Source organism: Thalassophryne amazonica, chromosome 1 (assembly GCF_902500255.1).
Source record: "Thalassophryne amazonica chromosome 1, fThaAma1.1, whole genome shotgun sequence".
Lineage (NCBI taxonomy): Eukaryota > Metazoa > Chordata > Actinopteri > Batrachoidiformes > Batrachoididae > Thalassophryne > Thalassophryne amazonica.
The window spans coordinates 114,549,774-115,703,206 of NC_047103.1; the positions used below are offsets into that span (position 1 = coordinate 114,549,774).

Consider the following 1,153,433-nt stretch of genomic DNA (forward strand, 5'->3'; position numbering starts at 1 on the left):
GAAGGTTCCCCATTTACATGAACAAATTGTAATCTATTAGATAAATATGATTCAAACCACCGCAGCGCAGTGCCTTTAATACCTATGGCAAGAATTAATGTTCTTAATTAAGAACGTTAAGTGGCCGCCGACTGAAGGGGGCGAAAATAAAACAAGATCACAGGGTGACACCAAGCGGTGACTCAGGGCAAGAACACCTGGACATGGGGAAACTAAATGGCAAATGAGTGACAGAACTAAATGGACAGGAACGGTGACCACACAATAATGGACAACCAAAGGTGCAAGGGAAACAAATAACAAACCCGCAAAAACATAGTCACCTGGAGTCCACCACCACAGCAGCCGAGCAACCTTCCGGCTCTCCGGAATCCAAATGAAGAACAGCAGGGTGGCCACCAAGACCCCAGGGGTGCACAGCTGTGGCCAGGAAATGGCTTCCTTGTCCACAGGCATGCTGAATGACATCATCAGGAGTACCCTGGGCTGGCTTCTCCGCAAGAACAGACGTCATCGGGATTCCCTCTGGCTGGCTCCTCCACACTGCTGATGTCATCGGGAATATGGGTGAAAGATCCCTCAGGAACACCATCGGGCATAAAGGGGGGTGGCTCCTGAAGAGCACAAACACCAAAGAGCATGGACTCTGCTGGTTCTACAGACCCACTGATGCCATTGGAGAGTGGTGCGGAGGACCCGGCGGAGCCTTGTCATTGACCAGCTAAGAGGTGGATGGCTCCTGAGGAGCACAGACACATCTGGACACGGAGCCGTGTGGACCAGGGAAGGATGGTTTCTGAATGACATAAAGGGGGATCCAAAGCTTCAAACTGACGGGACAGAGCATCTGGTTTGCCGTTCTTGTTTCCTGGTCTGTACGTGAGGTTGAGGTTGAATCTCCAGAAAAACAGGGACCACCTGGCTTGCCTGAGGTTCAGCCTCTTGGTGGATTTAAGGTACTCAAGGTTTTGGTGTTTGGTCCAAACAATGAATGGGACTGTGGCCCCCTCCAACCAGTGTCTCCATGTGATATGAGTGGAGACACGACCTGACTGTAATTATGGATGAACCTACGGTAGAAGTTAGCAAAGCCCAGGAATTGTTGGAGCTGCTTAAGGGATGTTGGGGTAGGCCACTCTGTGACAGCCTTCACTTTAGTACAGTCTGATTTGATGTAGTTGGGAGAAATAATGAAGCCAAGGAATGAAAGTGTGCTTTTACTGAATTCATATTTTTCAGCCTTTATGAACAGCTGATTCTCCAGCAGCTGCTTGAGAACCAAAAGGGATGCCTGAAAATTGGCGGATGTGTTGGTGAGGCAGAAGGGTATGGCCAGGTATTCTAAATGGCCCAATGCACTGTTGAAGGTGGTCTTCCACTCCTCGCCCTCTTTAACCCGTACCAGATGGTAGGCATTCCTCAAATCCAATTTTGTGAATTTCCTTGCCCCATGCAGGTGAACTGAATGTTGAATTGAGGAGTGGCAATGGGTAATGATTGCGGACCATGATTGCATTCAGTCCTCAAAAATCAATGCAGGGGAACAGGGCGCTGTCTTTCTTGCTGACAAAAAAAGACACCTGCCCCCGGGGGAAAGGGGGGGTGCAGTACCGAATCAACCCAGCAGTCACGGAGGCCCGGATATAGTTCTCGATTGATTCTCTCTCCAGGTGCGAGAGGTTGTAAAGGCAGCTGGATGGTAACGTCGCGCCTGGGAGTAAATCAATGACACAATCGTAGGGTGTATGCGGGGGAAGTGACAAAGCACAGTCTTTACTGAAAACCTCAGTGAAGTCATGTAACTCTGGGGGGACTAAGGTCAGGTTGGGGGAGCTCTGACCACCTCACTGACAGGAGTGCTATGTGGCACCGAGGATCGGAGACACTCACTGTGGCAGGCTTCGCTCCACTGTGAAATGGCCCCAGTCGGCCAATCAATCCAGTGGTTGTGCTTAACTACCCAAGGGTGGCCTAAAAGCAGAGATAACATGAATGGAAGAACATCAAAACTGAATTATCTCCTGATGATTTCCTGACACCGTTAAAATGACTGTTTCAGTTTGGTGTGTGACAGCAGGTAAGGGTGTGCCGTCTAAAGCATGCACTGAGATAGGTGAGGCAAGATGGCAAATAGGAAGATTGTCTTCAGACAGAAATTTCTGATCAATAAAATTTCCCTCTGCCTTGGTATCAGTGAGAGCAGGGACAGTGAGAATGGATTCATTACAGCTGATGTAAGCGATTCACAGCATTGCGGGACTCGAGCCAGCCTCCGCGGCAAGAATGCGAAAGTCGACTGAATACTCGGCAGCGGTACGATGCTCCTGTCAGAGAGAAAGGAAACCATGGGAGGTGGAATGCTTCCTCACTGGGTGGTTGAACACTAAATTAAAATCAGCAGAGAAAGCGGTGAAAGAATACAGCAGCGGCGAGTCCTTGCTTCAGAGAGCAGTACTTTGTGGGGGCTTCTTGACCATAGCTTGGCTTCATATAGGAATTTTCTAATTGTTACAGTACTCCCGGTAACTTTAGACCTTTTTTGATCACCCTGGAGCTGATCATTGGCTGAGTCTTTGCCACACTGGGTACTCCCAATGCAATGGGGAATACTGCACCCCAAATGAGAGTGGGTTTTTGAGTTGTCCCTTTTTCCTTCATGTGAGTCCCTGTCACCTGTCCTGCCTCCCCGTGTTCAGAGACTGTATGTGTGTGAATGCGTGTATTACGTTTCCCCCATGATGTGATTAAGTCCGGTGTGTGTATATGTGTGTGTGTGTGTGTCCCTCATTGTGTCCTTTGGTGTTGTCTTTCCATTCCCTGGCCATGTGCAGTTATGACAGTTAAGCCTGTCAGCTGCGCACGGCGTCTGTCAGCCCCACGTTTGATCATGTGCACTCCTAATGTTGTGGCCCCCTGCATGTCCATGTGCTTACATGTGTGTATGGTTGCCATCCTCCTGGTGTCGGTCTCCGTGTGCATTCTCCCATTATCTCATTTACCGGTCCCTCGGCCGCATGCAGTTGTCTTGATAACGCTTGATAGCTATGTGCGGCATTTTGATAACTCTGTCTTGTTTGAAGGTTGTGCCCCTCGTGACTTTGTTATGTTGTCCCATTTTTTTTCTGCTCATGTATTTTTGCCACATATTTTTTTGTTCTTTTGTTCACTATTGTGATGTTCAGTTTGATTTCAGATCTGCTTTGCAGCGTTCGGGTTTTTTAGTACTTGGATTATTTCCAAGTTTGCTTTGTTAGATTGCACTCTGATCATCTGTTTGTTTTCTTTTGTGGATTTTGTGATCATGGATTTATTTTCTATGTTGCCTTCAGTGGTGGCTGCTAGTCTGTCAAAGAGGGGAAGCTCATTGTCGGCTTACATGTTAAAATTTGGCAATTTATTTATATGTAAATTCAAATATGTAAAATGGTCATAACAGTCCCTAGTTGCACAAGCATTTCACCATTTATATCTCGATTACATACAGTATTTTATGATGGCACAATTACCAAGTGGTTAGTGCCCTTGGTTTCAGTGTTGAAGGTTCCTGGTTCAAACCCCACCTCTGCCACATTTCTCCATGTAATGTGGAGTTGTGTCAGGAAGGGCATCTGGCATAAAACTTGTGCCAGAATCAACATACAGGTCCACCTTGGATCTGCTGTGGCGACCCCGAGAGAAAACAAAGGAGCAACCAAAGGGACTTACAACCCCAATTTCAATGAAGTTGGGACATTGTGTAAAATGTAAATAAAAACAGAATACAATGATTTGCAAATACTCTTCAACCTATATTTAATTGAATACACCACAAAGATAAGATATTTAACTGATAAACTTTATTGTTTTTGAGCAAATATTTGCTCATTTTGAAATGGATGCCTGCAACACATTTCAAAAAAGCTTGGACAGTGGTATGTTTACCACTGTGTTACATCACCTTTCCTTCTAACAACACTCAATAAGTGTTTGGGAACTGAGGACACTAATTGCTGAAGTTTTGTAGATGGAATTCTTTCCCATTCCTACTTGATGTATGACTTCAGTTGTTCAACAGTCCGGGGTCTCCGTTGTCATATTTTGCGCTTCATAATGCGCCACACATTTTCAATGGGCGACAGGTCTGGACTGCACACAGGCTAGTTTAGTACCCGCACTCTTACTACGAAGCCACGCTGTTGTAACACGTGCAGAATGTGGCTTGGCATTGTCTTGCTGAAACAAGCAGGGATGTCCCTGAAAAAGATGTTGCTTGGATGGTAGCACGTGTTGCTGCAAAACCTGGATGTACCTTTCAGCATTGATGGTGCCATCACAGATGTGAAAGCTGCCCATGCAATGAGAACTAACACACCCCCATACCATCACAGATGCTGGCTTTTGAACTTTGCGCTGGTAACAATCTGGATGGTCTTTTTCCTCTTTTGTCCAGAGGACACGATGTCCATGATTTCCAAAAACAATTTGAAATGTGGGCTCCTCAGACCACCGCACACTTTTCCAATTTGCGTCTGTCCATTTCAAATAAGCTTGGGCCCAGAGAAGGCGGCAGTGTTTCTGTTGAAGAGGATTTGCATATCACTGTATTCTGTTTTTATTTACATTTCACACAACGTCCCAACTTCATTGGAATTGGGCTTGTACTTTTACAATTATATTATTAATGTTTTTAAACAAAAATATCATCCAAAATTTCAATAAGCAGATACAACCTTTATTGTTAAACATACATAACAGAGCCTGACTGTGCCCCAGGGGCACACTATGTGTAAAAGTAATCATTTAAGTTACACATTGTGGATAAAATGTAACTCACACTGACATTATTGACGAATAAAAAATAAAAGAGAATTCCTCCTTGTACTTGGTTTTACAAGGTGTGGGCATTGCCAAACATTCATACATCACACACCTTCAGCTCAAGTAGCTTTATTAGCACACATTTCCCAGAGCTCAGAATGACCTTGACGCTCCAGTGACAGGGAGAACTTGCTTGGTACTTTGTTTCAGAAATGTCCACAGGGGAGATTTAAAGAGTCAGAGAGCCATGGAGGGGGCTGTACGTGTGGAAAACAAAGGACACCATCTATCAGACAGGACAAAAACAAATGTCAACTTGTTGCCAGCATTAACCCTGTCACCACACTAAGAAACCATTAAGAATGCCACAACGCTGTTATATATATATATTTTTTTTTACAACAGCTGATTGGCAGTCAAACATATTTAAATAGTTAAAATATGGTCTTAATGAAAGTTTATGAGTGCAGTGTGTGGCATTAAGTAAGAAAGTAACGTGGGACGTTTTTTTAGTTTGTTTTTGGTTCAACTTTTCACTCGGGACCAGAAACATTTCGATCGATCAAGTATTTACAATAGAATAGAATTGAATATATTCAGCACACAAAATATTCAAAAACAATTCCACAAACTCATAAACAATACTTGTGAGTCCGAAAGGGTGTGGGCTGAAGCAAAGCTTATCAGCGCCCACCCCTGCTAGTACAAGTCCATCAGTTCTAATCAGTCATATTTACATAAATACAAATTCACTACTACATGTCAACACACAGACATACACATCAATAGACTATTCACTTATATTTATATAGTACCAAATCAATCAATCAATCAACTTTTTTCTTATATAGCGCCAAATCACAACAAACAGTTGCCCCAAGGCGCTCCACATTGTAAGGCAAGGCCATACAATAATTATGAAAAACCCCAACGGTCAAAATGACCCCCTATGAGCAAGCACTTGGCCACAGTGGGAAGGAAAAACTCCCTTTTAACAGGAAGAAACCTCCAGCAGAACCAGGCTCAGGGAGGGGCAGTCTTCTGCTGAGACTGGTTGGGGCTGAGGGAAAGAACCAGGAAAAAGACATGCCGAGAAGGGGGGCAGAGATCGATCACTAATGATTAAATGCAGAGTGATGCATACGGAGCAAAAAGAGAAAGAAACAGTGCATCATGGGAACCCCCCCACAGTCTACGTCTAAAGCAACATAACCAAGGGATGGTCCAGGGTCACCCGATCCAGCCCTAACTATAAGCCTTAGCGAAAAGGAAAGTTTTAAGCCTAATCTTAAAAGTAGAGAGGGTATCTGTCTCCCTGATCTGAATTGGGAGCTGGTTCCACAGGAGAGGAGCCTGAAAGCTGAAGGCTCTGCCTCCCATTTTACTCTTACAAACCCTAGGAACCACAAGTAAGCCCGCAGTCTGAGAGCGAAGCGCTCTAATGGGGTAATATGGTACTACGAGGTCCCTAAGATAAGATGGGACCTGATTATTCAAAACCTTATAAGTAAGAAGAAGAATTTTAAATTCTATTCTAGAATTAACAGGAAGCCAATGAAGAGAGGCCAACACGGGTGAGATATGCTCTCTCCTGCTAGTCCCCGTCAGTACTCTAGCTGCAGCATTCTGAACCAACTGAAGGCTTTTTAGGGAACTTTTAGGACAACCTGATAATAATGAATTACAATAGTCCAGCCTAGAGGAAATAAATGCATGAATTAGTTTTTCAGCATCACTCTGAGACAAGACCTTTCTGATTTTAGAGATATTGCGTAAATGCAAAAAGGCAGTCCTACATATTTGTTTAATATGCGCTTTGAATGACATGTCCTGATCAAAAATGACTCCAAGATTTCTCACAGTATTACTAGAGATCAGGGAAATGCCATCCAGAGTAACGATCTGGTTAGACACCATGCTTCTAAGATTTGTGGGGCCAAGTACAATAACTTCAGTTTTATCTGAGTTTAAAAGCAGGAAATTAGAGGTCATCCATGTCTTTATGTCTGTAAGACAATCCTGCAGTTTAGTTAATTGGTGTGTATCCTCTGGCTTCATGGATAGATAAAGCTGGGTATCATCTGCGTAACAATGAAAATTGTTAAAGATTTTATATATATATATATTTTTATCACTGTTAAACATTTGTTCCTTTGTCTTTTGTTCTGATTAAATGTTATTGAGCTGTTTTGCACCTGTCTTAACGTAACCCTGAGAATGTACTTGTTATTATTACACTGACAGCACAACCTTTGTTTCTGTAGCCACTAACGACTGGGAGTGAAGAAATGGAGGTTATTTTGACCTTATGCTGTACAAATGCTTACTGTTTTAAACAGGACACTCCAAGCTTTTGCAGAACAGATGATAAGTGCAAACAGAGGAGCCTGCAAGAACGAGATGTGCTGACCTTCAAAGATATGATTAAACAAAGGAACTGTTTTTCCACGCAGCTGCACTTATTGACGTATGTGTTTGTTTTACTTGAAGAAACTTGTCATGCGTTCTCCCCCCCCCCCCCCCCCCCCCCCTTAGGACAAGTTTCACGCTGTGGGTAGGTTTTCCTAATAAAAAGAGTGAGCAGGCGCAACAGTCCTTAGTGCTTTCAGTGGTACTACGTGTACGGACTGTTTGCACTCCTCGCGAGCTAAATTTGACTTTCTGTCTCACTGGTGTTTTTTGACTCTGTTTGTCTTGTTAAAGGTTTTAAGAATGTTTGGAGGAGAAAATACCCAACATTGACTGGGGGCTACGTCCGGGATCTCAACAATACCGGAGGTGTCCGGCGGGGGTCGCCAAGTCCAGACGTAAATCCTTGGCCAAGGTCCCATCGATTGATCGTGTCTGCAATTGTCGACCGCCGGTGGCATCGTCTGGTTGACGAGATTTTCCCGAAGAAGACAGACAGGAAGTCGAGTCAGTGAGTAGAATTTCTTTGTAACAGTACTGAGTGAATGGTGATCAGATCACATAAACAGTTAAATTCCGCAAGCGATGATACAGAATCGTCTGTTAATGAAACACAGTTAAACTCTGTAAGGAGGTCGGACTCCTCTACGATGGCGAGGAACGCACGTAGTTAAATTCCGAAGGAGGGTGCGGACTCCTCTGTTTATATACGCGTACCGGTAGGGAATAAAAGTGTGATCACATAAACAGTTAAACTCCGTAAGCGATGGCGTGGAATCGTCTGTTAATGTAAAGCAGTTAAACTCCGCGAGGAGGGCGGACTCCTCTACGGTTGCGAGGGACGCACGTAGTTAAATTCCGGAAGGAGGGTACGGACTCCTCTGCTTTAATACGAAGTAATACCGGTTTTGAGAATAAAAGTGTGAGAGTGTAATACTTTGGACAACGTAAGTGACAACCGTGTGTGTGGATGCAGAGGCAAGTGATTCCGCTTCCTACGGGGAGGTGAAAGGAATCAACCACACGACGGCAAATTAATTGTCACGTCCAAAGAAAGTGAAAACTTCAGATTTAGAACACCCTAGGTGTGCCCCCGTCTGAAGTCCAAATTATAACAAGGAATAATAAAAATGGGGGGAAAGACGTCTAAAAATAAGGAAAATTTATCAACTGACGACTGGAAATTTATGGAAGCAAAAAATCCAAAAGCAACAAAGAAATTGGAGACCTGGATAAATAAACATGACTTTGACGGACGACTGAACCTGACTAGTATTCAAAAACTGAAGGAAAGGTTGGAAAAGGAACATAAAGGTGATAAAAAAAAGAAGCAGAAAATAGGGGCAGATTTAGTGGCATTTTGGGAGGAGGAAGCAGAGAACAGACGGAAGGGAGCAGAGAAGCGACGATTAGAGAAAGCAAGGAAAAAGAAAGCTGTAGGTAAGGCAGAAGAAGATGTGATAATTCAGCACAGAGAACCTGAACAACCTCAGAAACCACCGATGGCTGGACCGCCGGCAACAACGCATTTGTACCCTCCTCTACCAGAGGATGATGATGTGCCGCCACCGCAGTATGATATGGCGGTGCGACCTAAAGTAAAAAGTGAAAAACAAGAAAAGCCACAAACACGCAGTCAAACAAAAGTGCCTACAGCTCGTCCCATGGAGGAACACAGTGACCAGGAAGGTACCTATCCTTTGATAGAAGTACCAAATCCTCGTGCAGGAACTCCAGGGCACCGATCAACCATGCTCGTATATCGAACATGGAATGCTGATGATATCAAAGCAGCAGTTGACATGATACCATCACCTCATGTTGACATTGAGGGATTCATGCAAGACATAGAAAACATTAGAAAGTCGTATCACCTAGATGGAACTGAGGTCCAACAGGTATGGATGAAAGCATGTGGCCCAAAGTGGAGTCAGGTACGTGGGGACTGGAATCCTGTAGACGCGGAAAGAAAGCCACTGGAGCATGATAATCCAGTGTTGCAGACAAGAGTGGAAGCTATGATTACACGAGCAAAAGGAGTATTGGGCCCAAAGATAAATTATACTGAAATTACTAGGATAACTCAGAAAGAAGGAGAGCCATGGGCAGAGTTTAGATGCAGATTTGAGAGTGTCTTTAGGGTCCATAGTGGCATATCGCCAGGAACACCGGTGTATGAACAACAATTAAAAAACGCTCTGATCCAGCATTCCAATAAGGATATAAAAGCTTGGATACAGAAACACTGGATTGGCTTGCCAACTGGCACATTAGAAGAAACACACACTCACTGTTGTCATGCCGAGGAGGTTGTTATGTGTCGGACGCAGCTCGGAGAACCGACCAGCGTTTGAAGGACCCAGTATGAAATAAGCAGAGCACGGTACAAAGGCTAACTGAATTTAATACATAACAGTGATCATAATAATAATAAAAGGTGCGGTCTGGCGTGGTGCGCTCCCAGCAGCGCTAACGGTCCGGAGCCAGAAGCTGTTTCGGACCCAAGGACCCCGCCGACACCCCCCAGGTGGCCGCAACAACTGAGTCTGTGAAAGAAGGAACCATTATGTGAGTCCACACTCTACACACAGAACACTTAAAGGTGTACAAACAGCAAACACTTCCTGGCTTGATTACTGATCAGCTTCCAACCTGCAGGCATGGAACATCCCGTTCACAAATCACCACCGCAGTGGAAGCTGATACATGACTAACATACAGCTCAATACAATAAGGTGTGAGGGACACCACATTTACTGACTGTATAACTGTTAGTCACAAAATCCAACGTACCTCAGGAAGTGTGCTGACGAGCGTGAGACCTCACCCTCTCCTCTTTCACAGACCGTGCATCAAACCTGGACATTCTCAGCGTCCGCTGCTGATGAGATGGCTCCCAAGACGACGATCTCACCCGTCTGGTCACAAGGTCGAGTCTCTGGCAAATGCACACTGTGCACTTCAGTCTTAAATGCCAACATACTCCAATCCCTCCAGATGCACCTCAGCTGTGAGTCCTGACGAGTCGCAGGTGATCAGGGTGAAGTCCTAACAGCCTCAGCAACACAGCCACTCAGTCCCAAATGCACGCCACCTGGGAGGAAACCAAATGACAAACAAACCGGCAGCCAGGCCCCCCCAGCCATACAACAGTACCCCACCCTCACGGGAAGCCTCCCGGCGACCACACACACCTGGCCCAGGAGAAACACCCCCCTCCAGGGACCATGGCTGGAAACCACGTCCGCGCTCGTCCTCCAACAGACTGCCCGAACTGGCTGCATATTTGCCCTTGGTTCCAACAGTCTTAGCACAGGTGTGGCCAGGAGTTCCTACACCTGTGCGGTCAGCCTTTAACCAAACGTGTGATTAGTCAAAAACAAAACAACCAAAACATCCCCCCCCCTCCCCAGGGGACCATCCCATCAAACCCCAGGGAAGGGGAGAAAAGAAAAACAACCCACATGTAAACACACAAACAAAAATGCCAAAAGACCCCCCCCTCCTCCCCCCCAAACGACACGCAGGGACCAACACCCCCCAGAGGGCCACCCGCCAGCTCCAGGAGTAATAACCACGGCCGAGGTCCCTCTGGGATCCACCGTCACCCACGGGGACTACCAGCGCCCCCCAGAGGACCACTCGTCAACCCCAGGAGACGCCTCCCCACACGACCAATGGACCCAGCCCCGGCCGCCCACGGCTAGATGGACCCAACGCCTTTTCCCCCCCAGAGGACACCACAGTCAAACCCTGAGGGTGGAAACTGGGGGAGGAAAAACAAAACAAAAACCCCAAAGCCCCCCCCCCTCCCCTCCCGGGTGCAGAGGCCACCTGGGAAACGCCCAGTACAACCTAACTGCACCCCTCCAGCAATGCCGACACTACGGCACCCCCGGCTGGAGTCAGAGGAGAAGAGAGGGCATAACAAAAAACAGAGAAAGACAACCCAAATACCACCCCATCACCCCCCAGGGGACCGTTCCATCTAACCCCGGGGAGGGGGGAAACAAAAAAAAACAAAGAAAAAAAAAAAACAGACCAACACACAGTTATTTGGGTCCCCGTCTTTCCTTTTCTTTTTCTTTTTTTGTGTAGCAAAGGCTGCAGGATCACACCCCCAGACAAACAGTGGACAACAAAAAACAAAAACCCACTCAAAAAACACCCACACAAAATGAACCAACACAAAACAAATCAGTGAGGTATACCGTCAAGCTCAACCACATGGAACACACCTGTTCCTACTCAAGAGCTTGACGGTACCGTGATTCAGGCACCACAAGGGGGAACCAGAGTGCTAAAAAATGAAAAACCCCCTTTGGTGACAAAAAACAAACGAGCTGCATCCTCGTGCGCAGCTGTGAGCAACAACCAAAATGTGCTCAACTAAATAACGCCGGAGCTGAAACAACAGACGCAGTAGTTACCTTTTATCCGGGGAAACGGGGCTACGACTGTAGCACAGGAAGCCCAGCGACCCGTGCTAACAGAGCTCCGCCGTGCGCGTGAACCCATTACAAACGCACTCTTGCAGCTCCCGTTTAAGCCTCTTATCCGGTCGGAGTGTGACGCGAAGCTGTCGCCAGTCACACTCCACCACGACCCACGGATAAGGCACAAACACAGGACACGGCTGCAAGAGAGCACAAATTAGTATCTAGTAATGGGTTCTCAAACACGCACCTTCCGGGCGGAGAGCCCCGCAACTGATCCGGATAACCACTGAACGTCTGCTGCCGCCTTCCCGGCGCGTTACCGTCTCTGCTACCGCTGGGTCCGTGATGTTTGGCCAGAGACTACTGTTATGTGTCGGACGCAGCTCGGAGAACCGACCAGCGTTTGAAGGACCCAGTATGAAATAAGCAGAGCACGGTACAAAGGCTAACTGAATTTAATACATAACAGTGATCATAATAATAATAAAAGGTGCGGTCTGGCGTGGTGCGCTCCCAGCAGCGCTAACGGTCCGGAGCCAGAAGCTGTTTCGGACCCAAGGACCCCGCCGACACCCCCCAGGTGGCCGCAACAACTGAGTCTGTGAAAGAAGGAACCATTATGTGAGTCCACACTCTACACACAGAACACTTAAAGGTGTACAAACAGCAAACACTTCCTGGCTTGATTACTGATCAGCTTCCAACCTGCAGGCATGGAACATCCCGTTCACAAATCACCACCGCAGTGGAAGCTGATACATGACTAACATACAGCTCAATACAATAAGGTGTGAGGGACACCACATTTACTGACTGTATAACTGTTAGTCACAAAATCCAACGTACCTCAGGAAGTGTGCTGACGAGCGTGAGACCTCACCCTCTCCTCTTTCACAGACCGTGCATCAAACCTGGACATTCTCAGCGTCCGCTGCTGATGAGATGGCTCCCAAGACGACGATCTCACCCGTCTGGTCACAAGGTCGAGTCTCTGGCAAATGCACACTGTGCACTTCAGTCTTAAATGCCAACATACTCCAATCCCTCCAGATGCACCTCAGCTGTGAGTCCTGACGAGTCGCAGGTGATCAGGGTGAAGTCCTAACAGCCTCAGCAACACAGCCACTCAGTCCCAAATGCACGCCACCTGGGAGGAAACCAAATGACAAACAAACCGGCAGCCAGGCCCCCCCAGCCATACAACAGAGGTCCTGAAACAGAAAAAGCAGAGAGGAAGTAATGACAAAGGAGTGTATGTGGCACAAGGGGATGATGAAATATATTACCAGCTGAGTAATATGAGACAGCAAAAACAATGGAAACGTCCCCAAAAACCATGGCAGAATAGACAAGGTGGACAACCACAACGTCAAGGACCATGGCCGCCACAGCAACCACTGAACAGACAGGGAGGATCACCCCGTGATCCCCTGATATGTTGGAACTGTGGAAGAGAGGGACATATGTCTAGGAATTGTCCAAATCCACCCCCGAATGCGGAAAGAGCTCCACAGCGAAATACTCCTCCGCAGCCACAATATCCACAATGACTAGAATCCATAATCCATGACTCCACATCAGATAGGCAGTCTGATTGTGATATGGATCTGTGTGCCTTGCTGGGAAATCCAGTACCCAAACCAGAAGTGTCCTTGTTAGTAAATGGGCGGCCCGTAGTGTTTCTTTGTGATACAGGGGCATGTAGAACTACATGCAATGATAATATACCAGTCCATAAATTGAGCAGCGAAACGTTCAAAGTTCGCTCAGCAAATGGGCAAACATCAAATGTCCCTCTCACTAAACCCATAACGTTGACAGATCCATTTGGCCTGACATGTACTATGTCAGTGTTGAGCATGCCACAATGTCCAGTTAACCTCTTAGGACGAGATGGATTGACTGCATTGGGCTTGTCCATAATTGTGGAACAAGGGAAATTAGTTGTTGAGCGCACAGGAGGTGTTAACATGGTGAGAGAAGAAAGCGATGACCCCACATTCCACTATTACTATACATTTGACATTTCTGAAGAAGATGCTGCAGGATGGGGTAAAGATGTCGTCTTGCAAGCAACAGCCCTACTGAAACATCCTGAACAAAAGATGTCACCACCTGACCTGCATGTCACAATGTGGCATAAAGATCCTCCAGGTCCGGATGGTGACTATGAAAACAAATTGAAAGACATTTCACCTGTGAAGCTGACAATGACAGATTTGATTCATGATGGCAACTCAACAGCTGTCATAACAGTGACAGGTGCCACTGAAGATGTTTTAAAATTGAAATTCACAGGTATGCCATTACATGTGTCACTTTGTAAACCATATTTGACAGAATGGCAAGATTTGGGACTGACAGTCATGACAGCTTTGTCAGCCACTGATTGGAGCAGAGTTGGACCACGAACGGAGTTCAGTCCATCAACTAAATTGTATAAAGTGCCAGTTAATGTCTCATTGGTGCTGACAGCTGGAACACATATTGATGTGTCCACTTCACAATCCTGAGTGTTTCAGTTGAGTCCTGAAGAAGATGATCTTCTTTCTTCAGTACCATCAGGATTGTGGACAACAGGTCCTTCAGACATAGGACTGATTAAAAATGCACAACCTGTAGTTATAAGACCAAAAACAGAATACAGACCATGTGTAAGACAATATCCATTGAAACCTGATGCAATTGAAGGAATCAGACCAGTAATAGAGGATTTGTTAACAGCAGGAGTTATAGTACCATGTCCAGATTCACCATGTAACACACCCATATTTCCTGTAAAAAAGGCTCCGCCCTCAGTAGGATGGAGAATGATACAGGATCTCCAAGCTGTAAATGCTGCTGTAGTAAAAAGAGCTCCATGTGTTCCAGATCCGCACACACTGTTAAACTCATTGAGATCAAATTCTAGTTGTTTTTCTGTAATAGATATCAGTAATGCATTTTTCTCTGTACCAGTGGACCCAGATAGTCAATTCTGGTTTGCTTTTACCTTTAAAGGACAACGATATACATTCACCAGATTACCGCAGGGTTACGCAGAGAGTCCAACTATTTATTCTCAAGTCATGTCAGCATGTTTAGCCAATTTCGTTCCACCGGCAGATAGCCAACTATTAGTGTATGTTGATGACATTTTGATTGCCTCTGACACACGAGAAAACTGCATAACTGACACAGTAGCATTATTATGTTTCTTATTTGATAATGGCCACAAAGTGAGTAAAAACAAAGTTCAGTTGTGTAGGGATAAAGTAAAATATTTAGGACATGAATTATCAGCCACAGGGCGCACGATCCTGTCTGACAGAAAGGAAGCGATTTTACATGCTCCGAAACCACAAACTAAAAAACAGATGATGTCATTTCTTGGACTGACAAATTACTGCAGGGCATGGATTCCCTGCTATGCAGAATTGACTAGTCCACTTTCTGATTTGATGTACAAAGATGATATTTCAATGTCAACCGTGTTGGAATGGAACAAAGATGCTGAGGAAGCTTTTGTAAAAGTCAAACAAACATTAGTGTCATCCACAGTTTTGGCACTACCAGATTATAGTAAACCATTCATTCAAACAGTTGATTGTAAGAATAAGTTCATGACTAGTGTTTTGGTACACGTGTATGGCTCAAAATTAAGGCCAGTTGCCTACTACTCATCTAAATTGGATGCAGTAGCAAGTGCTCTACCACCATGTGTACAGGCTGTTGTTGCAGCCTCTATGGCTGTTCAAAGTAGCAGTAATGTTGTTCTATTCCATCAGCTGACATTGAAAGTTCCACATGCAGTTTCTGCACTTCTGTTGCAGACAAACATGAGCTTTTTCTCCCCAGCAAGACATCTTTCGTGCATGTCCTTGCTATTATCACAACCACACCTTACGGTAGAGCGATGTACAACATTGAATCCATCCACACTGATACCTTTAGCTGAGGATGGTGAGCCGCACAATTGTCTTGATGTAGCAACTGTCTGTATGAAGGCCCGTGTTGATCTTTTGGATACGCCCATCCCACACAGTACAATTGTGTATGTGGATGGATCCTCCACTAAAAATGCTTATGGACAAACACAATCTGGATATGCTGTTGTCACAACTTCAGAAGTATTGGATTCTACTTCGTTGCCATCATCATTCTCAGCGCAAGCAGCTGAATTAGTAGCTCTAACTGCAGCTTGTCATTTATTTAAAGGAAAGGCTGTAACAATCTATACAGACAGCCAGTACGCTTTCAGCACAGTGCATGTGTTTGCAAAACTGTGGGAAGAGCGTGGAATGGTGACATCATCTGGAAAACCAGTGACTCATGCCACACTCCTAACTGCACTGCTGAAAGCTGTGAAATTGCCTAAACAAATTGCTATATGCAAATGTGCGGCTCACACCAAAGGCTCTGACAGTGTTTCAAAAGGAAATGATTTTGCTGACAAAACCGCAAAGGCAGCAGCAGCTTTTTCTATTTTTCTCCTACACGAAACCCCTCCGGATTTGCATTTAGGTCATACACTGCTTGCTGACATGCAACAGCAGGCAACTGAAAAAGAAAAACAAATGTGGTTAAATAAAGGAGCTACATATGCAAATGATTTGTACTTATGACCACAAAAGAAACCCATATTGCCAAAAAATATGTTTAAATGGGCAGCTATCATGAGCCATGGCGTGACGCATGTCTCATCAGGGGGTATGATATCGCAATTGCAATCTATTTTTTGTCTTTATGGGTTCGATGCATATGCAAAACAGCATTGTAGAGCATGCATGACATGTGCAAAACACAACTCACAAGGCAATTTGAGACCCCAAAGAGGCAAATTTCCAACACCACAATATCCCTTTCAAGTGATTCATATGGATTATATACAGCTGAGTAAACATGAAGGGAAGGAATTTTGTTTAGTCATAATTGATGCCTTCTCAAAATGGGTAGAATTGTTCCACACAAAACATGCAGATGCACTTACAGTGGCTAAAGCACTGTGCAAAGACATCATTCCACGATTTGGAATACCAGAAACAGTCTATTCAGATAATGGAGCGCATTTTGTTAATACAATAGTGCAATACGTAGGAGAAGCGCTACAGATTAATCTCAAAAATCACTGTGCTTATCATCCACAAAGTGCCGGATTAGTGGAAAGGATGAATGGAACAGTAAAAAACAGACTTAGAAAGACAATGGAGGAAACAGGCAGACCATGGACACATTGTGTAGATTTGGTAAAAATGTATATAAACATAACTAGTACCATGGGGTTGACACCATATGAAACATTGTTTGGCAGAAAATACCGATTGCCATATTATGGGCAAATTTGGGATGTACCTGAGGAAGCCAATTTGGCAGATTACATGAGGAAGATGTTAGAAAGACAACGAGGGAGAGTTTCAAACACTGATGATCCCATTTCTCCACAGGATGACCCTAAAGTGGTACCTGGAGACTGGGTGTTGATAAGAAGCATCAAGAGAAAACACTGGCATTCACCTAAATGGGAAGGGCCCCATCAAGTACTACTCACAACACCCACAGCCTTGAAAATTGGGGAAAGAAGTACATGGATTCATTTAACTCACTGTAAGAAAGTCATTTCTGCAGACACAGGCAAACAGTAAGAACAGTAGGATAAGACTAGTAATAGTGTGTGAGCTTGGTGTTAAGATCCAGGTTAGACACGAAAGCTAGCAGAAGACATTAAGAAGCCACTGTTCTGAACATAGGTGTGCTGTAGTGTGCAGAAATGGCAAAAGTAAAAAACAAAAAGAACGAGGGTCCCTGGACCCCATGGACAGTCCTTATTATGCTACTTTTCTTTTTTGGATTAGGCTTATTAGTGAAAGCCATAAGTGTCGGACACGACAATACAGGACACATCAACAAACTAAATAGGCCAAAAAGAGAGGACAGAGGCCCCAATCCACTTATACCTGTAGGGCATCGATGTAGTAAACAAAGAGCATATCAATTTGGTGTACAGGCCTGCTTTCCCCGAAATGCTTCAGTAGTAATCAAAGTCCCTTTTACATCCTTGACACGGACACAGGATGATCAACAGGGATCATGGTATAGTGGCTATGATTGGTATATGACAAATGATCAACAGGATAAGAGATGGGAGACCTTGGTGGCAGATAGGTATGACAGATGGACGCCTAGTTGGGCTCAAACCGGGTGGGTTAAGTACCAAAGCCAATTCCTCAAAATGTATCAAACAGAGGATAGCTTGCTGATTGCAGTGGATACAAAAAACAAATCCATAATCCCACCAGGAACACCGGATCCAGAATGTTGGTTGTTTTTGTTGTGGGTCCACAAAACAGGGTCTGACCCCTACTTCTCCCTGATATTGTGTGAAGATAATATCATGGCTACAGCTAACAAGACATTAAAGCAACCAGTTATGACTGATCTCAGCAGGACAAAGGGTGCATCCATAAGAAATACAAAAGACATGAAAACAGATGACTGGTTCCTAGTAACTACAGGAATTAGTGGACAAAATAATAATTGGCTTTTAATGGCAGAACAGGCAGGACTAGCTACAAAGAAGGACTGTGCTGTATGTATGGGACCCAGACCTATATTACAGGTAATACCGGCAGCATTACCCAAAGACTGTCTGCTAACTGTAATGACACAGACATACATTGCAGCAAACAACAATTGTTCTAAGTGGGACAAGATCTATCCATTGACCAAATTGACTATGATTAAACCTTTATTTTCAAGCAAAGTTGGGCATGCTAACCATACATGTGTAAACTTGACAGGGACAAGTAAGACTTTGGGTAGCTTAAACCACACTGCCTGGTGTAAGGATGTGGTCCATAGTAATTCCACATTCAAACCTGTCAGTAGGAGTGATGTATGGTGGTGGTGTGGTGATAACAGAATCTTTGACAGACTGCCAAGACATGTGTCAGGTTATTGTGCATTAATATCATTATTGTTACCGGTTAAAGCTATACCCATGACACCTGAAGAAGTCATGACATATACAGCCTCTCTCGTTCCTGAAGACTGGCAGAAAGGCATAACCAGACATAGAGTAAAAAGAGATTGGAAAGGAGTGGAAGATCCAACATATATTGATGCAATAGGAGTCCCCAGAGGAGTGCCTGACGAGTATAAACTGGCTGATCAAATAGCAGCTGGATTCGAATCCTCCATCTGTTGGTGGTGTTCAATTAATAAGAACGTAGACAGAATAAACTACATCCACTACAATGTGCAGAAATTAGGAAATTGGACTGAGGAAGGATTTAAGGCTGTCCATTCACAGTTAGAAGCCACGTCCCTTATGGCCTTCCAGAACCGTATTGCTCTGGATATGTTGTTGGCAGAAAAAGGAGGTGTTTGTGCCATGTTCGGAGAACAATGCTGCACATTCATTCCCAACAACACAGCTGCAGATGGCAGCCTCACTCAAGCCATCGACAGGCTGAGGACGTTGAACAGGAAGATGAAAGAGCACAGTGGAGTAAACACCGAAGGCTGGGATTGGTGGCTGGAAGGGATGGGAAAATGGAGGTCTTTGATTTCTTCACTATTAGTGTCTATAGCAGTATTTGCTGCAATTCTAACATTGTGTGGATGTTGTTGTATTCCATGTCTTCGAGGCCTTGCAAATAGAATGATAACCACAGCAATAGGTCCAGGACCAGGAGGGGGACCAGCTTCGTATCCACTCCTGGGGCAAAACGATGACGAGGAGGAAGAGGGCTCTCATGACCTGTACCCAGACCAATGGAAGTATGATGACCCAGACACCGATGATGATGACAATGATGACATAACCTCTGGGGTGTAAGCCTGTAGAACATACCATGATGAACCTCTTAGTGAAAATCTCAAAAGAAGTGCTAAGCTAGGTGATGCCTACTATATGTTTAACAAGCGATAACAGGAGGGAAATGTTAAAGATTTTATATATATATTTTTTTATCACTGTTAAACATTTGTTCCTTTGTCTTTTGTTCTGATGAAATGTTATTGAGCTGTTTTGCACCTGTCTTAACATAACCCTGAGAATGTACTTGTTATTATTACACTGACAGCACAACCTTTGTTTCTGTAGCCACTAACGACTGGGAGTGAAGAAATGGAGGTTATTTTGACCTTATGCTGTACAAATGCTTACTGTTTTAAACAGGACACTCCAAGCGTTTGCAGAACAGATGATAAGTGCAAACAGAGGAGCCTGCAAGAACGAGATGTGCTGACCTTCAAAGATATGATTAAACAAAGGAACTGTTTTTCCACGCAGCTGCACTTATTGACGTATGTGTTTGTTTTACTTGAAGAAACTTGTCATGCGTTCTCCCCCCCCCTTAGGACAAGTTTCACGCTGTGGGTAGGTTTTCCTAATAAAAAGAGTGAGCAGGCGCAACAGTCCTTAGTGCTTTCAGTGGTACTACGTGTACGGACTGTTTGCACTCCTCGCGAGCTAAATTTGACTTTCTGTCTCACTGGTGTTTTTTGACTCTGTTTGTCTTGTTAAAGGTTTTAAGAATGTTTGGAGGAGAAAATACCCAACAAAAATTTAAGCAATACCGTCTAATAATACTGCCCAAGGGAAGCATGTACAAAGTGAACAAAATTGGTCCTAGCACAGAACCTTGTGGAACTCCATAATTAACTTCAGTCTGTGAAGAAGATTCCCCATTTACATGAACAAACTGTAATCTATTAGACAAATATGATTCAAACTACCGCAGCGCAGTGCCCTTAATACCTATGACATGCTCTAATCTCTGTAATAAAATTTTATGGTCAACAGTATCAAAAGCAGCACTGAGGTCCAACAGAACAAGCACAGAGATAAGGCCACTGTCCGAAGCCATAAGAAGATCATTTGTAACCTTCACTAATGCTGTTTCTGTACTATGATGAATTCTAAAACCTGACTGAAACTCTTCAAATAGACCATTCCTCTGCAGGTGATCAGTTAGCTGTTTTACAACTACCCTCTCAAGAATCTTTGAGAGAAAAGGAAGGTTGGAGATTGGCCTATAATTAGCTAAGATAGCTGGGTCAAGTGATGGCTTTTTAAGTAATGGTTTAATTACTGCCACCTTAAAGGCCTGTGGTACATAACCAACTAACAAAGATAGATTGATCATATTTAAGATTGAAGCATTAAATAATGGTAGGACTTCCTTGAGCAGCCTGGCAGGAATGGGGTCTAATAAACATGTTGATGGTTTGGATGAAGTAACTAATGAAAATAACTCAGACAGAACAATCGGAGAGAAAGAGTCTAACCAAATACCGGCATCACTGAAAGCAGCCAAAGATAACGATACATCTTTGGGATCACAAATCACAAGAAAGTCAACTCAAGGCACATTACGCATGTAAGGACTAACCTTACCAACCCCCAGAGCAAGCACTAGGCAACTGTGGTGAGGAAAAACTCCCTATAAGGAAGAAACCTCAAGCAGACCAGGCTCTTGGTGGTGACCCTCTGCTTGGGCTATGCCATATAAGTCTATATACATATGTATATACTTTACATACATAAATATATGCATATATATACATAAATATACACGGTCACTTATATACATAAATACATATACACCTACCCATATCTCTATACTATATATGAGGTCTGTCAATAAAGTAACGGTCCTTTTTATTTTTTTCAAAAACTACATGGATTTCATTCATATGTTTTTACGTCAGACATGCTTGAACCCTCGTGCGCATGCGTGAGTTTTTCCACGCCTGTCGGTGACGTCATTCGCCTGTGAGCACGCCTTGGGAAGGAGTGGTCCCGCCCCCTCATCGGATTTTCATTGTCTGGAAATGGCAGAATGAATCTTTTCAGAAGCTGTTAGAGACGGGCACGTGGAAACCATTCGAAAAATTTAGCTGGCTTTCGGTGAAAATGTTACGGGCTTCACAGAGAATAAGGTCTGTTACTACTGCTTTAAGGACCCCTTTAAGGATGCTCGGCGTGCTGCACTCCGAGCTGCGACGATGCGGCAAAAGTATCCGACCTTATTATTTTTTTCAAAAACCATATGGATTTGAGTCACGTGTGATTACATCAGACATGCTTGAACCCTCGTGGGCATGCGAGAGTTTTTTCACGCCTGTCGGTTACGTCATTCGCCTGTGGGCAGTCTTTGAGTGAGGAGTCGCCCACCCTCTCGTCGATTTTTTCATTGTTTAGGAATGCCTCAGAAACTGCTGCTTTGTTTGATCAAAATTTTTTCAAAACTGTAAGGCACAACTGAGTGGACACCATTCGATAAATTCAGCTGGTTTTCGGTAAAAATTTTAACGGCTGATGAGAGATTTTGGTCTGGTAGTGTCGCCGTAAGGACGGCCCACGGTGCCTGACGGCGATCTGCGCTTCGAGGCGGCAGCGTCTCGCCATTTCAAGTTGAAAACTTCCACATTTCAGGCTCTGTTAACCCAGTAAGTCGTCAGAGAACAGAGAACTTTCAGAAGAAGTCGGCATGAGGAGTTTATTCAGACATTCCATTGTTAACGGACATTTTGTAATGAAAGAACATGCGGGCAGAGTTGCATGTCGGGCCAGACCCGACCACGGGGGGTCGTGACAGGAAAAACACCTCCGTTGGAAACCTTAACGGGCAAGTTGGAACATGCCCAAGCTGTTAAACAATTTCTCAGTTACTCACTTGTTGAAAGCCATCAAAAGCCGCCTGAATTTTACAAATGGTTTTCAACACGGAGGTGTTTTTCCTTGCACGCACGTCTTTCATTAAAAAATGTCCTTAAACAGTGGAATGTCCGCATAAAGTCCTCATGCCGGCCTCTTCTGAATCTTCTCTGTTCTCTCACGACGTCCTGGGTGAATTAAGCCTTAAATTAGGATGTTTTCAGGTCGAAACAGGCCGACGACGGCGCCTGGAAGCGCTGCAGGACGTCCCGGTCCGTGGGAAGTCCTTACACCGACAGAAACACCCCATAATCTCTCATCAGCCGTTAAACTTTTCACCGAAAACCATCTTAATTTCTCGAATAGTATCCACTCGGATATTCCTCACAGATCCAGAAAAATTTTTGATAAAGCAACGCGCGCCGTCTGAAGCAGCGTGTGAAACAAAGGAATTCAGCCGAGAGGGCGGGACCACATCTCACTCAAGGCCTGCCCACAGGGAAATGACGTCACCGACACTCGTGAAAAAAACTCACGCATGCGCACGAGGGTTCAAGCATGATTGGTGTAATCGCATGTCAATCAAATCCATATAGGTTTTTTTTTTTTTTTATAAAACTGCCGGTTAGTTTTATAAGATACCTCGTACATTAACACATACACATATTCATTCATATACATACATACACATACACATACCCACACATTCAAGTATACAATACGTCCCACTTCCTATAAATCTAATTATATTTGCTTCTTTATGATACCTAGACATGATGTTCTTTTTGATTAGTTTCTTAAATCTTACTAAGGTACCACTCATTCTAACCTCTGTTGAACATTCGTTCCATTTCTTCACCTCAACCACAGACACACAAAAACCCTTTACATTTGTTCTTACTGGTGGTTTAATAAAATGTGCACAACCTCTTAAACTATAACTGGATTCCCTCAATCTGAACAGACTCTGGACATGTCTCGGTAAGGCTTGGTTTTTCGCTCAAAACAAAGTTTGAATTGTAATGTAATCGACCAAATCTATGAATTTTAATAAATTTAAAGACACAAATAGAGAATGAGTTGGTTCACGATAATGTTTATTGCAGATGATTCGTATGGCTCGTTTTTGCAAAAGGAATATTGGATTGGTGTTTGATTTATAAGTGTTTCCCCACGACTCAACACAATATGTCATAAATGGTACCATCAGAGAATGATATAAAGTAAGTAACCCTTCTTGTGGCAGTACGTCTTTGGCTTTATACAAAATGGCTATAGTTTTTGACAATTTTGATTTGACATAATTTATATTTTTTATAATTTTTATTATTTATATATATTTCCAGCTAAGTTTGTTATCAATTATAACACCTTAAAATTTATTCTCTGTGACTAACTCAATTTCCTTATTATTTATAGTTAAAATTTTTACGTTTGGGTGCCTGCTTCTTTCCAAATACTGTATAATACATTTGGTTTTCCCCAGACTGAGTGACAACTTATTAGCATCAAACCAAACCTTAAATTTTTCCAGTTCTTTCTCCACTATGTCCAGAAGCTGTTCAAGATTTTCACCGCTACAAAACACAGTTGTATTATCCGCAAAAAGGACACATCTCAGTGAACTCGACACCCAACTTATATCATTTATATAGCTTATAAACAACAAAAGACCCAGCACTGAGCCCTGCGGCACCCCACATGTGACTTCCCTGAGTTCAGAATTTGTATTATTGAACTGAACATACTGAAATCTGCCTTGTAAACTAGTTATCCATTCAAATGCCAGACCTCTGATTCCGTATTTCTGCAGTTTAGTTAGTAGTATTCCATGGTTAATTGTGTCAAACGCTTTCTGTAAATAAAAAAAAAACACCTACTGTGTATTGTTTATTGTCAGTTGCAGTTGCTATATTTTCCACAAAGTCCATCAAAGCCTGTGATGTAGTTCGAGACCTTCTGAATCCATATTGTTCTTCACAAATGATGTTATGCTTCAGTAAATAATCATTTAATCTTTTAGCAAATATTTTTTTCCAAAATTTTGGAAAATTGTGGCAGGAGTGATATAGGTCTATAATTAGAAAATACGTGTTTGTCACCAGTTTTAAACAGAGGAATTACTTTGGCTATTTTCATTTGAGAAGGAAATTTACCAGTACTTAGTGACATATTGCAAATGTAATTGAACGGTTTTACTATACAATCAAAAACTTTTTTAATAAAGCCATATCCAAGTTATTAAAATCAGTCGATTTCTTACTTTTTGAACCATGAACCAGATCAAGTATTTCCCTTTCGAGAGTACCACCAATGAACATTGAAACAGATTTGTTAAATGTTGAATTATTTACCCAGACGTTATTAGTTGATGATTCAATTTTACTGGCAAGATTTTTACCCACATTAACAAAGTATTCATTAAAGTGTTCAGCAATAGACTTGTTATCAATTGTGATCGAGTTGTTACTCTGAAAAAATGAAGGACAATCTCTAGTTACTCTATTCTTTTTTACTATTTCATTTAATATGTTCCATGTGCTTTTGATGTTATTTCTATTTTTGACATATTTTTGATGTTATTTCTATTTTTCTTTTTTTTACTGAGTCTCATGATATTAACTTATTCTTATATGTTTTATACTTACTTTCAGCTTCCTTAGTTCGTAGTTTTATGAATTGTTTATATAGTAAGTTTTTCTTTTTACATGCCCTCTGAAGCCCCTTAGTTATCCATGGTTTATTGCTATATTGATTTTTGTATATTTTGTCAACAAATGGACAGTGTTTATTATACAAACTGGAAAACTGGAAAAAAATGGAAATGAACTAAGATTACTGGATATAGCATTGGTTAAAATATTGTCAATGAAAGTTGTTGAGTCCATAGTTATTCTGCTAGGATGAATGATGGTTGGAAACAGTCCTAAACAGTACAAGGTGTTTATAAATGAGGTGATTTGTAGATGATTGTGAGGATTTAAAAAATCTATATTGAAATCTCCACAGACAAATAAATGCTTATTTCTGTTGATTTTGTTGTACATTCCTAAGATAATGTCTTCAAAGGTGTCAATATTTGTCCCAGGAGTTCTGTAAATACAACTAACTACTATGTTTTTGGAGTTTATAGATGTAATTTCTATGGTAACACATTCCATGATGTTGTCCACTGTAAATGACATGTTGTTAATGAGTTTACAGTTATAATCTGACCTTACAAACAATGCAACACCTCCACCCTTCTCGTCTTCCTATTAACCAGGAACAATTCATAACCATCAAGATATACCAGATCTTTATTATCCTCATTTAACCATGTTTCTGAAATTGCAATAATTGAAAAACTTTTTTTTTGGATGTTTTCAAACAATCATTAATAGTGGACAGATTACGAGAAAGACTTCTGCTGTTGAAATGTATAATTTAAAATTCTTCATCATTAATTTTATAATTTTTGAATTGTTCTTCTGTAAAATATTTGCATTGTCTCACAATGTTCTCACTGAAAAAGGTATCAGGATCATTTTCAGATTCGAAGGGGCGGTTAGCAGAATTATTATAATTAAATGTATCTAGACAGAGCTCCTGGGCAGAAATAAAGGGATCATTATCTTTAATCATTATGTCTCTCTTGTCTCTGGGTGTAGATGATGTGGATGAGTGGGTTGCTCCAGTCTGCTTCATGGTGCTGTGATGTGTTTGAGTCCTCATACCTGTCCAGCTCCTCGATGTTCCTTATTGCCATAACTTTAGCTTGTTCTGGTGATCCATTCAGTTTAATGAATATTTTACAGTTTGAAGTCCATGTGTGCTGGATATTTCCCTGTTTCTTTAAGAAGCGTGCTTTCCTGGCAATGTCGGCATTCCGTTTGGTGAGATGTTCATTGATGAATACGTTTGTCCCTTTCAGTTTTCTTCCTTGTTTTAACAGTGCTGTTTTGTGTTTTCTGTTGATGAATCTCATGATGACGGTTCGTTTATCACTGTCATTTCTCCGGGGCAGAGGGTGGCACGCTTCAATGTTATTTAAATCCATTTCTATACTTTTAGATAGGAGGAAATCAGCAACCTGTTTTTCCACAGAGCTGACCTCCTGTTCACTGGGCTCCCCTCCGCTCTCATGTTACCGCCCGTGCGTAGGACCGTGGTTTGATGTAGAGACCAGTGATGATGATGTCATTAATTCTGGTGTACTGCTCCAATTCAGCCACTCTATTTTCCAGCTGCACCAGACACCAGTCTTTCTCGGCGTTCTGGAGCCGTAATGCCTTCACCTCCTCCACCAGATCCATGATTGATTTCTGTTGCTGCTTCACAACAGAAATCTCATCTGATAGAAAGTCCAGGGATTTTTTAATATCATCACCTTCCTCCGCAGTCAGAACCTTCTTAGGCCCCATGGTCAGCTTGTGGGCTGCTTGGCGATCGCCGTTGTTAACAGCCTGCGTTGTTGGTCACCGGGATGGATCTGCGCTGCACTGGTGCCGCGCGGCCTCGGTGTTTCCGCGCTGATGGATCCGCGGTGGCTTCATGAGGCCTCGGGGAAGCGGCACTCGTGACGCGCGGCTTCAATGACGCAGCGCGCGGCCTCGGTGAATTCACCACGTTGAGCGGGCCTCGGACGTTGTTGGTGTCCAGTCGCGGGGCTAAGTTGCCGGTCGAGGTGGTATTCCCACTGTCCGGGTTGGCAAACACCGGCGTGGCAGATGGCAACTACAAACACCACCTCTGAGGCACAAAAACTCAGGTACAAACTTTTTACAGCTCGCTCTCTGACACACAGCTCCTGACTCTCTGACGACACGAGAGTCAGTTTGATTAGTTTGATCACTGAAATCATCACAGGCTGAACAGCCATATTTAGAAAGTGTGTAGAGCCATCAGAAAAAAAAAAACTGCAGTGAAAATGCTTCTATCACAGCTGAATTCATTAAATTGCCATTTGACATATTGGGAAGTATGGAATATTTCACTACACAGGTGCACGTTCATATTTACCTCAGTAAATGTCAAGAAAAGTTTTAAAATTAGTTATTACTAAGGCATCTCAGCAGGGGTGGTGGCCAAGTGGTTAATGCTCTTGGTTTCAGTTCAGAAGGTTCCGGGTTCAAATCCCACCCCTGCCACATTTCTCCATGTAATGTGGAGTTGCATCAGGAAGGGCATCCGGCGTAAAACTTGTGCCAATTCAACATGCAGATCCACCTTGGATTTGCTGTGGCGACCCCAAGTGCAAACAAGGGAGCAGCCGAAGGGACTTACTTTTATTACTAAGGCATCTCACCTGGGCATTCATCTGTCTTGGCACTGCAGCTGACTGCAAGTCAAGCATGGATGAGGGGGATGTTGTTTGTATTCATTTATTTTAACCAATGAAGTAGTGAAGTCTACAGTCGCTTGCAAAAGTTTTCATCCCCATGGTATTTCATGCATTTTAATTTGTTCATGGCATTTCAAATACAAAAAAGCAGTGGTGGGCACAGCTAACCAAAAAGTTAGCTTCGATAACCGCTAATCAGCTAACTGAAAAGTTAACATTTATAATGCTAAAACAATAAACCGCTACAAATTTAATGGAAGCTACAGCTAATTGCTAACCGCTAACTTTCAGTATTGTCTCCGGTACACTCAGCTACGAACAAGCTGATTTTATGTTTAAGCACCGCCAATACTTCTGATTTATTTTATCATTGATGGAAAATGCATGACCTAAGTCAATCAAAAATCACCAAACCCACGTGGGTTGATCACTAATCCACGTGGGGGCATTGCTGAGACCATTCTGCTCAAAACACCACCAAAGGCAAATGCAAGTACCAACACTGCCTGCAGGTGGACTACAGGAGGACTGACACTCCTGTGGGTGAAGCCTGTGTCCAGTCATTCTTGTTTTGGACAGGAATTGTTTGTGTCACAGATAATCTGTATTGCCTGTTATTGTTTTGGAAATAATTGTATAAAAATGCCTCAGGCATTTCCTGCATTTTAATGGAAATAGTAAATGTAAATTTTTGTTATTTGCTACGTACATTTTTTTAATTACAATTTGTATTTACATTTTAAGTTATAAAAATGGTTTGCTAAACATGTTTGTGGTTTTCTTTCTGTCTTTAACCTCAGGCAGCTTTCTAAGGTGAAGCCTTTTCTCGCATATCAGCACTTTGAAACAGCATTCCATGCCTTCATTACCTCTCGGCTGCATTAGTGTAATGCACATTATTTTGGAGTTAGCCCATCCTCCCCTGCACGTCTCCAGTTACTTCAGAATACTTATTATTTAAGCATTAATGGGGCACCACTTATTCTTTTTTTATATGGCATAAATACCATAATTTAAACAATTCATCAGTCTCGAATTAAATAGTCTCGATTTGGTTTAATCAATCTCTGATCTGAAAATCATGAATTCTTCAATATGGTTGACCAAGAGTTTCCTTCTGTACCCAAAATAAACCACAGCAGAAAATATTTACAATTTATTTACAATTTATACAAGAAACGAACATGTGACTGGCATTTTATAGACAGTGATGAAAAATACGTTCATTCAGGGAAACAATTTTCTTACTCACTCATGAGACGTTAGAAGAAAGAGGTGAAGCTTAAAACTTTAAGTAAATAAATCTGATTGAAATTTAGTGATGAATTTTGAAGCCAATTATGAAGGAAAAATATATTACATGAATGTCTTTAAAGAAAAAGGAGATGAGGAGCCACCTGTACCCATTGACAACAAACCTCCTTCATGGAGCCTGGACTGGGTCGATTAGCTGCTGTTGGAGGGCTGGTTCTGTCCGTCTGTCATCGATATCGGGCAGCATGAGCTCACCTGGGTCAGAGGGGTTCACTCAAAGGTGTCCCCAGTGTGATCCCAGGGCTGGTGTCAGCTGGTTTTGTCGTAACTGCTGCAGTCAGGTTTGGCATCAGGTGAAGACTTGAGGATGGATGGAGGCGGTGAAGGTGTTTGCATAACCCTGAGGGTGGGTGGAGACAGTGGAAGTGAAGACCCGAGGGTGGATGGAGGCGTAGGTCAGACTCTGGTGGCAAAACTTGGAACTACTTGTATAAACAAACATACTGCATTCAAGATGTCTTAACTCCTTTAATATTTTTTGATTTTGATGATTTTTTTTTATTATTCAGCCGTATCCATAACTCTCATTTCAGTATTCGCACGGCAAGACTCTGGTGGCAAAAGGCTGACTCTATTCGAACGGCGGCCATGTCCATAACTCTCATTTAATGCAGTATGTTTGTTTATACAAGTAGTTGTTTATACAAGTAGTTCCAAGTTTTACCACCAGTTTTGCCGTGCGAATAGCCAAATGAGAGTTATGGACACAGCAGCCGTGCGAATTGCCACTTTCAAAATGAAAACAAATGGACAATGAACAGGCCCGTACTTCAATTAAACACGGTATTCACTGTTTATATCCATCAAAATGACCATAAAACGACATAAATCTGCCACCACATTTCTATGAAATGACCAATATGTCAAAATATTATTTGCATAAAATATAATGTTTAGTCACCAAGTCCCGTTCAGCAGTGTAGAAAACCTCACCAAACCCTGGACAATCCGAACAAACAAAAATGACTCCTCAAAGAATAAAACCGCTTTAAATAGACTCCTTTTCCTCTTGTTTTTCTCTTTAAAGCAGCAGCTCTGTTCACCCCAACTCTCTCAAACAGCGGCTCCAAAATGCAGTGCTTCTCTCTGGTACAGGAGGGGGAAAAAAATCTGGTTGGCTGTGGCTAGTCACATGGGTTACGCTGCAACGTGACCTTTCAAAAATAAGAGTCTAAACATGTTTTTTGTGCCATTTAAAAAAATATAAAATAAAAACAAGATGAATTTACAAATTTTTAACCATGTAATGATATTAAATCCAAATTAAGTACTAATATAATGAATTATAGCAATTAATCATGCTGGCCTATTTGTTGTCTTTGTAATGTATATCTTATGGCTATTTTTTATTAACATGGGCTTTGTATATTGCCTGTTTGACTGCCTTAATAGGTGCACACCCACTCAAAATAAGCTCAAATTGATATTGACTTGCTAAATTAGACTCTGGTTAAGATCATGTAGTTTAAAAAAAGCATCACCTGTTTATAGTCCATATATCTCTGTGGATATACCCAAAAACAAATTGCAACAGTTTGCAGCATACAGCATTTCCTGTATCTAGAAACAAGCAAAAACAACATGTAAAGTTTACGCTGATACACTGAGTGGAACACATTGAAATTTACATCTGCAGGCTGTTTTACCCTATCACTGAAATTTCTTATAAAACAGTCATTTTGCTGCAGATCAGAACATGCTGAAACTTTTTGTAAGGTAACCCCAAAATATTTCTTTATCTTTTTGTTGTTACTAACCTGCCTTTTTAAAAAGTATTTGTTGAAGTTGATTAAGTGTTGAAGTTTGTGTTAGTCAAGCTTTCCTCTTTTCAAACTTCCTTTCTGGTTTCAGTTGTTAATAAAGAACTGAAATATTGTTATCTTAGCTTAATAACCTTGCATCCATGCAAAAAGTGTACCTGACCTAGTGGCTATTAAAATATAACATCCAGCTGGAGCCCACATATTGCCCGCATGTGGGCAATATGTGGGCTCCAGATGTAGTTGAGCCCATCTACTGCCCAACAAAAAAGCCCACACTGAGCCCATGCCCAGCCAATGCCCAGCTCGCCCAAATGAGGCCCATGCGGGCCCCAACTGGATGTGTTTGCAGGCAATAAATTTGAATTATGTTTTCACAGTATATATATATATATATATATATATATATATATATATATATATATATATATATATATATATATATATATATATATATATATATATATATATATATATGTACAGGGTGGACCAATAAAATGTTACCACTTTTTGATCATACACAAGTTTTTGAAATGAGAACTTATTCGAAATTTTTTTTTACAGACTTGTAACAGAAGCATCAAATTAACATTTGATACCAAAGGTTTCCCACTTTGACTCTTGTTGTCCGCACAGTTCAATAATTGATGACATGTTCAATCCATGCTCCTCTTCTTTGGATTACAGCTGCAACACGCAACTTTGAAGTTTGTGATGGACTCAATGGTCTGTGGGTTGTTGTGGCACACTCTCTAATTGTACAAATTAAAAAAGTGAACATTTTATTGGTCCACCCTATGTATATATAGGGTGGGCCTATATATATATATATATATATATATATATATATATATATATATATATATATATATATATATATTTACGAGGTCTATTAGAAAACTGTCCGACCGTGTTATTTTTTTCAAAAACCATATGGATTTGAATCACGTGTGATTACATCAGACATGCTTGAACCCTCGTGGGCATGCGAGAGTTTTTTCACACCTGTCGGTTACGTCATTCGCCTGTGGGCAGTCTTTGAGTGAGGAGTGGCCCACCCTCTCGTCGATTTTTTCATTGTTTAGGAATGGCTCAGAGACTGCTGCTTTGTTTGATCAAAATTTTTTCAAAACTGTAAGGCACAGCTGAGTGGACACCATTCGATAAATTCAGCTGGTTTTCGGTAAAGATTTTAACGGCTGATGAGAGATTTTGGTCTGGTAGTGTCGCTTTAAGGACGGCCCACGGCGACTGACGGCGATCTGCGCTTCGAGGCGGTGGTTTTCAACACGGAGGTGTTTTTCCTGTCGCGGCGCACACAGATTCGCCGAGTCATCACGGAAACGACTCAGCGAATTTGCGCGCACGTCTTTCATTAAAAAATGTCCTTAACAGTGGAATGTCCGCATAAAGTCCTCATGCAGGCCTCTTCTGAATCTTCTCTGTTCTCTCACGACGTCCTGGGTGAATTAAGCCTTAAATTAGGATGTTTTCAGGTCGAAACAGGCCGACGACGTCGCCTGGAAGCGCTGCATGACGTCCCGCTCCGTGAGAAGTCCTTACACCGACAGAAACACCCCATAATCTCTCATCAGCCGTTAAACTTTTCACCAAAGACCAGCTAAATTTCTGGAATAGTGTCCACTCGGATATTCCTCACAGGTCCAGAAAAAATTTTGATAAAGCAACGCGCGCCGTCTCGAGCAGCGTGTGAAACAAAGGAATTCAGCCGAGAGGGCGGGACCACATCTCACTCAAGGCCTGCCCACAGGGAAATGACATCACCGACATCCGTGAAAAAACTCACGCATGCGCACGAGGGTTCAAGCATGATTGGTGTAATCGCACGTCATTCAAATCCGTATAGTTAAAAAAAAAATAAAAGTGTCGGTTTCTTATCTAATAGACCTCGTATATATATATATATATATATATAGTTTTTATGTGAAATTAGGTTCACTGTGTTAATACATATGTCGGAATGAAAGAAAAACTGTAAAGTCACACACTTGAGGTTGTGCTGTAAAAAAAAAAAAAAAATGACACCAAACAAGGCAAAGTAAAGAGTTTCTTAAGCCAAATTATGAAGGTAAAACCAAAAGTAGTCAAAAACGGCCAATTATACCTTGGACACCAGAGGGTTAACATATAACATCACATATTATGTTTGTTTCATCAGTGACAATTTAAGTATCTTGGGAAGATCAGCCACATTTATAGCTTATAGGAATAATGATTACATGTTCTACAAATGAATCAGAGAATGCATGATCGTGCTAAGGATTAAAACACAATCTGTTTGTATATTCACCATTCAATTCAATGAATTTAAATTTATTTAATTTATACAGTGCCAAATCACAACAAAGCCACCACAAGGTGCTTCACACGAGTAAGGTCAAACCTTATCAACACCTAGAGCAAGCACACAGGCTCAGTGGTAAGTAAAAAAAAAAATTCCTGTGTTGATATTGAGGAAGAAACCTCAAACAGACCAGACTCAGAGGGGTGACCCACTGCGTAGGCCATTCTCACAGCTAAAAGGTTTTTACAATGTTTTTACAATGCTGAAGAAACAGAAAACAGGAAACCAAAGCAACATCAAGCAGCATGCCTGAGAAATCCATAGAAGGTCATAAGTAGAACAGCTTCCAGAAAATGTATGGGGGAAAACAATTTTTGCATTTACCTTGATCCAAAGTGTATGCGTGAAATCATGAAAAGCATTCTTATCATTGTCTGGAGCATGTCCCTTTTAATGCCTTGAGAAGCAACTGAATGGGGGCATTCCAGTGAAAGCTCTGGGATGCTGGATCTTGGCACATCATATGGAACAGCATCCCTGTTAGCCTAGTTTTTATATTTTTACATTTTTATTGTTACATTATTTTTCTGTTTTTATATCATACAGTATTGTGGAATTCTAATGAAGGCATGATAAATGCTCAACTGCAACAACATAAATTTGCAAGAGCCTAAGAAGAGACTGACAAAATGGAAGACCAATTACGAGGCTGAATGATGTTCTTGAATGTGCTTTTGGCTAAACTAAGTCTGTAACTGGAAGCTGAAATCCAAAGGTTGTTTAGGATCTGGGCATGCTTAATCGAAAGCTGTGTGATTGAATGGAGAATATGCATGCTAGATGACTTGGCATGGGGACACAGCTTCAACACCTGAAAATTTGAAGTGAGAGAGCATCTGCTATGCAATTGTCCAGACTTACAATAAAAGTACTCACAAGACAAGCTATCCAGAATACATGTTGAGTTAAGCACCACATGAGACCATATAATTGGTTTTTTAGAGCAGCCCTTAATGATTATTAGTACACATCAACTCTACTGTAGCAGTGTTGTCCCAGAACATCAAAATTTGTTGTTTGTCCATCTGCTGCCCCATAATAAGCAACAACAGCTCTGGCGTAAAGCTGATACAGAGCAGGAGATTCTGAGCCGTTTACTCCTCAGGTACTAAATTTCAGTTGCTCAGGCATCTGCAAACCACTGATTATTGAAGAATCCCCCAAAATCACAGATGGGAAGCATAAGTTAAATTGGCCTGTCTCAATAAGAGCAAAATATTACAGAAAAGGTCCCAAACAAACAACAGTTCTGTTAAGAAAAAGTAAGCCTGCAAAGCCCTTGTTTTCAACACAATGCAATTCATGGAATGCACATGCAATGCATGTAAACATTTTGTGAGGTTTTGGCATCTGGTTTGATACAAAGAAGATAAGAGACTTCTTGAGCTAACTCAGCATAACGATGCAAGATTTTCACTCGATTTTGGAAATTCAGTCACATAAGGCCTTCAGTCTTTCAGTGGCTCAATAACTGCAAAAGCAGACTTGAAGGTTTTTTTGTGATGATATATGCAATAATGAATGGGTGTGCCTCTGTAGCTGCAAAGGCTTTAAGCCGCACGTGCTTTGACAAACACTGTGGTCTCGAGATGCAAGGCAACTCTGTGTTCTGAGGGTTAATAAGAAGTCAGCAGTTCATTGATTATTTTCTCGTTATGCTTCTATACTGTGCTTGTTGATGTCACTGGTTCCTAAAGCACACTTCTTTCCTAAGATTTATAATTAGTGTCCCTACACTGTAACAAATAACAGTGCCATAGAGGCAACTCTTGTGGCCAGTAGAGTACTGTTATTCTACATTATTATTTTAACACTGCAGGAAACTCCTGTGGAAATTCTACCAGTCTGTAGCAGTCATTGTCCTCATTAACAACATCCAAGTAGGGCACATCCAAGCTGGATAAACTGATCAGGCAGGCTGGCTCTGTGGTTGGCATGAAGCTGGACTCTCTGGTGACGGTGGCAGAGAAGAGAACACTGGACAAACTGCTGGACATTATGGATGACGCCAGTCATCCTCTGCACACCGTCATCAGCAATTAGAGGAGCCTCTTCAGCTACAGACTGCTCCTTCCCAAGTGTAGGACCAACAGACTGAAAAACTCCTTTGTCCCTCAGCCCATCAGACTGTACAACTCCTCACTCAGGGGGAGGAGGAGTAACAGGAAGACAGGTCGGCAATGAGAGGAACAGTAGTAGCCAGTAAACAAGTACTGATCAATATGTCTGGTATTTATATTGTGTCTTTATATTGCAAACTTTTTCTTTTTACTTTCACTTTTGATACTCTGTGTGCTTCTTATCCTGTGTGCTGCTATACAATGCTGTTGGGACCTCAATTTCCCTGAAGGCGTCTTCCCAAGGGATCAATAAAGTTCTATCTAATCTAATTTAAACTAATATGAAAATTTTCAAAAATATTGTGACTGTTTAAAACTGAGTAGGTTGCACCAGTAGCCTAAAAAAGATGAGTTTAAGCTTTAAGTCTGGAAGACACTGCACAATGGACACGCACATTACACATAACAGTCGCACACTGTGTGCATGTACATCAGGCAGCATTTCAGCATTTGTGGTGCATCACTGCTCAGTCTGTCCACATTGGTTGTCTTTTAAAAAAGATCCTTTTTGCACACTTTATGTTCTGTGACAGTTTTACAGTGTACATTCAGTTTGGACTTTTCTTCTGTACACATGCACACACACACACCTTCAGCAGACCAATATATTAATGGATTACACAGTGCATGATGGCACATACAGTTACACAGTTATTGCCCTTCGTTCCAAAAAAAAAGAATACCCCTGGTACAAGGCTGTTTACATCCCATTTGTCTTGTACAGCTGGAGTTGTGTTAAGAAAAGCCAACTCAACATGTGGACTCCAGACCTCCTTTGGTGATGACTACATGAAAAATGGAAGAAGTCCTTTGAAGTGTTTCACTTTTTTTAACAGAGTCTGGCAACCACGGCTGCCTACTGTAATTTAACAGTAGGACAGTGTGGTAATCTTTTTTACAGTGCAACCCCAATTCCAGTGAAGTTGGGATGTTGTGTAAAATGTAAATAAAAACAGAATACAATGATTTACAAATCCTCTTCAATCTATAGTCAATTGAATACACCACAAAGACAAAATATTTAATCTTCAAACTGACAAACTGTTGTTATTGTGCAAATATTTGCTCATTTTGAAATATGTAGATGCCTGCAACACATTTCAACAAAGTTGGGACAGGGCAACAAAAAACTGGGAAAGTTCACAAATGCTCAAAGAACATCTAATTGGAAACAGGTGAGTGTCATGACTGGGTATAAAAGGAGCATCCCTTTTATATCCATCAAATCATTGTATTCTGTTTTTATTTACATTTTTCACAACATCCCAACTTCATTGGAAATGGGGTTGTCATAAACTGTTATATGTTACAGTAGGCACAGTGTAGAACAACAGTAAAGTAACACTGTAGAATAAAGTTATAACTACTATTGACAATTCTAGCTACCAAGAGGGTACTGTGAAGTAAAATTATTATTATTATTATTTTTTTTTTTTTTTACAGTTTATATGTAATTTTTAATTAATATCATTATTTCTATGATAATGGCAGCCAGTCTGCTCTGTGTCAGCCTGATCCCATTAGATCTCAGAAGCAAAGCAGAGCAGGATTTGGTTAGTACTTGGATGGGAGACCTCTTTGGAACACCAGCAGCTGTGTGTGTGTGTTTCTCCAGTTAACACTGCAGTTGCATCAGGAAGGGCATCCGGCGTAAAACTTGTGCGAGTTACCAATGCGGATCTGGCTGTATCCACTGTGGCGACCCCGAACAAAACCGGGAGTATCTGAATGAACAACAACATTTCTATGATAATGTCGTGTCTCTTGATGTTACAACTTATGCTTCATCGAATATATTATATCTTCAAGTGTCTTGTTGTTCAGCACTTAAGTGCTGAGGGAATAGAGAGGCAGCTGCAGGGAACCAATACTAACAAATAATTGTTCTTAGTTTAAACACTTCTTTAGCAAACATTAAAGTTTTAAATCAAGATTTGAATGAATCAATGGAATCAGAATATTTTATCTCAGCAGACAATTTCACAAAGAAAAAGATATGAAAAAGCTCTGTGACAAGCTGGAACACAGTAATCTTGCATTCCAAGAATGCAGGGCACAGGCTGTTACAAAGAGTATAATTTCATCCACGATATAAGGAGGCACTACTCCCTGAAGGATTTTGTATGTTAATAATAAAACCTTTAAATCTGATTTTTAAAGAGAGAGGAAGCCAGTGTGTGTGTGTGTGTGTGTGTGTGTGTGTGTGTGTGTGTGTGTGTGTGTGTGTGTGTGTGTGTAAAATCAGAGGAATATGATCAACCTTTCTTCTCCAAGTCAGAACTCTCACAGCAGCATTTCAAATGACTTGGATACCTCTGATGCTGGGCTGTGGTAAACCAGAAAATAGCATATTACAGTAATACAATCTAGATGACACTAAGACATGAATCAGTGTCTCTGCATTGGCCATAAACATAATTGCTCAAATCCTCACAATATTACTTTGGTGAAAGAAAGCATTCTTTCAGTAAATGCATTCTTCCACCAAACTGCAGATAAAGCAGTGTTTCGGCATGATCCGCTGTTGCATGCCAACATGCTTTATCTGCACCACTGCATCGGCTTGACTGAAATGCACAGGAGGTCAAATAGGAGTGCTGGAGACTTTACAACAGCATGGGATACAGTTTTGGTGCCCACTACATTGCTGAAGAACATTACTGCCTCTGCTGGCATCTGTCCTTCTGCGGGGGATGATGGTGTAGAGTCCAGTTTGTTTGTTTGTTTGTTTTTTTACACTTTTCAATTCAATTTTATTTATTTATAGAGCACCAAATCAAAACAAAGCTGCCACAAGTAAGTAAGCAAAAACTCCCTCTGAAGATTTGAGGAAGAAACCTCAAGCAGACCAGACTCAAAGAGGTGACCCTCTGGTTGGGCCATGCTACCGACACAGTTGACAATACAAATATATAAGAAATTTTTGTCTTTTGTTTGTATCTGCACCTGTGTGAATGACTTATCAGTCCAATGTGCGAGTGAGAATCTCTGTTGCATTTGTTGAAAGTGTACTGTGATGGCTGCTGAGGCTGCTGCTGTCACTCCTTCCTCCTAGCTCATTGATCAGCAAGGTCTTGGTTCCTCTCCTGCTCAGCCTTCTGTGCACCTGTTCTAACAGTAATGCACCAGGCTGCATTGTCCTCTGCACACTGTGCCCATGTGTTGACATTGATGCTGCACATTTTCATGTCCTTCTTCTAAGGTACCTCAGATGGTAGCTGTTGAGCTTTTTCTCGTGTCTGATGTAGGTGGTCCATGCCTTGCCACTGCAGAGGCGTGTGCTGAGCACGCAGGTCTGGTAGACGTGCAGTTTTGTCTTCTCAGTGAGGCTGGAGTTGTTCCAGACTCTGTGGCTTAGTCTTGCCATAATCGCTGCTGCCTCCCCAATCCTGCTGTTCATCTCTGTATCAATGGAGAGTGAGTTAGAGATGGTTCACTCAAGGTATGTGAAGTGCTCCACGACTTACAGGCTGTGCCCATCAATGCCAATGTTAGGGGGAGCAACTGTGCCCTGTGCCATGATATTTGGATTCTTCAGACTGATGGTCAGGCCGAACTCCTTGCAGGCATGAGACAGGTGACTAACAAGCTGCCGCAGACCGTTTTCGGGGGTGTGATGTCAAGGTTGCATTATCGGCAAAGAGCATCTCATGGATGAGTACCTCCACAACCTTGGACTTGGTGTGAAGTCGGGCGATGTTGAAGAGCTTGCCGTTGGCCCTGGTGTGAATGTACATTCCCTTGCTGTAATCCTTCAAGGCGTACTGGAGGAGCATGGAGAAGAATATTCCGAAGAGTGTCACCGCTTGGACACAGCCCTGTTTCACTCCAGTGCTAACTGGGAAGCCCTCTGATGTTACGCCACTGAAGCAAAGTGTACTGTGCATGTTCTTATGGAACAAAGAGACCACTGCGACGAATTTTGGCGGACAGCCAATCTTCTGCAGGAGCCTGAAGAGTCTGCTTTGGCTGACCAAGCCGAAAGCCTTGGTCAGGTCAATGAAGGCGATGTAGAGTGGCATTTGCTGCTCTTGACACTTCTCCTGCAGCTGGCATATTGAAAAGATCATGTGCACAGTAGACCTCCCAGCTCAAAAGCTGCACTGGGACTCTGGGTAAACACGCGAGGCCAAGATCTATAGACATGCTAAGGCAACACATGCGAAGGCCTTTCTAACAGTGCTTAGAAAGGAGATGCCTTGATAATTATTGCAGTCGCTTCTGTCTCCTTTGTTCTTATACAAGATGATGACGCTGGCATCTCGTATGTCCAGGGGGAATGTGTCCCTGTTCTCAGGAGAGGCAGAAAAGATTGTGCAGGTGTTTTAGCAGTGCAGGTTTCCCACTTTTTAAGACTTCTGATGGGATTCCATCACTCCCTGGGGCCATCCCACTAACAAGACAGTCAATGGGTTTTTCAAGCTCTTCCGTGTTTGCTGACATGTGTAGCTCTTCCATGACCAGCAGATCTAGTATGTCATCTTCACTGTCACTGAGGAAGAAAAGTCTGTGAGGGGGGACAGCTGTCCTAGATCAGGAGGCAAAGAAGAGAGGCAGTTGTGACAGTGACTGTGATGATGTTCTGGGTTGTGTACAGCTCGAAATAATCCTCAACCCGGTGCTGCAATTGCTTCCCCTGGTCTGTGATGAATTTGCCTGTCTTTGACTTGAGTGGGGCAGACTTGGAGGTGGATGGGCCCGTTGCCTTATTGATGTCCTCATACATGCCTCTTGCATCCCAAAGTGTCAGCAGCTGTCTGTATACTGTTGGGGCAATGGTGGGCTGTTTGCTGGGCTTTTTTCTTGGCAGCTTTGAGGGCTTCTAATGTACTGGGACTGGGCGCTACCTTGTAGGCCAGGAGGGCTCTCCTCTTGGCCTCAGTAACAGGCTCCATTTCCTCCCAGTGGGCCTCATACCAGTCTGCATTTTTGTGCTCCTTTTTCCCATAGGTATTGATGGCCGAGTTGTACACAGCATTTCTGAGGTGGGACCACTTGGCATCAATGACACCCTCCTCACCTTCTGGTTTATCTTAAATGACAGCTTCTTACAACTTGCTGATGAACTGCTGCATTTTCTCTGAGCTGTCAACACAGCAGGTGTTGATGCGTGGGCGGCCCTTCTTCTTTGAGGTGTGCAGGTTCCTTGGAGCTGCATGCACCTTGCTGGCCATGAGGGAGTGATCCGTATCGTAGTCTGTGCTATGGTAGCTGCAGGTGAGGAGAACATTGGCAAGGTCTGCACGCTTGGTGATGACTAGATTCAACTGGTGCCAGTGGTGGGGCCACAGGTGTCTCCAAGACACTTGGTGGATATCCTGGCATTTGAAGAAGTTGTTGGTCACGCATAGGCCATGATAGCAGTACAGCTCCCTCAGCTGTTGGCCATTGTCATTGATCTTGCCCCTTCTGTAGACACCTAGGCAGGTGGGCCAGGCCTTATGATCAGCAACCACTTTGGTATTGAAGTCTCTGAGTAGATAGAGGCCTTCTGTGCTGGGAATCCCAGATATCACTTCATCTAGGGACTCACATAACTGGTCATTTCCTCTAGGTTGGAGTAGACCATTGGAGCATATGCACTGACAATTGTTGCTGGGCCTGATGACACCGAAAGCCGGCGGGCAAGGACTGTCTCGCTGCCAGTTGACGGTGGCTTAATGCACATGACAAGGGTGTTCTTCACAGCAAAACTAACATCGTCCAAGGACTTCCCTTGCCAAAAGAAGGTGTACGTTGCTTCCTTGATGGTACCACTCTCTGCCACTCGAGTTTCCTGGAGGCAGGCAATGTCAACATTTAGTCGTGAGAGTTCCCTGTCAATTATGGCAGTTTTGTGGGCACCATCAATTTGCTGCAGATCAGCAGAGAGGCTATGGCACATGGTCTTGATGTTCCAGCTTGCAAAACAATGAGATGGAGTCTTCTTTCTTCTTTTGTTCTTGTTGTCTTGTGCAGAATTTGTGACCTGCCTTTCGAGGTTTACGCTGCAACAACTTTGGAACCATAATATTACTGAGCTATATGTAATGATGTTTAACACAAAACTGTAAAACCTGTGAATAAACATACGTATAAAGATGAATGTGTATACAGTATAATCAGAACAGCAATGTGATTGGTTGGCGTGGACACCATATTGACTACATGTCAATCGATGTCAGTGATCTGTAACCTGCAGTGGATAAAGAACAAAAATGAAGTTCCTGCCAGTAATAGCGTATTGGAATTAAGTAATGTGTTCATTCTCAGTGTTGTACCTCGAACAGGTAAATATAACATAATGTAAAAGTAACTGATTAGGAATACATATATATCCAACAAAGCTCCATGGATAACCTATGTGTGAAATTATGGAGAATCATAATACAGTAAATACCACATAAATCAACCAAATACATCATGAGTACACATATATATCCTCTCTAAAATATTGCCAATACAACATAACCCCTGAAATGTGAGATGGACATCAATCATATAATTCAGCCAATGTCAGTACAGTTGCACTGGCCATAATATCACATTGGCAATATGTGTGTCATGAACACATCCTAAGTAATATTGCCTCCACATCCCCCTGTACCATGTGATATGGTAATCAGTTAGACAACAAGTCATAATGCGTTGATACTTGTTATTCAACACAGGAAGCACTGTGATCTAGAAAAGTGAATTAACCATGTGACACTATCCATCTACATGGTTGACATGGTCATCTAAGTGCTGGTCTGGATGGCAAAATCCAGACTAGCAGCATCTCCACTGATTAAAGTGCATGAGAATATCCAAATAAAAGAGTGTTGATCATTTCAATAGACATGCCAACATACATGGAGGAATGACAATCCAGTACCTCACCCACTGTGGTTCAGCAGCAGCTGTGTGTCAGTCATCATTACATATGGATTAGTAATGCCATACAGCGACGTAGGAGCCACCAAGGGCGTGTCCATGGGAATTTGGAGACCTTCTCCGCCTCCCAGCCCAGCTCCCCTCCATGTCATGTCATCAACCTCTCATGTACATGTAGATTATGACATCGAAACGTCCAGGCCAGGGCATGTGGTGAATAGATTGTGGTTGTGGGATTTATGACAACATTACTCACAAACATAATTGATAATCTGAAATGATTCAATGGCATATTTGTTCAGAGGATTTCCTCTCCATCATGACCAACAATATGCAATAATTTTAGGGTACTCCTTGGTGATCACTTGTAGGTGTGACAGTAGAGTTAATCCTGTCAAACCCACATATGGACAACCACAGACAGGAGGTTGTTCAAGCATTCACATGTTGTTGTAGATAGCCTTTGGGCCTGGGTATGAGGTGTATTCAGTATGGAGTTACATCTCATCAGTAGTGGGCACAGATAACCAAAAAATTAACTTTGATAACAGATAATCAGATAACTGAAAAGTTATCTTCAATAAAGCTAAAACAATAAACCACCCAACAATGTATCAGAAGTTACAGATAACCGATAACTTCCAGTATTGTCTCTGGTACACTTGCAACTAGTAACAAGCTGATTTTGAGTTTTAACACCACGATCGCTTTTAGAAGCATCAAAAGCGACAACAGACCCAAACACTGAGTCAGCACTTGTGTCTTTGAGCACCGTGCCCCCTGCTGGAAGCGTCAGTTTACTACATGGCTTCCAGCACAGACACAAGCTGAGAGAAACTATAAAGATCAACTCTCTACCCAATCACAGCACTGCCATCAGGCCGAGGTCTTGGAAAATAAAGCAGTGCTGAGTTATGGTTTGGTGTATAAATAAAATGAATACTGATAGAATAACTCCATTAATGTTGATTCTGTCATTTGTGCAAAGTTAAGATATAACATATATCTTTTAATGTTGAATAATGCGCTAATTCTGAAGTTGTGTAACAAACACAGACAGATGGCATTCTGGGTAAAATGTGCCTTGGCTAAACAAATCAAATCAAATCAATTTTATTTATATAGCGCCAAATCACAACAAACAGTTGCCCCAAGGCGCTTTATATTGTAAGGAAAAGCCATACAATAATTACGGAAAAACCCCAACGGTCAAAACGACCCCCTGTGAGCAAGCACTTGGCGACAGTTCTTGCTCACAAAACTCCCTTTTAACAGGAAGAAACCTCCAGCAGAACCAGGCTCAGGGAGGGGCAGTCTTCTGCTGGGACTGGTTGGGGCTGAGAGAGAGAACCAGGAAAAAGACATACTGTGGAGGGGAGCAGAGATCAATCACTAATTAAATGCAGAGTGGTGCATACAGAGCAAAAAGAGAAAGAAACACTCAGTGCATCATGGGAACCCCCCAGCAGTCTAAGTCTATAGCAGTATAACTAAGGGATGGTTCAGGGTCACCTGATCCAGCCCTAACTTTAAGCTTTAGCAAAAAGGAAAGTTTTAAGCCTAATCTTAAAAGTAGAGAGGCTGTCTGTCTCCCTGATCCGAATTGGGAGCTGGTTCCAGAGGAGAGGAGCCTGAAAGCTGAAGGCTCTGCCTCCCATTCTACTCTTACAAACCCTAGGAGCTACAAGTAAGCCTGCAGTCTGAGAGCGAAGCACTCTATTGGGGTGATATGGTACGATGAGGTCCCTAAGATAAGATGGGACCTGATTATTCAAAACCTTATAAGTAAGAAGAAGAATTTTAAATTCTATTCTAGAATTAACAGGAAGCCAATGAAGAGAGGCCAATATAAGTGAGATATGCTCTCTCCTTCTAGTCCCTGTCAGTACTCTAGCTGCAGCATTTTGAATTAACTGAAGGCTTTTCATGGAACTTTTAGGACAACCTGATAATAATGAATTACAATAGTCCAGCCTAGAGGAAATAAATGCATGAATTAGTTTTTCAGCATCACTCTGAGACAAGACCTTTCTAATTTTAGAGATATTGCGCAAATGCAAAAAAGCAGTCCTACATATTTGTTTAATATGCGCATTGAATGACATATCCTGATCAAAAATGACTCCAAGATTTCTCACAGTATTACTAGAGGTCAGGGTAATGCCATCCAGAGTAAGGATCTGGTTAGACACCATGTTTCTAAGATTTGTGGGGCCAAGTACAATAACTTCAGTTTTATCTGAGTTTAAAAGCAGGAAATTAGAGGTCATCCATGTCTTTATGTCTGTAAGACAATCCTGCAGTTTAGCTAATTGGTGTGTGTCCTCTGGCTTCATGGATAGATAAAGCTGGGTATCATCTGCATAACAATGAAAATTTAAGCAATGCTGTCTAATAATACTGCCTAAGGGAAGCATGTATAAAGTGAATAAAATTGGTCCTAGCACATAACCTTGTGGAACTCCATAATTAACCTTAGTCTGTGAAGAAGATTCCCCATTTACATGAACAAATTGTAATCTATTAGATAAATATGATTCAAACCACCGCAGCGCAGTGCCTTTAATACCTATGGCATGCTCTAATCTCTGTAATAAAATTTTATGGTCAACACTATCAAAAGCAGCACTGAGGTCTAACAGAACAAGCACAGAGATGAGTCCACTGTCTGAGGCCATAAGAAGATCATTTGTAACCTTCACTAATGCTGTTTCTGTACTATGATGAATTCTAAACCCTGACTGAAACTCTTCAAATAGACCATTCCTCTGCAGATGATCAGTTAGCTGTTTTACAACTACCCTTTCAAGAATTTTTGAGAGACAGAAACACCGAATGGTTGATTCATTCTATGTAAACCAACACGTTAATGTAAGGTGTGTCATGTGTTGGTGTTTACAGATAAATGTGCTTTTGTAAAATATGCCATTTTTTATTTGTAAAAAAAAAAAAAAAAAGGCATTTTAAAAAAAAAAGCCAAGTTGTAATTAGATAATCATCTGATATAACCGGTGTCAAAATAAATAGAACACTGCTATGATCTACTGCCAGTGCAAGTTTTGGGCCTTTTTCAGCTGATTTTTCATTTGTGCGAGAATTTTTTGGATTGCACAGAGTTTCAGGTTAATCGCGCGTACATGGAGTAACGAGCTGCGTTTAACATCTCACGTCCACCTCTCGCACCTCTCGTTTTTTTATTTTGAATTCAATTTTTATATCTTAACAAATAAATAGCAGCAGCAACAACAACAATAGTAATAATAATAACAAATAATGCTACAATACAATTTTAGAGAAAGAGACAAAAAGAACCTGATAAAACAAAACACAACAGAAAAGATAAAACCAACTAACAATGAACATTAATAAATAAATATAGAAATAAATAACTGTTTCCTGTGAACACTTAGTGACTCTTACACCTCCACTTCATCCCCATTTTATTTAAGTTTAATGACAATTTGTTTTGGTCAAACCATATTTTAAATTTGTTAATTTCTTCAGTGATTTCCCCCAGAACTATTTGCCAAGCTAGAAAACTGCTGCATCCTAATAAGAGCAGAATACTACTGGAATGAATTTGAATAAGGAACCTGGGTTATTTTCTCACCAAAATGGATGCTGCACTCACTGCAGTTTATTGTCTGGAAAAGTCCCAGATTGTATTTCAGAGCTTATATAATTAAAAAAAAAAAAATTCATACGAGTGGTGTTGGCGGGTAATTTTGGATCTCAGCTTTTTTGTTTTTCACCACTTTCATCCATGAATATGTCAATTGTGAGTCACTTTTGTGAGGATTAAAGTGATATGACACTTAAAGACAACATAGTCTTATTACATGTAACAAAGGTTATATAATTCGGTCAACCTAAGCGTTTTGGGAAAATGGATGCAGTTCTCCTGTTATATATAACATTTGAACGTCCCACCACTGAAAAATGTGCACGGCCCCTGAACAGTTTCCTGCTGAGCACCAAGCCGAAAATACGTAACTACATGTAGACCGTATCGGCTCGTGCGCCTGGCAGCCGTTGTTTACACTTTTTTTAGCGGCAGAAACTTTGATTAAACACACTTTGATTAAATTATCTGGTCTGAAGAGACAAATATTGAACTGTTTTTTTTTTTTTTGTGAAAGCCAGCTGTCATGTTTGGAGGAAACCAGGCACCATCACTACAGTGAAACATGGTGGTGGCAGCATTATGCTGTGAGGATGGTTTTCAGCGGCAGAAACTGGGAGGGTAGTCAGGATTGAGAGAAAGATGAATGGCAGCAATGTACAGAAACGTCCTGGATGAAAACCTGCTCTAGAGCACTCTTGACCTTGGACTGGGGCAACGGTTTGTCTTTCTGCAGGACAATGACCCTAAGCACACAGCAAAGATATCAAAGGAGTGGCTTCAGGACAACTCTGTGAATGTCCCTGAGTGGCCCAGTCAGAGCCCAGACCTGAATCTGATCGAACATCTCTGGAGAGATCTGAAAATGACCAACACTCCCCATCCAACCTGATGGAGGTTGAGAGGTGCAGCAAAGATGAATGGGTCAAACTGTCCAAAGATGGGTGTGCTTGTGGGATCATCTACAAGAAGACTTGAGGCTGTAATCACTGTAAAAGGTGGCATCAACAAAGTATTGAGCAAAGGGTGTGAATACTTATGCATATACAATTCCTTATTTTTATTTTTTTTTTTTATAAATTTGCAATTAAAAAAAATGTTTTTCATGTTGACATTGCATAAATCAAATCAACCCACCAATCACTCATTGATCTGGAACTCATTGGCAGAGCACACCGAGCTGTTTTGAGCTGGCTGGTGCATCATCTGGTGGTACCAAGCTTGTAAATGACATAGAGGTAAATTAGCCCCACTGAGACTTTCTCACAGTGGATGGTGCATGCAACCAGCAGGAAGAAAAAGCCTACAGCTGCACTCCTTATGCAGCCATCCCTGCGCACTGCCAGGAATAAAGCACAGTCAGACAATTACTGGGCCTGTCATCTGCCATATCGCCACAGTATTAATGTTGAGTAAGCGTACAGCTATTGTTAGAGTACTCTGTTCGAAAGGTTGGCACCCAATGCATAAATAAGTGTGATCAGGGTGGAGGTGTCATTTGTGCCCAGAGGTGCTGTCACTGTGTAGGTGTCTGCTTCTAGGATGATGTTTCTCACTTGTTAATGTAATTAACATTCTCAGGAGCATACTGTTTGAGCTGAGATTATATTGGGTTTGTGTTCACCAGGTGAACTGTAAAACTCTCAGACTCATAACTGATCTTTGAAATAATCCTATTAATTCTCACTGTTTTTCACTGAGATCAGGGCACGAGTATCCAACTGCATGTGTTCTTGCAATTTTACTGTGAGACACTCAAAATACCAGCCAGCAACAGGTAGCTAATACTGTGTCATCTGCTTGACAGCAAACACTAGTACACCTGTCATACTAGAGGCCGAATGAGCCCAAATGCTGTTAGAATGAAAATTCAATCAGGATATCAACCAGTCAAGGTGCATTCCAAAGCCTCCAACAGCATTATGAGTGCATTCCAAACAGCTGGGCCAAATCATGCAGCTGGCCCGAATGTTTAGCGCATGTTCGAAACATATGAAGTGCAGTCAAGGCTCAAAAATAACAAACGGTGGTCGAAGCATTCTATGCATTCGAAATGGCATCTCAACAGCATTCGGAGCATTCTGATCATGTTCAAGGGAACCCCGAAATGGTTCAGGCATGTCACGTCCTGCCAGCACATCCCAATTGTGCCCTGAAGGAGCCAGGACTGCACCCCAGTGCATCCCGTTCACGGTGCAAAAAGGAAATATTGTAATGTGCAAAGACTGTGGCATGCAATCATTATGTATACTAGACGTGAACATTGCGCAGTGATCTGGTGACCGTGATAAACTCATCTCTCATGCACCACAGTGATGCGGACATCAGAGGGACCTGCATTACATGATTACAATCCAAATGTTAGATAACATTTGGGGTGCAGTAGAGTGACATGGCATGTCTTGGAGGAAGGGCAGATGACAGCACTGCTTTTCCCCTCGTCCTCCCAGACTTTCAGATTTCAGGTGGCAATCGGAGCATACATGTATGGCATTTAAAGTGCATTCTTCATATTCTTACTGCATTCTCATAGCAGTCTAGGTATTCATACTGTGTTCAAACTACATTTGAACAGCATTCAAAAGCATAAACATGGAATGTGCTGGAATCAGACAAGGTGGGATCCACTCACATTTGAAGTGGTCATATGGGATTCATATACATGGCTGTCCGAATATCTGTCCCTCCCAACTGCGCTTTAAGGTTTGGCTTTTTTCCAATTCGGCCTGATTCGGCTTCATTCATGCTCATTCGTGCTATGTGTGATGGGGGCCCTGTGAAAGAAATCTGTGTCTCCTGAAGGGTGGGGGAAGTGAAACCAATTCATTTCTGTCTGTTTGCTTGTGCTCTGGGTTGTATGCAGTGACTCACTTTGTTTCACGGGTAACTTTGTGATGCTTGAAAGCAACATGGCAAATAAACATGACTCTTATTTGTTGTACACAGACCTTCAAAAACACAGATACAGGGCTTATCCTCTGATAAATTTAGTTCTGATAACTTTTAGACCACTATTTTTTTACATAGCTAGTAATGTTGAAAAACATTTATAATCCCTTTTGCTCTTGTCTGCTATGTATTGTGAAGCAGTGAGATAGCTAAAAGAAGCTGAACTCAACTCTGCCCCCAGCAGAAGGAGCCTAGCCACTAGACTACCACAAAAAAAAAGAAAAGTCATTATTTCGTAACACCATACAGAGTACATGAGTCATCATCAATCAATCAATCAATCAACTTTTTTCTTGTATAGCGCCAAATCACAACAAACAGTTGCCCCAAGGCGCTCCACATTGCAAGGCAAGGCCATACAATAATTATGAAACACAGTCTATGTCTAAAGCAACATAACCAAGGGATGGTCCAGGGTCACCCGATCCAGCCCTAACTATAAGCCTTAGCGAAAAGGAAAGTTTTAAGCCTAATCTTAAAAGTAGAGAGGGTATCTGTCTCCCTGATCTGAATTGGGAGCTGGTTCCACAGGAGAGGAGCCTGAAAGCTGAAGGCTCTGCCTCCCATTCTACTCTTACAAACCCTAGGAACTACAAGTAAGCCCGCAGTCTGAGAGCGAAGCGCTCTAATGGGGTAATATGGTACTATGAGGTCCCTAAGATAAGATGGGACCTGATTATTCAAAACCTTATAAGTAAGAAGAAGAATTTTAAATTCTATTCTAGCATTAACAGGAAGCCAATGAAGGGAGGCCAACACGGGTGAGATATGCTCTCTCCTGCTAGTCCCCGTCAGTACTCTAGCTGCAGCATTCTGAACCAACTGAAGGCTTTTTAGGGAACTTTTAGGACAACCTGATAATAATGAATTACAATAGTCCAGCCTAGAGGAAACAAATGCATGAATTAGTTTTTCAGCATCACTCTGAGACAAGACCTTTCTGATTTTAGAGATATTGCGTAAATGCAAAAAGGCAGTCCTACATATTTGTTTAATATGCGCTTTGAATGACATATCCTGATCAAAAATAACTCCAAGATTTCTCACAGTATTACTAGAGATCAGGGAAATGCCATCCAGAGTAACGATCTGGTTAGACACCATGCTTCTAAGATTTGTGGGGCCAAGTACAATAACTTCAGTTTTATCTGAGTTTAAAAGCAGGAGATTAAAGGAGATTTTTTTAATGAAAGACGTGCGGGCGGATTGCAGCGTCGGCTCGCAGCCGCCGCGACGCTCCGCCACAGGAAAAAAAACCTCTGTTGGAAGCCTTGAGGACAAGTTGGAACATCTCCAGCTGATAAACAATTTCTCATATACTCACTCCACTGAAAGCCATCAAAAGCCAACTGGATTTTACAAATGGTTATCAACACGGAGGTGTTTTTCCTGTGCCGCCGCACCGCGTCGGCTGCGTCCCGACGCGCGGACCCGTCCGCACGTCTTTCATTAAAAAAAAATCTCCTTTAACAGTGGAATATCCGGATAAAATGCTGAAACCGACTTCTTCTGAAACTTCTCTGTTCTCTCACGACGTCCTGGATCAATAGAGCCTGAAATGTGGAGGTTTTCAGCTTGAACAGGCTGATGACGCTGCCTGAGAGCGCTGTGCGACGTCTCACACCGTGAAAAGTCCTTAAAGCGACAGAATCACCTCAAAATCTCTCATCAGCTGTTAAAATTTTCACTGAAAACCAGCTTAATTTTTCGAACCATGTCCACTTCGATGTGTCTCACAGGTTTAGAAAAAATTTTGATCAAACAAAGCGCCAGTCTCTCAGCAACTTCTCAGACAAAGGAATTCCGACGAGGGGCTGGACGACTCCTCCCACAAGGAGTGCTCACAGGCGAATGACGTCACCGACAGGCGTGGAAAAACTCACGCATGCGCACGAGGGTGCAAGCATGTCTGACGTAAAAACATATGAATGAAATCCATATAGTTTTTGAAAAAAATAAAAAGGACCTATACTTTACGGACAGCCCTCGTATGTCATTTTTTCATTTGTGCAAAAAAAAAGGCATTTGCAAAGCTGAAAAGTCTTAAATTATGATTCAGGCCGTGTGATATAACCCGCGTCAAAAATGCATAGAACACTGGTGACCCATTATATCACAGTGTTGTCGACCGCAGGATTTTAAAATTACCTGTCGCTTTCCAAAACCCGACAGACCACACATAAAAAATCATAAAACTGACAGGTTTGTCAGCAGGCTGCATGCTCATTTATGGTTATGGAGACACCACACACTGCAATATCAGGCCAAGACAATCCAACATGTTGAATATCCCCGATTTGCGGTCGGAGTGCTCCTGACATCCTTCCGAGCAGATCAGAGCGCTCTTAACACACCACACATGGCAGGAATATTTGATAAGATTATCTTTAGCATCATCACGACTGTCGGGGCATCCTTAAGATTGCCGGAATGGGAAGATCGGGTCTGATATCAGTCTAATTATCTTGCCATGTGAACCAGGCTTAACAGATCCATTGTTATGATGCCTCATGGAGCGTCTGATTGATCCATTGTTATGACACCACACGGAGTGACTAACTGATCGGATGTTATGAACCCGCATGACATCACATGGAGTGACTAACCAATCGGATGTTATGACACTGCATGGAGTGCTTGATTGATACATTGTTATGACACTGCACAAAGTGACTAACCAATTGGATGTTATGACACCGCATGGAGCGACTGATTGATGCATTGTTATGACATGTGATGTCATCATGCATGCGCTTAGGCGCTGTCTTGTGGGAACTTGAAAATACTCCATTACAATTTAATAGATTTTACGACTTTACAAAATGCCTTTTTTATTTTTTTACAAGTGGAAAAAAGGACATATTTTACAAAAGTACATTTCTTTGTAAACACCAACACATGTTACATTGATTCACTTGTGTTGGTTTTTTACATAGAATGGATTAGTCAATCAATCAGTATGAGTGGAGGCTAAGTTTACCCATAATCCTTTTGGGCATCTGTTTATTAATGTTCAAATCTTCAGATTAGTGCATTATTTTAAAATTAACAGATATGGGTTTTAAGAGTTTGCATTAATGTAATTATTCTATCTGGATTAAGTTGATTTAGAACTCAAAACCATAAGTCAAACCTGCTTTCCATTTCAAGACCTCTGCCTCCTGACTGAACCACTGTATGCTGTCAAGGTAAATGATGTTTCTCTACAGCAGTGGGCAGGGTGCACAAAGACAGAAGCACTGACTGATTGGCTGTGTTTGGGTTTGTGATCGCCTTTGATTCCATCAAAAGCTTTGGCTCTGTTTAAACTCAAAATCAGCTTGGTAGTAGCTAAGAGTGTACGGGACATGCTCCAGCGCTTTATCAATGAGCTGTGTAATTTTGAAGGAATCTCTGGCTCTCCAATGTTCTGATCGAACTCTGAGATGACTCAGTCACAGTAATGCCTGTCAGCATGTCCTCCTTGTTGCCATGTAGGTCCAGGACCCCGGCCAGGGAAGGCAAAGGAAAATGTTGATATGTAATAACATGTATGCAGCATGCATTCATCATGTGCAGTGGGTGTGAACAGTGCGTAATCAAACCGAAAGAACCTTGTGCCACTGCAGGTCAATGCGTTACACAGTGCACTCCGCCGCAGATCTGAACATGCTATTATACTATCAGGCTGGAAAGGCAGGACAGGCCGGACGCAAATGCACAATGCAGGTAAACAGCTCTGTGGAGGACAAACGTTTACTAGATAAGCAGGTTTAGGTCAGTAAACGGATAGGCAGTCCAAACAAAGCAACAGGATCCAGAACATCAGGCAAAAAGCACGGTCAAAATGCAAGCAGGTTGTCGTCAAAAAACGAAGAGGCACAATAAGCAAGGCAAGAGTACAAGAACAGAGCTGGTAAGAAGGCACTAGGCACATCGAACTGGCAAAGGACAGATTTAAACCAAGCAGCTTATAAAGCACCCAAGTGATTAACCGAAACACAGAACAGGTGTGTAGGGAAACACCCAGAACCGGGGCATGGCCAGACGGACGGAGACACCCACCACCAAGAACCAAGAGAAAAAGGCAAGAGACAACAGGACAGAGTATACCCAAGCATAAAAGCAGAAAAAGAGACAAACCAAACACCAAAACCACCCCCATGACCCAGGAGCCTGACATATACACATAATAGATATTACATTACAGATACATTTCCATTCCTTCTCATGGGTGACATAAATGATGTGAAATATTGTGCCCATCATATCTGTGACATCATGGGCAGGTGTGCCCCATTGCTGCCACACACTGCACATGTCAGATGCTCGGAGCTAAACGTATCTCACCGCTGTAATATACATATTATTACATGATCACCATCAAACTCCATAGGAGGTAGGATGTTTCGCCATCCCTTCACACAATGAATATACATGTGAACACACCTCTGGTATAGCCTTACATGCTTTTCACAGCACAGGGCGGACAATGGCCAGGGAAGCTCCTTTCACCCCATCTGTGCTGTGTGCTGACAACACCAGCCCGCAAATGCACCATCTACCACTGCATGAAAAGAATATCCAGGTGCTGTCTTGAGCATGTGTGCTGGTGATCCAAATGGAGATCAGCCAACCCATGCTCTCCATGTGCTGACAACAGTGGCTCAGAATGCTCCATCCATCATGCTGTGCCTGTGGTCATGGTGCTGACAGTCCGTTATGTGAGGAAGACACATGCCTATCCTGCCACTGCTACGTCCTGCTCAGGTCAGTGTGCAACAGAGTTCGAGTGGATGAGCGAATCGGTGTATGAGTGGGTGAGTGAGTGACAGCACCAATGCGGGCCTTGACACATATAGCATGAGTTCGGTCCATACGTTGGTTGTACTCTGATGTCCAGTACGGCAGGGCCTGTGCAAAAGGATGACACAGTGCTGGCTCCCACTCCAGTCCAATGTCTGCCATCCAGACATTTGGACATCAGGCAGTCTTCAGCTCTTTTTATGACCATCTGACAGCAGTGTGTGTCATCCATTGTGTAAATACGCTTTGGATGCAATCGTGCAGGTGTGGGCAAGGCAGTTGGGATCCGCCCACAGTCTACATGCCTCTTTGCCTCCTGACTACATCCGAATTATGGCTATTTTCACCGTGTTGGCCTTGTTCCTTTGTTACTATATGTGACGGGGGTCTTCGTTGTGTCATGGTCTTGAATTAAGTTCTGTCACTTGGACTTGACTTAGTATTTGCTTCCACCTTGTGTTCCCTTTTTGTCAGTACATGGTTTTTGCAGTCTAATCATTACATCTGTGTCCAGTTAATCCAGCTGGTTATTTAAGGTCACAGTTTGTGTTAGTCACCGTGGGTCCATTGTTGTTCATGCTTTTCATGTGTTGGTGGTATGTATATTACAGGCTATTGAAATTCTTTGTGTTTTTTGGTTAGTTTATGCCTTCAGGTAATTTCCAGAGGCTTTTAGTATTTTTGTCTTTTTGTTTGCACTTTCTGTTTTCCTGGTGTTCCCCTCACCCTCCGTTCAGGTTTAGTCTGTATTTTTGTTGAATCCTTTTTGTTGAATCCACAGCCTCCTGCTGTGTTTTTGATACCACACCCGAAGTTGGATAAAGGCTGTATTTTTGTTGAGTCAGTTCACTCCTTTGCTATGTTTTTGATCCCACACCCCAAATTGGATAAAGACTGTATTTTTGTTGAATCCTTACCCACTACTGTTGTTGTGCTTTTGTCCCACTGACTGTATATTAAACATTGGCTTTTTTTTAACTCATCTCTGTCTTGGCTGTTCTACATTTGGGTTCTACCTTTGATTAGTTCCTAGCTCCAAATCCTGACAGCACCGAGTGGTTCCATCTGGTGGAGTTCCAAAGGAGATTATTTATTGTATTCATACTGTGATAGCTCTGTAATACAGTTGCAATGTCAGTTTTCCATATAGGTAAGATGTTGTAACCAGCCAGTCTCACGTTTTTTTTTTTTTTTTTTTTTGTGCTCCCGTGACGAAATGAGTCAAATTTTCGTGACAGCGTTTTTTTTAACTCACTATTACTCACCCTACTCCTACCCCCATCCCTAACCTTAACCATATCCTAACCCTACTCCTTCCCTCCACCCTAACCATGACCACCCCTGACCCCCCTGCTCCACGTTTAATTTCGTGCAGCCATCACGGAATGAATTAGAATGAATTTGTGCTGCCGTGCCGAAAATGAGGTGCTTTTCATCGCAATATCACAAGCCAATAGATTAATGTATATTTTGTGCTTCTGAATCACGACTTGCCATGACACTGGGTTGGTTGTAACTGTTTTTATGATGTGTAATACAGCTGTAACAGCCCCTTGAGCCATGCATGGTGTGATGTGGCTATGAGACATACTGATTCTGCACCTGTGATCGCAGTATAACATCCAGAAAGCGCATGTAAACACACATCTATTGTCAGTCCACCTCATGTGTCAGAAGATTCATCTGTATTATCACGTTATCATGACTGTTAGATCCCATCCAGACAGCCGTTGTTCACGTCAACGCATCATGGAGACTCGCTGTAACACACATTGTATTCTGTGTGAAACAGGTGAAAAAGTTCCTGCTGGAGACTCCTTAGTTCTACAGGGGGACTTCAATGCTTATGGGGCAACAATGGAGAAACCTGGAGCGAAGTGACTGGAAGGAATATTCCCCCTCATCTGAATCTGAGTAGTGCTTTGTTGTTGGACTTCTGTACTGGACAAAGATTGTCCATAACAAATACCTTGTTTGATCTCAAGGGTGTCCATAACGACATGTGGTACCAGAATACCCTCGGTCAAAGGTCAATGATTGACTCTGTAATTGTGTCAACAGACCTGCGACCATGTGTCTTGGACACTCGGGTGATGAGTAGGCTTAGATGGCGGGGTACGCCGACGGGCTGATGTGGAAAACCTAAACATGTTGTAAGGGTTTTCTGGAAATGTTTGATGGAAGAGCCTGGCCGGATGGCTTTTAAATTTTACCACAGTAACTTCTCTCAGATCCTGAGGGAGGTCAAAGACATGGAAACAGAGTGGTCCATGTTCAAGTCCTCTATTGCTGAGGCACCTGCTTTGAGCTGTGGCCAGAAAGTGGTCAATGCTTGTCATGGTGGCAGCCCAAGAACCCACTGGTGCACTCCAGTGGTAAGGGAAGCCTTCAGCCTGAAGAAGGAGGCCTTTTGTGCTTGTTTGACACAGAGATCTCTTGAATTGGCTGTCAGTCAGCCTCAAAGCAGTTCTGGCAAACTGTCAGGCACCTGGAAAAGGGAGGCAGTTCTTAGCCCAAGCTCTGTTTAGCAGGGGAGGAGAGCTGCTAAACTGGACTTAGGATATTGTCAAGTGGCGGAAAGATTATTTTGAGGATCAACTCAACCCTACTGACATAGCCTCCATCAGGGAGACAAAGATGGAAGATTTGGACAGATCTAGTGCCATCGTCCTAGCAGAAGTCACAAAAGTAGTCAGAAAACTCCACGATGGCAAGTCGCTGGGGACGGATGAGGTTTGTCTTGAGTTGCTAAAGTCTCTGGATGTTGATGGGCTGTCATGGCTGAAACACGTATGCAATGTTGCATGAAAGTCAGGGACAGTACCTCTAGATTGGCAAACTGGGGTGGTGGTCCCCATCTTTTAAAAATGGGACAGGAGAGTGTGTTCCAGTTATAGAGGAATCACACTTCTCAGCCTCCATGGGAAAGTCCATTAGTCAAACCTCAGATTCAGGAGGTGCAATGTGGGTTCCATCCTGGTCATGCAACAGTGGACCAGCTCTTTAACCTTGCAAGGATATTTGTGGATTTTTGCTAGTATGACCAACCAGTCTAGATGTGTTTGTGAACTTGGAAAAGACATATGACCGGGTCCCTCGTGTTATCCTGTTGGTGTCTTGCAGGAGTATGGGGTAAAAGATCTGCTGCAACATGTGATTCGGTCTCTATATGACCAAAGTAGGAGCTGTGTCCGCATTCTAGGGATTTCATCAGAACTATTTCCAGTGGGAGGTGGACTCCACCAGGGCTGCCCCTTGTCACAAATTCTGTTTGTGATGTTCATGGACAGGATTTCAAGGCACAGTCAGGGACCAGAGGGTGTCCAGTTAGGTGACCTCAGAGTTGCACCTCTGCTTTTTGCAGATGATGTGGTTCTGTTGGCATCATCAGGCGATGACTTCTGATGTGCCCTGAATAGGTTTGAGGCTGAGTGTGAAGTGAGTGGGATGAGAATCAGGACCTCAAAATCTGAGACCATGGTCCACTGTCGGAAAATGGTGGATTGTCCCCCTTGGACTTCGGGGATAGTTACTTCCCCAATTGGAGGAGTTTAAGTATCTCAGGATCTTGTTCATAAGTGGGGGTGGGGAGGGGGGGTGGGATTGGAGCAGGAGCTCGATAGATTGATTGGGGCGACATCTGAAATTTTACAGACATTGTACCGGACCATTGTGGTAAAGAAAGTAGCTGAGCTGGAAGGCGAGGCTCTCAATTTACCAGTCAATTTATGCTACTATCCTCATCTATGGTCATGAGCTTTGGGTAATGACTGAAAGAATAAGATCGGGGATATGCATTCCTTATCCCTTTCGTATGGCTAGCATACTGGCATAATATGGTGCTATGCTTCCTATCCCTTAATAGGGATTACTAATAATTCCTTATTATTAGTAACGTAGACGACCCCTGCCTGTGGTGCTGATGCCTGTCCAGCTACACCCATGAGTGCAACTGAAGGTTGACTATGGGCAGTTGCAAAATGGACTATGCTTGAAGACTGGACGCTACAGTCTGCATTTGAAAAGGACATTGCCGTGGGAATGGGCCCACTGATGGCATGAGGACTGCTGGGTAACCCCTGCCTGTGGCATAGCTGCCTGCATGGACTCCTCATCAAATAAATATTCTTTTGCTATTATGTCATGTTGTTTTGAATCCCTGTCTTCTGTTTCTTCACCTTTGTAAACTTTGTAAAAACCTTGTAACTGTTAGAATGGCCTAAGCAGTGGGTCACACCTCTGAGTCTGGTCTGCTTGAAGTTCCTTCCTCAATATCATCAGAGGGAGTTTTTCCCTCACCACTGTCGCTAGGGTGGCCAGAAAATGTATAGGATTTTTTTTTTCAAATTTGATATCGCACACCCCCTATTTTGTGAGAATCATTGGAAAAAACAATGCCTGTGAAATTTTAAGCTAATCCAATAAGTGGAAGTGGTCTCCCAGTGGCATTAAAGATCAGATAGGATTTGATGCATATGAAGTCTACCACAAAACTTCAGTTTAGGTCTGTAAAATGTCAATTACAAACTGATGCAAAATCATCTCTCAAAAGCTCAATGGCCTGTCAAATAAACTTCAAGAGATCCAGTTTCAAGCATGAGAGATTTGGAACAGTTCGGTAGGGGATGAGTAGGATCACACACACATGCACGGGGTGAGAGCTCATGCTGACTCTCCATGGAATCCAACCTCCCAGCTGAAGTGCACCTTGTATCCTACCCATCTGATGAGATCCATGCTTGATATCGCGACCACAGTCTTTTTCATGAAGAAAGCATAGACATTCAGAGGTCACACACAACAAAGCAGTATGCAGGTATGGACATGAAAATCATATTTTATTTGATATCATACTTAATCATTGAACACTACTATATTCTTAGTATATAATCACTTATATTTATTATAATAATCTAAAACATTTGCTAACTGTTCTTTCAGAGTTCTACAAAAGGCGCAGCTGATTTCAATGAAATCCTGACTAAAAGAGACGAGCAGCGACAACTGCTGTACCAGGTGGTTGACCACCACTGAAAACTAGTCCCAACAGATGCTACAAAGCAACAACTCATGTGAATTCAATCTGTTACTGTCAGAGTTTTACAGAGTTGGACCTGAAAAAGAACAACTCAGTTAACAGAAAATAATCACGCAGGAGATACTGAATTTCTTTTCCTGAATCAGGAGAGAGCAAAACGGGCGTGACCCCTCGTCACCGACCGTCTCGTCAGCTCTGAAGGGCCCCGCCCACTTGCTTCCTGTATTTATTAGAATAACTTGCATACAGACATATGAAAAAGACAAAATACCAAACAAGTAGCGACACAAAGTCTATTCTCACATCGATATGTGTTGCATCGTGGCCGAAGAGATGACAACCTCTCTAGTTTATAGTTGTAGTTTACTTGAACTCTTGGGGGCCAGTACAGATACATGTGCAGATACCATGAGGCAGGAAACTTATTCTTTTTTTTTTACATGAAAGTCTCTATGGCAAGTGCACCCTCTAATGGTTCACTATGTCACTTCTCTATAAATAATAATACACAAACAAAATATATTTAAATCCCAGTATACCACATGTCCCCCACCTTTAAGCGAACAATCTGTACTGCAAACAAATTAAAAGTATACACTATTAACAATTCTCAAATAACATTTGCAATAAACTGGAATACAGTAAATAAACTAACCTTTTCTAGCATTACTGCACAAAATCTCTTAGATGAACAGGTGTACGTCTCTCTCTAGTAGAACGTCTCATAACTTGCTCAATAGGTAACTCGTTCTGAAACTCAGTATCAGGTGTAGGTGGTAACCCTGACTCTTGACTAACTAAAGCCTGATCTGAAATAGGACTGTTTCCTGCCTTGACTCTACAGTAGGTTGAATACTGTCTGGGAACAATGGTAAGGTAACCTCTTTCTCAACAGTTAGCTCTGGCTCTGACATTCTTGACCTAACCTGATCTACATGCCTTTTCATCACTTGACCAGAACCAACACTAACAGAATAAGAAAGCGGTCCTGAACAGTCTTGAACAACACCTGGAATCCACTTCGATCCATACGAATAGTTCCTGATGAAAACATCATCTCCTGCTGCAAAGCTTCTCTGCTTACTTTGTATGTCGTGATTCTCCTTCTATTTCAGTTGTTTTTGTTGCACTTTGGATTTCACATCCGGAACAACCAAATCCAGGGCCGACCTCAATCTGTGTGACATCATTAACTCTGCAGGTGACAAACCTGTTGTAGCATGAGGTGTAATTCTGTAACTAAACAAGAATCTGGAAAGCCTTGTTTGAATCGACCCTTCTTTCATCTTTTTCATCCCCTCTTTAAATGTTTGAACTGCCCTCTCCGCAAGTCCATTGGAGGAAGGATGAAACAGGGCGGATCTTACATGTTGAATGCCATTTTGTTTCATGAAAGCCTCAAATTCAGCGCTGGTGAAACATGTCCCGTTGTCAGACATGAGCATTTTCGGTATTCCAAAAATACTGAAACTTTGTCTGAGCTTCTCAATAGTGACATGTGATGTGCTGGCTTTAGTAGGATAAACATCCAGCCATTTGGAATGAGCTTCCATAATCACCAGAAACATTTCTCCCATGAACGGTCCTGCGTAGTCCACATGAATTCTTGACCACGGAGTTTCAGGCCATTCCCATGGATGTAAAGGTGCTGAAGCGGGTGCCTTTTGGTGAGATTGACACTCAAAACATGCCTGAACGGTTTTCTCCACGTCTTGATCCATCCCTGGCCACCACATGTACAATCTAGCCAGACCTTTCATTTTTGTCATTCCACTGTGTGTTTGATGTAAAGGTTTGAGCATTTTCTCTCTCCCTTTGGTTGGAATAACAACTCTTGCTCCCCATAGAACACAACCATCTCTCACACTGACCTCTAACCTTCTCTGGTGGAATGGTTTCAGACATGGATCAGTTACTGCAGGCCATCCTTTGAAGATGTAACCATCGACTTGAGACAGAATTGTATCTTTTGCGGTCCAGCTCTTTATCTGATTTGCGTTAACCAGTGTCTCATCCAGTAAGTCCATCATCAGAACTTGTTCAGTCCTCTCCTCTTTCCTTAGTTTGACAGGCACCGGCAATCTGCTTAACGCGTCTGCATTTGCATGGTGTTTGCCTGGTTTGTAGACTATTTTGTATTTGTAAGCACTGAGTTTTACTGCCCACCTCTGAACTCTTGGGTTATTGGTTTTCTCTCATTGAACAGGAAAATCAATGGCTTATGATCAGTGCAAATTGTGAAGTTTTGTCCATATAAGTATTTGTGAAACTTCTCCACTCCAAAGATGACTGCCAGTCCTTCTTTGTGTAATTGTGAGTACCTTGTTTCAGCTAGTTGTAAAGTGTGTGACACAAATCCAATTGGTCTTTCACTTCCATCTTCCATAACATGCGATAACACTGCACCTACTCCATAAGGTGAAGCATCACATGACAAAATTAACTCTCGATCAGCTGAGTAGTGTACCAAAACATCCGATGTATTTAACATGTCGTTAGCATCTTGAAAAGCCTGCTCTTGTTCATTGTTCCATTTCCAGCGAACATCGTGTCTTAGCATTTCGTGTAACGGAGCCAACTTGGTTGCCAGATTGGGAAGGAACTTGTTGTAGTAATTAAGAAGTCCCAAAAATGATTTCAACTCTGTTACATTTGAAGGAGCTGGAGCATCTTGAATGGCTTTTATTTTTTTGTCCACAGGGTGGAGCCTTTGTGCATCAACCCTGTACCCCAGATACTATACTTCATCCTGTAGAAAGATGCACTTGTTTCTGCGTAGTCTTAGTCCAGCCTCTTTTAGTCTGGCCAGAACAGTGTCCAGGTTTTTTACATGATCAGCCTTGTCCACACCCCTGACCAAAATGTCATCTAAATAGACTGCAATGAGCAGAATTCCACTTAAAAGACTCTCCATTGTCCTTTGAAATATGGCCAGAGCTGAGGCCACACCGAATGGTAGTCTGTTGTATGTGAACAATCCTCTGTGTGTGTTCACAGTAAGATATTTTTTCGACTCTTCATCCATGAGTATTTGTTGATAAGCATGACTCATGTCCAGCTTGGAAAACTGCTTGCCTTTCGCGAGTGCATTGAAAAGATCATCCACTCGTGGAATTGGTCAGCTCTGAAGGGCCCCGCCCACTTGCTTCCTGTATTTATTAGAATAATTTGCATACAGACATATGAAAAAGACAAAATACCAAACAAGTAGCAAGACAAAGTCTATTCTCACATCGATATGTGTTGCATCGTGGCTGAAGAGATGACAACCTCTCTAGTTTATAGTTGTAGTTTACTTGAACTCTTGGGGGCCAGTACAGATACATGTGCAGATACCATGAGGCAGGAAACTTATTCTTTTTTTTTTTAAATAAACATTCACTAATGTCACTTCTCTATAAATAATAATACACAAACAAAATATATTTAAATCCCACTATACCACAATATGGAAATAGTTATGGCTTTAAACCCTCCAGTCTCACGGGTCTTTTCATAACAGCATGCAACCCTGAACTGACGTGCGAGTCACACCACTCTCTTCTCAAGGCTGGACTGTTAATTAAAATGTACTTCTGTGCTCAGCAGAAACATGGTCTTTAGCAAAACAGTCTACACGCTCACTGAGCCAAAGTTCATCTGTTCATCTTCCCGTGTGAGCAGTTTAGTGATGACTTAAACAGTTCAGTGTATATAATTACTTTAGCAATTCAGTAATTAACTAAGAGAGTAATATTAAATGAAACACATTATATAACTGAAACACATGTATATAAATGTGTATATGAAGAATGAGATCAAAGACAAAATCAAAGACAGCAAATAAAAGTAAAGACAATAATAATTGATAATATATTGAAAATTCCTGTCATTCCCCCCGTTTTATCAAAATTAATGTCTACATCCGCAGCACCAACATCGCAGAATCACGACCTCACACTCAGAGGAAACAAGACATTTAACCATTATTTTTCCCCACCTGGACGGGGTGACATGAATCAGCATCAGACAGCAACAATGCAATATAGTCACGGCCTAGCAATAAGCCATCAACTGTGGTGGAAATCATCTGTTGAACCACTGATCGAACAAGAGGAATTATATAACAAATCATAATAATTAGTGCACCCAACAGAATGATAACTGGGGTAAGCAGTTTTAACAGAATGTGATACCATGATCCAGAAAAGAGCCATGAGGTCCAGCCATTATCAGAAACAAAGTCCTTGCTCTTTTAATAATGTCAAATTCTGAATGGCCAGACTTATGGACCCTCCATCATCATCGTTGTCAAGGACAAATGTACAACAGCTCTCTCCCACCATGGCACACACCCCTCCTGAGGCTGCAGTTAACTGATCCAAATCCATTCGATCCTGCATTTCCATGATCCTCAGAGCTGACAACTCCTCCCTTATGCCTCTAAGAGCCTCAACAGTGGAGTTCACAAAATAGCTAAATCGGTAATTTAGCGTCTCCATGCGTAGCAAGACCTTGCCCACACCCACCCAGAGGAAGAGTGACAGCAGGATGTTCGGGTCTGTAGACCACAGCTTTGCGTCCTGGGGCACATCCGTTCCCCATATAGGGTCATGGGGAGCCAAGTCACGCTTAAAGTGATGACTGGTCGAGAGGTGAGCGGCTACGATGTAGGAGTGCTGAGTCATGGTTATTGGGGCACATCTGCTTGTTCATCCCGTGGGGAGGGCTATGAAGGCATTGTGGCCACACAGCCAGTACATGTTCACCTGAGCGTAAGTCCGCATCGGGTCCGGTGCTTGGAAGTAATCTATACACTTACCCCCATGGGGAGCTTGAGTATGATTAAAGCTTCCATCCAACAGGCGAGTGCACGGCCCCAAAACCACTACACACAACAGCTTAGCTACCTTACCCAAATTAATTAATTGATATGGATTACGTGGCGTATCAAACATCCACTCAAAACTTCATGGTTTCACTTTCTTCTGGTCTGAATTGCAATGTGGTTCATATATTTTTTCATACCACCACACAGTAAATGCCACAATTCCAGCAATAATTGTCAAAATCATTAGCAGAGTACGCACTTTGCAGCAAATCTTTCCATAGCTAACACAGTCTTTGAACAACCTGTTGATATTTCTCTCTCTCTCTTTCATGTTTTTTTTTTCTCTGGTTAGCAGCACTTGGAATGGACCCTCCCACCTCGGAGATGACCAGTTCTTTCTTTTAATTGTCTTTATCAGCACCCAATCGCCAATCCGGATCTGATTCTCAGGGTCCTGCACAGAAACAGGAGAGTCTGGTATTGTGTTAGAATGCATGACATTCTTATGGGACAACACGTGTCATATAATCAACTAATTCTTTATCCTCACTGTTAGGCCCAACTATTTTCTGTAAGTCTGGTATTCTATAAGGCCTGCCGTACAAAATTTCAAATGGAGTAAAGCCAGTCTCTGAGCTGGGTGTTATATGCATGTACAATTTCACCAAATCCAAACAATTAACCCAATTTCTCCCCGTTTCCTGAGCCTATTTTTAATTGTCCCATTTGTTCTCTCCACTAAACCTGCACTTTGAGGATGGTGAGCACAGTGAGTTTTTGCATTTATTGTCAGGTGGTCTGCTAAGTGCTGGATGATTTTTTTTTACAAAATGTGTGCCATTATCACTGTACAATGTTTCAGGTAGCCCATGTCTTGGAATTATATCTCTACAAAGACTTTTTGCAACTGTCAGAGCATCTGCATGTTTAACAGGAACTACCTCTAGCATATTTTTTCCCTTCACGTTGGTTCAATTCAATGAAATCCATATGGATTATTTGGAACGGGTATTGAGGTGTTGGAAATTTCCCTCGTATTGGCCTCTCATTCCCCTGGGGTTTTTGCATATGCCTGAAACTCGAAAATTGATTAAAAAAAATTTGATCATTAACCAGTCCAACCAAACACCCCCCCCACCCCCCATTGAGACATGGCACAGCCCATGACTCAAAACAGTAGCCCCCCCCCCAAAAAAGGCTGCGGGGCAGGACCCGTTTATTCAAGGATCAGGCGTATACACCATCAGCAGTTTGGTGGACATTGTGATGCCCCCAAAGAGCATCTCCAGACGCCAGGGCATGAGTCTGCATATCAATCAATCTATCAATCAATCAATTTTTTTATATCCTGAAGAATATGTAAATCTATGCTGTCAGTTGCAGAAAGCAGGACCATCAGTGAACCCTGGGCTACAGCTTTAGCAGTCCCATCAGCAACAGCTACAGGAAGCTGGACTGCCTCCAGCGATGACAGCAAAAGATCTTTGTGCAAAACTGGCTTCCCAGATGATGTAGTCATCCCTCTATTGAGCAACCTATCTCTATATTGGGCAACAACATAGACTGTCGAGAAAACATACGGACTATCAGTGTATATAGTTACTCACTTTCCTTTCATTAATTTGCGGGCCTCTGTCAAGGCTATGAGCTCTGCAGTCTGGACCGACACACAATTTGGTAAAGATTGAGCGATAAAGATGTTGTGTCGGCCGAGACAACAGCATAGCCTGAAACATTGGTACCTTCAGGATGTTTTTTTTTTTTACAAAAATCACAAAAAGTGATCGATTGAATGAGTGATAAGAATTGATTAATGCGATTCTTCAGTAATTTAGCTCTGAATAGATCTGTTGACTGAAACTGCAATAATAAAATAGACATAAATGAAAAATTGAACAAGGCATACATGTTTAATAAACGCTTCATCGGTTGTTTATGAAAGCCTGCAGCTGCCTGTGTGATTTTCAGCAGGGGGTAAGAGCACCTCATGAAAGTTCATATTGTCGCAATCAAAACACAGGAGGATCAGAATGTTAAGTTATTATTATTTGTTGCCTCTACATTGCTGTCAATTCACCCTCACCAACATTAATGCTTTCAACAGGAAAACTATAAACGCGTTACAATAGTCAACCTTGTGTTGTGTGGGCCGCTGAAGAGGAGGTACTGCTGGCCCACCACCACCAGAGGGCGCCCTGCCTGGAGTGCGTGCTCCAGGCACCAGAGGGCGCTGCCGCCTCACGATAGCAGCCAGGGTGACAGCTGTCACCCATCACTGGACACAGCTGTTCCACTCAGCACGGAGGTATATCAGCAGGACGGCGTCTCCACCTCAGTGCCGAGATATCGCCTTGAGATAGATGTAACCTTCTCTGCAGCATATTCTGTGTTATCTGATAATACTTGTTAAACCTTTCAGGACAGCTGACTACCGAAAGCCGATTGCTTGGATAAGTACTCACCTTCCTGCTTTATTGTGACGAGAGGTGGAGGCGGCTTCTCCCCTCTCCGTGTTACTGGGTGCAGCCGCATCCACACCTGTGTGTTTGTTGCTCTCTCTTGCCAGCAGTACCGGATCCGACGAGCGGAGGCAGTGGCCACCTGGGAATTCGGGACTTGGCGGTTCCAGTACTTCCAGGGTTCGGTGGCAGAGGAGATCTGGGTGGTTCCGGTTCGACTTGGACGGACGTCTCCTACCTTCGAGCCTGCCCACACGACACCAGCAGAATTCGGCTTAACCCCAAATTGTTGATTGTTGTACTGGTTGTGCTCGTTTCACAACAGTAAAACTTGTTATTTACCTTCTCCATTGTCCGTTCATTTGCGTCCCCTGTTGTGGGTCCGTGTTCCTACACTTTCACAACACCTTGTTTTACTATCCACACACAGCACAACCTTCTGCTCTGCTCTCTGGCTGAAGTGTTTTAATCACACTTTTGTTTCCAAAACAAACCACGCTTCAAAAAAAATAAAACATTGAATTTACTTGGTAAATTAATGTAACACAATGCAAAACAACATTGTTGCTGGAATTGATTACATCAAATAAACAATATCTCTCTAAATTTAACAGTAACAAACACTTTTAAAATAATAGTATCGATTGCACGTAAAACCCCTGTGTTTCATGTGTTAAAGCACAACAAAATATCACTGCAGTGTTTCTCAATTTCTCAAGCAGTTGTGGGGATGTGGAGCGGCAGGGAGAGGAGGAGGGTGTGGGGGAGGTGAACATTTAGAGCTTCCCTCAGCATCTATGTGTATACACGCTCCTCCTCCAGCACCCAAGACCAAGAACAGAAGCCCACAACTGCTACAACAAACAAGCAAAATAAACAACCTCTTCTCAAATAACAACCAAAAAACGTTCACAGGTCCAAAAATGACCTGTGTCCCATTACACGCAACATATTATACACACATGTATACACATAGAACTCAAAGGAACCATCAATTACAGTGCGCTGATAGGAGACTTTTCCCGCTAACCTTCTACCAGGTTATTTGGGGCCCGGAGGTATTGGATATGCATCAGTAGCAGTATTTGACATGTATACTGAGGAACTGATTCATAGAAATGTTTTATAACCCAAAGTCTTTATTGCCTAGATGAGCCTGTTTCCAGACAAGTTTATGAATACCTGCTGGAACTCATTGATCTAATTGGTCAGTTCCACAGTAGCTCATTCATTACTGAGGCAAGATTGTCCAAATACTGCAATGTTCAATTGAAGCAGTCAATCTGAATTTTTTTCCCAGACAGAAAAGAACCAACCCACACAAATTTCAAACCAACACCACACAAACATATTTGTTGTGAAAGTGTAGTAACACGGACCCACAACAGGGGGCGCAAATGAACGGACAATAAAAGGAGTCAAATCTGAACACTTTACTGTTGTGAATGCCACAACCATACACAGCAGATTATAGAATGATACAAAGTCAATGGATAAAGGTGTCGTGTGGGCAGGCTCGACGATAGGAGACGTCCGTCTAGAGAAGAACCGGAACCACACGATTTCCTCTGCCACCGAACCCGAAGGATACTGGAGTCGCCAGGTCCCGAGTCCCTCAGGTGGCCACCGTCTCCGCGTGTCGGATCTGGTACTGCTGGCGAAGAGCAAAGACAGTCAAGTGTGGGTGTGTGTACACCCAGTAACAACAACGGTGGGAATTCCACCTCCACCTCAAATCACACACCCGTGCAGCTCCTGTTTAAGCACTTATCTGGAAAGAGTGAGAGGCGAAGACGTCGGCACTCTCACAAACCACCAATCAGCTGACAAGGCACCACAGGACAATGGCTGCTAACAGAGCACACGTAAGTTATAATTCCTTTAGTACGGCAGAGAATACAACCCCTGGCAGAAATTATGGAATCACCGGCCTCGGCGGATGTTCATTCAGTTGTTTAATTTTGTAGAACAAAAGCAGATCACACACATGACACAAGACTAAAGTCATTTCAAATGGCAACTTTCTGGCTTTAAGAAACACTATAAGAAATCAAGAAAAAAGATTGTGGCAGTCAGTAACGGTTACTTTTTTAGACCAAGCAGAGGAAAAAAATATGGAATCACTCAATTCTGAGGAATAAATTATGGAATCACCCTGTAAATTTTCCTTCCCAAAACTAACACCTGCATCATATCAGATATGCTCATTAGTCTGCATCTAAAAAGGAGTGATCACACCTTGGAGAGCTGTTGCCCTAAGTGAACTGACATGAATCATGGCTCCAACACGAGAGATGTCAGTTGAAACAAAGGAGAGGATTATCAAACTCTTAAAAGAGAGTAAATCATCATGCAATGTTGCAAAAGATGTTGGTTGTTCACAGTCAGCTGTGTCTAAACTCAGGACCAAAGACAAAAAACATGGGAAGGTTGTTAAAGGCAAACATACTGGTAGACCAAGGAAGACATCAAAGCGTCAAGACAGAAAACTTAAAGCAATATGTCTCAAAAATCCAAAAATGCACAACAAAACAAATGAGGAAAAAATGGGAGGAAACTGGAGTCAACGTCTATGACTGAACTGTAAGAAACCGCCTAAAGGAAATGGGATTTACATACAGAAAAGCTAAATGAAAGGCATCATTAACACCTAAACAGAATAAACAATCAATCAACTTCAATCAATCAACTTTTTTCTTATATAGCGCCAAATCACAACAAACAGTTGCCCCAAGGCGCTCCATATTGTAAGGCAAGGCCATACAATAATTATGAAAAACCCCAACGGTCAAAACGACCCCCTATGAGCAAGCACTTGGCAAAAGTGGGAAGGAAAAACTCCCTTTTAACAGGAAGAAACCTCCAGCAGAACCAGGCTCAGGGAGGGGCAGTCTTCTGCTGAGACTGGTTGGGGCTGAGGGAAAAAAACAGGAAAAAGACATGCCGTGAAGGGGGGCAGAGATCGATCACTAATGATTAAATACAGAGTGATGCATACGGAGCAAAAAGAGAAAGAAACAGTGCATCATGGGAACCCCCCCACAATCTACGTCTAAAGCAGCATAACCAAGGGATGGTCCAGGGTCACCCGATCCAGCCCTAACTATAAGCCTTAGCGAAAAGGAAAGTTTTAAGCCTAATCTTAAAAGTAGAGAGGGTATCTGTCTCCCTGATCTGAATTGGGAGCTGGTTCCACAGGAGAGGAGCCTGAAAGCTGAAGGCTCTGCCTCCCATTCTACTCTTACAAACCCTAGGAACTACAAGTAAGCCCGCAGTCTGAGAGCGAAGCGCTCTAATGGGGTAATATGGTACTACAAGGTCCCTAAGATAAGATGGGACCTGATTATTCAAAACCTTATAAGTAAGAAGAAGAATTTTAAATTCTATTCTAGAATTAACAGGAAGCCAATGAAGAGAGGCCAACACGGGTGAGATATGCTCTCTCCTGCTAGTCCCCGTCAGTACTCTAGCTGCAGCATTCTGAACCAACTGAAGGCTTTTAGGGAACTTTTAGGACAACCTGATAATAATGAATTACAATAGTCCAGCCTAGAGGAAATAAATGCATGAATTAGTTTTTCAGCATCACTCTGAGACAAGACCTTTCTGATTTTAGAGATATTGCGTAAATGCAAAAAGGCAGTCCTACATATTTGTTTAATATGCGCTTTGAATGACATATCCTGATCAAAAATGACTCCAAGATTTCTCACAGTATTACTAGAGATCAGGGAAATGCCATCCAGAGTAACGATCTGGTTAGACACCATGCTTCTAAGATTTGTGGGGCCAAGTACAATAACTTCAGTTTTATCTGAGTTTGAAAGCAGGAAATTAGAGGTCATCCATGTCTTTATGTCTGTAAGACAATCCTGCAGTTTAGCTAATTGGTGTGTATCCTCTGGCTTCATGGATAGATAAAGCTGGGTATCATCTGCGTAACAATGAAAATTTAAGCAATACCATCTAATAATACTGCCTAAGGGAAGCATGTATAAAGTGAATAAAATTGGTCCTAGCACAGAACCTTGTGGAACTCCATAATTAACTTTAGTCTGTGAAGAAGATTCCCCATTTACATGAACAAACTGTAATCTATTAGACAAATATGATTCAAACCACCGCAGCGCAGTGCCTTTAATACCTATGACATGCTCTAATCTCTGTAATAAAATTTTATGGTCAACAGTATCAAAAGCAGCACTGAGGTCCAACAGAACAAGCACAGAGATAAGTCCACTGTCCGAAGCCATAAGAAGATCATTTGTAACCTTCACTAATGCTGTTTCTGTACTATGATGAATTCTAAAACCTGACTGAAACTCTTCAAATAGACCATTCCTCTGCAGGTGATCAGTTAACTGTTTTACAACTACCCTCTCAAGAATCTTTGAGAGAAAAGGAAGGTTGGAAATTGGCCTATAATTAGCTAAGATAGCTGTGTCAAGTGATGGCTTTTTAAGTAATGGTTTAATTACTGCCACCTTAAAGGCCTGTGGTACATAACCAACTAACAAAGATAGATTGATCATATTTAAGATTGAAGCATTAAATAATGGTAGGACTTCCTTGAGCAGCCTGGCAGGAATGGGGTCCAATAAACATGCCGATGGTTTGGACGAAGCAACCAATGAAAATAACTCAGACAGAACAACCGGAGAGAAAGAGTCTAACCAAATACCGGCATCACTGAAAGCAGCCAAAGATAACGATACATCTTTGGGATGGTTATGAGTAATTTTTTCTCTAATAGTCAAAATTTTGTTAGCAAAGAAAGTCATGAAGTCATTACTAGTTAAAGTTAATGGAATACTCAGCTCAATAGAGCTCTGACTCTTTGTCAGCCTAGCTACAGTGCTGAAAAGAAACCTGAGGTTATTCTTATTTTCTTGTTTTCTTATTTTCTTCAATTAGTGATGAGTAGAAAGATGTCCTAGCTTTACAGAGGGCTTTTTTATAGAGCAACAAACTCTTTTTCCAGGCTAAGTGAAGATCTTCTAAGTTAGTGAGACGCCATTTCCTCTCCAACTTACGGGTTATCTGCTTTAAGCTACGAGTTTGTGAGTTATACCACGGAGTCAGACACTTCTGATTTAAAGCTCTCTTTTTCAGAGGAGCTACAGCATCCAAAGTTGTCTTCAAAGAGGATGTAAAACTATTGACGAGATACTCTAACTCCCTTACAGAGTTTAGGTAGATACTCTGCTCTGTGTTGGTATATGACATTAGAGAACATAACGAAGGAATCATATCCTTAAACCTAGTTACAGCGCTTTCTGAAAGACTTCTAGTGTAATGAAACTTATTCCCCACTGCAGGGTAGTCCATCAGGGTAAATGTAAATGTTATTAAAAAATGATCAGACAGAAGGGAGTTTTCAGGGAATACTGTTAAATCTTCTATTTGCATACCATAAGTCAGAACAAGATCTAAGATATGATTAAAGTGGTGGGTGGACTCATTTACTTTTTGAGCAAAGCCGATAGAGTCTAATAATAGATTAAATGCAGTGTTGAGGCTGTCATTCTCAGCATCTGTGTGGATATTAAAATCGCCCACTATAATTATCTTATCTGAGCTAAGCACTAAGTCAGACAAAAGGTCTGAAAATTCACAGAGAAACTCACAGTAACGACCAGGTGGACGATAGATAATAACAAATAAAACTGGTTTTTGGGACTTCCAATTTGGATGGACAAGACTAAGAGACAAGCTTTCAAATGAATTAAAGCTCTGTCTAGGTTTTTGATTAATTAATAAGCTGGAATGGAAGATTGCTGCTAATCCTCCGCCCCGGCCCGTGCTACGAGCATTCTGACAGTTAGTGTGACTCGGGGGTGTTGACTCATTTAAACTAACATATTCATCCTGCTGTAACCAGGTTTCTGTTAGGCAGAATAAATCAATACGTTGATCAATTATTATATCATTTACCAACAGGGACTTAGAAGAGAGAGACCTAATGTTTAATAGACCACATTTAACTATTTTAGTCTGTGGTGCAATTGAAGGTGCTATATTATTTTTTCTTTTTGAATTTTTATGCTTAAATAGATTTTTGCTGGTTATTGGTGGTCTGGGAGCAGGCACCGTCTCTACGGGGATGGGGTAATGAGGGGATGGCAGGGGGAGAGAAGCTGCAGAGAGGTGTATAAGACCACAGCTCTGCCTCCTGGTCCCAACGCTGGACAGTCACAGTTTGGAGGATCCAAGAAAATTGGCCAGATTTCTAGAAATGAGAACTGCTCCATCTAAAGTGGGATGGATGCCGTCTCTCCTAACAAGACCAGGTTTTCCCCAGAAGCTTTGCCAATTATCAATGAAGCCCACCTCATTTTTTGGACACCACTCAGACAGCCAGCAATTCAAGGAGAACATGCGGCTAAACATGTCACTCCCGGTCCGATTGGGGAGGGGCCCAGAGAAAACAACAGAGTCCGACATTGTTTTTGCAAATTTACACACCGATTTAATGTTAATTTTAGTGACCTCCGATTGGTGTAACCGAGTGTCATTACTGCCGACGTGAATTACAATCTTACCAAATTTACGCTTAGCCTTAGCCAGCAATTTCAAATGTCCTTCGATGTCGCCTGCTCTGGCCCCCGGAAGACAATTGACAATGGTTGCTGGTGTTGCTAACTTCACATTTCTCAAAACAGAGTCGCCAATAACCAGAGTTTGATCCTCGGCGAGTGTATCGTCGAGTGGGGAAAAACGGTTAGAGATGTGAACGGGTTGACGGTGTACACGGGGCTTCTGTTTAGGGCTACGCTTCCTCCTCACAGTCACCCAGTCAGCCTGCTTTCCCGACTGCCCGGGATCTGCCAGAGGGGACCTAACGGCGGCTAAGCTACCTTGGTCCGCACCGACTACAGGGGCCTGGCTAGCTGTAGAATTTTCCACGGTGCGGAGCCGAGTCTCCAATTCGCCCAGCCTGGCCTCCAAAGCTACGAATAAGCTGCACTTATTACAAGTACCGTTACTGCTAAAGGAGGCCGAGGAATAACTAAACATTTCACACCCAGAGCAGAAAAGTGCGGGAGAGACAGGAGAAGCCGCCATGCTAAATCGGCTAAGAGCTAGTAGCTACGCAACCTAGCGGATTCCTAAAAACACACAAAGTGAATAATGTGTAAATAATTTAAAGGTGATTCAGCAGAAGGAGTGCCCCAATCAAGGCACCAAACAGGCCATGAAGCAGCACAGGCAACGCACGACAACAGTGCTAAAAGAGAAAAAAAATAAATAAAATAAATAAATAAAAAACGAAAGCGTTAGCAAGCTAGTTAGCTTGCCAACGCTGATGAAAGTTAGCAGATAAAAGTGCTCCGTCGCGATGTTTCGACCGTTAGAGGTCTTCCTTAGGCGTTGGAGCACAGTAAAAAAGTAAAAAAAAAAAAAAGTAAAAAAGTAAAAAAGTCTTGAAAAAGACTGTTAATTCAAGTCCAAAGCAGCAGGTAGCAGTCTCAGTGTAAACAGTCCCAACAGAGAGTAAACAAGGTTACAATGGGCTAAGGAAAAGCAATCGTGGACTGTGGATGACTGGATGAAAGTGATATTCAGTGATGAATCTCAAATCTGCATTGGGCAAGGTGATGATGCTGGAACTTTTGTTTGGTGCCGTTCCAATGAGATTTATAAAGATGATTGCCTGAAGAGAACATCTAAATTTCCACAGTCATTGATGATATGGGGCTGCATGTCAGGTAAAGGCACTGGGGAGATGGCTGTCATTACATCATCAATAAATGCACAAGTTTACGAAGATATTTTGGACAATTGAAAGGATGTTTGGGGATGATGAAATCATTTTTCAAGATGATAATGCATCTTGCCATAAAGCAAAAACTGTGAAAACGTTCCTTGCAAAAAGACACATAGGATCAATGTCATGGCATAGGGTCAATGTCAACGAGCAGATCTGATTTGATGCAGGTTTTAGTTTGGGGGATGGAAATTTACAGGGTGATTCCATAATTTATTCCTCAGAATTGAGTGATTCCATATTTTTTTCCTCTGCTTGGTCTAAAAAAGTAACCGTTACTGACTGTCACAATCTTTTTTTCTTGATTTCTTATAGTGTTTCTTAAAGCCAGAAAGTTGCCATTTGAAAGGACTTTAGTTTTGTGTCATTTCTGTGATCTGCTTTTTTTCCACAAAATTAAACAACTGAATGAACATCCTCCGAGCCCGGTGATTCCATAATTTTTGCCAGGGGTTGTATTACCGCCTTAGAAAAATGATATCTCGGCGACGTGGTAGAGGTGTCATCCTGCTTTTATCCGGGATGAAGTGCAGATGATCGGTGACAGCTGTCACAGTTGATGAGTGACAGCTGTCACCTCGGCTGTTCCTGTGAGGTGGCAGCGCCCTCTAGTGCCTGAAGCCCGCACTTCAGGCAGGGCGCCCTCTGGTGGTGGGCCAGCAGTACCTCCTCTTCTGGCGGCCCACACAACATTTACAACAATAAATCAAATCATTAACCAGTCTAACGGTGTATAATCTTGATTAGCTTTGCTTAAAATCTGTTAAGTAGGCGAAACTAACCAACTTTTACACTTTATCCAGTGTGAAAAAATCAACCATATTTTAACCACTTCATCCCAGTTATATGATTATTCAATACGGAAAGTAGAAAGACGATAGTATTTATTATCTTTGAGTTATCATCTTTAAGGTTCCCTGCCATGCCATGACGTTTTTACATATTTTTGAAGAATAAAAAAAGAAAGCTTGTTCCACATGTTGTCTTTGTTTTTTATCATAAAATTACACTGAACAATTTGAATTTACCACCTCCGAGTTGACCTACTTTTTCTGCTCTGTTTACCAATAAGGCAGACACGGACAGCGAAGGCATAGTGCATGATTATAGCGAAGATTTAAGTGACATATCGATTGTTTTTGAAGAAGATGAGGAAGTTTCTGATGAAGAGATTAATGGTGTAAATAATGATCAGCTCCAAACTGTGTATGTTACAGCCAAACGCGACAGAAAGAGGATGTGAAGCCCAGCTGTCAGCTGACAACAATGCTGTCAGATATAAGCTGTTTACAAAACACAGAATGGTTTGTTCACTCACCACTTTTCTTATAAATGATCATTTATTCCTGGCACGGTGTGTTTGTGTATGAAAAAATTATTTCAGCAGCACAGCATGCTTAAATTTAGGAGTTTGTTCTAAAATCACTGAAAATAAAGCTTCTGTACATTCTGTATATATTTAGTCATTTATAAGTCAGTTTCTTGTGATTGCTAATTCTTCACATTTTATTCAAAGCAAATGATTGCAAATCTTTATCTGAAAAGTTGTAGACCCACATGGGATGGGGAAAAAAAGATTACTAAATAAAAGAAAATTTGACTTCTATATCTGTTGTCAACTTTTTCCAGGCATAATATTGTAGAAAAACGTTTAACGCTAAATGGAGATTTTCCTGTCTAAAATACACACACAGAACATCTGTAATCATAAATTGTATCACATCTAATCTACTTTGAATGAACAGACGTCTGAAAAAAACAGGCTGTTCAGTTTACATGCATATGCAAGGTTGGGTAGGATTACTTTGAAAGAATACATGTGGATTACATGAATGTATGTACATACATTTGGATGACTTGTAATCTGATTACTTTTGGATTACATTTCAAAGTAATCCTACCCAACCCTGTGCATATGTATATTTGGAAAACACAAAAATGTCAATGTTCTGTTTTTTTCAGGCGCTCATGTGAGCCTTGGAAGGTTGTTTATGCAACCTTATGTGTGCATAAACAAAGTTCATGTTGAAAACATAGAACTCCTTATCTTTGCGAGTGTGTACATTCACCCTCAAAGTGTCCATTTTTCCCACACTTCCAACATGTCAATTTCCTCTTTATTTCATGCCCACGGGTTTTGCCTCTGGCCGCTCTGTGGTGCTGGCCTTTGCTCTTTCCTGCAAAATACACTTCTTCCTCACACATCATGACTGCTCCGGCAGGTTTAAAAACTGCTGTGTTTGGTGCAAAAGCATGATCTGGTGTATTTTTCACTCCACATCTCTCTTGCCTTTTTGTAAAATCACTGGTGATCTCTTTTATAGTATCAAATGACTTTGTTGTGGAGTTTAACTGTAATTTACCGGAGAAGTTAACTCTCTCGCCACACTTTTAAGTGTTCAGGTGATGCTGGATATTTTGTCCCCATATATCTATAATCATTAGACTGTGGTTGTGTTGTGAAAGTGTAGTGACACGGACCCACAACAGGGGGCGCAAATGAACGGTCAATAGATGAGCCAAAAATTAACAATTTAATGTTGTGAAGGAGCACAACGAACATACAGACAATCTCAGAATATGATTACAGTCAATCCACAAAGGTGACGTGTGGGCAGGCTCGAGGATAGAAGATGTCTGTCCTGAGAAGAGTCGGAACCACACGATTTCCGCTGCCACCGAACCTGGTGAATACTGGAGCCGCCAAGTCCCGAATTCCCAGGTGATCACCGTCCCCGACTGTCGGATCTGGTACTGCTGGCGAGAACAAAGACAGTCAAGTGTGGGTGTGTGTACACCCCGTAACAACAACGGTGGGAATGCCACCTCCACCTCTCACTCAATATGTAGCAGAGTACCGCAGTGATTCCTCAGGGGAAAAGAGTGCAGTCCAGCACTCAATCAGCTCCCGCAGACAGAGGATAACAGGTACTCCTGCAAAGACTCACAATATACAGATTGATGTGTAAAACACAAACGGCTGAGTATATTACCTCCAATGAAGTACGATATCTCGGCAACGAGGTGGAGATGACGTCTGGTCTTTATGGAGTGAGATGATGTTGAGTAGATGGGTGACAGCTGTCAAGAGATAATGAGTGACAGCTGTCACCCCCGGCTGTGTCCGTGGCGGCAGCGCCCTCTCGTGCCTGAAGCCCGCACTTCAGGCAGGGCGCCCACTGGTGGTGGGCCAGCAGTACCACCTCTTCTGGCGGCCCACACACAACAGGTTGTGTGTCATGTTTGCTGTAAGAACAACAACAACAATTGCCCATTTTAGCTGTTCGTGGGGTTATCTCCATAGGGAGATTTACCGAACAGGTGGTTGTTCTTTTTTCACTGCTTGGTCACCAATCAGCCTGAAAAGTGTCACCATTTCGACCTCTGAGAGGTGGGTGACCTTGCTTAGGGCTTCTTTCCAGACTCGTAGGCTTGCAAACAGGCGTGGTGCGTATAGAGTGTTTACAACTTACTTTGCAGACAGTATGGCTTTGTTTAGGTCTGTTGGTTAGACAGATTTCCGGCCAACCCGCGATTCAGTTGTGCACGCTCTCAGACATACATACACATTCACACAAACAACGCTTTACAGCCAGGCTTTTGCCTCACACCTTGTGTGTTTAATTGTTTGTTGTTTAATTCAAGAGACGAACCAAAAAGACATTATGGGTTTTTTTCTCACGGTGACTCTCAGCCACACGCCACATGTGCATGTAAAGAAATTCAGTTCTCATCCCATGATCAAACTCTGCTGCTGCCGCTGAAATTCGAATGCCTTCACCCCGGTAAGCGCCGACCCGTCAGGGAGGAGACCCGTACCCTGGAAAAGGGTCTGTGGGAACTGGTCCCGGCCGCGGCCACGGTCTCCACGGGGTCCTCCTTCATGGGCTGACGGCTCTCCTGGTCTATTGGCATCCGGCTCCAAAGGACCACAGAGTTGGACCTGTAAAAGAACAACTCAGTTAACACAGAAAATAATCATGCAGGAGACACTGAATTTCTTCTCCAGAATCAGGAGAGAGCAAAACGAGCGTGACCCCTCGTCATCGACCGTCTCGTCAGCTCTGAAGGGCCCCGCACACTTGCTTCCTGTATTTATTAGAATAACTTGCATACGGACATATGAAAAAGACAAAATACCAAACAAGTAGCGACACAAAGTCTATTCTCACATCGATATGGAAATAGTTATGGCTTTAAACCCTCCAGTCTCACGGGTCTTTTCATAACAGCCTGCAACCCTGAACTGATGTGCAAGTCACACCACTCTCTTCTCAAGGCTGGACTGTTAATTAAAATGTACATCTGTGCTCAGCAAAAACATGGTCTTTAGCAAAACAGTCTATAGTCTCACTGAGCTAAAGTTCATCTGTTCATCTTCCCGTGTGAGCAGTTTAATGATTACTTAAACAGTTCAGTGTATATAATTACTTTAGCAATTCAGTGATTAACTAAGAGAGTAATATTAAATGAAACACATTATATAATTGAAATACATGTATATAAATGTGTATATGAAGAATGAGATCAAAGACAAAATCAAAGACAGCAAATCAAAGTAAAGACATTAATAATTGATAATATGTTGAAAATTCCCATCAGTTACTGTTTGATTACTCATGCATGTCTGAACTAGAGACAATTTGAAACACCTCAGTTAACTGTTGTTCTCATATTATGACTGCACGCTAAGAGTAACTTTAAATTGATTGATTCTTTCAGCATTGAAACAGTTTTCCTACATTTTAGATATTAATGTACTACAAAAATGGTTCGTTCATGTTACTTTTTCAATAATAGTCTGATTTGTTACATTATTAATGTTGTCACCTTATACTGGCTCAATAACTAATAGGCCATTGGTTGTACAGTTTAATGTTAAATGAAAGTTTGTTTAAGTGGAAATATTAAGTTTGAATAAAAGTTAGTTTAAGTGGAACATATAATCACTGTAATACTTGTGTAATAGTATTAACGAAAATGTATCTATTTGTAGAAAGTGATATAATTAAATCAATAAATGTTCATCATATTTTGGTTATGATGCGTTTTGTTCTTGATTATATTGACCAAAGGAAAATTCAGTCAAATTGGAAAGGATAGAAATCTTTATGTAATGTAATGACACTGGCGTTATTCTGGATGAGACTTGCTGAAATTTCTAATTTTGCAAAAAACAGTGGGGCCTTGGGAGACCACTTAGACATGATGGATTTTCATTAATTTTTAACATGTTTTCTTCACCATTTCTCCTAAAATGAAGGGGTGTGTGACTTGAAATTCAAAAAAAAAAAAAAAAAAAAATTTCAGCCACCCTAACTGTCGCCTGTGTGCTTGCTCAAGTGGTTGGTAAGGTTAGACATTGGTTATGTGAAGTGCCTTAAGGCAGCTTTGTTGCACTCTAAAAAATGAACTGCTGTCTCAAAAAGAAAAAGTGATGTAACAATTTACATAGATTTTTTAAAAGTTATTTCAGCTTAACTAAGGTTGTTTCAACTTAAATAGAGGAGTCTTGTGGCATTAACTCAGTTGACAGTTGAAATAACGTTTACAAATGTATACAATTTGTTACATCAATTACATTTCTCATTGAGACAGCGTTCCTTTTTTAGAGTGTGTGATTTGGCACTGCATGAATTCAATAAATTAATTAAAAATGAGATTCCTCCATCTGGTATCTGGGCTTACACTCTTAGACAGGGTGAGAAGCTTGATTATCCAGGAGGCACTCGGAGATGAGCCACTACTTCTTCACATCGAAAGGAACCAGTTGAGGTGGTTTGGGAATCTGGTGAGGATGATCCCTGGTCATCTCCCTCAGGACATCTTCCAGGCAGGTGCAATGGGGAAGACATCTGGGGGTAGACGCTGGACATGCTGGAGAGGTAATATTTCCCAGTTGGCTTGGGAACACCTTGGGATCCCCTGGGAAAGGTTACAGGACTTTGCTGAGAATAGGGAAGTGTGGGGATGAGCTGCTTGTTCTGCTGCCACTGATGCACCAGGATCAATGGCTGAAAATGAATGAATACATGCATGATTGACTCTTGTTTGACAGCACATTTCTATATGCATCCTTTGTCACTCTAACCTGCAGCACATCCTTTCTAGCTCAGTTCCTTTGTCCGGCCAGTCAGTATAAATCCTTTTCCCCTTCCTTTGTGTTCAACTTCATGTACAGCTCTGCCCTTAACTTAGCTATGGCCACATCTTTATTCACCTTCCATCTCATGTCCTTTTACTTCTGTCTACTTTCATCATTTCTCCCACTATCCCATTTCTTTTTAGACAACCTCTTTCTCTTTTTTTCATTCCTGAACATCATCATCCACCACAAAGTATTGTCTTCCTTCTTCTGTCCAGATATCCCACCCGCTACATTCCTAGCTATTTCACCTTCTCTCTGAATTTCACATCAGTATTCCTCCTTCAGCTTCCACGATCTGATCCTTGGTTCAGCATTCATCATATCAGTTGATTTCACATCAAATTAATCTCACCATCTCTCTCCCTCTCTCCATCTTTTTTTTCTGCCTCCAGGTATTAACAGCTCAGCCTTTTCTGCACTTCTCACAAGCCTCTTTTCTGTCTGCTTACCTGGTTCAGCCTAAGGAGTTTGATATTTTATATATCCAAATGTTATCAGTCAGGATTTGGCAGTTTGTCCCAGTGGTTTCAGTATGATTATCTGTCAGTCCGAACCAATTTCTCACTTTTGCTTTCCCTGTTTTATGGTTGTTTTTCAATGTTTAGGTTGGTTTTTGAATAACCTCATATTTATCTGGAATAGCTCTTGGAATTTGACCTTTGCATAAGAAAATGCTTCTTAATTCCATCCTGCCGCCCTGCCTTATGTGTTCTGATGCCTTGTCTGTACTATTGTAAATGATATGTGGAACCCAGATCCTATCCACAGTGTACTCTGTCTGTCAGAGCAAGATGGCTGGGACAGGCTCCAACATTCCCCCATGACCCTAATCTGGACTGGATTGAATAAAAGAATGAATGAGTAAACATCAACCCAAGATCAGAATCAAAAAATTATCACTACAAATTGAAGAGGCTAATACTTAAGAAATTGAACTCTGTGGCTGATTCCTGAACTGATTTGGAATGATGCGAAGGTGCAGAACTTCAGCACCATTAACAGAAGCTGATCCAGACCAGCAGTGAATGTAAAAACACAACAGCATTTACAACTGGTCTCAAGAAACTCTTAAAATTACATATGTTGGTTTACTACCAAATTTTCCTAAATAATGAGATGGTGAAGTCACAACAACTGCCGACTCAGCAACAAACAGTCTGTGTTTCATCACTGTGTGAAATTTGTAGATGACATCACAAATTAAGCAGAGTATCAAATTTCACTGCTAAAATGGATGCTCTATTGCAGCAATTTCCTAACAATGATATACCACACACAAACACAAAAGGCTGAGGATGGGAGTGTCATTAGAAAACTTCAAATTTAGGTTCATTTGAAGAGCTCTTTTCCAAAACGCGATAAACGCCAATTTAAAAAAAAACGAGTTCACCACGCTATTCTGCTGTGTACTGAGCATATTCACTGCCCCATTAATGTTTCATGCCAAATCGCTATATTTCCTTGTTTATATGTGCTGCAAATTGTTGTTTCTTTCCAAACCGCGATTGTCGCTGCACACGGTTTTTGGCTGAGTGCGACATTTCCTCTCGACCAATCAGAGTTCCGTTAGCGATATCCAACATGGCAGCGATCTGAAGCGGGGAGTTTTGTTGCTGTGTAAGTTCTTGTGCCCAAACAACTTCCGGGAATGTTTGTTGTGAATACTTTTGATGGTTCCGACGAACCTGTGAGACCTACATCAGGTGGTAGAAGACGTCGTTTAAACAAAGACAACCATGAACGAGAGAAAATGAAGAAAATTCGCCATTCTGGTGGCGGGCTGATTCCCTCCGTTGGATGTAAACACACTGCTGCCAAAAACTTTTGCCATGCAGATACATTAACACCGGATGACATCGTAATGAATTTTCAGAAGTTTTATGATAAGCCTGGTAAGGTTGAACAGGACAGGGCTCTACTTCATCTGATGACAATAACAGAAGTTAAACGGCAGCGTCAAAAGGTTGACGATGAAGACCGAAGAAAGGACAGGAACATCTCTGTGAAATACAGTCTGCTGTGTAATGACCATCCGCATAAAGTACCAGTTTGCAAACCAACATTCCTCACAGTGTTGGGTAAGTACAATTTTGTACCTCTTTGAATCAAGCAATCTCAAAGAAAGCGACCATCAACTCCACTCTCAGCCGGCCATCCACCACAAACGCAAGTAACTAATAATTTGTCATCATATTATTTTCGCTTCTTACCTTGTGTTCGTCTTTTGGAACTTTAAAACACGTCAAATCCGGCCATAAGTGGGCTTATTTGTTCGTGACACTCCACAGAAAAAATAATATCCAGTTGTATTTCCCATAAAGTAATGCTGTATGTTGTTATAATCCATCAACGTCCATTTTTATTCCATGAAAAAGTAAAAATATGACGATAAAAACGCGTCTTTCCCGTGTTTCCGATACTTTCGGATTTTCCATGTGACTTGGCCTTATTCACTAACCTGTTTATAAATCCAGCGTAAGCTCCGTTCTTGGTACGCGCATTCTTCTGGTGGACGCTTTGGAGTAAAACGTGCGTTCCAAGGCAGTTACGCATTGAAGATTTTGGCCATTCAGAGCTAACAAACCCAGTGACGTAATATAATAATGTTGATATTTACTGTAGAAATAGGAATGTCCCTTGTTTCCAAGAAAAATTCAGGGAAATTATTATTTTTTTTTTTATTAATTGTGCTCGTAAGTTTCTTGTGTGGAAATGGTGTGTTTTGTATTGGTTTCAAAGTTGAAGTTAGTAAGTAAGTCTAAGCAAGGTAGATGACTGAAACCTAAATAATTTCCTTTTAATTTACTACAGGCATCAGGAAAGACCGTGCCTCCCGGGTTGCCCAGTATTATGCTGAGACTGCTGAGACACGTTCAGAGAGAAGAGGTGGTGCACGAAATATTCAGGAGAACAAACAGCGAAGGCAATTAATTGTTGAACACATACAGTCCTTCACATGCAGGGCCAGCCACTATGGACGGAGAGGAGCACCAGGCCGCAAGTATCTCCCTTGTGATCTGAATGTACGCAAGATGCATGAGCTCTTTGAGGCTCTCAACCACACGCACACGAGCTACTCCCTGTACTATTCTGTGTTTGCCAGTGACTTCAATCTTGGCTTTGGCCACCCAGCTACGGACACATGTTCTGATTGTGCCAAATACAAAATCAGAATTTCTGATCCAAACTTGACTGAAAGAGAAAAGCAAATAGAATCTGCATCATTCATTTTGCATCGTCGCAGAGCTCGCATGTTCTATGACCTTCTAAATAGGGTTGCTAATGATTATGTAACAGTTGCTTTGATATGATGCAAAACTTGATTCTTCCGAAAACTCCAATAGGACAGGCTTACTACTCATGTCAGCTGTATCTGTACTTATTTGGTGTTGTTAGACACCATGGAGAAAACAGTCACCAGAGAAAAGAGGATGTCCACCTCTACGTGTGGCAGGAAAATGAAAGCAGCAAGGACAGCAATATGATTGCATCTGCATTAAATGATTGCTTCAAGGTTCGCCTTGAGGGTGAAATCTGTAAATCCAAGGGGCTTCGGCTGTTTAGCGACTCTTGTTTTGGGCAAAACAAAAATCTGACTGTGGTGTCCATGCTCATGGAACTTAAACAGTTTTTTCCCAACCTTGGCATTGAGCACACCTTTCCAGTTAGAGGGCACAGTTATCTCCCAGCTGACCGTGTTTTTGGTAGGATTGAACAGAAGATCAGGAAAATGGACTCAATTCTGCTACCACAACAATATCATACTCTCCTGCAGCAGTTTGGCAATGTTTACATTTATGGCACAGACTGGAAGGCATTTGATTATAGGTCACCCACAAAAGAATGTGTGAAGGCTCAGAGAAGCTTTAAGATCAGTGATGCATGCATGCTTGACTTGAGCACCAACAAGGTTGGCTTCAAGACGGTGTACAACGGGGAGTACTGCTTTCACAGTGTGTTGAAACGGGGCAAGCAGTGGGCTGACCTGAAACCTGCCATACTTCCAAAGCAGTCCACAGTGAAAGTCTCAAAGAAGCATGATGTGCTGGCACTTCTGGAAGCAATAGGTGTGTCTGATGGAGTGAGGGCTTTTTATAATGAGGCATTATCTGAGGTGAATGAAAATGCATACCAGAGTGATGAGGATGCACAGTAAACGCAGAAACACACGCGCACACACACACACACACACACACACACACACACACACACACACACACACACACACACACACACACACACACACACACACACACACACACACACACACTGTGGTCTGTCAGACTTGTCAGACATCCTCCTTACCCCTCTGAGGATGGTGCACACACAAACAATCCCACTCAGTTTTTGGTCTGGCAAAGTTGTAAAATCATCCCTCTTACCTCTCTCAGAATAACACACAAACACAACTGTGGTCTAGCAGAGTTGTCAAACATACAGCTTACCCTAACCTCTCTCAGGATGGCGAGCACACACACAAATACGTACAGGTTCAACACTAAACTTACTACTGAATGTATTGATTATTGTTTTTAAATGGTGTTTTTGTCATGCAAATTTAGGTGGCACTTCAGTAGGTTCAAGATGTAAGAATTAATTTAATATTGAGCACTAAAGTAATTTCTGTGTGTGTTAATTTTTGTTTTATGTAGCAGGTAAATTGCTACTTTTCCTTTTCATAGGTTCAGCATTTTACTGAATAACTTGAATAACTTGACTACGTTCATAATAGTTTGCTGTTACAGGTTCAGCACTTTACTGAATAACTTGAATAACTCTACTGAATGTATTTTTTTTTATCAAAGTTCATAATAGTGTGGCGTTACAGGTTCAGCACTTTACTGAATAACTTGGAATAACTCTACTGAATGTATTTTTTTTTTATCAAAGTTCATAATAGTTTGGCATTACAGGTTCAACACACTATTGAATGTATTTTGTATCAATATTGATTATTGTTATTTAACACACACACACTTGAGAGTTGTCAGACATCCCCCCTACCTCTCTTAACTGACTACTGAATGTATTCTTATCAATGATTATTGTTTTTAAATTGTGGTTTTGTTATGCTATTTAGGGTTGCACATTGAATGGATTGCATTTAAAAAATGAACTGTTTAGTTAGTTGTTTTCCATGGTGGATAGTCTTATAACGTAAGATTAAGCATGTGGGAATGAATGTTATGAAGTGTTACTTTATTATTGCTTTTATTACAAATTGTTTGATGAAATTTCCTGATATCTACAACATGTTCTCTTGTTTTAAAATCAGAAAGACAGAAAAAAATGGATGGATTTATTGCATTTTGCATTGCATTTTGAAAAAAGAACGAGTGGATTTATAGCGTTTTGGAAAAAAATAAAATAAACTTTGGATTATAAACAATAACATTATTGTTAGATTTGTCAATTATTGTTGAAAATGTTCAGACTGAACCAACCATCTATTACAACAGGACAAACTAAATATTTGCAAAATTTGTTGATCTGGATAAATAAGTCATTTTTCTCAAAACAATCAAAATGGATTTAAAGCATTTTGGAAAAGAGCTCTTCATTTGTATATATAGTAAACAAGATAGGGCACAATAGGTGCTAATTAGAGCTATTGTTTAGTCACTAGCCTATAGCAGTCGGCCTCTCGGCAGGAGGGGTCTGGTTAGGTTAAAAAACTCCAGCTTTTGTTGGCTTCTGGTTTATTCTTCTCTACAAGTCAAGATAGAAGTCAGACTACCAGAGCAAGAATTTTAGCTGAGGAAGCTCCTGTGATTTGAAGCGAAACATCCTCACGTCAAGCAACCCAGTCCAGTTGAAGATTCAAGCTTCTCTGCTTCGAATTGTAGTGTAACTTTTTCTGCCTCTTGGCCAGGACTCCATTGCAAAAGAAATTTGTAATCTCAGTGAGACTTTCCTGGTTAAATAAATGTAAACAACAACAACAATAATAATAATAATAATAATAATTATTATTATTATTATTATTTACTTTGATGTCCACAAATGTATGAAGCTAACTGCTTTTTAATATGTACAAGTGCATCTCACAAAATTAGAATATTGTGAAAAAGTTCACTACTTTTTCTCAGATGTTTTAGAAAGTGACACATAAACATTACATATAAACTAAAATGTTTCTGTAAGGGTTGTGAGTGGGACCCCAAAGCAGGAACAAGCAGCATGAAGTTCACCGACAAGGATGCAGTATTCAGATCAGACAGGAGATAATATACTTCTGGAAATATAATTTTCTGGCTTGCTAAAAATGAAATTCAACTGTCTGGATAAATAATAAAATTCTGTTCTGCTTCTGACCAAACAGAGCTTGGCTGTAGGTTGCTTATTCACAACAGAATTTATGTAGTATGTTGTCAGAGTAATTTAAAAAAGTCAACTTAAACACCATGACTTCAAATTACCACTGCCCCTGTCGTGGTTCATGCTTATTTCTAGTCAATCAATCAATCAATCAATTTTTTTATATAGCGCCAAATCACAACAAACAGTTGCCCCAAGGTGCTTTATATTGTAAGGCAAGGCCATACAATAATTATGTAAAACCCCAACGGTCAAAACGACCCCCTGTGAGCAAGCACTTGGCTACAGTGGGAAGGAAAAACTCCCTTTTAACAGGAAGAAACCTCCAGCAGAACCAGGCTCAGGGAGGGGCAGTCTTCTGCTGGGACTGGTTGGGGCTGAGGGAGAGAACCAGGAAAAAGACATGCTGTGGAGGGGAGCAGAGATCGATCACTAATGATTAAATGCAGAGTGGTGCATACAGAGCAAAAAGAGAAAGAAACAGTGCATCATGGGAACCCCCCAGCAGTCTACGTCTATAGCAGCATAACTAAGGGATGGTTCAGGGTCACCTGATCCAGCCCTAACTATAAGCTTTAGCAAAAAGGAAAGTTTTAAGCCTAATCTTAAAAGTAGAGAGGGTGTCTGTCTCCCTGATCTGATTTGGGAGCTGGTTCCACAGGAGAGGAGCCTGAAAGCTGAAGGCTCTGCCTCCCATTCTACTCTTACAAACCCTAGTAAGCCTGCAGTCTGAGAGCGAAGCGCTCTATTGGGGTGATATGGTACTACGAGGTCCCTAAGATAAGATGGGATCTGATTATTCAAAACCTTATAAGTAAGAAGAAGAATTTTAAATTCTATTCTAGAATTAACAGGAAGCCAATGAAGAGAGGCCAATATGGGTGAGATATGCTCTCTCCTTCTAGTCCCCGTCAGTACTCTAGCTGCAGCATTTTGAATTAACTGAAGGCTTTTTAGGGAACTTTTAGGACAACCTGATAATAATGAATTACAATAGTCCAGCCTAGAGGAAATAAATGCATGAATTAGTTTTTCAGCATCACTCTGAGACAAGACCTTTCTGATTTTAGAGATATTGCGTAAATGCAAAAAAGCAGTCCTACATATTTGTTTAATATGCACTTTGAATGACATATCCTGATCAAAAATGACTCCAAGATTTCTCACAGTATTACTAGAGCTCAGGGTAATGCCATCCAGAGTAAGGATCTGGTTAGACACCATGTTTCTAAGATTTGTGGGGCCAAGTACAATAACTTCAGTTTTATCTGAGTTTAAAAGCAGGAAATTAGAGGTCATCCATGTCTTTATGTCTGTAAGACAATCCTGCAGTTTAGCTAATTGGTGTGTGTCCTCTGGCTTCATGGATAGATAAAGCTGGGTATCATCTGCGTAACAATGAAAATTTAAGCAATACCGTCTAATAATACTGCCTAAGGGAAGCATGTATAAAGTGAATAAAATTGGTCCTAGCACAGAACCTTGTGGAACTCCATAATTAACTTTAGTCTGTGAAGAAGATTCCCCATTTACATGAACAAATTGTAATCTATTAGACAAATATGATTCAAACCACCGCAGCGCAGTGCCTTTAATACCTATGGCATGCTCTAATCTCTGTAATAAAATTTTATGGTCAACAGTATCAAAAGCAGCACTGAGGTCTAACAGAACAAGTACAGAGATGAGTCCACTGTCCGAGGCCATAAGAAGATCATTTGTAACCTTCACTAATGCTGTTTCTGTACTATGATGAATTCTAAAACCTGACTGAAACTCTTCAAATAGACCATTCCTCTGCAGATGATCAGTTAGCTGTTTTACAACTACCCTTTCAAGAATTTTTGAGAGAAAAGGAAGGTTGGAGATTGGCCTATAATTAGCTAAGATAGCTGGGTCAAGTGATGGCTTTTTAAGTAATGGTTTAATTACTGCCACCTTAAAAGCCTGTGGTACATAGCCAACTAACAAAGATAGATTGATCATATTTAAGATCGAAGCATTAAATAATGGTAGGGCTTCCTTGAGCAGCCTGGTAGGAATGGGGTCTAATAAACATGTTGATGGTTTGGATGAAGTAACTAATGAAAATAACAGACAGAACAATCGGAGAGAAAGAGTCTAACCAAATACCGGCATCACTGAAAGCAGCCAAAGATAACGATACGTCTTTGGGATGGTTATGAGTAATTTTTTCTCTAATAGTTAAAATTTTGTTAGCAAAGAAAGTCATGAAGTCATTACTAGTTAAAGTTAATGGAATACTCAGCTCAATAGAGCTCTGACTCTTTGTCAGCCTGGCTACAGTGCTGAAAAGAAACCTGGGGTTGTTCTTATTTTCTTCAATTAGTGATGAGTAGAAAGATGTCCTAGCTTTATGGAGGGCTTTTTTTATAGAGCAACAGACTCTTTTTCCAGGCTAAGTGAAGATCTTCTAAATTAGTGAGACGCCATTTCCTCTCCAACTTACGGGTTATCTGCTTTAAGCTACGAGTTTGTGAGTTATACCACGGAGTCAGACACTTCTGATTTAAAGCTCTCTTTTTCAGAGGAGCTACAGCATCCAAAGTTGTCTTCAATGAGGATGTAAAACTATTGACGAGATACTCTATCTCCCTTACAGAGTTTAGGTAGCTACTCTGCACTGTGTTGGTATATGGCATTAGAGAACATAAAGAAGGAATCATATCCTTAAACCTAGTTACAGCGCTTTCTGAAAGACTTCTAGTGTAATGAAACTTATTCCCCACTGCTGGGTAGTCCATCAGAGTAAATGTAAATGTTATTAAGAAATGATCAGACAGAAGGGAGTTTTCAGGGAATACTGTTAAGTCTTCTATTTCCATACCATAAGTCAGAACAAGATCTAAGATATGATTAAAGTGGTGGGTGGACTCATTTACTTTTTGAGCAAAGCCAATAGAGTCTAATAATAGATTAAATGCAGTGTTGAGGCTGTCATTCTCAGCATCTGTGTGGATATTAAAATCGCCCACTATAATTATCTTATCTGAGCTAAGCACTAAGTCAGACAAAAGGTCTGAAAATTCACAGAGAAACTCACAGTAACGACCAGGTGGACGATAGATAATAACAAATAAAACTGGTTTTTGGGACTTCCAATTTGGATGGACAAGACTAAGAGTCAAGCTTTCAAATGAATTAAAGCTCTGTCTGGGTTTTTGATTAATTAATAAGCTGGGATGGAAGATTGCTGCTAATCCTCTGCCCCGGCCCGTGCTACGAGCATTCTGACAGTTAGTGTGACTCGGGGGTGTTGACTCATTTAAACTAACATATTCATCCTGCTGTAACCAGGTTTCTGTTAGGCGGAATAAATCAATATGTTGATCAATTATTACTAGTGTCATCTCCTGTGTACTGTATTCTTGTGTAGTGTTTATATTATCTGGCATTCCTCATCCATGTTAATTAGTCAAGTTTTTTTGTTTATTATTTCACTCATCACTCACTCATCTTCAACCGCTTACTCCAAATAAGGGTCGTAGGTCGTGTGAAAATACACTATACGTTCAGGAACACGGCGTTGGCCAGTCACTGTGTTTTACAACCTGATTGACATTGCTCAGACTATCTTGTCCTACTGAGGAGTGGGTCTTTTTCACTGTAAAGCACTTTGGCATTCCTTCCTGTCCTTCCTGAGTGTAACGGCCTCATTTACATAACACTGGTGACAAGATGGGCTGTTCACAGCTGCCATTTGGCACCACCTTGGGATTTAAAGGAATAAGTGCTATTTGGCACCACTCTGATAGTTCTAGTGTTAAAGGAAACCTGCATTGAAATAAATGTGGTCAGATTTCAGAAAGAAATAGCTGATATGTATTTGTAAGACCCTTATGAATGCAGTAAGGTAAATCTGCAAGCCCAAATTTGTAATTCAGCGGAGAAATCTTCGTTTAAAAATGACAAATTTGCAGCTAACATTTAGCCCTCCGCGGAAACAGTTTGTACTTCCGGGTCATTTCCATGATGTCGGGGACAAGACGACGCGCTTGCGCATTCAGTCCGATCCAGTGCGTTGAATGAATGCAATGCTAACTATTGAAAAAGACTGCCGATTTGTCGGACAATTACATCGATCTCGACTTGGAAGTCGACGTAGAGGATCCTGATGATATTAGCAGTAGCTCAGATAGCTCAAATAGTGACCAAGATGATGGTGATATCAGAGAATTTTATGAGGAAAATGACGGCGGAGTCGGAGATCAGAAGCAGCGAGGCTGGTGGACACACAGCTAAGACCCTACCAGCACGAACCCGAGCCGCAAGGTGGGGAAGCCGCTGATCCAGGCGCCGAAGTGTTGCGTGAACCGGCAGGCCAAAACATGGATCTTAGCAGACTTGACCCACAAAATTTAAGAAACTGGTAAGGTTTTGAATGATTGTACATTCTACTTTTTTAAAAAAAAAACATGTTTAACCCTCTGGGGTCGTATACGACGGCTAAGACCAAGCTTTACTAAATTATAAATAACTTTTTAATGATATGAGATAGAAAGTTACTTTTTTTTTTTTGCTGAAAAGTTAACTCCGCGGACTTTCGAGCCAGCCATCGGCCATCTTTGTACTCCTCACAGAAGCTGTGTAATGACGTGTGCAGTGTGAGTGTCCGTCACATGGTTTTCCAAAATCGAAACGTCGGGTAGACTTACCTCACGTGAAAAGCCAAAGATCATTTTCAGGAGTATATGTTACTAGTTGGCCCGTTTGAATAGCCCCCTGGGTGGTCAAATGAGTACATACAATTAGTAGATACTCAGTGCGCCCTGCGCCATTACGCACAGCGATCAGTGAATGCAGGAGCAGACGGAGAGCCTCTAATGACAATCTCACGTGCTCAAACAGTGTGTAACTATCAGGATTGCTCCACTAGTTTGCATGTGAATGTTACTGGATAACTCTGTTGCTTTCTTTGCATAAAGCACTGTTTACCATATCAATGGACAACAAAACGCATAGACCATTTTGTATATATTGTTCAAAATGTGCATTTGTGTTTATTGTTTGAACCTTTTTGTTGTAGACTTTCACACAAGGCCTCAACTTACCTTTATAAAGTGTCAAAACAGTTGTGTATTATAGTTTGCTGTGTGTTTTCAATAAATGTGAGGAAAATAATTTTTCAATTTATTTTTTCCTTGCTTATTTTTTATTGTAAACCTTTATTACACTTATAAAACACAACAAAAACATATATATTCTGAAAGCACGGGTTGTCCTGAAAAAAGAGACATAAAACTTGATTTTGGGATGCAGGGAGCGCTGTTAACGGCAATAATAAATCATTTATGCCAGGTGAGTGAACTGTCCAAAAAATGCCCTCGGACCCCAGAGGGTTAATACAGTAACATATTAGGGGTCTGGACTAGTTTTTCTCTCCAAAAAAAAAAAAAATTGAGAGCAAAGATGATCATTCAATTCAGCAAGCTTATCTGATACTAGGCCCTGTAATGAAATGAACTAGATCTAGACCTTTGTGTAAGTTGCTGTTATTTAAATTTTGATCTTGGATTTACGAATGTACACGTTGCGTGACTAGATTTTTAGTCAACTTTTAATGTTACAGTTATGTGTGGAAAAAACTGTATTGTAATAAAAAGAAAATGTAGATCTGGCATCTATTGGCTTTGTTCTTGTTTTATTTTTAGGTGTCAGTGTGGGTGCTGCCAGATTCACGATTCTTTTGGCGTGGGCGACTGCGTATGCTGCAGATCAATTCCTGAGGTGGATAATGGCAGAATGTAATGGCGTTAGATGCGTCACTCAGGCTGATGATTTTGATGCGGCGATACTCAACCCCACGGTCCTGTTTATAGCCTGGGTTCAGTTCACTGAGAGGTGGCATAGAATGGCAAGAGCATTTGAAGCTCGCAACAATGAGTAAGTGATTTTCGTATTTTTAAAATCATGCACTCACACACTCACACCCCACATGTGGGGTGCAGGCACTGTCAGATAATACAAGAATATAGTTTAATGCTTTCAAAGGAGGGGAAAATATGACTTGAAATAAGAATGTAAATAGTGAGTTTTTTTTTGTTTTTTTTTTATGCCCAGCCCAACAGAATTTCATCAACTTTCAGACAGTAGGTGTGATGAAATAGAATAAATCAGGAATATTCTGCAAAATTGCCCAAGATATTAATATACACAGTATAAACCATTCTACTAAAAAACATAATTCTCAATTCTTATTGCATCTTATCTTTTGTTTCTATTTTTATCCACTGCAGGAAATATCGCTATGTTTCATATCGGCAATTTGTCCGTTGGTGCTGGGGATACCTTGGTAAAGACATTCGTGTCCAGCTGCCAACCTGTGTCCTCTACAAAATCAAGGCCGCCTACCCAGATGGGGCAAATGTTTATAGAGGAACTTGCCTGCGACACCTGGATAACAATTAACATGAAAGACAACCATGCTAAACCATGCCCTTTTAGTTGCAGTGTTCAAGACTGAGCACGTAATTTGCTTTGCCCAAAAGACCCATAAAATGGACAGGTAATGAAGGAAATGGACATCTTTGTTTTACCTGTGCGGTACTTTGTTGTAATTACATTGATTTAACCACATTGACTTGAAATTGGCTGAAAGTTATGACGATATGGAAACACTGAGTATTTTATCAGATATGCTGCAGTTTGTCTCCAAGAACTGTGTGTAGACTCTACTATATGAGGTCTGTTAGAAAAGTATTGGACCTTTTTATTTTTTGCAAAAACCTGATGGATTTGAATCACTTGTGCTTGCATGAGCAAATCTTGAACCTTCTTCCGCATGTGTGAATTTTTTCACACCTGTCAATTGCGTCATTTGCTGGTAAGCAGCCTTTGTGTGAGGATGTGTGTGCGTGCTCGTTGTTTTTTCATTGCGAGGAAAATGGCGGAATGACTGGAGCAGCACTGCATCAAATTTTGCCAGAAACTGGGCGACAGCCAGGCGGAAACCATTCGGAAGATTCAGACATCTTTCAGTGACAATCCTGTGGGCATCACAACCACAATTTCTCAGATAGTCACATATGGTCCCACATCACCCCAGCGTTCACTTTGGACATTGGTCATTTCAGCATTTTGATGGCCCACTGGAGCGCGGCTCGCTCTCCTCTGTTGTGCGGCCATCTTTAAACCGGTTGTACCGCTCCTTAATTTGTGTGATGCCCATTAGATCGTCACCGAAAACCGTCTGAATCTTCTGAATGGTTTCCACCTGGCTGTTGCTCAGTTTCTGGCAAAATTTGATGCAGCGCTGCACCAGTCATTCTGCCATTTTCCTCGCAATGAAAAAATGACAAGGGCACACACGTCCTCACACAAAGGCTGCTTACCAGCAAATGACGCAATTGACAGTGTGAAAAAATTCACACATGCACACAAAGGTTAGCTCATGCAAGCACACGTGATTCAAATCCATCAGGTTTTTGAAAAAAAATAAAAACGTCGGATACTTTTCTAACAGACCTCGTATATTAGGCTATAAAAAGTGACACCTATGACTTTGTCTCAGTCTCGCTACGCAGGCGATACAGGCTTGCACTATTTTGTGGTAAATAATTTATTATATTACATGTACAACCCCTGGCAAAAATTATGGAATCACCGGCCTCGGGGGATGTTCATTCAGTTGTTTAATTTTGTAGAAAAAAAGCAGATCACACAAAACTAAAGTCATTTCAAATGGCAACTTTCTGGCTTTAAGAAACACTATAAGAAATCACGAAAAAAAATTGTGGCAGTCAGTAACAGTTACTTTTTTAGACCAAGCAGAGGGAAAAAAAATATGGACTCATATTTGCCTCTACTGGTGGTTGGCTCTCACTGCGGTATTGTATCACTTCCTGTTCCGGAGCACAGCTGTGTTTTGCTGTATCTGTTAGCTGTTTAATCTGCACAGTTAGACTGATCTAGTTAACTAGATAACGATTTGTTTCACAGTGTAATCTTCACGTGCCTTAACTAAAGCACTCCCTCTGCTGAATCGCCTCTAAATTATTTACACATTATTCACTTTGTGTGTTTTTAGGAATCCGCTAGCTTAGCGCAGCTACTAGCTCTTAGCCGGTTTAGCATGGCGGCTTCTCCTGTCTTTCCTGCACTTTTCTGCTCTGGGTGTGAAATGTTTAGTTATTCCTCAGCCTCCTTTAGCAGTAATGGTATTTGTAATAAGTGTAGCTTATTCGTAGCTTTGGAGGCCAGGCTGGGTGAATTGGAGACTCGGCTCCGCACCGTGGAAAATTCTACAGCTAGCCAGGCCCCTGTAGTCGGTGCGGACCAAGGTAGCTTAGCCGCCGTTAGTTTCCCTCTGGCAGATCCCGAGCAGCCGGGAAAGCAGGCCGACTGGGTGACTGTGAGGAAGAAGCGTAGTTCTAAACAGAAACCCCATGTACACCGCCAACCCGTTCACATTTCTAACCGTTTTTCCCCACTCGATGACACACCCGCCGAGGATCAAACGCTGGTTATTGGCGACTCTGTTTTGAGAAATGTGAAGTTAGCGACACCAGCAACCATAGTCAAATGTCTTCCGGGGGCCAGAGCAGGCGACATTGAAGGAAATTTGAAACTGCTGGCTAAGCCTAAGCGTAAATTTGGTAAGATTGTAATTCACGTCGGCAGTAATGACACCCGGTTTCGCCAATCGGAGGTCACTAAAATTAACATTGAATCGGTGTGTAACTTTGCAAAAACAATGTCAGACTCTGTAGTTTGCTCTGGGCCCCTCCCCAATCGGACCGGGAGTGACATGTTTAGCCGCATGTTATCCTTGAATTGCTGGCTGTCTGAGTGGTGTCCAAAAAATGAGGTGGGCTTCATAGATAATTGGCAAAGCTTCTGGGGAAAACCTGGTCTTGTTAGGAGAGACGGCATCCATCCCACTTTGGATGGAGCAGCTCTCACTTCTAGAAATCTGGCCAATTTTCGTAAATCCTCCAAACCGTGACTATCCAGGGTTGGGACCAGGAAGCAGAGTTGTAGTCTTACACACCTCTCTGCAGCTTCTCTCCCCCTGCCATCCCCTCATTACCCCATCCCCGTAGAGACGGTGCCTGCTCCCAGACCACCAATAACCAGCAAAAATCTATTTAAGCATAAAAATTCAAAAAGAAAAAATAATATAGCACCTTCAACTGCACCACAGACTAAAACAGTTAAATCTGGTCTATTAAACATTAGGTCTCTCTCTTCTAAGTCCCTGTTAGTAAATGATATAATAATTGATCAACATATTGATTTATTCTGCCTTACAGAAACCTGGTTACAGCAGGATGAATATGTTAGTTTAAATGAGTCAACACCCCCGAGTCACACTAACTGCCAGAATGCTCGTAGCACGGGCCGAGGCGGAGGATTAGCAGCAATCTTCCATTCCAGCTTATTAATTAATCAAAAACCCAGACAGAGCTTTAATTCATTTGAAAGCTTGACTCTTAGTCTTCTCCATCCAAATTGGAAGTCCCAAAAAACAGTTTTATTTGTTATTATCTATCATCCACCTGGTCGTTACTGTGAGTTTCTCTGTGAATTTTCAGACCTTTTGTCTGACTTAGTGCTTAGCTCAGATAAGGTCATTATAGTGGGCGATTTTAACATCCACACAGATGCTGAGAATGACAGCCTCAACACTGCATTTAATCTATTATTAGACTCAATTGGCTTTGCTCAAAATGTAAATGAGTCCACCCACCACTTTAATCATATCTTAGATCTTGTTCTGACTTATGGTATGGAAATAGAAGACTTAACAGTATTCCCTGAAAACTCCCTTCTGTCTGATCATTTCTTAATAACATTTACATTTACTCTGATGGACTACCCAGCAGTGGGGAATACGTTTCCTTACACTAGAAGTCTTTCAGAAAGCACTGTAACTAGGTTTAAGGATATGATTCCTTCTTTATGTTCTCTAATGCCATATACCAACACAGTGCAGAATAGCTAGCTAAACTCTGTAAGTGAGATAGAGTATCTCGTCAATAGTTTTACATCCTCATTGAAGACAACTTTGGATGCTGTAGCTCCTCTGAAAAAGAGAGCTTTAAATCAGAAGTGCCTGACTCCGTGGTATAATTCACAAACTCGCAGCTTAAAGCAGATAACCCGTAAGTTGGAGAGGAAATGGCGTCTCACTAATTTAGAAGATCTTCACTTAGCCTGGAAAAAGAGTCTGTTGCTCTATAAAAAAGCCCTCTGTAAAGCTAGGACATCTTACTACTCATCACTAATTGAAGAAAATAAGAACCCCAGGTTTCTTTTCAGCACTGTAGCCAGGCTGACAAAGAGTCAGAGCTCTATTGAGCCGAGTATTCCTTTAACTTTAACTAGTAATGACTTCATGACTTTCTTTGCTAATAAAATTTTAACTATTAGAGAAAAAATTACTCATAACCATCCCAAAGACATATCGTTATCTTTGGCTGCTTTCAGTGATGCCGGTATTTGGTTAGACTCTTTCTCTCCGATTGTTCTGAGTTATTTTCATTAGTTACTTCATCCAAACCATCAACATGTCTATTAGACCCCATTCCTACCAGGCTGCTCAAGGAAGCCCTACCATTATTTAATGCTTCAATCTTAAATATGATCAATCTATCTTTATTAGTTGGCTATGTACCACAGGCTTTTAAGGTGGCAGTAATTAAACCATTACTTAAAAAGCCATCACTTGACCCAGCTACCTTAGCTAATTATAGACCAATCTCCAACCTTCCTTTTCTCAAACATTCTTGAAAGGGTAGTTGTAAAACAGCTAACTGATCATCTGCAGAGGAATGGTCTATTTGAAGAGTTTCAGTCAGGTTTTAGAATTCATCATAGTACAGAAACAGCATTAGTGAAGGTTACAAATGATCTTCTTATGGCCTCAGACAGTGGACTCATCTCTGTGCTTGTTCTGTTAGACCTCAGTGCTGCTTTTGATCATAAAATTTTATTACAGAGATTAGAGCATGCCATAGGTATTAAAGGCACTGCGCTGCGGTGGTTTGAATCATATTTATCTAATAGATTTGTTCATGTAAATGGGGAATCTTCTTCACAGACTAAGGTTAATTATGGAGTTCCACAAGGTTCTGTGCTAGGACCAATTTTATTCACTTTATACATGCTTCCCTTAGGCAGTATTATTAGACGGCATTGCTTAAATTTTCATTGTTACGCAGATGATACCCAGCTTTATCTATCCATGAAGCCAGAGGATACACACCAATTAGCTAAACTGTAGGATTGTCTTACAGACATAAAGACATGGATGACCTCTAATTTCCTGCTTTTAAACTCAGATAAAACTGAAGTTATTGTACTTGGCCCCACAAATCTTAGAAACATGGTGTCTAACCAGATCCTTACTCTGGATGGCATTACCCTGACCTCTAGTAATACTGTAAGAAATCTTGGAGTCATTTTTGGTCAGGATATGTCATTCAATGCGCATATTAAACAAATATTCAGACTTTGTTTTGAGTAAATGCTTCAGGGGAGCATTAGCATGGCAAAAACCTTTCAGCTTCAGACTCCCTGCCGTTTTAAGCATTTTTCTTTATTTGCCTCTCACATACTTGGAAAAGCTCCTTGCCATCAGACTTTTTTCAGTAAAATGGATCTTGGAAGCATGAGGATGACTAAAACCTTTAGGCTTGGGGGGGGGGGCTCTGCCCCCATACTCTCCACCTTTTTAAGCATTTTTCTTTTTTTGCTTTTGAGCTGACCTCCATCATTACAGCCCTCTTAACCCTCTGCCACTTTAAGCATTTTTTTTTCATGTAGATGTAAATTAATATTCAAAGTTTTCAGCTAGTTGGCAGTAGGGCTGTACAATATGGCCAAATTATCATATCTCAATATTGTCATATAAATTGTCATCATGTAAATGTCACATATATTCATGCTGTCTGTATTCTTGAGCCGCTTAGGTGGGTAGGGAGAGTTCTCATGGGATAAAAAAAAGCTTTTCAACTGACCATCCCTGGTTCTCACGACCAGGCTGGCTCTCTCTCTCTCTCTCTCTCTCTCTCTCTCTCTCTCTCTCTCTCTCTCTCTCTCTCTCTCTCTCTCTCTCTCTCTCTCTCTCTCTCTCTTTGTAAAGATATTTTGGTGTACCTTTGTAAACACGAGTAGAGTTCCACCTTAGATTTGGAATGTATAATAAAAGATATGCCTTACTGAACTTTCATATCAATATGATATACGATATGACTATGATTTGACACAACGTGCAGCAACAGTGAAAATTAAACATTCTTAAACAAAACAGTAATAATACCACAATCATTTTGCACTCATCATAGGATGAGGATATTGTGCCATCCAAAGTATTGGAACACTTGGTATTTCACACATTTTCATTTGTTAATGCCATTTTAAATACAAGAAATACAAATAAATAAAGAATTAACATTTCTAAAATTATCTTCCTCAAACTCAAACTGAAAGCAAATCTCTAAAACTTGATAAAACCTGTAAATAATAATCAGTTTTATTACCAGTTTTCTTTAGACAAGTCAGGGGATGGAAACATGAACATTTCCAAGTCACTGAATATATCTTTATTTACATCAATTATGAAGAAATACAAAAGTTTCTTTCACCAAATCATCAAATCTACGGTTTCATCTCAAATGTACTTTCTGTCAAATTGTAGCTGAACTTTCAGGTCTTTTTAAGAAAATCCTACTCTGCACCGCTTCATCAGGAAGGTGGATTTTATATTTTTTAGTTCATTTATATCAAGTTGTAGAGATTTGCTTTCAGTTTGAGTTAAGGAAGATAATTTTAGAAAAAAATGTATTTGAAATGGAATAAACAAAGTAAAATGTGGGGGCTTCCAAGATGGCGTCAGTGTAAGCGGACGTATTTCTGTCTCCCTCCCTGTTCATCGTTACATTTTTGACTCCAGTGCCGAAAGTTTTTTTTTTTTTTTGGATTTGCAGTTCGTTTCACTTTGACGATGCCTAAGCCACCAAAATCAGGTCGGAATGAACAATTTCGTGAGCCCGCAGGCAATATTTCGGGACAGAGCGATGATAGCTTGGGCTCTGCTAACGCTAGCACAGTCATGGCTACACTGGAATTTTCCACAGAAGCGCTACTTAAACATATATCTGAAACCGTAGCAGCAGAACCTCGGCGGACTGAAATGGCTATGAGCGAGGCACTGGCTAGATTTGAGTCCTCACTGAATGTGAAAATGGATAACGCTATTAAGTGCATTGAAGAGGTAGCCGCACCCAGCGACACCCTAGCCTGCGCCCAAGCTGAGGCGGAGACACGTATCTCCGGTTTGGAGGACGATGTAGCTCCGCTGAAGAGAAAAGTGGCTGAACTGATTAGAACGAATGAGCAGCTGTTGGATAAGGTCCTGGACATCGAAAGCCATTCGAGACGGGATAATATTCGACTGCTTAATTTAAAAGAGTCCACTGAAGGTGACGACCCAGTTTCCTTTTTTGAAAAGTTTATCCCCACGCTTTTAAAGCTGACGGTCTCTAACTTCACTATAGACCGTGGACACCGCATACCCGGAAGACCTACTGACGACGGTCCTCGTCCTGTTATGATCAAGATTCACAGCTCCAAAGATGTTTCTCTAATATTCTCTGCTGTCAGGCGTTTGGGTAAGCTGGAGCACGACGGCCGCCCACTGCATATCGCAGCTGATGTCCCACCTGGTGTTTGACTTGCAAGGAGAGCATTCAACCCGGTCTGCACGGATCTTATTAAGAGGAGCATACGTTCTCGGATGGCTTTTCCCACTGTGCTTTCTTTCGAGATTAACGGAGTCCGAAAATCATTCAAGGACCCTAAGGAGGCCAGTGCTTTTCTTGACAGCTTGGAGGATAAAGAAGACTAACCTAAAGTGACTGATCTGAATATTTGAGTGAGTGAATTTATTTACTGCCCTCCTCTCCCCATTCACATTCTGTGCTCTCGTCTTAATTTGGATTTTTTTTTCTTCATTGTTTTGACTATTTACAGGGACATTTTTGCTGTTTTTGGGGAATACGGGTTTAATTATTGTCTTGTTCACTCACTCTCTTCTCATGAGGTCATTAATAATTACTTTATTTGTGCTGCTTTGATTTAATGTGAGAGCTGGTTATCACAATCTGCATCTTTCAGTTAGATGGGCAGGGAGGAGTGTGTTAGATGGTTTGAGAACCCCTTTTCCTTTTTTTTTTAATAAAGTTAGCTATTTAGCTACAGAACTAGCTTGGTGGGACAATATAGCCCTTTTTTCTCTCTATGGGAGTTTTAGATATAGTTTTCTGTCTTCTCCCATTTTTTGTTTGTATTATGTTCTTGTTCTTTTTTTGATCATTAATGTTCTCAGGACTTAACTCTCCTTATATTGTACCATCTGTGCTTTTGTTTGCTTTTTCGTTATTTGTATGCCTAGCATCAAATTTCTTAGTCTTAATGTAGGAGGCCTCAATAACCATGTGAAGCGTGTTGCTGTACTTAATTTTCTTCATTCTCAAGGGATTCAAATTGCAATGTTACAAGAGACCCATTTGACTGCAGGTGACATTCACCAATTAGCAAATAGATTTTTTAAAGTTATAGCTTTCTCTTCAGCCCAGAATAAAACTAAGAGTGTTGCAATTGTTTGTCGTCGTAACTTACAATTCAAGCTAAATGATAATTGGTCTGATAATAAGGGTAGAATTACTGTTGTTAAAGTGCATATTGAACATACAAATCTGGCTTTAATCTCTTTATATGCTCCAAATGTTTTTGAGAAACATTTTTATGATCAAATTACTAAAATAATGCTCAAACTTTCAGGGTTTAAGTTCATAATTGGTGCAGATTTTAATTCTGTGGTTGACTACACAATTGATAGATCAAGTTCAACTGAAACTTCAGATCAGAGGCATTCTTCAGGAGCACTCTGCTCATGGATTGAAGAAACTGGAGTGGTGGATTTGTGGCGTATGCTCAATCCCAACATCAGAGATTTTACACATCAATCAGCCAGACACAAGTCATTTTCCAGGATTGATTATTTACTTTCTTCCAGACACTGCTTTTATGAGCTTACCAAGGTTGTCCATTTGCCCTTTGCACTTTCTGATCACAAAGCAGTTGTTGCCAGCACAACACTAACTTCTGCCCTCACTCGTGCCACCAGATGGCAGTTTAATACAACATTCCTTAGCAGCAAAGAGTTTAGAGAACACTTTATTTCTGAATTTGGTATATTTATTGATATACGAGGGCTGTCAATAAAGTAACGGTCCTTTTTATTTTTTTCAAAAACTATATGGATTTCATTCATATGTTTTTACGTCAGACATGCTTGAAGCCTCGTGCGCATGCGTGAGTTTTTCCACGCCTGTCGGTGACGTCATTCGCCTGTGAGCACTCCTTGTGGGAGGAGTCGTCCAGCCCCTCGTCGGAATTCCTTTGTCTGAGAAGTTGCTGAGAGACTGGCGCGTTGTTTGATCAAAATTTTTTCTAAACCTGTGAGACACATCGAAGTGGACACGGTTCGAAAAATTAAGCTGGTTTTCAGTGAAAATTTTAACAGCTGATGAGAGATTTTGAGGTGATTCTGTCGCTTTAAGGACTTTTCACGGTGCGAGACGTCGCGCTGCGCTCTCAGGCGCCGTCATCAGCCTGTTCAAGCTGAAAACCTCCACATTTCAGGCTCTATTGATCCAGGACGTCGTGAGAGAACAGAGAAGTTTCAGAAGAAGTCGGTTTCAGCATTTTATCCGGATATTCCACTGTTAAAGGAGATTTTTTTAATGAAAGACGTGCGGACGGATCCGCGCGTCGGGACGCAGCCGACGCGGTGCGGCGGCACAGGAAAAACACCTCCGTGTTGATAACCATTTGTAAAATCCAGGCGGCTTTTGATGGCTTTCAGTGGAGTGAGTATATGAGAAATTGTTTAACAGGCAGGACATGTTCCAACTTGTCCTTAAGGCTTTCAACAGAGGTGTTTTTCCTGTGGCGGAGCGTCGCGGCGGCTGCGTCCCGACGCGCGGACCCGTCCGCACGTCTTTCATTAAAAAAATCTCCTTTAACAGTGGAATATCCGGATAAAATGCTGAAACCGACTTCTTCTGAAACTTCTCTGTTCTCTCACGACGTCCTGGATCAATAGAGCCTGAAATGTGGTGGTTTTCAGCTTGAACAGGCTGATGACGCCGCCTGAGAGCGCTGAGCGACGTCTCGCACCGTGAAAAGTCCTTAAAGCGACAGAATCACCTCAAAATCTCTCATCAGCCGTTAAAATTTTCACTGAAAACCAGCTTAATTTTTCGAACCGTGTCCACTTCGATGTGTCTCACAGGTTTAGAAAAAATTTTGATCAAACAACGCGCCAGTCTCTCAGTAAATTCTCAGACAAAGGAATTCCGACGAGGGGCTGGACGACTCCTCCCACAAGGAGTGCTCACAGGCGAATGACGTCACCGACAGGCGTGGAAAAACTCACGCATGCGCACGAGGGTTCAAGCATGTCTGACGTAAAAACATATGAATGAAATCCATATAGTTTTTGAAAAAAATAAAAAGGACCGTAACTTTATTGACAGCCCTCGTAAACAAAGGGTCTGTAGATGACTCGAGGATCCTATGGGATGCTAAGGGTTTTATTCGCAACAATGCTATACGCTTTGCCTCTTATACTAAACAGTCTTGTGAGACCAAACTTCATATCTTGCAAAGTAAACTCACTGTATTTGACAATCTTTTACAGCAGTCCTTTGATGAGGATATTGCTTCTCAACATGACCTAGTTAAGAAAGAAATTGGTGACATTCACAAACGTAGGGCTGAATTTTTAATACACAAAACAAGGCAACTCTATTATCTCAATGGGGCCAAGCCGAGTCATTTGCTGGCACTCCGTTTGAGAGCTGATGAATGTTTCTCTGATATCCCTTCAATTAAATCCGCAGATGGCCTGATTCAGACCGAACCTTCATGGGTTAACTCAGTTTTTCGCAACTTTTATAGTACTTTGTATAGTTCAGAAGTAACACATAATCAACAAACATGCAATGAATTTCTTAACAATGCACTTCTCCAAAGATTGTCAGCAGAAGGTTTGTCCAAACTGAACAGCCAAATTACCATATCTGAGCTCAAGGAGGCTGCCTTGGCTATGCGTCGTGGGAAGTTTCCCGGCCTTGATGGGGTTCCTCCTGAGTTTTACTCCACTTTCTGGGAATATCTAGGGCCCTTAATGTTTGACATGGTTCAGACTTCATTAAAGACTGGCTCTTTCTCAAGACACATGAATATGGCCATTATCTCTCTTCTACTTAAGAAAGATAAAGATCCCCAGGAGTGTTCAAGTTACAGACCCTTGTCCCTCTTGAATGCAGATATAAAAAATATTTGCTAAAGTATTAGCTCATAGGCTTGAAACCGTTATGTCTGAATTGGTTCATTGTGACCAAACAGGCTTTATTAAATCAAGAACCTCTTCTGATAATTGGTTCATTGTGACCAAACAGGCTTTATTAAATCAAGAACCTCTTCTGATAATATGAGGAGACTGCTACACATCATAAATAGTGTGCCTTCTTCATCTACACCAGTTACTGTGCTCTCTTTAGACGCCATGAAAGCCTTTTACCGTCTTGAGTGGCAGTATTTATGGTCCATACTCCATACACTTGGTCTAGGCTCTGATTTTATAAATATGGTTAAAGTGCTCTACAACAACCCAACAGCTTCAGTGCTCACAGGCAGGACGTATTCTTCTACTTTTAGTATAGCCAGGGGTTCAAGACAGGGGTGCCCTTTGAGTCCTCTTCTATTTGCGCTCTCTTTAGAGCCCCTAGCTCAAATGGTCCATTTAGCCAAGACAGTTACCCCAATAACAATAAATGGCACTAAGCATAATATATCATTGTATGCTGATGATGTTCTACTATATGTGGATAGTATCCAATCCATCCCTATTATTCTTTCTCTTTTTAGTGAGTTCAGCAACATATCAGGCTATAAGATTAATTGGGATAAGTCTGCCTTTTTGCCATTGAATGATTGTATGAGACACACTACCTTACCTCCTGGTATTCCGGTCATTAAACATTTTACAGATTTTAGATGATCTTGAAAGATGGGCCTCTTTGCCAAATTCCCTTAGATCACGTGTTTCTATTATTAAAATGAATGTTCTCCCACGTATTAACTTTTTGAGCTTTATGATCCCACTTCTACCTCCTTCCCGTTACTGGGATAGTGCGGTCACTAAGTTTATATGGAATGGAAAACGGCCACGTTTAAAACTGTCCACAGCACAGCGGCATAGGTCGGCAGGTGGTTTATCAATCCCGAACTTCAGACTTTATCATTGGGCTTTCACTCTACGCCCTTTGGTGGCATGGTTCAATGGTTCAATGGAGGTGGCGTGGCTCCCATTAGAGGAATCCCTGGCAGGCCCTTTAAAACTTAGGGAGCTGTTATTTGCTAATTCACCGCAGAATAGATGCATGGCTCGGTTTGATCCCATTTTATCTCATGCTATAGCTGTCTGGCGTAATGCTGAGAAAGCATATGGAATTGGATGTAGCTGGAATCCACATTCTCCGATTTTTTACAATGAGAGGATTCTCATTAACAAGTGCCCTATAAAAAGAAGTCAATGTAGACAATGGTTTGACAATGACATACGTTCCCTTGGCAGGGTGTTTGGCGAGAATGGACTCCGGTCATTTGAGGATCTCTGTGTTCAATTTAATTTGCAGCGTTCTTCTTTCTTTGTTTTACCTCCAATTGAGAACAGCCATGAAAACATACGGGGTACCTTGGCAAATCCCGCTTACAGATCACCCACTGCTTAGGTTTTTCAATAGCTCTTGTGGCACTAAAGGTCTTATTTCTAGGTTATATCTGCAATTTTTGGAAAATTCGTATGTCCCATTATATCTGGATAAATGTTGGTCAGCTGACATTCCTAATTTTCCTCCTGATTTTGAGTGGGAGGCAGTTTAGGAATCGGTACTTTGTTCATCTAAAAACCCTGACCATCAACAAATCCACCTGAATTTTATTCACAGGACATATATGACACCTCGCAAGATAAAAGTTGATCCATACTCTACGCTATGCCAGACTAACTCTGTTGGGACATTTTTTCATTTGGTTTGGGAGTGCCCAAGTGTATGTTATTTTTGGGAAACTATAAGTAACAGCTTATCATTGTTGTTAAGAGTAAATATCCCATTGTCACCTTTGGTTTTATTACTGAATGATATGTCACAACTTCAACTGTGCAAAGCCCGGAAAAGGATCTTTTTGGCAGGGTTAACTGCTGCCAAGAAGATGGTTGCAGTAAGGTGGAAACCTCCACACTCTCTTTCTTACCATCATTGGGTGCAATCCTTTATAGATGTGGCATATTTAGAGTTGTCCACTGCTCGTATACATGGTGCTAAGGAGAAGACTATTAATGCTTGGAATCAAGCAGTGGTTGATCTCAGAACTCTTTTCATTTGAGACCTCCTGTTGGCTAATCTATTTGCAAATTTTAATTTAATTTCAACAATGTGCAGATGTAATATGTTCACATGCTTGTTCCGGTCCTGTATGTTCATTTTATTTAATTTTTAATTTTGTTTTTGTTATGTTAAAATGAGGTGGGCTTCATAGATAATTGGCAAAGCTTCTGGGGAAAACCTGGTCTTGTTAGGAGAGACGGCATCCATCCCACTTTGGATGGAGCAGCTCTCATTTCTAGAAATCTGGCCAATTTTCTTAAATCCTCCAAACCGTGACTATCCAGGGTTGGGACCAGGAAGCAGAGTTGTAGTCTTACACACCTCTCTGCAGCTTCTCTCCCCCTGCCATCCCCTCATTACCCCATCCCCGTAGAGACGGTGCCTGCTCCCAGACCACCAACAACCAGCAAAAATCTATTTAAGCATAAAAATTCAAAAAGAAAAAATAATATAGCACCTTCAACTGCACCACAGACTAAAACAGTTAAATGTGGTCTATTAAACATTAGGACTCTCTCTTCTAAGTCCCTGTTGGTAAATGATATAATAATTGATCAACATATTGATTTATTCTGCCTAACAGAAACCTGGTTACAGCAGGATGAATATGTTAGTTTAAATGAGTCAACACCCCCGAGTCACATTAACTGTCAGAATGCTCGTAGCACGGGCCGAGGAGGAGGATTAGCAGCAATCTTCCATTCCAGCTTATTAATTAATCAAAAACCCAGACAGAGCTTTAATTCATTTGAAAGCTTGTCTCTTAGTCTTGTCCATCCAAATTGGAAGTCCCAAAAACCAGTTTTATTTGTTATTATCTATCGTCCACCTGGTCGTTACTGTGAGTTTCTCTGTGAATTTTCAGACCTTTTGTCTGACTTAGTGCTTAGCTCAGATAAGATAATTATAGTGGGCGATTTTAACATCCACACAGATGCTGAGAATGACAGCCTCAACACTGCATTTAATCTATTATTAGACTCTATTGGCTTTGCTCAAAAAGTAAATGAGTCCACCCACCACTTTAATCATATCTTAGATCTTGTTCTGACTTATGGTATGGAAATAGAAGACTTAACAGTATTCCCTGAAAACTCCCTTCTGTCTGATCATTTCTTAATAACATTTACATTTACTCTGATGGACTACCCAGCAGTGGGGAATAAGTTTCATTACACTAGAAGTCTTTCAGAAAGCGCTGTAACTAGGTTTAAGGATATGATTCCTTCTTTATGTTCTCTAATGCCATATACCAACACAGTGCAGAGTAGCTACCTAAACTCTGTAAGGGAGATAGAGTATCTCGTCAATAGTTTTACATCCTCATTGAAGACAACTTTGGATGCTGTAGCTCCTCTGAAAAAGAGAGCTTTAAATCAGAAGTGCCTGACTCCGTGGTATAACTCACAAACCTGCAGCTTAAAGCAGATAACCCGTAAGTTGGAGAGGAAATGGCGTCTTACTAATTTAGAAGATCTTCACTTAGCCTGGAAAAAGAGTCTGTTGCTCTATAAAAAAAAGCCCTCCGTAAAGCTAGGACATCTTTCTACTCATCACTAATTGAAGAAAATAAGAACAACCCCAGGTTTCTTTTCAGCACTGTAGCCAGGCTGACAAAGAGTCAGAGCTCTATTGAGCTGAGTATTCCATTAACTTTAACTAGAAATGACTTCATGACTTTCTTTGCTAACAAAATTTTAACTATTAGAGAAAAAATTACTCATAACCATCCCAAAGACGTATCGTTATCTTTGGCTGCTTTCAGTGATGCCGGTATTTGGTTAGACTCTTTCTCTCCGATTGTTCTGTCTGAGTTATTTTCATTAGTTACTTCATCCAAACCATCAACATGTTTATTAGACCCCATTCCTACCAGGCTGCTCAAGGAAGCCCTACCATTATTTAATGCTTCGATCTTAAATATGATCAATCTATCTTTGTTAGTTGGCTATGTACCACAGGCTTTTAAGGTGGCAGTAATTAAACCATTACTTAAAAAGCCATCACTTGACCCAGCTATCTTAGCTAATTATAGGCCAATCTCCAACCTTCCTTTTCTCTCAAAAATTCTTGAAAGGGTAGTTGTAAAACAGCTAACTGATCATCTGCAGAGGAATGGTCTATTTGAAGAGTTTCAGTCAGGTTTTAGAATTCATCATAGTACAGAAACAGCATTAGTGAAGGTTACAAATGATCTTCTTATGGCCTCGGACAGTGGACTCGTCTCTGTGCTTGTTCTCTTGGACCTCAGTGCTGCTTTTGATACTGTTGACCATAAAATTTTATTACAGAGATTAGAGCATGCCATAGGTATTAAAGGCACTGCGCTGCGGTGGTTTGAATCATATTTGTCTAATAGATTACAATTTGTTCATGTAAATGGGGAATCTTCTTCACAGACTAAAGTTAATTATTAATTGATTGATTGATTGATTGAATTCTCATGACACGGTTGATCAAGAGTTTCCTTCTGTACACAATCAATCAATCAATCAATCAATCAATCAATTTTTTTTTATATAGCGCCAAATCACAACAAACAGTTGCCCCAAGGCGCTTTATATTGTAAGGCAAGGCCATACAATAATTATGTAAAACCCCAACGGTCAAAACGACCCCCTGTGAGCAAGCACTTGGCTACAGTGGGAAGGAAAAACTCCCTTTTAGCAGGAAGAAACCTCCAGCCGAACCAGGCTCAGGGAGGGGCAGTCTTCTGCTGGGACTGGTTGGGGCTGAGGGAGAGAACCAGGAAAAAGACATGCTGTGGAGGGGAGCAGAGATCGATCACTAATGATTAAATGCAGAGTGGTGCATACAGAGCAAAAAGAGAAAGAAACAGTGCATCATGGGAACCCCCCAGCAGTCTACGTCTATAGCAGCATAACTAAGGGATGGTTCAGGGTCACCTGATCCAGCCCTAACTATAAGCTTTAGCAAAAAGGAAAGTTTTAAGCCTAATCTTAAAAGTAGAGAGGGTGTCTGTCTCCCTGATCTGAATTGGGAGCTGGTTCCACAGGAGAGGAGCCTGAAAGCTGAAGGCTCTGCCTCCCATTCTACTCTTACAAACCCTAGGAACTACAAGTAAGCCTGCAGTCTGAGAGCGAAGCGCTCTATTGGGGTGATATGGTACTACGAGGTCCCTAAGATAAGATGGGACCTGATTATTCAAAACCTTATAAGTAAGAAGAAGAATTTTAAATTCTATTCTAGAATTAACAGGAAGCCAATGAAGAGAGGCCAATATGGGTGAGATATGCTCTCTCCTTCTAGTCCCCGTCAGCACTCTAGCTGCAGCATTTTGAATTAACTGAAGGCTTTTTAGGGAACTTTTAGGACAACCTGATAATAATGAATTACAATAGTCCAGCCTAGAGGAAATAAATGCATGAATTAGTTTTTCAGCATCACTCTGAGACAAGACCTTTCTGATTTTAGAGATATTGCGTAAATGCAAAAAAGCAGTCCTACATATTTGTTTAATATGCGCTTTGAATGACATATCCTGATCAAAAATGACTCCAAGATTTCTCACAGTATTACTAGAGGTCAGGGTAATGCCATCCACAGTAAGGATCTGGTTAGACACCATGTTTCTAAGATTTGTGGGGCCAAGTACAATAACTTCAGTTTTATCTGAGTTTAAAAGCAGGAAATTAGAGGTCATCCATGTCTTTATGTCTGTAAGACAATCCTGCAGTTTAGCTAATTGGTGTGTGTCGTCTGGCTTCATGGATAGATAAAGCTGGGTATCATCTGCGTAACAATGAAAATTTAAGCAATACCGTCTAATAATACTGCCTAAGGGAAGCATATATAAAGTGAATAAAATTGGTCCTAGCACAGAACCTTGTGGAACTCCATAATTAACTTTAGTCTGTGAAGAAGATTCCCCATTTACATGAACAAATTGTAATCTATTAGACAAATATGATTCAAACCACCGCAGCGCAGTGCCTTTAATACCTATGGCATGCTCTAATCTCTGTAATAAAATTTTATGGTCAACAGTATCAAAAGCAGCACTGAGGTCTAACAGGACAAGCACAGAGATGAGTCCACTGTCCGAGGCCATAAGAAGATCATTTGTAACCTTCACTAATGCTGTTTCTGTACTATGATGAATTCTAAAACCTGACTGAAACTCTTCAAATAGACCATTCCTCTGCAGATGATCAGTTAGCTGTTTTACAACTACCCTTTCAAGAATTTTTGAGAGAAAAGGAAGGTTGGAGATTGGCCTATAATTAGCTAAGATAGCTGGGTCAAGTGATGGCTTTTTAAGTAATGGTTTAATTACTGCCACCTTAAAAGCCTGTGGTACATAGCCAACTAACAAAGATAGATTGATCATATTTAAGATCGAAGCATTAAATAATGGTAGGGCTTCCTTGAGCAGCCTGGTAGGAATGGGGTCTAATAAACATGTTGATGGTTTGGATGAAGTAACTAATGAAAATAACTCAGACAGAACAATCGGAGAGAACGAGTCTAACCAAATACCGGCATCACTGAAAGCAGCCTAAGATAACGATACGTCTTTGGGATGGTTATGAGTAATTTTTTCTCTAATAGTTAAAATTTTGTTAGCAAAGAAAGTCATGAAGTCATTACTAGTTAAAGTTAATGGAATACTCAGCTCAATAGAGCTCTGACTCTTTGTCAGCCTGGCTACAGTGCTGAAAAGAAACCTGGTGTTGTTCTCATTTTCTTCAATTAGTGATGAGTAGAAAGATGTCCTAGCTTTACGGAGGGCTTTTTTATAGAGCAACAGACTCTTTTTCCAGGCTAAGTGAAGATCTTCTAAATTAGTGAGACGCCATTTCCTCTCCAACTTACGGGTTATCTGCTTTAAGCTACGAGTTTGAGAGTTATACCATGGAGTCAGACACTTCTGATTTAAAGCTCTCTTTTTTAGAGGAGCTACAGCATCCAAAGTTGTCTTCAATGAGGATGTAAAACTATTGACGAGATACTCTATCTCCCTTACAGAGTTTAGGTAGCTACTCTGCACTGTGTTGTTATATGGCATTAGAGAACATAAAGAAGGAATCATATCCTTAAACCTAGTTACAGCGCTTTCTGAAAGACTTCTAGTGTAATGAAACTTATTCCCTACTGCTGGGTAGTCCATCAGAGTAAATGTAAATGTTATTAAAAAATGATCAGACAGAAGGGAGTTTTCAGGGAATACTGTTAAGTCTTCTATTTCCATACCATAAGTCAGAACAAGATCTAAGATATGATTAAAGTGGTGGGTGGACTCATTTACTTTTTGAGCAAAGCCAATAGAGTCTAATAATAGATTAAATGCAGTGTTGAGGCTGTCATTCTCAGCATCTGTGTGGATGTTAAAATCGCCCACTATAATTATCTTATCTGAGCTAAGCACTAAGTCAGACAAAAGGTCTGAAAATTCACAGAGAAACTCACAGTAACGACCAGGTGGACGATAGATAATAACAAATAAAACTGGTTTTTGGGACTTCCAATTTGGATGGACAAGACTAAGAGACAAGCTTTCAAATGAATTAAAGCTCTGTCTGGGTTTTTGATTAATTAATAAGCTGGAATGGAAGATTGCTGCTAATCCACCGCCCCGGCCCGTGCTACGAGCGTTCTGACAGTTAGTGTGACTCGGGGGTGTTGACTCATTTAAACTAACATATTCATCCTGCTGTAACCAGGTTTCTGTTAGGCAGAATAAATCAATACGTTGATCAATTATTATATCATTTACCAACAGGGACTTAGAAGAGAGAGACCTAATGTTTAATAGACCACATTTAACTGTTTTAGTCTGTGGTGCAGTTGAAGGTGCTATATTATTTTTTCTTTTTGAATTTTTATGCTTAAATAGATTTTTGCTGGTTATTGGTAGTCTGGGAGCAGGCACCGTCTCTACGGGGATGGGGTAATGAGGGGATGGCAGGGGGAGAGAAGCTGCAGAGAGGTGTGTAAGACTACAACTCTGCTTCCTGGTCCCAACCCTGGATAGTCACGGTTTGGAGGATTTAAGAAAATTAGCCAGATTTCTAGAAATGAGAGCTGCTCCATCCAAAGTGGGATGGATGCCGTCTCTCCTAACAAGACCAGGTTTTCCCCAGAAGCTTTGCCAATTATCTATGAAGCCCACCTCATTTTTTGGACACCACTCACCACTCACCACACAAAATAAACCATAGTAGAAAATACAATTTATTTACAATTTATACAAGAAATTAACATTTGACTGGTATTTTATAGACAGTGATGAAACTTTCATTCATTCATGGAAACAATTTTCTTACTCGCTCATGAGATATTGGAAGAAAGGTAAAGCTTAAAACTTTAAGTAAATAAATCTCATTGGAATTTAGTGATGAATTTTGAAGCCAATTATGAAGAAAAAAATTTACATGAATGTTTTAAAGAAAATGGATGAGCCACCTGTATTCATCGACAACAAACCTCTTACATGGAGCCTGGACTGGGTCAATTAGCTATGGTTGGAAGGCTGGTTCCATTTGTCCGTCATCGATATTTCTGCTCTCAGCAGCGTGAGCTCACCTGGGTTGAAGGTGTCCCCGAGTGACAGGGTTGGTGTCGGCTGGCTTCGCCGACGGCTGCTGCAGTCAGGTTTGGAATCAGCTACGTTGTCAGCTTGCAGGGACCCAGAGGTGGAAGGTATTTGTTGAAAATGGTTCTCAGTAGCTTTTAAAAAGTTTGTTTGGACCAGATTAAAAATATTTGTGAATTTAAAAAGTAAAACTTTTAAAAGTGTTAGAAATTGAATGAAAAGGAGAAATCACTTTTCTGTAAATTCGCTCTTAATTTGAAAAGCTCAGCTCGGAAGTTCTCTTAAAAATTCAAAAGACTTGACGCACCTTAGAGCGTCAGGATAAAACTTTGTCAAAAGGAAAGAATGAATCAACGAATGCCACTTGGTAGATTAGCTTAGCTTAGCAATGGGCCGGGGCCCAAAAAAATTATTTAAGCATTTACAAAGAAGAAAGCAGAGAGAGAAGGAGGCAGAAGAAAAGCTGCAGAAGCGAGGCAAGACTCTGTTCTAACTTTTAAAGGGGACTGACGTCACCGAACTCCACCCATTTAGGGTGTGTGTAATCTCACAGGATCTTCATGTCCTCAGAACAGACTCAAATGATTCAACTATTTAAACACATTAATTAATTTGAAATACTATTTGTTCTAAGACACTCAAATGGACACATCATTATTAATAGACACTTAAACACATGCTTTGGATAAACAGAGTACTTCAACATCAACATTTTAGATAATGCAGGAAGATTCACTTACACAGATCAGTTGCAAGGAGCACATATCAATAAACTGGAATGATTACATGCAAAGCATTTTGTTTGAATAATAAATGCAACCAACATTATAAGTCTTTAGATATCAATGAAAGAAATACTGATCTCAAATTTTATTTCAAACCAAATGTCTTTTCTTTGCTTTCAACTCAAGATAAAAGTTAGTCATGGAGACTCAAAGATTTATGACCACATGCTATCATGAGGGGAAGGTTTTGCAGGCTTAGTTCCTGCCTTAGTTTGATCGTAAAGTTTGGATTTTCTTGCCTGGAGAAGCTAAGATTCCAATGTGAAGCAATTATAATGTCATGTAATTCATAATGACCGGAGTTTAACCTATAAAATGAGGGCTTTTCTTTGAAAAACTTTGAATTATAATCTTTATTTTTCTGCTGAAGCAGTGGACCGTCGGGGGACGTCTCCAAAACTTATCTGAAGATCTCCAGATGACTTAGGAATTTCTCATCTGCGGGTGGAATCGCAGTCTCTGTCTCTAGTGGTTTTTTTGTGGTTGAAACAGGATTAATATATTTTATTTAATCAAGTCTAATTGAGGCCATGGCACTACAAGAAACACTGAGGAGCAACATCTTACATCTCATATATAGTGCAGCAGATAGAATATTTAGAGTGGAATCCTGCAAATGGTGATACAAGCATCAAATTTGGCACAAATTTAGACATGAACTCTTTTGAAAAAAACCAGTTGGCCGCTTGAATTTTCCATAGGAAGCCAGGTAGGGGTCAACTGAAGAATTACAACGGGGTCTAAATCAGGGGTGGGCAACTTGTAGATAGGGCCAAGAGGGTGCAGATTTTCTTTGCAGCCACTGACTCCACCAGGTGATTTCACTGATTAATATCACTTTGAGCATATGGAATCAGTTAATCAGTGAAATCATCTGGTGGAATCAGTGGCTGCAAAGAAAACCTGTACCCTCTTGGCCCTTTCTGGAACAAGTTTCCCACCCCTGGTATAAATTAAAAGATGCTCCAATCATATAGAAAACTACACCATATTAGTTGCCTGATCATAAAGATTCCAAAAAAGGTATAGTTTGGACAATCTGTGACTGAATGTTATGGAGTTATGACGTAAAAGCAGCAAGCATGGTGACAAAGGTCAGTTTCAGTTTGTACAGAGGTCAAAAGTTAAAGTTGCTCCATTAATTTTGCACCAGCTGTATTTGTGCTAAATTTGATGCTTGTATCACCATTTGAAGGATTGTTTCAGTTATCTGCTGCACTAATAAGCCAACAGTGCATGAACCAGCTACTGTCTGTTAGTTTAAATGTGTATATAAGCCAACCCGAATTAAAGGAGAAATGCTGCTTTTAACAACCTGGACCTCATTTCTGGTATAAAATCTGGTTGTTTTTACACCAATATAATTTTGGTGTGATTAGAAGTCCATAGTTCAAATGACATGTTCAGTTCAAATATGGAGCAAACATTTTTCTTTTTCTACACAGGTGGATTAGAACGTTTTGTGGTACACAGCACAAACTACTGGACAGAAGGAAACTAGCAGTCAGTGTGACTCACTGATTTGATAATGCAGCTCTTTCAACCAGACTTGTGGTGCTGTGACATGTCAATCATCTGTGTCCAATCAGATTTCAGGGGAGTCCAGTGAAACCCCGGCCTCTGCTCTCGCTCTACCCATGCCAGGAAGTGTTTGACATTTGAACATTTTAAAAGTTGTCACTTCCTGTTTGAGTTTGAGCTTGCCACTGAGTTCCTGTGAGATTCCATGGGAACTCATCTGTCAATCCAGGAAGTGGCGATCCAGGAAGTGTTTGACATTTGAACATTTCCTGTTTTACTCTGGATTTGAAAATTGGCACTTGGATAGATGGATGGATGGATGGATGGATGGATTTATTGTCATTGTCATTACAAGTGCAACAACAACGACATTATGTCCACATTCAAATTGCCACAGACAAGATACAGCAATTAATCCACAATTATTACTTGTTTACCGTAATAATGGCACACATCAGAATTACGACAACACATATACATTTGACATTATGTGCACTAAACTTGAAACAGTCCATTTTCCGAATTGAGGCGATGTGAGTGTGTGATAGCCGCAGCAACATGTAGTCACACTGCCGCCAGTTTGGGGGGAACGGGGACCTACCGCAGTTAAAACTGCACAGCCCCCGGAGGGGGAAAGAAGTGGTGTGAGTGGGGCCGGGATGAGGTGGTGGATGGGGACAGGGATGATGTGGAGCATGCTTTCAGTTCTGTCCATGTGTAAGTCAGTTTCTGTCCATGTGTACTTTAGTTTAGAAAGATAAGGAGGCAGCCAAATGTTCACCAAGGCCATAGAAATTCTTCTGGAGGAAAACAATGGGGTGATTTGTCCTTCAGAGGCTGATAAGACTGCCATGTTTATGGTTGAGCAGTGAAAGACACTTTACAGCTTCACATGAACAACCAGAACCAAATTATGAATATTCCCTGGTCTCCGAAATCTTCCTTTGTAAGGTGTGCATTTTGCTCCAAGATGTTATCAATCAATCAATCAATTTTTTTTTTATATAGCGCCAAATCACAACAAACAGTTGCCCCAAGGCGCTTTATATTGTAAGGCAAGGCCATACAATAATTATGTAAAACCCCAACGGTCAAAACGACCCCCTGTGAGCAAGCACTTGGCTACAGTGGGAAGGAAAAACTCCCTTTTAACAGGAAGAAACCTCCAGCAGAACCAGGCTCAGGGAGGGGCAGTCTTCTGCTGGGACTGGTTGGGGCTGAGGGAGAGAACCAGGAAAAAGACATGCTGTGGAGGGGAGCAGAGATTGATCACTAATGATTAAATGCAGAGTGGTGCATACAGAGCAAAAAGAGAAAGAAACAGTGCATCATGGGAACCCCCCAGCAGTCTACGTCTATAGCAGCATAACTAAGGGATGGTTCAGGGTCACCTGATCCAGCCCTAACTATAAGCTTTAGCAAAAAGGAAAGTTTTAAGCCTAATCTTAAAAGTAGAGAGGGTGTCTGTCTCCCTGATCTGAATTGGGAGCTGGTTCCACAGGAGAGGAGCCTGAAAGCTGAAGGCTCTGCCTCCCATTCTACTCTTACAAACCCTAGGAACTACAAGTAAGCCTGCAGTCTGAGAGCGAAGCGCTCTATTGGGGTGATATGGTACTACGAGGTCCCTAAGATAAGATGGGACCTGATTATTCAAAACCTTATAAGTAAGAAGAAGAATTTTAAATTCTATTCTAGAATTAACAGGAAGCCAATGAAGAGAGGCCAATATGGGTGAGATATGCTCTCTCCTTCTAGTCCCCGTCAGTACTCTAGCTGCAGCATTTTGAATTAACTGAAGGCTTTTTAGGGAACTTTTAGGACAACCTGATAATAATGAATTACAATAGTCCAGCCTAGAGGAAATAAATGCATGAATTAGTTTTTCAGCATCACTCTGAGACAAGACCTTTCTGATTTTAGAGATATTGCGTAAATGCAAAAAAGCAGTCCTACATATTTGTTTAATATGCGCTTTGAATGACATATCCTGATCAAAAATGACTCCAAGATTTCTCACAGTATTACTAGAGGTCAGGGTAATGCCATCCAGAGTAAGGATCTGGTTAGACACCATGTTTCTAAGATTTGTGGGGCCAAGTACAATAACTTCAGTTTTATCTGAGTTTAAAAGCAGGAAATCAGAGGTCATCCATGTCTTTATGTCTGTAAGACAATCCTGCAGTTTAGCTAATTGGTGTGTGTCCTCTGGCTTCATGGATAGATAAAGCTGGGTATCATCTGCGTAACAATGAAAATTTAAGCAATACCGTCTAATAATACTGCCTAAGGGAAGCATGTATAAAGTGAATAAAATTGGTCCTAGCACAGACCCTTGTGGAACTCCATAATTAACTTTAGTCTGTGAAGAAGATTCCCCATTTACATGAACAAATTGTAATCTATTAGACAAATATGATTCAAACCACCGCAGCGCAGTGCCTTTAATACCTATGGCATGCTCTAATCTCTGTAATAAAATTTTATGGTCAACAGTATCAAAAGCAGCACTGAGGTCTAACAGAACAAGCACAGAGATGAGTCCACTGTCCGAGGCCATAAGAAGATCATTTGTAACCTTCACTAATGCTGTTTCTGTACTATGATGAATTCTAAAACCTGACTGAAACTCTTCAAATAGACCATTCCTCTGCAGATGATCAGTTAGCTGTTTTACAACTACCCTTTCAAGAATTTTTGAGAGAAAAGGAAGGTTGGAGATTGGCCTATAATTAGCTAAGATAGCTGGGTCAAGTGATGGCTTTTTAAGTAATGGTTTAATTACTGCCACCTTAAAAGCCTGTGGTACATAGCCAACTAACAAAGATAGATTGATCATATTTAAGATCGAAGCATTAAATAATGGTAGGGCTTCCTTGAGCAGCCTGGTAGGAATGGGGTCTAATAAACATGTTGATGGTTTGGATGAAGTAACTAATGAAAATAACTCAGACAGAACAATCGGAGAGAAAGAGTCTAACCAAATACAGGCATCGCTGAAAGCAGCCAAAGATAACGATACGTCTTTGGGATGGTTATGAGTAATTTTTTCTCTAATAGTTAAAATTTTGTTAGCAAAGAAAGTCATGAAGTCATTACTAGTTAAAGTTAATGGAATACTCAGCTCAATAGAGCTCTGACTCTTTGTCAGCCTGGCTACAGTGCTGAAAAGAAACCTGGTGTTGTTCTCATTTTCTTCAATTAGTGATGAGTAGAAAGATGTCCTAGCTTTACGGAGGGCTTTTTTATAGAGCAACAGACTCTTTTTCCAGGCTAAGTGAAGATCTTCTAAATTAGTGAGACGCCATTTCCTCTCCAACTTACGGGTTATCTGCTTTAAGCTACGAGTTTGTGAGTTATACCACGGAGTCAGGCACTTCTGATTTAAAGCTCTCTTTTTTAGAGGAGCTACAGCATCCAAAGTTGTCTTCAATGAGGATGTAAAACTATTGACGAGATACTCTATCTCCCTTACAGAGTTTAGGTAGCTACTCTGCACTGTGTTGGTATATGGCATTAGAGAACATAAAGAAGGAATCATATCCTTAAACCTAGTTACAGCGCTTTCTGAAAGACTTCTAGTGTAATGAAACTTATTCCCCACTGCTGGGTAGTCCATCAGAGTAAATGTAAATGTTATTAAGAAATGATCAGACAGAAGGGAGTTTTCAGGGAATACTGTTAAGTCTTCTATTTCCATACCATAAGTCAGAACAAGATCTAAGATATGATTAAAGTGGTGGGTGGACTCATTTACTTTTTGAGCAAAGCCAATAGAGTCTAATAATAGCTTAAATGCAGTGTTGAGGCTGTCATTCTCAGCATCTGTGTGGATGTTAAAATCGCCCACTATAATTATCTTATCTGAGCTAAGCACTAAGTCAGACAAAAGGTCTGAAAATTCACAGAGAAACTCACAGTAACGACCAGGTGGACGATAGATAATAACAAATAAAACTGGTTTTTGGGACTTCCAATTTGGATGGACAAGACTAAGAGTCAAGCTTTCAAATGAATTAAAGCTCTGTCTGGGTTTTTGATTAATTAATAAGCTGGAATGGAAGATTGCTGCTAATCCTCCGCCCCGGCCCGTGCTACGAGCATTCTGACAGTTAGTGTGACTCGGGGGTGTTGACTCATTTAAACTAACATATTCATCCTGCTGTAACCAGGTTTCTGTAAGGCAGAATAAATCAATATGTTGATCAATTATTATATCATTTACCAACAGGGACTTAGAAGAGAGAGACCTAATGTTTAATAGACCACATTTAACTGTTTTAGTCTGTGGTGCAGTTGAAGGTGCTATATTATTTTTTCTTTTTGAATTTTTATGCTTAAATAGATTTTTGCTGGTTATTGGTAGTCTGGGAGCAGGCACCGTCTCTACGGGGATGGGGTAATGAGGGGATGGCAGAGGGAGAGAAGCTGCAGAGAGGTGTGTAAGACTACAACTCTGCTTCCTGGTCCCAACCCTGGATAGTCACAGTTTGGAGGATTTAAGAAAATTGGCCAGATTTCTAGAAATGAGAGCTGCTCCATCCAAAGTGGGATGGATGCTGTCTCTCCTAACAAGACCAGGTTTTCCCCAGAAGCTTTGCCAATTATCTATGAAGCCCACCTCATTTTTTGGACACCACTCAGACAGCCAGCAATTCAAGGAGAACATGCGGCTAAACATGTCACTCCCGGTCTGATTGGGGAGGGGCCCAGAGAAAACTACAGAGTCCGACATTGTTTTTGCAAAGTTACACACCGATTTAATGTTAATTTTATTGACCTCCGATTGGCGTAACCGGGTGTCATTACTGCCGACGTGAATTACAATCTTACCAAATTTACGCTTAACCTTAGCCAGCAGTTTCAAATTTCCTTCAATGTCGCCTGCTCTGGCCCCCGGAAGACAATTGACTATGGTTGCTGGTGTCGCTAACTTCACATTTCGCAAAACAGAGTCGCCAATAACCAGAGTTTGATCCTCGGCGGGTGTGTCGTCGAGTGGGGAAAAACGGTTAGAGATGTGAACGGGTTGGCGGTGTACACGGGGCTTCTGTTTAGGGCTACGCTTCCTCCTCACAGTCACCCAGTCGGCCTGCTTTCCCGGCTGCTCGGGATCTGCCAGGGGGTAACTAACGGCGGCTAAGCTACCTTGGTCCGCACCGACTACAGGGGCCTGGCTAGCTGTAGAATTTTCCACGGTGCGGAGCCGAGTCTCCAATTCGCCCAGCCTGGCCTCCAAAGCTACGAATAAGCTACACTTATTACAAGTACCGTTACTGCTAAAGGAGGCCGAGGAATAACTAAACATTTCACACCCAGAGCAGAAAAGTGCGGGAGAGACAGGAGAAGCCGCCATGCTAAATCGGCTAAGAGCTAGTAGCTACGCTAAGCTAGCGGATTCCTAAAAACACGCAAAGTGAATAATGTGTAAATAATTTAGAGGTGATTCAGCAGAAGGAGTGCTTTAGTTAAGGCACGTAAAGATTACACTGGGAAACAAATCGTAATCTCGATAACTAGATCAATCTAACTGCGCAGATTAAACAGCTAACAGATACAGAAAATCACCGCTGTGCTCCGGAACAGGAAGTGATACAATACCGCAGTGAGAGCCAACCACAATGAAACCAAATATAAATAAATCCTCGATGTCCTCCACAGAGAATGGTGCAAAGCATGCAACACGGTACGTCTCCCAGGCGTCAAGAACATAGCCCGCAGGGTAGGTTCCATCTGGGCACGCAGGGTCCCCCGGCCCTGATCTCCTTGTTGAAAAAATGGTGTCAATAGTGTCAGAGACCAGCTGATCAATTCCATGGTTAATTCAATATAGTTTGAAGAATTCACAGTCTGGTGAAGTAGGGACTTTGAAGGTTGGAGCAGAGATGGAGGAGAGAGGAGGAGATGCGACCGCCCTCACCGGAGTCCCAAGTCACTTCCTGTTTAGGACGCCCTAAACAGGGCGTCCTAAACAGCACCGCTGCATGACGCTTCGCTCATATTAGTTTTTGCCAAGGAAATTTCTAAAGGAAATAGGGCTGGATACAAAAAATGGGAGAATTTGAAAAAGAAATACAAGATTAACAGAACTAGATGTACCCATACATACAGGTGCTGGTCATATAATTAAAATATCATGAAAAAGTTTATTTATTTCAGTAATTCCATTAAAAAAGTGAAAATTGTATAATATATACATTCATTCCACACACAGTGATATATTTCAAATGTTTATTTCTTTTAATTTTGATGATTATAACTGACAATTAATGAAAACCTCAAATTCAGAAAATCTAAATATTGTGAAAACAAAACCCTTTCAAAAATGTGGGGGAGATTCATAAAGAGTGGGCTGAAGCTGGAGTCAGTGCTTCACGAACCACTACGCACAGAACTGTGCCTCTCCTCTCTTCCTCAAGACTATGGGACCTTGATTTCCAAGGAAATGCAAAATTTACTTTCATCAGAGAACATAACTCAGCCACATGGGGTGTGCAGCCAGTACATTCTGAGTGCCGGTCCCAAGCCCAGATAAATGAGGAGGGTTGCGTCAGGAAGGGCATCTGGCATAAAACAAGCAAACCCAACTATGCAGACTCAGAATCGTATTCCCATATCGGATCGGTCGCGGCCCGGGTTAACAACGTCCGCCACTGCTGCTATTGCCCAACAGGGTGCCGGTGGAAATTGGGCTACTGCTGGGCAAAAACGACGAAGAAGAGGAGGAAAATGTTGCCACGAACAGCGGGAGAAGAAGAAAACTAGAAGGGTGGAAATGAGAGTGGGGACTTTGAATGTTGGTAGTATGACTGGTAAAGGGAGAGAGCTGGCTGATATGATGGAGAGGAGAAAGGTAGACATATTGTGTGTGCAAGAGACCAAGTGGAAGGGAAGTAAGAGCAGGAGCATCGGCGGTGGGTACAAGTTGTTGTACCATGGTGAGGACAGGAAGAGAAATGGTGTTGGGGTCATTTTAAAGGAAGAGTATGTTAAAAGTGTGTTGGAGGTTAAGCGAGTGTCTGATAGGGTGATGAGTGTGAAGTTGGAAATTGAAGGGGTGATGATGAATATCATCAGTGCATATGCCCCACAGGTAGGTTGTGAGATGAAGGAGAAAGAAGATTTCTGGAGTGTGTTAGATGAGGTGGTGGAGAGTGTGCCCAAGCATGAAAGAGTGGTGATAGGAACAGACTTCAGTGGGCATGTTGGTGAAGGGAACAGAGGTGATGAGGAAGTAATGGGTAGATATGGTATCAAGGATAGGAATGGGGAAGGACAGATGGTAGTTGATTTTGCAAAAAGGATGGAAATGGCTGTGGTGAATACCTACTTTAAGAAAAGGGAGGAGCACAGGGTAACATATAAGAGTGGAGGAAGATGCACACAGGTGGACTACATTCTTTATAGGAGATGGAAGCTAACAGAAATCACAGAGTGTAAGGTGGTAGCAGGAGAGAGTGTCACTAGATAGCATGGGATGGTTGTTTGTAGGATGACTTTAGAGGTAAAGAAGAAGAAGAGAGTGAGAGGTCAACAAAGGATCAGATGGTGGAAGCTGAAGGAGGAAGACTGTTGTGTGAAATTTAGCGAGCAGGTGAGAGAAGCACTAGTTGGAGGGGAAGCAGTTTTGGAGAACTGGAAAAGTACTGCAGATGTGGTGAGGGAGACAGCTAGGGCAGTACTGGGTATGACATCTGGACTGTGGAAGGAAGACAAGGAGACTTGGTGGTGGAATGAAGAGGTCCAGGAAAGCATAAGGAGAAAGAGGTTGGCGAAAAAGTTTTGGGATAGTCGGAGAGATGAAGAAAGTAAACAGGAGTACAATGAGATGCGGAGTAAGGCGAGAAGAGAAGTGGCAAAAGCAAAGGAAAAGGCATATTGCGAGCTGTACAAGAAGTTGAATAGTAAGGAAGGAGAAAAGGACTTGTACCAATTGGCCAGTCAAAGGGACAGAGCTGGAAAGGATGTGCAGCAGGTTAGGGTGGTAAAAGATGCACATGGTAATGTGCTGACAAGTGAGGAGTGTGTGGAGGGAATATTTTGAAGAGTTGATGAATAAAGAAAATGAGCGAGAGAAAAGGCTGGATGATGTGGTGAGAGTAAATCAGGAAGTAAAAGAGATTAGCAAGGAAGAAGTGAGGGCTGCTATGAAGAGGATGAAGAGTAGAAAGGCAGTTGGTCCAGATGACATTCCAATGGAGGCATGGAAATGTCTAGGAGAGATGGCAGTAGAGTTTCTAACCAGATTGTTTAATAAAATCTTGGAAAGTGAGAGGATGCCTGAGGAGAGGAGACGAAGTGTGCTGGTTCCTATTTTCAAGAACAAGGGTGATGTGCAGAGCTGCAGTAACTACAGAGGCATAAAGCTGATCAGCCACAGCATGAAATTATGGGAAAGAGTAGTAGAAGGTAGGCTTAGAAAACAGGTGAAGATCTGTAAGCAGCAATATGGTTCCATGCCGAGAAAGAGCACTACAGATGCAATGTTTACTCTGAGAATACTGTTGGAAAAGTACAGAGAAGGACAGAAAGAGTTACATTGTGTGTTTGTGGACTTAGAAAAAGCTTATGATAGGGTGCCAAGAGAAGAGTTGTGGCATTGTATGAGGAAGTCTGGAGTGGCAGAGAAGTATGTTAGGGTAGTGCAGGACATGTACAAGAATAGTGTGACAGCGGTGAGATGCGCAGTCGGAATGACAGACTCATTCAAGGTGGAGGTGGGATTACACCAAGGATCAGCTCTGAGTCCTTTCTTGTTTGCAGTGGTGATGGACAGGTTAACAGATGAGATCAGACAGGAGTCCCCATGGACTATAATGTTTGCAGATGACATTGTGATCTGTAGTGAGAGTAGAGAGCAAGTTGAGTCTAGTCTGGAGAAGTGGAGATATGCTTTGGAGAGAAGGGGAATGAAAGTCAGTAGAAGCAAGACTGAGTACATGTGTGTGAATGAGAGGGAGCCCAGTGGAATAGTGCAGTTACAAGGAGTAGAAGTGGTGAAAGTAGATGAGTTTAAATATTTGGGGTCAACTGTTCAAAGTAATGGAGAGTGTGGTAAAGAGGTGAAGAAGAGAGTGCAGGCAGGGTTGAGTGGGTGGAGACAGGTGGCAGGAGTGATTTGTGACGGAGCCACCAGGCAGGAGGAGAAGAGGGAGACCAAAGAGGAGGTTCATGGATGTGCTGAGAGAGGACATGCAGGTGGTTGGTGTGACAGAGGAAGATACAGAGGACAGGGTGAGATGGAAACGATTGATCTGCTGTGGCGACCCCTAACGGGAACAGCCGAAAGACAAAGAAGAAGAAGACTTTCATCAGAGAACATAACTATGGGCCACTCAGCAGCAGTCCAGCCCGTTTTATCTTTAGCCCAGGCAAGATGCTTATGATGATGTTTCTTGTTCAACAGTGGCTTGACACAAGGAATGCGACAGCTGAAACCCATGTCTTACAAGCACCTGTAATTATACAAAAATTTTGAATGTGTTTCACATAGTTTTGTGTATGTCTTCTTGTTTTTCAGGAGGTGGAAATGGTGTCCAAAAAAAGTAGCCAGGGGACAGATGAGGGAGAGACAACTGTCTCAAATTGGCAGTATTTTGAGGGCAGGAGGTGCTGGGCTCCAGGCCTTCAATTGACTCTCCGGTACTTGTGGCTTCTTTTCAGGAGGAAGACCCAACAGTGACTGTTATGGTAATATATTATTGTAAGAAGATCTTATAATAGATGAGATAAAAGAAGTTATCATACAGTGACATGCTTTGAATATATGTTTTAGGACATTGTGGAGCCCAGCACCTTAGCATCCTCTACTGCTGTTATTGCCTCCTCCTCCTCCGCACCTGGGGCCTCCTCCTTCTTCTCTTCCTCCCAAGCTGGGGACTCCTCATCTGAATTTATATCTCCAAAAAAGAAGAGAAGGAAGTACAACCCCATGTTGGGGGTCTCCTGAAGGATGAGTCGGCCAAAGAGCAGCAGCGGCATGAAGAGACGGAGGAGAAAACAGAGAGGTTCCTGGGACTCATGAACAAACTTATTGAAAAAATATAGGGATGTATTTTAGTTCTACCTCATAAGCAAGTGTATTATATTTTTTATTTTTCCATATAGCTTTTGTTCAAGATGTGTACAGTTTTGTGGTTGTTAAAGTAAATAGATCTGTTAAATAAGTCAATAAAGAGTGAGCACAATTTGAACAGTTGTTTATATTCCAAACAAACAAGTGACAAAAAAAGAGTTAAGCAGGAAATCAACAGTCACTAAAGAACTGTAACAGAAATCTGTAAATATGGGAATCATTGCAAAATATATATATACAAATGTTTACATATAGGCAGTGGTGGTAAGAGTACAGAAAATGTTAATGCTATAAATAAGAACTTCAAATCCCAATGGTGATATTACAAATATACTTCTTGTTATTGGAAAGAGTAAGCACATTTTAACTCAACTAAAAGTAAAGTTACAGGGCTAAAATTCAACTTCATTTCAAGTCAAATACAGGTTGTAAATGCAAAAAACGACATCCATCCAGCCATCCATTTTCTTCCGATTTATCCGGAGTTGGGTCGCGGGGGCAGCAGCTCAAGCAAAGCCGCCCAGACCTCCCGATCCACACACACCTCCTCCAGCTCCTCCAGGGGAACCCCAAGGTGCTCCCAAGCTAGCCGAGAGATGTAGTCCCTCCAGCGTGTCCTGGGTCTTCCCCAGGGCCTCCTCCCAGTGGGACGTGCCTCCAGTGAGGCGTCCAGGGGGCATCCGGAAAAGATGTCCGAGCCACCACAGCTGACTCCTTTCAACGTGGAGGAGCAGCGGCTCGACTCCGAGCTACTCCCAAGTGACCGAGCTCCTCACCCTATCTCTAAGGGAGCGCCCAGCCACCCTGTGGAGGAAACTCATCTCGGCCGCTTGTACTCGCGATCTCATTCTTTCGGTCATGAGCCAAATCTCATGACCATAGGTGAGGATCGGAACGTAGATCGATCGGTAAATCGAGAGCTTCACCCCCCTACTCAGCTCTCTCTTCACCACGACGGTCCAATACAGCGATCGCATCACTGCAGACGCTGCACCGATCCGTCTATCGATCTCACGCTCCATCCGTCCCTCACTCGTGAACAAGACCCCGAGATACTTAAACTCCTCAACTTGAGGCAAGGACACTCCACCGACCTGAAGAGGGCAAAGCACCTTTTTCCTGTCGAGAACCATGGCCTCGAATTTGGAGGTGCTGATTTTCATCCCGGACGCTTCACACTCGGCTGCAAACCGCCCCAGTGCATGCTGAAGGTCCTGATTGGACGAAGCCAACAGAACCACATTGTCCGCAAAGAGCAGAGACGAGATTCTGTGGTTCCCAAACCCCTCTACACCCTGGCTGCGCCTAGAAATTCTGTCCATAAACATAATGAACAGAACCGGTGACAAAGGGCAGCCCTGGCGGAGGCCAACGTGCACTGGAAACAGGTTTGACTTACTACCGGCAATGCGAACCAAGCTCCTGCTGCGGTCGTACAGGGACCGGATAGCCCTTAGCAAAGGACCCCGGACCCCGTACTCCCAGAGCACTCCCCACAGGGTGCGCCGAGGGACACGGTCAAATGCCTTCTCCAGATCCACAAAACACATGTGGACTGGTTGGGCAAACTCCCATGAACCCTCAAGCACCCGATGGAGTGTGTAGAGCTGATCCAGTGTGCCGCGACCAGGACGAAAACCACACTGCTCCTCCTGAATCCGAGGTTCGACCATCGGTCGAATTCTCCTCTCCAGTACTCTGGAATAGACCTTACCGGGGAGGCTGAGGAGTGTGATCCCCCTATAGTTGGAACACACTCTCCGGTCCCCCTTCTTAAACAGAGGGACCACCACCCCGGTCTGCCAGTCCAGAGGCACTGTCCCCGATCGCCATGCGATGTTGCATAGGTGTGTCAGCCAATACAGCCCCACAACATCTAGAGACTTAAGATGCTCAGGACGGATTTCATCCACCCCAGGAGCCTTGCCACCGAGGAGCTTTCTAACCACCTCGGTGACTTCGGCCTGGGTAATGGATGAGTCCGCCTCCGAGTCCCCAGTCTCTGCTTCCTCTTCGGAAGACGTGACAATGGGACTGAGGAGATCCTCGAAGTACTCCTTCCATGGCCCGACAACATCCCCAGTCAGGGTCAACAGCTCCCCACCCACACTGTAAACAGTGCTGGTGGAGAGCTGCTTCCGCCTCCCGAGGCGTCGGACGGTTTGCCAGAATCTCTTCGAGGCTGACCGATAGTCCTCCTCCGTAGCCTCCCCGAACTCCTCCCAGACCCGGGTTTTTGCCTCTGTGACCGCACGGGCTGCGGCACGCTTGGCTTGCCGGTACCTGTCAGCTGCTTCTGGGGTCCCACCTACCAACAAAGATAAGTAGGACTCCTTCTTCAGCTTGATGGCATCCCTTACTTCTGGTGTCCACCACCGGGTTCGGGGATTGCCGCCGCGACAGGCACCAGAGACCTTGCGACCACAGCTATGGATGATTCATTGTGGACCAGTGGGTCACATGGAAGCTGGGGGTCAAATGCATCGCCTAAAACGTCATCATCTGGCTCAAGTTGGTCCCCATTTTCCAGGCAAACATTGTGCCGGAAGGCACATGTCAAAATGACCAATGGGACAAATGTATGTTTGACCTCTAGAGCTTTAAAAAGGGTTGTTCTCCACCTTGTTTTCATCACTCCAAAGGCTCTTTTTATGATGTTCCAGGCCTTGGAGTGATGGAAATGGAAACGTCTTTCAGCATATTCCTGTGTGGGCTCTCTGAATTGCGTAATTAATGCGAAGGGGGTCTCCAAACATCGATAGCCTCCGTCTCCAAGTAGTATGTATTCTGGAGGGGGATCTCTTTGTACTCTGTAGAAAGTGCTGTTCAGAGCCTGGGTACACAACAAAGATATCCAGAAAATGGCCTCTTGCGTCACATATTGCCAACATGTTGATTGAATGGAATCCTTTGTAATTTAGGTAGTCCATGTGGTGTCGTTGTGGGGGCTTGATTCTGATGTGTGTACCATCTATTACACCTGCAACACAACTGAACATGGGAGTTCCAGCGAGTGTGGCAAATCCTTGTCCTATTTCTTCTAGGTTGTCTGGCTTAGGAAAGGTGATAGGTGGCACATGATAGGTTCCTGCATATAAAATTTGCCACTGTATGTACTGTTGATTTGGGCACATTGAAGACACTGGCCACAACACGGTACAGCTGGCAGTATCTTACTGGCTGTCCTCTCTGCAAAGACACATATAACTACTACATTAGTTCAATGTTTTGTTTTACCTACAACTGTGTTCATAATGCACCCACCCACTCATGCAAGTATCCTCTCCCAGGTAAAGTATTCTATACACTCCCACCCACACTCAACTGTGAGAACATTAGGTGCATACAGCTAATGCACATTTTTATTCCTTGTAATGAGTCACACACCACACACATTTCAATAACACTGCATTGACAACATCTGTAATATTGCACATCGGAGTGATTCTTCCCCCAGTTAAGATTGAAAAGCGGCACTAACATGCTAATGTACAACACATTTTTTTGCTTACCTACAGTATATATCTGTAAATATAACACACACCATACACTTTTACAAAAGCAATGCTGCATTAAAGTCAGTATTAATGCAAAACAGAGTGATTCTCTAAACAGATGAAATGATGTTCATTGTGTAATCATGTTGAGCAGCTGCAGTAATATTGTTGTAGGTTGGTTCAAACTAGCGCAGAGAAAAGGCATATCAACACTGAATACATACCACAAAAATCTCCGACATGATTGCGATATGTCGAAGAAATCTGCGTTTCCTTCTGTTTCTTCGCATTGACGCAGAAAGGTGAGAAAATAAAAAGAGCAAACAGGCTACTGCAACAAGTTGCGCTTTGGTGGCCATGTTGACAGTGAAGACAGCAGTTTTAACCTCTGGGACCGACGCCGTCGTATATGTCGGCTAAGACCAAGCTTTACTAAATTCTAAATAACTTTTGAATGATATGAGATAGAAACTTAGTTTTTTGTTTTGCTGAAAAGTTAAGTCTGCAGACTTTCGAGCCAGCCATCGGCCATCTTTGTACTGCTCATAGAAGCTGTGTATGACATGCGCAATGTGAGTGTCCAGTGGGAATTGGCTCACCGTCACATGGTTTTCCAAAATCCAATCGCAGGGCAGATTTACCTCACGTGACAAGCCAAAGATTATTTTCAGGAGTGATGTGTTACTAGTTGGCCCGTTTGAATAGCCCCTGTGTGCTCCATTGAGTACATACTATTAGCACATACTCAGTGTGCCCTGCGCCATTACGCACAGCGATCAGTGAAAGCAGGAGCACACGGAGAGCCTCTGATGACAATCGCACGTGCTCAAACAAAGAATGTGTAACTATCAGGATTGCTCCACCAGTTTGCATGTGAGTGTTACTGGATAACTCGCTTTCTCTACGTAAAGCACTGTTTACCATATCAATGGACAACAAAATGCATAGACCATTTTGTATATTGTTCAAAATGTTTGTGTTTATTGTTTGAACCTTTTTGTTGTACAGATTTTCATACAAGACCTCAAATTACCTTTATAAAGTGTCAAAACAGTTGTTTATTATAGTTTGCGCTGTGTTTTGAATAAATGTGTGTGGAAAATTATTTTTCTCTTTATTTTTTCAGAAGAGAGCTGGTTCCAGAAGAAACCACTCTATCCTCTGCAGGCATAAGAGAACTGGTCTCACAAAAAAAAAAAAAAAAAAAAATCATTTCCTTTAACACCATACTGATATGCTGGCAATATCATCCAAGTCATCCAGAGGCATACATTTTTAACTTATGGTTCAAATTTTAACCAAACTAATTTTGGACAAGTGATTGCAGCACATAGTGATTCCAGTTGAAAAATAATGGAGAAGCAAGCTGAGCTTCTTCTGGCATTCTTACATAAAACAAACACAATGGCAAGGCCTATAAACCCAGAGAATATATTCACAAGAGTTTAGGCACAATATACAAAGGGTTTAATGCTATTGTCTGTGTGGAGCCTGATCAGAGCATCTCAAATGCATTTCTCTGATTGTGAACTTTTCCGGTACCCATAATGTACTGCACACACACCATGTCAAATCAAATCAAATCAATTTTATTTATATAGCGCCATATCACAACAACAGTTGCCCCAAGGCGCTCTATATTGCAAGGCAAAAGCCATACATTAATTACAGAAAAACCCCAACGGTCAAAACAACCCCCTATGAGCAAGCACTTGGTGACAGTGGGAAGGACTGTCCACACTAACACCTTTAAAATTAGTGCAATATTTTAAAACTAAAACATATAGCTGATATTTTCACTTTATAAAACTTCAGACGCCCGAAATTAGTTTGGTTAAAATTTTAAACATAAGTTAAAACTGTATGCCTCTGGATGACTTGGGTGATATTGCAGGCTAGTTACTTATGTGTCAAGAGAATTTTTTTTTTTTTTGGGGGGGGGGGGGGGCTCTCATTTTGGTTCTCTTCTGTGACCAGCTCTCCTCTGATTGCGGAGGCTAGAGAGTATTTTAATTAATTTATTTATTTTCTGAAGCCAGCTCTCCTCTGTCTGTAGAGGATAAAACATTTAACAGGTAGACTCTAAAATCTTTGACATCAGACTTTAAAATTTTTTGTTAACTGTTAAAGCTTTATTCACTAAGCTTGCAATAATATGTTAGAGGTCAAAAAATTATCGGTCCAAAATTGATCTGATGATGGTTTCCCAAAGTTATATGAAAAGCTAATCCAGTAATGAAAACATTAGCTTCGATGGTTAGTGGATTAGCGGAACTGTGCCCACCACTGGTTTTGAACATGTGCAACACACGCGGGACAGCCGAGCGAATGGTACCAATATGTATTCATTGGTCTTCAGACCGCACCTCAATACTTCCCAATTGTGGCTAGATGTGTCATTCTGATGCCATTCGGCCTCAATGGGCCGCGACGAGATGAAAAAGTTCAGATTTTTCAACTTGGGGAGGAGGGCAATGCGACGTGATGCGACACAATATCGCGCCACAAATGCGCCAATCGCTCAAAATCGATTTGCGCTGCGTGATTTGTCACTGCAGTCGCTCGCGTCACGCCCGATGTGAACCCCTTTATTTTTTAATGATCTGTGTGAACTTAATTCATGCAAACATCCAGTGATGGCAAACAGGGAAATAATATGTCAGCTTTGTTCACTGTATTCTTCTCAAAAGCACCGCGTTCAGTAGGAGCAAAGTTTTCCAAGTGACTTTATATCATCATCCAAACTAAGTGCAAACAAACGGTTAAAAAAAAACAGCCGGAGTGGAGGCAGTTACCAACAAAGACAAGTGTGACACAACACGAGCTGTTTTCAGCTCTACCTTGTCAAATGCACCATGTAGGTTACGAAACAACTTCACCAAGTAACTTTAAATACCATACAAACCCAAACAAAGGCTAACTGAAGAAAACTTAAGGAGTACTGAGAGGGCAACGTGAGCTAGAGTCAAGCCAAGCACAGAGAGAGAGATCAGTTCCAGTGTGTGCGTGTGTATGTGTGTGTGTGTGTTAAACAGGCTGCAGAGATGTGTCTGTGTAGGGAGGGGCGGGCGCTGTGTGTGACTGGCCAATCACAGAGTGTGAAGACAGTCAGTTAGCCAATCAGGATTTTCTTTCAGCACGTGCACAGATATTGACAAGTTTTACTCGTATCACGCTCGTGCTCATCAAACATGCTTTATCCGTACCAGATACTCATCTGAAACGAGTATCTGGCTCAACCCTAGGCGGATCAGCGTTCTTCAACATGCTTTTAACTTACACAAAACATACCCATAACTTGTATTGGATGTACGCCAGTGTATGCCAGTGTTTTTAATGCGCTCGGCATACGCTGGCTACATCATCAATTTGTGACCAGGGTGCCGAGATCTGCTCCACATGTTCCTTCAGCTCTTGGTACTTCTCAGTTTTCTCATGCTCCTTTCTGATGTTGCTGTCAGCTGGGATTGCCACAATAATCACATCTTCACTCTCCTTTTCCTTGTCAACCAACACTATATCTGGTTGGTTGGCCAGCACCTGCTTGTCTGTTTGGAATATGAAGTCCCACAGGACCATAGGCCAGCCGTTCTTAACCACCTTTCGTGGCATCTCACACCAGAACTTGGGGACTTCAAATCCGTATGCAGCTCAAATGTTCCTGTACATGAGTCTCGACTCGGTTGTGCCTCTCAATGTACACTGTCCCAGCTTACATCTTGAATTCTGCTACTACAGGTATGTGCAGGATTGTCTCTGGGGCACATTTGCACAGTCTGCAACGTGGGTCCTGTCGGCTGTTGTATACTCCTGCCTCAACTGGATGTATTTGATGCATCTTGGGACGTTTTTTTTTTTGGGTACCACTATATTAGCTTTTGTCAAATGAAACATTACTTGGTAGACACAAATGAGGAGCATCATTTGCACTGCAATGCAATGTCAGTTATGTAATTTTGAACATGTAGCAGGTTTCTCTGGGCATGCCAGTGCATCAGTGGTTTGTGCTGAGATCCTCAGGAACTGAAAAAGCTCCAGGGAATGCTCATATTTGAGCTCAATGTGACAGATAGAGGGCTAGTTTCATGAGATGGGAATAAGATAAAATAATCCGTTAATAGTCCCACTGCAGGGAACGTTACGATGTTACAGCAGCATAGGGACAGTCACAGAGGAAAAGCGCAAGTATCCAAACATAAGGTAAAAGAAAATTATTAGCAAATACGGAAGTCAATTTCTGTACAGAACAACAATATATACAGTGTAACAAATTTAAATAACTGATTTTTGATTGATTAGAAATGCTGAATTACTGAATGGCCTCACACCAGGGGGACCAATGAATAATGTAACAAATTTAAATATAAACAAGCCTCTCAGTGGGGAACCAAAATATGTTGTGAAATTAAATCACTTAATTTAATAATTGGATTGTATGTGTTATTGGCCTCACGGGGAGCACCAAAAGATGGTAGCAAGTATAATTATTATAATCCTAAAGTGAATTAAATTGGACTGGACCTCATTCAATGGGTCACCAAAATAATTAACAGTTTTAAGAATTAATAATTATTTGGATCAAACGAGTGGACAAGAAATGTAAAGAATTTGAATATTAAGATTTAATGTGCATATGTCATTGACATGAATGAGCGAAACTCATCAGCATCTCACCATGTCATTTTAGTTCTTCAGACTTTATTTTGAGTAAATGCTTCAGGGGAGCATTAGCATGGCAAAAACCTTTCAGCTTCTGGGGGAGCTCCGCCTCTCCAGACCCCCCGCCTTTTTAAGTATTTTTCTTTATTTGCCTCTCACATACTTGGAAAAGCTCCTCGCCATCTAACCATGTCCTTTAGGTCCTTCAGACTTTTCTCAGTAAAATGGATCTTGGGAGCATGAGCATGACTAAAACCTTTTAGCGTCTGGGGGGCTCTGGCCCCCATACTCTCCATCTTTTTAAGCATTTTTCATTTTTTGCTTTTCAGCTGACCCCCCCTTATTACAGCCCTCTTAACCCCCTGCCACTTTAAGCATTTTTGTTTATGTAAATTAACATTCAAAGTTTTCAGCTACTTGACAGTAGGGCTGTACAATATGGCCAAATTATCATATCTCAATATTGTCATATAAATTGTAATGTAAATGTCACTAATACATGCTGCCCATATTCTTGAGCCTCTTAGGTGGGTAGAGAGAGTTCCCATGGGATAAAAAAAGCTTTTCAACCTACCAACTTCTCAAGACCAGGCACCTAAGTGGCTCTACTCTCTCTCTCGCTCTCTTTTTTAAAGATATTTCAGTGTACCTTAGTAAACACTAGTAGAGTTCCACCTTAGATTTGGAATGTATAATAGAAGATATGCCTTACTGAATTTTCAATCCCGAGGCCTTCCCAAGCCAGCTGAGAGACATTGTCCCTCCAGTGTGTCCTGGGTCTTCCCCGGGGCCTCCTCCCGATGGGACATGCCCGGAACACCTCTCCAGCGAGGCGTCCAGGGGGCATCCGGAAAAGATGCCCGAGCCACCTCAGCTGGCTCCATTCAATGTGGAGGAGCAGTGGCTCCGAGCTCCCTCCGAGTGACCGAGCTCCTCACCCTATCTCTAAGGGAGCGCCCAGCCACCCTGCGGAGGAAACTCATCTCTGGGCCGCTTGTACTCGCAATCTTGTTCTTTCAGTCATGAGCCAAATCTCATGACCATAGATGAAGGTCGGAATGTAGATCGATCGGTAAATTGAGAGCTTTGCCCCCTGCTCAGCTCTCTCTTCACCACGACCATCCGATACAGCAACCGCATCACTGCAGATGCTGCACCGACCCATCTGTCAATCTCACGCTCCATTCATCCCTCACTCGTGAACAAGATGCCAAGATACTTAAACTCCTCCACTTGAGGCAAGGACACTCCACCGACCTGAAGAGGGCAAGGCACCTTTTTCCGTCGAGAAACATGGCCTCAGATTTGGAGGTGCTGATTTTCATCCCAGACGCTTCACACTCGGCTGCAAACCACCCCAATACACACTGAAGGTCCTGATTTGATGAAGCCAACAGAACCACAATGTCCGCAAACAGCAGAGATGAGATTTCTGTGGTTCCCAAACCGGACCCCCTCTACACCCCCTATTACTGGCAATGCGAACCAAGCTCCTGCTGCGGTCGTACAGGGACTGGATAGCCCTTAGCAAAGGACCCCGGACCCCATACTCCTGGAGCACCCCCCACAGGGTGCCTTAAGGGACACGGCCGAATGCCTTCTCCAGATCCACAAATCACATGTGGACTGGTTGGGTGAACGCCCATGAACCCTCGAGCACCCGATGGAGGGTGTAGAGCTGGTCCAGTGTGCCGTGACCAGGACAAAAACTACACTGCTCCTCCTGAATCCGAGGTTCGACTATTGGTCGAATTCTCCTCTCCAGTACTCTGGAATAGATATTACCGGGGAGGCTGAGGAGTGTGATCCCCTGTTGTTGGCACACACCCTCCGGCCCCCCTTCTTAAAAGAGGGACCACCACCCCGGTCTGCCAATCCAGAGGCACTGTCCCCGACTGCCACGCGATGTTGCAGAGGCATGTCAACCAAGACAGTCCCACAACATCCAGAGACTTAAGGTACTCAGGGCGGATTTCATCCACCCCAGGTGCCTTGCCACAAAGGAGCTTTCTGACCACCTCGGTGACTTCGGCCTGGGTGATGGATGAGTCCGCCTCTGAGTCACCAGTCTCTGCTTCCTCCTCGGAAGATGTGACAATGGGATTGAGGAGATCCTTGAAGTATTCCTTCCGCCGCCCAACAATATCCCCAGTCAGGGTCAACAGTTCCCCACCCACACTATAGACAGTGTTGGCGGAGAGCTGCTTCTGCCTCCTGAGATATCAGATGGTTTGCCAGAATTTCTTTGAGGCCGACAGATAGTCCTCCTCCATCGCCTCCCCGAACTCCTCGCAGACCCGAGTTTTTGCCTCTGCCATCACACAGGCTGCAGCACACTTGGCCTACCGGTACCTGTCAGCTGCCTCAGGGGTTCCACTTACCAACAACGACAAGTAGGTCTTCTTCTTCAGCTTGACGGCATCCCTTACTTCCGGTGTCCACCACCGGGTTCAGGGATTGCCGCCTCGACAGTCACCAGAGACCTTGTGACCACAGCTACGAGCGGCTACATCGACAGTGGAGGTGGAGAACATGGTCCACTTGGACTCTATGTCTCCACGCTCCCCCAGGATCTGGGAGAAGCTCTCCCGGAGGTGGGAGTTGAAGACCTCGCTGACACAGGGTTCCACCAGTTGTTCCCAGCAGACCCTCACGATATGTTTGGGCCTGCCAGGTCTGCTCGGCTTCCTCCTCTCCCAGCGGATCCAACTCACCACCAGGTGGTGATCGGTCGACAGCTCAGCCCCTCTCTTCACCTGATGGTCTGAGACACGTGGCCAAAGGTCAGATGGTACGACTACAAAGTCGATCATTGACCTCCGGCTCAGGGTGTCATGGTGCCATGTGCACTTATGGACACCCTTGTACTCGAACATGGTGTTCGTGATGGACAAACTGTGACTAGCACAGAAGTCCTACAACTGAACACCACTCGGGTTCAGATTGGGGAGACCGTAGTTCCCGATCACCCCCCTCCAGGTCTCACTGTCGCTGCCTAAGTGGGTGTTGAAATCCCCCAGGAGAACAATGGAGTCCCCAGTCGGAGCACTATCTAGTACCCCTCCCAGGGACTCCGAGAAGGTCCGATACTCTGCACTGCCACTCAGCCCGTAGACCAAGACAACAGTGAGAGACCTGTCCCCGACCCGGAGGCGTAGGGACGTGACCCTCTCGTTCACCGGAGTGAACGCCAACAAATGGCGACTGAGCTCTACGCCTCTCCCCGTGGGCAAGGCCAGAAAAGTGGAGCATCCAGCTCCTCTCCAGGAGTTGGGTACCAGAACCCAAGCTATACGTGGAGGTGAGCCCGACTATCTCTAGTTGGTATCTCTCAACCTCCCGCACAAGCTCAGGCTCCTTCCCCCCAGCGAGGTGACATTCCACGTCCCAACAGCCAGGGGCTGTGAGGAGAGTGTCCAGTGAAACCCCAGCCTCCGCTCTAGCGCCACCCATGCCAGGAATTGTTTGACATTTTGAACATTTCCTGTTTCACTGTGGATTTGAAAATTGGCACTTCCTGTTTAGGACGCCCTGTACCATGAGTGAGCTTTGCGTCGCTGCACGACGCTTTGCTCATCTTTCATATTGAATGGTCACCTTTGAAGTGACCCAGGTTAAATCACACCACATTAGTGAAGCAATATTTAATTACGATAATATTTAACCCTCGTGTTGTCCTGCAGGTCAAAAATGACCCACCACCATGCTTAGCTGCAAAAAAACAAACAAACCCTATAGCACTCTTATTTTTTTTCAACTTGAAATTTTATGACTTTTCCTCAAGGGACCAACATTAAAAAAGTGAAACTCTGGTTATAAAAGCATTTACATGACAAGAAAAAGTTCAAAGGCCACACACACAAATGCTCTCTAACACACACACACACACACACACACACACACACACACACACACACACACACACACACACACACACACACACACACACACAGAACAAAGAAACTGGATTCCTATTGATGTAGGAATTGAACTTGAATTTACACCTGCACCTGCACCTCTGACCTGCAGCTAAGCCCTCACATCACATAAGATCCCATACAAAGCAAAAAAACAAACAAACAAAAAAAAAAAACCAAAAAAAAACATAATGTAAAACAAATTCAGTAGAGCGGATATAAAGATACCCCAGATCAAAGAACCCCCAATTGGTTCCTTGCTGAAGCCATGAGTGGATGTTTCCCTGTCCAGCAGGTCTTGGACATATTTTCAGAGGTTTAGGATGAGGAAGAACACTATGATGTGGAAGAAGAGGTATCTGAAGAAGACAATGAGGAGGAATACAACACAGACCATGAAGCTTCTTCAGATGAAGAAATGACCCAAGCTGACAGAGAGACATTTTTATCCAAGAACAGTAAAATAGCATGGTCCTCATCAATCACGGATAGGCACCCCAGGAAGAGCTGCAGCACAACACATCATTAGGATGACCCCAGGACCAACAAGATATTCAGCAGCCCATGCCAAGGACACCTCTTCCACTTTCCTCCTGTTCATCACACCAGCCATTGAAAAGATCATACTGGAAATGAAAAAAATTTGGAGGGTTCCCATAAATATGGAGACAACTGGAAAAATATGGATCAGACTTACCTGCGTAGCTACACAGGGCTTTTGATCTTAGCCAGTCTCGTGGTGAGGCTACATCTAGTCTCTGGGATACAGAGTGTGAAAGGGCATTTTTTTTTTATACCACAATGCCACTGAAAGTCTTCCACACTTTTTCGAGAATGCTAAGATTTGACAGTTGTGAGCCAAGACCGGCAAGGCATGTGACGGACAAACTGGCAGCCATCAGAGAGGTCTAGGACAAGTGGGTTGAGTGTCTGCCATACCTTTACAACCCAGGACCTGAAATCACAGTAGATGAGAAGTTGATTCCATTTAAAGGTAAATTTTTATTTTCATATACGAGGTCTTTTAGAAAACTATCCTACCTTTTTATTAAAAAAAAAACTATATGGATTTGAATGACGTGCGATTACACCAATCATGCTTGAACCCTCGTGCGCATGCGTGAGTTTTTTCATGCGTGTCGGTGACGTCATTTCCCTGTGGGCAGGCCTTGAGTGAGATGTGGTCCCGCCCTCTCGGCTGAATTCCTTTGTTTCACACGCTGCTCGAGATGGCGCGCATTGCTTTATCAAAATTTTTTCTGGACCTGTGAGGAATATCCGAGTGGACACTATTCGAGAAATTAAGCTGGTTTTCGGTGAAAAGTTTAACGGCTGATGAGAGATTATGGGGTGTTTCTGTCGCTGTAAGGACTTCCCACGGAGCGGGACGTCGTGCAGCGCTTCCAGGCTCTGTCGTCAGCCTGTTTCGACCTGAAAACATCCTAATTTAAGGCTTAATTCACCCAGGACGTCGTGAGAGAACAGAGAAGATTCAGAAGAGGCCAGCATGAGGACTTTATGCGGACATTCCACTGTTTAAGGACATTTTTTAATGAAAGACGTGCGCGCAAATTCGCCAACTCGTTTCCGTGACGACTCGGCGAATCTGTGTGCGCCGCGATAGGAAAAACACCTCTGTGTTGAAAACCATTTGTAAAATTCAGGCGGCTTTTGATGGCTTTCAACAAGTGAGTGAGAAATTGTTTAACAGCTTGGGCATGTTCCAACTTGCCCGTTAAGGTTTCCAATGGAGGTGTTTTACCTGTCGCAACCCCCCGCGGTCGGGTCCGGCCCGACATGCGACTCTGCCCGCACGTTCTTTCATTACAAAATGTCCGTTAACAATGGAATGTCCGAATAAACTCCTCATGCCGACTTCTTCTGAAAGTTCTCTGTTCTCTGACGGCTTCCTGGGTCAACAGAGCCTGAAATGTGGAAGTTTTCAACTTGAAACGGCGAGACGCTGCCGCCTCGAAGCACAGATCGCCGTCAGGCGCCGTGGGCCATCCCTACGGCGACACTACCAGACCAAAATCTCTCATCAGCTGTTAAAATTTTTACCGAAAACCAGCTGAATTTATCGAATGGTGTCCACTCAGTTGTGCCTTACAGTTTTGAAAAAATTTTGATCAAACAAAGCAGCAGTCTCTGAGCCATTCCTAAACAATGAAAAAATCGACGAGAGGGTGGCAACTCTTCACTCAAAGACTGCCCACAGGCGAATGACGTAACCGACAGGCGTGAAAAAACTCTCGCATGCCCACGAGGGTTCAAGCATGTCTGATGTAATCACACGTGATTCAAATCCATATTGTTTTTGAAAAAAATAATAAGGTCGGATACTTTTCTAATAGACCTCATATGTAATGTTACTTACCTGAAATTTATATTTTTACTTTGTTGATTCATGTGATTTTTTTCTGTGACACACACACTCATTGCTGATTGTAATCTTTGTTTTTTTAAATCAGATTGCTGTCCTTTCTGGCAGTCTATGCCAAGAATGCCAGCAAAATGTGGCATCAAAATATGGGTGACCTGTGATGCAAAATCCAGCTATGCATGGAATATGCAAGTCTACACCAGGTGTTGTGGCAACCAGGAACCAGGCACGAATTTCACCACCACTCTTTTCATGGCCAAATCTTCTGTCACAGTGGAATGTGCCGAAAAAGTGCTGATGTCCGCCTCTTCTGCAATTTCTCGGATAGTCACACGATGGTCCCGCATCACTACAGCGTTCACTTTGGAAATGATCTGGTCATTTCAGCATGTTGTTGGCCGACTGGAGCATGGCTCACTCTCCACCGTTGTGCAGATGACTTTAAACTGGTTGTACTGCTCCTTAATCTGTGTGATGCCCATAGCATCATCACCGAAAGCCGTCTGAATCTTCCAAATGGTTTCCACCTGGTCTTTAGCAAGGCTAAGGCAAAGTCCTTACCTCCACACAGAGATTATGACTGTGCTATTGATTTGCTCCCCGGAACCTCTCCTCCCAGGGGGAAATTGTTTTCGCTATCAGCACCGGAACGCCAAGCCATGACCGAATATATCCAGGAGTCCCTAGCAGCCGGGTTAATCCGTCCCTCATCTTCTCCAGCGGGTGCTGTTTTTTTTCTTTGTGGAAAAGAAGGATAAGACCCTACGTCCATGTACTGACTTCTAGGGCCTTAATGATATTACTGTGAAAAATCGGTACCCACTCCCCCTCATTACATCGGCATTTGAATTGTTAGAGGGTGCTAAGATTTTCACCAAATTGGACCTACGAAATGCTTATCATTTGGTTAGGATCAAGGAAGGGGATGAGTGGAAAACTGTGTTTAACATTACCACCGAGCACTATGAATACTTGGTCATGCTCTTTGCTTTGGTTTAACTAATGCTCCGGCAGTATTCCAAAACCTTGTCAGCAATGTGTTACGCGACTACTTAAACAAGTTTGTCTTTGTTTACCAAGACGATATCTTCATTTTCTCCCCCGATGAGGAAACGCATTTGCAACATGTCTGTACCGTACTGCTGAAACTACTCCAGAATCAGTTGTACATCAAGGCGGAAAAATGCGAGTTTCACAGATCCACAGTGTTTTTTCTGGGATTTGTATTAGCTGAGGGGGGAGATTAGGATGGACCCGGCACTGCTGTAGCCGATTGGGCAGTGCCACAATCCCACAAAGAGGTGCAGAGATTTTTGGGATTTGCTAATTTTTATAGGAAGTTCATAAGGAACTTTAGCTCTGTGGCCGCCCCATTGCATGAATTGACCTCATCCCATCGGCCTTTTGTCTGGACCCCGGAGTGTGAGAGAGTATTCCGGGTGCTAAAGCAATGCTTTACTGCGGCCCCTGTGCTGTTCCTCCCTGACCCCACCTGACATTTCGTGGTTGAGGTGGATGCCTCCGATATTGGCATTGGAGCTGTCTTTTCCCAAATGAGTCCTACAGATGGGAAATTGCACCCCTGTGCATATTTATTCAAGAAATTATCAGTGGCGGAATGCAGTTATGACGTGGGTGATCGCGAACTGTTAGCTGTTGGTTGGAGGGGGCACAAGTTCCGTTTCTGGTTTGGAGAACTTAGAATAGAAGAACTTAGAATACCTATGCACTGCCAAGAGGTTAAATGCCAGGCAAGCTCGGTGGGCTTTCTTCTTTAGTCATTTTGACTTTGTATTATCTTACCGGCCGGGCACCAAGAACGGCAAACCTGATGCTCTGTCACGCCAATTTGATTCCACTTGTGTGCCCGCTGAGGTTTCCACCATTTTACCTGCATCGTGTTTTGTGTCTGCCCTTACATGGGACATTGAGACTAGGGTTAAGGCAGCAACCCAAAATCTACCCACACCCCCCGAGTGCCCTCCAGGAAAGCTCCTGGTACCTGACTCTCTCAAGGGGGATGTTATTAGGTGGAGTCATGCCACACGATTTGCCTGTCACCCGGAGGGCAAAAGAACAGCCTACATCATACAGCAAATGTTTTGGTGGCCACGTATGCAGGCCGATATATCGAGCTACATTAATGCCTGTCAGGTTTGTGCTATGAACAAGTCTTCCACCAAGCGTTCGTCAGGGAAGCTGATGCCGCATCCAGTCCCTAGGCGACCTTCGTCACATCTCTCTGTGGATTTTGTAACAGGGCTCCCTGCTTCTAATGGCAATACTGTGGTGCTTGCCGTAGTTGACAGGCTCTTCAAAATGGTTCATTTTATTCCTTGGTTCATTAAACTCCCCTCGGCCAAGGAGAGAGCTGAGGTCATTGTTGGGTATTTTCTCCTCCAAACATTCTTAAAACCTTTAACAAGACAAACAGAGTCAAGAAATACCAGTGAGACAGAAAGTCAATTTTAGCTCGCGAGGAGTGCAAGTCAGGCTGTACACCAAAGCTACACTAAAGTCTGGCCTGCGCTCCTGCTCTTTTATTTAGGACTTCCCTACATACATGGGTGGTACAGCTCCTAAGGGGAGGAGTGATAGCGCGTGAGCTGTTGCCGCAGAACCGCTGATTGCACAATACATTCAGGACTTTCAGAACCTTTTTAATCTTGGGCTCGATTAAGATGTGTTTAAGACATCTAACGATTAATCACACTTCTTCTGACACAAGGACTAATGTATCATAATCACACTGTGGTTGGAACATTCAATTCTTTATTCTTTATCTCACTGCTCCGCTTATGGCTGCATTCTGCCTGGGTCATCTTCACATGTCCTGAAAAAGAGCTTAGCGTGCACACAGAGATACCACAACTTGCAGAAGCACGTCATGTCACATATCTTAAGTAACCTTCACCCATCACATCAGTACAGTACACTTTATCAGAGCAGAGAGAACTACATTCTACCAGAGCAGAGAACACAAAACATGCATGATAAAATAAAACAGTGTATCTACAGAATAACTCCAACATTCCCCTCTGTTTATCATGCATTCCAACGGTATTACATCTTCACCTAAAAGTAAACAATTGTTACTAAGCAACCACTTCTTATTCAGATTTTCAGCTGCAATTTTCAGGCACCACAGACTTTAGGTGCGTCAACAAGTCCTTGGCTAAAATGGGAATGGCTTTTACTGGGAGGAGTAGGGACACTAAAGCACAGTAGCCTGACACATTCCTAGGCAATCTGTCAAAAATTCTATTATCTCCACACCACCACCACACGTCACTTCGGCTGACTGGTATAAATGAACCGTTTTTCTGTATTATTCGACTACACCACTTGTCTTATTACATTTTCAGCTAAAGCTTCATAGGCTAAGAGTGTGTTAACTCATCACGTCAACAGTTCAAGCTTGAACTGGAGTTGTGAGCTTTTCAATATCATCATAATTCTCAGTACAGTCATTATAGTTTTCTCCACTAAGGTCTGACTGTTTCAATGCTTGATATCTTGGCATAGTTTGTTGGAAGGCCAGATTACACTGTACAAATGTATTTGACACCATTTTGCCAACCATTGTTTTGATATAAGGGATCACACAACACATGCAAAGTCCAATCAGAATTAGGACTATAATAACTGGTGTCACCATTTTCAATAGTAACTGCCAACATGGTCCTGAAGTCAACCAGGACCAGGGATTCCACCGGTTCACGGCTAGGGTGTCTTTATGCATTGCATCACGAAGTTTATTCAGCTCTTCCAATGCGTCCTGCATATCCACTGAATGAATGGAGTCTGGGATGGAAGTACAGCATGTTGTGTTCAGCAGAACACAAACTCCTCCCTGTGAACCAGTAAGCAAGTCTAAAACCATGCGATTTTGCATCACCATGGTACGTAAAGCATCTATTTCAGTGTTTTGAGCTGCTACTATTTTTTCAGTTACATTCATGAACAGACCCAATCGATAATTCAGAGTTTCAATCATTAATGAATTTTTTCCCACTCCTATCCAGGGGAACAATGAATGTGCTATTTTATCTCCTACAGACCACAATTTTTGGTCCTTTGGTACATCCGAGCCCCACATGTGATCATGTGGTAACACATCTGGGTATATCAATCTCCTCCGTCTGGTGCTGCCATTCTTCTCTGTGGAGGTCCTTGGCACTACCACATATGTATGGTCAGTCACCTGGGTAGGTGCACACACACCACCCCAATTTGGTGGGAGACTCATGTACAGTCTGGAACCACAAAGCCAATAGATGTCATCATACACCGGAGTACCATTTACAGGTGGTAGCAAAAACTTACTAACATAAGCACATGATTCATCCGTTCCCCATGGACAGGAGCCTGTATAATTACATCCCCGTCCAATGTGATGAAGATAAGTACCATCCACATATTATGTTTTGGTTAGGCTTAAATTATTTGATAAAACATACGTTTGGGTACACAGACGTTTCTTAATTTTACCTACAGTTTTATTCCCTGTCCCGTAAAAGCAAATTGGGAATGGCCGTTGTGATGACAATTTAACGTGATGATATTTTTGCGTTTCCCTTCAGTCTAGTCAATGGAGCAGCACTTGGGCAAGCTTGTACGTCCTCTGTTGAAATCCCTATCATATAAGTGGTTGCACTGAGGCAAGTGGTGTTACATCTTATCAGATTTGCTGAGAACTGCTGCCCCCGAAATACAGTTTGATTATGCATCCGTATGATAAGACATTCTGTCACCCTAGCAGGGTACGGTTTAGCCGTCAGAGCTGGGTGTGTTGAGGATATAGGTATTTGCGAACAAACATAACAATTAGTAACGTAATTCCATAGCCAATAAATGAACATATCTGTACCACATATTAGTATGGTATATATGAGGGTGTCCATCTGTCTCATTCACATTATGAATAAACCTCTTCTGACGTTGCTTGCGTTGTTCTCTGGCTCGGTCCACAGTGAGCTGCAATTCTTGGGTCAACCACCAGGCCAGGAATCCGAGGAGCACGAAACACACTAAGATCACAACGCAACCGGCTGCCCTACCAACAGTCCGGCAGCGGCGGCACTGACCACGCCGCTCCGGGGTCTGCTGTAGTTCAGTCATGATTGCTAGGATACAGTGTTGTTAACCAACCTCACCTAATAGTGCAAGGATCTCCCTGCTTCACTGGCATTGAGACAATCTATTACTAATTAAATAGACTCCCTTTGTAGCCAGACTTCCCCTTACACTGTGGAGGCAGCCAACACACGCTGTATCTTACAGTGATGTATCCACGTTGATCTCTCCGCTATCTTTACTGCAGTTGGTGTTGTTAACAGCACTTGGTATGGACCTTCCCAACAAGGACTGGACCAGTTCTTCCTCTTAATCACTCTGATGAACACCCAGTCTCCTGGCTAGACTACTGGAAGGCTGTCCTGTGGAAGATCAAAATTATTCGGCAGTAAATGTGTTTAAGTTATCTCTTTCTGTGTTAATGTCTTTTTCATAAAATTTGCTAATGTTTGTTCCTCATCTGCTGTTTTAGTATCCATGTCAAAATTGGTAGACGATATGGTCGTCCATAAAGTATCTCAAATGATGTTAACCCTGATGGTGTTGGTGTTATTCTCATATACAATTTTACTAGGTCCAAACATTCAATCCAGGTTCGTTTTGTCTCTTCTATACATTTCCTTAATCTTATTTTTATTGTGCCCTTTGTCCTTTCCACTAATCCTGCACTGTGTGGGTGGTAAGCACAATGATGTTTTAACTTAATTTTCATGTGTTCTGCTACTCTTTGTACAACTTCATTTACAAAATGTGTTCCATTATCACTGTACAATGTCTCTGGTATTCCATAATACGGAATAATTGTCTTACACAGTGCTTTTGCTACTGTTAAAGCATCTGCTTTTTGTGATGGAACAATTTCTACCCATTTTGAAAAGGCATCAATTAATACTAGACAGTATTAATAAGGTCCACATCGATTTAGTTCAATAAAGTCCATATGAACAATTTGAAAAGGATACTGTGGTTTTGGGAATTGCCCTCTCCGGGGTCTTATACTTCCCTGTGGGTTGTGTTTCAATCAGGTAACACAGGCTTTACAAAAATTTTTTGAGTATAAATTAAATTCATAGGTAGTAAAGTATTGGTCTACCATATATACCATCCCCCCTGTCGACACACCCATGTGTCGCAATTGCAGCTGCTTTGAATAAGCTTTTGGGTAGGATGGGTTTGTTATGTATACAATAAAGTCCTTTGGGGTTTGGGGTTGCCCCATTTTTCAACCACAAATGTCGTTCCTGCGCTGGTGCCTGTTTTTGCATATCCAATAAAAGGTCAGAATCTATTAATGGTTCATTGTCTGTCTGGCAGGCGATAAGAATGTATCCAAACGTTTGGAATAATAGCCAACTGGTTTATTTTTATTACCATGTTGTTGTAGCAAGACTGCACACATGAATCCCCGTTTTGTGTCCACCATGAGAGTGAATGGCTTGGCATAATTGGGCAGAGATAATACTGTGGAACTCACAAGTTCTTGTTTAAGAGCTGTAAACTGTTCTTCAGCTTCTTTATTCCACTGTATTTTGTCAGTCATATCCATTGGTATAGAGTGTATTAAATCCTGCAATTTCTGCACCATCTCTGCATAACATGGAATCCAGGCTCTGCAATAATTACAGATACCTAGAAAAGTCATCATTTCCTTTTTCTGCTTCAGGTTTTAACGGATATTGTTTGATCCGTGGTCTCCAATCAGATCGTGGCTTAATTTTGACTGGCGGAATATTTTTCAACAGTCCTACATCTGTGGGTGCTTTCACCCAGAGATGAGGAGGCAGTTTGGCCAATAAAGTCTCATCTTCCTGTGTCAACAACACAGATGTTGTTAAATTTCAATCATCCAGATCTACTTCATGTATCACCGGTGTCGTTCAAGCACTTACAAACTTGTATTTCCGATACAAGCCTGTGGATGGACTGAAATCCCACACCGACATTGCATCTGCTTCATGCCAATCAGTTGCTTCCTCAGCTATCTTAACAATTCCTCCAAGGTCCTTCCAGGACTGAGTGTCTGCCCTTATCAGTGAAATATGCGGCACAGCCTCAGGTTTTCCTCTGTACCATTTGTCTGCACTTTGGGTCAGCACTACACTACACACAGAGGTGGTTTTTCTGTCTGTGTATAGGTGTGCTACTGTCTGTAATTCTGATGGAATTTTCAGAAATCCTGCTCCATACCTTTCATCCTTTCGTGGAGTGAATGGTATAGTTATGAGTAGATCTTTAGGTGACATCATTACTACATGTTCTCTGTTTTCACAGGTCATCAGACCTTCCTCCAATAATTGTTCAGTTTGTCTCAATTCCGACAGATCCAAAGAGCACTGCCAGGCCTGGGCCAAATTTGTATATACAGTAGCGGGCTGCCTTTTTTGTTTTCAGATTTCTTTCTGCGTGTATGGCGTGGTCTACATACTCTTGTAACCCAGCTGTTGGGAACGTTATCATGTGTTTGTCTACCCATGCTTGGATATCTGATCTGGAGTTGGCATGGAGTGCATTTTTCAATTGTTGTTCATACACGCTATCATTTTTCAGTGGTAGAAGACCACTGTGCACTTTAAAAACTTTTTCCATTTGATGTCGATAGTCTTCGAATGGTTCATCATCTTTCTGTTTTGTGCGATTTATTTCTGTGTAATTTGACTTCTGCTGGTATTTCTGCTTAATTCTCAGCAATAGTGCGGCCAATCGATCTTCCAATTCCTGACTATCATGGGCTAATGGAGTGTGGTCTGCCTCTGCAGGATCCCAATCTCCTTTTACATCAGCCCAATCCTTTGTCACAGTTGCCATTATGACTTGTTGAACTTCATCCCCTCTAAGATTGTAGGATTTAACCAAAGCGGTTACGTCAATAATGTACTGGGCTACATCTTCTCGTGGGGGAGTTACACCTTCCACAGCTGCCTTAACGTCTGCTTGTGTCCAAGTTCGGTACACAAGAATAGTTCTTGGTCCTGACGTATGTGGATTTGCCACATGAATCATTGGATAGACTCCTGATCCACCTGGTTCCTGATCAGCCGGTGGGGCTGATGGTCCAGGTTGTTTTTCTTCATCTTTTGGTGTTTTGGATCGTGTTCTCATGACGTGTTGTGTAGGGTCTACATATGATGGGGGTTGTCCCTGTGGTAAATCTGGACAGAGTTTATTCTCCTTTATTTCAGCTTCTGGCTGACTGTGTTTTGTAGTATCCAATTTTACTACCATTTCTACTTTTGGAGCCGCAGGCCCTGTCTCATTATCTTCTTGTCTGTGAAACATCACGTTCCCCTGCTCCTTCTTATCATTTACTGTTTCTTTCTGTCTTTCCTTTGCTTCTCTAAGGCCCTTCTTTCGTTTCTCAACTTCTCTTTCCCATGCTACAATTTCACCTTGACCTTCTTTTTTTTTTTTCAATTTTTTTTTTTACTTGTTCCACACTTTTTCTCAATACTGTTCTTTAGTTTAGTTAATGACTCTTTCTGCAGGCGTCCATCAAATCCATGATCTTTTATCCACTTATCTAAGTGTTTTGTTGAATTTGGATCAATTTTATTCATGTATATCCAATTTTTTGTTTTTAGATCGTCCCGGGACTTAGGTCTCTCATTTTTACTGTTAGATTTACCCATTTTGTGTTTTCAGAACGTTTTAGACCAGTGATGGTTTTGCCCCTACAGGGTCCTAATCCACTGGTGTTGTTACAATCACAGGGTAGTAATCAACTATTCTGAGAAGTGCGTTCCCTTTCGCCACCCCGGAGGGCACAGGAAGGCCTTGCCTTTACTTCTTCTCAAAACTTACTACTTACTTTCCTGTGAGATTTTCATAGAGGGGAGTCGAAGTGACTCCACACTCTCACTCAGTCACCTTTATTACACTCACACACAGTTATTTTATTTACACAAATACATAGAAACACTTTTAATAACCGTACGCGTATTCTTAGGCCAGGGGAGCTCGCCCTCCCGTGGAATTTAACTAATGTCCTGCATTAGGGGAGTCCAACATCCGTGCGACGTTTAACTGCCTTTTCACTGTGCACTTATTTCTAACCGGTATTTCCTTTACGTATTAAAACAGAGGAGTCCGTACCCTCCTTCCGGAATTTAACTACGTGCGTCCTTCGCTAACCGTAGAGGAGTCCGCCCTCCTCGCGGAGTTTAACTGCTTTACATTAACAGACGATTCCACGCCATCGCTTACGGAGTTTAACTGTTTAGGTGATCACACTTTTATTCCCTACCGGTACGCGTATATAAACAGAGGAGTTCGCACCCTCCTTCGGAATTTAACTACGTGCGTTCCTCGCCATCGTAGAGGAGTCCGACCTCCTTACAGAGTTTAACTGTGTTTCATTAACAGACGATTCTGTATCATCGCTTGCGGAATTTAACTGTTTATGTGATCTGATCACCACTCACTCAGTACTGTTACAAAGAAATTTTACTCACTGACTCGACTTCCTGTCTGTCTTCTTCGGGAAAATCTCGTTAACCAGACGATGCCAACGGCGGTCGACAATTGCAGACACGATCAATCGATCGGACCTTGGCCAAGGATTTACGTCTGGACTTGACGACCCCCGCCGGACACCTCCGGTATTGTTGAGATCCCGGACTGAGCCCCCAGTCAATGTTGGGTATTTTCTCCTCCAAACATTCTTAAAACCTTTAACAAGACAAACAGAGTCAAGAAATACCAGTGAGACAGAAAGTCAATTTTAGCTCGCGAGGAGTGCAAGTCAGGCTGTACACCAAAGCTACACTAAAGTCTGGCCTGCGCTCCTGCTCTTTTATTTAGGACTTCCCTACATACATGGGCGGTACAGCTCCTAAGGGGAGGAGTGATAGCGCGTGAGCTGTTGCCGCAGAACCGCTGATTGCACAATACATTCAGGACTTTCAGAACCTTTTTAATCTTGGGCTCGATTAAGATGTGTTTAAGACATCTAACGATTAATCACACTTCTTCTGACACAAGGACTAATGTATCATAATCACACTGTGGTTGGAACATTCAATTCTCTATTCTTTATCTCACTGCTCCGCTTATGGCTGCATTCTGTCTGGGTCATCTTCATATGTCCTGAAAAAGAGCTTAGCATGCACACAGAGATACCACAACTTGCAGAAGCACGTCATGTCACATATCTTAAGTAACCTTCACCCATCACATCAGTACAGTACACTTTATCAGAGCAGAGAGAACTACATTCTACCAGAGCAGAGAACACAAAACATGCATGATAAAATAAAACAGTGTATCTACAGAATAACTCCAACAGTCATGTTGACTAATGTGTTTAAGTTACATGGTTTCCCATGGTTGGATTGAACTGGCGCACAATTGTCTGCCCACGTCCACGGGCTTTTCCCCCTTTCATGTTGTGTATAGTTTTCAACCACCATTGTTCTCCTCCACTTGCTTATACTCTCCTGTTCCCTCTGCCTTGGCTCTAATTTGGCAGTGTCACCGTACCTGGGAGCGGGCACAAGGGGCTCTGCTCCGTTCCTCCATTGCTTATAAGACAGCTGCTGACCACAGGAGGTCGACTGCGCCGGATTACCACTCAGGTCAGAGAGTTTGGATTTCTACATGAGACCTGCCTCTAAAAGGTACTACTAGAAAACTTGCACCCAGATTTGTGGGACCTTTTCCTATCACAAAGGTTATCAATCCTGTTTCTGTCCGGCTGCGCCTTCCACGGGCCATGCATGTGCATCCTTCCTTCCATGTCAGTCAGATCAAACCTGTTCAAGCTAGTCCTCTGTGTCCTCCAGCCGGCCCCCCACCGCCCGCCTGGTTCATGGCGGGGGCCCTGTCTTCTCTGTGCAGTGCCTCCTGCGGTCTTGGCGTCCAGTATTTGGTGGATTGGGAGGGGTATGGCCCCGAGGAGCATTTGTGGGTCCCCTCTCGCTTCGTGCTGATCCGGCGTTGATTCGATCCTTCCACGCTGCTCGTCCCAGCTCTCCTGGGCCGTCTGGGGTTGACCGTTAGGTGAGGGGTACTGTCAGGGTTTAGGTTTTGTTTTATTGTGTTTGCTCTGCTTAGGTTATATTTTGTGATTTCTCTTGTGGGGTTTTTTTCTGCTTGGCCTTGGTCTGTTCCTTTCTCTCATCTGTCTCTCCTGGTGGTGGGCTGGGCACACTGTTGGGCCACACCCCTATTCTGGTGGTTTCCACACACCTGCTTCTAATTGGTAGCTCATCATCAGGGTGTATATTAGCTTCACGGGTTGCACAGTTTACTTGCCAGTTCGTTGTGCTTTATGCCTTTGCTTCATAGCCAGTTTTGTAAGTTTTTCTCGACCTGTTTTCTCGCTGTGTTTTGGACTGCCTGCTTGCTTATTGGACCATGCCCTTGCCTAATGTTTCTGACACTGTTGCTGATTTTTGACTGCCTTTCCGTGTACCAGGCCCTGCTTGTTGTTCCAGTAAAACCTTATCACCAAATCCCATCTGAGTCTGAGCTCTGCATTTGTGTCCAGCCATCCGGTACCACTGGTTCTGATAGAATCAAGATAAATGGCAACCTAACAAACAAAATAGAGCTTGAAAGAGGAAATAAACAGGGCTACAGCTTATCTCCCCTGCTTTTCGCTTTGTACGTTGAACCTCCTGCACAAGCAGTAAGGCGGAACCCAAACCTTCAGTGAGTAACATTAGCAGGAGAAGAACATCGCATTGGACTCTTTGCAGATAAATCAATCAATCAATCAATTTTATTTATATAGCGCCAAATCACAACAAACAGTTGCCCCAAGGCGCTTTATATTGTAAGGCAAGGCCATACAATAATTACGTAAAAACTCCAACGGTCAAAACGACCCCCTGTGAGCAAGCACTTGGCGACAGTGGGAAGGAAAAACTCCCTTTTAACAGGAAGAAACCTCCAGCAGAACCAGGCTCAGGGAGGGGCAGTCTTCTGCGGGGACTGGTTGGGGCTGAGGGAGAGAACCAGGAAAAAGACATGCTGTGGAGGGGAGCAGAGATCAATCACTAATGATTAAATGCAGAGTGGTGCATACAGAGCAAAAAGAGAAAGAAACACTCAGTGCATCATGGGAACCCCCCAGCAGTCTAAGTCTATAGCAGCATAACTAAGGGATGGTTCAGGGTCACCTGATCCAGCCCTAACTATAAGCTTTTTCAAAAAGGAAAGTTTTAAGCTTAATCTTAAAAGTAGAGAGGGTGGCTGTCTCCCTAATCTGAATTGGGAGCTGGTTCCACAGGAGAGGAGCCTGAAAGATGAAGGCTCTGCCTCCCATTCTACTCTTAAAAACCCTAGGAACTACAAGTAAGCCTGCAGTCTGAGAGCGAAGCGCTCTATTGGGGTGATATGGTACTAAGAGGTCCCTAAGATAAGATGGGACCTGATTATTCAAAACCTTATAAGTAAGAAGAAGAATTTTAAATTCTATTCTGGAATTAACAGGGAGCCAATGAAGAGAGGCCAATATGGGTGAAATATGCTCTCTCCTTCTAGTCCCTGTCAGTACTCTAGCTGCAGCATTTTGAATTAACTGAAGGCTTTTCAGGGAAATTTTAGGACAACCTAATAATAATGAATTACAGTAGTCCAGCCTAGAAGAAATAAATGCATGAATTAGCTTTTCAGCATCACTCAGACAACACCTTTCTAATTTTAGAGATATTGTGCAAAAGCAAAAAAGCAGTCCTACATATTTGTTTAATATGCAAATTGAAGGACATATCCTGATCAAAAATGACTCCAAGATTTCTCACAGTATTACTAGAGGTCAGGGTAATGCCATCCAGAGTAAGGATCTGGTTAGACACCATGGTTCTAAGATTTGTTTGGCCAAGTACAATAACTTCAGTTTTATCTGAGTTTAAAAGCAGGAAATTAGAGGTCATCCATGTCTTTATGTCTGAAACACATTCCTGCAGTTTAACTAATTGGTGTGTGTCCTCTGGCTTCATGGATAGACAAAGCTGGGTATCATCTGCGTAACAATGAAAATTTAAGCAATGCTTTCTAATAACACTGCCTAAGGGAAGCATGTATAATTCAAACCACTGCAGCGCAGTGCCTTTAATACCTATGGCATGCTCTAATCTCTAATAAAATTTTATGGTCAACAGTATCAAAAGCTGCACTGAGGTCTAACAAGACAAGCACAGATATGAGTCCACTGTCTGAGGCCATAAGAAGATCATTTGTAACCTTCACTAGTGCTGTTTCTGTACTATGATGAATTCTGAAACCTGACTGAAACTCTTCAAATAGACCATTCCTCTGCAGATGATCAGTTAGCTGTTTTACAACTACCCTTTCAAGAATTTTTGAGAGAAAAGGAAGGTTGGAGATTGGCCTATAATTAGCTAAGATAGCTGGGTCAAGTGATGGCTTTTTAAGTAATGGTTTAATTACTGCCAACTTAAAAGCCTGTGGTACATAGCCAACTAATACAGACAGATTGATCATATTGAAGATCGAAGCATTAACTAATGGTAGGGCTTCCTTGAGCAGCCTGGTAGGAATGGGGTCTAATAGACATGTTGATGGTTTGGAGGAAGTAACTAATGAAAATAACTCAGACAGAACAATCGGAGAGAGAGTCTAGCCAAATACCAGCATTACTGAAGTCAGCCGAACATAAAGATATGTCTTTGGGATGGTTATGAATAATGTTTTTCTTATGGTACTATGAGGTCCCTAAGATAAGATGGGACCTGATTATTCAAAACTTTATAAGTAAGAAGAAGAATTTTAAATTCTATTCTAGAATTAACAGGAAGCCAATGAAGAGAGGCCAATATGGGTGAGATATGCTCTCTCCTTCTAGTCCCTGTTAGTACTCTAGCTGCAGCATTTTGAATTAACTGAAGGCTTTTCAGGGAACTTTTAGGACATCCTGATAATAATGAATTACAATAGTCCAGCCTAGAGGAAATAAATGCATGAATTAGTTTTTCAGCATCACTCTGAGACAAGACCTTTCTAATTTTAGAGATATTGCGTAAATGCAAAAAAGCAGTCCTACATATTTGTTTAATATGTGCACTGAATGACATATCCTGATCAAAAATGACTCCAAGATTTCTCACAGTATTACTAGAGGTCAGGGTAATGCCATCCAGAGTAAGGATCCGGTTAGACACCATATTTCTAAGATTTGTGGGGCCAAGTACAATAACTTCAGTTTTATCTGAGTTTAAAAGCAGGAAATTAGAGGTCATCCATGTCTTTATGTCTGTAAGACAATCCTGCAGTTTAGCTAATTGGTGTGTGTCCTCTGGCTTCATGGATAGATAAAGCTGGGTATCATCTGCGTAACAATGAAAATTTAAGCAATGCTGTCTAATAATACTGCCTAAGGGAAGCATGTATAAAGTGAATAAAATTGGTCCTAGCACAGAACCTTGTGGAACTCCATAATTAACCTTAGTCTGTGAAGAAGACTCCCCATTTACATGAACAAATTGTAATCTATTAGATAAATATGATTCAAACCACCGCAGCGCAGTGCCTTTAATACCTATGGCATGCTCTAATCTCTGTAATAAAATTTTATGGTCAACCGTATCAAAAGCAGCACTGAGGTCTAACAGAACAAGCACAGAGATGAGTCCACTGTCCGAGGCCATAAGAAGATCATTTGTAACCTTCACTAATGCTGTTTCTGTACTATGATGAATTCTAAAACCTGACTGAAACTCTTCAAATAGACCATTCCTCTGCAGATGATCAGTTAGCTGTTTTACAACTACCCTTTCAAGAATTTTTGAGAGAAAAGGAAGGTTGGAGATTGGCCTATAATTAGCTAAGATAGCTGGGTCAAGTGATGGCTTTTTAAGTAATGGTTTAATTACTGCCACCTTAAAAGCCTGTGGTACATAGCCAACTAATAAAGATAGATTGATCATATTTAAGATCGAAGCATTAAATAATGGTAGGGCTTCCTTGAGCAGCCTGGTAGGAATGGGGTCTAATAGACATGTTGATGGTTTGGATGAAGTAACTAATGAAAATAACTCAGACAGTACAATCGGAGAGAAAGAGTCTAACCAAATACCAGCATCACTGAAAGCAGCCAAAGATAACTTTCCTTTTTGCTAAAGCTTATAGTTAGGGCTGGATCAGGTGACCCTGAACCATCCCTTAGTTATGCTGCTATAGACTTAGACTGCTGGGGGGTTCCCATGATGCACTGAGTGTTTCTTTCTCTTTTTGCTCTGGATGCACCACTCTGCATTTAATCATTAGAGATTGATCTCTGCTCCCCTCCACAGCATGTCTTTTTCCTGGTTCTCTCCCTCAGCCCCAACCAGTCCCAGCAGAAGACTGCCCCTCCCTGAGCCTGGTTCTGCTGAAGGTTTCTTCCTGTTAAAAGGGAGTTTTTCCTTCCCACTGTCGCCAAGTGCTTGCTCACAGGGGGTCATTTTGACCATTGGGGTTTTTACGTAATTATTGTATGGCCTTGCCTTACAATATAAAGCGCCTTGGGGCAACTGTTTGTTGTGATTTGGCGCTATATAAATAAAATTGATTGAAATTGATACGTCTTTGGGATGGTTATGAGTCATTTTTTCTCTAATAGTTAAACTTTTATTAGCAAAGAAAGTCATGAAGTCATTACTAGTTAAAGTTAAAGGAATACTTGGCTCAATAGAGCTCTGACTCTTTGTCAGCCTGGCTACAGTGCTGAAAAGAAACCTGGGGTTGTTCTTATTTTCTTCAATTATTGATGAGTAGTAAGATGTCCTAGCTTTACGGAGGGCTTTTTTATAGAGCAACAGACTCTTTTTCCAGGCTAAGTGAAGATCTTCTAAATTAGTGAGACGCCATTTCCTCTCCAACTTATGGGTTATCTGTTTTAAGCTGCGAGTTTGTGAGTTATACCACAGAGTCAGGCACTTCTGATTTAAAGCTCTCTTTTTCAGAGGAGCTACAGCATCCAAAGTTGTCTTCAATGAGGATGTAAAACTATTGACGAGATACTCTATCTCACTTACAGAGTTTAGGTAGCTACTCTGCACTGTGTTGGTATATGGCATTAGAGAACATAAAGAATGAATCATATCCTTAAACCTAGTTACAGTGCTTTCTGAAAGATTTCTAGTGTAATGAAACTTATTCTCCACTGCTGGGTAGTCCATCAGAGTAAATGTAAATGTTATTAAGAAATGATCAGACAGAAGGGAGTTTTCAGGGAATACTGTTAAGTCTTCAATTTCCATACCATAAGTCAGAACAAGATCTAAGATATGATTAAAGTGGTGGGTGGACTCATTTACATTTTGAGCAAAGCCAATTGAGTCTAATAATAGATTAAATGCAGTGTTGAGGCTGTCATTCTCAGCATCTGTGTGGATGTTAAAATCGCCCACTATAATTATCTTATCTGAGCTAAGCACTAAGTCAGACAAAAGGTCTGAAAATTCACAGAGAAACTCACAGTAACGACCAGGTGGACGATAGATAATAACAAATAAAACTGGTTTTTGGGACTTCCAATTTGGATGGACAAGACTAAGAGTCAAGCTTTCAAATGAATTAAAGCTCTGTCTGGGTTTTTGATTAATTAATAAGCTGGAATGGAAGATTGCTGCTAATCCTCCGCCTCGGCCCGTGTTACGAGCATTCTGGCAGTTAGTGTGACTCGGGGGTGTTGACTCATTTAAACTAACATATTCATCCTGCAGTAACCAGGTTTCTGTAAGGCAGAATAAATCAATATGTTGATCAATTATTATATCATTTACTAACAGGGACTTAGAAGAGAGAGACCTAATGTTTAATAGAACACATTTAACTGTTTTAGTCTGTGGTGCAGTTGAAGGTGCTATATTATTTTTTCTTTTTGAATTTTTATGCTTAAATAGATTTTTGCTGGTTATTGGTGGTGTGGGAGCAGGCACCGTCTCTACGGGGATGGGGTAATGAGGGGATGGCAGGGGGGAGAGAAGCTGCAGAGAGGTGTGTAAGACTACAACTCTGCTTCCTGGTCCCAACCCTGGATAGTCACGGTTTGGAGGATTTAAGAAAATTGGCCAGATTTCTAGAAATGAGAGCTGCTCCATCCAAAGTGGGATGGATGCCGTCTCTCCTAACAAGACCAAGTTTTCCCCAGAAGCTTTGCCAATTATCTATGAAGCCCACCTCATTTTTTGGACACCACTCAGACAGCCAGCAATTCAAGGAGAACATGCGGCTAAACATGTCACTCCCGGTCCAATTGGGGAGGGGCCCAGAGAAAACTACAGAGTCTGACATTGTTTTTGCAAAGTTACACACCGATTCAATGTTAATTTTAGTGACCTCCGATTGGCGTAACCGGTTGTCATTACTGCCGATGTGAATTACAATCTTAGCAAATTTACGCTTAGCCTTAGCCAGCAGTTTCAAATTTCCTTCAATGTCGCCTGCTCTGGCCCCCGGAAGACAATTGACTATGGTTGCTGGTGTCGCTAACTTCACATTTCTCAAAACAGAGTCGCCAATAACCAGAGTTTGATCCTCAGCGGGTGTGTCGTCGAGTGGGGAAAAACGGTTAGAAATGTGAACGGGTTGGCGGTGTACACGGGACTTCTGTTTAGGACTACGCTTCCTCCTCACAGTCACCCAGCCGGCCTGCTTTCCCGGCTGCTCGGGATCTGCTGGAAGGGAACTAACGGCGGCTAAGCTACCTTGGTCCGCACCGACTACAGGGGCCTGGCTAGCTGTAGAATTTTCCAGGGTGCGGAGCCAAGTCTCCAATTCACCCAGCCTGGCCTCCAAAGCTACGAATAAGCTATACTTATTACAAGTACCATTACTGCTAAAGGAGGCTGAGGAATAACTAAACATTTCACACGCAGAGCAGAAAAGTGCGGGAGAGACAGGAGAAGCCACCATGCTAAACCGGCTAAGAGCTAGTAGCTGCGCTAAGCTAGCGGATTCTTAAAAACACACAGAGTGAATAATGTGTAAATAATTTAGAGGTGATTCAGCAGAGGGAGTGCTTTAGTTAAGGCACGTGAAGATTACACTGTGAAACAAATCGTTATCTAGTTAACTAGATCAATCTAACTGCGCAGATTAAACAGCTAAAAAAAAATGTTTAAAATTATTTTCCTTAGACTCAAACTGAAAGCAAATCTCTACAACTTGATATAAATGAATTAAAAATAGAAAAGCCAAGATATTAGGTTGCATAGGTAATGGGCCCCTTTAGTATAATACTTTTAAATAATCAATTTTATTGCCAGTTCTCTTCAGACAAGTCAGGGGATGGATACATGAATATTTCCAAGTCACTGAATATGTCTTGAACTTTAGTTACATCAGTTATGAAGTAATACAAACAGTACAGTGAGGAAAATAAGTATTTGAACACCCTGCAATTTTGCAAGTTCTCCCACTTAGAAATCATGGAGGGGTCTGAAATTTTCATCTTAGGTGCATGTCCACTGTGAGAGACATAGTCTAAAAAAATAATCCAGAAATCACAATGTATGATTTTTTAATAATTTATTTGTATGTTACTGTTGCAAATAAGTATTTGACCTCCTACCAACCAGCAACAATTCTGGCTCACACAGACCTGTTAATTTTTCTTTAAGAAGCCCTCTTATTCTGCACTCTTTACCTGTATTAATTGCACCTGTTTGAACTTGTTACCTGTATAAAAGACACCTGTTCACACACTCAATCAATCTCACTCCAACCTGTCCACCATAGCCAAGACCAAAGAGCTGTCTAAGGATGCCAGGGACAAAACTGTAGACCTGCACAAGGCTGGGATGGACTACAGGACAACAAGCAAGCAGCTTGATAGAAGACAACAACTGTTATGATTATTTATTAGAAAATGAAAGAAACACAAGATGACTGTCAATCTCCCTCGGTCTGGGATCGCATGCAAGATCTCACTTTGTGGGGTAAGGATGATACTGAGAAAGCTCAGAACTACACAGGAGGACCTGGTCAATGACCCGAAGAGAGCTGGGACCACAGTCACAAAGATTACATTAGTAACACATGATGCTGTCATGATTTAAAGTCCTGCAGGGCAGCAAGGTCCCCCTGCTCAAGCCAGCACATGTCCAGGCCCGTTTGACGTTCAACAGTGACCATCTGGATGATCCAGAGGAGGCATGGGAGAAGGTCATGTGGTCAAATGAGACCAGAATAGAGCTTACCATGTTTCGAGGATGAGAACAACCCCAAGAAAACCATCCCAACTGTGAAGCATGGTGGTGGAAACATCATACTCTGGGGGTGCTCTTCTGCAAAGGGGACAAGGCGACTGCACCGTATTGAACGGAGGATGGATGGGGTCATGTATTGTGAGATTTTGGCCAACAACCTCCTTCCCTCAGTAAGAGCATTGAAGATGGGTCATGGCTGGGTCTTCCTGCATGACAATGACCCCAAACACACAGGGCAAATAAGGTGGGGCTCCATAAGAAGCATTTAAAGGTCCTGGAGTGGCCCAGCCAGTCTCCAGACCTGAACTCAATAGAAAATCTTTGGAGGGAGCTGAAACTCCAAACCTGAACGATTTGGAGAAGTTCTGTATGGAGGAGTGGACCAAAATCCCTGCTGCAGTGTGTGTAAACCTGGTGAAAAACTACAGGAAACGTTTGACCTCTGTAATTGCAAACAAAGGCTACTCTACCAAATATTAACATTGATTTTCACAGGTGTTCAAATACTTATTTGCAGCAGGAACATACATATAAATTATAAAAAAAAATCATACATTGTGATTTCTGGATTTTTTTTTTTTTTTTTTAGATTATGTCTCTCACAGTGGACATGCACCTAAGATGAAAATTTCAGACCCCTCCATGATTTCTAAGTGGGAGAACTTGCAAAATCACAGGGTGTTCAAATACTTATTTTCTTCACTGTATTTTGTAAATCTGTGTGGAGTAGACAGTTCTCAAAAACTGAGTGACTATGCAAGAAGGAGAAGAGTGAGGAAAGCCACCAAGACACCCAGACAACCCAGAAGAAGTTTTAGGCTTCTCTGGCTGTGATTGGAGAAATTGTGCATAGTGCATGTTTTGCATTTTGTATCCCCAGTTATACAGCTTCATGATGAAGTGGTACAGAGGAGGGTTTTCTTTCACCAAAACATTAAATCTAGGCTTGCATCTCAAATGTACCTTCTGGTAAATTGTAGCTGAACTTTCAGGTTTTCTTTTTAATAAAACCCTCCTCCTCTACGGGGGTCCATGCTAGTACACAGGAGGCCTGCAGAAGAAGACACCCACTCCCTCCTCTGGATGGAGCCACACCTCAAACAGAGAGAAACAAAAACAGAATCAGGTTGCAGAATGACAACAAAAATACAGTATAATTTGTCAGCATTATGCAACAAGAAAGAAGAAATACTAAGGTGATCGCCGGCCACGAGCCCAAAGCTTCACTAAAAGACCCAGACTTTAGATAAAGTTGACGCTACGGCCTGCTCTGTTTACTAATAAAATGAATTTAAAAGGGTAGAAAACATATAGTAACATACTATGCCAATATGCTAGCCCTATGAAAGGGAAAATAATTGCATCTTACGCCTGGACTTGAAAGTCTCTACAGAATCTGACTGTTTTATTGACGCAGGGAGATCATTCCACAGAACAGGGGCACAATAAGAGAAAGCTCTGTGACTTGCAGACTTTTTATTCAGCCTAGGTACACAAAGTAGTCCTGCATCCTAAGAATGTAGAGCCCAGCTGGTTCGTAGGGTTTAATTAGGTCAGCTAAGTAGGGAGGTGCTAGTCCGTGAATAATTCATTCATTCATCTTCAACCGCTTATCCGAGATCAGGACACGGGGACAATAGCTCTAACAGGGGACCCCAGACTTCCCTCTCCTGTGCCACATTGACCACCGCTGACCCGAGGCGTTCCTAGGGCAGTGTGGAGATGTATCTAGGTTGTTGTTAAAGTTAGAATGAACAAAGAAAACCCCGTGGTAGCTTAGCTAAACGAGGCTGTAAGCCACAAAAAGTTAAGCGTTTCAAAAACAGGAAGAAAGCATGAATAATTTTATAGGATAAATAGCAGAACCTTAAAATATAATCTCACAGGGACAGGAAGCCAGTGAAGAGTTGCCAAAATGGGCGTAATGTGGTCAAACTTTCTGCTTCCTGTCAAAAGTCTGGCAGCAGCATTTTAAACCAATTGGAGACCCCAAATGCTGGATTGTGGCAGAGGTGTCAAATCCGGCTACAGAAAATAAAAACCCTCCCATGTGTTGCTTCTACCTGTGCACCTAAAACAGGTGATTTCAATAATTAGCTCATCCACCTGCCTGAAGTGCTGAACTAATTACAATCAGCTGGTTTATTGGGAAGATGGAACAAATATGTGGCTGGACCTTTACTTTCTGAAGCTGGATTTGACACCTCTGGACTGTGGTAAACCAGAAAATAGAACATTCCAGTAGTACAATCTAGAAGAAAATGCATGAATCAGGGTCTCAGCATCAGCTATAGACAGGTTGGGACAAATCTTAGCTATATTTTGTAGGTGGAAGAAAGCAGTCCTCATAACATCTGTAATGTGGAGGTCAAAAGACAATGTAGGATCAAAAATTAACCCAAGGTTCCTCACTTTGTCAGTGTGATGTATGACACATGAGCGTAGGCTAATTGTTAGCTGGTCAAATTGATGCTAATGTCTCACTGGATCAAGAACCATCATTTCAGTCATCACAGTTTAAAAGCAGGAAATTGCTAGACATCCACCTTTTTACTGATGCACGGCAATTTTCTAAGGATTTTATGTGGATGAGATTACCAGCAGTTATCGGCATGGATAACTGAGTATCATCAGCATAGGAATGAAAGGTAATTCCAGAATGCCACAATGTGTGCCCAGGAGGTGCTATATAAAGGGAGAAAAGCACGGCTTCTCTGAGCAAGTGCTGCTGCAATAGGCTGCCTCTTGCACGGCACATTTTTTTGCACATTGCAAGGTGGTTCCATCGTGTTATGTGGAGTTACACAGCAGCATTGGTGCATGCTCCCAGACCTGACCAACTCCACTTTGCTGTTTACATGATATGTAATCTCAGCACAAAGCAGGGCACTGGATGACAAGGGGATGTATTTAGTCACTTCACTAATGAACTGTTAACAAACTCACAAAATGATGCCCCCTGCTCTGCCACACACATTACTCAGGAGGCGCCCGTTGAGGGGGAGGTCCTGTTGTGTGGGCTGCTGAAGAGGAGGTACTGCTGGCCCACCACCACCAGAGGGCGCCCTGCCTGGAGTGTTTACTACATTCTAGTTATAACTGTACTGTAACACACACATATTGAACAGATGTATATGTGTGTGTGTGTGTGTGTGTGTGTGTGTGTGTGTGTGTGTGTGTGTGTGTGTGTGTGTGTGTGTGTGTGTGTGTGTGTGTGTGTGTGTGTGTGTGTGTAACTTTGTAATCTGAGACATTTTACCCACCCTCAAACTCAGCCAGTCAAATTGTCAACTCCAGTCAGGTCCTTCACCTAGGTTTCATTAACATAAGGCCACTGTCCTCAAAAGCACTGCTGATTAATGCTCTAATTATAGAACATTAAAATCAAATCAAATCAACTTTATTTATAAAGCACTTAAAAAAAACAGCTGCAGCTGAAACAAAGTGCTGTACACAAGGGGACATATAAAAGGTAACAAACCACAAAGTACAAATAAAAAAACAAGTAAAATCAGTTAAAACAACCAAAACAGATCAAGATCTCATTCCGGGTTAAAAGCCAGTGCATAAAAGTGGGTTTTAAGATTAGTTTTAAAAACAAAAAGTGAAGAGGCCTGCCTGATGTGGAGCGGTAACACGTTCCACATCTGTGGAGCCACAACAGAAAAACTCGGTCCCCTCTGAGCATACGCTTGCACCTCGGCACCTCCAGGAGGAGCTGATCAGCTGACCGGAGGTGGCGAGCAGGGGCATAACAATGAAGCAGCTCAGAGAGGTAGGGCAGGGCAAGGCCATTTAAAGATTTAAAAACAAATAAAAGAATCTTAAAATTAATTCTAAAATGCACAGGCAGCCAGTGGAGGGAGGCCAGGATAGGTGTAATGTGCTCCCTCTTACGTGCACCAGTTAGCAGATGGGCAGAAGCATTCTGAACTAGCTGGAGACGTGCAAGGGAGGACTGGCTAATTCCATAATAAAGTGCATTACAGTAATCCAGCCGGGAGGTAATAAAAGCATGGACTGCTGTTTCAAAGTGCTGATGTGCAAGAAAAGGCTTAACCTTAGCAAGCTGCCTTAAGTGAAAGAAACTTGATCTGACTACTGCACTGATTTGGTGGTCCAGTTTAAAATCGTTGTCCATCTTAAAACCCAATTTGTGACAGTAGATTTCAAAAAGGCTGACAAAGGCCCCAGATCGACAGGTGAGGAAGAACAGGAGCTGCTAGGGCCAAAAACAATCACCTCCGTTTTCTTTTCAATAAAATTAAGAAAATTCAATGCCATCCAGGCTTTAACATCCTCAAGACAGGACAAAAGGGGCTGAAGAGAAGAGGCATCATTTTTTCTTTAGGGGGACATATAGCTGGCTGTCATCAGCATAGCAGTGGAAGCTGATGCCATGCTTTCTGAGAATGGACCCCAGTGGAAGCAAATACAGGGAGAAGAGTAGTGGTCCAAGACATTACTGAGACATGATTGGCTTACGTGAAACCTGGTTGAAACATGATGTCATCTTCCCTTTAAGTGAAGCCTGCCCAACTCCATACACATTTAGTCATGCTCCTTGTGATACAAAGCAAGGTAGAGATGTTGTGTTAATTCTTAAATATGGGTTTAGCTTAACGGCTCTTAGGGATCCCAAATATAACTCATTTAAACATTTGCCAGTCTGCACAGTTCAGTCTGCCACATGGAGTCATGATCTGAAGAGCCAAAACCAGACATGTTACTTTGTCACTGTTTTTAGACCCAAGGCTCATATTCCAAATTCTGAGATGAATTTGGTGAATTTATCTCTGATCTCAGCTTGTGTTGATAACAATACGTCTCTGAATCTGGTCTGTTTGAGACTTCTTCTACAAAAAATGCCGGTGGGCATTTTTCCTTACCACTGTCACACACATGCTTGCTCAGGGGTGTTGATAAGGTTAGACTTTACCCATGTGAAGCAACTTGGGGTGACTTTGTTGTGATTTGGCACTATACAAATACATTGAATTGTGCTTCTTCCATTTGCCTCGAGGTCACCACAGAAGGTTCTGTTTGGAATTCACATGTTGATTCAGCTTTTGTAACACAGCTCCAGCAGTGCACTAACTACTTGCATCAGTTTTATGTTCATGTGAAGAAGCTAGAAAAAATATCATGTCTGTTTTGAATTGAGTAGGCTACACACTACATTAGTGCACTTTCCAATGCACTTCTGACCTCTGACTTTCTGTGTGGAGTTTAAATGATTTCCTGGTGTTTCCCTGGGTTCCCTCCAAGAGCTGTGGCTTCCTCTTACTTACAAAGACATGCAACTTAGGTGAACTGTAAAATAAAGTGACCACAGGTGTGAGTGAGAGTGTAAACATGTCTGTCTGTCTATATGTTGCCCAGTGATGGACTGGCAGGAGGTTCCTGCCAGTCCATCACTGACCCATGACCCTTAAATGGAATAAGCAGATATTAAAATAATAATGAAAAATAATTTACTGTTGTTGATATAATTCAGAGACATCATGTTGTTGTTGTTGTCCTTTTTGTTGTTGATCCAACTCCAGTTTTACCTGGAGAAATGCACACAGCCGCTGGTGTTCCAAAGAGGTCTCCCATCCAAGTAGGGGAAGTCGGGGCACAGTGGATCAGAAATGCAGCATAAACACATTATGCATAGGGTTAGGTCATTCTATTGTAGATTTAATGTAGCAAATTATTGTTTATAAGTGCTATTAATGTCTCCCCAAGTGTAATTTACAGGTGTTTAAAATCGTTTTTAAAATTTTCGATTCACTTTAATTTTAATTTTAATTCATGGGGCACAGTGAATCAGTGTTCTGGGCACAGTGAATCAACTTAGAATATAATGAAAAAACAACTGATTAAAGATTTCTTCAACATTATTAAATATATGCTGATACATATACAAACTATAATCCAACAAACCAGCTATGTAATGTGTGAGTGTCTTATATAGTGATATAAGTCCTTTCCAAAACTATTATAAATACAGCTGTCATAATTTGTATAAACATATAAGCTTCAACAAGTAATCTTTGTCATCCACTTGATACTGGGGCTTAGTAAATCACTGTCTATACTGATTCACTGTGCCACAATTTACTGTGCCCCGGGTTCATGTGACACACAAGCAGTGGTGGGCACACTTCCGATAATCCGATAACAGATAATTATCGAAGATAATGTTTTCGTTATTGGATTATCTTTTTAGATAACTGTAAAAACCATTATCGGACTAATTATCTTCCGATGAATTGTCCTCCGATAACTTTAAGACCGATAATGCAGTAAACCCAGCTGAACAACAGAAAACATTTTTAAAATTTAAAATCAGTTGAGACCTACCTGTTAAAAGTTTCCTAACAGATGTATATAGTTGTACCCTCTGCAAACAGTAGAGAGATACTTCCAGGAAAAACTACTCAACCTCTGCGGGCAAAGGAGAATTTGTCACCAAAAAAAAAAAAAAAAGTCATTTCCTTTAACACCATACTGATACGCTAGCAATATCACCCAAGTCATCCAGAGGCATACATTTTTAACTTATGGTTCAAATTTTAACCAAACTAATTTTGGACCGCTCATGGCCTGGGGCCACAGAGAAACACTTCCGTGTTGATAACCATTCGTAAAATTCAGGTGGCTTTCGATGGTTTTCAGTTGAGTGAGTATCCGAGAAACTGTTTAACAGCTGGGCATGTTCAAACTTGTCCCGTAACGCTACCAACGGAGGTGTTTCTCTGTGGCGCCGGGCCATGAGCGGCTGCCTGCCGACGCGCGAATCCGTCCGCACGTCTTTCATTACAAAATCTCCTTTAACAGTGGAATGTCTGGATAAACTGCTGATCCGGACCTCTTCTGAAACTTTTCTGTTCTCTCACGACGTCCTGGGTCAACAGAAAACAAACAGGCTGATGACAGCGGCTCGAAGCACGGCGTGCCCTCCGGCTCCGTGGGTTGTCCTTAAAGTGACAGTAACACTCCATAATCTCTCATCAGCCCTTAAAATTTTCTCCGAAAACCAGCTGAATTTCTCGAATGGTGTCCACTCGGATGTGCCTTACAGTTTCTGAAAAAATTTTGATCAAGAAAAGCGGCAGTCTCTGAGCCATTCCTAAACAATGAAAAAATAGACGGGAGGGGTGGACCACTCCTCACTCAAAGCCTGCCCACAGGCGAATGATGCAACCGACAGGCGTGAAAAAACTCTCGCATGCCCACGAGGGTTCAAGCTTGTCTGATGTAATCGCACGTGATTCAAGTCCATACATGACATTAATGGAGTTATTCTATCAGTATTTACACAAAACCATAAGTCAGGATGCCTTTATTTTTCAAGACCTCCGCCTGACCGGAGCATTGTGATTGGTAAAGAGCTGGCTTTGTGACTGCTTTCAGGGTGCTTCAGTGCTGTAGCAGTGTAGCTTCCAGCAGGGGGCAGCATGTTCAAACATAGAAATGCTGACTCGTTGTTTGAGTCTTTTGTCGCTTCCAAAAGCAATCATGGTTCAAATTCAAATCAAATTCAGCTTGTTAGTACTTGCAAATGTACCAGAGACAACACTGGAATTTATCAGTTATCTGTAACTTCCGATACATTTTTGGGTGGTTTATCTTTATCAAAGATAACTTTTCAGTTATCTGATTATCTGTTATCAAAGCTAATTTTTTGGTTATCTGTGCCCACCACTGCACACAAGTCATGTTATCAAATGGCTAATAGTCTGGAGAAGCCATCAGTTGGACTGGGTAGTCTTCTAACTAATAGCAATTTTTTGGGCCACCTTTCCTCTGTTGTGAGAAATAAATACAAAGACACTGACACCCACAAAATTTACTTTTGACAGGAAAAAACTGACTTCACTTGACACTTAGTTTTACCCTTAATGTATCCAAAAACAAAATGCTAATTTATAACAGGGATGTCTTTATGCATAAAAATATGGCATAACTGCTGCAAATATATATGTAGTTTTGCAGATATAGCTACTGATTCACTGTGCCCTATGATTCACCATGCCCCGGTTTCCCCTATTAACCAGGACCCACACTACTTAGTTTCTGAGATCTGATAGGATCAGGCTTAAGCCCCTTTCACATTGGCTCAAATGTAGAGCTGCATATTGTGGCGTTGTGTTTCGTTTACGTATGCCCGAAATGTGCGCATACGCAGCCTTTTTACGTGTTTGTTGCATTCGTAGATTTGCTTGCAGCTGCGTGTGTTTGCTTTTTAACGTGTGCTCACAGTGATGTGTAGCCCTTGCCACAATTTAAAACCAATTCAACTCTTTTCAGTTCACTCCTGCTGGCTGTGCAGAACACATCACTGCACTTGGAAAACAGTGGACCATATCATGAGGTTTTTACAGTTTTACAGTTTTTACATATGTAGCCAAAGCTGCTATATTTTCTGCCTCTGTGGAAGTGTGCACTGTTCTCTACTGCACAGTGTGGTGCAGGTCAGAAACAGAGTAATTTATCATTATTATTATTATTATTTATTTATTTATTTATTTTTTTATTTATTTATTTATTTTTGTCTTGGTGGATCATTTTCATTGTGTACAGATGGTGCTGAGTGAATAAAGCTCTGTGACTCTTTAAACTTTTAAATCTCTGGTTTCTCCAATCAGGTCCGCTGATTTGATCAGACCTGATCGATCAGGGCATCTGATGATCGCACTGACATGCAGCGACAGCGCTTTTAAAGAGTCACAGCGCTTTTTCAGGTTTGATCAGACCTGAGAGATAGAGACAGATAGAGAGGGAAAGAGAGAGAGAGACAGAGAGAGCGCGAGCAACCTGCTGTTTCTGTTTTGTTTCTGGATTTATGAGTTGAGGTTCGATTACCTGTTCTGAGCACACACACACGTCAATCAGAATGTCATATTTGCATCATTCTTGGCATATTCCTGACATTCTTAAAATGACTTAACACATCTAAATGGGTTTTTTAATAGTGCACGTTGGTGTGTGATATTCGTGGTTTTCGTGGATCATGTTTTTGGCTGACAAAAAATCTTCCACGAATGTCATGCACCACCCTCATTTCGCCTCATATCGTGGAGGTCGCAACTGAGCGTGTTGTTCCGTCTTGATTAGTGTTGGTCCTTAATAGAGCGTGACAGCATTCTTCTCTGATGTGCGCACAATTACATCCTGCTGCACTGCATATTCAGTTTCATTGCTGCAGTATGCTGAAGAAGGACAGTAACGCCAAGTCAGCTAAAAGTTTTGTTCCAATGCTCATCAGCGCGCTCTTGCAGGTGTTCCACCTGCTGCTGCTGCTGCTGTGCCTGATGTTTTGGAAAACGCGCGAGTTGAAAGCCGCGTGGAGCCACACACATCTGGCTCTCTACGACAATGTGGAACATTGTTCTTGACCATGTGTAATGGTTCCTGATAACTCGCCAGCAACACGTGCCATTAATCATAACGCATGGTAATAGGTTGCAGCAGTTTCTGAGGACACCTGATGCCTCTGCCTCACATGTGTACTTCGTGGCATTCGTGGCTTGTCATCCTTATATGTAAACGCAGCATTAGATCAGCTGTTCTGAGCTCACAGAGGCGCTGTGGGCTGTGTGATCATGTTCTCCAGCTGATTTACTCTGGATGTACGCAATCAGTTTTTAGATGTGTACAGGAGCGCGGTGTTGCACAGACTGCATGCAGTAACACATGCTGCGCAGACCTGCTTAAAACTGCATATTTTCTGTGTCCAGTGATCTACTCTGAAAAAAATTAAACGTTTAATTTCTTCCGTCCTACGCGCGTAGCCATCAACATACTGCTGCACAGGGAGCATATCGCTGCTAAAAGTGGACATAGAGCTGCTCAACTTGGTGTAGATGGTACGCCACAATACGCATACTTTCACACTGGTGCAGCAACATTTGTGCCAGTGTGAAAGGGTTTACACAGAGCAGACTGGCTGATTAGAGACATCATGTTGTTTCACTATATTTTAAGCAGATACTTTACACTAGATAAAGGTGGAAATGGGCTTTTTTACTATTTCCATTTTTGCTTAAATTATCTCAGCTTGCACACCTTATCAATTCATTAAGTTTGTTAATTTACTGACAATTCTTGTGATTAAATTGGCTGTGTGTTAAAATCATTTTTTGTATCTGTTTGACTTGTAGAAAGTCTCCACCTTGTAGATAAAAATATGAAAAACTCCTTGAACATATGATAGTGACAGTCTAATTTAGTGCCTTCTGCACTGGCAGGCTGTAGATGATGAACTGAGAGGAGTTCATTTTTCTATTTCTGTTGTGAAGGTGTCGTAGCACAGACCCACAACAGGGGGCGCAAATGAACGGACAATGAGTAAGCCAAAAAGTAACAATTTAATGTTGTGATAATACACAACTAAATGTACAGAAATTTGCACAGTCAATAAACACCAGGTGACATGTGGGCAGGCTCGAAGATAGAAGACCCCTAACGAGAGAGAAGCCGCGTCCCACACGGCTTCCACCACCAACGGTCTGAAGAACACCGGAGCCGCCAAGTCCCGAGTCCCCAGGTGGCCTCTGTCTTCGGCTATCGACCCTGGTACTGCTGGCAGAAAGCAGAGATAAGATGTATGAGTGTGAGTCCGCACACTCAGTAATCCACAGTCCAAACACAGTTAGGAGGGAGCACCTCCACCTCCAATCACACACTCGTACAGCTCCTGGTTTAACCACTTATCTGAGTTGGGATGTGAGGCGAAGCCGTCGCTGTCACACCAAACGCCAATCCCTCAGACAAGGAAACACTCCAGGAAAACGGCTGTAACAGAAGTTCAGGTTAAACACTCAAAGTGTCTGTCAGCAGAGAAATTACCTTTATAATGGTAGTCGATTTCTCGGCGGGGAGGTGGAGTTGCAGTCCGGCTTAAGTAGTGGTGTAGATGAGTGACAGCTGGTGTGATGAGTGACAGCTGTCACTTCCTCTGGGTCTGGCGCCCTCTAGTGCTTGGAGCCCGCACTCCAAGCAGGGCGCCCTCTGGTGGTAGTGGGCCAGCAGTACCTCCTCTTCAGCGGCCCACATAACAATTTCAAGCAACTAATTTACTACAATTTTTAATTTTTTCTGGACGTTTTGTACAACAGCGGTGATAGTGCTGCTTAAAAAAAAAACCTCAACTTTTTATAATGCTGCAGTTTCTGTCTATAAATAATATATATACACTGAAAAAAAAAATACTTTGGATCAACTTAGCTAATCAGCTAATTTTTTAGTTTCTCACAATGTATATTTATGATTTTGTAAAGTGATTCCAGCAGATTTAAACTGGAAACCACAATTTTCCATTAGACCAATGTAAATAAGTACTTTGAATGAAGTGTACTGTATATATATATATATATATATATATATATATATATATATATATATATATATATATATATATATATATTCATAACAAACTACACAAGTGTCTCTGAACTACCAGCTCATTTTTTTGCTGCTGTGTCTACTGTAATGTGTCATACTCTGTCATGTAATCATGTATGATTTAAGGTGTGATAAATACAGCCAGCAGGTGAATGCAGAATAATTTGCCACTAAATAGATTTGCCCAACCTGCAAATAAACAATTTTATCCAAAGCAAAAGGTAGACCACTTATGATTTCCTGTTGGAACCAACCTCAAGTAGCCACTCAAGGACCTGCAGATTTTGCCACTTCACAGTTTTTCAGCACTGGTGGTTCATGCTTGCTTACATTTCACTATTAACATTTGCTTCCAATTCATGCTTCTGGTTGACCACAAAATGTGAGTTGCATAGTCATATTACGTATGAGCAAGTTCTGCACGGACTGCTTTGCGACCCTGCCTTCACTCAGCATCTGTGCTCGAAGGTATCAGACAGGAATTCTTGTCTTTCACACACTGTGTGTGTGCCACTTTGTGCCATGTGGAAGGTCTGGTCCAATGTTGTCTTCACTGTGTTTTAGTATGGAAAAAAGGTTTTCAGTATCAACAAGCCAATAGTTAGCTGAGGTCCCCCATCATTTATGCTGCTGACAAATTAAACAAATAAGCATGGACGAACACACACACGCACAGAGTTTATTTCAATGATCCCCTATGTAATTTAGGGAGACAATGAAAATGAGTGGAAAAAGCCCAAATAATACAGAAAAGAGTAGTTTTCCATTCGTTTTCATGCGTGACCTTGACCCTAAGGTCCCAGATCAAAAGCAGTTGGCTCAAGGGAGCTAGGATGAATGATTTGCTGTAGGTGGTCAATGCAAATTTAGGCTTGAGAAAATAAATTTGGGGCAGCACGGTGGCTTACTGGTTAGCACTGTTGCCTCACAGTGAGAAGGTCATGGGTTCATTTCCCGCCTGTGGCCTTTCTGTGTGAAGTTTGCATGTTCTCCCCGTGTTTGCGTGGGTTTCCTCCGGGTGCTCCGGTTTCCTCCCACATCCAAAGACATGCGGGTTAGGTGGATCGGAATCTTTAGATTGTCCGTAAGTGTGCGTGTGGGTGTAACTGTGTTTGTTTGTCTGTTTGTGGCCCTGCGACAGACTGCCGTCCTGTCCTGGTTGTACCCCGCCTCACGCTCTATGACTGCTGGGTTTGGCTCCAGCCCCCTGCGACCCATAATTGGACTAAGCGATTGAAGATGAGTGTGTATGTGTGTGTGTGTGTGTGTGTGTGTGTGTGTGTGTGTGTGTGTGTGTGTGTGTGTGTGTGTGTGTGTGTGTGTGTGTGTGTGTGTGTGTGTGTGTGTGTGTGAAAATAAATTTGGTACTAAGAAGGCAAACTGTACTAAACTAAACATAGTTCTATTTTTTACCCATTTGCATGTTTGATGTTGACCCTGAGGTTCAAGGTCAAATGTAGTGTGTTGAAGGGAGTCAGGATACATGATTTTCTGTAAGTGTTCAATAGAAACTTAAGCTCTAGAATTGATATTTGGAGAGAAAAAGTGGAATTTTAGGGTGTGATGGTGGGTGTCTTTGGAGTGAGATGGTGGGCTTTATCTAAGATGACGCTGGGAATCTGAGTCAAGATCATATGCATAGATGTCATACTTGTGTCTATTTACAATATAACACAGGTAAGTAATGTCTGAGAAAGGGACAAGGCTCTAAAAATGTGACATGGACGGACAGATGCATGCACGGAGTTCATTTTGATGGTCCCTCTTATTTCATGGCAAGGGGCAAAAACTAAAAGCTGTCTCCAATAAAATCACACATTGTGTGGTTACTATTTTTGTTTTAAGTTTTTTGCGAACTGCAGTTCAGAAAACTAGATGTGGCAGATTTTATAGCTTGGTGGTGGTCAGCTGATTAAAAAGTACAAATTGCAGTATTATTTATTTACTTATTTTTTTATTTATGTATTTATAACTCAAACACACACTGAAAGACCACACCTGATGCTTATGGATCATTTTTGTTGTGACAGCCTGTGGAGAAATTTGGAGGCATATTCTTTCTTCTGGCCAAACACATTGAGGGGATTTGTGGATGTGTTTTAACTGGTGCTTTGGAGAGACTGCTGTAGGGAATGATTCTCAACACTTAACTGCATATACATTGACTCAGAAGATTTCATATTCATCTGTTAAGGTACCAGCTATCCAGGGAGCGGAATGCAATCAACTCGGTTTGCTGCTGCTGTGTTTACCTGCATTTTAATTCATGTTTGGGGAGCATAGGTTCTCATCACAATGCTGGAACAAACAGCGGCTGATCACAGAGGGGCAATGACAGTTTATGCCCCCCCCCCAAAACACGCACACACACACAAAAACACACATACATATCTCGTCTCTGCCCAGTCCCATTTTGGTGCACAACCTTGTCACCATAGTGATCGATATGCCTCAGTAATGGCTGCCTGGAGAGCGGTGAGATTGAATGACAGTTCTGGGACCATGGCTGACTGATGGAGCGTTGTTGCCAGTATAATTAACTTGAAGTCAAGTCTCCAGTACTACTCACATTCAACACTTTTCTTACATCTCACACTACTCTTCACCACTCAACACCCCGACCCTGCACCCTGTCAGGTCAGCATATAAAACATGCCGATTAAGAGTGTGCATACATAGACATGCTGCTCCGAAAATGAATATGCATGTTGATATTTAGAAGTCTTGACTTCTGGATTCTGGTTCTAAGCTGTCTGGTGGTTGGCTCTCACTGCGGTATTGTATCACTTCCTGTTCCGGAGCACAGCGGTGTTTTGCTGTATCTGTTAGCTGTTTAATCTGCATAGTTAGATTGATCTAGATAACGATTTATTTCACAGTGTAATCTTCAAGTGCATTAATTAAAGCACTCTCTCTACTGAATCACCTCTAAATTATTCACACATTATTCACTTTGTGTGTTTTTAAGAATGCTAGCATAGCACAGCTATTATTATTATTATTATTATTATTACTACTATTTTAGCATGGCGGCTTCTCCTGTCTCTCCCGCACTTTTCTGCTCTGGGTGTGAAATGTTTAGTTATTCCTTGGCCTCCTTTAGCAGTAACGGTACTTGTAATAAGTGTAGCTTGTGCGTAGCTTTGGAGGCCAGGCTGGGCGAATTGGAGACTCAGCTCCGCACCTTGGAAAATCCTACAGCTAGCCAGGCCCCTGTAGTTGATGCAGACCAAGGTAGCTTAGCCGCCGTTAGCTGTCCCCCAGCAGATCCCGAGCAGCCGGGAAAGCAGGCCGGCTGGGTGACTGTGAGGAAGAAGCATAGTTCTGAACAGAAGCCCCCTGTACACCACGAACCTGTTCACATCTCACACCCGCCGAGGATCAAACTCTGGTTATTGGCGACTCTGTTTTGAGAAATGTGAAGTTAGCGACACCAGCAACCATAGCCAAATGTCTTTCGGGGGCCAGAGCAGGAGACATTGAACGAAATTTGAAACTGCTGGCTAAGGCTAAGCGTAAATTTGGTAAGATTGTAATTCACATCAGCAGTAAAGACACCCAGTTACGCCAATCGGAGGTCACTAAAATTAATATTGAATCAGTGTGTAACTTTGCAAAAACAATGTCGGACTCTGTAGTTTTCTCTGGGCCCCTCCCCAATCGGACCGGGAGTGGCATGTTTAGCCGCATGTTCTCCTTGAATTGCTGGCTGTCTGAGTGGTGTCCAAAAAATGAGGTGGGCTTCATAGATAATTAGCAAAGTTTCTGGGGAAAACCTGGTCTTGTTAGGAGAGACGGCATCCATCCCACTTTGGATGGAGCAGCTCTAATCTCTAGAAATGTGGCCAGTTTTATTAAACCCTCCAAATTGTGACTATCCAGGGTTGGGACCAGGAAGCAGAGTTATAGTCTTACACACCTCTCTGCAGCTTCTCTCCCCCTGCCATCCCCCCAATACCCCATCCCCGTAGAGACGGTGCCTGCTCCCACACCACCAATAACCAGTAAAAATCTATTTAAGCATAAAAATTCAAAAAGAAAAAAATAATATAGCATCTTCAACTGCACCACAGACTAAAACAGTTAAATGTGTTCTATTAAACATTAGGTCTCTCTCTTCTAAGTCCCTGTTAGTAAATGATATAATAATTGATCAACATATTGATTTATTCTGCCTTACAGAAACCTGGTTACAGCAGGATGATTATGTTAGTTTAAATGAGTCAACACCCCCGAGTCACACTAACTGTCAGAATGCTCAAAGCACGGGTCCAGGAGGAGGATTAGCAGCAATCTTCCACATAGCTTATTAATTAATCAAAGACCCAGACAGAGCTTTAATTCATTTGAAAGCTTGACTCTTAGTCTTGTCCATCCAAATTGGAAGTCTCAAAAACCAGTTTTATTTGTTATTATCTATCGTCCACCTGGTCGTTACTGTGAGTTTCTTTGTGAATTTTCAGACCATTTGTCTGACTTAGTGCTTAGCTCAGATAAGATAATTATAGTGGGTGATTTTAACATACACATAGATGCTGAGAATGACAGCCTCGACACTGCATTTAATCTATTATTAGATTCAGTTGGCTTCGCTCAAAATGTAAATGAGCCCACCCACCATTTTAACCGCACTTTAGATCTTGTTCTGACATATGGCATAGAAATTGAAGACTTAACAGTATTCCCTGAAAACCCCTTTTTGTCTGATCATTTCTTAAAAACATTTACATTTACTTTAATGGACTACCCAGCAGTGGGGAATAAGTTTCATTACAGTAGAAGTCTTTCTGAAAGTGCTGTAACTAGGTTTAAGGATATGATTCCTTCTTTATTATGTTCTTCAATGCCATATACCAACACAGTGCAGAGTAGCTACCTAAACTCTGTGAGTGAGAAAGATTATCTCATCAATAGCTTTACATCCTTATTGAGCACAACTTTGGATGCTGTAGCTCCTCTGAAAAAGAGAGCCTTAAATCAGAAATGCTTGACTCTGTGGTATAACCCACAAACTCGCAGCTTAAAGCAGATTACCCATAAGCTGGAGAGGAAATGGCGTCTCACTAATTTAGAAGATCTTCATTTAGCCTGGAAAAAGAGTCTGTTGCTCTATAAAAAAAGCCCTCCGTAAAGCTAGGACATCTTACTATTCATCACTAATTGAAGAAAATAAGAACAACCCCAGGTTTCTTTTCAGCACTGTAGCCAGGCTGACAAAGAGTCAGGGCTCTATTAAGCTGAGTATTCTTTTAACTTTAACTAGTAATGACTTCATGACTTTCTTTGCAAATAAAATTTTAACTATTAGAGAAAAAAATATTCATAACCATCTCAAAGACATATCTTTATGTTCGGCTGACTTCAGTAATGCTGGTATTTGGCTAGACTCTCTCTCCGATTGTTCTGTCTGAGTTATTTTCATTAGTTACTTCCTCCAAACCATCAACATGTCTATTAGACCCCATTCCTACCAGGCTGCTCAAGGAAGCCCTACCATTAGTTAATGCTTCGATCTTCAATATGATCAATCTGTCTGTATTAGTTGGCTATGTACCACAGGCTTTTAAGTTGGCAGTAATTAAACCATTACTTAAAAAGCCATCACTTGACCCAGCTATCTTAGCTAATTATAGGCCAATCTCCAACCTTCCTTTTCTCTCAAAAATTCTTGAAAGGGTAGTTGTAAAACAGCTAACTGATCATCTGCAGAGGAATGGTCTATTTGAAGAGTTTCAGTCAGGTTTCAGAATTCATCATAGTACAGAAACAGCACTAGTGAAGGTTACAAATGATCTTCTTATGGCCTCAGACAGTGGACTAATATCTGTGCTTGTCCTGTTAGACCTCCGTGCAGCTTTTGATACTGTTGACCATAAAATTTTATTAGAGATTAGAGCATGCCATAGGCAGTGTTATTATAAAGCATTGCTTAAATTTTCATTGTTACGCAGATGATACCCAGCTTTATCTATCCATGAAGCCAAAGGACACACACCAATTAGTTAAACTGCAGGAATGTGTTTCAGACATAAAGACATGGATGACCTCTAATTTCCTGCTTTTAAACTCAGATAAAACTGAAGTTATTGTACTTGGCCAAACAAATCTTAGAAACATGGTGTCTAACCAGATCCTTACTCTGGATGGCATTACCCTGACCTCTAGTAATACTGTGAGAAATCTTGGAGTCATTTTTGATCAGGATATGTCCTTCAATTTGCATATTAAACAAATATGTAGGACTGCTTTTTTGCATTTGCGCAATATCTCTAAAATCAGAAAGGTCTTGTCTCAGAGTGATGCTGAAAAGCTAATTCATGCATTTATTTCTTCTAGGCTGGACTACTGTAATTCATTATTATTAGGTTGTCCTAAAATTTCCCTGAAAAGCCTTCAGTTAATTCAAAATGCTGCAGCTAGAGTACTGACAGGGACTAGAAGGAGAGAGCATATTTCACCCATATTGGCCTCTCTTCATTGGCTCCCTGTTAATTCCAGAATAGAATTTAAAATTCCTCTTCTTACTTATAAGGTTTTGAATAATCAGGTCCCATCTTATCTTAGGGACCTCTTAGTACCATATCACCCCAATAGAGCGCTTCGCTCTCAGACTGCAGGCTTACTTGTAGTTCCTAGCGTTTTTAAGAGTAGAATGGGAGGCAGAGCCTTCAGCTTTCAGGCTCCTCTCCTGTGGAACCAGCTCCCAATTCAGATTAGGGAGACAGCCACCCTCTCTACTTTTAAGATTAAGCTTAAAACTTTCTTTTTTGAAAAAAGCTTATAGTTAGGGCTGGATCAGGTGACCCTGAACCATCCCTTAGTTATGCTGCTATAGACTTAGACTGCTGGGGGGTTCCCATGATGCACTGAGTGTTTCTTTCTCTTTTTGCTCTGTATGCACCACTCTGCATTTAATCATTAGTGATTGATCTCTGCTCTCTTCCACAGCATATCTTTTTCCTGATTCTCTCCCCTCAGCCCCAACCAGTCCCAGCAGAAGACTGCCCCTCGCTGAGCCTGGTTCTGCTGGAGGTTTCTTCCTGTTAAAAGGGTGTTTTTCCTTCCCATTGTCGCCAAGTGCTTGCTCATAGGGGTCATTTTGACCGTTGGGGTTTTTCTGTAATTATTGTATGGCTTTTGCCTTACAATATAAAGCGCCTTGGGGCAACTGTTGGTTGTGATTTGCCGCTATATAAATAAAATTGATTTGATTTGATTCACTTTGTTGATGCACCTTTGGCAGCAGTTACAGCCTTAAGTCTTGTCGAATATGATGCCACATGCTCGCCGCACCTACCTTTGGGCAGGTTTGCCCATTCCTCTTTGCATCACCTCTCAAGCTCCATCAGGTTGGATGGGAAATGTTGGTCTGTAGCCATTTTCAGATCTCTCCAGAGATTTTTAATTTATTTAAAATTTAATTTATTTCTTTTATATAGCACCAAATCACAACAAAGTTGCCTCAAGGCGCTTCACACAAGTAAGGTCGAATCTTAGCAACCCCCAGAGTAAGCACACAGGTGACAGTGGTAAGGGAAAAACTCCCTCTGATGATTTGAGGAAGAAACCTCAAGCAGACCAGAATCAAAGGGATGACCCTCTGCTTGGGCCACGCTACAGACACAATTTACAAAACAATTCACAAAACAAATATACAGGAAAGGTTGCCGGTGCACAGAACAGGAAGGTTGCAGAAACAGACACCACACACACTGGATGGAGCCATCCCTCAAACAGTAAGAAAAAAAAAAAAAAGAGAGAATCAGGCAATTTTTCTATATAGTGTTTATTGACTGCTCAGTAATGTTTTTAATTTTGATTGACTCCTGGCATGATTTGACAAAACAGTTCAGTTTTGAGCACAGACTGAACTGTTTTGAAGTGAATTGAAGTGGTCTATTTGAAGAGTTTCAGTCAGGTTTTAGAATTCATCATAGTACAGAAACAGCATTAGTGAAGGTTACAAATGATCTTCTTATGGCTTCAGACAGTGGACTCATCTCTGTGCTTGTTCTGTTTGACCTCAGTGCTGCTTTTGATACTGTTGACCATAAAATTTTATTACAGAGATTACAGCATGCCATAGGTATTAAAGGCACTGCGCTGCAGTGGTTTGATTCATATTTATCTAATAGATTATAATTTGTTCATGTAAATGGGGAATCTTCTTCACAGACTAAGGTTAATTATGGAGTTCCACAAGGTTCTGTGCTAGGACCAATTTTATTCACTTTATACATGCTTCCCTTAGGCAGTGTTATTAGACAGCATTGCTTAAATTTTCATTGTTACGCAGATGATACCCAGCTTTATCTATCCATGAAGCCAGAGGACACACACCAATTAGCTAAACTGCAGGATTGTCTTACAGACATAACGACATGGATGACCTCTAATTTCCTGCTTTTAAACTCAGATAAAACTGAAGTTATTGTACTTGGCCCCACAAATCTTAGAAACATGGTGTCTAACCAGATCCTTACTCTGGATGGCATTACCCTGACCTCTAGTAATACTGTGAGAAATCTTGGAGTCATTTTTGATCAGGATATGTCATTCAATGCGCATATTAAACAAATATGTAGGACTGCTTTTTTGCATTTGCGCAATATCTCTAAAATTAGAAAGGTCTTGTCTCAGAGTGATGCTGAAAAACTAATTCATGCATTTATTTCCTCTAGGCTGGTCTATTGTAATTCATTATTATCAGGTTGTCCTAAAAGTTCCCTGAAAAGCCTTCAGTTAATTCAAAATGCTGCAGCTAGAGTACTGACAGGGACTAGAAGGAGAGAGCATATCTCACCCATATTGGCCTCTCTTCATTGGCTTCCTGTTAATTCTAGAATAGAATTTAAAATTCTTCTTCTTACTTATAAGGTTTTGAATAATCAGGTCCCATCTTATCTTAGGGACCTCATAGTACCATATCACCCCAATAGAGCACTTCACTCTCAGACTGCAGGCTTACTTGTAGTTCCTAGGGTTTGTAAGAGTAGAATGGGAGGCAGAGTCTTCAGCTTTCAGGCTCCTCTCCTCTGGAACCAGCTCCCAATTCGGATCAGAGAGACAGACACCCTGTCTACTTTTAAGATTAGGCTTAAAACTTTCCTTTTTGCTAAAGCTTATAGTTAGGGCTGGATCAGGTGACCCTGAACCATCCCTTAGTTATGCTGCTATAGACTTAGACTGCTGGGGGGTTCCCATGATGCACTGAGTGTTTCTTTCTCTTTTTGCTCTGTATGCACCACTCTGCATTTAATCATTAGTGATTGATCTCTGCTCCCCTCCACAGCATGTCTTTTTCCTCGTTCTCTCCCTCAGCCCCAACCAGTCCCAGCAGAAGACTGCCCCTCCCTGAGCCTGGTTCTGCTGGAGGTTTCTTCCTGTTAAAAGGGAGTTTTTCCTTCCCACTGTCACCAAGTGCTTGCTCACAGGGGGTCGTTTTGACCGTTGGGGTTTTTCCGTAATTATTGTATGGCTTTGCCTTACAATATAAAGCGCCTTGGGGCAACTGTTTGTTGTGATTTGGCGCTATATAATATAACTGATTTGATTTGATTTGATTTGATGGCCATCCCAGGATGGTGTGTTTGTTTCTTTGTCCTTACTCTCCCTTCCTCAACCCCATTGCGGAGTTCTTTTCACCGTGGAGATGGAGGGTCTATGGCCATCCGCCACATGCCCAGGTGGCCCTTCTGGAGGCCACGAATGCCACTTGCTAGGAGATCACACCTGAGCACTGTCAGGGATGGATCAGACATGTGAAGAGATTCTTCACCAGGTGCCTTGGCAGGGAAGACATCTGGTGTAATGTTGATGAGGCCATCTGGCCCAATGCAGAAGACCGGGCAAATTAGGTTCTTTTTTCTTTATACAAGTATTTTTCTTTTTTATTCTATGAATCCATGCAATGGCGCTATATAAATAAAATTGATTTGATTTGATTTGAATGGTGAATGGCAATGATTTTTTTTCTTGCAGGCTTGCAGCATTTCCTACACAAATAAAGCCTTTGCAAAAATTCCATTACAGTTGTGACTGTCTTTTTCCATAAACTCATTTCCACTGAATGTTTGCTATACAGTAAAGAAGCAATGTATATGCATCTAGGCCTACAACATGCAAAAGGTGTTTAGTGGTGGTGTATTCTTGCATTTTCAAAACTAGTGTAGATGTTTGGTTTACAATGTGAGCTTTTGAGCATGAAGTTAGCTGGTTTGTCAGTTGTGTGTTGTACATGTGTTGGTGTGTTAGTAGTTTTGGAAATGTGTAAGAAGTATCGGTTAGAGGTGGGCAGATCGATCCTAATATTGATAATATCGATACCAATGCTGGTATTGATATTGAACGATCCTCATGTAAAAAGATCGATACTCAAGCTTTTTTTCTCTCCCGCATGCACTGACTGCTGTGCACGCAGATTCATCAAATTCTACTCTGTCTGTAAGAGCAGCGCTGCGCTGTGTCACACAACATGGAGCAGTGCACCCTTGTATTGTGGTTTGTCAGCCCTCTACCTCAGGAGATTTTGTTTTAAGTTGTGTTGAGTGAATTTTTTTTAAATAAAAATGTTGATTGTGATAATAAAGTAATTTGTTGTCACGTACAATGTTTGGCGAAATTCTATCCTAGGTCTTTTGGATCCTTTGGATATTTGAAGCTTAAATATGAAAAAGTATTGATATCAGTATCGATATTGGTGATACTGCGCCTGTATTTACTTGGTATCGGATCAATACCAAAATTCCCGGTATCGCCCACCTCTAGTATCGGTCATTGTGTTCCAACGATTGTAAAATACTAAATACAACAGCCAGGCTCTTGTGAAACAGAACAGTGATTTATAGCTACACAGTTGTGCCAAATATAAGGAAGAGTAAAAAAACAAACAAACAAACAAAAAAAAACAATACAAGCATCACCACCACCAACCACTGCAAAGCAACCAAACGCAGTGCTCTTTGGGCTCTCGAATCCAAACTGTGGTGCCGCTTTTGCACAGCGCTTCTCCGTGAACCTTTCAAATAAAATAAATGAACTGAAACAGCCACGCTGGCCAGTTTTGTCTGTACTTTTTCCCCTTAACTCCGATTGTGTGCTGGACTCCAGCGGGAGCCGATCCATGTGCATGTGTGTGTGCGTCAGCATATGTGCATTTGGAGTCCAAAGTGCAGAAGGTTTTCACCCTTCAAAGTCTTCCTCTTCCTCAGCGGTGGCACACATTCAACTTGTCATCTTTTATATATTTTTTTGTCTTTTAAACTTGTTTTATGTCAAACACGGCACTCGAGCTATAGTCTGGACTGCAGCACTGTATCTCTTCCCGGCGTACCTCTGCGCTCTGGCTTACTTTCACCTCTGCAAACAAGCATTCCTCAAATTTCTTCTGCTTTTATACTGTAGTAGCAAGTAACAAATATGTTTAAGGGAAATATATCAGAGCAAAAGTACACATTTTAGTGGGGAAATGTAGTGGAGTAAAAGTGAAAGTCACGAGAAATGTAAATAAATAAATAAAGTACAGATATATCAAAATAGCAGCCAGTCTGCTCTGTGTCAGCCTGATCCCATCAGATCTGAGAAGCTAAGCAGAGCAGGATCCGGTTAGTACTTGGATGGGAGACCTCTTTGGAATACCAGCGGTTGTGTGTGTTTCTCCGGGTAAAACTGGAGTTGCGTCAGGAAGGGCATCCAGTGTAAAACTGTGGATCTGGCTGTATCCACTGTGGCGACCGCGAACATAAAAACTGGGAGCAGCCGAATGAACAACAACAGATACATCAAAATATGTCAAAATGGAACAAAGTATTTCTACTGCATTATATTACAACACTGACTGAAATGCACTGTCAATTGTGGGACATTATATGTAGACAGGTGTGTCTTTCTAAATCATGTCCAATCAACTGAGTTTACCCCAGGTGGACTCCAGTTAAGCTGTAGTAACATCTCAAGGATGATCAGTGGAACCAGGATGCACCTGAGCTCAATTTTGAGCTCCATGGTGAAGGCTGTGAATATTTATGTGCATGTGGGGGAGGCGATGGTCTAGTGGTTAAGCATTTGGGCTTGAGACCAGAGGATCTTTGGTTCAAATCCCAGCCTGACGGGAAAATCACTAAGGGCCTTTGGGCAAGGTCCTTAATCCCCTAGTTCCTCCCGGTGTGTAGTGAGCACCTTGTATGGCAGCGCCCTGACATCTGGGTGAATGTGAGGCATTATTGTAAAGTGCTTTGAGCATCTGATGCAGATGAAAAAAAGCTATATAAATGCAGTCCATTTACCATTTAATATGATTTTTTGAAGAAATTTGCAAAATCTGAAAAAAAAATCATTTTTCACATTGTCATTATAGGGTATTGTGTGTCGAATTTTGAGGGGAAAAATAAGCAATTTTGGAAAAAGGCTGTAACATAAAATGTGGAAAAAGTGCACCATTGTGAATACTTTCTAGAAGCATTGAATTATGAATAAGAGTTTTCCAACCTCCTAAAAATTTAAGTCTCTTTGGCTGCTCCCTTGTTTGCACTCAGGGTCACCACAGCAAATCCAAGGTGGATCTGCATGTTGAATTGGCACAAGTTTTATGCCGGATGCCCTTCCTGACACAACTCCACATTACATGGAGAAACGTGGCGGGTGTGGGATTTGAACCGGGCACCAAAACCAAGTGCACTTACCACTTGGCCACCACCCCTGCTCCAACCTCATGAAAATAATTTTACATATTAACCTTTCCTCTTGGAGAGCTGTGCAAACATCACAAGAGACTCTATGGAGACATCCACTGCACTTCAGTAACTGCAGATTACTATTAAAGATTTCAATTTTCCTCCTGTCACTTTAGTTTTAAGTCAAGAGCTAATTTGCTTGGCTTGTTGGAAAGGGGATCAATAAATTGGAATAGTTAGAAGGGGGTAAGGGTGGTGAAGGGTGATTTCAGGACTGTTTTACTGAACATAAGCGTCAGGGGAGCAGCAGCACCACTCTTTGCTATTCAGCTTGGGAGCTGTCCTTGTTTTGCCTTACAGAGCATAACAGCAATTCACCAAAACTCAAACAGTCACCAAATTTAGCTTAGCTGACAGGCACAAACTGTTTGCAGATGCCATACAATGTTTAAAAGTTTCAGCTACTAGATTGCTGGTATTGATTACGCCCAACTTGATATGTCTGGTGGGTTACTGTGAAACAGTGTGCAGCTGCATCACTGAAATACAATGTCTCAATCTTTTAAATTAAAGCAGCTCTTTATATTTTACCTTAGAAAAAAGCAATGAAATCCCACAAAGCAGAAAAAAGTCACACCTTCAAATCACATTCAATGATACATCCTATCATCCTTTTTCTCACGTTCTTTTTTTCAGAAAATACTGTGATATTTTATTACAAATGTTGCAGAAAAACTTTTTACAGGTGTCCAGCCAGAAATATCTCTATTACTCAAAGCAAAACCAAAAATAAATATAAGACAAACTCAGGATTTTAAAAATCTACATTAAAATCCTTGACTGGTTTGAGGACCAATGGCAAGACTATGTATTTTATAGAATTTACAAATATAACATAAAATCGCATTGATTTATTTATATTTTTTTGTAATAGGATGCAAAATGGAAATAGGTAATGTTTACTTTTGCTGTAATTTTATATTAATGTCATTAATATTTACACTCATTCACTTGCTTTTGTAATCCAAAATATCACAAGCCTGGCACAATACTTTACATATTGCTAGCATATGACAATTTGAAATATCTAACATATATATTTCTTTACAAACATATCCAACTAATATTGACACAAAAACGCTCTTTAAAAAAATCTCAATAATACATTGCTGGTCACATTGAAAGCTCAGGGGACACTCAGACTGTGAGGAAAAAAAAAAATCCACGATGAAAACTAATGGTAGCCTAATGTGATGGCAGCAGGTGATGAGATCCAGTCAGTCCTCATTTCAGACAGAAGAAATGCCTGCAAAACAAGAGTAAAGCTCTTCCTGGACATGCAATGTCTGAAAAGTTATTTCAAAGCAACACAGCAGATAGTGCCGTACATAATGAACTGCAGACACAGAATGTGTGCTCCAAAAAAATGGGATTGTGTTCGCATTTTGGTCATTGTGACAAAAATAATGAAACAGGTTATAACCACAAAAAGAATGAAACTGATATACTCATATTTACAGACATTTCAACAAAAAGCACAAGCTGAGAAAAGAACAAAGAAACTTAGCGAAAATATAATCAATATTAAGAGCTCTTTTAATATATAATTTTCCCTTTTTTTGTTTCACACACAATTATATGTTGTTTATCTATTTTTATAAAGTTTTCATAAATACATTTCAGGTCAGGGTGTAAAATTTTGTGCCTAAATCAGGTGTGTACCATGTAGCAGTTGCTTTCCAACAACTGTTGCCACTGTTCTCCAACACTATGGCACAAAAGCCAATGTAAATGCCTGTTTGTCCACTCTGAAACCATTCATTTTGTATTGTGAGAGTATTAACAGTCTTTCTCCGGTTGGCTTTTCTTTTGGTAAAACTCCTCAAACCTCCTGGCAGAGTTATTTCCCAAGTAACATTCACTTTTTGTAGTTTCATGAGTTTTTGAACAATTTATAGTGGATATAGTTTTCAAGAAAGCATGGTAGCAAAATAACACTTTGGAGTCTGTGCTCCACACAGTCACTCAAATTTGCCTTTGTGTGTTAAACATCTAACTGATCAAGAGGGGATTCAAACTTGTGCCTCCCAATCCCAGTAGAGCTATACCCGAGTGGTGGAGTGGCCATGGGGCATGTTGGTACTGTTCTGGCTGCCTCCAAAAGTATTGAAGTTGTGCAGAGGCTGCATGCCAGCCAGCGAGTTGGGGATCATGGTGATGGTGCTGGGCGTCATCAATGGTATGTCATCAGGTGATCGGCGCAGGGTGAGAGTGTAATCAGGAGGGCAGGTCAGACGCAGAGTGTCGTGAGATTGCATTGACTCACATTCATGGTGATGCTCATGATCCAGTTGCTGCTGCTTCATCTGCAGTGACATCAGTTCCTCGCTTTGCAGGTGGGCCACATCATTGGCAGTAGAAGGTGTGTTGGTTGGCCCCGAGTTGCGCTGTGGAGTGGGAACTCGCCGATTGGACTCATGTCTTCGCTTGTCTTTCTTGTAGTAAAGTGCAGCAAAGGCCAAGATGTTCAGGAAAAGCAGGGAGGCCCCAACAGCGATGGTGACACTGAGCTCTGTGGAGTAGTCTCGCTTGGTTTCAATCACAACTGTCGACTCTTCTGTCAAGTCGCCGCTCGTACGCTGCTCAGTGGTCTGTTTGGTGTTGGTGGATGGGACCCCTGGGTGGCGAGTGGTGGATGGCCAATTGTTTTTCCCTGGGAAACGCTTGGTGTAGGGGTATGGGGTAGTGTCCTGTGGTGGTATCTTGGTAGTGGTCGATACATACTGGAAAAATTCATTTATATTATGCAGATGTGGAACAAGTTCTAACCAGAAAGCAACCTTGGTGGCACGGTAATGGTCTCTGACTCGAGGTTTGAGGCCAATGTGAAGATAGAGCTGGTCTTTGGGGTTGTATTTTGTCCAGGCTACCTCTTCAAAACGGTTGGGCTTTGTGTGGATGAACTTTGTGTCCTGTGGAACTGGTTGGTTTGGGTCTCTGAAAGAGAAAAAAAAATGACAGAAAATATGAAATTATAATTCTGAAATGGATTCAGAATGGGATCATTTCCCACTCCGGGCCTTTCTGTGTGGTGTTTGTGTGGGTTCACTCTGGGTGCTCCAGCTTCCTCCCACATCAAAAACATGCAGGTTAGGTGAATTGGAAACTTTAAATTGACCGTAGTTGTGCATTCAGATGTGAATGTGTTTGCCTGTCTACAGTGAGGCAAATAAGTAACTGATCCACTGTCGATTTTGCAAGTTTACCCACTTACAAAGAATGGAGAGGTCTGTAATTTTTTATTGTAGGTACACTTCAACTGTGAGAAACAGAATCTAAAAAACAAACAACAACAACAACAAAAAAAAAAAAACAGGAAACCACACTGTATGATTTTTAAATAATTTATTTGCATTTTATTGCATTGAATAAGTATTTGATCATCAACCAGCCAGAAAAAATTCTGGCTCTCACAGATCTGTTAGTTTTTCTTTAAGAAATCCTCCTATTCTGCACTCTTTACCTGTATTAATTGCACGTTTGAACTTGTTACCTGTATAAAAGACGCCAGTCCACACGCTTAATCAATCACACTCCAACCTATCCATCATGGCCAAGACCAAAGAGTTGTCTAAGGACACCATGGACAAAAATGTAGACCTGAACAAAGCTGGAATGGGCTACAGGACAATAAGCAAGCAGCTTGATGAGAATGCAACAACTGTTGGCACAATTATTAGAAAATGGAAGAAACACAAGATGAATGTCAATCTTCCTTGGTCTGAGGCTCCATGCAAGCTCTCGTCTCCTGGGGTAAGGATGATTCTGAAAAGCCCAGAAGTACATGGGAGTACCTGGTCAATGACCTGAAGAGAGCTGGGACACAGTCACAAAGATTACAATTTGTAACACACTGTACTGTCATGATTTAAAATCCTGCAGGGCAGCAAGGTCCCCCTGCTCACACCAGCAAATGGCCGGGCTTGTTTGAAGTTCACCAGTGACCATCTGGAGAATCCAGAGGTGGCATGGGAGAAGGTCATGTTGTCAGATGTGACCAAAACAGAGATTTTTGGTGTCAACTCCACTCGCCGTGTTTGGAAGATGAGAACAACTCCAAGAACACCGTCCCACCCATAAAACATGGGGGTGGAAACATTAGTTTCGGATGTGCTTTTCTGCAACATGGACAGGACAACTGCACCGTATTGAAGGGAAGATGGATGGGGTCATTCATCACAACATTTTGGCAAACAACATGCTTCCCTCAGTAAGAACATTGAAGATAGGTTCTGCCCGGGTCTTCTAGCATGACATTGAGCTAAATCACACAGCCAGGGCAACTAAGGAGTGGCTAAGAAGAATTTCAATGTCCTGGAGTGGCCTAGCCAGTCTCCAGACCTGAAATCAATAGGAAATCTTTGGAGGGAGCTGAAACTTGAAACCTGAAAGATCTGGAGAAGATCTGTAAGGAGGAGTGGACCAAAATCCCTGCTGCAGTGTGTGCAAACCTGGTGAAAAACTACAGGAAACATTTGACCTCTGTAATTGCAAACAAAGGCTACTGTACCAAATGTTAAGGTCTGTACTTGTAATAAGTGTAGCTTATTCGTAGCTTTGGAGGCCAGGCTGGGTGAATTGGAGACTCGGCTCCGCACCGTGGAAAATTCTACAGCTAGCCAGGCCCCTGTAGTCGGTGCGGACCAAGGTAGCTTAGCCGCCGTTAGTTCCCCCCTGGCAGATCCCGAGCAGCCGGGAAAGCAGGCCGACTGGGTGACTGTGAGGAGGAAGCGTAGCCCTAAACAGAAGCCCAGTGTACACCGCCAACCCGTTCACATCTCTAACCGTTTTTCCCCACTCGACGACACACCCGCCGAGGATCAAACTCTGGTTATTGGCGACTCTGTTTTGAGAAATGTGAAGTTAGTGACACCAGCAACCATAGTCAATTGTCTTCCAGGGGCCAGAGCAGGCGACATTGAAGGAAATTTGAAACTGCTGGCTAAGGCTAAGCGTAAATTTGGTAAGATTGTAATTCACGTCGGCAGTAATGACACCCGGTTACGCCAATCGGAGGTCACTAAAATTAACATTAAATCGGTGTGTAACTTTGCAAAAACAATGTCGGACTCTGTAGTTTTCTCTGGGCCCCTCCCCAATCGGACCGGGAGTGACATGTTTAGCCGCATGTTCTACTTGAATTGCTGGCTGTCTGAGTGGTGTCCAAAAAATGAGGTGGGCTTCATAGATAATTGGCAAAGCTTCTGGGGAAAACCTGGTCTTGTTAGGAGAGACGGCATCCATCCCACTTTGGATGGAGCAGCTCTCATTTCTAGAAATCTGGCCAATTTTCTTAAATCCTCCAAACCGTGACTATCCAGGGTTGGGACCAGGAAGCAGAGTTGTAGTCTTACACACCTCTCTGCAGCTTCTCTCCCCCTGCCATCCCCTCATTACCCCATCCCCGTAGAGACGGTGCCTGCTCCCAGACCACCAATAACCAGCAAAAATCTATTTAAGCATAAAAATTCAAAAAGAAAAAATAATATAGCACCTTCAACTGCACCACAGACTAAAACAGTTAAATGTGGTCTATTAAACATTAGGTCTCTCTCTTCTAAGTCCCTGTTGGTAAATGATATAATAATTGATCAACATATTGATTTATTCTGCCTAACAGAAACCTGGTTACAGCAGGATGAATATGTTAGTTTAAATGAGTCAACACCCCCGAGTCACACTAACTGTCACAATGCTCGTAGCACGGGCCAGGGCGGAGGATTAGCAGCAATCTTCCATTCCAGCTTATTAATTAATCAAAAACCCAGACAGAGCTTTAATTCATTTGAAAGCTTGTCTCTTAGTCTTGTCCATCCAAATTGGAAGTCCCAAAAAACAGTTTTATTTGTTATTATCTATCGTCCACCTGGTCGTTACTGTGAGTTTCTCTGTGAATTTTCAGACCTTTTGTCTGACTTAGTGCTTAGCTCAGATAAGATAATTATAGTGGGCGATTTTAACATCCACACAGATGCTGAGAATGACAGCCTCAACACTGCATTTAATCTATTATTAGACTCTATTGGCTTTGCTCAAAAAGTAAATGAGTCCACCCACCACTTTAATCATATCTTAGATCTTGTTCTGACTTATGGTATGGAAATAGAAGACTTAACAGTATTCCCTGAAAACTCCCTTCTGTCTGATCATTTCTTAATAACATTTACATTTACTCTGATGGACTACCCAGCAGTGGGGAATAAGTTTCATTACACTAGAAGTCTTTCAGAAAGCGCTGTAACTAGGTTTAAGGATATGATTCCTTCTTTATGTTCTCTAATGCCATATACCAACACAGTGCAGAGTAGCTACCTAAACTCTGTAAGGGAGATAGAGTATCTCGTCAATAGTTTTACATCCTCATTGAAGACAACTTTGGATGCTGTAGCTCCTCTGAAAAAGAGAGCTTTAAATCAGAAGTGTCTGACTCCGTGGTATAACTCACAAACTCGTAGCTTAAAGCAGATAACCCGTAAGTTGGAGAGGAAATGGCGTCTCACTAATTTAGAAGATCTTCACTTAGCCTGGAAAAAGAGTCTGTTGCTCTATAAAAAAGCCCTCCGTAAAGCTAGGACATCTTTCTACTCATCACTAATTGAAGAAAATAAGAACAACCCCAGGTTTCTTTTCAGCACTGTAGCCAGGCTGACAAAGAGTCAGAGCTCTATTGAGCTGAGTATTCCATTAACTTTAACTAGTAATGACTTCATGACTTTCTCTGCTAACAAAATTTTAACTATTAGAGAAAAAATTACTCATAACCATCCCAAAGACATATCGTTGTCTTTGGCTGCTTTCAGTGATGCCGGTATTTGGTTAGACTCTTTCTCTCCGATTGTTCTGTCTGAGTTATTTTCATTAGTTACTTCATCCAAACCATCAACATGTTTATTAGACCCCATTCCTACCAGGCTGCTCAAGGAAGCCCTACCATTATTTAATGCTTCGATCTTTAATATGATCAATCTATCTTTGTTAGTTGGCTATGTACCACAGGCTTTTAAGGTGGCAGTAATTAAACCATTACTTAAAAAGCCATCACTTGACCCAGCTATCTTAGCTAATTATAGGCCAATCTCCAACCTTCCTTTTCTCTCAAAAATTCTTGAAAGGGTAGTTGTAAAACAGCTAACTGATCATCTGCAGAGGAATGGTCTATTTGAAGTGTTTCAGTCAGGTTTTAGAATTCATCATAGTACAGAAACAGCATTAGTGAAGGTTACAAATGATCTTCTTATGGCCTCAGACAGTGGACTCATCTCTGTGTTTGTTCTGTTAGACCTCAGTGCTGCTTTTGCTACTGTTGACCATAAAATTTTATTACAGAGATTAGAGCATGCCATAGGTATTAAAGGCACTGCGCTGCGGTGGTTTGAATCATATTTGTCTAATAGATTACAATTTGTTCATGTAAATGGGGAATCTTCTTCACAGACTAAAGTTAATTATGGAGTTCCACAAGGTTCTGTGCTAGGACCAATTTTATTCACTTTATACATACTTCCCTTAGGCAGTATTATTAGACGGTATTGCTTAAATTTTCATTGTTACGCAGATGATACCCAGCTTTATCTATCCATGAAGCCAGAGGACACACACCAGTTAGCTAAACTGCAGGATTGTCTTACAGACATAAAGACATGGATGACCTCTAATTTCCTGCTTTTAAACTCAGATAAAACTGAAGTTATTGTACTTGGCCCCACAAATCTTAGAAACATGGTGTCTAACCAGATCCTTACTCTGGATGGCATTACCCTGACCTCTAGTAATACTGTGAGAAATCTTGGAGTCATTTTTGATCAGGATATGTCATTCAAAGCGCATATTAAACAAATATGTAGGACTGCTTTTTTTCATTTACGCAATATCTCTAAAATCAGAAAGGTCTTGTCTCAGAGTGATGCTGAAAAACTAATTCATGCATTTATTTCCTCTAGGCTGGACTATTGTAATTCATTATTATCAGGTTGTCCTAAAAGTTCCCTAAAAAGCCTTCAGTTAATTCAAAATGCTGCAGCTAGAGTACTGACAGGGGACTAGAAGGAGAGAGCATATCTCACCCATATTGGCCTCTCTTCATTGGCTTCCTGTTAATTCTAGAATAGAATTTAAAATTCTTCTTCTTACTTATAAGGTTTTGAATAATCAGGTCCCATCTTATCTTAGGGACCTCGTAGTACCATATCACCCCAATAGAGCGCTTCACTCTCAGACTGCAGGCTTACTTGTAGTTCCTAGGGTTTGTAAGAGTAGAATGGGAGGCAGATCCTTCAGCTTTCAGGCTCCTCTCCTGTGGAACCAGCTCCCAATTCAGATCAGGGAGACAGACACCCTCTCTACTTTTAAGATTAGGCTTAAAACTTTCCTTTTTGCTAAAGCTTATAGTTAGGGCTGGATCAGGTGACCCTGAACCATCCCTTAGTTATGCTGCTATAGACGTAGACTGCTTGGGGGTTCCCATGATGCACTGTTTCTTTCTCTTTTTGCTCTGTATGCACCACTCTGCATTTAATCATTAGTGATCGATCTCTGCTCCCCTCCACAGCATGTCTTTTTCCTGGTTCTCTCCCTCAGCCCCAACCAGTCCCAGCAGAAGACTGCCCCTCCCTGAGCCTGGTTCTGCTGGAGGTTTCTTCCTGTTAAAAGGGAGTTTTTCCTTCCCACTGTAGCCAAGTGCTTGCTCACAGGGGGTCGTTTTGACCGTTGGGGTTTTACATAATTATTTTATGGCCTTGCCTTACAATATAAAGCACCTTGGGGCAACTGTTTGTTGTGATTTGGCGCTATATAAAAAAATTGATTGATTGATTGATTGTTTTTCTATTGTATCAAATACTTATATCATGCAATAAAATGCAAATTAATTATCGAAAAATCATACAATGCGATTTCCTGAACTTTTTTTTTTTAGATTATGTCTCTCACCGTTGAAGCATACCTACGATAAATTATTTTACAGTGATATTCAATTTTCTTCTTATATTACACTACTTTTGTGTGCCAAAGATTTTGGTATAAAAAGAAACATTTCTACCACCACAACAGTTTGTCCACATGAGTAAATGTGCTTTTTCAATTAAAATTTTCTAAAAATGCAATTATTTTTTTCCAGACTTAGAGCCAAAATATATTGACATACAGTGGTTTAGACAATTATGTGACACACACTAGGAGCAGTGGGTAGCCACAGTCCAGTGCCCGGGGACCAACTCCATATGTAGAGACTCTGCCTTGGTTAGGAGCAGAGAAAGAAAGAGACCCTAAATAAGCATGTTTTTTGATTGTGGGAAAAAACCGAAGGACCTGGAGGAAACCCACGCAATAATAATAAAAAATTAAATAAACAATAAAGCAGGAAACCCTGTGAGACAGCATGTCATTTGCATAGAGTTCACTTGGGCGATTAGAGGAAATAGCTTTGCATGAGCAGACCAAAGGCCCAGCGATCGTTCAGTGTGTGAAACAACTGGTCAGGAAAAAGCATTGTCGACTGGCACACAGGCCAAGACTGAACCACATCAAAAGACAGTGTGGGGAAAAAAAAAAAAAATCTGTCCAAAAATAAATAAATAAATAAAAACGGGGTGGGGGGGTTGTCCTGACGGGGGGGTTCGTGGTTGCGTTACGGCAGAGCGGCACACCCATCTCCCTCACCCCCCCCATCTCATGGTGGGAGGTGTGCATCTGGCACTTGTACAATCCACTGTCCTCAGATCACATCATCATCTGTCATCACGCTCTGCTCTATTATTGTATATTTCAAATAAAGGTTTCAAAATTCTCTACATTCCCATTAGGTTTGATTCTGTGTTGTGTATGATGAACTGAAGGAATTCCCAAGATTATTGTGGTCGTGCTGGTCAATTGGTCAAGTTGAAATGGTTCAGTGACAGTCTCACCTCTCGCGTAAGGTGAGCAACGCAGCACAGTGCAGAGTTTGTGCAGGGGGAGGGGGGAATCATTCAATGTTTGGACGAGGAGGTGGTCGAAACGGAGTAAGACATAATCATGGATAGGAAACGATCAAAGCCATCAGGTGCCCAATTTCGAAAGAAAAAGAAAGAAGAAGAGAAGAAACGAGCAAAGGAAAAAGGTATGTATCGATTTATGTATCGATTTCAGTGAGTGACATGATGAATTAGTGGCCTAACTAGCCTGATGATGTTTGCTAAATCGGACAGCCTAGCCGAAATTAATTTTAGCATAAGATTAGGCTTAAACTTTTAAAGTTATTGCTATCATCACCTTGGGTTAACGCTGGGCTCTGTGTTAGCCAACAGAATGGTAGCCCCATAATACACGCCGACACCGTTCCACCAGTGGAACGCTGTAATAGTCATTGAAATGTTGACTACCAAGTACTACACTACTACAGAGGCGATTGCTCTAAGACTGCAAGGGAAGCTCAGCTTCCCCTAAAATGTCAAAAAATAAGTGATCAAATATATACTACTGTTGTGTGTACATGTCATTGACTAAATATGCGCTACAACGCGCTCAACTTTTGTTCAGAATCTGCTTCTTATCACTGGTAACGACATGGCTTTCCTCTCTCAAATCAAATCAAATCAATTTTATTTATATAGCACCAAATCACAACAAACAGTTGCCCCAAGGCGCTTTATATTGTAAGGCAAAGCCATACAATAATTACGTAAAAACCCCAACGGTCAAAACGACCCCCTGTGAGCAAGCACTTGGCGACAGTGGGAAGGAAAAACTCCCTTTTAACAGGAAGAAACCTCCAGCAGAACCAGGCTCAGGGAGGGGCAGTCTTCTGCTGGGACTGGTTGGGGCTGAGGGAGAGAACCAAGAAAAAGACATGCTGTGGAAGAGAGCAGAGATCAATCACTAATGATTAAAAGCAGAGTGGTGCATACAGAGCAAAAAGAGAAAGAAACACTCAGTGCATCATGGGAACCCTCCAGCAGTCTAAGTCTATAGCAGCATAACTAAGGGATGGTTCAGGGTCACCTGATCCAGCCCTAACTATAAGCTTTAGCAAAAAGGAAAGTTTTAAGCCTAATCTTAAAAGTAGAGAGGGTGTCTGTCTCCGTGATCCAAATTGGGAGCTGGTTCCAGAGGAGAGGAGCCTGAAAGCTGAAGGCTCTGCCTCCCATTCTACTCTTACAAACCCTAGGAACTACAAGTAAGCCTGCAGTCTGAGAGTGAAGTGCTCTATTGGGGTGATATGGTACTATGAGGTCCCTAAGATAAGATGGGACCTGATTATTCAAAACCTTATAAGTAAGAAGAAGAATTTTAAATTCTATTCTAGAATTAACAGGAAGCCAATGAAGAGAAGCCAATATGGGTGAAATATGCTCTCTCCTTCTAGTCCCTGTCAGTACTCTAGCTGCAGCATTTTGAATTAACGGAAGGCTTTTCAGGGAACTTTTAGGACAACCTGATAATAATGAATTACAATAGTCCAGCCTAGAGGAAATAATTGCATGAATTAGTTTTTCAGCATCACTCTGAGACAAGACCTTTCTAATTTTAGAGATATTGCGCAAATGCAAAAAAGCAGTCCTACATATTTGTTTAATATGCGCATTGAATGACATATCCTGATCAAAAATGACTCCAAGATTTCTCACAGTATTACTAGAGGTCAGGGTAATGCCATCCAGAGTAAGGATCTGGTTAGACACCATGTTTCTAAGATTTGTGGGGCCAAGTACAATAACTTCAGTTTTATCTGAGTTTAAAAGCAGGAAATTAGAGGTCATCCATGTCTTTATGTCTGTAAGACAATCCTGCAGTTTAGCTAATTGGTGTGTGTCCTCTGGCTTCATGGATAGATAAAGCTGGGTATCATCTGCGTAACAATGAAAATTTAAGCAATGCTGTCTAATAATACTGCCTAAGGGAAGCATGTATAAAGTGAATAAAATTGGTCCTAGCACAGAACCTTGTGGAACTCCATAATTAACCTTAGTCTGTGAAGAAGGTTCCCCATTTACATGAACAAATTGTAATCTATTAGATAAATATGATTCGAACCACTGCAGCCCAGTGCCTTTAATGCCTATGGCATGCTCTAATCTCTGTAATAAAATTTTATGGTCAACAGTATCAAAAGCAGCACTGAGGTCTAACAGAACAAGCACAGAGATGAGTCCACTGTCTGAGGCCATAAGAAGATCATTTGTAACCTTCACTAATGCTGTTTCTGTACTATGATGAATTCTAAACCTGACTGAAACTCTTCAAATAGACCATTCCTCTGCAGATGATCAGTTGTTTTACAACTACCCTTTCAAGAATTTTTTTTTTTTTTTTTTCACTCATTCCCGCAGCTTCACAGTGCTTTTAACAATGTGGACGCTGAGCATCCACAGAGTTCAATAGCGAAGAAAAGACTGCAGCGAAACGAGACGAGTCATTGGATAAATGCTGGGCTTTGTCCCACCCATCGGACGCTCAGCGTGTCTGGGGGTCTATGGGGCAGTGGGCTGGCCTCGGCTGGCCCGGATGCTCAGCTTCTGCATGATGATTGGATGATCTGTCTGAGGCTGAATCCCTTTTTGATTGACAGTGAAATGAGCGAATCAGCGATCTTTTGGTGTAAACATCCGTGGGAGCATTTTTTAATTTTCATTCTGTTCTGAGTTGAACCGGAGACTTTCCTAATCCTCTTAGCGGCATTTTCTTTGTTAAAAACGACTAGTGACAAATCGAGCTTCTATTTCTGGTGATTTTTTTTTTTTTTTTGTAGCTGTTTGTGTTTGGAGACTGACTTCTATCACTCTTTCTGACTTCTATCGCAGTTTCTGTCCCTACCGAGCAGCGGGTGCTGCTGAGCTCCTCCACCGTCACAAAGCACTCACAGGCGGACACACTTCACACTAGCCTCGCGCCAGTCCCAGCTAGCGAGCTAGCTAGGTAGCAAGCTGCACATAATGGCAGACAATTTGAATGTTGTGGACCGGATTTTGGCAAAGCCATTTGATAGTCTTCCTTACGAAGAAGCCATGGCTGCTGTCATGGCTTCAGCTCTCAATGGTTTGCAGGCCAAAGTTAAAGCAATAGCCCCCAGTGCAATGTTTGTGCATTGCTATGCACACAGACTGAATCTGGTTCTGTCTCAGGGGGCTAAATGCTTATCTGAGTGCAGAATATTTTTTGCATCACTCTCTGGGTTTGCCACATTTTTCTCAAAATCCACAAAGAGGATGTCTTTTCTTGAGTCTGCAGGCTGCTCAGGGTTGCCCAGAAATGCTCCTATTCGATGGAATTTCACATCACGGATAGTGAGCACTGTGGCAAACAATTATGATGCCCTCCTGCAAACTTTTGTATATAGACTGTTTTCCTCTTACTTCTTTTGCACTTCTTGTTATTTATGACAAATTATTGTGGTTTGCCATTTTTGCCTTTAAAGAGTGTTAACTTCTTCACTTGTTGCTTCCTGTTACTTATGATACACAATAGTGTTTGTTATTTCTTCTTATGTGTACAGTAATGGGTATAGAATTTACCTCTGTCGTTAGTTCATTTATTTATGATACATGATTGCGCTTTACCATTTTTGCCACTTTAATGTATAGGTTTTTTTTGCACATTTTTTGTCACTTCATGGTATTCTGTAATATACAGATTGTTTAACTTCTTTTGTTATTTATATGGTGCGACTTTAATGGAGGTTTAAGTCTTGTTCATTATTGTGAATGCTACTCTATGATAATGCAAAGTGCACTCTGTTGGTAAAACTGAATGACTTGTGCAATATTTTGCCCATCGGGTGGTGCTGTAGTGCAGTTGTGCTTTCTTAAATACCTGTACTGTACATAGTTGTAATGTGAAGTCACTGAGTCTTTTGTTTTTTTATGTTCAACAACTTTATTGAAGTAATTATTGTTTATCTTTGTGTTTGTTATCACAGTAGATATTAAAACTGGAAATTTGTTCTTGAAAATAGCTGTTGTGAGTTAATTTGTGGGATTGTGGGTGTTCTGGACGAAATTAGTGTTTTCATGGGTGGTGGGGCGGAGGTGGTGGCCACGTTTTTGTGTGCGGGGGGGGGGGGGAGGCGCACGCAGGGGGTTTCGCCCGGGGAGTAAATCACTCTAGGACTGCCACTGAATCCGACACAAAATAATTATTTTATATACACAACGTCCAGCGCAGAGCGTGTGGCAGGCGGTAGAACAAAGAATGGCATCCAGCTGAGATCACAGCACGTGGGGTCATCACGACGATGTGTGTGCTATTACATGAATCAAAGACATGCTCATGTCAGGGGGCCTTAATACAACAATTTCTCTACTCTAAGTGAAATGGGAACAAGAATTGCCAATGACTTTCAGCATAAACTTTTAAACTAATATCTGCAAAAATGCTTGCTTTAAAATAAACATGCAACTTAAATAAGATAATTCAACAATTCTATTTCACTGTTTAAAATGTTTAAATCAGGAATGGCACAGACTGACATTTGCTCACACTGCACACAAGCTGTCTCAGATAAGTATCTCCATGCTATCTGGAACTGCACATCTGACAATCCACCCCCGCCTCCCTTTGGTAAAAGGTCATTGACAAGCTTTCTGATTCCTTTGACTGTCCCATCCCACTCTCCCTGACACTCTGCCTATTCTGTAAAAAATCAGCATTCACCTCAAACCAAAATGATTGCAAACTACTCCTAGTTGCTTTGACAACCCCATGAAAACTATCCTTATGCAGTGGAAATCAACAAATAGCATAAACATTGCACACTGGAAAAAACCTTCTTCATGACGACAAATCTTTGTGACGCTTCAAAAATAAATAAAGATAAAATAAAATAAACAAGAGCAATCAGAGATTTCTGACATCTGCCAGTCTGGATCCAGATCACCTCCAAAATTCAGTGGAGTCTTCCATGCCCTAATATCTATCTGTGGTGCAAATTTGGTGAGAATCCTTGATGTACTTTGGAAGCCTATATGAAGTGAAATCTTGATCCAGAATCCGGATCCAGATACCCTCCAAAATTCAGTGGAGTCTTCAATGCCCTAATATGTATCTGTGGTGCAAATTTGGTGAGATTCCTTGAAGTAGTTTTGACATAATCCTTCAAAGCCTATATAAAGTGAAATCTTGATGCAAAATCCAGATTTGGATCCGGATCACCTCCAAAATTTAATGGAGTCTTCCATCACCTAATACCATATGTATCTATTGTGAAAATTTGGTGAGAATCCGTGAAGCAGTTTTGACGTAATCCTTCCTATTTAAAGTGAAACTTGATCCAGAATCTGGATCCAGATCTGTGCAAAATCTGTACAGTAGTTTTGACATAATCCTGCTAACAGACAGACAAATAAAAAAACGCCAATGATTTTATTATGTCCTTGATGGACGTAATAAACTGGACATAATGTTATCACCACTTTTTAAATTGCCTCAGTCCTAATCATGTTATGATGCTTATTGTAAATCTTATTGTCTGTCTTTTTGTAACCATGAACACTGTGTGGTCACTGAAATGTTGTTATTACTGTCAGTCTTCATTGTCAACACACTGGTTTAGTATCATGATATGCAAAGCTCATTCTGTTTGGTAACTTTATCATATCTGAAAAAAAATATATATATACCTTGCACTTACAGTTCTGATAGAATTTAGAATCCAAAATTGTATTGCAAAAAGCAATACAATTACAAAAATTGAGTGCATTGATGGTATGAGCCAAATTTGACGTATAAAGTACAGTCTCTCAACATCTGAAATTTCCTATATCCACTGTATAGAGATCATAACCACTGATCTCTACACTGTGGATATACAAGGCTGAAAGCAGAGGCTTTTAATAGCAAGTCAAATTAATGTCTCAGGACAATTTCTGTGTTCCAACAATAGTTTGAATTAAATATTTAATGATGCAACCTAGTATATAAACCCAAAATAGTTATAGGGAAACTGCAACAAAATTGCATGCATGTTACAAAAGTAATTTTAAAAAGTAATTAAAAAAAAAACAAACAAACTATGTTTTCTTATTCAGTTAAGTATTTTTTAATAACAAGACCAAAATCACCAAGGCTTTGGCTGGTGCTGGTGATGACTTTTGGATGTTTCATTATCTGATCTGCTCCAGGATCTGACTGAACATCCACCCCCAAGAGGCATCAGTGCACAATGGAAAGAATACTATCAAGACCTCTTGAACACCAATCCAAACACTGAACAGGAGGAAGTGCTCCACCATTTACTAAGACAAGACATCCAAATGCTTGTTGCCCTTGAAGGCATGAAAAACAACAAAGCACCTGGGGAAGACAACATTCCCACTGAATTCTTTAAAGGAGGAGGTCTATGTCTCCAATTCCAGTGATACCAACTTATCATCAAAATCTGTGATGAAGAATCACAATGAACAATGATTGTCACCATCTACAAGTGGAAAGGCAACAAATCTGACTGTGGAAACTGTCATGGAGCCGTTTTACCATCTGCTGCAGGAAAGATTCTTAGATGGACTGTCAACAACTGTCTGAGATCACTAGCAGAAAACATCCTCCCTGACACTCAGAGTGGCTTCTGACCCTCAAGAGGGACAAAAGACATGATCTTCACTGTCCACCAATTCAAAGAAAAGCTTCAAGAGCAACACCAATCCTTGTACCTCACCTTCATTGACTTGGCATAACAGTTTGACAGTGTGTCATGCCAACGTCTGTGGAAACTCCTGAACAAAACGGGCTGTACAGAGAACTTCATCAACATCCTGAAGCTCCTACATGATGACATACTGTATATGCTAATGTTCTGGTAAATGGCACAAAAAACTGAAGGCTTCAGTGTTCAATCAGGCATAAAGCAGGACTGCGTCATGACTCCTACACTCTTCATCATATTTGTGACAACATCCCTCCACCTATTCAAGGACAATGTGCCACCATTAATTGACATCATGTACAGTACTCATCTTCAACTGGATCCTACTGACAGTCAAGAAGAAAAATCATTGTCACATCACTCATGGACTTTCAGTATGCCAACAACAGCAGTGTGTCATCCTTTATATAAGAATGGGTTCAGACAATCCTTGAAACCTTTGATAAAGCCTACACCAAGTTTGGTCTTCACATCAACCTGAAGAAGACATAGGGCCTGTGTCAGCCTTCACTAAACATGGTCAATCCAAAGCTTCTTGCTCTAAAACTGCATGGACAGGTCCTAGAAAATGTGACCCATTTTCCATACCTGGGTAGCCATGTGTCATCAAACATTGATATCGAACTGACGTGTTGTCAACAGACACCTTCGGCACAAATTGAAAATCATTGTCTGCAAAGCTGTTACCATTCCAATCTTGCCGTACGGATTTGAGACCTGGACCACCAACCATCACCACCCGAAGACCCTCAAGTGATTCCACCAATGTTGCCAGAGGAGTATCCTTCACATCAGGAACAAAAGGCCACACATTTTCTAAGTGCCATGCGAGCTTTGTTAGATGTTCGTGCATTTCAGTTGGAATATGTCTGACACCTGCCGCAAGAGGGTTCGATGGGCTCGCGCAACGCACACTCTGTCTTTAAGCCGCTGGTGTGTGCAAACAGTTGTAGCAACAGGTGTATAAGGCGTTACAAGCATGATTCTACACATTTTGCATTAGAGTCGTGCTTCATGCGCACTTTATGTGCAAATCAACCAAATTCGCACTATGTGAGAAGGGGCCCTAAGTGATGCTGGGACACTTAATAGTGTGAAAACAGGACGCCATCAAAGTAAAGTGCACATCATCAACACACTGATGAACACTTAACACACCCATGTGTTTGCAATTATATGTGTTGTGAACATGCGCTAATGCAGTGATTGGGCCACCAGGAGGCACCCTAGGAAGGGATGCGGGTTTTATGGGAGGACTGTTCTTTTTCATTGTTCAGTTATTATTCATCCGCCGTCCGTTGATGTTTTGCCTTCGCAATGTATGTCTGCTCATCGACACAGAGATAAAGGAGGTTCTATTTCACATGGTTGAGTGACTCTGTTCCTTGTGCTTGCATAAGTTACCACATATTTTTGGCAATGAGGTGAACTGGTTTGCAGCCATGTTGGTGTGAGCGCCTCCGTTTTGTTATGTTGTTAGCGTGGCTAGACTAAGTATGCTAGCTAGCAAGCTAGGCGGCTGTCGAGGAGTGGCAAGGCCACAGACGGACAGCACCGGTCGGAGGACACAGGTCATAGTGAGTGGTGCGAGGAGCGACAACAAGTGCCGGTGGCAGCAGAGGAGCTGCCTGGGAGTGGAGTTTTCATGCAGATGGCGATGTACGGGACTGTTGGTGAATTCGTGGAGGGGACACTTTTTCTCTGCCAACGGGATTACAGATGAGGCTTAAAAGCGCTCTGTTCTCCTGAGTGCGTGTGGAGCAAAGACTTATAAGCTGATAAGGAATTGTCAACACCACAGAAACCAGGGGAAATCCCGTATGATGAACTGGTCACACTCATGGGGAACCACCACAATCCAAAACCTTCTGTGATAGTCCAGAGGTTGAAGTTCCATAGCCATTTCAGGAAGCAAGGCCTGTCTGTATCCACCTTTGTTGCTGAGTTACGGCAGCTATCAGAGCATTGTGACTTTGGGACTGTGTTGGATGATATGCTCCGGGACAGACTGGTATACAGTATCAATAATGATGCCATTCAGCACTACCTGCTGGGGGAAACTCCACTTCTGATGTTCAAGAAAGCTCTGGAGATTTCCCAAGGTATGGAGATGGCTGCTAATAATGATAAAGATATCCAAAATGGAAATGGAGGAGCACAGATAGCAGCAGTGCACCAAGTCAAGAAAGACACTGGCAAGCAGGCCAAGCATGTTGAATGTTTCTGGTGTGGAGGGGCACACTATGCTACTGTCTATAAATTTAAAGATGCGGTTTGCCATACCTGCAGCAAAAAGGGGCATTTAGCTAAAAAGTGTAGAGGGTCAAAAGGGAGGGGGAAGCTGGGGCTGCGAAAATCTAATCAGTCTCAGGCAGCCACACACCACCTAGAGGAAGAGGCTGAATACTCCTATAACATGTTCGGGTGGAAACAGACGATGAACCCCCTGAGCCCTATTATGCCACCGTCACTGTCAACGAGAAGGACATTAAGTTTGAAATTGATTCAGGGGCTACTGCATTGGTCATCAGTGAGTAGACCTACAGACGGACGTGGGGGTTTAACCGGCTTCCCCTCAGACCATCAAACCTCAAACTTAGAACTTATACAGGCCAGCCGATTCCACACCTGGGGGTGCTGTATGTTGTCGTATCAGCAGAGGGTCAGAAGGCAAATGTCAGGTTGGTGGTGGCCAAGGGCAGTGGCCCCAGTCTGCTGGACCGTGATTAGCTGCGCAAACTCCGCCTTACCTGGCATGAGATAAAATATGCAGGTACTACAGAGGACATTCTGCAGTGTTACAAGGAAGTGTTCAAGGAAGAACTGGGAGCATTCAAGGGGTTTACAGTTAACCTGCAGGTGAACCCTGAGGCTACGCCTAGATTTTTCAAGCCAAGATCAGTGCCTTACACCATGAAAGGCAAAGCTGAAGAAGAGTTGAAGCAGCTGCAGAAGCTGGGCATAATTGAGCCTGTCCAGTTTTCAAGATGGGCAGCCCCCATTGTTTCAAAACTGGAACAATGGGGGGTATGTGGGGACTACAAGCTTACATCATTCAAGTATCCAAGCTGGAGGAGTACCCATTGCCACGCATAGAGGGTTTGTTCGCAACCCTGGCAGGGGGAAAGCTTTTCACAAAGTTGGACATGAGTCAGGCTTATCAGCAGCTGCTGCTATACGAGGAGTCGAAAGAGTACGTCACCATCAATACGCATAAGGGGCTGTTCAAATACAATTGCCTGGTGTTTGGGGTGGCATCCAGCCCGGCCATTTTCCAATGAACTATGGACACTCTTCTGCAAGGGATTCCACATGTAGCAGTGTACCTGGATGATATTTTGATCACAGGGGCCACAGAGGCAGAGCATCTGTCCAATTTGGAGCAGGTGTTGAAGAGGTGTTTGGAAGCAGGGCTGCGGTTAAAGCACAGCAAATGTGTGTTTCTTACTTCAAGTGTGACATACCTGGGGTAGAGGATCACAGCTGAAGGACTCTGCAAGACAGGGTGAGAGCTATTAAAGAGGCTCCAACTCCTAAGTGTGTGGCTGAACTCAGATCATTTTTGGGCTTAGTAAATTATTATGGGAAATAGGGCTGAAACGATTAATCAAGTAATTCGAATAATTCGATTACAAAAAATGTTTGAGGCAAATTCTTTGCCTCAAAGCTTCGTTTAAAGCTGTAGCACATATGCCAGGCCTGTAGGTGGCACTATAATGCTCCCACAAAAAACCGAGAAGAAAACCGTAGAGCATGCCCATAACTAATGTAAGCGCTAATGTAGCAGGCGATGCTACAAGTTTACAAAGCCACATGCTGAGTAAAATAAAGCCTTTTAAGAGAAAGGGTCTGTGCTGATCGTCTGAAACGGACTTATTATACATTTAAAGTGAAGCAATGTGTTTCTATATATATTTTTTTAAAACATGGTTTGCTCCACTGGCTGCTCTCCACCTCCGCAGATGAAGCGAAAGGAAGCGCACTTTAAATTAATCATGTTTAACTTTTTAAAAAAATGCCTATATTCAGATTTGATAAGAGATTTTATCAACAGGCTGTAGAGTTAATTTAATAGTGCAGCTGTTTTGGAAATGTTGCACTCCACAGCCGTTTTTTCAAAGGCTTTGTTATTTGCCAAATATCCACAGAAAACAAGGAATATGACTTCAGTTTGAGCTGCTCTGTACGGCATGTAGAAATATACACTAAATACTGAATAAATCACAGCAATAAAAAGTGCAAATGAAATGTGCAATAAGAAAAAAAAAGAATGTCCTGTCCGCAGACTTAAGATTTCACAGAGCACCTGGGCTTATGGTTTGGCAAAGCTCCAAAACTCTTAATAATGTGAAACAGAGAAAGAGGGAACATCCTAAACTTAAAAATCTGCATGATGGCACAGAAACATTGTGCCATTGCTTAGGGAGAGCCCTGCCACTACTGATACTGTTTAAAAATACAAAAGTACTTTTTTATGTGATTACTCAATTAATCGATAAAATAATCAATAGAATACTCAATTCCAAAAATATTCGATAGCTGCAGCCCTAATGGGAAATTCCTGCCCGACCTCTCCAAGGTCTTAGCCCCGCTGCACAAGCTGCTTCACGATGACACTAAATGGCAGTGGTGTATCGAGCAGGAGGAAGTTTTTAAAAATGTGAAAGTGCTTCTCCACTCAGAGACAGTTCTGGTTCACTATGACCCAAATAAGGAGATAATCTTTTCATGCGACACCTCACCCTACGGCATCAGGGCGGTCCTTTCACATGTGATGGAGGATGGATCCGAGAAACTGGTCGGTTTTGCTTCACGTACCCTGACGGTAGCGGAAAAGGGATATTCACAGCTCAACAAAGAAGGTCTGGCCATAGTTTTTGCTGTCAAACATTTTCATCAGTACCTCTATGGCCGTGTTTTCAAAATCCACACAGACCATAAACTACTGATGGGTCTGTTTAATGAAAACAAATGCATCCCACCACTGGCTTCAGCCAGGATACAGCGCTGGGTGCGCATGCTGTCAGCCTACCGGTATTCTATAGTGCACAGAGCAGGTAGAGATAATGCCAACACTGGTGCCCTAAGCCGGCTGCCTTTGCCGGAAAAACCTGTCATTACCTATGTGCCTCCAGAGACTGTGTTTTCAATGGAAAGGCTGACAGAGACACCGATAAAAGCATCCCAGATCAGGCAGTGGACAGAGAGGGACCCTGTTTTGTCCCGAATCAAGCTTTTCCTCTTACAAGGCTGGCCTAACATGGTGGACAGAGAGGAGCTGAGGCCTTATGCTAAAAGACAAACTGAACTGAGTCTGCAGGACAGCTGCATCTTCTGGGGTGCAAGGGTTGTTGTGCCTCCACCGGCCGTTCACAGATTGTGGAGGAATTACATGAGACTCATCCAGGTGTATCTCGAATGAAAAGCCTGGGAAGATCCTATGTCTGATGGCCGGGACTGGATCAGGAGTTAGAAAACAAGGTGAAGACATGCACACAGTGTCAGACCAATCAGAATATGCCTCAATCTGCTCCTTTACACCCATAGGAGTGGCCAGACCGCCTTTGGTGCCGGTTACATTTGGACTTTGCTGGCCCTTTTAAAGGGTATGTTTCTCATAATAGTGGACGCACACTCAAAATGGATTGAGGCCCACATCATGACCAACATCACAGCCCCGACAACAATTGACAAGCTCAGGCAAGTGCTTGCTGTCCACGGGTTGCCTGACACACTGGTCAATGATAATGGCCTGACTTTCACCAGCAAGCTGTTGAGTGAATTTACACAACAGAATGATTCAGCACATTAGGACAGCTCCTTTTCACTCAGCCTTGAATGGCTTGGCAGAGAGGGCTGTGCAGACTGTGAAGGAGGGCCTGAAGAGAATGACAGGAGACTCGCTCAGCACACAGCTTTCACGGTTCCTGTTCAAATATTGCCTCACGCCACCGACCACAACGGGATGCACACCAGCAGAGCTGCTGATTGGGAGGAGGCCCAAGGCAAGACTGGACCTGCTGTGTCCGGAGATGAAAGAGAAAGTGGTGGGAAAGCAGGAAAAACAGAAAGAACAACATGATCAACATGCCAGTGAAAGGCACTTAAACCCAAATGAATGTGTTTTAAAAAAATGTGAGAATCTTCAGCAATAGCAGCCCTCAGCAGTGGCTGCCTGGAGTGATTCTCAAGCAGAGCGGGCCAGTGTTTTACGTCGTCAGACTATCTGATGGGCGTACGTTCCGTAGACACCAAGACCATGTGCATCTGCGGCATGACATGGGTGCTGAGTCAGACAGGTCCAACGAGCGTTCAGTGGGACCACCAACCGAAGAAGTGGATCTTGCAGAGAGGAACACTCAGGAAGATGTGGCTATGGCTTTAACAGAGGGCTCTAACACTGAGGCCCAGACAATATGCCGCTCCCTCACACCAGTTGCAGCAAAACCACCCACACCAGCTGCACCTGCAGGATCCCCAGAGGTGGTGCAGAGGTCGCAGCGTGTGAGAAAACCTCCTGAGAGACTGACGCTGTGATAGAGCATGTAAAGTGGGAATGTTTGTGTGTTAACCTGGATGTATATTTTTTGTTGTTGAGTATGGTGGAAGTTATATTTATGTCAGGTGCAATGTTGTCCGTGTTATTGCCTCCAAGGGGGGAAGCTGAAATTTAAGGAGGGAGAAGTGTTGTGAACATGCTGTAATGCAGTGATTGGGCCACCAGGAGGCACCCTAGGAAAGGATGCGGATTTTATGGGAGGACTGTTCTTTTTTGTTGTTCAGTTATTATTCACCCGCCCGCCCGGTGATGTTTTGCCCTCACAATGTATGTCTGCTCATCGACACAGAGATAAAGGAGGTTCTGTTTCATACGGTTGAGTGACTCTGTTCCTTGTGTGTGCATAAGTTACCACAATATGAGTGGACATAGAGTGAGGAAAATAAGTATTTGAACACCCTGCGATTTTGCAAGTTCTCCCACTTGGAAATCATGGAGGGGTCTGAAATTTTCATCTTAGGTACATGTCCACTGTGAGAGACATAATCTAAAAAAAAAATAAAAATCTGGAAATCACAATGTATGATTTTTTTAAGAATTTATTTGTATGTTACTGCTGCAAATAAGTATTTGATCCCCTACCAACCAGCAAGAATTCTGCCTCACACAGACCTGTTAATTTTTCTTTAAGAAGCCCTCTTATTCTGCACTCTTTACCTGTATTAATTGCACCTGTTTGAACTTGTTACCTGAATAAAAGACACCTGTTCACACACTCAATCAATCACACTCCAACCTGTCCACCATAGCCAAGACCAAAGAGCTGTCTAAGGACACCAGGGACAAAGCTGTAGACCTGCACAAGGCTGGGATGGACTACAGGACAACAGGCAAGCAGCTTGTTAGAAGAGAACAACTGTTCTGATTATTTATTAGAAAGTGGAAGAAACACAAGATGACTGTCAATCTCCCTCGGTCTGGGATTCCATGCAAGATCTCACTTTGTGGGGTAAGGATGATTCTGACAACGTTCAGAACTACACAGGAGGACCTGGTCAATGACCTGAAGAGAGCTGTGACCACAGTCACAAAGATTACATTAGTTACACATGATGCTGTCATGGTTTAAAAATCCTACATGGCAGCAAGGTCCCCCTGCTCAAGCCAGCACATGTCCAGGCCCATTTGAAGTTCACCAGTGACCATCTGGATGATCTAGAGGAGGCATGGGAGAAGGTCATGCGGTCAGATGAGAACAGAATAGAGCTTTTTGGAATCAACTCCACTTACCATGTTTAGAGCATGAGAACAACCCCAAGAAAACCATCCCAACCGTGAAGCATGGGGGTGGAAACATCATACTCTGGAGGTGCTCTTCTGCAAAGGGGACAGGACAACTGCACCGTATTGAAGGGAGGATGGATGGGGTCATGTATTGTGAGATTTTGGCAAACAACCTCCTTCCCTCAGTAAGAGGATTGAAGATGGGTCATGGCTGGGTCTTCCAGCATGACAATGACCCCAAACACACAGCCAGGGCAACTAAGGAGGGGCTCCATAAGAAGCATTTCAAGGTCCCGGAGTGGTCTGGCCAGTCTCCAGACCTGACGCAATAGAAAATCTTTGGAGGGAGCAGAAACTCCATACCTGAAAGATTTGGAGAAGATCTGTATGGAGGAGTGGACCAAAATCCCTGCTGCAGTGTGTGCAAACCTGGTGAAAACTACAGGAAACGTTTGACCTCTGTAATTGCAAACAAAGGCTACTGTACCAAATATTAACATTGATTTTCACAGTTATTGAAATACTTATTTGCAGCAGTAACATGCAAATAAATTATTTAAAAAACTCATACATTGTGATTTCTGGATTTTTTTTTTTTTTTTTTTTTTTTTTTTAGATTATGTCTCTCACAGTGGACATGCACGTAGATGAAAATTTCAGACCCCTCCATGATTTCTAAGTGGGAGAACTTACAAAATTGCAGGGTGTTCAAATACTTATTTTCCTCACTGTAAAAGCATGTGCAAAGTGATGTGTAAAATGGCACTAACAATGGCTCTGTTAGCGTTGCTAGAGGACCTTGCAAATGGTGCAATCCAACATGAGCGTGTATTCAGGAAATGCAAGGATTTACTTGTAAATGACGATAGCTGGCTGATTTTGTTTACCAAGGCCACTGTCACTGGAGTTGTGCGCAGAACTGAGGCCAGCCCAGAGCGCAGTATGCCGAGGAGCCAGGGGTTGTCTGTGCCTACCTGTGTGCATGACCCTGTGGGCATTCCAGCGTGACCTCGCCGATCGGTCAGGAGTATGCGAGTCAACGTTGAGCCAAGCCATGCCATCTGTGTGGAATGCAATCATCCAAATGTCATCCAGGTACATCACATTCCAACAGTGAATGGCAATTTGCAGTAAGAGATGGTTTCCCTAATGTGATCAGAGCTATTAACTGCACACATATTGCTATAAATGCGCCATCATTTGATGAGTTCATTTTTGTTAATAGGAAACATTTCCATTCCATCAATTTTCACATTTTCATATTTGATGTGCAAATGCACATCAGGCTAGAGGCTGGCATGGTGTGTGATGGGTGGCTGCTTGCTGTGTAAATAGTGTATTCGTGGAACTGTACTGAATGAAAACCAGCGTGGTCACATTTGAGAAAGTGTGCATTCAAATACATTGTTTGTTATGATCAATGTGTTTTCTTTTTCTTGATGGTGAGACTGGAGCAGCAGAACTTCTCAACTGATTGTCTCTCTGTGTTGAGTATTTGTCAGTAAAGGCATGTGAAAAATTATGTGTCACACACTGTCAGCGGCAGCACACATCACCTTTTTGTCTTCAGTGTGTGTGCACTGTTCTGAGTCAACAGCATTTACAGCTTCACACACATGCTGCCACGTACATTTTTTCAAGGTTCATGATTATTCCGTTTGACAGGGTGCCAAATAAACTATCCCTGCATGTCTCTACGTAATTTCCAGTCATTTGTTGCACACACTCTGTATAAGTTATTTTATGTGTTTATATTGTCTGATGTGACAGTGTGGGGAATCCCAGCTCCAGGGCTTATTGGGCAGTGTAGTCTACCATCGCTGGCCTGTAAAAGATACGGAAATTGCCTGAAATCAACAAGGAGATGGACATATTTAAAAAAAAAAATAATAATAATAATAATAAAACCACACACCATGAAAACCATACTGCATTTTATTGAATCCCTCTTATCAAGCGGACAATACAAGTATGAACTATCTGTTCATCTTTAGATGACCCATGGTCACAGACGTACAGTCATGAAATGACATGAATGAGAAGCCGGGCGCTCTTATGTCCACATCTGCTGAACCTGGTGTGTCCAGCTGGCCCTGTACGCGTGTTCAGCCCGACACGCATGTCTTGTGAATGGCACGCCGCAGGACAGACACCATGTCAAATGGAACAGAGCTCATGTGGGTGACATGACATTCAGATCGCCCACTACATGTTACGATCTGATGGTCCATATCACCTGAGGCAGCCTCTCAATGTGCGCTCTGTGGGCGCTCTCCAGCCTGTCACAAAAGCGATGTATGTTTTTATGTATTTCCACATGAGGACAGCAAGCACACACACACACACACGTGTCCATCAAAACATGGTACGTGTTCTGCAGCTGTGACATCGAGAACGAGATGTCAACTCTGCTGGTTACAGCCAGCCATGCCCCCTGTCTGTTCAGCATACAGACGAAGGTGTCACTCTGTGATCAGATGAGAGGTGCCTCACCTGCAGGAGGTGCGTGAACCACATGCACGCCATGTGTTGGGGGAAGCCGACACTCTGGCATGCCACATGTATACTTGGCAACTTCACAGTCGTGGGGGCACTTAGACAAATTTCACATCCAGCTCGAAAGTGATTGTCTGCTGACTGTTTTCATGCTAACACCACACATTTTCTAAGTGCCAAGCAAGCTGTGTTAGATGTTCGTGTGTGTCACCTGGAATTTGGCCAACACCTGCCACGAGAGGGATCGAATGGGCTCTCACAGGGCACACTCTGTCTTTCAGCCACTGGTGTGCACAAATAGTTGTAGCAACAGGTGTACGAGGCATTGGAGGCAGTAGTTACATGTGTACGAGGCATTGGAGGTAGCTCTGAATTTTCTCAATTGGCATGCAATTCCTCCTTCTTGCGCTAGTCAACTTTGATTGTGTTATGTGTAAAGGGGCCCTTACGGTTTGTTTATGATCCGGTGCTCAAATGTGTTGAGGTGGTTGTGCAAGTGAGAGAACGCAGCTACTCTGGTTAGCTGTGTAGGCTAGCACTAACCAACACGACCGCTCCCATTTGCCTTGTCTTCCCTTCTCCACTGGGAACCAAAAAAACCCTGCACTTTTCGCAACTGCTTCTGTAATTTCAGCCTAAAACAAAACAGTACAACATTTTTCCATTAGAAGTGACATTCTTTGTGGGGAGAGATTAATACTCAGGCAGAATAGGAGAGTGTCAATGCAAACCAATCGGAGGATGGGGGTTTCAATGGAAACCATTTTAAACCAGCATGTCTGAAACTGGCATGGCCGCTAGGTGAATGAATGAATTAATTTGTTTATTTGGCACACACAGATGCAAAAATAACAGAAAAGCTCATAAACAAAAACAATTTAACAATGTAATCCATGTGCCATGGGGTGTGCAGCCAGTACATTCTGAGTGCCGGTCCCAAGCCCGGATAAATGAGGAGCATCGGCAGTGGGTACAAGTTGTTGTACCATGGTGAGGACAGGAAGAGAAATGGTGTTGGGGTCATTTTAAAGGAAGAGTATGTTAAAAGTGTGTTGGAGGTCAAGCGAGTGACAGGGTGATGAGTGTGAAGTTGGAAATTGAAGGGGTGATGATGAATATCATCAGTGCATATGCCCCACAGGTAGGTTGTGAGATGAAGCAGAAAGAAGATTTCTGGAGTGTGTTAGATGAGGTGGTGGAGAGTGTGCCCAAGCATGAAAGAGTGGTGATAAGAGTGGACTTCAATGGGCATGTTGGTGAAGGGAACAGCGGTGATGAGGAAGTAATGGGTAGATATGGTATCAAGGATAGGAATGGGGAAGGACAGATGGTAGTTGATTTTGCAAAAAGGATGAAAATGGCTGTGGTGAATACCTACTTTAAGAAAAGGGAGGAGCACAGGGTAACATATAAGAGTGGAGGAAGGTGCACACAGGTGGACTACATTCTTTATAGGAGATGCAAGCTAAAAGAAATCACAGACTGTAAGGTGGTGGCAGGAGAGAGTGCCATTAGACAGCATAGGATGGTTGTTTGTAGGATGACTTTAGAGGTAAAGAAGAAGAAGAGAGTGAGAGCTCAACAAAGGATCAGATGGTGGAAGCTGAAGGAGGAAGACTGTTGTGTGAAATTTAGTGAGCAGGTGAGAGAAGCACTGGTTGCAATTTTGGACAGCTGGAAAAGTACTGCAGATGTGGTGAGGGAGACAGCTAGGACAGTACTGGGTATGACATCTGGACAGTGGAAGGAAGACAAGGAGACTTGGTGGTGGAAGGAAGAGGTCCAGGAAAGCACAAGGAGAAAAAGGTTGTTGAAAAAGTTTTGGGATAGTCAGAGAGATGAAGAAAGCAGACAGGAGTACAAGGTGATGCGGTTTAAGGCAAAAAGAGAAGTGGCTAAAGCGAAGGAAAAGGCATATTGCGAGCTGTACTGTTGTTTGGGCCGCCAGAAGAGGAGGTACTGCTGGCCCACCACCAGAGGGCGCCCTGCCTGAAGTGCGGGCTTCAGGCACGAGAGGGCGCTGCCACCACGGACACAGCCGGGGGTGACAGCTGTCACTCATCATCTCATGACAGCTGTCACCCATCTACACTTCATCATACTACTCCATAAAACCCGGACGTCATCTTCACCTCATTGCCGAGATATCATCTACCTGTGAAGGTAATTCTCTGCTAAACTGAAAACACTGACTAATAGTCTGAACTTCTTTGCAGCTGTTTTCCTGTAAGTGTTTCCTTATCAGTGGGATTGGCGTTTGGTGTGATCAGCGACGGCTTCGCTTCACACTCCAACCAGATAAGTGGTTAACAGGAGCTGCACGAGTGTGTGATTAGAGGTGGAGGTGACTTTCCACCTTCTGACTGTTTTTGTTACTGGGTGTGCACACACCCACATCTCACTGTTTACGCTCCTTACCAGCAGTACCAGATCCGACAGTTGGGGACGGTGATCACCTGGGAATTCGGGACTTGGCGGCTCCAGTATTCACCAGGTTCGGTGGCGGCGGAAATCGTGTGGTTCCGGCTCTTCTCAGGACAGACGTCTTCTATCCTCGAGCCTGCCCACACGTCACCTTTGTGTATTGACTGCTATCATATTCTGAGATTGTCTGTATAGTCGTTGTGCACATTCACAACATTAAATTGTTACCTTTTGGCTCATCTATTGACCATTCATTTGCGCCCCCTGTTGTGGGTCCGTGTCACTACACTTTCCCCAATATGTACAAGAAGATGAATAGTAAGGAAAGACAAAAAGGACTTCTTGTTGGCCAGACAAAGGGACAGAGCTGGAAAGGATGTGCAGCAGGTTAGAGTGGTAAAATATGCACATGGTAATGTGCTGACAAGTGAGGAGTGTGTGCTGAGAAGGTGGAGGGAATATTTTGAAGAGCTGATGAATAAAGAAAATGAGCGAGAGAAAAGACTGGATGATGTGGTGAGAGTAAATCAGGAAGTACAAGAGATTAGTAAGGAAGAAGTGAGGGCTGCTATGAAGAGGATGAAGAGTGGAAAGGCAGTTGGTCCAGATGACCTTCCAGTGGAGGCATGGAAATGTCTGGGAGAGATGGCAGTAGAGTTCCTAACCAGATTGTTTAATAAAATCTTGGAAAGTGAGAGGATGCCTGAGGAGTGGAGACGAAGTGTGCTGGTTCCTATTTTCAAGAACAAGGGTGATGCGCAGAGCTGCAGTAACTACAGAGGCATAAAGCTGATCAGCCACAGCATGAAGTTATGGGATAGAGTAGCAGAAGCTAGGCTTAGAAAACAGGTGACAATCTGTGAGCAGCAATATGGTTTCATGCCAAGAAACAGCACTACAGATGCAATGTTTGCTCTGAGAATACTGTTGGAGAAATACAGAGAAGGCCAGAAAGAGTTGCATTGTGTGTTTGTGGACTTAGAAAAAGCTTATGATAGGGTGCCAAGAGAAGAGCTGTGGTTTTGTAGGAGGAAGTCTGGAGTGGCAGAGAAGTATGTTCGCGTAGTGCAGGACATGTACAACAATAGTGTGACAGTGGTGAGATGCACAGTCGGAATGACAGACTAATTCAAGGTGGAGGTGGGATTACACCAAGGATCAGCTCTGAGTCCTTTCTTGTTTGTAGTGGTGATGGACAGGTTGACAGATGAGATCAGACTGGAGTCCCCATGGACTATGATGTTTGCAGATGACATTGTGATCTGTAGTGAGAGTAGAGAGCAAGTTGAGTCTAGTCTGGAGAGATGGAGATATGCTTTGGAGAGACGGGGAATGAAAGCCAGTAGAAACAAGACCGAGTACATGTGTGTGAATGAGAGGGAGCCCAGTGGAATAGTGCAGTTACAAGGCATAGAAGTGGTGAAAGTAGATGAGTTTAAATATTTGGGGTCAACTGTTCAAAGTAATGGAGAGTGTGGTAAAGAGGTGAAGAAGAGAGTGCAGGCAGGGTTGAGTGGGTGGAGACAGGTGGCAGGAGTGATTTGTGACCGAAGAATATCAGCAAGAGTGAAGGGGAAAGTCTACAAGACAGTAGTGAGACTAGCTATGTTGTACGGTTTAGAGATGGTGGCACTAACAAAAAGACAGGAGACAGAGCTGGAGGTGGCAGAGCTGAAGATGTTGAGATTCTGTTTGGGAGTGACAAGAATGGACAAGATTAGGAATGAAGATATCAGAGGGACAGCTCAGGTGGGACAGTTTGGAGACAAAGTCAGAGAGGCGAGACTGAGATGGTTTGGACATGTGCAGAGGAGGGACCCAGTGTATATAGGGAGAAGGATGCTGAGATTGGAGCCACCAGGCAGGAGGAGAAGAGGGAGGGCAAAGAGGAGGTTTATGGATGTGCTGAGGGAGGACAGGCAGGTGGTTGGTGTGACAGAGGAAGATACAGAGGACAGGGTGAGATGGAAATGATTGATCGACCCCTAACGGGAACAGCCAAAAGACAAAGAAGAAGAATCCATGTGCCCGAAAGGGTGAAGGCAGAAGCAAAAGCTTATAAATGCCCACCGCTTTAACCCTCTGGGGCCGACGCTATGGTATATGACGGCTAAGACCAAGCTTTACTAAAGTATAAATAACTTTTGAATGATATGAGATAGAAACGTACTTTCTTTTTTTTGCTGAAAAGGTAACTCTGCCGACTATCGAGCCAGCCTTTGGCGATCTTGTACTCCTCATAGAAGCTATCTGATGACGTGCACAATGTGAGTGTCCAATCAGAATTCACCGTCACGTGGTTTTCCAAAATCCAATCGTAGGGCAGATTTACCTCACGTGATCAGCCAAAGATCATTTTCAGGAGTGATGTGTTACTACTTGGCCCATTTGAATAGCCCCCTGGGTGCTCCAATGAGTACATAATATTAGTACATACTCAGTGTGCCCTGCGCCATTACGCACAGCGATCAGTGAAAGCGGGAGCCTCTGATCACAATCTCACATGCTCAAACAAAGAGTGTGTAACTATCAGGATTGCTCCACTAGTTTGCATGGGCCACACGAGAGTGGGGCCCAGCCCCCAGACAAGAGGCGAGGCCCGACCCCAGGGCCAGGAAGAGCACAAGGCCCCCCGACAGCCAGGCCCCCCAGCGCAGCCAGCAGTGCCCCCCAAGCCCCCTAACTCTGTAATGCCATACCGTGACAGCATTAATAAACATGAATCTCATCTCCAACAGCGGTCCAGGAGTGCTTCACAGTGAAGACGTGGAAGACATGAAGGTGAAACAGGCAGCCTGTGGTTAAAATCCTCTCACCCAAAATAAAAAATTAATTCCCATGTGATAATCAAACCATCGCGACTTGTATTGTGTTCCTGAAGTGAGCAAAAAAGAAAAAAAAGGAAAAAAAAGAAATTAAAGTGAGTTGGAAATGCTCTGTCTGATGCCTGGAACAGCATGGCACAATGCCAGCAAACTTTCAGCAAAGCTGTCCAGTGGCACGAAGCGCGTGCACCGCACGTGCACTCTTAGTGGCTCATGTATGCATACACACACACACACACACACACACACACATATACACACACAGACACACGTCTCAGTGATAACTGCAGCCAAACGCGTGTGCACGGACTGCATGTGGGCCATGCACACACGCGCACTGCGCACTCACGTGCACGTGAGGAACACATCCCTCCACTCCCCTGTTTGCCATCTAGGCGTTTAGACATTGGGCAGTCTTCAGTGCCGTTTATGGCTGTCTGACAGCAGCCTGTATCATCTACCTGTTGTCTACATGCACTTTGGATGCCATCATGCAGGTGTGGACAAGGTACTCCGGATGCGTTTTGACACTGCTGACCATGCTTCTTTTCCTCCCAACTGCATCAGATTATGGCAATATTTGCAGTGTCGGGTATGGTTCCTGCACATTCTTGCTATGCGTGACGGAGGCTTTAGAGATAGGGTGAGAAGTTTGGTCACCCTTGGGGAGCTCGGAGTAGAGCCACTGCCCTTTCGCGTTGAAAGGAACCAGCTGAAGTGGTTCGACATCTTGTAAGGTTATCTCCTGGGCGCCACCCTCGGGAGGTGTTCCAGGCATGTCCATCTGGGAGGAGACCCCGGGGAAGACCCAGGACTAGGTGGAGAGATTATATCTCCACACTGGCCTGGGAACGCCTTGGGATCCCCCAGTCAGAGGTAGTCAATGTGGCATGGGAAAGGGAAGTATGGGGTCCCCTGCTAGAGTTGTTTGCTCTCGTGACCAGATCACGTATAAGCGGTTGAAGATGAGTGATGTGAGTGATGATTTTTCACATTTAACTTCCAAAGTAAAACATTCCATAATGTTATCCAAAGAAAATGACATATTTTGAACAACGTCACTATGATGACTAGATCTAACATAAAGTGCCACAAGACTACCCTGTTTATCCATTATTTAATGCTTCGATCTTAAATATGATCAATCTATCTTTGTTAGTTGGCTATGTACCACAGGCTTTTAAGGTGGCAGTAATTAAACCATTACTTAAAAAGCCATCACTTGACCCAGCTATCTTAGCTAATTATAGGCCAATCTCCAACCTTCCTTTTCTCTCAAAAATTCTTGAAAGGGTAGTTGTAAAACAGCTAACTGATCATCTGCAGAGGAATGGTCTATTTGAAGAGTTTCAGTCAGGTTTTAGAATTCATCATAGTACAGAAACAGCATTAGTGAAGGTTACAAATGATCTTCTTATGGCCTCGGACAGTGGACTCATCTCTGTGCTTGTTCTGTTAGACCTCAGTGCTGCTTTTGATACTGTTGACCATAAAATTTTATTACAGAGATTAGCTGCGGTGGTTTGAATCATATTTGTCTAATAGATTACAATTTGTTCATGTAAATGGGGAATCTTCTTCACAGACTAAAGTTAATTATGGAGTTCCACAAGGTTCTGTGCTAGGACCAATTTTATTCACTTTATACATGCTTCCCTTAGGCAGTATTATTAGACGGTATTGCTTAAATTTTCATTGTTACGCAGATGATACCCAGCTTTATCTATCCATGAAGCCAGAGGACACACACCAATTAGCTAAACTGCAGGATTGTCTTACAGACATAAAGACATGGATGACCTCTAATTTCCTGCTTTTAAACTCAGATAAAACTGAAGTTATTGTACTTGGCCCCACAAATCTTAGAAACATGGTGTCTAACCAGATCCTTACTCTGGATGGCATTACCCTGACCTCTAGTAATACTGTGAGAAATCTTGGAGTCATTTTTGATCAGGATATGTCATTCAAAGCGCATATTAAACAAATATGTAGGACTGCTTTTTTGCATTTACGCAATATCTCTAAAATCAGAAAGGTCTTGTCTCAGAGTGATGCTGAAAAACTAATTCATGCATTTATTTCCTCTAGGCTGGACTATTGTAATTCATTATTATCAGGTTGTCCTAAAAGTTCCCTAAAAAGCCTTCAGTTAATTCAAAATGCTGCAGCTTGAGTACTGACGGGGACTAGAAGGAGAGAGCATATCTCACCCATATTGGCCTCTCTTCATTGGCTTCCTGTTAATTCTAGAATAGAATTTAAAATTCTTCTTCTTACTTATAAGGTTTTGAATAATCAGGTCCCATCTTATCTTAGGGACCTCGTAGTACCATATCACCCCAATAGAGCGCTTCGCTCTCAGACTGCAGGCTTACTTGTAGTTCCTAGGGTTTGTAAGAGTAGAATGGGAGGCAGAGCCTTCAGCTTTCAGGCTCCTCTCCTGTGGAACCAGCTCCCAATTCAGATCAGGGAGACAGACACCCTCTCTACTTTTAAGATTAGGCTTAAAACTTTCCTTTTTGCTAAAGCTTATAGTTAGGGCTGGATCAGGTGACCCTGAACCATCCCTTAGTTATGCTGCTATAGACGTAGACTGCTGGGGGGTTCCCATGATGCACTGTTTCTTTCTCTTTTTGCTCTGTATGCACCACTCTGCATTTAATCATTAGTGATCGATCTCTGCTCCCCTCCACAGCATGTCTTTTTCCTGGTTCTCTCCCTCAGCCCCAACCAGTCCCAGCAGAAGACTGCCCCTCCCTGAGCCTGCTTCTGCTGGAGGTTTCTTCCTGTTAAAAGGGAGTTTTTCCTTCCCACTGTAGTCAAGTGCTTGCTCACAGGGGGTCGTTTTGACCGTTGGGGTTTTACATAATTATTGTATGGCCTTGCCTTAAAATATAAAGCGCCTTGGGGCAACTGTTTGTTGTGATTTGGCGCTATATAAAAAAATTGATTGATTGATTGATTGATCTGCCCTATTTCTAGCAAAAAAAAAAAATCATAACCCTCAAACTCGACAGTGTCAACATACTCATAGTTTAACCACATCTCGGTAACTATAATAACGGAAAAATATTTATTAGCAATTTTTAGACAGTCCTGAATTTTTAGAAAAGTTCATGGAAAGAGTTCTGCTATTAAAATGTATCATAGAAAATGGCCCATTTGTCAAAGAATAATTATTAAACTGTTCCTCAGTAAAGTAATTACAATGGTGATTTGTATTTTTAAGGAACAAAAAAAACTAAAAAACAATCCAGATCAGTAATATTTTCGATATTATGAAATCTATGTTCAGTATCGTCAAAAAACTTTAGATTGAGCTCCTGTGCGGAAGTAAACTGTAAAGAATCAGTTGACGTCATAAAAGAAATATGATTCACAGACCAAGAAATGCAATTGAATAAAGTCTAACTTTGTGATATAAACCCAAACCTGATATAAAATTTGTGAAACTTTGTCCCATAACAAAAGATGAAGAAAAACATGAAAAGGAAAAGTAAGACCACTCAAAACAAACAAGAACCCTGGTGGAACATTTTCCTCCTTAATGAACAGTCACTTAAAATTGTCCAAGTCCAAAACCTCTCTTATCATCATAACTTTCGCTTCCTCTGGCATTCCATTTAATTTAATCCACATTTTACAGTTCCTGGTCCATGTTGCTTTTTTTCTGCTTTGAAGGGCTCTCACTATCAGCATGTTTCTTTGTAAAATGTTCATTTACATACACATCCATTCCTCATAACTTTTTTGTTTGTTGAAGCAAATTGTTCTCAAACTTCCTGTTCACAAACTGGATATTAATGACAGGTTTAGACTTATTATCTTTTCTTGGTAATGAAGTCTGCAGTGTCATTATTGTTAATGTAGATGTCCCTTAAAAAAAAAAAAAAAAAAAATGATTTGATGCTCCAGGAAGTGGATTTCTCCAGGTGTGTCCTCTTCAGCACCGGCAGTACTGCAGCGGTCAATCAATCAATCAATCAATTTTTTTATATAGCGCCAAATCACAACAAACAGTTGCCCCAAGGCGCTTTATATTGTAAGGCAAGGCCATACAATAATTATGTAAAACCCCAACGGTCAAAACGACCCCCTGTGAGCAAGCACTTGGCTACAGTGGGAAGGAAAAACTCCCTTTTAACAGGAAGAAACCTCCAGCAGAACCAGGCTCAGGGAGGGGCAGTCTTCTGCTGGGACTGGTTGGGGCTGAGGGAGAGAACCAGGAAAAAGACATGCTGTGGAGGGGAGCAGAGATCGATCACTAATGATTAAATGCAGAGTGGTGCATACAGAGCAAAAAGAGAAAGAAACAGTGCATCATGGGAACCCCCCAGCAGTCTACGTCTATAGCAGCATAAATAAAGGATGGTTCAGGGTCACCTGATCCAGCCCTAACTATAAGCTTTAGCAAAAAGGAAAGTTTTAAGCCTAATCTTAAAAGTAGAGAGGGTGTCTGTCTCCCTGATCTGAATTGGGAGCTGGTTCCACAGGAGAGGAGCCTGAAAGCTGAAGGCTCTGCCTCCCATTCTACTCTTACAAACCCTAGGAACTACAAGTAAGCCTGCAGTCTGAGAGCGAAGCGCTCTATTGGGGTGATATGGTACTACGAGGTCCCTAAGATAAGATGGGACCTGATTATTCAAAACCTTATAAGTAAGAAGAAGAATTTTAAATTCTATTCTAGAATTAACAGGAAGCCAATGAAGAGAGGCCAATATGGGTGAGATATGCTCTCTCCTTCTAGTCCCCGTCAGTACTCTAGCTGCAGCATTTTGAATTAACTGAAGGCTTTTTAGGGAACTTTTAGGACAACCTGATAATAATGAATTACAATAGTCCAGCCTAGAGGAAATAAATGCATGAATTAGTTTTTCAGCATCACTCTGAGACAAGACCTTTCTGATTTTAGAGATATTGCGTAAATGCAAAAAAGCAGTCCTACATATTTGTTTAATATGCGCTTTGAATGACATATCCTGATCAAAAATGACTCCAAGATTTCTCACAGTATTACTAGAGGTCAGGGTAATGCCATCCAGAGTAAGGATCTGGTTAGACACCATGTTTCTAAGATTTGTGGGGCCAAGTACAATAACTTCAGTTTTATCTGAGTTTAAAAGCAGGAAATTAGAGGTCATCCATGTCTTTATGTCTGTAAGACAATCCTGCAGTTTAGCTATTGGTGTGTGTCCTCTGGCTTCATGGATAGATAAAGCTGGGTATCATCTGCGTAACAATGAAAATTTAAGCAATACCGTCTAATAATACTGCCTAAGGGAAGCATGTATAAAGTGAATAAAATTGGTCCTAGCACAGAACCTTGTGGAACTCCATAATTAACTTTAGTCTGTGAAGAAGATTCCCCATTTACATGAACAAATTGTAATCTATTAGACAAATATGATTCAAACCACCGCAGCGCAGTGCCTTTAATACCTATGGCATGCTCTAATCTCTGTAATAAAATTTTATGGTCAACAGTATCAAAAGCAGCACTGAGGTCTAACAGAACAAGCACAGAGATGAGTCCACTGTCCGAGGCCATAGAAGATCATTTGTAACCTTCACTAATGCTGTTTCTGTACTATGATGAATTCTAAACCTGACTGAAACTCTTCAAATAGACCATTCCTCTGCAGATGATCAGTTAGCTGTTTTACAACTACCCTTTCAAGAATTTTTGAGAGAAAAGGAAGGTTGGAGATTGGCCTATAATTAGCTAAGATAGCTGGGTCAAGTGATGGCTTTTTAAGTAATGGTTTAATTACTGCCACCTTAAAGCCTGTGGTACATAGCCAACTAACAAAGATAGATTGATCATATTTAAGATCGAAGCATTAAATAATGGTAGGGCTTCCTGAGCAGCCTGGTAGGAATGGGGTCTAATAAACATGTTGATGGTTTGGATGAAGTAACTAATGAAAATAACTCAGACAGAACAATCGGAGAGAAAGAGTCTAACCAAATACCGGCATCACTGAAAGCAGCCAAAGATAACGATACATCTTTGGGATGGTTATGAGTAATTTTTTCTCTAATAGTTAAAATTTTGTTAGCAAAGAAAGTCATGAAGTCATTACTAGTTAAAGTTAATGGAATACTCAGCTCAATAGAGCTCTGACTCTTTGTCAGCCTGGCTACAGTGCTGAAAAGAAACCTGGGGTTGTTCTTATTTTCTTCAATTAGTGATGAGTAGAAAGATGTCCTAGCTTTACGGAGGGCTTTTTATAGAGCAACAGACTCTTTTTCCAGGCTAAGTGAAGATCTTCTAAATTAGTGAGACGCCATTTCCTCTCCAACTTACGGGTTATCTGCTTTAAGCTACGAGTTTGTGAGTTATACCACGGAGTCAGACACTTCTGATTTAAAGCTCTCTTTTTCAGAGGAGCTACAGCATCCAAAGTTGTCTTCATGAGGATGTAAAACTATTGACGAGATACTCTATCTCCCTTACAGAGTTTAGGTAGCTACTCTGCACTGTGTGGTATATGGCATTAGAGAACATAAAGAAGGAATCATATCCTTAAACCTAGTTACAGCGCTTTCTGAAGACTTTCTAGTGTAATGAAACTTATTCCCCACTGCTGGGTAGTCCATCAGAGTAAATGTAAATGTTATTAAGAAATGATCAGACAGAAGGGAGTTTTCAGGGAATACTGTTAAGTCTTCTATTTCCATACCATAAGTCAGAACAAGATCTAAGATATGATTAAAGTGGTGGGTGGACTCATTTACTTTTTGAGCAAAGCCAATAGAGTCTAATAATAGATTAAATGCAGTGTTGAGGCTGTCATTCTCAGCATCTGTGTGGATGTTAAAATCGCCCACTATAATTATCTTATCTGAGCTAAGCACTAAGTCAGACAAAAGGTCTGAAAATTCACAGAGAAACTCACAGTAACAACCAGGTGGACGATAGATAATAACAAATAAAACTGTTTTTTGGGACTTCCAATTTGGATGGACAAGACTAAGAGACAAGCTTTCAAATGAATTAAAGCTCTGTCTGGGTTTTGGATTAATTAATAAGCTGGAATGGAAGATTGCTGCTAATCCTCCGCCCCGGCCCGTGCTACGAGCATTCTGACAGTTAGTGTGACTCGGGGGTGTTGACTCATTTAAACTAACATATTCATCCTGCTGTAACCAGGTTTCTGTTAGGCAGAATAAATCAATATGTTGATCAATTATTATATCATTTACCAACAGGAACTTAGAAGAGAGAGACCTAATGTTTAATAGACCACATTTAACTGTTTTAGTCTGTGGTGCAGTTGAAGGTGCTATATTATTTTTTCTTTTTGAATTTTTATGCTTAAATAGATTTTTGCTGGTTATTGGTAGTCTGGGAGCAGGCACCGTCTCTACGGGGATGGGGTAATGAGGGGATGGCAGGGGGAGAGAAGCTGCAGAGAGGTGTGTAAGACTACAACTCTGCTTCCTGGTCCCAACCCTGGATACTCACGGTTTGGAGGATTTAAGAAAATTGGCCAGATTTCTAGAAATGAGAGCTGCTCCATCCAAAGTGGGATGGATGCCGTCTCTCCTAACAAGACCAGGTTTTCCCCAGAAGCTTTGCCAATTATCTATGAAGCCCACCTCATTTTTTGGACACCACTCAGACAGCCAGCAATTCAAGGAGAACTTGCGGCTAAACATGTCACTCCCGGTCCGATTGGGGAGGGGCCCAGATAAAACTACAGAGTCCGACATTGTTTTTGCAAAGTTACACACCGATTTAATGTTAATTTTAGTGACCTCCGATTGGCGTAACCGGGTGTCATTACTGCCGACGTGAATTACAATCTTACCAAATTTACGCTTAGCCTTAGCCAGCAGTTTCAAATTTCCTTCAATGTCGCCTGCTCTGGCCCCCGGAAGACAATTGACTATGGTTGCTGGTGTCGCTAACTTCACATTTCTCAAAACAGAGTCGCCAATAACCAGAGTTTGATCCTCGGTGTGTGTGTCGTCGAGTGGGGAAAAACGGTTAGAGATGTGAACGGGTTGGCGGTGTACACGGGGCTTCTGTTTAGGGCTACGCTTCCTCCTCACAGTCACCCAGTCGGCCTGCTTTCCCGGCTGCTCGGGATCTGCCAGGGGGTAACTAACGGCAGCTAAGCTACCTTGGTCCGCACCGACTACAGGGGCCTGGCTAGCTGTAGAATTTTCCACGGTGCGGAGCCGAGTCTCCAATTCGCCCAGCCTGGCCTCCAAAGCTACGAATAAGCTACACTTATTACAAGTACCATTACTGCTAAAGGAGGCCGAGGAATAACTAAACATTTCACACCCAGAGCAGAAAAGTGCGGGAGAGACAGGAGAAGCCGCCATGCTAAATCGGCTAAGAGCTAGTAGCTACGCTAAGCTAGCGGATTCCTAAAAACACGCAAAGTGAATAATGTGTAAATAATTTAGAGGTGATTCAGCAGAAGGAGTGCTTTAGTTAAGGCACGTAAAGATTACACTGGGAAACAAATCGTAATCTAGATAACTAGATCAATCTAACTGCGCAGATTAAACAGCTAACAGATACAGCAAAACACCGCTGTGCTCCGGAACAGGAAGTGATACAATACCGCAGTGAGAGCTAACCACCAGTAGAGGCAAGCAAGAGAGGGATATCGCATATGACTGAAGTTTTGTATTTAATCCCGTTAAAATCATATCCTTCATCGTAATATATTGCTCCAATTTATCCACTCAGTTTTCCAATATTCTAATTTTGTCTTTCTCCTGCATAATTCTCCTGAGGTATCAAACCTCCAAGCAATTCAGATTGTTGTTTCACTACTCCACTGAGTTCCTCCGGCATGAAGTTCAAAGGTGACGATTTTTGTGACGAAGTTTACTGAGTCGGGCCGAATGCTTTGTGCTGGAACTTCCACACTCCGACTGTCCCCAAATGTGATCAAATCCTGCAATATCACGCAGGGGTTCAAATGAGACTGGGCTGCCCTATTTACATGGATTTGCATATTTAAGTAGGGGCATGACCAGGGCAGGGTTTGGTGCGTGTGCCTGTGTGCTCAATTCCACGTTCAGTGGGATGTACAAACGGAACATACTTGGATTCATGTGTATGCACACTTTGATACATCTGGATATGTTTGTGCTTACGCCATTTTTTTGGGATTTGGCATATGCCATGTTTCAGTTGGAAATCCATGCAAGTCTTTGTACATGAGGCCCCTGAAATGCATGTCTCTGGACATGGGAGGAAACCAGAGAACCCACAGTGAACTCATGGTAACATGGGGAGAACATGCAAACTCCATACAGAAATGATAAGGTGGGAAGTGATCCCAAGGCCTTCTTTCTGTGAGGCAACAGTGCTAATCACTGAAGCCCCCATCACACATAGCAAGAATGTGCAGGAACCAAGCCGAGAAGGCAAATATGGTCATAATCCGGACGCAGTCGGGAGGGAAAGAGGACTGGCCAGCTGTGTCAGAACAGAGCCAGACTGCCTCGTGCACACCTGCAGGACGCAGCCCAAACATATTTCAGACAACAGTCAGATGACACAGACTGCTGTCAGATGGCACCAACGCTGGAGCTGTCACTCACCCACTCACTCACCCACGTAATCAAATCTTCGCTCGTCCTCACATTCCCAGTGCTCACTGACCTCTCATCAGGAGGAGCGTGTGCTGGAGTGTGTGTCTCTCACATGACAGAGTACGCGCATGTATGTACGTAGAACAAGTAATCCAAACAGCATGCGAGTGTGTGGCCAGATGAAATGTACACTCAGCTGCGTGCGTGTACGTAATCACTGTATGAGCCGTGCCGCACGCGCGTGTGCCTGTGTGCATAAAACAGGTGATCAAAGCAGCATGCGAGTGTGTGGCCGAAATGTTCCCTCAGCTGCATGTATGTGTGTTCATAATGGCTGTACAAGCCATTCTGCGTGCACACGTGAGGTGCACACGTGTGCGCATGAGCATAGGAGGGCACAAAAAGGCTGACAGTCAGTGATCACCTGCTTGTGAACAGTCCGGTGAAAAATCCCTTGAGGTGTTTGATTAGTATATACTTGCATTGCTCGATTTTATTTGTCCAGCTGGACTCCAAAACTGCTGCTGAACTGTGCTGGCAGTGCACCAACTTCCCACATGTGTGCAACATTCTTCAGATACAGCCAGCGACCTTTGTTATTCTCTTTTTTAAATCTCTTTTTTTTGTGGCCATTTCACTTGATATGCATCTTAACACAACTGTACTTGGATTATCGGTGTGGGACAGCACTTCACATGGGATTTATTTACGCCAGAGGTGGACTATGCATTTGCTTCACCAGGGGTTTGCACGGCACTGTGGAACGTGGGGTACTGGAGGTGAGTTGCATGTGTATTTATGTTGTCATGTGCTGGGCAAACATTTCCACATCATACCTACTACTTAGGAGATGAACATGTAATAATACATGCATTATAGTGGTGAGATCCTGTTCAGCTGTGTTGCGGGGTGCCACACCGAGTCTCTGACATGTGCAGAGTGTCTCATACATGTTATTACATATCAACATTTCCTTTGCCCTGCCTGGCCAGGGTCCAGTGGAGGTGGACATCTGTGGCACAACATGCTGGCAGGCTTTGCTGTGCCCAGTCAATCTCAGAGCTCAATCAACCACTATCAGATCCTTTTAGATGCTGTTTTGATGCCGTCGGAATATGTAGACTGTGATCCTATGAAGCAAAAACTGCACATAGACTACTGTCAGATGTGCCTTGCATTTTGATGGCGCCAAGGGTATTTTGAACATGTGCAACACACTCGGGACAGCTGAGCGAATGGAACCAAATATGTAGATATTCACAGGCTGCCGTCCGTTGGTCTTCAGTCTGCACCTCAGTGCTTCCTGATTGTGGTTGGATGTGTCAGGCACCAAGCCACCCACAGATATACTTATCTGTGAGAAAAAAAAAAAAAAATGACCTTTGTCACTCAGTAGCATTCCACACTCTCAATGTAATAAAACAAGGACTTATTTTTTCTCTCTGTCACAGTGGAGCTCTGCAATAGCTCACAGATGGGACCAAGTGGTTGCGCAGCTCATCCTCCTCTTTTGTTCCAGTACATGGAGCAGATAGGTGTGCGCACTATAATGCACATTGTGTTATTTTGCAGTTCTTCTGCAATACACTTCTGTGTTACATTGTGTTACATTTATGGTTGAGTAGAATTGCATTGTGCCATTGTGTAGTGTATGGCCAGCTTCCCTGTAATGAAAGTTCTGTCAGTCACTGCCTTGTAGGAAGCACAGTAAAAAAGCACTGAAAGAAAAGAGTTGTCTTAAAATGTCTGTGAAGCAGCCGATCCCCCAGTGATCTTCCATCAAGTGAGCTGAGAAGAGCAGTCTCTGAAGCTGATCAAGACTTTATTTACACTGCCCTCCAAAAGTATTGGAACACTTAGTATTTCACACATTTTAATTTGTTTATGTCATTTCAGATACAAAAAAATAAATAAATAAAATAAAAAAAATAAAATAAAAAAATACAAAAAATAAAACATTCTAAAAAAACTCAAACATGAACATTACCAAGTCACTGAATATGTCTTGGACTTTACTGTATGGTTAACCTGTCACTCAGTTTTTGAGAACTATTTACTCCACACAGATTTACCATAGTACCATACCATTTACCAAGTGTCATATTGCTTGCTAGGGTTGATCCCAGATAAAGCATTTTTGAGCATGATACGAGTAAAATTCATCAATATCCATGCTCGTGCTGAAGGAAAATCCTCATTGGGTAAATGACTGTCTTCACGCTCTGTGATTGGCCAGTCACACACAGCACCTGCCCCTCCTTACACAGACACATCTCTTTAGGCTTCCAGTGTCTCTGGCTTCGACATGCGTGTGCACGCACGTTTTCAAGACAACAGAGTTGCTGGTGAGTGTAGAGTCGGACAGCACAGACTCACTGCATATATGATCACACACTGGTGCTTCGTTTGGATTTTGTTTAAAAGTGCCAAGGTCGCTGTTCGCTTCGTTTTTCTTTTGTTAGTTTTGGTTTCATTTCGGTCTTTTATGCGCTCTGTACTCGCAGAGCAGGAGAAGTTCAGGCTCAGTTGTTCACTTTTTCTCAACAATATGTGACTTTGAGACTTTTTTCCTTTGTTCAGCAAACAGGGTGCATTTGACAAGACAGCTGAAAACAGCTCATGTTGTGTCAGTCGCTGCCTCCACTTTCGGTCTGTTTTTGTTTTTTCTTTGTTTTTTTTACCTTATGTTTGCTCTTAGTTTGGCTGGTTGGTCAGTTGGAAAACTTTGCTCGTACTGAAGGTGGTGCTTTTGAGAAGAATACAGTGAACAAGGCTGACATTATTTCCCTGTTTGCCATCACTGGATGTTTGCATGAATCACCAAGTTCACACAGATCATTAAAAAATAGCCTTATAGACCACTTACACACATACACACATATAGCTGAACACACAAAGTAGCCGTTATTAATATTTTCACTGTATATGGCTGCATGCAGTATCTGACACTTTCTCACCGCAGTTCATAAAAAAATTCTGGTTAAACCATGCCCACTTCTGGTTTAGGCCCGCCCACTCCAAGTACAGATACGGATACAGCTAATTTAGATGGTTGAACAGATACACTTACAGGTACAGGTAGTGGTGTACTCGCTCATCCCTACTGCTTGAATTTCTTCAAAATTGATGTAAAGACATATTCAGTGACTTGGAAATGCTAATGTATCCATCCCCTGACTTGACTGAAGAAAACTGGCAATAAAACTGATTATTTACAGGTATTTTACCAAATTGTTCTATTATTTAAGCCCCCGTCACACATAGCAAGAATGTGCAGGAACGAGCCCGACACGGCAAAAATCCAGACGCAGTCGGGAGGGAAAGAGGCATTTAGACTGTGGGTGGATCCCATCCAGACTACCTCATCCACACCTGCATGATTGCATCCAAAGTGTATTTAGACAACAGTTTAGATGATACAGACTGCTGTCAGACGGCCATAAAAGGTGCTGAACTGCCTGATGTCCAAACATCTGGATGGCAAACACGAGACGGAGTGGGAGGCAGTGCTGTGTTCTTCCTTTGCACAGGACCTGACAGTACTGGACATCGCAGTACAACCAACGTATGGACCAGACTCATGCCATATGTGTCAAAGCCAGCATCGATCCAGTCACTCATTCACTCATGCAATCACATCTGCACTCATCCTCCCCTTCCCAGTGCTACTGACCTTACGTGCGTGTGCGTGCTAGAACAGATGCTGGAATGATCACTCAGCTGTGTGGCTATGTGTGTTCATAATGACTGAATGAGCCACTCAGTGTGTGCGCACGTGTGCAGGGTGCACGAGTGCATGTGTGCGCGGGGCACGTGTACTGCTGCCAGCCACTGGACACCTTTGCTGAAAGTTTGCTAAGCTTTCACACCATGCATCAGATGCAGCCTTTCCAGCAATCTTTCATTTCTTTTTTCTTTTTTGCTCACTTAAGCAGCACAACACAACTCTGCACACCATTATGTTGGTTGGATTATCATATGGGATTTATTTTTGGCATGGTTGTTTGGAGCACACAGCAGCCGGGTGAGAGGCTTTTCACCACAGGCTGTGGTTTCTGGATCCTGTGCACCCTGCACTGTGAAATGATCCTGGTTTCATGCTGGAGGTGAGTTTCATGTTACATAATGTTGTCATGGCCTGGTGATACAGTTCCACTGCATACCTCCTAGAGAGTTTAGATGGTGATTAAGTAATAATGTGTATATTACAGCGGTGACATGTGTTCAGCTCTGACGTGTGCAAGGACACATTACTGCACATGAGACCACGGAGAGCACACTATATTTTCGGTTTGATTGTTCACACCCACTACACATGTTGTATGTGTGCCACATATGAGATATCAACATTTCCTTTGCTCTCCCTGGCCGGGGTCCAGTGGTCATGGACATACATGGCCAGCAGGCTTTGCCTCGACCGATTCATCTCAGAGCTCAATCAACCGCGGTCAGATCGATTCAAATGCTGTTATGATGCTGTTGGAATATGTAGAGTGAAATCAGATGATGCAGAAACTGTACATAAACCACCGTCAGATATGCGTCCCATCTTGATGGCGCCAAGAATGTTTTGAACATGTGCAACACACTCGAGACAGCTGAGCGAAGGGGGCCAAATATGTAGACTGCTCAGAGACTGCCGTCCATTGGTCTTCAGACCGCATTTCAGTACTTCCTGATTGTGGCCGGATGTGTCATTCTGACACCATTCGGCCACAGTTGGCGTATATGTGATGGGGGTATTATGCATACCATCATCTTGGCTTTTATATTTGTAATTAATTTATATCAATTTGTAGAGATTTGCTTTCAGTTTGAGTTGAAGGAAGACAGTTTTAGAAATGTTTATTTTTGTATTTTTTTTGTATTTAAAATGGAATAAACAAAATAAAATACCAAGTGTTTCAATACTTTTGGAGAGCACTGCATTCATCTTTGAGTGTATTTTCAGTGTGACTGGACTGCAAACAGCCTGATACCAGTCTCATGGTGCATGTGATCCAAACCTAAACACCGTGCAAATCCTCATATCAAATCCACCACTGCTGCAGCACAGAAGATTTGATTTTTTATTAACCTACGTTTGATTTCTGACTCATATGTTAATCATTAAAACACTAATTTACAACAGAGCTTTTTTCTTGTCTCAAGGCTTGGGGTCACTTTAAATTATCACTTTAATTTTAATTATGTAGTACTACAATTTTTTACAATTATGGTAAGCATAGAGACAGGAAAACCACACATATGCAGAACTGATTATGTATCATGTTTGGTGAATGCTTATCAGGGGAATCTGAAAAGTCCAGTCTGGCACTCAAAAAGTCAGTTACAAATGTAACTATAGATCCCTGAAATTGATGGCTGCTCATTATCACCCTAGTCTAACTAGTGTGGTAGACTTCATCATTTGAAGCACCACTATAAAGCACTTAGAGCATACATGCATTAGAAAGGGAGACTATTTACCTCCCCAAAGTCCCAAAAGAATGTATTATTTTACTTGTGTGCTTCTGGAATATACAACCACCTGTACATTGCAATAAATACATCATGCTGGGTTTAATGGGAAACACTTTTTAATCCCGTGGTCTTCTCCAACTACCAGGGTCCTTAACACTCAGGCACCTGCATGCTGGATCATGCCATGTGTCCAAAAGGTGGTAGCTGAAGCTCCCTCACAGTGTAAGAGATATTCCTTATCCTAGTCTCTCTTAGTAACCACTCATTTGATACAAAGTCATTCCAGTGGTCCCCACGGATCCTTTGAAGACACCTACCAAAGACTTCCATTTGTCACCTTTGGTCACTGGTTAGTGTCCAAATTTCACAACCATACAGCAAGATAGGCAGCATCAGGGTCATAAAGACTTGGACCTTCCTTTGCCTGCAAAGCTATTGTCATCGCTAAACCCCTCTGTCCAGCAACATCATGATGCCTCTTTTAGAATGTGTTGCATTTAAGGCCTGCAGCACATTCTAAAAGAGGTGTGATGCTAAAGCATTTACCATGTTGCAGTGTTGTCATTCCTTCTCACAAAACTTAAAATATGTTTGGCAATCCCGTTTGACAATCACACTTCACCGGTTTATGTTGCAGTTAATGTTTGTCTGTTGACATTCACTGACTACGTTTACATGCAGCCAATAACCCTTTCATAACCGGAATATTAGCAATAACCCGGTTGCGCACGGCTGTGTAAACACCCGCAAAAACCAGAATATGCTCATATTCCGTTTTTTAAAAAACCCGAATAAGACCCCTGGGTTACTCCTTTTCTATCCCCAATATCAGGTCATATAAACACGCATCAGGATATCTCCATAGAAAGGAACATTATTTTGTGTTCTGCGCATGTCCTATCCGCAAGGAATCTTGGTCTTTTGAGTACGGCAACTACTTGAATGTGGTGCGCACAACCCACCGGACACCACAGAAGCAGATGTAAACAGCGCATTGTGTTCTGTGTCCTTATCAGGCGGGCCGGTCGTGGCACCAGTCGGCATCACTGCGATTGCTCTCACTGCCTCCGATGCGCTTACTGAGTCTGTGGGCTCTGTAAATGCCGCAGTGGGACACTCACACCACCCCCCTCTCTGCTGTGCGGACCTGCGCCAACTCTGGCAACAGGTCCAGAGACTACACTCACTGTTTTGATGCGGAGCACTCCTCCAGCCTGCAAGGATAGATTTCACAAAAATCCACAGCGCTGCAGGGTCTCTGTATACTGCAGCCACAGAGCTCCATGGCCATGACTTGGATTCTTTGCGGGTCCCGCATCCATACCCCCGGAGGCAGTGAGCGAAGGGAGAGCATGCACATTGTGTTCTACATGTGTCTGTTTATAATCTTCTCGCCCAGAAGGAAAAATTGAGTGTTTACACAGGAGAGAAAAGTGAGAAAATGTTAACACCTGTTTGAGAAAAGTGTATAAAGTTTGTAGTGAGGGTTTTACAGCCTTAAAACATCTATAATAATTATAAAAACTAACGCTGACTACTTCGTGGATTTTGCCTATTGCGGGTTATTTTTACAACGTAACTCCCGCGATAAACGAGGGACCACTGTACTTCATTAGTATCGTGAAAGACATGAATATAATGTCTTTTATTGACAGTAGAAAGTACCGAGATAGCGACATTTACAAGAAGGTGGCCGAAAAGTTACGCAAAGCAGGATTTGCACGAACACCAGACTAAATCAAGTACCGGTGGAAGACGTGCGTCGCTGTTTAGATAGGGATATTCCAAATGATACCAATGACCATGTATACAGGAGTAACTCTCTCTGCTTAAGCATGTAAATGGATTATTCCTAATGATTCAGAAACCGGAATATAGACCTTATCCCAAATATTAACGGCATGCAAACGTAGCCACTCTTGTTTAGTTGTGGGCTCTGTTTGCACTTGCCTGTTGTCTGTGTGTTTGTAGATGTGTCCTTATCACATGTGTTCCCTCACAATTGTTTCCCATTGTAATCACACCACCTGTCACTCATCTCCTGGTCTAGTCTGTATGTAAGATGTTCATGCTGTTTAGGGATTGTTGGGATATTTCTTCACCACACCCTGTACTCTTGTTGTTACCTGGCATGTGTATCACCTTGCTGTCACTGTGGTCCCTCAAGATCCTCCTGCCTCAGACATATTGCCTCCCATCAACTGACTGGATGGAGTCGTCCCTCGACTGCACTGCATTATCTGGTAAAATAAAGTCCTTTTGTTCTTTCACGTTGCTGTGTGGCCCTGTTGTCTGCATCTTTGGGTTAATTTCTATGAGTCATAATACTATCAACAAATTGTTTAATAATACAGTACATGGATTGTTGGTTTGCTGCTAAATCTACTCTGTGCTGAATTTCCACATAGCACGATAACTTGAAATTTCTCACAAAACTCTGCTCCTCATAAGATGACCTAATTATTAATGCCATCCAATTATTTTCTTTTTTCTTTTTTCCCGATTCATGTAATGATCAAATATTTATCTGGTGTCCATTGTTTTGGCTTTAGGAGACTGTACAGATGCTGCATTTAATTAATTATGTCCACCAAGGACGTAATAAAGTCATTGGCATTTGTTTATTTATTTATCTGTCTGTCTGTTAGCAAGATTACATCAAAACTACTGCACGTATTTTGATGAAATTTTCACCAATATTAGGCCAAGGAAGGCTCCATTAAATTTTGGAGGTGATCCGGATTCTGGATCAAGTTGACCTTTATATAGACTTTGAAGGATTACTCTTAGCAGGATTATATTAAAACTATTTCATGGATTCTCACCAAATTTGCACCATAGATACACATTCGGCCATGGAAGACGCCATTAAATTTTGGAGGTGATCCGCAACCTGGATCAAGTTTCACTCTAAGGCCCTTTCACAACTTGACAATTTAGCCAACATATGCCAACTGCATTAAAAATGCTGTCATACGTCTATAAGTTATGGGTACTTTTTTTATAAGTTTTGATGTTTTTGTTTTGATGCAGAGCGCTCCAGCAGCCCGCAAAGATAGACTTCTTGTGGAAAAATCCGCAGCACTGCATGGTCTCGGTAACCACAGCAGCAGAGCTCCGTGGCCACTGAGAGAGGTTTGTATCTTTTTAATGACTTGGATTCTTTGTAGGTCCTGCATCCGTCCCTCAACGGTAACACAGGAGGCAGTGAGGGAAGGGAGAGCACGCGCATTGTGTCTGCATGTGCCTGTTATAATCTTCTTACCCAGAAGAAAAAAGAGTGCCAACAACTACCCATAACTGTGTTCTTCACTTGGAAAAAGACACCTGCACCAAGGTGTCACTCAGTGGAAAAAGACGCTACAGCGGAGCGGCGCCAGGACGAAGAGGCACGGTCAGAGGAACTGTGAAATGCTGGTGAGTCACTATTAATAATTTCTTATGTATCCAACCTCGTAGGTTGATCGTTAAAATTAAATTTGTTAATTCTAAAAGCCATCATAATTATGTATAGGAAAATGTTCTATTTTTATTTCTCAAACAAATGTTTGGGCCTGAAAACAGGTTTTGGTCTTTGGTTTCATTCTATAATACTGGACTTATTTTTCTACTAAGGTTTGAACTTTGAGAGTGTTTACACAGGAGAGAAAAGTGAGAAAATGTTAATGCCTGTTTGAGATGCTGTTTTACAGCCTTAAAACATCTAAAATAATTGTAAAAAATAACGCTGACTACTTCGCAGATTTCGCCTATTGCGGGTTATTTTTAGAATGTAACTCTTGCGATAAATGAGGGACCACTGTATAAAGTGAAATCTTGATCTAGAATTCTGATTTGGATCACCTGCAAAATTTAATGGCGTATTCCATGGCCTAATATGTATCTGTGGTGAAAATTTGGTGAGAATCCGTGAAGTAGTTTTGACATAATCCTTCAAAGCCTATATAAAGTGAAACTTGATCCAGAATCCGGATCTGGATCCAGGTGACAATGAGTTGCTGGCCAGTGGACCGCTAACACACCCACTGTGTCCACTGTGCTATGAGCAAAGCGATCATGAATGAGCTCACTTCTTTCCCCTTATCGTATGTACGTTTTTATTTATTTTCCACTCTTTCTGTCTGTCATGTGAACTACAATTTACATGGTGGAAGTGACATTATCCTGGCCAGCTGACTGATACCAAAATTCACACCATGCCATGCACACCGAGACATAGCTGGCTGGTTCTCTTGTTATTTTGTCTGTACGTAATTATCAGAATGTCATGAGGGCATGAGAGCCCACCCACACATGTGCATTGCATGGACTGTGGACAGCTGATGTTTTTCATAGCATGATATGTGTTCTCCAGCCGTGAGTTGCGAGTCCACAGCTGTCAGCTGTTCCAGCATGAACATGACAGCCATCCAGATGCCCACTGTGCTGGACAGCGTTTGCAGTCCGGCCACCTCAGCCACACCTGACAATGTTGGATCATGGTGTGGCAGGGGCGACACACTTACATGCCATTTGTGTTGCAGGGGGTACACTGCACACTCGCATGCCATTTGTAGTGGGGGAGGGGAGCAGCACACTCATACACCATATGTGTTGCTTGGGAACACATTCATAGGGCACTTAGAAAATGTGGGGCCATTCGGACAGCCAGCTCAAAAGTGGTTGCCTGCTCTCTATTTTTGTGCTGGCAGTGCGACTGGCCCCACCTTTTCTAAGTGCCCTGTGAGTGGTGTTGGATGTTCATGGGTGGCACCTGGATTCTGGCCAACTCCGGACGAGAGTTTGTCGAATGGCTATTCAACACACACCAGCGGCCAAATGACATTCGCCGACATATTCAGCCATGGTTCAACATGGCTGATGATTTCATGCAGCTCCTTGGCCACGGCACGATATGTCCGACCTGCATATGGCATGACGTGCGAATGCTGTGAACATGATCAGATGGCAGTGAGACCTCATCTTGCCTGCCCTTCGAATGGGTTTCCTGCACGAGTGGCATGAAAATGAAGAGTGCATGTGTTGTGTCTGAATGGATGTGGCGACTGTTGTAAGAAGCATTCAAGGGTGGCTTTGATTTTCCATGACTGCCATTCGAATCCTCCTTCGTGTGTCATTCTACCTAACTCTTGTTATGTGTGAAAGGGCCCTAAAGCAGAGCTCTCAAACTGATTCCAGAAAGGGCCAAGAGGGTGCAGGTTTTCTTTGCAACCACCCAGTCTACCGGATGATTTGACTGATTAACTAATTCACTGTCCTCAAACTGATGTTAATCAGTGAAATCACCTGGTGGAGTGAGTGGTTACAAAAAAAAACACCCCAGCAGAAGGGGCCTGGCTGCAAGGCTGCTACAAAAACGTTCAACATACAGCAAGGCAATTTTGACATAGTTTGATTTATAAACCAAACTAATTCTGGACAGTTTTTACAAAGTGAAAAATATCGCACATGCATTTTAGTTTTAAAGTAATGCACTATTTCTGAAGGTTTGAGCATCAACACACACACACACACACACACACATATATGCCAAAAGGCATTATGGGAAAATGAGCCTCTGCTCATCACTAGTTGGCTGGTTTATTTATTTGTAATTCGGAAAATTCAGATGGCTTTCAGGGACGATTTTATGGGGATTACACAGATTAAGGAGTGCTCCAGACGGTTTAAAGACCGCCCACAGCTGCTGAAAGCATGCCGCGCTCCAAGCGCCGATCGACAGGCTGAATAAACCAGATCATTTCCAACGTGAAGGCTTTGTTGATCCGGGACATCGTCTGACTTACACAAAAAGGAAGGAGATGTGGACATCAGCGGAATTCCTCCGCACGTCTGTCTCAATCTGCCAAAAAAGTGCTGATGTCCACGTCTTCTGCAATTCCTGTGCTAGTCAGACGACGTCCCAGATAAAACACAGCGTCCAGTTTGGAAATGAACGGCACATTCCACTGTTACAGGAGTTTTTGTCATGGAAAGAGGAGCGGAGGAATTCCGTGCGTCGCGGCGGTGCCGCATGGCGCAAAGCAACGCCGTGATGAAGCCTCACAGGACATGTTCTGGCATGTCCAGGCTCATCCACAATTTCTCGGATAGTCACATGACTGAAAAACCACCGAAAGCCATCTCAAAGCCGTCCTGTGAGACCAACACAGAGGTGGTTTTGTGCCGCGCCATGAACGGCTCCGTGGCACATCCCTCCACTTCTCTTTCCATGAAAAAAACTCCTGTAACAGTGGAATGTGCCGAAAAAGTACTGATGTCCACGTCTCCTGCCATTTTTGTGTAAGTCAGACAACGTCCCGGATCAACAAAGCCTTCACGCTGGAAATGATGTGGTTGATTCGGCCTGTCGATCGGCGCTCGGAGCGCAGCGCGCTCTCAGCAGCTGTGGGCGGTCTTTAAACCAGCTGGAGCACTCCTTAATCTGTGTAATCCCCATAAAATCGTCCCTGAAAGCCATCTGAATTTTCCGAATGGTGTCCACCTGGAGGTCTCTCACAGTTTCTGGAAAGAATTGATGCAGCAAAGCTCCAAATTGTTCAGACATTTATTCGCAATAAAAATCAGACGAGAGAGGTGGACCACTGCTCACACAAAGCCTGCTCACAGGCGAATGACGCAACCGACAGGCATGAAAAAACTCACGCATGCGCACGAAGGTTTAAGCTTGGCTGATGCAATCACATGTGATTCAAATCCATATGGTTTTTGAAAAAAATAAAAAGGTCCGATACTTTTCTAACAGACCTCGTATATATATATATAATTCAAAGACATTATTCATGTTGTATTTAAATTTTTGCTTAAATAAATTCATTATATCATTTTTTTTGTCTTTTATAAACTATTATGGCTGTATGTGATATTTGATGGCGTTGCAGTTGAATGTCAACACCCAGAACAATGTTTAAATTTGTGTTGCTATTTAAAAAAAAAAAGAATATTTCCTAAAGGGAACATATGATGACCTTCCTAAAATAATGGCCTAAGACATGTTTTCCAACACATGACTTAGGCCATTATTTTAGGAAGGTGACAATATTAACTTTGAATAGACATTTAAAAAGCAGTTATGGTGAAAATACGTCCAACTGGTTTAAAAGTAAGTATATTCAATGTGAATAAACATTTGCGTATATATATATATATATATATATATATATATATATATATATATATATATATATATATATATATATATATATATATACACACAGAATAACTACATCCACTATTGAAACGATGGTGAAAAATGGTTTAAATTGGGTGGATGATTTGTGGCGGGTGGATGACTTGTGTTGATTGTGTTGTGTTGCAGGTTCAAATGATGTCAGAGCTATTCCTTACATCATTCATATATTTTTGGTTTGTGACGGGGGCAGGTTGACTACACTTTATTCTAAAGTGTGGGCAAATCTGGAACTATTAAAACGACATTGTGATTATTTGCAGCCACCTCCAGTCTATCTGACAGGGAGCACACTCAGTCCAACTCAGACCGCTGGCATTTGGGGACAGGGTGACTTCCACTAGGTGTCCTGTGCAATCGAGCTTTTTAAAAAAAATATATGAGAGAATCATTTTGAAACAGAAACAGATGATTTTGTGATGTTATGGATGTTCACAGTAATGAAGCCTCAGAACAATACCCTTTTACCCTATGAGCATCATTGTCATTATGAATCCTGTTATCAGTGCCTTTAGGTATTCAACTTGCTGTCTTCATCAACAGAGGAAAAAATGTCACAACTCACTCACTCATCCTCAACCGCTTACTCCAATTAAAGTTCACGAGAGGGCTGGAACCTATCCCAGCAGTCACAGGGCTTGAGGCAGGGTAAACCCTGGACAGGATGCCAGTCTGTCGCAGGGCCACATATAGACAAACAAACACATTCACACCAGTACGCACACCTACAGACAATTTAAAGTTTCCAATCCACCTAACTTGCATGTCTTTGGATGTGGAAGGAAGCCGGAGCACCCAGAGAGAACCCACGCATACACAGTGAGAACATACAAACTCCACACAGAAAGGCCACCGGTGGGAAATGAACTCATGACGTTCTTGCTGTGAGGCAACAGTGCTAACCACTAAGCCCCTGTGCTGCCAGAACTGTTTCTATAAAAGAGCAGTGCTGAAACAAATTATATAATTATACAGCTTTAAAACACTGGCCACATTCATCAGTTAAGGAGTACTAAGGATTATGAATTGGTGAAAACATTAATGCTGACTGACAACTGTGGGTATGCAACGGATGAAATTGTTGGAAAAGTTAAAGAAAGAATTCAAGCACTCACCCTGTTTTAGCAAAGTTGGTCCAGTAGGTCATGACAACAGCACTGAGCATAACATCATTTTTGGAGAAGTTACAGTTGAAGAGGTCCGTGGGACCAATCATGGGGATGCCAAAGACATAAGGTACTTCATCGCCATGGGCTGAGTCAGCCCAGCTAGGTTTCATGTCACTCTGACAGTGGTGGTAGAAAGCGTAGAAGTATGTGGGTGAACCATACTGGGCATGGAGGTCAGCAGTGGCCACTGCTGGTGCCACCCACTGGTGGTCAGTGAACAGAGCTACCAATGTCTTACGCCTGGTTTCTGGATTTTCCTTGTCAGCCCAGTCTGTGTACATGAATTTGATGGTCTCACGCAGAGTGTCCTTGCCTTCTGGGTAGCCATACAGGTGGTCCACAAAGTCAGACACAGCAAAGTCAAAATCATTGGCAGACACGCCATCCTCACTGTCCACAATTCCATCCACAAACTTGAACCCCTCACCCTGATTGACTCCTAGCATGATGTCATAATTGAGAAACTCGCCTTGTTCCATTAGTATCTGAGGATCATCTGGGATGACATCGCCGTCGATGACAGGGCCGAAGGCAATGTGATATTTTGCAGGTGAGATAGACTGCTCGATCAGCTCCTTGTAGTTCTTATTCTGGAGGCACTCCACCAGGTCAATGGTGTCGAGCATGTTACATCCCACCTTCTCAGCCAGAGCCCGTGTGTACTTGGCAGGCTGGTAGTTGACCGCCCAGCTGGACAGTGCCGTACCACTCTGGATGATGGCTTTCTGGAAAAGATCTGAAATTAGAGATGAAAATAATGAAACACATGCAAACAGTAAAGAAATGTATGTTACTGTAGGTGAAAACGTTTTTGCTCTGATCCCAATCCAATTCATTTAATATTTAGTTTCTGACACCGCAACACATTCTCATTTTGAACTTCTCACATTTTCACACGTGGTCAGTACCCCTTTCTGTAACTGTGCAATTAGTTGAGTACCCCATTATGTCATTTAGTGATGGGTGGGGAGGTGACTTTTTGACAGCTGCATCATTTCTCTCTGACAGTGCATGGAACTTTCCTCTTCACTTCTGTGTTACTAGAGAACATTCATCTATGTTTTGTCAATGGTTATGGTCATGGTTAAGCTTATGGTTAGAGTTTCCCTACACATTCCACATTGACGCAATGGGGCTACCCGACTAGTCACATATTGATGTTCGATCACAATGAACCATTTGCTTCAAGATGTGATGACTTGGGTGTGACACTGCACTGGATACCAAGTCACAATCTAATACTGGTATTTTCCAAAAAATTATACTTGCAGCACAGGGCACAATGGCTTGGTTGAAACAAATTGTCATAACTAATTCACATTTTAAAAATATCAGCTTTAAATACAGTTTAACAATTGATAATCTCTTTCCATTCCATGTTTTATGACCACAAATATATTCGGGATGTTTGGTTTCTGAATCATTACATGATCGATGTGAATTTATATCATCAGATGTAAAACCTTGATCGTTTTTTAAGACCAGTTAGCTGATTAGCCGCTATCGCTTAGCGGCTAATGGCAACCCTTTCTGAACTCACGTTAGGAATTAATGGTGGTGGAGTTACTCACAAATCGACACCACCTCCTAACCGAACATCACTTTAACATTTTGCGACGAATGAACCCGCACTCTTTGTCTAATATCACCGTACCAATTCCTCAAAACAAAATATGTGTTGATAAGTATTTATGAATGGATATATAAAAGTGAATTAGTCAACTGTTGGTGACTCTGCATGACACAAATGCAGTTATAACGCAAATATGTCCATCACTTTAGTTAAGCTCACACCAAATACTTTACTAACAGCTTGTAAAGGCTTTATAATAGTATTTTTAAGTTTACTGATGCATTGATAAGCATTTATAAATGGATATATAAAAGTGAATTGGTCAACTGTTGGTGACTCAGAGTATAATATGTAATTAGCATCTAAAAATTAGTTAAAAATGCAAATTTAACCACCACTTTAGTTAAGCTCACACCAAATACTTTACTAACAGCTTATCAAGGCTTTGTAATAGTATTTTTTAAGTTTACCAACGTATTGATAAGCATTGATAAATGGACATCTAAAAGTGAATTGGTCAACTGTTGGTGACTCTGAGTATATGTACAACCCCAATTCCAGTGAAGTTGGGACATTGGGTAAAATGTAAATAAAAACAGAATACAATGATTTTCAAGTCCTCTTCAACCTATATCAATTGAATACAGTGGTCCCTCGATATAACGTGGTTCACCTTTCGCGGCCTCGCAGTTTCGCGGGCCACTCACACTGCCCTCCTGTCTGCTGTGCGGAATTGCGCCAAATCTGGCAACAGGTCCAGAGACTACGCTTACTGTTTTGATGCGGATGTTGACCACAGCTGCAGAGGTCCGTGGCCACCGAGAGAGGACTTGGATTCTTTGTGGGTCCCGCATCTGTACCTCCGGAGGTAGTGAGCAAAGGGAGAGTTCTGCGTGTGTCTGTTTATAATCTTCTCATCCAGAAGAAAAAGAGAGTGTTTACACAGGAGAGAAAAGTGAGAAAATGTTAATGCCTGTTTGAGAAAAGTGTATAAAGTGTGTAGTGAGGGGTTTTACAGCCTTAAAACATCTGTAATAATTGCAAAAAATAGCGCTGACTACTTCGCAGATTTCGCTTATCACGGGTTATTTTTCGAACATAACTCCCACGATAAACGAGGGACCACTGTACACCACAAAGACAAAATATTTAATGTTCAGAATGATAAATGTTATTGTTTTTTTGTGCAAATATTTGCTCATTTTGAAATGGATGCCCGCAACATGTTTCAAAAAAGCTGGGACAGTGGTATATTTACCACTGTGTTACATCACCTTTCCTTCTAACAACACTCAATAAGCTTTTGGGAACTGAGGACACTAATTGTTGAAGCTTTGTAGGTGGAATTCTTTCCCATTCTTGCTTGATGTACGACTTCAGTTGTTCAAAAATCTGGGGTCTACGTTGTCGTATTTTGCGCCTCATAATTCGCCACACATTTCCAAGGGGCGACAGGTAAGTTGCCCATGCCATGGGCACTAACACACCCCCATACCATCACAGATGCTGGCTTTTGAACTTTGCGCTGGTAACAATCTGGATGGTCTTTTTCCTCTTTTGACCGGAGGACACAATGTCCATGATTTCCAAAAACAATTTGAAATGTGGACTCATCAGAACAGCACATTTTTTCCACTGTGCATCTGTCCATTTCAAATGAGCTCGGGCCCAGAGAAGGCAGTGGCATTTCTGGATGTTGTTGATGTATGACTTTTGCTTTGCATGGTAGAGTTTTAACTTGCACTTGTAGACGTAGCGATGAACTGTGTTAACTGACAATGGTTTTCTGAAGTGTTACTGAGCCCACACAGTAAGATCCTTTTCACAATGACATCGATTTTTAATGCAGTGCCGCCTGAGGGATCGAAGGTCACAGGCATTCAATGTTGGTTTTCGGCCTTGCCGCTTACGTGTAGTAAGTTCTCCAGATTCTCTGAATCTTCTGATTATATTATGGACTGTAGATGATGGAATCCCTAAATTCCTTGCAACTGAACATTGAGAAACATTGTTCTTAAACTGTTGGACTATTTTTTCACGCAATTTGTTCACAAAGTGGTGATCCACACCCTATCTTTGCTTGTGGATGGCTGAGACTTTTGGGGATGCTCCTTTTATACCCAATCATGACACTCACAATTAGTGTCCTCAGTTCCCAAACACTTATCGAGTGTTGTTAGAAGGAAAGGTGATGTAACACAATGGTAAACATACCACTGTCCCAGCTTTTTTGAAATGTGTTGCAGGCATCCATTTCAAAATGAGCAAATATTTGCACAAAAACAATAAAGTTTATCTGTTTGAACATTAAATATCTTGTCTTTGTGGTGTATTCAACTGAATATAGGTTGAAAAGGATTTGTAAATCATTGCATTCTGTTTTTATTTACATTTTATGCAACATTCCAACTTCATTGGAATTAGAATTAACATCTACAAATTAGTTAAAAATGCAAATTTAACAATCACTTTAGTTAAGCTCACACCAAATACTTTACTAACAGCTTGTAAATGCTTTATAATAGTATTTTTAAGTTTAATAACGCATTGATAAGCGTTTGTAAATGGACATATAAAAGTGAATTGGTCAACTTTTTGAGACTGTGATTAAAATATATTAAGCATATATAAATGAGTTATAAAACAAATTTAATCACAACAAGGATATTACAAATGCTTAATCAATGCTCAGTTAAGGCTTATTCATACATTGAAAGAAGAATTTGTACATAGATAAAGTCTTTAAAACTGCATACTTATAGTGATGGGGAAAGAGACTTAAGCTTTGTACATTATTAACAAATGATGCATAAAGTATTGAGGATTAAGGAAAAATAGTTAATGCAATCTTTACAAATGTTAGATAAAGTCTTTAAAACTGCATACTTATAGTGATGGGGAAAGAGACTTAAGCTTTGTACATTATTAACAAATGATACATAAAGTATTGAGGATTAAGGAAAAATAGTTAATGCAATCTTTACAAATGTTAACACTGATACATTGAGCATCATTAATAGTTTATTAATGCTTAGTAAAGGCTTAATAATTTGTGAGGGAAAAAATGCAAAGACAATAAAAATATTTGTAACATATTTTTAGCACTAATGAATAGTGTCTGATTTTACATTTGTAAATTATGAACTATTAATGATCAACTTTTCTTAAATGGTTTACAGAGAATTAAATAAAATCATTTATAAATGTTTTATAAAAACATTACATAATTTGTTATGAATAATTATTAAGCCATCTATTTATGTTCTTACCAATGAGTAGCTAATAAAAAAGAATGCTTTGTAAATGTACATTTTATAAATGCTTTTCTGATGCTTTATAGCGTGCAGTTAATATATAATGTTACCAAAGAAAACACATTTATAATAATAACAACAACAACATATTTGAATGTGCAAGTCAAAATATGTCCGTGCTGGTTTTCATTCAGAAAATTTACACAAACAACCTATACAGACACCAGCCAGCCACCCGTTGCGCACCATGCCAGCCTGCCTATTCCCAAACCAATCCAATGCATTTGTGCATCACATATGATTTGAACACTGATGGAATGAAAATGTTTCTTATTGACAAAAACAAATTCATCATGTGATGGTGCCTTTATAGCAATATGTGTGCAGTTAATAGCTCTGAATACTTTAGGGAATCCAGCTCTCGCTGTCAGTTTCACTTTAATGTTGGAATGTGATGTACCTGGATGACCTTGGATGACTGCATTCCACACAGCTAGCATGGCTCAGGTCAACGCTGACTGGCACACTACTGACTGATCGGCCAGATCCCACTGGAATGCCCCTGTTACCAGGAAGCCCAGCACGGTCAGCATCTGTGTGGGCACAGGCAACTCCTGGCTCCTCATTGTATTGTGCTCTGGACCGGCCACAGTTTTGCACACAACTCCAGTAACACTGGTCTTGGTAATCAGAATTGGCTTATGAGCCAATTATTGATATTTGCAAGTAAGTCCTCACGTTCCCTGAATATACGCTCACCTTGGTTTGCACAATTTCCAAGGTCCTCTGACAACACTAATGCAGCCATTGTGAATGACATTTTCCTCATTACTTTGCGCATGCTTTTATAATATAAAAGCATGCACATGTGGATATAAAATTTATATCACCCATATAATTGCAAACATGTGGGTGTGTCAATTGTTCATAATTGTGTCTCTGGTGTGCACATCACTCTGATGACTTCATGTTTTCACACTATTAATGGTTACCAGCATCACCTTGTGTCAGCAGTGGAACAATAGCTTTAGAAATGTGCATACTCCAGCCAGGATTTTTGCATAGCCCACTGCACATTTCCACGGTCATTTCAGTTTTGATACATTTGAACGTTAGCATGGAGACAGACATATGCCACATTTTTGTGTGTATGCAGCCTTTGTACATGAGGCCCCAGAGCTCAAGAAAAAAAAAAAGAATATTCTCAATTTTCTTTTTTTAATGCTCTGTTGGACCAGTGGGTAGGATATTTAGTTGAAAACAGTTAGAAATAAAGTTATTATTGTTCCTCTCTCACCAGACAATGTAGACATTCTAATGTTTTTTGAAAAAGAATTTAAAATTCTAATCTTGGATAATCTTTGCTGTATTATTTATTTATTTAATCATTTAATGATTTCTCATACTGTTCACATTGCAATTGAATATAAGAATTTTACTTTGCAATATTATGTAAAGCATTGGACATCTTTATTTCATTCAGACCCCAGAACAGCTGCCAAGACACTAGTGAATGACTTAGCCAAGTCGGAAAATGTAGAAGACAATCACTAGAGCCCTGGGCAGGAATGGACTGGAAGGTTGTAGACCAAGAAAACATTTGGTAACACTTTACTTGAAGGTATCGTCATAATACTGATATGACACTGTCATAACTGTTACGTGACACTGTTATGAATGTGTCATAAACTTTATGTAAACATCGTAAACGTTTATGACTTCTGTCATTTCGTGTCATGCAATTGGTGTAATGACAAGATGATATTTTTTGGGTTCTGTTGATTATGACAACATAACATTAATTATGACTGGAAGAGTAGCAATCAAAGACACCTTTTCCACAGTCAGATGTCAATCTATGTTGCACAGAGGCATTTTTAGAATGTAATACATTTAAGTAAATACCACTTTTTTTTCTTGTTTTTTTTTTTTTTTTTTTTTTTGCTGTTCACTATGTCATTTTCATTTTTTTTCCATTTAAAATATTTATTTCATTCATTTAAAAGAAAAGCAGAAATGAGTACATTACAAGACACTGAATGAAAAGGAGCAGAGAGAAGAACAAGTCTTATATTTTCTGCCCCTTTTTACAAACCAATCTTTCAATTTTAAGCATCATTATTCAACATTATTTAACAAATTACATTTTTTTTTTTACTTTGTCACATACCACTGAGTTATTTCATAATTTTAGCCATTATTTAAAAGATTACATTTTTAACAGGTTACATTTAGACTTAAAACATTTTAGACATTATTAACAGATTACATTTTAGACTTTGTCACAACCCACTGACTTATTTCATAGTTTCATACTTACTTAATACATCTAGTTTAATACGTTTTTAAAATAATTTAAGTGACCTTGATTCTTTGATTTCTTTGTTGAGGGTGTTCCATAATTTTACACCATTCACTGCAATACTCCGTTCCTTTATTTTGGTTCTGAATCTTGGTTTTTTAAAGACTTCTATTCCTTTCAAATTATAACTACTTACTCTTTTTTCAAACATATGTTGAATGTTTATTGGTAAGGTATTTTTATTAGCTTGGTGCATTGTTTGTAATATTTTCAAATCAACTAAATCATGAAATTTAAGTACCTTATACTTAATGAATAATGGATTAGATGGATCTCTAAAAGGACTATTGCTGATCATTTTTAAAGCTCTTTTCTGCAGAATAAATAATGGTTGTGTATAAGTTTTACATGTTGATCCCCAGATTTCTACACAATAAGTTAAATATGGGACAATCAATGAATTGTACAATGTTAATAAACCATAACTATTCAACGAAAATTTTACTTTATGCAAAACATCAATGGCTTTTGTTATTTTTCCTTTTATGTAATTTATGTGTGACTTCCATGTAAGATCTTCATCAATCATGACTCCTAGAAATTTTGTTTCTTTTACCCTTTGTATGTCCATTCCATCTATTTTTAATGATACATCATTTTTTTTTCCACTCTGTCATTAAACAATATGAAATTTGTCTTATTAAGATTTAGTGACAATCTGTTTATATCAAACCAATGTTTAACTTTTTCCAACTCTGTATTTATCACTTGTACTACTTCCTGTATATCTGATCCAGAGTAAAATAATGTATCATCAGCAAATAATATGCTGCCAAGTACTTTAGATACATTCACAAAGTCATTGATATACAAAATAAACAGTTTGGGTCCAAGTACCGACCCTTGTGGTACTCCATAAATAATGTTACACAATTCTGATTTAGTGTTACACTATGTAACAAATTTTTATTTTGTTTTGTTCCTGGGTACACAGTGTGTTTTCCTAACCTGTTATGCCTTAAATAAATAGAAAATAGCTGTTATTCCACAGAAACTTTGCTTCTGTGATCAGGACAATGATATTTTGAAATTTGTCTGTTTTCAAGAATATTCTCGATTCGCCTTCACTACTACTGAGTAGTCTTCTAGAATATTCTTTAACTGCTAGAACTGTCCAGAATTTTCTAGAAGTTTCCAGAATTATCTAGAAATTTCAAGAAACTTTTAGAACTTTCTAGAACGTTAAAAAAATTAAATCAAAGTTTGTGCTGAATGTAGTCATTTTTCCATAGACTTTAGACATAAGCAATTGAAATATAACACTTAGAAGCCAGGAACAAAAATAGTGTTACCTAGTGTTATTTATCTGAACAAACTGTTTTCTATTTTCTAAGTAGCTTTTTACCCACTGATGTGCAATACCTCTAATTCCATATTGTTGTAATTTGTAAAGCAATCTTGAGTGGTCGATAACATCAAAAGCTTTTTTCAGGTCGATAAAAATACTTACAAAATAATACTTATTATCTATTGTTGTTGATATTTTCTCTGTTAATTCCATAATTGCCATAGCTGTCGAATGTTTTGTTCTGAATCCGTATTGAGCATTATTTAAAATATGATGTTTCTCAATGAATTTATCCAACCTTGTCATATAAACTTTGTCCATAATTTTAGAAAACTGTGAAAGCAATGACACTGGCCTGTAATTTGAAAAATTGTGTTTGTCTCCATTTTTATGTAATGGGACTACCTTGGCAATTTTCATTTCGTCTGGGAAAATTCCTGTTGATAGAGAAAGATTACAAATGTAAGTGAATGGTTCAATAACAGTTTCTATTATACTTTTTACAGTCATCATGTCTAAATCTTCATAGTCAGTTGATCTTTTGCTTACAACAGTTTTTTACAATATTTCTTACTTCATCTTTTTCCACATTGTCAAGGAAAATACTATTGACCGTATTTACAAGTGTATTTAATTTATCTTCTACTATTAGTTTATTTCCCACCAGTCTTGATCCCACATTTGAAAAATCATCATTAAACTCATTTGCAACTTCTTTTATGTCATATATCTCTTTATTTTCCTTGACAAAGTAATTTGGAAAAGTTGATTTCGCTCCATCACTTTTAATCACACTATTTATAATTTCCCATGTTGCCTTTATATTATCTTTACTCTTATTTAATTGTTCACTATAATAATCTTTTTTTTTGTTTCCTAATTATTGTCAATAGTTTATTTTTATATTTTGTGTATCTGTGTTCTGTTTCCTTTGTTTGCATTTTTAAGAAGCACCTATATAAATAGTTTTTCTTTACCCAAGCATTTTTTATTCCCTTAGTCAGCCATGGTTTATTTACTCTTTTCTTACTAATTTTTTATTAATTTACAGTTTTTATTATATGATTTCATCAGTATTTTCATAAATGAATTATATGCTACGTTAACGTCGCCGACATAAACTTCTTCCCAATTTAGATTTTTAAGGTCATAATTTAGTGCCTCTAAGGCTTTTATTGACTTATCTCTTTTAAAATGTATAACAGTTTTTTTTTTCTTGTACCAATTTTTGTATTTAAATATTGAAAAAACTGGTAATTGATCACTAAGATCTGTCATCAAGATCCCATTCTTAATAATTTCATGTGTTCTATTTGTGAATATATTGTCAATTACAGTTGCACTTTGCGATGTAATTGTGGTTGGTTTTGTTATCAAGGGGAATAAACCCAAACTATACATTGAATTCACAAAATCACTTGTTCTTTGGCAACTGGAGCTTTCTATATTAATGTTAAAGTCTCCACACATAAAAAGCGTTTTGTTTTTGATTTGATGGAATAATTCTATTATTTTATCTGTAAATTTCACGATGCAAGAGTCTGGTGCTCTGTATACACAGCTAATTAGAATATTGTTAGATGTTTCATGTACAATTTCCACTGTTACAATTTCTATGACATCATCTATAATTGTCATTTCTTCTACAATTGTACATGTCAGATCTGTTTTTGTGTACAAAGCAATACCTCCGCCTTTTTTACCTCTTCTGTTTACAAAATACAGCTCATATCCCTCCATTTGAACATCAGCCATGAGGTCATCTTTAAGCCAAGATTCTGTGATTGCAATAATGCTGAATCTATTTTTAAACTGATTTAAATAATCTTTTATTTTGGACATTTTACAATACAAGCTTTGGCTGTTTATATGTATGAGTGACAGGGTATCTTCTGTACTTTTTTCACTATTTAGCTGTTCTTGTTGGGAAAGTGTAATGACAAGGACCCACAACAGGGGGCGTAAATGAACGGACAATAGATGAGTCAAAAATACAACACTTTACTGTTGTGAAATGTGCACAACGAAATACAGACAAATGCAGAATTTGGTTCACAATCAAAATATACAAAGTGACGTGTGGGTAGGCTCGAGGATAGGAGACGTCCGTCCCGAGTAGAACCGGATCCCACACGATTTCCACTGCCACCGAACCTGAAGGATACCGGAGCTGCCAAGTCCTGAGTCCCCAGGTGGTCACCGTCTCCGACTGTCGGATCTGGTACTGCTGGCAGGAAGCAGAAGACAGAAGTAATGAGTGTGTGGAAAACACACCCAGTAAACAGTCAGCAAGTTCTTTTGTATTAGTCGGGTGGGAAAGACACCTCCACTTCAAGTACACAGTTTATGCAGAGTCTGAAAGTACTACTTATCCGGTTTGGAGTGAGGGGTGAAGACGTCACTCCTCCACTAACCACAAACCCAGCTCCCAGCTGACAGTAGTTAACAGGAACTCCTGCAAAAAACTCAGAAACAGACACGTGCGTTCGGCACAGAAAAAACGGCTGAGAGGTTTACCGTGAAGGTAGGTGAAATCTCGGCGACGAGGTGGAGATGTCGTCCGGCTTTTGTGTGTGTGGGTGATGACCAGGTGATTGGTGACAGCTGTCATAGTTGATGAGTGACAGCTGTCACCCTGGCTGTTCCTGTGAGGTGGCAGCGCCCTCTCGTGCCTGAAGCCCGCACTTCAGGCAGGGCGCCCTCTGGTGGTGGTGGGCCAGCAGTACCTCCTCTTCAGCGGCCCACACAACAGGACACCCCCCTCAACGGGCGCCTCCTGGCTTGTCCGGGTGTCGCCGGTAGAAATCGGCGAGGAGGGCCGGATCCAGGATGAAGCTCCTCTTCACCCAGGAGCTTTCTTCCGGTCCATAACCTTCCCAGTCCACCAAGTACTGGAAACCCCGGCCCTTCCGGCGGACGTCCAGGAGCCGACGCACAGTGCAAGCCGGCTCCCCGTCGATGATCCGGGCAGGAGGCGGCACCAGTCCGGGAGCACAGAGGGGTGAGGTGTGGTGTGGCTTGATCCGGGAAACATGAAAAACCGGGTGGACCCGCAGTGAAGCTGGGAGCTGGAGCTTCACTGCAGCCGGACTGAGGACTTTGAGGATCTTGAATGGACTGATATACCTGTCCTTTAGTTTGGGTGAGTCCACTTGGAGGGGGATGTCCTTCGTAGAAAGCCACACCTCGTGCCCAGGCTGGTATGCAGGGGCCGGGGAATGCCGGTGGTTTGCATGGGCCTTAGCCCTTGTTCGGGCCTTCAACAAGGCAGAACGGGCGGTGCGCCACACCCGACGGCATCTCCGCAGGTGGGCCTGGACCAAGGGCACACCGACCTCTCCCTCCACCACAGGAAACAATGGGGGCTGGTACCCCAGACATACCTCAAACAGGAAGAGGCCGGTGGCAGAGGACACCTGGCTGTTATGCGCATACTCGATCCAGGCCAGATGTTCACACCAGGCCGTCAGGTGCGCGGACGTCACACAGTGCAGGGCTTGCTCCAATTTCTGGTTGGCCCGTTCTGCCTGTCCGTTGATCTGCGGGTGATACCCGGACGAGAGGCTCACGGTGGCCCCCAGGTCTCGGCAGAAACTCCTCCATACTTGAGAGGAGAACTGGGGACCTCGATCCGAGACGATGTCCATGGGTATCCCATGCAGACACACGACGTGGTGGACCAGGAGGTCTGCTGTCTCCTGGGCCGTAGGGAGCTTCGGGAGGGCCACAAAGTGGGCCGCCTTGGAGAATTGGTCCACTATCGTGAGGATGGTAGTCATGTCCCGGGACGGCGGGAGGCCCGTGACGAAGTCCAGGCCGATGTGGGACCAGGGGCGATGGGGCACAGGTAACAGTTGGAGGAGTCCCTGTGCCCGTTGGTGATCAGCTTTTCCCCTGGCGCAGGTGGTGCAGGCCTGGACATAGTCCCGGATGTCGGCTTCCATGGACGCCCACCAGAAGCGCTGCCGGACCACTGCCATGGTCCTTCACACCCCCAGATGGCAGGAGAGTTTGGAACCATGACAGAAGTCCAGGACGGCAGCTCTGGCTTCTGGTGGGATGTAGAGGTGGTTCTTCGGTCCTTTACCCGGGTCCGGGTTCTGTGCCAGGGCCTCCCGGATGGTCTTCTCCACGTCCCAGGTGAGGGTGGCCACGATAGTGGACTCAGGTAGTATGGATTCCGGCGGATCCGACAGCTCGGTTTTGACTTCGACTTCGTGAACCCGGGACAGAGCATCCGATCTTTGGTTCTTGGTCCCGGGGCGGTAGGTGATCCAGAAGTCAAAACGCCCGAAGAACAATGACCAGCGGGCTTGCCTGGGGTTCAGCCGCTTGGCGGTCCTGATATACTCCAGGTTCCGGTGGTCCGTGAAAACCGTAAATGGTACCGTGGCTCCCTCTAACAGATGTCTCCACTCCTCAAGAGCCTCCTTCACCGCGAGGAGTTCCCGATTGCCCACGTCATAGTTCCGCTCAGCTGGGGTCAACCTGCATGAGAAATAGGCACAAGGATGGAGAATCTGATCGGACTCCCCGACCAGATGCTCCTTTAGGACCAGAGACAGTCCGTTTACAAAGGCGGCGCGGAGTGCAACGTTATTCCAGCCGGACCTCGCAGCCGCGATGCGGAAGTCGACTGCATACTCGGCTGCACTCCGACGCCCCTGTCTCAGAGACAGCAGCACCTTTGAAGCGGTCTCGCCTCTATGTGGGTGATCGAACACCATTCTGAACTCCCTTACAAACTCAGTATACACCGTTAGGAGCCGTGCATTCTGCTCCCAAAGCACCGTAGCCCAGGCGCGTGCCTCACCTCGAAGCAAATGAATTACATAAGCCACCCGACTGGAGTCTGATGCGTACATCATGGGACGCTGTGCAAAGACGAGCGAACACTGCATTAAGAAGTCTGCGCATGTCTCTACACAACCTCCGTACGGTTCCGGGGGACTTATGTATGCTTCAGGGGACGGTGGGGGGGTTCGCTGAACGACCAGTGGAATGTCTATATTCGGCACCAGGACAGCAGGAGGAGAAGCTGCAGCTGTGCCCTGTGCGTGCGCTTCCACCTCCGCGGTGAGAGCCTCCATCCTGCGATTGAGTATATTGCTCTGCTCGGTCACTACGTCCATCCGAGCAGTGAAGGCGGTTAAGATGTGCTGCAACTCACCTAACACGCCTCCTGTTGGCGCCTGTGCACCCTGCTCTTCCATTGGCTGTTCAACAGATGGTTGACGCCCCTCGGAATCCATGACGTTGGCCGAGATATCCTGTTGGGAAAGTGTAATGACATGGACCCACAACAGGGGGCGTAAATGAATGGACAATAGTCAAAAACACAACACTTTACTGTTGTGAAATGTGCACAACAAAATACAAACAAATGCAGAATTTGGTACACAATCAAAATATACAAAGTGACGTGTGGGTAGGCTCGAGGATAGGAGACGTCCGTCCCGACTAGAACCGGATCCCACACAATTTCCACTGCCACCGAACCTGAAGGACACCGGAGCCGCCAAGTCCTGAGTCGCCAGGTGGTCACCGTCTCTGACTGTCGGATCTGGTACTGCTGGCAGGAAGCAGAAGACAAAAGTAATGAGTGTGTGGAAAACACACCCAGTAAACAGTCAGCAAGTTCTTTTGTATTAGTCGGGTGGGAAAGACACCGCCACCTCAAGTACACAGTTTATGCAGAGTCTGAAAGTACTACTTATCCGGTTTGGAGTGAGGGGTGAAGACGTCACTCCTCCACTAACCACAAACCCAGCTCCCAGCTGACAGTAGTTAACAGGAACTCCTGCAAAAAACTCAGAAACAGACATGTGCGTTCGGCACAGAAAAAACGGCTGAGAGGTTTACCGTGACGGTAGATGATATCTCGGCGACGAGGTGGAGATGTCGTCCGGCTTTTGTGTGTGTGGGTGATGACCAGGTGATTGGTGACAGCTGTCATAGTTGATGAGCGACAGCTGTCACCCCGGCTGTTCCTGTGAGGCGGCAGCGCCCTCTCGTGCCTGAAGCCAGCACTTCAGGCAGGGCGCCCTCTGGTGGTGGTGGGCCAGCAGTACCTCCTCTTCAGTGGCCCACACAACAGTTCTTCCATATAATACTCACAACCAATTATTTTTAAGTCAGATATACTTTCATCAATGTTGGTGTCTATGTCATATATTTTATCATCTATTTCCATGTTTGATCTGATTTTTGTTGGTCAATTTACCAAATGGCATCATACTTAATTGTCTATTCAGGTCTGTATTTTGTAAGGTCATCCATGTTTTTGATTTGTTTACCATTTGTTCTTTCTTTCACTCTAATCCACACCCTACAGTTCCAGACCCATGTAGCAACAATGTGTTTCTGTTTTTTAGTAGTCTTGCTTCCCTAGCAATATCTGCATTTTTTTTGTTAGATGCTCATTTATATAGACACTTGTTCCTTTCAGATTCTTTGCCTGTCTTAATAATTCATTTTTTGTATTTTCTGCTTGTAAATCGTATAATAATGGTAGATAGTTTATTTTTACTATCTTTGGATGGAATAGTATGACAGTCTGATATAGTGTCTTGATGGATGACAATACCTTTTTGATATAAAAAATTTGTGACTTGTTGTTCCAATGTTTGAAGTTCTTCAGTTGGTGCAACTTGTCTAGATTAACATGTCTTTTGATATACGGTTTAATTGTTGGGAAAGTGTAGTGACACGGACCCACAACAGGGGGCGCAAATGAACAGTCAATAGATGAGCCAAAATATAACAATTTAATGTTGTGAATGTGCACAACGAACATACAGACAATCACAGAATATCATAACAGTCAATACACAGAGGTGACGTGTGGGCAGGCTCGAGGATAGAAGACGTCTGTCCTGAGAAGAGCCGGAACCACACGATTTCCGCCGCCCCAGAACCTGGTGAATACTGGAGCCGCCAAGTCCCGAATTCCCAGGTGATCACCGTCCCCGACTGTCGGATCTGGTACTGCTGGCGAAGAACAAAGACAGTCAAGTGTGGGTGTGTGTACACCCAGTAACAACAACGGTGGGAATGCCACCTCCACCTCTCACTCAACACGTTGCAGTGGTCTCAGAGGAAAAGGAGCGCCGTCATGCACAGCCTCCACCAAAACAACCGGTTCTCCTGCAAACACTCACAATCACAGATTTATAAATCTCAAAAAAAGGCTGAGAGTAGTACCTCCTATGAAGTATGATATCTCGGCAACGAGGTGGAGATGACGTCTGGTCTTTATGGAGTGAGATGATGTTGAGTAGATGGGTGACAGCTGTCAAGAGGTAATGAGCGACAGCTGTCACCCCCGGCTGTGTCCATGGCGGCAGCGCCCTCTCGTGCCTGAAGCCCGCACTTCAGGCAGGGCGCCCTCTGGTGGTGGGCCAGCAGTACCTCCTCTTCTGGTGGCCCACACAACATTAATGAGGTCTTTATCTCCTCTATGTCTTCCTCAAGTTTATCCGTTTTCATAGGTGGTGCCATGCTGACTATTGTGATTTAGTACTGGCCACTATAAATTGTGAAACAATTCTCACTTAGAGTCTCTATCACCACAGGTCCGGTCGCCGCACACTGACCCGCCCCGATGTTAGCCGCCAGCTTCGGTCGTAGCCACCGTTAGCCTCGGATGTAGCCGCCACCAGCTTCGGATGTAGCAGCCGCCAACCTCGGATATAGCTGCCGCCAACCTCGGATGTAGCCGCTGCCAACCTTGGATGCAGCCGCCGGTAGCCTCAGATGTAGCCACCGCCAGCCTCGGTTGTAGCGGCCATTAGCCTTGGATGTAGCCGCCGCTAGCCTCCAATGTAGCCACCGCCAGCCTTGGTTGTAGCAGCCACCAGCCTCGGATGTAGCCGCCGCCAGCCTCGGATGTAGCCGCCGTTAGCCTCGGATGTAGCCACCGCTAGCCTTGGTTGTAGCGGCCGTTAGCCTCGAATTAATTTCCTGCCTTGTGGTTGCGAGGGCTCAGTCCTCTTCTCAAGGAGAAGTCCACTTCCTGCACGGTCTTGGCCTGGGTCCCAAGAAAATGGTTCTTGGGAGCATGAGCATGACTAAAACCTTTGTCCATTTACTAATCCTAAATTTGCTGGTCCTTTTTTTTTTTTTTTTTTTTGCTATGAATCTCAAAAACTAGGACTTCAGACAACTTTACTGATCCCCAAAAAAGGCCAATTACGTTTACACTCCAATTACCTCAGACAAGATACAGTAATTAATCCACATTTATCACTTGTTTACCGTAATAATGGCACACATCAAAATTAAAGACAACACATATACATTTGACATTGTTTATGTGTACTAAACTTGAAGCAGTCCATCATCCGAATTGAGGTAAAGTGGGTGAAGGCCGCTGCAACTGGAGTCGCGCTTCCGCTAGCTTGGGGGGAACGGGGACCTGCCACAGCTACAAACCGCGCAGCCCCTGGAGGGGGAAGGGGTGGCGTGAGCAGTGGCCGGGATCGGGTGAGTGATGGGGGAGCAGGAAGGGAGGTAAAGGGAAAAATGGAGCATGCTTCAGTCTTTGTCCATGTGTAAGTCTGTCAGTTTACTGTCTTTGTGGGTTGAGATAAGAAGGAGCCAAATAATCTCACCAGAGCCTGAAGACATTCCTCTGGAGGAAACCAGTGGACAATTTGTCCTTGAGGCTAGATAAGGCTGGAGTGTTGTGGTTGAGCAGTGAAAAAGACGTTTAACAGTTCCACTTGAACAACCAAATCCCAATTATGAATTAAGAATATTCCCAATTATGAATTAAGAATATTCACAAGCCTCTGAAACATTCAGCTTCAACTGCAAGGCATGCATCAGCTCCAAGATGTCATCCAATTTGCGTCTGAGTTCAAGAGTCAACGCAGTCTGAGAATGCACTACCTTACCAACCTCGTTAATCATGACGGACAAGCGAGGGACCGTGGTTCTTGATGCCGTTGTCTTGCCAATTTTCCGGTAGATCAGGGCAGCACATAAGCCAAAAAGTACCAGCCCTGCTACCATGAGACCAAAAATGAATAAATCCTCGATGTCCTCAATGGAGAAAGGAGCCAAGCATGCAACACGCCAAGACCCCCAGGAGTCGAGGACATAGCCCGCAGGATACATTCCATCTGGGCAGGTACGATCCCCCAGTCCTGACCTTCTTGTAGAAAAAATGGTGTCAATAGCGTTCAGAGACCAGCTGATCAATTCCATGGTTAATCCAATAGTAGTCCAATAGATCCAGAATCCAATGTAATTTGAGGAATTCGCAGTCAGGTGAAGTCCTGATTTGAAGGTTAAAGGCAGAGAACAGAGAGAACAGACATAAGGAAGAGTGGAGGAGATGTGACCGCCCTCGTCGGAGTCCCAAGCTGATATGCTTCATTTTAGGATGCGTTTTTTGTCTAGGGATACAACATATGCCCAGTGGTGGTACATATCAAAATTGATTTAAGTAATATAGTCACATAATCACTGTAAACAACATTGTGAGAAGCATCAAAAGACCCCTATGTATAATGAGAGAGACCATTTAGGCCTATCAGAATTGCAAATATTTACTTTCAAAAATACTTCTATACAACTCTGAAGGCATTATGTACAAACTCCTTTCAGCTGCTCCCATTAGGGGCCACCAAAGCAGACCAGGGGTTTCCATCTCACCCTGTCCTCTGCATCATTTGTCTGTTACACCAGCCACCAGCCTCTCTCTTCTCCTCCTGCCTGGTGGCTCTATCCTGAGCATTTTTATCTGCACCTGCACCATCTCCACTGGAGATTTTCAACCAGAATAAGATCCATAGAGCTTCAAGCTTCATCAAAGACCTCTCACTATGGTAAAATTAAATATGGGCAAATAATTAATGTTTATGAGTTCAATTCAAAATTCCATCTTTCACTGAATTAAATATTCGTTCCATTGAAAGAATGTAAAAACATTCATTATTTGTTTTATATACAGTAGTGTTCAGAATAATAGTAGTGCTATGTGACTAAAAAGATTAATCCAGGTTTTGAGTATATTTCTAATTGTTACATGGGAAACAAGGTACCAGTAGATTCAGTAGATTCTCACAAATCCAACAAGATCAAGCATTCATGATATGCACACTCTTAAGGCTATGAAATTGGGCTATTAGTAAAAAAAAAGTAGAAAAGGGGACTTTGAATAGGAGTCCAAAATTGTGACAATGTAGTCTGTGATGGTGTGCACTGACTTTGTGTACTTCAAAAAAAAAAAAAAACACATCAAAAAAAGACTTTGTGTAGTTCCTCAGTCCAGCGAAAAATCACGTTAGCTTTTCAACTTTTCATCCTAACAGCGCTTCATGCCTCCAGATAGCTTACAGCAGAGTGGATTTGTTTTGTGTGTGTGTGTATTATAAGAATTAGCACCGTCAATGAGCTCCTTCTAATCGTCGTCTGTCAGCAAAACAAACTCAGCATGTTTAGCTAAACGCTGCCCCCACTAGCGGGCGGGGTTCCTGCAATGGTACAAAATGTATGGAACCAAATTGCACACTAAATGTAATGGTAACGCAACACAAATAGGATGAATAATCCATATCATATGACATACAAAGCACCAATCACATGACAAGGATCCACACAGCCATTATACAAAACTTCCCTTTAACTCTAGCAGATATCCTTGTATCACAAATTAATGATGCCACTTTTCTCCACCCACTCCACCCTGCCTGCACTCTCTTAAACACTTCTGTATCACACTCTCCATTACTTTGGACAATTTACCCCAAGTATTTAAACTCATTGACCTTCACCAGCTGTAGTCCTTGCAACCTCACTCTTCCATTGGGCTTCCTCTCATTCACACATATGTACTCAGTCTTGGTCCTACTGACTATCATTCCACTTCTCTCCAGAGCATATTTCCACATCTCTCAGCAAGCCTCAACCTGATTAATATCACTTTAAGCAGATGAAATCAGTTAATCAGTGAAATCACCTGGTGGAGTCAGTGGCTGCAAAGAAAACCTGCACCCTCTTGGCCCTTTCTGGAACAAGTTGCCCACCCCTGATCTAGTGCTTCTCTGATCGACTCCCTGAATTTCACACGTCTTCCTCCTCCAACTTCCACCATGTGATGCTTTGCTGAACTGTCACTTTCTTCCTCTTTTTCACCTCTAATGGCATATGACAGCCACAATCTGATGGTATCTAGCTACTCTCTCCCCTGGCACCCCCTTATGAGCTCTAATTTGTTTTAGCTTGCATCTCCTACAAAGAATGTAGTCCACCTGTGGGCGCATTGCTCCACTCTTATATGGTACCCTGTGCTCCTTCTCCTTCTTAAAATAAGTATTCATGACAGTCATTTCTATCCTTTTTACAAAATCTATGACATTGCCCTTCCACAGTCTTCTTGCTGTTATCATATCTCAGTCCAGTCTCACTCTTTTTTTTTCGTGCTCCCGTGACAAAATGAGTCAAATTTGTCACTTTTTTTAACTCACTATTACTAACCCTACTCCTACCCCCAGCCCTAACCTTAACCATAACCTAATCCTTCCCCCCACCCTAACCATAACCACCCCCCCCCCACACACACACACACACACACTTCACTTTTATTTCGTGCAGCCATCACGGAATTAATTAGAATGAATTTGTGCTGCCGTGACGAAAATGAGGTGCTTTTCATCACAATATCACAAACCAATAGATTAATGTATATTTCATGTTGCTGAATCGTCACTTGCCGTGAGACTGAGTTGTATATCTCCCCATTACTTCCTCATCTCCTCTGTTCCCTTCACCAGCATGCCCACTGAAGTCTGCTCCAATTACCACTCTTCCATGCTTGGGTACACTGTCCATCACCTTATCTAAGTTACTCCAGAAATCATTTTTTCTCCTTCATCTCACAATCTACCTATGGGGCATATACACTAATGACTTTCGTTATCACCTCTCCAATTTCCAACTTCACACTCATCACCTGTTCTGACATTTGCTTAACCTCCTCCCATCCACACCATGGTACAACAGTCTAAACCCACCTCTGATGCTCCTGGCATTTCTTGCCTTCCACATGGCTTCTGGTACAAACAGTATGTCTACTCATCGCTTCTCCATCTAATCAACCAATTCTCTCACTTATATAATTATAATAATTATAATACTTATAATACTGCCAACATTCAAAGTCCTGACTGTCACTTCACCCTTCTAACATCCCTCTTCTCCCACTGCCTGTGGACACATTCTCCTTTTCTTCTTCTTCTTCTTCTTTGCCCAGCATAAGCCCAATTTTCACTGGCATTCCATTGAGCCACAGCCCCGGTAGTGGTTGTTAACCCAGGCCTTGAGCGATTCAGTATGGAGACACGTTTTGTGACCTGCCTGGTAATTGTGACACATTTAGAGTGGACCATAACCCTACCCATTTATCCTGGCTTGGGATGGCCATTCAGAGAGTACTGACTGTACACCCCATGTGGCTGTGAATGACATTTTTACAGTGAACACCCTGCCTCCTTCTATTCTCATTTATCTGGGCTTGAGGCCGTCACTCACAGCATACCACCTGCACACCGCATGTTACTGAGTTAGACATTGTGGCAGTCTATTAAAACTTTGTGCCCATATCAGATGGTGCTATGAGCAATTCTCATGTTAAAAGCAAATGGTAGAAAGCTACAGAGCTTCACAAAATACACACACACACACACACACATGCACTGGCAAAGAAAGCAAGAATTCAAATTGTATAACTGCTATAAAGAAAGGCGATGTATTTGAGAAAGCTAAAAAAGACACTGCTGTTTAGACACATTGTTTAAAGGTACTATAAGCAGTTTAATAGTACTACATGCATTGCATCAGCATCTCAAACCAAAACACTGCCTTCCTTTTGGCCACTCTTACCAACCCCATTCTCAGTTGCCTACAGTACTATGTATTCTGTTCCTGCTGTAAACGAATCAGGTCAGAATTTATGGGACAATTCATAGTTTCACAGGGTGTAAAAAAAAAAAAAAAAATGTGTGTTACACTCTAAAGCACTGCCAGTTGTGGAACTGACTGTGGAACTAACAACATGGAGCCATCTAACAACAAAGGAGGAACAAATCTTGAGGAGACGAAGAAGAGTTGCTGGCGTTGTGTGTTCGCCGCTCGTCTGATTTTCTCCAGTTTTCTCGTGTATAATTCGGTTTTTAGTGGCTTGAGTGTAATTTTTATTTTGGATATGTACTTAACTTGGTTTTTGGTCCTTCAGTGTGCATTTTTAGTTATCTTTGATTGTTTATTGCCTGCTTTGCACTGTACGACGCCGTATTTCACTCCCTCGGCTGGCGTGATGCTAAGCTACTCTGCAGCTGAGCTACGAAGCTTGAACAACAATAATGTCCCTCGGGACATTCTCGCTATCAGAGAGCTTGGCTTGTTCCGCCGACGTCGCTGTGTCCACAGAGGGTCCCGGAGAAAGTTTGTGTTCCATCGAACTGGGTCGTCTGTGCCGGTCATCTGGTCAGCTGAGCGCATCGGTGCTCGGCGCCCACGTCATCAGAGCGCTGCAGCTTCTGGGAATTGTAGTCCTGATGTGACGACAGCGGTTCCTGACACTCTCCGGGCGCTGGATGGAAAACGTGGAGTGGATTTTAAGATACTCAGGCCTATTCAAAGATGTCAGTCTGTCAAACCGACAGAAGTCTTCAGTTTGGGTCTTATTAACATCAGATCTTTGTCCTCAAAATCCCTGTTGATTAACGATCTAGTTATGGATCATCATTTGGACATGATTGGGTTATGTGAAACCTGGCTCAAACCCACAGCTGTTCTTCCTCTGAATGAGGCCTGCCCACCAGGGTACACATTCAGTCACATGTCTCGGTGTGCGAAGCAAGGCGGGGGTGTTGCTTTTATCTATAAATCCAAGTTTACCTTCTTGACTGTCGTGGGGCATAAATATAATTTGTGTGAGCATCTGACTCTCCGCTCTGCCCATGATGCTACATATTGTCAGGGTCAGAAGTATGGAAATCAGTCATGCCATGTTGTCACTATTTATAGGCCTCCTGGCCCATATTCTGAATTTTTAGATGAATTTGGTGCATTCATCTCTAGCCTGTCAGCTACTGTGGACAACATTTTGATTATTGGTGATTTTAATATTCACATAAATAAGCCCTCTGATCCCTTTTGCAAGTCATTTATGGAACTTGTGGATGTGCTGGGATTCCAGCAATGTATTCAGGATTCAACACATACTAGTGGAAATACCCTTGATCTGGTACTCACACGTGGCCTTGCTGTCACAAACATTGACATTTTGCCTCTTGCCTCGGTGATCTCTGACCACTCATTTGTTAGGTGTGCATTTATGTTGCCGCGCCTAGTGGATCGAAAGCCTTGTCTTTCTTTGCAGCGACGCATTACTCCTTCATTTATGATAGAACTCGATGCCAGACTGCCTGAAATTTTGGCCTCGGGGTTAGAGAATATTCAATCAGTAGATAGTCTTGCGGATGGCTTGAACTCAGCGCTCAAGGCCACACTGGACAAGGTTGCGCCTCCTCTCCTGAGGACACACCTTCCCAAGGCATACTCACCTTGGTTTAATGGTTACCTGCGTGACCTTAGGCAGAAGGCTCGAGGTTTTGAACGGAAATGGCGTAGTTCTAAGTTAGAGGTGTTCCATCTTGCATGACGAGATGCTGTCTTGGATTATAAGCAGGCACTACTGGCTACAAAGCGTGCCTATTATTCTGATTTGATTAATAAAAATAAGCATAATTCCAAGTTTTTGTTTGAAACTGTAGCACTTCTTATTCATGGACAGCCACCTGTTATTCACTCTCCTTTCTCAGCACAGGACTTCTTGGATTACTTCGAGAAGAAAATTGAGGATATTAGGTTGAGTATATCTCAGCAGGCTTTGGCCCAACCACTGCATACTGCTGTGGAGGTGGATGCGCCCACTGAGGTGGTATCCAGATTTACTGATTTTGATGGTATCTCGCTAGGCGCACTGATGAAGCTCGTGACGTCTACTAAAAGCACAACCTGTTTAATTGATCCTATACCAACAAAACTGTTTAAGGACCTGTGGCCCATTCTTGGACCAACTGTGCTGGAAATTATAAATCTCTCATTAACTTCTGGATCTGTTCCTAAGTGTTTTAAGTCTGCAGTGATCAAACCATTACTTAAAAAATCTAATCTCGACCCTAGTGTATTGAAGAATTATAGACCGATATCAAATCTGTCATTTGTTCTAAAATCCTGGAAAAAAGTGGTCTCGCGACAGCTCGTGGACTACCTCACTGAGAATAATCTTTTTGAGCCACTGCAGTCTGTTTTTAGAAAATTTCACTCCACAGAGACAGCACTTACTAAAGTAGTGAATGACCTTTTGCGAGCAATGGACTCGGATATCACTACGGTCCTGGTGCTGTTGGATCTTAGTGCTGCATTTGACACTGTGGATTACCATATTCTACTCAAAAGGCTGGAGAATCACTTTGGGATTACTGGAACTACTCTTGCATGGTTGACGTCGTACCTGTCCAGTCGTTCCTACTGTGTATTGTGTAATGGAACCTCCTCCGATCGTAGAGACATGAAGTTTGGGGTTCCTTAGGGATCTGTTTTGGGCCCCTTGCTTTTTTCTCTTTATGTAGCACCCCTCGGGAATATATTGCAGTGTTTTAGGATTCCCTTTCATTGCTATGCTGATGACACTCAATTGTATATGCCAATAACTGCTGGTAATCTTACTCACATAAAATCCTTGGAAGATTGTCTTGCAGCAGTAAGAAGTTGGATGTCTAGTAACTTCCTACTTTTAAATTCTGATAAGACTGAAGTTATGGTTTTTGGTCCAGCAAGATATCGGCATCAATTTGATCAGCTAGCATTTAGCTTAGGTCCATGTGTTATACATCATACGGATAAAGTGAGGAACCTTGGAGTAATTTTTGATCCTGCGTTGTCCTTTGATCTCCACATTATAGACATTACAAGGACTGCCTTCTTCCATTTGCGAAATATAGCGAGGATTTGTCCTATTCTGTCTATGGCTGATGCTGAGACTTTGATACATGCGTTTGTCTCTTCTAGATTTGACTATTGTAATGCTCTATTCTCTGGCTTACCGCAGTCCAGGATCAGGGGTCTTCAATTGGTTCAGAATGCTGCTGCCAGACTTTTGACACGGAGCAGAAAGTTTGACCACATTACGCCAATCTTGGCATCCCTGCACTGGCTTCCTGTTTCTGCAAGATCGGATTTTAAAGTACTGTTTTTAGTTTATAAAATTGTTCATGGACTTGCACCTCCCTATTTGGCTGACTTGATAAGCCCCTATGTATCAGCTCGGGCCCTGCGTTCTCAGGGTGCAGGACTTCTGTGTGTTCCCAGGGTGAATAAAAAGTCTGCCGGTCACAGAGCTTTTTCCTATCATGCCCCAGCTCTGTGGAACGATCTGCTGGCACACATTCGGCAGTCGGACACTGTGGAGACCTTTAAATCATGTTTAAAGACTCATTTATTTTCCCTGTTTTATCATTAGTGTTATGATGTGTTTTTAATCTTGTATTCTTTTTACTGCTGTCTTTCTTTTATGGTTGTTTTTATTGTGTTTTAAATTTTTAATTGTTTTTTATGTTGTGAAGTGCCTTGAGACGATTTTGTCGTGAATTGGTGCTATATAAATTAATAAATTTGAATTTGAAATTTGAACAAAGAAATTGGCCAACTCCCAGCACAATGTTAAGGCTAAAACACTCCCACTAATGGCCCAGTCACATGGCACTTAACGAAGGGCAATGAAGCCCTGACGAAACAAGAAATCTGGTCTTTCGTTGACTTTCATTGGCATCGTTTAACCTTCGCTCAGCTTCGTTCCTACAGCTGGCGCTTGGTCATGATTTTTAAACTGTTGAAAAATTTGAACAAAGGGCAACGAAAACCTCAATTCTCCTGTTTCGTTTTGCTGTCGTTCTTGGCGTTTTTTATTTGTTTGTTTAGTTTTTGTAACGTTATTGTTTAGTTTGACTTTGTTCAACCAGCTGAATGTTTTCACACAGTACAGAAGCCAGTTTGTGAGCACTGAGGCTGCTGCTGCGTTCATGTACCATCGGAAATTAAAGGGCAAACTCAGCCTGTTTGCTTGGATTTTTTTTTATCTGGGTGAGGGGTCAACTTCAATGGGCTTAGGCACATTACATAGGCCAGAATGAATCTTTTGTGTGGATACAATTAATTATTTTGTCACAAGCAAATGCTGAATTTGAAACAACAAAAAAGTTGTGTAATTTCTGATGGTACTTGAATGCAGCAGCAGCGAGAGCAGCAACTCCTGTGTGTGCTTATTACTTTTTTATTAAATATAACAATATGAGTGTAGGAATGACAATCCAGCCCTTATGTACATGTGGCAACAGGTAGATAATTCAGATGATTATATAAAGAGCTGTTCTGGAAAACAGAATTCATGTTGTGGATCAGTGGCAGCTGGTGGAATAACCGCACATGAGTCAATGCGTGTTCACACGGACTGATCAGTTTACTGCTCTGATATATTCAATCATCTTTACACTTATATTTATTCCCCCTTTTGACAGTTTTGTTATAAATCAATATATATATAGCTTAGTAAAGTAATGCAGTGAAACAGCAGTGACCACGCCACACCAGATTTTTTTTTTTTAATTGGAGCAAGACAAAGCGCGCAGCGTGTCGTCAGACAGTGTGGATTCTGATGATGATGGAGATGATCCCTCTTTGTTCTGGATGAGGACCCAGAGCAGGTGGGTCCACCAACGTGCACACAGATCTCCACAGCTTCTGTTTGCAGTTTCTGTTTGTGATTTGGCGCTATGTAAATAAAATTGATTTGATTTGATTTGATTTCTCCAGGACTCAGGTGCTATGAGCTCCGTCCCAGTGCTGAGTCCTGGAATGCAGAGATGCAGACACACAGTGCTCCAACTGTGGCTCCAGGCATGCTTCGTTTAAAGCGTCAAGATGGTTAGCTTCGGTTTTGTTTAGTTCCTCTTTCATCCCTTTTGCGCTCTTGCTTCACAGGATATTCAGTGGTAAAGCTCTTTCGTCCACCTTTTCTCAATGAATTGTGACTTTTGAAACTTTTTTCCCTTCGTTCAGGAATCGTCGTGTGCCATGTGACTGGGCCATAAGACAGAAAAAAAAAATCTCCTGAATATCACAACTGCAGACATTGTGTGGCTGGAGACAAATGCAGGACTCATCAATCAATCAATCAATTTTTTTATATAGCGCCAAATCACAACAAACAGTTGCCCCAGGAGCACACAACGCAGTGATATGGAGCCCCTCCTCCGTTAGGGGAGGAGCTATGAAGCCTACAAAGCCCGACGCCAAGACACGCCCTGTTCATTCTGCCTTGGGGGAGTGAAGGAAGAAGAAGCATCTACATAACAGCATACAAACTTAATCAATCAATCAATCAATTTTTTTTTATATAGCGCCAAATCACAACAAACAGTTGCCCCAAGGCGCTTTATATTGTAAGGCAAGGCCATACAATAATTATGTAAAACCCCAACGGTCAAAACGACCCCCTGTGAGCAAGCACTTGGCTACAGTGGGAAGGAAAAACTCCCTTTTAACAGGAAGAAACCTCCAGCAGAACCAGGCTCAGGGAGGGGCAGTCTTCTGCTGGGACTGGTTGGGGCTGAGGGAGAGAACCGGGAAAAAGACATGCTGTGGAGGGGAGCAGAGATCGATCACTAATGATTAAATGCAGAGTGGTGCATACAGAGCAAAAAGAGAAAGAAACAGTGCATCATGGGAACCCCCCAGCAGTCTACGTCTATAGCAGCATAACTAAGGGATGGTTCAGGGTCACCTGATCCAGCCCTAACTATAAGCTTTAGCAAAAAGGAAAGTTTTAAGCCTAATCTTAAAATTAGAGAGGGTGTCTGTCTCCCTGATCTGAATTGGGAGCTGGTTCCACAGGAGAGGAGCCTGAAAGCTGAAGGCTCTGCCTCCCATTCTACTCTTACAAACCCTAGGAACTACAAGTAAGCCTGCAGTCTGAGAGCGAAGCGCTCTATTGGGGTGATATGGTACTACGAGGTCCCTAAGATAAGATGGGACCTGATTATTCAAAACCTTATAAGTAAGAAGAAGAATTTTAAATTCTATTCTAGAATTAACAGGAAGCCAATGAAGAAAGGCCAATATGGGTGAGATATGCTCTCTCCTTCTAGTCCCCGTCAGTACTCTAGCTGCAGCATTTTGAATTAACTGAAGGCTTTTTAGGGAACTTTTAGGACAACCTGATAATAATGAATTACAATAGTCCAGCCTAGAGGAAATAAATGCATGAATTAGTTTTTCAGCATCACTCTGAGACAAGACCTTTCTGATTTTAGAGATATTGCGTAAATGCAAAAAAGCAGTCCTACATATTTGTTTGATATGCGCTTTGAATGACATATCCTAATCAAAAATGACTCCAAGATTTCTCACAGTATTACTAGAGGTCAGGGTAATGCCATCCAGAGTAAGGATCTGGTTAGACACCATGTTTCTAAGATTTGTGGGGCCAAGTACAGTAACTTCAGTTTTATCTGAGTTTAAAAGCAGGAAATTAGAGGTCATCCATGTCTTATGTCTGTAAGACAATCCTGCAGTTTAGCTAATTGGTGTGTGTCCTCTGGCTTCATGGATAGATAAAGCTGGGTATCATCTGCGTAACAATGAAAATTTAAGCAATACCGTCTAATAATACTGCCTAAGGGAAGCATGTATAAAGTGAATAAAATTGGTCCTAGCACAGAACCTTGTGGAACTCCATAATTAACTTTAGTCTGTGAAGAAGATTCCCCATTAAACTCATGGACACAGGTACATAAGAAAAAAGCTTTATCCAAACAATCACTGATTAAGGTACGGTACACCGATAGGCAGTCGGCGTGGCAACGATACTGACAATCGACAGGCTGGGGAGTGATCATTCAACAAGTAAAGTTCATAAAAACATGGTGTCCCAGTGATGAAAGGGCAAAACAAAGGCTAGGTCCAAAAAACAAAGTAGGGTCAAACACAGGCTGGCAATCAGGCAAACACAAAAACAGAGCTGGGACGGTGTGAGGTAGCCCAGTCTCACATTTTTTTTTTGTGCTTCCGTCACAAAATGAGTCAAATTTTCGTGACAGGTTTTTTTTTAACTCACTATTACCAACCCTACTCCAACCCCCAACCCTAACCATAACCGCCCCCCCCCCCCCCCCAAGCTTCACTTTTAATTTCGTGATGCCATCACGGAATGAATTAAAATGAAAACGTGCTAAAGTGATGAAATGAGGCACTTTTTGTTACATTATCACAAACCAATAGATTAATGTATATTTCATGCTCCTGAATCATGACTTGCCGTGAGACTGGGTTGTGTGAGGAGGTGAACACAATGGACTTAAATAGAACAGGAAGTGATTAAAAAACAAGTGAAGTGTGGGGAGAAGTTTCTAGAAAGGGGTGTGGCTGGGTGAATCCAAGATGATGCATGGTGCAAGATAGGAAGGACAACAAAAGGTGGAGTGGAGAGAGAGTGAAGGAAAACACAATGTAGACAGCATAAAGGTGAGAGACAAGGACACGAGGCAGGTGCAGTGATGAAGTGAGAACAAAATCAGATGGGTGTGAGAGTGAACACAAACAAATGGGATGAAGGAAAACAGAGCACAAGAAGTAAACAGAAAGCAAGGGCAGAATAATAAATTACTAGGAACCGAACATGAACATGAGAACTAAAAAGCAATCATCAAAACTACATAAGAACAGATCAGAGAGCAACAAGAAAATAAACACTAAAGCACAACTAAACTAGAACTGACAAAGAAAACAAAGTGGTTAAACAAACAGTAAAACAGAGACTACATGATAACAGAAAACAAAACCCAACATTAAAGCACAACTGATCATATTACAAATTAAAGGACCTAAATAAACAAGTTATAAACTCATGATACTGAACAGAACAAAACTAGAATGAAACTGAACTATGGCCAAAGTATGAAAAGTAACAAAGAAACAAAATGGCAAAGCACAATATAACAGAGAATAAAATAACTATTAAATCGCAGATGGTGGGAAAAAAAAGAAAGAGGGAAAAATGGAATCGAAGCCCTGGTCAGGGCCAAATCCTGACACTGAAGCCCATCAGGCCAACCATGAATCAGATCAACAATGCCACAGCTTCTGAGGAACAGAAGGACCGGTTTGGTTTTCGGGATCAAAACCAAATCCGAGTTTGCTTTCATCCTAATACACAGGTAACCTTCTACTTGAGAAAAACACACAAATATAGCATCATTCTTTTTTTTTGGGGGGGGGGGGGGGGGTTATTTGTTTTCACTGGCTCAACTTAGGTAATGTCAACTCCTGAAACCAATCAGTTCCTAACCAGCTAGCCAGCTAACTCACACTGATGTATCAGCCATTATGCAATGCTGTTTCTCAAGAGATGGTTTAACTTCTACAGTATTACACAGCCAACAAGCTCACAAAATATGCAATAAGGAAACCCCTAGAATCTGTCCAGTCTAATCTATCGAATCACTTTCATTGATCAGTTTTTTATCTTATGTGACAGTTTTTGTGTGAAATGTATCACAGCCCAGGTGGTCAGTATTGCTGTCTTCACTATGTCAGCAGTTCCAGAATGCTTTAGGACTGCAGGCATATACATAAAATTTAGAAAGGAAAAGGTGAGGGTTGGTTCGAATATTATTCATAAAGCACCTTTAAATGTAATTTATATCACCTTTCAAGATGAACAGAAAATAGAACACAAAATGTGCTAAAATCCAGGTGCAACAAAGATAGGTACTCTCTGTTTTCATTGTCTTCAACTACTACATATTGAATGAAGATACTTTCAGACTCAAACATTATGGATTTCTACAGGCTGTTTCCTGTGAAAGAGTTTTAAGCACAAAATTAAATATAATTTGATTTTTTTTTCTCAGTATTGCAGGGAAATACTTTTGTTTGAAGTATTTGTCAATGCTGCTGGGCAAAATGTTTAATTTTGTTGAAGAAAGACAAGGTTGAGTCATTTTTTTATACTATTTTACAGAGCAAAATGTATGTAGTAGAAATGACTCCTATACAGGTTCTGAGGCCCATTGTTGCTGGTACTTATACCTGGATACCATAGTATGAAGCGGATGAGATTCTTGCTGTGGACTGGACACCAGTCCATCGTAGGTTACTTCCTGAGCCAAGGTCGGTACCCATTCACAGCTGGGTGGACTGGGTCAATGCAGATGAAGTGTCCTGTCCATAGATGTAGCACACATCTGGGGTCTCATGTACAAAGACGCGTGGATTTCCTACTGAAATATGGGGTATGCCAAAACCCAGAAACTGGCGTAACCACAAAAATAACCAGAAGTTGTGCATACAGATGGATCCAAGCACATGCAGATGTACTATGCTCCTCCCCTTCCATGCCCATATTTAAATATGCTAATTCATCCCTGGAGATGGGATTTCCCCTCCATCAGATCACTCAACATGAATACAGAAAAGAAATTATACAGAGTGTGCACTACAGAGACTGGAAATGATGTGGAGACACACAGGGATAGTTCATTTGGTACCCTGTTAAATGGAATGAACATGAAATGGGAAAAAATGTTCGTGAGAGTGTGTGTGTGAGGCTGTAAACATTGTGGGCTCAGAGCAGCGCACACACACACACTGAAGTTAAAGTGAGGTACCCCATGGCCGATGTGTGACATTCACAACTTTACACGTGTTTATTGACAAATAAACTTGAAACTATATTTTATTCATCAGTTGCTACTTTTTGACTGCAACTGCTACCAATCATTAGCTTTGTTTTTATTTACATACATTTCACTTAAATCATGTAACATCACTTTTTGACTCCAACAATTGTCCTTTAACATTAATTGTGTGTTTCTCAATAACATGACACTGCCAGACATCTCACTTAAATGTAACCTGTGGACTACAGCACTACAAAATAAAAAACACCACATCAGGAACAGAACTGAAATGGTCCATCACTAACTTTATTTATGTTTGTGAGCACTAAGCCTTTATTTTGAAAATGTGAGGACAGATCCTTTTTGATGAAATGAAGCTTCTCTGTGTTATCAACTGTGGGCCTGTTTGTGTTTTTGTCTACAATGTGTGACACTGAGCTAAACAGCGTTTCACTCTCCACACTATTTTTAACTTTTAATTAAATATGTACCATATTTTTTTTTCCCCAAAGGTGGAACATGTAAATATTGAGGATCACGGCATAGCGCAAACGGATTACACCTGTAGCGGACCGAGCAGGCCTCCCATCAGCCTGAACACCCACACCAAGGGCTGAAACTCACCAACCTGATCTCCGTAGCTGAAACTGTGATCTAAGTTTTGACAGAGGAACTATTTCAAAGTGCGGTGTCACAGAGGAACTTTTTTTTTTTTTAGTTACAACAAGGAATTAAAGTATTTTAGATGCTATGTTCCAAACACAGGAGGCTTTATGTGGATTATTTTTCTCGGTTATTTCTCTGTTATTTACAATGGGAATTGTGTTGAGCTGCGATCACTTCCTGTTCATGTCATTCTGGGGAAAGTTTGCTCTTTAACTCCCTGGTTATTGTCCTTTACAACACTGTTTGTCCTGTTTGTTCCAGAGTGATATATCTAAGATCTGTAAAATTTGGTTTACATTTATGAAGTTTCATGTAGTTTAAACGTAGCAGACACGGAATATTTGGAATATTTATTTTAGCAAGTTTTCAGCGTCTCATGCATGTAGTCTTTTATTAATGTGAAGAAAGACAAAAAAATACATTTTGGTAGTATAATGTTCATTTGTAACTGTTGTCATGTGGTTTCTCAATGTTGTTTAGACTGCAGCGACTCTCTGGCGTGCAAGGCATTATGGGATATCTCAGTAAGACACATTTAATCTCCCTTTTGTATGTCTAGCAAACTGGTATAGTATGGAACTATGCTTCCTATCCATTTCAATTCATTTTAGTAGTAATGGAAAAGGTCTCAGCCTCAACTTTAGCTAAATTCTGGGTCTGTTATTGAAGAATAGGGCTAGCGGCCAGCGATCCCCTTAGTATTTTCTCTGCTTGCCTCTCAGTTTAAAGCTGATGAACTATACCTTAGGTGTGGTTCTTCTGGCTGACGGATTCTGCTCTTTTTCTCTCTGTTCCAGGTGCGGCCAGCAATGCGCGGGAGTGGCGTCTGTGGACAACAGGATGCTGGACTGAAAGCAAGATGCCATGCCTGAATCTGATGCAGCACATGTTGTTTTTGGTTTCTTCAGCTTTGTAAAACTTTTCTAAAAACCTTGTAACCTTTAGATAGCTTAAGCAGTAGGTCACTCCTGTGAGTCTGGTCTGCTTGAGGTTTCTTCCTCATTATCTTCTGAGGGAGGTTTTCTTTACCACTGCTGCCTTTGTGCTTGCTCTAGGACAGTGGTGTCCAAACTATTCCAGAAAGAGCTGACAGCATGTAGGTTTTCTTTGCAGCCGCTGACTCCAGCAGGTGATTTCACTGATAAACTCATCCCACCTGCTCAAATTGATGCTAATCAGTGAAATCACCTGCTGATGTCAGTAGCTGCTAAGAAAACTTGCACCCTCTCAGCCCTTTCTGGAACAGTTTGGACACCACTGCTCTTGGGGTAGGTAAGGTTAGACTTTAGTTCTGTGAAGAGCCGTGAGGCAGCTTTGTTGTGATTTTGCGCTATATAAAATGTAATAAATTGAAAAAAAAAATGCCTGGGAAGAGACATGAGGTCACTGGGCAGAGGTGTTTTGCGATCACAATATGTCTGCAGGAGAACAATCATCCAAGTCTTTAGGGTCTTGGTCACACCTAGGCATTTCACACCTGGGCATTTTACGGCCCGCGGGCTGTATCCGGTCCTTTGGCTGACTCAGAACGGCCCGCAAATACCTGGAAATTAACCCTCTGGGGCCGACGCCATTGTATACGACAGCTAAGACCAAGCTTTAATAAATTATAAATAAGGTTTGAATGATATGAGATAGAAACTTACTTTTTTTTGCTGAAAAGTTAACTCTGCAGACTTTCGAGCCAGCCATCAGCCATCTTTGTACTCCTCATAGAAGCTGTGTGATGACGTGCGTAATGTGAGTGTTCAATCAGAATTGGTTCACCGTCACATGGTTTTCCAATATCCAATCATAGGGCAGATTTACCTCATATGAAAAGCCAAAGATCGTTTTCAGGAGTGATATGTTACTACTTGGCCCATTTGAATAGCACCCTGGGTGCTCCAATGAGTACATACTATTAATACATACTCAGTGCGCCCTGTGCCATTACGCACAGCGATCAGTGAAAGCAGGAGCACATGGAGAGCCTCTGATGACAATCTCATGTGCACAAACAAAGAGTTTGCAACTATCAGGATTGCTCCACTAGTTTGCATGTAAATGTTACTGGATAACTCTGTTGCTTTCTCTGCATAAAGCACTGTTTACCATATCAATGGACAACAAAACGCATAGACCATTTTGTAGATATAGTGTTCAAAATGTGCAATTGTGTTTATTGTTTGAACCTTTTTGTTGTACAGACTTTCACACAAGACCTCAAATTACCTTTATAAAGTGTCAAAACAGTAGTTTATTATAGTTTGCTGTGTGTTTTGAATAAATCTGTGTGGAAAATTATTTTTCGCTTTATTTTTTCCTTGCCTATTTTTGATTGTAAACCTTTATTACACTTATAAAACACAACAAAAACATATATATATATATATATATATATATATATATATTGAAAGCACAGGTTGTCCTGAAAAAAAAGAGACATAAATGATTATGGGATGCAGGGAGAGCTGTTAACAGCAATAATAAACCATTTATGCCAGACGAGTGAACTGTCCAAAACTGTCTTTTTTTTCAGGACAACCTGTACTTTCAAAATATATATGCTATACTTGTGTTTTATAAGTGTAATAAAGGTTTACAATCAAATCAAATCAATTTTATTTATATAGCGCCAAATCACAACAAACAGTTGCCCCAAGGCACTTTATATTGTAAGGCAAAGCCATACAGTAATTACGGAAAAACTCCAACGGTCAAAAGGACCCTCTGTGAGCAAGCACTTGGTGACAGTGGGAAGGAAAAACTCCCTTTTAACAGGAAGAAACCTCCAGCAGAACCAGGCTCAGGGAGGGGCAGTCTTCTGCTGGGACTGGTTGAGGCTGAGGGAGAGAACCAGGTAAGCCTAATCTTAAAAGTAGAGAGGGTGTCTGTCTCCCTGATCTGAATTGGGAGCTGGTTCCACAGGAGAGGAGCCTGAAAGCTGAAGGCTCTGCCTCCTATTCTACTCTTACAAACCCTAGGAACTACAAGTAAGCCTGCAGTCTGAGAGCGAAGCGCTCTATTGGGGTGATATGGTACTATGAGGTCCCTAAGATAAGATGGGACCTGATTATTCAAAACCTTATAAGTAAGAAGAAGAATTTTAAATTCTATTCTAGAATTAACAGGAAGCCAATGAAGAGAGGCCAATATGGGTGAGATATGCTCTCCCCTTCTAATCCCTGTCAGTACTCTATTTGCAGCATTTTGAATTGACTGAAGGCTTTTCAGGGAACTTTTAGGACAACCTGATAATAATGAATTACAATAGTCCAGCCTAGAGGAAATAAATGCATGAATTAGTTTTTCAGCATCACTCTGAGACAAGACCTTTCTAATTTTAGAGATATTGCGAAAATGCAAAAAAGCAGTCCTACATATTTGTTTAATATGCGCTTTGAATGACATATCCTGATCAAAAATGACTCCAAGATTTCTCACAGTATTACTAGAGGTCAGGGTAATGCCATTCAGAGTAAGGATCTGGTTAGACACCATGTTTCTAAGATTTGTGGGGCCAAGTACAATAACTTCGGTTTTATCTGAGTTTAAAAGCAGGAAATTAGAGGTCATCCATGTCTTTATGTCTGTAAGACAATCCTGCAGTTTAGCTAATTGGTGTGTGTCCTCTGGCTTCATGGATAGATAAAGCTGGGTATCATCTGCGTAACAATGAAAATTTAAGCAATGCTGTCTAATAGTACTGCCTAAGGGAAGCATGTATAAAGTGAATAAAACTGGTCCTAGCACAGAACCTAATGGAACTCCATAATTAACCTTAGTCTGTGAAGAAGATTCCCCATTTACATGAACAAATTGTAATCTATTAGATAAATATGATTCAAACCACCGCAGCGCAGTGCCTTTAATACCTATGGCATGCTATAATCTCTGGAATAAAATGTTATGGTCAACAGTATCAAAAGCAGCACTGAGGTCTAACAGAACAAGCACAGAGATGAGTCCACTGTCTGAGGCCATAAGAAGAACATTTGTAACCTTCACTAATGTTGTTTCTGTACTATGATGAATTCTAAACCCTGACTGAAACGCTTCAAATAGACCATTCCTCTGCAGATGATCAGTTAGCTGTTTTACAACTACCCTTTCAAGAATTTTTGAGAGAAAAGGAAGGTTGGTGATTGGCCTATAATTAGCTAAGATAGCTGGGTCAAGTGATGGCTTTTTAAGTAATGGTTTAATTACTGCCACCTTAAAAGCCTGTGGTACATAGCCAACTAATAAAGACAGATTGATCATATTTAAGATCGAAGCATTAATTAATGGTAGGGCTTCCTTGAGCAGCCTGGTAGGAATGGGGTCTAATAGACATGTTGATGGTTTGGAGGAAGTAACTAACGAAAATAACTCAGACAGAACAATCGGAGAGAAAGAGTCTAACCAAATACCGGCATCACTGAAAGCAGCCAAAGAGAACGATATGTCTTTGGGATGGTTATGAGTAATTTTTTCTCTAATAGTTAAAATTTTATTAGCAAAGCAAGTCATGAAGTCATTACTAGTTAAAGTTAAAGGAATACTCGGCTCAGTAGAGCCCTGACTCTTTGTCAGCCTGGCTACAGTGCTGAAAAGAAACCTGGGGTTGTTCTTATTTTCTTCAATTAGTGATGAGTAGTAAGATGTCCTAGCTTTACGGAGGGCTTTTTTATAGAGCAACAGACTCTTTTTCCAGGCTAAGTGAAGATCTTCTAAATTAGTGAGACGCCATTTCCTCTCCAACTTACGGGTTATCTGCTTTAAGCTGCGAGTTTGTGAGTTATACCATGGAGTCAGGCACTTCTGATTTAAGGCTCTCTTTTTCAGAGGAGCTACAGCATCCAAAGATGTCCTCAATGAGGATATAAAACTATTGATGAGATAATCGGTCTCACTCACAGAGTTTAGGTAGCTACTCTGCCCTGTGTTGGTATATGGCACTGGAGAACATAAAGAAGGAATCATATCCTTAAACCTAGTTACAGCGCTTTCTGAAAGACTCCCCACTGCTGGGTAGTCCATCAGAGTAAATGTAAATGTTATTAAGAAATGATCAGACAGAAGGGAGTTTTCAGGGAATACAGTTAAGTCTTCAATTTCCATACCATAAGTCACAACAAGATCTAAGGTATGATTAAAGTGGTGGGTGGACTCATTTACATTTTGAGCAAAGCCAATTGAGTCTAACAATAGATTAAATGCAGTGTTGAGGCTGTCATTCTCAGCATCTGTGTGGATGTTAAAATCGTCCACTATAATTATCTTATCTGAGCTAAGCACTAAGTCAGACAAAAGGTCCGAAAATTCACAGAGAAACTCACAGTAATGACCAGGTGGACGATAGATAACAACAAATAAAACTGTTTTTTGGGACTTCCAATTTGGATGGACAAGATTAAGAGACAAGCTTTCAAATGAATTAAAGCTCTGTCTGGGTTTTTGATTAATTAATAAGCTGGAGTGGAAGATTACTGCTAATCCTCCGCCTCGGCACGTGCTATGAGCATTCTGGCAGTTAGTGTGACTCGGGGGTGTTGACTCATTTAAACTAGCATACTCATCCTGCTGTAACCAGGTTTCTGTAAGGCAGAATAAATCAATATGTTGATCAATTATTATATCATTTACTAACAGGGACTTAGAAGAGAGAAATCTAATGTTTAATAGACCACATTTAACTGTTTTAGTCTGTGGTGCAGTTGAAGGTGCTATATTATTTTTTCTTTTTGAATTTTTATGCTTAAATAGATTTTGCTGGTTATTGGTGGTCTGGGAGCAGGCACAGTCTCTACAGGGATGGGGTAATGAGGGGATGGCAGGGGGAGAGAAGCTGCAGAGAGGTGTGTAAGACTACAACTCTGCTTCCTGGTCCCAACCCTGGATAGTCACGGTTTGGAGGATTTAAGAAAATTGGCCAGATTTCTAGAAATGAGAGCTGCTCCATCCAACGTGGGATGGATGCCGTCTCTCCTAACAAGACCAGGTTTTCCCCAGAAGCTTTGCCAATTATCTATGAAGCCACCTCATTTTTTGGACACCACTCAGACAGCCAGCAATTCAGGGAGAACATGCGGCTAAACATGTCACTCCCGGTCCGATTGGGGAGGGGCCCAGAGAAAACTACAGAGTCCGACATTGTTTTTGCAAAGTTACACACCGATTCAATGTTAATTTTAGTGACCTCCGATTGGCGTAACCGGGTGTCATTACTGCCGACGTGAATTACAATCTTACCACATTTATGCTTAGCCTTAGCCAGCAGTTTCAAATTTCCTTCAGTGTCGCCTGCTCTGGCCCCCGGAAGACAATTGACTATGGTTGCTGGTGTCGCTAATTTCACATTTCTCAAAACAGAGTCGCCAATAACCAGGGTTTGTTCCTCGGCGGGTGTGTCGCCGAGTGGGGAAAAATGGTTAGAGATGTGAATGGGTTGGCTGTGTACATGGGGCTTCTGTTTAGAACTACGCTTCCTCCTCACAGTCACCCAGTCGGCCTGCTTTCCCGGCTGCTGGGGATCTGCTGGAGGGGAACTAACGGTGGCTAAGCTACCTTGGTCCGCACCGACTACAGGAGCCTGGCTAGCTGTAGGATTTTCCAAGGTGCGGAGCCGAGTCTCCAATTCGCCCAGCCTGGCCTCCAAAGCTACGAATAAGCTACACTTATTACAAGTACCATTACTGCTAAAGGAGGCCGAGGAATAACTAAACATTTCACACCCAGAGCAGAAAAGTGCGGGAGAGACAGGACAAGCCGCCATGCTAAACCGGCTAAGAGCTAATAGCTGCGCTAAGCTAGCGGATTCCTAAAAACACACAAAGTGAATAATGTGTAAATAATTTAGAGGTGATTCGGCAGAGGGAGTGCTTTAGTTAAGGCACGTGAAGATTACACTGTGAAACAAATCGTTATCTAGTTAACTAGATCAATCTAACTGTGCAGATTAAACAGCTAGCAGATACAGCAAAACACCGCTGATAATTCATTATTATCAGGTTGTCCTAAAAGTTCCCTGAAAAGCCTTGAGTTAATTCAAAATGCTGCATCTAGAGTACTAACGGGGACTAGACGGAGAGAGCATATCTCACCCATATTGGCCTCTCTTCATTGGCTTCCTGTTAATTCTAGAATATAATTTAAAATTCTTCTTCTTACTTATAAGGTTTTGAATAATCAGGTCCCATCTTATCTTAGGGACCTCATAGTACCATATCACCCCAATAGAGCGCTTCGCTCTCAGACTGCAGGCTTACTTGTAGTTCCTAGGGTTTGTAAGGTAGAATGGGAGGCAGAGCCTTCAGCTTTCAGGCTCCTCTCCTGTGGAACCATTTCCCAATTCGGATCAGGGAGAAAGACACCCTCTCTACTTTTAAGATTAGGCTTAAAACTTTCCTTTTTGCTAAAGCTTATAGTTAGGGCTGGATCAGGTGACGCTGAACCATCCCTTAGTTATGCTGCTATAGACTTAGACTGCTGGGGGGTTCCCATGATGCACTGTTTCTTTCTCTTTTTGCTCTGTATGCACCACTCTGCATTTAATCATTAGTGATCGATCTCTGCTCCCCTCCACAGCATGTCTTTTTCCTGGTTCTCTCCCTCAGCCCCAACCAGTCCCAGCAGAAGACTGCCCCTCCCTGAGCCTGGTTCTGCTGGAGGTTTCTTCCTGTTAAAAGGGACTTTTTCCTTCCCACTGTTGCCAAGTGCTTGCTCACAGGGGGTCGTTTTGACCATTGGGGTTTTTACGTAATTATTGTATGGGCTTGCCTTACAATATAAGGCGCCTTGGGGCAACTGTTTGTTGTGTTTTGGTGCTATATAAATAAAATTGATTTGATTTGATGTCATCACACAGCTTCTATGAGGAGTACAAAGATGGCCAATGGCTGGCTCGAAAGTCAGCGGCGCTAACGTTTCAGCAAAAAAAAGGGCGTCAGTGTTGTGAGTCCAGTCCGGTTTGTTTTTGTGGTGAACACCCAGGTATTTCAAACTGTCCAAGGTCTCTATGTCCTCCCCCTGGATGTTCACCGGTGGGTGAGGTGGTGGTTTCCTCCTGAAGTCGATCACCATCTCCTTCATCTTACTGGTGTTGAGACACAAGTGGTTGCACTCACACCACTCCACAAAGTCTGTGATGACTGACCGGTACTACAGCTCGTTCCCCTCAGACACACAACCCACAATGGCGGAGTCATCAGAGAACATCTGGAGATGGTAGCTGTCCGTGTTGTAGGTGAAGTCTGAGGTGTAAAGGGTGAAGAGGAAAAGCAAGAGGACAGTGCCCTGGGGGGCCCCGGTGCTGCACCTTACCACCTCGGACTGACAGCAGCGCAGCCACACGTACTGAGGGCGGTCAGTGAGGTAGTCGCTGGTCCAGGCGGCGAGATGTCCATCCACACCTGCGTCCTCCAGCTTCCCCCACAGCAGCGCTGGTCTGATGGTGTTGAAAGCGCTGGAGAAATCAAAGAACATGACTCTGACAGCGCTCCCACCGGTCTCCAGGTGGGAAAGAATCTGCCGAGTCTCGAACCTGCGGTGAGTGGGTTTCAAAACGCATGCTTTACTACTTTGCTAACAGAAAGTTCTCCAGATTCTCTGAATCTTCTGATTATATTATGGACTGCAGATGATGGAATCCCTAAATTCCTTGCAATTGAAAGTAAACATACCACTGTCCGGGCTTTTTTGAAATGTGTTGCAGGCATCTATTTCAAAATTAGCAAATATTTGCACAAAAACAAAAAAGTCTATCAGTTTGAACATTAAATATCTTGTCTTTGTGGTGTATTTAATTGAATATAGGTTGAAGAGGATTTATAAATCATTGTAATCAGTTTTTATTGCATTTTACACAATGTCACAACTTCATTGGAATTGGGGTTGTACTGGTCATGTCCCAAATGGCAGACGTTTCCAGTGGGAAAAGGGAAAGTGAAAGATATGGCAAACATGTTGACAGTAGAAGTGTGAATCAGTGTTTGAATGTACGTTTAAAACGTGTTGATGAAAATAAATTCATATGTTACAGGCAAGATGGTACAAAAAGAAAACAAGAAAACAAGCCCAATCACAAGAAATGTACTGATTGGTACATTTATCTTTGTATGTTGTATTGTATAAAACTCTGTGAACACAGGAGTTTTTATGCAGCTGGAAAATTCCATAAGGCCATGACCTCATTGGGTGCAAGAACGTTTTGGCAACCTACGTCCCCTGTTGGTCAGCCAACTAGTGCAAAGGTGGTAAATAAGCAAATTATATCATTAGCAAATTTTATCTTATTGGCTGAAAAAATGTTATAACTTATGAATAATTAAACTCATAAATCAGTGTTAAAAAGAGTAAACAGTTGTTTGACAAGAAATGGCTTCACCCAACCACTAACCATGAGTGAAAAAAATAAAATAAAATTTGTGTTATCATTTAGATCAGTGGTGGCCAAGTTCGGTCCTCGAGAGCCACATTCCTGAATGTGGCTCTCCAGGACCGAACTTGGCCACCCCTGATTTAGATTATATGAAAAAATGGTCAAAAAAATCTATTCTGCCAGGGTATGTCAACTTTTGAGCACAACTGTACATAAGTTCTTAATCCTTAAACAAACCAACAGACAAACATATAAATCAAACAATTTTTTTTTTTTTTTTGAAGTGGATTTTTGGTGATACGTAGCTGAATGTGATGTATTTGTGGCATTCATGGCTTGCCATAAACAAAGGCTGTTTGTCACTTTTCTGTTTATCCTCCTCACCTGTCATATTTTAAAAGTTTTCAGTCATGGATCAAATACGTTTGGCAGGAAAAGTCCACTAATCTTCACAACATGGAGTCGGAAAAAAGACACTCAAATGAGCTGCAATTCACGGAGCAAATTTACTGAGCAGGGTGCCTCATATGGAGCCAAAGCTCAGCAGCGTGCATGCGGGGGGAAGCACCTCTCCCTGGGGACAACACAGGAGACAACCCGAACAAGTCACTGAAAAAAAGCTTCTCTGCTTTTTTCTCTTAATATTGTAGTTACGACTGGCAGACTGAGTATTTTCCTATTTCCTGATGGCTCCAAACCAAACACTTCACAAGTGTTTTCCCTGAAGGGAAGCCTGATGGAACAAGGAGGAAATGTAAACAATGATTATTAACAAAATGCTGCTTGTTGCCTGCAGTGTAAGTTGGTGTTACGTTTAACACAGAACCCTGGGTGAGGTGAAGCTGTAGCGCCATAGCCTCGATTCGTCCTAATTAATGCTGTCTCAACACAAAACCTGAGTTTGCCACTGGAGACAGAGACTGTTTCCATCCCCGGTTGAGAAATTCCTAAGTCATCTGGAGATCTTCAGATAAGGTTTGGAGAAATCCCCGATGGTCCAGCACTGCTTCCAGAGGAAAACAAAGCTGTAATTCAAAGTTCTTCAAAGGGAAGCCCTCAGCTTTTATCGGTTACATTTCGGTAATTGTGAATTACATGGCATTATAATTGCTTCACGTCAGAATCTGTGCTTCTCCAGGCCAGGAGAAATTTTATGATCAAACTACGGCAGGAACCTCTCAAGACTGCAACCACTACCCCCCCCCCCTCCCCCAGATTACATGTGGTCATAAACTTGTCCTGACAATCAGCTTTTAGCTTTGTTTAAAGCAAAGGAAAAGACCATTATTTTAAAATAAAAAGAATCACATCACTATTCTTTGATTCACATGTATAGAAACTTCTAAGAGTGTTTGTATTGATTATTCAAGCAAATGCTGTGCATGTATTCCATTTTATTGACCTGTGTCCTTTTTAACTGATGTGTGTTTAAGTGATCTTTTTGCAGTATCAACATGTTGATGTTGAAGTATTCTGTTTTAACCAAATGGGGTGTTTAAGTGTCAAATGGGGTGTTTAATGGGTGTCCATTTCAGTGTTTGAGAACAAACAGTATTTGGACATGAAATTTTCCGTAAAGTTACACACTCTAAATGGGTGGAGTTTGATGACGTAAGTCCCCCTTTAAGAAGTTAGGACAGAGCGTCACTCGGCCCTTCCCTTCTTCTGCCCGCTTCTGCCTCCTTCACTTTCTGCTTTCTTCTATGTAAACGCTTAAATATTCTTTTTGGGCCAAGGCCTCATTGTTAAGCTAAGCTAAGCTACCACGTGGCATTCATTCATTGTTTACTTTTAGACAAACAAAGTTTTAACCTGACGCTTTAAGGTGCGTCAAGTCTTTTGAATTTTTAAGAGAACTTCCCAGCTGAGCTTTTCAAATTAAGAGCGAATTTACAGAAAAAGCGACTTTTCCTTTTTCATTATAATTTTCAACGCTCTTAAAGTTTTTTTTTTCTAAATTCACAAAGATTTTTAATCTGGTTCAAACAAACTTTTTTAAAAAGTTACTAGGAACCGTTTTCAACAAACACCTCCTACCTCTGGGTTCCTGCAAGCTGACAACTGAGCTGATTTCAAACCAGCAGCTAACGCCGGCAAAGCCAGCCAACACAAGCCCTGGGATCACTCGGGGACACCTTTGGTTAACCCCTCTGACCCAAGTGAGCTCCCGCTGCCCAGAGCAGAAATATCGATGATGGACGAACAGAACCACCCTCCAACAGCAGCTAATTGACCCAGTCCAGGCTCCATGAAAGAGGTTTGTTGTCAATGGATACAGGTAGCTCCGTTTTCTTTAAATATATTCATGCTTAATATTTTTCTTCATAATTGGCTTCAAAATTCATCACTATATTCAAATCAGATTTATTTCTTAAAGCTTTGAGCTTTATCTTTCTTCCTTCCAACGTCTCATGAGTGAGTAAGAAAATTGTTTCCATGAATGAACTTATTTTCGATCACTGTCCATAAAATGCCAGCAAAATGTTCATTTCTTGTTGTAAATAATAATAATAAGTTGTAAATAAATTGTAAATATTTTCTGCTGTGGTCATTTGTGCTCAGAAGGAAACTCTTGGTCAACCATATCATGAGAATTCAGACTTCAGATCAGAGATTGATTAAATTAAGTCAAGACGGATTAATGTATTTGAGAATGATGAATTAATGTTTAAATTATAGTACCTATGCTATATAAAATTAATAATAGGTGGTGCCCCAAGTATTGATTAAATAATAAGTATTAAATCCTAAATTAATTATTCTGGTGACCCGTTACATTGGGCCTAGTCCAATCTTATTCAGTTTGGGAGTTCACTGTAAATAACTACTCATTCACTGTAAATAAATAAATACATTACATTATAATTGAAAAACAACCACTTTAGATCAGAGCCCCTCTGCGTGTATTTCCGGTGTTTGCCACCAGGTGGCTTTTCATTTATGTTCCCAAACTTTTTGAAGTTTGACACAATTATCAATGGTAACTATTATTGGAACCACTCCAAAAAACATAGGCAAGCTGTACTTCCAGTTTTTGCCAACAGGCAGCGCCACCTTGAAGCAACAATAACAGCTTGCTGTACTACTGGTTTTTGCCACCAGGCATTGCCATCATGTAACAGAAAGCTGCAATTCTGGTGTTTGCCACCAGGTGACTATTCATTTATGTTCCCAAAATTTGTGATGTTTGACCCAATTATCAGTGGTAAATATTATTGGAACCACTCCAAAAAACATAGGCTCATAGACAGCAACAGTCTGCATGATTTGACCAAATTTCAAGTCAGTCAGATGAAAAATACTACAAATTTAAGGTGAACAAACTAACAAACAAATGAAAAGTCAGTGTTACACTGACTAGTCTTATTGAAAGGTCATTTTGCTCTTTTACTTTCAGTTTTCATGACTGATTGATTTGCACTTCCCAGCCACCATAACGCAGAGCAAACATTTCAAATTCAGGGGCATCAGAGAACATTTTTATTTTAACCAGGTTGGTCCCATTGAGATCAAGATTTCTTTTGCAAGGGATACCTGGGCAATTATAAAGTTTCCAATTCACCTAACCCGCATGTCTTTAAATGTCGGGGATCCTGGAGTACCCGGAAAAACCCATGCAAACACGTGGGAAATGATCCCATGACCTGCTTGCTGTAGGGCAACAGTGCTAACCAATAAGCCACTGTGCTGACCAAATGAAGGATCAGTGGTACACTGACAAGTCTTCTCAAAAGGTCTTTTTGGTGTTTTAGCTCTTTTACTTTCAGGTTTAAGCACTCTTTAAAGTTATTTAGTGGCCATATATCACAGTAAGAAACAACTATACCGCTATAACAAGATCACTGAGACACATTAAATTTATTTTTTGGGTTGGATGTACCAAATGAAATGCCTAAAAGTTTCACAGTTAATTTTGCTGTAACTTTGCATTTATTATTTAAGTTTATTTCATTGAAATAAATTCGAATTTGGTTACTAAATTATATTTTTGGAATGCCCTTAATTTGTTTGGAAATTTCATTCAGAAAATTTGAAAGGATTGCTTAAATTGATCATTTTTACTTTAATTTACCAAGATCATCCAGTATAATTAAACCATTTCACAGCATTTTAATTTATTCAATATTTGTAGCACTAGTAGGCCCACACAGCAGACTTTAATCTGTAGTGAAATCCCCCAAGGTTTAGCATATGACCAGCGGTGGGCCTAGTTCAGTTAATCCGATAGCAGATAATTATCGAAGCTAATGTTTTGCTAGTGGATTAGCTTTTCAGATAAGTTTTAAAACCATTATTGGACCAGTTACCTACCGATAAATTTAGTTCAGATAACTTTCAGTCTGATAACATTTTTTTTTGCTGGTAAAGTGAGCAAAGTTTAACAGTCAAAAACGCTTGTAAACCCTAAAATCCGTCTATTGTGTGTTTATTTATGGCAGACTGGCTGTCACTTGCTAATGACATCATCATTAAGCGCAAAACGTCATTGGCCGGTCGACGCAGGGAGCATTGTGGGTAATGTAGTTCAGGTTCACTTTGGACGTTACAGTCCCTTGTCTCTTGGAAAGCTGCTGCAAAACCCATCAGAAATCATGCAAAAAGAATTATTTAAATATCTAAAGGACACTGGATTACTTCATTGCATCTAAACAAATGACTATGGCTGCCAGGAGTTAAGGTTTTGCAAAATCTCAGCGATCACTCACCAGCCCGGGAGGTGGCGGAAATGCACATTAAGCCCCTGTTTACACATAGATGGTCAGAGCTCCCGGAAGCGTCCCGGAAGAGTTTTTGGCCATCTTAAGGATCACACGCCGTTGTTAACGCCAGCACTAGGGGGCGTGGCTTAGTTCCGGCTTTACCGGGAATCGTCGAAAAAATTATTCAACATGTCGAATAATTCCGGGAGCGCTCCTGGAGAATTCGCGTGACGATGGAGACAACGCGAACAACGGTGTTTGATACTTTTTAATCGCCGTTTCATCCTGCCCCTTCCTGTAGTGCCGCAGTTTACAGCGCCGTAATTGGCGGCCGGCGTTGTATCCCTATCCAACGGCGTGTAAAACGGCAATAGAGCCCACATCGGCGTCCTCAAACGTGTTTTAACCGGCGACAGAGGCAGACAAAACGGCGGCGCTAGTGGACAGTATGCCATTCTAAACGCCACCTCCCGGTTAACGGCATTCCAAACGGCCGATAGGCGGCGGTCAGTACAAAAATGCTAGCGCGCTGCATGCAGGCCTCTCACTCACGGACAGCTCCAGATATTTTTGCAGATAAGCTCCAGTATGCCTACTAAAAGAAAATTGGCAGCGGCAAGGACTTACCAAGAGGTCTGGTTCAGGAGCAGAGTGTAGCCCTGTGGTGGAGATGAGCAAGACGTTGAGCAGGGGAAAAAGGAAGGAGAATAAAAGGCTGAGAGATGAGCTCCCTCCCCCGGCAGTGACAGCTGCTTCAGCCTATTATACTCTGGGGGCGGTGCCTATATGCAAAAGTTCCTGGAGTAACACAGTATTTGCCTGGATAAATCCAGCGGTACACAGGGCATTATCGGTGGCAGCAGAACACCGCCGTTCTCACACGCGTCTTAACCTGCGATTGTAAAGGATAGAACTGGGTATTAACCCCATTGCCTGAAGTGTGCTGGATGCTACGGCGTCAAAACGCCGCTTTATTCAGAGGATTTAGTGGCGTTTTATCCCCGTATTTGCAGCTAGTACGGCGCTCAAAACGCCGGCGAAAAGCTCTGCCCCTTTCCACCGCAAAAACAGCCGGAACTACCGCGAACTTCGGTCTACGTACTGCCCGCCGACAAAACCGTCTATGTGTAACCTGCGCTTTAAGCTGGTGCTGCCCGCCATTGGATCCGAAAAAAGAAGAAGAAGTGTTAGCGTCCGCTCGACACAAAAGACGGACTAATTTTATTTTATTTTATTTCTTTGTGGCTGATGGTATCACCAAGACTCAGTGGGAGAGGAGCTCTCATGGTGCAGATGTGTACAGAGAGACGTTTCGTCACCATTTAGACTGTTTTGGATAATCTCTGGATGATTACTTTTCAGATGAATCCCACTGAAACTAACAGGAATTTATATTCACTACGTGTATTTTACTCTGTCAATCAATGCATTAATGGATGCATTTTGGTTATTTAAGCCGCAGGATTGAAAGAGTGTGAAAAAAGCAGCAGCTTTTTAGTTTGTAAGTGGCGGTGTATATAATACCAAGATAAACTGTGACTTCTAATACTGTGTTTTACTGCTTTTGAAAGCTGATGACAGTGTTTGGGGTTTTATTTTTTAACTCATTCATTTTTCATGCATTATTGTATGTTTGTGATTCTTGAATTTACCCAGCAGCCCCTGCGGTGCTTAAAGTGAAACTGATTTATCAGAAGCCAACAGTGTAATCTGATGTGGCCGCGTCCGAATGAATGCTAAAAGTTATTGGTTATCTGTAATAAAGATACATTTTTTTTTTTAGCAGTTTCACGGTTTATCATCATAAAAGATAACTTTTCAGTTTTCTGATTAATGGTTATCGAAGCTAACTTTTTGGTTAGCTGTGCCTACCACGGCATATGACCAACCTCCTCCCTTTGTTATATATGTAAATGAGCTGAGTCCCTGTGTGCTTTGTATAGCCTCCATACGTAACAGCATATGGAGGCTGACACAAGTTTCAGCAGAGAAAAGCAGCCTATTGTTTCTTTGGAATGTGCCAATTAACACTTGAAGGCAGTTTCACTTCAGCACCAACCTCCTCAGGTGCTCAAATATGTGATTGAGCAGGACAGTTCAAATACAGAGGCTACACAGAGGCACAATACATGGCAACCCCCCTTGTAGCAAAAACAAAAGTTGCTGAATTGAGCAATACACCTGGATACACAGAGAAGGCGAAAGAAACCACTGTTTGGTTCGACCGCAACATTGAAGACTATTCTGCTCATGAAACTACACAGACAGTATTCAGTTGACCTGGAGGGCCAACAGAGTTTGCAAAACACAAAATCACAACTCGCCTTCAAAGCTTTCTGTGTTTGATGGATATCAGCATATTGATAACCGTCAGAGACTGCACAGTCCAGGAGGGCCATAGAACGAACCCCAGCTGGCAGATGAGCATCTATGAGCTGATGGCGTCCCTTGCGATCTTTTTCTGAAGGGCTGCCAAGGGCTACGTTGGTGCCATGCCATTCATGTGGGCCAATAAATTCAGCAACCCAGATATCAAAGCCATAATGCCCCGTAACTGCTTTCTTGAAATAAAGCATTACATTTGCTTTGACAACAAGGACACCCACAAGGAATGCTTACAAACAGACAAATTTGTAGCAATTTCTGACATCTGGCAGTGGTTTGGTCAGAAGTGTGTGTCGTCCTACAGTCCAGAGCAGCATGTTGTCGTGGATGAGCAGTTATTTCCATCAAAGCTTTGTTGTCCCTTTCTGCAGTACATGGGATCCAAGCCTGACAAGTTTGGAATCAAGTTTTGGATTGCAGAAGTTCTGGACACGAAATACATGTGTAATGTCATCCCTTACTTGGGAAAAGATCCCACTCGCCTGGCGGGAGAGAGGCTTTCAGAGAATGTTGTTTTGAAGTTGATGGAACCATTTATGGACCAGGGAAGGACTGTAACTATGGACAATTTCTTTACTTCTCTGTCTTTGGCTAACAGGCTTCTTCAACGAGAAACAACTCCGCTTGGCACCATCAACAAAAATTGTCGGGAGCTACCAGCAACTGCCAAATAAACCTCGGGCCGACTATTGTACTCAACACAGGTGTTCACATCTGGAAGTGCCTTGCTGATGGTGTACGTAAAAAAAAAAAGTAAAAAAAAAAAGAAAATCTGTCTGTCAAATGCGGTGTTGATATCATGGACCAGAAATTATGCAATTACTCCGTATGTGCAGGAACACAGAGATGGCCCATGGCTGTGTTACATGGCTGCCACAAATGCACACATTTCATACACAACATGCACAGGGTCAAAAGAAAGTCAGCAATTGTTCATGCTGGAGCTCGGCGAAGAACTTCAAAACAGAGATTTAAAGGAAAAGGCACGAGGGGAAGAGCACAAACAGCAGCGTTGTGAGATGAGAGTTTCTCAGAAGAAAAGACACAGTGCCAGGTGTGCATACTCTGCAATAATAACAGAAGCACTGAACATTGTGTACACTGCCGAAAATACACCTGTGGCAAATGCAGGAAAGACGCACCTTGGGAATGTGGCAACTGCTAGTTAAGACAACTGTATGCTACATTTGTGTGCTTTGTATAGCCTCCATATGTAACAAGTCTTTTCTTTGGGAGAAATATAATTTTGTTTTCTTACTGATATTATCAATCAATCAACATCACAACAAACAGTTGCCCCAAGGTGCTTTATATTGTAAGGCAAGGCCATACAATAATTACGTAAAAAACCCCAACGGTCAAAACGACCCCCTGTGAGCAAGCACTTGGCGACAGTGGGAAGGAAAAACTCCCTTTTAACAGGAAGAAACCTCCAGCAGAACCAGGCTCAGGGAGGGGCAGTCTTCTGCTGGGACTGGTTGGGGCTGAGGGAGAGAACCAGGAAAAAGACATGCTGTGGAGGGGAGCAGAGATCAATCACTAATGATTAAATGCAGAGTGGTGCATACAGAGCAAAAAGAGAAAGAAACACTCAGTGCATCATGGGAACCCCCCAGCAGTCTAAGTCTATAGCAGCATAACTAAGGGATGGTTCAGGGTCACCTGATCCAGCCCTAACTATAAGCTTTAGCAAAAAGGAAAGTTTTAAGCCTAATCTTAAAAGTAGAGAGGGTGTCTGTCTCCCTGATCTGAATTGGGAGCTGGTTCCACAGGAGAGGAGCCTGAAAGCTGAAGGCTCTGCCTCCCATTCTACTCTTACAAACCCTAGGAACTACAAGTAAGCCTGCAGTCTGAGAGCGAAGCACTCTATTGGGGTGATATGGTACTATGAGGTCCCTAAGATAAGATGGGACCTGATTATTCAAAACCTTATAAGTAAGAAGAAGAATTTTAAATTCTATTCTAGAATTAACAGGAAGCCAATGAAGAGAGGCCAATATGGGTGAGATATGCTCTCTCCTTCTAGTCCCTGTTAGTACTCTAGCTGCAGCATTTTGAATTAACTGAAGGCTTTTCAGGGAACTTTTAGGACAACCTGATAATAATGAATTACAATAGTCCAGCCTAGAGGAAATAAATGCATGAATTAGTTTTTCAGCATCACTCTGAGACAAGACCTTTCTAATTTTAGAGATATTGCGTAAATGCAAAAAAGCAGTCCTACATATTTGTTTAATATGGTCATTGAATGACATATCCTGATCAAAAATGACTCCAAGATTTCTCACAGTATTACTAGAGGTCAGGGTAATGCCATCCAGAGTATGGATCTGGTTAGACACCATGTTTCTAAGATTTGTGGGGCCAAGTACAATAACTTCAGTTTTATCTGAGTTTAAAAGCAGGAAATTAGAGGTCATCCATGTCTTTATGTCTGTAAGACAATCCTGCAGTTTAGCTAATTGGTGTGTGTCCTCTGGCTTCATGGATAGATAAAGCTGGGTATCATCTGCGTAACAATGAAAATTTAAGCAATGCCGTCTAATAATACTGCCTAAGGGAAGCATGTATAAAGTGAATAAAATTGGTCCTAGCACAGAACCTTGTGGAACTCCATAATTAACCTTAGTCTGTGAAGAAGATTCCCCATTTCCATGAACAAATTGCAATCTATTAGACAAATATGATTCAAACCACCGCAGCGCAGTGCCTTTAATACCTATGGCATGCTCTAATCTCTGTAATAAAATTTTATGGTCAACAGTATCAAAAGCAGCACTGAGGTCTAACAGAACAAGCACAGAGATGAGTCCACTGTCTGAGGCCATAAGAAGATCATTTGTAACCTTCACTAATGCTGTTTCTGTACTATGATGAATTCTAAAACCTGACTGAAACTCTTCAAATAGACCATTCCTCTGCAGATGATCAGTTAGCTGTTTTACAACTACCCTTTCAAGAATTTTTGAGAGAAAAGGAAGGTTGGAGATTGGCCTATAATTAGCTAAGATAGCTGGGTCAAGTGATGGCTTTTTAAGTAATGGTTTAATTACTGCCACCTTAAAAGCCTGTGGTACATAGCCAACTAACAAAGATAGATTGATCATATTTAAGATCGAAGCATTAAATAATGGTAGGGCTTCCTTGAGCAGCCTGGTAGGAATGGGGTCTAATAGACATGTTGATGGTTTGGATGAAGTAACTAATGAAAATAACTCAGACAGAACAATCTGAGAGAAAGAGTCTAACCAAATACCGGCATCACTGAAAGCAGCCAAAGATAACGATACGTCTTTGGGATGGTTATGAGTAATTTTTTCTCTAATAGTTAAGATTGTATTAGCAAAGAAAGTCATGAAGTCATTACTAGTTAAAGTTAAAGGAATACTCGGCTCAATAGAGCTCTGACTCTTTGTCAGCCTGGCTACAGTGCTGAAAAGAAACCTGGGGTTGTTCTTATTTTCTTCAATTAGTGATGAGTAGTAAGATGTCCTAGCTTTACAGAGGGCTTTTTTATAGAGCAACAGACTCTTTTTCCAGGCTAAGTGAAGATCTTCTAAATTAGTGAGACGCAATTTCCTCTCCAACTTACGGGTTATCTGCTTTAAGCTGCGAGTTTGTGAGTTATACCACAGAGTCAGGCACTTCTGATTTAAAGCTCTCTTTTTCAGAGGAGTTACAGCATCCAAAGTTGTCTTCAATGAGGATGTAAAACTATTGACGAGATACTCTATCTCACTTACAGAGTTTAGGCAGCTACTCTGCACTGTGTTGGTATATGGCATTAGAGAACATAAAGAACGAATCATATCCTTAAGCCTAGTTACAGTGCTTTCTGAAAGACTTCTAGTGTAATGAAACTTATTCCCCACTGCTGGGTAGTCCATCAGAGTAAATGTAAATGTTATTAAGAAATGATCAGACAGAAGGGAGTTACAGAATATTATAACTTCTGTTTGTTGTTATTCCAAGATGAAATGTGTTTTTTTTTGTTTTTTTTTGGGGGGGAGGGGTGTGCCTATCCCAGTTCTATGACATTGTGAGCTTATTACAGTAAATTGTCATTGTAATTGGTGTTTAGCCTCCAACCAAATTACCATTCATGAAGGGTTTTCATCAGAAATACTTCTGCCCTTCTTAAAGTGACAGGCAATTATTAAAATAAGTGTTTTTTTTATGACAAATACAAAACATATCTTGGATCAAATGATAACAATAGGGTAAAACTGTTTGTTGGTTAAATAAAATATAAAATGAAAAATGTTACTCTTAGTACATGAAATAAGATATGACTGCAAAATAATGTTGCAGGGGCATTGGAAACTAATGGTGGCAGACAAACTGAGAAGAACAGCATGGCTTGCCTCTACTGGTGGTTGGCTCTCACTGCGGTATTGTATCACTTCCTGTTCCGGAGCACAGTGGTGTTTTTCTGTATCTGTTAGCTGTTTAATCTGCGCAGTTAGATTGATCTAGTTATCTAGATTACGATTTGTTTCCCAGTGTAATCTTTACGTGCCTTAACTAAAGCACTCATTCTGCTGAATCACCTCTAAATTATTTACACATTATTCACTTTGCGTGTTTTTAGGAATCCGCTAGCTTAGCGTAGCTACTAGCTCTTAGCCGATTTAGCATGGCGGCTTCTCCTGTCTCTCCCGCACTTTTCTGCTCTGGGTGTGAAATGTTTAGTTATTCCTCGGCCTCCTTTAGCAGTAATGGTACTTGTAATAAGTGTAGCTTATTCGTAGCTTTGGAGGCCAGGCTGGGCGAATTGGAGACTCGGCTCCGCACCGTGGAAAATTCTACAGCTAGCCAGGCCCCTGTAGTCGGTGTGGACCAAGGTAGCTTAGCCGCCGTTAGTTCCCCTCTGGCAGATCCCGAGCAGCCGGGAAAGCAGGCCGACTGGGTGACTGTGAGGAGGAAGCGTAGCCCTAAACAGAAGCCCCGTGTACACCGCCAACCCGTTCACATTTCTAACCGTTTTTCCCCACTCGACGACACACCCGCCCAGGATCAAACTCTGGTTATTGGCGACTCTGTTTTGAGAAATGTGAAGTTAGCGACACCAGCAACCATAGTCAATTGTCTTCCGGGGGCCAGAGCAGGCGACATTGAAGGAAATTTGAAACTGCTGGTTAAGGCTAAGCGTAAATTTGGTAAGATTGTAATTCACGTCGGCAGTAATGACACCCGGTTACGCCAATCGGAGGTCACTAAAATTAACATTAAATCGGTGTGTAACTTTGCAAAAACAATGTCGGACTCTGTAGTTTTCTCTGGGCCCCTCCCCAATCAGACCGGGAGTGACATGTTTAGCCGCATGTTCTCCTTGAATTGCTGGCTGTCTGAGTGGTGTCCAAAAAATGAGGTGGGCTTCATAGATAATTGGCAAAGCTTCTGGGGAAAACCTGGTCTTGTTAGGAGAGACGGCATCCATCCCACTTTGGATGGAGCAGCTCTCATTTCTAGAAATCTGGCTAATTTTCTTAAATCCTCCAAACCGTGACTATCCAGGGTTGGGACCAGGAAGCAGAGTTGTAGTCTTACACACCTCTCTGCAGCTTCTCTCCCCCTGCCATCCCCTCATTACCCCATCCCCGTAGAGACGGTGCCTGCTCCCAGACTACCAATAACCAGCAAAAATCTATTTAAGCATAAAAATTCAAAAAGAAAAAATAATATAGCACCTTCTACTGCACCACAGACTAAAACAGTTAAATGTGGTCTATTAAACATTAGGTCTCTCTCTTCTAAGTCCCTGTTGGTAAATGATATAATAATTGATCAACATATTGATTTATTCTGCCTAACAGAAACCTGGTTACAGCAGGATGAATATGTTAGTTTAAATGAGTCAACACCCCCGAGTCACACTAACTGTCAGAATGCTCGTAGCACGGGCCGGGGCGGTGGATTAGCAGCAATCTTCCATTCCAGCTTATTAATTAATCAAAAACCCAGACAGAGCTTTAATTCATTTGAAAGCTTGTCTCTTAGTCTTGTCCATCCAAATTGGAAGTCCCAAAAACCAGTTTTATTTGTTATTATCTATCGTCCACCTGGTCGTTACTGTGAGTTTCTCTGTGAATTTTCAGACCTTTTGTCTGACTTAGTGCTTAGCTCAGATAAGATAATTATAGTGGGCGATTTTAACATCCACACAGATGCTGAGAATGACAGCCTCAACACTGCATTTAATCTATTATTAGACTCTATTGGCTTTGCTCAAAAAGTAAATGAGTCCACCCACCACTTTAATCATATCTTAGATCTTGTTCTGACTTATGGTATGGAAATAGAAGACTTAACAGTATTCCCTGAAAACTCCCTTCTGTCTGATCATTTTTTAATAACATTTACATTTACTCTGATGGACTACCCAGCAGTAGGGAATAAGTTTCATTACACTAGAAGTCTTTCAGAAAGCGCTGTAACTAGGTTTAAGGATATGATTCCTTCTTTATGTTCTCTAATGCCATATAACAACACAGTGCAGAGTAGCTACCTAAACTCTGTAAGGGAGATAGAGTATCTCGTCAATAGTTTTACATCCTCATTGAAGACAACTTTGGATGCTGTAGCTCCTCTGAAAAAGAGAGCTTTAAATCAGAAGTGTCTGACTCCATGGTATAACTCTCAAACTCGTAGCTTAAAGCAGATAACCCGTAAGTTGGAGAGGAAATGGCGTCTCACTAATTTAGAAGATCTTCACTTAGCCTGGAAAAAGAGTCTGTTGCTCTATAAAAAAGCCCTCCGTAAAGCTAGGACATCTTTCTACTCATCACTAATTGAAGAAAATAAGAACAACCCCAGGTTTCTTTTCAGCACTGTAGCCAGGCTGACAAAGAGTCAGAGCTCTATTGAGCTGAGTATTCCATTATCTTTAACTAGTAATGAGTTCATGACTTTCTTTGCTAACAAAATTTTAACTATTAGAGAAAAAATTACTCATAACCATCCCAAAGACGTATCGTTATCTTTGGCTGCTTTCAGTGATGCCGGTATTTGGTTAGACTCTTTCTCTCCGATTGTTCTGTCTGAGTTATTTTCATTAGTTACTTCATCCAAACCATCAACATGTTTATTAGACCCCATTCCTACCAGGCTGCTCAAGGAAGCCCTACCATTATTTAATGCTTCGATCTTAAATATGATCAATCTATCTTTGTTAGTTGGCTATGTACCACAGGCTTTTAAGGTGGCAGTAATTAAACCATTACTTAAAAAGCCATCACTTGACCCAGCTATCTTAGCTAATTATAGGCCAATCTCCAACCTTCCTTTTCTCTCAAAAATTCTTGAAAGGGTAGTTGTAAAACAGCTAACTGATCATCTGCAGAGGAATGGTCTATTTGAAGAGTTTCAGTCAGGTTTTAGAATTCATCATAGTACAGAAACAGCATTAGTGAAGGTTACAAATGATCTTCTTATGGCCTCGGACAGTGGACTCATCTCTGTGCTTGTTCTGTTAGACCTCAGTGCTGCTTTTGATACTGTTGACCATAAAATTTTATTACAGAGATTAGAGCATGCCATAGGTATTAAAGGCACTGCGCTGCGGTGGTTTGAATCATATTTGTCTAATAGATTACAATTTGTTCATGTAAATGGGGAATCTTCTTCACAGACTAAAGTTAATTATGGAGTTCCACAAGGTTCTGTGCTAGGACCAATTTTATTCACTTTATATATGCTTCCCTTAGGCAGTATTATTAGACGGTATTGCTTAAATTTTCATTGTTACGCAGATGATACCCAGCTTTATCTATCCATGAAGCCAGAGGACACACACCAATTAGCTAAACTGCAGGATTGTCTTACAGACATAAAGACATGGATGACCTCTAATTTCCTGCTTTTAAACTCAGATAAAACTGAAGTTATTGTTCTTGGCCCCACAAATCTTAGAAACATGGTGTCTAACCAGATCCTTACTCTGGATGGCATTACCCTGACCTCTAGTAATACTGTGAGAAATCTTGGAGTCATTTTTGATCAGGATATGTCATTCAAAGCGCATATTAAACAAATATGTAGGACTGCTTTTTTGCATTTACGCAATATCTCTAAAATCAGAAAGGTCTTGTCTCAGAGTGATGCTGAAAAACTAATTCATGCATTTATTTCCTCTAGGCTGGACTATTGTAATTCATTATTATCAGGTTGTCCTAAAAGTTCCCTAAAAAGCCTTCAGTTAATTCAAAATGCTGCAGCTAGAGTGCTACGGGGACTAGAAGGAGAGAGCATATCTCACCCATATTGGCCTCTCTTCATTGGCTTCCTGTTAATTCTAGAATAGAATTTAAAATTCTTCTTCTTACTTATAAGGTTTTGAATAATCAGGTCCCATCTTATCTTAGGGACCTCGTAGTACCATATCACCCCAATAGAGCGCTTCGCTCTCAGACTGCAGGCTTACTTGTAGTTCCTAGGGTTTGTAAGAGTAGAATGGGAGGCAGAGCCTTCAGCTTTCAGGCTCCTCTCCTGTGGAACCAGCTCCCAATTCAGATCAGGGAGACAGACACCCTCTCTACTTTTAAGATTAGGCTTAAAACTTTCCTTTTTGCTAAAGCTTATAGTTAGGGCTGGATCAGGTGACCCTGAACCATCCCTTAGTTATGCTGCTATAGACGTAGACTGCTGGGGGGTTCCCATGATGCACTGTTTCTTTCTCTTTTTGCTCTGTATGCACCACTCTGCATTTAATCATTAGTGATCGATCTCTGCTCCCCTCCACAGCATGTCTTTTTCCTGGTTCTCTCCCTCAGCCCCAACCAGTCCCAGCAGAAGACTGCCCCTCCCTGAGCCTGGTTCTGCTGGAGGTTTCTTCCTGTTAAAAGGGAGTTTTTCCTTCCCACTGTAGCCAAGTGCTTGCTCACAGGGGGTCGTTTTGACCGTTGGGGTTTTACATCATTATTGTATGGCCTTGCCTTACAATATAAAGCGCCTTGGGGCAACTGTTTGTTGTGATTTGGCGCTATATAAAAAAAAAATTGATTGATTGATTGATTGAACAGCACTCAGGCTCAATCAGACATGACAGTGGAATGTGGCCTGGACACAGATGTCAACAGAGAAAAGCAGCCTATTGTTTCTTTGGAATGTGCCAATTAACACTTGAAGGCCCGGTCAGTTTCACTTCAGCTGCATGTTAATTCCTCTCCAAATGTTAGCATATGGAGAGGAATTAACATGTTGTGCAAAAAGTGACAAAAGAACTTCAATTGTACAAACTAGACAAACAAGCTTCACATAGATCCCTGGGTGTGATGAACCAAAGACAGAGCCCCTCTGCCTATACTTCTGGTGTTTGCCATTAGGTGGCACCACCTTGAAGCACAGGTCACAGCAATAACAGCAAGCTGTACTTCTGGTTTTTGCCACCAGGCAGCACCATCTGATAACAGAAAGCTGTAATTATGGTGTTTGCCCACAAGTGACTTTTCATTTATTTTCTAAAAATACTACTTTGACAAGACTAATAAACACGCTAATAGACAGACCAACATTGTCAGGACAGGTCAGCCAGGACACATGCCTGTATCAGTGTGCATGCCCATTCATGTGAGTGCTTTGTTGATCTGGACAGGCGGGCACATCACTCAGATCACAACACATCACCCCCCCATGTCCACCCCCATGTCTCTCCACTCCCCTCACTCTGGCTTCCTCCCTGCCACCCTGGAGGCAGCGTGTTTTTTTTTTTTTTACTGCTGCAGCCTTCAACTCCCCAAGCTGGGCGGCGTTGGCACCTCCTGCTGCATCCGTCACCCACTTTGCCTCAATTCAGATGACGGACTGCTTCAAGTTTACACATAAACAATATCAAATGTATGCGTGTTATCTTTAATTCTGATGTGTGCCATTATTATGGTGAACAAGTAATAATTGTGGATTAATTGTTGTATCTTGTCTGAGGTAACTGGAGTGTAAATGTAATTTCATTATTGTTGCACTCGTGTAATGACAATGACAATAAATCTCATCTAATCCCGCCTAATCTAAAAAAAAAATGTTGCACGTGACCACTGTGTACACGCGAGTGAGCCCATTCTTGTGAGTGTTTTGCTTCTCTGGATGGGGGGGGGGGTGTCGCTTCTCGGTATGTGATGTCCATATTGACATGATCACACATGATCGTATACACTACAGTTAGGTTTTTGTCAGGGGGCTGTGATTGACATGTAATTACGTCATAGGTGGGATGTCATTCGAAATGAAGCAGGGAGAAAGCTGTGCAATCACCCATGCTCAAGGTACAGTGGTGCATGCATGTCTGCAAACGATGATGACAGGGGAAAAGTAAAAACCAACCAAGATAACATTTGGATGCCCCCCCCAGTCATGTCTTAGCGTGCACAGCAATGCTCATGCAGCCAGAGCTGCACCATGATGGCCCGCAGCCCACATGAACTTCACTGGCCTGACCTCCGGTCACTGCGTGTGCGAGGGAGGAAGGGATATTTTTATTTCTTTTCATCTCATTGCATGTATTTTCAATAATTCCTTGTTTACTTCCATGGGCATGGCTCATGAACAAAAATGAATGGAAGGACAATAATTCTTGTATTCTCTTCTCTTTATAACAGGAATTAAATATTTTTACAGACAAGAAAAGATCCATTTATTTCCTCAATTCTAACACAGATGTTGTCCCAGCTCAGGTCACCAAGCATCAAATAAACATCATTACCAGCAACATGACTATCTTACATTTAAATGATACATTCATTGTTCTTTTTATGATCTATGACCTCTCATTATTTTGTCCTTACCACATTCTTCAATTTATGGACATTTGTACAACATTTAATCCGCATCTAACCCTTATTGCAGATTGAGGGGATATTTGATTTTAACATTGAAAAAGTTTGATCTATATTTTGTATTATATTTTAGCTTATGAAAAGTCACTTCGAACAGGACTTTGACCTTGAAAATGTTTTCCAAGGTAAAAATTTGTGTGCGGAGGTTTGTGCTCTATGAGCACAGTGCTCTAGTTCTTTTTAAGAACAGAAAGCAATTTAGAATTTATCTTTTTATTAATTTCAAAATGATCTGATCTGTGGCTTAGAAGCTGTGTCTGATACAAACTGGCTTTTATGATCCACCACATATCTGCATAATAGTGTCTGTACGAGAAAGGTTAAGCTTAAGAAGTTATTACATTTATCAAGCTTCCAGCCCTGGCCATTTTGCAGACCATGCAGGTAATGGTTCTGTCATGTCAGTGTTCACAAAATGACTGGATACTCAAACCAGTAGATTAATGGCAAAAAAAAAAAGAACTCATGAATTAACCCTGTGTATGTGTCGTTACTTCACTGTTATGTTGGCTTTCCATGCATATCAAATTGATGCAGTTGTATTTTAAGTCCTTTTTATACCTGGTCGAAATTAATCAAAACCCAAGCTACAGAGAATGCACTCTTGATATGAAGCCATTGCTGCCTCAAACCATGGTGGGTATGTGACATGGGTAGACTCACATTTACAAAAGAAGCACAGAAATGTAAAAAATCGTTGTTGCATGTGTGTGAACAATTACACAAACCTTCTGAGTAATGAGAGAGGGTAAGTAAGCTGACACATGATGCCCCGGCTCCAGAGCCAAAAATGGTCACTCTCTTTGCATCTCCTTTGAAGGCTTGGATGTTTTCTTTGATCCACCTGAGAGCTTGAATCTGATCCAGCAGCCCGTAGTTGCCCTTGGCTGCCTGGTCTCCTGTGCTTAAAAACCCTGAACAGACAAAACAGAAAAAGAGAAACAGATGCCAATCATGCTTATTGAAAAAAAATGTTTTCATTTTAGGAAACAAAACTGAATTATTTTCCTTAATAATATAAGCTATGTTCAAATAATAGCCTGAAATAGGCTAGGGCTTCTTTTTTTATCCCCTACTGGCATGGCTGTTTGAAAAAGATTTAGGTTAGGGGTGCTGTAGCAGGGTGACCTGCTAAGCCAACAACAACACATCCACAAAGGTTACACACAATACTCAAACAGCACAACACTTAATACAATTCATTTGAAACCCCCACTCTACCACAGAGGAAAGATATTGGTCATACGCACACACATATGTTATCAACAACAAAAACTCAACAGATGCTGAAAAAGAATGTGAGCCATTGCTACAACTCCACTTACCAAATAGGCCACAGTGTCATATTTTTTTCAAAAACATTGAACATATTTTTTTGTAATGTAAATAACAACAGGGAAACAATTTGAAATGTTTTAATGTATTTTTAATTTATTTTATTGTTATATTTTTGTCATATGGTTGCAGCACCCCCACTTGCCACAGCTTTGCCTGCTGAGTGTTAGACTGGGATGGGGGTATAGTAATGTTCTTTGTCCATCAGTGCATGCTGACAAAAATTTGGAACTCATACTGGGGACAGCCCTGTCATTTTTCTTCACTTACTGTGTGCACCACCAGCGCTTCACCACCTCCACATTTGAGCCTTTGGATATATGACGTGCTGGATTACATCACTCTATCATATTGAACTTCAGGGAAAAGCCTCAAAGTTTTTCACTGTTCATAAATTTTGAATAATCTTTACCGAAATTGGGATGCAGGGTAGTGGCAAAGCAGTTAAGTGCACTTGTTTCCACTGTGAAAGTTTTCCGGTGTCCCGTCGAGATGAGGTGAACGTCAAGATGAGGTGCGTCGCGCTACTGCGCATGCATGCGCATGCGCATATCACTCTACCCCAGATTTGAAGACGTCACCCGTCGAGATGAGGTGTGTCGCGCAACTGCACATGTAGAGATGATGCAACTCGCTTGATGTGCAACTGCGCATGCGCATTTTGTTTTTTTTTCCTGTACCCACCACCGAGAAGTGCACTTCATCTGTGGAGGTGGAGAACAGCCAGTGGAGCAAACCACGTTTTTAAAAAATATATATATAGAAACACAGTGCTTCACTTTAAATGCACAAGTCTGTTTCAGACGATCAGCACAGACCCTTTCTCTTAAAAGGCTTTATTTTACTCAGCATGTGGCTTTGTAAACTTGTAGCATCGCCTGCTACATTGATTAGCGCTTACATTAGTTATAGACATGCTCTACGGTCTTCTTCTGGGATTTTTATACATTTACTTGCCCATCAAAATAAGCAAACTTCGTCAAGTAATTTTTTCAGTGCACATGTGCAGTTACGCGAGGCACCTCATCTTGACGGCGCACCTCATCTCGACAGAACACCGGTTCAAACTCACCTCTGCCCATACTTCATGTAATATAGGGTTACACCAGGAAGGTGTAACATGCCAAGTCAACATGCAGATCCACTATGACCTAAAATTCATATCATGGTATAAATTGAATCCCTTCACAGTAATTGTATACATTGTGATATAAAGTTAAGTGTAAAAATCACATGTTTCTGAATGAGTCCTTTAGCAAAGGTAAATTGCTCAAAATAAATACATAAAAAACCAACAAAAAACAAAACAGATATGTTGTAATTTTGAAAACATTTATTGTACAGATCTCAAAGATACAGGTACAATTTGCCGGAAGGTATATCTAAGATGCAAGCCTAGATTTGATGTTTTGGTGAAAGAATTTAATTTATTTGCTCTTGGGTCAGAGGATGGAGTTTCATCTCTCGAACACTAGATGGCATTCCCACTCTGAATACATTGGCACTTTTCTTCATTTACAAAATTCAACACAAAACCACCAAAAAAAAAAAAAAAAAGAAAAGAAAAGAAACATACTTAACCCTCTGGGGTCCGACGGCATTTTTTGGACAGTTCACTCACCTGGCATAAATGTTTTATTACTGCTGTTAATAGCTCTCCCTGCATCCCACAATCAAGTTTTATGTCTCTCTTTTTTCAGGACAACCTGTACTTTCAGAGTATATATGCTATAATTGTGTTTTATAAATGTAATAAAGGTTTACAATCAGCGGAAAATAATTTTCCGCACACATTTATTCAAAACACACAGTAAACTATAATAAACAACTGTTTTGACACTTTATAAATGTAATTTGGGCTGTTGTGTGAAACACTACAACAAAAAGGTTCAAACAATAAACACAATTGCACATTTTGAACAATATATACAAAATGGTCGATACATTTTGTTTGTCTTCATCTCAAAGCAATTTCTGTCTGCTATTACACAAAGGTCACATCACAAACTTCTACTTCTACTGTGTTTTGGACTGTTCTGTCCTGCTCTGAAAGCAGCTTTTTACACTCTGAGGAGCGGCCCCTCCCCTCTCGCTCCATTGATATGGTAAACAGTGCTTTACGCTGGAACGAGAGAGCTTGCCACAGGCTTATTCAATAACATTCACAGGTGATGAGGAGTGGAGCATCTCTAAAACTCACACACTCTGTGGTTGAGCATGTGAGATTGTCATCAGAGGCCCTGCTCAGTCTGCTCACTTTCACTGGTCGCTGTGCGTAAATTGGCATAGTTGGTATGAAGACAAAGCCTCTCAGTTTTATCTATATGAGTGTTTGCGTTTTCAAAGTGTTCATCCAGTTGAACTTGGCCATGAAGTGGCCAACTGGGAAGTAAGCTCATATCACTACAAAGCACTGATATATCAAAAATAAACTTAGTACATGGGCTCAGGGTCCTATTGTGAGAGGATCTCATATTAAACATTTATACAGTAGCTATGGCTGGGAGGCCCCATGATCCATCCATCCATCCATCCATCCATCCATCCATCCATCCATCCATCCATCCATCCATCCATCCATCCATCCATCCATCCATCCATCCATCCATCCATCCATCCATCCATCCATCCATCCATCCATCTTCTAGACCCATTTACTCCAATCAAGGGTCATGGGGGTTGGCTGAAGTCTATCCCAACAGTCATGGGGTGTGAGGCGGGGTACACCCTAGACAGGATGCCAATCAATCGCAGGGTCACATATAGCTAGACAAGCACATTCACACTCACACACACCTATGGGCAATTTAAAGTTTCCAATTCACCTAACCTGCATATTTTTGGATGTGGGAAGAAGCCGAAGCAACCAGAGGGAACCCGTGCAAGCACTGATGTACTCTGACAATTGGTGGTGTCATGACAGCATCTTGCTGAGTGATGAATATTAACAGCTGAATGCAACAGCGTCATTCATTCGTAATACTCCAGTCACACCAGAGCATGAATTGCATGAATGCCGTACAAACTGACGTTCGAACGATATTCGCGCAACCTTCGTGCTGCATTCAAAGTGCACTCGAATGCCTCCTACATCATTCCTACAGCAGTCGGCACATTTGTGTGTTGTTCGTGCTGGAAAACATACGAGCGGTGGTCAAATTGCAGTCATACCACATTCTTACTGTCATATGAATGGACATTCAAACGTCATTTGTGCAATTTGAATTCGAGCTGCATTGGAATTCCTCAGACAGCATTTGTGTGGCACTTAGGAAAATACGCCAAATTGGTACAGCCAGCATGAATGTAGAACATGCACACTGCTGTTGTGCTGCATTCAAACTGGGAAATATTCGTATGGCAGGCATACAGCTCTGTGTGACTGCTTCCTCATACATGGCTATATGGAACTCTGTCCCATATGAATGCAGCTTGAATTCTGTTTGTTGTTCAATTTGTGTGGTTCATACAGCATTCATGCTCTGGTGTGATGGGGCCCTAAGCATTTCTTGCAATCTTAATTTTGGCAATGTCATTCTCCCTGGTGCTGCACATATACATTTTTTATGTTTTTTTTTTTTTTTCTGGAGGCAGCGGGAGTTCACTCAATCACACCATCTCAAGGTAAAGCTCAACAATTGCCGCACACCTACACACACCGAGTATGTACACTGTCACTCATCACACTATCATCTACTCCTTTCGGAATAATTGAATAATTAAGCTATAAAGCAGAATAATAATAATTAAAAAAAAATACTAATGGACAAAAATCAAATTAAAGTGCTTTTTATTGTGCTTTATCTGTCATCTCTCCAAATGTTTCCAGGTCGCAACATATAGTTCATATTACATAATGAAAATACATCATTCATCCATCCATTTTTTTGAATCTGCTTATTCCAGGTTCAGGTCACGGGAGGCCAAAGTCAATCTCAGCCAGCAGCATTGGGCAAGAAGTAGGTTGCACCCTGGACAGGTGGGCTGTTGCTGTGTGTGTATTGTGGCGTAGCCTTGTCAACATGAATAAACAATTTTACAGGCATTGCATCAATGTCTAACTTGTGTTGTGACTGCACTGTGAGTGGGGCACTTTTCAAGCCAAATTACCAAGGACCATCATGAACTGCAGTTAGCAGCAGTATCACAGATCTTGACAGTTTTTACCCCTATTTTTGTTTATTTGTCTGTTTGTGAACAGCCTGTAACCCACAATTTTACACACACACATAGGTCAAGGCCAGAGTCAGGAAAATATATTGTAAAACTGGAAAAATCCCTATCCTTTAACACTGAATGAATTTTCAAAAAAATCATGAAAAAGCCCCAATTTAACTGTCAAAAAAGATTTAATTTCTTTCATATATGAGAGCATTATATACATGGTATCCTTTATCGACTTACAAAGTTCGATCCGAATGTGATTCGGATTGCACATTTTGTGGCCATTTAAATTTAATATTGAAAATCCTATTTAATGCAAATTATAGCTTAAAGAAACATGCCCAATCACGCTAATATTTAAAAGTGAGGTGCAAACCGACACTCACTATCGCCTGACGAATTTTGATCCGGATCTGATCCGGATTATGGATTTCATGGACGTTTGAATTTAATATTGAAAAGCCCATTTGATGTACATTTTGTGTTGGTGCAGGTTTGCACTTTATGAGCGCAGTGCTCCAGTTTGAAGTTGAAACCCAAATTTTGACTGAGAGTCCATCTAACGTGCCCACTTCATATTCATAGTGAGGGTGTTTTCATTCATGCTGCTGACTTATAGTTTCAAATCTTGCTGCAAGTAATCAAAGTTGAATCATTTTCTGAGATGGTATAAGGCCCTGTCACACCTTGATGATTTAACCTGCATATGCCGACGGTATTAAAAACTTTGGCGCATGCTGCCACACATCTAATAAATTAACACAGCTGTCACACCTTGATGATTATCCAGCGTATGCTGACAGCCCCGTTTCCACCCAGTGGTTCGGGTTGGTACTATACGGCGTGGTGCACGTCAGAAACAGAGTAATTTCATTATTTTATTTTTTTTATTTTCATTTTTGATCTTGGTGGACCACTTTCATTGTGTACAGAATGCTGATGAGTGGACTGGCTGTGGAAAACACTGCTGTGAATGAATGGAGGGCTGTGACTCTAAATGTTGAAAGTGCTGGCTGCTTCCTGATCAGATCATCACAGACCTGAATAATGACATGTTGTGATGATTTAAGCCCCGTTTACACATAGATGGTTTAGTCGGCAGGTAGTACGTAGACCAAAGTTCGCGGTAGTTCCGGCTGTTTTCGCGGTGGAAAGGGGTTGAGCACTTTGCCGCCGTTTTGACCGCTGTACTATCTGCAAATAGGCGGATAAAACGCCGCTAAATCTACCAAATAAAGCGATGTTCTGACGCCGTAGCATCCGGCACACATCAGGCAACGGGGGTTAATACCCAGTTCTATCCCTTACAATCGCAGGTTAAGACGCGGGTGAGAATGGCGGTGTTCTGCTGACGCCGATAAAGCCCTGTATACCGCTGGTTAATACCCAGGTTTTTACCCAGGCAAACAGGGTAAATCCAGCATTACTCCAGGATCATATATATTTTTTTATTATTATTATCTGTTTTTTCTTCTTCTTCTTCTGTTTCTTCTTCTTCTGTTTCTTCTTCTTCTTCTGTTTCTTCTTTTCATGCTATACTTTTTATACTGGAACGCCATTTTAACCGGGAGGTGGCGTATAGAATGGAGTACTGTCCGCTAGGGCCGCCGTTTTGACCGCCTCTGTCGCCGTTCTATACACCGTTGATTATGGATACAACGCCAGCCCCCGAATAATGGCGGTGTAAACTACGGCACTACAGGAAGAGAAAGGATGAAACGGCGATTAAAAAGTATCAAACGCCGTTGTTCGCGTTGTCTCCGTCGTCATGCAAATTCTCCGGTCTTCTCCAGGAGCGCCCCCGGAATTATTCAACATGTTGAATAATTTTTTCGATGATTCCCAGTAAAGCCGGAACTAAGCCACGCCCCCTAGCGCCGGCGTTAACAACGGCATGTGATCCCTAAAAACTCTTCCGGGATGCTTCCGGGAGCTCTTACCGGTACTATGTAAACGGGGCTTTAAACTTAAGTGCCAGTTGACCGTGATCAGGTGTGATCTGAATGAAGTGCTGTGTGATCTGTCAGTGTGGTGATCACACAGTGACGCCGCTTTAAATGTTTAAACAGCGCATTCATCAGGCGTGATCACCCTCATCAATCGATCAGGTTGTCTGATGAAAACATCACAGTGATGCCGCTTTAAAAGTTTAAATCATTACAGCACTTCTGTGTGATCAGTGCACAACACAGGCATGAGAAACGCACCTGCAGCAGAAAAACCACAGAGGGACTTGCTTTAAAACACTGCATTTCCAGCCATGATTAAAGTATTTTCAGACATCATTTTCAAAAATCAGGAACTTTATGTGGATTCATGTTTGTCTGTGATGGTGAACTGGACTGAAATGAACGGGTTAGACTTTTTTTTTTTTCATGTGTGAATGAAACAGTCTGTTCGCATGAGGACTGCAGGTTTCAGCCAATCAGTGGACATCATTAATGGATAGCATTAGACGTACGAGTAAATTACAAGAAATGTGTGGCAACAATCACATAACTTTCCTACAACCTACGCCCCGCATGCTGGCATGTGTTGAAAATTTTCAGCATGCCCAAAATTTTTTGGCGAGCGAGCTTCAGTGTGTTTCAACATGCTTCAACTTGCTCTAAACTTTTAAAAAACTTACCCTTAACTTATTGGACTTATGTCAGTGTTTTTTAATTCAGTTGGCATACACTGGCTTAATCGTCAAGGTGTGACAGGGCCTTTAGTTTGAATTTGTTAGTGTACCTGGTTATGCAAGAAAACAGCATTTTGTTTCTTTCCCATTTTTTTGGCCCTCTACACTTTTCTGCTCACTTATTTTGAGTACAAGATCAACCGAAAACAATAAATGTCTGACTTCTAAAGGTCATGCAGTGTTGCAGTGTATGAAGTGTATACGGTTTGGCCTAATGTGAACACTTGTTTTTAATGCACATAAAATGGAGGATACTTTGATTACAGCTGTTTACATGTGAAAACATCCAGGGTGAAATGTCTGTGTCATCATCTGACAATTATTCATTAATTTTATACCTTACTTCAATAAAGGGTCACAGGGGATTTGGAGCCTATCCCAACAGTCATTGGGTGTGAGGCAGGGTACTCACTGGACAGGACACCAGTCTATTGCAGGGCCACATATAGACAGTCACATTCACACCCTCAGTCAATTTAAAGTTTCCAATTCACCCAACTAGCTTGTGGATGAGGGAAGAAGCTGGAACATCTAGAGAGAACCCACACAAACACAGGGAGAACATGCAACTCCACACAGGCCATAGGTGGGAAGCGACCCCATAACCTTCTTGCTGAGAGGCAACAGTGCTAACCACTTAACCACTGTGCTGCCCTGGCAAATATTCAGTTTTATGAAAATAATCCTGCACTATTCATAAAAATAGCCTGGTTACAGTATTGGACTTTCTGGATTAAACCTCCAGATGGAGATCTGTTGAGATCAGTTGAGGTGGCTCGGGCATCTTTTCCGGATGCCCCCTGGATGCCTCGCTGGAGAGGTGTTCCGGGCACGTCCCGTTGGGAAGAGGCCCTGGGGAAGAACCAGGACACGCTGGAGGGACTACATCTCTCGGCTGACTTGGGAACGCCTTGGGGTTCCCCCAGAGAAGCTGGGCGAGGTGTGTGTGGATCGGGAGGTCTGGGCGGCTTTGCTTGAGCTGCTGCTCCCCATGACCCAACTCCGGATAAAGCGGAAGAAATGGATGGATGGAGATGTTATGTGATTTTTATAATATATATGATTTTCATATTGCAACAATCCTCCAATAAATGTTTTATTTTCTGCAGAGAAAAAAATCTCAGAATAATTAAATTCCAGGACAATAATAATTTGTCAGCCTCTGAGACGTCTGGTGCTTCAGGCAATGAAGTCAAGTATGCAGTGGTTGAATAGAATTTTAACTCTGACTCTAGTAATTGACTGTCAGTAGAGACTCCATTTGGTCAAGTGCCAGACCAACCAGCTTGGCAGCTTGAGCCATATCACAAACTTATTGACAAATTAGTAAATATGCCTAAACCCATTATGAGGCTGTCTAAATGCTGCCACTTGGTAAGTGCCACTCCTCAGTGCCAGGCCTGGCAGCAGCCTTTCCCCATGCAGTGACCAAGATGGACTCACTGTAAATGATGAACGGGATGACAGTCTGTGGGTAAAAAAAAAAGGAAAAGAAGAGAGGTAGATTCTCAGTGTTTGATACAGAGTAGATACGCTTTTTATGATCTGGCAGAAGGGAAGACGGGGTGAAAGTACAAGATGATTAGAAGACCCCTGGCAGTCTCATGCACCCTGTGGGATGACCACAGGCCCTGGCACTCCTGTTTTCATTTCACCTCTGCCCCCTACCTCTCTCATTTCTCACCCATGACATGTTCCCTCATTTTTCTCACTCAGATTTCATCCCTCACCACAATGCATGTATGAAAATTCATCAATGCCCCATTTAAAAACTGCCTGTCCTGAAAATACCTTATGCATATAACTAAGCTGACCACCTACACCAACAGGAAAATCCTAAAGACTAGGGTTGAAACCATTAATCGAGTAATTAGAATAATTCAATTACAAAAAATGTTCAATGCAAATTCTTTGCCTCAAGGCTTCATTTAAAGCTGTATTACATACACCAGGCCTGTATGTGGCACTGTAATGCTCCCACAAAAAACAGGGTTAACCTGTTTTAGATAGCGGCCAAATGCCAGTCATTTGTTTTGTAATGCTGATGTCTTACAAATGTAATATTTAATGGGCTAAAGTTTGTCCAGCAGAACTATAAGAGGTGGACTCCCCAAACTAAGTGGAAATACTTGGTTAAAAGACAAACACATTTGAAGTCATTCATGCAGACTTTGTTTTGCAATCAAATTTATAACAAAATTACACACAAAAGATAGGTAACAGTAAATATAAATATCAATGAATCATAGAGAATAGAAGAAGAGAATAAATTAAAGCATTAGTCCAGTAACCATAAAGAATTAAAGTGAAAGTTCTTTTTGTCTAAGATGTCTAGCAATAATGATTAAAGCTGAATTCTGTAATAGATCTATAGATTATATCTGGCAGTAATGATTAAAGCTGAATTCTGTAATAGATAAATAGATAAAGAGAATAGATTAAGGCATTAAATTATTGGTTGGTATAAAGTGGTCAATTCTAATTCCACCCCATGCAAACTATACTCAACAAAAATATAAACGCAACACTTTTGGTTTTGCTCCCATTTTGTATGAGATGAACTCAAAGATCTAAAACTTTTTCCACGTACACAATATCACCATTTCCCTCAAATATTGTTCACAAACCAGTCGAAATCTGTGATAGTGAGCACTTCTCCTTTGCTGAGATAATCCATCCCACCTCACAAGTGTGCCATATCAAGATGCTGATTAGACACCATGATTAGTGCACAGGTGTGCCTTAGACTGCCCACAATAAAAGGCCACTCTGAAAGGTGCAGTTTTGTTTTACTGGGGGGGAATACCAGTCAGTATCTGGTGTGACCACCATATGCCTCATGCAGTGCAACACATCTCCTTCGCATCATCCGTGAAGAGAACACCTCTCCAACGTGCCAAACGCCAGCGAATGTGAGCATTTGCCCACTCAAGTCGGTTACGACGACGAACTGGAGTCAGGTCGAGACCCCGATGAGGACGACAAGCATGCAGATGAGCTTCCCTGAGACGGTTTCTGACAGTTTGTGCAGAAATTCTTTGGTTATGCAAACCGATTGTTTCAGCAGCTGTCCGAGTGGCTGGTTTCAGACGATCTTGGAGGTGAACATGCTGGATGTGGAGGTCCTGGGCTGGTGTGGTTACACGTGGTCTGCGGTTGTGAAGCTGGTTGGATGTACTGCCAAATTCTCTGAAACGCCTTTGGAGATGGCTTATGGTAGAGAAATGAACATTCAATACACGAGCAACAGCTCTGGTTGACATTCCTGCTGTCAGCATGCCAATTGCACGCTCCCTCAAATCTTGCGACATCTGTGGCATTGTGCTGTGTGATAAAACTGCACCTTTCAGAGTGGCCTTTTATTGTGGACAGTCTAAGGCACACCTGTGCACTAATCATGGTGTCTAATCAGCATCTTGATATGGCACAATTGTGAGGTGGGATGGATTATCTCAGCAAAGGAGAAGTGCTCACTATCACAGATTTAGACTGGTTTGTGAACAATATTTGAGGGAAATGGTGATATTGTGTACGTGGAAAAAGTTTTAGATCTTTGAGTTCATCTCATACAAAATGGGAGCAAAACCAAAAGTGTTGCGTTTATATTTTTGTTGAGTGTATAATATGTAGCCCTAAAAACTATATATATTCTGAATATTCATGACATGGGGAGCTTTAATCAAAATTAGAATTCTGACCGCTTTATACTTTTTGTACTCAGGCTTTCTTGATGACATCCTCAGGATTGGGGGGGGGGGGTGGATGGGAGTCTATTTATCTTTTATGGCCCTCATGTGGCAGTACCAGAGTGACTGGCAGTTTGAGCTTTCTGCTCAAGCTTGGATCATCAATAACATTGTCCTCTGGCTCTGAAGGATCCTCCGTCTCTGAAATCTCTTCCTCTGCACCACTTTTTAAAACCCCTGTATTATGTTGCGGGTCAATTTGACCTATTTCAATTTTTGTGTTGGCCAAAGTGCACGTTATCCTCACTTTTTTCCCATGAAATTTTATGACTTTTCCTCATCTAGGGTCATGAACTGCTGTGTAAAATCTGAACACTTTGATGTGTTGTGGAGTGTCTGGACAGAGTTTGTATACAAAGATGATGTTGCAAGTCATTTTGACCCAGACACAAAGTGGCTGTTCAAATCCAAAATAAACATGTCTCTTTGCTCTACTTGATTTGATTGCCTCTGAATAGCCATTCAGAACCAGGTGTGGTGGAAGAGGGACTTTCTCTTCCCTGTTCTTGTCAATGTTTCCATGCCCTTTCTTTGAGAAATACACCAAAAATGAGCTCCAGACAATTTACATCTGAAGACGTTTTGTTGCAGCTTATGAACTGGGATAGTGAAGCAGAGGAAGAGATTTCAGAGACGGAGGATCCTTCAGAGCCAGAGGACAATGTTATTGATGATCCAAATTGTCAGTTTTCCCACGATGAGGAGGATTCAGAGGATGAGTCTGCCGGTGACCCTTCATCAGATGAAAACCAAGAAATCCAACAATTGTCATCCACACAGGGGACATGGACATCTAAAGACAGTGAAATAAAATGGTCAACATCACCACACCAAAGTCGAGGCAGATTGTCATCTTCTAATGTCATCAAAGTGACTCCTGGTCCGACAAGATTTGCTGTAACAAGATAATCCTCGACATGACGAACTTGGAGGGGAGGCATGTTTTTCAAGAGAAATGGAAGTCACTGGATCCAATTGTCTTGCATGCTTACCTTCAAATTCTGGTGTTAGCTGGAGTACACAGGTCAAAGAGCGAAGCAACTGCAAGTTTATGGAATGAAGAGAATGGAAGGCCAATCTTCCGAGCAACAGTGTCTTTGCAGACATGTCACATGATCTCTTGTGTGATCCGATTTGACAACTGTGACACCAAAGCTGGTCAATGGGAGAGAGAGACAAGCTTGCAGCGATCAGAGATGTCTGGGATAAATGGGTCAAAATCCTGCCTTTATTATATAATCCTAGCCTCAATGTCACTGTCAATGAGCGGCTCATTCCGTTCAGAGGACGCTGTCCTTTCCGACAGTATATGCCAAACAAGCCTGCGAAATATGGCATCAAAATATGGGCAGCCTTTGATGCAAAATCCAGTTATGCATGGAACCTGCAAATATATACTGGAAAGCCACCTGGAGGAGCACCTGAGAAGAATCAGGGAATGTGTGTGGTATTGGAGATGACTGAAGGGCTGCAAGGTCATAACATAACATGTGACAACTTCTTTGCCTCGTACCATCTTGCAGATGAACTTCAGGAGAGAAAGCTGAGTATGTTGGGAACAGTCAGAAAAAATAAGCCAGAACTTCCTCGTGAGATTCTGAAGATGCAAGGAAGACCGCTGCATTCCTCAAAATTTGCTTTCACAGAGAAAACAACACTTGTTTCTTACTGCCCAAAGAGAAACAAGAATGTTCTTGTGGTGAGCACGATGCACAAAGATGCATCTCTGAGCATGAGAGAGGACAGGAAGCTGCAGATGAACTTGGATTACAACTCCACCAAAAGAGGAGTTGACAATCTTGACAAAGTCACAGCAACATATAGCTGCCAGCGCAACATTGCCCATTGGCCCTTGGTGGTTTTCTACAACATTGTGGACGTGTCTATGTACAATGCCTATGTGCTGTGGATTGAGATCAACCAGCAGTGGAATGCCGGCAAACTGTACAGACGTCGACTTTTCCTGGAAGAACTAGGCAAAGCACTTGTCACTCCCAAGATCCAGAACCAGGCCAGGCCAGCTCAATCCTCAGCAGCTGCAGCTTTCATCGCAAAGGTCCAGGGAAGGGCATCTGACCAACCCACAGTGGATCCTTTGGATACAGGTGCAAAGAAACATAAAAGATGCCAAGTCTGTCCCTATTAAGATGACAATAAAACAAGTACCTGTTGTGTGAGGTGCACAAAGTCACATTCTGTCCATCATGTGGGGAAAACGTTGAACATTGAAAGTCTGAGAAAATGGGGCAAGTTAAATAAAACAAAAAAAAAAGTGTTCAAGATGCTGATTAGACACCATGATTAGTGCACAGGTGTGCCTTAGACTGCCCACAATAAAAGGCCACTCTGAAAGGTGCAGTTTTGTTTTACTGGGGGGGAATACCAGTCAGTATCTGGTGTGACCACCATATGCCTCATGCAGTGCAACACATCTCCTTCGCATCATCCGTGAAGAGAACACCTCTCCAACGTGCCAAACGCCAGCGAATGTGAGCATTTGCCCACTCAAGTCGGTTACGACGACGAACTGGAGTCAGGTCGAGACCCCGATGAGGACGACAAGCATGCAGATGAGCTTCCCTGAGACGGTTTCTGACAGTTTGTGCAGAAATTCTTTGGTTATGCAAACCGATTGTTTCAGCAGCTGTCCGAGTGGCTGGTTTCAGACGATCTTGGAGGTGAACATGCTGGATGTGGAGGTCCTGGGCTGGTGTGGTTACACGTGGTCTGCGGTTGTGAAGCTGGTTGGATGTACTGCCAAATTCTCTGAAACGCCTTTGGAGATGGCTTATGGTAGAGAAATGAACATTCAATACACGAGCAACAGCTCTGGTTGACATTCCTGCTGTCAGCATGCCAATTGCACGCTCCCTCAAATCTTGCGACATCTGTGGCATTGTGCTGTGTGATAAAACTGCACCTTTCAGAGTGGCCTTTTATTGTGGACAGTCTAAGGCACACCTGTGCACTAATCATGGTGTCTAATCAGCATCTTGATATGGCACAATTGTGAGGTGGGATGGATTATCTCAGCAAAGGAGAAGTGCTCACTATCACAGATTTAGACTGGTTTGTGAACAATATTGAGGGAAATGGTGATATTGTGTACGTGGAAAAAAGTTTTAGATCTTTGAGTTCATCTCATACAAAATGGGAGCAAAACCAAAAGTGTTGCGTTTATATTTTTGTTGAGTGTATAATATGTAGCCCTAAAAACTATATATATTCTGAATATTCATGACATGGGGAGCTTTAATCAAAATTAGAATTCTGACCGCTTTATACTTTTTGTACTCAGGCTTTCTTGATGACATCCTCAGGATTGGGGGGGGGGGTGGATGGGAGTCTATTTATCTTTTATGGCCCTCATGTGGCAGTACCAGAGTGACTGGCAGTTTGAGCTTTCTGCTCAAGCTTGGATCATCAATAACATTGTCCTCTGGCTCTGAAGGATCCTCCGTCTCTGAAATCTCTTCCTCTGCACCACTTTTTAAAACCCCTGTATTATGTTGCGGGTCAATTTGACCTATTTCAATTTTTGTGTTGGCCAAAGTGCACGTTATCCTCACTTTTTTCCCATGAAATTTTATGACTTTTCCTCATCTAGGGTCATGAACTGCTGTGTAAAATCTGAACACTTTGATGTGTTGTGGAGTGTCTGGACAGAGTTTGTATACAAAGATGATGTTGCAAGTCATTTTGACCCAGACACAAAGTGGCTGTTCAAATCCAAAATAAACATGTCTCTTTGCTCTACTTGATTTTGATTGCCTCTGAATAGCCATTCAGAACCAGGTGTGGTGGAAGAGGGACTTTCTCTTCCCTGTTCTTGTCAATGTTTCCATGCCCTTTCTTTGAGAAATACACCAAAAATGAGCTCCAGACAATTTACATCTGAAGACGTTTTGTTGCAGCTTATGAACTGGGATAGTGAAGCAGAGGAAGAGATTTCAGAGACGGAGGATCCTTCAGAGCCAGAGGACAATGTTATTGATGATCCAAATTGTCAGTTTTCCCACGATGAGGAGGATTCAGAGGATGAGTCTGCCGGTGACCCTTCATCAGATGAAAACCAAGAAATCCAACAATTGTCATCCACACAGGGGACATGGACATCTAAAGACAGTGAAATAAAATGGTCAACATCACCACACCAAAGTCGAGGCAGATTGTCATCTTCTAATGTCATCAAAGTGACTCCTGGTCCGACAAGATTTGCTGTAACAAGATAATCCTCGACATGACGAACTTGGAGGGGAGGCATGTTTTTCAAGAGAAATGGAAGTCACTGGATCCAATTGTCTTGCATGCTTACCTTCAAATTCTGGTGTTAGCTGGAGTACACAGGTCAAAGAGCGAAGCAACTGCAAGTTTATGGAATGAAGAGAATGGAAGGCCAATCTTCCGAGCAACAGTGTCTTTGCAGACATGTCACATGATCTCTTGTGTGATCCGATTTGACAACTGTGACACCAAAGCTGGTCAATGGGAGAGAGAGACAAGCTTGCAGCGATCAGAGATGTCTGGGATAAATGGGTCAAAATCCTGCCTTTATTATATAATCCTAGCCTCAATGTCACTGTCAATGAGCGGCTCATTCCGTTCAGAGGACGCTGTCCTTTCCGACAGTATATGCCAAACAAGCCTGCGAAATATGGCATCAAAATATGGGCAGCCTTTGATGCAAAATCCAGTTATGCATGGAACCTGCAAATATATACTGGAAAGCCACCTGGAGGAGCACCTGAGAAGAATCAGGGAATGTGTGTGGTATTGGAGATGACTGAAGGGCTGCAAGGTCATAACATAACATGTGACAACTTCTTTGCCTCGTACCATCTTGCAGATGAACTTCAGGAGAGAAAGCTGAGTATGTTGGGAACAGTCAGAAAAAATAAGCCAGAACTTCCTCGTGAGATTCTGAAGATGCAAGGAAGACCGCTGCATTCCTCAAATTTGCTTTCACAGAGAAAACAACACTTGTTTCTTACTGCCCAAAGAGAAACAAGAATGTTCTTGTGGTGAGCACGATGCACAAAGATGCATCTCTGAGCATGAGAGAGGACAGGAAGCTGCAGATGAACTTGGATTACAACTCCACCAAAAGAGGAGTTGACAATCTTGACAAAGTCACAGCAACATATAGCTGCCAGCGCAACATTGCCCATTGGCCCTTGGTGGTTTTCTACAACATTGTGGACGTGTCTGTGTACAATGCCTATGTGCTGTGGATTGAGATCAACCAGCAGTGGAATGCCGGCAAACTGTACAGACGTCGACTTTTCCTGGAAGAACTAGGCAAAGCACTTGTCACTCCCAAGATCCAGAACCAGGCCAGGCCAGCTCAATCCTCAGCAGCTGCAGCTTTCATCGCAAAGGTCCAGGGAAGGGCATCTGACCAACCCACAGTGGATCCTTTGGATACAGGTGCAAAGAAACATAAAAGATGCCAAGTCTGTCCCTATTAAGATGACAATAAAACAAGTACCTGTTGTGTGAGGTGCACAAAGTCACATTCTGTCCATCATGTGGGGAAAACGTTGAACATTGAAAGTCTGAGAAAATGGGGCAAGTTAAATAAAACAAAAAAAAAAGTGTTCATGAAGAGGGAAAAATTGAAAACAGGAGTTCTTTGATATAGTGTTTGAATTGTATATCTCTTCTTTTCATCTCTTCAAAATGGTTGTATAACCTAAAATAAAGTTCTGATTGGTTTAACTTCATTTTTGACTGTTTTGAGTGGATTTAAACAATATGGGTCAAAATGACCCGCAACATAATAAACTTATGTCTCACAATAATACAGGGGTTAAAAACTGAACGTTCTACAGGCTCAAACTGCCGGTCACTCTGGTACTGCCACATTCCGATTGAATGGCTGCACTTACATAAGAAAAGGTGGACTAATGAGTTGTAAATTATCCCAGCAGTGCCATTTGGAACCACCTTGGTCATGAAAGGTGCCATTTGGCAACAATCCGGTAGTTCTAGTGTTAGCAACTTGCAGTTATGTGCAAAATTAGGTAAATGCACACAATTTAACTGCAAATGTTATTTATTGAAAATGTATCAAATAAAAATGAATGTGCCTTGAAAATGTTTTGTTTGCCATTTCAAAGAAGGCATGCAATGTCACACCCGAATTTAGCACAGCTGCAATGGAAATCCCCCACCACCCTTGCATTTGAAGGCAATGAAGTTCAAATGCATGTTCTCATGGCAGAGGCACATAGGTACTGATTCTGGTCCAAATATATTCTCTTCACATTCACATGACTGGAGAGGATGTGACATAAATGAGAATTACATAGGTTTAAAGTGCATCCGGAAAGTATTTACAGCACTTCACTTGTTCCACAATGGAGTAAACTCATTTTTCCCTCAAAATTCTATACAGAACTCCCCATAATGACAACATGAAAAAAAATTTTTTTTGTTGAAATTTTGCAAATTTATTAAAAATAAATAAGTATTCATACCCTTTGCTCAATACTTTGTTGATATTGAGCAGTAATTACAGCCTCAAGTCTTCTTGAATATGATGCCACAAGCTTGGTGCACCTATCTTTGAACAGTTTTGCCCATTCCTCTTTGCAGCACCTCTCAAGCTCCATCAGGTTTGATGGGGAGCGTTGATGCACAGCCATTTTCATCTCTCCAGAGATGTTCAATCAGATTCAGGTCTGGGCTCTGGCTGGGCCACTCAAGGACATTCACAGTTATCCTGAAGCCACTCCTTTGGTATCTTGGCTGTGTGCTTAGGGTCATTGTACTGCAGAATGATGAACCATCGTCTGAGGTCAAGAGCGCTCTGGTGCAGGTTTTCATCCAGGATGTCTCCTCTGAATGTTGGTGCATTCATCTTCCTCATCCTGACTTGTCTCCCAGTTCCTGCCACTGAAAACCATCCTCACAGCATGATGCTGTCACCACCATACTTCACTGTCGGGATGGTGCCTGGTTTCCTCTAAACATGACACCTGGCATTCATGCCAAAGAGTTCAATCTTTGTCTCATCAGACCAGAGAACTTTGTTTCTCTTGATCTGAGAGTTCTTCAGGTGCCTTTTAGCAAACTCGAGGTGGGCTGCCATGTGCCTTTTACTAAGGAGTGGCTTCTGTCTGGCCACTCTGTCATACAGGCCTGATTGGTGCATGGCTGCAGAGATAGTTGTCCTTCTGGAAGGTTCTCCTCTCTCCACAGAGGAATGCTGCAACTCTGACAGACTGACTATCAGGTTATTGGTCACCTCCCTGACTAAGGTCATTTTCCCTGATTGCTCAGTTTAGATGGGCTGCCAGCTCTAGGAAGAGTCCTGGTAGATCAGAACTTCTTCCATTTACAGATTATGGAGGCCACTGTGCTCATTGGGACCTTCAAAGCAGCAGAAATGTTTCTGTACCCTTCCTCAGATTTATGCCTTCAGATGATCCTGTCCCACAGGAGTAAAGACAATTCCTTTGACTTCATGCTTGGTTTGTGCTCTGACATGCAGGAGCCAACTGTGGAAACTTATATGTAGACAGGTGTATGCCTTTCCAAATCATGTTCAATTCACTGAATTTACCTCAGGTGGACTCAATTACACTGTAGAAACATACCCAGAATGATGAGAGGAAATAAGGATGCCTCTGAGCTCAATTCTGAGCTTCCTGTCAAACGCTGTGAATACTTACGTAAACATGATTTCTTAGTTTTTTTTTTTTAATTATCAAAACTTTCAAAAACTTTTTCATGTTGTCATTATGGGCTGCTGTGTGTAGAATTTTGAAGAAAAAAATTAATTTCATCCATTTTGGAATAAGGCTACAACATAACAAAATGAGGCAAAAGTGAAGCGCTGTGAATACTTTCCGGATGCACTGCAAGTACGTTATACTTGGAGGTGGAGCTGTCCACACCATTGGAGATATAACAGTATTGTTTGCTGTGGCTTCATATGCAACCTAAAAAGAAAACCAATAATATTCTAACTTCGGGGAAATAGAAAAACATGACATCTAAATGTCATAGGAGAGGTAAAGATCTAGTGGTTAAGGTGTTGGGCTTGAGTCCAGAAGATCATGGGTTCAAATCCCTGCCTGACTGGAAAATCACTAAGGGCCCTTGGGCAAGGCCTTTAATCCCCTATTGCTCCCGGTGTGTAGTGAGCGCCTTGTATGGCAGCACCCTGACATCGGGTGAATGTGAGTATTGATGCAGATGGAAATGCAGTGTGTGTGTGAGAGAGAGAGAGTGAGTGAGGGAGCGAGAGGGGGGGAAATTCAGGTGACACTGAGATGGTGTGAGCACAATACAAATGAAGATTTTATTATACTCATTTTAATGAGTATAATGTGCATCTGCCAGGCTCATGTTGGTCATTGATTGAATTGTGTAAATCATGCATGGACCCTGTCAACTGTCTCTTCCAGTTATGTTTTTAGTTGGGATTTTAAGCTCACCTGATGGTGGCTTTTCTGCTCTCAGTTAATTATCAGCATCTGAAGTCTGATTTGGCTATGTAGAGGGGAAAAAAAAAAAAAAAAAATATATATATATATATATATATATATATATATATATATATATATATATATATATATATATATATATATATATATATATATATATATATATATATATATATATATATATATAATGCAGAACAGAATGTACTTATGTGATCATGCATCATGCAAAGCAGAAATGAGAAGAAACAGCTCGAAAAATTAGAAAATTGTAAATATTGACGTGATGCTCTACAACAGTTTTAAACAACTTAATGTGGTATTGGCATTTTGGAGATATGTATTTATTTTTTACCATGGTCAATAGGAGCACATTTTGACAACTGAGGGAGTCTCTACAAATGATCTCATCTGAAATTTAAAATGACTTTTTTACCAGTACCTTAACACCGGCAGGATGTCCTTCAAATCCAATAGCACATTACTGTGCAACATTTATCTGAGATAAATAAATCAATATCAATGGTCTGATTCAAAGTGAAACAGCACAAAACATTCACAGGGTAAAGTGCCATCTTATAATGAAGTTCTTTCAATTTCAGTACATAACAGCAAAGAAAATATGAAGAAAATGGAGAAATGTTTGCTTTTTATTTAATTTATAGTTTATTTGACATGGACAGATGCAGTTAACACAGATAACTGAATAACAATTTCCCACTATTACCTGTGTGATGCATCACAGCATTTCCAGTGTCCATCACTGGGAGAGCTTTTTTTTTTTTTCTTACATACACACACGACCATTGTACTTACATGTACAGATTCAGCTACACCTAAGTAAAGCAAGGGTAGGGATGGTTATCAATAAGATTTTATCGATATCGATACCATTATTGATTCCGCTTATCGATGCGATTCCTTATCGATTCCCTTATCAATACCTCTTGTGAATTTTTTGTGTACTAAAAGTAGACCTTACAGGTTGTCTATGTCAGCGGGTCAAAGAGCTTTTTCTTATCATGCATCTGTGGAATGGGCTTCCTGCGACCGTGAGGCAGTTGGAGTCCATGGACATTTTTAAGTCAAGGCTTAAACCCTATTTTTATTCTCTGTCTTATGAATAGTTTATTTTTTTCTGTTTTATTCTTTTACTTCTGTTTTTAATTATGTATTTGAATATTTTTAATTTTATTTATTTATTTATTTTTTATTTTGAACTGTTCTATGTGAGGCGCCTTGAGACAGCTTTTGTTGTGATTTGGCGCTTTATAAGCTGATTAAATAGAAACTGAATTGAAATTGAACAACATTTCATTGAGTCTTAAAGTAAATAAATATGAAATTGGTCACTGGATCCTTAAACTTTGGACATAATAAACTCGACATGGTGGATCCTTTATCTCTGGACATAAACAGAAATAAACAAAATCTGTACTTATTGTCAAAAGCATTTCCTTTCAGACATTCTTGGCATTAATGTGTTTCCATACCTCTGAGCTGAGCTCTTGCAGCTGTGCTGCACTGCACGTTAGGATGTAATTTATAAAGAATGCAGAACATCTCATTTTAGGAGGAAAAAAAACATTTTAGTTGATTGTAGTTTCTTGCCTGTATTACAGCGTAAGAGGTGTCATTTTGAAGTTATTAATTCCGACTGGACTCTGTCTCAGCAGAGAGCCGTGCAGCATTTGGAGCAGCGGAACGGAGAACGATTTTCAGTTCTTGACTGCAAGACATGAGTCACAGTTAGTGACTTTAATCCACACAAAAGTGACTCACGATATTTTAATGGCTTTGAGAGGGGTTAAGAAGCAGACTTTCCGTTTCTGAAGAGCAGTGAATCAAAGAACCAACAAGCTAGTGGATTGAAGCATTGCTTCATTGGTTCACATTTCAAAGTGGTGTTGCGCTGCAGAAACGGTTGATTACAGAGGCGCTGCAGGGTCTGTAATTAATGTAGAGAAATGATAATTTTCCCGACAAACACCCTCAAAAACAATGGGTGCTCTGAAGGACTGATAAGGGAATTGTTAAGCAAAAAAGCTATTGATATTGGTAGATCGAATCATTTCTTAATGATATTCGAAAAGAACCGGTTCTCGATACCCAACCCTAACCAATGGACATCCAATCACCCACCCACCCTTCCCTCCCCACCCACATTAACCCATGAAGTAACATAGGAGCTGAAATGTGACAATATTAAGTCCCTTTGACTCCTCCGTTTTTTCGCTCAGGGTTGCCACAGCAGAGCTGAGGTGGTTGATGTTGATTTGGTACAAGTGTAAGGGCCCCTTCACACACAACATAACACTGAGTGAAAGACGCGGAAACCGGAAGAAAATCTGCAATCAAAAAATGAAATGGGGAACCACATTCCACCTGCTGTCAGGAGGGACACACAGTTAGAGAGGCATGCACAATACAGGGGTGACGGTGTCATGCATGCTTGCAAAATATAAAAAAAAAGACCGCAATTTATAATACTCAATTCCTTTTATAAAGAGCAGACTTAGACTCTACCTAGACGTACACCAGGAAGTAATGAAATGACATGGACATGGGGGGGTTGGCACAGTCACGTCCATGTGTGTTAATAGGTTACACCACATTCGTGCTGCACTTAGACATTTTCACAAACAGCTCGAATGTGGTCGCCTGCTCTCTACTCTTGTGCTGGGAGAACAAATAGCCCTGCCTTTTCTAAATGTCCAACGAGCAGTGTTGGATGTTTGTGTGCGACACCTGGAATTTGTCCGACACATGCAGAGAGAGGAGTCAAATGGACACTTGCAGGGCATTCACTGTCTTTCAGCCACTGGTATGCACGAATGGTTGTCACGACAGTTGTAGCAGAGGCATGTGAGGCAGCTCCGATTTTTCACGAGTGGCATTTGACTCCTCCTTCGTGTGCCATTCTGCCTCAATCGTGTTATGTGTGAAGGGGCCCTTACAATGTTAGCCCTTACATGGGCTAACATTGTTCAAAATTAATGGCCAGCTAAACAATCATGTTTCTAACACCTAGTTCAGTTTGTGCAACTCACTTTACAGAATAAAAACATATGGACACTGCTGTTTTGACACTGACTGTCAAACTTGACCTTTTGAGGCATCAACCGATGGTTCCCACATGCACTGACAATTGATCTGTAATGCAATTTGCTGCTTTTCCATGAGCACAGATAACCATGTTAAGAAGGCTGTTTATGTTTTTTATAGTTGTTAAAACAGTATTGGTGCAGTACAGTGCAGTATTGGTCTTAACTGATCTTTTTCTACTAATAATGATGCATTGTTCACTATTCAACAAATATGAACAATGTGTCATTTTGTACTTATTCATACTATGTGTGAAGGGGCCCTCAGGGAGGCAGCCAGGGAATGAGAGAGTTAGTGACTGAGGGAGCCAGTTTACAAGTCAGCTGGAGCTGTGACAGAGTAGAGGAAGGAATGAAAAGAGGCTGACCTTGGACCTGAGTATGCACAATGCTGCACATCAGTGATACTGTTGGCTAACTCAGTAAAACAATTATGGGTATAAAGCTGACGTAGAGGCCTTTTAATGTGCTCCCCTCTGCACTCTCACCCTTGTGTTGTCATGTTGTGTGTGGAAATAAACTGGATGAATTTCCACCACAGTCAGGAGACGGGCTGGAACCACAACAACAAACAGTGAAAATGGAGAAGTCTGGTGTTTACACCAGACCCAAATAACACAGATAAATGCTTTACACGGATCAATGCTTCCTTTTTTATATGTGCTGTATTACAAAATATGCTTCCAGTCCATCTTAAATAACTACAAAGATGTTTGGGTTTTGAATAAAAGTGGAAATTTGTCCATTGTAATAACAGATACTGAACTGTTGTACACTTACAGTTAGGTTAATTAGTTTCAATGAAAATGAAAATGTGATTGAAGTTGTCAGTATTGTTTCCAGGGTTTTAACAAATGTATTTTGACCATTTAGGAATTATTTTAATACACATTTCTCCCTTTTCAGTGAACATAAGTAATTAGACAAACTAATTATATATGGTTTATTTTAAATACAAATCACCACTTTTACAGCCAGTTTTCTTAAGTCAGGTCAGGAGATGGATACATGAAAATTTTTAAGTCACTGAATAGCTTCAATTACATTTCTATTAATCCTTAAGAAATACAAACACCATGGTAGTGTTTTGCAAATGTGTTAAGAAAAGGCACTCATCAAAACTTTAGTGACTGTGCAAGAAGACTCGTGAAGGAAGCCACCAAGACAACCATGACAACTCTGAAGTAGTTATAGGGTTCTGTGGCTGTGATTGGACAACTTGTGCACAGTGCAGAGTTTGTCTGATATATCACCATTTATAAAGCTTTCCTGTGGAGTGGCACAGAGAAGAAGGCTTGATAAACAAGTGTGGACTTGGTTTTTCAATCAGGAAATCAAGAATGTCATATTTTGGCGCACTTGAGGCATCATTGTAAAGCCCCCATCACACGTAGCAAGAATTTGCAGGAACGAGCCCAACACGGCAAATATGGCCATAATCCGGACACAGCTGGGAAGGAAAGAGGCATGTAGAATGTGGACGGATCCCACCCAGACTCCCTCATCCACACCTGCACAATTACATCCAAAGTGTATTTAGACAACAGTTTATATGACACGGACTGCTGTCAGATGGCCATAAAAGGCGCTGAACTCTATCCGATGTCCAAACATCTGGATGGCAAACACGGGATGGAGTGGGAGGCAGCGCTGTGTCCTCCCTTTGCAAAGGACCTGACAGCACTGAACATCGGAGTACAACCAACATATGGACCGGAGTCATGCCATATGTGTCAAAGCCGTCATTGTCATGCACGTTACAGAACAGATGCTGGAATGATCACGCAACTTTGTGTGTGTTCATAATGGCTGAATGCCACTAAGCATGTGCGCGGGCACAGATATGCGCGAGTGTGTGGGGTGCATATGCACGCACTGCCAGCCACTGGACACCTTTGCTGAAACTTTGCTGGCAGTGCACCAAGCTTTCACACCATGCGTCAGACACAGCCTTTCCAGCAAGCTTTAATTTCTTTTTTGCTCACTTCAGCAGCACAACACAACTTTGTGTTGTCAGTTGGATTATCACATGGGATTTATGTTTGCCGTGGCTGTTTGCAGCACAGAGCAGCCGGGTGAAAGGCTTTTCACCACAGGCTGTGGTTCCTGGATCATGCGTGCCCTGCACTGTGAAACGATCCTGGTTTCATGCTGGAGGTAAGTTTCATGTTTAATAATGTTGTCATGGATCGGTCACGGCAAACCCTGCCGGCATGTTGTGCCACGTATGTCCACCTCCACTGGACCCCAGCCAGGAAGGGCAAAGGAAATGCAGCAGTAGCAGGGGACCTCAGACTTCCCTTTCTCCTGCCACATTGACCACCTCTGACTGGGGGATACCGAGGCGTTCCAAGGCCAGGGTGGAGATATAATCTCTCCACCCGGTCCTGGGTCTTGCCCAGGGTCTCCTCCCAGATAGATGTGCCTGGAATACCTCCCTAGGGAGGCGACCAGGAGGCAACCTTACCAGATGCCCGAACCACCTCAGCTGGCTCATTTCGACGCGAAGAAGCAGTGGCTCTACTGCAGCAACAGCTCTAGCAGGGCAACACTTCCTGATTGTGGCTGGATGTGCCATTGTGACACCATTCAGCCTCAATCGGCATATGTGTGACTGGAGTATAAAGCACTCTGAGCATGTGCATGAGATGGAAAAGTGCTTCAAAAATGCAGTTTATTTACCATCCCTCCCCAGTCCAGTTCCTTTCTATGTGTTTACATTTTCTCCTTGTGTCTGTGTGGGTTTCCTCAAGGCTTCACTGGTTTACTTGTGCCATTTAAACAAGCACAGAGAGGCATGTCTGAACAGCGCCGGATTGACACTCAAGGCAATGATAAACTACAAGTTGATTTCACTCAGTTTGAAACCACGATGTCAGAGACTTTATAGCACTAAGATGTCATTGCCATCGGGATGTGGTAATGTGTATTTTGAAGTGTGCGCGCTGCAGTCTTGGTACTTTATCTCATTAAAGGCACTTTTCTCTGCTTCATGGTGGTTACCATGATTATGAAAAATTATCATTCTTTTGATACAAAAGCTCAAACAAATATCCACACAGTCCATGACAAATAAACTATAAGTGGATTATTTCTGTAGCCCACACATTAGAAAGCCTTGAGCTCTTCAGTTTCATGGGTCTGATAGTTATAATTATGGATACAATGATGAATGAAACCTGGACATTTCTTTTTAAGCAAGATTTATGCTTTGTCAGTGGGAAGAGCAAGTGTATACAGACAATGTGATAGTTACAACACTTAATTATGCTGTCTGTCCTGAAGATACTCTCTCCTTTGGTGTCCAGAGCAAATTGTCAAAGGGAAAGATGGAAAGATGGGTAAAGTCTGGAATGCTCCAACAAGAACAGTTCAGCCTCAGCCATGCTCAAGCATTTTACTGATCAGATATTCTAACAGCCATGAGGTAGGGCCGAACTGCACACCATCATTTCAAAAGAGGGAAGGTAAGCACAAGAATCAAAAATGAAGCATTTTCTTGTATTTGACATCTAATTAGGGCAAAGCATCAAAAGCCACATGAAGCATATCAGTGATCAAACACAGCACAGCTGTCAAAACACGTCAGCCCACATCAAGGCATTTGAAGGTCACATCATGTGTTAGATTTCAGATGACAGCAGAGAATGAGTCACACTCAGAATGACATTTTAGTAATTAGTGATAAAGACAAATGTGGACATTCTGCTATCAGCTTCATTTTTTATTCAGGTTTGGCCTGAGTATACAGCAGTCTGTACTACAACAATCTAGTGCTGTGTCAGATCACCTCAAGGCACTACACACAAGTAAGGTTTGAAACTTTCCCCCCAGAGCTTATTTCTTGATTGTGGGATGAAATCTCAACCAGATTAGACTCAGTGGGGTGAACATCTGTTTTGGCAATGCCAACAAAAATAAAACAACAAAATAAAGCAACAGCACAACAATAAATCTTCAACCATGCAGAGATAAATGTTGCACTTGAGCAATCATATATGTATGGAGTCACGTTCTCACAATGACTAATGACTCAAAAGGCAAACAAGAGTCCTTGTAAAATGGAGTACAACTGATCAGTGTTTTCACTTCATCAGTTTTTTGATCACAGCATCATCCGTTATCCTATAGGCACATTCTGGAATTCAAATAGCTCAGAGTTTGATACCACATGTCCTAGTCCTGGATGAATACATCCTTGAGATGTGCTATTAACAGGCACTAACTCACAGCAGGCACTCATGCCCCCCTGCCACTCCTCTGCTCCTGCCTGTAAGGCATTAGGGGAACCACTTGGTCCTGTTTGTGCCTTCTCACACTCACTCTCTTACGTCATCTAACATGCACAGCCAGTAGAACCACTGTTCCTCCAGGCAGGATCTTGGACAGAGGAAAAAAAAAACAGTAATTAACATTCATTTCCTATCTCACACCATAGATCACTGGGTTGTGGGGTTGCCCTCCATCCAAAGGGTCATAAGATCTGAGCCCACTTATCCCTGTCATTGCCAAAATATCCTGAATCAAGACACTGAACAACAAATTACTCTATCATGGATATCCATCCTGGGTACCACCTGCTGAATTAGATGCAGCTGGTCCCCAACCTGTCAGCACCTTTGCACTGTGCTGGTGGCAGTGTAACAGTTCACCTATCTCATAAGCCACATGATGTAGAGACTGGTGGACATGCACTCCTTTGAGACATTGCATGGTTCCATAGGGACATGGCAAAACACAAATAAGTGCATGCACCTCAAAATAATGAAACAAAAATATAAATTAAATTTCCATCTAAAGTTTTTGCCATGGTCAGATGCCATTGCAGGATTAGCTTACTTTCTAAAAAGTCTTAAAAATTCACAGGAAACAGCTCACATAGCCACACTGCTGCCTTGATGAATGCAATCCATCATGTTCAACAATACACGTTTTGCAGTTTTGTCTTGCGACAACTTTATTACCCAGATAATTACCAGTCTAATGGGGAGCATTTAAACTTTTTCCATTACTGTGCACTGTTATTTACTTTTGGTGGGCAGTGGAAGGCTCCTAGAAAAGCTTGGCGCAGAGCAACAATGAAATATATAAAATGATTTTTGCATATCAGAGCTGGAGAAATCAGCTGCAAAGGCCAACACAGTAATTCTTGTTAGAAATACAATTCATTTGTTGTTTGTAATGTCAACATATGGTGGATTTCAGAGTTAATTTGACAGTCTGTGTGGGATAGAATCTAAGGGGCCCTTCACACATAGTGTGAATTGGGTCGATTTGCACATAACGTGCGCATGAAGCAGGAATCGTGTGCAAAATGTGTAAAATCGCAGCTGGTTCATACACCTGTTGCTAGATCTATTTGCAAACATCAGCAGCTGAAAGACAGAGTGTATGCTGTGCGAGCCTATCAAACCTTCTTGTGGCAGGTGTCGGCCAAATACTAGGTGACATCCACGAACATCTAACACCACTCTTATGGCACTTAGAAAATGTGTGGCCATTCACACTATTAACACAAAAACAGTCAGCAGACGATCTTTGTCATGCTGGCAGTGAAATTTGTCTAAGTGCCCCACGAGTGTGGCTTCGGTGTGTGCGCTAAACTGACAGGAGGTGTGGCCACCAACAGAAGCAGTTGTGGAGATCTGTCATTCTGGACATCCCAGCAGGACAACATGTATTGTGTTTGGACAGACATGGGCTAACAACTGCCCACTGTGACGAGCATGTGTCTGCTTGCTGTCATCATGTGGACATAAATAATCAATCAATCAATCAATCAATTTTTTTTTTATATAGCGCCAAATCACAACAAACAGTTGCCCCAAGGCGCTTTATATTGTAAGGCAAGGCCATACAATAATGATGTAAAACCCCAACGGTCAAAACGACCCCCTGTGAGCAAGCACTTGGCTACAGTGGGAAGGAAAAACTCCCTTTTAACAGGAAGAAACCTCCAGCAGAACCAGGCTCAGGGAGGGGCAGTCTTCTGCTGGGACTGGTTGGGGCTGAGGGAGAGAACCAGGAAAAAGACATGCTGTGGAGGGGAGCAGAGATCGATCACTAATGATTAAATGCAGAGTGGTGCATACAGAGCAAAAAGAGAAAGAAACAGTGCATCATGGGAACCCCCCAGCAGTCTACGTCTATAGCAGCATAACTAAGGGATGGTTCAGGGTCACCTGATCCAGCCCTAACTATAAGCTTTAGCAAAAAGGAAAGTTTTAAGCCTAATCTTAAAAGTAGAGAGGGTGTCTGTCTCCCTGATCTGAATTGGGAGCTGGTTCCACAGGAGAGGAGCCTGAAAGCTGAAGGCTCTGCCTCCCATTCTACTCTTACAAACCCTAGGAACTACAAGTAAGCCTGCAGTCTGAGAGCGAAGCGCTCTATTGGGGTGATATGGTACTACGAGCTCCCTAAGATAAGATGGGACCTGATTATTCAAAACCTTATAAGTAAGAAGAAGAATTTTAAATTCTATTCTAGAATTAACAGGAAGCCAATGAAGAGAGGCCAATATGGGTGAGATATGCTCTCTCCTTCTAGTCCCCGTCAGCACTCTAGCTGCAGCATTTTGAATTAACTGAAGGCTTTTTAGGGAACTTTTAGGACAACCTGATAATAATGAATTACAATAGTCCAGCCTAGAGGAAATAAATGCATGAATTAGTTTTTCAGCATCACTCTGAGACAAGACCTTTCTGATTTTAGAGATATTGCGTAAATGCAAAAAAGCAGTCCTACATATTTGTTTAATATGCGCTTTGAATGACATATCCTGATCAAAAATGACTCCAAGATTTCTCACAGTATTACTAGAGGTCAGGGTAATGCCATCCACAGTAAGGATCTGGTTAGACACCATGTTTCTAAGATTTGTGGGGCCAAGTACAATAACTTCAGTTTTATCTGAGTTTAAAAGCAGGAAATTAGAGGTCATCCATGTCTTTATGTCTGTAAGACAATCCTGCAGTTTAGCTAATTGGTGTGTGTCGTCTGGCTTCATGGATAGATAAAGCTGGGTATCATCTGCGTAACAATGAAAATTTAAGCAATACCGTCTAATAATACTGCCTAAGGGAAGCATATATAAAGTGAATAAAATTGGTCCTAGCACAGAACCTTGTGGAACTCCATAATTAACTTTAGTCTGTGAAGAAGATTCCCCATTTACATGAACAAATTGTAATCTATTAGACAAATATGATTCAAACCACCGCAGCGCAGTGCCTTTAATACCTATGGCATGCTCTAATCTCTGTAATAAAATTTTATGGTCAACAGTATCAAAAGCAGCACTGAGGTCTAACAGAACAAGCACAGAGATGAGTCCACTGTCTGAGGCCATAAGAAGATCATTTGTAACCTTCACTAATGCTGTTTCTGTACTATGATGAATTCTAAAACCTGACTGAAACTCTTCAAATAGACCATTCCTCTGCAGATGATCAGTTAGCTGTTTTACAACTACCCTTTCAAGAATTTTTGAGAGAAAAGGAAGGTTGGAGATTGGCCTATAATTAGCTAAGATAGCTGGGTCAAGTGATGGCTTTTTAAGTAATGGTTTAATTACTGCCACCTTAAAAGCCTGTGGTACATAGCCAACTAACAAAGATAGATTGATCATATTTAAGATCGAAGCATTAAATAATGGTAGGGCTTCCTTGAGCAGCCTGGTAGGAATGGGGTCTAATAAACATGTTGATGGTTTGGATGAAGTAACTAATGAAAATAACTCAGACAGAACAATCGGAGAGAAAGAGTCTAACCAAATACCGGCATCACTGAAAGCAGCCAAAGATAACGATACGTCTTTGGGATGGTTATGAGTAATTTTTTCTCTAATAGTTAAAATTTTGTTAGCAAAGAAAGTCATGAACTCATTACTAGTTAAAGTTAATGGAATACTCAGCTCAATAGAGCTCTGACTCTTTGTCAGCCTGGCTACAGTGCTGAAAAGAAACCTGGGGTTGTTCTTATTTTCTTCAATTAGTGATGAGTAGAAAGATGTCCTAGCTTTACGGAGGGCTTTTTATAGAGCAACAGACTCTTTTTCCAGGCTAAGTGAAGATCTTCAGGGACTTAGAAGAGAGAGACCTAATGTTTAATAGACCACATTTAACTGTTTTAGTCTGTGGTGCAGTTGAAGGTGCTATATTATTTTTTCTTTTTGAATTTTTATGCTTAAATAGATTTTTGCTGGTTATTGGTAGTCTGGGAGCAGGCACCGTCTCTATGGGGATGGGGTAATGAGGGGATGGCAGGGGGAGAGAAGCTGCAGAGAGGTGTGTAAGACTACAACTCTGCTTCCTGGTCCCAACCCTGGATAGTCACAGTTTGGAGGATTTAAGAAAATTAGCCAGATTTCTAGAAATGAGAGCTGCTCCATCCAAAGTGGGATGGATGCCGTCTCTCCTAACAAGACCAGGTTTTCCCCAGAAGCTTTGCCAATTATCTATGAAGCCCACCTCATTTTTTGGACACCACTCAGACAGCCAGCAATTCAAGGAGAACATGCGGCTAAACATGTCACTCCCGGTCTGATTGGGGAGGGGCCCAGAGAAAACTACAGAGTCCGACATTGTTTTTGCAAAGTTACACACCGATTTAATGTTAATTTTAGTGACCTCCGATTGGCGTAACCGGGTGTCATTACTGCCGACGTGAATTACAATCTTACCAAATTTACGCTTAGCCTTAACCAGCAGTTTCAAATTTCCTTCAATGTCGCCTGCTCTGGCCCCCGGAAGACAATTGACTATGGTTGCTGGTGTCGCTAACTTCACATTTCTCAAAACAGAGTCGCCAATAATCAGAGTTTGATCCTCGGCGGGTGTGTCGTCGAGTGGGGAAAAACGGTTAGAAATGTGAACGGGTTGGCGGTGTACACGGGGCTTCTGTTTAGGGCTACGCTTCCTCCTCACAGTCACCCAGTCAGCCTGCTTTCCCGGCTGCTCAGGATCTGCCAGGGGGGAACTAACGGCGGCTAAGCTACCTTGGTCCGCACCGACTACAGGGGCCTGGCTAGCTGTAGAATTTTCCACGGTGCGGAGCCGAGTCTCCAATTCGCCCAGCCTGGCCTCCAAAGCTACGAATAAGCTACACTTATTACAAGTACCATTACTGCTAAGGAGGCCGAGGAATAACTAAACATTTCACACCCAGAGCAGAAAAGTGCGGGAGAGACAGGAGAAGCCGCCATGCTAAATCGGCTAAGAGCTAGTAGCTACGCTAAGCTAGCGGATTCCTAAAAACACGCAAAGTGAATAATGTGTAAATAATTTAGAGGTGATTCAGCAGAAGGAGTGCTTTAGTTAAGGCACGTAAAGATTACACTGGGAAACAAATCGTAATCTAGATAACTAGATCAATCTAACTGCGCAGATTAAACAGCTAACAGATACAGAAAAACACCGCTGTGCTCCGGAACAGGAAGTGATACAATACCGCAGTGAGAGCCAACAACTAGTAGAGGCAAGCAAGCAAAATAACCAAATAAAAATATATATCGCTTGTCGACATGGACAGGCTGCTTCCAGGTCAAAATGGACCATCAGATCATAACACGCAGTGGACGATCTAACTGTCACACCACCCACATGAGCTCTGTTCCACATGACGCGGTGTCAATCCTGCGGTGTGGCGTCCATAAGACACGTGCGTCGGGCAGAACATGTGCACGCAGCCAGCTGGACACACCGTACCAACAGCTGTGGACATGAGAAGAGTGAACTGCTTCATCATTCATGTCATTTCATGACTGTATGTCACCATGGGTCATCTACAGAGAAACAGATGGATCATATTTGTATTACCCGCTTGATAAGAGGTATTCAATAAAATGCAGTCTTTTTATATGGTGTGCGATTTTTTTTTTTAAATACGTCCATGTCCTTCCTGATATCAGGCAGTTTCCTGCAGCTTTTACAGGACAGCAATCATAGCTCAGTGCTAATGTTTCTAACTAGTAATTACAGCTTTTGCGTGGGTTCGATTCTCGTGGCTGACATGTAATTTTTATTTTTATTTTTTTCACAGCAGCTGCACGATGTATAACCAGCCACACTGCCATACCACACTATGGCAGTATGCTAGCCATGCAAGAGGGAAAATAGATGCATCTTAAGTGTGGACTTGAATGTCTCTACAGAATCTGACTGTTTTTTTTTTTTTTTCTCCATAGGGAGCTCATTCCACAAAACAGGGGCACTATAAGGGAAGGCTCTGTGGCCCCCAAACTTTTTATTCACCGTAGGGAGACAAAGTAATCCTGTGCCCTGAGAACGTAGAGCCTGGGCCGGTATGTAATTAGGACAGCTAAGTAGAGAGGTTCTAGTCCGTGAATAATTTTATCTGTTAACCCTCTAGAGTCGACTGACGTGCCACCGTGTAAAAAGTCACATGACCTAATTAAGTGGATGTAGCACACAATCCACTCCATTCTGAATCTCTGTTATGCTATGGGGTTTTATTAGTTTGGTGTCTTGTCTGTCATCTGAGGGTCTGTTTTCCTGTTGCATGTCCAAGCTCTTGGTGTATCGCTGAGCTGTTTCCTCTCCCAGCATGTCTTGCCTGCATTATCAGTTTTCATGTGTCTGGAGGTGTGTGTGTGTGTGTGTGTGTGTGTGTGTGTGTGTGTGTGTGTGTGTGTGTGTGTGTGTGTGTGTGTGTGTGTGTGTGTGTGTGTGTGTGTGGCTTGGACATTTACCTGTCATCTTATGTGTGTGCCTCAGTTCTGTTTTGTGGGGGGCGTGTCCCTCTTGTCTGCACTAGGCGTGTCTGTTTCTTACACTCTCCGTCTGTTGTGTAGTCACCTGCCGTCTGGTGTAGTCTTGTCTTTATCTGGAATTTATATGTGTATGTGTATATGTTTGGATGTAGTGCTGTTCTGTTGACTGTCACGTCCTCCATCCCTCCACTGGGTCACGTTAATCTAAAGTCTGCTTATGTCCCTCCTTTTTCCATACAAGACACAAGACACACTCCCCTCGGTGTGTCTCGGTTTTATGTTGTCATTTGATTATTCATAGTTTTTTGTCAGTTTTGCAGTCCAGGTTTTGAGTTATGTGTTTTGATTTACTTATATGTTTTGTGATGTGTTTTCATCCATGGTTGTTTTTTATGTTCTGAGTGGAATTTATTGTAGTCAGTATTTTAGGTTAATTTCCAGTCTTGGGTTTACTCTGTTATTATAATATGCATTGTGTTTCTTTCTCAGTGTTTTTAGGATTTTTCTGTGAGGGGTGTTTTTGGTTTTGTTTGCATTCACCTCATATTATTTGAGTCCCGCCTTGGTCTGAGGTTGTTTTGTCTTTCAGAGATACCTTGGTTCTGCTGCCCACTTCTGTTTAGTTTAGGTTATGACATGTATTTTCCTGATTACGCTGCAGCTCTTCCCAGGTGCTACTCATTTAGCCAGTTTATTTAAACCTTCTGTTTGTTTTGCCTTGGGGGCCCATTGTTTGTTTGTCTTTGTGCATGAGAGGTGGTATGTATTGTTCTGGTTTTTGTTGTGGGTTTTTCTTGTATTTTCTTGTTAAGTTTTGTGTGCCGATCTGTGTGCACAGATCTGCACAGTGGCTCGGATCATGTGCTACTTTTTCCAGCTTCTCCAGTTCTCCGCTGGCATGTGCTGCAGAGCTCTGACCCAGCACCAAGTCCTGGAGCACAGAGCAGGGTGCAGACACACACTGTCCCAGCAGTACGCAGGCACCAGGTGTGCAGAACACAAGAATCCAGTTAGAACCCCCCCCCACCCCAAGTCGAAAACACCTTTTTCTATTCACCTTATTCAGGAAGTCAGGGTGGGCGGCTCCAAACAACTTCCGGTTTGTCACTGCGTTGATGATTAGCTACATGGGGACACAGTACGCTAGAAGTGTCCAAACATGAGCAACATTAATTGTACAGTTCGTGGGTGCCACAACAACTGGAAGAAGAGGAAACTATCGCTTTCAGAACGATGTTTTGAACATGGAAAGGAGAGATCGGAGTGCTGTGTACAAGCATTTAAATTTTTCCCTCCTCCATTGAAAGACCTGGATCTCCGGTGCTCGCTAAATGCGCTGAATTTGAAAAATCCACACAAACGTCCCAATGTCTGCTATTTTCATTTTGTGGAGAAAAAACCCACACCACTGGATCCTTACCCAGAGAAATGCTTGGGCTACGACGCTCCGTTAAAGAAGCCACTGTGGATGCTAGTGACACAAATGGGTAATCTGTGTTTGTAGCATTAGCTACTATCTAATTTACTCATTTTCTGGCATTTGATACAAGCACTGTATGAAATAACACCATACGTATATTAACGTTACGTAATCTTGGCATTACAATGATACTACTTGCCAGGTAGTATTTTAACTTGATTGTGCTTTTATATGAGCTGCGCAGCATGAAGCTCGTAGTTCCTCTTAGCCAAACTGTCCATGCCGAGTGACAGCACAAAGTAATTAAAAATAATCGAGGGCCACTTTCTCATGTCCTCTTCCCACTCTGTTATGACCCGTGGGTGAGCCAGAGTTGTTCCCTTTGAGCTTTTCAAAAAGGTTTTTGTTTCTACCTGTGTAATATCTTCCACTGTTCTATACTGAAAACACCGGTCAGCGGAAGTCCCGAGACAAAATGGAAATGCCTCTGTTGTAAAAGTGGGCAGTGCTGAATAAAGTAAATTGTTTTTTTTTGTTTTTTGGGTTTTTTTTGTCAGGACACAGTCAGGACAGTCTGTACCAACACCAATAAAAATGCTACAAAAAACAATAAATTAGAGAAAAATACACATGGATATTGAGGTGGAAAACTTGTATAAATTTTTTGGGCTTGTGATGTCCATTGGACAGGAACTATTTTTCTGAGTGGCACAAATATAATTTGTGTGGCATCTTATTCCATGTAAAAAGACACAAAAAACCTGAAGCATTCCCTGCATTGTTGCATATAACTTTGTTTATGCTCCATTTTTACATATGTTTTTGAAATGTACAATTTATATTTGCATTCCAACTCATAAAAATAGTTTGTTAAACACACTTCTGGTTTTCACAGGAAAAAAAACAGATTTTTTCTGATTTAAATTTTAGATTTTGGTGTGAATTTAGGGTCACTGTTTTAATGCAGTATGTCAGAATGACAGAAAAAAAATGTAAAGTCACACAGGTGAGGTTGTGCTAAAAAAAAAAAACACTAAACAAGGCCAGGTAAACAGTTTAAGGTAAATTATGAAGGTAAAGCCAAAAGCCTAATTATACCCAGAGACTCCAGAGAGTTAATAGTGGAACTTTCATGATGATCATCACAGTGGATCATCATATTCGACTTGACAGGCTGGAAAATCATTTTGGGATTACTGGGAGTGCCCTTGCATAGTTGACGTCATACTTGACCAGTCATTCTCACTGTGTTTTGTACAGTAACACTACCTCTAACCTTAGTGACATGAAATTTGGGGTTCCACAGGGGACCGTCTTAGGCCCCCTGCTTTATTCCCTTTATATAGCACCCCTTGGTCACATATTGTGGCGTTTTGGGATTACCTTTCACTGCTATGCAGATGATACTCAGTTAAACATGCCAATAACTGCTGGTAATCATGTTCACATAAAATCCTTAGAAGACTGCCTTGCAGCAGTGAGAAGTTGGATGTCTAGAAGCTTCCTACTTTTAAACTCTGACAAGACTGAAATGATGGTTCTTGGTCCAGTGAGACATCGGCATCAATTTGACCAGTTGACGCTCACCCTAGGCTCGTGTGTCATACATCACACTTACAAAGTGAGGAACCTTGGGGTAATTTTTGATCCTTTATTGTCCTTTGGCCTCCACATTAGAAATATTACTAGGACTGCTTTCTTCCACCTGCGAAATATAGCGAAGATTCGTCCCATCCTGTCTATGGCTGATGCTGAGACCCTGATCTATGCATTTATCTCTTCTAGATTGGACTACTGCAATGTTCTATTTTCTGGTTTACTGCAGTCTAGCATTAGGGCTTTCCAATTGGTTCAAAATGCTGCAGCCAGACTTTTGACATGAAGCAGAAAGTACAACCACATTACACCCATTTTGGCATCCCTTCACTGGCTTCCTGTCCCAGTGAGATCAGATTTAAGGTTCTGCTACTAACGTATAAAATTATTCATGGACTGGCACCTCCCTACCTAGCTGATCTAATTAAACCTTTACGTACTGGCTCGGGCTTTACTTTCTCAGGGTGCACGACTACTTTGTGTCCCTCGGGTGAATAAGAAGTCTGCGGATCACAGAGCTTTCTCTTATCGTGCCCCTGTTCTGTGGAATGATCTCCCTGCTTCAATAAAACAGTCAGATTCTGTGGAGACTTTCAAGTCCAGACTTAAGACAGACTTCTTTTCCCTTTCATATGGCTAGCATACTGGTGCAGTTTTGTTTTACACTTTTTACTCTTTTAATTAATTTTATTAGTAAACAGAGTGTGTCGCGGGCTCAACTTTACCTAAATTCTGGGTCTTTTAGTGAAGCTTAGGGCTAGCGGCCGGCGATCACATTAGTATTTCTTCTGTTTTTCTTGTTGATTAATGCTGGCAAATTATACAGTATTTTTGTCTTTCTGATGCCTGATTCTGTTTTTTCTCTCTGTTTAAGGTGCAGCTCCATCCAGAGATGGGAGTTGTATTTGTGTTGGCGATCCTCCTGTCCTGTGCACCAACAGCATTTCTTATATATTTGTCCATGAATTGTTCTGTGAATTGTTCTGTAATTTATGGTTGTAGCATGGCCCAAGCAGAGGATCACCCCTTTGAGCCTGGTCTGCTTGAGGTTTCTTCCTCAGAGGGAGTTTTTCCTTACCACTGTTGCTCTGGGGGTTGGTAAGGTTAGACTTTACCTGTGTGAAGCACCTTGAGGCAACTTTGTTGTGATTTGGTGCTATATAAATGAAAATAAATTGAAATTAAAAATTGAAAACTTTAAAATCTGACATCACAGAGACAGGAAGCCAGCAAAGACATTCCAAAATGGGCCAGAATGAACTGTTGGGTCCTGCTGCCTTCTGATTCCTGTTTCAAGAAACAACACCTCAAATTTTAAGTAAAATGTCAAAATAAATAAAATGATCAGTTGAGGTGTTATATAAAACAAATAATGTTTTCCATTTGTGCAATTGACAGAATGTTTTCATTAGGTGAAAGATGGATTATCCAGTTATGTCCAAACACATTCCAGAAAGGGCTGAGAGGGTGCTGGTTTTCTTTGCAACCACATCAGTGAAATCACCTGCTGGAGTCAGTGGCTGAAAGAAAAACCAGCACCCTCTCAGCCCTTTCTACAATACTTTGGACACCACTGGATTATACCATTCAACAAACACTCAACCTTCCAGAAAGCAGCCCCAACTGAATAACCTCACATGAACATGAAAAAAGGTGTGGCTAAATGTGAAAAAGTAATGTTTTGAACAAGTTACTTTCCATAGCAACAGGCAGCATCCTGACTAACTCAAACCCAGATATGGAAGAAAAAACTGTTTTGAAAACCTGCATGGTACAAATTATGTCTCTGAGCAGGTTTGAATACTTTTTTTTTTTTATCACAGAGACAACCAGTTTCTTGTGATAAACTTGCATCAAAACAAACATTTTCACTATCAAAAATACACTACTAAAGAATTCTTCAAGCACAAGTGCACCAGAGACATCCTTCAAGGCTACCTCTGATCAAATATTATGAGCTTAATAAGTATGAATCTAACATCAGAGCAAACAGACGGCTAGAAAAAAGAATCCTCTGATGGTAGTCTGAACTGTATCATCAATGTCTTAAGTCACAACAACACAGATGTTGCACACATTAATTAATGGGCATGTTTTTAATGCAGGTAAACAATGTGCATCCTGTGTCTGCATCCCTCTTCCTCTCATTTACTCTTTCTTTTTTCAGCAACAAACTCTTTGATGAGATGTGACTTTTGTCCCAGTAACAAGGCGAAAGTCTTCTCTGTGCTGTTTACTGTGACAACGAAAAATGTCAGCTTCACATCATCAAAGGGATCTGACATTGAGTTCATTTGTTGATCTGGGACAACAAATACACAAAACGAATGCATGAGCTGTGTCTCAGTGCAGCCTGTGGGTGACAGCACGGCGGTCTGCGGGCTGTTATTAACACAGATGTCCTAACCAGCAGACCGAGCACACAAACTCACGACGCACCTTCATCTGCCTTCAAACTGCATCTTTTGACCTAAAATGCAAATTTGATTAAATGACACGATAAACATGCCATGATTTCTTGTGTTTACATTTTGACATATAAATATGTTACAACATGTGAATAATTCTGACAGATCTCATTCAGAACATCATTTGGTTATAATGTAATCACAGACATATAACTGGCTTTGATCTCTCTGTCTTGGAGTAAGATGAAAAACAAACATATTTCCCAAAATCCCAAAGCATTCCTCCAAGAGTGATAGGTGTCTTTTTTCTTTTTGTTTATACCATTGGTGCATTTCAGACATAATGTCCAGACATAATGGGAGTCTTTGGGGTAACTTTTGCAGAATGAGATTAATCCGTGGTTTCCACGTACCATGGAATGTGGAAACCATGGATTGTATTATTACTATAATATATGCAATGCAGTTCTGGTGTTCAACCCAATGAAATGTATTTCTTTATGAAGACCACAGCTATTAGAGGCAAATTGTGTTTCTTTGGTGTAAGTGCTAGGTTTTCATAGCACCACATGAAGAAACTGAAGAAAAAAGCTGTAGTTCCTTGACTGTCCACTTAAGGCTGGCTGCAAAAGTGTGCAAGTTCCCATTCAAGTCTATGTTAAAATATAAATGTTTACAGCCTGGTACAAAAAATGGTTTTAGTCTCTAACACTAGTCTCCCCCCCGACAACTGTAGAGGATATATATATATATATATATATATATATATATATATATATATATATATATATATATATATATATATATACGAGGGCTGTCCGTAAAGTAACGGTCCTTTTTATTTTTTTCAAAAACTATATGGATTTCATTCATATGTTTTTACGTCAGACATGCTTGAACCCTCGTGCGCATGCGTGAGTTTTTCCACGCCTGTCTGTGACGTCATTCGCCTGTGAGCACTCCTTGTGGGAGGAGTCGTCCAGCCCCTCGTCGGAATTCCTTTGTCTGAGAAGTTGCTGAGAGACTGGCGCTTTGTTTGATCAAAATTTTGTCTAAACCTGTGAGACACATCGAAGTGGACATGGTTCGAAAAATTAAGCTGGTTTTCAGTGAAAATTTTAACAGCTGATGAGAGATTTTGAGGTGATTCTGTCGCTTTAAGGACTTTTCACGGTGCGAGACGTCGCGCAGCGCTCTCAGGCAGCGTCATCAGCCTGTTTCAAGCTTAAAACCTCCACATTTCAGGCTCTATTGATCCAGGACGTCATGAGAGAACAGAGACGTTTCAGAAGAAGTCGGTTTCAGCATTTTATCCGGATATTCCACTGTTAAAGGAGATTTTTTTAATGAAAGACGTTGCGGACGGGTCCGCGCGTCGGGACGCAGCCGACGCGGCGCGGCGGCACAAGAAAAACACCTCCGTGTTGATAACTATTTGTTAAAATCCAGTTGGCTTTTGATGGCTTTCAGTGGAGTGAGTATATGAGAAATTGTTTATCAGCTGGAGATGTTCCAACTTGTCCTTAAGGCTTCCAGCAGAGGTGTTTTTCCTGTGACGGAGCGTTGCGGCGGCATAATTGACAGGAAATAAAAGGGTCAAGTTCATCTTCTAAAAATTAGTGAGGGCTAAGGTTCTAAAATTCTGGACTCACACACCATTCCAACTCATTGCTTAATTTATTACTACCCTTGAAAAATGTCAGCTACCTATTTTATAAACACTACCAAATCCAGAGTCTGTGGATCCCATGGGCAACACACTAGTTTGTGACCTTAATGCTTAATGTGTCTTTGACCCAGCTAAAAGATCAAAGGTTATTAAGAAATATTTCTCAGCCCATCCAAACAAGAGCCAATCAGAACTGAATTGTTTCAGTTCCGTTTGGAAATGATAAATCTGCAACAAGCACAAAAGACAATCCATCCATTCACCAACCCAGCAGTATATCAACATTTGCAGTTCAACCACTCATCTCCATAATGCTCAATCACCCTGTTTGGTTCATCAGATGCTGTCTGCTTTCCTGCTGGTCAGCCATTCAATGTGCATGCATGCATGCGCACTTACAGTATGTGTTTTTAATGAGAAACATGTCTTGCTGTTACCTGCATTTTCAGATTGATCCACTGTGGTAAGTTACAGAACAAAAGACAGAAGACTGTTTTGGATGTGAAAAATCTGACATTAATGTGGCTTCAAATCAAAATGTAGGGATGCAGATACATATTTTGTTTAAAGCAGTGGTTGCAAAACAATGGGCTGTGGACCTCTGATGAGCCGGCAACAGTACTGCAGGTGGGCCGCATCCTCTTGGTGAGCCATTAAGGTACTACAAGAACACCATGAGAGGTCACTAAAGCTAAATGTAAAAAAAAAAAACAAAAAAAAAAAAACATATTTGATGTTCTATGTAGTTTAAAAAATTGTATCTGAATATACTTAATACTTATTCTCATGTATCAAAATTGTGATTAAAGGTTTTGGGTTTTGGCCCCAAATGATTTTCAGATTTCAATGTGGGCATGGCTGCTCCAAAGCAATATGTAAACAGCAAGAAGCTCAAACAAGAAGAGGATGAAGCATGAGGGTGGGCAGGTGCCATATGTCTGACATTAAGGGGTGTGTTTGATGTGTCCTCATATTCATGATGCCAACACATATTTATTTCCACTTAGTGTGTTGTTGTATCATGTATACATGAGTTTGTTTTGTGCCATCTTTAAAGTTAGCCACTCCTCGCCTCAGCAGACACACAAACACACCGAAAAGTGACAGTATGACTGCACCAGAGAGTCATTCTGCTGCTGAGGCCCTCTGAACTGTGAAAAGTCTGACTGCTTATACTCAATTTAGCCACAGCACTACCCCGATGATCTACCAGCGTATGTTCATTAAATTCTGCAAAGCTAATTAGAATCTATTTGACATCCGAGGGGAGACATCTGCACGGCTTGCAAAACTGCACAAACAATTCACAAGCACAAGCATCCATGCACACTGCAGCCGCTGCAAAGAGGAAAAGATGTCATCACAGCAAGACTTAAGTAAATAAAGTAAATGACTGAAGACATGAAATGTCTCATTAATCATCACTGCATGCAAAGTACTGCTGCTGATCACTATTTAACAATCTAATCAAGACAGGTTTTATTGTGGAGCACTTTGTGACACCTGCACTATCGAGACAAATTACTTACACTGACACTTTATATTAATACTGCTTATTTGTGTTCTATGGTTACATCTCATGCAGAATTATAACAACAAATGTAAAGATCTGTGAGCATAACAAATGCAGTTATTTAGCTTTAACCAGGCTAATTCCTATGAGAGCTACATGCTCTTTGAAAGTACACAGTAACACCTGGAAATAATTTGTCACTTCCCCACAGAGATTTATTATGCTGGTCTGAGCCAAAGTTCACTCATCTAACCTTGTGGCCACCACTCAGATAAGGACTTTCCTACAACAAAACAGATCAGATCTAGGCTTGGGTTTCTCATCTGCCTTACGGGAAAATGTAGCTGGAATTTCACATCTTGTTTTAAAGAAAATCCTTTTGTGTGCCACATGAAGCTGCAACAGACAAGAATTTCATTTATGCACAGGTCCTCTTTTCAAACTCATATATACAGTGGGGAAAATAAGTATTTGACCCCCTGTCAGGTTTGCAGGTTTTCCCACCTACAAAGAATTGAGAGGTCTGTAATTTTTATCGTAGGCACACTTCAACTGTGAGAGACAGAATCTAATCATTGTATGATTTTTAAATAATTAATTTGCATTTTATTGCATAAAATAAGTATTTGAACACCTTCCAAACAGCAAGAATTCTGGCTCTCACAGACCTGTTAATTTTTCTTTAAGAAGCCCTCTTATTCTGCACTCTTTTCCTGTATTAACTGCACCTGTTTGAACTTGTTACCTGTATAAAAGACACCTGTTCACACACTCAATTAATCACACTCCAACCTGTCCACCATAGCCAAGACTAAAGAGCTGTCTAAGGACACCAGAGACAAAACTGTAGACCTGCATAAGGCTGGGATGGACTACAGGACAACAGGCAAGCAGCTTGTTAGAAGACAACAACTGTTATGATTATTTATTAGAAAGTGGAAGAAACACAAGATGACTGCCAATCTCCCTCGGTCTGGGATTCCATGCAAGATCTCACTTTGTGGGGTAAGGATGATTCTGAGAAAGCTCAGAACTACACAGGAGGACCTGGTCAATGACCCGAAGAGAGCTGGGACCACAGTCACAAAGATTACATTAGTTACACATGATGCTGTCATGGTTTAAAATCCTGCAGGGCAGCAAGGTCCCCCTGCTCAAGCCAGGACATGTCCAAGCCTGTTTGATGTTCACCAGTGACCATCTGGATGATCCAGAGGAGGCATGGGAGAAGGTCATGTGGTCAGATGAGACCAAAATAGAGCTTTTTGGAATCAACTCCACTTACCATGTTTAGAGGATGAGAACAACCCCAAGAAAACCATCCCAACCATGAAGCATGGGGGTGGAAACATCATACTCTGGGGGTGCTCTTCTGCAAAGGGGACAGAACGACTGCAAACTATTGAAAGGAAGATGGATGGGGTCATGTATTGTGAGATTTTGGCAAACAACCTCCTTGAAGATGGGTTAGGGCTGGGTCTTCCAGCATGACAATGACCCCAAACACACAGCCAGGGCAACTAAGGAGTGGCTCCGTAAGAAGCATTTCAAGGTCCTGGAGTGGCCTGGTCAGTCTCCAGACCTGAACTCAATAGAAAATCTTTGGAGGGACCTGAAACTCCAAACCTGTAAGATTTGGAGAAGATTTGTATGGAGGAGTGGACCAAAATCCCCGTTGCAGTGTGTAAAAATGATGGAGATTTTATGAGTTGTTATCATTTATTTAATTAATCATTGCCTGCTTACATGATATTCAATGTAATCAAAAGTAGTCTGAGTTAAGTTTCTGCTTCTTGTGAAATGAACTGTATCAACTATCTGTTATCTGTGTGATGTGGAAGTGAAACCAGCCACAAGACTGAAAGAGTATGTCTTAGCTGACTTGTTAAAGGATTCTACATTTATTATTGTCTGAATTATATTCTTTTATACTTCATTTACTCATTTAATCATAATAATTATGTACCCATTCATATATGCTGCACTTAAGCTAAATGATTGCTCAGCCACAGTGATGAACTAAAGGTTGCTTCAGGACTCTGTTGACTTCGAAACTTAAATGCTTACTCCCTTCTTTCGGTGAAAGAAATGAGCATGTTTCACAGGAAACCGTAACTCACAAGCAACCGTTCACCCCTCCCTTCCCCAAACACAATATACCCTGATGCTATGTTGTATTGTTTATGATTTTTTCTAATAAAAGAGCAGAGCGCCAGAGGGGCGGCGGAGAAGAGCAGGAGAAGCAAGGTTGGTCATAGGTTTGTACGCGCTCTCCGAAGCTTCTCCCCTTTGTGCAAAGCTCACAAAAGAGATCTCTGTCTAACAGTTGTCTTCTTTGTGTGATTGTGCTTTGAGAAACTGTGTTTTGCAGATACGATCTCAGGCACAGTTTAAGTGCCAGGTCCAGTTAGGGCGACGGACCTGAGATTTTCCTGGCGCCCAACGTGGGGCGTCGACACATCCTCCCTCCGTAACCAGAAGATGACACGCCGCAACCCCGTCAGACGGAGGAAAAGACCACCATTTCAAACGTGGCCGGCGTTCTAGACTGAAGTCGACTTGTGGCTCAGAGGAGGGATTGACGACGCTCTACGAAGCCACTAGAATCACAATTTTGATGTAAGTAAGGAGTCTTTTGTGTGAGATTGTGAACTTTAAATTAATCACTGCAGTGTAACTAAAACACAGGAAGACCGTTCAACACGTGACCTGTGACTAAAACACAGGAAGACCGTTTAACACGTGACCTGTAACGGGAAGACAGATTTATTCTTGACCCGATGTGACATTTACCACAGGAAGACAGTTAATACTTGACCTGGAGGGCAATTCTAAACTATTATTTACGTCAAAGAGAGACAACTGTGACAACGTGTAGGATTGTTTTTTTTTTTTCAAATGATTTCACAAATTCTAATTGGACACTTTAAAAAGTACTGAAAACCCAAGTTTATCTGAAGGGGTAATGAATGATGAATGAATGGAATGTATGACTGGGAACGATCGTAAGCGACTTCCTGTAACTCCAGTTGCAGTGTAGCTTGCATGTTTTTCCATACGCACAAAAACTCAACAGCGACCGCAAGGAAGCAGAGGCAAGGTCGACCCGCCCAATCTAAGGATTTGGTAGAAGCTTGGTCGGCACCTTGCGGACGCGCCAGAGTCATTAAAGGGGTCTTGAAATACCACTGATTTAGATGGCCCTAGGCCTAACCCTCTCAGTAGTCTAAATTGGGAAACACACAGGGTACATTAAAACTCGAGGGCGACCCCAAATATATGGAAAGGGTTTCCCCGGGATCCACACAGCAGAATTCACAAGTACAACAACAACAATCACAGCAAGTTGTGAGGCCCAAAGTAGGGACTCCGACAACACCCAGACGTCCGTCAACTCTAACAAAAGTTTACACACTGTCAAATAATCCATTTGTGAATGTAACCCCACCACCTGTAACTGTAACGCCTACGGTCCCGTTGGATGGAGTAAAAATTCCAATTAATGATGATTATAAAGCTATAAGTCCATTTGGTGGTAATCCACCATCCTATAATCAGACTGTCACCACACTGTATCCGACCCTAGATACATCGTTTGATTTCGACTTCTCACCATCGCACACACGATCGGGACAAACATGGGGTGCGACCAACATATACCCAATGATTGAAGTAGCAAACCCAAACACAGCACAGGGACAACCGCCATCTATTTATGTTCACAGACCTTGGACTTTAGAGGAAGCTACCAAAGCCGCAGCTGGCCTTCCAGACCCAAGAGCTGATATAGAGGAATGGTTAAGACACATGGATGGGTTAATCCGGTCATACCGTCTGAATGGACAGGAAATTGCTGAAATTGTAAGAGCAGCCTTGACAAAAGACTTTCATCATGTCCAAGGCGAATTTACAGGTAGAGATGCACAAGAGGATGTACTCCCGTTTAGGATAAATGCACAAGGGCAATTCCAAGCTCCTTTACTTGTTCCTCTTCAGGATTTGGTTACCCGTATCAGAGAAAAATTCAGGCCAACGGCTGATTATGGTAGAATTGCAGCCACAAAACAAAGGCCTGATGAGGAACCTGATGATTTCAAATTACGAATGATGAAAGTTTTCAGAGCACACAGTGGCATCCCATTTGACGCAGCTGTAAACAGCGCTTTCCAAAGTCAGTTCAAATGAGCGTTGTTAGAAGGGGTATTACCATCTGTGGAGGCCTGGGTTAGGAAACATGATGTAACTGTAGATACCCAGAGTGTAGACGACCTTATGTCCTACGTCCGTCATGCATATAAATATTAGAGGCCCAGAAGGAAAATAAACAAACATCCTCCGCCATATTTGTTGTAAATAGTGGAGATGACGAAATTTTCTATCAAGGAGGACGAGGCTGCCAACCGTTCCGGGGACGGGGAAGAGGCTATAGACAAAGCTCTGGTCCTCGTGATAGAGGACGAGGATATTTCCCACAGAATGCTGACGAACCTGAAGTCTGTTGGAATTGTGGAAAGCCAGGCCACGCAATTGTCCAATGCCCAGGCAGGAACGGGGCAGAGGGTATGCGCGCCCCTCGGCTCCTTCTCCTCCTCCACAATGACTAGCCGCCCAATAAGCTAATTCAAGACAGGTTGAAGTTGATTCCTTGGATGTAAAGAGCCAGCCAGAGTTAGAATTAGACAAAGTCACAGCCCCCCCCAATTTGGAGCAGAGATTGTGAACATTTGTGGAGCAATAACGTTGGCCCATTTAAATGTGAAGCCAATGGTTAATCTTTGAGTTAATGGTCAAGAGTTTGATTTCCTTTGTGACACAGGGTCCTGTAGAACGGTCTTGAATAAATTACCCCCGAAAACTACATTTGCTCAAACAGGAATTTGGGTGACCTCAGCCAATGGTGTGACGAACCAAGAACGTGTGATTAAACATGTCACCTTTTGTGACCCAGAAACTCACATGATGGTGAGTAAGAGTGCTGTTTACTCACCTTCATGTCCTGTTAATTTGTTGGGACGAGATTTGATGAATGCACTGCAAATTAGCATCTGTCCAATGAAAGATGGCATGAAACCAGTTCGTACGCCCGACATTTTTATGTCAAAGATAGAACGTCACACGATTTTCAAATTGGATGTTACGGACCCCGCTCAAGTGTCACAACACGTGTGTGATATTGTCCAACACCTGTCAGATCCAGGAGATGTTATGGACTTGTTGGACTTGCACGTAACCATGTGGGTCACGAACAACCCAACTGCTAAATATGTCCAACAATTCCATAAATTTAACCCTGGAATGCAGACTATGAAATATGTATATACAAACTTTAAAGACACAGCAGTCTGTGGAGTAGTGTTGTCCCCCACAGCCCAACTTCTCTTCAAGGGACAAACACCACATCTGTCCGTGGCAAAACCTGCTGCTATGCCATGGAGGGATTTGGCTAACATTGCTGCTAAAGGCGAAGCAGCAACTGACTGGCAGGGTGCAGAACCTACATGCAAAGTATTCGGCCCGTATGAGTATAGTCCATCTATTCACTTGTATAGGAAGTTGCTGCTCTGCAGTTTTGAGGTTACCCCCATTGTAGCGGACCTTCCAGATGTAGATTGACTAGGTGTGTTTGTTGCCTCACTGTCCCGACAGGAAGAGGAACAATTGTAGGAAGTACCCTCAAATTTATGTTTAACCTCTCCCACGGATGTGGGACTCCTCACCTGTGTGGAACCAGTGCGCATAACCCCAAAGTCTGATTGGAGACCGTGTGTTAGACAATATCCACTGAAACCAGATGCGGAGAGGGGAATCGCACCAGTAATAGAAGAATTACTGGCAGCAGGAGTAATCAGGTAATGTCCTGACTCCCCATGTAATACGCCCATTTTCCCCGTTAAGAAAGCGGATGGAGTAAATTGGAGAATGATACAAGACCTGCGTGCAGTAAATGCTGTTGTGGAGACCCGAGCCCCATTGGTGCCGGATCCACACACCCTCCTGAATTCCCTTGAATATGGGTATACACATTTCTCCGTGATTGATATTAGCAATGCCTTTTTCTCAGTACCATTGCACCCTGACTCTCAGTTCTGGTTTGCATTTACCTTCAGGAAAGTGAAGTACACATTTACCAGGCTACCTCAGGGTTTCACTGACAGTCCTACCATTTTCACACAAGCAATCAATGCATGCATGTCCACTTTTGAGCCCCCAGAGAATTCCCAGTTTTTGGTTTATGTTGATGACATTTTGGTCGCAGGGAAATCTGAAGATGCATGCAAAGCATGTACGATTGCAATCTTGAAACACTTGGCTGTGACTGGCAACAAAGTCAAAATGTCTAAATTGCAGTATGTTCAAACAGCCATGATGTATCTGGGACATACTCTGTCTAAGGATGGCCTATGCATTCAAACAACTTGGAAGGACACCATCCTCAGAGCTCCAAAACCTGTGCTCAAGAAAGACATGATGGCGTTCCTTGGACTTTGTAATTACTGCCGGTCATGGATCCCATGCTATGCAGAAAAGACACAGTTGTTGTTGGATCTAATTTATTCAACTCCGATGGCTCTCTCTGACCCCATCACATGGACTCACGAGGCAGAAGACCAATTCACAAAACTGAAAGTTGAACTTGTCAATTCCACAGTGTTGTCATTACCAAACTACAGTAAACCCTTTACATTGATGACAGATTGCAAACACGGTTTTATGTGTGCTGTACTGCTACAACAACATGGAGATAAGCTAAAGCCACTTGGCTATTTTTCTAAAAGACTGGATCCTGTTAGCCATGGACTCCCACCGTGTGTCCAAACAGTTTGTGCTACAGCCATGGCTGTTGAGGCCACTGCTAATTTAGTTTTGTTCCACCCTCTGACTGTTATGGTTCCACATGCAGTTAGTGTGTTGCTGCTCCAATCCAAAATGGCGTTCTTATCGCCTGCTAGACAAATAGCTTATACAGCTGTGTTGTTGTCGCAGCCACACATAACTATTAAAAGGTGTACCACATTGAATCCAGCCACACTGTTACCAACACAGGATAGTGAAACACCGCATGATTGTGAACAAGTGACACATGATCTCCAGCTCCCACGGCCAGACTTGTCAGATGAACCATTCCAAGATGGACTTTACTGGTTCGTGGATGGTTCCTGTTCAAGAGATGATAAAGGAAGAACATGTTCAGGTTATGCAATCATAATCAGTGTTGCCACAGTTACTTTGAAAAAGTAACTTAGTTACTTTACTGATTACTCAATTGTAAAAGTAACTTAGTTACTTTACTGATTACTCAATTGTAAAAGTAACTAAGTTAGATTACTAGTTACTTTTTTAGTTACTTTTCCCAGCTGCCGACAACAACCCTCTGCCACCTCAACATGACAATGATACCTGTTTTGCCAAAACTCACTTTATAGTCACCCTTTCTTGACTTCAATGAAAATAAATACTTGTTTTATAAAAAGTAAAATAAAGACGTCTTTCTTAACCTCATATTTAACTGTTGACAGCACTGTAACAGTAAAACTTGCAATTTCGAGCCTACATTGTTTATAAAGGTAACTATTAAATTCTAACATTTTTCTAACATTTAAATTCTCTCTAAACATTTTACTTGTCGAAATTATTATTATTTTAAGCAATATTAGTTATAGTAAAAAACGGCTTCAAAATTGCACCTTTAATCTAGGGGTGTTGTGGGGGAGGGGGCACATCCTTGCCCCACGCCCCCATTCCATCTGGATTCGCCCCTGCTTTGGCGTTTGAGCACAAAGAATGGATAACATTTATTTATGCAGAAAACATGACCAGATTTACAGGTAAGAAAGTTTTATTGCGTTTTCACATCATGTGGTCCTCAGAAAGAGAGTTTAGGTGCATTTGAGTGGAAAATAGTGTTAGTTGTTGACGCGTCGCGGAGGATCAGCTGTTTTTAACGAGACGATACAGAGCAGCTCGGCTCAGAATTCTAAATAAAGGAGGAAAAAAAGTATAAAAATGTCTTTGTAAAGTTCAGTGCAGGTGTGCTGATCACCGCGCTTTAAGAGGTGAGGACGAGTCGAGCAGCTGCAAAAAAATGCGGATTAAAAGCTCACAGCTCGCTTAAAGTGGGCAGTTCAGTCGAACCCCGACCTCCTGCCCACGGACCAAGTTTAATGCTGTTATCGACCCACAATGAAAAATAATAGTAATGCACAGTGACATGGAGAAGTAACTTTAATCTGATTACTGATTTGGAAAGATTAACGCGTTAGATTACTCGTTACTAAAAAAGTGGTCAGATTAGAGTAACGCGTTACTAAGTAACGCGTTACTAAGTAACGCGTTACCGGCATCACTGATCATAATGCTACCTGGCACGATTATCGAGGCCAAACAAGTGCCCTCCAGGCATTCGGCTCAAGCTGCTGAGCTAATTGCCTTGACTAGAGCTTGCCGTCTTGCAGAAGGGAAAACTGTGACAATCTACACTGACTCACAGTATGCTTTTTCTACGGTCTGGTTCTTTGCTAAGCAGTGGGAACAGCGGGCTATGATTACCTCAACTGGTAAACCCGTTACCCACCACAGCTTGCTATATATATATATATATATATATATATATATATATGAAGAGTTCAGGCGCAAACCCCCATAAACACCACGCCCACGAGATTCGTATCCAACAACAAAGTGGATTCTGCTGCAACACCCCATAAATCAATCAATCAATTTTTTTATATAGCGCCAAATCACAACAAACAGTTGCCCCAAGGCGCTTTATATTGTAAGGCAAGGCCATACAATAATTATGTAAAACCCCAACGGTCAAAACGACCCCCTGTGAGCAAGCACTTGGCTACAGTGGGAAGGAAAAACTCCCTTTTAACAGGAAGAAACCTCCAGCAGAACCAGGCTCAGGGAGGGGCAGTCTTCTGCTGGGACTGGTTGGGGCTGAGGGAGAGAACCAGGAAAAAGACATGCTGTGGAGGGGAGCAGAGATCGATCACTAATGATTAAATGCAGAGTGGTGCATACAGAGCAAAAAGAGAAAGAAACAGTGCATCATGGGAACCCCCCAGCAGTCTACGTCTATAGCAGCATAACTAAGGGATGGTTCAGGGTCACCCGATCCAGCCCTAACTATAAGCTTTAGCAAAAAGGAAAGTTTTAAGCCTAATCTTAAAAGTAGAGAGGGTGTCTGTCTCCCTGATCTGAATTGGGAGCTGGTTCCACAGGAGAGGAGCCTGAAAGCTGAAGGCTCTGCCTCCCATTCTACTCTTACAAACCCTAGGAACTACAAGTAAGCCTGCAGTCTGAGAGCGAAGCGCTCTATTGGGGTGATATGGTACTACGAGGTTCCTAAGATAAGATGGGACCTGATTATTCAAAACCTTATAAGTAAGAAGAAGAATTTTAAATTCTATTCTAGAATTAACAGGAAACCAATGAAGAGAGGCCAATATGGGTGAGATATGCTCTCTCCTTCTAGTCCCCGTTAGTACTCTAGCTGCAGCATTTTGAATTAACTGAAGGCTTTTTAGGGAACTTTTAGGACAACCTGATGGCAAATATTGCTAAAATTCTTTACCCTGGTTCTGATTTTGATTGGAGTTTTGATTGTTTTCTCCTGCTGTGCCATACCCTGTATTAAGGCAATGGTTACCAGGCTGACAACCAAGCTGTTTGTGCAATTACAATTGGCTCACACACCAACCTATGAACTTTTGAACCTCGTGGAGCCCCAGGAAGGATGTGATAATGTGGACTAAGGACAGGACACTTATGATGATAATTGAAAGTGTAAAGTAATGAAGTTATGAGTGAAAATGTGTAAACAAGTGCTCATGATGGATGAGTGAAATTATGCTGAATTATTGTCATACACTGTAAATACATTTATTTTTACACTAGCTAACTGCAAATAAATGCTAAAAGAGGAGGGAAATGATGGAGATTTTATGAGTTGTTATCATTTATTTAATTAATCATTGCCTGCTTACATGATATTCAATGTAATCAAAAGTAGTCTGAGTTAAGTTTCTGCTTCTTGTGAAATTAACTGTATCAACTATCTGTTATCTGTGTGATGTGGGAGTGAAACCAGCCACAAGACTGAAAGAATATGTGTCTTAGCTGACTTGTTAAAGGATTCTACATTTATTACTGTCTGAATTATATTCTTTTATACTTCATTTACTCATTTAATCATAATAATTATGTACCCATTCATATATGCTGCACTTACGCTAAATGATTGCTCAGCCACAGTGATGAACTAAAGGTTGCTTCAGGACTCTGTTGACATCGAAACTTAAGAGCTTACTCCCTTCTTTCGGTGAAAGAGACGAGCATGTTTCACAGGAAACCGTAACTCACAAGCAACCGTTCACCCCTCCCTTCCCCAAACACAATGTACCCTGATGCTATGTTGTATTGTTTATGATTTTTTCTAATAAAAGAGCAGAGCGCCGGAGGGGCAGCGGAGAAGAGCAGGAGAAGCAAGGTTGGTCGTAGGTTTGTACGCGCTCTCCGAAGCTTCTCCCCTTTGCGCAAAGCTCACAAAAGAGATCTCTGTCTAACAGTTGTCTTCTTTATGTGTGATTGTGCTTTGAGAAACTGTGTTTTGCAGATACGATCTCAGGCACAGTTTAAGTGCCAGGTCCAGTTAGGGCGACGGACCTGACAGAAAACTTGGTCAAGAACTAAGCTCTATTATTCTAGGGGGTCAAATACTTATTTTATGCAATAAAATGCAAATTAATTATTTAAAAATCATACAATGTGATTTACTGGATTTTTTTTTTAGATTCTGTCTCTCACAGTTGAAGTGTACCTACGATAAAAATTACAGACCTCTCATTCTTTGTAGGTGGGAAAACCTGCAAAACTGACAGGGGTGAAATACTTATTTTCCCCACTGTATTTCATGGATAGAGGATTCTTGATCAGGAAGCCACCAAAACTCTTGCTGGCTCTCCTTCTTGCAGATTCTCATTTCTTGAGATTTACCTACTCCAGGCAGATGTACAAGTGATGGTCAAACGAGGCCTCATGAAGCATTTGCTGTTATTTTTTTTCTGAACCCAAAAAAGGGTTTAAAGCACATTCTACTACAGATTGCTTTGAACCCTGGGTTTAAAGGTACAGCAACAGCATGGGCTCAGAAAAAAAGAAGGAAAAACCTTCATGAGGCCTCAACTGGCCAGATGTACAAAATAGTGTATTATTTAAACAAATACACTCCATGCATGCGGATATGTATGCATATTTTGAGGTGGACATCAATTTGTGCAGGTGGTGGGGGGTTTCTTTTTTTTTTTTTGGATTCATATCAATACCATGGATTCCTATCAGCATATTTCACTCAGCCCACAGACAGCTGCTGAATGAGCCTGTCAGTGCCACACGTCTGTGTCAGTGAAGGCCCTGCTAGGGTTGATTAAGGCATTAATACATCACTGAAGTCAAGAATATGTACTGATCTAATTCACTGCATCCTGACTCGATCACATCCTCGCTGCATATTTTTTGAACATGTCCAAAGTTGGACCACATCCTTCAAGTCCATGGAACATATGCCATGCCCTTAAGAGTTCTTTACTGTGTTTCAGATAAGTTGTATAGTTTATTTGTACTTACTTCCAGTTTATTTATTTATTTATTTATTTATTTATTTTTTTTGGGGGGGGGGGGTGTTAAAACGTGACGGTGGAGATACTGCACATCAGTATCTCCCATCCACAATGCATCTGGAAAATATTCACAGCACCTCACTTTTTCCACATCTTGTGTTACAGCCTTATTCCAAAGTAAATTCATGTTTTCTCACAAAATTCTACTCACAACACCCCATAGTGACAACATGAATTTTGTTTTTTGATTTTTTTCCTATTTATTACAAAAAAAATCACATCTACATAAGTATTTTATGTAAGTAAATTATGTTACATTATGTTAAATTATGTCTCATCACTGCTTTTTGCAGATGATGTAGTCCTGTTGGCTTCATAGGCTGGTGACCTCCAACACTCACTGGATCAGTTCACAACCGAGTGTGAAGCGGCTGGGATGAGGATCAGCACCTCTAAATCTGAGGCCATGGTTCTCAGCAGGAAACTGATGGATTGCCTACTCCGGGTAGGGAAAACGGTCTTGCCACAAGTGAAGCAGTTCAAGTACCTCTGGGTCTTCTTCATGAGTGAGGGGACAATGCAGCATGTGATTGGCTAGATAATTGGTGCAGCAGGGGCGGTGTTGCATTCACTCTACCGTACTGTTATGATGAACAGGGAGCTGACCCAAAAGGCGAAGCTCTCAATCTATTGGTCAGTCTTTGTTCCTACTCTCACCTATGATCATGAGGCTTGGGTCATGACCAAAAGAACTAGATCACAGGTACAAATGGCCGGAATGGGCTTCCTTAGGAGGGTGGCTGGTGTCTCCCTTAGAGTTAGGGTGAGAAGTTCGGTCATCCGTGGGGAGCTCGGAGTAGAGCTGCTGCTCATTCGCATTGAAAGGAGCCAGCTGAGGTGGTTTGGGCATCTGGTAAGGATGCCTTCTGGGCACCTCCCCAGGGAGATGTTCCAGGCACGTCTATCTGGGAGGAGACCTCGGGGAAGACCAAGGACTAGGTGGAGATTATATCTCCAAACTGGCCTGGGAACACCTCAGGATCCCCCAGTCAGAGGTGGTTAATGTGGCCCGGGAAAGGGCCTGTGGTCCTCTGCTAGAGCTGTTGCCCCCGTGACCCGATGCCGGATAAGCGGTTGAAGATGAGTGATGATGAGTGATGTTAAGTCTAAAATCTCAAAAGCCATTGCAATTCTGTATAAAGCACAAAACGTCCTCTCCCAGCATTCGTTATTTACGCTATATCATTCATTACTTGTCCCATATCTGACCTATTGCATTGAGGTTTGGGGAAACACATATAAAACAAATCCAAATCCGATATTTTTAAAAGTATTGGATTTGTATTTGTCCTTCTCTTTGATAAGGCCTTATTGAGGAGAAGGACAAGCATATTGCGTCGTTGGAAAGAAGGGTGACTGAGATGGAGCAGTATATGTGAATGAACAATGTTGTTGTATCTGGGCTCTACATCAGGCCCAGATTGTATGCTCGGGCAGTGGCCTCTGGTAACAGGGGAGAGCCCGATGAGCAAGACGCATGCTCCATGGAGCAACAAGTTGCTGCTTTTCTGCAAACTAAGGGGATCGATTTGGATATTAACAGTATTGAAGCATGTCACCCGTTAACCAGGAAGACTTCATCAGACAAACATACAGTCATCATGGGATTTGTCAACAGGAAAGACAAAATAACTCTGCTCAAACAAGGATATAAACTTAAAGGATCCAATGTTTACTTAAATGAGCATCTCACTAAACACAATGTAGATATAGCAAAGAAAGCAAGATACTTAAGAAAACAACAAAAAAAAAATCAAAACACATGGACTACAAACTGTAAAGTATTCATCAAATTGAATACTTGACAGTTTGTAGTCCATGCGAAGAAGCATGGAGGAATTGGCAAAATATGAATAAAACATGGTAAGTGAAGGCAACCGACTTCCATAATGACTGACAAAAATACACACCATTCATTGGTGCTTCTGAACAGTAATAGTATAATCGAGACGATACATGGTTATGAGAGTCTGGAATGACAACCTTTTCAGTATACTGAGCATCATATACAGGATGAGATAGATCCAGACAATCATTTCCAGACAATCATTTCCAGACAATAGATCCAGACAATCATTTCTGTTAGTTCACAAATACTGACTGTCAGTATTATACAGAGGAACAATACAATAACTGCATTACATGTGATGGGAAATTATCAATAATCCACTTTAATAGTAGGAGTCTGTACAAAAATTTTGGGTGTATCAAAGACTATTTAAACAATTTTGTCAACACTTCAGCATAATTGCTATAATGGAAACTTGGCTTGCAGAGGGTGATGATAGAAACTATGAGTTGAAGGGTTATGAATTCAATCATCTGAATAGATGAAATAGAGGAGGAGGAGTGGCTTTGTATGTTGACAAAAGGCTTGACTACAAAATTAAATGACTATTAAATGACTAGATGTGTAATAAGAAAGTATTTGTCTGTGGAGATATACAGTGAGGAAAATATGTATTTGACCACCTGTCAGTTTTGCAGGCTTTCCCACCTACAAAGAATGGACAGGTCTGTAATTTTTATCGTAGGTACACTTCAATTGTAAGAGACAGAATCTAAAAAAAATCCAGTCAATCACATTGTATGATTTTTAAATAATTAATTTGCATGCTATTGCATAAAATAAGTATTTGAACCCCTAGAAAAACAGAGCTTAACAATTGGTACAGAAACATTTGTCTGCCATTACAGAGGTCAGACATTTCCTGTAGTTCTTGACCAAGTTTTCATACACTGCAACAGGGATTTTGGTCCACTCCTCCATACAGATCTTCTCCAAATCTTTCAGGATTGGAGTTTCTGCTCTCTCCAAAGATTTTCTATTCTCCTTAGTTGCCCTGGCTGTATGTTTGGTGTCATTGTCATGCTGGAAGACCCAGCCATGACCCATCTTCAGTGTTCTTTCTGAGGGAAGAAGGTTGTTTGCCAAAATCTCACAATACATGACCCCATCCATCCTCCCTTCAATATGGTGCAGTCATCCTGTCCCCTTTGCAAAAGAGCACCCCCAGAGTATGATGTTTCCACCCCCCATGCTTCACGTTTGGAATGGTTTTCTTGGGGTTGTTCTCATCCTCTAAACATGGTAAATGGAGTTGATTCCAAAAAGTCTCATCTGACCACATGACCTTCTCCCATGCCTCCTCTGGATCATCCAGATGGTCACTGGGGAACTTCAAATGGGCTTGGACATGTGCTGGCTTGAGCAGGGGGACCTTGCTGCCCTGCAGGATTTTAACCCTTTATCTACGGCGATGGTGCCCACACCATATTTTCCATATGCGTATTTTTTTTACCGTAACTCCGCCATAGTTTGTCCAATCCAAATGATTCAAAGTGCATTGTTAAGCTAACACCAAGGGCTTTCCAATGATATATGGTGTATTACAGTAAATGTAAGGCTGTAACGTCATCACACAGAGGAAAAACACGGACGTTTCACACTAGTGCGCCGCTGATTCTCATTAACGTAAGTTCTCATGTAAGCCCTCAATCTGAAAAATTTCAACACTGACAGCAAGCCAAGAACCCGTGCTTTCCAACAGTATGCTATATGTTGCATATATTACGGTAAAGTGTGTTCGGTGACTTTTGAAACGAGGAAAAAGTATGAAAAAGAGCGCAAAAGTGACAGAAAAGTACAGAGACAGACAGCAAACATAAATGTAGTAATTTTTTGAGGAAAAGGCAGGGTGTTAGTGTTATTTGTGAAGGTGTGTGTGCGTGTTTGTGTGGGTGTGATGGCTTTGCAACGGCCGTCTAGAGCCATCAAGCGGCCGCTCAGATATATTCAGGAGGAGAGTGATTTGGAGGATGCTTCTTCTGAAGAGAGGTATGTAAATGTGAACTTGCATGAATATCTATGTTGTCAGTTTTTATTGTATAGGTGTTATTATACCATTTGCTAAGTGTCAGATATGCATTTCATTTGAACATAAAATATAAATATTGCTAAAATTACTGTGTTTCTGCCCAATAAAACAGATTACATTACTTTCTATGTTACTTTCAGTTTTCTCCTTTCTGATGAAGAGTCCTCCAGTGACAGGTATGAACACTTTTCTAAACATGGATTATTATTTTGCATTTGTGTTTTTTCCTGTAGAAATTTGGCTATGGTGGACAGGTTGGAGTGTGATTGATTGAGTGTGTGAACAGGTGTCTTTTATACAGGTAACAAGTTCAAACAGGTGCAGTTAATACAGGTAAAGAGTGCAGAATAAGAGGGCTTCTTAAAGACAAATTAACAGGTCTGTGAGAGCCAGAATTCTTGCTGGTTGGTAGGGGAATCAAATACTTATTTTATACAATAAAATGCAAATTAATTATTTAATTTTTTTTTTTTTTTTTTTTTTTTTTTAGATTCTGTCTCTGACAGTTGAAGTGTACCTATGATAAAAATTACAGACCTCTCCATTCTTTGTAGGTGGGAAAACCTGCAAAACTGACGGGGTCAAATACTTATTTTCCCCACTGTAAACATTGATCTCATAAACCCGTATCAGCAAGTAACTAAGGATTTCATTAATACTATGTACAGTTTAAATTTATATTCAAAAATTACTAGGCCTTCAAGAATCACTTCACATTCAGCTACTCTCATTGATAATATACTTACAAATGATATCGATACCAAAACATTAAGTGGCTTATTAATTGATGATATTAGTGACAATTTACCAATTTTTATAGTAACTGATCTAAATTTCAATAAAAAATCTATGGGATAAATACAATATTGCAAGCGCCTGCAATCTGAAGAAGCCATCACTGCCTTAAAAAATGATTTACTTTTACAGGTGTTGTGTGGGCCACTGAAGAGGAGGTACTGCTGGCCCACCACCACCAGAGGGCGCCCTGCCTGGAGTGCGGGCTCCAGGCACCAGAGGGCGCCGCCGCCTCATGTGAGCAGCTACGGTGACAGCTGTCACCCATCACCTGAGACAGCTGACGGCAATCATCTGTGGGGTATATCAGCAGGACGGCACCTCCACCTCATTGCCGAGATATCGTTTCTACCTATGAGGTAACGTATCAAAGCTGACGGAGTGTATCCTTTTGGATTAGTGCATAGCTTGTGGATTACTGTTCCAACGAGAGGTGGAGGTAACTTCCCTGCTGTTCGGAGTCTTGGGTGCAAACGCGCCCCCATCTAACTGTTCTTTGTTCCTCGCCAGCAGTACCAGGTCCGACACGCGGAGGCAGTGGCCACCTGGGAGTTCGGGACTTGGCGGCTCCAGTATTTCCGGGGTCCTGTGGCGGAGGAAGTCGTGTGGTTCGGGTCTTACCTTGGAGAGGCGTCTCCTATCTTCGAGCCTGCCCACACGACACTTTTGTGAATTGACTGTTGTCCATTTCGTGATTGGTTGTATTCGTTGTGCACGTTCACAACAGTAAAGCCTTGTTATTTGACTTACTCCATTGTCCGTTCATTTGCGCCCCCTGTTGTGGGTCCGTGTACTGACACTTTCCCAACAGGATATCTCGGCCAACGTCATGGATCCCAAGGGGCGTCAACCGGCTGTTGAACGGCCAATGGAAGAACAGGACGTGCAGGCGTCCGCGGGAGGGGTAATCGGTGAGTTGCAGCGGATCCTCACCGCTTTCACTACTCGGTTGGATTTCATGACCGAGCAGAACGTCCTCCTGAACCGCAGGGTGGAGGCTCTCGCCGCGCAGGTGGAAGCGCGCCCTCCGGGCGCCGCTGCGGCTCTCCCTCCCGTAGATCCTGTGCGTAACGTTGACGTTCCACTGGTTGTTCAACGACTTCTCTCTCCTTCCCCGGAAGCATACATAAGCCCTCCAGAGCCGTACGGAGGCTGTGTGGAGACGTGCGCGGATTTTCTGATGCAGTGTTCGCTCGTCTTCGCACAGCGTCCCGTTATGTACGCGACCGATGCTAGTAAAGTAGCTTATGTCATAAACCTGCTTCGCAGTGAGGCACGCGCTTGGGCTACAGCGCTCTGGGAGCAGAATTCACGGCTCCTTCTGACATACGATGGGTTTGTGAGGGGGCTCAGAACCGTGTTCGATCACCCTAATAGAGGAGAAACCGCTTCAGCCGTGCTACTGTCAATGAGACAGGGGCGCCGGAGCGCAGCTGTTTATGCAGTCGACTTCCGCATCGCGGCTGCGAGATCCGGCTGGAATAACGCTGCCCTCCGCGCCGCCTTTGTAAACGGACTGTCTTTGGTTCTCAAGGAGCACCTGGTGGCTAAGGACGAACCGCGGGATTTAGACGGGCTTATCGATCTTGTCATACGGTTGGACAACCGGTTAGAAGAACGTCGGCGGGAACGAGACGAAGGGCGTGGCCGGGCACGCGCTGTCCCTCTCCCTTCCGGTTCCGACCGCGCTCCGCCTTCCCCACGCTCCACGGCCCCTGCGCTCCGTGGGGCCACAGCTCCCCCTACTGACGAAGCTATGGACACGAGTAGGGCAACATTTAGGGCACCAGCTGCACAGAGGAGACGGGCCCATGGAGCTTGTTTTGTTTGTGGTGCACTAGAGCACCATGTGAGAGACTGCCCCGAGCGGTTACAACACCAACGCCCGCCCCTAGAGACTGGGCTAGGGGTGGGTCGAGACATTCACGTGGGACACACCCACATTGCTACACGACTCCCAGTCACGATCCTGTATGAGGATTTAACCCTGAAGGCCCCAGCACTGGTGGACACGGGCTCTGAGGGGAATCTGTTGGACTGCAGATGGGCCAGGGAGATAGGGCTCCCTCTGGTGGCGCTTACCTCGCCTGTGCAGGTACGAGCGCTAGATGGCTCCCTGCTCCCTCCGATCACACATAAGACACCACCTGTAACGCTGGTGGTGTCAGGAAACCACCGGGAGGTGATCGAGTTTTTTGTGACTCAGGCCACTTCCCGTGTGGTTTTAGGCTTTCCCTGGATGTTGAAGCACAATCCCCGGATTGATTGGCCGTCCGGGGTAGTGGTTCAGTGGAGCGAGACCTGCCATCGGGTGTGTCTAGGTTCCTCGGTTCCTCCCGGCTCCCAAGCTAAGGAGGAGGTCAGAGTCCCGCCCAATCTGGGGACGGTGCCGGTGGAGTACCACGACCTTGTCGACGTGTTCAGCAAGGATCTGGCGCTCACACTTCCCCCCCACCGTCCGTACGATTGTGCCATCGATTTGGTTCCAGGCAGTGGGTTCCCGTCCAGTAGACTGTACAACCTCTCACGGCCTGAGCGCGAATCAATGGAGACCTACATCCAGGACTCGTTAGCTGCCGGGTTGATCCGAAATTCCACCTCCCCGATGGGCGCAGGTTTCTTTTTCGTGGGTAAAAAAGATGGCGGACTTCGTCCATGCATCGACTATAGGGGGCTGAACGAAATCACGGTTCGCAACCGATACCCGTTACCCCTGTTGGATTCGGTGTTCACGCCCCTGCATGGAGCCAAGATTTTTACCAAGCTTGATCTTAGAAATGCGTATCATCTGGTTCGGATCCGGAAGGGAGACGAGTGGAAGACGGCATTCAACACCCCCTTAGGTCACTTTGAGTACCTGGTCATGCCGTTCGGCCTCACAAACGCCCCCGTGACGTTCCAAGCCTTGGTTAACGACGTATTGCGGGACTTCCTGCACCGGTTCGTCTTCGTATATCTAGACGATATACTCATCTTTTCTCCGGATCCTGAGACTCATGTCCGGCATGTACGTCAGGTCCTGCAGCGGTTATTGGAGAACCGGCTGTTTGTTAAGGACGAGAAGTGTGAGTTTCACCGCACCTCTTTGTCCTTCCTGGGGTTCATCATCTCCCCCAACTCCGTCGCACCTGATCCGGCCAAGGTTGCTGCGGTGAGAGACTGGCCCCAACCCACAAGCCGTAGGAAGCTGCAACAGTTCCTCGGCTTTGCGAATTTCTACAGGAGGTTCATTAAAGGCTACAGTCAGGTTGTTAGCCCCCTGACAGCCCTGACCTCACCAAAAGTCCCCTTCACCTGGTCGGATCGTTGCGAGGCCGCGTTCAAGGAGTTGAAACGGCGCTTCTCGTCTGCACCCGTTCTGGTGCAGCCCGATCCTAGTCGCCAGTTAGTGGTTGAAGTGGACGCCTCGGACTCAGGGATAGGAGCTGTGCTGTCCCAGAGTGGGAAGACCGATAAGGTCCTTCATCCGTGTGCCTATTTTTCCCGCAGGTTGACCCCGGCTGAACGGAACTATGACGTCGGCAACCGAGAACTCCTTGCGGTGAAAGAGGCTCTTGAAGAGTGGAGACACCTGTTGGAGGGGACGTCCGTGCCATTCACGGTTTTCACTGACCACCGGAACCTGGAGTATATCAGGACCGCCAAGCGGCTGAACCCCAGGCAAGCCCGCTGGTCACTGTTCTTCGGCCGTTTTGACTTCCGCATCACCTACCGGCCCAGGACCAAGAACCAGAAATCGGATGCCTTGTCCCGGGTACACGAAGACGAGGTCAAAGCGGAGTTGTCGGATCCACCGGAACCCATCATCCCGGAGTCCACTATCGTGGCCACCCTCACCTGGGACGTAGAGAGAACCGTCCGGGAGGCCCTGGCACGAAGCCCGGACCCCGGGACTGGACCAAAGAACAGACTTTACGTCCCACCAGAGGCAAGGGCTGCAGTCCTGGACTTCTGTCACGGCTCTAAGCTCTCCTGTCATCCAGGGGTGCGAAGAACCGTGGCAGTTGTCCGGCAGCGCTTCTGGTGGGCGTCCCTGGAGGCCGACGTCCGGGACTATATCCAGGCCTGTACCACCTGCGCCAGGGGCAAGGCCGACCATCGCAAGGCTCCGGGACTGCTACAGCCGCTGCCCGTGCCTCATCGCCCCTGGTCCCACATCGGCCTGGATTTTGTCACGGGCCTCCCGCCGTCCCAGGGAAACACCGTGATCCTCACGATAGTGGACCGATTCTCCAAGGCGGCCCACTTCGTGGCCCTCCCGAAGCTCCCAACGGCCCAGGAGACAGCGGACCTCCTGGTCCACCATGTCGTCCGCCTGCATGGGATACCATCAGACATCGTCTCCGATCGCGGCCCCCAGTTCTCCTCGCATGTCTGGAGGAGCTTTTGCCGGGAACTGGGGGCCACGGTCAGTCTCTCGTCCGAGTATCACCCCCAGACCAACGGGCAAGCAGAGCGGGCCAATCAAGAAATGGAGCAAACACTGCGTTGTGTGACAGCCGCGCACCCGGCGGCCTGGAGTACTCATCTGGCCTGGATCGAGTACGCCCACAACAGTCAAGTGTCATCAGCCACCGGCCTCTCCCCCTTTGAGGTGTGTTTGGGGTATCAGCCCCCATTGTTCCCGGTGGTTGAGGGAGAGGTCGGTGTGCCCTCGGTCCAGGCCCACCTGCGGAAGTGCCGTCGGGTGTGGCGTGCCGCCCGTTCTGCTTTGTTGAAGGCCCGGATGAGGGCAAAGACCCATGCAGACCGGCGGCGGACCCCGGCCCCTACATATCGCCCCGGGCAGGAAGTGTGGTTGTCCACGAAGGACATCCCGCTAAAGGTGGCCTCCCCAAAACTGCAGGACAGATACATAGGACCGTTTAAAATTCACAAGGTCATCAATCCCGCCGCAGTGAGGCTTCGACTTCCAGCCTCACTGCGGATCCATCCAGTATTTCATGTGTCAAAGCTCAAGCCCCATCACACCTCGCCCCTCTGTACACCCGGTCCGGCACCACCTCCTGCCCGGATCATCGATGGCGAGCCGGCTTGGACAGTGCGCCGGTTGTTGGACGTCCGACGGATGGGCCGGGGCTTTCAATATCTGGTGGACTGGGAGGGGTACGGTCCCGAAGAACGCTCCTGGGTGAAGAAGAGCTTCATCCTGGACCCGGCCCTCCTGGCCGACTTCTACCGTCGCCACCCGGACAAGCCCGGTCGGGCGCCAGGAGGCGCCCGTTGAGGGGGGGGTCCTGTTGTGTGGGCCGCTGAAGAGGAGGTACTGCTGGCCCACCACCACCAGAGGGCGCCCTGCCTGGAGTGCGGGCTCCAGGCACCAGAGGGCGCCGCCGCCTCACGTGAGCAGCTACGGTGACAGCTGTCACCCATCACCTGAGACAGCTGACGGCAATCATCTGTGGGGTATATCAGCAGGACGGCACCTCCACCTCATTGCCGAGATATCGTTTCTACCTATGAGGTAACGTATCAAAGCTGACGGAGTGTATCCTTTTGGATTAGTGCACAGCTTGTGGATTACTGTTCCAACGAGAGGTGGAGGTAACTTCCCTGCTGTTCGGAGTCTTGGGTGCAAACGCGCCCCCATCTAACTGTTCTTTGTTCCTCGCCAGCAGTACCAGGTCCGACACGCGGAGGCAGTGGCCACCTGGGAGTTCGGGACTTGGCGGCTCCAGTATTTCCAGGGTCCTGTGGCGGAGGAAGCCGTGTGGTTCGGGTCTTACCTTGGAGAGGCGTCTCCTATCTTCGAGCCTGCCCACACGACACTTTTGTGAATTGACTGTTGTCCATTTCGTGATTGGTTGTATTCGTTGTGCACGTTCACAACAGTAAAGCCTTGTTATTTGACTTACTCCATTGTCCGTTCATTTGCGCCCCCTGTTGTGGGTCCGTGTACTGACACTTTCCCAACAACAGGATTGGAATCCCATTCATGAGAAGCAAGATATGGATTTAGCATATTCCAAATTTGAAAACATATTTCTCAATATATACAACAAAAATTGTCCAATTATACAGTATAATAATAAGAATAAATATAAAGTTAACCCATGGATAGAAAAAGGTCTTCAAAAGTCTTGTAAGAAGAAAAATATGCTATACAGAGAATTCATTGAAAGTAAATCAAGAGAGGCAGAGGTTAAATATAAGGAGTATAAAAATAAACTAACAACTATTATGCGGAACTGTAAAAAAAAATCATAAATTGAAAAAATACTAAATGATAATAAAAACAACAAAACGGAAACATGGAAAATATTGAACAGTATTATAGCTAATAAACGTAAGTTAAATAACTACCCAACATACTTTACTTATAACAACAAAGATGAATATAACATGAGCCAAGTAGTGAATAATTTCACTACTAGTAGTGAAAATAAAATAAAATAAAATAATAATTTCATTATTATTTTTACTAATGTTGGGCCAGATCTGGCAGCTGAAATTCCACACAGTACATGGGAAAATCAGCAATTAATCACCAGGAATCAATCAATCAATCAATCAATCAACTTTTTTCTTATATAGCGCCAAATCACAACAAACAGTTGCCCCAAGGTGCTCCATATTGTAAGGCAAGGCCATACAATAATTATAAAAAACCCCAACGGTCAAAACGACCCCCTATGAGCAAGCACTTGGCAACAGTGGGAAGGAAAAACTCCCTTTTAACAGGAAGAAACCTCCAGCAGAACCAGGCTCAGGGAGGGGCAGTCTTCTGCTGAGACTGGTTGGGGCTGAGGGAAAAAACCAGGAAAAAGACATGCCGTGAATCCACACGCAGTGTTTTTTGGCCAAGTAATGAAAGGGAAATTATTAATGGAGTTAGTACATGTAAAAGTAAAAAGTCAATGGATCATAATGATGTACATATGTCCTTAGTAAAGCAAATAATTACTGAAATTGCAAAACCATCATCGTATATTTTTAATAAATCATTTCAAACTGGAATTGTTCCTAACAGTATGAAAGTGACAAAAGTGATACCTTTATTTAAATCTGCTAGCAAGCATCTTTTTACTAACTACAGGCCTGTGTCTCTATTGTCACGATTTTCTAAGATAAACTTTACAGCAGCAGACTGGATACATTTATAGAACAACACAACTTGCTTGATGAAAGTCAATATGGTTTTAGAGCGAAAAGGTCCACTGCACTGGGACTGCTCAATTCAATAGGAGAGATCAATAAACATGTGGGCCAAAGGGAAATAGTATTGACCTAAGAAAGGCTTTTGACACAACTGATCACAATATATTATTTCAAAAGATGGAACTGTATGGGATCAGAGGGGTTGCTCTGAGTTGGATTAAAAGTTACTTACAAAATCGGAAGCAGTTTGTTAAACTCTGGGACGACTGTTCTTCATGTCTGGACATCATTTGTGGGCTTCTACAGAGTTCTGTGTTGGGACCAAAATTATTTATTTTATACATCAATGAGTTATGTAAAGTTTCCAATATGTTTAAAGCAGTTCTCTTTGCAGATGACACAAACCTGTTTTGCTCAGGAGAAAATCTGCAACAATTGTTATCTGATTTAGGAACTGAATGAGGAAGTTAAAGATATGGTTTGATATCAACAAATTATCATTAAATTTGTCAAAAACGAAACTAATGTTAATTGGAAATTATAAAAAAGACATACAAATACCGTTAAATATACATGGGGTAAACATAAAACATGTCAAAGAAATTAAGTTTTTAGGTGTTATTACTGATGAAATAATTGGAAAGCTCATATTAAACATGTTCAAAAGAAGGTATCAAAGAGTATTGCAGTATTAAATAAAGCAAAGCATGTTCTTGATTGCAGAGCACTACATACTTTGTATTGTTCATTGAGTTCACTCTACCTGACTTACTGTGCTGAGGTTTGGTGCAACAGTTATAAAACTACAGTGCAACCATTATGCATTCTTCAAAAAAGTGCATTGAGAATAACTCATAATGCAGGTTATCGAGACCACACCAACCCATTGTTCATTAAATCTCAAATATTAAAACTTCACAATATGACTTTGTTCAAGTCTGTTCAATTAATGTGCAAAGTGAAAAATAAACAACTGCCCTTTAGAATTATTGTATTTATTTATTTATTTATTTATTTATCTATTTATTTATTTATTTATTTATTTATTACTGAGAAAGAGGGAAAATGTAATTTTTGGGGCTTGTATCATTTTAAAATTGCTGGTGCTCAGATGACCAGGAAAGGTTTCTGTGTCTCCATGTGTGGCCCTAAAATATGGAATAACCTGACACAATGTAAAATCTAATGTGTCGTTTCAACTTAAAAATACGAGTGAAGGGGCTGCCTTAAAATTTCAAGTTAAGTGAAAGAAAGTAAGTTGTTATCTAGGTTAGATATTCCTTGTTGGGTAAACACCTGTGTTAGTTTGGGTTGATTTATCTTTCATAATTGATTTAACTCATTCAAGTAGTTGTTTGAATCTGAAATGGTCAATTTTATAAACCTTTTGTTTGAATTAAGTTGACTTGGATTTGTCAATTGATTTAACTATTTAGGGTAGTTGGCTGAACTGGCAAATCTGTTTCATTTTAATTAAAACTGTACGTTGTGTAAACCTTTTGTGTCAGTTAACTTGACTTGGATTTATTAATTGATTGACCTGCTTGGTTGTGATTTGAATTTACACACACACACACACACACACACACACATACTTAAATGAAATCGATTAATTTCACCGAGTGAAAGTTTTACCTCTGAAGAAACACGCGGTCGACAATGCCCTCCAAGTTGCGTCCAAAATGGAGGAAGGGAGGAAAGGAGCACATGTTCACCCGCCCGCAGCTGCATTCCCACAATGCATTTCAAGAAAAGTATGATGACGCAGGCGTTTTTATCCCCAAAGTCAAGTTGATTTACATTTCTAATTCAGTTGGGCCTGGATTTTCAAATTAGCATTTATTTTGTAGTTGAGACGTTTTTAACTAATAATTTCATGTTATTATAATAACCTCAGTAATCGTGTGTCTTAATGACATAGAATAATATGTTAAGATAACAGAAAATAATCACAATTTACAGTGCAGATGAACTCAAACGATGTGCAAATATCAATCAGTTTAAAAATCAATATAAAGACATGATGTTTTCAAGATGTGTATTTGCTGAAGAAGGGTGAGTTTTGTGTGTTGCCAAATGTATATGTAAATTTGTAAATGTGAATTTGTTAAAGTAAATTTGTTTGGTAGCATTCGGATTGTGTCCTTTAAGCTAAAGAGTTTGAAGTGGTTGAAAATGGAAACGGGAATAAATGCTTTTTTGTTTTGTTTTGTTTTTTTACTTCCCCCCACTCCTTTTGGACTAGATAATTTTATTTTTGGTTAAAGGGGTAAGCGTTAATAAGCTTTGCTTCTGCCTATACCCTTTATTGAAAATTCATTCAATGTTACATATGCAGCCTGTCTGCTCTGTGTCAGCCTGATCCGGGTCAGATCTCAGAAACTAAGCAGTGCAGCATCTGGTTAATACTTGGATGGGAGACCACTGCAGAACACCAGTGGCTGTGTGTGTGTTTCTCGAGGTGAAACTGGAGTTGCGTCAGGAAGGGCATCCAGTATTAAAACTTGTGCCTATTACCAATGTGGATCTGGCCGTATCCGCTGTGGTGACCCCGTCCCGAGACGGAAGCAGCTGAAATGACAACATACACATCCAATGTTAAATATGGGGATTTTTCCAAGAATTTTCCTGAATTTGCCATTTGACCTATCATGTTGAAAACTGAATCATTTCCTCCTATCAGGATATGAATCTTCAGTAAAAAATTCATAATATTATATAAAACAATTGTGAGCTCCAAGCTGTTTACAAACAGACAAACAAACAAACAAACAAGAGCACCACACTTGAACAGTGCAGTCCTCCGCCAACACAAGTTTCCAGTTCCACAAATTTTTACCTTGGAATTTTTTTCAAGACCAAACTCCTGTTAGAAGAGGATTTTCATAAGCTTAAAATATGATACAAAATATACAGTGATGAAAATAAGTATTTGAACACCCTGTGATTTTGCTAGTTCTCCCACTTAGAAATCTTGGAGGGGTCTGAAATTTTCATCTTAGGTGCATGTCCACTGTGAGAGACATAATCTAAAAAAAAAAAAAAATCCAGAAATCACATTGTATACTTTTTAATAATTTATTTGTATGTTACTGCTGCAAATAAGTATTTGAACACCTGTGAAAATCAATGTTAATATTTGGTACAGTAGCCTTTGTTTGCAATTACAGAGGTCAAACATTTCCTGTAGTTTTTCCACCAGGTTTACACACACTGCAGCAGGGATTTTGGTCCACTCCTCCATACAGATCTTCTCCAAATCTTTCAGGTTTGGAGTTTCAGCTCCCTCCAAAGATTTTCTATTGAGTTCAGGTCTGGAGACTGGCCAGGCCACTCCAGGACCTTGAAATGCTTCTTATGGAGCCCCTCCTTAGTTGCCCTGGCTGTGTGTTTAGGGTCATTGTCATGCTGGAAGACCCAGCCATGACCCATCTTCAATGCGCTTACTGAGGGAAGGAGGTTGTTTGCCAAAATCTCACAATACATGACCCCATCCATCCTCCCTTCAATACGGTGCAGTCCTCTTGTCCCCTTTGCAGAAGAGCACCCCCAGAGTATGATGTTTCCACCCCCATGCTTCACGGTTGGGATGATTTTCTTGGGGTTGTTCTCATCCTCTTTCACTTTCACTTCATTTATTCAATGTCTCCAAAGGAGCAACGAGCTGTACAGCAATGGGTACACAGAAAGTACAATATAAAAAGAAAAGAAAAGAAAAACACACCAGACATTCAGTACACAAGGGGGTCACAGTACAGACCTGAATTGATGGAAACGGAACCGAGTTACCTAACGCGGTTTACCATCAACCCTAAGTACCTGCTTCTCTCCTCTGGTCAGCATTCAGAACAGAAATAGCCACAGGTACACAGGAGTGCTTATATCTGTTGCTCCTCACTGTAGAAAACCTAAGCCTCGCTCAAGATGGCAAATAACAAAATTCACCATGGAGAGGGTGGGCCCAATCAAATAAGATCCTCTAAACATGGTAAGTGGAGTTGATTCCAAAAAACTCTTTTCTGGTCTCATCTGACCATATGATCTTCTCCCATGCCTCCTCTGGATCATCCAGATGGTCACTGGTAAAGTTCAAACAGGCATGGACATGTGCTGGCTTGAGCAGGGGGACCTTGCTGCCCTGCAGGATTTTAAACCATGACAGCATCATGTGTTACTAATGTAATCTTTGTGACTGTGGTCTCAGCTCTCTTCAGGTCATTGACCAGGTCCCCCTGTGTAGTTCTGAGCTTTCTCAGAATCACCCTTAACCCACAAATTGAGATCTTGTATGGAATCCCAGACCAAGGGAGATTGGCAGTCATCTTGTGTTACTTCCACTTTCTAATAAATAATCATAACAATTGTTGTCTTCTACCAAGCTGCTTGCCTGTTGTCCTGTAGTCCATCCCAGCCTTGTGCAGATCTACAGTTTTGTCCCTGGTCCTTAGACAGCTCTTTGGTCTTGGCTATGGTGGACAGGTTGGAGTGTGATTGATTGTGTGTGTGAACAGGTGTCTTTTATACAGGTAAAAAGTTCAAACAGGTGCAATTAATACAGGTAAAGAGTGCAGTATAAGAGGGCTTCTTAAAGAAAAATTAACAGGTCTGTGTGAGCAGAATTCTTGCTGGCTGGTAGGTGTTCAAATATTTATTTGCAGCAGTACATACAAATAAATTATTTAAAAAAAATAATACATTGTGATTTCCGGATTTTTTTTTTTTTTTTTTTTTGATTATGTCTCTTACAGTGGACGTGCACCTAAGATGAAAATTTCAGACTCCTCCGTGATTTCTGTGGGAGAACTTGTAAAATCACAGGGTGTTCAAATACTTATTTTCCTCACTGTAGATCAAAAGGGCTTTTCAATATTAAAAAGAACCAAATGTCCAGTAAATCCACAATATGGATGAGATGCGGCTCAAACTTAAGGCACCTTGATTCTTGTACTAATTTGATCCTCACACTGGCATGCTATCTGGCATGCCAATGATTAAACCCATCATAAACTGTTGTAAACTGTGTGTGAACTGTGCTCAAACAACATTTTGAAATATTAAAAATTTCTGGCATGCATTATTGTCATGCCACTGGCATGAACTAGTTGTGAACATTGTGCAACCTATAACCTACCACTGTGTCATTGCATGCAGGGCATCTGAACGATTATGACAAGATGCTACATCTATAATAAACAGAACTTTACAAATACATTATCTAACTCATAAGAAGGAATGAAAATGCAGCTGTTTTGCCAATCCATTACAATATATATTATAAATAATTATCATTGAGACATTTGAGATATAATGTAAAATCTAAATTAAATGGGTTTTTCAAAGTTAAATTTAAATAGGATCAGATCCAAATCAAACTTTGTCAAAGGATAAAGGATACTATGCTACATAAGACTCTCAAATATTAAAGAAATTTGATCTTCTTTGACAATTATGAATTTTTGAAAATTCATAATTCAATGTTAAAGATAGGGATTTTTCCAAATTTCCAAGATTTTTCCTGAGCTTTACCTTGGACCTATGTCCTTGATTATTGACTCAGTTCTTGGCTATCAGAATACGAATCGTCAGTAAAAAATTGATAAGGCTATATGAAAAATTGTGGGCCCCAGGCTTTTTCACAAACAAACAAACAGACGTGATAACATAACCTCCTCCAACTTTGTTGGTAGAGGCAATAACAACTGCATTATATGAAATTATATGGAAATAGTTAGTTTTAAAACATCATGATAATGTTAACTGACCATAACAAAATGCTGCTGGATTAACATTAACTAATGTGTTGCCCGCGGGGATCCACAGGCTCTAGATTGGTTAGAGTTCATAAAATAAATAACTAGCATTTTTCAAAGATTGTATAGTGAGTTGGAATGGTGTGTGAGACCAAAATGTTTGTGGAATCTTAGACCTCAACAATTTTTAGAAGGAGAACTCAATCCTTTGATTTCCTATTAATTATGTATTTTTTTAAATGTTAATTTACTGTCTTAATGTATTAATGAATTGTTTCAGTTCTTGTTATCATATACACACTGTTATTATTATTATCATTATTTTTATTATTGTTATATTTTATGTTTACTTCTATTTTGTTTTTTGATTTTTAAATGGACCACAATGGAAATAAGTCTTTTCACATTCCTGAGTCATTCATGTATTTTTAAAGTATTTACAATTTTGTTATGTACTCATATTTGACTTATGAAATAAAATCATGTATGCACATATGCACTCACTGTTTTAATATAAAGATGATTTACCACCTCCTGCTAGAATGGGGTTTTAGTCCAAAATTTAATTAACAATATTCATTGATATCAGTAGTTTCTACAAAAATATTAGTCCTATCAACATTCCGTTTTGGTGGCATTGATCCTTGACCCAAAATGCATAAGCACACCAAACGGCAAATGGCAGCTGGCCCCAGTCACATGCACACAGAGCTTTTTAAAAAAAAAAATTTTTCTGCATTTTGCTGCAAGCAGGTGCTTTTAATATTTAATATTAAAAGCACATTTAGTATAACACAAATGTGTAAAATATTTGCGCACAAACAGGGATGGTGTTGGAATACATCAAAAGCTTTTCACTCATGGTAACGGCAACATGACATTTAACTAAATTAACTAAACCAATTGAACTACAAAAACACAATAAATCAGTAACACTAATAACACTGTTAAACGAAATTGACCCACAAAATCCAGAAAATCCACTATGGTGATAGTTTAGTTTATCTGCCAGGGAGGGAAATTCAACAAGTTGAGACTGTGGCCTGCTTCAGTAGACATATCCATAAAAATCATAGAAAGATATGCTTTGCAAACTTAATACCCATTAATACACTGGATGATGTTGAAATTGAGGATGGCCCATTGGCTATTCCAGCAATATTAAATATTTTATGTCTGCTACCTACAACTCATGTGGAATGTCTCAAACCTAAACCTACTTCCAGGCATTTTATACAACCCCTGGCAAAAATTATGGAATCACCGGCCTCGGAGGATGTTTATTCAGTTGTTTAATTTTGTAGAAAAAAAGCAGATCACAGACATGACACAAAACTAAAGTCATTTCAAATGGCAACTTTCTGGCTTTAAGAAACACTATAAGAAATCAAGAAAAAAGATTGTGACAGTCCGTAACTGTTACTTTTTTAGACCAAGCAGAGGAAAAAAATATGGAATCACTCAATTCTGAGGAAAAAATTATGGAATCACCCTGTAAATTTTCATCCCCAAAACTAACAGCTGCATCAAATCACATCTGCTCGTTGATACTGACCCTATCCCATGACATTGACCCTATGTGTCTTTTTGCAAGGAATGTTTTCACAGTTTTTGCTCTATGGCAAGATGCATTATCATCTTGAAAAATGATTTCATCATCCCCAAACATCCTTTCAATTGTCCAAAATATCAACGTAAACTTGTGCATTTATTGATGATGTAATGACAGCCATCTCCCCAGTGCCTTTACCTGACATGCAGCCCCATATCATCAATGACTGTGGAAATTTACATGTTCTCTTCAGGCAGTCATCTTTATAAATCCCATTGGAACAGCACCAAACAAAAGTTCCAGCATCATCACCTTGCCCAATGCAGATTCGAGATTCATCACTGAATATGACTTTCATCCAGTCCTCCACAGTCCACGATTGCTTTTCCTTAGCCCACTGTAACCTTGTTTTTTTCTGTTTAGGTGTTAATGATGGCTTTCGTTTAGCTTTTCTGTATGTAAATCCCATTTCCTTTAGGAGGTTTCTTACAGTTCGGTGACAGACGTTGACTCCAGTTTCCTCCCATTCATTCCTCATTTGTTTTGTTGTGCATTTTTCGATTTTTGAGACATATTGCTTTAAGTTTTCTGTCTTGACGCTTTGATGTCTTCCTTGGTCTACCAATATGTTTGCCTTTAACAACCTTCCCATGTTGTTTGTATTTGGTCCAGAGTTTAGACACAGCTGACTGTGAACAACCAACATCTTTTGCAACATTGCATGATGATTTACCCTCTTTTAAGAGTTTGATAATCCTCTCCTTTGTTTCAATTGACATCTCTCGTGTTGGAGCCATGATTCATGTCAGTCCACTTGGTGCAACAGCTCTCCAAGGTGTGATCACTCCTTTTTAGATGCAGACTAACGAGCAGATCTGATTTGATGCAGGTGTTAGTTTTGGGGATGAAAATTTACAGGGTGATTCCATAATTTATTCCTCAGAATTGAGTGATTCCATATTTTTTTCCTCTGCTTGGTCTAAAAAAGTAACCGTTACTGACTGCCACAATCTTTTTTTCTTGATTTCTTATAGTGTTTCTTAAAGCCAGAAAGTTGCCATTTGAAATGACTTTAGTTTTGTGTCATGTCTGTGATCTGCTTTTTTTCTACAAAATTAAACAACTGAATGAACATCCTCTGAGGCCGGTGATTCCATAATTTTTGCCAGGGGTTGTATATGCTACTCTGGAACCACCCCTAAATCCAAACAGTCCAACTGTCAACCCCAATGAGGTCCTCAGTCTGAGACTCAGACTAACATAAGATCACGATCCTCAAAATCATTGTTGATTAATGATCTAATTATTGATCATCACTTAGATATGATTGGGTTATGTGAAACCTGGCTTAAACCTACAGCTGCCGTCTCCTTAAATGAGGCCTGCCCACCAGCATACAAATTTAGTCACATCCCTCGTGATGCAAAGCAAGGCAAGGGTGTTACTGTTATTTATAAATATAGGGTTAGCTTATTAGCTGTTGGGGATCACAAATATAACTCGTTTGAGCACCTGATTCTCCGCTCTGCCCACAATGCTACGTATTGCAAAGGTCAGAAGAATAAAAATCAGCAATATTATCTTGTCACTGTATATAGGCCCCCGGCCCATACTCTGAATTCTTAGATGAATTTGGTGCACTCATCTCTAACTTGTCAGCTAGTGTAGATAACATTCTGATTATTGGTGACATTAGCATTCACATAAATAAGCCTTCTGATCCCCTCTGCAAATCATTTATGGAAATTATGGCTGCATTAGGATTTCAGCAATGCATTCAGGACTCCACGCACATTAGTGGAAATACCCTGGATTTGGTTCTTGCATGTGGCATTGCTGTCATGAATACTGAAATCATGCATCTTGCATGGGTGGTCTCTGATCACTCACTTATTAGGTTTACAGTTTCGCTGCAGTGTTTAGTGGAACAACAACCTTATTTATCACTGTGGTGATGCATCAACTCCTGAACTACGACTGAACGTGAAGCTAGACTGCCTGATTTCTTAGCTTCACATTTGGCAAATGCCCGATCAGTAGACAGTCTTGTGAATAGTTTAAACTCAGCACTCAAAACTACACCCGACATGATTGTGCCTCCTTTGTTAAAACTACGCCCCTCCAGCACACAGTCACCTTGGTTCAATGATAAGTTGTGTGACCTCAAGCATAAGGCTACAGGGATCTGTCTTAGGCCCCCTGCTTTTCTCCCTTCATATAGCACCCCTTGGGCACATATTGCAGCATTTTGGGATTCGGGATAACTGCTGGTAATTTCATCCACATATCATCTTTTGAGGATTGCCTTGCATCAGTGAGAAGCTGGAGGTTGAGCAACTTCCTACTTTTCAAATCTGATAAGACTGAAATTATGATTCTTGGCCCAGTGGGACATCGGCATCAATTTGACCAGTTAACGCTTAGCCGAGGTTAGTGTGTCATACATCACACTGACAAAGTGACGAACCTTTGGTAATTTTTGATCCTACATTGTCTTTTCAATCAATCAATCAATCAATCAATTTTATTTATATAGCACCAAATCACAACAAACAGTTGCCCCAAGGCGCTTTATATTGTAAGGCAAGGCCATACAATAATTACGTAAAAACCCCAACAGTCAAAATGACCCCCTGTGAGCAAGCACTTGGCGACAGTGGGAAGGAAAAACTCCCTTTTAACAGGAAGAAACCTCCAGCAGACCCAGGCTCAGGGAGGGGCAGTCTTCTGCTGGGACTGGTTGGGGTTGAGGGAGAGAACCAGGAAAAAGACATGCTGTGGAGGGGAGCAGAGATCAATCACTAATGATTAAATGCAGAGTGGTGCATATAGAGCAAAAGGAGAAAGAAACACTCAGTGCATCATGGGAACCCCCCAGCAGTCTAAGTCTATAGCAGCATAACTAAGGGATGGTTCAGGGTCACCTGATCCAGCCCTAACTATAAGCTTTAGCAAAAAGGAAAGTTTTAAGCCTAATCTTAAAAGTAGAGAGGGTGTCTGTCTCCCTGATCTGAATTGGGAGCTGGTTCCACAGGAGAGGAGCCTGAAAGTTGAAGGCTCTGCCTCCCATTCTACTCTTACAAACCCTAGGAACTACATGTAAGCCTGCAGTCTGAGAGCGAAGCGCTCTATTGGGGTGATATGGTACTACGAGGTTCCTAAGATAAGATGGGACCTGATTATTCAAAACCTTGTAAGTAAGAAGAAGAATTTTAAATTCTATTCTAGAATTAACAGGAAGCCAATGAAGAGAGGCCAATATGGGTGAGATATGCTCTCTCCTTCTAGTCCCCGTTAGTACTCTAGCTGCAGCATTTTGAATTAACTGAAGGCTTTTCAGGGAACTTTTAGGACAACCTGATAATAATGAATTACAATAGTCCAGCCTAGAGGAAATAAATGCATGAATTAGTTTTTCAGCATCACTCTGAGACAAGACCTTTCTAATTTTAGAGATACTGCGTAAATGCAAAAAAGCAGTCCTACATATTTGTTTAATATGCGCATTGAATGACATATCCTGATCAAAAATGACTCCACGATTTCTCACAGTATTACTAGAGGTCAGGGTAATGCCATCCAGAGTAAGGATCTGGTTAGACACCATGTTTCTAAGATTTGTGGGGCCAAGTACAGTAACTTCAGTTTTATCTGAGTTTAAAAGCAGGAAATTAGAGGTCATCCATGTCTTTATGTCTGTAAGACAATCCTGCAGTTTAGCTAATTGGTGTGTGTCCTCTGGCTTCATGGATAGATAAAGCTGGGTATCATCTGCGTAACAATGAAAATTTAAGCAATGCCGTCTAATAATACTGCCTAAGGGAAGCATGTATAAAGTGAATAAAATTGGTCCTAGCACAGAACCTTGTGGAACTCCATAATTAACCTTAGTCTGTGAAGAAGATTCCCCATTTACATGAACAAATTGTAATCTATTAGATAAATATGATTCAAACCACCGCAGCGCAGTGCCTTTAATACCTATGGTATGCTCTAATCTCTGTAATAAAATTTTGTGGTCAACAGTATCAAAAGCAGCACTGAGGTCTAACAGAACAAGCACAGAGATGAGTCCACTGTCTGAGGCCATAAGAAGATCATTTGTAACCTTCACTAATGCTGTTTCTGTACTATGATGAATTCTAAAACCTGACTGAAACTCTTCAAATAGACCATTCCTCTGCAGATGATCAGTTAGCTGTTTTACAACTACCCTTTCAAGAATTTTTGAGAGAAAAGGAAGGTTGGAGATTGGCCTATAATTAGCTAAGATAGCTGGGTCAAGTGATGGCTTGGCAGTTATCGTTATCTAGTTAACTAGATAACTGGCGTTAACGTTATCTAGTTAACTAGATAACGATTTGTTTCACAGTGTAATCTTCACGTGCCTTAACTAAAGCACTCCCTCTGCTGAATCACCGCTAAATTATTTACACATTATTCACTTTGTGTGTTTTTAGGAATCCACTAGCTTAGCGCAGCTACTAGCTCTTAGCCGGTTTAGCATGGCGGCTTCTCCTGTCTCTCCCACACTTTTCTGCTCTGGGTGTGAAATGTTTAGTTATTCCTCAGCCTCCTTTAGCAGTAATGGTACTTGTAATAAGTGTAGCTTATTCGTAGCTTTGGAGGCCAGGCTGGGCGAATTGGAGACTCGGCTCCGCCCAAAAATGACCCGACACTGGGTGGGCGGCCGGGGGCCCAGGACGGTGGGCACACAGAGGCAGGAGAGCCATAACAGGGCCAAAAAAACAGGACGCCCCAAGGATGGCCGAAAGACCCCAGAAAAACAGGCGGGGGAAAACTCAAACAACAAAAACCTGGCAGGCGGCCGTGGGACCCAAAATAGTGCATCGTCATGGCAGAAAACAGACCTACAGGTGGCTCAGGAGGGCGACCATGCTGCGTAACACAGGGCCTGGGCCCGCGACATACAACCGGGTCGTGAGTAACTACTGGGTCAGGAGGGTGGACCTGGGATGTAACATCAAGCAAGGACACATTAGAAGTGTGATTATGGGATGAACTGACCCCTAGGGCAGTGCCAGAGGAACACTCTGGGCCAGATTTGTGATGAAGTACCCAAAAACAACAAAGTGGAGAAACCAACCTCCTAAGGAAGAGTCCCACAGAATGGAGAAGCCACTGGGCAATAAGGAGAAGCGCCATGCCAAAAAGCCCATAAAAAGAAAAATAAAGTGCATCAACATCCCCGCTACAGACCAGATCAAACCAACGTAAGATTCCAAAACACATGATATTCAGATATATGCATAACACCTTAAGGAAATAACTAAAAAGAGACCGAAAAGAACAGTCATATGCAGTATAAATGTACTTGAACAAAAACCATAAAAAGCAAAGAACCCACATTAATGAGCTGTAATGCAAACAGAAAACAAAAACCAAGAGCAGACTAACAAAAGAACCAACCAGAATAACCTGTGCTTCCTCGGAGTGCCGAATGTATTGCGAAAAATGGTTAATCAAACTCTGTGGGTAATCAGGATTAATCGATGTAATCAGGGAGCAGAGAGAGGACTTTACCAGATGTTGGGTGGAATTAATTTCCAGAAACCCACAACAAACCCTGGAGAGATCCCTAGGAACACAATTATTTTATCGAGTATCAAAGTCAGGACCTTCAATAACTGTGTGTCATGGTCATTTATGACCCACCCCAGGAGTGGGCATGGGGCTTTGAACAGCTTATTCAATGAGGCACATAAAGAAAGCACAAAATAAACCCGTAAAAAACAGAGTTCAAATGAAAAGTCACTAACCGTCCCTCGGTTTGTGTCCTCGGGCGTCGTCTTCTGAGCCAACAGTAAAGTTGGAGCAGGATGAGGAGGCTCAGGAGAGGAAGGTTCCGACATTGTGCGAACGATCGACGCACTGTCAGGCATCGAGACTGGCTGCGGCGCGGCGTGCTCTGAGGTTAACCCACCGAGTGCCGCAAAAGCAACGTGCGCTGAGGCTGGTCCGGCGGCTGGTGCCACAGAAGCAGTGTGCTCAGAGACTGGTCCGGTCGTGGCAGATAACAAGTCCAGCCCAGTGACAAGCCCAGTCAAGTCCAGTGAAAAGTCCAGTTGTAGGGCTCTCCGATTGGTTCAAAGTGCTTCTGCCAGACTTTTGACACGAAGCAGAAAGTTTGACCACATTACACCCATTTTGGCATCTCTTCACTGGCTCCCTGTCCCTGTGAGATCAGATTTTAAGGTTCTGCTAATAGCCTATGAAATTGTTCACGGACAGGCACCTCTCTACTTCGCTGGCCTAATTAAACCCTGCGTCCCGGCCCGGGAGTTTGCTTTCTCGTTTTGCAGAACTACTGTGTGTCTCTAGGGTGAATAAAAAGTCTGCGGGTCACAGAGCTTTCTCTTATCGTGCCCCTGTTCTGTGGAATGACCTCCCTACATCAATAAAACAGTGAGATTCTGTAGAGACTTTCAAGTCCAGACTTAAGATGCACTTATTTTCCCTTTTGTGTAGCTAGCATACTGGCATAGTATGTTATTATGCTTTTTATTCTTTTAAATTGATTTTATTAGGAAACGGAGCGGGCCATGGCCTCAACTTTATGTAAATTCTGGGTCTTTTAGTGAAGCTTAGGGCTAGTGGCCAGCGATCACCTTATTATTTCTTTTGTTTTCCATATTGCTTAATGCTGACAAATTATACTGTATTTGTTGTCTTTCTGATGTCTGATTCTGTTTTTTTTTTTCTCTCTGTTTGAGGTGCAGCTCCATCCAGAGATGGGTGTGGTATCTGTTCCTGAAACCCTCCTGTCCTGTGCACTGACAACATTTCCTATATATTCATTTTGTGAATTGTTTTGTAATTTCTGTTGGTAGCATCGTCCAAGCATAGGGTCACCCCTTTGAGTCTGGTCTGCTTGAGGTTTCTTCCTCAGAGAGTTTTTCCTTACCACTGTCACCTGTGTGCTTGCTCTGGGGGTTGGTAAAGTTTGACCTTATTTGTGTGAAGTGCCTTGAGGTAAATTTGTTGTGATTTGGCGTGATATAAATGAAAATAAATTGAAATTGAACTTAACATTTAAAACCCTCAACTCCCATGGCACATTGCAACACAATGTCCATTTACTATCTTTCTAAATTGCTAATTTCTCCAAAAATATTAGTCTTATCAACTTTACAATGTCGTAGTGTTCATCCTGTACCCAAAATACATAACATACAAAATACATAAATACATACATACCAAACGGCAAATGTTAGCTGTCCCCAGTCGCATGCATGCAGAGCTTCTTGTTTTTGTCTGCATTCTGCTGCAAGCAGGAGCTTTAAATTTTTACACATACACAATCACACAAACAGATGGTGGCCAAAGCCATCAAAAGCAACACTCTTTTCACTCATCACAACGACAACATGACACTTAACGAAACTGACTTTAACAAAAAAAAAATAGCATTTGTTTCCATTTTCAAGGCAGTGTTTTTTTAATTCTCAAAAAAACTTTTATGTGGATTAGCTTACCTCCTGAACTACTGCTCATGCATTTTTTAAATTACAGATAAACCGGCAGGAAGACACATTTAATCATCCTCACCACAAATTCTACAGGGAATTGGATGTGCAAACATTAAACATCCAACCTGAAAACTATAAGGATGAACAAAGATTTCTTAGTTCTTAGAGATATGCTATGAAAATATTTTTTGACACACTTTCAGGGGCAAATGCAATGGCACAACTGTACTATAGTCATTTTATTTGATATATCACATGTGAGAATTACATATATAAACAGACCTTTAGGGCGCTTCAATGCAGAGCTCAACCTGTTTGGTATTCAAGATATTTCATTACGTACCATTTATAGCCATCACCACGATGTAGTACATTACGGAAACTAGTTTGACAGTGTGAAGGGTATTCTTTTTTGAGCTTCCTCCAAGCTGTCAAATTTATTTTGTCCTAATCTCTGCTCTCCCTCCCTGTTCTCCTTTTTATGGTCATTCCCATCAGCCGGCCCATCGGTCTCTCTGACAGTCATTTAAAGTAAGTAACTCAGTCTGACCAAGCATGGTAAGGTTTGATATGGATGCATTCCTATGTGGAAGTCCATTAAAAGAAGGAAAATGCTTATCTGTCTCGAGTGAAAAAGTGGATGTCATGCAACATCCTATTTCTAAACTTAGAGAAGACGGTGCTGCTGGGCACTGGTCCTGCTCAATCATGTAATTTAACAAAGTGGAAAAGCTGAATAAATAATAATAACAATAAAGTGATTTGATTATCAAGCCCACCTTTTCATTTGTTTTACATGAAGTGCAATACATGAAAGTATTCAAAGCACTTCACTTTTTTCCACATTTTATGTTACAGCCTTATTCCAAACTTCATGTTTCCCTCAACCTTCTACTCACAACACCCCATAATGACAACATGAAAATGCTTTTTTTTTTTTTTTTTTTTTGCAAATTAATTAAAAACATGAGCAATTCAAGATTTCTGACATCCGCCAATCCAGATCCAGATCACCTCCAAAATTCAGCGGAGTCTTCCATGCCCTAATATCTATTTGTGGTGAAAATTTCATCAAAATCCGTGAAATAGTTTTCACGTATTCCTCCATATTTCATGGAGTCTTCCATGGCCTAATATAAACGCAACACTTTTGGTTTTGCTCCCATTTTGTATGAGATTAACTCAACGATCTAAAACTTTTTCCACATACACAATATCACCATTTCCCTCAAATACTGTGCACAAACCAGTCTAAATCTGTGATATTGAGCACTTCTCCTTTGCTGAGATAATCCATCCCACCTCACAGGTGTGCCATATCAAGATGCTGATTAGACACCATGATTAGTGCACAGGTGTGCCTTAGACTGCCCACAATAAAAGGCCACTCTGAAAGGTGCAGTTTTGTTTTATTGGGGGGGATACCAGTGAGTATCTGGTGTGACCACCATTTGCCTCATGCAGTGCAACACATCTCCTTCGCATCATCCGTGAAGAGAACACCTCTCCAACGTGCCAAACGGCAGCAAATGTGAGCATTTGCCCACTCAAATCGGTTACAACGACGAACTGGAGTCAGGTCGAGACCCCGATGAGGACGACGAGCATGCAGATGAGCTTCCCTGAGACAGTTTCTGACAGTTTGTGCAGAAATTCTTTGGTTATGCAAACCGATTGTTCCAGTAGCTGTCCGAGTGGATGGTCTAAGATGATCTTGGAGGTGAACATGCTGGATGTGGAGGTCCTGGGCTGGTGTGGTTACACGTGGTCTGCGGTTGTGAGGCTGGTTGGATGTACTGCCAAATTCTCTGAAACGCCTTTGGAGACGGCTTATGGTAGAGAAATGAACATTCAATACACGAGCAACAGTTCTGGTTGACATTCCTGCTGTCAGCATGCCAATTGCACGCTCCCTCAAATCTTGCGACATCTGTGGCATTGTGCTGTGTGATAAAACTGCACCTTTCAGAGTGGCCTTTTATTGTGGGCAGTCTAAGGCACACCTGTGCACTAATCATGGTGTCTAATCAGCATCTTGATATGGCACACCTGTGAGGTGGGATGGATTATCTCAACAAAGGAGAAGTGCTCACTATCACAGATTCAGACTGGTTTGTGAACAATATTTGAGAGAAATGGTAATATTGTATATGTGGAAAAAGTTTTAGATCTTTGAGTTCATCTCATACAAAATGGGAGCAAAACCAAAAGTGTTGCGTTTATATTTTTGTTGAGTATCTGTGGTTAAAATATAGACAAAATTTGTGGAGTAGTTTTGATTTAATCCTGCTAACAATTAAAATAAACAAATAAATAAATGGCGATCATTTTATTGGCAGATGTAATAAAAGAAATTAAGAAATCACGTGTACATAAGTATTCACACCTTTTGCACAATACTTTGCTGATACACCTTAGGCAGTAATTACAGCCTCAAGTCTTCTTGAATATGATGCCAGAAGCACAGAGCACCTATCTTTGGGCAGTTTTGCCCATTCCTCTTTGAAGCACTTCTCAAGCTCCATCAGGTTGGATTGGGAGCATCAGTGCACAGCCATTTTCAGATGTTCAACAGTCAGGTTCAGGTCTGGGCTCTGGTTTGCCCACTTAAAGACAATCACAGAGTTGTCCTGAAGCCACTCCTTTGATATCTTGGCTGTGTGCTGCTGAATTCCTGCTGAATGATGAACCGTTGCCCAGTCTGATGTCAAAAGTGCTCTGGAACAGGTTTTCATCCAGGACATCTCTGTACATTGCTGCATTCATAGTCTTCCAGTACCTGCCAGTGAAAAACATCCCCACATGCTGCCACCACCATGTTTCACTGTAGGGATGGTGCCTGGTTTCCTCCAATCAAACTCCTCAAACTCCTCACCTGACACTGTCCCCAGAGCGGGGCACACCCTGCGGGGTTGGGCGCTTGACATCAGAAGTGATCAGCTACTTGCTGATCACCTCTCCACCTCACCGGCTGTAGTGACCTCGGCAAAATAAATAAATAGCAAAGAAGCACTACAGGTACAGTTACACAACTAAGATATAGCTGATTCAGACTTCTCGGGTGTCAAGCCAGTCTGTTATGGACATTGTTGCAAGTAGCTGGAACTGAACTACATTGAGAATAGAACCACAATGAGAGTGACTTAATCTTCCTGTAGTTACAATCCAGGCATTCAACATTCTTTTTTTCCGGAAGGGTACAGAAATTCCTTTTTTTCCAGTCTGTTGAGATAACATTTATTGCAAACATTGCACCAGTGATTGCTTGCAATTCAAGAACAGCCTCTATATAGTGAGGCAAATAAGTATTTCATACACTATCGATTTTACAAGTTTTCCCACCTACAAAGAATGGAGAGGTCTGTAATGTTGAGTGCAGGTACACTTCAACTGTGAGATACAGAAGGTAAAAAAAAGAAAATCACACAGTGGATTAAATATTTATTTTCCTCACTGTACCTACCTGAAGGAGTTCTGCCCCAGTTCTGGCTGTTTGTATCTGACTGGCAGAGATATACCATGAGAACCCTGACATTAGAGACAGTTAGCATCCAAACAACTGTGCAGTGCTGCAACAGTGGAGCAGTGTACGGAACAGTGTAGCAGAATAATCTGTCAGAACTGGGCATCTCTTGCCTTGACTATGATGAGATTATTTGTAGGTTTGGATAAATGCAGTGCTCTGATCCTTCTGCCAGCAGGCCAAGAGTCAAGAAACCACAAAGTGTCACCTGTTCACAGATACCTTGTAATCTACCCCCAGTTCGTTCACAGCCAAACTGTACAAACTAAAATCTGGATTATGTTCAAAGCGCCCTCAGAGATGAAATACCTCTTTCTGTGACCATGGACAACTTCAATGGAATTACCAGCATCTTTCTTTGTTGTCACCAAAGAACTTCCACATTCCATTTGGATAATCTTTCACCCATATTGGCCTCTCTTCATTGGCTTCCTGTTAATTCTAGAATAGAATTTAAAATTCTTCTTCTTACTTATAAGGTTTTGAATAATCAGGTCCCATCTTATCTTAGGGACCTCATAGTACCATATCACCCCAATAGAGCACTTCGCTCTCAGACTGCAGGCTTACTTGTAGTTCCTAGGGTTTTTAAGAGTAGAATGGGAGGCAGCGCCTTCAGCTTTCAGGCTCCTCTCCTGAGGAACCAGCTCCCAGTTTGGATCAGGGAGACAGACACCCTCTCTACTTTTAAGATTAGGCTTAAAACTTTCCTTTTTGAAAAAGCTTATAGTTAGGGCTGGATCAGGTGACCCTGAACTATCCCTTAGTTATGCTGCTATAGACTTAGACTGCTGGGGGGTTCCCATGATGCACTGAGTGTTTCTTTCTCTTTTGGCTCTGTATGCACCACTCTGCATTTAATCATTAGTGATTGATCTCTGCTCTCTTCCACCGCATGTCTTTTTCCTGATTCTCTCAACTCAGCCCCAACCAGTCCCAGCAGAAGACTGCCCCACCCTGAGCCTGGTTCTGCTGGAGGTTTCTTCCTGTTAAAAGGGAGTTTTTCCTTCCCACTGTCGCCAAGTGCTTGCTCATAGGGGGTCGTTTTGACCGTTGGGGTTTTTCAGTAATTATTGTATGGCTTTTGCCTTGCAATATAAAGCGCCTTGGGGCAACTGTTGTTGTAATTTGGCGCTATATAAATAAAATTGATTTGAAATTGATTTGATTTGATAATCTGGTGTGTCCATTTTTTTGCAAATCCCTCAGAGTAGTCTAATCCTTAAATCTACCCAGATACATTCCAGAAACACAAGCAGATCTCATAAGTCCACAGGTTGAGCACTTTTCTGAGCAACACTATAACTATTTCATTACTACAGTTTAATTCAAAGTAGATTTAAGACATTTTTAATGCCTGTCAGAATTAAATTTAAAACCAACATAATAAACAAAAATTGAGAAAAACCCCCCAAATAAAACATGAACATGCATGCAGGCCTGCACAGACACACACACACATACACACACACCCACACACAGCTAAAAAAATAAATAAACAGATAAAAAACCCGACCGGAGTGGAGGCTGTGACCGATGCGACATGAGCAGTTTACAGCTCTATCTTGTCAAATGCACCTTGTACAATATGAAACAAGTTCACGAAGTAACTTTAAATATACAAACCAAAAAAGAAACGAGGTGAAAAAAATTTAGGTAGAATCAAGCCAAGCACAGAGAGAGATCCTGTCTGTGTGTGTGAGACAAACTGCAGACAGACGTGTCTGTGTAGACAGGAGTGGGCGCTGTGTGTGACTGGCCAATCACAGAGTGTGAAGACAGTCAGTTAGCCAATGAGAATTTTCCTTCAGCACGAGCACAGATATCGATGAGTTTTATTCGGATCATGCTCATACTCATCAAAAATGCTTTATCTGTACTGGATACTCGTCTGAAACTAGTATCTGGCTCAACCTCACTATTTACAAACACACAACAATCTCAGGGAGCTGACATACAAGGCACTCAACTGTAAAAAGGACCAATTTGAGGATTAAAAAACTTGCCCAAAGGCACATCATGCTGATGACCATTCTCTTACACCTTCCTTGCCTCCAGTTTCTGTCTCACTGTAGGGTTGAACCTATGACTCTCAGCACAAAAGCCCAGTTCTCTAATTCTAATCCATTACTTGCCCTTATAAACTGGTATATTAGTAAAAAAATACACTTAGCTTGACATATTTCTTCAGATGTTGTTGTACTAAGGTGTAGATCACTGCAAGATGGAGTGTTAGTATTATTTTGTTCGTCTTTTGAGCATACAGTAGATTCTTGTCACTCCCTAGATATCTGCCCACTGATCCTTAGTCATTCCTTTCAAAGTCAAGGCTTGATTTTCAACAATGTTTTAATGTGATTAAGTACTTAAAAAGTGAACTTATCCTTTAAGTGCCCAAAGACAATTCCCACGTGACTGTGGTTTTAATGAGAGAAAATCCTGATGATAGATTCAGTCTGGACAGTCAAGGCTGTTTTGAGTTCTTAATAATGAGGAAAGATAAAAAGGTATCAAAAATAATCTTGTGTTTAATGCACATATTGGTGGATTTTGTCTTTTCTAGGAGCCTTGACAGAAGTTGAAAACTTGAAATATTAAACATCCATAAAAATAAAAGTAACATCAACAGGCTGGTAAAATTGAATTTAACTTCCTGCATGAATCTAATTTCATGTCAGATTTTCATAAATCATAAACCAGCTGTTTGGACAAGTGAATTCTATTAAAGCATGTGTCCGCAGTGAGTTTTTATGTTACAGTTTAACTGTCTACATTTCCAACCACAGTGATTCATCACAATGTCTGGAATTTAATTTGTAGGCAAGCAATCCAGCAAGAGAGTATCACGTGCATTGGGAACGAATGTCAGCCAGGACATTTTGGCCATGTGACAGATTTTTATGGGCCCACACATACTGAGGTGTTGAGTACACCAGTGGCTGGAGAAAGCCAAGGGCATGCCCACATTTCACCTGATTGTGTGCCTAGGAGTCTGCCATACAAGAACCTGAGCAATTGGTTTCTATGGGAAATGTGGTGACACACAGCACTAACACATGCTCACAGAGGATGGATATTGGGATGTTTCTAAGTCACTGAATATGTCTTGCAGTTCTTCAGGGCTGTGAAAACTCTGCGGATCCGTGGGATTCCGCAGATTTCATCTTGGGGAGGGGGGATGGAGTGTTAGTGTTGTACTCTTTAATCGTGATCGTTACTGGGTTTTTTAAATGCTTATCGCAAAGCGTTCTTTTTTACGACATCATGCAAGTTTTATAAGTCCGCGGACACTGATCTGTGTGTTACAGATACAAGTCAGTTTCCTCGAATCCGCGGAGTTTCGAGGAGAATAAATGCCACTCAAAGCCTGGCTGTTACGACAGTTGTCGTAAAGCGGGACTGGTTGGTTGCTGCGGTGACGCTGTGTGGCTCCTGTGCGAAGCTAGCTAAAAGTAGCATGTGGACATCGCAAACTTTTAGAACTTTCAAGTTTTTAAAAGAAGAACTTTGCAGCATGTCTGTGTCACGGAGCGACATCAGACAGAGCGAAGATGGCGAGAAAGATGTTTTGAAAAAGTCTGATAAGGACAAGAATCCGTGGAATTGTTGCTGGCTTCATCAACACACCTGAAAGATAAACGGGAAAAGCGAACTGGTAAGAATTTTTTCTCTTTCTCTGGAAAATAAACATTGTGCTGTTCAAACAGAATTTCAGAAAAGATTATGTGCCTTTTTTCCTTTCATTAATCTAGACTTTCTTTCATTGAAAAAAAAAAGACGTTGTGGCTTTGAATGAATTTAGGCAACATGAATTTACACAACAATGTCAATTAGTTTTTATTAATGTAGACTTTTTTATGGGGAAAAAAGACATTGTGGCTTTGAGTGGATTTACAGGAATTTACACAAGAATGTGTGGCTTTTTATTATAAGGTGTTTTATTGATATTTTACCCTGATTTTTAAAATATTCTACAATCTTTAGCTCTGGTTTTTGACATGGTTTAACAATCTTTTCAGTCTTCATGAATTTCATGTAGTTTAATTGTTCTGAGTTAATGCATAATTTGGTTTACAATTAAAAGGAAAATCATACCAGGTCCTACTGTTGTGTGGGCCGCTGAAGAGGAGGTACTGCTGGCCCACCACCACCAGAGGACGCCCTGTCTGGAGTGCGGGCTCCAGGCACCAGAGGGCGCTGCCGCCTCACAGGAGCAGCCGGGGTGACAGCTGTCACTTATCGCCTACGACAGCTGTCACCAATCATCTGATCAGCAGGGGTATATCAGCAGGACGACATCTCCACCTCTTTGCCGAGATATCGCTCTACCTAGAAGGTACCGTACTCAGCTGACTGTGTTTTTTGACATTAACCCTTTGTTACTTTTGTGCATTAAATAGCAGACATTCTTCCAACGAGAGGTGGAGGTGGTTTTCCCACCATACGGGTTGCTGGGTGCAAACGCACCCACATTTAACTGTTTTTGTTCCTCGCCAGCAGTACCAGATCCGACACGCGGAGGCAGTGGCCACCTGGGAGTTCGGGACTTGGCGGCTCCAGTATTCCCGGGGTTCGGTGGCGGAGGAAATCGTGTGGTTCCGGTTCTGCTTTGGACAGACGTCTCTTATCTTCGAGCCTGCCCACGTGACACATTTTTGTGAATTGACTTCTTTGTCTATTGTTGTTATCCGTTGTGTTTGTTGTGCTTATTCACAACAGTAAAGTGTTGTTATTTGACTTCCTCCATTGTCCGTTCATTTGCGCCCCCTGTTGTGGGTCCGTGTTCCTACACTTTCACAACAGGATATCTCGGCCAACGTCATGGACCCCGAGGGGCGTCAACCGGCTGTTGAACAGCCAATGGAAGAGCAGGGCACACAGGCGTCTGCAGGAGGAATGATCGGTGAGTTGCAGCGAATCCTCACCGCTTTTACGGCTCGGTTGGATCTAATGACCGAGCAGAACGTCCTCCTTAACCGCAGGGTGGAGGCTCTCGCCGCGCAGGTGGAAGCGCGCCCTCAGGGCGCTGTTGCAGCTCCCCCTCCTGTCGATCCTGTGCGCAACAGTGACGTTCCACAGGTCGTTCAACGACCCCTCCCACCTTCCCCTGAAGCATACATAAGCCCTCCAGAGCCGTACGGGGGTTGTGTGGAGACATGCGCGGACTTTCTTATGCAGTGTTCGCTCGTCTTCGCACAACGTCCCGTCATGTACGCGACTGATGCTAGTAAGATAGCTTATGTGATTAATCTGCTTCGCGGCGAGGCACGCGCTTGGGCTACAGCGCTCTGGGAGCAAAATTCACGGCTCCTTCTGACATATGATGGGTTTGTGAGGGAGTTCAGAACAGTGTTCGATCACCCAAATAGAGGAGAGACCGCTTCAGCCGTGCTGCTGTCAATGAGACAGGGGCGCCGGAGCGCAGCTGCTTATGCAGTCGACTTCCGCATCGCGGCTGCGAGGTCCGGCTGGAATAGCACTGCCCTCCGTGCCGCCTTCGTAAACGGACTGTTGTTGGTCCTGAAGGAGCACCTGGTGGCCAAGGACGAACCGCTGGATTTAGACGGGCTTATTGATCTCGTTATACGATTAGACAATCGGTTAGAAGAACGCCGTCAGGAACGAGACGAAGGGCGTGGCCGGGCACGCGCCATCCCTCTCCCTTCCGGTTCCGACCGAGTTCCGCCCTCCCCACGCTCCACGGCCTCTACACTCCATGTGGCTACAGCTCCCCCTGCTGACGAAGCTATGGACACGAGCAGGGCCACATTTAGGCCACCAGATAGACAGAGGAGGCTGGTCCGCGGAGCGTGCTTTGTTTGTGGCTCAATAGAGCATCAAGTGAGGACCTGCCCCGAGCGGTTAAACACCAACGCCCGCCCCTAGAAACTGGGTTAGGGGTGGGCCAAAACATTCACGTGGGACATACCCATATTGCCACACAACTCCCAGTTACAATCCTTTATGAGGATTCAACCCTGAAGGCCCCAGCACTGGTGGACACGGGCTCTGAAGGGAATCTGCTAGACAGCAGATGGGCCAGGGAGGCAGGGCTCCCTCTGGTGGCGCTTACCTCGCCTGTGCAGGTGCGGGCACTAGATGGCTCCCTGCTCCCTCTAATCACACATAAGATGCCACCAGTAACTCTGGTGGTGTCAGGAAACCACCGGGAGGAGATCGAGTTTTTTGTGACTCCTGCCACCTCCCGTGTGATTCTTGGGTTCCCGTGGATGTTAAAACACAATCCCCGGATCGATTGGCCGTCCGGGGTAGTGGTTCAGTGGAGCGAGACCTGCCATCAGGTATGTTTAGGTTCCTTGGTTCCTCCCGGTTCCCAGGCTAAGGAGGAGGTCAGAGTCCCGCCCAATCTTGGGACGGTGCCGGTGGAGTACCATGACCTTGTGGATGTGTTCAGTAAGGATCTGGCGCTCACCCTTCCCCCGCACCGTCCGTACGATTGTGCCATTGATTTGGTTCCAGGCGTTGAGTTCCCGTCCAGCAGGCTGTACAACCTCTCACGACCTGAGCGCGAATCAATGGAGACCTACATCCAGGACTCTTTAGCCGCCGGGTTGATCCGGAATTCCACCTCCCCGATGGGTGCAGGTTTCTTTTTTGTGGGTAAAAAAGACGGCGGACTTCGTCCATGCATCGATTATAGGGGGCTGAACGAAATCACGGTTCGTAATCGATACCCGTTGCCCTTGCTGGATTCAGTGTTCACGCCCCTGCATGGAGTCCAGATATTCACTAAGCTAGATCTTAGAAATGCGTATCACCTGGTTCGGATCCGGAAGGGAGACGAGTGGAAGACGGCATTTAACACCCCCTTAGGTCACTTTGAGTACCTGGTCATGCCGTTCGGCCTCACAAACGCCCCCGCGACATTCCAAGCATTAGTTAATGATGTCTTGCGGGATTTCCTGCACCGATTCGTCTTCGTATATCTAGACGATATACTCATCTTTTCTCCGGATCCTGAGACTCATGTCCGGCATGTACGTCAGGTCCTGCAGCGGTTGTTGGAGAACCGGCTGTTTGTGAAGGGCGAGAAGTGTGAGTTTCACCGCACCTCTTTGTCCTTCCTGGGGTTTATCATCTCCCCCAACTCCGTCGCTCCTGATCCGGCCAAGATTGCGGCGGTGAGAGACTGGCCCCAACCCACCAGCCGTAGGAAGCTGCAACAGTTCCTCGGCTTTGCAAATTTCTACAGGAGGTTTATTAAGGGCTACAGTCAGGTAGTTAGCCCCCTGACAGCCCTGACCTCACCAAAAGTTCCCTTCACCTGGTTGGATCGGTGCGATGCCGCGTTCAAGGAGTTGAAACGGCGCTTCTCGTCTGCACCTGTTCTGGTGCAGCCCGATCCTAGTCGCCAGTTTGTGGTTGAGGTGGACGCCTCTGACTCAGGGATAGGAGCCGTGCTATCCCAGAGCGGAAAGGCCGATAAGGTCCTTCACCCGTGTGCCTATTTTTCCCGTAGGTTGACCCCAGCCGAACGGAACTATGACGTCGGCAATCGAGAACTCCTTGCGGTGAAAGAGGCTCTTGAAGAGTGGAGACATCTGTTGGAGGGAACGTCCGTGCCATTCACAGTTTTCACTGACCACCGGAACCTGGAGTATATCAGGACCGCCAAGCGGCTGAACCCCAGGCAAGCCCGCTGGTCACTGTTCTTCGGCCGTTTTGACTTCCGGATCACCTACCGTCCCGGGACCAAAAACCAGAGATCGAATGCCTTGTCCCGGGTACATGAAGACGAAGTCAAAACGGAGTTGTTGGATCCACCGGAACCTATCATCCCGGAGTCCGCTATCGTGGCCACCCTCACCTGGGATGTAGAGAAAACCGTCCGGGAGGCCCTGGCACGGAGCCCGGATCCCGGAACTGGGCCAAAGAACAAGCTTTACGTCCCACCAGAGGCCAGGGCTGCAGTCCTGGACTTCTGTCACGGCTCCAAGTTCTCCTGTCATCCAGGGGTGCGTAGGACCGTGGCAGTTGTCCGGCAGCGCTTCTGGTGGGCGTCCCTGGAAGCCGACGTCCGGGATTATATCCAGGCCTGCACCACCTGCGCCAGGAGCAAGGCTGACCACCGCAGGGCATCGGGACTGCTCCAGCCGCTGCCTGTGCCTCATCGCCCCTGGTCCCACATCGGCCTGGATTTTGTCACGGGCCTCCCGCCGTCCCAGGGCAACACCACCATCCTCACGATAGTGGACAGATTCTCCAAGGCGGCCCACTTCGTGGCCCTCCCGAAGCTTCCGACTGCCCAGGAGACAGCGGACCTCCTGGTCCACCACGTCGTCCGGCTGCATGGGATTCCAACAGACATCGTCTCCGATCGCGGTCCCCAGTTCTCCTCGCAAGTCTGGAGGAGCTTCTGCCGGGAACTGGGGGCCACGGTGAGTCTCTCGTCCGGGTATCATCCTCAGACCAACGGGCAAGCAGAACGGGTCAATCAGGAGGTGGAACAGGCCCTGCGCTGCGTGACGGCCGCGCACCCGGCGGCCTGGAGTACCCATTTGGCCTGGATTGAGTATGCCCATAACAGCCAGGTGTCTTCAGCCACCGGCCTCTCCCCTTTTGAGGTGTGTCTGGGGTATCAGCCCCCGTTGTTTCCGGTGGTTGAGGGAGAGGTCGGTGTGCCCTCGGTCCAGGCCCACCTGCGGAAGTGCTGTCGGGTGTGGCGCGCCGCCCGTTCTGCTTTGCTGAAGGCCCGGACGAGGGCAAAAGCCCATGCAGACCGTCGGCGGACCCCGGCCCCTGCGTATCGGCCAGGGCAGGAGGTGTGGTTGTCCACATAGGACATTCCCCTGAAAGTGGACTCCCCCAAACTACAGGACCGTTACATCGGTCCCTTCAAAATCCTTAAGGTCATCAGTCCAGCCGCAGTGAGGCTTCAGTTTCCGGCCTCACTGCGGATCCATCCTGTTTTCCATGTGTCCCGGATAAAGCCGCATCACACCTCACCCCTCTGTGCTCCGGGTCCGGCGCCGCCTCCTGCCCGGATCATCGATGGCGAGCCGGCTTGGACTGTGCGCCGGCTCTTGGATGTCCGTAGGATGGGCCGGGGCTTCCAGTATTTGGTGGACTGGGAGGGGTACGGACCCGAAGAATGCTCCTGGATGAAGAGGAGCTTCATCCTGGACCCGGCCCTCCTGGCCGATTTCTACCGCCGCCACCCGGACAAGCCTGGTCGGGCGCCAGGAGGCGCCCGTTGAGGGGGGGGTCCTGTTGTGTGGGCCGCTGAAGAGGAGGTACTGCTGGCCCACCACCACCAGAGGACGCCCTGTCTGGAGTGCGGGCTCCAGGCACCAGAGGGCGCTGCCGCCTCACAGGAGCAGCCGGGGTGACAGCTGTCACTTATCGCCTACGACAGCTGTCACCAATCATCTGATCAGCAGGGGTATATCAGCAGGACGACATCTCCACCTCTTTGCCGAGATATCGCTCTACCTAGAAGGTACCGTTCTCAGCTGACTGTTTTTTTACATTAACCCTTTGTTACTTTTGTGCATTAAATAGCAGACATTCTTCCAACGAGAGGTGGAGGTGGTTTTCCCGCCATACGGGTTGCTGGGTACAAACGCACCCACATTTAACTGTTTTTGTTCCTCGCCAGCAGTACCAGATCCGACACGCGGAGGCAGTGGCCACCTGGGAGTTCGGGACTTGGCGGCTCCAGTATTCCCGGGGTTCGGTGGTGGAGGAAATCGTGTGGTTCCGGTTCTGCTTTGGACAGACGTCTCTTATCTTCGAGCCTGCCCACGTGACACATTTTGTGAATTGACTTCTTTGTCTATTGTTGTTATCCGTTGTGTTTGTTGTGCTTATTCACAACAGTAAAGTGTTGTTATTTGACTTCCTCCATTGTCCGTTCATTTGCGCCCCCTGTTGTGGGTCCGTGTTCCTACACTTTCACAACACCTACTTCCACATCATATTCTGTTATTTCAACATGATGATTGATGGATCAAATGAAAGGTTGAATCTAGGATAATTGAAATATGCACTGTTTTGTTTTTTTTTTTTTGTTTTTTTTTTTTTTTAGATTTGTTCTTCCAGGAGATGCTGACAATATATCAGTAGATGAAAATTTAATTTGGTTTCTGGGGCCCCACAAGGCCCTAGACCCCAGCTCCTTGGGGGGGGGGGGTGCACCCCCCAAACCCCCTGCGAATTTTCCTCAGATTTCACAATTTTCATTTCACAGCCCTGGTTCTTTTACATCATTAATTATGAAATACAAACAGTACGTTACTGCATGGTAAATGTGCCAGAGGTTGGCAGTTCTCAAAAACTGAACGACCATGAATGTCCAGGTTACTAGTTACTACTGATGGGAGCCACAATGACAATTGATCTTACTGGCTTTTGGGGGTCTAAAATATAAATCATTTGATCATTTGACACTCTGCTCTGCTCAGGATGCCCCATATAGCCAAGAATAAATCTCAAACATGTTAACTTTGTCATTGTACAGTATATAGGTCCCTGGGCCAATATTCTGAATTCGTAGAAGCATGTGTCCACAGTGAGTCCAGTTTGTCAATGCATGCAGATAACATTCTGATTGTTGGTGACTTCAAAATTCATGTAAACAAGCCTTCTGATAACCTCTGCAAATCATTCATGGACATTATAGATGTATTAGAATTCCAGCAGTGCATTCAGAGTTCAACTCACTTTAGTAAAAATACCCTGGATTTGGTCCTCGCTCATGGTATTACTGTCACAGATATAGATATTGTATCTCTTGCATCGGTGGTTGTAGATCACTCGTTTCATTTGCAGATGTCTTTGCCTTCTCCACTGGGATGAGACACTGGTTTATCATGATGGCAGCACATCAACTCCTCAACAATAAATGAACTTGCAGCCAGATTGCCTGATAAATCAGCGTCAGTTTCGGAACATGATCATGCAGTAGAGAGCTTTGTGGACAGCTTAAACTCAGTGCTGACGAGCACAGTGGGCATGATTGCTCCACCTACCCTAAAACTATGTCCCCCCTGTATTACCAACATGTATTGTCTCTTGTCTTTCTCACATTTTTCTGTGTTATTCATCTCATATTTTGTATACTTTTGTTGTTATATGTGAGCCCCCATTCTATGTATAAGCATTTTATCATTGAAAAGGGATTGTAGAGGAAGCGCTGGATTTTTGTTGTTGTTGTGAATGTAATATTGTGAGATTGTCTTATTTGAAAATAATCATGTCACTAAAAACAAAGTTGCCTTCCAATGGGGTGGAGGTGGGGAACAGGAAAGCAACAACAACAAAAAAACATACTCTCCTTGGCTCAGTGTTCATTTACGTGGACTTTAGCATAAGTCTAATTGTTCAGAACAAAAATAGCTCAAAACAACTATTCCACCTTGCAATGCTATTCTGGACTATAAACACGCACAACTAGGGATGGGTATTGATAAGATTTTATCGATATCGATGCCATTAACGATTCTGCTTATTGATCCGATTCCTTATCGATTCCCTTATCGATACCTCTTGTGAATTTTGTACTAAAAGTAGACTTTACAGGTTTTCTATGTATTTCCTTGAGTCTTAAAGTAAATAAATATGAAATTGGTCACTGTACCCTTGATCTCTGGACATAAATAAAAATAAACAAAACGGTGTTTCGCTTTGAAGTTATTAATTCAGACTGGATTCTATCATTCTAGCTTGACTTGTCAGAGAGCCGCGCAACGTTTGGAGCTCTGTGAACAGAACGGAGGATGATTCTCGTTTCTTTCTCGCAATGAGACAAGAGCCCCAGTTAGTAACTTTAATCCACACAAAAGTGAATCACAACTCATATTCAGGGATGAAAGTGGTGAAAAACAAAAAAAGCTGAAACCCAAAATTACCCCCCAACACCACCTGCACGAAAATGTTTCAATTCTAGAAGCTCTGAAATGCAATCTGGGACTATTCCAGACAATAAAATGGAGTATCCATTTAGGTGAGAAAAAAAGAATACAACTTTCCTTATTCAAATTCATTCCAGTAGTATTCTGCTCTTACTAGGATGCAACAGTTTTCTAGTTTGGCAGATAGGTCTGGAGGAAATCATTGAAGAAATTAACAAACTGAAAATATGGTTTGACCGAAACAAACTGTCATTAAACTTAAATAAGACGGGGATGAAATGGAGGTGTGAGAGTCACTAGGTGTTCACAGGAGACACTTATTTATTTCTGTATGTATTTATTTATTTATGTATTTATTTATGTTCATTGTTAGTTGCTATTATATATTTTCTGTTGTGTTTCTATTCAGGTTCTTTTTGTCTCTTTCTCTAAAATTGTATATAATAATCATTAGATTATTAATATATAAGCAAAAATAAATTTAAGGAATATTACAATTTGAAAACAAATGCACCCGAACGTGACGACGGCTGCAATTGCTAAATGCTAACTTTTAACATTGAAAATGCCATAGACACGCTAACACGTTAGCATCGCTCCCGTTTTTAAGTTATAAAATACATCTATCAACTGTTTCAGAAGACCATAACAGGTCAGTTTAACATAGAAAAGGTAAATAATACTCTACTACTCATACTAGACGTATGCTCTTTAGGGTTTTAGCGGGGGAAAATTAAGCGAAAGAAAGAAATAAACAAAGCAATCGATCGAAGCATTGCTTCAATCTGCGAACCACTGCTTCGATTGGTTCAAGGTTCAAAGCAAAGCCGCGCTGCAGAAAAGTTGATTAAGGACCCGCTGCAGGGTCTGTAATCAATGTAGAGAAATTATCATTTTCCTGACAAACACCCGCCAAAACAACGGCCACTCTGAAGGACCGATAACAGAATCATTAAGCACAAAGCTTATTGATGTCGGTGGATCGAATCATTTCTTAACGATACCCGAAAGGAACCGGTTCTCGATACCCATCCCTACGCACAACTGGCTGCAAAATGGACCTACTACTCTGATTTGATTAACAACACCAAGTATAATTCAAAGTTCTTATTTGACATTTATTCAAGGACAACCACCTGTAAGTCACTCAGGATTTCTTAGATGACTTCCAAAAGAAAATAGACAAGATTAGGTATATATAGGGTCTGTTAGAAAACTATCCGACCTTTTTATTTTTTGCAAAAACTATATGGATTTGAATCATGTGCACTTGCATCAGCCAAGCTTGAACCTTCGTGCGCATGCGTGAGTTTTTTCACACCTGTCAGTTGCGTCATTCGCCTGTGAGCAGGCTTTGAGTGAGCAGTGGTCCACCCCCCTCGTCGGATTTTCATTGCGAGGAAAATGTCTGAATGATTTGGAGCTTTGCTGCATCAAATTTTTCCAGAAACTGTGAGAGACAGCCAGGTGGAAACCATTCGGAAGATTCATACGGCTTTCAGGGACGATTCTATGGGGATTACACAGATTAAGGAGTGTTAGAACCGGTTTAAAGACGGCGCACAATGGCGGAGGGCGCGCCGCACTCCGAGCGGCGATCGACAGGCTGAAACAACCAGATCATTCCCAAACTGAATGCTGTGTTGATCCGGGACGTCATCTGACTACCAGAGAAATGGCAGAAGATGTGCAGATAGCACTTTTTCATATATATATAGGAATAGTGAGTTAATAAAAAAGCTCGTCACGAAAATTTGACTCATTTTGATAAGGAAGCACGAAAAAAAGGTGAGACTGGGCTGGGAGGAAGGTTGATATCCACATTCGTCCTGCACTGTGGATAGTCAACCTGGATTCAGGTGCTGTTGCACTCCAAATTGCGCAAATCATTTGAGCCGGTGTTCTGACAAGATATTCCTGTCAAGAGGCCAGCCCTCCGTGCAGCAGTTCTTTCTACCCAGACTTTCACACCTCCCCCATCCACACTCCCCCATCGTGTTGACGTGCCTCTTTTTACCGTATTGAACTCCCCAACTGAGCAACTGAGGAATGAAAATACAACAGCAATAAGTGTCTTTTCAATTTTAAAAAGTTAAAATTTGCATGTGCACGCTGTATTTACAGCATAATATTGTCAGGATGCTCAACGTGACATCTCAGCTCAACAGAACCTTCACACATGGAGTTGAGCTCCCCCACTGAAGGAAACGCACATAAGTTTTATCTTTATATGAAAATACAACAGCAATATGTGCCTTTTCAATTTTAAAAAGTTAAAATTTGCATGTACATGCTGTATTTACAGCATAATATTAATATTATTGGGATGCTAAACTGTCAATTTATGCCACAAGATGCACAATTTATCTTGACAGAACACCAGCTTTGTAGCACATTCTGGGTATTTGTACACAGCTGTATAAATCTCTATCCTATACGAATGCAGCTCAAATTCTGTTTGTTTTTCCAATTTGTGTGATTCATACGGCATTCATGCTCTAGTGTGATGGGGCTCTTATGGAGTGCCACCAGGTTCTAATCTTGGCCCTGTACTGTTTTCATTGTACTTGTTGGATTTTGGGTCAAATATATCTGAGCACAATGTGCCCTTTCATTGTTACACAGATCTTCAAATCTGTCTGCCTATGAGGACTAATGGAAGTGATGCATTGAATTCTTAATTTAATTGTATTGATCATATAAAGTAGTGGCTGTCACAAACTTTGGTGTTCTGGTTATTTAAAACCAGCTGTTCAGAACTTGGGAGTGATTTCTGACAGCTATTTGAGGTTTGATCAACAGAATAACTCTGCTGTCAAAACAATGGGAGGTGAAGGTCTAGTGGTTAAAGTGTTGGGCTTGAGTCCAAAGGATCTTCAGTTCAAATGTCACCCTCACTGGAAAATCACTAAGGACCCTTGGGCAAGGTCTTTAATCCTCTAGTTGTTCCCAATGTGTAGTAAGTACCTTGTATGGCAGCACCCTCACATCGGGTTGAATGTGAGGCATTACTTGTAAAGTGCTTTGAGCATCTGATGCAGATGGAAAAGCTCTATATAAATACAGTCCATTTAAAACAAGTTTTTTTCTACCTTGATCTTCTGATTAAAGAGAGATGATCTTGAGAAGGCCATTCATTCTTTCATCAGCTCCAGACTTAATTACTGTATCGCACTTTGTAGAAGAAGACGATGACGAAGCCCTTGTCGTAATCACAATAGTTAACAAAAGAAGAAGAAGAAGAATGGAATGGGTTCTGTTTCTGTACATGTAGCTTACATCACTCTGGTGAGAAGATCATCATTCAGATAACTGAAACTACAGCAAACAATACTGTGTTCATTTAGTCCCCATCACTAACGGGATCTGAGCAAATAGAGTTCAACACCTTTAATAAATCCTGTTTGCAGACCAATTTATTTTATTTTCCTGAAATAAATGTGCTTTCATAACACTGCTTGATGTGAGCCTACTGTTTGTTTTTTTTCTTCAATGATGCCTACTTTCAGAGTCAGTCCAAATACACTTGTGCTGTGCTGAGAATTTTTTTCCAAAATCAGTACTTCTATACCTGAGATGTGTTGTGCAATATACTGGGGTGTGTTGTGATTTTGTATCATTACAAAAGAAAATTGCATATGTTTTAAGATAAAATATCATAACAGCCATTGTACTGGCCAAGGGAAATGATACCAGCAAACAGATGGCACTGACAGTAGCAGTGTAATTATACCACATTACACCCTCATTGGAATTTTGGTGCATTTTCTTTTTTTGCTTTAATGCAGTTTTCATGGGCCTGTTTTCAGCTTTCAGAGGTTTCTAAAGTTTAAATGTAACAGTTTAAGCTAATGAAATCTTGTTGGATTTTACACTGAAACAATAATTCAGCGTGTTTCCATGCAATTATGGTTAAGGTGGAATGAGCTGCAAATGAAAGCTACTTTATACACATTGCAATGTATTCTTTGACCTATTGCTCCATGCAAGTGGATAATTTCACTAAACAAGGACTGATGAAAGTGCAGTGGGTCGTGTGCAGTCAGTGGGCTGTGTGTTATCAGTGGGGTGGGCGTGGTCAGATGGCTGGTTTATGTGTTCCTGGCAATGCTGCAGACGCTGACCTGTGGGACCCTGATGGATTTGGTAGTGCAGCTTTTGGTGGACAGATGGTCTGCAGTGAGGTGATGGTAGTGGGTTTGTGTGTGTGTGTGTGTGTGTGTGTGTGTGTGTGTGTGTGTGTGTGTGTGTGTGTGTGTGTGTGTGTGTGTGTGTGTGTGTGTGTGTGTGTGTGTGTGTGTGTGTGTGTGTGCGTGCATGAGTGCACACAGATGGATAAAACAATGGGATTTAATGCCTTGTGTCCCAGTTTTGTTTGTTTGTTTTTTAAGAGAAGCAAATCCTGGGATTTTCTTTTTCTTTCAGTCCTGTTAACCATTTTGGTGAACTCCATAAAATCAAAAAAAAAAAAAAAACTGTACTACTTTGTTAAACCATTTCCTGATTCTGAAAAGTCTCACTGTGCACAATGTCTCCAATCAGCCACAAAAACATAACTCCTTTACACGTCATTAGTTTCGTTCTTGCATGGCCACTCTGTATTTTGGTTTATTTAATTCTACAGATTGGTCCTGCTACAGACTGGTGTCCTGTCCAGTGTGTACCCTGCCTCACGCCTTGTGACTGATGGGATAAGGTTCAGCCCCCTGTGACCCTTAGTTGGAGTAAGTGGGTATAGAAAATGGATGCATGGACAATCCTACAAATAATGTGCTGTGAGTATACCATATTGATTTGAAGTTTATGGATATTATATTTATCTCTGCCAAAGAAGTTGGAGGAAGTTACGTTTTTGCCGTTTTTTTTTTTTTTGTTTGTGAACAGCCTGGAGCCCACAATTTTTGATGTACAACCCCAATTTCAATGAAGTTGGGACGTTGTGTAAAATGTAAATAAAAACAGAATACGATTTGAAAATCCTGTACAGTCTATATTCAATTGAATACACCTCAAAGACAAAATATTTAATGTTCAAACTGATAAAATTTATTGTTTCTGTGCAAATATTTGCTCATTTTGAAATGGATGCCTGCCACACATTTCAAAAAAGTTGGGACGGGCAACAAAAGACTGGGAAAGTTGATGAATGCTCAAAGAACACCTAATTGGAAACAGGTGAGTGTCATGATTGGGTATAAAAGGAGCATCCCCAAAAGGCTCAACCATTCACAAGCAAAGATGGGGCGAGGATCACCACTTTGTGAACAACTGCATGAAAAAATAGTTCAACTGTTTAAAAACAATATTTCTCAATGTTCAACTGCAAGGAATTTAGGGAATCCATCATCTACAGTCCATAATATAGAAGATTCAGAGAATCTGGAGAACTTTCAACAAATAAGCGGCAAAGCCGAAAACCAACATTGAATGCCCTGGACCTTCGATCCCTCAGGCGGGACTGCATTAAAAACCAACATCATTGTGTAAAGGATCTTACACAATGGGCTCAGGAACACTTCAGAAAACCATTGTCAGTTAACACAGTTTGTTGCTACATTTACAAGTGCAAGTTAAAACTGTACCATGCAAAGCAAAAGCCATACATCAACAACATCCAGAAATGCTGCTGCCTTCTCTGTGCCCGAGCTCATTTGAAATGGACAGACGCAAAGTGGAAAAGTGTACTGTGGTCTGATGAGTCCACGTTTCAAACTGTTTTTTTTAATCATGGACGTTGTGTCCTCTGGACAAAAGAGGAAAAAGACCATCCAGATTGTTACCAGTGCAAAGTTCAAAAGGCAGCATCTGTGATGGTATGGGGTGTGTTAGTGCCTGTTGGGTTTCAGTTCTGGGGATTGTGTTGGATGCGTTCCTGGTCCCCATGTTCTTTCGTGTCTTAGTGTGTCATGATGTTTTCTGGTTGAAGGTTTGTGAGTGACCATGTCTCTCGCTCTCTCTTCTGTTAGTGGTCTGCATTAGTTGTTGTGACTGTGAAGTCGGTGCATGTGTTGTTTGTGGAGTCTGGTAACTCTGTCTGTCGGTATGTGTGCGTGCGAGTAGGGGTGAATGTGTTGATGTTGAAGTGAAGTGAAGTGTTGTGGTTGATCCAGAGTACTGTCGTGCGTAAGAATGTGTGTCGGTGATGTTAATGTGTGGCGTGATTCTTATTCATTTCCACTGTGTACGTGGACTGGGGTTTCCTTTCATTTGTGTGCTGCTTCTGGGGGTTTCCCCAGTTGTTGCGACCCAGTTTATGTCCGCCCAGGGTTTTGGTTTTTAGTTATTTCTTCCTCAGTTTAGGTTTGTTATGTCCCCTCAGGTTCTGTGTTAGTCTGTGCTCGGTGGTTTGTTTTGACAGCTCTCTTTGTGCAGCTTCCGCCTTCTCATGCTGTCAGCCGAGCACGGGGTTTGTTGACAGCTGTCATGCGATAGCTCCGCCCCTTCCACATGAAGTGTTTATTTCCTTTTGTGTGAAACATTCTGAAGCTTTCCCTATTCATCATTTCTGTGAGTCATCACGATATTGTTATACATTTCTAGATTTCTTGCTCTGTTTATTTCTCCACCCAATCAGATTATCTTGTTATCTTTCAATACTGATTGATTTGTTTTCCACGTGTTTCCTGTGTTTCCGTTCACACCTGTTGTCATTAATTCCGTTTGTTATTTAAGCGTCACTTGGATCAGGGCTGGGGCTGGTTGATTGTTTTGCCACGTCTTGCCACAGAAGAAGCTCTTTGTCCACATATCTGATCATTTTGTTACTCCGCAGGTTCCAGCTTAACTGAAGGTCTGTTCTTTCAGCTTGGGACTCTGACGAGGGCGGTCACATCTCCTCCACTCTCCCTTATCTCTGTTTTCTGCTTTAACCTTCGAGTCCCTACTTTACCAGACTGTGAATTCCTCAAATTATATTGGATATTGGATCTATTGGACTACTATTGGATTAACCATGGAATTGATCAGCTGGTCTCTGAACGCTATTGACAGGACATCCTACCTGCCCACATGGAACGTATCCTGCGGGCTATGTTCTCGACTCCTGGGGGTCTTGGCGTATTGCATGCTTGGTGCCTTTCTCCATTGAGGACGTCAAGGATTTATTCATTTTTGGTCTTATGGTAGCAGGGCTGGTACTTTCTGGCTTATGTGCTGCCCTGATCTGCCGGAAAATTGGCAAGACGGTGGCATCAAGAACCACGGCCCCTCGCTTGTCCATCATGATTAACCAGGTTGGCAAGGCAGTGCATTTGCAGACTGCGATGACTCTTGAACTCAGACGCGAATTGGGATGACATCTTGGAGCAGATGCGTGTCTTGCAGTTGAAGTTGAACATTTCAGAGGCCGGTGAATATTCTTAATTTATAATTGGGAATATTCTTAATTCATAAGTGGGATTTGGTTGTTCAAGTGGAACTGGTAAAAGTGTTTTTCACTGCTCAAACCACAACACTACAGGCTTATCAAGCCTGAAGGTCAAATTGCCCGACTGTTTTCCTCCAGAGGAATGTCTTCGGTCTGGGGAACATTTGGCTGTTTCTTATCTCAACTCCCAAAGACAATAAACTGTTTTCATAGGACTGAAGCATGCTCCATTGAAAATGTGTGGCACATTATGAAGAGCAAAATATGACAATGGAGACCCTGGACTGTTGAACAACTGAAGTCGTACATCAAGCAAGAATGGGAAAGAATTCCACCTACAAAGCTTCAACAATTAGTGTCCTTCAGTTCCCAAATGTTTACTGAGTGTTGTTAGAAGGAAAGGTGATGTAACACAGTGGTAAACATACCACTGTCCCAGCTTTTTTGAAACGTGTTGCAGGCATCCATTTCAAAATGAACAAATATTTGCACAAAAACAATAAAGTTTATCAGTTTGAACATTAAATATCTTGTCTTTGTGGTGTATTCAATTGAATATAGGTTGAAGAGGATTTGCAAATCATTTTATTCTGTTTTTATATACATTTTTCACAACGTCCCAAATTTATTGGAATTGTGGTTGTAATCAAACATGTCCAATCACTCTAATATTTGAAAGTGAGGTGCAGACTGACACACTCACTATCAGTTTCATCTGGATCTGATCCATATTGTGGATTTTGTGTATATTTGAATTTACCATTGAAAAGCCCATTTGGTGTACATTTTGCATTATATCTCAATCAAAAGTGCCTCAGTCACTCTCATTTTTTTCTCTTATGGATTGATCTACATCACCAAAATTGGATGGAGGTTCCCATTTTATGCCTGTTTGTGTATCTTCCAGTTATCAGTCGGAAACCAAGTGCCATTAAGGAATGACAAATTGTCCATAGCAGATATAGCCAATGTTCTGTGAAAATGATCTGAAAAATAATTCAGAAAACGACAAATTAAAAAAAAAAACCTGACAACACCACAAACAAACTTTGATTCAAATGTAGAAACTAAATACATACTCCCGACCAGTGTTGCCACAGTTACTTTGAAAAAGTAATCCAAATACTGATTACTCCTTAAAAAGTAATTTAGTTCCTTACTCATTTTCAGTGGCCAAGTGGTTAATGCGCTGGGTTTCAGTGCAGAAGGTTCTGGGTTCAAATCCCACCCCTGCCACATTTCTCCATGTAATATGGAGTTGCGTCAGGAAGGGCATCCGGCGTAAAACCTGTGCCAATTCAACATGCAGATTCACCTTGGATTTGCTGTGGTGACCCCGAGTACACAACAAGGGAGCAGCCGAAGGGACTTACTTACTGATTACTCATTTTCAAAAGTAAGTAAGTTAGTTTGCTAGTTACTTTATTAGTTACTTTCAGCAGCTGCCGACAGCACCCCCCACCACCTCAACATGAAAATGATAACCCATTTTGCGAATGCTCATTTTATAGTCACCCTTTCTTGACTTCAATGAACATAAATACTAGTTTTACAAAAAAAAAATAAAATAAATACATCTTTCTTGACCTCATATTTAACTGTTGACAGCACTCTAATGGTAAAACTTGTAATTCTAACCTACATTGTTTATAAATGTAATTTGAACATTTTTTAGAACTTTTTTTTAATTTAAATTCTCTCTAAACATTTTAGTTGTTGAAATTATTATTATGAGTAGTAGTAGTAGATGCAAAAAATAAAAAGGCTTCAAAAAAATTGAGGGGTGTTGGGGTGGGGCATCCCTGCCCTGCCCCCTTTCCATCTGGATTCACCCCTGCTTTGGCATTTGAGCAGCCTTTGAGCAGGAAGAATGGATACTGTTTATTTTTGCAGAACACGACCAGATTGGCAGGTAAGAAAGTTATATCAGAGTTTTCATGCCATCCTCAGAAAGAGCGTTTAGGTACATTTGGGTGGGAAAAAGCCATGGATTAGCTGTTTTTAGCGAGGACACACAGAGCATGGTGTCGACAGCACACCTGCAGGTGCGCTATTGACACCACACTTTGAGAGACAACTGTTTTTTCAACTCAGAGCAGCTGCTGAAAACGGCGGAGGAAAAGCTTGCAGCTCACTGAAAGAGTTCAGAACCCCAACCTCCCCCTGCCCACGGAACAAGTTTAATGCTGCGTTCGACCTGCAATGCAAAAATAATAGTAACTCACAGTGACTTGGAGAAATAACTTTAATCTGATTACTGATTTGGAAATATTAACATGTTAGATTACTCATTACTGAAAAAAGACGTCAGATTAGAGTAACGCGTTACTAATTAATGACTTTGACCTTGAAATTTTTTTCCAAGGTAAAATTTAGTGAAATTGGTGAAGGTTTGCACTCTACGAGTGCAGTGCTCTAGTCTTGTTATACTACAGCTTGCAATCCACCTAAACATTTTTAATATGTTACTTTTTCTAGTTTTCATTATATTATTACTCATCTCATGATTGAAACAGTTGCATTTACTTCCACACTTGTAAATACTCACCCATCTGTCTATATATTTTTGCATATTTTTACTCCATTTGCACAATGTATTCCATTTGAACCATTTACAAATTTGCAAAAGAAATTATGTTTGTGTGTTTTCATATGTGTACCTTTCTTAATTGTATGTTGTTACTTATATTTAAGACTTACTTACTTAATTGGCTCTGCTTTAAATATTCAGCATAATTCTGTACAGTTGACTGCAAATACAAATCTCAAAATAACTATTATTCCTACAGTTAGTTTTTAAAGTCCTGGAACAACAAACTGGGTAAATTTACAAACCAGCTTCCTAAAAAAAACAAAACAAAATCAGTCACTGTGATGTCAGCTAACTGATGCAGAATTTACAGTCAGAGGAAGTGATGTCACAAGTGTTGGAAGGAGGATATGACACTGTTGATGAGGTGTTACACATGGTCATTCATTCATGTCACGTGTCGTCGTGTTGACACCAAACCCCGAAAAACCTGCCACTGTGAGATAATACCAAGACACATGACAAATGTCCTTCTTTTCCTTTAGACCATCACACTATCAGTAACTTCTCCACACAATTTCATTTTATGTGAACACTGACATGGAATTTTATTAATACAACTTTAAATAGGTTGACCAAAGAAAAAGAAGTCATATACAGTGGAACCTCGGTTTTTGATGCTCCGCATTTTGAACAAAGTCTTGGTTCACAAACAACATGTGCTGCAGTAGGTGGTGGTAATGCACCATGTTGGTTTGCCATCTACCAATAAACTCGAAAGAAGAAGAAGAAGGAGAAGCAAGAATGTCCAGCTTCTGGCAGAGACATGCGTCAGTCACACTGCAGCCCTTGCTGTGTGAACACTCTGTAAAGACACACGATCAACAGGATTGTGGATTACGCACATTGGATTTTTAGTTTTTTGTTGGTATTGCCTGAAAAGAAGCCATTATGAAGGCAAAGGTGGGCCTTTGACCGTCATAATGCCTTCATTATGAGGGCCAAAGAAAGAAGGCAAAGGTGGAAAAACTGAAGAAGAACATTGTGAGAAAGACATCATTTTGAAGCATGAAATTGGCGTCCGTGTGTCGGATCCTGCTTTGCAATACGTCACGGTAAAATCTTCAATCAGTACCATACAGAAAAGCAAAGTGGCAAAAAACGGAGCTAATGTTGCTCAGGAGTGACAGTGATTACCAAACAAAAATCACAGATACTGGAAGAGGTGGAAAGGGTGTTGCTGATCTGGATTAATGAAAAGCAGTTAGCTGGTGACCACCGTACTGATCCCTCTATGCACTGAAAAAAAATGCTACTTTGGATCAACTTGTTACAGCTAATTTTTTTAGTTTCTCACAATGTATATTTAGGATTTTGTAAAGTGATTCCAGCAGATTTAAACTGGAAACCACAATTTTCCATTACACCAATGTATACTCAACAAAAATATAAACGCAACACTTTTGGTTTTGCTCCCATTTTGTATGAGATTAACTCAACGATCTAAAACTTTTTCCACATACACAATATCACCATTTCCCTCAAATACTGTGCACAAACCAGTCTAAATCTGTGATAGTGAGCACTTCCCCTTTGCTGAGATAATCCATCCCACCTCACAGGTGTGCCATATCAAGATGCTGATTAGACACCATGATTAGTGCACAGGTGTGCCTTAGACTGCCCACAATAAAAGGCCACTCTGAAAGGTGCAGTTTTGTTTTATTGGGGGGGATACCAGTCAGTATCTGGTGTGACCACCATTTGCCTCATGCAGTGCAACACATCTCCTTCGCATCATCCGTGAAGAGAACACCTCTCCAACGTGCCAAACGGCAGCAAATGTGAGCATTTGCCCACTCAAATCGGTTACAACGACGAACTGGAGTCAGGTCGAGACCCCGATGAGGACGACGAGCATGCAGATGAGCTTCCCTGAGACAGTTTCTGACAGTTTGTGCAGAAATTCTTTGGTTATGCAAACCGATTGTTCCAGTAGCTGTCCGAGTGGATGGTCTAAGATGATCTTGGAGGTGAACATGCTGGATGTGGAGGTCCTGGGCTGGTGTAGTTACACGTGGTCTGCGGTTGTGAGGCTGGTTGGATGTACTGCCAAATTCTCTGAAACGCCTTTGGAGACGGCTTATGGTAGAGAAATGAACATTCAATACACGAGCAACAGTTCTGGTTGACATTCCTGCTGTCAGCATGCCAATTGCACGCTCCCTCAAATCTTGCGACATCTGTGGCATTGTGCTGTGTGATAAAACTGCACCTTTCAGAGTGGCCTTTTATTGTGGGCAGTCTAAGGCACACCTGTGCACTAATCATGGTGTCTAATCAGCATCTTGATATGGCACACCTGTGAGGTGGGATGGATTATCTCAGCAAAGGAGAAGTGCTCACTATCACAGATTTAGACTGGTTTGTGAACAATATTTGAGAGAAATGGTAATATTGTATATGTGGAAAAAGTTTTAGATCTTTGAGTTCATCTCATACAAAATGGGAGCAAAACCAAAAGTGTTGCGTTTATATTTTTGTTGAGTATAAATAAGTACTTTGAATGAAGTGCACTGTGTTTCACTTTTTTCAGTGTGGAGGACATAGAACACCTTCAGAAAGAGAAGCAGAGGAAGATGATGGAGGAACTGACATCAAGTCTCTTCTGTACAGGTAGGGCAAAATTTAATGATCTATTTTATTATAATTACTGAACATTATTTTGTATAAGATTATGCATATGCTTTGTTTTTTTTGTCTGCATTTTATGCATCAAGTGCTGTTAAAAAGTAAAAACACAGTGTTCTTTTTGGGGCCCGGAAAAGATTAATCCATTTAACATTGTTTCTTATGGGAAAATTGGTTTTGGTTTGAGAACAACTCAGTTTAAGGAAACCATTTAGGAATGAATTAAGTTCTAAAACTAAGGTTCCACTGTATAGGCCTTGAGGTCTGTTTGTGCCTGGGATTATTCCTGGATTCTGTATCTTGAAACAGATGAGAGTTTAAAAGTCCATTGCAGCAGAAAATAAATACAATTAAAATGGTTGTTGCCCCGAAAATAAATTATCTAACTGGATTGATACCTTTATGCATCCCTCAACAACTATTGTTAAGATATAAAAAGATGATAAATTGCTTTCTTTGGGCTGGAAGGAAACCCAGAATTCACAAACTATACCAACCAAAGAAGGAAGGGGACTTGTCTTTACCAAAGATGTTATTACCGTATCTCTTTTGAAATGACAAAACGTGGTGGAGTAAATTGTGATTTGGACTGGATTCTGATTGAGCAAGAGCTTACCTTGCCTTTTAAACCCACTGAAACCCTTACTCAAATAATAAACAGAAGAACAACAATATAATGAATTCATTAAAAGATATTCCAGGAAAGTTTGACAAGAGATACAAAAAAGATGCTAAATTGCCCACAACACCATACATGTGCATCTATCTGGCACAATCCTAAAATAAAAATCAGAAAACAGACAATTTATTGGGCCCAATGGTTGAGAAAAGATATTAGAATATTGGACGACCTGTTTGAGGGGGGCTAATTTTCTCTCATTTGAGAGGTTAAGAGAAAAATTTAATCTGGATGGAAGAGGTCACTTCTGGAAATACTTACAGATTAGACACTGCATTAGAGAAAAGATTTCTGTAAATCAAGATATGCGCATAATCAGGCATTACCTACAACTACCACAAATATCCCAAAAAAGCATCCGAGTGGTAGGAAATATGCCCTTGGAAGAATAACCAGGGCTGTGGTTATTTAAGGAGGATTTGTGAAAAAGACCTGAGTTGCACATTGGATGAGGAAACATGGGGAGGGATTCTTTCCAACACTGAGGAGTACATCAGAGAAGGCAGGAATAAATTTATTCAGTATAAAATAATACACAGATATTGTTATACTCCAGCAAGACTTTATAAAATGAAGCTAATGGGACATGGTTTATGCTGGAAATGTAGGGGAGAATGTGGCACCACATGCATGGGATGTGCGAATGTCCCAAGGTTTTTCCTTTGTGGGAAATCATTTTGGGCTATTTAGGGAATTGGTTGAGCTATAAACTCCCAAGATCACTGATATTGTGTCTCCTTGGAGACAGAACAGTATTGCCACACTTATATAAATTTAAATCCAGAATATTGAAAGCTGGACTTTTAACCTGCATACGCCTGTTTCTAAGATGTTGGAAGGAATAAGAAACTCCCACACTGGATATTTGGAATGATGGAAACAGCTGCATATGAACAAAAATGCTGACAAGATTGAATGGGGCAATATGGAGGCTGATGAGCAATGGGAAAGTTTTAGAGAATATGTGTGAAGAATAACAATGTAAACATGTGAAAGTTGGTGAAATGTCTTGCACCCAATGACTGCCTTCCCTATATTATAAACTTTATTTTTTGACAATCTGTGACCAACACAGCCTGTTCTATAGTCTCTCTCTCTCTCTCTCTCTCTCTCTCTCTCTCTCTCTCTCTCTCTCTCTCTCTCTCTATCTCTCTCCCTCTCTCTCTCTTTCTTTCCTAATGTTAAATATTAAAAACTAATAAAAGTACTTGAATTACAAAACATGTTGGTACCCTTTTAGCGCTGGACTGACAATGCAGAGGAAGTGTCTCATCCAATGAGTATGTCTCATCCAAGTAGTATGACTGAGAATTAAAACCAGGTCTATATATATGCTTTATCCCACTGATATTATGCTCCACGACTGACCAGTGAGAAATCCATAAATGTGAGTCAGTCAGTGAACTGTACAAACTGCGGAGGCACGGGGGGGGGGGGGGGGGGGGGGGGGGGGTACCTACCAGCAGTGGTACTTTCTTTTCACTATGACTTCTCAACATGTCAAAGGAATCATTATCCAAAATCAATATGTTATAAACCTAATGCTGCATTTACACATAACGACAGCAAGTCACGAATGCCATGAAGTACACATTCTTGGCCGCTGATCATGAATGTGATGATTTGGGGGAGAGGCGTCAGGTGTCCTCAGGAACTGCCGCAACCTGTTACCATGCATTACAATTAATGGCATGTGTTGCAGGAGAATTATTAGGAGCCATTACGCACGGTCAAGAATAATGTTCCGCGTTGTTGCGCACTATCGCGTGTAACAGCACATTGTTAAGTTCTGTCACATTGTGAATGAGGCGAATTGTCTCCACACACAGCCCCTTATTCATCCAATCGTCAGTTGCTGAACAGTTCAGATTGCTCCAGTTTGCTCCTCAAAATCCACAGCAGAAGAGCTTTGTGATTGCATACTTAGTTGGGCTCTGTGCCATGGAGTGGCACAGAAAGGAGGAGGAAACTGAGAGAGCCAGATGTGTGACTTCACGCAGCTTTTGTCTTGCTTTTTTTCCCAAACATCAGGCACATGCACCAGGTGGAACACCTGCAGGAGCACGCTGAGAAGCATTGGAATGAAACTTCTAGCCAACTTGGCATCACTGTCTTTCTTCATCATACTGCAGAAATGAAACGGAATGTGGTTTAATTGTGTGCACGTCAGAGAAGAATGCTGTCATGCTCTATTAAGGATCACTACTAATCAAGATGGATCAAAACGGTCAGTTGAGACCTCCACTATATGAGGTGAAATGAGGGTGGTGCGTGACATTCGTGGAAGATTTTCTGACAGCCAAAACATGCTCCACGAAAATCACAAATATCACGCACCAACACTCACTATTAAGAAACCTATTCAGATGCATTAAGTCACATTAAGAATGTCAGGAATGTGCCAAGAATGATGCAAATATGACATTCGTAATGCGTCTTGCCTATGTGTAAATGCAGCATTACCAAGTAAATAGGCATATTTTTGGGTGCTGTGTTTGTGTTGGAAGTTTTGCCCAGTATACCCTCCGTCTAGAGCTACATCCTACTGTACAGTGTGTCTAAGCAACAGCATTATGTACTTTTACTACACAAATTGGTAACATCTCAGGATTTCAGCAGTACACAAAGCCTGCAAGGCAGTCACGAATAAGATGACAGTTTGTGGTAGAGCTGCACCCCCTCCATCAATGTCATCCAGCTGTCATCCACCTGGACGAGCTGTCACGCTAATCAAAATCCCCCTCCCATGTCATTTCCACCTTCCTCACACCAGCTTCAGCCCCCCCATTATTTCCAACTGTCCTTCCTACCCTCCCTGTGCTCCTTGCTACAGTCTGTGGATTTTTCCACACAGAGGCTTGATACCTGTGACAGCTCTGTCACACATCATACACCCCTGCAATATGTACGCCATCACTGGAGAGGAGTCTGGAGAGGAGCTGAGTACAGCTGAGGTCAGAGCTGAAAGCTTGTTAAGCCTCACTACCAGGTCGACTGTCACTTCTGCAACCCTGTATTTCCACCAATTTTCCTCTTTTCTTGCAGCAGATTTCCCAAATGACAAGTGAAAAGTGTTGCGATGACAGCAGAACTACTCCTCAGCATCTCCCTGTATGCACCATGTGCTGCAGTAATATTCTTATCCTTCACTTGGAAGGTTTTGTTGTAAGAGTAAAAGAAAACAAATAGGAAAAAAAATATGCGTTCAGACTCTTTCTTGAGACAACAGTTAAAGCACTGTTGATCTTTAAGTGTATTTTATTTGTTTAGTTCCTTGTATGGAATGCTTTTATAGTGCTTTTTCTATCTATATCAGAAGCTCAAAGCACTTTACACTGATGCCTCGCATTCACATGTTGACACATATTCACACACTGATGTCAGGGCCCTGCCATGCAAGGTGCTCACTACACACTGGGAGCAAATTGGGGATTAAGGACCTTGACCAAGTGCCCTTACTGATTCTCTGGCCAGATGGGGGTTTGAAGCGAGTATCCTCTGGTCTGGCCAACTGCTTAACCACGAGACTATCACCTCCCCACATATACAGTGCCTTGCAAAAGTATTTGATCCCTTGGTATTTCACACATTTTAATTTATTTATTCCACTTCCAATACAAAAAAAAAAAAAAAATCACTCTTCTCAATAAATAAATAAATATATATGAAAAAAAATCTAAAATTATTTTCCTTAAACTCAACCTCAAAGCAAATCTCTATAACCTGATGTAAATTAATCAAAAATATAAAAGCCAAGATGATTGGGTGCATAAATAATGGGCTCCTTTGGTATAATATCTGTAAATAATCAGTTTTATTGCCAGTTTTCTTCAGACAAATTAGGGGATGGATACATGAACATTTCCAAATAACGGAATATGTCTTGAACCTTATTTGCATCAGTCATGAAGAAATACAAACAGCATGGTGCTCTATGGTAAATCTGTGTGGAGTAGACAGTTCAAATACAAATAAGTTACAGGCTTCTTTGGCTGTGATTGGAGAAATTGTGCGAAGTGCACATTTTACATTTTGTATCACCAGTTATACAGCTTCATGATGAAGTGGTATAAAGCAGGTCCTGGGACAAAATAGTGACAAGATTTGGCATGACAGCTCCAGGAGAAAATGCAAACCAGGCCTCAGGCTCATTTCATGGAAAACTGTAGCCTCAGGGCATGCTCCAGGGGAAGCTGCAATCCACAGGATGCTGTAGCACCTGTTCCTAAGTCCAACGCAGCTGAGAACCAGCACACCTCACCTGTTCCTTCTTTATCCTACTGTGAAGTTCACATAAATGAGGACAAGAGTCCTGTTTTTGTTTGCTTGCTTGTTTGTTTGATTTCTTGTTTGCTTCAAACACAACAGCATCAGCAGACAGGAACTGGTTCACTTCACAGACCACACACACACACACACACACACACACACAAAAGCAATTTGGTGTGAGTACAGCACAGAGTGCAAACAGCCACTCATCAACCAAATGGCTCAACACAGGAGAGCCAGTTCTGCTGGTCAGGACTCCATCTACCTGCATTTGAAGGAAACACGACACACGTTTGAAGATAAGAACAGTCATATTTTAGACAGGGAAGATGACTGGTTTGAAATAGGTGTCAAGGAAGCAATCTGTGTTAAAGTGATGAAACACCCCCTCCCCCAACCTATAACACTATTCGTTCATCAATACCACAGACACGCAAAGCCTGTCTTCACCTTTTCTCAAATGAAACCAAAGTAAGAACATTAGCAACTCATACCTGAACGGAAGTGTCTTCTGATGACCAATATCTGTTAACAAATTTTGTTACATATCTGTTACATCAGTGTACCCACAGAGGATGAATATTTCAGTCACTTACTACTCCAGTTAGAACTGATGAAGCTTTTCTAGATGAAGAGTGAAATGCCTTCAGGCAAGTAAACAAATCCAGTTCACGTTATACATGCGTTTGATTCTTGGGCAGAATTCTATGTCAACTCAGTATAAGCGGTAAACTCAGATTTTTTGTTCCAAAACCTAGGGCTACGATAGTAACCATGAGAACAATATTTAAGTCCAAGCTTACTAAAGCCACCTTGACACTTGCACAAATTTAATCCCCGCACTGCCGGACAATGCGAGCTGCTTTTTGTCTTGCTTGACATCATGCTTGCAAAAATATTCAGACCCTTGCAAGAATATCCAAGTTTGTTTCACTTTGAAGGTACTTTTTCTAGTTTTCAGCAAAAATTTCCAGGAGCTCAGGGGATCATGACCTGCTCTCCACCTGGTCTCTTTCTCTCTGTCTGTCTGCCACTTCAACAGGCTCATTCAGAACACACTATGTATGTGTGCGTGGCGCACGTGCACCTCGCGTGCGCACGTGCACCTCGCGTACACACGTGGGGCTGAAATGATCACTCAGCCGTGTGTCTGTGTGTGTGTATATTCATAACCGCTGTATGAGCTACTAAGCATGCGTAGGGTGCACATGCATGCGTGCCAATGGACAATTTTTGTTGGGAAAGTGTAGTGACACGGACCCACAACAGGGGGCGTAAATGAACGGACAATGAAAGAGTCGAATATGAACACTTTACTGTTGTGAATGAGCACAACCACAATACAGAGGAATACTGAATTTTGCAAACAGTCAATCCACAAAGGTGACGTGTGGGCAGGCTCGAGGATAGAAGACGTCTGTCCTGAGAAGAACCGGAACCACACGATTTCCTCCGCCACCGAACCTGGAGAATACTGGAGCCACCAAGTCCCGAGTCCCCAGGTGGCCACCATCTCCAAGTGTCGGATCTGGTACTGCTGGCGAGGAGCAGAAACAATAAGATGTGGGTGTGTGTACACCCAGTAACAACAATGGTGGAGATTCCACTTCCACCTCAAACACAGTACAATAACGTGCAGCGCCTGATAACCTATCCCAATTTGGCGTGAGGAGCGAAGTCCGTCGTCTTCCTCATGATCCCCAAATCCCAGCCTCCAGCTGCAGAGATTAAGCAGGAACGCCTGCAAAGAATCTAGACAATTGTGCGTTTGGCACCAGAAAACGGCTGAGAGTTTACCTTAACAGGTCGATGATATCTCGGCAACGAGGTGGAGATGACGTCCGGGTTTTATGGAGTAGTATGATGAAGTGTAGATGGGTGACAGCTGTCATGAGATAATGAGTGACAGCTGTCACCCCTGGCTGTGTCCGTGGCGGCAGCGCCCTCTCGTGCCTGAAGCCCGCACTTCAGGCAGGGCGCCCTCTGGTGGTGGGCCAGCAGTACCTCCTCTTCTGGCGGCCCACACAACAATTTTGGTGTGAAAGTTTATTTATTTAGTAAAGTTTAGCACAAACTTTCCCAGAACGTTAGGTTGAATGTTCTCTAAACATTTTTGCTTGGATTATATAAAAACTAGAAGCACTCGGAGAGTGCAAACCTCCGCCAAGGCCATGGGGTCACTGAGGCCATAACATCTACACACTGTGGAATCATTGAACCTAAAAAAGTCTAACAATGTTTGCTAGTAAAAAAAGTTTCATCTGCTGTGACTGGATAGCATGTATCCTTAGCGCTTGGCATCACAGTTTATTGCAACTTGCACCTTTCCCAGAAGCTACTGTCATATGAGCACTGATATTGATAGTGCTCATATGACAAATACACAAAATTCAATTTATTATTCAACTAAACTGCAAATATATGAATTTTTTAACATTTATGAAAACACTTCTCTAAATAAATAACAGTAAATTCTGAAATAGAACTATTTTTTAAGTGTTGCATGTGCTACACAAGGCCATAGGGTCACTGACCCTAAAGAGATTCCCTCCTTGGCACAGTGATCTATTCAACAATTCAGTGTTACAATCAAAACTATGATACATACACTTTTCTTTCCTTTATATTTGACATCCTTGACCATGAAAACATACCACTAGAACTTGGAATCACTTTTATGTCTTTATTAGTTCAAAAGTTATTGTATAAAAACGATTTTTCGGTAATGGTGGTTTTCTTCTGGATCTAGCTCCATAACATTTGAAGCTACATCAAATCTGATGACACCTTACTGAATCAGTACAGATTCAGCTACAATTTGGTGTTAGTTGTGCATCTCTAGCTTCATTTGTCACCTCACACTGATATATTTTCTATTTTCCCTATATTTTTGCATATTCTGGATCACCAGATCCGGAATCCGGAATCCGGATCCGATCATCACCAAATTTTGTTGTTTGATAGAACATTTGACTATGTTACACCCTCATTTTTTTCAAGCCTTTCTGCCTTGTTTTGTGGAGTTAGAAACTAGAATGTCAAAATTCTCTCTATCCCGCAATCCGGATCACCACTAAAATTTAATCACTTGTTCCTCTTGTCATTTCCAACCACTCCACAAAATTTAATCAAAATCCGTTCAAAACGTTTTGAGTTATCCTGCTGACAAACAGACAGACAGACAAACAAACAAACGAACGAAAACATAACCTCCTTGTCGGAGGTAATAACAAAGTAACTCCCTTTGGCCGCTGCCATGTTTTCATGTCTCCACAGCAGATCCAAGGTGGGTCTACAGGTTCTACAACAACCCAGTTTCACGGCAAGTCATAATTCAGCAGCACGAAATATACATTAATCTATTGGTTCGTGATATTGTGACGAAAAGTGCCTCATTTTCATCACAGCAGCACAAATTCATTCTAATTCATTCCATGATGGCTGCAAGAAATTAAAAGTGGGGGGGGGTCAGGGTGATTATTGTTAGGGTTGGCGGAAGGAGTAGGATTAGGTAATGGTTAAGGTTAGGGTTGGGGGTAGGAGTAGGGTTAGGTTATGATTAAGGTTAGGGTTGGGGGTAGGGGTAGGGTTAGGTTATGATTAAGGTTAGGGTTGGGGGTAGGGGTAGGGTTAGTAATAGTGAGTTAAAAACCCTGTCACAAAAATTTGACTCATTTCGTGATGGGAGCACAAATAAAAAAAGTGTGAGACTGGGATGTCTACAATGGATGCCCTTCATGACACAACACCACATTACATGGAGAAATGTGGCAGGGGTGAGGTTTGAACAGGGAACCTTCTGCACTGAAACCAAATATTACTGTACCAAATATTAAGTTCAGTTTTTCTATTGTATCAAATACTTATTTCATGCAATAAAATGCAAATTCATTATTTAAAAATCATACAATGTGATTATCTGATTTTTTTTTTTTTTTTCTGGCTCACAACTGAAGGGTACCTATGATAAAAATTACAGACCTCTCCATTCTTTGTAGGTGGGAAAACTTGCTAAATCAATAGTGCCCTCTCTTTGCGCTGGTAACAGTCTGGATGGTCTTTTTTGGGGTCTCTCTCTCTCTCTCTCTCTCTCTCTCTCTCTCTCTCTCTCTCTCTCTCTCTCTCTCTATATATATATACATACATCTTTGGGGCCCTTAAGTTGAAAGCGAACATTCGTGAACACACGTACACACATTAGACTAAAGCATCACACACACATTAAAGTGAAAGTTCTTTTTGTCTAAAATTTCTAGCAATAATGATTAAAGCTGAATATATATATATATATATATATATATATATATATATATATATATATATATATATGTTGGACAACAAAAAGAACAATGAACAGGACAGCAATTATGTTTTAAAAATGAATAGAAGTTTTCAGATATGTAATTATATTTACTGAGGTCTTTCCATTTGAGAGCATTCATATTCAGATCTTCTTCTTCGTCGTGTTTACAGCAGCTGGCATCAACCTCAACAGTGGCCACCTTTTGCTCCAGAGTGTGAATCACAGTACCTCATTTGGTATACATGTGCAGCTTGTCATACATGTAGACTGTGCCATCTTGTGGCCATAGACAATAATCCAGATTTGTTTTCATTCCTAAATTCCTTCAGTTGTAGGAGCTCCCAAACTAGCTTAAAAATGTAACTTGCAGTCCAAAAAAATGCAGCAAATGTGGGTATCTAGCAAGAAAAGCACAGGACACAACAAAATGTGATGAAGTGGAATTTGGAGAAAAAAAAAGTATGCAACACTTTGAAGAATCAACTTAAGAAATGATGAAATAAGAAGGAAGCAAATAATGAAACAAATGTGAAGTGTGATGAGAAAATTAGAAAAAAATAGTATTACGAGGTTAATTGATTCCTGATCTGTGTGCAGTTCTGACTTTGATTTGAATTCTTGTGTGATTAATTCATGGCTGCCATGCTTCAGACAAAAAGACTGCATGCACAGCTCAGTGATAATCAAATCACGAGTAATCGCTTCCTTGTCCTTACACGAATATCTTGAAGGTCGGCTTTATACTGCAGTATAATGTGTTTAAAAACTCTCTCCCATCATGCAGGCAGTAGCACCGACATGTCTCACTTTGGAAACTCCCCTCCTAGTGTCCTCATTCTGTCCTCTGACGAATGCAGATCTGCCATGGCTGGCTAGGTCTCAGGAGCAATTTGGGAACCTAAGAGGGGGCTGACATTCCACTCAATGGCTGATTGTGTGTGTGTTGGGTTTGGTAGTATTTTTTTGCACCACATTGTACTTTTTTTCCCTGGAGCATAGCATGTGTTGGCGCTATTTGCACTTATCTTTACTGTTTTACCAGCAGCTTCGTGACAGACTTGCACATGCATTTCGTCTGAATCGCACATGCACAGTCATATGGACGGGCCATGATGATGACACTTTAATAATGTGGGTGTCAGAGCTACAGCAGCTCTTCCCCATGATAAGCATGAAGTTAAGGAACAGAGAAGAAGAAAGCAGACTGTGACTGACACATGCTCAGAGTTTGACTACGTCACTGACATTTATGAAGTGACAAAGACCCACAGAGTCAGATGCCTTGGGATTCAGGCTGCCACAGCCAAACAATTTGATGAAACAAGTTTGCACCTCATTTTTCACAGTGTTTGACAAGTTCCATGCTTGAACAAAGTACAACGTAATCTTCTTTTTCAATGTTAAGTACAGTCTTGGTCACAATTATTGGCACCCCTGATTTTGAGCTAAGATAATGTAAGATCATCGCAGCACGGTGTGGCTATTTATTTATTTATTTATTCTTGCTATTCATTTTAACTTCTTAAGTCTGTTTTATTAGTTTTATTGTTGTTATATATTGTTATGTTATTGTTTTTTTAATGGACTGCTCAAATGAAATTGCCCCTTGTGGGATTAATAAAGTTGTTGATTGATTCATTGATTGATTTATCCCGAAGGAAGTAATTTTGCCAGAGTACCAACAAAGTTTTTTTTTTTTTTTTCAGTCTGAGCAGGAAGAAGAGTGTAAATTTAATATGGCCAGAAGCAAACAGACCACCCGTAAATCCACCAGAGGAAAAGCTCTGAGGAAGCAGTTCACTACCAAGGTTGCCCGGAAGAGTGCTCAGGCCACCAGCGGCGTGAAGAAGCTTCACTGTTACAGTCCTGGCACAGTGGCGCTGGGAGAGATCTGCAGCGAACAGAAATCCACCGAGCTACTGATACATAAGCTGCCTTTCCATCGCCTGCTGAGAGAAACTGCTCACGACTTCAAGCCCGACCTCTGCTTCCAGAGCTCCGCTGTGATGGCTCTACGGGAGGCCAGGGAGGCTTACATGGATGGCCTGTTCCAGGACACCAACCTGTGCACCATCCATGCCATGAAGGTCATCATCACGCCCAAAGACATCCAGCTGGCTCGTCCAGCTGGAAAAACCAGCTGAAGAGAGGGTTTAACCTCATCTGTGAACAGCTACACTGAACAATGTATGAACAAATATACATGTATATATTCAGAATTTCTTAAGAAATAAAGGCAACACAACAAATTTTCTATGTCTGGTCCTCTGTGACACATCACACAAGGTCTAACCTTACCAACCCCTAGAGGAAGCACCCAGGGGACAATGATAAGGAAAAGCTCCTTATGATGATTTGAAGAAGAAACCACAAGCAGACCAGACTCAAAGGGGTGACCCTCTGCTTGGGCCATGCTACCGACACAATAAGCAAAGCGCGCAATGCATCTGTGCATGCGTGGGCCAAATGGGGTCAAAAATTCCAGCTACCAAACACACACCACTACCACTGAATTTCATATACGGTAGCTTTAGCGGACTGTGAAAGTTTAGGCTTACAGGGATTGTTTCAAAGGCTGTAAGCCTTAAGCGATGCATACAATAATGACAGGTGTGCATTGTGCTGTTTTCAAATGCTCAAATGGAATTTATAGGCTTGAAAGGTGGCTGAAAACACAGGATTGCAAGGCTCCACTGAGTCCACCCAAAGATGGAAAGAAGAAGAAATATGGTTGTAAACCTCCGTTCATTCTACACAATTTCCCCACAGAAAAGAAATATTCAGACGGACATAAAAGATGGACTAAAATTGTCAGTTTCTTGCACACATTTATTTTGTCAATATCCAGAAACCGTGCCGATTTATAATGTGGTTGATGGCGCCATTTTCATGCATCAGCTTATGACTGCCATGAATGACATGGTGTGTAATATTGTAATATTGACATGTTCTATAAACGAACTGCATGCATGCACATATCATTGTATGTCTGTCAACTTATCAAAACAAACGTGACACCAAAGAGGTTATATGTGAGACCCCTGAAAGTCCTGGAGTCCGATCGCTGTCCAGCGCTTTGTGCTGCTGGAACAGCTGAGTGCTGTGTACTGCAACACAGCTGGTAAACACATAATTATGTACAGACACGATCACATGAGGACCGGCCAGCATCTGAGCATGCGGCACGGTGTGGAATTAATGAGCTGGCCGAGCAGGCTAATGTCACTTCCACCATGTAAATTGTACTTTATGTGACAGACAGAAAGAGTGGAGATTAAATAACATAAATAAGGGTAAAGGTGTGAATTCATTCATTTGTGATTGCTTGGCTCATATGCTTTGCTGTGGACATATGGTGCCTGTCAGCTGACCGCCAACTGTCAGCTGGACATGACCGTGCATGCAAGGTGGTAAATTACAAACACAGACATCAGACAGATGCAGAACAAACAAATAATACATACATACATAAAATGAAAATCACGAAATGAAGGAACAGCCTTTTTTTCTGTGAGCTGCCGAGGTCCGCAGACAGAGGTGGGTGTGTCCCCCTGCAACATGCTGCTGTTCAGATATCTGTGCTTGCAAGTCACAGCTGGGGAACACTTGTATTGTAGGATATGAAGTCGCATAACTACAGCATGAAGGGCAGACATCAGCATGCTGTCCTCACATGGAAATCAATAAAAACACACATTGCTTCAGCTGATTGCCATGTCAGTGCACCGCAAAGCTGCTGAATATTGTGCCATGCAGGAAATCACCCCATGGGATACCCCTGTGAAGACACATGTCATGGCAGGATTTCCCCACATTGTAATAATTAAAAAACATATCACATTTGTAGCGGATCACTGCGCGCTGGACACACCATGCCAGCTGATGTGTTCAAGACGCAAGAGCCCGGCTCTTCATGACATGGGAGCTGACTCTTCATGACACGGGAGCCAGTCGGCTCTTCATGAGATGAGCACAGCAGGTATTTCATGTAAAGCATAAAATGGAGAACAGTAATCCACATCATTTCATTACTTCCTGGCGTATGTCTAAGTGGAGACCACTCTTTATAACAGGAATTAAGTATTAGAAATTATGGTGTTTTTTTTTTTTTTTCTTCCGCTGCTGTGTGTGTGACTTTCCACATGCTTGCACTGTGTTTGTGTGTGCGAACACGAGCATACACAAAACTGTCGTCGCGGTACTGTCTGACCGTGTTTCTCTCCCGACAGCAGGTGGAATGTTTCGCGGTTCACCATTTCGTTTTTAGTTTGCAGATTTTCCTCCGGTTTCTGCATCTTTTGTGTTATGTGTGAAGGGGCCCTTAGAGCAGAGTTTCCCTTCTATTATTGTTTTTATTAGTGAATAAAAACTTTTTTTTTTAAATTAGGCTTAGGGTTATCAAAGATTTTTGGCACACCCTATGTGCACAGAGTCTCACTCCAGCCAAAGTCCCAAATTTGGCAACCCTGCCTTTTTTGCATAACTGTATATGTGATTACAGTCTGGTGTCCATGTGCTCAATTAGTTAATCCAGCTCAGCGAGTATGTGAAGGAACCTGATATGGAATTTTTGGTCTGGCACAGTGACATGTGTTGTGCTGTGAAATGCTGTAAAATAACACTGCAGTCAGTTAAAGGTAATGACAAATGGATCTTCATGACTGGCAGCAGCTCTGGTTGACATTCCTACAGCAAATATGCCAGCAGCTCAATCCCACAAAAACCTGTGGCATCTGGGAGAGTTTTTCGTTTTGGCGAATTTGCAAGGCATGTTTGTGTGTGTGTGTGTGTGTGTGAGAGAGAGAAAGAGTTTTGCATGCCTCCCAAAAATCATGGATTATGCTTGTCAAACTGCTGCAAATGGGAGAAAACCCATGTTTTCCATTGGTGTTGTTTTTATGTGAACAGCATGAGCTTAGTGCTCAGTGTGATACATTTAGCCAATGACACAGTGCAGCATGAAAGCCCACAAACCCAGGATGAGCCTTGATTGACTCATGTTCCATCTGCCAGAAACAATGCTCACTGATTGCCAGGGTACCATTAAATGTCCCCAGTGTGCAATTTAATTTCACTTCGGCTGTATGATTCTCATTCAGCTGAGAAATTAATCAGCTAATTAATCAAATTAATGCTTTTCCCCACCCTTTCCTTCGAAAGTGACATATCCACAGAGCTTTGGAAGGTGAGTAACGATAATCATGTAAATTCTTGGCGCATTTTGCGTGAACACTGTCATATGTTGTTATTTCTAACCCACTGGCTTTGAGAGTTGTCCACATCATTTCTAGATTTGATAATGGTGCAATATACTGTTGAGATGAGCTCCCCCGTCGAGTCGAGCTCCCCGTTATCAAATGACAATATTCTGCTTTAAAGACAGGGAGTACATGCAAGTCTTTACTTTTTTAAATTGAATAGAGACTTATTACTGTATTTTTATGTAAAGACAAAACTTATGCAGGTTTTCTTTGGTGGGGGACCTCAACTCGATGGGTGAGGTGTTGCGGCAAGATGAGTTCCACTGCACAACTGTGCATGCGCATTTCACCTGTTGAGTTGAGCTCCCCCACTGAAGAAAACCCAGGTCATACCAGGTTAGGACAGAACTGGCCTGTGGACTGGCCTATACTGGCCAAACAAAATTTCAACTCAAACTACGTATAGCTGAACACAAGACAGCAATCTATAATCAGAATTTAACTTCACATGATTGGCATTACAAACAGGCCAATCATGGCTCTATAGCATCTTTCTGTAGGTATGATTGGCTCAATTCTGGGGAATTAAGAAAATCACAGCCCCACCCAGAGAACATGACATTATTAAAAAAAAAAAAAAAACTTTGGTGTAGGGAAACATTTTGGATCTATACATTAGACACTTTGGAACCATTTGGCTTGAATGGGGAATTCAGTTTGATTTTGTCAACATTTTATGCTTGTTTTAATTAATTTGAGGATGGTTTGCTTCTATTTATGGATGTAATGAGTGCAGCACCTTGACTGACGGGTGGATCTTTAAGTGGCTAACGCCCCCTTTATGCAGGATCACACCTGCTCATGATTAGTATTTATGGCTGTGACATCCATGCTTTTCAGCGACTCTGAAGACGCAATCTTTACATCAAAACATCAGTCCCTTTTTTGTTTGGTGCCTTTAATAATTTTTTTGCACAGACATCTGTGTTGCACCAGCATATAAGATTATTTGTCTGTAAGATGTCATTGTTGGGAGCTGTTCCAATTGATCCACAAGATCAGCTCTTTTCCTGAATCAATGGTTCCATTTGATTTGATCTCTGAAATGTTCCATTTTTGCTGTAACTAGTTTCCCCAACTGGTTTTACCTTCTGTTGGCATGGGTCTTGTTAAAACCTTTCTCACAACTTACTGTACATGCTGCTACGGGCTGTCTATGGGTGAAAAAAATGCAAAACTGTGAATGAGACATGTGCATCACGTGCGTGTGTTCAGCACCGTAGAAGGTCACAGACTGCCCATGGAGACCTTCATTGCTGCACAGGCAAACTCTACAAGTCTTGCAAAAGGGCTTGTACTGCCATTCTACGCCTGACACAAGGAGTCCGGTTAGGGGCCTGGTTATAAGGGCTACGCAATGACACTAAGACACATGGTCACTGTACCCTCAGATACCCTACATCAGAAATACTACATAAGTACTCCACACCAGCTACAACCCCAATTTCAGTGAAGTTGGGATGTTGTGTAAAATGTAAATAAAAACAGAATACAATGATTTGCAAATCCTCTTCAACCTATATTCAACTGAATACACCACTAAGACAAAATATTTAATGATCAAATTAATAGACTTTTTTGTTTTTGTGCAAATATTTGCTCATTTTGAAATGGATGCCTGCAACACGTTTCAAAAAAGCTGGGACAGGGCAACAAAAGACTGGGAAGGTTGATGAATGCTCAAAGAACACCTAATTGGAAACAGGTGCGTGTCATGTTGGGTATAAAAGGAGCATCCCCAAAAGGCTCAGCCGTTCACAAGCAAAGATGGGGCGAGGATCACCACTTTGTGAACAACTGTGTGAAAAAAGGGTTCAGCAGTTTAAAAACAATGTTTCTCAATGTTCAATGGCAAGGAATTTAGGGATTCCATCATCTACAGTCTATAATATAATCAGAAGATTCAGAGAATCTGGAGAACTTTGTACACATAAGTGGCAAGGCCGAAAACCAACAATGAATGCATGTAACCTTCGATCCCTCAGGCGGCACTGCATTAAAAACCAACGTCATTGTGTAAAGGATCTTACCGCATGGGCTCAGCAATAAATGACAAGGATGCCCAAATTTATGCACCTGCCTAATTTTGTTTAAATAATTATTGCACACTTTCTGTAAATACTAGAAACTTCATATCACTTCTCAAATATCAGTGTGTTCCTCTGCTATATAATATATTTAACTGGCATTTCTGATCCAGACAAACAATGATTTATAAAGGAAAATCATGAAAATTATCAGGGGTGCCCAAATGCTTGTTCAGCTTGTGTTGCATGTGTTTACGGTTATTTCTGGACTCTAGAGTGCACCTGAATATTAGCCATACCCACCAATTTTAAAAAGAACATAGAAATTGTACATAAATAAGCCACACTTGTCTACAAGCCACAGGTCTCCACGTTGTAACATGAGATATTTATACAGAAAGATGTTAGACAGAAATATACGAGGGCTGTCAATAAAGTTACGGTCCTTTTTATTTTTTTCAAAAACTATATGGATTTCATTCATATGTTTTTACGTCAGACATGCTTGAACCCTCGTGCGCATGCGTGAGTTTTTCCACGCCTGTCGGTGACGTCATTCGCCTGTGAGCACTCCTTGTGGGAGGAGTCGTCCAGCCCCTCGTCGGAATTCCTTTGTCTGAGAAGTTGCTGAGAGACTGGCGCATTGTTTGATCAGAATTTTTTCTAAACCTGTGAGACACATCGAAGTGGACACGGTTCGAAAAATTAAGCTGGTTTTCAGTGAAAATTTTAACAGCTGATGAGAGATTTTGAGGTGATTCTGTCGCTTTAAGGACTTTTCACGGTGTGAGACGTCGCGCAGCGCTCTCAGGCGGCGTCATCAGCCTGTTCAAGCTGAAAACCTCCACATTTCAGGCTCTATTGATCCAGGACGTCGTGAGAGAACAGAGAAGTTTCAGAAGAAGTCGGTTTCAGCATTTTATCCGGATATTCCACTGTTAAAGGAGATTTTTTTAATGAAAGACGCGGTGCGGCGGCACAGGAAAAACACCTCCGTGTTGATAACCATTTGTAAAATCCAGGCGGCTTTTGATGGCTTTCAGTGGAGTGAGTATATGAGAAATTGTTTAACAGGCAGGACATGTTCCAACTTGTCCTTAAGGCTTTCAACAGAGGTGTTTTTCCTGTGGCGGAGCGTCGCGGCGGCTGCGTCCCGACGCGCGGACCCGTCCGCACGTCTTTCATTAAAAAAATCTCCTTTAACAGTGGAATATCCGGATAAAATGCTGAAACCGACTTCTTCTGAAACTTCTCTGTTCTCTCACGACGTCCTGGATCAATAGAGCCTGAAATGTGGATGTTTTCAGCTTGAACAGGCTGACGACGCCGCCTGAGAGCGCAGCGCGACGTCTCGCACCGTGAAAAGTCCTTAAAGCGACAGAATCACCTCAAAATCTCTCATCAGCCGTTAAAATTTTCACTGAAAACCAGCTTAATTTTTCGAACCGTGTCCACTTCGATGTGTCTCACAGGTTTAGAAAAAATTTTGATCAAACAACGCGCCAGTCTCTCAGCAACTTCTCAGACAAAGGAATTCCGACGAGGGGCTGGACGACTCCTCCCACAAGGAGTGCTCACAGGCGAATGACGTCACCGACAGGCGTGGAAAAACTCACGCACGCGCACGAGGGTTCAAGCATGTCTGACGTAAAAACATATGAATGAAATCCATATAGTTTTTGAAAAAAATAAAAAGGACCGTAACTTTATTGACAGCCCTCGTATATATTTTTAACTTTTAATTAAATATGTGCCATAAATGCTTTTTTTCTCTGAAGTAAATATTGACACGCATGTCATCCAGTGCACGTGCACAGTGTCCCTGCTCCACACGGAGAACTGAGTAATTTTAAAACTTTTACTTGAGATTTCATGTGCAGCCAGGATTGCATGGAGCTTGTGGTAAATGAGACATTATTGAGGCACTGTGACTTTTTCGACTTGTTGCGCCAAGACAGAGAACCGGTGTGGAAAGGTGGGGAGAGAAGACTCCACTCTACTAACTGATCTGATGGTGCAAAGTGCCGCAAAGTGACTTTTCTTCACTAAAACACACAGGTAAGACCTTATATTTACACTGTGTGTGCATGAGTTCACACCACATGAGGAGCGCAGCTTTCAGGAAATCAATTGACAGCATCAGTTGACATATTTGTTGTTCATGTGAGAAGATTTTATTTAACTTATTACCAGGTAGCACTTTGCAATTATTTCATTTTCCTGTTTATATAATGTTACAATAAATTGTTGGTTTAAACAATAAGCAAATTTCGGTTTTGCATTTTGTTCCCATACTGTACTGAAAATGAACTGAACCGTGACCTCAATACTGTGGTACGTATCGAACCGTGATTTTTGTGTATTGTTACACCCCCTAAAATAAATACATGAATCGAGAGGCAGAAACCACCACATCATTTCTAAATGGATGGCTGTGTGGAGCCGGGACTGTCGTGTGCAATTTCTCTGGTTATCACAAGAGCTGGACATCAGCCATTTTCTGGCAGATTTCACTTTTAACAAGAGATTTTGTCATGGAAAGCTGCGCGGAGGCTTCGCGCGTCACGACTGATTCGCTGATGAAGCGAGACAAAGGAACACCTCCGTTTCGGAGTGCCAGAGGACAAGTTGTGACATGCCCAGCTCTCCACAATTTCTCTTATACTCACTCGACTGGTAAGCACTGAAAGCCGAGATAGGCACTCACAGCTCTTTCAACCAGATGTGTGGTGCCGTGACATGTCAATCATCTGTGTACAATCAGATTTCAGGGGAGTCCAGTGAAACCCCTGCCTCTGCTCCAGCTCCACCCATGCCAGGAAGTGTTTCAACATTTGATATTTCCTGTTTCACTGTGATTGAAAATTTGGCTCTTCCTGTTTGAGTGTGAGCTTGCCAATGAGTAGGGATGGGTATTGATAAGATTTTATCGATAGCGATCCCATTATTGATTCCGCTTATCGATCCGATTCCTCATCGATTCCCTTATTGATACCTCTGCTGAATTTTCTATGTACTAAAAGTAGGCTTTACAGGTTTTCTATGTCAACAACATTTTAAATTGGTCACTGGATCCTTGATCTCTGGACATAAATAAAAATAAATAAAATCTGTAGTTTTGTCAAAAACATTTCCTTTCAGACATTTTGGCATGAATGTCTCTCCATACCTCTGAGCTGAGCTCTGCTGGCTGCTGCATGTAAGCGCAGAACGTCTCATTTTGGGAGGAAAAAAATGTTTTGATCGATTGCAGTTTGTTTGTATTACATTTGGAAAGAGGTGTCATTTGATTTAAATGATGTTTCGCTTTGAAGTTTTTAATTCCAACTGGATTCTATCGTTCTAACTTGACTCGGCAGAGCCGTGCAGCATTTGGAGCTGTGTAAAAATAACGGAGGACGGTTCTTGTTTCTTTCTCACAACAAGACACAACTGACAAATTCAGGGATGAAAGTGGTGGAAAAAAAAAAAAGCTGAAACCCAAAATTATCCCCCAACACCACCCGCATGAAAATTTTTAAATTCTAGAATCTCTGAAATGCAATATAGGCCTGTTCCAGACAATAAACTGCAGTGAGTGCAGCATCCATTTTGCTGAGAAAAAACCCCCCAACTTTTGTCATTCAAATTCATTCCAGTAGTGTTCTGCTCTTACTAGGATGCAGCAGTTTTCTAGCTTGGCAGTTAATTCTGGAGGAAATTACTGAAGAAATTAACACACTGAAAATATGGTTTGACCAAAACAAATTGTCCATCCATCCATCCATTTTCTTCTGCTTTATCTGGAGTCGGGTCGCGGGGGGCAGCAGCTCAAGCAAAGCCGCCCAGACCTCCCGATCCACACACACCTCCCCCAGCTCCTCCGGGGGAACCCCAAGGTGTTCCCAAGCCAGCTGAGAGATGTAGTCCCTCCAGCGTGTCCTGGGTCTTCCCCGGGGCCTCCTCCCAATGGGACGTGCCCGGAACACCTCTCCAGCGAGGCGTCCAGGGGGCATCCGGAAAAGATGCCCGAGCCACCTCAACTGACTCCTTTCAACATGGAGGAGCAGCGGCTCGACTCCGAGCTCCTCCCGAGCGACCGAGCTCCTCACCCTATCTCTAAGGGAGCGCCCAGCCACTCTGCGGAGGAAACTCCTGGAGAGGGGCTGGATGCTTCAAAACAAATTGTCATTAAACTTAAATAAAACAGGGATGAAGTGGAGGTGTAAGAGTCACTAGGTGTTCATAGGAAATAGTTATTTATTTCTATATTGATTTATTCATGTTCATTGTTAGTTTTATCTTTTTTGTTGTTTTTGTTTTAACAGGTTGTTTTTGTGCCTTTCTCTAAAATTGTAATGCAGCATTATTAGTTGTTACTGCTATTATTGTTGTTGTTTTTGCTATTATTATTATTAATATATAAATAAAAATAAATTACAAAAATACAATTTGTAATACATCTGACTGTTTTACTACAACACCCTCTGAGCCATTAATTATTATACAGGAAACAAATGCACACAAACGTGCTGAGATTAATGCTAACTTTAACATTGAAAACGCCATAGACATGCTAATGTGTTAGCATCAGTCCCATTTCTAAGTTATAAAATACATCTATCAACTGTTTCAAAAGACCATAACAGGTCGGTTTAACATAAAAAGGTACTTATTACTCACAGACATATGCTCTTTAGGGTTTTAGCGGGAAAAATTAAGATAAAGCGAAATAAAACAAAGAACCAACGAAGCAGCAGATCGAAGCACTGCTTCATTGGTTCAAGGTTCAAAGCTAAGCCGTGCTGCAGAAACGGTTGATTACAGACCCGCTAGAGAAATGATCATTTTCCTGACAAACACCCCCAAAAACAACGGCCACTCTGAAAGACTGATAAGGGAATCATTAAACAAAAAGGCTATTGATGTTGATGGCTCGAATCATTTCTTAACGATCTCCGTAAAGAACCGGTTCCCAATACCCATCCCTACCAATGAGTTCCCGCAAGATTCCATGGAATCTTGTCTGTCAATCGAGTAAGTGTCAATCCAGGAAGTGTTTGACATTTGACATTTCCTGTTTCACAGTGGATTAAAAATTTGGCACTTCCTGTTTGGGCCACAGTGTACCATGAGCGAGCTTCGTACCACTGCACACCGCTTCGCTCGTATTATTATATTTTTTTTGTTTGTTTGTTTTCATTTAAATTTTTGGAGTTGTTCTTGTTTGGTATATGTGCCACTTTTTACTTCTTTTAATTCACTGTGTTTAATGTGGTTTGCGTTTTCTTGTATTTTCATTTGGGAAGCACTTATTTATATATTAGAACTGAAAGTAGACTATCAATAATTGTGTCCTGTACCAGACTGGAGACCCCTAAGCATTGACAAGGCAGTGTGACAGTTAAGAAAAAAAAAAAAAAGTTTTATTTACCAAAACACAACAGCTGAGGCAATCAGTTCTGAGGATCCAAACAAAAAGTTGCTGGAATGAAAGCTGGAATATCTCAGTTCCAAATGATCAACAGAGACCAGCAGGTGGAAGTCCTGTTAATGCAGTCTTTTTCAAATGACCATAATAAGGCTCAGAACTCAAATCTGTTAGTCATAAATCTAACTCATCAAAAAGGCAATAAGTCACAATGTCCAGAAATAACAAAGGAGAATCTGGATCAAAAAACATGGTAGGAGATCGAGGAAGAGTTCAGGCTGATATGAAGAATACTTATTGGGACATGTTAGATGATGGTGATTTCACTATATTCTGGCGAGGAATACTGAGAATGAGATGTCCTATAAAGGGGAAGATGTTCTGTCGGAAAGTCTCAGACAGAACGCTACTGGAAATACAGAATCAAGAGATTGCTAGGCAATAAGGAACCATTAACGCGCCAGGATCAGCATGCCAGAAAGAGCTGAATAGGGGGAAACCATTAAGTTGTTCTGTCAAAGGTAATACTGAGCAGCCTGCTCACTGCTTACATGTAAAACAAAGAATCAGAAAGAGCCCAAAGCCACACATGCACATAAAGGCCCATAAGAAAGTAATAAAATAAAATACCACAACATTGCAGTTTATGGTTCCACCACCCATTCACGTTTTGACCTTGTCTAGATAATGGATGATCTACAATGTATTCTGTAATACTTGTACAGAGACTCAAATTTCACACAAATATTGTGCAACAGTGACTGAAGAACATTATTCTTATACTGATGCAAATGCAATGATTAACAGCACTAGAAACTTCACACTCCAGGCCATAACTGGCACATGACTGATTAATGTGACACATTACAATTCTTGCTGATTTGTAAAGGTTAGATGTGACATAAAAAGAACTGTGGTTGTAGAATTCAGGACCTGGCTGAATGTGACTGAAGGAGTGCTGAGATCCATTATGATTCACATGGGGTAATTAAGGAGAGAACCAGCTGCGGTGCTGGCGTGCTTGAATCTTCAGAACATCAAAGCTCTGTTGGCCCACTTGGTGGTCGGCCATCTCACTCATCTCTTTCTCTGCCCTCAAAGTTGTTGAGCGACATCACTCTTTCATCTGCTGTGCATCTTGGGAACGCTCTACCCCACAGATATCATGCAAATGAGCATGCTTCTTGTTGATGGAGCTGTGCCTGGTTAGGCTTGAAGCATTCTGGAGGTCTGCAGTGTGGCAGCTGATGTTGGAATACTCCATCGTTATGTAAGGGTAGGACTGGATTTCTGCATGTATGATCTGAGGCTGTCCTGCGTCTTCAGCTGCCTCACAGGAAATAAATAAATTTACCTCTTCAGCAGCAATTCAGTTCTGGCAAGAATATATAGCTGTTTGTGTGGGCTTCCAGACAGACGGAGATAGAAAGTGATCTGTTTGTTTGGCTCCTGGGGTATCTGTCTGTGAGCTCTGGGTCAATAAACATATTACTTCTGGTTTCATTCATGCAACTTTCTCAACAAGCTGACCTGTTGGCCACAAAGCTCCATTGAGGCATAAGAAATTTGATTTTTTTTTATTCTGATAAATAGCAGATATGTTGTAAATACCTGCACCATTTGGTATTGTACCCGACCACCCTTAGCTGACCAAAATAATAAAAATGTTTTATTATCATATTTACTCACAAAAACAAAGCACATTATAATTGTGGCAGGGATCACAATTACTGCGACTCATTTCATAGCATTTTCAACAGGTATTTTCTTAGCATTCTAATTGGTATCTTTTAGCATATTAAACTTTGTCAGCTGAATCTTTGCATTTTGTGTGATGTATATGGTGCTCTATGTAGCACATTTAAACCACCATAAAGCTTCTCCCATATAGAAAAGAGCAAGTGCATGGCATGTTAGTGCAGCCATTGGTTTGCTGTACTCACTACACAGATGCATTCACTCACTGCCAGTATCTATGACTGCCAATATACAGCATGCACTTGTGTGAATGCTGTATCTATGCATGTTCAGTGGTGATTAATTATAGCACATTTCCTGCTGCTTCGTTGTCAGTATATATTTTTCAACTTTGTCTCTGGTTTCCTCCATTTCTGTGCCTGTCACAGAAATGATGTATTATGGAGTGTGTGTAGGGTTAGTGGCATGTAAAGGAGCAACTACATAGCCAGTGGGCACACCCTGGCAAATGCCAGCAACTGTGTGTTGTTAGTCTGTGAGCTGGACCCCCAAATTTCAGAGATCGGTAACAAATGAGAGGCAAGGTGGCATGCCATTTTTATGGTAGGTCATTGCTTGCTGGCTCATCATGAGGTTATTTTTGAGCAACATCCGCTAGGGGGCACTAGTAGGATTGAAAAATAATTTCTTTATTTGCAGTGTTTTACGTCTGTTTATATCCTACACCATATCCGATGCTTGACTGAGGTCATTTCCTATTGTAAAGTTGATAAATCCTTAAACTCAGAGTGGAAATTAACTGCAAATGTATTGAAATTGACATGTTCAAATGTGATTTACTCTCATTTCACTGCACACAGCTACTATCTGTTTTGTTAAGTTTGTTTCACACCAAACTATGTACATCTTTTTTTTTTCCCTGTCTGCATATATACTGCCACACTGGCAGAACCATTTATGAACATTAATACGCATATATGCAATTTATTCTTGCAAGACAGAAGGTATGTAGTGCATGAGTGAATGTGATGTGTGTGTGACCCCCATCCACCCTTCCCGATCAGCCTACAACGTCCTATTCAAAGCCAACCGACAGCTTCTATCAGGAAGGGCCAACCACCAAAACAACACAAAGACAGACAAGAACGAGAGACAAGTGGTGAAGACAATAACTGTGATGTGAGACACCAAGGAGACGGAGCCCCAACCATACGACATACCATGACAAACAACCACACATGAACAAACAGTGACAGCAACAGTCTGTTGTCTAATTAGTGAGCATCCATACCCTAATCTAGAACACCATAGTGTTAATCCCCTTAAGAGCACCCAAAAACCGAATTGTGGTGACGGGAACAAACACGCAACCATCCACACACAGAGACCCAGATCACAGCTAAATATCTGATCACTACTATGGTTGGTGTGTTGGGCCAAGACAAGAGTACAGAACCTTACCATATGACATGGACCACTCCGGCACGTCAGAAGTCACGCGGCTGGCCACGAACAACGACGGAACGCAGGGCCCTGGGGGAGCCAGGAGAAAAGGGGCAGTGGAAGGGCACGGGGGCCAGGAAAGGCAGGAACCGGAACGCACCCCCGACAACACCCCCCTCCCCCCCCACAGGGTCACAGAGAACCGCCCCAAACCCGAGGGAAGCACACAGGGTGCCGGCATGGGCCCACCAATAGGGGGAGCCCCAGAACCACACCACCCGGGCCACGGCCCCCAAGGGCGGGAGCGAGCAGTGGCAAGGACGGGGAGTAAAGGAGCCACCACAACCAAATTCAAAGCACAAGGTAGGGACCACTGAGCCACACGAGGGCGGGGCCCAGCCCCCAGACAAGCGGCGAGGCCTGACCCCAGGGCCAGGAAGAGCACAATGTATGTACATCTTTTTTTAATGTTCTTGCTAGTCTGTAAGTAGAAATACTGTAGGAAACTGGAATCTGGGGAGGGTAAGCTGATATTGAAGCTGGAGTTGTTCCCATGGTGTAAAAATGTGTAAGATGTTTTTACTTTGAATGGCAAAATGAGGTAGTCTGAGCCGATACTGTATCTGTCTTTGTAGTCCTTTGGCTGTTTATCATCTTTCAGCTCTATTCTTGTAAGACTCTCATACATATTATAATGCAATTGTTGTGCGCACGCACACTTACAGTTGGCCCATAGCTTCCTTTCAGGCTATGAAGTCAATTTGTCAAATCAAATCAAATGTATTAATTTATATAGCGCCAAATCACAACAGATCGCCTCAAGGTGCTTCACAAACATCATTTAAAAGGCAGAATAAAATGAACTAAAGATTAAAAACACAATAAAAAAATTTAAAACATAAATAAGTAAAAGGAATAAAACAAATAAAAGCAATAAAAGAAGACACACAATCGTATAAAATACTAATGATAAAACAGGGAAAAAAGTGTGTCTTCAATATAGCCTTAAAAGTATCTACAGAGTCTGACTGTTTAGATTATTCCACAGAGCTGGGGCGCGGTGAGAATCAGAATCAGAATCAGAATGCCTTTTATTGCCATTATACATTGGTACAATGAGATTAGGGCCATCCAATTGCAGTGCAATAAAATAGAATAAAAATAAAATAGTGCCAAAAAAAAAGAAAAAATAGTGCAAGAATATATATCAAAAACAAGATATAGAGAAAAAAAATTCAACAATGTAAGGAATATATATATATACAATTGACACTAATGCAAGGTGTGGCTTAGGATATAAATATATTGCACAGAAATGTATATTGTCCATGGGTGATTGGGTTATTGCACATGGTTAAGATTGCACGAGGAGGATCAGTGCATGCTACAGTTCAATGTGGTTATGGCTTTGGGGAAGAAACTGTTTTTCAGTCTGTTTGTTTTTGTCCTTGTGAGCCTGTAGCGCCTCCCTGAGGGCAACAGGTCAAACAGGGCAGAGCCAGGTGAAAGCAGTCTTTGGAGATCGCTTTGGCTCTACTGAGGCAGCGGGAGGTGTAGATGTCCAACAGGGAGGGGAGAGGGCGGCCGATGATCTTCTGTGCTGCCTTTACAACCCTCTGCATTATCTCCCTGTCAGCAACGGTGGAGCTGCCAAACCATACTGTGATGCAGTATGTCAGCAGGCTCTCAATGGATGAGCAGTAGAAGGCCAGCAGCTGGTCGGTTTTGAGGTTGTACTTCCTGAGGACTCTCAGGAAGTGTAGCCGCTGCCGAGACTTCTTGAGGATAGAGGAGATGTTGACAGACCAGGAGATGCAGTCTGAGATGAGAACGCCGAGATACCTGAAGGTATGGACCCTTTCCACACGCTCACCGTTGTTGAGAAGGGGGGCAGGGTCGGTGCAGTGTTTCCTGAAGGCAATGATGATCTCTCTGGTCTTCCTAGTGTTCAGAGCGAGGTTGTTCTCTGAGCACCAGGCTGCCAGCTGTCGGATCTCCTCTCTGTAGGCAGCCCCATCACCTCCGGAGATGAGACCAACCACTGTGGTATCGTCTGCAAACGTGACGATAAGTTGTTCTTGTGGGCCGGTCTGCAGTCGTAGGTGTAGAGGCAGTAGAGGAGGGGGCTCAGCATGCAGCCCTGTGGAGAGCCGATGCTCAGCGTGCGGGTGGAGGAGAGGTGGGGGCCGAGTCTCACAGTCTGGGGACGGTTGGAAAGAAAGTCTTTAATCCAGGCGCATGTGAGAGGGTGCAAGCTGAGAGTGTCCAGTTTTGTGGTGAGTCTGTCCGGGATTATTGTGTTAAAGGCAGAACTATAATCCACAAAGAGCATTCAGATGTAGCTCTGCAGCTGCTCCAGGTGGTTTAGAGCAGAGTGGAGAGCTACGGCGATGGCGTCCTCTGTGGATCTGTTTGCCCTGTATGCAAACTGGTGAGGGTCGAGGTCTGGGGGCAGGTGGTCCTTGATGTGCTGAAGAACCAGTCTCTCAAAGCACTTCATGATTACCGGAGTGAGGGCCACCGGGCTTTAAAAACACACTACTGGCAGCTCCTCTGCCAGTGATGCACTCAGGTACGCTGTTGGAGCATCACAGCCCCGGAGGTTTGTGATGTCATGTATTCCCTGCACCCCCTCCGTGCGTTGTTGTCAGACAGATGGGACTCTATCTGCATCCTGTGGTCCGCCTTTGCTCTTTTTACTCCTCTCTTCAGGTCAGCTCTGGCAGCGCAATACAGAGCTCTGTCACCTGACCTGAAGGCAGCATTGAGTGCCCTGAGGAGTGAGCGGACCTGGCTGGTCATCCAGGGTTTCTGATTTGGGAAAGCCTGGATGGTTTTTGTCACAAGGAAAGGCTCTGTAAACCACTGACTTTTTATTCACCCTACGAACACAAAATAGGCCTGCACCCTGTGAACACAGGGCCTGAGCCGATATATAGGGCTCAACCAGGCCGGCCAGGTAGGGGGTGCCAGTCCATGAACAATTTTATAGGCCAATAATAATAATGCTTTAAAATATGATCTCAAAGAGACCAGAAGCCAGTGAAGGGACGCCAGAACCGGCATAATGTAGTCAAACCTTCTGCTTCGTCTCAGACGTCTGGCAGCAGCATTTTGAACCATTTGAAGACCGCTGATGCTGGACTGCAGTAAACCAGAAAACAGAGCATTACAATAGTCCAATCTGGAAGAAATAAAAGCATGAGTCTCAGCATCAGCCATAGGCATGATGGGATGAATCTTCACTATATTTCTTAGATGGAAGAAAGCAGATGTCTTACTAGACCAAGAACCATCATTTCAGTCTTATCAGAGTTCAAAAGTAGAAAGTTACTAGACATCCAAAATCTCACTGCTGCAAGGCATTTTTCTAAAGAGTTTCCAGCAGTGATTGGCATGTATAATTGAGTGTCATCAGCACTGCAATGAAAAGCAATCCCAAAATGCCGCAGAATGTCCCCAAGGGGTGCTATATACAGGGGAAAAAACAGGGGCCCCAGAACAGATCCCTGCGGAACCCCAAACTTCATGCCCCTAAATCAGAGGTAGTGTCACTGCACAAAACACAGTGGGAACAACCAGACAGATAAGACGTCAACCACGCATGGGCAGTTCCAGTAATTCCGAAATGATTTTCCAACCTATCAAGTAGAATATGTTGATCAACGGTGTCAAAAGCAGCACTAAGATCTAACAACACCAAGAATGTAGTGGTATCCGAGTCTATTGCTCGCAGAAGAAGGCATGTAACTAACTTTTACAGTATTATAAAGTTTAGCCACCTTTAAAAAGTGTACTTTGCTGTTGTAACCAGAAGAAAAAAACAGAGCAAAAGGAAACAAACGTGATTATTTAACCTCACACATGAAATTGATATATCTGGTATTTTGTGCTCTGATCACAGATTGTAGAAAATTTATCCAATGTGCTTTTTTTCATATATAATCATGTGTGTGATAGTTCTAAGGACATTGTTTATTAGAGTTTTGCAATACAGGACTTGCTTGGTTTGTAAGCGGGAATTTTAAGAATAACAGACACTGATTTATTATAAAACTAGACAAAGGAGCGAAGAAGAAAACTACAGTACCCAGAATTCTTGGGGGTGGGGCTTTTAACCCTTTAAAAGCCTGCGCCCCCGGGGAATCGCTCTGGCTTCTCTCTTGCTTCTCCTTTCTAAAAAAAATTAAAAAAAAATTCTTCTGATCTATTTCTGCACCAGAATTTGACCATGCACCCGTGACCTTGGCCTTTGACACAATTCCAGATCTAAATTATTGAAAATTTAGACTGTTCCAATAAGATTCCTGGGAGGAATAGTGACTTGAAATAAAACTTGATGAATGGAAGGATGAACGATGATGGAGAATCAGATACAGCATATGTTCAAGCAAATAAAAATATTCAGTCTTTTGCCCATAAGAGGAAATCTTTATCCTCTGGAAATATGTCAACAATAAAAAAGCACAACTACTGGGTATAGAAAAAAAATTAAGCACAATACTGGAATCAGTGCAACGATGCAGTGATTCAGGGCCCCTTCACGCATAACATGAAAATGGGCGAAAGAAGTAGAAACCAGCTGAAAATCCACAAACAAAAAATCAAAATGGGTAACCATGAAACATTCCACCTGCTGTCGGGAGGGGCACATGGTTGGACAGGTGTGCACAATACCACGGCGACAGATTCATCCAAGCTCGTGTTCACACTCATAAACACAGTGTGAGCATGTGGAAAGTCACACACAGCAGCGGAGTAAAAACATAAAAAACATGCCAATTTATAATACTGAATTCCTGCTATAAAGAGTGGACTTAGCCTCTGCCTGCACTGTAAACCCAGATTTTGTTTTAATTTCAACTTTTGAATGATCATTAATTATTTTTTTGTGTTTTGTAAAAAAACATCCTCATAACTAAACTAAATTAGTTGACTGCACTATTCAACTGAAAATTCCATCATCCATCTATTTTCTTCCGCTTTATCCGGAGTTGGGTCGCGGGGGCAGCTGCTCAAGCAAAGGCGCCCAGACCTCCCGATACACACACACCTCCCCCAGCTCCTCCGGGGGAACCCCAAGGCGTTCCCAAGCCAGCCGAGAGATTTAGTCCCTCCAGCGTGTCCTGGGTCTTTCCCAGGGCCTCCTCCCAATGGAACGTGCCCGGAACACCTCTCCAGCGAGGCGTCCAGGGGGCATCAACTGAAAATTTCAGTGCAATAATCATGTTAAGCAGAGTTAACTTTTTGTCTTAAAGGAGACCTGCATTGAAATAAATGTGGTCAGATTTCAGAAAAGAAATAGCTGATTGATTTGGTTTAGTGTTCTGTTGCCACCATAAGTGAAACGTGTATTGTGTTTGATTCTGTGTTGTTGGGGTTGAAAATAAAACAGCACCTTCTTGCGGCAGAGTGCAGAAAAGCTCACAGCGTCTCGTTCTTCCACACCGCTTGCTACAGGATTCTTTAATTCCTTCCCTTCCATAGAGTTTTGTTGAAACAACGCATTATAATCTCAAAATCAAGATGGCATAATTAATTAAATTACAAGAAAATAATTACTTATATTAACAAATTGTTGTAAGTAGTGATTAATACTGTTTATTATGTTATTTGTTATATATGTTTATATATGTTTAATTTAAAATAGTCATTTTATACACCAGTGAGAAATCATTTATGTGAACTAATAATTTTGAGTAACAACTACTACTGTGTTGTGTTAATACAACTTATCCTGATTAGTTTTAGCTTGTGGAAAAACTAAAGCAGGGTTAAGAATGGAGACAAACACCAGGAAGTACTGAAATGATGTGGTTTACTGTTCTCCCTTTTATGTTTTTTACATTAATTACCCAATGTGCTCGTCAGCTGGGCTCTCGTCTCACGAAGAGCTAGCTCCCATGTCACAAAGAGCCAGCTCCCGTGTCATGTACACAACAACGGCATGGCGTGTCCATCGTGTAGTGATTTGCTGGTGACTGCGTTGCCAATGTGATATGTGTTTTAATTATTACAATGTGGGGAAATCCCGCAGATACCCACGTTATTTGTTTAATTTATTCAAGCTTACACATGGTTGATGTGATATTCATATTGCCAGCTCAGCGTACATTTCTCCTGGCACAGCCTGTCGTGCATTATTTAGATTCAAAATAATGCATTCAAATAGAGAATTAATTCTGAGGTTTCTGTTTTCTTTAATCTGAAATAAAGGCCATACATTTTGCCTGGGACTATTTTGTTTATGGTAAAGGAGATAGCTCTGCACTTTGTTAAACATTTCCTGTGTTGAAAATTGACAATAAATACTGTTGAATCCATATGACAATATGAACATTGGGGAAGGCTATAAGACACAAGCTGGACTTCAGTTCGGACCTTTTACTTGGAGGAAATTTAATAACTGGACTTCAGTAACTTTTAATTGAATACCCATGATTTAGAACATAAATAGTTAGAGCATGAAAACCCCCCAACAAGAACATGAAGGCTGTAGTTTTCATTTCTCTGTGACTTCACTATGCCATGACAGGATAATTCACTGAAGAAAACCCATAATCAGACACAGTAAGAAACAGATTCTCCCTTATTTATTGATGTAGTGATGTTTTTATTTGGCTGCAAGGATAATTAATGCAAAGTTTTTTTAAAAAAAGCATACACCTGCTTCTCTCTGGATACTGAGTCTAACAAATATGTCCTCCACCCTGCTCTGTCTCACTTCATCCAGTGTTCATCCAGGGGAAGTGCAGTGGTACACTTCACAATTACCCTGCTCATGAAATATAATGCATCCTACAACCACCCACTCCCAAATACTCCCTCTACACCAATAACTGCACACACAAAGCTCCAACATACTGGCAAAGTTCACAGATCATTGTGGGGGTGGCCTGATCCAGAAAAACCCAAACAGCTGGGCAGAGAGATTAAGTTTATTTCAACAAGGACAATGCTTAACAGACATACGGCACATGTAAATGGACCAAAACTAATGGCCACTGACTCTTTTGCTTTTGTAGCATGAAACAAATGTGCATATTTTGATTGCTGGAGGAAACCCAACAGAGATACGGCCAGAGCATTTACAGGAATTAAAGTTCTCTGTTGCTACGACGTATTTCCATCAATTGCGCTGCCAAAAGGCAGTGTTCGCGCTGATGCAAAATCAAGGCTGGACGCAAGATATAAAATGTACCGCATGCCTGGGACACATCCGCGCTGTGTTCAAAACATTCAAAAGATGATTTTTAGAATAATGTCTCTGTTTTGTTTGTTTGTTGGTTTGTGTTCTGCTCGCAGTGAGTCCCCCGTGTCTGTTCCTCTGTGTGCTGTGTGCACTCCGCCGGAGGGAGAAGGAGGATGTGGAGTGTGTCTGAGTGTCTCACGGCTTGGTGACAACCGACACAGTGAGCAGACTGCAGAAATTTAAACATATTTTTAAACTTTTCTTTTCTTCTAAAGTGTCTCTGTGAATGTCCTGTGGTTAAAACACAGTTGCAGAACCTGTGACACGTTCACAAATACTTTTCCCAAAATACGCTTAAAATCTCTTCTTGAGGATGGAATGGTGTAAAATGTGCTCATGAAACCTTATTACCTCTCAATCAGGTTGCACATAAATACACAAATTCTTGATTGTTCCTGCTCAGACTGGAAACCAGGGGCAAATCCAAATGGAAAGAGAGCGTTGTATGGAGGGGTGTGCTCTCCACAACACCCCTTGATTAAATGTCAACTTTTGAAGACATTTTTCATACTCACTCACCAGTGGTGGTTCTACACTGAATTACTCCCTGAACAAGACCCCCTGTAAGCGCCCCCCCGAGCACCCTCCCCCCCACCCCCCAAAAAAACACAAACCTTTGCACAAACAGCCATTTTTTAATTATTATTAATATTTTAGAAATGCCCCTGAAATTGCAATTGAAATTGTCATCAAAAGACTGCTGGCTAGAACACTAAAACAAAACATCCATGAATTGCAAATTTGTATAAACATGCCCTTACATGCTAAATGTCTGTCATTAGACGCTTTATTAATCTGTCTTTCAGGGAAGAACAATTAGCTCTTTTATTAAACTGCATATTTGTCTCAAAATATTTAAATATTTAGCTCAACGTTTGTAAAAATTAAGATAAATGTGTAAATACTTAGCATTAACTAATATGCAAAAGTTTCAGATATGACAGAAATTTGATAATGTAGTATTTGAAAAGAAAATCTAAACTGAAATGTTACTGGCATTCCCATGCCAATGAAATAAATGTGATTCTTTTTATCCATCAAATAAACCAGTTAAATATGAAGATAATCCTCCTTTTAAACATTATTATTATTATTATTATTATTATTATTTTGTCAGTATACATGACAACAAAAAGAGTTGCCGGCCACTGGAAAATTTTTGTAAAAACACAAACTCTTGCAGGCACACAAAAAAAGGGTCAGATTCAGTCACTTCAGCTAGTAATGTGAACACAGCATAAACTGTAAGCCGTCTTTACAAATAATCAGACTCTCCTTTCTGCAGACCTTTTTGCAGTGGACACTTTGTCCTCTCCGGTGACATTCAAACCCGTTCTTACACCTTGTCTGTCTGCTTTCAAAGACTGCCTGCCTCGTTGTTGGATGATCTGCAGACTGCACGGGATGAGAGCACCTGTCCTCGGTTTACTGCTGCACACTCAGAGGATTCAGCTGCACCCAGTTGGGAATGCAGCCGAATCCTATCCGTGTGTGACAGGCCATTTCACACAATTCAGAAAAACATGCAGGAATTATAGACCTGTATTTATAATATTATGAATGAGATGTGCGTTATTTCGAAGAACATCGAGGTGTAACTGACTTTAGCCCACGAACACCCCCCATCTTGTCCCTTCCATTACAAAGAGGTGAACTGTCCCATGCGCGCCTCTCCCCTTTCTTTCACCTTCTCACTGCTTCTGTGCACTCTCAGACAGCAAGCAGGAGCACCTGCATCTACCTGCCAATTTGCCAATTCTTCACACAGTGACAAGAAAACAGTTTTGCGGTGGACTTATTTTTTTTTTCACTGCTCATGCCCACGGTGCTGCCCTGCCATAAATGCCGCCCTGGGTGGCGGCCCACATCGCCCATACTAAAAATTGCCACTGTCACTCACTCACTCACTCACTCACAAATCTTCAACCACTTACTCCAATTAAGGAACATGGGGGGTTAGAGCCTATCCAAGCAGTCATATGGTGTGAGGCGGGGTAAACCCTGGACAGAACGCCAGTTTGTTGCAGGGCCACATACACATGAAATTTTGCTGAGAAAAATTTACTCTGCTGGGATAACATTTGGTCCCAGTCTAAATGGACTTAAATATACTACAGGGCTAAATCAACTCAACATAGTGTAAAATCAACTCTTATTGGAGTAAAATCACGTGCATTGACTAGCCGATGTTGGCGAACCGACCGCCCTAAAACCCGATCTGCCCTGCCTTCACTGCACGTGCGTCATCAGCCACGGTTCACTGATTAACACCTCATTTCTGCTTAAAACTGCACTCTAGTCATCAGCTATCTCAGCTATCTCTGAAGCTTTTGTACAACAATCATTTCAACATAAATTTTGCATTATTTCATCACAAAAAGGCGGAGGAAGCGATCAGAGCACCACAGCTACATGAGCGGCTAGGTGTTGCGTTCACTGACCGTCCATCATTTCAAAGCGTCACGGATTAACACCTCGGTTCTGCTTGAAACTGACGTTAGAATGATTTAAGAGGTTTTTTCCATTGTTAATAATTCCATTAATCCATTTGTTCACTTTGGGTGAAGACAGCCCGAAAACAGAGTGTCTGAGCTCCGAAATGACGGGGGGGCATTCGGTCGGCAACAATAGTAGAGCCGATTTCACTCTACAATAGTGTTTTTTACTCTGGTCAGACTGGGATCAAATGTTATCCCAGCAGAATAAATTTTACTCACCAAAATTGACTGTGTATAGACAAACACACACACATACACCTATGGTCAATTTAAAGTTCTCAATCCACCGAACCTGTATTTCTTTCCATGTAGGAGGAAGGTGGAGCACCAGGAGAGAACACAAACATGGGTAGAACATGCAAATTCCACACAGAAAGGCCACAGGTGGGAAACAATTCCATGAGCTTCTTGCTGTGAGGCAACAGTACTAACCACAAAGCCACCATGCTGCCCATTTTTCATACTACTACTACTTAATAATAATAATTATTATTATTATAATCATTTTTGATTGACTCTTGTAGTTAGTAATCTTATCAAACATGTAGGTTGTGACATCAATATTGGTTAAAGGCAAAGAAAAGGTGATACTGTGCAACAGAAAATATAAATACAACACACATTAAGCAGTACAACTAAATTTGGGGGGGGGGGGGGTCGGGTGAGAAAGTAGACATGAAAAAACCCACCAGAATGCATCCCTGGACATTAAAACCCCCCAAATTTTCTGGGGGTCTCCCCAAGACCCCCTGCTGTCAGAGGTCCACTTTCACCAAAAAAGTTAGTATTGAATGAAGTAAAAGCTCTAGAAAAACTGTCCCCTTAAAATGTATTTATCCTGAAGTATGTAAATAACGTGTACACTCTAAAACATTGCATCTGCATTTAGTTATGTCCACTTGCTACCTCTCATAACATAAAGAGCTCTTACAGGTTTTTCATGTTGAACTCCACTTTACAACTCAACTCAACTTGTAAAGCTGAGTTCAACATCCAAGTTGGGACATTGTGTAAAATGTAAAAAAACAAAAAACAAAAAAAAAAAAACAGAATACAATGATTTGCAAATCCTCTTCAACCTACACTCAATTGAATACACCACAAAGACAAGACATTTAATGTTCAAACTGATAAACTTTATTGTTTTTGTGCAAATATTTGTTCATTTTGAAATGGATGCCTGCAACACATTTCAAAAACGCTGGGACAGTGGTATGTTTACCACTGTGTTAATCACCTTTCCTTCTAACAACACTCAATAAGTGTTTGGGAACTGAGGACAGTAATTGTTGAAGCTTTGTAGGTGGAATTCTTTCCCATTCTTGCTTGATGTACGACATCAGTTGTTCAACAGTCTGGGGTCTCCATTGTTGTATTCTATGCTTCATAATGTGCCACACATTTTCAATGGGCAACAGGTCTGGACTGCAGGCAGGCCAGTCTAGTACCAGCACTCTTTTATTACAAAGCCATGCTGTTATAACACGTGCAGAATGTGGCTTGGCATTGTCTTGCTCAAATAAGCAGGGAAGTCCCTGAAAAAGATGTTGCTTGGATGGCAGCATGTGTTGCTCCAAAACCTGGATGTACCTTTCAGCATTGACAGTGCCATCACAGATGTGTAAGTTGCCCATGCCATGGGCACTAACACACCCATCCATATCATCCCATTCATCACAGATGGTGGCTTTTGAACCTAGTGCCTCTTAACATTCTGGAATGGTTGTTTTCCAAAAACAATTTGAAATGTGGACTCATCAGACCACAGCACACTTTTCCACTTTGCGTCTGTCCATTTCAAATGAGCTCGGGCCCAGAGAAGGCGGCAGCATTTCATTATGTTGTTGATGTATGGCTTTTGCTTTGCACGGTAGAGTTTTAACTTCCACTTGTAGATGTAGCGACGAACTGTGTTAACTGACAATGGTTTTCTGAAGTGTTCCAGAGCCCACACGGTAAGATCCTTTACACAATGATGTCGGTTTTTAATGCGGTGCCACCTGAGGGATTGAAGGTCACAGGCATTCATTGTTGGTTTTCGGCCTTGCTGCTTACGTGTAGAAAGTTCTCCAAATTCTCTGAATCTTATGATTATATTATGGACTGTAGATGATGGAATCCCTAAATTCCTTGCAACTGAATGTTGAGAAACATTGTTCTTAAACTGTTGGACTATTTTTTTACGCAGTTGTTTACAAAGTGGTGATCCTCACCTCATCTTTGCTTGTGAACGGCTGAGCCTCTTGGAGATGCTCCTTTTATACCCAATCATGACACTCACCTGTTTACAATTAGGTGTTCTTTGAGCATTAATCAATTTTCCCAGTCTTTTGTTGCCCTGTCCCAACTTTTTCAAAATGTGTTGCAGGGATCCATTTCAAAATGAGCAAATATTTGCACAAAAACAACAAAGGCTATCAGTTTGAACATTAAATATCTTGTCTTTGTGGTGTATTCAACTGAATATAGGTTGAAGAGGATTTTCAAATCATTGTATTCTGTTTTTATTTACATTTTACACAACATCCCAACTTCATTGGAATTGGGGTTGTGCCTAAAATGTTAGGATGCAATCGCAAAGTGGCTTTTGTAAAAAGGTAGATGGTGAGAAGCTTAAGATTTGGCTTTGAAAAAAAAAATTCAGTCAGAAGACTTTTGCTTTAATCATTGCATTTAAAGTCCACAAACAAAGAAATGGGGCATTTCTGGAATTAAACCAAGGATTTTGTTGTTGTCATGTTTTGGTCCTGGAACGGCCCAGAACCTGCTTTTGTTCCCCAGTCTCCGTCCATTTCCCTGTCTTGGTTTTTCTGTTTAGCTCTGAGTGTTTATTTTCTGTTTCTTACACTTTAGTCTTGGTTTTATGATTTGTTACACTTCACCCACGTTAAGTTTGGTTCTGGTTCTAGTCTCTGTTTCTTATTTAGTCATTATGTGTTATCACATTAGGTTTTGAGGATTATCTGTTACACTTCAGCCACTTATTGAGTTCTGTTCTAGTTTAGTCTTCATCCTTTACTTTCTGGTTATTCAGTCACTCTGTGTTGAGCACATTAGTCCTTCAGGTTTTTCTGTACACTCCTGCCACACATTGAGTTCTCATCTAGTTTAGATCCAGCCTTTAATTTTCTGTTCTGTTTCTTCCTTTTCATTTGGTTATTCTGTTTCTCACATTTGGATTCTAGGTATCATTATTTCCTAATTGTTTAAAATTTGTTCTGTCACTGTCACATTCCTCTTTTTACTGCTTTTGTCTGACACGCCCACCTGTCACTCCACTCTTGTCTCACTCAGCCACGCCTTCTTTCCTGCACCTGCATCTCATCACGCCCTGATCATCCTCTGCTTTTAAACCCCTTGTCTTCCACAGCTCACTGCTAGTTCGTTGTGCATTCAGCCTCGTTCCAAGCCATCTGTATCCTGTCTTAGTCCGTGTTTTTGCCATTCTCGACTTCTGCTTGTCCTTGACTACGTTTTTGCCTGAGCCTGTTAACCTGCTTCTCCGTGTCTGAACCCAGCCTGTTTTTGACTCTGTTTTTTGCCACCTCTTATGTACCTGTTTGCCCGTGCTGGAACTCTGCTTATTTACTGACCACGCCTCCGCCTGACGACCGTCCGTACCGCCGCCTGTCTGATTGTCTTCCTGTGCACTGACCAAGCCTGTTTCTGATTAAACCTTTACTAATCCTCCATTTGAGTAATAAGTCTGCATTGGTGTCCACCTGCCTGCCGTGCCACTTCACCTCAGATCCCGACAGTTGTTGCAAATTAAGAGTGCTAATCACTGCAGCACTGTGTTCTGTCAGGCTGGCAACTTATTCCTGAGCATTAAAAAAGAAATGGATGTTGACTTCAGGATAGTTCACGTCAGGTCTGGGACAGGGATTGGCTGATATGGCTTTTTCAGAGCCAATACTGGTAACAATTATTACACATGCAGGAGCCCAAAGGGCTGAAGGGATGTGCTTTCCAGCTGTGTGGGATGTTCCAGCACATCTTCAATGTGAGCCTGAGCCAGACGGTTGTTCCACATTGCTGGAAAACCTCATGTCTGGTCCTTGTGCCCAAGAAGAAGAACCCCAACACACTTAATGACAACAGACCTGTGGTCATGACATCACATGTCATGAACGTACTTGAGAGGCTCATTCTGAGGCACCACTACACAGTCATCAGTTTGCGAACCAGCCCAAGAGGGGAGTGGAGGATGCCATAGGCAGGCAGCACTGTGAAAGACATGTTCTTTGACTTCTCCAGTGCATTCAACACCATCTGTGGTGACCTGCTCAGCAGTAACCTAAGTGACATGAAGATGGAGGATCCACTGGTGGCCTAAATTACCAACTACCTCAAAGGCTTTGGGACATTACATCTGACACCATCAGAAACAGCACAAAGGCACCACAGGGTATGGTTCTGTCTCCCTTCCTGGTCACACTCTTCACCTCAGACTTCAGGTTCTGGTCACAGTCCTGCCATCTGCAGAGGTTTTCAGATGACTCTGTCATTGCGGGCTGCATTAGCAGGGACTAGGAGGATGAGCACAGTCATTTCACATAAATTTGTTGTACCTATTGTATAAAAAAAGAAAGAAAAAAGAAAAAAATGTTCACTGTTTACTGTTCGGTATTCTGGCAAAATAATTTCCTTCGGGATAATAAAGTTCATCTTTTTATTATTCTTGTTGGCACAACTACTGTTTTAAACTGGGAGCACAGCGGTGTTTTGCTGTATCTGTTAATTTTGGCTCTCTGTTGGGACTGTTTACACAGAGACTGCTACCTGCTGCTTTGGACTTTGAACTAATAGTCTTTTTCAAGACTTTTTTACTTTTTTACCTTTTTATTTTTTTTTTTTTTTTTTTTTTTTTTTTTACTTTTTTACTTGACTCTACTGGTGGTTGGCTCTCACTGCGGTATTGTATCACTTCTTGTTCCGGAGCACAGCGGTGTTTTTCTGTATCTGTTAGCTGTTTGATCTGCGCAGTTAGATTGATCTAGTTATCTAGATTACGATTTGTTTCCCAGTGTAATCTTTACGTGCCTTAACTAAAGCACTCCTTCTGCTGAATCACCTCTAAATTATTTACACATTATTCGCTTTGCGTGTTTTTAGGAATCCGCTAGCTTAGCGTAGCTACTAGCTCTTAGCCGATTTAGCATGGCGGCTTCTCCTGTCTCTCCCGCACTTTTCTGCTCTGGGTGTGAAATGTTTAGTTATTCCTCGGCCTCCTTTAGCAGTAATGGTACTTGTAATAAGTGTAGCTTATTCGTAGCTTTGGAGGCCAGGCTGGGCGAATTGGAGACTCGGCTCCGCACCGTGGAAAATTCTACAGCTAGCAAGGCCCCTGTAGTCGGTGCGGACCAAGGTAGCTTAGCCGCCGTTAGTTCCCCCCTGGCAGATCCCGAGCAGCCGGGAAAGCAGGCCGACTGGGTGACTGTGAGGAGGAAGCGTAGCCCTAAACAGAAGCCCCGTGTACACCGCCAACCCGTTCACATCTTTAACCGTTTTTCCCCACTCGACGATACACCCGCCGAGGATCAAACTCTGGTTATTGGCGACTCTGTTTTGAGAAATGTGAAGTTAGCGACACCAGCAACCATAGTCAATTGTCTTCCGGGGGCCAGAGCAGGCGACATTGAAGGAAATTTGAAACTGCTGGCTAAGGCTAAGCGTAAATTTGGTAAGATTGTAATTCACGTCGGCAGTAATGACACCCGGTTACGCCAATCGGAGGTCACTAAAATTAACATTGAATCGGTGTGTAACTTTGCAAAAACAATGTCGGACTCTGTAGTTTTCTCTGGGCCCCTCCCCAATCAGACCGGGAGTGACATGTTTAGCCGCATGTTCTCCTTGAATTGCTGGCTGTCTGAGTGGTGTCCAAAAAATGAGGTGGGCTTCATAGATAATTGGCAAAGCTTCTGGGGAAAACCTGGTCTTGTTAGGAGAGACGGCAGCCATCCCACTTTGGATGGAGCAGCTCTCATTTCTAGAAATCTGGCCAATTTTCTTAAATCCTCCAAACCGTGACTATCCAGGGTTGGGACCAGGAAGCAGAGTTGTAGTCTTACACACCTCTCTGCAGCTTCTCTCCCCCTGCCATCCCCTCATTACCCCATCCCCGTAGAGACGGTGCCTGCTCCCAGACTACCAATAACCAGCAAAAATCTATTTAAGCATAAAAATTCAAAAAGAAAAAATAATATAGCACCTTCAACTGCACCACAGACTAAAACAGTTAAATGTGGTCTATTAAACATTAGGTCTCTCTCTTCTAAGTCCCTGTTGGTAAATGATATAATAATTGATCAACATATTGATTTATTCTGCCTAACAGAAACCTGGTTACAGCAGGATGAATATGTTAGTTTAAATGAGTCAACACCCCCGAGTCACACTAACTGTCAGAATGCTCGTAGCACGGGCCGGGGTGGAGGATTAGCAGCAATCTTCCATTCCAGCTTATTAATTAATCCAAAACCCAGACAGAGCTTTAATTCATTTGAAAGCTTGTCTCTTAGTCTTGTCCATCCAAATTGGAAGTCCCAAAAACCAGTTTTATTTGTTATTATCTATCGTCCACCTGGTCGTTACTGTGAGTTTCTCTGTGAATTTTCAGACCTTTTGTCTGACTTAGTGCTTAGCTCAGATAAGATAATTATAGTGGGCGATTTTAACATCCACACAGATGCTGAGAATGACAGCCTCAACACTGCATTTAATCTATTATTAGACTCTATTGGCTTTGCTCAAAAAGTAAATGAGTCCACCCACCACTTTAATCATATCTTAGATCTTGTTCTGACTTATGGTATGGAAATAGAAGACTTAACAGTATTCCCTGATAACTCCCTTCTGTCTGATCATTTCTTAATAACATTTACATTTACTCTGATGGACTACCCAGCAGTGGGGAATAAGTTTCATTACACTAGAAGTCTTTCAGAAAGCGCTGTAACTAGGTTTAAGGATATGATTCCTTCTTTATGTTCTCTAATGCCATATACCAACACAGTGCAGAGTAGCTACCTAAACTCTGTAAGGGAGATAGAGTATCTCGTCAATAGTTTTACATCCTCATTGAAGACAACTTTGGATGCTGTAGCTCCTCTGAAAAAGAGAGCTTTAAATCAGAAGTGTCTGACTCCGTGGTATAACTCACAAACTCGTAGCTTAAAGCAGATAACCCGTAAGTTGGAGAGGAAATGGCGTCTCACTAATTTAGAAGATCTTCACTTAGCCTGGAAAAAGAGTCTGTTGCTCTATAAAAAAGCCCTTCGTAAAGCTAGGACATCTTTCTACTCATCACTAATTGAAGAAAATAAGAACAACCCCAGGTGCTATATAAAAAAATTGATTGATTGATTGATTAAACGACATGTGGGAGTTCTGTGAAAGATTTTTGGGATTGCATTACTGTCACCTAAATTTCCACTGGAGGTGATGATGCCTAGCTGAGGGGATTCTGTATATCAATCAGAGCAGTTGTAATTTTCAAATCAATCAATCAATTTTTTTTTTATATAGCGCCAAATCACAACAAACAGTTGCCCCAAGGCGCTTTATATTGTAAGGCAAGGCCATACAATAATGATGTAAAACCCCAACGGTCAAAACGACCCCCTGTGAGCAAGCACTTGGCTACAGTGGGAAGGAAAAACTCCCTTTTAACAGGAAGAAACCTCCAGCAGAACCAGGCTCAGGGAGGGGCAGTCTTCTGCTGGGACTGGTTGGGGCTGAGGCAAATAAATGCAAGATTCACTTGGAGGCTATTTGATGTCACTGTTGAATACTATTACTACAACAACTATTACTACAGGTGAACCTCTTTAACTCGCTCAAGTTGGGATCCACAAAATTGAACTGCAGGTTATCTGAAACCGCAAGTTAATGGTGTTGACTAAAATACAGTAGTCTCTACAGTAGCCTAAACTTTTTGGGGTCCACAAATCGACCATGAGTAAAGCCAAAATCCGAGTTCCGCATACGCGAGTTAACAGAGTTTACCTGTACTATTACTACTACTACTACTACTACTACTACTACTAATAATAATAATAATAGTGTTTTACTGGTTTGCACTATTTCCTAAGTGAGAACGCCACAGGTTCGATTACAACCTGGTCCGTTCTGTGGAGAGTTTGCATGTTCTCCTCATGTTTGCATGGGTTCCCTCCAGGTGTACTGTTAACACCAAAAAGTGAATCTTTTGAAAATCGTGAATTATCCAAAAACCATTAACTGCAAAACATGACTACTGAAAAAAATATCTCACAAAACATGAACACATCTCGCATAACATGAATTCCTTCACGACTGTAAAAAAAAAAAAAATGGATTTTTGATAATTAATGGAGCAAACGACAAGAACAAGATAGAAATGTGTACATTTTTTCCCCCAAAATATCTTCAACTAATCAACAACTCAAGCACTTCTTTGTTGATTTTACTATTTATTCTGCCATGCTAAAGCCACATCTGAGTAAGATAAACATGTATACATATGCACATTCGGCATATATGCCTATTCATGATGTGTAGAATGCTTAAGCCCCTGTCACACATAGCCAGAATGTGCAGGAAGCAGGCTGACATAGCAAAAATGGTCATAATCCGGATGGAGTCAGGAGGAAAAGAGGTGTGGTCAGCGGTGTCAGAATACAGACAGACTGCCTTATGCACAACAGATCACAATCAAAGAGTATGCAGATGATACAGACTGCTGTCAGATGGCCATAAAAGGCGCTGAAGACTGCACGATGTCCAAATGTCTGCATGGCAAACACCAGACGGAGTGGGAGGCAGTGTGGTGTTCTCGCTTTCTACAGGACCTGTACTGGACATCAATGAACAGCCAGTGTATGGAGCGGACTCATGCCATATGTGTCCATCCAGTCCACCCACTCCCAATCAGTCACTCCTTCACTCGTCCTCTTGTTCCCAGGCTTACTTACCTCACGTGCGTGTGTGTGCGTAGAACTGCTGACATGAGGAAATGGTCACTCAGTAATGTGTGTGTTTTCATTATAAGCTGCTATGTGTGCACGCGTGTGCGTGTGGCGCACGTGTGTGCATGTGCTCAGCTGTCACTTGACAGCTTTTAATCCTGAATTTTACTGTCAGCTAAACCTTGCTGCATGTGCGCGCAGATGCATGTGTGCGTGCGCGCACACGCAGCAAAGTTTAGCTGAGAGTCAAAGGACCCCTCTCAGCAAAGGACACCTTTGCTTAAAAGTTTGCAGTGAGCTTTCCCACTATTCGTAGGATGCAGCCTTTCCAGCAAACTTTAATTTATTTTATTTTCCCACAACACAACTCTACATTGTAATTTCTAGTTGGATGATCACATAGGATTTATGTATGGCGTCGCTGTTTCCAGCATTCCACCACAGGCTGTGGTCCTAGCTCCTGACAACATGTGCTGCAAAATGCTCCTGGAGGTGAGATTCACGTTTCATATGTTGTCATGGTGAAACAGTTCCACGTCATATGTCCGACAGAATTAAATGTGCTCAAACAATAATTGCGGTGAGATCCGTTAAGCTCTGAGCCTCTGACGTGATGTGTGACAGAGTGCACACTTGCCCGCCAGCCTCTGTGGTGTCTCAGATGTGATGGTCACCATATTTCACATTCTTTATGTCGCCCATGGGGAGGAATTTTATCTGCACTGTAAGGTCTATTGTGGATACAACAGCCTGACCAGATCTGCAGCACAGTGTTGTGCAACACATTGACCCGCAGTGAACATGGTGCTTTTGATTTGTTCGCACTGTGTTCACATCCTCTGCACATGGATGGCTGTGTGCCACATACATATCAACGATCAACAGTTCCTTTGCATTTGGGGGCATCTGGAAAGTATTCACAGTGCTTCACTTTTTCCACATTTTGTTAAGTTACGGCCTCATTCCAAAATGGATAAAATATTTTTTTCCTCAAAATGTGCCACACAATACCCCCAAATGACAATGTGAAAAAAGCTATTTTGTGATTTTTGCAAATTTATTAAAATAATTTTAAAAACTAAGAAATTACATGTACATACTCACAGCCTTTGTCATTTAACCTTAGGGCCCTGTCCCACTGGCGTTTAGGAGGATTTGCGCATGAAATGAGGAGACAAAAGCTGAGCGTCCGCAACAAAGGTGGGCGGAAATGACAAATGTCCCGGGGTAGATCAGTGAATACATGAGGAAGAAAAGCGGATATAACAGGGAACAGAAGCGAAGGCGACCGCGGAGGCGCCCCCATGAGGGGCACAGCGGCCGTGATGCACTCGCTCCATCCGTGCCCACTCTGTCTGCATGCGCGACATACCATTTGCGACCATGATGTGGCCGTGCTGGGCACGTGTCATATCTGTTTTGCATGTTGTCCCAGTCCGCCGCCAAGCCACGCCAACCCGTCGGTTGCGGATATCAGCGGATGACAGGGAATATGCGGCGCGTTGGTTGTGTATGTCCTGCGTATGTCTTCAGTATGTGTTCAGGCAGTGATGCGGATCTCATCCGCAGCAGGATTTTTGAGCTGCTCAAAAATCCTGGCTGCGGACATGCGTGCCTCTGCGGATGATCACGGACGTGTTCGGATGGCGGCCGACTCATACAGGAATGTTACACGGTTATTGTGGTTGTTTGGTGAATGTGGGCCACTTTTGTGCGCATTCCATCCACAAATCCTCCTAAACGCCAGTGGGACAGGGCCCTTAAAATGAAGCTCAGATGCATCCTGTTTCCACTGATCATCCTTGAGATGTTTCTACAGCTTAATTGGAGTCCACCTGGTGTAAATTCAGTTGATTGGACATAATCTGGAAAGGCACACGCCTGTGTACATATAAGGTCCCACAGCTGACAGTGTATGTCAGAGCACAAACCAAGCATGAAGTCAAACAAATTGTCTGTAGTCATCCAAGACAGGATTGTCTTGAGGCACAAATCTGGGGAAGGGTACAGAATCATTTCTGCTGCTTTGAAGGTCACAATGAGCACAGTGGCTTCCATCATCCGTAAATGGAAGAAGTTCTGATCCACCAGGACTCTTCCTAGAGCTGGCCGCTCATCTAAACTGAGCAATCTGGAGAGAAAGACCTTAATCAGTGAGGTGATCAAGTTCCCAACGCTCACTTGGTTAGAGTTCCCGCATTCCTCTGTGGAGAAAGGAGAATCATCCAGAAGGACTACTATCGCTGCAGCAATATACAAATCAGGCCTGTATGGTAGAGTGGCCAGATTGAAGCCACTCCTTAGTAAAAGGCACATGGCAGACTGGATGTCATTTGGCAAAAGGCAACCGAAGGACTCAGACTGTAAGTAACAAAATTCTCTGGTCTGCTGAGACAAAGATTCAACTCTTTGGTGTGAATGCCATGTGTCATGTTTGGAGGAAACCAAGTACCATCCCCACAGTGAAGCATGATACTAGCAGCAACATGTTGTGGGGATGCCATTCAGCTATAGGACCTGGGAGACCTGAGAGAAAGATGAGTGCAGCAATGTAGAGAGACATCCTGCCATGTGAGTGGTTATGTCTTGTGGGGATTTTTTTGTACTTTCATGGTATTCTTGTTTGGGTATTTCTTCATGTTCTGGTCTGCTTTGTGTTTGTCTGACAGCAAGCTCTTGTCTAATGTTTGGGATTGAGTCTAGGTGTAGCTGGTCCCTTTTGTTCCCATGCCCTTCCTTGTTGTTCTCCCACACCTGTATCTCATTTTCCCATAATCATTCCCTCTGTTTTCCCCCATGCATTTGCCAGTTTATGTTCCTTGTGTCTTCGTTCCTACCTTGTACCACAGTTCTTGTCATTGATTTTTTTTTTTTTTTTGCCTAACCCTTTTTACCCACTAAGCTTCAGTGTGAGACTTACATTTGTGCCCAGCCTTTTTGGGTCCAGGTTCTTGACACATCCTGGATGAAAACCTACTCTAGAGCGCTCTTGACCTCAGACTGGGGTGGCGGTTCATCTTTTAGTAGACAATGGCTCTAAGGACACAGCCAAGACATCAAAGGAGTGGCTTCAGGACAACTCTGCGAATGTCCTTGAGTGGTCCAGCCAGAGCCCAGAACTGAATTTGATTGAACATCTCTGAAGGGATCTGAAAATGGCTGTGGACAGATGCTCTCTATCCAACCTGATGGAGCTTGAGAGGTGTTGCAAACAGGAATGGGCAAAATTGCTCAAAAATAGGCGCACTAAGCATGCAGCATCATAATCAAGAACACACAAGGCTGTAATTCCTGACAAAGGTGCATCAACAAAGTATTGAGTAAAATGGGAATACTTATGTACATGTGATTTCCTACATTTTGTTTTTTGCAAGATATGATTTTCACAAGCAGATGTCTACTGGAAACTAAGACACAACTGTAAGCTCGCTTATTACACTGCATACAATCAGCAAGAATAAAAACACCCTGCAATGGTAAAAATGAGCATTATTTTGTCCTTTTGGATGATCATTGCCCCAGTTTAATGGTTTTATTTCCCAGATTGCACCATCTTTTGATTACTGATTTATTTTAAGATAGTGTTGCACAATTTAGTTTGTCAGCAGAACAGCCCGAGGTTATATCTTGCATAAACACAAGTGCATTTAAGGTGTGTTCAACTCCATTTTGCTATTTACATGTCACATAATGTGAATGCATAAAATAAGGCACGGTGTGAAAAGGGGTTGTATTTAGTCTTATAACTGAGCAATTAATGTGTTCTTAGAAGTAACATGAATTACACAAATTCCATTGTCAACTTTCATTCCCTATACGAGTAATGCACTGGAACATACATTGCTATTTAAATGGTGGACTCAGGAGCACTATTGTATGTCATGAGTTACAAAGTAACACTACAATTTCTAAGAGTGCTTGTAAAGATGAATTCACATGCTGCTCTGCCATGCAGCATGTGAACTCAACCAGCTAAAATGAATGAAGAAAGGACTGAACTCCCTTCTCGTTCTCCCTTTTCAGCGCAGGATTTCTTGGATTGTTTCAAGAAGAAAATAGAAGATATTAGGCTGAGCATATCGCAGCACGCCTTGGCCCAACCATTAAAACCTGCTATGGAGGTGGGCGCTACCACTGAGGTGTTACCTAGATTGACAGAATTTAATAGTATTTAATTAGGCGTACTGATGAAACCTGTGGCGTCTACAAAAAGCACAACCTGTTTATTTGATCCTATACCAACAAAACTGTTTAAGGACCTGTGGCCCACTCTTGGGCTGACTTTGCTGGAAATTTTCAATCTGTCATTAACCTCGGGATCTGTTCTGAAATGTTTTAAATCCGCAGGGATTAAACCATTACTTAAGAAATTTAATCTTGACCGTACTGTATTGAAAAATTACAGGCCGATATCAAATCTGTCATTCTGTTCCAAAATTTTAGAAAAGGTGGTTTCAGTTGTATATGCCGATAAGTGCGGAAAATCTCACTCCCATAAAATCCCTGGAGGACTGTCTTCTATCAGTGAGAAGTTGGATGTCTAGTAACTTCCTACTTTTAAACTTTGATAAGACTGAAATGATGGTTCTTGGTCCAGCAAGACATCGGCATGTTTGACCAGCTGGCGCTCGGCCTGGGTTCATGTGTCATACATAATACGGACAAAATGAGGAACCTTGGGGTAATTTTTGATCCCACGTTGTCTTTTGACCTCCACATCAGGGATGTTACTAGAACTGCTTTTTTCCATCTGCTAAATATAGCGAGGATCCGCCCCACCCCATGTCTATGGCTGATGCTGAGACCCTGATTCATGCTTTTGTTTCTTCAATCAATCAATCAATTTTTTTATATAGCGCCAAATCACAACAAACAGTTGCCCCAAGGCGCTTTATATTGTAAGGCAAGGCCATACAATAATTATGTAAAACCCCAACGGTCAAAACGACCCCCTGTGAGCAAGCACTTGGCTACAGTGGGAAGGAAAAACTCCCTTTTAACAGGAAGAAACCTCCAGCAGAACCAGGCTCAGGGAGGGGCAGTCTTCTGCTGGGACTGGTTGGGGCTGAGGGAGAGAACCAGGAAAAAGACATGCTGTGGAGGGGAGCAGAGATCGATCACTAATGATTAAATGCAGAGTGGTGCATACAGAGCAAAAAGAGAAAGAAACAGTGCATCATGGGAACCCCCAGCAGTCTACGTCTATAGCAGCATAACTAAGGGATGGTTCAGGGTCACCTGATCCAGCCCTAACTATAAGCTTTAGCAAAAAGGAAAGTTTTAAGCCTAATCTTAAAAGTAGAGAGGGTGTCTGTCTCCCTGATCTGAATTGGGAGCTGGTTCCACAGGAGAGGAGCCTGAAAGCTGAAGGCTCTGCCTCCCATTCTACTCTTACAAACCCTAGGAACTACAAGTAAGCCTGCAGTCTGAGAGCGAAGCGCTCTATTGGGGTGATATGGTACTACGAGGTCCCTAAGATAAGATGGGACCTGATTATTCAAAACCTTATAAGTAAGAAGAAGAATTTTAAATTCTATTCTAGAATTAACAGGAAGCCAATGAAGAGAGGCCAATATGGGTGAGATATGCTCTCTCCTTCTAGTCCCCGTCAGTACTCTAGCTGCAGCATTTTGAATTAACTGAAGGCTTTTTAGGGAACTTTTAGGACAACCTGATAATAATGAATTACAATAGTCCAGCCTAGAGGAAATAAATGCATGAATTAGTTTTCAGCATCACTCTGAGACAAGACCTTTCTGATTTTAGAGATATTGCGTAAATGCAAAAAAGCAGTCCTACATATTTGTTTAATATGCGCTTTGAATGACATATCCTGATCAAAAATGACTCCAAGATTTCTCACAGTATTACTAGAGGTCAGGGTAATGCCATCCAGAGTAAGGATCTGGTTAGACACCATGTTTCTAAGATTTGTGGGGCCAAGTACAATAACTTCAGTTTTATCTGAGTTTAAAAGCAGGAAATTAGAGGTCATCCATGTCTTTATGTCTGTAAGACAATCCTGCAGTTTAGCTAATTGGTGTGTGTCCTCTGGCTTCATGGATAGATAAAGCTGGGTATCATCTGCGTAACAATGAAAATTTAAGCAATACCGTCTAATAATACTGCCTAAGGGAAGCATATATAAAGTGAATAAAATTGGTCCTAGCACAGAACCTTGTGGAACTCCATAATTAACTTTAGTCTGTGAAGAAGATTCCCCATTTACATGAACAAATTGTAATCTATTAGACAAATATGATTCAAACCACCGCAGCGCAGTGCCTTTAATACCTATGGCATGCTCTAATCTCTGTAATAAAATTTTATGGTCAACAGTATCAAAAAGCAGCACTGAGGTCTAACAGAACAAGCACAGAGATGAGTCCACTGTCCGAGGCCATAAGAAGATCATTTGTAAACTTCACTAATGCTGTTTCTGTACTATGATGAATTCTAAAACCTGACTGAAACTCTTCAAATAGACCATTCCTCTGCAGATGATCAGTTAGCTGTTTTACAACTACCCTTTCAAGATTTTTTGAGAGAAAAGGAAGGTTGGAGATTGGCCTATAATTAGCTAAGATAGCTGGGTCAAGTGATGGCTTTTTAAGTAATGGTTTAATTACTGCCACCTTAAAAGCCTGTGGTACATAGCCAACTAACAAAGATAGACTGATCATATTTAAGATCGAAGCATTAAATAATGGCAGGGCTTCCTTGAGCAGCCTGGTAGGAATGGGGTCTAATAAACATGTTGATGGTTTGGATGAAGTAACTAATGAAAATAACTCAGACAGAACAATCGGAGAGAAAGAGTCTAACCAAATACCGGCATCACTGAAAGCAGCCAAAGATAACGATACGTCTTTGGGATGGTAATGAGTAATTTTTTCTCTAATAGTTAAAATTTTGTTAGCAAAGAAAGTCATGAAGTCATTACTAGTTAAAGTTAATGGAATACTCAGCTCAATAGAGCTCTGACTCTTTGTCAGCCTGGCTACAGTGCTGAAAAGAAACCTGGGGTTGTTCTTATTTTCTTCAATTAGTGATGAGTAGAAAGATGTCCTAGCTTTACGGAGGGCTTTTTTATAGAGCAACAGACTCTTTTTCCAGGCTAAGTGAAGATCTTCTAAATTAGTGAGACGCCATTTCCTCTCCAACTTACGGGTTATCTGCTTTAAGCTACGAGTTTGTGAGTTATACCACGGAGTCAGACACTTCTGATTTAAAGCTCTCTTTTTCAGAGGAGCTACAGCATCCAAAGTTGTCTTCAATGAGGATGTAAAACTATTGACGAGATACTCTATCTCCCTTACAGAGTTTAGGTAGCTACTCTGCACTGTGTTGTTATATGGCATTAGAGAACATAAAGAAGGAATCATATCCTTAAACCTAGTTACAGCGCTTTCTGAAAGACTTCTAGTGTAATGAAACTTATTCCCTACTGCTGGGTAGTCCATCAGAGTAAATGTAAATGTTATTAAGAAATGATCAGACAGAAGGGAGTTTTCAGGGAATACTGTTAAGTCTTCTATTTCCATACCATAAGTCAGAACAAGATCTAAGATATGATTAAAGTGGTGGGTGAACTCATTTACTTTTTGAGCAAAGCCAATAGAGTCTAATAATAGATTAAATGCAGTGCTGAGGCTGTCATTCTCAGCATCTGTGTGGATGTTAAAATCGCCCACTATAATTATCTTATCTGAGCTAAGCACTAAGTCAGACAAAAGGTCTGAAAATTCACAGAGAAACTCACAGTAACGACCAGGTGGACGATAGATAATAACAAATAAAACTGGTTTTTGGGACTTCCAATTTGGATGGACAAGACTAAGAGACAAGCTTTCAAATGAATTAAAGCTCTGTCTGGGTTTTTGATTAATTAATAAGCTGGAATGGAAGATTGCTGCTAATCCTCCGCCCCGGCCCGTGCTACGAGCATTCTGACAGTTAGTGTGACTCGGGGGTGTTGACTCATTTAAACTAACATATTCATCCTGCTGTAACCAGGTTTCTGTTAGGCAGAATAAATCAATATGTTGATCAATTATTATATCATTTACCAACAAGGACTTAGAAGAGAGAGACCTAATGTTTAATAGACCACATTTAACTGTTTTAGTCTGTGGTGCAGTTGAAGGTGCTATATTATTTTTTCTTTTTGAATTTTTATGCTTAAATAGATTTTTGCTGGTTATTGGTAGTCTGGGAGCAGGCACCGTCTCTACGGGGATGGGGTAATGAGGGGATGGCAGGGGGAGAGAGGCTGCAGAGAGGTGTGTAAGACTACAACTCTGCTTCCTGGTCCCAACCCTGGATAGTCACGGTTTGGAGGATTTAAGAAAATTGGCCAGATTTCTAGAAATGAGAGCTGCTCCATCCAAAGTGGGATGGATGCCGTCTCTCCTAACAAGACCAGGTTTTCCCCAGAAGCTTTGCCAATTATCTATGAAGCCCACCTCATTTTTTGGACACCACTCAGACAGCCAGCAATTCAAGGAGAACATGCGGCTAAACATGTCACTCCCGGTCCGATTGGGGAGGGGCCCAGAGAAAACTACAGAGTCCGACATTGTTTTTGCAAAGTTACACACCGATTTAATGTTAATTTTAGTGACCTCCGATTGGCGTAACCGGGTGTCATTACTGCCGACGTGAATTACAATCTTACCAAATTTACGCTTAGCCTTAGCCAGCAGTTTCAAATTTCCTTCAATGTCGCCTGCTCTGGCCCCCGGAAGACAATTGACTATGGTTGCTGGTGTCGCTAACTTCACATTTCTCAAAACAGAGTCGCCAATAACCAGAGTTTGATCCTCGGCGGGTGTATCGTCGAGTGGGGAAAAACGGTTAGAGATGTGAACGGGTTGGCGGTGTACACGGGGCTTCTGTTTAGGGCTACGCTTCCTCCTCACAGTCACCCAGTCAGCCTGCTTTCCCGGCTGCTCGGGATCTGCCAGGGGGGAACTAACGGCGGCTAAGCTACCTTGGTCCGCACCGACTACAGGGGCCTGGCTAACTGTAGAATTTTCCACGGTGCGGAGCCGAGTCTCCAATTCGCCCAGCCTGGCCTCCAAAGCTACGAATAAGCTACACTTATTACAAGTACCGTTACTGCTAAAGGAGGCCGAGGAATAACTAAACATTTCACACCCAGAGCAGAAAAGTGCGGGAGAGACAGGAGAAGCTGCCATGCTAAATCGACTAAGAGCTAGTAGCTACGCTAAGCTAGCGGATTCCTAAAAACACGCAAAGTGAATAATGTGTAAATAATTTAGAGGTGATTCAGCAGAAGGAGTGCTTTAGTTAAGGCACGTAAAGATTACACTGGGAAACAAATCGTAATCTAGATAACTAGATCAATCTAACTGCGCAGATTAAACAGCTAACAGATACAGAAAAACACCGCTGTGCTCCGGAACAGGAAGTGATACAATACCGCAGTGAGAGCCAACCACCAGTAGAGGCCAAATTCTTCTAAATTATTGGAATGTTCTATTTTCAAGGTTACCGCAGTCCAGCATCAGTGGTCTTCAGCTGGTTCAGAACGCTGCCACCAGACTTCTGACACGTAGCAGAAGGTCTGAACATATCACACCCATTTTGGCATCTTTGCACTGGCTCCCTGTCTCTGTGAGAGCAGATTTTAAGGTTTTGCTATTGACTTATAAGGTTGTTCATGAACTGGCGCCATCTTATCTGGCTGATCTGGTGGAACTTTACGTGCTGGCCCGGGCTTTATGGTCACAGGATGTGGGACTTCTCTGTGTTCCCAGGGTGAAGAAGAAGTCAGAAGGTCAAAGAGCCTTTTCGTATCGTGCACCCACCCCGTGGAATAGTCTTCCTGCGACCGTGAGGCAGTCGGAGTCCGTGGACATTTTTAAGTCAAGACTGAAAACCTATTTTTATTCTCTTTCTTATGAATAGTTTTTATTTTTTATCTGTTTTATTCTTTTACTTCTGTCTTTAATTATGTATTTACATTTTTTTTATTCATTTTTAATTATTTATTTATATTTTATGTTGAATTGTTTCATGTAAGATGCCTTGAGACGGCTTTTGTTGTGATTTTCCGCATTAAAGCTAATTAAACTAAAAATGAAATGAAATTAAACTAAATTAACTCATTTGGGTCAAAGAGAGTTGTGTCTATCAACATCCATCCTGATGAAATATTCAGGGGGACGGTGCTGGCTTCAATGAGAAAGATGTCATTTAAAGTCATGAAAAAACATGGAAAAGTGCTCCATTCTTTTTTTTTCCTGTTATCCTTTACACATGAGTCATACAAATATCTACAGTGTGTTTGTGTTTTAATTATTGGACATTTGGTGGAGTTTTGCACTAAAACACTCAGTAGACCTTCGTGGTGGTTAATTAACCACAGTCACAGTCCTCTTAACCATGTAAAACTATACAAAATATTTGTGTCAAATTAATTTATGTTGAGAGAGAGACAGACAGAAAGAGAGAGAGAGAGAGGGAGAGAGAGAGAGGGAGAGGGAGAGAGAGAGGAGAGAGAGGAGAGAGAGAGAGAGAGAGAGAGAGAGGAGAGAGAGAGAGAGAGAGAGAGGGAGAGAGAGAGAGAGGGAGAGAGAGAGAGAGAGGAGAGAGAGAGAGCACAAGCAGGACACTACACACACACACACACACACACACTCATAAGAACAGAATTTATGCATGCAGTGCCTAAAGGTTTAAGGTTTATCTGCAGGCTGATTCTGAGTACTGAATAAGTAATGGGTTATGTAATGAGTTACCGTGAGGGAGTGAGGGTTGTTAAGTGTTAAGCTTGAGACCAGAGGATCCTCGGTTCAAACCCCAGCCTGACTGGAAAATCACAAAGGGCCCTTGGGCAAAGTCCTTAATCCCCACGTTGCTCAGGGTGTGTAGTGAGTACCTTATACGGCAGCACCCTGACAACGGAGTGTGTGTGTGTTTGTGTGAATGGGTAAATGTGAGGCATAACTGTAACACGGTTTGAGCGTCTGATGCAGATGAAAAAGCGCTATCTAAATGCAGTCCATTTATCATTGAGCATGAAGTCATGTATTATATATATTTTTTAAGTAGTGTGTAATACATTACTTTTTTGAGTAATGACCCCAACACTGCTCAGTAGAGGATAGAAGTGAGAGGTTTTCTGGTGAGGGAATGCATCTGCACAAAAAGCAGCAGTCATGAAATAGTCGTCCATAAACCTCACTCCCCTACAGCAAATAGGAATCTCTGGCCACAAGGTCAGAGGCCCGTTATTTGGCCTTCTGATTAGAGCGTCCACCTCCCGTGCCAGAATTCGTGAGTTCACATCCCAAGGGGAGCAAGTGGGAGGAGTCAAAACACAAAATATAAGCAGAGATAATGTGGCCACTACATTGGTCCCATGACCTGGATGGGAGTGAAGTTTAGGGATGTGAGTGTGACAGAGGCCATCAGGAGTTGCTGTATATGTAGTAGTCAGTAAACCTCACTCCCCAACAGCTAACACGACTCTCTGGCCAGAGGCCCGCGTTTTGGCCTACTGGTTACAGTGTTCACATCCCATGCCGGGAGGTGAACACCAGAGATTGCATCCTGAGGGGAGTGAGTGGGAGGAAACAACACAACACAGGAACAGAGAGTACAAGCTGCAACACCAGCAGCATCCACCACAGCTTCCAAGATGAAGAAATTCAATTTCAGTTCAATTTTATTTAATTCTACAACTTCAAATCACATCATACGTCACTACAAAGGCATGACATATGAGTAAGGTTGAACCTTACATAGTCCCTGAGCAAGCACAGTGGCAACAGTGGTTAGGAAAAATTCACTCAGAAACACCAAGGAGACGAGACTCAGTGAGGTAATCATCTGCTTTGGGCACACTAACATTATCAAATAAAACATAAACACAGAGATAGAAATGTTGGTGCTCAGCAGCAATATACGTTTAGGGCCTCATTTACTCCAGGTTCATGAATATAAAAAACAATCAAATTCCATACCACCTGCAAACAAATGTGCAACTTGATCTACTAACTGTTAGATATATTTGTGTGTTTAATTATTGTTTTCTTTACTTGTTTTGGTATTAAAGTAGCTATTTTACTTGGACTGTATCCTAAGATTCATATATTTTCTCTGTTCTCTGTTGGAATGTGCCTCTGCTGGAATGTGCATGTTGAACTGGATTTAACGAGTTTTACCACTTAGGAAAAACTGATTCAGATTAGATTATAAATCATACATGCCCCGTTATTGTGTGGGTTAATAGCAGGGGCTGGGACCTCCCTTGAATGGCCACAGGGACGACCAATAAAGGAAGGATTTTGTGAAATAAGGTCCGCCTTTGTTATGCCCATGGAGAGTTTTATAAAACTGTTTGTGTCCATTGTTCTTGGTGTTGTATGGGCCGCTGAAGAGGAGGTACTGCTGGCCCACCACCACCAGATGGCGCCCTGCTTGAAGTGCGGGCTTCAAGCATGAGAGGGCGTCATAGCAACCGGGAGTGACAGCTGTTACTCGTCATCAGCATCAGCTGTCACTCATCCACATCATCACCACCACCTTAAAGGCCGGACTGCAACTCCACCTCCCCGCCGAGAAATCAACTACCAATCAGGTAATTCTCTGCTAAACCTTAACTTCGAGTATTAGTCTGATCTCTTTTTGCAGCCGTTTTCCTGGGACGGATACCCTGTCTGCGGAGTTGGCGTTTGGTGTGGACTGCGACGGCTTCGCCTCACACCCCAACCAGATAAGTGGTTATCTCAGGAGCTGCACGAGTGTGTGATTGGAGGTGGAGGTTCTCCCTCCTTACTGAATACAGACTGTGGGATTACGGAGTGTGTGACCTCACACTCATCAGGACTGTCTCTGTTCTCTGCCAGCAGTACCGGGTCTGAGTGCTGAAGACAGCGGCCACCTGGGGCGCAGGGCTTGGCGGCTCCGGTGTTCTTCAGCTCCATTGGCAGTGGAAGCTGTGTGGGATCCGGCTCTTCTCTCGCCAGGCGTCTTCTATCGTCGAGCCTGCCCACACGTCACCTGGTGTATGATTGACAATCACTATATTGTTATTGTCTGTACGTCGTTGTGCGATTCACAACATTAAATTGTTACTTTTGGCTTATCCATTGTCCGTTCATTTACGCCCCCTGTTGTGGGTCCGTGTCACAACACTTTCACAACACTTGGTTCTGAAAGGGCGGATCTCGTCTGTGAGAGAAGTTCTTCAGAAACCAGTCCTGATTTTCATTGTGACTTTGAATAAATTTAAAAGTGCAGAATAGTTCGAGTTTGTACTTTGTGTGGGGCAGTGTTAGAGAAAGAGCTGGGGGAAATAACATTGAACATTGAAGATTGTATCTATCAAATGTGCAAAAAAGCACTTTTTGTAAATTTATTATGTTTGTCTGACAATTGGAATTCTGAATGGGTTATTGATGTCACAGTCGCATGAGATAAGACTGAGCTGATGGCTTCATGCTGCAGTGAGATCAGCACATTCTCACTCCCAACTCAAAACTGTTTTTTTTTTTCTGACATCAATATGTGATGAGTTGGGTAGTCCCATCACAAAAGCTAACCCTAACCATAACCTTCATTAAGTTATGGTTTCATGTCTTTTTCCTGCATGTCTTTTTCCTGATTCTCTCCCCTCAGCCCCAACCAGTCCCAGCAGAAGACTGCCCCTCCCTGAGCCTGGTTCTGCTGGAGGTGTCTTCCTGTTAAAAAGGAGTTTTCCTTCCCACTGTCACCAAGTGCTTGCTCATAGGGGGTCGTTTTGACTGTTGAGGTTTTTCTGTAATTATTGTATGGCTTTTGCCTTACAATATAAAGCGCCTTGGGGCAACTGTTTGTTGTGATTTGGCGCTATAGAAATAAAATTGATTTGATTTGATTTTGATTTGATCATGACCATAACCCACACATAGACAAATTTTCCCTGCTGACACAGAAGTGAAGCAGATCATTTTGTGTGTTGTCAGGGAGAAATTGAATTGAATTTATTTATTTATCCGGCACACAGCTGAGCAACAACAAAGGCAATAACAAAACATAAAAGAAACAACATACAAAAACCCGTGTGTATATATACCGTATACAGTATACATATACCGTATACATATATATATATATATATATATGTATATATATATATATATATATATATATATATATATATATATATATATATATATATATATGTGTATATATATATATATATATATATGTGTATATATATATATATATATATATGTGTATATATATATATATATATATATATATATATATATATATATATATATATATATATATATATATATATATATATATATATGTGTGTATATATATATATATATATATATATGTGTATATATATATATATGTGTATATATATATATATATATATGATAACTACTGTCTAAGTAGCTCGCTATCCAGTCATGTGCCAATCCCCTGATACCATACTTCTGTAATTTGTCCAATAGCAAGGTATGCTCTATAGTATCAAATGCTTTCTGTAAATAATAAAAAAAAAAACCTACAGTATATTGCTTATTTTCAATCGTGTTGGTAATTTGTTCAACGAAATCCATCACAGCCAGCGAAGTAGTGCGATTCTTTCTAAAACCGTATTGCTGCTTGCTAAGGATATGATGTTTAGTTAAAAAATCGTTTAACCTAATTTCAAATACCTTTTCCAGAATTTTGGAAAATTGTGGTAAGAAGGAGATTGGCCTATAATTGCAAAAGACATGCTTGTCACCAGATTTGAACAATGGGATCACTTTAGCTATTTTCATTTTGAAAGGAAATTTCCCAGTCATCAATGACAAATTACAGATATACAAGTATGTTAAAGGCTTAACAATGCAATCAATAATATTTTTAACCAAAAACATATCAAAACGGTCACTATCAGTTGATTTTTTCCCTTTAAGTTTGTGAACTATATCAATAATTTGTTTTTCATCCGTTCCTCTAATAAACATTGAATCACAAACTGTTTCTATTGTTTTGCTGTAATTCAAGGAGCATGTTTTGGAAGGAACAATTGAATTTGCTAAGTTTTTACCCGCGTTAACAAAATAACCATTAAAATGATCTGCAATAGCTTTGTTTTCTTTAACAATTGTATCAGTATTTGTATAAAAATAGGCAGGATATTCTTTGACATCTTTTTTCTTATTTATGATTTCATTTAACAACCTCCAAGTACCCTTTATATTAATTTTATTTTTTTCCAATAAATCACTATAATACTGCTTTTTACATGACACATAATGTATGTTAGTTTGTTTTTATATGACATATCTTATCTCAGCTTCAATTGTTCTAGATTTTAAAAACTGCTTATACAAAAAATGTTTCTTTTTACATGCATTCAGAAGTCCCTTAGTGATCCAAGATTCATCTTTGCTTAGCTTTTTTTTCATTTTTTAACACACAAGGGCAATGTCTGTCATATAAATTGGAAATAATAGAAATGAATAATTCGTAAGATTGATCAACATCCTCAATGTAAATGTCACTCCAATTTTGCTGTCTTAAATCCGCCCTAAGCTTTTCCATTGTTTCCTTTGTTATTTTCCTTGTGAAGTTTGTAATATTAATATGGTCAATTTTATCAACTAATGAATTGAAAACAACAAAAACAGACAGATGATCACTGATATCACTAAAGAGAAGTCCACCCATTATGTTTCCCGTAGTAATGTTTGTCAATATATTGTCAATAAGTGTTGATGAATTCCTAGTTATCCTAGTTGGATGAGTAATTACTGGATACAATTCCATACTAAATACAGAATTAATAAATTCATCTATGTGTGACTGACAATGAGGATTGAGGAAATCCATATTGAAGTCTCCACAGATAAACAAAAGCTTATTATTTTATAGGTGTTATACATATCTGTCAATTTATCCACAAAAATATTTGTGTTTGATACAGGAGCTCTGTAAATACAACTTATGATTATGTTTTTTGATTTTTCACATTTAATTTCCACTGAAACACATTCCATAACATTATCAAAAGAAAATACATATTATTGACAATTTCACACTGATAACTAGAACTGACGTAAAGTGCCACGCCACCGCCCCTTTTATTCATCCTATTTATAAAAAAAAAGATCATAACCATTGAGCCGGACCATGTCCATGTGATCATCCCTCAACCATGTCTCTGTAACCGCAGTGACAGAAAAGGGGTTATTGACACTTTTTAAACAATCCTGAATTTTGGGCAAATTCATAGGAAGACTTCTACTATTAAAATGTATAATGGAGAAAGAAAGAAAGAAAGAAAGAACCGTTTATCATGGAACAGTCCTTACGTTTTGAGTAGTATTTTTGAGAAAAAAACAATCCGGATCTATATTGTAATCAATGCTATGAGATTTGTGTTCAGAGTAATCAAACACTTTTAGATCAAGCTCCTGTGCAGAAGTAAGTTGAAAAGAATCAACTGACATCATAAAAGGGTTGTAATTGACAAACCAAAAATGCGGCTAAATATGATATGGCTGTTTCATGTAAACCAGTATGTGATATGGATTTAGTCAAGAATTGTCTCATAACAAAAAAGGAAAACGAAACAAAAACATACCAAAATCCCTTCAAATAAACAATATCGAAACAATAAGGAACATGTTCATCCAAAAGGAGCAATCATTTAAATTTATCCAAATTCACAAGCTCTCTTATCATTATGGCCTTCGCTTCTTCCGGAGTTCCATTTAGTTTGATCCACACTTTACAGTTCCTGATCCATGTCACTTGAATTTTTTTCTGCTTGCGAAGGACTCTGGCTTGTCTTGCAATCTCCGCAATTTTCTTTGTCAAATGTTCGTTCACATACACATCGGTTCCTTTCAACTTTTTTGTTTGCCTTAACAATTCATTCTTAAACTTTCTATTTACAAACCGGATGATGATCACCGGTTTTGCCTTTTTGTCTCTTCTTGCAGCTGAATGGCAATCAGCATTATCAGTACTATTAATGTGGATATCGTTGGAAGAAAAAAACTGAACAACCTGTTGCTACAGGGATTGAGTTTCTTCTCGCTTGTCATCTGCTTCATCGGCGCCGCTGCCCACAGCAGTGGCCCGAGCGTATGTCGGATGCTTAATGTTCAGTCCTGAAACAATTACTTCCTCCATCCTCACTTGTTGCTCAAGGTCATGGACACAATTTTCCAATGATCTGATTTTACTGTCTTTCTCTTGCAAGATTTTTTTGAGATCACGAACCTCCTTCAATAAACCAAGCAGTTCGGTTTGCTTTTTAACCACTCCACTGAGTTCATCTAACATGAAATTCAGGGAGAGTTTGATCTCATCCAGATCTTCACTACTTAAGGCTTTTTTTTGGCATTTTGTACAATTAGGAAAAAAAGGTTGTACCTTATGGGCAGTAACTACACCGACTGACTGCGGGGGGTTCAGCCTGCCTTCAAGGCCCGTCAGCTCTGCAGCTGACTGTGATATCTCTGTGGAACCACAGTGGCACATTTCCTTAACCCTCTGGTCTAAGGTAGGCATGGTGTGACCCGCATTTTCTTTATTATTATTATTAATTAATTAATTTTTTGCTGTAACTGACCTCCAAAAAAGCTAGAAACAGGGACTTAGCAGCTGGTCCTCCGTTGAAAAACTATTAGACAACATGCCATGTATTATTTATGTTTTGTGTGTTTTAGTGAAGTTTTTTTTTTTTTTTTTGGATTAAGGCAATAAGTGCCTCCCTATATTACGACAGACAAACTGTTCCTGTTGACTTATCTTTTGAAATATAACTGCAAAATACCAAGTAATTTAAAAAAGAATGAGGGAAGATCAAATCAAATTTGGTGTATTGCCTAAAACCTAAAAGAACAAAAAAAAAATAGGAGCGGTACAGGAGTGGGAGTCATTCTGAATAGGAGCAGGATGGGAGTGGGAGTCATTTTACCAGGAGTGGGATGGGACAGGAATTTTTTTTTTTTTTTTACTCTGGCCCAGGATTGAAATGGGACAGGAATTTTTCTGTGGGAGCGAGATGGGACAGGAGTGAAAATCTACTCCTGTGTCACCGTTGACCCTTCAAATGGAGTACCAAAATAATAGAACAGTAACAAAGGGAGGCTCCAGCCCACTGCTGTCCCTTGATTGGCTCATAGCAACATAGGAATATATATCATCACCCTGCAACAGCTTACTGAAGCCTCTTAAAAACATATGCTGAATTTTAAATATCCACACAATAAAGAATGTCAGCAAAAAGCAGACAAGCTTGGCCAAACGAGGAGGTGCAGACGTTCCTGGTGATCATCTCACTGCTCATCTCAATGATGTGCATGTCAACTTCTATCACGTTCCACCTACCAAACAAAGGGTACTGCTGACAGTGGAAATGCAAGCCAAGCTATGCTTAACTATTCCGAACCGTGCCACACTGTGTTGTACTGACCTGGACTGCTCAGTGAAAACAAGGCTTTAGTAAATCAGGCCCATATGGTCCACTGTGATCACATCGAGGGCAGCTTGGTGGGTTAGTGGCTACTACTGTTGCCTCACAGCAAGAAGGCCTGGTCTTGAGTTTGCATGTCATCTGGGTGGTCCGGCCTCCTCCCAGTTCCAAAGCTATGCATGTTGGGTGAATTGGGATCTTTAATTTGCCCATAGGCGTATGTGCGAGTGTGGGTGTGTTTGTTTGTCTATATATGAACTTGTGATAGACTGGAGTCCTGTCCAGGGTGTAACGTGCCTCATGCCCTATGACCGCTGAGATAGGCTACAGCAACCACTTCATTGGAGTAGTGGGTACATAAAATAAATAAATGATCACAATGACTGATGGCTCAAAATACACTCAAAAATTGAAGAGCAGCACCCCAGTAAGTAAAAGGTGTGTATTCTTCCGTTAGTTTTTACTTTTATTTCATTTTTTTTCTCTCACGTCACTTTCATTTTAGTTTGGTGAGTGAAGAGTAGGAATATGAGCACTGATGCACACACTCCTATATCAGGAGCGTCTAAAAATTTCACAGTGTAAATATCAGAAAACTATGTGCCCAGCTTTTGAAGATGTTTTTGATGGCCTTTGGTGCAACCACTTTCTGCTGTGTCGCGATGACAATGCACCAATACTGCACCTGACCACACTTAAACCAAGTACATTTGCCATTTTAACAACACAAGCAGCTGGCATGAAAGTAACAAGTAACATTATATATATATATATATATATATATATATATATATAATGGCATTATTTTACAACATAATAAACATCAGCTCATCTCTGTATCATATCACCTATGCATTGCCTCCCATATTGCGATAAAATGGTATAAACACTAAAGATAAAATCCCTCAAAATATGCATTTTGGTCTGTGGATATAAACAATCAAAAATCACATTACACTGATAAATGTGCACATCCAGTTGTGTGTTGTCTCATTTCATTATGGCCCCTTCACACATAACATGAAGTTGGGCAAAAGAAGTAGGAACCGGCCAAAAAATGTAAAAAAAAAAAAAAAAACAAGAATGGGAGAACCACAAAACATTCCACCTGCTGTCAGGAAGGACACATGGTAAGACAGGCATGAACGACACCACGCTGATGCACTCATGCACGAACAAAGTATGAGCACTTGGAAAGTGTGACACCACATCACACTGCTGCTCTGGGGAAAACACACACACCAAAAAACAAAACAAAAAACCCACCGCAATTTCAAATATGTAATCCCTCTTATCAAGTGAACAATACAAGAATGATCCTTCTGTTCCTCTGTATATGATCCATGGTCATAGACGAAATGTCATGAAATGACATGAATGAAGCCATGTGCTCTTATCATGTCCACATCTGCCGGTGCTGTGTGTCCAGCGAGCAGCGCACCGAAGGACACCGTGTCACGTTACCCATAGCTCACGTGGTGGATGTGAACTTCACATTGCCAGTTGAGTGTTCACATGATCAGACAATTCTTTTCACATGGGCCAGTCTGCTGATGTGCATGCTGCCGCGGTCACTCCTGCATGTTTAAAAGACAATATGTGTTTTATCTGTTTCCACATGAGGACAGCATGCCCATGCACGCGCCTCACGGTGGAGTGTTGTCACATGATATCCTACGTGGCACGGTATGTGTTCTCCACCTGTGACTTGCGAGTCCACAGATCTCAACAGCAGCAGCTGGCGCGCACACGCCCACCTCTGTCGACCAACTCATCTCACAGAAAAAATGTCAGTCTCTGATGACACACTCACAACATGCCTCCTGTGTTGCGGAGGGGAGGCACCACACACTTGCATGCCATTTGTGGTGGAGGTGAGGCACATACACAGTTCTGCGCACATCCAGCTCGAAAGTGGTCTGCCTGCACTCTATTTTTGTGCTGGGAGCGCGAATGGCCCTGCCTTTTCTAAGTGCCCCACAAGTGGTGTTGTATGTTGTGTGTCACCTGGACTCCGGTCGATGCCGGCCGAGAGTGGGTCCAATAGGCACTCGCCAAGCTTTCGTCGAATGTCAGCTGTTGGTGTAAATGGTCCATCGACTGCACTTTTCGGCCACAGTTCAACATAGCCAATGATTTCATGTAGCATATCGTACCACAGCATGATGTGTCCGAACATGCCGTGTGAATGCTGTGAACACGATCAGTTTGGCAGTGTGACCTAATCTTGCCCGCTGTTTGAATGAGTTTCCGGCGTGAGTGACATGCGAATATAGAGTGCATGTGCCGTGCCCAAATGGATGTGGTGACTGCTATACGAGGCATTCAAGTGTGGCTCTGATTTTCCATGAGTACCATTCAACTCTGCCTTCGTGCATCATTCTGCCTCAATTGTATTTCGTGTAAAGTGGCACTTAGGGGTGTTACCTTAGCATCAAAGTCATTTGTACTCACATTGGAGTGAACCTGAATCAAACATTCTGATGGAATCTAGTCAAACAAAACCAAAGCAACCAAGCTAATGAGTTATGTGAGCAGACACAAATGGTTATTCTACAATATATCATCTTTCAGGGTGAGTTAAAATTGTTAAAAGGAAAAGAACTATGCACCTTTTTTCTGTCTTTATCTACGACTTTATAAAAGATCTGAAAACCAGAGCAACAGTATTTCAGCTTTTGTTCAAGCACTGTCGAGGTGCCAGTGGAGATGCATGCACTTAGAGTATTAGATTACTTGGGAAAAAGTTAAAAATGTTGTCAGTAAATGATAACATAAGATAGTACACTGCCCAAATTGAGCATTTTGAAACGTAAAAAAAAAAAAAGATTTTTATTTTAACAACAGTTTGTAATTATTGAACTGAAGATTTATGGATGTATGGGTATCAGATACTTTCACATAAGTTCAACTTCTGATATTCAATGTGACTGTTCAGGACAAATGGTGTATGTGTGGGGGGAGCAGGGGTGGGGGGGGGTGAATGCAGCTCCCGTATCTAAGGTAACAGTGATGTGCGAATATCACAATTACTGCATTATTCAACAACAGCAGTGTGAAGAGGGTGTGGTACTGTGTGCCATCTGTAGCACCAACAGGTGTGAAGAGGCATCAATGGCACAGATGCGGCCGTACGTGACAATAAGTGTGTGAGTAAATCCCTGTGTGTTTATGTCAGACAAAGAGAGCCTCATGCAGCCCGGGAGAGAAATGCTACACAGCTCAGCACATCTAAGCCATGACATGGACACAACTGAAGCATGGCATGAAGGTAGCTGGCCAGTCCATCTGTGAGAGCCCACCAGAGACAGAAGGAAAGACAGATGCCCTCAGCATGGGCATTATGGAGCGAGTCAGTGAGTGGGTCTGCAAAATTTTCACCAATAATTCACCTCTGATTTTGTTTCTGTGGCTGTGATTGGAGAAGAGCAACCTTTGTCTATTGTATCTATTGTGTCTAATGGCTTTTTAAAATCAAGCTTGATTCCTGTTGCACAGCACCACGTTGTTGAGGTTCAAAAGCTGTTTGTTCCAGTTATTATTTGACTATTTGAGCTTTTCATTTTTCATGATCACGTTAGATACAACCCTGCCTCTTGCTCAAATAGGCTCCACCCCCCCATGACCTTTAACAGGAAAAAGCAAGTTCATAAAATGGATGGATGGATGGACGGATGGATGGAGTGCTGCTGGTGACATTTTCTTTGTAAAGTTATGTCTCTGCCAGGTTCTCCAGGCAGGGGACATGTGGTAATGTGAAGCAACATGACTAAAACAAGAAATCTTACCAAGATATCTTCATTAAACATGACGGTCTGCAACCTCAACACATGTACAGTGCAAAACATTCACTTCTACAAGAAATTCTCAGTCATTTTTTTTTTTTTTCAATCTGTGTGGTTTTGGACTGTGCTCAGATGGATTACTGCAAACAAGGAGGGTCAAACAAAACAGCTTGATTGTCAGTCACTGGAACACCTCATTGTCAGCTTTTATATCTGTATACCACTGTGCCCCCTGGCCCCTCTCAACCTCACTCTCATTCAGGCCAGGGCATCATTGTGTAGACAGGCACATTCCCACACCAGACAGGACCTCAGCAATGATATCTTTAACAGAGAGGCTAAAACCCAAGAGGTCCAGCATAGTTTGCTAGAATGTTGGTGTCAGTGAGTAAGGCTTTACTGCTACACAACACAGTAACTTGTGGTTACAACGACAGACAGAAACAGGTCAGACTGAAACCCACATCCTTCTTACCACTGTGCTGGAGAAACCTGTCCGTACTCTTCTCTTTCTCATTTCCATCTTTATGACAGGTTCACGCAGGATAAGACAGCATAATGATCAGACAAGTTGAGTAATATCCTGTGACGGCAGCGCCTGCCTTTCTGCAGATGGTAGAAAGTGCAGTCTTTGATGTATTAACTGCATGAGTTGAATGAGGCATGCTGAGCTTTGTGCCCACATCTTGCTCTTCAGCCAGAACAAAGAGTGAAATTCATTTGAAAACTCACACTGGCAAATATTATAGTAAATTCACAGACACGTTTAAGTTGTGTGTAACAATGCTGTCACACCACTCAGGTCTTTAGTGCTCTTTAATGTTGTATTATGACTTTAAGCTTTCCTGTCACTCAAATTCTTGGTGTGATGTTTTAAACAGTGCAAATGAATATGAAAGGGAATGCTAATGTGGCATTGGAACGTTGACGAAGATGAAGCATAACCACAGAAAAGCAATCTGTCTTTTGATTAAATCAAAGTACAATGAAATTGCACTGCATCATGTTTGCATAGCTGACAGACAAGCTGCTGTTACTGTTTGTAGTGGCTGTACTGTACAGTGCAAATATTGTATTATTCTCTCAGGAATTCATAAACCTGAGCTCTATTTTTCTATGTTTCTGGGTTCATTGATTTTAATCTGTGCAATATTGATTTACAACATTAACACTGCCAAGGACTAAAAAGCTACATAATGTAATTTCACAGAGGAAAGCTAAAAGACACTCATGGTAAACCAATTTTGTCACCACTGAACAGTTGAAAATGTCAGTAGAAGTGTCTGGTAGCATGGACAGGATTACAGCATATGTAAACATCCATATTTTGACCTCACTATATATATATATATATATATATATATATATATATATATATATATATATATATATATGAAGAGTTCAGGCGCAAACCCCCATAAACACCACGCCCACGAGATTCGTATCCAACAACAAAGTGGATTCTGTTGCAACACCCCATAAATCAATCAATCAATTTTTTTATATAGCGCCAAATCACAACAAACAGTTGCCCCAAGGCACTTTATATTGTAAGGCAAGGCCATACAATAATTTTAGAAGAATTTTAAATTCTATTCTAGAATTAACAGGAAGCCAATGAAGAGAGGCCAATATGGGTGAGATATGCTCTCTCCTTCTAGTCCCTGTCAGTACTCTAGCTGCAGCATTTTGAATTAACTGAAGGCTTTTTAGGGAACTTTTAGGACAACCTGATAATAATGAATTACAATAGTCCAGCCTAGAGGAAAGAAATGCATGACTTAGTTTTTCAGCATCACTCTGAGACAAGACCTTTCTGATATTAGAGATATTGCGTAAATGCAAAAAAGCAGTCCTACATATTTGTTTAATATGCGCTTTGAATGACATATCCTGATCAAAAATGACTCCAAGATTTCTCACAGTATTACTAGAGGTCAGGGTAATGCCATCCAGAGTAAGGATCTGGTTAGACACCATGTTTCTAAGATTTGTGGGGCCAAGTACAATAACTTCAGTTTTATCTGAGTTTAAAAGCAGGAAATTAGAGGTCATCCATGTCTTTATGTCTGTAAGACAATCCTGCAGTTTAGCTAATTGGTGTGTGTCCTCTGGCTTCATGGATAGATAAAGCTGGGTATCATCTGCGTAACAATGAAAATTTAAGCAATACCGTCTAATAATACTGCCTAAGGGAAGCATGTATAAAGTGAATAAAATTGGTCCTAGCACAGAACCTTGTGGAACTCCATAATTAACTTTAGTCTGTGAAGAAGATTCCCCATTTACATGAACAAATTGTAATCTATTAGACAAATATGATTCAAACCACCGCAGCGCAGTGCCTTTAATACCTATGGCAAATCCTATGGTAAATGCAAGTCAAGATGCAGTTTGTATGCAGAACCTCGTAAGTGCCATCCCAGTTTGTGTGCAAAACCACATAGTGAACAGTGCAATACTCACTGGCATGTATCTCGGTCATGTAACACAAAGATTGCGGCGCCCATGAGAGCTTCTCTGATGCTGCGTTTATACACATAATGATGGCACGTCACGAATGCAACGAAGTATACATTCTTGGCTGTTGATCAGTGCACCATAATTATTTCATAACAAGAAAGAATGATTCATGGAGATGTACAACTTCCATCAGGTAAATGTCCTTATTTAAAACAAGAGTGGTCTGGCGGAGATACAGGTTTTTGCGCCTGAACTCTTATATATATATATATATATATATATATATATATATATATATATATATAAAATAAGAAATAAGCAGGGACGTCCCTGAAAAAGACGTTGCTTGGACGGCAGCATGTGTTGCTCCAAAAACTGGATGTACCTTTCAGCATTGTTTGTGCCATCACAGATGTGTACGTTGCCCATGCCATGGGCACTAACGCACCCCCATGCCATAACAGATGCTGGCTTTTGAACTTTGTGCTGGTAACAATCTGGATGGTCTTTTTCCTCTTTTGTCCGGAGGACACGACGTCCATGATTTCCAAAAACAATTTTAAATGTGGACTCATCAGACCACAGTACATTTTTCCACTTTGCGTCTGTCAATTTCAAATGCTTGCACTTGTAGATGTAGTGACGAACTGTGTTAACTGACAATGGTTTCTGAAGTGTTCCTGAGCCCACTCGGTAAGATCCTTTACACAATGATGTCAGTTTTTAATGCAGTGCCACCTGAGGGATCAAAGGTCTAGGGCATTCAGTGTTGGTTTTTGGCCTTGCCACTTATGTGTAGAAAGTTCTTCAGATTCTCTGAATCTTCTGATTATATTATGGACTGTAGATGATGGAATCCCTATATTCCTTGCAACTGAACATTGGGAAACATTGTTCTTAAACTGTTGGACTATTTTTTTTTCCACACAGTTGTTCACAATGTGGTGATCCTCGCCCCATCTTTGCTTGTGAAAGGCTAAGCCTTTTGGGGATGCTCCTTTTATACCCAATCATGACAATCACCTGTTTCCAATTAACCTGTTCACCTATGGAATTTTCCAAACAGGTGTTCTTTGAGCATTCATCAACTTTCCAGTCTTTTGTTGCCCCTGTCCCAACTTTTTTGAAATGTGTTGCAAGTATCCATTTCAAAATGAGCAAATATTTGCACAAAAACAAAAAAAGGTTTATCAGTTTCAACATTAAATATGTTGCCTTTGTGGTGTATTCAACTGAATATAAGTTGAAGAGGATTTGCAAATCATTGTGTTCTGTTTTTATTTACATTTCACACAACATCCCAACTTCATTGGAATTGGGGTTGTATATAAATTACTTACCACTTACTCGAGCATTGTATTTGGTGGTGCTGTTCCCCTTTGAGTCACTACATGTCAAATGTCAATGAGAGGTTCATTCCTGTTGCCAACCAACATAACTGTCAAAGCCAGACAGGTTGTTGTACACCTGATCCTGTAAGATCTCAGAAGCCAGGCAGAGTAGGTCCCATTTATTTCTGGCACTTAAGTGGCAAAATATTCAGGTACGCCTTACAGAGACAGGCTGACAGTATGCCTACAGTCTGATTGCACACACAAAGAAACATAATGAAAAACAGTTCACTGAATGAAAACATAGAAAACAGGGAGCACTGGTGGCTGCATCACCTCTCACAGACTTTGATGCAATGAACAACAGGTAAATTAGCAAAGCATTTATTGTAGTGTATTGTTTTGATCCATGCCTTCATTGCAGGAGGAACTTTTAATAATGTTCCTGATAATGAAGCACAACCATTTAAAGTGAACATAAGATTGGTAAGGGCCCTGTGTTATTTTCTGGGTCAACAATCACAAAGCAAAAGGATAGGCTTTCTTTCCAGCAAAAAAGGTAGGAAAATTTTTATTGGTAGATGAATTGTTTCTACTCACTGAACAGGAAAGTTTGAAGGTTTATTGTTTTTGTTTGTTTGTTTTTTAACGTGTTAGGCCTTCATTGGGACTCTTGTCACACAAAATTTTTTTATACCATGTGTTAACCCCCAAAAACGTAAATCACCTGCAAATCGTGAATCCGGAAACCATTATATGCAAAACGTGAATACTGCAACATATCTCCCAAAACAATATCTATCTATCTATCTATCTATCTATCTATCTATCTATCTATCTATCTATCTATCTATCTATCTATCTATCTATCTATCTATCTATCTATCTATCTATCTATCTATCTATCTATCTATCTATCTATCTATCTATCTATCTATCTATCTATCTATCTATCTATCTATCTATCTATCTATCTATATGCTTTTTCAATTTAAGTAGTTTATGTATTTCAGTTTACGGATCAATTACTGCAGGAAATGTTGATTGCAAACCCTATCACCACAAAAAAATAAATAAATAAATAAAATAAAATAAATAAATAAATATATATATATATATATATATAATTTTTTAAATTTTGGTGGGGTGGGGATCCAAGCAGCTCTCCTTTCTGGTGTGGCACGCCCCTTCCCGCTGGGTGCGTCCTGCTCCGGGGATGGTGTCAGGTGAGGAGCCTGTCAAACGGTAATGAAGGCGTCAAACTCGGAGGAGAGAAACCTCCCCCTCCGGTAAATGGCTCAATAAGCTTAAGAGAAACGTTGTAGAAAAACAAACAACACTAGTTTCTAACCTCAGGAAGATAGAGAACAAGCTACAACCTTATTTTTATCCATGTAAGCCATCCTCTGAGCTGAAAATAAATATTGACCTGAACAAGCAGGCGGCGAAGAAACGGAAGTGTAGGGACCGTCTACAAAGTGCAAAAACAAGACACCAGAAAAAATATTCAATAAATTCAGGTGTGGTGTCACCAAATTCACTGCACACATCAGTGGTCTCCTCCTGGTTATACTACAGCACTCAGTTTGGAAAAATTGCATTGTGAAAAACTTTGGAGAATTTTTTTGTTTAAATTTTCAATAGCGTCGGTGTAGTGACAAAAAAAATTTTGTACACATCAGCGAATTTGAGTGATTCTTTTATCATTAAAATTTGTCTTAAAATGAGCAATAAAATTCATTAATTCACTAAAATCCATGTTTTGCACATTTTTCCAAACTGAGTGCTGTAGTATAAACAGCAGGAGACCACTGATATGTGCAGTGAATTTGGTGACACCACACCTGAATTTATTGAATATTTTTTGGGCGCTTGACACCAGAAGCGAGAGCTACTTGGATCACCTCCCCACCTCACCAGCTGTAGTGACCTCCACCCCCCACCCCACCCGCCAAATAAAAAAAAAAAGTCATTGCGGTGATCGGGTTTGTGATCAAGATTTCCTGCAGTAATTGATCTGTAAACTGAAATCCATAAACTACTTCAACTGATATACGAGGGCTGTCAATAAATTATAGGTCCTTTTTATTTTTTTCAAAAACTATATGGATTTCATTCATATGTTTTTACGTCAGACATGCTTGAACCCTCGTGCGCATGCGTGAGTTTTTCCACGCCTGTCGGTAATGTCATTCGCCTGTGAGCACTCCTTGTGGGAGGAGTCGTCCAGCCCCTCATCGGAATTCCTTTGTCTGAAAAGTTGCTGAGAGACTGGCGCTTTGTTTGATCAAAATTTTTTCTAAACCTGTGAGACACATCGAAGTGGACACGGTTCGAAAAATTAAGCTGGTTTTCAGTGAAAATTTTAATGGCTGATGAGAGATTTTGAGGTGATACTGTTGCTTTAAGGACTTCCCACTGTGCGAGACGTCGCGCAGCGCTCTCAGGCGCCATCGTCAGCCTGTTTCAAGCTGAAAACCTCCACATTTCAGGCTCTATTGATCCAGGACGTCGTGAGAGAACAGAGAAGTTTCAGAAGAAGTCGGTTTCAGCATTTTATCCGGATATTCCACTGTTAAAGGAGATTTTTTAATGAAAGACGTGCGTACGGTTCCGCGCGTCGGGACGCAGCCGACGCGGTGCGGTGGCACAGGAAAAACACCTCTGTGTTGATAACCATTTGTAAAATCCAGGCGGCTTTTGATGGCTTTCAGTGGAGTGAGTATATGAGAAATTGTTTAACAGCTGGACATGTTCCAAATTGTCCTTAAGGCTTCCAACAGAGGTGTTTTTCCTGTGGTGGAGCGTCGCGGCGGCTGCGAGCCGACGCTGCAATCCGCCCGCATTGAATTTGAATGAAATCCATATAGTTTTTGAAAAAAATAAAAAGGACCTATACTTTATTGACAGACCTCGTATATATATATATATATATATATATATATATATATGTTCCCGTTTTGTCAGACCGGCATTCACATTTTGGGAGATTTTTTTTTTTTTCAGTATTCACTGTTTGCGGATAATTCATGATTTGCAGCTGATTCACGTTTTGGAGTTAACACCATGTCAGAGATGTGCATGTCTTTTTTTAAAGTATGCACACCAAATGGCATTATTTTTTATTTAACCTTTATTTAACCAGGTTAGCCCCACTGAGGTCAAGATCTCTTTTGCAAGGGAGCACTGGAAAATTATAGTTTCCAATTCACAAAACCTTCATGTCTTTAAATGTGGGAGGAAACTGGAGCACCCGGAGGAAACCCACGCAAACACGAGGAGAACATGCAAATTCCACACAGAAAGGCCACACATGGGAATCAAACCCATGACCTTCTTGCTGTGAGGCAACATTGCTAACCACTGTGCTCTATTACAATTTTATTACAATATTATAAACTCTATTACAGTGACCAATCCAATGTGTACAACTCAGTGGTCAATATATACATTGCTTTTTTCATTTGAAGATAACAGTTGAATACAAATATGCAAAACAGCCAAGAAGACACTTCAAGGTTGTGAGGAAAATGAAGCAAACACTGAATGATGCTGACCAGCACAGCAACACAGTGAATAACCAATCAATACTCTGACACAGCTGTCACATATTAAAAGCCTGTGTGACCATCTTTGCTGCCATTCTGCTCCACTTAACTCTCTGATTTAGGTGTTTTGGTGATATATTTTTGTTTTGTTTTGCCGATGCATTCATTTGGATGAGCAATTTGGTGTTCCCTTTCATTATCCACCAGGGCTGCTGTGGTGCTTTTCAAATGCGAAATGAACCAGCCTCCTCACCAGCTGTAATTGCAGAAAATTCATTTTCAGCATGCAATTATCTTGACTATCATTTGCTTAACACACAGTTTACTCAAGGGAAGGAGATCACACTCTTCTCACACCTTCTGTGTGAAAACAGAGCAGGGGAGGAGGGCGGCGGATGGCAGCAGCCATCACTGCACACCAGAGAGTGAGCAGAGTGAACAGAACATACAAAACATAAGAAAAGAAACATTTAAAGACACAAAACACAGTTAATCCATGTTTATGAAATGGGGAAAAATGCAATTCAAAATGTGAATTCACAACAAAATGCAATAGAAAATACTTTACATGAATAAAATGAAAAATGGCATGTTCAAATTCTGCAATATTTGTAAACTGATACCGACCAAAGCAGCCAAGGGCATGTTGGCCTCAACTTTAAAAAAACTATAGTTTTAGAATTATAGCATTTTGCATCTAATCCTACTGTCGGCTATGTTATCAGACAGTTTGTTCAGGCTTACGCCGGCAGTGACGTCCATCTTTTCCCTGGGAAAAGCCATCTGGACTTTTACCCAGCCTCTCAAATCCCGCCAGTGCATCTGTTGCATTCTGGAGCTGACAGAGTTTGGATCAACAGTGCTTCAGGATCTAACAAATGCTGAACTGTAACATTTTCTCAGCCTATAATAAGCCCTCACAGCAGCATTGTATGCCATCCTGAACATTTTGCTTGCCCTGTACTCTTATTTCAGATGGCAGAGTAGAAGAGAATACACGCGTTCTGCATGAATATCAATGTATGTTGGTTTTCCTTTGGAATCACAATGAAGCTCAGCAAAGGCTTGTGAAAAGAGTGACCTTTAAAAGCTGGGTTTGTTCAGAAAACACAGGTTATATGAGGGGGGAAAATCCTCAGAGAACTTCAAAAAGCAAATGGAGTGAAGCTCAAAAGAAACACAGTTACAATGCAAAGAAGACAGTGTTTCCACAGAGGAGCCATTACAACCCAATAACCTGAAACACACTGACAAAGGCTGCCACGTGCACGTGGAGCAGGAGGAGCAGGAGGAGGAGAGTGCTGCTTTTAAATCACAACCATGGACAAAAACACACAGAACACCATATTAACAATTATTTTGCCAAATGGACAGATGACTCTGCCCTGCCCCACCTTAAACATGTCCTCCAGCCAAGAAAAGGATGTCTTACAGTGTGATTTTCTCTCTCTCTCTCTCTCCCTCTCTCTCTCTCTCTCTCTCTCTCTCTCTCTCTCTCTTTCTCTCTTGCTTCCAGCGTGCTCTAAGCTCCTGTTCTTTCTGTGTCACATCAAAAGGCATGCGCCTCATGGTCTGACTCACCAGTGGAGTGGATATTTGCTTCCGTCCATGCTGTAAGACAGCTATGGTGACAGCACATTCAACTTTGGCTCATCATGGAGCATCATCAGCCATCGCTAGGAGGTAGAAATTTGAAGTAATGACCTCCTCCCAGCAACAAAAGTCCTTACTTTGATGAAGGAGTCTCAAAGGAGGCCTCGGGTTAAAAAAGTCAAACTTAATAAAAGCAACAACACTGATTACAGTATGTACTGCAGTTCTGTCAAGGACCAGCAGTACATAGAGGTGGCAGCCATTATGATTTCATCATAAGCATTGTTATTGCTCTTACTGCATCCTGGCAGCTGTCCGGGTACTCTTACTGTGTCCCACCAACATTTGTACTGCGTTTGGAGGCTCATGTGCACAGCACATGCGTGAATCAGTCAGGGCAGGTTGGAGTACAGCCTGTCCTCTACAATTCTTATTCCCTCTCAGATGTGGCACAAATGTTGCTTTTTGACATTCTGCCTGATTCGGCTTGGCTCCTGAGCATTCATACTATGTGTAACGGGGGTCTAATTCCCACCACTCTGATCAGATATGCACCTGCAGTACTGTCCATGGTTGGGGAAGTAATTTTCAATCAATTTAATCAGCTTACAAAGCACCAAATCGCAACAAAAAAGCTGCCATAAGTAAAAATTTAAAAATTCAAATACATAATTAAAAACATAAGTAAAAGAATAACACCCATAAAAAAATAAAAGCTATTCATAAGAAAGAGAATAAAAACAGGTTTTAAGTTTTGACTTCAAAATGTCCACGGACACTGACTGCCTCACGGTCATGGGAAGACCGTTCCACAGAGAGGGTGCATGATAAGAAAAAGCTGACAACTTCTTCACCCTGGGAACACAGAGTAGTCCCGCATGCTGCGACCACAAAACCCAGACCGGCATGTAGGGTTTCACCAGATAAGACGGCGCCAGTCCATGAACAACTTTATAAGTCAATAACAAAACCTTAAAATCTGCTCTCACAGAGACAGGAAGCCAGTGTAAAGATGCCAAAATGGGTTTGATATGTTCAAACCTGGCAGCAGTGTTCTGAAGTAACCCACATTGGACTGGCATCCCATTCAGGGAAAGTCATAGACTCTCATCCACTTGACTCTGTATGGTATCCGGAGGTAAGCACCAACACGAAGTGGGCTTCATGTTGTGTGCTGGGGTGTTTGGCTGGCTGGTTTTTGTTTTTCTGTTTCTCCCACCAGGTGGTATGCATTCAGGACTGAGTGGCTGAGCATTAGGACCTCACCCTGAACACCTGAGGCTTGTTTTCACATGCAAGTCATCAGGGCTCACAGCTGTGGTGTATTCTGTCTTGATCAGAGATTGCTGCACTTAAACCCTGAATGCACAGTGTGTGATTGCCAGAGACTCGACCTTGTGAGTAGACATGTGAGATCGACGTCAGGAGAACAATCTCACCATTACGGACGCAGAGACCGCTCCAGGTTTGACGCCACAGTCTGTGAAGGAGGATTGGGTGAGGTCTCACGCTCTTCAGCACACTTCCTGAGGTAATTTGGTTTTGGTGACTTTTAGGAAGTAATGATAGTGGATTTGGTGTCCCTCACACCTTGTGTTATTGAGCTGTCATGTTATGCTAATTGTCTAATCAGCTTCTGCTGCAGTGGAGATTTGAACTGAGTTGTTCCGTGCCTGCAGGGTGAGAAGCTGATATATATTTAAGCCAGGAAGTGTTTGCTGATTGTGTGCACCTTTTGAGCTGTGTCTCTCTGGGTGGAGAGTGTTGGACTCACCTCATGTTTTCTTTCTTCACAGACTCGGTTTGTCGCGGCCACCTGGGGGGTGTAGGCGGGGTCCCTGGGTCCGAACTGCTGTGGCTCCGGACCGTTTGCGCTGCTGAGAGCACGCCGTGTTTTCACCTCACCAGACTGCGGACATTTTTGGTTGTTTATCACTGCACTCATTATGATTATTAAATTCTGTTATCTTTTGAACCGTGCTCTGCTTATTTCATGCTGGGTCCTGTCAAATGCTGGGTCGGTGGTCCGACCGCGTCTGACACATAACACTTCAGGGCCAATATATAGGATTTATTTCTTCTTCAATGCTTCATTTCAGTGTTTGAGTAAATTCCACTTCCTTGTTTGGCTGTCAGTCATATGAAAGTCGACTGGAGGTTGCAAACTTTACACAATCATATGACCTGAGGCTGAGATTTAATTTGAGCATCAAACTTTTCCTCAGGGACACAGCTCTCTGCTTCATGGACCAATTGCATTGATTTTCATTAAATCATTTTTTATACCCTCTTACTCCAATCAAGGATCACCAAAGGCTGGAGAATAACCCAGCAATCATATGGTGTGAGGCAGGGTACACCGTGGACAGGATGCGGTTACACATCGCACAGCTGCTCGCACTGTGTTCCCGCATGCATGAACCATCGTAGCGGCATCATGCACACCTGCCCGTCGGCTCGATGTTTTTGTGGTTTGTTGACACGAGCTGTTCCGTTGTGAGTCACCCTGAGTTGTACGTATTCGTACCATGTGTGAAGGGGCCCTAACAAATAACATGACAAGCCAAAAAAGTGGAAAACAAGAAAACTGATTGTAACCAAAATGAGAAAGGAACTGATACCGACTGATACATACAAGTGAATACAATAAAAATGGCAAAAAGGAACTATTGGTAAAACAGAGAATAATTAATGAACAGAAAACAAATCCAGTGACTACAGAATAATGCAATGAAAGACTGAAGACACAATAAATGATAACAGAAAATAAAACCCATGACTAACAGATCATAACCTGACAATAAGACACTGAAGATTAACCCCCTGGGGCCGACGCCGTCGTATACGATGGCTAAGACCAAGCTTTACTAAATTATAAATAACTTTTTTAATGAAATGAGATAGAAACTTACTTTTTTTGCTGAAAAGTTAACTCCGCGGACTTTCGAGCCAGCCATTGGCCATCTTTGTACTCCTCATAGAAGCTGTGTGATGCGCAATGTGAGTGTCCAATCGGAATTGGTTCACCGTCACATGGTTTTCCACAATCCAATTGTAGGGCAGCTTTACCTCACGTGAAAAGCCAAAGATCATTTTCAGGAGTGATATGTTACGAGTTGGCCCGTTTGAATAGCGTCCTGAATAGCCCAACTATTGGGCTCCATGCGCCCTGCGCCATTATGCACAGCGATCAGTGAAGCAGACGGAGAGCCTCTGATGACAATCTCACATGCTCAAACAAAGAGTGTGTAACTATCAGGATTGCACCACTAGTTTGCATGTGAATGTTACTGGATAACTCTGTTGCTTTCTCGGCATAAAGCACTGTTCACTATATCAATGGAGTGAGGGGGAGGGCTGCTCCTCAGACAGGAAGGAGCCAAAGTGGGCCAAAGTGTGAATGAAAGCTGCTTTGAGCAGCACAGAACACTCCAAAACACAGTAGAAGTAGAAGTTTGTGATTTAACCTTTGTGTAATAGCAGACAGAAATTGCTTTGAGATGAAGACAACAAAACCCATAGACCATTTTGTATATATTGTTCAAAATGTGCATTTGTGTTTATTGTTTGAACCTTTTTGTTGTAGTCTTTCACACAAGACGTCAAATTACCTTTATAAAGTGTCAAAACAGTTGTTTATTATAGTTTGCTGTGTGTTTTGAATAAATGTGTGTGGAAAATTATTTTTCACTTTACTTTTTCCTTTCTTATTTTTGATTGTAAATCTTTATTACACTCATAAAACACAACAAAAGCATATATATTCTGAAAGCACAGGTTGTCCCGAAAAAGACATAAAACTTGATTGTGGTATGCAGGGAGAGCTGTTAACAGCAATAATAAAACATTTATGCCAGGCGAGTGAACTGTCCAAAAAATGCCCTCAGACCCCAGAGGGTTAATAAAAGCAAACCCAGCAAAACCACATAACTACTATAGAAGACCATGAATAAATGAATGACTGCAAAACTAAATAATAACCAAAGAATGAAACCTGTGACTAAAGTAAACACAAAGAAAAGCAAAAAACAGAATCAAACTGACACTTAAAAAACAAAGTATAAACATATGAAAAGTAAAACCGAAAATCCATTGTGGAAATTAAACAGAGAATTCAGACATAAACCCAGAGCCGGGGCAGAACCTGAGAGTTACCAACTGACGCAATTCAATTAAGTTGGTTCTTTTTTCATTGCAGGACAGCCACTCTATTCTAAAAATCATAAGAAAAAACCTTTTATATAAACACCGCAGAAGATAATTCATGAGGAGATATAATAACCAGGAGTGCAACATAGAGGAGAATTCATTAGAAACACGATAACCAATAAAGCAAACATAGAGACATCAGATATCAGATTGTGAACCATGACATAAACTAGCAATGACTCTTGCGCTCGGCCTTGCGCTGCTTTTCTGCTAGGTGTACAGTGAGGACCTTCATTTGTCTCATACAAATCCACTCAACTGAACGTGGGCACTGGTATCGGCTGGGGACTCATCTGTAATGGACTGGTGTCTCATTCCGAGGGTGTCAACTGCTTTCTGCTTTGGTCTGCATAGATAAGCACCAGCACAATAACCCTCAGGGCCTTATAGTATCTTTTAATAGTATTAGTAATCTTTTGTTTCACCATCAGGTCAAAATAAAAATAATTATTATTATTCTTACAAATAATAACTAAAATACAGTTGCAACTCTTCAGCTGCACACATTTGTATATCATCATTCTGCTCCACAATGAAAAACCTCAGTCACTCCAGTGAGATCACGATCAAGATAACAAAAACATTCCAAAATGTTTCCAAAATTGAATGAATCCATTATGTATGTCACCCAAGCAAGATGGACTCCAGTCAGGTAGCATGTGCAGGTGCTACACATACACACATTTACCATATCACAGAAACATCATAGGTTCTGGTGTTCAACCACCCAGACAGAGTGTCAGTGTTCATAACAGCACCAGCAACAAAGAAAATCAGGACAAAACATGCATGAGGAATTAGAGCACCTAGGCTTGCAATAGTCCTAGGCCAACTCTAAGATCGAGATTCTCAGTAACCTCCAGACTGAAGTGAATTAGTGTGCAGTTAAAGAGTCAAACGTGAAGAGGCATTCACTCATCTCAGCAGGGACATTCATGTTTCTGGGCCCTCTGCCTTTGAGATAAAAAAGCCTGGAAAGTGCTATTGGAGCTATGATGTCAATTGACAAAGGTGTTTGGTGATGCTGATATCTTTGCAAGAGAATAAAGGTTCAAGTTTTTTGGGTCATCAATCAATCAATTTTTTTTTTAAATAGCGCCAAATCACAACAAACAGTTGCCCCAAGGCGCTCCACACCGCAAGGCAAGGCCATACAACAATTATGTAAAACCCCAACGGTCAAAACGACCCCCTGTGAGCAAGCACTTGGCTACAGTGGGAAGGAAAAACTCCCTTTTAACAGGAAGAAACCTCCAGCAGAACCAGGCTCAGGGAGGGGCAGTCTTCTGCTGGGACTGGTTGGGGCTGAGGGAGAAAACCGGGAAAAAGACATGCTGTGGAGGGGAGCAGAGATCGATCACTAACTATAAGCTTTAGCAAAAAGGAAAGTTTTAAGCCTAATCTTAAAAGTAGAGAGGGTGTCTGTCTCCCTGATCTGAATTGGGAGCTGGTTCCACAGGAGAGGAGCCTGAAAGCTGAAGGCTCTGCCTCCCATTCTACTCTTACAAACCCTAGGAACTACAAGTAAGCCTGCAGTCTGAGAGCGAAGCGCTCTAATGGGGTGATATGGTACTACGAGGTCCCTAAGATAAGATGGGACCTGATTATTCAAAACCTTATAAGTAAGAAGAAGAATTTTAAATTCTATTCTAGAACTAACAGGAAGCCAATGAAGAGAGGCCAATATGGGTGAGATATGCTCTCTCCTGCTAGTCCCCGTCAGTACTCTAGCTGCAGCATTTGAATTAACTGAAGGCTTTTTAGGGAACTTTTAGGACAACCTGATAATAATGAATTACAATAGTCCAGCCTAGAGGAAATAAATGCATTAATTAGTTTTTCAGCATCACTCTGAGACAAGACCTTTCTGATTTTAGAGATATTGCGTAAATGCAAAAAAGCAGTCCTACATATTTGTTTAATATGCGCTTTGAATGACATATCCTGATCAAAAATGACTCCAAGATTTCTCACAGTATTACTAGAGGTCAGGGTAATGCCATCCAGAGTAAGGATCTGGTTAGACACCATGTTTCTAAGATTTGTGGGGCCAAGTACAATAACTTCAGTTTTATCTGAGTTTAAAAGCAGGAAATTGAGGTCATCCATGTCTTTATGTCTGTAAGACAATCCTGCAGTTTAGCTAATTGGTGTGTGTCCTTTGGCTTCATGGATAGATAAAGCTGGGTATCATCTGCGTAACAATGAAAATTTAAGCAATACCGTCTAATAATACTGCCTAAGGGAAGCATGTATAAAGTGAATAAAATTGGTCCTAGCACAGAACCTTGTGGAACTCCATAATTAACTTTAGTCTGTGAAGAAGATTCCCCATTTACATGAACAAACTGTAATCTATTAGACAAATATGATTCAAACCACCGCAGCGCAGTGCCTTTAATACCTATGGCATGCTCTAATCTCTGTAATAAAATTTCATCATGCTGTCTCACTTGATGAACTATTCATAAAATATGGTTGGTTAGCATCACAGCACTGCACTTTTACCACATTGTTTTATGTTATAGACATTTTCATTCAGATGGGCTAACTGTCCATCTAAATACTAAGTCCAAATACTTATGGACCTGCAGGTATATTGAAGCAGGATGTTGGGGAGACAAGAATCGGACAATTTCTAAATGCTTTTGGACTTGAGCGATTTCACACCTGAGCACATGGCAGGTAACCTGCTCATTTTTTATAATGTTAAATTACTTAAATGACAATTTGATATTGTAAAAAATGGAGAAATAAAGAAGGTCAGATAAGCTGAAGTCACTGTATCACAAGCCATTAACCATGCTTTGCTTGGTTCATCAAAGCATTGTGATTTTTCCCTTTCCTTCCACTTCTTGAAGCCTGCTGAAGCGTGATGGAAAAGATGAAATTCTGCACCAACATTTAGAAAAGGAGTAAAATTACTTTGATGGTACATTAAACTACTCACTTAATATGAGCCATTGGTCTTGGGAAAATGACTCAAATAAGACAGATGATGTTGTGTGAGACAGAGGACATCAAAGGAAGAAACTGGACTCTCTCTAACCTCTGGGATGAGGAAAAAGAGGGAGGAAATTCTTCCCAAAAACAAGTGCATGTGTCAAATGACAAGTGTACAGATGACACCTATGCCTCACCATTAGGCAGGTTTGCTGAAGTGCATGATGAGAAAAGGAAGGGCTGTGGGAGTCAGTTATGTTGCAATAGACAGTAAAACTGTGGTAGCTGTAAACAGCAGGAAACAAAAACATTTATACCACCATAAAGTATAAGAACTCATACCTCTGACACAGTACTGATGGCTTGTAAAGGAGAGATATGCTTTTGATTTTTGTGATGTCACAAGTTGAGAATGTTAGAACAAGATATTTTTTATGCTTTCATACCCAGTTTACTCTTCTTTGACACAAGAACCATCTCTGTCCAAAATGTAATCATAATCCTGAATTCACCTTGAATTTTTTTTCTGTATTCCATACTGCAACATTTCCCTAGGCAAATGTGCATGCGTGCAAAATCACTGTAAAAGTTTCAGTTTGCATTCTTCTTAATGTGGTTTCTCATTTTCAACATATGACTATCCTAAGATTACCATTGCGAAGATGATTGTCAGTAATTGTAACTTCAGTGCACCTTTGCTCAAACATACAAAATAAATAAGAGGACCAAATTAACAGAGTAAAGAGCACTGAAAACTGGACCTCTTCCAACAATTTCTTGCGTATACACCCTTGTGTCGGGATGTGCTGCATGTAGGGTAATGACAAAAGACAAAAGAATCCATCACGTGACCTTGAGCACCTGCAGACTCTGCTCTGTTAGAGCCCCTCAGTTCTTCATGAGGAATCTGAGAGTTTGCGATCACAATAGGATAATCAGTGTGAGCCTGACAGAAAAAACACCATTCTGACCACCAGATCCAAATCAATCAATTGACCCAGATTACTTTGATTTTTACACATTATTGAAAGGAGGGGCACACAAACAGAATATTGAAGAATAAACTCTCAGTCTCAGTGTATGTGTCAGGATTCTACAAATGTCACTTCTAATGATCAAGGCCCTAAACATTTTTTTTTTTTTTTTGATTAGCCAGATTAAATTGTTGACATTTTGGCATGATCCCAGATTTTTCAGTTCTTCAAACAAATACTGGAATTATTTTCATAGGAAATCAATGGAAAATCTGCAGCTTTTTTAATGCAAACAGAATGAGATGGTGATATAAAAGTCACCATTTTACAAACCCTGCCCAATCATTGGCTGTGCCATTCTTGTACAAGACACTGGTTGCTATCAGTGAATTTATTACAGTAACAAAATTGGAAAACAATTGCATGACTGATACAGTTCCTCAGAATACCCAAATTCATTATTGTTAGAGAGGAAGCACTTCAGTCTGTAGGGGAAATTGTTGCTGTTGTTATTATTCTTCTTCTTATTATTATTATTATTATTATTATTATGATTGGTGTATTAATATGTTTATGTTTTTTCCAGGTTCATGGTATGCTAGTCATTTCTGTGAATATTAAGGAAAAAAATTCAAAATTATAAGAACATATAAATGATCGTTACTGTCCAAAAAAACACAGACTGAAATAGTGAATAACTAAAAACAGCAGACAGTTGCCACTTTTCATTGATTTTGCTTGTGGTATTTGATTATGTTTCCCTCTTCCAATGACTGTTTTTTCTCCAGCGTAGGAATTGTACAGTAAAAATGGAGATGAGTGAGTGGGTAAGTAAATCACAAAAATAAATGCTATCATGCAATTCACCAAATTAAAAGGACACATAATGGGGATGAATTGATAGAATGGTGAGTAATTTTGATGCACTAAGTAAATACCACAGCCTCTGGAGCAATTGCTGGACTTGGACAAGTTGATTGGTATGTTGGATGACAGCAACTATCACACTACGTCTTTGGGGATCCATAACTACATTTTTACATCTACACAGCTGGACACTCAATGACTGGCAAGTATGTCCATTTCTGCCATATTTCTATAGTACTTTGGGTTTACGTGAAGTGTTTATTATGCATTCGCAAATTGTCCGCAAATCAGATGCAAAGCAGACATAATACAAACGCTTTATTCGTGGCCACTCTGTATTCATTCGCTACAACTTATTTTAGTTTGTGATGTGGACGTGATAGGCACGCTATATATCCATTTTACACACTGTCCCAGTCCGCTGCCAAGCCGCAATACCCCGTCAGTTGCGGATATCAGCGGATAACAGTGGATATACACCGCATAGATTGAGTATGTATTGCATATGTAAGGCAGATGTCATCCGCAACCAAAAATTTGTTCAGCTCAAAAATCCTGACAATGGAAAAAACGTGCCTCTGGGGATTACTGCGGATGTGTGTGGATGTCGGCCGACTCATACAAGCATGTTTCACTGATATTGCGGAACCACGTTTGTGCACAATTCATGCGCAAAACTTCCTAAATGCCAGTGGGAACGGGCCTTTACAGACACAAAATCTAAGCTGCTTGAAGTCCAGTGTGAAGTCTTGTGCCACAGGCTGACTGCCTCCATGCCACGCTGCACTGATGCAGTAATTCAGAAGGAATCTCAGCTGAGTACTGAGTGCATAAATGAATGTACTTTCAGAGGTTTGACAGTTCTGTTATAAATCCCTTTTAAAACTGATTGTATGGAATATTGTAATATTTTAATTTACACATTTTCATATTCTTGTTTTAGCTGTAGACTGCAATTATGAAAAGTAAAATAAAAAGATCCTTGAAACATTTTAGTTTATATGCAATGAGTTTAGTGTGTATATATATATATATATATATATATATATATATTCACCCTCTGAAATATCTAACAAACCTATTTTTTCATGATATTCAATTTTTTTGAGATGTTTAAAATGTCATTTATAGGACCTTTTATGCAATAAACTTAATTTATTTTGGTAACACCTTATATGTTTGGACAGAAGAATATTATAAAATTAGATTATGTATCACATATTATACTAGCTGCCATTGGATACCATGGTACTGAGATGGGTAGAGCATAATATAGCCAATCGTACTTTAACTAATGTGAAGAGGAGGATTTTGAAAAGACCAAGCCAGGATTGCTCTTGAACTCAATCAATCTCAGTGTTAGCCATCTCAGTCATCAGTTACTGAGTCATGCGAGCAGAGACACAGAACCAATTTCCACATTTCAAGGGTAGGAGAAGGATAATAATTCTCTTCAAACAACAACAACAAAAAACATAGGACAAAATGTGGACAAGACGGGATCAGCAGGATGGAGCTTGTACATTTTTGAAAAGCAGACACTTGATGATTTGTGATAATGAGCTCATTGCTCTGAATGTTTCAGGCCACGCCCTCTAGGTGACATTCACAAGCCACTAATGTGCAAAGCTGCATCAGTGAGTCATGTGAACAGTGTGCTAAAAGCAGACATCTGCCGAGCAGTGCAGGCTGAGCAGCTTTCAGTGGCGTCTGGAGCAGCAGGCTGGCAGAGATGTGTTTTAAGTGCAGACAGAGACGAGTCACATCCTTCACAGCGCTGACCTCATATGGCCTGCTGGAGAGCTCTCGCTTGGTGCGTCATGTACGCTGCCACTCTGTGTCTGGCTGAGTTAAAGTGGACCAAGGCCTCCATATTCTGCCACAGTCAGTGACCACTCCATTAGGCACACCTCTATACTTTCTAAGCAGTTAATCATGTTACAGCAACTTGGTGTCTATGCTAGAACACATACTCCGTACTTCCACCAATCCTTGACAAGCAATCAGAAGTTATGACTTTGTCACATCAAATCTTTGTGAGGACATAAGGGAAATAAATGTTAAAAGGATAGATGAACTGCCTCCAGATGGACAGACAGACAAGGGAATTCATATCACCTCTGCTCTGTTTGACAAGCAGTGGAGGTAAAAAAAAGTGAACATAAGGGCCTGTCACAGTGGCGTATTCGTAGAGCTGCTCATTACAGCGTATCGTCTACGCTGTAATGAGCAGCTCTCCGCCCACTTCATGAGGAGTTTTTTCTCAATACGTAGCAGTATGTTGAGGGCTACGCGCGTAGGATGGAAGAAATTAAACATGTTTAATTTTCTTCGGCGTACAGCAAAGCATGGAGCCTTCACGCGAGTACACGCAGCGCCGTGCTACTGTCCGCTATTGTGAGCCTGCCCACGCTTCAACACGGTACTGTGCGCATTTCACATCTCCCTGTTGTTCTTCTGGAGCTATAAATACTGCTTCACTTTATCATACTGGACTAATTATATGAGGACTGTTTCACTGAGTCGCATTGTTTCATAAAAGCACTCTCTCACGAGTTCTCTCTCTCTCTCTCTCTTTCTCTCTCTTTCTCTCTCTCTCTCTCTCTCTCTGTGACAGAGAGAGAGAGAGAGAGCATTTTTATTTTGAGGAGTCTGAGTCTCCTTAAAATAAAACCGCTCTCTCTCCTCTATCAGACTCCTTAAAATAAAATAAAATAAAAGCGCTCTCTCTCGTGTGCGCGCTCTCCCTCCCTCACTCTCTCTCTCTCTGTGTGTGTGTGTGTCTAATCAGAGCTGTGTCTCTTTAAAATAAACGCGCACTCACTGCATGTCGGTGCGCTCATCAAACGCCCTGATCGATCAGTCTGATCAAAGCTGAAAAGAGCTGTGACTCTAAAATAAACGCGCACTTGCTGCATAAAATAATAATAATAATAATGTTAAATGGCTCTGTTTTTGAGCCGCACCACACCATGCAGTCAGAGCCGGCCCAAGGCATACGGCAACTACGCGGTCGCTTAGGGCCTCCACGCCACCAGGGGGCCCTGAGAGCATCGAGACATTGTGATAAAAAAGTAAATATATACATGAACCTCTACTGGTGGTTGGCTCTCACTGCGGTATTGTAGCACTTCCTGTTCCGGAGCACAGCGGTGTTTTGCTGTATCTGTTAGCTGTTTAATCTGCGCAGTTAGATTGATCTAGATAACTAGATAACGATTTGTTTCACGGTGTAATCTTCACGTGCCTTAACTAAAGCACTCCCTCTGCTGAATCACCTCTAAATTATTTACACATTATTCACTTTGTGTGTTTTTAGGAATCTGCTAGCTTAGCACAGCTACTAGCTCTTAGCCGGTTTAGCATGGCGGCTTCTCCTGTCTCTGCCGCACTTTTCTGCTCTGGGTGTGAAATGTTTAGTTATTCCTCGGCCTCCTTTAGCAGTAACGGTACTTGTAATAAGTGTAGCTTATTTGTAGCTTTGGAGGCCAGGCTGGGCGAATTGGAGACTCGGCTCCACACCTTGGAATATCCTACAGCTAGCCAGGCCCCTGTAGTTGGTGCGGCCCATGGTAGCTTAGCCGCCGTTAGTTCCCCTCCAGCAGATCCCGAGCAGCCGGGAAAGCAGGCCGACTGGGTGACTGTGAGGAGGAAGCGTAGTCCTAAACAGAAGCCCCGTGTACACCACCAACCCATTCACATTTCTAACCGTTTTTCCCCACTCTGTGACACACCCGCCGAGGATCAAACTCTGGTTATTGGCGACTCTGTTTTGAGGAATGTTAAGTTAGCGACACCAGCAACCATAGTCAATTGTCTTCCGGGGGCCAGAGCAGGTAACATTGAAGGAAATTTGAAACTGCTGGCTAAGGCTAAGCGTAAATTTGGTAAGACTGTAATTCACGTCGGCAGTAATGACACCCGGTTACACCAATTGGAGGTCACTAAAATTAATATTGAATCGGTGTGTAACTTTGCAAAAACAATGTCGGACTCTGTAGTTTTCTCTGGGCCCCTCCCCAATCCGACCAGGAGTGACATGTTTAGCCACATGTTCTCCTTGAATTGCTGGCTGTCTGAGTGGTGTCCAAAAAATGAGGTGGGCTTCATAGATAATTGGCAAAGCTTCTGGGGAAAACTTGGTCTTGTTAGGAGAGACGGCATCCATCCCACTTTGGATGGAGCAGCTCTCATTTCTAGAAATCTGGCAAATTTTCTTAAATCCTCCAAACCGTGACTATCCAGGGTTGGGACCAGGAAGCAGAGTTGTAGTCTTACACACCTCTCTGCAGCTTCTCTCCCCCTGCCATCCCCTCATTACCCCATCCCTGTAGAGACGGTGCCTGCTCCCAGACCACCAACAACCAGTAAAAATCTATTTAAGCATAAAAATTCAAAAAGAAAAAATAATATAGCACCTTCAACTGCACCACAGACTAAAACAGTTAAATGTGGTCTATTAAACATTAGGTCTCTCTCTTCTAAGTCCCTGTTAGTAAATGATATAATAATTGATCAACATATTGATTTATTCTGCCTTACAGAAACCTGGTTACAGCAGGATGAATATGTTAGTTTAAATGAGTCAACACCCCCGAGTCACACTAACTGCCAGAATGCTCGTAGCACGGGCCGAGGCGGAGGATTAGCAGCAATCTTCCATTCCAGCTTATTAATTAATCAGAAACCCAGACAGAGCTTTAATTCATTAGAAAACTTGACTCTTAGTCTTGTCCATCCAAATTGGAAGTCCCAAAAACCAGTTTTATTTGTTGTTATCTATCATCCACCTGGTCATTACTGTGAGTTTCTCTGTGAATTTTCAGACCTTTTGTCTGACTTAGTGCTTAGCTCAGATAAGATAATTATAGTGGGTGATTTTAACATCCACACAGATGCTGAGAATGACAGTCTCAACACTGCATTTAATCTATTGTTAGACTCGATTGGCTTTGCTCAAAATGTAAATGAGTCCACCCACCACTTTAATCATACCTTAGATCTTGTTCTGACTTATGGTATGGAAATTGAAGACTTAACAGTATTCCCTGAAAACCCCTTCTGTCTGATCATTTCTTAATAACATTTACATTTACTCTGATGGACTACCCAGCAGTGGGGAATAAGTTTCATTACAGTAGAAGTCTTTCAGAAAGCGCTGTAACTAGGTTTAAGGATATGATTCCTTCTTTATGTTCTCCAATGCCATATACCAACACAGTGCAGAGTAGCTACCTAAACTCTGTGAGTGAGATAGAGTATCTCGTCAATAGTTTTACATCCTCATTGAAGACAACTTTGGATGCTGTAGCTCCTCTGAAAAAGAGAGCCTTTAATCAGAAGTGCCTGACTCCGTGGTATAACTCACAAACTCGCAGCTTAAAGCAGATAACCTGTAAGTTGGAGAGGAAATGGCGTCTCACTAATTTAGAAGATCTTCACTTAGCCTGGAAAAAGAGTTTGTTGCTCTATAAAAAAGCCCTCCGTAAAGCTAGGACATCTTACTACTCATCACTAATTAAAGAAAATAGGAACAACCCCAGGTTTCTTTTCAGCACTGTAGCCAGGCTGACAAAGAGCTCTATTGAGCCGAGTATTCCTTTAACTTTAACTAGTAATGACTTCATGACTTTCTTTGCAAATAAAATTTTAACTATTAGAGAAAAAATTATTCATAACCATGCCAAAGACATATCATTATCTTTGGCTGCTTTCAGTGATGCCGGTATTTGGTTAGACTCTTTCTCTCCGATTGTTCTGTCTGAGTTATTTTCATTAGTTACTTCCTCCAAACCATCAACATGTCTATTAGACCCCATTCCTACCAGGCTGCTCAAGGAAGCCCTACCATTAATTAATGCTTCGATCTTAAACATGATCAATCTATCTTTATTAGTTGGCTATGTACCACAGGCTTTTAAGGTGGCAGTAATTAAACCATTACTTAAAAAGCCATCACTTGACCCAGCTATCTTAGCTAATTATAGGCCAATCTCCAACCTTCATTTTCTCTCAAAAATTCTTGAAAAGGTAGTTGTAAAACAGCTAACTGATCATCTACAGAGGATTGATCTATTTGAAGAGTTTCAGTCAGGTTTTAGAATTCATCATAGTACAGAAACAGCATTAGTGAAGGTTACAAATTATCTTCTTATGGCCTCAGACAGTGGACTCATCTCTGTGCTTGTTCTGTTAGACCTCAGTGCTGCTTTTGATACTGTTGACCATATAATTTTATTACAGAGATTAGAGCATGCCATAGGTATTAAAGGCACTGCACTGCGGTGGTTTGAATCATATTTATCTAATAGATTACAATTTGTTCATGTAAATGGGGAATCTTCTTCACAGACTAAGGTTAATTATGGAGTTCCACAAGGTTCTGTGCTAGGACCAATTTTATTCACTTTATACATGCTTCCCTTAGGCAGTATTATTAGACACCATTGCTTAAATTTTCATTGTTAAGCAGATGATAGCCAGCTTTATCTATCCATGAAGCCAGAGGACAAACACCAATTAGCTAAACTGCAGGATTGTCTTACAGACATAAAGACATGGATGACCTCTAATTTCCTGCTTTTAAACTCAGATAAAACTGAAGTTATTGTACTTGGCCCCACAAATCTTAGAAACATGGTGTCTAACCAGATCCTTACTCTGGATGGCATTACCCTGACCTCTAGTAATACTGTGAGAAATCTTGGAGTCATTTTTGATCAGGATATGTCATTCAGTGCTCATATTATACAAATATGTAGGACTGCTTTTTTGCATTTGCGCAATATCTCTAAAATTAGAAAGGTCTTGTCTCAGAGTGATGCTGAAAAACTAATTTATGCATTTATTTACTCTAGGCTGGACTATTGTAATTCATTATTATCAGGTTGTCCTAAAAGTTCCCTGAAAAGCCTTCAGTTAATTCAAAATGCTGCAGCTTGAGTACTGACAGGGACTAGAAGGAGAGAGCATATCTCATCCATATTGGCCTCTCTTCATTGGCTTCCTGTTAATTCTAGAACAGAATTTAAAATTCTTCTTCTTACTTATAAGGTTTTGAATAATCAGGTCCCATCTTATCTTAGGGACCTCATAGTACCATATCACCCCAATAGAGCGCTTCGCTCTCAGACTGCAGGCTTACTTGTAGTTCTTAGGGTTTGCAAGAGTAGAATGGGAGGCAGAGCCTTCAGCTTTCAGGCTCCTCTCATGTGGAACCAGCTCCCAATTCGGATCAGGGAGACAGACACCCTCTCTACTTTTAAGATTAGGCTTAAAACTTTCCTTTTTGCTAAAGCTTATAGTTAGGGCTGGATCAGGTGACCCTGAACCATCCCTTAGTTATGCTGCTATAGACTTAGACTGCTGGGGGGTTCCCATGATGCACTGAGGGTTTCTTTCTCTTTTTGCTCTGTATGCACCACTCTGCATTTAATCATTAGTGATTGATCTCTACTCCCCTCTACAGCATGTCTTTTTCCTGGTTCTCTCCCTCAGCCCCAACCAGTCCCAGCAGAAGACTGCCCCTCCCTGAGCCTGGTTCTGCTGGAGGTTTCTTCCTGTTAAAAGGGAGTTTTTCCTTCCCACTGTCGCCAAGTGCTTGCTCACAGGGGGTCGTTTTGACCGTTGGGGTTTTTCCGTAATATTGTATGGCTTTGCCTTACAATATAAAGCGCCTTGGGGCAACTGTTTGTTGTGATTTGGCGCTATATAAATAAAATTGATTTGATTTGATGAAATTAAAATAATATTGAATAATTTAAATGAAATTGTATTACACCCGAAAAAAAAAATAATTTTGACAAAATACCAATGCTAGGTTAATTGATGCCTCCTGTTGGCTGCTGCCACCGTTGGGCAAATTTAGATGCACCGCTTGGGTCAGGTGGTTGATGACTAATCGTGAGGATGAAGTGAGTGCAAGTCATGTCTCAGAAAAGAAATTATCCCTCTGGAGCAGAGAAAAGAAAAAAGAAGAAGTTGGAAGACAAGAAAAACAACAAGACAAAGGTAGGTTTGCATGTCCAATATTACAATTTTTGTTGTCATTATTTGTGAAATGCTCCGTTCGTTTAGTGTAAAGTGCTTTAGGTGTCTTAAAGTCAGAGGCGATTGCTCTAAGACTGCAAGGGAAGCTCAGCTTCCCCTAAAATGTCAAAAAACAAGTGATCAAATATATACTGTTGTGTGTACATGTCATTGACTAAATATGCGCTACAACGCGCTCAACTTTTGTTCAGAATCAGCTTCTTATCACTGGTAACGACGCGGCTTTCCTCTCACTCAAATCCGCAGCTTCACAGTGCTTTAAACAGTGTGGACGCTGAGCGTCCACAGACTTCAATAGCGACACAAAGCATGCAGCGAAACGAGACGAGTCATTGGATAAATGCTGGGCTTTGTCTAGCCCATTGTACGCGTGTCTGGGGGTCTATGGGACAGTGGGCTGGCCTTGGCTGGCCCGGACGCTCAGCTTCTACATGATGATTGGATGATCTGTCTGAGGCTGAATCCCTTTTTGATTGACAGTGAAATGAGCGAATCAGCGATCTTTTGGTGTAAACATCCGTGGGAGCATTTTTTAAATTTTCATTCTGTTCTGAGTTGAACCGGAGACTTTCCTAATCCTCTTAGCGGCATTTTCTTTGTTAAAAATGACTAGCGACAAATCAAGCTTCTATTTCTGGTGGGTTTTTTTTGTTTTTTTTTTTGTAGCTGCTTGTGTTTGGAGACTGACTTTTATCACTCTTTCTGACTTCTATCGCAGTTTCTGTCCCTACCGAGCAGCGGGTGCTGCTGAGCCCCTCCACCGTCACAAAGCACTCACAGGCGGACACACTTCACACTAGCCTCGCGCCAGTCCCAGCTAGCGAGCTAGCTAGGTAGCAAGCTGCACATAATGGCAGACAATTTGAATCAAATCATATCAAGTCAATTTTATTTATATAGCGCCAAATAGCCCCGAGTGCAATGTTTGTGCATTGCTATGCACACACATTGCTGTTATGTTGTGGATTTCTATGTTCATTTTGGAGATTATTTAAGTATTGTATTTATTATTTAAGTATTTAATTTTGATTACAACTTTATTTTTCTGTAAGATAATGTGAATGTCATTTGATTCTATTTTGTATTTGGATATTGAACATTTTGCACACCATTGCACATCTGAAAGAAATTAAACTATTTAACATGTTTACTATAAATGCAGTCTCCTGCCTGCTGATGTTACTTTCAAATAGTTAAATTAATGAGCCATACTTATACATCACTCTGTATGTAGAAGTTAATTAAAACATATTTATGAGTTTGCTACCCCCTTAAGGTTAAAAACAAGAATGACACCTGTATGATTTAAGATAATTACAAATAATGCTAATGATTGTGGGTACGTTACACACATAACAGTGTAGCCTATGGAATAATGAGGCATCTGGTGCTGAGGTGATGGTAGGGGGGCCCCCAAATTAAATTCTGCTTAAGGCCCCATAAAGGCTTTTTCGATTTTTGAGACATATTGCTTTAAGTTTCTGTGTTGACACTTTGATGTCTTCCTTGGTCTACCAGTATGTTTGCCTTTAGCAACCTTCCCATGTTGTTTGTATTTGGTCCAGAGTTTAGACACAGCTGACTGTGAACCACCAACATCGTTTGCAACATTGCGTGATGATTTACTCTCTTTTAAGAGTTTGATAATCCTCTCCTTTGTTTCAATTGACATCTCTCGTGTTGGAGCCATGATTCATGTTAGTCCACTTGGTGCAACAGCTCTCCAAGGTGTGATCACTCCTTTTTAGATGCAGACTAACAAGCAGGTCTGATATGATGCAGGTGTTAGTTTTGGGGATGAAAATTTACAGGGTGATTCCATAATTGTTTCCTCAGAATTGAGTGATTCCATATTTTTTTCCTCTGCTTGGTCTAAAAAAGTAACCGTTACTGACTGCCACAATCTTTTTTTTTATTTCTTATAGTGTTTCTTAAAGCCAGAAAGTTGCCATTTGCAATGACTTTAGTTTTGTGTCATGTCTGTGATCTGCTTTTTTTCTACAAAATTAAACAACTGAATGAACATCCTCCGAGGCCGGTGATTCCATCATTTTTGCCAGGGGTTGTACTACATTGAAAGAAAAGATCATTTTGGATTATATCTCTAGTGATGTACCTGAACTTGAAAAGAAGAAGACAAAAATAGGGCATGTTTGACAGTTCTTGTGCAAGAAATTCAATTCCTGAGCAATAAAGGCAACATTAAAACCCAACAATAGTCCAAACAACAACAGTAACAACAACAACAAAAGGACAGGTTTATTCAGGGCAGCACAATGGCTTAGTGGTTTTGAGCTTCTCCTTAAAAATTTCAACAGAGTCCACAGAGTGCAGATGTAAATGGCAGTGGATTCCATAACTTGGGAGCTGCCACCCCAAATGCACAGCCTCCCTTGGTTCTCAACTTAGACCATCGACACAACCATCAAGTTCTGGTCTGAGTACCCCAGGACAGTCAATAGAAAATAAAAAACAAACTTCAATGGGGTGACTGTACTCAGGTGATCAAGCAAGGTTTCCATTAACCAAATTTTGTTGGGTTTGAGTTAGGGTTAGGCAGTTGGGTGATCCCATCGTTCACTGCCGATTGCTGACCAATTTGAAGATATGGAGCCACCATCATGATGCCACACCCCCACCCTTCAACACACTATAATGTACATATATATATTTGTTTGCTAGCAATATGGACTTTCAGGAGTTTCAGACAGAATACATAAATGAAGGATGATCGCGAGTCTTTATATGTATGTGAAGCATCTGAATGTACTGTCACTGTGCTAAAAGAGTCCATGGGCAGAAACAAGCACAAAAGTTGATGAGCCATGTGAGGGTTGAATGTCTTGTGTTAAGGTTGTATGCTGCTCAACACAGAACAGCAATTTTCAGGACGTGCACGATAATAAAAAAATAAATTTATTTAATTTTAAAAATAATCTGAAGGATTAAGAGTTCACTTGTCTCAAAGGATATCCGATTATCACAAGCCATGAATCACTGAAATGAAGTGTGCGTGCCGGCCCATTGTCTTGATTTTGACTGGATTTATTTTGGAACTTCACAATGTCCATATAATATAAAGGACAGAATTCCCATTCAAACATCAAAAACTCCTAACTTTTTGTTATTCTGTTCCATGCGCTCCATGTCCACGGCCCCACCCCCAATTTCATTATTCATTGCAATGTTTCAGTATAGACACTGTAATTGTCCAATTAAGCTGATGTTGTGCTGATGGTGCCTTCTGTCAAAGTATCCGGGAGCAAGTGTCCACACCACATGTAATTGGGAGAAAAAAAGACTGCCCATTCTTAAAGAATGAGGGACATGTTAATGATGACATGTACTTGTATGGAAATCCAGTTTTGGCACGTCACCTGCTGATAATACATTAAAGAAAACCAAAGAGGCATTACACTGATGCCCGTTCAGCTCAGCCCATTCTCAGCGGGCTGAGCTGTGTTTTTGCTCTCTTTGGATTTGTTACTTTCTGTGCAGATCATTCTCTCTGAACCCTTACAGAAAAATTTGCAGAAATACCTGGAGTACAGGGCAACTTTGCTGTGTCTCAATTAGTGAAGACAGTGTGCTCTTTTCTGTCACACTCCCACTTTGTTTTTACAGAAAAATAATCCGGTGCAGCTAATAAGATGTACCTTTGTATGTCATTCCACTCCTGCTCCTTCTGTTCTTCTCTGTGCTCTGTTGTCTCTCTCTGCATTCTCATCTGCCTCCGCTCTCTCTATCTCTGTACTAATTTCTTTTTTCCTTTCCGCAGTGCACACTTTTCGAGAACACCTTCCCCCCGACTCTCTGGCAACTAAATATAGTGACTGGTGCAGACAGCTCGTCCTCATAACAAATGGTAAGCAGAGCGGTGCAGTATGTGTATGAGGATGTAGTGTGGCTCACTTCAACAGACAACGGCTTCTATAAAAGCAGCACAGAACATGTTTCACCTCCGGTCAAACATCTCCAAACTCAAATTTGGAAAAAGGTGTAAACATTATGAGATAAAATGGAAATGTGACCATGACAAATAGTGACAGTAAGTCCTGCTTCGAATCAACTCATTGTAACAGACCATGGCCAGTACATTTTAAATATCAACAGACATGCACAAAAAGTAGCTTCTTCTTGATGGTTTGGACAACAATGCAAAAAAAAAGAAAATCAATATTTATTTATGTAAATTAGAACGCGTGAAGTCATTCCTGTACAAGTACCCAACACATTTGGAAAGAATGAGTGAAAATATGCTCAAAAGTAGATGAAGACGGCTCACACTGAGATTCCTGGTATGTATACATTGGTGATTTGACTGTGGTAACTAGAACAACAAGTACAATTAGCATCAACTGGGAAAAAGCACATCAACAAGGAAACAAAGTAGAAAAAAATAGTAAATATCAAAAAATGCTACTACAACTTAAGGCTTCATTGGGGGGGGGGGGGGGGGGGGGTGCTGAGAGACTATTACCAAGCAGTCATAGGGTGTGATGGCAGGGTACAATCTGAACAGGACCCCCGTCTGTCACCATGGGCCCACATATCAACAAGAGAAACACTACTTTTCCACCCCGCACACACCTCTACGGACAATTTAAAGGTTCCATCCACTTAACTTGCATGTCTCTGGATGTGGGAGGAAGCCCGAAAGCAACTGAGGGAACCCACGCAAACACAGGGAGAACCATACAAATTTCCACACAGGAAAGGCCACAGGTGGGAATCAATCCCATGAACCTCCTTGCTGTGATGGCACAGTGGCTAATCACTGCCCCAACAATAACTTACATATATAGCTAAAAACACTCCTGGTGAAGAGAAAACAGAATATATTAAAAGGAAAAAGCCATCTGTTAGCTCTCTAGAGCCTATTTTTTTTCCACTCATTTCTATCAGGACACAAGAGACTACGTTGAAGGGCCATTTTCATTTATATTTCTCTTAGATTTCTTTTTTTTTGGGGGGAAGGGCATTGCACTTCCTGCCTTTTTACATTACTGTTAAAAACAAAATCCAATCCATAAGTTAGACCAGTGATTCTCAACTGGGGTGCCACGGCACCCTAGGGTGCCGATCGTCAGGGGTGCCGTGGGTATTTTTCATATTCGCGATTACCGTGAATTATTTTATCCATAAGCAATAAAACGACTCAGAATCTGATGTCAAACGTGCTGCAGCCTCGCTCTCAGTCTTAAGGCGGGACAATAACAAGGAGGCGACGGCCGATTAAAACAGTGCGTCTCCTTCAAAAGCCATCTGAAATGCGGAGCTGTCGGTGTGTGTGTCTGTGCCTGTGTGCGCGCGCGCGGAGTTAACAGCTGCAGACTGCGAGGGAGGGGGTGGGTGAGGGAGATCCGAATGCAGGTGGGACACGTTCAGTGCGGCAGCGATGCGCGGAGCAGAGAGAGTATTTAACCCGAGTGAACGTTAACAAAACGGAAACGTGAAGCTCCCTTACATTCTCTCTGAACTTTCTCTAAGGTTGATTCTGCCGTTACCGTCCTGTTCACCACCATGTGCGCGTCGTATGCTGAATTATGAGATCATGAGATGAAATAAAATGGTCAAATATCTTTAAAAAACATATTTAAAAAATGAGAATATATGAATGAACTGAGCCACAAAAAAAAACAATGTTCAGACGCAGAGATCACAAAAAGCAGGTGCGAACTCTGAACTTTAACAGCTGTTATTTTCCAAAAGGTACGGTATTTATTGTTCAATCTTGAGCGTAATGCAGTGTTTTAAGCACAAACGGACTGATGAGGAAACAATTTCAAAATGCAACAGAAACACCATAAATCAGAAAAAGTTGGGACTGTATGTAAAATGAAGATAAAAATAAGAATGTTGCACCATTCCCAGTTTCTCCACTCACAGAAGCCAAACGTTCTTCCAGAGTTGTGTAATTATACTACAATAGTAGAATATAAAGAAGGGGAAAAAAAGAAAAAAAAATAGACAACATATTCGTCAATCGCAATTATTTGTCTGACAATTAATTGTCTCCAGAAATTCCTAATCGTGACAGCCCTACTTGAGATCAGAGCGCAAAATGCTTGAGGATTTTCAAAATGTGGTGTTTTCTGTATCGATTTTCTATTGCGATAATTGGGTTTTGCGCAAAACCAGAGGTAATAGCATTATAATATTATTTTGGTTGGTGGTGTGCCGCAGGATTTTGTAAATATAAAAAGGGTGCCGCGACTCAAAAAAGGTTGAAAAATCACTGAGTTAGACAAACTATACAATGTCTGTTAGAAAAGTAGCAGACCCTTTTAATTTTTTTGCAAAAACCTGATGGTTTGAATCACGTGTGTTTGCATGAGCCAACCTTGAACCTTCGTTGCACATGCGTGACGTTTTCACGCCTGTCGATTGCATCATTTTCTGGTAAGCAGGCTTTGTGTGCGGACATGCGCAGTACGCTCGGCCGGATTTTCATTTCAAGGAACAAGATGGAAGACTGGAGCAGCACTGCATCAAATTTTGCCAGAAACTGGGCGACAGCCAGGTGGAAACCATTTCGGATGATTCAGGCTTTCGGTAACTTTTCAGTCGTGTGACTATCCGAGAATTGTGGAAGAGGTGGGCATGTCACAACTTGTCCTGTGAGACTTCAACAGAAGGCGCTTTTGCTCCGCCATCAGAAGCCAGCATGAATTCACAGCCACTCTTTCATGGCCAAATCTTCTGTCTTCTACAGTGGAAATCTTCCTACAGTGGAAGTACCAAAAAAGTGCTGATGTCCACCTCTTCTGCATTCTCTTTCTCGGATAGTCACATGACGTCCCCGCATCACCACACTGCGTTCACTTTGAAATGATCTGGTCATTTCAGCATGTTGATGGCCAACCGGAGTGTGGCTCGCTCTCCACCGTTGTGCGGACGTCTTTAAAACCGGTTGTACCACTCCTTAATCTGTGTGATGCCCACAGGATCGTCACCGAAAAGCCGTCTGAATCATCCGAATGGTTTCCACCTGGCTGTCGCCCAGTTTCTGGCAAAATTTGATGCGGTGCTGCTCCAGTCATTCCATGTGTTTCCTTGAAATGAAAATCCGCCGAGTGCACAGCACACGTCCCACACAAAGGCTGCTTACCAGGAAATGACGCAATTGACAGGCGTGAAAAAGTTCACGCATGCGCACGAAGGTTCAAGGTTGGCTCATGCAAGCACACGTGATTCAAATCCATCAGGTTTTTGCAAAAAATAAAAAGGTGCGATACTTTCTAACAGACCTCATATGATCAAACGAAGTGCTTCCTGCAGCCCGCCACATCTTGATTGATAAAAATAAAATGAGCCTGTATTTGCATCTGTGATCTCTCATTGGAAAAGTGAAGAAAACATCTTTGTGAATGTATATTCAAACTGAACAGTAGTTCTTGGGGAAGAATCGATGGCATCAGATTTCATTTTCAGAAACTCATCTGATGGACAGACTGAACTCAAAACAACATGTCCAGCAAAGCTCAGTAATGTGAATGATCTCAGACCCACATGGGAGCAAAACATAAAATACCAGCTAAGATGACATTTTATCCCCATTTTTGGTGCTGCCGAATAAAAAAGATTTAAAATTTAGTGTTGATTTTTTTTTTTTCTTTCAACAAAGAGAGCATGTGTAACTCCATTTTAAATAATTTCTCAGTAATCCCTCATTGATTCCACACTGCTGCCATAAAGCCCAAAGCTAGATTTTCACTGTCCACTTTCAGTGGTGGGCACTGCTAACCATAAATGTGGCAGTGCGATATTTGGGTGGGCACTGTTCACACTGCCATCTACTGGATGGCAGTGTTCTATGCATTTTGACCCATATCACATGATTGTTGAGCTGAATCACAACTTAAACAGAATTTTCAGTTTTACAAATGCCTTTTTTTTTTACAAATAAAAAAAAAATACATATTTTACAAATACACATTTATTTGTAAAAATCAACACAAACATTATGGTAACTTGTGTGTTGGTTTTTACATATACAACCCCTGGCAAAAATGATAGAATCACCAGCCTCGGACAATGTTCATTCAGTTGTTTAATTTTGTAGAAAAATGCAGATCACAGACATGACACAAAACTAAAGTCATTTCAAATGGCAACTTTCTGGCTTTAAGAAACACTATAAGAAATCAAGAAAAAATTTGTGGCAGTCAGTAACGGTTACTTTTTTAGACCAAGCAGAGGAAAAAAAAAAAGGACACTCAATTCTGAGGAATAAATTATGGAATCACGCTGTAAATTTTCATCCCCAAACTAACACCTGCATCAAATCAGATCTGCTCATTAGTCTGCATCTAAAAAGGAGTGATCACACCTTGGAGAGCTGTTGCACCAAGTGGACTGACATGAATCATGGCTCCAACATGAGATATGTCAACTGAAACAAAGGAGAGGATTATCAAACTCTTAACAGAGGGTAAATCATCACGCAATGTTGCAAAAGATGTTGGTTGTTCACAGTCAGCTGTGTCTAAACTCTGGACCAAATACAAACAACATGGGAAGGTTGTTAAAGGCAAACATACTGGTAGAACCAAGGAAGACATCAAAGCGTCAAGACAGAAAACTTAAAGCAATATGTCTCAAAAATCAAAAAATGTACAACAGACAAATCAGGAACGAATGGGAGGAAACTGGAGTCAACGTCTGTGACCGAACTGTAAGAAAACTGCCTAAAGGAAATGGGATTTGCATACAGAAAAGCTAAACGAAAGCCATCATTAACACTACACAGAAAAAAAAAACAAGGTTACAATGGGCTAAGGAAAGGAATCGTGGACTGTGGAGTCATATTCAGTGTGATCTCGAATCTGCATTGGGCAAGGTGATGATGCTGGAACTTTATTTGGTGCCGTTCCAATGAGATTTATACAGATGACTGCCTGAAGAGAACTGTAAATTTCTACATCATTGATGATATGGGGCTGCATATCAGGTAAGGCACTGGGGAGATGGCTGTCATTACATCATCATAAATGCACAAGTTTACATTGATATTTTGGACACTTTTCTTATCCCATCAATTGAAAGGATGTTTGGGGATGATGAAATCATTTTTCAAGATGATAATGCATCTTGCCATAAGAGCAAAAACTGTGACAAACATTCCTTGCAAAAAGACCCATAGGGTCAATGTCATGGCCCTGCAAACAGTCCGGATCTTAATCCAATTGAAAATCTTTGGTGGAAGTTGAAGAAATGGTGCAATGACAAGGGCTCCAACCTGCAAAGCTGATCTTGGCAACAGCAATCAGAGAAAGTTGGAGCCAGATTGATGAAGACTACTGTTTGTCACTCATTAAGTCCATGCCTCAGAGACTGCAAGCTGTTATAAAAGCCAGAGGTGGTGCAACAAAATACTAGTGATGTGTTGGAGCGTTCTTTTGTTTTTCATGATTCCATAATTTTTTCCTCAGAATTGAGTGATTCCATTTTTTTTTTTTTCCCTCTGCTTGGTCTAAAAAGTAAACCGTTACTGACTGCCACAATTTTTTTTCCTGATTTTCTTATAGTGTTTTCTTAAAGCCAGAAAGTTGCCATTTGAAATGACTTTAGTTTTGTGTCATGTCTGTGATCTGCTTTTTTTCTACAAAATTAAACAACTGAATGAACATCCTCCAAGGCCGGTGATTCCATAATTTTTGCCATGGGTTGTAATTAATCAACCAGTCAGTGATGAGAGGAGGCTGATTTTGCCATAATACCTTTTGGCATGTGTGTGTTAATGTTCAAAGCTTCAAAATTAGTTCATATTTTACAATTAAAGATATGTTATATTTTCATTTTATAAAATGAGAGAGTTGACATTAATATAGTTAAACTATCTGGATTAATTTGGTTTATAAATCAAAACCATAAGTCAAACATGAAACCAACATGTCTGATTTTAGGGTTTACAAATGTTTTTCACCGTTACTAACTATGCCAGCAAAAACAACGTTAGCAGACTAAGTTAGCAGAACTAAATTTAGCAGAAGCTAATTGGTCTGCTGATGGTTTTTAAGTTAGCTGAAAAGCTAATCCCCTAAAAAAATGGTACCTTCGCTAATTAGAGGTAAGCGGTTTAGCAGAACTGTGCCCACCACTGTCCACTTGTTGTAACTGCATGGCAAATGTCTTGTCAAAGGGTGGCTAGTTGGTCAAATTATTAGCTAATGATTCATTGACTCACTAAATCAAGAAATCATTGCCAGCCCACACTGGTTAACTTACCCAAAACTCCGAGTCTATAGTTGATTGTGATGACAATAACGTTCCCATAGCTGGCCAGAATGCTGCCATCAATCATGTTGCCTGTTCCCTCCATGTAGGAGCCTCCATGGATGTAAACCATGACTGGTTTCAACCCGTTCTCATCGTGGATATCTGCAAAAAGCAACACACGTGAAAATCTGACAGAAATAAGCAGAAAAGCTCTTATAATCAGCCAACTCAAAATTTAAGGGTACATACAGAGTATTGCTAAACAATTCTTCAACACAATGTTATTATGCAAGGTTATAGTCATGAAGTAAACACATCAGGGGCAAGGACACAAAATCTGACAAGGGTATGTAGCATCCTCCCCCATAAAAAAACATCATAAAAGATGAGTTTTTATGTATAATCACCAGGGCTGTCACAATGCTTTTTAAGAAATAAAGATATAAACAATACAAGCAATAACCTGGATTGCAACAAATGCAGTAGTATTACATTTTCTCTGTGCCAACAAATGTGCTTGCAAAATGTCCATCAGTCAGCACGAGGAGAAAGATGCTAATTTGGCATGCCAGGTGCCACTGTTCAACATTTGGGAAATGTCATGGTCCTGTCAATGAAACACTAAGGAAGGTAGCTGCTCACATGATGCCCACAGAAAAGTGTTTACCCTAACCCCCAATGAATTATAGCCAATTTCAATATTTGATTGTAAGATCAAGTTCCATGAACTCAGGTGGCACAGGTACTGTGAGCGCTGTGCAGAGTGGGGACAGAATCTGACGATTTCCAAGTGAATCCTGGTGTATGTTCTAGCTCAGGGGTGGGCAACTTGTTCCAGAAAGGGCCAAGAGGGTGCAGGTTTTCTTTGCAGCCACTGATTCCACCAGGTGATTTCACTGATTAACTGATTCCATCTGTTCAAAGTGATATTAATCAGTGAAATCACCTGGTGGAATCAGTGGCTGCAAAGAAAACCTGCACCCTCTTGGCCCCTTCTGGAACAAGTTGCCCACCCCTGTTCTAGCTCCTGCACTGTTCAATGCTTGAACAGACTGGGTGGTGAGCACGTTTGTAGAAAGCAGTGGCTTAGGTGTCTTTTTAAATAGTATTTTAATATCCAAATTCTTTGATTTTAACTTTAACAAGAACTCACTGTCATTTATATTTTCTGGTTTCATTTAGCAGCTGCTTCTATCTTATCTGGCAGTAAACTGACAGTCTTTGGGCTGTGGACAAAACAAGATATTTGAAGGTGTCATCTTTTGTTCTGGATAACACTGATCAAACTTTTATCACCATTTTTGACTTTTTATGGACCTGGCAACGAACTGCCCATTTGAGAAAATAGTTAATTGATAAACTGATTTTCAGAATAATCATTAGTTATAGCCGTAATGAAGCTACCTGTGGAAGTAACTCTCGCTCTGAGTTATGACCTGCTATATTAAAGCAAGTGCAGATATTGGGCCAAGATTTAGCAAATTGATTTTCATTTACTTCTCTAAACTTGGTTGGACACTCAGCAGTAGCTTTTCTCTCCTCTCATTTTCTCCTTATACTATTTTCTCCTCTATAGCTATCTCTCCTCCTCTCCCCTGCTCACAGTGGTGATACAGCCCACATAACACATATATTACATTGTAGTTTCTAGGGGAGGTAATGGTCTAGTGGTTAAGCACTGGGCTTGAGAACAGAGAAGCCTCGGTTGAAACTTCAGCCTAACTGGAAAATCACTAAGGACCCTTGAGCAAGGTCCTTAATCCCCAAGTTGCTCCCATTGTGTAGTAGGTACCTTGCATGGCATCATCCTAACATCAGTGTGTGAGTGTGTCTGTGTGAATGGGTGAATGTGGTATCATTGTAAAGTGCTTTGAGCTTCTGATTTAGATGTAAAAGCGCTATGAAAAACGCAGGCCATTTGCTATTTAATTTCCAACCTTTTTAATACATTTGAAAGTAATAAAACAGAGACATTAAAAAAAGGTGAAAACTTTGTATCCATATCTGATCCAGACTTCCATGTCATCACCTTCCTAAACTAATGGCCTAAGTCATGTTTTTATGACTTAGGGCATTATTTTAGGAAGGTGACGATATGAGATGAAGCCCACCTGACATCAAACTTGGATAAGTTGACCTCATTTGGTGTTCTTGTGATAGCGCTTGGTAACTCGTGATTTTTTTTTCACTGTCTCTGGTTTTGCGAAATGTAGTAGTAGCAGCACTTATGTTGTGGAAAGGCTTTGATCGACACTTTATTTAACCCTTGTGTTTCCAGAAACATAAACATTGATGTGGACATGCGGACAAGTCCATGGATCCTTGAGGATTAAATGCTTGAGACCAATTACACTTTAAGGGGACAGGCAACAAACACTATTGTAAATCTATAAAGTAAAACTGATATCTTTGCAACACTTGACAGTTTTTATTTAATTTATTTTAAATAAATAACTAAATAACAAGGTTGCTAAATGGATGCACAAGTGATAGGCTATGACATGAGGAAACTTTTATATGTAAGACAAAGAACACTGTGGGGTGACAAATGTCACCCCAAGAGTTTTTAGTTTCATCCTGACAATTAAGTGCCCATGCGCACAATGATAACTGATCACAGTGGTATCTGTCTTGAGGGATAAATGGGCACTATTTCTGTCTTCTCTGAATTCAGAGGTAGAGAATTATATACAAATTTGTTGGACCTTTGTAAGGGCCCCTTCACACATAGTGGTCGAAGTGCGGGCGAAGTGTCAAGTGTGTCCGCCCACTAAAGCAGCTGTGGAAATCTGTCATTCTGGACATCCCAGCTGGACAACATGGACTGTGTTTGGACTAACAACTGCCCACTGTGACGCACATGTGTCTGTTTGCTGTCAACATGTGGGACATAAAAAAAACATAATATATGCTGTGGGCTGCAGCATGCGTGCATTCATGTCATTTCATGACTGTATGTCTGTGACCATGGGTCATTCTACAGAGGAACAGACGGATCATATTTGTATTGCCCCGCTTGATAAGCAGGATTAAATATAAAATGTTGTGTTTTTTTTATGGTATATGATTTTATTTATTATTTATTTTTATGTCCATCTCTGTTGATTTCAGCCATTTTCTCCACACCATTTACAGGCCAATGACGGTAGATCAGTGGTAAAGTTTCAGGCTGGCAATCAGTAAAGTGCAGGTATGAATCCCATTTTTGGTATGTTATTTCCTTTTTTTTTATTCCACATCAGCAGCATAATGTGGTTCCACAGGTACCAGCTGGTTTTTATTTTTATTTATTCCACATCAGTGGCATGATGTGGTTCCACAGGTACCAGCTGGTTTTTATGTTTTATTTATTCCACATAAGTGACACAATGTAGTTCCACAGGTACCAGCTGGTTTTTATGTTTTATTTATTCCACATAAGTGGTGTGATGTGGTTCCACACGTCCCAGCTGGTTTTTATATTTTATTTATCCCACATTAGCGGTGCTATGTGGTTCCACATGTACCAGCTGGTTTTTATGTATTATTTATTCCACATCAGTAGCACAATGTGGTTCCACAGGTGCCAGCTGGTTTTTATTTTTTTATGTATTCAACATCAGCAGCACAATGTGGTTCCACATGTCCCAGGTGGTTTTTATGTTTTATTTATTCCACATAAGCGGTGCGATTTGGTTCCACAGGTACCAGCTGTTTTTTATGTTTTATTTAATCCACATCAGTGACATGATGTGGTGCACCTCGCACTGTGTTCCTGCTCGAAAGACACCATCATGTGCACGAACCCTCGGGATCGTGCATGGCTGACCATCAGCACGATGTTTCGTGATGTGCTAATTTGAACTGTTTCGCGCTGTTTCGCCATATTTGAGGAAACTTCGCACGATGTGTGAAGGGGTCCTAAGATTTCTTACAATTTTTATGGGCTCTGTTTTTGTGGGTCACCCTGTACCATCAATCTTTTTCACTGAAGCAAGACAAGGTTCCAAGATTATGCAATAAGACATGTACATTTTTGTCCCACTCCAAGAGTTGTCGAAGGAGTCCAATACTACACTGTACAGCAGAGGTCTCAAACCAGTTCCAGAAAGGGCCGAGAGGGTGCAGGCTTTCTGTGCAACCACCCACTCCAGCAGGTGATTTCACTGATTAACATCACTTTGAGCAGGTGAATCAGTTAATCAGTGAAATCACCTGCTGGAGTGGGTGGTTGCACAGAAAGCCTGCACCCTCTCGGCCCTTTCTGAACTGGTTGAGACCTCTGCTGTACAGTGACGTGGAGTTCATCAGTCTGTATGCTTGGTGGTAAAACAGGCAAAAAGTCATAAAAAAAAATTTTTGTTCATGGACTTCAACCAAAAATTCTCTACAACACCACCTCTGTGGTGGTTACATATTCAAAACAAATCAGAATCTGTCACTTGGTTTCTCCCATGTTTTATTTGCTTTGTTTTATATGGAGCCACATGCTGATTGGGCAAAGGCTTTATACCACATGTTCTTCTTGACTCAGCTCAAGATAGATAGGTGGTCTTGGACATAGAGACCTGCTGTTTGGGAGACACGTGCGCTAACTGCTTTTACCATTGTGATGCAACTACAAAATGTGAAGAAGAAGAAGACTCTGTGAAAGACTGATGGAGTGTCCAGGGTGTACCCCACCTTTTGCCCAATGACTGCTAGCATAGGCTCCAGCAGTGGACATGCACCTAAGACGAAAATTTCAGACCCCTCCATGATTTCTAAGTGGGAGAACTTGCAAAACCGCAGGGTGTCAAATACTTATTTTCCTCACTGTATATGTTGCAATTTGTTAAAGTGTACACGGTATCAGATGCAGCCACACAAAAAAGGTTAGATTTAAGTCACTTCAGCTAGTAATATGAACGCGGCTCAATTTCTAAACCCTCAATAAGCCGGCCCTTCTGCAATTTTTTTGTTTTTCCATCAGTGGGCAGTTTGTCCTCTCTGGTGAAATTTGAACCCGTTCTTACACTCTATCTGTCCACTTTCAAATGCCTGTTCTGGGTGCAGAATTCTGGTTCTGTGCTGTGTCTTAAGCGGACTTTGTCACCGGACAGCAGGATCCTGCTGAGCGGAACAGCGGAGAAACAGGAGCACTGCAGGATGATCCATCCGGAGACAAAGCGGAGCAAAGCGCAAGGAAGGAGAGCGGCTGTCCCAGGGGACAACGCAGGATACAACCGTCAAACCTTTTACACTGGATTTGTTCTGTGCAGATCAGCAAGCAGGGGTGCCTACAGCTGCAGGGAGGCGGCGACAATTTGCTAATTCCCCACACAGTGATAGGATCACCGCTTTGCAGCGCAGGTTATGATTATTTTTTTTTTCTTAAGTGTTTGTGCCACCCCCTGTGTGTCATGAAAAAAATGTGCCCCAGGCAGCTGCCTGCTTCGCCCACATCAAAAACCGTGTCTGATACCCGTGCACTACTGTGGTAAAAATGTGGCACCCAATAGACCACTTTGGGAATTAGAAGCCCAGTATTAACGTTTGGCAGTGTCAAGCCCTCAACTGCCTTCTTGCTCTCCAGATATGATTTCGTAGTCCTTGGGATAGTTTTGTTCCAGAAAAAAAGGCAAGATACATTTGTCTGATTATGTGAGAAAAGACTTTGTGATTAAAAACACATATTGTTTGAAAGAAAACCAAAATGTTGATCTTGACAGAATTTATTCTATCAGCTAAATAAGTCAAGAATGATGACCATCAAGTTAGATCCTGTTTGGCCCTGTCAAGCACTGGTTTCAGATGATGCTTAAATTGATCTTTAAATTTGTGTGATAATAATAATATTGGTGTTCAATTCTTGAAAAATACCATTTATCACAATGTTAAAGACAGACAAAAGGTAAACAAAAATGACTGGATCCAGATTTCCCTCAAAAAGTAATCAACTCTTCCCTGACCCAATGTCAGTATTAATCTCAACTGAAATCAGGCCATGACTTACTGAGCTCACAACTGGACAACAGACGGCTGATGACATTACCCCCAACCCTTGTCAGTCAGATGGGAGAAGCCATAATAGGAGTACAAATCTGTGGTCTTATTGAGCTGGATCTCCCACAGAGCACACCACCGCATTAGCATTACACTATCAGTAAATCCCTATATGTCTGTGTTGACAGTATTCTCAAACAATTACTCTTATTTATTGTTAAAAAAATGTGAAAAATTTCTAACATATTCAATGTTGTTTTTCTTAAACTGTCACAAGCCTCAGTGTACAATGATTTTTTTAAGTCCCTTTAAATATCCTTTAAATATAGTTTTTGAATAGAAATGAAGCCATTAGTTTAAATTTGGAGATATAAAAAAGTGTGTGTGTGTGTGTGTGTGTGTGTGTGTGTGTGTGTGTGTGTGTGTGTGGGTGGGGGGGGTATGTGTGTTCCTCAAGCTCGGGGCCTCTTAGTTGCTCAAAGGCATGCACTCTTCTGGACAGAGGACACCTCTAATGTTGTGCTTGGAATCTGCTGCAGCCAGTCTTCCACTTTGAATGTTATAGCTCCAAATACTCAAATTATGACTGGGAGAACTTCAGACTTTACCTTTCACATCTGTTCCAGTTGTTTCTTCAGCCTGTGGTACATCTCAAATTTCTTGCAGTCTGTCCTCTCTGAGTTGCTGTCAGCTGGATTGCCAACATCAATCACAATTGGGCTGTTTTAAAATCAGGGTACAGTAAGTGGCTTTAAAGACTAAGTTTGGTGTAATGACAAGGTGGAAATGAAGTTTAGTTTGCCATACATGGATAAATTTTGTATTTTGCATCACCACTCTTAAGATTCATATTGTAATAGAGCAGAGAAGGATATTCTTTCACCAAACCAATCAAATCCAGGCTTACACATCTGAGCTGTACCTTCTAGCAATTTGTAGCTAAACACTCAGGTCTTCTTTTTAAGAAAATCTTCCTCTATACCACTTCATCAAGAAGCTGTATAACTGGTGATACAAAATGCAAATGCTCCTTCAGCCCTTGGTACTTCTTTATTTTCTTGTGCTCTTTCTTCTGCCACATCGATCAGAACTATGGTTTTCTTGGCAATGGTCAACCACCACTACCTCTGGTTGGTGGCCAACAGCTGCTTGTCTGTATGGAATTTGAAGTCCCACAGGACTTTAGCCTTGTCAAACTCAACCAACTTTGTTGGCATCTCCCACTGGGACTTGGTGACTTCTGATCTGTATGTGACACAGATGTTCCTGTACATGATTCCTGAGACTTGGTTGCATTTTGAAGTGTATGCTGTCTCAGCTTGCATCCTGCAACTACAACCCCAATTCCATTGAAGGTGGGACCTTGTGTAAAATATAAATAAAACAGAATACAATGATTTGCAAATCCTCTTCAACATATATTCAGTTTAAAACACCACAAAGACAAGATATTTAATGTTGAAACTCATAGACTTTTTGTTTTGTTTTGGTTTTGAACAAATAAATGGATGCCTGCAACACATTTCAAAAAAGTTGGGACGGGGCAACAAAAGACTGGGGAAGACGATGAATGCTCAAAGATCAAATAACTGGAAACGTTCACAAGCAAAGAGGATCACCACTTTGTGAACAACTGCGTGAAAAAATAGTCCAATAGTTTAAGAACAATGTTTCTCAACATTCAATTGCAAGGAATTTAGGGATTTCATCATCTACAGTCCATGATAGTGTCAGAAGATTCAGAGAATTGGAGAACTTTCTACACGGTAAGCGGCAAGGCTGAAACCAACATTGAATGTCTGTGACCTTTGATCCCTCAGGCAGCGCTACATTAAAAACCGACATCATTGTGTAAAGGATCTTACCACGTGTGATCAGGAACACTTCAGAAAACCACTGTCAGTTAACACAGTTCATCGCTACGTCGATCGCAGCATTAAACTTGGCCCATGGGCGGGGGGTCAGGGTTTGACTGAACTGCCCACTTTTCAATGAACTGTGAGCTTTTCATCCACAGTTTTCAGCAGCAGCTCTGAGTTGAAAAATAGTCCTCATCTCTCAAAGTGCGGTGACAACAGCACACTTGCACTGAGCTTTACAAAGACATTTTTACACTTTTTTTTCCCTTTATTTAAAACTGAGCTCCACTCTGTGTCTTCTCACTAAAAACAGCTGATCCACAATGCCTGAACAAGTAACACTTTTTTTCCCCACCTAAATGCACTTAAACTCTCTTTCTGAGGATGACATGACATAAAAGCACTGATATAACTTTCTTACCTGTCAGTCTGGTTGTGTTTTATGCATAAATGCACGTTTATCCATTCTTTGTGCTCAAACGCCAAAGCAGGGGCGAATCCAGACAGAAAGGGGGCGTGGGGTGGGCCAGGGACAAGGCCCCCCACAACAACCCTAGATTAAAGGTCCAGTTTTGAAGCCTTTTTTTAACTACTACTAATATTACTCATTGCAATAATAATTTCAACAACTAAAATGGTTAGAGAGAATTTAAGTGTTACAGAAATGTTAGAAAGAATTTTAATAGTTAGATTTATAAACAATGTAGGTTTGTATTTGCAGGTTTTGCTGTTACAGTGCTGTCAACAGTTAAATATGAGGTCAAGAGAGACTGACATTATTTTATTTTTTATAAAAACAAGCATTTATGTCTGTGACAGACTGGCATCCTGTCCTGGCTGTACCCCGCCTCGCGCGCTATGACTGCTGGGATAGGCTCCAGCCCCCCGCAACCCTTACTTGGACTAAGCAGTTGAAGATAAGTGAGTGAGTGAGTATTTATGTTCATTGAAGTTAAGAAAGGGTGACTATAAAGTGAGTATTGGTAAAGCGGGTTATAATTTTCATGTTGATCATTTCCATGTTGAAGTGGCAGGGGGTTGTTGTCAGCAGCTGCTGAAAGTAACTAGTAAAGTTACTAGTAATCTAACTTAGTTACTTTTAAAATTGAGTAATCAGTAAAGTAACTAAGTTAACTTTTCAAGGAGTAATCAGTAATTGCGTAACTTTTTGAAAGTAGCTGTGGCAACACTGGTAATTACAAAGCAATACAGCCCCAACTGTTGGCTTATAAATGGTGTCTCATTACCAAGGCATCACACAAGAAACATGTCATGTTAGGAAAAAGCAAAGGGCTCTCTCAAGATCTACACAACCTTATTGTTGCAAAATGTACTGATGCCATTGGTTACAGAAGGATTTGTAAACTTCTGAATGTTCCAGTGAGCACTGTTGGGGCCATAATCTGAAAGTTGAAAGAACATCATTTTGCCATAAACTGGCCACAGCCAGATGTTCCTCACAAGATTTCCTGTCAGAACAGTCAAAAAAATATTAGAAGAATTGTCAAAGAGTCAAGGACCACTTGTGGAGAGCTTCAGAAAGACCTGGAATTAGCAGGTACAACTGTTTCAAAGAAAACAACAAGTAATGCACTCAACCATCATGGACCATATGCAAAAAAAAAAGCATCTTGAAGCTCATTTAAAGTTTGCTGCACAACATTTAAACAAGCCTGTGAAGTACTGTCACTGGGGGTGGTAGGCTGCTAACTCATTAGTTCCACACACTCACTCACTCATCTTCAAGTGCTTACTCCAATTAAGGGCCATGGGGGGCTGGAGCCTATCCCAGCAGTCATAGGGTGTGAGGCGGGGTACACCCTGGACATGATGCCAGTCTGTCACAGGGTCACATATAGACAAACAAACACACTCACACCCGCACACACACCTATGGACAATTAAAGTTTCCAAACCACGTAACCTGCATGTCTTTGGATATGGAAGGAAGCCGGAGCACCCGGAGGAAACCCATGCAAACAAGGGAACACATACAATCTCCACAGGTGGGAATCAATCCCATGACCCTTTTGCTGTGAGCCAACAGTGCTAACCACTAAGCCACTGTGCTGCCCTAGTTTGAGACATTTTAAGCCAAAAAGTTAGCAATTATTAGGGGGGTGGTTGCTGTGAGCAGGCTTGGGGAGTAACAGAATACATGTAACGGCGTTACGTAATTAGGATACAAAAAAAGGTAACTGTATTCTGCTACAGTTACAGAAAAAAGACATATTCAGATTACAGGTATCTTTAGTAAAAATGGGGATTCGTTCGCAGGATTACAATTTTAATGCATTTTATGATATTAACTGTATATAATTTTTTTTTCTTTGAAACGCAAATGTCAATCAATCAATCAATCAATCAATCAATTTTTTTATATAGCGCCAAATCACAACAAACAGTTGCCCCAAGGCGCTTTATATTGTAAGGCAAGGCCATACAATAATTATGTAAAACCCCAACGATCAAAACGACCCCCTGTGAGCAAGCACTTGGCTACAGTGGGAAGGAAAAACTCCCTTTTAACAGGAAGAAACCTCCAGCAGAACCAGGCTCAGGGACGGGCAGTCTTCTGCTGGGACTGGTTGGGGCTGAGGGAGAGAACCAGGAAAAAGACATGCTGTGGAGGGGAGCAGAGATCGATCACTAATGATTAAGTGCAGAGTGGTGCATACAGAGCAAAAAGAGAAAGAAACAGTGCATCATGTCACTGTCCTTTCATGGACAGTGACATGATGTCTCCTAACCGGGCAAAATATTGATGAAGTTCCCGGATGTTAATGCATTTTCAATGGAGTTTCGCGACTGAACACACTCAGCCCTGGTTGGGGCCCCAACCAGTCCCAGCAGAAGACTGCCCCTCCCTGAGCCTGGTTCTGCTGGAGGTTTCTTCCTGTTAAGGGGGAGTTTTTCCTTCCCACTGTAGCCGGGTGCTTGCTCACAGGGGGTCGTTTTGACCGTTGGGGTTTTACATAATTATTGTATGGCCTTGCCTTACAATATAAAGCGCCTTGGGGCAGCTGTTTGTTGTGATTTGGCGCTATATAAAAAAGAAAAAAGAAAAAAGAAAGAAAGAAAGAAAGAAAGAAAGAAAGAAAGAAAAATGCTCGCAAAATACGTGTTAAAATGCCATTTTGACCTGGATATCAAGCCAGTAAAATTAAATTATGTCAGGAAAGTATTAAACTTACTCTGACACACACACACACATTTCCAAATATTAGTGTTGATATATATATTATATTTTTACACAATTATCCTTTCTTGACCGAGTTTCATTCATGAAGTCAGTGGTGTGGGTACACATCTCTATGTGTGGGTGTGACTGTGAGCGGCACAGCGCGGGTCATTATAATCTCATTATTTTAAGGTGCAAATAAAAAAAAAAATCCCCAGTCTTGTCAAACAATTTTAATCACTAACGACAAGTATTTTAACAAGACATTGGTCTAGCAGTGGAAAATATCAACTAGACATAAGTAAAGAGTTAATGGTCCGTGTCATCGGGCGACACAGGTACGGCAGGAAACATACAGCTGTTTATTATCCAAATATCACGGACAAAGTGACAAGAATAACCAAAACCACTTACTTATGGAAGGAAATATTGTCTCCCTTGTTCCTCCGTTTGTGGCTTTGCCAACATGCGCAGCTTTCCGGTATATTCCACCTGTTTCTTGAACTTCTATGCACGCAAATCACTAACTTGCTCGGAATTAAAATGGTGACCACGCCTCCTTACTGACAGGACTTACCTAATGGTTTTCATTATGCGTTTGTTCTTATTTTGAAAGTTCAATAAGTGGACTGATATGTTAAACATGGTGCGAATGCTATGTGAAAGACTAAAGTAAGATAATTTTATGTTTACTGAACAAGAAGCAGACTTTTTTGTTTTGTATATTGTTCTGCAAGCCACTTTTAATTACAAAGTTTATATGAGTTTTTATTATCCTTCATTTGTTTGGCATTTTTTGTTGAAAATTTAGCAGGTGAACCCTGGGTGTGTTTAAAACAATATTGTGGGTTGCTCTTAATTCATAATGTGAAGTAAAACAGAGCATGCCATGTAAAAGAAACAGTTGTATTTTTGCTTAATAAACTGTACTATGTGGTCAAGACTATTTATATTTAGTTTCTTTTGTCTGTATTAGCATATTTGATATTGGAGTAATCCAGAAGTAATTGAAAGTAATCAAATTACATTACTTTAATATTATGGTACTTGTATTACGTTACTGACTACATTTTTCAACAGGTATCTAGTAACTGTATCGGAATACATTTTTAAAGTAACCCTCCCAACCCTGGCTGTGAGTGACAGCTCATGTGTTGTTCATCCCAACCAGATTACACGGGGGTCTGGCCCATACTCCACCTGAGCTATTTATAGCCACAGCATGCCTTTGCTTAGATTAAACAGTACAGGAGAACAAATGTGAATATTATTTTAAATGCGCAATAAAACATGTAAGTCTGTAAGTAGCTCAGTGTCTCAAGCTATCGGCACACCAAATTTGGTGTCAGCAGGATCAACACTGTAGATTTCTCTAAACATTCTCTCTCTCTCTCTCTCTCTCTCATGCACACACACACACACACACAGAGTTATGGGGAGAGGAGGGTATTTTTTGACAGTATGGTTGCCAGGCAACGTCCCCATCCCATTCTGCCTTGATGTACACTCAGGTCCAGAAGTATTTGGAATTGCCTTGCCCCACTTTGCTCTGATATGCACTTAAGTCCCGAAGTATTTGAACAGTGTGTGAATCCAATCGTTCATTTTATCTATAGTGATAAATCGTAAAGGCCCTTTCACATTTATTGTGAATATGTACAACTCCAGGGAGACACCCATCAGAGCAGCTGGTATGCGTGCACCACGAAACATCGTGCTGATGGGCAGGTGTGCGCGATGCTAGTACGACGGTTTGTGCATGTGGGAACACAGTGCCACCAGCTGCATGATGTGGTTACACATTGTGCAGTTGGTGTGAAGAAAATAACAAATAAAAAAATACATGCTGCGATGGTTCCATGCACGCGGAAATACAGCAACTTTCCCCAGCAGCTGCGTGATGTGTAACCACATTGTGCAGCTGAAGAAAAAAAAAAAAATGTCAACCACGGGATTCGAACCCACACCTTCCAAAAGCTCTGACTGCCAGTCAGAAACTTTACCAAATGAGCTACCATCACTGTCCTATAAAAGGTGCTGAAAACTATCTCATATCAGGAAGCACATGGTTGCATTAAAAATGACGTACCATATAAAAACATTGCATTGTATTAAATCCCTCTTTTCAAGTGGGCAATACAAATATGATCCGTCTGTTCCTCTGTAGATGACCCATGGTCAAGCAGTTTGCTGGTCTCATTCATGTCCACATCTGCTGGCGGGTGTCCTGCCAGCCCCCGCGTGTGTCCTGCCGACACGCGTGTTTTGTGGATGGTGCACCACAGGACACAGCATCATGTGAAACAGAGCTCACGTGGGTAACGTGACAGTGAGCTTGCCTGCTGCTTTTTATGATCTGACAGTCCGTTTAAACCTGGGGGCAGCCATTCCATGTGCACAGCACAGAATCTGTAATCAGATCAGGATAAAACTTTGTCTGTCAGTCAGGGACACCATCCTACATAACACTCCCAAAGATGAAAGAAGTTTGATCTTGACAGATGTATGAATTTTTGAAAATTTGTTAAATTTTACAGGATAGGGATTTTTCCTGACTTAAGACACATAACCTTGACAACTGAATCACTTCTTGCCTATCAGGATATGAATATTCAGTAAAAACAAACAAACAAACAAAAAAAGCATAACAATCAATATGTGAAAAATTGTGGGCTCCAGGCTGTTCACAAACAAACAAACAAACAAACAAATGGGCGAAAACATAACTTTCTCCAACTTCATTCATGGAGTTAACAATGCACTACCAATGCTTAGTAATAATTAAAAATTTTAAACAACAAATACAAGCAAAAGTACATAAAACATAAAACATGAAAAAAATTATGATCATTTCCCAACATCAACAATTCCAGGTAGCCTCCAAAGACTCTTCTATGACTCACTGCAACTTTTTTCCCACAAAGTCTGTGACCATATTCTTGAGGGGGCTGTAACAGAGACTGTCGATGACTCTCTGTATCACTCGGACTGGGGTTTTAAATACTTAAACCAAGGTAAATTAAATTAAATGAGATGGTCAAGAAAAAGTAGAAAGCAGCAAACTTGCAACATTTTACACAGTTCTACAAAGTGCCAAAGCATGTGATCCAGGATGTGACCACAATGAAGGCTCTCCAGTCCTCAGAGGAATCCATGGAACTCACAAATGCAATCTGTGCTCCTGTATCACTACATAACATGAACAAAGGCTTTATTTCTTGAAATTATTTAATCTCTGATCACAATTTAATGAGTTAATTTATTAATGAATTTAATGGCATTAATAGCCATGAATCACATTCACGATTGTCAGCCAAATGTGAAGTAGTGGTTTCCACCACCCACAAACAAATATGCAACCTGGCCCACTGATGCTGTGAAGTGCCAATTTTGATGACCAAAAGCAGAACATATGGTCCATTTAATACATTTCCTTAAATGCATTTTGGCGGGGGGGAGTCCACCAAATGTGCAAAATACTGGAAGATTATGCAAATAGTAGAGAAGCCTTGGATCTTCGACTAGGACTGAGTTGCTTGACGCAAGGATGTTTCACTTCAGTAGAGTCATCAGGAGAGTCATCAGGAGAGTTGTCAGGAGAGGCATCAGTCCCATCGTTAGGAAGGACAGCTGCCCTGTCATTAGGAGGGTGCTAACTACAACACAATAGGTGCTAATTAGAGCAGTTGTTAGTCACTAGCCAATAGCAGTCTGCCTCTCAGTAGGAGGGGTCTGATTAAGCTGGGCAGACACTGTACAATATTTTCAATCATTGTACTTGGCTCCAGGTCAAACTGGGCGACAAAACCGCAGGGTGTAAAAGTTAGAGCGCACGATTAATGTTCTCACACTATATGGCCCAGTGCTCTGATGCGATCTGACTACTCACATTGTACATTCAAAAACCACATGTCAGACTCATGTTTCCGGAAGCAAAACATAAACAGCTTTTTTTTTTTCTTTTTCTTTTTTTTCAAACTTTATTTACATTTCTTATTTTTACAAAAACTCTCGATGGGAGACATCAAAGTTAAAAAAAAAAATACAGGACTTTAAATGAGTTGAAGAATAATGGGGAAAAAAGAAACAGAAGCTGCTCTTCCAAAGAGATGATCACTGTTTACTCTCTCCGGTGTTTGCACATGCACAGTGTGAGAGACGATTGTAGCACTGCTTCAGCAGCGGGATACCCTCACGACGCCTGACAAGAATATCATCCGATCATACGATTGCCGATCGGGAGGTGGTCGTGAGAGGTTAAACGCAGCTCATTACTCCATGTATACTACGCGATGCAGGACTTACGATTAAGCTGAACCTCGGAGCGATCCCAAAAATTCTTGCACGAGTGAAAAAAGGGTGAAAAAGGGCCAAAACTCACACAGTGTAAGCCCAGCTTTAGGTTTATAACTTCAGCTTTTGCTGGCTTCTGTTATTCTTCTCTGCAAGAGTCAAGACAGAAGTCAGACTACCAGAGCAAGAATTTTATCTGAGGTAGCTTATGTGATTAGAATCAAAACGTCCTCGAGTCAAGCAACCCAGTCCAGTCGAAGATTCAAGCTTCTCTACTATGGAAACAACCTGGACAACTGAGAGTCTTCACAGAAAAAGTATGCAAATAGGGCAATTTAGCACACACAATGACATTTATAAGGTCCAAAAGAAATTTAAGGTGCTAATAATATGGTCTCTATATTGAACATTTAAAAGTAGGGTTGTAACTGTATTGCAGACACTCATAAATCTGATTCAAAGTAATTTCTGTTTGGGGTATACATTTCTTTATTTGAATTCAATAATCTTCTTTAACACAGAAAACACCACAATTAAACACTAATTTATAGTGGCCTATTTATAATGAAAGGAAACTATGCGTTCACAGTAGCAATGTTTGTTGAGAATATCATCTGAAACCACTGCTAAAAAAATTAATCGTCCATCTGATCCCCACCTAAATACAATTACAATTCTTCTGATTCTCAATGGATTACTGAAGACTTGAGATGAGAAGCATCTGACTTTCAATTTCAATTTCAATTTATTTTCATTTATATAGTGCCAAATCACAACAGAGTTGCCTCAAAGTGCTTCACACAGGTAAGGTCAAACCTTACCAACCTCCAGAGCAACAGTGGTAAGGAGAAACTCCCTCTGAGGAAGAAACCTCAAGCAGACCAGATTCAAAGGGGTGACCCTCTGCTTGGGCCATGCTACAAACATAATTTACAGAACAATTCACAGAACAATTCACCGACGAATATACAAGAAATGCTATTGGCGCACAGGACAGGAGGATCGCCAACACGAATACAACTCCCATCTCTGGATGGAGCTGCACCTTAAACAGAGAGAAAAAACAAAATCAGGCATCAGAAAGACAAAAAATACTGGATAATTTGCCAGCATTAAACAACAAGAAAAACAGAGAAATACTAATGTGATCGCCGGTCACTCGGCCACTTTAAACTTCACTAAAAGACCCAGAATTTAGGTAAGTTGAGGCCACAGCTGGCTCCAATTACTAATAAATGAATTAAAAGAGTAAAAAGCGTAAAACAAAATGGTACCAGTATGCTAGCCATATGAAAGGGAAAATAAGTGCGTCTTAAGTCTGGACTTGAAAATCTCCACAGAATCTGACTGTTTTATTTATGCAGGGAGATCATTCCACAGAACAGGGGCACGATAAGAGAAAGCTCTGTGACCAGCAGACTTCTTATTCACCTTAGGGACACAAAGTAGTCCTGCACCCTGAGAACGTAAAGTCTGGGCCGGTACGTAAGGTTTAATTAGGTCAGCTAGGTAGGGAGGTGCCAGTCCATGAATAATTTTATAGGTTAGTAGCAGAACCTTAAAATCTGATCTCAATGGGACAGGAAGCCAGTGAAGGGATGCTAAAATGGGTGTAATGTGGTTGTACTTTCTGCTTCATGTCAAAAGTCTGGCTGCAGCATTTTGAACCAATTGGAGACCCCTAATGCTAGACTGTGGTAAACCAGAAAATATAACATTGCAGTCGTCCAGTCTAGAAGAGATAAATGCATGGATCAAGGTCTCAGCATCAGCCATAGACAGGATGGGACGAATCTTCACTATATTTCGCAGGTGGAAGAAAGCAGTCCTAGTAATATTTCTAATGTGGAGGCCAAAGGACAATGAAGGATCAAAAATTACCCCAAGGTTCCTCACTTTGTTAGTGTGATGTATGACACACAAGTTGAGGCTGAGCGTTAACTGGTCAAATTGATGCCGATGTCTCACTGGACCAAGAACCATCATTTCAGTCTTATCAGAGTTTAAAAGTAGAAAGTTTCTAGACATCCAACTTCTCACTGCTGCAAGGCAATCTTCTAAGGATTTTATGTGAACGAGATTACCAGCAGTTATCGGCATGTATAACTGAGTATCATCTGCATAGCAGTGAAAGGTAATCCCAAAACACCACAATATGTACCCAAGGGGTGCTATATAAAGGGAGAAAAGCAGGGGGCCTAAGACAGACCCCTGTGGAACCCCAAATTTCATGTCACTAAGGTTAGAGGTAGTGTTACTGTACAAAACACAGTGAGAACGACTGGTCAAGTATGACGTCAGCCATGCAAGGGCACTTCCAGTAATCCAAAAATGATTTTCCAGCCTATCAAGTAGAATACGATGATCCACTGTATCAAATGCAGCACTGAGATCTAACAGCAACAGAACCGTCGTGGTGTCCGAATCCATTGTAAGCAGAAGATCATTCACCACTTTAGTGAGAGCCGTCTCTGTGGAATGATATTTTCTAAAAGCAGACTGCAGTGGCTCAAAGAGATTATTCTCAGTAAGATAGTCTACGAGCTGCTGTGACACCACTTTTTCCAGAATTTTAGAGAAAAATGATAGATTTGATATCGGCCGATAGTTTTTCAGTACACTAGGGTCAAGATTAGGTTTCTTAAGTAATTGTTTAATCACTGCAGATTTGAAATATATAGGAACACATCCAGAAGTTAAAGAAAGATTAATAATTTCCAGCACAGTCGGCCCAAGAGTGGGCCACAGGTCCTTAAACGGTTTTGTTGGTATAGGATCAAATAAACAGGTTGTGCTTTTTGTTGACATTACGAGTTTTGTCAGCATGCCTAGTGAGATACTATCAAATTCTGTAAATCTAGGTAATACCTCAGTAGTGGCACCCACCTCAATAGCAGGGTGTAGTGGCTGGGTTAAGGCATGCCGGGATATGTTTAACCTGATGTCTTCTATTTTCTTCCCAAAGTAATCCAGGAAATCTTGTGCTGTAAAAGGAGAATGAACTACAGGTGGTTGTCCATGTCGAACAAGAACTTTGAGTTATGCTTGTTTTTGTTGATCAAATCAGAGTAGTAGGTCCGCTTTGTAGCCAATAATGCATGCTTATAGTCTAAGATAGCATCACGCCACGCAAGGTGAAATACTTCTAATTGTGAACGACGCCTCTTGCTTTATGCTTGAGGTCACGCAGGTAATCACTGAACCAAGGTGAATGTGATTTGGGGGAACGCGGTTTTAACACAGGTGGTGCAATCATGTCGAGTGTAGTTTTGAGCACTGAGTTTAAAGTATCCACAAGTCTGTCTACTGACTGGGTATTTGTCAAGTGAGATGCTAAGACATCAGGCAGTCTAGCTTCGAGTTCAGTCTTAGTTGAGGAGTTGATGCATCACTGTAATGATATATAAGGTTGTTGTTCCACTACACACAGCAGCGAAACTGTAAACTTAATAAGTGAGTGATCAGACACCACTGATGTAAGAGGCATGATGTCAATATTCGTGACAGCAATACCACGTGCGAGAACCAGATCCAGTGTATTTCCACTAATGTGCGTCGAATTCCGAATGCATTGCCGAAATCCTAATGCATCCAAAATTTCCATAAATGATTTGCAGAGGGGATCAGAAGGCTTATTTATATGAATGTTAAAGTCACCAATGATCAGAATGTTATCTACACTAGTTGACAAGTTAGAGATGAACGCACCAAATTCATCAAAGAATTCAGAATATGGGCCAGGAGGCCTATATACAGTGACAAAGTAATACGACTGATTTTTATTCTTCTGACCTTGGCAATGTGTAATATCCTGAGCAGAGCGGAGAATCAGATGCTCAAACAAGTTATATTTGTAACACCCAACAGCTAATAAGCTGTTGGGGGTTACAAATATAACCCCCAACAGCTATGGGCAGGTGTGCACGATGTACTTTAGCAGGCAGCCATACTTGGTGCAACCAGTCGGCAACATGCACATCACTGTGGCCCACTGTGGCATGCTTCTTTCTTCCATCTGTGACCCACCCACAATTAATCAGAGTTTTATTTTTATTGGTTGGTCCGCCCCAACTGATGAATATCTGCCATGGCTGTGGATATACATACAGGGTGATCCAAAATAAACCAGAACTCATAAAAATTGCAATAAATCCTACAAAGGTCCAGTAAAGTTCTTGAAATTTGCTCAACTTAAGCTTCAGTCTGTGTACGATCATTCCCCAAAGCTTCACTTTCTTGGTTAACCAAAACATGTTGGAAGATGATTGGAACAATAGCCTTACCTCAACACAGTGGGGCAGATATGTGAAAAAGATGTTCACTTCTGGCAGAAAGTGTGAAATTTTGCATATAGGGGTATTTTCAAATGCTAAATTCAAAAAATTGCCGGATCCAAGAGGTCTGACCATTGAGTCAGATGTTATCTTGAATTCCAATATGGCTGCAATGTTGAAACATTGATAGTAACTATCTTGGTTTCTGAAGTTACTGAAATTTGGTACACAAGGGTATTTTGATATGCTGAATTAACAGTACAGTTATTAATACATAATAATTAATATATCAGTTATTAATACATAATACAGTTAATTTAAGTCTACTGTACATTTCACCTGCCACCAGATACCATCACAAGTCCTGAAAAAATAAAGAACATACGTTAAGAAAGTATTGGAATGAAAAGTGTCAGGCATGTTGTTATACAAAGCTTCTATTGCTTTTGAAAATATTATTCTGTGATCAACAACCTGAAATAAACTCTTTAACAAGCCTTTCATATAGGAACAGCCACCTGAAAATTGACAAAAATGACAGGTTAAGGTATATCAGCCAGTCTTAAGTATAAAATATCTGCCTAATTTACCTGTAAATGTACTCAATGATATTCTACACCATCAAAATATTGCTGCATATACATAATTTGAATTTCATCAAAATCAACAGATTAAAACCTGTTTTCACATTATTATCATGTTTACCCAGGACTTCTCCTTCAGTTCATTTGAACTGGTCTCCTGGTAGAGCCTGCATTTTACCTGGATTAGTGGACAACACTCTAACCACTGAGCTATTCTAAGTCCTACTGACAAACTGTCCTACTGACATTCTAAGGTGATGAATCAATAAAATCAGCAGCCATCTTTCATTCTCATTTTATGACTGGATCCTTTGGGAAAAGTGCTTAAAATCTGAAATCAGCATACTTCTAAAGATTATGTATGCAAATTTACATCCTGTCTACCGGATATGAGCATCTCGGGCAATTTTTGATCGTACACAGACTGCAGTTTAAGTCCAGCAAATTTCTATTGCAATTTTTTATGGGTTGTGTTTTTTTTTTTTTTTTGGTCACTCTGTATATTGCATCCATGCATTTCTTATACAAACACAAGAAGCAGACATAAGTCTGTTTACAGCAGGGTAACTTAAATGAATAAAATCAACATAGTATTTTGTCATGGGGCCTTTTCACAGTAGCTGTGCTGAAACATTGTCACACACCACATAGCTCCTGTGAAACAGCAGACAGACCATTTTCAAGGCAGATACATTTCCAATTGGGTAAATGTTCAATAAATACCATTTTCATCTAAAAAAGCCCCCCCGCATAAACGTGCAATTGAATTTCATTTTGCATTTATGGGCATTAATGTCTCATTTACACACTGCTGTCTATGTCATGTTACCACGAGCTGTTTTTTTCACACTTAACCATAGTAAACCAAATGCCAAACATTCACCAACCCAATGATCAAAATTCTAGAATGTTTATACAGTTCAGGACTCGGTTATATGGGCTCTTAGTAAAACAGGTCCTGAATCCTTGAAAGATAAGATTCAACTCTTCTATCATCATTGAGCCAATCCTTTGGCTCTTAGTTAATTACAACACTCATCGGAACACAAGAAGCAAACTGATGAGCAGCACAAGCAAACAGCAATTAGCTAAGTAACCATGACAATGTCCCCTGCATCCTGCATGCCTCACCTCCTGCTAGTCAGGGAAAGAACCAGTGTGGTGAACAAGTGAGCTACTGTGTGAATGAGATTCAATTAGTCTTTGTCTGGGAGGCTGGACCAAAAATGGAGGCAGGGTTCATCATTCACTGCAGCTCGGTCTGCCCATGCTGATTAATCACAATTCGTGACATGGCACAAATTGCTCTGAGCTGTATTTGGACACCATAATGACTAGTGAATGTAACGAACTGCTCAGAGAACCTCACTCTTCTTCTGCTGTCAAGATGAAGAGCGAGGTGAAGTTCTTCACAATCATTCATGGAATAGTGGTGAAGTGGTATCGTGTAAGCTGACAGCAGTGTATGCAAATAAAGATTGCTCATGCAAAAATGCAATGAGTGAGGGGAGCCACCAAGCCCATTCTGTAGGATCTATAGGCTTCTGTGGATGTGACTGGAGATAGTATACATCATGTAATACAAATCTGGTCTGCTGCACCACCAGTCAACGGTATTACAGCATGTGGAGTGGAACAGACAAGGATGCAATAAATCTTGGCTCAAGTCTCTCATGCGCCTTCTGCCAAACTAGCTGAAATTTCACATCTTTTTGAATGTACAGTGTGCAGAAATTAGGGCGGTTTATTGGCAGAAATTAAATTGATTACTCTATAATTACTTGCCACAGTGCATTGATGTGTTTTCGTGAGCTATGAGCCCCTACATGGGCAGCACGGTGGATTAGTGGTTAGCACTGTTGCCTCCCAGCAACGAGCAAGAAGGTCATGGGTTCGATTCCCACCTGTGGACTTTCTGTGTGGAGTTTGCATGTTCTCTCCGTGTTTGCGTGGGCTTGCTCCGGCTTCCTCCCACATTTAAAGACATACAGGTTAGGCATACTGGATACTTTATAATTGTCCAGCTCTCACTTGCAAAAGAGGTCTTGATCTCAATGTTGCCTTGCCATGTTGATACAATATCCCAAAATGGTCAAAGTTACTCCAGCTTTCACATTTAGCAGTTCAGCTGGATGACTGAAGGTATGAGTGGTTACTCCCCTATACACTGTCTGCTAGGTGTTAATGCAGGCTAAAAAAAATCTGAGACCACTATTTTTTTAATGAAATTATCATACATATTGCTTAGTACCCGACAAGGCCATGGGACATGAATTCCTGTTGTAAAAGATGCAGAAACATGAAGGGAAATAAAATTATGACCCATGACAGCATAATACGATCTGCACCCTCACAGACACACATGCACACACGCAAGCACATGAGGTCAGCTTTATATATTAGATTTGTCCAACTATTTATGAGTTCTGAAAATGGAGGGACTGTATTCACAAATGGCCATAATTCTGAAATGGTTTATGCAATATTCTTCTAGATACCTTGATTTTAAAGCATACACGACAAGCACATTTTGACGTGGGGTGGAATATGGAGTAAAAATGATAAAATCTGTTACTTTCCAAATACTTGTATTCCTGACTCTGCCTATTCACTCACTGCACAACCTGGTCTCACGGCAAGTCGTGATTCAGCAGCATGAAATATACATTAATCTATCGGTTCGTGATATTGTGATGAAAGGCGTCTCATTTTCGTCACAGCAGCACAAATTCATTCTAATTCATTCCGTGATGGCTGAACGAAATTTAAAAGTGAAGGGGTGGGGGTGGGGGTGGTTAGGGTTAGGGTTGGAGAAAGGAGTAGGGTTAGGTTATGGTTAGGGTTGGGAGTATGAGTAGGGTTAGTAATAGTGAGTTAAAAAAAAAACCCTGTCACGAAAATTTTACTAATTTCATGACAGGAGCACGAAAAAAAACAAAAAAAACAAAAACGTAAGACTGGGCTGCACTGCATTATACATATACAGCTAAGATTTCCCAAAGCCTAGGAATTTCACGCAACATGAAAGGAGGTGTTTGCTGGCCACTGTAAAATGGGAGAAATGGTGGAGTTGCATCATTATGTTAGGAGTAAAAATTATGTGAGCATGAATTAACTGTATTTTTCTAAATTTATCTTATTAAAAAACAAAGAATTCATGCAAACACAGTTATTATAGGAGGAGTGCATATTTGGATATAATTTGCACAAATTATGTGTGGTTATGTAGGGCACATCAGACTTTACTCAGGCTGATGAAGGTTCACCTTCACAGCTAAAACAAATGGTAAATGGACTGCATTTATATAGCACTTTTCCATCTGCATCAGATGCTCAAAGCGCTTTACAAGTAATGCCTTACATTCACCCCGATGTGAGGGTGCTGCCATACAAGGTACTCACTACATACACACTGGGAGTAACTAGGGGATTAAGGACTTTGCAGGCTGGGATTTGAACCAAGGATCCTCTGGTCTCAAGCCCAACGTTTTAACCACTAGACCATCACCTGCCAGTTAAAACAAAACAACGGATTGTTAAAAGAACACAGGAGCTGAACTGCTGTCTTCACACTCCTCTGCAGACAGTAAGATGTCAGGTTATGAGAGTGAAACATGCACTTTTTATTTTTGTGACCCACACTGTCATTCTTCTGCTGAGGTCAGTCTGTGCAGACACAGCCTTCAGGTCTTCTTTTGTTCAACACCTAATTCTCTGCCATTATTAGGGCATGCAAAGGCATAACGAGAGCCAGTGTGTCACACAGTGGATCCACAAAACTGTTGTCAGTAATGCCGTAAAAGTACTGCATGCTCAGCTCTGAAATTTTGGATTGTGATAAGGTACAGTTGAGGACCATTGAACTAGGACTGTATGATACTACAATATTAGTATTATTTTGTTTGTCCTGTGATGTATTTATAATGTGAAGAAAAAAAAAACAGAAATGGTCACACCTATAACCTCGGTGGCTCTGTTTGGAAAGAATGACTCATTCCAGGGTGATTTTGTAGGGAAATGCATCTGCAGAGAAAATACAACATGAATGTTTTATTTTATTAAAAAACAAACAAACAAACACTGCACAACAGTGTTTGTTGGTCAGAAATTTATTTTCTGTTCCAAAGCTAATTTCAAACTTATTTATTTTTGTGCACTATTTCTGTGTCTTTCTTCTGTTTTTCTCATTTTCAACATCACCATGTAAAAAAGCTTCTTCTTTCAAAGCCAAATATAAGCCAAAGGAAACATGCAGTTCTTCTCTTCTGACATTTCAAAGTAAAAGTCTAAAATATAAATGCTGCTGACCAGCAGGAACTTACATCATCTCAGAACATTTTGTGAAGAGAGAATGCAGTAAAATAGTTAACAATACGAGGGTTGTGTCTACAATTAGTGGAGCAGATAACTGAAACAATCGTTCATTTCTGGAAACAAGCACCAAATTTGGCACAAATGGCAAAATGGCACAAATTTGTCAATAGTTTTACATCCTCATTGAAGACAACTTTGGATGCTGTAGCTCCTCTGAAAAAGAGAGCTTTAAATCAGAAGTGTCTGACTCCGTGGTATAACTCACAAACTCGTAGCTTAAAGCAGATAACCCGTAAGTTGGAGAGGAAATGGCGTCTCACTAATTTAGAAGATCTTCACTTAGCCTGGAAAAAGAGTTTGTTGCTCTATAAGAAAGCCCTTCGTGAAGCTAGGACATCTTTCTACTCATCACTAATTGAAGAAAATAAGAACAACCCCAGGTTTCTTTTCAGCACTGTAGCCAGGCTGACAAAGAGTCAGAGCTCTATTGAGCTGAGTATTCCATTAACTTTAACTAGTAATGACTTCATGACTTTCTTTGCTAACAAAATTTTGACTATTAGAGAAAAAATTACTCATAACCATCCCAAAGATGTATCGTTATCTTTGGCTGCTTTCAGTGATGCCGGTATTTGGTTAGACTCTTTCTCTGCGATTGTTCTGTCTGAGTTATTTTCATTAGTTACTTCATCCAAACCATCAACATGCTTATTAGACCCCATTCCTGCCAGGCTGCTCAAGGAAGCCCTACCATTATTTAATGCTTCAATCTTAAATATGATCAATCTATCTTTGTTAGTTGGTTATGTACCACAGGCCTTTAAGGTGGCAGTAATTAAACCATTACTTAAAAAGCCATCACTTGACCCAGCTATCTTAGCTAATTATAGGCCAATCTCCAACCTTCCTTTTCTCTCAAAGATTCTTGAGAGGGTAGTTGTAAAACAGCTAACTGATCACCTGCAGAGGAATGGTCTATTTGAAGAGTTTCAGTCAGGTTTTAGAATTCATCATAGTACAGAAACAGCATTAGTGAAGGTTACAAATGATCTTCTTATGGCTTCGGACAGTGGACTTATCTCTGTGCTTGTTCTGTTGGACCTCAGTGCTGCTTTTGATACTGTTGACCATAAAATTTTATTACAGAGATTAGAGCATGTCATAGGTATTAAAGGCATTGCGCTGCGGTGGTTTGAATCATATTTGTCTAATAGATTACAGTTTGTTCATGTAAATGGGGAATCTTCTTCACAGACTAAAGTTAATTATGGAGTTCCACAAGGTTCTGTGCTAGGACCAATTTTATTCACTTTATACATGCTTCCCTTGGGCAGTATTATTAGACGGTATTGCTTAAATTTTCATTGTTACGCAGATGATACCCAGCTTTATCTATCCATGAAGCCAGAGGATACGCACCAATTAGCTAAACTGCAGGATTGTCTTACAGACATAAAGACATGGATGACCTCTAATTTCCTGCTTTTAAACTCAGATAAAACTGAAGTTATTGTACTTGGCCCCACAAATCTTAGAAGCATGGTGTCTAACCAGATCGTTACTCTGGATGGCATTTCCCTGATCTCTAGTAATACTGTGAGAAATCTTGGAGTCATTTTTGATCAGGATATGTCATTCAAAGCGCATATTAAACAAATATGTAGGACTGCCTTTTTGCATTTACGCAACATCTCTAAAATCAGAAAGGTCTTGTCTCAGAGTGATGCTGAAAAACTAATTCATGCATTTATTTCCTCTAGGCTGGACTATTGTAATTCATTATTATCAGGTTGTCCTAAAAGTTCCCTAAAAAGCCTTCAGTTGGTTCAGAATGCTGCAGCTAGAGTACTGACGGGGACTAGCAGGAGAGAGCATATCTCACCCGTGTTGGCCTCCCTTCATTGGCTTCCTGTTAATGCTAGAATAGAATTTAAAATTCTTCTTCTTACTTATAAGGTTTTGAATAATCAGGTCCCATCTTATCTTAGGGACCTCATAGTACCATATTACCCCATTAGAGCGCTTCGCTCTCAGACTGCGGGCTTACTTGTAGTTCCTAGGGTTTGTAAGAGTAGAATGGGAGGCAGAGCCTTCAGCTTTCAGGCTCCTCTCCTGTGGAACCAGCTCCCAATTCAGATCAGGGAGACAGATACCCTCTCTACTTTAAGATTAGGCTTAAAACTTTCCTTTTCGCTAAGGCTTATAGTTAGGGCTGGATCGGGTGACCCTGGACCATCCCTTGGTTATGTTGCTTTAGACGTAGACTGTGTTTCATAATTATTGTATGGCCTTGCCTTGCAATGTGGAGTGCCTTGGGGCAACTGTTTGTTGTGATTTGGCGCTATACAAGAAAAAAGTTGATTGATTGATTGATTGATTGTAAAAGCACGTTAGCCACCTAAATTTTCAATAGGCAGCCAGGTAGGGGTCAACTGAAGAATTACACGGGGTCAAAATTTATAAATGCTCCAATGACATTGAAAACTATACCACATTATTTGTCTGATCACAAAGATTCCAAAAAGGTATAGTTTGGACTATCTGTGACTGATTGTTATGGAGTTATGGGGTAAAAACAGCAAGAATGGTGACAAAGGTCAATTTCAGTTTGTACAGGGGTCAAAAGTTAAAGTTGCTCCAGTTTTGGTAAAAAGTGTTGCAAGTAACTGGCTGTACTAGTAGGATTAATAAATGGAATAGTTTGCACCATGTGTCATGCTGAGTTATCATGTTACAGGGTAACATACGTCACATGTCATAGAATTAAATGGACGTTGACCTTATTTGACCTTTACTTTGGAGACCAAGCACTCAACATAGTCAAAACAATTCCATTTATTAATCCTACTAGCACAACCAATAATTTGCACCACTTTTTACCAAAATTGGAGCATCTTTAACTTTTGACCCCTGTACAAACTGAAATTGACCTTTGTCACCATTCTTACTGTTTTTACCCCATAACTCTGTAACATTCAGTCACAGAAAGTCCAAACTATACCTTTTTGGAATCTCCGTGATCAGACAAATAATGTAGTATTTTTTCAACATGATTGAAGCATTTTCAAATTTTGACCACTGTGTAATTCTTCAATTGACCCCTACCTGGCTGCCTATTGAAAATGTAGGTGGCTAACGTGCTTTTATAAAAGAGTAATGTCCAAGGAGTATTTGCACCAAATTTGGTGCTTGTTTCATAATTTGAAAGATTCTTCTGTAAATATTCTGTTATCTGCTTCACTAAATGTGATTATTCCAACAACAAGGAAGATATTAAAGTGAAACTGGTATGAGAATAATCCTTTACATTGCTACAACAAACACTTTGCACCTGCAATTTCAGGCATGCTCAGAATCAACCTTCAACAAAACATATGTGCACAGTAGTCAGTAGAAAATGGCGACACACATTTGAAACAATGTGCTGCGACTGAATTCCTCATAGCAGAGGGTTGTGCACCTGTGGATGTTCAGCGTGTTGTGTTGTCAGTGGGGATACCTGAGTGGATGCCAGTACAGTCAAGATGTGGGCAATGAGTTTGAAGGGTGAATCCAGCCATGACAAGTCTGCATGACCAGGCCTGTAGTGGGTGGCCAAAACACCCACAGAGGCACAATATCTAGTGCATGTGAATGAGCTGATCGGTGTCAATCCCAATGTCAAGCAGGATGAACCACAAACATGGTTGGGATTTCAAAAGAGCGGGCCCATCACATTGTTCATGGTTTACTGTTACTTAATTTTTTTTATATAGCACCTAAATCAGAGGTCTCAAACCGGTTCCAGGAAGGGCCGAGAGGGTGCAGGCTAAAGCTGGATGAGTATGGAACCGGTTTGAGACCTCTGACCTAAATAGATCCTTGTCATTTGATTGGTGGTTTGTATGTCATGTGATAGGGATCATTCATCCCATTTGCCATTTTTTTCCATTTACTGTGCAATTGTGCTTCCAATTACTGTGTAATTGTGGGTACATACGTGTTGTACCATTGCATGCCATGACCACTGCATGTTCACACTACCGGTGATGGCGCTTACCTTAAAAACAAAAAATGGCAGGGTTTGTTTTGGTGACAGATGATAATTTGAATGAAGTTATTGACGGTGCTCATTCTTCTAACACACAAACAAAAACAAAAAATCCACTACGCTACAAGCCATCTGGAGGCATTTGCAGTATTCACTGGGACGTCTCTATCTGAAATACCAGCACTGTCAGATGAAGAGCTTGACAAATTTCTGTTGTGATTTTTTGCTGGACTGAGGAAAAAAGACAGTAGCCTGTACATGAAGAAGTCAATGCATGGCATCAGGTATGGATGACACTGTCTGGATTGATTTTGAACTATCTGACTGTTTCTGCAAGTTGACTGAGAACAATTCTGAATTGGATTACTATTTAAAGTGCAACTATTTGGAACTTCTTGACCTCAAAGTACCAGTGATGCACACCAAAATGTAAGTCCCTTTTGTCTTGCATTGCATTGAACATTTCCCAAATCAAAAGTGAATGTGGACACCACAGTGGTTAGCACTATGGGTGGTGATATAATGTCAAGTTTATAGCAAGATATTTCAGCAAAAATTGCATATATATATATATATATATATATATATATATATATATATATATATATATATATATATATATATATATATATATATATATGAACGACAATCAGAGGCTGACATATGCTTCTCTCACTTTCAGACGTGACTTGACTTTTGTAATTCTGTGCTAGGAATGTAAATGCAAAATTGCAGGATTTCAATTATTTTAGTTTGTTAGTTTAGTTAGTTAGTTCAGTTTTCTATAAAAACAAAAACAAAACATAAATATAGGAACATTTAGCAGGACTTACCCATCCATCACTGTGATGACATTTGGTATTGCAAGTTAGCACAGTTGCAGGTATTTGGGTGAATGATGACATTAAAAAGTCTAAAAATAATGTCACCGATGATTGTGTAACACAGAACATTGTTCCAGTACAGCGATTGAAAATATATCAGCCCAGCTTCAGGGCCAATACTGCCATGAACACTACTGGCCAGTAGGTGGCAGTAGAGACCTTCAAAACTTGCTAAAACAAAATTCCAGATAATCCGTGTCTGCTACATTTAAGATGCGTGGAATTTAATAAACACAGACACAATAACAATGTCGATAAATCCAGAAAATATATTCATGAGAGTTTTAGGCACTAGAGTTTAATGCTGTTGTCCGTAGAGCCTGATCAGAGTGTTTCAAATCCATTTCTCATGTCGTGAACGTACTGAGATTATCCTATCCTACCCATAATGCATTGGTGGGCACAGCATATATCCACACTAAAACCTTAAAAATTAGCGCATTACTTTAAAACTAAAACATATATCTGATACTTTCACTTTATAAAACTTCAGACATGACATTAATTTAAATAACTTGTCCGAAATTAGTTTGGTTAAAAGTTGAACCATAAGTTAAAAATGTATGTCTCTGGATGACTTGGGTGATATTGCCCTCGTGTTGGTATGGGGTTAAAAGAAATGAGTTTTGTTTGTTTGTTTGTCTGTTTGTTTGTTTGTTTGTTTGTTTGTTTTTTGGGGGGGACCAGTTCTCCTTTGCCTGCAGAGGATAGAGCCGGTTCTTCTAGAAGCAGCTCTTCTCTGTTTTGCAGAGGGTAGAACTACACGTCTGCTACGAAACATTTAACAGGTAGGTCTCATCTGATTTTAAATTTTATAAATGTTTGTAGCTGTTCAGCTTTATTTACCACGTTATCGGTCTAAAAATTATCAGACAAAAATTCATTGCAAGGTAATTAGTCCGATAATGGTTTTTAAAGTTATCTAAAAAGATATTCCGATAATGAAACCATTATCTTCGATAATTATCAGTTATCGGATTATTGGAACTGTGCCCACCACTGGATATCCGTCACTCGTTCTTCTGCTTTTTGCTCCTAATCTGGTGGTTATGACTCACAGACTGTTTGTAAAGAGTTGTGTTTTCCCAAAAAAGCAAAAATAAAAAGCCAAACATGGCGACTGCGAGACTTGTTCAAACTCCGGCACAAACACACAAACTCCACCCATATACGCATTGTGTGCATGCGGAATTGACAAAATAATTGCGCTGCATGCTCTATGTGAAAGGCCAAAAACAATACTGCAGGCTGCCAGTGCATTTGTGCTGGTTTCAAATCCAGCTCGAGGTAGTATCACTCTTGCTCCCTGCTAAAAGCACTCAGTTTAAGCAAAGGCGTTGCTGAGCTGCATCACATGCGCATGCAGCAGAGAAAGTTTATGGATGGTTGAAGGATGTGTCACACTTTAAAATCCTGGACACTGGGCAGATTGTAAAACCTTACAAAACTACATTCTACTGAGGTACAGCATTCATCCTCACAAAATAAAAGTTATTTTGACTGCTGCTCGCTGCCCTCCCCTGTAGATGTGCTCTCTTTCTCTCTCTGTCTCACTCACGCACGCATGCCTATATGCCCGCACACACGCAACACACATACACACAGCTGACAGACACAAAGAAAGCTCATTTCTCTAGAATGATGGCAATTTAACAAAAAAAAAAAAACAACAGATGCTTTTAGGGGCCGTAATTCTTAATGTTAAAAACCAAGAGTGGAGAAACACTGCAAACCAAACAAAAACATACTGAAATTACTGGGATAAAGAGTGGACGTTTGTCTAACACACCTATGCCATTATACTACTCCTTTATTTTATAACAGAGACCCAAATATTTATATCACTATATGATGCTTTTTTATCACTAAAAATATATACCACTATTTTCATGGACAGTATGGTATGGTACAGTCCCAGTCAGCACTGTTGTCTGTCAGGAAAGATGACTTTAAGCTTGCTTTCAGCTTGTTTTCATCTTGGAATGTAATACGTGCCATAGGATTAATATACATGCTGTTGGATTAAACTGCACAGTGTTTGGTACCTTACAGAAGTAAGTGAGGTCATACTGGACTTTTCCATTATAAATGGGGAGGCCCACGGAATGAACTCAGTGGTGAAGACGATGGAATATGTCTAAGAATGATTCTAACATGACAAGTATGATCAAATGAAGCATTAATGTGTTAAAATTAAGAGTTGATTAGAAAAAGTATGTTACAAATAAGTGAAATGAATGATTATATGAATTGTTTTTCATAAAGAGTGCAGAGTCAGAGAAAAAAGAGGAAGTGAAGATGATGTCGCAAGCAGGGCAAGAAAAGCTGATGTTAAACAACTGATCAAATGATTAAGATGTTGGTAAAATATGAAATGAATAATAAGGAATGATAATGTTTGTATATGATCATATGAATTGTTTTTATGTGAAAGAGAGTTGTAATGAAATGATTGAATATGATTGATGTGATTCTAAAGAAATGATTTAAAAGAATGAATTCTCAGAAAAGCTGAAGTGTTAACAAAAAAGAGGAACTTGAGAAATAAGTTACTGATAAGAGCTGCAGAAATTTCCAGTAAGTGGAAGGAGAAGGGAGGAGGTTTGCGTCCCCATGGCAACCAAGATCATCTGAAGACAACAAGAGTCAAGCACATATATAAACTGTGAAACACCAGAAAACAGGGTTATTCTTCCAGGGAGAGGTGCTGTTGCCACTTCTCCCCTGCTATGAGGAGATCACAAGCATGACCATCTTGTGAGCATCAATTGGAATCGTGGAGTGAGAGGATTGGAGCCATAAAGATCGTTTGAGAGAGTTTTCAACTCCCACTCAGGCCGTCCAGTCACGGAGTAGCAGAACATTGGAGAATAATCACTGGCCTTAAGTCTGAGTGGGGAATGTTCAATCAATCAATCAATTTTTTTATATAGCGCCAAATCACAACAAACAGTTGCCCCAAGGCGCTTTATATTGTAAGGCAAGGCCATACAATAATTATGTAAAACCCCAACGGTCAAAACGACCCCCTGTGAGCAAGCACTTGGCTACAGTGGGAAGGAAAAACTCCCTTTTAACAGGAAGAAACCTCCAGCAGAACCAGGCTCAGGGAGGGGCAGTCTTCTGCTGGGACTGGTTGGGGCTGAGGGAGAGAACCAGGAAAAAGACATGCTGTGGAGGGGAGCAGAGATCGATCACTAATGATTAAATGCAGAGTGGTGCATACAGAGCAAAAACAGAAAGAAACAGTGCATCATGGGAACCCCCCAGCAGTCTACGTCTATAGCAGCATAACTAAGGGATGGTTCAGGGTCACCTGATCCAGCCCTAACTATAAGCTTTAGCAAAAAGGAAAGTTTTAAGCCTAATCTTAAAAGTAGAGAGGGTGTCTGTCTCCCTGATCTGAATTGGGAGCTGGTTCCACAGGAGAGGAGCCTGAAAGCTGAAGGCTCTGCCTCCCATTCTACTCTTACAAACCCTAGGAACTACAAGTAAGCCTGCAGTCTGAGAGCGAAGCGCTCTATTGGGGTGATATGGTACTACGAGGTCCCTAAGATAAGATGGGACCTGATTATTCAAAACCTTATAAGTAAGAAGAAGAATTTTAAATTCTATTCTAGAATTAACAGGAAGCCAATGAAGAGAGGCCAATATGGGTGAGATATGCTCTCTCCTTCTAGTCCCCGTCAGTACTCTAGCTGCAGCATTTTGAATTCACTGAAGGCTTTTTAGGGAACTTTTAGGACAACCTGATAATAATGAATTACAATAGTCCAGCCTAGAGGAAATAAATGCATGAATTAGTTTTTCAGCATCACTCTGAGACAAGACCTTTCTGATTTTAGAGATATTGCGTAAATGCAAAAAAGCAGTCCTACATATTTGTTTAATATGCGCTTTGAATGACATATCCTGATCAAAAATGACTCCAAGATTTCTCACAGTATTACTAGAGGTCAGGGTAATGCCATCCAGAGTAAGGATCTGGTTAGACACCATGTTTCTAAGATTTGTGGGGCCAAGTACAATAACTTCAGTTTTATCTGAGTTTAAAAGCAGGAAATTAGAGGTCATCCATGTCTTTATGTCTGTAAGACAATCCTGCAGTTTAGCTAATTGGTGTGTGTCCTCTGGCTTCATGGATAGATAAAGCTGGGTATCATCTGCGTAACAATGAAAATTTAAGCAATACCGTCTAATAATACTGCCTAAGGGAAGCATGTATAAAGTGAATAAAATTGGTCCTAGCACAGAACCTTGTGGAACTCCATAATTAACTTTAGTCTGTGAAGAAGATTCCCCATTTACATGAACAAATTGTAATCTATTAGACAAATATGATTCAAACCACCGCAGCGCATTGCCTTTAATACCTATGGCATGCTCTAATCTCTGTAATAAAATTTTATGATCAACAGTATCAAAAGCAGCACTGAGGTCTAACAGAACAAGCACAGAGATGATAGAGATAGAGATAAATGACACCATCTTCAAAGTGAGTAGCGTGGAGTTTATTGCACTACTGTTAATATGGCTGCTATACTGCTGTGTCGGCCGTTGGGACTTACAACAACCACTGCGAATAGTAACGCTACTACATGGATGTGTCAGATTGGCAATTATCAATCTGCACTACGGTCAGAGTGACTTAGGGTTGTCTTTATTCATCACTCACGTCCTCGGTCGCTTTACTCTCCAGTTTGACTGTTGGGGAATATGGCAGTACACATCAATTACAATTTGGATGGTGATAGATATGACAGCAATCTTTTACGCCCTGGCAGTGATAGCTGACATTGTGTGCGAAGCTGTGATGGCCTTGACCCTATTGGCGTACATAGCTACGTTAACTGGAGCCATACAACGCAGGAAACCCTGGCTTTACAAACTTGGACTTATTATAATTTGGACCTTAGGATGGGGAATGTTATCAGCTTTATACTGGCTGTCCATGGTTAGTCAACTACTCCTGCTGCTATGGTTTACGACCTATGATGCTTGCTTCCCGCGTACGGCTCCTTCAGCTACAGCGGGAAGGAGTTTTTCCTTCCCACTGTCGCCAAGTGCTTGCTCACAGGGGGTCATTTTGACCATTGGGGTTTTTATGTAATTATTGTATGGCCTTGCCTTACAATATAAAGCGCCTTGGGGCAACTGTGTGTTGTGATTTGGCGCTATATAAATAAATTGATTGATTGATTGATTGATTGATTGATATAGCACTGTGCAGAAAGTGCTGCAATTAGGCCAGATGAGCATTTTTTTCCCTTGTTTTTCAGTGAGGCTCTCCAGCTGTGCTTAAGATGGGTGATTATTACGTGTGTAGGTGGTGATTATAAATTAAGAGCGTGGCCTTTGCACAGAAGAAGATGAAATGAGAAGATAGGAATTCTCCCAAACAGCAGCACTCGATCAGTCAGCAGTATCTGCATTATCTTGATCTCTCAGCAAAGCTCTAGGTGTAGAAAAAGCTACAGTCAGCACCCACGTTCTCAGTTTAGGGCATAAAAACATTGTCCAGTGGAACATCAGTGTTTATGGACATATTATTCCACTGTGCAGCATTCCTCAGCTCTCCTGCTGTACAGTAGCTTTTCCTGAAATGATCAGCTGAACCAAAACATTATTCACAGCCCAGTCAACTATTCTGATTGGAAGCAGGTCAAGTGTCATTCCGGATGAGTGCATGCTTCAGTAAGTGTTGAACTGATTAGGGACAGGACAGCATGCATGCTGCCAGTGTGTGAAAAGCCCTGATGGTGTTCTGACAATTAGAAATGTATGGATGTGTGAAATCATTCAGAATCCTCTCTTCCAGCATTCACTCGGGTATTCTGCGACAAAGCTGCAGTCTGTGCAGTGTAATTGGTTTAAAGTGGAGGCCTGCTGCCTCCACCAATTACTGGTTTGTCTTGCACTTGCTGGATGCTGTGGTAAAATGCACAATGGTGGCCAAATGGAAAGCTGGCTGTAAATGTATCTCCAAAACAATTCAGCACAGCCAAGCAGGCGGGCTGCACCAGCACAGGACAGGAGGAGTGCATCATTCTCCTCCTCCGCAAACGAAAACAGTGAGCGAAAGGAGGGGGAAGCAACCCACAGTGACAGGTTATTAATCTCCACTGTGCTCTGAGTGGATGCCTGGGTTTGCTAATGTGTCTGCATCTATTTCACGGCTCCTCACCTGCACCGAGCAGGTGCTCCAAACAACAAGCTGGTGCAGAAGGGTCGTGCTTGCAGTGGAGCTGAGGTCGACCCCCCCCCCCCCCCCACACACACACACACACCTGACCACGGAGAGATCCACTTATTTAAGTGCAGCTCTGCTAATTACAGAGCCGTGCAACAGGGCTGCGTCGATAGTTTAGTGCTTGTCATTCAGTTCCACATTAGGAGCGGCCCAGCGGAACAGCGTGGGCGGCGGAAACAACCTGGAAGAGCCAGACGCACATAAAACAGAGCACTGCCATTAAGTTGTCATAGTCTCTAACTGATACGCATCTGATGGTCGCTGCAGGCCTCTGCTGGCTCAGACAAAAGTATTGAGCTGGCTCTCCATCAAACAAACAGGCAAATTGACTCATACTCCATGTCTCTTTTGGTGTAATGCAGTGGTGCAGTTAGGCGGAGGGAGCAGTCAGGTCATAGAGAAGTCCCCCAGAGATTTAGAATCATGTTTTATGGCGATAGAAGAAGTGGGTGGTCTCAGGACACCGTGTCCCAATCTTGTCAGCATGGAGAAGCACTTAAAACTGTAGGACTCAAACTAGTTCAAGTGCTCCTCTCCTTTCCTTTCTCCCTCCCTCCCTCTCTCTCTGTCTCTGGAGCTCCCTGGGTGACTGTGCAACGATTTCATCCCAGACATTTATCACTGCCACCCTGACCGTGGGGATAATATATTCCTCCAGTGGCTGTGCAGCATTTCGTACATTACTCATCTTTATATGGGTGAGTGAGGGAAGGGGTGGTAGAGGGCAGTTGGGGGTGGTGGTGGTGGGGGGGTGTTCAAGAGCTCAGAATTTTCCATTGCTTTCAGCGTTCCCTGCCATTACCAGAGCAAATACAAACAGCAGCTAATGGAGGTTTGGAGCACTTGTAAAGTTTGCCCCTCATCACCCACCCTCCCCACCTCCCCCTTGTCACCTCCACTATCTCACCCAGCATGCTTTGCACAAGCAGCAACCTACTTCATGTTCTATACAGTTTTCCTGACATGTCTCCTACAGCCTCCGCTTTCTGCAGTCACACAAAGTCATTACTGGGCCTGCAGCCGAGCACAAAGCTGTCAGGAAAGACTAAATAAGTGCTCCAAAGCAGCGTGCCGACTACATGTTCAGACTGTTCAAATAATTGGCGTTAAAGCCAACGTCGTTTCCAGTGTCTCTAAGCATCGGACTAAAGTCATTACGACAAAAAGCACCATCAACACCAACATATTTCTGGTGATACAATTCAATAACTGCTATTATTGGGACATCAGACAGCATTATTCCAATAAAAACTCATTTTCACAGCAAAGACCAAACAGCCACAGTAATGATGTTGTCATGTGAAACTCGTCTGCAGTGCTGTGATGGTTCTCCACAGCTGCGCTGAGGTTCAGGTGAAGCCATGGGGGAGCCAGAAGAGCAATTCATTGCCACTGCAGATGTTCAAACAATAAGCACATCGTTTGTGCATATAGTGACGTAGCACCTACAGACGAGGTCCATCCAAGCATTTACAGTGCAGGATTTTTTTTCTTAATTATGAGCCAAGTAATAGCCCTTTATATACGAGGTCTGTTAGAAAAATATCCGACCTTTTTCTTTTTTTCAAAAACCTGATGGATTTGAATCACGTGTGCTTGCATGAACCAACCTTGAACCTTCGTGCGCATGCATGAATTTTTTCACGCCTGTCGGTTGCGTCATTTGCTTGTAAGCAGCCTTTGTGTGAGGATGGGTGGAGTCTCTCGTCATTTTTTCTTTGCAAGGAAAATGGCGGAACGACTGGAGCAGTGCGACTGCATCAAATTTTGCCAGAAACTGGGCGACAGCCAGGTGGAAACCATTCGGATTATTCAGACGGCTTTCGGTGACGAACCTATGGGCATCAAACAGATTAAGGAGAGGTACAACTGGTTTAAAGACGTCGCACAACGGTGGAGAGCGCGCCACACTCCGGGTGGCCATCAACATGCTGAAATGACCAGATCATTTCCAAAGTGAATGCTGTGGTGATGTGGGACCGTCGTGTGACTATCCGAGAAATTGTGGAAGAGGCGGACATCAGCACTTTTTCAGCACATTCCACTGTGACAGAAGATTCTGCCATGAAAAGAGTGGCGGCGAAATTCGTCGGCACAAAGCTGATGGCGCAGCAAAAGAGCCTTCGTGTTGAAGCCTCACAGGACATGTTGTGACATGCTCACCTCGTCCACAAATTTCTCAGATAGTCACACAACTGAAAGGCCACCGAAAGCCGTCTGAATCTTCCGAATGGTGGAAGAGCTGGGCATGTCACAACATGTCCTGTGAGGCTTCAACACGAAGGCGCTTTTGCTGCTTTTTCTAACAGACCTCAAATATATATATATATATATATATATATATATATATATATATATATATATATATATATATATATGGCCCAACAGAGACTACAATAATCAAAAGCTTACACTGATATTGCTCTCCTGCATGTTTCTTTTGCCTTTATTACACTAAAATAAGACGGCAGGGTCTCAGCAGGAACAGTGCACATATATAATCAAAGGCACAGGGTTTCATCTTAAAATTCCAAAGAGGATATTGGCTCATATGTACACCTGCTTTTTTTTCTTCTTCTTCTTCTTCTTTTTTTTTACAAGCACAGTACAATCTCTCAATGATCTGGCCCTTCTAATTTTACACAAGCTGCAGTGCATCTAAAAAGTATTCACAGAGCTGCATTATTTCTAGATTTTTTTTTTTTTAAATCTTATGGCCTTATTCCAAAATGGATGAAATTAATTTTCCCCCTAAGCATTTTACACACAGTACCCCATAACAAAAAACTGAAAAAAGTTTTAAGATTTTGCAAATTTATTAAAAAAAAAAACTAACAAAGTACATGTACATAAATATTCATACCCTTTGCCATGAAACCCAAAATTGGGCTCAGTTGCATCCTGTTTCCACTGGTCATCTTTGAGATTTTTTCACAGCTTAACTGGAGTCCAACTGGAGTAAATTCAGTTGATTGGACATGATTTGGAAAGGCACACACCTGTCTACATATAGGGACCCACCAGTTGACAGTGCATGTCAGAGCACAAACCAAGCATGAGGTCAATGGAATCGCCTGTAGACCTCTGAGACCGGATTGTGTTGAGTCACAAATCTGGGGAAGGGTACAGAAGCATTTCTGCTGTTTTGAAGGTCCCAATGAGCACAGTGGCCACAACCATACATAAATGGAAGAAGTTCAGATCCATTAAGACTCTTCCTAGAGCTGGACACCCGTTTAAACTGAGCAATTGGGGAGAAGGGCCTTAGTCAGGGAGGTGACCAAGAACCTGATAGTCTCTCAGAGCTCTAGCAGGAAGGACAACCATCTCTGCACCATCTCTGCAGCAAAAAAAAAAAAAGACTTCTAAAACTATATACACTGTTTTTGTAATCTCATAAACACTTCCAGAATCAGTTACAAGACATTTTGCAGATGTTAGCTTGCATGCTAATTTTTGCTAACTCAAAGCTAATTTCCTATGGAGTTAAATTTGTCTCAACACCTGCAAATGCACAGAAGGTGATCTACAAATATTCCTTGATTTGCACACCATGAACAAATGATGATTTGATTTCAACATGTACAAACTGTACGTAAGACAATAGGCTCTTAATTAATTAAACAACTACACCTTATAAAGAACACAATGCTCATATGGGCAAGGGCATTTTTAGCATTGTGTTATTTGTAAATTTTTTTAATAAATTTGAAAAAAATGTCTTTCATATTGTCATTATGGGGTGTTGTGAGTAGGATCTTGAGGGGAAAATGAATTTACTCCATTTTGGAAAAAAGGGTCTAACAACAAAATGTGGAGAAAGTGAAGCACTGTAAATACTTTCCGGATGCACTGTATGTTGCATCTGTTCGGTGCAAATCCAACATATGCTGAGCACAGTTATAAATCTCCCAAGGCAGTGCAAGTATTTAGAATATCCAGTCAGACAAGGACACTGAATACTGTAAAATTATATCTTCCATGCTGCAAAGACACCTCCCCATATAGCAGGCAGCAACCGCACAGACCAAAGCATGATGCCATGAACAACGTTTGCCCTAAGTCCCAAAACTATGTTTAAGTGAGACAATTCTACATAATTCTTCGCAAAAATAAACTGCTGAATAACTTGGAGACCACAATTCAGTTTCTCTGGCCAAAATCAACCACCAAATGCCCAGTCTCATGTTTTATGCACACAGAGACATGGAACGATAGCAAATCCAGATGGACAAGCTGGAAATAGACAAGGGTTCCTGAGATTCTCTTAGTTCAAAGTTTTTACAACAACAAAAAAGAATCCACTGTATTTTGTCTGTTTTCTTGTTTGTTTGTTTGTTTTTAGAAATAAACAAAAAAACTTTTCTTGTTGACTGTGTAATCTCAAGCATGGCATTTTAATGCACCTTATCTTTGGGTTTTATATTGAATGTAGAAGTTAGAAAGTCTTATCAAAGGTTTTTTCTTGTTTTGATATTATGGTTATAGTGTGTTGTTTCAAAAGTATTTATTTTACAACAAGACCTATGTACGACCGGACAAGGTTGGATTTAACCTTCTGGAGTCAACTGACACGCCAGCACGTAAAAAGTCACATGACCTAATGAAGTGGATGTAGCACACAATCTGCTCCACTCTGAGTGTCTGTTTGAATGTGTGTTGAATGTGTGGAATTCAACCTCCACACTACTTTTTAAATTTTGTTAATAGGCCATTTATAAATTGAATTATGATTAATAATTTACGTGGGTTTTTGGGGGATAATATTCTCATATTCACTGCATGATTTGCAGAAAGCGGCAGCAAAAATGACTCATTTCCTTATTCAGCTGGAGGAGTGAGAGGGCTGCAATGAAACATGACTAAGAAACACGATGAAACTGCAGCAGGAGAAAGGGGTGTTACCACTGGTGTAAAACTCAGGAGCTAAGAAATCACAATCACCAACTCCACGCGGGTTTGATGACAAACCACAGACCCCATAGATATATATATATATATATATATATATATATATATATATATATATATATATATATATATATATATATATATAATTTACCATTTATATTTGCATTCTAAGTTATAAAAATGGTTCGTTAAACATATTTCTGCTGTTCACAGTAAAAAACTAACTTTTTTCTGATTCAAATTTTAGGTTTTGGGGTGAATATAGGGTCACTGTTTTAATGCAGTATGTCAGAATGAAAGAAAAACTGTAAAGTCACACAGGTGAGGTTGTGCTGAAAAAATGACACCAAACAAGGCCAGGTATACAGTTTTTTAAGGTAAATTATTATGGTAAACCCAAAAGTAGTCAAAAACATAGATAGATAGATAGATAGATAGATAGATAGATAGATAGATAGATAGATAGATAGATAGATAGATAGATAGATAGATAGATAGATAGATAGATAGACAGACAGACAGACAGACAGACAGACAGACAGACAGACAGACAGACAGATAGATAGATAGCTTTTATTGTCATTGTCATTACAAGAACGAGATTTCCGCACTCACATTCCACATACAATTATTACTTGTTTACCGTAATAATGGCACACATCAGAATTAAGACAACACATATACATTTGACATTGTTTATGTGCACTAAACTTGAAACAGTCCGTTTTCCAATTGAGGCGATGTGAGTGTGTTGGTAGCCGCTGCAACTGTCAAGTTGCGCCACTTGCCAGCTTGGGAAGAACGGGGGCCTACAGCGCGGTGGGGGGGGCAGGAAGAGAGCTAAGAGGAGAAAACTGGAGCATGCTTCAGTCCATAAGAGGAGAAAATTGGAGCGTGCTTCAGTCCATGTGTGTGTTTGTAGCCGCTGCAACTGTCAAGTCGCGCCACCTGCCAGCTTGGGAAGAACATGGGCCTGCCGCGGGGGGGAGGGACGGGAAGAGGAGGCGATGCGACCGCCCTCGTCAGAGTCCCAAGCTGTGAATAGCCAAGACTCCAGAGGGTTAAGCGGAAATTTAAGACTGGTACAAGTGATTTACCCCGGGAGATACTGTGGGAGGTTCTGCGGGAGTATGGAGTGAGGGGGTCCCTTCTCAGGGCCATCTGATCTCTGTACTCGCAAAGCGTTCTGGTGCTCGGCAGTAAGTCGGACTCATTTCTGGTGGAGGTTGGCCTCCGCCAGTGCTGTGCCTTGTCACCAATCCTGTTTGTGATATTCATGGACAGGATATCAAGGCGTAGTCGGGGGGAGGAGGGTTTCTGATTTGGTGGGCTCAGGGTCTCATCACTGCTTTTTGCAAATGATGTGGTCCTGTTGGCTTCATCGGCCAGTGACCTCCAACACTGGATCAGTTCGCAGCCAAGTGTGAAGCGGCTGGGATAAGGATCAGCACCTCTAAATCTGAGGCCATGGTTCTCAGCAGGAAACCGATGAATTGCCTACTCCGGGTAGGGAATACGGTCTTGCCCCAAGTGAAGGAGTTCAAGTACCTTGGAGTCTTATTCACGAGTGAGGGGACGATGGAGCGTGAGATTGGCTGGAGAATTGGCGCAGCAGGGGTGGTATTGTATTCACTCTACCGTACTGTTGTGACGAAAAGGGAGCTGACCCACAAGGCGAAGCTCTTGATCTACTGGTCAATCTTCGTTCCAGCTCTCACCTATGGTCATGAGGGTTGGGTCATGACCGAAAGAACTAGATTGCGGGTACAAGCAGCCAAAATGGGCTTCCTCAGGAGGGTGTCTGGTGTCTCCTTTAGAGATAGGATGAGAAGTTCGGTCATCCGTGGGAGCTTAAAGTAGAGCCGCTGCTCCTTTGCTTTGAAAGAAGCCTGCTGAGGTGGTTCGGGCATCTGGTAAGGATGCCTCCTGGGCGCCTCCCTAGGGGGAGGTGTTCCAGGCACGTCCATCTGGGAGGAGACCCTGGGGAAGACCCAGAACTAGGTGGAGAGATTATATCTCCATACTGGCCTGGGAACGCCTCGGGATCCCCCAGTCAGAGGTGGTCAATGTGGCACGGGAAAGGGAAGTCTGGGGTCCTCCGCTGGAGCTGTTGCCCCACGACCCGAACCTGGAAAAATGCTTGAAGATGAGTGAGTGTGAGTGAGTGATAAGTGATTTATTTGTATGGTACAAATGATGATTTGGTACAAATGATTTTATGGTATGAATGATTTATTGTCACTTAAACAAAGAGACACATTCAAAAACTACGCTACTCAGAATTCTTGGGGTCGGAGTTAAAGACCCTTTAAAAGTGAACGTCCCTTGGGAGACGCAGCTTTTCCTCTTATGACTCTTCTCTTCTCTCTACTGTTTTTGGGACACTTCGCCAATTTGTTTTATTGCCCTTTGTTCACCTGATCATGTGTTCGTGGATTTTTATTTCTTTCTTTGTGCGCAACAAGACATTTTCTTTTCTTTCTTCCAAGTGGTCTTTAACCTCAACTTTTTGTAAAGTTAACAATCGCTGGCAAACATTACTTCCTTTGATGACTTTTCAATATGGTTTTGAAACATATTGATTTAGTAACATCCTTGTAAAATCATTCAGTCAAAGGTGGTGCCCCAAATTTTATTTGAGGTAAAATTAATTACTGGTGTTAATTCACTACATACATTAAGATGCAGCTTCATAAGAGAACTTTGAAGACTCGATTTAAGGGGAGGTGATGGTCTACTGCAGGGCTCTTTAACCCATTCCAGAAAGAGCCAAGAGGGTGCAGGTTTTCTCTGCAACCACATACTCCAGCAGATGAACTCACAGTTGGGAGTTGATCGTCTCGTGGTTAAGCGTTGGGCTTGAGACCAGAGAAATCTCAGTTCAAACTCCAGGGTGACCAGAAAATCACTAAAGGCCCTTGGGCAAGGTCCTTAATCCCCAGGTTGCTCCAGGTGTGTTGTGAATGCCTTGCATGGCAGCACCCTGACATTGGTGTGTGAGCGTGTTTCTGTGAAGGGGTGAATGTGAGGCATCATTGTAAAGCGCTTTGAGTATCTAATGCAAATGGTAAGGGCTATATAACTGCAGTCCATTTACCATTTCACTGATTAACATCACTCGATGGAATCACTTAATCAGTTAAATCACCTGGTGGGGTATGTGGTTGCAAAGAAAACCTGCACTCTCTTGGCCCTTTCAGGAATGAGTTGAATACCCCTGGTCTAGTGGTTAAGCATTGGGCTTCAGACCAGAGGATCCTCTGTGAATCTAGCTGATTTCTGCTTTGTTCCCTGTTCCTCCATTCCAAACCCAGCTAAACTGGAAAATCAAAAAGGGCCCTTGTGCAATCTCCTTAATCTGCTAGTTGCTCCCGATCTGCAGTGAGTGCCTTGCATGGCATGACCCTAACATGAGTGTATGATTGTGTCTGTGTGAATGGGTGAAAGCGAGGCATAATTGTAAAGTGCTTTGAGTTTCTGATGCATTTTCCATTTAAGGCTGTTCCATTTTTAAAAAGTGTTTTTGTTAAATTTGTTTCTATGTTCTTTTCACACTTTCCAGTTTTGCCACTGTCTGAAATTCAGAAAAGAATGCACCTTTTGTGTTTGTGGCAAAAGGCTTGCCTGAAATTCAGAAAAAAGGGAACCTATTGTGTTTGTGGCAAAAAGTCTGCCTGAAATTCAGAAAAGAAGGCAGCTTTTGTGTTTGTGGCAAAAAGCTAACAGCATATTTGTGCCAAATCTACTTGACAACACAATATGAAAATGATCACAGAGGCTGGCTGAGTCTGCTGCATTTCTACTTGAGTGCCATTGCCTCCACCAGCTGACACAGGACGGTGGAGGCAATGTGTCTGTTTATTGAGGATAGCATTCGCTGTTTCACACTTGTGAATCTCGCACCATCTCGCGGCCTGTGACTTACGTGAGAGGTTGGTTTCAGCAGGGTTCTGGTTTAGGGCAGCAGCAACAACTTGGAGCTCAACGCCCAGAAAACAGTGGAGATGATCGTGGACTTCAGGAAAGCCACAGCCCCCCCGCCCTCCCTTGCCCTCACCAACAGCCCCATTACCACTGTGGACTATCACCGCTTCCTCGGCACCACCATCACCCAGGACCTCAAGTGGGAGTCAACCATCAGCTCCCTCATCAAGAAGGCCCAGCAGAGGATGTACTTCCTGCAGCAGCTGAAGAAGGCCAAGCTGCCTGTCCAGCTGATGGTGCAGTTCTACACGGCCATCATCAAGTCCATCCTCTGCTCCTCCATCACGGTGTAGTACGCCGGGGCCACAGCCAGGGACAGACACAGAGTGCAGTGCATTGTGGCTTCTGCTGAGAAGGTGATCGGCTGTAGCCTTCCATCTCTCCACGACCTGCACATCTCCAGGACTCTGGGCTGAGCAGGTCGGATCACAGCTGACCCTTCTCACCCTGCACATGGTCTATTCGAACCACTCCCCTCAGGCAGGAGGCTACGGTCCATCCGGACCAGAACCTCCCATCATAAGAACAGTTTCTTCCCTCTGCCGTTAGACTCATGAAAACTTCATAACTCAGTCACCTTAACCTTAACTCTGTCACTTTATCATTTTATCACGGGTCACTTTAGACAAATGTACTTTGGTTGTTAATTGCACTCCTCCCACTGCACTGTTGTTTTGTTTGTGCCGTTGCACATAGCCTTTCATATTTCATATTTTATCTTATACTTTATCTTATTTTAGCACATATTTTATCTTAGCATTTTATATTGCTCTCTGTTTAATGTTGCACCATTATACCAAAGCAAATTCCTAGTCTGTGAATCCTGTTCATTGGCAATGGCAATAAACTTCTTCTGAGTTCTGAGTTCTGATTTGATTTTGGAAAACCATGTGATAGTGAACCAATTCCGATTGGACAGAAAAAAAAAATCACAAAATTCACAGGTGGTCCTATACCAGAGATATGTAAAACCCCAAAATAGTAGGTCTGTATCTCAAATAGTGTTGAAGGCACAGCCCCTGGAAATTTTAGCTAATTATTTGAATTTTACCAAACAAGGCTCTCGTGCACTTTCCAACATGAATATCTCCAATTAAGTGGTATGCACAGCTTTGAAAGTAAGGGTCTAGGGCTAACTTTTCTGGTAGAATTCAAAAATCTTGTCAGATTTTGTATATCTTGTACCCATTTTCCTTCACAAGGCTCTGAAAATGGTTGAAAATCAAAAATGCAAAAACATTCTACTACCATTAAGTGCTTATTACTCAAAAAGTATGCTAGATACTAGATTCCTAATAATTTGACATGTTAGACCACATCCATAAGAAAATCAAAGTTATTGCTATTTCAGGAGTGACAGAACAATTTTTATTAATATGGTCGTTTTTTTAATTTAAAAAAAACTGCTTGTTTTTACAACCTCATTTGGCCATGTGGCCATTTGAATAACAGTTTCATGTTTTCACAATGATTTCTTATATATCTGCTCATGGCGCGGTGCCACAGCAAAACACCTCTGTGTTGATAACCATTCGTAAGATTCAGGCAGTTTTCGATGGCTTTCAGTCGAGTGAGTATCCGAGAAATTGTTTAACAGCTGGGCATGTTCAAACTTGTCCTGTAATGCTTCCAACGGAGGTGTTTTGCTGTGGCGCCGTGCGATGAGCGGCTGGGTGGTGACGCGCGAATCCGTCCGCACGTCTTTCATTACAAAATCTCCTTTAACAGTGGAATGTTCGGATAAACTGCTGATTCCAACCTCTTCTGAAATGTCTCTGTTGTCTCACGACGTCCTGGGTCAACAGAGGCTTAAATTTGGAAGTTTTCAGCTCGAAACAGGCTGACGACGGCGGCTCGGGGCGCGGCGCGCCGTCCGGTGCCATGGACTGTCCTTAAAGCGATAGTAACACCGAAAACTGTCTGAATTTCTCGAATGGTGTCTACTTGGATGTGCCTTACAGTTTCTGAAAAAATTTTGATCAAGCAAAGTGCCAGTCTCTCAGGAAGAAGTCAGACAAAGGAATTCTGACAAGGGGGGTGAACCAGTGCTCACTCAAAGCCTGCCCACAGGCGAATGACGCAACCGACAGGCGTGAAAAAACTCACACATGCGCACGAGGGTTCAAGCTTGTCTGACGCAATCACACGTGATTCAAATCCATATAGTTTTTGAAAAAATAAAAAGGTTGGTTTCTTTTCTAATAGACCTCGTATATATAAATTCAGGCATTATAGTTGTCAGGCTGGATCATACAGTGAGAATTATTGTATATGTACTTTGCATTCAATTTTTAAAGTGCAATTCAATGCAATGGTTCAATTTGCTTTGATTTTGCGCTGGTAATTATGACTTATTATTAGCATCATATCCTTGGTTCACATGCATTGAATAAGGGATAACATACATGGCATTGAGTTTTTCTTCATTACTAAAGACCAGGTGCTGGAGAATTCCTCAAAAGTTTAAATTAGCTGAATGGTTTGAAGCTTGCAAGACAATAGCAGGTGTGACGTCACACCACAGCTTCATTCCCTTTGGAGGAAATAAGCTGGAAATGAGAAGAGTGTCACTTAACATGCAAACAGTTGTAAATTTGGGTATCCAGCCTGATCACGAACAAGTAACTCAAACATATGAGGAATATCAGCCTGGCAAGTATGTATGTATGATAAAACAGTTTTGATGTCTTATTTCCTGTGGACTTTGCAGAAGGACTAAAATATAAATTTATGCTGTGGTGATATATATATATATAAGTAACAATTATTGTTTGTCAACTGTGGTTGTTTGTACCTATTAAAATTTAATAAATGTGCTGATCTGTAAAAAGGTTGTTGCTTTTCATTGTTCACATCTAAGATAAAACTTGGTAATTGCTGTGAAAAGTCTATTTGGTAGCTGTGAAACTTGCATTTAACTTGGAAATGTTCATGTATCTGTCCACTGACTTGTCTGAAGAAAACTGGCAATAAAACTGGTAATTTACAGGTATTGTGGCCCATTAAGTATACAACCCCAATTCCAATGAGTTGGGACATGGTGTAAAATGTAAATAAAAAACAGAATACAATGATTTGCAAATTCTCTTCAACCTATATTCAACTGAAAACAACACAAAGACAAGATATTTCATGTTGAAACTGATAAACTTTTATTGTTTTTATGTAATTTTGTGCTCATTTTGAAATGGATGCCTGCAACACGTTTCAAAAAAGCTGTGACAGTGGTATGTTTACCACTGTATTACATCACCTTTCCTTCTAACAAGGTGGAATTCTTCCCATTCTTGCTTGATGTACAACTTCAGTTGTTCAACAGTCCGGGGTCTGCGTTGTCGTATTTTGCGCTTCATAATGCGCCACACATTTCAGTGGGTGACAGGTCTGGACTGCAGGCAGGGCAGTGTAGTACCAGCACTCTTTACTATGAAGCCACACTGTTGTAACTCATGCAGAATATGACTTGGTATTGTCTTGCTGAAATAAGCAGGGATGTCCCTGAAAAAGACATTGCTTGGATGGCAGCATGTGTTGCTCCATAACCTGGATGTACCTTCAGCATGATGGTGCCATCACAGATGTGTAAGTTGCCCATGCCATGGGCACTAACACACCCCATACCATCACAGAAGCTGGCTTTTGAACTTTGCGCTAGTAACAATCTGGATGGTCTTTTCTTCTTTTGTCCAGAGGACACAACGTCCATGATTTCCAAAAACAATTTGAAACATGGACTCATCACACTCATCACACTACCACAGCACACTTTTCCACTTTGCATCTGTCCATTTCAAATGAGCTTGGGCCAGAGAAGGTGGCGGCATTTCTGGATGTTGTTGATGTATGGCTTTTCGCTTTGCATGGAAGAGTTTTAACTTGCACTTGTAGATGTAATGACGAACTGTGTTAACTGACAATGGTTTTCTGAAGTATTCCTCAGCACGCGTGGTAAGATGCTTTACGCAATGATGTCAGTTTTTAATGCAGTGCCGCCTGAGAGATTGAAGGTCACGGGAATTCATGTTGGTTTTCGGCCCTGCCACTTACGTGTAGAACATTTTCCAGATTCTCTGAATCTTCTGATTAGATTATGGACTGTAGATGATGGAATCCCTAATTCCTTGCAATTGAACATTGAGAAACATTGTTCTTAAACTGTTGGAGTATTTTTTCATGCAGTTGTTCACAAGCGGTGATCCTCACCTCATCTTTGCTTGTGAATGGTTGAGCCTTTTGGGGATGCTCCTTTTTTAACCAATCATGACATTCATGTGTTTCCAATTAGGTGTTCTTTGAGCATTCATCAACTTTCCCAGTCTTTGGTTGCCTGTCCCAACTTTTTTGAAATGTGTTGCAGGCATCCCTTTCAAAATGAGCAAATATTGCACAAAAACAAAAAAAGTTTATCAGTTTGAACATTAAATATCTTGTCATTGTGGTGTATTCAATTGGATATAGGTTGAAGAGGATTTGCAAACCATTGTATCTGTTTTTATTTACATTTTACACAACCTCCCAACTTCATTGGAATTGGGGTTGTACATCCCATCATGTTGGCTTTCATATTTTTAATTAATTTATATCAATTTGTGTTTAAGGATGATAATGTTGAATTCTTTTTTATTTTGTTTGTAGTTTTTGTATTTTTTTGTATGTGAAATGGCATAAACAAATTAAATGTGTGAAATACCAACGGGCCAAATGCTTTTCACTGATCTGTGATGGGGAGGGGATTGAGACCATAAGAACCTTGGTTCAAACCCCAGTCTGACCGGAATATCACTAAGGGCCCTTGGGCAAGGTCCTTAATCCCCAAGTTGCTCCCGGTGTGTACTGAGCACCTTGCATGGCAGCCCCCTGACATCGGTGCGTGAGTGTGACTGTGTGAATGCGAGGCATAATTGTAAAGTGCTTTGAGCGTCTGAGACAGATGGAAAAGCGTTATATAAATGTAGGCCATTGCCATTTGCCATTTATCTGTATACTAATTATATATAAAATGAGGATTATGTGTGTGCCTCTGTCAGTCTGTGTGTGGGTGCCCACAGGGGCAACCCATAAATGGTAAAAAGGTGGAGCTGTGTGTGAAACAGTGTATATCCTGGGTGGGATCAATGAAAGCCTGAACATGCCCCCCATCTTAAGAATTACAGACAAGCTCAGATCACAGGCAAACCTTGGTTTGGTGTTTATTATATCATATTTTTTGGAGGCTAAGCGTGGCTATGATAACGATTTTCCTTTGGTGTGGGCATGAAACATTATGGCCCTTATTTCCTCAGTAGTCATGAATAAAGTGGACCTAAAGCCATCAAGTCCATCCATCCATCCATCCATTTCTTCTGCTTTATCCGGAGTTGGGTCGCGGGGGCAGCAGCTCAAGCAAAAGCTGCGGGGCCGAGAGAGAGAAGCCATCAAGTTTGGAAACAATAATGCTAATATCGCAAGCATCCAAACTTTGTAAAACTTTGTAAAAACCTTGTAACTGTTAGAATCACCCTAAACCTGGGGTGTGCAATCATGTGCCATGAAGGGCCGAAACATTGCCAGGTGTTACCAGTTTCCTTACCACGAATCACTGAGGTGATTGGTAGTAAGGAATTGGTAGTAAGTGACCTCAATGATCAGGTGTCTCACCAGGAGATTTCATTATCAGGTGTTTATGCTCAGAGGAGAAGCTCATCAGCAACCCACCTGCTGAGTTGATTGGTTGCAAGGAAAACTACACTGTCTTGTTTCTCGCTTCCCACTCTGGCCTAAGCAATGGTCACCCTTCTGAGTTGATTTGCTTGAGGTTTTATTCCTTATGGCCCCTTCACCACATAACCAAAAGACACAAACTAGAAGAAAATCCGCGAACCAAAAACAAAATGGGGGAACGGTGAAGCGTGTGAGAAAAGAGAAGAATGAGTTCACAACCTCACCGTTATTTCTTTAATTTAATTTCCACTCTGTCATGTAAATTACAATTTATGTGCTGGAAGTGACATCAGCTGGCGGGCCGGCTTCACACCGTGCCGCACTCAGACTCTGGCTGGTGAGACGCTCCTCATGAGAGCATGAGCACCCGAACACACTGCGTGTTCACCAGCTGAGCTGCAGTACACAGCAGTCAGCTGTTTCAGCAGCGCACGCCGCTGGACAGCAACCGGACTCCGGGACCTTCAGTCACAGCTGACAATGTTGGATTCATGGTGTGTGTTGAGGGTGGGGGGTGACCGCTCCACAAGCCATTTGTGTTGGGGTTGGGGGCGGATGACAACGACACACTCCACACACCTCCACAGGCCATTTTTGTGTGTGTGTGTGGGGGGGGGGTCGACACATTCACACCCATGTGTTGCTAGGTTATGCCACTTTAGTGTGGCACTTTTCACAGATAAGTCGAATGTGGTCGCCTGCTGTCTACTATGCTATTGTACCAGGAGTGCGAACAGCCCCCCTTTCTAAGTGCCCAGCGAGCAGTGTTGGATGTTCGTGTGTGGCACCTGGAATTTGGCCAACACCTGCCGAGAGGGGCATAGAATGAGCGTGCACAGGGCATTTGATGTCTTTCGGCCACTTCCATGCGCAAATGGTTGTGGTGACAGGTGAGGCATTTGAGGCAACTCCGATTTTTCATGAATGACATGCAATTCCTCCATCATGCACTAGTCGGCTTCAGTTGTGTTATGTGTGAAGGGGCCCTTACCACCATCGCCTGTGTGCTTGCTCTTGGGGTTGGTAAGGTTACACCTTGCTTGTGTGAAGCACCCTCAGGCAGCACTGTTGTGATTTGGCACGATATAATATGAATAAATTCAAATTGAAACAGAATGTTACCATTTGACCCCTTAAAATAGGTCACGGTTAGCCATCTTTGAACTTGTCCAAGGTCTGTGTCCCAAGACCCTGGCAGTAATAGGAATGGACTTATGCTGACCACAGACAGATGGACGGACGGACGCAAAGCCTTTGTACCCAATGGCCATATTTAGGCCTCAGGTAAAAAAAAAAGAGGGCCTCCATAGCAGCTCCAGCGAGCAGCCAGTCACTAACCGAAGCAACAACAGACGAGCTTGTCACTGAAAAGTGGCCACCCCCCTCGTGTTAGGGTAAATGGGCTAGTTCAAAGATTTTGACAATAACTATTGATTTCCCACAAAAACTGATAGCACCCATGGATTTACAGTCTTTTACAAACGTTTCATTCTCTGACAAATATAATATGGCCACTGCATTTTTGCTACCTTTGCATTATGTATTCTGCCCAAAAGATATTTCTGTCAGTGGGTATAATTTATAAATGGTGAATGCAATGTTTTTGTTCAAACCTTTGAATTCTCATTGACATTGTTTCATTCATTCAGACCTGGCTGTTCTGTTAGTGGGCAATATCTAGCTAGTCCACGTTTTGATTTATTGGTCCTTAAATTCAACAATCATTTATTTATTTATTTTAATCAGCTGAAGGTATCAATTTACACGTGTTGACAACCCTCCAGCTTGAATGCACCAACTGTCAAGTTAAAATTATAATAATACTATTAATATCTTAAAGCAACATATATTAAAGCAAAGTTCAGATTTGTCCAGCTCCTTTCAGTCATTCTGTGCTAACGATCTGAATGTAATCAGCTACAGATCAACTGAAGCAGTAGTTCATTACACAGCAGGCACCTGGAACAATCTGCCAGAAACACTGTGCAAGTGAAACAGGGATGAAGCACAATGCAGAAGGAATATGTGTGATTGCTGAGCACTGACAAGACATTATGAAATTACTCTGTGAAGAAATACTCTGGAACATAGTGAGGAAGACCACTGCACTTATTTCAAGTGAGGTAAAAATGTATCCATTCATATCCAAATCTGTAAATGTGTGAAATTAGTTTTGTATAATACAATAAATAGATGTAGAAAAATCAAAAGAAATTTAACCCTCTGGAGTCGACTGATGTGCCACCGCATCAAAAGTCACATGACCTAATTAAGTGGACATAGCACACAATCTGCTCTGAGTCTTTGTTTAAATGCATGGTGAACACTTGGAATTCAACCTCCACACCACTTTTTAAAATTTTGTTAATAGGCCAAGTATAACTTGAATTATGATTAATAATTTACGCAAGTTTTTGGGGGGATAACATTGTCATATTCACTGCACGTTTTGCATACAGCTGGAGCAAAAACAACTCATTTTGTGATTCAGCTAGAGGAGCGACAGGGCTGGAAGGAAATACGACTCCTTCAACTGCAGCAGGTGAGAGGGGTATTACCATTAATGGAAAACTCAGGAGGTAACCAATCCAAATCACCAACTTCACATGGGTTTGATGAAAACCCGCAGACCCCACGTGGGTGTGTGTGCACATTTTGTGAACGGGACTTTTCTTTAGTCTCAAACAATAATACATAATAAATACATAAATAATAAATACACAAATTTTTCTTCATCACTGGTGTAAAATATATTACCAAATAAACAATGATCCCCAATCCATGTAATTTGGTTGCTGAGAGAAATAAAGTGTGGTTTCATGCGAAGGGAAAACGGATGGCAAACAGTTTTGAAAGTTGTGTGGTGGAGTGTTTTAGCATGTGTGGTTAGTGTGTGGTGTAGCTATTTTATTTATTTAGTGTGTCAAAATAATCAGGCGTCTGGAACAGCGAGTCCTGGAGTTCAGCAGGGTGGAGGCACACACTGCCCAGCAGTCAACTGGCTCCAGCGGGGGAGAACACAGGAGTTCAGCTAGAGACATCCCCAAAGTCCAAAATACCTTTTTCTATTGTTTTGTGTTTGTTTGTTTGTTTGTTTTTTGGCCACTAACACAGTCAGGGCAGTCTCTAACAGCACTAATAAAAAAAATGCTCCAAAAACAAGGAATTAGGGAAAAATACACATGGATACTTAGGTGGAAATGCTGTACAAATTTTTGGAGCTTCTAATATGCATTGGACAGGAATTGATTTTATAAATATAATTTGTGTGGCATCTTATTGCATGTAAATAGCCTCAAAAACGGCCTGAAGCATTTCCTGTATTTTAATCCTCTGGGGCAGATGGACGGCGGCTAAGACCAAGCTTTACTAAATTAGAAATAACTTTTGAATGATATGATATAGAAACGTACTTTTTTGCTGAAAAGTTAAATCTGCAGACTTTCGAGCCAGCCATCGGCCATCTTTGTACTCCTCATAGAAGCTATGTGATGACATGCGCAATGTGAGTGTCCAATCGGAATTGGTTCACTGTCACATGGTTTTCCAAATTCAAAATGATATGTTACTAGTTGGCCCGTTTGAATAGCCCCCTGTGTGCTCCAATGAGTACATACTATTAGTACATACTCAGTGCACCCTGCGCCATTATGCACAGAGATCAGTGAAAGCAGGAGCACACGGAGAGCCTCTGATGACAATCTCACGTGCTCAAATAAAGAGTGTGTAACTATCAGGATTGCTCCACTAGTTTGCATGTGAATGTTACTGGATAACTTTGTTGCTTTCTCTGCGTAAAGCACTGTTTACCATATCAATGGACAACAAAATGCATAGACCATTTTGTATATATTGTTCAAAATGTGCATTTGTGTTTATTGTTTGAACCTTTTTGTTGTACAGACTTTCTCACAAGACCTCAAATTACCTTTATAAAGTGCCAAAACAGTTGTTTATTATAGTTTGCTGTGTTTTGAATAAATGTATGTGGAAAATTATTTTTCACTTTATTTTTTCCTTGCCTATTTTTGATTGCAAACCTTTATTACACTTATAAAACAACAAAAAACACATATATATTCTGAAAACACAGGCTGTCCTGAAAAAAAGAGACATAAAACTTGATTGTGGGATGCAGGGAGAGCTGTTAACAGCAATAATAAAACATTTATGCCAGGCAAGTGAACTGTCCAAAAAATGCCCTCGGACCCCAGAGGGTTAATGTGAATTGTTGTATATCATCAATCAATCAATTTTTTTTTTTATAGCGCCAAATCACAACAAACAGTTGCCCCAAGGCGCTTTATATTGTAAGGCAAGGCCATACAATAATTATGTAAAACCCCAACGGTCAAAACGACCCCCTGTGAGCAAGCACTTGGCTACAGTGGGAAGGAAAAACTCCCTTTTAACAGGAAGAAACCTCCAGCAGAACCAGGCTCAGGGAGGGGCAGTCTTCTGCTGGGACTGGTTGGGGCTGAGGGAGAGAACCAGGAAAAAGACATGCTGTGGAGGGGAGCAGAGATCGATCACTAATGATTAAATGCAGAGTGGTGCATACAGAGCAAAAAGAGAAAGAAACAGTGCATCATGGGAACCCCCCAGCAGTCTACGTCTATAGCAGCATAACTAAGGGATGGTTCAGGGTCACCTGATCCAGCCCTAACTATAAGCTTTAGCAAAAAGGAAAGTTTTAAGCCTAATCTTAAAAGTAGAGAGGGTGTCTGTCTCCCTGATCTGAATTGGGAGCTGGTTCCACAGGAGAGGAGCCTGAAAGCTGAAGGCTCTGCCTCCCATTCTACTCTTACAAACCCTAGGAACTACAAGTAAGCCTGCAGTCTGAGAGCGAAGCGCTCTATTGGGGTGATATGGTACTACGAGGTCCCTAAGATAAGATGGGACCTGATTATTCAAAACCTTATAAGTAAGAAGAAGAATTTTAAATTCTATTCTAGAATTAACAGGAAGCCAATGAAGAGAGGCCAATTGGGTGAGATTTTAGAGATATTGCGTAAATGCAAAAAAGCAGTCCTACATATTTGTTTAATATGCGCTTTGAATGACATATCCTGATCAAAAATGACTCCAAGATTTCTCACAGTATTACTAGAGGTCAGGGTAATGCCATCCAGAGTAAGGATCTGGTTAGACACCATGTTTCTAAGATTTGTGGGGCCAAGTACAATAACTTCAGTTTTATCTGAGTTTAAAAGCAGGAAATTAGAGGTCATCCATGTCTTTATGTCTGTAAGACAATCCTGCAGTTTAGCTAATTGGTGTGTGTCCTCTGGCTTCATGGATAGATAAAGCTGGGTATCATCTGCGTAACAATGAAAATTTAAGCAATACCGTCTAATAATACTACCTAAGGGAAGCATGTATAAAGTGAATAAAATTGGTCCTAGCACAGAACCTTGTGGAACTCCATAATTAACTTTAGTCTGTGAAGAAGATTCCCCATTTACATGAACAAATTGTAATCTATTAGACAAATATGATTCAAACCACCGCAGCGCAGTGCCTTTAATACCTATGGCATGCTCTAATCTCTGTAATAAAATTTTATGGTCAACAGTATCAAAAGCAGCACTGAGGTCTAACAGAACAAGCACAGAGATGAGTCCACTGTCCGAGGCCATAAGAAGATCATTTGTAACCTTCACTAATGCTGTTTCTGTACTATGATGAATTCTAAAACCTGACTGAAACTCTTCAAATAGACCATTCCTCTGCAGATGATCAGTTAGCTGTTTTACAACTACCCTTTCAAGAATTTTTGAGAGAAAAGGAAGGTTGGAGATTGGCCTATAATTAGCTAAGATAGCTGGGTCAAGTGATGGCTTTTTAAGTAATGGTTTAATTACTGCCACCTTAAAAGCCTGTGGTACATAGCCAACTAACAAAGATAGATTGATCATATTTAAGATCGAAGCATTAAATAATGGTAGGGCTTCCTTGAGCAGCCTGGTAGGAATGGGGTCTAATAAACATGTTGATGGTTTGGATGAAGTAACTAATGAAAATAACTCAGACAGAACAATCGGAGAGAAAGAGTCTAACCAAATACCGGCATCACTGAAAGCAGCCAAAGATAACGATACGTCTTTGGGATGGTTATGAGTAATTTTTTCTCTAATAGTTAAAATTTTGTTAGCAAAGAAAGTCATGAAGTCATTACTAGTTAAAGTTAATGGAATACTCAGCTCAATAGAGCTCTGACTCTTTGTCAGCCTGGCTACAGTGCTGAAAAGAAACCTGGGGTTGTTCTTATTTTCTTCAATTAGTGATGAGTAGAAAGATGTCCTAGCTTTACGGAGGGCTTTTTTATAGAGCAACAGACTCTTTTTCCAGGCTAAGTGAAGATCTTCTAAATTAGTGAGACGCCATTTCCTCTCCAACTTACGGGTTATCTGCTTTAAGCTACGAGTTTGTGAGTTATACCACGGAGTCAGGCACTTCTGATTTAAAGCTCTCTTTTTAGAGGAGCTACAGCATCCAAAGTTGTCTTCAATGAGGATGTAAAACTATTGACGAGATACTCTATCTCACTTACAGAGTTTAGGTAGCTACTCTGCACTGTGTTGGTATATGGCATTAGAGAACATAAAGAAGGAATCATATCCTTAAACCTAGTTACAGCGCTTTCTGAAAGACTTCTAGTGTAATGAAACTTATTCCCCACTGCTGGGTAGTCCATCAGAGTAAATGTTATTAAGAAATGATCAGACAGAAGGGAGTTTTCAGGGAATACTGTTAAGTCTTCTATTTCCATACCATAAGTCAGAACAAGATCTAAGATATGATTAAAGTGGTGGGTGGACTCATTTACTTTTTGAGCAAAGCCAATAGAGTCTAATAATAGATTAAATGCAGTGTTGAGGCTGTCATTCTCAGCATCTGTGTGGATGTTAAAATCGCCCACTATAATTATCTTATCTGAGCTAAGCACTAAGTCAGACAAAAGGTCTGAAAATTCACAGAGAAACTCACAGTAACGACCAGGTGGACGATAGATAATAACAAATAAAACTGGTTTTTGGGACTTCCAATTTGGATGGACAACTAAGAGTCAAGCTTTCAAATGAATTAAAGCTCTGTCTGGGTTTTGATTAATTAATAAGCTGGAATGGAAGATTGCTGCTAATCCTCCGCCCCGGCCCGTGCTACGAGCATTCTGACAGTTAGTGTGACTCGGGGTGTTGACTCATTTAAACTAACATATTCATCCTGTAACCAGGTTTCTGTAAGGCAGAATACAATATGTTGATCAATTATTATATCATTTACCAACAGGGACTTAGAAGAGAGAGACCTAATGTTTAATAGACCACATTTAACTGTTTTAGTCTGTGGTGCAGTTGAAGGTGCTATATTATTTTTTCTTTTTGAATTTTTATGCTTAAATAGATTTTTGCTGGTTGTTGGTAGTCTGGGAGCAGGCACCGTCTCTACGGGGATGGGGTAATGAGGGGATGGCAGGGGGAGAGAGCTGCAGAGAGGTGTGTAAGACTACAACTCTGCTTCCTGGTCCCAACCCTGGATAGTCACGGTTTGGAGGATTTAAGAAAATTGGCCAGATTTCTAGAAATGAGAGCTGCTCCATCCAAAGTGGGATGGATGCCGTCTCTCCTAACAAGACCAGGTTTTCCCCAGAAGCTTTGCCAATTATCTATGAAGCCCACCTCATTTTTTGGACACCACTCAGACAGCCAGCAATTCAAGGAGAACATGCGGCTAAACATGTCACTCCCGGTCCGATTGGGGAGGGGCCCAGAGAAAACTATATAACTTTGTTATGTTACATTTTTGCATATTTTTTAAATGTACAATTTATATTTACATTCTAAGTTATGAAAATGGTTTGTTAAACACATTTCATGTTTTCCCAGTAAAAAAAAAAAAAAAAAAACTTTTTTCTCATTTGAATTTGGTTTGGGGTGAATATTGGGTCAGTGATTTAATGCAGTATTTCAGAATGAAAGAAAAACTGTAATGTCACACGGGTGACGTTGTGTTGAAAAAAAATGACAAAAACGAGGCCAAGTAAACAGTTAACACCAAAAAAACCAATACTCCAGAGGGATAAATAAGTGGATAAAATAAAAAAGATGAAAAAGATGCAGGTGGAAACCATTCGGATGATTCAGATGGCTTTCGGTGACTTTTCAGTCATGTGACTATCTGAGAAATTGTGGAAGAGGTGGGCATGTCACAGCGTGTCCTGTGAGACTTCAACACGAAGGTGCTTTTGCTCTGCTGTCAGCAGCTTCGTGCTGAAGCCTTCGGCACGAATTTCATCACCACTCTTTTCATGGCCAAATCTTCTGTCACAATGGAATGTACCGAAAAAGTGCTGATGTCCACCTCTTTCGCAATTTCTCGGACAGTCACACAATGGTCCCGCATCACCACAGCATTCACTTTGGAAATGATCTGGTAATTTCAGCATGTTGATGGCCGACTGGAGCGTTGCTCTCTCCACCCTTGTGCGACATCTTTAAACCGGTTGTACCGCTCCTTAATCTGTGTGATGCCCATAGGATCGTCACCAAAAGCCGTCTGAATCATCCGAATGGTTTCCACCTGGCTGTGCCCCAGTTTCTGGCAAAATTTGATGCGGCGCTGCTCCAGTCGTTCCGTCTTTTTCCTTGCAATGAAAATCGCACTACACGTGCTCACACAAAGGCTGCTTACCAGCAAATGACGCAATCGACAGGTGTGAAAAAATTCACACATGCGCACGAAGGTTCAAGGTTGGCTGATGCAAGCACACGTGATTCAAATCCATCAGGTTTTTGCAAAAAATAAAAGGGTCCATTCCGTGATGGGTGCAAGAAATTAAAAGTGAAGCGGGGGGGTATACCAGTGTACAAAGCAGGCTACTCCACCTAAACCTTGGGTATATTATCCAGGCAGAGGTTATGTCTTGGGTTTTTTCCATTGACATCATACCACATCATCAACAATTTAATACAGCTAACACTGCAATTCATGTACAGAAGATAAGTTCCGGGTCTGCTGTGGATCACATTCCTTCTGGATCAGTTAAGTTCAAATTATTTTGCTTAACTCACATTCAGACATTTAATCATTTGGCCTAACATCAGAAATAAGCATCTCGGCAGCATTTTACCATGTCTGAGAAGCAATTTCTAAAGTACAGATCACTGTAATCATTGCAAGATTTGACTATATATTTGCAAGCTTTGACTGAGCAAAAAAAAAAAATAGGCCAAAAGCAAAAATGTGACCTTGAACTTCAATACTGGCCTATAACTGTATCAAATATGCTTCAAAACATTACTGTTTGAGAAATGTGGCTTGAGATTTTTTAAGGAGTGAGAGCATTGATGTCAGAGGACAGACAAGAAAGGAAGATAAACACATGCCTCAGGGCATGACAACATGCCTCAGGGTCCTCTTGCATTTTGACCATTGGGGTTTTTATGTAATTATTGTATGGCCTTGCCTTACAATATAAAGCGCCTTGGGGCAACTGTGTGTTGTGATTTGGCGCTATATAAATAAATTGATTGATTGATTGATTGATTGATTGATATAGCACTGTGCAGAAAGTGCTGCAATTAGGCCAGATGAGCATTTTTTTCCCTTGTTTTTCAGTGAGGCTCTCCAGCTGTGCTTAAGATGGGTGATTATTACGTGTGTAGGTGGTGATTATAAATTAAGAGCGTGGCCTTTGCACAGAAGAAGATGAAATGAGAAGATAGGAATTCTCCCAAACAGCAGCACTCGATCAGTCAGCAGTATCTGCATTATCTTGATCTCTCAGCAAAGCTCTAGGTGTAGAAAAAGCTACAGTCAGCACCCACGTTCTCAGTTTAGGGCATAAAAACATTGTCCAGTGGAACATCAGTGTTTATGGACATATTATTCTACTGTGCAGCATTCCTCAGCTTCCTGCTGTACAGTAGCTTTTCCTGAAATGATCAGCTGAACCAAAACATTATTCACAGCCCAGTCAACTATTCTGATTGGAAGCAGGTCAAGTGTCATTCCGGATGAGTGCATGCTTCAGTAAGTGTTGAACTGATTAGGGACAGGACAGCATGCATGCTGCCAGTGTGTGAAAAGCCCTGATGGTGTTCTGACAATTAGAAATGTATGGATGTGTGAAATCATTCAGAATCCTCTCTTCCAGCATTCACTCGGGTATTCTGCGACAAAGCTGCAGTCTGTGCAGTGTAATTGGTTTAAAGTGGAGGCCTGCTGCCTCCACCAATTACTGGTTTGTCTTGCACTTGCTGGATGCTGTGGTAAAATGCACAATGGTGGCCAAATGGAAAGCTGGCTGTAAATGTATCTCCAAAACAATTCAGCACAGCCAAGCAGGCGGGCTGCACCAGCACAGGACGGAGGAGTGCACATTCTCCTCCTCCGCAAACGAAACAGTGAGCGAAAGGGGGGGAAGCAACCCACAGTGACAGGTTATTAATCTCCACTGTGCTCTGAGTGGATGCCTGGGTTTGCTAATGTGTCTGCATCTATTTCACGGCTCCTCACCTGCACCGAGCAGGTGCTCCAAACAACAAGCTGGTGCAGAAGGGTCGTGCTTGCAGTGGAGCTGAGGTCGACCCCCCCCCCCCCCACACACACACACACCTGACCACGGAGAGATCCACTTATTTAAGTGCAGCTCTGCTAATTACAGAGCCGTGCAACAGGGCTGCGTCGATAGTTTAGTGCTTGTCATTCAGTTCCACATTAGGAGCGGCCCAGCGGAACAGCGTGGGCGGCGGAAACAACCTGGAAGAGCCAGACGCACATAAAACAGAGCACTGCCATTAAGTTGTCATAGTCCTAACTGATACGCATCTGATGGTCGCTGCAGGCCTCTGCTGCTCAGACAAAAGTATTGAGCTGGCTCTCCATCAAACAAACAGGCAAATTGACTCATACTCCATGTCTCTTTTGGTGTAATGCAGTGGTGCAGTTAGGCGGAGGGGAGCAGTCAGGTCATAGAGAAGTCCCCCAGAGATTTAGAATCATGTTTATGGCGATAGAAGAAGTGGGTGGTCTCAGGACAAACCGTGTCCCAATCTTGTCAGCATGGAGAAGCACTTAAAACTGTAGGACTCAAACTAGTTCAAGTGCTCCTCTCCTTTCCTTTCTCCCTCCCTCCCTCTCTCTCTGTCTCTGGAGCTCCCTGGGTGACTGTGCAAACGATTTCATCCCAGACATTTATCACTGCCACCCTGACCGTGGGGATAATATATTCCTCCAGTGGCTGTGCAGCATTTCGTACATTACTCATCTTTATATGGGTGAGTGAGGGAAGGGGTGGTAGAGGGCAGTTGGGGTGGTGGTGGTGTGGGGGGTGTTCAAGAGCTCAGAATTTTCCATTGCTTTCAGCGTTCCTGCCATTACCAGAGCAAATACAAACAGGCAGCTAATGGAGGTTTGGAGCACTTGTAAAGTTTGCCCCTCATCACCCACCCTCCCCACCTCCCCCTTGTCACCTCCACTATCTCACCCAGCATGCTTTGCACAAGCAGCAACCTACTTCATGTTCTATACAGTTTTCCTGACATGTCTCCTACAGCCTCCGCTTTCTGCAGTCACACAAAGTCATTACTGGGCCTGCAGCCGAGCACAAAGCTGTCAGGAAAGACTAAATAAGTGCTCCAAAGCAGCGTGCCGACTACATGTTCAGACTGTTCAAATAATTGGCGTTAAAGCCAACGTCGTTTCCAGTGTCCTCTAAGCATCGGACTAAAGTCAGTACGACAAAAAGCACCATCAACACCAACATATTTCTGGTGATACAATTCAATAACTGCTATTATTGGGACATCAGACAGCATTATTCCAATAAAAACTCATTTTCACAGCAAAGACCAAACAGCCACAGTAATGATGTTGTCATGTGAAACTCGTCTGCAGTGCTGTGATGGTTCTCCACAGCTGCGCTGAGGTTCAGGTGAAGCCATGGGGGAGCCAGAAGAGCAATTCATTGCCACTGCAGATGTTCAACAATAAGCACATCGTTTGTGCATATAGTGACGTAGCACCTACAGACGAGGTCCATCCAAGCATTTACAGTGCAGGATTTTTTTCTTAATTATGAGCCAAGTAATAGCCCTTATATACGAGGTCTGTTAGAAAAATATCCGACCTTTTTCTTTTTTTCAAAAACCTGATGGATTTGAATCACGTGTGCTTGCATGAACCAACCTTGAACCTTCGTGCGCATGCATGAATTTTTTCACAGCCTGTCGGTTGCGTCATTTGCTTGTAAGCAGCCTTTGTGTGAGGATGGGTGGAGTCTCTCGTCATGTTTTTTCTTTGCAAGGAAAATGGCGGAACGACTGGGAGCAGTGCGACTGCATCAAATTTTGCCAGAAACTGGGCGACAGCCAGGTGGAAACCATTCGGGATTATTCAGACGGCTTTCGGTGACGAACCTATGGGCATCAAACAGATTAAGGAGAGGTACAACTGGTTTAAAGACGTCGCACAACGGTGGAGAGCGCGCCACACTCCGGGTGGCCATCAACATGCTGAAATGACCAGATCATTTCCAAAGTGAATGCTGTGGTGATGTGGGACCGTCGTGTGACTATCCGAGAAATTGTGGAAGAGGCGGACATCAGCACTTTTTCAGCACATTCCACTGTGACAGAAGATTCTGCCATGAAAAGAGTGGCGGCGAAATTCGTCGGCACAAAGCTGATGGCGCAGCAAAAGAGCCTTCGTGTTGAAGCCTCACAGGACATGTTGTGACATGCTCACCTCGTCCACAAATTTCTCAGATAGTCACACAACTGAAAGGCCACCGAAAGCCGTCTGAATCTTCCGAATGGTGGAAGAGCTGGGCATGTCACAACATGTCCTGTGAGGCTTCAACACGAAGGCGCTTTTGCTGCTTTTTCTAACAGACCTCAAATATATATATATATATATATATATATATATATATATATATATATATATATATATATATATATGGCCCAACAGAGACTACAATAATCAAAAGCTTACACTGATATTGCTCTCCTGCATGTTTCTTTTGCCTTTATTACACTAAAATAAGACGGCAGGGTCTCAGCAGGAACAGTGCACATATATAATCAAAGGCACAGGGTTTCATCTTAAAATTCAAAGAGGATATTGGCTCATATGTACACCTGCTTTTTTTTCTTCTTCTTCTTCTTCTTTTTTTTTACAAGCACAGTACAATCTCTCAATGATCTGGCCCTTCTAATTTTACACAAGCTGCAGTGCATCTAAAAAGTATTCACAGAGCTGCATTATTTCTAGATTGTTTTTTTTTTAAATCTTAGGCCTTATTCCAAAATGGATGAAATTAATTTTCCCCCTAAGCATTTTACACACAGTACCCCATAACAAAAAACTGAAAAAAGTTTTAAGATTTTGCAAATTTATTAAAAAAAAAAAACTAACAAAGTACATGTACATAAATATTCATACCCTTTGCCATGAAACCCAAAATTGGGCTCAGTTGCATCCTGTTTTCCACTGGTCATCTTTGAGATTTTTTCACAGCTTAACTGGAGTCCAACTGGAGTAAATTCAGTTGATTGGACATGATTTGGAAAGGCACACACCTGTCTACATATAGGGACCCACCAGTTGACAGTGCATGTCAGAGCACAAACCAAGCATGAGGTCAATGGAATCGCCTGTAACCTCTGAGACCGGATTGTGTTGAGTCACAAATCTGGGGAAGGGTACAGAAGCATTTCTGCTGTTTTGAAGGTCCCAATGAGCACAGTGGCCACAACCATACATAAATGGAAGAAGTTCAGATCCATTAAGACTCTTCCTAGAGCTGGACACCCGTTTAAACTGAGCAATTGGGGAGAAGGGCCTTAGTCAGGAGGTGACCAAGAACCTGATAGTCTCTCAGAGCTCCAGCAGGAAGGACAACCATCTCTGCACCATCTCTGCAGCAAAAAAAAAAAAAGACTTCTAAAACTATATACACTGTTTTTGTAATCTCATAAACACTTCCAGAATCAGTTACAAGACATTTTGCAGATGTTAGCTTGCATGCTATTTTTTGCTAACTCAAAGCTAATTTCCTATGGAGTTAAATTTGTCTCAACACCTGCAAATGCACAGAAGGTGATCTACAAATATTCCTTGATTTGCACACCATGAACAAATGATGATTTGATTTCAACATGTACAAACTGTACGTAAGACAATAGGCTCTTAATTAATTAAACAACTACACCTTATAAAGAACACAATGCTCATATGGGCAAGGGCATTTTTAGCATTGTGTTATTTGTAAAATTTTTTTAATAAATTTGAAAAAAATGTCTTTCATATTGTCATTATGGGGTGTTGTGAGTAGGATCTTGAGGGGAAAATGAATTTACTCCATTTTGGAAAAAAGGGTCTAACAACAAAATGTGGAGAAAGTGAAGCACTGTAAATACTTTCCGGATGCACTGTATGTTGCATCTGTTCGGTGCAAATCCAACATATGCTGAGCACAGTTATAAATCTCCCAAGGCAGTGCAAGTATTTAGAATATCCAGTCAGACAAGGACACTGAATACTGTAAAATTATATCTTCCATGCTGCAAAGACACCTCCCCATATAGCAGGCAGCAACCGCACAGACCAAAGCATGATGCCATGAACAACGTTTGCCCTAAGTCCCAAAACTATGTTTAAGTGAGACAATTCTACATAATTCTTCGCAAAAATAAACTGCTGAATAACTTGGAGACCACAATTCAGTTTCTCTGGCCAAAATCAACCACCAAATGCCCAGTCTCATGTTTTATGCACACAGAGACATGGAACGATAGCAAATCCAGATGGACAAGCTGGAAATAGACAAGGGTTCCTGAGATTCTCTTAGTTCAAAGTTTTTACAACAACAAAAAAGAATCCACTGTATTTTGTCTGTTTTCTTGTTGTTTGTTTGTTTTTAGAAATAAACAAAAAAACTTTTCTTGTTGACTGTGTAATCTCAAGCATGGCATTTTAATGCACCTTATCTTTGGGTTTTATATTGAATGTAGAAGTTAGAAAGTCTTATCAAAGGTTTTTTCTTGTTTTGATATTATGGTTATAGTGTGTTGTTTCAAAAAGTATTTATTTTACAACAAGACCTATGTACGACCGGACAAGGTTGGATTTAAACCTTCTGGAGTCAACTGACACGCCAGCACGTAAAAAGTCACATGACCTAATGAAGTGGATGTAGCACACAATCTGCTCCACTCTGAGTGTCTGTTTGAATGTGTGTTGAATGTGTGGGAATTCAACCTCCACACTACTTTTTAAATTTTGTTAATAGGCCATTTATAAATTGAATTATGATTAATAATTTACGTGGGTTTTTGGGGGATAATATTCTCATATTCACTGCATGATTTGCAGAAAGCGGCAGCAAAAATGACTCATTTCCTTATTCAGCTGGAGGAGTGAGAGGGCTGCAATGAAACATGACTAAGAACACGATGAAACTGCAGCAGGAGAAAGGGGTGTTACCACTGGTGTAAAACTCAGGAGCTAAGAAATCACAATCACCAACTCCACGCGGGTTTGATGACAAACCAACAGACCCCATAATATATATATATATATATATATATATATATATATATATATATATATATATATATATATATATATATATAATTTACCATTTATATTTGCATCTAAGTTATAAAAATGGTTCGTTAAACATATTTCTGCTGTTCACAGTAAAAAACTAACTTTTTTCTGATTCAAATTTTAGGTTTTGGGGTGAATATAGGGTCACTGTTTTAATGCAGTATGTCAGAATGAAAGAAAACTGTAAAGTCACACAGGTGAGGTTGTGCTGAAAAAATGACACCAAACAAGGCCAGGTATACAGTTTTTTAAGGTAAATTATTATGGTAACCCAAAAGTAGTCAAAAACATAGATAGATAGATAGATAGATAGATAGATAGATAGATAGATAGATAGATAGATAGATAGATAGATAGATAGACAGACAGACAGACAGACAGACAGACAGACAGACAGACAGACAGACAGATAGATAGATAGCTTTTATTGTCATTGTCATTACAAGAACGAGATTTCCGCACTCACATTCCACATACAATTATTACTTGTTTACCGTAATAATGGCACACATCAGAATTAAGACAACACATATACATTTGACATTGTTTATGTGCACTAAACTTGAAACAGTCCGTTTTCCCATTGAGGCGATGTGAGTGTGTTGGTAGCCGCTGCAACTGTCAAGTTGCGCCACTTGCCAGCTTGGGAAGAACGGGGGCCTACAGCGCGGTGGGGGGGGCAGGAAGAGAGCTAAGAGGAGAAAACTGGAGCATGCTTCAGTCCATAAGAGGAGAAAATTGGAGCGTGCTTCAGTCCATGTGTGTGTTTGTAGCCGCTGCAACTGTCAAGTCGCGCCACCTGCCAGCTTGGGAAGAACATGGGCCTGCCGCGGGGGGGAGGGACGGGAAGAGGAGGCGATGCGACCGCCCTCGTCAGAGTCCCAAGCTGTGAATAGCCAAGACTCCAGAGGGTTAAGCGGAAATTTAAGACTGGTACAAGTGATTTACCCCGGGAGATACTGTGGGAGGTTCTGCGGGAGTATGGAGTGAGGGGGTCCCTTCTCAGGGCCATCTGATCTCTGTACTCGCAAAGCGTTCTGGTGCTCGGCAGTAAGTCGGACTCATTTCTGGTGGAGGTTGGCCTCCGCCAGTGCTGTGCCTTGTCACCAATCCTGTTTGTGATATTCATGGACAGGATATCAAGGCGTAGTCGGGGGGAGGAGGGTTTCTGATTTGGTGGGCTCAGGGTCTCATCACTGCTTTTTGCAAATGATGTGGTCCTGTTGGCTTCATCGGCCAGTGACCTCCAACACTGGATCAGTTCGCAGCCAAGTGTGAAGCGGCTGGGATAAGGATCAGCACCTCTAAATCTGAGGCCATGGTTCTCAGCAGGAAACCGATGAATTGCCTACTCCGGGTAGGGAATACGGTCTTGCCCCAAGTGAAGGAGTTCAAGTACCTTGGAGTCTTATTCACGAGTGAGGGGACGATGGAGCGTGAGATTGGCTGGAGAATTGGCGCAGCAGGGGTGGTATTGTATTCACTCTACCGTACTGTTGTGACGAAAAGGGAGCTGACCCACAAGGCGAAGCTCTTGATCTACTGGTCAATCTTCGTTCCAGCTCTCACCTATGGTCATGAGGGTTGGGTCATGACCGAAAGAACTAGATTGCGGGTACAAGCAGCCAAAATGGGCTTCCTCAGGAGGGTGTCTGGTGTCTCCTTTAGAGATAGGATGAGAAGTTCGGTCATCCGTGGGAGCTTAAAGTAGAGCCGCTGCTCCTTTGCTTTGAAAGAAGCCTGCTGAGGTGGTTCGGGCATCTGGTAAGGATGCCTCCTGGGCGCCTCCCTAGGGGGAGGTGTTCCAGGCACGTCCATCTGGGAGGAGACCCTGGGGAAGACCCAGAACTAGGTGGAGAGATTATATCTCCATACTGGCCTGGGAACGCCTCGGGATCCCCCAGTCAGAGGTGGTCAATGTGGCACGGGAAAGGGAAGTCTGGGGTCCTCCGCTGGAGCTGTTGCCCCACGACCCGAACCTGGAAAAATGCTTGAAGATGAGTGAGTGTGAGTGAGTGATAAGTGATTTATTTGTATGGTACAAATGATGATTTGGTACAAATGATTTTATGGTATGAATGATTTATTGTCACTTAAACAAAGAGACACATTCAAAAACTACGCTACTCAGAATTCTTGGGGTCGGAGTTAAAGACCCTTTAAAAGTGAACGTCCCTTGGGAGACGCAGCTTTTCCTCTTATGACTCTTCTCTTCTCTCTACTGTTTTTGGGACACTTCGCCAATTTGTTTTATTGCCCTTTGTTCACCTGATCATGTGTTCGTGGATTTTTATTTCTTTCTTTGTGCGCAACAAGACATTTTCTTTTCTTTCTTCCAAGTGGTCTTTAACCTCAACTTTTTGTAAAGTTAACAATCGCTGGCAAACATTACTTCCTTTGATGACTTTTCAATATGGTTTTGAAACATATTGATTTAGTAACATCCTTGTAAAATCATTCAGTCAAAGGTGGTGCCCCAAATTTTATTTGAGGTAAAATTAATTACTGGTGTTAATTCACTACATACATTAAGATGCAGCTTCATAAGAGAACTTTGAAGACTCGATTTAAGGGGAGGTGATGGTCTACTGCAGGGCTCTTTAACCCATTCCAGAAAGAGCCAAGAGGGTGCAGGTTTTCTCTGCAACCACATACTCCAGCAGATGAACTCACAGTTGGGAGTTGATCGTCTCGTGGTTAAGCGTTGGGCTTGAGACCAGAGAAATCTCAGTTCAAACTCCAGGGTGACCAGAAAATCACTAAAGGCCCTTGGGCAAGGTCCTTAATCCCCAGGTTGCTCCAGGTGTGTTGTGAATGCCTTGCATGGCAGCACCCTGACATTGGTGTGTGAGCGTGTTTCTGTGAAGGGGTGAATGTGAGGCATCATTGTAAAGCGCTTTGAGTATCTAATGCAAATGGTAAGGGCTATATAACTGCAGTCCATTTACCATTTCACTGATTAACATCACTCGATGGAATCACTTAATCAGTTAAATCACCTGGTGGGGTATGTGGTTGCAAAGAAAACCTGCACTCTCTTGGCCCTTTCAGGAATGAGTTGAATACCCCTGGTCTAGTGGTTAAGCATTGGGCTTCAGACCAGAGGATCCTCTGTGAATCTAGCTGATTTCTGCTTTGTTCCCTGTTCCTCCATTCCAAACCCAGCTAAACTGGAAAATCAAAAAGGGCCCTTGTGCAATCTCCTTAATCTGCTAGTTGCTCCCGATCTGCAGTGAGTGCCTTGCATGGCATGACCCTAACATGAGTGTATGATTGTGTCTGTGTGAATGGGTGAAAGCGAGGCATAATTGTAAAGTGCTTTGAGTTTCTGATGCATTTTCCATTTAAGGCTGTTCCATTTTTAAAAAGTGTTTTTGTTAAATTTGTTTCTATGTTCTTTTCACACTTTCCAGTTTTGCCACTGTCTGAAATTCAGAAAAGAATGCACCTTTTGTGTTTGTGGCAAAAGGCTTGCCTGAAATTCAGAAAAAAGGGAACCTATTGTGTTTGTGGCAAAAAGTCTGCCTGAAATTCAGAAAAGAAGGCAGCTTTTGTGTTTGTGGCAAAAAGCTAACAGCATATTTGTGCCAAATCTACTTGACAACACAATATGAAAATGATCACAGAGGCTGGCTGAGTCTGCTGCATTTCTACTTGAGTGCCATTGCCTCCACCAGCTGACACAGGACGGTGGAGGCAATGTGTCTGTTTATTGAGGATAGCATTCGCTGTTTCACACTTGTGAATCTCGCACCATCTCGCGGCCTGTGACTTACGTGAGAGGTTGGTTTCAGCAGGGTTCTGGTTTAGGGCAGCAGCAACAACTTGGAGCTCAACGCCCAGAAAACAGTGGAGATGATCGTGGACTTCAGGAAAGCCACAGCCCCCCCGCCCTCCCTTGCCCTCACCAACAGCCCCATTACCACTGTGGACTATCACCGCTTCCTCGGCACCACCATCACCCAGGACCTCAAGTGGGAGTCAACCATCAGCTCCCTCATCAAGAAGGCCCAGCAGAGGATGTACTTCCTGCAGCAGCTGAAGAAGGCCAAGCTGCCTGTCCAGCTGATGGTGCAGTTCTACACGGCCATCATCAAGTCCATCCTCTGCTCCTCCATCACGGTGTAGTACGCCGGGGCCACAGCCAGGGACAGACACAGAGTGCAGTGCATTGTGGCTTCTGCTGAGAAGGTGATCGGCTGTAGCCTTCCATCTCTCCACGACCTGCACATCTCCAGGACTCTGGGCTGAGCAGGTCGGATCACAGCTGACCCTTCTCACCCTGCACATGGTCTATTCGAACCACTCCCCTCAGGCAGGAGGCTACGGTCCATCCGGACCAGAACCTCCCATCATAAGAACAGTTTCTTCCCCTCTGCCGTTAGACTCATGAAAACTTCATAACTCAGTCACCTTAACCTTAACTCTGTCACTTTATCATTTTATCACGGGTCACTTTAGACAAATGTACTTTGGTTGTTAATTGCACTCCTCCCACTGCACTGTTGTTTTGTTTGTGCCGTTGCACATAGCCTTTCATATTTCATATTTTATCTTATACTTTATCTTATTTTAGCACATATTTTATCTTAGCATTTTATATTGCTCTCTGTTTAATGTTGCACCATTATACCAAAGCAAATTCCTAGTCTGTGAATCCTGTTCATTGGCAATGGCAATAAACTTCTTCTGAGTTCTGAGTTCTGATTTGATTTTGGAAAACCATGTGATAGTGAACCAATTCCGATTGGACAGAAAAAAAAATCACAAAATTCACAGGTGGTCCTATACCAGAGATATGTAAAACCCCAAAATAGTAGGTCTGTATCTCAAATAGTGTTGAAGGCACAGCCCCTGGAAATTTTAGCTAATTATTTGAATTTTACCAAACAAGGCTCTCGTGCACTTTCCAACATGAATATCTCCAATTAAGTGGTATGCACAGCTTTGAAAGTAAGGGTCTAGGGCTAACTTTTCTGGTAGAATTCAAAAATCTTGTCAGATTTTGTATATCTTGTACCCATTTTCCTTCACAAGGCTCTGAAAATGGTTGAAAATCAAAAATGCAAAAACATTCTACTACCATTAAGTGCTTATTACTCAAAAAGTATGCTAGATACTAGATTCCTAATAATTTGACATGTTAGACCACATCCATAAGAAAATCAAAGTTATTGCTATTTCAGGAGTGACAGAACAATTTTTATTAATATGGTCGTTTTTTTAATTAAAAAAAAACTGCTTGTTTTTACAACCTCATTTGGCCATGTGGCCATTTGAATAACAGTTTCATGTTTTCACAATGATTTCTTATATATCTGCTCATGGTGCGGTGCCACAGCAAAACACCTCTGTGTTGATAACCATTCGTAAGATTCAGGCAGTTTTCGATGGCTTTCAGTCGAGTGAGTATCCGAGAAATTGTTTAACAGCTGGGCATGTTCAAACTTGTCCTGTAATGCTTCCAACGGAGGTGTTTTGCTGTGGCGCCGTGCGATGAGCGGCTGGGTGGTGACGCGCGAATCCGTCCGCACGTCTTTCATTACAAAATCTCCTTTAACAGTGGAATGTTCGGATAAACTGCTGATTCCAACCTCTTCTGAAATGTCTCTGTTGTCTCACGACGTCCTGGGTCAACAGAGGCTTAAATTTGGAAGTTTTCAGCTCGAAACAGGCTGACGACGGCGGCTCGGGGCGCGGCGCGCCGTCCGGTGCCATGGACTGTCCTTAAAGCGATAGTAACACCGAAAACTGTCTGAATTTCTCGAATGGTGTCTACTTGGATGTGCCTTACAGTTTCTGAAAAAATTTTGATCAAGCAAAGTGCCAGTCTCTCAGGAAGAAGTCAGACAAAGGAATTCTGACAAGGGGGGTGAACCAGTGCTCACTCAAAGCCTGCCCACAGGCGAATGACGCAACCGACAGGCGTGAAAAAACTCACACATGCGCACGAGGGTTCAAGCTTGTCTGACGCAATCACACGTGATTCAAATCCATATAGTTTTTGAAAAAATAAAAAGGTTGGTTTCTTTTCTAATAGACCTCGTATATATAAATTCAGGCATTATAGTTGTCAGGCTGGATCATACAGTGAGAATTATTGTATATGTACTTTGCATTCAATTTTTAAAGTGCAATTCAATGCAATGGTTCAATTTGCTTTGATTTTGCGCTGGTAATTATGACTTTATTATTAGCATCATATCCTTGGTTCACATGCATTGAATAAGGGATAACATACATGGCATTGAGTTTTTCTTCATTACTAAAGACCAGGTGCTGGAGAATTCTCAAAAGTTTAAATTAGCTGAATGGTTTGAAGCTTGCAAGACAATAGCAGGTGTGACGTCACACCACAGCTTCATTCCCTTTGGAGGAAATAAGCTGGAAATGAGAAGAGTGTCACTTAACATGCAAACAGTTGTAAATTTGGGTATCCAGCCTGATCACGAACAAGTAACTCAAACATATGAGGAATATCAGCCTGGCAAGTATGTATGTATGATAAAACAGTTTTGATGTCTTATTCCTGTGGACTTTGCAGAAGGACTAAAATATAAATTTATGCTGTGGTGATATATATATATATAAGTAACAATTATTGTTTGTCAACTGTGGTGTTTGTACCTATTAAATTTAATAAATGTGCTGATCTGTAAAAAGGTTGTTGCTTTTTCATTGTTCACATCTAAGATAAAACTTGGTAATTGCTGTGAAAAGTCTATTTGGTAGCTGTGAAACTTGCATTTAACTTGGAAATGTTCATGTATCTGTCCACTGACTTGTCTGAAGAAAACTGGCAATAAAACTGGTAATTTACAGGTATTGTGGCCCATTAAGTATACAACCCCAATTCCAATGAAGTTGGGACATGGTGTAAAATGTAAATAAAAAACAGAATACAATGATTTGCAAATTCTCTTCAACCTATATTCAACTGAAAACAACACAAAGACAAGATATTTCATGTTGAAACTGATAAACTTTTATTGTTTTTATGTAATTTTGTGCTCATTTTGAAATGGATGCCTGCAACACGTTTCAAAAAAGCTGTGACAGTGGTATGTTTACCACTGTATTACATCACCTTTCCTTCTAACAAGGTGGAATTCTTTCCCATTCTTGCTTGATGTACAACTTCAGTTGTTCAACAGTCCGGGGTCTGCGTTGTCGTATTTTGCGCTTCATAATGCGCCACACATTTTCAGTGGGTGACAGGTCTGGACTGCAGGCAGGGCAGTGTAGTACCAGCACTCTTTTACTATGAAGCCACACTGTTGTAACTCATGCAGAATATGACTTGGTATTGTCTTGCTGAAATAAGCAGGGATGTCCCTGAAAAAGACATTGCTTGGATGGCAGCATGTGTTGCTCCATAACCTGGATGTACCTTTCAGCATTGATGGTGCCATCACAGATGTGTAAGTTGCCCATGCCATGGGCACTAACACACCCCATACCATCACAGAAGCTGGCTTTTGAACTTTGCGCTAGTAACAATCTGGATGGTCTTTTTCTTCTTTTGTCCAGAGGACACAACGTCCATGATTTCCAAAAACAATTTGAAACATGGACTCATCACACTCATCACACTACCACAGCACACTTTTCCACTTTGCATCTGTCCATTTCAAATGAGCTTGGGCCAAGAGAAGGTGGCGGCATTTCTGGATGTTGTTGATGTATGGCTTTCGCTTTGCATGGAAGAGTTTTAACTTGCACTTGTAGATGTAATGACGAACTGTGTTAACTGACAATGGTTTTCTGAAGTATTCCTCAGCACGCGTGGTAAGATGCTTTACGCAATGATGTCAGTTTTTAATGCAGTGCCGCCTGAGAGATTGAAGGTCACGGGAATTCAATGTTGGTTTTCGGCCCTGCCACTTACGTGTAGAACATTTTCCAGATTCTCTGAATCTTCTGATTATATTATGGACTGTAGATGATGGAATCCCTAAATTCCTTGCAATTGAACATTGAGAAACATTGTTCTTAAACTGTTGGAGTATTTTTTCATGCAGTTGTTCACAAAGCGGTGATCCTCACCTCATCTTTGCTTGTGAATGGTTGAGCCTTTTGGGGATGCTCCTTTTTTACCCAATCATGACATTCATGTGTTTCCAATTAGGTGTTCTTTGAGCATTCATCAACTTTCCCAGTCTTTGGTTGCCTGTCCCAACTTTTTTGAAATGTGTTGCAGGCATCCATTTCAAAATGAGCAAATATTTGCACAAAAACAAAAAAAGTTTATCAGTTTGAACATTAAATATCTTGTCATTGTGGTGTATTCAATTGGATATAGGTTGAAGAGGATTTGCAAACCATTGTATTCTGTTTTTATTTACATTTTACACAACCTCCCAACTTCATTGGAATTGGGGTTGTACATCCCATCATGTTGGCTTTCATATTTTTAATTAATTTATATCAATTTGTGTTTAAGGATGATAATGTTTGAATTCTTTTTTATTTTTGTTTGTAGTTTTTGTATTTTTTGTATGTGAAATGGCATAAACAAATTAAAATGTGTGAAATACCAACGGGCCAAATGCTTTTCAACTGATCTGTGATGGGGAGGGGATTGAGACCATAAGAACCTTGGTTCAAATCCCCGCCTGACTGGAAAATCACTAAGGGCCCTTGGGCAAGGTCCTTAATCCCCTAGTTGCTCCCAGTGTGTAGTGAGCGCCATGTATGGCAGCACCCTGACATCGGGGTGAATGCGAGGCATAATTGTAAAGTGCTTTGAGCGTCTGATGCAGATGGAAAAGCGCTATATAAATGCAGTCCATTTGCCATTTGCCATTTATCTGTATACTAATTATATATAAAATGAGGATTATGTGTGTGCCTCTGTCAGTCTGTGTGTGTGGGTGCCCACAGGGGCAACCCATAAATGGTAAAAAGGTGGAGTGTGTGTGAAACAGTGTATATCCTGGGTGGGATCAATGAAGCCTGAACATGCCCCCATCTTAAGAATTACAGACAAGCTCAGATCACAGGCAAACCTTGGTTTGGGTGTTTATTATATCATATTTTTGGAGGCTAAGCAGTGGCTATGATAACGATTTTCCTTTGGTGTGGGCATGAAACATTATGGCCCACTTATTTCCTCAGTAGTCATGAATAAAGTGGACCTAAAGCCATCAAGTCCATCCATCCATCCATCCATTTTCTTCTGCTTTATCCGGAGTTGGGTCGCGGGGGCAGCAGCTCAAGCAAAGCGCGGGTGCAGAGAGAGAGAAGCCATCAAGTTTGGAAACAATAAATGCTAATATCGCAAGCATCCAAACTTTGTAAAACTTTGTAAAAACCTTGTAACTGTTAGAATCACCTAAACCTGGGGTGTGCAATCATGTGCCATGAAGGGCCGAAACATTGCAGGTGTTACCAGTTTCCTTACCACGAATCACTGAGGTGATTGGTAGTAAGGAAATTGGTAGTAAGTGACCTCAATGATCAGGTGTCTCACCAGGAGATTTCATTATCAGGTGTTTATGCTCAGAGGAGAAGCTCATCAGCAACCCACCTGCTGAGTTGATTGGTTGCAAGGAAAACCTACACTGTCTTGTTTCTCGCTTCCCACTCCTGGCCTAAGCAATGGTCACCCTTCTGAGTCTGATTTGCTTGAGGTTTTATTCCTTATGGCCCCTTCACACATAACACAAAAGACACAAACTAGAAGAAAATCCGCGAACCAAAAACAAAATGGGGAACGGTGAAGCGTGTGAGAAAAGAGAAGAATGAGTTCACACCTTCACCGTTATTTGTTTAATTTAATTTCCACTCTGTCATGTAAATTACAATTTATGTGCTGGAAGTGACATCAGCTGGCGGGCCGGCTTCACACCGTGCCGCACTCAGACTCTGGCTGGTGAGACGCTCCTCATGAGAGCATGAGCACCCGAACACACTGCGTGTTCACCAGCTGAGCTGCAGTACACAGCAGTCAGCTGTTTCAGCAGCGCACGCCGCTGGACAGCAACCGGACTCCGGGACCTTCAGTCACAGCTGACAATGTTGGATTCATGGTGTGTGTTGAGGGTGGGGGGTGACCGCTCCACAAGCCATTTGTGTTGGGGTTGGGGGCGGATGACAACGACACACTCCACACTCCACAGGCCATTTTTGTGTGTGTGTGTGGGGGGGGGGAGTCGACACATTCACACCCATGTGTGTTGCTAGGTTATGCCACTTTAGTGTGGCACTTTTCACAGATAAGTCGAATGTGGTCGCCTGCTGTCTACTATGCTATTGTACCAGGAGTGCGAACAGCCCCCCTTTCTAAGTGCCCAGCGAGCAGTGTTGGATGTTCGTGTGTGGCACCTGGAATTTGGCCAACACCTGCCGAGAGGGGCATAGAATGAGCGTGCACAGGGCATTTGATGTCTTTCGGCCACTTCCATGCGCAAATGGTTGTGGTGACAGGTGAGGCATTTGAGGCAACTCCGATTTTTCATGAATGACATGCAATTCCTCCATCATGCACTAGTCGGCTTCAGTTGTGTTATGTGTGAAGGGGCCCTTACCACCATCGCCTGTGTGCTTGCTCTTGGGGTTGGTAAGGTTACACCTTGCTTGTGTGAAGCACCCTCAGGCAGCACTGTTGTGATTTGGCACGATATAATATGAATAAATTCAAATTGAAACAGAATGTTACCATTTGACCCCTTAAAATAGGTCACGGTTAGCCATCTTTGAACTTGTCCAAGGTCTGTGTCCCAAGACCCTGGCAGTAATAGGAATGGACTTATGCTGACCACAGACAGATGGACGGACGGACGCAAAGCCTTTGTACCCAATGGCCATATTTAGGCCTCAGGTAAAAAAAAAAGAGGGCCTCCATAGCAGCTCCAGCGAGCAGCCAGTCACTAACCGAAGCAACAACAGACGAGCTTGTCACTGAAAAGTGGCCACCCCCCTCGTGTTAGGGTAAATGGGCTAGTTCAAAGATTTTGACAATAACTATTGATTTCCCACAAAAACTGATAGCACCCATGGATTTACAGTCTTTTACAAACGTTTCATTCTCTGACAAATATAATATGGCCACTGCATTTATTTGCTACCTTTGCATTATGTATTCTGCCCAAAAGATATTTCTGTCAGTGGGTATAATTTATAAATGGTGAATGCAATGTTTTTGTTCAAACCTTTGAATTCTCATTGACATTGTTTCATTCATTCAGACCTGGCTGTTCTGTTAGTGGGCAATATCTAGCTAGTCCACGTTTTGATTTATTGGTCCTTAAATTCAACAATCATTTATTTATTTATTTTAATCAGCTGAAGGTATCAATTTACACGTGTTGACAACCCTCCAGCTTGAATGCACCAACTGTCAAGTTAAAATAATTATAATAATACTATTAATATCTTAAAGCAACATATATTAAAGCAAAGTTCAGATTTGTCCAGCTCCTTTCAGTCATTCTGTGCTAACGATCTGAATGTAATCAGCTACAGATCAACTGAAGCAGTAGTTCATTACACAGCAGGCACCTGGAACAATCTGCCAGAAACACTGTGCAAGTGAAACAGGGATGAAGCACAATGCAGAAGGAATATGTGTGATTGCTGAGCACTGACAAGACATTATGAAATTACTCTGTGAAGAAATACTCTGGAACATAGTGAGGAAGACCACTGCACTTATTTCAAGTGAGGTAAAAATGTATCCATTCATATCCAAATCTGTAAATGTGTGAAATTAGTTTTGTATAATACAATAAATATAGATGTAGAAAAATCAAAAGAAATTTAACCCTCTGGAGTCGACTGATGTGCCACCGCATCAAAAGTCACATGACCTAATTAAGTGGACATAGCACACAATCTGCTCTGAGTCTTTGTTTAAATGCATGGTGAACACTTGGAATTCAACCTCCACACCACTTTTTAAAATTTTGTTAATAGGCCAAGTATAACTTGAATTATGATGAATAATTTACGCAAGTTTTTGGGGGGGATAACATTGTCATATTCACTGCACGTTTTGCATACAGCTGGAGCAAAAACAACTCATTTTGTGATTCAGCTAGAGGAGCGACAGGGCTGGAAGGAAATACGACTCCTTCAACTGCAGCAGGTGAGAGGGGTATTACCATTAATGGAAAACTCAGGAGGTAACCAATCCAAATCACCAACTTCACATGGGTTTGATGAAAACCCGCAGACCCCACGTGGGTGTGTGTGCACATTTTGTGAACGGGACTTTTCTTTAGTCTCAAACAATAATACATAATAAATACATAAATAATAAATACACAAATTTTTCTTCATCACTGGTGTAAAATATATTACCAAATAAACAATGATCCCCAATCCATGTAATTTGGTTGCTGAGAGAAATAAAGTGTGGTTTCATGCGAAGGGAAAACGGATGGCAAACAGTTTTGAAAGTTGTGTGGTGGAGTGTTTTAGCATGTGTGGTTAGTGTGTGGTGTAGCTATTTTATTTATTTAGTGTGTCAAAATAATCAGGCGTCTGGAACAGCGAGTCCTGGAGTTCAGCAGGGTGGAGGCACACACTGCCCAGCAGTCAACTGGCTCCAGCGGGGGAGAACACAGGAGTTCAGCTAGAGACATCCCCAAAGTCCAAAATACCTTTTTCTATTGTTTTGTGTTTGTTTGTTTGTTTGTTTTTTGGCCACTAACACAGTCAGGGCAGTCTCTAACAGCACTAATAAAAAAAAATGCTCCAAAAACAAGGAATTAGGGAAAAATACACATGGATACTTAGGTGGAAATGCTGTACAAATTTTTGGAGCTTCTAATATGCATTGGACAGGAATTGATTTTATAAATATAATTTGTGTGGCATCTTATTGCATGTAAATAGCCTCAAAAACGGCCTGAAGCATTTCCTGTATTTTAATCCTCTGGGGCAGATGGACGGCGGCTAAGACCAAGCTTTACTAAATTAGAAATAACTTTTGAATGATATGATATAGAAACGTACTTTTTTGCTGAAAAGTTAAATCTGCAGACTTTCGAGCCAGCCATCGGCCATCTTTGTACTCCTCATAGAAGCTATGTGATGACATGCGCAATGTGAGTGTCCAATCGGAATTGGTTCACTGTCACATGGTTTTCCAAATTCAAAATGATATGTTACTAGTTGGCCCGTTTGAATAGCCCCCTGTGTGCTCCAATGAGTACATACTATTAGTACATACTCAGTGCACCCTGCGCCATTATGCACAGAGATCAGTGAAAGCAGGAGCACACGGAGAGCCTCTGATGACAATCTCACGTGCTCAAATAAAGAGTGTGTAACTATCAGGATTGCTCCACTAGTTTGCATGTGAATGTTACTGGATAACTTTGTTGCTTTCTCTGCGTAAAGCACTGTTTACCATATCAATGGACAACAAAATGCATAGACCATTTTGTATATATTGTTCAAAATGTGCATTTGTGTTTATTGTTTGAACCTTTTTGTTGTACAGACTTTCTCACAAGACCTCAAATTACCTTTATAAAGTGCCAAAACAGTTGTTTATTATAGTTTGCTGTGTTTTGAATAAATGTATGTGGAAAATTATTTTTCACTTTATTTTTTCCTTGCCTATTTTTGATTGCAAACCTTTATTACACTTATAAAACAACAAAAAACACATATATATTCTGAAAACACAGGCTGTCCTGAAAAAAAGAGACATAAAACTTGATTGTGGGATGCAGGGAGAGCTGTTAACAGCAATAATAAAACATTTATGCCAGGCAAGTGAACTGTCCAAAAAATGCCCTCGGACCCCAGAGGGTTAATGTGAATTGTTGTATATCAATCAATCAATCAATTTTTTTTTTTTATATAGCGCCAAATCACAACAAACAGTTGCCCCAAGGCGCTTTATATGGCAAGGCAAGGCCATACAATAATTATGTAAAACCCCAACGGTCAAAACGACCCCCTGTGAGCAAGCACTTGGCTACAGTGGGAAGGAAAAACTCCCTTTTAACAGGAAGAAACCTCCAGCAGAACCAGGCTCAGGGAGGGGCAGTCTTCTGCTGGGACTGGTTGGGGCTGAGGGAGAGAACCAGGAAAAAGACATGCTGTGGAGGGGAGCAGAGATCGATCACTAATGATTAAATGCAGAGTGGTGCATACAGAGCAAAAAGAGAAAGAAACAGTGCATCATGGGAACCCCCCAGCAGTCTACGTCTATAGCAGCATAACTAAGGGATGGTTCAGGGTCACCTGATCCAGCCCTAACTATAAGCTTTAGCAAAAAGGAAAGTTTTAAGCCTAATCTTAAAAGTAGAGAGGGTGTCTGTCTCCCTGATCTGAATTGGGAGCTGGTTCCACAGGAGAGGAGCCTGAAAGCTGAAGGCTCTGCCTCCCATTCTACTCTTACAAACCCTAGGAACTACAAGTAAGCCTGCAGTCTGAGAGCGAAGCGCTCTATTGGGGTGATATGGTACTACGAGGTCCCTAAGATAAGATGGGACCTGATTATTCAAAACCTTATAAGTAAGAAGAAGAATTTTAAATTCTATTCTAGAATTAACAGGAAGCCAATGAAGAGAGGCCAATATGGGTGAGATTTTAGAGATATTGCGTAAATGCAAAAAAGCAGTCCTACATATTTGTTTAATATGCGCTTTGAATGACATATCCTGATCAAAAATGACTCCAAGATTTCTCACAGTATTACTAGAGGTCAGGGTAATGCCATCCAGAGTAAGGATCTGCTTAGACACCATGTTTCTAAGATTTGTGGGGCCAAGTACAATAACTTCAGTTTTATCTGAGTTTAAAAGCAGGAAATTAGAGGTCATCCATGTCTTTATGTCTGTAAGACAATCCTGCAGTTTAGCTAATTGGTGTGTGTCCTCTGGCTTCATGGATAGATAAAGCTGGGTATCATCTGCGTAACAATGAAAATTTAAGCAGTACCGTCTAATAATACTACCTAAGGGAAGCATGTATAAAGTGAATAAAATTGGTCCTAGCACAGAACCTTGTGGAACTCCATAATTAACTTTAGTCTGTGAAGAAGATTCCCCATTTACATGAACAAATTGTAATCTATTAGACAAATATGATTCAAACCACCGCAGCGCAGTGCCTTTAATACCTATGGCATGCTCTAATCTCTGTAATAAAATTTTATGGTCAACAGTATCAAAAGCAGCACTGAGGTCTAACAGAACAAGCACAGAGATGAGTCCACTGTCCGAGGCCATAAGAAGATAATTTGTAACCTTCACTAATGCTGTTTCTGTACTATGATGAATTCTAAAACCTGACTGAAACTCTTCAAATAGACCATTCCTCTGCAGATGATCAGTTAGCTGTTTTACAACTACCCTTTCAAGAATTTTTGAGAGAAAAGGAACGTTGGAGATTGGCCTATAATTAGCTAAGATAGCTGGGTCAAGTGATGGCTTTTTAAGTAATGGTTTAATTACTGCCACCTTAAAAGCCTGTGGTACATAGCCAACTAACAAAGATAGATTGATCATATTTAAGATCGAAGCATTAAATAATGGTAGGGCTTCCTTGAGCAGCCTGGTAGGAATGGGGTCTAATAAACATGTTGATGGTTTGGATGAAGTAACTAATGAAAATAACTCAGACAGAACAATCGGAGAGAAAGAGTCTAACCAAATACCGGCATCACTGAAAGCAGCCAAAGATAACGATACGTCTTTGGGATGGTTATGAGTAATTTTTTCTCTAATAGTTAAAATTTTGTTAGCAAAGAAAGTCATGAAGTCATTACTAGTTAAAGTTAATGGAATACTCAGCTCAATAGAGCTCTGACTCTTTGTCAGCCTGGCTACAGTGCTGAAAAGAAACCTGGGGTTGTTCTTATTTTCTTCAATTAGTGATGAGTAGAAAGATGTCCTAGCTTTACGGAGGGCTTTTTTATAGAGCAACAGACTCTTTTTCCAGGCTAAGTGAAGATCTTCTAAATTAGTGAGACGCCATTTCCTCTCCAACTTACGGGTTATCTGCTTTAAGCTACGAGTTTGTGAGTTATACCACGGAGTCAGGCACTTCTGATTTAAAGCTCTCTTTTTTAGAGGAGCTACAGCATCCAAAATTGTCTTCAATGAGGATGTAAAACTATTGATGAGATACTCTATCTCACTTACAGAGTTTAGGTAGCTACTCTGCACTGTGTTGGTATATGGCATTAGAGAACATAAAGAAGGAATCGTATCCTTAAACCTAGTTACAGTGCTTTCTGAAAGACTTCTAGTGTAATGAAACTTATTCCCCACTGCTGGGTAGTCCATCAGAGTAAATGTTATTAAGAAATGATCAGACAGAAGGGAGTTTTCAGGGAATACTGTTAAGTCTTCTATTTCCATACCATAAGTCAGAACAAGATCTAAGATATGATTAAAGTGGTGGGTGGACTCATTTACTTTTTGAGCAAAGCCAATAGAGTCTAATAATAGATTAAATGCAGTGTTAAGGCTGTCATTCTCAGCATCTGTGTGGATGTTAAAATCGCCCACTATAATTATCTTATCTGAGCTAAGCACTAAGTCAGACAAAAGGTCTGAAAATTCACAGAGAAACTCACAGTAACGACCAGGTGGACGATAGATAATAACAAATAAAACTGGTTTTTGGGACTTCCAATTTGGATGGACAACACTAAGAGTCAAGCTTTCAAATGAATTAAAGCTCTGTCTGGGTTTCTGATTAATTAATAAGCTGGAATGGAAGATTGCTGCTAATCCTCCGCCCCGGCCCGTGCTACGAGCATTCTGACAGTTAGTGTGACTCAGGGGTGTTGACTCATTTAAACTAACATATTCATCCTGTTGTAACCAGGTTTCTGTAAGGCAGAATAAATCAATATGTTGATCAATTATTATATCATTTACCAACAGGGACTTAGAAGAGAGAGACCTAATGTTTAATAGACCACATTTAACTGTTTTAGTCTGTGGTGCAGTTGAAGGTGCTATATTATTTTTTCTTTTTGAATTTTTATGCTTAAATAGATTTTTGCTGGTTGTTGGTAGTCTGGGAGCAGGCACCGTCTCTACGGGGATGGGGTAATGAGGGGATGGCAGGGGGAGAGAAGCTGCAGAGAGGTGTGTAAGACTACAACTCTGCTTCCTGGTCCCAACCCTGGATAGTCACGGTTTGGAGGATTTAAGAAAATTGGCCAGATTTCTAGAAATGAGAGCTGCTCCATCCAAAGTGGGATGGATGCCGTCTCTCCTAACAAGACCAGGTTTTCCCCAGAAGCTTTGCCAATTATCTATGAAGCCCACCTCATTTTTTGGACACCACTCAGACAGCCAGCAATTCAAGGAGAACATGCGGCTAAACATGTCACTCCCGGTCCGATTGGGGAGGGGCCCAGAGAAAACTATATAACTTTGTTTATGTTACATTTTTGCATATTTTTTAAATGTACAATTTATATTTACATTCTAAGTTATGAAAATGGTTTGTTAAACACATTTCATGTTTTCCCAGTAAAAAAAAAAAAAAAACTTTTTTCTCATTTGAATTTGGTTTGGGGTGAATATTGGGTCAGTGATTTAATGCAGTATTTCAGAATGAAAGAAAAACTGTAATGTCACACGGGTGACGTTGTGTTGAAAAAAAATGACAAAAACGAGGCCAAGTAAACAGTTAACACCAAAAAATAACCAATACTCCAGAGGGATAAATAAGTGGATAAAATAAAAAAGATGAAAAAGATGCAGGTGGAAACCATTCGGATGATTCAGATGGCTTTCGGTGACTTTTCAGTCATGTGACTATCTGAGAAATTGTGGAAGAGGTGGGCATGTCACAGCGTGTCCTGTGAGACTTCAACACGAAGGTGCTTTTGCTCTGCTGTCAGCAGCTTCGTGCTGAAGCCTTCGGCACGAATTTCATCACCACTCTTTTCATGGCCAAATCTTCTGTCACAATGGAATGTACCGAAAAAGTGCTGATGTCCACCTCTTTCGCAATTTCTCGGACAGTCACACAATGGTCCCGCATCACCACAGCATTCACTTTGGAAATGATCTGGTAATTTCAGCATGTTGATGGCCGACTGGAGCGTTGCTCGCTCTCCACCCTTGTGCGACATCTTTAAACCGGTTGTACCGCTCCTTAATCTGTGTGATGCCCATAGGATCGTCACCAAAAGCCGTCTGAATCATCCGAATGGTTTCCACCTGGCTGTGCCCCAGTTTCTGGCAAAATTTGATGCGGCGCTGCTCCAGTCGTTCCGTCTTTTTCCTTGCAATGAAAATCGCACTACACGTGCTCACACAAAGGCTGCTTACCAGCAAATGACGCAATCGACAGGTGTGAAAAAATTCACACATGCGCACGAAGGTTCAAGGTTGGCTGATGCAAGCACACGTGATTCAAATCCATCAGGTTTTTGCAAAAAATAAAAGGGTCCATTCCGTGATGGGTGCAAGAAATTAAAAGTGAAGCGGGGGGGTATACCAGTGTACAAAGCAGGCTACTCCACCTAAACCTTGGGTATATTATCCAGGCAGAGGTTATGTCTTGGGTTTTTCCATTGACATCATACCACATCATCAACAATTTAATACAGCTAACACTGCAATTCATGTACAGAAGATAAGTTCCGGGTCTGCTGTGGATCACATTCCTTCTGGATCAGTTAAGTTCAAATTATTTTGCTTAACTCACATTCAGACATTTAATCATTTGGCCTAACATCAGAAATAAGCATCTCGGCAGCATTTTACCATGTCTGAGAAGCAATTTCTAAAGTACAGATCACTGTAATCATTGCAAGATTTGACTATATATTTGCAAGCTTTGACTGAGCAAAAAAAAAAAAATAGGCCAAAAGCAAAAATGTGACCTTGAACTTCAATACTGGCCTATAACTGTATCAAATATGCTTCAAAACATTACTGTTTGAGAAATGTGGCTTGAGATTTTTTAAGGAGTGAGAGCATTGATGTCAGAGGACAGACAAGAAAGGAAGATAAACACATGCCTCAGGGCATGACAACATGCCTCAGGGTCCTCTTGAGCTGTGATGAACAAAACTCTAAGGCATAGGTGTCAAACTGTAACAGAAAGGACCAAGAGGGTATAGTTTTTCTTTGTAACCACCCACTCCAACAGGTGATTTCACTTTGAGCAGATGGGATCACTGATCTGTATATAACACTGGATAGCTCTTTGGCCAGTATTTCTGAAGCAAATTGGCCACCATATTACCACTCGCATGTTCTGCTTCTGAAAGGTCTTTTCAGATCATCTTTAACGAGGTGCATGCAACTTTATTCTTTGTGATTTTGCAAAAAAAAAAAGGCTTCATGTGCAGCTATAAACTGTGCAAATTGCCAGTTCAAAGGCTGTGAGTATGACTGAAATGGAACAATCATTTGAAGAGTTCAATCCCGTATTCCAGCATATGGGGCATAGATAATAATAATAATAATAATAATAATAATAATAATAAGTGGCATGGCTTGTGTGTGGCATGTTGAGTTTTGTGTTTGACAAACTATTTTAAGAGATTTATTAGGTCTACTTGTGCATAGTTTTAGAGCTTTCAGCGATGTTGCTACGAGCTTTATTACTCATATTAGGCTCAAGCTCATAGAGCTGTGCATATTAATGAACATTGTCATTGCAAGGGAAATCCAACTCTCCTGTAGCTGGTTAAGTGGTGTTTTTTTCTTTCAGTGAAACTACTGAAAATCCACTGAAAATCCTCTATTGCTGTATTACTGTATCCATCATGACTTGTTGTCCATCCACTTTTGTTCTTGTTCATTTTCATGATATGATACTATATATATATATATATATATATATATATATGTGTGTGTGTGTGTGTGTGTGTGTGTGTGTGTGTGTGTGTGTGTGTGTGTGTGTGTGCTTGCTGATGATTACACAAAACTTGCATATTTTCCCCAGTGAGATATGAGAAAATGAGAATAGAAGGGGAGAAAGTGTCAAAGTAGTAAAAGCAAAGAATGAAAGGAAATAAAACAAATAGCTAATCACAACAGACATAAATTAAGAGGCATGAAGGTTGTCAGGCAGGTTGGTCAGGAACTGAAACAGCTGTTTTGTAAAATGCAAGCAATGGTCGGTACATGAGTAGGCAGTACAAAAAAATACAGCAGTACAAAAACATCAGGCTTAGGCATAGTCGATCAGGAACACAATGATGCAGGCAGGACTATGGAACATGAAGAACAGAGTTAGAGAGAAGGAACAAGGTGCATCAATCTGGCAAGGAACTAGAGCACCCAGTGAGCCTTATATAACCCAGGTGATGAGCTGCAAATTAGGAACAGGTGAGGGTGAAAAACACCAGATCAAGGGTGTGGCCAGAGAGAGTGAAACGCTCACCACCAAGAACCAAGAGACAGACAAGAGAGATGGAGACAGACAGACCCAAGCAGAAAAAAACAGCAAGAGAATAAACACAGAAACCCAATGAATCAAAATAAATAAATAAATAAAATAGCAAAATAAATTTCAAGACAAAATCTCAAACCCTGACAGTGGTTACATTAACTGGAGAACAAAGAGAAGGAAATGAGAGAATCAGCTTGGTTATAACTCAAAATTGTTGACATTCTAATAAGCTGTCTATGTGTAGTCCACATAACTTGTAAGTGGTAAGATGGCCCCCCATTTGCTTCAGTGGTTTGTACGTAGTGTATGGTCCATTGAGCTATCCAGTGTTATATTCGGATCAGTGGATGGGATGTGTTCATCAATGAAATCACCTGGTGGAGTGGATGGTTACAAAGAAAACCTGCACCCTCTTGGCCCTTTCTGGAATCAGTTTGACACTTATGCTCTAAGCCAGGGGTGGCCAAGTTTGGTCTTCGAGAGCCACCTTCCTGACACTCTTAGTTGTCTCCCTGCTCCAACACACCTGAATCCAATGAAAGACTTGTTAGCAGACTTTTAATGAGCCTTTCATTGGATTCAGGTGTGTTGGAGCAGGGAGACAACTAAGAGTGTCAGGAAGGTGGCGCTCAAGAACCGAACTTGGCCACCCCTGCTCTAAGCAGTGATATCCAAAGTATTCTAGAAAAGGCCAAGAGGGTGCAGGTTTTCTTTGCAGCCACTGACTCCACCAGGTGATTTTACTGATTAACTCATCCCATCTGTTCAAAGTGATGTTAATCAGTGAAATCACCTGGATGTCACGCCCGGCGGGTGCCAGGCTTCCGAAGTGTTTGGACCCAAAATGCAAACTCTCGGACTACTGGATGAAGAAGAAATCATGGTCTTTAATTCTGGCTCTGGTTCGGCACACAAGTGATCAGTCGGCGAGGCAGAAGTACAAACAGGGTCAGGCAAAAACGCAGTCATGGGCAAGCAGGGTTCAAAGGCACGAGCAGACACAGACATCATGGGCAAGGCAAAAGGCAAAGTAAAAAAAAAACAAAGCAGGATCTGGATACACGGCAAAAACAAGACTAGATACAGAGCTGGTAAGTGTGCAAAGACAACAAACGAGCAAGGGTGTGGTGGCTGGGTGGAGACTAAATAGGACAGGAGTTAACTAGGTGCACGTGAGGAACAATCAAGAAGGAGGCGTGGCTAATGAACGAAGATACTTCAATGTGCAAGACAGTGAGGGAGGACAACTTAAGATGGAGTGAAGAAAAGACAAAGATATGTGAACAGGTGCACAGAGCATGAGTGAAAGAAGACAAAGCAGACAGAGTTAAAGTGAGAGAAAAACATGACAGGTGCAGGATGTGAAGTGAACATAAATAACTGGGAGTGAGACAAGGACATGAAAGCAGGTGCAGGATGTGAAGTAGGAACAAGAGGCAAAAACAAAACTGAGCTACAACTGAATAAGAGTCAAACAGGAACATGAGGACTAGACTAAACAAGAACTGGCAACATGGACTAGAATACAAGATGGAGCAAAATACTAAAATGACATTAAACAAAAACTGACTAAAGAAAACTAGGCAGTAATACCAACCATAAGAAGAAGCAGTGAACAAACAATAACCAAAACAAATCCTGACATAACAGTACAACAGATATTATAACCAAGAGGAACAAGTGATAACTAAATAAACAATGACTGACAACTAGAACAGAATGAAAGGCCAAAGTAAAAAGTAACAGAAAACAAAGTGACAAATCAAAACAGAACAGAGAATAACTGTTAATGACTATGATGAAACTGAGGACAACTATGATGAAAATGAAATAACTAGTGAATCATAACAAAAAGAACAAAGTGACAAGAAAAACATGACAGAATAACTCATGATGAAAATTACTGATAAATCAATGTTGAAGCAAACGGAAACCATGAAAAGAGGAAAATCAAGGGCTTAGTGCCCTGACCGGGCCCAGTTCCTGACAATGGTGGAGTTGGTGGTGACAAAGAAAACCTGCACCTGCTTCGCCCTTTCTGGAATACTTTGGAAACCACTGCTGCAAAGAATCCTCTGCACTCTGTTGGATTACACTATGTAACACAATTTTTGTTCCTGGCTTCTAAGTGTTATATTTCAACTGTTTATGTCTAAAGTCTATGGAAAAATGACTACATTCAGTACAAACTTTGATTTTATTTTTTTAACGTTCCAGAAAGTTCTAAAAGCTTCTTGAAATTTCTAGATCATTCTGGAAACTTCTAGAAAATTCTGGACAGTTCTAGCAGTTAAAGAATATTCTAAAAGACTACTCAGTAGTAGTGAAGGTGAATTGAGAATCTTCTTGAAAACAGACCAATTTCAAAATATCATTGTCCTGATCACAGAAGCAAAGTTTCTGTGGAATAACAGCTATTTTCTATTTATTTAAGGCATAACAGGTTAGGAAAACACACTGTGGACCCAGGAACAAAACAAAAATAAAAATCTGTTACATAGTGTTATTGAGAGACAAAAAAAAGTGAATGAAAACACCATCATAATATTTAGAACAACAAATAAACTTGATTCTTGGTTTGTTTATTTATTTTGACATTAAAATTGGCCATCACTTATCAAAATGAAATCAATTCTCAAGGCCAGTGCTTCTCAAAGTCATAATCAGGCACACAGTGCCGCAAATGAGGTAAGTACGCTGACCGAGTCAGAGTGAGGTTTGCAATTCAATGATAAGATCACTGCAGCAGCATTTAGGTGAGAAACAAATGTTTTGGTTTTGATCCCTAAAACAGGGCAGGGTCAGCTGCGGTGGCATCACAGGTGCGTGATTCATTTGCACTTTGAATGCAGAGGAGTGAATGTCTCCCTCCACTTTGTGCTTTGCTGCTGCAGCGGGCAGAGCACACTGTGTACTGACCACTTGTGACTGCTGTGGGGCGGTGCAGACCTGCTGCCGCTCTGTGACAACAGACACTGACAGATTAATATGCGCTTTAAATTCAGGAGTCGCCAAACACCAGAAAAGTTTCCAATGATGCCTGTAAAAGTAGCTAGATTTGTCACTAGTCGCTTTTGAGAAAAAGTTTTAAAGAGGGTTTGGAAAGATTTAGTGAGAAAGTCTGAAAGTTGACAACACTGCATCCATTTTCCACTGATCATCCTTGAAATGTTTCTACAACTTAACTGGAGTTCACCTGGGGTAAATTCAGATGATTGGAGATGATTTGGAAAGGGACACATCTGTCCATGTAATATAATATTATGTTATATTATATAACATATAAGGTCCCACTATTGGCAGTGCATGTCAGAGCACACACCAAGCATGAAGGGAAAGGAATTGTCTGTAGACATCCAAGACAGGATTGTCTCAAGGCACAAAATGGGGAAAGGTACAGAAATATTTCTGCTGCTTTGAAGATCCCAATGAACAAAGTGGCCTCCATCACCTGTAAATGGAAGAAGTTCGGATCCACCAGGACTTTTCGTAGCTGTAGCTGCCTGTCTAAACTGAACAATCGGGGGAGCAGGGCCTTATTCAGGGAGGTGACCAAGAACCTGATGGTTACTCTGTCAGAGATCCAGCATTCCTCTATGGAGAGAGGAGAACCTTCCAGAAGGACAAATATCTCTGCAGCAATCCACCAATCAGGCCTGTATGGTAGAGTGGCCAGACAGAAGCCACTCCTTAGTAAAAGGCACATGGCAGCCCACCTGGAGTTTGTCAAAAGGCACCTGAAGGACTCTCAGATCATGAGAAACAAAATTCTCTGGTCTGATGAGACAAAGATTGAACTCTTTGTTGTGAACGCCAGGTGTCATGTTTGGGAGAAACCAGGCACCATCACTACAGTGAAGCATGCTGTGGGGATGTTTTTCAGTGACTGAAACTGAGAGGCTCGTCATGATTGATCCAGGATTGATATTGTGGATGAAAATCTGCTCCAGAGTGCTCTTGACCTCAGACTGGGGTGACAGTTCATCTTTTAACTGGACAATGACCCTAAACACACAGCTAAGATATCAAAGGAGTGGCTTCAGGACAACTCTTTGAATGAGTGGCCCAGCCACAGCCCTGACCTGAATTCGATTGAACATCTCTAGAGAGATCTGAATATGGCTGTGCACCGACGCTCCCCATCCAACCTGATGGAGTATGAGAGGTGCTGCAAAGAGAAATGGGCAAAACTGCCCAAAGCCAGGTGTGCCAGCTTGTGGCATCACATTCAAGAACACTTGATGCTCTAATTGCTGTCAAAGGTGCATCAACAAAATATTGAGCAGAGTGTCAATACTTATTTACATATGATTTCTTATTTTTTTTTATTTTTAATAAATTTGTAAAAATAATAATAATAATAAACAATTGTCATGTTGTCATTAAGGGGTGTTATGAGCAGAATTTTGAGGGAAAACAATGAATTTACTACATTTTGGAATAAGGCTGTAACATAAAATGTGGAAAAAGTGAAGCGCTGTGAATACTTTCCGGATGCACCGCATATCAGACACATACACCGAAAAAGGGAAGCATGACCTACATTTACAGATGATCAGAATGTGTCCAAATAACATTATTTTCTGGTTTCTCAAATTCTGAGTCACACAAGAACACAGTAAATCCAAGTCTTTTGTGCTCAAAAGACAATTAAGTTATTTGGACACATTCTGATCATGTGCAAGCCATATGCATGTACAGTATAAATCAGGAAAATCAAAAATACTTTTTTAGTGTAGTACTGTGGTGTCAAAGTGGATGCAAGTGAAAGAAATTGCAGTTTGTGGAAGGATTAACCAGTCAGAGTGCACAGTTGACAGCAACCAAAAGAGCTTCATGAAGTTCAGCCTGCAGTGATTTGACATTTGCACTCTTATTTCATTTCAGTTGTTTTCGACACATCATGATAATCATTGCCCATGGGGTGAGCTTAGCATATTTCCCAAATGTTGGACCAATACAAGAATACTTGCTCTGTGCCCTGAGTAATACCCAGCGATAGCAGGATGTTGTTTTCACTGGTGTGTGTAGGTACATGTATCTGTGGATAAGACAACTCAAAAAAATGCTGTATGGATTTCCTTCAAACTTGGTGGGAATATTACTTGATAGATATCTTGAGGTGACCACATTTTGGAATAGTTTGGACAAAGTTCAAAGGTCAATGAAAGCCATTTTAAAATATCTCAACAACCAAGAAGCCTAGATCAATCAAAACTTCTGGGGATATTACTTGGATAGCTATCTAGAGGTAATTAGATTTTGAAGTAGTTTACGAGGTCTGTGAGAAAGGTATTGGACCTTTTTATTTTTTTCAAAAACTATATGGATTTGAATCACGTGCGATTACATCAGACAAGCTTGAACCCTCGTGGGCATACGTGAGTTTTTTCACACCTGTCGGTAACGTCATTCGCCTGTGGGCAGGCTTTGAGTGAGGAGTGGTCCACCCCTCCCGTCAGAATTCCTTTGTCTAACAACTTGCTGAGAGACTGGCGCTTTGCTTTATCAAAATTTTTTCAGAACCTGGGAGGCAGATCAAAGTGGACACCATTCGAGAAATTCAGCTGGTTTTCGGTGAAAATTTTAATGGCTGATGAGAGATTATGGAGTGTTACTGTCTCTTTAAGGACTTCCCACGGAGCGGGACATCGCGCCGCACTCTGAGGCGCCGTCGTCAGCCTGTTTCGAGCTGAAAACCTCCAAATTTAAGCCTCTGTTGACCCAGGACGTCGTGAGAGAACAGAGAACTTTCAGAAGAGGTCTGGATCAGCAGTTTATCCGGACATTCCACTGTTTAAAGGAGATTTTGTAATGAAAGACGTGCGGACGGACTGGCTCGTTGGCAGGCAGCCGGCGTGGCGCGCTGCCACAGGATAATCACCTCCATTGGAAGCCTTAAGGACAAGTTGGAACATGTCCAGCTGTTAAACAATTTCTCAGATACTCACTCTACTGAAAGCCATCAAAAGCCATCTGGTTTTTACAAATGGTTATCAACACGGAGGTGTTTTTTCCTGTGGCGGCGCACCGCGCCGGCTGCCTACCGACGCACCAGTCCGTCCACACATCTTTCATTATAAAATCTCCTTTAAACAGTGGAATGTCTGGATAAACTGCTGATCCGACCTCTTCTGAAAGTTCTCTGTTCTCTCACGACGTCCTGGGTCAACAGAGGCTTAAATTTGGAGGTTTTCAGCTCGAAACAGGCTGACGACGGCGCCTCAGAGCGCGGCGCGATGTCCCGCTCTGTGGGAAGTCCTTAAAGAGACAGTAACACTCCATAATCTCTCATCAGCCATTAAAATTTTCACCGAAAACCAGCTGAATTTCTCGAATGGTGTCCACTTCGATCTGCCTCACATTTTCTGAAAAAATTTTGATAAAGCAAAGCGCCAGTCTCTCAGCAAGTTGTTAGACAAAGGAATTCCGATGGGAGGGGTGGACCACTCCTCACTCAAAGCCTGCCCACAGGCAAATGACGTAACCGACAGGCGTGAAAAAACTCACACATGCGCACGAGGGTTCAAGGTTGGCTGATGTATTCGCACGTGATTCAAATCCATATAGTTTTTGAAAAAAATAAAAAGGCACGTTATTTTTCTCACAGACCTCGTAGTTAAAGATCAAGGAGAATATGGTAAAAAATACCTTTTTTAACCAACCAAGAATGATCTAAAGCAGAGGTCTTCAACTCTTTCCAGAAAGGGCAGAGAGGGTACACTTGTTTGCATCCACCCACTCCATCAAGTGATTTCACTGATTAACTGATTCCATCTGCTCAAACTGATATTAATCACTGAAATTACCTGATGGAGTGGGTGGATGCAAAGAAGTGCACCCTCTCTGCCCTTTCTGGAATGAGTTAAAGACCTCTGATTTAAAGCATATATTCATCAGCAAAATATTTGTGATTGATTGGTAACAATGACTCCATAATGAAGTCACACAGAATTCATATTAGAGGTCATACGTAGTCCAAATCACCATTACAGACATTTAATTCTTCATTAATATTGTTGTGTGTGTAGTGCTCACAGACGATGTGTCAGACTTCTGATTCCTTTCTCTTATCTTGTCAAATTAATTTTATCATTTGAATATGTGGATAAATTGAGGATTATAGTGCATTTCAAATTATAGAGTTATACAGGATGTCATGTGTAATGTATTTTGCATTTTCAATCTAAATCTGCTTCAAAGTAATGAAAGTTTCAATCCATTACATTAAACAGGTATGGTTGATCGCAGATTATTTGCACATGACTCCATTACAGATCTAGGCTACTCACAGATGTTGAATGTACCAAAGAACAAAACTGAAAGCTCAAGAAAATTGGAAAATGTGGGACGGTCTTTTAAATCACTCATACACATTTATGAACAAATTTGTTTGTACAAGTGGTTCTCACATAAGGGCCAACATTATCTGAGAGAGAGATATAGTGTGGGAGGGACAGATAGCTGTCTCATAAAATGAGTTGTTTTTTCTCCCTCCTGCCTGCTTCATAATTTGTTCTTTACCTACACTGACAATAAATAATATAGCACAATATTACAATTACCCATATTACTATTACACAATTGCAAGTGAGTGTCAATGAAAAATGCATGTAGAGATTGTGTGAGTTGTGAAGCTACTTAAACCATGTCTGACTGTGAGCAGGGCTGTGAAATGAAAACTGTGAAATCCGAGGAAAATTTGCACGGGGACTGGGGGGAGCCCCCGCGGGACCCCAGAAACAAAATCAATTTTGTGTTTAATGATACATTTTCAGCATCTCCTGGAAGAAAAAATCTCAAAAGAAGTGCATATTTAAAGATCCTAGATTCAACCTTTCATTTGAACTGTCATTGATATGTTGTTGAAATAACATAATATGAGATGAAAGTAGGACCTGGAATGATTTTCCTTTTAATTGTAAACCAGGTTATGCATTATGCATTAACTCAGAACAATTAAACTACATGAAATTCATAAAGACTGAAACGACTGTTAAAGCATTTCAAAAACCACAGCTAAAGCTTGTAGAATACCTTATAGTACAAAGTCACTTATATTCTTGTGTAAATTCCTGTAAATCCATTAAAAGCCACAGTGTCTTTTTTCCAATGAAAGAAAGTCGACATTAATAAAAAGTCACTTATATTCTTGTGTAAATTCCTGTAAATCCATTAAAAGCCACAGTGTCTTTTTTCCAATGAAAGAAAGTCGACATTAATAAAAAGTCACTTGTATTCTTGTGTAAATTCCTGTAAATCCATTAAAAGCCACAGTGTCTTTTTTCCAATGAAAGAAAGTCGACATTAATAAAAAGTCACTTATATTCTTGTGTAAATTCCTGTAAATCATTAAAATCCACAGTCTTTTTTTTCCAATGATAGGAAGTCTACATTCATAAAAAGTCACTTATATTTTTCTGTAAGTTCCTGTAAATCCATTAAAAGTGACAGTGTTTTTTACAAAGAAACAAAGTCTACATTAACAAAAATCACTTATATTCTTGTGTAAATTCCTGTAAATCCATTCAATGACACAGTGTCTTTTTTACAATGAAAAAAAAATAATCTTGTTTGAAATCCTGTTTGAACAGCACGTTTATTTTCCAGGGAGAGAAAAATTGTTACCGCACTTAACATCCTGAAGGCTCAAGATGCAGGATGCTTTTTCCAGTTTCTTTTATCTTTTGGATGTGTTCATGTCACAGTTTGGCCCTGATCTGAGTTATTGTTTTAGTTCTTCCCCTTTCGTATGTCCACCTTTTGCCCCTGCTTTGATGTTTTAGTTTAATTTTTTATCGTGTTTATTCACTGATCTGTTTTGCTTTGTCACTTTGTTTCTTTTCATACTTCAATCATGGTTCAGTTCTGTTCTTGTTTGGTTCAGTCAGTCTGTGTGTTCATTGCTTATCATTTAGTTATCATCTGTTTTACTTATAGTTTATTTCTCAGTCTGTTCCAGTTCAGTTTTGTCTTAGTGTTTAATTTCCTATTATTCTCTGATCAGTTTATATGTAGTTTATCTTCTTTGTTTATTATCTTCTGGTTTGCTTTTCAGTTCTGCTCTCATTTGTATTGCCAGTTTGTTTCCTTAATCATTAGGTGTCACGTCAGTAATTCTCTTCACTGCTCACTCACACCTGTCTGTCTCATCCTGTCTTCGTCTGCCCCGTGTCTGTACTCATCTCAGTTCTCATGTATTCATGCCCAGCTTCATTGGTATCACAGTCTCCCTCTGATCACTGCACTCTCTTGTCCTGCACCTGCACTTCCTCATCTCTGTTGGCCACGCCCCATTTGTCTGTCATTTCCTTGCCCACTTGTCACTGCCTTTTCTTTCATCTCTTTTCCCCTCTTGGATTCACCTGATCACACCCCCCTTCCAGGTCCTTCTTCCACCACGTTCATCGTGTTATCCTATTACCACCTGTTCTTATTTAAACTCATTATTTTGCTCGTTTGTTTTCAGCTCTGAAAACCCAGTTTGCTCATGTACTGACCCTGCTTGTTTTGACCACGTCCTCTGTCTCGCCCTTGCCTGGTACTTTTGCTCTGCAGACTGCCTGTTTACCGAACCCTTGCCTGTATAGAACCTGCATTTGTGTCCAGCCTCTGTCTGTGCCTCACCTCCACTCAGCCTGACACTTCATGAAGACGACTTCAAGTTCAAGCCAGTGCCAATTCAGATTCTTCATTCCTTCTCAAACTTTTTCACACCGTGTTTCTCGCCATCTTCCCTCTGTCCAATGTTGCTCCATTACACAGACATACTTCAAAATTCTTCTTTTAGAAACTGGATAGCTCTAAAAGTATGTGATGTCCACATGCTAGTTTTAGCTTAAAAACACCATTTTGTAGCAGGAGGCACACAGTGTTGCCGTAGCAACCAGCCAGTCCCGCTTTACAACAAATGTCCTAACAGCCAAAATTTTAGTGGCATTTTTTACTCCAGGAACCATGGACAATGAACTACATCTGTTATACAGATCAGTGTCCACGAATTTATAAAACTTGCACAATGTCGTAAAAAAGAACCCATTGTCATAGGCATTTTACAAATTCTATGATGATCACCATTACAGACTACAACACTAACTAATGAAATCCACAGAATTTTGTGGACCCGCAGAGTTGTCACAGCCCTGTGTGAGGGACTGTACACCAGGTTTTTGGTAGTCCAAGGTCAAATGCTTTCTTGTGATGTATGATATTAATGCACTAGCGCCACACCTCATTTTTTGACCATCATGCGGACAAAAGTGCAAGTGATATTGTTATCTTGAGGACGCAGAAGCTGGAGGTAAAATTGGCAACTATGTCAGCCAGAAACTCGCATATACTTGCATTGGGCCTTTTTGTGCCTGGCGTACGATAGGGCTCAATTGTTTTAAGAAAGATGTTTTTAAATGCTGCTGTCAAGGTCCATTCTCAAACAAACAAGTTTTCACAGTTACACTTTTGTGAAATTGAGTCTTGCATGTTTTGGTGCAGGATAGAAATAATTTTAATACATACTGGTATGTAGACATCACTTGTTGTGGTTAAAATTTTATGATTCTTTTGTCACAACATTGTCACAAGTGATACAAAAAAGATCTTTATCATGTTGAAAATTATTAAATTTTATAGGTTTTGGGAGTTTTGAGATGTATTATAGAGCAGAACCTTGAGATACGAGATATCCGTGACCAAGCTCATTAGCCAATTTGCTTGTATTTCAAACAAATTTTCCCCATTGAAAATAATTTAATTAATTTTAATCTGTTCCAGACCAAACCACTCTATATTATAAAAAAATACATTTTTATTAACAAATAGACATGTATACATTACCTGTGCATAATAAAATATATAAAATAAAAGAAAAACATTTTATTAAGTGTCGCTACCTTAGAAACAGATGAATGTGGTTAACGGAGGTGGAGGCAGAGAAGGGAGGGACGGAGGTATGTGCACACTGTAAACACAAACTAAACTTAAACTGTAGATCCTTAAAAGAATCATACAGACGTAACTTTAATTGTAAACTTGGAGGTCTTTTGGATGAAAACCTATCCAAAGAGGTTTGCTTCTGCCTGCCTTTCAAAATGTTATGGAAATGTGATGGACAAGTGTCATTAAAAGTGCTGAAGCATGACCAATGGACACTTTTTCTGGGTATTGGGTGTTTGTTTTCAGTGAAGCAGCTTCTTCTTCTCTGCTGTTATATACGAGGTCTGTTAGAAAACTATCTGACCTTGTTATTTTTTGCAAAAACTATATGGATTTGAATCATGTGCACTTGCATCAGCCAAGCTTGAACCTTCGTGCGCATGCGTGAGTTTTTTTCATGCCTGTCGGTTGCGTCATTCGCCTGTGAGCACGCTTTGAGTGAGCAGTGGTCCACCACCATCGTCGGATTTTCATTGTGAGGAAAATGTCTGAATGATTTGGAGCTTTGCTGCATCAAATTTTTCCAGAAACTGTGAGAGACAGCCAGGTGGAAACCATTCGGAAGATTCAGACGGCTTTCAGGGACGATTCTATGGGGATCACACAAATTTCCAAAGTGAATGCTGTGTTGATCCGGGACATTGTCTGACTACCAGAGAAATGGCAGAAGATGTGGACATAGCACTTTTTCGGCACATTCCACTGTTACAGGAGTTTTTTTTTCCTGAAAAGATGTGCGGAGGAATCCGCGCGTCGGGACAGAGCCACTAATGGTGGAGAACAAAAAGCAATGCTGTGATGAAACCTCACAGGACATGTTGTGGCATGTCCAGCTCGTCCACAATTTCTCAGATAGTCACACGACTGAAAAGCCACCGAAAGCTGTCTGAATCTTCCGAATGGTGCAAGAGCTGGGCATGTTACAACATGTCCTGTGAGACCAACACGGAGGTGCTTTTGTCCCGCGCCATTAGCGGCTCCGTGGCGAATTCCTCCGCTCCTGTTTCCATGACAAAAGCTCCTGTAACAGTGGAAAAGTGCTATGTCCACGTCTTCTGCCATTTCTCTGGTAGTCAGACGATGTCCCAGATCAACACAGCGTTCACTTTGGAAATGATCTGGTCGTTTCAGCCTGTCGATCGCCGCTCGGAGCGCGGCGCGCCCTCCGCCATTGTGCGCCATCTTTAAACCGGTTGTAACACTCTTTAATCTGTGTGATCCCCATAGAATCGTCCCTGAAAGCCGTCTGAATCTTCCGAATGGTTTCCACCTGCCTGTCTCTCACAGTTTCTGGAAAAATTTGATGCAGCAAAGCTCCAAATAGTTCAGACATTTTCCTCGCAATGAAAATCCCATGAGGGGGGAGGACCACTGCTCACTCAAAGCGTGCTCACAAGCGAATGACGCAACCGACAGGTGTGAAAAAAGTCACACATGCGCATGAAGGTTCAAGCTTGGCTGATGCAAGTGCACATGATTCAAAGCCATATAGTTTTTGCAAAAAATACAAAGGTCGGATAGTTTTCTAACAGACCTCGTATGTCCTCCGTGGCATTTTTTCAAGAATAATCCAGTTTCGTCACAGTTAAACATTTGTTGCAGGACATAGCCTTCCTTCGCAACAAGTGCAGTAAAATGTGTGACGTATTCATCTGCTGCCTTAACGTCTGCACTAGAAGCTTCTCCTCCTTCTTTTCTCCACTTTCCTTTTTGCTCCGGTGGCATCCCGAAGCGTGACTCATAACTCAGATTACTGCTCGTATTTAACTGAGAAAAATATGGACTGAGCGACGGCTTGTATTTCAGAAATGTTGAGTCGCTCGTATGTTGAGGTTCCACTGTGCTGTGCACCTTAATTGTGCATACTGTACTTCCTTGATTTTAATCTCCTGGCCTTGAATAGGGGCCTGCCTCATTTAACGGCTGGGACAAAACTTCTGAACAAACAAAGAATCTGAAAAAATAAACACCTGCTTTAAATAAGCACTGAGCATTATGTGCATTAAAAAAGGATTACATTTGGTCAAGTCACTGTTTTTTCTAAGTCCACTGTGGAGTGGTACGTTAAATTATTAAAGCCTGATTTATGCTTTTACAACTCCATAACTCTGTGGCCATGCAATGATGTCAACGTGAGTGTGACCCTTTTCAAAGTTCTGTGTCGCATTGCTGGGTGTTGTAATGCAATTAACCAATGGAATAGCAGGGGGTGTAACATGGAGAACAAGGCAAGACTAGTTACTTATACCACTGTTCCTGGTATATATGCAGTCCTTGGTTCCTAATCGAGTCTTTTTTCCCGTTTTCTGGACCAGTTTGTCCCTCAATGAGCTTCACTTCTTTATACAATCATTAACCTCCAAACCAACATTACATGCAATTTCCCTGCATGAACTGCACATCATTCGAGCATCTTTGTAGTTTTTTTGGCTCTGTGTTGTAAATTTGGTCATATTTGCAGACTTTTCTGCCAAACATTCCTCTATTTGATCCATGATCAAAATGTAATTGGTGTGCGCACTGCAAAAACTTCTAAAATATGATGGGAGAGGAAGTGAACCAGAAAAACCAGAAAAGTGAACAATCACAGCATAATCATGCCAGACTACAGAGAAGGGTTTGGAGAAGAGAGGCTGAGGGCTCTGATCTAAAGCAATGTCTTTGTCTATGTCTAACTTAACACAATATTACAGTGCAGGCAGCAAGCAGCATTTTGTTAATAATCGTCAGGCTTGAGTAAAGGCCTGCCTCCATTAGGCGCTGTTCACAGTTTGAAAAAATAAATGCCCGGGTGTGGTGCTGTGGTGATCCTGAGTGAAAACAAGGGAGCTACCAAAGGGACTTAGTTTATCTAACAGAAATATCACTATTTCTGTTACTGCTGACTATACCTTTAACATTTGTAACTGCACAAGTGACACGTGTATTCACAAAAAAAAGAAAGAAAAAAGTTCAATTACTATTTATGAGATATGCAAACAAAACAGAAAGACATTATTCATATTTGGGAGATTGACATCTCAACAAAACAAACATATTTTTTGCATTCTTATTTTGTTGATGTTTTTTCTTCCTTTTGCTATTCTTATGGTTAATATTTTTGCTTGTGTTGTCCTAGTTACATTATTTGGCTCCCATTCAGACTTGAGTCCTTTACAGTTATTCTCATGTGCTAAGACACATTTCCCCAAATCTGCTCTCCTTTTCTCTAAACTGTAAACACAAAACCCAATTTTCAAGCTACATTCACAAAACACCAGACTCTTCTTGCAAAACCAAACTTTCACCTCAAAATAGTTCAATCTGTGCTGAAAACTGAACTATGTAGTCAAATCGTGCCCCGAGTCAATCAAAATTAAAAACACTACTGAGCAGTCTCTAAACACTACATAGAAAAGGAGAAAATACAATGCTCAGGACATGAAGCTGTAGAAATCGTTTAATGTTCACTGTAGGCTAAATGAATGAATGAATGAATTTTTTTCAACACACATGGATCCAAAGCAAATCAACAAAACATACAAAGAAAAAGAGAAAATAATCCAATAGTGCACCCATGCGGCCGAAAGGGTGCAGGCAGAAGCAAAGCTTGTAGACGCCTATCCCTTTAACCAAAGACATAAAAATAAAAAATGTACATATGTATATAAAAAATATACATATACCTAATACAAATATAAATTGATCTCTGAACTACGATTTCAAAAACACAAAGATACAAGCAGCAGCACACCAAAACAAGACAAAAGCAAAAAACCTATTTTAACGTACTACTATAACGAGCAATCAAATAGTTTCTGTAGAGCCTTTTAAAGCCTACCAAAGTACCAGTTGGTTTTATGTTATCCGGGCAATTTTTTCAAATGTTAACACCTTTTACAGAAACACAATGGCTTTATACAGTGGTTCGTATCTTTGATTTCTGAAATAACAATGTTCCTCATAATTTCTAACTGGACTCCTTCATTTTAAACAGGTCCTGGACATGTAGTGGTAGAAGTTTATTTTGTGCTCTGAACATAATTTGTATTATGATAATATCAATCGAATCCCCAAATTTCAAAATATGCAAACGGACAAACAATGGATTTGTTGGCTCATGATATGGTTTCTTACAAATAATTCTTACAGCTTTCTTTTGAAGTAAAAATATAGGATTTGTGTTTGTTTTGTAGGTGGTTCCCCAAACGTCAATACAGTAGGTCATATATAGAAGTAATGAATGATATAAGGTAACTAATGAGTGTCGGGGGAGAAGGTCTTGTGCTTTATACAAGATGGCAATGATCTTTGACATTTTAGACTTAACATAATTTATGTGTTTTCCAACTTAGATTGTCATCGATAAAATTTAGAAATTTAGTTTCATTTACGAGTTCAATTTCAACACTGTGTACTCTTAAACTTCTACATAAGGTCCTGGACTTATTACCAAATACGACACACTTTGTTTTGTCAAAGTGAAGCGACAATTTGTTGGAATAAAACCATTCCTTGAACTTCTGTAGTTCCTTCTCCATCGTGTCCAGGACCTGTCCCAAATGACCCCCACTACAAAATACAGTCATGTCATCAGCAAATAAAATACAATGCACAAACTTGGAAACTAAACATATGTCATTAATATACAAAAGAAACAGCAAGGGCCCCAGGACTGAGCCTTGGAGAACCCTGCAAGTGCACCTCGAAAATTCAGAGTTCATCCCACCCAAGTGAATGTATTGATATCTGTTGTAGAAATAGGTGGCTACCCAATCGTGTGCTACTCCCCTGATGCTGTACTTCCATAATTTATGAAGTAATATGGTATGATCTATTGTATCAAATGCTTTCTGTAAGTTGAAAAAACCCCTACGGTGTGTTGTTTGTTTTCGACTACATTTGTGATGTGCTCCACAAAATCAACTACCGCCAGTGAGGTAGTTGTAAATGCATGTTGCAAAACAAAAAAACCTGTGCATTTAGCACTTGTACATAGTAAAAAAAGTGCAAATAACAGAAATCCTGTGCATTTACACATAGCACTTGTACAGTACAAAAACACACAGAAATCCTGTGCGTTTACCATATGCACATAGCAAAAACAGTACAAATAACAGAAACCCTGCGCATTTACACGTAGCACTTATACAGTAATCAGACTGAAACAGAAATCATGTACATTTAAAATAAATAAAGTAGAGAAATATACATGGAATACTAGAAACAGTTAGACTAACCCTCCATGACAATACTACAGTGCATTGGCACAGTGATGTACTAAAACATGTATTTGCTTACAGTATACTGTGGTACAGTATATAGTATAGTCATACAGTAATTTCTGTCAACATTTACATATTATAATGTCAGGGGAGGTGATAGTCTAGTGGTTAAAGCATTGGGCTTGACACCAGAAGATCCTCGGTTCAAATCCCAGCAAGGTCTTTAATCCCCGATTGCTCCTGGGAGTGTAGTGAGCACCTTGTATGGCAGCACCCTGACAGTGGGGTGAATGTGAGGCATTGAGGCTTTGAGTGTCTGATGCAGATGGAAAAGCAGGAAAAGCAGTTTATAAATGCAGTTCATGCCATTTAACATTGCAATGCAGCAATTAAAATAAGCTGAACAGCTGAATCACAAGTCACTGCATCCATATTGTTTCCCAGAGAGATTTGTCTCTATCTGCAGTTTTTTTTTTTTTCTTTTTTCAGCTCACAGATTTTACTGCTGAGTGGAGAGCTGCAGATTTTATTTGCTGTCATACTGAGCCTCATCCAGAGTCATCCCAGAGCTGAAATTGTTATTAAGATGGTTGCAGTGGTTAAAAAGACCATCCTCAGAACCTTTAAAAAAAGACTTTAAAAGCACTCAACATGTACAAAAAGTACAAAAGTTCCTTTCATTTATATAGATCCAAATCAAAACCTAAGCCATCTCAAAGCACTCATAAGGTTGAGATCTTACACACTCCATGAGCAAACACACTTGTAATGGTGGCAATGAAAAACATCATACAACACAGGAACAACACTGACAAAACACCCAGTAATTTACAACATTAAAGTTACACCAAGCCATCCAAATAGATCTCACTGTAAGCAATGGATGAACAACATAAATCCATACATTAAACATCTGATTATAATCCAATTACATTTTTCCACAAATTTGATTGGTTGGTGAGATTTCAGACCATACAATATGGGGTGTAAGGTCGCAAAATATTTGACAGTTTCGCATTTAATGTATTACTCCGCACCCTGACCAGCTGCGTGCACCGCTATGCAGATGCCTATAATGGCACTGTTAGCTGAGAGCGAGAGAAAGACGTGTACCGATGATGATGCCAAAATGGGTGAATTTAAGATACCATATGAAAGTACTGATGTAGACTGTGATACAGAATTACCATTTCATATGTGAAGAATTTTCACATTTGACATTTGACTCCATGCTCTGACCACTGTTGGAGCAACGCTGCCTCGACGGTAAGCCTCACCGACAGAATTACCTACAGAAAAAGTATACCGTGCAAACGATGGAATTGGATTAGAATGGGAATAACCCCCTTGTGTCTAAGAATTTGCAGATGTTCATGTTGTGTGGGCCGCCAGAAGAGGAGGTACTGCTGGCCCACCACCAGAGGGCGCCCTGCCTGAAGTGTGGGCTTCAGGCAGGAGAGGGCGCTGCCGCCACGGACACAGCCGGGAGTGACAGCTGTTACTCATTACTTCCTGACAGCTGTCACTCATTCTTCATCATCTCACTCCATAAAACCCAGACGTCATCTCCACCTCATCGCCGAGATATCATACTTCATTGGAGGTAATATCCTCAGCCGTTTTGTGTTACAATATTATTTGTATATTGTGAGTGTTTGCAGGAGTACCGGTACCTCTGTTGGTGGAAGCTGAGAGAGCGCTAGAAGGCACTCTTTTCCCCTGAGGAATTACTACAGTACTCTGCAAGTTATAGAGTGAGAGGTGGAGGTGGCATTCCCACCGTTATTGTTACTGGGTGTGCACACACCTACACTTGACTGTCTTTGTTCTCGCCAGCAGTACCAGATCCGACAGTCGGGGACGGTGATCACCTGGGAATTCGGGACTTGGCGGCTCCAGTATTCACCAGGTTCGGTGGTGGCGGAAATCGTGTGGTTCCGGCTCTTCTCCGGACAGACGTCTTCTATCCTCGAGCCTACCCACACGTCACTTTTGTGATTTGACTGTAATTATATTCTGAGATTGTCTGTATGTTCGTTGTGCACATTTCACAACATTAAATTGTTACTTTTTGGCTCATCTATTGACCGTTCATTTGCGCCCCCTGTTGTGGGTCCGTGTCAATACACTTTCACAACAGTTCATGCTGGATTACAGCTCAATTTGCAACCGCATGAATCTCCGCAAATCATCAGACACAACAGGGTTATTCCCTAAATATAGATCAGAATCTCAGAGTGTCCACTTGAGTACTGAGATAACCCCAGCACAGAGCACAGGCAGGAAGGAATGTTCAGAGCTCTTTAAGAAGAACAAGAACAGTCCAAGGTCGTATACAGGTGAGCAGTACAATAGCTGTCCGTGTCCGTGTGGGAACAGGCAGATGGGCTAGCCATTAAACAGGTAGAGCCAAAACATAGAGATCAGTTATACCAGGTACCAGTTATTACCAGGTCATTGCCCAATTATCATCCGGTACAACCTGGTCTCATGACAAGTCGTGATTCAGCAGCACGAAATATACATTAATCTATTGGTTCGTGATATTGTGACGAAAAGCGCCTCATTTTCGTCATGGCAGCACAAATTAATTCTAATTCATTCCGTGATGGCTGCACAAAATTAAAAGTGAAGCGGGGGGCAGGGGTGGTTATGGTTAGGGTGGGGGAAGGAGTAGGTTTAGGTTATGGTTGCGGTTAGGGTTGGGGGTGGGAGTAGGGTGCTCATAAAGCACAAGGAGGTGGCGTGGGTCAGCAACAGGAATCAGACTGGGAGAATAAAATGGCAAGGACACATAAAGAACAGCAAAAGACATACCAGCCTCAGGGAGACATGAAAGCTCGGGTGAAATACACTGTGAGGTGACTAGAGATGTGACACAGGTGGGAGGACAAACAGGAAGAAAGCAAGTGAAGAGAGACAAACGAGGGTGATGTAAAAATAAACTTACACAAGAAAGGAACACAAAGGAGTTATCAAAACATAACACTAGGGGCAATATAAACACAAAATACTAGCATACTATAAAGACAGGAGAAACTATAAAAATGAGAAAACAAAATCATAATTTAAACACTCCAGGAATAACAAACACAGAGGACTGGCAACATCAAGGTACTAAAACAGGGAATAACAGAAACAATGAAGACGAGACAACTATAAACGCAGGGAAAATATAAAGACTGAGAAATATGAATACAAAAGAAGGGAGTTACGTTGATTTGTAAAGATCACAGTTGATCTGTGATCTTTTTGGACAATGTAACCCCCCTCCCCACCCCAAGAGTCAGCATGCATGGGAACTGCGGATTCATTGCAAAGTTTATATAAGTGTGATTTCATGTCATAGTAAGTTGTTTTTAAAAATGATAACTGTGCTATTTTCAATGCAGTTGTGGTGAAACTTAACCCTCATGCAGTCGTGGACACAGCCTGTTACACATCCTCGTGATCCACTAGACCAGGGTTATTCAACTCATTCCAGAAAGGGCAGAGAGGGTGCAGGTTTTCTGTGCAGCCACCCACTCCACCAGGTGATGTCACTGATTAACTGATTCCATCTGTTCAAAGTGATGTTAACAGTGATTCTTGCGGTTTTTACCCCATAACTCCATAACATTCAGATTGTTCAAACTATACCTTCTGGGAATCTTTGTGATCAGACAAATAATGTGGTTTAGTTTCAATATGATGGGAGCATTTTGGTGGCTAAATGTGCTTTTGCAAAAGAGTAAGGTCTAAGGAGTATGTGTGCCAGTTTTGGTGCTTGTTTCCAGAAATGAACAGTTGTTACAGTCTGCTCCACTATAAACCAAAAAGAAAGAACAAAACTAACTGTCAATTATATCTTTGAAAGGTCTTAAAACCATTAAGCAAATACTGACAATGGGAACCATCATCAAAAGGGCAAATCCACACTGTGCTTTAGACATCAACAAAGACACTATGGACAAAAGATAAAGAGAGAGACAGGACAGAGACAAAAATATTGGTGAGGCTAAGGTGGTGTGAGTGAGTTACATGAATGTACATACAATATGTACATGTGTGAGTCCACATGCAGAATGTAAAAAAATCAATAGAAATCAGATGTGTGATGATGTGAATGACTATACAGCATTGCACCAAAGCCAGATAGCCCCAAAAACTGCAAGACAGGTCCACAGCCACATGGAGCCCTGCAGTCACAGCAAGCACAAGAGAGCCCAAAGCACACCTGCTCTGGATGAGTATTCCCCCTCACCTGAGGGTGAAGACTAGCCACAGATACTGCAGATGAGCCACCCTTGGACGTATGCAGGCTTGGGGAGTAACGAAATACATGTAACGGCGTTACGTAATTAGGATACAAAAAAGATAACTGTATTCCGCTACAGTTACAGAAAAAAAGACGTATTCAGATTACAGGTATATTTAGTAAAAATGAGGATTAGTTCACAGGATTACAATTTTAATGCATTTTATGATATTATCTGTATATATTTTTTTCTTTGAAATGAAAACGTCTCTTCATGGACAGCAACATGACGTCTCCTAACCGGGCAAAATATTGATGAAGTACCCGATGTTAATGCATTTTCATTGGAGATCCGCAACTGAACACACTCAGAAAAATGCTCGCAAAAATTGACCTGGATATTGAGCCAGTAAAATTTAATTACATTAAATTATGTCAGGAAAGTATTAAACTTACTCTGACACTCACACATTCCCAAATATTAGTGTTGAAAGTTACACGGATCTGCGCTGTTAAGCAACGCTGCGAGGCTGAGCTGCTGCTGTGTTCAATGCAGCGCAGCTCCTAAAACCATTATAATACATTTATATAAATATTATATTTTTACACAGTTGTCCTTTCTTGACCAAGTTTCATTCATGAAGTCAGTGGTGTGGGTACACATCTCTATGTGTGGGTGTGACTGTGAGCGGCACAGTGCGTTATTATAATTTCATTATTTTAAGATGCAAATTAAAAAAAAAACCCAGTCTTGTCGAACAATGTTAATCACTAACGACAAGTATTTTAACTAGACATTGGTCTAGCAGTGAAAAATATCAACTAGACATAAGTGAAGAGTTAATGGTCCGTGTCATCGGGCAACACGGCAGGAAACATACAGCTGTTTATCATCCAAATATCACAGACAAAGTGACAAGAAGAACCAAAACCACTTACTTATGGAAGGAAATATTGTCTCCCTTGTTCCTCCGTTTGTGGCTTTGCCAACATGCGCAGCTTTCCTCCTTACTGACAGAATTTACTTAATGGTTTTCATTATGCTTTTGTTCTTATTTTGAAAGTTCAATAAGTGGACTGATATGTTATACATGGTGCGAATGCTAAGCAAAAGGCTAAAATAAGATAATTTTATGTTTACTGAACAAGTAGTAGACTTTTTTTGTTTTGTATAATTGTTCTGCAAGCCACTTTTAATTACAAATTCATCCGCACACCGCCTGAGTTTTCATTATCCTTCATTTGTTTGGCATTTTTTGTTGAAAATTTAACAGGTGAACACTGGGTGTGTTTAAAACAATACTGTGGGTGCTCTTAATTCATAATGTGAAGTACAACAGAGCATGCCATGTAAAAGAAACAGTTTTGTTTTTGCTTGATAAACTGTACTATGTGGTCAAGACTATTTACACTCAACAAAAATATAAACGCAACACTTTTGGTTTTGCTCCCATTTTGTATGAGATGAACTCAAAGATCTAAAACTTTTTCCACATACACAATATCACCATTTCCCTCAAATATTGTTCACAAACCAGTCTAAATCTGTGATAGTGAGCACTTCTCCTTTGCTGAGATAATCCATCCCACCTCACAGGTGTGCCATATCAAGATGCTGATTAGACACCATGAATAGTGCACAGATGTGCCTTAGACTGCCCACAATAATCATCAGCCCTACGCTGCCAACAAACAAATTGGACAAATCTTTTACAACATTTCCTGATTGTGAAATTACAAGCAGGCTTGTGTGCAATGAAGACAAAATTTACAGAAAAAAAATTGCCCCAAATGCAAAGCTGTTAGTGTCAACATAGGGGAGGTGATGGTCTAGTGGTTAAGGTGTTGGGTTTGAATCCAGAAGATCATGGGCTCAAATCCCTGCCTGACTGGAAAATCACTAAGGGCCCTTGGGCAAGGCCTTTAATCCCCTATTGCTCCCGGTGTGTAGTGAGCACCTTGTATGGCAGCACCCTGATATTGGGGTGAATGTGAGGCATAACTGTAAAGCGCTTTGAGCGTCTGATGCAGATGGAAAATGCGCTATACAACCCCTGGCAAAAATTATGGAATTGCCGGCCTCGGAGGATGTTCATTCAGTTGTTTAATTTTGTAGAAAAAAAGCAGATTACAGACATGACACAAAACTAAAGTCATTTCAAATGGCAACTTTCTGGCTTTAAGAAACACTATAAGAAATCAGGAAAAAAAAATTGTGGCAGTCAGTAACGGTTACTTTTTTAGACCAAGCAGAGGGGAAAAAAAATGGAATCTCAATTCTGAGGAAAAAATTATGGAATCATGAAAAACAAAAGAACGCTCAACACATCACTAGTATTTTGTAGCACCACCTCTGGCTTTTATAACAACTTGCAGTCTCTGAGGCATGGACTTAATGAGTGACAAACAGTACTCTTCATCAATCTGGCTCCAACTTTCTCTGATTGCTGTTGCCAGATCAGCTTTGCAGGTTGGAGCCTTGTCATGGACCATTTTCTTCAACTTCCACCAAAGATTTTCAGTTGGATTAAGATGCGGACTATTTGCAGGCCATGACATTGACCCTATGTGTCTTTTTGCAAGGGATGTTTTCACAGTTTTTGCTCTATGGCAAGATGCATTATCATCTTGAAAAATGATTTCATCATCCCCAAACATCCTTTCAATTGATGGGATAAAAAAAGTGTCCAAAATATCAACGTAAACTTGTGCATTTATTGATGATGTAATGACAGCCATCTCCCCAGTGCCTTTACCTGACATGCAGCCCCATATCATCAATGACTGTGGAAATTTACATGTTTTCTTCAGGCAGTCATCTTTTAAATCTCATTGGAATGGCACCAAACAAAAGTTCCAGCATCATCACCTTGCCCAATGCAGATTCGAGATTCATCATTGAATACGACTTTCATCCAGTCATCCACAGTCCATGATTGCTTTTCCTTAGCACATTGTAACCTTGTTTTTTTCTGTTTAGGTGTTAATGATGGCTTTCATTTAGCTTTTCTGTATGTAAATCCCATTTCCTTTAGGCAGTTTCTTACAGTTCGGTCACAGACGTTGACTCCAGTTTCCTCCCATTCGTTCCTCATTTGTTTTGTTGTGCATTTTTGATTTTTGAGACATATTGCTTTAAGTTTTCTGTCTTGATGCTTTGATGTCTTCCTTGGTCTACCAGTATGTTTGCCTTTAACAACCTTCCCATGTTGTTTGTATTTGGTCCATAGTTTAGACACAGCTGACTGTGAACAACCATCTTTTGCAACATTGCGTGATGATTTACCCTCTTTTAAGAATTTGATAATCCTCTCCTTTGTTTCATTTGACATCTCTCATGTTGGAGCCATGATTCATGTCAGTCCACTTGGTGCAACAGCTCTCCAAGGTGTGATCACTCCTTTTTAGATGCAGACTAACGAGCAGATCTGATATGCTGCAGGTATTCGTTTTGGGGATGAAAATTTACAGGGTGATTTCGTAATTTATTCCTCAGAATTGAGTGAGTCCATATTTTTTTCTCTCTGTTTGGTCTAAAAAAGTAACTGTTACTGACTGCCACAATTTTTTTTCTTGATTTCTTATAGTGTTTCTTAAAGCCAGAAAGTTGCCATTTGAAATGACTTTAGTTTTGTGTCATGTCTGTGATCTGCTTTTTTTCTACAAAATTAAACAAATGAATGAACATCCTCCGATGCCGGTGATTCCATAATTTTTGCCAGGGGTTGTATAAATGCAGTCCATTTACCATTTAACATGCTGCATTGGATACACTGGATTATACCTTTAATGATATTACAGTATGAGAGATAAACGTATGACCTGCACAAACCATCAAAATAAAGTAAGATGACTAAAATCATTAACATGTTCAGCATTCAATAGCATCTCACTCAGATGTAGACAAGGAACAGAATTCATTCTTTTAAGATGTTTTTACACTTCTACTGTCACACATAGCAAGAATGTGGAGGAACCATGTCCGATACGGCAAATATTGCCATAGTCCAACACAGTCGGGATGAAAAGAGGTGTGGCCAGCCCTGTCAGAACACATTCGGAGTACCTCGTCCACACCTGCATGATGGCATCGAAAGCTTATGAAGACAGCAGGTAGATGACACAGACTGCTGTCAGACGCCCATAAAAGATGCTGCAGACTGACAGATGTCCAAATGTCTGGATGGCAAACACGGGACTGGAGCACTGTCCCTCACACATGTGCGCGAGTGCGCTCCCTGCACATGTGTGGGGCTGCAATTATCATTCAGCAGTGTGTGTGTGTGTGTGTGTGTGTGTGTGTGTGTGTGTGTGTGTGTGTGTGTGTGTGTGTGTGTGTGTGTGTGTGTGTGTGTATGCATAACACTGCATGGGCCACTAAGCGTGCGTGGGGTGCTCACATGCATGCCACTAGACAGCTTCGCTCAAAGTTTGCTGGCAGTTGGCCATGCCGTCCCATGCGTCATACATAGCCTTTCCAGGGAACTTTCTTTTTTCTTGTTTGCTCAGGAGCACAACACAACTCTGGACACCGGGATGGTTGGATTATCCCATGGGATTAATTTTTTGTTTTATCCACAGGCTGCTGTCCCGGCTTCATTTCGATGTCTGTGCTGTGAAACACTCCGGGACCACTGTTGGAGGTGAGATTCATGTTTATTAATGGTTTGTTTTGTAATGGCCTGGCACAAGTTCCATGTCATATCTCTGTTAGAAAGTGATCAATTATTACAGTGTGAGGTCCGTTCAGCTCCGAGCCTGACGGTGAAATGACACGTTACTGCGCACCACAGAGAGGCACAGCTGCCCGTGTTATATACAGTTATGGTGGAGACAAGAGTTCACATTATTTAAGTCGCCCATGTACTGTGAGGTCTATTGTGGATATAACAGCCTGTTCAGATTTGCGGTTGCATGCGCACAGTAGTTCACAGTGCTTTCAGTTTGATAGCTGCTGTTCACATTCACTGTACATGATAATAATTCATAATTATTGACATGATGAAGCGTGCCACATACATTTCAACAGTTCTTTTGCACTCCGGGGGGCAAAGGAATTATATGTGGCACGTGCAGGTCATATGGGCAGGCTTTGGGGTGCCAGATCAATCTCGAGGTTCCCTCGCATGCGCTCAAATCATTTTGGATCCTGTTTTGCCTCCATCAGAATATGTAAATTGCGGACAGTTGGTCATCAGATTACACATGGATCACCGTCAGATAGGTGTCCCATCTCAACAGCGCTGGGAGGGTTTTGAACACGTGCATCACACGTGGGGCCACCAGTTTTGACCAACTGTGTGGACTTCCACAGATGGCTGTCAGAACATTTTGGAACTGAAATCCTACACTTTTCGGATGTGCGCCGATTCATAATCCCGATGCCATTGTGCGTGATTTTTAACTTTTGAAAAAAGTGCTGTCTCATTACACGGTTCCCATGCTCACAGCCAAAGAGGCATAACCAGATTTTCAGCAACATCAATTTCAATTTATTTTAATTTATATAGTGCCAAATCACAACAGAGTTGCCTCAAAGTGCTTCACACAGGTAAGGTCTAACATTACCAACCCCCAGAGCAACAGTGGTAAAAGGAAAAACTCCCTCTGAGGAAGAAACCTCAAGCAGACCAGACGCAAAGGGGTGACCCTCTGCTTGGGCCATGCTACAAACATAAAAACACTTCTCTAAACAAGGCCATAGGGTCACTCATCCTAAAGAGATTCCCTCCTTGGCACAGTGATCTATTTCTTTTTGTCTCTTTCTCTAAAATTGTATATAATAATCATTAGATTATTAATATATAAACAAAAATAAATGTAAGAAATATTACAATTTGCAAACAAATGCACCAGAACGTGATGACAGCTGCAACTGCATAATGCTAACTTTAAACATTGAAAATGCCATAGACATGCTAACACGTTAGCATCGGGATCTGGATCGTGATCTGGATCACCACTAAAATTTAATCACTTGTTCCTCTTGTCATTTCCAACCACTCCACAAAATTTCATCAAAATCCGTTCAAAACCTTTTGAGTTATCCTGCTGCCAAACAGACAAACAAACAAATGCGACCAAAAGCATAACCTCCTTGGCAGAGGTAAATATCATAAAAAACATGATTTATTTCAGTAATTCCATTCAAAAAGTGAAACTTATATATTATATTCATTACACACAGACTGAAATATTTTAAATGTTTATTTCTTTTCATTTTGATGATTATAACTGACAACTATTGAAAATCTCAAATTCAGTATCTCAGAAAATTAGAATATTACTTAAGACCAATACAAAAAAAAAGGTTTTCTAGAAATGTTGGCCAACTGAAAAGTATGAACATGAAAGTATGAGCATGTACAGCACTCAATACGTAGTTTTGCCTGAATTACTGCAGCAACGCGGCGTGGCATGGAGTCGATCAGTCTGTGGCACTGCTCAGGTGGTATGAGAGCCCAGGTTGCTCTGATAGTGGCCTTCAGCTATTCTGCATTGTTGGGTCTGCCGTGTCGCATCTTCCTCTTCACAATACCCCATAGAATTTCTATGGGGTTAAGGTCAGGCGAGTTTGCTGGCCAATTAGGAACAGGGATATCATGGTCCTTAAACCAGGTACTGGTATCTTTGGCACTATGTGCAGGTGCCAAGTCCTGTTGAAAAATGAAATCTGCATCTCCATAAAGTTGGTCAGCAGCAGGAAGCATGAAGTGCTCTACAACGTCCTGGTAGACGGCTGCGTTGACCTTGGACCTTAGAAAACACAGTGGACTAACACCAGCAGATGACATGGCACCCCAAACCATCACTGACTGTGGAAACTTTACACTGGACCTCAAGCAACATGGACTCTGTGCCTCTCCTTTCTTCCTCCAGACTCTGGGACCTTGATTTCCAAGGGAAATGCAAAATTTACTTTCATCAGAGAACATAACTTTGGACAACTCAGCAGCAGTCCAGTCCTTTTTGTCTTTAGCTCAGGCAAGACGTCAAGTCAGCAGTCTGCCCCATGATTGTGTAGCCGACAGAACTAGACTGAGAGACCAGTTAAAGGCCTTTGCAGGTGTTTCGAGATAATTAGCTGATTACAGTGTGACACCGGGTGTCTTCAATATTCAACCTTTTCACAATATTCAAATTTTCTAAAAATACTGAATTTGGGATTTTCATTAGTTGTCAGTTATAATCATCAAAATTAAAAGAAATAAACATTTGAAATATATCAGCCTGTGTGTAATGAATGAACATATCAACTTATATACAACCTTTGTTTATTCTGCAGAAAAGGGCTTTAAGGGTGATTAGCAACAGTGGTTTTAGAGATCCATCTAATCCATTGTTCATTAAGTACAGGGTACTTAAATTTCGTGATTTGGTCAATTTGAAAATATTACAAACAATGTACCAAGCTAATAAAAATGCTTTACCAACAAACATTCAAAATATGTTTGAGAAAAGAGTAAGTAGTTATAAACTGAAAGGAATAGAAGTCTTTAGAAAACCAAGATACAGAACGGAGTAAATGGTGTAAAATTATGGAACAATCTCAACAAAGAAATTAAAGAATTAAGGTCGCTTAAATTATTTAAAAAAACGTATTAAACTAGATGTATTAAGTAAGTATGAAACTATAAAATAAGTTAGTGGGCTGTAAGGAAGTAAAAAAAAAAAAATGTAATTTGTTAATAATGTATAAAATGTTTTAAGTTTAAAAATGTAACCTGTCAGAGATGTAATCTATTTAATAATGGTCATAATTATGAAATAAGTCAGTGGTATGTGACAAGTTAAAGAAATACAATCTGTTAAATAATGTTGAAAAATGACGCTGGATATTGAAAGATTGTATTGTAAAAAGGGGCAGAAAATATAAGACTTGTTCTTCTCTCTGCTCCTTTTCATTCTGGTAATGGAGATGCTTTATTTCTGCTTTTCTGTTTTTTTTTTTTCTTTTAAATGAATGAAATAAATAAATAAATGAATGAAATGAATGAATGAATATAATATACAAGTTTCACTTTTTGAATGGAATTACTAATATGACCAGCACCTGTATTATTGCACATTCCCCAAGTATATTGCATCAACAGATACATCATTAAGTGCTACTTCCTGCAAAGGTAAAGGGTACAGGTCTGAGAGAGCAGTGAAAACAGGTGGTCCCAACGTAAACTTCACGAAGGTCTGCAGAGAGGAATGGACAGTGTGTCTCTGCTTCCATGTCCAGGTTTCCATTCACACGCGCAGCAGGGCCATGACCCAGTTCTGACTCCTGGAAGACAAAGGAGGATGCTGACATTTTGCCAGCAGTAAGCAGCTTCCAGCCATGGAGAACACTAGGAGTCCAGGTAGAGACACTTTCCCCCCAAAGTCCAAAAGAGCATTTTCTGTCATTTTTTTGCCATTGACACAGTCAGGGCAATCTGTAACAACACCAATAAAAATGTTGCAAAAGACGAAGGCAAAAACTGGAACGACACAGTATATGAAGAACATGCCAACTAAATGGGGGATAAAACTTTTTGTATTGACAGAGTCAAGCAATGGCTACACAATCAGGTTCAACACTGGCAAGACTGTGACAACAAGAGTGAATGGGCTGTCCTATGATGTGGTCATGAATCTGATTTAACCATCCTGTCTTCGCACTGGGCACCATATATACATGGACAAAAACTGTGCAAGAGGATCTGTGAGATGGATCAGAGAAGAGCCTGTGTTTTTTGTAAAGTGGATAAATACATGGGAGGTGTCTGTGTGCTCCACTATCCATCCTGCATTTTCAGGTGAGACAGTGCAGAGAAAGGAGAAGGAAGTAAATAATGGATGATAGACTGTGAAAGACATTCCCTATCATACAACTATTGTGGCCTATAATAAAAGCAAGGGTGATGTCGATCTGTCTGACCAGCTGATTCAATACTTCATCCACAGAAAAGCTGCTCACTGGTACAGGACTGTGTTGCTGCACTTCTTGGACACTGCAACCGCAAATGCATTCATCTTACACCGTGAGATAAGCAGTGGCAAGCAGGTGGAGCCCATGGTACACAAAGACTTCGTGGTGGAACTGATGTGTCAGCTTTGTGGCACGGACAAGGCAGGCATTCCCCAGAGCAGGAGAGAGAAGCACATTCCCATTAAGACAGGCACAGATTCTGGACACAAAGCCACCAAAGGCAGACTGAGGTGCCAATCCTGCCTCCAGGTGGACAACAGGAGTAACACACCCTGGAAGTGTCAGGCCTGTTATGTGCCCCTCTGTCTTCTGTTGGACAGGATTTTTTTGAGTGGCACAAAAAATTTGTGTGACATCTTATTTTGTCATCTGTTTTGTTAATAGCTGTACATAAAAACACCTGAAGCACACACACACACACTCATCTTCAACCGCTTAGTCCTTAGACTGTTGGAGCCTATCTCAACAGTCATTTCAGCTCCGCTGATCAGACCTGATCAGGTCATCACAGACCCAAAAAATGAAACGCTGTGAGGATTTAAACATCTAAAGCGCCAGTTGACTGTGACCAGGTGTGATCAGACCCAAATGAAGTGCTGTGTGACCTGTTGGTGTGGTGATCGCCAACAGCCAGTACTTTAAATGTTTAAACAATGCATTAATCAGGCCTGATCACCCTGATCGATCAATCAGGTCATCTGATGATCACACCACAGCAACGATGCTTTAAAAATTTTAGTCATTACAGTTACAGTGCCTCTGTGTGTTCAAAGCGCAGCACCGGCATGAGAAACGCACTTGCAGCAGGAAAAACCACTGAGCAACTTGCTTTAAAATGCTACGTTTCCAGCCACGAATTAACCCTCTGGGGCTGACACCGTCGTATACGATGGCTGAGACCAAGTTTTACTAAATTATAAATAACTTTTTAATGATATGAGATAGAAACTTACTTTTTTTTTTGCTGAAAAGTTAACTCTGCGGACTTTCGAGCCATCCACCCTCTTTGTACTCATAGAAGCTGTGTGATGACGTGTGCAATGTGAGTGTCCAGTCGGAAATGGTTCACTGTCACATGGTTTTTCAATATCCAATTGTAGGGCATAGTAGAGAAGCTTGAATCTTCGACTGGACTGGGTTGCTTGACGCGAGGACGTTTCGCTTCAAATCGCAGAAGCTTCCTCAGCTAAAATTCTTGCTCTGGTAGTCTGACTTCTGTCTTGACTCTTGTAGAGAAGAAATTGTAGGGCAGAGCAATCTCACATGGTATCCCAAAGACTGTTTGTAGAAGAATGTGCTACTCTGGCATGTGAATGCTGTTTGAAGAGCTCCCTGGCTGCTGGCTCCATGTGTAAAAGCACAGTGTTGCGCATATGAATGAAGGTGATCAGCATAAGAAGGCTTCATACAACCTCATGTGGTCTAACAAAGAGTGTCACTGGCAGAATGACTCACTACTTGGCCAGAAATATTGTTGAATAAGCTCTCTCGCTCCTAAAGTGCCATTTATGCATATAAATGAATGGGGGGTGTTAACAGGGCCTCAAACTATGAAGAAAGGTTGTTTACAGTGCAAGAACACATTCCAAGATAGAGTCAAACTCCAGGAAAGAAAAAAGCTTGTGTTATAAGCCTTTGTGCAATAGCAGACAGAAATTGCTTTGAGATGTGGCATAAAGACAAACAAAACGCATAGACCATTTTGTATATATTGTTAAAAAATGTGCATTTGTGTTTATTGTTAGAACATTTATTTTGTACATTCTGTTCTACAAGACTCCAAATTACCTTTATAAAGTGTCAAAATAGTTGTTTATTATAGTTTGCTGTGTGTTTTGAATAAATGTGTGTGAAAATCATTTCCGCTTTATTTTTTCCTTTCTTATTTCTGATTGTAAACCTTTATTACACTTATAAAACATCACTACATCATATATATTCTGAAAGTACAGGTTGTCCTGAAAAAAAGAGACGTAAAACTTGATTGTGGGATACAGGGTGAGCTTTTAACAGCAATAATAAAACATTTATGCCAGGCGAGTGAACTGTCCAAAAAAATGCCCTTGGACCCCAGAGGGTTAAAGGATTTCCAGAGGCCATTTTCAAAAATCAGGAGCTTTATGTGGATTCATGTCTGTCTGTGATGTTGAATTGGACTGAAATAAACAGGACAGATACTCCGTGTGTGAATGAAACAATCGTTCTGCATATGGACTGCAGCTTTCAGCCAATCAGTGGACAGCATTAATGGATGGATGAGTAAATTACAAGAAATGTCTGCCAGCAATCACATAACCTACCTGCAACTTATGTCCAGCATGTGCGGGACGTGTGAGTCACACACTGACACTAGTTGAAAATTTTCAGCATGCCAAAAATTTTTGAGGCACTCAGCTTATCAGGACGTACATCAGCGAGCTTTAGCTTGTTTCAACGAGTTTCAAAGTGCGTTAACTTGCTCTTAATTTATAAAAAACGTAGCCCTTAACTTACTGGACTTATGCCAGCGTTTTTTTATACGGTCGGCATACGCTGGCTAAATCATCAAGGTGTGACAGGGCCTTTACCACTAATCCACCGTACTGCCACACCTGAAGCATTTTAATGTAAATAGGTGCATATAAATTTGTTGTTTTCTATATTTGTACATGTTTTTGAAATTTAAAATTCATATGTACATTCTAAATCTTATTGTGACATCATATTATTTTGTAAATAAAGCATTTCCTGCATTTAAAGTAAATAATTGTATATAACATCATTGTTTGCTACATTTGTACATATATTCTTGAAATGTACAATTTATAGTTACATTCTTATAAAAATATTTTGTTATAAAAATGGTTTGTTAACCCTCTTGAGTCTGGGGTATATTTGGACAATTTTGACTACTTTTGATTTTACCTTCATAATTCAACTTAAAAAAAAAACTGTTTACTTTGCATTGTTTGGTTTCATTTTTTTCAGCACAACCTCATCTGTGTGACTTTGCAGGTTTTCTGACATTCTATCTTAACACAGGGAACAGAAATTCATGTAAAACCATGAAATTCATCAAATATGAAAAAGGTTGGGTTTTTTTTATTGTGAAAACCACAAACATCTTTAACAAACAATTTTTATAAAGCCTCGGTCCCACCGAATAATGAAGGCTGAAGAAGGAGCCACGCATGGGTGTGGGGTGACTATTTGAAGAATGACCCACGTTTTGATCTATCAGGTATCCACTATGAAGGTGCCACTATGTGCCTCTCTGTACTCTCTGTACCCCGCATGTGCCGCGTAGCAGCCTCTAGTGAGCCACGACCGACCTGTCATTACAGCCTCGAATGGCTCGCATCAGCCACACTAATCCACGTAGTGCCAGGACAGTGCCATGATAATGCCATGTTGGCGCACGTTTAGGCATGAGTTTGGTCCAAACCTCCAGCCCTCCCACACCTGGTTCCTTCAAAGTGTGGGTTTTCAATTCACAGATTCACAGCAGCATTTAAAGATGTCCCTTCTTTTTTTTTAAACGCAATCCAAAAATACACACTCCAGCACAGTTCTGCAGTTGTGCGCTGTGCGCCAGGCTGCTGTCCACCTGTAATGCACCAGACCAGCTAGACCCGAACCATGGGTTCCTGGAGAGCTGCCTCTGTGCTCCTCGCTGGCTCTGCAGCTCTCTGGCTTTTCTTCTGCGCTTTAAACACACAAAACTTTATGTTTGTCCGTGAGCTGCAAAAAGTTTGTACCTGAGTTTTCAGAGGTGGTGTTTGTAGTTGCCATCTGCCACGCCGGTGTTTGCCAACCCGGACAGTGGGAATACCACCTCAACCGGCAACTTAGCCCCGCGACTGGACAGCAACAACGTCCGAGGCCCGCTCAACGTGGTGAATTCACTGAGGCCGCGCGCTGCGTCATTAGAGCCGCGCGTCACGAGTGCCGCTTCCCCGAGGCCTCGTGCAGCCACCGCGGATCCATCAGCGCGGAAACACCGAGGCCGCGCGGCACCAGCGCAGTGCAGATCCATCCCGGTGACAAACAACGCAGGCTGTTAACATCGGCGATCGACAAGCTGCTCATAAGCCGACCATGGGGCCTAAGAAGGTTCTGACAGCGGAGGAAGGTGACGATATTAAAAAATCTCTGGACTTTTTATCAGAGGAGATTTCTGTTGTGAAGCAGCAACAGAAATCAATCATGGATCTGGTGGAGGAGGTGAAGGCATTACGGCTCCAGAATGCCGAGAAAGACCGGCATCTGGTGCAGCTGGAAAATAGAGTGGCTGAATTGGAGCAGTACACCAGAATCAACGACGTCATCATCACAGGTCTTCACATCAAACCACGGTCCTACGCACGGGCGGTAACAGATGAGAGCGGAGGGGAGCCCAGTGAACAGGAGGTCAGCTCTGTGGAAAAACAGGTTGCTGATTTCCTCCTATCTAAAGGTATAGAAATGGATTTAAATAACATTGAAGCATGCCACCCTCTGCCCCGGAGAAATGACGGTGATAAACGAACCGTCATCATGAGATTCATCAACAGAAAACACAAAACAGCACTGTTAAAACAAGGAAGAAAACTGAAAGGGACAAACGTATTCATCAATGAACATCTCACCAAACGGAATGCCGACATCGCCAGGAAAGCACGCTTCTTGAAGAAACAGGGAAAAATCCAGCACACATGGACTTCAAACTGTAAAATATTCATCAAACTGAACGGATCACCAGAACAAGCAAAAGTCATGGCAATAAGGAACATCGAGGAGCTGGACAAATATGAACAATAGTGTTTCTTAAAGCGAGGATCTGGACAGATATGACCAATAAGGTATGAGGACACAAACACATCACAACACCATGACACAGACCAGAGGAACCTATTCATCTACTACCTATTCATCTACATCTGGAGACAAGAAGGATATAACTCAAAGGATTGCTGATCATGGAAAAGTAGAACTGAGAACATTTAAATACACAGACCACAATGTACTGGACTTGGAGCACGATATAGACCCGGACAATAATTTCTTCTCAAATATCAATGACAGTTGTTGCTATTATACAGATGAACAGTTTAATCGGATCATTAAAACGGATAACAAATTATCAATAATCCATTTCAACAGCAGAAGTCTATATGCAAACTTTAACAACATTAAAGAATATTTAAGTCAGTTTAAAAAAATATTTAACATAATTGCTATATCAGAAACATGGATCAATGAAGATAAAGGAATGGATTTTGAACTGGATGGATATGAATTTAATTGTGTAAACAGAAAAAATAAGAGTGGAGGAGGAGTGGCTGTGTATGTGGATAAGAACATGGATTATAAAATAGTAGACAATATGACAACTGTGATTGATAACTTATTAGAATGTATAACTATTGAAATATGTGAAGAAAAAAGCAAAAATGTATTAGTCAGCTGTATATATAGAGCACCAGGATCTAGTATTGAAACATTCACTGACTGTATGGGAAAAATGTTCTCAAAAACGAATCAAAAAACTGTGTTCATTTGTGGTGACTTAAATATTGATCTGCTCAATCCAAATAAGCATAAAATAACAGATGAATTTATCAGTATAATGTACAGTATGAGTTTATATCCAAAAATCACCAGGCCAAGCAGAATTACATCCCATAGTGCCACCTTAATTGATAATATATTCAGCAATGATATTGAGAATAACACTGTGAGTGGATTATTAATCAATGACATTAGTGATCATCTACCAGTTTTCATCGTTTATAATAGAAACCATCGGCGGAATCAGCCAGAGGAGAAAATAAAATACAGGCGAGTGCGGACAGAGGAAAACATGAACACACTAAAGAAGGATTTACAGGAGCAAAACTGGGAAAAGGTATACAGTGAAAGTGATGTTGATAGTGCATATGAAACTTTTTTACAAATATTTACATCATTATATGATAAAAATTGTCCAATTAAACAAGACTACAGAAAACAAAAAATCCAAGCTCGACCATGGATGACGAAAGGGTTACGAAATGCATGTAATAAGAAAAATACACTGTATCGAGAATTCATAAAACTAAAGACTAAAGAGGCAGAAAATAGATATAAGAAATACAAAATAGATTAACTAATATTATACGGGTATGTAGGAAGGAATATTATAGTAACATATTATATAATAACAAAAACAATATTAAAGGAATATGGGATATATTAAATAGCATTATCAAAATGGTAATAAAAAACAGAGTTACCCTCAGTATTTCATTGATAATAATGTCAAGAAGGAAAATAAGGATGAGGTAGTCAACGGTTTTAATAATTTTTTTGTAAATATTGGACCAAGCTTGGCAGAAAAAATTCCCGATTCCCAACCTGAGGATTGGGATAATAATCTCATAGAAAGAAATCCCTGTTCAATGTTCCTCACAGCAGTGGATGGAAATGAAATTATAGACATTGTGAATAATTGTAAATATAAAACATCTACCGATTTAAATGAAATTGATATGGTGGTGGTAAAACAGGTCATTGAATGGATTGTAGAACCATTAACATACATCTGTAACTTATCATTTCAAACCGGTAAATTTCCCAATCAAATGAAAATAGCTAAGGTTGTGCCGCTGTATAAGACAGGGGATAGACACCACTTCACAAATTATAGACCTGTTTCTTTGCTTCCACAATTTTCCAAATTATTAGAAAAGTTATTCAATAATAGATTAGACAAATTCATAAATAAACATAAATTACTTACTGATAGTCAATATGGATTCAGAGCACACAGTTCAACATCACTTGCATTAATAGAATCAGTTGAGGAGATTACAAACGCCATAGACCACAAATTACATTCAGTTGGAATATTTATAGACCTTAAAAAGGCTTTTGATACAATTAATCATGACATATTAATCAATAAACTTGAACAGTATGGGATTAGGGGGTTGGTGTTGCACTGGGTGAGAAGCTACTTAAGTAACAGAAAACAGTTTGTGAAGTTGGGGGGAATATACATCATCATGCTTGGACAATGCTTGTGGCGTCCCACAGGGGTCAGTATTGGGTCCAAAACTGTTTCTAATTTATATAAATGATATTGTCAATGTTTCCAAAATATTAAATTAGTATTATTTGCAGATGACACAAGCATTTTTTGTTCAGGGGGGGATTTGCAGGAGTTACTGAGGAGGATCAGTATAGAAATGGGAAAATTGAAAATATGGTTTGACAGAAATAAATTATCATTAAACTTAAGTAAAACAAAATACATGTTATTTGGCTATTGTAATACAGACATACAGGTTCAGTTACAAGTCGAGGGGGTAGATATTGAAAGGGTACATGAAAATAAGTTTCTGGGGGTGATAATAGATGATAAGATAAACTGGAAGACTCATATAAAACATATACAAAGTAAACTGTCAAGAAGCATTTCAGTTCTAAACAAAGCGAAACATATTCTGGACCACAACTCACTCCGCATTCTTTACTGCTCACTGGTTTTACCATATTTACAGTACTGTGCAGAGGTATGGGGTAATACTTATAAAGGTACAACACAATCACTATCAGTAATGCAGAAAAGAGCTATAAGAATTATTCATAATACTGGCTATAGAGATCATACAAATCCACTATTTTTACAATCCAAATTCTTAAAATTCACAGACTTGGTTCATTTTCAAACAGTACAAATTGTGTATAAAGCAATAAACAATTTACTTCCAGCAAATATTAAAAATATGTTTTTTAACAGATCAGGGGATTACAGTCTGAGGGGGAAATTTAATTTAAAGCATCAGTGGGCACGAACAACATTAAAAGGTTTCTGTATTTCTGTCTGTGGGGTGAGGATGTGGAACAGATTGGGAGTGGGGCTCAAGCAATGTCCAAGCATGAACCAGTTCAAACAGCGGTACAAAAATATGGTTTTTTCTGGGTATAGGGAGGAGGAAGGGTAATGAGGGTTAGGGTGTTTTTGTTGTTTGCTTCGGCTTGTAAATATATAGTATTTTGTATGTAAGTAGGTATGTGTAGGTGTATATTTATGTTTGTGTATATATATGTGTATATATGTATATGTGTATATATGTGTATGTTGATGTGTATATGTATGTGTGTGTATATATATGTATATATATATATATTGATATCGGTTTAGGTGTGTAGGAATTTATGTGTATATGTGGCAAAGGGTATTACTGGTTGTGGGGAAGAAGGGGTAGGGATAAATAAGCTGATGCTTCACCCTACCCCTTTTCGGACATGTTGGGTACACAGTAGGAACTTTTTTGTTGTTGTCTTTACTGATCTATCTTGTAATTGTTGTTGTATCAAATGTTCGAAATAAACAGTTTTCATTCATTCATTCATTCATTCATTTATTTCTGCAAAATTGCTCTTTTGCGCGTGCGTTGCTGTTGTCCTTTCATGGACAGCCGCCTCTGTGCTCTTTCTAAGTGGCTTCCTTCCCATCCGTGGCTTGCTGGCTTTATTTTTTCCCTGGCTTTAAACACAATCATTTTTACAACGTGAATCCACTTTTTTTGTGTTCATCCGTTTATTTCTGCAAAAGCGCTCTTTTGCGCGCGGTGCCATTCTGCATACAGAATGAGGTGGCCGTTTTATTATATACACCTGTGGATCATTTTCAAAAAAAAAAAAAAATATATATATATATATATATATTTCTTTATTTCTTCTGCAGCTTACAAGTTATCATGATACAACTTTTAACTTTGTGCTATGTCTTCAAAATCGGTCTTTTGCGCGCTGTCCACCTGTGTTGCCGCACAGCTTCTGCTCTTAGCTGCTCCACTGGAGTTATCTTCCATGGCTTTAAACACACATCCACTTTCACGCAGTTACCCAAATTTTAACTTTGTGTTCGTCCAATATTGACTGAAATATCACTCTTTTGTGAGCTGGCCTTCTGCCTAAATGCTCGTTTGAAGCGTGATGATGAGTCACTGCGTCAGTCTGCACACACAGCGGAGCTCATGTGATCCATTAACAAGATATTAAATCAACATACTTTTACATACAACATACGAGGTCTCTTAGATAATAAACCGACCCTTTTATTTTTTTTTTTAACTATATGGATTTGAATGACATGCGATTACACCAATCATGCTTGAACCCTCGTGCGCATGCGTGAGTTTTTTCACGCGTGTCGGTGACGTCATTTCCCTGTGGGCAGGCCTTGAGTGAGATGTGGTCCCGCCCTCTCGGCTGAATTCCTTTGTTTCACACGCTGCTCGAGACGGCGCGCGTTGCTTTATCAAAATTTTTTCTGGACCTGTGAGGAATATCCGAGTGGACACTATTCGAGAAATTAAGCTGGTTTTCTGTGAAAAGTTTAACGGCTGATGAGAGATTATGGGGTGTTTCTGTCGGTGTAAGGACTTCCCACGGAGCGGGACGTCCTGCAGCGCTTCCAGGCGCTGTCGTCGGCCTGTTTTGAGCTGAAAACATCCTAATTTAAGGCTTAATTCACCCAGGACATCGTGAGAGAACAGAGAAGATTCAGAAGAGGCCGGCATGAGGAATTTATGCGGACATTCCACTGTTTAAGGACATTTTTTTAATGAAAGACGTACTCGCAAATTCGCTGAGTCGTTTCCGTGACGACTCGGCAAATCTGTGTGCGCCGCGACAGGAAAAACACCTCCGTGTTGAAAACCATTTGTAGAATTCAGGCGGCTTTTAATGGCTTTCAACAAGTGAGTAACTGAGAAATTGTTTAACAGCTTGGGCATGTTCCAACTTGCCCGTTAAGATTTCCAACGGAGGTGTTTTTCCTGCCGCGACCCCCCGCGGTCGGGTCCAGCCCGACATGCGACTCTGCCCGCACGTTCTTTCATTACAAAATGACTGTTAACAATGGAATGTCCGAATAAACTCCTCATGCCGACTTCTTCTGAAAGTTCTCTGTTCTCTGACGACTTACTGCGTCAACAGAGCCTGAAATGTGGAAGTTTTCAACTTGAAACGGCGAGACGCTGCCGCCTCGAAGCGCAGATTGCCGTCAGGCGCCGTGGGACCGTCCTTAAAGCGACACTACCAGACCAAAATCTCTCATCAGCCGTTAAAATTTTTACCGAAAACCAGCTGAATTTATTGAATGGTGTCCACTCAGTTGTGCCTTACAGTTTTGAAAAAAATTTTATCAAACAAAGCAACAGTCTCTGAGCCATTCCTAAACAATGAAAAAAATCGACGAGCGGGTGGACGACTCCTCACTCAAAGACTGCCCACAGGCGAATGACGTAACCGACAGGCGTGAAAAAACTCTCGCATGCCCACGAGGGTTCAAGCATGTCTGATGTAATCACACGTGATTCAAATCCATATGGTTTTTGAAAAAATAATAAGGTCGGATACTTTTCTAATAGACCTCGTACATCAACATACATACTTTTACAGCAAGGAACTGTTTCATCAAGCTATAAAAAACATTAAAAATAATTACCTTAAGCTGTTCAAAATACATTCCACATGGAGCAGGAAAGAGAGGAAAAAAAAGCGTCCAGATGAAACAGTCCTCTGATTCTAGAAGAGGTGTTTTCAGCATCCAAGGTTTGGCAGAAAATGATTAATCCGCTACAAAATAATTATTTTATATAGAGTCCAGCGCACAGAGCAGGTGGAATTGTGTGCACAAGAGGAGAGCTGTTCCAAAAATAGCCTCTCAGGTCCTGTGAAGGTGCCAGGCGCACGGATAATGGACTTTTTGCAGACTCATAAGCACCACGCAAATGCCTCTAAGCCGTCGCAGTAACTCGAACACAAACTGCACCACGCTGTTGTTGCTAAATTTTGAATATCTTGAAATTAGCGCCACACTCAGAGAGGAGCCTCGTTAACTGAAGATAATGCCTCTAAGAGCCACTCTGAGCCACTATACTGCCACGATAGCTCACGAAACAAACAAAAAAAAAAAACAGGGTGCGTGGCTCCTTCTTCATCCTTCATTATTCGGTGGGGCCGCGGCTTAACTTAGAATGCAAATATAAATTGTCATCTTCAAAAACGGTGTAAAAATATAGCAAAAACAAATTTATACACATCTATTTGCATTAAAACGCAGGAGTGCTTCAGGCCTTTTTTGTACAGCAATTTATATGCCACAGAAATTATATTTGTACCACTCAGATAAACAATTCCTGTCAAAAACAAGACTTCTCTGACTAGTACTGATTGGATTTGGAATGGCCTGATACTTTGTCATTCCTGCTGCTGGCCACTTGGAGGCAGCGTTTGTCTTGTGGTTTTGATTGGTTTATGTCATGTTTTTCCACCACTGATAAAGGAGAATATGCCCCCCCCCCACCCCCCCGGCCACAGCAGAGGAATGAGGAAAAACATGCATGCACGCACAGTGAATGCAGTGCCTCCACAATGAAATATGTGGGTTTATGATAAAATTTGGTTCACGCGTGTGTTGGAGGAGCGCACGAACAGAGAACTGCACCACATACATTTTCATAATGAATCAGGAAAGAGTGGGTTTATGAGCAGTTTTGGTTTGGTTGAGAGTGTGCGCTTAACACCAAATCATGAAGGGACAGTTATGGTTTCCTTCACCTTGAAACTGCTACAGGCAGAAAAAAGGAAATAAAGACAGAAGTCCGATCGGGCACGTGTTGGAGGAGCGCACAAATCATTATTCAATTTTACTGAGTCAATCAACAAAATTTAAAAACTGGTTTAAAGGTTGAAGTGTACACTTTCAAAAAACATTTAAACTGAAACTGAAAGCATGGGGAATTTGGTGGGAGGACGCTTAATTCGGTCATGTGACTTTTGATGGGTATTCGCATCAAATGACTACAGAGAGTTAAACATGTTTGTGGTTTTCACAATTAACCCTCTGGAGCCTTGGGTATAATTGGGCGTTTTTGACTACTTTTGGTTTTACCTTCATAGTTTACCTTAAAAACTGTTTACATGGCCTTGTTTGGTGTCATTTCTTTTCAGCACAACCTCACCTGTGTGACTTTACAGTTTTTCTTTTATTTTTGCATATTCCAACCCTAAATTCAACCCAAAATCTAAAATCACATATTTTTTTAACTGTGAAAATCAGAAATATGAATATGATAGTCAACATGTTGGACTGTCTTGACCCGATATCGCAGTGTGTGTTGTGTCCTCTGACTACAAATGAGCATGCAGTGTGAGCAATGTGATGGGTAGCCAATCAGAAAGCGAGATGACGGATGTATGGAGCGGAACATAAAATCAAAACAGCTGTTCTGACTTACCAGAAAGGTCGGTGGTCACGTTGTCTCCACTACTTTAAAGAACGCCTTTTCTTTTTGTATCGTTTTTTTTCCCTCTGTTTTAAATAGTCCACAAAGTATCTCCATCTGTTTACTCTCTCAAGAGATTTTGTGAGATTCCCTGTCTGACTTGGGAATGTTCATGTGGAATCTGTTCGTGTGTGGTGTGTTGTTTTTACCGTGTGGCTGAACACCACACACTGTACGACCAACACTGTGAGATCTATGATTTTTTTATCTCCACATGTGGTCTCTCAGGTTTTGGAAACCTACAGATAATTTTAAAATCCTGTCGTGTAAACCAGGCATTAGTGGCAAAAAAACAACAACAAAAACAATAGAAAAAGATGTATTTGACTTTGGTGGGGGGGAGTCTAACTGGATTCCTGTCTTCTCTGCACCTGGAGCCTGCTGACTGCAGTGTGTGTCTGCACCCTGCTCTGTGCTCCAGGACTCGTCATTGGGGAGGAGTTCTGCAGCGCATGCCAGCAGAGACCTGGAGAAGCTGGAAAGAGAAGCGCGTGATCCGATCCACTGTGCAGAACTGTGTACACAGATCAGTGGATCTGCTCTGGTGTTTGTCCAGACCAGAACAATAAAGTCCACTTCATCATCAGTCTGATCACTCTCTGATCAGACTCTGATGACATGCTTTGATCATCTTCATGCAGTTCAAAAGAAAGAAAGACTTGAAGTGTTCAACCAAGATACCTCATTATTTTGATGCACAAAATAAATAAATAAATAAATGACTACAACACCACACACTAACCGCACATGCAAAAACACTCCACCACACACACACACACACACACACACACACACACACACACACACACACACACACACACACACACACACACACACACAAAGTACACTCCAAGCACGGCAAATAAGACACAACTTTCAAAAGTGATTGCTGTCAGCTTTTCGCTCAGCACAAAATCACAATTTTCTTTGCTCAGCAACCAAATGATGTGGACTGGAGATCATTGTTTATTAGGTAATATATATATTTTTTTACATCTGCTGTTGCAGACAGAGAGAGAGGCGGAAGAAAACTCCCATTAGCAAAACCCGCACGTGCACACACACACACACATGGAGTCTGTGGTTTGTCATCAAACCCACGTGTTGTTGGTGATTTTGACTGTTAGCTCCTGAGATTTCCACCAATGGTAAACACCCCTTTCTCCTGCTGTAGATGAGGAGTCCTGTTTCATCCCAGTCCTCTCTCTCCTGCAGTAGAATGAGGAAATTAGACATTTTTGCTGCGGCTGTCTGTAAAACACACAGCAAATATGAGCATATTTTCCAGGAAAAAAGTTGCGTAAATTACTAATCATAATTCAAGTAATACTTGGCCTATTAACACAATTTTAAAAGTGGTATACAGGTTGAATTCCACACGTTCAACACACATTCAAACTGAGATTTAGAGTGAAGTGGATTGTGTGCTACATCCACTTAATTAGGTCATGTGACTTTATACGCAGGGGCGCATCAGTCGAAAAAACAAACTTTTTCTGCTAGGATTTTATGTTTTTTGTGATTTTAGGTCCATTATGTTTACAGAGTATACCAGAATGAAAGAAAAACTAACTGTAACGTCACACATGTGAGGTTGTGCTGAAAAAATTACACCAAACAAGGCAAAGTAAACAGTTTCTAAAGGTAAATTATAAAGATAAAACTAAAAGTACTAGTCCAAAAACTCTGAGTCTCGTAGTCCAAAATAGTCAATTATACCCTTGACTCCAGAGGGTTAACACCAACAGTCATTTATTGTTTCCTGTCACATAAGTATGAGGTAAATCAGTGAATGGTATGTTCTGAGAAATTAAACTGAGTCAACGTGAGTGCAAAGGATGCAATCTTAGGACCCCTTCACACATAGCACGAATGTGGCAGATTGCGCATGAAGCAGGAATTGTATGCAATATGTGTAAAATTGAAGCTGCCTCCAATGTCTCGTACACCTGTTGCTACAACTATTTGCACACACCAGCAGCTGAAAGACAGTGTGTGCGCTGTAAGAGCCCATTTGATCCCTCTTCCGGCAGGTTTTCGGCCAAATTCCAGGTCACACACACAAAGATCTAATACCGCTCGCTCGTCACTTAGAAAAGGTGTGGCCATTCACACTATTAGCATGAAAACAGTCAGCAGATGATCACTTTCAAACTGGATGTGAATTTGTCTATGTGCCCCCACAACTGTGGAGTTGCAAAGCAACACGTGGTGCATGTGTCTTCTTCTGCAAGGCTCTTGTCCTGTGCATAGACTCCCAAAATTTCCAACATTTGTTTTGTCAATTATGTCAGTAGAATGGCCCAAGCAGTGGTTCACCCCTTTGAGTCTGGTCTGCTTGAGGTTTCTTCCTCAAATCATCTGAGGGAATTTTTCCTTACTACTATCGCCTGTGTGCTCGCTCTAGGGATTGGTAAGGTTAGACCTTACTTGTGTGAAGCGCCTTGAGGCAACTTTGTTGTGATTTGGCGCTATATAAATGAAATTCATTAAATTATATTTTGGGCCAGACACATGTTGGAAGAAATTAAAAGATTCCATCAAACTGATGAATATAGCAGCATATTTATCTGAAACATCATCAACATGGAAGTTAAAATCTCTGACAATTAAAAGTCTGGACAACTTCAAAGTGGATAAAAAAGTCACTAAAAAGGAGGTGCATGAACCACATGGATGATATATACACACAATAAAAATGATTAATTTTTCCAACTTCTAATATCTGAGATTCGAAAGATGAGAAAGTCTCTGTACTCACCCATCGACACAGGAAGCTGCTCTTTAAAAATGCAGCATATCATCTTGAGATGTGTAAGTATATGGTAAAAATATGAAGATGATAGTCAACTGTCCACATTGGCATCTGGGGTGATGAAAATTGGCATATTTTGACACTTTTTCAAAATTATAATTTTTTTCAACAACTATACATTTTGTTAAAACCTGGTATCATTTAAATCCGAAATTATGTTCCATTATATCACAAACCATCATACAAAATGTTCTATAGCCATAGCTAGTATATTTCTTTGATTTTGAACTAATCAAAGATATGAATGACATGTAAAATGTCCAAAGGCTGTAACTTCAAATGTTTGCAAGATACAAACTTTGTAATAGGAATAACATATCAAACTGACAGAACAGAACTGAGGGGTTACCTGGGAGCCTCTGCGGGACTTGAGATGGAATGACCCTATATAACTTTGTTTATGGTACATTTTTACATATATTTTTTCAAATTTCCAATTTAGATTTGCATTCTAAGTTATTAAAATCATTTGCTAAACATAATTCTCGTTTTCACAGTAAAAAAAAAAGTAGTATTTTTCTGATTCAAATTTTTGGTTTTGGGGTGAATTTAGGGTCATTGTTTTAATGCAGTATGTCAGAATGAAAGAAAAGCTGTCAAGTCACACAGTTGAGGTTGTGCTGGGAAAAAATGACACCTAAGAAGGCAACGTAAACAGTTTTTTTTTAAGGTAAATTATGATGCTAAAACCAAAAGTACTCAAAAACACCCCAAATTACCCAAGATGGCAGAGGGTTAATTTTCTGATTTCTGCCGCTGAACAAGGACAAGGGGAAGGGAGTCAGCTCACACTCTAAGCTTGTCCAAACTGTCATATCCCGTTCTGCAAAAATGATAATTCGGATGAAGTGAGTTTTGGTGAATCATATTCTCATCGGCCTTGGGAATCGTTCTGAGGGACAAAAGGGCCTGTACATTGTACTTCAGCTCCATGGTAGATGTCATTGATTGTCCATTCACCTTTATCTGCATTTTCCTCACTACTTCAGCTGCTTGTCAATCCTGTGTTTTGCAAGGTCACTGTGGAGTGGACCATGTTTCTTTACATCTTCCTCCATGCAGTGGTTAAATGGTAAATGGACTGCATTTATATAGCGCTTTTCCACCTGCATCAGATGCTCAAAGCGGTTTACAATTATGCCTCATATTCACCCATTCACACAAACACACTCACACACCGATGACAGGGTGCTGCCATGCAAGGTACTGACTACACACCGGGACCAACTTGGGGATTAAGTACCTTGCCCAAGGGCCCTTAGTGATTTTCTGGTCAGGCTGGGGTTTGAATCAAGGAGCCTCTGGTTTCAAGCCCAACGCTTAACCACTAGACCATCACCTACCATCGTTGATATCAGAGAAATGGTTGAGGGTTTGCAACCAGGACTTGGGACCAGAATCACTATTTCTCACCCTCCCTCTGCTCAACACAGCTTCTGACTTGGCTGCCTTCATTAGTCTCTACTCCACACTGATTTCACACCAGCTCCACTCCAATCATGGCTAGAGTAATGGACAACGTGGTTCCCATATATATATATAAACAGGCTGGAAAAAGTGGGTGTGGCATTATTTTCCACCAAGAGGTTTTGGTGTTCAGGTTCCAGGTACCCCGACTTTTAGCAGCTGTCATGGATTGCACTCCAGGAATTGATTTTAATCATTTTGACACATCTTAATAGACACCTTTACAAACTCATTGGTGAAAAAATGTCTTTGTTAGGAATGTGTTACCACATTTTAGCAACATGTCCTGACTGTGTTTGTTGTGTTAGTAAACTCAAATGCTTGGGTTCAATATTTGCTCAAGGGTCTTTCCTAACTAGTTATTGATGCAGGAACAGGAACAATAACATTAGTAGTACTAGTTGTCATAGTAGCAGTAGTTGTAGTAACTGTAGTGTTTCTTCAACTGGGATTGCAGAATAACACATTCAGCATTTGTTGTGACTCCTCTTGTCGCCCGTGACAATCCACTTTACAGTTTCAACAGTTTTCTCTCGTAAGGAACAGATCAACATGGGATTAGACTTTATTTTACATTCATACATGTTTGTTTGTCATGTTTGTCATATATTCGTATGCTTGGCTCAATAATAACTACTGAATATAATTAAGACAATGCTATTCATCCATCCTTAATTATACCTTTAAAAACTTGTTGTTAATGAGACATTTTCACTGAAGGGGAGGTGATGGTCTAGTGGTTAAGCTGTTGGGTGTGAGACGAGAGCATCCTTGGTTCAAATCCCAGCCTGACCAGAAAATCACTAAGGGCCCTTGGGCAATCCCCAAGTTGCTCCCGGTGTGTAGTGAGCACCTTGCGTGGCATCACCCTGACATCTGGGTGAATGTGAGGCATTACTGTAAAGCTCTTTGAGCGTCTGATGCAGATGGAAAAGCTCTATATAAATGTAGTCCATTTACCATTTACCATAAAGGAAAAGTAAAGTAAAGTCAACAGAACAGAATGTTAATGTCACCAGATTTAAAGACACAGAAATGTTTGAATAATGCTAATTTGTGTAAAATTGCACTGAGCAAGGATTATTTCAAACATGATTCTCCAATTTCTCCATTGCGAGATCAATAAAGTCTTATCTTATCTTATCTTATCTTCAGCAACATCTGAAAAAAGTGAACAACTGTCCAAAATAGTGGGAGTGATAAAAGCCAGTGCTTTTTCTGACACTTGCTTCTCTCCCCATACTGGTGTCCTTTACGAGAAACATCTCCAAAACGTTTTTCACCTCCTGTCATTTGCCATCCTCCACAGTTCATCCAACACAGTGGAAACAACAACAGTGTTTGGTTATTATCATGCAGAGGAGTAGGGTTGCCAACTGTCCCTTGAAAAACGGAATCGTCCCTTATTTGGAAATAAAAGTGTGTGTTCCGTATTGACCTGAAACGGGACGCAGTTTGTCCCGTATTTCTGTGAGAATCAAAAAGTCTGTAAAATGTCAATGGAATTGACTGGCGCTTTATTTGGAAACCTACGGTAAATTTGATCCCAGCCTCTCTCCTGCTTTTCACCAATGAGCTGACAGACACGAGTTGACGATACAGAATCACTCTTATCTCACTGGTCGAGGGACATCTGCTCGCAAGAAGATACCGACGTCATGAGCCAACGACGGTAGCAGGACGACAATAACAAAGCAGCATGGCTGATATCGATACAGACACCGACACTGGCACTGCAGATATGCCTACGGACAGCAATGTGTGTAACGTCGTTACTACTCCTAAAAAAAACCCAAACAAAAAAGAATGCAAAAATACAGGGGAGAATGAGAAAAGGAAAATGGTTGGGTGGAAAAGGTGCGCGACAACAGCTATAAGTATTGTAAGTATTGTTTACTTTTCAGACTTTATTTTTTGCACTTTTTATTACACTAAATGTGTAAATGTGCACTGTTACATTGATTTGCACTGTTACATTGTTTTGGATGATGCAAATTTTCAATTGTTTTTTTTTTGTTCATTTATACAATTTTAAGTTAAGCAATAGCACTACAGAGAGATTTATTTTTAAATAATTTTTTTATTTTATGCTTTGAAGCAGGACAGAATGCTCATATTGAAATTGTGAGTGAAAATTTATTTTGCACTAAAAATAAATTGCTAAATAATAATTTGTTTTCCACGTGTTCATATCAGAACAAATGCATGTGTGCATCTACTTAAATTCAGGGTCAAGTCAACAGTCAAATGGTTAAAAATCATTTCACACAGACGCTGGGAAGGGTGAAGGCAATGGTCGGTCGGCCCTGGCAGTGAGGTGTCCCTTATTTATTTTTCAGAGAGTTGGCAACCCTACAGAGGAGTGAAGTATTAATAACAAAAGAAAAAGAAAAAAAATGAAGTAGAGAACAAATCTCCACTGTCAAAACAACATGGGTTAGCACTTACATTTCACCGAGCAAAAACAAAAGTGCAAAAACGACGGACATGATTGTTTCCAAAATGTAACTGATCAGCTGTAAAAATAAATAAATAAATAAATAAAATGCACAGTTGAATTCTAGCTACATTTGACTTGGAACAGAACAGGTGAGGGGTCCACCTCATTCCTGCTTAGAGGGGCCCTTTCACCTCTGTATCATCTCAACCTCCAAAGAGGAAAGAGGCTGAGAGAAAATTGATAAAGGCACTGGAGCAGGAGTCACCAACCCTGTTCCTGAAGGGCACCTGCCCTGCATGTTTCTAACACTTCCTGATCCACTTCCAGGCAATTAACTATCAGGTGTGCTCAGCCAATCAACAGCTGGAAGACACCACTTAAAAAAACAAACAAAAAAAAAACAAGTGTGACTTGAGTAGGTTGACGTGAAAAACATACAGGGCAGGGCCTCTCTAGGAACAGCACTGGTGACCAAGGTTGGGTAGGATTACTTTGAAATGTAATCCAAAAGTAATCAGATTACAAGTAATCCAAATGTATGTATATACATACATACATGTAATCCACATGTATTCCTTCAAAGTAATCCTACCCAACCCTGCTGGTGACCCTTGAGATACAGATTTGAACAAAAGCTCATAATGGTCATTATTATCACTTTACCGGGGCGTTGCTAGGCCAGTATCATAGATTTACGAGGTCTGTCCATAAAGTATAGGTCCTTTTTATTTTTTTCAAAAACTATATGGATTTCATTCATATGTTTTTACGTCAGACATGCTTGAACCCTCGTGCGCATGCGTGAGTTTTTCCACGCCTGTCGATGACGTCATTCGCCTGTGACACCGCGCCGGCTGCGTCCCGGCGCGCGGACCCGTCCGCACGTCTTTCATTAAAAAAATCTCCTTTAACAGTGGAATATCCGGATAAAATGCTGAAACTGACTTCTTCTGAAACTTCTCTGTTCTCTCACGACGTCCTGGATCAATAGAGCCTGAAATGTGGAGGTTTTCAGCTTGAAACAGGCTGATGACGCCGCCTGAGAGCGCTGAGCGACGTCTCACACCGTGGGAAGTCCTTAAAGCGACAGTGTCACCTCAAAATCTCTCATCAGCCGTTAAAATTTTCACTGAAAACCAGCTTAATTTTTCGAACCGTGTCCACTTCGATGTGCCTCACAGGTTTAGAAAAAAATTTGATCAAACAAAGCGCCAGTCTCTCAGCAACTTCTCAGACAAAGGAATTCCGACGAGGGGCTGGACGACTCCTCCCACAAGGAGTGCTCACAGGCGAATGACGTCACCGACAGGCGGGGAAAAACTCACGCATGCGCACGAGGGTTCAAGCATGACTGACGTAAAAACGTATGAATGAAATCCATATAGTTTTTGAAAAAAATAAAAAGGACCTATACTTTATGGACAGACCTCGTACGTCGACGGTATCTGGCCCGCTCGCCCAAATGACAGATATCCGCCCTCATGTAACTCGGGCGGATATCTGTCATTTTGGGCAACTGGGCATGGACGGAGGGACTCTGAAAATGCATACCGCCCTCCAAAAGCATGTTATTGTATTAGTATTTGTGATGATGAAGTCATGAAGCAGGGGTCACCAACCCTCCCCAGCCCTGTATGTTTTCCACATCAAACTACTCAAGTTACACTTGTTTTTTTTTAAGTGACGTCTTCCAGCTGTTGATTGGCTGAGCACACTTGATAGAGTTAATTGCCTGGGAGCGGATCAGAGAGAAAACATGCAGGGCAGGTGCCCTCCAGCAATAAGGTTGGTGACTTCTGCACTGGAGTATCAAAGAAGAGAAGAATGAGGGAGGAAGGGACCTTCTGACATGCAGAAAAGTCAAGCTTTTATTTTGGCAAAAATGGGGAAAATGTTGAAAAATACCTTCATCACCGCCACCATCATTACAGCTGAAACCTGCACTCTGTCTGTTTGAGCTGATCCATAATGTTGATAACAGGAGAAAAGGACATTAAGAGCAAACATTCAAAGCTAAAGAAGACAAGAAGAGCTGTTTTCAGCCAAAACTGAGCAGCAGGCTGCCGTGTGTGCAAGCTGAGCAAAATACGTGGAAACATATTTATTGTAAGATGAACACTGCTGTGGGATGATTAACTGAGTAGAGCTGCAGTCTGGCATGGGCAAAACTGCTTTTTGTGACCAAACCGCTCCATCAAGTGAAACTGATATGCCACACTGGTGCGATATGAACTCTAATTACCTTTGCAACATCATAGCAGGCAGGACTAGAACATGATCAACTTATGTGATTCACTCCACCAGCATCTCTTCATCACTTTTTAGCTCCATTTGGATGAGTAAACTGGAGTGAACAGTATTAATAACTAGGAAGGCACTCATCCAAGTGCATCCATAAGAAATGCTTTTATGAGGCTCAGACCCTTTACGCAGGTCTAGTCCCAAAAAAATATAGATTTTTATTCTAGCCCTGGACCAACAAATTCAGAAGGTTGTGTAAAAGTAACCTCAACAGTTTTACAGAAAATCTAACACTCCAAGCAACAAACTGAGGCAGATTAGATTAGATTAGATTAGATAGAAGTTTATTGATCTCTTGCGAAGAATGTTAGAGATTTTGTATATATGTTATCACTGTTAAACGTTTGTACATTTGCCTTCTTTCTCATGAGAACGGTGTTGTGCTGTTTTGCACTTCACCCTGAGAACGTACGTGTTATTCAACCTTTTTTAGCTTTGTCTTCTTTCTCATGAGAACGGTGTTGTGCTGTTTTGCACTTCACCCTGAGAACGTACGTGTTATTCAACCTTGTTTAGCTTTGTCTTCTTTCTCATGAGAACGGAGATGTGCTGTTTTGCACCTGTCTTAATGCAATCCTGAGAATTCAATTTTGTTTTGACGTTTGTGATGTGGTGTTTAGTGTGAAGGAGTGTGGAAGACAGGACACTTCAGGCAGATGCAGAACAGCTGATACCTGCAACAGACGAACGAGATGTGCTGACCTGAAGTGTTCTTCCTTACAGCTGCACTTATTGACGTATGCGTTTATGTTATGGGAAGAAACTTGTCTTGCGTCATTACCCCCACCCTTAGGACAAGTTTCTTGTTTATGTGATGAGGGCGTCTCTTAATAAAAAGAGCGGAAAAGCAGGCCAGACTTTAGTGTAGCCTTGGTGTACAGCCTGGCCGCACTCCGCGCGTAATATTTGACTTTCTGTCTCACTGGTGTTTCTTGACTCTGTTTGTCTTGTTAAAGGTTTTAAAAATGTTTGGAGGAGAAAATACCCAACAAAGACTCCCTCAGAGACATTCAGGTTACATTGTAGAGCAGGGTAAGAAGCACACAGAGTATCAAAAGTGAAAGTAAAAAAAAAAACAGTTTGCAAATGTAAATATAAATACCAGACATACTGATCAATACTGGTTTACTGGCTACTACTGTTCCTCTCCTTTCAGTCCTTGGTCTTCCTGTTACTCCTGCCCTTTAAACTCAGCACATTGGTGACAGGTTAACAACAGACTAAAACATTTAAAGCTAGAGTTGGTAGTCCTACCCCCTACCAGTGATGCCGGTAACGCGTTACTTAGTAACGCGTTACTCTAATCTGACCACTTTTTTTAGTAACGAGTAATCTAACGCGTTAATCTTTCCAAATCAGTAATCAGATTAAAGTTACTTCTTCATGTCACTGTGCGTTACTATTATTTTTCATTGTGGGTCGATAGCAGCATTAAACTTGGTCCGTGGGCAGAGGGTCGGGGTTCGACTGAACTGCCCACTTTCAGTGAGCTGTGAGCTTATCATCCACGGTTTTTTGCAGCTGCTCGACTCGTCGTCACCTCTTAAAGCACGGTGATCAGCACACCTGCACTGAGCTTTACAAAGACATTTTTATACTTTTTTTCCTCCTTTATTTAGAGCTGAGCTGAGCCGCTCTGTATCTGCACGTTAAAACAGCTGATCCTCCGCGACGCGTCAACAACTAACACTATTTTCCACTCAAATGCACCTAAACTCTCTTTCTGAGGACCACATGATGTGAAAACACAATAAAACTTTCTTACCTGTAAATCTGGTCACGTTTTCCGCATAAATAAATGTTATCCATTCTTTGTGCTCAAACGCCAAAGTAGGGGCGAATCCAGATGGAATGGGGGCGTGGGGGAGGGATGTGCCCCCTCCCCCACAACACCCCTAGATTAAAGGTCCAGTTTTGAAGCCTTTTTTTACTACAACTACTAATACTACTTAAAATAATATTAATTTTGACAAGTAAAATATTTAGAGAGAATTTAAATGTTAGAAAAATGCTAGAATTAATTTAATAGTTACATTTATAAACAATGTAGGTTCAAAATTGCAAGTTTTACTGTTACAGTGCTGTCAACAGTTAAATATGAGGTCAAGAAAGAGGTCTTTATTTTACTTTTTATAAAACAAGTATTTATTTTCATTGAAGTCAAGAAAGGGTGACTATAAAGTAAGTTTTGGCAAAACAGGTATCATTGTCATGTTGAGGTGGCAGAGGGTTGTTGTCGGCAGCTGGGAAAAGTAACTAAAAAAGTAACTAGTAATCTAACTTAGTTACTTTTACAATTGAGTAATCAGTAAAGTAACTAAGTTACTTTTTCAAGGAGTAATCAGTAATCAGTAATTGGATTACTTTTTCAAAGTAACTGTGGCAACACTGCCCCCTACCCAGCAGTGCTTAGCTTTAGCTACAAATTGCCAGAAGGTACATCTGAGATGCAAGCCTGGATTTGATCTGCTTTGGTGAAAGAAAATCCTTTTCTGCTTTACTCCACTATGAAGCTAAGAGTAGTGATGCAAAATGCAAAGCTTGCACTGGGCACAATTTCTCCAATCATAGCCACATAAGCCCATAACTTCTCCTGGGTTGCCTGGGTGTCTTTCCTCACTCTCATCCTTCTTGCACAGTCACTCAGTTTTTGAAAACTGTCTACTCCATGCAGATTTACCATAAAGTGCCATACTGTTTCTATTTCTTTGTAATTAATGTAAATCAAGTCCAAGACATATTCACTGGCAGCTTTACCATTAGAGAGCCTCGTCCAAAACTATCACAAAAGACTCCAAGCTGTCATTGATGTTAAAGGGGCAATACACAGTATTAAGAACACGGGTATGTAAATTTTGGATCAGGGTCATTTGGGTAGTTCTCTTGTCATTTTGATTTAAAAAGAGGAAACAGCTGTTTGACAATCAATGGCTTCACCCAACAACTAACCATGAGTGAAAAAAAAAGTTTTGTATTGTCATTCATATTCTCTGAAAAAGTGGCCAAAAAAGCAACAATTCTGCCAGGGCGTGGAAACTTTTGAGCACAACTGTATATATATATATATATATATATATATATATATATATATATGTTGGGAAGGTGTCGTAGTACGGACCCACAACAGGGGGCGCAAATGAACGGACAATGAGTAAGCCAAAAGGTAACAATTTACTGTTGTGACAATACACAACTAAATACACAGAAATTGCAAAGTCAATTAACACCAGGTGACGTGTGGGCAGGCTCGAAGATAGAAGACCCCGACGAGAGAGAGGCCGCGTCCCACACGGCCTCCACCACCAACGGTCTGAAGAACACCGGAGCCGCCAAGTCCCGAATCCCCAGGTGACCTCTGTCTTCGGCTGTCGACCCTGGTACTGCTGGCAAAAAGCAGAGACAAGATGAATGAGTGTAAATCCGTACACTCAGTGGTCTACAGTCTGTACACAGTTAGGAGGGAGCACCTCCACCTCCAAATCACACACACTCGTGCAGCTCCTGATCTACCACTTATCTGGGATGGGGTGCGAGGTGAAGCCGTCACTCTCACACCAAACGCCAATCCTCCAGACAAGGCAACACTTCAGGAAAACGGCTGCAACAGAAGTTCAGTTGGTTACACAATGTGTCAGTCAGCAGAGAAATTATCTCTCGGTAGTCGATTTCTCGGCGAGGAGGTGGAGTTGCAGTCCGGCTTTTATGATGGTGATGATGATGATGAACGAGTGACAGCTGGTGCAGGGGATGAATGACAGCTGTCACTTCTTCTGGGTCTGGCGCCCTCTCGTGCTTGGAGCCCGCACTCCAAGCAGGGCGCCCTCTGGTGGTAGTGGGCCAGCAGTACCTCCTCTTCAGCGGCCCACATAACAGGACCCCCCCCTCAACGGGCGCCTCCTGGCGCCCGACCTGGCTTGTCCGGGTGTCTTCTGTAGAAATCGGCCAGGAGGGCCGGGTCCAGGATGAAGCTCCTCTTCACCCAGGAGCGTTCTTCAGGTCCATACCCCTCCCAGTCCACCAGATATTGGAACCCCCGGCCCTTACGACGGACGTCCAGGAGCCTGCGGACTGTCCAAGCAGGCTCCCCGTCGATGAGCAGGGCAGGAGGCGGCGTAGGTCCAGGTGCACAGAGGGGCGAGGTGTGGTGTGGCTTGATACGGGACACGTGGAATACCGGGTGGATCCGCAGTGAAGCTGGGAGTTGGAGCTTCACTGCGGCCGGGTTGATGATTTTGAGGATTGTGAAGGGTCCGATGTATCTGTCTTTTAACTTGGGGGAGTCCACACAGAGGGGGATGTCCTTCGTTGAGAGCCACACCTCCTGCCCGGGCTGGTACGTGGGGGCCGGGGACCGTCGGCGGTCTGCTTGGGATTTGGCCCTCGTCCGGGCCTTCAACAGGGCAGAGTGGGCGGTCCGCCACACCCGGCGACATTTCCGAAGGTGGGCCTGGACCAAGGGCACACCGACCTCTCCCTCCACCAGCGGGAATAATGGGGGCTGGTACCCCAAACACACCTCAAAAGGGGAGAGGCCGGTAGCAGACGAAACTTGGCTGTTGTGGGCATACTCGATCCAGGCCAGATGGTGACTCCAGGCCGCCGGATGTGCGGAGGTGACACACCGCAGGGCCTGCTCCAAATCCTGGTTGGCCCGCTCTGCCTGGCCGTTGGTCTGGGGGTGGTACCCGGACGAGAGACTCACGGTGGCCCCCAGCTCCTTGCAGAAACTCTTCCACACCTGTGAAGAGAACTGGGGACCACGATCCGAGACGATGTCCGACGGTATCCCATGCAGCCGCAAGACGTGGTGAACCAGGAGGTCTGCTGTCTCCTGGGCCGTCGGGAGCTTCGGGAGGGCCACGAAGTGGGCCGCCTTGGAGAACCGGTCCACTATCGTGAGGATTACGGTGTTGCCCTGGGACGGCGGGAGGCCCGTGATGAAATCCAGGCCGATGTGAGACCAGGGGCGATGAGGCACTGGCAGGGGTTGGAGGAGGCCCGTCGTCCTCCGATGGTCTGCCTTGCCCCTGGCGCAGAAGGTACAGGCCTGGATGTAGTCCCGGACGTCGGTTTCCAGGGACGCCCACCAGAAGCGCTGCTGGACTACTGCCACGGTCCTACGCACTCCGGGATGACAGGAGAGCTTGGACCCGTGACAGAAGTCCAATACGGCAGCTCTTGCCTCTGGTGGGACGTACAGTCTGTCCTTGGGGCCAGTCCCCGGGTCCGGGCTCCTGGTCAGGGCCTCCCGGACGGTCTTCTCCACGTCCCAGGTAAGGGCGGCCACGACAGTGGACTCGGGGATGATGGTCTCGGTGGGGTTCGACAGCCCCGCTTTGGCTTCTTCTTCGTGCACCCGGGACAAGGCGTCTGATTTTTGGTTCTTGGTCCCGGGGCGATATGTAATCCGGAAGTCAAAGCGCCCGAAGAACAGAGACCAGCGGGCTTGCCTGGGGTTCAGCCGCTTGGCGGTCCGGATGTACTCCAGGTTCCGATGGTCAGTGAAAACCGTGAAGGGCAACGAAGCCCCCTCCAGCAGGTGTCTCCACTCTTCAAGAGCCTCCTTCACCGCAAGAAGTTCCCGATTGCCAACGTCATAGTTCCGTTCAGCTGGGGTCAACCTGCGGGAATAAAAGGCACAAGGATGGAGAACTTTATCAGCCTCCACGCTCTGGGACAGCACGGCTCCTATCCCTGAGTCAGAGGCATCCACTTCTACTACGTACTGGCGATCAGGATCAGGCTGCACCAGAACTGGCGCAGTCGAGAACCGGCGTTTCAACTCCTGGAACGCGGCTTCGCACCGATCCGACCAGGTGAAGGGGACCTTGGTGGAGGTCAGGGCAGTCAGGGGGCTAACTACCTGACTGTAACCTTTGATGAACCTCCTGTAAAAATTTGCAAAGCCGAGGAACTGCTGTAGTTTCCTGCGGCTTGTTGGTTGGGGCCAATCTCTCACCGCCGCAACCTTAGCCGGATCAGGGGCGACGGAGTTGGAGGAGATGATGAACCCCAGGAAGGACAAAGAAGTGCGGTGGAACTCACACTTCTCGCCCTTCACAAACAGCCGGTTCTCCAACAACCGCTGTAGGACCTGACGTACATGCTGGACATGGGTCTCAGGGTCCGGGGAAAAGATGAGTATGTCGTCCAGATATACGAAGACGAACCGATGCAGGAAGTCCCGCAAGACGTCGTTTACCAAAGCTTGGAACGTCGCGGGGGCGTTAGTGAGGCCGAACGGCATGACCAGGTACTCGAAGTGACCTAACGGGGTGTTGAATGCCGTCTTCCATTCGTCTCCCTTTCGGATCCGAACCAGGTGGTACGCATTTCTAAGATCCAATTTCGTAAAGATTTGGGCTCCATGCAGGGGCGTGAACACTGAATCCAACAGAGGTAACGGGTATCGGTTGCGAACCGTGATCTCGTTCAGCCCTCTGTAATCAATGCATGGACGGAGTCCGCCGTCTTTCTTGCCCACAAAAAAGAAACCAGCACCCATCGGGGAGGTGGAGTTCCGGATCAGCCCGGCAGCTAAGGAGTCCCGGATGTAGGTCTCCATTGATTCGCGTTCCGGACGTGAGAGGTTGTACAACCTACTGGACGGGTACTCAACGCCCGGGACTAAATCGATGGCACAATCATACAGTCGGTGTGGAGGAAGAGTGAGCGCCAGATCTTTGCTGAAAACGTCAGCAAGATCATGGTACTCCTCTGGCACCGCCGATAGATTGGGGGGAACTTTGACCTCCTCATTAGCTGTAGTGCCGGGGGGAACCGAGGATCCTAAACACTCCCGGTGGCAGGTTTCGCTCCACTGCGTCACAACCCCGGACGGCCAATCGACCCGGGGATTGTGCTTCACCATCCATGGAAAACCCAAAATCACTCGGGAGGTAGATGGTGTTACATGGAACACTATCTCCTCCCTGTGATTCCCAGATACAACCAAGGTCACTGGTTGTGTCTGATGTGTGATTAATGGAAGAAGAGTGCCATCTAGTGCTCGCACCTGCAATGGTGCCGGCAGAGCCACCAGAGGGAGCCCTACTTCCTTTGCCCATCTGCTGTCCAGCAGATTCCCTTCTGACCCCGTGTCTATTAGTGCTGGGGCGTGAAGGGTTAACTCCTCACAAAGGATTGTTACTGGGATTTGTGCCGATCTGCGGGGTCTTTCCGCGTGTGTGTTATGGCCCACCCTTAGCCCAGATTCTAAGGACGGGCGTTTGTAGTTTGACCGTTCAGGGCAGTCCCTCTGCATGTGCTCACAAGAGCCGCAGACAAAACACTCCCCGCGGGCCAGTCTCCTTTGTCTGTCAGTTAATCTTACTTTGGCCCTGCTCGTGTCCATAGCCTCCTCAGCAGGGGGAGCTGTAGCCCCACGGGGCTCTCTGGCAGTGAAGCGTGGGGACGACGTCGCCTTGTCGGAACTGGAAGGGGGAGGGACGGCTCGTACCCGGTCACGCCCCCCGGCCTGCTCCCGACGATGCTCATTCAAACGGTTGTCTAAGCGTATAACCAAATCGACAAGCCCGTCAAAATCCCACGGTTCCTCCTTAGCCAGTAGGTGCTCCTTGAGGACCGGTGACAGTCCATTTCCGAAGGCGGCGCGGAGCGCAACGTTATTCCAGCCGGACCTCGCTGCCGCGATGCGGAAGTTGACTGCATACTCGGCTGCGCTACGGCGCCCCTGTCTCATCGACAGCAGCACGTTTGAAGCGGTCTCGCCTCTGTTGGGATGATCAAACACTTGTTTGAACTCCCGTACAAACCCAGTATAAGACGTTAGGAGCCGTGAGTTCTGCTCCCAAAGCGCCGTAGCCCATGCGCGTGCCTCTCCTCGAAGCAGATTAATAACATAAGCTACCCGGCTAGCATCTGATGCGTACATGACAGGGCGCTGTGAAAAGACGAGCGAACACTGCATGAGGAAGTCCGCGCACGTCTCGACACAGCCCCCGTACGGTTCCGGAGGGCTTATGTAAGCTTCAGGGGATGGTGGGGGGGTTTGTTGAACGACCAGTGGTACGTCTGATTCAGGCCCAGGACCAGCCAGAGGAGGAGCTGCAGCAGCGCCCTGATCGTGCGCTTCCACCCTGGCGGCGAGAGCCTCCACTCTCCGATTAAGGAGGACATTCTGCTCGGTCACTAAATCCAACCGAGCCGTGAAGGCGGTTAAGATCTGCTGCAGCTCACCCAACACGCCTCCCGCTGACGCCTGCGCTCCTGGCTCTGCCATTGGCCGTTCACGCTCGAGCTGACGCCCCTCGGAATCCATGACGATTGGCCGAGAAATCCTGTTGGGAAGGTGTCGTAGCACGGACCCACAACAGGGGGCGCAAATGAACGGACAATGAGTAAGCCAAAAGGTAACAATTTACTGTTGTGACAATACACAACTAAATACACAGAAATTGCAAAGTCAATTAACACCAGGTGACGTGTGGGCAGGCTCGAAGATAGAAGACCCCGACGAGAGAGAGGCCGCGTCCCACACGGCCTCCACCACCAACGGTCTGAAGAACACCGGAGCCGCCAAGTCCCGAATCCCCAGGTGACCTCTGTCTTCGGCTGTCGACCCTGGTACTGCTGGCAAAAAGCAGAGACAAGATGAATGAGTGTAAATCCGTACACTCAGTGGTCTACAGTCTGTACACAGTTAGGAGGGAGCACCTCCACCTCCAAATCACACACACTCGTGCAGCTCCTGATCTACCACTTATCTGGGATGGGGTGCGAGGTGAAGCCGTCACTCTCACACCAAACGCCAATCCTCCAGACAAGGCAACACTTCAGGAAAACGGCTGCAACAGAAGTTCAGTTGGTTACACAATGTGTCAGTCAGCAGAGAAATTACCTCTCGGTAGTCGATTTCTCGGCGAGGAGGTGGAGTTGCAGTCCGGCTTTTATGATGGTGATGATGATGATGAACGAGTGACAGCTGGTGCAGGGGATGAATGACAGCTGTCACTTCTTCTGGGTCTGGCGCCCTCTCGTGCTTGGAGCCCGCACTCCAAGCAGGGCGCCCTCTGGTGGTAGTGGGCCAGCAGTACCTCCTCTTCAACGGCCCACATAACAATATATATATATATATATATATATATATATATATATATATATATATATATGTAAGGATTAAACAACGAGAAGCCGTGCATTATAAGGTTTGAATGCACGATGCGAAGCGGAGTGGTGTTACTCCGTGAAGTGCATTCAAACCGTATAATGCACGGCTTAGAGTTGTTTAATCCGCTTATACCATGGTTCCACACAGTGAGCTAACACACAAATATTTTTTTTAAGTTAATAGAACTTGATAAAAATGTTTGAATATTTGGGACTATTTTATACCAGTCTCAAGATATTTTGTCTCTGATGCGCTAACCGAGTCTGTGGGCTCGCGCCGCAGCGGGCCACTCACATCGCCCCTCCTCTCTGCTGTGGAGCTGTGGCAAACTCTGGCAACAGGTCCAGAAACTACGCTCAGTTTTGATGTGGAGCACTCCCAGCCCGCAAGGATAGAACCGTTCTCTTCTTCTTTCCCGTCTTCAATCTTGTCCAGTTCGTCCGATGTTAAATCTTTGCGCCGTTGCTTTTGCTGTTCTTCTCGTTTGATCCCCTCCGCTTTCCATTCCTCAAACGTTTTATTTTGGCCAAAAATATTAAAATTCACTTGGAAATCCGTGTTTTATCGTATTTCTGTCATTCACCCGTCAAAACACAGCTGATCTGCATCAACTGATTTGCACGTTGCTATGGTGACGATCAGAGCGGAGTGATTATAACAGTGACTTAACTTGCCGAACTACGTGTGCGTATACACGAAAATAAGGCACGCCAGTTAGACATGGAATTCTCACTGACCATGGTATAAGTATATATATAAACCCTTGTGGATTTCTCCTTTTATCTTCAGTGCCGCTGGAAGAAACTGCCTACTACTTTTTAAACAGGCCAAACCTATTTTGGTGACATTAGGGTATTTTGTAAGAAAGTTCGAGCAATTATGATGAGAAAAGGGGTATGCCTAAATTACTTTGACACATATTAAAATATAAAATAAAACAACTTTTGATGTGTAATTCAATATGGATCATTCAGTAAAGGTAATTTAAAAAGACAGTTCCATTTGTGTTGTTGGTAATGAAGCTGTATGGAGAAATTACTCACATGCATTTTTCAGGAGTGATTTTGATCTGTTCTTCCACACAAACACTCTTCAAACACTCTTCAAATCTTGAAGTTTCTATGGACTCTGATCTTTAGTTCTTTCCATAAATTGTCTATTGGATTCAAGTCAGGTGAATGGCTGGGCCATTCTAGCAGCTTTATTTTCATTCTATGAGACCAGTTGAGAGTTTCCTGGCTGAGTGTTTGGGATAATTGTCTTGCTGAAATATCCACCCTCATTTCATCTTCACCATCCTGGTAGATTTTTTTTTTTTTAATTTTAGTTTTTTTAATCAAGAATATCTCTGTACTTTTTTCAGTTCATGCTTGCTTCAATTATATGACATTTGCCAGTGCTGGATGCTGACAAACAGCCCCTTACCATGCTGTTTCTGCCTCCAAACTTGACTGTTGCTATCGTGTCTTTGGGGCCATTTGACCTCCAAATATAGTGTGTATTATGGCATCCAAAAAGTTCAACTTTGGTCAAAGGCTTGTCTAAATGTTGTGCCTCAAAGATAAATCAAGCTTCAACATGCTTTTTCTTCAGAAATGGAGTCTTGTGTGAAGTGAGATGATGGTTTCATGCACTGGTGTCCAAAGTCAGTCGAGAAAGGGCAGAGAGGATGTAGGTTTTCTTTGCAGCCACTGACTCCAGCAGGTGATTCCACTGATTAACATCACTTTGAGCAGATGGGATCAGTTTGTCAGTGAAATCACCTGCTGGAGTCAGTGGCTGCAAAGAAAACCTACATCCTCTCGGCCCTTTCTCGACTGACTTTGGACACCACCAGTTAAGCAGTAGGCTTGAGACCTTGAAATCCTCGGTTCAAACCCCCCTCTAGCTGGAAAATCACTAAGGGCCTTTGGGCAAGGTCCTTAATCCCCACGTTGCTGCTGATGTGTAGAGAGCACCTTGCATGGCAGCACCCTGATATCAGTTTGTGAATGGGTCAATGTGAGGCATCAAAGCACTTTCAGCTTCTGATACAGATGTAAAAAGTGCTATATAAGTGCAGTCCATTTACCGTTTGTGTGGTGAGTGTGCATACAGGCCATGGCACTTGAGTGCATTACTTACTGCTTTCTTTGAAACAATTGTTCATTTGCTTTCAACAATTGGTCCTTGGCTCTCTGACAACTCTTCTGATATTTTTTTCACTCCTCTGACAGAAATCTGGTCATAGCTGGTTTATGGTGAAACTAGAGCACCGTGCTTGTAGCGCGCAAACCTTTGCCAACACTAGTTTCCAATTCCACAAATTTTTTTTAGAAGTGTTTTTTCATACGCTAAAACTATAATGCAAAATATAGATCAAAAGAGCTTTTCAAAGTTAAAAAGATTCAAATATGCATTCAACTGGCAATACTGATCAGATTTTGATCAAACTTAGTCTATTCATTAAGGATGCTAGTATGCACCTCATTGTCACAAATGAGAGTGATTGAGGCACTTTTGATGGAGATATAATGCAAAATGTATGTCAAGTGGGCTTTTCAAAATAAAAGGACATGTTGCATGATACACTGGGATTACTTTGTGTACTTCCATGACCAGTCTCAAAGTATACAGCATTTGCAACAAACAGCTACGGAAACTGCCGATAACAAAGTGTAATCATGAATATAGCTGTGTCCAGGTCCACTATAAGTGCTTACACAGAGATCGCCAGCCAGAGGACACGTCCAGGTCCACTGGAAGTCCTCATGCACAGATCACCAGCCAGAGAACTGGACCAGGTCCACGATAAGTCCTCACACAAGGATCGGCTGGAGAACAATATCTGACTACAGCTCCACTGTCAGCTCTTCAAGTTCTCTCATGATTCAGGCACATTAGACAGAAAGTCCATTATTTCCTTGTAGCGAATTTACAGGCCTCACATGGAGGCACCATAAAGATGTAACGAAATGACATGCCTCGCAACGGGGGACCATAAAGATGTAACAAAATTAGTCAATTCCAGATCGGCTCACACGCGGACACCAAAATAAATGTAATAAATAAGTAGTTAAACTCCCCAATTGAATTAGATTGGCCTAGGCCTCATTTAATGGGTCACGAAATGCAAGCCAGAGGACATGTGCAGGTCCACTATAAGTGCTTACACACAGATCGCCAGCCAGAGGGCATGTCCAGGTCCACTTTGAGTCCTCACGCACTGAACGCCAGCCAGAGGACATGTCCAAGTCCACTATAAGTGCTCACACACAGATCGCGAGGCAGAGGATATGACCAGGTCCACTATAAGTCCTCACGCACGGATCAGCTAGAGAATATCTGACTGCATCTCCACTGTCAGCTCCTCAAGTTCTCTCATGATTCAGGCACATTAGACAGAAAGTCCATTATATGCTTGTAGTGAATTTATAGGCCTCACACGGAGGCACCATAAAGATGTAACGAAATGACATGCCTCGCAACGGGGGACCATAAAGATGTAACAAAATTAGTCAATTCTAGATCGGCTCACACGCGGGCACCAAAATAAATGTGCCAAACCAAAGGTTTCCTTCTGAACACCAAATGAACCACAGCAGAAATATTTACAATTTATTTACAATTATATAAGAAATGAACAGTTTACTGGCATTTTTGTGGACAGTGATTAAATAAGTTCATTTATGGACACAATTTGCTTAACTCATGAGACGTGAAAGAGAGATGAAGCTTAAAGACTTTAAGTAAATAAATCTGATTAGAATTTATGAAGCCAATTAATTTTATGAAAATTATTAACCAAACATATGAATATGTTTAAAATTAAGAAGAATAAGAAGAATCCATTTTGTATCCATTGACAACAAACTCTTTTTCTGGAACCTTTAACTGGGTAACTTAGTTGGTCCGTTGAAAAGGTGGTTCGGACAATCCATCTGTCCGTCGATGATGTAGGTTCTGCAGTGTGCTCACTTGGGTCAGGGGTTAACTCACTGGTCTCCCGGGGTGATCCCAAAGGCTTGTGCCGGCTGGCTTTACCGACAGGATGGCTGCTTGCAGTCAGGTCATCAGCTTGCTGGACCCCAGCGGTGGAAGCCGTTTGTTGAAAATTGTTTCTGGTAGCTTTTAAAAATTTGTTGGAGCCAAATTAAAAGTCTTCATTAATTTAGAAAAAAAGATAAAACTTTAAGAGCATTGGAAAATTAGCCGACAGAAAAGGAAAGTCACTTTTCTGTAAACTAGCTATTATTTTTGAAAAGTTCGGATCAGAAGTTCTCTTAAAACTTTGAAAGACTTGACACACCTTTAAGCGTCAGGTAAAAATTCTCAAAAATTTAGACAAGAATAAAACAAAGAATGAATGCCATGTGGTAGCTTCAGCTACGTTAGCTTAGCATTGTGCCTTGTTGACCCAAAAATAATTAAGCATTTTAAAGCAAGGAAGAGTTGCAGAGTGCTCCAAGACAGAGACAGGAAAAAGGCAAGAGAATAAAGAGAGTGTAAAAAGAGAGGAGCGAAGAAAGAGAGCAGACACTCTGTTCTAATTTTTAAAAGGGGACTTACATCATTAAACCCGCCCATTTAGGGTGTGTAACTTCACAGAATATTTCATGTGTTCAAAGGGCTATAGCTGTTATCAAGACACAAAGTTTTATGGCCACTCTTATCATGGAAGGGATATTGTCTTGCAGTCTTGAGAGTTCTGGCCTTGGTGTGAGGCCATTAAGGTGGGTTCTTCGGGCCTGGGAAAATTCAAATTCTGACGTGAAGCCATTATAATGTCATGTAATTCATAGTGACAGCAAATTCAATTGATAACTAGGCAAGGGTTCCCTTTGAAGGACTTTGAGTTACAGTTCTGCTTTTTTTGCTGTGAAGCACAGTGTGTCCATCGGGGGATGTCTCCAAGCTTCTTAAGATCACCAGATGACTTAGGAATTTCTCAACTGAGAGTGAGCACAGTCTCTGTCTGCAGTTCAAAACTCAGGTTTTTGTTGAGACAGCATTAATGTTTTTATTTAATTAGTGTGAATCAAGACCAGGTGCTACATCCTGAAAATGATGTATTCTGACATTTTCCAGTGCAAGAAATACATCTGTTTGTTCAGGCAGCCTGTGAAAAACAACGTTGTGGAGACATTTCACATCCACCTTCACAGCAGCAGGAAAACAGCTGAGTCTGTATATACTCTGTAAATCTAAGCCTCACTTTCGAATGAAAGCTCAGAAGATTCGTTATTAGACATAGCATACTATCTGTCAGCAATCGATGTTTCTGGTTTTACAACCCCAATTCCAATGAAGTTGGGACACTGGGTAAAATGTAAGTAAAAAGACAATACAATGATTTGCAAATCCTCTTCAACCTATATTCAATTGAATACACCATAAAGACAAGATATTTAATGTTCAAACTGATAAACTTTATTGTTTTTGTGCAAACATTTTCTGATTTTGAAATGCATGCCTGCAACACATTTCTAAAACGCTGGGACAGTGGTATGTTTACCACTGTGTTACATCACCTTTCCTTCTCACAACACTCAATAAGCATTTGGGAACTGAGGACAGTAATTGTTGAAGCTTTGGAGGTGGAATTCTTTCCCATTTTTGCTTGATGTACGACTTCAGTTGTTCAACAGTCCGGGGTCTCTGTTGTCGTATTTTGCGCTTCATAATGCGCCACACATTTTCAATGGGCAACAGGTCTGGACTGCAGGCAGGCCAGTCTAGTACCCGCACTCTTTTACTATGAGGCCACGCTGTTGTAACACGTGCAGAATGTGGCTTGGCATTGTCTTGTGGAAATAAGCAGGGATGTCCCTGAAAAAGACGTTGCTTGGATGGCAGCATGTGTTGCTGCAAAACCTGGATGTATCTTTCAGCATTGATGTTGACATCACAGATGTGTAAGTTGTCCATGCCATGGGCACTAACACACCCCATGACATCACAGATGCCGGCGTTTGAACTTTGTGCTGGTAACAATCTGGATGGTCTTTTTCCTCTTTTGTCCTGGGGACATGACATCCATGATTTCCAAAAACAATTTGAAATGTGGACTCATCAGACCACAGCACACTTTTCCACTTTGCGTCTGTCCATTTCAAATGAGCTCGGGCCCAGAGAAGGTGGCTGTGTTTCTGGATGTTGTTGATGTGTGGCTTTCGCTTTGCATGGTAGAGTTTTAACTTACACTTGTAGATGTAGCAACAAACTGTTTTAGCTGACAATGGTTTCCTGAAGTGTTCCTGAGCCCACGCGATAAGATCCTTTACACAATGATGTTGGTTTTTAATGCAGTGCCATCTGAGGGATCGAAGGTCACAGTCATTCAATGTTGGTTTTCGGCCTTGCTGCTTACGTGTAGAAAGTTCTCCAGATTATCTGAATCTTCTGATTATATTATGGACTGTAGATGATGGAATCCCTAAATTCCTTGCAACTGAACCTTGAGAAACATTGTTCTTAAACTATTGGACTGTTTTTTCACATATTTGTTCACAAAGTGGGGATCCTTGGCCTATCATAAATTACATGCTTGTGAATGGCTGAGACTTTTATGGATGCTCCTTTTATATCCAATCATGACACTCACGATTAGTGTCCTCAGTTCCCAAACACTTATTGAGTGTCGTTAGAAGGAAAGGTGATTAACACAGTGGTAAACATACCACTGTCCCAGCTTTTTTGAAATGTGTTGCAGGCAACCATTTCAAAATCAGAAAATGTTTGCACAAAAACAATAAAGTTTATCAGTTTGAACATTAAATATCTTGTCTTTGTGGTGTATTCAACTGAATATAGGTTTAAGAGGATTTGCAAATCATTGCATTCTGTTTTCATTTACATTTTACACAATGGCCCAACTTCAAGGGAATTGGGGTTGTACTAAAATGTACACACAGAGAAATGCAGAGAATTGCTGACTTGAAAGGTTTTCCATAAATGCAACTGCTAATGCTCAGAGTGAAAGGAATTAGCAATAAAATATTTGTTGGAGGAGGTAATGATGTTCATCTGCTTAGGTGGTTGCCATCAAGGAGCTGATGTGATCCTGTAGTGTGGATGGTGTGACGTGCCAGTATATGCTCCCAGACTTGTCCTGACTGACTAAAAGTTTCAAAAAACCTTGACTGTTGTTATTCTCGGCATGTGTCCTTAAGTATAAATTAATCCTCGTAAATTAACCAATTTAAATTTCAGAAATATAAAGTGTTACTCATTCATCACTTCAGGAACACGTATGTTTTCTGTCCAAAACATATGCAGGCAGGAGCCACATGCACGTTACGATAAACAAAACAAACAAAAAAGGGGAACATTTTAATTGGATAAGATTAATATATTGGGGAGCTGCCATTTTCTACCTCAAGGATGCAGCGTTTAATACACGGATGAGAAAAATGATATCTGTTGAAGCTGGTAAAAAGAATAAGTCTGAAGCCTCAATCGGCTTCATGCTTTCTATGTCATAAGGACTGTGTGTGCATCTGATTGTGTGATAATAATAGAATGTAGATCACCTGAACAGACCCATATTCAGAAGTGTATGGAGAAAATGGAACACCAACATGGTCATTTACTGCAACTCATAGCAGAGGTTCAGAAGAGACACTAAATTTGCTTTAAGAATCAATGTAAAATTATCAACATAAATAAAAACGTATAACGTACCATATTCACTACCCACAGTGTGTAATCAAACTGATATCTTGTAATAGATGTGAATTTTTTTTTCAATTTCAATTTATTTTCAGTTGCCTCAAGGCGCTTCACACAAGTAAGGTCTAACCTTACCAACCCCCAAAGCAAGCACACAGGCGACAGTGGGAAGGAAAACTCCCTCTGAGGAAGAAGCCTCAAGCAGACCAGACTCAAAGGGGTGACCCTCTGCTAGGGCCATGCTACTGACACAAATTACAAAACAATTCACAAAACAAATATACAGGAAATGTTGCCGGTGCACAGGACAGGAGGGTTCCTGGAACAGATTCCACACCCATCTCTGGATTGAGCTGCACCTCAAACAGAGAGAAAAAAAAAACAGAATCAGACATCAGAAATACAACAAATACAGTGTAATTTGCCAGCATTAAGCAACAAAAATAAAAAACAAAAGAAATACTAAGATGATCGCTGGCCACTAGCCCTAAGCTTCACTGAAAGACACAGAATTTAGATAAAGTTGAGACCGCGGCACCCTCCTTTCCCACTAAAATGAATAGTACTATACTATGCCAATATGCTAGCCCTACGCACGGGAAAATAAGTGCGTCTTAAGTCTGGAATTGAAAGTCTCTACAGAATATGACCGTTTTACTGACGCAGGGAGATCATTCCACAAAGCACGTGCACGATACGAGAAAGCTCTGTGACCTGCAGGCTTTATATTCACCCTAGGGACACAAAGTAGCCCTGCACCCTGAGAACGCAAAGACTGGGCTACTATGTGGGGTTTAATTAGGTCAGCTAGGTAGGGAGGTGCCACGCCGTGAACACTTTTATAGGCGAGTAGCAGAACCTTACAATCTGATCTCACTGGGACAGGAAGCCAGTGAAGAGATGCCAAAATGGGTGTAATGTGGTCAAACTTTCTGCTTTGTGTGAAAACGTCTGGCAGCAGCATTTTGAACCAACTGGACACCCCTAATGCTGGATTGCAGTAAACCAGAAAATAGAACAATGCAGTATCCCAATCTAGAAGAGACAAATGCATGATTCAGGGTCTCAGCATCAGCCATAGACAGGATGGGACGAATCTTCGCTATATTTCACAGGTGGAAGAAAGCAGTCCTCATAATATCTCTAATGTGGAGGTCAAAGGACAAGGTAGAATCAAAAATTACCCCAAGGTTCCTCATTTTGTCAGTGTGATGTATGACACACGAGCCTAGGCTAAGCATTAACTGGTCAAATTGATGGTGGTGTCTCACTGGAGCAAGAACCACCATTTCAGTCTTGTCAGAGTTTAAAAGTAGGAAGTTGCGCGACATTCAGCTTCTAACTGATGCAAGGCAATCTTCTAAGGATTTTATGTGGATGAGATTACCAGCAGTTATCAGCATGTATAACTGAGTATCATCAGCATAGCAGTGAAAGGTAATCCCAAAACACCACAATATGTGCCCAAGGGGTGCTATATAAAGGGAGAAAAGCAGGGGGCCTAAGACAGACCCCTGTGGAACCCCAAATTTCATGTCATTAAGGTTCAAGGTAGTGTTACTGTACAAAACACAGTGAGAATGACTGGTCAGGTATGACGTCAACCATGCAAGGGCATTCCCAGTAATTCCAAAATAATTCTCAAGCCTATCGAGTAGAATATGATGATCCACGGTATCAAACACAGCACTGAGATCCAACAGCACCAGAACTGTAGTGGTGTCTGAATCCATTGCAAGCAGAAGATCATTCATCACTTTAGTGACAGTTGTATTTGTAGAATGATATTTTCTAAAAGCAGACTGCAGTGGCTCAAAAAGATTGTTCTCAGTAAGGTGGTCCAAGAGCTGCTGTGAAACCACTTTTCCGGTCTATAGTTTTTCAATACACTAGAGTTAAGTTTAGATTTCTTAAGTAATTGTTGAATCACTGCAGATTTGAAACATTTAGGAACAGATCCAGACATTAATGAGAAATTAATAATTTCCAGCACAGTCGGCCCAAGAGTGGGCCACAGGTCCTAGACTGTGCCATAGGTCCTTAGAGTGGGCCATAGGTCCTAGACTGGGCCATAGGTCCTTAGAGTGGGCCACAGGTCCTATATGAAAGTAATTAACACTATCTAGCATATACGAGGTCTGTCCAAAAAGTATCAGACCTTTTATTTTTTTCAAAAACCATATGGATTTGAATCATGTGTGCTTGCATGAGCCAACCTTGAACCTTCATGCACATGCATGATTTTTTTTCACGCCCGTCGGTTGCATCATTTGCCTGTGAGCAGGCTTTGTGTGAGCACTGGTCCTCCCCTCTCATTGGATTTTCATTGCGAGGTGGAATGATTTGGAGCTTTACTGCATCAAAACTTTTCCAGAAACTGTGAGAGACAGCCAGGTGGAAACCATTCGGAAGATTCAGATGGCTTTCGGTGACGATCCTATGGGCATCACACAGATTAAGGTGTGTTACAACCGGTTTAAAGACGGCACACAATGGCGGAGGGTGCGCCACGCTCCGAGCGGCCATTGACAGGCTGAAACGACCAGATCATTTCCAAAGTGAACGCTGTGTTGATCCGGGACGTCGTCTGACTACCAGAGAAATTGCAGAAGAGGTGGACATCAGCACTTTTTCGGCACATTCCACTGTTACAGGAGATTTTGTAATGAAAGACGTGCAGAAGTTGGAAGTCTCACAGGACATGTTGTGACATGTCCAGCTGTTACACAATTCTTCGGATACTCACTCGACTGAAAAGCCACCGAAAGCCATTTGAATCTTCCGAATGGTTTCCACCTGGCTGTCTCTCACAGTTTCTGGAAAAATTTGATTCAGCAAAGCTCCAATCGTTCAGACATTTTCCTTGAAATGAAAATCCAACGAGGGGGGAGGACCAGTGCTCACTCAAAGCCTACTCACAGGCGAATGACGCAACCGACAGGCGTGAAAAAACTCACGCATGCACACGAAGGTTCAAGGTTGGCTCATGCAAGCACACGTGATTCAAATCCATAAGGTTTTTGAAAAAAAATAAAAGTCTGATACTTTTTGGACAGACCTCGTACAACTTTGATGTGCTCACGTGTTATCTGATTTGTTTCAAATATGTTTATTAGGAAACCAGTCACATAACAGAGAAATTAACACTCAATAGTTATGCTTCCTTTCTTATTTTTACAGAAAGCAAGAAAAAGTAATCCCTGACAAAAAATAACTAATAACAGAAACCTGCATCAACAAGGTAGACAAAACAAAAAGGGTAGAAGGGAGAAAATAAATGAATAAAAAAAAAAAAATAAGATACTCCCCCCAAAACCAAAGGAGTGCATTAAAATTCAATCTTACTCCCTCTCGAGACGAGAGACCAGTGGCTACCAGATCTTATCAAAGTCCTTCAATTTGTACTTCAGAATAAATCTAATTCTCTCCAGATGTAACATGTTTGTCAACTCAGTCAACCATTGTTTGCAACTCTTTCTTTTTCCAGTTTCGTAGGATCAACTTTTTGCTGTTATAAGGCCATAAGCCAGGGGGCGCTGTTGTGCAACATTTAGCTTCCTTAGCCCCTCAGAAGTTCCCAGTATGATTAAAATAAGATCTCAGTCTAGTTGAATCCCCAAAATCCGTGAAAAGAAATCAAATATTTCATGCCAATAGTTTTGAAGTTTGGGACAGAGAATGAAAGTATGTGATAGGGTAGCCTCCATGGACTCGCATTTCTCACACAGAGGAAAGACTTCAGGGAATATTTTATGCAGCTTCGTTTTGGAATAATGTAGTCTGTGCTGTATTTTGAATTGAATTAAACAGTATCGTGCATTTATAGAATATTCATGTATGTGCTCTAAACTCTCCTCCCACACACTGGGAGGTATTGGGGATCCTAACTCTCTTTCCCATTCCTCCTTTATCTTGTTTATCTTTGAAAGTCACATGATTTGTAGTGTTTCATATAGGTGCGAGATTATGTAACGTGGGTTGGGGAACAGATTAATTGAATTCTCTATCCTGTTTGTGTTTGCCTTCTCAAAATTAGAAAGGTGTGTTCTAACATAGTCCCGAACCTGGAGTTATCTAAAAAGCTCATTTCTCTGCAAATAATATCTTCTTGGAGTTGCTGGAAAGATGCAAAAGTCCCTTCTATGTAAAGGTTACCCATGACACCGATCCCTAATCGTTTCCTGATGGTAAAGGTTCCATCCAGAGCTGAGGGAGTGAAAGAAGGGTTTGCCGTTATGGGCAGCAGAAATTATAGTGCCTTGAGCTTGAAATGACTCTTTAGTTGTTTCCATATCCTAATTAAAGCATAAATTACAGGGTTGTTTAAAGCAAGTTTTACTGACTGGGATGGGTGACAGTATAACTGCTCTAATAGAATATGGTAGACAGTCCTCCCGTTCCATTTCTAGCTCATCATTGGGTGAAGGATTGTCATCTAGCCAGTATACCATAGAACGTAACCCAGTTGCTCATCCATTCCATCCATCCATTTTCTTCTGCTTTATCCAGAGTTGGGTCACGGGGGAAGCAGCTCAAGCAAAGCCGCCCAGACCTCCCGATCCACACACACCTCCCCCAGCATCTCTGGGGTAACACCAAGGCGTTCCCAAGCCAGCCGAGAGATGTAGCCCCTCCAGCGTGTCCTGGGTTTTCCCCGGGGCCTCCTCCCAATGGGATGTGCCCGGAACACCTCTCCAGCGAGGCGTCCAGGGGGCATCCGGAAAAGATGCCCAAACCACACTCAACTGACTCCTTTCGACGTGGAGGAGCAGCGGCTCGACTCCGAGCTACTCCAGAGTGACCGAGTTAGTCCTATGTCAGCTGTCCAGTTTGTCTGAGATTGCCAGAGTCTGGTCGCTGTACAGCACAGTGCGCTGCTGGAACAGCTGACCGCTCTGGCCGGGCAGGATGATGTCACTTCCACCACATAAATTGCAGTTTACATAACAAACAGAAAGAATGGAAATTAAATTAAACAAGGGTAAAGGTGTGAACACATTTATATATGATCGCTTTGCTCATACACTTTGCTGTGGACATACAGCACCTGCAATGCTGGACACCACCGTGAGTGTTATGTGGGCCGCTGAAGAGGAGGTACTGCTGGCCCACCACCACCAGAGGGCGCCCTGCTTGGAGTGCGGGCTCCAAGCACGAGAGGGCGCCGGACCCTGAAGAAGTGACAGCTGTTATTCATCCCCTGCACCAGCTGTCACTCGTTCATCATCAGCATCACCATCTTAAAAGCCGGATCGGAACTCCACCTCCTCGCCGAGAAATCGACTACCGTAAGGTAATTTCTCTGCTGACTCATACGTTGAGTAATAACCTGAACTTTTGTTGCAGCCGGTATCCTGTGGTGTTCGCCCTTATCTGGGAAGTGGCGTGGAGCGTGACGACGACAACCGCGCTACAGATAAGTGGTCACACCAGGAGCTGCACGAGTGTGTGATTCGGAGGTGGAGGTTCTCCTCCTAACTGTGTACAGACTATAGACCACTGAGTGTAAGGAGTTACACTCATTCATCTTTTCTCTGCTTTCTGCCAGCAGTACCAGGGTCGACAGCCGAAGACAGAGGTCACCTGGGGATTCGGGACTTGGCGGCTCCGGTGTTCTTCAGACCGTTGGTGGTGGAGGCCGTGTGGGACGCGGTCTCTCTCTCGTCGGGGTCTTCTATCTTCGAGCCTGCCCACACGTCACCTGGTGTTAATTGACTTTGCAATTTCTGTACATTTCGTTGTGTATTGTCACAACAGTAAATTGTTACCTTTTGGCTTACTCATTGTCCGTTCATTTTGCGCCCCCTGTTGTGGGTCCGTGCTACGACACCTTCCCAACAGTGAGGCGCATGTAACTGCAGGATTTCTCCACATTGTCAGAACTACAACACATATTAGATTAGATTAGATATACTTTATTGATCTCACAGTGGAGAAATTACATTTACACTCCAGTTACCTCAGACAGCAATTAGTCCACAATTATTACTTGTTTACCGTAATAATAGCACACATCAGAATTAAAGGCAACACATACACATTTGACATTGTTTATGAGCACTAAGTTTGAAGAAGTCCGTTAACCGAATTGAGGCAAGTGGGTGAAGGCCACGCAGCAACCCTGAGATGCGTCGCCATCAGCTTGGGGGGTAGTGACGGGGGCTGCAGCTAAAACTGCACCGCCCCTGCTGAAGGGGGAAGGAGTGACGTTTAGCAGGCGCCGGAAAGGGGGGTGTTGATGGGGGAAGGAGGGGGTGGGGGAAGGGAATGGAGCATGCTTTAGTCCTGTGAAAAGCAGTTTATTGTCTTTGTGAGTTGAGATAAGAAACAGCCAAATGATCCCCAGGCCAAAACAGATCCCTCTGGAGGAAAAACAGCTGGGCAACTTGACCTTCACGCTTGATATAAGCCTGTGATGTTATGGTTTGAGCAGTGAAAAACACTTAACAGTTCAACTTGTACAACCAAATCCCAATTATGAATTAATAATCTTCCCAATTACGAATTAAGAATATTCACAAGCCTCTGAAATCTTCAGCTTCAACTGCAAGGCACGCATCTGCTCCAAGATGTCATCCAATTTGCGTCTGAGTTCAAGAGTCATTGCAGTCTGAGAATGCACTGCCTTGCCAACCTCGTTAATCATGACGGACAAGCGAGGGGCCGTGGTTCTTGATGCCGCCGACTTGCCAATTTTCCGGTAGATCAGGGCAGCACATAAGCCAAAAAGTACCAGCACTGCTACCATGAGACTAAAAATGAATAAATCCTCGATGTCTTCAACAGAGAAAGGTGCCAAGCATGCCACACGCCAGGAACTCCAGGAGTTGAGAACATAGCCTGCAGGATACATTCCATCTGGGCAGGTACGATCCCCCATGCCTGACCTTCTTGTAGAAAAAATGGTGTCAATAGTGTTCAGAGACCAGCTGATCAATTCCATGGTTAATCCAATAGTAGTCCAATAGATCCAGAACCCAATATAATTTGAGGAATTCACAGTCTGGTGAAGTAGGGACTTGAAGGTTAAAGGCAGAGAACAGAGATAAGGGAGAGTGGAGGAGATGCGACCGCCCTCGTCGGAGTCCCAAGCTTTTATCACATTTGCAACGTGGTCACCATCAGATCACTGCGTGCTGGAGACACCATGCCGGCTGATGTGTTCATGACACGGGAGCCAGTTGTTCATGAGATGAGTGCCCGGCTGACATCTTCATGAGACGAGCGCATCAGGTAATTCAGGTAGAAGATAAAAGGGAGAAGAGTAATCCGCATCATTGCATTACTTCCTGGTGGACATCTAGACAGAAGCTCTACGTCTGCTCTTTATAACAGGAATTAAGTACTATGAACTATGGTGGGTTTTTTATTATTTTGTTGTTCGGGTGCTGTGTGCACAACTTTCTATGTGCTCGCACTGTGTTTGTGTACACGAAGAGGAGTGTGCGCAAAACCATCGCCACCTGTCACACCTGTCCGATTGTGTGTCCCTCCCGACAGTAGGTGGAATGTTTTGCGGTTCCCCATTTCGGTTTTTTGTTCACAGATTTTCTTCCAGTTTCTGCTTCTTTCGTCCAACATCATGTTATGTGTGAAGCGGTTATAAGCTTTGTAAAATCTCAGCCACATCTGGTGTGCAGCCAGTACACTCTGAGTGCCAGACCAAAGCCTGGATAAATGAGTAGGGTTGTGTGAGGAAGGACATCTGGTGAAAAACAAGCCAAAATAACGATGCAGAGTTCAAACTGAATTTCCATACCGGATCGATCAAGACGTGGGTTAAGAATGATCACTACCAGTGCCGATGCCCAACAAGGCACCCATGGAAATTGGGCTACTGCTGGGCAAGGAAGAATAAGAGGAGGAGAATGTGTCCACAGATAGCAGGAGAAGAGGAAAACTGGAAGGGTGGAAGTGAGAGTCAGAACTTTGAATGCTGACAGATGACTAGTAAAGGGAGAGAGCTGGCTGATATGATGTAGAGGAGAAAGGCAAACATATTGTGTGTGCAAGAGACCAAGTGGAAGGGAAGTAAGGCCAGGAGCATAGCCAGTGGGTTCAAGTTATTGTATCATGGTATGGATAGGAAGAGAAATGGTGTTGGGGTCATTTTAAAGGAAAAGTATGTTAGGAGTGTGTTGGAGGTTAAGAGGGTGTCTGACAGAGTAATGAGTGTGAAGTCGGAAACTGAAGGGGTGATGATGAAAGAAGATTTTGGGAGTAAGTTAGATGAGGTGGTGGAGCGTGTGCCCAAGCATGAAAGAGTGGTGATTGGAGTGGACTTTAATGGGCATGTTGGTGAAGGGAACACAGGTGATGATAAAGTAATGGATAGATATAGTATCAAGGACAAGAATGTGGAAGGGCATATGGTAGTTGATTTTGCAAAAAGGATGGAAATGTCTGCGGTGAATACTTTAGGAAAAGGGAAGAGCACAGGGTGACATACACAAGTGGATGAAGGTGCACACAGGTGGATTACATTCTTTGTAGGAGATGCAAGATGAAAGAAATTGGAGACTGTTAGGTGGTGGCAGGGGAGGGTGTAGCTAGACAGCAAAGGATGGTGGTTTGTAAGAGGACTTCAGAGGTGAGGAAGAACGACTCAGAGCTCAACAAAGGATCAGATGGTAGAAGCTGAAGGAGGAAGAATGTTGTGTGAAACTCTGTGAGCAGGTGAGAAAGGCAGTGGATGGAGGCGAAGTAATTTTGGACAACCGGAAAAGTACTACAAGTGGTGAGGGAAATAGATAGGAAGGCACTGGATGTGACATCTGGACAGTGGAAAGTGAGATGATGTCTGAAGACTGGAGACAAAGTGTGCTTGTTTTAAGAACAAGGGTGATGTGCAGAGCTGCAGTAACTACAGGGACATAAAACCGATCAGCCACAGCATGAAGTAATGGGAAAAAAGTAGTAAAAGCTACACTTAGAAAGCAGGTGAAGATCTGTGAGCAGCAATATGGTCTCATGCTGAGAAAGATCACTATTGATGCAATGTTTCCTCTGAGAATACTGAAGGAGAAGTATAGAGAAAGGCCAGAAGGAGTTTCATTGTGTGGACATGTCCAGAGGAGGGACCCAGTGTGAAAGATGCTGAGGATGGAGCCACCAGGCAGGAGGAGCAGAGGGAGATGAAAGAGGTGGTTTATGGATATACTGAGGGAGGACATGCAGGTCATTGGTGTGACAGACACAGTTACAGAGGACAGGATGAGATGGAAACGACTGATCTGCTGTGGCAACCCCTAACAGGAGCAGCTGAATGAAGAATATATATATATATATATATATATATATATACTCAACAAAAATATAAACGCAACACTTTTGGTTTTGCTCCCATTTTGTATGAGATGAACTCAAAGATCTAAAACTTTTTCCACATACACAATATCACCATTTCCCTCAAATATTGTTCACAAACCAGTCTAAATCTGTGATAGTGAGCACTTCTCCTTTGCTGAGATAATCCATCCCACCTCACAGGTGTGCCATATCAAGATGCTGATTAGACACCATGATTAGTGCACAGATGTGTCTTAGACTGTCCACAATAAAAGGCCACTCTGAAAGGTGCAGTTTTATCACACAGCACAATGCCACAGATGTCGCAAGATTTGAGGGAGCGTGCAATTGGCATGCTGACAGCAGGAATGTCAACCAGAGCTGTTGCTCGTGTATTGAATGTTCATTTCTCTACCATAAGCCGTCTCCAAAGGCGTTTCAGAGAATTTGGCAGTACATCCAACCAGCCTCACAACCGCAGACCACGTGTAACCACATCAGCCCAGGACCTCCACATCCAGCATGTTCACCTCCAAGATCGTCTGAGACCAGCCACTCGGACAGCTGCTGAAACAATCGGTTTGCATAACCAAAGAATTTCTGCACAAACTGTCAGAAACCGTCTCAGGGAAGTTCATCTGCATGCTCGTCGTCCTCATCGGGGTCTCGACCTGACTCCAGTTCGTCGTCGTAACCGACTTGAGTGGGCAAATGTTCACATTCGCTGGCGTTTGGCACATTGGAGAGGTGTTCTCTTCATGGATGAATCCCGGTTCACACTGTTCAGGGCAGATGGCAGACAGCGTGTGTGGCATCATGTGGGTGAGCGGTTTTCTGATGTCAATGTTGTGGATCGAGTGGCCCATGGTGGCGGTGGGGTTATGGTATGGGCAGGCGTCTGTTATGGACGAAGAACACAGGTGCGTTTTATTGATGGCATTTTGAATGCACAGAGATACCGTGACAAGATCCTGAGGCCCACTGTTGTGCCATACATCCAAGAACATCACCTCAAGTTGCAGCAGGATAATGCACGGCCCCATGTTGGAAGGATCTGTACACAATTCTTGGAAGCTGAAAATGTCCCAGTTCTTGCATTGCCGGCATACTCACCGGACATGTCACCCATTGAGCATGTTTGGGATGCTCTGGACCGGCGTATACGACAGCGTGTACCAGTTCCTGCCAATATCCAGCAACTTCGCACAGCCATTGGACCAACATTCCACAGGCCATAATTGACAACCTGATCAACTCTATGCGAAGGAGATGTGTTGCACTGCATGAGGCAAATGGTGGTCACACCAGATACTGACTGGTATCCCCCCCCCCCCCCCCCAATAAAACAAAACTGCACCTTTCAGAGTGGCCTTTTATTGTGGGCAGTCTAAGGCACACCTGTGCAGTAATCATGGTGTCTTATCAGCATCTTGGTATGGCACACCTGTGAGGTGGGATGGATTATCTCAGCAAAGGAGAAGTGCTCACTATCACAGATTTAGACTGGTTTGTGAACAATATTTGAGGGAAATGGTGATATTGTGTATGTGGAAAAAGTTTTAGATCTTTGAGTTCATCTCATACAAAATGGGAGCAAAACCAAAAGTGCTGCATTTATATTTTTGTTGAGTGTATATATATAAAGGGTTTAAATGCAAAACCCAGTATCCCCAAAACCATAAATTTTTAGTTGAGGCCAACATGTACTTGGCTGTCAAGGGGACCATCAGTGTGCAAAATATGAAAGAATCTGAACAAACTGTTTTCATTTTACTGACGAAAGTGCATTCGTGAATATGGTTTCCTTTAAATTTCTATTTTCAACTGCATTTTTTCCATAAAAAAAAAAAATACTTGCTGGGTTTTGCATCTGAACTCTTCACATATATACAGTGTATATACGAGGTCTGTTAGAAAAGTATCGGACCTTTTTATTTTTTTCAAAAACCTGATGGATTTGAATCACGTGTGTTTGCATAAGCCAACCTTGAACCTTCGTGCGAATGCGTGAACTTTTTCACGCCTGTCGATTGCATCATTTCCTGGGAAGCAGCCTTTGTGTGGGATGTGTGCAGCGCACTCGGCGGATTTTCATTTCAAGGAAAAAGACGGAACGACTGGAGCAGCGCCGCATCAAATTTTGCCATAAACTGGGCGATAGCCAGGTGGAAACCATTCGGATGATTCAGACGGCTTTCGGTGACTTTTCAGTCATGTGACTGTCTGAGAAATTGTGGAAGAGGCGGGCATGTCACAACATGTCCTGTGAGACTTCAACACATAGGCGCTTTTGCTCTGCCGTCGGCAGCTTCGTGCCGAAGCCATCGGCATGATTTTCACCGCCACTCTTTTCATGGCCAAATCTTCTGTCACAGTGGAATGTGCCGAAAAATTGCTGATGTCCACCTCTTCCGCAATTTGTCGGATAGTCACACGACGGTCCCGCATCACCACAGCGTTCACTTTGAAAATGATCTGGTCATTTCAGCATGTTGATGGCCGACCGGAGCGTGACTCGCTCTCCACCATTGTGCGGACGTCTTTAAACCAGTTGTACTGCTCCTTAATCTGTATGATGCCCATAGGATCGTCACCGAAAGCCGTCTGAACATCCGAATGGTTTCCAGCTGGCTGTCGCCCATGTTTCTGGCAAAATTTGATACAGCGCTGCTCCAGTCGTTCCATCATTTTCTTTGGAATGAAAAAACGCTGAGCGCACGACACACACCTCACACAAAGGCTGCTTACCAGAAAATGATGCAAAAATTTCACGCATGCGCACGAAGGTTCATGGTTTGCTCATGCAAACACACGTGATTCAAATCCAAGGTCCGATACCTTTCTAACAGACCTCGTATATATATATATATATATATATATATACATACATATATATATATATATATATATATATATACATATATATATATATATATATATATATATATATATATATATATATATATATATATATACAGTAGAGCACCTTTACCACCACCCTATACTACTCATTCTTCAGAATGGGAGGGTGCTTTGGGTCCAATGTCCAGTTAAGGCTATTAGGCCCTTCCCAACATGCGGTATGGCATGCCGTCCTGGTAAGTGAATTTGATTCAGAGAGGAAACATTTGTTGTCAACATATAAATTCCTTTATTTTATTTCGTAACACAAAAATAACACACATTATCAAACCCCACAAATGATCCCACATTTGCTAAAACGCAAAGTCATTACAATAATAAAAACAAACCCACACTAATTAATTCTCTAAAAACTCACATCCCCACCATTTCCAACTCCCCTTGAACGCACCACAACCCAGGCACATGCACAAACACACATTTACACAGTCCCGTCTCGTACTCAAGCCCTCCAGGTGAGAAAAATGATGAAACAGGAGAATAACTTGTCACACAGGCCAGTCCCCGGCCTGTCATACAGAAACCACCAATTATCTGCTTTTGAGTGCGTTAAAACATCTCCAGCCAACAGGCGATGCGTGGATACGTCACGATGAACCTCGCTGCTACAGCAAACCTCTGCACAGAACACACAAACACTGTGTAGATGGTAAAAGCACAGCCACAGCCAGTGCGTGGAAACAGGCTACCTGGTTGATGACTTAGAATCTGACGTATCGCTCCTCCACCTGTCTTGGTACCGTTTTCGCTGCTCCAGGCACATCTGCGCCTCCAGCTGCTCTGAATGCATCCATCTCCCCGCTCGAGGTCGTCAGGCTCTCCCATCTCGCTGTCCACTGTTCCTACCTGCTCTCAGACCCCGGTGACTCAGTGTCCGTCTTTTTGCCCACATAACAGTGTAACGACTACTGCCGAGTTCGGCTCTATTCGGTTTGGTTCCAGGCGCGTCTTTTTCTACTACAAATAGTACCTCCTCATTGTGGGCGTCGTTTTATACGTGACATAAATAAACAATGGCAGACTCCGTGTGTTTGCTGCTCTGTGAGTTTTTAAGAGAAAGCTGCTGGTGGCGAGAAGAGACACGCTTGAAAAGTACAGAAGACTTTGGGAATTCATACAACAATATGAAGACAAAGACGAGAAGATACACGCTGCTAGAGATGAAGAGATGAAGCATGACTGCAAGCTAATCGTTAGCTTCCTAATTAGCTCGTAAATAAGTAATAACTGCAGGCTGTCGCTATTAAGTATTAAAATTGTGGCTGTCAAAATAAAACTTTAATTTAGATTAATTAATTACAGCACCTATCACACCTTCAGTCACACTTTTCTCCGTTTTGTTTTGACGTCAGTGAAGACGCGTTTCAGAGAGCAATAAATGTGCTAGATGTCAAAACTTTTTATACCAAAGTAGCTTGCTTTGATAACTTATTGTTAAATCTAAAATGTGGGAGTTTACTGACTTTAATGCACAAAATGTTGATTCAGTTTTAATGACTGCTAATTAACATCGTCACTGAACTTAAAACAGATTACAAATCTTTGATTTGTTTTTCATCCAGATTTTAATGTTCAATGGACAAATTTAAAATATGAAATCTAATAAGACAATTATTAAAGGAGTCATATTATGCAGAAAGAATCAGCCTCCAAACTTCCTTATAGCCTTTTATTGTCATTGTACACAAACATACAATGAAATTTGTCTGCATTTAACCCATCCTAATTACAGTTGAGGGTTACACTTTTACCTGATTATTAAATGCCCCAAACACACACAGATCTGAGTTTTTTTTATATACCTGATTAATTTAGATTAACTATTTGATTTGATTTGATCATTTATTTAGTCCCCATGGGGGCAATTCAGGTGCAGTCGGCAGTAAAAATGACATTACATTCATAAAACCACATCCTACAAATTCATAAAAAACATAAAAACATAAAAAACATAAAAACACAGCAGAATAAATATATAAAACAAGAGCCCAGAAATAAGGTGCGAGTCAGTATAGACTTAAGTGCAACAGTGAGTCCTTAGGTGTTATTCAGGAGAGCAATGGCTGTGGGAATAAAAGAGTTTTTTAGTCTGTTGGTTCTGCATCTGGGCATTACCAGGCGTCTGCCCGAAGGCAGAAACTTAAATTGTGGGTGCAGAGGGTGTGCAGAATTGGCCATAATTTTCCTGGCTTTTGACACAACCCTTGTTTTAAAAAGGTCCATAATGTCCGTGCACTGAGTTCCCACAATTTTACCACATTCCTTGACAATATTACAAAGACGATTGCGATTCTTAAGGTTCAATAGGTTAAGCCAACAGAGGAAGGAAAAGGTTAACACAGACTCCACAAAGCAACTGTAGAACATTTTCATGAAGACACCATCTACATTATAATTCCTACGTTTTCGCAGAAAGTGCATTCTCTGTTGAGCCTTACTGCACACTGCATTAACCTGCAATTCAAAAGATAATTTATTGTCAATTTGGGTGCCCAGATACTTATAATTCTCAACAATATCTATGGGCTTCCCATCAATGGACATATGATTCAGAACAGGTGGTGTTTTCCTGAAATCAATGTGCATTTCTTTGGTTTTATCCACATTTATATGTATAAAAGATGAATGGCACCACTCTAAAAAGTCCAGCAAGACCAAACTATGGTCTGTGGAGTCATCACCGTGCAAAAGGGACAGGATGACTGAATCATCTGCATATTTTATGATGTGATGATTATCATGTTGGCTTTGACAGAGATTAGTATAAAAAACAAACAACAAAGGGGAGAAAATGCAGCCCTGAGGGACTCCAGTGGATGATACAACAGCATCGGAGAGAGTTTCATTAACTCTGACTCTCTGCGATCTGTTTGTTAAAAAGTCAATAATCCATAAAATTAGGCCAACATCAATATTCATGTCTCTTAATCGCTCTGCCAATACATATGGTTGTATGCAGTTAAAAGCAGAGGAGAAATCAATAAACAACATCCGAATAAAGGTATTTGCACCTTCAAGATGCTGCAAAGCCAGATTGAGTAAAGTGGAGATCGCATCATCCACGCCCCTTCCAGATCTGTATGCAAACTGGAGTGGGTCTAACACTCCCTGTGTTTCTCATAAAAGCTCCTCTTTAACAATTTTCTCAAAAGTCTTCATAACAAGAGATGTTCGTGCTATAGGCCTGTAGTCGTTCAGTTCTTTAGGTGACTTATTTTTTGGTATTGGAACAATTGTTGAGGATTTCCAAAGGGAGGGTACTCTACGAAGTTCCACTGAACAAGAAAAGATGTGGCAGAATATATCAGCCAATTGCTCTGCACAATTTTTTAGTACCCTTCCCCCAATACCATCAGGCCCTGAACTTGTCCTTTCCTTAACACTTTTAAGGTGCTTAAGGACCACACCTCTATCAATGGGTAAGTTAATGTTGCTGGGCTCATCATTCTGAAGGACACACAAACTGTGATTAAAATTCAGGACATTAAATCGGTTATAAAAAGTATTCAATTCATTTGCAAAGACTACATCTGAAGGAAACAGGTTAGTGCTCAGAACACCAGAGCTTGATTTTGATTCCATACCTAACATAGATTTCATTCCCTTCAAGATGAACGAAGATTTCCTGAGGTGAAAAGGCTTTGCACTTTGTTCTTATGGTCATTTCTAGCTCTTTTAATATTTCTTTTGACCTCTTTCTGCAATATGTGATACATAGACATATCCCCTCCTTCAAAGCATTTATTTCTCTGTATTACTGAGTCTCTAACATCTTTAGACAACCAGAATTTGTTGTATGAGAAGGAACGAAATGATCTGCGAGGGATAGTTATGTTTTCACAAAACGAGATGTAGGCAGACACTGTTTCTGTAAGTTCATCAAGATCTTTGCAGTTGTCTTTAAAAACATCCCAATCTGTGCAATCAAGGCACTCCTGGAGGCACTGAATGGAATCTTCGTTCCACACAGGCACTGTGCGTCTCTCTGCTTTGACTCTCTTAAAGAGAGGTTGGTAATAGGGCACAAGGTGAATGACGTTATGGTGGGACGACCCTAGTGGTGCTCTGCGGAAGGATCTATATGCGCCTTTGATTGACCCAAAACACAGATCGAGGCATTTTGTGCGTCGTGTGGGGCAAGTTACATATTGTTCAAACCGTGGAAGTGATTTACTAGGGTTACAATTATTAAAATCTCCCATGATTAAATTAGGCGCATCTGGGGAGATACCCTGGAATTTGCGCACAGTGCGTGTAATCATCTGCGCAGCTACGTCAGCATTCGCCTTTGGATGAATGCAAACAACAGTCACAAACAGCTGAGGGAATTCCCTCGGGAGGTGGAACGGGCGCAAAGACACTGACAGGAGTTCAATGTCCTCCGTGCACACAGACTCCCTCACAATTCCGGTCTTGCACCAATTTTGATTCACGTACAGGCATACTCCACCCCCGAGTGACTTACCGGTCACTTGGGAGTCCCGATCGAGTCTGAGTGGCTGTCCAAACTCAGCTAAGTCCAGGTCCGAGTTCACATCCTGGTTCTTTAGCCACGTTTCCGTGAGCGCGATGAGGCAAGAGTTTTTATATTCCTCCAAGAAGTGCACACTGGCTCGTAGCTCATCGATTTTACTCTGTAAGGACTGGGAATTAGATAGCATTATCGTAGGAAGGGGAATTCGACACATCCCCTCTCTTTTTAGCCGCTGGCGAACTCCACCACGTCTTCCCCTTTTCTTTGGAAGAAGCGTTTTATGCCGCCCAGAAGCATCTCTAACTTCTACCCTGGATTGAAGCATTTCATTCGGGAAAACCACTGATGGATTAATAGATCCAGCGCCCGAGTTTTGGAGACGGAGAAGAAATTCACAGGTGTACTAGATGCCGCCGCTGTCTGCGCACAGGCCCCAGGACAGGTACACCACACAGGTAAGAATGAGCAAATATCCCAACCAGGCCATTCTGTTGCAAAAATATGCATCGCAGATGATGTGATCAGCTGTCGATTATTGCAGGACAGTCACTTTAGCACCAAAAGGAGCGATCACACCCAAAAGATAGTCCTCATACACACTACACACTCAACACGCTGCTGCTGCTTGTCGCCATAACCAGCGCCCCCCAACTAATCACAAATCCTGTAATCAGTTACATTATTTTTTTAATAACCTGACAGCACTAATTAAAATATGTATGCTGTGTGTGTTTCAAATGGTTTTCTCAGAGTCACCGCTGCAAAAGCTCATGTCATGGAATAGGACACCTTTGTCATCACTTGCCTACGTTATACACCTGTTATGTTTCACTGTGAATTTTGAAGAAATTTTTGTACTGTTTGTTAAAATGTCTCCACTTTTGTGTCACATCATTTTCATTTGTAAAAGTTACCAAGGTTTACTGATTTAAAGGCTAATGCTGCGTTCACACCTGGCGCGACCAGACACCACAAATTCTGCCTGGCGACGGATGCGCCACCATTGCTAGGTGTGTCGCTCCGCTTTCACTGTGAAAATTTGCCCCAGTACGTCATCAAATAGGAGGAGCTTCCATTCCACTCGCCGGCTCCGGTTGTCAGTCAAGTTAACATGACGGACCTTGATCACACGGAGTGAGTGTGCTCTTAATTGTTGTGGAAAGCTGACAAACGTCGCCAACCGCACTGTCCCTGGGTTCACAACATCCTCATGAGACATTCCCAATTCGGGGAGTATCATTATTTGCTGCAGGAGCTGCATTTGGATGACGGCCGCTTTCAGCGGTCCTTCTCCCCAAACTCTGCCATAATTGTGTATATAAACCAGTCACCATTTGTTTTATTATACATCTGTGTAGTTAATAAATAAAATAGTCTTCATGGACGATTTGCTCGAACGTGCACGTGGAAAAGAAAAAAAACTCCACTGCCCCTGCTGCGGGGCTGCAGCTCGCTCTCCCCCCAAACTCTGTCATAATTGTGTTGATGAACCAGTCACCATTTGTTGTATTATACATCTGTGTAGTTAATAAATAAAATAATCTTCACGGACAATTCGCTCGCGCGCTCACATGAAACAAAATAAAACTCTCCGCTCCTGCTGTGGTGCTGCTGCTCGCTCTTCCCCCAAAACCTCTGTCATAATTGTGAAATAAAGGACAAAAGGGACATAAGTCCTGCTCACAGGCAGGCTACCAGAGACAGGACATGTTCACATCCAACTCAGTCAAACTCCAGACATCTCACGTCACTACATTCCCTGACTGGTCACTGCAGCGTGAAAAGACGAAAAAGTTCAGATTTTTCAACTCGGGGAGGAGGGCAACGCGAAGTGATGCAACGCAGTATTGCACCACAAACACGCCAATCGCTCAAAATCACTTCACCCGCGTCGCTTCATTTGCGTCCATCGCGTCACGTTGCGTGGCTTGGCACCACAATGCCTCCTTCCATAGGGATTACATGGCAACCTGTCACTGCTGTCGCTCATGTCGCGCCTGGTGTGAAGGCGGCATAAGAGTTTGAAAAGCTGTTTAAGCATAATCCAGTAGTAAAATAAGTTTTACATTTAATGGGGTCATAAATGTACATTGAAGTAAACAGACAGTAAAACTGGTTGTTCAAAATTCCTTGATGTAATGGTACTATCACTGAAGTGACTAAACCTTTTTGTTTATGTTAAATACCATTTGGTACAATCTCAGTTTAGACATGGTTATTCCAGCATTTGTGTAAAGATTCAGCCAGGTGTAGTGTGCAGTGTCTTCTGGAGTGGCAAATCCCAAATTACAAATTCTTAGAAATGAACCTTCATTGCACCAAAACATCATTGACAAAATGTTTTTTTTTTACTGTTGACTCAGCTTGAAAAAGACAAATTACGATACAATCACATAAGTCAAATTGTTTACTGCAACAAAAAAGAGCAAATACAAAAAAAAACCAAACAAAAAAAAAAAGCAACACAAACTATACAAAAGTTCCATGTGTCTATAGTCTGGGGTGGGGGCGCAGGTCACGCGCCCTGGTCACACATCTCGTGCACAAGGTCACCCAGCACGCCAAGATATGCCTGATTAAATGCAGCTTCCACCACCGTTGCTTCCTCAAGGATCAGTCGGATGTGTCAATCACACTGGGCCCAGTTCAGCTTCAGCCTCAACATCACTCAAGATGGACAGAGTCTCCTGCTGGAACAGGCTCCTTTTTCTCTTGCCTGGACAATAACGAAGGTAGAAATGCGAAGTGATTAACAAAAGCAAGTTTTAAAAAAATATACGAGGTCTATTAGAAAAGTATCCGACCGTATTATTTTTTTCAAAAACCATATGGATTTGAATCACATGTGATTGCGTCAGCCAAGCTTGAACCTTCGTGCGCATGCGTGAGTTTTTTCACGCCTGTCATTCGCCTGTGAGCAGGCTTTGAGTGAGGAGTGGTCCACCCCTCTCGTCCTTTTTTTCATTGTTTAGGAATGGCTCAGAGACTGCCGCTTTGCTTGATCAAAATTTTTTCAGAAACTGTGAGGGACATCAAAGTGGACACCATTCGAGAAATTCAGATGGTTTTTGGTGATAATTTTATGGGCTTCAAAGAGATTACGGAGTGTTACTGTTGCTTTAAGGATGGCCCAGAGCGACTGCCTCACAGGACATGCCAGAACATGTCCTGTGAGGCTTCATCACGGCGTTGCTTTGCGCCATGTGGCACCACTGCGACGCGCGAAGCCTCCACTCCTCTTTCCATGACAAAAACTCCTGTAACAGTGGAATGTGCCATTCATTTCCAAACTGCATGCTGTGTTTTATCCGGGATGTCATCTGGCTAGCACAGGAATTGTGAAAAGATGTGGACATCAGCACTTTTTCGGCACATTGAGTCAGACGTCCGGAGGAATTCCGCGCGTCGCGGCGGTGCCGCATGGTGCAAAGCAACGCCGTGATGAAGCCTCACAGGACATGTTCTGGCATGTCCAGGCACATCCACAATTTCTCAGATAATCACTCGATGGAAAAAACACCGACAGCTGTCTGAACGCCATCTCAAAGCCATCATGTGAGACCAAAACAGAGGTGGTTTTGTCTCGCTCCAGTAGCGAATCCATCGTGACGCGCGAAGCCTCCGCTCAGCTTTCCATGACAAAATCTCTTGTTAAAAGTGAAATCTTCCGGAAAATGGTTGATGTCCAGCTCTTGTGATAACCAGAGAAATTGCACACGATGGTCACGGATCCATACAGCCATCCGTTTAGAAATGAAATGGTCGCTCAGCCTGTCGTTGGCGGCTTTGGAGTGCGTTGCACCACCAGTCGCTCTGGGCCGTCCTTAAAGCGACAGTAACACTCCGTAATCTCTTTGAAGCCCATAAAATTTTCACCAAAAACCATCTGAATTTCTCGAATGGTGTCCACTTTGATGTCCCTCACAGTTTCTGAAAAATTTTGATCAAGCAAAGCAGCAGTCTCTGAGCCATTCCTAAACAATGAAAAAACCAACGAGAGGGGTGGACCACTCCTCACTCAAAGCCTGCTCACAGGCGAATGATGCAAATGACAGGCGTGAAAAAACTCACGCATGCGCACGAAGGTTCAAGCTTGGCTGATGCAATCACACGTGATTCAAATCCATATGGTTTTTGAAAAAAATAATAAGGTCAGATACTTTTCTAATAGACCTCGTATATACACACAAATATATATATATATATATATATATATATATATACACACACATACAGAGTGACACCCCCCCCCCCCCAAAAAAAAAAACACAAGAATTGTAATAAAATCCTACAAAAAAAAAAACCCTTCAGTCTCTGTATGATCATTCCCCAGAGGTTCAGTTATCTTGGTCACTTTGCATAAAAATGATGTTCTTTCAAAATTATCATCCAACAAATCAAACCATTTGGAGCATAAGTTTGAAAGAACATGACTTTTATGCAAAGCGACCAAGATAACTGAAGCTTTGGGAAGCTCCAGCAAAATTTGCTGGAGCTTTGTGGGATTTATTACAATATTTATGGGTTCTGTTTTTTTTTTTTTTCGGAGTGGCTATACACCCAACCGTTGGGTCAATAAAGTAAATTTGTGAGCATATACGCCCAACCACAACCGACCAATGAGCGCGCTTGTAAGCTCACTTCCGGTTTCAACACGGGAGGGAAAAAAGGCGGATACTTTCTTGCCAGCTGCGGGAGGGTTTGCAGCCCGCAGAGGAGCTGTGAGCTAAAGTGGTTCTGTTTGGCTCATCACACCCAGGGAACAGTGTCAAACTAACACCATCTTACAGCCAAAAAGCAGCATTTTGTTCAAAAACTGTTTAGTCGTTGTTAACAGGCTTCCATTCAAAATGCTTATGAAGTTTGTCTGTTTTCATCCATTGCGGTGTTTTCGCAATAGAGTCTTAAAAAGTGGTGTAAAAAAACGTAGTTTAGATGCACAAAACGTGTCAAATACACGATCACGGTTGGGCGAGTAAGATAAGACATTATATTTATCTGCCCAACGGTTGGGCATATAGCCTTTGCCTTTTTTTTTTTGGTGGGGGGGGGGGGGGTGTCACCCTGTATATATCATATTTGGGAAAGTTACGTGACGTGAGACACGTTATTCTTACCAGTGATAACACGTTGCTGTGTGGTGCTGGACATTGATACAGTTGTTGAAGCTGGTGTTCAAACCCTCCTGACTTATGGAACTGGATTCTTCAACAGAAACACAAAATGGCGACATGTCAAAAAAAAAAAAAAAAAATCACAGTAATGGCACTAAATGAGTCAAAGGTACACATTTGTTGTCTTGCTGACTTTAGGTTTTTTCTGTCAGAAGTTAATACATTAAAGCAGAGCACAGAGTTAGCTAGCTCGCTAGTTAGCAATCAGCTAGCTCACTGTGTCCGCATACATGAGACAATGATGTTACTTTAATAGAAGTTTAGCCTCAAAAACTTTGGTTGTTAATGTGTGCTTCCCACCAATGGGATGAGTAACGTTAAACCAGGGGTGGGCAACGAGGGCCGAGACAGTGCAGGTTTTCCTTGTAACCAATCACCTCACCTGGTGGGTTGCTGATGAGCTTCTCCCCTGCACATAAACGCCTGGTCATCAATGAAATCACCTGCTGAGACACCGGAACATGAATGAAATCACCTGCGAAGGTGAGTGGTAGCAAGGAAAACCTGCAATGTCTCGGCCCTTTATGGCACATGATTGCCCACCCCTGCGTTAAACGGTGCTTTCAAGCAGACTACAGACAGTCACAAAAACACTTACTATCCGTCGCTTCCAACAATGCCGTGGCCGAGTCGTGGTCATCATGCCTCCTGTTGCTCACCGGTTGGTGTCCGTAAACAGCGTTCCTGCGATCAAACCGTTTCCAGCCCTTACAGTCTGACCTACTCCGGTCGTTGTGGTCCTGTAATCACTTTTAAGCTTTTTCAGCTGTTCTCTGCGTTGCTGTAATGTCCGGCGAGCCAGACGCGGTCAAAGACTGGGAGATTTTCTCATTTTGGATCGCTTCATCCACCTCTCTGTATTTTCTCCTCCACCACCAAACACAGAAATATCCACAACTCATCCACGGACAACGGTGTGGTTTTGTGCAAGTAATAAAACTTGTTGCTGTAATGCTGCTGTGACTATTTAAAAATGGCGGGTTTGATTCTCGTCTTGGACGGCGCGCTCATGACTCATCCAGTGACAATATTCTCTGACTAATCAGTGGCTGGCAGCCTGTTGACGTCACATTTTAGTACTGGCTCGTCTCACTTGGAACCGCTCCTGAACAGGTACCAAAAAAAACACCAGGTACCAAAAAAAACACCAGGTACCAGGTACTAACCCGAATGGAAAAGCAAAAAAACTGAGTAGAGTCGAGCTGAGTAGTGCAGAGTAGTGCTAGTTTTGTGAAGTAGAAAAGTGCCTTTAGTCTGCTCAGTCTCCCGAGTGAGAGAGTGGAAAAGTTCCCTCTTCGACGGAGCCTCCCTTGTTGAAGCGCCTTGTCTACACTATCGCGTCACGTTGTTCAGTCGGTGCCAAGCACCGAAACCCCGTCTCACTCATACACTCCAACAATCACTCCGTGCCACATGGCCTCAATCCAGCCAATCAAATCACACTAACTGGTACACGTGCAACTCATTTTACAGTGACTCTCTTGATCCCAATCTTCCAATCAGACAGTATTGCTGATAGCAGAAACACCATAACCCAGTGCAACATCTTACCTTAATGCAATATACAATTTATATCAACCAGGAAAAGATACACACATTTCCTTCCCTCCTAACGCTGATTTTCCACCAGGCTACACACACACACACACACACACACACACATATATATATATATATATATATATATATATATACACACTCACACACACACACACACACACACACACACACACACACACACACACACACACACACACACACACACACACACACAGTGGTGGGCACAGCTAACCAAAAAGTTAGCTTCAATAACCGCTAATCAGCTAACTGGAAAGTTAGCTTTTATAACATTAAACCGATAAACCACCAAAAAATTTAGCTGAAGCTATAGCTAACCGCTAAGTATTGTCTCCAATACACTCTCAGCTACTGACAAGCCGATTTTGAGTTTTAGCACCGCCAATGCTTCTGACTACAATCAAACACAATCACAAATCCAACACAACCAACAAACCAGCACTTCAGTCTTTGTGCGCTCTGCCCACTGCTGTAAGAAAGAGACATTTTCCATTCACGGCATACAGCGGTCCAGCCGTGAGGCACACGTCCTGAAAAGCAAAGCATACTGTATTTTACTTATGGTTTTGAGCCTCAGTTTACCCATAATGCATTTTGGCATCTGTGTAAACTTATTCTTATGCATTATGGGTAAACTGAGCCTCAGTTTACCAATAAAACATTTTGGCATCTGCGTGTTCATGTTCAAAACTTCAAAATTAGTGCATTATTTTAACATTAAAAGATATGTGTTATATTTTCACTTTGTACAAATGACAGACTTGACATTAATGTAGTTAAACTATCTGGATTAATTTGGTTCATAAATCAAACCATAAGTCAAACCTGCTTTCCTTTTGAGGACCTCGGCCTCAAGGTTGGATTGTTGTATGCTGCAAAGGGAAATGACTATTTATTTATTTTATTTTATTTTTTATTTTTTTTGTAGGCCCCTTCTGCTGGGATAGAGTTGAGCTCTGCTCCTCTTAGCTGCACTGCTGTAAAATACATAGCAGTTAAGAGCCAACAGGGGTTATAAATGTTTTTCACCATTACTAACTATGTAAAGAACCGTTAGCGGTCTAAAAGTTATAGGAACTAAATATATAGAAAGCTAATTGGTCTGCTGTTGATTTTTTAAATTTGCTGAAAAGATAATCCGCTAACAAAAATGTTACCTTTGATAATTAGCGGTTAGCAGAACTGTGCCCACCACTGTATATATACTGTATGTGTGTGTGTGTGTGTGTGTGTGTGTGTGTGTGTGTATATACGAGGTCTGTCAATAAAGCAACGGTCCTTTTTATTTTTTTCAAAAACTATATGGATTTCATTCATATGTTTTTACGTCAGACATGCTTGAACCCTCGTGCGCATGCGTGAGTTTTTCCATGCCTGTTGGTGACGTCATTCGCCTGTGAGCACTCCTTGTGGGAGGAGTCGTCCAGCCCCTCGTCGGAATTCCTTTGTCTGAGAAGTTGCTGAGAGACTGGCGCGTTGTTTGATCAAAATTTTTTCTAAACCTGTGAGACACATCGAAGTGGACACGGTTCGAAAAATTAAGCTGGTTTTCAGTGAAAATTTTAACGGCTGATGAGAGATTTTGAGGTGATTCTGTCGCTTTAAGGACTTTTCACGGTGCGAGACGTCGTGCAGCGCTCTCAGCCGCCGTCGTCAGCCTGTTCAAGCTGAAAACCTCCACATTTCAGGCTCTATTGATCCAGGACGTCGTGAGAGAACAGAGAAGTTTCAGAAGAAGTCGGTTTCAGCATTTTATCCGGATATTCCACTGTTAAAGGAGATTTTTTTAATGAAAGACGTGCGGACGGGTCCGCGCGTCGGGACGCAGCCGACGCGGTGCGGCGGTACAGGAAAAACACCTCCGTGTTGATAACCATTTGTAAAATCCAGGCGGCTTTTGATGGCTTTCAGTGGAGTGAGTATATGAGAAATTGTTTAACAGCAGGACATGTTCCAACTTGTCCTTAAGGCTTTCAACAGAGGTGTTTTTCCTGTGGCGGAGCGTCGCGTCGGCTATGAAAAAAATCTCCTTTAACAGTGGAATATCCGGATAAAATGCTGAAACCGACTTCTTCTGAAACTTCTCTGTTCTCTCACGACGTCCTGGATCAATAGAGCCTGAAATGTGGAGGTTTTCAGCTTGAACAGGCTGACGACGGCGGCTGAGAGTGCTGAGCGACATCTCGCACCGTGGGAAGTCCTTAAAGTGACAGAATCACCTCAAAATCTCTCATCAGCCGTTAAAATTTTCACTGAAAACCAGCTTAATTTTTCGAACCGTGTCCACTTCGACGTGTCTCACAGGTTTAGAAAAAATTTTGATCAAACAACGCGCCAGTCTCTCAGCAACTTCTCAGACAAAGGAATTCCGACGAGGGGCTGGACGACTCCTCCCACAAGGAGTGCTCACAGGCGAATGACGTCACCGACAGGCGTGGAAAAACTCACGCATGCGCACGAGGGTTCAAGCATGTCTGACGTAAAACATATGAATGAAATCCATATAGTTTTTGAAAAAAATAAAAAGGACCGTTACTTTATTGACAGCCCTTGTATATATATATATATATATATATGTGTGTACACTCTTTCTTACAGCAGTGGGCAGAGCGCACAAAGACTGAAGTGCTGGTTTGTTGGTTGTGTTGGATTTGTGATTGTGTTTGATTGTAGTCAGAAGCATTGGCGGTGCTAAAACTCAAAATCAGCTTGTCAGTAGCTGAGAGTGTATTAGAGACAATACTTAGCGGTTAGCTATAGCTTCAGCTAAATTTTTTGGTGGTTTATCGGTTTAATGTTATAAAAGCTAACTTTCCAGTTAGCTGATTAGTGGTTATTGAAGCTAACTTTTTGGTTAGCTGTGCCCACCACTGTGTGTGTGTGTGTGTATATATATTCCATGTTCCACATTTCAACACTTATGTTTTTGTTTTGCATCATAGAGCTGGTAACCCTCTGGACTACTGGCTATTTGGTTAGATTCAGTTGTGATTATGCTTTTAAAAGATCAAACACAGCTGTTTGACAATAAATGGCTTCACACAACCACTAACCATGAGTGAAAAAAAGTATTTGTGTTATCATACATATTCTCTGAAAAATGGCAAAAAAATATAAAATTCTGCCAGGGTATAAACTTTTGAGCTCAACTAATATCCAAACCTTTATGGATAACACATATTCGGGCTGACCAGAAAGGTGCATAGTTCTCATGTCACACACCTCCAGGAACGTGAACTCAACATTGTAACCTTGAGTGAATAAAGACCAGGAAAAGGACAGTGACAGGAGGAGCAAGGGGGCTACACTTTCTTCTGGAAAATACTTACTGAGGTGAGATGACAAATCCACAGTGTTGGTTTTGCCAATAAAGAACTCTCTCCTTCCTAAACTGACTGAACTCCCATTGAATGACTGATGACACCCCATAGTGGAATCTCTTTACTGTCTACCACAGGAAAGGTTCTCACACAGATTTGCTAACAACTGTCTAGCATTACTAGCAGAAAAGATCCTTCCTGAAACCTAGAGTGGCTTCTGACTTTTAAGAGGGACAACAGACATTAAAAAAACAGGGTTGAGAGCACCAACCATTGTACCTTGCCTCGCTGACTTGAAAAAGGTATTCAACAGCATGCCATGCATACTTCTGTGGAAGATCCTGAGCAAAATGGGCTGTCCAGAGAAATTAACACTAGAACTACCAGAGTGGTGCCAAATGTCACTTCTTCCTTTCATGACCAAGGTGGTGCCAAATGGCACTGCTGGGGTAATTTACAACTCATTAGGCCAGTAAGTGCAGCCATTAGATCGGAATGTGGCAGTACCAGAGTGACCGGCAGTTTGAGCCTGTGAGAATGTTCAGTTTTTTAACCCTTGTATTATGGTGAGAAATAAATAAGTTTATTATGTTGCGGGTCATTTAGACCCGTATTGTTTAAATCCACTCAAAGCAGTCAAAAATGAAGTTAAACCAATCAGAACTTTATTTTAGATTATACAAACATTTTGAAGAGATGAGAAGAAGAGATATACAATTCAAACACTGTATCAAAGAACTCCTGTTTTCAATTTTTCCCTCTTCATGAACACTTTTTTTCATTTAACTTGCCACTTTTCAATGTTCAACATTTTCTCCACATGATGGACAGAATGTGACTTTGTGCTTTCTGTACTTCTTGCACCTCGCACAACAGGTACTTGTTTTATTGTCATCTTAATAGGGACAGACTTGGCATCTTTTGCATGTCTTTGTACCTGTATCCAAAGGATCCACTGTGGGTTGGTCAGATGCCCTTCCCTGGACCTTTGCGATGAAAGCTGCAGCTGCTGAGGATCGAACTGGCCTGGCCTGGTTCTGGATCTTGGAAGTGACGAGTGCTTTGCCTAGTTCTTCCAGGAAAACTCGACGTCTTTACAGTTTGCCGGCATTCCACTGCTGGTTTATCTCAATCCACAGCACATTTGCATTGTACGCAGACACGTCCACAATGTTGTAGAAAACCACCAAGGGCCAACGGGCAGTCTTGCACTGGCAGCTACATGTTGTGGTGACTTTGTCAAGATTGTCAACTCTTCCTTTGGTGGAGCTGTAATCCAGGATCATCTGTGGCTTCATTTCCTCTCTCATGCTCAGAGATGCATCTTTGTGCACCGTGCTCACCACAAGAACATTCTTGTTTCTCTTTGGGCAGTAAGAAACAAGTGTTATTTTCTCTGTGAAAGCAAATTTTGAGAAATGCAGAGGTCTTCCTTGCATCTTCAGAATCTCACGAGGAAGTTCTGGCTTATTTTTTTCTGACTGTTCCCAACATAGCCAGCTTTCTCTCCTGAAATTCATCTCCAAGACAGTAGGTAAAGAAGTTGTCGCATGTTATGTTATGACCTTGCAGCCCTTCAGTCATCTCCAATACCACACACATTCCCTGATCCTTCTCAGATGCTCCTCCAGGTGGCTTTCCAGTATATATTTGCAGGTTCCATGCATAACTGGATTTTGCACCACAGGCTGCCCATATTTTGATGCCATATTTTGCAGGCTTGTTTTGCATATACTGTCGGAAAGGACAGCATCCTCTGAATGGAACAAGGCGCTCATCGACAGTGACATTGGGGCCAGGATTATACAATAAAGGCAGGATTTCGACCCATTTATCCCAGACATCTCTGATCACTGCAAGCTTGTCTCTCTCTCATCAACAAGCTCTGGTGTCACGGTTGTCAAATCGGATCACACGAGAGATCATGTGAAATGTCTCCAAAGACATTGTTGCTCGGAAGATTTTCCTTCCATTCTCTTCATTCCATAAACTTGCAGTTGCTTCACCCTTTGACCTCTATACTCCAGCTAACACCAGAATTCCAATGTAAGCATGCAAGTCAACTGGATCCAGTGGCTTGCATTTCTCTTGTAAAACACGCCTCCCCTCCAAGTTCGTCATGTCAAGGATTATCTCCTCTATGGGTGGGGATATGAAGAGCTGAAATGCTGATTCAATATCATCAATTCTTGTTACAGCAAATCTTATCGAACCAGGAGTCATTCTGACGACATTAGAAGATGACAATCTGCCTCAACTTTGGTGTGGTGATGTTGACCATTTTATTTCACCGTCTTTAGGATCCCATGTCCCCTGTGTGGGGACAACAGCATTGTCGCCTGGCTCTGAAGGATCCTCCATCTCTGAAATCTCTTCCTCTGCATCATATCCCAATTCATAAGCTGCGACATAACTTCTTCAGGTGTAAATTGTCTGGAGCTCATTTTTGGTGTATTTCTCAAAGAAAGGGCATGGAAACAGTGACAAGAACAGGTAAGAGAAAGTCCCTCTTTCACCACACCTGGTTCTGAATGGCTATTCAGAGGCAATCAAAATAAAGTAGATCAAAGAGACATGTTTATTTTGGATTTGAACAGCCACTTTGTGTCTGGGTCAAAATGACCCGCAACATCAACTTTGTATAAAAACTCTGTGCAGACACTCCACAACACATCAAAACATCAAAGTGTTCAGATTTTACACAGCAGTTCATGACCCTAGATGAGGAAAAGTCATAAAATTTCATGGGAAAAAAGTGAGGATAACATGCACTTTGGCCAACACAAAAATTGAAATAGGTCAAATTGACCCGCAACATAATACAAGGGTTTTAAAAGGTGATGCAGAAGCTTCAATTCAATTTCAATTCGATGTTCAATATTTTGTTCATTTTTTTTATTTGTATGCATGCATAACAGGGACTTTTCTGACTTTCTCAAAGCCAGAATGCAAGCTTAAGCAGAAAGCTCAAACTGCCAGTCACTCTGGTACTGCCACATTCCGATCTAATGGCTGCCTTCTTCATGACAACATATCCACCAAAGCTCTGGTAAATGGAACAAAAACTGAATCTGTCAGTGTTCAATAGAGTAAAGTAAGCTTGCATAATTGCCCCCCAAAACAATCCTCCACCTGGTGGACAAGGTGCCACCATTAATTGACACAGTGTGCAGAACACATGGACAGCTCTACAAACTAACAACCAGACATAAATAGAAATCAATGTGGGCATGCTCAATGTTTTCAAGAGTTTCACCATAAATCTGCATTTTCCATGCTGTTACTGTGCTGTTACATTTATTCAAACTCACAACTTGTGTAATAATTACTTTTCTGTAACCACTAGAAAGAAATAGTAGAAATGGAATTAACATTCATAACCATGTGCGCAATAGTGTATATAATACCTGCATCAACAAATCAATGTGTTTTTATGAGCTTAGAATGAGCCCTTCATATCCACATGGGAGCGTAACCCCCTCATGGAGGCTGCTATGTTACAAAGTGTTGATACAGTAGCCCGAAAGGGTGTATTTATTCCATTCATCATATTTTACATCATGGCTTGAAGACTGATTAAAAAAAAAAGAGAAATCTGTAGTTGCTTGTCATTATACTGTCAGCTGGTGGCCAGTGCAGGCTATCAAGTTTGAGAACCCTCAGTTCTCACAGGGTAATAGATATTATAATAATAGATAATAATAATAATAATAATAATAATAATAATAATAGATAGATAATAGATAATAGGTAATAGATATTGCTTATCAGAAATGACAAAGGAGCATTAGTCCCTGTCACCAAAGAACCAAAAACATGAAGAAAGCAAAATCAGGACAAAATTGCATGAGTGTATGCATTATGCAACCTCACCACTTGGATGACAATAAATCGTACTCATTGTATTTTTAAGAAATGAGCTGGTATCAAAGGAGCATGTAATAATTTGTAGCTGCATTGTACAATAGCTTTAGGAACATAGTGCAACATTTCATTTCTTCTTTATTTTAAATGATTGGTACTTTCCAGCAGTATTATGAGAGAAACCTACACAAAAAAATGTGCATAATTTGACAATTTCACGGTAAGCAGGTTGCATTTTAGTAGTGCTCAGGCTCAGGCTGCAGCTCCAGCAAACACTGTGAAAGTGCTGACATCAAAATAACATAATTACCTGATGTGTTTGGCATCAAGATGTAAGCAAATAAAAATAAACTGCAGTGGTCTGGAAAATGTAGAACACCATTTGATTTGACTGTGTACTATGTTTTACTGCATTTTATCTTCACCCTCTAAATTCTGAAGCATGAATATTTTAGTCAAATCAACAGTTTGCTCAAACTGCACCAAAAAAGTGTGGTTGTTAGCAGTTTTTCCACAAATTATACCTGTAAGTGAGACATGGTAGCCTTGCATGGCAGCATGCTGCCATCGGTGTGTACGTGTGTGTAATGGGTGAATGAAAGTGCTTCAACCATCTGCTTCAGATGGAAAAATGTCATATAGAAATGTAATCCATTTACCAGTTAATCATCACATTTATTTTTCTGCACTTTCTGTTGGGGCTTGGTTGGATTTTTTTTTTTTTGGGGGGGGGGGGGGGGTGGTGGGGGTGAGTTATTAGTCCTCTGTGTCGAAGGTTTCTGTTCTTCTGTCTTGTTTGGGAGCATCTGTGTATATTGTGGGCATGTGCATGGATAAATGAATGGAGTCAGGTGGGTGTGTGTGTGCAGGAGGTGTGGATGTGTGTGCGTGTGTGTGTGGTTTTCCTGAACCTGCCTCCCCAAGTGTGCATGAATGTGTTATGGGGAACTGCATGTTTGCCTACATGTGTGTAGTTGTCGTACGCGTGTGTGGACGCATGATGTCTTTCATTCCTGTCTCCTTCTCTCATTGTTTTGTAGTTTTTCGCTCTAAGACCACTGCGCCTGGTTGTCTAGGAAACTCTCTGACAGCCGGCCTGGGGTTCTGTCAGCTGTTTAGAGGGTCCCACCTCTCAGGCTCACAGCGCACTCCTTTCGTGTGCTGTTGGCTTTTATTTTCTCCCCTGCATTCCTTATATTGTTTTGATCTTATCACCATTCTGATGTTATTTTCTCATTCGGGTTGTCGGGTGATTTATGCTTTTGTGCACATATTGATTTTCTCACATGCCCCTCCTTTTCCACTTATTATGTCCTTACCTGAATTGTCACTTTTCTTCCTTTGTTCGCGCCAGTCCCACGTGCAGGTTTTGTTCCGCTCCTGATTTGTTACACTTGTGGTGTCTGATTAGTCAGCTTTTTAAGCCTCACCTTTGTCTCAGTTCACCGCGGGCGGATTACGTTCTGAACTGTCGTCTTTAGTCCTCAGCCACGTGTCTATCTGTTCACTTCATTAGTCATCGGTGTGTAAGTGTAAATTCTCCGCTTTCACTTTCGGACTGTTGTTTTCTGTTCTCACTTTTCATAGTGATTTAGTTTACACTAATCTGGACATTTGTTATTTGTATGGAATGTTCTCAGTGCCCTTTTTGTCAGTGGATTTTTTATTGTTTTTTTCTGTTGTTTTTTTTTTATTGGTGGATTTTTCATGTTGTCACCTGTGCACAAGTTAAGACTTTGTTTCTTAGAGTGTGTTGTCCTCATTGTCTCCTTTTTGCTGTGGGCTTTTAGTTATTGATTGATTGATTGATTTTTCCATTAATAGGGAGTGTGCTCACTGTCCCTTTTGGCAGTGGACCTTTTTGTGTCACTCCGACTTTCAACTTTTGGATTTTATCAGTTTACTAAAAACTGCTGCAGCATTTTTGGATTTTGCTATTTTGAACTTTTGCTGCACTGCTTAGACTGTTGTGGAATTTTTGGGTTCGAGACTGCATTCACTCTGAACTGTTATTATCATTTAGAAAATAAACACCTGGTTATTTCACTAACCCATCTGTGTCAGCTGCCTGCATTGGGGTCCATTCTTTTCCTCCTCAGTGGAAACCTTAACAAAATCGAATGGACCCCGCAGGCAGTCTTCCTAACTTCCATGTGGTAAAAAACTTTTGTGAACAATTAAGACTGTGACATACTTGGATTCACTGTTGTATTAACAGGAAGAAGCAGAAAGGATACATGAAACAGGCCTGGGACTTGATAGAGGCCAAACACTGGATTTTGGGCCCATTCCCGGAGCTGTGGTCCTTGGAAGACTTTTTAGCATAAGATCAGCTTCTGTAATGGGTGTTTCACCCTGAGGAGCAGTAGCCCCTGACTGACATTGACAGTTCAGCACCAGAGGTAGTTCCTACTCCAGCCCTTTGTTCCAGCCCAAGTTCTCATTCCACTCCACTGGGTTTGGCAGACTTCTCTCAACCACTCCCTTCTTCAGTTGTTGGTCACTGCTGAGAGCATACTTCCACTGGATGTACCTTCATTGTTATCTCACTTAAGCCCTGTTCCCACCAAATAATGAACAGTGAAAAACGAGCCACGGAGCATGCATTTTTTTTTTCTTTTTTTTGGTACGAAAGGAGGTATTCAACAATCGTAGGGGAATAGTGGCTCTGAGAAGCTCTTAGAGGCAGTATATTCAGTTAACAAGGCTCATCTCTGAGTGTGACGCTAGTTTGAAGAAGTTCAAAATTTAGCAACAACAGCATAGGGCAGTTTGTGTACGGGCTACTACGAGGAAAAACAAGGATTTTAGAGGCGTGTGTGGTGAGGACGAGGCTGCTAAAAGCCCATTATCTGAGGCTATTTTGGACAGGCTCAGCCCTCTTCCACACAGTTCCACCTGCTTTGTGCACCAGATGCTGTACATTAAATAACTATTTTGTAGCGGATTAATCATTTTTTGTCAGAGCTTGGATGTTGAAAACACCTCTAATTGCTTCTGGAATCACAGAATACTGTTTCATCTGGACCCTTTTTGTCCGTCTCTCCTGCTCCACAAAGTGGAGAATGTATTTTGGAACAGCTTAAAAGGTAACTTTTTTATTGAATAGCTTGGTAAAACAGTTGCATGTTCATTCCTTTTTTATTAGCTGATGTAGAAGTATATTTATGATAGATTTAACATCTTGTTAATGGATCAGATGAGGCGCGCTATGTGCACAATGACGCAATGACCTGCACTCAAGATAAGCATTTATGCAAAACACCTGCTTGGAAAAGAGTGATTTTTCAGTCAATAACGGACAAACACAAAGTTAAAAGTTGGATCAAAGTGTCAAATGTGTGTTTAAAGCCGTGGAAGAAATACCAAACCCATGCCTAAACATGCACCAATGTCGCATTACATGGCACTAGGTGGATCACATGTGGCTTGACGTGGATCATATGCGGCGACACGAGCCATTGAACACTGGACGGAGCTCAAATGACAGGTCAGTCGTGGCTCACTAGAGACTGATACCTGCCACATGTGAGGTACTTAGAGGCACAGAGAGGCTTCTTCATAACAGATACATAATAGATTAAAATGTGGATCATTCTTCAAATAATCGCTGACACACCCACGCGTACTCATTATTCATGGCTTATTATTTGGTGGGACCAAGAATTTAGCCAGGCCTGAACACCTGACAAAGATACTTTGGGTTCCTTCCAGTTCACCAGATCCTATGACCTACATTGTGGTAGGTCATTGATGTGCCGCCTTTCCTCAGCCAGATGGTTTTCTGCCCGGTTCCTCTGCACCTACATGTGGTCCCAGTGCACCAGCAATATCTGTCCCAATCCCAAGTCCTGCCACAGCAGGCACCAATTCCTCCTTTTCTGGCATTAGCAGAGCTGGTAGCACTGCAACTCAGGCCACGAGCCCTGGATCACCGCTCCTGGTCAGCTCCAGCAAGCAAGGCAGGGCTCGGAAGAAGAAGAACCGTGCAAGGGCCAGCAGTGAGGAGCACCCACCAGCCACTACAACAATGCCTCCCATTCCTGCCTCAGGGCCAGTCCAGGAAGATACTCCTGGCCTCTCAGCAGAGCCACCTCTTGGCTCCAGAGTGGGAGGAGAGGGTTGTAATGACTGTCAGTTGTCTTTCAGGTCCATAGGCGAGGTCCACTGCCTCTCCTTGGCAAGGAGATTGCCAAGCACCGCCCGGCAGTCGGTCTATGGCTGGGGTAGAAATCCAGGTGCCATCCGGTAGTCTGCTTGCGGCTGAGGCAGACGTCCAGGGGGACCTCCCCAGCCTAGACGGGGGACCTCCTCCTGACTCCTGTGGGGGACATTTCACCCATATCTTTCAGGTCAGAGAGCAGATCGGGCGTTATATGTGAGGAGGCGGCACAGCACGATTCTGTTCCTGGTAATGCCCCAGAGGAGATGACTGTTCTGACCCCTGATGGCCTCAGTGAACCACCCACTCCCAACCCCAGTATGGGCACCACAGCTGACAGTGTCACCAAGGTATCAGCCGTCTCGACTCCTGCTGGCATCATGGAGGAGCGGCCTGTCTTCCTCTTTGAGGATGTTGCTGTAGGGCTGTCCATCGCCGCCTACAAGGATGTCTGCGTGGGGTCACTTGATCCCATGGCCAAAGACATCAGTACAAACCCCACATCTGAGGGTAACAGTGAGGTGGGTCTGGTCATCCCCACCCATTAAGATATTGGTGGAGTGGAGCTGGATGTTCCCTCTCCCAAAGGCCAGGGACAGGGAACAAGGGCGAGGGCAGGGCTGGACTCCATTCCGAATCCAGTTGTCGAGTACCCAGTAGAGACCTCCAGGGGCTCTCACACTCTCTGTCCTGCTCCCACTGGAGCCTCCAGCCAGCGGTGCCATCAACAATCAGTCTTCATCAACCCGGGTAGGCTGCATTGGAGAATGCCTCAATCCCGGGGTGATAGTATAGACTTTTGTCAAGGGGGTAGTAGCAATACGGTTTCTTCTCCAGGTTGTGAGGCCTGCTCATCCCCATCTCGCAGGTTTTCTATGGCCAGGGGTGGTGCGGCATCTTCATCTTCATTTTCTTGAGAGGGTAGTTGTAAAACAGCTAACTGATCACCTGCAGAGGAATGGTCTATTTGAAGAGTTTCAGTCAGGTTTTAGAATTCATCATAGTACAGAAACAGCATTAGTGAAGGTTACAAATGATCTTCTTATGGCTTCGGACAGTGGACTTATCTCTGTGCTTGTTCTGTTGGACCTCAGTGCTGCTTTTGATACTGTTGACCATAAAATTTTATTACAGAGATTAGAGCATGTCATAGGTATTAAAGGCATTGCGCTGCGGTGGTTTGAATCATATTTGTCTAATAGATTACAGTTTGTTCATGTAAATGGGGAATCTTCTTCACAGACTAAAGTTAATTATGGAGTTCCACAAGGTTCTGTGCTAGGACCAATTTTATTCACTTTATACATGCTTCCCTTGGGCAGTATTATTAGACGGTATTGCTTAAATTTTCATTGTTACGCAGATGATACCCAGCTTTATCTATCCATGAAGCCAGAGGATACTCACCAACTAGCTAAACTGCAGGATTGTCTTACAGACATAAAGACATGGATGACCTCTAATTTCCTGCTTTTAAACTCAGATAAAACTGAAGTTATTGTACTTGGCCCCACAAATCTTAGAAGCATGGTGTCTAACCAGATCGTTACTCTGGATGGCATTTCCCTGATCTCTGGTAATACTGTGAGAAATCTTGGAGTTATTTTTGATCAGGATATGTCATTCAAAGCGCATATTAAACAAATATGTAGGACTGCCTTTTTGCATTTACGCAATATCTCTAAAATCAGAAAGGTCTTGTCTCAGAGTGATGCTGAAAAACTAATTCATGCATTTGTTTCCTCTAGGCTGGACTATTGTAATTCATTATTATCAGGTTGTCCTAAAAGTTCCCTAAAAAGCCTTCAGTTGGTTCAGAATGCTGCAGCTAGAGTACTGACGGGGACTAGCAGGAGAGAGCATATCTCACCCGTGTTGGCCTCCCTTCATTGGCTTCCTGTTAATGCTAGAATAGAATTTAAAATTCTTCTTCTTACTTATAAGGTTTTGAATAATCAGGTCCCATCTTATCTTAGGGACCTCATAGTACCATATTACCCCATTAGAGCGCTTCGCTCTCAGACTGCGGGCTTACTTGTAGTTCCTAGGGTTTGTAAGAGTAGAATGGGAGGCAGAGCCTTCAGCTTTCAGGCTCCTCTCCTGTGGAACCAGCTCCCAATTCAGATCAGGGAGACAGATACCCTCTCTACTTTTAAGATTAGGCTTAAAACTTTCCTTTTCGCTAAGGCTTATAGTTAGGGCTGGATCGGGTGACCCTGGACCATCCCTTGGTTATGTTGCTTTAGACGTAGACTGTGTTTCATAATTATTGTATGGCCTTGCCTTGCAATGTGGAGCGCCTTGGGGCAACTGTTTGTTGTGATTTGGCGCTATACAAGAAAAAAGTTGATTGATTGATTGATTGATTTGTTGCTTTTCAGTCTGATCCACACCATTGGGCAGGCCTCTCCTGCCCGGGATTACTCCAGTGTCATTGTCTGCTGGTTTCCAGACTGGTATGCCCTTGTTGGGCAGGACTTTCATGCCCGGGCAAGATTCAGTTTCTTTGTCTCCCAGTTTCCAGACCGGTACACCCCCGTTGGGCAGGCCCGGGCATGATTCAGTTTCTTTGTCTCCCAGTTTTCAGACCGGTATCCTGGCCAGGTGACACCCTGTTTTGTTATTTCCTGGTTTTCAGTCCATGTGGTTTGCCCCAATTGTCGGGTTTCTCCTTCAGTCCACCCCCCACCACCCACCCAGTGTCCCTTTTTCAGTGTCTGTTTTTTTTTTTTTTTTTTTTTTTTTTTGTTTCTCTGCTCTCAGTTCCCGTGTTTCTCCTGTTTCCCCATTGTTTTCTGATTTGATCTGTTGGTTTATGTGGGTGGGTTGTTTCTTGGGCTCTTGGGGGACAGCTGTTGGGGTTCGGTTGAATGTTTTTTTTTTGGAGGTTGAGTTATTAGCCCTCTGTGTCAAACGTTTCTGTTCTTCTGTCTTGTTTGGGAGTGTTTGTGTATATTGTGGGCATGTGTATGGATAAATGAATGGAGTCAGGTGTGTGTGTGCAGGAGGCATGTATGTGTGTGCATATGTGTGTTTTTTTTTTACCTGCCTCCCCTGTGCATGAATGTGTTAGGGGGGACTGCATGTTTGCCTCCATGTGTGTAGGTGTTGTGCATATGTATGGACGCATAATGTCTTTTATTCCTCAGTGACAGCTATATATATATATATATATATATATATATATATATATATATATATATATACACACACACCCACACACAGTAGCACTGAAAGTCAAGGTAACATACAGTGCTCAAAGAACAAAGCCATGTGTATGCCAGGTAGACCATATCCCTCTATCATCCATAACCCATTCATTTGTGTGTTCCTCTGTCCAGGATGTGTTGCTTCTTTCAGTAAGGGAGACATCATACATATTTTGTTGGGTTTACCTCAGCTGATGAAATTATCTACACCTGGACTTGGAGATGGAATTTTCTGGTCCCTTTCCTATCTGTCATCACCATACTTCCTCACTGTTTTCGATTAATCTTCATTCTTGTCCATGTTCCAAGTCATCAAAGTCATTAAGAATCCATGTTGCTTATACATGGCTTGAAACATCATGGAATGCTTTTCTGGACTGATGTATCAGTGTAGTTGTTCTTTACCATGTAGGTAGTGAGGCTTTTGTCCAGAAAAGAAAAAACAAAAAAAACTTCCACTCATTACATAGGTAAACAGTTATGGACTGGCATATCTCAGTGGAGTCAATTTCCTTTGGTAATAAGCCTCATGGCGCAAAGGCATAGAGCAGAGGTAGGCAACGAGGGCTGAGACAGTGCAGGCTTTTCTTGCAACCAATCACCTCAGGAGGTGGGTTTGCTGATGAGCTTCTCCTTGGAACATAAACACCTGATCACCCGGGGCCTCATGCACAAAGCGTGCTTACACACAAAAACCTGGCGTACGCCTGTCTCCATGTCCATGTGCAAGTGTATCAAAAGTGACGTGAGTGTGGAAAGGTCTGGTACGTCATGCAAAAATCCAGGCTGGGATATGTACGTTTTTACAGCTATTGTTCCACTGTGGACATGTAAAGGTGATGCTGGGAACTGTTAATAGTGTGAAAACAAGACGTCACTAGAGTGATGTTCACATCAGTGACACAGTGATGAGCAATTAGTGTACCCACATGTTTGCAATTATATGGATGGATATAAAAGCATGCGCAAAGTGATGTGTAAAATTGTACTAATAATGGCTGTATTACCGTTGTTAAAGCACCTTGCAAATAATGCAATCTGAGGTGAGCATGTACTCAGAGAATGTGAGGATTTACTTGCAAATTATGATAATTGGCTCATAAACTGATTTTGATTACCAAGACCACTGTATCATAGTCCATGGATACTCCTGTCTGATCTCATCTGTGGCCAGCCCAGAGCGCAATACGGCAAGGAGCTAGTGGTTATCTGTGCCCACACAGGTGCTGACTACGTTGGGCATCCTGGCATCATGGACATGCCAGCTGTGTGGAACGCAATCATCCGAATCTCATCCAGGTACATTCCAACATTACAGTGCATTCTGCAGCGAGAGCTGGTTTCCTGAATGTAATCAAAGCTGTTAACTGCACACATATTGCTATGAAGGTGCCACCACATGATGTGTTTGTTTTTGTTAACAGGAAACATTCTCATTCCATCAATGTTCAAATCATGTGTGACGCACAAATGCACCTCAGGCTGGAGGCACGGTGCATGATTGGGGGGGGGCTGCTTGGTTGTTAAATAATTTACCCATGTAATTGTTCTAATTAAAACCAGCACAGACACATTTGGACATGTGCGCATTCAAGGGTGATTCTTAGACTACGGGCACTTATTATGTCCTTTGATCATATTGTATGAAAAACAGAAAAAAGGGGAAATTTCACACTTTTATAGTTATCTTTACAATGAAAGTGTGTTAAGAAATTTGTTCTAGTAGTCTATGATGACTTTTTCACCTTTTTTCAGCATCATTATATGCAAATATTGCCGTTTTGTGCTTGTCCCACACCCAGACTTTTGATCTTCAATGATAAAAATGAATGGTAAAGAAATGTTTTTTCTAATGTTTTAAAATATCTCTGAATAAAATATCAGTAAAATAATCAAAAGATAATTGGGGTATTCAATGTCATACAACTGTTGTGATTTTTTTAAACAAAATGTAGTTGTCCCACACTATTGCCGTAATTTCCACCACAACACTGTAATGTCCCTTTAAACAGTGTGTATGAAAGATTGTTTGGGTAGTTTCTATGGAGATAAACAGTGACATCAGAGTACATGTATATAGCGCCAAATCACAACAAACAGTTGCCCCAAGGCGCTTTATATTGTAAGGCAATGGTGTGGTGGAAATTACATTTACAAGGCCAATAGTGCCCGTAGTTAAAGAATCACCCTCAAATGTTTTTTTTTTTTTTTAATTAACACTTTAGAGCCTGAGCATGTGCAAATTTGCGCAGGAAAAGGTACCCCCTCTACTCCAAGACCCCATCATTGTGGCACAATGGTTCATTAATGAGCCATTCACTAGCCCAAACATATGTTAATGCAGCATGCAGTCCCCAATCTGCATAGACAAACAGGCTGTGTGGGGTTAGGTTTACCCGATGTATGTGGGCGTATGTGTGACATTTTGACTATAAAAGCAGACACATCTTCAAATCAAGAAGACAAACATCACAATGGAAGCAAGATGGTCGAGCAAGAAATACACTCCTCTGGAAGCCTTAGCTCTTTTGCAAGCACTCCCAGATGTGGACTCAGGGAGTAGTGATGAAGATTCCTTCGTTGGTGAATCAGAGTTCATCCCCTCTGATTCCTCCTCTGATGAGGACATGCCAACACCAATGGACAGCCGAAACAGCCTCTTCACACAAGACTTGCACATAAGCAGACTAAAAGATTAATAATTGTTACAGAGGAGGACAATGAAGAGAAGCCTTCATCTGTGAAAGGAAAGTCTTTCCAATTCAGAAAAGGCAAACAGCATGCTGAAGACAAACCACGGTGCCAAAAATGCAGGCGCACTGGAGAAAAGTCTTCTTCATCCCAGAAGCGCAAGCACACTGAACAGAAATCCCAGAAAAGAGAAGGCCCAGAAAAGCAAGGACGCAAGCAAAAACTCCAAGGTATTTACATTTTGCTTTTATATTGTAGCATTGTCTGTGTTCACGTCTTTCTGTTTATGGTTTTATTTATATATGCTCCTAAATGCAAAACAATTCTTCCCTTTTGGGCAATATAGGTTTCATCTTATCTCATGATATCTTTAGGCAGGACCTTGTGAGACAGCGAGAGATGGAACTGTTTGGGTTCAGCGACAAATTAAGGACCCCAGCCGTGCCATAGGAGAGCGACTTGCAGACAATTTTGTGACAAGGCTTATGGAACCCTTTTTGGACAGAGGCAGAACTGTCACTATGGACAATTTTTTCACATCGTTGTCTCTGGCGAACAGGCTTCTACAATGCAACACAACTCTGCTTGGCACAATAAACAAAATTTGACAGGAAGTTCCAGAGCAGGTAAAAAACACCAGAGAACGTGAGGAGTTTTCGACACAGGTGTTCACGTCTGGCAGTGCCCTGCTAACAGTTTATGCAGCTAAAAAGAAGAAAAATGTGTGTCTTCTCAGCACGCTGCATAAGAAAGTGAAGCTTGAAGATTTGCGGCAAAAACCAAATGTAATCATAGACTACAACCATTTGAAATGTAGTGTTGATGTGCTGGATCAAAAACTGCGTGTTTACACAGTGCGCACAGGAACATGGAGATGGCCTATATCTGTCTTCTAGAACATCCTGGACATTGCTGCTGCTAATGCACATGTACTGTACAAGGCATGTGCAGGATCAAAGGAGTCGAGACGAAAGTTTTAGCATAAGCTTACAAATGAACTGAGAAATAGACACATGCAGGAACGTGCACTGGAAAGAGAGAGAGAGGAGGCACTACATGAAATGAGAAGAGTTTCTGAAGGGAAAACAACAACATGCCAAGTGCATCAGAGTTGCAACAGAAATCGCAGTACAGAGAAATGTGCCATTTGCCACAAGTACACCTGTCAGAAATGTAGGAAACAATCTCCATTCGTGTGTAAAAATTGCTAAAAAACTAAACAAACAAAAAAACAGAATACTGTACATAGGACCTGACAATTTGTTGACTGTGCTCAGAAATTGTTTATCAATGCGATTTCTCTTGAATATTTTTATGTGTAAAATAAATGTTTTTTCACTGAAGTCCTTTGGTCTATCCTTCAATTTAGGCCAGGGATGCCCAACCCTGGTCCTCAAGACCTGTTTTCCTACATGTCTCCCTCTTTCAACACAGTCTGAGTGGGGCAGAGGAGCAGGTACTGATCTAATTTGCAACTCAAAGGAACCAGTCAATAGGGTGGTCACCACAACACTAATTTGAGAGGGGGAGGAGGGCCTTGCAGCAGCGGCAGAAAGTTCCAGGCGTTCTAGTGTTAATATGTTTTGTTTTTCTTAATGGTGGAAATAGAGTGCTTCTTAACAAGTCCCCGACTGTGTTCAGTATTTGTTGATAAAAGCGTGTGTAATGTTAATGTCACACACTGTCAGCCACTGTGCACCTAATATCTTTTTATTACAGTTTTTGCATGCAGCTCAGTTCAGCATTTACACACAAACGTACTTATTTAATTTCTGTTTTAAATTACAGTGAGCTGAGAGAATGGCGATCTAACCACACCTTTCACTGTTTTTGTAGGTTGTTTCTGAAAGTTGTTTATTCTTTACACACAGCAACACAGAGACGATGGTGAGTGCCATCAAACACACAACACCTCACACTTATTGTGCTGTCCACACGACACAGCCAAACTATTTGAATACATTTGCATATTCAGATAGAGGTGTGGCCAGGGAGTTTAGTGTGTGTGCAGGTGTGCTCGATTCCACGTTCAGTGGGATGTAAAAACAAAAAGTGCGTGGATTAATGCCTACATACACTTTGATACATCTGAATATATTTGTGCTTATGCATGATTCAGGGTTTTGGCATACGCAACTTTTAGTAGATAGTTAGCGCATGTCTTTGTACATGAGGCCCCTGATCCTACCAATCACCTGCTGAGGTGATTGGTAGCAAGGAAAACCTGCAGTGTCTTGGCCATTCATGGCACATGATTGCTCACCCCTGAAACAGAGGGTACACATCCCACCAGTCTCCTCCAGGCACCATGGTCCTCAGCAAATGTGACTGCTTGTTCCAGAGTCAGACTGAGGTAGGCAAGGCCCTTTATGAAGATGTCAAGTTAATGGGTCCTTGGTGCCCCTCTTGGTCTACACCAACCTGCAGTGTTCAGGTCAAAGTATGTAAAAAAAATGTAAAAGCTATAGATACCCTTGAAGATATTTTTGTTTGGAACAATTGACTGAGGAACCTGGGCTTTCTTTCCAAAGAACTGATTTGGATTTTGTTTGAACTAGGACTGAAGCAAAGGGATTTGAATTTAATGCTGTGTGCAAGATATATAAAATATGTTTCTTTGTGAACCTAATATTCTCACTGATTCCCCCTGTAACCAGTCACTCTCATGATGTTACAGATGGTGGAGAATGTGGGCATGAGGGGGAATGGAGTTAATAAATGAGGCATGATGTGGGCATGAGTATCTTCTCCACTTTGCATCCACAGCTAACCATGGATGTGAAGTGGAAAAGACACTGAAGCATTGTCCCAAAGATTTGCAAGGCATCAAACAAATGACCATCAAAGAAACATGAAGGAACTGATGCAGGAGCCACTGAACAGCCAGAGGGCACAGCAGGAAACCAATGTGTGGATGCATGCCTTTGAAGCTACAGCAACACCTGAAGGGTGACCAAAAGCACAATGGGTTGGGCTCTCCTTTTTTACTGGGTAAGGCCCTCAAAGCCTTTCAGGATTTAGAGAGCACATTTCTCAAGATTATGACCAGTTAAAGGCAGAGACACTGAGCCACCATGGCCTGATGAGGTTTAGTATGGCCCAACATTTTTATAACTGGATATTCCACAATGGGCTGCTTCCCCATTCCAAAATACATGAATGGATTTGACTTACTAAAAGTGGGTAGAGCCAAACAAGAAAAGCCCTGTTGAAATTACAGAGACACTAGCAATGGACCACTATCTATGCTCCCTGCCTCTAGACGGCAAAAAAGATAATTAATCACCAAAAGTTAACAACATCCATGGATTAGTAAAGGCCATAAAAGAGCGCCAAGCTGCCTCTGAAATGCTCCACCCAGAAAAGAGACGGTAGCTCTTGGTCTCACTCAGCTAAATGTGCCCCCTCAGAAAAGTTCCAAAATAGTAAGTCCTTCCCCGGCCAACAAAAAAAGGTTATTTAATCACATAACGCTAACCCGAGTATTCCAGACCCTGTCATCACTTCAGTGCTAATGCTGTAGGGAGGTTGGGAATATCTCCTGGTAATGTGAGAAAACTGATGAGCCTATGCCCACTGCCAACTCTGCCTCCAGTTCTCATGCCCACTTTGCTTCCCTTCCTGGGGAGAATGGAGACACCAGACTCATGTGCTCGGTAATGGTAAACCAGAGTGATGTTGTAGCTGAAGCACTGCGAGATTCAGGAAGTGCTAGGCTTCTGGTTCATGAGGCTGTACTAGGCACCTCGCCTCTTCCTAAAGGTAAATCTGTATCTGTTGTCTGTGTCCATGGGGACACCTGTGAGTATCCAACAACTCATGTAAACCTCAATACAACCAAAGGCTCATTTGATGTTGAGGTGGAAGTAATTATGACACCTAGAGTACCTGTCCTGATTGGTCGAGACTGCCCGGCCTTCCCTTTGCTGTGGAGCAAAACCCAAAGGAGACTCAGCTGAGAACCTCAGAAGAGGCAAAATTATATGAATAACACTATGTAACAAATTTTTATTTTTGTTTTGTTCCTGGGTACACAGTGTGTTTTCCTAACCTGTTATGCCTTAAATAAATAGAAAATAGCTGTTATTCCACAGAAACTTTGCTTCTGTGATCAGGACAGTGATATTTTGAAATTTGTCTGTTTTCAAGAATATTCTCGATTCGCCTTCACTACTACTGAGTAGTCTTCTAGAATATTCTTTAACTGCTAGAACTGTCCAGAATTTTCTAGAAGTTTCCAGAATTATCTAGAAATTTCAAGAAACTTTTAGAACTTTCTAGAATGTTAAAAAAAAAATTAAATCAAAGTTTGTGCTGAATGTAGTCATTTTTCCATAGACTTTATACATAAGCAGTTGAAATATAACACTTAGAAGCCAGGAACAAAAACTGTGTTACATAGTGTAATTCTTGTGTTAAGTAATTCAAAACCTGTTCATCTACACCAACCTCAGCACAAGTCTTAGCAGCCACTGTCAGTGACACAAGATCCAGCCCCGGAGAGGCTGAGTTCAACCAACTATTGGAAACAGGTTATGATGAAGTTGTGGACGCCAGACAAGAGCCCTTCTGGGAGAGTCAGTATGGAACCGACCAGTTACAGTCCAGTTACCAACTGGTCTTAGTTGGGTCCCCCCCTTAGTCTTCTTCTAATTCTCTCGGCTGCTCCCATTAGGGTCGCCACAGCAGATCAGTCATTTCCATTTCACCCTGTCCTCTGTAACTCCCTGTCACACTAACCACCTACCTGTCCTCCCTCACCACATCCATAAAACTCCTCTTTGGCCTCCCTCTTCTCCTCCTGCCTGGTGGCTCCATCCTTGGCATCCTTCTCCCTATATATCCTGGGTCCCTCCTCTGCATATGTCCAAACCATCTCAATCTCACCTCTCTGACCACCTGATCTGTCCCTCTGATATGTTCTGTCCATTCTTATCACTCCCAAAGAGAAATGCAACATCCAGCTCTGCCTCCTGTGTTTTTGTTAGTGGCACCATCTCTAAGCCATACAACATAGCTGGTCTCACCAGTGACTTGTAAACTTTCCCCTTCACTCTTGCATACATTATTTGATCACAAATCACTCCTTCCACCTTTCTTCACCCACTCCACCCTGCCTGCACTCTCTCCTTCACCTCTCTGCCACACTTTCAATTACTTTGGAGAGTTGACACCAAGTATTTAAATTCTACTCCTTCTCTCCAGAGCATATCTCCACCTTTCCACACTAGACTCAATCTGTTCTCTGCTTTCACTACAGATCATAATGTCATCTGCAAATATCATAGTCCATGGACACTCCTATCTGATCTCATCTGTCAACCTGTCCATCACCATTGCGAACAAGAAATGACTCAGAGCTGATACTTGGTATAATCCCAACTCCAACTTGAATTAGTCTGACATTCCCACTGCACATTTCACTGCTGTCATACAATCCTTGTACATGCCTTGCACTACCCTCACATACTTCTCTGCCATTCCAGACTTCCTCATGCAATACCACAGCTCTTCTCCTGGCACCCTGTCATAAGCTTTCTCTGAATTCACAAACACACAATGTAACTCCTTCTGGCCATCTCAATACTTCTCCATCAGTATTCTCAGAGCAAACATTATATCTGTATTGCTATTTCTTTGTATGAAACCATATTGCTGCTCACAGAGCTTCACCTGTTTTCTAAGGCTAGTTTCTACTACTCTTTCCCATACCTTAATGCTATGGCTGATTAGCTTTATACCTCTGTAGTTACTGCAGCTCTGCACATCACCCTTGTTCTAAAAATGGGAACCACCAGACTTTGTCTCCACTCCTTAGGCATCCTCAAACTTCCCAAGATTTTATTAAACAATCTGGGAAGAAACTCTACTGCCATTTCTCCAAGACATGGCCATGTCTCGACTGGAATGTCATGTGGACCAATTGCCTTTCCACTATTCATCCTTTTGATAGCTGCCCTCACTTCATCCTTACTTATCCTTTGTACTTCCTGATTTACTCTCTCCATATCATCCAGCCTTTTCTCTTGTTTTTTTCATTCATCAGCTCCTCAAAATATTCTCTCCACCTTTTCAACATACTCTCCTCGATTGTCAGCACATTACCATCTGCACCTTTTACCACCATAACCTGCTGCACATCCTTTCCAGCTCTATTGGGCCAAACGGTACAAGACCTTTTCTCCTTACTATTAAACTTCTAGTACAGCTCGCTAAATCCTTTTTCCTTAGATTTTGCCACTTCTCTTTTTGCCTTACACTGCATCTGTACTCCTGTATTTTCTTCATCTCAACAACGAACCAAATATTTTTTGCCAACCTCTTTCTCGTCATGCTTTCCCGGACATCTTTGTTCCAGCACCAAATCCCCTTGTCTTCCTTCCACTGTCCAGATGGCGCACTCAATACCTTCCTAGCTGTCTCCCTTACCACATCTGCAGTTTACAGTTGTCCAAAATTGCTTCCCCTCCATCCAGCGCCTCTCTTACCTGCTCACTGAATTTCACACAACATTCTTCCTCCTTCAGCTTCCACCATCTGATCCTTTGTTGAGCTCTCACTCTCTTCTTCTTCTTCTTCTTTTCACCTCAAAAGTAATCCTATGCTGTCTATCTCTACTCTGCCCAGCCAGAGCCTTATGGTCTCTAATTTCTTTTAGTTTGCATCTCCTACACAGAATGTAGTCCACCTGTGTGCACCTTCCTCCACTCTTACATCACCCTCTGCCCTTCCATTTCTTAAAGTAGGTGTACACCACAGTCATTTCAATCCTTTTTGCAAGATAAACTACCATCTGCCCTTCCACATTCCTATCCTTTCATCAACTTTCCCAGTCTTTTGTTGCCCTGTCCCATTTTTGAAACATGTTGCAGGCATCCATTTCAAAATGAGCAAATATGTGCACAGAAACAATAAAGTTTATCATTTTGAACATTAAATATCTTGTCTTTGTAGTGTATTCAATCGAATATAGGTTGAAGAGGATTTGCAAATCATTGTATTCTGTTTTTACTTACAGTTCACACAACGTCCTAAATTCATTGGAACTGGGGTTGTACCTATTACTTACTCATCACCTCTGTTCCCTGCACCAACATGACCATTGAAGTCTGTTCTTTTCACCACTCTTTCATGCTTGGGTACACTCTCCACCACCTCATATAACTCACTCCAGAAATCTTCTTTCTCCTTCATCTCACAACCTACCTGTGGGGCACATGCACTGATTATATCTATCATCATCCCTTCAATTTCCAACTTCACATTCATCACCCTGGTAGACACTTGTTTAACCTCCAACGCACTCTTAACATATTCTTTCTTTAAAGTAATGCCAACAGCATTTATCTTCCCATCCTCACCATGAAACAACAACTTGAACTCACGCTCCTGGTCTTACTTCACTTCTTCTTGGTCTCTTACACACAAAATATGTCTATCTTTCTCCTCTCCATCATATCATTCTTCTCTCTCTTTACCAGTCATACTGCCAACATTCAAAATCCCAAATGTCACTTCCACCCTTCTAGTTTTTCCTCTTCTCCCGCTCTCTCTGGTCATGTTTTCCTCCTCTTCTTCGCCCAGCAGTAGCCCAATTTCTGCCGGCAACAAGTTGGGCAACAGCACCAGTGGCGGTCATTGTTAACCCGGCCTTGACTGATCTGGTATGGAAATTTGTATTGCGCATCTTTGATTTTGGCATTTTTCTTATACACCAGATGCTCTTCCTGACACAACCTTCCTCATTTACAGTATCTGGGCTTTGGACCAGCAATCAGAATGTACTGGCTGCACACCCCACGTGTCTGAGTTAGGATCCGACCTGTTGTGTGGGCCGCTGAAGAGGAGGTACTGTTGGCCCACCACAGAGGGCGCCCTGCCTGAAGTGCGGGCTTCAGGCACGAGAGGGCGCAGTCGACCCTCACGATCAGCCGGGAGTGACAGCTGTCAGTCATCAGCAACAATCACCTCATCCCATAAAAGCCGGGCAGCAACTCCACCTCCCTGCCAAGAAATCATTCTACCCGTCAGGTAAACATCTCAGCCTTTTTGGTGCCATACAGTTGTAACGTCTTTACTTCTGTGCTTGACTGAAATTAATTCTGAGTTTGCAGATGTACCTCTTGTACACTACGAGTACGTAGCTGTGTTTGGGGAGTTGACGTATCTCCGCTCCTCATTCCAGTCTCTGTTTAGTGTGACATCAGGGTCTGCACGAGCTCCGAGAGAATTGAGATTAGGAGGTGGAGGTTTTTCCACCAAGAGGAATCTGTGCTGATTGTTTGCTGGGTGTGCACACACCCACCATAAACTGTCTTTGCTTCCTGCCAACAGTACCAGATCTGACATGTGGAGACGGTGGCCACCTGGGGACTCAGGACTTGGCGGCTCCGTTGTGCTCCAGATCCACTGGCAGTGGAAATCGTGTGGAACCCGGCTCTTCTCTGGACAGGCGTCTTCTATCCTCGAGCCTGCCCACACGTCACCTTTGTATTATTGACTATTGTTCCAAAATTGCATTTGTCTGTTTTTCGTTGTGCACATTCACAACATTAAATTGTATTTTGGCTTATCCATTGTCCGTTCATTTATGCCCCCTGTTGTGGGTCTGTGTCACTACACTTTCACAACACGACCCTTAGTAATGCCATTCAAAATGCCCAGGTGCTTGTGGTGGCTCTGGTGGGTGCCAGGAGTATTCTGTCATATCCCCATTTTGCAGTAAAAATGGCCTCTTTTATCAAGGGAAAATGAATAATGATCAAGTAGTGGAACAACTTCTGGTTACACAGCTTCAATGCTCTACAGTCCCACAGTTAGCCCACACCCATTTTTAGGAGCTCATTTGGGAGTCGAAGAAACTTAGGAGAGAGTCTTGTAGAGATTATTTTGTCCAGGAGTTGACAAGGACGTAGGAAAACGTCTTTCCCAGTTGCTCAGACTGCCTGAAAAAAGTGCAAAACAGATGTACAAAAACCCCCTAGTCCCATTGCCAATCACTGAAACACCATTTGAATGGGTGGGCATGGATATTGTTGTGCTCAGCGACACCAGTACATTCTAGCAATAGTAGACAATGCCACCCAATATGTGGACCCCCCACCTCCACCCCACCCAAACAGTTCTGGCACCTCTCATTATGTTACAATTGGTTTTGCAAAAGTTTCCATAACCTGCACTGTAGAAGTTCTAATTTTGTTTAACCCTCTGGTGTCCTGGTATAACTGGGTGTTTTTGACTACTTTTGGTTTTGCGCCCATAATTTTCCCATAAAAACAGTTTACCATGCCTTGTTTGGTGTCATTTCTTTTCAGCACAACCTCACCTGTGTGACTTTAGTTTTTTCTTTAATTCTGACATACTGCATTAAAACAATAAACCTAATTATACATGAAAAACTAAAATCCAAATAGCAAAAAACCTAAGGTGAAAATCACAAATATGTGTAACAAACCATTTTTATAACTTTGAATGCAAATGTAAATTGTAAATGTCAAAAACATATGTACAAATTTGTATATAAACAGTTATATGTAACTATTACATAAAAATGCAGGAAATGGTTCAGGCATTTTTTGAACAGCTATCAGATGATGATAATCAGATGCCACACAAATTATATTTGTACCACTCAGAAAAAAAACTATTCCTGTCCATCAAAAGGTCCTGTGCTGAATAAAACAGGCCTGACACTTCCTTATGTTGTCCACCAGAGGCAGCACTGGGCCCATGGAGATGTTTTTTTCCCTCTTCAATGACTAACCAGTGTTGCCACAGTTACTTTGTAAAAGTAATCGAATTACTGATTACTCCATGAAAAAGTAACTTAGTGACTTTACTGATTACTCAATTGTAAAAGTAACTAAGTTAGATAGTTACTTTTTTAGTTACTTTCCCCAGCTGTTGACAACAACCCTCTGCCACCTCAATATGACAATGATACTTGTTTTGCCAAAACTCACTTTATAGTCACCCTTTCTTGACTTCAATGAAAATAAATACTTGTTTTATAAAAAGTAAAATAAAGACCTCTTTCTTGACCTCATATTTAACTGCTGACAGCACTGTAATGGTAAAACTTGCAATTTCTAACCTACATTGTTTATAAATGTAACTGTTAAATTCTTTCTAACATTTAAATTCTCTCTAAACATTTTACTTGTTGAAATTATTATTATTATAAGTAACATTAGTAGTTGTAGTAAAAAAGGCTTTAAAACTGGACCATTAATCTAGGGGTGTTGTGGGGGGGGGGGCACATCCCTTCCCCGTGCCCCTATTCCACCTGGATTCGCCCCTGCTTTGGTGTTTGAGCACAAAGAATGGATAACATTTATTTATGCAGAAAACATGACCAGATTTACAGGTAAGAAAGTTTTATTGCGTTTTCACATCATGTGGTCCTCAGAAAGAGAATTTAGGTGCATTTGAGTGGAAAATAGTGTTAGTTGTTGACGCGTCGCAGAGGATCAGCTGTTTTTAACGAGCAGATATGGAGCGGCTCAGCTCAGAATTCTAAATAAAGGAGAAAAAAGCATAAAAATGTCTTTGTAAAGTTCAGTGCAGGTGTGCTGTTGTCACCGCCCTTTAAGAGGTGAGGACAAGTCATAGCTGCTGCAGAAAACCGCGGATGAAAAGCTCACAGCTCGCTTAAAGTGGGCAGTTCAGTCGAACCCCGACCCCCTGCCCACGGACCAAGTTTAATGCTGCTATCGACCCATAATGCAAAAATAATACAACCCCTGGCAAAAATTATGGAATCACCGGCCTCAGAGGATGTTCATTCAGTTGTTTAATTTTGTAGAAAAAAGCAGATCACAGACATGACACAAAACTAAAGTCATTTCAAATGGCAACTTTCTGGCTTTAAGAAACACTATAAGAAATCAGGAAAAAAAAACTGTGGCAGTCAGTAACGGTTACTTTTTTAGACCAAGCAGAGGGAAAAAAATATGGAATCACTCAATTCTGAGGAAAAAAATATGGAATCATGAAAAACAAAAGAACGCTCCAACACATCACTAGTATTTTGTTGCACCACCTCTGGCTTTTATAACAGCTTGCAGTCTCTGAGGCATGGACTTAATGAATGACAAACAGTACTCTTCATCAATCTGGCTCCAACTTTCTCTGATTGCTGTTACCAGATCAGCTTTGCAGGTTGGAGCCTTGTCATGGACCATTTTCTTCAACTTCCACCAAAGATTTTCAATTGGATTGAGATCCGGACTATTTGCAGGCCATGACATTGACCCTATGAGTCTTTTTGCAAGGAATGTTTTCACAGTTTTTGCTCTATGGAAAGATGCATTATCATCTTGAAAAATGATTTCATCACCCCCAAACATCCTTTCAATTGATGGGATAAGAAAAGTGTCCAAAATATCAACGTAAACGTGTGCATTGATTGATGTAATGACAGCCATCTCCCCAGTGCCTTTACCTGACATGCAGCCCAATATCATCAATGACTGTGGAAATTTACGTGTTCTCTTCAGGCAGTCATCTTTATAAATCTCATTGGAATGGCACCAAACAAAAGTTCCAGCATCATCACCTTGCCCAATGCAGATTTGAGATTCATCACTGAATATGACTTTCATCCAGTCATCCACAGTCCACGACTGCTTTTCCTTAGCCCATTGTAACCTTGTTTTTTTCTGTTTAGGTGTTAATGATGGCTTTCGTTTAGCTTTTCTGTATGTAAATCCCATTTCCTTTAGGCGGTTTCTTACAGTTCGGTCACAGATGTTGACTCCAGTTTCCTCCCATTCGTTCCTCATTTGTTTTGTTGTGCATTTTTGATTTTTGATGACATATTGCTTTAAGTTTTCTGTCTTGACGCTTTGACATCTTCCTTGGCCTACCAGTATGTTTGCCTTTAACAACCTTCCCATATTGTTGTATTTGGTCCAGAGTTTAGACACAGCTGACTGTGAACAACCAACATCTTTTGCAACATTGCGTGATGATTTACCCTCTTTTAAGAGTTTGATAATCCTCTCCTTTGTTTCAATTGACATCTCTCATGTTGGAGCCATGATTCATTTCAGTCCACTTGGTGCAACAGCTCTCCAAGGTGTGATCACTCCTTTTTAGATGCAGACTAACGAGCAGATCTGATTTGATGCAGGTGTTAGTTTTGGGGATGAAAATTTACAGGGTGATTCCATAATTTATTCCTCAGAATTGAGTGATTCCATATTTTTTTCCCACTGCTTGGTCTAAAAAAGTAACCGTTACTGACTGCCACAATTTTTTTTCCTGATTTCTTATAGTGTTTCTTAAAGCCAGAAAGTTGCCATTTGAAATGACTTTAGTTTTGTGTCATGTCTGTGATCTGCTTTTTTTCTACAAAATTAAACAACTGAATGAACATCCTCCGAGGCTGGTGATTCCATAATTTTTGCCAGGGGTTGTAGTAACGCACAGTGACTTGGAGAAGTAACTTTAATCTGATTACTGATTTGGAAAGATTAACGCGTTAGATTACTCGTTACTAAAAAAGTGGTCAGATTAGAGTAACGCGTTACCGGCATCACTGTGACTAACAACTGCCCCACATGGGGCAGTGGTTTTTATTGTTGACGTCATGCCGTTTCCACCAATGAAAAAGGGTAAGACTTTTTTTCGCACCAGCCAGAGGTGTCAAAAGAGGCAGACAGACATTCATGTATGCATGAAGGCAGCATGCATCCACATCCAAATACGTGTGTCTGTGAAGACTGTAGTTATCATTTGGTGGAAAAGCACAGCCAATTGTTGCGAAAGGCACAACAAAAGGGAAAGTCATGGTTTTGTTTGAGACTGCAATTGTTATGAACAGAGAGAAGAAAGAGTCAGAAAATCTCTTGTTCACGCGCGCGTGCTGGACACAGTGATGGAGCAGCGCTTCGCACATTGTCTGTGCATTTGGCATAAATGGCTGGGATTTTCTTTTCCACCAAAAGGAAGGAAATCCAAAGGGAAAATCATGGTTTTGTTTGAGACAGCAATTGTACCGATAGGAGAGACGATAGAGGGAGAAAATTTCTCATTTGCGCACGCTGGACACAGTGACCACACAAGCAGCTTCACACATTGGCTGTGCGTTTGGCACCAAACAGCTGTGGTTTTCTTTTCCACCAAAGCCAAAGGGAAAATCATGGTCTTGTTTGAGACTGTATTTGTACTGATCAGACAGAGCAAGAAACTCTTGCGCGTGCTGGACACATCGAACACATGGAGCGGCGCTTCGCATACACATTGGATGTACAGGCAGGCGGTCGAAAAACACGGGGGCAAGCACGTCGAGAACAATGAATACAGAGCTGGAGAGAAGGCATAGAGCATAATAATCAGGTGAGGGAACAGGGCAAAAAGAGGATCTTAAATACAGCCAGGTGATGAGGTGCAGACTGGGAGCAGGTGTGCGTGGAACGCACCAGAATGAGGGTGTGACCAAAGAGAGGGAAATGCCCACCACCAAGAAACAGGAGAGACAGACAAGAGAGACAGGGACAGATAAACCCAAGCAGGAAAAAAACCCAACAAGAGAGTAAGCCTACAGAGAAACAGAAACGTGGCAAAAGCACAAAAACAAAACCAGGCAGAAACTCACATCCTGACAGCTGTTTTCTTTTCCACCAAAGCTAAAGGGAAAATCATGGTTTTGATTGAGATTGTAATTGTTACAAGCAGAGAGAAAAAACAGTGAGAAAACCTCTCGTTTGCACAAACACGCATGCTGGCTGAAGTAATCGCAAAGCAGTGCTTCACATATTAACATAATAATTCTAGAAAAAAACCTGGTGAAAATTATTCAGGTTTCAAAGTGAAACTGAAAGTGTGGGGAATTTATTGGGAGGATCAGTCAATTTGGTCATATTTGACTCCAGAGGGTTAAAATTCATTCATTCATTCTGCATATTCAGCAGCATACACCTTCTCCTACTCACCGCCATCCTCCCACTATAAATTTGATAACTTTTGAAATGTTTCATTCATGGCAAAATGGATGGCATTCACATTTATTCATTCATTTCCCATATCCACTTATTACAATTCAGGGCCACAGGGGAGCTAAAGCCTATCTCAGTGGTCATTGGATGAGAGGCGGGGTACATTCTCAATAGGATGCCAGTCTATTGTAGGGCCACATATGGGCAGGCAAACATATTCATACTCTCACTCATACCAAGAGTAAGCATTCACATAATTGTGCAAACCTCAACACATGAAGTGTACATAAGTGACAGGAGTGAAAATGAATACTCACAACCTGACTTTTGTCTCAAATGCATTAAAATTATTTTTTAAAAATCCCACAAAGTCAACATGTACGGTGTTTAGGTTTTTCACACTTTAGGTGTTAATTAACAAATGTTTGGCACCTCCTGTGGTCCAAACCCCAGGTTTTGTAGCGATCATTATTTCTGCTTGACAGTAGTCAGACGAAGAGACTCTGCCATTGAAAGCTTCATCCCCATTGTGTTCAAGGGTAGACCAAAGTGGTCTGCCTCCCTTGTCCAGTCACCTTCAGCAGATAGATCCGGGAGAATTTCTTATCCTCATACTGTCAATCTGCACAGTTCAGCTCTCATCAATTGCATGCTGCTTTCATAGCCACAGTGTCTTTTGTTCAGTAAAATTCTTCCCCAAGTCTCACTCTTTAAATCAGGGGTGCTCATACTTTTTCAGCATGCAAGTTACTTATAAAATGACCAAGTCAAAATGATCTATCCACTACAAAAATGCAAAACATATAATTATTTTCAAATGTATTGAGGATTCTTTGTATGTACAATGTATGTCGATGTACCTTGCATAACCGAATGAGCCAATATTGCACAACACACAATAATTAAGTATTAACATTTTTTGTAATTACCTGAGTTTACTTTGATGACTTGCACTGAATTTAATCAGCTAGGGATGCATAGTCCGGACAGTAGCTGCTGACAGCCAGCTTCAAGCACACTTCCAAATGTTCATCAGTCATGGTGGAACGGTATTTGGACTTAATGAGCTTCATGTAGGAAAAGGCTGACTCTCATAAATAAGTGGAGCCGAATAATGCAGTCAAGGAGGCAGCACATTTCCTCATGTTGGGGTACTTTACCTCTATGATTAAGTTCCAGAACTGTCCATGAGCTCTTGACTTCAGCTCAGTGTCGGTTTGTAGAGTCAAAATCTCATCTTGCACTCCAGAAGAGTTCACATGAAACAGTGCTGCAATGTTTGATGCGAGTGAATCAACCTCAACATCTTCCTGAAAAGGATAGCACATGAATGTAGTGACTGGCTCAAGCAAAGAAAAGTCTTGAAAGTGTTTGTCAAATTCTGACAGACAATCGTCAATCTGCTCCATGTAGCGTGCACTGTCAAGTTGCTCACGGGCCTTCCCTTGCGTCTCCAGCTCTGACGTTAGGTTCTGGAAATTTGCCAAATCATGGCACTGTAGCTTTGAGGAGAAATGTTGCATCTTTTGTTTGAATGTGTTAACTGAGCTGATCATATTGGTCACTGTTTTGTCTTTTCCTTAGAGCTCAAGATTAAGGTCATTCAACCAGTTTGTCAGATCGGTTAAAAATGCAAAGTCCAACAGCCACTGACCGTCATTTAGTTGCTTGTATTCTGCATGTCCAGATACACGGAAAAACTCCTTAATCTCCGAACACAGCTCTCGAAATCTTTGGAGGAATTTCTCACGACTAAGCCATCTCACGTCAGTATGTCAAAATGATCTATCCACTACAAAAATGCAAAACATATAATTATTTTCAAATGTATTGAGGATTCTTTGTATGTACAATGTATGTTGATGTACCTTGCATAACCGAATGAGCCAATATTGCACAACACACAATAATTAAGTATTAACATTTTTTGTAATTACCTGAGTTTACTTTGATGACTTGCACTGAATTTAATCAGCTAGGGATGCATAGTCCGGACAGTAGCTGCTGACAGCCAGCTTCAAGCACACTTCCAAATGTTCATCAGTCATGGTGGAACGGTATTTGGACTTAATGAGCTTCATGTAGGAAAAGGCTGACTCTCATAAATAAGTGGAGCCGAATAATGCAGTCAAGGAGGCAGCACATTTCCTGTATGTAGCAACAAGTCAGAGTGGTCGCAGTCAGCCTTTTCCAGATGTGCACGGAATAACCGTCTTTGAAGAGATCTGGCTCGAACAGAACAGGCGATCTTCGTTGCCACATCCATGATCTCTTTCAGGTTGAGCATTTTAGTGCATAACGCTTGTTGGTGGATTATGCAATGGTGATTCAAGAAGTCTGGGAACGCATCGTGCTGCCTGCACTTGGCAGTAAATCCATTCACACGCCCAACCATTGCAGGTGCTCCATCTGTGGTGACAGACACCAATTTGTATACTGGGACCTGAGTTTTCTCAAAGTTTTTAAACGTCTGAAATATGTCCTCTCCTCACGTCTGTTCTTTCATGGGAAGTACTGTTAATAGCTCCTCTTTAGCAGTCACTAAACACCATACGAATGAAAATGCACATCTGGGCTGTGTCACTCACATCTGTAGATTCGTCCAACTGCAGTGAGAAAACTCACAATCTCCGATGTCCTTCCACATATGCTGTCTTAAATCCTCAGCCATGGCTTCACAGCTCCGTGTAACTGTATGTCTTGACAGCTGCAGAGCTTTGATTGAAGATAATATCTCTGCCTTATTTTTAAAGTCTCGGAACAATGAGTCAGCTGCTTCAACGAACGCCTCTTTTACCATCTCTCCGTCTTGGAAGGACTTATTGTTTTTAACGATGACATGACTCACCCGGAACGATGCTTCGGTGGCGGCTTTCGCTTTTGAAGTTTGTTGAGTGAAAAATGACTGCTGTCCGGACAACTGGGATTTTAGTTCCTCCACCTTTCTCTTTCTCAGCTGGCTTTTTGGAGGGAAGTCGGTGTCGTATTTTCCATGAACAGTCCGAAAATGCCGCTCCATATTTCCATTCTTTGGTACTGGTACGGTAAGGTTTGTCAAAATTCACTCACCCAGGTTTTACTGTGGGTTATTGTGCACTTTAGCCAGTTTTGAAGTTCTCCCTCAGGTTTCACTTCAGTTTTATGTTGTAGTTAATGTTTGTCTTTAGACACTCACTCAGGTTTTATTGTGAGTTCCTGGTGGCACTTTGTCTGTCCTGTCTGATGTATGTTTACAGGTGCGTCCTTGTCACCTGTTCTGCCTCACAGCTGCTCCATATTCCAATCGCACCACCTGTCGCTCTTCTCCTCGTCTGTGTCTCTATTTAAGATGTTCACCGCTGTTTAGGGACTGGTGGGATATTTTGCCTCACATCCTGTATTCGTGTGGTTGCCCATTATGTAGCTCCTAGCTGTTGCTGCATTCCCTTTTGTCACGCCTACCACAGACATATGTACCTGCCTCCCATCAACTGATTGTATTGAACTCCATCTTTAGGTAGCTTCATGAGTTCTGGTAAAATAAAGTATTTTTCTTTCACGTCACTGTGTGGTTCCCATCTCTGCATTTTTGGGTTCATTTACAACTAAATGAAACGGCTTTGAGCTGAGGGTTACATCACTGAAATTACTCATGGTTGTGACTGGTACAAATCAACACATACAGACTTTCAGCAGTTTGTGGAACTTTGTGAGATGCAGAGTAAACCCTTTCCAGGTGGACGGGTAGCCCAGAGTATTTTGACCAAATGAGTTACCAAGATCTTTACACAAAAAATGTCTACAGCTGCAGAATAAATTGCATTGCAAATGTAATGGTGATACTGATATTTTGCAGGTGAAAGAAAGCAGTCCTCGTAATATCTCTAATGTAGATGTCAAAGGACAACGTAGGATCAAAAATTATCCCAAAGTTCCTCACTTTGTCAGTGTGAAATATGACACATAAGCTGATCAAATTGATGCCAATGTTTCACTGGACCAAGAACAATGATTTCAGTCTTATCAGAGTTTAAAAGTAGGGAGTTGCTACACATCCAGCTTCTCACTGATGCAAGGCAATCTTCAAAGGATTTTAGGTGGATGAGATTACCAGCAGTTATCGGCATGTACTGTATAACTGAGTGTCATCATCATAGCAGTGAAAGGTAATCCCAAAACACTTCCATTACCCCTTGGGCACAATCCCAGTATGTGCCCAAGGGGATTAAATTAAATATGATGATATACGGTATCAAATGCAGCACTGAGATCTAACAGCACCAGAACTGTTGTGGTGTCTGAATCCCAGTGGTTGGCACAGCTAACCAAAAAGTGAGCTTTGATAACGATTAATCAGATAACTGAAAAGTTATCTTTTATGATGATAAACTGCTAAAAATGTATCTTTATTACAGACAACTGATAACTATTAGTATTGATTTGGACGCGGCCACATCAGATTATGCTGTCGGCTTCTGATAAACCAGTTTCACTTTAAGTGCCGCAGGAGCTGCTGGGTAAATTCAAGGATCACAAGCACAAAGAACCCACAAAAAAAGAATAAAAAAATAAATAAAACCCCAAACACTGTCATCATCTTTCAAAAGCAGAAAAACACAGTATTAGAAGTCACAGTTTATCTTGGTATTAAATACACCATTTACGAGCTAAAAGATGCAGCTTTTTCGCATGCTTTGAACCCTGCAGCTTAAACAACTGAAATACATCCATTATTCATGCATTGATTGGCAGAGTAAAATACACATATTAAATATAAATTATTACCTGTTAGTTTCAGTTGGATTCATCTGAATAAATAATCCACATAAAGAACCCTTTTTTAAACCCAAACAGTGTTTAAAAGTGAAGAAAAGTCCCTCCCTCTGTACACACAGTTGCGCTGTGAAAGCTCCTCTCCTCCACCGAGTCTTGGCGATTAAATTACAGCCACAAAGAAATAAAATACTGTTAAAATTAGTCTGTTTTGTTTTTGTGTCGAGTGGATAACTCACTGTAACATCCAAAGTGATCCTGAACTACACTACCCACAATGCTCCCTGCGTCGACTGGCCAAGAAGATAATTGGTCTGATGATGGTCTAAAAACTTATCTGAAAAGCTAATCCGATAGCAAAAACTTATCTTTGATAATTATCTGCTATTGGATTAGCTGAAATGTGCCCACCACTGCCGAATCCATTGCAAGCAGAAGATCGTTCACCACTTTGGTGAGAGCTGTCTCTGTAGAATGATATTTTGTAAATGCATACTGCAGTGGCTCAAAAAGTTTATTCTCAGTAAGGTGGTCCATGAGTTGCTGTGAAACCACTTTTCCAAAATGATAGATTTGATATCAGCCTATAGTTTTTCAATACACTAGGGTCAAAATTGGATTTCTTAATTAATGGTTTAATCACTGCAGATTTGAAAAATTTAGGAACAGATCCACAAGTTAATGAGAAATTAACCATTTCCAGCACAGTCGGACCAAGAGTGGACCACAGGTCATTAAACAGTTTTGTTGGTATAGAATCAAATAAGCAGGTTGTGCTCTTTGTAGACGTTACGAGTTTCGTCAGCACACCTAGTGAGATACTGTCATATTCTGTAAATCTAAGGAATACCTCAATAACAGCACCTACCTCAATAGCAGGGTGTAGTGGCTGTGTTAAGGCACGCTGGGATAAGTTTAACCTAATGTGCTCTATTTTCTTCTTGAAGTAATCCAAGAACTCTTGTGCTGTAAAAGGACATTGACTTACAGGTGGTTGTCCGTGAATAAGTGTTGCCACCGTGTCGAACAAAAACTTTGAGTTATGCTTGTTTTTGTTGATCAAATCAGAGTAATAGGTCTGCTTTGTAGCCAGTAGTACATGCATATAGTCTAAGATAGCATCACACCACAAGAGGTGGAAAACTTCTAATTTTGAACTACGCCATTTCCATTCTAGACCTCTAGCCTTATGCTTGAGGTCACACAAGTAATCATTGAACCAAGGTGACTATGTTTTGGCGGGGCGTGGTTTTAATGAAGGTGGTGCAATCATGTCGAGTGTATAAATCAAGGGTATTTCCACTAATGTGCGTTGAGTCCTGAATGCATTGCTGAAATCCTAATGCATCCACAATTGTCATAAATGTTTTGCAGAGGGGATTAGAAGGCTTATTTATATAAATGCTAAAGTCACCAATAATCAGAATGGTAACACTTTATATTAACTGCATGCTATAAAGCATTAGTAAAGCATTTATAAAGTGTAAGTAAATGCTTAAGTAACTAGTTGTAAAACATTTACAAAGCTTTCTTTTTATTAGGTACTCATTGGTAAGAACATAAATAGATGGCTTAATAATGATTAATATCAAAATATGTAATGTCTTTATAAAACATTTACAAATGTTTTTAATTCTCTATAAACCATTTAAGAAAAGTTGATCATTAATAGTTCATCATTTACAAATGTAAAATCAGACACTATTCATTAGTGATAAAAATACTTTACAAGTCATATTTATATTGTCTTTACATTTTTCCTCACAAATTATTAAGCCTTGACTAAGGATTAATAAACCATAGTTAATGCTCAATGTATCACTTATAACATTTTTAAAGATTACATTAACTACTTATCCTTAATCCTCAATACTTTATGTATCATTTGTTAATAATGTACAAAGCTCAAGTCTCTTTCCCTATCACTATATGTATGCAGTTTTAAAGACTTTATCCTTATACGAATTTGTTTCATAACTCATTTGTATATGCTTAAAATATATATTAAGCACAATCTCAAACAGTTGACAAATTCACTTTTATATGTCCATTATAAATGCTTATCAATGCATTAGTAAACTTGAAAATACTATACTAAAGCCTTTACAAGCTGTTAGTAAAGTATTTGGCGTGATCTTAACTAAAGTGAAGGTTAAATTTGCTTTAGAACTCATTTGGAGATGCTATTTATATGTGTTAGTCACCAACAGCTGACCAATTCATTTTTATATATCCATTCATAAATACTTATCAATGCATATTTTGTTTTGAGGAACTGGTACAGCAGTATTAGACAAGGAGTGCGGGTTCATCTGTCATGAAATGCTAAAGTGTTCTGTTAGAAGGTGGTGTCGATTTGCGAGTAACTGCACTGCCATTAGTTGCTAACCGATAGCTAAACGTGGGTTCAGAATGGGTTGCCATTAGCCACTAAGTGATAGCGGCTAATCGGCTAACTGGTATTAAAAAACTAGTGAGGTTTTACCTCCGATGATATAAATTCATATCGATCAAGCGGGTAGCCACTCAGACAGAAACGAACTGTCCACTTGATGATTTTCAACCTTAGAATACATTAAGCAGTTAGATTTGGTACAACAATAGTTAGCCAATGCAGCTTTAGCCTAGCTTTTGCTAACACTTACGCAAATAGCTGATTAACCATCGTTTTCGGTGAAATGTCCACTGGAAGTGTGCGTGAGAATGCCAGTGATTAAGCAACATTAGTCCATACAGTCCGAAAAACAGTTAAAACCAGGGTTTTTTTTTTTGTTTTAATTGTTCCCCTCGGACGTTTGTCGACAATAACAGAAACAGAAATCTTCCTCGCCATTTTAATTTGTTGAACAATTGTGTGAGCTGCTGCCATCTGTCAGCGATATAGTATCATTTGCACTTGGTGTTGCAGTCATTTTTTGGCGAGGTAACTAAAATCACATCTTATTTGGTTTGAAAAAATAGGTTTATATTCCTTGAAACGATTGGGTGCTTAAAATGAAGAAATTTAATTAATACAACATAAAATAAATTGGGTACTAAAATGAACATTAAGAAATTTAATAAAATAAAAATGACTAATAAGTAATAATAAATAAATAAATAAAATAATAATAATATCACAGAAATATCATATCACAGAACCAACTGAGTCCTGGTTTAAAGAAAAACCTGTGATCAGTTTTCTCTGTTCACCACCTGCTCTTAGTGCAAATACTGTGCACAACCATTAATGGCAGGTCCATGTCTTTAACATTGTTTGGAAAACACTGTGTCCAGAATATGCTTTGGATCCTCTGGTTGAAGCACAAGAATGTATTGGATTATCGCATGGTTGGATTATCACCACAGCCTGTGTGGTCTTGGCTAACTGACACTGTGCACTGCAAAATGCTCCTGGAGGTGAGACTTAATGTTTCATATGTTGTCATGGTGAAACAGTTCCATGTTATATGTCCGACAGAATTAAATGTGATCAAGCAATAATTAGTGTATTACAGGAGTGAGATCTGTTCAGCTCTCAGCCTCTGACATGATGTGTGACAGCGTGCGCATCTGCCTGCTAGCCACCATGGTGTCGCAGATCTGATGGTCACAATATTTCACATTATTTATGTCTCACATGGGGAGGAATATTATGTGTACTGTAAGGACTATTATGGATAAAACAGCCTCTCCAGATCTGCAGCACCGTGTGCTGTGCCACACAGTGACTCACAGTGGACACAGTGCTTTTGTTTTGTTTGCCCAGTGTTCACATCCCCTATACATGGATGGCTGTGTGCCACACACATATCAACAGTTCCAAAGCAACACTGGAAGTGGACATTATTTTACGTGGCACATGCAGATACCGGCAGGCTTTGTGCCGTGTCAGATCCATCTTGAGGTTCCCTCGTATGTGCTCAAATCATTTCAGATGCTGTTTTGTCACCATCAGATTATGTAAATTGCGGTTAGATGGTCCTCAGACTGCTTATGAACCGCCGTCGGGTAGGTGTCCCATCTTGACCGCACCTGGAGAGTTATGAACATGTGCTTCACAGTCGGGGCTGCCTGCCGAGTTTGACCAACTGTGTGGACTTCTGCAGATGGTTGTCAGAACGTTGTGGAATTGAAATCCAACACTTTTCAGATGTGCGCCGATTCATAACTCCGACGCCATTCTGCATGATTCCAGCTATGTGTGACGGGGGTATTCATTCCATTGTGGTCCATTTAAAAATAAAATGACAATTGATGGTAATGATAATAATAATAGTGTATATATATAACAAGAACCTAAACAATTTATAAATACATTAAGACAGTAAATTAACATTAAAATAATCATGTCGTTACCAGGAAATAAAAGGGTTGCGTTCTTCTTCTAAAAACTTGAGGTCTAAAGTTCGAAAAACATTCTGGACTCACACATCATTCCAACTCATTACAGAAACTTTGCATAATTTATTACCACCCTTGAAAAATGTCTGCTACCTATTTTATAAACATTGCCCAATCTATAGGCCATGGATCCCCATGTGCAATGTGTTAGTTTAACTTTAATTGTGACGTCTTACAAAACAAAAATAATTTAATCCTGTTATTGCTGCTGAGCTAGTTGCTATTAAATGGAGTTTTGTTTTAAGAGCACAGAGCAGAGAGCTGCATCTTACATTCAGTTCAGTGTTGAACAACGAATGTGAACAAAAGCAGGATATGCAGACCATTGTCTATCTCCCACACACAGCCCCTTGAGCAAACATCTTCAGTCTGATTAATTCAGCATACGGCTGCATGCTACCTCCCCAGTCAGTCTGCATATACTGCAGAGGCTGATAAATCTGACTTTACTGCCTGCGCGCACGCACGCACGCACGCACACGCGCGCACACACACACACACATAAAGCTTGTGCCTCTCTTTCTTCACATCTACACACTTCATCCATGCCTTCAGAAATATCAAATAAAGAGTTTTTAAGCATTTCACATAGCCACACAATTTGGACATCCTCTAAAAGAAGATAACAATACAGTCTTCTGAGCAGAGTGGATTTCTTTTTTTCCGTTTTGAAATCAGATGACAAAGAATTAGCGTTACTTATTTTGTCAGGCCGCTTGACGTGCAGAAAAGTGATGAATCCCTCCATGATCATCGGCTGGCAGGATATTCTGACATTACACCAGATTTCTGACAAGGCCAACTCCGGGGATGAAGTGATGATGGGCAACTAGGGGAGCTGTAATTGGGATGGACGTACCACTCCCCGCTGGGTTCATACTGTGGAGCTCGTTATCACTCACTATTTCATTGCTTCTCACACTTTTATCTATTTGCAATAATGGGAGGTAATGCAGTTTAAAAGGAGAATTTATCAACATCTACAGCACAAAGCACTGTGTGGTCAATTTATCGAGCAGCGAATAAGCGTGCCCACACATTGTGCACAGTGTCCTCTAGTTAAGTAAGCTCTTGAGCCATTTTGATCGCCCCCCCCGCCCCAGATCTGCCTTACCTCCACATATTTAGATGTTCTTGTTACTTTTCAAATGTCCATTAAAAATGGCTCAGAGATGTACTGCTGCTCATGACAGTGTATCATGTCTGACAGCATGTGTGTTGGGGTTCGATCAGAGTCAGGTTATTGATTGATCACCGTGTCTTTTATGTAAGTCTTGTCACCTGTCATGTTCCCCTCCCGTCTGCATCCGTATTTTCATATATGTGTTTCAGCGAGTGTTTTGCCCCTCGGCTGCGTGTGCGTGAGTCCTGTCTGTCCAGCATGTGCACCACCTCCTTTCTCTGATCCATGTGTGCGTCCATGTGTGTGTGCATGTGTGGGTGTATGGTTCCTCCAGTGACTGTCTGTCTTGGGTGTCCCGTGTCTGTGGATGTGGCAATGCATGTTCGAGCCTGGTGTGTTTGTGTGTGGGTGTGTATGCGCCTGTGTGTTCATGCTGTCTGTGTATGTTAGTGTGTGTGTATGAGGGTTCTCCAGTTGTCATGGCCATGCCGGTCGGCTGCGCATGGTAGCTGCGCACGGCAGCTGCGCTCGGCAACTGTGCCGTATCAAGGGTCCTGGCCCTCGCGATCATGTTTTGTTTGTCCTGTTTATGCTCTGTCTATCTATTTTTGCAACCTAACCATTGTACTTACGTTCTGATCTGAATATGGTCTGAATTTTTAAAAGAAATAACATCTCTAAACAGTCTCTGAGGTGAAGCTGCAGAGTAATATGTTTTTGGGAAAATTATAAAACACCATGTTAACTAAAAGCACTCTCAGAGAGCACATACATCCACCAAAGTCCACAATCCTCATAAAACAAAAGCAAGATCTGCCCATTGATCTGGATCTCCAGGAAGTTTTAATTCAAGCACAACCGATACGACGTCTGTTAGAAAACTATCCAACCGTTTTATTTTTTGCAAAAACCATATGGATTTGAATCACGTGTGATTGCATCAGCCAAGCTTAAACCTTCGTGCGCATGCGTGAGTTTTTTCACGCCTGTCGGTTGCATCATTCGCCTGTGAGCAGGCTTTGTGTGAGCAGTGGTCCATCCCCCTTGTTGGATTTTTATTGCGAGTAAAATGTCTGAACGATTTGGAGCTTTGCTGCATCAAATTTTTCCAGAAACTGTGAGAGACAGCCAGGTGGACACCATTCGGAAAATTCAGATGGCTTTCAGGGACGATTTTATGGGGATCACACAGATTAAGGAGTGTTACAGCCGGTTTAAAGACCGCCCACAGCGGCTGAGAGCGCGCCGCGCTCCGAGCGCCGATCGACAGGCTGAAACGACCAGATCATTTCCAAAGTGAAGGCTGTGTTGATCCGGGACATCGTCTGACTACTACAGAAATGGCAGAAGACGTGGACATCAGCACTTTTTCGGCACATTCCACTGTTACAGGAGTTTTTGTCATGGAAAGAGGAGCGGAGGAATGCGCCACAGAGCCGTGAATGGCGCGGGACAAAAGCACCTCTGACGGCTTTCAGATGGCTTTCAGACGGCTTTGTGGCCAGAACATGTCCTGTGAGGCTTCATCACGGTGTTGCTTTGAGCCATGCGGCTCCGTCCCGACGCACGAATTCCTCCACTCCTCTTTCCATGACAAAAACTCCTGTAACAGTGGAATGTGCCGTTCATTTCCAAACTGAACGCCGAACGTTGATCCGGGACGTCGTCTGACTGCCAGAGAAATTGCAGAAGACATGGACATCAGCACTTTTTCGGCACATTGAGACAGACATGCGGAGGAATTCGCACATCGGGACGGAGCCGCATGGCACAAAGCAATGCCGTGATGAAGCTTCACAGGACATGTTCTGGCATGTCCAGCTCATCCACAATTTCTCGGATAGTCACATAACTGAAAAGCCACCGAAAACCATCTGAAAGCCATCTGAAAGCCGCCCTGTGAGACCAACACGGAGGTGCTTTTGTCCCGCGCCATTCGCGGCTCTGTAGCACATTCCTCCACTCCTCTTTCCATGACAAAAACTCCTGTAATAGTGGAATGTGCCGAAAAAGTGCTGATGTCCACGTCTTCTGCCATTTCTGTGGTAGTCAGACGATGTCCCGGATCAACACAGCCTTCAGTTTGGAAATTATCTGGTTGTTTCAGCCTGTCGATCCTTAATCTGTGTAATCCCCATAAAATCGTCCCTGAAAGCCATCTGAATTTTCCGAATGGTGTCCACCTGGCTGTCTCTCACAGTTTCTGGAAAAATTTGATGCAGCAAAGCTCCAAATCGTTCAGACATTTTACTCGCAATAAAAATCCAACAAGGGGGATGGACCACTGCTCACACAAAGCCTGCCCACAGGCGAATGACGCAACCGACAGGCGTGAAAAAACTCACGCATGCGCACGAAGGTTCAAGCTTGGCTGATGCAATCACACGTGATTCAAATCCATATGGTTTTTGCAAAAAATAAAAAGGTCGGATAGTTTTCTAACAGACCTCGTATATCTTTTGACCGATAATGTGGGCTGATATTAACCTTTCACAAACATATCATTATTGGTGTTGTTTTTACCATATGAAAAGTTTTATTTTACAAAGTAAACAATGCAGAAAACACTTTGACTGTTAGAAGTTGTCATTACATAGTTTGTCCAGCAGAGGGCACTCAGACTGCACTGTTTACATTCCTGCCAAGCATGGCTGGGACCCCATTATTCCTTGGTCCCATTAACTAAAAGAGACAGAGACAAAGTCACCAGCTGCTATTGATTTTCACTCAGAGTGGCCATTTTATTGCAACAAGTTGTCACTATGCTCCCAGCTAGGCAGGGCCATAATTGATGGGAAGTCTACTTTATGCACATGTTAAGTGATGCAACACACCAAGTGTCAGTCTGAGTGAAGGCAGAGTGACGGCAGTATGACATACATTGGTTGGCTGTTGATTTGTATAATGCAGTGCATGTTTAAACTGTAAAACATCAAGTCTCAATTCACTGTCATAAGGGCTCAATAACAGAATGTTAGGAATCATTATAATTTTTATGTATATCGGTAGATATATTTTATTATATGGCTACAATGCTACGCACGCTTTGATTGGGTGGGTCGGATATTTCCCCATATCAGACCTATTTCCATGACAATCGGTCCACAACGCATATTTTCTTTACAAACCAGGAAGCTAAAAACGTGATTAGCAAAAGCAAGTGGGACATGAACATACTCCATAAATATCTCAACAGCTTCAGAAAAAACACACAGATTGAAAGCTTACCAGCTAACAACAGGATCATCTGTTTGAAAGTTCTTCATGGAGATGTAGCACATTGCCTCAATTTGTCCTACTTAAGTAAATACATTAATGCGTTCTCAACAAAAACCTGAGGTTTTGAACTGAGGACAGAGACTATTGCTGTGGTTCATTTTGTGTTCAGAAGGAAACCCTTGGTCAATCTTATCGTATAATTCAGACTTTCAGACCCGAGACTGATTAATTAAATTGAGACTGATTAATTTGAGACTGATAAATTAATGAACATTTAAATTAAAGTACCTATGCTTTAAATAGGTGGTGCCCCAAGGAGATTAGAATAATATCTAATCAAATAACAATTATTAAACCCTAAAAATGTTAATTATTTTGGTGATCCATTAAATGAGGTCTAGGCCAATCTAATTCAATTTGAGAGTTTAACAATATTTTCACTATTTTTGGTACTCTCCGTGAGGCCAATAACACATTGCAAGGCTCAACTACTTATTCACTACATTAAATCGGTGCCCGTGTGAGGTGCCATTTATTCCAAATAATCGAATTAATGTAATTTTGTTACAGTTTATTTTGGTACACCCGTGGGCGAATCAGAATTTTGCTACATGTATTTATTGATGCCCCACTGGAAGGCATATAAATTCACTATAGAGGTGAAGAAAGCAAATGAACCCAACACCATCAGCAGCGTATTCAGGCGATACTGTAAGTTTGCATGTATATGTGTATAAAACAGCCATATAATATTATTATTAATCTTGTTTGCTCAGTTAATAATCCTTTAATATCAGCCTTCAAAATGATCCATATTGGTCCAGTTTTAATTTTAATCAACTCTTCTGTGACACAAGGCCTCTGTCCACACCAAATTTCACTGAAATCCATTTTGGTTGTTTTGAGATAGGCAGGAAACCAGCAGACAAACATTGAGAAAACATGACCTCCTTATCATGGGTATTATTACCCCAATTTTGGTCTAATTTCATTGGCTTTCTGGTCAAGTGAGGTTGTGTTCAGGACCAAGCACCCTCTTATCTGGTAGATCTTGTGACACATTATGTGTCTTCCTATGCCCTGTATTCACAGAATGCAGGATTACTTTGTCTTAAAAAGGAAACAAAGGAGGCATTCATTCTTTTATTATACCCACCAAGGACCAGTTATACTCAGGTTAGGTGAAGTCTAGGAGCATGTACTGGTGCCACATTACTGTGTCCACTACACTACAGAATGATCTTAGGTTCTAGATGTCAACCACCCAGGTAACCTACCAATCTTTCAAAGGCAGACATCTATCTGGTGCAGCAAGGTGAAATGTGGGCATCTCCTTGGCCTTCTCCAGCCACTAGGATCATCAGTGCTGAGGCACCTATGTGCTGGATCATGCCCAGACAAAAGCACCACAAGATCGAAATGTCATATCAAGATTGTTTTTCCTTTTTAATTAGAACTGAAGAACACTGGGATTTGGGCAGTTGGACATTGCCAAGATGGCTCCATTTGGAATCAAGCAATTCAAAACAGCACTTTAGAAAACCGATGGCTGATCTTTGTCCAGGATATAAACAGGCTACACTGTAAACCAAAATATTCAAAGTAATTAAAAAAATTAAGTAGTGCAAATTACTGCACAAGGCCACATTTTGGAAGGAGAGTGTTTTGTATCAAAATAAAGCCATAAAGAGTAAAAATGGAAGGAAATCAATTGTAGTTTCTCGCCTTATCTCTAAGGGAGACACCAGCCACACTCCTGAGGAAACCCATTTCGGCCACTGTACATGGTTTCTAGTTCTTTCGGTCATGACCCAACCCTCATGACCACAGATGAGTCGTAACGAAGATTGACCAGCAGCTAGAGTTTTTTGCCTTTTGGCTCAGCTCCCGTTTCATCACAACAGTACGGTAGAGCAAATGCAACACCGTCTGTGCTGCGCCGACTCTACAGCCAATCTCATGCTCCATTGTCCCCTCCCTCACAAACAAGACCCCAAGGTACTTGAACTCCTTCATAAAACAACAGTTAAACAACTGCATAACTTAAAGCTAGAAGAACCTGTCAGAATTCCAGATCACATGACTGGCTTCTGGAACATCCAAGGATCAGTGGAAGGAGAAATAACACCACATTTGTATCATATCCAGACAAACCGTGGAACACTGCTAAGAAACTGTGTTGGTATCAAGCCACAAGTGTCAAGCCGGTGTTCTGTGCAACAGCCTGACAGTACACTTCAACACATGAACACCACAATTGGCTTGGTTGAACAACCACTACAAAGCCAACTGCCAGATCCTGTTGTGCAATGTGGAAATGGCTCAACAAAACCAACAGTGAAAACGTCTGGCAAGTCAAAACAGAATGTTTGAGCACCACCTGCAAGACTGATTGAGAGTTGTTAAACAATATTCACTTTTTGAGGTTGAAGTGGGTTGTTTAAAAAAAGGTTAATGTTCACATGAGCACCTGAAAAAAAACCAGAACATTGACATTTTTGTGTTTTCCATATATAAATATGCATGTAACCTGAACAGCCTGTTTTTTGTTCAGACTTCTGTTCATTCAAAGTAGATAAGATGTGATACAATTTGATTACAGATGTTCTGTATGTGTATTTTAGACAGGAAAGTCTCCATTTAGCATAAACTTTTTTTCAACAATATTATGCCTGTTAAAATTTGACAACAGATATAGAAGTAGAATTTTCTTTTATTTAGAAATCTTTTTCCCCCATGCCATGTGGGTCTACAATCATGTGCTTTGAATAAAATGTGAAGAATTAGCAATCACAAGAAACTGACTTATAAATGATTAAATATATACAGACTGTACAGAAACTTTATTTTCAGTGATTTCAGAACAAACTCCTGAAATTAAAGTGGATATGACACTTAAAAATTAGGTAAAACTGATATAAATATCAAAATATACATACATTATATTAAGTTGAAAGTGGTTTTAATTATTATCACTGAGAAATAAAGTTTGTACAGTTTCTCAAAAGTGTGTTTCTTGGAAAGCGTGCTGGTAGCATTCCATCAGCGGTCATGTGATGCCATGACGTCATAGCGTGTAGAGTCCCGTCTTTGTCTGTTAAGGTGCGTTTACACATAACCAAGACGTGTTACGAATGTCATTTTTCTGTCATTCATGACACATTCCTGGCATTCTTAATGTGACTTAACGCATCTGAATAGGTTTCTTAATAGTGCGTTTTGGTGCGTGATATTCTTGATATTCGTGGAGCATGTTTTTGCCTGTCAAAAAAATCTTCCACGAATGTCACACACCACCCTCATTTCGTCTCACGTCGTGGAGGTCGCAACTGAGCATATTGATCCGTCTTGATCCTTAATAGAACGTCACAACGTTCGTAGTGGTTCCTGTGATGGTTCTTGGAGCCCAAACTGTCACGCGTTATTACGAAGTGACACGGAAACTGTCAAGTTTTGACACGACTTGTAACTGCGCGCCACGACAAATCAGTTTTCTGTCACATGCGCACAATTAAACTCGGCTCCAAATGTCGTTCCACAGTTCCTGCTGAAGCTCCTCAGGATGCTCCTGCAGGTGTTCCACCTGCTGTTGTAACCGATGAGCGGGGCAACGAGTCTGAGCAACCAGAGGAGCGAGAGGAGACTCACGTGCAGCCAGACATCTCTGCACCTCCTCCAGTCCGGCGGAGGAAGAAGCGTGCGCACAATTAAACCCTGCTGCATTGCATTCAGTTTGATTGCTGACACCAAGTTGGCTAAAAGTCTAATTTCAGTGCTCTTCAGCGCGCTCCTGCAGGTGTTCCACCTGCTGCATGTGCCTGATGTTTGGGAAAATGGGCGAGACGAGAGCCGCATGAAGCCACACATCTGGCTCTGTCCTCCTCCTCCTCCCTGCGCCACTCCATGGCACAGAGCCCAACTACGCATGCAGTCACAAAGTTCTTCTGAAAAACTGGAGCGATCTGAATTCAGTTGGATGAATATGGACGTGTGTGTGGAGACAATTCACCTCATTCACAATGTGACAGAACTTAACAATGCACTGTTACGCGCAATAGCGCGCAACAACACGGAACACTATTCTTGACCGTGCTGAATGGTTCCTGATAATTCTCCAGCAACACATGCCATTAATCGTAACGCGTGATAACAGGTTGCAGCAGTTCCTGAGGACACCTGACACCTCTGCCCGAATCATCACATTCGTGATCAGCGGCCAAGAATGTATACTTCGTGGCATTCGTGACTTGTCATCATTATGTGTCAATGCAGCATTAGATTAACAACAGGAACAGATGGACCTCAGCATGGACAGTGACAAGATCAAGAACTTTTCTGACTCCTCTTCAAGTGTGGATTATTTCTGACTCGGATCCTGAGGATGTCACAACAGTGATTAGACCCTACAGATTGGAGCCGTATCTTTCGGACGAACATTCAAATGAGGCAAAAATAATGCCGACGGTGTTTATGGCAGAGCCAAAGCAGAGGCAAGAATCGTGCCAATTTCGATGGATTTTGAAAGGCTGCAGAATATGGAATGTAAGGTAGGCTTTAATTTTTGTTGCTGCTGTTTATAACATTCTAATTACACTGGTCCCTCATTTATCGCGGGAGTTACGTTCTAAAAATAACCCGTGATAAGCGAAATCCGCAAAGTACTATTTTTTGCAATTATTATAGATGTTTTAAGGCTGTAAAACCCCTCACTACACACTTTATACGCCAGATTTGGCGCAGCTCTGCACAGCAGACAGGAGGGTGGTGTGAGTGGCCCGGAGGCATCGGAGGCAGTGACAGCAATCGTGGTGATGCCGACCGGTGCCGCGACTGGCCCGCCTGATAAGGATGCAGAACACAATGCACTGTTAAAAAAAAAAAAAGCATGCAAAATTGCACAAAAAAAATCCACGAAACTGCAAGGCCGTGAAAGGTGAACCGCGTTATAGCAAGGGACCACTGTGTCTGTTTACTGCCTTTGTTACTGTTCCAGAGCCGCGACAGTGTAGCTATTACTTGCGGACCATCGTTACATTCGGGTTTTTGCCGTTTTCGAGTGCCTGGCATTGCATTCATCCGTGTTTAGTCACGTGATTTACACGAAAGAATAGGAAATAAATGGCAAAAGTTTCGAAAAAGATTGCCAAAAACAACAGTGAACATGCCGCCGCCGTGTTTACTACGTAAGTTCCTTGACCATTTCAAGATTATTGTGAACATATTATTTGGAGTTGGCATTTTATGTGTTCCTGTGAGCGATGCGAGAACATGGAGATGGTAGAGAAAAGTGTCTGCTGTTGGGAGCAAATGCGTGTGTGCAAGCGGAGCGAGCGGCAGCCTGACATTTCGTGCATCACACAACACCGCGGCTTTCGATCAATCTGCCTGGACTTGAAAAGGCTAAAACCTTTCGCCCTTGTGTTTGTGCAATATGCTGCGACACACTGGTCAGGCATATCGACAAACAAGTCCCTGAGAGCTGTGTTTAATCAAAGTTTCTGCCGCTAAAAAAAGTGTAAACAACAGCCAACAGGCGTGCAAGCTGATACGGTCTACACGTAGTGACGTATTTTAGGCTTGGTGCTCAGCGGGAAGCTGGTCACGGGGCGTGCACATTTTTCAGTGGCGGGACATTCAAATGTTATATATAATGGGAGAATCGTGTCCATTTTCCCAAAACGCTTAGGTTGACCGAATTATATAACCTTTGTTACATGTAATAAGACTATGTTTTCTTTAAGTGTCATATCCACTTTAAGCACGCTGTGCTGCTGAAATCATTTTTTCATACACATATGAACATACCACAGTCCAGGTCCAAATTGATCAAAATGCAGGTGAACTATTACCCAGGAATAAATGATTATTTATAAGAAAAGGTGGTTGGTGAACAAACCATTCTGTGTTTTGTAAGCAGCTTATATCCTCCTTGACAGCGCCTTCGTTGTTGTCGTCATCCCGACACCTCCGCTTTATCCTCGTCTTCTGTCGCGTACGGCTCGAAAATATATGGCTGGAGCCCCTCATCATCTTCACCGTCGCTTCGTTCATCAGAAAATTCCTCATCTTCTTCAAAAACAATCAATATGTCACTTAAATCTTCCCTATAATCGCTCACTATGCCTTCGCTGTCTGTGTCTGCCGTGTTGGTAAACAGATCTTCGCTTCGACACCTTTATTCGCATGATGTCATATCCATTGCAGAGATAAAGTAGGTCAAGCTTGGAGGCGGTAAATACTAATTGTCATATGGGTAATGAAACATCTAAATCCTTGTTCAGTGTAATTTTGTAGTTAAAAAAAGACAACATTTGGAAAAAGCTTTTTTATTCTTCAAGAATATGTAAAAGCGTCATGGTGTGGCAGGGGCTCTTTAAAGATTTTATGTCACTTCTGTGCCTTTAAGATTTGATGTCACCTCTGATGCTTTAATCAGTTGTCTTTATCTATTTGTCAGTTCCAGAATTCAGCATTAATCATTATTGCTAGAAATCTTAAACAAATAGAACTTTCACTTTAATTCTTTATGGTTACTGGGCAACCAATAATTTAATGCTTTAATCTATTATGTTTATTGATTTTTTCTATTATAGAATCCAGCTTTAATTATTACTGCTAGAAATGATCTATAAATCTATTACAGAAGTCCGCTTTAATCATTATTGCTAGAAATCTTAGACAAAGAGAACTTTCACTTTAATTCTTTATGGTTACTGGGCTAATGCTTTAATCTATTCTATCTATTATATATTTATCTATTATATAATTCTGCTTTAATCATTATTGCTAGAAATCTTAGACAAAAAGAATTTTCACTTTAATTCTTTATGGTTACTGGGCAACCAATAATTTAATGCTTTAATCTATTTCCTTTATCTGTTTATCTATTATAGAATTCAGCTTCCACCCCCTCATCCTGATGATGTCATCACGAAAGCCTGAGTACAAAAAGTATAAAGCGGTCAGAATTCTAATTCCACTCCCCCCAGTCCTGATGATGTCATCAAGAAAGACTGAGTACAACAATTAGAAAGTAGTCAGAATTCTAATCCCCCCCCATCCTGATGATGTCATCAAGAAAGCCTGAGTACAAAAAGTATAAAGTGGTCAATTCTAATTCCACCTCATCCAAACTATAATATGTAGCCCTAAAAACTATCTATGTATTCTGAATCCTCATGACATGGGGAACAAACTGGTACCATTTTTTTTTAATTGAACTGAAAATTACCCCAAAATAGCCTTTTATGTAAGAAATAGTCTTTTATGTAAGACCATAAAGTGTTGTACCATGTGCTTTTCATGCTGCCACTTCTGTTTGTCTTTCTGTCTGTCCAGGATAAACTCCCAAACCATAATATGTAGCCCTAAAAACTATATATATTCTGAATACTCATGGCGTGGGGAACAAAATAGTACCATTTTTAAAAAGTTGAACTGAAAATTACCCCCAAAATAGCTGGCTGTGTGTATGACCAGGCAGATTCAAATTGCCAGCCCTGTATATGTGTTGGCCATCTCTGTTTATTTAATCCCTTTCTACAGCACACTCAGCACAGCCAAAGCACACTCATCAAAACAACAACATGCTTAGGCTGAGGCTGTGATAAAATTTCCAGCCAAACAACAACATGCTTAGGCTGAGGCTGTGGGTATGACCAGGCAGATTCAAATTTCCAGCCCTGTATATGTGTTGGCCATTTCTGTTTATTTAATCCCTTTCTTCAGCTACTTTATGTTCTCAACTGTTAAGCACCTGACTTTCCTGTACAACCCAATTTGCCTTCCTGTCTGAATGCATTCATTTTATGTTTGTAAAATTATAATGTAAAAACAGTGAAATACACCACTACCTCAATTTTGATTTACTGTTCATGCTGGTACCATTTTTTAAAAAGTTGAACTGAAAATTACCCCAAAATACCCTTTTTATGTAAGAAATAGTCTTTAATGTAAGATCATACAGTGTTGTACCATGTCCTTTCATGCTGCCACTTCTGTCTGTGTTTCTGTCTGTCCAGGATAAAATCCCAAACTATAATATGTTGCCCTAAAAACTATATATATTCTGAATCATCATGACATGGGGAACAAACTGGTACCATTTTTTAAAAAGTTGAACTGAAAATTACCCCCAAAATAGCTGGCTGTGGGTATGACCAGGCAGATTCAAATTTCCAGCCCTGTATATGTGTTGGCCATCTCTGTTTATTTAATCCCTTTCTACAGCACACTCAGTGCAGCACAGCCACAGCACACTCAGCAAAACAACAACATGCTTGGGCTGAGGTTGTGGGTATGACCAGGCAGATTCAAATTTCCAGCCCTGTATATGTGTTGGCCATCTCTGTTTATTTAATCCCTTTCTTCAGCTACTTGTTCTCAATTGTTAAGCACCTGACTGTCCTGTACAACCCAGTTTGCCTTCCTGTCTGAATACATTCATTTTATGTTTGTAAAATTGCAATGAAAAAAATAATTGAAATACACCACTACCTCAATTTTGATTCACTGATATTTACATTTACTGTTACGTACCTTTTGTGTGTAATTTTGTTATAAATTTTATTGCAAAACAAAGTCTGCACGAAGGACTTCAAATGTGTTTGTCTTTTAACCAAGTATTTCCACTTAGTTTGGGGAGTGGACCTCTTATAGTTCTGCTGGACAAACATTAGCCCATTAACTATTATATTTATAAGACAAAAACAAATGTTGGGCAACTGTTTTGATTAAAATGATTAGCATTTGGTTTATGTTTATGTCTAAAACAAGTTAACCCAGGCAGCACCAGGTACCTCAGCTAGTGTGTATATATATATATATATATATAAAGGGCTAATTCTGTCTGTCTGTCTGTCCGGGATAAACTCCCAAACTATAATATGGAGCCCTAAAAACTATATATATTGTGAATCCTCATGACATGGGGAACAAACTGGCACCATTTTTTTTAAAGTTCTGGACCACCAATAATTTAATGGTTTAATCTATTCTCTTTATCTATTTATCTTTTATGGTTACTTGATTTCATCAAGAGAGCCTGACTACAAAAATTATAAAGCAATCAGAATTCTAATTGTATATATATATATTCTGAATTGGGTTGCTTGACGCGAGGACGTTTCGCTTCAAATCGCAGAAGCGAAACGTCCTCGCGTCAAGCAACCCAGTCCAGTCCAAGATTCAAGCTTCTCTACTATGGAAACCACCTGGACAACTGAGAGCCTACACAGAAATATATTCTGAATCCTCATGACATGGAGAACAAACTGGTAAATAAAAGTAAAGTCCCTTCGGCTGCTCCCTTGTTTGCACTCGGGTCGCCACAGCAAAATCCCAGGTGGATCTGCATGTTGAATTGGCACAGGTTTTATGCCGGATGCCCTTCCTGACGCAACTCCACATTACATGGAGAAATGTAGCAGGGGTGGGATTTGAACCCGGAGACTTCTGAACTAAAACCAAGCGCATTAACCACTTGGCCACCACCCCTGGAGAAAAAACTGGTACCATTTTTTAAAAAGTTGAACTGAAAATTACCCCCAAAATAGCCTTTTATATAAGACCATACAGTGCTGTACCATGTGGTTTCTCAACTGTTCTCAAATGTTAAGCACCTGACTGTCCTGTACAACCCAGTTTGCCTTCCTATCTGCACACATTCAACCAAATAAATTATTTGATTCAAAATAACATTATATTAAATCTGGAAAATATAATTACCTTTGGTGTACAACCCATTACAGTTTGAAGATTTGCTGTCTGACAACTTTGTATTTTCACCATTTATGACAAGACAGAAAAAGCTGGCAAGATACATAAAGGTTAAAGGCAAGACATCTTTTACTTCCTAAAGACACAATTAAGGGCAACCAATAATTTAATGCCTTAATCTATTCTATTTAGCTATTTATCTATTACAGGATTCAGCTTTAATCATTACTACTAGATATAATCTATAGATCTATTACAGAATTCAGCTTTAATCATTATTACTAGAAATCTTAGACAAGAAAAACTTTCACTTTAATTCTTTATGGTTACTGGACTAATGCTGGACTAATCTGTTCTCTTTATCTATTTATCTGTTACAGAATTCTGCTTTAATCATTATTGCTATTAGTCTTAGACAAAAATAACTCAAGCTCTGCAATGGAACACGACTCACAATTAAGAAGTTGATGCCAAGAGTCCTGGAGGCCACAGTAATGACAGGCAAGGTCAAGGGAGAAGATGTCTTTATACCAAGGATTCCACTTATCCCATCAGACATGCCATTTGAGTTCAGGCGTCTGCAGTTCCCAGTCAAACCCAGCTTTGCAATGTCCATCAACAAGGCTAAGGGACAGTCCTTAAGGTGGTTGGACTGAAACTGGCAGAGCCTATGTTCTCCCATGGCTAGTTGTATGTCGGCTGCTCCAGGGTTGTAACCCAGAACAACTGTGCATCCACTCACCAGGTGGCATCCAATCCAATCACATCCAGTTTATTTATAGAGCACATTTAAAAACAACAAAGTTGACCAAAGCGCTGTACAATGACATAAAATAAATAAATAAATAAATAAATTGGCAGCAATAAAAGTTTTTAAAAACAATAAAATCATCAACCCTGTAGTCAAAAGCCAAAGAAAACAAGTATGTTTTAAGACGAGATTTAAAAACTAGAGGTGACTCCGCCTGCCTGATACAGAGAGGCAGGTCATTCCACAATCTGGGACCAACAACAGAAAAAGCTCTATCACCTCTACGTTTGAGCTTTGTCTGAGGAACTACAAGCATAGCTTGATCTCGTGACCTAAGAGAACGTGATGAGGAATAAGACACGAGCAGGTCAGACAGATACCATGGAGCAAGATCATTAAGACATTTAAAAACAATAAAATTTTAAAATCAATACGATAGCGAACAGGCAGCCAGTGAAGGGAAAAAAGAATGGGCGAAACATGGTCATACCTCCGGGATCCAGTCAAAAGACGGGCTGCAGCATTCTGGACCAGCTGCAGCCGTGCAAGTGAGGCCTTGCTAATACCAGTGTACAGCGCATTACAATAATCCAGCCGAGTCATAACAAAAGCATGGATTAAAATCTCCAAGTGATGCCTTGAAAGTGAGGACTTAATCTTAGCTAGCTGTCTCAGATGAAAAAAACTTGCCTTCACAACAGCACTGATTTGTTTATCAAGCTTAAAATCTTCATCCATTCTCACACCAAGGTTGCAAACCGTAGATTTAATACATTGTGTCAATGGTCCAAGGTTTATTGAACCACAACTACCTGATTTACTTGGCCCGACCAGAAGAACTTCAGTTTTCTTTTCATTAAAGAGTAGGAAGTTTGCAGACATCCAGTCTTTAATGTTCTCAATGCACTCCAGAAGATGATTGGCACCAAAAGCATTCTCATGCTTTAGGGGCACATAGATTTGACTGTCATCAGCATAAAGGTGAAATGACACCCCAAATCTACGAAAAACTGATCCCAGTGGAAGCAAATACAATGAAAAAAAGAAGTGGCCCAAGAATGGACCCTTGTGGTACACCACATGACAGAGGAGCTGTGGAGGAAACAAAATCTCCAAGTCTTACACAAAAACTCCTATTCGTTAAGAAGGATCTGAACCATTCTAGAGCATAGCCCTGAATGCCAACCACATTCTTAAGGCAATCCAGGAGGATCTCATGATCCACTGTGTCGAACGCAGCGGTCAGATCCAACAACACCAAAACAACAGTGTGACCAGAATCAGTGGACACCAACATGTCATTAAAAACCCTCATCAAAGCTGACTCAGTACTATGAAAATTCATAAAACCAGACTGAAAGTCCTCAGGGATCTCATGCTCATCTAAAAAAGCTTTCAACTGATTAAAAACAATTTTCTCCAACACCTTTGACAAAAATGGTAATTTAGAAATAGGGCAAAAGTTGGATAGATCACTAGGATCAAGACCAGACTTCTTTATCAATGGTTGAACAACCGCATGCTTCAGGTAAGCAGGCACTACCCCATTTATCAAGCTTCCATTGACGCAATGTAGGACAGAGGAAGCCATTGTGGGAAACACTTCTTTAAACAGACGTGAAGGAACATGATCATTGGGTGAGCCAGCAGGCTTCATCTGACACAATACTTTTTCTAAACAGGAGAGTGTCACAGGCTCAAACTGATACAACACGGCTTTACAAGTGACATAATCAAAAACATCAACAGATGGAGGGCTAATAAGGGCCCTAGTTGACACAACCTTGTTGATGAAAAAATTTAAAAAGTTTTCACATGCCACAGGTGAGGCTTCAATGCTCTCAGGCTGGGGAACAGTAAGAGCTATAGTCACCATGTTAAAAAGAACACGAGGGTTGTGTCTATTAGCTGTAACCATATCAGCAAAATAAAGAGCCTTAGCAGATTTTACACATTTTTGATAGCTGGACCAGCAGTCCGTTAACATTTTAAAAAAACTTTGTAGCTTATCCTGGCATGACAAGGAACATTGTCTATCAAGAGGCTCTTCAAAGCTAATGGTCAGAAAAGTGAATTTCATGAAGAAATATTTCTCCATTCTAATATTTACATTTGCTGTTTAAAGCCAATATATGTTTGTAAAATTGCAATGTAAAAACAGCGAAATACACCACTACCTCAATTTTGATATTTACATTTACTGTTACCTGTCTTTTGTGTGTAAATGTGTGTAATACATCAGCATTACAAAAACAAATGGGCAAATGGGTTTTGATTAAAATGATTGGCATTTGGCCTATGTCTAAATCAGGTTAACCCAGGCAGCGCCGGGTACCCCAGGTAGTATATATATATATATATATATGTGTGTGTGGGCAGTCTAAGGCACACCTGTGCACTAATCATGGTGTCTAATCAGCATCTTGATATGGCACACCTGTGAGGTGGGATGGATTATCTCAGCAAAGTAGAAGTGCTCACTATCACAGATTTAGACTGGTTTGTGAACAATATTTGAGGGAAATGGTGATATTGTGTATGTGGAAAAAGTTTTAGATCTTTGAGTTCATCTCATACAAAATGGGAGCAAAACTAAAAGTGGTTCGTTTATATTTTTGTTGAGTATATATATCCTGTATGTATGTATGTAATTTTGTTTTTTTAAGGGAGGAGCCATGATTAGTTGTTGTAAACTACATTTCCCATAATGCTGAGGGGAACCATAGCAGAATAAAATGGCCCAGTAAACGTGCAGATTGAAACCCACGCTAACTGTCTCCAAGTCTCATTAACATACACTACAAGCATAATACCAATGAGCACGGTGGCCTTCATAATCTGGAAATAGAAGCAGTTCGGTTCAACCAGGACTCTTCCTGGAGCTGGCCGCCCATCTAAACTGAGCCATTCGGGGAGAGCAGCCTTAGGGAGATGACCAAGAACCCAATGGTCATTCTGTCAGAGAAGCCACTCCTTAGTAAAAGGCACACAGCAGCTCGCCTGGAGTTGCAGAAAAGGCGCCTGAAGGACTCTCAGACCATGAGAAACAAAATTCTCTGGTCTGATGAGACAAAGATTGAACTCTTTGGTGTGAATGCCAGGCGCCATGTTTGGAGGAAACCAGGCACCATCCCTACAGTGAAGCATGGTGGTGGCAGCATCATGCTGTGGGGATGTTTTTCACCGAAGCAACTGGGAGGCTAGTCAGGATTGAGGGAATGATGAATGCAGCAATGTGCACCAAGCATGTGGCATCATATTCAAGAAGCCTTAATGCTGTAATTGCTGCCAAATGTGCATCAATGAAATATCGAGCAAAAGTCCATGAGAGAAAAGTGGCCAGGACATTTTGAGACTTGAGAGAGTTGTGATATTTGACATGTTTGGAGTGCATAGTTAGTGTGTCATGGAGTGTATTTAGCGTGTACTATGGTTAGTGTGTAGTGTTGTAATTTTTTGGTTTTGAGCATCAAAATAATGAGACGTTTCATGAATGTGGAGCAGGTGCTTCAGCTGTTTTTTGAGCTGGACAGAGACAAACCACAGAACACGGAATCAGAATCTGAGCCAGACAGTGTAGATTCTGAGAATGAATTGGGTGATCCCTCTATTGTTTTGGATGAGCAGCAAGAACAGGTGGAACCACCGAAGGTCTGCAGAGAGGAATGGACACCACATCTCTGCTTCCAGGTCAAGGTTTCCGCTCGCACATGCATACACAGCAGGGCCATGCCCCAGCTCTGACTCCTGGAAGACAGAGGAGGATAATGACACTGTGCCAGCAGTAAGCAGATTCCAGCCACGGAGAATACCAGGAGACCAGGTAGAGACACTTTCTCTCCAAAGTCCAAAAGGCTTTTTTTCTGTTGTATTTTGCCACTGACACAGTCAGGACAATTTGCAGCAACACCAGTAAAAACACTGGAAAAAACAGGGAATTAAGGAAAAAGTGCAAATGGACTGATATTGAGATGGAAGATCTGTACAGGTTTTTTGGGCTTCTGTTATATATGTCATTAGTGTTGCTGCCAATTCTCCAAGACTACTGGAAACAGAATAATATTTTGTTTGTGCCCCTTCCAGCAAAAGTCTTGAAAAAAAAAACAGGTTTACATTCATATTTTACAACATCCACCTCAGTGATCCGGATGAGGATGTATAAAATGATAGAAAAAAAGGGAACACCAGGCCATGACAAACTATTTAGAGTGAGGCCTCTTTATGATGACATCATCAGTACCTGCCAGGCTTATTACCATACCAGGAGGGAGCTGGCAGTGGATGACAGGTGGTGGAGGCAAAAACTGGAATTACACAATACATGAAAGACAAGCCAACTAAATGGGGGATGAAACTCTTTGTATTAGCTGAATCAAGCAGTGGCTACACCATCAGGTTCAGTATATACACTAACAAGACTGTGACCTCAAGAGAGCATTGGCTGTACTATGATGTGGTCATAAATCAGATTCAGCCAGCCTGTCCTGGGACTGGGTACTATATTTACATGTATACGTTTTATACCAGTCCCCAACTTTTCATGAACCTGGCCAAGATGATGTTTGGAGCATGTGGCACCTACAGGGACAATAGAAAAGGATCCCACAGAAAGAGAGCAAATGCTCTCACAAAAAACAGTGCTAGAGGAGCTGTGAGATGGATCAGAGATGGGCCTGTTGTTTTTGTGACATGGATGGACACACAGGAGGTGTCTGTGTGCTCCACCATCCATCCTACATTTTCAGGTGAAACGGTGAAGGATGGAAATGATGGATGATTGACTGCAAAATACATTTCCTTTGCTACACCTGTAGTGGTCTACACTAAAAACATGGGTGGTGTTGACCTGTCCGACCAGCTGATTCAATGTTGCAGAAAACAAGTAATTAGGGAAGAAGTACAAATGGACTGACATTAAGATGGGAGATCACATGTTGATGGTGTCGCTTCCAAGAGCAGAAGAGACAATCACATCCCTGTGCCCATTTAGAGAGGCACAGATCCTGGCCAAAAAGCCACCAAAGGCAGACTAAGGTGCCAACGCTGCCTCCAAGTAGGCAACAGGAGTGACACACCCTGGAAGTGCCAGGCCTGTGGTAGGTAGAGCTAAGATGGCCAATTACATCCTGGACCCCAGGGGTTAAATATACAATAACTCTATTTCAGGTGATCAACGCAGACCCCCTTTCTCTTAAAAGGCCTCATTTTAATCAGTGTCCCATTTTTAAATGCTCAAGCTTCTGTTCCCTGCTACAGTGTGCTCTATTGTCTTCTTAATTTTTTATGGAAGTGTTACACCTCCACATATAGGTCTGACGCATACAGTGCTTTCAGTGTCCCAGTGTTGTTTTTGGTTTTTTTTGCTAACCGATTCAGGAACATCAATTTTGGGGTGGAACCCAAAACTGGAAACATTAAAATACAAACCAGTTGGGAAAAATTCTGGTTCAAAGCCCTGCCTGTCTGTGTTCATGGACACAACTCTTAATATGTATTGTCACTGTCCACCAAGCTGTAAATAGGTATGGGCATTGTCTTTTCCATTGGGAGTAATGGACTCTCAGCTTCATGCAATGGAATCTGAAGATAAGCACCAGCACCAAATAGAGCTACCATCACTAGTCGACTAGTCACGACTACGTCGACTACTGAAACCGTCAACAACTAATTTAGTAGTTGACGAGTCATTTGCTTTGGACCTTGAACCAATGAGACAGTGCTCGATCTGCTGCTTCATTGGATCTTTGCTTTGCTCCTCTTCAGAAGTGGCAACTCTGCTATTTACCCCTCTCAAAGCCATTAAAATGTGAAATAATGAGTCACTTTTGTGCAGATTAAAGTGACTAATGGGACTCCTGTCTTGTTGTGAGAAAGAAAGGAGAATCGTCCTCCATTCCATTGCTCCAAACATTGCGCTGACGAGTCAAATTAGAAAGATAAAGTTCGCTCAGAGTTAATAACGTCAAAGCGAATTGCTGTTTAAATCAAATGACACCTCTTTCCAAACGCTGTAATACAAACAATAAACTACAATCAATCAATTTTTTTTTCTCCTAAAATGAGACGTCCCGAATGACGTGCAGCAGCGTAAGACTGTATAGCTGCAGACCTGCAGACTCCATCAGCCAGCTGAGCTCAGCTCAGACGTATGGAGTGTCATCCATGCCATTAATGTCTGAAAGGAAATGCTTTTGACAAAAACTACAGATTTTTTCTTTCTATGTCCAGAGATCAAGGATCCACCATGTAGAGTTTATTTATGTCCAGAGATCAAAGAGCCACAGTTAGAGCTGCCACAAATGACTATTTTTACAGTCGACTAGTCAAGGATTATTTCTGTGATTAGTTGACTAGTCGGATCATTCGTAAATTGCAGCTTATCGCATTTTATCAATATCGATACAATTATCGATTCCGCTTTTCAATCTGATTCCTTATCAATACCTTCTGTGAATTTTCTGTGTGCTATAAGTAGGCTTTACAGGTTTTCTATGTCAACAACATTTTATTGAGTCTTAAAGTAAATACCGTATTTTCCGGACTATAAGTCGCACTTTTTTACATGTTTTGGCCGGGGGTGCGACCTATACTCCGGTGCGACTTATAAATGAAAAATATACCGGTAGGATCTCAATTAATTTACTGTAACAAAACAATTTTACGTGACAGAGTCGATCTATGTTTTAAAATGGCCACCAGAAAAGGAAATGCAATGCATCATGGACACTGTAGTATGGCGGCCGTCCTATAAGTCACGCTGGTCGCGATAACCAATCAGAGAACAGAACGTTGGACGCATATTCCTCACCTCACCCACAGCATGTGAAGCTGACGAATACGGTGCTTGCTGTTATTCCGGCATGGCGAACAAAACAGCTTCACCCCTTGGATATCAGTGTGAGCAGAGTGTTTAAGTTGACGCTGAGAGCTGCGTGGGAGCACCGGGTGAGCGACGGCGGAGGATTAGTGTGTGCACTTGGAAGGAGCTGGCGTCAAAGATTGTGAATAGCGTTTGAAGCAGACGAACATGGTGTTTATTCCGGGACGGCTAACAAAACAGCTTCAACCCTTGGATATCAGTGTGAGCAGAGTTGACGCTGAGAGCTGCATGGGAGCACTGAGCGACGGCGGAGGATTAGCGTCTGCACTTGGAAGGAGCTGGATCGACAACGCTGGGTGGTCATGAGCTGCGCAGGTAGGTGCTGCATGGTTCGGCTCGCAATGTGGTCCGCAAAATACAAACATATCTGTAGGTAAATGCAGCTCACGAGAGGGCACTCAAGGCTTGTGTGACTGTTCCTGCGACTTCTGACTACCATAGAAAAATAAAAATTTCAACGTTACTGATAACTTAACAAGTCAATGGAGAAGGCCCGAAAAAATGCCACCAAAAAGAAAATCATACTCTGCAGATTGTAAGTTACGACTGGTGAAATATGCATCTGAAAACGGTAGCCGTCACAATATTATCATCTGAACTTTTCATGTTAAGTTAACATACCTGTATGTCCATGGGACTTATAGTCCAGTGCAACTTATTTATGGTTTATTTTTCTTTATAATGGATAAAGTGGCTGGTGCGACTTATACTCCGGTGCGACTTATAGTCCGGAAAATACGGTAAATAGGAAATTGGTCACTGGATCCTTGAACTCTGGACATAAATAAACTTTACATGGTGGATCCTTGATCTCTGGACATAAATAAACTCTACATGGTGGATCCTTGAACTCTGGACATACAGTAAATAAACTCTACATGGTGGATCCTTGATCAATAGTCAACATAGTCGTGACTAGTCAACTAGTCGTGGTAGCCCTATTCACCATGTAGAGTTTATTTATGTCCAGAGTTTAAGAATCCAGTGACCAGTTTCATATTTATTTACTTTAAGACTCAATAAATAAATTGTTGATATAGAAAACCTGTAAAGTCTACTTGTAGCATACAGAAAATTAACAGGAGGTATTGATAAGGGAATTGATAATGAATTGGATTAATAAGCGGAATCAATAATGGTATCAATATAGACAAAATGTGATAAACTGCAATTTACGTATGATCCGACTAATCACAAAAATAATCATTGACTAGTCAACTATCAAAATAGTCATTTGTGGCAGCTCTAGCACCAAAGGGCCTAAGGGCTTACATAGGACTAACTTTTTCTTCTTCTTACAGAAGAAGTAAGATGTGATCACTCAGTATCATGCAATTTCAAAATAATAATAATAACCACAAAAATACATTTTTTTTTAAATCAATCTGTCATAGGTAGAAATAAACAGTTCAGCGTGTTTTGCCACTATTGTGCAGAAACAAATACACTGCTTCACTTTAAATACACAATAAGTCTCTATTAGATCATCAAGTGTGCGTCTGTCTTGTTGTTTGACAGCACAGAGTTGATAATCGTGATCAAAAACAGCCAGTGAACCTGCTTTATCTTCTTTTCTGTTCTGCAGCTGAACACAGATTGTGCAGGGCTCAGGTGCAAGAGCAGACCCACAGTGGTGAAAGATGGGAAAGGCCCCACAAACCCCTTAAAAGTTCACTTTTGAAGCCATTTTTGTTATGTGTCGACGCGGGTTGAGGAGCGGACCTGCGTCTGATGGAACCCAGCGCTAAAATAACCAGAAAGCGGTTCCAATAACAAAACAATTTATTTCTTCCACCCTTTGCTGCATAACAACGTGTACAAACTTAAACAGCATCAGTCTGGTGGAGTGAAGGCTGGCACGCTCTCCAGCGCCCAAAAGGATCGAGGCCCGGCGCTTCTGGACTCACTTTTACCGCCAAACACCCCCCAGGTGGATACGACAAACCGACTCTCTGCGAAGGATAGAAGAGGTGAGGTAAGTCAGCAGCTACAAGCAATATCCTTCAAAAGGCACACACTATCAGCAACACATTCAGGTCTGTATTTAAGCTTTATGTAAATGAGCAGCTTCTCACAACAGGTGGAGGATCAGTTGTCCGCACGCCACGGCAGTGAGAAGCGAGCTGCACAATTCTCATCACAATTCAAATATACTGCGTAACAAAATACCAAGTTACTATCAACAATTAGTCAAACAATTATTCACCTCTGATGTGTGCTGACAGCATGTGTCCCTCACCCTTCTTCCTTCACAGGCACGATGTCAAACCCAGGCGCGGTCCTCAGCGTCTCACAAACGAACACCACAAGGTCGAGTTCCCGGCAATTCTGCTTGAATCACACATGGCTTAAATGCAGAACGCCATCTAATTATCTGCTTCAGCTGAAAGTCTTTAAGGTTGCATGTGAGCACCATCCACAGGTGCTGCACATAACGTTGATGAGGGTGAAGGACTCTTCAGCCAGCACCTTCTCCACAGACAAATCAGTTTTCATACCACCTGGAGAGCAAAGAAAAGAAAAGAACACCAAAATGTCCAGCCACACCCCCCCAACACACAACAGTAACCCCCCTTTAACGGGAAGCCTCCCGGCGACCGAACAGACCAGGTCCGAGAACAGCACCTCCCTCCGGGGTCCTTGTCAGGAAGCAGACAGCATAACGCTCCCAAGGTCCACCACAGACAGCAGGACAGGGCACCGCAGCTGGAAGGCCGGCTGGCATCAACAAAACCCCAAAACAGTCCCTAATACAATGCAACATAGAAGAAAAAACATAAAACCCACCCAAAACCTCCCCAGGGGACTGTCCCATCCAACCCTGGGAAGAAAAGAAAAACTCCCAAATGCAAAAACCCAACACAGCCCCACAAACACAATACAAACATAAATGCATAAAAGAAAAATAACAAACAACCCTCCCAGAACGACCTGCAGAGCCCAACACCCCCCAGAAGGCCTTTACCGCCGGTTCCAGGAGGAATAGCCAGAACCGGAATCCCACAAATGTCCCCAGGTACACATGGAGCAAACGGCGCCCCCCAGAGGACCGTACCATCAAACCCCAGGAGGCACCCTCCCCACAACCCCGGAACCCCAGACCCGGCCACACCTGGCTAGTCGGCCCCACAAACCAATTCCCCCCCAGAGGACCGTCCCATCAACCCTGGAGGTGGAACCCGGAAGGAAACAAAACAAAATCAAAGTCCAACCCCCGGAGGACTACCCTAAACAACCCCGGGGGCAAATAAAATAACCGTTAAACCCTGTTACCTTCCCCGGCACCCCGAAAGACCCCAGGTCCCTCCCAGAGCCCCTCGGCAGCTCAATTTTGGCGAACGGCACAAAACATTAAGCCGGGGAAGGGAACAGGAAAAACTAACCCAGCCCCAACCCCAAGGAGCAGCGGAAAACTGGAAATACGTCCGGTGCCCCAACTCGACCATACCCCAGCCTCTCAGGAGGGGTGGAACTACTGAAATGTCGAACGGCAACAGATCGGCCCACCCCTCCGACTGAGGTATGTTCCCGCTGCACCACACCCCGGCAACACCAATGACGAACGGTACAAAGGCTCACCGAGGCTGGAGTGGAACCGGGCCCTAACCAAACCAAGAAAAACGCCCCTAACAACCCCCCCCCCCCCCCCCTAGGTGCAGAGGTCTTCTGAGAACGCTCAGCGTGACCAACCTGCACCACCCCACAGCCCACAAGACGAACGGTCTTGGGGCAAGTGAGGTAGGGGTTAGGGAAGTAGGGAAATAAAAAACAACAAAACAAAACGACCCCAAAACCCAAACAGAAAATACCTAAATACACATAAAAAAATAACGATCAAGTGAGCCCAGACGGGCTTCTAACCGCCTAACGTTCACTCCACCAGACACGCCTCTGACTCCCCAAACAAATTATAACCCCTATTCAAAGAAACAAAACATTAGCCAAACAAGTTTTTTTTTTGTGTGTGTGTGTGTGTATTATTTTGCCTGTCCCAGAACACCTGGAGATACGTCACCAGAGAACATTGCATCAAAAACAAAGCACAGGCTTCAACGTCTCCCGCATAAGGCACCGGATGACAATCAGTTCGGACGCCAAATCTCTGGGAGACGGAGTTATCTGCACCGGTATCGATGGTGCCGCAGCTGGAGCAGCAGGAAGCGGAATGAGCACCATCCACAGGTGCTGCACATAACGTTGATGAGAGTGAAGGACTCTTCAGCCAGCACCTTCTCCACAGACAAATCAGTTTTCATACCACCTGGAGAGCAAAGAAAATAAAAGAACACCAAAATGTCCAGCCACACCCCCCCAACACACAACAATTTTAGACACATTTTTGCACATAATAATAATAATAATAACGAGATTCTAATCCTTTAAAAACAGTATTACTTAAAATAATAATAAGAATAACTAGCGTGTTGCCCATGGGGATCCACTGGCTCTACATTGGGTAGTGTTTATAAAAATAAGTACAGTTGTGCTCATACATTTACGTACCATGGTAGAATTTATGCCATTTTGGCCATTTTTCCGAGAATATGAATGATAACTCACCAAAAAAATTCACTCAATGTTAGATGGTGCTGTTAGATCTCAGTGCTGCGTTTGATACCGTGGATCATCATATTCTACTCAATAAGATGGAGAATTATTTTGGGATTACTGGGAGTGCCCTGGTTGACGTCATACTTGAACAGTCATTATCACTGTGTTTTGGACAATAACACTACCTCTAACCTTAGTGACATGAAATTTGGGGTTCCAAAGGGGTCTGTCTTAGACCTCCTGCTTTTCTCCCTTTATATAGCACCCCTCGGGCACATATTGCAGCATTTTGGGATTACCTGTCACTGCTATGCTGATGATACTCAGTTATACAAGCCGATAACTGCTGGTAATCTCATCCACATAAAATCCTTAGAAGACTGCCTTGCATCAGTGAGAACCTGGATGTCTAGTGACTTACTACTTTTAAATGCCAATAAGACTGAAATGATGGTTCTTGGTCCAGCGAGACATCGCCATCAATTCTTTCTTTCTTACTTGCCTGCACTGATTTTGAAGTTGGCTTTTAATCTTGTTGCACATTGTATAATGACAGTAAAAGGCATTCTATTTTATTCTACAAAATGAGGAGCCTTGGGGTAATTTTTGACCCTATGTTGTCTTTTGACCTCCACATTAGATATATTAGTGGGACTGCTTTCTTCCACCTGTGAAATATAGTGAAGATTTGTCCCATCCTGTCTATGACTGATGCTGAGACGTTGATTCATGCATTTGTCTCTTCTAGATTGGACTATTGCAATGTTCCATTTTCTGCTTTACCGCAGTCTGGCATTAGGGGTCTCCAATTGGTTCAAAATGCTGCTGCCAGACTTTTGACACGAAACAGAAAGTTTGACCACATTGCACCCATTTTGACATCTCTTCACTGGGTTCCTGTCCCCGTGAGATCAGATTTTAAGATTCTGCTACTAACAGAAAATATTAGTCTTTATTGTCATTGCACATATACATCCATCCATCCATCTTCTACCGCTTAGTCCAATTAAGGGTCGCGGGGGGCTGGAGCCTATCCCAGCAGTCATAGAGCGCGAGGCGGGGTACACCCAGGACAGGACGCTAGTCTGTCGCAGGCCACAAATAGACAAACAAACACAGACACACCCACACACACACCTACGGACAATTTTAAAGATTCCAATCCACCTAACCCGCATGTCTTTGGATGTGGGAGGAAACCGGAGCACCCGGAGGAAACCCACGCAAACACGGGGAGAACATGCAAACTCCACACAGAAAGGCCACGGGAATTGAACCCACAACCTTCTTGCTGTGAGGCAACAGTGCTAACCACTAAGCCACCATGCTACCCTTGCACATATACATACAACAAAATTTGTCCTCTGCATTTATCCCATCCTAATTACATTTAGACACAATCCAACCATAAGATGCAGTGGGTAGTCACAGTCCAGCATCCAGGGACCAACTCCAAATGTAGACACTGCCTTGGTCAGGGGCAGAGAAAGGAGCAGACCCTAAATAAACATGCTTTTGACTGTGGGAGGAAAGCGGAATGCCCGGAGGAAACCCACGCAGACACAGGGAGAACATGCAAACTCCACACAGAAAGACCAGAAATCGATCCCAAGACCTTCTTGCTGTGAGGCACCAGTGCTAACCACTAAGTCACCATGCCGATGTGCAACTAAACTGAGTAAACCAACTGAAGTGCAAAAACACAATAAATCAATGACACTAACAACACTGTTAAACTAATATGACCCACAATAACAACATTTAAACCCCGTGCTCCCATGGTGCATTGCAGCACAATGTTTATTTTTTTACTGGCTAGCAGTGAATTTCTCCAAATATGTTAGTCGTATCAACTTTGTCACAGCATTCATTCTTGACCCAAATTATATACGCAGACCAAACAGCACACACACATGTACACACTTATGCATGCATGCAGGGGCCACTTGGCTATTATAATATAGATAATTTGCAATGTTTAAGAATAAAGTAATGCAGTTTGAACCATGGTGACTTTGAAACCAAGATTGGTTTTGACTGATTTTGCCTGAGCCCTGAGCTGGCTGAAATTCTCCAATTTTGGCCAGAGAATTTTGTGCAAACACATGTTCTCATATATATATATATATATACACACACACACACACACACAGGGGTGCCATCAAGTCTCTGGGCGCACTTGGCAATTTGGCACAGACACTTACATACACATAACTGTGTAATAATTGCATTTCTTCCAGATGCAGTGGGTCCTTTGTCTCTGTCTCTCGATCTCTCAGTCACTCATTCACACACACACACAACAACATCAGAGAGAACCTGTTCACACTTCACAGCTCGTTCTCATCCTTCGCTGCATGGATGAGGGACACACCATGTGTGTGCACTGTGTTCAACAGTTCTTCAGACATGTGGCTATGAGTTAGATTAATAGTGTTACTGGATTATGCTGAAACACACAAATACATTGTGTCATCATGTCACATTAAACTGAACAAAGCAGACAGGAAACCAACACATGAACGGCATAATGAATCCAGTCAATTTTCAAAATAAAACATGCTGTTATGCCTACAAATTGTATCATCACACTTTGTCCACATTCAAAACAATGTGGCATCCATTTTATTTTTCCATGCTCACAAAGTCCCACCCATTTTCCAACTGTTCCAATCAAATTACAGCTGACACAACTACTTTACAATTTCTAGTTTCATTCATGAATACATTACAGAGGTTCATGACACTTTGCCACTTAAATTATTTGTATTTCCAACTCAAAATGATGCTGAATAATTCAAAATACCAGATAAGGTCCATAAGTATTTGTAGCATTTTTGTTTTTTGTATGTTTTTGTGTCCAGTGACAGCCACACCCTGATTTTCACCACAGAGATCCCTCCAAATCCATTGATTTCTTCTCAGCTCACTGGTAACACCATGCAAGAATTGACTCACAATGCGACAGGCCACAGATTTACCCCCAATGCCAAGGCTTGAAACTTCAATGTCAAGGGCAAAGTAAAGGCTTAAGCTGTGCTTACATATAACGACGGCAAGTCATGAATGCCCACGGAGTATACATTTTTGGCCACTGATCATGAATGTGATGATTCGGGTGTCCTCAGGAACTGCTGCAACCTCTTACCACCCGTTACGATTAATGGCACAAATTACAAAATCTACACAGAAAGACATACAGATGAAAACACATTTCTGCCAACTTACTAACTCTACTATCAGCACCTTTTTATTGTTCACACTGCTTAATGATACTTTTTTTTTTCAATGTCTAGGCCTCTTATGTTTACCTAGAACTTGCATTAGCTACATAATGTAACACTGTGACACAAAGCAACCAAACTAGAGACCCAAAATCAAGGCACCCAAGAACAAGGCATCCAAGGATAAACCACCCAAGGCCAATCATCAAGACACAGTAATACTGCTACTATATGTCATTATAAAATTTCAAAGTGTACTAACATTTTACCTTTGAAACACATCATAACTGCTTCTTGTGAGTAAAAATCCCAACACTGGTTGTCCAGGAGCAGAATCCCACTAAAACACAACTTCAGTGTTCAAAATATTACTGCTCAACTCTGTGTGAAAAAAACTCAAGTGAAATCAGTGTTATGAAGTTAGTGAAATAAGACAAAAGAAAGTCAGTTAACCTACCATCCTCTGTCGGGACGTAGACATTGAGGTAAAGGCAGTCCTCGCTCTGCTCCTGTACATAGGTTACCACTGTATCCAAGTTGGCAGTGAACCACACGGGGAGCATATCGTTGAGTAAAAAGCGATCTTCTAAGAACTGAGGACAAACTGGAGCAAATAGTGTTGCATTCCTGATACCTGGCCAGGACATTGGAGGTTCTGGTGCCTGGAACCTCCGCTCCCCCATAGGGGCCAGTGCATAGGGGATCCCTAAATACTGCTCCACTGGTCCCAGAATCTCATTAGGTAATGTCACCTTCACACCACGCAATTTTCCATAATTGGTAGTGACTACAGGGTTCTGCTGGGCCTGAGCAGTGGCCAGGCAGATGGACCAGAGCACAGTCAGAAGCAGAAGGCTGGTCTTCGTTGTGGGGCGACACACTATCAAAGGGCCTCCTGGGGCTGCCATGTTCATGCTGTCTAGAGCCTTGCAGGATGTGGTTACTGTTGACCCTTGTTTCCTCTGTACTCCCCCCACCCCCTCCCCTCCACTGAGATGACTCCCACTTCTTAGGCCACAAGTAGAAAGATGAAGCTCTGGTCAAACAAAGCAGCTTTCTCAGAACACCCCATCCTGAGAACCTGCATGGAGATCAATGGCTGCTCCACAACGCATCTGTCACCAAGAAGAACCTAGGATGCTGTTGGTTAACGGGGCAGCAGGGTGATAGGATATCCTGAAAGAAAACAAACAAAAACATATGGAATCCATTAGATTTTAATTACCAATATATCCATTTAGGGCAGTGTGGTGGCTGATTGGCTGTTGCCTCTCAGCAAGACGTTCAGGAGATCAATTCCCATCTGGTCCTTTCTATGTCAAGTTTGCATGTTCTCCCCATGTTTGCATGGGTGCACCGGCTTCCTCGTACATTCAAAAACTAAACTGTCCCTAGGTGTGAATGGGTGTATGAGTGAGTTTGTCTGTCTATACTGTATGTGTCCCTGCGATAGACTGGTGTCCCATCCAGGGTATACCTGCCTCTCGCCCTAGGCTCCAGCTTCCCACTGTCCTTGATTGGAGAAGTGGGTATAGAAAATGAATTAATTAATCAATTTATCCATTTTGCATACTGCAGATGTGCCACAGTAAGACTAAGCACACTAGCAGTAAATAAATTTAGAGTGATGGTTTAAGTCCAACTCGCACAACATTCTCAAGTTCAGGATCCTCAACACGTCCTTAGGCCAAAATAGAAAAATAGTTATTGTTTGTTTTATTCACATGAGCCATTATATGCTGTAGTGTTTGCTGTAGTCAGCCAAAACTATTTGTTTAGGAATCGGATAATATCATAAAAAAATGTCATTGTGATGACATGGGATTCAGAGACAATCTGATGACAACTAATTTTTAAAGTCTTAGGCTGAGGAGGCTTGGCAAGTGGCAAGAATTGGAAATCTGTTGTGTGGATTTGGAGGAATGTCATGGATATTTGTGTCAAAACCTGATGGCATACAGCCGGTTCATATCAGTTTCCTGTTGGAGTCCAAAGCAGGGAGAGAATTTTCTTGCCTGGCTGCTCTGGTGCAACGATGTTGAATAATTACTCTTTGACTCAAATAATACCCTGTGCCACTTAAATCATTAAATCTCAAGCTGACCAGCTTTGACTTCCTTCTTATATTAAAAGACAAAAAAATACATGAAAAGACTCTATAAATAACAGAATTTGACTACACTGAAAGGACATGCCAGTCTTTCCCAGCCAGACTATAAAACAAGTACATTTCCAGCATGGATTACTCAAACAGAAGACAAATTAATCAAGTTGTTAGTTACTACAGCTGAGAGGATGTGCCGCCGACGCCTGTGTGGCTTGGAGTGGATGGAGTGGACCAGCACAGAGCAACAAAATGGCTGCACAACTGCTAAAGCTGGAAAAAAACAATCTGCCTTAACATCATTTCATCTTATTGAATCAAAACACTCAAAAATCACAGCATAAAGGAGGCAGCGGCTTCATCCAAATAAGCAGAAAAACATCATTAGCCACGATGCTAGAAGAGTTTGTGGTCAAGAGCTTTTTCTGGCATCCAAAGAGTTTTCGCTGTAAATGTTACAACTTTAAACCAATAAATCTTAAATTATGTGTACTCACATTCACAAAGAGTTTGTTTGGTTTGTTTTTATTCCTCAAGCACATTTGTGAGCAAAACCTGTGTGTTTACTCTAGAACAGGGGTTTTCAGAGTGTGGGAGAGTGTAGAGTGCCTTGATTAAGGCCCTGTCACACCTTGACGAGCCAGTGTATGTCTGCCGTATTAAAAATGCTGGCACATGCTGTCATATGTCTAATAAATTAATGCAGCTGTCACACCTCGACAATTAACCAGCATATGCTGACAGCCCCGTTTCAACCCAGTGATTCTGGTCAGTACTGCACGGCGTGGTGCGCATCAGAAACAGAGTCATTTCTTGGTGGACCATTTTCATTGTGTACAGAATCAGACTGGCTGCGGGAAACACTGCCGTGAATGAATGGAGGGCTGCTTCCTGATCAGCGGACCTGATCAGGTCTGCTCATCCGCTGATCAGGTCATCACAGGCTTGAATAATGAAATGCTTGATGATTTAAACTTTTAAAGCGCTAGTCGATCACAATCAGGTGTGATCTAAATGAAGTGCTGTGTTGTGTGGGCCCCTGAAGAGGAGGTACTGCTGGCCCACCACCACCAGATGGCGCCCTGCTTGGAGTGCGGGCTTCAAGCACGAGAGGGCGCCGGAACCAGTGGAGTGACAGCTGTCACATCATCACCACCAGCTGTCACTCATCTACGTCAACCTCCATTAAAGCCAGACTGCAACTCCACCTCCCCGCCGAGAAATCAGCTACCATACAGGTAACTCTCTGCTGAATCTAAAACCGAACAAAAGTCTGATCTCTTTTGCAGCCGTTTTCCTGTGACGGAGTCCTTGTCTGCTGTGTTGGCGTTTGGTGTGGACTGCGACGGCTTCGCCTCCCACCCCACCCAGATAAGTGGTTGTCTCAGGAGCTGTCCGAGTGTGTTATCGGAGGTGGAGGTTCTCCCTCCTAATTGAACACAGACTGTGGGATTACTGAGTGTGCGAACTCACACTCATCAAAAACTGTTTCTGTTCTCTGCCAGCAGTACCGGGTCTGACTGCTGAAGACAGTGGCCACCTGGGGCGCAGGGCTTGGCGGCTCCGGTGTTCTTCAGATCCGTTGGTGGTGGAAGCTGTGTCTCGCACCAGACGTCTTCTATCTTCGAGCCTGCCACACGTCACCTGGTGTATAATTGACATTCCGCAATATTTGTATTGTCTGTACTTCGTTGTGCGCTTCACAACATTAAATTGTTACTTTTTGGCTATTCCATTGTCCGTTCATTAACACCCCCTGTTGTGGGTCTGTGTCACGACACCTTCCCAACATGCTGTGTGATAGGCAGTGTTGCCACAGTTACTTTGATAAAGTAATCCAATTACTGATTACTGATTACTCCTTGAAAAAGTAACTTAGTTACTTTACTGATTACTCAATTGTAAAAGTAACTAAGTTAGATTACTAGTTACTTTTTTAGTTACTTTCCCCAGCTGCCGCCAACAACCCTCTGCCACCTCAACATGACAATGATACCTGTTTTGCCAAAACTCACTTCATAGTCACCCTTTCTTGACTTCAATGAAAATAAATACTTGTTTTATAAAAAGTAAAATAATCTTTCTTGACCTCATATTTAACTGTTGACAGCACTGTAACAGTAAAACTTGCAATTTCTAACCTACATTGTTTATAAATGTAACTATTAAATTCTAACATTTTTCTAACATTTAAATTCTCTATAAACATTTTACTTGTCAAAATTATTATTATTTTAAGTAGTATTAGTAGTTGTAGTAAAAAAAAACGGCTTCAAAACTGGACCTTTAATCTAGGGGTGTTGTGGGGGAGGGGGGCACATCCTTGCCCCATGCCCCTATTCCATCTGGATTCGATTCGCCCCTGCTTTGGCGTTTGAGCACAAAGAATGGATAACATTTATTTATGCAGAAAACAAGACCAGATTTACAGGTAAGAAAGTTTTATTGTGTTTTCACATCATGTGGTCCTCAGAAAGAGAGTTTAGGTGCATCTGAGTGGAAAATAGTGTTAGTTGTTGACGTGTCACGGAGGATCAGCTGTTTTTAACGAGACGATACTGAGCGGCTCAGCTCAGAATTCTAAATAAAGGAGAAAAATAAAGCATAAAAATGACTTTGTAAAGTTCAGTGCAGGTGTGCTGTTTTCACCGCGCTTTAAGAGGTGAGAACGAGATGAAAAGCTCACAGCTCGCTTAAAGTGGGCAGTTCAGTCGAACCCCGGCCCCCTGCCCACGGACCAAGTTTAATGCTGCTGTCGACCCACAATGCAACAATAATAGTAACGCACAGTGACTTGGAGAAGTAACTTTAATCTGATTACTGATTTGGAAAGATTAACGCGTTAGATTACTCGTTACAAAAAAAAGTGGTTAGATTAGAGTAATGCGTTACTAAGTAACGCGTTACCGGCATCACTGGTGATAGGTTGGTGTGGTGATCACCGACACCCATGGCACTTTGAATGTTTAAACAGATCAGTGTAATCAGGCGTGATCACCCCGATAGATCGATCAGGTCATCTGATGATCACACCACATCGACGGTGCTTTAAAAGTTTAAATCATTACAGCGCTTCTGTGTGTTCAGAGCGCAGCACCGACATGAGAAACACACTTGGGGCAAGAAAAAACACAGAGGACAGATAGATAGATAGACAGATACTTTAATGATCCAAAAGGAAATTTAAACATTCCGTAACTTAAAACACATCCTTATACTTATACAGTACATTCAACACACACAAGGAGAAAGAAAAAACAAAACAAAAAAAAAACAGTGGATATTCATGGTGAGGGTACATTCCACGTTCAGTCGCTGTAAGTGCAAATGCATCAATAGGGGGAGCAGTGCAAAGAGTGGATCAATGTGACCATAATATGAATCTTATGTCCTATGAATCTTAAAAACACTATCCAGTGCATTAAAAAAATACTAATAAATAAATAAATAAATAATTAAAAGTGAAGACTACAAACCCAATAATCCATATTAATCCATACTTCCCCGGCGCTTCAGAGATAAGTTAAAAAGCTGAATGGCCCGGGGAACAAAGGATTTCCTCAACCTGTCTGTTGAACAAGACAGCGAGAGCAGTCTACCACTGAACAGGCTTCTCTGCCTGTTCAGTGTGCTGTGTAAGGGGTGCCGCTTATTATCCATGATTGACAGGAGTTTGCTGAGGGTCCTTTTCTCAGCCACCAATGCTAAGGAGTCCAGCTCAGTGCCAACCACAGAGCCAGCTTTTCTCACCAGTCTGTCTCACCAGTCTAGACTTACTTTAAAAACTCTACATTTCCAGTCATGAATTACAGGAGTTTCCGAGGTCATTTTCAAAAATCAGGAACTTTATGTGGATTCATGTCCGTCTGTGATGGTGAATTGGACTGAAATGAACAGGTCAGATACTCCGTGTGTGAATCAAACAGTCGTTCTGCATACAGACTGCAGCTTTCAGCCAATCAGTGGCCAGCTTTCATGAACGGATTTAGACTTATGCGTAAATTACAAGAAACGTTTGCCACCAACTTACCTACAACTTATGTTCAGCATGTGCCAGACTTGTGAGTCACACGCTGGCATGCACTGAAAATTTTCAGGATGCGCAAATTTTTTTTTGAGGAGCTCAGCTTATCAGGATGTACATTAGCGAGCTTCAGCGTGTTTCAACGTGCTTCAACTCATTCTTAACTTATAAAAAACTTACCCTTATTGAAATTATGCCAGCGTTTTTTTAATACGGTTGGCATACGCTGGCTACATCATCAAGGTGTGACAGGGCCTTTCAAGACAGTGGCGTCAACTCATAACATGGCACCATTTTGGTTCCAACTGCGCTAAACTACTGAATAAACCTTTAATGTTTTCAACATGCTTTAAATCATTTAACCACATACAGCAACACATCCAGGTACAGGTGCTATTAGAATAAATATAAAAATAGTTAAGCTATCAAATTTATATAAACTTACAATTTATGATGATTTATTTAATTAATTTAAAGCCTGATTTATGTCGCTGCACAGCTGTAACTCAATGTCATGCAATGACAGTTTTAAAATTCTCCGTCTCTGGATTATGCTTTATTCTGGATGAATTTGACCCTCAACAAGCTTTTCTTTCTACAATCATCACCTCCAAATCAAAGGCAAACTGTACATTTTCCTCTTTTATCGACTTTGTGCTGTAAAGTTGCAGACTTTTCTGATCCATTTGTAATCAGCGTGCATTGTGAAAACTATTATAATATGATGGCAGATGAAGGATTGAAAGCAGAAAATGTGTGTCACGTCAGGCTTCGGATCCTTTGAAAAAAAATAAACAGTCACACTTTTAATCACAGAAATTACTCCAATCCCACTTTCGTCAAATTGGTGAGTGTCAGAGCTGAACTTTAATTTGTACCTCTGCATATCCAGACTGCTTGGGTTTTTAACGGAAATACATTGCGATCAGATGGGATATTTTATCCGATGTGAGCGATATGTATGTAACAAATGAGTTACAGTCAGGAGGCACTGAACATCTATGGGAATCCTGAATCAGGACATGCACCTCATTTAATGACTCATTTATTTAATATATATATATATTTTTTTTTGTGTGTGGCACAAATATAATTTGTGTGGCCACAAAAAATGTCTGAAGCATTTCCTGCATTTTAATGCTGTATATTGTTAATTGTTGTATAAACTTTGTTTATGCTACATTTTTACATATATTTTTGAAGTTTACAATTTATATTTACATTCTAAGTTATGAAAATGGTTTGTTGAAAATATTTCTGATTTTCACAGTAAAAAAAAAAAAACTTTTTTCTGATTCAAATTTTATGTTTTGGCATGAATACTGGGTCACTGTTTTAATGCAGTATGTCAGAATGAAAGAAAAACTGTAAAGTGACACAGGTGAGACAGACAAAAAACAGACAAAAAAAATGACACCAAGCAAGGTCAGGTAAACAGTGTTTTAAGGTAAATTATGAAGGTAAAACCAAAAGTAGTCAAAAATGCCCCAAAATAGCCCAGACTCCAGAGGGTTAACTCAGAACAAGTCATGAAGACTGAAAAGACTGTTAAAGCATTTCAAAAACCATACCCTAAAGCTTGTAGAATATTTTGAAAATCATGATAAAATATCAATAGCATACTTTATAGTAAAAAAAAGTCACATTGTCTTGTGTGAAATCCTTTGAATAACACAATGTCTATTTTCCAGTGAGAGAAAAATTCTTACCATGCTTAACATCCTGATGGCACAAGATGCAATATGTTTTTACCGGTTTGTTTACCTATCGAATGTGTTCATGAAGATTTTAATTGCCGATGTACGATGTCATGACACCAACATACCACAAAATGCTTCTTTTAAAAATCTGATAGCTATAAAAGTTGCCCACATGCTACTTTTAGCTTAAAAACAGGCACTTTAATTAGACATGCAAGACAGAACATAATGAACAGAACCAGACTGGAACAGAAGCAGACACAGAACGACACAGAGACAACAGCATCGCTGTAGCAACCAACCAGTCCCACTTTACGACATGTTGTAAATAAAACTTGTACGATGTCATAAAAAAATAAAACACTTTGAGATAGTTATTTTCCTCCGCTGAATTCCACGGATCCGCAGACTTATAAAACTTGTACAATGTCATCAAAAAGAACACTCTGCGATAGCCGTTTTCCTAACTTGGTGATGATCACGATTACAGACCATTGGCAGAGCAACACAACCCCCCCCCCATCAAATGACGAAATTGGCGAAATTTTGCAGATTTGCTTATTTTCACAGCCCTGTTTAAATGCTTGAAGCGGCTGTTCACAGCCATTTATGACTTTTATTGAATGCAGACCTTCCAAATGGTTACAAAACATACTGATTCACAATGATTGGAAACCCCATATTTCAAAGATTAAAGCTAAAGTAGCAAAGAATGTAACCTTAACGAACAAATCAAATGCAGTATATTGTATATTGTTCGCTCATATGACCATATTTAACTTATTGTGTGGAGGTGTGGGGAACTAACACAAAATCAATCTTGATCAACTATGTAAAGTTAAGGGTAATCAGAATAATCCATTTAGTAGGATACAGAGAGCACACAAATGTCCTCTTCCTCCAATGAAAAATATTGAAATTTAGTGACCTGGTTCAATCAAAATTGCTCAAATCCTATTCAAAGTTACAGAAAAGTTGATTCTTCAAAGTATTCTAAACATTTTTTTCAAACAGAAGTGACCAGTGTGACTTGAGAGACCAGATAAATTATAAAAAACAATTCTCCTGAACTACCCTGAAAACTATATGTATTTCTAGATGTGGAGTGGAAATATGGAATGCTTTAGAAGCAAACGCTAAACTTTGCAAGTAAACATTACATACACAAATGTCATTTTTTTCAAGACAAAAACATACATTACTCACTGGATGTCATGCCCGGCCCCAACTCATGGGTTAGGTCCTTGCTTTATCTCCCTTGATTCTCTGGTCTTGTTTTTCATTAGTTCATACTTTATCATGTTATTCTCAGTTTGGTTCTGTTTATTGTTTTGCTGTGTTTACTATTTAGTTTCATTCAGTACCTCATCATTTAGTTTGCAGTCATTCAGTTATTTGTTGCTTTTCCTTCTGTTACATTTTTTGTCACTGGTTCATTCTTTGCTTATCATTTATTGTGTAGTTTGTTTTTGTATTTGTATAGTCATGGTCCTTTAGGTTTCTTTAATCTTAGTTTTGTTCTGTTTATCACATTTATTGTATTTGCTTCGTCACAGGTTTTGTTATTATTTATCTTTGAGGTTGCTTATCAGTTTACGTTCCATTTGTCATTTATCGTATTATTCCGTTTGTCACCTGTTTTGTCTTCTGTTCTATCCAGTTTGTTTTGCCATTTTTATTGTACCAGTTCCATTCCAGTTTTAGTTTTAATCATTAGTTTTCTGGTTTTCCCCTTTTTGATTTGTTACGGTAGTTCTTAGTTTTTCCCCTTTTGGTTTACTCACTTTCATTTTTGCACACGTCATGTTTCTCACAGTTAGTTTTTTAGTTAGCAGAACAGCCGATGACATCATAGCTTAGTTTTTCCCCTTTTGGTTTGCTCACATTCATTTTGAATTGAATTTGACTATAATTAAAGACATTTTTGCCAACCTAATTTTTTTTTACTTGCCACACCCACACTCTGAGAGAGAAGTTTGACTACTTGGATCGGGCTTGGGAAGTGGTGGAAACAAACACCTGGCTGTATCAATACTTTCCTGAGCTTGAAGAGCGGGACGACTTATTTGCTGCAGAGAGGCTGCCTGATTGGGTGAAACACCCTGAGTCATACCTGCAATACGCTCACCCACCACAAGACGATGAAGATGACTGGATTGACCTGGACGAAGAGTCCTCGTCAGAAACAGAGGAATCATCCTCCAGAACAAGGCAGAATTTTTGTTCAAACTTCAAGACTTATTTTTTAGTACATGGAAGGTCCAGGCGAGCAGAGCAAGCGGCACATTGTTAATACAGTAGATCAACTGCTCCTCGCTGCACCAGAAATGGTTATCGCATTCCCTGAGCTAACCAAAACAAAAGCACTGTTTAAGCAAGGTCAGTTACCTATCTGTATCGAGGATCCAATGGACGTCCTGTTTGAAGCAAACATCTTTGCTTGTCTTGACACACCTTGCTCGATCACACTGTCTGCTGAAGCAGTAGCTCCTCCCACTTCCCGTCTGCCTCCCACTCCTGCTCCTCGGAGGTTGTCCACAGGAAAGCTGACGGAGAGAATTCAGTGTCGGGAATCGGACCCACGGCTGGATGCCTCTGGAAAACCAGTCCCTTCATGTCAGAATCCTATGCCGGCCCCCCGGAAACTCTGTGCGCCTCCATGCCATCCCGCAGCCACCCTGATGTCCACGCCAACGAGATCTGAAGCTCCCATGTTGCCCAACTCCTCAGTGCTGGCCAAGCCTCTCCCAGGCCTCGCCATTCATCGAGAATGAGTACGCCTCCCCAGAGCACATCCACATAATCCAAGACATCTACTGAGCTCACGTCGCTGAAACCAGCAGAACAGCTGATGACGTCATAGCTCAGCCCACCTCCAGCTACGTCATCAGCCTACCAGGAAATGGCGCCGACCAGAGTGGTTATGGCACATGTGCCACCAGGACCTGCGGCAGAGATGGCTGAAGCACGCGCCGCACCTCTGCCGGCCGCAAAGCGGTACGGTAGAGGTTACGGTAGTTCTTAGTTTTTCCCCTTTTGGTTTGCTCACATTCATTTTTGCACACATCATGTTTCTCACATAGTTTTTCTGTCACTCTCTTCTCTTGTTTTACACCGCTTTGTTTTGCCCTCTTGCACTGTCTTGCCTTTCTTCTCTTTTCTTTGTTCACTTCACCACACCTCTTTCCTGAACTTTCCACACACCTGCTTCACATCAACCTGATTAGTTTGCTCCTCTTTAAAAACCCGCACAGTTCCACAGCTCACTGCCCGATTGTTGATTCTGCTCACTTTCTCGCCTTTTGTTCTTGTCCTGTTTGCTCTTCTGTGTTTTTGACCTTGCTTATGTACTCCGACCTCCGCCTCGCCATTGCCCTGTACTCAGCCTGTGTTTTGACTCTGCCTCTGTTTTGCCTATATTACTACTCAACGCCGGTTGTATGAACTTTGCTCATTTTGGACCGTGACCCAGCCTGCATCATGTCTGATACCTCTGCCAGTAAGTTTGACTACCTGTGTACGTAATTCTATGCCTGGTCTTCTGATAAAGCTTTCTATCAATCTAAGCCAACCATCCCTGTGAGTCTCCACTGGTTTCCTCCTGCTTCATGTGTCAAGCCATCGCCAGTCCTGACACTGGAGAAATGAGTTTAAACTTAATAATAAATCTGTATTATTGATTGAATCCAATAATGTTTTAAAAGTAGTATCTTTTATTCACAAATTTGGTTTGTAAATGTTTGATTGCTCTATATCTTCTTTTCTTTTATTATTTGTAAATAATATTCAGTAAGCCCCTTATGTTCTTGTATTTGTATTTTCATGTATACAGCTATTTCAGGATTTTGTAGAGGACCTGTTTTGTTTGAATTTGATTCATAAATAAATAAATAAATATATATAATTTTTTTAAGGAGACGCCACTGTCTCATTCAGGCAGGTGATGATGTCATAGTTTGCACATGATGTAAGAGGTTTTAAATTGTCATCTGATGGTTAATCACATTATTCCCTTTGATCGGTTTGGGTGTACAGAGTCAGTCTGCAGACGCACCAGTGTCAGGAGGTGATTTTTAGGACTTTCTGTAATTTGTTATGAAATAATGCTGAATTTATGTGGAAATGATTGTTGTACAGAAGCTTTAGAGATCTGTCGCTGAGATAGATGATGACTGGAGTGAAGTTTTAAGTAGAAACGAGGTGATAATCGCTTAACGCTGTTGTCTCCCACTGACTTCCGTGTCAGAGGAGGGCTGTCAATCAAATCTTGCTCTCCAGAGATGGCCAATCACAGCAGAGCCAGTGCCAACCTGGTTCCCTCCCCCATAGTGCCATAATCCCGCCCCTATAGTGCCATAAGTTTCAAGCGAGCGAGCAGGAATTCTCTGTGTGCGAGCGCTGATCCTCACACGTAGCACCTTTGCGTGCATCCAGAGATAATTTGCACGCACGGAGTGATAATTTGTGCACTTAATATCTACGCGTGAATGCATTTTTTGCGTGAGTGGGGTTTTATCACTGATCTGACGCCATACATGTGCTACACCTGGCACTGTTCCTGCTCCAAAGACACCAGTGCGTGCACAAACTCCCGCGCCGGGTTCGTGCATGCCTGCATTGTGCACAATGTTTCACGCATGATGTTTCGTGCACTAATTTGGAACTGTTTCACGCTGTTTGGCTGCTTTCGTCCAAACGCCGTCCAAACTTCACACCATGCGTGAAGGGGCCATAATGTGTATGCACTCCAAATAATCTGATTTGGAGTGTAAATAAATGGTAAATGGACTGCATTTATATAGCGCTTTTCCATCTGAATCAGACGCTCAAAGCGCTTTACAAATAATGCCTCACATTCACCCCGATGTCAGGGTGCTGCCATACAAGGTGCTCACTACACACCGGGAGCAATAGGGGATTAAAGACCTTGCCCAAGGGCCCTTAGTGATTTTCCAGTCAGGCTGGGATTTGAACCCAGGATCTTCTGGTCTCAAGCCCAATGCCTTAACCACTAGACCATCACCTCCCCCAAATGTAGTGATGTAGAGTGTACTACTGTAAACAGTGATTGTGTATCTTTGTTTGTCTGCTCTGTGATACTGAGTATGAGTGAGACATCTGCATTTTACACTCAATCTGTTCATGAACAGGCACATGCACTTGGGCAGTGTATGGGCGATACATGTACATCATACACACTTAAACCATTCATAAACAGGCACATACCCTTGGAGAGTGTATCGGCCTGGTATGGGTGAAACATGCACATCACACACACTTAATCCATTCATAAACAGGCACATGCACTTGGATAGTGTATGGGCCTGGCTATGGGCGAGACACGTACATCACACAGACTTAATCCATTCATAAACAGGCACATGCACTCGGTGAGTGTATGGGCGAGACATGTACGTCATACAAACTTAATCCGCTCATAAAAAGGCACATGCACTCGGTGAGTGTATGGGCGAGACGTACGTCATACAAACTTAATCCGCTCATAAAAAGGCACATGCACTCGGTGAGCGTATGGGCCTTGGAATGGGCGAGGCACAACAAGTGTATGACCAATGAGTGAATCTTCTGATGACCTTGAAATGGTTTTTACTGATAGGTTATGGATTGTAATGTACAAAGTACAACATTATGTCATACACTTATCCATTGCCTAGTTTGTCTGTACAGAGGGGTGTAGGTGTTTATAAGCTTTGCTTCATCCTACTACTTTTGGGTATCATATATATACGTATTTACTTTACCAAATGTCTGCTTATAACCATGTAAATCAGTTGCTCAAATAATAATCGATGAACTGAACTGAATGTATTTTCAATTATCCTGTTATCACTGTGTATCGTGGCAGCAGCAGATAACTTGCCGCAGCCTCACCTGTCATTCATCATTTCTTGTTTGCCAACAAATGTATTATTAAAACAAGAAATATGCCACATCATGAAAAATATCAGTGTCCCTGTTTACCACCTACTCACATGAAAGGAATTGTGAAACAGTAAAATGGGTGAATGTGGACCTGCTTTGCATTAGTGATACAGGCGAAATTTGGTACTCATCGTTCTCTGTGGTTATAGGCTTGTAAATGTTTCTGTGATAAATTGACACACTGTACAGCATTTATAATAATGTGTTGTTTTATGATAAACTGTCCTTCAGACGGCACAGCCTGCATGTAAAGTTTGCACTGTGACTCTCCTTGGCAGAATCACACAAAAGACTGGGAACATTGTTCTCACTTTTAATGATTATAGCAGATAAGTCTGATGAATACCAATGAAGAGTGTCTGTCATTTGCATTTCAATCACTGGGGAATGATCCTGTCAGCAGCACCCCGTTCTGCTCAGTGTAAAATGTCACACACACTTTGAACTACTGCAGGAGATAATTACCACATATATAAATATATGAGACCTTTACAATGTGTGCTTGCATTGCACGTGGCTGCATTTTCTCTTCAGCCTGTGCCAATCTCTGAACAAACATTTGCAGTCCTTTCTAATATCTGCCAGCAGCATAAAATCGCACAACTGTTACTGAACATGTAATTAATCACAGTGTGATGAATCTGATGTTTGTTTGTTTGTTTGTTTGTTTTTCTGAGCTAAACTGTGGGAACTATCCTCCCTGCTGTGGATAACAAGGCATTCCTATTAAACCAATAATTCATTTTTAGCCTGAAGACTAGGTTTGGGGCTATGGATATGATTTAGGTCCCTGTTTCCTAACAATTATTGTACAGTTGCTATAATTACCATATTTTCTAGAGTATATGTTTTTTTGTTTGTTTTTTGTTTTGTTTTTTTTAAGTAGTTTGGGAGGGTGGACTGGAATCCAGTCCAAAGTGGACCCTGCCTCATGCCCTTTTTTTTGCTCAGGCACTGTGGGAGGCCTCTCCAGTAGCTCTCCAGTTTTACCTCTTTTTTTTTTAGATCTTTTTCCTATCCTTTCTACCCTTCTGCTTAAAGACATTCTGTGCTTTATACATATCCCATGGATATTTTAAACTTTTCAACGCTACCAGGAGCCAGCTTTTTCACTTATTCAAGAGAGGAACTACTGGCTCTGAGAACAAAGGGAAGAGCCAGGATATGACAAAGTTGAGGACAAGACCCAGGGGCTGCAGGGCTAAGCTAGAGGCTAAGCTAGCAGACAACCAGAGGCATTGCAAACCATCGATTCTTTCTGTGATCATGAAAAATGTGAACTTGCTGCCGAAACAAAATCGAGGAGATGTCCGCACTGAAAAACCACTGGATTTACCGTGAGAACGTCTTGTTCATCTTTAGGGAGTGTTAACATAATTAATGAATGATGTACTCATTGTATATTGATTGGTACAATGTTGATGGTGTTCTTCCTGTATGATCCTGTTTGAATGTGTTCTGCTGAATTTGTCAACTGTGTGACCTGTTTTTCTGTATGGTTGATAACTGAAAACTGTGTGACTCATTCGTGGCCTAGAAAGAGGATAAATTATGTTGACATTGTGTACAAGGCTATGGTAATCCTGGGTAGAAAACAAGATGTCCTTACTGTGGAATGTATGTTCAGCAATAACATGCGTGAGAGAGAGCTGATTGTGTATGAATGTGGGATAACTGGAAGAAGCAGCTGGGAACTACGTGATGAGTACATGATCAAGTCCTTATTAGGTAAAGGAAGACTGCACTGCATGCAGGACGAGAAGTGGACCAATCAAGAAAGAATACAGCATCTTAATGTAGTGACACAATGTCTACAACAGAAACTCAAGGAAGTATATATGGGTTCATAAAGAGGAAGACAGGGTTCCTGCTCAGAGCACCTGACAGCTACCCAGACTCTGTCTGATTGCTAGGGCAAATTAAGCATGACCCCAGAAACTCTGTTACTGTTACTTTGGCTCATTCTCTGTAATAAAGGTGACACAGTCAACTGAGAAATAGACTGAATCCTGGTCATCCTTCTTCCATCAACGATTGCACGGGGTGGTGCCTAAAAGGTAAATATGTGCCATGACTGGTTGGTTGTTTCAGGTCTTATTGTTTACACTTATGTGATAGTGTGGTGAGAAGGACCATCCCAACAGGAGACATGGCTAACTCATTTTGTACCAGATGCTAACGTGGATCTGCTGGGGTTCACTGCTGTGAGAGCCAACAGAGACACTAAAGCAGAGGTGGCCAAGTTCGGTCCTCGAGAGCCACAGAGACACTAAAGCAGGGGTGGCCAAGTTCGGTCCTCGAGAGCCACATTCCTGACACTCTTAGTTGTCTCCCTGCTCCAACACACCTGAATCCAATGAAAGGCCCTGCTCCAACACACCTGAATCCAATGAAAGGCTCATTACGAGCAGTTGGAGCAGGGAGACAACTAAGAGTGTCAGGAATGTGGCTCTCGAGGACCGAACTTGGCCACCCCTGCACTAAAGCATGCAGAAAAAGCAAAGGTGGGGGACTCGTCATGTAAACATCCGCTGGTGTCACCCAGGACATATATCTGTAAAGATGGGCTTGTGCTGCTAGGACCTCAAGCTGCTAGCTGTTAGTCTGTGGCCATACTATCAACAGAGGGAGGTCAGTCACGTGACCACCATCTCTGTTTGCATCCCCCCGGGAGCCACTGCATGTGAGAAAATCCACACGGTCACAGCAAAGCTGCAGACAGAGCACCCTGAGGTACTGATGGTCATTTCTTGGGATTTTAACCATGCAACTCTATAATCTAGTTTGGCTGCTTTTCAATAGGTTGTGGACTGTCCAACAAGAAACAACAGAACAGTTGACTTACTGTATGTTAATGTGAGGGATGCATACAGAGTTACACCCCTCCCCCCTTTAGGGATGTCTGGTCCACCTACAGCCATAGTACACCTCCTGGTCCAAATGTAACCACTGGCTCCATCAGGAGGTGGTCCCGTGAAATGCAAGTGCCCTGAGATACTGCTACAACAGCACACTCTGGGATGAACTGAGTCTGTGCAGTGAGGACATAGAGGACTATCTGGAGGACTGCATAAGGGAAGCGAAGGACAGCTATAGGAGAAAGGTGGAGCAGAAGCTGAAAGAAAACAACATGAAAGAGGTCTGAGAATGTGTGAAAACCATCTCAGGCCATAACACAAAGACCAGAGTCACGGCCAGGAGGGGGGGAGCAATGGACAGGGCGAACAAATTTAACAACTTCTTCAACCAGTTCAGCTAGTCCATGCCCCTCCACCCTCCCACTCACTGGAGCCATCTCTCCTTCTTCCCTCAGCACACATCTCTCCAGACATCACAGCAGCAGTCCCCTTCTCCTCCCCCACCTCAACACAACATCCTCCATACATCACTGTGGACCAGGTCAGAAGACAGCTGAGGAAGCTTCATCCCAGGAAAGCTGCATGTCCGGACAAGGTGTGGCCCCAACTACTGGACCTGCATGACTGAAATGGAAGAACTGAGGCAATGTATCTTCATCCATAGCCCACAGCTAGGGAGAGTGCCCACCCTCTGGAAGACAACATGCATCATTCCACTTCCTAAGAATGACCACAGTGAGCAAAATGACTTCCGACCAGTGGCACTCACTTCGCACCTGATGAAGACATTGGAGCAGCTCTTCATCGGCTTCCTCAAACCACAGGTGCAACACGCCCAGCATTGTCTGCAGTTTGTATATCGGGCAGGTGTTGCTGTGGAGGATGCCATCCTCTACCTGCTACACCATCAAATCCACTCACACCTGGATAAGGGAAACAGCACAGTGATGATTCTCACCCTGGACTTCTCTAGTGCCTTCAACCAGTGCCTTGTGCTTCAAGACAAACTGAACAGGATACGAGTTGACCCCTGCCGGGTCACTTGGATCTCCAGCTACCTCACCAACAGGCCGCAGTATGTCAGACTGAGGGACACCACGTCTGACACTGTGATCAGCAGCACCGAAGTACCCAAGACACGGTGCTGGCCCCTCTTCTCTTTACTCTGTACACCACGGACTTCTGCTAGAACTCTGAGCTGTGTCACATCCAGAAGTTCGCAGATGACATGGCCATTGTTGGATGCATCTGAGATGACAGAAAGGAGGACTACAGGAGCCTAGGGAAGGACGTTGCTGCCTGGTGCCACACAAACCATCTACATCTCATTGCCTTGAAGACAAAGGAGCTGGGGCCTCATACACAATGGCTGCATATGCAGAAAAACCTGGCATACGCCCGTCTCCACACCCACATTCAGATGTATCAAAAGTGAAATGACCATGGAAATGTGCAGGGGTATGCAAAAATCCTGGCTGACATCCGTACATTTCCACCCTTACTGTGCCACTGCTGACATGTAGAGTTGATGCAGGAAACTGAATAGTGTGAAAGTATGAAGTCATCAGAGTGATATGCACATCAGAGCCGCACTGAGGAACAATTAACATACCCACATGTTTGCAATTACATGAGTGAATATAAAAACCTGCGCAAAGTGATGCATAAAATGGCACTAACAATGGCTGTTAGCATTGTTAGAGGACCTTGAAAATGATGCAATCTGGCATGTGTGTGTATTCAAGGAATACGAGGATTTACTTGCAAATGACACTTGGCTCATAAGCCTATTTCGATTACCAAGGCCAGTGTTACTCGAGGTGAGTGCAGAACTGCAGCCGGCCCAGAGCACAATACAGCGAGGAGCCAGTGGTTGTTGTCTGTGCCCACACACATGTTGACCACGCTGGGCTTCCTGGCAACAGAGGCATTCTAGCGGGAACTCGCCAATTGGTCAGGATGGTGCCTGTCATCATTGAACTGAGTCATGACAGCTGTGTGGGACACAGTCATCTGAATGTCATCCAAATACATCACATTCCAACATGAAAGTGCAAATTCCAGCAAGAACCAATTTTCCTAATGTAATCAGAGCTACTGACTGCACACACTGTCAGGGTCTGAGGTTTTGCCATGTTGTTTGTTTTGTATTTTGGTCTGTTTTGTTAATTTCTTGCATTCATTGGTTTTCTGTGTGTTTATTCTCTTGCTGGGTTTTTTTCTGCTTAGGTCTGTCTGTCTCTCTTGTCTATCCCTGTGTTCTTGGTGGTGGGCATTTCTCTGTCTCTGGCCACTCCCTTCTTCTGGTGCTTTCCATGCACACCTGTTCCTAATTTGCAGCTCATCACTTGGACTCACTGGGTGCTGCTAGTCCTCGTCAGATTGATGCACCTTGTGCCTTCTCTCCAGCTCTCGTTCTTCGTGTTCCATAGTCCTGCCTGCCTCTTTTTGTTTATGACCTCCTGCCTGTTTCAATGTCCACGTTAAAGCCTGATGATTTTTGTACTGCTGTATTTTTTTTTACTTTGGGTACCGACCTCTGCTACCCACACCACTAAAACCTTTTACCAACCAGAGCTGTTTGTGTGAGCCTCGCATTTGGGTCCAAATGTTTTTGACCAACCCACTTGTCAGATCAGTCTGGCCAGCAAAGGACACCACAGGCTCAGACCTGTTCCAGCTGGCCGTACTCCGTCATTAATGCCAGGACTCTTTCATGTTGTCAGTAAGCACACAGATGAGTCAGCTACTGAATCCTCAGGCTACGTCAGACACAGCCACTGGTATTTCCAGTGTTCCACCACTGGGGACGTCAGCAGCCTCACAAGCTTCCGTACCTGCACCTGTGGTCTGCAACCAGTTGTCACAACCTGAACGCTTCTCTGGCGAGACTGGTGACATCAGAACATATATAACACAACGTGAGCTGCACTTCAAACTTATGTCATCTATGTTTCCGTCCGATCAAGCGAAGATAGCATATTTAATCACTCACCTGACTGGTTGTGCTGCAGCGTAAGCTATGGCAGAATGGGGTTGACATTCCTCCATGTGTGCTACACTTCCTGCCTTCGCAATGGCACCCCAAATGGTGTTCTAACACACTGCTCCGGGACCCGAAGCTGCACACTTCCTCATGAGGCTCAAGCAGGGCAGCTACCAAGTTACTTATTACACCATAGACGTCCGTATACTGGTAGCCAAGAGTGAATGGAACCCAGCCGCACTCCTTGACGTATTCTTCCAAGGGCTGTTGGACGATGTCCAGGACCGGCTCGTCGCGGTGGACCTCCCGGAGGATCTCGATGAGCTCATCGTGCTGGTCATCTGTACCAGCCAATGCATGTAGGATCAACCTCACAGAGGAATACAACAACCAGATCGGCAGTCGGACACGCCTGCGAACCACTCATCTTCCTCCATTCATGTCCGGACCGACTCATCTCTGCCCAGTGCTGAGGAACCCAGGCAGCTGCGACACACTCGTCTGTCTTCAACAGAGTGACGGCGCTGCAGTGAGGATGGACTCCGTCACTACTGTGGATAATCAGGACACTTGATTTCTAATTGTCTGGCAAGGGGTGCCACCATGCAGCCAAGGCTGGAGCTGAGTCTGTGGTATTCCCACAGACTTGGCTCAGAATGTAATCCCAGCTAAATTAATTTCTAACCATTTCACCATTACCATATCTGCATTTGTGGATCTGATGCCAATTTGATTTTGTCTTCTCTTGCCAGGCCCCTATGCCTTAATGTGTATGAGCTCTCACACCCTCTGGTGGTACGTGCTATGGATGGCCACGAATTAGGTCAAGTCACCCATCACACTCAGTCTGTTTTCTGAGACTCATTCTGAATCTATTATCTTCCACGGTTTTGATAAAATGACTCACCCAACAATTCTGGGTCATCCCTGGTTACAGCATCACGGGCCGAATTTTGATTGAACTAATAAAGAAATTGTTTTGTGGGGCCCGGCTTGCACTATAATACTTGTTCGTCTAAATCTGAATGCACTCCACTGGGTTTGAACCCGGACCTCGTAGGAGTACCTGCATGTTACTATGACCTCAAAGCCAATTTCAACAAAGCTTAAACTAAATTTTTATCACCCCATCGAGAATACAACTGTGCTATTGAGCTCCTCGCCGGTGCGAGTCCACCACTTGCACCACATCTTTTCTCTCTCTGCTTTTGAATGCAGCGCAATGAATGAATATCTACAAGAGTCACTTGCAGCCGGTTTGATTTGAACATCGTCGTCACCTGCAAGGGCGGGGTTCTTTTTTATTGAAAAGAAGGATAAATCCCTCCGCCCCTGCATAGATTCCTGTGGCTTAAACAATATCATGGTAAAGAACCGTTACCTACTGCCACTTATCTCTTCTGCATTTGAGTTGTTAGAAGGAGCCAAGATATTTACAAAACTCGACTAATGCAACGCTTATCACCTGGTCCGCATTGAACAGGGACATGAATGGAAAACTGCCTTTAATGCGCCTACTGGACATTATGAATACCTGGTCATGCCGTTTGGACTCATGAATTCACCTGCCATATTCCTTAATTTAGTAAATGATGTGTTCGTTTACTTTGATGATATCTTCATTTAATCCCCCACTCTGATGACCCACACCTGATATGTGAGCACTGTACTGGAAACCTTACTGCAAAATGATCTCTATGTAAAGGCTGAGAAGTGCAAATTCCACAGACCCAAGGTGTCCTTCTTGGGCTTTGTTATTGCTAAGGGGAAAATGAAAATGGATCTGGACAAGGTTGCGGCGGTGCAGGACTGGGCCATTCCTGCTTCTCGTAAAGAAGTACAAAGATTCCTGGGTTTTGCTAACTTTTATTTATTGTAAATTCATACAGAGCTTCAGTATGGTCGCAGCGCATGAAATCACCTCATCGCTCTGTCCGGTCATCTGGATGCCAGAGTGCGACGAGACATTCAGAGTCCTGTCCCTATTTGCTTTACCGCAGCCCCTGTGGTGCTCCTTCATGACCCCGCTTATCAGTTCATGGTCGAGGTCAATGCTGCTAATGTGGGGGTAGGAGCGGTCCTACCACAGAGAAATCCTTCAGACAGCAGGCTGCAACCTCTGAAATTCCCTGTCACACATATTACTATAAAGGCGCCATCACGTGATAAATTTGCTTGTGTTAATAGACATTTTTATTCCATCAATGATCAAAGCACATATGGTACGCAAATGCGTTGGGTTGGGAACAGGCTAGAAGCTGGCACAGTGCATGATGAGTGGATGCTTACTGTGCAAATAGTTTAATCATAACCCCTTGCTCACACTGCCTCCGGTGTTACCATTGTGGGGGACGGATGCGGGACCCGCAGAGAATCCAAGTCATTAAAAAGATACAAAGTGGCCATGGAGCTCTGCGGCTGCGGTTACTGAGACCCTGCAGCGCTGCGGATTTTTCCGCAAGACGTCTATCCTTGTGGGCTGCCGGAATGCTCCGCATCAAAACAGCGAGCATAGTCTCTGGACCTGTTACCAGAGTTGGACACAGCTCCATACACTAGACAGGGAGGTGGTGCCAGAGTTGGCCGCAGCGCCACACAGCAGACAGGGGGCGGTGTGAGTGGCCCGCTGCCGCATTTACCGAGCCCGCAGACTCGGTAAGCACATCGGAGGCAGTGAGAGCAAGGCCTAATTGTTCTGAATGAAAACTAGCGCGGGCACATTTGAGCATATGCGCATTTTTGCTTTCTGTTCATCCACGGAGCACCACATTTCTCTTATCCTCCGTGTGTGCACTGCTGTCAGCTCACTGTGGCTACAGACTCACACATACACACATGCTCCCATTTCCCATTTATTCCGTTTAATGGGGTAGCAAATAAACTATTACTGCGTGTGTCCATATCACGTCCAGTCATCTGTGACCCACACTCAGTAAATAATTTCTTGTCTGTGTTCATGTTGACTTACGTGACGGTGTGCAGAGTCCCAGGTCCAGGACCTATTTACACAGATTTGCATATTTAAATAGGGGTGTGATTTGGTGGAGTCTTCCAAAGGGATCAATAAAGCTCTCTCTGATATAATCTAAAATCTATGACTGCTAGGATAGCCCCCCGTGACCTTCAGTTGGAGTAAGCAGGTATAGAAAATGAATGGATAGTTTGGAAGGTCCTGTGACTTCTAGTCTGGTGTGAATTTGACAGTACCAGTCAAAGGTTTGAACACACTTAAGTGTCTTCAAACTTTGTCAGGCAATAGTGAGTGCGTGTCTGCACCTCACTTTAAAATATGAGAGTGATTGGGGCACATTTAGTTCAGATATAATATAAAATATACATTAAATGGGGTTTTCATTGTAAATTTAAATGGACACAAAATCTGTAATCTGGATCAGATCCGGATCAAACTCGGTCAGTCGATAAAGGATACCATCCTGTATGCATCTCTCAAATATGAAAGAAATTTGATCTTTTTTGACAGAGTTATGAATTTTTGAATGTTCATTCAATGTTAAACATAGGGGCCCATATCCACAAGGCAGTCTAATGCCGCGTTCACACTGGACGACATGCAAATCCACAAATTTGCATCCCTCGCCTGACGATGGATGCGCCACCATCGCCCGGTGTGTCGCTCTGCTTTTGCTGTGAAAATTTGCCTCAATGCATCATCAAATAGGAGGAGCTTCCATTCCGCTCGCCGTCAAGTCAACATGCCAGACCTTGATCACACAGAGCCAGTTGCTCTGCTCTATTTGTTGTGGAAAGCTGAGGAACGTCGCCAGCGGTGCCATCCCTGGGCTCACAACATCCTCATGAGACATTCCCAATTCGGGGGGTTTCATTATTTCCCGCAGGAGCATCTGGATGATGGCCGCTTTCAGCGGTACTTCCACCTCTCCGGGACCCAGTTTGAGGACCTCCTGTCCCGTTCACGCACGCACATGTGAACAATAAAAAAAAAAAAAAAAAACTGTCTGCTGCCGCTGCTGTGGTGCTGCTGCTCGCTCTCCCTTCAAACTCTGTCATAATTGTGAAATAAAGGACAAAAGGGACATAAGTCCTGCTCACAGGCTGGCTAACAGAGACAGGATATGTCCACATCAAGTATAAACTTCAGACATCTCCACGTCACTACATATCCAGTCCCTGACTGGTCGTTGCGACGCGACAAGACGAAAAAGTTCAGATTTTTCAACTTGGGGAGGAGGGCAACACGATGCGATATCGCACCACAAACGCACCAATCACTCAAAATCACTTCATTTGCGTCACTTCATTCGCGTCCATCGCATCGCATTGCGTGGCTTGGACTTTTGTGGTGCCACAACGCGTCCTTCCATAGGGATCACATGGCAACCTGCCGCCGCCGTCGCTCGCGTGTCGTCCGGTGTGAATGCGGCATAAGGCTAACAACAGCTCCAAGTGACTGTGTACAGCATGCCTGAACATTGAAGTAATATGACATGCTGTCACCTTTGATCATCAGTCACTTGAGTCTCATGAATGTCACAAATTGCTCTTTGAAATTTAATGATGACAATATACACACAATGCAATGCAATTTACTATACCTTAAGTGGGATGAAATATATAATGACATGACTAAAATTCATCTCTATTAACTGTGCGTAGAATGGGTAACTCAGCTAGTCTTATCAAAAATTGCAAGCTGAAGGCCTTGTCCACATGGAAATGGACACAATCTTTATATTTGGCATTTCCAAAAAGACTCTGTAGAAAATACACCAGGCCTGTATGTGGCGCTGTAATGTTCCTCCAAAATACATTGAAGAAGATGTAGAGCATGTGCATAACCGGTGCAAAGAATTACTGTAATCAATGTAGCAGCAGAAGCTACAACTGTCCAACCCACTGAGTGAAACAAATCCTTTTAAGAGACAGAGGTCATCTGATCATCTGAAATAGGCCTAATGCATATTAAACTGAAGCAGCGTGTTTGTGTTTGTGTTTTGATCCACTGGCTGCTCGCAGATGAAAAGAAACAATGCACACTTTAATTGAATCAAGTATAACTATTCAAAAAATACATTTATATGGTTTCAATCACAGTTTTCATCAACAGGATGAAAAGCAGCTTTATCAATGCAACTTTTGCAAAAAAGCTGGACTCCACACACCAGTTTCTCACAGGCTGCATTCATGTGCATGTGCAGCCTGAATGAGTGAGACTTTTGCCAACCGCAACACGTACGGTAAAGTTTCAAAACTCACAACGACATCAAAAAATATACAATTATTCTTCTTTGGTCTCTTATGCTCTTAAACACTGGACTATCATCTGTTGGAATTTTTTTCCTGGTTCTCACAAACCAGGGACTTTTACAGATGTTTGGTTGGAGGAGCAGCAGCTCTGTATGGAGTTTACAGGAAACACCGACGGGAGAAGCGAGCGAGTGCACTCAAGAAAGTGAGGCAGTAGGGATTCTGCACTGCGCTCCCATCCACTGCGCTCCCATCCATTCACCTCACCAGTGTAGGCTCTCCATCAAACAAGATAGACGAATTGCTGCTCCTCAATAGGAAAAACTCAGACTTTGACAAATCCACCGCATTATGTTTCACTGAAACCTGGCTAAGCGAAAATATCCTGACAGCACTCTGCAACTGCCCGGCTTCCAGCTCCTGCAAGCAGACCGCATAACAGAGCTCTCAGGGAAGAAGAGAGGAGGCGGAACATGCTTTAACATAAAAGAAGGTTGGTGTATATAAACTGTTGCCCATTCTATTCACTGTGGGAGTTCTCGTTTGTGCTGGTCAGTGTTTATATCACACCTCAGGTGTGAGTAACAGAGGTGCTGCAGCAGCAAGCTGACCAGACCACAGATGTGGAGAGGAAGTATCCACACTCCCTGTTCATCATTCTGTGGGATTTTAACAGAGCAAATGTCAATCAGGAACTCCATAAATACAGACAGCACCTCATATGTCCCAGCAGGAAAGCAAACATTCTTGACTACTGCTACATCACAATAAAGGATGCCTATTGCTCTATTCCCCATGCAGCTCTGGGGCTCTCTGTTCACTGTTTAACCCACGTTATTCCTACCTAGAGGCAGAAAAGCCTGTAGTGAAGCAAGTAAAGAAAGGGACGGATGAGTTAAGACAGGAGCTACAGGCCTGCTTGGACTGCACAGACTGGAGTGTCTTTCAAGCTGCATCCACAGACATTCATGGACACTGTGACATCTTACTTTTTTTTTTTTTTCTGCACATATAGCAACAACAAATATTGGTTTAGTGGGAAACTGAGGCAGCTCTGCCAGGCCAAGGAGGAGGCCTACAGAAGTGGTGACAGGCTCCTGTACAAGAAGGCCAGAAACACACTGACAAAGGAGATCAGACTAGCAAAGAGGAGCTACTCTGATGAAAAAACAATTCTCAGCCAATGATCCCACAACAGTGCGGACAGGTCTTCAGCATGCCACTAATTACAGAAGACCATCTCCCCACCCTGTGGAGAACCCCTGACTGGCTAAATTGCTGAAGCTATTTCATGTAATTCTTGAAAGACACCCTGTCACACTCTTCACTTGCCCCTACAACAATAGGCTGCAACGATCTGCAGCGATGAGGCTAGCAGTTTCAAACAACCAAGAACAAAAAATCAAGAAGGATCCAAGACCTGATAGTGTCTCTCCCTCATGTCTGAGAGCCTGCACTGACCAGCAAGCCCGCATCTTCACCCGGATTTTCAACAGATCTCTGGCACTGTGCGAGGTCCCCTACCATTTCAAATGCTTCACTATTATCCCACTCCCAAAGAAACCCTCTATAACAGAACTAAATGACTAGAGGCCTGCTACCCTCACATCTGTAGTCATGACGTCTTTTGAATGACTGGTGTTGAGCTGCCTGAAGGACATCACAGGACCCCTGATGGACCCCATGTAGTTTGCCCACGGGGCAAACAGGTCACATGAGGATGCAGTCAGCATGGGACTGCATTACACCCTGCAGCACCTGGACTCTGCAGGGACGTATGTGAAGATCCTGTTCATGTACTTCAGTTCGGTGGTCAACACTATCACCCCCGACATCTTCCACAAAAAACTCTCCAACCTCTCTGTGCCAGCTCCCACCTGTTAGTGTATCTTCAACTTCCTGACTGACAGGCCATGGCAGGTGAGACTGAGGAGCATCACATCCAGCACATGGACTATCAGCACTGGTGTCCCTCAGGGGTGTGTGCTCTCTCCACTGCTCTTCACCCTCTACACAATCGACTGCAACTCAGTGGACCCCTGAAGTTTGCAGACAATACCACCATCATTGGTCTCATCCAAGATGGTGTTGAGGATACATACAGACAGGAGATGGAACAGTTGGTCCTCTGGTGTGGTCAGAACAATCTGGAGCTGAAGCCACTCAAGACTGTGGACATGATAGTGTACTTCAGGAGACACCCCCCTTCCCCCTCCATCCACAACAAACACTGTGTCGACTGTGGACACATTCCGGTTCTGGGATCCACCATCTCCTGAGATCTGAAGTGAACCTCCCACATAGACTTCATCAGGTGGTTGGCTCTCACTGCGGTATTGTATCACTTCCTGTTCCGGAGCACAGCGGTGTTTTTCTGTATCTGTTAGCTGTTTAATCTGCGCAGTTAGATTGATCTAGTTATCTAGATTACGATTTGTTTCACAGTGTAATCTTTATGTGCCTTAACTAAAGCACTCCTTCTGCTGAATCACCTCTAAATTATTTACACATTATTCACTTTGCGTGTTTTAGGAATCCGCTAGCTTAGCGTAGCTACTAGCTCTTAGCCGATTTAGCATGGCGGCTTCGCCTGTCTCTCCCGCACTTTTCTGCTCTGGGTGTGAAATGTTTAGTTATTCCTCGGCCTCCTTTAGCAGTAACGGTACTTGTAATAAGTGTAGCTTATTCGTAGCTTTGGAGGCCAGGCTGGGCGAATTGGAGACTCGGCTCCACACCGTGGAAAATTCTACAGCTAGCCAGGCCCCTGTAGTCGGTGCGGACCAAGGTAGCTTAGCCGCCGTTAGTTACCCCCTGGCAGATCCCGAGCAGCCGGGAAAGCAGGCTGACTGGGTGACTGTGAGGAGGAAGCGTAGCCCTAAACAGAAGCCCCGTGTACACCGCCAACCCGTTCACATCTCTAACCGTTTTTCCCCACTCGACGACACACCCGCCGAGGATCAAACTCTGGTTATTGGCGACTCTGTTTTGCGAAATGTGAAGTTAGCGACACCAGCAACCATAGTCAATTGTCTTCCGGGGGCCAGAGCAGGCGACACTGAAGGAAATTTGAAGCTGCTGGCTAAGGCTAAGCATAAATTTGGTAAGATTGTAATTCACGTCGGCAGTAATGACACCCGGTTACGCCAATCGGAGGTCACTAAAATTAACATTAAATCGGTGTGTAACTTTGCAAAAACAATGTCGGACTCTGTAGTTTTCTCTGGGCCCCTCCCCAATCAGACCGGGAGTGACATGTTTAGCCGCATGTTCTCCTTGAATTGCTGGCTGTCTGAGTGGTGTCCAAAAAATGAGGTGGGCTTCATAGATAATTGGCAAAGCTTCTGGGGAAAACCTGGTCTTGTTAGGAGAGACGGCATCCATCCCACTTTGGATGGAGCAGCTCTCATTTCTAGAAATCTGGCCAATTTTCTTAAATCCTCCAAACCGTGACTATCCAGGGTTGGGACCAGGAAGCAGAGTTGTAGTCTTACACACCTCTCTGCAGCTTCTCTCCCCCTGCCATCCCCTCATTACCCCATCCCCGTAGAGACGGTGCCTGCTCCCAGACTACCAATAACCAGCAAAAATCTATTTAAGCATAAAAATTCAAAAAGAAAAATAATATAGCACCTTCAACTGCACCACAGACTAAAACAGTTAAATGTGGTCTATTAAACATTAGGTCTCTCTCTTCTAAGTCCCTGTTGGTAAATGATATAATAATTGATCAACATATTGATTTATTCTGCCTTACAGAAACCTGGTTACAGCAGGATGAATATGTTAGTTTAAATGAGTCAACACCCCCGAGTCACACTAACTGTCAGAATGCTCGTAGCACGGGCCGGGGCGGAGGATTAGCAGCAATCTTCCATTCCAGCTTATTAATTAATCAAAAACCCAGACAGAGCTTTAATTCATTTGAAAGCTTGACTCTTAGTCTTGTCCATCCAAATTGGAAGTCCCAAAAACCAGTTTTATTTGTTATTATCTATAACAACCTGGTCGTTACTGTGAGTTTCTCTGTGAATTTTCAGACCTTTTGTCTGACTTAGTGCTTAGCTCAGATAAGATAATTATAGTGGGCGATTTTAACATCCACACAGATGCTGAGAATGACAGCCTCAACACTGCATTTAATCTATTATTAGACTCTATTGGCTTTGCTCAAAAAGTAAATGAGTCCAACAACCACTTTAATCATATCTTAGATCTTGTTCTGACTTATGGTATGGAAATAGAAGACTTAACAGTATTCCCTGAAAACTCCCTTCTGTCTGATCATTTCTTAATAACATTTACATTTACTCTGATGGACTACCCAGCAGTGGGGAATAAGTTTCATTACACTAGAAGTCTTTCAGAAAGCGCTGTAACTAGGTTTAAGGATATGATTCCTTCTTTATGTTCTCTAATGCCATATACCAACACAGTGCAGAGTAGCTACCTACACTCTGTAAGTGAGATAGAGTATCTCGTCAATAGTTTTACATCCTCATTGAAGACAACTTTGGATGCTGTAGCTCCTCTAAAAAAGAGAGCTTTAAATCAGAAGTGCCTGACTCCGTGGTATAACTCACAAACTCGTAGCTTAAAGCAGATAACCCGTAAGTTGGAGAGGAAATGGTGTCTCACTAATTTAGAAGATCTTCACTTAGCCTGGAAAAAGAGTCTGTTGCTCTATAAAAAAGCCCTCCGTAAAGCTAGGACATCTTTCTACTCATCACTAATTGAAGAAAATATGAACAACCCCAGGTTTCTTTTCAGCACTGTAGCCAGGCTGACAAAGAGTCAGAGCTCTATTGAGCTGAGTATTCCATTAACTTTAACTAGTAATGACTTCATGACTTTCTTTGCTAACAAAATTTAACTATTAGAGAAAAAATTACTCATAACCATCCCAAAGATGTATCGTTATCTTTGGCTGCTTTCAGTGATGCCGGTATTTTGTTAGACTCTTTCTCTCCGATTGTTCTGTCTGAGTTATTTTCATTAGTTACTTCATCCAAACCATCAACATGTTTATTAGACCCCATTCCTACCAGGCTGCTCAAGGATGCCCTACCATTATTTAATGCTTCGATCTTAAATATGATCAATCTATCTTTGTTAGTTGGCTATGTACCACAGGCTTTTAAGGTGGCAGTAATTAAACCATTACTTAAAAAGCCATCACTTGACCCAGCTATCTTAGCTAATTATAGGCCAATCTCCAACCTTCCTTTTCTCTCAAAAATTCTTGAAAGGGTAGTTGTAAAACAGCTAACTGATCATCTGCAGAGGAATGGTCTATTTGAAGAGTTTCAGTCAGGTTTTAGAATTCATCATAGTACAGAAACAGCATTAGTGAAGGTTACAAATGATCTTCTTATGGCCTCGGACAGTGGACTCATCTCTGTGCTTGTTCTGTTAACCTCAGTGCTGCTTTTGATACTGTTGACCATAAAATTTTATTACAGAGATTAGAGCATGCCATAGGTATTAAAGGCACTGCGCTGCGGTGGTTTGAATCATATTTGTCTAATAGATTACAATTTGTTCATGTAAATGGGGAATCTTCTTCACAGACTAAAGTTAATTATGGAGTTCCACAAGGTTCTGTGCTAGGACCAATTTTATTCACTTTATACATGCTTCCCTTAGGCAGTATTATTAGACGGTATTGCTTAAATTTTCATTGTTACGCAGATGATACCCAGCTTTATCTATCCATGAAGCCAGAGGACACACACCAATTAGCTAAACTGCAGGATTGTCTTACAGACATAAAGACATGGATGACCTCTAATTTCCTGCTTTTAAACTCAGATAAAACTGAAGTTATTGTACTTGGCCCCACAAATCTTAGAAACATGGTGTCTAACCAGATCCTTACTCTGGATGGCATTACCCTGACCTCTAGTAATACTGTGAGAAATCTTGGAGTCATTTTTGATCAGGATATGTCATTCAAAGCGCATATTAAACAAATATGTAGGACTGCTTTTTTGCATTTACGCAATATCTCTAAAATCAGAAAGGTCTTGTCTCAGAGTGATGCTGAAAAACTAATTCATGCATTTATTTCCTCTAGGCTGGACTATTGTATTCATTATTATCAGGTTGTCCTAAAAGTTCCCTAAAAAGCCTTCAGTTAATTCAAAATGCTGCAGCTAGAGTACTGACGGGGACTAGAAGGAGACAGCATATCTCACCCATATTGGCCTCTCTTCATTGGCTTCCTGTTAATTCTAGAATAGAATTTAAAATTCTTCTTCTTACTTATAAGGTTTTGAATAATCAGGTCCCATCTTATCTTAGGGACCTCGTAGTACCATATCACCCCAATAGAGCGCTTCGCTCTCAGACTGCAGGCTTACTTGTAGTTCCTAGGGTTTTGTAAGAGTAGAATGGGAGGCAGAGCCTTCAGCTTTCAGGCCCCTCTCCTGTGGAACCAGCTCCCAATTCAGATCAGGGAGACAGACACCCTCTCTACTTTTAAGATTAGGCTTAAAACTTTCCTTTTTGCTAAAGCTTATAGTTAGGGCTGGATCAGGTGACCCTGAACCATCCCTTAGTTATGCTGCTATAGACTTAGACTGCTGGGGGGTTCCCATGATGCACTGTTTCTTTCTCTTTTTGCTCTGTATGCACCACTCTGCATTTAATCATTAGTGACTGATCTCTGCTCCCCTCCACAGCATGTCTTTTCCTGGTTCTCTCCCTCAGCCCCAACCAGTCCCAGCAGAAGACTGCCCCTCCCTGAGCCTGGTTCTGCTGGAGGTTTCTTCCTGTTAAATGGGAGTTTTTCCTTCCCACTGTAGCCAAGTGCTTGCTCACAGGGGGTCGTTTTGACCGTTGGGGTTTTACATAATTATTGTATGGCCTTGCCTTACAATATAAAGTGCCTTGGGGCAACTGTTTGTTGTGATTTGGCGCTATATAAAAAATTGATTGATTGATTGATTGATCAGGAAAAAGGCACAGCAGAGGATGTACTTCCTCAGACAGCTCAGGAACTTCAACCTACCCCAGGAACTGCTCATCATCTTTTACACATCCATCATCCAGTCTGTCCTGTGCATCTTCATCTCTGTTTGGTTTCCCCCTGTCTCCAAACATAACAGGCACAGACTTCAATGAACTGTCAGGTCTACAGAAAAATCATCAAAGCCAGCCTGCCCTCCATTCAGGACTTTTAACGGTCCAGGACCAGGATGTGAGCTGGTAACATCTCAGCAGACCTCTTACACCCTGGATAAACACTGTTTCAAGTCCTCCACTCTGGTCGACATTAAAGAGTTCTGTATGTTAAAAAAACAGCGACAGGAACAGTTTCTTTCCTCAGGCTATCACACTGATGAACAGCCAGGCTTGAATCAGGGGTATTTTGATTGTAAGACAAGCACACATATGGTGCTGTGTGTGAATAGCAATTGCAAGTGAACTCGTTTGATTTCACATGACGTTCGCTGGGTGCACAAGTCTGCAGCACTGGAGTGCACAGCGCTGCATTATTTTATCTTTTTTTATCTGGCGCTCTCTCTGTCTCTCTCCCCCTCTCTCTTTGAGGAAGTGCAGTGGGAGTTCTTTGATGTGCTTGCTGTGACGACAGTGCAGTTTCAGAGAGGAAATATGGCATCATGCTTTCATTAAATCAATCAATCAATCAATCAACTTTTTTCTTGTATAGCGCCAATCACAACAAACAGTTGCCCCAAGGCGCTCCACATTGCAAGGCAAGGCCATACAATAATTATGAAACACAGTCTACGTCTAAAGCAACATAACCAAGGGATGGTCCAGGGTCACCCGATCCAGCCCTAACTATAAGCCTTAGCGAAAAGGAAAGTTTTAAGCCTAATCTTAAAAGTAGAGAGGGTATCTGTCTCCCTGATCTGAATTGGGAGCTGGTTCCACAGGAGAGGAGCCTGAAAGCTGAAGGCTCTGCCTCCCATTCTACTCTTACAAACCCTAGGAACTACAAGTAAGCCCGCAGTCTGAGAGCGAAGCGCTCTAATGGGGTAATATGGTACTACGAGGTCCCTAAGATAAGATGGGACCTGATTATTCAAACCTTATAAGTAAGAAGAAGAATTTTAAATTCTATTCTAGCATTAACAGGAAGCCAATGAAGGGAGGCCAACACGGGTGAGATATGCTCTCTCCTGCTAGTCCCCGTCAGTACTCTAGCTGCAGCATTCTGAACCAACTGAAGGCTTTTTAGGGAACTTTTAGGACAACCTGATAATAATGAATTACAATAGTCCAGCCTAGAGGAAATAAATGCATGAATTAGTTTTTCAGCATCACTCTGAGACAAGACCTTTCTGATTTTAGAGATATTGCGTAAATGCAAAAAGGCAGTCCTACATATTTGTTTAATATGCGCTTTGAATGACATATCCTGATCAAAAATAACTCCAAGATTTCTCACAGTATTACTAGAGATCAGGGAAATGCCATCCAGAGTAACGATCTGGTTAGACACCATGCTTCTAAGATTTGTGGGGCCAAGTACAATAACTTCAGTTTTATCTGAGTTTAAAAGCAGGAAATTAGAGGTCATCCATGTCTTTATGTCTGTAAGACAATCCTGCAGTTTAGCTAATTGGTGCGTATCCTCTGGCTTCATGGATAGATAAAGCTGGGTATCATCTGCGTAACAATGAAAATTTAAGCAATACCGTCTAATAATACTGCCCAAGGGAAGCATGTATAAAGTGAATAAATTGGTCCTAGCACAGAACCTTGTGGAACTCCATAATTAACTTTAGTCTGTGAAGAAGATTCCCCATTTACATGAACAAACTGTAATCTATTAGACAAATATGATTCAAACCACCGCAGCGCAATGCCTTTAATACCTATGACATGCTCTAATCTCTGTAATAAAATTTTATGGTCAACAGTATCAAAAGCAGCACTGAGGTCCAACAGAACAAGCACAGAGATAAGTCCACTGTCCGAAGCCATAAGAAGATCATTTGTAACCTTCACTAATGCTGTTTCTGTACTATGATGAATTCTAAAACCTGACTGAAACTCTTCAAATAGACCATTCCTCTGCAGGTGATCAGTTAGCTGTTTTACAACTACCCTCTCAAGAATCTTTGAGAGAAAAGGAAGGTTGGAGATTGGCCTATAATTAGCTAAGATAGCTGGGTCAAGTGATGGCTTTTTAAGTAATGGTTTAATTACTGCCACCTTAAAGGCCTGTGGTACATAACCAACTAACAAAGATAGATTGATCATATTTAAGATTGAAGCATTAAATAATGGTAGGACTTCCTTGAGCAGCCTGGCAGGAATGGGGTCTAATAAGCATGTTGATGGTTTGGATGAAGTAACTAATGAAAATAACTCAGACAGAACAATCGGAGAGAAAGAGTCTAACCAAATACCGGCATCACTGAAAGCAGCCAAAGATAACGATACATCTTTGGGATGGTTATGAGTAATTTTTTCTCTAATAGTCAAACTTTTGTTAGCAAAGAAAGTCATGAAGTCATTACTAGTTAAAGTTAATGGAATACTCAGCTCAATAGAGCTCTGACTCTTTGTCAGCCTGGCTACAGTGCTGAAAAGAAACCTGGGGTTGTTCTTATTTTCTTCAATTAGTGATGAGTAGAAAGATGTCCTAGCTTCACGAAGGGCTTTCTTATAGAGCAACAAACTCTTTTTCCAGGCTAAGTGAAGATCTTCTAAATTAGTGAGACGCCATTTCCTCTCCAACTTACGGGTTATCTGCTTTAAGCTACGAGTTTGTGAGTTATACCACGGAGTCAGACACTTCTGATTTAAAGCTCTCTTTTTCAGAGGAGCTACAGCATCCAAAGTTGTCTTCAATGAGGATGTAAAACTATTGACAAGATACTCTAACTCCCTTACAGAGTTTAGGTAGCTACTCTGCTCTGTGTTGGTATATGACATTAGAGAACATAAAGAAGGAATCATATCCTTAAACCTAGTTACAGCGCTTTCTGAAAGACTTCTAGTGTAATGAAACTTATTCCCCACTGCAGGGTAGTCCATCAGGGTAAATGTAAATGTTATTAAAAAATGATCAGACAAAAGGGAGTTTTCAGGGAATACTGTTAAGTCTTCTATTTCCATACCATAAGTCAGAACAAGATCTAAAATATGATTAAAGTGGTGGGTGGACTCATTTACTTTTTGAGCAAAGCCGATAGAGTCTAATAATAGATTAAATGCAGTGTTGAGGCTGTCATTCTCAGCATCTGTGTGGATGTTAAAATCGCCCACTAAAATTATCTTATCTGAGCTAAGCACTAAGTCAGACAAAAGGTCTGAAAATTCACAGAGAAACTCACAGTAACGACCAGGTGGACGATAGATAATAACAAATAAAACTGGTTTTTGGGACTTCCAATTTGGATGGACAAGACTAAGAGACAAGCTTTCAAATGAATTAAAGCTCTGTCTAGGTTTTTGATTAATTAATAAGCTGGAATGGAAGATTGCTGCTAATCCTCCGCCCCGGCCCGTGCTACGAGCATTCTGACAGTTAGTGTGACTCGGGGGTGTTGACTCATTTAAACTAACATATTCATCCTGCTGTAACCAAGTTTCTGTTAGGCAGAATAAATCAATACGTTGATCAATTATTATATCATTTACCAACAGGGACTTAGAAGAAAGAGACCTAATGTTTAATAGACCACATTTAACTGTTTTAGTCTGTGGTGCAATTGAAGGTGCTATATTATTTTTTCTTTTTGAATTTTTATGCTTAAATAGATTTTTGCTAGTTATTGGTGGTCTGGGAGCAGGCACCGTCTCTACGGGGATGGGGTAATAGGGGGATGGCAGGGGGAGAGAAGCTGCAGAGAGGTGTATAAGACCACAGCTCTGCCTCCTGGTCCCAACGCTAGACAGTCACAAATGACAAACTATGCTCAAATCCAGCTCTCCCACAGTACGCATACATCTTTAAACTAGGAAAATCTTTCTGCTAAATACCGTGCTGTGGAAATGTGACATCATTTGTCCATCAGAGCCAAAACGTAGGCGGATGGAGGAGGACATCACAGACGATCCATGTCAAATCAATGTGCAGATCTACCTCAGATCTGCTGTGGATACCATGAGTGAAAAAAACAAGGCAACAGCCAAAGGGACTTAAAATGTTATTGCAGAATGAATCAAATCAAATGGAATCACGTACACCCTCAAAAAGCTGCTGGACGTGGCATTGTCATAGAGAAGAGGCTGTTCCAGCATGTGGAGGAGCACTGTGCACAGACCTCGCAGCTGAGGACAAATTGATCATATAAGCATGGATTGTATAATGGACATTGAAGAGAGGCCAGTAGCTCCAGCAGGGACATCATTCTGCAAGTCAGTGCGTGCACTATACACACGTTTGTTCCAAGCACCACCACCCCCCCACCCACTGTGGAGCTACTAGGCTTTATTTGTTGTTTATTATGTATTTATTTATTGTGTTATTACTAGATACAGTCTGGGGAATTTGACATAGATAATAGCAAGGTAATAACGGCTGAACACTTTGTGCACAAATGTGTCATCATATCAGTTGCGAGTGGTCACTTCGCATTCGTCGCAGCCCAGTGAGATAGGACCTTTACTGTTTGTGCAACAGTGCTCTCAAGCATAGTAACTACTCTGAAAACAATGAATTTTATATCATACTGCCACATTCACATTTTTTACAAAGTGTGTTAATATGAGAAGTTCTGGGGAAAAAAGTGTCTGTTTACACTGAGTCGACCATATATGAGAAGGATAAAAGGAATTCTGCAACTCATGACACTTTCAAACTAATTCACACTATGTGAAAAAATGGTGGTGCAAGCAGCATGTTTCTTTCCCAAGCAGAATAATCCCTGCTTTAAGGCTGCCCATTCCCCATTTTCATATCATCTATATATATATATATATATATATATATATATATATATATATATATATATATATATATATATATATATATATATATATATATATATATATATATACACACACACGCATGCATATATATTAAAGAGCCTCTTGTCCTTCTTTGGATTTTTATCAATACCCCATCAGGGATATAGGATAACTGTACAAGAAGTTGAATAGTAAGGAAGGAGAAAAGGACTTGTACCAATTGGCCAGACAAAGGGACAGAGCTGGAAAGTACCGTATTTTCCGCACCATAAGGCGCACCTAAAAGCCTTACATTTTCACAAAAATCGGCCGTGCGCCCTATAATCCGGTGCGCCTTATGTGCGCACTGAATTCCAAAATCTGTAAAAACGACCGACATTGTCTTTGACCGTCGGAATATTGGACCATTTCCCTCTGACACAAGGACGTAATACATAAAGTACGTACGCTAGCAGCGTAGAGTACGTTCCCTGGCAGCGATAAACCAATCAGAGAACATTACGTAATACGTAAAGTGCGTACGCTGGTAGCGTAGAGTACGTACGCTGCCAGCAATAAACCAATCAGAGAAGAGTCCGTGAGTCCGTGGTACATACACTTACCTCCGCCACTCCTCCGGTGGTTACCGTATACTACAGGTATCCTGCAAAACAACGTTTGTTTGTCTAAGGACCCCCGAAAATGGCACCAGCGAAGGGACATGCTTACAAGGCACAATTCAAACTGCAGGCTATCAGTTACGCGGTTGTTCATGGGAATAGAGCAGCTGCGAGAGGAAACAAGAAAATGAACTGCGCCAAGTTAAAAAGACCAAACGGAGTTTCTGCAGAAACAAAGTAAGGTGGCCACAGCTAGAAGACCAGCTGTTCAATTCAGACACAGAAGATGAAGACTTCAATGGATTTGTGACAGAACCATAATAAAAAATAATGTGAATACCATATTGTTAAATACCGGTAGTTCAAAGTTGTTAAAAAGTTCAAATAAACTCACCATTTTGCTTCCGTGACCTTTTTTTTTTTTTTTTTGTAGACTATATGTTTTAGCGTGCGCCTTTTGTAAGGGTTAAGTACCCGGTAATTGAGGCCGCGCCTTATAATCCGGTGCGCCTTTTGTAAGGGTTAAGTACCCGTTAATTGAGGGCGCGCCTTATGGTGCAGAAAATATGGTATGTGCAGCAGGTTAGGGTGGTAAAAGATACACATGGTAATGTGCTGATAAGTGGGGAGTGTGTGCTGAGAAGGTGGAGGGAACATTTTGAGGAGCTGATGAATGAATAAATGGACTGCATTAATATAGTGCTTTTCCATCTGCATCAGATGCTTAAAGAGCTGAGCTTTTTGTAGTAGATGCGCAGTTCTATCCTCTACAAGTAGAGAAGAGCTGGTTCTAGAAGAAACCACTCTATCCTCTGCAGGCAAAGGAGAACTGGTCATAGAAAAGAAAAAAAAAACTCATTCAAAATGAGAGAGAGAAAAAGCTGGATGATGTGGTGAGAGTAAGTCAGGAAATACAAGAGATTACTAAGGAAGAAGTGAGCGCAGCTATGAATAGGATGAAGTGTGGAAAGGCAGTTGGTCCAGATGACATTCCAGTGGAGGCATGGAAATTTCTTGGAGAGATAGCAGTGGAGTTTCTAACCAGATTGTTTAATAAAAATTTGGAAAGTGAAAGGATACCTGAGGAGTGGAGACGAAGTGTGCTGGTTCCTATTTCTAAGAACAAGGGCGATGTGCAGAGCTGCAGTAAAGACAGATGCATAAAGTTGATCAGCCACAGCATGAAGTTATGGGAAAGCGCAGTAGAAGCTAGGCTTAGAAAAAAAGGTGAAGATCTGTGAGCAGCAATATGGTTTCATCCCGAGAAAGAGCACTATAATGCAATGTTGGCTCTGAGAATACTGTTGGAGAAGTACAGAGAAGTGTCATGATTGGGTCTGTGGGGGGGGGGGGGGGGGTTATTGTTTATTGCTTTGGTTTGCATTTAGTTTTGCTCTGGGGTTTTGGTGGCTGGATTTCTTTTGTGTTGTTTGGTGTTGGGCGTTTCCCTCCTGTCTGCCCTTCCTGTGGCCACGCCTCTTTCTGGAGCTTTCCTCTCACACCTGCAGTGCATTTACCCTGATCACATCCCCTTTATTAGTCAAACCTGCTTCCTCTCTCACTTGCAAGATTGTTGTGCCTTGTGCCTCATTCGAGCGTTTGTCTTCAGAGTTTTTCACAGTCCTGTTTTTGCTTTATCATGTATCGACCTGTCTGCCTGTTTCTGGAACCTGTCTCTGCCAAATGCTTCGGTTACTGTTGATATTTTTGGACTGTCTTTTTGTGTACCGACTCACGCAAGTCCTGACATTAAACTCTGTGAAGCTGAGACCTGAATCCTGCATTTGTGTCCGATCACTTGGTGCCGTCTGGCCTGTCAGAACAATCTCGCCAACAATGGACACAGCGGATTCAGATCACACTCGTCTGGCGCTGCGCGCACAAGCTCACCAGCTGGCGCAGCATGAAGACAAATTATTCGCTCTTCATACCAGCCTCAGTGAATTATCCAAATGACAAGACCTGCTCCTCTCATCCCTCAGCATGCAGATGAGCCAGCTCCTGAGCCATTTGGACGTGCCACACCCACTGCCGTCCCGAACCGAAGCATCTGCTCATCCACTTCCGGGTCCAGCTCCAGAGACACAGTCACCCGATTATAACCCAGTGATGTGTAACCAGCTCTCCCCACCCGAACGATTCTCAGGGGAATCAGGAGACGTTCATCCATTCATTACACAGTGTGAACTCCATTTTGAGCTGATGTCATCTACGTTCCCGTCCGACAGGGCGAAGATAGCGTACATGATATCCAATCTGACGGGGAGAGCTGCATCCTGGGCCACCGCTGAGTGGAGCCGCCGCTCCGACACCTGCTAATCACTCCAGAGATTCACTGCAGCTTTGAAGCAGGTGTTTCAGCACACGTCGCCAGGCCGTGAGGCTGCAAGATCTCTCATGCGCCTCCGACAGGGCAGACAGCGGGTGACGGACTATGCCATTGACTTCCGCATCCTGGCCACTCAAAGTGAGTGGAACACCGCGGTGCTGTCAGACGCTTTCGTCCAAGGACTCGCCGATGAAGTTAAGGATTGGCTGATTGCTGTTGACGTCCCAGACGATCTTGAAGCATTAACTGCTCTCGCCATAACGATCGACAAACGGCTGATTGACCGGCGCTGCGATCGGGCTAGTCCTCACGAACCGCGCACACAACTCCCCAACTGAAGATCGGAATTTTCGCTCGCCGCACGACCAAGTGATGCAGCTCCTTGTGGATCAAGAAAGAAGCAAGAGGGTTCTATGCAGCTGGGACACGCCTGTCTGTCAATAGAAGAGCGCCGCCGACGTCAACTTGAGAGATGCTGTTTCTACTGCGGTCAGCACGGACATCTGATCGCATGTTGCCAGGTCAGGGGTACTCCACAAAATAAGCCAGCAGTCCGGGTGAGTCAAAACCAGGTTTTTTCTCCTTCAAAAAACTCTGTTCAAGCCACGCTTTCTGGTAATGGTCATTCAGTTGTATTGCCAGTTTTTGTGGATTCAGGTTCGGATGCCAATTTACTCCACACCTCTTTCGTCAGAGATCTGAACCTGAGAACACACAGTCTCTGGCGCCCTCTAGAGGTTAAAGTGGTGGATGGCAGTATTTTGGGAAAAATCACTCACAGAACTCAGTCGGTACAATTGACTTTTTCTGATGACCATACTGAGACCATCGGTTTTCATGTTTTCAATAATATGACTCACCAGGCTATACTGGGGCACCCCTGGCTTATAAAACACAGCCCCACATTTGACTGGGCCAATGACCATATTGTTTCTTGGGGTCCACATTGTAGCAAGACATGTTTGTCAAACCACCAAGACCTGCCTGCCACTTCAGATCCTGATCTGACTGGAGTCCCACAGTGCTACCATGATTTGGCTAAGGTGTTTAGCAAAGCTAAGGCTAAGTCTCTTCCACCGCATCGCAGTAATGACTGTCCCATTGATTTATTACCTGGTTCAAATCCCCCGCAGGGAAAATTGTTTTCCTTGTCAGGTCCTGAACGTAAAGCTATGGAAAAATATATCCCTCGCGGCGGGTCTGATCCATCCTTCATCTTCACCTGCGGGTGCAGGGTTTTTCTTTGTGGGGAAAAAAGGATAAATCCCTCCGTCCGTGTATTGATTACCGGGGTCATAATGAGGTCACAGTTAAGAACAAATATCCCCTTCCATTATTGTCCTCTGCTTTTGAACTGTTAGAAGGGGCCAAGATATTTACCAAACTAGACCTTCGTAATGCCTATCATTTGGTTCGGATCCGAGAAGGCGATAAATGGAAAACTGCCTTCAAAACCCTGACGGGCCATTATGAATATTTGGTTATGCCCTTTGGGCTTACTAATGCACCTGCTGTGTTTCAAGGGTTGGTTAATGATGTACTGAGGGACTTCCTAGATAAATTTGTTTTTGTTTATTTGGATGACATTCTGATCTTCTCCCCCGATGAAGACACACATAAGCGACATGTCCGGACTGTTTTGCAACGTCTGTTAGAGAACCAGCTATACGTCAAGGCGGAAAAATGTGAGTTCCACAAACCCACTGTGTCATTCCTGGGGTTTGTGATATCTGAGGGGGAGATTCGGATGGATCCAACCAAAACGGCAGCTGTAGCGGAATGGGAAACTCCTCGCAATCGCAAGGAGGTCCAACAGTTTCTAGGCTTTGCCAACTTTTATCGAAAGTTCATATGAAATTTTAGTACCGTGGCGGCTCCCTTACACAATCTTACCTCCATTCACCAGGCGTTTGTCTGGTCTCGTGAGTGTGAGGAAGAGTTCCTTCCTGACCTCGACCGGCAGTTTGTGGTCGAAGTAGATGCCTCGGACGTTGGGGTGGGGGCGCTACTTTCACAAGTTAGTTCCTCTGATAATAAAATGCATCCTTGTGCAGTCCTGTCCAAAAAGCTATCTCCCACCGAGCGCAACTACGACATAGGTGACTGTGAGCTGTTGGCCGTTAAGGTGGCCTTGGAGGAGTGGCGTCACTGGCTAGAGGGGGCCCAGTTACCATTTCTCGTTCTAACTGACCACAAGAACCTGGAATACTTATGCACGGCCAAAAGACTTAATGCCAGACAAGCTTGATGGTCACTGTTCTTCAGCCGTTTCAATTTCACACTCTCCTACCGACCGGGATCTGAGAATGGCAAGCCGGACTCTGTCACGCCGGTTCGAGTCTGGGGACCACACCTCTGAACCACAAACTGTACTTCCCTTAGCATGCTTTGTTTCTGCCCTCACATGGGGAATAGAGGATAAGGTCAAGGCAGTTTCGGAAGAAGAGCCTGTGCCTCAAGGGTGCCCGGAGGGGTTACTGTTTGTGCCACCGACAATCCGAGGTGAGGTCATTCGCTGGGCTCATGATAGTCAGTTTACGTGTCACCCAGGCATTAGAAAGACTAAGTGGGTGATACGTCAATGCTTTTGGTGGCCCAGTATGGACCGAGATGTGATTGACTATGTTAACGCCTGCCATATTTGCGCTGCCCAAAAATCATCCAATCAGAGACCATCCGGCGAGTTACTTCCTCTCTCAGTCCCCAAACGTCCGTGGTCGCATATAGCCATAGACTTTGTCACCGGCCTTCCAGTTTCGCAAGGTCACACCGTGATTCTTACAGTTATTGACCGGTTTTCCAAGATGTGTCATTTTTTGCCTCTCCCTAAACTCCCCACAGCCAAGAGGACTGCTGAGGTTCTGCTTCAGAACATGTTTAAGCTGCATGGATTTCTGCAGGATATAGTGTCCGACCGGGGCCCTCAGTTTGTGTCCCATTTCTGGGCTGAGTGTTGCAAACTGATCGGTGCAACAGCTAGTCTTACATCCGGGTATCATCCACAGGCCAATGGCCAGGTCGAATGTGCTAATCAAGAACTGGAGAAGGGCCTTCGCATTCTAGCATCCCACAGTCCATCAAACTGGGCTGCACAACTTCATTGGGTGGAATTGGTCCATAACCAACTTCTGACCTCTGCCACCGGTTATTCCCCGTTCCATGTGGTACACGGTTATCAGCCAGCTCTGTTTTCTTCCATGGACTCATCTTCTTCTGTCCCCTCTGCACTAGCTCTCATCCAGCGCTGCAGGAGGATCTGGGTCCGGGCTCGGCGAACCTTGCTCAAGACCTCCTCCTCACACAAGGCAGCAGCGGACCGCCATCGTTCTCCCGCTCCTGCCTATGTGCCCGGCCAGCGGGTTTGGTTGTCGACCCAGGATCTGCCACTTCGGGGGACAGTTCGCAAGCTCGCGCCCAGGTTTGTGGGTCCCTTTCCCATCACCAGGGTGATCAACCCTGTGTCTGTTCGTCTGCGTCTCCCTGGGGCATTGCGGGTCCATCCTACATTCCACGTGAGTCGGGTGAAACCGGTGAGGACTAGCCCTTTGTGCCCTCCGGCCAGTCCCCCGCCGCCCTCCCGGTTCGTGGGTGGCGGTCCCGCCTTCTCTGTCCGCTGCTCGTTGTCGGGGCCGGGGCATGCTGTACTTGGTGGATTGGGAGGGCTACGGTCCTGAGGAGCATTCCTGGGTGCCGTCCCGCTTCATCCTGGATCTGGCTCTCGTCCGTGACTTTCATGCCTTGCTTTCGGGGGTTCCTGGGCTGTCCGGTGCCGGCCGTGGGGTGGGGGTGATGTCATGATTGGGTCTGTGGGGGGGGTTATTGTTTATTACTTTGGGTTTGCATTTAGTTTTGCTCTGGGGTTTTGGTGGCTGGATTTCTTTTGTGTTGTTTGGTATTGGGCATTTCCCTCCTGTCTGCCCTTCCTGTGGCCACGCCTCTTTCTGGAGCTTTCCTCTCACACCTGCGGTGCATTTATCCTGATCACATCCCCTTTATTAGTCAAACCTGCTTCCTCTCTGACTTGCGAGATTGTTGTGCCTTGTGCCTCATTCGAGCATTTGTCTTCAGAGTTTTTCACAGTCCTGTTTTTGCTTTATTGTGTATCGACCTGTCTGCCTGTTTCTGGAACCTGTCTCTGCCAAATGCTTCGGTTACTGTTGATATTTTTGGACTGTCTTTTTGTGTACCGACTCACGCAAGTCCTGACATTAAACTCTGTGAAGCTGAGACCTGAATCATGCATTTGTGTCCGATCACTTGGTGCCGTCTGGCCCATCAAGAAGGCCAGAAAAAAGTTACACTGTGTGTTTGTGGACTCAGGAAAAGCTTATGACAGGGTGCCAAGAGAACAGTTGTGGTATTTCCTTTTCTCTCAAAGATTCTTGAGAGGGTAGTTGTAAAACAGCTAACTGATCACCTGCAGAGGAATGGTCTATTTGAAGAGTTTCAGTCAGGTTTTAGAATTCATCATAGTACAGAAACAGCATTAGTGAAGGTTACAAATGATCTTCTTATGGCTTCGGACAGTGGACTTATCTCTGTGCTTGTTCTGTTGGACCTCAGTGCTGCTTTTGATACTGTTGACCATAAAATTTTATTACAGAGATTAGAGCATGTCATAGGTATTAAAGGCACTGCGCTGCGGTGGTTTGAATCATATTTGTCTAATAGATTACAGTTTGTTCATGTAAATGGGGAATCTTCTTCACAGACTAAAGTTAATTATGGAGTTCCACAAGGTTCTGTGCTAGGACCAATTTTATTCACTTTATACATGCTTCCCTTAGGCAGTACTATTAGACGGTATTGCTTAAATTTTCATTGTTACGCAGATGATACCCAGCTTTATCTATCCATGAAGCCAGAGGATACACACCAATTAGCTAAACTGCAGGATTGTCTTACAGACATAAAGACACGGATGACCTCTAATTTCCTGCTTTTAAACTCAGATAAAACTGAAGTTATTGTACTTGGCCCCACAAATCTTAGAGGCATGGTGTCTAACCAGATCTTTACTCTGGATGGCATTTCCCTGACCTCTAGTAATACTGTGAGAAATTTTGGAGTCATTTTTGATCAGGATATGTCATTCAAAGCGCATATTAAACAAATATGTAGGACTGCCTTTTTGCATTTACGCAATATCTCTAAAATCAGAAAGGTCTTGTCTCAGAGTGATGCTGAAAAACTAATTCATGCATTTATTTCCTCTAGGCTGGACTATTGTAATTCATTATTATCAGGTTGTCCTAAAAGTTCCCTAAAAAGCCTTCAGTTGGTTCAGAATGCTGCAGCTAGAGTACTGACGGGGACTAGCAGGAGAGAGCATATCTCACCCATGTTGGCCTCTCTTCATTGGCTTCCTGTTAATTCTAGAATAGAATTTAAAATTCTTCTTCTTACTTATAAGGTTTTGAATAATCAGGTCCCATCTTATCTTAGGGACCTCGTAGTACCATATTACCCCATTAGAGCGCTTCGCTCTCAGACTGCAGGCTTACTTGTAGTTCCTAGGGTTTGTAAGAGTAGAATGGGAGGCAGAGCCTTCAGCTTTCAGGCTCCTCTCCTGTGGAACCAGCTCCCAATTCAGATCAGGGAGACAGATACCCTCTCTACTTTTAAGATTAGGCTTAAAACTTTCCTTTTCGCTAAGGCTTATAGTTAGGGCTGGATCAGGTGACCCTGGACCATCCCTTGGTTATGCTGCTTTAGACGTAGACTGTGGGGGGGTTCCCATGATGCACTGTTTCTTTCTCTTTTTGCTCCGTATGTATCACTCTGCATTTAATCATTAGTGATCGATCTCTGCCCCCCTCCACAGCATGTCTTTTTCCTGGTTCTTTCCCTCAGCCCCAACCAGTCTCAGCAGAAGACTGCCCCTCCCTGAGCCTGGTTCTGCTGGAGGTTTATTCCTGTTAAAAGGGAGTTTTTCCTTCCCACTGTAGCCAAGTGCTTGCTCATAGGGGGTCGTTTTGACAGTTGGGGTTTTTCATAATTATTGTATGGCCTTGCCTTACAATATAGAGCGCCTTGGGGCAACTGTTTGTTGTGATTTGGCGCTATATAAAAAAAAGTTGATTGATTGATTGATTGTATGAGGAAGTCTGGAGTGGCAGACAAGTATGTTAGGGTAGTGCAGGACATGTACAAGAATAGTGTGACAGTGGTGAGATGCGCAATAGGAATGACAGACTCATTCAAGGTGGAGGTGGGATTACACCAAGGATCAGCTCTGAGTCCTTTCTTGTTGGCAATGGTGATGGACAGGTTGACAGATGAGATCAGACAGGAGTCTCCATGGACTATGATGTTTGCAGATGACACTGTGATCTGTAGTGACAGTAGAGAGCCAGTTGAGTCTAGTATGGAGAGGTTGAGATATGCTCTGGAGAGCAGGGGAATGAAAGTCAGTAGGAGCAAGACTGAGTACATGTGTGTGAAAGAGAGGGAGCCCAGTGGAATAGTGCGGTTACAAGGAGTAGAAGTGGTGAAAGTAGATAAGTTTAAATACTCGGGTCAACTGTCCAACATACTGGAGAGTGTAGTAGAGAGGTGAAGAAGAGCGTACAGGCAGGGTGGAATTGGTGGAGAAAGGTGGTAGGAGTGATTTGTGACCGAAGAATATCAGCAAGAGTGAAGGGGAAAGTCTACAAGACAGTAGTGAGACAAGCTATGTTGTATAGCTTAGAGACAGTGGCACTAACAAAAAGAGAGGAGGCAGAGCTGGAGGTGGCAGAGCTGAAGATGTTGAGATTCTGTTTGGGAGCGACAAGAATGGACAAGATTAGGAATGAACATATCAGAGGGACAGCTCAGGTGGGATGGTTTGGAGACAAAGTCAGAGGGGCGAGATTGAGATGGTTTGGACATGTGCAGAGGAGGGACCCAGGGGTATATAAGGAAAAGGATGCTGAGGATGGAGCCACTAGGCAGGAGGAGAAGAGGGAGTCCAAAAAGAAGGTTTATGGATGTGTGGAGGGAGGACATGCAGGTGGTTGGTGTGACAGAGGAAGACACAGAGGACAGAGTGAGATGGAAACGATTGATCTGCTGTGGTGATCCCTAATGGGAGCAGCCGAAAGAAGAAGAAGATCCCATCAGGATAACATGTCATGCTTTGGCCCATTTTATTTGGCACAAGGTAAACCTCAAATTGACGTTTTTAAGTAACAGCAATTGACAACTGCCGAACATTTCCAACCCTAATTCTGGGGTGTCAGGCACACCTGCAGGCCACTCTGGTTTTAAAGGGTTAAATGATGCTCATTGTGAGAAGTTGGCTGGAAAAGTATGACCAAAATAACTTCTGATATACCTAATATGTGATCAGTAAATCAGGTGCTCTGACAAGCTGTAATTATTTGACATGTTGATAATGAAACCTGACAATCTTCAAAATATTAAATCACATCAAACCTTTAATCTAAAGCTCCATTTGAAACATAAAAAAACAGTCAATACAACTGAGATAGAAAAGTGTGCGTGCGTGCGTGCATTTCACATATCATGTTCTATTCACAATCAGAAAGGACAATGCTCTTTCTCAAAGGCATACCTTAGCAGGTTTGTACATAGAGTTGCTGCCGTGCTAAAGCAGCTTGCTGATCAAGGCAGCACAGTGATATCAGCAAAGAACACACCAAAAAAATGCAGTGCCTCGTGTATCCTTGCTCACATCAGCAGCATCGACAGAATAACACAAAATGTAGCTGGTGTAAAGATACACCACAACACTATCTCCTATCATAAGCAACATCAACACCAAGAAATCCTACACGGCTATGTCAGGAAACTACAAACGGCATATACGTTCATGTTTACACAGAAATTTAGTCCGCTTGATGTTTGCATATACGTTCATGTTTACACAGAAATTTAGTCCGCTTGATGTTTGGACAAATGTCCCCACACCTTGAGGAAACAGCCACTTGATGAGAATGGATGGTTTAAAGAAAACATCCAAATAATCTTTTCATCACTTGAAATTTAAAGGACATGTCACATTTTATTTAACGTCCCAGTTAGCAACACAACATCAAAGTATTCATGAATGTAAGTCTATCCGTGCACATGTGCTAATAATAACTGGTGTCTGATGTATTTTATTGCTAATTATCCCTCTCACTGAGCGAGTTAACAGATGCAATTCTGGAAGATGTCTTACTCCTCAATTCTCAGCATTTCTCTGCAAGTTACATACTCTTAGAATAAGCAGAAACATCCCGATGACTGACACAGTGTAAAAATAAATGCAGTTATGTCCAATAACGAAATTTCTGAGCTTTCATTTGAAAATGATGGCTCGGATTTACAGAGGAGATGACACACTTCACCCTGAAACTCTTAACTTTTTCAGAGTCTGTCAGATTTTGGAACCTAATGTGTGGTGACGCTGCTGTTTGTGTCACAGGATGCTGTTTTACTGCCACTGTGAACATGGACATGGACTGTCTCCACGGTGCTGTTTTTATAAACTGCCTGAAAACGCAGATGTATTTCTTACTTTGGAAAATGTCAGAAGATGTTATTTTCAGGAGATAACAGACTTTCTATCTAACATGCCAGAATTGTGGGACAACCTGAGGAGCTGACAATGAAGATGCAGTTGCACATTATTCTCCGACCGTCAATCATGCGCAATCCATGACCGAGGACTTCTTGTGGACCATGACATGTTCTCTGGCTTGTGGTCGTGGGTGATCCATGTGTGAGGCCTTATAGTGGACCTGGTTATGTTTGCCGGCTGCCGATCACTGGTGAACCATGTGTGAGGGCTTATAGTGGACTTGCACATTGTTCTTCGGCTGCCGATCGCGAGTGATCTGTGTGTGAATATTTATAGTGGACCTGCACACAGTTCTCTCTGGATGGTGGTCGCACGTAATCCATGTGTGAGTATTTATAATGGACCTGCACATTGTTCTCCAGCTGGCAATCATGTGTGATCCATGCATGAGGACTTCTCTGGTGGAGTGGACTTTATATATTTGATCTTGGAAACCATTCTACAAGTGGGTTAGTTCCCTGTTCATTTTTTTTTTCCAACGGCTTTTTATTTTTTTTCTCCCCAGTGGAGCTGGTAAGTATTATTTTTATTTTACTTTGAGAGAGTCTGTCGGATTTTGGATCTTGGAGTGTGCAGAGCAGCACACTGTTTTAACATGCATGTGGACCTTTCTGCTGTTTATCAGGCTTTCTGATCACACAGATGTAATTTTTAGATTTTTCACAGGTACATCGATGACAACACTTAAAAGTGTGTACAAAGCCAACCATCTAGCAAAAATCGATTTTAAACAGGCTGCGTTTTTGACTAATGGCCGTGCAGGTGCACTCAGTCTTCTCATGGCTGCTCCTTTTACCATGACTGCATCAAAATTAACAGTTATCACTTAAAAACGAGTCATCATAAAATAACATCACACTTATGTAAATTGTGGAATTAATCTGTGGCTCCATTCTTAAAGTTAGCAGCTACATTCCATTCAAGTTTGTGCTGGGACATCGCTCCATGTACAGATTGGAATCTGTACATGGAATCCAATCTGTAAATGGAGCGAGTGGAGAAGACAGCCTTGACATCTTTCACGGGCATCCCTCCCAGTCACTGGTTCAGATATGTCGATGACACATGGGTTAAAATCAAGCAACAGGAGGTTGAGGACTTTACAGAACACATTAACTCGGTGGACTCCAATATCAAGTTCACATGTGAGGATGCCAGAAACAACCATTTAGCCTTCTTGGACTGTGATGTTACGATTGGAGAGAACAGGCAGCTCCAGACAGGGGTTTACAGAAAACCCACGCACACTGACCAATATCTGCTCTTTGGCTCAAACCACCCCCTTGAACACAAGCTCAGGGTGATCAGCAATCTTCAACACAGAGCCCTACAGGTGCCCACAACTGCAGAGGGAAGTGCTAAAGAACAACTTGTCCGGAAAGCCCTCACAGTATGTGGGTACCCACGATGGTCCCTGGACAAAGTGCAGAAGTCCCAGAGAACAAAGAGACCAGATAGACAGGAGACAAAAACAAGAAGAAGAGGAGTGTCTCTCCCTTATTTAGCAGGAGTAGGGGAAAAACTACAGAGGATCTTCAGACAGCACAAAATCCCAGTTTACTTTAAACCGGTTAACACCTTGAGACAGAAATTAGTTCACCCTAAGGACAGGATCCCTAGTTACAAACAGAGCAATGTAGTGTATTCTATCAGATGTCAGGAAAACTATAACGAACACTACATAGGTGAGACTAAGCAACCTTTACACAAAAGGCTATACCAGCACCGCAGAGAGGGCACCAGTGGACCTCAGTCTGCAGTTCATCTCCACCTTAAAGACACTAACCACACGTTTGAGGACAAGAAAGTCAAAATCTTAGCCAGAGAGAAGAAATGGTTTGAGAGAGGTGTCAAGGAGGCATTCTATGTGAAACAGTTGAAACCCAGCCTTAACCGGAGAGGGGGTCTGAGACACGCTGTGTCCCCTGTTTACAATGGGGTACTCAGGTAAAAGCAGTTTCAGTCTTTTGTTCATGGTAATGAGTCATTACTCATTACTGGTTAAAAATTACTCGCAATTACTCGTTTTTGAAAAAAATAAAATGGTACTTTTCTAACAGACCTCGTATATATATATATATTTAAAGGTAAATTATTCAGAGTATATGTACAACTAATATAAACATAAGGTAAAATAAAATAAAATAGAATAAAATGTGGACCAAGTAAAATGTAAAACAAGAATTATATATACGACCGTGGAGTCATATTGCACAGGAAAATTGCACATCGTTTACAGATATTGCACAAGAAAACTGGAAAGGTGCTTCAGAGCAGTGATCGATCTGGGGAGAAAGCTGTCCCTGAGTCTGTTTGTCCTAGTTTTGATTGAACTATACCGTCGGCTGGAGGGTAGTATGTCAACCAGGTGGTTGCTGGGGTGAGATGTGTCTTTGCTGATGCTGGCAGCTTTGCTGAGGTAGCGAGAGCTGGCAATGTCTTCCAGACTTCCACCACAAGGACGCTTGAGTGGCCCTTTTGGTCCTCTGTTATGTTCAAGTGCTGCTCTGCTTTGACCAGAGAGCAAACCTGAACATGAACACTGCACTGAAGAGGAGGGTCGTTGATATATCTGTGTCCTTGTCGAAAGCGCTCAACTGACATGCCAAAGAATAAGTCAAGGAAAAGAAATGTCAGGCTATGTGAGGCTCCTCTGCAGTCCAAATAAAATTTGCATGCATGTGCACATTTTAGATGAGGGAGGATCAAGCAGTAAAAAGTGTGTGTGTGTGTGTGTGTGTGTGTGTGCGTGTGTCTGTGTGTGTCTGTGTGTGTGGGGCGGGGGGGGGGGGGGTGTCATCACAAAGTTTAATGTAATCACAGATGTAAATTTTTCTGCTCAGCCCTGCATTCAGTGAAATCTAAGGACCGAATCTTGGCACAAAAGTTGGTCAGAAATGCTGAAGGGCACTCCAGGCATAAGCATAACCCTTCTTTGCTGTGCAGGGCAACAGTCCGGAAAGTATTCACAGTGGCTCACTTTTCCCACATTTTATTTTACAACCATTATTCCAAATAGGTTAAAATCCATTTCCCCCAAAAAACTCTACACACAATGGGCCTCATGTATCAATGTTGCGCACTTGTGGTGTAAATTTACAGCGTAAACTTGAAATACACCAAAGTCGCCGTGACATGTATCAAGCAGTGCGCACCTGCCCAATTTCTGGCGTACGCCTGACGTGATCTTGATAAATGCGGCGGGTGGAAACGATCGTAATTATAATAAACACGCCCATAAATATTCAGACTCTGCTTCAGACACACCCTCATTTTACGACATAGAAGCCGGAAAAACTGCAATGAATAAGAACTCCACCAATCACGACGCGTGCCAATAGAGCGTCAAAAGCGGCCGTTGTATCAATTGTTTTGTAGTATATAATCAATAAAGTGTTACAGTGGTCCCTCATTAATCGCTGGAGTTATGTTGTAAAAAATAGCCCATAATACGCGAAACCGCGACATAGTCAGCGTTATTTTGTACAATTATTATAGACGTTTCAAAGCTGTAAAACCCCTCACTACACAGTTTATACACTTTCTCAATCAGGCATGAACATTTTCTCACTTTTCTCTCGTGTGTAAACACTCTCAAAGTTCAAACCTTAGTAGGAAAATAATACCAAACTGTTTTTAGGCCCAAACATTTGTTTGAGAAATAAAAATAGAACATTTTCCTATAAATAATTATGATGGCATTTAGAACTAACAAATTAATTTTAACGATCAACGAACGAGGTCGGACACATAAGAAATTATTAATAGTGACTCAAGTATTTCACAGATCGCTCCTCTGCGTCCTGATGCCGCGCCTTTTCCCACTCACATCTCGCTGCAGCAGATGTTTGTTTCCGTGTGACAAACACAGTTATGAGTAGTTGTTGGCGCTCTTTTTTCTTCTGGGCAACAAGATTCTTATAAACAGATACGCAGAACACAGAACACTGTAAAAAAAAGGCATGCAAAATTGGACTAAAAACTCTGCGAGACTCCGAGGCCATGACAGGTGAACGGCGTTATAGCGAGGGACCACTGTATTCTCTTTTCACATGTCAATAATTCTTGACATGTGGATATTTGCTCGCTCAATTAATAAGACACGGCTAATCTGTCAGATTTCTTTATTTTTTAAATGTATTTCAGTATTTATTTTATTGTGACAACCGAATGGAGACGACAAAACCTGATTGCAGCGAGCGAATTAAGGGAATGACGAAACTACAGTTGTTATTATCAATTTCATAGTCTAAAACGATCACACCACATGAAGTTAAGTTCAGCGCTGCTCTGGCTCCAGGCTCGAAGTCTGGAGAAAAGGGCATGCAGCGCTGTCTTTGCAGTCAGCGCTGTAGCCACAGACCATGCTCCATAACAATCCCGCAACAGCGGGATTTGTATTGATTATTATGTAGTATAATCAGGAAAGTGTTATTTATGTAACATATACATTGATTTGTATAATGGCACTGTTTATCATGTTGATCATCTTCATTTTTATGTGGATTCCAGCGCTGGTTCATGTTGGTGTATAATTTACACCACCTCTCGACCCGGTGTATATTTTCAGCGCAGCGTACGCCAACGACCACATTGATAAATGCCAAGTAGCGCAGCCGTTTTGAGGTACACCCCATATACGCTCAAATATCGCCGTACGCAACGTTGATACATGAGGCCCAATGTCCCAAAATAACAATATGAAAAAAAGTGTTTATTTTTAGATTTTTGCAAATTCATTAATAATAATAATCATAAAAACTAAGAAATCACATGTACATTCACAGCCTTTGCCATGAAGCTCAGAATGGAGCTCAGTTGCATCCTGTTTCCACTGATCAACCTTGAGATGTTTCTACAGCTTAACTGGAGTCCACCTGAGGTAAATTCAGTTGATTTGATATGATTTGGAAAGACACACACCTGTGCTTTTGGCCATTTTTGACTACTTTTGTTTTTTACCATTAATTTAATTTACATAATTTAATTAATCTCTAATTTCCTGCTTTTAAACTCAGATAAAACTGAAGTTATTGTACTTGGCCCCACAAATCTTAGAAACATGGTGTCTAACCAGATCCTTACTCTGGATGGCATTACCCTGACCTCTAGTAATACTGTGAGAAATCTTGGAGTCATTTTTGATCAGGATATGTCATTCAAAGCGCATATTAAACAAATATGTAGGACTGCTTTTTTGCATTTACGCAATATCTCTAAAATCAGAAAGGTCTTGTCTCAGAGTGATGCTGAAAAACTAATTCATGCATTTATTTCCTCTAGGCTGGACTATTGTAATTCATTATTATCAGGTTGTCCTAAAAGTTCCCTAAAAAGCCTTCAGTTAATTCAAAATGCTGCAGCTAGAGTACTGACGGGGACTAGAAGGAGAGAGCATATCTGACCCATATTGGCCTCTCTTCATTGGCTTCCTGTTAATTCTAGAATAGAATTTAAAATTCTTCTTCTTACTTATAAGGTTTTGAATAATCAGGTCCCATCTTATCTTAGGGACCTCGTAGTACCATATCACCCCAATAGAGCGCTTCGCTCTCAGACTGCAGGCTTACTTGTAGTTCCTAGGGTTTGTAAGAGTAGAATGGGAGGCAGAGCCTTCAGCTTTCAGGCTCCTCTCCTGTGGAACCAGCTCCCAATTCAGATCAGGGAGACAGACACCCTCTCTACTTTTAAGATTAGGCTTAAAACTTTCCTTTTTGCTAAAGCTTATAGTTAGGGCTGGATCAGGTGACCCTGAACCATCCCTTAGTTATGCTGCTGTAGACGTAGACTGCTGGGGGTTCCCATGATGCACTGTTTCTTTCTCTTTTTGCTCTGTATGCACCACTCTGCATTTAATCATTAGTGATCGATCTCTGCTCCCCTCCACAGCATGTCTTTTTCCTGGTTCTCTCCCTCAGCCCCAACCAGTCCCAGCAGAAGACTGCCCCTCCCTGAGCCTGGTTCTGCTGGAGGTTTCTTCCTGTTAAAAGGGAGTTTTTCCTTCCCACTGTAGCCAAGTGCTTGCTCACAGGGGGTTGTTTTGACCGTTGGGGTTTTACATGATTATTGTATGGCCTTGCCTTACAATATAAAGCGCCTTGGGGCAACTGTTTGTTGTGATTTGGCGCTATATAAAAAAATTGATTGATTGATTGAATTTACCTTTATAAAGTATTTGCTTTGCCTAGTCTGGTGTCATTTTTTTTCGGCACAACCTAACCTGTGTGACTTATTTTTATTTCATTCTGACATACTGTATTAACACAGTGGACCTAAATTCACACAAAAACATACAAACCAAGTTGAAAAAAAAGTTTTTTTTTTGTTTTTTTTTTTAGGTGGGCTTCACAGATAATTGGCAAAGCTTCTGGGGAAAACCTGGTCTTGTTAGGAGAGACGGCATCCATCCCACTTTGGATGGAGCAGCTCTCATTTCTAGAAATCTGGCCAATTTTCTTAAATCCTCCAAACCGTGACTATCAAGGGTTGGGACCAGGAAGCAGAGTTGTAGTCTTACACACCTCTCTGCAGCTTCTCTCCCCCTGCCATCCCCTCATTACCCCATCCCTGTAGAGACGGTGCCTGCTCCCAGACCACCAATAACCAGCAAAAATCTATTTAAGCATAAAAGTTCAAAAAGAAAAAATAATATAGCACCTTCAACTGCACCACATACTAAAACAGTTAAATGTGGTCTATTAAACATTAGGTCTCTCTCTTCTAAGTCCCTGTTAGTAAATGATATAATAATTGATCAACATATTGATTTATTCTGCCTTACAGAAACCTGGTTACAGCAGGATGAATATGTGAGTTTAAATGAGTCAACACCCCCGAGTCACACTAACTGCCAGAACGCTCGTAGCACTGGACGAGGCGGAGGATTAGCAGCAATCTTCCATTCCAGCTTATTAATTAATCAAAAACCCAGACAGAGCTTTAATTCATTTGAAAGCTTGACTCTTAGTCTTGTCCATCCAAATTGGAAGTCCCAAAAACCAGTTTTATTTGTTGTTATCTATCGTCCTCCTGGTCGTTATTGTGAGTTTCTCTGTGAATTTTCAGAACTTTTGTCTGACTTAGTGCTTAGCTCAGATAAGATAATTATAGTGGGCGATTTTAACATCCACACAGATGCTGAGAATGACAGCCTCAACACTGCATTTAATTATTATTAGACTCAATTGGCTTTGCTCAAAATGTAAATGAGTCCACCCACCACTTTAATCATATCTTAGATCTTGTTCTGACTTATGGTATGGAAATTGAAGACTTAACAGTATTCCCTGAAAACTCCCTTCTGTCTGATCATTTCTTAACATTTACATTTACTCTGATGGACTACCCTGCAGTGGGGAATAAGTTTCATTACACTAGAAGTCTTTCAGAAAGCACTGTAACTAGGTTTAAGGATACATTTCCTTCTTTATGTTCCCTAATGCCATATACCAACACAGTGCAGAGTAGCTACCTAAACTCTGTAAGTGAGATAGAGTATCTCGTCAATAGTTTTACATCTTCATTGAAGACAACTTTGGATGCTGTAGCTCCTCTGAAAAAGAGAGCTTTAAATCAGAAGTGCCTGACTCCGTGGTATAACTCACAAACTCGCAGCTTAAAGCAGATAACCCGTAAGTTGGAGAGGAAATAGCATCTCACTAATTTAGAAGATCTTCACTTAGCCTGGAAAAAGAGTCTGTTGCTCTATAAAAAAGCCCTCCGTAAAGCTAGGACATCTTACTACTCATCACTAATTGAAGAAAATAAGAACAACCCCAGGTTTCTTTTCAGCACTGTAGCCAGGCTGACAAAGAGTCAGAGCTCTATTAAGCTGAGTATTCCTTTAACTTTAGCTAGTAATGACTTCATGACTTTCTTTGCTAATAAAATTTTAACTATTAGAGAAAAAATTACTCATAACCATCCCAAAGACATATCGTTATCTTTGGCTGCTTTCAGTGATGCCGGTATTTGGTTAGACTCTTTCTCTCAGATTGTTCTGTCTGAGTTATTTTCATTAGTTACTTCATCCAAACCATCAACATGTCTATTGGACCCCATTCCTACCAAGCTGCTCAAGGAAGCCCTACCATTATTTAATGCTTCGATCTTAAATATGATCAATCTATCTTTATTAGTTGGCTATGTACCACAGGCTTTTAAGGTGGCAGTAATTAAACCATTACTTAAAAAGCCATCACTTGACCCAGCTACCTTAGCTAATTATAGGCCAATCTCCAACCTTCCTTTTCTCTCAAAAATTCTTGAAAGGGTAGTTGTAAAACAGCTAACTGATCATCTGCAGAGGAATGGTCTATTTGAAGAGTTTCAGTCAGGTTTTAGAATTCATCATAGTACAGAAATAGCATTAGTGAAGGTTACAAATGATCTTCTTATGGCCTCAGACAGTGGACTCATCTCTGTGCTTGTTCTGTTAGACCTCAGTGCTGCTTTTGATACTGTTGACCATAAAATTTTATTACAGAGATTAGAGCATGCCATTGGTATTAAAGGCACTGCGCTGCGGTGGTTTGAATCATATTTATCTAATAGATTACAATTTGTTCATGTAAATGGGGAATCTTCTTCACAGACTAAGGTTAATTATGGAGTTCCACAAGGTTCTGTGCTAGGACCAATTTTATTCACTTTATACATGCTTCCCTTAGGCAGTATTATTAGACGGCATTGCTTAAATTTTCATTGTTACGCAGATGATACCCAGCTTTATCTATCCATGAAGCCAGAGGACACACACCAATTAGCTAAACTGCAGGATTGTCTTACAGACATAAGGACATGGATGACCTCTAATTTCCTGCTTTTAAACTCAGATAAAACTGAAGTTATTGTACTTGGCCCCACAAATCTTAGAAACATGGTGTCTAACCAGATCCTTACTCTGGATGGCATTACCCTGACCTCTAGTAATACTGTGAGAAATCTTGGAGTCATTTTTGATCAGGATATGTCATTCAAAGTGCATATTAAACAAATATGTAAGACTGCTTTTTTGCATTTATGCAATATCTCTAAAATTAGAAAGGTCTTGTCTCAGAGTGATGCTGAAAAACTAATTCATGCATTTATTTCCTCTAGGCTGGACTATTGTAATTCATTATTATCAGGTTGTCCTAAAAGTTCCCTGAAAAGCCTTCAGTTAATTCAAAATGCTGCAGCTAGAGTACTGACGGGGACTAGAAGGAGAGAGCATATCTCACCCATATTGGCCTCTCTTCATTGGCTTCCTGTTAATTCTAGAATAGAATTTAAAATTCTTCTTCTTACTTATAAGGTTTTGAATAATCAGGTCCCTTCTTATCTTAGGGACCTCATAGTACCATATCACCCCAATAGAGCGCTTCAGACTGCAGGCTTACTTGTAGTTCCTAGGGTTTGTAAGAGTAGAATGGGAGGCAGAGCCTTCAGCTTTCAGGCTCCTCTCCTGTGGAACCAGCTCCCAATTCAGATCAGGGAGACAGACACCCTCTCTACTTTTAAGATTAGGCTTAAAACTTTCCTTTTTGCTAAAGCTTATAGTTAGGGCTGGATCAGGTGACCCTGAACCATCCCTTAGTTATGCTGCTATAGACTTAGACTGCTGGGGGGTTCCCATGATGCACTGAGTGTTTTTTTCTCTTTTTGCGCTGTATGCACCACTCTGCATTTAATCATTAGTGATTGATCTCTGCTCCCCTCCACAGCATGTCTTTTTCCTGGTTCTCTCCCTCAGCCCCAACCAGTCCCAGCAGAAGACTGCCCCTCCCTGAGCCTGGTTCTGCTGGAGGTTTCTTCCTGTTAAAAGGGAGTTTTTCCTTCCCACTGTCGCCAAGTGCTTGCTCACAGGGGGTCGTTTTGACCTTTGGGTTTTTTACGTAATTATTGTATGGCCTTGCCTTACAATATAAAGCACCTTGGGGCAACTGTTTGTTGTGATTTGGCACTATATAAATAAAATTGAATTGAATTGAATTGAATGGATCAGTTTGGATATGTCAAAATACTTGAAGAGGTCATGTTGCCTTATGCTGAAGAGGACATGCCCTTGAAATGGGTGTTTCAATAAGACAATGACCCCAAGCACACTAGTAAACGAGCAAAATCTTGGTTCCAAACCAACAAAATTAATGCCTTGCAGATGTGAAGAAATCATGAAAAACTGTGGTTATACAACTAAATACTAGTTTAGTGATTCACAGGATTGCTAAAAAAGCAGTTTGAACATAATAGTTTTGAGTTTGTAGCATCAACAGCAGATGCTACTATTGTGAACTCCCCCTTTTCTACTTTTTTTTTTACTGATAGGCCAATTTCATAGCCTTAAGAGTGTGCATATCATGAATGCTCGGTCTTGTTGGATTTGTGAGAATCTACTGAATCTACTGGTACCTTGTTTCCCATGTAACAATAAGAAATATACTCAAAACCTGGCTTAATCTTTTTAGTCACATAGCACTACTATTATTCTGAACACTACTGTATGTACAAGTGTAGCAAACAAAGCTATTTACACCTATTTACATTAACAAGCAGGAAATGCTTCAGGTGTTTCTTTTCTACAAATATTTACAAAGCAATCAGATGTCAAAATGAGATCCCACACAAATTATTTGTGCCATTCAAAAAACAATTCCTGTCCAACACAAGGCAGAGGGCCACATCGCAGGCCTGACACTTCCAGGGTGTATCACTCTTCCTATTGTCCACCTGGAGGCAGTGTTGGCACCTCAGTCTGCCTTTAGTGAGGTTTTGGCCAGGATCTGTGCCTGTCACAATGGGCACAGGAATGTGATTCTGGCTTCTGCTCTGGGGGACACCTGCCTTGTCCGTGGCACAAGACTGACACACTAGCTCAACCATAAAGTCTTTGTGTTGTCATGGGCTGCACCTGCTTGACACTGCTTATCGAATGGTACAAGATGAAGGTATTTGTGGTTGCAATGTCAAGCAAGTACAGAAACACGGTCCTGTACTAGCAAGCAGTTTTTCTGTGGGTGTAGTAGTATCGAATCAGTTAGTCAATGCCACGCGTTTTTTTTTTTTTTTGTAGGCTGCCATAGGTGTAGGACAGGGAATGTCTTCCACAGTCCAGCGTCCAACCTTTCCATCCTTCACCCTTCTCTGCACCATCTCACCTGAAACTGCAGGATGGATGGTGGAGCACACAGACACCTCCAATGTACCCATCCATTTCACAAAAACAAGTGGCCCCTCTCTGATTCATCTCACAGATCCGCTTCTAAAGTTTTTGGTGAAAGCATTTGACCTCCCTTTGGGGCATCATTTTCTACTGTCCCTGTAGAGGTGCCACATGCTCCAAACCTCATCTTGGCCAGGTTCATCAACAGTTTGAGACTAGAATAAAAACTTTCCATGTATACAACCTCAATTCCAATGAAGTTGGGACGTTATGTAAAATGTAAATAAAAACAGAATACAATGATTTGAAAATCCTCTTCAACTTCTATTGAGTTGAATACACCACAAAAACAAGATATTTAATGTTAAAACTGATAAACTTTATTGTTTTTGTCCAAATATTTGCTCATTTTGAAATGGATACCTACAACATCTTTCAAAAAAAAAACCTGGGACAGTGGTATGTTTACCACTGTGTTACATCACCTTTCCAACACTCAATAACTGTTTGGGAACTGAAGACACTCATGATTGGGCATAAAGGTAGCATTCCGGGGCAACTGTTTGTTGTGATTTGGCGCTATATAAGAAAAAAGTTGATTGATTGATTGATTCCCAAAACTCTCAGCCATTCACAAGCAAAGATGGGGCGAGGATCACCACTTTGTGAACAACTGCATGAAAAAAAATAGTCCAACAGTTTAAGAACGATGTTTCTCAACATTCAGTTGCAAGGAATTTAGGGATTCCATCATCTACAGTCCATAATATAATCAGGAGATTCAGAGAATCTGGAGAATTTTCTATACGTAAGTGGCAAGGCCAAAAACCAACACTGAATGTCTGTGGCCTTCGATCCGTCAGGCGGCACTGCATTAAAAACCGACATCATTGTGTAAAGGATCTTTCCGCGTGGGCTCAGAAACACTTCAGAAAACCATTGTCAGTTAACACAGTTTGTTGCTACATTTACAAGTGCAAGTTAAAACTTTACCATGTAAAGCAAAAGCCATACATCAACAACATCCAGAAATGCTGCCCCTTCTCTGGGCCCGAGCTCATTTGAAATGGACAGATGCAAAGTGGAAAAGTGTGCTGTGGTCTGATGAGTCCACATTTCCAATTGCTTTTGGAAATTATGGACATTGTGTCCTCTGGACAAAAGAGGAAAAAGACCATCCAGATTGTTACCAGCACTGAGTTCTGTGATGGTATGGGGGTGTGTTAGTGCCCATGGCATGTGGAACTTACATATCTGTGATGGCACCATCATTGCTGAAAGGGACATGCAGGTTTTGGAGCAACACATGCTGCAACGTCTTTTTCAGGGATGCCCCTGCTTATTTCAGCAAGACAATGCCAAGCCACATTCTGCACGTGTTACAACAGAGTGGCTTCATACTAAAAGAGTGTGGGTTCTAGACTGGCCTGCCTGCAGTCCAGACCTGTCGCCCATTGAAAATGTGGTACATTATGAGCACAAATACGACAACGGAGACCCTGGACTGTTGAACAAATGAAGTTGTACAACAAGCAAAAATGGGAAAGAATTCCACCTACAAAGCTTCCACAATTAGTGTCCTCAGTTCCCAAACACTTATTGAATGTTGTTAGAAGGAAATGTGATGTAACACAGTGGTAAACATACCACTGTCCCAGCTTTTTTGAAACATGTTGCAGACATTTATTTCAAAATGAACAAATATTTGCACAAAAACAATAAAGTTTATCACTTTGAACATTAAATATCTTGTCTTTGTGGTGTATTCAATTGAATATAGGTTGAAGAGGCTTTGCAAATCATTGTATTCTGTTTTTATTTACATTTTACACAACATGCCAACTTCATTGGAAATGGGGTTGTATATGGTACCCAGTCCCAAGACAGGATGGCTGAATCTCATTTATGAACACATCATAGTACAGCCCATGCTCTCTTGTGGTCACAGTTTTGCCCGTGCATATACTGAGCCTGATGGTGTAGCCACTGCTTGATTTGGCTAATATAAAGAGTTTCATCTCCAGTTCTGTTGGCTTGTCCTTCATGTACTGTGTCATTCCTGTATTTGCCTTAAATCATCGCCATCCTTTCATCCACTACCAGCTCCCTCCTCAGGTGATAATAAGCCTGGCAGGCACTGAGGATGTCATCATAAAGAGGCCTGACTCTAAATAGTTTGTATGACTTGGTGTTCCCTTCTTTCTGTAATTTTTCACATACTCATCCGGATCACTGAGGTGGATGTTCCAAAATGTGGATCTGACTCTGTCTCTTGTCATGAACTTTGCTGGAAGGGCCACAGAGAAAATGTAGATTTGTAGGCTTGGCAATGACACCAATATATATCAGAAGCCCCAATAACTTAGACAGATCTTCCATGTGAATATCAGTCCATTTGTACTTTTTCCGTAATTCTTTTTTTTTTTTTTTTGCAACATTTTTATTAGTGTTGCTGCAGATTGTCCTGACTGTGTCAGTGGGGGAAAAAAACAGCAGAAAATGGTCTTTTGAACTTTGGGGGATAAGTGTGTGTACCTGGACTCCTGGTGTTCTCCATGGCTGGAACCTGTTTACAGAGGTGGAATAAGTCACTAGCAAGTCGGTCTCAAGTCATGAATCAGCAAGTCACAAGTCTCAAGTCAAGTCCCTAGTCAAGTCTCAAGTTATAATGACCACCAATTGTTTGCAAGCTGACTTGAGACTTGACTTGGGACTTGAGACTTGCCGATTCATGACTTGACAGTGATTTTGTCCCACCTCTGCCTGTCTATTACTGCAGGCACAGAGTCAGCATTCTCCTCTGTCTTGCATCACTCTGCTCCGTTAGCCAGTGGAGAACTGGACCTGGAAGCAGAGACATGCCGTCTGTTCCTCTCCACAGACCTTCATGAAGCACACGTCGTTGGGTCCACCTGCTGTCACTGCTCATCCAAAACAATAGAGGGATCACCCACTTCATCAACAGACTCCTCAATGTCTGGTTGAGATTCTGATTTCATGTTCCGCACTTTGTCTCTGGCCCGCTCAAAAAAGAGCTGAAGCACCTGCTCCACATTCATGAAATGTCTGATTATGATGCACAAAACAATAAAACGACAACACTACACACTACCCTATACGTGGAATACACTCCATGACACACTATCTGCACATTCCAAACACGCCAAATATCACAAATCTCTCAAATCTCAAAACTGACATGTCTCCAAGTCAGATGACTCCAGAGTTAAATTAAGCATATTTTGAAATTAAAACAAAATAAGTTGTGAGGATTCTGAATGAAGGTTGCCTCTCACAGCAAAATATTTCAAGTCATATGACATGTGTTTCTAATTTATTTTTTGTCCATATATATACTAAAATATTGAAATGTTTGTTTTTTCAAGGATGCCCAAGGAGAGATGGACAATATAAAGTGATAATAAAGATTGTGATAGTACCGGCAAGAAATTAAAACTATTTTCACCCCGTATATATTATTATTAATTTTCTCTTTCATCAGGCAGAACCATCTGTAATAAAACCTCTTTTTATACAGAAAGCTGCAGTGTGGTGCTTCCTACCTTTAACATGGAACTGTGAGTACAACACAAACATGTCTTTCCCTGCATCAAACAAGAGTCATCAGGTGATGATACATCCCCCCGGTCCCCAAAAATCAGTAATAAGTATAAAGTGTTGGGGGATCACCCAAGTACACGCTTATGGTAAATAAAATTGGTCAACTGGTTCTTGAGATATCACACTAACAAGCAAAGACAGACAGACAGAAGGACATATTTAAGGTTTTTTTTTTTTTTTATCAGCCTGGCAATTCAGAAACAGAACAGGCTCACCACATCACATATTCATTTGATGACTTGCCAAGGGCTTGGATTGGTTGGTGGATTGGTCCTGTCCCTCCAGTATCCCATACATGAATAATGCCAATGTCGGAAACAAAACCGATATTGAATCAGATCAGGCCCATCTCCAGTTGGAATAACACATGCTGCCACCACTGCTCTATGTGAAGATGACCCATCACCAATGGAATTAATAGAAGGATCAACAAGGAAATGTTCACACTGTGATGCCTCACATGCAAGTGTAAAGTGACCAGTAGGTGGTGCTGTGCACTGAGTAAAACATCACTGCCCAAGGACAAACGATATTGTTGTGAGACATGCTGGATCCTTGTTTTGGCCTCATGGTTGGGAATGCCTGTCTCCCATCTCACACTGGGCATTTGAGCCCAGTGTGGGATGAAGTGATGCAGGTTACACAAGCACTGTTAGTGAGGTAAAAAAACAAAAAGAAAGTTCATTGACATGCTGTGATGTACTCTGGACTCTTTGTGTTCAGAGTGCACTCAGAACTGTACTTTTTCTGTTAAGGCTGGACTGTGATTGTTGTGATTGTTATGTAATTATTGTTTGTCTGAAATGTGTTTTTGTATCAAGTAAAGATTGTTACATATATTAAAGTCATACTATCAGCTCTGATTGGCTGTCAGCCCCGCCCCTCAAAGGGAAACAAACAGATTTGCATAATTCATAATATAAAAAATATGAAACAGAATGTGACTTTTTAACCTCTTAAAGTACCTCTTAAAATAGGTCAAGGTTAGACATCTTTGAACTTGTCCAATGTCTGTGTCCCAAGAATGTTCCTTGTGAATTTGAATGACTCTGCCAGTAATAGGACTGGACTTCTGCCGAGCATAGAAAGACAGACAGATGGACAGATGGATGGATGGACAGACGGACGGACAAATGCAAAGCCTTCACAATACCTGATGGCCATATATGATGGCCTCCGGTAAAATCAGACATGCGTAGCATATCATTGTGAAAATCCTACACTCAAAAAAACTGACTCATGACATTGAATTTCCATCTAATAAATATATGTAGTCCCAACTAAATTAAATGATCTTGCATGGATGTGCTTTAAGTTGGGGCTACACATATAATGGAAATCATACTCATAATTGAATTGAGTTCAGCCAATGAGTCAATTTTTAGTGTATACAGAATTTATTTATTTATTTTTTCAGTCAAGTCATTCCAAACAGAATCTGTATTTTAATGGTCTTTGGTTACACCTGTAAATGATCATCCCCAAACTGGTTAGAACCAAATTAAATATGTTCGATGCAAGGCTGGCAGGCACAAAATGTATATTTCTGATGTTATAGAAATGTCTATTGAAAGTGGATACATTTTACACAATACCACAGTGCCACAGTTAACAAGCAGTTAACTGTGTTTGTCTGTTTATGTGTTTATACATTTGTCTGTCCATCAAACACAGCTAAAGCTGGGCTTGAAGACTAACATTTACACTGTACGATATTTAATACCCCAATTCAGAAAAAAGTTTGAATGGTATGGCAAACTAAAAAAATAAATAAATAAACTAAAACAAAAAAAACAAAAAAAAAAAACTATGATTCCTACATTTACTTTGACTTCTATTTCATTGCATACCAGATGAAGCCATGATATTTCATGTTGTGTGTGGTCAACTTCATTTAATTTCATTAATATACATCCATTCTTGCATTTTAGGTATGCAACATACTCCAAAAAAAAGTCATAATGCTAAAGCATTTAAAATACAGATTACTTTTCATGACACTTAAAAGACATTTTGACTTTAAGGAAACGTGTTATTTTGCCCCATTGTCCTGCAAGCACATTTAATACTACAGAGTTGTCGTCATTGCATTTTTCTCCCAGTTTCAAAATTCTTCACATATTGTCTGTTGGGTACTACACTGCACTTCCAGTCTAGTACCCACATCCTCTTTTTCTACAGCCCTGCCTTTACAATGTGGGCAAAATGTGGTTTTGCATTGTTTTGTTGACAAATACACAGACAGACTGGATTGGTCCTTTTAGTCTCTGGTCGTTAGCACGCTGTCTATTTCTTCCAATCGAGATGTGAGGCCTCATGTACAAAGGCTGTGTACACACAAAAACATGGCATACGTCCCTCTCCATGCTAATGTTCAAGTGTATCAAAAGTGAAATGATCGTGGAAATGTGTGGTGCACCACGCCAAAATTAAGACTGCGTATATGCACGTTTCTACAGCTATAGATCCACTGCCAACATTGAGAGGTGATGCTGAAAAACTGTGAAATCAAGAGCTCATCAGAGTGATGTGCACGCCAGAGACACATTTATGAACAAGCCCATACAACTCAACTCTATTTATGGACAAGGTTAACATCAGGCTTATTTTTTGAACAGTAAATATTTAAGTGGCATGTGTAGTGACTGACAAAAGCTTCCCAAACTATACTCTTGCCCATGTGGTTATATCAGCTATTGATGAATGACTTGTTGATGTAGTGCTATCTGAGAGATCAAAGATCATGCTGTTTAGCTTTGGTTTATGCCCTTGCCCTTCATGCACTGAAATTCCTCCAGATTCCTTGATATATTTTAATGATACTGTGAACAGTAACTGGAGAAATATTCAAATCCCTTCCCATCATCATTTCATTTGCTGACAAACTGGAGACAATCTTTGCTCCATACACAATAAAATCACCAGTGTAAAACTAACACTGACAGTGTGAAATTAATGCTGCCTGGTCCTACTCTGCTCAGAGCGGGATCATATGTTTTGTGATTTTACTGTGTACAGTCTCAGTCTTTCATGGGTACTGCTTTTGTACCAAATCATGATTACAATCACCTGTTGACATCATCTGTTTGAAGTAACGTTATTTATTTTTGTATTTATTTATGAAATATTAAGTTATTGCAGCTTCTCTGTGTTTTGTTCTGGGTTACCACAGCAGATCAGATATGGAAATGCATGTTGATTTGGCACAAGTTTTATGCCGGATACCTTTCCTGTCACAACGCCACCTTACATGGACAACGAGCAAAGGTGGTCTTGAAACAGGCAAGTGCATTAAACACCACACTAAAAACAAACCTCACAGGGAGTTGAACAAACAGATCCATGTGTTATGGAGCAAACACTCTGCCACTGAGCTATCAAATCACCTTTAATTCCTTATGAGTCCTAAATTGCCCCATCCCAACTTTTTTTTGGAATATTGTTGCAGTCCTATGAAACAGGAATGGATGTATATTAACAAATAAAACTGTGTTGGATAAACAAAAGAAGTCACAAAGTAAGTATAGGAATTACTATGTGTGTGCTTGTATTTGTGTGTGTGAGTGGGGGGTCCATACTGTCTCACCTTTCTTTCCTGATTTGGGGTTGTACCTGCTATGGTTGGAAACAGAGAGACCACACCATATTTTACATTAACCACCTGCCATTAGTAAAGTTCTCTTCACCAGTCATGCATAATCTTCAGAAGAATAAAGGAAGTGAACTCAACACTAATGGTCCCTTCACACATTGTGCGAAGTTTGAATGAAGTGCACACTTAGTGCGCATGATGCAGGAATCGTGTGCAAACTGTGTGCAAGCGTCCCTTCCTCAAAGGCCTCATACACCTGTTGCTACAACAATTTGAGCACACCAGCGGCTGAATGAGTGTGCACTGTACGAACCCATCGCACTCTCTCGCGACAGGTGTCAGCCAAATTACAGGTGACACGCACGAACATCTAACACCATTCGCATGGCACTTAGAAAATGTGCGGCCAGTCGCACTATTGTGATGACAAGAGACTGCAGACTGTCTACTGTCGTACTCGCTGTGAAATTCGTCTAGGTTTCCCATGACTGTGGAGTTGAGATGTGGCGTATCGCCGGCTCCCCCCACAACGTGCGTGTGTGTGTGTGCGCATGTCACGTGCTCCCCCACTTCCCCCCCTTGCAGGCGAGGTGTATCTCATCTGATCAGAGAGTGGCTCTTTGGTCTGTGCTCTGAACGGATGGGGACGTGGCATTCGTTGACATGACTGGTACTGGACATCAGAGCTGCAGAACACGCACCATATTTTGATGGACACGCGAGTGTGTACGCTTGCTGTACTCACATTGAAAACATAAGAACATATATCACTTGTGATGGGCTGGAGAGCGCACACACTGACAGGTCCAGCTGGACCGGACTGTCAGTTTATGTGGAACACGCAACAGGCGATCTGAACATCACGTCTGTCTGACAGGACAGTGAGCTGCATGCCTCAGGACCATATGACAGGCAAACTAAGACAAATACACCACTTTCAGTCAAATATCAGTAGAAATACACCATAGCAAATGCTCTTTGGTCAGTTATCACAGTGCTTTTCTATTTTTTTTTTTAGAAAATATGTTTGTCTGCTTGTTGATTAGAGCCATTTCACACTGCTGTCACAAGACAGTGATTGTGGTGAAGTGGTAGAGTTGATGTCTGGTAATCGGGAGGTGTGGGTTCAAATCTTGTGAGTGGTGTTTTGTTTTGTTTTTTTTTAACCAGGGTTGTTTAACCACCTTTATGTATTATTTATATCAACCCAGTGACATTCACTAATTATACATCTGTTTTTTATTTCATTTTCCTCCAAATCAGCAGCATGAGGTGATGCACCTCGTCCCATGGAACACAATGCGAGCAGCTGCAGCAGTGTGAGCAGCAGTGTGAGCCGCTGTTCCTGGTCAACAGACACCGTCGTGTGCACAAATCGTGACACCGGCATTGAGCATACCTGGCAGTTGGCATGGTGTTTCCTGGTGCGCAAATTCCAAGTGTTTTGCGCTGTTTCACCATATTCGTCCAAATTTCGCACTATGTGTGAAGGGGCCTTAAGTTACTGCAAGTCTAAAATATATTCATTTGTCAAAAAAAAAAAAAGAAAGAAAAACTGGTTACCATTATTTCAAACACCTTTTCTTTCAGAACATTAAAATAATATAAATGTTCTGGTTTTGCTTTTGTTTGTAGTGATAACAGCAATTGTTGCTGGTGTTCATTTTGTTGTTTCAGAGCCAATTCAAAGCTATCAAGCACCCCCCCCACACACACACACATACAATTTTTTTTTTTTTTATCTTTGACAGATGACGATGGCATCATTTGATTTCCACCACACAGAGTGTTTTTTTTAATGACGGATTTACTAAGAGATTAAGTCACTTACTTGTTTTTATTCATCATACCAAGTCACAACGATGACCTTCACTACAAAAACAGTAGTGACATTATGCTCCTGTCTGTGTGCTCAGGGGCTCTGTGCTGTGAACATTTTCATTTCTTCTGGGCTCAGTTAAGACAAACAAAAGGTCACGTGTTCAGGCACCAGCCTGGTTCTTCTTGGTTTGATCAAGTTTAAATGGCACACGAAAATAATAATAATGATTAATGATTAATGAATGATAATGATTAATGAAATGATAATAAAAAAAAAATCATACACCCCCAGATCTCCACCCCACCTCTTTTCCCACCTTGTCATTTTGCCTCAGAATCCACATCCAGATATCCACACCACCATCTTGTGGCTGCCGTTTAAACACAGATTTGCGCAGAGATGCGCGCAGATGGCGATGCACTTTGCGCCATCGGAAAGCTTGACACACTCGTGAAAGCTATTTGGGAAGCAAAAAGTTACAAGGCCTGATGTGACATAAAGAGCCTCTCCGGGCTGTGCGTGCTGACGGCTGTTGGCATTTAGTCATCCGTCACTTTTGTTATTTCCAAATTAAATACACCAACGCGTCAAGGCACGCGAGTCCCTCGAAGCGCACATGAATGATTAAAAACGCCAACATTCCCCTGTAGATGTCAGAAGTTATGTTTTTTTTAAAAAAGGTCTGCGTGAATTCCCAGGGGATTCTGCGCGTCCGGTCGAACCGTGCGTCGCAGGGGGAGGAAGAAGGGATCTGAAAGAAATGTTGTCTTTTTCCTCCTGCTGAAAGCTGCTCGGCGTCACGCACTTACCTCTGACACAGTCTGCGCTGTCTGGCTGCTCCGCGCAACTCCCGACTTCAGGCAAAATGCGCACCACAGAGGAAACTCCGCTTCTTGCTCGCAAATCCAAAGTACCGAGCGCAGTCGGCGCGCTCCGGATAGCCACGCTCTACGTCCTGTGCGTGTGCGCGTTTTCGGAGGTGGGAGGTAGAGATGCGGATCATCAACACACGAGATGTTTCAGTGAGTCATTGCAGAGGCGCCGCAAACGCAGCTCCGTCTAATTGCTCTCAAAGAGCGATACTGAGAGTGCACAGACAGGATGCCGGATATCTCTCTCTCTCTCTCTCTCTCTCTCTCTCTCTCTCTCTCTCTCTCTCTCTCTCTCTCTCTCTATTGGACTACACCAAATGAAATTTACTGAGCCTGCAGCCAATGGATTGCCGCATTCTCTCCATCACCGTTAACCAGCTTCTCCGTGTGGCAGCTCTGGCACGGACTGTGGCTGGTCCTCACACCAGGGTCCCGGGGTCTGAAAGAAAATAATCCTCCCCCATAAAGAGAATGAATGCCATAATGTTTGTCAGGCTTCTGAAATGTGATATTAAGGAGTTGGATTGAGCCAGACAGAAGGCTGAAGGTTGTGCAGAAGGCTGATCATCTCAATCTGATTTAATTGTTTTGGTCATTTTCTGGAGCACATTCTCATTGTTGTTCCAGGACCATCATTGCAACTGACCTTGTGCTGTCATAACCTCAGGACTTGGGGACAAACATGGGTTTGTGGAGATACACAGGGTGTTTTTTTTTCTTGTGTGTGGGGGGGGGGGGTGCTGCTACTTAACACATGTAAGCATTAACATACTTTTTTAAAACATTACAATATGACATCTGAATTTGACTACATTTCCAAGAGGATGAGTAAAACCACTTTAAAAGCCTAATTTTACAAACTAACTTTAACTATGACATCACAAGGAGGTAACTGATCCATTGCAATGATGCCAGCCCAACATTTTTTTTTCATGCTCCCATGACGAAATGAGTCAAATTTTCGTGACTGTTTTTTTAAGTCACTATTCCTAACCCTACTCCTACCCCTTACCCTAACCTTAACCAAAACCTAATCTTACTCTTCCCCCCCTCCCTAACCATAACCACCTGACCCCCCCACTTCACTTTTAATTTTGTGCAGCCATCACAGAATGAATTCTAATGAATTTGTGCTGCCGTGAAGAAAATGAGGCACTTTTCCTTACAATATCACGAACCAATAGATTAACGTATATTTCGTGCTGCTGAATCACGTCTTGCCGTGAGACCAGGTTGGTTGGGCCTGAAACAACAAAAGGAAAATATTGCAGGAACAAGATCAACACAATGGAATTGGATCAGGCAACTAATACTGGCAACCCAATCTCTTACCATTTGTTAATGACATCACAAAAAGTAAATTACAGTTTTTGCCGATTGCTTACACAAATTTTGCAAAATTTGGCTCGCTGTGTCAAAACTCTACACACAAGCAAGATAAGACACAACACTATAAAACTCCTCACAGATCTGTCAAAATGAAACCCAACAGTCAAAAACTAACAATCTCTTTGAAAAATGTCATTCTCGCAATAAAATGATACACACATGCACCATTTTGAAACACTTTCATATCAACAGCAACACACTCGTGTTTCACACAAAACATTGAATCTAATATATTTTTGTTTGCTTTTTCTCAAACAAGAGCTGAAAGTTACAGTCGTTAGCAACAAAAGTATTTCCCTTTTTTCTTTTTTCTTTACAAAGAAATAGAAATATCTTACAAATACCCAAAGAAAGACAGAGTACTGTACAGTTCTTATTTAAAACACAAAACAAAAAAGTGAAAACAAGTGTTTACTGTACTTTACATACATGGTGCTTTAACATCAGAATGATATTGCACTTGACACTACTATACCCTCTGTGTGGTGGCTGAGATTTGAGTTGATCCTTTGTCCACACTCAAAAGTTAAAGTAAGTAAGTAAGTAGTTAAATTTTGGTAAAAAGTGATGCAAATTATTGGTTGAGCTAATAGGATTAATAAATTGAATAGTTTTGACTGTGTTGAATGCTTGGTCTCCAAAGTAAAGGTCAAACGTCCACTGGATTCTATGACATGTGACGTATGTTACCCCGTAACATGACAACTAAGCATGATACATGGTCCAAACTATTCCCTTTTAAAACCCTGTTAACTAATAATTTGCATCATTTTTTTTTTTTTTTTACCAAAATTGGAGCAACTTTAACTTTTGACCCCTGTACAAACTGAAACTGACCTTTGGCACCTTTGACATTTTTGCTGTTTTCACCCCATAACTCCTGAACATTCAGTCATAGATAGTCCAAAATACCTTTTTGGAATCACTATGATCAGACAAATAATGTAGTGTAGTTTTGAATTTAATTAGAGCATTTTTTAATTTTGACCCCTGTGTAATTCTTCAATTGACCCCTACCTGGCCGCATATTTAAAATTCAAGTGGCTGTTGTATGGCTGGGGGTGCCTGGCGTGCCTGGCTGCCTTTTGTTTCTGTCTTCTGTTTCTGTCTTTTGTTTTTCCTTCCAGGTGGTGCGCGTTTAGGACTGAGTGGCTGTGTGGCTGATTTATCAGGACCTCACCCTGATCACCTGAGGCTGATCATGTGCAGCTCGTCAGGACTCACAGCTGTGGTGCATCTACACGGATTGGAGCATGGTGGCATTTAAGTCTGGAGTACACAGTGTGTATTTGCCAGAGACTCCACCTTGTGACCAGACGGGTGAGATCGTCGTGTTGAGAGCCATCTCATCATTATGGATGCAGAGAACGTCCAGGTTTGATGCATGGTCTGTGAAAGAGGAGGGGGTGAGGTCTCACACTCGTCAGCACACTTCCTGAGGTACGTTAGGTTTTGTGACTAACATTTGTACAGTCAGTAAATGTGGTGTCCCTCACACCTTATTATATTGAGCTGTTATGTTAGTCGTTTAATCAGCTTCCACTGCCGTTGAGTAATGTGAACTGGGTGTTCCATGCCTGCAGGGTGGGAAGCTGATTAGTGATTAAGCCAGGAAGTGTTTGCTGTTTATGTACACCTTTGAGTGGTCTCTCTGTGTGTGGAGTGTGGACTCACATGATGGTTTCTTCTTTCACAGACTCGGTTTGTCGCAGCCACCTGGGGGGTGTCGGCGGGGTCCTTGGGTCCGAACTGTTTCTGGCTCCGGACCGTTTGTGCAGCTGGGAGCGCACCGTAATCCACCTTGCAGACCGCGCACTTATTTGTTTGTACTTTCATCACAGCACTGTTATGTCATTAAATTTTGTTATCCTTTGTACCGTGCTCTGCTTATTTTATACTGGGTCCTTCAAACGCTGGTCGGTTCTCCAGGCTGCGTCTGACACATAACAGTGGCTAGTCATTTTTTCCAAAAGAGTAATGTCTAAGGAGTATTTGTGCCGAAGTTGATGCTTGTATCACCATTTGCAGGATTTTGCTCTAAAATAAACTCTAAACTGGGTAAACTAAACTAAACTGGGTGGCTGCCATCCAGGATCCAGAGCAGTTCCATGGGGTGATGGATGCAGAAACATGTTGATCTAGGACATACGTTTGACATGACATGAAAATTCAGTAAGGTATGTCTTCTATAATACATTCCAATTCTAAGGTAGAACTATACAAGTGTATACTGAGGCACATCTAAATATCTAAAAAAAGAAGAGTAGAGTAGAGCCGCTTAGGTGCCTGGTCTTGAGAACCAGGGATGGTAGGTTAAGCATAAAGATGACTGTTTGTGCATCTGTCTTCAGTTCTTATTTTTGTTTGACACTTAAGGCTTTTTAGAGTGGCACAGTGACTCAGTGGTTAACACTGTTGGGTCAGTGAGAGAAGGTCCCGGGTTCACTCCTCACCTGCGGCCTCATGTACAAAGACTTGTGTGGATTTTCTACTGAAACACTGCATATGTTAAAACCCAGAAGGTGGCATACACATAAAAATATATAGACGTATCAAAGTGTTCGTAGACATGGATCCAAGCACATTCATTTTGTACATCCCAATCAACATGGAATTGAGCGCATATGCAGAAGTATGAAACTCCTCCCTGTCCACACCTCCAATATAATATGTAAATGTATTTACATAGGACCTGGGATTCCCCTCTCTGTCCGATCATTTAACATGAACAAAGGAAAGAAAAGAAACTTTACAGAGACTGAGCTAGAGATATAGTGGAGACATGTAGGGATATTGTATGTTACTCTGTCAACCGGGATAAATAGTGTAGTGATCACCAATCCTGTCACTAAAACTGTAAATTGTTGTGCTCCAATGCACCATGGGAGTTCAGACTTTTGGGGTTTTAAGTGCTGTGATTGTGGTTCATATTCATTTAGCAGTGTTGTTAGTGTTGTTGATTTGTTGTCTTTTGTACTTCAGTTGGTTTAGTCAATTTGGTTGTATCATGTTGCCGTTGTCATAAGTGTGAAGTGTAGTGTGTTTGATGACTTCCGCCATTGTCTCTGTGTAGCAGTGTGTAAAAATAAAACCACTTTCTTGAGACAGAGTGCAGAAAAAACAACACACACACACACACACACACAATGAAAAAAAAAGTGTGTGTGTGTGGGGGGGTTAGAGGATTTCTGCCCACTGCTGAAGCGTGACCACAACAGGTGGGAGGGACAGAGTTTAGTAATTTACCCCTCGTGTATATATATATATATATATATATATATATATATATATATATATATACTCTTGCTTGCCTCTACTGGTGGTTGGCTCTCACTGCAGTATTGTATCACTTCCTGTTCCGGAGCACAGCGGTGTTTTGCTGTATCTGTTAGCTGTTTAATCTGCGCAGCTAGATTGATCTAGTTACCTAGATAACGATTTGTTTCACAGTGTAATCTTCACGTGCCTTAACTAATGCACTCCCTCTGCTGAATCACCTCTAAATTATTTACACGTTATTCACTTTGCGTGTTTTTAGGAATCTGCTAGCTTAGCGCAGCTACTAGCTCTTAGCTGGTTTAGCATGGCAGCTTCTCCTGTCTCTCCCGCACTTTTCTGCTCTAGGTGTGAAATGTATAGTTATTCCTCGGCCTCCTTTAGTAGTAATGGTACTTGTAATAAGTGTAGCATATTCGTAGCTTTGGAGGCCAGGCTGGGCGAATTGGAGACTCGGCTCCGCACCGTGGAAAATTCTACAGCTAGCCAGGCCCCTGTAGTCGGTGCGGACCAAGGTAGCTTAGCCGCCGTTAGTTTCCCTCTGGCAGATCCCGAGCAGCAGGGAAAGCAGGCCGACTGGGTGACTGTGAGGAGGAAGCGTAGCCCTAAACAGAAGCCCCGTGTACACCGCCAACCCGTTCACATTTCTAACCGTTTTTCCCCACTCGGCGACACACCCGCCGAGGATCAAACTCTGGTTATTGGCGACTCTGTTTTGAGAAATGTGAAGTTAGCGACACCAGCAACCATAGTCAATTGTCTTCCGGGGGCCAGAGCAGGCGACATTGAAGGAAATTTGAAACTGCTGGCTAAGGCTAAGCGTAAATTTGGTAAGATTGTAATTCACGTCGGCAGTAATGACACCCGGTTACGCCAATCGGAGGTCACTAAAATTAACATTGAATCGGTGTGTAACTTTGCAAAAACAATGTCGGACTCTGTAGTTTTCTCTGGGCCCCTCCCCAATCGGACCGGGAGTGACATATTTAGCCGCATGTTCTCCTTGAATTGCTGGCTGTCTGAGTGGTGTCCAAAAAATGAGGTGGGCTTCACAGATAATTGGCAAAGCTTCTGGGGAAAACCTGGTCTTGTTAGGAGAGACGGCATCCATCCCACTTTGGATGGAGCAGCTCTCATTTCTAGAAATCTGGCCAATTTTCTTAAATCCTCCAAACCGTGACTATCCAGGGTTGGGACCAGGAAGCAGAGTTGTAGTCTTACACACCTCTCTGCAGCTTCTCTCCCCCTGCCATCCCCTCATTACCCCATCCCCGTAGAGACGGTGCCTGCTCCCAGACCACCAATAACCAGCAAAAATCTATTTAAGCATAAAAATTCAAAAAGAAAAAATAATATAGCACCTTCAACTGCACCACAGACTAAAACAGTTAAATGTGGTCTGTTAAACATTAGGTCTCTCTCTTCTAAGTCCCTGTTAGTAAATGATATAATAATTGATCAACATATTATTATTATTTATTTTAACATCCACACAGATGCTGAGAATGACAGCCTCAACACTGCATTTAATCTATTGTTAGACTCGATTGGCTTTGCTCAAAATGTAAATGAGTCCACCCACCACTTTAATCATACCTTAGATCTTGTTCTGACTTATGGTATGGAAATTGAAGACTTAACAGTATTCCCTGAAAACTCCCTTCTGTCTGATCATTTCTTAATAACATTTACATTTACTCTGATGGACTACCCAGCAGTGGGGAATAAGTTTCATTACACTAGAAGTTTTTCAGAAAGCACTGTAACTAGGTTTAAGGATATGTTTCCTTCTTTATGTTCCCTAATGCCATATACCAACACAGTGCAGAGTAGCTACCTAAACTCTGTAAGTGAGATAGAGTATCTCGTCAATAGTTTTACATCCTCATTGAAGACAACTTTGGATGCTGTAGCTCCTCTGAAAAAGAGAGCTTTAAATCAGAAGTGCCTGACTCCGTGGTATAACTCACAAACTCGCAGCTTAAAGCAGATAACCCGTAAATTGGAGAGGAAATGGCGTCTCACTAATTTAGAAGATCTTCACTTAGCCTGGAAAAAGAGTCTGTTGCTCTATAAAAAAAGCCCTCCGTAAAGCTAGGACATCTTACTACTCATCACTAATTGAAGAAATAAGAACAACCCCAGGTTTCTTTTCAGCACTGTAGCCAGGCTGACAAAGAGTCAGAGCTCTATTGAGCCGAGTATTCCTTTAACTTTAACTAGTAATGACTTCATGACTTTCTTTGCTAATAAAATTTTAACTATTAGAGAAAAAATTACTCATAACCATCCCAAAGATGTATCGTTATCTTTGGCTGCTTTCAGTGATGCCGGTATTTGGTTAGACTCTTTCTCGCAGATTGTTCTGTCTGAGTTATTTTCATTAGTTACTTCATCCAAACCATCAACATGTCTATTGGACCCCATTCCTACCAGGCTGCTCAAGGAAGCCCTACCACTATTTAATGCTTCGATCTTAAATATGATCAATCTATCTTTATTAGTTGGCTATGTACCACAGGCTTTTAAGGTGGCAGTAATTAAACCATTACTTAAAAAGCCATGACTTGACCCAGCTATCTTAGCTAATTATAGGCCAATCTCCAACCTTCCTTTTCTCTCAAAAATTCTTGAAAGGGTAGTTGTAAAACAGCTAACTGATCATCTGCAGAGGAATGGTCTATTTGAAGAGTTTCAGTCAGGTTTTAGAATTCATCATAGTACAGAAACAGCATTAGGGAAGGTTACAAATGATCTTCTTATGGCCTCAGACAGTGGACTCATCTCTGTGCTTGTTCTGTTAGACCTCAGTGCTGCTTTTGATACTGTTGACCATAAAATTTTATTACAGAGATTAGAGCATGCCATAGGTATTAAAGGCACTGCGCTGCGGTGGTTTGAATCATATTTATCTAATAGATTACAATTTGTTCATGTAAATGGGGAATCTTCTTCACAGACTAAGGTTAATTATGGAGTTCCACAAGGTTCTGTGCTAGGACCAATTTTATTCACTTTATACATGCTTCCCTTAGGCAGTATTATTAGACGGCATTGCTTAAATTTTCATTGTTACGCAGATGATACCCAGCTTTATCTATCCATGAAGCCAGAGGACACACACCAATTAGCTAAACGGCAGGATTGTCTTACAGACATAAGGACATGGATGACCTCTAATTTCCTGCTTTTAAACTCAGATAAAACTGAAGTTATTGTACTTGGCCCCACAAATCTTAGAAACATGGTGTCTAACCAGATCCTTACTCTGGATGGCATTACCCTGACCTCTAGTAATACTGTGAGAAATCTTGGAGTCATTTTTGATCAGGATATGTCATTCAAAGCGCATATTAAACAAATATGTAAGACTGCTTTTTTGCATTTACGCAATATCTCTAAAATTAGAAAGGTCTTGTCTCAGAGTGATGCTGAAAAACTAATTCATGCATTTATTTCCTCTAGGCTGGACTATTGTAATTCATTATTATCAGGTTGTCCTAAAAGTTCCCTGAAAAGCCTTCAGTTAATTCAAAATGCTGCAGCTAGAGTACTGACGGGGACTAGAAGGAGAGAGCATATCATATTGGCCTCTCTTCATTGGCTTCCTGTTAATTCTAGAATAGAATTTCAAATTCTTCTTCTTACTTATAAGGTTTTGAATAATCAGGTCCCTTCTTATCTTAGGGACCTCATAGTACCATATCACCCCAATAGAGCGCTTCGCTCTCAGACTGCAGGCTTACTTGTAGTTCCTAGGGTTTGTAAGAGTAGAATGGGAGGCAGAGCCTTCAGCTTTCAGGCTCCTCTCCTGTGGAACCAGCTCCCAATTCGGATCAGGGAGACAGACACCCTCTCTACTTTTAAGATTAGGCTTAAAACTTTCCTTTTTGCTGGTTTTGCCTGGTTCTGCTGGAGGTTTCTTCCTGTTAAAAGGGAGTTTTTCCTTCCCACTGTCGCCAAGTGCTTGCTCACAGGGGGTCGTTTTGTCCTTTGGGGTTTTTATGTAATTATTGTATGGCCTTGCCTTACAATATAAAGTGCCTTGGGGCAACTGTTTGTTGTGATTTGGCGCTATATAAATAAAATTGATTGTTTGTTTTTTCTTTACTGTGAAAACCACAAACACATTTAATGAACCATTTTTATAACTTAAAATGTAAATATAAATGGTAAATTAAAAAAATAAATATGTACAAATGCAGAAAACAACAAAGCATTTACATTAAATACTTATATATATATATATATATATATATATATATATATATATATATATATATATATATATATATATATATATATGCAAACACTTCTACAAATTATAACTTACTTCCAAACTTTACACACATATATCAAATAAGTAGAGCTTTCCACCACCAACGTGCACACTGCTGTGCAAAACCTAAAAAAACATTTAGCATTTTTTTCTTTATTACAAATGTTAAATTGTAAGAATAAAAAATTATTCATTCATGTCTTTTGCACTTTCCTTTGGAGCATGCTGAAAACATCTGCACCAATGCAATGGGAGAAACAAAATTTATTCTCAAAACAAAATGCATTATAGTTCACAGCACTGTCATGCTTGTCCATCTTGTCGCTGTTGTGCATTTGGCCACAGCACCTCATCAACAACGCAAGTGATGTTTTCTCTTGCCAAACAGCATGGGAAGTACCTTCGTGAGTGGCGTATCCAGCCGTGGCATGCTGCTAAATCAATGTCACAAGCCATCACCTGAATGAGTGTGGCACGATCGTAGGGTTGACGGTCATAGACGTTCCAGCGCCATCAAATCAATTCAATCAATTAATTTTTTTTTTATATAGCGCCAAATCACAACAAACAGTTGCCCCAAGGCGCTTTATATTGTAAGGCAAGGCCATACAATAATGATGTAAAACCCCAACGGTCAAAACGACCCCCTGTGAGCAAGCACTTGGCTACAGTGGGAAGGAAAAACTCCCTTTTAACAGGAAGAAACCTCCAGCAGAACCAGGCTCAGGGAGGGGCAGTCTTCTGCTGGGACTGGTTGGGGCTGAGGGAGAGAACCAGGAAAAAGACATGCTGTGGAGGGGAGCAGAGATCGATCACTAATGATTAAATGCAGAGTGGTGCATACAGAGCAAAAAGAGAAAGAAACAGTGCATCATGGGAACCCCCCAGCAGTCTACGTCTATAGCAGCATAACTAAGGGATGGTTCAGGGTCACCTGATCCAGCCCTAACTATAAGCTTTAGCAAAAAGGAAAGTTTTAAGCCTAATCTTAAAAGTAGAGAGGGTGTCTGTCTCCCTGATCTGAATTGGGAGCTGGTTCCACAGGAGAGGAGCCTGAAAGCTGAAGGCTCTGCCTCCCATTCTACTCTTACAAACCCTAGGAACTACAAGTAAGCCTGCAGTCTGAGAGCGAAGCGCTCTATTGGGGTGATATGGTACTACGAGGTCCCTAAGATAAGATGGGACCTGATTATTCAAAACCTTATAAGTAAGAAGAAGAATTTTAAATTCTATTCTAGAATTAACAGGAAGCCAATGAAGAGAGGCCAATATGGGTGAGATATGCTCTCTCCTTCTAGTCCCCGTCAGCACTCTAGCTGCAGCATTTTGAATTAACTGAAGGCTTTTTAGGGAACTTTTAGGACAACCTGATAATAATGAATTACAATAGTCCAGCCTAGAGGAAATAAATGCATGAATTAGTTTTTCAGCATCACTCTGAGACAAGACCTTTCTGATTTTAGAGATATTGCGTAAATGCAAAAAAAGCAGTCCTACATATTTGTTTAATATGCGCTTTGAATGACATATCCTGATCAAAAATGACTCCAAGATCAAATCAAATCAAATCAATTTTATTTATATAGCGCCAAATCACAACAAACAGTTGCCCCAAGGCACTTTATATTGTAAGGCAAAGCCATACAATAATTATGGAAAAACCCCAACAGTCAAAACGACCCCCTGTGAGCAAGCACTTGGCGACAGTGGGAAGGAAAAACTCCCTTTTAACAGGAATAAACCTCCCGCAGAACCAGGCTCAGGGAGGGGCAGTCTTCTGCTGGGACTGGTTGGGGCTGTGGGAGAGAACCAGGAAAAAGACATGCTGTGGAGGGGAGCAGAGATCAATCACTAATGATTAAATGCAGAGTGGTGCATACAGAGCAAAAAGAGAAAGAAACACTCATATTGGCCTCTCTTCATTGGCTTCCTGTTAATTCTAGAATAGAATTTAAAATTCTTCTTCTTACTTATAAGGTTTTGAATAATCAGGTCCCATCTTATCTTAGGGACCTCGTAGTACCATATCACCCCAATAGAGCGCTTCACTCTCAGACTGCAGGCTTACTTGTAGTTCCTAGGGTTTGTAAGAGTAGAATGGGAGGCAGAGCCTTCAGCTTTCAGGCTCCTCTCCTGTGGAACCAGCTCCCAATTCAGATCAGGGAGACAGACACCCTCTCTACTTTTAAGATTAGGCTTAAAACTTTCCTTTTTGCTAAAGCTTATAGTTAGGGCTGGATCAGGTGACCCTGAACCATCCCTTAGTTATGCTGCTATAGACTTAGACTGCTGGGGGGTTCCCCATGATGCACTGTTTCTTTTTATTCACCTCTTTTTGCTCTGTATGCACCACTCTGCATTTAATCATTAGTTATTGATCTCTGCTCCCCTCCACAGCATGTCTTTTTCCTGGTTCTCTCCCTCAGCCCCAACCAGTCCCAGCAGAGGACTGCCCCTCCCTGAGCCTGGTTCTGCTGGAGGTTTCTTCCTGTTAAAGTGGGTTTTTCCTTCCCACTGTCGCCAAGTGCTTGCTCATAGGGGGTCGTTTTGACCGTTGGGGTTTTTCTGTGATTATTGTGTGGCTTTTGCCTTGCAATATGAAGCGCCTTGGGGCAACTGTTTATTGTGATTTGGCGCTATATAAATTAAATTGATTTGATTTGATTTGCATCATGGGAACCCCCCAGCAGTCTAAGTCTATAGCAGCATAACTAAGGGATGGTTCAGGGTCACCTGATCCAGCCCTAACTATAAGCTTTAGCAAAAAGGAAAGTTTTAAGCCTAATCTTAAAAGTAGAGAGGGTGTCTGTCTCCCTGATCCGAATTGGGAGCTGGTTCCAGAGGAGAGGAGCCTGAAAGCTGAAGGCTCTGCCTCCCATTCTACTCTTACAAAGCCTAGGAACTACAAGTAAGCCTGCAGTCTGATAATAATAATAATAATAATAATAATAATAATAATAATAATAATAATAATAATAATAATAATAATAATAATAATAATAATAATAATAATGCCCATGAATGATTTGCAGAGGGGGTCAGAAGGCTTGTTTACATGAATGTCACCAACAATCAGAATGTTATCGTTTAGGTTGCCAAGTTCAAGATAAACTCACCAAATTCATCTCACAACTCAGAATATGGGCCCAGGGGCCAAAATACGGTGACAAAATAACATGGTTGATTTTTATTCTGCTGATGAGAGTGCGGGTACTAGACTGGCCTGCCTGCAGCCCAAACCTGTCGCCCATTGAAAATGTGTGGCGCATTGTGAAGCGCAAAATACGACAATGGACACCCTGGACTGTTGAACAACTGAAATCATACATCAAGCAAGAATGGGAAAGAATTACACTTACAAAGCTTCAACAGTTAGTGTCCTCAGTTCCCAAACGCTTATTGAGTGTTGTTCAAAGAAAAGGTGATGTATCACAGTGGAACGTGATACATCACCTGTATACCACTGTCCCAGCTTTTTTGAAACGTGTTGTCAGCATCCATTTCAAAATGAGCAAATATTTGCACAAAAACAATAAAGTTTATCAGTTTGAACATTATATAGCTTGTCTTTGTGGTGTATTCAATTGAATATAGGTTGAAGAGGATTTGCAATTCATTGCATTCTGTTTTTATTTACATGTTACACAGAGTCCCAACTTCATTGGAATTGGGGTTTTATATAAAGGGAGAAAAGCAGGGGGCCTAAGATGGACCCCTGTGGAATTCCAAATTTCATGTCACTAAGGTTAGAGGTAGTGTTGTTGTACAAAACAAAGTGAGAATGACTGGTCAGGTATGATGTCAGCCATGCAAGGGCATTTTCAGTAATCCTAAAATGAGTAGAATATTGTGAGTAAGGTGGTCCATGAGTTGCTGTGAAACCACCTTTTCCAGAATTTTAGAGCAAAATGATAGATTTGATATCAGCCTATAGTTTTTCAATATGCTCGGGTCAAGATTAGATTTCTTAAGGGCCCCTTCACACAGTGCAAATTTGGTCAAATTGCGCATTAAGTGCGCATGAAGCAGGACTCATATGCAAACCGTGTAATTTTGTAACTGTTTCCAATGCTTCATACACCTGTTGCTACAACTACTTGCGCACACCAGTGGCAGAAAGCCAGAGTGTGCGATGTGTCAGCCCATCCATCACTCTCGCAGCAGGTGTCAGCCAAATTCCAGGTGACATGCATAAACATCTAACACTGTTCTCATGGCACTTAGAAAATGTGTGGCCATTCGCACTCTTGGCACGACAACAGTCTGCAGATAATCATTGTTGTACTGGCAGTGAAATTCATCTAAGTGCCCCACGAGTGTGGCTTTGGTGTGTGCACTAAAAACTAACAGGAGGTGTAGCCGCCCACTGAAGCAGCTGTAGAGATCTGTCATTCTGGACATCCCGGCTGGACAGTACTGTGTTTGGACGGACATTGACTAACAACTGACCACTGTGACGTGCATGTGTCTGTTTGCTGTCATCAAGTGGACATAAATAAAAACATATATCACTGTGGCGAAGGGCTGCAGCGAGCTCACATGGACAGGTAGCCCCCAGGTTGAAATGGACCATCAAATCATAACACGTAGCAGGCGAGCTGAAGGTCACGTCACCCACATGAGCTCTGTTCCACATGACGCGGTGTCCTGTGACGCGCCGTCCACAAGACACCATTGTTGGCAGGACACACACCAGCAAATATGGACATCTGATGAGCGAACTGCTTCTCATTCATGTCATTTCATTACTGTGCGTCAGTGACCATGGGTCATCTCCAGAGGAACAGACAGATCATATTTGTATTGCCCGCTTGATGAGAGGGATTTAATACAATGCTAAGTTTTTATATGCTGCATCATTTTTATTTATTTATTTTTTAATAAGTCCATGTGCTTCCTGATATGAGGCAGTTTCCAGCACCTCTCACAGGACAGTGATGGTAGCTCACTGGTAATGTTTCCGACTGGCAATCAGAGCTTTTGGAAGGCATGGGTTTGAATCCCGTGGGTGACATGTATTTTTTTTTATTTTATTTTCAGCTGTGCGATGTGTAACCACATTGTAACCACACTGCACAGCTGCTGGCAAAAACTGCTGGTAAAAGCTGCTGTGTTCCTGCGTGCACTGAACCGTCACAGCATGTAGTTTTCTTATTTTTTTTTCTTGTTTTCTTCACAACAGCTGAACAATGTGGTTACACATTGTGCAGCTGGTGGCACTGTGTTTCCGGGTGCATGAACCGTCGCACCAGCATCGGGCATGCATGCCCATCAGCGCAATGTTTCGTGGTGCACATAATTCAAACTGTTTTGCGCTGTTTTGCCGTATTCTACCAAACTTCACACTATGTGTGAAGGGGCGCTTAGAAATGGTTTAATGACTGCAGATTTTAAACATTTAGAAACAGATCCAGAGGTTAATGACAGATTAATAATTTCCAGCACTGTCGGCCCAAGAGTGGGCCACATGTTTTTATTCATTTCTGTACTTATTTGTTTTAGTTTCCTTGCATGTATGGATTACTTGGGTTGTTACCAACATCTGATGAAAATTTCATGTCAATAGCCTCTTTAAAAAATGTTCAATAATTATTTTATCCATTGTACATCCAACTTTACTGTGCAAAACAAAGCCATATAATCACCTTGTATACGGTATCAAATTCTTACAGTGGAAACATGTATTACAGTTAAAATCAGTTTGTTGTTGTGTGTTTGTTTGTTTGCATACCATCCCAACTTATTTTTTTCTGATGTAAGGTTGAAAATAAAAACGCAAATGTTCTGCCAATTACACATGGGTAGCCCAACCAAATAAAGTCTATGTGTGGGAAAACCTGATAGTTCATTAAAATCTTCAGAGATACAGTTGTCTGCAAAAGTTTGGGCACCCCTGATAATTTCATGATTTTCCTTTATAAATCATTGGTTGTCTGGATCAGAAATTTCATATAATATCATATAACAGACAAACACCCTGATATTTGAGAAGTGAAATGAACTTTCTCGTATTTACAGAAAGTGTGCAATAATTATTTAAACAAAATTGGGCAGGTGCATAAATTTGGGCACCCTTGTATTTTTTTTTATTTGAATACATATAGCACTAATTATTGGAACACAAAATTGGTTTGGTAAGCTCATTGACCCTTGACCTCCTTACACAGGTGAATCCAATCATGAGAAAGGGTATTTAAGGTGGCCATTTGCAAATATTTCTCCTCTTTGCATCTCTTCTAATGAGTGGCAAAATGAGAGCCTTTAAACGACTCTCAAATGACCTGAAAACAAAGATTGTTCAACATCATTATTTAGGGGAAGGATCCAAAAAGCTATCTCAGAGATTTCAGCTGTCAGTTTCCACTGTGAGGAACATAGTGAGGAAATGGAAGACTGTAGGCACAGTACTAGTTAAGGCCCGAAGTGGTAGGCCTAAAAAAAAAAAAAAAAAACTCAGATAAGTTGAAGCGATGGATGGTGACAACAGTCATAGTTAACCGACAGATCTGCTCCAAAGACTTACAACATGATCTTGCTGAAGATAGTGTCTCTGTGCATCATTCAACTACGTATACAGGGCACTTTGCACAAGGAGATGCTATACTCAGTGATGGGCACAGTTCCGATAATCCGATAACCGATAATTAGCGAAGATAATGTTTTCATTATCGGATTATCTTTTTAGATAACTTTAACTTTAGATAGCCATTATTGGTAGAGGTGGGCAGATCGATCCTAATATCAATAATATCGATACCAACACCGGTATTGATATTGAACGATCCTCGTGTAAAAAGCTCGATACTCAAGCTTTTTTCTCTCCCGCACGCACTGACTGCTGCGCACGCAGATTCATCAAAGTCTACTCTCTGTCTGTAAGAGCAGAGCTGCGCTGTGTCACACAACACGGAGCAGCGCACCCTCCCCCCTCTGGTCACGTGGATCAGCGGCACCAGCCAACAGCCATGTAGGTAGGCTCAGCCTGGCCTGCCCATTCAGCGCTCTCTTCGAGTCAGCCCTCTACCTCAGCAGATTTTAAGTTGTGTTGAGTGATATTTTTCAAACACAAATATTGATTGTGATAATAAAGTATTTTGTTGTCACGTACAACGTTTGGCAAAATTCTGTCCTAGGTCCTTTGGACCTATGAAGCTTAAATATGAAAAGTATCAGTATCGATATTGGTGATACTAGGCCTGTATTTACTTGGTATCGGATCAATACCAAAATTCCTGGTATTGCTCACCTCTAATTATCGGACTAATTATCTTCCGATAAATTTTTGTCTGATAATTTTTAGACCGTTAACGTGGTAACCAAAGCTGAACAGCTACAAACATTTATAAAATTTAAAATCAGTTAAGCACCTACCTGTTTAATGTTTCGTAGCAGATGTGCAGTTCTACCCTCTGCAAACAGAGGAAAGCTGCTTCTAGAAGAAACCACTTTATTTTCTGCAGTCAAAGGAGAACTGGTTACAAAAAAGAAAAAAAAAACATTTCTTTTAACCCCATACTGATACGCGGGCAATATCACCCAAGTCATCCAGAGGCATACATTTTCAACTTATGGTTCAAATTTTAACCAAACTAATTTGGGACAAGTTATTTAAATTAACATCATGTCTGAAGTTTTATAAAGTGAAAATATCAGATATATGTTTTAGTTTTAAAGTAATGTGCTAATTTTTAAGGTTTTAGTGTGGACATGCTGTGCCAAGTGCATTATGGGTAGGATAGGGTAATCTCAGTACATTCATGACAGGAGAAATGTATTTGAGACACTCTGATCAGGCTCCACGGACAACAGCATTAACCTCTAGTGCCTAAAACTCTCGTGAATATATTCTCTGGGTTTATAGATGTTGTTATTGTGTTTGTGTTTCTTAAATTCCATGCATCTTAAATGTAGCAGACAGATTATCTGGAATTTTGTTTTGGCAACTTTTTACGGTCTCTACTGCCATCTACTGGCCAATAGTGTTCATGGCAGTATTCGTCCTGAAGCTGCAGACAGTGTATGATATATTTTTAATCACTATACTCGGTTCCAGCTCAAACTGTATGGTGTAAAAGTTCAGACCGCACGATTTATGTTCTCACACACATTGTACGTTCAAAAACCACACGTTGCACTCGTGTTTCCAGAAGCAAAACGTAAACAGAAGCTTTTTTTTCCTAATTTAATTTACATTTCTTATTTTTTTAAAAAAAACTCTCAATGGAAGACATCAAAGTTTAAAAAAAAATTACAAGACAGGTCTGCGGTGTTTACACATGCACAGTGCGAGAGGTTGGATGCTTGTAGCGCTTCAGCAGCGGGATACCCTCATGACGCCCAACCAGAATAACAAACAGGTTTGATTTTCATCTGACCATACAATCGCTGATCAGGAGGTGGTCATGAGATGTTAAACGCAGCTCGTTACTCCATGCATACTAAATGATGCAGGATGCGCGATTAACCTGAAACTCGGTGCGATCCAAAAAATTCTTGCACAAATGAAAAATCAGCTGAAAAAGGGCTAAAACCCGCACAGTGTAAACCCAGCTTAAGTACTGAATGTCTGGCACCAGTCGATCATGACAGTGTTCTATTTATTTTTGACACTGGTTATATCAGACGGTTATCTAATTACAACTTGGCTTTTTTTTTTTTGAAAATGCCTTTTTTTTTTTACAAATAAAAAAAATGGAATATTTTACAAAAGCCCATTATCTGTAAACACCAACACACGACACGCCTCACATTAATGTGTTGGTTTACATAATGAATGAGTCAACCAATCAGTGTTAGCGGAGGCACATTTTACCCAGAATCCTTTGCGATCTGTCTGTGTTTGTTACAAAACTTCAGAATTAGTGCATTATTCAACATTAAAATATATGTTATATTTTAATTTTGTACAAATGAGAGAATTGATGTTAATGGAGTTATTCTATCAGTATTCATTTTATTTATACACCAAACCATAACTCAGCACTGCTTTATTTTCCAAGACCTCCGCCTGACAGCAGCATTGTTATCAAGTAGAGAGTTGAGTTTCATGGCTTCTCTCAGCTTCCCTCTGTGCTGGAAGCCATGTAGTAAACAGGAGCTTCCAGCAGGGGGCAGGATGCTCAAAGACAGAAGTGCTGACTCATTGTTTGGGTCTGTTGTCACTTTTGATGCTACCAGAAGCGATCGTGGTGTTAAAACTCAAAATTAGCTTGTCAGTAGTTGCAAGTATACCAGAGACAATACAGGAATTTATCGGTTATCTGTAACTTTCAATAATTTTTTTGGGAGGTTTATCAGTTTAGCTTTATAAAAAATAACTTTTCAGTTATCTGATTATCTGTTATCGAAGTTAATTTTTTGGTTATCTGTGCCCACCACTGGCTATACTGTAGAGGAAGCCTCTTCTGCGTACATGCCACAAACGGAGTCGCTTGAGGTATGCTAAAGCACATTTGGATGAGCCAGCTTCATTTTGGAAAAAGGTGCTGTGGACTGATGAAACAAAACTGAGTTATTTGGACATAACAAAGGGTGGTATGCATAGCTGAAAAAGAACACAACATTCCAAGAAAAACACTTGCTACCTACAGTCAAATTTGGAGGTGGTTCCATCGCGCTGTGGGGCTGTGTGGCCAGTGCAGGTACTGGGAATCTTGTTAAAGTTGAGGGTCTCGTGGATTCCAGTCAATATCGGCAGATTCTTGAGAACAATGTTCATGAATCAGTGACAAAGTTGAAGTTGTGCCAAGGCTGGATCTTTCAACAAGACAACAACCCTAAACACTGGTCAAAATCTACTACCGGCTTTGTTTTATTAATTGTTATTTTCATCATGTGTTTATTCTATGTTCTATTTTTGCTTTGTCATGTTTCAGTTCCGTTCTTGTTTTGTTCTATCAGTCTGTGTTTTCATGGTTTATCATTTAGTTATTGTTTGCCTATTTTTACTGTTCTTTTTTCTGTTATATGTAGTACTGTGATGTAGTACTGTGATGTCAGGTTTTGTTATCACTTAGTTTCTGTTTATCTTATAGTTTTTGTATGTCTGTTCCGGTTTAGTTTTGTCATAGTGTTTAATTTCCTATTATTCTGTTTATCATCTTCTGGTTTGCTTTTCAGTCCTGTTCAAATTTAGATTCATGTTCATGTTTTCTTTGTATGATCTTTAGTTGTCATGTCCGTAATCTCTTCACTGCTCACTTGCACCTGCCTGTCATTCTGTCTTCATCTGCACTTCTCTCAGGTCTCTAAGTAGTCATGTCCAGTTTCATTTTTATCACAGTCTTCTTCTGATCACGGCACTCTCTTTCTGCACCTGCACTTTCTCATCACTGTTGGCCATGGGCCATTCGTCTGTCGTTTACTTGCCCATTTGTCACTGCCTTTTTGCATCTCTTTTCCCTCTTAGTTTTCACCTGACCACGCCCCCTTCCAGGCCCTTCCTCCACCACATGCACCTCATTATCCTATTATCACCTGTTCTTATTTAAACTGCTTCAGTTTACTTCTTCCCTGCTCGTTTGTTGATTTCATTCACTTACCAGTACTTTGTCTCGTCCTGTTTATGCCAAGCCGTGTTTTGATTCTGCTCTGTGTACCAGATCCTGCTTTTTGCCTCAGCCCTGATAACTCTGTTTGCTCGTATACTGACCCAGCTTGTTTTTGACCACGTCCTCTGTCTTGTCCCTGCCTGGTACTTTTGCTCAGCAGACTGCCTTCCTGTTACTGAACCTTGGCCTGAATTAAACCATCCTTTAATCATGCGTCCTGTTGTGAACCTGCATTTGTGTCCAGCCTTTGTCTGTGCCTCGCCTCCGCTCAGCCCTGTCACCTGCCTAATTTTGTTTTTATTACTAAGAATTATTACACACTTTCTGTAAATCCTAGACACTTCATTTCACTTCTCAAATATCACTGTTTGTCTGCTATATGATAAAATTAACTGAAATTGCTGATTCAAACAACCAAAGATTTATAAAGGAAAATCATGGAAATCATCGGGGTGCCAAAACTTTTACATACAACTGAATGTCAGTGTTTTCCAGCTGGAAAACAAACTACATATAAATTAAATGACATATACATATAAATTAAATGTCCTCCAATTTTTTTCATAATCCATCCAGCATCCAATTATTTAACTGGTGGCAGACAGAATTCTGGAATATTAGGGAATTATGTAAGCCACAGTGACAAGACAGTCAACGTTGGATTGCATCCTGCCTGGAATGAGGAAAAAAAAATGTTGTGGACCGGTAACTGCAGGGAATCATGTTGCTGCCGGCAGTCGATTGCCAAGAGCTGACCAGCTGATGACATGTAGGTTGAATATGCAGCACCCTCCACGTCCGTGCGACCATGTTTGTTCACATCATAATTGCACAGGTAACCTGGTAGGAGGTGCCCTGTACCTAAATGACCATGGTCCAACTGTGTATCAGGGTGATGAGAGAGATGAGATGAGATTTATTGTCAGTGTCATTACACGAGTGGAACAACAATGAAATTACGTTTACACTCTAATTACCTCAGACAAGATACAGCAATTAATCCGCAATTATTACTTGTTTACTGTAATAATGGCACACATCAGAATTAAAGACAACACATATACTTTTGAAATTGTTTATGTGCACTTAACTTGAAGCAGTCCGTCATCTGAACTGAGGTAAAGTGGGTCAAGGCCGCAGCAGGCGGGGCCCGCGTTGCCAGTTTGGGGGATTGAAGGCTGCAACAGTAAAAACAGCACTGCCTTTGAGGTGGCATGGAGGAAGCCAGGGTGAGGGGGGTGGAGAGACACGGGGGAGTAATAGGGATGGAAGGAGGGAGAATGATCATCATCAGACAGATTGGCAGTGGCTCTAAATAACTGCCATCTCATTTAATAAACGTAGACACACTGACCACACTTTGGACTTAGTTGAAGTCAGCCTGTGGCCAGTCGTAAACCAAATACTTATGAGTGATGCACAGTCATACGAATCCATTACTACACATTTCATGCAGTGGATGCACAGCAGACAGTCGCACATTCACAGACTTTTTTCAGTTCTTGTCGGGACAATGCAGTTTCATTATCTTTTAGGTGCAAAGATCTTGTGTGTTGCACACAAGAGAAAGAGAAAGTAAAAGAGATGAACATTTCCAGTGATGAAGTGTTAGCTGAAGGCACTTCTTGTGAAAAGCAGGTGACCTGTTCATGTGTCATATACAGAAACAGATGTCTCAGTTTTGTTTTGTTTTTTTTTTTTCATCTGCATACAAAGCCTTGGACTCCATTCTGTGCACAATGGTAGGCCAAAGATGCTCTGTGATTTTTTTAAATGCCGCTTTTATGAACCTCCATACGTGACATAAACAGCGGAAAACTCCTTTTTACACAGACGCTTGTGTTCACACGATTAATTTAACCTGAGGTAATCTATTTTCAAGGCCTTGACACTTTTCCTGGAGAGATTTACATTTCTTGGTCAAATCTTGGTGTGTTTTCTCCAGTGTGGCTACCCTATTCGGCGTTTCATTCAGCACTGCGCCCATTTTTTCCAGCTGGTCTTTGGTCTCTGTTTGCACTGTGCGGACCTTAGTTAGCTCCCCTGTTAGCTCCATTCATAGGGCTTTCAAATCAGCCTTGGTTTCAGTATGCAATGTTGTTATTTCACGCTTGAGTTCACAACATGTTGAGTTAATTTCAGCTTTAATTTCATCTCTGTGCGCCTGTACTTCATGTTGAATGGCTTGTAGAGTGATCATATTGGTTGGAGGAGCGTCTTCGTCGTCATCTGCCATTTTAGGTTTGCTCACGGTAAAAGGTGTTATAGATTTCTGCAGTGGTTGCCGTCTTCTACTACACAAGCCCCGTCTCATACCTTTTCGTGTCCTCGCATTCAGGTTCTCTGCTGGTTTCAAGGTTCGATTAGTACTCAAATGTCAATTTTATCATAGTCGAGTGCGGAGTTCTGATGAGATGCAGCTTACTCCATTAAGCTGGGGTGTGCCTGTGTGCAGATGGGTATTCACATGCTTTGAAGGTGAGTGAGATTTCCTTTTCTCACAGTGACATTGCAGTGGGTGGCTGCACTTGTCACTGCCCGATGGCTTCAATAAATATGGCAGTTAAATAGTTTCAAAGCATGCACACATACACACATGAATCACATGTGCACGTGTTTCAAAACATTTGGTTTTGAAACAGTTTAATCGCCATACATAATCATTCACTGAGGATAAGAATAATTGTAATGATGATAGCACAGTGCAACCCAGTAAATTTAGTTTAATTCACTTACTATCATTATTACTTAGATAATATAGTCTTCAATTCATTTAGCAACATTTGGGTTAAAAATAAGTCTCACCTTATGAATGAACATGTGCCATGGTCAATGCCCAAAAACTGCAAAATATTTCTTTTTCTGGCTCCATGAAAGTCTCCTTGAAAATATTATGCGTGCTGTATGACTGATTGATATCCCGTATTATATAAATGCAGGGGGACAGGTTATATATGGCTTCATATGGGGATCTGGGGTGAATTAATATAATCCTCAGTAGTTTGCCACATCAGTAGGCATTCCAAGGCAGGGTGCTGTGTTTGTCAGGGTTTGGGGCCTGACTGGTGTTGGGGGTGGGGGTCTGTGTCTATTTCACATGCTCACGAGGCTGCCTTGCACCCACCTGCTGGGTGGTTGGGTGCACCCTCTTTCAGAGTGGTTGTTCTCTTGTTCCAACAGTCACTTCCTGTCTCCTGGTACCATGCAACATCGATCAATTTAGCATGTCACTTCCCACTGGGGTGGGAGTGCACAGTGGCCTGTGGTCCTGCCATGGCACTGGGCCCTCTTATACGACCAATGAGCACCATCCCCATTTAACAAGCTCATCTTCCTTTGTTTGTTTTTAATTATTAATATTTGTGCTTCTGCTTAAGGATAAGTGCTAACAAAGATATTACCAGTAGATGGCAGTATAACCTCAGGAGACCACCATGAGATGCAGGAAGAAAGGGTTCAAAGTTCAAATTAAGAAGTTCTGAATTAAACAGCTAGCTGAAACTAGCATAAAATCCAACTCAATGTTTTATTCTTAGAAGAATAAGAACATTACATGGCACTAGGAGTCAGGTCAAAAAGATGAAGCGACACAACAAAAAATGGATGCAGTAAAACCACCTGGTCTGTTGAAACTGACTGAAAATGTGGATGCAAGTTGGAGAGCTTTCAAGCAGCAATTCCTGCTGTATATTGTGGCTGTCGGAGTGGATAAACGGGCAGATGAGAGAAAAATAGTCATGCTGCTCACTGTCGCCGGCACAGAAGCAATAGAAGTCTTCAATACGTTTGTGTTTGGTTCAACCCGAAGACAAAGACAAGTTTGATGAGGTCGTAAAGAAATTTGACGAGCACTGCCTGTTGAAGAAAAATTAAATGTATGAGAGATACATCTTTCGTTCACGCTTGCAGCAACAAGGTGAATCATTTGATACTTTGATACTCACCAACCTCAAGATAAAAGCCCAGGCCTGTAATTTTGATCATCTCAGAGACTTTATGATAAGAGATCAAATAGTGTTTGGAACTCATGAGAAGAAGCTCTGGGAGAAACTGTTGAGGGAAACCGAATTCAAGTTGGACAGTGCTATAAATATATGTCAAGCCAGTGAGCATGTATTGACCTTCAATGAGCCTGCTCATGGAGCAGGGCACCAAGAAAATCAGCCAGTGAATGCCTTGTCACAGAAAGGAAAGTCACGGAGCAAATTAAAAACAATCACTGCAAGATTAAAATAAATGATATAAAAATGTTCACTTGCAAGAGATGTGGAGAAAAACACCGACCAAGACAATGTCCTGCATATGAGAAAACGTTCAAAATGTAAAGGACAAAACCATTATGCAAAAATGTGTCTCTCTAAAAAGAAAGGACAGGGTGTGTATGCAGTGCAGGAAGACACTGATGACAGTAACAACTTGAGTGAAGGGTTTTTCATCAAGATGGTGTCAACTAATGAAGATGAAAGCAAACAGTCTGCAAAACTAAATAAAACAAGACAGACAGTGAATACAGTAACATATGACAAAAGGATAGCTCCATGGGACAATTGTAACATTTAAAATTGACACAGGAGCCAAAGCCAACTTAATTAATGAGGATGATTTCAAGGCACTGACTAAGAAGCCAAAGAAATTCACAGAAAAGGTTATACCTCTGAAAGCTTATAATAATCAGCCAGTAAAAACAAAAGGATGATGATAACTTGATGTTCAACATTGTGCCTAATGGACATGAGTCACTCCTAGGAGACAAAGCATCTGAGAAACTAGGATTAGTTAAGAAGATCTATCAGATAACCTCTGACAACATAAAAAATGATCAAACAGGGCACAAACTGGAACAACAGCAATGTGAAGGAAGTACAGACATAGTCAACAAATTTCCTTCTGTCTTCAAAGGACATGGGACATTGCCTAACACTCATAAAATACAGCTCAAGGAGGATGTCAAGCCTGTAGTACACGCTCCAAGGAGAGTACCGGCACCACTCAGAGATGACTTGAAAAAAGAGCTTGACAGAATGACACAAATGGGCATCACTGAACAAGTGGAAGAAACCACAGGCTGGGTGAACTCCATCACGTGTCAAGAAAAAGATGACAGGTGCTTTAAGAGTATGCCTTGATCCCAAAGATCTAAATGAAAACATTAAGAGGGAACATTATCAAATCCCGAAACGAGAGGAGATAAGTGAAATGGTTGGAGCAAAGTTTTTCAGCAAACTAGATGCTTCCCAAGGGTTCTGGCAACTGTGGCTAGATCCAGACAGAAGCACTTATACTACCTTCAACACACCATTTAGGCAGTACTGTTTCTTCAGACTCCCATTTGTTATCAAATCAGTACCAGAGATCTTCCACAGAGTCACGGAGTCCATCATAGAGGGTCTGGAAAGCACCAGAGTCTACATTGATGACTTGGTTGTTTGGGGAAATACATGCCAACAACATGATGGCAAAAAGAATGGGCTACAATGCCTTTTTGGGGTCACAGAGTTGACTTTCTTGGGAGACAAGTTCACAAGTGCAGGAGTGGAACCTGACCAATCAAAAGTGCCAGCCATATTGGACATGATCAGTTTCCTGGGTAAATTCATTCATATTCTTACCTCCAAGACAGCATGCCTTAGAGAGTTGCTAAAACACAACATAGTGTTTCAATGGACTACACAACATGAGAAAGAGTGGAATAAAAATTAAAGGAAACTGTAACTACTGAGCAAGTCCTCACATACTTTGCTCTATCAAAGCCAACAAAGATCTCCACTGATGCCTCCAAAAATGGCTTGGAAGCAGGGCTGGACTGGGGAAATTTTTCAGGCTGGGCATTTTTAACCAAGACCAGGCCACCACCAGGTATCGAAGGGGAAAAAAATTAAGCCTGCTGTGACTGTGTTTTATTTTTTTTTTTGGTCCCTTAACTGATCAATGTGCACCAGGAGACACATACATTTTAACACTATAAGAAGCATTATGAAAAGTTCTCCCGAAATACAGTTATCATAGGCTTATCAAAAGTACGATCTATTGACAGTAGGTCACATTACTTTTTAGACATAATAAGCCATCATTTCATTCAGCCTTGTTACTTAAATTTAGAAATAGAAATTATATAAAAAAAACATTTGTTATAGAAATACTGTAGGCTATACTATAAATAATATATCATTACTTGTGTGATACAATTCATCATATAAAGCAAGAAATGACTGGATGACTGGACCAATGACTGGATACAAAGATTGAACTTTTGAAACTGCAATACACAAAAAGGCCACAAGATGGAGACAGTTGTCTATCTCACTACAAGCTACAAGTAACATCAAGGATTTATTTTATTACCAATTTGTGTTGCTAATCAACTTAGAGAATGACTCTCAATTTAAAGTAAAATGTTAGGTATGTGAAATTATGCCAGGACTTGGGAAAATACATTTTAGACAGGGACACCGTTATACCACGCCACCGCACCGCTAAACTAGCAGACTGTGCAAAACAGCATACTTCGTATGACCGACGCACGACCGTCACACAAATATAATAAAGAAACAACCTGGCGGCGACAGCATGGTAGCTAGCCATGCACACCATTTGCACAGGTTACATTGCTAGGCTAGGTTATGTGACTGGCAGAGTTAGCACGAACGGAAATAATATCCAACCTTAATTCATATCTGAGTGACCCAGTTAGACAGCACTTTACTTCGGACCAGAAGATCAGAATGTCTCTCTCACATACAGATGTCTGATTTATGAACAAGTTAGGTTGCTGTTCATCAATTAATAGCTGAAGTTAACCTTCACTTACCATCATGGCCGTAGTGGTCCCCGCCTCACTTTATAGTCACCCATTCTTGACTTCAATGAAAATATATACTTGTTTTATAAAAAGTAAAATAAAGACCTCTTTCTTGACCTCATATTTAACTGTTGACAGCACTGTAACAGTAAAATGTGTAATTTCTAACCTACATTGTTAATAAATGTAACTATTAAATTCTTTCTAACATTTTTCTAACATTTAAATTTTCTCTAAACATTTTACTTGTCAAAATTATTATTATTTGAAGTAGTATTAGTAGTTGTAGTAAAAAAGGCTTCAAAACTGGACCTTTAATCTAGGGGTGTTGTGAGGGGGGGACATCCTTGCCCCATGCCCCCATTCCATCTGGATTCGCCCCTGCTTTGGCGTTTGAGCACAAAGAATGGATAACATTTATTTATGCAGAAAACATGACCAGACTTACAGGTCAGAAAGTTTTATTGTGTTTTCACATCATGTGGTCCCCAGAAAGAGAGTTTAGGTACATTTGAGTGGAAAATAGTGTTAGTTGTTGACGCGTCGCGGAGGATCAGCTGTTTTAACGTGCAGATAAGGAGCGGCTCAGCTCAGCTCTAAATAAAGGAGGAAAAAAAAGCATAAAAATATCTTTGTAAAGCTCAGTACAGATGTGCTGTTATCACCACGCTTTAAGAAGTGAGGACGAGTCGTAGCTGCTACAAAAAAAAAAAACAAAAAAAAAAAACGCAGATGAAAAGCTCACAGCTCGCTTTACTTCGTAAAAAAAAAATAAAATAACATAATCCGCAGGCCAGTAGGCCATCAGGCCACTGGGCAAATGCCCGGTGTGCAATACTATCAGTCCAGTGGTGCTTGGAAGCTGTGCTGCTCCAAATGAATGGAGACAAATGGCAGCCTGTGGCATATACGTCAAGGTCTGTGACAGAAATAGAGCAACACTATGCGCAAATAGAAAAAAGAGACTTTGGGCTTAGTGTTTGGATGTGGAAAGTTTCACAGTTATGTGTACGGACTGCAAACCGTTACTGCAGAGACTGACCATAAACAGCTCATAACAATCAGAAAAAAGAACCTCAATGACGTCACCCAGAATACAGCGTATGATGACGCCATTACAACTTTATGATTTTGACTTAATCTATATGCTAGGGAAATACATTGTGCTGGGAGATGCCTTATCACAATCACCAGCACCAAGCAGTGACATGTCGGTCAGCTCTACAAGTAACATTAGGAATCTACAGCAGGCCACGGAGCAGGTGATTAGACACCCTGCAAGGCTTATGACAAATGTGGGTGTGGAATCCATTAGCTTAGTGGGGAATTTAGTGCAGAAAATCCACTATGGTGATAGTGCAGTTTATTTGCCAGGGAGGGAATTTCAACAAGTTGAGACTGTGGCCTGTGTCCATAGTTGTGTCCATAAAAATCATAGAGGGATATGCTTTCCAAACTTAATACCCATTATTATATTGGATGATGTTGAAATTGAGGATGGCCCAGTGGTTGTTCCAGCAATAGCAAAGATTTTGTGTCTGCTACCTACAACGTGCGTGGAATGTCTTAAACCTAAACCTACTTTTAGGCATCTTATATATGCTACTCTGGAACCACCCCTAAACCCAAACAGTTCAACTGTCAACCCCACTGAGGTCCTTAGACTGGATCTCATTAACATAAGATCACTGTCCTCAAAATCATTGTTGATCAATGATCTAATTATTGATCATCACTTAGATCTGATTGGGCTATGTAAAACCTGGCTTAAACCTACAGCTGTCCTCCCCTTAAATGAGGCCTGCCCACCAGCATATACATTTAGTCACGTCCCTTGTGATGCGAAGCAAGGCGGGGGTGTTGCTCTTATTTATAAATTTAGGTTTAGCTTATTAGCTGTTGGGGGTTACAAATATCACCCGTTTGAGCATCTGATTCTCCGCTCTGCTCAGGATATTACACATTGCCAAGGTCAGAAGAATAAAAATCAGTCGTATTACTTTGTCACTGTATATAGGCCTCCTGGCCCATATTCTGAATTCTTAGATTAATTTGGTGCGTTCATCTCTAACTTGTCAACTAGTGTAGATATCTTTCTGATCATTGGTGACTTTAACGTTCATATAAATAAGCCTTCTGATCCCCTCATTTATAGAAATTGTGGATGCATTAGGATTTCAGCAATTCATTCGGGATTCGACGCACATTAGTGGAAATACCCTGGATCTGGTTCTCGCCTGTGGTATTGCTGTCATGAATATTGATGTCATGCCTCTTACATCAGTGGTGTCTGATCACTCACTTATTAAGTTTACAGTTTCGCTGCCATGTTTAGTTGAACAACAACCTTATATACGCAACAAAAATATAAACGCAACACTTTTGGTTTTGCTCCCATTTTTGTATGAGATGAACTCAAAGATCTAAAACTTTTTCCACATACACAATATCACAACCTTATATATCATTACGGCGATGCATCAACTCCTCAACTACGACTGAACTCAAAGCTAGAATGCCTGATGTCTTAGCTTCACATTTGACAATTACCCAGTCAGTAGACAGACTTGTGGATAGTTTAAACTCAGTGCTCAAAACTACACGATTGCACCACCTGTGTTAAAACCGCGCTCCCCCAAATCACCTTGGTTCAATGATTATCTGCGTGACCTCAAGCATAAAGCAAGAGGTCTAGAACGGAAATGGTGCCATTCAAAATTAGAATTATTTCACCTTGCATGGCGTGATGCTATCTTAGACTATAAGCATTCATTAATGGCTACAAAGTGGACTTACTACTCTGATTTGATCAACAAAAACAAGCATAACTCAAAGTTCTTGTTCGACATGGTGGCAACACTTTTACATGGACAACCACCTGTAGTTCATTCTGCTTTTACAGCACAAGATATCCCGGCATGCCTTAATCCAGCCACTACACCCTGCTATTGATGTGGGCGCCACTACTGAGGTATTACCTAGATTTACAGAATTTGACAGTATCTCACTAGGCATGCTGACAAAACTCGTAATGTCAACAAAAAGCACAACCTGTTTATTTGATCCTATACCAACAATTTGACCAGTTAACACTCAGCCTCGGCTCGTGTGTCATACATCACACTGACAAAGTGAGGAACCTTGGGGTAATTTTTGATCCTTCATTGTCCTTTGGCCTCCACATTAGAAATATTACTAGGACTGCTTTCTTCCACCTGTGAAATATAGCGAAGATTTGTCCCATCCTGTCTATGGCTGATGCCAACACCCTGATCCATGCATTTATCTCTTCTAGATTGGACTACTGCAATGTTCTATTTTCTGGTTTACCGCAGTCTAGTATTAGGAGCCTCCAATTGGTTCAAAATTATTGGTCCACATTATCTACTGTGGCAGTCTACTGTGTTTGACTGCCTCTACTGGTGGTTGGCTCTCACTGCGGTATTGTATCACTTCCTGTTCCGGAGCACAACGGTGTTTTGCTGTATCTGTTAGCTGTTTAATCTGCACAGTTAGATTGATCTAGTTAACTAGATAACGATTTGTTTCACAGTGTAATCTTCATGTGCCTTAACTAAAGCACTCCCTCTGCTGAATCACCTCTAAATTATTTACACATTATTCACTTTGTGTGTTTTTAGGAATCCGCTAGCTTAGCGCAGCTACTAGCTCTTAGCTGGTTTAGCATGGCGGCTTCTCCTGTCTCTCACGCACTTTTCTGCTCTGGGTGTGAAATGTTTAGTTATTCCTCGGCCTCCTTTAGCAGTAATGGTACTTGTAAGAAGTGTAGCTTATTCGTAGCATTGGAGGCCAGGCTGGGCAAATTGGAGACTCGGCTCTGCACCTTGGAAAATCCTACAGCTAGCCAGGCCCCTGTAGTCGGTGCAGACCAAGGTAGCTTAGCCGCCGTTAGTTCCCCTCCAGCAGATCCCGAGCAGCCGGGAAAGCAGGTTGACTGGGTGACTGTGAGGAGGAAGCGTAGTCCTAAACAGAAGCCCCGTGTACACCGCCAACCCGTTCACATTTCTAACCATTTTTCCCCACTCGGCGACACACCCGCCGAGGAACAAACTCTGGTTATTGGCGACTAGGGTTTTGAGAAATGTGAAGTTATGTTCTCCAGTGCCATATACCAACACAGTGCAGAGTAGTTACCTAAACTCTGTGAGTGAGATAGATTATCTCGTCAATAGTTTTATATCCTCATTGAGGACAATTTTGGATGCAGTAGCTCCTCTGAAAAAGACAGCCTTAAATCAGAAGTGCCTGACTCTGTGGTATAACTCACAAACTCGCAGCTTAAAGCAGATAACCCGTAAGCTGGAGAGGAAATGGCTTCTCACTAATTTAGAAGATCTTCACTTAGCCTGGAAAAATAGTCTGTTGCTCTATAAAAAAGCCCTCCGTAAAGCTAGGACATCTTACTACTCATCACTAATTGAAGAAAATAAGAACAACCCCAGGTTTCTTTTCAGCACTGTAGCCAGGCTGACAGGTCAGAATTCTATTGAGCCGAGTATTCCTTTAACTTTAACTAGTAATGACTTCATGACTTTCTTTGCTAATAAAATTTTAACTATTAGAGAAAAAATTACTCATAACCATCCCAAAGACATATCGTTCTCTTTGGCTGCTTTCAGTGATGCCGGTATTTGGTTAGACTCTTTCTCTCCGATTGTTCAGCATTAGTGAAGGTTACAAATGATCTTCTTATGGCCTCAGACAGTGGACTCATCTCTGTGCTTGTTCTGTTAGACCTCAGTGCTGCTTTTGATACTGTTGACCATAAAATTTTATTACAGAGATTAGAGCATGCCATAGGTATTAAAGGCACTGCGCTGCGGTGGTTTGAATCATATTTATCTAATAGATTACAATTTGTTCATGTAAATGGGGAATCTTCTTCACAGACTAAGGTTAATTATGGAGTTCCACAAGGTTCTGTGCTAGGACCAATTTTATTCACTTTATACATGCTTTATACAAGACAGCATTGCTTAAATTTTCATTGTTACGCAGATGATACCCAGCTTTATCTATCCATGAAGCCAGAGGACACACACCAATTAGCTAAACTGCAGGATTGTCTTACAGACATAAAGACATGGATGACCTCTAATTTCCTGCTTTTAAACTCAGATAAAACTGAAGTTATTGTACTTGGCCCCACAAATCTTAGAAACATGGTGTCTAACCAGATCCTTACTCTGGATGGCATTACCCTGACCTCTAGTAATACTGTGAGAAATCTTGGAGTCATTTTTGATCAGGATATGTCATTCAATGCGCATATTAAACAAATATGTAGGACTGCTTTTTTGCATTTGCGCAATATCTCTAAAATTAGAAAGGTCTTGTCTCAGAGTGATGCTGAAAAACTAATTCATGCATTTATTTCCTCTAGGCTGGAGTATTGTAATTCATCATTATCAGGTTGTCCTAAAAGTTCCCTGAAAAGCCTTCAGTTAATTCAAAATGCTGCAGCTAGAGTACTGACAGGGACTAGAAGGAGAGAGCATATTTCACCCATATTGGCTTCTCTTCATTGGCTTCCTGTTTATTCTAGAATAGAATTTAAAATTCTTCTTCTTACTTATAAGGTTTTGAATAATCAGGACCCATCTTATCTTAGGGACCTCATATTACCATATCACCCCAATAGAGTGCTTCACTCTCAGACTGCAGGCTTACTTGTAGTTCCTAGGGTTTGTAAGAGTAGAATGGGAGGCAGAGCCTTCAGCTTTCAGGCTCCTCTCCTCTGGAACCAGCTCCCAATTTGGATCAGGGAGACAGACACCCTCTCTACTTTTAAGATTAGGCTTAAAACTTTCCTTTTTGCTAAAGCTTATAGTTAGGGCTGGATCAGGTGACCCTGAACCATCCCTTAGTTATGCTGCTATAGACTTAGACTGCTGGGGGGTTCCCATGATGCACTGAGTGTTTCTTTCTCTTTTTGCTCTGTATGCACCACTCTGCATTTAATCATTAGTGATTGATCTCTGCTCCCCTCCACAGCATGTCTTTTTCCTGGTTCTCTCCCTCAGCCCCAACCAGTCCCAGCAGAAGACTGCCCCTCCCTGAGCCTGGTTCTGCTGGAAGTTTCTTCCTGTTAAAAGGGAGTTTTTCCTTCCTACTGTCGCCAAGTGCTTGCTCACAGGGGGTAGTTTTGACCGTTGGGGTTTTTCCGTAATTATTGTATGGCTTTGCCTTACAATATAAAGCGCCTTGGGGCAACTGTTTGTTGTGATTTGGCGCTATATAAATAAAATTGATTTGATTTGATTTAATTTGAAATGCTGCAGCCAGACTTTTGACACGAAGCAGAAAGTTTGACTACATTACACCCATTTTAGCATCCCTTCACTGGCTTCCTGTCCCAGTGAGATCAGATTTTAAGGTTCTGCAACTACCCTATAAAATTATTCATGGACTGGCACCTCCCTACCTAGCTGGCCTTATTAAACCTTACATACCGGCCCGGGCTTTACGTTCTCAGGGTGCAGGACTACTTTGTGTCCCTAAGGTGAATAAGAAGTCTGCGGGTCACAGAGCTTTCTCTTATCATGCCCCTGTTCTGTGGAATGATCTCTCTGTGTCATTAAAACAGTCAATTCTGTGGAGATTTTCAAGTCCAGACTTAAGACGCACTTATTTTCCCTTTCATATGGCTAGCATACTGGTACAGTTTTGTTTTACGCTTTTTACTCTTTTAATTAATTTATTAGTAATTGGAGTGGGCTGCGGCCTCAACTTTACCTAAATTCTGGGTCTTTTAGTGAAGTTTAGGGCTACAATCCCTGGCACAAATTATGGAATCACCGGCCTCGGAGGATGTTCATTCAGTTGTTTAATTTTGTAGAAAAAAAGCAGATCACAGACATGACCCAAAACTAAAGTCATTTCAAATGGCAACTTTCTGACTTTAAGAAACACTATAAGAAATCAGGAAAAAAAATTGTGGCAGTCAGTAACGGTTACTTTTTTAGACCAAGCAGAGGGAAAAAAATATGGACTCACTCAATTCTGATATTGTGAGGATTGAGGAGCCTGGTTTCTGGGCCAAGAAAGCTGGATATTCATTCAGATCAGGGGACCTGTGAGCAGATGCTTGGAAAAATCAAATCAAAATCAAATCAATTTTATTTATATAGCGCCAAATCACAACAAACAGCTGCCCCAAGGCGCTTTATATTGTAAGGCAAAAGCCATACAATAATTACAGAAAAACCCCAACGGTCTAAACAACCCACTGTGAGCAAGCACTTGGCGACACTGGGAAGGAAAAACTGCCTTTTAACAGGAAGAAACCTCCAGCAGAACAGGCTCAGGGAGGGGCAGTCTTCTGCTGGGACTGGTTGGGACTGAGGGGAGAGAATCAGGAAAAAGGCATGCTGTGGAAGAGAGCAGAGATCAATCACTAATGATTAAATGCAGAGTGGTGCATACAGAGCAAAAAGAGAAAGATACACTCAGTGCATCATGGGAACCCCCCGGCAGTCTAAGTCTATAGCAGCATAACTAAGGGATGGTTCAGGGTCACCTGATCCAGCCCTAACTATAAGCTTTAGCAAAAAGGAAAGTTTTAAGCCTGATCTTAAAAGTAGAGAGGGTGTCTGTCTCCCTGATCCGAATTGGGAGCTGCTTCCACAGGAGAGGAGCCTGAAAGCTGAAGGCTCTGCCTCCCATTCTACTCTTAAAAACCCTAGGAACTACAAGTAAGCCTGCAGTCTGAGAGCGAAGTGCTCTATTGGGGTGATATGGTACTATGAGGTCCCTAAGATAAGATGGGACCTGATTATTCAAAACCTTATAAGTAAGAAGAAGAATTGTAAATTCTATTCTAGAATTAACAGGAAGCCAATGAAGAGAGGCCAATATGGGTGAGATTTGCTCTCTCCTTCTAGTCCCCGCTAGTACTCTAGCTGCAGCATTTTGAATTAACTGAAGGATTTTCAGGGAACTTTTAGGACAACCTGATAATAATGAATTACAATAGTCCAGCCTAAAGGAAATAAATGCATGAATTAGTTTTTCAGCATCACTCTGAGACAAGACCTTTCTAATTTTAGAGATATTGCGCAAATGCAAAAAAAGCAGTCCTACATATTTGCTTAATATGCGCATTGAATGACATATCCTGATCAAAAATGACTCCACGATTTCTCACAGTATTACTAGAGGTCAGGGTAATGCCATCCAGAGTAAGGATCTGGTTAGACACCATGTTTCTAAGATTTGTGGGGCCAAGTACAATAACTTCAGTTGTATCTGAATTTAAAAGCAGGAAATTAGAGGTCATCCATGTCTTTATGTCTGTAAGACATTCCTGCAGTTTAACTAATTAGTGTGTGTCCTCTGGCTTCATGGATAGATAAAGCTGGGTATCATCTGCGTAACAATGAAAATTTAAGCAATGCTTTCTAATAATACTGCCTAAGGGAAGCATGTATAAAGTGAATAAAATTGGTCCGAGCACAGAACCTTGTGGAACTCCATAATTAACCTTAGTCTGTGAAGAAGACTCCCATTTGCATGAACAAATTGTAATCTATTAGATAAATACGATTCAAACCACTGCAGCGCAGTGCCTTTAATACCTATGGCATGCTCTAATCTCTGTAATAAATTTTTATGGTCAACAGTATCAAACGCAGCACTGAGGTCTAACAAGACAAGCACAGAGATGAGTCCACTGTCTGAGGCCATAAGAAGATCATTTGTAACCTTCACTAATGCTGTTTCTGTACTATGATGAATTCAAAAACCTGACTGAAACTCTTCAAATAGACCATTCCTCTGCAGATGATCAGTTAGCTGTTTTACAACTACCCTTTCAAGAATTTTTGAGAGAAAAGGAAGGTTGGAGATTGGCCTATAATTAGCTAAGATAGCTGGGTCAAGTGATGGCTTTTAAGTAATGGTTTAATTACTGCCACCTTAAAAGCCTGTGGTACATAGCCAACTAATAAAGATAGATTGATCATATTTAAAATCGAAGCATTAATTAATGGTAGGGCTTCGTTGAGCAGCCTGGTAGGAATGGGGTCTAATAGACATGTTGATGGTTTGGATGAAGTAACTAATGAAAATAACTCAGACAGAACAATTGGAGAGAAAGAGTCTAACCAAATACCAGTATTACTGAAAGCAGCCAAAGATAACAATATGACTTTGGGATGGTTATAAGTAATTTTCTTCTCCAATAGTTAAAATTTTATTAGCAAAGAAAGTCATGAAGTCATTACTAGTTAAAGTTAAAGGAATACTTGGCTCAATAGAGCTCTGACTCTTTGTCAGCCTGGCTACAGTGCTGAAAAGAAACCTGGGGTTGTTCTTATTTTCTTCAATTAGTGATGAGTAGTAAGATGTCCTAGCTTTACGGAGGGCTTTTTTTTTTATAGAGCAACAGACTGTTTTTACAGGCTAAGTGAAGATCTTCTAAATTAGTGAGACGCCATTTCCTCACCAACTTACGGGTTATCTGCTTTAAGCTGTGAGTTTGTGAGTTATACCACGGAGTCAGGCACTTCTGATTTAAGGGTCTCTTTTTCAGAGGAGCTACAGCATCCAAAGTTGTGCTCAATGAGGATGTAAAACTATTGACGAGATAATCTATCTCACTCACAGAGTTTAGGTAACTACTCTGCACTGTGTTGGTATATGGCACTGCATAACATAACAAAGAAGGAATCATATCCTTAAACCTAGTTACTGCACTTTCCGAAAGACTTCTACTGTAATGAAACTTATTCCCCACTGCTGGGTAGTCCATTAAAGTAAATGTTATTAAGAAATGATCAGACAGAAGGGGGTTTTCAGGGAATACTGTTAGGTCTTTAATTTCCTTACCATAAGTCAGAACAAGATCTAAAGTATGGTTAAAGTGGTGGGTGGACTCATTTACATTTTGAGCGAAGCCAATTGAGTCTAATAATAGATTAAATGCAGTGTTGAGGCTGTCATTCTCAGCATCTATGTGGATGTTAAAATCACCCACTAAAAAGTCAGGAATACATTACGTTCAGGCGCTTTGGGATTTTCTACAAGCTTGCAGATATGCACAAGTGTTGCATGTGTAGCAGGATGGATGACCTTAATGATGTTCATCTGGTGGATTGAGTGCAGCTGGTTGTGGCAGAGGAGTGTTTGTATAAAAGAGGGAGTGTGTGTGCTCTTCTTTCTCTTTCTGGAGACTGACTGCAGGTGTTTGGACGTGTTCACTTCCACGTTCCTGTGAAGACAGGTAGGCACCAGCCACAGCTGCAGGCTCGTTGAGGTGTAGTGGTGAGTGTTTAAGGAAATGGTTTTGTTGTACAGAGACCTCTGTGTGGGCTGTTGTTGGCAGTGCGCTGCTGAGTTTGTGGTGCTGTTGGCTCTGGGGTGGTGTCGAGTTACAGCTGATTGCTGTGACGGACAGTTCGGTATGTAAAGCGCAAAGTAAGCTCCTCTTTCAGATATTTGTTTTATATTTATCTGTTTAAAATGTAGGATTTTGGACCAAGGTGTGGAAGGAGGCCATGCTGCTTTGCTCTGGTGCTCTGCTGAAAGATTTTGTCTTGTGAGACCGGTCGATATGCCCTGTTTGCTGCGGCGGCTTTACGCTTAGTGTGGACATTTGGAAAACTGCCAGCTGCATGTGCTGCCGGGCTGCGTGATGCAAGGGTGCCCTCATGTGGTCATAATCGGTGGTGTTTTAAATTAGTTTTTATAAAATTGTCTTTTTAACTAGAATTTTAATTGTTAATAAATTCTTTTTTTTGTATTTGGGAACCACGTCTCTGTCTCAATTACAACGAACCTGTGTGTCTTAGGTTGAAGTTTTTCAATTGTCGAATTCCCTGGGTGAAATTCCCAGGGTGATGTCAGAAGTCCGATATATCATGTTCATTCATGATTTCTAATTGTTTTGACGATTAGGAGTAACTTGTCCGCTTTGCCACATTTTGGTGTCAAGAAGTGGGATGCAAATTGAGACTAGAGAGTTGTGTTCTGTTAGTTTTTTGGTGAAGTAATTTTTGTGTGTGTGTGTGTGTTTAATCTTTTTTTGTTTGTTTGTTTTTTCTGTTTTCCAGAGCAAAGCAGCAGGTGGCCTTGGTGCAAGTAATTTCCCCTATTTTGGTCGCATCCTCATTGTGGGAAAGTCTCAAGGGGTATGATGGTAGAGGAAACGCAGGAGCTGAGCGAGTTAGTCACTCAGCTTAGGATGGAGAATGACAGGTTGAAGCAGGAACAGGCTGAGGTAGTGCCTGGCCCGAGTATAGAGCCCTCATCTAAATTGTCCTCTAGTGGTGATGTTCCAGTAATGGAGACGTTTATTTTTTTACCCAGAGATAGAAAATGTCCCATGTTTAATGGTAAGACAGGTATGGGGTTGGCTGAATGGTTGGAGGAGATGCAGGCTTGTGTCAGAGCCTGTCATGTCTCTGAAGCTGACCAGGCATTTTTTTTATTTTGATCATCTGGAGGGGGAAGCACGTGAGGAAATAAAGCATCATTCCAGTGAAGAGCGTTCAGACCCATTAAAGATCACTGGGGTGTTGCAAGAGCTGTATGGGGATACAGAATCTTATGTGGCACTTCAAGAGGCCTTTTTCTCATGCAGACAGTGTGAGGGAGAGAAGGGTAGTGATTTTTCCATCCAGTCTGTTGTGGGTATTCAGTGCGGGGTTCAGGGCAGTGGTGAGGTGGAGACTGGTTCCTTTCAGGCCTCAGAACTACAGGAAGTAAGGGAGATGCTCCAGCGGCAACAGGAGCAGTTGAATCGGCTGACTCAGAGTATTTCCCATTTGCAGGATTCTGGGTGGTTTCGTCAATCAGTTTCCCGGGGGTCTATAATATGTAGGCACTGCCAGAAACCAGGTCACTTTGCCAGGGAGTGTGATGGAGTTCGGGTGGTGGCCCGCAGTCATCCTTTTTGTCAACCTCTTCATTGAACAAACCATCTTCTGCCGCTTGGGTCGGGAAGCTAGTGCCCGCCAAGCTGCGGAGCCACAGCTCGGAGGGGCAAGTTACTGGCTCAGGTTTGGGTAGGACGTGTGACAAGGTAGTATCCAAGCTTGTGTCGCCGTGTCCTCATTTAATGGTGAGCATGGGGGGAGTTGGGATCCTTGTCTAATAGATACAGGATCTATGGTGTCAACTATTCCAGAGTGTCTTTTTCATCAGCAGTTTGAGCCAGGGGATTTGGGGTGGTTGAAATCATGTAATTGGCTACAGCTTAAAGCGGCTAATGGCTTAGCCCTCTCTTACCTGGGCTATTTGGAGTTGGATGTGGAGCTTTGTGGTAAACTGTTTCCAGCATGTGGCATTTTGGTGGTTAAAGATGTGCCTGGTGTGTCTCCACAGGCTTCTGGGGTCCTGGTGATGAATATCATCCGCAGGTATTATGGGGAACTTTTTGGGCAGCATGGGGTTTCCCTGTTTGATTTGCAAGCAGTGGCAGAGGCTCCTGAGTATGTCACGCAGGCATTTCAGAAGTGCCACAAGGCTAGTGGTATTGTGGATCAAGGAGTAGGGAAGGTTAAGGTTCATGGGGGAGAGGCTTGTCAGATCCCGGGCGGTGTAATGAAGTTTGTTAGGGCGACATGCTCTGAGCGGTATTCTGGTGGGGCGGCTCTGTTTGAGCCTGTGGAGTCTGGCTTGTCTGCTGGACTGTTGGCATCTCCTGCATTGGTGCAGGTGGAGCGGGGTATAGCCTACATTCCGGTGATGAATGTGGGATCGGTGGATGTGTGGTTATGTCCCCGGGCTATGATTGGCACTTTAGAGGAAGTTCGGGTTGTGAGTCTGCCTGTGGGGGTTGCCGAGGTGCCCCCGGTGGAGGCGGTAGTGGCCTCGCAGTCCATTTCTCCATCAGTACAGGATCAGATTGCAGCCCTGGAATTGGGTCACTTGCCTTTGGAAGTACAAGGTAAGGTGAGAGCATTGTTGTGTCAGTTTAGTTCTGTCTTTTCAGCCCAAGATGGGGATCTGGGTCGTACTGACCTAATATCACATGAGATTCCGCTTCTGGATGATATGCCAGTACGACAGCAGTATCGCAGAATTCCGCCCTCTGAGTATGAGGTTGTCAAAGATCACATCAATCAGCTGCTTGGAACACAAGTTATTAGGGAGAGTAGCAGTCCTTATGCCTCTCCTATTGTGCTGGTTAAGAAAAAGGATGGCAGTTTGCGTATGTGTGTTGCTTACAGGCTCTTGAATGGAAAAACTAGGAAGGATGCCTTCCCTTTGCCTCGGATTAATGAGTCCTTGGATGCCCTCACTGGGGCTCGTTGGTTTTCTACCATGGATTTGGTGAGTGGGTATAATCAGGTTCCTGTGGCGGAGGCTGATCATCATAAGACGGCCTTTTGCACACCTTTTGGTTTGTTTGAGTGGAACCGGATGCCCTTTGGGCTTTGCAATGCTCCTGGTACTTTTCAGAGATTGATGCAGAGGATTTTTGGTGATCAGCAATGTCTGTCCTTACTGTTGTATTTGGATGACATTGTGTTTTTTTTCTCTACTGTTGACCAACATCTGGATAGGTTTAGGGTGGTGCTGGAGCGTTTGCAGCATGAGGGGTTAAAGGTGAAACTCAAAAAGTGTGCATTTTTTTCAGCAGGAAGTGCGTTACCTGGGGCATGTCATCTCTGATAAGGGGGTTGCTACTGACCCTAGCAAGGTGGAGGTGGTTGCTCATTGGCCACCTCCGGTCACACTCTCGGAACTGCGCTCTTTTCTGGGCTTTGCCAGCTACTACCGCCGGTTTGTAGGTGGTTTTGCAAGGTTGGCAGCACCCCTACACAAGTTGGTAGCAGAGTTGGCTGGGGTGAAGCCCAGTTGGGTAGCTCAGCCAGTTTCGGGTTATTGGACAGAGGAATGTGGCCGCAGCTTTGAGACTTTAAAAGCTAAGCTTACCTCCACACCTGTGCTGGCATATGCCGATTTTAGTCTTCCATTTATTTTGGAGGTGGATGCTAGCTATGGGGGGCTGGGAGCAGTGTTGTCTCAGGAACAGGATGGTAAAGTTAGGCCGATTGCTTACGCGAGCCGTGGGTTACGCCCTACTGAGTGTAACATGGTGAACTACAGCTCTATGAAGTTGGAATTTTTGGCACTTAAGTGGGCAATGACCGAGAAGTTTAGGGAGTACTTGCTGGGCATTGTGTACACGGACAACAATCATTTGAGTCATTTGTCATCTGCAAAACTTGGTGCTACTGAGCAATGTTGGGCAGCGCAGTTGGCCTCGTTTGATTTTGAGATTAAGTATCATTCAGGTTGTAGTAATAAGAACGTAGATGCCCTTTCTCGGTTGCATTCTCCTGGGATGCAGGACTTCCAGGTAATGGTCAGTGGTGCCCAGCTTCCGGAGCCACTGCAAAAGGTTTGTCAGGGGAGTAGGGTAGATGTAAGGCAGGCTGTGGTTGCAGTCTTGCCCCACCGTCTTCCATCTGACCTGGCTGCACTGCAGCCGGCTGATCCAGTGATTCGGGAGGTTTGGCGCAATCAGTTGTCGCAGTCAGCCCGGGTGCTGCTTCGGCAGTGGGACCGGTTGGTGGAGAGGGATGGTGTCTTGTACCATCAGGTGTTTAAGTCCAATGGAGCTGGGGCTGTGTTGCAGTTGGTGTTGCCTGCAGTTTTAAAAGCCGATGTGTTGACTGAGGTTCATCAAGGGCATGCTCATCAAGGGGTCGAGAGGACCCTAGAGCTTTTACGTCAACTGTGTTATTGGCCAGGGATGTCTGCGGAAGTGGCAGATTGGTGCCAGGCATGTGAGAGGTGTCAGGTAGCAAAGGTGAACCAACCAGTGGTGTTGTGTGGGGGGTGTGGCTGGAGGTTTTGGTGTTGTTTTCTTTTCTTTGCTCCTCAGGTGGCATGGAAGCTGATTTGTCTGTGGAAAAAAGGTGCTGGCTGAAGAATCCTCACCCTCGTCAATATCATGTGAGGCACCTGGGACTGGTGCTCACGTGCAGCCCTAAAGACTTTCAGCTGTAGCGGATAATTGGATGGCGTTCTGCTTTTAAGGCATGTGTGAATCAAGCAGAACTGCCGGGAACTCGACCTTGTGATGTTCATTTGTGAGACGCTGAGGACCGCACCTGGGTTTGACACATTAAGCCTGTGAAGCAAGGAAGGGTGAGGACACATGCTGTCAGCACACAGTAAAGGTAATTGACTGTTGGATTAATTGTAGATAGTAACTTGATGTTTTGCTACATAGTATACGTGAAATTATGATGAGAATGGTGTGGCTTGCTTCTCACTGCTGTGGCGTGCAGGATAAGTGATCCTCCACTTATTGTGAGAAGCTGCTCATGTGCATAAAGATAAAAAGTACAGACCTTGATGTGTTGCTGATAGCATGAGTTTTGTGAAAGAAATTGCTATAACTGCTAACGTACCTCACATCTTCTGTGCTTCAACAGAGAGTCAGTTTGTCGTGTCCACCTGGGGGGTGTCTGTTTGATGGTAGTGAGTCCAGGAGCACCGGACTTCTCTCCCCATGAACACTGGAGAGCGTGCCAGCAGTCACTCCTCTTGAAGGACATTGGGTTGGGGTTTTTTGTATAATTTATTTAGGCACAGGTGAAAAATAAATTGTTTTTTGTTGAAGGAACCGCTTTCTGGTTATTTTTAGTGCTGGGTCCTGTCTGACGCAGGTTCGCTCCTCAATCTGCGTCGACACATAACAGTAGTTCCCGGCCATTCCATAATGGACCCAGCGGCAGAGGCGGTTCCTTTTGCCGAGAAAGTCCAAGAACACTTGGAGAAAATATGGGAGCAATTACAGCATCTCGCAAATCAAATTAAACAAACAGACGCCCGTGTTACGGAGCTTGCAGCGCAAGTCGTTCCGCTTCCTGCTGCGTCAGCTGTGGCATCAGCGATACCGGGGCAGATAACTCCGTCACCCAGGGATTCGGTGTTCGAACCGATTATCTGTCATCCGGAGCCTTATGCGGGAGATGTCGAGGCTTGTGCTTCGTTTTTGATGCAATGTTCTCTGGTTTTTGCTCAGCGACCGGCTTCCTTCTCTTCTGATGGGAGCCGTGTTTCATACGTGACAAATTTGCTCCGAGGTGACGCCTTAGCTTGGGTCACAGCATTGTGGAGTAACGACTCGCCATTGTTAGGGTCCTTTAAGGATTTCTCCCGGGAGTTCCGACTGGTTTTTGATCATCCGGTGAAAACGAATACCGTTGCTCAACGGTTACTGAATCTTAGGCAGGGGAGGCGGAGTGCGGCGGAGTATTCCGTGGACTTTCGGATTTTTTCTGCTCGGTCAGGTTGGAATGCCGCAGCTTTGCGGGGCGTGTTTGTGGACGGGTTAAATGAGTCATTAAAGGACGAGCTGGCGGTCCGTGACGAACCAAACGATTTAGATGAGCTAATATCGTTGGTAATTCGTCTGGATGATCGCATGAGGGAGCGTGGACGCGAGAGAGGACGCCCATCAGAGCGGGGTTTTTCGTCTCGGGGCTTTCCCCGACACAGGTCTGGGCCGCCTCTTCTTCGCCCCACTGAGGCTCCCCCGACGGGACCTCTGGCTCCTCCTGTCGACGAGCCCATGCAGCTCGGTCAAGCAGAGATTTCTGTATTGCCCCGACTATTAGACGTCAAAAAGAATAATGGTGACGTGACTCCAAGTGTTCTGGGACCGGCAATATAATACACATATATACAAAAAAGAAAAACAAAAAAACAAAACAAAAAAAACCCCAGCACGGGTAATTGGTTTTTTTTTTCTTCTTCTCTCTTTTTTTTTTTTCTATTTTTGGTTGGTGATTTGTAGGTTTGTCTGGAGGGGGAGGAGTGGCTGTTCGGCGGTTGGATGTCCGCCTGGACTCTTGTCCTTATTGCTTTTTTATGTGTTTTTAGGTATTTTCTGTTTGGGCTTGTTGGGTCGTTTTCTTTTGTTGTTTTTTATTTCTCTACATTCCTAACCCCGGCCTCACTTGCCCCAAGATCGTTTGTCTTGTGGGTGGTGGGGTGGTGCAGGTTGGTCACTGAGTATTCTCAGAAGACCTCTGCACCTGGGGGGGGGGGGGGGGTGTTAGAGGCGTTTTTTTTGTTTTGGTTAGGGCCCGGTTCCACTCCAGACTCGGCGTGCCTTTGTACCGTTTGTCATTGGTGTTGCCGGGGTATGGTGCTGCGGGGACTTACCTCAGTCGGAGGGGTGGCCCGATCTGTTGCCGTTTGCCATTTCGGTGGTTCCACCCCTCCCGAGGGGCTGGGGTATGATCGAGTTGAGGCACCGGACGTTTTTCCGGTTCTCCGCTGCGCCTTGGGGTTGGAACCGGGCTAGTTTTTTCCTGTTCCCTTCTCCGGCTTAGTATTGCGAGCGGTTCGCTGCTATTGAGCCGCTGAAGGACTCTGGGTGGGACCTAGGGTCTTTCGGGGTGCCGGGGAGGGTAACGGGGTTTAGAGTCGTTTTACCATCCCCCGGGGTTGTTTTTGGTAGTCCTCCGGGGGTTGATTTTTGCTTTTGTTTTGTTTCCTTCCGGGTTCCGCCTCCAGGGTTGATGGGACGGTCCTCTGGGGGGGAATTGGCTTGGGGCTAACTGGCCGAGTGTGCCTGGGTCTGGGGTTCCGGGGTTGTGGTGGGGGCGCCTCCTGGGGTTGATGGTACGGTCCCCTGGGGGGTGCCGTTTTACTCTATGTACACCTGGGGACCTGTGTGGGATCTTGGTTCTGGCTGTTCCTCCTGGAACAGGCGATGAAGGCCTTCTGGGGGGGTTGGTCTTTGCAGGTCATTCTGGGAGGGTTGTTTGTTATTTTTCTTTCGTGTATTTCTGTTTATATTGTGTTTGTGGGACTATGTTGGGTTTTGGTGTTTGGGATGATTTTTTTTTCTTCCCGGGGTTTGATGGGACGGTCCCCTGGGGAGGTTGTTGGGTGGGTTTTGTGTTTTTTTTTTTGTGTGTTGGATTGTTGGGGTTTGTTTTGGGGCTTTTGTTGACTCCAGCCGGCCTTCCAGTTGCGGTGCCTGTCCTGTTGTCTGTGGTGGACTTCGGGAGCGTGGTGCTGTCTGCTTCCTGGTATGGACCCCGGAGAGAGGTGCTGTTCTCGGTCCTGGTCTGGTCGGTCGCCGGGGGGCTTCCTGTTGATGGGGGGGTACTGTTGTGTGTTGGGGGGTGTGGCTGGAGGTTTTGGTGTTGTTTTCTTTTCTTTGCTCCTCAGGTGGCATGGAAGCTGATTTGTCTGTGGAAAAAAGGTGCTGGCTGAAGAATCCTCACCCTCGTCAATATCATGTGAGGCACCTGGGACTGGTGCTCACGTGCAGCCCTAAAGACTATAGCGGATAATTGGATGGCGTTCTGCTTTTAAGGCATGTGTGAATCAAGCAGAACTGCCGGGAATTCGACCTTGTGATGTTCGTTTGTGAGACGCTGAGGACCGCACCTGGGTTTGACACATTAAGCCTGTGAAGCAAGGAAGGGTGAGGACACATGCTGTCAGCACACAGTAAAGGTAATTAACTGTTGGACTAATTGTAGATAGTAACTTGATGTTTTGCTACATAGTATACATGAAATTGTGATGAGAATGGTGTGGCTTGCTTCTCACTGCTGTGGCGTGCAGGATAAGTGATCCTCCACTTATTGTGAGAAGCTGCTCATGTGCATAAAGATAAAAAGTACAGACCTTGATGTGTTGCTGATAGCATGTGTTTTGTGAAAGAAATTGCTATAACTGCTAACGTACCTCACATCTTCTGTGCTTCAACAGAGAGTCAGTTTGTCGTGTCCATCTGGGGGGTGTCTGTTTGATGGTAGTGAGTCCAGGAGCACCGGACTTCTCTCCCCATGAACACTGGAGAGCGTGCCAGCAGTCACTCCTCTTGAAGGACATTGGGTTGGGGTTTTTTGTATAATTTATTTAGGCACAGGTGAAAAATAAATTGTTTTTTGTTGAAGGAACCGCTTTCTGGTTATTTTTAGTGCTGGGTCCTGTCTGACGCAGGTTCGCTCCTCAATCTGCGTCGACACATAACAAGTGGCTCGTGGCCCCATGGGACACCTGTTGGCATCTCGGCCTAATGAGATTCTTGCCATTGATTTTACTGTTCTACAGCCTAGTAATGGTGGAGTGGAAGATGTTTTGGTAATGACTGACGTCTTTAGTAAGTACACGTGGGCAGTCGCTATCCGTGACCAGCGAGCTCCTATAGTAGCTCAAGTTCTGGTTACGGAGTGGTTTTCGAGGTTTGGGGTTCCAGCTCGGATACATTCTGATCAGGGACGGAGTTTTGAGAGTGTATTGATCCAGCAGTTGTGTGGCTTTTATGGCATAGAGAAATCTCGTACTACACCATACCATCCATCTGGGAATGGGCAGTGTGAGTGTTTTAATAGAACGCTTCATGATCTCTTGCGCATGCTGCCTGTGTCTCGAAAGCATCATTGGGGTTCTTGTTTGCCCCAGGTTTTGTATACTTATAATACAACGCTGCATCAGGCAACTGGTGAGTCTCCTTTTTTGTTGATGTTTGGTCAGGAGCCAAGGCTTCCGGTTGATTTTCTGTTGGGTCGAGTTCGGGAGCCTGTGGGTGGTTTTGTTCATGAGTGGGTCCGGGAGCACCAGACCCGCTTGCAGAAGGCTTTTGATGGAGCCCGGGATCGGTTGAAGGCCGCTGCAGAGCGGCGTAAGAAGGATTATGATCAGCGTGTCCGTGATGTTCCCCTGAAGGAGGGCCAGTTGGTCTGGTTGAGAGATTTTGGGGTACGGGGCCGTCATAAGATCCAGGACCAGTGGTCCTCTGTGATGTATCGTGTCCTGAGGGCACCACAGGAAGAAGGGACTGTTTATACAATTGCCCCTAAGGATGATTTAACCAGAGCTAAGCAGGTTCATCGCTCGTTGTTGAAGATAGTGGTAGGGCTTGGGTCCACTGATGAGGCTGTGGCCCATTCTCTGCCCCCTGTGGAGTTTTCTCCACCTGTGGTGGAGCCATTAGAGGACAGGTGGTGGCGTAATGGCGGGTGGTTGGTGTCAGGATCTGAGGACCCTGCGTCTACTGCTCCTCAGGTGGAGGGGGTGGGAGAGGAGACCCAGGTTGCCCCTCAGGTGGAGGGTGTGGAGGTTGTGAGTTTACCTGCTTCCCCGCAGTTGAGTCCACCAGTAGATGCAGTGGTTGCTGTGCCACCTCTGCCAGTGGAGTCTAGTACGTCTCCCCTCCCCCCTAGTGAAGAGGTTGTACTTCGGCGGACGACTAGGTCTACTGTGGGTCATCATTCTAATATTCATCATCTTCCACGGTCTGCAGTGCAAGTGGGTCCTTCTGGCCCTATGTAATATAGGTGGTATGATTAAGGTTAAGGAATGGGGTCTATTCCATCGTTGGGGCGATGATACAATTTGTGGGGGTGGATTGTAGCAGGATGGATGACCTTAATGATGTTCAGATGGTGGATTGAGTGCAGCTGGTTGTGGCAGAGGAGTGTTTGTATAAAAGAGGGAGTGTGTATGCTCTTCTTTCTCTTTCTGGAGACTGACTGCAGGTGTTTGGACGTGTTTAATTCCACGTTCCCGTGAAGACAGGTAGGCGCCGGCCACAGCTGCAGGCTCGTTGAGGTGTAGTGGTGAGTGTTTAAGGAAATGGTTTTGTTGTACAGAGACCTCTGTGTGGGCTGTCGTTGGCGGTGCGCTGCTGAGTTTGTGGTGCTCTTGACGCTCTGGGGTGGTGTCGAGTTACAGCTGATTGCTGTGATGGACCGTTCAGTATGTACAGCGCAAAGTAAGCTCCTCTTTCAGATATTTGTTTTATATTTATCTGTTTAAAATGTAAGATTTTGGACCAAGCTGTGGAAGGAGGCCCTGCTGCTTTGCTCTGGTGAAAGATTTCATCTTGTGAGACCGGTGGATGTGCCCTGTTTGCTGCGGCGGCTTTACGCTCAGAGTGGACATTTGGAAACCTCTGCCAGCTGCATGTGCTGCCGGGCTGCGTGATGCAAGGGTGCCCTCATGTAGTCATAATCGGTGGTGTTTTAAATTAGTTTTTATAAAACTGTCTTTTTAACTAGAATTTTAATTGTTAATAAATTCTTTTTTTGTATTTGGGAACCACGTCTCTGTCTCAATTATCTCAATTATCTCAATTATCTCTGTCTCAATTGTCGAATTCCCTGGGTGAAATTCCCAGGGTGGTGTCAGAAGTCCGACATATCATGTTCATTCATGATTCTAATTGTTTTGATGATTAGGAGTAACTTGTCCGCTTTGCCACACATGCATGGCCAAATTCAGTCCTCTGTACAGAGAGGCAGTGGTGGGCACAGCTAACCAAAAAGTTAGTGTTGAAAACAGCTAATCAGCTAACTCAAAAGTTATCTTTGATAAAGCTGAACCGATAAACTACCCAAAAATTTATCAGAAGCCACAGCTAGCCAATAACTTTAAACTGAGTTTTAACACCACGATCACAAACCCAAACAATGAACCACCACTTCTGTCTTTGTGTGCTGTGCCCTCTGCTGGAAGCTCCTGTTAATTTGGTAACAGTAAAATGAATTCATCATGTTGACCCAACAAATGTACACGTAGGTCACTCAGCAAAATTGTTTCTGACATTTTACTTGGGTGTAATACAACCCCAATTCCAATGAAGTTGGAACATTGTGTAAAATGTAAATAAAAACAGAATAAAATGATTTGCAAACCCTCTTCAACCTATATTCAATTGAATACACCACAAAGATAAGATATTTAATGTTCAAACTGATAAACTTTATTGTATTTGTGCAAATATTTGCACATTTTTAAATGGATGCCTGCAACATATTTCAAAAAAGCTTGGATAGTGGTATGTTTACCACTGTGTTACATCACCTATCCTTCTAACAACACTCAATAAGCATTTGGGAACTGAGGACACTAATTGTTGAAGCTTTGTAGGTGGAATTCTTTCCCATTCTTGCTTGATGTACAACTTCAGTTGTTCAACAGTGCTGGGTCTCTGCTGTCGTATTTTGCGCTTCATAATGTGCCACACATTTTCAATGGGTGACAGGTCTGGACTGCAGGCAGGCCAATCTAGTACCTGCACTCTTTTACTATGAAGCCATGCTGTTGTAACACGTGCAGAATGTGGCTTGGCATTGTCTTTGTGATGACCCAAGGGTAAAGTTTATTTCCATTAGATGTTTTATTGTGCTTTTATTTTTGTACTTCCTTTCAACCCGGAAGTGTATCGAAAAGGACAGTGTCGGAAGGTAACTTGACACAAGGTAAAAAACGTGGAGGGTGAGCAAACGCAAGGAGAAATGTGATGGAGCTCAAACGGGGAGAGAAAGTTTAGTTTCAGTCGAAAGTGGCTACAAGGTACGGTAAATTTATCGAGGAATATGTTGTAAATAAGCATGTTATGTCTTTAGTAAAGAGTAGAATATTAAGTTAAAACCCATAAGTAGTCTGTGTTCTAATGTATTGTTTTATTTTTTTGCCCCTTTTTCATAGCTCTTACGTTGGTTTGAGAACGGCAAAAAATCAATAAAACCCTTAAACCATCAGTCCGGGCTAACTGATTTCGACTGGAAGCTACAGTCTTGCTGAAATAAGCAAGGACGTCCCTGAAAAAGACATTGCTTGGGTGGCAGCATGTGATGGTGCCATCACAGATGTGTTAGTTGCCCATGCTATGGGCACTAACACACCCCCATACCATCACAGATGCTGGCTTTTGAACTTTGCACTGGTAACAAGCTGGATATTTTTTTTTTTCATCTTTTGTCCGGAGGACATGGCATTCATGATTTCCAAAAAACATTTTGAAATGTGGACTCATCAGACCACAGCACACTTTTACACTTTGCATCTGTCTATTTCAAATGAGCTCGGGCCCAGAGAAGGCGGCGGCGTTTCTGGATGTTGTTGATGTATGGCTTTCACTTTGCATGATAGAGTTTTAACTTGCACATGTAGATCAATCAATCAATCAATCAATTTTATTTATATAGCGCCAAATCACAATCACAGATGTAGTGACGAACTGTGTTAACTGACAATGGTTTTTTGAAGTATTCCTGAGTCCACGCAGTAAGATACTTTACGCAATGATGTCGGTTTTTAATGCAGTGGCACCTGAGGGATCGAAGATCACGGGCATTCAATGTTGGTTTTTGGCCTTGCTGCCTACGTGTAGAAAGTTCTCCAGATTCTCTGAATCTAATGATTATATTATGGATTGTAGATGATGGAATCCCTAAATTCCTTGCAATTGAATGTTGAGAAACATTGTTCTTAAACTGTTGGACTGTTTTTTCATGCAACTTTTAACAAAGTGGTGATCCTCGCCCTATCTTTGCTTGTGAAAGGCTGAGACTTTTGGAGATGCTCCTTTAATACCCTCACGTGTTCTAATTAACCTGTTCACCTGTGGAATGTCCCAAACAGGTGTTCTTTGAGCATTCATCAACTTTCCTAGTCTTTTCCTTGCAATTGAACATTGAAAAACATTGTTCTTAAACTGATGGACAATTTTTTCACAATGTTATGGCTGATCAATGTACATGGACAAGGAAAATAACCTCACCTTGCTGCAGGCTACATCTCAGACACTTTTAAGGGTGACAGGTTTGTACTAATTTGTTAATGAGCAAGAAATTGTTTTACTTGTGTCCTCTACCTTAATTCTGCAGCCCTGTGTGTCTGCCATCAATCAATGTCGGCGTCACTCATAGCCTATCACATGTGTGTTGGACACACATGTTGTACGGAGTGGTAGGTCACAGCCATGCCACAAGAATCTGGAGGAGAGTTTGTGAAAGAGTATGGGCACAGTACTTGTCACGTACAGGCTACATGCCTGTCTTACAAGAGACATGGGGAATATTGCAGCCCAGTCTCATGTTTTTTTTCATCCTCCTATCTCAAAATGAGTCAAATTTTGGTGACTTTTTTTACTCACTATTACTAACCCTACACCTACCTCCAAGCCTAACCTTAACCATAACCTAACCCTACTCCTTCCCCCAAACCTAACCATAACCACCCCGACCCCCTGCTGCACTTTTAATTTCGTGCAGCCACGAAATGAATTAGAATGAATTTGTGCTGCCATGACGAAAATGAGGCACTTTTTGGCACAATATCACGAACCAATAGATTAATGTATATTTCGTGCTGCTGAATCACGACTTGCCGTGAGACCAGGTTGAATATTGCACCATCAGGCCCTACCAAGCATATGTCTGATGCATGTGATCAGTGTGTGTGACTTGCAAACAACCACCTCCATAAGCCAGGAGTACGGTACACCTTTGTGATGCACTGTCAGAATGTCATTATCTGGACTCTGTGCCTTGTGTTTCTGTTTGGCCTTGTGTTTTATTGTGGCATGTGTTTTTGTTTTACCATTTTTAGTTTAGGTTTTAGTTTGTTTAGGCTTAGTTTAGGTTTCTGTGTTTCTTTATGTGTGATTTTTCTTGCTGGGTTTTTCTTGCTTGGGCTGTGTCTGTCCCTGTCTCTCTTGTCTGTCTCTCTTGATGCTTCATGGTGGGCGTCAAACTCTATCTGGGCCACACCCTGTTATGGAACTTTCCACACACCTGTTTCTATTATGTAGCTCATCACCTGGGTCTATTTAAGCTCCACTGGTTGCACTACTTCCTCACCAGATTGTTGTGCCTTGTGTCTTCACTTCCAGCTCTGTGTTCTATGTTTCCAAGTCCTGCTACCATGTTGGGTTTCGACCACCTGCCTGTTTGTACCGGCCATGCCTTACGCTTTGGTTCTATTTGCTTGTCTTTGACTACCTTGCTGTGTACCGGACCCCACTGAATCATTCGGTAAACGTTTTTACTAACCAGATCTACTGTGTTGAGTCTTGCAATTGTGTCCAGAGGTTTCTGTCCCTCAAACCTGATAGAAAGATCTGGTCTACCATGGACACAGTGGACTCAAGTGCGTTCCAGCTGGTGGTACGCGACCATAGCTGCCAGCTAGCACAACAAAAGGGCCGTCTTACTGCACTGAGCTCCAGTATCAGCAACCTCGCTAAGCGGCAAGACGCCTTCATGACTTCCGTGAATTCTCAGCTCAAGCAAATTCTTGCTACAGTATCTCATCAGGCCTCCACTGAATCGGCACCTGCCTCAACCAGTCCCGCCAGCATCTGCAGCTGCACCTGTATTCTGCAATCAGCTGTCACGACAAGAGCAGTTCTCCGGGGAATCCGGAGACACCAAGCCTTTTCTCACCCAATGTGAACTGCATTTTGAGTTAATGTCAGCAATGTTCCCATCCAACCGGACAAGATAGCATTCATAATAAGTCACCTGACCGGCCGGGCAGTCACCATCATCCGGCTCATTCCAGGCTTTCAAGACGACACTCCTGCAAGTATTCCAGCACATGTCACCAGGGTGCGAGGCATCCTGTTCCCTGATGCGGGGAACAGGATGACTACGCCATCGACTTCCGCATCCTGGCTTCAAAGAGTGAGTGGAACCTGGCCGTGCTCCAGAATGTGTTCTTCCAGGGCCTCTCCGACCAAATCCAGAACCAGCTCATCGCCATTGATCTCCCAAAAGATATGGATGAGGTCATTGCTCTTGCCTTCCGCTCCGACCGCCGTCTGGCAGACCAACCTCACTGGGACACACGTCTTCCGGTGTAGTGTTCTGCTATGCCTCCTGCTCGATCCACCATTCCATCTCATCCCAGCTCCAGCTCTCCTCACAATTCCTCAGAGGAACCCATGCAGCTGGGTCACACTCGGCTGTCTACAGAGGAGCGGCAGTGCCATAAATACCGGGGTCTGTGTTTTTACTGTGGGCAGGCAGGGCATGTGGCCATGGATTGCCAGTCAAGGGGTGCCCCTGTGCGGTCTGAACTGAGACAACAGGTGAGTCAAAACTCCATTTCTTCTGAAATTCCTCAGAACGTAATCTCTGGTAAATTCATCTCTGAGTATTCTTCCTGTTCTGTTCTGGAGTTTATTGACTTGGGCTCTGATGCTAATCTGTTGCTATCTTCTCTTGCCAGGTCCCTGCACCTTAAATTATACCATCTCTCATGGCATCTGGTGGTGCGTGCTGTGGATGGCTATGAATTTGTTTTATCAAGACCACTGATACTGTTTCTACATTTAATCCTGATCTCGCCAGAGTTCCATTGTGTTATCACAACCTCGCAGCGGTTTTCAGTAAGACCAAACCTAACTCACTACCTCCACATCAAGCTTACGACTGTGCCATTGAGCTACTTCCTGGTACTAGTCCTCCTTGAGGAAAACTGTTCTCTCTATCTGCCCCTGAACACATCACAATGAATGATTACATACAAGAATCATTAGAGGCAGGCTTGATTCGGCCCTCATCTTCTTCGTGGGTTCTTCTTCATTGAAAAGAAAAACATGCCACTCCACCCATGCATAGATTAATGCGGATGTTACAGTCAAAAAACGCTACCACCTGCCTCTCATCGCTACCGCATTTGAACTGCTCGAGAGAGCCACTGTCTTAACAAAGCTGGATTTACGTAATGCATATCATTTAGTGCGAATCAAGCAAGGGGATGAATGGAAAACAGCCTTCAACACCCCCACTGACTACTAAGACTATCTTGACATCAGTGGTGGGCATAGATAACCAAAAGGTTAACTTCGATAACAGATAATCAGATAACTGAAAAGTTATCTTCGATAAAGATAAAACAATAAACCACCCAAAAATGTATCGGAAGTTACAGATAACTTCCAATATTAACTCTGACACATCTACAACTACTAATAAAACAAATTTAATAGCTTATAATAATATTAAAAATAACAACAGACCCCAACAATGAGACCACACTTTTCTTTCAACATTTGGCCCCTGCTGGAAGCTCTTGTTTACTACAACGCTCCCAGCACAGAGGCACCCCGAGAGCAGCAATAAGGCCAACTCTCAACAATTATAACGCTCCGGTCAGGCACAGGTCTTGAAAATAAAGTCATGCAGACTTATGGTTTTGATTATAAATAACATTAATACTGATAGAATAACTCCATTAATGTCAATTATGTCATTTGTACAAAGTTAAAATATAACATATACAACCCCTGGCAATAATTATGGAATCACTGGCCTCGGAGGATGTTCATTCAGTTGTTTAATTTTGTAGAAAAAAAGCAGATCACAGACATGACACAAAACTAAAGTCATTTCAAATGGCAACTTTCTGGCTTTAAGAAACACTATAAGAAATCAAGAAAAAAAATTGTGGCAGTCAGTAACGGTTACTTTTTTTAGACCAAGCAGAGGGAAAAAAAAATATGGACTCACTCAATTCTGAGGAATAAATTATGGAATCACCCTGTAAATTTTCATCCCCAAAACTAACACCTGCATCAAATCAGATCTGCTCATTAGTCTGCATCTAAAAAGGAGTGATCACACCTTAGAGAGCTGTTGCACCAAGTGGACTGACATGAATCATGGCTTCAACACGAGAGATGTCAGTTGAAACAAAGGAGAGGATTATCAAACTCTTAAAAGAGGGTAAATCATCACGCAATGTTGCAAAAGATGTTGGTTGTTCACAGTCAGCTGTGTCTAAACTCTAGACCAAATACAAACAACATGGGAAGGTTGTTAAAGGCAAACATACTGGTAGACCAAGGAAGACATCAAAGCGTCAAGACAGAAAACTTAAAGCAATATGTCTCAAAAATTGAAAAAGCACAACAAAACAAATGAGGAACGAATGGGAGGAAACTGGAGTCAACGTCTGTGACCGAACTGTAAGAAACCGCCTAAAGGAAATGGGATTTACATACAGAAAAGCTAAACAAAAGCCATCATTAACACCTGAACAGAAAAAAACAAGGTTACAATGGGCTAAGGAAAAGCAATCGTGGACTGTGGATGACTGGATGAAAGTCATATTCAGTGATGAATTTTGAATCTGCATTGGGCAAGGTGATGATGCTGGAACTTTTGTTTGGTGCCGTTCCAATGAGATTTATAAAGATGACTGCCTGAAGAGAACATGTAAATTTCCACAGTCATTGATGATATGGGGCTGCATGTCAGGTAAAGGCACTGGGGAGATGGCTGTCATTACATCATCAATAAATGCACAAGTTTACGTTGATATTTTGGACACTTTTCTTATCCCATCAATTGAAAGGATGTTTGGGGATGATGAAATCATTTTTCAAGATGATAATGCATCTTGCCATAGAGCAAAAACTGCGAAAACATTCCTTGCAAAAAGACACATAGGGTCAATGTCATGGCCTGCAAATAGTCCGGATCTAATCCAATTGAAAATCTTTGGTGGAAGTTGAAGAAAATGGTCCATGACAAGGCTCCAACCTGCAAAGCTGATCTGGCAACAGCAATCAGAGAAAGGTGGAGCCAGATTGATGAAGAGTACTGTTTGTCACTCATTAAGTCCATGCCTCAGAGACTGCAAGCTGTTATAAAAGCCAGAGGTGGTGCAACAAAATGTGTTGGAGCGTTCTTTTGTTTTTCATGATTCCATAATTTTTTCCTCAGAATTGAGTGATTCCATATTTTTTTCCCTCTGCTTGGTCTAAAAAAGTAACCGTTACTGACTGCCACAATTTTTTTTCCTGATTTCTTATAGTGTTTCTTAAAGCCAGAAAGTTGCCATTTGAAATGACTTTAGTTTTGTGTCATGTCTGTGATCTGCTTTTTTCCTACAAAATTAAACAACTGAATGAACATCCTCCGAGGCCGGTGATTCCATAATTTTTGCCAGGGGTTGTATCTTTTAATGTTGAATAATGCACTAATTCTGAGGTTTTGTAACAAACAGGCAGATCGCAAAGGATTCTGGGTAAAAGTGCCTCTGCTAAACACTGGCTGAGTCTCTCTTTTTGGAGTGAGGCGGACGGGAAGGCGAAGGGCTACAAATCCCTCCGTTCGGAGGGGTAGGAGGAGCTTACTGCTGTCTCTGAAAAAACAAACATGGCGCCGAAAGAGCCGCACAAATGAAGCTTTCATTACAAATTACGCTGTTTAGAAAGTTATAACTTGCCAAAAAACTTTACAGGCAGTTGTCTATGACAGCAACGTGTATGCTGCTGGATGCATGTTGCGTATGTTGTCGTTCTGAAGAATATCGTAACGTCGCTCGTGCGCTGCGTTATAATGCATATACACACGAACGATACAATAAGACACTTTTATATCTCACAATGGAGAAAATCACGATAAAGTGTAAGCACGTTAATTTGTATGTTCATAAATCTTTGGATAATATCAATCCCTGCTGTTGGATTTCAAGGTCTGTAATGTGTGTGTATTTTGTAAACAAACGGAGCCCTGAACACACTCATCTAATAAGCTTTCAGGCAGAAAATGAAAAGTTTCATCAATGGGAATAAGTTGGAAAATATATACACACACATGTATATGTGTAACACATCACCTGATGTTCTAATAGACTGATATTATTTGTCAAGGACATTTCTAAAGGAAATAAGGCTGGATGCAAAAAATGGGAGAATTTGAAAAAGAAATAAGGTTGTAATTCCATTAAAAAAGTGAAACTTGTATAATGTATACATTCATTGCACACACACAAAAAAAGCCATTTGCAAAGCCAAAAGGTTGATTTGACAATCATCTGACATAACCGGGGTCAAAATAAATAGAACACTGCTATCTACTGGTTCCCACACGCTTAGTGAACACTACTGACCAGTAGAGGCCTTGAAAACAAAATTCCAGATACAGTAATCCCTGTCTGCTACATTTAAAATGCGTGGAAGTTAACAAACGCAAATATAACCAACATCTATAAACACAGAGAATATATTCAAGAGAGTTTTAGGCACTAGAGTTTAATGCTGTTGTCCGTGGAGCCTGAACAGAGTGTCTGAAATGCATTTGTCCTGTCGTGATGTACTGAGATTACATCATCCTACCCAAAATGCATTGCGGGTCACAGGATGTGCTTACAAAACCTTAAAAATTAGCACATTACTTTAAAACTAAAACATATATCTGATATTTTCACTTAATAAAACTTCAGACATGACAGTAATTTTAAATAACTTTCGTAGTTTGGTTAAAATTTGAACCATAAGTTAAAAATGTATGCCTCTGGATGACTTAGGTGACATCGCCAGCATGTCGGTATGGTGTTAAAGGAAATGTTTTTTTTTTCTTTTTGGGGCTGTTTCTTCTTTGTCTGCAGAGGATTGAGATGCTTTTGATATAAGCGGCTCTCTTCTGTTTGCAAATGTTATAGCTGTGCGTCTGTTACAAAACTTTTAACAGGTGAATGCTAAACTAATTTTAAAAGTGCTTGTCGCTGTTGAGCTTTGTTTATTTTGTTTATCAGTTTAAAAGTTATCGGTCAAAGATTAATCGGAAGATAATTGGTCCGATAATGGTTTTTAAAGTTATCTAAAAAGATAATCCAATAAAGAAAACATTATCTTTGATAATTATCTGTTATCGGATTATCGGAAGTGTGCCCACCACTGCTTGACATGCCATTCGGTTATCTTACGCGCCTGCAATATTTCAGTAACTGATCAATGACATCCTGTGCGAGTACTTAAATAAGTTTGTATTCATCTATCTCAGTGACATTTTGATTTTTTCCGCGGCTGAAGAAACACACGGAGCATGTCCGCTCAGTTCTTGAGACCCTGTTATGCAACCACCTATTCATTAAAACTGAAAAATATAAATTTCATAGATCCACAATGTTGTTTTTGGGGTTTGTGATTGCTCAGGTGAAGATCCGAATGGATCCAGAAAAGATAGCAGCGTACTCGATTGGGCGACCCCTAAGAACCAAAAAGAGGTACAAAGATTTCTTGGATTTGCTAATTCCATCCGTTTTCCTCCATTTCTTCCGAGATTGGGTCGCGGGGGCAGCAGCTCAATCAAAGCCGCCCAGACCCCCCGATCCACACACACCTCCCCCAGCTCCTCCGGGGGAACCCTGAGGCGTTCCCAATCCAGCTGCGAGACGTAGTCATCCTTTGCTGCTGATGAACCTGGGACGTGTGCTTCATCTGCCTATAAATTCACAGCCGATAGGAAGAGGTGAGTCTGTTGTTCTACAGAGCCACCATTGAGAGCATCTTGACATACTGCATCACAGCATGGTATGGGGGTGCTCAGCAGCAGACAGGAGAGCGCTGCAGAGGGTGATCAAAACGGCCCAAGGGATCACTGGTTGCTCTCTGCCCAGCCTGGAGGACATTACCAGCTCTCGCTACCTCGCTACCAGAGCTGCCAGCATCAGCAAAGACACATCCCACCCCAGCAACCACCTGTTTGACCTACTACCCTCTGGCCGATGGTATAGGTCAATCAAAACTAGGACAAACAGACTCAGGGACAGCTTTCTCCCCAGAGCAATCACTGTTTTGAACAATAACAAACCACTTTAATCTGTACTTTTCATGTTTCTTGTGCAATATCTGTAAACCATGTGCAATATTCCCGTGCAATATGATTCCACAGTTGTATATAATTCTCGTTTTATGTTACTGGGTCTACATTTTATTTTATTTTACCTTATGTTTATCTAGTTGTACATATACTCTGAATAATTTATTGTTAAATTTTATTATCTTTTATTTGGCTAAAAATTATTTGCACCACGGAAAGCACCTTTTTGGAGTTGCACTCAAATCTTGTTGCAATGCAAATTACAATGACAAAAAAGGCAATTCTGATTCTGATTCTGAAGAGGTCTTCAGTGCCTGCTTACACCCATGATCAGAAGGTCTGGCTCGCCACGCATCACCTGCCCATCTGGGGACAGCCCAGAAAGCTTGCTCCCAAGTTCATGGTCCGGTCCCCATTTCCAAAGTAATTAATCCTGTTTCTATCCATCTACATTTGCCCAGGTCCATGAGAATTCACCCCACTTTCCATGTCAGCCCTGTGAAGCCTGTCCACACTAAGCTCTTTGTGACCTCTGACGATTTCGCAACACCCACCTGGTTCATGGAGGGTGGGCCAGTTTTTTTCTGTTCGGCACCTCCTGGGATCTCGGTGGTGTGGGAGGGGATGCAGTACCTGGTGGACAGGGAGAGGTATGGTCCAGGAGAGCGCTTTTAGATCTCCTCCTGTTTCATCCTCAACCCAGACCTGATTAAAGATTTTCATGCGGACCATCCTGATTCCCATGGCGTCAGCCGTTAGGAGGGGGAGCCTGTCACGATCTGGACTCTTTGCCTTGTGTTTCTGTTTTACCTTGTGTTTTATTGTGCCATGTGTTTTTGTTTTACCATGTTTTGTTTAGGTTCTAGATTGTTTGGATTAGTTTAGGTTTCTATGTTTCTTTATGTGTGATTTTTCTTGCTAGGTTTTTCTTGCTTGGACTTTGTCCCTGTCTCTCTTGTCCGTCTCTCTTGGCGCTTGGTGGTGGGTGTTACACTCTATCTGGGCCACACCCTCCTCTGGAACTTTTCACACACCTGTTTCTAATCTGTAGCTCATCACCTGGGTATATTTAAGCTCCACTGGTTGCACTAGTTCCCCGCTATATCATTGTGCCTTGTGCCTTTGCTTCCAGCTCTCTGTTCTATGTTTCCAAGTCCTGCTACCATGTTGTGTTTCAACCACTTGCCTGTTTGTACTGACCACATCTTATACCTGATGTTTTGAATCAGTTTACTCGTCTTTGACTGCCTTGCTGTGTACCGGACGCCACTGAATTCTTCAGTAAACATTTTTACTAACCAGAGCTACTGTGCTGAGTCCTGCAATTGTATCCGCACATTTCTGTCCATCAGATCTGATATGGAAACACTCAGAATAATGAGTACTTTGTCTTCAACAGTCTCCATCGGCATTGTATTGATTGATGTATGCATATGGACTATTCAGTCAGTAAACATACGTGCTAGTTCCTTAGGACATGACAGTTACTCCTGACTAGCATGTGATGCAAACCAGGAGTGGGTATAAAAGGATGCTCACCACTGCCTGTCAAACAACATTAATGGCCCCTTCACACATTACACGAAGTTGGGCAAATTAAGCAGAAACCAGCCGAAAAAAAAGGCGAACCACGAAAAATTACAGCCGCCGTCGGGAAGGACAGACATTTGGACAGCCATGTATGATCCCATGGTGATGGTTTTGTGCACACTCGTATGCATGCGCATGAAGACAGTGCAACCATGTAAGAGGTGTGATACCACATTGCACTCAAACAGCTGCAGAATCAATTAAATGTACAAATGTACATAAATCAATGAAAATGTGTGAGGAGAAAATAACGAGAGAGCACACAACATTACAAGAATAATGAATGCACTGTTTAAATGTAAGACAGTCATGTTACTGGTAATGATGTGTAATTGATGCCTGATGACTTGAAGGTCTGTTGAAAATGACCAGTGGTGGGCACAGGTAACCAAAAAGTTAGCTTCAGTAACAGCTAATCAGCTAACTGAAAAGTTATCTTTTATAAAGCTAAACCACCCAAAAATTTATCAGAAGCTACAGCTAACCAATAACCGATAACTTTCAGTATTGCTTCCAACACACTTGCAACTACTAACAAGCTGATTTTGAGTTTTAACACCACAATTGCTTCTGGTAGCATCAAAGGTGACAACAGACCCAAACAATGAATCAGCACTTATGTTTTTGTGCGCGCTTGCCACTGCTAGAAGCTCCTGTTTACTAAATGTTTTGCAGCAATGAAACAATTGAGAGAAGCTAAGCTCAACTCTACACACTCAAAACAAGTCATTATGTCTTAACCGAATACAGCCGTGCCACAATGAGGCAGAGGTCTTAGAAAATAAAGCGGTTTTGAGTCATGGTTTTGATTTAAAATCATCAAATTATTCTGGATAGTATAACTCCATTATCTCAATTCAGTGTTTGACATAAACAGGACTCTAAAGTGCAAACAGGAATTGATTGCAATGATTCCAATTGAAAATAATGGAGAAGCACCCAGGGCTTCTTCTGGCATTTTTACATAAAACAAACACAATAATAATGTCTATAAACCCAGAAAATATATTCACGAGAGTTATAGGCACAATATACAAAGAGTTTAATGCTGTTGTCCGTGTGGAGCCCGATCAGAGCATCTCAAATGCATTTCTTCTGTCGTGAATGTACTGAGATTACCCATAATGCACCTGGACACGTCATGTCCACACTAAAACCTTCAAAATTAGTGCATTACTTTTAAACTAAAACATATATCTGATATTTTCACTTCATAAAACTTCAGATGTGACCTTAATTTAAATAACTTGTCTGAAATTAGTTTGGTTAAAATTTTAACCATAAGTTAAAACTGTATGCCTCTGGAACACATGGGTGATATTGCCAGCGGATCAGTATGGGGTCAAAAGAAATAAGCTGTTTTTCTTTTCTGTGACCAGTTCTCCTTTGCCTGTAGAGGGTAGAGCAGTTTCTTCCAGAACCAGCTCTTCTCTGTTTGCAGAGGATAGGACTACACATCTAATACAAAACATTTAACAGGTAGGTACTCAACTAATTTTAGCCTTCATAAATGTTTGGAACTGTTAAGCTTTGTTCACCACACCTGCAAAAATATTTTAGCAGTATAAAAATTATCGGACCAACAGTTATCGGAATATAACTGGTCCAATGATGGTTTTCAAAGCTATCTGAAAAGCTAATCCGATAATGAAAACATACACTCATCACATCTCCAACTGCTTAATCCAGTTAAGGGTTGCAGGGGGCTGGAGTCAAACCCAGCAGTCATAGATTGCGAGGTGGGGTACACCCAGGACAGGACGCCTGTCTGTCACATGGGCCACAAACAGACAAACAAACACAGTCACACCCACATGCACACCTATGGATAAGTCAAAGATTCCAATCCACCTAACCCGCATGTCTTTGGATGTGGGAGGAAACCAGAGTAGGGAGGAAACCCACGCAAACACGGGAAGAACATGCAAACTCCACACAGAAAGGCCACAGGCGGGAATTGATCCCATGACCTTCTCGCTGTGAGGCATCAGTGCTAACCACTAAGCCCGATAATGAAAACATTAGCTTTGATAATTAACTGTTAGTGGAACTGTGCCCACCACTGAAAATGATGAAGCAAATTCATTTCATTTTGTCTGTTTAAATATTTAATTTGTGTTACAAAGAGCAGACAATTCAAGAATTGTCATCCTTCTGTTCCTTCATGCTCATGAACCATGGCCACGGACGTAAACAAGGAATTAATGAACAAAGAAGAATGTATTCATGCGCTCATATCATGAACAGAGCAGCGGCTCTGTGCACCCAGCTGTCCAGGGTGCGGCCTGCCGAAGGACACCGTGTCATATGAACTATAACCCATGTGGTGGATGTGAAATTTGAATCACCAGCTGACCATTCACATGATCAGATGGATATTTTCCATGGGGCACCTTAGCTGATGGAGTCTGCAGTGCATAGTGAGGTGCTGCTGAATGCTTTGCAAAGGTGATATGTGTTTTTATTTTTTATGGTGTTAGGAGAGCATGCATACACTTGTGCATTGCAGTAGTGTGTTGAGAGGTGATGTTTTTCATGGCATGACGTGTTCTCCAACTGTGCATAGCAATGATGCAACGAGCAGCTGCAGTAGCTCACCCATGACAGTCCCTGATGTCCAGAGAAGCAAAGCACTCACATGAATTGGCTCAGGGCTTCAGGATGTGACTGATCTGTCAGTTAGGCTGTCACATGATGGATGGACCACAAACAACACCCCTGTGCTTTTTTCCCCTCATCGCCTGATACCCACAAAGCACAACTATGATGTTGGCAACAGAGAGCTTCTGGAAGTCAAAGAGACATTGGTTGGAGGACTCATTGGTTGGAGGACTCATTCCCTTCATAGTCTGAACTGACTAGGGATCGGTATTGATAAGATTTTATCTAAATCGATGCCATTATCGGTTCTGCTTATCAAGCCGTTTCTTTATAAATTCCCTTATCAGTACCTCTTATGAAGTAGACTTTACGGGTTTTCTGGGTCAACAACATTTTATTTGAGTTTTAAAGTAAATAAATATGAAATTGGTCACTGAATCCTTGAGCTCTGGATATAAATAAAAATAATTAAAATCTGTACATGGTGGATCCTAGATCTCTGGACATAAAGAGAAATAAACAAAATTTGTAGTTTTTGTCAAAGGCATTTCCTTTCAGGTAAATTAACTCTGTGCTGAGCTCTTGCAGCAGTCTGCACTGCACATCAGGATGTAATTCATAAAGAATGGAGGGTGTCTCATTTTGGGAGAAAAAAACGGTTTTGGTCAGTTGTAGTTCGTTGTCTGTATAACAAATTTGGAAAGAAGGGTCATGTGATTTAAAACGGCAAGCCGAAATCTATTGTTCCAACTTTACTCAGCAAAGAGCTGCAGCATTTGAAGCTGTGCAGTTAGTCCCACAAAACAGCAATGGAACGAAGAACAGTTCGCATTTCTTACCTGTAACAAGACAAGACCCCAGTTAGTGACTTTAATCAGCACAAAGTTGACTCACAATTAGGGTTGGGTATCGATAACCGGTTCTTTTCGGGTATCGTTAAGAAATGATTCGATCCACGACATCAATAGCCTTTTTGCTTAACGATTCCCTTATTGGTCCTTCAGAGCGGCTGATGTTTTTGAGGGTGTTTGTCGGGAAAATGATAATTTCTCTACATTGATTGCAGACCCTGCAGCGGCTCTGTAATCAACCACTTCTGTAGCGTGACTCCAATTTTAAGCTTGAACCAGTGAACCAGTGCTTTGATCCGCTAGCTCATTGGTTCTTTGATTCGCTGCTCTTCAGAAGTGGCAAGTATGCTTCTTAACCCCTCTCAAAGCCATTAAAATATGTCAGTCATGAGTCACGTTTGTGTGTATTAAAGTCACTAACTGGGGCTCTTGTCTTGTTGCATTCAAGAAACGAGAATCGTCCTCCGTTCTGTTGGCACAGCTCCAAATGCTGTGCAGAGTCAGAATTAATAACTTCAAAATGAATAAATAAAATAACACCTCTTTCCAAATGCTGTAATACAGACAATAAACTTCAATTGACTAAAATGTTTTTTTTCCTCCCAAAATGAGACGTCCTGCATTCTTTATGAATTGCATCCTGACCTGCAGCACAGCCAGTTGCAAGAGCTCAGCTCAGATGTATGGAAGGATATTCATGCCAATAATGTCTGAAATTCTTTTGACAAAAACTACAGATTATTTTCATTTCTATTTATGTCCAGAGATCAAAGATCCACCATGTAGAGGTTATTTATGTCCAGAGTTTAAGGATTCAGTGACAATTTCATATTTATTTACTTTAAGACTCAATAAAATGTTGACATAGAAAACCTGTAAAGTCTACTTTTAGTACACAGAAAATTCAGAAGAGGTATTGATAAGGGAATTGATGAGGGAATCGATAAGGAATCGGATCGATAAGCAGAATTGATAATGGTATTGATATCGATAAAATCTTATCAATACCCATCCCTACTCACAAATGACATCTTTAAATGGCTTTTTTTTTGGGGGGGGGGGGGGGGGGGGGGGGGGGGGGGGGGGTGTTAATGAAGAAATTGTGGACCTGCCACTTCTGAAAAGCAGTGGGTCGCAGCGCTGCTCCATTGCTTCAAGCTTCAAATTTTAAGCAGACTGCAATCAATGTAGAGAAATTATCATTTTCCCCCATAAACACCTTCAAAAACAATGGCTGCTACAACGTAATGTGAACTGAAGGACCGATACTGGAATCATTAAGCAAAAAGGCTATTGACGTCAGTGGATCGAATAATTTCTTATTGATTCTTAACAGGAACCCGTTTTTGATTCCCATCCCTAGAACCTGACCATTGGAACTTGGCATATATTCAGTCGGGGTATTTTCTTAAAACAAATTTGCCAGAAGGTACATCTGACATGCAAGCCTAGATTTTATGTTTTGTGAAAGAAAATCCTCCTCTACCACTTCATCATTAAGCTGTATATCTGGGGATACAAAATGCAAAACATGCACTATGCACAAGTTCTCCCATCACAGCCACAGAAGCCTATAACTTCTTCTGAGTTGTCTGGGTGTCTTCTTGGCTTTCCTCACTCTTCTCCTTCTTGCACAGTCACGCAGATTTTGAGAACTGTCTACACACAGATTTACCACAGAGTCAATACTGTTTGTATTTCTTCATAATTGATGTAAATAAAGTCCAAGACATATTCAGTGACTTTGAAATTTATATCAAGTTGTAGATATTTGCCTTGAGTTTGAGTTTAAGGAAGATAACTTTAGAAATTTTGACATTGAGAAGCCTGATTTACTTTTTGTATTTGAAATGGCATTAACAAATTAAACTGTGTGAAATGCCAATGAGCCAAATACCTTTGCAAGGCACTGTAACTTTTGAATCTGTAAATAATTTTGGTCTGTTCTTGTTCTCAATACCCTTCCATCATCAGATCCATCTAGCCCTGATTTCTCACCTTCTGGTTTTCCTCTCAACAACTGGTGTGTCTCCTCCTCCCATGCCTCTGTGACTGCTCAGATGATCCTACACCAACCATCATATCCAACCTTTTTGTCATTTTAACGTAATGCCTCATCACATGTGAATTCACCTCATTAGGTCCTTAACCTGACATAAATCTGCCCAGCTTTTTATCTTGTACACACACATGCTAGTAAAAACAATGAACAAAAATCTATTGTGAACATGACAACTAAAAGGAGTGTGAAAACGAACAAATTGTGAAAACGTAACATGGTGTTGATCCACTGAACAAGCTGAATCGAAGAAATAATGTTGACAGTAACCACTGAACTTTCAACCAGCAATTTCACCTCTACACTGGGGCCATGAACTCAATGTTAGGCCTTAATGATTTGTTTCCAAAAGGGATTGCATTCAGTTCAAAATGAGATTTGTTTCATAAATTCAAGATCAGAATCGTCTTGATTGAACCTGTTACCCATGCTGGGATTGGACATTGTCCTTTTTTTAAATATACAAATGAAGCTTTTCGATGCAGTTTGAGGTTAGAATACAACAAGAAAAGAACACATTATTTTGCTATACATCCACATTTTATTGCATTTCGATTCATTTAATTACAATGTCTAACATCAGGCAAGACAGGCCTCAGGATAAGATGGCACACAAAAAGATACACACTAGGAAGAGAGAACAAAGGCCCAGAAGAGAGAGAGAGAGGTGGAAAATGTAAAGATAGAAGAGAGATACAGAGGAATGAGAGAGGAAAATAGTGACTACATCATGCTTTTCTTTATTTTTATGATTTCAATGTCTTCATCTGTGGCAGCACTTTACATGCACTGAAGCAATAGTAATAAGTAAGTTTGCACATGTTTTGTAAGTGGCATTACCACACTGCAGAAACACTACTCTCTGAACCTGAAACATTTTTTGGGGGTGAAATATGTATGCGATTTTTGCCATGCGGGGTATAACTCTCCCAGTTCTCATAATTGTCCATCTTATTGTAAAATTTGTGAAACCTCAGACTGTTATACCCAAGAACAGAACCCTTGGAGAGATTGTAAAAACATGTGTCGCTCAGGGGTGTGTTACAGCCTACAGAAACAGCCGAGATACCGTCCTCTCGCTGCTAAATTTGTTAGTGTGTGTGATAACAGACAAATATGCCCTCACTGTAAACACGAGTATTTCACGGCATTCTCTAAAAACAGCATTTGGCACATTTGTAAGCAGAAAACATCCAATATGTAGCAAGACGCTCAAAGATTCGGGCAAGGGACACCTCTGCTACATCACACCGCTCAAAGCTGAAGAGGCGCATTCTGACAAATACGTGTTTTATGACTTTGAAACGTTTGTCAATAATGACGGTGTTTTACATCAGCAGTGTAACAAAGATAGGGGATGCTTGGAATGCATGGGGAACAGACTGTTTCACCCAGTTCTTTAAACATTTTAGAACGAGAAAATTCAAAGAATACGTGTTCATCGCTCACAACTCCAAAGGTTTTGATGGATATCTGCTTGTATGGTATTTAATCGAGCACGGCATAACTCCAGCTCTGATTATGACAGCAGTAAACTATTACTCATGACCGATGGCATGCTTAAACAGAAATATATAGATTCCTTATCATTTCTCACAATGTGTTTGGCACAAATGCCAAAAGCCATAGGAATTCAGATGAAAGATGGATTCCTCCGCAAAGGTTACTTTCTGCACCTGTTCAGTTAAAAAAAAAAATGCGTAGTACGAGACCAAAAAAAAATTCTGTTTTTTTATTTTAAAGCTAATGCCATAATGTATTGCGACAACAATACAAAGATCCTGGCTGCAGCATGCTCCAAGTTTATGTTAAAATTCATCTCTGAAACACGTGTGGATCCTTTCACATGCATAACAATTTCCTCGGCCTGCATGAAAGTCTTTAAAAGCAACTTCCTCACCCCAAAAATGCTGGCGATTCCATCTGGTGACAATTATAGAATGAGGCATAAAAAATATTCAGATATAGCGGTGCAGTGGTTAGAATGGGTTGCCGAGACACAAAACATAGCTATTGATCACGTTCTAAACAGGGGTGACAAAAAAATAGGGGCTTATTGTGTGGACGGATGTGCTGAGATTGACGGGAGCATAAAAGGGTGGGAGTTTCTCTGATGTTTTTACCATGGGTGTCCTTCATGTTTTACACAGCATGAGATAAATCCTCTGACAAACACACGATTTAAAGAGCTGCACACTGCGTGTCAGGAAAAAAATAGCGGCTGTTGCTGAGTGTCAGCCTCACTGTAATCTGAGAGCACGAATGGGCTGATATGAAACAAAGGAATGAGAGCATTCAAGAATTCCTTGTCCGCAGGGGGTTTCCGACTCCCCTCAAACTTTGCAATGCCTTATATGGGTGCAAAACCTGTGCCTTGTGGTTGAGATACACCACTGGAGTAGGCAACGAAGTCCATTACATTGATGTAACCTCTCTTTACCCTTATGTCAATGTAAGTTTTACATATCCGACGGAGCATCTGAAAATTATTGATAGAAATTTCCAAGACCCCAAGACTTATTTTGGTCTCATCAAATCCATCATGTACTCTCCCGGGGATTACACACACACACACCGATCAGCAGAGAGCTCTGTGTGGAACATGGACAACCCCAGAATTTCAAAAAGCTTTGGATAAAGGCTACACCATAGCTGAGATTTTTGAAGTCTGGGATTTTGAGGATAAAACTGATAAAATCTTTGGGGGGTACATAAACACCTTCTTAAAACATAAGCAGGAAGCCTCCGGTTTCCCTCACAAATTCGATAAAGACCCTGAGAGCAGAGAAAAATATATCGCGGATTACTGGATGAATCAGAACATTTGTTTAGACCCAGAAAAAAATCACACAATCTTGCAAAATGACAGATGGCAAAGATTAGTCTAAACTCCTTCTGAGGTAAATTCGCCCAGAGGATGAATCTAACGCAGATCAAACTCATCAAAAATGTGGATGAGCTGTTCAGATTTCTGTTTTCTGATCAGTACGGCACCATTTAGCTCGCATTCCTCAAGAGTCGGGTGGCGATGATTCAATGGCACTTTGACCCTCAGTATGTCACCCGACCGGGTAAAGCTAACAATATTTTATTGCGGCATTTACAACTGCATATGGTCGCTTGACCTTATACGGTTTTATGGAGGCGGTGGCGAACCCTGACAGGCTTCTGTATTATAATACTGACAGTGTTATCTACATGTGCAGGCAGGATGAAACCCCGCTGACTACCGATGATTATTTGGGTCAGCTCATGAGCGAGTGAGACGGTGACACCATCATCAAATTTGCTGCAGTGGGACCCAAAAGTTACGCCTATAAAACCCTCAAGGGAAAAACTTATGCGTGTGAAGGGGATCACTCAGACGTGTGAGAGTTGTCAGAAAATAAATGTTGACAGCATCAAAGATCTGGTCAAGGGTTATATAAAAGACCCCACCCTTGCAGCATCTATCAAAAGACCACAGTGGGGAATTAAACATCATAAAAGCAGTTTCAGTCTGACAAATGTGCCTTTTCAGAAAACCTTCAGGGTGGTGTGTGACAAACACCGTCTTTTAAAGGATGGGGAAACCAAGCCCTGGGGTTTTGAAACATGTCTCACTCTACCGCCACAGTCTATTTTGACCCCAGACTTCAGCTCCCATTCTCCTGTCCCCTTTGTCGGGCCAAGTGGGTCAAGAAAAAGTGTTTGTGATAACATTGCTTGAAAATTGTAACCACACCATGCTATATGTTCCTGATTATGTGGTATGGATTTAAACATCTGAGCAGCCCCTGTATTCTGAACTGAGGGTGAAGAATAAAAATATAACATTTTTGCGAAGTCTGCCTGATTCCTTTGAAGATGAAAGTTTTTTTTTCCTGAAGGTCAGAGTCATCTGATTATTTTGGACGATCTCATCTTTCAAGCCACGGATCATCCTGAATTTGTATGAATTTTAACACAGTACAGACATCAGCGGAATATGAGTGTTATAATGATCACACAAAATATATTTCATAAAGGGAAATACAGTCGAACCATCCACTTGAATTGTAATTATATGGTGCTGTTTAAAAACCCCAGAGACAAGTTACAGATGAACATTCTTGCTCAGCAAATGTTTCCTGGCAGAAAACAACATTTTTTGGAGGCTGTTGATGCTACAGGTGTGCCTTATGGGTACTTAACCCTATGGGGCCGACGCCGTCATATACGATGGCTAAGACCAAGCTTTCCTAAATTCTAAATAACATTTTAATGATATGAGATAGAAACATACTTTTTTTTTTGCTGAAAAGTTAACTCCACGGACTTTCGAACCAACCATTGGCCATCTTTGTACTCCTCATAGAAGTTGTGTGATGACGTGCGCATTGTGTGTCCAATCGGAATTGGTTCACCATCACATGGTTTTCCAAAATCCAATCGTAGGGCAGACTTACCTCACGTGAAAAGCCAACGTTCATTTTCACAAGCATTTTTTGGACAGTTCACTCGCCTGGCATAAATGTTTTATTATTGCTGTTAACAGCTCTCCCTGCATCCCACAATCAGGTTTTATGTCTTTTTCAGGACAACCTGTGGTTTCATAATATATATGCTTTTGTTGTGTTTTATAAGTAATAAATGTAATAAAGGTTTACAATCTGAAATAAGAAAGGAAAAAATAAAGCGAAAAAAAAATTTCCGCACACATTTATTCAAAACACACAGCAAACTATAATAAACAACTGTTTTGACACATTATGAAGGTAATTTGAGGTCTTGTGTGAAAGACTGTACAACAAAAAGGTTTAAACAATAAACACAAATGCACATTTTACAAAATGGTCTATGCGTTTTGTTTGTCTCATCTCAAAGCAATTTCTGTCTGCTATTACATAAAGGTCACATTATAAATTTATATTTCTACTGTGTTTTGGGGTGTTCTGTGCTGCAGCTTTCATTCACACTTTATCAATCAATCAATCAATTTTTTTTTTTATATAGCGCCAAATCACAACAAACAGTTGCCCCAAGGCGCTTTATATTGTAAGGCAAGGCCATACAATAATTATGTAAATTAGCCCCTTTCACATTGGCGTATTCGTAGAGCTGCGTATTGCAGCATTGTTTCATTTAAATACGCCCAAAATGCGCACATACTCAGCCTTTTTCAGTGTTTCTTTCATACTTGCAGCTGCGTGTGTTTGCTTTTTAATGTGTGCACACAGTCGCGTGTACCATGCCGGTATTAAACCAGTTCAGTGCTATTTTCTGCCTCTGTGGAAGTGCGCTCTGTTCTCTACTGCAGGTGTGGTGTGGCTCAAAAACAAGAGTCATTTGACATTATTATTATTATTATTATTTTTTGGCTTGGTGTATCACATTGCGTCCAGATGCTGCTGAGTCTGGCTGTGGTAAGGCTATCCTGAACGAAACGCTGTGACTCGTTAAACTTTGAAACCTCTGGTTGCTCCGATTAGGTCTGCTGATTTGATCAGACCTGATTGATAAGGGCGTTTGATGAGCGCACCGACATGCAGCGAGTGCGCATTTATTTTAAAGAGTCACAGCGCTTTTCAGGTTTGATCAGACCTGATCGATCAGGGCGTTTGATGAGCGCACCGACATGCAGCGAGTGGGCTTTTATTTTAAATAGTCACAACTGTTTTCAGGTTTGATCAGACCTGATCGATCAGGGCGTTTGATGAGCGCACCGACATGCAGCGAGTGCGCTTTTATTTTAAAGCCACAGGTTTGATCAGACACAGAGAGAGACAGAGTGAGAGTGAGGGAGAACGCACGCTCGAGAGTGAAGGACCGACCTGCTGTTTATGTTGTGTTTCTTGATTTCTGAGTTGAGGTTCGATTCCCTGTTCTGAACCCACAGGTGCTGTGGGCTGTGTGCTCATGTTCTCATGTTCTCCAGCTGACGCACTCAGTTTCTGGTTGTGTACAGAAGTGCAGTGTTGCACAGACTTTCTTGCAGTTGCTGCTCAGATCTGCTTAAAACTGTGTCCAGCGCTCTACGCCGAAGACAATTAAACATGTTTAATTTCTTCTGTCCTACGTGCGCAGGGAGCAAAAACCCAACGTTGAGCTGCTAAAAGTGGGTGTAGACCTGCTCAACTCAGCGTAGATGATACGCTGCAATGAGCAGCTCTACGAATACGCCAATGTGAAAGGGGCTTTACCGTCTGATTAGTGGCCCTCCCCCTCGCTCCATTGATATGGTAAACAGTGTTATCCAGTAACATTCACATGCAAACTAGTGGAGCAATCCTGATAGTTACACACTCTTCGTATGAGCACATGAGAGTGTCATCAGAGGCTCTCCGTCTGCTTTCACTGATCGCTGTACGTAATGGCACAGGGCGCATGGAGACCAATAGTATGTACTCACTGGAGCACCCAGGGGGCTATTCCAACTAGTAACACATCACTCCTGAAAATGATCTTTGGCTTTTCACGTGAGGTAAATCTGTCCTATGATTGGATTTTGGAAAACCATGTGACTGTGAACCAATTCCGATTGGACACTCACATTGAGCATGTCTTCACACAGCTTCTATGAGGAGTACAAAGATGGCTGATGGCTGGCTCGAAACTCAGCGGAGTTAACGTTTCAGCAAAAAAAGTAAGTTTGTATCTCATATCATTAAAAAGTTATTTAGAATTTAGTAAAGCTTGGTCTTAGCCGTCGTATATGACGGCGTCGGCCCCAGAGGGTTAAATAATTACTTTCTTATTACTTTCTTCATTTAAAGTGAATCCCTGAGGTATTAAATAATTCTCTTTTTTAAATAATTACGTTCTTCAAAACACAATGTTTTTAAAATTGAATCCCTGAGAAATGAATTAATTGTCTTTATTCAAAAAAAGAGCTTGTTTTAAATAAATCGTATTCCAAAAAAACACCCCACTTTGTTTATAAAAACCTGTTTTATTTTTGAAAAACATTTCCCTTTTTCAACAACATTATTGGAAAGAACACACACTGTATGAGTTTAGAATACAAGGTTTATTAAATAGATTAAAGCCACACTTACATATTGAAAAACATGAAGAAAAAATTATTTGTTCACATATATTCATGAAAAAGTTTATCACGTACATACTTGATGGATGCTCAGTAATACATGACCCCCGCATTTACAATTTATCGCAGTATTCAGCGTCAGCAGTGTGGGGAAAACGTCACTCCTCCGTAGCCATTTGTGTTTCACACAGAATGTTATCACATCCATAAACAGAGCATATAATGTAAAGATGCTGTGGGCTAAACTGTGTAAAATTGTCAGTAGTCAAAACAGTAATTCTGAGTAATACATCATACAGAGACTTTTCAGTGGATTGTAAGGCTGTGATGTCGACGTGTTCCTCCCAGACTCCTGGCTCAGTCCGATGTCTGATGATGTCAAAAATGTGCTCCATCATGCTTGAAGGTGAGCTGCCAGCATTGTCCAATTTGTGAAAGATAATTTCTTGCAGCAGAGTCTTACGTGAGCCGCGTATAACATACACTTCCCTCATGCTTTGATACAATTTCACCACACAATTACCCATGACAGAAAACAACAATATAATGATAATTAAAAAACAAAGCTGCTGGTGTTCAGTCCTCAGAATTTCAGGGAGCTTCCAGCTCCCCCAAATCCAGCACGACATCTTCACCAAAACGTGTAAAATTTGATGAGCTTTTCACTGAAATTATCACAATATTTCAGCTTGCTAAGAATGCTCTCTGCCATGCCCTGCACTCTTGCTGCTGAAGGGTTGATGCAGCGCTGCGCCAGGAGTTTTAGGACCACCGGTATGAAACTTGGGGTCCAGAGTTTTCTCATGAGCCAATCAAAGTGTCAGGTATAAAAATATTCACTCAGTGGTTTGAGGCATTCGTGATTTTTCTGACTCAGGTGATCAACCTGGCAATCGTAGCAGAGTTTTTGATGGTAATGTTTGATCACACTCAGAAGAAGATGGGCCACGGCAACTTTAATTGTCTTCAGAAATTCTTCTGATAAGCTGTCCGGCTGGTCTCCAGTGAACAGTGTGGTGTACTTCTCACCCCGTACAGGGTCTTGTAGCTCCCACGATGATTCAGCCTCCGTTACACCGGGAAGGAACCACGCATCTTCTTCCACTGTGGCAGCCAGACTGGCTGCAACTCCTGCATGGAAGAAAACCTGTCACCCCAGCCTGGCTCGAGGGGTGCGGACCAGGTGTGATCAAACCCCGCACGGCCCCGGGGAGTGTCCTGTTGCTGCTCTCAGTCCTCCAACACAGCGGGCAGACTGCTCACACCTCCCAGCCCCGCATCAGCAGATGTAAGCTCACGGGGAGTCGACCACGGTTGCTCCGCGGTACCGGATAGATTGACCAAAGATTCCTGTAGCAGTCTTAAAAACTGGGAGCCAGTTTCAGGGAAATCCTCCCCGCAGTCGCAGCAGAGGTCGGGAAGACCAGAGAGCTCGAGTTGGCATGTGCTGCATTCATCATGGCTTGATGCTGGCTGTGTAAACGGGCTCTGATGCGGTGATATATATATAGCGATGACTGTAGAGTGGGAGGAGCCGCTGATGATTTTAACAAAAAAAGGGGCTGAGGTTTTTCTTTACCTCAACGACATCCTGCCAGGTGAGACACTTTGTGAAAAGCGTGTTGATCTTCCCGGCATGGGTGGTCAGCAGGTCACACCAGGCTTCAGCCGACGTGGTCATGGCAGTACAGCAATCGCCGTTAATACGCTCCAACTTCATTTGACCCACCAATCCGCTCTCAGTTTCGTCACGCTGAAAGGTCACTTTGTATTTTGCCCCATGGTGACTGAGCCATGTCATCTGGAAATGCCGCTTTTTCTTTTCTGGTGTGATCCCCCGCTGGTTCAGGGAAGACGATGTCTTTGATCCACATTCCGCTGGCTGTAGAAAAAAACGCTCCAATCCGTCAAGTTGAGCGGGACTCTCAGCATGCTACAACCCCCTGTAGCACTGTAATGTGAACAACCCTACCATAAACCGGTACGGATTAAACATGCAAGAAAGGCGTTCAGGAACCGGAAGAATCATGGTCAGCTCAAATGGTACGCTGATGTAAAGCCATGCTTTTTTGGGGACACCCAGACCATCAGATGTCAAAGTAATTGTCGCAGGCATCTCTGTTAGGTAGTGTAGAATTGTTGCGCATGCAGCCATTCTGTCAGCTTCATGTCAGCGGATGTTTGAAGGAAAATCCTGAGATCGCAGGTGCATCATCTGTTTTCTAAAAGGCAGAGGGGGGCCTCCAGCTGATGAAAAAAAGATTATAAAATCCATGCTGGGTTTCCATGCTGGTGAAACACCCCACCACCACCACCACCACCAGAACAGCGGGGAGTGGGAGGAAGTGTTGTGTGTGTGTGTGGGGGTAAATTAAGATGGTCTATGGTTTTATGACCCGTTTGACAAGTTATGTCTTGGTTTTCTCGCTGATGATCCAGTAGAGAAACATCCTTCCTACTGAATCTTTCCTCCCCATACCACTTCACAACTAACTCATTAAACTTGATTCATGTTTCTTCACAATATGTGACATACTAATGATAGTACATATATTGTGATTTTTCAGGTGGGCACCAGGACCCAAAATTCAATTGTAAAAAAAACAAACAAAAAACTTGCATTTATTTTCCAGGGCCAGATGTTAACACAATATTCTAACTTGTAATACGGCATATTGTTGGGCTACTATGAAAATGGACAAAATCTAAGTTTTTTTTTTTTTTTTAGAAAATGTCTTATTTTTTCACACATTTGCATTTCACACTAGGTGGAGTCACTATTTGGAGTCTAGCTTTTACTAAACTGTGGATACAGCATTTCCCAATTTTATTGATTAAAATGGTCTGTAACACATGCATGTCAGTACCATACTTAGTGTCATATATTAGGATTAAAAGTAAATCTTAACTTTGGAGAACTCATCGCCACTTTTGTCACCAGGCTTTATGAGACACCAGGTCACTTAGAAACTGGAAAGTTAGAGGAATCCTTAAAAACTAGATACCATGCAAAACAAGATCTTATACACAATAGGATAACACCTTAAAATACATCAATGTTTTGATGCTGTGTGATACAGACCTCATGACATCATAAAGTGCAAAACTTTTTGTCACCAAAAATGCAATGTTTTTGCTTGTGTTTTGACATAAATTGCCAATTAATGAGTACAAAAATGCATCATACATACTTTTTACACATACCATTGGAACCAAGACTATTTTTGCTCTAAATAGACATGTTGATAATTAGTTTTGTCTATTAATATCACACTGATGATTTTTTCACACTTGTGGCAGTAACTTGTAAGTCAGACCTTGAACCTTGTCTTAAAAAGTTGAAATAACTTGACATATATAATAACTTGACTATATTTTAATTGCAAGATTATAGCTTTTATTGTGCAGCATCAAGCATGTAAATGATTGAACATAGATCAGTAAGTAGTGTATTGAAATGAGAAAAAATAATAAGAAAATGCAACAAACAAGTTGATTAAAATGATTAACAGTTAAAATAATTCATATTTACATTAAAACAATTCAAATTACATCAAAAATGTTAACATGGGAACCCACACAACCCTTTTCACAGGGTCACATGGGTGGCCCTTTGTGGCCCTGTAATAGGCTGCCATTGCATCCAGGGTGTATCCTGCATCATGCCCTATGACTGTTAGGATAGGCTCCACCCTGTGACCCTTGAATGGAGGAAGTGGAAAAAGTGAATGAATGATAATCACTAAAAGATCATAAATTTAGCATCTGGGCTCAAATGTTGTCTGTTTCGTGTATGTGTGTATGTGTGTGTGTGTTTCTATTTAAGGTTGGTAGTGTTTAGTCTAAGCTTTGTACGTAGGGTGCCTTTTGTCAGAACAGCAATAGAAAAGATAGCGATTTCAGAACAAGTTCAAAAGTCTGAATTTCTGATCCTTGAAGAGATTCAAAAAATGTTCTCAACACCATTTTTGCTAATGCGGAGCCCTAGGCTTTGTTTTTAGCAAGATGTTTAATAAGTTTAAACAGTTAAATTAAAAACCACTAGTTTTTAAATCTCGCCTTAAAACATATTTGTTTTCTTTGGCGTTTGACTAGAGGGTTGATGATTTTACTGTTTTAAAAACTTTTATTGTTGCCCCTGTTATTTACCATGTGATTATTTATTTATTTATTTATTTAATGTCTTTGCACAGCACTTTGGTCAACTTTGTTTTTTTGGTTTTTTTTTGTTGTTTGTTGTTTTTAAATGTGCTCTATAAATAAACTGGATTGGATTGGATTGGAAGTTTGAATATGCATTAGTTATAACATTGTCAGAAAGTTAGCTAAAAACAGCAAATTAGAGAATTATCAGCCAATAGGAATTAAGTGGTCCAATTAGGCTTATTGGCTCTTACTGAGGTCATATCTTTCCACACCTTTCAATAGCAGAATCTCGCAGGTGTTTAGTAACTGTGTAGCAATTCCATAGTGTCAGCAATATATCAACAAAAATCAGACAGAGCTTTTCCCAAAACCATATGCTTAAGAATATACTATATTGTGTTGGGGTTTGGTTCTGTTCAGGGGTTTTTCAGTTCTTTTCATGTCATTTCAGTCCCCTGTCTTGTCTGAATTCCTGCATGTGGGTGTGGATGTTCCCAGGTGTGTCTCTGTCTTGTGTGCTTGTAGTAATGTCATCTGGGTCTGTGGCCTTGAATCTGGGTGTGTGAGTGCTCATGTGTGTGTGGGTCTGCCTTGTTCTCCATGTGTTCTCATGGTCTGTGGGTTGTGGGTGAGAGGATGTGTGTTGGATGCATGTGTATGTCTGTGCCCCGTGGGGCGTATGTCTGTATGTATTTATTTATGTTCATTGTTAGTTGGTTTTATCCTTTCTGTTGTGTTTTGTTTCATCAGGTTCTTTTTGTCTCTTTCTCTAAAACTGTATTGTAGCATTATTAGTTATTATGAGTTATTATTACTATTGTTGTTGTTGTTGCCGTTATTATTAATATATGAATAAAAATAAATAAAAAAAATTACAATTTGACTCTTTTATGACAACAAATGCTGAGCCATTAATTATTATACAGAAAACAAATGCACACAAACGTGCTGAGATGCGAACAGCTTCATACTAACTTTAACATTGAAAAAGCCATAGACATGCTAATGTGTTAGCATTGGTCCTGTTTTTAAGTTCTAAAATACATTTATCAACTGTTTCAGGAGACCATAACAGGTCGGTTTAACATAAAAAAGGTAAATATTACTCACAGACATATGCTCTTTAGGGTTTTAGCGGGGAAAAATTAAAATAAAGTGAAATAAAACAATGAACAATGATTTATTATTATTTATTTATTTATTTTGGATTCATGAGTTTAGTGGCAGTGTAACTTACACTGACTCTTGAACAGAGTGATGTGTACTCTTAATAAAGCTATTGAAGTAGCAGGCAGAAAGACAGACACAGACCCATGTAACATTCTCTGGGCTCTAGGATTGGCTGTAAGGCAAAGATTGTCAACAACAGAGAGGGCTCTGTGAAGACTCTGTAACTTTCCATCACTGTTCCATCAAAACATAGTGGGGCATGGCTGTGTATCCATCAACCTCGAGGGTTAAATGCACAAGAGGGTTAAATGCACAACAACAGTAGCATTGCCCAGATTCTGGCAATGTGGAGCTGAAGGGGACTTCTTGCTTCAGTTTATGGATGTTGAGTTTAGGAATTAATTTGCTCTCAGTGTGTCATGATCTGCCGCATATCTGGCTTCTTATTTTGTTTTTTTCTCTTGTCTGTGTCCATGCCCCCAGTTTTTGATCCTCTGTCTTTGATTTTCTGTTTGTTATATTTAGGTCACTGGTTTTGTTTTCTGTTTATCATGTATTTTCTCTTTAACATATCTTTGTCATGAGTCAAGTTCTGTTTTAGTTCATAGATAATTGGCAAAGCTTCTGGGGAAAACCTGGTCTTGTTAGGAGAGACGGCATCCATCCCACTTTGGATGGAGCAGCTCTCATTTCTAGAAATCTGTCCAATTTTCTTAAATCCTCCAAACCGTGACTATCCAGGGTTGGGACCAGGAAGCAGAGTTGTAGTCTTACACACCTCTCTGCAGCTTCTCTCCCCCTGCCATCCCCTCATTACCCCATCCCCATAGTGACGGTGTCTGCTCCCAGACTACCAATAACCAGCAAAAATCTATTTAAGCATAAAAATTCAAAAAGAAAAAATAATATAGCACCTTCAACTGCACCACAGACTAAAACAGTTAAATGTGGTCTATTAAACATTAGGTCTCTCTCTTCTAAGTCCCTGTTGGTAAATGATATAATAATTGATCAACATATTGATTTATTCTGCCTTACAGAAACCTGGTTACAGCAGGATGAATATGTTAGTTTAAATGAGTCAACACCCCCGAGTCACACTAACTGTCAGAATGCTCGTAGCACGGGCCGAGGCGGAGGATTAGCAGCAATCTTCCATTCCAGCTTATTAATTAATCAAAAACCCAGACAGAGCTTTAATTCATTTGAAAGCTTGACTCTTAGTCTTGTCCATCCAAATTGGAAGTCCCAAAAAACAGTTTTATTTGTTATTATCTATTGTCCACCTGGTCGTTACTGTGAATTTCTCTGTGAATTTTCAGACCTTTTGTCTGACTTAGTGCTTAGCTCAGATAACATAATTATAGTGGGCGATTTTAACATCCACACAGATGCTGAGAATGACAGCCTCAACACTGCATTTAATCTATTATTAGACTCTATTGGCTTTGCTCAAAATGTAAATGAGTCCACCCACCACTTTAATCATATCTTAGATCTTGTTCTGACTTATGGTATGGAAATAGAAGACTTAACAGTATTCCCTGAAAACTCCCTTCTGTCTGATCATTTCTTAATAACATTTACATTTACTCTGATGGACTACCCAGCAGTGGGGAATAAGTTTCATTACACTAGAAGTCTTTCAGAAAGCGCTGTAACTAGGTTTAAGGATATGATTCCTTCTTTATGTTCTCTAATGTCATATACCAACACAGAGCAGAGTAGCTACCTAAACTCTGTAAGGGAGTTAGAGTATCTTGTCAATAGTTTTACATCCTCATTGAAGACAACTTTGGATGCTGTAGCTCCTCTGAAAAAGAGAGCTTTAAATCAGAAGTGTCTGACTCCGTGGTATAACTCACAAACTCGTAGCTTAAAGCAGATAACCCGTAAGTTGGAGAGGAAATGGCGTCTCACTAATTTAGAAGATCTTCACTTAGCCTTGAAAAAAGAGTCTGTTGCTCTATAAAAAAGCCCTCTGTAAAGCTAGGACATCTTTCTACTCATCACTAATTGAAGAAAATAAGAACAACCCCAGGTTTCTTTTCAGCACTGTAGCCAGGCTGACAAAGAGTCAGAGCTCTATTGAGCTGAGTATTCCATTAACTTTAACTAGTAATGACTTCATGACTTTCTTTGCTAACAAAATTTTAACTATTAGAGAAAAAATTACTCATAACCATCCCAAAGTCGTATCGTTATCTTTGGCTGCTTTCAGTGATGCCGGTATTTGGTTAGACTCTTTCTCTCCGATTGTTCTGTCTGAGTTATTTTCATTAGTTACTTCATCCAAACCATCAACATGTTTATTAGACCCCATTCCTACCAGGCTGCTCAAGGAAGCCCTACCATTATTTAATGCTTCGATCTTAAATATGATCAATCTATCTTTGTTAGTTGGCTATGTACCACAGGCTTTTAAGGTGGCAGTAATTAAACCATTACTTAAAAAGCCATCACTTGACCCAGCTATCTTAGCTAATTATAGGCCAATCTCCAACCTTCCTTTTCTCTCAAAAATTCTTGAAGGGGTAGTTGTAAAACAGCTAACTGATCATCTGCAGAGGAATGGTCTACTTGAAGAGTTTCAGTCAGGTTTTAGAATTCATCATAGTACAGAAACAGCATTAGTGAAGGTTACAAATGATCTTCTTATGGCCTCGGACAGTGGACTCATCTCTGTGCTTGTTCTGTTAGACCTCAGTGCTGCTTTTGATACTGTTGACCATAACATTTTATTACAGAGATTAGAGCATGCCATAGGTATTAAAGGCACTGCGCTGCGGTGGTTTGAATCATATTTGTCTAATAGATTACAATTTGTTCATGTAAATGGGGAATCTTCTTCACAGACTAAAGTTAATTATGGAGTTCCACAAGGTTCTGTGTTAGGACCAATTTTATTCACTTTATACATGCTTCCCTTAGGCAGTATTATTAGACGGTATTGCTTAAATTTTCATTGTTACGCAGATGATACCCAGCTTTATCTATCCATGAAGCCAGAGGACACACACCAATTAGCTAAACTGCAGGATTGTCTTACAGACATAAAGACATGGATGACCTCTAATTTCCTGCTTTTAAACTCAGATAAAACTGAAGTTATTGTACTTGGCCCCACAAATCTGGTGTCTGGTGTCTAACCAGATCCTTACTCTGGATGGCATTACCCTGACCTCTAGTAATACTGTGAGAAATCTTGGAGTCATTTTTGATCAGGATATGTCATTCAAAGCGCATATTAAACAAATATGTAGGACTGCTTTTTTGCATTTACGCAATATCTCTAAAATTAGAAAGGTCTTGTCTCAGAGTGATGCTGAAAAACTAATTCATGCATTTATTTCCTCTAGGCTGGACTACTGTAATTCATTATTATCAGGTTGTCCTAAAAGTTCCCTAAAAAGCCTTCAGTTAATTCAAAATGCTGCAGCTAGAGTACTAACGGGGACTAGAAGGAGAGAGCATATCTCACCCATATTGGCCTCTCTTCATTGGCTTCCTGTTAATTCTAGAATAGAATTTAAAATTCTTCTTCTTACTTATAAGGTTTTGAATAATCAGGTCCCATCTTATCTTTGGGACCTCGTAGTACCATATCATCCCAATAGAGTGCTTCGCTCTCAGACTGCAGGCTTACTTGTAGTTCCTAGGGTTTGTAAGAGTAGAATGGGAGGCAGAGCCTTCAGCTTTCAGGCTCCTCTCCTGTGGAATCAGCTCCCAATTCAGATCAGGGAGACAGACACCCTCTCTACTTTTAAGATTAGGCTTAAAACTTTCCTTTTTGCTAAAGCTTATAGTTAGGGCTGGATCACGTGACCCTGAACCATCCCTTAGTTATGCTGCTATAGATGTAGACTGCTGGGGGGTTCCCATGATGCACTGTTTCTTTCTCTTTTTGCTCTGTATGCACCACTCTGCATTTAATCATTAGTGATCGATCTCTGCTCCCCTCCACAGCATGTCTTTTTCCTGGTTCTCTCCCTCAGCCCCAACCAGTCCGAGCAGAAGACTGCCCCTCCCTGAGCCTGGTTCTGCTGGAGGTTTCTTCCTGTTAAAAGGGAGTTTTTTCCTTCCCACTGTAGCCAAGTGCTTGCTCACAGGGGGTCGTTTTGACCGTTGGGGTTTTACATAATTATTGTATGGCCTTGCCTTACAATATAAAGCGCCTTGGGGCAACTGTTTGTTGTGATTTGGCGCTATATAAAAAAAAAAAATTGAATTGATTGATATCCAGCCTTTGTTTTTTTCTGATTGTGTAATCATTAGTTGAATCATCTGTTTGTTTTGTTTTAATCATATATTGAATTATCTGTTTATTTTACTATTGCTGCTTGGGAGTTCCCATTTCTTATTTCTTACTTATTACAACTTGGGTTTTGTTCATTCGTGGTTTTGGGATTTTGTTTAGATCATGGTGATTTTGTACACCATTGAGTTGGGCCCTGTTTACTTTGCTTTTGTCTTACTGCACTCTCTTGTCTCGTGTTCAGGGTTTGGTGTGGGTATGTCCTGTTCCTTTCTGTTTGCCACTCGCCCTTCCAGAATGTTCTCCACACCTGTGTCTAGTTTCCCTAATTTCCACCTATGTATTTAAACCCTGCTCGCCTTATGTTCCCCACCAGTTCGTTGTGCTTGTCACCCTGTGTTTCAACCCTCCTCCCAGCCTCAGTATCCATGCTCTTGTTTTTGATCCGACCAGCTGTGTATGACCTTGCCTCATTTTTGTGACCTCTCTTTTGCCTCAGCTCTGATTGCTTTGTCTCTCCGTGCCACCAAACCCTGCCTGTTTTTGACCACGGCATTGTCTTACCCCTGCCTGTACTTCTGCTTTGCTGACACTGATATTGAATCTGTATCTAAATCCAGCAACAAATCATCCAATCATAAACCTCCTCTTTGGCATCCCTCTACTCCTCCTGCATGGCTCCATGCTCAGCATACTTCTCCCTATGTACCCTGGGTCCCTATTGTTGAACATGCAGTGGTGGGCACAACTAACCAAAAAGTTAGCTTTGATAACTTGTAATCAGCTAACTGAAAAGTTATCTTTTTTAAGGCTAAACTGTCTAAAAACTTATCGGAAGCTGCAAATAACCAAGCCTCCCATACACTCTCAGCTACTAAGAAGCTGATTTTAACCCCTTAACGCCCATCGTCGTATATATGCTACAGTCTCTGACTCAAATATACAACTTACCAAATTGACCTGTATGCCCGTTGTCGCAAATTTGCAACATACCATCATTATTATTATAACATTATAACATAAAGTCATTACCAGAATACCCAATATTACTATCTAGTTTTTGTGCAAAAGTGAAATTAATAATCTCAACATTATTTACCATCTACTTAAAGGCAAAAACACACACAAAACATTTTTTATATATAGCTATATAAATTCGGGCATTAAGGGGTTAAGTTTAAACTCTGCCAAAGCATCTGACAGAATCAAAGGTGATCACAAACCTAAACAGCCCATGAGCCAGTGCTTCTCTTTGTGCATTCTGCCCACTACAGTAGAAAAGCATCACTTACCCTGACAAGATAAAGCGGTCCCACGATGAGGCAGAGGTCTTGAAATGGAAAGCAGGTTTGAATTATGGTTTTGCTTTAAAAATAAAATTATTCCGGATAGAATAACTACATTAGTGTAACCTTTTAAAATCTATAAAGTGATGTATAACACATATCTGTTAATGTTAAAATAATGCACTAATTCTGAAGATTTGAACATTAACACACAGATCCCCAAAGGGGATTATGGGTAACTAAGCCTGCGCTCATACTAATCGGTTGATTCATTCATTCTATGTGAAAACCAACACAAGTGAATCAATGTAACATGTGTTGGTGTTTACAAATAAATGTGCTTTTGTAAAATATGTCATTTTTTTCATTTGTATAAAAAAGAAAGAAATTTTCAAGATCCCACTAGACAGCGCTTAAGCACATGTGTGATGACATCACAACTCTCGCCGGTTAGGGAGACAAAGTTTCTTTCGATAACAAGAACTGTCAAAAAACTTTCTCGTGTGTGGTTGGAGTTGTGTGGCCATAGGAATTGACTTTTGAATGCTTGAATAATGATGTCAGTCGCACAATGAAATCAAATAATAGTGAAAACATGTTCAGTGCGGTGTCATAATGCATCAATCAGTCGCTTTGTGAGGCATCATAACATCCAATCAGTTAGCGGCTCAGTGCGGTGTCATAACAGATCAGTCGCTCCGTGAGGCATCATAACATCAAGCCTGGTTCACATGGTAAGATAATTAGGCCGATATCAGACCCGATCTTCCCCTTCTGACAATCTTAAGGACGCCCCGACAATTGTGATGATGCTAAATATAATCTTATCAGATATTCCTGCTGTGTGTGGTTTGTAAGAGTGCTCTGATCTGCTCAGTAGGATGTGACGATCTAAATGTGACATGCAGCCAGTCAGAAAGCGAGGAGTCTGACCTGGGAATGTTTGTGCGTGAAATCTGTTTGTGTGTGTTGTTTTTACTGTGTGGCTGACACTACACACTGAACAACTAAACCTGTCAGATCTATGATTTGTTTTTATCTCCACGTGTGGGGTCTCTCAGGTTTTGGAAAACTACAGATAATTTTAAAATCCTGCTGTCGACAACACTGATATAACCGGTCACCAGTAGATGGCAGTGTTCTATCCATTTTGTCGCCGGTTATATCACACAGCTTGAATCATAATTTTTGCTTTTGGAAAAGCAACCTGGGCTTCTTCTGGCATTTTTACATGAAACAAAGACAATAACAACATCTATAAAACCAGAGAATATATTCACGAGAGTTTTAGGCACAATAAACAAAGATTTTAATGCTGTTGTCCGTGTGGAGCCTGATCAGAGCGTCTCAAATGCATTTCTCCTGTCGTGAACTTTTACCCATAATGCACTGCGCAAACACCATGTTCACACTAAAACCTTCAAAATTGGTGCATTACTTTAAAACTAAAACATATATATATGATATTTTCCCTTTATAAAACTTTAGATGTGACGTTAATTTAAATAACTTGTCCAAAATTAGTTTGGTTAAAATTCTAACCATAAGTTAAATCTCTATGCCTCTGGATGACTTGGGTGCTTTTGCCAGCATATTAGTATGGTATCAAAAGAAATGAGTTTTTTTCTTTTCTATGACCAGTTCTCCTTTGCTTGCAGAGCATAGAGTAGTTTATTCTGGAACCAGATCTTCTGTTTGTACAGGATAGAATTGTGTATCTACTACAAAAACTATGTCTGCAAAAATGTTAGTGGTCTAAAAATTATCAGACCAAAACCTATCGAAAAATAACTGGTCCAATGATGATTTTCAAAGTTATCTGAAAAGCTAATCTGATAATGAAAACATTATCTTTGATGATTAGCGGAACTGTGCCCACCACTGTGAACATGGCCAAACCATCTCAGTCTCGCCTCTCTGACTTTGTCTCCAAACCTTCCTACCTGTGCTGTCCCTCTGATATATTCATTCCTAATCATGTCCATCCTGGTCCCAAGAAAATCACAACATATTTAGCTTTGCCACCTGTCTTCTTATTAGTACCAGCATCTCTAAGTGATAAAACATAGCTGGTCTCACTATTATAATCAGAATCAAATTCATTGCCAAGTAAGTTTTCACATACAAGGAATATGATCTGGTGTCATTGGTGCATAAACAGTAAAAAGAAAAAAGGAAAAAAAAACTTCTGCAAGAGGTAATTGGTATGGAAGCCCATTTCCGCCACCAAAAAAAAAAAAAAAAAAAAAATCCTGATTACTAAGTCATAATTACGAGATAAAAAGTCAGAATTATGAGATAAAAAGTCGTAATTATGAGATAAAAAGTCATAATTATGAGATAAAAAACTCATATAATTATGAGATAAAAAGTCATAATTATGAGTTTTCCAGTGCGCGTGTGCATCACTCCCTCACAGATGCAGAGGCTCAGCGAACCTGTTTGCTTGACTTGCTGTGGAATTTCCCTCAAAAAGGTAAGTTTTGGAGGTTAATTATAGTCTTCTGCTAGTTAAACGTAGTTACACACTATTAGTTATGGTTTCAGTAACACAAACAAACTTCTTTGCATGGTTTGTGTTCTGTCTGATTGTGGTGTTTAGCCGACGTTCGTGCAGCGCGGCGTCCAGGATATCATCAGAACTACCGAGGTCAGGTGTCAGAACTGAGCTATTTACTGTGATGTTTATCCACTTTAAGTAGCGTTTATTGGCTTCCACCTTCAAAGAGCTACCTGCTGGGCGTCCTGCTAATGATGCACAACGAAGTGCCGTAAATAAAATAGCGGTGTCACTATAGGCCGGTATTAGTTTGTTCGGCTGCTCAGTGACCTCCTAACCGTGGTACACAGATAGAAGAGGCGCAGTAACTGTTGAACACAAACTTTTATTTTCCCAGAACAGAACAGAGCCGCCGGCTTGCTCTTCTTCTCGTTTCATTGGCGGTTTACAACCCAACTCGGTGCACTACCGCCACCAATTGTTGGGTGGGGAGCACTGCAAGCAGCTGCAGACCCAAACCGAAGTAACACAAAACAAAACCACACAGACCTCCCACAATGCCACACACGAGATATCAAAAAAAATCCTGTCTTCTTAAAACAAAGGAACAGACTGAGCCAGTAACACCAGCAACCGTGCCAAAGGCTCCATCTACATGGCTATTACATTTGTTATAAACCTAGTTATTATGCTACTGTAAGCAGTAAGGGCCATGGAAGGAGAGACCATTTGAATATTAACTGAATTATCAGGAAAAACAGGTTTTGAAAATTGGAAGACCAACTGAATTATTTTAAATCTTAAAAACATAAGCACCCTTTCCTCCAAAAATCAATAAGAGGTATCAAATTAATGATAATGGAGAAAAACAAAATTATAAGAATAACTGTTTAGCTTTTCTTTGCAAAAGGTTATATTAAAGCTTAAACTTTGTTCAGCAGGGTTGAAAATTCCTGGCACTGTTAAAACAAGGAAGAGCTCAGGGACTACTTAAGATCCAGGCACGTGTCTGAAGAAGAAGAAGTCAGTATCAATAAAAGTGCCAGTTATGTAAATAAAATGTGATGCTATATAGCATATAGGTTATATATATATATATATATATATATATATATATATATATATATATATATATATATATATATATATATATATATATATATATATATATATAATTCTGTGCCCTTTCTTTAGGAACTAATGAAATGTTTTTGAATTTCAGATTGATTCCAGTGTCATAAATCTAATGACAGATGAACAGCTAAAGGAGTATCTACCATCATACGGTGATCGACTGGCTGTTTTTGGATACTCAAGACGGCAGGAAAAAGAACCAAGTAGTTGCAAGCTAAAGGTCTTTGAGCGGCTTAGAGGAAAACTCTTAAGAAACCAAGGGAATCCTTCAACTCAAATAGAACCTCGAACCACCTACCAAAATGCCAAGAAAAACCAAAGAAAAGTTGAGATAGGATGGATGCATTTTAGAAAAGAGGTATTTGTACAGGTACGCACCAAAAAAGGAGAGTGTCCCAAAGGACAGTAAAAAAAAAGAACTTGATTGAAAAGGCTGTGCAGTTATCTTTACTTTCAAGTTATTCTGCCTGATAGTAAGCTTTATTAATTATAGGATAAAAAAGTCATAAATGAGTTTTCCATGGACTGTCATTTCATAGAGGAGTACTTCAAACGTGGATTTACAAATGATGAAATACTGACTTTGCTTGCAGAGTCACATGGAATAGTACTGAGCAAACACTCTTGAAAGGGTCTTAAATAGGAAGCAGCTCTGGAGGAGGAAGACTAAAACAGATGTTGCAGATGTAGCAACTTTCATTGAGCGGGAACTGGAAACATCAGGTCAGTGTCATGGATACAGGTGGATGTACCAAAAATGCTGGTTACATGGGATTGTGACAGACAGGGAGACTGTTCGAGTGCTGCTGCGGTTGCTGGATGGTGAAGGTGTTGACATGAAGTCAAGAAACAGACTGAGAAGGCATGTCTATCACAGCTGCGGACCTAACTACGTATGGCACATTGATGGATACTTGGCTACTTCATTGATGCTGTGATCAGTGCTGGTGGATGCCCTGCCAGAATCAGACTTGATTTAGGCACAGAAAATGGCCATATTGCTGCAATGCAGCGGTTTTTACCCTTTTCTGAAAACCAGGCTGAAGTAGACTGTGTAACCTTTGGTCCAAGCCCTGGTAACCAACGTATTGAACGATGGTGGCTCACCTTGAGGAGTGAGTGTATCCAGTTTTGGATAGATCTGTTTGACAAGCTGAGAGAGGATGGGCACTTTTCAGACAGCTTTCTTGACAAGTCCTTGATCCAGTTTTGCTTTCTTCAAACAATACAGGTAAGCGACAAGTGTGATTGTTTTTTTTGTTTGTTTTTTTAAGAACCACATTTGGCTGTGTTACTGAAAAGAGATGTATCAATATTAGCTGAGCTACTCCTACAGTAGTGTTCAGAATAATAGTAGTGCTATGTGATTAATCCAGGTTTTGAGTATATTTCTTATTGTTACATGGAAAACAAGGTACCAGCAGATTCAGTAGGTTCTCACAAATCCAACAAGACCAAGCATTCATTATATGCACACTCTTAAGACTATGAAATTGGGCTATTAGTTAAAAAAAAGTAGAAAAGGGGGTGTTCACAATAATAGTAGTGTGGCATTCAGTCAGTGAGTTCGTCAATTTTGTGGAACAAACAGGTGTGAATCAGTTGTCCCCTATTTAAGGATGAAGCCAGCACCTCTTGAACATGCTTTTCTCTTTGAAAGCCTGAGGAAAATGGGACGTTCAAGACATTGTTCAGAAGAACAGCGTAGTTTGATTAAAAAGTTTATTGGAGAGGGGAAAACTTATACACAAGTGCAAAAAATGATAGGCTGTTCATCTACAATGATCTCCAATGCTTTAAAATGGACAAAAAAACCAGAGACGCGTCGAAGAAAACGGAAAACAATCATCAAAATGGATAGAAGAATAACCAGAATGGCAAAGGCTCACCCATTGATCAGCTCCAGGATGATCAAAGACAGTCTGGAGTTACCTCTAAGTGCTGTGACAGTTAGAAGACGCCTGTGTAAAGCTAATTTATTTGCAAGAATCCCCCGCAAAGTCCCTCTGTTAAATAAAAGACATGTGCAGAAGAGGTTACAATTTGCCAAAAAACACATCAACTGGCCTAAAGAGAAATGGAGGAATTTTTTGTGGACTGATGAGAGTAAAATTGTTCTGTTTGGATCCAAGGGCCGCAGACAGTTTGTGAGATGACTCCCAAACTCTGAATTCAAGACACACTTCACAGTGAAGACAGTGAAGCATGGTGTTTGAAGATAATAGTTTTGAGTTTGTAGCGTCAACAGCAGATGCTACTATTATTGTGAACACCCCCTTTTCTACTTTTTTTTTACTAATAGCCCAATTTCATAGCCTTAAGAGTGTGCATATCATGAATGCTCGGCCTTGTTGGATTTGTGAGAATCTACTGAATCTGCTGGTACCTTGTTTCCCATGTAACAATAAGAAGTATACTCAAAACCTGGATTAATCTTTTTAGTCACATAGCACTACTATTATTCTGAACTCTACTGTACATTGCCCTCTAGGAAGAGATTACTGAAGTTGCATCCACCTGGAATGACCACAGAGTCCGTCAAGTCCACAATTCACGCTCACCACATGGACGCCCCTCCATAGTACATGCAGTCCCTCACCTGTACGGAGGCAGGGAATGTTTGCATTGTGTGGAAATGGAAACGATTCAAATCTGTCTTCAAGAGTGTGCATTCAAGGACTTCCCATGTGATGTTGATGTGTTCCACATCTGTGTTGACCTAATGTCAGAGTTTAATCTGAAACTTACAAATGATGTGTTTGAAACAGTGAACCTATACATCCAGCTCAGGCAGCTTATTATCAGTAACCTTGATCTGGACCACTAGTATTCCTTGACATGTCATTTTTTGTTCAGAAATTGTTTCTTTCCTGTTTAATTACAGGAGTGATGTAAACTTGCATATACATTGTTGGAGAAAATGTTTTAACATGTTACAATGCATCGGTATTTGTATGTATTTTGATATGTTTATAATGAGGCCAATTGTTCAAATTCACACCTGTGTACACACAGGTATTGGTGGTTGTAACAGCTGATTAAAAAAAATTCAGACGTGTTCACTCAAAAATTTATTACCTACGCCAAGGAGATTATGTTTTCGGTCAGGTTTGTTTGTTTGTCTGTCTGTTTGTCTGCAGGATAACTCAAAAAGTTTTGAACATATTTTGATGAAATTTTGTGGAGTGGATGGAAATGACAAGAGGATTTTAGTGGTGATCCGGATCACGATCCAGATCCAGGGATTTTTTAAAGGATTCTTCACCATTGCGGGATAGGGGGAATTTTGACATTCTAGTTTCTAACTCCACAAAAACAAGGCAGAAAGGCTTGAAAAAAATTAGGGTGTAACATAGTTAAATGTTCTATCAAACAACAAAGTTTGGTGATGATTGGATCCGGATTCCGGATCTGGTGATCCAGAATATGCAAAAATATAGGGAAAATAGAAAATGTGTCAGTGTGAGGTGACAAATAAAGCTAGAGATGCACAACTAACACCAAATTGTAGTTCTGTACTGATTCAGTAAGGTGTCATCAGATTTGATGTAGCTTCAAATGTTATGGAGCTAGATCCAGAAGAAAACCGACATTACTGAAATATCGTTTTTATACAATAACTTTTGAACTAATAGAGACATAAAAGTGATTCCAAGTTCTAGTGCTTAGGTGTCAAACTGATTCCAGAAAGGGCCAAGAGGGTGCAGGTTTTCATTGCAACCACCAACTCCATCAGGTGGCACTTTGAGCAGATGAGTTCACCAGTGAAATCACGTGGTGGAGTTGGTGGCTGCAAAGAAAACCTGCACCCTCTTGGCCCTTTCTGGAATCAGTTTGACACGTATGTTCTAGTGGTATGATTTCATGGTCAAGAATGTCAAATATAAAGGAAAGAAAAGTGTATGTATCATAGTTTTGGTTGTAACACTGAATTGTTGAATAGATCACTGTGCCAAGGAGGGAGTCTCTTTAGGGTCAGTGACCCTATTGTTATGGGTGGGACGCGGTCGGAGCACCGACCCAGCGTTTGACAGGACCCAGCATGAAATAAGCAGAGCACGGTAAGATAACAGAATTTAATAATCATAATGAGTGCAGTGATAAACAACCAAAAATGTCCGCAGTCTGGTGAGGTGAAAACATGGCGCGCGCTCTCAGGGAATAAAAAAAAATAAAAAAAATACCCCAACCCCCCCCTCCCGTGTGCAGAGGTCATCTGGGAAACGCCCAGCATAACCAAACTGCACCACTCCAGCAACGCCGACAACGTACGGCTCACACGGCTGGAGCCAGAGGAGAAGAGAGGGAACAACAAACAAAAAAAAAGAGAAAAAGAAAAAACAACCCAATTACCCCCCCATCACCCCCCAGAGGACCGTCCCATCAAACCCTGGGAGGTGAAACCAAAAGAAATAAAAAAAAGAAAGACCAACAGACAAACATAAAGTCACCTGGGTCAAACTATGCTCCAGACAGCCTGCATTTTCAACTCCACCAGACCACAGACCGTGCTTTAAAACCCACAAAAAACAACAAATTAACCCCTGATAAAAACACCACATACTAAAACAAGAAACAGATAATAGACCAATAAAAAAAAACTAACATTGGCCTACATCGTCAAGTGCAAAGAATGGAAAAATGTTGGGAAAGTGTAGGAACACGGACCCACAACAGGGGGCGCAAATGAACGGACAATGGAGGAAGTCAAATAACACTTTTACTGTTGTGAAACAAGCACAACAAACACAACCGATTATAATAACAGACAATAAGCCAAATCACAAAGGTGTCATGTGGGCAGGCTCGAAGATAGGAGACGTCTGTCCAAAGCAGAACCGGAACAACACGATTTCCTCCGCCACTGAACCCCGGGAATACCGGAGCCGCCAAGTCCCGAACTCCCAGGTGGCCACTGCCTCCACTTGTCGGATCCGGTACTGCTGGCGAGGAACAGAAACAGTCAGATGTGGGTGCGCCTGCACCCAGCAACACGTATGGTGGAAAACCACCTCCACCTCTCGTCAGGAAAAACACTGTAGTGCAGGAATGTGAGTACTTATCCAAAATACAGTCTCCTGCTGTTCTTTTCTCTTTCTGTGTAAAGGCAAAAAGTATTTAATGGTCAAAATATAATCTGTTTGGCTGGATACGTTACCTCCTTGGTAGAGCGATATCTCGGCAGAGAAGTGGAGATGACGTCTTGCAGATATACCGCTGCGGATCAGAAGATTGGTAACAGCTGTCGCAGGTGACAGCTGTCACCCCGGCTGCTCCTGTGAGATGGCAGCGCCCTCTGGTGCCTGGAGCCCGCACTCCAGGCAGGGTGCCCTCTGGTGGTGGTGGGCCAGCAGTACCTCCTCTTCAGCGGCCCACACAACAGGACCCCCCTCTCAACGGGCGCCTCCTGGCGCCCGACCAGGCTTGTCCTGGTGGCGGCGGTAGAAATCGGCCAGGAGGGCCGGGTCCAGGATGAAGCTCCTCTTCACCCAGGAGCGTTCTTCAGGGCCGTACCCCTCCCAGTCCACCAAATACTGGAAGCCCCGGCCCATCCTTCGGACATCCAAAAGCCGGCGCACAGTCCAAGCCGGCTCGCCATCTATGATCCGGGCAGGAGGTGGTGCCGGACCCGGAGTACAGAGGGGTGAGGTTTGATGTGGCTTAATCCGGGACACATGGAAAACGGGATGGATCCGCAGTGAGGCCGGAAGCTGAAGCCTCACTGCGGCTGGACTGATGACCTTGAGGATCTTAAACGGACCGATATACCGTTCCTGCAATTTAAGGGAGTCCACTTGGAGGGGAATGTCCTTAGTAGACAACCACACTTCCTGCCCTGGCCGATACGTAGGGGCCGGGGTCCGCCGACGGTCTACATGGGCCTTCGTCCTCATCGGGGCCCTCAGCAAAGCAGAACGGGCGGCACGCCACACCCGACGGCACTTCCGCAGGTGGGCCTGGACCGAGGGCACACCGACCTCTCCCTCAACCACCGGAAACAAAGGAGGTTGGTACCCCAGACACACCTCGAAAGGGGAGAGGCCGGTGGCTGATGACACCTGGTTGTTATGGGCATACTCGATCCAGGCCAGATGGGTACTCCAGGCCGCCGGGTGCGCGGCCGTCACGCAACTCAGGGCCTGTTCCACCTCCTGATTGGCCCGTACTGCTTGCCCGTTGGTCTGGGGATGATACCCGGATGAGAGACTCACCGTGGCCCCCAGTTCCCGGCAGAAGCTCCTCCAGACTTGCGAGGAGAACTGGGGACCGCGATCGGAGACAATGTCTGTGGGAATCCCATGCAGCCGGACGACGTGGTGGACCAGGAGGTCCGCTGTCTCCTGGGCCGTCGGGAGCTTCGGGAGGGCCACGAAGTGGGCCGCCTTGGAGAATTGGTCCACTATCGTGAGGATGGTGGTGTTGCCCTGGGACGGTGGGAGGCCCGTGAGAAAATCCAGGCCGATGTGGGACCAGGGGCGATGGGGCACGGGCAGCGGCTGGAGCAGTCCCGAAGCCCTGCGATGATCAGCCTTGCCCCTGGCGCAGGTGGTGCAGGCCTGGATATAATCCCGGACGTCGGCCTCTAGGGATGCCCACCAGAAGCGCTGCCGGACAACTGCCACGGTTCTTCGCACCCCTGGATGACAGGAAAGCTTAGAGCCGTGACAGAAGTCCAGGACTGCAGCCCTAGCCTCTGGTGGGACGTAGAGTCTGTTCTTCGGCCCAGTTCCGGGGTCCGGGCTTCGTGCCAGGGCCTCCCGGACGGTTCTCTCTACGTCCCAGGTGAGGGTGGCCACGATAGTGGACTCCGGGATGATGGGTTCCGGTGGATCCGACAACTCCGTTTTGACTTCATCTTCATGTACCCGGGACAAGGCATCCGATCTCTGGTTTTTGGTCCCGGGACGGTAGGTGATCCGGAAGTCAAAACGGCCGAAGAACAGTGACCAGCGGGCTTGCCTGGGGTTCAGCCGCTTGGCGGTCCTGATATATTCCAGGTTCCGGTGGTCAGTGAAAACCGTGAATGGCACGGACGTTCCCTCCAACAGATGTCTCCACTCTTCAAGAGCCTCTTTCACCGCAAGGAGTTCTCGATTGCCGACGTCATAGTTCCGTTCGGCCGGGGTCAACCTGCGGGAAAAGTAGGCACACGGGTGAAGGACCTTATCAGTCTTCCCGCTCTGGGAAAGCACAGCTCCTATCCCTGAGTCTGAGGCGTCCACTTCAACCACTAACTGGCGACTAGGATCGGGCTGCACCAGAACGGGTGCAGACGAGAAGCGCCGTTTCAACTCCTTGAACGCGGCATCGCAACGATCCGACCAGGTGAAGGGGACTTTTGGGGAGGTCAGGGCTGTCAGGGGGCTAACTACCTGACTGTAGCCCTTAATGAACCTCCTGTAGAAATTAGCAAAGCCGAGGAACTGTTGCAGCTTCCTACGGCTGGTGGGTTGGGGCCAGTCTCTCACCGCCGCGACCTTGGCCGGATCAGGAGCGACGGAGTTAGGGGAGATGATAAACCCCAGGAAGGACAAAGAAGTGCGGTGGAACTCGCACTTCTCGCCCTTCACAAACAGTCGGTTCTCCAACAACCACTGCAGGACCTGACGTACATGCCGGACATGGGTCTCAGGATCCGGAGAAAAGATGAGTATATCGTCTAGATATACGAAGACGAATCGGTGCAGGAAATCCCGCAAGACATCATTAACCAATGCTTGGAACGTCGCGGGGGCGTTTGTAAGACCGAACGGCATGACCAGGTACTCAAAGTGACCTAAGGGGGTGTTAAATGCCGTCTTCCACTCGTCTCCCTTCCGGATCCGAACCAGGTGATACGCATTCCTAAGATCTAGCTTAGTGAACATTTGGGCTCCATGCAGGGGCATGAACACTGAATCCAACAAGGGCAATGGGTATCGGTTACGAACCGTGATTTCGTTCAGCCCCCTGTAATCAATGCATGGACGTAGTCCGCCATCCTTTTTTCCCACAAAAAAGAAACCTGCACCCATCGGGGAAGTGGAATTCCGGATCAACCCGGCAGCTAAAGAGTCCCGGATGTAGGTCTCCATTGATTCGCGCTCAGGTCGTGAGAGGTTGTACAGCCTGCTGGACGGAAACTCAACGCCTGGAACCAAATCAATGGCACAATCGTACGGACGGTGCGGGGGAAGGGTGAGCGCCAGATCCTTGCTGAACACGTCCACAAGGTCATGGTACTCCACCGGCACCGTCCCGAGATTGGGTGGGACTCTGACCTCCTCCTTAGCCTGCGAACCGGGAGGAACCGAGGAACCTAAACATACCCGATGGCAGGTCTCGCTCCACTGAACCACTACCCCGGATGGCCAATCGATCCGGGGATTGTGTTTTAACATCCAGGGGAACCCGAGAATCACGCGGGAGGTGGCAGGAGTCACAAAAAACTCGATCTCCTCCCGGTGGTTCCCTGACACCACCAGAGTTACTGGAGGTGTCTTATGTGTGATTAAAGGGAGTAGGGAGCCATCTAGTGCCCGTACTTGCACAGGTGAAGTAAGTGCCACCAGAGGGAGCCCTGCCTCCCTGGCCCATTTGCTGTCTAGCAAATTCCCCTCAGAGCCCGTGTCCACCAGTGCTGGGGCCTGAAGGGTTAAATCCTCATAAAGGATTGTAACTGGGAGTCGTCTGGCAATATGGGTGTGTCCCACGTGAATGTCTCGGCCCACCCCTAGCCCAGTTTCTAGGGGCGGGCGTTGGTGTTTAACCGCTCGTGGCAGTCCCTTACCTGATGCTCTATCGAGCCACAAACAAAACACGCTCCGCGGACCAGCCTCCTCTGTCTATCCGGGGGTCTAAATGTGGCCCTGCTCGTGTCCATAGCCTCGTCAGCAGGGGGAGCTGTAACCACACGGAGCGTAGGGGCCGTGGAGCGTGGGGAGGGTGGAGCTCGGTCGGAACCGGAAGGGAGAGGGACGGCGCGTGCCCGGCCACGCCCTTCGTCTCGTTCCCGACGGCGTTCTTCTAACCGATTGTCTAATCGTATAACCAGATCAATAAGCCCATCTAAGTCCCGCGGTTCGTCCTTAGCCACCAGGTGCTCCTTTAGGACCAACGACAGTCCGTTTACGAAGGCGGCGCGGAGGGCAGTGCTATTCCAGCCGGACCTCGCAGCCGCGATGCGGAAGTCGACTGCATAGGCAGCTGCGCTCCGGCGCCCCTGTCTCATCGACAGCAGCACGGCTGAAGTGGTCTCTCCTCTATTAGGGTGATCGAACACTGTTCTGAACTCCCTCACAAACCCATCATATGTCTGAAGGAGCCGTGAATTCTGCTCCCAGAGCGCTGTAGCCCAAGCGCGTGCCTCACCGCGAAGCAGATTTATTACATAAGCTATCTTGCTGGCATCAGTCGCGTACATGACTGGACGTTGTGCGAAGACGAGCGAACACTGCATAAGGAAGTCCGCGCACGTCTCCACACAACCTCCGTACGGCTCTGGAGGGCTTATGTATGCTTCCGGGGAAGGTGGGAGGGGTCGTTGAACGACCTGTGGAACGTCACTGTTACGCACAGGGTCGACAGGAGGGAGAGCCGCAGCAGCGCCCTGAGGGCGCGCTTCCACCTGTGCGGCGAGAGCCTCCACCCTGCGGTTAAGGAGGACGTTCTGCTCGGTCATTAGATCCAACCGAGCCGTGAAAGCGGTGAGGATTCGCTGCAACTCACCGATCATTCCTCCTGTGGACGCCTGTGCGCCCTGTTCTTCCATTAGCCATTCAACAGCCGGTTGACGCCCCTCGGGGTTCATGACGTTGGCCGAGTATCCTGTTGGGAAAGTGTAGGAACACGGACCCACAACAGAGGGCGCAAATGAACGGACAATGGAGGAAGTCAAATAACACTTTTACTGTTGTGAAACAAGCGCAACAAACACAACCGATTATAATAACAGACAATAAGCCGAATCACAAAGGTGTCATGTGGGCAGGCTCGAAGATAGGAGACGTCTGTCCAAAGCAGAACCGGAACCACACGATTTCCTCCTCCACCGAACCCCGGGAATACCGGAGCCACCAAGTCCCGAACTCCCAGGTGGCCACTGCCTCCGGTACTGCTGGCGAGGAACAGAAACAGTCAGATGTGGGTGCGCCTGCTCCCACCAACACGTATGGTGGAAAACCACCTCCACCTCTCATCAGGAAAAACACTGTAGTGCAGGAATGTGAGTACTTATCCAAAATACAGTCTCCTGCTGTTCTTTTCTCTTTCTGTGTAAAGGCAAAAAGTATTTAATGGTCAAAAGATAATCTGTTTGGCTGGATACGTTACCTCCTTGGTAGAGCGATATCTCGGCAGAGAAGTGGAGATGACGTCTTGCAGATATACCGCTGCGGATCAGAAGATTGGTAACAGCTGTCGCAGGTGACAGCTGTCACCCCGGCTGCTCCTGTGAGATGGCAGCGCCCTCTGGTGCCTGGAGCCCGCACTCCAGGCAGGGTGCCCTCTGGTGGTGGTGGGCCAGCAGTACCTCCTCTTCAGCGGCCCACACAACAGAAAAACATTGTTTTCCATCCTTTGAACCTGGACGGTAATGTGACTCTGTCACCAACAGAGGGAGCCAAAGTGCCAAATAAGAAAATCCCCGTGGTAACAGAGTAAAAACCCATTCACACTGCTGTAAACGACAGCAGGTTATAACAAACAGCTTAACGTGCAAACTAAATACCACCGGGGCAGCTACAACAGGCGTCGGAGCCAGCTGCACAGGAGGAGACGGGCTACAGCCGTAACAGCGGGGTGCGACGCGACCCAAGCTGTGAACTCCGCCATGCGTGTACCAACGCGCACAACCCGGGCGGAGAGCACCCGCAACTGATCCCGGATCAACTCCAACATCTGCTGCAGCCTTCCCGGCAAAAATACCGTCTCTGCTTCCGCTGGTCCATTGTTAAATGGCCAGAGACTATTGTTATGTGTCGGACGCGGTCGGACCACCGACCCAGCGTTTGACAGGACCCAGCATGAAATAAGCAGAGCACGGTTCAAAAGATAACAGAATTTAATAATCATAATGAGTGCAGTGATAAACAACCAAAAATGTCTGCGGTCTGATGAGGTGAAAACACGGCGCGCTCTCAGCAGCGCAAACGGGCCGGAGCCACAGCAGTTCGGACCCAGGGACCCCGCCGACACCCCCCAGGTGGCCGCGACAAACCGAGTCTGTGAAGAAAGAAAACATGAGGTGAGTCCAACACTCTCCACCCAGAGAGACACAGCTCAAAAGGTGCACACAATCAGCAAACACTTCCTGGCTTAAATATATATCAGCTTCTCACCCTGCAGGCACGGAACAACTCAGTTCAAATCTCCACTGCAGCAGAAGCTGATTAGACAATTAGCATAACGTGACAGCTCAATAACACAAGGTGTGAGGGACACCAAATCCACTATCATTACTTCATAAAAGTCACCAAAACCAAATTACCTCAGGAAGTGTGCTGAAGAGCGTGAGACCTCACCCAATCCTCCTTCACAGACTGTGGCGTCAAACCTGGAGCGGTCTCTGTGTCCGTAATGGTGAGATTGTTCTCCTGACGTCGATCTCACACATCTGCTCACAAGGTCGAGTCTCTGGCAATCACACACTGTGCATTCAGGGTTTAAATGCAGCAATCTCTGATCAAGACAAAATACACCACAGCTGTGAGTCCTGATGACCTGCACGTGAAAACAAGCCTCAGGTGTTCAGGGTGAGGTCCTAATACTCAGCCACTCAGTCCTGAATGCATACCACCTGGTGGGAGAAACAGAAAACAAAAACCAAGCCAGCCAAACACCCCAGCACACAACACCTATGGCCTTGTTAGTAAACGATGTCAAATACAACATACTGCAAAGAGGAAATCCCTCATGACAAACTATACAGGGCTGGGGAGCACAATGAATTTATTAGATGAAGGACTATTATTTGGCATTATTATATTTTAGTGGCAATGAATATCACTATCCAGATTACTTCACTTAGCAAAAGCAAAGTGATGAGTCAGCAGTATACTCAGCAGTGGTTCAGTGCACATCACTGAACAAAGTACATAAGGTCCAAAACCCACTCCTAGGTGTTGATGAATCACGCCTAGGATCCAGAAAACCCAGAGACTGACATCAGCACTTTACTGTCGCATATATTCTGCTTCGCTGCACTTCACTGAATATATAGAAGGTGCACTTCATTATGTAGCACATGCAACACTTAAAAAAATAGTTCTATTTCAGAATTTACTGTTATTTATTTAGAGAAGTGTTTCATAAATGTTAAAAAATCATATATGTGCAATTTAGTTGAATAATAAATGGAATTTTGTCTCTTATTTGTTTTTGTCTATAAGCACATGTAATATCAATATCAGTGCTCAGATGACAGTAGCTTCTGGGAAAGGTGCAAGCTGCAATAAACTGTGATGCCAAGCACTAAGGATACATGCTATCCAGTCACAGCAAACTTTTTTTTACTACTGAGCAAACATCATTGTTAGACTTTTTAGGTTCAATGAACCACGGTGTGTACTTGTAGATGTTATGGTGTCAGTGACCCCATGGCCTTGGCGGAGGTTTGCACTCTGAGTGCTTCTAGTTCTAACATACAAAATATACACTTTAACCCTGCATCTTTTGGCAACTTTATTTTCTGAAGCAAAGCAAAACTGCCACAAAAACTTTCCAACTTGAAACATAATGTTATTGTCAATTTATCAGTTTCTGAAACAAAGTTAAGTAGTTATTATTTTTGCTTGATTTGCACTGCTTACATACTGTGTTCTTAGCAAACTTGAAAATCTATTTAACAACCATCTGCAGTGAAAAAGTACCAAAACAAAAAGGTTGGTGCCAACTTGCAATTCAAAAAAGATGACCATCTTGTGACTGGACAGGAATTTCATCATAATTAAACATGCTTACATTTGAAATGTGCAGAAAATAAACTTTCTTAAAACAAATATTTCAAAACTAACCTTGCAGTATTTAATAAGAAATACATTATCTCAACAAGAGTACAGTGCTCGTAGAGCATAAACCTCCAACAACGCTAGTTTCCAATTCCACAAATTTTTAACTTGGAAAAAATTTCAAGGTCAAATTCTTGTTAGAGGTGGTTTTTCAAAAACAAAAATAGAATACAAAATATAGCTCAAAAGGGCTTTTCAATGTTAAAATGAAATATCTGCTAAATCCATCATCTGGATCAGAACCGGATCAAACTTTGTGATATGATAGTGCCAGTCTGCACCTCACTTTCAAATACAAGAGTGGTTGGGGCATGTTTGATTAAAATGTAATGTCAAATATACGTTAAATTTTTCAATGTTAAAATCATATGTTTGCAAAATCCATAATCTGGACAACAACTGATCAAACTTTGTGAGATGATAGTGCCAGTCTGCACCTCACTTTCAAATACAAGAGTGGTCGGGGCATGTTTAAGATACAGTGTAAAATATACATTAAATAGGATTTTCAATGTTAAATTTAAATGTCCACAAGATCTGCAATCTGGATCAAAGTTTTTTTCAGGTGATAAAGGATACCATCCTACATAATGCTCTCAAATATGAAAGGAATTTGATCTTTTTTGACAGTTGTGAATTTATGAACATTGATTCAATGTTAAAGATAGGGATTTTTACTGATTTTGACCTATGATGTGGAAAATGTAATCACTTCTTGCCTATCGGGATATATAAATCTTCACTAAAAAAATCATAATATTTGTGGGCTCCAGGCTGTTCACAAACAAACAAACATGGGCAAAAACATAACCTCCTCCAACTTTGTTGGCAGAGGTAATAATAGAAAAAAAAAGAAATGCAGGCCTGTTTATCCTCATTAAAGAAGACAAAAAAGTAACAGTGTAAATGGCTCTTATGTATCAGAACACATATGGTCAGATCTATCTTCATGACTAATAAGTAATACATTTTTGCCCACCACTCGAAACAGTACACTTATCTTAAACTTCCAACTTTGTTGAGGTGTATAAATTTGTATTCAGCTTACCCTTTAAAGTAGTCTACAGAGTAAACAGTGCATCCTACCCCCACCCCCACCACCCAAACGAATAAAATAAAGAAGTGCTGCTGGAGGGACTACATGTCTCGACTGGCTTGGGAACGCCTTGGGGTTCCCCCGGAGGAGCTGGGGGAGGTGTGTGTGGATCGGGAGGTCTGGGCGGCTTTGCTTGAGCTGCTGCCCCCACGACCCGACTCCGGATAAAGCAGAAGAAAATGGATGGATGGATGGATGATCAACATGGATACTCCAGTAATAAGCTTGTGTCTGCCTCCTTTTTTTTTTCAAATCAATCTGGAAGACAAACTTCTGATGGAAGTCCCAAACCTTTGGGTAGAAATTGTCACAATTACACAATGTCCATCACCCACACACTGCTATCTAAAATTTTGTTCATTTCATTTCTGAAATCTGGGTAATCACTATAACTGACTGGCAGCTCCAAGTAGCAGCCACATGTGTGAGCAACAGGTCTTCTCTGAAATCCCTGCAGTTGTGTAAAGGTGACAGTGATGCTCTTTCCTATGAACAAATCAGAGCCAGTGCAGAATCTGAGGAAAAGGGAGAGATGCCTAGTGTCTGATTCCCTGAGGTAAGTACTGACATACTTGACAATTTATTTTTCCTGGGAATTTTGAGTACTGGGGTACATCATTGATCTCATGATTTTTTGTAATGTTGGTTGTAGCTCTTTGTAGACAGTTTGGAGCCTTTTGAGCTCAGCTCTGAGAGGTTTGAGTATGGTGCGCCACTGTTCAATAACAAAGGCTGGTTCCTGAATCAGTTTTTGGTGAGCAAGCTCCCTTAAGATTTGCTCAATGTTTTCTTCTGTTGGGAGTCTCCGGCAGTCATGATTATCTAGAATTTCCATCAATTCTTCCTGGTCAACACTTGCAAAATTTGAACGGCAAGTTTCAAAGATCAATCGGTCAGACTCTGACACGTACTTGAAAAAGGAGTCCATAAGATCGCGCTCCACAAAGCCTAAAACTGCTTGTTCCAACAGTACAGGTGAAAGCTTTACAGGAAGATATTTCTCTTTTTGTTAGCCAAATTAGATGATTCTGCCTACACTCTCCCATTCACGTTGATCAAAATCATACTGCAGTTGAGGCACTTTGAATCCATTTCCCATGGTGCATTGCTCATAGAAGTCATTCCAAAATTCTGAAAGCACATCCCTCAAAACACAACCATCATCCACAGCATTTTCAAGCTTACCATCAGGCAGAATAACTTGAAAGTAAAGATTATCCTCCATGGTTTTTTCTTCAGAAAAAAATTGTATAAGTTCTCTGAGAATCTGACCACGATGAAGAGCAACAATTTTCTTCACACTCGCTCTCTGAAAGGTTTGTCCCTGCAGCAGATCCATGGAAGGAGGCAAGGTTGATTCCAAAGACAGTTCTTGAGGTAGAGGCAGGGTGTCGTCAAGAATGGAGTACTCCGTCCCAACTATGCTCTCTGTGTGAAAAGTTATAATGCCACTGTCTTCTAAATTGTCCACCTGAAGCAATGCTTCATGTCCTGGCAAACTGCCTACATTAGTCAGGTCAACTGTGGTGCCGAGGACAGGAACACACTCGCTGCTTTCAGCTGCAAATATGTCACTGCTTCCAACAAAAATGACATCAGCTGCATCTGTGCCCACAACAGTTGTTGCAGAGGTTCCTGCAGCAGTCTGTGACATATTGTGCCCAGTAAGTATGTTTTCACTTTCTTTCACAGCTGTGTCACCATTCTCTTCTTCCAGATCTGTGTCACGGTTAAAGGCTTTTTTCTTGGTTGTTAAATAGAAATGTAAGATGGGTAACTTTGTCTTATCATATAGCTCCCCAACTGTGATACTGTCCTCTAATGGCTGCTGCTGGAAGTCAGTTAAGTCAATGTCGAAATCTGCAAGGGCCCCCTCAGTACTTTTTCCACCAGGAAAAAACAATTGCACAGCCTTTTCAAACAAGTTCTTTTTTTACTGTCCTTTGGGACACTCTCCTTTTTTGGTGCATACCTGTACAAATACCTCTTCTCTAAAATGCATCCATCCTATCTCAACTTTTCTTTGGTTTTTCTTGGCATTTTGGTAGGTGGTTCGAGGTTCTATTTGAGTTGAAGGATTCCCTTGGTTTCTTGAGAGTTTTCCTCTAAGCCGCTCAAAGACCTTTAGCTTGCGACTACTTGGTTCTTTTTCCTGCCGTCTTGAGTATCCAAAAACAGCCAGTCGATCACCGTATGATGGTAGATACTCCTTTAGCTGTTCATCTGTCATTAGATTTATGACACTGGAATCAATCTGAAATTCAAAAACATTTCATTAGTTCCTAAAGAAAGGGCACAGAATTATATATACATATATATATATATATATATATATATATATATATATATATATATATATATATATATATATATATATATATATATATATATATATAACCTATATGCTATATAGCATCACATTTTATTTACATAACTGGCACTTTTATTGATACTGACTTCTTCTTCTTCAGACACGTGCCTGGATCTTAAGTAGTCCCTGAGCTCTTCCTTGTTTTAACAGTGCCAGGAATTTTTAACCCTGCTGAACAAAGTTTAAGCTTTAATATAACCTTTTGCAAAGAAAAGCTAAACAGTTATTCTTATAATTTTGTTTTTCTCCATTATCATTAATTTGATACCTCTTATTGATTTTTGGAGGAAAGGGTGCTTATGTTTTTAAGATTTAAAATAATTCAGTTGGTCTTCCAATTTTCAGAACCTGTTTTTCCTGATAATTCAGTTAATATTCAAATGGTCTCTCCTCCCATGGCCCTTACTGCTTACAGTAGCATAATAACTAGGTTTATAACAAATGTAATAGCCATGTAGATGGAGCCTTTGGCACGGTTGCTGGTGTTACTGGCTCAGCCTGTTCCTTTGTTTTAAGAAGACAGGATTTTTTTTGATATCTTGTGTGTGGCATTGTGGGAGGTCTGTGTGGTTTTGTTTTGTGTTACTTCGGTTTGGGTCTGCAGCTGCTTGCAGTGCTCCCCACCCAACAATTGGTGGCGGTAGTGCACCGAGTTGGGTTGTAAACCGCCAATGAAACGAGAAGAAGAGCAAGCCGGCGGCTCTGTTCTGCTCTGTTGTGGGAAAATAAAAGTTTGTGTTCAACAGTTACTGCGCCTCTTCTATCTGTGTACCACGGTTAGGAGGTCACTGAGCAGCCGAACAAACTAATACCGGCCTATAGTGACACCGCTATTTTATTTACGGCACTTCGTTGTGCATCATTAGCAGGACGCCCAGCAGGTAGCTCTTTGAAGGTGGAAGCCAATAAACGCTACTTAAAGTGGATAAACATCACAGTAAATAGCTCAGTTCTGACACCTGACCTCGGTAGTTCTGATGATATCCTGGACGCCGCGCTGCACGAACGTCGGCTAAACACCACAATCAGACAGAACACAAACCATGCAAAGAAGTTTGTTTGTGTTACTGAAACCATAACTAATAGTGTGTAACTACATTTAACTAGCAGAAGACTTTAATTAACCTCCAAAACTTACCTTTTTGAGAGAAATTCCACAGCAAGTCAAGCAAACAGGTTTGCTGAGCCTCTGCATCTGTGAGGGAGTGATGCGCACGCGCACTGGAAAACTCATAATTACGACTTTTTATCTCATAATTACGACTTTTTATCTCGTAATTATGAGTTTTTTATCTCGTAATTACGACTTTTTATCTCATAATTATGACTTTTTATCTCATAATTACTTTTTTATCTCACAATTATAACTTTTTATCTCGTAATTATGAGTTTTTTTTATCTCATAATTATGACTTTTTAATCTCATAATTACGACTTTTTTATCTCGTAATTATGACTTAGTAATCAGGAATTTTTTTTTTTTTTTTTGGTGGCGGAAATGGGCTTCCATAAATTGGTGCATAACAACAACAACAACAACAAAAAAAGAAATGAAAAGAAAAAAACTTCTGTAAGAAGTAAAGAACTCAAATAGGCAAAACTATGTTCACTGTCAAATACATATAACATAATGGAATGGAGCAGTGCAAAGGCATGCGGATGTACAGTACCTTTCAGTGCAGGGATGATCAATCTGTACTTTGTGGGAGTGGGTGAGGAAGGAAGGGAAAATGGGGGTCTCTGGCATTATTTATTCATCTACCTGTGAACAGAAAGAAGCTGTTTTTGTGTCTTGAGGTTTTAGTTCTGATGGACCTCAGCCATCTGCCACAGTTTGTGTCCTGGGTGAGAGGGATTGGCTACTATCTTAATTGCTCGCCTCAGCGCCCTAAAGTAGGGCTGGCAGATTGCAGTTGATCACCTTCTCTGCTGTGTGGATGATGCGCTGCAGTCTGCACCTGTCCTTAGCAGTGGCAACAGTGTACCAGATGGTGATGGAAGAGGAGATGATGGACTCAATGATGGCAGTATAGAAGTTCACAATCATTGTTTTTGGTAGGTTGAACTTCCGCTGCCGCAGAAAGTACATTCTTTGTTGTGCTCTCTTGATGAGAGAGCTGACATTCAGCTCCCACTTGAGGTCCTGGGTGATGGTGATCCAGGTAATGGAAGGACTCCACAATGGGGACTGGGGAGTCACACAGCGTGATGGGGTTGGCTGGGACTAGGTTCTTTCTGAAGTCAACAACTGTCTCCACTGTCCTGAGGGCTTTGAACTCCAGATTGTTCTGTTTGCACCAGGATACCAGGTGATCGATCTCCTGTTTGTACGCAGACTCATCCCCATCAGAGATGAGTCCAATGAAGGTTGTTTTGTCCGTGAACTTCAGGAGCTGTAGAGACTGGTAGGGTAGACTGTAGACTTTCGCCTTCACTCTTGCAGGTTTTCTTTGGTCACAAATTGCTCCTGCCACCTTTCATCACCCACTCCACCCTACCTGCATGCTTTTCTTCACCTCTCTACCACAGTATCCATTACTTTGGATAGTTGACCCCAAGTAGTTAAACTCATCTACCCTAACCATTTCTACTTCTTGTAAACACATAATTCCACCAGGCTCTCTTTCATTCACATGCATGTACTCAGTCTTGATCCTACTGACTTTCATTCGCCTTCTCTCCAGAGTGTATCTGCACATCTCCAGGCTAGTCTAAATCACTGATCTGTATGTAACACTAGATACCTCACTGGCCCACACACTACGTACAAACCACTGAAGCAAACAGGCAGCCATCTTACCATTCTCAGGTTATGTGGACCACACATAGATGGCTTGTTGGAACATTAACAATTTTGAGTAATATGGCTGAGTTGGTGAGTGATAGTTTAATTATATACAACAAAGTGGGCCCTATTGTTAATCATAAAATGATTCTCTCATTTCCTTCCTTTTGTTCTCCAGTTAAATAAAACAGGATTAGGTGGGATCATCCCACCTAATCTAAGCCCTCCATGAATAACTTTTTGATTTATTTCATTTGTTTTCATACTTTGACATATTCTTGCCTTCTATTATCAATTTTTCATATCTCACTGGGACAAATAATCAATTCTAAAAATGATCATTCTCTAATCAATGTTTATACAGTTTTGTGTAATCATAATCATGTAATCGATATATATATATATATATATATATACTCAACAAAAATATAAACGCAACACTTTTGGTTTTGCTCCCATTTTGTATGAGATGAACTCAACGATCTAAAACTTTTTCCACATACACAATATCACCATTTCCGTCAAATACTGTGCACAAACCAGTCTAAATCTGTGATAGTGAGCACTTCTCCTTTGCTGAGATAATCCATCCCACCTCACAGGTGTGCCATACCAAGATGCTGATTAGACACCATGATTAGTGCACAGGTGTGCCTTAGACTGCTCACAATAAAAGGCCACTTTGAAAGGTGCAGTTTTGTTTTATTGGGGGGGGATACCAGTCAGTATCTGGTGTGACCATTTGCCTCATGCAGTGCAACACATCTCCTTCGCATAGCGTTGATCAGGTTGTCAATTGTGGCCTGTGGAATGTTGGTCCACTCCTCTTCAATGGCTGTGTGAAGTTGCTGGATATTGGCAGGAACTGGTACACGCTGTCGTATACGCCGGTCCAGAGCATCCCAAACATGCTCAATGGGTGACATGTCTGGTGAGTATGCCGGCCATGCAAGAACTGGGACATTTTCAGCTTCCAAGAATTGTGTACAGATCCTTGCAACATGGGGCCGTGCATTATCCTGCTGCAACATGAGGTGATGTTCTTGGATGTATGGCACAACAATGGGCCTCAGGATCTCGTCACGGTATCTCTGTGCATTCAAAATGCCATCAATAAAATGCACCTGTGTTCTTCGTCCATAACAGACGCCTACCCATACCATAACCCCACCGCCACCATGGGCCACTCGATCCACAACATTGACATCAGAAAACCGCTCACCCACATGACGCCACACACGCTGTCTGCCATCTGCCCTGGACAGTGTGAACCGGGATTCATCCGTGAAGAGAACACCTCTCCAACGTGCAAAACGCCAGCGAATGTGAGCATTTGCCCACTGAAGTCGGTTACAACAACGAACTGGAGTCAGGTCAAGACCCTGATGAGGACGACGAGCATGCAGATGAGCTTCCCTGAGACGGTTTCTGACAGTTTGTGCAGAAATTCTTTGGTTATGCAAACCGATTGTTTCAGCAGCTGTCCGAGTGGCTGGTCTCAGATGATCTTGGAGGTGAACATGCTGGATGTGGAGGTCCTGGGCTGGTGTGGTTACATGTGGTCTGTTGTGAGGCTGGTTGGATGTACTGCCAAATTCTCTGAAACGCCTTTGGAGACGGCTTATGGTAGAGAAATGAACATTCAATACACGAGCAACAGCTCTGGTTGACATTCCTGCTGTCAGCATGCCAATTGCACGCTCCCTCAAACCTTGCAACATCTGTGGCATTGTGCTGTGTGATAAAACTGCACCTTTCAGAGTGGCCTTTTATTGTGGGCAGTCTAAGGCACACCTGTGCACTAATCATGGTGTCTAATCAGCATCTTGGTATGGCACACCTGTGAGGTGGGATGGATTATCTCAGCAAAGGAGAAGTGCTCACTATCACAGATTTAGACTGGTTTGTGAACAATATTTGAGGGAAATGGTGATATTGTGTATGTGGAAAAAGTTTTAGATCTTTGAGTTCATCTCATACAAAATGGGAGCAAAACCAAAAGTGTTGCGTTTATATTTTTGTTGAGTGTATATTTGAGGTCTGTGAGAAAAGTATCCGACCTTGTTATTTTATGCAAAAAATATATGGATTTGATTCATATGTTTTTACGTCAGCCAAGCTTGAACCTATATATATATATATATATATATAGCCCCCCCCAAGGCTTTTGCATTATGGGCTTACAAAGGGCCTTCTTTGTCAGTCTACATAAATGTACCAAAATTTGAATCAAAATGTGAGGAAAGTGTTTCCAAAAACGCCACCAAATTGAGGTTGAAGCTGCAGAGGAGACTTCCATCTGTTTAAATGTGCTGAGAGTTCAGCTCACCTGTTGTCTATGCAAATTCACACCTGCTGCTATGCTTCTAAATAAAATAAAGGCTCTTTAAACAGTAACTATTTTATTATATGAAAAAAAACTTTTTCCTTATTTTAACATTAAATGAAAGAATCATCAAACATGTCCATGAAGTCAAAGTTCAGTCAAAAAGACCTTTGCACAGGTAGAAGAAGCCCTGCCCCTGTTTTGCATAATTTTAAAACATTCACAACCACTAGAATTGTGAAATTCATATTTTAGTAATTACTCTTGTCCTGATTACAACATTAAAAGCAAACACATAGTCAGTGAGGGTGTGATTTAATGTTGAAATGACTCATTAAAAAAATTATTTAATCATGAGAAATCTTAATGAACAAACACTGCAGCCATTGTTACATCATGTTACATCATCTCCTGTTGTGTGTTGTGTGTGGGCCGCCAGAAGAGGAGGTACTGCTGGCCCACCACCAGTGGGTGCCCTGCCTGAAGTGCGGGCTCCAGGCACGAGAGGGCGCTGCCGCCATGGACACAGCCGGGGGTGACAGCTGTCACTCATTACCTCTTGACAGCTGTCACCCATCTACTCAACGTCCTCTCACTCCATAAAGACCAGACGTCATCTCCACCTCGTTGCTGAGATATCGTACTTCATTGGAGGTAATATCCTCAGCCATTTGTGTTTATCTATATCTGTATATTGTGAGTGTTTGCAGGAGTACCGGTCCCTCTTTCTGTGGAGGCTGAGTGAGTGCAGGACGGCACTCTTTTCCCCTGAGGAATCACTGCGGTACTCTGCAACATATTGAGTGAGAGGTGGAGGTGGCATTCTCACCGTTGTTGTTACTGGGTGTGCACACACCCACACTTGACTGTCTTTGTTCTCGCCAGCAGTACCAGATCCGACAGTCGGGGACGGTGATCACCTGGGAATTCGGGACTTGGCGGCTCCAGTATTCACCAGGTTCGGTGGTGGCGGAAATCGTGTGGTTCCGGCTCTTCTCAGGACAGACGTCTTCTATCCTCGAGCCTGCCCACACGTCACCTTTGTGAATTGACTGTAATCATATTCTGAGATTGTCTGTATGTTCGTTGTGCTCCTTCACAACATTAAATTGTTAATTTTTGGCTCATCTATTGACCGTTCATTTGCGCCCCCCTGTTGTGGGTCCGTGTCACTACACTTTCACAACAGGATATCTCGGCCTGCGTCATGGACTCCGAGGGGCGTCACCCGGCTGTTGAACGACCAATGGGAGAGCAGCGAGTGCAGGCGTCTGCAGGAGGCGTGATTGGTGAGCTGCAGCACATTCTCACCGCCTTTACGGCTCGGTTGGATCAAATGACCGAGCAAAACATCCTCCTGAACCGCAGGGTGGAGGCTCTCTCCGCGCAGATGGCGGCGAGCGCTCAGGGCGCTGCTGCAGCTCCTCCTCCTGCCGACCCAGTGCAGGATATGAACGTTCCAGTGGTGGTTCAACAACCCCTCCCACCATCCCCTGAAGCATACATAAGCCCTCCTGAGCCGTACGGAGGTTGTGTGGAGACGTGCGCGGACTTTCTCATGCAGTGTTCGCTCGTCTTCGTACAACGTCCCGTCATGTACGTGTCAGATGCTAGTAAAATAACTTATGTGACTGCTCTGCTTTGGGGTAAGGCACGCGCCTGGGCTACGGCGCTCTGGGAACAGAACTCACGGTTGTTATCAGCATACACTGGGTTTGTGGGGGAGTTCAGAACAGTGTTTGATCACCCTAACAGAGGAGAGACAGCTTCAACAATGCTGCTGTCAATGTGACAGGGGTGCCGGTGTGCAGCCGAATATGCAGTCGACTTCCGCATTGCGGCTGCGAGGTCCGGCTGGAATGACGTTGCGCTCCGCGCCGCCTTCATAAACGGACTGTCGTTGGTCCTTCAGGAGCATCTGGTAGCTAAGGAGGAACCGCGGGATTTAGATGGGCTTATCGATCTCGTTATACGGTTAGACAATCGGTTGGAGGAACGCCGTCGGGAGCGAGGCGAAGGACGTGGCCGGATACGCGCCATCCCTCTCCCTTCCAGGTTCGAAAAGGGGCCGCCCTCCCCATGCTCCACAGCCGCAGCGCTCTGTGGGGCAACAGCTCCCCCTGCTGACGTTGTTAGGGAAACGCACAGGGCCAAAATGAGGAGGCTGATCCACGGGGAGTGTTTTCTCTGCAGCTCAAAGGAGCACACACAGAAAAACTGCCCCAAACGGCCACAACAACAACCGCCCTCAGAGACTGGGCTAAGGGGGGGTCAAAACATTCACGTGAGACAAACACAGATTGCCACACGACTCCCAGTTACAATCCTGAGTGGGGATTTAACCCTTCAACCCCCAGCACTGGTGGACACGGGGTCAGAAGGGAATTTGCTAGACAGCAGATGGGCAAGGGAGGTAGGGCTCCCTCTGGTGGCGCTTCCTTCGCCATTGCAGGTTCGGGCACTAGATGGCACCCTCACACACAAGACACAACCAGTAACTCTGGTGGTGTCTGGAAACCGTCGGGAGGAGATTGAGTTTTTTGTAACTCCTTCTACCTCCCGCGTGATTTTGGGCTTCCCATGGATGTTGAAGCACAATCCCCGGATTGATTGGCCGTCTGGGGTGGTGGTTCAGTGGAGCGAAACCTGCCATCGGGTGTGTTTAGGATCCTCGGTTCCTCCCGGTTTACAGGCTAAGGAGGAGGTCAAAGTCCCTCCCAATCTGACGGCAGTGCCGGGTGAGTACCACGATCTTGCTGACGTCTTCAGCAAGGATCTGGCACTCACCCTTCCCCCGCACCGTCCGTACGATTGTGCCATTGATTTGGTTCCAGGTGCTGAGTTCCCGTCCAGCAGGCTGTACAACCTCTCACGACCTGAGCGCGAATCAATGGAGACCTACATCCGGGACTCATTAGCTGCCGGGCTGATCCGGAACTCCACCTCCCCGATGGGGGCAGGTTTCTTTTTTGTGGGCAAGAAAGATGGCGGACTCCGTCCATGCATTGATTACAGGGGGCTGAATGAGATTACGGTTCGCAACCGATACCCGTTGCCATTGTTGGATTCCGTGTTCACCCCCCTGCATGGAGCCAAAATCTTTACTAAGCTGGATCTTAGAAATGCGTATCACCTGGTTCAGATCCGGAAGGGAGACGAATGGAAGACGGCATTTAACACCCCGTTAGGTCACTTTGAGTACCTTGTCATGCCGTTCGGCCTCACCAACGCCCCCGCGACGTTCCAAGCCTTGGTTAACGACGTCTTGTGGGACTTCCTGCACCGATTCATCTTCGTATATCTGGACGATATTCTCATCTTTTCTCCGGATCCTGAGACCCATGTCCAGCATGTATGTCAGGTCCTGCAGCGGTTGTTAGAGAACCGACTGTTTGTGAAGGGCGAGAAGTGCGAGTTTCACCGCACGTCTTTGTCCTTCCTGGGGTTTATCATCTCCTCTAACTCCGTCGCCCCTGATCCAGCCAAGGTTGCGGCTGTGAGAGATTGGCCCCAACCAACAAGCCGTAGGAAGCTGCAACAGTTCCTCGGCTTCGCTAATTTCTATAGGAGGTTCATTAAGGGCTACAGCCAGGTAGTTAGCCCCCTGACAGCCCTGACCTCTCCAAAAGTCCCCTTCACCTGGTCGGATCGGTGCGAAGCTGCGTTCAAGGAGTTGAAATGACGGTTCTCTATTGCGCCAGTTTTGGTGCAGCCCGACCCTAGCCGCCAGTTCGTGGTTGAAGTGGACGCCTCTGACTCAGGGATAGGAGCTGTGCTATCCCAGAGCAGAGAGACTGATAACGTTCTTCACCCGTGTGCCTACTTTTCACGCAGGTTGACCCCGGCTGAACGGAACTATGACGTCGGCAATCGAGAACTCCTTGCGGTGAAAGAGGCTCTTGAGGAGTGGAGACACCTGTTGGAGGGAGCGTCTGTGCCGTTCACGGTTTTCACTGACCATCGGAACCTGGAGTATATCAGGACCGCCAAGCGGCTGAACCCCAGGCAAGCCCGCTGGTCACTGTTCTTCGGGCGTTTTGACTTCCGGATCACCTATCGCCCCGGGACCAAGAACCAGAGGTCGGAAGCCTTGTCCCGGGTACACGAAGAGGAGATCAAAACTGCACTGTCGGATCCACCGGAGCCCATCCTGCCTGAGTCCACTATCGTGGCCACCCTCACCTGGGACATGGAGAAGATCGTCCGGGAGGCCCTGGCACGGAGCCCGGACCCAGGAACAGGTCCGAAGAACCGGTTGTACGTCCCACCAGAGGCTAGAGCTGCAGTCTTGGACTTCTGTCACGGTTCCAAGCTCTCCTGTCATCCAGGGGTGCGAAGGACCGTGGCAGTTGTCCGGCAGCGCTTCTGGTGGGCGTCTATGGAGGCCAACGTCCGGGAGTACATCCAGGCCTGCACCACCTGTGCCAGCGGCAAGGCAGACCATAAAAGGTCCCAAGGACTTCTCCAGCCATTACCTGTGCCTCATCGCCCCTGGTCCCACATCGGCCTGGATTTCGTCACGGGCCTCCCGCCGTCCCAGGGCAACACCACCATCTTCACGATAGTGGACCGATTCTCCAAGGCGGCCCACTTTGTGGCCCTCCCGAAGCTCCCAACAGCCCAGGAGACAGCAGACCTCCTGGTCCACCACGTCGTCCGTCTGCATGGGATACCCACCGACATTGTCTCAGATCATGGTCCCCAGTTCTCCTCACATGTCTGGAGGAGCTTCTGCCGGGAACTGGGGGCTACTGTGAGCCTCTCGTCCGGGTATCATCCGCAGACCAATGGACAAGCAGAACGGGCCAATCAGGAATTGGAGCAAGCTCTACGCTGTGTGACATCCGCACACCCGACGGCCTGGAGTAAACATCTGGCCTGGATCGAGTATGCGCATAACAGCCAGGTGTCCTCTGCCACCGGCCTCTCCCCATTTGAGGTGTGTTTGGGGTATCAGCCCCGTTGTTTCCCGTGGTGGAGGGAGAGGTCGGTGTGCCCTCGGTCCAGGCCCACCTGCGGAAGTGCCGTCGGGTGTGGCGCTCCGCCCCTTCTGCCTTGTTGAAGGCCCGGACGAGGGCGAAGACCCATGCAGACCGCCGGCGATCCCCGGCCCCTGCTTACCAGCCCGGGCAGGAGGTGTGGCTTTCCACGAATGACATCCCCCTCCAGGTGGACTCCCCGAAACGTCAGGACAGGTACATTGGCCCCTTCAAGATCCTCAAAGTCCTCAGTCCTGCCGCAGTGAAGCTCCAACTCCCGGCTTCACTGCGGATCCATCCGGTTTTCCACATGTCACGCATCAAACCTCACCACGCCTCACCCCTCTGTGCTCCCGGACCGGCGCCGCCTCCTGCTCGGATCATCGACGGGGAGCCGGCTTGGATGGTGCGCCAGCTCCTGGACGTCCGTCGGATGGGCCGGGGGTTCCAGTACTTGGTGGACTGGGAGGGGTATGGACCCGAAGAACGCTCCTGGGTGAAGAGGAGCTTCATCCTGGATCCGGCCCTCCTGGCCGACTTCTACCGTCGACACCCCGACAAGCCTGGTCGGGCGCCAGGAGGCGCCCGTTGAGGGGGGGGTCCTGTTGTGTGTGGGCCGCCAGAAGAGGAGGTACTGCTGGCCCACCACCAGTGGGTGCCCTGCCTGAAGTGCGGGCTTCATGTAAAAATGGTCCCTGTCTGGTTGAGCATGTATTATTGTTATTAGAGGTACAACCCCAACTCCAATGAAGTTGGGACATTGTTTGAAATGTAAATAAAAATAGAATACAATGATTTATGAATCCTCTTCAACCTATATTAAACCAAATACACCAAAAAGACAAGATATTTAATGTTCAAACTGATAAACTTTATTGTCTTTGTGGAAATATTTGCTCATTTTGAAATGGATGCCTGCAACACATTTCAAAAAAACTGGGACAGTGGCAACAAAAGACTGGGAAAGTTGATGAATGCTCAAAGAACACCTGTTTTGAACATTCCGCAGGTGAACAGGTTAATTGGAAACAGGTGAGTGTCATGATTGGGTATAAAAGCAGCATCCCCCAAAAGGCTCAGCCGTTCACAAGCAAAGATGGGGCAAGGATCACCACTTTGTGAGCAACTGTGTGAAAAAATAGTACAACAGTTTAAAAACAATGTTTCTCAACCTTTAATTACAAGGAATTTAGTGATTCCATCATTACAGTCCATAATATAATCAGAAGCTTCAGAGAATCTAGAGAACTTTCAACACTGTAACAAAATTACATTTCATTCACTTATTTGGAATGAATGGCACCTCACACGGGCACCAAGTTAATGTAGTGAAAAAGTAGTTAAGTCTCGCAATGTGTTATCACGGAGAGCACCAAAAATATGTAGCAGAAGTATTGTTAAACTCCCAAATTAGATAGACCTCATTTAATTGGTTGCCAAAATAATTTATAATTTCAGGGTTTAATAATTATTTAATTAGAATAATATCTACCTGAGGGCACCACCTATTTAAAGCATAGGTACTTTAAACATTATTAATGAGTCTCAATTAATCAATCAGTCTCAATTTAATTAATCAGTCTCGGGTCTGAAAATCTGAATTCTATGATACAATTGACCAAGGGTTTCCTTCTGAACACAAAATTAACCACAACAGAAATATTTACATTTTATTTACAAGTATACAAAAAATGAACAGTTTACTGGCATTTTTGAGTGGACAGTGATTAAATAAGTTAATTTATGGACACAATTTGCTTACTCATGAGACGCTGAAAGAAAGTCGTGAGATAAAGCTTAAAGACTTTAAGTAAATAAATCTGATTAGAATTAATGATGAAATTTGAAGCTAATTATCAAGAAAATAGGTTTAAAAAGAAGCCACTTTGCATCCATTGATAACAAAAAAACTTGTTTTCTGGAACCTTTAACTGGGTCACTTAGCTGATCTGTTGAATAGATGGTTTGGATGAACCGTCCGTCCTTCGTTGATGTGTTAGGCTCTTTGCAGCATGAGCAAATTTGGGTCAGGGGTTAAACCAGCGGACTCCCGGGTGATCTCAAGGCTTCTGAGAGAGGAGCAAGTGAAGAAGAAACTCAGTTCTAACTTTTTAAAGGGGACTTAAAGTGTAAGTTTACGGAAAACTTCATGTGCTCAGAAAAAAAAAAAAAATCAACTATTTAAACACATGAACTATTTTGGCATACTATTTGTTCTAAGACATTTTTGGGATGAATATAATGTTATTAAAGGCTTAAACACATCCTACACATACCACTTGGTTAAAAGAATATTCCATTATCAAAACATGGATAAGTCAGAAACATCACATTTTACACACATCAGTTACAAGGAGCACATGTCAATTAAATGGAATACATGCAAAGCATTTGCTTGAATAAGCAGCACAGACAACATTAGCCATTTATATATGCATAAGATAAAATACTGGTCTCTTGCATTCCTATTTAAACAAAAGGTCTTTTTCTTCACTTAGACCTAGAGATAATAGCTGCGTGTCAAGGCTCAAAGTTTATGGCCACATCTTATCAAGGAAGAGATCCTCCTGCAGTCTGGAGACTTTCTGGCCTTGGCATGAGGCCATAAAAGGTGGATTCTCCCGGCCTTTGATCTGTCTGTGAAAACTGTCAAAGTGCCCCACGAGTGTGGCGTCACCTAGCAACACACATAGGTGTAACTGTGCCGACCGCCCCACCCCCCACACACAAATGATGTGTGGAGTGTGTCATCATTGTCCGCCCTCCCTCCCCCAATACAAATGGCTTGTGGAGTGTGTCTTCCCCCCACCCCACCACCACCAACACACACACACACACACACACACACACACACACACACACACACACACACACACACACACACACACACACACACACACACACACATGCTCCGGTCACTGTCCAGCACAGTGCGCTGCTGGACCAGCTGACCGCTGTGTCCTGCAGCACAGATGGAGAACACACATAGGTGGGCAGGTGCTCATGCCCTCATGAAGACTTGCCAGAATTTGAGCGCGTGGCACAGTGTAAAGCCGCCCGGCTGGCTGTTGTCACTTACACCACATAAATTGTTGTTTACATTACGGACACAAAGAGTGGTAATTAAGCGGATGTAGCACACAATCCACACCACTCCAAGTGTCTGTTTGAATGCATGTTGAACGGGTGTAATTCAACCTACACACCACTTTTTAATTTTATTAATAGGCCAAGTATAACTTGAATTATGATTAATAATTTACACAAGTTTTTAGGGGGGGATAATATTCTCGTATTTGCTGCTCGTTTTACAGACACACACAGCAAAATTACTAATTTCCTCATTCTGCTGGAGGAGCGAAAACGCTGGAACGAAATATGCCTCCCTCATCTGCAGCAAGAGAAAGGGATCTTTATCATTGGTGGAAAACTCAGGAACTAACCAATCAAATTCACCAAACCCACATGGCTTTGATGAGAACCCACAGGCCCCATGTGTGTGTGTTTGTGCATTTTTGGAACGGGACTTTTCTTCCATCATCTTTCTCTGGCTGCGACAGCAAACAAGTAAAAAAACATAAACAATTATTCTTTATCACTGGTGTAAAATATACTACATAATACCACCCCAATTCCAATGAAAATAAAATGTAAATAAAAACAAAATACAATGTTTTGCAATCCTCTTCAACCTCTATTCTACTGAACACACCACATAGACAAGATAATTAATGTTCAAACTGATAAACTTTATTGTTTTTGTGCAAATAGTTGCTCATTTTGAATTGAATACCTGCAACACATTTCAAAAAAATTGGGAGAGGGCAACAAAAGACTGGGAAAGTTGTTTAATGCTCAAAGAACACCTAATTGGAAACAGGTGAGGTGTCATGATTGGGTATAAAAGGAGCATCCCCAAAAGGCTCAGCCGTTCACAAGCAAAGATGGGGTGAGGATCACCACTTTGTGAACAACTGCATGAAAAAAATAGTCCAACAGTTTAAGAACAATGTTTCCCAACATTCAATTGCAAGGAATTTAGGGATTCCATCATCTACAGTCCATAATATAATCAGAAGATTCAGAGAATCTGGAGAACTTTCTTCACGTAAGCAGCAAGGTCATAAACCAACAATGCCCGTGAACTTTGATCCCTCAGGAGGCACTGCATTAACACAATGATGAGAGAGTTTGAGGAGAGAGCGAGGAGCACAGCCAGCCTTTTTGTTCTTTTAATTGTTCACGTGCGCATGCGTGAACGAATCATCCGTGCGTGGACTGGAGATGTACAAACTTTTTACTGGGTGTGGACATGTCCTGTCTCTGGCAATCAGTCTGTGAGCAGGACTTTTATGGATTTTATTTAAACACTTTTGTGAGAAGAGCAAGGAGCTGCAGCCGTAATCAGCATTTTTTTCTATGCTCTTTTTTGAGCGTGTAGTTTTACTGCATTGTGTACACTGTATAAAAACAATCCTGCATGATTTATACTTGAGGAACAATGGAACACAGCAGGAATCATGAATTGGCGTCGGGTAATGTTGTATTGTGAGTGTGTGGCTTCCAGTCACGTCGAGTACCATCCTGTTGCTCTGACTTGCGCTGAAACCACTTAATTTCTGAGTTGAGCACAGGACACAAAAAAATTAAACGTCCGATTTGCTTCACCCTTTGCATCCCTCATGCTGTTGTGGCGTCGAGCTGCATTGTCTCGGCACTGATGCAACTGGAAGCAGCCCTGGTGTGAAAGGGAGTAACCCTGCCTTTAAGAATGAAGAGCCTGAGTTTCCTACCAGTCGCCGACCAATCCATTCATGGTTTGTCCATTACGCAGGCCCCCTTTCCCCCGGGAGTTTGGGAGAGCAGCGAGAGCGTGGATGAGTGAGAGAGAGAGAGAGAGGGAGCAAGCATGCGCTGTTGGAACATTGGAGGGGGGAAGTGTGATAATCCCCCTCCTCACAGCTAAGTGTCTCTCCTCTCTGACTGTTGGGCGCATCTTGCCCCCATTGTGGAAGCTACTTTATTTCTGCCTTCCTGGTTTCTGACATTCCTATTTATCTGCCCAGGTTGTGGCCGAGGGGGAACCACGCCCAGATCTGACCTGTACTGTAGTCGTACCTTGGACTATTTTAAATGGACTTTTTAGATTAGATTTTTAGTATTAGGGTTTTCTTGTGTTATCTTTTTAGAACTTTCTTTTTCCCCCTTCTTCTTTTTCCTTTTTTTTTCTCACATGGAGAATAACCACATTCCAAAGGAATTCCATTCAACCATCCATCCATTTTCTATACCTGCTTATGCCAATTAAGGATCACAGAGGGCTGGAGCAGTCATAGGGTGTGAGGCAGTGTACACCCTGGACAGCACGACAGTCTGTCACAGGGCCACATATCGACAAACAAACACATACACACCAACACTTATACCTATGGATAAAGTTTTCCAAAGAATCCCTCTGTGGAGAAATGACACCAGAGGAGAACCACCAGCTAGCTGCCCAAAGCTGTGACAAAAGCACACTTTTAAAAGAGACTTGAAGGCATGAGGTGATGATATTGAATCAGTGGCGCAGCTCACTGATTTTATACTCAACAAAAATATAAACGCAACAGTTTTGGTTTTGCTCCCATTTTGTATGAGATTAATTCAAAGATCTAAAACTTTTTCCACATACACAATATCACCATTTCCCTCAAATATTGTTCACAAACCAGTCTAAATCTGTGATAGTGAGCACTTCTCCTTTGCTGAGATAATCCATCCCACCTCACAGGTGTGCCATACCAAGATGCTGATTAGACACCATGATTAGTGCACAGGTGTGCCTTAGACTGCCCACAATAAAAGGCCACTCTGAAAGGTGCAGTTTTGTTTTATTGGGGGGGGGGGGGGGGGGTACCAGTCAGTATCTGGTGTGTGCCTCATGCAGTGCAACACATCTCCTTCGCATCATCCATGAAGAGAACACCTCTCCAACGTGCCAAATGCCAGCGAATGTGAGCATTTGCCCACTCAAGTCGGTTACGACGACGAACTGGAGTCAGGTCGAGACCCCGATGAGGACGACGAGCATGCAGATGAGCTTCCCTGAGACAGTTTCTGACAGTTTGTGCAGAAATTCTTTGGTTATGCAAACCGACTGTTTCAGCAGCTGTCCGAGTGGCTGGTCTCAGATGATCTTGGAGGTGAACATGCTGGATGTGGAGGTCCTGGGCTGGTGTGGTTACACGTGGTCTGCGGTTGTGAGGCTGGTTGGATGTACTGCCAAATTCTCTGAAATGCCTTTGGAGACGGCTTATGGTAGAGAAATGAACATTCAATACACGAGCAACAGCTCTGGTTGACATTCCTGCTGTCAGCATGCCAATTGCATGCTCCCTCAAATCTTGTGACATCTGTGGCATTGTGCTGTGTGATAAAACTGCACCTTTCAGAGTGGCCTTTTATTGTGGGCAGTCTAAGGCACACCTATGCACTAATCATGGTGTCTAATCAGCATCTTGATATGGCCCACCTGTGAGGTGGGATGGATTATCTCAGCAAAGGAGAAGTGCTCACTATCACAGATTTAGACTGGTTTGTGAACAATATTTGAGAGAAATGGTGATATTGTATATGTGGAAAAAGTTTTAGATCTTTGAGTTCATCTCATACAAAATGGGAGCAAAACCAAAAGTGTTGCGTTTATATTTTTGTTGAGTTATATATATATATTTATATATATATATATATATATATATATATTTATATATATATATATATATATATATATATATATATATATATATATATATATATATATATATATATATATATTATATATATATATATTTATATATATATATATACGAGGTCTATTAGAAAAGTATCCGATCTTATTTTTTCAAAAACCATATGGATTTGAATCACGTATGATTGCGTCAGACAAGCTTGAACCCTCGTGCGCATGCGTGAGTTTTTCCACGCCTGTCGGTTGCGTCATTCGCCTGTGAGCAGGCTTTGAGTGAGGAGTGGTCCAGCCCCCTCGTCGGATTTTCATTGCCAGGAAATGGCGGAATGATTTGGGCTTTTTTTCCATCAGAATTTTTTCAGAAACTGTTAGAGACTGGCAGCTGGAAACCATTAGAAAAAATTATCTGCCTTTCGGTGAAAATGTTAGGGGCTTGGTAGAGAATAAGGAGTGTTACTGTCGCTTTAAGGACGGCCCCCCAGCGGCTGTGGGGTGCGCCGCGCTCCGAAGCCGCCATCAACAGGCTGAACGATCATTTCATTTCTAAACGGATGGCTGTCTGGATCCGTGACCATCGTGTGCCATTTCTATGGTTATCACAAGAGCTGGACATCAACCATTTTCCGGCAGATTTCACTTTAAACAAGAGATTTTGTCATGGAAAGCCGAGCGGAGGCTTCGCGCATCACGATGGATTCGCTACTGGAGCGAGACAAAACCACCTCCGTTTTGGTCTCACAGGACGGCTTTGAGATGGCATTCAGACAGCTGTTGGTGGTTTTTCCATCGAGTGATTATCCAAGAAATTGTGGATGTGCCTGGACATGCCAGAACATGTCCCATGAGGCTTTGTCACGGCGTTGCTTTGTGCCATGCGGCACCGCCGCGACGCGCAAAGCCTCCGCTCCTCTTTCCATGACAAAAACTCCTGTAACAGTGGAATGTGCCATTCATTTCCAAACTGGATGCTGTGTTTTATCCGGGACGTCGTCTGACTAGCACAGGAATTGTGAAAAGACGTGGACATCAGCACTTTTTCGGCACATTGAGACAGACGTGCGGAGGAATTCCGCGCGTCGCGGCGGTGCCGCATGGCGCAAAGCAACGCCGTGATGAAGCCTCACGGGACATGTTCTGGCATGTCCAGGCACATCCACAATTTCTCGGATAATCACTCGATGGAAAAACCACCAACAGCTGTCTGAACACCATCTCAAAGCCGTCCTGTGAGACCAAAATGGAGGTGGTTTTGTCTTGCTCCAGTAGCAAATCCATCGTGATGCGCAAAGCCTCCGCTCAGCTTTCCATGACAAAATCTCTTGTTAAAAGTGAAATCTGCTGGAAAATTGTTGATGTCCAGCTCTTGTGATAACCAGAGAAATGGCACACGATGGTCACGGATCCAGACAGCCATCCGTTTAGAAATGAAATGGTTGTTCAGCCTGTCGATGGTGGCTTCGGAGTGCGGTGCGCCCCACAGCTGCTGGGGGCTGTCCTTAAAGCGACAGTAACACTCCATATTCTCTACCAAGCCCGTAACATTTTCACCGAAAGCCAGATAAATTTTTCTAATGGTTTCCAGCTGCCTGTCTCTAACAGTTTCTGAAAAAATTCTGATGGAAAAAAAGCCCAAATCATTCCGTCATTTCCTGGCAATGAAACAACGACGAGGGGGCTGGACCACTCCTCACTCAAAGCATGCTCACAGGCGAATGACGCAATCGACAGGCGTGGAAAAACTCACGCATGCGCCCGAGGGTTCAAGCTTGTCTGACGCAATCACACGTGATTCAAATCCATATGGTTTTTGACAAAAAATAATAAGGTCGGATACTTTTCTAATAGACCTCATATATATGTATATATGTATATATATATATATATATATATATATATATAGTATAATTAGCAAGGTCTGCTAACAACACTAACATAGCCATCGTTAGTAGCACTTTGTGCATCACTTTACTTTTATATCTACCCATATAATTGCAAACACATGGGTGTGTTAACCCTCTGGGGCCGACACTGTCGTATACGATGGCTGAGACCAAGCATTACTAAATTATAAATAACTTTTTAATGATATGAGATAGAAACTTACCTTTTTTTGCTGAAAAGTTAACTCCACTGACTTTTGAGCCAGCCATCGGCCATCTTTGTACTCCTCATAGAAGCTGTGTAATGACGTGTGCAATTGGAATTGGTTCACCGTCACATGCTTTTCCAAAATCCAATTGTAGGGCAGATTTACCTCACGTGTAAAGCCAAAGATCATTTTCTGGAGTGATATGTTACTAGTTGGACCATTTGAATAGCCCCCTGGGTGCTCCAATGAGTACATACTATTGGGGTCCAATGCGCCCTGCGCCATTATGCACAGCAATCAGTGAAGTCAGATGGAGCAGACAGAGAGCCTCTGATGACAATCTCACGTGCTCAAACAAAGAGTGTGTAACTATCAGGATTGCTCCACTAGTTTGCATGTGAATGTTACTGGATAACTCTGGATAAAGCACTGTTTACCATATCAATGGAGCGAGGGGGAGGGCTGCTCCTCAGACTGTAAGGAGCCAAAGTGGGCCAAAGTGTGAATGAAAGCTGCTTTGACCAGCACAGAACACTCCAAAACACAGTAGGAGTGTTGATATAATTACTGATATAATTAGAAATGCTCAGCAGTTATATTTTAAACAAATGCTGTACGATAACAAAAGCAATATAAAGAAGACATGGGAGATACTAAATGGTATTATTAAACAGGGCTCAACAAAAACTGAGTACCCCAACTATTTTGAAAATGTAAGTGGAAATAAGCATGATATGGAAAACAGTTAACAATTTTAACCAATTTTTTGTGAATGTTGGTCTGGAGCTGTCTGCTGGGATTCCAGACCATTCCCAAAGTCAGCCCTTAGCAAATGACACTATGATTAAGAATCCATTTTCAATGTTTCTCTCTGTAACCAATGATCAGAAAGTAAAAGAAGTAATTCTCAAATGTAAAAGTAAATATTCCACAGATTGTGATGGTATTGACATGTCTTTAGTAAAGAGAATTGTTGACAATATTGTAATTCCATTCCATATTTGCAACTTGTCTTTCCAGTCTGGTTGTTTTCCTAGCAAAATGAAAATAGCAAAAGTGATACCATTATTTAAAAATGGAAACAAACATACTTTTACCAATTATCGTCCAATCTCCCTCCTCCCTCAGTTTTCAAAAATTTTGGAAAAATTATTCACTTTTCGGCTTGAAAATTTCATTAACAAACATCAAATAATAAATGAAAGTCAATATGGCTTTAGGTCCAAAAGAACTACTTCTATGGCAATAATGGAGGCTGTAGAAGAAATAACGAATGCTCTGGACCATAATAAATATGCAGTTGGTATCTTTATTGATTTTAAAAAGGCGTTTGATACGATTAACCACTCAATTTTGATTGGCAAACTTGAAAATGATGGAATCAGAGGAGTAGCGGGGAATTGGATACGAAATTATTTGACCGGAAGGGTACAGTATGTGAAAATGGGAGATTACGCATCTGAACATCTTGGTGTGGTGTCCCCCAGGGGTCAGTGCTGGGTCCAATTTTGTTCAATCTTTACATTAATGATATATTTAATGCATCAAAATTTTTTAAAGCTAATTCTCTTTGCTGATGACACAAATATCTTCTATAGTAGTTTAGATTATAACAAGCTTCTGGAAACTGTGAATATGGAAATGAATAAATTAAAGAAATGGATGGACACCAATAAATTACTGTTAAATCTAAGTAAAACAAAAGCTATGATTTTTGGTAATTATAAACATAGAAATGAATTTAAAATTATTATGGATGGACACCAATAAATTACTGTTAAATCTAAGTAAAACAAAAGCTATGATTTTTGGTAATTATAAACATAGAAATGAATTTAAAATTATTATTGATGGTGTACAAATTGAAAACGTATCGGAAAACAAATTTCTTGGTGTAATTATGGATAGCAAATTATCATGGAAAGCCCATATCAGGCACATAAAAACTAAAATATCTAAGAATCTTTCTATTATAAACAAAGCTAAGCAGTTCCTTGACCAAATAGCACTCCGTATTTTATATTGTTCTCTGGTTCTCCCCTATTTCACATACTGTGTCGAAATATGAGGCAATAACTATAAATGTTCAACAAATCTGCTATTTTATTGCAAAAAAGAGCCATGCGGATTATTTATAAGGTTGGTTTCTTTGAGCACACCCATGATCTTTTTATCCAGTCCACATTATTAAAATTTCATGACCTTGTAAAATACTGTACTGTAATTATGTTGTTTAAAGCATTCAATAATCAACTTCCAAAAAATGTGCAAAAATTCTTTTCTCACAAAGAGAAGATTCATAATCTGAGAGGTAATGGAAATTTTATTTTACCTAAGGTACAAACCACTCATAAAAGTTTTTGTGTGACAGTATGTGTGGATCTACTGCGAAAGCTTTGTCCAAATATTCATAAATTTAAGTCCTTGTATAAAAATGCAGTTTGGTCAGAATACAGTCATAGTAGAGTTTAAATGTCTTGTTGTGCACTTGTCTGTATCAGTGTTGTGTTTGATACCTGAAGTTTCCTTACCATCGTTGGTATGTGAGTTCTTTCTATTGTATTACCATTGTTGGTAACATTGTTCTTACCATTGTTGGTATGTAGCTTGTCGTTTCTTATATGAACATTTATTGTATTTACTAATCTACTCTTCATTTAGTTATCAATATTTTCGATGTGAATGACTTGTTTCTTATTTTGGTGTGTTATTTATTTTGTCTTGTTTTGGTTTTTTGTGTGTGTGTGTGTGTTTTTCTCAACTGATGGAAATTAGAAGTCAAATATAGTTTAAGTTAAGTATTAATGTAAGATAGGGGTGGGATTCAATAAGTTTTCTTCTTCCCACTCCTTTTCGAGCAAAAACAAAATGTATCTGATTGTTTAAGATGTACTAGGTTCATGTATTCTGTTACACTGCTCAAAATGAATTAATAAATGAAATTAATGAAATGAAATGAACATTTGTGTAATAGACAGAAATTGCTTTGAGATGAAGACAACAAAACGCATAGACCATTTTGTTTATATTGTTCAAAATGTGCATTTGTTTTATTGTTTGAACCTTTTGTTGTACAGTCTTTCACACAAGACCTCAAATTACCTTTATAAAGTGTCAAAACATTTGTTTATTATAGTTTGCTGTGTGTTTTGAATAAATGTGTGTGGAAAATAATTTCTGCTTTAATTTTCCTTTCTTATTTCTGATTGTAAACCTTTATTACACTTATAAAACACAACAAAAGCATATATATTATGAAAGCACAGGTTGCCCTGAAAAAAGAGACATAAAACTTGATTGTGGGATGCAGGGAAAGTTGTTAACAGCAATAATAAAACATTTATGCCAGGCAAGTGAACTCTCCAAAAAATGCCTTCCGACCCCAGAGGGTTAATTGTTCATAAGTGTGCCTCTGGTGTGCACATCAGTCTGAGTATGTCATGTTTTCACACTTTTAATGGTCTCAGTATCACATCTACGTGTTGACAGTGGAACAATAACTGTAGAAATATGCATATGCCAGCTAGGATTTTTGAGTGATGCGCCGCACATTTCCACGGTCATATCACTTTTGATACATGTAAACATTAGTGTGGAGAAGGATGTACGCCACATTTTTTTGCATATGCATCCTTTATACATAAGGCTCCTGGGTCATATTTTAATGGCAGGAATAGAAACCATGAAATGGTCTCGAGGTACAATGCAAAATGTTTTTTTCTGCCTGCAACATCATTTAGCAGGACAGTTTTTGAGGGTGGGTCAGTGATGGTCTGGGGAGGCATACCCTGGAAGGCTGGATACACCTCTAATAGCACCCTGGCTACTGTTAGGTTTCGGGATGAAACACTTGGATACATTGTCAGATCCTATGCAGGTGCAATGGGTCCTGGGTCCCTCCCAGTGCACAAACATGCCCTGCCTCATTTGGCAAAAGTATGCAGACAGTTCCTGGAGGATGAAGCAATTGATACAATACCACTGACTGGCCCAGATGCTTGCCTGACCTATTTCAATTTCAATTTATTTTTATTTATATAGCGCCAAATCACAACAGAGTTGCCTCAAAGCGCTTCACACAGGTAAGGTCTAACCTTACCAACCCCCAGAGCAACAGTGGTAAGGAAAAACTCCCTCTGAGGAAGAAACCTCAAGCAGACCAGACTCAAAGGGGAGACCCTCTGCTTGGGCCATGCTACAAACATAAATTACAGAACAATTCACAGAACAATTCACGGACGAATATACAACAAATGCTATTGGCACACAGGACAGGAGGATCGCCAACACGAATACAACTCCCATCTCTGGATGGAGCTGCACCTTAAACAGAAAGAAAAAAACAGAATCAGGCATCAGAAAGACAAAAAATACCGTATAATTTGCCAGCATTAAACAAGAAAAACAGAGAAGTACTAAGGTGATCTCCGGCCACTAGCCCTAAACTTCACTAAAAGACCCAGAATTTAGGTAAAGTTGAGGCCGCAGCCCGCTCCAATTACTAAATGAATTAAAAGAGTAGAAAAGCATAAAACAAAACTGTACCAGTATGCTAGCCATATGAAAGGGAAAATAAGTGTGTCTTAAGTCTGGACTTGAAAATTTCCACAGAAACTGGCTGTTTTATTGACGCAGGGAGATCATTCCACAGAACAGGGGCACGATAAGAGAAAGCTCTGTGACCCGCAGACTTCTTATTCACCTGAGGGACACAAAGTAGTCCTGCACACTGAGAACGTAAAGCCCGAGCTGGTACGTAAGGTTTAATTAGGTCAGCTAGGTAGGGAGGTGCCAGTCCATGAATAATTTTATAGGTTAGTAGCAAAACCGTAGAATCTGATCTCACCGGGACAGGAAGCCAGTGAAGGAATGCCAAAATGGGTGTAATGTGGTCAAACTTTCTGCTTTGTGTCAAAAGTCTGGCTGCAGCATTTTGAACCAATTGGAGACCCCTAATGCTAGATTGCGGTAAACCAGAAAATAGAACATTCAGTAGTCCAGTCTAGAAGAGATAAATGCTTGGATCAGGGTCTCAGCATCAGCCATAGACAGGATGGGACGAATCTTTGCTATATTTTGCAGGTGGAAGAAAGCAGTCCTAGTAATATTTCTAATGTGGAGGCCAAAGGACAACGAAGGATCAAAAATTACCCCAAGGTTCCTCACTTTGTGGGTGTGATGTATGACACACGAGCCGAGGCTGATCGTTAACTGGTCAAATTGATGCCGATGTCTCACTGGACCAAGAACCATTATTTTACTCTTATCAGAGTTTAAAAGTAGGAAGTTTCTAGACATCCAACTTCTCACTGCTGCAAGGCAATCTTCTAAGGATTTTATGTGAACGAGATTACCAGCAGTTATCAGCATGTATAACTGAGTATCATCTGCATAGCAGTGAAAGGTAATCCCAAAACGCCGCAATATGTGCCCAAGGGGTGCTATATAAAGGGAGAAAAGCAGGGGGCCTAAGACAGACCCCTGTGGAACCCCAAATTTCATGTCACTAAGGTTAGAGGTAGTGTTACTGTAAAAAACACAGTGAGAATGACTGGTCAAGTATGACGTCACCCATGCAAGGGCACTCCCAGTAATCCCAAAATGATTTTCCAGCCTATCAAGTAGAATATGATGATCCACTGTATCAAATGCAGCACTGAGATCTAACAGCAACAGAACCGTAGTGGTGTCAGAATCCATTGTAAGCAGAAGATCATTCACCACTTTAGTGAGAGCTGTCTCTGTGGAATGATATTTTCTAAAAGCAGACTGCAGTGGCTCAAAGAGATTATTCTCAGTAAGATAGTCTACGAGCTGCCGTGACATCACTTTTTCCAGAATTTTAGAGAAAAATTATAGATTTGATATCTGCACTTTTTCCAGAATTTTAGAGAAAAATTGTAGATTTGATATCGGCCGATAGTTTGTCAAAACACTAGGGTCAAGTTTAGGTTTCTTAAGTAATGGCTTAATCACTGCAGATTTGAAAATTTTAGGAACAGATCCAGAAGTTAAAGAAAGATTAATAATTTCCAGCACAGTCGGCCCAAGAGTGGGTCACAGGTCCTTAAACAGTTTTGTTGGTATAGGATCAAATAAACAGGTTGTGCTTTTTGTTGACATTACGAGTTTTGTCAGCATGCCTAGTGAGATACTATCAAATTCTGTAAATCTAGGTAATACCTCAGTAATGGCGCCCACCTCAATAGCAGGGTGTAGTGGCTGGGTTAAGGCATGCTGGGATATGTTTAACCTGATTTCTTCTATTTTCTTCCCAAAGTAATCCAGGAAATCTTGTGCTGTAAAAGGAGAGCGAACTACAGGTGGTTGTCCATGAATAAGTGTTGCCACCGTGTCGAACAAGAACTTTGAGTTATGCTTGTTTTTGTTGATCAAATCAGAGTAGTAAGTAGAAGTAAGTAGAAGATCTTCACTTAGCCTGGAAAAAGAGTCTGTTGCTCTATAAAAAAGCCCTCCGTAAAGCTAGGACATCTTACTACTCATCACTTATTGAAGAAAATAAGAACAACCCCAGGTTTCTTTTCAGCACTGTAGCCAGGCTACTGAGTTGTAAAACAGCTAACTGATCATCTGCAGAGGAATTGTCTATTAGAAGAGTTTCAGTCAGGTTTTAGAATTCATCATAGTACAGAAACAGCATTAGTGAAGGTTACAAATGATCTTCTTTTGGCCTCAGACAGTGGACTCATCTCTGTGCTTGTCCTGTTAGACCTCAGTGCTGCTTTTGATACTGTTGACCATAAAATTTTATTACAGAGATTAGAGCATGCCATAGGTATTAAAGGCACTGCGCTGTGGTGGTTTGAATCATATTTATCTAATAGATTTGATTTGAGGAGTTGATGCATCGCCGTAATAATATATAAGGTTGTTGTTCCACTAAACATGGCAGCGAAACTGTAAACTTAATAAGTGAGTGATCAGACACCACTGATGAAAGAGGCATGATGTCAATATTCGTGACAGCAATACCACGTGCGAGAAACAGATCCAGGGTATTTCCACTAATGTGCGTCAAATCCCGAATGCATTGCCAAAATCCTAATGCATCCACAATGTTGTGTGTTGGGGGGGGTGTGGCTGGACATTTTGGTGTTCTTGGTTTGGTTTCTTTTCTTTGCTCTCCAGGTGGTATGAAAACTGATTTGTCTGTGGAGAAGGTGCTGGCAGAAGAGTCCTTCACCCTCATCAACAGTATGTGCAGCACCTGTGGATGGTGCTCACGTGCAGCCTTAAAGACTTTCAGCTGAAGCAAATAATGAGATGGCGTTCTGCATTCGTGCAGCCTTGAGGACTTTCAGCTGAAGCAGATAATGAGATGGCGTTCTGCATTTAAGCCATGTGTGATTCAAGCAGAATTGCCGGGAACTCGACCTTGTGATGTTCGTTTGTGAGACGCTGAGGACCGCACGTGGGTTTGACACATCGTGCCTCTGAAGGAAGAAGGGTGAGGGACACATGCTGTCAGCACACATCAGAGGTGATTAATTGTTTGACTAATTGTTGATAGTAACTTGGTATTTTGTTACGCAGTATATTTGAATTGTGATGAGAGTTGTGCAGCTCGCTTCTCACCGCCGTGGCGTGCGGACCGGTGATCCTCCACCTGTTGTGAGAAGCTGCTCATTTGCATAAAGTTTAAAATACAGACCTGAATGTGTTGCTGATGGTGTGTGTCTTTTGAAGGATATTGGTTGTAACTGCTGACTTACCTCACCTTTTCTATCCTTCACAGAGAGTCGGTTTGTCGTGTCCACCTGGGGGGTGTTTGGCGGTAACAGTGAGTCCAGAAGCGCCGGGCTTTGATCTTTTTGGGCGCTGGAGAGCGTGCCAGCCTTCACTCCACCAGAATGACGCTGTTTTAGTTTTTACACTTTGTTATGCACTAGAGGGTGAAAAAATAAATTGTTTTTGTTATTGGAACCGCTTTCTGGTTATTTTAGCGCTGGGTTCTGTCAGACGCAGGTCCGCTCCTCAACCCGCGTCGACACATAACACACAATTTCCATAAATGATTTGCAGAGGGGATCAGAAGGCTTATTTATATCAAATCAAATCAAATCAATTTTATTAATCTAGCACCAAATCACAACAAACAGTTGCCCCAATGCGCTTTATATTGTAAGGCAAAAGCCATACAATAATTACAGAAAAACCCCAACGGTCAAAACGACCCCCTATGAGCAAGCACTTGGCGACAGTGGGAAGGAAAAACTCCCTTTTAACAGGAAGAAACCTCCAGCAGAACCAGGCTCAGGGAGGGGCAGTCTTCTGCTGGGACTGGTTGGGGCTGAGCGGAGAGAATCAGGAAAAAGACATGCTGTGGAAGAGAGCAGAGATCAATCACCAATGATTAAAAGCAGAGTGGTGCATACAGAGCAAAAAGAGGTGAATAAAAAGAAACACTGGGTGCGTCATAGGAAACCCCCCAGCAGTCTAAGTCTATAGCAGCATAACTAAGGGATGGATTAGGGTCACCTGATCCAGCCCTAACTATAAGCTTTTTCAAAAAGGAAAGTTTTAAGCTTAATCTTAAAAGTAGAGAGGGTGTCTGTCTCCCTAATCCGAATTGGGAGCTGGTTCCACAGGAGAGGAGCCTGAAAGCTGAAGTCTGCAGTCTGAGAGCGAAGCGCTCTATTGGGGTGATATGGTACTATGAGGTCCCTAAGATAAGATGGGACCTGATTATTCAAAACCTTATAAGTAAGAAAAATTTTAAATTCTATTCTGGAATTAACAGAGCCAATGAAGAGAGGCCAATATGGGTGAAATATGCTCTGTCCTTCTAGTCCCTGTCAGCACTCTAGCTGCAGCATTTTGAATTAACTGAAGGCTATTCAGGGAACTTTTAGGACTACCTGATAATAATGAATTACAGTAGTCCAGCCTAGAAGAAATAAATGCATGAATTAGCTTTTCTGTTGTGTGTTGGGGGGTTTGGCTGGATGTTTTTGTGTTGTTTTCTTTTCTTTGCTCTCCAGGTGGTATGCAAACTGGTTTTTGTCTGTGGAGATGGTGCTGGCAGAAGAGTCCTTCACCCTCATCAGCATTATTAGCTGCACCTATGGAGGATGTTCACGTGCAGGCCTACTGACTTGCAGCACCTGTGGATGAGGCTCAAGTGTAAACTTAAAGACTTTCAGCTGAAGCAGATAATGAGATGGCGTTCTGCATTTAAGCCATGAGTGGTTCTAGCAGAATTGCCGGGAACTCGACCTTGTGACGTTCGTTTGTGAGACGCTGAGGACCGCGCCAGGGTTTGACACATCGTGCCTGTGAAGGAGGACAGGTGAGGGACACATGCTGTCAGCACACATCAGAGGTGATTATTGTCTGAATGATCGTTAATAGTAATTTGGTATTTTGTTACGCAGTGTATTTGAACATTGATGAGAATTGTGCAGTTTGCTTCTCACTGCCGTGGCGTACAGACTGATGATCCTCCACCTGTTGTGAGAAGCTGCTCATTTACATAAAGCTTAAATTCAGACCTGAATGTGTTGCTGATAGTGTGTGCCTCTGAGGGATATTTGCTGTAGCTCTGTTGACTTACCTCACCTTTTCCATCCTTCACAGAGTCAGTTTGTCGTGTCCACCTGGGGGGTGTTTGGCGGTGAATCTGAGTCCAGAAACGCAGAGGTTTCGATCCTTTTGAGCGCTGGAGAGCATGCCGTCCTTCACTCCGCCAGACAAACCCAATATTTATGTTGTACACTAATTATTGCACTAGAGGGGAAATAAAATCGTTTTGTTTGTGGAACCGCTTTCTGGTTATTTAGCGCTGGGTTCTGTCAGACGTTGGTCCGCTCCTTAACCTGCGTCTGCACATAACATTTTCAGCATCACTCTGAGACAAGACCTTTCTAATTTTAGAGATATTGCGGAAATGCAAAAAAGCAGTCCTACATATTTGCTTAATATGCGCATTGAAGGACATATCCTGATCAAAAATGACTCCAAGATTTCTCACAGTATTACTGGAAGTCAGGGTAATGCCATCCAGAGTAAGGATCTGGTTAGACACCATGTTTCTAAGATTTGTGGGGCCAAGTACAATAACTTCAGTTTCATCTGAATTTAAAAGCAGGAAATTAGAGGTCATCCATGTCTTTGTGTCTGAAAGACATTCCTGCAGTTTAGCTAATTGGTGTGTGTCCTCTGGCTTCATGGATAGATAAAGCTGGGTATCATCTGCGTAACAATGAAAATTTAAGCAATGCTTTCTAATAACACTGCCTAAGGGAAGCATGTATAAAGTGAATAAAATTTGTCCTAGCACAGAACCTTGTGGAACTCCATAATTAACCATAGTCTGTGAAGAAGACTCCCCATTTATATGAACAAATTGTAATTTATTAGATAAATATGATTCAAACCACTGCAGCGCAGTGCCTTTAATACCTATGGCATGCTCTAATCTCTGTAATAAAATTTTATGGTCAACAGTATCAAAAGCTGCACTAAGGTCTAACAGGACAAGCACAGAGATAAGTCCACTGTCTGAGGCCATAAGAAGATCATTTGTAACCTTCACTAATGCTGTTTCTGTACGATGATGAATTCTGAAACCTGACTGAAACTCTTCAAATAGACCATTCATCTGCAGATGATCAGTTAGCTGTTTTACAACTACCCTTTCAAGAATTTTTGAGAGAAAAGGAAGGTTGGAGATTGGCTTATAATTAGCTAAGATATCTGGGTCAAGTAATGGCTTTTTAAGTAATGGTTTAATTACTGCCACCTTAAAAGCCCGTGGCACATAGCCAACTAATAAAGATAGATAGATCATATTTAAGATCGAAGCATTAACTAATGGTAGGGCTTCCTTGAGCAGCCTGGTAGGAATGGGGTCTAATAGACATGTTGATGGTTTGGAGGAAGTAACTAATGAAAATAACTCAGACAGAACAATCGGAGAGAAAGAGTCTAGCCAAATACCAGCATTACTGAAGGCAGCCGAACATAAAGATATGTCTTTGGGATGGTTATGAATAATTTTTTTCTCTAATAGTTAAAATTTTATTTGCAAAGAAAGTCATGAAGTCATTACTAGTTAAAGTTAAAGGAATACTCGGCTCAGTAGAGCTCTGACTCTTTGTCAGCCTGGCTACAGTGCTGAAAAGAAACCTGGGGTTGTTCTTATTTTCTTCAATTAGTGATGAATAGTAAGATGTCCTAGCTTTACAGAGGGCTTTTTTTACAGAGCAACAGACTCTTTTTCCAGGCTAAATGAAGATCTTCTAAATTAGTGAGATGCCATTTCCTCTCCAACTTACAGGTTATCTGCTTTAAGCTGCGAGTTTGTGAGTTATACCACGGAGTCAAGCATTTCTGATTTAAGGCTCTCTTTTTCAGAGGAAGTACATCATCCAAAGTTGTGCTCAATGAGGATGTAAAGCTATTGACGAGATAATGTATCTCACTCACAGAGTTTAGGTAGCTACTCTGCACTGTGTTGGTATATGGCATTGAAGAACATAACACAGAAGGAATCATATCCTTAAACCTAGCTACAGCGCTTTCAGAAAGACTTCTACTGTAATGAAACTTATTCCCCACTGCTGGGTAGTCCATTAAAGTAAATGTAAATGTTATTAAGAAATGATCAGACAACAGGGGGTTTTCAGGGAATACAGTTAAGTCTTCAATTTCTATGCCATATGTCAGAACAAGATCTAAAGTGCGGTTAAAATGGTGGGTGGGCTCATTTACACTTCGAGGAAAGCCAACTGAGTCTAATAATAGATTAAATGCAGTGTTGAGGCTGTCATTCTCAGCATCTATGTGGATGTTAAAATCGCCCACTATAATTATCTTATCTGAGCTAAGCACTAAGTCAGACAAAAGGTCTGAAAATTCACAGAGAAACTCACAGTAACGACCAGGTGGACAATAGATAATAACAAATAAAACTGGTTTTTGAGACTTCCAATTTGGATGGACAAGACTAAGAGTCAAGCTTTCAAATGAATTAAAGCTCTGTCTGGGTCTTTGGTAAATTAATAAGCTGGAGTGGAAGATTGCTGCTAATCCTCCTCCTCGACCCATGCTTCGAGCATTCTGACAGTTAGTGTGACTCGGGGGTGTTGACTCATTTAAACTAACATAATCATCCTGCTGTAACCAGGTTTCTGTAAGGCAGAATAAATCAATCTGTTGATCAATTATTATATCATTTACTAACAGGGACTTAGAAGAGAGAGACCTAATGTTTAATAGACCACATTTAACTGTTTTAGTCTGTGGTGCAGTTGAAGGTGCTATATTATTTTTTCTTTTTGAATTTTTATGCTTAAATAGATTTTTACTGGTTATTGGTGGTCTAGGAGCAGGCACCGTCTCTACGGGGATGAGGTATTAGGGGGATGGCAGGGGGAGAGAAGCTGCAGAGAGGTTTGTAAGACTACAACTCTGCTTCCTGGTCCCAACCCTGGATAGTCACGATTTGGAGGGTTTAATAAAATTGGCCAGATTTCTAGAGATGAGAGCTGCTCCATCCAAAGTGGGATGGATGCCGTCTCTCCTAACAAGACCAGATTTTCCCCAGAAACTTTGCCAATTATCTATGAAGCCCACCTCATTTTTTGGACACCACTCAGACAGCCAGCAATTCAAGGAGAACATGCGGCTAAACATGTCAGTCCCGGTCCGATTGGGGAGGGGCCCAGAGAAAACTACAGAGTCCGACATTGTTTTTGCAAAGTTACACACCGATTCAATATTAATTTTAGTGACCTCCAATTGGCGTAACCCGGTGTCATTACTGCCGACGTGAATTACAATTTTACCAAATTTACGCTTAGTCTTAGCCAGCAGTTTCAAATTTCCTTCAGTGTCGCCTGCTCTGGCCCCCGGAAGACATTTGACTATGGTTGCTGGTGTCACTAACTTCACATTTCTCAAAACAGAGTCGCCAATAACCAGAGTTTGATCCTCGGCGGGTGTGTCGCCGAGTGGGGAAAAAAGGTTAGAGATGTGAACGGGTTGGTGGTGTACAGGGGGCTTCTGTTTAGAACTATGCTTCTTCCTCACAGTCACCTACGAACAAGCTACACTTATTACAAGTACCGTTACTGCTAAAGGAGGCCGAGGAATAACTAAACATTTCACACCCAGCGCAGAAAAGTGGGGGAGAGACAGGAGAAGCCGCCATGCTAAACCGGCTAAGAGCTGTGCTAAGCTAACGGATTCCTAAAAACACACAAAGTGAATAATGTGTGAATAATTTAGAGGTGATTCAGCAGAGAGAGTGCTTTAGTGAAGATACGTGAAGATTACACTGTGAAATAAATCGTTATCTAGTTATCTAGATCAATCTAACTATGCAGATTAAACTGCTAACATATACAGCAAAACACCGCTGTGCTCCAGAACAGGAAGTGATACAATACCGCAGTGAGAGCCAACCACCAGTAGAGGAGTGTATGAATGTTAAGTCACCAACGATCAAAATGTTATCTACACTAGTTGACAAGTTAGAGATGAATGCACCAAATTCAACTAAGAATTCAGGATATGGGCCAGGAGGCCTATATACAGTGACAAAGTAATATGACTGATTTTTATTCTTCTGACCTTGGCAATGTGTAATATCCTGAGCAGAGTGGAGAATCAGACGCTCAAACGAGTGATATTTGTAACCCCCAACAGCTAATAGGCTAAACCTAGATTTATAAATAAGAGCAACATCCCCGCCTTGCTTCGCATCACAAGGCATGTGACTAAATGTATATGCTGGTGGGCCGGCCTCATTTAAGGGGAGGACAGCTGTAGGTTTAAGCCAGGTTTCACATAGCCCAATCATATCTAAGTGATGATCAATAATTAGATCATTGATCAACAATGATTTTGAGGACAGTGATCTTATGTTAATGAGACCCAGTCTAAGGACCTCAGTGGGGTTGACAGTTGAACTGTTTGGGTTTAGGGGTGGTTCCAGAATAGCATATGTAAGATGCCTAGAAGTAGGTTTAGGTTTGAGACATTCCACGCGCGTTGACGGTAGCAGACACGAAATCTTTGCTATTACTGGAACAACCACTGGGCCATCCTCAATTTCAACATCATCCAATATAGTAATGGGTATTAACTTTGGAAAGCATATCCCTCTATGATTTTTATGGACATGACTATGGAAGCAGGCCACAGTCTCAACTTGTTGAATTTCCCTCCCTGGCAAATAAACTGCACTATCACCATAGTGGATTTTCTGCACTAAATTCCCCACTAAGCTAATGGATTCCACACCACATCTCACTCAAGGCCTGCCCACAGGGAAATGACGTCACCGACGCGTGAAAAAACTCACGCATGCGCACGAGGGTTCAAGCATGATTGGTGTAATCGCATGTCATTCAAATCCATATAGTTAAAAAAAATAATAAAAGGGTCGGTTTATTATCTAAGAGACCTCGTATTTACATGTTTAAAATGTTAAATTTACTCAGCAAACTTGTTCATTCAGTGCAACAATAATGTAAATATCACTGAAATCCAATGTTAAATATACATGTTAAAACTGCATGGAAACAACTGAATTTTTTTATAGGAAGAAATAGCAGCCCTTTCAAATTACATCTAAATGCTGTTAATAAACCACTCATTAGTCAATGTGCAGTTCACAAGCATGCAAATCTATTGTAGAAACAAAAGAATTAATGAGGAAAAAAGAGAGAAAACAAATGTGAAAATGAATGTGTGAACAAATGTGACCTGTATGGCTAGGGAGTGGTATCCACTGCCTATTATGTGACCCTCAATGCAACCCAGTATCATGGCATGTCGTGATTCAGCAGCACAAAATATACATTAATCTATTGGTTCATGATATTGTGACAAAAAGCGCCTCATTTTTGTCACGGCAGCACAAATTCATTCTTATACATTCCGTGATGGCTGCAAGAAATTAAAAGTGAAGCGGGGGATCAGGTGGTTATGGTTAGGGTTGAAGAAGGAGTAGGGTTAGTAATAGTGAATTAAAAAAAAAACCCGTCATGAAGTAAAAAGTGAGACTGGGCTACCTCAATGACATCTTAAAGTGATTTTGGATATTTTGCCACCATTTTTTGGCTACATCAGTAGCATTCATTTTACTTATGGACGGTGTTACATTCATTATTTCACACTCCCTCCTCAAATGTGGACCGGGACGTTTATCTATCTCCAAAGCCTGCATTAAAGCCTCGGGGAACTCTTCCCATGGAATCTGAAATGAGTTTGGAAAAGAGCCACCTGGGCTCTGACTGCTACTGGACGATGATGTTGAAGTTGGTGATGGTGACAGCATGTATGTGGAAGGTCCTGGTGACAGCATGGATGGGGAAGGTCCTGGTGAGGCAGCAATACTTGAAGAACCACTTTCTTGGGCCTGGCCTTTAAAAACATACATACACAAAACAGAGACATAAAATGGCTGTTTTCATAGTTTGAGTGAACTTTTATAGCCATGTGGATAACTGGTCACAACATGAACAGCAATGCTGAACTTACTCCATGCAGCAATAAGCCCTCAAGCTTGTATGGGCCACAAGGCTGACAACAAATCCTCTTCCTTAATGAAGTGAAAGTCATCATGGGTCTCTACCCCCAGGGATTGTAGAGTTTCTTCCAAGATGTCCTTTGATACTTCTGAAAGGTCAGGCAAGACTCCGTGATGGCAGAACATAGAAATGATCCAGTCATCTCTGCAATTTACATTTAAGACATAAAAGGACATATTACAAAATAACCTGACACATTTACTCAGGAACAATGTACATATTGTATTAGACACAACTCTAATAGTAATGAAATAGGTTCAAAACTATGTACACATTTATTTATTTATTAGGATCCCTGCAGCTACTCTTCCTGATGTCCACACAGATTTACCAACACAATATACATAAATCAAAAAATGCATTCAAAAGTATAAATTAAAAAATAAATAAATAAATAAAATAAACAGTAAAAAAAAATATATATATATCCAATCAAATTACTTATCATACATGGTCAAGTCTATACACATATAAAAAAATAGTCTATATATGTGTAAGGATACACCAATAAATACAACCTCTCCATTATAGATAACCAGATTAAACCCAGATTAAAAATGCAGTTTTAGAAGTTAAAAAAAAAAAAACAACAACATTCATTTGAAGTGAGTTTGATATGATCAGGTAATAAATTCCATTCATTCATAGCCCTAAAGATGACAGTGTTCTTAATGGCATTAGTTCTAGCTGCAGGTAGTGTAAATTGTTTCCCACCACAGCATGTCATATATCTATGATTTTCTGAACTAAAAGAAAAATTCCTCGACAAAATACAAGGTGACTTAGTGACAATAACCTTTCTAGTAGAAATGATCAGTGAATATAAAAGTCTGTCTTTGACTAACAGCCAGTTTAAATTCTTATGCATTGTAATGGTATTTGTCCTACAACTGCACTTAAGTGTTATAGGAGCAGCCCTATTTTGAATAATCTGTAATTTATCATTTCTCTAGAAGCATCTGACCAAACTGCTGGGCAATAGTCCAGGTATACTAATAATAATGCTTTAATAGCATAATTCATTGTAGTACAACTTAAAAATCTTGCATGTCTTCTCATTTTTCCATGATAATTTTGAGTCTACCATCACACCCAGCAGCTTTGTCTCATGTACTTGATTTGTTATCATATTATTCATTTTAATGTTTAATACAGGAATTTTCATAATAACACAGCTGGAGCCAATAATCACACAGTTAGTCTTTACTGTATTTAACACTAGCTTGTTAGATGTCAACTATATTATGCAGTTCCATATTTGAAACAGTTTCTAATTCATTGCGTGAGCGTGCCGATGTGATCTACACTGACTTGTGTCAGTGGAGATCAAAAATAGAGAACTACTAAAGGCTAAAATTATCATTACATTCACCATTTGAGGCCAAAGATGCTCCAAAACCTATCCTTCTACTCATTTTATGGTCACTTTTAAAATATTTAACACCTCAAACATGGCCAAGATCACTTTGACAGGTGCTGGCTTCATCTTTAAATAGGGGACACCTGATTCACACCTGTTTGTTCCACAAAATTGACGAACTCACTGACTGAATGCCACACTACTATTATTATGAACACCCCCTTTTCTCCTTTTTTTTTTTACTAACAGCCCAATTTCATAACCTTAAGAGTGTGCATATCATGAATGCTTGGTCACTTTGACACAATGCTGTGTTTCAGTAGAATGACTCTGTATCCATCAATGATGTATGATGTTAATGGATAAAAAAGTCATTAATGTTAACACACTGTATTCCTGTACTTTGTTTTGTCACAAAGTACAGGTGGTATTTGGGAAGATGGTCAGATTTGTGAGTGTCCATAACAAAATACACAGGGGCATTATCCTGAATTAAAATGATGACAAGCTCCCCAAATTCAATGGACTCATCATTATTCAAGACCAGGAAATCACCATTCTTGTATGATGTAGCTTTGTACTGAATTTCTGTAGAGACAATAGTATCATTTTCTGAAAATCCAACTTCACTAACAGCATGATTGATTGTGTCACTGTAAAGGTTGGGAATAAAAGCTCAACCATTTTTAATTTGCAAAAGCGCACTGCATGCTGATCTTGCCGTGACATATGCGTGAAACATCTGATGCCTTTCAGAAAAAAGTTAAGCAAATGTTCTTAAAGTTTTCCAAATGCCTGGCACATCTCTTGAAGTTGTTTACTTTGTATGTTTACTTACTTAAAGTATGTTTACTTTCGAAAAGCATTGTCCATAATCTGATGAGGGGGGCAAATTTCATAATTAGTGAGGGATAATGCCTCATATAATGGTGTGTGGTTTTAGAGTACTCTCAGGAAACAAACACTTTCTTGAATCCAGATACTCTTAGATTAGGATTTCAACATAAGATATCTTTGACAACAAAATCCTTTGTACACAAATCATATTGACAATATCTCTGAGAAGGAGAGTCAACTGCAACACTTCATCATCAGCATTTTGGACCTTGTTGCCAATTAGAACAGGTAGCAACCTCAAAATATTCCAGTACTGGACAGCTTGACCGGAGTTTGAGTGCACCAGATTTGACTGTGCATGGCTTGGTGAGAGCATCAGAACCTTTGTACTGGAATTGTTTGATTTGTTTGTTCAAAAGGGTACATGTGATCCATTTCCTTTTTTTTTTTTTTTTTTTTAATGAAATATTTCATGTACGGAGCAAGATCATAGGACAAGACACCCTCAAAAATCTCATGGCCTAAACAAGCTGGGAGACCGGGTTGGCATACATGAACGTTTGGCAAGTCATTGAAAACTGACAGCTTTATTCCTTTGACTTCTGTGCCCTCCTCAGACAGAGAGGCGACAGCAGCATCATAGGTATCAGCAGTTTGTTGCTGTCTGCAAAGATTTGGGTCTTTATGAAATTCGTCTCTGGTAACCTCACAGTACCCGCATAAGTATGACCAAAGTTTTCAGTAAACCCGTCAATGCCATGCGGCCCTAAATTATACCCATACCCAGTTCAAGGGGCTTTTTACTGTACTGAATAATGATGATTCAATACAGTAAAAAGCCCCTTGAACTGTTTCCCTCCTACAGTGACTCCAATTTCTTCCAAGTCTTTCAAATCCAATAACATGTCAGCAAAAACTTTAGCACATCCAAAATGTTTTAGGTCATCCTCTCCACACAGTAAGACAAGGGACATACGTAAGATCAGTGTTAGACCGCACATGAATTGGCAAATTTGCCACAGACACAGCGAGAACTTTGTGTCCCTTTTTTGTTGAGCCAAGAGGATTGACTACTTCAAATGTGTCTTGGTATAAAATAAGTTTCAGGCCTCCTGGGTTTGCAATGAAGAACTGGTTGCACTTGAAGGCTTGTATATCACAAATGTCACTAAGAATGCATGCATCTGTTTCATTAGACTTTTGCAACACTGAATTTTTCCACAATTCTGATTCTAGTAGGCTAATCAATGTTTGCTTCAGAGGTATGTAATAGGCAATTCTTTGCCTCATATTTTCATCATATCCTAATTTAACTGCTTTGGGCTCAACATATTTGAACATGCATTTGAATCTCTGAGCTCTTGCATAGGTTCTTCTCAGTGGACCTTTGTGAGATGCAGACAACAGATCAGAATCCTTAATACAATCACAGACTTTTCTCATCACATCATCAGTTAGATTCAACTCATCTTTCAGAAGTGAGTTTAATTTGTTCAAAGTGTAATCAAGGCCTAATTCATGTACATTTTGCATTTCTTCATCAATTACCTGTATAGTTGAAGCTGGGAGTAGCAGCTGCCCTTGCAGTTTTAGATAAACAAGCAAACATTCCTAAGAAAGCTTTCATTGAAATTCAATGGCAGTTCAATATTTTCTTCTGATGTACTATCCAAAGTCTGGGAAGCCTCTTCACAAGCAGTAGCAGAGGACTGGGGCACATTTTCTCTGTAAATATCATTTATGTTATTCACTGAACATTGCAGATGTTTCCTAGACAAGTGAGCAGTAAATGATGACTTTAAAGTAAATGTGCTTGGAGAACCAGCCACAGATCTTCCTTCCACTAAATGTTTAAGTGTACAATACGTTCCTGCACAGTCTGAAATTGATATAAACACAGCAACATAGCACAAATAAAACTTGGTACGGCTGTGCCAGTGTTAGCACTAACAGTTGGAGCTGGCACATTGTACTTTCGATAGAAGTGACCCTTAAATGCTGCATATGTGCAAAATGTTTGCCTGCAATCAGTGCTTTCACACTTAAACACACAATGTGGTTCATTTTTATGAATCCTACCATGTAACACATAATAAGCCTTCAATATGTGCAATGTTGTGCTGCAAAAACGATAATCAATCATGTTCAAAACTACCTTCTTCTAAAGCCCCTTTCACACCGGGCCCACTTCGATTTGTGTCATGCGGCGTCATAACGACGCCATGTGGATGCAACCTAGTGCCGAGAAGACGCAGCTCAAGTCCAAAGTCCTGCTCACAGACTGATTGCCAGAGACACGAGACATCCAGTAAAAAGAAACATCTCCAGTCGATTCATTCACGCGCGCACATGTGAACAATTAAAAAAAAAAACTGTCTGGCTGCAGGCAGTTCCTCGCTCTCCCCTCAAACTTTCTCATCATTGTGTCAAAGGACCAAAAAAAAGACATTAATTCCTGCTCACAGACTGATTGCCAGAGACAGGACATGTCCACATCAAGTATAACTCCAGACATCTCCACATTTTCTCATGGACAGTTCGTTCGCACGTGTGCATGCAGCTCGCAGTCAAAGGAAGAAAGTTAAACTGTAACAGAACTCAGAGCGCAGACCTGCAGCTCAGCACAAGACATACCATCTAGAAGGGAAATCAGCGCACACAGACTGGCTGCAGCTGAGTCTGTCTGCAGGTTCTCCTCTGCATCCTCACCTCCTCTCTGCCCCCCTGCTGCGCGTACCTGACGCAGACATTCCCATGTTATCATGACGCCACATGAAGCAACCACCACTGTATACTATGCTAGCATGTTGGTGAAGTCCACATAGGGGGCTTGAAACAAATATAAAAATATATAGCCATTAGCAGCCAACAGCAAACATAGCAACATAAAGTTAAAAATTCCCCATCTATCAATGACTGAAATAAATAGAACCACGTTGTTTCTTTTAAATAAATTGCCTTTTTGACTTAACCTGACAGTCGACTATGCTTCTGTGATTTTTTTTTTTTTAGCTGCTAAAATAAATTAGCGAAGCAAACACTCTGATAACTTTTTAGCAGGTAGGCTAACCTAACATTGCTGGGAGAGACAGATAATGGGAAAAAAATGGCACGACATGCAGCAACACAGGATTTATAGATGCTCAGTCTTCAACTATACCTTTAACCCTTTATCTACGGCGATGGTGCCCACGCCATATTTTCCATATGCGTATTTTTTTTTACCGTAACTCCGCCATAGTTTGTCCAATCCGAATGATTCAAAGTGCATTGTTATGCTAACACCAAGGGCTTTCTAATGATATATGTTGTATTATGGTAAACGTAAGCCTGTGACATCATCACGCAGAGGAAAAACACGGAAGTTTCACACTAGTGCGCCGCTGATTCTCATTACCGTAAGTTCTCATGTAAGCCCTCAATCTGAAAAATTTCAACACTGACAGCAAGCCAACAGTATGCTATATGTTGCATATATTACGGTAAAGTGCGTTTGGTGACTTTTGAAATGAGGGAAAAGTATGAAAAGTGACAGAAAAGTAGAGAGACAGAGAGCAAACATAAATGTAGTAATTTTTGAGGAAAAGGCAGGATGTTAGTGTCATTTGTGAAGGTGTGTGTGCGTTTGTGTGGATGTGATGGCTTCGCAACGGCCGTCTAGAGCCATCAAGCGGCCGCTCAGATATATTCAGGAGGAGAGTGATTTGGAGGATGCTTCTTCTGAAGAGAGGTATGTAAATGTGAACTTGCATGAATATCTGTATTGTCAGTTTTTATTGTATAGGTGTTATTATACCATTTACTAAGTGTCAGATATGCATTTCATTTGAACATAAAATATAAATATTGTTAAATTACTGTGTTTTTGCCCAATAAAACAGATTACATTACTTTCTATGTTACTTTCAGTTTTCTCCTTTCTGATGAAGAGTCCTCCAGTGACAGGTATGAACACTTTTCTAAACATGAATTATTATTTTGCATTTGTGTTTTTTCCTGTAGAAATTTGCACTTTTTTTATTACTTTCAGTGGTAATTAGCAGCCAACCTACGTAGAAAAGCGCAGGAGTGGAGGAGGCTGCAGAGAGTCTGGGGATGAGCCAGATGAGGCCCCTGTTTCCCCAAGGTTTTTCCCTAAAAGGCCACCTGGCATTCAAGCCCCTTTGAATACAGGGAACCCCCATCCTGGTGAGATTTTTTCTCGCCACTTTGATAAAGAACTGCTCCAGCTCCTTGTTGACTCCACTAACCTAAAGGCAGCATCAAACCTGGAGAAGGGGAAAAAGTTTACCTGGACGCCTGTTACAGTGGAGGAATTTAGAAAGTTTATTGGTTTGCTCCTGTACATGTCTGTGGTCCACCTTCCACAGATAGCAGACTACTGGAGACAGGCAACCATCTTTCATCAGCCTTTTCCTGCTACAGTGATGTCCCGTGATCGCTTCAGGCTCATAATCAGCAATCTTCACATAGTGATCCAACAACAGATGCTGTGAATGATGCACTAAAGGTGTGTCTCTGTTATGACCCAATCCATCGGGTCAGGCACATTTTGGAGATGGTTCGCACTCGCTGCAAGGCATTTTACCACACCAAACAGCATGTGGCGGTGGATGAGAGGATGGTGGCAACAAAACCCAGGCTGAAAATAAAACAGTACATGAAGGCCAAGCCTACAAAATGGGGCCTGAAATTGTTTGTTTTCGCTGACTCCAACAGCTACACTGTCTACCTGCTCTACACAGGGAAGGCCACCACAGCTGACTCTGGGAAGGGGCTGTCCTTTGATGTTGTGACCCAGCTGGTAAAAAATGAGTACCTGGGAACTGGGTACATAATTTACACAGATACTTTTTACACCAGCCCCCTGCTTTTTTGCCATCGAATGGAGCAGGGCTTTGGGGCTTGTGGCACATACCGAGAGGGGAGAGTTGGCGTGCCCAAACCAAAGAAAATGCTCTGGATAAAAGGTCTCCAAGGGGCAGCATCCACTGGATACGCGACCGTGGCCTTTTTTATTATTATTATTTATAAAGTGGAAGGACACCCGTGAAGTCTCCCTGTGCTCCAGTGTGCACTCTGTTTACAGCGGGGACATGGTGCAGCGATGGCAAAAAATTGGTGACCAGCACCAAAGAGTCTCTGTGCCAAGACCTACAGCTGTCACAGAGTACAATAAATACATGGGAGGGGTCGTCACTTCTGACCAGATGCTGGCCACTAACACAGTCCACCACAAAACAAAGAGGTGGACCACTACAGTGTTTCAGCACCTGGTAGACATCTGCATCACAAACTCTTTTATTATCCATAAAGAGATGTGTGCCAGCCAGCAGCAGCAACATGGCACGACAAGGCAGCAGTTCCAAGAGGAGTTGACAGCACACCTTCTTGGCACTCCTCTCAGTGGTCCTCCTCCTCCTCCTCCATCAGCCACAAGCCACTGCCCGGTGCCAACAAGCAGTGGAAACCCAACTTGCCAGCGATCCACAAAGGGGCGGCGTTCTTGCAAGGTTTGCAAGAGGTCAACCTGCTGGATGTGCAAACTTTGTAAAATTGGCCTCTGTCTTCAGCCAGACAGAAAACTGTTACAAACAGTACCACACTGGACCACAATGGACTGATGTAGTTTAGATCTAATTTTGATTCTTGGTTATATATTTATATATAGTTTGACACTTTTATTTTTTATTCATATTGTATAATTTTGCACAAAATGAGTGATCAAATGAGTGATTTATTGCACATTTTAATAATACTATTTGATATATTTATATATAGTTTTGCACTTTGTTGTTATTCATATTGTTTGGTTCTGCACTTTAAAATTGGTTACTTTTTTGCATATTTTCGCCTTGTAAAATGTTTACTTTTGCACTGTTTCTGCACTGTTTCTGAGTTCTAGACACACAAAATTAATTATTTTGATTGTAAACACATACAGCTTCCTGTTAAAAATGTGAAAACCAAACTTTGTTTACATAAAAATCATTATTCACTAAAAAACTGAAAGAAAATCAAGTTCGTTTTTGTGTTTTTTCTGATTTTAAATGCTAAAACTTACAAATAATGTTGTGTAAATAGTTAATTTTAGTTAGTTAAGTTAATTTTGTAGAAAAAAAGCAGATCACAGACATGACACAAAACTAAAGTCATTTCAAATGGCAACTTTCTGGCTTTAAGAAACACTATAAGAAATCAAGAAAAAAAGATTGTGGCAGTCAGTAACGGTTACTTTTTAGACCAAGCAGAGGAAAAAAATATGGACTCACTCAATTCTGAGGAATAAATTATGGAATCACCCTGTAAATTTTCATCCCCAAAACTAACACCTGCATCAAATCACATCTGCTTGTTAGTCTGCATCTAAAAAGGAGTGATCACACCTTGGAGAGCTGTTGCACCAAGTGGACTGACATGACTCATGGCTCCAACACGAGAGATGTCAGTTGAAACAAAGGAGAGGATTATCAAACTCTTAAAAGAGGGTAAATCATCATGCAATGTTGCAAAAGATGTTGGTTGTTCACAGTCAGCTGTGTCTAAACTCTGGACCAAATACAAACAACATGGGAAGGTTGTTAAAGGCAAACATACTGGTAGACCAAGGAAGACATCAAAGCGTCAAGACAGAAAACTTAAAGCAGTATGTCTCAAAAATCGAAAATGCACAACAAAACAAATGAGGAACGAATGGGAGGAAACTGGAGTCAACGTCTGTGACCGAACTGTAAGAAACCGCCTAAAGGAAATGGGATTTACATACAGAAAAGCTAAACAAAAGCCATCATTAACAACTAAACAGAAAAAAACAAGGTTACAATGGGCTAAAGAAAAGCAATCGTGGACTGTGGATGACTGGATGAAAGTCATATTCAGTGATGAATCTCGAATCTGCATTGGGCACGGTGATGATGCTGGAACTTTTCTTTGGTGCCGTTCCAATGAGATTTATAAAGATGACTGCCTGAAGACAACATGTAAATTTCCACAGTCATTAATGATATGGGGCTGCATGTCAGGTAAAGGCACTGGGGAGATGGCTGTCATTACATCATCAATAAATGCACAAGTTTACGTTAATATTTTGGACACTTTTCTGATGTTTAAGGATGATGAAATAATTTTTCAAGAAGATAATGCATCTTGCCATAGAGCAAAAACTGTGCAAACATTCCTTGCAAAAAGACACATAGGGTCAATTTCATGACATAGGGTTAATGTCAACGAGCAGATGTGATTTGATGCAGGTGTTAGTTTTGGGGATGGAAATTTACAGGGTGATTCCATAATTTATTCCTCAGAATTGAGTGAGTCCATATTTTTTTCCTCTGCTTGGTCTAAAAAAGTAACCGTTACTGACTGCCACAATCTTTTTTTCTTGATTTCTTATAGTGTTTCTTAAAGTCAGAAAGTTGCCATTTGAAATGACTTTAGTTTTGTGTCATGTCTGTGATCTGCTTTTTTTCTACAAAATTAAACAACAGAATGAACATCCTCCGAGGCCGGTGATTCCATAATTTTTGCTAGTGGTTGTATAATTGAAATTCAGGTACTCTTGGAAAAGGGTACCAAAGCACACAAACATAGAACATTATTTCTTAATTTTATTGCTATAGAAAAAAATTATAACCAATCGTCCATTTATAGCCTCAGTAGGTAAAGGGTTAATGTTTGAAATTACAAAAAGATATGTCGTTTCTTATGACTAAATTTGCTCTCCACTTTGATGAGCCCTCAGCAGAAAATATCGCTCTCAAACTGGCTGGTTTGCAAACCAACACAGTGCATTACATTTGAACCCAAATAATTTAATATACATAACAAGGATAAACAAATCATTGCTTACTTACCACTGAGATTACCGTGGGTTTAAAAATCCATGAGAAATTCCAATAATTCAAACGCAAATGTTATTTTTGCTGTACAATTATATAAACACAGATTAAGGGCCCCTTCACACATAGTACAAATGTGGTTGAATTGTGCATAAAGTGTGCATGAAGCAGGAATTGTATGCAATACGGGTAAAATCGTAGTTGCCTCCAACACCTCGTACACCTGTTGCTACAAATATTTGTGCACACCAGCAGCTGAAAGACAGAGTGCGCTGTGAGAGCCCATCGAACCCTCTTGCGGCAGGTGTTGGCCAAATTCCAGCTGACACATACGAACATCTAACATAGCTAGACTATTGTCAGCAGACGATCATTTTCTCACAGAACATGGTGGACTCCAAAAAATGATGCCCACCTCTTCCACCATTCGGAAGATTCAGACGGCTTTCAGTGGCTTTTCAGTCATGTGACTATCCGAGAAATTGTGGAAGAGGTGGGCATCATTTTCAGAGTCCAGCATGTCCTGTGAGGCTTCAACACGAAGGTGCTTTTGCTCCTCCGTCAGCAGCTTCGGCACAAATTTCACCGCCACTCTTTTCATGGCAAAATCTTCTGTCACAGTGGAATGTGCCGAAAAAGTGCTGATGTCCACCTCTTCCGCAATTTCTCGGACAGTCACATGACGGTCCATCACCACAGCGTTCACTTTGGAAATGACCTGGTCATTTCGACATGTTGATGGCCGACCGGAGCATGGCTCGCTCTCCACCGTTGTGCAGCCGTCTTTAAACCGGTTGTACTGCTCCTTAATCTGTGTGATGCCCAGAGGATCATCACCGAAAGCCGTCTAAATCTTCCGAATGGTTTCCACCTGGCTGCTGCCCAGTTTATGGCAAAATTTGATGCAGTAGCGCTGCTCCAGTCATTCCGCCACTTTCCTTGCAATGAAAATCCGACGAGAGCACTACACACAACCTCACACAAATGTTGCTTGCCAGCAATTGATGCAATCGACAAGCATGAAAAAATTCATGCATGCGCTTGAAGGTTCAAGGTTGGCTCTTGCAAGCACACATGATTCAAATCCATCAGCTTTTTGCAAAAAATAAAAAGGTCGGAGGTCTGTTAGAAAGAAAGTAGAAAGTACAATACTATTTTTGCTGAAATAATACATCACCAGCTACCATACTGTTACACACCAGAAAATCATATAACAATGCACTATGAACACCAAAACCACCTTTTCTATGCCAGCATTTGTGAAGTTGACTTGACATGGGGAGCTAAATACACTCAACAAAAATATAAACGCAACACTTTTGGTTTTGCTCCCATTTTGTATGAGATGAACTCAAAGATCTAAAACCTTTTCCACATACACAATATCACCATTTCCCTCAAATATTGTTCACAAACCAGTCTAAATCTGTGATAGTGAGCACTTCTCCTTTGCTGAGATAATCCATCCCACTTCACAGGTGTGCCATATCAAGATGCTGATTAGACACCATGATTAGTGCACAGGTGTGCCTTAGACTGCCCACAATAAAAGGCCACTCTGAAAGGTGCAGTTTTATTACACAGCAAAATGCCACAGATGTCGCAAAATTTGAGGGAGCATGCAATTGGCATGCTGACAGCAGGAATGTCAACCAGAGCTGTTGCATGTGTATTAAATGTTCATTTCTCTACCATAAGCCGTCTCCAAAGGCGTTTCAGAGAATTTGGCAGTACATCCAACCAGCCTCACAACCGCAGACCACGTGTAACCACACCAGCCCAGGACCTCCACATTCAGCATGTTCACCTCCAAGATCATCTGAGACCAGCCACTAGGACAGCCGCTGAAACATTCGGTTTGCATAACCAAAGAATTTCTGCACAAACTGTCAGAAACCGTCTCAGGGAAGCTCATCTGCATGCTCGTCGTCCTCATCGGGGTCTCGACCTGACTCCAGTTCGTCGTCGTAACCGACTTGAGTGGGCAAATGCTCACATTCGCTGGCGTTTGGCACGTTGGAGAGGTGTTCTCTTCACGGATGAATCCCGGTTCACACTGTTCAGGGCAGATGGCAGACAACGTGTGTGGCGTCGTGTGGGTGAGTGGTTTTCTGATGTTAATGTTGTGGATCGAGTGGCCCATGGTGGCGGTGGGGTTATGGTATGGGCAGGCGTCTGTTATGGATGAAGAACACAGGTACATTTTATTATTGGCATTTTGAATGCACAGAGATACCGTGACGAGATCCTGAGGCCCATTGTTGTGCCATACATCCAAGAACATCACCTCATGTTGCAGCAGGATAATGCACGGCCCCATGTTGCAACGATCTGTACACAATTCTTGGAATCTGAAAATGTCCCAGTTCTTGCATGGCCGGCATACTCACCGGACATGTCACTCATTGAGCATGTTTGGGATGCTCTGGACCAGTGTATACGACAGCGTGTACCAGTTCCTGCCAATATCCAGCAACTTCGCACAGCCATTGAAGAGGAGTGGACCAACATTCCACAGGCCATAATTGACAACCTGATCAACTCTATGTGAAGGAGATGTGTTGCACTGCATGAGGCAAATGGTGGTCACACCAGATACTGACTGGTATCCCCCCCAATAAAACAAAACTTCACCTTTCAGAGTGGCGTTTTATTGTGGACAGTCTAAGGCACACCTGTGCACTAATCATGGTGTCTAATCAGCATCTTGATATGGCACACCTGTGAGGTGGGATGGATTATCTCAGCAAAGGAGAAGTGCTCACTATCACAGATTTAGACTGGTTTGTGAACAATATTTGAGGGAAATGGTGATATTGTCAGACCAGGTGAAGGCCCGTCTACCATGGTGGCTGGACCCACAATGCAAACTCCCGGACTAGGCTTATGTGTAGGAGAAAACATGATCTTTATTTCAGGCTCTGGTTCGGTACACATGTGATCAAGCCACGGAGCAGAGGTACAATCAGGATCAGGCAAAAACGCAGTCATAGTTGAGCAGGGGTCAGAGGCACAAGCAAACACAGACGTTCGGGACGAGGCAAAAGGCATGGTCGAGAAAAACAGAGCAGAGGTACGATACACGGCGAAGCAAAAATCTGAACTGACAAAGGCGCTGGAATGTGTACGAGACAACAAACTGGCAGTGCGCTGTGAGACTGTGATGGTTTAAATAAGGAGCAAACAAAGTAGGGTGATGTGAAGCAGGTGCGTGGAAGTCTCTGGAAGGGGGCGTGACCAGGGGAGCCAAAGGCTGTGCAGAGTACAAGATAGTGAAGGAAGGAAAGCACAGAGTGGAGTGAAGTAACAGACAAAGACACGTGAGCTGGAGCAAGAATGGGAGTGAATGAAAACACAAAGCAAAAATAAACAAGGTGGGAAACAAAGACATGGGGCAGGTGCAGGACGTGGAGTAAAAATAAGTAACTGGGCGTGAGACAAGGAATGAAGACATGATGGGAGGTGCGAAGTGGAAACAAATGGCAAAAACAGAGCAGAGCTAAATTGTAAATCATGGTCAGAATATCATACAACACCAGGAACCAAAATCAAACATGAGCAAAGAAGCAACTAGAACTGGTCAGGAAATCAATACAAAAGCAGAATAAAACAGGAACAGACTAATAAACAGAAATCAAACCCCGATATAAAAGTATAACAGAAAACAGATGAAAGCTAGAAGAGAAACAATGAAAACACAAACCGGCAGAACAAAACTAGAACAGAACTGGACAATGGCTAAAGTATGGAAAGTAACAAAGTAACAAAGAAAAACATAACAGAATAACTCTTGATGAAAATAATCACTGATAAATCAAAACTGAAGCAGATGGAAAACCACAAAAAGGGGAAAAACAAGGGCTCAGCACCCAGACCCAGCCAAATCCATGACAGATATTGTGTATGTGGAAAAAGTTTTAGATCTTTGAGTTCATCTCATACAAAATGGGAGCAAAACCAAAAGTGTTGCATTTATATTTTTGTTGAGTGTATTGAAGTCTCCCATGATTTTGACAGGTACCTGAGGTGAGTATTTATCGACAATGACTTGAAGTTCATCTATAACCTCAACATATTGAGATGTATTACTACAACTGGACTTATAAAAAAAGCATACATATACACAGACAATTACAAGAAATAAAGCACCACTGGCATCATAACCAACTACAATGAATCCATCACTGTGTATGTACATGGACATTACGAATAATAAAATACTTATTTTTAATTACATATACCAGCAACCCCATGAAAGGGTCTACTTAAGTAGCCAGGATCAATATCACACATGCTAAATTTGACAAAGACAGTGGGAGAGGTACTAGAAAACATTGATTTTAAGGAATTACATTCATATGGTCTTTGCCACATCTCATTGAGGTACAGTATTTCACAGTTTTTAAGTCTATAATTAATATAATCTAAAAACTGTTTCAGCTTATGACAGTTAAAAACTTCACAGGAGATATTAATATCAGTAGCACTAGACATATTATTAATAAGTATAATCACGAGGAGCATGAGGATATGGGAGGCTAGACTAGACTTGATCATTAACTTGCCTGTAATGATCAGGATCGGTTGCATAACGAGACTCATGGCTAAAATCCTCAGTTTGTGAATTGTCATGGGTACCAGGGCAGTGGCAGTAGGCTGTCAGGCCCCTGACAACCGACTCCTGACCGGCGTCGGTTGACAGACGGCCCCCTCTGGTTGTTGTTCCTACCCTGACACTTCCCATTGCTGTTGCTCCTCTTTCGATCTTTGCTAAGAACGTAAAGTACAGTAAGAAAGTAAAATGGACTCTCAGGTCACTAGACAGTACCATGCTGCCAGCAACAACCACACAGTCATACTTTGTCCTCAGGGACAGCGACACAGAAGGATATGAGTAATAACTATAACTACATGGGCAGTTTCGGCTCACACAATAACCTGCACATACAAGTATTTGGGTCTGTGTGGTTTCTCAAGTCTGGTTTCCTGTAATCCTACGAAAATATACAAATTCCTCACAGAAATATGTGAAGTCAGATTCAAACACACAAAGTCATTTTCCTCTGCAAAACATGCATGGCTCAGATCTGGTCCAGTGTGAGTTAATCAGCCTGTTTGACGATGTGGGTGGTTGCTGTTCTACTTGATTAGTCTGTGTGGTGTAATATGTTTGAAGACAGCTTTGTTTATACTAGTCACAAAATACTTCACCTTCGTCTTGCACATGATTCACATCAAGCTTCTTCTTCCCTGTAGATTATTAAAGTGTTCTTAAGTGTTTGCCTTCATTTACAAATGAGGTGCTTGAAACAATTTTTCCTCCTCTCATTTAGCTACAGGCACAGACGATTGCAGATGTGAGCCCAGAGCACAGAGCTCCTGTTTGTTCTGTTCCATTAACACAGCAAGCACACATTGTTGCTTTTTGGAATGTGTGAATTGACTGGTTGGAAATGTTCATTTGTTTCAAGAAAAGAGTTAATTTGCTCCTAATGCAACCTTGGCCATCTATATTATAATCGTGAAATAGCCTGTGTTTGTGTGTGTGTGTGTGTGTGTGTGTGTGTGTGTGTGTGTGTATGTGTGTACATGTATGCATGCATGTGTATGGCTTTGATCATGGAGAAACTGTGGAGAGAGGGGCGAACACTGCAAAAATGGAAAGTTGATATACAGATATTTTCTGGAGAAACTACAGATATTACCTAGCAACACTAAAGGCCCTTTCACACATAACATGATTGAAGCCGACAAGGGCACGAAGAAGGAATTGCATGCCATTTGTGAATGGCATGCAATTCCATTGCATGCCACCTCAAACGCATCGTACAGCTTTCGCTACAACCATTCATGTACACAAGTGTCTAAAAGACAGAAAATGCCATGTGCGTGCTCATTCGATCTCCCTCTCGGCAGGTGGTGGCCAAATTCCAGATGTCACACACGAACATCTAACACTGCTCGCTGCACACTTAGAAAAGGTGGGGCTATTCGTGCACCTGGTGTTATAGTAGACAGCAGGCGATCACATTTGACCTATTTGTGAAAATTGTCAAAGTGCAACATGGGGTGGCGTCACCTAGCAACACACGTGCGTGTCACGGGATTTCACCACATTGTAATAATTAACAATTAATAATAACAATAATAATAATATTAAGAACAATAATAATAATAATACTCATAATAATAATTTATATACACTACCCAATCTAGAGTCCATGGATCCCCACGAGCAACACACTAGTATGCTTTATAACGCCACACCCGTCGGGCACTTAAGACAAATTTCACAGCCAGCTTGAAAGTAGTCACCTGCTTTCTGTTTTCATGCTGACTGCGCAAACTGCACATTGTGCTCCGCGAGTGGTATTGGATGTTTGTGTGTGACATCTGGAATTTGGCCGACATCTGCTGAGAGAGGGACCGAACGGGCACTCACAGGGCACTCACTCTCTGTCTTTTTAGTCCAGTCATTTTATGAAAAAAAGGGGTCAACCCGGTACAAATTGCAACAGAAATGATTTTTGTGGCATTTGAACCCTGACACTGTTTTATAAAACATACTAAAAGTCTAGAAAGATAAAAAATCGGGAACACTCCCGAAAACATGCAAAAATTTAGTTTTTCCAAAATAAATTAAAAAATATCAATATTTAAGCACATAAATGTATTGATGTTAAATATAAACTTGGGTATTGTGGACATTTTGACACTTTGACAAAATTAGGTCTCTATCTGTAACGGTTCTTGAGATACAGCCTATATGTAGTTTACATTCACTCAAGGATGGCAATTTGGTTTGTGTCCTATTACGTTAAAAATATTGCAGTTAAGGCCCAGAAATACGAGGTCTGTTAGAAAAGTATCCGTCCTTTTTATTTTTTTCAAAAAACTCCTCCGCACATCTGTCTCAATGTGCCGAAAAAGTGCTGATGTCCACGTCTTTTCACAATTCCTGTGCTAGTCAGACGACATAGCGGATCAAGACAGCGTCCAGTTTAGAAATGAACGGCACATTCCACTGTTACAGGAGTTTTTGTCATGGAAAGAGGAGCGGAATTCCGCGCGTCGCGGTGGAGCCGCATGGCGCAAAGCAACGCCGTGATGAAGCCTCACAGGACATGTTGGGGCATGTCCAGCTCATGCTCAATTTCTCGGATAATCACACGACTGAAAAGCAACCGATAGCCATCTGAAATCCAGCTGAAAGCCGTCCTGTGAGACCAACACGGAGGTGGTTTTGTGCCACGTAATGAACGGCTCCGTGGCGCGTCCCTCCGCTTTTCTTTCCATGAAAAAAACTCCTGTAACAGTGGAATGTGCCGAAAAAGTGCTGATATCCACGCCTTCTGCCTCTTTGTGAAAGTCAGACGACGTCCCGGATCAACAAAGCCTTCACGTTGGAAATGATCTGGTTGTTTCAGCGGGGTTTGAGCCTGTCGATCGACACTCAGAGCGCGGGGCACTCTCAGCAGTTGTGGGCGGTCTTTAAACCGTCTGGATCACTCCTTAATCTGTGTAATCCCCATAAAATCGTCCCTGAAAGCCATATTAATTTTCTGAACGGTGTCCACCTTGAGGTCTCTCACAGTTTCTGGAAAAAAATTGATGCAGCAAAGCTCCAAATCATTCAGACATTTATTCGCAATAAAAAAACAACGAGAGGGGTGGACCAGTGCTCACACAAAGCCTGCTCACAGGCGAATGACGCAACCGACAGGTATAAAAAAACTCACGCATGCGCACGAAGGTTCAAGCTTGGCTGATGCAATCACACGTGATTCAAATCCATATGGTTTTTGAAACAAATAAAAACGTTGGATACTTTTGTAACAGACCTCGTATATTGAAGTTGAATATAAACTTGTGCATTGTGGACATTTTGGCACCAAAAAAATTGCTGTAGCTATTACAGTTTTTGAGATATGGTATAAAAACACATCTACACTCGACAAAAATTGATGAAATTGAGCATTGTTATGTTGAAAACTAAGTACCATTTCTGAAATGTTCATCTAAAGAAGGTAATAATAATCTTTTTGAGTCAATATTTCACTGGAATATGAATACAGAAGTTACTCATATATCATGTATAATAGAGTGGATGTCAATGCAGGGCACACTGGTGACACCACTGCTGTGGAACTCAGAATGGGGTTCAGTGTCAGCTTTTCTGGCCTTCATGGAATTAAAAAGGCGCATCAATCAAGAAGTTATCAACAAGTCCTGAATTCCGTTCCCAGGCCAAGGTGTTTCAATCTTCATTAGCATCAAAGGACAAAGTAATCTCTGCTGGGGAGAGAGCTCTTGTGTGTCTCTACAATGGACAACCTGGAGAAAGCCTCAATTCTCTCAGATACAGGCGTTTTTGTGATAAGGTTGCAACAAAGACAACTCATGTGCAGCCACAGTGTTTGCCACCCACTTCGGCAGCTGCCAAGTTTCTTAGTCTGAGAGTTTATTTGCAAATTCAGGAATGGAAAGGTAAAGATGAAGGTGACAACATGCCATTGCAAGAATAGGGATGGAAAGTTTCTGATAGGTTGTCCCAATCATGACTGACTTGCAAGCAGCACCAGATCAAACCATAAAATGACTGGACTATTTGGCCACTGGTGTGTGCGAATGGTTGCAGTGACAGTTGTATCAGGCGTTAGGGTGGCTCTGATTTTTCATGAATGCATGCAATTCCTCCTTCGTGCACTAGTCGGCTTCAATTGTATTATGTGTGAAGGGGCCCTAAGATATGTTCAGTCTATGTTTAACTGGAAATTTACTCTTGTGAATGCCAATGTACACTGGGACACAGATGACCTGCGTGACCTTTTTTTCTGTTAATGTTGAAGTGTGTGTTTAGTGTTGTGGAATCTGATTGTATCAAACAAAGTTTATTCCACATATTGATGTATTTTCAGCATTCTGTATTGTTGTTGCACACCATGGTAATGTAATGGGGATTTCCTTAGTGAACTAAAGCCAAAACTAAATTACAAAACAAATAAAATATATGTTACACACCACAATTAATACATTTTTGTGTTTTTCCACATTTTACTTCTACGAGGTCTGTCCGACAAGTAACGGACCTTTTTATTTTTTTCAAAAACTATATGGATTTGAATCATGTGCGCTTGCATCAGCCAAGCTTGAACCTGCGTGCGCATGTGTGAGTTTTTTCACGCCTGACGGTTGCGTCATTCGCCTGTGGGCAGGCTTTGAGTGAGCACTGGTCCAGCCCCCTCGTCGGATTTTCATTGTCAGGGAAATGGCTGAGCGACTGCCGCTTTGCTCCATGAAAATTTTTTCAGAAACTGAGTGAGACAGCCAGGTGGAAACCATTTGGAAAATTCAGATGGCTTTTGGTGAAGATTCTATCGGCGTCACACAGATTAAGGATCATTACAACCGGATTAAAGACGGCCCACACCGGCGGAGGGCGCGCCGCGCTCCGAGCGGCCATCGACAGGCTGAAACGACCAGATCATTTCCAAAGTGAAGGCTGTGTTAATCCGGCACGTCGTGTGACTACCAGAGAAATCGCAGAAAATGTGGACATCAGCACTTTTGCGGCACATTCCACTGTTACAGGAGATTTTGCAATGACAGACGTGCGGAGGAATTCGCGCATCGGGACGGAGCCACTCATGGCGCACAACAAACACCTCCGTGTTGGAAACCATTTGGAAGATTCAGACGGCTTTCAGTGGCTTTTCAGTCGAGTGAGTATCCAAGAAATTGTGTAACAGCTGGGCATGTTCCAACATATCCTGTGAGACTTCCAACACGGAGGTGTTTGTTGTGCGCAGCAGTCGCTCAGCCATTTCCCTGACAATGAAAATCCGACGAGGGGGCTGGACCAGTGCTCACTCAAAGCCTGCCCACAGGCGAATGACGCAACCATCAGGCATGAAAAAACTCACGCATGCGCACGAAGGTTCAAGCTTGGCTGATGCAAGTGCACATGATTCAAATCCATATGGTTTTTGAAAAAAAATACAAAGGTCCATTACTTTTTGGACAGACCTCCTATAAAATTTTTTAATTAAAGAAAAAAAAGCATGAAAAGCCTTTTCTATGATCAGCTTCACTCTTTTCTTTACTACACTGCTTTTGTCACACAGTGGTCACATAGCCAAATGGCCAGCTTGATTTTCTTTCCGATTCTATCATATTGTGCTTGTATAACAAACATTTAGCATTTTTCAGCCATGCTACTGAAGGTACAAGCACAAAAACGCATCATTCCATAATAACCTGGTAATGGATTATTCAGGATGCATTCCATCAGTGTCGCTGTGACATCTTAAGGTACGTTTACACATAACCAAGACACGTTACGAATGTCATTTTTCTGTCATTCGTGACACATTCCTGACATTCTTAATGTGACTTAACGCATCTGAATTGGTTTCTTAGTGCGTGTTCGTGCATGATATTCTTAATATTCGTGGAGCATGTTTTTGCCTGTCAAAAAATCTTCCACGAATGTCACACACCACCCTCATTTCGTCTCATGTCGTGGAGGTCGCAACTGAGTGTGTTGATCCGTCTTGATGAGTAGTGATCCTTAATAGAATGTGACAACGTTTGTAGTGGTTCCTGTGATGGTTCTTGGAGCCCAAACTGTCAAGCGTTATTACAAAGTGACACGGAAACTGTCAAGTTTTGACACGACTTGTAACGCTGCGTCACATTTCACTGCGCGCCACGACGAATCAGTTTTCTGTCACGTGCGCACAATTAAACTCGGCTCCAAATGTCGTTCCACAGTTCCTGCTGAAGCTCCTCAGGACGCTCCTGCAGGTGTTGGTCTGAAACCATGTGATCGGGCCCGATTTCTGATCACGTGATCGGATCGGCACATCCCTAGTAGGAACGATGGCCATCCAGTTTTAGACTGTTTAGTTGGTAGTTCAATAATTGTAGTGTCTCCAAGGAGATAAGGGAATTCTATATCCCAAGATGGAGGACATTTTTTCAGTGACTTTGGACCAAAAACACTGGACAGGTGAGCAAAGCCAAAGGGCATGAAAATAGGTATCAGTGGTCTTTAGTTCACACTGTGAACAAACATCAAAGTCTGAGAAGCCCATTTTATACATCTTATATTGTGTAATGTGTGTTCTATGAAGAATTTTGTATTGGATAAATTGTAAGTTGGTATTTTTTGTCATTGAAAATGTGTTTTTACAAATCTGTGTCCAGTGGTCAGGGTCAGAGGTGAGGAGGAACCCCCCCCCCCCCCCCACCCTATTTTGAACTGGGTAAATGTAAAGCAGTGTCCACACATGATATTAACTTATATACCTTAGATAAGGTTTTCTTTATTGGGAGGAGGTTCTTGATGTCTGTCAGTAATGTGGGTGATTCTGGTGGGCACTGAAGCGTCTGGAGTTTTGACATCACTGCATACTTTATTTGATGGTAATGAATAAAATTTCCTCCTATAATTCCAAACCTCTGCATCAAATTATTAAATGGCGCAAACCTGTTATTATGAAAGAGGTGATGGTGTGTAATTCCTTTCTATTCCCATGTGCTGATATAAAGAACTGCTTTATTAATCTTGAAGTCTGGGTTGTGCCAAATAGGAGCATCTATACAGATTTCCATTAGTGAGTTTGTAATTTCTAAAGTTTTCCAACAGGCAGTCAAAGTGGAAGAAATCAACGGATTTTTAAAACATTCATGGCGTTTAATGGAAGTTGTAATAAAGGGTAAATCTGATAGTTTGATGTTGTTACATTCTAACTGTTTCAATCCAGGAGCTGTGGACTGGATCAGGATGAATCCATTTTATCAAGTATTGTATCTGATTAGCCAGATAGTAATGTAGAACATTTGGTGCTTCCAGACCCCCTTGAGATTTATTTTTCTGAAGAGTAGCTAGACTAATTTTAGCTTTTTTATTTTTCCAGTATAACTTTGAAATGGCCAAATCTAAAGACTGAAACCAATTGATTGTGGGTTTGAACGGAATCATTGAAAACAGATAATTAATTTGTGGCAATATTTTCATTTTGATAGTTGCTATTCGTCGTAATAGGGAGATGGGGAGGTTGTTCCATCGTTTCAAATCATTACAGATTTTGTCAGTGAGTGGGGCGAAGTTCAAATGGGCCAGCTCTCCTAATTTAGAAGAGATGTTTATGCCTAGGCACTTAATATTGCCAGAAGGAAAGGTATAGTGTGGATCTTGGGGTGAAGGATTTCATGAATCCTCAGTTAAAGGAAGTATCATTGATTTTGACCAATTATTAATCTGATAGTTGTGAGAACGTACTCATCAATTTAAATACTTCTTGTAGCGATTTTGAGGGTTCTTGGAGATATAGTATGATATCATCAGCATATAGATTGATTTTGTGGTCAGACATTGCAGAGTTGATACCCTTGATGTTAGCATTCTGATGTATTGCAGCCGCAAGTGGTTCGATAAATATTGCGAAAAGCAGTGGTGAGAGTGGGCAGCCTTGTCTAGTCCCTCTTTGCAATATGAAACTTTGAGAGGTAATCTCATTAGTTGTGACTGTGGCCTTTGGTGAGTTATATAGGGTTGTGATCCAGTGAATAAATGATTCTCCAAAACCAAATTTATGGAAGACTCTAATCAGGAAACTCCAGCTGACTTTATCAAAGGCTTTTTCTGCGTCCAATGACACCACTATTGCCTTTGTATTAGCAATACAAAGATGTGTGCTGTGATTTGTCAACAAGATTGAGAAGTCTTCTGACATTACTGGTAGAATGTCGACCCTTAATGAACCCAATTTAGTCGTTATGTATTATTGATGATAATATTTTTTCTAAGCGAGATGCCAATGCCTTAGCAATGATTTTTACATCAGTATTTATTAATGATAGCGGGCGGTAATTTGAAGTCAGAGTAGGGTCTTTTTCTGTTTTAATATAAGTTTTATTGCTGCAGTATTCATATGAGTGGGAATCTGACCTTTAGTCCAAATTTCTGAAACAGTCCTAAAGAATAGTGGAGCCAGTATCTCCCAAAAATGTTTCAGGAATTCAGGAGGAAAGCCATCTGGACCCGGAGCCCTGCCATTAGGCATTTTATTCAAAGCTGCATGTAGTTCTGTGATAGTTAGAGGTATGTCTAATATATCTGTGTGTTTTTTTAGATAGCTGAGATAGGTTTAGATTGTCGAGGAATCACTGCATATCTACTGGATTAGGTGTATTCTCCAATGAATATACAACCCCTGGCAAAAATTATGGAATCACCGGCCTTGGAGGATGTTCATTCAGTTGTTTAATTTTGTAGAAAAAAAGCAGATCACAGACATGACACAAAACTAAAGTCATTTCAAATGGCAAATTTCTGGCTTTAAGAAACACTATAAGAAATAAGAAAAAAAGATTGTGGCAGTCAGTAACAGTTACTTTTTTAGACCAAGCAGAGGAAAAAAATATGGAATCACTCAATTCTGAGGAAAAAATTATGGAATCACCCTGTAAATTTTCATCCCCAAAACTAACACCTGCATCATATCAGATCTGCTCGTTAGTCTGCATCTAAAAAGGAGTGAACACACCTTGGAGAGCTGTTGCACCAAGTGGACTGACATGAATCATGGCTCCAACACGAGAGATGTCAATTGAAACAAAGGAGAGGATTATCAAACTCTTAAAAGAGAGTAAATCATCACACAATGTTGCAAAAGATGTTGGTTGTTCACAGTCAGCTGTGTCTAAACTCTGGACCAAATACAAACAACATGGGAAGGTTGTTAAAGGCAAACATACTGGTAGACCAAGGAAAACATCAAAGCGTCAAGACAGAAAACTTAAAGCAATATGTCTCAAAAATCGAAAAATGTACAACAAAACAAATGAGGAACGAATGGAAGGAAACTGGAGTCAACGTCTGTGACCGAACTGTAAGAAACCACATAAAGGAAATGGGATTTACATACAGAAAAGCTAAACGAAAGGCATCATTAACACCTAAACAGAAAAAAACAAGGTTACAATGGGCTAAGGAAAAGCGATTGTGGACTGTGGATGACTGGATGAAAGTCATATTCAGTGATGAATCTCGAATCTGTATTGGGCAAGGTGATGATGCTGGAACTTTTGTTTGGTGCCTTTCCAATGAGATTTATAAAGATGACTGCCTGAAGAGAACATGTAAATTTCCACAGTCATTGATGATATGGGGCTGCATGTCAGGTAAAGGCACTGGGGAGATGGCTGTCATTACATCATCAATAAATGCACAAGTTTATGTTGATATTTTGGACAATTGAAAGGATGTTTGGGGATGATGAAATCATTTTTCAAGATGATAATGCATCTTGCCATAGAGCAAAAACTGCAAAAACATTCCTTGCAAAAAGTCACATAGGGTCAATGTCATGGCATAGGGTCAATGTCAATGAGCAGATCTGATTTGATGCAGGTGTTAATTTGGGGGATGAAAATTTACAGGGTGATTCCATATTTTTTTCCTCAGAATTGAGTGATTCCATATTTTTTTCCTCTGCTTGGTCTAAAAAAGTAACCGTTACTGACTGCCACAATCTTTTTTTCTTGATTTCTTATAGTGTTTCTTAAAGCCAGAAAGTTGCCATTTGAATTGACTTTAGTTTTGTGTCATGTCTGTGATCTGCTTTTTTTCTACAAAATTAAACAACTGAATGAACATCCTCTGAGGCCGGTGATTCCATAAATTTTGCCAGGGGTTGTAGTTAGGAACAAGTCAATTCTAGAATGAGACTAATATACAGGAGAGAAAAATGTGTATTCCTTTGTCAATGTATTTTGATCCTCCAACTATCCACCAGACCAAAGTCATCCATATACTCCTTTATAGTTTGAGCAGACTGAGAAAGCCTTACAGATGTTGGAGAACTGGAACGATCTAAAGACGGATTTAAAGCAACATTAAAGTCCCCTCCAATGATGACTGCCAAATTGGTCATTAAATTAGAAATCTGTGAAAACAATGTATGACAAAAGGTTGGGTCATCATTGTTGGGAGTGTATAAATTAACAATTGTAAATATTTCACTAGAAATAGTTGCCTGGGTTATTATATACTGAACTTCAGGATCTGTCACAGAGTTATTAAGAATAAATGGGACTCTTCTATGAACTAATATACTTACTCCTCTTTGTCTGCTGTTATAAGAAGCTGAAAAACACTGACTAAATATTGGGCCAATCAGTAAAATTTCCTCTGCTTTAGATAGATGTGTTTCTTGTAGAAGACATATATCTGCATTTAATTTTGCAATGTGATCCATGACTTTTACCTTCTTTGCCTGTGAGTGAATGCCACGTACATTCCATGACAGCAAATTTAGAGGATGCATATTAAAGAAAAAAAAAATTCTGATACTACATATTGAAAAAGCTCACAGAAAAGAGAAACAGACACAAGTACAACATACATTGAACATAGATGACACGTGCATTATGAGTGAGTGTAACAGGTGTGAGTGGATTAAAGTGCGGGTGTAGCTTAAGGAGAGACTGCGTGCAGTGGGAGCGTGTTTAAATTATCCATCTTCTTAAGACTGCGGACATCTTCAGAAGAGTCACGGGGTTGTGGATGGATCCCTATACAGCTGACCATCTATATACAGTTTATCTACTACCAAGTATGCATGTTCATTATTCTGCCTATGCCGTTAAATGATTGGGTAAAGAATCTTTCTGCGGTCGTTGATTTCTTTTGGAAACTGGTCATTTATTCCAAAGTTGGTCCCTCTGAGCTCTCTGGCTTTGCTTTTAATGAGGTCTTTATGGTTGTAGTGTTCTAGTTTGGCGATGATGAGCGAAGGTCTTCTGCTCTTGGTCCACCGAGTCTGTGCACACGATGAAAAGTGATGTTATCGACAGTAGCTGAAGGAAGTTTGAGTTTGGAAACCATGAAGTCTTTTAAAAGGGTTTGTGGATCATCTGAGGTGGGGTTTTCTGGTATCCTTGAGAAAATTAAGTTGTCACGCATGCTCCTGGACTGAATATGCAGTATTATTTCATTAGCCTTCTTGTTTTCTTTGGTTAGCATGTCTGTTGTTTTGGTTAATAACTCCAATGATGCTTTGAGTGATTTATTTTCAGACTCCAGCCGTTCTATTTTTTCATATGCAAAATCCAGGCTTACCTGAATGTCTTAAATCTCTGTGTGTGAATAAGTGAATCCAGCTTCGTATTGATGGACCGGAGCACACTTACCTCCACCTCCGTTGTCTGGAGATCCTCCGTGTCTGTAGAGGAGTCCTTTTTCTTACGTTTACACGGGTTGTTGTCATCTTTTTGTACTGGAGAAGCCATGTCTGAGCAGCAGGCCTGGTAGTAGTGATTGATGTAGTTTTCTAAATCCGCGATGCAATCCACAGTTGTCGGTTCCGGATTCCACGTCCACCAAGAGCTGTTGTCGTTAAGGCTTTCTTTTGTTTGTTGTTGTTGTTTGTGAATATTTAATTAAATCCAGCGGGCTTTTTTTTTCCTTCAATTGAAATGCTGCGTCGTCAAGTCTCGCTCCTGTTGCGCTGTGCCGTTCTATGCCATCTTGTCACTCCCTCCCCCTTGCAACTTTCAAAAACTCCTCCCCATAGGGTTTTTTGGAGTAGGGAGATAAAAATTGGCGCACATGTGTGACTTACATAGACATACAAAAAAGTCTCTTGCATGGTTGGTCTTCTCCAAACAGGAAGTTGGACATTTTGAATTTTCGTGTCATTTTGGTGTGATTTCCACACGTATTTGAACAAACTCCTCCTAGGGATTTTGGCCAATGCACTTCAAATTTCTTTCAGATCATCCAGAGACTAAACTGATCAAAAGTTAAAAAAAGCTTTTTTCTATGTCGAAGGGTGTGGCTGCTATGGCACCGCCATTTTGACCCTTCACCATGGAACATCAAGTCATGATAAATCCTTCATGCTATGCCTGAATGACTTGAAACTTCACGTGTGATGACGGTTGGCCCCTGAACACACCTGGCCCCTCTGTTTGTGCTCTGAGCGCCCCCTAGTGGATGAACCATCAGCTTCTCATAACTCCTTCATACAAATAGATCCTCCTCAATGTGGGCGGAGTCAGCAGAGCAAACTGCAGTGACATCATTTTATACGTGACACAAACATAAATAATGGTGGACTCCATGTGTTTACTGTTCTAGTGAGTTTTTAAGAGAAAACTGCTGGTGGTGAGACGAAACGTGCTTGAAAACTACAGAATACTTTGGGAATTCATGCAACAATATGAAGACAAGAAGATACAAGCTGCTAGAGACGAAGCATGATGGTAAGCTAATCCTTAGCTTCCTAAGTAGTTCGTAAATAAGTCACTGCAGGCTGTCGTTATTAAGTATTAAAATTGTGGCCAAAGTGTTAATTTGGATTAATTAATTACAGCACCTATCATGCCTTCCGCCGCACTTTGCTCCATTTTGTTTTGATGTCAGTGACTTGGTCTGTAAATAAAGACTTGTTTCTGAGAGCAATAAATGTATTAGATGTCAATACTTTTTATACCAAAGTAGCTTGCTTTGATAACTTATTGTTAAATCTCTAATGTGGGAGTTTGTGTGTTTACTGATGTTCATGCACAAAATGTTGATTCAATTTTAATGACCGTTAATTAACGCCGTCACTGAACTCTAACAGGCTTAAAACATATTTTTAAAATGTTTGATTTATGTTTTTCATCCAGATTTTAGTGTTCAGTGGACAGATTTAAATATGAAATCTAATAAGATAATTATTATTAAAAGAGTCATGTTGTGCAAAAAGAACCAGCCACCAAACCCCCACAATTCTGTTTTATAGACATTCTTTATAATATAGCCTTTTATTGTCATTGTACACATGCATACAATGAAATATGTCTGCATTTAACCTATCCTAATTACAGGTAAACAGTTCTCCCTATTTAAGATAAATTTACAGCTTGTTTACAACCCCGATTCCAATGAAGATGGGACATTGTGTAAAATGTAAATAAAAACAGAATACAATGATTTGCAAATCCTCTTCAACCTATATTCAATTGAATACACCACAAAGACAAGATATTTAATGTTCAAACTGATAACCTTCATTGTTTTTGTGCAAATATTTGCTCATTTTGAAATGGATGCCTGCAACACATTTCAAAAAAGCTGGGACAGTGGAATCTTTACCACTGTGTTCCATCACCTTTCCTTTGAACAACACTCAATAAGTGTTTGGGAACTGAAGACACTCATTGGTGAAGCTTTGTAGGTGGAATTCTTTCCCATTCCTGCTTGATGTACGACTTCAGTTGTTCAACAGTCCGGGGTCTTCGTTGTCATATTTTGCGCTTCATAATGCGCCACACATTTTCAAAGGGCGACAGGTCTGGTCTGCAGGAAGGCCAGTCTAGTCCCTGCACTCTTTTACTATGAATCAACGCTGTTGTAACATGTGGAGAATGTGGCTTGGCATTGTCTTGCTGAAATAAGCAGGGACGTCCCTGAAAAAGATGTTGCTTGGATGGCAGCATGTGTTGCTCCAAAACCTGGATGTACCTTTCAGCATTGATGGTGCCATCACAGATGTGTAAGTTACCCACGCAATGGGCAGTAACACACCACCATACCATCACAGATGCTGGCTTTTGAACTTTGTGCTGGTAACAATCTGGATGATCTTTTTCCTGTTTTGTCTAGAGGACACGACGTCCATGATTTCCAAAAACAATTTTAAATGTGGACTCATCAGTCCATAGCACACTTTTCCACTTTGCGTCTGTCCATTTCAAATGGGCCCGGGCCCAGAGATGGCGGCGGTTTGTGGATGTTGATGTATGGCTTTCGCTTTGCATGGTAGAGTTTTAACTTGCACTTGTAGATGTAGCAGCAAACTGTGTTAACTGACAATGGTTTTCTGAAGTGTTCCTGAGCCCACGCAGTAAGATCCTTTCCACAATGATGTCGGTTTTTAATGCAGTGCCACCTGAGGGATCAAAGGTCATGGGCATTCAATGTTGGTTTTCGGCCTTGCCGCTTACGTGTAGAACATTCTCCAGATTCTCTGATTCTTCTGATTATATTATGGAATGCAGATGATGGAATCCCTAAATTCCTTGCAACTGAACATTGAGAAATTGTTCTTAAACTGTTGAACTATTTTTTCATGCAGTTGTTCACAAAGTGGTGATCCTCACCCCATCTTTGCTTGTGAATGGCTGAGCCTTTTGGGGATGCTCCTTTTATACCCAATCATGACACTCACCTGTTTCTAATTAGGTGTTCTTTGAGAATTCATCAACTTTCCCAGTCTTTTGTTGCCCCGTCCCAGGTTTTTGGAATGTGTTGTAGGCATCCATTTCAAAATGAGCAAATATTTGCACAAAAGCAATAAAGTTTATCAGTTTGAACATGAAATATCTTGTCTTTGTGGTGTATTCAATTGAATATAGGTTGAGAAGGATTTGCAAATCATTGTATTTTGTTTTTATTTACATTTTACACAATGTCCCAACTTCATTGATATTGGGGTTGTAAAATAGAATAGAGCCTTGTCATTGTACATATACATACAACGAAATTTGTCCTCTGCATTTTACCCAACCTAGTTACAGTTAGACACAATCAAACCACTAGGAGCAGTGGACAGCCACATCATTGACTATGAACAGACCCAGTGAACGACATAGTTGTAAGAGTTGTAATCCATGTTTGCTGATTGTTTTGTCACAGTTGTGTATTGGGGGAGCATATTGGGGAGATCATGTTTCTTCTTCCTGGTGGGTGTTTGTCCCCCTGGGTGCTGAGGGTGTCCGGTCCCTGTCCTGTTCTGGCATTGAGGTCTCCACTTTCTACAGTGTGACCATGAGCCTGGAAATGGTTAAGTTCCTCCTCTAGGATGGAGAACATATCTTCAATAAAATGAGGGGATTCGGCTGGAGGAATGTGGGCGGCACATAAGAGGATATTTTTCTCAGTCTGTGTGCGTTTCTTATTTATTACTAACCAAATGTAAAAAGTTCCTTTTTTTGATTAGCTTAATAGAGTGGGTCTTCAGAAGGTCTTGCTTGTGTGTCTTCTTTGAAGCTTTGTGAATGTTGTTGGGTACCGTAAGGCCCCCTGACACTTGCACGACTTTGATCTGTCCACTTGTACACACTTTGCTGTGCACAAGAGTAAACTCATCTCAAACTTGGAAAGCATTGCAAACTGTCTGCAGCTTCACGCACGTGCGCAAAGAAATTTTGAAATGTTCAAAATCTCAATCATGCATTAATGACGTGAACTTCAAGTGAATATTGCGCAAACAAGTCAAAAACAGCATGTGAGTATGAGTGATTGCATCAGCACACCGCATCACAGCGCAGCTCAACAAACAATTATGAACAATTATAACGAGATGTTAATCTATCGTAAACATACTTTTACTGCACACAAGAAAGAATGAACATGCAACTGTTTTACCAAGCTATTACAATATAAACATGACAAATAATTACCTTTTTAGATGGTTCCAAATGCGTTCTCCACCTCATGAAGTATGCCGTGTGAGAGAGACAGAAAAGCTGAACCTGGAGTGATCCACTGTGATTCCAGAAGCGATTAAAGATGTTTCCTTAATTTTTTTTTCCCCCGTCTGCATATACGAGGTCTGTTAGAAAAGTATCCGACCTTTTAATTTTTTTCAAAAACCTGATGGATTTAAATCACACGTCGGCCTCCATCGACGCCCACCAGAAGCGCTGCCGGACCACTGCCATGGTTCTTCGCACCCCTGGGTGGCAGGAGAGCTTGGAACCGTGACAGAAGTCCAAGACTGCAGCTCTGGCCTCTGGTGGGACGTACAGTTTGTTCTTCGGTCCATCGCCGGGGTCCGGGTGTCGTGTCAGGGCCTCCCGGACGGTCTTCTCCACGTCCCAGGTGAAGGTTGCGACGAGATTGGACTCGGGGATGATGGTGTCCGGTGGATCCGACAGTTCTGGCTTGACCTCCTCTTCATGCACCCGGGACAGTGCATCGGACCGTTGGTTCTTGGTCCCGGGGCGATACGTGATTTGGAAATCAAACCGACCGAAGAACAATGACCAACGGGCTTGCCTGGGGTTCAGACACTTAGCGGTCCCGATGTATTCCAGGTTCCGATGGTCTGTGAAAACCGTGAATGGTACTGCAGCTCCCTCCAACAGGTGTCTCCACTCTTCAAGGGCCTCTTTTACCGCCAGAAGTTCCCAATTGCCGACGTCATAGTTCCATTTAGCCGGGGTCAACCTGCGGGAAAAATAGGCACAAGGATGGAGGACCTTGTCGGACTCCACACTCTGGGACAGCACGGCTCCTATCCCTGAGTCAGAAGCATCCACTTCAACTATAAACTGGCGATTGGGATCAGGCTGCACCAGAACTGGTGCAGTCGAGAACCGGCATTTCAACTCCCTAAACGCGGCTTCGCACCGATCCAACCAGGTGAAGGGGACTTTAGTGGAGGTTAGGGCTGTCAGGGGGCTAACTACCTGGCTGTAGCCCTTAATGAACCTCCGGTAGAAATTTGCAAAGCCGAGGAACTGCTGAAATTTCCTACGGCTTGTCGGTTGGGGCCAATTGCTCACCTCCACAACCTTGTGCTTGCATGAGCCAACCTTGAACCTTCGTGCGCATGCGTGAATTTTTTCATGCCTGTCGATTGCGTCATTTGTTTGTAAGAAGCCTTTGTGTGAGGATGGGTGTAGTCTCTCGTCGGTTTTTCTTTGCAAGGAAATGGCGGAACGACTGGAGCAGGACGACTGCATCGAATTTTGCCAGAAATGGGCGACAGCCAGGTGGAAACCATTCGGATTATTCAGACGGCTTTCGGTGACGATGCTATGGGCATCACACAGATTAAGGAGCTGTACAACCAGTTTAAAGACGGCTGCACAACGGTGGAGAGTGAGCCACGCTCCGGGCGGCCATCAGCATGCTGAAATGACCAGATCATTTCCAAAGTGAACGCTGTGGTGATGCGGGACCGTCATGCGACTATCTGAAAAATTGCAGAAGAGGTGGACATCAGCACTTTTTCGGCACATTCCACTGTGACAGAAGATTTTGCCATGAAAAGAGTTGCAGCGAAATTCATGTCGATGGCTTGGGCACGAAGCTGATGGCAGAGCAAAAGCGCCACCGTGTTAAAGTCTCACAGGACATGTGACATGCCCAGCTCTGGGTGTGACATGTGAGGCCCAACCCCAAGCAGCAGGCAGAAGGAGAGGCACGGTGAGGGGAGGAGGCCACATACACCGGCCCCACCGGACCCCCAGCCCAACCCCAGATCTGACGGAGGCGCCAGGGAAACCACGGGACGGGGGGAGGCAGGCAGCCCCGGAGGAGCACCAGAGGCCAGGGAGGAGCAAACCAACAGGGGGCCAGGGAGCCGCAGATGGATGGGCCACCCGAACCAGAGAAAGTGCAGGATAGGACCCCAGAGCGGCAGGGGCAGCCGAGGAGCCGAGGGGAGACAGGTGGGCCCCACAAACCCAGAGGGAGAGGCCGGGGCACGGGGAGCCATGCACACCCGAGCCCCGGGGAGAGGCACCACCCCCCGCCCAGGCACTGGACCCCAACCCACCAGCGGCAGAGCAGACAGACCCAACTGAAAAGGAACTATGACTGCCAAACTCTCCCCTCCCACCACCACCACCCCCACCGCCGATGGGACGAGAAGCACTGTGGCGCGGTGCTTCTGGTCACATGCTTTAATGCACTTCACCAGGTTAGCACCTGCACACACACCATATTGGGTTGTAAGTAGCACATTGTAGCGTTTACATAGATTTGCAGTAGGGTGTTGGGGATGGGTTTGCGGGGCAGTCTGTGGTGCAGCTGTGTGCTGCAGCCTTCCACTGCACCACTCCTGCCTTGCAATTTTAATGCACACACCTTACTTCTACATGCTTAGTAAACACCTTCACCATTTTAGAGTTGAGGTCACTAGGCGGTGTTGGGTTTGCAGGGCAGGCTGTGGCATAGCAGTGTGCCATGGACACCCACAGCAGTCTGCCACCTGCCGGTGCATTTGGGTCCCCATCGGCGGGCCGGCCAGCTGCCCAGCTCTCCCCAGGCAAAGAGACGCACCCACGCCCCACAAGGGAGGAGCCGAAGGGAGCGCGGGCCAGCACCCGACCCAACCCCCCCGGAAGCCCGCGGCGCCAACCGGCAGCACCGGGAAGCACACCCCCCTGGAACCCACAAGCCCCAACCCCAAATCCCCCAGCAAGTCCAGGACCCACCACACGGACACCAACCCATCCCCACATGGCCAGGCCGCACAGCCCCGCCGCACCCGTGGGGCCAGCCACTCTACTGGTGGTTGGCTCTCACTGCGGTATTGTATCACTTCCTGTTCCGGAGAACAGCGGTGTTTTGCTGTATCTGTTAGCTGTTTAATCTGCGCAGTTAAATTGATCTAGATAACTAGATAACGATTTGTTTCACAGTGTAATCTTCACGTGCCGTAACTAAAGCACTCCCTCTGCTGAATCACCTCTAAATTATTTACACATTATTCACTTCGTGTGTTTTTAGGAATCCGCTAGCTTAGCGCAGCTACTAGCTCTTAGCCGGTTTAGCATGGCGGCTTCTCCTGTCTCTCCCGCACTTTTCTCCTCTGGGTGTGAAATGTTTAGTTATTCCTCGGCCTGCTTTAGCAGTAATGGTACTTGTAATAAGTGTAGCTTATTCGTAGCTTTGGAGGCCAGGCTGGGCGAATTGGAGACTCGGCTCCACACCTTGGAAAATCCTACAGCTAGCCAAGCCCCTGTAGTCGGTGCGGACCAAGGTAGCATGGCCGCCATTAGTTCCCCTCCGGCAGATCCCGAGCAGCTGGGAAAGCAGGCCGACTGGGTGACTGTGAGGAGGAAGCGTAGCCCTAAACAGAAGCCCTGTGTACACCGCCAACCCGTTCACATTTCTAACCGTTTTTCCCCACTCGGCGACACACCAGCCGAGGATCAAACTCTGGTTATTGGCGACTCTGTTTTGAGAAATGTGAAGTTAGCGACACCAGCAACCATAGTCAATTGTCTTCCGGGGGCCAGAGCAGGCGACACTGAAGGAAATTTGAAACTGCTGGCTAAGGCTAAGCGTAAATTTGGTAAGATTGTAATTCACATCGGCAGTAATGACACCCGGTTACGCCAGTCGGAGGTCACTAAAATTAACATTGAATCGGTGTGTAACTTTGCAAAAACAATGTCGGACTCTGTAGTTTTCTCTGGGCCCCTCCCCAATCGGACTGGGAGTGACATGTTTAGCCGCATGTTCTCCTTGAATGGCTGGCTGTTTGAGTGGTGTCCAAAACATGAGGTGGGCTTCATAGATAATTGGCAAAGCTTCTGGGGAAAACCTGGTCTTGTTAGGAGAGACGGCATCCATCCCACTTTGGATGGAGCAGCTCTCATTTCTAGAAATCTGGCCAATTTTCTTAAATCCTCCAAACCGTGACTATCCAGGGTTGGGACCAGGAAGCAGAGTTGTAGTCTTACACACCTCTCTGCAGCTTCTCTCCCCCTGCCATCCCCTCATTACCCCATTCCCGTAGAGATGGTGCCTGCTCCCAGACCACCAATAACCAGTAAAAATCTATTTAAGCATAAAAATTCAAAAAGAAAAAATAATATAGCACCTTCAACTGCACCACAGACTAAAACAGTTAAATGTGGTCTATTAAACATTAGATCTCTCTCTTCTAAGTCCCTGTTAGTAAATGATATAATAATTGATCAACATATTGATTTATTCTGCCTTACAGAAACCTGGTTACAGCAGGATGAATATGTTAGTTTAAATGAGTCAACACCCCCGAGTCACACTAACTGCCAGAACACTCGTAGCACGGGCCAAGGCGGAGGACTGGCAGCAATCTTCCATTCCAGCTTATTAATTAATCAAAAACCCAGACAGAGCTTTAATTCATTTGAAAGCTTGACTCTTAGTCTTGTCCATCCAAATTGGAAGACCCAAAAACCAGTTTTATTTGTTATTATCTATCGTCCACCTGGTCGTTACTGTGAGTTCCTCTGTGAATTTTCAGACCTTTTGTCTGACTTAGTGCTTGGCTCAGATAAGATAATTATAGTGGGCGATTTTAACATCCACACAGATGCTGAGAATGACAGCCTCAACACTGCATTTAATCTATTATTAGACTCAATTGGCTTTGCTCAAAATGTAAATGAGTCCACCCACCACTTTAATCATATCTTAGATCTTGTTCTGACTTATGGTATGGAAATTGAAGACTTAACAGTATTCCCTGAAAACTCCCTTCTGTCTGATCATTTCTTAATAACATTTACATTTACTCTGATGGACTACCCAGCAGTGGGGAATAAGTTTCATTACACTAGAAGTCTTTCAGAAAGCACTGTAACTAGGTTTAAGGATATGATTCCTTCTTTATGTTCTCTAATGCCATATACCAACACAGTGCAGAGTAGCTACCTAAACTCTGTAAGTGAGATAGAGTATCTCGTCAATAGTTTTACATCCTCATTGAAGACAACTTTGGATGCTGTAGCTCCTCTGAAAAAGAGAGCCTTAAATCAGAAGTGCCTGACTCCGTGGTATAACTCACAAACTCGCAGCTTAAAGCAGATAACCCGTAAGTTGGAGAGGAAATGGCATCTCACTAATTTAGAAGATCTTCACTTAGCCTGGAAAAAGCGTCTGTTGCTCTATAAAAAAGCCCTCCGTAAAGCTAGGACATCTTACTACTCATCACTAATTGAAGAAAAAAAGAACAACCCCAGGTTTCTTTTCAGCACTGTAGCCAGGCTGACAAAGAGTCAGAGCTCTATTGAGCCGAGTATTCCTTTAACTTTAACTAGTAATGACTTCATGACTTTCTTTGCTAATAAAATTTTAACTATTAGAGAAAAAATTACTCATAACCATCCAAAAGACGTATCGTTATCTTTGGCTGCTTTCAGTGATGCCGGTATTTGGTTAGACTCTCTCCGATTGTTCTGTCTGAGTTATTTTCATTAGTTACTTCCTCCAAACCATCAACATGTCTATTAGACCCCATTCCTACCAGGCTGCTCAAGGAAGCCCTACCATTAATTAATGCTTCGATCTTAAATATGATCAATCTATCTTTATTAGTTGGCTATGTACCACAGGCTTTTAAGGTGGCAGTAAATAAACCATTACTTAAAAAGCCATCACTTGACCCAGCTATCTTAGCTAATTATAGGCCAATCTCCAACCTTCCTTTTCTCTCAAAAATTATTGAAAGGGTAGTTGTAAAACAGCTAACTGATCATCTGCAGAGGAATGGTCTATTTGAAGAGTTTCAGTCAGGTTTTAGAATTCATCATAGTACAGAAACAGCATTAGTGAAGGTTACAAATGATCTTCTTATGGCCTCAGACAGTGGACTCATTTCTGTGCTTGTTCTGTTAGACCTCAGTGCTGCTTTTGATACTGTTGACCATAAAATTTTATTACAGAGATTAGAGCATGCCATAGGTATTAAAGGCACTCCGCTGCGGTGGTTTGAATCATATTTATCTAATAGATTACAATTTGTTCATGTAAATGGGGAATTTTCTTCACAGACTAAGGTTAATTATGGAGTTCCACAAGGTTCTGTGCTAGGACCAATTTTATTCACTTTATACATGTTTCCCTTAGGCAGTGTTATTAGACGCCATTGCTTAAATTTTCATTGTTACGCAGATGATACCCAGCTTTATCTATCCATGAAGCCAGAGGACACACACCAATTAGCTAAACTGCAGGATTGTCTTACAGACATAAAGACATGGATGACCTCTAATTTCCTGCTTTTAAACTCAGATAAAACTGAAGTTATTGTACTTGGCCCCACAAATCTTAGAAACATGGTGTCTAACCAGATCCTTACTCTGGATGGCATTACCCTGACCTCTAGTAATACTGTGAGAAATCTTGGAGTCATTTTTGATCAGGATATGTCATTCAAAGCGCATATTAAACAAATATGTAGGACTGTTTTTTGCATTTGCGCAATATCTCTAAAATTAGAAAGGTCTTGTCTCACAGTGATGCTGAAAAACTAATTCATGCATTTATTTCCTCTAGGCTGGACTATTGTAATTCATTATTATCAGGTTGTCCTAAAAGTTCCCTGAAAAGCCTTCATTTAATTCAAAATGCTGCAGCTAGAGTACTGACAGGGACTAGAAGGAGAGAGCATATCTCACCCATATTGGCCTCTCTTCATTGGCTTCCTGTTAATTCTAGAATAGAATTTAAAATTCTTCTTCTTACTTATAAGGTTTTGAATAATCAGGTCCCATCTTATCTTAGGGACCTCATAGTACCATATCACCCCAATAGAGCGCTTCGCTCTCAGACTGCAGGCTTACTTGTACTTCCTAGGGTTTGTAAGAGTAGAATGGGAGGCAGAGCCTTCAGCTTTCAGGCTCCTCTCCTGTGGAACCAGCTCCCAATTCAGATCAGGGAGACAGACACCCTCTCTACTTTTAAGATTAGGCTTAAAACATTCCTTTTTGCTAAAGCTTATAGTTAGGGCTGGATCAGGTGACCCTGAACCATCCCTTAGTTATGCTGCTATAGACTTAGACTGCTGGGGGGTTCCCATGATGCACTGAGTGTTTCTTTCTCTTTTTGCTCTGTATGCACCACTCTGCATTTAATCATTAGTGATTGATCTCTGCTCCCTTCCACAGCATGTCTTTTTCCTGGTTCTCTCCATCAGCCCCAACCAGTCCCAGCAGAAGACTGCCCCTCCCTGAGCCTGGTTCTGCTGGAGGTTTCTTCCTGTTAAAAGGGAGTTTTCCCTTCCCACTGTAGCAAAGTGCTTGCTCACAGGGGGTCGTTTTGACCGTTGGGGTTTTTCCGTAATTATTGTATGGCCTTGCCTTACAATATAAAGCGCCTTGGGGCAACTGTTTGTTGTGATTTGGCGCTATATAAATAAAATTGATTTGATTTGATCTAAAATACATAATCTCTCTCCTCCACCAATTCAGTCATATTCAAGAGAAAAAGAACAAAAAACAAAACACATTATCAGTCTCTGACAACAAGAGTACCCAAAAGAACTGCAATCTGGATCAGCAGTGGCACAAGAGAGAGAAAAGTCAGTAGGTCAACAATAATAGGAACAAATCATAATCTAATATTAATACAGTACAGGTGCAAAAGTGTCATTCCCTAACAAGCAAAAAGAAAAGAAAAGATTTTTTATATATATATATATATATATATATATATATATATTGGCCCTCCAAATTCAAATTTAATGAATGGATAAATAAGGACGATGTTTCATTAAATTTTGGTAATTGTTTTTTTGATGAAGCGGCTATTTTTTCCATCAATATATATTCGATAAGGAGGTTTGACCAATGGTTAATATTGATTGATTGTTTATTTTTCCAATTCAGCAAAATTGTTTTTGTTTTTTTGGGGGGGAATAGTCAGTGCTACAAGTATATTTTTAGTTTGTTTCGCTGGCAGTTCAATAACTGTCTTGTCTCCAAGTAAACATGGGGAGGTTGTTCCATCGTTTCAAATCATTGCAGATTTTGTCAGTGAGTGGGGCGAAGTTCAAATGGGTCAACTCTCCTAATTTAGAAGAGATGTTTATGCCTAGGTACTTAATATTGCCAGTGGGAATGGTATAGTGTGGATCTTGAAGTGAAGGGTTCCATGAATCCTCGGTTAAAGGAAGTATCATCAATTTTGACCAGTTAATAGAGTAGTCTGATAGTTGTTAGAAAGTAATTATCAGTTTAAATACTTCTTGTAGTGATTTTGAGGGTTCTTGGAGATATAGAATGATATCATCAGCATATAAATTGATTTTGACATTGAAGAGTTGATACCCTTGATGTTGACGTTCGGACATATTGCAGCCGCAAGTGGTTCTATAAATATTGCAAATAATAGTGGTGAGAGTGGGCAGCCTTGTCTAGTCTCTCTTTGCAAAGTGAAACTTTGAGAGGTAATCTTATTAGTTGTGACTGTGGCATTTGGTGAGTTATATTGAGTTGTGATCCAATGAATAAATGATTCTCCAAAGCCAAATTTATGCAGTACTCTAATATGAAAACTCCAACTGACTCTATCAAAGGCTTTTTCTGCATCCAATGACACCACTATTGCCTTTGTATTGCTCCGCTGTGATTCGTCAATGAGGTTGAGAAGGCTTCTGACATTATTGGTAGAATGTTGACTCTTAATAAAACCAGTTTGGTCCTTATGTATTATCGATGGCAATATTTTTTCTAAGCAAGATGTCAATGCCTTAGCAATGATTTTTACATCGGTATTTATTAATGATAGCGGATGGTAATTAGAGGTCAGAGTAGGGTCTTGTTCTAGTTTCAATATAAGTTTTATTGCTGCAGTATTCATATGAGTGGGAATTTGACCTTGATAGTTACAGGAGTGTCTAATGATTCAGTGTGCTCTTTGAAAGTTTAGGCAAGTTTAGATTATCAAGGAATGACTGGATATCTACTGTATTAGGTGCATTCTCTCTCTAGATTACTATAATAGTTCTTAAATATGTGATTAATTTCCGGTGGTGACTGTGTGTAGTTTCCAGCTTGATCCCGGATAGATGTTATCCTTGATTTTTTCCTTATTACATTGTAGTTGATTTGCCAGAAATTTACCTGATTCATTATTATGTTCGAAATTATTATATCTAAGTCATTGAATGAGGAACTCTGTTCATTTTCCAATATAATATTGTCAAGTTGGAATTTTGCATTATTTAATTCAGACAGAGTTTGATCACTTGCATCTGCCGCATATTTGTTTGATAAATGTTTAATTTTTTCTTCAAGGTCATTTTCTAATTTCTGCTACATTTTCTTTTTATAATTTTCCCTATAATTCTGCTTTTCATGTTTCCCAAAGCAAAGAAGGAGAAACACTCGGAGACTCATTTCTTTCTATAAAGTCTGCCCACTCTTTCCTTATGATTTTGTCAAATTTACAGTCCTTTAAAAGTGAGGTGTTAAAGTGCCATGAGTGAGACGGTTCACTTTCTAGTGGATTCTATTTGTACAGAGAGTGACACAGGAGCATGATCGCTGATAGTGATGGAATGAATTTTGGGAGTTATAGAATTACTAGACAGGAACAAGTCAATTCTAGAATGAGACTGATATACAGGAGAGAAAAATGTGTATTCCTTTGTCAATGTATTTTTGATCCTCCAACTATCCACCAAACCAAAGTCATCCATATACTCCTTTATAGCTTTGGCAGACTGAGAAACCGTACAGATGTTGGAGAACTGGAACGAACTAAAGATGGGTTTAAAGCAACATTAAAGTCCCCTCCAATGATGACTGTCAAATTGGCCATTAAATTAGAAATCTGTGAAAACAATGTATGAAAAAAGGTTGGGTCATCATTGTTGGGAGCGTATAAATTAACAGTTGTAAATATTTCACTCGAAATAGTCGCCTGGGTTATTATATATCGACCTTCAGGGTCTGTCACAGAGTTATTAATAATAAATGGGACTCTTCTATGAACTAATATACTTACTCCTCTCTGTCTGCTGTTATAAGAAGCTGAAAAACACTGACTAAATATTGGGCCAATCAGTAAAATTTCCTCTGCTTTATATAGATGTGTTTCTTGTAGAAGACATATATCTGCATTTAATTTTGCAATGTGATCCATGACTTTTACCTTCTTTGCCTGTGAGTGAATGCCACGCACATTCCATGACAGCAAATGTAGAGGATGCATATTAAAGAAAAAAAAAAAAAATTCTGATACTACATATTGAAAAAGCTCACAGAGAAACAGACACAAGTACAACATACACTGAACATAGATTACACATGTGCATTATGAGTGAGTGTAACAGGTGTGAGCGGGTTAAAGTGCGCGTGTAGCTTAAGGAGAGACTGCATGCAGTGGGAGCGTGTTTAAATTATCCATCTTCTTAAGACTGTGGACATCCTCAGAAAAGCCATGGGGTTGTAAAATCGGGCCGGTCAGTAAATTTTCCTCTGCTTTAGATAGATGTGTTTCTTGTAGGAGACAAATGTCTGCATTTAATTTTGCGATGTGATTCATGATTTTTACCTTCTTTTTGATTAGAAATGTTTTCACGAGCCATCTCCAACAGAAAATGATTAATCCGCTCTGAAACAATTATTTTATATACACAGCGTCCAGCGCACAATGCATGGCATCTAGTAGAACAAAGCACAGCATCCAGCTGAGAACACAGTGGGTGGGATCGTCACAGTGACGATGTGCGTGCAAGTGTGATCAAAGTTGTGCAAGTGTCAGGGCACCTTATCATACTCTTCTAGCCTCAGTGCAGGAGTGTGTACATGAAATGTATATATACCATATGTATATGGTAGGCAGTGGTGCTTTGCATCATCCACTGTTCCGGTTTTCACACCTTCCTTTTTTGCACTTTAGGGTTAAGGTTCACTGACACGTGCTTTGCGCTGGACACTGCTTATATAGAATAATTATTTTGTGGGGGATTAATCATTTTTTCTACAAATTGGCCATTGAAAACGGCTCTAATCTCATCCTCAATCACAGAGGAGGCTACAGTCGGAGCCGTTCACGTGCACACGTGTGCACCTAAGTGCCTACAAAAGCATTTTGAGCTGTCTGAAATGGTAATTATTTGTCATGTTTACATTATCATGGCTTGATAAAGCAGTTGCGTGTTCTTTCTTTCTTGTCTGCAGCTGTTAAAGTATGTCTATAACAGATTTAACTTGTTATAATTGTTCAAACGAGCTGCGTTCTGATGCAATCCGCTGACGTCACTACTCGTTCTGTTCATTTCTTTACTCCACTTGATGAGCTGCACATCATGTTGGAGTTAGATCGTGCCACATAGCACAATATTTGTGCGTGAAAGATTTTTTGAACATTTCAGAATTCTTTGTGCACAATAGCACACGCCAGTGCCCCTCTCGTGTCCTGTCTGCACCCATTAAAGACGAGTTTACTCTCCAGCACGACACAGGTCGTGCTATTGTGTGAATCAAAGGCATGCCCGTGTCAGTGGGCCTTTACCAGTGGTCGCAGTTGAATCAGGTTTTCACACCTTGTTTATCAGGGTTACCAGAGGTCACAGCAATTTTTTAAAGGTTTTGATATTTGATTCCAAATACAATACTGTCCGGTTCTGGTTATTGGCTCAGACTCAGGTCCATGGTTATTTCCAGGTGTTTGCTTTGTTTCTCTCGTGGGGAAATAATCCTTGGGTTAGTCCATGGTTCAGCATATCTCTCCAAGTGATTTTTTTCCAAAAAAAGGTTTTTAACTCCTTATTTTGGTTTATATTATAATATAAACCAATATAAATATATATAATATATTAAATAATATTCAAGTATGTTCCACTTTGAAGCTACTTTTTCTTGGTTTTAGCAAAGATTTCTGGAGCTCAGGAGATCCTGATCTCTCTCAAGGGAGCTCTCTCTCTCTCACAGACAGTGGAGTGTCCCACTGTTTGTCCGGACATTTCATTTCAGCGATCAGATAGTACAGCCCTGATGCACAGCAGACCTTCCTGCTGTCCCGCTGCTGCAAGCAGCAATGAGGGCGGACATTTCTGTTTTGGAAGACACCTGGCGATTAAATATTTTGGATATCACTCATTAGATCCTTACTGCCAACACACATGCGTCCACCACACACCACACCACATCTGAACCAGCAGTAAGGATCCAAAAACACTGAATCATAAGGGATCTTCCACACAGGACCATCTGCCCTCATCATTGCTTGCAGCAGTGGGACAGCAGGAAGGCCTGCTCTACATCAGGGCTGTACCATCCAATCGCTGAAATCAAATGTCAGGGCATGTGACACCTGGTGGCATGGTTCAGAGTCCATTATGTGCAGCACTGACTGATTGACATAACAAACATGCGTGGAACACAGTGTGATCAGTTCATAGAGCTGTATCTGGCGAGCTGAAGGGTGTGAGAGGCAGAGTGAGAGGGTGAGTGACATTGGGAGAGAGAGAGTGAGTGTGAGTGACAGAGGGGATGACTGGATACTGTGTACTGCTGTCATTTCATCACCTGCCTTGACACTTCTCAGGATTACATATGATATACAATATTTGTCCTGATACATGTAATCCAGGTTCTCCTGATTATGGGTGTACTGTGATGCATCGCAGGCCTAAGGCTATCACTGCCGGTAATAACACGTATGCACGCCAGTGATCTGATGGCCATAATAGTCTGACTACAGGTGTGCACATGCACCACAGTGACGTGATAGTCAGGGACTCTGGTTTGGTTATCATGTCTTCAGTTCATAGGCTATATGTCATTCGACATCCAGCAAAGAGAAACGGCAGGTCTCCAAAAGATAGTGGACCACAGCACTCACTCTACCATGCTCCTCCCCTTAAATGCCTCCGGGTAGCATTTGAACTGCAGTTGTGCTGCATTCAAGGTGCATTCATGATATTCTTATTGCAATCTAAGAGCATTGTAGGTATTCGTACTGTGTTCCAACTACATTTGGACTACATTCGAAAGTTGATGCACACAGATTGTGCAGAAATCAGTCAAACGGCATTCTTACAAAGCTGTTGGAATATCTGTTGCTTCCTGACTGTGGCTCAAATTGTGGCTTTTTACCCAATCGGCCTGATTCTGCTTGATTCCAGCCAGTGTTGGGCACAGTTCTGGTAATCCGCTAATTAATGAAGTTAACTTATCTGTTAGCAGATTAGCTTTCCAGCTAACTTCAAAAACCATCAGCTGACCAATTAGCTTCCACTAAATTTAGTTCTGCTAACTTAGTCTGCTCACTTTATTTTGCTGGCATAGTTAGTAATGGTCAAAAACATTTGTAAACACTAAAATCATAGATGTTGGTTCCTGTCTGCTATGTATTTTGCAGCATTAAGGCAGCTGTGAAGAGCTACCCCAACAGAAGGGGCATGGCTGCCAGGCTGCTACAAAAAAATGTCATTTACATTCAACATACAGTGCTGCTATTTCTGAAGATTTGAACAATAACACACACAGATGCCAAAAGGCATTATGGGAAAATGAGCCTTAGCTCATCACTGGTTGGTTGGTTTATTATTTTGTAAAAACCAACACACAAGTTACTGTAATGTGTGTGTTGGTTTATACAAGTAAATGAGTATTCGTCTTTTTTTTTTTCATTTGTAAAAAAAGGGCATTTGAAAAACTGAAAATTCTGTTTGTTAAGTGTGATTCAGTGCAATGACCGTGTGATATTTGGGCGGGCACTATTCACACTGCCATCCAGTAGATGGCAGTGTTCTATGCATTTTGACCCATAATGTACAAACCTTCAGAGTTAGTTAATTTGGTTTATAAATCAAAACCATAAGTCAAACCTGCTTTTCTTTTCTTCACTTCTGCCTCATGTCTGGGGCAGTGTATATTGAATGTAAATTACTTTTCCTCACAGCAGTGGGGAGGGCGCACAAAGACAGAAGCTCTGACTTATTGTTTGTGTTGAGTTTGTGATTGTCTTTGATGCTAGCATTGTAGAGGATATTGATGACAAGATATACAACATAGATAGGGATACAGATCACAATTTATCAATCCTTGAAAGTAACAACTGTGATTATTATACTGAGGAGCAGTTTATGAATAAGACTAGGAGCACTCAGAGACTGCAAACCTCCGCCAAGGCCATGGGGTCACTGACGCCATAACATCTACACGCCATGGAATCATTGAACCTAAAAAAAGTCTAGCAATGATGTTTGCTCAGTAGTAAAAAAAAGTTTCATCTGCTGTGACTGGATATCATGTATCCTTAGCACTTGGCATCACAGTTTATTGCAACTTGCACCTTTCCCAGAAGCTACTGTCATCTGAGTACTGATATTGATATTGCTTGTGCTTATAGACAAAAACAGATAACAGACAAAATTCAATTGATTATTCAACTAAACTGCAAATATATGAATTTTTTAACATTTATGAAACACTTCTCTAAACAAGGCCACAGGGTCACTGACCCTAAAGAGATTCCCTCCTTGGCACAGTGATCTATTTCTTTTTGTCTCTTTCTCTAAAATTGTATATAATAATCATTAGATTATTAAAATATAAACAAAATAAATTTAAGAAATATTACAATTTGAAAACAAATGCACCCGAACGAGATGACAGCTGCAATTGCTTAATGCTAACTTTTAACATTGAAAATGCCATAGACATGCTAACGTGTTAGCATCGGGATCCGGATCGTGATCCAGATCACCACTAAAATTTAATCACTTGTTCCTCTTGTCATTTCCAACCACTCCACAAAATTTCAACAAAAATAAATTTAAGAAATATTACAATTTGAAAAAAACAAATGCACCTGACCATGATGACAGCTGCAACTGCTTAATGCTAACTTTTAACATTGAAAATGCCATAGACATGCTAATGCGTTAGCATCGTGATCCGGATCACCACTAAAATTTAATCACTGTTCCTCTTGTCATTTCCAACCACTCCACAAAATTTCATCAAAATCCGTTCAAAACCTTTTGAGTTATCCTGCTGACAGACAAACAAACGCGACCGAAAACATAACCTCCTTGGCAGAGGTAATTATGAGGATAATCATACTGTTTTCAACCACTTTTCTGTTAGACATCACCTCCATGTCAATGTGTTTCGGTTTAATTGACATCAGTCATGAACAAATGCAGGTTCATGGTGGATGGGTGCAGACAAGATGCAAATTTTCAGTAACAATGTATGAGAAGAGACTCAGTTATATACTGTATTTGAAATGTTATCTTTTATTAAAATCCTTTTTTCTGCCACTCCAGCGTGATGCTGTAACTGATGATGCCACACACAAAAGCTCAGCTATGCAGAGTTTCTCCTATAACACCCACGGAAGCCTATAAGTGCTTCAAAGTAGTCTGGATGCCATGGTGGCTTGCCTCATGAACCTCCTTTCACAGTCACTCGGTTTTTGAGAACTGCCTACTCCAGACAGATTTACCATTCTGTACAATAGTGTCTGAATTTCTTAATGATGTATGTAAACAAAGTCCCAGATATATTCAAGTCACTAGGAAATGTTCATGTAGCCATCTTCTGAATTGTCTAAAGGAAACTTGCTGTGAAAATGATTTGCATGAAAAATAATCCTCACATTTTATATAGTTTGCCAATTGGTTATATGCTCTGAAAATAGAGGGACTGTGTCTACAAAAGTCTATAATTTCTAAAAGGTGAAAGCAGTATTTTTTGTTAAAAATGTTGAATTAAAGCTAAAAGTTGCCATGACAAACACATTCTAATTAATTTCTTTCAACTTCATTGTGACATTATACAAAAACAAAATTATAAAAATTGGATCACTCTGAATATTTCTGGACCTGACCATAATGTGTGAGCTGGACATTTTCAGAGGTGCTGAGAGACACTGAGACTGGTCATCTGCCAGAAGATTACTTTTTTTTCCTACACTGGGTGAACCCACTGGCTGCTCTATTATATGCAATCTGTTGGCTGCAGTGGATCAGTTGTCTGTTTGCACTGGTTTGCTTCTCTTGGTACAACTGCTTTCAACTTCCTCTCTCCTGCCAGGAGATAATCTTACCTCAAGGTGACCAAAAATGCACAGACAATTTACTGGCATATGCATCTGCCCTGAATCACTTATGGACTATACCTGTCACTCACATAGATTATAATTTTTCATTTTTTTCAAACATTCAAAAAGTAATAAACATATCCACTGTACATCCATAAGGGATGTACCTCTCTACCTTAAAAAAATGATATGGCAGATATCTAGATACACAGGCTATGATAATATTTGGGAACTATGGACTTTATTATGGAATGATTCTATTTATTTGATTTGGTGTGATACAATTCTTGGTGACATTCATTTTCCATGATAAATTACAATTAAAACATTTTTAAGAAATGAAACTGCTTACCTTCCAATACATATTTCATGTAAAACCAGGGACCTTCTTCAGAATTTTGCTGCTATGTTGGTACTGCCGTGCTCACCTTTTGTTCACCACTGGGGACAGCACCATATACAATGGCCAAAATTGCAGCATAGAAGAAGTCCAGAAGAAGACACCACCCATTGCCACATAGCCTAAATAGAATAGTATAGCTCCCCTGTTCTGAACTGGTGTGAAAGTATGAACAAATTATGAACAGAACGTAAAGATCGTGGGTGTATATTTATTTTATCACCTACCACTAGGGATGCCAAAAAGGGGAGAATAAGGACAAGGATACTAGGGGCCCATGATTGACAGGGGCCCAGAGAAGCCCCTAATACAATTATAATACTGACAAAATAATATTTCACTCAGTTATAAGCTTACAATCACACATATATTTTCTTTACAATGGTAACACTAAGTTTATTTGTTTTGGACACATTTCTCAACCCCCCCCCCCCCCCCCCATTTATGTAAAACTAGCTGGGGTACCCAGCGCTGCCCGAGTTAACCTGTTTTAGACATAGGTCAAATGCCAATCATTTCAATCAAAACAATTGCCTAACATTTGTATTTGTAAAGTTGATGTCTTACAAATGTAACATTTAATGGGCTAACGTTTGTCCAGCAGAACTATAAGAGGTGGACTCCCAAAACTAAGTGGAAATACTTGGTTAAAAGACAAACACATTTGAAGTCCTCCATGTAGACTTTGTTTTGCAATGAAATTTATAACAAAATTACACATAAAAGATAGGTAACAGTAAATGGAAATATCAGTGAATCATAGAGAATAGAATCAAAAAGAATAGATTAAAGCATTAGTCCAGTAACCATAAAGAATTAAAGGGAAAGTTCTTTCTGTCCAAGATTTCTAGCAATAATGATGAAAGCTGAATTCTTGATGACATCCTCAGGATGTGGGGGGGTGTAATTAAAATTGGTGGAGTGGAATTGGAATTCTGACCGCTTTATACTTTTTGTACTCAGGCTTTTTTGATGACATGTCTATTTACCTTTTATGGCCCTGGTTGCCCAGTAATTCCATGGTTAAAGGTCTATAGATCTATAGACCCAGTTGCCCAGTAATTCCATAAAAGATACATAGATAAAGAGAATAGATTAAAGCATTAATTTTTTGGTTCCATTCAACTTTTTAAAAAATGGTACGTTTGTTCCCCATCCCATGTCATGAGGATTCAGAATATATCTAGTTTTTAGGGTTACATATTATAGTTTGGGAGTTTATCCCGGACAGACAGACAGACAGAAAGACATAATTAGCCCTTTATGTATATAGATGTTCAATCCACCTGCTCCGTCAGACTGCTGCAGAAACGTTTCACAGACAACTGGAGGATGAAAGGCAGAACAACTCAGAGTTCAGAAAGAATAAAAGGAAAAGAAAAAGCTTAGACAGGAGAAAGAAGTGAATGATTGACAGTATATCACCTAGTTCTTTCATAGGCAAGGTGGGTCTGTGATGGAAAGTTCTGAAATGTTAGCCTGTTGTCTGTTCCTAACTTTGTCCATAGTTTATAAGTTAGCTCACTTTTCTCTCCATGCTTGCTCATATTTCTGAGGAAAACTCTGGATTTGTACATTTCATTGTTGTTTTAGTTAGATAATCAATGCAGGCAAATATTTAGCAAAATGCTCTCCTCAAAAATGGCACATGTTCCAAACACACATCAGGAGCAGCAGCACATCTGTCATTCCCCCCTGACCCACCTGAACAAGCTCAGAAACCCCATCAGGAAGGAGGTGAGCTGTGTGTTGAATGAATTGATTATTATGGAGAAAAAAACAATAAAGAACTAGAAGCACTCGGAGAGCGCAAACCTCAGCCAAGGCCATAGGGTCACTGACATCACATGGAATACCCTTTGGCAAAGAGACTTATTCCACGTCATTTCACGCATCTACCGTCATGTTTCAGATTCAGTAGTTAAACCCTTAGTTCTTCAGCAAATGTATTTATAAAGAGAAACTGCATGAACTACACAAGTTTTTTTTTATTATTTCCTAATAGCAAGTTTATTCAATGAGGAGAAACAAATGCTAAATCATTGTTGTGTCGTAACTTAATTTTTGTGACCAGTCTTCATGAAGTTAGATGCAAAAATGTTGAAATTGGCCCTATCCTGCAATGATAAAGAATCCTTAAAAAATTACTAGATCCGGATCGTGTTCCGGATCATTACCAAAATTTAATGGCCTCTACGTTAGGCCAAGATACACCCCTGGTAAAAGTTTCATTGAAATCCGTTGAGGATTTTTTTGAGTAATCCTGCTAACAACAAACCAACCAACAAACAAACGGACACAACTGAAAACATAACGTCCTTGGCAGAGGTAATAAAAAACCATTCTGAAATAAAAAAAAAAAGTCTGTATTTATTTCAGAATTATTTTAATTATGCATCAGCTATAACTGAAATATAATGTTTGGTCAGTAGTTTGAGACTCTCATCCCCTGCTTTGCAGTAGTAACAGAGAACATTTGCACGCAGACTGGGTGATTGCTTTCAGTCCAGTTAGAGACATATTTACATTTTCTGTAAGTCAGATTAAATAGCAATAATCAGCCTCATATATGTATTTTTGTCAGTTTAGAGTATCACTCTTGCAAAGTGTTGCCACAGTTACTTTGAAAAAGTAATCCAATTACTGATTACTGATTACTCCTTGAAAAAGTAACTTAGTTACTTTACTGATTACTCAATTGGAAAAGTAACTAAGTTAGATTACTAGTTACTTTTTAGTTACTTTCAGCAGCTGCTATAAACACCCCCCCCCCTCCCGCCACCTCAACATGAAAATGTGAACCCGTTTTGCCAATACTCACTTTGCAGTCACCCTTTCTTGACCTCAGTGAACAATAAATATTTGTTTAATAAAAAATAAATAAAATAGACACCTTTCTTGACCACATATTTAAATACTGACAGAACTGTAACAGCAAAACTTACAATTTCTGAGCTACAGTGTAACTATTAAATTCTTTCTAACATTTTTCTAACATTTAAATGTTTTCTAAACTTTGCAACTGTTGAAATAATTATTATTAGTAAGTAGTATTATTAGTAGTAATAGTATGAATAATGTCTTCAAAAGTGGAAAAGTGGACCTTTAATCTAGGGCTGTTGTGGAGAGCTTGTTGTGTGGGCCGCTGAAGAGGATGTACTGCTGGCCCACCACCACAAGATGGCGCCCTGCTTGAAGTGCGGGCTTCAAGCACAAGAGGGCGTCGGAGCGACCAGGAGTGACAGCTGTCACTCATCATCCGTACCAGCTGTCACTCATCCACTACTCATCACCACCACCATAAAGGCCGGACTGCAACTCCACCTCCCCGCCGAGAAATCAACTACCAATCAGGTAATTCTCTGCTAAACCTCAAATTCGAGTATTAGTCTGATCTCTTTTTGCAGCCGTTTTCCTGGGACGGATACCCTGTCTGCGGAGTTGGCGTTTGGTGTGGACTGCGACGGCTTCGCCTCACACCCCACCCAGATAAGTGGTTATCTCAGGAGCTGCACGAGTGTGTGATTGGAGGTGGAGGTTCTCCCTCCTTACTGAATACAGACTGTGGGATTACTGAGTGTGCAACCTCACACTCATCAGGACTGTCTCTGTTCTCTGCCAGCAGTACCGGGTCTGACTGCTGAAGACAGCGGCCACCTGGGGCGCAGGGCTTGGCGGCTCCGGTGTTCTTCAGCTTCGTTGGCAGTGGAAGCTGTGTGGATCCGGCGTTTCTCTCACCAGGCGCCTTCTATCGTCGAGCCTGCCCACACGTCACCTGGTGTATGATTGACAGTCACTATATTGTTATTGTCTGTACTTCATTGTGTGATTCACAACATTAAATTGTTACTTTTGGCTTATCCATTGTCCGTTCATTAACGCCCCCTGTTGTGGGTCCGTGTCACGACACTTTCACAACAGAGCTCCCCCCACTCCTTTCCTGCCCTAGTCTTACTGTTTGAGCAGGAACAATGGATCACTTTTTTACACAGAAAACACATCCAGATTGACAGGTGAGAAGTTTTATCAGTGTTTTTTACATTATGTCATCCTCAGAAAGAGACTTTAGGTGCATTTGGGTGGAAAAAAGCATTAGTATTTGCGCCTCACGGATCACCTGTTTTTACACACAACACAGAGTTTTAAAGAAAACGTAAAAAATGTCTGTAAAACCATAGTTCTGAATGTCAGCACGTTTTGAGGGAGAACTGCTTTTCAACTCGGAGCTGAGTTGATCTGAGCTGCACAGTGGATGTGGCTCTGTGCAGCTTAGATCACTGAAAGTGGACAGTTCAGACATCCACCTGCATCTCGTTGGGACACCTGTTTTAAAGCTGCGATCGGCTCACAGTACAAAAATAATAGTAATGCACAGTGACTCTGTGAAGTAACTTTATTCTGAGTACTGGTTTGGAAAGATTAATGTGTTAGAATACTTGTTAGTGAAAAAAGCGGTTAGATTGAGTAACGCATTACCGGCATCATTGGTCTTGCAACAAATAATGCTTCCCCTACCAAGTAACTGTCAAATCATATTTTTCTTTTCAAAACTATGGGAATGATAGTCAAAAATGTCATTAAAATGCATGGGGCCCAAAATCCCTGGCAGTGCCCCTGCTTACCACTGTAGGCCATGCTATTTTTTTTTTTACCTTGCAAAGTTAATGTTCATGAGACCACTCTAACGAGAGCCTTGCCATCTGATGACATTTGAACTTTTACAAGAGTTTGAAGATGCAGAAGTAACAGTGAAATGCGCTTAACCAATTTGTAACATTAAATTTGAGACATTGACTGGTTTATAATATGTTTACGTACAGCGATTCAGGGATCCATTATCAGTGTCATCATATATATTATGTTAAAATCAATTTTCAGCTTGCATCAGTTACTTTTTGCACCCATATGTTTGCACTGACAAACTCAGTTATTGTAGATTTCAGCCATCCACCATATGCACAATTAGGGCGAAGTGATTGTAAAAGGGTTTTCTTTAAACATTTGCCATACCAACAGATATGATACCAACAGGTAAAATAAGCACTTCTGCTGGCTATGTGAGCCAGCAGACATTACATCTAAGCTAAATTTGGTTGGAGGACTGATGCTGCACAGGAAAAGGTGTGTTTCATGGTGATCGATTTAGCAGAATGAAAAGCCTGTCAGATGTGTGGCATTTAACACTTCACAGAGTACAAGATCACCTCTGATGATTTAGACGAAGAGCGGCAGTAATGGAGGGGAGGGGCTGGTCAGATCTGAGATATAGTCGGCTCCTCTCGTCCTCGACGTTTAAGCACAGACAATTCCTGTCACCTCGGGGTAACAAACACATACATAACAGCAGTAAAGGGGCCACAGAGGCACAGCAATGGGATTATTTAGTAACTTGGAGCTTTCGTGTGGTGATGCACAAACACCTGAAAAGTCTTCTTTATGATCTAGTAAGTAACAAGTGCACTTTATTTGCCATTATTTTATGGGTGTTACAATTAACTGATTAATGAAATATTGCTTCATTGATACACTGAAGTGATCCAAATGTAAATCAATAAATACTAGGCACTGGCAAATGGATTAATTTTGATATTATAAAATGGTGGAAGTAAGCTTGTTTCACTGATGCTTCCACCTTATCCACCATATTCCTGGGGGCGCTGATATAGAAGTGATTATGGGTGCAACTTCCTGTAAGACACCGGAAGTAGCAGTGAGCCACTGTTTAGTAGCGGTTTTTGTTTCCTGGACCGGTTCATTTGAAAGTTTATTGTTTTCTTTTTATAACGATGATCAGTTCCTGTAGCATTTAAAAATGTCCATGTGCAACTCGGGAACATGTTGCACTGTTAGCTTTTGTACTAATAACCAGACAAAGTTAAAAACATTGCAACAGCAATGTTTTTAACATGCACCCTGAACTAAGAGAGTTTCCACCGCTGACCGAGGGATGAGGAACCTATAAGGATGTGGCTGAAAAACTCAACTTGAAAAGACCACCTAAAATGTTATACTTGTGCTGTCTTCACTTTGTTGACAAAAAATGATTGACAGCAGTGTCATGAGAATAACAGGTATGATTTCATGTTTGTGGAGGACAAATCATCGCTGGTCAGTATGAACCTAAAAATGCCATAATTTCAGTACAGACATAACAAAACATTCAATAATTCAGTGTTTTAATCTTAATGTTGTGTGGGCCGCTGAAGAGGAGGTACTGCTGGCTCACCACCAGAAGGCGCCCTGCCTGAAGTGCGGGCTTCAGGCACGAGAGGGCACTGCCGCCTCAGGAACAAGCCGTGGTGACAGCTGTCACCCATCATCCGTGACAGCTGTCACTAATCATCACATCTGGTATAAAAGCAGGAAGACACCTCCACCAAACTGCCGAGATATCATCTTCATCTGGAGGTAATACTCTCAGCCTTTTTGTGAGATTTATAAATCTGTTATTGTGAGTGTTTGCAGGAGAACCGGTCATTTTTGCGGAGGCTGTGCAAGACGGCGCTCCTTTTCATCTGAGACCGCTGCAACGTGTTGAGTGAGAGGTGGAGGTGGCATTCCCACCATTGTTACTGGGTGTTCACACACCCACCCTTTGACTGTCTTTTGCTTTCTGCCAGCAGTACCAGATCTGACACGCCGGGAAGGTGCCACCTGGGGACTCCGGGACTTGGTGGCTCCAGTATTCCTCGGGTTCAGGTGGCGGTGGAAATCGTGTGGTTCCGGTTCATTTCCAGACGGGCGTCTCCTATCGTCGAGCCTGCCCACACGACACCTTTATTAATTGACTGTTGCACATTCTGAATCTGCTGTGTTTGGTTGTGACATTCACAACAGTAAAGTGTTATAATTTGACTCCTTCCATTGTCCGTTCATTTACGACCCCTGTTGTGGGTCCGTGTCACTACACTTTCCCACTACACTGAACAACCAATGGGAGAGCAGGGAGCGCAGGCATCTGCAGGAGGCGTGATTGGTGAGCTACAGCATATTCTCACCGCCTTTACGGCTCGAATGGATCAAATAGCCGAGCAAAACATCTTCCTGAACCGCAGGATGGAGGCTCTCTCCGCGCAAGTGGCGGCGAGCGCTCAGGGCGCTGCTGCAGCTCCTCCTCCTGTCGATCCTGTGCTAGATATTAATGTTCCAGTGGTGGTTCAACAACCCCTCCCACCATCCCCTGAAGCATACATAAGCCCTCCTGAGCCGTACGGAGGTTGTGTGGAGACGTGCGCGGACTTTCTTATGCAGTGTTCGCTCGTCTTCGCACAACGTCATGTACGCGTCAGACGCAAGCAAAATAGCTTATGTGATCACTCTGCTTCAGGGAGAGGCATGCGCTTGGGCTACGGCGTTTTGGGAGCAAAATTCACGGCTCCTTCACACATACACTGGGTTTGTGAGGGAGTTCAGAACTGTGTTTGATCACCCTAACAGGGGAGAGACCGCTTCAACCGTGCTGCTGTCGATGAGACAGGGACGCCGGAGTGCAGCCGCTTATGCAGTCGACTTCCGCATCGCGGCTGCGAGGTCCGGCTGGAATAACGCTGCGCTCCGCGCCGCCTTTGTAAACGGACTGTCGTCAGTCCTAAAGGAGCACCTAGTGGCCAAGGATGAACCGCGGGAATTAGATGAGCTTATTGATCTCGTTATATGGTTAGGCAATCGGTTGGAGGAACGCCGTCGGGAACGAGACGAAGGACGTGGCCGGGCGCGCGCCGTCCCTCTTCCTTCCGGGTCCGAGAAAGGTCCGCCCTTCCCACGCTCCCTGGCCTCTACGTCCCGTGGGGCGACAGCTCCCCCTGCTGACGAAGCTATGGACACGAGCAGGGCCACATTTAGACCACCTAATAGACAGAGGAGGTTTCCACGCGAGGTGTGTTTTGTTTGTGGCTCAATGGAGCATCAATTGAGCGATTGCCCCGAACGGTTAAACACCAACGCCCGCCCCTAGAGACTGGGCTTAGGGTGGGCCAAAAAATTCACGTGGGACACACACATATTGCCGCACGACTCCCAGTTACAATCCTTAGTGGGGATTTAACCCTTCAGGCCCCAGCACTGGTAGACACAGGGTCAGAAGGGAATCTGTTAGACAGCAGATGGGCCAGGGAGGTAGGGCTCCCTCTGGTGGTGCTACCTACACCATTGCAGGTGCGAGCACTAGATGGCACCCTACTCCCTTTACTCACACACAAGACACCACCAGTAACTCTGGTAGTGTCAGGGAATCATAGGGAGGAGATTGAGTTTTTTGTGACTCCTTCTACCTCCCGTGTGATTCTGGGGTTCCCCTGGATGTTGAAACACAATCCCCGGATTGATTGGCCGTCCGGGGTGGTGGTACAGTGGAGCGAAACCTGCCATCGGATGTGTTTGGGATCCTCGGTTCCTCCCGGTTCCCAGGCTAAGGAGCAGGTCCAAGTTCCCCCCAATCTGTCGGCGGTGCCGGTTGAGTACCACGATCTTGCTGACGTTTTTAGCAAGGATCGGGCACTCACTCTTCCCCCGCACCATCCATATGATTGTGCCATCGATTTGTTGCCAGGCGTGGAGTTCCCGTCCAGCAGGCTGTACAACCTCTCCCGACCTGAGCGCGAATCGATGGAGACCTACATCCGGGACTCCTTAGCTGCCGGGCTGATCCGTAACTCCACCTCTCCGATGGGAGCGGGTTTCTTTTTTGTGGGAAAAAAAGATGGCGGTCTTCGTCCATGCATTGATTATCAGGGGCTGAACGAGATCACGGTTCGCAACCGATACCCGTTGCCTTTGTTGGATTCATTGTTCACCCCCCTGCATGGAGCCAAAATCTTCACAAAGTTGGATCTTAGGAACGCATACCACCTAGTTTGGATCCGGAAGGGAGACGAATGGAAGACGGCATTTAACACCCCGTTAGGTCATTTTGAGTACCTGGTCATGCCGTTCGGCCTCACTAACGCCCCCGCGATGTTCGAAGCTTTGGTTAATGACGTCTTGCGGGACTTCCTGCACCGATTCGTCTTCGTATATCTGGATGATATACTCATCTTTTCTCCGGACCCTGAGACCCATGTACGGCATGTACGTCAGGTCCTGCAGTGGTTGTTGGAGAACCGGTTGTTTGTGAAGGGCGAGAAGTGTGAGTTTCACCGCACTTCTTTGTCCTTCCTGGGGTTTATCATCTCCTCCAACTCCGTTGCCCCGGATCCGGCCAAGGTCGCAACGGTGAGAGACTGGCCCCAACCTACAAGCCGTAGGAAGCTGCAACAGTTCCTCGGCTTCGCAAATTTCTACAGGAGGTTCATTAAGGGGTATAGTCAGGTTGTTAGCCCCCTGACGGCCCTGACCTCACCAAAAGTTCCCTTCACCTGGTCGGATCGGTGCGAAGCCGCGTTTAGGGAGTTGAAACGCCGGTTCTCGACTGCACCGGTCTTGGTGCAGCCCGATCCTGGTCGCCAGTTTGTGGTTGAAGTGGACGCCTCTGACTCAGGGATAGGAGCCGTGCTATCCCAGAGCGGAGAAACCGATAAGGTTCTTCACCCGTGTGCCTATTTTTCCCGCAGGTTGACCCCAGCAGAGCGGAACTATGACGTGGGCAATCGAGAGCTCCTTGCGGTGAAAGAGGCCCTTGAGGAGTGGAGACACCTGCTGGAGGGAGTGTCAGTGCCTTTCACGATTTTCACTGACCACCGGAACCTGGAGTATATCAGGACCGCCAGGCGACTGAACCCCAGGCAAGCCCGCTGGTCACTGTTTTTCGGCCGTTTTGACTTCTGGATCACCTACCGCCCCGGGACCAAAAACCAAAGATCGGATGCCCTGTCCCGGGTGCATGAACAGGAAGTCAAGACCGAGCTGTCGGATCCACCGGAACCCATTCTCCCGGAGTCCACTATCGTGTCTGCTCTGACCTGGGACGTGGAGAAGACCGTCCGGGAGGCCCTGGCACGGAGCCCGGATCCCGGAACAGGGCCGAAGAACAGACTATACGTCCCACCAGAAGCCAGAGCTGCCGTTCTGGACTTCTGTCACGGGTCCAAGCTCTCCTGCCACCCAGGGGTGCGTAGGACCGTGGCAGTAGTCCGGCAGCGCTTCTGGTGGGCGTCCCTGGAGACTGATGTCCGGGCTTACATCCAGGCCTGCACCACCTGCGCCAGGGGAAGGCTGACCACCAGAAGGCACAGGGACTTCTACAGCCACTTCCTGTGCCTCACCGCCCCTGGTCCCACATCGGTCTGGATTTTGTCATGGGCCTCCCGCCGTCCCGGGGACACACCACCATACTCACGATAGTGGACCGTTTCTCCAAGGCGGCCCACTTCGTGGCCCTCCCGAAGCTCCCGCCTCAGGAACAAGCCGTGGTGACAGCTGTCACTAATCATCACATCTGGTATAAAAGCAGGAAGACACCTCCACCAAACTGCCGAGATATCATCTTCATCTGGAGGTAATACTCTCAGCCTTTTTGTGAGATTTATAAATCTGTTATTGTGAGTGTTTGCAGGAGAACCGGTCGTTTTTGCGGAGGCTGTGCAAGACGGCGCTCCTTTTCATCTGAGACCGCTGCAACGTGTTGAGTGAGAGGTGGAGGTGGCATTCCCACCATTGTTACTGGGTGTTCACACACCCACCCTTTGACTGTCTTTTGCTTTCTGCCAGCAGTACCAGATCCGACACGCCGGGAAGGTGGCCACCTGGGGACTCCGGGACTTGGCGGCTCAAATATTCCTCGGGTTCAGGTGGCGGTGGAAATCGTGTGGTTCCGGTTCGTTTCCAGACGGGTGTCTCCTATCGTCGAGCCTGCCCACACGACACCTTTATTAATTGACTGTTGCACATTCTGAATCTGCTGTGTTTGGTTGTGACATTCACAACAGTAAAGTGTTATAATTTGACTCCTTCCATTGTCCGTTCATTTACGACCCCTTAATCTGAATTTAATATTGCAGCTGTTATTATGCACCAGGTTTTCTCTTGGTTTCTGGAGCACAGAGGTGATGCTGTTACCAGTGGGAAGTAGTGGGGCTGATGGAAGGTTAATGGTGCAATAAAAGCGTCATGAAAACCATAATGCATCTCTTCTTGATAATCGTGTCCTGTATTGTTGTCCTTGGATGAACAAGATGAGATGGATCAGGGTGTGGGCGTCATGCTGTCAGATCCAGGAATGGCGGATCACACCTGTTCAAAAGGGTCCACCATCACGTATGAAATGCATCCACAACCACCAAGACCGCCACACCCTGTAGCTGACTGCATCTTAGAGACTGATGCAGACTCTACTGCATGCAGGCATTCCACTCACAGAATTTCAAACACTTCTCCAGCAATGCCAGTTGTGGACCAAATTCTAATAACTTTGATGAAAATAAGACAAAATTTTGTCATGGCTGATTTGGCACACTGATTTAAAATATCACAAGGGCATGTCAGCAGGACAGTGGAGATGTGAGTAAACATTTGTGAACACATGAAGGATCTCACTGTGTGGTTGCGTCGTGAAACAATCAAAGCAACATTGCCAAAAGCTTTGAAAGAGCACATTGCTAACACAACCTGTGTATTTGACTGCACAGAGACACTTTTACAAAAAGCAAAAAAAAAAAAACTGGATTCAGATATTTGGGGCAGAGCAGAACCTTCTTTGCAACAAATCCATCCACTAATGTTGAAAGTAGATGTGAAAAGTAGAAATTCTAGAGGTGTTTCATGTGTATGTCTGTAAAGACTTTGTTAAATGAAATGTTCAGCTCTAGGTGCTCAGTTGGCATCCAGATAACCACCCACAGACAGACACATCACTGTCAACTGGACCTGGAGGGATATAAAATTAAAATATAAAAAAATATAGCTTGGAGTTTATTTTAATGAAGGCTCACATGTATTATGTCACATTACTTCATACATTATAATTAACAAAATTGACCCACCTGGAGATCTGCCTTGACCTGCAATGCATGAACACCCTGCTGTTTATTTCAGCTGATACTGAAACTCAAACCTAGGCTTGGTGATGAAGGATTTTAAGGCTTCTGCTGGCCTCTACGTCTGCCTTAAGACATAAGTTGTGTCCCAAGACATCTTTTAACAGAACAGGACTGGCCTTATTACTGTGCAGGTCCTGATGCACCTCAGAGCTTTTCAGATTGTTCATTCCCTCCCCAGCCAAAGCGAACTGAGAGCTAAGAAAGTAGCTAAAAATGGTACCGTATGTTATCGTTATCTTAGGTCACTTCTTCATGTCGTCCTCCCACTTCTATATTTGTAGGCAGTGGGAATGTAATGTCTTGTTTGAGCTGTGACAGCTGCTATTTACATCTCCAAGCCTGGTAGAAAGACGGTGGCTTGGTGGTTAGCACTGTTGCCTCACAGTGAGAAGGTAATGGGTTCCATTCCTGCCTGTGGCCTTTCTGTGTGGAGTTTGCATGTTCTCCCCATGTTTGCGTGGATTTCCTCCAGGTGCTCCGGTTTCCTCCTACATCCAAAGACATGCGGGTTAGGTGGATTGGAATCTTTAAATTGTCCATAGGTGTGTGTGTGGGTGTGACTGTATTTGTTTGTCTGTTTGTGGCCCTGTGACAGACTGGCATCCTGTCCAGGGTGTACCCTGCCTCGCACTCTATGACTGCTGGGATAGGCTCCAGCCCCTTGCGACCCTTGATTGGACTGAGCGGTTGAAGATGAGTGTGTGTGTGTGTGTGTGTGTGTGTGTGTGTGTGTGTGTGTGTGTGTGTGTGTGTGTGTGTGTGTGTGTGTGTGTAGGAGCCTGACAGAAAGTGGATTAGCACAAACAGTTAACATGTAAACAAACACGTTTCCTGTTCATACCGAAAGTCTGGCCCATAATTCACGCATGGCCTCATGGGGGCTAGGAATAAGGTGGATAAAACTCTTGCAAAAGACCAAACATTGGTGCAAGGCTCTTTCCAGCTAAAAACCCCAACCTGCAGTTGGGGTCTTTCTGAGGCAGCACCTGTCACACTGCTCACACCAAGACTTTATCTCCTGGGACATCCGTGGCCAGTGAAATCTCTCTTTTATCATCTCCACAGTCTTCTCAATACCTAAGTGCCCCAATTCATCATGAAGAGCCATCATGACCAGTTCATGCAGCTTTTCTGGATGAACTAGCTGCTCCACTACTCCCTTTTGGCAGTCTCGGACGCGGCGGTATATGATACCATCTTAAATTACTAACCTCCTCCAGTCCTTTAAGATAAGGTACACCTGCCCACAACCACTTACCCTCTAGCTGCAGCTTGGTTTCTGGTTCATACTCTTTTAGTGAAAGACGGGACTGATAACATGATCTTCCTTCTGCTCTGCACAGATCTCCCGTTTTGTCAAGGCAGGCAGGGACTCCATCCGCACTTCTCTGTAGGGCTCATCAGGTTTGAGGGAATCAGATTGGGGTTCCTCCAACATGTTCTGGCCTGTGGGGCCAACTGGGTTGTGGATATGCTGTCCCATGCCATGCCTGGGCCCACTGAACCTCACCTGCTGGGGGCAAGTTTGCAAAACCTCTGTGATCTCTTGGTTGGACTTACAGGAGAGGGCATCAGCATTAGCATTGCTCTGACCTCTCCTATACTGGACATCCAAATCAAAGGCCACCAGGCAAGACACCCACTGCTGGCCTGTAGCATACAGCTTTGCAGAAGACATGATATACTTGACAGGGTTATTGTCTGTTAGAACCGAGAATCTATGCCCATAGAAGTGGTCATAGAATTTGTCTGTCACCACCCATTTTAAAGCGAGGAACTCATGTTTGTGTGCAGGTCACCTCATCTCAGTGGGAGTCAAACCTCTGCTGGCATAGGCTATGACCCTCTCTGTACCACCCTGGACCTGAACCAAGATGGTGCCAAGCCCCTCCCCTGATGCACCCATCTGAAGCACAAAAGGTAGGCTGTAATCAGGATAGCCCAGTGCTGTAGCAGCCATCAGCCTTTCTTTCAGCAAGCCTTCTGGAAAGCCTTCTCACAATCCTCAGTCCACAAAAAGGGTAGGTCAGGCATCAGGTTTTTCCTCCTGCCCTTTTTTTTCTTTCTAGGGTCACCAGCAGTGAGGCAGTATAAGGTAGCAGCAAGGGCGGAGTATCCACTCACATACCACCTGTAATATCCAGTGAACCACAGGAATTGCAGGACTTCTTTGCAGTTTGTGGGCTTCACCCAGTCCTTAACCCTGCTGAACGTCTCTGGGTCTGTCTGGACTCCCTCAGCAGACACCAAGTGACAAAGATACTGCACTTCCTGCCTCATCAGCTGCCATTTGGAGCAGTTCACCTTCAAGCCATGCTCCCAAAGCTGATCAAATACCAGCTGCAGTCTCTCCAGATGCTCACCAAAGGTTTTAGGGAATATGATGAGGTAATTAAGATAACTCAAGAGGTGACTGAAGTTCAGATTTCCAATTCAATGAGTCATGAGTCTTTGAAAGGTGGAGGGGGTGTTCTGTAGTCCAAAGGGCATTCGGTTGGCCTCAAACAGCCCCAATACTAAAAGTACTAAAAATTGTCTTGTGTTTGTCATTCTAGTCACCTACACCTGCCAATAACCTGATGTGAGATCAAGTGCCCCAGAGTTTCCAGGGCAGGGCTATTCTGGGCAGGGGCAAGGCATCTCTTGTGTTGCAGGAGATTAGATTTTTTGGGCGAGGTGATGGTCTAGTGCAGGGGTGCCCAACCTTTTTTGAACCGAGATCCACTTTTAAAGTCGACAGTGTATTGAGATCTACCGAGCCATATGGAACACCACAGCGTAGCCGCAACATATTGTGCACCAATATAATAACACAATTTTCTGTAAGGTTTTAACAATAATAATACATCATTGAAGTAAATGTGCATGGTGGAAAAGAATAAGCACAAGTAGGCCTAGGACTGGCCTCAATTTGCAAAAGTTGTTCCAGAATTCCTGGGGGTGGAGCTTGTTAAAGCTTTAAAAGAGCTCGCGCCCGGGAATTCGCCCTCTTTTCTCTTTTTCCTTTCTCTCTTCTTTGTTTGCCGTGTGCTTCTTGAGTCTAAAGACACGGCCTAGCCGTCAACAAAAAAATTTATGACTCTTTGTTTAAAGCCATGTGCTACTTAAGACTCATTCTTGTTTGGGCGCACTGACAACTTTTGCAACTTTTGTCAAGTTAAATGCACAGGCGCATTTAACTTCCTTTTTCGATTTTTCAAATTAAAACTTTTTTCCTTCCTTCAACTCAAAATTCCTTTCACAAACATTTTTCTTCTAAAGTCAGCTATTTTTGCATTGAGTTTTGATTTGACCCAGCTTCCAAAAGACGACGAAAGACGAATTTTTGATTTTTGATAGAGAATAAAGACGCTCAAACCTTTACTCTGATGAGCCATCTGGTGGTTGGCTCTCACTGCGGTATTGTATCACTTCCTGTTCCGGTGCACAGCGGTGTTTTTCTGTATCTGTTAGCTGTTTAATCTGCGCAGTTAGATTGATCTAGTTATCTAGATTACGATTTGTTTCCCAGTGTAATCTTTACGTGCCTTAACTAAAGCACTCCTTCTGCTGAATCACCTCTAAATTATTTACACATTATTCACTTTGTGTGTTTTTAGGAATCCGCTAGCTTAGCGTAGCTACTAGCTCTTAGCCGATTTAGCATGGCGGCTTCTCCTGTCTCTCCCGCACTTTTCTGCTCTGGGTGTGAAATGTTTAGTTATTCCTCGGCCTCCTTTAGCAGTAACGGTACTTGTAATAAGTGTAGCTTATTCATAGCTTTGGAGGCCAGGCTGGGCGAATTGGAGACTCGGCTCCGCACCGTGGAAAATTCTACAGCTAGCCAGGCCCCTGTAGTCGGTGCGGACAAAGGTAGCTTAGCCGCCGTTAGTTACCCCCTGGCAGATCCCGAGCAGCCGGGAAAGCAGGCCGACTGGGAGACTGTGAGGAGGAAGCGTAGTTCTAAACAGAAGCCCCGTGTACACCGCCAACCCGTCCACATTTCTAACCGTTTTTCCCCACTCGACGACACACCCGCCGAGGATCAAACTCTGGTTATTGGCGACTCTGTTTTGAGAAATGTGAAGTTAGCGACACCAGCAACCATAGTCAATTGTCTTCCGGGGGCCAGAGCAGGCGACATTGAAGGAAATTTGAAACTGCTGGCTAAGGCTAAGCGTAAATTTGGTAAGATTGTAATTCACGTCGGCAGTAATGACACCCGGTTACGCCAATCGGAGGTCACTAAAATTAACATTAAATCAGTGTGTAACTTTGCAAAAACAATGTTGGACTCTGTAGTTTTCTCTGGGCCCCTCCCCAATTGGACCAGGAGTGACATGTTTAGCCGCATGTTCTCCTTGAATTGCTGGCTGTCTGAGTGGTGTCCAAAAAATGAGGTGGGCTTCATAGATAATTGGCAAAGCTTCTGGGGAAAACCTGGTCTTGTTAGGAGAGACGGCATCCATCCCACTTTGGATGGAGCAGCTCTCATTTCTAGAAATCTGGCCAATTTTCTTAAATCCTCCAAACCGTAACTATCCAGGGTTGGGACCAGGAAGCAGAGTTGTAGTCTTACACACCTCTCTGCAGCTTCTCTCCCCCTGCCATCCCCTCATTACCCCATCCCCGTAGAGACGGTGCCTGCTCCCAGACTACCAATAACCAGCAAAAGTCTATTTAAGCATAAAAATTCAAAAAGAAAAAATAATATAGCACCTTCAACTGCACCACAGACTAAAACAGTTAAATGTGGTCTATTAAACATTAGGTCTCTCTCTTCTAAGTCCCTGTTGGTAAATGATATAATAATTGATCAACATATTCCCATGTTCCCATGATGCACTGTTTCTTTCTCTTTTTGGCTCTGTATGCACCACTCTGCATTTAATCATTAGTGATCGATCTCTGCTCCCCTCCACAGCATGTGTTTTTCCTGGTTCTCTCCCTCAGCCCCAACCAGTCCCAGCAGAAGACTGCCCCTCCCTGAGCCTGGTTCTGCCGGAGGTTTCTTCCTGTTAAAAGGGAGTTTTTCCTTCCCACTGTAGCCAAGTGCTTGCTCACAGGGGGTCGTTTTGACCATTGGGGTTTTACATAATTATTGTATGGCCTTGCCTTACAATACAAAGCGCCTTGGGGCAACTGTTTGCTGTGATTTGGCGCTATATAAAAAAAAATTGATTGATTGATTGATTGATATTTATTCTGCCTTACAGAAACCTGGTTACAGCAGGATGAATATGTTAGTTTAAATGAGTCAACACCCCCGAGTCACACTAACTGTCAGAATGCTCGTAGCACGGGCCGGGGCGAAGGATTAGCAGCAATCTTCCATTCCAGCTTATTAATTAATCAAAAACCCAGACAGAGCTTTAATTCATTTGAAAGCTTGACTCTTAGTCTTGTCCATCCAAATTGGAAGTCCCAAAAACCAGTTTTATTTGTTACTGTCTATCGTCCACCTGGTCGTTACTGTGAGTTTCTCTATGAATTTTCAGACCTTTTGTCTGACTTAGTGCTTAGCTCAGATAAGATAATTATAGTGGGCGATTTTAACATCCACACAGATGCTGAGAATGACAGCCTCAACACTGCATTTAATCTATTATTAGACTCTATTGGCTTTGCTCAAAAAGTAAATGAGTCCACCCACGACTTTAATCATATCTTAGATCTTGTTCTGACTTATGGTATGGAAATAGAAGACTTAACAGTATTCCCTGAAAACTCCCTTCTGTCTGATCATTTCTTAATAACATTTACATTTACTCTGATGGACTACCCAGTAGTGGGAAATAAGTTTCATTACACTAGAAGTCTTTCAGAAAGCGCTGTAACTAGGTTTAAGGATATGATTCCTTCTTTATGTTCTCTAATGCCATATACCAACACAGTGCAGAGTAGCTACCTAAACTCTGTAAGTGAGATAGAGTATCTCGTCAATAGTTTTACATCCTCATTGAAGACAACTTTGGATGCGGTAGCTCCTCTGAAAAAGAGAGCTTTAAATCAGAAGTGCCTGACTCTGTGGTATAACTCACAAACTCGAAGCTTAAAGCAGATAACCCGTAAGTTGGAGAGGAAATGGCGTCTCACTAATTTAGAAGATCTTCACTTAGCCTGGAAAAAGAGTCTGTTGCTCTATAAAAAAGCCCTCCGTAAAGCTAGGACATCTTTCTACTCATCACTAATTGAAGAAAATAAGAACAACCCCAGGTTTCTTTTCAGCACTGTAGCCAGGCTGACAAAGAGTCAGAGCTCTATTGAGCTGAGTATTCCATTAACTTTAACTAGTAATGACTTCATGACTTTCTTTGATAACAAAATTTTAACTATTAGAGAAAAAATTACTCATAACCATCCCAAAGACGTATCGTTGTCTTTGGCTGCTTTCAGTGATGCCGGTGTTTGGTTGGACTCTTTCTCTCCGATTGTTCTGTCTGAGTTGTTTTCATTAGTTACTTCATCCAAACCATCAACATGTTTATTAGACCCCATTCCTACCAGGCTGCTCAAGGAAGCCCTACCATTATTTAATGCTTCGATCTTAAATATGATCAATCTATCTTTGTTAGTTGGCTATGTACCACAGGCTTTTAAGGTGGCAGTAATTAAACCATTACTTAAAAAGCCATCACTTGACCCAGCCATCTTAGCTAATTATAGGCCAATCTCCAACCTTCCTTTTCTCTCAAAAATTCTTGAAAGGGTAGTTGTAAAACAGCTAACTGATCATCTGCAGAGGAATGGTCTATTTGAAGAGTTTCAGTCAGGTTTTAGAATTCATCATAGTACAGAAACAGCATTAGTGAAGGTTACAAATGATCTTCTTATGGCCTCGGACAGTGGACTCATCTCTGTGCTTGTTCTGTTAGACCTCAGTGCTGCTTTTGATACTGTTGACCATAAAATTTTATTACAGAGATTAGAGCATGCCATAGGTATTAAAGGCACTGTGCTGCGGTGGTTTGAATCATATTTGTCTAATAGATTACAATTTGTTCATGTAAATGGGAATCTTCTTCACAGAATAAAGTTAATTATGGAGTTCCACAAGGTTCTGTGCTAGGACCAATTTTATTCACTTTATACATGCTTCCCTTAGGCAGTATTATTAGACGGTATTGCTTAAATTTTCATTGTTACGCAGATGATACCCAGCTTTATCTATCCATGAAGCCAGAGGACACACACCAATTAGCTAAACTGCAGGATTGTCTTACAGACATAAAGACATGGATGACCTCTAATTTCCTGCTTTTAAACTCAGATAAAACTGAAGTTATTGTACTTGGCCCCACAAATCTTAGAAACATGGTGTCTAACCAGATCCTTACTCTGGATGGCATTACCCTGACCTCTAGTAATACTGTGAGAAATCTTGGAGTCATTTTTGATCAGGATATGTCATTCAAAGCGCATATTATACAAATATGTAGGACTGCTTTTTTGCATTTATGCAATATCTCTAAAATTAGAAAGGTCTTGTCTCAGAGTGATGCTGAAAAACTAATTCATGCATTTATTTCCTCTAGGCTGGACTATTGTAATTCATTATTATCAGGTTGTCCTAAAAGTTCCCTAAAAAGCCTTCAGTTAATTCAAAATGCTGCAGCTAGAGTACTAACGGGGACTAGAAGGAGAGAGCATATCTCACCCATATTGGCCTCTCTTCATTGGCTTCCTGTTAATTCTAGAATAGAATTTAAAATTCTTCTTCTTACTTATAAGGGTTTGAATAATCAGGTCCCATCTTATCTTAGGGACCTCGTAGTACCATATCACCCCAATAGAGCGCTTCGCTCTCAGACTGCAGGCTTACTTGTAGTTCCTAGGGTTTGTAAGAGTAGAATGGGAGGCAGAGCCTTCAGCTTTCAGGCTCCTCTCCTGTGGAACCAGCTCCCAATTCAGATCAGGGAGACAGACACCCTCTCTACTTTTAAGATTAGGCTTAAAACTTTCCTTTTTGCTAAAGCTTATAGTTAGGGCTGGATCAGGTGACCCTGAACCATCCCTTAGTTATGCTGCTATAGACGTAGACTGCTGGGGGGTTCCCATGATGCACTGTTTCTTTCTCTTTTTGCTCTGTATGCACCACTCTGCATTTAGTCATTAGTGATCGATCTCTGCTCCCCTCCACAGCATGTCTTTTTCCTGGTTCTCTCCCTCAGCCCCAACCAGTCGCAGCAGAAGACTGCCCCTCTCTGAGCCTGGTTCTGCTGGAGGTTTCTTCCTGTTAAAAGGGAGTTTTTCCTTCCCACTGTAGCAACGTGCTTGCTCACAGGGGGTCGTTTTGACCGTTGGGGTTTTACATAATTATTGTATGGCCTTGCCTTACAATATAAAGCGCCTTGGGGCAACTGTTTGTCGTGATTTGGCGCTATATAAAAAATTGATTGATTGATTGATTGATGAGCCAGACTCCAGAGCGCTGCAGAGAAAAACATCCAGGTCAGCTGAGACGTTCAACAGCGACTTGAACTGCCACAGCGAAATCACAGCCCAATAAGAGAAATCATCCCCGCAATTGACGAAACTGAGCGCATCGGACCAGCAGAGCCTCTTTCTCAAGGTCCCTGAAGAAGCTGTGTGGTGGACGGAGCGTCGACTGAACCAGACGGCGTCCAGCATTGGACCTCATGGAGATTCGCTGCACTGTGCAAAGTAAGACCGGGCTATGTTGTCAGATAAACAGAGTGGCTTTATTTAACTCTATTCAAAATCATTAATCTTCTCTCAAGTTAATAAATACCAAAGTAAATTACCTGTTAAATTAGGACAAATCTTACTCCTAAAACTCCCGCTGGGAAACCAAATTATCTGAACGTCATATAATCATTGCTCATTGAATGTCATCATCATTAAATTGCTCAGTGATATGTCCTGTTATTTAATTCCTGCCAGAGTTAAATATCTTAAACGTGTGTTGTTTGTGATTTTTGTATGGTTTTACAGAGGGTGTCGGATCTGACTTGCAGAGCTTACCCTTTAGAAATTGAGACTGATTTTAATATGTCCTATCGACTGACCCTAAAATCAATGATATTATAGATCATCCAGGCAGCGATGGGTGGTGCCCCCTTTTCAAGGTAAAATTATCCACAAGTGATAATTTTCAATATTCCAAATACATTATTATATTCATCCTGTGGTTTTCCTCCAACAGTATATTGGTGCAAGCCCGTGTGAGGCGCACTTATCAGGTCTGAACCTCTGTCATATAAAAACAGTCAATTAAGTTGGAAGTGTATAGAGCAACTTACAGTTTTTATTGATTGCTTTGACACAGTAGTCAACTCAAAATCCACATTTCTCAAAACAGTTAACGCAGAGGCCTAAACAGTGGCACCAATGGTCAAAATGACACATTTTGCTTGCAAAAGGCTCTAACTCTGCTAAAACATTTAAACTATGGACCAACAGCAAATTTTGCCCTCAAACAACACAACTTGCACACAAGTGCATAAGCGCTTCCAATCAGTCATTAGACAAGGGGCATCAAAATACAAAATGCAGCACTCAGTGTGAATCAGTGCTGCATTACTGGTCATTGTACCTAATGACTGAGCTACAGTAATGACTGAGCAGCTTACATGTCAGTGCCATTTGTAGTCAAATTTGCCTTCTTGCAAAAAAAAGTGATCCAGATATGCTGTGATGAAAATTTTATTGATTGCAGTATTCGTTCTTGTTTTTCTTATTTAGACCGTGGCTAACAAATGAAATATCCCAACAGAAACCACATATAGAATATGAAAGAAAAAATAAAATCCGTCACTGTGTAAGACATTAGGAAAATAAAAATAATAATTCTGTACAATAAAGAAAAAAGATCTCTACTAGTCTATTCTCTCTTGATGAATAGGCCACATGGCCTCATCTACATCACACTCAATATTTTCCCTTGCGATGCACCTAGGGAAGAATCTTCTAGCATGCCTTATCCATTCTTGGCATGCCTCTGCATTTATGTCTTGGGCAGCAGCGGTCATTGCATCGAGCAAGAGCATCTGCTCATAGGGGCGGTGGTCGTATACCTTCCATCTCCATGCACTGAAGAATTCCTCTATAGGATTTAAAAATGGAGAGTATGGAGGAAGGAATTGCATCATCATCCTCGGGTGCCCCACAAACCACTCATTCACCACACGAGAGTGGTGGAATGCCACACTGTCCCAGATGATTACAAACAGTGGCATGCCAGGCCTCAACAGCCCTCTTTCCTGAGGCGGGATGAGCCTGTCATGCAGGGTGTCCAAGAATGCAATGAGGCGCTCACTATTGTAGGGGCCAACAGCTGGAATATGGCTGAGGACACCATCATTAGAAATAGCAGCACACATAGTAATGTTGGCGCCCCTCTGCCCTGGAACTGTAATAGTGGCCCTATGCCCAATGAGGTTCCTCCCACGGCGCCTCACTTTACAGAGGTTGAAGCCGGCTTCATCGACAGAGATGAAAATATGATGTGCCCCCTCAGCTTCAAGCTCCATGATACACTGAAGAAAAGAAAAAGCAAAATTACAATTACATACAGTAAAGGTAACTCCAGTTGACAGTAACTGCATGATATGCCAAGGCACAACAGTATAGTACTGTAATGTGTCCTTACCTCCACATATTGGCATCTGGCCTCCTTCACAGCATCAGAGTTCCTCTGGAAGGGAACTCTGTAGAGCTGTTTCATAGCCATGTTGTTCCTACTGAGGACATGGGCAATTGTTGTCTCACTCACAGTATTTACATTTCGAAATACCCCCTGATCTGCAATCACTGCTGCCCTGATTTCACGCAGCCTAATGGCATTATTTGCCAGAACCATGTTCACAATGGCTGCCTCCTGCTCAGCATTCAAAAGTCTGCGTCTACCACCACCGACCTGTAGCCTTTCGATTCTATAAAGAATACATGACATGGAATAAAATTACATGACATACTGTATATCACTACAGATATATCTGTATATACTGTATGAGCAACATTACCTGTTCTCCAGTCGAAAAACTCTGACAATGGATGCAACCGTGTTTCTATTGAGAACAGGTTGGACTCTTTGTCCAGCCTCTCTATGTGAAAGACCATGATTTACCACATGATCAATCACAGTTGCCCGAATTTCATCTGTGACTTGAGCCCTTCCACCTACACCCCCACCTCGCACACGGACTCCTCTTCCTCGGACTCTTCTTCCCCCGAGCCCTCTACCTCTCACTCTTATGTGCCTTAGACCATCCATGCTTGCAAGTTACAACACACAACGTGGCACCTTTTGAACCTGCAGACTGATTGCAAATTGAAAAGTTGTGGGAAGCAGTGTCAAACAGGTGCTCCAGTGATTTCATGCCGGTCAAGAGGTTTCTAAGAGATGGGAATATATGGTTTCTGTTTGGTTACCACAGCTAAAGCAATGGAGTTTAGACTGCTTGAATGACATCTGCGTTAACTGATTTGCAAAAGGGTGGGGGAATTGTGTCAAACCAATGACGATGGGTTAACTCATTTGCAAGAGGTTTTTTGCTCTGCTGAGAGAGTGATGATGAGGACTGAGAGGTTACCAGTTTCTTCAAACAGGTTAAAGCAATCAATAAAAACTGTAATCTGTCCTTATTCAACTGTGTGTGTGCATGAGAGAGAGAAAAAGAGAAAAAAGAAAGCGCTGTGTTCTTTTCACATGAGAAATTCATGTTAATGTGAGACCTCGGTGACAGTTAAAATTCTGCGAGTTTCCAGATTTAAACTGCTCACTCGGATACATAATGCAAAATTGTGACATTCCAATTATTGTAATCACTGTATTCGTGACTCCAAGGGACTAGTTAAATTAGCTACTTAACCAGTCACAAACCTTGGGAGTGAATCAGCACGATGTGCTCTGATTGTCCAGCCACGATTTGCGTGAGCTGAGATTTTGATTTTACACTGAGCCTGTATTACCAGTGATTGCTTCCCTGACCAGGAGACATCCTGATCAAAAGCTTATTTGTGCGAAACAAGAGGAGGACCACCGAGTCCACCATCTTGTGTGTTTTAAAGGTGCTGCAAGACTGCCGCATCTGCCATTTTGTGAAAAAACAAGCACGTTTTTAAGAATTTATTGTTGCTGAGTGGAAAAGTTTGGAGAAGAGGCGTTGCCTGCTTCAAAGCCCCTCTGTGTGCGAATCACGTCACGACGCGCCGATGTCACGACGTCATCAACCACTTGACGCACTGCTGTCAGCCTGCGCTGCATCACACCCTCGATAGAAAAAGTCGCCATCTTAGCACCCGCTCCGAACAGCTCAGCAGCCACGAGCGGTGCTGAAAATCATAACGATTTGTTTCATTAAGCATTACTTGGTGAACAAAGCTGCTTCTAAGGGTCACTAACTGCATGAAACCTGCATGTTAATCAGTCCGTGTAATTTCGTTCAATCGATTTCCGCTGTCGGCACGACACGCGACAGTATGGGCCTGCTAACAGCGTGCTAACACGCGCTAGCTTCCACAGCCTTGCTAACAGCCCCTTAACCCAGATTGAACACTAATCAGCCATCAGAAAGCCGGAGGCAGTAACGTGCTAACAGGCTGTAAGCTGCTCTCAAACGCGGAGGCTCCAATCATTGAATTAACCCTGGTGCTAATCACCGCAGCTAAAGTGCCTAACCAGTTAGCCTAGCTCCCGCTAACAACATAATAGCATGCTACTAGGGTTGCCAACCGTCCCTTGAAAAACGGAATCGTCCCTTATTTGGAAATAAAAGTGTGCGTTCCGTATTGACCTGAAACGGGACGCAGTTTGTCCCGTATTTCTGTGAGAATCAAAAAGTCTGTAAAATGTCAATGGAATTGACTGGCGCTTTATATGGAAACTTACGGTAAATTTGATCCCAGCCTCTCTCCTGCTTTTCACCAATGAGCTGACAGACACGAGTTGACAATACAGAATCACTCATTGGTCGAGGGACATCTGCTCGCAAGAAGATACCGACGTCATGAGCCGACGACGGTCGCTGGACGACAATAACAAAGCGCAGCATGGCTGATATCGAATCGATACAGACACCGACACTGGCACTGCAGATATGCCTACGGACAGCAATGTCTGTAACGTCGTTACTCCTCCTAAAAAAAAAAAAACAAAAAACAAAAAAGAATGCAAAAATACAGCGGCGAATGAGAAAAGGAAAATGGCTGGGTGGAAAAGGTGCGTGACAACAGCTAAGTATTGTAAGTATTGTTTACTTTTCAAACTTTATTTTTTGCACTTTTTATTACACTAAATATGTAAATGTGCACTGTTACATTGTTTTGGATGATGCAAATTTTCTATTGTTTTGTTGTTAAGCACTACAGAGAGATTTTTATTTTATGCTTTGAAGCAGGACAGAATGCTCATATTGAAATTGTGAGTGAAAATTTATTTTGCACTAAAAATAAATTGCTAAATAATAATTTCCACGTGTTCGTATCAGAACAAATGCATGTATGCATCTACTTAAATTCAGGGTCAAGTCAACAGTCAAATGGTTAAAAATCATTTCACACAGACGCTGGGAAGGGTGAAGGCAATGGTCGGTCGGCCCTGGCGGTGAGGTGTCCCTTATTTATTTTTCAGAGAGTTGGCAACCCTACATGCTACAGTAACTGGATAGTCCGCCGACTGCTGGTAGCTAGCCTGTATTGCATGTAAATAATTTCCAGCAACTTTTTTTATCTTTTCCCTACCACTTAAAAGAATAACTACTATTAACTGAAACATTTATTATCAAGTTTTATCTTGCATAAATTTTTTTTTTAACTCTTAAGTCACTTCTCCAATTCTGATTGGAAATATTAATCTTTTATTCTACTGTTTTGATACTAATCAAGAGTACACACATACTCAGTCTTGTTGTTTTCACAACTAGCTAATGAACTTTACAGTTCCAACCAGGAGATCATTTAAATAACAATAAAGAAAAAAATTGCATTCGTGTGAATTCTCTACTGCTGGCTTCACCTGCAGTGAACTCACTAATCCCTTTCACATTTCTGCAGCTGGTTTATTTGTAAATATTTTTTTTATTACCGCTCATCTTATCATTTTGTTGTCAATTCTTTATTATTTTGTTTCTGGTGGACGCTGTCTAATCGTCATCCCAGAAAGCCAACATGACAACAAACCAAGAACTTCCACCGACCTGGAAAGCCAAGGTCGTAGTGACTCAGGTGAGCTTTTAGAAGAGGTCTTATCTGACCTGACTGCCGAAATATTGCCTGGCTACTTGCATGACATGCAACAAGCCACGCATGAAGGCATAGTTGCTGAAATGTCTGAACTCATCAGTCAGATATTAGCAGCAACTGTGGAAAAGAAAAACCTGGCTACAGTGCTTGGCAAGTTAGCCATTGCCACAGCCCTGAAGCTCAAACATGCAGAATCACTCATGAACAAATCAGTTCTTTCTCTAAAAAGGCAGAAAGAACAAAATGCAGAATTGCGTGAGGAGAATAAACTCCTGAGACAGCAATTAGAAGAAAAACAACAGTCTTTGACCCTCACTGAAGAAAAATTGGAAGAGCTACAGGCTTCCCCAGATCAGCCCGATGAATCAGATACCACATCTGATCCTGAAGCTAAAGACCAAACCTTACTCCTGAAAGAAATTCTTCAGAAACGTGACAATGAAATTAAGGAGTTACAAACTGAACTTAGTTCCACGCATCTGGAACAAGGAGAAGCTCATGATTTACTCCAATAGGCGTACATTGAGCTTAAAACATTGAAGAGTCATGCTGGAAAGCATGAAGACATTTTGGAGTCTGAAAAGCTGAAGAATCGTGATGTGCTGAGACATCTGACAGATACACAAACTCTTTTAGATGATACTCGAGAACGAAATGAGCGCCTCAATGCTGAAGTGCAATCATGAAAGCGCGAACTACAATTAAACTCCCAACCACCGGGAGACCCTGAATAAAAAGTCATGTGGGAAAATGGAACGCAAACTTTCACCACCACAGACTGCAAGGAATTGCACCCTGAACCTCGGTCAGGACCCATGTCGCATCCTCAGGAGTTCCAGCCTCCTTATCATGGGTATCGAGAGACACCGCCTCTCCGTCCCACTCAGATGCGTCCTACCACAATCCTTAATGACAGAGAACTGGACAAGATTGCACAGCTCATTAACCGTTTTGAGCCAACTCCAGGAGGCTCCCCCAACACATGTGCATATTTAAATGACATACGCTATTACCTCAGGGATTTCACTCGTGAACATTACATCTACCTCATCAAGCGGACTTCCAGCTGCGAGGTCAGCCTGTTCGTTGAGCATCAACCCGTGGAGGTACGACAAGACTTTGCTAAACTTAGCTTAGCTTTAGAAAAAGAATATTCGGACCACTCCATTCAGACAGGCCTAGCCGACACTATGGCCATCAAACAAGGCAGACGCGAACCGACCCAACAATACAACAACAGGCTTCTCTGTACCTATTTCGGCACCCGAAATGAACCAGGTATGGAGGAAGACCTTAATTTTAAAACCTTGTTCCTTGAGAACCTCCACCCTAACACGAGTCATCATCTGGGAATCCTGGGAGATCCCAATGATGCTCTCATACAGTACCTGCGTGACCTTGCTGCTAAAGGTTTCGCTAAACAAATTAAGAGAGAGGGTAAATCCGAGGACAAAATGATCCTCAGCCTTGAAGCACCTAGGCCTACCCTTGAGCCTGAAGGCACCTCCGGGGGATCATTTAAACCCCATACTGGCTCTGCCACTACCTCCCCTCGACAGATGAAACCATTTGTCAGAAGCCGACCCAAGGATCGAGGTGGACCACGAGCAAAACCGTAGTGGTCCCCACAAAACCAAAGTGACTTTGGAACCAGAGAGGGATCCGAAACTGGTGAAAATTGGGGTAATAAATTCAAACCCAGACAGTGGGCGAAGCCCACCACATGGGAAGATCACCCACATGACAGATGTGAGTAACCAGGTGACTGATCCCAAGGATGTCAGGGTTCCAGACACCCACATCAAGTACCACCTGGACACAACAATAAGAGCACTTGGAACTGAGACTCTAGAGAAAGAGACCTGTCCAAGCACTCAGATAAGTATGTGGACTCAAGCCTCCACCAAGACATTCGGAAGATCATGAAAGGCCTCCTCCAGGAGTTTGAGGATGAAAAGAACAAAAAGAAAGCTCACGTGCTGTGTGTAACCTGCATAGTTCCAACCACCCACCCGGTGTCTTCACAAACTCTGCCAGAGGCGTCCGAGAAAGACCTACACCGGAGTGTAGACAACCCGTTAGCGTCACCATCCCAGAATCCACGTCCTGAGACACTGTACTTTTCAGATGGGGACCAAGAACCAGGAGAGACTAAGTCTGGTCCTCCCAGTGCCATCTTAAATGGACTGCATTCATATAGCGCTTTTCCATCTGCATCAGACTCTCAAAGCGCTTTACAATTATGCCTCACATTCACCCCGATGTCAGGGTGCTACCACACAAGGCGCTCACTACACACCGGGAGCAATAGGGGATTAAAGGCCTTGCCCAAGGGCCCTTAGTGATTTTCCAGTCAGGTGCGGATTTGAACCCATGATCTTCTGGACTCATCTTGGTAGTCCAGGATGATCAGGACAAGAGATCACACGCTGATCCAGCGTCCGTGATTCCTGGACAACCACCTGTATGGAAATTCTTCGGCAATCTCTCTGAGAAGGGGATTGCAAAGAAATTTTATCTGTCCCTAATCCTGGAAAACTCACTAAGACATGAGGCTCATCTGGACACTGCTGCCGATGTCACCTTGATGTCTACCTCACTGTTTAAACAACTGCAGGTAGCAGCACAGCAAGCCAACAGAAACGTAAAACTATCGCCATGTTCGTTGGAGATCAGCGCTACACAAACAACCCGGCAACTTTGTCCTCAATGGCTCTGGTCAACATCACTGTCGGACCCATGAGTCTGGTACACCCCGTGTACATATCAGCACTCGACACCATTCCCTTCCTCATAGGGAAAGATTTTCTTAACCGATTTGAACCCCTCATCAGTTTCAAATGGTTAAAACTGTGGCACAGGTCCGTCACCCTCACCCACCTGAGGTGACTCAACCTGCAAAGCCCCAATGTTATGCCATTGAGATCTCAGATGATACAGAACCCCTATGCGACACGGTCACAGCGGACATTCCGTCAGCTGTCGACCCGCGGAATGCTTCATGGCCCCCAGATGCACTGCTGGCCGAGAAGGACACTTTCCTCTGTAAGCTGTCAGAGGACACTAATGCAAGTGAGTACTGCCCTCTGGTAGTAGATGGTCTCCATTTGGAAAACACAGACACTGCTGACATAGCTCTGGCTCTTTGGACTGAAAGATCAGCTATTAGTCAAAGTCTGTTTGACTCAATGAGCAAATCCAATCCAGATATTTTATATGTGGAAAAATCTTTCCGTTTCACAAAGGACCCTCTACCCCAGACCATACTCAAGGCAACTGGAATCTGCACACTCAGAACGTGCTGGAACCGAGGAGAATTGAGCCACTCATTCTTAGTCGTTCCAAACTTACCACGCTCTGTCTACATAGGAGGTAACCTCCTTGTCAGATTGGAGGTACAGGTTGACAGAGTCAATCAGGTCCTCTGGTCCTTGACCAGAGAACGCGATGACCCTGCTTACTCTGATCCGGAGTATCTGAAGTCGGGACAATTGATCCCTGATGCATGTCAGGTAGTGAGTGATGGTCACATCACAATACTTGCCAACCTGAAAAATGCACCACTCTGCCTCGTGATACATCCAGGACAATGGCTCCAACACTCACAGGCAGTCTTCCGGCCATCCCAGCTCTTCACCAAACTGGGACTATCTCTTGAAGCCACTCCACTTCTGAGCCTAGGAAGTCAGACAACTCACTTGATGGTGCATAACGACACTGGTGAAGATATCCTGATTCCCAAAGCCACCCCACTGGATTGGTTAATCAGCACTGAATTCCAGGACTTTGAACTGAACATCCCAGTTCTTGGCCAAGTCCCTCCATCACTTCTTCCCTGTTCACAACGGGGGGTTGTCTTTTCCAAACCCTCAAGGGGCGATCGCTGTATTTCCAGCGAACATCTCTGAGGAAGACACTATCAGCAGAATAGATCTTGATGACCCTGACCACATGGTCCTCCAGACCCTTACGGTCCTCACGGTCGACTCTCAAAACAAAACGAATGATGGAAATGACACTGAAACAGCTCTGACCCTTAACCAAGGTTATGATTCTGAGTTTGCATCTCAGGTAAAACAAGTCTTGACCGCAGCAGATGCTTTAAAGAATGATGAGGAGCAAGGACGTCTAAGAGATCTACTCTATAAATACCGAGTGTCCTTTGCCAATGATTCATTGGATTGTGGACTCACCCACATCCACTCTGTGCACATCCCAATTCCTCCAAACACACCACCCACCTTCGTGCGACATTACAAAATACCTCTGGCATCCTATGAACCTGTACAGGAAATCATAGATGACCTATTGAAAAAAGGGATCATAAGACCGTGCAACAGCACCTATTCAGCCCTTGTATGGCTGGTAATCAAACCAAACGGTAAGTGGAGACTTACCATTGATTACCGCAAACTCAACCAACGGGTGTCGCTATCTCGATGGCCGATGACTTGGTTAGAGCAGGAACTTCCTAAAGTAAAAGACGCAAAATACTTTTCCACGCTTGACATGGCATACAAGTTCTGGACAATCCCTGTCCATGAAGACGATCAACACAAACTGGTATTCACCTTCTCCAACCGCCAGTACACTTTCACCAGGTGCCCACTTGGCTATGCCAACTCACCTGCAGAATTCAACATCTTCTTGAACAAGGCGTGCCCCGACGCTAATGAACAAGGCACCCTTATCTATGTTGACGATGTCCTAATGCGAAACCCCACATTAGACGCACATTTGAATGAGAAAGACCACATTCTGAGCCAACTCATGACTGCTGTTGCAAAAATCTCCCTCTCAAAGTGTCAATGGTGTCGGGGACCAAGGTCAACTATGTGGGCCTCCTTGTTGGACCAGACGGAGTGCAACCACAAGTTGGACGTGTCCAAGGCATCACCAACATCAAAACGCCTATGAACCTAACAGAACTGCGCAGCTTTCTGGGAGTGTGCAACTAGTCCTGCTAATTCATTGAAAACTATGCAGATTTGATGAAACCACTGACACACCTGCTCAAAAATGACATGCCGTTCCTACGGGGTGAACCCCAAGAACAGGCCATGCAGGCTCTGAAAGACAAACTCTGCTCAGCCCCATCCCTAACATACCCCGATTGCAGCAAAGAATTCCACCTAGAGGTGGGATGCTCCAATCAATGCCTAAGCGCAGGACTGTACCAGATGTATGACAAAGATAGGTGAGTGGTCGCATACATGAGCAAAACGCTATAACCGCCACAACTTAAATTCAGTGACTGTGAAAAAGCCCTACTAGCAACAGTCTGGGCTGTGAAACATTTCACCAACTACCTGGGTGGACAAAAAGTCATTGTAGAAACCAATCATCAACCAGTGACATTCCTTAACAGTCAAAGACTGCAAGAAGGTGTAGTAACAAACTCACGAATTGCCTCGTGGTTAATGGCACTGCAAAGTTTTGATGTGGAGGTGCGGTACGCCCAAGAAGGCAAAACTCCCCTAGGCACAGGGTTAGCTGCTTGCCAGCGCTGCACCGAAGACACACCGGCTGCAAACCTGTTTAACGAAGACATGTCACCACCCGACTTCCTTAATCACCACTACTTCGACCACAATGCCTGCCAAGTCATGATCACTGCGTACATGGACAGCTGCTCATTTCACCATGAAACAGTCGCCCGGGCAGGAGTGGGGGCCGTGTGGATTGACAACACACCACATGAGCCACAAAAGTTCCAACTGGGACCACAGTCCTCTCAGTATGCCAAAATTGCGGGCATGCTCATAACATGCCAATTAGCTGTGGTGCAAAATATCAAAACATTTGTGCTATGCACAGATTCGAACTATGCACGCCTTAGCTTTTTGTGCCATCTACCCTGCTGGAAATGCAATGGTTTCATGACCTCCAACAAGAAATCCGTCAAGCACAAAAAAACTGTTTGCAGCTTGTGATCACCTCATAACTACGCATGACCTCCAGATATACTGGAGAAAGGTCAGAGGTCACTCCCGCACACCAGGCCAAGACGAAGAATTTAATGACTTGGTTGACACACTAGCCAAGCAAGGTGCTCTGGACTGGCCCACCGTGGGCATTCGAGGAGGCACTTTTGCCCCACCCACCCACCCATGCTGTATCAGTGGTGACTCGTGCCACGACTGTTGCCGCAGACCCTGCCATAGCTCCCGTCCCCACAACAGCCTCGGTCTCTCCAGGTTTCTCCGACTCCGATCTGGCTTCACTCAAGGCTCTGGATCCGGCCATAAACAAAATGGTGCTACACCTCACTGATCCTCAAGCTCACACACTCACTGAGGATGATTTTGCTTCCGTCCCTGACTTAAAACAGCTGTACTACGCCCCGAGATGACCTACAACTGCTCCGTGGCATCTTGTTCCATGCTTCTGAGGATCTCTCTTCACCTGCGTTAGTGGTTCCTCGTAACCACCGGGGGGTGATGTTGATGCACGGGCATGATTCAGCATGCACAGGTCACAGAGGAAGGAAAGCAACATACAATGCGATACAACAGGTGGCATATTGGCTAAAAATGCAGAAGGATGTAAGCGATTACATTAAAGTCTGCTTGAACTGTTGCCAATTCCAACTTGTGAACCTGATTCACAGAGCTCCCTTACAAAAAAGAGGTATTTCCTTCCCTTGGTCAGATCTACAAATCGACTGGGTAGGACCCCTCACGAAGTCTGTAAGAGGAAACAAATATTTCCTCACTGTTACATGTGACTTCACCAAATGGCTGGAATGTCTACCGGCTCTGAACGATACAGCCTTGATGACAGCCTATTTGTTGAGGAATCACATTTTTTTTTACGATTTGGACTACCTATCCGCATAAACTCGGATACAGGCACCCACTTCACCAGCGAAGTCATGCAACAACTCTGGCAAGTGGTGGGGGTGAAGGTGAACTTCCACATCATCCACCACACTCAGTTGTCAGGACAGGTGGAGAGGGCCAACTGAACTGTGGTGACCATCCTGCGCAAATATGTGGCAGACAACCACAGAGTCTGGGATGTGAAACTTCCCCTGGTCCTCATGGTCATCTGGGTGACCCCTCACGAATCCACGGGGTTCTCCCCCTTTCAAATCATGACAGGCCGTCAGATGACGCTCCCCCTCCACCTGCTGTACCAGCCAGGGGAGGCAAACATTGCGACAGCGTACGCGGCTCAATAATACATGACTGACCTGACTGAACATCTGAAAGCCAACTTCTCCTTTGCTCAAAAACACATGAACAAAAGCGCAGAAGGTCGAAAGCCTACTATGACCAGAAGGTGTCCCACCATGAGATACAAGTTGGGGACAAGGTTTGGCAACCCAGCCAGAAAACAACCAGGTTAACTCGCAAGTTGCTACCCCATTGGACTGGACCGTATTTGGTGACTGAGAAACTCTCCGCCGTCGTATACCAAATCAAGGTCAGCAAGGGTCAAATAGAACCAGTTTTCAAGTGGGTACACTGCAACCAAATTAAGCCTCACAAAACCCCCATGGGACTCGCCGGGGACGTCACAGTCGCTGATAGAACTTAAAACCACTCATTGGGTTGAGAGGATGCAAAGAAGGAATATCGACACCTGCCACGTCCCAAACAATCGAGTCACACCGATCGAGACAAATTAAGAAAATAAGTTTAACTACCAACAGGACAAATAAAACACCTCAGGTGACCTCACCAGCACCATCATAGTGGGGGTGAACCACCACGTGAATTATGTCCTTAACAACAAAAAGAAAAACAGGCGACAGCCTAACACTCTAATTGAGAATCAGTCAGATAACTTAAACTCTGTGCTATAAGCCAGAAAAGCAAAATAAAATCTCTAACCATTTTAAGACAAATTCCTAACCATGTTTGTTGTGTTTGCCAGGATCACCTGGCTCGTGACCCTGCTGCTCCTCAGCGCAACCGTCGCCAACACCTCCCCAGACGTGGTTGAATTGGACCAGAATCGGGCATTGTCCTGAAGGACCAGCCCAGCTTATTGATAACAAACTGCCACCTGCACACGCAGAGGGTGTTTGTCAGGCTCGACCCCACAGAAGTGTCCAGGGCCAACTTCACCAGCAGTACCGTGAACCTGGTCTCCTGGGCAGGTAGCCGGTGGACCAAGTCTATCCTGAAGCATGCTGAGGCAGACATAGTCTACATGCTATGCCAGATGGAGAAGTTCACGGTAATACAAGCAGAACTGAGTGGACTCAACAAAAGAGAGAAGAGGTTCATTGGAGGTCTGCTAATGGCAGCCTCAGCTGTAGGATCCCTCTTCAGTTTGAGCTTATCAGCAGTTAACACCGTCACACTATCAATGGTAAAGAGACACTTTAGCGAGCTCCAAGAGGTAATCCCTGAAATATAGGCTCATCTTAACGTGCAGTGAGAAGGTCTCGTGACCATCGGACAAACCGTATGAGACACTGTGGTAATACTTAACACCAATACCAATGTGCTCAAAAAGACCATGGGCGTAATTGACCAACTAACATCAGTGTCGCAGGAAGACTATGCACACACAGATGTTGAATATGCTCATGGCAGACATGACCAGGGGCGTCGGATCTTCCATTGACAGCCTCTCCGTCGGTACGATTCCACCCTACATTGTCCCTTTAAACCTGCTCCAACAACTTCTAGAGTCCGCAACCCATAGCCTAGTCACGCCGCTACAAGCTCACTTCGCGTACATGTTGGAAGCTCAATCCCATCTGCTGTCTCAAAACACTTACTGGGACAAATCGCGGACGACCATCACACCATTCCACCAAGTCACGGACACTCAGGTAGAGATAGTAGGACAATTCCAGTTAGTCAACACCCCCAAAAAATCAGCCCTACTAGTGTATGACTGTCATGGCACATCTACTCGTATCGGACTTCCGCGGAAAACTTTGTTAGTCACGGTACCTGAAAATGCCCTGCTCTGTACCGGTGAGGTATCTCTCTACCACCTGCATCCTGACCAATACGAAGCAGCCATTGAAGTGTCCGACTTTTACAACCAAACCGCTATTGAACTAGACCAACAGACCCTGGAGAAAATCCAGTATGAGGGTTCTCAATTCATATGCAGCCCCAATAGATAAAGTTTTGAAAGAGATTCAAAATCAAGATCTCAGACCCTACCAAGCCCTATCATATGCTTGGTCTACTCCTGACACCCTGTTGTTTGTAGCCACAATCGTCGGTTACTTGACTACCCTCAGCTTAGCTCTGTGGGTGCGCAGATATGCCAATACCCTTCAGAACGGTATAACCAGGTGTTCTCGAGCCCTCGCCAGACTAGCCTGAAGAAAACGACACGCGGCCGAACCGACTGAAGACATCAAAGCGAACCCAAATTTAGACCAAGAATCTGAAACCGACCGGGTATCCGAGCTACTAAATTTGGATTGACCAAACCTGCGGCGAATAATGTAAATAAATAGGCAAATGTAGGATGTGGTACCATAGTCGGACCATTTTAGTACATAGTAGTCACCCTAAGCCACTCTGCTGGTCTGACACTAACCCTCCTCAGCTTCACCACCAGTGGAAGACATCACCCGTCACAGCCTTTCTCGTCTTGGCGATTCAACGTTGGAGACCCAAAGTCGAATCGAGTGGGGGAATGTAGCGGAAAGCTGTGCTCAAACAACCAACATCTTAAGCTTGCATTAGGCAGAGGCCATGAAGTTTAAACTCCATACAGCAAGGCCTGGTATATCTCGAGGTGTCAAAGAGGAGACGCTCCAAGCCAGGCACAGCTTGCCTCTGTGTCAAACCACCACCACTAGTCAGGATTTAAGACTCCCCAAAGTGCATTCCTCATGGAGATGTGAATTCTTATCAGTACCCCAAACCAGATGCAACTCAACTCCACTCTAACATAAAAAACCTCCACAGAAGGACACTTTCTTCACCAAAAGTCCTAAAAAGAGGTCTTTCACACTAGACTCAAAATAAAGCAACTCACTGAAGGATTACCATCAATTTACTGATTATTGCAAAGTTTTTTTGGTTGAAATCGACTCAGTACTACGCTTTTCACATTTGTGCCAGATAAATACAAAATCCAGCTATTAAACAAGAGTGGCCCCTGTTGGACGATCTGGGGAAGGGCAGGTGACTGACTCTTGCAGACTTAAAATTTTAACCACGTTTTTAAAAGGAAATTTCAATATATTGTAACAAAAGAAAAAAAGGGAAAAGGAAACATGTCACTCTTTTCTATTTATGCATGAAAGTATTATATTTAATGTGTTATACTCTGTTCTTTGGGGAACATTTACTTAGTGTGTTCTTTTTAATAACATTTCATCTATAAACATTTACATTTACTTTAATGGACTACCCAGCAGTGGGGAATAAGTTTCATTACAGTAGAAGTCTTTCGGAAAGCACTGTAACTAGGTTTAAGGATATGATTCCTTCTTTGTTATGTTCTCCAATGCCATATACCAACACAGTGCAGAGTAGCTACCTAAACACTGTGAGTGCGATAGATTATCTCGTCAATAGTTTTACATCCTCATTGAGCACAACTTTGGATGCTGTAGCTCCTCTGAAAAAGAGAGCCTTAAATCAGAAATGCTTGACTCCGTGGTATAACCCACAAACTCGCAGCTTAAAGCAGATAACCCGTAAGTTGGAGAGGAAATGGCATCTCACGAATTTAGAAGATCGTCACTTAGCCTGGAAAAAGAGTCTGTTGCTCTATAAAAAAAGCCCTCCGTAAAGCTAGGACATCTTACTACTCATCACTAATTGAAGAAAATAAGAACAACCCCAGGTTTCTTTTCAGCACTGTAGCCAGGCTGACAAAGAGTCAGAGCTCTATTGAGCCGAGTATTCCTTTAACTTTAACTAGTAATGACTTCATGACTTTCTTTGCTAATAAAATTTTAACTACTAGAGAAAAAATTACTCATAACCATCCCAAAGATGTATCGTTATCTTTGGCTGCTTTCAGTAATGCTGGTATTTGGTTAGACTCTTTCTCTCCGATTGTTCTGTCTGAGTTATTTTCATTAGTCACTTCCTCCAAACCATCAACATGTCTATTAGACCCCATTCCTACCAGGCTGCTCAAGAAAGCCCTACCATTAATTAATGCTTTGATCTTAAATATGATCAATCTATCTTTGTTAGTTGGCTATGTACCACAGGCTTTTAAGGTGGCAGTAATTAAACCATTACTTAAAAAGCCATCACTTGACCCAGCTATCTTAGCTAATTATAGGCCAATCTGCAACCTTCCTTTTCTCTCAAAAATTCTTGAAAGGGTAGTTGTAAAACAGCTAACTGATCATCTGCAGAGGAATGGTCTATTTGAAGAGTTTCAGTCAGGTTTTAGAATTCATCATAGTACAGAAACAGCATTAGTGAAGGTTACAAATGATCTTCTTATGGCCTCAGACAGTGGACTCATCTCTGTGCTTGTCCTGTTAGAACTCAGTGCTGCTTTTGATACTGTTGACCATAAAATTTTATTACAGAGATTAGAGCATGCCATAGGTATTAAAGGCACTGCACTGGTTTGAATCATATTTATCTAATAGATTACAATTTGTTCATGTAAATGGGGAGTCTTCTTCACAGACTAAGGTTAATTATGGAGTTCCACAAGGTTCTGTGCTAGGACCAATTTTATTCACTTTATACATGCTTCCCTTAGGCAGTATTAGAAAGCATTGCTTAAATTTTCATTGTTACGCAGATGATACCCAGCTTTATCTATCCATGAAGCCAGAGGACACACACCAATTAGTTAAACTGCAGGAATGTCTTACAGACATAAAGACATGGATGACCTCTAATTTCCTGCTTTTAAACTCAGATAAAACTGAAGTTATTGTACTTGGCCCCACAAATCTTAGAAACATGGTGTCTAACCAGATCCTTACTCTGGATGGCATTACCCTGACCTCTAGTAATACTGTGAGAAATCTTGGAGTCATTTTTGATCAGGATATGTCCTTCAATGTGCATATTAAGCAAATATGTAGGACTGCATTTTACATTTGCACAATATCTCTAAAATTAGAAAGGTCTTGTCTCAGAGTGATGCTGAAAAACTAATTCATGCATTTATTTCCTCTAGGCTGGACTATTGTAATTCATTATTATCAGGTTGTCCCTGAAAAGCCTTCAGTTAATTCAAAATGCTGCAGCTAGAGTACTGATGGGGACTAGAAGGAGAGAGAGCATATTTCACCCATATTGGCCTCTCTTCATTGGCTTCCTGTTAATTCTAGAATAGAATTTAAAATTCTTCTTCTTACTTATAAGGTTTTGAATAATCAGGTCCCATCTTATCTTAGGGACCTCTTAGTACCATATCACCCCAATAGAGCGCTTCGCTCTCAGACTGCAGGCTTACTTGTAGTTCCTAGGGTTTTTAAGAGTAGAATGGGAGGCAGAGCCTTCAGCTTTCAGGCTCCTCTCCTGTGGAACCAGCTCCCAATTCTGATCAGGGAAACAGACACCCTCTCTACTTTTAAGATTAGGCTTAAAACATTCCTTTTTGCTAAAGCTTATAGTTAGGGCTGGATCAGGTGACCCTGAACCATCCTTTAGTTATGCTGCTATAGACTGCTGGGGGGTTTCCGTGATGCACTGAGTGTTTCTTTCTCTTTTTGCTCTGTATGCACCACTCTGCATTTAATCATTAGTGATTGATCTCTGCTGTCTTCCACAGCATGTCTTTTTCCTGATTCTCTCCCCTCAGCCCCAACCAGTCCCAGCAGAAGACTGCCCCTCCCTGAGCCTGGTTCTGCTGGAGGTTTCTTCCTGTTAAAAGGGAGTTTTTCCTTCCCACTGTCACCAAGTGCTTGCTCATAGGGGGTCGTTTTGACCATTGGGGTTTTTCTGTGATTATTGTATGGCTTTTGCCTTGCAATATAAAGGGCCTTGGGGCAACTGTTGTTGTGATTTGGCACTATATAAATAAAATTGATTTGATTTGATTTTTATATGTATGTGTGGTATATAATTCCAGGTAAACCAGTTACAAGATTTATTCTACAGGACTTGTTTGGGTTTTGAAGCAGGAATTTTGGAGCTGCACTGATTTATATATATAAAACTAGACGAAGGAAACTCCACAAACTACATTACCCAGAATTCTTGGGGGTGGAGCTTGTTAAAGCTTTAAAAGAGCTCAGGCCCGGGAATTCACCCTCTTTTCTCTTTTTCCTTTCTCTCTTCTGCATTTGCCGTGCACTTCTTGAGTCTAAAGACGCAGCCTAGCCGTCAACAAAAAATTTATGACTCTTTGTTTAAAGCCACGTGCTACTTAAGACTCATCCTTGTTTGGACGCAGTGATGAGAATTTACTTTTTTCCGACAGATAACTTTTGCAACTTCCTTTTTCGATTTTTCAAATTAAACCTTTTTTTCCTTCCTTCAACTCAAAATTTTTTTCATAAACATTTTTCTTCTAAAGTCAGCTATTTTTGCATTGAGTTTTGATTTGACCCAGCTTCCAGAAGCCATCGACGAAAGACGAATTTTTGATTTTTGATAGAGAATAAAGACGCTAAAGCATTTATTCTGATGAGCCAGACTCCAGAGCGCTGCAGAGAAAAACATCCAGGTCAGCTGAGACGTTCAACAGCGACTTGAACCGCTGCCACGAAATCACAGACCAATAACAGAAATCATCCCCACAACTGACGAAACCGAGTGGCCAAGACACATTCTGAGCATGTTACAACAGTGTGGCTTCGTAGTAAAAGAGTGTGGGTACTTGACTGGCCTGCCTGCAGTTCAGACCTGTCGCCCATTGAGAATGTGTGGTGCATTATAAAGCGCAAAGTACAACAACGGAGACCCCGGACTGTTGAACAACTGAAGTCATACATCAAGCAAGAATGGGAAAGAATTCCACCTACAAAGCTTCAACAATTACTGTCCTCAGTTCCCAAATGCTTATTGAATGTTGTTAGAAGGAAAGCTGGTGTAACACAGTGGTAAACATACCACTGTCCCAGCTTTTTTGGAACGTGTTTGTTGTGAAAGTGTAGTGACACAGACCCACAACAGGGGGCGCAAATGAACGGTCAATAGATGAGCCAAAAGGTAACAATTTAATGTTGTGAAACGTGCACAACGAACATACAGACAATCTCAGAATATAATTACAGTCAAATTACAAAGGTGACGTGTGGGCAGGCTCGAGGATAGAAGACGTCTGTCCTGAGAAGAGCCGGAACCACACGATTTCCGCCCCCACAGAACCTGGTGAATACTGGAGCTACCAAGTCCCGAATTCCCAGGTGATCACCGTCCCTGACTGTCGGATCTGGTACTGCTGGCGAAGAACAAAGACAGTCAAGTGTGGGTGTGTGTACACCCAGTAATAACAGCGGTGGGAATGCCACCTCCACCTCTCACTCAATATGTTGCAGAGTACCGCAGTGATTCCTCAGGGGAAAAGAGTGCCGTCCTGCACTCACTCAGCCTCCACAGAAAAAGGAACCGGTACTCCTGCAAACACTCACAATATACAGATATATTGCAAAAGACACAGACGGCTGAGGATATTACCTCCAATGAAGTATGATATCTCGGCGATGAGGTGGAGATGACGTCTGGTCTTTATGGAGTGCGATGATGAAGAATGTGTGACAGCTGTCAGGAATTAATGAGTGACAGCTGTCACTCCCGGCTGTGTCCGTGGCGGCAGCGCCCTCTCGTGCCTGAAGCCCGCACTTCAGGCAGGGCGCCCTTTGGTGGTGGGCCAGCAGTACATCCTCTTCTGGCGGCCCACACAACAGGACCACCCCTCAACGGGCGCCTCCTGGCGCCCGACCAGGCTTGTCCGGGTGTCTGCGGTAGAAATCGGCCAGGAGGGCCGGGTCCAGGATGAAGCTCCTCTTCACCCAGGAGCGTTCTTCGGGTCCATACCCTTCCCAGTCCACCAAATACTGGAACCCCCGGCCCATTCGACGGACGTCCAGGAGCCGGCGCACTGTCCAAGCCGGCTCCCCGTCAATGATCCGGGCAGGAGGCGGCGCCGGACTGGGAGCACAAAGGGGTGAGGTGTGGTGAGGCTTGAGTCTGGACACATGAAAAACCGGGTGGGAGTCGGAGCTTCACTGCGGCAGGACTGAGGATTTTGAGGATCTTGAAAGGTCCAATGTACCGGTCCTTCAACTTGGGGGAGTCCACTTGGAGGGGGATGTCCTTCGTGGATAGCCACACCTCCTGCCCGGGCTGGTAAGCAGGGGCCGGGGATCGCCGGCGGTCTGCATGGGTCTTCGCTCTCGTCCGGGCCTTCAACAAGGCAGAACGGGCGGAGCGCCACACCCGACGGCAATTCTGCAGGTGGGCCTGGACCGAGGGCACACCGACCTCTCCCTCCACCACGGGGAACCAAGTGATATGCATTTCTAAGATCCAGCTTAGTAAAGATTTTGGCTCCATGCAGGGGGGTGAACACGGAATCCAACAAAGGCAACGGGTATCGATTGCGAACCGTAATCTCATTCAGCCCCCTGTAATCAATGCATGGACGGAGTCCGCCATCTTTCTTGCCCACAAAAAAGAAACCTGCGCCCATCGGGGAGGTGGAGTTCCGGATCAGCCCGGCAGCTAATGCGTCCCGGATGTAGGTCTCCATTGATTCGCGCTCAGGTCGTGAGAGGTTGTACAGCCTGCTGCACGGGAACTCAGCGCCTGGAACCAAATCAATGGCACAATCGTACGGACGGTGCGGGGGAAGGGTGAGTGCCAGATCCTTGCTGAAGACGTCAGCAAGATCGTGGTACTCAACCGGCACTGCCGTCAGATTGGGAGGGACTTTGACCTCCTCCTTAGCCTGTAAACCGGGAGGAACCGAGGATCCTAAACACACCCAATGGCAGGTTTCGCTCCACTGAACCACCACCCCAGACGGCCAATCAATCCGGGGATTGTGCTTCAACATCCATGGGAAGCCCAAAATCACGCGGGAGGTAGAAGGAGTTACAAAAAACTCAATCTCCTCCCGATGGTTTCCAGACACCACCAGAGTTACTGGTTGTGTCTTGTGTGTGAGTAAAGGGAGGAGGGTGCCATCTAGTGCCCGAACCTGCAATGGCGAAGGAAGCGCCACCAAAGGGAGCCCTACCTCCCTTGCCCATCTGCTGTCTAGCAAATTCCCTTCTGACCCCGTGTCCACCAGTGCTGGGGCTTGAAGGGTTAAATCCCCGCTCAGGATTGTGACTGGGAGTCGTGTGGCAATCTGTGTGTGTCTCAATTGAATGTTTTGACCCCCCCCTTAGCCCAGTCTCTAAGGGCGAGTGTTGTCGTTTTGGCCGTTTGGGGCAGTTTTTCTGTATGTGCTCCTTTGAGCTGCAGAGAAAACACTCCCCGTGGATCAGCCTCCTCATTTTGGCCCTGTGCGTTTCCCTAACAACGTCAGCAGGGGGGAGCTGTTGCCCCGCGGAGCGCTGTGGCTGTGGAGCGTGGGGAGGGCGGCGCCTTTTCGAACCCGGAAGGGAGAGGGGCGGCGCGTATCCGATCACGTCCTTCGCCTCGCTCCCGACGGCGTTCCTCCAACCAATTGTCTAACCGTATAACGAGATTGATAAGCCCATCTAAACCCCGCGGTTCCTCCTTAGCTACCAGCTGCTCCTTCAGAACCAACGACAGTCCGTTTATGAAGGCGGCGCGGAGCGCAACGTTATTCCAGCTGGACCTCGCAGCCGCGATGCGGAAGTTGACTGCATAAGCGGCTGCGCTCTCGCGTCCCTGTCTCATTGACAGCAGCACGGTTGAAGCAGTCTCTCTTCTGTTAGGGTGATCAAACACTGTTCTGAACTCCCCCACAAACCCAGTGTATGCTGATAACAACCGTGAGTTCTGTTCCCAGAGCGCCGTAGCCCAGGTGCATGCTTTACCCCGAAGCAGAGCAATCACGTAAGCTATTTTACTAGCATCTGACGCGTACATGACGGGACGTTGTGCGAAGACGAGCGAACATTGCATGAGAAAGTCCGCGCACGTCTCCACACAACCTCCGTACGGCTCAGGAGGGCTTATGTATGCTTCAGGGGATGGTGGGAGGGGTTGATGAACCACCACTGGAACGTTCATATTCTGCACAGGGTCGACAGGAGGACGAGCTGCAGCAGCGCCCTGAGCGCTCGCCGCCACCTGCGCGGAGAGAGCCTCCACCCTGCGGTTCAGGAGGATGTTTTGCTCGGTCATTTGATCCAACCGAGCCGTAAAGGCGGTGAGAATGTGCTGTAGCTCACCAATCACGCCTCCTGCAGACGCCTGCACTCCCTGCTCTCCCATTGGTCGTTCAACAGCCGGGTGACGCCCCTCGGAGTCCATGACGCTGGCCGGGATATCCTGTTGTGAAAGTGTAGTGACACGGACCCACAACAGGGGGCGCAAATGAACGGTCAATAGATGAGCCAAAAGGTAACAATTTAATGTTGTGAAACGTGCACAACGAACATACAGACAATCTCAGAATATAATTACAGTAAAATTACAAAGGTGACGTGTGGGCAGGCTCGAGGATAGAAGACGTCTGTCCTGAGAAGAGCCGGAACCACACGATTTCCGCCCCCACAGAACCTGGTGAATACTGGAGCCGCCAAGTCCCGAATTCCCAGGTGATCACCGTCCCCGACTGTCGGATCTGGTACTGCTGGCGAAGAACAAAGACAGTCAAGTGTGGGTGTGTGTACACCCAGTAACAACAGCGGTGGGAATGCCACCTCCACCTCTCACTCAATATGTTGCAGAGTACCGCAGTGATTCCTCAGGGGAAAAGAGTGCCGTCCTGCACTCACTCAGCCTCCACAGAAAAAGGAACCGGTACTCCTGCAAACACTCACAATATACAGATATATTGCAAAAGACACAAACGGCTGAGGATATTACCTCCAATGAAGTATGATATCTCGGCGATGAGGTGGAGATGACGTCTGGTCTTTATGGAGTGCGATGATGAAGAATGTGTGACAGCTGTCAGGAATTAATGAGTGACAGCTGTCACTCCCGGCTGTGTCCGTGGCGGCAGCGCCCTCTCGTGCCTGAAGCCCACACTTCAGGCAGGGCGCCCTTTGGTGGTGGGCCAGCAGTACATCCTCTTCTGGCAGCCCACACAACAGTGTTGCAGGCATCCATTTCAAAATGAGCAAATATTTGCACAAAAACAAAGTTTATTAGTTTGAACATTAAATAAAGGACATAAGTCCTGCTTACATAGTGACTGCCAGAGACAGGACATGTCCACATCAAGTATAACACCAGACATCTCTACATTTGCTCACCGACGGTTCGTTCACACGCATGCACGTGTGCATCTCGCGGTCAAAGGAGGAAAGATAAACTATAACAGAACTCAGAGCACAGACCTGCAGCTCAGCACAGGAACAAATATAAACTAGAAGAGAAATCAGAGTGCACATTCTGTCTGCAGCCAAACTGTGCACTTTGATTCCACTGTGGAGATAACCTGCAGGCTGCGTCCTCACCTCCTGTCTCCCCCCTGCTGTGCACACCTGACGCAGATATTTCTGCGTCATCATGATGCCACAGGAAGCAACTCGAAGCAGGTCCAGTGTGAAAGGGGCTTTAGCTTCACAGCAATCACACCAAACACTAAAATCAAATAGTGTGAAGCCCGGCCGGACAGAGCATTAAAGAGACACTCTTTGACAAAAGCTCCCCTGCACTGTTCCCACAACACGACCTATCGTCATTCCAATGGTGTCCTTCCATGCGTGCTTGGTCTGGTCCACTGTCCTCGTGCCCGCCCACCCTCTGTCTGAAGATCTCCCACACACACTAACTCACACACACCTGTCCCTAATATCCCTAATTATCTAGGCAGGGTCGCAGTCACGCACACATTTCCATGTCAGCCCCTCCCCGCTCTCACCAACACATACACAGGTGAAGTTTAATCACCCCGTGACATGTCCTATCATCTGTGTGCTGATGACTTGCAGCTGTACTGCTCTTTTAAGACAACTGAAGCCCAGAAACTTTGTTCTCTCATTAGTTGTCTCACCAAAATTACAGAATGGCTTACTGAGAACAGCCTGCAGTTGAATCCTAAAAAGACTGAGACACTGATCGTAGCTCCAGATAGTGCTATGTCTGTCATTAAGTATCACCTTGGTAATCTGAGCGGCTTTGTTAAAGGCAGCCTGCGTAACCTAGGTGTCATTTTGGATGGAGGGATGTATTTGGAACATAACACTAAGGAACTCATTAAGAATTGTTTTTTCCAAATTTGGAACATTTCCAAATTACACAAAATGGTGGCTTTTAATGAGCTACAGCATTTGTTTCCTCGTGACTTGATTATTGTAACAGTTTTTACATGCCTCAATAAGAAAGAGCTGGCCTGCCTGCAGGTAGTGCAGAACTCTGCTGCTTGACTTCGTACCTGAACCCACAGGAGAATGCATATTACTCCTATCCTCAAGTCTCTACATTGGCTCCCTGTTTTTTACAGGATAAATTACAAAATCCTAGTGCTGACCTTTAGAGCTCTACACAGTCAGGCACCGGAATACATTAAGGACCTGATCCAGCCTTATGTTTCCAGGAGGAGCTTGAGGTCTTCCAATCAGAACCTGCTGATGGTTCCCCGTACTTGTATCAAAACTTGAGGGGACAGATCCTTTAAAGTTGTGGCACCTCACCTCACTCTCTGGATTCTGTGGATGCTTTTAGATAGCAACTAAAGACTCATTTTTTTTAAACTGGCATTTTAGTTTCAATTACTTGACTGTTTTTATATTTGTATGTGTTGTCTTGTATTGTTAATTATACCATGTGAAGCACTTTGTGACCTTGGTCTGTGAAAAGTGCTATATAAATAAAGCTTACTTACTTACTTGCTTACATCATCAGCGAATAGCAGGTCTCTGATGAGAACATCATGTACCATTGTCTTGGCTCTGAGGTGGGGGATTGAAGAGTCTACCATCTGCTCTTGTCTGCAGGTGGGTGACTTCTGTTGCAGTCCCAAAGGCATGTTTCAGGAGCAGTGCAAAGAAGATCCCAGTGTGTGGGAGTTACGGTGTAGCCTTGTTTAACACCATTGTGAATTTTAAAGAACCCAGTAACTGCCATTAAATTGCACTGTCCTCTACATGTTGACATCGAATGGATTCAGTCATGCTCTGTAGTCTTGGTGGACAGCTGGTTTTTGGGAGTGACAAATCTGATGGCTCCTGGAGGTTGGACACAAACACAGGATTCAGCTTAAGAGAGTTTAATGCAAGCGTGGGTCAGTACACAAAAAGGCAGTCCAAAAATAGCAACAGTCATTGAAGCATTAAGCAGAGACAAAATCCAAAAACAGGCAGAGATGTCCATACATGGTGAATCAAAAACAGCACTAGGAAACTCTGAGGACAAATGCTTGAAAGTGGCACAAGGCTCAACAATGTCTCAAGTGAGAAAGGAAGAAGGTGTGACTAATAAAGGGGACGTGATCACAAGCAAATGCACCACAGGTATGTGAGGAAAGTTCCAGAATGGAGTGTGGCAAGCAGGTAGGGAGGACAGGAGGGACACACCCAACACCAAACACACTACATAAGATAAGAGAGATCCCTCCACAAAACCCTAGTGCAAAAACTAATAGAAGACACAAAAAAGAGAAAGAATATACAATAAACCCCACAGACTCAATCATGATGGGGAGAATTTTGGAGAGGTCATCTCTGCTCACAAGGCTGAATGCCTTGGCAAGGTCAATGAAGGATATGTACAGGGCAATTGTTGTTCTTTTCACATCTCCTGAAGTTTAAGAAGGGATAATATCAGGTCTGCTGTTTACCTTCCACTGGTATTGATGCAAGGATTCCACTGGTTTTTAGCGAGATGGAGCTTCTTTGCTTGCAGTCTTATCTTACAACACACCAAGGAGTGGTTTGTGTCACAGTCTCCATGGTGGAAGAGCACATATAGAGAACACTAGCGTGTTGCCCATCAGGATCCACAGGCTCTAGTTTGGGTAGTGTTTATAAAATAGGTAGCTGACATTTTTTCAAGCGTGGTAATAAATTGTGCAAAGTTTTTATGAGTTGTAATGGTGTGTGAGTACAGAATTTTTTTAGAACCTTAGACCCACACAGTTCTTGAAGAACTCAACCCCTTTGTTATTGTTGAGTCTGTGTGCCAAATAAGTCTGTCCTGGGTATGACATTAAACTACATCCGGCAGTGGAGCCTTGGGTTAGAGAACAGAATGAGGGTATCTCAAACCACTGTTACCTCCAGGCAGCCCTTGGCTAAGGCCGAGTACCTGATAAGCCCCCTACCAGGGTTACATGAAGCTGCTGGCTGCAGGGCAGCGGATTTTGGTAGCCGAGGCGGGAGCAGTGCATCTGGAACCAGCAAGGCTAACACGGTGCTAGGCGAACATCATTATATTTGATGTACTCGGCAGGAACACCCAGTCAGTTAGTGACCACTACGGGGCAACTTCCTCACCACCTAGCTCTGTTGCATCTAGGTGCACCTCTAGAATCTGGTGTGCAAGTCCAGAGACGTTGTGTGGTGGGGCATGACACTGTCTTCCTTTACTACTGTACAAGGTGTGTTGGTGTGAAAGAGGTGGAAGCAGAGAGATGCAACGAGAGGATGGCAGAGGGTGGAGAAAGATGGATGGAGGTGAGGCATGGAAGGCCTTGTTGTGTGGGCCGCTGAAGAGGAGGTACTGCTGGCCCACTACCAAAGGGCGCCCTGCCTGAAGTGCGGGCTTCAGGCACGAGAGGGCGCTGCCGCCTCACAGGAACAGCCGGGGTGACAGCTGTCACTCATCAACTATGACAGCTGTCACCAATCACCAGGTCTTCAACCACGCACACAAAAGCCGGACGACATCTCCACCTCGTCGCCGAGATATCGTCTACCTCTGAAAATTCTCAGCCGTTTTGACTGTGCCATTACGCACGTAATTCCTTTCTGAGTGTTTGCAGGAGTTGCTGTAGCTGCTGTCTGCTGGGTGCAGCGTTTTGTGGTTCCGTGAAAGTGACGTTCTTCACCCTCACGCCAAAACGCTAAGTAGCTCTTTGGCTCTGCTTACCTGTGTTCTGTGTTAAAGGTGGAGGTGTTGTTTCCCACCTGGAATATCGAATTGCTGACTGTTTACTGAGTGTATTGTCACACACTCATCACATCTGTTCTTCTGCCAGCAGTACCAGATCCAACAGTCGGAGACGGTGACCACCTGGGGACTCGGGACTTGGCGGCTCCAGTATCCTTTGGGTTCGGTGGCAGTGGAAATCGTGTAGGATCCGGTTCTTCTCGGGTCTTCTATCCTCGAGCCTACCCACACATCACCTTGTACAGTTTGATTGTGATCCAAATTCTGCATTTGTCTGTATTCTCGTTGTGCGTTTTTCACAACAGTAAAGTGTTGTATTTTTGGCTCATCTATTGTCCGCTCATTTACGCCCCCTGTTGTGGGTCCGTGTCACTACACTTTCCCAACAAGATATCTCGGCCATCGTCATGGATCCCGAGGGGCGTCAACCATCTGTTGAACAGCCAATGGAAGAGCAAGGTGCACAGGCGTCTGCAGGAGGCGTGTTAGGTGAGTTGCAGCAAATCCTCACCACCTTTACTGCTCGGTTGGATCTAATGACCGAGCAGAACGTCATCCTCAATCGACGAATGGAGGCTCTCACCGCGCATGTGGACGCGCGCGCTCAGGGCGCTGCTACAGCTCCTCCTGCTGACCCGGTGCTGAATATAGACATTCCACTGGTCATTCAACGAACCCCCCACCATCCCCTGAAGCATACATAAGACCCCCAGAGCCGTACGGAGGTTGTGTGGAGACGTGCGCAGACTTTTTAATGCAGTGTTCGCTCGTCTTTTCACAGCGTCCCGTGATGTACGCGTCCGATGCCAGTAGGGTGGCTTATGTGATTAATTTGCTTCGAGGTGAGGCACGAGAATGGGCTACGGCACTCTGGGAGCAGAATTCACGGCTCCTTACCTCTTATACTGGGTTTGTGAGGGAGTTCAGAACAGTATTTGATCACCCAAACAGAGGCAAGACTGCTTCAACAGCGCTGCTGTCAATGAGACAGGGGCGTCGGAGTGCAGCAGAGTATGCGGTCGACTTCCGCATCACGGCTGCGAGGTCCGGCTGAAATACCGCTGCACTCCGCACCGCCTTCGTAAACGGACTGTCGTCAGTCCTGAAGGAGCATCTGGTGGCTAAGGATGAGCCGCGGGATTTAGATGGGCTTATTGATCTGGTCATATGATTAGACAATCGTTTAGAGGAACTCCGTCGGGAGCGAGACGAGGGGCGTGGTCGGGTACGCGCCGTCCCTCTCCCTTCCGGTTCCGAAAAGGTACCGCCCTCCCCATGCTCCACTGCCTCAGTGCTCCGTTTGGCGACAGCTCCCCCTGCTGACGATGCTATGGACACGAGCAGGGCTAAAGTCAGAGCCACTAACAGACAAAGGAGACTGGTCCACGGAGAGTGCTTCATCTGCGGCTCAAACGAGCATCAGCAGAGAGACTGCCCCAAACGGTTAAACACCAACGCCCGCTGTTAGAAACTGGCCTAAGGGTGGGCCAAGAAATACACGTGGGACAAACCCGTCTTTCTGCACGACTCCCAGTTACGATCCTGAGTGGGGATCGTATCCTGTATGAGGATTTAACCCTGAAGGCCCCAGCACTGGTGGACACGGGCTCTGAGGGGAATCTGTTGGACTGCAGATGGGCCAGGGAGATAGGGCTCCCTCTGGTGGCGCTTACCTCGCCTGTGCAGGTTCGAGCGCTAGATGGCTCCCTGCTCCCTCCGATCACACATAAGACACCACCTGTAACGCTGGTGGTGTCAGGAAACCACCGGGAGGTGATCGAGTTTTTTGTGACTCAGGCCACTTCCCGTGTGGTTTTAGGCTTTCCCTGGATGTTGAAGCACAATCCCCGGATTGATTGGCCGTCCGGGGTAGTGGTTCAGTGGAGCGAGACCTGCCATCGGGTGTGTCTAGGTTCCTCGGTTCCTCCCGGCTCCCAAGCTAAGGAGGAGGTCAGAGTCCCGCCCAATCTGGGGACGGTGCCGGTGGAGTACCACGACCTTGTCGACATGTTCAGCAAGGATCTGGCGCTCACACTCCCCCCCCACCGTCCGTACGATTGTGCCATCAATTTGGTTCCAGGCAGTGGGTTCCCGTCCAGTAGACTGTACAACCTCTCACGGCCTGAGCGCGAATCAATGGAGACCTACATCCGGGACTCGTTAGCTGCCGGGTTGATCCGAAATTCCACCTCCCCGATGGGCGCAGGTTTCTTTTTCGTGGGTAAAAAAGATGGCGGACTTCGTCCATGCATTGATTATAGGGGGCTGAACGAAATCACGGTTCGCAACCGATACCCGTTACCCCTGTTGGATTCGGTGTTCACGCCCCTGCATGGAGCCAAGATTTTTACCAAGCTTGATCTTAGAAACGCGTATCATCTGGTTCGGATCCGGAAGGGAGACGAGTGGAAGACGGCATTCAACACCCCCTTAGGTCACTTTGAGTACCTGGTCATGCCGTTCGGCCTCACAAACGCCCCCGCGACGTTCCAAGCCTTGGTTAATGACGTATTGCGGGACTTCCTGCACCGGTTCGTCTTCGTATATCTAGACGATATACTCATCTTTTCTCCGGATCCTGAGACTCATGTCCGGCATGTACGTCAGGTCCTGCAGCGGTTATTGGAGAACCGGCTGTTTGTTAAGGGCGAGAAGTGTGAGTTTCACCGCACCTCTTTGTCCTTCCTGGGGTTCATCATCTCCCCCAACTCCGTCGCACCTGATCCGGCCAAGGTTGCTGCGGTGAGAGACTGGCCCCAACCCACAAGCCGTAGGAAGCTGCAACAGTTCCTCGGCTTTGCGAATTTCTACAGGAGGTTCATTAAAGGCTACAGTCAGGTTGTTAGCCCCCTGACAGCCCTGACCTCACCAAAAGTCCCCTTCACCTGGTCGGATCGTTGCGAGGCCGCGTTCAAGGAGTTGAAACGGCGCTTCTCGTCTGCACCCGTTCTGGTGCAGCCCGATCCTAGTCGCCAGTTAGTGGTTGAAGTGGACGCCTCGGACTCAGGGATAGGAGCTGTGCTGTCCCAGAGTGGGAAGACCGATAAGGTCCTTCATCCGTGTGCCTATTTTTCCCGCAGGTTGACCCCGGCTGAACGGAACTATGACGTCGGCAACCGAGAACTCCTTGCGGTGAAAGAGGCTCTTGAAGAGTGGAGACACCTGTTGGAGGAGACGTCCGTGCCATTCACGGTTTTCACTGACCACCGGAACCTGGAATATATCAGGACCGCCAAGCGGCTGAATCCCAGGCAAGCCCGCTGGTCACTGTTCTTCGGCCGTTTTGACTTCCGCATCACCTACCGGCCCGGGACCAAGAACCAGAAATCGGATGCCTTGTCCCGGGTACACGAAGACGAGGTCAAAGCGGAGTTGTCGGATCCACCAGAACCTATCATCCCGGAGTCCACTATCGTGGCCACCCTCACCTGGGACGTAGAGAGAATCGTCCGGGAGGCCCTGGCACGAAGCCCGGACCCCGGGACTGGACCAAAGAACAGACTTTACGTCCCACCAGAGGCAAGAGCTGCAGTCCTGGACTTCTGTCACGGCTCTAAGCTCTCCTGTCATCCAGGGGTGCGAAGAACCGTGGCAGTTGTCCGGCAGCGCTTCTGGTGGGCGTCCCTGGAGGCCGACGTCCGGGACTATGTCCAGGCCTGTACCACCTGCGCCAGGGGCAAGGCCGACCATCGCAAGGCTCCGGGACTGCTACAGCCGCTGCCCGTGCCTCATCGCCCCTGGTCCCACATCGGCCTGGATTTTGTCACGGGCCTCCCGCCGTCCCAGGGAAACACCGTGATCCTCACGATAGTGGACCGATTCTCCAAGGCGGCCCACTTCGTGGCCCTCCCGAAGCTCCCAACGGCCCAGGAGACAGCGGACCTCCTGGTCCACCATGTCGTCCGCCTGCATGGGATATCATCAGACATCGTCTCCGATCGCGGTCCCCAGTTCTCCTCGCATGTCTGGAGGAGCTTTTGCCGGGAACTGGGGGCCACGGTCAGTCTCTCGTCCGGGTATCACCCCCAGACCAACGGGCAAGCAGAGCGGGCCAATCAAGAAATGGAGCAAACACTGCGTTGTGTGACAGCCGCGCACCCGGCGGCCTGGAGTACTCATCTGGCCTGGATCGAGTACGCCCACAACAGTCAAGTGTCATCAGCCACCGGCCTCTCCCCCTTTGAGGTGTGTTTGGGGTATCAGCCCCCATTGTTCCCGGTGGTTGAGGGAGAGGTCGGTGTGCCCTCGGTCCAGGCCCACCTGCGGAAGTGCCGTCGGGTGTGGCGTGCCGCCCGTTCTGCTTTGTTGAAGGCCCGGATGAGGGCGAAGACCCATGCAGACCGGCGGCGGACCCCGGCCCCTACGTATCGCCCCGGGCAGGAAGTGTGGTTGTCCACGAAGGACATCCCGCTAAAGGTGGCCTCCCCAAAACTGCAGGACAGATACATAGGACCGTTTAAAATTCTCAAGGTCATCAATCCCGCCGCAGTGAGGCTTCGGCTTCCAGCCTCACTGCGGATCCATCCAGTATTTCATGTGTCAAAGCTCAAGCCCCATCACACCTCGCCCCTCTGTACACCCGGTCCGGCACCACCTCCTGCCCGGATCATCGATGGCGAGCCGGCTTGGACAGTGCGCCGGTTGTTGGACGTCCGACGGATGGGCCGGGGCTTTCAATATCTGGTGGACTGCGAGGGGTACGGTCCCGAAGAACGCTCCTGGGTGAAGAAGAGCTTCATCCTGGACCCGGCCCTCCTGGCCGACTTCTACCGTCGCCACCCGGACAAGCCCGGTCGGGCGCCAGGAGGCGCCCGTTGAGGGGGGGGTCCTGTTGTGTGGGCCGCTGAAGAGGAGGTACTGCTGGCCCACCACCACCAGAGGGCGCCCTGCCTGGAGTGCGGGCTCCAGGCACCAGAGGGCGCCGCCGCCTCACGTGAGCAGCTACGGTGACAGCTGTCACCCATCACCTGAGACAGCTGACGGCAATCATCTGTGGGGTATATCAGCAGGACGGCACCTCCACCTCATTGCCGAGATATCATTTCTACCTACGAGGTAACGTATCAAAGCTGACGGAGTGTATCCTTTTGGATTAGTGTATAGCTTGTGGAGTACTGTTCCAACGAGAGGTGGAGGTAACTTCCCTACTGTTCGGAGTCTTGGGTGCAAACGCGCCCCCATCTAACTGTTCTTTGTTCCTCGCCAGCAGTACCAGGTCCGACACGCGGAGGCAGTGGCCACCTGGGAGTTCGGGACTTGGCGGCTCCAGTATTTCCGGGGTCCTGTGGCGGAGGAAGCCGTGTGGTTCGGGTCTTACCTTGGAGAGGCGTCTCCTATCTTCGAGCCTGCCCACACGACACTTTTGTGAATTGACTGTTGTCCATTTCGTGATTGGTTGTATTCGTTGTGCACGTTCACAACAGTAAAGCCTTGTTATTTGACTTTCTCCATTGTCCGTTCAATTGCGCCCCCTGTTGTGGGTCCGTGTACTGACACTTTCCCAACAGTCTGGATCGAGTATGCGCATAACAGACAGGTGTCCTCTGCCACCGGCCTCTCCCCGTTTGAGGTGTGTCTGGGGTACCAGCCCCCATTGTTTCCCGTTGTGGAGGGAGAGGTCGGTATGCCCTCGGTCCAGGCCCACCTGCGGAGGTGCCGTCGGGTGTGGCGTACCGCCCGTTCTGCCTTGTTGAAAGCCCGGATGAGGGCCAAAGCCCATGCAGATCGCCGGCGTTCCCCGGCCCTTGCATATCAGCCCGGGCAGGAGGTATGGCTTTCCACAAAGGACGTCCCGCTAATAGTGGACTCCCCGAAACTGAAAGACAGATACATTGGACCATTTAAGATCCTCAAGGTCATCAGTCCTGCCGCAGTGAAGCTACAGCTCCCAGCTTCACTGCGGATCCACCCAGTTTTCCATGTCTCCAGGTTGAAACCCTATCACACCTCACCCCTCTGTGCTCCCGGACCGGCGCCGCCTCCTGCCTGGTTCATCGACGGGGAGCTGGCTTGGACTGTGTGTCGGCTCCTGGACGTCTGCCGGAAGGGCCGGGGGTTCCAGTACTTGGTGGACTGGGAGGGTTATGGACCTGAAGAATGCTCCTGGGTGAAGAAGAGCTTCATCCTGGATCCGGCCCTCCTGGCCGATTTCTACCATCGCCATCCCGACAAGCCAGGGCGCCCGTTGAGGGGGGGGGGGGTCCTGTTGTGTGGGCCGCTGAAGAGGAGGTACTGCTGGCCCACTATCAAAGGGCACCCTGCCTGAAGTGCGGGCTTCAGGCACGAGAGGGCGCTGCCGCCTCACAGGAACAGCCGGGGTGACAGCTGTCACTCATCAACTATGACAGCTGTCACCAACCACCAGGTCTTCAACCACGCACACAAAAGCCGGACGACATCTCCACCTCGTCGCCGAGATATCGTCTACCTCTATAGTAAATTCTCAGCCGTTTTGACTGTGCCGTTACGCACGTAATTCCTTTCTGAGTGTTTGCAGGAGTTGCTGTAGCTGCTGTCTGCTGGGTGCAGCGTTTTGTGGTTCCGTGAAAGTGACGTTCTTCACCCTCACGCCAAAAGGCTAAGTAGCTCTTTGGCTCTGCTTACCTGTGTCCTGTGTTAAAGGTGGAGGTGTTGTTTCCCACCTGGAATATGGAATTGCTGACTGTTTACTGAGTGTATTGTCACACACTCATCACATCTGTTCTTCTGCCAGCAGTACCAGATCCGACAGTCGGAGACGGTGACCACCTGGGGACTCTGGACTTGGCGGCTCCAGTATCCTTCGGGTTCGGTGGCAGTGGAAATCGTGTGGGATCCGGTTCTTCTCGGGACAGAGTCTTCTATCCTCGAGCCTACCCACACATCACCTTGTACAGTTTGTGATCCAAATTCTGCATTTGTCTGTATTCTCGTTGTGCGTTTTTTACAACAGTAAAGTGTTGTATTTTTGGCTCATCTATTGTCCGCTCATTTACGCCCCCTGTTGTGGGTCCGTGTCACTACACTTTCCTTTGTAAACGGACTGGCCTGTGGCGATGGAGCAAGTGTGACGGTGGCAGGCTTGAGGACCTGGAAGCTACTAGGATGAGTTCTGCACACAGGCGGCTTGCATTAGATGGTCACAGTTTTGCTGATGGAGCAACAGCAGGCCGGGGCAGCTGTGTGAGTGCTCGGGCAGCCCTGTTCTGGGAGTGCACTGCCCGCCCCTGTCCGGGGAAGCCCCGATAAAAAGGCTTGCTCTCCACACTTAACCTGGTTGGCATACCGTGGTCGATCGTGTAAATTGTAGGCACACCAGCCAGTCAACTTCAAAAATGATGGACTGTCGATGATGGTGCCAATTAAATTCATTCATTCATTAATTCATTCATTTCTTGTAAATTATGTAATTTTTTTAATGGTGATTTATTGTCTTAATGTATTTATAAATTGGTTAGGTTTTTGTTATCATATACACACTATTATTATCATTATCAGTATTATACTTGTTATTATCAGTATTATTATTATTACTAGCAAGTTGCCCATCACGATCCATGGGCTCTAGATTGGGTAGAGTTTATAAAATAGGCAGCTGGCGTTTTTCAAGGGTGATAATAATTTAAGGAATTAGTTAGAATGGAGTGTTCAGAATGATTTTAGAACCATAGACCTCAATAAGAATTCTTAGAAGAGGAACTCATCACTTTTATTGCCTGTTAATTATGTAATTTTTAATGTTATTTTACTGTCTTAATGTATTAATAAATTGTTTAGGTTGTTATCATATACACACTATTACTACGATTTCTACCTTATTATTATTTCTGTTTTGTTATTTCATTCTTAAATGGACCACAATGGAAATAGGTGTTTTCACTTTCTTCAGTCATCCATGTATTTTTTTTAAATAATTATATGCACTTACACTCATACTTTTAATATAAAGATGATTTAATATCCCCTGTTGGAAAGTCGTGTGAGCTCAAAATGTAATTAGCAATGTTGGCGGAGGTGATGGTCTTGTGTTTAAGTGTTGGACTTGAGACCAGAGGATCCTTGGTTCAAATCCCAGCCTGACCACAAAATGTTCCCGGTGTGTAGTGAGCACCTTGTATGGCAGCACTCTGACATTATCATGAATGTGAGGCATTATTGTAAAGCACTTTGAGCATCTGATGCAGATGGAAAAGTGCTATATGAGTGCTATACTCATATGCAGTCCATTTAATGTTAACTTATATTCGTAGCTTCTCCAAAACTATTACTCCTATCAATGTTCCGTTAAGCATACCAAATATCAAATGTCAGCTGTACTCTGTTTGTCCCTGATTGAACTTGCATCCATGCATGGACAGCTGTTCGTCTTTACCACATACAGGTGCTTCTAATTTTAGACACAAACAGGGTGGAGATGAAACACAATACACATTTCACTCATGGTGTCAGCAACATGAGACTGAACTCACTCATGGTAATGGCAACATAACTAAAGTAACTAAACCAACTGAACAACAAAATCACAATAAATTAGTAACGCTAACAACACTGTTAAACTAACATGAACCATAATAATATGTTAGAGGTTCGGGTGGAACAGATCCGAGCAGACTATGGACACAAATGTAGGAGGTGGACACAAAAGATGCTGTGCTGGGGGTTATCTGCAGTGTGGAGGGTGGCCTGCCCTCTAGCAGTAAAAAGATGGAGCTGCAGGTTCCCGTGCCAGTCTTTAAGGGAAATAAAGGCACTCAAAAGGAAAGAGTCCTGGGGCCAGGTGGGACACAGCTTCAGGTTCCTGGAGGTAAGGAGGAGAACACAAAAGGGGTTAGTACAGTGTACAAAAACATGCTGGAGTAAACAGTCACAGCTCAAACAGGAGCACATACAGAATGTCTTAGATGTAATGAATATTAATGCCTCCACACGGGGCACCAATAATAATGTAACGAATATGGGTTAAACCTCACCCGGAGGCACCAATAATGTAGTGAATATTAATGATAAAGCCTCACACGTGGGCACCAATAAAAATGTAGAAAGTAGTGATTATTGGTGATTTGAGTGGAGACACTTTGCTTTACATATATTCAGGCCTCACTACGGGGACCTTTGATATGTAGCATTTAGTTGTAGTGAATAAGTAATTAAACTCCCAAATTGAATTAGACTGGATTAGGCCCCAAAATAACGGGTCACCAAAATAATTGATTTAGGGTTTAATACTTATTATTTAAGCATTAATGGGGCACCACTTATTCTTTTGTTTACATGACATAAGTACCATAATTTAAACATTAATTTATCAGTCTCAACTGAATTAATTAGTCTCGATTTGGTTTAATCAATCTCTGATCTGAAAATCATGAATTCTTCAATACGGTTGACCAAGAGTTTCCTTCTGTACCCAAAATAAACCACAGCAGAAAATATTTACAATTTATTTACAATTTATACAAGAAATGAACATTTGACTGGCATTTTATAGACAGTGATGAAAAATACGTTCATTCAGGGAAACAAAAGTAAATTAATCTGATTGAAATTTAGTCATTAATTTTGAAGCCAATTATGAAATAGAATATTACAAGAATGTCTTTAAAGAAAAAGGAGATGAGGAGCCACCTGTACTCATTGACAACAAACCTTCGTGGAGCCTGGTCTGGGTCGATTAGCTGCTGTTGGAGGGCTGGTTCCGCCCGTCCGTCATCGATATCGGGCAGCGTGAGCTCACCTGGGTCGGAGGGGTTCACTCAGAGGTGTCCCCGGTGTGATCCCAGGGCTGTGTCTGCTGGTTTCACCAGCTGCTGCAGTCAGGTGTGGAATCAGCGAAGCTGTCAGCTTGCAGTGATCCAGAGGTGGAAAGTGTTTGTTGAAAATGGTTCTTAGTAGCTTTCAAAAATGGTTGGAGCCAAATTAAAGTCTTAGTGACTTTAGAAAAACTAAAACTTTAATAAGAGCATTGAAAATTGAATGAAAAAGGAAAAGTCGCTTTTTCTGTAAAGTCGCTCTTAATTTGAAGAGCTCAGCTCGGAAGATCTCTTGAAAATTCAAAAGCTTGACGCACCTTAAAGCCTCTGTCCCACCGAATAATGAAGGCTGAAGAAGAAGCCAGGCATGGGTGTGGGGTGATTATTTGAAGAATGACCCACGTTTTCATCTTAACACGTATCCACTATGAAGGTGCCACTATGTGCCTCTCTGTACCCCGCAATGTGCCGCGTAGCAGCCTCTAGTGAGCCACGACCGACCTGTCATTACAGCCTCGAATGGCTCGCATCAGCCACACTACGCCACGTAGCGCCATGATAACACCATGTTGGCACACGTTTAGGCATGAGTTTGGTCCAAACCTCCAGCCCTCCCACACCTGGTCCCTTTAAAGTGTGGGTTTTCAATTCACAGATTCACGGCAGCATTTAAAGATGTCCCTTCTTTTTTTTTTTTTTTTTTTTAACGCAGTCCAAAAATAGACACTCCATCACAGTTCCACAGTTGTGGGCTGTGCGCCAGGCTGCAGCCCACCTGTAATGCAACAGAACAGCTAGACCCGAACCACAGGTTCCTGGAGAGCCGCCTCTGTGCTCCTCGCTGGCTCCGCGGCTCTCTGGCTTTTTTGTTGTTGTTGTTTTTGTTTTTGTTTTTTTGCGGCTTTAAACACACAAAACTTTATGTTTGTCCGTTTATTTCTGCCAAATCGCTCTTTTGCGCGCGCGCTGCTGTTGTCCTTTCATGGACAGCCGCCTCTCTGCTCTTTCTGGCTTCCGTTCCATCTGTGGTTTGCTGGCTTTATTTGTTCCCTGGCTTTAAGCACAATCATTTTTACAACGTGATTCCACTTTTGACTTTGTGTTCATCTGTTTATTTCTGCAAAAGCGCTCTTTTGCGCGCGGTGCCGTTCTGCGTACAGAATGAGGTGGCCGTTTTATTATATACACCTGTGGATCATTTTCAATATATATATATATATATATATATATATATTTCTTTATTTCTTCCGCAGCTTACAAGTCACCATGATACAACTTTTAACTTTGTGTTATGTCTTCAAAATCGGTCTTTTGAGCGCTCTCCACCTGTGTTGCCGCACAGCTCTTAGCTGCTCCACTGGAGTTATTATCTTCCATGGCTTTAAACACACATCCACTTTCACGCAGTCACCCAAATTTTAACGTTGTGTTCGTCCAATATTGGCTGAAATATCACTCTTTTGTGAGCTCGCGTTCTGCCTAAATGCTCGTTTGAAGCGTGATGAGGAGTCACTACTGCCTCAGTGCGCACACACAGCGGAGCTCATGTGATACATTAATTCCAGAAGTGATTATAGGTATTTTCGGCATCCAAGGTTTGACAGAAAATGATTAATCCGCTACAAAATAATTATTTTATATAGAGTCCAGCGCACAGAGCAGGTGGAATTTGGTGCGCAAAGAGGAGAGCCGCTCCAAAAATAGCCTCTCCTGCCTCAGTGAGCACACACAGTGATCCATTAACAAGATATTAAATCAGCATACTTTTACATACAACAGACATCAACATACAGACATACTTTTATAGCGATGAACTGTTTTATCAAGCTATAAAAAACATTAAAATAATTACCTTAAGCTGTTCAAAATACATCTCACATGGAGCAGGAAAGAGAAGAAAAAAGTGTCCAGATGAAACAGTCCTCTGTGATGCCAGAAGTGATTAGAGGTGTTTTCATCATCCGAGGTTTGGCAGAAAATGATTAATCCGCTACAAAATATATAGAGTCCAGCGCACAGAGCAGGTGCAATTGTGTGCGCAAGAGGAGGAGCCGCTCCAAAAATAGCCTCTCAGGTCCTGCAAAGGTGCCAGGCGCACAGATAATGGGCTTTTAGCAGACTCGTAAGCACCACGCAAATGCCTCTAAGCCGTCACAGTAACTCGAACACAAACTGCGCCACGCTGTTGTTGCAAAATTTTGAACATCTTGAAATTAGTGCCACGCTCAGAGAGGAGCCTCCTTAACTGAAAATAATGCCTCTAAGAGCCACTCTGAGCCACTATACTGCCACGATAGCTCACGAAACAAACAAACAAAAAAAAAAATAGGGTGGGTGGCTCCTTCTTCACTCCTTCACTTGGTGGGACCGAGGCTTAAAAGCGTCAGGTTAAACTTTTAGTTTGTCCCAAAGCTAAAGAATGAATGAATAAATGCCACGTGGTAGCTTAGCTTAGCAATGGCTCTTGGCCCAAAATAGAATTAAGCATTTGCAAAGAAGAGAGAAAGAGCAGAGGGAAAGCAGAGTGCTGAGCTGGGGAGAAGGGGCAGAGAAAGAATCTGTTCTAACTTTTAAAGGGGGACTTTCGTCACTAAACTCCACCCATTTAGGGTGTGTGATCTCACAGACATTTCATGTCTTAGAGCAGACAGAAATGATTCAACTGTTTAAACACATTAATTAATTTGAAATACTATTTGTTCTAAGGCACCCAAATGAACACATTATTACGAGACATTTAAACACATCCTTTGGATAAACAGTACTTCAACATCAGCATATTATATTCTGCAGAAAGGTCACACACACACATCAGTTAACATGAGCACATCAATAAATAGAATGACTACATGCAAAGCATTTCGTTTGAATAATAAATGCAACAACATTATAAGTGTTTAGACATAAATGAAAGACATACTGATGTAAATTCTTATTTCAAACCAAAGGTCTTCTCTTTGTTTTACTCAAGATAAAAGTTAGTTGTGAAGAATCTACGATTTATGGCCCATCTGGTCGTGGGGGAAGGGTACCCCCCTGGATGAGTAGAGGTCCTGTCTTATCTTGACCATAAAGGTTTGGGTTTCTCCTGTCCTGGAGAAGCTCAGATTCTGACGTTAAGCTATTATCATGTCATGTAGTTCATGAATTACAACCTTGTTTTTCTCTGGAAGTCAGTGTTGGACCATGGGAGAATGTCTCCAAAACTTATCTGAAGATCTCCAGATGACTTAGGAATTTCTCCACTGAGGTGGAAACACAGTCTCTGTCCCAGTGGGTTTTTGTGGTTGAGAGAGGATTAATATATTTTATTTAATCAGGTCTAATCGAAGCCATCGCGCTACACTAGTAATTTAGAAATTGTTAATAGTTCATCACATTGTTCCAAGGTCAGAGGTCAAGCACTGCAGGGGGACCGCGGCTTCAATTAAGCAGCAACAGGATACAGCTGAGTATCGTTCACCACTGTTTGGTATCAAGGTTTATGCAGTTCTTTATCAGAGTTCTTGTATTGTTCTTCTCAAACAACAACCACTCAGAGCCAACCACTCTACTGGTGGTTGGCTCTCAATGCGGTATTGTATCACTTCCTGTTCCGGAGCACAGCGGTGTTTTTCTGTATCTGTTAGCTGTTTAATCTGCGCAGTTAGATTGATCTAGTTATCTAGATAAGGATTTGTTTCCCAGTGTAATCTTCAAGTGCATTAACTAAAGCACTCCTTCTGCTGAATCACCTCTAAATTATTTACACATTATTCACTTTGCGTGTTTTTAGGAATCCGCTAGCTTAGCGCAGCTACTAGCTCTTAGCCGATTTAGCATGGCGGCTTCTCCTGTCTCTCCCGCACTTTTCTGCTCTGGGTGTGAAATGTTTAGTTATTCCTCGGCCTCCTTTAGCAGTAACGGTATTTGTAATAAGTGTAGCTTATTCATAGCTTTGGAGGCCAGGCTGGGCGAATTGGAGACTCGGCTCCGCACCGTGGAAAATTCTACAGCTAGCCAGGCCCCTGTAGTCGGTGCGGACCAAGGTAGCTTAGCCGCCGTTAGTTTCCCTTTGGCAGATCCCGAGCAGCCGGGAAAGCAGGCCGACTGGGTGACTGTGAGGAGGAAGTGTAGTTCTAAACAGAAGCCCCGTGTATACCGCCAACCCGTTCACATTTCTAACCGTTTTTCCCCACTCGACGACACACCCGCCGAGGATCAAACTCTGGTTATTGGTGACTCTGTTTTGAGAAATGTGAAGTTAGCGACACCAGCAACCATAGTCAATTGTCTTCCGGGGGCCAGAGCAGGCGACATTGAAGGAAATTTGAAACTGCTGGCTAAGGCTAAGCGTAAATTTGGTAAGATTCTAATTCACGTCGGCAGTAATGACACCCGGTTACACCAATCGGAGGTCACTAAAATTAACATTGAATCGGTGTGTAACTTTGCAAAAACAATGTCGGACTCTGTAGTTTTCTCTGGGCCCCTCCCCAATCGGACTGGGAGTGACATGTTTAGCCGCATGTTCTCCCTGAATTGCTGGCTGTCTGAGTGGTGTCCAAAAAATGAGGTGGGCTTCATAGATAATTGGCAAAGCTTCTGGGGAAAACCTGGTCTTGTTAGGAGAGATGGCATCCATCCCACTTTGGATGGAGCAGCTCTCATTTCTAGAAATCTGGCCAATTTTCTTAAATCCTCCAAACCGTGACTATCCAGGGTTGGGACCAGGAAGCAGAGTTGTAGTCTTACACACCTCTCTGCAGCTTCTCTCCCCCTGCCATCCCCTCATTACCCCATCCCCACAGAGACGGTGTCTGCTCCCAGACCACCAATAACCAGCAAAAATCTATTTAAGCATAAAAATGCAAAAAGAAAAAATAATATAGCACCTTCAACTGCACCACAGACTAAAACAGTTAAATGTGGTCTATTAAACATTAGGTCTCTCTCTTCTAAGTCCCTGTTGGTAAATGATATAATAATTGATCAACATATTGATTTATTCTGCCTTACAGAAACCTGGTTACAGCAGGATGAATATGTTAGTTTAAATGAGTCAACACCCCCGAGTCACACTAACTGTCAGAATGCTCGTAGCACGGGCCGAGGCGGAAGATTAGCAGCAATCTTCCATTCCAGCTTATTAATTAGTTCTCTAATGCCATATACCAACACAGTGCAGAGTAGCTACCTAAACTCTGTAAGTGAGATAGAGTATCTCGTCAATAGTTTTACATCCTCATTGAAGACAACTTTGGATGCTGTAGCTCCTCTGAAAAAGAGAGCTTTAAATCAGAAGTGCCTGACTCTGTGGTATAACTCACAAACTCGTAGCTTAAAGCAGATAACCCGTAAGTTGGAGAGGAAATGGCGTCTCACTAATTTAGAAGATCTTCACTTAGCCTGGAAAAAGAGTCTGTTGCTCTATAAAAAAGCCCTCCGTAAAGCTAGGACATCTTTCTACTCATCACTAATTGATGAAAATAAGAATAACCCCAGGTTTCTTTTCAGCACTGTAGCCAGGCTGACAAAGAGTCAGAGCTCTATTGAGCTGAGTATTCCATTAACTTTAACTAGTAATGACTTCATGACTTTCTTTGCTAACAAAATTTTAACTATTAGAGAAAAAATTACTCATAACCATCCCAAAGACGTATCGTTATCTTTGGCTGCTTTCAGTGATGCCGGTATTTGGTTAGACTCTTTCTCTCCGATTGTTCTGTCTGAGTTATTTTCATTAGTTACTTCATCCAAACCATCAACATGTTTATTAGACCCCATTCCTACCAGGCTGCTCAAGGAAGCCCTACCATTATTTAATGCTTCGATCTTAAATATGATCAATCTATCTTTGTTAGTTGGCTATGTACCACAGGCTTTTAAGGTGGCAGTAATTAAACCATTACTTAAAAAAGCCATCACTTGACCCAGCTATCTTAGCTAATTATAGGCCAATCTCCAACCTTCCTTTTCTCTCAAAAATTCTTGAAAGGGTAGTTGTAAAACAGCTAACTGATCATCTGCAGAGGAATGGTCTATTTGAAGAGTTTCAGTCAGGTTTTAGAATTCATCATAGTACAGAAACAGCATTAGTGAAGGTTGCAAATGATCTTCTTATGGCCTCGGACAGTGGACTCATCTCTGTGCTTGTTCTGTTAGACCTCAGTGCTGCTTTTGATACTGTTGACCATAAAATTTTATTACAGAGATTAGAGCATGCCATAGGTATTAAAGGCACTGCGCTGCGGTGGTTTGAATCATATTTGTCTAATAGATTACAATTTGTTCATGTAAATGGGGAATCTTCTTCACAGACTAAAGTTAATTATGGAGTTCCACAAGGTTCTGTGCTAGGACCAATTTTATTCACTTTATACATGCTTCCCTTTGGCAGTATTATTAGACAGTATTGCTTAAATTTTCATTGTTACGCAGATGATACCCAGCTTTATCTATCCATGAAGCCAGAGGACACACACCAATTAGCTAAACTGCAGGATTGTCTTACAGACATAAAGACATGGATGACCTCTAATTTCCTGCTTTTAAACTCAGATAAAACTGAAGTTATTGTACTTGGCCCCACAAATCTTAGAAACATGGTGTCTAACCAGATCCTTACTCTGGATGGCATTACCCTGACCTCTAGTAATACTGTGAGAAATCTTGGAGTCATTTTTGATCAGGATATGTCATTCAAAGCGCATATTAAACAAATATGTAGGACTGCTTTTTTGCATTTACGCAATATCTCTAAAATTGGAAAGGTCTTGTCTCAGAGTGATGCTGAAAAACTAATTCATGCATTTATTTCCTCTAGGCTGGACTATTGTAATTCATTATTATCAGGTTGTCCTAAAAGTTCCCTAAAAAGCCTTCAGTTAATTCAAAATGCTGCAGCTAGAGTACTAACGGGGACTAGAAGGAGAGAGCATATCTCACCCATATTGGCCTCTCTTCATTGGCTTCCTGTTAATTCTAGAATAGAATTTAAAATTCTTCTTCTTACTTATAAGGTTTTGAATAATCAGGTCCCGTCTTATCTTAGGGACCTCATAGTACCATATCACCCCAATAGAGCGCTTCGCTCTCAGACTGCAGGCTTACTTGTAGTTCCTAGGGTTTGTAAGAGTAGAATGGGAGGCAGAGCCTTCAGCTTTCAGGCTCCTCTCCTGTGGAACCAGCTCCCAATTCAGATCAGGGAGACAGACACCCTCTCTACTTTTAAGATTAGGATTAAAACTTTCCTTTTTGCTAAAGCTTATAGTTAGGGCTGGATCAGGTGACCCTGAACCATCCCTTAGTTATGCTGCTATAGACGTAGACTGCTGGGGGGTTCCCATGATGCACTGTTTCTTTCTCTTTTTGCTCTGTATGCACCACTCTGCATTTCATCATTAGTGATCGATCTCTGCTCCCCTCCACAGCATGTCTTTTTCCTGGTTCTCTCCCTCAGCCCCAACCAGTCCCAGCAGAAGACTGCCCCTCCCTGAGCCTGGTTCTGCTGGAGGTTTCTTCCTGTTAAAAGGGAGTTTTTCCTTCCCACTGTAGCCAAGTGCTTGCTCACAGGGGGTCGTTTTGACCGTTGGGGTTTTACATAATTATTGTATGGCCTTGCCTTACAATATAAAGCGCCTTGGGGCAACTGTTTGTTGTGATTTGGCGCTATATAAAAAAAAAATTTGAATTGAATTGAAACACAGTCACTGTCTTAAAGGAATCTGAGAGTGGGATTTCACAGAGATCGAGGCAGTGGCTTTTAGATCCAGGTGTGCTCCAGCAAGGAGCCGATAAATCCCCACAGAGACATGTGGAGCAGAGAGCCAGTCCCAGGGTTCAGGTCCACACAGGGGCAGTACCGGAGTGGTTCTGGACACGAGGAAAAGACAGTCTGGATAAATGTAGGAATAGGAGCCAAGCCGGTATTACCTGCGCTTAAGCTGCAGGGCGCTTCGGCATCTGAGCACACAGCTGGAGATGCGTTCAAGGTCACGGTGAAGCTGTCAGGAATAAATCCTCTGATCTTCATCTGGAGCGTGGCTAAGGCAAGAAGGATGGCAAAAGTTTGTTAGGCAAGACACAGAGCAAACTGACATGGAAGTCAAATTCAAATTTAAAAGACTTTTATTGTCATATGCACATAGGAACATGTTCCTTGCACAATGAAATGTGTCTACTGCATTTAACCCATCCTAATTGCCAGTTAGGAGCAGAAGTCACCTTAGGCACCCGGGGACCAGCTCCAGATGTACTTCCCTGCCTAGGTCAACAGCAGGGCTGAGCAAACCATGACCGGCTCTTTACAGACAACACACACAACACACATGAGCCGGCCCGGTACATGAACACATATAAAAGCACACACAAGGTAAAAATGTGGGATAGACGAAAGACGACAGCCGAGATTTGAAAGTCCAGTTTATCAGAACACCCGGAGGCAGCCTTTAGGCGCCGTCAACGGCCTTGTTCATCCATCTGGAAGGAGGAGAGGCTCAGCCCAGAACAGTTCACTGTCCACAGTCAACGTCAGAGCTGGAGAAGCTGAGGGACGGAGAGACTGGGGAGCGAGGCTTAAGTGTTGTCCTTCCTTCAGGAGGTTTTTATCGCAGCGGCCTTGAAGTGCAGCTGTGTTTTGGGAAGCCAAATGAATATCCAGATTAGCAGACGCCTGAAAGATTCAACAGTCTGAGAACAGAGTGGCTCTCAATACATCTGAATGTAGAAAGGATGTGGTCTTACTGACGGTCAAAGCGGTTTTCGAATCAGTCATGTGGGGCAGCCTGGACGGGCCAATTATAGCTGCCTCTACCTTCTTGAGTTTCCGGTAAACCAGCGATAGGCCCGCTCCACACAGCAGAAAGCCGGTCACCACTGAGCCAAATATATACACATCTTCGACGTCCTCCACAGACAGCGTGTAAAGGCACATGACCTGCCACGAGTCCATCACGTAACCCATCACATGCGTCCCGGCAGGACAGGTCGGGTCCTCCGCCCCCGAATGTCTTGTAGAAAAAATAGTGTCAATTGCGTTCAGAGACCACTTTAACAGATCCATTTTTGTCATTTTCCAGAAGAGCAAAGCTGCAGCCTCACAGACAACATGCCACAGAAGCAGGAAAGATAAGGAGGGAGGGAGAAGAGAAAAATGTGTCCGTCTCGGCCGAGTGCAAGCTGGCAAAAAAAAAAAAATCATCAATAATCAATCATAACTCATAACGGGTGTGCAGATCAACATAAAGAGTGTCATCTAGTGGACAACAAAAAATACTACAGGCTGAAAACAGAAGGGCTCCATCTGGTGGAAACAAAACGTCACTGCACAAGGCATGGCGGCACCAGAAACAACATAATATTTAAAACCCCCAAACCCCAAAATCCCACGGTGCATTGCAGCACAACATCCATTGTTTATTGGTTAGATAAAATTGCTCATTTCTCCAAAAATATTAGTCCTATCAACTTTGCGTTGTTGCAGCATTCGTCCTTGACCCAAAATACATACACATACCAAACGGCAAATGTCATGTCATGTTTCGGCCCTTCGGCTCCTCTTTTTTCCCCTCTCCACAGTATGATTTATTTGTATATTGTATTAAGCCTTGAAGGTACGAACTGGCCTGAACTTGGCATAGTGGACTCCAGCCTGACCATGAACTCTGCTCAACTGAGTCCAGACCTTGGCACCATCAAGGAGATTTTTGCAGACATTAGATTCTTTTTTGTGTGATTTCATGACTGTTTCTCCTCAAGAGATAAGTTTGATTATCTCGACCAGGCTTGGGATCTTGTAGAGGCAAACCCGTGGCTATATGATATCTTCGCTAAATTACTAGAGCTGGATGACTTATTTTCTGAGGAGAGACTCCCTGACTGGGTGAGGCACCCTGAGGCCCACCCGCTATCCACTTTGCCGCCTACAGACAGTGAGTCCGAGTGGGAAGACATAGATGATGATGATGATGACGATGATGATTGTGATGAGGATGAAGACAACAGTGATGTTGAAACCTCATCACAAACAGAGGGAATTAAAATCCAGGGCTTGTTTTTTGATTTTTTTTGGCAATCCAGGGCAGCAGCGCAAGCAGCATATTCTTTCTGCTCTTGATGAGATGCTGCAGACTGAACCTAACTTGGTCCGGACATTTCCAGAATTAATTAACATAGAAACCCTGTTCATGCAAGGTCAGCTCCCTCTGTTCATTGAAGATCCAATGGACTATCTCTTTGAAGCTGAACTTAATGAAGCCTGCCATGGAAAACCTTGGGTGGTAACACTCTCTGGTACCGCTGTCATGCACCTACAGAGGGGGTTTCTAACCATGCCCAGTCTGCCAGCTGCACTGACGTCACAGTGCTCTTCAATGCAGAATTGGGCCGAGCTTAATCAGCCCGGTGGGCCGGTCCCGCGACCTTATGCGGCACCGGCGCTGGCCGCACCCTCATCGTCTCCACGGAAACTACGTGCACCTCAGTTACGGTCAGCGGCACCTGTAATCACTCTGCCTATGGCTTTGAAAATTGTCATGTTGCCTGTCTTCCCTGTTCACGCAGGGCCTACAGGAAGCGACACATCACCCCAGCAGCTGATGTCACCTGCCCTGCCTACACCGGTGCGCCGGCTCTGGGAAGCTCCAGTTCCAACGCCTCGTCACAACACAGTGGGGCTCTCTGCAGCACCACCCGATGACACCATCAAGGCACCCATGCCGCCACGGACTCCTGCATGCCGGTCATAACTATCACGACACACCTGACGACATGGCCGCCAGTAGCATCAGACAAGATGGCCCCAGCGCACACATCACGGGAGTCTACAACCCCACCTACCGAAGCCATCATGGCGCTCACGCTACCATGGATCACAGCAACACCAACAGCATCGATCATGACACACACGGCTTTGCAGCATTCCCCGGCATTGGATGAAACCATCCTGTCGCGCACTTCGCCACAAACAGCAGCAGCATCTGCTAAAGCCGTTGTGGCGCTCACACCTTTGTCAACCTCTCTGGCATCAGCTGACACAATCACAAAGCCCACCTCGCCACAGATGACTACGGCGCCGACGGAGGTGATTCCAGCACCCCCACCTGCAGCTTCGCCATTCAAAGCAGCTCTGGCGCATACCACTCCATGCACAGCCTCTGATCCAGCTGCACGCACGGCACCAAACACATCTCCAGCATGTGCTTTGGAGGAGAATTCACCACAGAACATTACAACAAGACCATCACATCTTCTCCGTTCTACTGTGGCACCACCGAATTGAGCAGTGTCATGTTTCGGCCCCTGGGGGGGTCAGTCCTCTTACGTCCCCTCTCCACAGTATGATTTTCTAGTTATTAGATTCATTCTAAGTTCATCATTAATTTTCTGTTCAGTATTCGGTAGTCTCTGGTTTTGTTTCCTATGTATTTTGTATTTTCTTTTTTTCTTACTTTAGTCATGTGGCTTATTCAGTTGTAGTCTCTGTCCAGTTATTCTTTTTTTTCCCCATTGTATTATGCTTTTGTTTCTGGTTTTATTTTTTCTTCTTATTATGTAGTCTTTCGTTGTTTCATTCCTTTTTTGTGCTACACTTTATACATTTGTATTGGGTTTTGTTTTCTGTTATGTAATTATGCTGTTTATCTATAGGTTACTTTGTTATGTTTATTATATTTTAGACTTCATCCATGTGTTTAGTTTGTTACCTTAGTAGTCACTGATTTTGTTCTCCATTTGTATGTCCTTCAATGACAATCTTGCACCTGCCTGTTTCATCTTTGACTGTCTGCCTTGATCACTCCCTCACTCTCTTGCATCTCTTCCCTCCTCTTGGATTCACCTGACCACACCTCCCTTCTAGAACTTTCTTGCACATGTGCACCTTGATAACCTAATTACCCGACCTGTGTCTTTAAGACTTCACTTTCTCCACTCCCCTGCCAGTTCATCACAATCTATGTATCCATGTTCCAGCCTCTTGATTTTGTCTTGTTTCTGCCTCAGTGTGTTTCGACCTTGCTTTGGGGGCTTTGTGCCCCTGGTAGGGTCTCCCAAGGCAAACAGGCCTGAAAGAGTGATGTGGGCCCACCCTCCTGTGGGTTCAACACCTGCAGAGGGGGCCATGGGGGTCGGGTGCAGAGAGGATCGGGTGGCAGTCAAGGGCGGGTGGCCCGGCGGCCCGGTCCAGGCTCACAACCCCTGGCTGTTGGGACATGGAATATAGATTATTATTATTTTCTTTTTACTTCTATTTTGTCATTTGATTTTTAAATGGACCACAATGGAAATATGTGTTTTCACCTACTTGTACCATCCATGTATTTTTAGCATATTAAAAATCATATTATGTACTTAGATTGAACTTACTAACTAAAACTATGCACGCACACATGCACTCATGCACTCATGCTTTTAATATATATATGATTTGCTGCCCCCTGCTGGAATGGTGTGTGAGTCCACAATGTAAATATTAATATCCATTGTTCAGTGTTGTTACCTTAGGACCCCTCCACACATAGTACGAATATGGTTGAATTGCACATGAAGTGCGCATGAAGCAGGAATCATATGCAATACGTGTAAAATCGTAGCTGCCTCCAAGACCTCATACACCTGTTGCTACAACTATTTGTGCACACCAGCAGCTGAAAGACAGCGTGTGCACTGTAAGAGCACGTCAAACCCTCTCGCGGCAAGTGTCAGCCAAATTCCAAACATCGAACACCGCTCGCTTGGCACTTAGAAAATATGTGGCCATTTGCACTATTAGCATGACAACAGTCAGCAGACGATCACTGTTGAGTTGGATGTGAAATTTGAGAGGGACAAGTGTGGCTTTGCAAACAGATGCAGTGACACATTGGTGTGTGCGCTGAACTGACAGGGGGTGTGTCTGCCCACAGGTGCGACTGTGCAGATTTGTGGTTCTGGACATCACGGCTAAGGAATGCGTACTGTATTTGGACAGACATGAACTAACAACTGTGCACTGTGATGCACATGTGTCTGCTTGCTGTCCTCCTGTGGACATACATAAAAACATATTTTGCTGTTGCAATGGGCTGCAGTGAGTGCACACACAGCACGCACATTGACAGGCTACCCCAGGTGAAACAGACCATCAGATCATAACACGCAGCGCGCGATCTGTATGTCACATCACCTACGTGAGCTCTGTTCCACATGATGCGGCGTCTGTCCTTTGGGGCGTCATCCAGAAGACACGCGTGTCGGGCAGGACATGCGTGCGGGGCTAGCTGGACACGCTGCCACCAGATGAGGATATGATAAGAGCACCCTGCTTCTCATTCATGTCATTTCATGATGTACATCTGTGACCATGGGTCATCTACAGAGGAACAGATGGATCATACTTGTATTACACACTTGATAAAAAGGATTCAATAAAATGCTGTGTTTTTATATGGTGTCTGGTTTTATTTTTTAATATATCAGGACAGCGATGGTAGCTCAGTGGTAAAGTTTCTAGCTGGCAATCAGAGCTTTTGGAAAGTGCAGGTGCAAATCCTGTGGGTGGCATGTAATTTCATTTTTTTATTATTTATATTATATGTATTATTATATTATATATATTATTTTGTATTATTTTCACAGCACCTGTGTGATGTGGTTACACATGCTGTAGCTGCTCACACTGTGCTCGCACGTGCATGAAACCATCACAGCAGCATCGTGTACATCTGCCCGCCAGCAAAATGCTTTCATGGTTCGCTCATACGAGCTGTTCCAGCCTGATTTGTACTTAGTTGTACTATGTGTGAAGGGGCTCTAATCTATGTAGCTTCTCTATAAATATTAATCGTATCAACATTCAGTTTTGGCATTGTTCATCTCTGACCCAAAATCCATAAACATACCACACAGCAAATGTCAGTTCTCCCCAGTTTGTGCATGATCACAATTGCATGCTGCACACACAGCTTTTTGTCTTTCTGCAATATGGTGTAAGCAGGTGCTTTTGATTTGACAAACAGAGACAGTGGCGGAAGACATTAAAAACACTACATATTTCACTTACGGTACCAACATGACACTTAAGTTAGTCATGCAACATAACACTTAGCTAAAGTGACTAAACCAATTGAACTATAAAACTGTGGCTCCAGCATTCCTCTTTGGAGAGAGCAGAACTTTCCAGAAGGACAACCATGCACTTATCCATTGCCTAATTTATCTGTACAGAGGGATATAGGTGTTTATAAGCTTTGCTTCAGCCTACTCCTTTTGGGCACCATGTATATATTTACCTTACCAAATGTCTACTTACAACCATTTAAATCTGTTCCTCAAATAAAAAATGATGAACTGAAAGGGACTGCAGATGAAAAATAGCCGCTAAGGCTAATTCTGGTGCATTTACAGAAATGTTCATTAATGTACATTGTCCCTGTCAAATAAACTAATAATAAAAAAAAGAAACTACAAAGCACAACAAATCAATAACACTGACAACACTGTGAACATAACTAACATAAACCACAATAACAACAACCTAAAACCTCAAAACTCCGAACTCCCATGGTTCTTCAATTGTCAGTACAATGTGTACTCCTTCTATTTCAGCATTCCTGGGTCCGTATGGATCAGCTATAATCTGATGCACCACTAACGTACAGTGGGGTAAAAAAGTATTTAGTCAGTCCCTGATTGTGCAAGTTCTCCTACTTAGAAAGACGAGAGAGGTCTGTAATTTTCAACATAGGTACACTTCAACTGTGAGAGACAAAAAAAAAGAAAGAAAATCCAGAAAATGACATTGTAGGATTTTTAAAGAATTTATTTGTAAATTATGGTGGAAAATAAGTATTTGGTCACCCACAAACAAGCAAGATTCTGTAACTTCTTCTTTAATAAGTTCTTCTGTCCTCCACCTGTTGCCTGTATTAATGGCACCTGTTGGAACTCGTTATCTGTATAAAAGACACCTGTCCACAGCCTCAAACAGTCAGACTCCAAACTCAACCATGGCCAAGACCAAAGAGCTGTCAAAGGACACCAGGAAGAAAATTGTAGACCTGCACCAGGCTGGGAAGAGTGAATCTGCAATAGTCAAGCAGGTTGGCGTGAATAAATCAAATGTGGGAGCAGCACACACAACTGGACAGGCTGTCATGTCCATGACCGAAGTCATTTAACACATACATTGTCATTCCCTCCCATGGGTTACACAATATATATGAGACATTATGATCATCGTAGCTGTAATAAGAGATGTGCAGTGTGCTGCGTGTCCACGGCAAGTTGATGTATGTGACAGGCTTAGCGAACTGCCACCAAACACAGCTGACCAGGATGTCAGAGCTGTAGAACACCCATCATGACATATTCAGCATGTCCCTCTGGGACAGATGGACATGTGTGGCTGGCAGCTTTGACTGCCAGCCACACATGTCCATGTCCATGGCAGCTGATGTGTTCATGATGTGACCACATGGACACGTCACGTCCGTGCAGGGCACCCATGAACTTCACTGGCCTGACCTCTGGTCACTGCTTATGCGAGGATGTTAGGGATGTTTTATTTTATTTCATCTCATTCATGTCATTTGATTAATTCTTTGTTTACTTCCATGGACATGGTTCATGAACAAAAAGGAACAGAAGGATGATAATTCTTGTATTCTCTGCTCTTTATAACTTAAATATTTTAACAGGCAAAAATAAATCTATTTGTTTCTTCAATTCCAACACAGACAGCATTCCAGTGTGAACTTATCATGCATCAATTAAAGATCATTACCAGTAACATTATCAGTAACATGATTTCAATGTGCATTCTTATAATGCTGTTTAGTCTGTCATTATTTTGTCCTTATACATTTTCTTTGATTTATAGACATTTGTACAACATTTAATTGCTTCTGCTGCTGTGAGGATGCGATATGGTATCACACCTCTCACCGTGGTTGCACTGTGTTCATGCACGTGCACACAATCATGCATGGATCAGTTGCCATCGGATCCACCAACATTCTCTGTTGTCGTACAGCATCTGGACACAGCTGACCGACCATCTGTCCCTCTCGACTGAGGCTCAAAGTTCATGTGTGTTTCCCATTCGGCCTGTTTCAGCCTGATTCGCCCAACTTCACATTATGTGTGAAGGAGCCATATAGAAGGTCACACAAGGTTCAGAACAGTTCAATAAAATAATGGGATCTCAGTACTCAGAGGAAAAACATAAACTCCTTAAATTCCCAGTCCATATATGAAACCCTACTGCAGAGCAATAAGGATGTCCTTGTCCATAAACAAAATGATGAACTGATATTTAAAAAAAATAAAATAAAAATATCAACTGAAGTACATGTGCAAAAGTAAAAATCTATGAGTGATCTACTTCATGTCAGTTCAGGAGGACACAAAGATAGAATGGCGCAATGGTCTACTAAATAACAGTTCAAAAGTAAAACAGTCTTGAATGGGAACGAGATCATCAGCTTTCCATTAATAATAATAATAAAAGAAGTGCTGATCCTTTTATTAGCTGAGGAAGAACTCACAGCTGTTATAAAACAACAACAACAACAACAACAACAAAAAAAGAACAGTAAATCAAAACCAAGCAGATGTTTAAGCTGTCAACTCACAAAACATGACAGGGGTTGAGTGATGACACACTGACATAAACAAGAGAAACAAGGAGAGAGGAGCAATTGCAGCTGTCATGAGATACTCACATGGGTGCGCACGACGCAGGAGCAGAGACTGCGTTCCAACAAGGAATGAAAAGATGCAGCGGTTTATAAAGGGCGTGTGCCAGTCACCCCAAGATCCACTGAGGTACCCGGTTGCTAGGAAACCTGAAGGAAATGGGACACTGAGGAGCTGTCATGGGTATCATGCAAATGGTGAAGTAATGGATCTGGGGTAGAAATCAGTCAGGGGCGATTGCGCAGCAAAAAAAAAAAAAAAAGGATCTGTGCAGAGCTGAGACAAATAATGTGCTGTTTTAGTGAAATGTTTTCTCAGCAACCATGCAGTTTGGATACATGCCCTATTTTTGGAGAATTTCAATGTTTTCACCTCCAAAAATTCAAATTTTGAAAACTCTGTGAGGTGGAATTGTGAACAGTCTAAAGATGAAACAAGCACAATCACTGGAGTCACAATCAAGATGAATAAGTTAAACAGAAGATGTATTTTGGGTGAACTCCACAGATTCAACCATAAAGAAAAGATCCTTATTTAGCCTAAATTTTAAAATTCCCAAATTTTGGAAGTAAGAACAATAGCTACTTTGATGAATTTCACACTTTTCATCAAAACAGTCCATATTTTCCCCCAAATTAAAATTAAAATTCTGCAATTAAAAATTGTGAACAGTGCTCAGCTGAAGCAAACAAAACTACTGAAATGAAAATCTTTTAATGCCTAAAGGGAAGAAGCATTTTCTATGAATTTTGGACAGACAGCAGAAGGACAGACGGATGGATGGCTGAGTAGTCATATGACATTAGCGTCTCAAACATTTGGTCCGGATAAGCTCACAGACTTGTTTTTTTTTTGGACAAAGTTTTCCTTGACTTTTGACCAAAGTAGTCCAAAATCAACTCACCTCTACACTCTAAAACTGAACATGTTCAACTCACAGATTTACTAGATAGGGTCGAGCTGTACAAAAAGCCTGCCCCGAGCGGATCACAGCCCCGCCATCTTGAAAGGTTGAAGCGCTGCAGTGTAAAATGCAAGCTCTGCGCTTGTAATCACCATTGATTCTCTGGCCAACTTCTCCACCGTTATTTACATTTAAGACGTGAAAACCTGTCCTTAGGTTAATTCCGATAAGTAGATTCAATTTCTGAAGTCAGAATTATCATAACTGTTGATCCTTTTTCCCTATAAGGCTGTGAATCAATCAATCAATCAATCAATTTTTTTATATAGCGCCAAATCACAACAAACAGTTGCCCCAAGGCGCTTTATATTGTAAGGCAAGGCCATACAATAATTATGTAAAACCCCAACGGTCAAAACGACAATGAATGGAGTGTGAAGTGGGGCTCCTGTCAACAGAAAAGTCCTGTCACTCAGCTCTCTGGCTGTTTCCTTTTTTTCTCTCTCTGTTCTTTGACAGAGAAGGATTAGAACAAAATAATCCCATGCTGGAATGTACCCGCAGTCGACCGTGCCCACCGCCCATTGAGGAAAAAAGCCCCCGCCCACCCAGCGGCCTCCATTAACACAAACATTTGCCACCAAGGATTCCTCTGATAAAGAATTAATTACTACTTGTCCATTACTGCTCTCGTACAACCCCAATTCCAAAGAAGTTAGGCCGTTGTGTAAAATGTAAATAAAAACATTATAAATTGCAAATCAAATCAAAACATTGCAAAACATTGCAAATCCTCTTCAACCTATATTCAATTGAATACACCACAAAGACAAGATATTTAATAAATATCTGATAAACTTTATTGTTTTTGTGGAAATATTTGCGTATTTTGAAATGGATGCCTGCAACACTTCAAAAAAGCTGGGACAGTGGTATGTTTACCACTGTGTTACATCACCTTTCCTTCTAATAAGTCCCTTCGGCTGCTCCCTTGTTTGCACTCGGGGTCGCAACAGCAAATCCAAGGTGGATCTGCATGTTGAATTGGCACAGGTTTTACACCGGATGCCCTTCCTGATGCAACTCCACATTATATGGAGAAATCAATCAATCAATCAATCAACTTTTTTCTTATATAGCGCCAAATCACAACAAACAGTTGCCCCAAGGCGCTCCATATTATAAGGCAAGGCCATACAATAATTATGAAAAACCCCAACGGTCAAAACGACCCCCTATGAGCAAGCACTTGGCCACAGTGGGAAGGAAAAACTCCCTTTTAACAGGAAGAAACCTCCAGCAGAACCAGGCTCAGGGAGGGGCAGTCTTCTGCTGAGACTGGTTGGGGCTGAGGGAAAGAACCAGGAAAAAGACATGCTGTGGAGGGGAGCAGAGATCGATCACTAATGATTAAATGCAGAGTGGTGCATACAGAGCAAAAAGAGAAAGAAACAGTGCATCATGGGAACCCCCCCACAGTCTACGTCTAAAGCAGCATAACTAAGGGATGGTTCAGGGTCACCCGATCCAGCCCTAACTATAAGCCTTAGCGAAAAGGAAAGTTTTAAGCCTAATCTTAAAAGTAGAGAGGGTATCTGTCTCCCTGATCTGAATTGGGAGCTGGTTCCACAGGAGAGGAGCCTGAAAGCTGAAGGCTCTGCCTCCCATTCTACTCTTACAAACCCTAGGAACTACAAGTAAGCCCGCAGTCTGAGAGCGAAGCGCTCCAATGGGGTAATATGATACTACGAGGTCCCTAAGATAAGATGGGACCTGATTATTCAAAACCTTATAAGTAAGAAGAAGAATTTTAAATTCTATTCTAGAATTAACAGGAAGCCAATGAAGAGAGGCCAACACGGGTGAGATATGCTCTCTCCTGCTAGTCCCCGTCAGTACTCTAGCTGCAGCATTCTGAACCAACTGAAGGCTTTTTAGGGAACTTTTAGGACAACCTGATAATAATGAATTACAATAGTCCAGCCTAGAGGAAATAAGTGCATGAATTAGTTTTTCAGCATCACTCTGAGACAAGACCTTTCTGATTTTAGAGATATTGCGTAAATGCAAAAATGAAATGTGGCAGGGGTGGGATTTGAACCCGGAACCTTCTGCACTTTTTGCTTGATATACGACTTCAGTTGTTCAACAGTCCGTTGTCATATTTTGCGCTTCATAATGCGCGACACATTTTCAGTGGGCGACAGGACTGGACTGCAGGCAGGCCAGTCTAGTACCCGTACTCTTTTACTACGAAGCCACGCTGGTAACACATGCAGAATGTGGCTTGGCATTGTCTTTCTGATATAAGCAGGAATGTCCCTGAAAAAGACATTGCTTGTATGGCAGCATGTGTTGCTCCAAAACCTGGCTGTACCTTTCAGCACTGATGGTGCCATCAAAATGGGCAGAAGTTTGAGAACACAACGTGACAGGCAGGACTATGGAACATGAGATCAAGAGCTGGAGAGAAGGCGCAAGGTGCATCAATATGGCGAGGAAATACTGCACCCATTGGGCCTCATGTATCAAAGTTGCGCACTTGTGGCATAAATTTACGGTGTAAATTTGAAGTACACCAAAGTTGCCGTGACATGTATCAAGCAGTGCGCACCTGACCATTTCCAGCTTACGCCCGACGTGACCTTGATAAATGCGGCGGGTGAAAACAATCGTAATTATAATAAACACGCCCATAAATATTCAGACTCCGCTTCAGACACACCCTCATTTTACGACATGGAAGCCAGGAAGACGGCAAAGAAAAAGAACTCCACCAATCACGACGCGTGCCAGTAGAGCGTCAAAAGTGGCCGTTGTATTAATTGTTTTGTAGTATAATCAAAAAAGTGTTGCAGTGGTCCCTCGTTTATCGCAGGAGTTACAATCTAAAAATAGCCCGTATTACGCGAAATCTGCGACGTAGTCAGCGTTATTTTTTACAATTATTATAGATGTTTTAAGGCTGTAAAACCCCTCACTACACACTTTATACACTTTTCTCAATCAGGCATGAACATTTTCTCACTCTTCTCTCATGTGTAAACACTCTCAAAGTTCAAACCTTAGCTGAAAAATAAGACCAACCTGTTTTCAGGCCCAAACATTTGTTTGAGAAATAAAAATAGAACATTTTCCTATAAATAATTATGATGGCTTTTAGAACTAACTAATTTAATTTTAACGATCAACCTACGAGGTTGGACACATAAGAAATTATTAATAGTGACTGACCAGTATTTCACAGTTCCTCTGATCGCGCCTCTTCGTCCTGGCGCCGCGCCTTTTTCCACTGAGTCAAACCTCGCTGCAGGTGTCTTTTTCCGAGTGAAGAACACAGTTATGAGTAGTTGTTGGCGGTCTTTTTTCTTCTGGGCGAGAAGATTCTTATAAACAGACATGCAGAACACAATGCACTGTAAAAAAAAGCATGCAAAATTGGACTAAAAAATTCTGCGAAACTGCGAGGCCGCGAAAGGTGAACCGCGTTATAGCGAGGGACCACTGTATTCTCTTTTCACATGTCAATAATTCTTGACATGTGGATATTTGCTCGCTCAATTAATAAGACATGCCTAATTGTTCAGATTTCTTTATTTTTAAAATTGATTTATTTATTTTATGTTAAACGAATGGAGAAGACAAAACCTGATTGCAGCACGGGCAAAGGGAATGACAACACTACAGTTGTAATTATCAAATTCATTGTCTAAAACGGTCACACCACGTAAAGTTAAGCTCAGCACTGCTCTGGCTCCAGGCTCGAAGTCTGGAGAAAAAGGCAAGCAGCGCTTTCTTTGCAGTCAGCGCTGTGGCCACGGATCGTGATCGATAGACCAACAATCCTGCAAAAGCGGGATTTGTATTAATTATTATGTAGTATAATCAAGAAAGTGTTATTTATCTAACATATGCATTGATTTGTATGATGGCACTGTTTATCATGTTGATCATTTTCATTTTTATGTGGATTCCAGTACTGGTTCATTTTGGTGTATAATTTACACCACCTCTCGACCTGGTGTATATTTTCAGCGCAGCGTATGCCAACGACCACATTGATAAATGCCAAGTAGCGCAGCCATTTTGGCGTACACCCCATATACGCTCAAATATCGCCGTACGCAACGTTGATACATGAGGCCCATTGAGTTTATATAATCCAAGATGATGATCTGCAAATTAGGAATAGGTGTTTGTGGAAAGCACCCGAACGAGGGTGTGGCCTTAGAGAGGGTAGCGCCCACCACCAACAACCCAGGGACAGACAAGGGAGAAAGGGACAGACAGGCCCAAGCAGAAAAATCCAGCAAGATAATGAACAGCAAAACAGAAAATAACAAATCTACCTACAGGTACAAATAAAGTCACCTGAAAACCAGCCAAAACAGAAAACAGAAAACCAGACAAAATATTCACTTTTCCCACTTTTTCTTATGTTACAGCCTTACCCCTACATTGATTTTTTTTCTCAAAATTCAACACACAATATACCATAATGTCAATGTGAAAAAGTTTTTTTTTTTTTTTTTAGATTTTTGCAAATTTATATATATATATATATATATATATATATATATATATATATATATATATATATATATATATATATAAATCACATGTTCAGAAGTATTCACAGGTTTTGCCATGAATCTCAAAGCTGAGCTCATGTTAATCTTGTTTCCACTGATCATCTTTGAGTTGTTTGTACAGTTTAATTGGAGTCCTGGGATAAACTCAGTTGACTGGACATGATTTGGAAAGGCACACATCTGACGACATATCAGGTCCCACGGATGACAGTGCATGTCAGGGCACAAACCAAGCATGAAGTCAAAGGAATTGTCTATAGACCTGTGAGACAGGATTGTCTCAGGGCACAAATCCGGTTAAGGGTACAGAAACATATCTGCTGCTTTGAAGGTCCAAGTGAGCACACTGGCCTCCATCATCCATAAATGGAAGAAGTTCTGACCCAACAAGATTCTTCCCAGAGCTGTCTGTCCATCTCAACTGAGTGATCATGGGAGATCGGCTCTGCAGCAATCCACCAATCAGGCCTATATCATAGAGTGGCCAGACAGAAGCCACTCCTTAGTAAAAGGCACATGGCAGCCTACATGGAGCACCTGAAAGACTCTCAGACCATGAGACACAAAATTATTTGGTCTGATGAGACAAAGATTGACCTCTTTGGTGTGAATGCTAGGGGTCATGTTTGGAGGAAACAGGCACCATCCCTAAAGTGAAACATGGTGGTGGCAGCATCATGCTGTTGGGATGTCTTCAAGTGGCAGCAAATAGGAGACTAGATTGAGGGAAACATGAATACAGCAATGTACAGTGTAGCGGAAAGCTGTGATCAAACAGCCATCATCTTAAGCTTGCTTTAAGATGAGGCCATTGGGTTTTTTCAAAGAAAGATAAACTCCATACAGCAGGGCCTGGTATATCTCCAGGTGTCAAAGAGGAGACACTTTAAGCCCTGCTCAGCTTGGATCTGTCAACAAAACCCACCATATTCAGGATGTAAATCTCCCCCAAAGTGCATTCCACACGTAGCTGTGAATTCTTATCAATTCCCCAAACCAGACACAACTCAGCACCCCTTTCACAGCTCTGCTAGATAAATATCAAATCTAACCATGGAACAAGAGTGACCCCTGTGGGACAATTTGGGAAGGACAGGAATGATTTCCTGCAAGACTCCAAACTCCTAACCTCATTTTAAAAAGGAAATTTCATTGTATTGTTGTAGCAAAAGAACAAAGAAAAAAAAAGAGAAAAGGAAACATGTCACTCTTTTCTATTTATGCATGAAAGTATTATATTTGACGTGTTATACTCTGTTCATTGGGTAATGTTTAATTAGTGTGTTCTTATTTATATGTGTGTGTGTGTGTGGTATATAATTACAGGTAAACCAGTTACAAGATTCATTCCGCAGGACTTGGTTTGGTTTCAAAGCGGAATGTTGGAACCACACTGATTTATATATATAAAACTAGAGAAAGGAAACTCTAGAAACTACGTTACCCAGAATTCTTGGGGGTGGAGCTTATTAAACCTTTAAAAGAGCTCGCGCCCGAGAATTCGCTCTCTTACTCTTAAGCTCTTATGCTTTGGCTCTTACTCTTACACTCTTCACTCTTCTCCTCTCTCCACTCTTCCTTGAGTCTAAAGACGCGCCTAGCTGTCAGTAGAAAAAGATTTATGACCCTTTGTCTAAAGCCACGTGCTACTTAAGACTAATTCTTGTTTGGCGTACCGACAAGAATTTACTTTATTTTTCTGACAATTAACTTTTGCAACAGATGTCAAGTTAAACGCACTGGCACATTTAACTTCCTTTTTTGAGTTTTCAAATTAAAACGTTTGTCTTCTTCAAACTCCAAATTCCTTTCAAGAACATTTTTCTTCTAAAGCCAGCTATTTTTGCATTGAATTCTGATTCGACCAAGCTTCCAAAAAGCCGACGACGAAAGACAAATTTTTGATTTTTGATAGAGAATAAAGACGCTCAAACCTTTATTCTGACAAGCCAGAACCCAGAGCGCTGCAGAGAAAAACATCCAGGTCAGCTCAGATGTTCAACAGTGACTTGAACTGCTGCTGTGAAACCACAGCACAATAACAGAAATCATCCCCGCCACTGACGAGACCGAGCGGGTCGGACCAGCAGAGCCTCTTTGTCAAGGTCCCTGATGAAGCTGGGTGGCGGACAGAGCGTCGACTGAACCAGACAATTCCTGCATCGGACCTCACGGAGACCCGCTGCACTGCGCAAAGTAAGACCAGGCTATGTTTTCAGATAAACAGAGTGGCTTTATTTAACTCTATTCAAAATCAATAATCTTCTCTCAGGTTAACAAATACCAAAGTAAATTACCTATTAAATTAGGATGAATCTTACTCCTAAAGCTCCCGCTACGAAGCCAAACTATCAGAACATCATATAATCATTGCTCATTGATGGTTGTAATCATTAAATCGATCACTGTGATATGTCCTGTTATTTAACTCCTGCCAGGGTTAAATAAATATCTTAAACGTGTGAAGTTGTCTGTGATTTTTGTATGGTTTTACAGAGGGTGTCGCATCTGACCTGCAGAACTTATCCTTTAGAAACTGAGACTGATTCATTAAACTGAGACTGATTCATTAAACTGAGACTGATTAATTAAATTGAGAATAATCAATTAATGAATGTTTAAACTAAAAAGTACTTATACTTTGAAATAAGTGGTGCCCCGAGATAAAATGATCCACAAGTGATAATTTTCAATATTCCAAACCATTATTATATTCATCCTGTGGTTTTCCCCTATAGTATATTGGTGCAAGCCCGTGTGAGGCACACTTATCAGGTCTGAACCTCTGTGAGTCATACAGAAAATACAGTCAATTAAGTTGGAAGCATATAGAGCAACTTAATCTGTCTTTATTCAACTGTGTGCATGTGCATGTGAGAGAAATAGAGAGAAAAAGAGGAAAAAAGAAAGCGTTGTGTGAGGCCTCGGTGACAGATTCTTGTGAGTTTCCAGATTTAAACTGCTTACCCGGATACATATTGCAAAACTGCGAGATTCCAGTTATTGTAATCACTGTATTTGTGACTCCAAGGGACTAGTTAAATTAGCTACTTAACCAGTCACAAAACTTGTGAGTCAGTCAGCACGTTGTGCTCTGTTTGTCCAGCCACGGTTTGCCTGAGAGGAGATTCTGATGTTACACTGAGCCTATAGTCCAGAAAGGATTGCCAGTGGTAGCTTGCCTAACTAGGAGACGTCCTGGTAACAAGCTTGTTTGACAGAAAAGGGAGGGGGACCCCCGTGTCCACCATCTTGTGTTTTAAAAGTGCTGTATTGTTCCAAAGGACCACCGCGTCCGCCATTTTGCGATAAACAAGCACGTTTTGAAGAATTTATTGTTGTTGAGTGGAAAAGTTTGAAGAGGAGGTGTTGCCTGCTTCAAACCCCCTCTGTGTGCGAAACACGTCACGATGTCATCAACAGCTTGACGCACTGCTGTCAAACTGCGCTACATCACACGCACGACGTATACAGTCGCCATCTTAGTACGCCAGCTCCGAATGGCTCAGCGGCCCCGAGCGGTGTTGAAAATCATAATGATTTGTTTCATTAAGTATTACTTGGTGAACCAAGCTGCTTCTAATGGTCACTAACTGCATGAAACCTGCATGTTAATCAGTCCATGTAATTTTGTTCAATCGATTTCCGCTGTCAGCGCAACGCGCGACAGTACGGGCCTGCTAACAAAGCGCTAACACGCACTAGCTTCTACAGCTGTGCTAACGGCCCCTTAACTCGGATTGAACACTAATCAGCCATCGGAAAGCCGGAGGCAATAGCGTGCTAACAAGCTATTAGCTGCTCTCAAACCCAGAGGCTCCGATCATTGTATTAACCCAGGTGCTAACCACCGCAGCTAAAGCGCCTGACCAGTTAGCCTAGTTTCCGCTAACAACATAACAGCATGCTACAGTAACCGGATAGCACGCCGACTGCTGGTAACTAGCCTGTATTGCATGTAAATAATTTCCAGCGACTTTTAACTTTTCTTTCTACCACTTAAAAGAATAACTACTATTAACTGAAACATTTATTATCAAGTCTTATCTTGCATAATATTTTTTTTAACTCTTTTAAGTTGCTTCTCCAATTCTAATTGGAAATAGTAATCTTCTTCCACTGTCTTGATACTAATCAAGTACACACATTTAATCTTATTGTTTTCACAACTAGCTAATGAACTTTACAGTTTCAATCCTATTTAATGAGGATTAATTGGGAGATCCTTTAAATAACAATAAAGGAAAAAAAAATATTCTTTATAACTCTCCTACCTCATTAAAAGAACACCTCCTTCAGGAGTGATTTCTTTTTAGAGTGAAAGTGATGAAGCTTTACCAAAGTGTAACCCATAGCAATTCTAAACAGAGAATTTTGGTGTTACATCACAATAACTAAACAAAGGAATGTTCTACTTGTGTGTACATAACACAACGAATAACACTCCTCAATATCTTCCTTTTGCATTCGTGTGAATTGTCCACTGCTGGTTTCACCTGCAGTTAACTCACTAATCCCTTTCACACTTCTGCAGCTGGATCATCTGTAAATATTTTTATTATTGCTCATCTTGTTATTTTCTTGGCAATTCTTTATTGTTTTGTTTCTGGTGGACACTGTCAAACCGTCATCCCAGAAAGCCAACATGGCCACGCCCAGTGACAACAAACCAAGAACTTCTACCGACCTGGAAAGCCAAGGTCGTAGTGACTCAGGTGAGCTTTTAGAAGAGGTCTTATCCGACCTGACCGCTGAAATATTGCCTGGCTGCTTGCACGACATGCAAAAAGCCACACGCAAAAGCATAGTTGCTGAGATGTCTGAACTCATCAGTCAGACATTAGCAGCAACTGTGGAAAAGAAAAACCTGGCTACAGTGCTTGGCAAGCTAGCCATTGCCACAGCCCTGAAGCTCAAAAACACGGAATCACTCATGGATAAATCAGTTCTTTCTATAAAAAGGCAGAAAGAACAAAATGCCAAATTGCGTGAGGAGAATAAACTCCTGAGACAGCAATTGGAAGAAAAACAACAGTCTTTGACCCTTGCTGAAGAAAAATTGGAAGACCTACAGGCTTCCCCAAATCAGTCCAATGAATCAGATACTGCATCTGATCCTGGAACTAAAGACCAAACCTTACTCCTGAAAGAAACTCTTCAGGAACGTGACAATGAAATTAAGGAGTTACAAGGTGAACTTAGTTCCGTGCATCGAGAACAAGGAGAAGCTCATGATTTAATCCAACAGGGGTATGGTGAGCTTAAAACCTTGAAGAGTCATGCTGGAAAGCATGAAGACATTTTGGAGCCTGAAAAGCTGAAGACTCGCGAGATGCTGAGATGTCTGACAGATACACAAACTCTTTTAGACAATACTTGAGAATGAAATGAGCGCCTCAGTGCTGAAGTGCAATCATTAAAGCGCGAATGACAATTAAACTCCCAATCACCGGGAGATTCTGAACAAAAAGTCATGTGGAAAAGCGGAACGCAGACGTTCACCACCACAGACCGCAAGGAAGTGCGCCCTGAACCCCTGTCAGGACCCATGTCGCATCCCCAGGAGTTCCAATCTCCTTATCATGGGTATCGAGAGACACCGCCTCTCCTTCCCACTCAGATGTGTCCTACCACAGTCCTTAATGACAGAGAGCTGGACAAGATTGCACAGCTTATTAACCATTTTGAGCCAACTCCAGAAGGCTCCCCCGACACGTGCGTATTTAAACAACATACGCTATTATCTCAGGGATTTCACTCATGCTACCGGTGAACATTACGTCTACCTCATCAAGCAGACTTCCAACTGCGAGGTCAGCCAGTTCATCAACCCGCGGAGGTGCGACAAGACTTTGCTAAATTTAGCTTAGCATTAGAAAGAGAATATTCAGATCACTCCGTTCGGACAGGCCTAGCCGCTGCTATGGCTGTCAAACAAGGCAGGCACGAAGCGCCCCAACAATATTACAACAGGCTCCTCTGTACCTATTTTGGCACCCGAAATGAACCAAGTATGGAAGAGGACCTTAATTTTAAAACATTGTTCCTTGAGAACCTCCACCCTAACACGAGCCATCATCTGGGAATCCTGGGAGATCCCAATGAGGCTCCCATACAGTACCTGCGTGACCTTGCCACAAAAGGTTTTACAAAACAAATTAAGAGAGAGGGTAAATCCGAGGATAAAATGATCCTCAGCCTTGAAGCATCAAGGCCTACCCTTGAGCTTGAAGGCACCTCTGGGGGTCATTTAATTCTCATACTGGCTCTGCCACCACCTCCTTCTGACAGATGGTTTCATCTGTCAGAAGCCGACCCAAGGATCGAGGTGGACCACGAGCAAAACTGCGGCGGTCCCCACAAAACCAAAGTGACTTCGGAACCAGAGAGGGCTCCGAAACTGCTGAAAATCAGGGAAATAAGTTCAAACCCAGACAGTGGGAGAAGCCCACCACATGGGAAGATCACCCCGATGACCGACGTGAGTACCCAGGTGACCGATCCCAAGGATGGCAGGGTTCCAGACACCCACATCACCCGGTGTCTTCACAAACTCCGCCAGAGGTGTCTGAGGAAGACCTATACCGGAATGGAGACAACCCGTTAGCGTCACCATCTCAGGATCCACATCCTGAGACACTGTACCTTTCAGATGGGGACCAAGAACCAGGAGAGACCAAGTCTGGTCCTCCCAGTCCCATCTTGGTAGTCCAGGTTGATCAGGACCAGAGATCACGTGCTGATCCAGCGTCTGTTATAACTGGACAACCGCCCGTGCGTAAATTCTTAGGTAACCTCTCTGAGAAAGGGATTGCAAAGAAATTTTATTTGTCCCTAATCCTGGAAAACTCACTAAGACATGAGGCTCTTCTGGACACTGCTGCCGATGTCACCTTAATGTCTACCTCACTGTTCAAACAACTGCAGGTAGCAGCACGGCAGGCCAACAGAAACCTCAAACTATCGCCGTGTTCGTTGGAGATCCAGCCCTACACGAACAACCCGGCAACTTTGTCCTCAATGGCTCTGGTCAACATCACTGTTGGACCCATGAGTCTGGTACACCCCGTGTACATATCAGCACTCGACACCATTCCCTTCCTCATAGGGAAAGATTTTCTCAACTGATTTGAACCCCTCATCGATTTCAAATGGTTAAAACTGTGGGCACAGGTACGTCACCCTCACCCGCCTGAGGTGACTCATCCGGCAAAGCCCCAATGTTATGCCATTGTGATCCAAGATGATACAGAACCCCCACGCGACACGGTCACAGCGGACATTCTGTCTGCTGTTGACCCGCGGAATGCTTCATGGCCCCCAGATGCACTGCTGGCCGAGAAGGACACCTTCCTCTGTAAACTATCAGAGGACAATAATGTGAGTGAGTAATGCCCTCTGGTAGTAGATGGTCTCCATTTGGAGAACACACACGCAGCTGACTGGGCCGAAAGATCAGCTATTAGTCAAAGTCTGTTTGACTCATTGAGCAAATCCAATCCAGACATTTTATATGTGGAAAAATCTTTCCATTTTCCAAAGGACCCTCTACCCCAGACAGTACTCAAGGCAACTGGAATCTGCACACTCAGAATGCACTGGACCCGACGGGAATTGAGCCACTCATTCTTAGTCATTCCAGACTTACCATGCTCTGTCTACATAGGAGGTGACCTCCTTGTCCGATTGGAGGTGCAGGTTGACAGAGTCAATCAGGTCCTCTGGTCCTTAACCAGAGCATGCGATGACCCCGCTTACTCCGATCCAGAGTATCTAAAGTCTGGACAGTTGGTCCCTGATGGATGTCAGGTAGTGAGTGATGGTCACATCACGATACCCGCCAACCTGAAAAATGCACCACTCCACCTCATGATACGTCCAGGACAATGGCTCCAACACTCACAGGCAGTCTTCCAGCCATCCCAGCTCTTCACCAAACTGGGACTATCTCTGGAAGCCACTCCACTTCTGAGCCTAGGAAGTCGGACAACCCGCTTGATGGTGCATAACGACACTGGCGAAGATATCCTGATTCCAAAAGCCACCCCACTGGGATGGTTAATCAGCACTGAATTCCAGGACTTTGAGCTGAACATCCCAGTTCTTGGCCAAGTCCCTCCATCGCTACTTCCCTGTTCACAACGGGGGGTTGTTTTTTTTCCAAACCCTCAGGAGCAATCGCTGTATTTCCAGCAAACATCTCTGAGGAAGACACTGTCAGCAGATTAGACCTTGATGACCCTGACCACATGGTCCTCCAGACCCTTACGGTCCTCACGGTCGACTCGCAAAACAAAACGAATGCTGGAAATGACACTGAACCAGCTCTGAACCTTAACCCAGGTTCTCATTCTGAATTTACATCTCAGATAGAACACGTTGTAGCAGCAGCAGATGCCTTAAACAATGATGAGGAATGAGGATGTCTAAGAGACCTACTCTATAAATACCGAGCGTCCTTTGTTAATGATTCATTGGATTGTGGACTCACCCACATCCACTCTGTGCGCATCCCAACTCCTCCAAATGCACCGCCCACCTTCGTGAGACAGTACAAAATTTCTCTGGCATCCTATGAACCCGTACAGGAAATCATAGATGACCTATTGGAAAAAGGGATCATAAGACCATGCAACAGCACCTATTCAGCTCCTGTATGGCCGGTAATCAAACCAAACGGTAAGTGGAGACTTACCATCGATTACTGCAAACTCAACCAACAGGTGTTGCTATCTCAATGGCCGATGACTCGGTTAGAGCAGGAACTTCCTAAAGTAAAAGACGCAAAATACTTTTCCACGCTCGACGTGGCCTCCGGGTTCTGGACAATCCCTGTCCATGAAGACGATCAACACAAACTGGCATTCACCTTTGCCAACCGCCCGTACACTTTCACCATCCCTTGGATGAGTCCAAGGGATCACCAACATCAAAACGCCTACGAACCTAACAGAACTGCACAGCTTTCTGGGCGTGTGCAGCAACTCCCACCAATTCACTGAAAACTATGCAGATTTGGCAAAACCACTGACAGACCTGCTCAAAATTGATACGCCATTCCTATGGGGTGAACCCCAAGAACAGGCCATGCAGGCTCTGAAAGACAAACTCTCTGAGCCCCATGCCTAGCATACCCTGATTGTAGCAAGGAATCAATGCTTTAGCGCGGGACTGCACCAGATGTATGACAAAGATAGGCGAGTGGTCGCATATGCGAGCAAAATGCTACAACCGTCGGAACTTTAATTCAGTGACTGCGAAAAAGCCCTACTAGCAACAATCTGGGCCATGAAACATTTCGCCAACTATCTGGGCAGACAAAAAGTCATTGTAGAAACCAATCATCAACCAGTGACATTCCTTAACAGTCAAAGAAGGTGAAGAAGAGAATGTGTAGTAACAAACTCACAAGTTGCCTCGTGGTTGATGGCACTGCAAAGCTTTGAGATGGAGGTGCGGTACGCACAAGACTGCAAAACTACCCTGGGCACAGGGTTAGCTGCTTGCCAGCGCTGCACCAAAGACACACCGGCTGCAAACCCGTTTAATGAAGACGTGTCACCACCCGACTCCCCTAATCACCACTACTTCGACCAAAATGCCTGCCAAAGCATGATCACTGCGTACGTGGACGGCTGCTCATTTCACCACGAAAAAGTCGCCCGGGCAGGAGTGGGGGTCGCGTGGATTGACAACACACCACATGAGCCACAAAAATTCCAGCTGGGACCACAGTCCTCTCAGTATGCCGAAATTGCGGGCATACTCATAACATGCCAGTTAGCTGTGACGCAAAATGTCAAAACATTTATGCTATGCACAGATTCGAACTATGCACGCCTTAGCTTTCTGTGCCATCTACCCTGCTGGAAATGCAATAGTTTTATGACCTCCAACAAGAAATTGGTCCAACACAAAGAACTGTTTGCGGCTTGTGATCACCTCATAACCACGCACGGCCTCCAGATACGAGGTCTGTCCAAAAAGTAACAGACCTTTTTATTTTTTTCAAAAACTATATGGATTTGAATCACGTGTGCATCAGCCAAGCTTGAACCTTCGTGCGCATGCGTGAGTATTTTCACGCCTGTCGGTTGCGTCATTCGCCTGTGGGCAGGCTTTGAGTGAGCACTGGTCCAGCCCCCTCGTCGGATTTTTATTGTCAGGGAAATGGCAGAGCGACTGCTGCTTTGCTCCATGAAATTTTTTCAGAAACTGTTAGAGACAGCAAGTTGGAAACCATTCGAAAGATTCAGATGGCTTTCAGTGAAGATTCTGTCAGCGTCACACGGATTCAGGAGTGTTAAAACCTTTCTACAGACGGTCCACAGCGGCGGACATGGCGCACAACAAAAAAAACACCTCCGTGTTGGAAACCATTCGGAAGTTTCAGACGGCTTTCGATGGCTTTTCAGTTGAGTGAGTATCCGAGAAATTGTGTAACAGCTGGACATGCCACAACATGTCCTGTGAGACTTCCAACACGGAGGTGTTTTTTTTGTTACGCGCCATGAGCGGCTCCGTGCCGATCCGCGAAATCTTCCACACGTCTTTCATTACAAAATCTCCTGTAACAGTGGAATGTGCCGCAAAAGTGCTATGTCCAGCTCTCTTGCCATTTCTGTGGTAGTCACACGATGTCCCGGATCAACACAGCGTTCAGTTTGGAAATGATCTGGTCGTTCCAGCCTGTCGATGGCCGCTCTGTGCGTCTCGCGCCCTCCGCTGCTGTGGGCCATCTTTAAAAAGGTTTTAACACTCCTTAATCCGTGTGACGCCGACAGAATCTTCACCGAAAGCCATCTGAATCTTTCGAATGGTTTCCAACTGGCTGTCTCACACAGTTTCTGAACAAAATTTTATGGAGCAAAGCATCAGTCGCTCTGCCATTTCCCTGACAATAAAATCCGACGAGGGGGTGTACCAGTGCTCACTCAAAGCCTGCCCACAGGCGAATGACCCAACCGACAGGCGTGAAAAAACTTGCGCATGCGCACGAAGGTTCAAGCTTGTCTGATGCAATCACATGATTCAAATCCATATAGTTTTTGAAAACAATAAAAAGGTCTGTTACTTTTTGGACAGACCTCGTATACTGGAAAAAGGTCAGAGGTCACTCCCGCACACCAGGTCAAGACAAAGAATTTAATGACTTGGCTGACACACTAGCCAAGCAAGGCGCTCTGGACGGCACGCCGTGGGCATTCGATGAGGCACTTTTGCCCCACCCACCCACCCATGCTGTATCAGTGGTGACTCGTGCCAGGACTGCTGCCACAGGCCCTGCCACAGCTCCCGTCCCCACAACAGCCTCGGTCGCTCCAGCTTTCTCCGACTCCGACCTGACTTCACTCCAGGCTTTGGATCCGGCCATAAACAAAATGGCGCTACACCTCACTGATCCTCAGTCACCCACTTCACTGAGGATGATTTTGCTTCTGTCCCTGACTTGAGACAGCTGTACCACGCCCGAGAAAACCTACAAGTGCTCCGTGGCATCTTGTTCTATGCTTCTGAGGATCTCTCTTCACCTACATTAGTGATTCCTCATAACCACCGAGGGGTGATGTTGATGCACAGGCACGATTCAGCATGTGCAGGTCACAGAGGAACGAAATCAACATACAATGCGATACGACAGGTGGCATATTGGCCAAAAATGCAGAAGGATGTAAGTGATTACATCAAAGTCTGCCTGGTCTGTTGCCAATTCCAACCTGTGAACCCGATTCACAGAGCTCCCTTACAAAAAAGAGGTATTTCCTTCCCTTGGTCAGATCTACAAATCGACTGGGTAGGACCCCTCACAAAGTCTGCAAGAGGATACAAATATTTCATCACTGTCACATGTGACTTCACCAAATGGCTGGAATGTCTACCGGCTCCGAACGATACAGCCTTGACAGCCTATTTGTTGATGAATCACATCTTTTCATGATTTGGATTACCTATATGCATAAACTCGGATATAGGCATCCACTTCACCAGTGAAGTCATGCAACAACTCTGGCAAGTGCTGGGGGTAAAGGCGAACTTCCACATCAGCCACCACCCTCAGTCGTCAGGACAGGTGGAAAGGGCCAACCGAACTGTGGTGACCATCCTGCGCAAATATGTGGCAGACAACCACAGAGACTGGGATGTGAAACTTCCCCTGGTCCTCATGGCCATCCGGGCAACCCCTCACGAATCGACGGGATTCTCCCCCTTTCAAATGATGACAGGCCGTCAAATGACGCTCCCCCTCCACCTGCTATACCAGCCAGGGGAGGCAAACATTGCGACAGCATATACGGCTCAACAATACATGACTGACCTGACTGAACATCTGAAAGCCACCTTCTCCTTTGTTCAAAAACACTTGAACAATAGCGCAGAAGGTCGAAAAGCCTACTATGACCAGAAGGCATCCCACCATGAGATACAAGTTGGGGACAAGGTTTGGTACTACTCATTCGGGCATCCCAGCCAGAAAACAACCAGGTTAACTCGCAAGTTGCTACCCCGTTGGACCGGACCGTATTTGGTGACTGACAAACTCTCTGCCGTCGTATACCAAACTGAGGTCAGCAAAGGTCAAAGAGAACCAGTTTTCAAGTGGGTACACCCCAACCAAATTAAGCCTCACAAAAACCCCATGGGACTCGCCGGGGACATCACAGTCACCGATAGAACTTAAAACCACTCATTAGGTCGAGAGGACGCATAGAAGGAATATCGACACCTGCCGCGTCCCAAACAATTGAATCATACCGATCGAGACAAATTAAGAATATAACTTTAACTTCCAACAGGACAAATAAAACAAGTCAGGTGACCTCACCAGCACCACCGTAGTGGGGGTGAACCACCATGTGAATTCCAGCCTCAACATCAAAAAGAAAAAGAGGCGACAGCCTAACACTCTATTTAACAATCAGTCAGATAGCTTAAACTCTGTGCTATAAGCCAGAAAAGCAAAAGAAAATCTCTGACCACTTTAAGACAAATTTCTAACCATGTTTGTTGTGTTGGCCAGGATGACCTAGCTTGTGACCCTGCTGCTCTTCAGCGCAACCGTCGCCAACACCTCCTCAGACGTGGTTGAATTCGGACCAGAATTGGGCATCATCCTGAAGGACCAGCTCGGCTTATTGATAACAAACTGCCACCTGCACACACAGAGGGTGTTCGTCAGGCTCGACCCCACAGAAGTGTACAGGGCCAACTTCGCCAGCAGCACAGTGAACCTGGTCTCCTGGGCAGGTAGCCGGTGGACCAAGTCTGTCCTGAAGCATGCTGAGGCAGACATAGTCCACATGCTATGACAGATGGAGAAGTTCATGGTAATGCAAGCAGAACTGAGTGGACTCAACAAAACAGAGAAGAGGTTCATTGGAGGTCTGCTAATGGCAGCCTCAGCTGTAGGATCCCTCTTCAGTTTTGACTTATCAGCAGTTAACACCGTTACACTATCAACGGTAAGGAGATACGTTAGCGAGCTCCAAGAGGTAATCCCTGAAATACAGGCTCAGCTTAACATACAGAGAGAAGGTCTTGAGACCATCGGACAAACCGTACGAGACACCGTGGTAATCCTTAACACCCATACCAACGTGCTCAAAAAGATCGTGGGCATACTTGACCAACTAACATCAGTGTTACAGGAAGACTGTGTACACACAGATGTTGAATATGCTCATGGCAGACATGACCACAGATGTCGGATCTTCCATTGACAGCCTCGCCGTCGGTAGGATTCCACCCTACATTTTCCCTTTAACCCTGGTCCACCAACTTCTCGAGTCCGCAACTCATTGTCTAGTCACGCCGCTACAAGCTCACCTCGCGTACACATTGGGAAGCTCAATCCCAATCTATGTAGATCCAGAGGATCTTGAAATGGCGTTTCTAATTAACTTACCGATTGTCACTACTGAAAACATCTACAGGCTCAAAAGTGTCGTGAACATAGGTCTCTGGCAAGGAGACAACCAGCTTAAGATCCACAAACCGCCCGTAGTGGCTTTCAACTATGCTATTCCTGAGCTATACTTAGTGCAGAATCTCAAAATGTGCACTGTCACAAAAGACATCCATTATTTGTGTCCCAGCAAACCGTTCATTCGAGATGACACTGCCAGCATCTGCGGTCTCAAAACACTTACTGGGACAAATCGCTGTCCAACGACCATCACGCCATTCCGCCAAGTCACGGACACTCAGATAGAGATAGTAGAACAACGCTGGTTAGTCAACACCCCCGAAAAATCAGCCCTACTGGTGTACGACCGTCATGACACGTCGACTCGTATCGAACTCCTGCGAAAAACTTTGTGGGTCACGGTACCCGAAAACACCCTGCTCTGTATTGGTGAATTATCTCTCTATCACCTGCATCCTGACCAATACGAAGGAGCCATTGAACTGTCCGACTTTTACAATCAAACCGCTATCGAAATAGACCAACAGACTCTGGAGAAAATCCAGTATGAGGGTTCTCAAGTCATCGATGTGTCCCCAATAGATAAAACTTTGAAAGAGATTCAAAATCAAGATCTCAAAACCTACCAAGCCATATCGTATGCTTGGTCTACTCCTGACACACTGTTGTTTGTAGCCACAATCGTCGGTTACTTGACTACACTCTGCTTAGCTCTATGGGCGCGCAGATATGCCAATACCCTTCAGAATGGTATAACCAGGTCTTCTCGAGCCCTCGCCAGACTAGCCCAAAGAAAACGATGTGCGGCCGAACCATCTGAAGATTAATCAATCAATCAATCAATTTTTTTTTTATATAGCGCCAAATCACAACAAACAGTTGCCCCAAGGCACTTTATATTGTAAGGCAAGGCCATACAATAATTATGTAAAACCCCAACGGTCAAAACGACCCCCTGTGAGCAAGCACTTGGCTACAGTGGGAAGGAAAAACTCCCTTTTAACAGGAAGAAACCTCCAGCAGAACCAGGCTCAGGGAGGGGCAGTCTTCTGCTGGGACTGGTTGGGGCTGAGGTAGAGAACCAGGAAAAAGACATGCTGTGGAGGGGAGCAGAGATCGATCACTAATGATTAAATGCAGAGTGGTGCATACAGAGCAAAAAGAGAAAGAAACAGTGCATCATGGGAACCCCCCAGCAGTCTACGTCTATAGCAGCATAACTAAGGGATGGTTCAGGGTCACCTGATCCAGCCCTAACTATAAGCTTTAGCAAAAAGGAAAGTTTTAAGCCTAATCTTAAAAGTAGAGAGGGTGTCTGTCTCCCTGATCTGAATTGGGAGCTGGTTCCACAGGAGAGGAGCCTGAAAGCTGAAGGCTCTGCCTCCCATTCTACTCTTACAAACCCTAGGAACTACAAGTAAGCCTGCAGTCTGAGACCGAAGCGCTCTATTGGGGTGATATGGTACTATGAGGTCCCTAAGATAAGATGGGACCTGATTATTCAAAATCTTATAAGTAAGAAGAAGAATTTTAAATTCTATTCTAGAATTAACAGGAAGCCAATGAAGAGAGGCCAATATGGGTGAGATATGCTCTCTCCTTCTAGTCCCCGTTAGTACTCTAGCTGCAGCATTTGAATTAACTGAAGGCTTTTAGGGAACTTTTAGGACAACCTGATAATAATGAATTACAATAGTCCAGCCTAGAGGAAATAAATGCATGAATTAATTTTTCAGCATCACTCTGAGACAAGACCTTTCTAATTTTAGAGATATTGTGTAAATGCAAAAAAGCAGTCCTACATATTTGTTTAATATGCGCTTTGAATGACATATCCTGATCAAAAATGACTCCAAGAATTCTCACAGTATTACTAGAGGTCAGGGTAATGCCACCCAGAGTAAGGATCTGGTTAGACACCATGTTTCTAAGATTTGTGGGGCCAAGTACAATAACTTCAGTTTTATCTGAGTTTAAAAGCAGGAAATTAAAGGTCATCCATGTCTTTATGTCTGTAAGACAATCCTGCAGTTTAGCTAATTGGTGTGTGTCCTCTGGCTTCATGGATAGATAAAGCTGGGTAACATCTGCGTAACAATGAAAATTTAAGCAATACCGTCTAATAATACTGCCTAAGGGAAGCATGTATAAAGTGAATAAAATTGGTCCTAGCACAGAACCTTGTGGAACTCCATAATTAACTTTAGTCTGTGAAGAAGATTCCCCATTTACATGAACAAATTGTAATCTATTAGACAAATATGATTCAAACCACCGCAGCGCAGTGCCGTTAATACCTATGGCATGCTCTAATCTCTGTAATAAAATTTTATGGTCAACAGTATCAAAAGCAGCACTGAGGTCTAACAGAACAAGCACAGAGATGAGTCCACTGTCCCGATGGCCATAAGAAGATCATTTGTAACCTTCACTAATGCTGTTTCTGTACTATGATGAATTCTAAAACCTGACTGAAACTCTTCAAATAGACCATTCCTCTGCAGATGATCAGTTAGCTGTTTTACAACTACCCTTTCAAGAATTTTTGAGAGAAAACGAAGGTTGGAGATTGGCCTATAATTAGCTAAGATAGCTGGGTCAAGTGATGGCTTTTTAAGTAATGGTTTAATTACTGCCACCTTAAAAGCCTGTGGTACATAGCCAGCTAACAAAGATAGATTGATCATATTTAAGATCGAAGCATTAAATAATGGTAGGGCTTCCTTGAGCAGCCTGGTAGGAATGGGGTCTAATAAACATGTGATGGTTGGATGAAGTAACTAATGAAAATAACTCAGACAGAACAATCGGAGAGAAAGAGTCTAACCAAATACCGGCATCACTGAAAGCAGCCAAAGATAACGATACGTCTTGGGATGGTTATCGAGTAATTTTTTTCTCTAATAGTTAAAATTTTGTTTAGCAAAGAAAGTCATGAAGTCATTACTAGTTAAAGTTAATGGAATACTCAGCTCAACAGAGCTCTGACTCTTTGTCAGCCTGGCTACAGTGCTGAAAAGAAACCTGGGGTTGTTCTATTTTCTTCAATTAGTGATGAGTAGAAAGATGTCCTAGCTTTTACAGAGGGCTTTTTATAGAGCAACAGACCTCTTTTTCCAGGCTAAGTGAAGATCTTCTAAATTAGTGAGACGCCATTTCCTCTCCAACTTACGGGTTATCTGCTTTAAGCTACAAGTTTGTGAGTTATACCACGGAAGTCAGGCACTTCTGATTTAAAGCTCTCTTTTTCAGAGGAGCTACAGCATCCAAAGTTGTCGTCAATGAGGATGTAAAACTAATTGACGAGATACTCTATCTCACTACAGAGTTTAGGTAGCTACTCTGACTGTGTTGGTATAACCTACTTACAGCGCTTTCTGAAAGACTTCTAGTGTAATGAAACTTATTCCCACTGCTGGGTAGTCCATCAGAGTAAATGTAAATGTTATTAAGAAATGATCAGACGAAGGGAGTTTTCAGGGAATACTGTTAAGTCTTCAATTTCCATACCATAAGTCAGAGCAAGATCTAAGATATGATTAAAGTGGTGGGTGGACTCATTTACATTTTGAGCAAAGCCAATTGAGTCTAATAATAGATTAAATGCAGTGTTGAGGCTGTCATTCTCAGCATCTGTGTGGATGTTAAAATCGCCCACTATAATTATCTTATCTGAGCTAAGCACTAAGTCAGACAAAAGGTCTGAAAATTCACAGAGAAACTCACAGTAATGACCAGGAGGACGATAGATAACAACAAATAAAACTGGTTTTTGGGACTTCCAATTTGGATGGACAAGACTAAGAGTCAAGCTTTCAAATGAATTAAAGCTCTGTCTGGGTTTTTGATTAATTAATAAGCTGGAATGGAAGATTGCTGCTAATCCTCCGCCTCGGCCGTGCTACGAACGTTCTGGCAGTTAGTGTGACTCGGGGGTGTTGACTCATTTAAACTAACATATTCATCCTGCTGTAACCAGGTTTCTGTAAGGCAGAATAAATCAATATGTTGATCAATTATTATATCATTTACTAACAGGGACTTAGAAGAGAGAGACCTAATGTTTAATAGACCACATTTAACTGTTTTAGTCTGTGGTGCAGTTGAAGGTGCTATATTATTTTTTATTTTTGAATTTTTATGCTTAAATAGATTTTTGCTGGTTATTGGTGGTCTGGGAGCAGGCACCGTCTCTACGGGGATGGGGTAATGAGGGGATGGCAGGGGGAGAGAAGCTGCAGAGAGGTGTGTAAGACTACAACTCTGCTTCCTGGTCCCAACCCTGGATAGTCACGGTTTGGAGGATTTAAGAAAATTGGCCAGATTTCTAGAAATGAGAACTGCTCCATCCAAAGTGGGATGGATGCCGTCTCTCCTAACAAGACCAGGTTTTCCCCAGAAGCTTTGCCAATTATCTATGAAGCCCACCTCATTTTTTGGACACCACTCAGACAGCCAGCAATTCAAGGAGAACATGCGGCTAAACACGTCACTCCCGGTCCGATTGGGGAGGGGCCCAGAGAAAACTACAGAGTCCTACACTGTCATCCCTCAAAGACTGTGTAGGCATTGAAGGCACTGCTTTGAGTTGGTTTAAATTATATCTCTCAGACTAATTCTTCTTGGTACATTTGGGACAGTTCTCTTCCTCAGTCGCCCCTCTGATCTGTGGAGTCCCCCAGGGGTCAGTTCTTGGCCGTTTATTGTTTCCCCTCTAGATGCTACCCCTGTGGTCGATTTTTAGGAAGTATGATATTCCTTTTCACTGCTTTGCTGATAATGTTCAAGTATATTTGCTGTTGAAGGCCCCTTCTAAATTCTCTTCAGGCTGAGTTTAACTGCATGAGTGACATTAAAATGTGGATAGACTTAAACTTCTTAAAATGAAATGAAAACAAAACAGAGGTTGTCCTGTTCGGTCACCCTGACATGGTTCAGGTCCTTCCCAGTTCTTTAGGCCCACTAGCAGCATGCATAAGGTCCCACACTAGGAATCTTGATGTCATTAATGATGGTGCATTTAAATTAGATAAACAAGTTAGCTCAGTGGTCAAGTGTAGCTTTTTTCAGTTGAGGCTTTTATGGAAAGTTAAATCTTATCTAAGCCAGAACGACCTAGAAAAAGTGTGCCATGCTTTTATTGCATCTCACTTAGATTATTGTAACTCCTTGTATTTTGACATTGACCAGTCACAGCTTAACCGCCTACATCTTGTGCAGAATGCAGCAGCTCATCGAGAAGCAGTGAGCTCATAACTCCAGTGTTCTCTTCCCCTCACTGGCTTCTGGTTAGGTATAGGATTTATTTTAAGATTCTTTTATTTGTTTTTAAGTCAGCCTGGGCTGGCCCCCAAAATACTTGTCTGACCTTATTAGATTGTACCAGCCCTCCAGAGCCCTTAGGTCACTGAATCAGATGCTTCTGGATGTTCCTTAATCATTCCAAAGTACTAGAGGAGATTGAGCCTTTGTGGTTGCAGCTCCCACTTTTTGGAAAGTGCTACCCTTCATGGTGCAGACTGTGAATAGCCTTTCCAGTTTTAAAACACATCTCAAGTCTCAATTGTCCCATAATACATTGTGGCATGTGTGTCTGTAAACAATAAACCTTCAAAATTAGTGCATTACTTTAAAACTAAAACATATAGCTGATATTTTCACTTTGTAAAATGACAGAGATGACGTTAATTTCAATAACTTGAATTAGTTTGTTTAAAATTCCAATGGAATATCAACAGAAATGTGTGAAGCACAAAATTATGTGACTGCGCAGATCATAAGAACAATGGATGTACTGTTTAAATGTAAGACAATCATGTTACTGGCCATGATTCTGTTCCACTGTAAAAAAAAAAAAAAAAACATACAAAAACACAACTGCACTTTTTAATATTTAATTCCTTTTAGAAAGAGCGGACAATACAAGATATATCCTCTGCCTGGACGTAAACGTGGAAGCACTGAACTGACATGGATAACTGTTCTTCCTTTTATTCTTTACATGAATGACCTGATGCGCTTATACCATGATCACATGAGTCGGCTCTGCGGGACCCTCTGGCCAGCATTGTAAAGGTGATATGTGGTTTTATTTATTACAGTGTGAGGAGAACCCGCCCTTGCACACACTTCACATGGCACCATATGTGTTTCCCAACTGTGTGTAGCAATGACGCGGGGGTCAGGTGCAGCTTTGACTGCAGCCCATCACCGTGCGCGGTGAGACGTAGTTGAGGCTATCCAGTTTGTTTTTTATTTTTTCTCATGTTGCCATCATTTGGAGACACGTGTGCAGCACTGTGCCTTGCACACGGGTGATCGGAGCACATGTGACAATATGTGTCCCCAGCTTTGCGTTGCGCTGACGCTGCGGTCAGCTGTGATGTGGAGCGGTGCAAGCTGCAGGACCGCAGCACTGACCATGGCTAGTACTCAGACCCCTCCCTGCATGATATCGAATGTCATCCAATGCATGGCGTGATCACATGTCAATAACAGTCCCCTGACAAACACATAACTGTAGTGCGTATGTACACATGTAACCATGTCAATTAATACATGATCAACATGTGACACGCCCACCTTCCCATTGCAGCAATGCGCTCACATAGATGGGCTCACGGTTCAGCCTGTGGGGAAATTGGGCTGGCCGATTTTTCTGTGAGGTTGTCAGTCAGGCTGTGACATGACAGATGGACCATGCACATTGCAATCGTGTGTCACGTGACGTGCCTGTCTGGTCAGATGGTGCAGTGGAGCTGTGACACGCAAGCAGGCTGGGTTCTTATTTTCATCTCTGTTGTGGTGGTGTGGGTTTGTGATATGCCATGGTGTTCCACAGCTGTCAGCTGTGCAATTGTGGACATGACAGCCATCTAGCTGTGCATTCTTTGCTGACCACAATCACACTGCACTGCAGCCACCATTTGCAACCTCAGCCACACCTCGACTATCGGCTCGTGGTGTTGGCAGGGGGTGACACACTCACACATGATCTCTGTTGCGGGCGGGCAGGGGAGCATGTCGCACACTCGTAATGCCATTTGTATGTGAGGGGGCACACTGCACATTCACATGCCATATTTGGTGGTGGTTGGGCACATGCACACTTGTATGTCATTTGTGGGTGTGGGGGGATGCACACTCACATAATTGTGTTGCTTGGTAACACACTCGTGGGGCACTTAGAAAATGTGTGGCTGTTCGCACAGCCAGCTCGAAAGTAGTCTACCTGCTTTCTCTGCAGACAATTCCTCTGACTTTGTGTTTGGTTTGTGCTCTGAAATGCACTGGCAACTGTGGGACCTTGTAGACAGGTGTAGACGGGTATGTAGACAGGTGTGTGCTAGGGATGTGGAGATTAATCGATATGAATCAGGATCTAGATACAAACGTGCGCGATGCGAGTGTATCGATTCATTCAGTGTGCATCAATTCAACTGTCGTCTGAAATCGCAATGCATCGGTCGCTCCATCAGTGCTTGCATCAATTTTTTTTCCGAAGCACCTTCACTGTGTCTGAAAGCCTGAAAGCACATTTCTTCCTCAACAAATCTATTTCAAAATGGAGGCCCGCAAGAACAGCAGCAAGCAGTTGGAAGATGTTTTTTACACACCTAAAACATTTAAATCAGTCGTATGGAGATATATATATATATGTATATATATTTTTTTTTTTTTTAAAGATGGGAAACTTGACAATACGTAGGTTGTTTGGAAACAATCCCGTGGCTGCCGCTGTGCCACTGGGTAAGACTGGTAAGAAAGTATCTCAAATTACTTTTGTTAAGGCGGTACTCTCTCAATGAGTGACTCACTTTAAGTCACTCATTGAGAGTGACATTGTTTTACTGTTTAGTGTACTGTTTCAGTTCTGACAGTGTGATCAAACAGTTTCCTCATATGAGGGAACTGATTGTTGTTCCTTAATGTTGCACCTGATAAATTTGCTGCTTATGAGGAGTAAAACAAATCATCTGCCTCTATTAGAATCAGAAGAAGTAGAAGAATAATAATGCCATACTGAATTGCAGCTTCTTATTTTCTATTTAAATTTTCCTTTGCATTATGTTGAATCGCATCATATTGCACCAAACGGCATTGCATTGCATTGTGAGGAATTTAATTTCCATCAAATACATATCAAATTGCATCAAATCGGGAACATGGGTGAATCGTACTGCATCGTATCATCGGTAGCGTATCACTGGTAGTGTATCAAGATGCATATCGAATCATTGTCAGTGATGAGATTCACATCCCTAGTGTGTCTTTCCAAATCATATCCAATCAACTGAATTTACCCCAGGTGGACTCCAGTTAAGCTGTTGAAACATCTGAAGGATGATCAGTGCAAAGAGGATGCACCTGAACTCAATTTTGAGCTTCATGGCAAAGGCTGTGAAACGTAATGTACATGTGATATCTTTTATTTATTTATTTATTTTTTTACCGAGCAGCGTAAGGCCGCGGCGCCACCGAACGAAGCAAGGATGATGACAAGTGAGCGTGAGTGACTTCGTAGTCCATCCGACTCAGTTTTCATTACCACAAACTGGAAGTACACTTTCGGCACCGCAAACAGGAAGTTAAAACAGGAAGTACACAGGACATACACACAGGACGTACACACGTACACAGCATGATGGGAGAGACCAAGGTGCATGATGGGAGAACACCGTTACCTGGTTACCGCTGTCACTGCGTTTGTTTAGCAGTCGTCACGCCGGACACCAGCGAAAGACTTTCATAGGAATACACTGAGTGAGCTGCATTATTGTCATAACTTCGATCAGCAAAGTGAAGGGTCGCTCTCCGGTCTGAGTAGAAAGGAAAGAAACTCCCATCAATCTTTCATTATATAATCCAATTACTTCTGTGTTGCGTAGATTCTGATTCGTTCAGAAATATATGTTTAAAGGCTTCATGTTTCCAAAATGCTCTCTTTGCTCGGCAAAAGCGAGTTGGGGGTGGGGGGGCTTCACTCATTTTCACAATAAAAGTTAATAGTTTTCATTGGAACTGTTTAGAATCTACAATGTTTTCAAGCCCCAGTGTAACAGGAAAGTAATTCAGAAAGTTTTTCATCCAACCTGGACAATCAGGTTCAGCTTTTGTTCAGACAAGACAATTAGTGGTTATATAGTTTTATTAAAATAATACTGCCCAATTTTTTCCAGTATCTCATTCAAACAACTTATATATATATATATATATATATATATATATATATATATATATATAGATATATATATATATATTGATGTTGGGCACAGTTTCTTTCTCAGACAGGGCACAGTTTTTGACCTCAGACTGCTGAAATTTCCTGGCAATCACTGACTGACGAACGAAGCTTTTGATCTAAATTGTAAATGGCAGCTGGTGTAGCAAACAGCTGGGGTGTCATGGATCACAATACGTACTGGATGTATGTCTAAACCAAGGTGAAGAACAAATTTCAGTATAGTAGCTGGTTTTCATTTTACATTTAATTTTTTGCATGTTATGCGTTTATGAATGATTGCTGTATGGAAGTCAAAGTTTATTACATTTTACATTATTTTGGCTTTATTGCTTTATTTATTTATACAGTCACCTTGGCTCAATGATTACTTGCGTGATCTCAAGCATAAGGCTTGAGGTCTAGAACAAAAATGGCATATTTCAAAATAAGTATTCCACCTTGCATGGCGTCATGCTATCTTAGACTATAAGCATGCACTACTGGCTACAAAGTGGGCCTATTACCCTTACTTGATCAAGAAAAATAAGCATAAATCAAAGTTCTTGATTGACACAGTAGCAACACTTATTCATGGACAACCACCTGTAAGTTGCTCTCCTTTTACAGCACAAGATTTCTTGGATGACTTTGAGAAGAAAATAGATGACATTAGGTTAAAGTTATCCCAGCATGCCTTAATCCAGCCACTGCACCCTGCTATTGAGGTAGATGCCACCACTGAGGTATTACCTAGATGTACATAATTTGATACTATCTCATTGGGTGTGCTGACAAAACTTGTAATGTCTACAAAAAGCACAACCTGCTTATTTGATCCTATACCAAAAAAAACTGTAAGTTGCCCATGCCATGAGCACTAACACACCCCCATGCCATCACAGATGCTGGCTTCTGAACTTAGTGCTGGGAACAATCTGGATGGTCTTTTTTCTCTTTTCTCCAGAGGACATGACGTCCATGATTTCCACAAACAATTTTTGCTTTGCCTGGTAGAGTTTTAACTTGCACTTGTAGATGTAGCGACAAACTGCATTAACTGACAATGGTTTTCTGAAGTGTTCCTGAGCCCATGCGGTAAGATCCTTTACACAATGATGTCTGGTTTTTAATGCAGTGTCGCCTGAGGAATCGAAGGTCACGGGCATTCATTGTTGGTTTTCGGCCTTGTCGCTTACATGTAGAATGTTCTCCAGATTCTCTGAATCTTCTGATTATATTATGAACTGTAGATGATGGAATCCCTAATTCCTTTTAATTGAATGTTGAGAAACATTGTTCTTAAAATGTTGGACTATTTTTTTCATGCAGTTGTTCACAAAGTGGTGATCCTTCTCCCTTCTTTGCTCGTGAACAGCTGAGCCTTTTGGGGATGTGCCTTTTATACCCAATAATGAGTGTCCTCAGTTCCTAAATACTTATTGAGTGTTGTTAGAAGGAAAGGTGATGTAACACAAAGGTAAACATACCACTGTCCCAGCTTTTTTGAAACATGTTGCATGTGTCCATTTCAAAATTAGCAAATATTTGCACATAAACAATAAAGTTTAGAAGTTTGAACATTAAATATCTTGTCTTTGTGGTGTATTCAATTGAATATAGGTTGAAGATGATTTGCAAATCATTATATTCTGTTTTTATTTACATTTCACACAACGTCCGAACTTCATTGGAATTGGGGTTGTATTTGAAATTGAACAGTTTTGACATGTCACTGGTAGATCAATTCCACAATCATCTGCCGACTACAGTGTTAAAGCAAGAGATAAAAGGATAGACAAGGGACATGTCAGTTGTTGAATGCAGTCCATTTGCAAGCAACGTGATAGGCCTATCTCTATCTTATATATGCCATTGTGCATGGTAAAATATGCTAACATCATCCAAAACAGGGTTTTAAAAAGAAATAGTTTGCACCATGTGTCATGCTTACTTACCATTTTATCGGGTACATATATCACGTCATCGAATCCAATGGACATTGACATTATTTGAACTTTGACATTATTTGACCTTTACTTTGGAGACCACACATTCATTACAGTAAAAACTATTAAATGTATTAATCCTATTAGCTCAACCAATAATCTGTACCATTTTTTTTTACCAAAATTGGAGTAACTTTAACTTAATTTATTAATTAATTTAATTTTGCCCCTTTTACAAACCGAATTTTACCTGTTTTTACCTCATAGCTCCATAATATTCAGTTATAGATTGTCCAAACTATACCTTGTTGGAATCTTTATGATAAGACAAATAATGTGGTATAGTTTTCAATATGATTGGAGCATTTTTAAAAATCAACCCCTGTGTAATTCTTCATTTGACCCTTACTTGGCCACCTATTGCAAATTCAAGTGGCCAGTCAGTTTTTTTTTTTCTTTCAAAAAAGTAATGCCAAAGGAGTATTTGTGCCAAATTGGGTGCTTGTATCACAACTGGAAGGATTCCTTCAGTTATCTTATGCACTATTAAGGCTACTGCTCTTTGTTTATTTATTGGAGATGTGGCCACCTTATTCCTGGGGGCGCTGCTGTAGAAGCAATTATGGGTGCAACTTCCTGTTAGACACTGGAAGTAGCAGTGAGCCATTGTTTTCTAGTGGTTTTCCATTTCCCAGACTAGTTTATTTGAAGGATTATTGTTTTGATTTCTAGACAATCTTCAGCTCCCATAGCATATAAAAAATGTCCTTGCAATACAGTATTTTAATCTTCATCTGAATTTAATATTGTAGCTGTTATTATGTACCAGATTTTCTCTTGGTTTCTGGAGCATAGAGTTGATGCTGTTACCACTGGGAAGTCATAGGGTTGATGGACGTTTAATGGTGTAATTAAAGTGTTGTCATGAAAAGCCCAATGCATCACTTCTTGATCCTAATGTCCTTTAAAGCACAGTCTCACTTTACGTCGTTTCCGCCGCGGTTGGCGTGTGTTTACCATAGAGTGTGTGGCGTTTACTCTTGATGAAAAATACATGTTTTTATCATCGTAAAACCGCCTACAGCAGGATTGTTTTCCACCGGCGTGGCTCCACCGAGACCCTTGGCGTCAGCGCAGTTCCACCGGCGCGGCTTTACCGAGGCCCGAAGCGCCAGCGCACATCCACCGGCACAGCTTCATCTGAAGCCCGAGGCGTCAGCGCAGTTCCACCGGCGCGGCTTTACAGAGGCCCGAGGCGTCAGCGCAGTTCCACCGGCGCGGCTTTACCGAGGCCCGAGGCGTCAGCGCATATCCACCGGCACAGCTCCATCTGAAGCCCGAGGTGTCAGCGCAGTTCCACCGGCGCGGCTTTACCGAGGCCCGAGGCGTCAGTGCACATCCACCGGCGCGGCTCCACCTGAAGCCCGAGGCGTCAGCGCATATCCACCGGCGCGGCTTTACCGAGGCCCGAGGCGCCAGCGCGGAGTTATCTGACCATGGGTCCGAAGAAGGCACTGACGGCGGAGGAGGGAGACGATATCAAAAAGTCCCTGGACTTTTTGTCTGAGGAAATCTCTGTTGTTAAAATGCAGCAGAAATCCATTATGGAGCTGGTGGAAGAAGTGAAGGCTCTCCGGATCCAGAATGCTGAGAAAGACCGGCGTCTGGTGTACCTGGAGAACCGTGTTGCGGAGTTGGAACAGTACACAAGGATGAATGACGTTATTATTACAGGAATTCATATTAAACCTCGATCCTACGCACGGGCAGTGTCAGAAGACAGCGGAGGGGAGGCCAGCGAGCAGGAGGCCAGCTCAGCGGAACAACAGGTGGCTGACTTCCTGCAATCTAAAGGTATTCAAATGGACTGTAATAACATTGAAGCATGCCACCCCCTGCCCAGGAGAGAGGATGGAGACAAGCGAGCAGTTATAATGAGGTTTGTCAACAGAAAACATAAAATGGCATTGTTAAAACAGGGACGGAAACTTAAAGGAACAAACGTATTCATCAATGAACATCTGACCAAAAGAAACGCAGACATCGCCAGGAAAGCTCGTTTCTTAAAAAAGCAGGGAAAAATTCAACAGACATGGACATCCAACTGCAAAACATTTATCAAATTGAACGGAACACCAGAACAAGCAAAGGTTATGGTAATCAGGAACATCGAGGAACTGGACAAATACGACCAATAAGGTATGAGGACACAAACACATCACAACACCATGACACAGACCAGAGGAACCTATTCATCTACTACATCATCTATACTCAACAAAAATATAAACGCAACACTTTTGGTTTTGCTCCCATTTTGTATGAGATGAACTCAAAGATCTAAAACTTTTTCCACATACACAATATCACCATTTCCCTCAAATATTGTTCACAAACCAGTCAAAATCTGTGATAGTGAGCACTTCTCCTTTGCTGAGATAATCCATCCCACCTCACAGGTGTGCCATACCAAGATGCTGATTAGACACCATGATTAGTGCACAGGTGTGCCTTAGACTGCCCACAATAAAAGGCCACTCTGAAAGGTGCAGTTTTGTTTTATTGGGGGGGGATACCAGTCAGTATCTGGTGTGACCACCATTTGCCTCATGCAGTGCAACACATCTCCTTTGCATCATCCGTGAAGAGAACACCTCTCCAACGTGCCAAACGCCAGCGAATGTGAGCATTTGCCCACTCAAGTCGGTTACGACGACGAACTGGAGTCAGGTCGAGACCCCGATGAGGACGACGAGCATGCAGATGAGCTTCCCTGAAACGGTTTCTGACAGTTTGTGCAGAAATTCTTTGGTTATGCAAACCGATTGTTTCAGCAGCTGTCCGAGTGGCTGGTCTCAGACGATCTTGGAGGTGAACATGCTGGATGTGGAGGTCCTGGGCTGGTGTGGTTACATGCGGTCTGCGGTTGTGAGACTGGTTGGATGTACTGCCAAATTCTCTGAAACGCCTTTGGAGACGGCTTATGGTAGAGAAATGAACATTCAATACACGAGCAACAGGTCTGGTTGACATTCCTGCTGTCAGCATGCCAATTGCACGCTCCCTCAAATCTTGCGACATCTGTGTCATTGTGCTGTGTGATAAAACTGCACCTTTCAGAGTGGCCTTTTATTGTGGGCAGTCTAAGGCACACCTGTGCACTAATCATGGTGTCTAATCAGCATCTTGGTATGGCACACCTGTGAGGTGGGATGGATTATCTCAGCAAAGGAGAAGTGCTCACTATCACAGATTTAGACTGGTTTGTGAACAATATTTGAGGGAAATGGTGATATTGTGTATGTGGAAAAAGTTTTAGATCTTTGAGTTCATCTCATACAAAATGGGAGCAAAACCAAAAGTGTTGCGTTTATATTTTTGTTGAGTATACATCTGGAGACAAGAAGGATATAACTCAAAGGATTGCTGATCATGGAAAAGTAGAACTGAGAACATTTAAATACACAGACCACAATGTACTGGACTTGGAGCATGATATAGACCCGGACAATAATTTCTTCGCAAATATCAATGACAGTTGTTGCTATTATACAGATGAACAGTTTAATCGGATCATTAAAACGGATAACAAATTATCAATAATCCATTTCAACAGCAGAAGTCTATATGCAAACTTTGACAACATTAAAGAATATTTAAGTCAATTAAAAAAAATATTTAACATAATTGCTATATCAGAAACATGGATCAATGAAGATAAAGGAATGGGTTTTGAACTGGATGGATATGAATTTAATTGTGTAAACAGAAAGAATAAGAGTGGAGGAGGAGTGGCTGTGTATGTGGATAAGAACATGGATTATAAAATAGTAGACAATATGACAACTGTGATTGATAACTTATTAGAATGTATAACTATTGAAATATGTGAAGAAAAAAGCAAAAATGTATTAGTCAGCTGTATATATAGAGCACCAGGATCTAGTATTGAAACATTCACTGACTGTATGGGAAAAATGTTCTCAAAAACTAATCAAAAAACTGTGTTCATTTGTGGTGACTTAAATATTGATCTGCTCAATCTGTTGTGGGGGCCGCCAGAAGAGGAGGTACTGCTGGCCCACCACCAGAGGGCGTCCTGCCTGAAGTGCGGGCTTCAGGCACGAGAGGGCGCTGCCGCCACGGACACAGCCGGGAGTGACAGCTGTCACTCATTAATTCCTGACAGCTGTCACTCATTCTACATCATCTCACTCCATAAAACCCAGACGTCATCTCCACCTCATCGCCGAGATATCATACTTCTTTGGAGGTAACTTTCTCTGCCGATATTAATTGATTCTAAGAGCTATTGTTTTGCAGCTGTCAACCAGAGGACCGGCGTGGGTCGCGACTGTTTCGTCCTACGTCCGTCAGATAAGTGGTTAAACAGACGCTGCACGAGTGTGTGTTAGAGGTGGAGGTGGCATTCCCACCGTTGTTGTTACGGGGTGTACACACACCCACACTTGACTGTCTTTGTTCTTCGCCAGCAGTACCAGATCCGACAGTCGGGGACGGTGATCACCTGGGAATTCGTGAGTTGGCGGCTCCAGTATTCACCAGGTTCGGTGGCGGTGGAAATCGTGTGGTTCCGGCTCTTCTCAGGACAGACGTCTTCTATCCTCGAGCCTGCCCACACGTCACCTTTGTGGATTGACTGTAATCATATTCTGAGATTGTTTGTGTATTCGTTGTGCACCTTCACAACATTAAATTGTTACTTTTTGGCTCATCTATTGACCGTTCATTTGTGCCCCCTGTTGTGGGTCCGTGTCACTACACTTTCACAACAGGATATCTCGGCCAGCGTCATGGACTCCGAGGGGCGTCACCCGGCTGTTGAACGACCAATGGGAGAGCAGGGAGCGCAGGCGTCTGCAGGAGGCGTGATTGGTGAGCTGCAGCACATTCTCATCGCCCTTACGGCTCGGTTGGATCAAATGACCGAGCAAAACATCCTCCTGAACCGCAGGGTGGAGGCTCTCTCCACGCAGGTGGCGGCGAGCGCTCAGGGCGCTGCTGCAGCTCCTCCTCCTGCCGACCCTGTGCAGGATATGAACGTTCCAGTGGTGGTTCAACAACCCCTCCCACCATCCCCTGAAGCATACATAAGCCCTCCTGAGCTGTACGGAGGTTGTGTGGAGACGTGCGCGGACTTTCTAATGCAGTGTTCGCTCGTCTTCGCACAACGTCCCGTCATGTACGCGTCAGATGCTAGTAAAATAGCTTATGTGATTGCTCTGCTTCGGGGTAAGGCACACGCCTGGGCTACGGCGCTCTGGGAACAGAACTCACGGTTGTTATCAGCATACACTGGGTTTGTGAGGGAGTTCAGAACAGTGTTTGATCACCCTAACAGAGGAGAGACCGCTTCAACAATGCTAATGTCAATGCGACAGGGGCGCCAATGCGCTGACTTCCGCATCGCGGCTGCGAGGTCCGGCTGGAATAACGTTGCGCTCCGCGCCGCCTTCATAAACGGACTGTCATTGGTCCTGAAGGAGCATCTGGTAGCTAAGGAGGAACCGCGGGATTTAGATGGGCTTATCGATCTCGTTATACAGTTAGACAATCGGTTGGAGGAACGCCGTCGGGAGCGAGCCGAAGGACGTGGCCGGATACGTGCCGTCCCTCTCCCTTCTGGGTTCGAAAAGGGGCCGCCCTCCCCATGCTCCACAGCCGCAGCGCTCCGTGGGGCAACAGCTCCCCCTGCTGACGTTGTTAGGGAAACGCAAAGGGCCAAAATGAGGAGACTGGTCCGCGGGGAGTGTTTTCTCTGCAGCTCAAAGGAGCACACACAGAGAAACTGCCCCAAACGGCCACAACAACAACCGCCCTCAGAGACTGGGCTAAGGGCGGGTCAAAACATTCACATGGGACACACACAGATTGCCACATGACTCCCAGTTACAATCCTGAGCGGGGATTTAACCCTTCAAGCCCCAGCACTGGTGGACACGGGGTCAGAAGGGAATTTGCTAGACAGCAGATGGGCAAGGGAGGTAGGGCTCCCTCTGGTGGCGCTTCCTTCACCATTGCAGGTGTGGGCACTAGATGGCACCCTCCTCCCTTTAATCACACACAAGACACAACCAGTAACTCTGGTGGTGTCTGGAAACCATCGGGAGGAGATTGAGTTTTTTGTAACTCCTTCTACCTCCCGCGTGATTTTGGGCTTCCCATGGATGTTGAAGCACAATCCCCGGATTGATTGGCCGTCTGGGGTGGTGGTTCAGTGGAGCGAAACCTGCCATCGGGTGTGTTTAAGATCCTCGGTTCCTCCCGGTTTACAGGCTAAGGAGGAGGTCAAAGTCCCTCCCAATCTGACGGCAGTGCCGGTTGAGTACCACGATCTTGCTGACGTCTTCAGCAAGGATCTGGCACTCACCCTTCCCCCGCACTGTCCGTATGATTGTGCCATTGATTTGGTTCCAGGCGCTGAGTTCCCGTCCAGCAGGCTGTACAACCTCTCACGACCTGAGCGCGAATCAATGGAGACCTACATCCGGGACTCATTAGCTGCCGGGCTGATCCGGAACTCCACCTCCCCGATGGGGGAAGATTTCTTTTTTGTGGGCAAGAAAGATGGCAGACTCCGTCCATGCATTGATTACAGGGGGCTGAATGAGATTACGTTTCGCAACCGATACCCGTTGCCATTGTTGGATTCCGTGTTCACCCCCCTGCATGGAGCCAAAATCTTTACTAAGCTGGATCTTAGAAATGCGTATCACCTGGTTCGGATCCGGAAGGGAGACGAATGGAAGATGGCATTTAACACCCCGTTAGGTCACTTTGAGTACCTGGTCATGCCGTTCGGCCTCACCAACGCCCCCGCGACGTTCCAAGCCTTGGTTAACGACGTCTTGCGGGACTTCCTGCACCAATTTGTCTTCGTATATCTGGACGATATTCTCATCTTTTCTCCGGATCCTGAGACCCATGTCCAGCATGTACGTCAGGTCCTGCAGCGGTTGTTAGAGAACCGACTGTTTGTGAAGGGCGAGAAGTGCGAGTTTCACCGCACGTCTTTGTCCTTCCTGGGGTTTATCATCTCCTCTAACTCCGTCGCCCCTGATCCGGCCAAGGTTGCTGCGGTGAGAGATTGGCCCCAACCAACAAGCCGTAGGAAGCTGCAACAGTTCCTCGGCTACGCTAATTTCTATAGGAGGTTCATTAAGGGCTACAGTCAGGTAGTTAGCCCTCTGACAGCCCTGACCTCTCCAAAAGTCCCCTTCACCTGGTCGGATCGGTGCGAAGCCGCGTTCAAGGAGTTGAAACGACGGTTCTCTACTGCGCCAGTTTTGGTGCAGCCCGACTCTAGCCGCCAGTTCGTGGTTGAAGTGGACGCCTCTGACTCAGGGATAGGAGCTGTGCTATCCCAGAGCGGAGAGACTGATGAGGTTCTTCACCCGTGCCTAATTTTCACGCAGGTTGACCCCGGCTGAACGGAACTATGACGTCGGCAATCGAGAACTCCTTGCGGTGAAAGAGGCTCTTGAGGAGTGGAGACACCTGTTGGAGGGAGCGTCTGTGCCGTTCACGGTTTTCACTGACCATCGGAACCTGGAGTATATCAGGACCGCCAAGCGGCTGAACCCCAGGCAAGCCCGCTGGTCACTGTTCTTCGGGTGTTTTGACTTCCGGATCACCTATCACCCCGGGACCAAGAACCAGAGGTCGGATGCCTTGTCCCGGGTACACGAAGAGGAGGTCAAAACTGCACTGTCGGATCCACCGGAGCCCATCCTGCCTGAGTCCACTATCGTGGCCACCCTCACCTGGGACGTGGAGAAGATCGTCCGGGAGGCCCTGGCACGGAGCACAGACCCAGGAACAGGTCCGAAGAACCGTTTGTACGTCCCACCAGAGGCCAGAGCTGCAGTCTTGGACTTCTGTCATGGTTCCAAGCTCTCCTGTCATCCAGGGGTGCGAAGGACCGTGGCAGTTGTCCGGCAGCGCTTCTGGTGGGCGTCTATGGAGGCCGACGTCCGGGAGTACATCCAGGCCTGCACCACCTGTGCCAGGGGCAAGGCAGACCATAAAAGGTCCCAAGGACTTCTCCAGCCGCTACCTGTGCCTCATCGCCCCTGGTCCCACATTGGCCTGGATTTCGTCACGGGCCTCCCGCCGTCCCAGGGCAACACCACCATCTTCACGATAGTGGACCGATTCTCCAAGGCGGCCCACTTCGTGGCCCTCCCGAAGCTCCCAACAGCCCAGGAGACAGCAGACCTCCTGGTCCACCACGTCGTCCGTCTGCATGGGATACCCATTTCCCCCCTGGCAGATCCCGTGCAGTCGGGAAAGCAGGCTGACTGGGTGACTGTGAGGAGGAAGCGTAGCCCTAAACAGAAGCCCCGTGTACACCGTCAACCCGTTCACATCTCTAACCGTTTTTCCCCACTTGACGATACACTCGCCGAGGATCAAACTCTGGTTATTGGCGACTCTGTTTTGAGAAATGTGAAGTTAGCGACACCAGCAACCATTGTCAATTGTCTTCTGGGGGCCAGAGCAGGCGACATCGAAGGACATTTGAAATTGCTGGCTAAGGCTAAGCGTAAATTTGGTAAGATTGTAATTCACGTCGGCAGTAATGACACTCGGTTACGCCAATCGGAGGTCACTAAAATTAACATTAAATCGGTGTGTAACTTTGCAAAAACAATGTCGGACTCTGTTGTTTTCTCTGGGCCCCTCCCCAATCAGACCGGGAGTGACATGTTTAGCCGCATGTTCTCCTTGAATTGCTGGCTGTCTGAGTGGTGTCCAAAAAATGAGGTGGGCTTCATTGATAATTGGCAAAGCTTCTGGGGAAAACCTGGTCTTGTTAGGAGAGACGGCATCCATCCCACTTTAGAGGGAGCAGCTCTCATTTCTAGAAATCTGGCCAATTTTTTGGGATCCTCCAAACTGTGACTGTCTAGCGTTGGGACCAGGAGGCAGAGCTGTGGTCTTATACACCTCTCTGCAGCTTCTCTCCCCCTGCCATCCCCTCATTACCCCATCCCCGTAGAGACGGTGCCTGCTCCCAGACCACCAATAACCAGCAAAAATCTATTTAAGCATAAAAATTCAAAAAGAAAAAATAATATAGTACCTTCAATTGCACCACAGACTAAAACAGTTAAATGTGGTCTATTAAACATTAGGTCTCTCTCTTCTAAGTCCCTGTTGGTAAATGATATAATAATTGATCAACGTATTGATTTATTCTGCCTAACAGAAACCTGGTTACAGCAGGATGAATATGTTAGTTTAAATGAGTCAACACCCCCGAGTCACACTAACTGTCAGAATGCTCGTAGCACGGGCCGGGGTGGAGGATTAGCAGCAATCTTCCATTCCAGCCTATTAATTAATCAAAAACCTAGACAGAGCTTTAATTCATTTGAAAGCTTGTCTCTTAGTCTTGTCCATCCAAATTGGAAGTCCCAAAAACCAGTTTTATTTGTTATTATCTATCGTCCACCTGGTCGTTACTGTGAGTTTCTCTGTGAATTTTCAGACCTTTTGTCTGACTTAGTGCTTAGCTCAGATAAGATAATTATAGTGGGCGATTTTAACATCCACACAGATGCTGAGAATGACAGCCTCAACACTGCATTTAATCTATTATTAGACTCTATCGGCTTTGCTCAAAAAGTAAATGAGTCCACCCACCACTTTAATCATATTTTAGATCTTGTTCTGACTTATGGTATGGAAATAGAAGACTTAACAGTATTCCCTGAAAACTCCCTTCTGTCTGATCATTTTTTAATAACATTTACATTTACCCTGTTGGACTACCCTGCAGTGGGGAATAAGTTTCATTACACTAGAAGTCTTTCAGAAAGCGCTGTAACTAGGTTTAAGGATATGATTCCTTCTTTATGTTCTCTAATGTCATATACCAACACAGAGCAGAGTAGCTACCTAAACTCTGTAAGGGAGTTAGAGTATCTCTTCAATAGTTTTACATCCTCATTGAAGACAACTTTGGATGCTGTAGCTCCTCTGAAAAAGAGAGCTTTAAATCAGAAGTGTCTGACTCCGTGGTATAACTCACAAACTCGTAGCTTAAAGCAGATAACCCGTAAGTTGGAGAGGAAATGGCGTCTCACTAATTTAGAAGATCTTCACTTAGCCTGGAAAAAGAGTTTGTTGCTCTATAAAAAAGCCCTCCGTAAAGCTAGGACATCTTTCTACTCATCACTAATTGAAGAAAATAAGAACCCCAGGTTTCTTTTCAGCACTGTAGCCAGGCTGACAAAGAGTCAGAGCTCTATTGAGCTGAGTATTCCATTAACTTTAACTAGTAATGACTTCATGACTTTCTTTGCTAACAAAATTTTGAGTATTAGAGAAAAAATTACTCATAACCATCCCAAAGATGTATCGTTATCTTTGGCTGCTAGCAGTGATGCCGGTATTTGGTTAGACTCTTTCTCTCCGATTGTTCTGTCTGAGTTATTTTCATTAGTTACTTCATCCAAACCATCAACATGTTTATTAGACCCCATTCCTGCCAGGCTGCTCAAGGAAGTCCTACCATTATTTAATGCTTCAATCTTAAATATGATCAATCTATCTTTGTTAGTTGGTTATGTACCACAGGCCTTTAAGGTGGCAGTAATTAAACCATTACTTAAAAAGCCATCACTTGACCCAGCTATTTTAGCTAATTATAGGCCAATCTCCAACCTTCCTTTTCTCTCAAAGATTCTTGAGAGGGTAGTTGTAAAACAGCTAACTGATCACCTGCAGAGGAATGGTCTATTTGAAGAGTTTCAGTCAGGTTTTAGAATTCATCATAGTACAGAAACAGCATTAGTGAAGGTTACAAATTATCTTCTTATGGCTTCGGACAGTGGACTTATCTCTGTGCTTGTTCTGTTGGACCTCAGTGCTGCTTTTGATACTGTTGACCATAAAATTTTATTACAGAGATTAGAGCATGTCATAGGTATTAAGGGCACTGCGCTGCGGTGGTTTGAATCATATTTGTCTAATAGATTACAGTTTGTTCATGTAAATGGGGAATCTTCTTCACAGACTAAAGTTAATTATGGAGTTCCACAAGGGTCTGTGCTAGGACCAATTTTATTCACTTTATACATGCTTCCCTTAGGCAGTATTATTAGACGGTATTGCTTAAATTTTCATTGTTACGCAGATGATACCCAGCTTTATCTATCCATGAAGCCAGAGGATACACACCAATTAGCTAAACTGCAGGATTGTCTTACAGACATAAAGACATGGATGACCTCTAATTTCCTGCTTTTAAACTCAGATAAAACTGAAGTTATTGTACTTGGCCCCACAAATCTTAGAAGCATGGTGTCTAACCACATCGTTACTCTGGATGGCATTTCCCTGATCTCTAGTAATACTGTGAGAAATCTTGGACTCATTTTTGATCAGGATATGTCATTCAAAGCGCATATTAAACAAATATGTAGGACTGCCTTTTTGCATTTACGCAATATCTCTAAAATCAGAAAGGTCTTGTCTCAGAGTGATGCTGAAAAACTAATTCATGCATTTATTTCCTCTAGGCTGGACTATTGTAATTCATTATTATCAGGTTGTCCTAAAAGTTCCCTAAAAAGCCTTCAGTTGGTTCAGAATGCTGCAGCTAGAGTACTGACGGGGACTAGCAGGAGAGAGCATATCTCACCCGTGTTGGCCTCTCTTCATTGGCTTCCTGTTAATTCTAGAATAGAATTTAAAATTCTTCTTCTTACTTATAAGGTTTTGAATAATCAGGTCCCATCTTATCTTAGGGACCTCATAGTACCATATTACCCCATTAGAGCGCTTCGCTCTCAGACTGCGGGCTTAGTTGTGGTTCCTAGGGTTTGTAAGAGTAGAATGGGAGGCAGAGCCTTCAGCTTTCAGGCTCCTCTCCTGTGGAACCAGCTCCCAATTCAGATCAGGGAGACAGATACCCTCTCTACTTTTAAGATTAGGCTTAAAACTTTCCTTTTCGCTAAGGCTTATAGTTAGGGCTGGATCGGGTGACCCTGGACCATCCCTTGGTTATGTTGCTTTAGACGTAGACTGTGGGGGGGTTCCCATGATGCACTGTTTCTTTCTCTTTTTGCTCCGTATGCATCACTCTGCATTTAATCATTAGTGATCGATCTCTGCCCCCCTTCTCGGCATGTCTTTTTCCTGGTTCTTTCCCTCAGCCCCAACCAGTCTCAGCAGAAGACTGCCCCTCCCTGAGTCTGGTTCTGCTGGAGGTTTCTTCCTGTTAAAAGGGAGTTTTTCCTTCCCACTGTGGCCAAGTGCTTGCTCATAGGGGGTCGTTTTGACCGTTGGGGTTTTTCATAATTATTGTATGGCCTTGCCTTACAATATGGAGCGCCTTGGGGCAACTGTTTGTTGTGATTTGGCGCTATATAAGAAAAAAGTTGATTGATTGATTGATCGTCTCTGATCGTGGTCCCCAGTTCTCCTCACACGTCTTGAGGAGCTTCTGCCGGGAACTGCGGGCCACTGTGAGCCTCTCGTCCTGGTATCACCCGCAGACCAATGGACAGGCAGAACGGGCCAATCAGGAATTGGAGCAAGCCCTGCGTTGTGTAACGTCCGCACACCCGATGGCCTGGAGTAAACATCTGGCCTAGATCGAGTATGCGCATAACAGCCAGGTGTCCTCTGCCACCGGCCTCTCCCCGTTTGAGGTGTATTTGGGGTATCAGCCCCCATTGTTTCCCGTGGTGGAGGGAGAGGTCGGTGTGCCCTCGGTCCAGGCCCACCTGCGGAAGTGCCGTCGGGTGTGGAGCTCCGCCCGTTCTGCCTCGTTGAAGGCCCGGAGGAGGGCGAAGACCCATGCGAACCACCGGCGATCCCCGGCCCCTACTTGCCCGGGCAGGAGGTGTGGCTGTCCACGAAGGACATCCCCCTTCAAGTGGACTCGCCTAAGTTAAAGGATCGATACATTGGACCATTCAAGATCCTCAAAATGCGCAGTCCTGCCGCAGTGAAGCTCCAACTCCCGGCTTCACTGCGGATCCACCCAGTCTTTCATGTGTCCAGAATCAAGCCTCACCACACCTCACCCCTCTGTGCTCCCGGTCCGGTGCCGCCTCCTGCCCGGATCATTGACGGGGAGCCGGCTTGGACAGTGCGCCGGCTCCTGGACGTCCGTCGAATGGGCCGGGGGTTCCAGTATTTGGTGGACTGGGAGGGGTATGGACACGAAGAACACTCCTGGGTGAAGAGGAGCTTCATCCTGGATCCGACCCTCCTGGCCGATTTCTACCATCGACACCCCGATAAGCCTGGTCGGGCACCAGGAGGCGCCCGTTGAGGGGGGGGTCCTGTTTTGTGGGCTGCCATTAAGAGGAGGTACTGCTGGCCCACCACCAGAGGGCGGGCTTCAGGCACGAGAGGGCGCTGCCGCCACGGACACAGCCGGGAGTGTCAGCTGTCACTCACTAATTCCTGACAGCTGTCACTCATTCTACATCATCTCACTCCATAAAACCCAGACGTCATCTCCACCTCATCGCCGAGATATCGTACTTCTTTGGATGTAACTTTCTCTGCCGATATTAATTGATTCTAAGAGCTATTGTTTTGCAGCTGTCAACCAGAGGACTGGCGTGGGTCGCGACTGTTTCGTCCTACGTCCGTCAGATAAGTGGTTAAACAGACGCTGCACGAGTGTGTGTTAGAGGTGGAGGTGGCATTCCCACCGTTGTTGTTACGGGGTGTACACACACCCACACTTGACTGTCTTTGTTCTTCGCCAGCAGTACCAGATCCGACAGTCGGGGAAGGTGATCACCTGGGAATTCGGGACTTGGCGGTTCCAGTATTCACCAGGTTCGGTGGCGGCAGAAATCGTGTGGTTCCGGCTCTTCTCAGGACAGACGTCTTCTATCCTCAAGCCTGCCCACACGTCACCTTTGTGGATTGACTGTAATCATATTCTGAGATTGTTTGTGTATTCGTTGTGCACCTTCACAACATTAAATTGTTACTTTTTGGCTCATCTATTGACCGTTCATTTGCGCCCCCTGTTGTGGGTCCGTGTCACTACACTTTCACAACACAATCCAAATAAGCATAAAATAACAGATGAAATTATCAATATAATGTATAGTATGAGTTTATATCCAAAAATCACCAGGCCAAGCAGAATTACATCCCATAGTGCTACCTTAATTGATAATATATTCAGCAATGATATTGAGAATAACACTGAGTGGATTATTAATCAGTGACATTAGTGATCATCTACCAGTTTTCATCGTTTATAATAGAAACCATCGGCGGAATCAGCCAGAGGAGAAAATAAAATACAGGCGAGTGCGGGCAGAGGAAAACATGAACACACTAAAGAAGGATTTACAGGAGCAAAACTGGGAAAAGGTATACAGTGAAAGTGATGTTGATAGTGCATATGAAACTTTTTTACAAATATTTACATCATTATATGATAAAAATTGTCCAATTAAACAAGACTACAGAAAACAAAAAATCCAAGCTCGATCATGGATGACGAAAGGGTTACGAAATGCATGTAATAAGAAAAATACACTGTATAGAGAATTCATAAAACTAAAGACTAAAGAGGCAGAAAATAGATATAAGAAATACAAAAATAGATTAACTAATATTATACGGGTATGTAGGAAGGAATATTATAGTAACATATTATATAATAACAAAAACAATATTAAAGGAATATGGGATATATTAAATAGCATTATCAAAAATGGTAATAAAAAACAGAGTTACCCTCAGTATTTCATTGATAATAATATCAAGAAGGAAAATAAGGATGAGGTAGTCAACGGTTTTAATAATTTTTTTGTAAATATTGGACCAAGCTTGGCAGAAAAAATTCCCAATTCCCAACCTGAGGATTGGGATAATAATCTCATAGAAAGAAATCCCTGTTCAATGTTCCTCACAGCAGTGGATGGAAAAGAAATTATAGACATTGTGAATAATTGCAAATATAAAACATCTACCGATTTAAATGAAATTGATATGGTGGTGGTAAAACAGGTCATTGAATGGATTGTAGAACCATTAACATACATCTGTAACTTATCATTTCAAACCGGTAAATTTCCCAATCAAATGAAAATAGCTAAGGTTGTGCCGCTGTATAAGACTGGGGATAGACACCACTTCACAAATTATAGACCTGTTTCTTTGCTTCCACAATTTTCCAAATTATTAGAAAAGTTATTCAATAATAAATTAGACAAATTCATAAATAAACATAAATTACTTACTGATAGTCAATATGGATTCAGAGCACATAGTTCAACATCACTTGCATTAATAGAATCAGTTGAGGAGATTACAAATGCCATAGACCACAAATTACATTCAGTTGGAATATTTATAGACCTTAAAAAGGCTTTTGATACAATCAATCATGACATATTAATCAGTAAACTTGAACAGTATGGGATTAGGGGGTTGGTGTTGCACTGGGTGAGAAGCTACTTAAGTAACAGAAAACAGTTTGTGAAGTTGGGGGAATATACATCATCATGCTTGGACAATGCTTGTGGCGTCCCACAGGGGTCAGTATTGGGTCCAAAACGGTTTCTAATTTATATAAATGATATTGTCAATGTTTCCAAAATATTAAAATTAGTATTATTTGCAGATGACACAAGCATTTTTTGTTCAGGGGGGGATTTGCAGGAGTTACTGAGGAGGATCAGTATAGAAATGGGAAAATTGAAAATATGGTTTGACAGAAACAAATTATCATTAAACTTAAGTAAAACAAAATACATGTTATTTGGTTATTGTAATACAGACATACAGGTTCAGTTACAAGTCGAGGGGGTAGATATTGAAAGGGTACATGAAAATAAGTTTCTGGGGGTGATAATAGATGATAAGATAAACTGGAAGACTCATATAAAACATATACAAAGTAAACTGTCAAGAAGCATTTCAGTTCTAAACAAAGCGAAACATATTCTGGACCACAACTCACTCTGCATTCTTTACTGCTCACTGTTTTTACCATATTTACAGTACTGTGCAGAGGTATGGGGTAATACTTATAAAGGTACAACACAATCACTATCAGTAATGCAGAAAAGAGCTATAAGAATTATTCATAATACTGGCTATAGAGATACAAATCCACTATTTTTACAATCCAAATTCTTAAAATTCACAGACTTGGTTCATTTTCAAACAGTACAAATCGTGTATAAAGCAATAAACAATTTACTTCCAGCAAATATTAAAAATATGTTTTTTAACAGATCAGGGGATTGCAGTCTGAGGGGGAAATCTAATTTAAAGCATCAGTGGGCACGAACAACATTAAAAGGTTTCTGTATTTCTGTCTGTGGGGTGAGGATGTGGAACAGATTGGGAGTGGGGCTCAAGCAATGTCCAAGCATGAACCAGTTCAAACAGCGGTACAAAAATATGTTTTTTCTAGGTATAGGGAGGAGGAAGAGTAATGAGGGTTAGGGTGTTTTTGTTTTTTGCTTCGGCTTGTAAATATATAGTATTTTGTATGTAAGTAGGTATGTGTAGGTGTATATTTATGTTTGTGTATATATCAATCAATCAATCAATTTTTTTATATAGCGCCAAATCACAACAAACAGTTGCCCCAAGGCGCTTTATATTGTAAGGCAAGGCCATACAATAATTATGTAAAACCCCAACGGTCAAAACGACCCCCTGTGAGCAAGCACTTGGCAACAGTGGGAAGGAAAAACTCCCTTTTAACAGGAAGAAACCTCCAGCAGAACCAGGCTCAGGGAGGGGCAGTCTTCTGCTGGGACTGGTTGGGGCTGAGGGAGAGAACCAGGAAAAATACATGCTGTGGAGGGGAGCAGAGATCGATCACTAATGATTAAATGCAGAGTGGTGCATACAGAGCAAAAAGAGAAAGAAACAGTGCATCATAGGAACCCCCCAGCAGTCTACGTCTATAGCAGCATAACTAAGGGATGGTTCAGGGTCACCTGATCCAGCCCTAACTATAAGCTTTAGCAAAAAGGAAAGTTTTAAGCCTAATCTTAAAAGTAGAGAGGGTGTCTGTCTCCCTGATCTGAATTGGGAGCTGGTTCCACAGGAGAGGAGCCTGAAAGCTGAAGGCTCTGCCTCCCATTCTACTCTTACAAACCCTAGGAACTACAAGTAAGCCTGCAGTCTGAGAGCGAAGCGCTCTATTGGGGTGATATGGTACTACGAGGTCCCTAAGATAAGATGGGACCTGATTATTCAAAACCTTATAAGTAAGAAGAAGAATTTTAAATTCTATTCTAGAATTAACAGGAAGCCAATGAAGAGAGGCCAATATGGGTGAGATATGCTCTCTCCTTCTAGTCCTCGTCAGTACTCTAGCTGCAGCATTTTGAATTAACTGAAGGCTTTTTAGGGAACTTTTAGGACAACCTGATAATAATGAATTACAATAGTCCAGCCTAGAGGAAATAAATGCATGAATTAGTTTTTCAGCATCACTCTGAGACAAGACCTTTCTGATTTTAGAGATATTGCGTAAATGCAAAAAAGCAGTCCTACATATCTGTTTAATATGCGCTTTGAATGACATATCCTGATCAAAAATGACTCCAAGATTTCTCACAGTATTACTAGAGGTCAGGGTAATGCCATCCAGAGTAAAGATCTGGTTAGACACCATGTTTCTAAGATTTGTGGGGCCAAGTACAATAACTTCAGTTTTATCTGAGTTTAAAAGCAGGAAATTAGAGGTCATCCATGTCTTTATGTCTGTAAGACAATCCTGCAGTTTAGCTAATTGGTGTGTGCCCTCTGGCTTCATGGATAGATAAAGCTGGGTATCATCTGCGTAACAATGAAAATTTAAGCAATACCGTCTAATAATACTGCCTAAGGGAAGCATGTATAAAGTGAATAAAATTGGTCCTAGCACAGAACCTTGTGGAACTCCATAATTAACTTTAGTCTGTGAAGAAGATTCCCCATTTACATGAACAAATTGTAATCTATTAGACAAATATGATTCAAACCACCGCAGCGCAGTGCCTTTAATACCTATGGCATGCTCTAATCTCTGTAATAAAATTTTATGGTCAACAGTATCAAAAGCAGCACTGAGGTCTAACAGAACAAGCACAGAGATGAGTCCACTGTCCGAGGCCATAAGAAGATCATTTGTAACCTTCACTAATGCTGTTTCTGTACTATGATGAATTCTAAAACCTGACTGAAACTCTTCAAATAGACCATTCCTCTGCAGATGATCAGTTAGCTGTTTTACAACTACCCTTTCAAGAATTTTTGAGAGAAAAGGAAGGTTGGAGATTGGCCTATAATTAGCTAAGATAGCTGGGTCAAGTGATGGCTTTTTAAGTAATGGTTTAATTACTGCCACCTTAAAAGCCTGTGGTACATAGCCAACTAACAAAGATAGATTGATCATATTTAAGATCGAAGCATTAAATAATGGTAGGGCTTCCTTGAGCAGCCTGGTAGGAATGGGGTCTAATAAACATGTTGATGGTTTGGATGAAGTAACTAATGAAAATAACTCAGACAGAACAATCGGAGAGAAATAGTCTAACCAAATACCGGCATCACTGAAAGCAGCCAAAGATAACGATACGTCTTTGGGATGGTTATGAGTAATTTTTTCTCTAATAGTTAAAATTTTGTTAGCAAAGAAAGTCATGAAGTCATTACTAGTTAAAGTTAATGGAATACTCAGCTCAATAGAGCTCTGACTCTTTGTCAGCCTGGCTACAGTGCTGAAAAGAAACCTGGGGTTGTTCTTATTTTCTTCAATTAGTGATGAGTAGAAAGATGTCCTAGCTTTACGGAGGGCTTTTTTATAGAGCAACAGACTCTTTTTCCAGGCTAAGTGAAGATCTTCTAAATTAGTGAGACGCCATTTCCTCTCCAACTTACGGGTTATCTGCTTTAAGCTACGAGTTTGTGAGTTATACCACGGAGTCAGGCACTTCTGATTTAAAGCTCTCTTTTTTAGAGGAGCTACAGCATCCAAAGTTGTCTTCAATGAGGATGTAAAACTATTGATGAGATACTCTATCTCACTTACAGAGTGTAGGTAGCTACTCTGCACTGTGTTGGTATATGGCATTAGAGAACATAAAGAAGGAATCATATCCTTAAACCTAGTTACAGCGCTTTCTGAAAGACTTCTAGTGTAATGAAACTTATTCCCCACTGCTGGGTAGTCCATCAGAGTAAATGTAAATTTACTCTGATGGACTTTATTAAATTTATTAAGAAATGATCAGACAGAAGGGAGTTTTCAGGGAATACTGTTAAGTCTTCTATTTCCATACCATAAGTCAGAACAAGATCTAAGATATGATTAAAGTGGTGGGTGGACTCATTTACTTTTTGAGCAAAGCCAATAGAGTCTAATAATAGATTAAATGCAGTGTTGAGGCTGTCATTCTCAGCATCTGTGTGGATGTTAAAATTGCCCACTATAATTATCTTATCTGAGCTAAGCACTAAGTCAGACAAAAGGTCTGAAAATTCACAGAGAAACTCACAGTAACGACCAGGTGGACGATAGATAATAACAAATAAAGCTGGTTTTTGGGACTTCCAATTTGGATGGACAAGACTAAGAGTCAAGCTTTCAAATGAATTAAAGCTCTGTCTGGGTTTTTGATTAATTAATAAGCTGGAATGGAAGATTGCTGCTAATCCTCCGCCCCGGCCCGTGCTACGAGCATTCTGACAGTTAGTGTGACTCGGGGGTGTTGACTCATTTAAACTAACATATTCATCCTGCTGTAACCAGGTTTCTGCAGTTGAAGGTGCTATATTATTTTTTCTTTTTGAATTTTTATGCTTAAATAGATTTTTGCTGGTTATTGGTAGTCTGGGAGCAGGCACCGTCTCTACGGGGATGGGGTAATGAGGGGATGGCAGGGGGAGAGAAGCTGCAGAGAGGTGTGTAAGACTACAACTCTGCTTCCTGATCCCAACCCTGGATAGTTACCGTTTGGAGGATTTAAGAAAATTGGCCAGATTTTTAGAAATGAGAGCTGCTCCATCCAAAGTGGGATGGATGCCATCTCTCCTAACAAGACCAGGTTTTCCCCAGAAGCTTTGCCAATTATCTATGAAGCCCACCTCATTTTTATGTTTGTGTATGTGTATATATGTGTATGTATATGTATGTATATGTGTGTATATATGTATATGTATGTTGAGATATATATGTATGTATATATATATATATATATATATATATATATATATATATATATATCGGTTTAGGTGTGTAGGAATCTATGTGTATATGTGGCAAAGGGTATTACTGGTTGTGGGGAAGAAGGGGTAGGGATAAACAAGCTGATGCTTCACCCTACCACTTTTCGGACATGTTGGGTACACAGTAGGAACTTTTTTGTTGTTGTCTTTACTGATCTATCTTGTAATTGTTGTTGTATCAAATGTTCGAAATAAACAGTTTTCATCATCATCAAAGCTGCCCTCTGATGAACCAGATGAGATGGATCAGGGTGAGGAGCTTGTGGGGTGAGGAGTTTGTTGGCAGTAATGAAGTTGTCATGTTGGACCCAGAAATGGAGAAGATCACACCTGCTCAAAAGGGCCCGCCATCATGTTTGAAATACATCCACCAGGACCGCCACACCCTGTAGCTGACTGGATCTTGATGCAGACTCCCGTCTGTATGCAGGGATTCCACTCACAGAATTTTAAACACTTCATCATCCGCCTGTTGTGGCCCAAATTCTAATAACTTTGATCAAACTACGACAGAACTTTGTCATAGCTGATTTTGAACACTGATTAAAATATCACAAGTTCAGGTCAGCAGGACAGTGGGACTGTGGATAGACATTATGTGTGAACACATGAAGGATCTCACTGTGTGATTGCCTCACAATTAAAGCAACATTGCCAAAAGCTTTTAAATAGCATCTTGCTAACACAACCTGTGTAATTGACTGCACAGACACTTTTCAAAAAGCAAAAAAATCTGGATTCAAGAAGTCAGTCATACAGTCACTATTATGCAAATGACACAGTTAAGTATTTAGTGGCTGTTTCTCTCTCTGGAATAATCATGTTTATTTCTGACGGTTATGGTGGAAAATGTGACATGTACAGAATACATTTTATTTTTATTTTTTTAAGATTTGGAACATATGTGGTGCAGCATGGTGGCTCAGTGGGTGGCACTGTTGCCAGAAACTGTTAGAGACAAGCAGCTGGAAACCATTCAAAAAATGTATCTGGCTTTCGGTGAAAATTTTACGGGCTTCACATAGAATAAGGACTGTTACTATAGCTTTAAGGATGCCCCACAATGGCGCACGGCGCGCGCTCCGAGCCGCCATCAAGAGGCAGAAAACACCACATCATTTCTAAACAGATTGCTGTGTGGAGCTGGGACCATCATGAGTACTGGTAAATGTCCTTCTCAAATGAAAATAGCCAAAGTAATTCCTCTGTTTAAAACTGGTGACAAACACACATTTTCTAATTATAGACCTACGAGGTCTGTTAGAAAAGTAACGGACCTTTTTATTTTTTCAAAAACTATATGGATTTGATTCATATGTTTTTACGTCAGCCAAGCTTGAACCTTCGTGTGCATGCGTGAGTTTTTCCACGCCTGTCGGTTGCGTCATTCATCTGTGGGCAGGCTTTGAGTGAGCACTGCTCCACCCCCTTTCATCGTTGTTTCATTGCGAGGAAATGGCGGAATGATTTGGGCTTTTTTCCATCAGAATTTTTTCAGAAACTGTTAGAGACAGGCAGCTGGAAACCATTCGAAAAATTTATCTGGCTTTCGGTGAAAATTTTACGGGCTTCACAGAGAATAAGGAGTGTTACTACAGCTTTAAGAATGGCCCACAATGGCGCACAGCGCGCCGCGCTCCGAGCCACCATCGAGAGGCAGAAACCACCACATCATTTCTAAACGGATGGCTGTGTGGAGCCGGGACCATCGTGTGCAATTTCTCTGGTTATCACAAGAGCTGGACATCACCCATTTTCCGGCAGATTTCACTTTTAACAAGAGATTTTGTCATGGAAAGCCGCGCGGAGGCTTCACGCGTCAGGACCGATTCGCTGATGGAGTGAGACAAAGGAACACCTCCATTTCGGAGTGCCAGGGGACAAGTTGGGACATGCCCAGCTCTCCACAATTTCTCTTATACTCACTGGGCTGGTAAGCATTGAAAGCCGAGATAGGCATGTCCCAACTTGTCCCTTGGCACTCCGAAGCGGAGGTGTCCCTTTGTCTTGACAGGCGTGAAAAAACTCATGCATGCGCACGAAGGTTCAAGCTTGGCTGATGCAATCACACGTGATTCAAATCTATATGGTTTTTGCAAAAAATAAAAAGGTCGGATAGTTTTCTAACAGACCTCGTATAGTTAAAAAATTCAAAAATAAATGTTCCATAGATTGTAATTAATATAGCACTTGTAAAAAAGTTATTGATAATATCAAAACACCTCTCACACATATTTGTAATTTGTCACTTCAGAATGGTGATGTCCCAAGAAAAATGAAAATTGCTAAGGTCATACAATTGTCCAAAAATGGAAATAAGCATAATTTCACAAATTATAGACCTATTTCACTTCTACCCCAATTTTCAAAAATCCTGGAAAAAATGTTTGATAGACATTTAGAAGAATTCCTAAAAAAACAAACAAACAAACAAACAAACAAACAAACAAAAAAAAAAACGCAATATAGTTAACAAAAGTCAATATGGTTTTAGAACAAATAGATTTACTTCATTGGCTATAATTGATGTTATTGAAGGAATATCAAAAGCACTGGACAATAAAAAATATACCATAGGAATTTTCATAGATCTTAAAAAGCTTTTGACACGATCAAACATGAAATACTACTCCAAAGATTTGACCGTTATGAAATACGGGGGTTGGCTAGGAAATGGATTAAAAGTTATTTAAGTGACAGAGTTCAGTATGTTTGAATGGGTGAGTCTTCCTCTTGATGTTTTGACATTGCTTGTGGCGTCCCCCAGGGGTCAGTGTTGGCCCCCAAATTATCTAATTTGTATATCAATGATGCTTTTAGTGTTTCTAAGCTGGTGAAATGCATGTTTGCTTGCAGATGACACCAACATATTCTACAGCAATGACAGTTTTGAACAACTCATAAATACAGTGAACAATGAACTAAGCAAAATTAAAAGATGGATGGAAAGTAACAAAATTGTCTTTAAATTTAAATAAAACAAAAACAATGGTGTTTGGAAATTATAAATTAAACCCACATATAATGGTTGAGATAGATGGAGTCCAAATTGAAAATGTCTCAGAAATCACATTTTTAAGCTTAACAATAGACTATAAGTTAAGTTGTAAAGTACATATTAGACATATATCATCCAAAGTCTCCAAAAGCCTTGCAGTAATTAAAAAAGTTAAACATATTTTTTGATCACAATGAACTACATATTTTGTATTGTTCTCTCATTTTTTCATACCTGACCTACTGTGTAGAATTATGGGACAATAATTATAAACAATCAATTCAATCACTATTCTTACTACAAAGAAGGGCCATACAAACTATTCACAAGGCTGGGTATCTTGAACATACAATTCCTCTTTTTCTTAAATCAAAACTACTAAAACTTTATGATCTTGTAAAATTATGCAGTGTACAATTCATGTTCAAAGCATTTCATCACTTATTACCAATCAACATTCAAAATCAGTCGTACAGTTTATAGGATTTTGGAATTTCATAGTTATAAAGGTGAGAACGACCAGGAGAAGGTTTTTTATGTCTATATGCGGTGTTAAGTTGTGGAACAGTCTGGGGCTCGAACTAAAGCAATGTCAAGGCATCTATCAGGTTAAATTTGTTTACAAACAAAATGTCTGGTCACAATATACAGATAGTGAGGATTGACTGTATTATGTTGTTTGTGTCAAATTCGATGTTACTTACCGTTATGGTATTTCCATTACCATTGTTGGTATTGAAAAGAAAAAAAAACATTGTTACCTGTGGTCATGTCTGTATATAAGATACAAGTTATGTATGTGCGATTTTGCACATGTGCATAAGATTCCGACTGGTTCTTTATGAGGTTGTCTGAAATGATTTGATCAGGAAGCGACTGTTTTTTTTTTTTTTTTTTTTTGTGAGTGTACTATTTTGTCAAATGGGGTGGGGTTTAATAAGTTTTACTTCTCCCCACTCCATTTTCAGCATCAATGTAATATTGCTATTGTGTTGTCTGATTTAAGTTCAGATTTAAGTCAATTTTGGACTTAACTCCTTCTGTTACAGCACTTGGCACTTGCTTGAAGTAAAAGCACTAACTATTTAACTAACTAACCAGAGCAACCTTATTACTGTGCAGGTCCTGATGCGCCTCAAGCTTTTCAGGTTGTTCACTGCCTTCCGTCCGGCGTGAGAGTTAAGTAGGTAAAAATGCTTAACGTACGAGGTCTGTTAGAAACGTATCCGACCTTTTTATTTTTTTCAAAAACCTGATGGATTTGAATGACGTGTTCTTGCATGAGCCAACCTTGAACCTTCATGCGCATGCATGATTTTTTCATGCCTGTCGGTTGCATCATTTGCTTGTAAGCAGCCTTTGCGTGAGGATGGGTGGAGTCTCTCGTCGTTTTTTCTTTGCAAGGAAATGGCGGAACGACTGGAGCAGCGCGACTGCATCAAATTTTGCTAGAAACTGGGCGACAGCCAGGTGGAAACCATTCTGACTATTCAGACGGCTTTCGGTGACGATCCTCTGGGCATCTCACATATTAAGGAGCGGTACAGCCAGTTTAAAGACGGCCGCACAACGGTGGAGAGCGCGTCGCGCTCTGGGCGGCCATCAACACGCTGAAACGACCGGATCATTTCCAAAGTGAATGCTGTGGTGATGTGGGACCATCGTGTGATTGTCCGAGAAATTGTGGAAGAGGTGGACATCAGCACTTTTTCGGCACATTCCACTGGGTTTGAAGATTTTGCCATAAAAAGAGTGGCGGCAAAATTCATCGGCAAGAAGCTGATGACGCAGCAAAAGCGCCTCCGAGATGAAGCCTCACAGGACATGTGGCATGCTCACCTCTTCCACCATTCGGAAGATTCAGACGGCTTTCGGTGGCTTTTCAGTCGTGTGACTATCCGAGAAATTGTGGACAAGCTGGACATGTTACAACATGTCCTTTGAGGCTTCAACACAGAGCTGCTTTTGCTGCACCATCAGCTTTGTGCCAAAGCCATTGGCATGAATTTTGCTGCCACTCTTTTCATGGCAAAATCTTCTGTCCCAGTGGAATGTGCTGAAAAAGTGCTGATGTCCACCTCTTCCACAATTTCTCAGATAATCACACGACGGTCCCACATCACCACAGCATTCACTTTAGAAATGATCCGGTCGTTTCAGCATGTTGATGGCTGACCGGAGCGCGGCGCACTCTCCACCGTTGTGCGGCTGTCTTTAAACTGGCTGTACCGCTCCTTAATCTGTGTGATGCCCATAGGATCGTCACCGAAAGCCGTCTGAATAATCCAAATGGTTTCCACCTGGCTGTCGCCCAGTTTCTAGCAAAATTTGATGCAGTTGCGCTGCTCCAGTCGTTCTGCCATTTCCTTGCAAAGAAAAACTGACGAGAGACTCCACCCATCCTCACACAAAGGCTGCTTACAAGCAAATAATGGAACCGACAGGCGTGAAAAAAATCACGCATGCGCACGAGGTTCATGGTTGGCTCATGCAAGCACACGTGATTCAAATCCATCAGGTTTTTGAAAAAAATTAAAAGGTCGGATACTTTTCTAACAGACCACGTATGTTATCTTAGGCCACTTCTGTCATCCCACCTCTCTATATTTGTAGACAGCGGGATTATAATATTGTCTCGTTTGAGCTGTGACAGCTGCTGTTTATGTCTCTAAGCCTCGTAGAAAGTGGATTCGCGTGAACAGTTAACATGTAAACAAACGCCGGTTCCCGTTCTTACCAGAAGTCTCACCGATGATCAATCAATCAATCAATCAACCCCTTTCTTATATAGCGCCAAATCACAACAAACAGTTGCCCCAAGGCGCTCCATATTGTAAGGCAAGGCCATACAACAATTATGAAAAACCCCAACGGTCAAAACGACCCCCTATGAGCAAGCACTTGGCCACAGTGGGAAGGAAAAACTCCCTTTTAACAGGAAGAAACCTCCAGCAGAACCAGGCTCAGGGAGGGGCAGTCTTCTGCTGAGACTGGTTGGGGCTGAGGGAAAGAACCAGGAAAAAGACATGCCGAGAAGGGGGGCAGAGATCGATCACTAATGATTAAATGCAGAGTGATGCATACGGAGCAAAAAGAGAAAGAAACAGTGCATCATGGGAACCCCCCCACAGTCTACGTCTAAAGCAACATAACCAAGGGATGGTCCAGGGTCACCCGATCCAGCCCTAACTATAAGCCTTAGCGAAAAGGAAAGTTTTAAGCCTAATCTTAAAAGTAGAGAGGGTATCTGTCTCCCTGATCTGAATTGGGAGCTGGTTCCACAGGAGAGGAGCCTGAAAGCTGAAGGCTCTGCCTCCCATTCTACTCTTACAAACCCTAGGAACTACAAGTAAGCCCGCAGTCTGAGAGCGAAGCGCTCTAATGGGGTAATATGGTACTATGAGGTCCCTAAGATAAGATGGGACCTGATTATTCAAAACCTTATAAGTAAGAAGAAGAATTTTAAATTCTATTCTAGAATTAACAGGAAGCCAATGAAGAGAGGCCAACACGGGTGAGATATGCTCTCTCCTGCTAGTCCCCGTCAGTACTCTAGCTGCAGCATTCTGAACCAACTGAAGGCTTTTTAGGGAACTTTTAGGACAACCTGATAATAATGAATTACAATAGTCCAGCCTAGAGGAAATAAATGCATGAATTAGTTTTTCAGCATCACTCTGAGACAAGACCTTTCTGATTTTAGAGATATTGCGTAAATGCAAAAAGGCAGTCCTACATATTTGTTTAATATGCGCTTTGAATGACATATCCTGATTCACGCAAAGCCTCATGGGAGCTCGGAATAAGGTAGATTTGTTTGTGTATAAGTTGTTCGGAAGTCTCTTGGATGACATAACTGCCTTAGACAAAGACTCTTCAAGCTTTTGTGAAGCTGACTTCATCTGTTTCTTTGGATGCAAGAGGACTTGTTAGATTTACACAACAGAGAACTGAAGCAAAATTCAGAATGTGGGACCAACATAAGGCCAAAAATTAATCTGTGACCTTGACCTGCAAAAAGCAGGTCAGCCTTGCAGGGCAGTATTTTCTGGCTGCAGCTGCTCAAAGCCCATTACATGTTGGCAGGCGCAGTGCAGCACTCTGTCTGGTATTAGAAATGCAGTTTAATCACATAAAATCATAAGCACTGAGCATGAGATTGTTTAATCACACAAGTCTCCAGGCTGTGTGAGCAAGCAGAGTGAGGAAATAACCAGAGATGTTTATCATTCGAGCTGCATGTGTTGGACAATATATGTCAGGCTGGGAGGCCACAGTCACACAACTGCCACATTAGATTAAGATGGATTATTTGTTTGACACTGGGTTAATCCTGAATGATTGTTGATCACAAATCTGCCTACAACATCTATGAGAAAGGCATGTTGTCTTTGATTAACAGTTCCCACAAATCATTTCATCTTATCGTGACACTTTGTTGTCTTTATTCTGCCTCATTTACCAATTAAAGTGATTTAGTTCAAGATGAAAGTCAAATTGTTGCTGGGAAAACACAGAAGCAGCAATGTGGTAACACTCGGGGGAAATTTGTTCAACACATGATTCTATTCATCCTATATTGAATCAAAGTGTCTCCACTGACACCTGATCTTAATGTTGTACTCTATGGTAGCACTGGAACATCGAGATAATTTGGGGGGGGGGGGGGGGGGGCGGCAAGCCAGTCTGCATCAATGCATTATGTGTAGAATGGCAAGAACACTGCAAAAAAGCGTTTGCAGATTTAATTGACTTTTTCCATTCACGTTGTCATGAAAGTATTTTGTGTGAAATCCAGCAAATGGTCACTTACCTGTGTGTGTGTGTGTGTGTTAACACAGTAAAATGGCATTTTCAGTATTAAATAAAACTGTGCACTCTGAACATGACTTCCTAACTTATGTTCAGGTCTGTTCAGAGTGTTTAAATCCAAGCTTATCAAGGATGCTGCTTTGTCAGTTCTGCACAATGGCATGCCTGGAAAAGGGGCATGAGCAGTGTCCCCTGAGGTGTTTTGGGTGCAGTGGCAGTATGCAACCTGCGATCTGGTGTGTATAAAAAGGAGGAGCTGGATTCTTGGGATTGCAGCAGACCTGTTCCCAGTAATAATATTAAAATAATGGTGCCAAGTGTCTGTCTTCCATTCTGAATTAGGTTGATTTTTTTAAAGGTATCACGCCATAGATTTTCACCTTGTGTGAAGTAGATGACACCAGAACAAAATGAGAGCTGTGATTAGAGGGTCTAACTCCTACAGTGTATGTGTTGGACTCTGTCATGGCTGGCCCTCCTCACCAGTCCTGTTCATGGTTTTCATGGACAGGATTTCAAGGCACAGTTAGAAATTGAAGGGTGTCAATTTTTGTGACCTCACAATTACGTATCTGCTCTCTGGCGTGGCACTGTCGGCTTCACCAGCCTGTCAGCAGGCAGGAGGAGAAGAGGGAGGCCAAAGAGGAGGTTTATGGATGTTGTGAGGGAGGACCTGTAGGTGGTTGATGTGACAGAGGAAGATGCAGAGGACAGGGCGAGATGGAAATGATTGCTCTTTTGTGGCGACTCCTAACGAGAGCAGCTGAAAGAAGAAAAAGATGCACTGAATCCAACTGTGTGCTACAATTTTTTTCTTCACCCTGTAGCTCCAGATTTAGAGGTGTTTTTAAATGGAGCAGTTAAAAGAAGAAGTTTGATGGGAAACACACAAAACACTGAATACACATTCAAATTTTAGCAGTCAAATAAAAAAAAAAAAACGGGAAAAAAATGCAGATTTTGAAAAATGTGGGTAGGTAGGCTTCGTTTGCTTTATTTTTATTTTTTTATTAATTCATTTATTTATTGTGCCTTAGTATTATAATCAAGTTGGAGGTGGGCTAATGAAAGATAACACAAACTCTGAAATGACTCACAGATGTATGAGGGTCACATGCTGACATGATTTGTAAGAACCAAAACACCATTGTGGACTATAAAGGGTTATGAAATTATCAAATTAGTTTAGCTTAATATCAGTGCCGCCTAATGTAGGTCTACTATGTAAACATACTAAGACGGATAGATATGAGCTGACAACACTGAGCAATGGACATTGATAATTACCTTATGGACTCACATGCCATTCCAGCAGGGGGTGGTAAATGATCTATATATTGAAATGTGCATGTGTGCGTGCATGATATTATTTAGTAAGATCAATGTAAGTACATAATATAATTGTAAATACATTATAAATACATGGATGACACAAGAAAGTGAAAACACTTATTTCCATTGTGATCCATTTAAAAAATCAAATGACAAAATACAAGGTCTGTTAGAAAAGTATCGGACCTTTTTATTTTTTTTTTAAATCTGATGGATTTAAAATCACATGTGTTTGCATGAGCCAACCTTGAACCTTCATGTGCATGCGTGAACTTTTTCACGCCTGTCGATTGCGTCATTTTCTGGTAAGCAGCCTTTGTGTGCAGACATGCACAGTGCGCTCGGCGGATTTTCATTTCAAGGAAAAAGACGGAACGACTGGAACAGCACCGCATCAAATTTTGCCAGAAACTGGGTGACAGCCAGGTGGAAACCATTCGGATGATTCAGACGGCTTTCGGTGACTTTTCAGTCGTGTGACTCTCCGAGAAATTGTGGAAGAGGTGGGCATGTCACAACATGTCCTGTGAGACTTCAACACAAAGGCACTTTTGCTGCGCCGTCGGCAGCTTCGTGCTGAAGCCATCGGCATGATTTTCACTGCCACTCTTTTCATGGCCAAATCTTCTGTCACAGTGGAATGTACCGAAAAAGTGCTGATGTCCACCTCTTCTGCAATTTCTTGGACAGTCACACGACGGTCCCGCATCACCACAGCGCTCACTTTGGAAATGATCTGGTCATTTCAGCATGTTGATGCTCGACCGGAGCGTGGCTTGCTCTCCACCGTTGTGCAGATGTCTTTAAACCGGTTGTACCGCTCCTTAATCTGTGTGATGCCCATAGGATTGTCACTGAAAGCCATCTGAATAAGCCGAATGGTTTCCACATGGCTGTCGCCCAGTTTCTGGTCAAATTTGATGCGGTGCTGCTCCAGTCGTTCTGTCTTTTTCCTTGGAATTAAATAGTGCGCGACACACACCTCACACAAAGGCTGCTTACCAGAAAATGATGCAATCGACAGGCGTGAAAAAGTTCACGCATGCGCACAAAGGTTCAAGGTTTGCTCATGCAAGCACACGTGATTCAAATCCATCAGGTTTTTGAAAAAATAAAAAGGTCCAATACTTTTCTAACAGACCTCATAGAAGTAAGACAGTAAATTAACATTTAAAAATATGTAATTAACAGGAAATTAAAGGGTTGAGTTTTTCTAAAGACTGCTGAGGTCTAAGGTTCTAAAAACATTCTGGACTCACGCCATTGCATATACACACACTGAACAAAAATTTTCCAAGGCAGCATGGTGGCTTAGTGGTTAGCACTGTTGCATCACAGCAAGAAGGTCGTGGGTTCAATTCCATGGCCTTTCTGTGTGGAGTTTGCTTGTTCTCCCCGTGTTTGCGTGGGTTTCCTCCGGGTGCTCCAGTTTCCTCCCACATCCAAAGACATGCAGGTTAGGTGGATTGGAATCTTTAAATTGTCCGTTGGTGTGTGTGTGGGTGTGTCTGTGTTTGTTTGTCTATTTGTGGCCCTGCGACAGACTGGCGTCCTGTCCTGGGTGTACCCCGCCTCACGCTCTGTGACTGCTTTGGCCTCCCTCTTCATATTTTTCTAATAGATTACAATTTGTTCATGTAAATGGGGAGTCTTCTTCACAGACTAAGGTTAATTATGGAGTTCCACAAGGTTCTGTGCTAGGACCAATTTTATTCACTTTATACATGCTTACCTTAGGCAGTATTATTAGAAAACATTGCTTAAATTTTCATTGTTATGCAGATGATACCCAGCTTTATCTATCCATGAAGCCAGATGACACATACCAATTAGTTAAACTGCAAAAATGTCTTACAGACATAAAGACATGGATGACCTCTAATTTCCTGCTTTTAAATTCAGATAAAACTGAAGTTATTGTACTTGGCCCCACAAATCTTAGAAACATGGTGTCTAACCAGAAGGTTAGACACCATGGTGATTACCCTGACCTCCAGTAATACTGTGAGAAATCTTGGAGTCATTTTTGATCAGGATATGTCCTTCAGTGCGCATATTAAGCAATTATGTAGGACTGCTTTTTTGCATTTGCGCAATATCTCTAAAATTAGAAAGGTCTTGTCTCAGAGTGATGCTGAAAAACTAATTCATGCATTTATTCCTCTAGGCTGGACTATTGTAATTCATTATTATCAGGTTGTCCTAAAAGTTCCCTGAAAAGCCTTCAGTTAATTCAAAATGCTGCAGCTAGAGTACTGACGGGGACTAGAAGGAGAGAGCATATTTCACCCATATTGGCCTCTCTTCATTGGCTTCCTGTTAATTCTAGAATAGAATTTAAAATTCTTCTTCTTACTTATAAGGTTTTGAATAATCAGGTCCCATCTTATCTTAGGGACCTCATAGTACCATATCACCCCAATAGAACGCTTTGCTCTCAGACTGCAGGCTTACTTATAGTTCCTAGGGTTTTTAAGAGTAGAATGGGAGGCAGAGCCTTCAGCTTTCAGGCTCCTCTCCTGTGGAACCAGCTCCCAATTCGGATCAAGGAGACAGACACCCTCTCTACTTTTAAGATTAGGCTTAAAACTTTCCTTTTTGCTAAAGCTTATAGTTAGGGCTGGATCAGGTGACCCTGAACCATCCCTTAGTTATGCGACTATAGACTTAGACTGCTGGGGGGTTCCCATGATGCACTGAGTGTTTCTTTCTCTTTTTGCTCTGTATGCACCACTCTGCATTTAATCATTAGTGATTGATCTCTGCTCTCTTCCACAGCATGTCTTTTTCCTGATTCTCTCCCCTCAGCCCCAACCAGTCCCAGCAGAAGACTGCCCCTCCCTGAACCTGTTTCTGCTGGAGGTTTCTTCCTGTTAAAAGGGAGTTTTTCCTTCCCACTGTCACCAAGTGCTTGCTCACAGGGGATCGTTTTGACCGTTGGTGTTTTTCTGTAATTATTGTATGGCTTTTGCCTTACAATATAAAGCGCCTTGAGGCAACTGTTTCTTGTGTTTGGCACTATATAAATAAAATTGATTTGATTTGATTTGATTTGCTGGGTAGGCTCCAGCCCCCCGCAACCCTTAATTGGACTAAGCAGTAGAAGATGACTGACTGACCCATTTTCCATGAAGTGAACTCAAAGATCTAAAACATTTTCTATACACACAAAAGACCTCACACTCACTCGCTCATCTTCAACCGCTTCGTCCAGTTAAGGTTCGCAGGGGGCTGAAGCCTATCCCAGCAGTCATAGGGCGTGAGGTGGGGTACACCCTGGACAGTACGCCAGTCTGTCACAGGGCCACATACAGACAAACAAACTCACCTATGGACAATTTAAAGTTTTCACCAGCCAACATTCATGTCTTTGGATGTGGGAGGAACCTGGAGTACCTGGAGAGAATACACGTAAACATGGGGAGAACATGTGAACTCCACACAAAGGCCACAGGTGGGAATCAAATCCATGACCTTCTTGCAGTGAGGCAACAGTGTTAATCACTAAGTCACTGTGCTGCCCACACAAAAGACCTATTACTACTTGTATAAAATATTATTCACAAATCTATCAAAATATGTGTTCGTGAGCACTTCTCCTTTGCTGACATAATCCATCCCACCTCAAGATGCTGATTGGATAGCGTGATTAGTGCACAGGTGTGCCTTAGGCTGAGCCAGGCTGGGACCACCGCGCCAATGTGGGCTAGACCCGGCACTCAGACAGGAAGCAGGACCAAAACCCCAGAGCCGGGACACACATGACAGACCCCTCCCCCACCTGAGGCTCCCCCAACACAGCCACCTGGACCCCCATGACCCCACCCCTGCTCCCCAGCTGCTCCCCAGACCCCAACCCACACACCAAAGCCCAAGATCAGGAGAACACCCAGGCAAGAGCGGGACAGCACCCCCCTCTGCCCTGCCGAGATGATGGTCCCTATCCCCACAGCAGCAGCCCGCTCACCCATTGTCATCACAAGTGCCCCACCACAACACCCACCTCCCCAATGGTCCGTGGCACCCTGGGCCCAGTGTGCCACGGCCTGGGCCTGAGTATGGTCCCAAGACCACGACAGGAAAGGACAAATGGCCCATGCCCCACAACAGTGCCCCAGACATCTTCAGCCACCCAGGGCTGACCCCACATGCCACACTGACCCTAAATAACAGACCCACCCTTGTTATTATAATTAATCTCCCTTGGTGTGTGTGACCCCCTTTCACACTGGACTTGCATACAGTTGCATTGTGATGCGTATGGAGTATGCTGGAAAACTGAGCAGATTTGGCATACTACCTGCGTAGGCTGGTGTGTGAAGACGTATGGTCGCGTACCTACAGTTGCATATGGTTGCTTACTGCCACGTATGTAGCCCTCGCCGCTATTTTCTGCCTCTCACAGTCCACTCCTGCCTACTTTTTGGCTTTGTGGAAATGCGCTCCGTTTTCAAAACGATACATGAACGGCACTCACATGTCTAGATGTACAGCGGACACAAGCTGCTGCCTCGTCACGGCTGCATTGTTACGTGTAGGGAGAGTAAGAGAGAGAGAGACAGAGAGAGAGAGAGAAAGAAAACTTTGTGCGCAGGAAGGAGAAGCATGGCGCTGCGTGTCCATGACGCTGTCTGGACACGCAGATGGATTTGATACATTGGAAAATTCAGCATACATTATTTCTAGGAGTTAATGGATTTTATTAACATGCCACAATTGTGAGAGAGCTTGGAGGTGAAAGAAACTAAAGCGCTGCAGTGGCAATGGTGCACACGATCCTTCCATCGCTGGCAATCTGTCCATGAGGAGTAGACGTGGACATGTCCTCTGAATGTGGAAGCTTGGTCCACCTCTTCTTCTTCCATTATTTTGAAGCTTCACTGCGAGGAGTGGTGTACAGTAGCACAGCATTGTGTAGCTTTACATACAGTAGTGTAGTGTTGTGTAGACTTGATTAAAAACTGTGTAGTTTCTGTATCCAGTGCTCTACGCTGAAATAATTAAACGTTTAATTTTTTTGCATCCGCCTCACATAGCCCTCAGCATACTGCTGCATAGGGGAGCAAAAACTTGGCGTATAGCTGTTTAAACTTGGTGTAGAGCTGCAATACGCAACTCTATGTTGTCCCTGGTGTGAAAGGAGCTTAAGTGAACAAGAGCAAAGTGTTGCATTACAAGCAGGGCAGGAACGGCAGGCGGCAGACTGCCATGGGAGGCTGTGGCACAATGTTGCATCACAGCCTAATGACCCCAAATCTAAATTAGTAAATGTGTTTGCTAAATGTGTAGACAAAAAGTGTATGCATTAAGATTTCAGGGCAAGAGTGGCAGATGGTGGCTGTCGCGGGAGGCTGCCATGGGAGGCTGCAGTGCATTGCTGCACAACAGTCTGCCATGAAAACCCAACACCAACACCTGACCCCAAACCTTTATAAACCATATAATGTGCTCCTCAAAACCCAATATAATTTGTTCAAGTACAACCCAATTGCAATGAAGTTGGGACATTGTGTGAAATGTAAATAAAAACAGAATACAATGATTTGGAAATCCTCTTCAACCTATATTCACCACAAAGACAAGATATTTAATGTTCAAACTGATAGACTTTTTTGTTTTTGTGCAAATATTTGCTCATTTTGAAATGGATGCCTGCAACACGTCAAAAAAGCTGGGGCAGGGGCAACAAAAGACTTGGAAAGTTGATGAACGCTTAAAGAACATCTGTTTGGAACATTCCACATGTGAACAGGTTAATTGGAAACAGGTGAGTGTCATGATTGGGTATAAAAGGAGCATCCTGAAAAGGCTCAGCCATTCACAAGCAACTGTGTGAAAAAAAATAGTGCAACAGTTTAAGAACAATGTTTCTCAACATTCAATTGCAAGGAATTTAGGGATTCCATCGTCTACAGTCCATAATATAATAAGAAAGATTCAGAGAATCTGGTGAACTTTCTGCACGTAAGTGGCAAGGCTGAAATCCAACATTGAATGCCCGTGACCTTCGATCCCTCAACAGAGTTCGTCGCTACATCAACAAGTGCAAGTTAAACATCCATGCTTATTTCAGCAAGACAGTGCCAAGCCACATTCTGCATGTGTTACAACAGCGTGGCTTCATACTAAAAGAGTGTGGGTACTAGACTGGCCTGCCTGCAGTCCAGAGCTGTGGAGCACATTATGAAGAGCAAAATACGACAACGGAGACCCTGGACTGTTGAACAACTGAAGTTGTACATCGAGCAAGAATGAGAAAGAATTCTACCTACAAAGCTTCAACAATTAGTGTCCTCAGTTCTCTAATGCTTATTGAGTGTTGTTAGAAGGAAAGGTGATGTAACACAGTGGTAAACATACCACTGTCCCAGCTTTTTTGAAACATGTTGCAGGCATCCATTTCAAAATGAGCAAATATTTGCACAAAAACAATAAAGTTTATCAGTTTGAACATTAAATATCTTGCCTTTGTGGTGTATTCAATTGAATATACGCTGTTTGTACTTCCACTGGTTCACCACAAGGGTGTGTTCTTTCGCCACTGCTGTATATTTTGTATACAAACGTGTCAAACCAAGTATGAGAACAGATTCATTTTAAAATATGCAGATGACTGTCATTGTGAGCTTGCCGAAGGATGGGGAAAGTGGCCATGGGCCGATTGTCAATGACTTTGTTGAGTGGTGTGAGGCCTCTCACCTCATATTAAATGTGTCCAAAACCAAGGATATGGTCATGGACTTCAGAGCGGTCAAACTCATAGCATGACCACCTCAATTAAAGGTGAGACTGTGGGACAGATCACCACATACAAATACATTGGAACTGTAATTGACTCTGGATTGACCTTTGTGGCCAACTGTGATGACGTCTTCAAGAAAGGACAGCAGCGCCTGTACTGTCTTAGGAAACTGGCTGTTTTTAGTGTTGATCGAACTCTTATATCCTTGTTCTGTCGTGCTTTTATTGAGTCCAATTTATCATTTTCCTTAGTGGCTTGGTTTGGGTCATTATCTATGATGAACAGGAACTCTCTAAACAGGATAGTTACATGGGCGAGTAAGCTGATTGGGCAACCACAGCTGAGCCTAGACTCACTGTATATGACAGTTACAGCGGCTTGGCTCTAGTATCAGCCAGAACCTATCCCACCCTCTGAACTCTCTGTTTGTGCTCCTGCCGTCTGCTCAGAGATTCTCTGTTCCAAAATGTAGAACAAAGAGATTTAAAAACAGTTTTGTTTTGGCAGCAATATCTGTGCTAAACAAAAATCAGCGCCACTAAGAACAATTGACTCTGAACACTTTAAGTCCTGATTTGTTTTTATTGTTTATTTATTCATGATGTATTGTATGTATGAGTGTATGGTTTGGGGATGCCCCTCTTTTCTGAACTGCAAACTTAATTTAGCTATGGGTATGAATAAAGGAACCTGAACCTGAACCTGAACATGCATACCTACGGACAATTTAAAGGGGAACAGAAATGCTCGCGGATTATTTACAGCATGAATAAACACAAAAAAATGCATTCTTTTGATTGTTCAAGAAACACTAAAGACCATAAAACATCTACAAAAAACCTTGTTGTAGTTGTGGTCTGAGAGGCTTTGACATCGATCGGCTGCCACCATTTATGCAGGTAAGGCGGGTGACGTCACTGGTTGGGGAGGAAGATGAGCCTCATTCTGAGATTCCCTGCCAGAGGCACCAACAAAGAGGTTATATATGACTACTAGAGGCTGCACTCCCAATGCTGCCCACTAAACGTGAACATCTCTTATGGACAGCGACTTGACACCTCCTAACCAGGGCAAAATATTGATGGAGTTCCCAGATGTTAATGCATTTTGAATGGGGATTTGTGACTGAACAAACTCAGAAAAACTCTCGCAAAATACGTGTTAAAATGCCATTCTGACCTGGATATCGAGCCAGTAAAATTAATTTATATTAAATCATGTCAATAAAGTATTAAATTTACTCTGACACCCACTTATTATAAAATATTAGTGTTGAAAGTTACACAGATCTGCACTGTTAAGCTGCACTGCTGGGCTGAACCAGCTGCTGCTGCTGCTGCTGTTTTCAGCATAGTGTGGCTCCTAAAACCATTACGAAACATTTAAATATATTAGATTTTTACAGTTATCCTTTATTGACAGAGTTTCATTCATGAAGTTGGTGTGTGTGCACAGCTCTGTGTGTGAGTGGTGTGTTTAAGTGTCGTCCGTATCCTCAGACGACACAGGCACGGGCAGGAAACATACGTACAACTATTTATCAAACAAATATCACGGACAAAGTGACAAGAACAACCAAAACCACTTACTTATGGAAGGAAATATTGTCGCCAATTCTTCCTCTGTTTGTGGCTTTGCCAACATGTGCAGCTTTCCGGCATATTCCACCTGTTTCTTCATGAGACTAACAGAACTTCAATGAGTGAGCTCAATAAATTGCACTCGTTCCCAGCAGAGAATGACAACCAGTGATGTCAACTGGAAGTGCTCTCCACTGACTTCAGCCAATGGTGATTTACATGTCAATTTAGTGGCAAATTTGATTCAAATAATATTATCTATACTGTGCTCAAACATTCTGCAAAGAAGGCACAAACACATTCTAATATATATATATATATAATAATAATAATTTATACCTAATTCACAAATTTCATGATAAATGAATAATTACCACTGAGCACTTTTTAAGAAGCTGATCCATTAAAGAGCCAGATTTGGGGCAGATTCCTGGGATATTTCAACATTGAGCAGATTTATGTGACACATGAATAGATTACTAACAGGGCTTTATATTTGATTGTCAGATAAAAAAAAAACATTACTAACCTGAATGTAGGTCCAAACTCAAAAAACAACATGGGTGTTGTTGGTTTTTATGTTACATAAACCTAAGTGTAACATGTAGCTTCTGCAATATAAAATCAAGTTTTATGGGTGAACACTGTTACAACCCGGCTCAAGAGGTCGCAACCAAAGAGGAGAGACCACGCACCAGAGCAAACATTTTAAGAATATTTATTAGAAAAAAGGATTAAAAAAGATAAAAGAAGTCTGGCATCAGCTGCAGGTCCCACTGGAATAGCCCTCGTGCTCACAGCAATGGGAGACTCCAAAAAACCGCTCCCAGCTGCGCCCAGCTTTTATAATCACCACCGCAATCAATGGCTTAAACAGGAGCACCTGTGCAGAGAGCAAAAAGGAGGCACAACAAAACAGCAAAAATAAAGTCCTCCCCTAAATAACTCCTACACGGGCCAGGGCCGTGACCCTCCCTTGGAGGGTCAACCAGACAAATTTAAAACAAAACAAATGAAGAGAGGTACATCCAGAATCCACCTCAGAGGTGCCATCTGGCCCCGAAAATCCAAACACACCGACCTGTAGCTCACAAATTCCAAACCCCAGCAACCTTGCTTGGAGCAAATTAAGGAGGAGGAGAAGACAAGCTATAACTGTGTGAAAAAGGGAACGATCTTACAATGGGCCACGAGACAATGCATCAGCCAACACAAATCAAGTTGGTCTGAACGATGGTAATTAGGTAACAGTAACGCAAATTCATCATGTTGACCCAACAAATTTACACTTAGGTGACTCAACAAAATTGCTTCTAAGTTCACACATTTTATTTGGGTGGAATGCCTTACATAATTTTATTATGTTCACTGAGCAAGTTATTTTTTTCAGCAGAGAGGGTAGTTTCATTATTATTCCGTTGCCTTTTAATTAGCACTTGAATGGCTAATTAATAGCCTGATAATTTTTCTACTTTGTTTACAAACACTGGAAGTGGGTTGTCATAGAATGGGGCCTACGCGGTACAACTACTGACTTTAGAAATGTTTACATACCATTTTCTATCCACAGTGTAACTACTTTTGGCTCTTTAAGCGTATGTTGGTTAAAAAAATACTGGGTTTTTACAAGCGTGAATGGTAAGACTCCAGAGGGTTAAGACAGGAGCAGACATAAATGAAGCAAACTGGAACATAGCATAGCACACAAATGCACACAGGCACTGTGGGAGTTACCGCAACAACCAGACAGTCCCGCTTTATGGTAACCCATATATGGCATGTACGTATATGACATTTTCCCTTTTTTTCAGTTTTGCGTTTCTTTTAACACCTGCAACAACAAAATTACACTTTATTTTTCTTCTCTTTGTTAACACCTGCAACAGAACACAAAACCACACATCAGTGTAAATTAAGACAATCACTTTTCTCTTTGTTTTCTTTTTGTTTTGTTTTGTTGTTGTTGTTTGTTTGTTTGTTTGTTTTGCAATAATCTGTGTCGGGCAGCATTTTTCGGACACCCTCACAGATTCAACCTGTTCACAGGTCTGCCCAGTCTACCAGACCATGTGAACAATTGTCCAGCCGGTGACGTGGTGTCTGTAGAAATGGCAAAATCAGGTTGTGGTTCTTGTGGAGCTGATGATG

The 1,153,433-nt window shown here is 42.3% G+C and overlaps 2 protein-coding genes and 3 long non-coding RNA genes across 6 annotated transcripts; 2 read left to right on the forward strand and 3 right to left on the reverse strand.

The window, feature by feature from the left end:
• Positions 1 to 182,738: 182,738 nt before the first annotated feature.
• Positions 182,739 to 824,498, reverse strand: nlgn4xa (neuroligin 4 X-linked a). Of its 2 annotated transcripts, XM_034173555.1 has the most exons (6): positions 824,151 to 824,498; positions 755,394 to 756,112; positions 508,101 to 508,253; positions 297,554 to 297,739; positions 237,624 to 238,413; positions 182,739 to 185,086 (listed from the first exon to the last, which is right to left on the reverse strand). In XM_034173555.1, the coding sequence occupies exons 2-6, from the start codon at positions 755,848 to 755,850 to the stop codon at positions 184,192 to 184,194; spliced, it is 2,481 nt and encodes an 826-aa protein (XP_034029446.1). In that variant the 5' UTR covers positions 755,851 to 756,112; positions 824,151 to 824,498; the 3' UTR covers positions 182,739 to 184,191. The 2 variants fall into 2 exon arrangements, with proteins under 2 accessions (XP_034029446.1, XP_034029451.1); XM_034173560.1 differs by lacking the exon at positions 755,394 to 756,112.
• LOC117513342 (histone H3-like) lies at positions 416,857 to 417,264 on the forward strand. Its single transcript, XM_034173568.1, has one exon. It carries the CDS (start codon positions 416,857 to 416,859, stop codon positions 417,262 to 417,264), a length of 408 nt encoding a protein of 135 aa, XP_034029459.1.
• LOC117513353 lies at positions 708,221 to 713,586 on the reverse strand. Its single transcript, XR_004561579.1, has 3 exons — positions 713,577 to 713,586; positions 712,426 to 712,431; positions 708,221 to 708,421 (listed from the first exon to the last, which is right to left on the reverse strand). It is a non-coding gene; the product is annotated as an uncharacterized LOC117513353 (long non-coding RNA).
• An 84,533-nt stretch (positions 824,499 to 909,031) lies between the features above and the next one.
• LOC117513360 lies at positions 909,032 to 928,429 on the forward strand. Its single transcript, XR_004561584.1, has 3 exons — positions 909,032 to 909,133; positions 918,925 to 918,935; positions 928,099 to 928,429. It is a non-coding gene; the product is annotated as an uncharacterized LOC117513360 (long non-coding RNA).
• On the reverse strand, positions 909,123 to 928,199 carry LOC117513371. The gene is made up of 3 exons (XR_004561593.1): positions 928,129 to 928,199; positions 926,999 to 927,000; positions 909,123 to 909,270 (listed from the first exon to the last, which is right to left on the reverse strand). It is a non-coding gene; the product is annotated as an uncharacterized LOC117513371 (long non-coding RNA).
• Positions 928,430 to 1,153,433: the final 225,004 nt, after the last annotated feature.

Bases quoted from the DNA above. Each gene is read 5' to 3' on its own strand.
- nlgn4xa (XM_034173555.1), bottom strand. From the start codon at position 755,850: ATGAACATGGCAGCCCCAGGAGGCCCTTTGATAGTGTGTCGCCCCACA. The intron at 297,740-508,100 runs GTAAGTTAACCA...TTGTCTGTTCAG, and splicing joins CTATAGACTCGGAGTTTTGG to GGTTTTTAAGCACAGGAGAC. The intron at 238,414-297,553 runs GTTTGTGTAATT...CTCTAATTTCAG, and splicing joins CCTCTCTCATTACTCAGAAG to ATCTTTTCCAGAAAGCCATC.
- LOC117513342 (XM_034173568.1), top strand. From the start codon at position 416,857: ATGGCCAGAAGCAAACAGACCACCCGTAAATCCACCAGAGGAAAAGCT.